Source organism: Corvus hawaiiensis, chromosome 4 (assembly GCF_020740725.1).
Source record: "Corvus hawaiiensis isolate bCorHaw1 chromosome 4, bCorHaw1.pri.cur, whole genome shotgun sequence".
NCBI classification, from domain to species: domain Eukaryota; kingdom Metazoa; phylum Chordata; class Aves; order Passeriformes; family Corvidae; genus Corvus; species Corvus hawaiiensis.
In genome coordinates, this window is record NC_063216.1 from 40891607 (window position 1) to 42040082 (window position 1148476).

The 1148476-nt window shown below is 39.1% G+C and overlaps 6 protein-coding genes and 3 long non-coding RNA genes across 27 annotated transcripts; 6 read left to right on the forward strand and 3 right to left on the reverse strand.

Annotated features, from left to right (window-relative positions):
- The first annotated feature begins 23434 nt into the window (after positions 1-23434).
- LOC125325353 lies at positions 23435-63245 on the forward strand. 2 transcript variants are annotated; one of them, XR_007203295.1, is made up of 6 exons: positions 23435-23883; positions 24977-25046; positions 37532-37656; positions 46896-47053; positions 48976-49053; positions 61941-63245. It is a non-coding gene; the product is annotated as an uncharacterized LOC125325353 (long non-coding RNA). The 2 variants fall into 2 exon arrangements; XR_007203296.1 differs by lacking the exons at positions 23435-23883; positions 24977-25046; positions 37532-37656 and having other exon boundaries at positions 42809-47053.
- Positions 63246-105819: 42574 nt separating this feature from the next.
- On the reverse strand, positions 105820-107635 carry LOC125325077. The gene is made up of 2 exons (XR_007203195.1): positions 106860-107635; positions 105820-106207 (listed from the first exon to the last, which is right to left on the reverse strand). It is a non-coding gene; the product is annotated as an uncharacterized LOC125325077 (long non-coding RNA).
- A 70392-nt stretch (positions 107636-178027) lies between these two features.
- Positions 178028-709784, reverse strand: NAV3 (neuron navigator 3). Of its 10 annotated transcripts, none has more exons than XM_048300218.1 (39): positions 709541-709784; positions 574536-574940; positions 362929-363046; positions 362158-362210; positions 337589-337661; positions 333712-333889; positions 320085-320153; positions 317234-317373; positions 308698-309736; positions 300646-300761; positions 287323-287431; positions 285161-285544; positions 281670-281789; positions 244533-244671; positions 241103-241379; positions 238261-238966; positions 236225-236713; positions 229755-229796; positions 227263-227423; positions 225264-225452; positions 222956-223008; positions 218304-218327; positions 215919-215996; positions 208170-208253; positions 206419-206530; positions 205006-205127; positions 203026-203198; positions 199222-199375; positions 196141-196315; positions 192303-192400; positions 191567-191662; positions 191151-191319; positions 190187-190422; positions 188066-188220; positions 187160-187231; positions 186528-186724; positions 185756-185874; positions 182872-183075; positions 178028-180710 (listed from the first exon to the last, which is right to left on the reverse strand). In XM_048300218.1, exons 2-39 carry the CDS (start codon positions 574605-574607, stop codon positions 180591-180593), a joined length of 6915 nt encoding a protein of 2304 aa, XP_048156175.1. In that variant the 5' UTR covers positions 574608-574940; positions 709541-709784; the 3' UTR covers positions 178028-180590. The 10 variants fall into 10 exon arrangements, with proteins under 10 accessions (XP_048156175.1, XP_048156176.1, XP_048156171.1 ...); XM_048300219.1 differs by lacking the exon at positions 709541-709784 and adding an exon at positions 707652-707847; XM_048300214.1 differs by lacking the exons at positions 574536-574940; positions 709541-709784 and adding an exon at positions 440993-441671 and having other exon boundaries at positions 178028-179362; positions 180563-180710.
- Positions 709785-800409: 90625 nt separating this feature from the next.
- On the forward strand, positions 800410-820410 carry E2F7 (E2F transcription factor 7). Its single transcript, XM_048302442.1, has 13 exons — positions 800410-800460; positions 800618-800698; positions 803215-803490; positions 805442-805610; positions 808032-808313; positions 808959-809117; positions 810180-810317; positions 811136-811330; positions 811979-812063; positions 812676-813195; positions 814038-814314; positions 815547-815971; positions 817255-820410. The coding sequence occupies exons 2-13, from the start codon at positions 800618-800620 to the stop codon at positions 817429-817431; spliced, it is 2784 nt and encodes a 927-aa protein (XP_048158399.1). The 5' UTR covers positions 800410-800460; the 3' UTR covers positions 817432-820410.
- Positions 820411-872014: 51604 nt separating this feature from the next.
- On the forward strand, positions 872015-880656 carry CSRP2 (cysteine and glycine rich protein 2). The gene is made up of 6 exons (XM_048302143.1): positions 872015-872051; positions 875638-875765; positions 877691-877859; positions 878855-878987; positions 879652-879745; positions 880346-880656. Exons 2-6 carry the CDS (start codon positions 875654-875656, stop codon positions 880420-880422), a joined length of 585 nt encoding a protein of 194 aa, XP_048158100.1. The 5' UTR covers positions 872015-872051; positions 875638-875653; the 3' UTR covers positions 880423-880656.
- Positions 880657-882529: 1873 nt separating this feature from the next.
- ZDHHC17 (zinc finger DHHC-type palmitoyltransferase 17) lies at positions 882530-951288 on the reverse strand. The gene is made up of 17 exons (XM_048300988.1): positions 951200-951288; positions 933757-933860; positions 925136-925258; positions 921855-921932; positions 920345-920489; positions 913165-913229; positions 911686-911848; positions 906934-907059; positions 905521-905663; positions 903138-903238; positions 895757-895881; positions 893688-893750; positions 892456-892549; positions 889130-889213; positions 888576-888733; positions 887661-887755; positions 882530-885687 (listed from the first exon to the last, which is right to left on the reverse strand). Exons 1-17 carry the CDS (start codon positions 951260-951262, stop codon positions 885549-885551), a joined length of 1869 nt encoding a protein of 622 aa, XP_048156945.1. The 5' UTR covers positions 951263-951288; the 3' UTR covers positions 882530-885548.
- A 52081-nt stretch (positions 951289-1003369) lies between these two features.
- On the forward strand, positions 1003370-1088723 carry OSBPL8 (oxysterol binding protein like 8). 9 transcript variants are annotated; one of them, XM_048300127.1, is made up of 24 exons: positions 1003370-1003502; positions 1031898-1032001; positions 1037371-1037407; positions 1041148-1041282; positions 1058096-1058166; positions 1061487-1061567; positions 1062421-1062522; positions 1063712-1063915; positions 1067705-1067789; positions 1068921-1069092; positions 1072795-1073029; positions 1074439-1074623; positions 1075321-1075402; positions 1076092-1076190; positions 1076641-1076737; positions 1077085-1077183; positions 1078694-1078791; positions 1079476-1079565; positions 1080135-1080271; positions 1080606-1080791; positions 1083126-1083213; positions 1083614-1083716; positions 1084282-1084387; positions 1084617-1088723. In XM_048300127.1, exons 2-24 carry the CDS (start codon positions 1031960-1031962, stop codon positions 1084750-1084752), a joined length of 2670 nt encoding a protein of 889 aa, XP_048156084.1. In that variant the 5' UTR covers positions 1003370-1003502; positions 1031898-1031959; the 3' UTR covers positions 1084753-1088723. The 9 variants fall into 9 exon arrangements, with proteins under 9 accessions (XP_048156084.1, XP_048156086.1, XP_048156085.1 ...); XM_048300129.1 differs by having other exon boundaries at positions 1041151-1041282; XM_048300128.1 differs by lacking the exon at positions 1003370-1003502 and adding an exon at positions 1031038-1031055.
- Positions 1088724-1088893: 170 nt separating this feature from the next.
- BBS10 (Bardet-Biedl syndrome 10) lies at positions 1088894-1090933 on the forward strand. The gene is made up of 2 exons (XM_048301883.1): positions 1088894-1089075; positions 1089144-1090933. Exons 1-2 carry the CDS (start codon positions 1088894-1088896, stop codon positions 1090903-1090905), a joined length of 1944 nt encoding a protein of 647 aa, XP_048157840.1. The 3' UTR covers positions 1090906-1090933.
- An 11478-nt stretch (positions 1090934-1102411) lies between these two features.
- Positions 1102412-1105963, forward strand: LOC125325269. The gene is made up of 2 exons (XR_007203249.1): positions 1102412-1104552; positions 1104995-1105963. It is a non-coding gene; the product is annotated as an uncharacterized LOC125325269 (long non-coding RNA).
- Positions 1105964-1148476: the final 42513 nt, after the last annotated feature.

A 1148476-nucleotide genomic window follows, 5' to 3' on the forward strand; every position in this document is an offset into this window, starting at 1 on the left:
TGCCATAGCAGATGTAACAGGAATACCAATCAGAAAAGATTTTTAAAAGTTTTAAAAACTGATTTGTGTGAAACCTGTCCTAGTACCTCTCAGTAGCTCCACTTGAACCACTTAGCATCCTGCTTATAAACAAACTCTCAGATGTTTCCTGTTACTAAAATACCAGTGATATTATAGCACTAGAACACATTTAGCATAACTGTTTTGCATTGGCATCCATAATTTCTGATGTCTGTTCTGCATATCCTTATTTCTGATTCCACCATGATTTCAGTCTTCTCTTCTACCATTTTTGTTTCTTCAGTGATTCATTCAGGCTTGTAGTTTGAAAGTCCATCTGCTTATTTTAAGAGCAGATCTTTCTCTTTCCAATCAGGAAAAGAAGCAGCAGAATCAACATAACGTAGCTGGAATTTACATGATTGGATATATATTTACAGAATGCAGATGCTTTCCTTTCCACCGTCAAAATTTGTAAGCTGGTTTAATAATGAATGCCCTCCCCAAACATGCATGCTATCATTGCAGGATACAAGTTGTTTTGTAAACAAATTATGTGCAATGATGCAACATGACGTGAGTCATGCAGTTTAAACTTGATTCCAAATTAATATACCCCATTTTATTAATTGGTTATATTTCAAACGCACAGTTTCACAGAACCGGTAGACATTGGTATTGTAATTTGCCCGTAGTAAAACAACAAATGGAAACAAACATTCTGAAATTCTGCTTCAGACAACTCATTTTCTCTTGGCATTGAGCACTCTTCCCAACTCCACCCTGAGCCTCGGGATTTTGTGAACATTACAGATGTATTTTTTTTACTTATTTTACATTTGCAGCTAGCTTAAAAAAAATTATGCAGTAAAGCTTGAAAAAACCAGCACCCAAGTGTCAAATAACATGGGAGAAAGTATAATCCACAAATACATGTATTTTTCTAAATTTCATTTTCAAGCCAGTCTTTTAGGATTTTGATTTTTTTTTTTAATAGTTGCAGTTCTAAAGATTCTCAAATCCTCAGCAATCTAGTCACAATATCAATACACAAGAATTGGTGTTAGCTGAACTTATAACAAAGCATTATCAGAAGGGAAAGATGAACAAAAGGTCATTTGGCATGAACAAGCCACGTATTTTGGTATATGCTGAAGTAGCAGTATTGCTTTATTACAAAGTTTAAATTTTCAACTCAGTTGAATACCAGGAGGCCAATTTTTATGTTTCTCTCAAGAAAAAAATCTGTAAGATTTTCTTCTATACCTTTCCTGTTACATCTCAGTAAATGTGACAGGTTTCTGGTGGTTTAGAACTCCAGAGCTTTTCCTGGTTTGAGGTTTTCTTCATCAGTTCAGTAACCTGTTCTTATGTCCCTAAATCCTTGGATTCTCATCATATTAATTTAGTCTAGAATTCATGCACTTCTAAGGAGTCTGCACAGAACCTGTAAAATACGGCTTTCATATCCTTGGGTTTGCATATAGCTGTAATGGTTCTTAACCATTTGCCTAATCTTTGCAATTTCTGTCATTTCACTTTGCCACTACTTACAAAGGAATTGAGCTGGAAAACAGGCAAGATTAGACATTTAGGCTGTTTTGCATCTGAATAATGTGGGAGAGATGAAAAAAAGATCTTACTTTCAGTATTGTACAGATTTCAGTATTGTCCTTCTTTGCTGTAACCAAATTATATTATCTCATTAAGAAATTTAACCTCTTTCACTTTAAGACCACTGGAATGCAAAATTCTTCCCTTGATGAAGATGATTTGCTCTAAAGATTAAATCTGTTCTTCTGAGGAAAGCAAATGCATCAGCACATTTGTACTCAAAGGATCAAAGCCGGAGCTATGTCTCCTTAATAAATGATTCTGGAACTTCTGGACCAAACAATCTCAGTGCAATTAAAAGGAATCGTGGTCTGCCTGAAGGCAGTATAGAAAACAAAAGGGTGCTTATAGAAATATACATCAGAAAGTGTAAGAATAAAAAGATGAGGAAAAAGCTAGAAGAGAAAGCTTTGCTGGTTACAATAGACATCAAGGGTCTCGATCCTATACTGGGCTCTGATGGATTTCTGGCTGTAAAAGCAGTTTTCCAGATTGAACCTGGCTTTGATAACTCAGTGAATTCATAAACAGCTCCTCTGATCTGGTGCTCACCGGTGAGCAGAAAGTCTATTTGCCTTGTAAGCAGGACAGGTATCCAACCGGGAATGCTCTAGAGATATTTTTAAAGGGGAGGTTTTTGTTTCCTGTCCAAATAGAACTTTATTTTGGCTTATCTACCTTTATCTCTGATCCCCTGCCATTCTCTTCTTTTACCCTTCCCATTTTCCTTCTTTGAAAGAATTTTTCTTTTCCCCAAAATATTCTTGATTCATTGATGTTGGCAGAAAATGCTGATCTGTTTTAATCAAATTCTATAGGAATGTATTTGTTTCAATGAAACTACAGCTGAAAGCAATTATGGGCTCCAATTCTGAATCCCTGTAACAAAATTAAAATTAAAAAATCCCGAGAGCTTTTCTAGCTACTAGGTTTTAAGTTAGTGGCACTCTCTAGGGAATTGAGGCTGCAAGTTCAAGTCCCTGTTCCATCCAATTTGGAACTGGAATTGGAACAGAAAATTGGATCTGGGTCATCTGCATTTCAGGCAAGTATCCTGCTCAGCAAGCCAAGAAGTCAGCATCCCCTATCCAACAAATGTTTTTAATTTAATGAAGTCTTGAATAGGAGGAATTTAGCTTCTTCCATGCTACGCAGAGGAGACACTGGTACCTGGCCCCCCAAGCTCCTCTTCCTGTCCTGAGCCATGCGCTAGCTCCAGGAACAGACTCAGTTTCAATAGACCCATTCCTTTCTTGTAAGTGAATATCAAAAGCCTTGCTAAACAGAATTTTTACACTCCAGCTGGCACTCCTGTGAAGTCCTGGGCCGTCACTTTCTCTCGCACTGCAGAGATGTTCTGTCTTGTCCAGAGATAAAGGCAGGAAACATGGAGAGGGAACTGAGGTTCCCCACTCCCCCTTGACGCCTAGCCTAGTAACAACCCAACCCTCCACTCCCTGGTCCAAGGCTGGAAAACAAGAGGAGAGACTTGTGCCCAGATAATAGGAGCAGCAGAACTTGCCTGAAGCAGTCTTTCTTGTCTTAAGGGAAAAGGCTGGTAAATGGAAATTTAGAAGTTCAACATCTATTTGAAGTATTGAACTCTTGTGTTTACTTCATTCTCTCCCTGGATTTACAAGTGTGAGCTATTTTCATCCAAACTAGAAGAAAAAGCAAGGAAAACTGGCACATGTAGCAACCAGCTTCTTCCTAACTCATATAGGCCTGTTATGAAGGCCTATTTTAAGTTTCCTTTTTCTCCCAAAAGACATGTTAAACTCAGTTTTTAAGGACTTCACAGCATAATCAAACCAGCTCAGCACAGCAGGCATTCACATCTTTTCCCCATGTTATTATAAAGTCTACTTTCAAGTGTCTTTGTACCCCACTGCATTTTGGGAATTCTGGAGATTATAAATAAAAACATCTTCTTTTCTTGAAAGAACCTCTGGGCAAGTTCTTTCAACAGAAGCTTCTCCGCACAACATTAGAGAATGCAGTGTAAACTTCACTGTTACAGGAAAAATGTTCCTCCCATTTATCAAAAGATTATTTTAGACACATTCATTTAAGACAGATCTTTAAATGGTTGAGTGTTTAGAAAGCACAACAAAACCCTTTGTTTTCTCGATCTGTATGTTTGCTTTGCCACTTTCAGGCTATACCTTCATAGTTTCTTCCTTGTTTACTGATTGCACGTATTTTCTAAATGCACACAGATCAACCTGGAAACACCATTTGTGCCTGACCTTATCTCAAAGTGCCAGATGGATATAGACAGGTAGCAAGAGAGCTATGTAAAAAGTAAAGATTTTCATTTGCACTTCCTGACAAGTCTTTCTGGGAGATGGGAAGGGATTTGCTTAGTCCTTCAGTGAAAGTTGGATTCATATTCTCGAGCAAGTCCAATGGAAAATTCCTATTAGGTCTGCCAGCTTTGTCTGTTGCATGAAATGACAGATTTGTATTCGAGTAAGACCATTAGGATTTCAAACAAAATACTGGTGATTCAAGAAATGTAGTTAAAAGTTCTTCTAAAGGCTTACTCTGAGGTGGTATACAATAATGGGTTGGTTGTATACGACTCAAAGAGTTCCAGAAAAAGGTTCACCCAAATGTAGGAGTTAATGACATATTCAAAATGTCAGCTAAATGATTATACAAGCCACTTTTATCTAAAGTTTTTTAATGTATGACAGGCATCTACCAATTTCCCTCAGCAGAATGAAGATCAGTACAGAAAATGGGAATTTATCATAATTGCTGCTGAAATGAAAAGATAATGACCAGTGACCTTCTTCATTGATGTGAACAATAATGTTTACCGTGGATGAAATATATACTTTCAGGAATGTGGCACAAACAGAAAATCAATAAGGAGAAGGTTCAAATTCTGCTGCCTGTGTACTAAATGTTTGCTGACCAAATTGAGAGCTTAACAGGCAGATCTGTGAGCTGTTGAGTTTTACAGCTTTGCACTTTGAGACTGGTGTAGAAGTTGGAATTGAGACTTACTCCTTACACCCACTGTGTAGTTTCACAAAAAACAAGAGAAAATGAGGTGTTTTGAAAAATATGGGAAATAGTAATTTATAAAAAGAATGTTTCCTTCTCTGAAGAAATGTTGACTCCCAGTTATTTTCAGAGAAGATTTCAGCAGGAAATTCAACACACTTCAGGTAATAAAAAAAAGTGTAACTATGTGTCTCTGTATACAGATGTTTCTAAAGAACCCTTTCTTAAAGAATTTGGCCCACAGGATCAAAATATAAGATAGGTTTTATATCAGCCACATCTTAATTCAGCGAATATTTGTCTTTACTTGTGCCATATAAAAGCATGTGCATGTTGTAACTCTTGCCAAATGCCATTAAATTAAATTAAAAATACATAGACTGCTATTTTTCAGAATCAGTGGCTTCACAGAGTATTACAACAGGAACTCAAAGAACCCATTGAGTTCTGTTTTAATTTTATAATATTCTGGTTAATAATGTCTATTAAAATATCCATTAAAAAAACATCATGCTAATTTAACTGGGAACATATAATAGATGCAGTTTAATGCTCTCATTAAATTAATGCTAAGACTTAGTGTCTTCAATAGGTGTTATTAACGATATCTTAAGTAGATGCTATTATTAAAAAGGGTAATGCAACATTAATTAAAAGCAAACTAGGACTTCACTGACAAAAGAAAAACTTCTTACCTAATAGACATCAAAATATTAGCAGTAGCAAAACATTTTCTTGTTTGGTTCACTGTCTTCTACATTCTACCATTATTTTCCCTTTAGTGTAATGACCTCAACTGTGCATTGTAATCACAGGAGATGTCAAATAGATATAAAATATATGCTTCCACAGTGATGGAATGCTTCTTAGTTTCTTTCTCTTTCTTTCTATTTTTAAAGTAGTAAATGCAAAGTTTAAAAGAACCAGAAAAGTATTGATGTGCAAATATTATTTGATGGTAATTTCTGTATTTATAGTTTGTGTTACATTATGGATGCACATAGTTTTATATATGTGTATATATTTTTGTGTCATTGATGGGATAAATTTATTGTTTTGAAGACCTTGTTTTTTTTTATTCAGTCTAATCCATAAAGCTCATAAGGCTTTAAAGCTACTGAAAGGCAAGAAATGGCCATGTTTGACTGATAATGTTTGACTGCTGTGAGACAGAAACATACAAGTAGGTCTCATCACACATGCCATGATGGAGCTGCAGAAAGTACAAAGCAATATAAAAGCCAAAAGCCATGTTTTGTTGCAAATACCACGTTATAACAAATTTTACAGGTTATATCCATGCTGCTATGGCTTTTCTCCACCTTGAAATGCAAGCCAAAGTACACTCATCACCAGGGTCGGAATAATACAACTTTGTTTTTAAGCTTGAAAGTCATTGCTTTTCTCCATCATCAAGGACTGGAAAAACACCGAGCAGAAACGAATACATGAGAAAGAAAATATCATTAAGATAATGGTCATAGTCACATCTCCGATAGGGAGCAAGATTTACATCACTTTGTAGACTCATATTTCCTGACATTTGTCCTAGCAGATTATGATCAAAGAAATAGAGCAGTGGCTGGGAAACACCACAGGAAGGATTAAATTAAGTGATTATGTAAACTTCCAAAGGAAGACTACTTCCACTTCCATCCTGGCTGCTACAAACCTTTTAGAGTTTATTTAGAGATTGACTCTTTTTCAACATAGCAGGGTCTTGTTTAGGGATCCCCTGACAATTTTAGCTTGTTTTATTGGGCACGCATTGCCCTGCAGTTACCGTCTCCTTGAACAGAACTGGCTGTCAAACCAGCAGCTGCTGCCTGTAGCCTGTTCACCAGTGCCAGCCAGCAGGAGACCATGATGAACTGTAAAGAAGGATATTATCACATACAGACTCCACTAAAGTAATATTAGATTGGTACATGATTAAAAATCTCAAATACAGGGCTAATGGGAACCTCTGTACAAAATCCTTGTATTTCTAATGAAGAATTATTTCAAGAAAGTAAGAGAGGTTTGCATTTAAAAGTGAAAAAATAAAAATTACTACCCTCTTTTAACCCCGGTTGCTTAATATATTTCAGGCAGGGAATTCAATCAGCAAAAGCTAAGTGAATGGAACACTGAAAAGATTTTTAAAACAGATTGGACAGGTTTATAGCCTATGTAAAACAAAAATAATCAAATCATATTCGTGTGCTAAACTGATTACCTCAGCTCCAGTACTACACAGCAGGCCTGGTCATGAGGGAATGGGAGGAGAACTGCAAACGTAGATGGATCATAGTTAGGCTGACACTGACTGGGATTTTTTCCTGATAGTAGAACAGGGAGAAAGCAGGGTTGACACTCACAGTAATTGACCTTTCCTTCAAGAAAAGGATTATCTGATGTTTGATAAAGATACTTTTTTTAAATTTCAATTTTCATTTTCCTTTTGCTTTTAGAATTAGTTACAACCCAGTTGTAATAATAACTAAAAATGCATGTGGAATAATATATAGGGTACTATTTGGCAGCCATTAACCACAAATCTTTCTAAGAACTCTTTGGTTTTATGGGCTCTCCCTTCACTCTCAGCAGAGAAGATATCTTTTGAACTCATCCCTATCTCGTGCAATCCAAGTTATCCAAATCCTTGTGTCTTGTGGGATCAACTGCTCAGAGAGCACAAAGGGAATACTAAATGTTAATTGTGTTGGTTTCAGACTTTGCATCTGTTTTGAACAGCTACACCAATGAAAGCAGTCAAATTCAGTAACCTTTAACATGCAGTTTATAGACACCTTTTTTCAGTAGGGAAAACAATTAACTCATACTATTTATGATTAATTCATAATTTACCTGTGCTGCCTGCATTAAAAAGGGAAGAGTAGGTAGATGCTGCTGTATTGAGAACCAGCGAGTAAAGTTAAATATTATTGCAGAGTTAAAAGATACTTTAAATTTATCTCACCAAGATTTTCTGAGATGACCAGATGAGGAACACGTTTTATATTTCATTAAAACTGATTGTTTCCTTACCCCTTGTTTACTACATGTATTCATGACTTTAGAAGCAAAGCAATAGGTGCTGAAAGTATATGAACTAAGGTTAATTGAAATTTTGTAGATTTGTTATATTTTCATAACAATTTACAAACACAAAGTATAAAGGTTTTGTCAATGATCTAAATCATTATTTTGAGCCATGGGTAACTAACAGCATGCCTTTATCAAATAAAGGAATTCAATACTATTTTTGGAAATATTTTATCCAGCCATGTCACAAATAGTAACAAAAATTAATTGATTTTACTTAAATTTTTGTCTCTTTCAAAGAGGGAAAAAATTCCATTTTGGGTGTTGAAAAGCTGACATAGTTATAAAGCTCTAAAAACAGTCATTTTCAGCTTCCAAGTCAGTACAAATAGTAAAAAAAGCAACACCTTATGCATTCTCTTTCTGACAACAAAATGCCTAATCTGTGGTACATTATTAGAACTGAAAAGCTCCAGCAAATGGCCTAGAGAACAGAGGAGTTCCTAAATCTGATGGCTGAGTCATTCTTCGTATTTCCTGGTTCCCCTCAAAGTTAAAGCACGCTGCTGATCAACCTGCAAGACAGTTATTTGCAATGCCAAATCTTTCAGGACAAAGTTGATTGCTTCTTAAAGGTTCCTTAATTTTGGTGGTCAAGCTGTTCATGAATCAAGAGGTGGAGCTTTGAGAATTGGCACTGGAGAGCAGCACGGCTGCTACAGAAAAACTGGCCATGGGAAATAACCTTGGATTGTATGATAAAGACATGATTCATCTTGTACTCACAGATGAAAAAAAATGCGTTGAAAGATAAAGAAAATTTTATTACAAAATGTATTCTCTGCCAAGAGGAGAAACGTGGATAAACTTTGATAAACTGAAGAAATTTCTCCATATTAAGAGTCACATTGAGGACACCAGGACTCAAGTGTGAAGGAAGATTTAAATTCCCTGTAGTCAATGGATGTAAAACTGTCTAGGATTTATATTACAAACAACATGGAGTTAAAAAACCTGCAGGCTGCAGTTCTGCTGGCTGACTGACTACTTTGTGAAGGACACTTCAGAACAAGGAGAAATCCTATTCAGAAAGGAATAAGGCCTGATTAGCAAAGAAACACTTAAGAGGTCAAAAAGGGCAGAGAGAAGAAAAGATTTGAGAAATATATTTAAATAATAAAAGGGTCTCCAGCAATACAAGTAAAAAGAGAACAGAAATACCCAGGTTTCCATACAATAGGAGGAAAATATGAGCTTTGGCATCATGCCTTTAGTAGCACAAAAATTTTTTTACTTTTAAAAACTGAACTGTGATATAAACTGGCAGGGCAAAGCTAGAGGGTAATGGAAAGAAAATGGGTGTAGATACTTTCCACCAATTTTGATAGAAATGCCATTATGAGCTTAAAAAGTCAATGCTGTGTATTTTTAACAAATCTTTCCAGTAAGAACTCTTACTATATGGTTGGAGAATAAAAAAGTAGCAGTTATATTTTCAATGGAGAATAAATGTGATACAGACAAGTGCAAACTTGCTCTTTTGTGTGTATATAAGATAACAAATGGTGAAGCAGAGCTCATTAGCGACATTAGGGGTAAGAGAAAATTGGTTAAATATCACAAGAAGTTACCAAATGTAGACTGGTAGTGTATTTTCTCAACAAATCAACACAAGAGGTCTTAACTACCTTAAGATGTGAAGCACCAGATAACTGAGTCAAGTGTAAAATTGTGGGTGAAGTTGAGTAGGCCAGCCATCAAAAGCTAAACTACAAGTGAATAAAGCATCTCTCCAAGGCAGAAAGACATGGGTAGTAATGAAGAGCAGCAGTAGGCTGGGGAAGTTCATCATTATGTCCAAGGGTCTGTATTTCTCTGAAGACTTCAATAATGAATGGCACCAGCAGTATGTTAAAACTTTCTGCTGCTAAAAAACCCAAACAGATGTGGAATAGATGGGGAAGGATCTAGAACAGCCTTCCCAGGCTCTGTGCACCCTTCAGGACTACATAAACTGGTTGCTAGAATGACAATGTTTGGATTGCTTAGCAAAGAGGTCTCTTCCAGGTATCATTGCATTCACCAGCATGCTTCAGAAGCCCATCTTCAACCTTTTAATTTGCATTTCAAAAACCACGTGCTAAACTGGCACTAATCTTGCTTCTGTTTGATGCATAAGTAGTTTACATGTTCTCTGAACAGTCTGCCCACAGTATCCAGATACTCTGGAGTCAGAAAGATAGCGCTTATGAATCTGACTGGATCCACTTGCCACCTTTACAGTGCCAATAAAGCTTATAACATATGCACAGGAACCCAACGTTCGTATCAGATCAGTCTGAACAAGAAAAAGCTTGGTTAGATATTTTGGCAAGGCAGTAAGGACATTCACTGGTGGAGCCTATGCTAACAGTACTTAAATCTTTAACATTTACTATGGAATTCTTAGATTAGGTATAAAGGTACTCCCAGTTTTTACTTCCACATTACCAAACTTTACCTGCTGTAGCTATTTTACTGATCAAACCTTCCTCTTTAGGTCCCCCAGATGCTAAACTTTTCAGCTGGAGAAGACCACTTTAATTAGCACACCTATGAGATCTCTTTGATAGCTTCAGACTACCTTCACAGAGAGTTTCAGCTGTCTGTTTCTGCTGGAGGCATGGTCTGTGTTGTGACCACTCTCTTGTGTCAGTTCTTCGGTGAAAACATAGCCTAAAAGTCTATCTTTGCTGCAGCGTTAAGTTCCAGTGACAGGAGTTCATTCATTAAGAGCTAAGTGGATTCTTGCCCTGCTTGTGGGCAGTGCATTTAACAGACATGCTCCATTCCTGTCCTGTATGTTTACAACGAAGCATTCAGAAACCCAGGTGGAAAGGCTGCCTTGCTGCTGCCTGTGGCGCAGATTCTTACTGTAGCTTTTAAACTGCACCACTGTTCCTCTTTCTCTCCTTGATTATATATTCATACATAGAAATGAGTGTGGAATAAGTGACTGCTTTATAAATGTGCTCTCTCAGAATGTAGAGCTCCTGTCTGCAGAGAACATTTATTCATAGAGGGCCTGCAAGGCCACTGTGCGAGCAGTAATGTAATCTGACTACTACTGCGTGTAACTGAGGGCAGCCATGCCACCAAGTCTTACAGTTGTTGACCTTGGGAATGCTGTGTTTACAGCAAGTCACAGAAAGGCACCAGAACCAAGAACAGGTGGCCTTGAGTTGTGCGAACAGCCTACAGGGTTTTAAACAGTTCTGATTTATTCAGTGTGACAGTCCCTGTATAATAAGGTTGGACTAAGAGATTGCAAAATATGAAGTTTCCACGTGTTTTTTTGTGAATATGATAAGGAAAATGGGCTATAGCTTTTCGTGTAAGTGATTGACATTCACTCCACCATCACTTTTAAGGTTCTGAACAGTACTGCTTGTGGACACATCTTGTGTTCCCTGCTGTTGCCTGATCTCTCAGCTGACAGTGCTCAGGCAAAGCTTCCCATCTCTTGAACACCAGTCAGTCCTTCTTTATAATTTGCTACCTTCTACCATAGTGATCATGTTCCTAATAACCTCAGACTAAGAAGATAAGTGTTACTGAAATGATTTATTGAATTTTCTATTTTTCTGTTATATGTATTTTCTTTTTTTCCCGTGGGTTTTGTGAGATTTAGACCCTGATCCTTCAAACAGGCAGATTAATTCAGTGGATCTGTAATAGAACAGGGACACCAGTGCCCCCACAAAAATCAAAGTATTTAACTGGTCAGCTCTCTTGGGCAAGAATCTTTCAGGTTTGTCAGGCTACCATGGAGGTATATCACACATCTCACTACAATATCTTTTCTTCTTGCACAGGTTTGTTCTAGTTTCAAAACTGCCCATTGCAGTCAGATATTTAGCAACTACAGCTTGTATTTTGGGTAAGTTAATATCTTTACAAACTCAATTTTACTGTCAATATAGTGTGACAAAAGTCATGGCTGAATATAAATAGCCTAACTCATTCCATCTCTTACAACTAAAATATTAGGAGTTGGGCATTAAAAACAGAAAATGTGTATATACAAAACTTTGAAAACTTTGCAAAAGCATGACTTTATGAAACTGTTTTCTGCTCGATGTTTCAGGGAAAGTCACCTGCACTGACCTGGGGATGAGGATGTGACATAACCATACTGCACAGGCACTTACATCTTCTGCTCTAAAAGGGCTTTGTCAGAGCCTCTAAGTGCAGTTTTCAATCCAGTCATGAAGATGCCTGACTTTTGCTTTAAGCAGTACAGAAGTTTTTGATAGGAAAAAGAAATTATCTCCAGTTCTTCACATTTGGTATAGATTAAGTCCCATTTGCATGTACCTTCATAGCAAAGGGTCAAGTCAGAACTTCCTTTTTGGAGAACACTCACAGTTCCTGTCCTGGGGCCTTCCTAGATGAGCATTCTCATGGCCTCTCGGAATTCTCCTCTCTCTGTTTCCCAGCTGGTTTGTGCGTCTGTCTCACCCAGAATAGAAGTTACCTATAATACCCACCTTCACTTAGGCTAATGCTGCTATTCCCCACAATGGTGGCTGCAAGCTCTATCCTGTACTGGCATTTTGTCAGCCACCCAGTTGATGGCTAGCTACAGGGCCTTGGAGACATGAGGAAGAGCCTTTTTTACTTTTTTGATGAGCAGCTAAATTTGTACGTCACCTGAAACAGTCAGCTGAAACTCTCTCACTGTGCAGGTAGCCTGAAAACATCAAAACCAGGTCTCAGTGGTATGTACAGTGACCCGTTTCCAGACAAATTATCAGATACCCTGGAGTGTGCTGGTAATCATTATTAGCTAATGCACTTACATATAGCGATGGTCAGTATGGCAACACAATGATTTTACAAAGACATTGCATCACCTCTGTTTTCTATGAAACTGCAAGTATACAGTGAGCTTTTGCCAACTTCTGTCATTTGTCAACATGATTTTGTCTTACAGAAGGCAGAAAGTGAAATGGGTGGAAACCCAGTGATTTTCCACATGGTATTTATTTTTCATTTTACATGAAGTCTCTGTTACACAGCCTCTTTTATCCTATCAATTCTTTGTTCACTAGCCACACCACCTTTTAGAATCACATCAGTACTAGCAGCACCATTATTGTCCTTATTCAGCAAAACACGTATGTTCCCAAGTTTCCAATGACCCTGCAGCGAGAATAGTGATAGAATGATCTGAAAGAAAAATCTCATTTTTCTTGATATTCTGTCTAACAAAATTGTACTTTAGCTGTTACTGAGGTTACAACAATAATATGGAAAATGTGTTTGGGCTTTTATAGTATTTTTTATCTTGATGAAGTATTAGTAGGAGCTCTCTGTGCCAGATAAAAAGATGGAATCACATTTATATTTGATACAAGAAAGATAGATGAAAGCAGGCAGAAAAAAAGTTATGTGACTTAAGAGCAAAGCAATCAGGCGTTCTAGAAAGATGACTTTTTATTTTGAAAAGCCACGTATATCTCCAGTCAAAAGATGGGGATAGAATGAGAATTTGAGCTGCACCATTTGCTCCAGCAGTATTCTCTCCACCTACCCTCTTCCACCATAGTCTTTTTCAATTTAACTTGACCGGTGGGAGAATAGGAACTAAAAGGCAATGAAGAAAGTTGGACAGAGTATTTTTGTTCCCTGGAAAATCAGTATCACTCTTCTACAAATCAGGATGCTGTGGCTGTCTGGGCTCATTCTGCACATCAAACTAAACTGCAGTGCAAATTTTCTTCCTCCATTTGCTTATTTTAAGCTCCAGCTAATTACAGCTGCTTCATAGTGTTACTAAAATCTCCCCGTGGGACCGTTAGAATAATAGTCTTTTTCTTAGTATTGTAACTACAAGGTACTTTTAAGGTGAACCTGGAAATGCCCATAATGCACACATGAGCATATGTTTCTCTGTGTGTGCATATGTGTAGTGCATACCTACCTACACAAGCTGACAGACACCTTGTGAAGAAAGAAACAAAGGGCACTTTTCCTGACCTTGGGGTCAGGAACTTAAGTTTGACAAAAATAAGCATCTTTGGGATGAATATAAAGGTTCCTGCATGAGGCAGCTTTTTTCCAGAGCATTTTACTTTGTGGAAGAAAATTTTTGGCTGGTTTACAATACTCCCAGATGTTAATTAACTCCTTTCACAACTGCTTTGTGCAGTAGTTTCTCTAAGCTGCTGGTTACCTCTCCTTTTGCTATGGATTTATACGGTGCCTAGCATAATGCATCGCTGGTGCCCAACTATTCGTGTAAGTGAACACCGAATAAGCTAAGGAACTGAGTAGATGTTAACTGCTTTAAATTAAATTAGGTAGTATTTATCATGGACAGAGTGTTTTTTGAATCCTGTGGGGAAGGGGTTTCTTTCTTCTCCTTTCTCTCCCCTTTAAATTTTCTCAACTCAAATGTGTGAACTACTTCTTGAATTACAGCCTGCTGTTCATGAATCACTCAGATGCTGGCCTGATTAAATAATAACAAGACCACTTCTATAGAAATTGACTCATTTTTATGTTGCTAATTTTTTTTTCAGATGGCAGTTACGGAAAAAAAACCCTCAAAAATATCTTTATTTGGGGATAGATGTTTGAGGCTAGGAGGGAAACAGTCGTCCTGCACTCTATTAACACCGTTTCAGTGTAGGAGATCCCTTGTACAGAACTGGGATGCTAATTTGTAATCTTTCTTGTCCAAGATAAATGTTTGTTTAACTGACTGCTGATTGTAAGTGAACTGCCTCTGTTAACACCTAAAATCCTGAATTTTACTGTGTGTAGTTTTTGGATGTATCTTAAACCGAGACTGAATACCCAATAACTTAAAAAAGACTAAAAAATACTTAAAATTGAAATAAAATATTTTGATGTTCCTAAACTAAATTGATTCATTTCCAGTCCTTGTGCAGGCAGAAGGAATTAATTTTGAGCTGCTTCAGATCTGAACTGCATTACCGAGGAGAGGAGACTACCACTAACCACTGACATTTGGTGGTGTTATTTTGCTTTTAGACTAGATTTCCTGGCAGGAACGTTTATTACTCAGAGTTAAGAGGTACTGTCATGTATTAAACAGCTTTGGTAGAGGAGTACCACAGTCATGTCGAACCTGAGTGACTGTTTTTTGGTAGTCACAGATAAGTTGCATGAGAAGAGTGAAGGAATGTTTTAGTTTAAGAGAAATTTTAGACAAAGTATCATTTCAATTAGCTTATTATGTGGCTTTCTCTCATCTCTCTGTTTCTACTGTAATTCAGTTGTGAAAAGCTTCAGGGTTTTTTTTTGTTGGAAACTAATTATCAGTTTCAATACAATTCAATTCATCTTTGGTTGTCTACCTCTGTTCATAAAATTTTTCTGTTTGTATCACTGAAATTAATTGCAGTTAGTTACCTGGCTAGAAATTATTCAGAGTTTAACAAATTTTTGTGGTATGTTCAAGTGTGTTTCCACAAGGAAAGAGGGATTTTTCAGCAAATTTGAAAGAGCCATGAATATGTCACTGTCAGCAAGCTTTAGAATTTTAAGGTTTTAAGTTCAAACATTATACAGTTATGAACCATGTGTACATATGCATACAACATTCTTTAAAAAAAATATTTACATCTCATGTCATAGTTTCAACCCCTGAGTTAATTTATGCAGTAATACGACTATAAAATAGTTTAGGGTGGAAAGGACTTTAGAGGCTGTTTTGTTCAGTGTCCCACTCATTGGGTTAATCTGGCCCTTGTCCCAGCTGAGTTTGAACATCTCCAAGGATACAGATTCTGTAGTCCCTCTGGGGAGTGTCTCTCAGTATTTGACTGCTCCTACTGTGAAAAGCTTTTTCTTTATGTCTAACCACAGTTTTACTTGATGGAATTTTCATTCACTCCTTCTTTCCCTTTCATCATGTAGCTCCCAAAGTCTGTCTCTGCCTTATCTACACCCTCCCATTAACTAGTTGTATGCAGTCATAATGTCCTTCCATGGCCCCCTTCTCTGGGCGAGCAGACCCAGCTCTCTAAGCCTCTCCTTGTACACCATGTACTCCGGCCCCCTGACCATCTTGGTGGCCTTCCCCTGACTGGACTGCTTTATCACAGTGCTTCTTTGGCTAGAAGTTCTCGTTAGCTCATTACTTTGCCATTAATTTGTTGTCTCCCAGATTCATGACATCATAAATGCTAGTGACCAAGGATGTAATAAGCAGATTGTGAAAGCATGCAATAATCACTGGTTCTTTTCTGGTTTGTGTCACCCTTGGAGAACAAGCAGTTGCACATGAGCATGCACATTCTAGTTCTAAAAGTCTAATTGCAGAAAGACCTTTCCAGGTGCCAGGTGGACAGACAACCCTCTCCTGAGGACTCAAGAGCTCCATATATTCAAGGAGGTACCTGCCTCCTGAGATCTCTCTGAGCTGATAAAAAAAAAATGTTGAAGAGGCTTTATAATTTTGCATATCATGTAACAAAGATATTATATAGCATGTTCTCTAAAGCATTCTTTGCTGCATGTTTGGTATATGAGCGGGGCATCATCATCAATAAACATTTATTTTTCATTAATTTGTAAACATAACATCTTTTAATATTCATCCTTCAGCACCTGCACTGTCACAGTTAAATTTTCTCACAATTTTAGTATTTAGTTACACAATTTTCTCCTATCTTAAAAATTATGAGGTAGACAATACTTTCAACTGAATGTCTTTTCAGTGTCAGACAAAGTAATTTCTCTTCACAGTTTTTAAGAAAAAATAGCTCCTTTGACAGTAAATGCCACAATAATGTAAGAATAATTATATGTAAAGATGCTGCTGCTTTTTGCCGTCTCTTTTGGGAGAGAATATTCGTAATTGTCTAATCGCTCTGGGGTTTTGGCCTTTTCTGGCTGTATTATTCTGTCTTGAAGTTGTTCGTGTTCTCAGTTCACAGAAAACACATTTCTCTTTACAGATGCACTAAATGATTCTCCTTAAACACTCTCCTCAACAACTCAGTCTATACCAGCAATATAAAACAGTACAGCTTCATAAGAGATGAAGTACTGCTATTTTTATAGGATGCAAACTGGATTAAAATTTGCAGAGTCCTTGTATGATCCCTACTTACAAACTTCCAGGGTTTGTCAGAAGAAAATGCCTTATTACTGTTTTTTCAAAGCTCTCACTTGCATGTATTACACAGCCTAAAAAAGAAATACTAGCTCGCCTGTGAATCATGAATAAGAGGCAATTTCTTCCAAATGAAGCTTCAGGAATGCTTTGTGTTCCAAGTCTTATTTTAATTCAGTCTTAGGACAACACAAAAAGATAATCACAGCCACTTTGTGGCTTAGGTTTCCTCAGGATGAATTTTACACCAAGAAGAAAGTTTAATCAACAATTATGTTCCTTAATGTTTCTTTGCAAAGGTTTGTTTGATTATTTGGCAATTTTTTGATTATTTGGCAAATTTTATTCCAGTGACAAATGAACCAAAGCAAGAGGTTGCCATCTCCACACTGACATTGCATCCACACCCCTGGCTACCAGATCCAGCTTCCTGGTATAATACTGAATTTTGCCTCTTGTGAGTGTGTGATCAGCTTGAGAGGAGTGGAGTATTTTGGGGAAGGTGGGGAGCTCTCTGTTGGTTGCTATAGAAGAGACAGGCACAGCTGTAGTTTCATCTCATAATCTATCTAGCAAATGCAACCTCATTGAAAACAACGAATCATTAGTCTCAAAATGCCTGGCTACTGATCATAAACTTCCCTCTTGGTGATCTCTAACCAGAAATGCCCTGACACATTTTTCAGTGAGAGAACTATTAGCAGTCAAAGATACCTCATGATGTGAGGCAGACTTGAGTTACATGAAGAAGTTTGCATCCAAACTGTTCCAGCAAAACTGCTGAAGTGGGAACTATAATTGGTCTTGGAGGACTACCACCTCTGTTCTCAATTTGCTATAGTTCGTAACATTTTCAAACTGGGATATTAGAAGGGAGAAGGTTTTCTGTGTTTTATAAGGGTCTGATTATGGATGGGACAGAGTTCTGTATTTGCAATCATAATTTCAGTTGTAGCTTAATCCACAGGTGGATTCATGCAGAAAGACTGGATGTTTACACCATAATCTAAATTATATACTGTTTTTCTATCTAAACACTGCTTTCTTGTGAATCATACTTGTTAGATTCCACCTGTTGTCTAATCGCTATGTTAGCAAACTTAAGCCTCAGCGTGACAGAGGGACAAAAAATCAATCTTTCTTCACTGTGTTGTGTCATTATCTTGCTATTGGCTGGTTTTGCATTTAGCAATTTCCAGTTTCACCTCTATTTCTTTTCACAGTTCATGTAAGTAAACACCATGTAGAACATTTTCTTTCCTTATTGCATTCAAGGCTAGAAGTGTCTCCCCCTCCCTGCCCCCAAATGTGACCCTTATGATGTGTTCTGTTTTTTCATGAAAAGCAACAGTGCCCATGTGTATTTCTCCTATAACCTACAACTCTTTAATTAGATGTGGACTTTTAAGAGAAAACCTTTGGTGGTGTGCAGTCTGGAAGATACGCTCTCCATACAATGAAGTCCCAGCTGTATTTTTAAAAGAACCTTTAATGCTCTGAGAAATGCCTGCAAGGCTCTAAATTAACGTCTCCCACTGATAATTATGGAGTTGCCAAAGTTAGCTAATAGTCGTGTAGCAGAAGCATGAAATTCAGTATTTTCATAGCCTTCCATACCAAGGCTAGAACAGAAGTCCAGGGAGGAAATTTATCTGCAATGCACTTCAATCATATAGATTCCTGTTTCAGGTGCCATTGAAATTTCAAGAAGACAAAAAAAGCTTTCATTTTTCAAAGGGCATAATTAGTAACTATTCATATAATGATTTTTAAAATTAGTAAACAACGTGGGGAATTTACTTGACATTATTCTTGAATATTTAAAGTATTGCGACATGTTTTTAAACTTAATGGGCTCCTTTTCTGTTTAGAGAATCATTTGTTGTGCACCCTTCCAAATTGTACGGCTGTTTTGTAATTGCAGGCATACTGAAAGCAAGACAGCCTATGACTAAGCAAGAAAAAGTCAGCCCAGTTTCCTTCTGTCAATTCATTTTCTTTAGGCTGAAGACCCTATCCTGAAAGAAGCAATAGTGCTTGCCTGCTTCTTTTGACAACAAAGGAATATTAACATGAGTCATCTACGGTATTTTTATTGGCCACTGCTGTGTTCCACTTTTACATCATGAAGATATGATCCTGTATAGAAGCCTATTAGGAATGACAGGTGTCATTAAATGATATCAAGTGGTTTGATAAAAACAGGGAAACATAAACTCCTAAGAAAAAGAAGGAAGACAAGAAGAGAGGAAGGGACCAAAGATAAGAAAGTATGATGGAAAAGCACCATAGCAACAAATCCCCCCTGCCTAATTCAACATAATGTGCAAAAGAGTGTAATTCTCCTCTGTGAACCCTGCTAAAATTTGAACCTGCTGCCTCCCAATTTGGCTGCTGGGACCAGGAGAAACAATACCAGTGGGATACTTCTGAAAACCAGCAGTAGTTGCAGTTTGCTGGCTGAAAGCATCACAGACACACAGAGGATGTGGGCAGAGGTACAGACAAAGATGGTGAGGAAGTCAAAGTCTCTGGAGATTTAAAGTGAGCAGAAAGGTTGTGTTTATTTTTAAAGGTGAAATGTGTGGTTGCATGAAGTAGGGAAGAAAGGACTAGGGGTCCAGCTATGTCGCAAGCTAAAGTCAGCACATCCTTTCCTAGCATCACCTGATCTCCCGTAAAGCTCCCATGGTTAGCCGTAACCCATTCTCGCCGCCCCCGTCTCCCTGCATTGTTCCCCTGTGCTGTCTCCATGACTGACTGTCCTTGGCCGAAGCTGCTGACAGTACAGCTTTGGACAGTACAACTTCTTTCAGCTTTGGAACTGAAGTAGCCAGACCTGAAACCATTGTTATCCCTTAGAAGGAGGTCATATTTTGGCAGTATAATAGAAATAATACTTGTGGATATATATATATATTCTATAACTGTATATATTCTTACTAGCACTGTTAATTAGAAAAGAAGATTCATCTGCCAAAAGGAGTGTGTGTAGTAATGTTTGAATTAAACACTGAGTACATTCTCAGCAGAAATATTCTTTTTGATTACCAAAACTGAAGTGCTTCAGTGAATTATTCCCATAAAGTTTTCTTGGGAAATATTTACCTAATGTAAAAAACAGCTTGTGAACTGTACCTCTGGAAATGATTAGGGTGTTTAGCTATACAACAGCTACATGCAAGTAGTGACACAGTGACAAGACTAATAGAGAAGATTTTGTCAGAATACCTATTGCTTAAAAGGAAGAAAATTGTAGTGAGGACTGCAAAGAAGAAAATTACATGTTGTCAACCATTTATTTCACACAGGAGAAAAGTTGTGTTTTTCCATGCTAAGTGTAGCTGCAAAGAGCCCCATATAAACTCTGTATAATTCCAAATAAATAAAGCTGCATTTTAAACCTCAAGATAAAAATTCAAAATTATGAACCACCATCATGATCCTTTATTTTCTTGTGACTACCGAAGCAATACTGCCTAAATCAGACACAGAACATGCCTGCTCTTATACAGGACCTAGAATACAGAATAATAATTCTCTATGGCATGTGAGGAGAGTCTGTTCAAGCATCACAGGCCTACCCAAAACCACTAGGGAGGGTAAAATGAACTTCAAGAATTACACAGGATCAAATAGTGCCGCTCCAGCTCTATCTCTGGAAAATTACTGCCAGAAAAGTAGAGGGAATGTTCACACCTTCAGGTTAGATGTTTAACATGCCCGTCATATAGCTTGAAAAAAAGCTGTGTGTCAATGCGCTTACCGTGTCTGCCTTTACATGTTGAGCCAAGTATGCCTTTTCTAAAGTCATAAATTACATGGTTTAATTGAAATCTATTTTAAAATCAATTCTGTTAACTCAGTGCCTCTGAATTCACTGACGCAAATCGAACAGGAAAAAACAGGTTTAAGCTGATTAGAGAGACCGAACATAAAGACTGAATACAACCCCTTTTCTCCTGTAGCCTGAGCAAATGCACATAGTCTGGATTTATTCATGAGAAACTTCAGGCTAATGCTACAGAATTTTCTTTTTAAGGACAAGGAGGATAACCAGAACTTAGTGGGACAGTTTGCTCTGTTTTACTTCTGTTTGCATCATGCCTCGCTTATGCTATTTGCTCTCACGAACATTAAATTCAGAAAGATTTTATTTTAAAATTCCATTTCAATACATCATGAATCACTTTCACTCAACAAATGACAGCTTAGAATCACATGAAATTGCTTCCAAAAAGGAGCAAGATACCTTGGCAGGTATTAACTAATTTACAATCTCTTAAATCCTTCTGAAGAACCACTGAAATCTCAGATGCTCAGGTCAGCATCATGTCCAGAAATTGGTATGAATGTGACAAGACCAAAGAGTGTCCTTGGTAGCCCTGATCTCCTACAGCACAAAGGGGAGGACTTCTTCCTTTCTTTGCTTCTTGTGTTCCTGTCTCCAGCAGTCACTCTGTATCGAAACCACCTACAGTCTCCTAAAAATAAGAATATTTATCCATAGTCTTACACACCATAAAATTCAGTGACAACCTTAGGGTTTTTTGTAGAGGTTTCTGATGCCGTCAACATCAGCATCAGCATCAGCAGGCTTGTACTGGGATTATATAGCTGGTTTTTAATTTTTTTTTTTTAAGTACTATCCTTCTACGAGTGTCCCAAGTGTTTCCAACCTTATCTCATTTCTGATCAGCAAAATCTTACGCAGCATTCTTTTGTGGTTGTAACTGTTTTTCAAGTGTGGTCTCCAGTGTAGTTGATGATTTTTGTAGGACATTTCAGTACTGAAGGCACCACCTACTTATAGACCTTCCAAGATCCCAACATTTCTCCTCATATCCTCTATTTCCATTACAAAAGAAGGATGGATAAATAAGAAAAATATTTTCCCCTATAGTATTTTCTTCTGTTAATGCATACAGAAAAGAATAAAAATGTCTTAGTTCGTATTTGGCTCCTTACCTATCGTCATTCAAGTCCAATTGCTAAAAAGCTTTTGCTACAGCACCTTCTGGTTCCTTTTGATAATAGCAATTTGCCTATTTACTTCAGCAGGAGAAAAGCAGGATTTTGATGAAGTAACTCATCTAGGTACAAAATGCATTTTTTAAAGTTTTAAAGCAATGAAGTAAAAAGCATACTTCCCTTCATTGTTGCCAGGTCAGCACACTGGGGTTTTTTAAGATCAAGCTCAGCAGTGACAATCTAATGGACACCAAATTACTAGTAACATGCATTTCTTCTGGTTCCTCCTTTTGTATTTAACAGTGTTTCATTACAGATCTTCGAGCTTCATTAGCATACAGGACAAAAGTTATTGGCACACTCTGTTTTACTTTCACTAATAAAATAAATTAATTATGGCTCTTGAAATTCATGCAGCATTGCCACTTCTAGTGGTCTAAGCATATTAAGCTGTCTTCTTGGGAAAAAACAATGAGGCCACATCAGCAAGACTGACATTTATTTCAATCTCCTGCTCTAAAATCTGTAGTTAACAAGGTCAAAAAGCATTGGGTGAATTATGGGACAAGGATTCTTAAGATGATTTGCAGCAGGGATTTATTATTAAGCCAAAATTGTATTGTCAGGGGGAAGCAGATATGTAGTGAATATGAGCAAAAAACCAGTCCATCCACTTTACATGCTGTCAAGTGTTAAATGCAGGAATGATTCACAACTGCACAAATGTGTAATTCTGAAACTGTAGGAATTATTTCCTCTTGTATCAACCTTTGAGAAAAAATACCTTTGCATATGGCTTAAGTGTGGATATAACTTCATGTTTTCCTCTCTCTGAGACAGGAAAGTGTTACCCTATGTCCAATTAAACCTACTTTGCAGTGAATAACTGAGATACACAAGAACAAATTTGCTGGAAGTAGATGAAACTATGCATTTTAAACTTGCCTGCAAAAGGTTTCCTCACTGAGATTTCCTTTTCTCTCTTCGAAGCAATGGAGGTTTCACAGGCCTTCTTTTTTTAATTCTTCTTACACTCTACAGGAGTAGGAGGTCTTGCGTGTAGCTTCACATTCGCCTTGAAAAGCTGTTGCAATATGCATCAGGAGTAAGAGAATGTTCCAAGAGGCTAGAGGACAGCACGGGAAAACAGGGTTGGATGAAAAGCGCATCCTGAACTCTCCAGGAAGAAACCGAGAAAGCTAACAGTCCTGTTATCTGTAGACTTTTTCAGATCTTTGGCCTCATGCAACATATGTTGTTTGATGCCAACTCTAAGCATGTTCCCTGCTTATTATTATACCGTTGCTAAGTGATCTAATAATTGATCTGAAATACTTTGCAGCATAAAGCAAAGCAAGATTTCTGAAAGTCCTGCTTGGCTGTTTCACCAAAGCTCTGAAGAGAGGATCTGGGGAAGAAGGTTCTGCAGGGCACATGTGGAGAGGCTGAGAAGTGGTTGAGTCACCTTGTTTGAAAGCCAATCTATATCAAATTAGTGAATTGTTGTCACAGCTCTGGAAGTTATATAAATATTGCTTCTCAGTTCTACAGCAGTCTGGGATGGAAGGGAACAAATTCTGCTGTGTTATAAAAATGCCTTCAACCAGTCGAGTGAAGGCAAATTAGGCAGTAATAATTGTGAATGTGCCTTATAAAGTACATCTTACACCCCTGCTGGTTACAGTTGCAGTTTACCTGCTACAGAACCCTTATATTTACCGTTCCATCAATGCTTTATGATTTTGTTAAATTTCACATCCACAAACTGCTTTTTCTTGGGACACGTGATGAGATATATGCTGGAAAGATGCTAATGGTTGGGTTACTCATACCAAAGGGAGGAGATTTGTGTTCAAGTGTTGTAGTCTGATTTTGATGGGTCTTTGAGCAACTTGGTCTAGAGGAAGGTTTCCCTGCCTGTGTGGCAGGAGGGTTGGAACTAGATGGTCTTTAACCTGGTCCCTTCCAGCTCAGATGACTCTATGATTCTATGATGTAGCTTCTTGTAAGAACCATCTTGCTGGTATCCACTCTCTCCTAGCTCCAAAGAAACATACGATGTAAGATGAATGACAACATGTAGCATCTGAACACAGCACAACAGAAGAAGGGAGGTACAAATACAGGTTAGCAAAACATACATTGAAATTTCTCATCCCAGAGCCCCATTCCTTTAAACTACTAGTGTTTACTGGGTGAATGGGGAAAGGAAGGAGGCTTGTACAGCTCCTGTTAGAGCAGAAAATTTTTAAAAAGTTAGTCTTGTACTCTGAAGGAAACTGGACTCACCAGTCTCTAGACTGATTGCATGTTTGGCTGATAAATATACTAATCATGTAAAAATATATTCCTGGCAAGCAAAATAATATTATATGCCGGTGTTCTTTGGGGGATATCTGCTGAACCTGTGAATCAGATTCAGTGTCTGAGAATACCTTGTGTTTCTTGTCACTACTTAAAGCAATCAGTCCAGAACACGTTATTTCTTTGCACTCTAGGCTTTTATTATTTAACAAAAAGGAACTTTTTTTCCCTCTGAGTGGATGTCACTTGAATATAACCAGAAGAGCCAAAACTGATTTTGAACATCTTGAAAGAACCTATTACGCAAATAAAGTGCACTTTGGTGCTTCCATATTGACAAGTTGAAAGAAAGACACTTTCAAATTGATGCATGCTTGGGAATGCTAATGAGCAGTCTTGGACATATGACTAAACAGCAGCGTTACAATGCTGTTGAGTAGTCATCTTCTCCAGGACGTGTCTGCCAAACAATAGAGACCAATTTTATTTTCATTACAAAATCTTCTTCTTTATCTGGTATTCTTTCTTTCTTTTTTTTTTTATTTTTTTTTCTCTTTTCTTGCTCTTTCTTTTTATTGGTACTTTAATCTTTTTTTCTTCCTCCTTTTCTGCTAGCTGAACATTAAAAAAAAAACCTATTAGTAAAATATTCTTGTTTATGGGCAGTCCTTTCATTAAATATCTCTTAATTGTTTTATTGGTTTTTGTTGGTTTTTTTTCCTAAGAAATAGAAGCAGCAGCAAAAGTTCAGAAACATTCTATAGTTTCTTTAGTACAGAACTGGGGCATGTTAATGGGGAAATCACTTTGGTAAGAAGTACTTCATCCTTCATCAACTGATTTCTTCATTTCTTCTAAAATGCAAAATGTAAGTCAAGATTGCTTTCAGATGTAACTATTATATCTCTGTTTCAGAGAGTTCTCAAAATTTCAATAGGTATGGCTGGAGAAGTACGTCATATTCTGAATGTCCGCGCATATACATGTAAGTCTGAAACCACTGACGTTTCCTCCCTTCTGTAAGGCCCAGTCTGGATTATTATTGTTTTTAGCTCACTAATTTTAAAACCTGCTGAATGCTCAGCCTTGCTAGTTACTCTCTGAGCCTTACTAGGGTGATGCCTGAGGTTGTCCTTTAAGGACTGTATTCCTTATACATATGTTTGCCCCCCTCAAAAACTGTTACCAGTCTGTAGGAAAATGAATACCCTAAGATGCAAAGAACAGGAAAAGCCCAACTGCTTACAAATAAAAGAGGTGATGTGCTGTAACAGATAGAAGCTCTATGATGCATTTATATTCTTGATGGATATGAAAGGTTAGGGGCCAAATATGAGACTATATGGCCAAATATTTTATGTTAGCTAGTGCTGACAAAGATGTCAGCATGAAAAAAATTACAGAGAAATTTAAAGATATTTAAAACATTAAAGCAAGAAATAAGAGCATGGAAATTTTCCATTTCCTTTATTAAAGGAGCTTATATTGAGAAAATATACCTTGAGAAATACATAAATGAACCAAGAAGATGGGCACTAAAGACAAAACTGCTGAGTGCAACCAAGCTATAATTTGTTGGTCCAGGGACCATCAAAAGGAAAAATCAGTACTGTCCAAGGTTAAAAGTGACTTAAAACTCCTAAGTGGCAGTAACTGTCCAAACAGGAAGAAATGACAGTCGTTCCATTACACTGAACATAAATTAAACACATTTGTCAATGAGTTCTAATGCCAAGATATAGTGACTTCTATGCAGGTGACATCTCCCAAAGAAGCAACTTCTCCTGTGTATTAACTATAAGTTTGAATAATAACCTTTATGTTAAAATTTCTTTCGGAAGACAATGTGACCTTGCATTTTTTTTACAATGGGCAATAAAATCAGACCATCAGTTCTTCTAAAAATAATATCCATATTTTGCTATCAACAAAGTGGTTCTTTAAATGTATTGCAAAGACATTTTCCAGATTTGATTCTTTGTATACAAATATATAAATAATTTATGTGGCTGAATGTGATTTTACAGATCATTAAAAATTTGCACAGCCAGTAATGCATTCCTGAAATCCACATTTTACTTACATAAAAAATTGTCATGTTAAACGGTCTGTTAAAAATGGTTATGCTGATGTATCTGACTTTATTGTAGTTGTCTTATGATGTCAGAACTGTTTGTACTGGTTTCTTTACTGTCATCATGTCATTACTTTTTAAAAGAGATGTGATAGGCTTAAACATTCTGCTTATCTAACTCATGATTGACAACTGAACTTCTGCACTGCCAGATAACCACTTATCTTCAAGCAACATAGTATTCAAAAAATGTACCAGGTTGCAGTTATTCATAATTGCATCTGCTGAAACTGTAGCCTACAAAATGTGCTGTGTATTCTTAGAAGACTGTGTCTTCTGGAAAGGTGCTTTTTTGGGGGAACTGCTGTGTCATTGTTGAGGTACAAGAGTGTACAGGTACTGCATAGACCCACAGCCATCTCCAGGGACTCGTATCTAACTACATGGCTTTTGTATCCTGAGTCAGCTGGTTACTTGAGAAAAGAGAGGGTGAAGAAATGGTAAGGTAGAAAAGTGTTGCTCTTGAATTACTACATACCACAGGAGTTTACTGAAATTACTATTTTAAAATCCAGTTACTATAAGTTCTGTGGTCCAACAAAGTGTGCCTAAAGTATGTCTGTTACCTTACCATCGTTGTTTTAAAAATGTCTAGTTCTCATTTTCAAAATATCAGAGGGGATGTATGTGTTTTAGCCATTAATGATGACTAATGCTAAAGCAAAGATACTAAAGGTTTTAAACCATAAGACCTGAAATGATATTTAGAAACAGCAGAAAGTTCAGGTTTCACCCCTTTGAAAGGTCACATGGGAATAAATAAAAAAAAGACAAGTCCGCGAACTTTTATAAAAGCAATAATATCTTGCCTTTGTATGTTGGTATTTTTCTGAGCACTGTATAAACATTAATAACTGTAAAAGTTCTGCAACCTGTGGAATCTCCATTTCACAGATAGGAGAAGATAAGGAATGAAAAAAGTTAATGGTCTGAAATCTCAGCAGTGCCACTTAGGTCAATCTTAGAAAGCCTTGCTTAATTTATGGTATTACAGAAATAGCCAAAATTCCCAATAAATTTACTGAAAAGATTAATAAGTCAGTACTAATGTAGCCCAGATCCTGAACATACACTCTTAAAAATTAACTGTCTTTCTCACACAAAGGCAGCAGGAATGGCACTGGAAAGCTCTATTTGAATTTTTACCTCAGGGTTAACACAGGGTATAGATTCATCAGATAGCAACCAGTGAAATTGGTAATGTGTCCTCTGTATAAAACAGGCAAGATCAAATTGCAGTTTGGGTTTAGTTTCTTTAGGGCAAAAATCACTCCTACCATGGCTTATTACGTGTGGTCAGCCCCTTTGAAGCCAGGTCAATTCATATTTTGGCTTTCACCCTGCAAAATGGCAGTAATTTAATTCTGCTCTGTACTGCTACACAGAACTCCCTTGTAAACATCTTTTGAATCTAGTTCATAGTCCATGTATTTTCTGTTTCTAGAAAAATCCCACATATCTGTACCATGTGACAGAGCATCGTGTAGGTACACTTCAGTTACACCAGGGCAGGTATGTCCATCAGTGTGAGCACAAGAAACACCCTGTGCATTACAACAGTGGTCTGTCTTGCCCTCTCTTCTGTCTGGCACTGGGAAGAGCAACTCTGGCCATTTCTCTTGGTTGTCTCCCAGCATCCACAATCATTGGATGCATGTTGCTAGAGGATACATCCATGACCATCTCCCTTTAGTATCTATTTATGGATTTTTTTGACCATGGATTTGTCTAATCCCTTCATGAACATGATGATGCCATATTCTCCTACTGATTTTCTGAGTTTCATTGGCTGGTATCTACTTCTTGTCCCACAGAATCTGTTGAATGATAGACTGTATTCATTTCACTCGCCAGCACCTTCATGTTTCCATCATAGCCCCCTGTGCTGGTTTTGGCTGGGGTAGAATTAATTGTCTTCACAGTGGCTGGTGTGGGGCTGTGTTTTGGATTTGTGCTGAACAGTAATTGATAATTGTTAATAATTGATAATAATGGATAATAATAATTTTTGATACTGTAGAGATGTTTTTGTTATTACTGAGCAGAGCTTACAAAGAGCCAAGGCACTTCTGCTTTTTGTACTGCTGCACTGGCAAGGAGAATGGGGTGCCTGGGGGGGTTGAAGGGGCACACCCTGGACATGTGACCCCAGTTGACCAAAGGGATACTCCAGACCATCTGACATCATGCTCAGTAGACAAAGTTGGGGGAAGAAGGAGGAAGGGGGAAACATTTGCAGTGATGGCATTTGTCTTACCAGGTGACTGTCACACATGATGGGGCCATGCTCCTCTGGAGATGGCTGAAAACCTGCTTGCCCATGGGAAGTGATGAATTAATTTTTTTTGGTTTTTCTTTGCTTGTGTGTGCACCTTTTGCTTTCCCTCTTAAACTGCTTTTCTCTCAACCTACAAGTTTCACTTTTCCTCGCCATTCCACCACATTGTGGGGAAGAAGGGTGTAGAGCAAACGGCTTTGTGGTGCTTTATTTCCAGCTGGGCTTAAACTACAGCACCCCCTTCAGTTTTTCCTTCTCCAAGCTAAGTTGTAGCTTTTTGTCTCTTTATGTAAGCAACTGCTCTATCTTTAATCATTTAGTTGCCCTTCTCTAGATCCATAGCTTCTTACCAGCTCAATAAACATGCATTGCCAGGCTACACAGCTCAGCTCAGCCTTGCTGTATTGGGCATCCCTGCCCTGTTTTAAAATGTGGTGTAGTCCTGTCACAGAAGTGTGGTTTTATATCCACTGACTGCAACAGTGACTGCCCTACATTCCCATCCCTGCGATTAAAATAGGAACAGTAGCTCACACTGCATGGGGCAAAGTATTTTTTCCTTTTAATTGAAAGAATAGGAATAGAAAAGGAAGCTATTTCATTATGTTTTTGAAAGGGATTTGGAGATGCTGGCAATCTCCAGAAAAGCTTCTTTTTACTGCATTTTGTGCCAAACCTGACAAAATTACTGTTTGGCTATGCATTGGCTGCATAATGCAGATTGTGCTTTGTGATTGCTTGGATTAAATCTAGTTTTAAAATATACTTTCCAAACAAAATACAAATTCTCAAGTTGTTTTTCATTTATAGAAGTAACAAAGTCCTTTTAACTTTTCAGTGCTCTTTAAAAACTGACGCTTCTAAAAATGTAAGAAATTTCTGTGTCTTAAAAGTAGGAAGATACTTAGAAGCTTTATTAAACAAAATTATTAACTTAAAGGGTTCAGAAGAAGGAAAGAAATGACCTGATTATTGACTTGTTTGACTAAGTGGGTGCTGCAACTCCATGCTGGGGCAGCTGATTAGTGACCTGGTTCTGGTACACAGCTTTTACAGCTGTGTTACCCAAGTGGCAGGGATATTATCTTGGCGTTCAAAATGCTTCCTGTCCTCTGCCACCAAATGCTGTGTGAATACACGCGTGCTACTCAACTCACAGATTTTTCTAGCAAAATTCCATTGGAATAAAGACCTTAAATCAATCTTTTAAAATTTATCCTTGTTTTCCCTAGGTCTCAAATCTGTGCCTATAGCAGAAGCATAGTATTACTATGCACATCAGCCCAAAGCATGGACGACCCAGGGTAGCTTCATGTCACTCAGTCTCATAGGTGAAAAATGTAGACATCTGTGTGGTGCAAACATCTTTCTGTTCAAACAGAGTATTAGGGTGTCTTCAGCCAGTGAGATGTGTGACCTATTTTATATTTATGCTGTCCTGTAACCCAGTTTCCTGTTTTTTTGCTGGATCATGATGAACCACATTGCTGAAGAAGGGCTCCTCTGGCCTCCTGGGGTGTCGTTAGAGTGAATCCAAGATACAGAGCCTGAGTGTGGCTCTGATAGCTCGTGGCATGTTCAGTCTCCATAGATTTGCAAACCTTGCCCTGCGGAGTGTACTGTCTTCCCTCAACCTCCTGGCAGGCCTCAGAGCATCCACCATATCCTCCCACTGTCCGTCTGTGAATACACTGCTTTGTGGGCCACTTCTTTTCAGGTGCTTCAAAGTGAAAGACATGAATACATGGATAGCCCCAGACATTTATCCACAACCACCTTGGGGCTGCAGTCAGAGTGCCAGAAGAGGTCTGTGGTGTGGGAGCTTACTCAGAAGGACAGGGACACAGGTCACTCTTCACTTCTGCCAGCCAGACAGTTTACAGCAGATTATTCTCTCCCATGCCCTCCTTGGGCATACTTGGGTGCTTTATGTAGGAGATTTAGTGATGCTTTAAAATGACAAGTAGGCCAAAGTGTTGGTGGTGTATGCATTTCTGGCTTTAATGTCCTGCATCTGTTTACCCAAGTCCTTTCCCCCAAAGCTGCTGTTCACTACAGTGTAATAGTTTTGATCCCTTCATACTGTCGCTGCTTCTTGGTGAAGCTTGAAAATATCACAAGGCTAAATGAGATTTTAGTTTACCTTAAAATAGACTCCAGCAGTTCTAAGACAAATGTAGTTTAAATATGGAGCAGAAAAAGGTCTCTCTGGAAAAAACACTTGGATCTCTGCCGGAGCCACTGCAGAGCTACCATTTCTCCATTAGTTCAATATTCAAATGCTAGACTGAAAATGACTCTTGCTCTTCCTCACAAGGACTACTTAAAAATGGAAATTACTCTAAATTGCCAGGCAATAATTTCTCTCAGGGGGTCTGCTACATTTTAATTCTACTTACTTCTCTCTTCTCTCCTATGTACACCATCCTTCAAATGTTCTATTTCCTTAAGGCTTTTTATACTACACCATGAAATTTCTGTGCTCTGTCTGCCAGCAAAAATAATCAAAAGTAGGTGATTGCAGAAACCAGAAGAGATGCCTGTCTTAGCTGGTGCACCTGGCTACAGCATTTATATCAGGTTGGGTAAATTGACCATATGTGAAAGTCCTACCATGGAGTAGGCACTATAGAGATTTTTCATGATCAGGATAAATAGTTGATTATTTCTCAGATCATAGGTGATATTTTACAACTGTTCTGAGTGAAATAGTGAAGTAGTGAATTTATAATAACCACTTGAATCTTGGAGAAAAAAACCCTCTATGTCCAGCAATGAAAGAGGCTGGAGAGACAAACACAGGTGAGGAGAGCCTGTGGAACGTGATGCTTTGAGAGTTTTCCTCTTGAAGCCCTCTATGACTGTCCTCCATGCAGGAAAGGTAAACCCTTTAATCTCTGTAACTTATGCAGTCTTGCTTTCATTTTGGTCTGCTACTAAATTATCTACCTATACACATATGCAGAACACAAGTGAGCCAAATCCTGTTGAAACTTGTACACCTTCAGGACGTGGTACAAAAGTGCCTTCAGAACTTGATACAAAAGTGCAAAACTTCAGTGGTTCCTTAAATCAAATGACTGGCATGAAAATATCTCTAACAGCTATATACTGGGGCACTAGAATTACTGAGAGTAGGAAGGGCAATTTCTTGTTTTTCTAGTTACTAGAAAACTTCAAGAGGGACGATGACATTTTCCATGAGGGAAGAAGGATCAGATCATCCTTTTCACCACTCCACATGGAAAATGGCCAGTGAACAATTCATTCTGTACTGAACCACAATTTCTTTTGCCACACATTCTGCAATGCTTGAAACCCATAACCTGGAAAGAGCCGCATCCAGCAGAAGCATGTCCTTCATATACTGCATCTCTTTGCATCCTTAAACCTTTCTGGTTTATCTTGATCCACTGAAGTCCAGAGAGTTTCTAGGAGTTGATGCTGAGGTGGATAAATCAAAAAGAGGAAAGGAGTACCAAATTTATGTGGAGCTGTAAGACATAAATCAGTGTCAATCAATATTCTGTGCGTTTGGAGACACTAATCAATAAGAGGGACAGTATTGCCAAGAATGCCTTAGTTTTCATTAATGTATGAAAAAAGTGAAGGGGGAGAAGGGTTTTTTCTGGTTTTTTGTTTGTTTGCTTTAGGTTGGTATGATGCATTGTCTCTCAGGGAGAAAATTGCAAGTTGTAAATTATGCAGAGCCAGGCAGAGGTGGTCTGTTATGCATTTTTTTCAGGGGAAGAACTAATTTCTTTTCCTTTCTGTTTCCTAAATGTCTGATTATTTAAAAACTGTGACAGGAAAACATTGATAGGGATTTTGTGCAGGATAAAAAGGAGTGACAAGAAGTAAAGTTGACTGTATAGAAGGTGCTGAATTTTAAGAATACTGAGATCTATATTTCTTTTCTGCTGTTTCAGGTAGCTGTTTGGCAGTTGTCATCCCTGAGGGTTTACTAGGACTGGCCTTATTCTTTTCTTACACTATGGTTAGATAGAGTAGGCAAAGACAATGTGTCAATTTGCAATTAATGACATTAAAACAAGGCTGGGCCAGACACGAAAGTTGTGTTTAGCCTTAAATTTTTGTAAAACTTGTTCAGATAATCTGACTTAAGTGTTGCTATTAGCACAGCTGAATTCATGGAGCATGTATTCAAAGCAGGCTTTGATATTGCAACTAAATTAAAATTGATTTTGTAATGGGAATATCTGGTATTTTTTCTTACTTAAAAATCTCACTTCAAACTAAGTGGCTTGTGTTTGACAAGTCAAGGAAATCAAATAATTTATATGTGATGGCAGGCGAGATCATAATGAAGATATATATGGACACAAAGTTATCGATAACAATAAAGAAAACATGTAGTACTCACCACATACTGTTCTTTCCTTTGCAGTTGTGCCATTGCTAGGCAACTGAAAATGGATGAATAATAGATTTCAGATGTATATCTGTACACTTATATTAGGCTTCATTTGCAGGCTCATAAAAGGGATTTGTGAAAAACGATCATCTTTCTGATCAGGGTCCAGTATGTCTTTACTGCCAATAAGGACAAGAAAATAGGTTATTTCTAACAGGAACAACTTTTGCTGATAAACAGCACAGTGTACATTCTTTTTTTTTAATGCGGTCTTCTGTTTAGTAACTGAGCATTTTTTCAATTTTTCATGCTTCAATTTTTTAGTCACCATATCGTGACATTGTACAAGCTATGCATCCCATAGTCAATTAAATCATCATTGGTGAATAATCAGTAACTACATTTAAAAATATTAGTAAAATTTCCTTCAGTAGGGATTATATGTAGTTCTAACAGGTGGAAACTCTTTACTAAAGTAAATAATCTTATGACCTCTGTCATTTAAAATCAAGTTACTCAATTCCAAATGCATTTTCTACATGCTTCAGCAAACACTTAAATTCTTATTTCTAGGTATGTTCAAAAATAAGGACAGAGAGACTGCTATAGGAGTATTAAAAGTAGCTGACAATTCATGTTTTCTCTGCAGCCTTCTGCTCCTTCAAAAAAGGGGAAAAAAGGAAAAAAAAATCTAGTCCCTTGATAATTAGTACCCTTTGTCAAAGCTTCAGTTACAGTTTGATGAAAAAATATTCCTAAATGTCAAGAACCATGCAGTCTGATAAATATGGATGACATTTAAAAAGCAGAGGAGGCTGTTTCTAGAAAAGCAGAAGAGGCAAAAAGAAATGTAATATGTATTTATGTTGAGAAATAATTTTTTTACCATGTATTCTCCTCATATATTGACTATTTTGTACTCCTAGTTCTATTTTTCGTGATGACTGTGATCCCTTTGTCTTACATCAAATGCCTAATCTGCATTTTGCAGTGTTTCTTCAGTGGAAAACTACATTTGAATGACCCAGGCCTTTCCACTTGTAATCACTCAGTATAATTGATTGAAAAGACAGAGTCAGAGAACCCTCCAAATATTTTAATTTTTCAGTGTCGCTTAAATTTAGCAAAAAAATGACACCCTGAGAAAATGAAATGGCATGTACTCATAAATTGCTAACTGTGTGATACAGATCAGTCACAGCCCTCAGTGATTACTTTTTAAACAAGTCTGTCTCACAAGCATATTCAAAGGAATTGACTTGCTGAATGTTAACAAACTGAAGGGGAAGATCTTTTGCTTCTAACAAGTTTGAAAACTTTCTTGTTGGGAAGTGTTTTTCAGCAGGTTGGAGCAGAAATCTGGTTCTCCTGATTACACGGGCTGGGTGCGACAGTACCTCCTACTACAGTCTTTGTCAGAACAACGCTCAGTAAGCAAGCTGTAACAGAATGGAAGATTGTCATGGAATAAATAGCTAATTGAAAAGTAATGTGCAATGAGAAAAGATGAAGTTCCCAAGCTTCTCAATGTCAGGGTTAGAAACATGCGTCAGTGTGTTGCAATGACAGAATGAGAGACGGGCTGTAATGAATTCACAATCTTCATTGCCTGGTTTATCATCCTGCCAGAGCCAAGACCATTAAGAATGTAAATGCAGTCAAACAGTAAGGCACCATTTCATCCTGCATTGACAGGATCCAGGTACTGTACCTCTTCTGACTTATTTTTCAAGAGATGGCAGTCAAAACAGCCAACAGGTCCCATCCAGACTCTTAGTGGTAGCATACCTGGACTACGCTGCCTGGTGACTACCTGTCACGGCAGCCCTTACTGCATGAGGCACCTGTGAGCTGCTCAACCAAATCTACTTTTATCAAACTTCAGTAGATACAAACAAAAAAAGTAGCCTACCATATTACAAAAATCTACTGAGAAATTTTATTTCTGGATCAATTTTATAATGTCCAAAACTGTGTTTGACTTATTTATGAATGTCAAATATGTGTCTTTCCTATTTAATTGCAATATATGATAATCTGAAAATAAATATCTCTCAGACTGTCTTAACAAGATCTGTCTTAACAGATCTTGACCCTTATAATATAGAGGTCTTGAGATAGCTTTCAGATGAAGTCAGCAATATAGAGCAAATTCATCTCAGATATCAAATTGCAACTTTCATATATGTTGAAATACCGTGAGTTTACATAGTAATCTGAGAGATTTTGAACAGCTCATTAAAATTGCTGTCCTTTAGCCAGCTCTATGGTTTCCATCTATTAGATTCGTTATCTCAGATATGTCTCCAACACTGACTGCTTGGACTCCATATTACTTTGCACTTCTGAACTAATATGATATAAATTCTACAGTAATGAGGACTGAGAGACCTGCACAAAAATTATGTACGAGATCTGCTATGTGAGCATCTGTATTCCATCCCTAAACCCTTGAGTAGCTCAATCCACTTGGTGCCAATATGCAGATCACAGAGGTTCCCCTTTTCTCAGCTTTTCAAGGCAAATGGATGGTTTTGAGCTTATTGCAAGACTGTATTTGTCCCCAGACTATCCTCACTGATGCATGCTGAAGGGAAAGAAGAGCTGTTGTCATAGTAGTGCTTCTCTTTGGACCGAGGGATACAGTCTGGCCTCAGCTAGAAAGATGATGCCCTACTAACAAACATCCTTTAAAAGAGGGATTAAAATTAAAGGGCACTGAAAAGGTGCACAAAACCCTATGAAATGAAAGATACACACACAGGTTTGTATTTTTTTAACTGACAAATGAGGAGAAAGATGCAGAAAGAGAAAAAATATTGGCAGTATTAAGTTTGTGGAAAGACACAAATCCTGAAACCCTCTCACCCAGCAGGTATCCAATAGTGGTTCTGTGTTTCTGAGAAAACACAGATGTTCTGCCAGCAGCCCACTAATGTACAGAGGTGTGACATTTTGCTGCAGTGCATGGCGTTTCATCACCTGCACTATGAGAAGGTCCTGAAATAAGGCCTTCAGCCACCAGTTTCAGCTGTGCTCCTAGTTACTATTCTGTCCTGTTTCTGGTGAAATCAGGGGAGCTATTGCCACTGTTTTCAGGGGTACCAGAATTAGGCCTTTTGTGACCCGTGTCCTGCAGTTAAACAATACATCTGTATATTCAGGTCATTTTGTTTTCAGGCTTAGTCACAGTATGGCTAACTTAAATGTCCTGCAGCACAGACAAAATAATTTTAGGCTGTCTATTAAAAGCAGTGATATATCTGCACTCATACACAACTGCTACAGCAGTTGTTCAGAATATATATACTGTATTTTAAGTCACAACCTTGCTTATAAAAATTTTCTCTGCCCTTGTGTAGTGTGTTGTGTTAGTTGTGGGCTTTTGTTTTCATTGTTGATTTCTCAAGTGAGCTTTCCTTCTTGCACTGGACTGTTTGATATGCACAGCACAGCAGTAGCTTTAACTGGGATGGTAGTTACACAGAGAGAAATGCGGTGTTGTCATCTCCCTTCCTTCTGGAAGGGCTTTGCAAAAATTGCTTTTCATGAAAAAAAACCATGGTATCTTCTTAAGGGTGTTGGAATTCAAGTAGCAAAACACTAGACTGAAGGTTATTTAAAATGTAATCCCTTTGTTTAAATATTCACATCCCTTAAAAAGAAAAATTCATAAAAGCAATGAATGGTTAAAAATTAATAAAATTTAGCTTTTTCAGGTGCCATAGATTCTGTTTCATAAAACTATGTATTTGAGAATGAAAGCCACCTGATATTTTTAGCATTGTCATTTTTTTCTAAGGCAAATGTAAGAATATCTTTGTCTTCAGGAATAGCACTTCAGCATGAACTTTGAATCCCAACCCCCAGCCATCAGCTTCTTCCTAGATTAGCTGAGTGCATTGGGTCTATTTAACCATTAGCTTTTATTGAAGGATAGATGAATATCAGTCCCTGAAGAATAGTGGATTAGCTACTGCCTTGTAGCAAAGCATTTTCTCTTTTCACTCCACAATAGGTCTGCTATAAGCACGGCTTTTCATGATACAACTAGCAAGTAAAGTGGCAGATCTGGAGAAGAAAATGGAAATCTTTTGGAAAAAAAGAGTCTTAATGTGCAAGGCTTTTGCTTTCATTTTAGTAACCGTAGAATAAGGTGATCTTTCGAGAATAGACTTTTATGATAAAAGGATTTGAATAATGCTTAACCGGTCAAAAGTATGTACTAGTGAGTTTTAAACAACATATGTTTAGTAGCATATAGAAAAGTCATAGCATCTCTTAGGAAAAAAAAGAAGACTCCAAAATCATTGAAATATGAAATATGGCAATATAAACCCTAAAACAAAGAACAGCAAAAACTTTATGGAGAATACTTATGGTAAATGAATTTATAAATTTCTGTTGCTGCATCTTAAGTTTATCCCACTTATTTTCCCTTATTCTTTCTCTCCACAGAAGGCCAACTGAAATTACATCAATTTAAGAAAAAAAGATGAGTCAGAATTACTGGCTTTTTTCCTTTATTTAAAAATATCTGTGTTTACACTGAAAGATATTAAGGCCATATTCTCTTCCATGTTAGCTCTCAGCTAAAGTTCACACAGGTCTTGGATTTTTCTTTTAAATTTGAAAGGATATTCTTAAAACAGCGTAAATAACTCTGTATGTTTTCTTCAACAGAGAGCTAACAGAGGGAGGAAGGGAGCTACAGATGCTTATGCCTCAGTCCATGATAACCACGGGACGAAAAACCTTCAGCACAGACAACAGATGATGTACAGGTCAAAAAAACCCCAGCTCTCCGGGTATTATAATATCTTTTTCTACCTTTTAAGTATTGTGACCCTTCAAATTAAGTAACTTTGTATTTTAGTTAGAGAAAAAAACCCCACAGGTTTGACAGTTTGCATCAGAGGCAGAGAAACATGAGAGAGCCTCAGGAACACAGTGCAGTGCATTTTCACAGACTCCAGCAATGATCAAGAGAGGTGACTACATCCCAGTGGTGGAAAAAAGGGGTTCAGAGGAAATTTTCAGGAAGGAAAATAGACTGATATCCTGGGTTTGTTTCTCTGGCAGCTTGTCTTCACACATGACAAATTATAATTTTTTCACAATAAAAGTTACCAATGTGCCAGCTTTTTAAAAAGTCAGCATTCAGAAGTGAAAGATGGAAGAGAGCAATGGTTCAGCTGACCAGTTATGTACTCAGGGATGCTGGATGGGCTCTCATATAATATGAGAACTCCTCTGGTCCTGTATGAAATGCCAATTGCTGTGTCATTTTCTTTGCACATTCACAGCACTGGTACCTTTGCTGGTCACTCCATCCTTTTCTTCTTGATGAAAATACTGAAAGTAGAAACTTCTCAAAGAAATAAAGAAGACAAATGTCCAGATCCATACTGGGAAGGGAATTATCTCTCTCTGGATGTAAAGAGAGAATTCCTGTGGCATCCTAAGGTCTTGATCATTTTCTGTAATCAACCTAAAGTCAAAGACCTGGGCCTAATCCACTTGATCCTCATGGCCTTGGAATCTAAAGCCCAGTCTAATAGCACAGTTGCCTTTTAGAAATATTTGGTTTCTGTTTCTATATAAAGACTTGACAAACCAGAGGCTGCTGATCTGGTATCATAGGTTGATTCCAATAGCAGGCTGTCTTTCACAAGGTGAGTTATAAGACATTCAATTAAAATAGGCAGAATCTGTCAATACATTATAAATAAAAACTCAGGCTTACAAATGTACTATTTGATCCAATTTCTGTGTAATCTTACCCTTTTTCTTGTGTGCTGTGGATACAAAACCAAAACAAAATGGCCAAACCCTCTTTTTGCTTGCTGCATAAAAATAAACGTAGTAAAGAGGTTACTTTGGTGGTTTAGGGAAATATGGTTGACTTAATGTTTGCAGTTTCTTGCTTAGCTTTAGTTAAGTCCATAGTTGAGGAAGTCCAAAGTTCATCTTGCACGGTAAATACTGGACTGTGATTAGGCAAGCCTGCATGTGGCAGAGGAGGAAAACCACATTATAATAATATTTCAAGTGGCAGAACAGTGAAATTCGAGTGCCCACTTTTAAAGCCATTTGCCACAGAGTGTTAAACTACATTTGGAGCAGCAGAGCAGTGTGTCAGAGAGATGGAGACAGAAGTGGGTAGCTATGTCCTAGATGATATTTTCACCTAGAAAGCAATTGAGTCCTGCTCAGAAGCTCTCCCATCACATCTGGCTTCTCACCTTCCACAGTGTGGCAACCCTCAGCCCAATCCTGAACAGGATCTCTGAAGGAAACCATGTTGGGAGGTAGAAAAACATCTAGATTCAGATGGGCTCAGACCTCTGTTTACCGACCTCAGTCTGACTGATAGTGTAGAAATGTTTGTAAATTCATTCACTGGATCTAACCCACCTGCACATCAGAAGCACAAAAGCTTGCTGAGGTCGAAAGACAAGCCAGAGCTATTATGCAGTATATCAGTATATCAGCCTAGGCTTTACTCTGAACTAGTGTGTAGGACTAATCTGCTTTCCAGGTGAATGAAATTCGATTTAAACTTACCTATAGTGCTAGAGTGAAGGGTAGCCGTTAAAAACAGAAGGATAAAGAGAGTGTTACTGTCCGTGCAATGAGTATTACAGTATCAGAATGGGGTATCACTGATGAAAAAGAGTTCAATACCTTCCAGAATGTACTTGTGTTGCCTTGTGACTGATTAAAACCCAGACAGTGAATAAAGCAGACCTTCTTTGGACACTGGCGCTGTGGCTTTGGATGTTTCTCAATGCCAGAAAGTGGTAGTAGAGCCTTAATTCCATAAAGGCTCCAAGGTCTACTTATTTCATCCTCATGGACAATCAAAGAGTTACTAATCCACGAGATCAGATCACAACCAGAACAGAGTTTCATTTCATAGTATCAAAGTGGTTTGGGTTGGAGGGGTCCTTAAAGAATATCTAGTTCAAATCTGCTTGCCATGGGTAGGGATGCCTTTCACCAGACCCGATTGCTCCAACCTTGCCTTGAACACTGCCACTCTCAAACTGTGACACTAAAGGCTGAAAATATACAGCAGTATTGATCAATAATAAACAACAATTTCATTTTTTAAATGCTAGAAACTCCACTTCCTGACACATATAAACATGTTTTAGCTTGGAAGAAAATGCAAAAACATTAAAATATTTACTTCAGAAGGCAAAAGAATTGCAGTAGATTGATGCAGAGACTGCTAGCCTCAGAAAAATAAGGCAATACATTATCCCATTCCTTCTCTTCTTTGGTGGCAGCCACAGGACTCATCAGCTAGTGACAGAAACATTTCTAGTGACATCTGGCTCCTTGGCTTATTCCTCTGGCAGCTCTGGAGTCGCCTTTGGGCTTGAAAGGTAGTTAATTTATTGATGGACTGCCTACTACTCCAAATTACTTGATAAGAATCATTATAAAACACTGGATGCACATGAAAATTTTTACAGTTGTATCATAATCCCTTTGTCCAATACAGCTGACATTTCTAAGCTTGAATGTTGGAATGTTGGAAAACTTTGTGTACATTATGTCACAGATCTGTGATGAAACATGGCAGATTTTTGTAAGTACATTTCAGCTGTGTGTATCAGTTTCCTCAGCCATGCATTGCTCTGAAGCCAGTATTTTTGTCTAAGAGCTCTACTGCACAAAATACAGTGGAGACAGTATAATGGAAAAGCTTAAAGGGACTACACTGCCAAGCAGCTAGAACAATCAAGTGTCTGTAAAATAACTAGCTGCTATTTTAATTTTTGAACTTCAGAAGGCACTGGGTTAATCAAAAAGGCAGGCACTATGGTAACTAACATGACATTTACTGTTATCTCTGTTGTGTTCTTTGGTGAACACAATTTGTGAATTTTCCATCAATTTAGATACCAACACAGGTTATTTGCTCATGCAGGAGCCACACACCCATTTTATCATCTTTTCCCTAAATTTGCATCCTCCTTTGCAAGCTTTGATGAGTTTCATTAATTCCAGGGACTCAGGGGGAAAGAGAGAGACCTTCTTGAAGCATTTGCTGGCAGCTTATATGTCTGAGATTCTCCTGAAGCAATTGCGAACAACTGATTCAACTTCCTTGGTGTTCTCTAAGTCAGTTGTTCAGAATTCTTGATCCTAGCCTTAGGACTGCAAAGATTAAACCTCTCTAGCTTAGAAGGAGCCAGGTAGGAATATTGGCCTGTTATCAGTGCCTCACTGGCTGAGGAGCTTAATCTTTTTTTTTTTTTCCCTTTTTAAATTTTTTTCCTTATTATTCTCCCTAAAAAAATACCTCACTTAATTATCCCTGTGCCATCTGGCAAAATACCACCACACTGATTAACTCAGTCTTTGGCATAATATGTTGAAGCCCCTGAAGCCAGTGATCTGGAACAGGAACATTGACATGTTCCATGCTGTACTCCTTGCTGCACCTTGGGTATGTGCTTTTTTAATATGTATGTTTGGAGATAAAGTCTTGTAAATGCACGTTTGAACAACACTCTCAGGCGCACATTGTGATTATTGGGGCTGACCTGTGCAGGGCCAGGAGCTGGACTTTGATGAATCTGGTGGATCCCTTCCAACTCAGAATATTCTGTGATTCTGTATTTATTTTTCCTAGAAAATGATATGGCTTCCATGTAGTGGATGTGCAAACTGCAAAGTCTCTATGCTTTCAAGATATGCAAGGAATTTTTAAATCTACTCAATATAATTAGTTTAACCCTGCAGTCCAACATAAAACAGGTTAAAAGTTGAACACAGTCAGAGCAAGTCAACTAAACGTAGCACTGTGTCTACTAAGGTAAGAATACTGACTTGCTGACAAATCCGTTCTACACGGCAACATCCTCAGGAATTATGATACTCCTCACAACAGTGATATGCATCCCCAGTCCCCTGTCCTGTCGTCCCTGCAGTCCCTAGTATTTCACACTAGCATGGATACTGAGGGCTTGAGCCACTATGATGGCACCCAGTGAAATACAGGCTGGGAAACTCTTGCTAGGTAACAGAGTTCTAGGTAACATTCTGCCCAGGGAATTAAAGTCTGTAGGAAATGCTACTCAGCTCTTAATTCACAGCACATACTTCCAAAAACAGCATTTAACAGAGAGCCGTATTTGGGATTGTGCTCCAAAATTAACTGATGCAAAGTAAATCCATGCATATATATTAGTTTTGATTAAACTGACAGCCACCAATGTTTTCAGTAGTAAGAGTTCAAATCTGAAACTTTACCATAGTTTAATTATGTTATATCTGTTTCCTACTCGTCCCCAAATCCATGCAAAGCAGCATCATTAATTAGCCTGCCCACTGCAAATGCTAACAAGGTCACTGATTGATAACAGAGCCTTCTCAGTGTAAGCTGTGAAGTCTGAAACATCATTTCAGGTAAGATCAGATGGACTATGTCCCTCACTACTTTCAGAATTGTTCTTTGTCACTGCTCTTTCCCACCACAAAAATTTCAGTAATTTAAGAGATTCAGAAATGTTTCAGTAATATACAAGACACAAATCAAAGAATCACACAATATACTGCATTGGAAGGGACCCACAGTGATCATCAAATCCAACTCCTGACCCTGCATGGGACCATCCCCAAGAGTTACACCATGTGCCTGAGAGTGTTGTCCAAACTCTTCTCTGTCAGGCTTGGTGTTGTGACCACTTCCTTGGGGAGCCTATTCCAGTGCCCAGTCACCCTCTGGGTGAAGAACCTTTTTCTAATACCCAACCTGAACCTCCCCACCACAACTTCAGGCGATTCCCTGAGGTCCTGTCACTCGACACCAGAAAGAAGGGATCAGTGTCTGCCCCACCTCTTTCCCTCACAAGGAAGTTATAACTGCAATGAGGTCTCCCCTCAGTCTCCCGTTCTCCAGGCTGAACAGACCAAGTGCCCTCAGCCATTTCTCATATGGCTTCCCTTCCAGACCCTTCACCATCCTTGTTGCTTCTCTTCTGGATGGTCTCTAATAGCTTCATGTCATTTTTATATTGTGGCACCCAAAACTGCCCCCAGCACTCAAGGTGAGGCTGCCCCAGTGCAGAGCAGAGCGGGACAATCCCCTCCCTTGCCCGGCTGGCGATGCTGTGCCTGATGCCCCCCAGGACAGGGTTGGCCTTCTGGAAAACAGTTTCATGAGCTCTCTTTCTAAAATGACACTTTTTCATTTTATGCAGTTCAGACTGGTATGTTCTGATCTTTGGAATTTAAATCAGATCTTTTTGAAAACATACATGAAATTTTCATTCAATAAAACACACTAAATGGATGCTAGAAATGTATTATAAATTTAAATTTTCATTTCTAGCATATGAGAATATACTTTACTCATAGAAGACATTGCAGTCACTTCTAAATTTGTGAAAATTGACAATGTGCTTGAATTTGGTACCTTATCAGAATAAAGGGACAGAAGAAAGAAAATGCAACCTGTGAAACAAATGTCCTTCTATCTCTTTATGTAAAAATATAAGATGAGGATTCAGATGAGGATTAACATTAAAATCCTAGCTTGATTCGTACCCCCTGTTTTCCTGATCAAAGGAAAATACCCTCATTAAATAGGCAGCAACCCTGGAGATTTGCTCTTTCCAGCCCCTTGCTCCATGTATTTCTGGCATTGCTGTGACCAGAAGACATGAAAGCATGAAGGCTACTCTAACTGATACTCAACTAGTAATAAGTAGTAAGAGAAGCTGCGATTTTAATTAAAATTTAACTCTCATCAACAATCAGTATCAGGTACTCACAGACAACATCAATCAATCGATCACTCATAATTGGTGTTATTCTCAGCTAATTGCTGTACAGTTCTCGATGTAAAAAATAAGCAGATTCATGAGAACATGGATGTTGTGGGATGCCAACCAATAATCTTCCAGGGAAATGGTGAAAATATTCAGTGGAGCAGTTCTACAAGTGATGATGGACACAATAATAAGTGGAAACAATAAAATTAAAAGCAGTGGGATAAGATTTGACCATTATCTGTATAGAAACATAGGCGGCTGTTTAGCATGCCATTCTCATTGAGGCTCAGCAGTGACTTCTGACAGCAGAGAGGTTCAGAATGTTACATTTCTGGTAGGTCTTGACAATTTTAAAAGTATTTATCTACCTTCAAAGGTATCCATTTTATATTAGTTCTATTTAAGTCTTTTCTCCATTGATTGCAGTCTCACTGGCTCACACTAAAGAAGTGTAGTGCTTTGCAATCAAAATATGGAGCCATAAAAAGGTCAAAATTACAAATAATTACAATAATTTGCAAAATTACATTAAAACTTCAAATCCTGATGACCTACTCAGTGAAAAAATAAATTGTAATACTAAATGTAAAATGCACAACAGGATTCCACTCTCTTGACAAGAGGCCCAAAAAGATTTTCCAAAATGATCCCATAATTACAGAGTAAAATGTAGTACAGAGTTTTATGTAAGAGAAAAGTAAACTGGCAAAGTTGTTAATTTAAAAGTCGAGAAATAGAGTTATGTTCCTGCACGACCCTGGAGAAACAAACTGTAATTGACCCTTCCCTGAGAAATTGGAGTGGACTAGGTGACCTCCAGAGGTCTCTTTTAGTTTCATCTATTCTGAGATTTCAAATACAGCCCCTCTGCACAAGAATTATATATTTTGAGTTAATTACAAGGTTTCATGCTATTATTTTCCCCAAGAATCCCGACCTGTTCAAGAGACTGATCTAAAGCTCATTGAAGGCCACAGCAGTTTTTCCAATGGACTTCAGTATGCTCTAAATAAAATCCACAATTCATATGATGGATGTTGTCTCTCAAATGAGGGAAATAGTCTGACTTTTGTTTTGAAATAATAATTATCACAGCAGTACAGAGCAAGACAGCAAGGAGTACAATTGCTGTCAATGCAAATATTATTTATCAACGGATAGAACATTAAACAAATTAATTAATTTGTAGTTAAACAATATATTAAATACTTTTAAAATTCATTTCTCAGTATGTGAAGCCTTGCATTTATATCTGTATTCAATATATGACATTATCTGATCTTCCCATTGTGAATCAGGGCTTGTTCTGCCTTACTACAGTAACAATTTAAAATAACTTCTTTACCTTCAACTGAACTATTCCCAATTTATTCTGATATGAACTGGGCCATAATCAGGGAGGAATCAGCTGCACTGTTATCTCTGTCATCCTGGTTTAGTGCAGAAAACATGGAAGTTGGTCCTGGGATTTGTTAAAGATTTGCAGTGCTTTGAGCTGCCAACAGAGCATTCAATGCTGAAAAAGCTTTGCTTCTGTGGAAGGCAAAAAGGAATTGCCTCTGTGAAAATAAGGAACAATAACGTATTTATTCTTTGATAGCTGCTTATTTTTTTACTTTGCCTTTTGATTGTTTTGCTTACATTACAGTTCTTTCTCTGCCCACTGTACTAATGTGACATCTGTTCCATCTTTGGGGATCCACCTCTGTCCAGAAATTATGTTTTTCCATCAGTTTTTGTCTCTATTAAAACACTAGTTTAAATAATATTCAGTTAAAAAAAAAACACACCAAAAAGCCAAGGAATTACGGATTCTAGACTGCAGGAAACTGGGCAACTGGAGAGCAATTACTGAGTCTTGAAAAAAAATTCTTTACTGCAGAATCCACAGTTTACTTTCTGGATTTGAGTGAAATTAATTTGTTTTTATCTTTTGGCTTTGTAGACATTTTGTGGAAAGTCTGAGTGAAGTGTCAAAGGTAGAAGAAAGCACCTTAGCTTGCTTCAGACTCATCTCCTTCTGTTTCCTATGATTCCTTACATTGACTAATTGAGCTTAGCTCAGCTCAGGTGTTCTTTGCAGAGAGACCATTAATCTGCCCTGTAACTTTGTAGTCAAAAGCAACAGACCCTCAAAGCCCGACTGTGGTCTCTGGCGGGTATGTGGAGTGGATCTGTAGTAATGGGAGCAGCTGCTACTGAGTGCCACTTTCACAAAAAGCTGGCATTTTCTGAGTTTGTCGACGACTTAATTGACCATTACAAAAGCCTTCGGAAATAAGCTTAATGCTACGTAGAAGCACCAAAAGTATGTTAAAGCCTCAACTGAGGCAATTTTTAAAATTTCAATGTGGTGAGGAGGCTGTGCATCTTTTGCTAGAGGATCAAGGCTTTTTTTCTTGGAAAAGAATACAAGTTTTTGTCTTCAGGATATCGTGAATCTAGAAGTAATGAAAGTTTTAAGGCTAATGGTCTTTTGTCTAGAGGGAATATATTGTATTTCTGTCTTGTATAAACAACACTTATATGCCAGTTATATAATAACTAAAAATTTCTGACCAGAAGTGTCAATGCTCGCTAGCTTATCTCACTTCTGGATAAAGAGATTAAGATACTGAAATAGAATTCCCTGAGTAGCAATAAACTAAAATTGCATCACATTTTATTTTGATGACACATTGTATTATTTCAGTTGCCTTTTCACCTTCCTAGTGGAACAGTTGCCTTTGAAAGACTGAATCATATGATGAAAAGCAAGAAACATATGACCTCAGACAGAAGATAGTTCAGAGTCAGAAAAAATAAACAAGAAACCTCATTTTTTATGAATTACAAACAATAAACTATTGCTGGTATTAAATAGTGTAATCTTAACCTTGAACATGTACAGAATTCCAAGAAAACTAAGAGGTAGAAAAACTGGAAAATGTATTCGTATTAACTTTTGAATAAGTAAGTTCACAGGTCCACTGTAGTATTTTAGCTTGCTGTCAAAACTGCAGCCAGAAACAGAGCTGTTAGCCCAGGAGCTACAGGAGCCTGCTAGCTCATCTTTTGATTTTGTTCCTAAATGAAATAACTTCTATTACCAGGAAAATTTAAGTCAAATTTCTTAAAATAAGAAGTGTTAAGTCTACAATAGGAAAAAATCATGAGTTGTTTTCAAAGTGGTCTAGTAATGGGTTATATTACTGGCACTTATGCACTATGTGTGATACTTGCTCTGTGCCTGATTTTGCATCATCATGTCACAGCAACACCTTTGCAGAGACTTTCCATTTGTAAGAAGAAATAGGAGTGGAAATGGCTAGATACTGATCTTCAGCAGCTCCCAACCTGTCCAAAACCTTCCCGATGGATTAAAAAAGTTCGAAAATCGTCTTTACATGGATTGCAGCACAGTCTGTGTAAGGTAAGTCTTCATTTGGTTGAAGATCGTAAGTAGAGCTATCCAAGAAAAACTATAATACATATATACATCTGTTTTTATTAGTTTGGTCCTTCCCAACCGCTGTGGCAGACCTCAAAGATAGGGCAAAAGTCAGGTGAAAAAAAGGAAATCCTGATCTGTGTTTGCACCATGGACAAGAGCTAATAAGTAGCAGTCTTGGGTTAGTAAAGAAAAGAAGAAAGCAAGAAGTTGGAGACAGTAAGGTCTTCTCCAATCAACCAAGAGCTGTGATGGTTGATATAATTTAATTATTGGTTTAGACAATCACTGGACAGAATTTGATTTAAATTATCAGTAATTTAGAACATACTATTCTGCTGTATCTTCTCTTTCTCATTAACAAATCTGGATGCAGGGATCATTCATAGCTTATTGGCTTGCCCCCAGGAAAGGCATGGTTTTCTGATGATCCATGCTGCTTGAAATTCTCTTTTTCTTCCATGTTATGGTGTGTGGATAAGGTCAGGAAAAGTGTTTTTCGTATAGCAGGCTCCTGCATCTCATTCCTGAATGGGAAACATCTCCTAAAGCATAAATGAGAAACAAGGATCATAGGCTGGCACTGCACAGGACTACCATGTCCCATCACTTCTGCTCCACCACTTTTGCCTGTTGGAAATACCAGAGTCTTAGCAATGTGTATTTCTTTCTCCTGTGAAGGATTTACATGCAGTAGATCTGGTTCTCACAGGTATTTCTTTGGTAGTGCTGACTCTCATGAAAGAGCAAGAGCAGTTATTAGTTATCATGTATATTAGCTCTGCTAATCCATGCTCTCTAGGCATTCCTAAAATTGGTTAAACTAGTAACAATAGGTGTGGTGCTGCTGCCCAGAACCTGAAATTCTTTTCTTTTCTCAGAAGCTCCGTGTCTTCTTTTTAAAATTGTGTGGAAATGTGGGAAGTCTTTAGTACCATTAAGTCATGGATGAGGATGCCTCTGGCTAACACATTATTTATAACTTTTGCTTAACTTTTTGCTTAATAAAATATAAATCAGAAAGGAAGGCAGAGTATGACGAAACCAGCTAAATTCAGTCAGACTTCTTTCATTCTGCCTTTTCTAGAGGAAACTTTGCTAACCAAGTGAAACTGGGAGACAAACTAAGTATTGAGTGGTATGTTTCTCATTTCACCATCCTATGCCATCCCATTATTAATGATTTCCTTATCGAATGAAGGTAAAACCAAATTGGGTATTTCCAACACGCTAAGCTGAACAACTTTAAAAAACAGCAGAGAGGGGGGAAAAGAAAAGAAGAAAGAAAGTATGCTTCAAATGAGATATTTCTGTGCTTGCTTTTTCAGTTGCTGAGGCATTTTCACTATTGCCTGCAGCAGGTACCAAGCATATATGTATAATATGGTAAGCACACCTTAACTCCTCCAGACCACTTTTGATTCCTACACTGCATATCACAGGAAGTCATGAAGTTCCATTATCATTGCTTTGATTTCCAAAGACCCCTCAATTTTCAAAAAAGTTGTTGGTAAATTAATTTCATATATAATGTATATATATTATATATGAAATAGACTTATCATTAAGCATTCAGTAAACTTAAAGGAGTATATTTCACTTATATGTTCTGTTTGCCAGCACAATCTAATCCTAACGTTGCACCAAAATATAACTTACAAACTTTTATGGGATTGCTCCTGCTTGAACAAGAACTTGCTATATGAAGAACAATTTTCCAAGGAAAAAATGGTTGCAGGTCTGTTTTATAAAGATGGTGGCATGAATATGAATGTATGTAATCTTTCTTGCTGTAGAATTCAAGGCAATCTATACACCAGGAAAGATAATTATATCTTGAACCTAAAATCTGAGAACTGACAATGATCGTAGACAATACTTTGCTGTCATGTGTCATGTGGCAGGCTCTGAACTACAGAATCATTTAAGCTGGAAGGGACTTCCAGAGGTCACTTTATTCAGCTCCTGCTGCTTCTTCAAAAGTAAGGACAACTTATATCAACTTGCTCAGAGCCACGTCCTGTTGAGTTTTGAATATCTCCAAGGGTAGAGATCATGCAACATCTCTTGACAAGCTGTTCCAGGGGATGATCAGCCTCACTGTGAATTTTTTGTTTCTAGCATCTAATCATAATTTCCCATGTTTCAACTAGTGTTCCTTTTTATTTTTTTTTTTTTTTGTTTTGGCAGCAAAGACATCTAAAATGAGTCAGTCTTTTTTCATGTCAGTTCCTTCAAATGTCAGTCTGCTACTACTTATAGAGAAAATGTTTAACACTGGAGATACTTGGAATTCCCAAAGCTAGAAAGGAAAAGAAAAGTTTCTAGGAAAAAAAGGAAACAAGAATGCTATTAAATCCAGCTCTGTATATTCAGAAATGAAATATATATTTTCTGTGAATGAACAGTCTTGAACATTTTTTCAGTGTCTGGACAGAAAGACAAAATATTCAAAATGCTGAAGCATTCCTGAGGGATCCACAGGTATCACAAATGATAATTCAGAACCAGACTGCATCAGGTACATGGCTTTCTTTTTTACCACAGCTGGCTGATTACTCAGCTTTGTCTGTCAGCTAAGAAAAAGGTCACTGAAGATGGTTAACACCATTTTGGTTTGACCAAATAAATTAAGGGTTAGTGTGGTGTTTGGTTTTTTTTTTTGTTGTTGTTATTGTTCTTTTTTTTCCAACGAAGTAAAATCAAAAGTACAATTATTTTTGTAGTTCCAATAGAGGAAGCTGACAGCAAATATTTTTTCAAATACTTCATTTTTTCTATGTCTTATTCAAAAGTGGCTTTGATCCAGGTGACTCAGCTACACAAGGGCAAATGTACCATCCAAGCCTAAAGATGCTGCAAAAAACGTTATTTATTTTTGTCTGAGCAAAAATAATTACAGCCTTTTCAGATTAGTAATTTATTCATGTTCATTCAAATGCTTTAATAATGCAAATGTTTTAGTGACATGAATATATTTACCCATGCTTTAACAAAAGAGAAATAAATTACTTATCCTTTTCCAAACTCAGTGCTTATGGTTGTAAAATTAAAAATTGCAGTACCTGACCTCCAGTCACCCAGGTCTGGCAGAAATCAAGATTTACACTGGCTTTTCTAATGACTCTGCTCAACCTTAACTTTCCATTAGGTTTTTGTGTTGTCACAACAAGATGGCTGGGCACAATAAAACTAAGAATCTAAGTAAACACATCCACTGTGTTATTAACTTCTTTTAAGAAATGAAATGGCCTTTGACAGAGTGCTTTGCAGGTTGAGAAGGACCACTGCTTACTAAGTCTGCCCACTGTAGGATCTAAAGGTGAAGGAGTGACCATCTGCACATCAACCACATAACAGGAAGCTACTTGCTGAGAATAAAAGGACAGTTCCTGACAAACGAGAAAAACTATGAACAGTTATTTTTGAGAGGGATGTAAGATTAATCTCTTATTGATGCACGCTGACTTTTTTTTTTTTGCTTCTTTTGTAAAATTAGAAGCTGAGCTGGAAATAAATAAATCATAAACCAAAGGGTTCCATACTTCATGCTGATTTTTTTAGTGAGTTGCCACCAGTTTTGAGGATCATGGTGGATGTAGGTGGATATAAGGGGCATATGCACTATAATAGAAGCCAGAAATGCTGAACTGGTCAATGGGATGTGATAAGCCACAAAATGATTTGGGTTGACCATCCAAAGCTTCTCAATCTTTTATGAACATCTGGAAATGCCTGCTCCAAACAGCACTCTCCAAATGTCCATTGACAGGCTGTCTAGTCCAGCTGCAAATATCCTAAGCATAACCTCATAATGTTTTCCAGGATATTTCCTATGGATCTACGTGCTATTTGCATGCATGCTCTATCTGCATTGTCTGTTTCTCCACCTAAGATATCTACCTTAGTCTGTAGGGTTCTCCCAGATTAAAAAGAGAAAGCTAAAGGGAAACAGTGTCAAAGCACCACTCAGAGATGCAGTCACTGGCGCAGGGTATGGCTGAGTTCCTGTCTAGACTGCATCTTTGCCCTCCTGGAAAACTCTGGCAACCAAACTGTCAAAGGGACTGGAAATTCTCCACATCCAGCTTCTCTTTATTTCTTGTTTCCTTTCTCTTCTTGTGTGGGAGCAACTCATCTGGCATAAGGCTTTCAAGCAAAATTAACTTAAATAGTTGTCTGAACTCCTGAACTCCCCAATGCACCTCCCAGGAAAGGGCAGGGGGCAAAAGGCACTGCTTTTTCTCTGTTTTGCCTATAGTGCCACCTCTACCTCAGAGAAAAAGAGATTTCCACAGTGAAAATTTCCCTCCCACAGACTGAAGCCCGATCTTAGGATACAGCTAGGAATTAGCTTTTTGGCCTGAGCTGTTAGTCTAAAAGTTGAAGTTTAAAATTCAAAATTCTCAGAAAAGCACTGTAGACTGGGGAATTGGCAAATCTAATTCTTCCTGCCTGCTAGGAAGAAAAAAGCTTGCAGCATCCTTACAATGTACAAAATTTCCCTCCTGAATGTAGTGACTATGCCTCATATTGCTTTCAGTCTACCAGTAGGTTAAAATACCACTATAATAAACCCAAAGGCCTTAACACAAGGGAAAAATAGATGGATTCCAGCTGAGAGACTTAGATTTCTCAGTTCATTACAGGACTAGCTATTTGCACTTGGCTAGCAAGTGCTAGGTTTTTCTTATATCTGTTTCACCTCCTGTGAGTTCTCTTTAATATTGCGGACTCACATTGTATGTGACAGGGTCCAAACAGCAAATTGATTGAAGCTTTTGCCTATCCAGGTATCTTCATCTGTGTAGAGGTAGAAAGTGATACAGGTCTAACAGAAGAAGACTGTGAGTGCTGGTGATCACTCATTCATATGGAAGCACTGTTGGCAGCTCTGCAGAAGAGGCAGCCTAGGCAAGCATACCTGTAACTAATCCATCAGTCAGCTGGCAAAGCAGAACACGGGGTTGTTTGTCAAGATTTTTTTCAAAGGCCTAAGGCTGGTTGTTCTAGACAGGAAAAAAAGACAGAAAAGAAATTAAGATGTGGAAGAAAAATTCTGCCTAAGTAAAACTTGGATGATTTTGATCCGTTCCTTAACAAAGCGCCATAAGAAGCAAATAAAACCACCCTGGGCAGCAGAGGAAGGTAGGAAGCTGAAACAGGGAAAGGCATATAGGCATTTTACTTTTCTGTCTTATCTACTGTGAGTTCTTTTCCAAGTTCACGGTTCAGATTTAATAGGATAAGGTCTCTTGTTTGACATGGTGGTCTGGATTGAACTTGCAGACTGGTCAATATATATGACACCATTGACAGCAATTTCCAGTTGTTGCCAAGGCTTCAGCTATACAGCACATGCATCCCACTGCCCCTGAGAGCATTTGTCCCACTTGCCTTCTCAACCCCTTACTAGAGCCCACACTAGCAGCACTCATACTTTCTCTCCCAGAAAAAAATTATAGTGGGTTTTCAGGGCACTCGAAGTAGTTGAAAACACTAGAGAAATCAATAATCCAGAAACATATGCCTTTGTAACATGAATGGTGAGCTCAGCACCCTCTTTGGTCACACACCAAGAACCAAATGTGCCACATACAGCGTACTGAAGTCCTAACCAAGCTCCTTTCCATCCCAAACCAGTGGCAACGGCACAAATGGGAGGCTCAATACAGCTTCTGGAGAATCTACCACATCTCTCTCTACTTTGTCCCCAAAACGGTGAGGCTCTTCATTAGCTGCTACAGTGCAGTGCCAGTAGCATGTGTGGTACCAAAGCCATTAACCTGCAACAAGAGATAGGAAAGAATTGCCTCTTTGCTCCCCCTCTGACATATCTGTGCCTATATATTAAAGTGTCAGAATTGGCTGTCTTACGGGAAAATAAGAACTTGAAGGTTTTGGATTTCTCCCATAATCCATATGACTGGAATATGCTCATCATCCCTATGTTGGTCCTTCTGTTACTTTAGAATCAATCTATTTTCTTTTATGTCCTTTTCAGAAATATGAAAAAATGGGGAAAATAAGCTTTTCAGTGAAAAACTCATTTTTAGCTGCCTGAAAAAGGATTTAGCTGAGCAAACTTCAACTTCTTTCTGGATTCTTTCTGCACTGTACGGGTGCAGAGTTAATACAAGCTGTTTCAAAACCTGACACTGTTTCAGTAAATGTCTACCAGGTATAACATGTTGCATTTATACTATGCTCTGTTTTCCCTACCTATTAAGTATAAGCCACAGCTCAATGCAGCTAATACAGACTGAAATTTGGATAGTCCACTGAATTTTTAGTGAATATATTTTAAAAATACATATACTTTCATTAAGATACTTCTTAGACCCCCCCCAAAAAATCCAAAGTGTATCTGGACTGGTAATCGGAGAGAATAATTTCCTCCTGGAGTATCAGTTCAAGTCCAGCCCAGACTGGGAGTAACCTGGTATTTTTATCTTCTAGAAGTTACCTGATCACGTTATGCCCTATAGACAAGTGTGTCCATTAGAAATATGCAACAGCTGGCAGAAAACGGCTTCTTGCTGGCATTCCCAAGAGTGAGGATGGGGTGCGAGTGTGGTTGGAATCTAAATGATTCCTCCCTCGAGGTGGTCTGGCCAGCATGGATAGAAGCACTTTAATTTGAAAGGGAAACTTGAACTTTGTAGTTAATGGATGAATAAATGGAAGGCTTCGGTCTGCAGGACTGTCAGATTGGTAGTTTTCACAAACACTTAAATCAAATACCACATCTGAGTGGAAGAAATTAAGATGTAAATATCCAGGAGACAGTGCCAAGACCAGTGAAATCAGAAAACAGATTTGCCCTATTTTGCTTCTGTGCCTCAAAATATAGCAATACATGAAGACCTTGTTGCCTACAAAGATGGTTTGTCATGTTTTAAAAAAGATAAAAAGGACATAAAATTTTTATCTTGTGATCTGCCAACAAAAAACCCCAAAATAACAACAACAATTACAACAAAAAAGACACTTAAAAATGGCTTTTCTAAAAATTCATATTTATGTAGAGAGGGGTTAATTGGACACTACCATTGCCATCAACAGCAATTTCTCTCTGCTGATGATGAGCACTTTCCTGAGAATTATAAGCAGCCCACTCCTGTGTCTACTGTGTATACTTACTGATGAATCATGCCAGTCAGGCAATTTATAGAGCGCTCTGAGTGACCACTGGACGAGTCTGAAAACAAATATTGGACATTCCAGAAGTTTATCCTGAACTATTTTTAAACGCAATAGCCAAGATGTATTTATACCAGTGTAATCTGAACATGCATTGAACCTCCTGAGCTGGTAAGGAAATGAGTCCATTGCTTTCTGGGCTGGCTGTGCAGGGCAGAAGCTGTGACTCCAGCAGGGTCAGCTGCTAGCACAGGCTTCACTGACATGCAGGGCACTTCATGGTTCAGGAAGGCGAGCTGCATTAGTCTACACTGTGGACATGTATTCTATACTCCTAACTGAATATGGAAAGCACCAGCTGTAAGGAAATATAAATTGTACAGTTGGTTTGGTTTTGCATATCAAATATGTGCAGCATATCATTCACAGATTCCATTAATTAATCCTGATGAAATCATAATGAGAAGAACATTAACACTAATCGATTTGGATGAGATGAAATTTCAGACCTTCCTGACATTCTCATTTGTGACACATACCATAATGAAAAACAACCAATCAGCTTTCCCCTTGCAATGCAAGCATTAGCTTCCCCAGTGGTAAAACAGAAGGTTAGCATAAAAGTCCCATTTTCTACAATGAACAGCAATGCTTTAAATGCCATAGAAGAGCATGCAAGTATTAGAGCTATTGTTTTCATAAAGCTGTTCTGCTGGTGACTATTCATAGCCACCCTTTGCCTTTCCTGAGCAGCTTTTCAATTTAGGTTTCCATAGGCTACGGTTTGACAGAGTAGCTAGAAGAATTCATGCATGTATATTATGAAGTTTCATTACCCTTTTTTCTTTCATGAACAGCATTCCTTACAGGATATGTTCTATTGGTGCTCTGTGCCAAGGCAGCATTATTTGCGCTTCTTGGCTAACGAGGGTTCACCACAGAGAAATAAATCACAGGGTTGTGAAAAGTTCTTTTCAAAGGCTCGACTAAAGGCAACTTTTGAAAGCAAACAGTTTGACCTTCATGAAAGTCCCCCTGGCAAGCAGTAGGAGCTACCATGTTTCCTGGGCTGGTCCCAAGCTGGTCACTGAGGCCCCTGGGAGCTCACCACAATTCCCTACTTGCAAGGCCCCTGGGAGCTCACCACAATTCCCTACTTGCAAGGCTTTTGAGCAGCTGCCCATGCCAAGCATCCGGATTGTACAAACAGAAATCATAACCCAAGGCAAAGTCAAGCCCACAAGACGTTATCTCTCAGCCAAGTTGGAAACTATTGTGTAATTCCTCACCCAGATTCTAATAATATTCATTTAATCAATCCTTTCCTTCAGAGTGTTTAGGTAGTGCTGAAGTTAGTGCTGAAGTGCCTTTTATCTCCTCTCTCTCTCAAACAAGATCACATATTTCTATTTAAAATGCAAGTGACAAAATAAAAATGTACCTCTAGCTTTTCATATCTGCAGTTTTGATTCTCTAATACCTTCAAATGACTAGGTAAAGTGGTGAGCACATCAGAAGAGGTTTTCCGCAGAAAATGTAAAAGATGCAGTTTCATTATGCAGAGGTAACGCACTGGTTATTGCAGGAGGTTCTGTAGTCTTCCGGAAAGGAAAGAAAAGCAGAAAAGTAACCTCGGAATAAATTATCTACCTCCGACTACCCTAGAAGAGAGTCCTCTTTGGTCATTTTTAATGTCTATGAAAAGGTGTCCACTTTATACTTTCCTCAAGTATGCACAAATGGGAGACTTTTATCACAGTTTATCTTTTGTTTTCTTGTATATTTGTACTCATGCCTTGTGAAGGCCTAGAAATGAGTATGTATCATGCCCAAGTTTATATCCATCTGTCACCAGCACTAGAGGCTGCTGCATTTTAAATCACTTCAGCATACTGCTTGCACAGTGACTCAGCCCTGACAAGGGGTGTCCACCCTGAGGATGAGAAAATGATTCAGTATTCATTAGTCTAACTTAATGCAGTCTCTCCTCAGCAGGAGAACAGCCAATCATGCACCTTATCTGTGCCTGCTTCTGTGATTTATCCACTGAGGACTGACCTACAATCAAGAACTTTACTTAAAACCTTTTGATAGGCAGCTAGCTGCCAGTCTGGAGATAAAGCTAAGCTAAATACACCCATGCTAAATTCAGACTTTGCTTTTCTTTCAATCTGAGAGCTCTCCATAAAGTTTTTGAACAAAATAAGTCAGAGATACTGCTTAGGCATGTATATTATTTTCATAAATCAGAGGTGTTCTGCTTTCTAAACTGATCTTGTGGGTTTTTTGTTTGTTTGTTTTTTAATATTGGAAGAGTGACACTGCTCTTAGTATATCGTTCCAGAGATGTGTGCTCAAACCTGTGCCGGATTTCAGGATGGTGTTGTAATGTAAAATGAAACCACTAAACACCCTGAGCCTTCTGAACTTTTTCATTTGTGAAGGTGGAATAACAGAGTCTGCTTGGCTAAAGAACAGGGAGAGAGTGGGTCTCATTCCAGCACATTCTTCTCAAATAAACCTGAAGTTGAAATATTTGGAAACTTCCTGGAACACGAGGCAATCTAAAATTCTTTCCAAGGGTGTCTGATTTGATAACAAGATGCAAAGAGGGGGAATAGAGTGACAGACCTGTCAGTCTACCTATATAAAGTGGTCTTATTTCTATTCCCTGTGCTGATTTTTCCTTGTCCAACTTTCCTTGTGTTTGTGGGTAGAAGGGTAGAAGAGCAATAAGCTGGTTTTTGTTTTGCTTTGCTTTGCTTTCAATACACTCCCAAATATGATTTTTTTTCAGCCTAGGTGAAACTACAGTTGTAGAAATAATACTCCTAACAAACATTCTGAATCTCATTAGATTTTCCCCTGTATCTGTACAGAGCCTTTAATTCAGTCAATATGTGACGCTTAGTTTCAGTTAGAGAAGGTGGGACAGAATGCCTCAGACCACAGTGAAGGGGAAAGCAGAAGCATCAACCCCGAAGAAGGCCCATTTTTGAAGTATTCTTAGGCCTTTTGTAAATTTAAAAACAGAGAGAGGAAAAAATATTACATTTTTTTCTTGCCTAAGGGTGAAGTTACTGGTCTCCCAAGGAAGCTGGATAGATTGAGAAGATTCAGGTGCTTTCAAACACCTAGTCAATTTATAGATAGCAGCTTTTCATATAATCCCATGATTGAAGAATGAATGAATCTCACAGCCAGCATCTCAGTAAGGTAAGGAATCAGACTAATTTTTTTTCCAGTGTCAAGTCAGTGTCATTGGGGGGTGGGGGAAGAAATAGCCCTATTTGAGATCAGTTTTCTGAGTTACTGCTGGCTTCAAGAGAAAAAGGGAGAGGAAGCAGCCCATAATTAATATAAGCATAAACATATTTTGATTTGTTTTAGTATGTCTTCCTTCTGTCAACTGCAAGTACTATCAGATGCGAGTTAGCATTAGTCATGAGATAGTTCTCATAAATTTTTTTCGTCTGCACATCATGTAAGTTGTGAGATGTTTTTCAATAATCTTTTCTTAAACTTGGCAAAGTTCCCCTGGCTCAAGAGTAATACAGGGGTTTTGTTGTTGTTTTGACTTTGATATTTCTTTGGTGCGTTAGAGTATGAAGGTTAATGATGGAATTGTATGTGCACTCCACCAATTCTCTCTCTTTTTTTATTTTACTGAATTGCTACTAAGTGTCACACATTTGAAGTAATTTAGGATGTTTCCTTTCAACTAATAAAACTTATGTTTTAAGTAGCTATTTTAATTTCCCTGTGTCTCTGTGTGCGTGTGTGTAGAAAGTCATTTTCTGAGTTGTATCAGATGGAGAACTGGTAATTCCCAATGTCCTGATAACTTCTTGAAGCCCTGGTTCTGAAAAAGAGCTTTAAAAATCTTGTTTAGCAAGAGTTTACTTCTCTGTAAAAGCAACAGATGATTTGTATGCACCTGAACGTTACCATTTTTAAGACTGCCAGACAAAGCCTGTAATAATGGTTTGTATGTCTGGTATGTATTGGTATTTTTGAACCTTCTGCTTTTCAGATAAGCAGATGGGAAATGGATGAATGCTGTGAAGCTCTATAGAAGCATATGAAACATAAAGAAACATAAATAAAGTGGTGTAAACCAATGTATTTAGCTAGTCTCCAATTTTAACTCCTCCAAGCACTACAGCAAAGAGATTGGTAACATAAACTGATTAAGGCTCAAGGGCAACAGTCAATCCATAAACTAAAACGAACTATGTAGGATTGGGATTTTTATTTTAAATTAAAAACATCTCATAGGCAGCAGTTAAAGCCCTAGCAATATTTGAGTCAAAATCCCAAAGTTAAGAAACACCAAAGCAGCTTTGTGCGTTGCTAGGTGGCTTGTCCTTGTTTATATGTAAGTGCAAACAGTACCTTTTATTTTTAAGGTTGGTCAAGAACTGAGACAATTGGGGTTCTTCTTATGCATATTTCACCTTAGGATTGCAGCAAGTTATGGATATTTGATTTTTTAACTCATGAAGTAGCAGAAAATCATGTGTAAAATCATTTATGCAGTACCTTTCACAAATACTTTCTATCACTTATGTCATGTGACAGTTGCTCACAAAACACTGCAGAAAAACATTGAAACTGCCAGTACTGCAAGGTCAGTCTGGATCAAGAAAGAACAACTACATTTTACCTGCTTTACTTTCAGAGTTTTGGAGATTTTTTCTTCTCTTCCTGGGATTTAGTGTTTTGTTTTGTTTTTTTAACCTGACAGGAGAAAATCAGACTGTGCTCCTTCTACCAATATGTGAATACTGGAATGGAAAAAAGGATTTCAATAAGAGTTTTAAAGGGCCCACAAACTTTTACTTTTGTATGTGAAAATTAATTAACCATGTGGGCTTTTTCCCACTTTAAATTTTTTTTTTTTAATTTTTTCCACAGCTGGAAGTTATTCAGGCTGTTATTTGAGTTTTTATGAACACTGTCTGCTTTCTGAACTTCATCTAATATCCACTCAACTTACCAGGATATCTATGGATGCTCGCTCATCTCAATTGACTTCAAGACACATATTTTATCCACCACACCGGTGAAGTTGTGTGCAGTATTTCTCCTTGCAAATTACTTTTAAGCCATTTAAGCCATTTTTTGGTGCGTTTGGTGCTTCTTCAAAAAAGAAGATATCACTCCAAAATCTATCGAGAAATAAAATGCTGACTGATGTAACACATCTCCTCTCTTCTTGTGAACATTCATATTTAAATCAAAACAATTTCCTTGTCACATTTTACTGAAACTTTCCACTCATCACATGACTTTCTATCCTGTCTGTCTGTATAAAATATTAAGGTCACCCACAATAACTTAGAAGATCGTGCAATTTTGCAGTGCATTATAGAATCAATTTTCATGGGTACTAGTTTAGCAATATTCCACTCTTTACTCTGAACACTTTCATTCCTGCTGCTTAGGAGGATGAGGTTTAATTCTATCAGAAGCAGAAAATGTAAAGGGATTTTGTCATCTAAAAGCTGTGAAGGTCATAACATGTGTCTGTATTCAAGTCAGTATAAGAATATGATGTTAAAAATTTTCAAATGGTGTTATGTTGAAAGTAAAACCAAAGATGTAGAAATAATGTTACTTTAGCCACTTCTTTTTCTCATAAGAGGAGGATAAAAAGAAATATTACTTGACCCAAACTCCTCTTTTAAATTTTAAAATATTAAATATATATATATATAATATTACATTAAAAAGATAAACAGAAAAAAACCTAAAAAAATATGCATTCAAAACAGATTGGAAATATATCCTGTGAGTCCTCTGACCTCACTTTGTGAGTGCTGGTAATAGCACCTGCTATCTTGACATCCATGTGAAATATTTTTCTGTGTGAAATCACATTGGCCCTACCTAGCTGCTTTCTGTAGCATATTCCTGTCTAAAGCGGGGAGGAAGAAAGCCACAGATGCACCAAAACTGCAACTTTACCTTATGAAGTATATTCTGTTTTCATTATGGATGAATTGCTCCTTGGAGTAGGAAGTTCTGGAATGTGCATTAAGTTGCAGATTGAAAAGGATCCGTTCAGAGTGTATTCAGCATTATTACATTTCCCATAGATCTGTATATAAATATCAATAACTATCAGTGGCTCTCTTAGATGCTTGTAACTTCTTCATGACTATTGATAAAAAAGTCTAGTATTCAAAATTGGACAGATACTTGATAAACTTTTCCATTTTCTTTTTACAAGGATTTAATTTCCTTATTTCAAAACTTTCAAAAACTTTAAAGGGAGACTCCTCTTAAGAATGGATTTGCAAAAGCAATGAAAATCACTTCAGCAAATTTTGCATTAACCTGATGGAATGCAAAGGCACATTTTTCAAGACAAAACCAAAAAATTCTTTGCCTATAGCTATTCTATTTGATATCTAAATGTTAAGAATTCATCTACAGCTGTAGGTCAGATTTACAAGAGTCCATCAGCAGCTGTTTGGTCTTCATAGGACAGGGGAAATTCAAAGTCACCTGATGCAACTTGACAAACTACCATGATGTCATACAAATGGGAGGGATTGTCTCCTTTCCAGTAATAGCAGCTTTTGAGCACTGTGAAGGCTGAAAAGTTTGGATCCACTTGTCTGTGCAAAACAGTTCTTTTGCAGCAATACAGTCTCTTTGCAGAGCAAAGATGTTGTACAAAAACATTCTTAACAGTGGATGAGAGTGTTCTGAATATAGGTTTTTTGCATTTTTGGGTTACAAATTCTTTATGATAGTGAACAGAATCTCCTAATAAATGCCAAGAAATCACATGGCTGCCATATAATTTAGTGGTTAACAGCTTATGACAGTCATATAAACATCGTGGTTCTCTTGATTTTTATAGTTATTATTGGTGAAATAGCTGAAACATAACCAAACTGATAATGTCATATTAATAGAGTCAGAACTAATGTTACACTATGTACTTTCACTCTCCATGGTAACCATGAATAGAATGTATAACTTCTAAAAAAATTTTTAATTAATTGGATTAAGAATAAAAATTAAGAACCAGAAGTAATAGTTTATTGATGTATCAATATCTTCTGTGTCATAAAAATGAGTCATTACTTCTGTGATTAGATGAAGGGATGATAGGATGTATTCATGGACATTCTATTTTATTCAGTCTATTTTTGATGTGTAACTCATATGCTGAAAAGTCTGATTGACTTTTAAAGGGGGCTTTCGTTTCTATGAATTCAGACTGTGTACAACCTAGATGATAGCCAGCAGAGATACAGAAAAAAAGCAGTGATGGAAACACTTAAAAGGAGTTTGAATTTGTTCTACTGAACTATGTGATCCTTACTGACTCTTTTCTCCAGACTGATTTTTTTTCCTGTAAATTTTGCTACAGCTTATCTACACCAAGAAGATTCAGACTTTCCATTTCCTCATAACCCATTTGCAGAACAAAAGACATGCCATCACACTTATATCATTTTAATTAATGATATATCTAAAATATGTAGGGATAAATAAGGCAAAAATAATTACAGTCTCCAATTCTCTCCTTTCTTCTTGCATGTATGTTCTTCCACAGTTGTCTTTCCACCTTTGACACCCTTTTCAAGATTTATGTTCTGCTCTTTTGCTGTTATGACTGGCTGTAAATAAACTAGATCACTATATTACTCTCAGAAAATGACACCTGTCTTGATGACTTATAACTCTCAATTTTTGTTTCCTATAGGACATGTCGTGTTCCGATCTTGTACACACAGACAAACACTTTAGAGGTGACCAGCTAATGTTGGAGCCACAGCCACCACTTCAGAGAGCACAGGGAACATGGAGTTAAACACCTGCTAGTTTGACTGGGCTGGTTTGTGTCTATTTTTCATTTGCTCTGAGTGCCAGTCACCACTGTCTAACCTTGCTATCAGAGTTACTGATGGTGTTCCAGTCTCCTCCTAGGCTGCTGCCTCTGTTGGTCTCAGCCAGGACTCAGTCTGCCAGGAGGAGTGGGAGACATGCAGGCCTCCTCAGCTGTGGCAGGCACTGCCCCACGGTGCCTGCAGGACCCAGACGAGGCAGGCAGGCATCCAGCACTGGCCCCTGTGTTTGCTGCAGGAGCTGTTGCATGACAAGAGTTTGGTATTGAGGGAGCTAGAGGAGTGGCTTCTGTGAGAACCTGCCAAAAGATTCCTCCATGGGCAACAAAGCCATTTCCAGCCAGCTCCAGGATGGCCTTGCTGCTGGCCAAGGCCGAGCTCATCAGCAATGGTGGTAGTGCCTCTGGGATAACAGATTTAAGAAAGGGAGGGATCTTCTGGCCAACAGCAGCCAGAGAGAGGAGTGAGACTATGCAGGAGAAACAGCTCTGGAGACACCAAGGTCAGTGCAGAAGGAAGGGCAGGAAGCGCTCCAGGCACCAGAGCAGAGCTTCCCCTGCAGCCCGTGGTGCAGCCCGTGGTGAGGCAGGATGTGACCCTCCAGTCTGTGGAGGTCCATGGGGGAACAGAGATCCAGCTGCAGCCTGTGGAGGACCCCACACTGGAGCAGGTGGAGGCCTGAAAGGGGCTGTGATCCTGTGGGAAGCCCAGGCTGGAGCAGGGTCCTGGCAGGACCTGTGGCCCCACGGAGAGAGGAGCTCACACTGAGCAGGTTTGCTGGCAGGACCTGGGACCTCACGGAGTACCCACTCTGGAGCAGTGTGTTCCTGAAGGACTGCATCCTGTGGAGGGACCGACACTGGAGCAGAAGAGCTACAACCCCTGGGAAGGACTTATATTTGAAAAGTTTGTGGAGGACTGTGTCCTGTTGGAGGGACCCCCACACTGGAGCAGAGGCAGAGTGAGGAGTCCTCCCCCTGAAAAGAAAAGAACGGCAGAGACAATGTGTGATGGATTGACCACAGCCCCAATTCCTCATTCCCCTGCTCCACTGGAGAGAAGGCGATAGACAAAATCTGGACTGAAGTTAAACCTGGGAAGAAGGGAGGGGTGGATGGTTTAAGATTTAGTTTTTATTTCTATTCTGATTTGATTGGTAATTTCCCCAAGCTGTTTTGCCCATGACGGTAATGGTGAAAGATCTCTCCCTGTCCTTTTCTCTGTCCAGGAGCCTTTCATTATATTTTCTCTCTTCTTTCACTATATTTCTCTCCTCCTCTCTTCTCTGAGGAGGAAAGGGATAGAGCAGCTTCGGTGGGCACCTGGCACTCGGCTGGAGTAAACCCACCACACACCATTGACACAGAAACCACTTTCAAAGCAGAAGCCCTCCACTGTTAGCAGCCACTAAACCAAGGCAGATCTTCCACTGCTGGATATACAACTGGCTGCATAAACCTCTCACAGAGACCCAGCACACTCATTCCATCTAGCTGAGCTGCCTAAACCCATCCCAGTGAAAGGGGCTGGTTTCCAGCTTGCTGTTTTCAGAGGGACACCCTGGCTTTTCTGGGCACAGGGAAGCCTATCTGTCCCAAGGCATATTCACCTGCTGAAAACCCAGAGATATTCGAACAGGATCTATGGATGGGTGGGAGTAGGTGGTGGCACAGCCAGATGTGCTGGTACAGTGCATGAGAGTGTGCTGGATTCAGGGCCTGGCTATGACCCCTAGCAGAAGGGATTTTATGAGAGGACAAAAACAGTACCTGCTTTCTGGTACAGTGCAAAAATAGCAACCGGCAGTAGTGTTAGCTATCTTGTTCTTCCACATTATTAACACTCTTCATTTTTCTCCTATAGCAGGAGATTGTACAAATGTGAAGTTTGAATAGATTGTCTCACTGACTGAAGTAAGGAAACCAAGTTTCCTACAACCCTATTACAGTCCTGCTATGACAATGATCTAGTCCTCTTTCTAGAAAGGGAATGCACCATGCAGTGCTTACACTGTCTTTAAAAAGATAATACCTACTGTTTTTCTGAATTAACACTAAAGAAGAGGATTTATCCAGCTGTGGTCAGTTTCATTTTTTTTCCCGAGTTCACCTTTACCATTGTCCTAATTCTTCCATTTGCTTTCACTAGCGATCTAAAGTTGTTACATCCAGAGTAAGAAAGGCCCAATAAAATCAGTGAGAAAAATAATGATTAAAAATGTGTTGTGTCCTTGACATTTAGAATTACGTTTCTCCAAAAGCACGTGACCCCTTTTGCTCTTAAAAACCCTTATTATTTTCTTGATGTTTTAAACTTGATTCCTTTATTGACTTCATTCCACTGTATTTTGCTCTAGGATAGAAGGGCTGCACAATTGCATAGAATGGTTTTGATGGCATCTTTGTGTAGAAACAAAGTCTTTGTTCTTATTTTTTCTGATGGAAAAAGAAAAAAAAAGCTTTCAGGCTTCCTGTACTCCAATTGGCATATTATTCATATGTTTACAAAACTTTCCTCTCACGATCTATGAAAATATTTATGTGCCTCACTTCCCTATAGAAAGTATCCTTTAATTCCATCCAGTAGGTATAACTTACAGCACTAGCTGAACAGGAAATTATTCAAAATTTCAATTTTGGATGAGCTAGAAAAGCAAAAATGAAATAATGGTTCCAGGGAAATATTTAAGAGTTTAAAAACTGATTTTGAAGCACCAGATTTTATTCCAAAACTTGATATTCATATGTAAGTGAAATCAATATGCTAGGCTGGAGCCTCACATTATATTGCTATCGTCACCTATTTTTATTACCTGAGACCCCTGGAGTCTCCATTCTAGGTTAATCAGTGTGTAAAAAACAGATGTTCCCTGCCTCAAAGGATGGATGCAGATGGGATGCTACAAAGAAACAAGAGAATAGTGTTCAGCAGGAGACGTGATGGTATCAGCACAGCACCACCAGATGGATATGATATCAGTAAAAGAACTTGGAGGAGGACAGCAAATTAGATTTGACTCTGCAGAAGATTCACCGAAGTCAAAGGGGGAATACATGGACTAAGCCAGAAGTTTGAAAGCATTTTGTGTAGAAGTTGTGTCAGATGTACAGGAACAGCAGAGCCTAGAAAAAAGTCAGAACAAAGGTACTCTCCAAAGTTTATGTAGCTTAGTAGTGATCCAATATAAATTTAGAATGGAGTTCAGTGCTTCTTGTTTTACTCAAACACTATCAATTCTGATCATCATCAATACTGGGATAATCAGTTAGAAGAGATCACGGAACTACAGAATGATTGAGGTTTGAAAGGACCTTTGGAGGCCATCTGGTCCAGCACCCTTGCTCAAGCAGGAACACTGACAGCTCTTTGCCCAAGAACATCTCCAGATAGTTTTTGTATACCTCCAGGGATGGAGACTCCACAACATCTCTGGACAACCTGTGCCAGTACTTGGTCACCCTCACAATAAAAAGTGTTTCTGATGTTCACAAGGAAACTACTGTGTTTCAGTTTGTTCTCATTGACTCCGGTCCTGTCCCTTGCCACCACTGAAAAGAGCCTGGCTCCTTCTTTTGTATACCTTCCCTTCAGGTATTTACACACATTGAGAAAATCCTTATGAGTTTTCTCTCCTCCAGCCTGAATGGTACATAATATCTCAGCCTTTCCTGGTATGAAAGATGCTCCAGTTTCAGTCTATTAGTCTTCCTAGTGGTGACACACTTGACTCTTTGCCCTGTGTCCAAGTCTCATTGTATTGGGGAGCCCAGCACTGAGCACAAAACCCCAAGTGCAGATTCCCAGTGCTGATTAGAGGGAAAGGATAATCTCCCTTGACCCACTGGTAACATTTCTAATTCAGCCCAAGATACCACAAGTTGCCATTACAGCGAGGGCACGTTGCTGTCTCATGTTCAATGTTTGACAGTATGGAAAAAAAAAAAGCTTAAGATTTTTACTTTTAAACTTGATTTTTTTAAAGAAAAAAATTATTATTTTTAAGTGAGTTTGTGAGGGGAAGATATTAAATCTGTACCAGACCAAGAGGAATCCGAGGTCCTTAGATATAGGATTATAAACCAGTCTTTTAAAGGGCCATTTGATAGCAAGCTGCCACTCCATAATAGGTTTTTATCAACAGTTAAAATATAGAAAAGTCATAGAATCATAGAATATGCTGAGTTGGAAGGCACCCACAAAGATCGTCAAGTCCAAATTCTGGCCCTGCACAGGACACCACAGGAATCAGACCATGTGCCTAAAAAGCGTTATCCAAATGCTTCTTGAACTCTGTCAAGCTGGGTGCTGTGACCTCTTTGCACTGTCGCAAGTGCTCAGCCACCCTCTTGGTGAAAACCTTTTCCTTATACCCAACCTAAATCTCTCCTGAAACAACTTCTGGCTGTTTCATCGAGTCCTGTCACTGGTCACGAGAGTGAAGAGATCGGTACCTGCCATTCCACTTCCCTTGTGAGGATGTTGTAAAGTGCAGTGAGGTCTCCCCTCAATCTCCTGCTGAACAATTCAAGTGTCCTCAGCCACTCCTCATACGGCTTCCCCTCCAGACCCTTCACCATCCTCTTGGCTCTCTTTTGATGCTTTCTAAGAGCTTAATGTCTTTTTTATATTGTGGGACCCAAAACTGCCCCCAGCACTCAAGGTGAGGCCGCCCCAGTGCAGAGCAGAGCAGGACAATCCCCTCCCTTGCCCGGCTGGCGATGCTGTGCCTGATGCACCCCAGGACAGGGTTGGCCCTCCTTGCTGCCAGGGCACTGCTGACTCATGTTCAACTTGCCATCGACCAGGACTCCCAGGTCCCTTTACCTGGCACTGCTTTCCAGCCTCTCATTCCCCAGTCTGTCCGTACATCCAGAGTTTTCCCATCCCAGGTGCAGAATCTGTCACTTTCCCTTGTGGAACTTCATATGATTGGTGATTGCCCATCTCTCTGATTTGTTGAGGTCTGTCTGCAGGCCTCTCTGCTCTCAAGGGAGTTGACAGCTCCTCCCAATTTAGTGTTACTGGCAAACTTACTTAGTATTCTTTTGAATACTAAGTTACATTAAGTGAAAAAGCAAAATTCTGCTTTTGTGATCATCCATGCTGTTCTTATTCTCAACTATACCAGGCATTTATCATTGCATTAATCTCCTGTGAAAGGAACATAGACAGTGTGTTAAAGGGTGAAGCTGATTATTCCTGATACTGAAAAATATTTTCAAGACATTTTTGAAATAATAAGTGCCTTTCACACTTCAATGACCACAGCTTTTGCAAGTAAAACTAGTAGCTCTTAGGTCACATGAATTAATAGTCAGTGGTAGCTTTTAGAAGTTTTTATACTTTGCCATATTTCTCTCTCCAAGATATTTCAAAATGTAACACATTCAGTTGTAAGTGTTAATCTCTGTTTAGTCAGAATGATTAAATGATGGTCATTGTAGCATGACTCATTGCTTCTGAATAGGAACATTTACACAATATTATCTTTGTTATGAAGTGCAGTTATGATTCACATCATTCCAAGCCTTCTTCAAGTGAGGATAGTTATGATTACATTGGAATACTTCATGCTACTTGGTGATTTACTGGTAATGAGCTCAGTACTTACGCTGATACTTTCTAAAAGAGGAAAATAAAAGAAAGGTTGACTGCATTCCTTAGAGATTGGTGCTGCTAAAGCCATATGTTCTCATTAGATGAAAATGAACCTCCTTAGAGGAAAATTCTTCAAAAATTCTGTATTAGAATCTTTTCACAAAGAACAGGAGGTTGCTGACTCATTTGGTCTTGTACAAGGTTCTGACAAAGACATAGGTTAAAGTCATAGGCAGAGCTTCACTCTTCAGTGGAGCTTTGATTTTACATATGTTACTAGCTCTGCAGGAAGATTGCAATAAGAGAGTTACTATAAAACATGTCCCTATTAAGCTGAATTATTTCAACTGGTGTTTGAAATAGAGCAGCTGAGCCCAGCTTGTGTACTAATACTGATATCTGGGGCTGTGTTCTTGCATGTGTATGTGACCTAACCTAGATTTTTGCTATGTTGACCTTGCACACTACATTCAGGGTTTCAAAGGCAGCTCAGTATCTAATCTGACTATTTCTATCCCCTCAAAATGATCCTAATAATAAAGAGAAAGAAAACCTTTTTAATTACTTGTTTTTTAATCATAGGGCTAACTAAAGTATATGTTTCAGACAAACCTAAATGGATTTCTTTTGATTAGTCTATTAAAGTAAGACATAAATGTGAATATATTATCATTTTTAGAGCATACTGATCTACACTTTTTTTTTGCAAAGTAAGAATGTGAGTCTTGAAACAATCAAAACATTCCAGGTGTGCTTGAAAAGGAAAGGTTTTGACCTTACCAAAAAACAACACTTCATCTTTTTCTTCCTCAAAACAAACAGACACATTGACAGACATCAAGGGAACTGCTGAATTTTAAAGATGTCATATTCTCTGAGAGAAAAATAACATTCTTGACTGCAATTTTGTGACCGCTACTCCTTCTGATTTTTTAATGTGCACTTTTTAATGTCAGAGAGATGCCTCTGCTTGCCTTATGTAAGGCATGCCTAATATACAAGTTAGCTATGCATTAGTTCTGCCTTCTACATAATGAGTCAATCAAGAAGGAGTTGTATTTGTCATTTATATGTATCAGAAGGTATGAACACGGACTGAACTGTCTTTCACAGAATCATGTTCACCCTCTCTTCAGTCCACTTCCATGTCACTTGGGCTGTAACAATTAATTTTTGCAAATTTCATACTGGGCACATCTTACTTAACCTTAGTCAAGTAATAGGGAGCTACCTAATCAGTTTAGCTGCCTCAGACTTCTATGGCAATGAGAATATTATGCTTCTTCAGTTGTTTCTATTAATTAAAAAAAAAAAAAAAAAAAAAATCTCACTTTTGAACACACAGAAAGAGACATAGTCGTAATGTTGAAGCAATCAAGAAATGCTTTTGCCATGCAGTTTGACAGCAGGAAGTCCACAGCTTTTTTAATAGCATTCAATCTGCAGAAGGTATTTCATCTATGTAGGGCAATAAATACAACTATACCTGCAGCCGCTCTGGACATCTCATTACACGGGCACAGTGACAGATTGAAAGAAATCCAAGGTAGCAAAACAAAAGTGATAATTCACTTGCAAAACAGACTTATGAAAATATTAGAAGGGCTAAATACATACCAGTTAAGCCAAAGAGTAAGTAAACAGAGACAGAATTCCACTGCTATTTGAATAATGCAGAGACAGGAGATGGACACATGACATATTTGTTTGCCTGGTCTTAACCCTGACATAATCACATTGAGTTTAGAGGCACAAATAAAATATTTAAGACAATGCCAGGAAAAGTCCTCAGCTGTATCACTCAAAGTACTAGGCTGTACTAAACTGGGTATACCACATCAAGGTGCAGAGCTACAAAAAATGGACTGCAGTATAACCAACTAACCCCCTCCAACCTTCAAAAAACCCACCACAGCTCAGAAGCAAATCAAGGAACTGCCAGAGTGTACCTACTTAGCTGCACAATGGGGGCAATTTCTTGCTCACACGAATTAATTTCTAGCACCTAAGATTTTGATATAGTTGTTTTCTTAATACATTGCTCAGCACGGAAAGGTATGGTAGTGATCTTTTCTTCTATTGGCTGAATAAAGCTCCCTTCTCAGGAGGGACTGAAAATAAAACAGCAAGTAAGGTTTTGTTTTCTGGAGAACCCTCAAACTCTCATATACAGAGTAAAAAAACCGCATTGTTGGGACATATACAATAACAGAGCAAATATCACTGCATCCTAAAAGTTTATCACTTCACGTTCCAAAACTTTATTCCTTCCAGTCCAAATGCTAGCTGCGCTGAAAAAATTGTCTTAGTACAGAGATGCTGAGAAAAGTTTTGTAATAGGAAGATACTAAAGCTATGCATTATTCCTTATACACAATTTATCGAGGAGTCTTTCTGGATCCTGAAAAATTCAGAATCTTTACCAGGTTCATCTCCAGAGTTCTGGAAAGATCTAATTTTCAAAACTTCATCATATAGAATGTATTTGCTGAAGTATAATCAGTACAACATCAATAAGAATATTTTTTTCTAAAAAATGTTTTAAAATATTTTCTGGTAACAGCCATTACTTGAAAAGAATTCTCTCATCATGAGGACATGATTAATTCCTTCTATGCTATCTCTCAGGGAATAATTCATAATTTCATGTTTCTTCTCAGGGAGTCAGAAAGAAAAAGACCTAAATCCTTCTGATCTTATTGCAGTCGTGGGACTGGATGCACCAGGAGGGTAAAAATCAGTAGTGGTGCTGATTCCTTTTTCTGCAGGTGGTGTCTCTTTTGTGGGATCTACTGAAGGTAATCAGTAAACATTACAGTGATACTAGATTAGTTTTGTTTATTGAGCTTGCTAGGTGAAGCATAAATACCAATAACAATTAAAACAATGCCCTATTCCAATCACCAGTTTGTAGTGACAGTGGCATTTATTCAAAGTATACAGGAATGTGACTCATTTCTCCTTGCTGAGAAGTTCTGCCGTGATTATTAATGGTTACTATAACATGACAGGAAATTTAGCTTAAAGCAAACATATAAATTAAAGCCCGGATGTCATAAAGGAAGATGTCATAATGATAAGAGAATTGCACTTAAAGGCAGGCAGATGGGAGATGCTCAAGGGGGCTGCTCAGCAGGACAGTGTACAAGTGAGTCCTGCTTGCACAGACTGGACATCTGTGTCTGGCAGCCCAGTTCTGTCTTTCCAGAAAGGAGGCCCTAAGCTAATGAAAACTGCTGCCAACAGCAGCCTACACAAACCCATTTGACTGCCAAAATGTGACAACATCAGGCTGTGAAGTTGTTTTTCCCTGTTGTTGCCAGACTTATGAAGGGACTATCACTTTAATGCCTTTTTTTAAATTTTAGTTTTTTGTAATGACAAATTAGCAAATACCTATTTTCTTTTAATTTACCGTGACAAGACCTATGGGGCACTAGTGCCAGCAACACATAGAGCTCTACATCTGCATTTTTATTTTACAGAGGAATAAAACCCAAACAAAAATAATAATCAGTGAATACATATTTTCCTGTTACAAGCTAGGTTGGCAGTGGTCTTGTTTTCTATGACAAGCGTTCATAAACAGTCAGGAGAGACAGCTGTGCTCAGAATTGTGCACCTGTAGCATAAGTCCTTTCCCTCTTCCAGCTGATTTGGGATAAGAAGATTTAAACAAGGAAAAAAAATACTGGCAACAGTTTTTAATTCTGTAGAAAAATAATAGAAACATTAAACATTCTGAGCACTGTCTTGAAGCTTATTAGAAAGAGTTATCAACTTGAAAGCAATTTAGAGGCACACACGTTATACAGTACACTCACTGACAATGAGCAATCATGCTGCCTCCAGTTGTGAAATCATAGAAGTGGAGAACATCAGGTGAGAAGTGAAGCCAGCTAGAGCCAGGATGAGAAAGGAGGAGAGTTAAAGTCAATTTATAACCCTCTTAACTGAAAATTCAACACCTGCCTTCAGCTGTAAGATGTTTTAATGCAAATGCCATTGGTTGGTAGCCTACATTCTTTTAGGCTATGACTGTAGTATCCAAAGAAGCACAAATATGCCTCTGTAGACCTAACTTTATAATGGTCATTATCACTATTAGGTGACTGAAGTGAGATGCATGTGAATTTTTTTCCCAGAAGTTCTATTTTTGTGTCATTTTTAAAGAAGTGTGTATTAAAAACTTGTTCCCCTTTATAGGGCCCCAGTAGAACTACCTGTGGTCTTAGCTTTTTGGGGGAATAGGTAGCCTATTTAAAAAGAAATTTCTCTTGCTTCAGTTAATTTCCCATATCCTACAGAGTTTTCTTTATGCCTCTTAAGAACTCACATGATACTTTTAGTCCCTGGACTGCACCAACTTGTCTTTTCTTAAGACTGCCTTAAATCTGGGCTTTCTGTAGGCTGACTATCAGACAAGGCTCTTTTGCATTTTCCATGTGATGCTCGCATATGACCCTAAGTCAGCTGTGAGCCAGACATGAGCAGGCAAAGGCCAGGTGACTATGCTGCTGAGGTGCTGCCACCAAACTCACACAGCCCAGCCAGCTGCTCTGCTCCTGGACTTTTCCTTGGTGCAGCTGCTTTTTGTGAAAGGTTGGCAGTGTGCACTGGCCCCAGATGACAAGCCCTCACTGTTAGCCTATTACCTGACTATGCAGCTTCTCAGACGTGTTGTTCCAACGACTGCTAAACCTCCACAACATTATGCTGTTCCTCATACCAGCTTGGCAAGTCAGAATGCAGCATGTTAGCTTTGATGTAGCAGAAATTCATGGTGCTCAGGTAATGCAAATTGTCACTAATAAGCACAGTGGTACCTTCCAGCTCTGCGTTCAATGACAGGTGAATAAATGTTTTTATGTACATAGCAGAATTTTTAACTGCCACTTCTTGTCACTGGAGTTCTTCTGAGCAGCAATGCTGGAAAACCTTTACAGTGGGATCACACCTCCACGAGTTAGTTTCAGCTGTGGCCGCTGCAGAGCTGTGCACCATCTGTCATGAAGGCGGCAGAGAGGAGCATTGGAATTGCAGCCCAGACTCATATGGGAAACACTGGCACTGGCTATGTGACAGAGCAACTGGGAGCTTCATGAGGCAGGCAACAGCTTCCTATTGTAGCTTCCAGAGAAATGCCAGGCAGAGCCATTGCACAAAACAGATCTGGGCTCTCAAGGAACTGAAACAGCAGCACAAGAAAGAAGTTGTGGCAGGCAATTCTCTAGTCTTGTGTGAGACCCCTAATCTGCTCTTGGTAGCAAGGGCAGAGCCTATGCCTTGCAGTGCTTTTTCTCCCAGGACTCTCATACCCTGCCATTAACAAAGATGACAATATGTGGGTGAAAAGTATTTTGGCACAGAGCATATGTTTGTGAGCAACAGTAACACACTCAGATGCTCTTATTATTAATGGAATATGAGAGAAATCAAATGTGCATCAAAAAGATAAACATGAAGGGTTTGTGGTAGCTTTAAGCTCTATCTACTCGGAAATTAAAGAAAATAAACAGTGAATTTACAGCTATTGTCTCAATTTAGTATGCTTCAGAAAGCTGAGATTGAATCTCACGTGCTGTGTTGTATATACATCAGGATTCATTATCTATGCAAAGGGAAATTAGCAGCAGCTACTTAGTGCCCAGCAGGATATTTGGCAGCTGTTTGAATCGGAAGCTGATCATCAAGTTTAGAGAGTGGACTAGAAAGGAGAGAAGACTAGGAAAATCCTATAGGGCCACAAGCAAAAAGGCTTAGTTCAGAGCCTTGTGAAATCAGTGAAAAAATTTCAATAAATTTCATAGTGAGCTGTATAGACCTTTGGGAAAGGTTCATATGATCTGAGTAGGAACTGACCAGGAGAGTGAAGTGGATATGAACTCTACAGGATTGGATAAAATTCTTCTTTCCATAAAGAAAGAAGTCAGCTGGAGAGACTCTGGGGTTTTGTGGGGATTGGAGGAACAGCTGGAATCCTCTCAAGATTCACCAGAGGATGGTAACTTTACAAACAGGATTGATTTTTATAAAGCTTCTTTTAGTGAAAGATAAAGTACTGGCCAGTCATAGATTGTTGTCTAGGTTTTATCTATAGTCAGGAGCAGCCACATGGCAATTCAGTCCCTCTATTTTCCACCACCAACAAAAGAAGACAAGATGGGTATCTTACACTGCAATTCTTGAAGGACTAAGTTTATGTACCAAGAATGCAGTTATCAGCTGTTATTAACCAGTGGCACTTGAAAGACTGCTTTGAAGAACTCAAAGATAATCCAGGGTCTACGTCTTGGAACCTGTTGAACATTGTCTTTTTACAGATTGAGTTGCGATTTTGTAATTGTATCTCTTTTAGAGAACCGTTTACTTAAAAGAACAAAATTACATTCAATTGCACTTTTATTAGATAAAAGGAAAGCCATTTTCTGCAAAAGTAGCTATTTAGAAAACACTGACACCGTAATCGTCTTTGTGTATCCTGGCTGGGCAGAGCTTGACCAGGTGGAAGCTTCCGAATGCAAATAGCTGTGATGAGAATTGCTGAACACTTCAATCTAGGCAGTCCTCATAACTTGTCCCTACTGCTGTAAGAAGGTGTAGTGGGAAAAAAAATCTAATAAATGTAAAGCTGGGCATTTGGAGTGGGGGTAGTGGAAATTACCTATAAGAACTGGTAAGAAATGCAAGGGATTTCTTAACATTATTGAAGTGTCTGCATTGGAGATTTTTGGAAATTACATGTTATTGGCAGCTGATCCTAACTTTGGACAGATGGATGGTTCTTTAAGGATCAGAATCGTCCATCAGAAAGGAGCACTTTGAACTCAGGATAGTGACATGGCACAGAGATGTACAGCCTTGATTTATTTTCCAAGTATCAGCCAAATGTATATTAGACAATTGAGTATACAGATAAACCATTATGATGTGTTACACAGAGCACTTATATTGTATCTAGAATTAAGTTGTGATAAGTCTTGGATAAACTAAGATTAACCTTGAGTAGGCAGTTTGAGAGTTTTCTACCACACTTTGGCAGATGGTTACCTTGCTAGCCTCTGCTTGACCAGCTCAGGTTATCAACTATATCCAACACTTTTTTAATAGTCACAACTGGTTGTTTTTTGTCACAGGCACAGACAAATAAAGGGGTTTGACATTCTCCTACTCAGACACTAAGACAACAATAGAAAAAACACTCATCTTGGCCAAAAATTATGTCATCAAAAATGGTGTAAGCATTGAGAGATATTTGATACTTACACTTCTTTCAGATGATCTTCTAAGTATCTTCTTGCATTTATGGTCTTGAATATGCAGGACATCTTGCTGTTAAAAAAGCCCTTTAACAAACATCAGTGTAAGGAGAAAAAAAATACTGTGTCATGTTTAAAGACTTTACTAATTTACATGAATGGGCAAGAAAATGGAAAATATTATTTAACTGTAAAATAAAACAGTGGTGTAATGGTTAATAGTTAAATTATGTTTTAAAAAATTGTATGAAGTTGAATGCCTTGTAAGGCTAAATGACTAAATTTGAGCTACTAAGTGGTTAAAATACTAATATAAAGCAAAAAATGTCTGCTGTAATGAAGGAGGGCAAGGGTTAGGAATTAAAAAGAATCTCATAAAATACAAGCTGTTTCCACATGATATGATGATATTAGGCTCTGTGAGATATAAGGTGCTCTGATAATCCTTGAGGAGTGATTCCACTTAATCCTACTTTATGCCACTTTATTTATATATTTTTTTGCTTCACCTCCTTGTAGCAAACATTAATACTGATAAAAATCAATATTTTTAATGCAGTGCATCATGATCAGAAAAAAGAACACTGCTAATAAAGTTCTGTGATTGAAATAGCTTCTAGCAGATAGTACACTTACTTCTTTTTCCAATGTGACCTGTAGCATATACTACACTTCTCAAATTCAAAGATGCTGCAGTGTCTCTTCCTTACACCTCTTTTTAAAGATATAGTCACTGGAATGATAAGGCTCACTTAAGGATAACATCTTCCAAGAGAGGTAAAAATTCTACATTAAAAACAGCTTCAGAATTCTGAGGACAAAGCTTGTCACAAAGAAAGAAAATTAAAAAATCAGCATTCATTTTACCTGTGGATCTATTTTGGAAAGAAAGTCACATTTTTTTTCACCAACATAATAAATCTTCATGCAAGTACTTTAGTGTGACCATCAGAAAATTGAGAGCAAATGTATCTGCTACACTGAAAAATGAAGAGCTAACTGGACTAAACTATTGGGAAAGTGAACAGCTGCCAGTTTCAGAGCATCATGCCTACATGTCCTTTTTCACCCTTCCTGTACTCACAGATCTTCAGTCTGTTTATTCCAGACAGCTGATGACAAAACTCAAATTTCACTCCAACAAAGTGTTTCAGGCAGCTGAACATGGCTTGCTGATATCACAAGGGAATAGAAAAATGATGTTTTTCAAGCCTCTCTTGAAACAGGTAATTTATTTTCCTTCTTTAATCTGAAATTTAATCAAATCAAACCATATTAATGGGGATATCTTCACCAGTTCAAAAATTGGACATGAAGACAGGTGGTTTTCCTTAGAAGCATAATACCAAAATAGACACTCCTACTCAAAGATTTTTAAAAAGTAGAACTTTTTCCACATGTGATTTTGTTATATAAATCATGCAATATAATTACATTAAATAAGGAAATCTAAGACATTATTACATTGTTGGAAAATGTTGCTAGAGAATTTTTAAAATTTATATCTCTTGCTAAAGCAGAAATTTGATGAAAATTTTGCCTGGTTGTTATATTTCCAACCATTTATTTTTGATAAAAATACCTCCTGAATCCTATCAGTCCTACATCTTTCCATATCTGCATAGATAAACTAAATACTGACATGACCAGGTTGAGCTTGCATGCTTTTAGGCCAGGATTTACAACTCCAAGACAGGTGGTGACCTCATCTTGAACCATGCAGAAGCATAAGTGAGATCAGAGTCCACAGGTTATCCTCCAGGTAGTATTTTTGGTAAATTAAGACATGCCATAGCACAGAAATAAGGGTGAAGTGTGCTAAGCCCACAGTAATTAAATTGGTCCATTTTCTTCTTCTTAAAAATCCTTACATGAAAGGCCTGGTAGATACTGCAGGTACTTTAACAGTGGTGCAGGCCTCTCCCTCCAGGAAATTCTGATCTTTGGGTACAGCCGGACAAATGTGTTACTGCAGGAGTCATCAAGGAGTTAACTTGTAACACGGTAAAAATATATGTGACCTATATTAAAACCTACTCCATGGTAATTTATCATGAAATTTTCTTCTTCACTACCAGTTAGGAGCTCTTCAGTGTGTAAACTGGCAATTAGTGACATGCTGGTCTCATGACGTGTGTCTAAATCAGCTTAGTCTGTGAGACTCCTGTCTCTGTGCCAGTGCCAGGCACATACCGGATGCTGTTTAAGTGCTAAAGAGAGTCTCACAGATGATATTTGGGACAGTGATCTGCTTGCTATTTATATTTCAAACTGAGTCAAACTAAATGGATTTCTGAAAGCCTCTTAAGGAAGATTTAAAGAAAGAAAATGAATAGAAGAAACAAAACAAAAAGAATAGGAAAAAAAAATGCAGAGAGGTGGGAGGGGTTTCATCTGAATAATAGTTATGTGCCACAGTTTACCTCTTTGGTATTACATTGGACAAAAGAACAAAACTTAAGGATAAAAAAGGAAGGAAAGGGAAACTCTCTCCACTTGGGTGATTCTCACTTTCCTGATTCCAGCAAGGATAGCATGATTATTTTGCCCTAGGCCTATGCCTCAGGGTTTCCAGCAGTATAGACACGAAGGAAAGATGCTAACTAACAGAAACTGTAAGTGAATTTCTAACAAAGCGCTAGCAGCTCAACACTGTAGGAATAGCCTTATGGCCCCACATCAGATACAGGGTCTGAATTGTGCTAAACTTACCAAAAAACAAGCAAGGAAAGGAGATCTGTGAATTCACATGGCCAAGGACAGCATATACTTCTTTAGCCACTGCAATTCTTTTGACTGTCATATCTTCCTTGTGACAAAGCTGAACAGTGTACATTTTGTGTCCACTAGGTAAATTGCTTCTGTTTATCCGAAAGTGAAGTAATGGACAGCAGGGCTGAAACATTAGTACAGCATTAGCTCCATTTGTTAGGAGAAAGGATGCTCTGAGAGTCTGCAGGAGAGCAAGATGTAGCAAGCTATCTTCCCTTGAAAAGGGCAAACACTAACTGAGAGTTTAAATCTTTAATGTGGCCAGCTAACTACAAACTATCTAAGACTCGTTGAAAAGATGCACCAGCTATCAATTTGAAGAAAAAGCCAGTGACATGCATAAGATTTCACAACCTGAGGCTTTGGTTTAAAACTTCTTAAATAGATATCAAAACAGCATCTCTTGAAAAGTGCTTCTTGAAAAGAATACTGAGAAGGAAAGTAACTTCATTTACAAGTACGATTGCTTGATGTTGTCAAGAATCCTGGATGCTGTACCTGCAGATCTTATGCTTCATAGTAAATAAGGTTCATGTGCTGCTAAATGCATTCTTATTAATTGGTATTCTTATTCTGTGTAATATTAAATGTATCTGGAACATCATTCTGATTTTGCCTACATTTTTTTCCCTGAGTAAATGTATTTAAGTATCATTGTGAGTCAATTCCTGTGAGATATAAAAGAGAAAATGATACTCAAGTAATTGATGTTAATGTACCTGAGTCTTCACCTAGAAATTCCCTAAAAATAAAGATATTGTAAAGCCACAATACCTTATCAATAAGATATTGCAATGGGGTCCTTTTTTGGTTTAAGACTGCATATAACATTCTATTGTCAAGTTGGAAATTATCTTTTCTCGTTACTTATTCCAAATGAGTGTCTGTAAACTTTTCTATCGTTGATTCCTCTCTGTCAATTCCATTTCTTAAAGAGATTCAAGTTTCCTCAGAACACTTAGCTTATTTATATGATGCTTAAATGTCATCCACCCACAAGTCACCTTTTTTCCTAAATCCTTAAGCAAGAGTGATTTTGAGGGTTTTTTTCACTGCTCTGTTTACAGAAGTGGGCAATGTGCATTTAACATTATTGTCACTTAGTCTAAGATTTGCTGAAGCACAGCTTTTGCCTGCTGAAGCGTACACAACCTTTAAAGTTCAACTACCAGCTTTTGGAGACTGTTAAAGAGTTAACCTGCTTAGCAAGGGTATTGCTTAACATCTCACATTCTTCCCCATTTCTTTCCCTGACATTCCTAATTCTGGATTTCATGGAAATAGTTCTGTATATCAGTATTTGAAATAGAGTAATAACCACAGAACCAGCGTTAGAGCTTCAGACAGAAAATAAATAGGTGGAAACTTGTTTTCTTCTGTTAGGAAAGAATGGAAATGTTGTGCATATTGTTCAACCAGGCACCTATGAATACAACATTGATATAAAATAAAATAAAATAAAATAAAATAAAATAAAATAAAATCAGCACCCAGCCATTTCACAAGATATTGCAAAATGCAGTATTTCTACTGTTAAATTAGGATTAAATTTTTGAACAACATCCCCTGTGAACTAAAAAACTAGTTCAGCATCTACCAAACCCAATGGTCTGTCTTTCTACAGGTCAGTGCCCTGTGGGTGATTGTTGTGTTAGAAGGTACAAGAAATACCAAAGCATATGGAGGCTGTTTATTAGACCAAGCATTGCTTGGTGAGCTAACATTAGCCTTTCTTTACTGGGCCTACTACAACAGTGTCACAGCTCCATAAGACTTGGCAAAGTTAATTAATTGTGAGAGCTTCATTTTTCTGCCAAATGTAGTTGAAACTGGTAGCTACTACTACTACTACTACTGCTGCTGCTGCTGCTGCTGCTGCTGCTGCTGCTACCACTGGTAATGATAACAAAAAGGTTGAGATTTTTAGTGTGAGAGCAGGTATGAAAGACAAAGCAAAGGACTATATACAGTTTTCTAAAGAAAATGTGATTTAATTCCCCTTTCCTCCATCTTCCCACCAATGTCTTAAACTCCATCCTGAATGATATTACGGTTAATGTCAGTGATTTTAGAACTGTTAACAGGCATGGAGATTTTAGCTACTTTGAACTCGTACTGTTTGATTCCATTAGCACACTTTATCATCACACTGTACCTAGTAGAAGGTGCTGAAATCTCTTTCAGTAATTCCTCATAATTTTTTCCCTTATGGAAATAAGAATGCATCTCCCAGGTGAAGCAGTGTATCCATTTTCCCATGCATCCTGCTAAATACAGTATTAATTCTCAGCTGGTCTAAATACTGCACCACTTCAACTTACATGCAATTATTTGCAGGTATTCTTGGCAAGTAAGTGCTGCAGACTTTTCTATTTATCTGACTACATGGTATGTACTTTGTCTTCACCAGCTCATATTAAAATATAATCTAAAAATTTATTTCCAGCTCTCAAACTGACATTCCATTAGTTTTCGTAGACACCTGAGCATATATTAAAATCTAACTTCGTGCACAGTGAATAGCATTTTTCAGCATCTCAGTAATTTTAAATTTTATTTGTAGCTTTCCTCTATTAGAGCATGTAATGCCATGGGGGCTGCAATGTCTTTGATTGTGAAGCTCTCTTCGTATGTTGTGATCTTTGCCGGTAGTACACAACACACAAAACCTGTTAGCGCCTTGTCTCAGATGAAAACTTGCATTTCTGCCAACAAATACAGGTCATATGTTTAAATAAGCCAGGAATGAAATGACATGGGCATAGATTAGGGTCTCAGGACTCAGAAGTGAAGGAAGAAAGACTCCTAGAAATGTACTTACCCAGACCTCAAGGTAAAAGAGCCACAACATTTGTGCAAGGCCCTTTGCAGGCATCAGAGTGGAAAACTGATGTGTAGACAGAGGGAGATGCAGTGAGAAGCACTGGGGCAGAGGCCGAACAGCCCCATGGGGACAGCGTGTCTGACACCCCTGTGCTGGAGCTCTCTTCTTGCGCATGGAGAGCTGCTCTGGCCTGGCACACGCAGGATGGTGTCACACCTTGTCCAAAAGAAGGCTCTGCCGAGGTTACCAGTTGTGGCTGCTGAGGTGGCCCCAGCTGTGGGTCAGGTGACACCTGAGCAGCTCAGCTTAGCGGTTGTACCTTCCCTTAGCCATGTGAAAAGCTCCGGAAGTGCCGTCTTAAGTGAAAAGAGTTTCTTGTTAGAAAAAATGAATTTCCTGACAGGAATAGATATTAGAAGACTAGAGACTAGGTGTCTTCTTGTATCGCTCCTCACTTTACCACCAAACGTTCCCAGACTGGAGGTGAAGGTTTGTGCAGACATTAAGTGCACTTTGTGTGGAGATATACTGGCCACACTCTGATGGTGTCCTTCTGGCTGGCAGGAACAACTGAAGGCACCCAATAAACATCATGTCCAATTTGTTGAATGTTACAGGTGTGACTTGGTGTTAGGAATCTACAGTGGAGCCAGCAAGACTGAAGCCTTTTGCAGAAAATGACATGTTTGTGGAACGGCTTGAAAGTAAGCCAGGTACACTGTATGTGAGGCACTAAATGGAGAGTCAGAGGTAGAAGCTGGGCGCAGAGTGGAACAGGGGCTTTTTTCCCTCTCTGTCTCATTATTGCTTCACTAGGAATTGCATATTCTAGTCAACATCATGGGTTTTAGTTTAAAAGCTGGCTCTGAAAGAAAAGTGATATTTGAGAATCTAGGATTCTCAGCTATAATAGATCCTGTACAAAAACTTCATCAACAAGCCTTCCTCTGATATATTTCTGACATTCTCTAGTTTTAAATAGAGATACTTTTTTTAGAGAAACTAAATTAGTGTCTCTAAAATTCAGTAACAATGTTTTGGCAAAGATGCAATGTTAGAATGACAATTCTCCTAAGTTGACTTTATGCCATATGCCCATTAAATTGAGGTGCTGTGCTCTGTGAAGGATCACTTTAGTACTTACTATGGCCATTAAGCTGAGGGAAGAAAAAAAAAAAAAAAAAAAAAAAAAAAAAAAAAAAAAAAAAAAAATCACAATTTGATCTCAGTATTTCATTGGAATATAGAACATTTTTGTGTATGTTTATCTGTGTTTAAAAAGAAATTCAAAGCTTGTTTCTGTAACAAATCACAACTGAAAATACTTTATGTTAAATCATCCTTCTATGAGTGACATCAGCATGGATTTCCTAGAAGTAGACAGCCTCCAACAATAAAGGAAAAAAAGTTATTTCATCTTGAGATTTCCAAACTAAGATAGCATGCAGAATAAATGGTCAAAATATTCTGACAAATTCACAAAATTCTAGAGGAAAATCTGCCTAATTTTTAAAAAACAGTCATAAATTGATACGTAGTTTATCTTCCTCTATTTTTTCAAAGTAATCTTGAAAGGAAAAAGAGATTAACTGCAAAATAAATCTCTTTTTTAAAAGATAAAATAAATATTGCTAAGAGCTTCAGCACCTGCATGTCACTCCTGTTTGACCACTGTCTTTTATGACACACTCTAAAAAGAACTTTTGAACATCCATATTTTCAAGGACAGGAAAAGTACTTAAGTGATTTAAAGGTCCATAAATACATACTCAGCACTAAAAACACTCATTTCTACTTTGTTCCCCTAAAAAGTAACCTTTCCTCATTCAGCCAAGGAGATTTGCAGCATTTTTTTTCTCTCTGTGGAGATCAAGAAGATATATGAATTAAAACTAGCTTATGCATGGCTAGAAATTCTGGGTGAAATATTTGAAATGGGCAGTTTTTCTGTTCCTGTCATTTTGATTTTGTTATAAAAATTTTAATAAACCCATCTAAGCTTAAACAAGCCCAAATAAAGTATTAATATTTTCTTCACTGGACTGACATAGAGTTCTGCATAGGTGAGTCAATTGATTGGAAATGTTTGCTTCTCACATTGCAGGACCATAAAATTATTTAGATTGGAAAAGACCTCCAAGATTATCAAGTGCAAACTTTGATGAAAAACTACCATGTCAACTAAACCACGGCACTAAGTCCCATGTCCAGTTTCTTGAACACATCCAGGGATAGTGACTACACCTTCCTGGACAACATAAAGACAACAAGGATTGCCACCACCTCAAAGCTACAATCTTTCACAGTGACCCTCTGTGGACAGGCATGTTCCCCAAAGTGAAAGATCCAAAACTGTGCTCTGACATCCTTAGGCTGCAGGTTTCTGAGGGTCAGTTTGGTTCCTGGGTCAGCAAAATGCACATACTTTAAAATCCTTCCATATATTTAAGGAAATTTTGCACATATGCATGCAATCCTGCCAATGCTTTCCTGGTCTCCTGTAACACAAAACAAAATGGGTCAGCAAAGAGCATAACAGGAAACAGCTGTGACAAGAGGTGTGCATGTGGATCCATCAGATGGACGTAGTCGTCCTGGAAAGGAGAACATGAACACCTATCTACTAGGATGGATATGTTTCCAGGAGGAGTTCTCTTTTCCTTCTGTCCTACATAAATAAAATTTTAAAAAATAAAATTCACTAGGACCATAAATACAAGTTGCTGCTCTCATTTTTGTTGGCAGGAAGAGGAAGAGTTACTTAATCCTTTTTTTTTTCCCTTTAGAAATCCTGATAGCTCACAGACTTGGAGAAGAAGTGAAAACTGGTTTACTATGAAAGCAAAATATCATTGCAGTACTGCTCTGCCATCTACACAATAACAAGAACAGGACAAAGCTACAAATCTATTCCCAAGGCAATGTGGATTCTAAGCAAGAGCATGTGGGAATCAACCCCTCCAAAAAAAGAGAAAAAATCATAATAGGAAGGTATAGGATACATATGGCTTAAACTACAGTTTTTCATAAAGACACAAAAGCTTTTAATGGCATTGTATTATCTGAAATCCTTGCAATACCTGGCTTTGAATTTAAGTCTCAGCAAATACATTAAGGATGATTGTGTACTAGCCAGAAAAATCAAACTGTTCCTTCTTGGCTCTTGATGAATCATGTGAATGATGCAGTAGGACAGATAGTGCAGTAATGGTCAATACTTTGTGGGAGGCTGCCTTGAGATGACAGCTGTACTCCATAATGTGTGTATTAGTGTTCAGAAGATTTTGAGGAAATACAAGGGGTCTCCAAAAAAAACCAGTCCTCAAACTTTAGAGTGGGCCCAAGCAGATATTTCTAACCTCATTCCCAAACAGCTGTAATTTTCAATTAGTGTCTCACAAGTGCAGAAATCAACACAGGAAAAGTAAAAGGAGGAAATAATTGCATAAATTCAGGTTAAAATATAAGGAGATGAGGGTGCAAATAGACTCACATAATGAAATCACATGGGTGTTTTGCAAGTGAATGTCATGAATGATAAAGAAGTTAGGGCAGTTGTGCCTAAATATAGCTGACTTATCAAAGTATTATTTCAATTATTAAAGACAACATAGTAATAGAAATTCTATATAGTGTAATAGAGGACATAACACCTAATGTTATATATTCTATGGCTGTTAACTTACTGCTGACATTTGTCTCTGTCTACTTTGGGTTACTTTTGTGTACCTGAGTAATGGGTTTTTTTTAAAACTCATAATCTGAAATTTTACATTATCACATTCAAGAATATTTTATGGAGATTTCTGCTCACCAGAATATTTCAAATTGCATTCATTCCTTCTGTAATTATTTTAAGTGGCTTCTAATCAGGATTTGAGGACCATGCCTATACTCTGGTTTCTAATTATCAACTGAGGTTTGAGGGACTTTAAGTTGACTTATGTATCTCTGATATATGCAGCTCACGACTCATTCATGCTAGCCCACCATTATTCCATTGTGGTGAGGGAAGAGAAACCAACCTCTCTTTTAAAAGAAAAATCACAAAAATATAACACTTTCTAAATGGCGGTATCTTGAAATCTGTATTATATAATGTGATGTTTTTGGAACAAGCCAAAAGAACAAATAATTTCAACTAGGTCTGCAAGTCAATGCATCTGATAGTGACAAGTTTTCATTAATGAGAGACATTTTACTGATTAAAGAAAGATCTCTTTAATTTCCAAGTTAGGCTACCTGGCAGAATTAGTCTTAAATTAAAGCTCTCCAGGAGTTGCATGCTATCAATATTGAATTTGGAGGCCATGAGACTGTGAAAGTTACATATGTTCCAAAGACTAGCTTAGGCCATGGGTAAATATAGACAGAAGAGACTGCTCTTTACATTCAATGTATTTCCCTCTGGGCTCAGGGAGCCAGAGCCTGTCAGACACACCAGAAGGTTTGGTGAAGAGAGGGACTGATGGAAGGCAGGAGGAGCGCACAGCCTTGCCTCCAGAGCACCTCCACGGCCACTGCCAGCCCAGAGATCCCAGGCGCTTTGCCCAGACCCTGCAGGGCAACTCTCTCAGGGCTGGCAGGAGTATTTTGCCTGTCTAGGCAGAGCATGAACACAGCACTTTTCCCACCAATCTGAAGGTCAGAGTAGTCAAGATGTTTAAAAGCAACCCAAATTTCTTTTAAAGCAACATTTTGCACACAAGTCAGCTAATAAATTTCCAAAGTGTTTTATCTTTTTCCATGCTCCAAATATATTTTTAAAGTTATACATTTTCTCAAAAAATTATTAATCCATCAAGAAATTCTTGAGTTTGGGGGTAAACCTGATAAAATCTGTGGAACTGACTCAAAGTCGTTACAAAAATTGAGTGATCTTGAATTTTCTTTCACCTCATTATATAACAACCTGAATTAGAAAGTCTGTATAAAGAAGACAGAATTGTTCCAGGACTTGTCTCCTTGTCTGTGAGTGATTAATATGTAAAGGCAGATTAAAAACATTTTTTTCTGGCAGGTGAAAACAGATATCAGGACCAAATTCATCTCCAGTGACAATTCATTAGGCTCAATACAATTACACTAGGACAGCTTTTAACATTGTTTGAAAAACAAGACCTAGCAGAAATCTCTCTGCTTTTCAATGAATAAATATTGAACAGGTACTTCTGTCTTCATTTATCTAGATTCCTTTAAAGAAAGTTATTTGAAAAACTGTGAGACATTTTCTGTTTATTCAAACAAAGAAAGCTTTTATCCTACACACCTGTGTCTTCTAAGCTAGGAAATTAATCAGCTATGTTCTGCTAAAGATAAAGTAGTATGTTTTTAACTAATTATGCTGAATGATCCAGCAAAGTGTCTCTGAATAGGAGAGTAAAGCACTATCCCATTTAATATGATAATGAACAGAAAAATCATTTACTGTCACTGCAGGAAGACACTGGGATACCTTTATTCTGCAGGGCAGAATGAGGTTGAGGATCAGGACTCAGGGCTTATTTTTTGAGTTCTTTGAAGAAACTCCTCTCATATCCTGACTGGATAAAAGTGTCTGCTTGAGCTGTCACAAAGCTTAACTAATAAGAACCTTATTTCGATAACCCAGTTGTTTTTGAGCAAACAAAAAACATTTAAAAATGTGGTTTGGATGCTTGCCACTGCTCTAAAATTTTAACACTCTTGCCTATCAATGTGACAGTGAGTTATGTATTTTCCCACTGGTTCAGCTCAGTTTTTGTTTGAGATATTGGGAAGACAGAAGTTCTAGTAAGAGTCTCCGTGAAATTCTCATCCCAGCATCTCAAATGGAGGCACACCATGGTGAGCCAACAAAATTCCATTATTCCCAACAGCACCCAGAGCAGAGGTTCTTTTCAGCCATAACAGAAAAGCATCCTCACTCATTCTATGCTCTCACATGGGGTGAACATGGGGTTTATCTTCTTCTTTTAAGCGAACAAATCAATAGTTCAAAAAAATTGATAGCACCTGCAAGTCTCACTTGGTATAAGCTACCCTTTACCATCTAGACACTCTAATAATGCACTAAGGATTATGCAGTTTAAGTTCATCTACAGCTGAGAATTAGTAGTGAAAATCTATAGCATAAAACTGTAAAACTAGAAAACCATAGCAAAACTATATCCCCACGGCAGGGCATTTGGAATTAGATGATCTTTAAGGTCCCTTCCAACCCAAATCATTCCATGATTCTATAGCGTGTTACAACTGTACTTTCACTAGTTCACTTTAGTTTTCTGAGGAATTCTCTTAACTGTCAGATGGACATTGAGGGGGATTATTTTCACAAAAAACAGTTGACGCTCCCATCCATTCTTATCTGTTATGAAGCATAGAGTATTACCTATAAATTCTTCCTATTCCTACATATGCGTGAAATTATTAGGAGAAGTCTCAAGAGATTATTAGAGTCTCTTAGTTTAAATAGGCTCTTTGATGCTATGAGTAGTCAGGGAAGGCACAGACCTGAGGACTGGCCGAGAAGGGATTTCTGCTGTATCATTGCCTAGTCTCAGAGTCAACATTGGTGTCCTTTTCTCATTTCAAGAGTCATCACACAGATGACTACCCACACAAGTCACAAAAGAAAATAAAAATCTAATGTGCCAAAGGAGAGATAGTAAAGGGGGACTTTTTACCATCTTGTCCTTTTAAAGAATATTTTGCATGTTTAGAATATGCCAGAAAAGTTGAAATTTCAGAATTCCCCTAGTGAAAATGCAGTTATGCAAGTGTTCAAGCCAATATATTAGCTCTGTGAAGCACAGCAAGAATGGTACAAAGAACCAGCACATTTCTGCACTGATTTTCACAACATGATTAAGAGCATATACATATCCTATCAGAATATTTGCCTTGATAAAACTTACCTGGCCTGAAAACTAAAGGATGTCTAAAACCAAAGGCATTGCTATGTTCATTTTTGTGGTGCTGTTGAGCTACAGTAGGTCAATTTGAGCATCCTAAGAATGAAGTAGGGGAGGAAAATTCAATAGACAATGTGGTTGTGTTTGTACCGACCTTTTTGGCATAGTCAGTTTTCTTATTGCCTCCACACTAGATTTAAATTTTAAAACCTATTTCTTTGCTAAGTAATGGATATTTACCCCTCTTTTCTAACAACTGGTCAAAGCTATGTTCTTATTTATATTCAGGTGCTCCACTGCCCTGCTGGAAAAGAGAGGAAGGCAGCAAGCACACTTCTTTTCCTACTTAACTTCTAAAAATATTGAACATTTTGATGTTCATGTCATTGTAAAGCAATAAAAAGGTGCCTCTTAGAACTAAAAAAGAGAAATGAAATTTCAAACTGCTCCAAATTATGTTAATTGTAGAGTATACAATTTTATAAGCAACTACATCAGACACAGAGAGTAAATTTTGGTCCTTTCCAGTTCAGTCTGTAATTAGAAGCAGTAGTTTTCATTGTTGTTGCTGGTGGTGGTTTGTTTGCTTGTTTTCCTGTCTGCTCTGACTCAGCTGAACAATTCCCCTTAGCAGTGAGATGAACCTCTCTGAGGTTATACCATCCACCAACTTACTGAAGCTGGGATACAGAAAGGTGAATTTAACTGCATGACGCTCTGTTCTGTTCCTTCTGTCTTTCAGGGACATATCTGAGCTCAGGACACTTGAATTCAATTAGGATTCTATAGAAGGAAGCTTGTTTAGAGCCCTTCTAGCAGTGTTGCCTTATAAAAGAAAGCAGCACCCCAAGGATAACTGGTTGTCATATAGAAATCATTCTTAAGAAAATGTAATATTTTTTCAAAATCTTGTGTGTGTGTGTGTGTATGTTTCAGTCACTAATGCTATGGCCAGGAAGTGGAGGAGAAAGACACAAATTATTCCATTTCTTATTCTGAATACATATTTCCCTTTTCAGTCATTTGAAAGACAAAAAATGCCCCATAATTTTTATAATCATTAATTTTTTTCCAAAGTTCTGAAAAATTTCCAATCTGAATAACATACTCTTTTCTCCAGCACACCAAACTCTATAAATTGTTTCTGAGAACCACTTTATTTGATGTAAGAATTTTAATATCTTTGTATACCATTTACTAATCCTCAGTATTTGTATTCCACCACTGTAATCCTTATTGTCACAGTCAGACCCCCTTCAAGCACTGCCCAGTACTTCTTCATGCTCTTAAAATATACATCTACAGCATTAGTTAAACCTAAACATCTCTTAAGACCTGCCTAACTGCAGTCCTAAGACTCCTATCATCATCAACAACCTTGTCTCCTCAAGTTATAAACAGGGTCTCTGGAAAAATTCAGAAAGTTAACTAGTCTAGAGAAACTTCCCCAGTCATGAGGATGCTCTTATTATGCACAGTTAGAAGGAACTGCTACCCAGTGAATAACTGACCTAGGGAAAAGGCAATGCCCTTATATATTAACTATCTTGTGGTGTTTTGTAGCTGTACATTTCAAAATCCAATCATGAATTTTGCCTTGATCATATAATTAAACATAAGAATTTATGTGTATTTTCTATTATGAGTCAATAGCATAAGCAACACAAACCCAAAAAATGTAAAGCTGTGTGAAGATTACAGATGAAAAATATGAGAGAAAGGCAGAACAGATATATTACGGAAAAATAATACAGCTGCAGCTTATCTGTACAAGACCTAGCACAGTTTTGCTTTCAGTGCCAAATCCTTCTGGGTGATCAGCAGTAGAAATGTAGTGAAACTCTTCCCCTCTAATCATTTCCTATTCTCTACATTGTTTCATTTCCCCCCACTCCAAATCTTACAGTCTGCATTAATATTCATCTGTATTTATTGATACAGGCTCTGTTAAATGTTTCCATTTATTTAATTGGTTTGGTGTGTTTCAACACTGATTGACTCAAGTCCCAACTTCCATTAATCTTCCCTGCTGACCATGACAAAGCTCTTATAAATTTATCCCCCAAACACAAGTGACAGATCATTTTTCAAATTCATTTCATGTTACCTTGTGCAGGAGAAGCTTCTTGTTCCCTTGACCAAGGGCAGCACTTGTTAAACAACAAGGCAGCATTTAAGGAGCGACTGCTTCAGGTTTTGTTAGATGAGGTAGCCTCCAAAATAACTTGATATAGAGCAGTCTGAACTACACTGCCAAACAGAATTTGGAATTTTGGAACAATTGCAGAAGTGTGTTTCTTTCTTGCATAGATTTCTTTGTTATTGACTGCAATATTAAAGCAAATTTGCAGAGGGTTTATAGGTATTTTTCTTCTAGATTGGAAAGAAGAAGTGAGCTCTTCAAAACCACACAAGAAGAGTTCTCAGCCTGTCAGTTGAATTCCCTGATAAACACTATTTTGCAATAACAATACTAAATGGTGTTTTGAGGCCAGCAGACTGAGTGGTATCATTCATGGTAAACACATTTTTGGCTGGTCCGTTCAGGGGAAACTATTTCTTGTCCTCCCTTCCAGCTTCAGGAAGCTGAAGAAAAGACAGAGCAGATATATGTACTCATGTACATGGCAGAGAGAAGTTTGAAGACAAAGGCCAGACAACAGTGTGCCTTGGGATGAAGGGACAATGAAACCCACAAGGCAGCTCTTGATGAAGACTGTGGAGAATTTCTAGGACAGAAAGCAATATTATTGCTTCATTAGGTTCATCTTTGTAACACTGCTTTTGTATAGACAAGTTTTATGCTGTTGTAAGAAGACAGAACACAGCAATGGAGACGTGGTTAGGACAGTTAGACTCATGACTGGTCATTAGCCAAGTAGTAGATACCTAGTCCTAACATGCAGGGTATTTCTCCTTTAATAAAGGAAAAGAATAAATAGTCTGTCTCTATTAAATCAAAGTGATCAAATTTCCATCTCCAACTTTTCTTCTCAAGTTGTAGAACACTGTTTTCTCCACAACACCATATCCCTCTACATGATCATTAGCAGAGGGCATTGTGAAAGTCTTTAGCTTTCATTAGCTAAGCAGGGTTGAAGAATGACAAGCTTCCTTGCTTGAAGCTTCCATAAAGCTACAAGCACCAGAAAACAGCATCAGAATGATAAGTGTTTTCCAAAAATTAACTGGAGTAGGCATTACACACATTCCTGTAGTTAGGAAATACATTATTTCTAGAACAGGTAATCAAAGAAATCATGTCAAATTTCACAATGCTAGTAGAAATTATTTTTGCCAAGATTATCCCTTGCTGGTTATCCTGTTCATACAGCAACACTTTTTTCCTTCAGGCAACTCCAGGAATATCAGGAGGACTGAGAACAGTTCATGTATCAGCAGTCCTGCCAACTGGACCAAAATCCAAATGTGCTGAGTTTACAGAGGAAAAAAGGGTCCAGACACATGCTACAGAGAGACTGCACCTGAAGATGGAAAAGAGAGGGAGAAAAGGAAGGGAAGGGAAGGGAAGGGAAGGGAAGGGAAGGGAAGGGAAGGGAAGGGAAGGGAAGGGAAGGGAAGGGAAGGGAAGGGAAGGGAAGGGAAGGGAAGGGAAGGGAAGGGAAGGGAAGGGAAGGGAAGGGAAGGGAAGGGAAGGGAAGGGAAGGAGAAAAAAAATCCCAATCATACATCACCATACAAATTGAGATGCTCTCAATTTCACTGCTTAACTCCAAAGACAATGAAAAGGCAGGGTCAAATTTTGGGAAGCCTGATTCTCTCTGACTAACCTGGTTTAGGACATTATTTCTGGAGCTAGGCAATGCACGTTAGCCAAAGGAAGATTTTTCTGTGTGGGATGTTTGGTGCCCCGGGAAAAAAATGCATTTGATTTCAGAAGATAAACATTTACCTTTTTCCTTTCTCCACATCATCTAGAGTTTAGAAGTTAATCCTTAAGCTTTTTACTAAGTGTTACCTTGTCTACACTGATTAACTATTTCTCCACTCCCACTGATACAACCATTTTATTAAAGACTGGGTGATTTTTTTCTCTTTACTGGTCAGATAGTATCTCCATAATCCCTAGTACCATCTGTATTGTACACAGTTGTGCAGATGGTAGCAGAGCTGACTGACTTTCTGCATCAGATGCCTTTTGATCACACAACGCAGGAACTTCAAATGTGATGCTGGGAGAAAGGGAGAGAGACACAGTCCAAATGAAAATTAATTTATCCTGTCTAAGTCCAGTCTTTCCCTGAGGCAGAGCAGCAGGATAACACAGAGAAAAGCTAACTTGCTTTTCCAGAACCACACAAAGCACAAATAGAAAAAGCCCTGTGAAGTCATACGGTCCTCTGACTTATCACTATAGAATTGTCCTTTACATTATATTGTATGCTACAGTTTTAACTTACACAACCACTGAAACAACCAACATTTCCCTTAGGCATGTATTCCAAAAACTACTAGGACACATTCTGAGGAAATAAAGGGATAATAATTGTAAAAGCTTGCCATCTGTCAGATTTTAAGTCGTGTTTAAAAAAAATAAATGCAGAGCTACATTAAAAGATCATGAAGTCTAACACTGGCAAATTTAGAAATTAAGAAATTAATACTAGAGTGCTCAATATCATGCACATCTATGAGATGATATATTATGCAATTTAAGAATTATATACTCTTTTTTTTCCCCCTACCTCACTTAGTGAGCTGACTGTGACTGTTTTGCCTTGTCCACATTTTTAGGTTTCTGATTCAGGCACTACACATAAAATAAACTCTTCTGAAGTTTAATCTCCTTAAATGTTTTTCTCTGGTGCTCTTCAAAATACAATTTGGATGTTTCACACCCACGATGCTCAGGGCAGCCTTGGGCACTGTCAGGAGTGGTGTTAATTCCCTCTGACAGCCAAAGAACCCAGGCATGGAGCCCTCACAATGTTTGGGTGCTCAGTCTGAACCCCCAGAGACTAGATGTTCAAAATAGTCAGACTTATGCACTACTATATCCACCCCAAGTGTAGCTGCTACTGCATCAGATATAGTGAAGTGCATATGGTACTCCTGGAAATCAAAGCATATGTCCCAGGTCAGGCTCTGGAAGCCAAGAGATGAAAGCACTGAGTATCAGTGCAAAGCAAAGCCCTGGTTTAAAGCTGGATAGACCAACACCCCTGACTCCATACACTGGACCCAGTCCATTTGTGGGTTTCTATAGCCTCACATTCCCTGCACAATATCTAAGAGCAGAATTCACAGACTTGCTCATTCACAAATTCTCAGTGGAAACTATTTCCCATTGTGTGAAATAAACAGGTATTTGTTGAAGTAGAGAACCAGAAGAAGCTTCAGACTTAACAGATGGGCATTCATGGACCTGAACTTATGGGTAGTAGGTGCAAAACCAAGGGAACAAGTTCTGACACTGCATCAACTGAATGTTTTAACTATTTTAGAGATAATGGAGAAGATTCAGCAGAAATCACTGAATTTTTTCAGCCAAAGAGTGCCATTCATTACAGTTATTACAGTACAGCACCTGGTTTAATAATTTAAGCTGAGTTTCCCATATCTAAGGGGATATTCTAGAGACTGGAATTCTGGAAATGTACTTGCAGCAGTGCCTCTGCCAGTGGCATCCTCTGTTGTACAAAGCTTAATCTAACAGTCTCTGAAGCAGCTACCTAACAGAAAAAGACAGGCAAAAGAATGGCAATTTGTGAATCCTGATAATATTTAGTTGTAAGATAGACAGGTAGTTCTTCAGCATTGTCAAGATTTACAAGACTTAGACAGAGTAGGAAAATTACTGTCACAGGCATGGGTGTCTGGGGGCTAAGGTTGAGGTTCATCATCAGGGTGGGGAAAAGAGGCAAAGTTCAACATGGTATTCAGGTTGACACTTGCCCATCCCACCACATCTAGACCCGTTGGACAGCACTCTCCTAATACTTTATTGGAAGAAATATGTTTTTGTGTATGTCATTGTGGTGTTCCCTGTTTTATTGGAATTAAATTCTGTCAACAATCCCAACTGCATATGTGTAATCCAAATCACAACTGGACCAAACTTTTGACTTCTTACATAGAGGTATGGTGATTTTTGGCCTGAGAACTGGTACTATCACAGACTGCAAAAACAGTGTGTATCAAAGACACGGGTGTGGAACACACCGTAGTGTATTTATATACTGTAGTATGTTGTAACACATGAGCTGTCATTTAACCCTAATGTATATCTGGTGTCAGAGGTCTTGGTATGAGTTGAGCCCTTCCTGGGTCTCTGATCAGGTACAATCACACCTAAAGGAGATCAAACTGCCATATTCTCATTACTATCTTGTCTAAATAGAGAAAACTGACATAGGTAACAACTGTTGCAAATTCATGGACACCTGGCCCTTTATGGAAACAGTAGTATGGCAAGAGGCCCTGGATCTGAGGTCCAGGGCCAGGCTCTATAGAAAAGCGTGCGTTACTGGGAACAGACTTTGATGTTTTGCTCCCCAACTTCTCCAAGCGTGATTCAGTGTGCCCATGATCTTCAACTGCCTCTGCTCTACTCCTGGTTGCTCCTAAGACACATCCTCTCACTTCATTAGTCCCAGAGAAGTACTCTAATTTCTCATCCTACTCCTGGTTCTTTTGCATAACCAACCCTCCTCTACTTTTCTGCACTGCTGCCCACTCACTGCCTTCTCTCTCACCCAGTAGTCTTGTTAACTAGTCTCATTTTGCCTTTCTTGTAGCTTGATTATATTTTTCTTGTCTCACTAGGTATTCAGTTGTCTTCTAAACTTTGTATCTGTTCCAGTTGCCTCCTTCAGCTCTGCTCCCCGCTATCACTGCCTAAGAAGTTCCTGCTGTCCTGCTGGCACTGAAGCTTCTTTTCAGACCCATTTCTCCCTTTTTCAAATTTCACGAGTTCCTACATCACTCTGCAAGCTGCTTGAGAGACCAAGAGCATTGGCTACTCTCAGAGGTTCCTGGTCTTGCCAAAAACATTTTAAAGTCTCTGACAAAAGCTGTACGCCAAATTCCCAATTCCCCCCCCAAAGTCCAACTCACAGTCTAAGTTTCTCACTTTGTTTGCCATGCACCTTTCAAGTGTCTTTGTATCAGTTTTGCCTTGTTCCCTGTGCATAATATCTAGTTAGCTTCATCTTGCAAACTGCTGGCAGGAAGAGAACTGGAAAAGCACACAACTCATCCAGTGTGGGGGTGTAGACCATATACAGTCACAGCAGTACAGAGCTGCAATGGCAGGAAGATCTCTCCCTCCACTCCACATTCAGAGAAAATGACAGGGCATTTATATTCTGGAATTTCAAAATGTGTGATCTGTCTATATTGACTTATCAAGTGTGTGTGGGTTTTCATATATAAAAAAGTTGCTCCTCACTAAATGTAAAATTCGCCTCCAAGCCAAGAACTACTGGAGTTTCTAGGCAAAAAGATAGTTCTGACAACGTATATTCCCTCCAAACTTTCTCTGCGCTGATCTCCCTCTTTAAAAACGGGAAGTTAGTGGCTTATAAGAGCCTTAAACATTCTTCTTAGCATTCTTCCAAATTCATCTACAATACAAAAAAATGAGTTACAGGGGAAAAAATTCCGTCAATCTGCTAATTGCTTTCCACAGAGAATAATCATTCAAGGATTGAAACTTGAAGATCAAACTAGAGAACTGGATATAAGAAAAACCTCCCCTAACGTGCCTCAGGAGTAACCTGTTATCAGTTCAATGGACCAGCTGGTAGCTTGGCAGTATGATGAATGCTCGAAACAATGGAAACCAATCCAAAGCACAAATGCTGGAGAAGTAAAAAATCAAGTAGCTACTGTCTTTGATTTGTTTTACCCCATTCATATAAATTTAGCACTCAATGGCAAATATGAAAGTTCTAGTTCAATAGAATGGCCTGTGTGCTGAAGGTGTACATGCGATATCTTACATCCACAGACATGGTTATCTAGCATTGTTTCTACCTCTATAAGGTATATACCAGGCTATTTTAAAACAGTAATTTTGTTTCCCTTGTAACTGGTTTTTTCACAAGTTTTAATTAAATATAACAAGAAAAATAGCGGTTGGATTAAATAATGTGCTGTGAGAGTAAAACTACCCAGTAGTCAAAGATAAATAATAATATATGACCAAAAATGCTAATGCCATACTATGAGTGCAGCAATCAGCTGATTAGCCACTTAATTTCTCATTTGAGATCAAATTTGCATACCTAACTTATCAATTCAGATGTGACAGTAACATTAAAATTAAATATGTGTTTTGGTATTTCAGTAAATGACAGCCATTGGTTAAATAGCAATAATACTAGCCTTTGGGACAAACATGTAGAGCACATTGCCTAATTCATTTCATTTTCAAATGAACAAAGAGTGATTCTGAATGCCCTGCTTCCCTAAAAATATGCCTGGAAGGGTTTGTTGCTAACTCTGGAGACTGAAAGGTGGTGGCTGCAAAAAATAAGCCCCATTTATAATGTCAAAGCCCAACCTCTGAAGCAGAAGGGTACTGTTCAGACATCAGCTCCCCAGACAAGATAAGTGTTTCAGATGTGGTTTGGATATAGCTGCTCACCAGACATACTAGGTCTCCATGCAACAACCTTTCTAGCAACTAATATAAACCCTCAAGAAGGAAATCTGGGATTTCTAAGGCTTTTTAACTGAAAAAAACCCCCCAAACATCCCAGACAAATAATAGCTTATGTAATATGTAATTAATCATATTCAGAAAAATGACCACCATAGATCACACATCCATGAAATTTTGGTCAATGTCTGCTTTACTGATGAAGGTATTTGACCAACTTCAGGGACATCAAGAGTAAAATTTTGCAAAAAATTGAAGAGATCTCTTCTGATGCATTTTTCAGTACTGATAATTAATGCGCTGTTGATTAGGACCATGTGTCTGAGATAACTATATAACAAATTTTGCTTTATAAATTCCTATTTATGAATCTGGGAACAAAGACACGTTGCAATCCATTGTGGATGGATTATCACTGCCTTTTAAATATGACTGAAAAACATTAAGGAAAAGTAAAAATTTTTTCTTTTTGACCAAGTGACAAGAATTGAATTTCTCCACATACTGGTTACCTTTTCTTACATTTTCTGTTTCTGACAAAGTTACTTCCCTGGAATGTTAATTCACAGAGGATAGAGAAAAGAAAAAGAAGAACCTGGCAGATTGGAACTCTATCTGCTACTGCACATTTGGAATGATGGCAACACAGCCTAAAGAGATGTAGAAACAAACCATAGCGCAAGCTGTGTGGCAAAACCTGCATGCAGAAATCATAAAACTATAAAGACTGTTATATAGGGCTGTGGATTACCACATGATTATCTCTGCTTACAGCACATATATGTTTATATATATACATGTATATATACATATATATACACACACATATATATATGTACTTCCCAGTCACAGGCAAGGGTGGAGAAAATATTCTTTGCCCTATGATGCTTAAGGTTTTTAGTCACTTCTGTTGTATCATGGTTATTTGTCCCGTCTGCTTAGCAATATTCTGTGTGTCAATTTGTGAAAACTATAGGAGATCACCACCTACATAAATAAGTATATAAATAGAAACATTTATAGATTGAAAAAAAGAGACTGAAATGCTGCATTAGTTTTGTCTTTATTCCTTACTGCATTTCACATACCTTTTTTCCCCAGAATTTACAGGCTTTCAGCACAGAGCACTTTCTGCGTTGTCAGTCTCACAAGCAGCCTGCAGTTTCAGAGACAAGGTTTTTTATAAGCTTATTTCCTTTCATTTCTTAAGTTCTTAGAAAAACCCAACAACTTTTCTATCTGTCAAACATAAAAATTAGTCTGGTGGATGTGGGAATTAAAGTGCTTCAATTTTCTAGCACAAATTTATCTCAAAATGGTCCATTTGCAGTAAAAGACCAAACCTGGCTTTGCACAGGTTTGGAGGATTAAAGGAAACATTTAAGAACAGAAATTAATGCTGCCCAAAGCATGCTGAATACCCTGCCTTCTGGGCTCTGCACCAGCCTTCTTCTAATAGCAGACCTCTGCTTTTGGCAGCAATTGGGAGGATAATTTCATAAAGAAGAGTACTGTCAGGAAACTGTAAGACTAATGTTTTTTGAACAAGGTGTTGCTCTTGGAGAATATTACACAGGACAGAGTTTGGTCTTCTTGCCTACCCCTCTGAACAAAGAGTTTGGAAAGAATTAATATTCTGACCATCAGCTTCTCACCTAACAGCCCTGAAGGGCATTAATTAGTAAATCTAAAGATTATAGTAGAGAGAATGTTGGTGGCACATATTTCATTACAAAAGAGTGTTAAATCTGGCAGCTAGTCTGTCATTTCTTTGAAGGGTAAAGGAAAAGCATGTGCTTTGTTTTCCAAGAATATTCAAATTTGGAAGTCTGTGGACACAGGCACGTTTGTTAAACCAAAATTCAGTGAGTGCATTTAAACTCTCTCAGATGACAAGCCTCAGTTTCCAGTTTTTACTGGCTTAATAAGCAACCAGCTTGTCACCATGTCATAAAAGATCCATGGTTACTTCTGTGCCATGCCACCCCTCCAAAAGCTAAGCCACCAGAAATTGCTGAAGAGTCACTCCATTCATCTTCTCTCCAGCAGCCCCAGTGGCACTTCTGGAGTAGGCAGACAGCATGAGTGACAGCAGCCCTGAAGCTACTTTAATGTGTTTCACAGACACAGGCTGGCATTTGTTACCTGAGGTTCAGGGATATGCTTCAGTGTCTTAATGCCTCTTCCTTCTAGTTCAAATTTGCTCTAAGCACTATTCTGCTATCCCAGAAAATCAAGGCCAAACTGCAAGCTATTAGTTACTGGCTGGAGTAGGAGCTAGCCACAAGCAGTGCAGAATGGAAACCTTAGTCTTGGGATTATTTGTGACAGCACTGTATTCAATTGATTTTTGCACTGAAAGGGTTTTTTCCCCACTCCATTTTTTAACAAAACTTTTGCTATTATATATCTGCCAATGCTACCTTTTTAATAAATAAAGAGCCCCTGATGGATTTGAATACAGAATCTGAGATAATTCTATCCAAGGAAACTTGTATCTCTTGCAATGACAAAAAAAATTAGACCTAAATATTTGTTAGTAATACCAGGTAGCATCACCATTCCCACTCAACACTATCAGATGATGTGCAGAGAGATAAACATAACTGTTGATGAATCCTCACAGCAAACAGAGATAGGAACCAGCATCCAGAAGGTGATTGATTTCTTTAAGGTACTGTGATGAATCAATGTCTTTGCTTCTGTTAGGTTTCTGGATCCCCGGTACCCAGGCCTAGAACTGAGGAACAGAGCCACACTGTAATCATTACCTTTTGTTCCACAGCAAGATCAGAAGTGTTGAAGTAAACTTGGGTTGAAGGACAGTTTCTTGGTGTATTAACTGAGAAATAGAGGACAGCTACATCCTTTTACAATGCCAAGGATTTTCACACATCCTAAGACAGCCGTGTTTGTAACAGTTAAGCTCCTCATCAAAGTCATAGCACTATCCAAACTCCCTAACCTTTATTTATTTATTCATTTTATATCTTCATTAAAAAACTGGGAGAGTAATAATTTCTTTTTTGGTCACTGATTTTTTTACTTACATATCTCTATGACCACAAGATTCTTGTGTTGCTATTTCCTCTTCTAACCCTATTGCCTTCTATTTTGACAGCATACATCTGGTTGCTCATTTTTTAATTTGTCCTGGGATTTTGGCAATTCTTTGTCTTGTGTCAACACCTTTTGTTGCTGATACGTCACTGATCATGAGTCAGAGGAAAAGGCTCAGAGGAGGGTCTCAGATGGAGGGTCTCAGACTCAGTGCAAGTGGTCAGTGTTGCAATTTTTAAGTAATCTTATAGTACTGACTGAAATGACTTGGAAAGTGATTTTCAGGGTTTTTTGCAATGTAACTACATCTGCTGCAGGCTCACAGGAGAAGGAAGCAGCCCAGGAGATAACGCTGATGGATTAGTGGAATGAGAAACTTGTTCCAAATGCAGCTTTGCTTCTGATCTTGTTTGTCTCACTTGCATGAAAAGGAGGTGGGAAAATATTATCCTTCATAATAGCTGCTACAGGTGGGCAAATCATACTCTAGATTTGGGGGTTGTAATAAACTGGTCCCTGATCAAATTTCACTGTAAATCTTTTATCATTATTAGTATGCTTCTCAGTTTCTGTTTCTTCATTTTGCCTAATCCATCTTATTTTTGTATTTTCTCCTAGTTCAGTCCCAGCTCCTCTTTCTGTTTTGCAGCCATTCTCTTCACCATTTAAATTTGTCAAATGCAACACTGCAGGAAAAGTGAGGAGCCAAAATGGGAGAGAACTGCTCCTCTCCCCAGCACTCTGCCAGTCCCAGGGTTGGTGGCAGTGCCTACGGCAACTGCCTTCTTCCACTTGCTTGTGACTCATGATTTCTTTTGCATAACCACAGTAAGCAACACCCACATAGAGCCATCAGTCAGTTCAGCAATGGCAGCAGAAGAAATTTCTTTATTTCTTAGGAAATATTACATTTTTGGAAAAAAAAAGGAAACCAAAACAACACAAAACCCTAAACTACTACCTGACAAAGGCTTAAACATTCAGTGTTCTGTTTTCAAGGACTATTTAAATTCATTTTTCAGAGAAATTCTCTTGCATAGCTTATTGAGGAGTTTGCAAAACAATTTGATTTTAAGGAATTACTGAGATCTTATAGATTTTAGGGAGTCAACTTCATTGTAACCTGCTAATGGCAGATTTACAAAGAATAAAGAAGATTGAATGTCACCACAGCTAAATAACTGACATATCCTCTATGCCAAACCTTTTTCTGTCTTTCCTAGCATACATTACTCTAACTACTTCAAATGAAATCAAAAAAACAAATTCATAAAAATATAATTACTTGAGGAACTCTGAGAAATATAGATATAAATTACCAAGACAACAGAACATGCCTTGCAGTCAGGCTTCAAAAAAGAAGCAACCATGATTGCTGGTTTGAATACTCATGACTAGGTCTTTTGGTGTTCTAACTTTAGGATGTATATAAAAATGAAACTCTACTGCATAAAGACCATGAACTCTCAGTGATCAAACGATTGTCTTTTGGAATTGGAAGCACTTTTTTTTTTAACTCTTTACTGAAGTCTCATACATGGAAGCTAAAAGTTTAGATCACACTTTCATGAACACACTGCTGTATGTTTGTGAAACAAGGACAGTGAGTAAAGCAGAACTTTATCTTCTGGAGTAGCTCAGAGACGTGGGGCAAAGTTACATATTTCCTCCTTCACCCAGCACTTCACTTTATTTAAAGAGCCGGTAATGTACAATCAAAGTGACAAGCTTTTAAGAAATTGGAATTTCTAATTTTTTTTTTTTGCTATTTTGCTTTAGCTTCTAAGCAACTTCATGTAGAAATGGGAAATTGCATGATAAAGCACCTAAAATACAGCATACACAGCATGCATTGCTCCACCTGACTATTTTTTTAAAATAAAATCAATTTTCTTTTCTATTTTTTCTTGAAAAAAAAATTAATGAAATGCATTTATTCTCTGGACTGACTGAGATACCAAAGGTTCCAGTTTAATTTACTTGATAATAAACTTTAGCAGGGCCACAGTATGTATGCTCAAAGAGGAAATTAGCATGTCACTTACTGAACAAGATAATATTCACTAGATGTGTGGGTATCTTTTGTATTCTTCTCATTTCTTGGCTTTTTCACCTCTATTCTCAGCCCTTTATACCAAGAGAGAAACATGAATACTTATCCACAAACACACCTTTGTAGCTCTCATTTCCCATATAAATCAACAACTTGTAACAAGTGACAAGAGCTGGCAATATTTTCATGATCCATGCCCTCAATTAACACCATTCCAGTGGCATCCATGCTGGGATGCATTTTTTCCGGTGTTTCTGTTAACAGGATCCAGAGTCACAAACCTGGGAGGTACAAAGTCGCAAAATGCTTCTCCCAAAGCTTTCAATTGGCCTTTCAGTGACACTCTCCAAAAACCTCCATTAGCATTTAATATTTGGTATCACTTGTAGCAGTATCATCTACGGGGCAGAAGGAAATTCTTAAGGCTGAGGTTTAGAAACAGCTAAATCTGGAGGGAGAGGATTCCTGAGTTTGCTCTGTCAATGTTCCCAGTCTTGAAATGCAGCTTTTCCACAACACAGACTGCTGCTGGTGCTTGTGCTCTCTGTGTAGATATTCCCCATCCTGCCACTTAAGCCAAAGGATCAAGGATGAGCAGTTCAGTGCCTGCCTGCATTGCAGGAAGCCTCTAGTGGGACAAAAGTTTTTCACAATGCACTAGATGTAAAACTAAAGACCACAACTACTAAGGCACTTCCAAGTACAACTACCTCTAAAACAATCAGTCTTCAAATATTTTCCTAAAATAGTCTTTTAAAAGGCTCTATTAGTTTCAAAACTTTATGGCTCTGTGACTGTTTTCAAGTAGACAGTCGATTATTTTGGATGAAATTTGAATTACCTTCTTTGCATTAATGCCCAGAAATAATTAGCAAAAGCACCCTTAGCATGTGACCTCACTTACAGAATGGTTTTGCTGGCTTGGTGATTGCTATTCTAAAGAGACAAAACATTTTTCTTAAGACAGCCTTAGCTGCAGAGGTCATGTGCTGATCCATGCAGATGAGGGGATGCAGAAATGTGTTCTTTCTTATTCCCAAGGACCTCTGAAACATTTTCAGGCTAAACTGGCAATTAATTTGTTGAACTGAAATTCATTAAATGCTCAAATTGCAAACATGCAGCTGAGTATTAACAGTATATGAATCATATTTTTCTGTTTTATGCAACAAAATAAATTTCCAGTTGAACTCAGTAGGACAAGTCACACTGCCTAAGGGAGAAATTTCTTAACTCAGGGGACTGATTCAGATTCCTTTATCACCATTATAGCCCCAAGAGGGAAAAACACAGAATGAAGTTGAGCTGAAATGTTGATTAAAATGAGAGTTCTGGATTATTTAGTAGGGGAATTATTGTGTATGTGGTGACTTGTCCTCCTAATTCAGGTGTCTAAGTGAGAAGCCAAAAACTGGTATGACTGCACACAAATTACAGTCAGCTGGGATAAATACCTCTGCACATATGGGCATGGCCTGGCATGAGATTTACACTATCTCCTCCAAATTGTCAAGGAGCAGCAAGAGCTCACTGTATGCTGCCATGATCATGGTGCTTTCCCAGGCTCAGACCCTTCTGTCATGGCAAAACAATTCCAGGATACCCTGCCCTTCACAGAGAAAACACACAGTTCCCTGGATGGTTTGCACAGTGGCACTGGGTGCCATTTCTAAAAACAGCAAGAGCAAGGGTCTGGGGACTTACAGGTCAGCCAGGCTCACCTCAGACCTTGGAAACATCACACAGATTGTCTTTTTGGGATGCATTTGCAAGCATGTGAAGAACAAAAACTTCACAGTTTTAATCAGCAATCCCCAGATTTACCACGGACAAATGATGTTCAGCAAACCCAGGTGCCTCCTACAACAAAGTGAGGTTTGCGGATGTCATGCATCTCAGCATTAGGAAAGCTTTTGACTCCATACTCTGCCAGATGGCAGCTGAGGAATTGTGGACTGGAAGAAATGATGCTTAGATGGACTAAAAATTAACAGTACCTCTTGGCTTAAAATTTATCAGTGAGTAGCTCAGCATCTGCTTGGTGGCCAGGAGTGAGCAGAGCAGTGTTATGGCTGCTCTTTCTCACTGTTTAATATCTTAATCAATGACCTAGGTAAGCACCTTGGATGTATAACCTGCAGATTTATCAATGATGCTAAATTAGAGGGAATTACTTGCACAATGAGTGTCATAGCTTGAATCCACAGGGATTTTGATAAACTAGAGAACTGGGACAACAGAAACTTCATGATGTCCAACAAGGAGACAAGCAAACTTCTGCTCTTGGGGTAGTTTAAGCTCATATGTGATTAAAGAGTTAGCAGTAGTCTTGCTGAAAAGAAGATTATTGTTGGACTCTAGCTTGAATACTCTCTATTCCTGTGAATAAGGTAAAATGAAGATCAGCCTGTGTTGAAAGGTGTTGCCTAAAAGATATGAGGAAGTTGTTTTTCCCATTGGCCTGGAGCTTGGGGGGGGCTTCACATGAAAAAAGTGAATCAAGTTTTGGACAGCCTACTGGGCCACAAGGAAATACTGAGAGATCCTTAGACTGTTGAAGAGTCTTAGGCTTGGTCTAAAAGCAGGCAACAACCACTTCAAGGGCAGTAAAAGAAAAAGGACTTAACGAGAAACTTTTCACTAGGAGTAAAACCTTTGCAGTGTAGCCCTGTCAAGCTGTGCAGGTAAACTCTGAAATTTCCATCTATTTTTTGAGGTTTTCAAGATGCAGCTACACACAGTCATGGCTGATCTGACCTGGTATTGGCAAGAGTCCTGCCTTTTTGAGTGAGCTGCCTCAGAAGTCCTTTTGAAATCCTTCTGTGATGAGAGGCTTTTTGTTTACCCTCCATTATTCCATACTGCTTAAGGATTTCTGCATCTACACCAGAAATCCTGGCTGTTCCACAGGATTTGAAGATTAATAGCTTGGAAAATACCTTTTCCATGGTTGTCCAGAAATCCTTAGCATTCTCTCCTTTGCGTACAGAATGTATTTTTACCAAGACCTGGCTCCTGTGATGAGAGCTCTATGAACTGTAGCTGTCCATACAAATTTGTATGTAAATTAAGATTACACAGACAAGCTAATTACAGGAACATCCTATATTTCAGAACTTTGGCCTTTCAATTTAAGTATGGCATACCTTTTCATAGCAAACCCAGCATTTAGTATGAGGACTGCATACTTCCAGAGAAGACATCTTACAGCATAGCTGCTCACAAGCAGCTGATAAAGGAAAAGTCTGTTGTTCCAAGGTGTTATGCTCCAGTTTTAAGGTTCTTAGAAATGCCTCTGCCCAAATTAAGGTGCAAACAAGACCGTATGCCAGTGACAATAGTAAGGGGTTTATTTGATGGTAAATATGAGAGAGTAAGGAAGAAAGAAGATAGGTGGGGAGGACAGAAAGAGTGACAGGGACAGAATAAGGAAAATATCACCACTCTGTGGATCCCAATGATGTTCATTGATCCTCTCCAGCTGGTCTCTTGGTGGTGAAGGTTCCCCCAGAAGGCACAGAGTCCCATGGGTTTATATGCTCAGGCCATGTCCCCCTGAGGTGGGGGTCAGTCTCTCACAGCAGACTCTGGGTCTGTTGCACCACGTGCAGTCCTGTGGGGCCAAGCCTCTCACGGGAATGTCCCATGGATGTGCCCTGTGGGGTTGAGGGTTCCACAGCTGGGCCAGTTTGTGTAATCAGAGGATGGGTGTTTATTGCCTCTCACCAGAGGCTGCAGCATGCACCCAAAACCTCCTCCTCCCCCCTCAGTTGGGGGGAGTCTGTGTAAACCTGGCTTGTGTGAGCTGTGCTCTCCCCCACCCCAAACTCAGCTGGGGATAGTTGCAGCTGGTGGGTTTGGTCTTTTGTGGATGCATACCTTTCCCTCAGCCTGAGAGGATTGAACAATGCTTTTCCCTTTATCTAATCAACAGTTTGACTTTCAGTTCAAAGTCCCACTCTTCAGGGAAGCTTCTTCAGCTGTAGCTTCTTTATAATGAGCAAAACTTTATATCAATGTTTGAGGCATGAACTATTTTCAGTCTCTGACACAAGGGATGGTGCCAAAGAATCAAGTCCAACAAATAGTCATTTGGGACTTCTCCTGCACTTAACACTTATACACAGAGGAGAAGTGAGGAATCTGGAAACTCCCCATGGTGACTTTCCTCATCATCTCACCTCAGGAGTGGGGCTGGTCCCAACTGTAATCCCAGAGAGCTCTGTGTATTTTTCTCCACCCAGCAGATATGAGGGAGTGGGAAGGATGACCCATGCAAAGTGAGACAGTGGCACTGGTGATATATTGAGTCCAGAGATTTTTTAGGACGCAGTAGGTGATGCAACTAGTGCTAGAGATGGTGTTCAAGCTAGTGAGCAATCCTCTGTAGAACATTTTTAGACATTAGTTTTAACACACTGAAGAATCTTCCAAATCAACACATTACTGAAGGAAATTAATTATTATAAATAATTCTCACATGAGTCAAAACTGAATGCAATTTCACTGTTCAAGCACAAAATATAACCCTAGGTAAGGATTTTCTACCTTCAAGTTCCAAAAGCCCCTGGGAAGGAAAACATCCTCAAATAAACAAACCCCAAAATTCATTTCTTGATCCAGGTTGTCAATTGATAAAGGAAAACAACACATGATAGAGAAATGCCTTACTGTCTGAAGGCTTTATTTAAGACAAGAATTTTCAGATTTTTGAAGGAGATGCAGGTGCTCCCTTTTTGTGTTAATGCCAGGAAAATGGCAGAATTTGGCACAAGACTAACAGAAAGACAGTCAAAGTGAAAACACACTTTAATAATCGTTCTACCTTAAAAGCTGTATTTCTAAGCCACCCCAAGAAGCTCTACTTAGAGATTTGTTTGTTTTTCTTTCATTTGCTTTCACCCATTGTGTTTTATTATTCTTGCTCCTTAGACCCATGTCTAAAAAGTAGGGAATTTATTGCCTCCATGTTCTCGTGCAACTTGTTTCATTCTGCACTTCTCAGTGTTGCAGAGACAATCTTAAAAGTACATATTCAGGCTGCAAAATAAGCACAAATAAAATTAGAGGAAAGTAGCACTAATAATTTAACTAGAGAAACTGTCAAGCTATGTGTGCAAGCAGCAAAGGCAACAGGGAGAGGTGGGGGGTTTGAAAGGCTACAGGTATTAGCCCAGTGCATATCTTTTTCACTCTTTCTTCTCCCAGGCCCCACCACCCCATGTCTATCTCTAGATTGCTGTTCACATTTCCTGTTCTCTTGCCCAGACCACACTCTTTGTTAATCTCTTTGCCTGTGTCATGTAGTGGAGAATATTTGTCTAAACTATTGATACTTCAAGATGAGGTTATTTGTAAATGGCTGTTACCAGCTGTGAGTTTTGGATTGTGGCTCATCTAAAGGCACTTTTCTAGTGTCATTGGGTTGGGCTTACCTTGTGGGTGCAGGGTAAGGTACCCTGTTGGGCTGTGGATGGTGGTAGCTGCACTTCTCATCATTAGCCAAGGCATGGGCAGAGGAGCAGACACCTGCCCATCTCTTCCTCTGTCTGTTCTACCATACGCCCTTGACACGTTATCAGACCTCAGTTTGCCCTGTTTCCCACTTCCCCTATTCCCTGATTTATCTGAAGAACAGGTAAGAGGTGAGTTGCTTGTACTCAACTGAATCTCAGTGGTTCCCTTTACCTACCCCTCTGATCTTGAAGGCCCCAGACCTTCCTTAGAATCTTGTTGAACTGGGGAAGGTACAGGACTTGTCTCATACTCTCCATCATTGTAATTCCCAACACAAATCTTCAAAGATACATCTGGAAGATGACAAGCAGAGGCATTGCTGGGATAACAGCTTTATGAGGGTTAATATCACCGTGTAACTGTTGCCAGTTATTTATACATATTCAATCTATACTGTTTGAGAACTAGTCTGAACTTCAAAATTTACATGCCTCAAAGCATTTGCCTTAAATAGATATTTCATTTCCCCAAGTAATGGGCAAGATGATGCTTGCTTGTTATGTCCCACTCTCTTCAGTGAATCCTGCAGCACAAATTACAAGTCTTCACTTGCTTCTTTAAACAAAGCAGTTACAATGTCATTTATAGAGTGAAGCTCTGAATAGAACTACAGCTTATAGCTAATATGTTTTCAACACCCCACAAAATTGTGTCAGACTCCTCAGAGATGAAATTTCCACTTTCTGATGCTTTTTGGAAGAGCTGGGGGTTTTTTGCTGTAAAAATTACAAGCCTAATTTCACTATTAGTCACTCTAACAATGAAATTTCTATATACAACCACGTTGTTCTGGAAATTACACAAGTATCCTCTCCTAGCTCATCATCCAAATTGTAATGCCAATCAGAATGGTTGAAATCTTAATTTGGCACTTTCTGAGGAAAATATATACAGTGACACAATGCATGTACAGTCCTTTCCAAGCACACATTTTTTGAACTTGTTTACAGCTCACTGACATGTGTAGAGCCCAAGCAGTTCTGCTGGGCAAAGTTCTAGCTCTCCTCTATAATTTCCATTAACAGCTGGACTCTCTGCCCTCTCCTACCTTATAAGAGAAAGAGCTTAGGAAAACCTGGCAGGCTCCTTGACATGCAGCGAGAGTTTAATTCTTCATTACAGTTTAAAAATCCCTACCGGGGAATGGATTTTCTGATCATTCAAACTCATGCAAGTCAGGGAGTCTATTCTGTTAATGGCATATTTCATTGCTTTAAAATTCAAAAGGGACGATCTATGACACCAGTTAGGAATAACAGAGAGGGAATAAGCCCAACAGCCAAGGTAGTGAATGACACACAGCTCTGCAGAGAGCCCATTTCAGTCCTTGAGCACTGCAACTTCCTATGTCTGAAAGTATTGCCACAATGGAAAATTCATTGCCTTAGAAGGAAAAGACTTTTTCTTGTCCATAACTGTCAGTATCTCCCCAATAAAATAAATTGTAGATTCTGGGGATATCTTCTTACAATTGTTTTGTCACTGTTGTGCCACTACAGAGTCTAGGTAAATCCTCCAGGAACCAGAAAGAAATGATTTGGAGGAATTCCCAAGGAGAAAAAAGGTGAATGACATTATTAGGAGACCTCTCCTCTCTGAAAACAAATGCTCTCAACAGCAGTGATAATGTCCTTCAGTAAGGTAAGCTACATCGGAAAGAGTTGAAACTATATTTATAATGACTGCAATAAATCCATGAATACCATCTGAAATGATTCATAGAAACTGCAATAATTTATGTGTTGTCTAAATTGTGTAAACATATAGTAGTACTAAAAAACCCAAACCCAATGTACTAGTTTGAAAACAAACTATTGGGAGGCACCAAGTCAGAATAACAATTTAATAGGGATATCAAGGAAAATAAAGGCAGAAAGCACTGGGTTAAACTGACAGAGTTAGGATACAACCTGACACCGTGTTGGTTGGGGTGGTGGTAGCAGTCTGATAAAATGGTGGCTGCAGTCCTCTGAAGTGGTGCATGTGGTTCTGTTGAAGCAGTGATCCTGTAGAAAGGGGCTGCTCTTCCTCAGAGGGTCCAGTGGTGGCTGTGTAGCTCCAGTCCTCTGGGAACCCAGTGGAAAGGGTTGTCTGTGTTGTTCGGAATCTCAGATTATATCCAGGATGGAATGCTTGGTTCCTCCTCTGGGTGGAGCATCTCACAATGGGATGATGAGTCGCAAAGCCAAGTGTTGATTAGGCTCATTAACAGAAGATGGTCCTGAGGGAGTTATCTCTGAGTCATGCGGCAGGACAATGATGGGCCATTAACAGAAAGATAGTCTGGGGGGAGGAGGCAAGGAAACACTGCCCCACCTGATTGCAACAGCTCATGAGGATGGTAATAGAATACACTGCAACCCAGGACACCCAAAACCCCTCAAACCTAAATTCAAAAACGTATACAGAAAAATCTCTAAACTATCAGTGAATTTTACTGCACTAGAAACTTATGAGGAATCTGATGATACAATCTTAATTAATTTTGTTTGATTTTATGAACTCTATTTATTACTATGACCTCTGCTTTGCTTTAAAACTTTCTTTTTAATGGTAGAAAAAGGCAATATCTTTGAATCTTAAACAGGAACATCAAAGACTGTCATCAAAGAGACAGGCTCTTCAAGTAGAACAAAAAGAGACGAATCACCAACCACATCAGAGGGCTGAGCTGAGCAAGTGAAGGACTGGAAAGACATGTTCTCCCTAAGGATGCTGCAAGGTATCCCAGCAATGGTGATGATACAAGAGGGAGGAATTTGCTGTCAGATATTGTTTTTTGTACACATCTGTAAATCCCCTCAGTCGTCTACAAGCCAAGCTACTGCAAATTTAAGAAGGGCTTTAGCAAAGCAGACTAGTTTACACCTTTTATTTGGTCAAAAAAGAAACCAAGGATCCTACTTCTGCAACTTCCCAGTAGTGCATGCAAGGGGATTGCAGTTATCCTGCAGTAGTGTCAGGTCCACTGGTGTCAAGAGTCTGGGAAATGGCCTGTAATCTTCCAGGTAGGGGTCACTGGAAAGCAACATAATTTTTCCCCTGGAAGGTGTCCCCAGTGTGCTAAAACTTTGTGTGGTGTCTATACTTCTGCTCTCACCACATGGGATTCACAATGTCCCAGCTGTCAGCAATAAAACTTATATTCCATACCTATGGAGTTTGTTTTCAGAGCTCTTTTTTTCTGTCAAAACAAGAAAGTTATACTTTGCTTTCTATCAAGACTTGAATCATTTCATATGCCAGAAGATGACTATCACTTTCAATCTTTATTGGACTGGGCTCAGTTGTGACCAACAATACAGTTCAGAAAAGGCTCCAAAATCTTGCACCCATTCCAACTGATGTCCCCCTCCTTTGATCCTTCTTTTTCAGCTTCTCCCTTTAATTTTGAATAGCTATAGATTTACTTCTCCCCCCCTAGAAAACTGCCCAGATTTAATATAAGCCATCCATTGCAACATAAGAAAAAAAATGTCCAAACCTGATAAAATCTGACAGAAACAGCCACTGTTGATTCTGTCATTTCCTAAAATCAGAGTTCATATCTTAGCTGTCTTACGAAGCTTTGAGCAAAGCCTTACTTGTGCAAGTTTGAGGGGGAGAAAAACCCTTAAAATCTAAGGGATCGTTTTCTACTGAAATCTGTATCAAGAGTTGCCATTTCAGGAAGTTTTGTTACACTAATGTTCATCTCCCCTGTTCTTGAATCTTGCCTACCTCTTTTCATCCTTTATCTCCACTGCGTACCTCTATCATCATGCCTAAGATGCTTCCCATTCTACTGCCACCGAAAAAAAAGCTGTCTTATTTTTCATTCCTTAATTCCTCTCCTTTTAAAGTAACTCCCCACTCTCTTGTTTTCTTTCCCTTACAGATCTTCTGTTCGAATTAATTGTTCCCAGTTCTAGCTCTCACTATTGTCCTATGCTCTGTCTTCTCTTCTGTACATCTCCTATCTCCAGTTCCTCACTCGTCTGTGTTTTGGTCCAACCTCTTCCCACTGAAGAGAAAAAGAACTGTTTTCTAGAGAGGGGCCAGCAGAAGAAAGTTGTTCCTTGGACAAGGAGACAGGCTGTCAAATCCAGGCCATTTGCTGGAACATGTCAGAATTTTGCCATCAAATTTATGTTACTACTTACAGTAATATAAACATGTAGTTTTGGCTGTCTGTAACTGATTTGTACAAAAATAGCAAGGTATTCTATCTTTCAAAACAATAGTCCATGAGGTGGCAGTGGTGGTGACTGAGGTAATTCTGGAGTGAGTGTTAGATCCAGTTGTACAAGGGGCTCCCGAGCTCAGGGACACCTGAGCATCACCCCTGAGCCTTGTCAGGACCTGGCAGCTGGAAACCCTTGTCAGACAACCAGGCAAGGAGGTACAGGTGCTGGGACCATCCACAGGAGATTTAAACAGCTCTAGGGAGCAGAAGTGTATATGTGTAGTAAAGGCCCTACTAGAGGAAAAAGATACTAAAAAGAATAAAAATATGGCCTAATTATTACTAGATGTGAGAAATCAATAACAACTAGAGAATAGGATACAACAGAGAGTTTCTCAGTCAAACACCTTACCTTTTAATGGGGAAAAAATGTTCTGTTGTTGGTAATACCAATCCTGGAAACATCTTAAACATTAAAAAACAAATAAATGATGCACCTGAGCAGAAAAACCCCATTATTCTGAACCATTCAAGCTGTTTAATGTTATAAGCAGTCAATAAGAGGATCTCACAGTAATGTGTGCAGGTTCTTCTTAGTCTTATAGGTGCACCGCTTACCATGGTAATGACTGCCCAGTATAGCAGTGAGTTGAATATAGTCCTTGTAAATTTAGTACAATATTTTAAATGTGTTTCCTGAAAGCACAAGTCCTTGGTGGTTGTAGGCTGTACATCTCACCACTTTGTGTTCTCATCATGTCAAATCCTTCAAGTGAAGTGACATTACACTCAGTCTGCACTAAACAGTGCTGGTGATTCACTAGACTGCAGTCTTCCTTTTAAGACTGCATGGAGTCAATACCCTGATAGGGGTTTATTAAAGAGCACCCTAGTGTTGCAGGTCTAATCCTTTGATGGGGCCTACTGTTGGGATATGCCCTCTTTTGATCACGTAACACAGTAATTTTTCTGAAAGTCAGAGTTTGCCTGGATATCTTGGATAAATTCCAGCTCAGAAACAACATGCTGAAAACTCAAATCCCTTGATAGTTTCAGTAATAGAACCAACTTACTGCTTGAACTTGTTTATTATTGATGAAGACTTTAACTAACGGTGGTCCTCGGCACTGGAGGTGATCACCCCTGGTGATTCCATCCTTTGCCGAGTACTCATTGTGCAGCTGTTCTTTGCATCTTAGAGGTGTTATGAAAAATAATCATTTCAGTCATTGTGAAGGCACTGCAGAGTTTTATGCAAGAGCTGCCATGTAAGGGTTAAGTGTTATTATGTTGCTTGCAATGTTATCACTGCACTGATTTTTTTTTCAGTAGTGTCCAGCTATCTCCACACAAGCTTAAAAATACAGTTCACAGGCACCTAGGAAGCAATTCTTTCCATAGTCTTGGAAAACAGGGTATTAAATTTTTTAATTTAAAAATGTGGTATATAAATTCATAATCACTTGAATAGCTAGGAAATAAAATTAAAAGAAGCTTGTTATGCTTCCTATTTTGTATTAAATAAACACTGTCTATAGATCGTATTTAGAAAATGAAGATGTAAAATGTCTTTTGTGAAAAAAAAGTAATAAAGAAAATAGAGCTTTCTAGAATCTTTAAAGGAGGCCGGTCTTCCAGAATGGGAATGAGTCATCTATAATCACACATCACATCTAAGCAGTTCTTTGTCAGGTGTACAGGTTTAATTTCCTGCTGGATTTTTAATTCTGTCAGATAACATGTGGGGTAAAACAGAAAGTTGTTTGAGCAATGAGAATTTTTTTGCTGTCTTTCCTTCCCTCCCCCTTCTCTAAAACTGTCATTTGGATGGCTCAAATTTTGGTCTGTTACAGTGCCAAACGCTGAGAAACAGCAATAGTATTTTTTACAGTATTTTTCTTTTCCTCTGCCAAAATTCTAGCACAATTAATTTTTTTTTTTAACATTGTCCTAAAAAGCAATAGAAAAAGTAATTTTTCAGGGATCCAGTGGAAGCCATACGTCTGCTAGGATCTCTGGCCATTTTAAATCTCTGAACCAGAGTGCAGGGAACAACTGTAAACAAGTGTGTGACTGCACAAAATATGACACTTCTCCAGCTGTTAGGAAGGCATGGTGGAGACAAAAGTTTGGAGGGACTCTGGTTAAAGCCTCTGCTCAAAAACCAGCTAGGGAAAAGTAAAGAAAGGTGAGTTGTCTCCCTTCCTCAGGCTGAAGTAAAATTTATATATTAATAAGTGTTATGTTCCTCTTAGAACTTCTGCATCTTTTACTTAAGAATAACAACCTCTCTAAAAAAAAGGAATAAAATCAGGCATTGGTGCTGCTAATATAGCTTCCTTTGATACTGAAAAGATTTAGGATTTTCTAAACCGTCAGAAAAAATTGTCTTAATGAAGAGTTGATCTTTAAGTCACTCAGACCTGGATCATGACTGGAGTTTTCCATATTCCCTGTCTGAACATCAAGGAGTCAGACTCTAGCTGCTGGGGCAGCCCTGAAGAGAGAATATTTTCTGTGTAACAACATTTTCAATACCTTCAATTATGACCTACAAATAGAGGTATTTCTGAATTGCTCCATGTTCTTTGCCCTCAATTTAAATTTTATAGCTCCAAAAGTGATGGCTAGAATCTGGATCTGTCTCTCACAATGCACAAATGTGAAAACACTCAGCAGCCTGCATGGATTTAAATATTTTCTAAATACTCCCAAGGCATCCATTTTCCCTCTATGTACTTGAAAAGGAGCTTCTCAGAACATTAGGGTGTATAATCCTCTGGTAAGTGCTAAGTAGGCTGCTATTTTTCAAGCAGAAGGAGGTATTCTTTTCCCTCCCCCACATTGCCCTCCAAGAAACGTGGTTTTCATAAGAGCAAAATGGAGACTCTATTTGAAGTCTCTATAAAAGAACACACAGAGACTGAAAAAAAGAAAAATCAATACAAGCCCCTTTGGTAGCTGAAATTAGATGTTTCATAATGCTGTGCCAATCTCCCTGAGCATCATGTATTTTACCTTCAGTGCCGTTTCACTTCTTTTGTCCCTAACCTGTGGGAATAAAATTCAGTTTTAGGGTGTTTTTTTGGTTTGGGGTGTTATTTGTGTCAACTTTTCACATGCCTTGGGAGTTTTTTATTAATTATTAGAAAAAATGTCACATCCCAGATCGATGATTGGCATGCTTTTTAAAAGAAATGCTCCCACATTAGGTGTTACAAGTTCAATCAGGTTGTCAGAGAGCATGTTTTGGTTATATCCTAAACCAACCAAATCAGTAGCTTTTATGAAAGCTCATGGCTGAGGAAGACACACAGAGGAGGCAGAAATACTATGAGTGATAGGCTGCTCTGAGACTGGCTGAGGGAAACTGATTTTGAGATATTCCTCGATATATTAACATTGTACTGATCCCTCCAAAAGGACTACTGAATTTTGCAGTGGCTGCCCCAAAGTGCTTTTGGATGGTCAGCTGGAAAGAGCAATATCAAGCCCGACTTAGGATACATTTCTTAACTAAGAGAGTGGTCACACACTGGAACAGGCTTCCTAGAGAGGTGGCTGACACCCCAAGCCTATCAATATTTGGGAGGCATTTGGACAATGCCCTTAAAACCATGCTTGAACTGTTGGGAAGCCTGAGGTGGTCAGGCAGCTGGACTAGTTGTAGGTCCCCTCCGACTCAAATAGCAGATCTGTTCTATTTGATTCTATTTCTTAGAATACGCTGTTTAAAACATTCTATCTAGCAGTTCTTCAGAGGTTCAAGCCAACTACAGCTTTTTTTTTCTAGCAATACCCATCAAAAGGCAATGATGTTGAGCACTGCTATGAGAGAAATGTGTTTTAGTGGTAATCCATGCCCTTTATTGACCTTCACAATCCCGATTAAGTCAAGAGGCCGGGTACTCCATCTTGTTCAATATGCTGCCTGACTGAAGCAGCAAGAAGCAGCAGGAGAAACACACTGAAGAACACCCCAAGGTTTTTCTGCTAGTTTGGGGAAAACAGCAGGGAAATCCAGTTCAGCCCTTCATTAGCAGACCAGCTTCTACAGGACAAGGCAGGGGGAAGAAAACTGGGCATTCTCTCCATTCCATTATTAATATGCAAAAAACTTCTTCTCTGAGTGAAGAAAAATTTAACTGTTTTATGTACAGAAACACCTGGCCATTGCCTTAACTTAATATTACCAGGTTCAGTAAAGAAGGATGTAGCGGTCCTGCTTACTAGGGATAACAAAGAAAAACCTATAAAGAAGTTGATGCTAGTATGTTAGCACTCTTATTTATTAAACTCAGCACATTAAACTGTTTGATAACATCTAAGTTTCTTAACTGATGTTATCTACAGTAATGCAAGCTAAATTTCAATCCCTGTGTTTCAATCAGTTGATGGGTGACGGTGTACTGAACTGCAGGCAGGACAACAGGTGTACTCCCTGCATAGCCTGTACCCCTGCCAAGGGTTACAAAATGTTGAATTCTGCATCTGTGACCTTTATGTAATGAAGAAGGTCATTTTAATGCTAGGACAGCTGCACTAAGCCATATGGTGAGCTAGAAATGGTGTGATCACCACTCAAAATATGTTGCAAAGATATTCTGGTGCTGCATGCCCTCTGGTATCCTCAGGCAGAGTCTTATTTATCACACAGTAAAAGCATAATCATTTGAAGAAAAATGATCTGGAGTACTTAAAAAAGTATTAAGTACTTAAAAAAAAATATCCAGTGCTGGATCTGAAGATCATCTCATGGACATTGCCCTTACATGCCCCCGCCTTTGGCTTGGGATGCACACTGCATTTGCCGCAATCCATCATAGGACCAAGTGAAGCCAGGAGCTCTCACAAGTAATGAATTAATGAGGCTAATTAGAGAACTGTGGTTTATTTCTGCTTCTGTTTATATGGCATCATGATTGAAGCCCACAATACAGCCCGGATGCCAGTCAACTGGATGAGAAGACCCCAAGTGGTGAGCACCCAGAATAGGAATGTTCCTTCAAATGATTGCTGTCCAGCACACTGATCACTGCTCAAAAGGAAAGGAAGTGGCCTACATTTTAGATTTGTCCATGAATGTCTCTCTTCATACAACTTAGATATGCAAGAAGGCCCCCTATGTGGATAGAGATTTTTTTTAGGTGAAATGAATGTTGGAAAAGGTATTCAAATCCCAAATAAATAATGCTTGTGTAAGAATGCAGTACAAAATAACCAGGAGAGCCAGTCTGCTTGTTCTCAAAAGCTGCCCTACTATTGTTAAGAGTATTAAGATTAGAATCAGGATGTGCTGGACACAAGTGAAACACCTGTGATAAATGCTCCGAAAATAACTCAGCAGTAGAGAGCTCTTACTGGGTCACAAATTACTTGATTAAAGCCGGAAAAGCCAAGGTTGTTTTTGTTTATCAAGGCCATGAAAATTTTTCTTCCAGCAAACAATGCTTTAATGTTGAGTTTTAATGGGATTCTTATCAATGGGATTCAATTAATTCTTATTAATGGGATTCAAATGCAGAATAAAACATTTTAGTGATTGTCATGGGTTTTTTTTCTGATGTTATTCCACTGTTGCATTTGAAAATCTTGATGAAAGGATAAAAGGAAAAAAATATTAGAGTATTTCACATAAACAAAAAAAGGCCATGTTCAAGAGGATTCCTTGATTTTAGGAAAATTGCCCTTTCTTGTTATATAAAAAAAGAAAGCTCTGGATTGATCTGCAGTTTCTTCAGATTAAGAGATTGATAGCTTTGTCTCAGTAAGGTAATTTAAAATCAGCTCTGAAATAGGCCAGCAAAACTATCACACCTTTTTTTTTGAAAGAATCAGATGTAATGAAGGAGATTATGTGGTTATGATGGGTGTCTTTCCTTTTCCCAAAAAGTTAATGGCCTGGAAGGTAATCAATAATTAAAAGAAATTTGGGCTTGATGCACAAAAATACTACTTTCAATATCATAAGGGACAATCACAAATGGAATGTTTTTAGAGGAATAATTTATAAACATGATAAATTGACTACTGAAACTTCTACTCTACTACTAAGATTCCCACTGAGCTCTCCAAAGCTTTACCTCTTAGCTAGGAACAGGGTTTTGTCCTAAGATGTTGCACATCTGAGGGTAATAACCACATCTGCAGTCTTTCTGCTTGTGTTGTGTGCCCTTACAGTGGAGGTATGAGAAAGTAAACCTGTGCACTCCCCAGGCAGGCCAGGTTCAAAAACTGGGTTATTACAATTCTGCCTGAGCCTACCAAAAAAAAAAAAAAAAAAAAGCCAACCCACTCCCTGTGGTTATTTTTTTCAAATGAAAAATCAATCTAGAATGTCCTGCAGCTGCAATGTGAACCCAGTGGCCACAGAAGGAAAGGGGGAAGGTTGTTACTTCCACCAGCTCCTTCCTTTGCAGAGTGCTTTTTCTCAGAAAAATGCTAATAATCTCCTGGCAACACCTGTCTACTTTTGGACAATAGAAGTGTACTATGGGGAATCTGCACTCTGATATTTCTCCTGAACTCTAGGGGAAGCCTCCCCACACACCAGTTTAACTACAGGATTTTGTTTTCAGCATCTGTGCAGTTAGTCTCTAGTGAAATACTGTGTTTGAGACACTCAGTAATTTATTTCTGCTCTTGCCAACTGATTTACCCTGCATATTAATATTAACAATCATGTTTGCACAAATGGGTCCATTAATTCTAACTTCATTTCCTTTTCAATTGGTAATATATGTAAAGAACAATAACCAATGCAGCATAATTTTACCCATGGCTATTATAAGTGAGTACACAACATCACATTTATTTCCTTCTAAAAGCATTGCTTTTAAATGAGGAAAAGGATAATGCAATAGTGTTAGCTTTTTCCTTCCTTCAATGCATTGCAAAGGTGTAGGAGGGTTGAGGAAAGAGAAGCCATTTAAAACGAAAATGGGGTTTGAGAGCTTGATCCAAAGTCAGATTCCTCCAAGGGGAATGTTTCCTTTTACTTTGTTAGAGTTTGGTGCAGACCCTTAATGAGCATTAACAAAGATGACCCAGTAGATATAGAAAGAGAAAATGCTCTGGGAACTTTACCATGATAAACAGTATTTAACTGAGTCATTATGGAAAAAGGAAGAAATGTATTACAAAGCATGGCTGAAAACATACTGTGAATTTCACCACCAGAAAAACCTGAGTTCACAATCCAAGTCATGCAAGCCAAGAAAAATTAGTAAACATTCTTTCATAAATTAAATTAGGATTATTTTTCAGATTAGGAGCACAGAAATAGGTCAAGTGATAATTTCTATCATAGCCTTCAGTGCTAGGTTGTACAGGAGGGAACACAGTCAAGAAAGTTAAAACAATCTTTGGAACACACAACCAGTAACAAGGTAAAGAGAGTTGTACTAACTCCTGAGTTTGTAACAGGCAAGACCCTGAATAATCAGGAAAGAGACAATTACAGCCTCCATTACAGAAAAATACTAAGAGGATCAGATGATCTTGTTTCTGTGAGAAAAAGGGGTGGTTTACGGAGGAATTCTTGGTAGTATGTCTAGAGCTTCAAAGCTCATATAGATTCTCACATGGAAGACTCCAAGGAAAGCACTTCAGTTCAACATCAATATTGTCATCTTGCATGGTCAATACCTGTACACCAAACCCAGCGCCTACATCCCACTGCAGCAGCTTCCATGAATCTGATGGAGAAATACTATTTTTCAATTGAATTTTCTAAAGACTGTCTATATTTTAAAAACTTTCGTAAGAGGGGCAAAACTCATGAGTTTCTAAAAAGAAGTTTTGCCACTTTCTCTGGGAAGTATTTTTACTATCTCCTATCAACTCTATCCTAAATTCTTCTTACCAGAATGGGCTAAAGCATCAGTGTACATCAAAATAAATTTCCCAGTAGAATAAGTATCTTCAAACAATTGAGCTGGCCTTAGTCAGTTGAAATATCCATTGCCACCAACAGATCTCTCCGACACCTACTCCAGAAAGAAGCATTGCAAAGGTAATAGAAACAAGCTGACTGATTGTTTTCTAGAGCATTTTCTGTGTTTTACTTTTCCATCTTGCTTAGTGATGATTTATTAGATAATTTCTGAGACACACCTGTCATGTAGGTCATAGCCCACCACAATATTTAGTAATCAGTATCAAATTGTGATTATCTTTCAAGTTATCCTGGATTTTTTTCCCTTTGGACTCTGGGAAATTATGATTGAACATTAACTCTTAATGAAGTGTACTGGATGGCAGCTGATTTAGCCTGTTTACTTTCATAAAATTTAGGATTGGATGCAAACACCTGACAAGATTGCATGGTACAAAGACCTGGGGGTAGAAGTTCTGCCCTAGGGAGGTGCTTCACAGGGAGCAGGCTACATGCTGGCAGGTGATTTCATGGCAAAATTTTCTCTGTGTGATGGTATCAGGTGCCATTAGGTGGTTCTTTCCTCCAACAGGTTTATCTCCCTCACTGGCATAGGCAAACACAATAAAAATTATTTCAGAAAGGTCTATAGGACTACATAAACCCCGAATACCCTCAGTGTACAGTTAAACAGTAAAAACACAGTATTACAATGTGTCACAAATGCAGAGTGATGCCATGAAGATTTTTTGCCTTTTCTTTATACCCCTGTTATAACTTTTTTGCAACTTCTGTATTCTTAGTGCTTTTTGCCTACAGTCTTAGACTTGTTTGTCAAGCTAAGAGACTAAACATTTTAGAATGTTAGCTAGAGATCAGTGTGCCCCAGACCCCAAGGTTCTCTCCAGAACACATTCTGTAAACTAAGATAGAAACATCCAGGGGAAGGTTCCTTGGGGAGGGGGGCTCACTTGAGCCTCTCATTGGGGAATCTTTGATAGATACTCTAATTAGTAAAACCTATAAGGTCATACCCTATCTTTGGGGGTAGACTCGGCGGGGTGCATCTCGATGCATATGACCTGGACGTGTGCACCTAAGGATCCTTAAAATAAACACAAAGGTAAAATCCCTTTTCCCCTTCTAACCGTGTATGACTCTTGATTTTAAGACCAGGAAAAGGCATCAAGAGTAGAAGAGATCAAGATTCCTGGATTGTCTGTGGTAATGCCCCGTGAAATTAGGCAAGAAAAAGTAGAAATAGAACAATCTTCGAATGTCCATCCCATGGAAATATTCCTTCATTCCCATAAAGCCATCAGTCTCTTTAAACCTGAGCAAGTTACAGTAATCAAGCCCCTGAGAAATTTTAGAAGCAGTAGGAGTGCTTCTGTGCTACTCCCAGCAACCTGTCTCCAGATCCCAGTGCATAAAAAGAAAAGACAACTTCTTCTCTTTTTGTTTCCCCATCTTCTGTTTCCCTCAAACAAAATTATGCATCCAGAGAAAAATTTTCCAAGCAGCTTTTTCTTATTCTCCCTGCTTCATCTTCCCTTTCAGTATCCCTTCATAATAATTCTTTTTGGAAATACCGTCTGTATTTTGATTTAATTTCCCAAATCAAAAACCCACTCTGCGTAAAAACTCTCTTTAGCATAAAGTTGGCAGACTTTCTCCCTTGCTGATAACAGGCATTTAGGTTTTTTCAATACAGTTACTTCAATAATAGTCTCACTGTCTTACTGACAATTAACGTAGGCTTCCTTCTTAGACTGGTAATTAGGCCTTCAAAATGTCAGAATCTGGTCCAGGTTGAATATTCTGGATAGTGATTGTGAATAAATAAATAAAAATTTAAAAGTGAATAGAAATTGACAATATCCAACTGAAAAGCAATCCGGATTGCAGTGTGATCCTGCTTCCTGGTATGGGCAGCCAGGCTGGCTCAGTCTTGAGAATTCTAGTGGATGGCCCCCTCCAGCTCACTCAGCCACATCAGTGTGTTTGCTCACCAGCTGAATCGGGTACTTCCACGAGAGTAAAGAAAACAAAATCTGTCAGTCTGCAAGACAGAGAAAGATCTCTCTGAAACACAGAGTGCCACTGCAATGGGTCATATTTATTACTAGTCTTAACAAATCCTGCAATTAAAATGTCTGGAATGAAACTCACGCTCCAGCTGCAGAGTAAGTGATGACAGAAAGACAAAACCAGGAGCGAGAGGGTTCTCAGTTATGCCAAGTTATGAAAGAGGACCTGCAACAAATTCCTGTCTACTCAAACCAGGAAAACTGGGTGAGGGGTATCCTCTATTGCCTTTTGTCCTAATAGTATGCATATTTACAAGACATGCCACAGAATCAAAATAAATGTTCCTTGTAAGTTTACCTTCCCTGGGAGGATTTGGAGAGTTGAGTGGCTGCCAGGTGAGATGCACAGCCTTTCTGTCCCACATCTCTCTGAGTCACTTCTGTTTTTAAAAACACTGATTTGTCAGAAGACAGACATTTAACCAAGTTCTGCCAGCTAAGCTCTATAACACGGCTGCCCTTTTTGACCCAGGCAGTTAGACAGAAGATTTTGGTTCAAAGGAAAATCCAAGATTAGACTGACATCTCTCCTATGCAACCTGTGTATTTCTAACCAGGGTTCCATAGGCAAAGTAAGAAAACAATTTGTGTACGAGGAAATTCACAGCCCCCTTTTATTTAGGCCTTTCTCCTTAATCCCATAATGTTTAGTTTTCTTCAAAGTACTTTTTTTCTTAGACTCTCCAATGCCTTTTTTTCACACATATTTCCCTGCAAAAGAAGGAGAAACCCTTAACCATATCCCTTTATCCACATGTGCCCTGCAAGTATGCTAGGGATGGCTGTATCCCAGAAAGTGTTGCACCATCTTGGTCTTAAGAAGATACCAAATGTTCTTACTTTTTTTACATTGTTTTTTAATAGTTAAAGATATGTAATATTAATGTCAGGGTGATTTAATCCAACCATAGCAACAAGTTTTGCTACAGTCTTCCAATTTAATACATTGGAAAAAAAGGCAGATTCTACTTCCAAGTTGTGTCAAACGTAATTTTTCAGTACATATATAAAGGAAATTATAAAAAGTGGTTACAAATTTTCTCTTCAATTTAGAGGGAAGAAGGCTGTTCTGGGTTTTTTAATTTCAGATAAAATATCTCTGTTTTCAGTAAACTTTATGTATTTAACATTTAAATGAAAAATATGTTCTAGCTGTGGAAAAATCATCGATTTGGCAGCAAACTTATTCTAGAAAATGGAAAAATCTTTATTCTGAAGCAGCAGTAATATTGTTTATATTTTGTGTTGATTTTCTTTTGAACTGAGAAATCTGGTCGTTTAAAAAATAAACCAATATTATATTTCAGTCTGCCATATTCTGCAGGCAAAAACCATCAGACTTGCAAAGTGCTGTAATCACTGGAAATAAGAAACTGGAGTTGATAAGCTTGGCTTCCCATATGATCATTTCAGGTGAATTGGTGACAGCTGAAATCAAATTCTGGGGATGAGCAGATGTGTCTTTAAATGTCTGAGATTACTGAGTTCCTTTTCCCTCTTTTCTGTGTATGCAGACTTTAGGAGGAAAAAAATATATTTTAGGGGTTTGATAATACAGCTTTTAAAACAAACTCTCTTTTTCATCTCTGCTAATGTTTTCGAGAAGGAGAGGGCTTTTGATTGAGATAATAACACGAAATCCAGCCCCCATTTTGAAGGATAGCTCCTTTCCTTCTGTTTCAAATGCTATGTCTACTGCATTTTATTTACAGATATGTTTATTTGTTGGCCTGTGTGTGTGGTGTGGTGATAAGGAGGTCCTGGTCTTCTCAATAAGCTAGAGGGCTGAGTGCTTCCACTAGAAAAAAAGAATTGCTTATGGGTTTGATTTTAAGGTTTTTCTAGTTTTAACTTTTAGATTTTTCTCCAAGCACCCCACAGCTAGCAGAGAAGAATAGAGAAATTACAGCTGTGGCAGAGCTGAGAACGCAAAATTTATGTTTGATATCTCTTCATTTTAGGTAGGGTGGTTTATTAATTTCTGAGGTCAGTGAAAGAGATGGGCATGAGGGTTATGGGTTGGAAAACATGGCTCTGGACATAGCAGGAATTTGGGGTGAAGAGAGGATAAATTAGAGAAACCTGGAAAGGGAAAATAAATATTTCCTTCTGGGAGAAGGATTTTTTTTTTCCTATGTAGAAAATCAAAGGGAATAAAAGAGGATAAAAGAGGGCTTGAGGATGGAAGCTGTGACCCAAGCACCATTAGCAACGCAGAAGCTGCTCTGAACTAAATCTGCATTTCTTTTATCCTATTAACTGGGAAGGCCAGGTTATATTTACTGCTTGCTCCAATTAAAGAGCAGCAGAGAGCAGCACCACCACCAGATGAAGCCTCTGTGGCAGATTCTTCGTGCGGTTACTGCTGTCCTCTCCTTCTTCCTCCCTGCTCAACTATGACCCGGGGAGCCCCCTTGTCCTCCTCTGCCCTGGGCTTGTCAGGGGAAGGGCAATGCATATTCCAGATCTGCTTGCATTTAATCTTTCCTTACTGGCTCTGTGAGCATGTTGTCAGGGAAAGGTGGGAAAAAGCCTCTCCTCACTGAATTGTAAACCACAAACAGGGTGGCTGGGGGAGGGGGTCAGAGCATTATCTTGAAGTGTATTTTAATGCCACCTGGGATTTAGGATAGTCACAAAGTAGCAGAAATTTTTATAGAGAGCTTGACACACACAAATGTCTCCAGTGAAGGAAAAGAACAAGTCATTTTTCAGCTTCCTGCCAGCTACCCAAAAAAGAGCTGCAGTGGGAGTGAAGATCTTTGAAAAGATCATACCCTCCCAACCCGGAAGGACGTTGCTCATCATTTCAAAATACAAGAGAACAACATGCTAGAGCATTCAGCTGGATTTTCAATTGCTAAAGAGCTTCACTTTCCATGAGAACAGGACTGGCTCTCCTGGGTTCTCTAGAGGGGCTGAGACATCCTTATAATCTTTTCAATACACCACTGGAGCTGGCAGCCATCCCTATGCACCAGGTTTCTTTTACTCCGAGACACATTTATTTTATGTTTAGGAGAAAGTAATGAACATCCCAGATTGCCCAGCAAAGGTGTGCTGTTACACCTCAGCAGGGGTAGCCCAGGGTGGAATAACAGCTCAGTTCTTGTGCCAGGTAACTGAAGGGGACCATGCAATTGTGCAGAGAAAGGCACAGTGCAACCAAGCCAGTATCTCAGCCTGCAAGCCAGTGAGAGATTTAACAGCCTAATGTAGTACCTACAATGCTGCTCAGTGCCTGCCCTGTTGAGGATGGCAAGGGTTGTGCTGGTGAGGAAAGTGGAAGCAGGATTAGGCCAGATGCCAAAGGCTTGTGAACCAGGATTAGTATGCACAGTCTTCTTCTACAACACCTTTAAGAGCCATAACGACCATCATGCTTATTTCTTCTCTAGTCCACCTAGAAGATAATAGAAACTGCACAGTTAAAGTTCAGCAGAATTTCTGACTCGCAGTCACAGACTTCATTTCTCATGAATAGGCTGCGATCTGGTGAGTGCCTCTAACAGAAGATGGCTGCTGTGTCAGACTTGGATGAGAAAGCCCATCTTGATTACCCTATTCTTGTTACGTGAGAATTTGTAGCATATTTCCCTTGAAACAAAGAAACATGGCACATAAGACAGCCAGAGACCGGCAGCATTTCTCTCCCAGAGCTACCGAGTGTTATTATCTTGGAAGGCAGCACTGCCATCTGGGGATGGAAAAACAATATTTCAGTCACAGTTCAGCTACTGTCTCGGGAGGGGGGTGGTGGTGGAAACACGTAAAAATAAATAGGAGCCGGCAGTAGCTCACAGTGATTTTCTTACAGGATACATGAATCAACAATCCCCTCTTGGATTATTGCTCTCAAATCGGTTTGCATTATTTTCCCCTTTAAAACAAAGGTTCTACCCTTCCAGAAGCATAAGTGGGGTCTTGCCTTTCTAATGTTTATATCATTTAACAACTGGCTACATGGTGCAAATTCTCTGCAATGAATTCCCTGTAATTCCTTGAATTACAGTATTATTCCCTTTTTGCTCACTTATACCAGTAAACAAGGGAAGAAGTGATTTGCTGAGCCCAGCTAATACACTGTTCCAGAGGCCAGTCTGCAGTCTTTGAAATTCACAACAAATAATAATGCAGACATTACCATGCCCATATCTTTTGACGTCCTACTGAGTCTACTGTCATTTTCTTTACACACAGCATTTATTCTGAAACACATGTCTTATTCCTGGGAAAACTGCTGTCCTTTCTTCCATCTCATCTAGGTCTGTCAGGATTTCCTTCTGTTTCACTAAGAGAGAAATTTCTGCACATACTTACATAGCTAATTATTTCTCTGATCTTGCCTAAAATCCATGTAGAATATAGAGCTGGCAGTCTTAAAGAAACCCCACAACCTCAAAAACACACAACCCCTGCTAGATCCAATAGCCAGCAATGTGATTTATCAAGAATTATTATATGCTGGCATGTAGCCAGCTGCTTCTGATATCCTGAATTGCCTGTATGTTTTCTGTATGTGTGTGTTCATATCAAGTGTGATGACATTAGAGGCATAAGCTGAGACCACATAGGGGCCAGAAGGGTGATTCCTGTTCCCTCTCTGCCCTCAACCTTGTGCTTCCATCCTTTCATTGAGTTGGCTCAGCCAAGCAAATTGATTTTGCTGAAAACTTTGTGCTTGTATTTTATTTTTAATTTTCTGAAATGCAGGTTAATCTTCAGCCGGATCTGATCCCTGTGAACACTGGCACAAGGGAAAGTTGAGTTCCTGCAGTTAAAATTGCTATTTTGAGAGGTGGTACAAGACATGTATCTGCTTACACTGAGCACAGAACCACATCCTCACACATGCAGTTTACAAATCTAATAACTGAGTCATATCTGAGGTATCACTTTTAAGTCCAGAAATCTATTGCACGAAAATTCTGACAGTTCATGAGTTTTCTCAAAATCCATTTTTTGCTGTGAAACATACAGAAGGAACCTTTGTTATAAGTCCAAAACAACATAAAACTGAACAGCTGAGTACAGAGATTTTTATGTAGATTCTTATAAATAGATTAGATAAACACACCCAAATAGATTACCCCAAACAATATTATTTGAACTGTTTGACTACTTACTTTTTATTTGCCATTTAAGTGCAAATAACTGCCCTCTGCATGAAGCCACTTTCTTTTTGTATCATTTGCTATTTTAGTGAGCCCATCTATCTTAGCTCTGCTGAAAGGATTCTCCTGCAGTAGATAGAAAACATTTTAAATTCTGCCTTAGAAATCTTTATTTTCACACAATTTTCATGGAGAAATGCTTCATAATAAATGCCAAAGACCCTCTTATGCAGATGTTTACGAAATACACCTGCCATCAGACAGGCTTTACTTACTCACAGGATAGAAATAGTTTGGTGCAGCATTTATGCTGTCAATCTATTTGGCAGTTTGCTTAAGAATGAAGTGACCAGAGTGATGTTCTATTAAAATGTTCACACAACTGGTTCCAGATGTTCCAGCTGTGGGAGTCTCCAAGCCATCAGATGCCAGAAATGATGAAGAAGGGACAATTAAGGTCTGCCCTCCCAGCTGAAATCCAGTCTACAAGATGACTAGGAGCAACTGCCTGCCCTTTTTCCTTATCTCTTCTGTAAATATGGAAAGGCTTTTGTTGACTGGGATCATATGAAGTTTTTGGAACCTGACTTTAAGGCTGGCCACCCTTTGTGCATAGCATTTTGAAGCAAATTTTTACGTATTTATTATACCACAGATAGCTGCTGCTACTGAAGTTTGCCGGAATTTTATGTACTTTTATGAGTACCAAATATTTCTCTAATGTAAGACATTAAAAATGTTGCTTTTATACGGATAACAAAAAAAAATATCTTTCTGGCCTTCAGGTCAATATTACCGGAATAAGAATTAAATGTACTTGATAAGGTCCTCAAGAGGTTTGTTCATTCTTAACCAAGCTGACAACACTGCCTCTCAGGTACAACAGAGCAAGCTTTGGCCACTTTACACAGAAACTAGTATTGAGCATTAAGACTGCATAGCATCCTATCATCTCAGGTCAGCTTAATGGCTTTTCAGTCTGAAAGTCTCAAAGCACTTCTGAACCCCAAAAGATGCAGGTTGATATATTCAAAACTGCCCAGGGGTTTTGGACACCCAAATCTCATTAATTATAATGGAAAAAATGGTCTTTCAACCCCAGAGGCAAGTCTGAAAAAGTCAGCCAGATGGTATTGTTATTAAAACACAGAGCTGGGAGTTAAAAGCTGCTGTGAAGAGCTTCACAAAGAAAACAGCGATGTGCACTAGAACAATTAGCATTACTGGATTTACAAAAGAACCCCAAACAAAACAGGTCCATGGGTACATAACTCAATACAGTCTGTTCTACACTTGGCAACACCTAAAAGCATGGGCATACAAGTCCTTAGAGCTTTTAATTTTCTTGTGTCCTGTAAAATCCCTCTAAGATAATTCCTTACTGTCCGTTGAACTTATTTTGCTTCTGCAGTAGCACCTATGGAAGTGGTTGATACATGGCTGAGTTTTATATTTGTACTTTAAAACAATTCTAACCATCATTATGTACCAAGGGCAATCCAAATGGAAGGAGATTATACATTTTTACCCCCACTGGTGAAGTTATTGTTTCAACTCAGTGAGTGCAAATTATTATGAAAGCTCCATGATAGAATCTCTTTAGGATGGACTACAAGCCAGTGTGTGGAATACAGGCCATCAAGGCTTTTAACACCTGAGAAGAAATAAGAAAAAGCAACAGAAAAACCCCAAACCAAAACAAAATGACCAACCACTAACCTATTTGATAACATAAAACAACCTTGTGTCCTCTGCTTTATGAGAATCAAGGAATCCAAAGGAATAAAAATACTGCATGTTGAAAAAGAAAAATTTGGAGAAGGAGAAAATTAGAACATGCATCCAAATCTGGATTTTCCTTTAAATTACACAGGCCTTCCACAAAATATGGTGGAGTGGCCAGCCAGACACAGATCTAATCAGGCCATGGCTCAGCAGGTCATGAACTGCTTCCTCCTGGACTGCAGTGGGGCTATTCTGCTGCCTGTCCCCATCTAACAGATCAGAAGGCTGGTTGTCCTGAGATCAACCTGTCTTATTGTTAAAAACTGAGGCAAAGAAGGTGTTAAGCACCTCAGCCTGACAGAACACAGCATTCATTTTCATTTGACTATGTTTTGACCCTTTAACTGGAATGAAAGCTTGCTAACAGTCAATGGTAGCACAGCTCTTGAGCTGCTGCACTGCAGAGTGGGAGGGTATTTCCTCCTGGAGACCAGAAGCAAACTCTGGGAGTATCAGGGCTTGTGTTACTCATAATCCATACAACTGTTGCTCCCCTATAACCACTACAAGGGAATAACCCAAGCCATGGCTCAAGGATTTGTTACATGTCTACTTCCTAATTGTTTTATAGCAGAGAACTTGTTCTCTTATCTCCTTTGCTCCATGTTACAGAATATTGCTGGACACTCAAAACTCACAGCAAGAGGAAGATATCTATTTTTTTAAAAAAAGGTATTACATTTTAGAAAATTTCTGGTCTGGATTGTGGTCAAAGCATTAATAGTCTATTCTTCTGTTTGTCTTCCACACACCTATGCTTTTGCATCTGAGTCCCAGTCTTGGCAAAATAGCATCTTGTAGGACACAGTGACTCCCAGGGTCTTTGAAGAGACACTTTCTTGCTGAGAGTCACATTTATTCTGAAAATGAGGGACCAGTGAAGGTGGCAAATTGCAGGTGGGGTGCGATGTTTCCTCTGCATTACATGAGCATCGAGCCCTTTATTGGGAAAATATAAAAGGGGTATGTGCAGGGTATTCCTTCAGAGGTAAATTGAGTATCCAGCTCATGGTGTACCTTTTCTGAGGAAGATGACTGGTTGTGGAATGTGTTCAAAACTCTCTGTAGAATAGTGAAACCAAGCCACAGCTGCAAACAGCTGCACCTACAAAGCATGCCCATGGGACCTAAGTTAAAGCATTGTCAATTTTACACAGTTGCAGTAAAGGAGCTGTTAAAGGACTTTGGGAAATGGAAGCAGAAAGTATCACAGAGAAGCAAAAGTATTTCCAGAGAAGCAGCCATCTGAAGGGGAAGTGAGAAGACGGACTTTTGTCCCTGTCCCAGGAGTGGTGAGCAAATGGGTGGAGAGTGGAGAGCAGAAGAGCATGAAGACAGGTATCAGCATCTCACAAATGTCAGGGTCAGCATATGGGGCTGTACAGGTCTTTGGCCAGACACTCTACCTGTGCTCTTTTGTCATTTGTTGCTGTGTCAAGATCTGCATATTTGTATTAGCAAGAGCAAAGAGGATGACTATGCATCCATCTACTGGTATCTTGGTGGGTCTTTAAAGAATTCAGGAACACCAGTGCTCTGAATAATATAGAACTCTTTAAAAATATGAAATGAAGGGTTAGTTCCTGAGAAACAAGGAAACTCAAGGGTTTTCTTATGAAAGATTTATTGCGGGTTACCTTTAGGCCTGTCCCAGTAAGTATAACAGTTTGGTCATGAAAGGAGCCAATCCTGCAGGCTGTTCAGACCAAACAAGACTCAAGACCTGATGAGGCCAGAGCAGTGGTGACCCAGTAATTGGATTAATAGGGGATGTGCAACTGATATCAGCGGGACACAATATGGAAGGAAATGTTACAGCTTCTCTGTTTGCTTTTTTTTTGGTGTAGGATACTATTTTTTTCAACCCAAAAGTTTCTCCATGTCCCCATTTATAAATTATACGTGGTTTGCTTTTAAGAAACCACATAAAATAGATGGGATGTTTCACAAAAACAGGTTTGTAATGGACATACTAATGCTGGCTGAACTGTAAGAGGGGATATCTCTATAAAAGGAAAAAACCCAACTCTCAGAGGAAAAAATGACCTCCCACCCTTGCCTTATCTTGAAAGGTGGCAAGAAAAAGTTTTTTCCCTATTCCGATAAGCAGCCTTGCCTGAGGCCATTGTTCCAGCTACACTGCAGGGGAAGAGCCTGGAGGAGCCATCACATGTCCCAGCCTGCCCTTTCTAATATGTACCCTTTTTGTCAAGGAGGCAGCTTTAATTGAGAATATGTCTGCTTGAGAAAGAACAAGGGTCATGATCTTACTCCACAATGGGAGCCTGCAGGAAAGAACTGGCCTAGCTTTGTTAAAATGCCTTTCTCCACAAGCTGGATGCTGTCTCTGCAATGTCCAGTCCTGCTCACACACACATCACCCCTCCACCTCCTGCTCCCAGTGGCTCAGTTGATTTGTGGCTGTCCCAGCAGAAGTAAGTTCAGCCAGGATACCTCTTAAAGACAGCTTTCTGTTGAAGGTGAAGCAAGGCACAAGGAAGGGCACCGGCACGCACGCAGGGATGCCCATTATGCTCAGTGTGCACCCCAGTCCACTGAGTTCAACCACTCTGAACATGCTACATCTACTGTTTGTAACACTGTCCGAGCTTATGCTATCCTAGCAGTTTTCAGTTGCATGGTGGCATTTTGCCCAAACAACAGCAATAAAGTGGCAAATCAAGCTAAGGATTAAGCTTCCTTAGACTGTGAAGTTTACAAAAGCTGTGGAAAAAAGGAATAGAATTCATGGTCCCACTACCAAATCTAGTGCTAATTATTATTTAAGCTGTAACCCAACTAAACAAGGCATTTAAAGACTTTTATCCTGAAACCGAAAGGACACTTTCTTTTGAAAACCTAACCTTTTGAAGACCTTGAAGTGGACCACTGCCTTGTTAAATGGGTACAATGCAGAGCCCCACTGACACTGTGGACAGACTCACCTGCCACAGAGCTGCCTGCAGGAGGCCTTTTAAAATAGATCTGTACTCTTCAACCAGCCAGGGAAAGCAGCAAGAGGATTAGTGACACCTCATTTCTCCTGTCCGCTACAATCAACTAAGGACTTGGAAAGGACAGCTTTATTCTTTTGAAGCCTAAGTTGTGTGGGGTAAATTGATTCTTTTACCTTAAATCTTTCTCTGGTGGCAGGAGCTGAACTGATTTCCTCCAGGTATCCAGGAGTGTCATACCAGGTTGTCTTTGTTCCATTACGCTGCTCCCCACACCTCTTGCTGAAGGCAGAGGCAGCACCATTTACCTGTTTTTTTTTTTTCCTGAAAGAGAAATCACAACAAATACAAGTCAATCACTTTCCTTTGGAGGGTAACTGGAAGACAGGAACTGCTTCTGAATTAAAGCTATTCTGAAGAATTTTATTGTCCCCTTGGGCTAATATTGGAGGACCAGCTTGTTAAATGGTGTAAATCAGCACAGTCACAATTTCATCTAAGATTCTAAACAAAAGGTTTAATTGCCACTCTGAAGAGATACCTGACCTCTGTCATGAGAATATTTCTACATGTCACTCTAGTAAAGCATTGACAGTTGAGAGTGCAGTATAAATTTTGATGATGAAAAGATTCATGTAAACAGAGTGACTGACAACACGGCATCTACTTTGCTCAATTGAAAGAAAGTGTGATGCATCCAGCATAACCCAAAGTTACTGTGAAAAGCAAACATATTTGTAATTCATCTGTTGGAACAGCAGTAGAAGCAAATTAACTGACTGCTACCATCTGAGAAATAGGATAGAAGCATTTTAGTTCAAAGCAAAGTTTGTGAGATTTATCTTTTATTCTGCTTATTTAGTTCTATTGTCTAATCTGAGAGGTTCTACTTCAACAATAAATTCAAGTGCATTTTTAGACTTTGGTAAAGCAAACAGAACACTTGTAAAGCCTTTGGGCTGTCAATCCATGATCCAGTAAGGCAGCCTTTCCATTAAAATTCAGTGGATATATCTACCCTGACCTTTGAGGGCCTTTCTGCTTGCCTCTAAAGTTTAGGCACAGTCTATCCTGACTGTGAATTTGCTCCCTTTGAAGCATCTGACACTGCAAGTGCCTGAGAGTGTCTCAAAATTAGGTGTTTTAGGATGCTGGGAATGAATTCAGATGTTTCCAGAGAGCCTCCCCCTGCCTTGAGCTTGGGGGGAGATAACAGCACTCACTGAAAGCTGGGAGAGGCAGAGGGGGCAGGCAGAACTGCCCTTAGTGGTACCTACGGAGGGCTGTGCAGACAAAACCAGCCTCAGAACAGACCCCTCTTAAAAAGGGCTGGACCATAATAATTTAAGCATAAATTAGAGAAGTAGCTATCAAATTAAATAAAGCCATAATTCTAGTTAACCAGATCTTTGGCTGGTTAAATTCAAGGCAGCATTTCCACCCTATAGTTTTGCAATCTAATTTGAAAGACATTTATTCCCTCCCTGCTCTACTTCACCCAACCGTGACGATCATCAAACAGAAGTTGTTCAGCCTCGTTGCATGAGATGAGCTGTCTGGCTCACAAGCAGTCAAACCTTCTCCTCCCCTCCAAACTCATTTGTAACTGAACTATTGATCACCCTTTTTATTACAACAGTTTAAAGGTGTAGAAAAGTAAAATATCAGTGTGTAACCTGCAACCTTTTGGTGACTTTGCCACAGGAGTAGGGGGAAGAGGGAGGGAAATGACAAAGGATGGAGGAACACAGATTTTGAAATGCAGATTAATCACAATTGTTATTCTTACAGAAAATTTCCATCTGTGCTTGTGTCTAGTTCTCATTTTATGTCACTGTTATTATCACTCCCTTCAGCTAGGGAAGGAGGAGCTCTGGGTTTTGATTCAGACTTCTAATGAGAGAAGAACAGAAAAGAGCTGAAAAGAGCAGAAGGTACCCATATGGGTGAGATCAGTACCCAGAGAGAGAGTGGTGTAAATTAAATGGCTACATTCAGTCCTTCAATCAAACTGGGTCTTGGAGGGCTCCCAGGATACTATTGCAAGGAGCAACTCTAGCCACTGATTTAGAATATAAAAAATGGTGTTGCAGAGGTAAATAAAACTTAGGGGAAGAGAAGGAGGTGAGCCAAAGGACACAACCTCTTTTGGAAATAAAGAAATGTAGGTAAAAGTGCATTATATAACCTGCATTAATGATATAATGAGACATGAGGTAAAATAAAGTATAACACAGACAAAGCAGATTTTTGAGCCACCACAATTTCATTGAGAAGCCTCTGTCAAAGAATGTTTTTGGTCCTAGGAAAAAATGTTGTAGACTCCTAGAAGGAGTGGAAGTGAAAGCATCAGATTTGAGGTAGAAACAAGGCACCTGAATTAATCATTCTGCAATGATGAGTTGCAAACAAGGCAAAAAAAGACAAATATGACACAACGTATCAACAAAATGGTGTGCTGGCCCTCAAAGTGTCCTCCAGTAGCTTTATAACTATAGAGATGTAAGAAAAATGATGCAAGAAAATTTTAACCTGCAATTAACACAGACACAGAAAACAAGATATCCTGCTAAAAAAAAATCAGCAGGAGAGAGGTAAGTTAGAGACTTCAGTTTTTCTCTATGCTTCACATACATTTTCCTACCAGGGTCTCATCTGCAAGACAGATGCTTTCATTTCTATACATTCAAAATACCTGACTCACAATGGAAATGCTGCAGATCAAGCAGATGCAGTATACTTTTCCTAGACTGGCAGAGGCATCAAAAACTTGAGCTGTTGGAATACACTAGCAGAACTTGGCCTGCTAAGCTAAACTGTAAGAATTACAAGGATGGATAAGACTCCTATCTAATAATATATAGGGTGGGGGAAGAAAGAATAAACACAGAGACACTGGAATTTTTTAACTCAGAGGCAGTACTAGCACAAGAATAAATGATTATAAAGCAGTCATTTAGACTTGAAATGAGAAAAGATTTCTAACCATCACAGGAGTGAAGCAGCTTTATAATGGGAAAAAGTAGTGTTGAAGATAGAGCTTAAGAGATATTGTTTAATGAATGGGATTGAACATGACAACGTTGAGAAGTGAATAAAAATATGAATGATTCCTTCTAGTTCACTTTTTGCTACGAAATCCCTTTGATTTTTTCTAGAGTGCTAGATAAAAACTGAATAAATACATTTTCTTTAATTATCACCTGTAAGTTATTTTCTAAATTGCATTAATAGGAACACTAAAGAACACTAATTATCCACTAATTAAAATGCAAATGTAATGCTAATAGTCACCTTTCATTTGCCACATCTCACAATTGGAATATCTGAAACCAATTTAATATAATGAGAGTCTATGAAAGATCCAACAATTTTATTTGCTTATTATTTGCTGGATAGTAACAGAGGGTTCCAGGAGGAGATAAATTACATTGCTCGATGAAGAAGGGATAGAACTTAATTTCAAGATGTGCCGCATTGTAAAGATCATTGTCCTTGGATAAGTGATGAATAAGAATTAATGTGCTCCTTTATTTTCCCCCTCCCCATCTTTCCCTTAATGAATTACAGCATGGGATACCACAATGACCCTTATCGTAACAAAAGAGCTCTCAAAAGAGGATAAAACCAGACAGGGATTTGCCTTAGGTACTTTATGCATAACTCTACTAACACAGCTATCTATCAGCTTTGGCATCTACACACACAGAAAAACGTTAACCCATTTTTAGATGCCCTTGCACATCCCTGTCACTGGATTCCGAGTATGAAACACCTGTAGCAGGAAAGCACTTGTAGGAGGAATCTTCTCTTGATAGGCCTGAGCTGTTTCATGCAATCTTCTCTTCACACAGGAGGGATCACAGGGCGATACAGAGGCTTCCCTTAGAGTGGAAACATACACACCTGGGCATAACATGCAAACTTTTAGAGCCACTGAAAATATATCCTCTTCCCTCTAAAATAAATGGGTTTTTTTAACTCTTCTACAATAGTAGAGTCCACCAAGAACTAATGGAACATAGTTGTTTTCAGGTAGAAAATATATGCTTAAATAACACTGAAATCAAGTCAATGTCTCTGTCTTTAGAAACTCAATTGTCTTATCTTGTTCTGCACAGTTAAGTAAGTGTTTGTGTTATACAGCACATTATGCAATTATATGGTTATAATTGCAATAGTCAAACTATTTTAAATTATATTGAGAACATATTTATTCTGCTTTATGCAAAAAGCTGGTAACTGTATAAAATGAGGTTTTGAATAAGCTCTTTGAAATCCTAGGAGGCATATTAAAGTGTTAAAAGTAGAGCCTAAAAAAAAATAACATTGCAAGAAAAACAATCACTTCATCCATAATGTCTATATTACATTCATAATGCTTAGTTTAAGTGCTTCAACAACTTTTGTTATTACCTTCTCGGTGTAATATAATCTCAATGTTCACTAGACCATTTTTGTAACATTTCAGTGGAACCACCAATACAAGAGTTGTATCCATCATTAATAAATTGTGAGTCTCAAGCAAATGGAAAATTCTGGAATAAGAAAATTAAGAAAAATTAATGGAGACTTTCACCCTTTAGAAAGAAGTATGACAAAGTCATGATCTCCAGGAAACTAAAGGACTCCTACACAAAAGGTTATATAAGAACAGGGAAATTCGAAACCTGGTGTTACTTACCAAATGTTAAAGGTATGCAGAAAAGAGAAAGACTTCAAAAAAGAAGCATTGCAGGACCCAGAGCAATTGATTTAAACAAATCAATGGCTAGCCTTTTCCTTTTCCTTCCTTCCTGCAGCAGAAAGTGACTGAAGGAAAGCCTGAAAGCAGGAATTCCTGAAAGATCAATATGTAGATGTTGGAGAAAAGTGTCAGTGAACTTAGTCGAGAAGACAATATTACACAGTTGATGAATGAAGAAGGGGTTTAAGAAACTGTTGACTCTAATGGGAGCTGGAGAAGTCCCTCAGACTCCAAGTTACTAGTAAATTTTCCCTTGAGGGTAATGGGGAGGAGGTAAGTCAGAGCCCACTTCAGGCATATGGCTAGAACAAAGAGCGGGCACTGCTACAACCACCCTGGGTAGTGCTTTGGGCAGAGGTTCCACAAAGATAGTTGCTGTAGCTGAGACAAGAACCTAGAATAGGTTATACTGGGACTCAGAGGTTAACAAGATTGCATCAGGCCACATTAAGCTCCCTCTTCTGGAGAGCAGAATGTTCAGTGCTACATTTTTATGGAAATATTAACCTTTATTCTCACTGCCAGGGCCTTCACTGCTGCTACTACATAAAAATGGGGCTAATGGGATGAGCTCGGCTTATCTGATCTGTGGGGAGCACCCAATCCATTTTGTCTGCATGTTACAGCTCTGCTGCCTGTTACCTCCTCTTTGGTTAATGTCTTCTCAAATAATACCATTGACTCACTGACTGAAGTTCTCAGCTCTTTTCTTCACTCAGATGGTTTTGCTTGGGTTTTACCCTCCTGTTCTGCTCCAGATTCTTAAAAACTAAGTCAGTGTGTTTGGCTTAATTTTTAATTTGCCTCTTGCATCCACTCCTTAAGAGCAATGTTTTGAATGAGCTGCCCACTAGCTATCTGAGTCCCTTACGATACAGAGGGTCACACACAGAAGTGGGTCATCTGGTCCAACCTCCCTGCTCAAGCTGGGTCATTCAAGAGCACATGGCACAGGATTGGGTCCAGATGACCCTTGAATATCTCCAGTGAGGGAGACTCTACAATCCCTCTGGGCAATTTGTTCCAGTGCTCACTCACCCGTACAGGAAGGGAGTTCTTCATCACGTTCAGGAGGAACTTAGCGTGCTTCAGTTTCTGCCAGTGCAGGATCTCCACTTTGATTTGTATACAGCAGATTTTGTGTATTTCTTTGATAGAGGGGGCAAAAATCAAGCAACTACTTTGAAGCTGATTAGGTAAACAGCCAAAAGATTTTTCCAGGACATCCACATAAGCACTTTTGTATGCTGATAGTAGAAATTACTTTCTCCTGCTAGACACCCTCTATACTGTGCAAGACCAGTAACAGAGTACTTTTGTACTGAAGAGACAATGTAAATCAAGTTAAACCTGAACCACAACCATGACAGAAAGCTATTGTCCTGAAGTAACACTTCCCAGAAATACAACTGAAAACTGCATACTGCAAAGGGATAAAGAAACAAAATTAGATAGCAATTTATCGGGTTTTGCTAAGCCACTTTACTGAAGGAAAGAACAATTCACACAAATGAACCTTGGCAGTTCTCCGTGGGCCAATAAATTTCTTGATGAGACAAAATACAAATGAAGAGATGTATTAGAATTTTCTGAAAGAAGTAGACATGATCATTTCATTTGGCCTTCCTTCTAAATGACATGTATTAATAATATCACACTGATGTTTTAAAAATAAGCCTTGCCATGAGGGAAGAACCACAACCTAAAAATTGCTTCTCAACTCTTCAAGCATTAAAACCACACAGGCTTCCTAATGAGCAGCTTCTTAGGAAATGAATTGCATTCTGTGTTAACTCCAAAGTTTTCCTCTGTCTACCGGTGCATTCTTCTATTTTTTGCTTCTGTGTCTGTATTCCAGTTCTCTGAAGTATTGCCCTCAAACGCCCCATCCTCACAACGTGTTTATCATCACACAAGAGTACTAGCTTGAAAAACAGAAAATGTTTCACCAGGCAAGGATTGTTTTTTAACAAGGTTAAAACCAGTAGAGTACAATTAAATAAAAAATACCACTAATAAGTCAATCAGACCCAAAGTCAATAAACCTCCTGTAAAGATGAATTAATAGGCTTTGAAATGCATTTTATTATGAGTAAATAATTATTTAGTTGCCTTTATGCTTAATCTATGCACTTTTATGGGGGTATCTCTTCTACAGTCCCCTTTGCATCTGCAGGAAAAAATCTCCTACAATACCTTCCCCTCTGCAAGAAACATGGACTTGTTGCATATTTAGAAAATATTGTCTTTCTACATAGGAAAACTGATTCTCAATCTAAATAATAATATAGCAGAATAAAGATATGACCACATTCTCAGTGACTCTCAGTAAAGCATCCAGTTGAAATTCCATCTCCCAGACTGATGAGTAGCTAACTGTATGTAAAATTTTGGGCATATCACTCTCAGTCTACCCTGATGCAAAGCATATTTATACCTCTTATCAAATGAGGTGGAGAACATGAGCTTGTCGGGATATCTGTCTTCTATTTAAAACATAGCTTTTTAGTATTAGATAAAGACCAAAGAGGAAGGAGTAGAAGCCTAGCCTGTTCCCAATATGAATATTCTAATTGTTAGACTACAGATTAGACTGGCTTTTAATTGTTTGTATCTTGATTCTTAAAATTTTCAAGCTTGGTTGAAGAGCAACACCATCCCAATATGGGTTTCAACATATAGGAAGATAATTCCCCTACCCCAGTACTCTGCAGCCTCTGCCCACAGAAGAACTCCCACGGCAGTAGGAGCAAATTCTCTACATCTGTGCTGCTTCCAACTTAGGACAAGCTGCTGGTTATAATCAGGATTTGGGCAGGGTACAAGTGTTTCAGATTCCTAGGGAAAAAGGGATACCTTCTAGATCCATGCAGTATAACAGTATTTATTCTTTACTCTAGCTATGACATTTTAGGGCTTTTCTGATGTAGTGGAAATATCTACTTGAAAAAACCTGCAATATTCCTTCTATATCTTGAATGGTGACTAAATGCTCCTAGAGGAACAGTGTGGACATATAGGGTGGGTCCAATCCAGTTCTCTCTGAAAGTCTAGGCATGACGCATGAGAAATAGAGAAATAAGGAAATGGGCCAGGAAGGGAAGAAGGAGGAAAGAAAGAGAATAGGCTACCACTGGAAATACGCTCGTGAGTGATATTAAGAAAAATATCTCCCACAAGTGAAAAAGAGTCATATTACTGTAGAGGAAACCAGCACTGCGCCAAGAGAATCCTCTCTACAGAGCGTCTCTGCTTCAATGAGAAACTGGACCAGCAGAAAGCCTCATTAATGAAAGCAATGAGGAGGGAGTGCTCCTGCAAAAAGGTTCACCTGCTCCTTCCCCAAGTCCAAATGTTACTTACTAATAATTTTAATGAAATGTTTTAAAACAAAAAAAAATATTGTAGATGGAGCTTTATTTAACTGAGAATAATTTTGATGTTGACAACATGATCTTTATGGGGAAGCCATGGCACAGCACTAATATTCAAAGTGCTTTCCCACCTTGATGCAGTGACAGGATGTCCTTGTGCATGTCAGTTGTTTTTTCACACCTGATAGCTTAGAATTATAGATCTGCAGGAACACAGTGACTTTTGTCATCCAGTGAAGGCTTCACATTGAGCTTCTTGCTAAAAATAATGCAATGAAATGGTGACAAGTGAGAGGATTCAAACTCAGCACCTCCTTACAACAATGTCAGTCGAATCTCTTTTGTCACAGCAGTGTGATTTATGTGTTTCAGTTTTCCATCTTTACCTTCCTTCATTCCTGTATCTTGCTTTTAATTATGATTATATATATCTTAGAAGATTAAATAGGAGAAAGGACTACAATGGCTGTTCTGTTTGTCTCCTCATCCCCATTTCTTTGCATGCTCCAGGTGCCTGGAGCTTTGTCTTTCAAAAGTGCTACACAACACAGAGCTCTGCAAACATTTCCTCATTTATGCTATAAGACATTAATTATAGTATTTATTTAAATTAAACCATTTGTATGCACAAAGGGTACTTTCAAACCAATTTTGTTCACAAAATTGCTCCTACTATTTATTACTACATGAATATTAATTGTTTTAATTAAATTGCAGTTACAAGCCATAAGGAATAATACACAATGTATTTATCAGAAAATTTGGGAGGGAGGTGGAGGGGAACATCAAAACTTTGTTATAACCAGTGGGAAGACACTTATTCAGTATGTTAAGGTCTGTGTGTTCCCATCAGATATGTGAACATCTCATATCTTCAACAGACCACGTAAGTCTGGTTCAATTTGACAAATATACACTCAGGATTGTATACTATTGTACTAGTATTTTAATTATTTAAAAGAAATAAATCAGGATTTCCAAACAAGCAGTGTTAAGGAGCATTCAAACCCAGAACAAAGGAAAAAAATGTCCCCATTCTAAGCAGGCCATAGCTCTCTGGTGACAAAATGCCTGAAGCAGGACAAGCAGGCAGCTCCTGAGTGGGCTCAAAGCTCCCTGAAATTCCTTGGGAGCAGTATTTTAAGCCTTGACATTTCAAACAGATGAATGTTTCCCTCCACAGCCCATCCTTTTCTCCTTTTCCCCAGTGCTCTCATATCTTCTTTTTAAATACTCATTACTTGGATGCTGTGGTCACACAGAATCGATTTCAAAGCTTTGCTTCCACGCACAGAAGTGAGCAGCCACAGGGACAGGGCTTTGAAGGAGCAGAAGAAACAAGCAGCCGAGTTCACACAGCTTGAAACACTGAGCTGCAAAAAAGGACAAGCGAAGGGGAAACTCGAGTCTCACATCAGAACCAGTGGTACTGACATTCGTTCTACACCATATGACGCTCCTGCTTTTCATCAGGAAGTAAGGTACAGAATCTGGGATCTTGGTCCAGTCCTTGGTCCAGTTGTGCTTAAATTTTGCAGAAAGCTTTTCTTCAGAGAGGGGGGAATGACCAGGCATCCCCTGTGAGCGGCAGGGTACTTAGCCAGACACAAGTATCTTAAGCTTTGCTGCAATGTACCCATGTGGGATTTTTTTCAACAGGTTTCAGAAGTGAGTTACTGATACACCACTTGTTTCTTAACCAATGTGACAGCATTGTTCAGTTCACTGAAATCATTCTACAAAGTGAAATCACCACAGTCCCCTTCATTCCAGCATCAATTTGGCATTCAGGGTTCCTCAGCAATCATTATGACACAGACACTCTGTAGTTCCTATAATAGCTCCTTGTTCAGAAGTAAAGCAATTTTAATCAATCTTTTCATCTGATTATCAGGGCTACTGGGATGGTTAGGGACTGAAGCACTTGCTCTGTGAGGAGCAGCTGAAGGAAGGGGGCATGTTCAGCGTGGAGAAAATACGGCTTCAGGTGGACCTAATGGCTTCCCTCGGTACCTATGAGGTGGTTACCAGAAAGACAGAAACAAATCCTTTACTGTGGTGCATGATGAAAGAATGATAACAGTGGTCATAAAATGGGAGTTTCTGACTTGAAATATAGAAAAATAAAAATTTCAATAAGGAAAACTAAGCACGGGAATAAGTGGCCCAGGGCTGTGGAAAAAGCCAACTCTGAATTCAGTGTTGACCCCACTTCACCCAGGAAGTTTGTCTAGGAGACCTCCAGCATAATTTTCAGCCCAAATGAGTTTGTGGCTCTGTGTGGATCTTATGACTAGAGCTATGCCAAGGGACCAAAGCCTCAGGATGTGTGTACTAATGCAAACCTCCGTCTAGCTCTGAGAAAGCCCTGGAGTCTCAAGAGTGAATTTATAACTTTTCACAGCACTGTGAAACGAGTAAAACAAACTCAAGCCATGTCTGTTCTGTATTCTCTATGTGCTATTCTAGATAAGAACTTGAAATGATAAAGCCCTATCTATCCTCTAGTCAGTAACCATCCTATAGCAATAGTTATTATTTCAGTTTTACTGTGAGTCCTTGCTAAGACTTTTAGTTTTGCAAACATAGGTATAGCCTTCTAACTCTGCCTTACCTCTAAGAAATACAAAATCATTATTTTCTAACATATACAGTTCTTTAAGGTGACATGATTCTGTGCATATGTGATCCAGTTTGAACAGAGCCACAAATGAATTTTATTCATATTTGGAATAATCTATGGTCCATAAATATTTAGAGGCTTATTTTCAGACAACCATGTCAGAATAGTCCTCCAGTGAACCTTACTTTCATCTTAAGGTCTATACTATGCCATATTGTGATTTCAAGGCAAATGACCATTTCATGTTATTAACATCTCATGTGATGCACTGCATAGTCTGTATAAGGATTTTCTCGTTAGTACCTATTGACTAAAATGGGGCCACAACTTCTGCTACCATTTTTTAGGAGTTTTGTTATTAGTAAGATTCATTTGTTTTTGTTTCCACACATAATGACACTTCAATGTAAGAAACCAAATCCGAAGAGGTGATAAAGATATACCCACGTAAGAAGGTAATCCCACTTTGTGATGTATAGAAGAAAACCATATTTGGGAACAGAGTCAGTCTGGAGATTTTATGCAAGTTCTGCCATGTGGACCCATTGTGGCACTGGTTGTCCTGTGAAATGCAGTGGTCTGCCTTCCCTGCTGTTCAGTACAGCTGAATTCAAAAGGAAAGAAGTGCAGAAAAGAACCACCAGGGCAAGCAAGGAGCTCAGCTTCCAACATGAAGGTTGAGAAAAGATATGATTTTTCTTTCTAAATACATTAGAGGCTGACAGCAGGAGGAGAGAAGGCCTATTAAATCTAAGGAACAACACTAACACAAGAACAAATGGCTATGTGGTATGACTCAGTTTCGGCTGGAAGTCAGGAATATTTACCGGAATGGCCTTTCACTATGAGTAATCAAGAGGAAAACAACTTGTGTAGCATTAAGATAAAGCTTCATTAACTGTACGATACAATTTCTTCTGATGGCATGTACCCAGGAATTCCCTTCAGTCTCATGAAATGTGTTAACAAGGTACATCTACTCAGATAAAGGTCCTCCTCCGTGATTGCTGTCTAAGGATAAATTTAGGATGGGGAGACATTCTCTTCCATGTGACTAAGCAAAGCAATCTTGCATCTTAGATCAGGAGAGACATTACATAATTTGTTCATGCCTCCTTTCCTCAGAACAGAATATCCTTTTACTTTAAAATCCTGGTTCCCCAGAAGAGTAGAGGAATTTTGTAACTGATCACAGTAAAAGACAACATATTGAAGTCCATATATTATATGTCTAATGCTATTGCTACTCAACATTAAATAAAAGCAAACAGTGGGAGAGTCAAGCTTCTGAAATCACAGGGTAAGTGTTAGAGGAAAAAAAACCCAAAAACCTCATTGCTCCTTGTTACTCCTTGTTATTCCTTGCTTACTTCTTACCAATCTTTGGAAGATAAAGAAACCCTAAACCAACACCAGAAGCTATGTAGCAATCAGCAGAGCTTGGAGTAAAGGGTATTTCACTAAAAGGAGCATTGCCTAGGTACATAGAATTATAAGATAATACACATTGAATTAAAAAAAAAATACTCCTGACACAAAATAACATGCCACTTAAATGAAGAATTAAATTTGCTATTATGAAATAAATATGTGGCCAAACCCCCAGACTTCTCATAAAAGCAGATTATAAACTAGCACGAAATCAGATTAATAAAAACTTCACAGTTAAATGAAAGACAAACAAATCCTTTAAGAGAAGAACATCACACACACAAACGAGGCTTAAAGACCATGAAAAGAAGGACAAATTAAAAAAATATAGATATATACAGCTTGTGAAGTAGCCAGCAACAGTATATTGTGTCTACTATGGCTGCAGCTGCCATATAAAACCCCTTTGCTCTCTCAAAATAATCTTTTCAAATTATGGATTTGCAACCCTAAGATTTCCTGTTGCCATGACAGCATGAAACTGTTGTTGCCATCATTGTGGATCATGTGTTTTAGAAATTTGATTATATTGCTGTAGTATTTAGGTTGCTTGGAAAACACCCTGCTGCTTTTCAATGTATTTCATTTTTAGGGAGATGGGGCTTATTAATTCTTTCAAAAGGCACTCTCATAAAGGGTGACATATCAGAAACATAGTGTATTCTGTTCCAAACAAAATGAGTCTTTCTATGAGCACAAATATTTTACTGGATATTTAAGTAACACAAACCATAGTGCTGTGAAATTCTGTAAGTCTACACTAGAGATAAGACTCTCATAATCTGGAAGGATGGTTCTGTGAATAATGGAAATGTACATCTTCAGCTCAAATAACACTTTCTAGTCCTGCATTCTATAGGACTAATTGCTAAGTGTACCACATTTGTTATACAACACTTACTTAAGGTGGCAGTTACGCTTGGAAAAGGATGGGCTTATAGTTGTATCAGGATATCCCCTGCTGTAAAAGTTTTTGGTTTAGTTTATTTTGGTGGGGATTTTTTTTCTTCCTAACTTTTATGTATGGCAAAGGGCAAGGAGATGTGAGCCTTATTGAATTCCTTGCTGGCTGCAGAGATTCAGGCCTCCAAGCCCCAGGTACAGTAAATCAGAAGTGACAACAACTCTGGCAAGTGGATAGACAGACAGAACCTCTGCTCACATTACTGGAGCAAATTCTGATTTATCTCTTAAAATGTATTTATATATAAAAAAAGTATAGGGGCTTTATTCTTGGATAATACTAGCAAATACATCCTCTGCTTTGTTGCGGATTACCATTAGCAGCACTCACACACAGGCTGAAGCACAGGAAAGGTTTCCAAGAGCAGGAAGCCACTGGAGTACTGCTGGGAGGAAAGAAGCTGCATAACTCTGACAGGGGCAAGTCTGCTCTCCTGCTGTCTCCTACAAAAAACCCCCTTTTTCTTTGTCTTTCCTCCAACCCATACAGCACATCAAATGATACCACCATTTTGAGAGGCACCACAACAATGTAACCTATATTTTGTAAAACAAATTTTTGTGATTTGCCATTTGCCAAACAGGAAAATTAATATGAAATTCTTCATTAGGGTACCATCAGTGGGATAATTAACTTGGGCAAATACATCATGATCTAGTGACACAGCATCAGCTAACAGGATTAACTGGCTGATTTTATCCCCTTTGGTCTTACTTCAAATTTCTACACGTGGTGATTGTAAATAGCTCAGTGGTGTTTTAAGTAGAGAGAAAAAGATATATCTGTGTACATGTAAGACTCAATCTCTCTATCTTACAAGGGATGCACAAGCTCTTTTTCAAGCAACAAAGATGTTTTGGTACTGAAGAGGAGTAGTGGAGAAGAAAATGTAAAAAACATTTGTTCTACAACTTTTTTCTATCATTAAACATGGCATACAACTAAAAGGGTACTAAAACTGATAATGGATTTGAAAAAAACAAGAAATTATCTCTAAATTCAAGGTGAATTGCTGAATTAACTTGAAAAAGTGAACAGTGTATTCATATACTATATAGAACCTAACTGCCTCTGTAAAAGGTTGTAAAATATGTTTATGATGTGTGAAAAGCAAAGTTAAGCCCCCCAGTAAAAGCAGCTGAAGGTATACCAGTACATCAAAGTATTCAGGAAAATGCAGAAAGTCAGTTGTTTACATTAATAAAACTGTTATAATGTTTCCTTGTACTATTTTGGCCTGTAGCAATTATCACTATTCCCAGCAATTCCCAAGCCTGTCTTGGATGCTGTATGCTCCAGGGAACACTCCCACAGGCAGCAGGCTCACAGACAATTTCCCAGGTCTGGGCACAGGGTGTGCTGTGCCTCCCAGCCCAGAAATGTTCCTGGGCACATTTAATTGACCTGTATATGGAGCCTGCAGCATCTGAGACATACAGGCTAAGACAGGGATTATAAATAATGATGCTGTGAGGGCAAACTAGAAGCTAGCCTCAAAAATATGTTCTGGCTTATGTCAAGTGCTAGGTCCTACTATCAGTTGATAGAATTTGGATGATTTAAAGATGATTATATTCCTAAATATCTCTGCATAGGTTTTTGCCATTTATTATATGTACATTTTACAGCTCATTGTATCTGCTCCATTTAAAGGGTCTTTTATTCTACCTGCTGTATGATTACAGCCTGCATTCTTGTGAGCTCACTCAGTGACACAATCACAATCAAGTGATAGAAAAGAAACCATGCAGTAGTAAAAGCTGATTCTTTCAATGCTTTTAAGCAGTATTAGCAACATTAGATTGTTCCACTGGCTCAGTTCCACCTTACAACTGCTGCCAGGAGCTGTATTCACATTGGCATGCAGGCAAAAACACCGTTTCTGCAGGTCTGGTATGTTCAGCCATCACAATTCAAATGTCTGCAACTGTCCTGTCAGTCAGGAGAAGCCACATCTCAAAGCCAGATGTAATGCCAACCTCACCTCCCTGGGTATTCTGACCTTCCTACGCACTTTTGTGAGAATCAGCGTGTATCTGCAAGTTTATAAACATGCAAATACGCTTAAAAGTGAGAAGGTTTTCTGGGGGAATGGGTATTGAAAAGGGATTTTTATGCTTTGTTAAGTGAACTCTATTTCAGCATGTTCCTTCCCTTCTCTTCTAACACAGAGATGCTTTGTGACTAACCCTGTGAAGCTCGTATGAAGCAGAGTTCCAAGAAGTTGTGGAAAGAGGTAGGGAGCCTCTTCAGATATATGAAGAACACAAGGCTGGGTCACAAATGATTAGGAGAAACTACAAATGCTGTTGGCCATGGAATGGGTCAACTTAGTTCTTTAGACTGAGGGAAAATATGTCAAGGCTACTGATGATGGTTTTCCAGGCTGCCCTGTGTACTGGCATCAGAAGACAATCTTCTCTAGAAAAATAATTTATCTCCTGGTGATCCACCATAAAGCATCCCAGAAAACTTCTTACATAGTGATTAATATCTGGCAAACCACTGGTTTGCCTGAACCAAACATCTAGGGTTGGACAGCAAGGTACCGACATAAACGAGTGTGTAACTGCCTGAGGAATGTAGCCCCCCCTCCTAACAAGCTGACTCTAAAACACTACCTGTGCCTCCTACCTTTCATTAAACTTGCCAATTTGCTAATGTTCAGAAAGCAGCATTTCCTCAGTCCCCTCTTTCACTTCAGGATGATAATGCAGCTGCAATCTTGTGGTCCAGTTTTTCATACTGTAGTAGCATTAGATTTTCTTTGCATTAACAAGTCTGTGTTATGCTTAAAGCAAATACATTTCTTAGCTTTCCCAGAACTCTTAATAGAGTTTACAATAAACATGATGGGACTTGCTGACAGAAAAAGCTATTCAGAGGGCACGCTCAGAGCAAATGCATGCAGCACAACATCTAGTTCATCCAAAAGGAATTATATCACAGAGGGCACCTCAGCATGCTTATGCTTTCATGGAGTGCTAGTAATTTGTTTTTTCTTACTTCAGTACTCTACCAGTTCATTGCAAGTATGCAGGGAGAAGCCAGATTTCTATTATCTGGTAAATATAATTCATAAGAAATGTAAAAAGAAAAGAAAAAAAAAAAAGAAAGAAAAAGTATGACAACTCAGGCCTGTCTCTCCCAAGTGATGGAGCTGTCAGAAAAACGTGTACAAGCCAGTTTGGGGTGAAGACCAAGAAGGTCTATGAACAAGAATGCTTCGCCCCCCACCTCGCAAAGAGCCAAACCTTAGGTAACACCCCAGAGTGCTTGTCAATCAGAACATCTGAATGAAGGTCACAGTTTGGCCTACAGCTTGGCAGAGTTATTCTCATAACTCAAAGATGCCTCTAAATTTACCAGCCTTTGTAACACGAGATCAAATAAAAAAAGCCCCATTCACTCAATCAGGAGGTTCGGTACATTTTCCAATGAAATTCAAACTCCTGAAGTTTTGTCTCTTCAAATTCATCAATCTCTCTATACAGTGTAGGAATTAAGGATTTTCAATCTTTCAGTGGAGTCATGTGCTTTCGCTTTTTTTCCTGTCCAGAGTCTTATAAATTTATCCATGTAATGAACCTCCCAAACTGATTCCTGTTTAGTACAGTATATACATAAATCAGAAAGCCACCTTTACAACAATTTCTTTTCCCAGGTATCAACCATCTCACTAGTGTCTGTCTGCTAGCAAACGAGGATGCAAAACTTGCAGTCTGTGGTGGATCCTGGGTGTTTTATGCAGGATTTTAAAGGAGTGTTTTCCCGTCCCATCCCACCCCAGAACTGACGCCAGTCCTATGCTTAAGGAAATAGGTCAGCAAGAGCTGCATTTCCTATGGTCCTTATTATCCTTCTGCTGCAGTGAAACAGAAGCTGTCTTTGAAAGACAACAAAGAAGGAAGAAAATTCTCTTCAAATAGATCTATATTTAAAAGCTAACATTTCAGACCTTGGTACAGCACAGACAAGAAGCTGATACTCAGCCAACCTCAGTCCCAGGCTTCCCCTTACTCTGGGAATTTTGGTATTGATGTAAGTACAAACTAACCTGGAAAATCACAGGCAGAGGCAGAGAAATTTGAAGAAGTTGTCAAGAAGTTCAAACAATTGGCCTATTTCCTAGGGAATAGCAGCAGTCTGGTGCATACAGATACTCTTTTGCGTTACTGTGCTCTGGGCTTTTCCACCCATCCATCTGTAAGTTTTGAGTCCTGATAGGATTATATATATATATATATATATATATATATATATATATATATATATATATTTTTTTTTTTTTTTTTTTTTTTTTTTTTTTTTTTTTGGCTTGAATAGCACTGGTATAAATTCAGGAGTGAGTTGTCAGGCAGAAAAATATGACAGTAAGTCATGAGGTAAAGTGGAGGTAAAGTGTTCTTAGAAAGGTCTCAGGCATGAAATAGGCAGGCAAGGGGTAATTCTGCTAGAGCAGTGTCCTAAGCAGAAGGAGAAGATGGAAGAAGAGTTGTTGTGACTAGTAGGAGCAGAGAGAGAAAGCCAACAACGAGCAGTCTGCTATTTCCCAGCTCGTTGAGCAACACATCTGTAAGGTGTTAAACAAAGAGCAGGACATTATGGCATTGAGAGGAACTCACTCTGAGGGTTTATAAAGCTGATAAAGCTTCTGGAACACAAACCTAGACAGGTGCTGTCTGTTCAAATTCCACACTACTGCATAAATTGCAGAGGTAAAAGTCAGGGTTGAGAAACTAAATGTAAAATCCAACTCTCAAGGTCCAGAACAAATGTAATATACTTTATACTTTAGCATACTTTTGCCTACTTTGGGCATTAAAGTAATGAATTCTTGTCACTGCTTGTTGTGTTGAACTAGGTGACAGGCCACTTCTCTCATTTGCATCACTGGCAGGGCTAGAGATGGACGGAGTTTATGAAGACAGATATCTCTTTTCTTGGCTATAAAATTTACAGGCTCTTACTCCTAACTATACCCCAGAAAAGCATGACAGAATGACCTATAAAACAAACAAACAAATGAACAAGCAAACAAGATATAGAACAAGTCACAGATGTTGTTGTAAAGGCTAGGGAGAAAAACTAACCCAAAAACAAATCACCACCACAACAAAAAACCTCTGAAAAGGCAAAGAGGTTTTCCCACAGAGATAACCTTCAGCTGTCTATACAGGAAAACCCTGGTGTGGTTGCGCAATTTCTGGTTTCACCTGAATGTAAAAAAGGAGCACGTTTATTTCTCAGCTCTTACGTGACCTAAACTCTCAACTGGACTTCAAAATTCACAGTACAGACAACAAACAAAAAGAATTTGATGTTTGAATAATTCAGGTAGTTGTCCACTCAGATTCAGTGGTATCCTGTGTGCATTTCCCCACTTTTCACTCGGTTATTGAAGATAGTCATCTGGATACAGAGGGGTGAGGCTCTGAGCAGTACTCCAGAGACTCCATTTCTACACGGGGTATGGACACAGTGATTTCTTGGAAAGACAGCACTTCTGTCTCTCATATGTCACATCTAGTAGAACAATGCTTCCATTGATTTATAGTAACCAAGTCACTGCTTTTTCAGAGCATGACATTTACTATTATCTCTTTGCAAAGCACGACAATCTCAGGGCAAAGGAAAGAAGACTTGGCTATCGATTAAAACAAACTTGATTCATTAAAAGTACTGCTGACATTTCCACTGATCTGTGGTATTCTTTTCCTTCACATTAAACAATGTAGTCATTTAAAGCTCTTAAGGTCACTGGTCTATAAATGTGCTGTGTTTAAGGTACATGCCATTTAACCATTCCTAAAGAAAAGAAAAAAGAAGAAGAAGAAGAATAAAGGGAAGAGGAAGCAAATAGGGGCTGGGTGTCATGACTTGCATTGCTTCCCCTGCTCCAGAGCAGCTTCCCTCAGAGGAGCAGAAAAAGATTTACTGGTTAAACACGTGCAGGTACTTCTCATGCACACTCTCTCATTAAGCACAATAATGGCAAGAATTCATACTGTAGGACTCCTTGTTTATTCGTCCCTGATGTCACTTTAAAATTGTCATTACAGAAGAGGGTCCAGCAAAGCTCAGCCAGCACCCACACACTTCCAACAAAATCTTAAGGCAGAGCTCCTGTGAGTCCAGCTCCTGAACCCCATCAGCAGCTTAATCTGTCAGCAGTTCAGTCTCCTAGCAGCCCATGACTGTACCCTGTTCCCTGCTGAAAGTAAGATTTTTATGATTTAAACAGTACAGTTCCTACAATTTCACTACACAGCATGAAACTGTTTAATTCACTCTTTGTTTTACAATTAAAGGGGGAGAACATACTTGTAGAGAATTTCCCATATCCAATAGGGTTACTGCCTCAGGAAAAGCTACTAACGGCCCACATGTGGCAACCATACCCATTAAGATTACTCACACACTAAAATGCCAAGCCTGTATCAATTGTTTGACTTCACTTCTAATGGAGTGATGGTATTCTCTTCCCAGAGGAAGACAAAAACCTCCATTAGGCAGAGGTCCTGGAGAGTGAGAGAAGGCAGTCTCCCACTAAGGAGGTTGCCTTAAAACTCACCAGCCTTCTCTCACAGAGGGCTGAAAGGCAGGTATATGCTTGTAACTACCTAATGGAAATATATTTTCTGGATATTTTTTGCTCTGGGAAAGTCAATAGTTAAGGACTCAATTGTCTGGAGAAGAACTGTGTCATTTTATCAGCCCAAAACTTTTTCTTGACTTCTTTCTTTTTTTTTTTTTTTTTCAATACAGGGTTTTCTTTCATATAGGCTTTAATGTTTGTATCACTGAGACAACAGGGGTTTAATCTCAACACATATCCCTGCTTTTGTGCTGGAATTTGTCCCTGAGCCTTCATTTGACTTTTTGGGGACAACTGGATATTCTAAATCCTTCTTGAAGGTCAGGGAAAAGTTATTAAAATCCCCTGCTTTTTCATTTGTCTGTATATTGACTAAATCTCCTGCACAGTGAGACAAAATGCTCTTAAAATGACCTTAACTAGGTGAGAATGAAGTAAGTCTTGTCTTGAGCATTCTCCAAACAAGAGGCCAGTTTCTAATTTCATTTTAAGCTTTTGCTAAATAATAAAGCTTGAAAGACTAGGAACATTACTTTTATACTGTAATGGGCTGATAAAAGGCTAAAATCAGGAAGAAAAGAGAAAATCTAACCAAGGTGGAATTTGTTCTGATGACACCAACTGATGTTTGTCTTCTGATAAGTGTACATGATCTTCATTTACTTGTTGGCCAAACCCTCATGTGCCCAAATGTGTATTTTGGAAGCAGACCCAGTCACTAGATTTTAACATCCAACCCAGGATATTTCTGAGTGTTTGTATGGCCTATCTCACAAACATGTGATGAATTGGTACTGTGAAAACTCCTGTGAGCAACTCCAGAATTTACAAAACGTGAGGGGAAGGGGAACTGCTGCACATACAGTTTAGCAGACCTTTCCATGCAGAAAGAGCACTTTGAAATAGTCATCCAGGGGTTGATACCTGAGAAGCAAAATGACAATGAAGGAGCACAGAACTTATGAGGGGATGATTTTTTATTACCATTATAACTGGAACTTTTAAGGGGATAATTTTTTGTTATTATTGTTATTAAAATCATCCACTAACTATTCTATTCCTGGATCTTCTGATAAGGAATTCTTTCCTAACATCACTTATCAGTGATTTTTTGCTATAATCCCACTGTTGCAGACAAATAATACAGCATGTTAATGACTGTGGTTACCATCCAAGCATAAATTCAAAGCAGTAATGTCCAGACAGAGTTGATAATTCTGATGATGATTTGAATGATCTGGAAAATAAGTAAATAAATGGGATAGTACCTATCTGCGTGAAATACTTCTGAGATAGAGAATTGATCCTCCTAGGGGCATTTTAGACAGTCTGCAAGAATACAGGAAATACAAATGCAGTCCAACAGCATTTTATATTGAAATTGGGAATGAAATTGGAATGATTTTGGAAATCTGAGAGTATTCAGAGCAATTCCAAATCCAGGGGAACGGCAAGATTTTCTTAGCATACTTCACAAAATCTGTTCCCAGCCAGACTTCTCTTCCTGTTTTGCACATGGGTTAGGACCTGCTGCTCTAAGGCACTAGAGCTAGATCGAATGTGAGGTTAAGGTGTACCACAATTCCCAGAAGTAAAGCAAGATTTTTTTCCTTCCTTTAAGATGAAAAATATATCCAATCTAAGGAAACTCAAGATTTGGTAATTTGATTTTAGGACTGTAGGGTTTTTATCTTATATTTATCTCTTTCCTATGGTATGATATTGCAAAACGCATTCATTTTGTAAGAATATGCTGATATTTCTGGAAATACTCTCAGAGACTGATGATTGAAGATACCAGAGAAAAAAGTTGTTGAATGGAAATATAAATGGGCTATTGGCCTATTGCTAGGAAGTAAAAAGTCACATTTTTAAATGCTTAAACATACACCTGTATTTCTAGAAGTGAAAAATTTGCGTATATTGAAGCAGGACAATTAATCGCAGTTCAAAAGTATGCATCACCTTAAATTCCTAAAAATATCTAAGAATGAAACAAACCTTCTTCTGCAGAGATCAGGAAAGAAATCAGTTTAATTTCTGAAGCTTTTTCAAGCAGGAAATACATGACTTCTGGATTCTACAGCATCAGATAAAATAAGTATTGATCTACAGACAAAGCAAAAATCAAAATTTGGTTTTGCAGCAATTCCAGTTTTGAAGATATCTGTCTGGGTGATTCAGTTAATTATGTACTAACAGCATCCTTCCTTCACTTGCTTGCTGCCATATATGTCCTGCTGTGTCAAAACCTAAAATTAAGATGCTTGCTCTACAGCCAAGAAATCTGCCTTTCCTTTGAAGCACTAACATCAGTAGGTGTTATACCCCAGTAAATAAAAATTCCATAAAGAACTGCCTGCTACCAAAAATTCTGTTGAGAAGCACAGGCTTTTATACACAATCCTGCTAAAATCCTCTAATGATAGAAAAAACAAAAAGATTCTCCAGAGCCATATTTTACATATAAAAGAACTGATTTGTTGCCAGTACATTGTCCCCTGAAACACAGTTCAGTTTTGAATGCATTACTGTAAGAAGGTAATCTATATGCAAACTGGGCTTGGGTAACTTTGTAAGGAAGGCCAGTTTGAAAATGTCACAGGGTACAGAACACGTTTGGACAGATCACGTTGAATATGACTTCTAGCTGAGATGCAAAATCATGGAGCTGCAGTTCAGTTTGTTCACTCATGCTTCTTTGCCACCTTAAAACTGTTTTGACCTTGGTTTTCTTGTATATGAGGTATCACATTTCCTTTGTGACCTTCTGGTTCATCAAATAGATAATAGCAAATATGTTTTGCAATGCTGATTCTTATACCAGCTTGTTATTTCTTTCAGAACATTGCTGGACTAGATACTAATCTCTTGAGCCCAGGACCTCAATAATTTGGCTCTCAGAAACATGCAGAGTATAAGTCTGTAGGTTAATGATGAGGAAAATGGGTAGCAGGAAAGTTGAATATGTGAATTATGTTAGTTATTGAAATAAATAATGGAAATAGCAGGCAGCATCACTGAAAATGAGAAAAGATTCGGGACAAATCTTCCTGATTGTTAAACTGAGGTTAATTTTGTACAGTCTAATTCTGCCCTGTCTTCATAAAGAAACTAGCAAATGTAGAATCCTACCCATCTATTCATTATTATACTTTTTAAAGGTGTACTATTTGCATTCACTAAAACCATGGAGCACCGTGTATCTCGTGGCAGAAGGAGTAACTATATTGCAGTGACATACCAGTCATGGAGGGTGCATTTGAGGTATGGTGGCTTTGGACTGGCTGCTTTCCATCCATTGGTGCCTGTCAGAAGGCAAAAGGATTAACTTGTGCACCGTAATGGTGGAAGAACCTTGCTCTGCAGGTCATTATCCAAGCAATTGGCCCTGGCTTCCATGATGCTGTGAAAGAGGCTGATATTTTAAGTCATGTTTGTACAGGCCAAACAATCCTATCTATTGCAAAGCTTTAATTAATACAAGGTCTGTGATAAAGCATTCAAAAACCAGGAGAAATAGGCAAGTGGGTAATACAAACACAATTAGTATTCAGTGCTCTGAAATTTAAATTCTATTCAGCCTAGCTGTACTGGAAAAGCAAATAACAGAGGTGCTATCATTGCTACTGATTGGCTTAATACACCCAGGAATTGTGCAGATAGAAATTAGAGTCGGTTTTTCATGCCTATCTAGACCTTTTCATGTTCTCCCTGTTCTTTTGTTTCTCTCAGTTGCTGTTTCTTATCTCTATGGTTTAGGTCCTCTGCTTCAGGGATTCTCTTTTACAGCATCCCCTTCTAGTACAGTGGGGCCCTGACCTAATTAAGGTTGTAAGAGCTAATGCACTGGAAATAAGCAACAAGAAATTGTTTTTCACCAGTATCAAATAATAAAACTATGTCATGCATAAGACAATTCCCCTTATTTCAACATCTTCCAGCATAACTTTTACTAATAAGCAAAATTATTGCCACTGAAGAAAGAGACAAGAAAAAACCCCTAAAACACAAACTAATAGACTGGCAAATAACAGAGAAAGCAAAAGCTGAAAATGATAGAGGCTACTCTCGCTACAAGAAATGATTTATAGCTCCTTAATGCCAGTATTATGTACAGTGGGATCCATTTACAGTGATCTCCAAAAATTCAGGGAGACCTCATAGACCTAATTCTCAGATATTTTGTGAAGCTCAGTGGTGGTCAATGGAATGACAGCAATTTACACACCAGAAGGGTCTGTCTCTTTCATGACTATTATCTGCTAGGAGGTAGCACCAATTAAAACTTAATACAACTATCATCCATTTAATCTCTCCAAAGATTTGTACAGAACACTTCTACAAATGTATAACAGAGAACATAAGACCTTTTCTCTCTCATTCACTTTTTTTCCCTGCTGTTCTAAGGGTAAAATACTGTGTTCCAGTTTGTTCTAGTTATGGGGGTCTGGTAAGGGTGACAAAAACCTTAAGTCAAAGAATGTAAATTATAATACTATTAGTTGCTCACAGTATTAGAAGTGATTGCTTTAAAAAGAGATTAGAAGTGATTGCTTTATAAAGACCTTATGGAAGATGTTCCCAGAATTTGTGCCATGAATGTGCAAGACCCATGATTCATGTGGAATAGACATTCCAGTTAGTACTGTGACCTTGCAAGTGGAATTCCAAACAGGTTTCACTACCTAAAGATCTTCCAGAGAAGCTGTTACAGTAAAAGAGAAACATCTATCCCTGAGTGACTTGCTTGAATAGTCTCTGGTCTGAAAACCCCCTGCCTGCAGCAGTCTCTTTTGCCTTCCTGCTGAACAGACTCGGCTTCTCCATAGTTTGGAGTGGGCTCTGCCAATTTCCCAGGCAGCTGCTTCCATCTGCAGAAGCAGGAAGCTAGTGTAGTTCCCTTTGACAGAAAAATAGGATACAAAAAACAGAGTCAGAAAAGGAATAAAAAAAGCCAGTTTCTCATACAGGAGCACTGCCAGTAATGCAAAGGACATTGCCAAAGACAGTCCTCAACACCCAGATTCCCCTCTGTGCAATTACAACTCCTTAAAGCCCTTCAGCATGGGATGAACTGTGAGTTCATTCAGTTGTACATTAGACACCTAGAGGGTCTTTGTCTGCAAGAGGCTGGCAGAAAAAGATGGTCAGGAGAAACCTAATGAAGGAAGAGCAAGGGAGAGGGGAAATTCAAGAACGGTTAGACAGAAAAGGAAGGGATCATCCAAGAATGTAGAGAGAAAAGATACAGGCACCATAAAACCAGAGACAAAAGGACTTAATATTAAGGAGTCACTATCATGTCAAACAATAACATAAAATAAATATTAATAATATATATACTGAGCACTTACACTGGTGAGGTCTGTCTCCTGATGAGGTCCAGCACACTTTCCCCCATGGAGCTTCTTTGTCTCCCTGTTCCAAGTGAGATTCACCTACCCTGGCTTAGATGTTTCACTTTCAGACACCAGCATTACTCATCTCAATATCTCTTTGTAGCCAAGGAAGACAAATAGATGCCTCAAAAGAGCAATTCATTTGACATACATTAGATGTCTTTCTTTGGATGAGATGAATCACTCTCTAGAAAAACTATTTCTATAAAAGGAGGCAGTGGTAGCTAGATTAATGTTAGATATCAGAACTTTAATGACCTCTCTTTGGAAGAAAGTCACCTTGGTTTTCTACATTAGGATGAAGAAAATGCCTTTCATTTTCAGAAAAAGATACTCAAAGACGAAGGTGAGATCTTTTGCCCTACCAAATCCCTAACTCTTTAGTTTAGAAACCATGTTGGGAAGCCACTGACTGTGTTCTACCACACACATTTTATAAGAAATGTTCTCAGATGACCTTATGTGACCAGATAAGGGAAGATTACACTTATATGCATTATATGAGGACTCAGGATTTGACCTCGAATCAATAGAACAGAAATCTCGGGTATACCCTGACGAGCTGAATCCATACCATGGTTCCAGTGCTTTGCCGCGGTGAAGGAAATGCTGCCCTACTGCAACTTTCAGGGATGGATCGGGAGCCTAATAAAATCTGGCACCCTCAGCATCTTGTCAGGGTGCCAAGCTACTCTACCAGACTTTGTCATAACTGCAAAAAAGTGACAAATCTCCCTCACCCCGTGGTCTTCTAAATTGTGCTGCTGAGCAAACTAAGCATTGCTTGCATTTAAACAAGCTTGTTGGGAAATTGGTAGGGATTTACTTTGGTATTTGGGCCAGCTAATTAAAATAGTCTTACAAGAGATACTGGACTGCCTCTCTCCACTGTGTTGTGGAGTTATTAGGAGGCTGTTTCAAAAAGCTGCAGCTTGTTTTGTACTTTAACTTGGCAAGCACACAGTATGGCTTGTCCTCCTCCATACTGCATGCTTCCTATAAAACACTCAGAGAGTCTGGGGAAAAAAGGTAGACTGTACTCCTCCATCACAATTATAAGTAGCAGTAGACCAGCGAGAAGGAGAAGAAGCACCTTAGTTCCTTACTTGTTTGCACAGTCCCCTAGTCTAGAAGAAAACTACTTTGCTGCATCTTCCATTCTCCATATTCTTAATAGAGAAATTCCATCTTAATTGCAAAGTTAAATTAATGAGCTCTTCCCTTCCAGAAGAAGATAAATACATGTCTAGTTCAGCTGTTTGTGCTGGATACACATCTCATCCACAAAACTGGTTTCTAAGTCCCAAAAGTATGCGCAGCAGAAAAGACAGAAGGCTAGAAGTTTCCTATTATTTTGTCTACAACTCTTATAAAAAGGACAATCTCTCTGCCCTAATAAGCAACAGAAGATCTCCAGAAGCTGTTTAGCAGTATCATTTGGCTGGAACACAGCTATTATCTAACAAAGTGGCTGCCAACACAGGAGAAAAGGAAACCTTCTTGAAAACTTGTTATTGGCTGTGGGAGTAGGGAGCCTCTATCTTAATGTTATTTATCTTCTTTCTTTAAAGACTTCAAGCTAATTTTTTTTTTTTTTTTACCTCTATGCACATTAAGACCTTCTTCACTATCTTCTGCACATATATTTGTATCCACTGGAGATGGATGGTAGCTGCAGCCGTGCAGTGCTGACAATGGCAATTACAGTCTCAGCCACACAGCACAGGATCTCATTTAGCCTGTGACTCACTCCAGAGTCTGGAACTGAAGCTCCAAGCCTCCGGGTCTGTAATGACTGCTGAGCTCCAACACAAAGATTCCACAAACCATGTGGGACTTGGATACAAGCAGTAGTTTTACACAGGTCTGGTAAGCCCAAGTAGTGGCCACAGCATCCTGCTCTGGCTGGCACATATCAGCCTTGTCTCCTATCACAGAAGTATTGAGAACAACCTGACTTCATTGTACAAATAGCAATTAGAAACAGCAAATCAACCTCTGATTCCACAAATTCCCCCTGTTTTTTTCCTTTGTTCTACTACTTGGAGTCCCTTTTGGTCAGCTGCACTTTCTTTGGGCTAAGACTGAAATGCAGAGATATTTGAGTTTAGGAAATAAAAAATATATTTGACTGCAGCATGTATTCCACCAGCTCCTCACATGAAGTTTGTTTTAGGTAGTCTGCCTTATTCAATCTCTTTTTGCTTCCCTAACAAGAAAATAATTTTATAAAAATAGAAATTCTCACATCACCTGAGAAACACTATTATTTCAAATTTCAGAAGTATATTCTCCTTTAACTAAGCACCAGAAGACTGAAATTTTAGACAAACTGTGGGCTAGAATCTGTCAGAAATACTGCAGTCTGCCTGCACAAAACAGGTTTTTTATAAAAACTTTTAATCTGGAGGTTCATCATGCACAGACTGCAGTTCCCAATACTCAACTTCACATCTTGCAAGCTGTCTTCAGACCAGCAGCACTGTGAAGCATTGCAGAGTGACTTATAGTCTACATATGGCACAAAATAGAGTAATTGTTATTGTATTGACCTTTTAAGAAGAATATTGGCACCGTTTGTACCAGAGGCAGTACTCAACCTTCTTCCACTCCAAATTTTACAGTAGACAATATTCTCTCAGCCAGAAACTTGTCTGAATCTTTTCCTGCTCAGTGCAGCTGCTCAGCAGTTTCTAATATTTATTTTTCTAATTGGAGACAAGCCTAGTGGAAAAGACTAAGTCTTTGAAGTGCACATTGTTTGCTGATAAGGCTGTTCTTTAATACAGCAAGATGCTCTCTGTATGGAAAAGATCGTCAACAGTTTGATTTGAAACTAATGTTTAAAAATATCCTAAATCTTAGTTACTTAGTCTTTATTGGAATCTGACTCCACATTCTGTAATTCAAGATAAAGTTTATTTTTGAGTTGTGTATGATTCCTTTTCTTCAGATAAGAGCTTAAACCATAAGCTTCAAATGGGTACGTTTGAAGAGACTCTTTCATAAGCCTTGATTTCAATGAAACAAGGCATTACTCAACATGAAAAACAGCGAGAGTGCTGAGCTGTCTTACGTTTATGAGAAGTCAAGAAGAGATGAAGTTCAGCACCAGCCCACAGTGGCAAACAAGAAGTATCTTTGTTTCTTAAATGAAGGTGAACAGCTGTCATTAGTAGCTGTTCCCCATCTAAGACTAGAACACTATAAAGTTTCCATATGAGACAGACAATGCTTGAACTTGGCTACTTTTATAAGAAGGCAAACACAGCTCTGAAATGTGTGATTTCTAGAGACTGTTTTTCAGCTGTGTCTGTTAGCATACATGCAATTTTTCAAGCCCACCCGCCTTCATCTGTGTGAAAGCCAAGGTAGCCTCACCGGCAGTGTTCCCTCCTGTCATGGGGAGAACCCACAGCCTATCTTTTCTTTCCCTTTCCTGAAAAGCTCATGAATAAACTGATTTAATTACCAGAAGAGCAAAACCTAAGGGCTATAAAACATAATGAGTCACTCCTCATGCACAGCCAGATCTAATCCCTACGACAGTTTTCTATTTGGGGGTATTGGAAAAGTTATTCCCCAGCCACTTGCAAAGCCAGCAGTAAGGCTTCAGGTTTGGAGTCTAGATTATTTAATGGTGATCCTTATAACTGTATCTAAAAGCAAGCAAATTCCTTCCCTGCTCAAGGAGTATTATGGAGTCTTTGCCAGCTCAATATGCCTCTCCAAGTCAATGCACAACTCCAAGTAGCCTTACCTCATCATTCCAAAAAGCTTTCTAATGGGCCTCCTTATTTGATTGCTTTAGAAAATCTCTTTCCTCTTTTCTGACCTGAAAGCCTTTCTTCTTACTCAGTTTACAGGAGGACCATGGCCTCATTAAGAGAGGATCCTTGCTGTCACCTGACTTTTCTAAGGATGCTTTTCTAAGACAGTGGCAAGGAGTGGTCTCCTCTTAAAAAAGGTAGCCTCTGACAGCACAGCAAACCAGACATCAGCCTGGGCCAGCACCAAGCCCCACCATTCCCAGCTGAGGATTGCCTCTCCGAGGACCTGGGATTCTGGGAAGGGTCCCCCCTGTTAGCAGCTCTCCCTGTCCCTCATTGCCCACTTTGAGCTTCACCTTGTTCTTGTTTTACAAATCAGAAGACCAGTCTGCCATCCTCAAGGTAGCTGTGAGCCAAGGCTTGGTCACAAGTTCCAAAGTTTTATCTGTGGCTAAAACCAGGTCTGCAGAGGACAAGAAATAATCAGTGACTGATGGTACCATCATATGGAGCTTGGCTGTGAAGTGCTCCTTGGGGATGGTGGCTTCCCAGTATTTGTGGGAATATTCCTGACAACCCATGAACTCAGGTTGGAGCTTTGTGGCTCACTTGACAGGCAAAGGCTCCCAGAAACACCAGCCAGCACTTTTGTTCCATCAAACACTTCAATATTAGCCACAAATCCATAAATGGGGACTGAGTGGCACCAGAGTTGACAGCTGGCTTTTTGCTGAATCCTTGAAAAAATATGCTGCTTTCACAAATTTCTCAGAAAAGACCATATCCTTCAACAAATAAAAATGTTCTTAATATCCAGGTTTTATCACCTTTAATTGGGAGAAGCCTAGTAGTCATTTCATGGAGATTTCACAGTACTCATGCCTCTTTTGAGGCATTTTTCACCCATTTAAAAAGCCGAAATGTTTTCAGTTTTTGTAAGAGAGATTGAACAGATGGGTGGGCAGACGGTGAGTATAAAATAGTGCTGCAGGAAACAGCCAGGGAAGCAGCTTGCTCCCATCCATCCCTGCTTGTTTGTTAGAGGGACAATGCTATTTGAGGTTTGGACTATAACGGGACAGTGCCTCAAAAGCGTAAGGCCTAAACTCGTTGTGGTAGCTTTGCTCAGTAGCACCCACTGACTTCAGTGGGAACAGGGCCACACTCCACGAACAGCACTATTTAAATGCTGCCTGATATAAAAAGGGTATTTTGTGCAACTGTTCTGCCTTCCATGCCACCTGGCACACTGTAGGAGTCTGAACAGGAAAAAAAATGCTCTTTACGTAACGGAGAGCAGCATACATATTTTCAGGATGCTGAAAGCTGCAGGACAGAAAGCGAAGGGCAGGCCCTCATAGAAAGGCAGTGAATTGGTATCAAACACAAGTGATTACATTTAGCTAATATTTTCTAGCACTAGTGCAGACTTGATGTCTGCCAACAGACCTCTCATTCTGTCGTGAGCCTCCAGCGAACACTGTCCTCTCAGACACCAGCTTCATTCCTCCTCTCCCTTACAGTCTCCCTGCTGTCAGGCATTTTCTTGGTGGGACTAGGTTCTCCCCTGGATTTTGATTGCATCTTCAGTGAAGATCTGTCCTTTATAAGCTTCTTTGTCCATCCCAATTTCCTCACCAGTATCCCTGCTTCTTTCTGACTTCCATTCTTCTGGTTCTTCTCCTCTGTTTTCTCTTTCAACTTTGCCTCCCATATGACCTCTACACAGCCAAGGGGCTTCTCTCTCGCCCCAAAATCAGTTTTTCCTGGTCACTGTCCTCACTGCTACAACTGTTTTTCTAGTTTCTTACTTCTGAAGATATGAAGATACGAAGATGCATGTACCGCAAAGAATTGGGCTGAAATATTACCCTGAAGCGCTACGAATATATATATATATATATATATATATCTCATGAAGGACAAGGCTAAGAAATTATCTTAACGAGTGTCTGTTTCGAGAGCAGAAGTCCTTCAAGTACAATTCATATGAAATACATATGAATAATTGAAGTAGAGTCTGGTTTGGAGTACTAACATAGGACACTGGCTTTAATAGCAACACCTCTGTACTTCAAAGGGAGATCTGGCAGGAATAAGGTTGTGTGAAGAGCGTTGTGAACAAAAACCCAACAACCTTCCCTCCCTCAATTAATTTATATTGAAAATCAAAATTTTTACGGCGTTGCCTGATTAATTCTGGAGTAAGCATGTGTATTTTCTTCAAGCTCATCTTAGTCCAGATGCTGTTCTGCATTTTTAGCCTTTAGTCCACAAAGACTGTTTGTAATTTTACAGCCAGGCTCTTTATCTCTGAACAGCTGCATGTTATAAAGGTTATTAAAATTTTATGAGTGGTGGATCTTCAGAGCTGGTAAGCCTGGGCAGTCCTGTTCCACATCAGGGCTATCATGCTTTTGCAACACGAAGAAGTACAACAGGGAGTTTAAATCCTGACTGTTATTTGCTTACCTCATCTTACTCTTCCTGTAGTTCTACTGATTTGAATATTTAACTATATTGCATTCTTTCATGAATATTTTTACAATGTGCTTTCTTGTCTTCAAGGACTTATTCTTGTCCCATCAACAATATACTTATTAAGAAGTCTTTTCTCTTTCATCTGATTATTAATTACAAGTTGTAATATAATAATAAACTTTTGCAAACTGGAAATCATGCAAAAGCATTTATGAGAACATAGAAATAGCTGATGATTTCTATCTAGCTGTCTATATCAAGAAAATGTTTTCCATATTTACCATTACTTGTTACTGTTGTAGACAGGGAGACTGAAAACGTAGCAGTTATGTTTGCTCTTCATCTCATTAGGAAAGCCCTTCAAAATATTTTGGGGTATAATGACTTGTCAAGGTTATGGTATTTCACACGGAGCTTGAAAATTTCCTTACATTAAAATTCAGTGGTATTATCTAATCCAGTATTTTTTCCTCTACAAATGGCCGCTGGCTAATTTTAGATATTGCATCTAATGAATTATAAAAACAGAACAACCAAAAGAGTAGATTCTTCATAACACCCAGTAAGTCTTCAATTTATATGTAAACCCATGCTGATATATTATGTATTTTCAAATATTTACTTTGAAAATATGGCTGGCAGCTAGATTCACCAGGGAGTTCAGAAATCATAAACCACAGTGGTTATTTCTGATAATGTGGAGTTTGTCCTACCACTACCCAGGAGAAACATCATGTGTATAAAATGCAGGATGATGGCTATTCCAGAAGAGTGATAAATTAGACCAAGAAGTAGAGATGAGATACAATTTAAGACAAAATTTCAAAGGAGAAAGAGCTAGCCACTGAGGAATGGGAGAGAAATATTTGTGACTTATGGCCAATGGAAATTAGAAGCCCAGGACCAGGACAGGGAGGTAGAGAAGAATGGGTGCATTCTTGCCAACATAGAGGAAAATAGAAGAATTTGATGTGAGATCATTAGGTCGTGGACATGACTACTGCAGCTGATACTGTAGGTGGCAGTTGGCCAAGAAGGAAGAAAAGCTACTGTGAAGAAAGAGGAAAGGAAGATACAGACACACAATTCTCAGCTGTAGGAAAACTAAGTAAATCCATTAAAAAAGATGTCATCTATGCAAACAAGTCACACAGACTTGTCCAAAACAGTCCAGCCCGTTTTGAACTTAGCTGTGATAGAAGGTTTATGGTTTGGGTTTGGATTATTTTTTGTTTAGTTTTTTTCCATAAATTTCAGGTAAAAAAATCAATCAAGGTTCAAGAAACAATAGTCAGTTTTTCAGTGCTGGGTTAAAAAAAAGATTTCAAATAAAAGTTTAGATTAATTTCTTACTCAATGATATAATGTTTAAAACAAGTTTCCTGATCAGAATGGAGTTTGCTGTGATGCCTTCTCCCCCAAATGGAATTGAGAGAACATCCTGTAAAGGACGAGACAGCAGATGGTGTGCTATCTCCCTGAGGCAGAGACACAAGGTGTCACTCTCTAAGTACAGCTACTGGCAGGTCTGCAGTGAGGTATTTCAGTATCAGAACTGGTTTTCAGAACTGATACAAAAAAAAAAAAAAAGGAGAAGAAGAAAGAAAAGGTCAGGCTTGCTCAAATCTAGGCATCAGGGGAGCAAGCAGTAAAGAAGTCAAAGTGAGTTAATTGTCCCTGATTCGTCAGTAAATTACAATTTTAAGGCTGTGGCCATTGCAAACTGTGATGTCAAGTGAGTTCATTTAAGTTTGGCTGGGTACCTCTACATTTTTGTAGCCTCTAGTGTACATGGAGATTCAATAGACCTGTGAAATCAGTAATGAGGATACACTGAAGGTGGTGGCCCAAGGATGCTGCCCAACAGCATCTTCATGGCCTATAGACTGCTTTAGAGAAACTCAGAAATGAGTGGAAGGCAGAACACAGCCAGGGGGTTTTCCTGGTTTTTTTCATCTTTCACTAGCACCTGAAGAGAGAGACTAAGGGTTTTTTGGCTGCTTTGTTTTTGCAAGTTAGTTGTTATAAGACTGATCTCTCTTCTGCTAGGGCACTTGGTTAGCCTTTCACAAGGTAAAGGGGTTATATGATTTTGGTGGAATCTATGTCAATGTAATGAAAGCTTTGATGGGACAGCCCAGACAAACAAATCAGAAGGCATTTAGAAAAAAAGAGAAAAGATGAAAAGAGGAAATGAGTGCCAGAATAAGGTTAGAAATCAAAATTAATCTAGACATGAAAGCACATGGTGAGCAAAAAAAAAATCTCTAATTGCCTATAAAGCAATATAAGGGAACTAATTAATGAACAAAAGTAATCAGAACTGCTCATTAAAGGGCATACATTTCACCTTAAAACTATTATTGAGATTTTGTGGGAACTTTGACATGATCATCTCTTCGGCAGATTCAATTTCAGGTCCGTAAAGAAGGCTGAAGGGCAAAAATTTGACAGGCTCAGAAATTACTGGTCTCGTACCTGGGTAACAGAATGTCTTGGATTGCGCAGCATCACCTATTCCAAGACTTCAAACAGTAACTGGTGTAAATTCTGATCATAAAAAACCCCAAAGGTAAGAGAATATTGCAGCATCTTACACATCTACTACTAGCAGAGAGTAATGAGGGAATACTGCATTATCATGAGAACTTTTGCTCTGTGTGACACTGCCAATACTAACTCATATTTGCATGTTTATGTCTTAAGTCAGATGTGCTCACTCAACACAAAGGAACTTTGTGTTGGGCCTCACCTTGACAGATAAGTAGGGTTTGGGTCACAGAGCCAGAAACCAGGAATAACATGTGATACATTGGCAGCACAGAAAGAGCCTCACTGTGATCTTTGTGGTTGTGCACATGTGATCACATAGCACAGATGAAATCATGACTCTTCACGTTGGTTTTTCACAAACAGAATGAGGAATAAAGATTTTATCAATTATGAGGTGTTCTTAAAACTGAAAAAAAAGTAGAGGAAATGAATCATCTGTAAAAAGTAATTTGACAGAACTATGTAAACATGACTGGAAATTTAAGAACACCAAAAACTGTAATCCCTCTACTTAGATGAAAACAACAATGAATGGAAGACAAATCTGGTTATGAGACAAGGTGAAAAAACCATGAAAGTAAGATAATGTATATAAAGCCCCTTATTTATGTGTCTAGGTGTGTGTACACTTATGTCTACATTTGTATTTACACTAGAAATATTTGTCTTCTGTATGTATATTATAGACATATTCACAAGATAAGACCTTTCTGATATTTTGAATTATATGACCCAGGGAATTGAGAAACACTGAGAAGGAAGGCAAAAGGAGAAGTAACCTGTAGCAGGAAAATATGAATTGATTATAAGTTCATAAAGCAGAGCCTGAACAAAGAAAATTCTAAGAATAAACAGATAAGATAGAATTACCAATAATCATAGATACATGGCAGAACATAGATGTACATTTCTCTGCAGTAAGGAAAGACAGCATATAGTAAAATTATGTCTTAACAGTGATAAAATAATTTCTCTCCCAGAGTAATTTAGGATTTTGTTAAGCAGCAGGGGTTCAAGAGAAGCAATTGAAAAAATGCAGAGTACTTATAATGCAAGAACTTTTCAAAAGTGAAAACGGATCACAGAGATCTTTTAGCAACCTTAGACTATTTGAGCAATTCTGTTAACTTTAAAAGGAGTAAATAGGACAAACGGAATATTCTTCCAGAGGAATGATACTAGACATGGTTAAAAACTTATGAACAGGAGTAGCGCCCACAAGGTAATAACGACCAGGGTAAATTTTAAGGATTTAGAAGGTGATATGAATTACATTGCCTGGAACAGATTGTCCAGTTCCAAAGCTCAGACTTCAAAATGGAGGCTTGTAAACCAGAATTGGGATAGGGAGGAACCATGAGATGGTGTAACAGGAAAAAAAAAAAAAGAGGTTTTGAACAAGGTTATGGGAATTTATTTGACAAGCAAAGTAAGAGAGCATACTCACAGTTTATGATTACATGCATGAGAAAGAGATTTCTGAGAAGAGAAAGCTCTTCTGCAGAGTGGGAAGAATGCTTAAATAGGTCCAATAACAGAAAATTGTTCTTTAAAATCATGAGTTTGTGTCATGAGTAAAAGCTCACCACAATTTTTTTTATCTCTTATTTGTGAATTTTTAACAAGCCAGTCAGCCCTCTGTTAGTTCTGCTTGCAGCACATCTCCATGTCTTCACTAGACAAACTGGTAGACCAAAATCTCAAATACTTAGCATAGGCACAAGACTTTTGGCTGATCTTTCTATCCAGAAGGACAACAGGGATTTCAAAGTTAGTTTCTGTGTCTAATTAAGGTGAACTGCTGAAATATTGCATGCACAAAAAGTCATAGCAAATTTGATTTTCTCTGATAACAGCTAAACAAACTTGAAGGCTGTGGCTAAAACCACCTGTTGTGTCAATGAATGTGTATTTTTGTTGCCAAAGTCTACCCAGTCGAACACTACACAGAAGCACCAGGGGAAAACAGGTGGTGTGAGTCCTGGCTGCCTTTGTGTTTTCAATGTTGTACTCTTTTTTTTTTCCCCTCTTTAAATAAACCATACCACAAAAGCAAAAGAATAACATCACAGCAAGAGGAGACTGGAAGCATGCAGGATTTGCCTTCCTTGTTGTGCCAGACACCATCCCAGGGTTGTTTAAGAGATGTGCTTTGTTATACATGCAGAGCTTTCCAGAGTAACAGTACAACCAGCAAAAGGACAAGGAGCCCAGCACTCATCTAAATGTGTAGTGTTGTGGGGACTCTGATCATTGTGTTTCAGCAGCTCATATTAACTGCTTGTGGACCTAGTGCAGTTGGAAACCTCCTTTTTCAGGTACATTGTTTATCCTGACCCTTGGACTCTGGTGGCTGATATCCTTTGCCCGCCGTGTTTGTATAATGCATCCTGCCTACCAACAGTGCCAGGTTGTTAACTCATAATTTGGTCCACTGGTTGTCCTACTCTTTCCCCACTTGTAGCACAGAAGCAGGAAATTAAAAGCATTAATTTTTTATTCTGTATTATTGTTCACGGCTTATGATACTTTTACTGATCTTTTCCAAGAATTCCCTGGCTATTCATCTCCACTCACATACTGCTAATAATTTTCTTCTTCTACTATCCTGTTTGAATGGGGATCATCAGCATACCAGCTGAATGTAAAGTATTTATTCATATAATAACTCCAGTGTTATTTTAAATTCAATTTTCCAGAATTCCCAGCAATCCATATGCCTTTTGATTCACCACTGTGAAGTATGCAGAGGTTTTTCAGAGATGGCCAAGGTTTACCATTAATTGAGAACCTAGCAAATATATGAATAATTCCATGTGCTTATTAAAGACTGAAATACTTCTATTTTCTATGGCATTTTTCATTTGCCATTATGTGCCTTCTTTTCTTCCCAAGTCCTCTGAAAATCTTATCACCTCCATAGTCTGGAGGTGACCACCTCCAGACATTACAAACCAAATAATGCTATTACCTGTGACTGTTGTCATCTCAAGGTTCGACCTGTTTCCCCGTTACGAATAATCACAATAAACAGTGATCTAGTTCTAGATGCTGCCCCTCCTAGATGCAAAGTGTTACCAGAGCACAAGTCTGTATGGCTGTCAGGCTCTTGTCTATCACCCTCACTAAATTTAACTGTAGACTCTGTTTTGAACATTTCCATTAGAATTCACTCTTTCATCTCACATACCTTAAAATAATCATGGAGTATCTATGGTCCGACCATGGGAAGCAATCAGCACATCTTGCAACAAAGCTGAAAATTTGGTACCGAAGAAGAGGGTGCCTGAGATGCAGATGATTGTTTAAAGAGGATGCAAAACTTTAGTTCAGAAGATGGAAATATTATCTGAGTTCTTCCTGCTGGACTGCAGTGAAGAGATATTGAAAAGAAATGTACAAAGGAGTTGTTGCTTCTCCTACTTGTTCTCTTTAGAGGAGAATTGCAGTTGACTGCAGCTAGATGTGGTGTTTGATTTTAGTAAATAAAATCACTTTTTATGGACATATTTAATTTCTTTTCTGATCCTTCTTTACTAAAATCACAGAATAACTAAACTTGGAATTGACTTCTGAAAGTTACATTGCCTGAGTCCTTGCTCAAACCATGTTTAACTTAGCAGTTGGAGCAGGCTGCTCGTGGTCATATCCTTGCAGGTTTTGAACACCCCTGCAACCACTTCCAGTGTTTCACAATCCTCATTTTGATCCCTACTCAGCTTTCTTGTCCTACAATTTACCATTTAGGGAAGAGGATACATTTTTGTCCTCTTGCTCAGTTTTTACTTTCAAAGACAGAAGAGAATGTAAAATGTTCCAGAAATTGAGAGCAGTTCTTTAATAGCAAGTACTTCATGTTTCTGTAAACTCTTCTCTCAAAAGCCTACCTCTACCACTAATAACCTCTGTTTCTCGGCTGCAGAGGGAGAACTAGGTCCCAACAGGATCCAGTTGTGCCACCTGGAAACAACAAAGTACAGACCACTCACCTCTCCATGCCATTAACCATTTGAAACCAGAAGGGTGTGACTTGAAAGGAAGTACAGAAACACCTGAGTTTTTAGATAAAGACTGCTGTTCCCACAAAATACCTCTTCTTCTGTAGCCTCTCCTGTTCTGCTCTACAGATAATTGCTATCACAGTCTTGGCTATGGCCTTCCTAAATGATAATTCTTCAGCTGTCACATAAATGACATGTGTCAACTCTAGCTCTTGACATGCCTGCTCTGGACAGGGGTAAGATACATAATTTTAGAAAACACACTAACTTTATTTCCTCAAAAGTCACCTACCTTGTCCTTCTTAGGAGCTGTCTCTTTTAGGAGTATTAGGAAGAAAAGGAGAAGTCCTTCTCTGAAGAAACTCACTTTTTCTTCCTTCTTTATCTATTTGGCATCCCAAGGACATGAATAAATAGCTCTGATGCTTCAATTCTCCATGTTAAAGCAAATCTGCAAAGCTTATCTGCAGCTCTTTTCTCCTTCCCCTGCCTTTTTTTTTTGTTGTTGTTGTTGGTTGTTTTGGTTGTTGTTGTGGTGTTTTTTTTGTTTGTTTTTTTTTGTTTTAAGATCACAGGTATACCTAAAATCTACAGGTCTCCTGTTGGGGCTGACACAAAACCTACCCTTTCTACCCCCTGTAAGCATCAGACAGAAGAAGATTGTGTACGTGTCAGAAGGCTTGGTATGTGCCAGGTTTATTGGATGGGTTAGTGAAAATAATAACAACTTCTGTTAAATATCTAACCACAGTTGATGCACTCAAGCAGCTTCAAGGGTCACTCAGTATTTGGGCACTGATCAGACACTCAGCCACTGCCAAGGCTCAGGGCAACCTACAGACTCTTCAAGACGGCAGAAATGGATGGAGGGACCAACTATAGGTCTGAGGCAAGTTACCATCTTTGTGTAGGAAACTTGTTTTCCTAGATGGGATTCCTAGATGAACTAAGTAGGAAAAAACCACAGCATTATGGTCTTTTCTGTCATATTTTTCTTTGTTGGTTTGTGGGTTTTTTTGTTTGTTTCTTTAGGTTTTTTTCTTTTTCTTTTTTGAACAGCCATTACATTAATAGTTAGATAACCTTTTGGGATTTTCTTCCCTAACCAAGAACAGTTAAGTCTGGACTTGCGTGCAACCATACATGAAAAACACATATAACTCATCTTTTGTCACAGATCAGTGTATCATTGCCACCAATACCATCTCATACTTGGACGTGATCAAAGCACTGATGAAAAGCAGCAGGCTGAAAAGGAACACAGATTACAACTGGCAAACAGTGGAGGGTAAGGGCAGGGCAATGGTTATTCTTGCTTTTGTCACCTGTCAGCTGGACTGATTGATATATCTCTGTGATATATCTGAGTGTGAAGTCCACAGCCCTAGAAAATTCCAGGTAGCATGGAGTAAAATAGCTACCTTTGTCTGCAAGTCAGGATGCTGCACATATAGCAAACCTCTCTCTGAGCTGCATACAAGCTTGTCACAGCATTTAAAAGAAAACTAAACACACTGGTATAATAAAAATGCTGGCAAAGTTGTGCCCAAGATATATTAAAAAACCTCACTCCGTGCATCTGAGTGGAAGAGTGTCCTCCACCTCTCTGTGCATTTGGTGCAAAGGATCTCTGTGAGCAGGGTGGATCCTGCCCATGCATGCCCCACTGGGAGCATTGCACTGAAAGGGAGCTCATCACCTACTGCTGCCAGAGACCCACCTCTGACCGCTTCAGTCTCACAGCAGCACGTGGATTTAAAGAAAAGCAAATGAAAATGCCTTCAGAAAACAAAATGTTCTGCCCCTTCTTCTCCCCCTGGGGGAAGGATTATAGTATAAACAAGACATGAAAGTTGTTTCTCATAGTACGTAAGTGCTCGGGTGCTCTCAATACATCATCAGAAAAACCCATACAGATTAAAATATAAAATAGCCCTCTCTGCTTCCTGCCTGCTTCTGTCACGTCACTGCCCATCTTCTCTTTTCTCCCTTGCCTCATCTGCATCTGCCATGGCAAAGTGAAATCCTGCTCGCCACCAAGCACAAGCACTGTCAGTTGACTCTCACCCTCCTTCTTCAACCCTCTGCTGCATTGACAGAGGAGACCTTTGTAAGCAAGCTGGGAGCAATGACATGGAATGGTGCTATCCTGCCACAGCATTGCTTAAAGTACCTTGTTTGGATGGCTCAAAAAGGGAAAGACTTGTTTTGGGTTACATATGAAATATTCAGGTAAGGCCCAGCTAACTCTCATATTTCTTTATCTGTACCTCTTCAACTATCACTCTCTTTGCACAAAACACCCACAGGTCTGTATTTCTAAGCATAATGCTCCACATGGCTGCAGGGAGGATTTTTCAGGGGGAAGGGGTTGTTTCCCACCTAACTATTGCCTTACACCTCATGCCACCCGAAGTAAATGGAAAAGACTGCAGCCAATTCAGGAATGCTACTGCTGCCATCTCCTGAGAAAAGCTAGGCTGAGCATGTTTAATGTTAATGGAGTTACAGAAGCTGCTGCTGCTGCTGCCAGAATGTCTGCCTAACCGTGTCCTAATGAAATGGAGTCTTTTGGCTGGACTAGACTAGCCTGTAAATGAGTTATATCTAAGATTACAGTTATTAAACTAGAAATATGGGATCCAAACCCACATGCCTAGCAGTTGCCTGGAAATCTCATTTGCAGATGTAGCATTAGATCACAGTATATGATTAATCTTCTCTGCTTCCCAGAGGCAAACAGGAAATCCCTGGTCTACTGAGCCACGGAGGTCTCCAAATCCAGCTAACCGGGAGAGCTGAAATTTTGAATTCAGAGACACAAATGCTGATGGGACTCCAAGCTGAAATGCTTATCCTTCTCACATTTAACTCTGAGCATAGAAATTTTGAGGGAAACTGTTACAAACTACCAAAAATTTAAAAATTCTCAAGGGATAATATGAAGTCTTCTCAATTAGTCCTTAGTCAACACTGAAAATAGAATTTAGTCTCCTTCACCAACTAATATCAACAGCCCTGTGAAATTCCCATTTATAAAACCCCCAAATCCAATGATTACTTTTTCCCTTCGCTGTCTCCATATGTAGACATGTGATTGCCTATGTTCTCACAGACAACAAAATGTTTCATACTTTCTAGGAGCAACTATGTGGGTCTAACAGGTTTTCCCAGAATCTTCTTTTTCAGATATTGGAAGCAGTATCTTACACTATACAATCCAAAAATTTTTCTAAAGCTACATAATATATATAATACCCTCTGACATAAGGGGTGATAGACAGTAGGAATGCCAATCAGTTCCAGAACTTTCTTCATTAGCAGCATCTTAAGACACAGTCCTCTCATGAAGCTCTGCTATGTTGTCATCTGCACCCTGCTGCTGCTAATGAGATTTCTTTCCCATTCACTCCTTAACAATGATGCTCATCCTGGCCTTTGTAAAGTGCTTCAATATGATTTTTCAAAATCACTAAGAAAGTATAAAATAATATTAGCTGATCATTATAACTCCTGTGACAGCCATGGAAAAATATTTTCTGTGTTCGTCTAGAGCTAATGACTACTTAACAAATATCACTATAGTAACATGACTACTTCTAATTTTCTTTCAAATTACCAATGAGACTTTGCTTCTCTTTCAAGATGAGATGTTTCTGCTTGTAATTTCTGAAATTGAAAAATTCTACCATTTTTTACAGTAAAAATTCACCTTTCTTGATCACAGAAGGGGCAGTGCTGACATCCTTTAGCAAACCATAAAGAAAGAGAATAAAACACCTTTGAAAAGACTCAGTCTGAGAGCTGAAGAAAGCTTTGGAGCCTCTGCTCCCACTGTCCTGTATCCTAGATAACTGTGTCACCCATCTTACATCTCACAGTCTTCTTCTAAGCTACAAAATATGAGCTATTTCGTTTTGGCTGAGTACTAAAAGCAGTGAAAGGTTGCTTTTTAACTTAATATTATTCAGTCAGCAGAGATGGGGGGATAGAGAAGGATGGGAGCACTCAGGGTCCATGGCCTTGAAAGTCATTCAGCTTTTTCACTGCAAACTTATTACCATGGGTAAGGTATGGGGCTTCCCAGAGGCTGCTGACCTCTTCTGCTGCTGCAATGGGCCTTGCCATGGCACTGGCAGAAGAGTCAGCACTCAGGCAGAGTCCGGGAGGGGATGTTGCTGGCTGGATTGCGATTGCCACACTCTGCTCAGCTGTGACAGCATATGCTCAGCATTCAGAGCCAGAAAAGGACATGATGCTGTCCTTGCACACTCTGAGCAGCCAGCAGCCTTCTGGTGAGTGAGGGGATGGACAAGTGAAATGTGTCAGGCAGAGAAGGGGAGCCAAACTGAGTGTCAACGGGAACAGCAGAGAGAAGAGGAACATGTACGAGAAAGGCAAAAGAAAAAGAAGGGATGTGCTAAATGGCAAAAGGGCAGAGACGGGAGTGAACAAAATGCTGAGGGAGTCAAAGGACCTGTGACAGTGACAGGAGATATTTTCTTATCTATAAAAGGATCCAAGTGGAAAAAAAAATACTAAAACCCCACTGCTTGGAGTTCTCTGAGCACATGCCTTCCTTCCTTTGGTAATGGCAGTCCCCAGAACAAGCTGCAATGTCTGCCTCAACAAAGCTGCCATTGCCATTGCAGTCTAAACAGACTCTTAAGGACCCTCTGTCAACAAAAAGCTGGATTCATATAGAAATTACCTTTACAGTAATGTCCTCTATGTGTGTCTGTATGTATTTGAAATAATTTCAGTAAAAGCCTATCTAAAAAATACCACTGGGAAGAAATTCTCCATGCTTTCATTCTAGAAAGAATAAGAGGTTTTGCTCATATTGTCTGGAACAGATCAGAGCAATGGCTGCTTTGTCCCCTCCTCCTCCCACACATCTTAGCAGGTTTTACCCCATCATCCACTTTAGGACATGTTCCTCCATGGGAATTGAGGGTGGTGATGCTATTTCTTCAGCATCTGAGGGATGCCAGCATACCCTACCCACTCAGGCTGCAGGAGCAACCAGGGGAGTGAGAACCTGAATTCCTGCAACAGGCATCTTCGTCTCTGTAGCAAGAAACTTCATGCTCTGGGCTCTGAGCCAAACTTCACCAGAGCTTCAGATCGCTGCAATTCTGGTTCTGAAGCATCTGCCTGGGGAGCTGTCAGGAAAATGGACAAAAATATTCTCTTCTTGTGGTACATCCAAGCTTCATTTACTCTGACATTCGTTGGTGTACCATTTTGGCTTCAAAAGACAGCCTTGTTAGTTGGAAACATCCTGACCAGCTATGGTTTGGTATTCAGCAGGTCTGCTAACAAAACTGAGGAGAGAGAATTCATGGGCACAAATAGGCAAATGAACCAGACCTCTTTTTTCTCTTTATCCTGCTCCCTCAGAGGAAGAACAAGAACAGGACTCAGCATTATTGAGCAAATATGGAGGTTTAGGTGGATATAGGTGAAATTTCTGTACATCATAGTATGTCCCTAAGGATTAGGCAGAGTGTCTCAATGTAACACCACCTTTAAAGCCTGGATACTTGTTCTGAAGCTCACATTGAATTTCAGTCTTATATTTTACATTTTGATTACTGCTTAGTTCAGCAAACCCCCCACATATCTTTCACACATGGTAAGAAAATATCATTAATTAAAAAAGTTACCTGACTTATCAAGGAATGTTAACAGCTCAATAATAGTGATATTTTTTCAGAACGAACCATTTCTTCCAGCATGCCCTGTAACTTTATCCTATAGCTTGCCCGTCTTTCTCTAGGTGGAGTAACCTCTCCATTGTTTTGTAGCTAAAAATAGGCAGTTAGGTTTTATTGCCAGCAGCTGCTCCACTCCAGAAAAAGAGGAGGCCTCCCTCCATTCTGATTAGAAACATGGTCTGAAGGTTTTATTCAACACTACAATTGGCAAAATAGCAAACCACTGAATGCTGTGCCTAAGCATGCAATTACATTATAATTCTTGAGTGTAATGCTCTGCACAGTTGCCACAATGTTAATCTGAATCTAGCAGCAGTTAGTTGACCATCTTATTCTCTGAAGATGATGGTTTAGGGAGGAATAAATTGCACAGACTGAAGTTGAAATTAGGAAAGCACTTCACATGCTAAAACCTATATTCAGGACATAAATTAAAGAACATGACTTAGAATACATTGCAAGACTAAATGTTTTTTGACCTCAGAGGCCCTTAAGATAGAGATGAAATTTACTGCGTGAGGATGTAGTTTGTTAAACAGGCTGGTAGATTGATACAAGGTAATAAACACCTCTCAAACAAGCAGTGTAATTTTATACTTGGAAACATAATTTGTTTTTACAAGAAAACTACTTATAAAGTATTTGAGACACACTGATTCTACAAAAGCAGTAATATAAAGACATTAAGTAGTAATGAGATTAATCACAGTAATTACTAATGAAACAAGGTTTTCTTATATAGCTTTTAGGTTTCTTTTTTTCCTCTACATGAAAAATACATTTGCATTGTAATGTTAGTTCAGTTAGATGCAAATTCTGCCTCCAGTGTGACTTTGCACAGCCACAATCAAGAGTCAGTACCATGAGTCCAAACCAGTGCCACTAGCTTGACCTGGAAAAGCAGGGACAGAGTACGCTAAAGATCACGGCAGTTACACAAAGAGTGTGGTAACGATGAAGCTAAATTATTCATTCTGCCACCAAATTATGTCTGGAAGCTCAGGGACTGCTGTACAGAAGCCACATCTCTTTCTTGCATGCAGCCTACATGAGTGGAACAGCTTAACTGCACTGAAGAGTCTGTTTTCAGACTGTGTATGTCTTTTCACTGCACTTGCAGAGTGCAGCAGGACACATTTAAGGTGCATTGAATTATCAGTGCTAAAATACAGTTCACTCATTTAAATTACTTTTTAGTTCATTAAGTCCTTGGGCTTTGGTCATACAGATAATACATATTTTGTCTGTTTCTTTGTTCTGTCAGAGCCATCCACATATGGCATGACAAAATTATTAGTGCTGGTTATGTGTCACCATGTAAATGCTTTATTTTTTTACCAGATGTCTTTTCTTCCAGCTTTGGCATTTAATTGTCAAGATGCATTTTAGTTTCCTAAATTGTATAATCTAATTTAACAAAAACTGCTGGAAAAACAAGTACAAGCACTAACAAAGGTGAAACATTATTTCATTTATGAAATTTGTTACTAAAGGCATGATTATGCAGTGTGCTCTGTCATTGCTATTTGTCAGCATTTGTTTAAGGTTGCAATTGAACAAAGAACAGTAAATGCAGTTTAGTGTAGAAAGGCAAGGTCACATGGCCTTGGCATTAGTTAATTTATCTTTCATGACAGATTCTATTTTCTGCTACTAGTATTATTACCAGCATTACATTTCTCCCATGACAGTGCATCTGGAGCTCTTGCATTTCCAAACGTAGTGGTAGCATTTAATTTGTGTGACATTATTCAGTTATCAAGAAAAAGCGCATGCTGAGAAAACACTGTGGTTAGTTAATAATAGCATAAAAAATGAGTTCTTGTAAGCAAGAGCAATGTCTCAAGTACTTTGCTAAAAACATTTCTTTCTAAGGCTGCACTACCCCATTCCTGTCATGGGAACCTGGGCATTCACCAAGCAGGTCTCCAGATGAAGGTTAACAGGCAGATGTGCTGAGATGGGAGATACAGAATGAGTTTAACAATTAAATTTCATATATTTTTCCCTAAGTAATGGCAGCTGGACAATGTGCAAAGACTGCAGCACTGAATTATAGGAAAGGCACACTGAGATCACCCTCGTCTAATCTTTTTTCTGTGGAAGATCATCTCTACATATGTAATTTTCAACAGAAACAAATTTAATCCATCCTTGGAGACCTAAAGTGATGGAGAAGACAGGCTATCATGTATTTCCTATAATACTATATACACATGGCTTTGTATGCTTTTATGTTTTAATTGAAATACAAATATACCCAAGGCTTGAGTAGATGTAAACAATGTAGCTGTAAACAGGAAATCTTCATGGAAGGTCCTACCAGGATTCAACAGGGGTCTGCTCTTGACAAAACATAACTTACTACCTTTGTGTACAAACTGAAAGACAAAGTAAAATGACAGTGCAGGTTTTGGAAATTATGGAAGCTGGTGAAGTCATAAATTAGACAGATGATAATTGTAGAGAATTAATCATTTAGTAGGGTGGGCTGATTTGAATATCCTGTTTTAATGCAGATAAATTTGCACTCATACATCTAAGGAAGAAAGAGCATAGTTTATATAGACAGGATTGGACTAAGTATTTCAAAACGATAGAACATGAAAAGAAGTCAGGGTCTTGGTAGATAATTAACTGAACATGATCTTGCAGTGGGATGATGCAATTAGAGACTGAATGTCAGCCCTGAAGCCTAAGCAGGGAAAATATGAAGTGGGAGTAGGAAGGTGATATTAGTGCTGTTTATAGCAAATGTGAAACCATGACAGGAATGCCATGTGCAACTCTCATACTCACATTTCAGAATGGACTATCTGATAAATCACATAGTCAGAAAGTCCTGCCATAAACATGTTGAGGTCTGAAAGGCATGACTTACTGTGAAAAGCTAGGAATGAGCAAGCTGCCTGTCTTATCAAAAAGACAAGCAAAGAAGACTATTGTAAAAGATATAAAAGATGTTTTTGATTGTGAGTGGCTTTTTAGTATAAGAAGAAAGAGCGTAACATAGGACAGTATAGGATATTATTCTCTTGAAAAAGTGATACATAAGATCTAACTGCAAATAAAACCCTTAAAAATCCAAATCACCCAGTGAATAATTATCCATATCATTAACAAGGTGATGGATCTTCTACTCTCTTCTGATATGTCTAAAGGTCTTTCCTGGGATATTGCACTTTCAGGAGAAATTATAGGCCTGCTGCTGAGACTTACATCTTAGGTGCTGCAACTTGCAGGAACATGATCTCTTCCAACCTCAAAGTCTACAATTAGGCGACTAACACAATTCTACTTCCTTTCTTTGAATTCTATCAAATAATATTGATGTATACCTACTGAGGAAGTAGCTCTGAGTTCTTTGAGTTTCAAAATAAGGCATTATACTTCACAGGTTTTGGACAGATTTTTTGTCACTAAAATCAATAGGCTTGTATTTTAAAATAATCCTGAGAATGGGGAGATTGTGAAGTTGTTTCTGGATGGCACAACCTGTTCCCACCAAGGACATAGCCATTCAAAAATCCTGCTGAATCACTGGAACTGGAAACAGTACTAAATTTCGTTTCTACAGAGATTAGTTCTGCTGAATACAGAAAAATCACATCCTTCAGTTTGTCACTTTGTTTTTATGTTCATATACTTGAAATAATATCTACTGTTAAGTGGTCCTGACTGCAAAAACACCAGACTGTGTTTTCAATAAATAATTCCACTTTAATGGCAAAGTAATAATTTAGACAGATACAGTGTGCACACCTGCAAAAAAAAAATACGCAAGCTGGTTTACAAGCTAGAGGAACAATAAACCAATAGAAAATACATCATCCAGTTAAGTCCGATGACACCAAATACTTATTAGGGTTTTACAAAGACTACAAAATTTTTCAGATGATTTATTTCACTGTTTCTATTTACAAGATATGTTACATCAAAAATGTACAAAATATAAAATGTGTACAGACAAATGTTTCACAAACAATTTCTGAGTTGTAAACTAGGTGGACTCACTGAGATGTATTGCAGGAAGTTTTGTATATGTAATATTGTGTGTTTGTGAGCTAAATATGGCAGGAAAAGATTTGCAGGTTTGCTCAGAGCACAGGTACAAGAAAGAGCAGCTTTGCTTTAGTTCTTTGAGTCAGTCAAGGTGTATGAGCTGACATTTTGCATCAGAAATGGATTCAGATTTGGGGGGCACGATGTTGGTCTGACTGAATCGTACATGCATAAATTCAGAGTTTTATTAGGGCAATAGCACCGTGTAGGAACCTCTAGATTCAGCGATGCAGCTTAGTGCCATTTGGAAACTGCATTGATTTAAGTTACAGCAGGTGGCCACAGAGCGGCCACGAGGAGTGGATAGCACCAGATACACATCCCAAAGGTAACATCCATGGAGGTGTACAGTACATGACTACACAATGCCAGAGCCCTTAGGTACCTTCTTGTTCACGTGCACCTATTTTAATCTCATGGCTCTTGTGGTAAAAGAGTGTTTCTGATTACTCTGAGCAGTCCGAATGCAGTCTGGCTGTAGCCTGCCGTGACATATGAACTTAGCACATTTTCAGACTTTTCCCCCCAAAATGTATTGGCTTCATGTAGATATTGAAACGTGCTGACTGTAGCATTGATAGCTCCTGCATAGTCGTAACAACTGTAAGTACAGGACAAACACACCAGGTAATAACAGCTTTTAGGTTTTGCATTCTGTATTTGTTTGCAACATACAGGAAATCTCAGCAAGTGAAACATCTCTTAACACCAACAGAATAAAATACAATTTTTTTTGTTTGTTTGTTTTTGATTTGATTTGTGCAAGGCTTTTTTTTCTTTTTTTTTTTTTGTTTTTTTTTCTCTTTTTTTTCCTCTATATTTACAATACCCACCCAGTAGACTGTGCAAAACCAACCCACTTTTACAGTATAAACTCTTCCTCTTCCACAGTGGACATCACTGCTTCAGTGTTCTTTTATGCTGAATTCTTCATGTACAACTATAGCAATCAAAACAACATGCTGAAACTAGAAAAAGAAAAAAAAAAAACCCATATATTTGTGCTCATGCTGCATCAAGTGCATCCAGCTCTGCTGGATAAGTATTCAAAACATCTATCCTCCAAAAATTCCGTTCCATGGGACCAAATGGATTTGAGCCGATTTTGTCAGCATTTAGGTGGCAGTGAAAGTGGGTTTGGGTTCCTTGTGTACTTCTGAGGGTAGGCAGAGAAATCTATTCACAAGATAAAAATATTATATAGCAACTGTTCTTTCTCGTATCCATTACTTTAAAAAATCATGATATACAGATATGAGGCTACTATGTTAACTGATGTTTTCTCATTAGTAAATGAAGAAAAAAACAGTGTAAATTACCAATGGTTTAGGAATTAAACCAACTGTAAAACTGTTCTAGAAATCTGTTTTAAGGCAGTGAGACAGCACCATAAGAAATGTTCCTTCTTTCACTGAAAAGGCTCAAACAAACGAAGCCCTAAAAAGCCTTTAATCAGTGTTGGTTAATAATTGGTAGAAAACCGTTGATAAGGAGTGGGCAGGTGGTTAAAAAAGACCCTTGTGGTAAAAATAACTTTATAAAATCTGTGACTTGTGTACTAAAAACTTGATGGAGCGCATCACCGTGACCATGGCAGTTAGAATTAAATTGGCACTTATCCAGCATATCACAGTCATGTTTTCTGGTGATTGCACAATACTGTTTGTGCTTTCTGAGTTACTATCATCTTTTACTCATTTTGGAATGGACAGTAGTGTATAACACAAACACCACTGCCGTCCTGTGACCAGCACCATGTGGCACAACAGAGGTTAGAAGATAATTAGGAGACTGCATTGTTCATGCAGCACCTCAGGGTAAACTAAAGGAAAAAAAAACCCAAAGAAGTTTCACTGTAAACTTGTACAGAGAAACAGAGAGAGACAAAGAGAGAGAAGGAGGATAAGGGAAAAAAAATATTCCAGTTTGGCTAACACGTGTGCAATCTGCTCAGATGCCCTTGGTCTAGGGCACTTTCCAGTTGACAAATGGAGTCTCACTTGGCTCCATAGGTATTGAAATTAAACTAATTCAAGCTTTCCACTTCAATTTTTCTTCCTGACTTTGCAGAGTTAGGTCTCCTGCCTACCTACAACACACCATTCTTACTCAGAGACCTCGATGTGCTGCTTTAATACTGGCAGTGGTCTAGTGGAAACAGATTTTACCATCATCCTACAGCAAGATTTGTCCCTTTCAGAGGGTTGATTCAAGGGATGAATCCAAAATGTCGTCGTGGTGGCTGGTGCTATCACTGTCACAGCTCTGCGCACTCGAATAGTTGGCTGCCTCTTGAAGCCTCATTAGCATATTCATCTGAAAGAAGAAAGCAATGTTTACACAATCTCGTCTCATTTAATACTGCAGTGACCGTGTTAAAATTTAATTAAGCTCCCTTGCTGTATGAGGTGTGCTGGTATCTAGGTGAGAGACCATACAAAAGGATTTCAGAAAGGGCAGGGTGATAGTGGCTCCTATTGGCACTCTTTTCATTGCCTTCTGGTTTTTAAATAGAAGCTTAAAGGTCCAAAGAGGGACACAATGGAGCTGCCTGATAACTCTAATTCAGGGGTGAGGCCAGCTGCAGCTGCAACACTGGCAGAGGAAGGAAGCTGTATCTCAGCTGGACATCTGGGCCCATATTTGGAGACAGTCAAGCTTCCAGATAATTTTTGGATGGTGTAGATGATTACGCTGGAAAAGCAACTGAAAACATAATCACAGTAACATACCCCCTCTACAAGAGAAGGATGGGGAGGGAATGAGAGAGGGTGGACTGATGCCAGCTGCTTCATAAATGAGTCCCATCTGCTCTTGAGGGGCTGACCTCAGGAGGGGAACAGCAACAGATCCTCCTACCCAGGAGAGTAGAACCCCTCATAATTTAGGGATTACTGGTACCTGAAATCCATCTGAAAATCAGCAAATGGCAGCATTAAGACCCAGAAAATTACTTGGATGCTTGATGCCTACCTCTGTATAATGATCAGGATTTTATTTATAAAGCATCCACTTCTGCCAGCATGCTAAGGACTGCAAGCAATGTTGAGAGTGTTTTAGTGTTTTTCACGGAATAAATACGCTGTTGTTACAAAAAGCAATCAAAGAAAAACCAAAGAGAAAGATGCATTCCTATCTGTGTTTTAAACCCCTATTTCCAGTTTGTTTGGAAATCCTTACATCTCTATGCTTTCAACTTGCACGGTGGAGTTTTCTCTAGGCACTGAACAGTGTTCAACACTTTTGAGTAGCTTTTGCTGAAGCTTTGATAGGTATCCCATGCTTGTGAACACAGAATACCTGTGGTGGGTGTTCAATACAGCCTGCACATGATGTGTCCTGTTTCCACAAGTGCAGCGTCTGTCCACCCATGAGCTCCACTGCAGGTGGGGGCAAACCCTCCAGTCACAATTTCCAAGCTTCTGGCATTTACTCAGGTACAGATGCTGACCACAGTGTGCAGGGAGCAGGGGTGAATGGACACTGAACTCAGGCTGCCCATGTTTTCACCATAGTGGAGACTATGCTGTGCTGGAAGCCTGTCCAATACACTCGCTCAAAGCCCAAATCACAGGGTCAAATTATCACCTGAAAGCTTATGGAATGGGAGAGGACCTCAAATTAAGATGATTTTCTGCACTTCTTCAGGGTGCAAGGTCTATTTTTGAACATGAAACAGTGAGGCTGAGGAACCATTTTCTTAACACTGATAAGAGTTAAATGCATTTTTCTCTAAGAAATTCCCTTTTCCAAGGGCTGCCTGTATTCTAGAAATACAGTTCTCTAAAATGCTATTTTGAATTATGATAAAGGCAGTCCACAGAGAAAGCACTACACAAGAATAGCAGTTCAACACATGCATTTTAATAGTCCATTATCAGAGGAGGCAATGGTAAACCCACATGTCTGGGATCATATTTAAATAAAACAAAACATGGCATTGAGGGAAATCAATTTCTTATCATTTAATGCCACCACACTTGCATTCCTTTTACATTAAGACTGTTACACAGTCATCAGTTATCTTAAAATCTTCTGAGAAATGGGAGGATGGCTAATTTCTATTTTCACTAAATTCTCTATGATAGATAAGTTAGATAATGTGAATATTGCAGTCCTTCATTTGTATAATGTAGATGAAGACCCGCCCAATGAAAAATGATGTTTTCATGATAAAATTGATTATAAGCTGCTGAAGAGTGGTACCCAAACAATATAATGGTGAAGACCTGATACATGGTACCAGATACCAGGTACATCTGGGCAGATGGGAAATGCAAACAGTACAAGGACAAATTAACATGTTGTTGATACATGCCTTCCTGCTTCCTTTCATTTTCAACATTCTTGTAAATTACAGGAGGATTAATTTTAAAAGCCTATTTTGCACAGTAGATTTTTACTGCACAGTGTACAGTTTAACATGTGAGAGTAAAGTGTATACTGAAAAGCTTTTTCCCAAAAGTTTGAATCTTACCAAGGGATCCCCCTCTGTATCAGTCTGTGGAACATGCTTAGATGTTGTTCCTTCTTTTGCTGATGCATAACCTTCATAACCAACATCTTCGGGTCTTAACTGAAGTAGTGATGGCCACTCATGCTGTAGAGTTGCAGAGCTCCATGGATAGGTATCAGCTACCCACTTGGAGGGATCCTCCCAGGGTGCCCTCTTACCGTACATCTATATTATGGATATAACACAGGTAAGTACTCTACAGAGTTTTCAGTACCAGTTGTAACAGCAGAAAAAGAAGTTATCACAAACATCTAAACCATTTTAGAAAGAGATCTGCTTTCAGATGTTCTCAGTACTCAGGTAAGATAAGACCTTAAGAAGACCTGATCATCTCCACTAACGCTCCTTCAATACACCGAGTGGCTGCAAGTTGGAAAATACTCAGTAACTAGTGACACTTGTAGACAACAGCAAGTTCTTGATACAGTGTGAAATGAGACCTCCAGGTAATTTGCTTAAAGCATATCAGTGAAATTAACACAGACCTATCAAAAGCACTCAGGTTAATTGGATTTTGTTTCAAGTGAATTAGAAGGTCGCAGTACAGATTGTTCACTTCTCCTAGTAAAATGAGATGCTGAATCAGATGTCTGTCCACATCCTAAGTGTGAGAACTTTTAGAAGGTCAAGAGAAGAACTTCACAAGGGATGTATTTTTCCTTACTGTGAAGCATAAAATGCTTATGAATCTGGGAGGAGGACAGAGGAAGTAAAAATGAGAATACTGTAATTATAGGATATCTGGTAGCTTCCTCACTAAAATGCATCCCTGCCTGTATTGCTGTTCACAAGCAACAAGTTAACTGAGAACCCCTTGGCTGCTGCTTTAAAGATTTCTTTTAGCAGTGACAATGACACACTGGGATGGGAAGCCATTCACCAGGGCTTTTTGTAATTTCTCCCATCTCAAACAGCCTCACGCCATCCAAGAACACCCTGCTATTGGCAGGGCATGCACTCATGGAGGATATAGGTGGGCTGCACTCCTAAAGGGATTATAAGAGGGGAGGACTTTAGTGATAAAGGCAGAGTGATGAGTTGTGCTTATCACTGCAACACCTGCTGCCAGGAACTTGCTGAATGCAGAGTTCAGGTTAGGCAGCCAAGTTCCCTGTATTAGGCACAGAGGTACTCAGACTCTTTCTGCCCTACACTGAGGCTAGGTTGCTAAAACAGAGTTCTGCCTAAATAAGCCAAGAGAAATGTTCCTCAGGTAGGTAGCAGCCTAACTCCAGACTGTAGCACTTCCCTTATCTGAGATTAATAGCAACTAAACCTTTTCTGGAATCTAGAGCAAGGCTTGTAAATCCTATGTCTGACAAGTGAGTTTGCAAAGTACCTGACTAGAAAGGCAGGTTTTATCCATCTTTGGTTCCAGGAGCACTTAATTATATGATATAAAGGATTTCTGTTTATTATTAATAATTTTATTCTATGGAAGCCAACCAAAGCAGCTAAAAATTGGTACAGCTCATGAAACAAACATATTTTCTTCTATATGCTGCCATCTTCTGCTCCACAACTGAAGTTTTCATTTAAGCAGTTACCCTGTATGCTTGGGAAAATACGAGCATGAAGAATACCACTGCATTTTTATAGCTGGTCTAAACAAGTGCTGTTAATCTCACTGTGACTGTTCTATCAAATGTTTGGCAGTATTCTGTACAAGGCATAAACACTGTAATTCCCAGAGAGATAAGCAGTTTTTGGAAAGCATGAGATATTCAACAGGCAAGATTCTAAACCTCCATCGCATCAGTATGTCACTGTGTCAATACAGGTGATAAAGAAACTGCAGCCGCTTACATAGCTCTTTGCCTAGTCCATAACAATCCCCTCTGCACTGTGTAGTAATTTTTTTCAGTGTAATGTGTGGAACAAAATGCCTTTCCACAAAGCATCTTTTTAGAGGACGTAGAATTGCAGTGCATAAACAGAAAAAAGGAAAAAGGGAGAAAGCCAATTAAAGATAGGAGGGGAAATACAAAAAAAAAAGAATGGATTAATGTAAAGATTTAGGCTTGCTCCAGAGATATGGAACTATCTGAAATCCTAACCTCCTCTGGTATAACCCGGAGTTATCCTTCTGGGGAAGACCTCATTGCAGCCTTCCAGTACTTGAAGGGGCTTGTAAAAAAGAGGGGGAACAACATTTTAATGTAGGCAGAGAGTGATAGGACAAGGGAGAATGGTTTTAAACTAAGACAGGAGAGATTTAGATTAGATGTTAGGAAAAATTCTTTACTCAGAGGGTGGTGAGGCATTGGAACAAGTTGCCCAGAGAGGTTGTGGATGCCACATCCCTGGAAGTGTTTAAGGCCAGGAATTAGATGATCTTCTAGGTCCCTTCCAATCCAAGCCTTTCTATGATTCTGTGAAAACATCCTTGCTCACAGCTTTTCCCCACATGCCTGTGTATCTAACGGTCTATGTAGGTGGTAGGAGGATTACACAGACCGAAGCTATTTTCTTGCACTAGTGTAAAGCTTATTAACCATTCCATTTAGGGGTAAGCTGAGCCTGCCTTGACTCAGGGAGACAATCTGAGCTGTATTTAGCCATGCTGGGAACTCTTTAAACAATGGAAAAACCCCCACCTTCCTCCAGTCACAAAGAAACCCTCTTCATAAAATACAAGATATGTTAGTGCTGGAGCAAACAAAGCCAAATTATGTATCAGAGCAAGAGCAGGTCAAAAGGAATTTGAGTCTGCCTTCTATAACTCCTCCAAAGAGCTTCCTCTTGCAAATGCAACAACATTCATACCAGGATGCATTGTTTAAAAATAGCTTGGAGAAAGCCTTTGAAAGCAATCAAAAAAACTTCTAGGAAACAAATGAAATACCTGAAGTCCTTCTCTCACAGCTTCCAGAAGATATGGAACCAGGGAATAGTTCCAAAGGTCTGTGAACCACACTCTGGAGCCATCAACATCCATAGGGCAAGGGAGGAAGAGACGGGGACCTGAGCAGTCAAGTTGTATATTAAAAAAGGTAGAACTAGGAAACACATCTAAAATAATCTTCTCAAAATTAAAAGAACAGTACTGGAACAAGCTCAAGGTAAGAGAATACTAAAACAGGACTACATTAAAGGAGCTAACAGTCTTCTGTTATTAAAAATGAACTGGTGGATATATTCCTTAGAAATTTGCTGATAAAAAACTGGTGTCATTTAGTTCAATTTTAGGGCCTGATGAACACTTACAAAGCTATGTAAAAGCTGACATCTTTGCTAACGTAGTAATTCCATTAAAAGACCTCAGGTATAAGGGTTTTTATTGCTGTAATTATACTGCAGTGTGAAAGCAGGAGAAAAAAATAAGGCTTAGGAAAGTTACTGTTGGGGTAATTTTTTTTAAATTTAGTTTTAAAAATTGTGGTATTTTACTTGAAAGTATTTAGCAACAAAGGAAGCTCTACCAGGAAATATATATACTCTCTCATTAAACTTTCCATTTTCTTTTCAATCTTGATGACAACTAGACAAATTCCCTATACCTATGTGGTACTTCCCATTGAGACACGGCAACTTTAAAAAAAAAAAAAAATTCTTCACAAATCTCTAAAATTCTCAGCCTGCATCCTTATTTCAAACCATTCCACCAGTGGACTCACCAATGGTTACATCTGAAGAGCTGTGCGTTTCTAGGAAGCTGTTGAGATGATGCCATGTTTTGGGGATCCAGTCAATGATTTTCATAAGCTCATTATTGCGTATGTTCTTTTCTATTTCAGTTTCAATCAGTTTCCTTCTCAGATATCTGCCTAAGAAACCTTTAACAGGCTCTGTGTGATTAGCACACAGCACCCACCTGGGTAGAAGAGATAAATGTCAAGCAGCCATGAATAGAAAATACATTATTTCCGCTAAAACATATAGATAAAAGTAATATCATAAGCTTCCAAGTCTCATTAGTTAGCAAGTACAACACTGCTCCAATAAACCTCATTACTGTTCACTGTTTCCACAGAGCCATTTCAGGTTCCAGCAGGAGTTCAAGACACTGCCAAAGACAAATGAAATGCAGGAATGCAATCATCTTCAGCAACTTGCTAGAGGTGCCAGACAGTAATTTTATTTCTTTTACTTTTCCCCAACACCATTCAGAGACCCATCAATAGAGGAGAGACACTGAAACTAAAATACTTTACTGTGATGAGACACAAGACCAATACTTGTCAAAGAACTGGGCTTAGAAGCAGGGAGCTGTGCAAACATGGCCACAGTAAATACAGAGTGAATGTACCTGAAATTGTGATGCATCTCCAGATTTGGTGAAGAAGAAACTCCCTGGTTCATGGTTCCAATAATATAGGGACTGGAAAGATAAAAGCAGTAAGATTTTTTGAGGGAGAATTTATTCAAATATTCAAAGTATATTCCTTCTTATTTTCTGCACTAGGCCAATTTCAAGAGTCTCTGGATGTATTGTAGTCATATATTTAAAATATTTCTGAGGTACCCTTTTTAAAATGCTTATTGTACGATTTCCCTCTTTGCATATATGTAGTTTACTAGCGCTCATCTGAAAAAATAAATGAAGCAACCCTGTCTTAATGTAACTCATAATTTGGCAGTAGGCTTAGCTTTTTAATTTCAAAAGCCAGTGAATGTCATGAGACATTGCATGCAACGATTTTATGAAGGGAAGTCCCTCTGATGTCACCTTTACAGCAGAAATAACCAATGTTACACGGCAGTAAAAGTTCTAGAAAACATTATTTTTACTCTTGCTTGAGAGTAAAGGACAGTCAGCCAACTTTGTACTTATGCACTGCTCCAGGAAAACTATGGGAAGGGCAAATCTGCTAGAAACACAGCTGCTTCTGCATGGCATGGTTTATCCCAAATTCCACACTTACAAAGTGTAAGCTGTTCTCATGGTACTAATGAGAAGTGTTTATGTACATTCTTAAATTTCATGGTACATTTACATCTTACTGAGAAGCATGGGAGTCATGTAAATGAAGTGAAGGAGCCAACTAAGTACTTGGCTGAAGAGGGTTAAAATTATTGAAGCACGTAACAGCCTTGCAGATGGCCTATGGGAGTCTAAATGTTCACTGAGACATTTTATTTTGCAAAATAACAAAGAGCTTTTACTGTTTTAATTGCAAAACAAGTGCAAGGAGAGAGAAGAGGTAATACCTACCATTTATTGTATTTACAGTTGAGGAAACCATTGAAGATGTCACTTAGTGAACTGATGTGGTGGAGGTTATCAAGAATTATGACGACAGGGAGGTCAGCACCATTGTTGTCAGCACTGCATTGCTCAGCTAGGTTTGCTAGATATTGTCGCAGATCCTTCCATAGAATTAGTAAGAAAACAAAAATAAAATCACAAAAAAATGCCCCAAGCCCAGAAAAGATTAATTCAATTAGACCATAGATGTAATTTCACTAGAAAAAAATTTGGGAAGATAAAATGACTGCTAAAGAGATTTCCTTCTGTGGATCGATCACTCAGCTGGATCGGCACATGCAGGAAACCATGCTGCTTATAGAGGGCAACACTGAACCACATCCTAGGAAAAAGAAAAGTGCTAAACACAAGGCAAATGACTGAAGCATTCTGAGTTGGTGGATATATTCCTTAGAAATTTGCTGATAAAATAGCTTATCTCCAGAGGAAAATAGTTTGCAATAAAGTATGCCATTTCCAATGGGCTGAGATACTCATGTTAATTTTCGGACCTTTGTTCTTACGAATGCCACATTCATATAACAAAAAACCCCACCACACTGTCACACAATTTCAGTATATTGAACTGCTGCTTTAGATATCTCATTTCAGCACTCTCACCGAAAATCTGCCTGCCCTCTTAAGGATGCTTTATCACACCTCATAATAAAATTTGTGGTGTAAATTCTTTCCTGTCAGCTGTCTGGCTGCTGTTTAGTGTAGAAGTAAAAGAGAGCTTTCTGTAACCAAAACATTTCATATTTTTGTCAACACTTTGTTGCTCTTGAGGATCTGGGCTAGTCAAGTTTTACAGCTGGATCTCTAGAGGTATCTAATTTTGTCAGGGTTGGAAATACTCAGTATCATGGACAAAGTTCCTATTGACATTTTATTTTCTGGATCAGGGATAGCCGAATCTTTTCTTCTTTAATGTGAACATGCACCTTTTTTATTTCAAGAAAGATTTTTCTTTGCCTTTTTATGATCAGGTGTCTCTCAGGGAACATTATGGGTTTCTTCCATGGAATAGTACCATCTGTATTGTACCCTTGGTATTTGACAATATTGTTTTTTGGGTTTTTAACTCAAAAGTTCTACATAAATTCTGATAGAAGTAAAGGAAAAGGGGAAAAAGCCCCCAACCAATCCAATCCCAAAAACAACAGCCAAACACCAAAACACACAGATCCAGCAATTTACCAGAAATCCAAAAGCTTGTTCTTTTGTGGGACAATTTTCTTTACAGATGTGTATGATATAACAACAAAACATAAACACATTCCCTGCCAAAGTAAATGGCATCATAAATCCTCTGTACAAAGACAGTGAAAAGCAGGGTTTTTTGCCAGAATGGTCCTCTTGCCCCTTTGGGATCTTCTTCCTCCTTACATTACGTTAGCATTCACTATGTTCTGTGTAAATCAGAAAGCTTGGGGCAACCCTTTCATTTTTTTCCCCCCAGGTACCAAGTTAGGAGTACACCCAATTCAGGACAGCCAAGTGAATAGCCTTATCTGTGGCTAGCACAGTAGTCATGCTAGAAGCCTGATAATCTGAGCCATGTAAATCATTAGGAATGTGACATGATGTGTGAGGCAATTTCAGTATGGTCAGCTTCCTCACTGATGCACACCAGAAATCATGATGGTTGTATTTCTCCAGTGCTGATTAAGAAACTGAGCCCAAGACAGTAATTCCAAATCCTCACTTTGAAATCCTTGTTAACAAAGGATGATTTCATCATAATAAAAAAGCAAGTTACACTAGTATTACTATATATCCAACCTTCTGACAAAGAAATTACAGACAGTCCAAAAATTTAATTTACATAGGAGTTGGACTCTGCATCTATACTTAAAGTGGGTTTCCTCAAGAGGGGAAAAATTGAGTCTTCCTTGACAGTGCTTCAGTGGTTTGTTTAGAACAGAAAGATCTGGCCCCTGTACATCACTAGGATTGGAGACTGAATTCTTGTAGGAAGAAATGCTAACTGAGCAGCAAAAGATAATATTAACACAAATTAATAGAATCTGTTCTGCATCATCGCTACGAACTGAGCAATAGGTTATGTTTTCAACTGTAACTTACCTTGCTTGACTTGTGATCTATGTTAAAAGTTGCAATTGCATCCTCAGTTTTTTTTCTGCCAGATTTAGTTATAATATATTCAGCCAGCCTGTTAGCTAAATAGGTCTTTCCTGTGCCACTGGGTCCCGACAGAATAATTCTGCGATGCTCCATCAGTAAATTAAAGTACCGTTGGGTAATTGGCTTAGGAAGTAATGTGTCAAACACAAAACTATCCAAACTGTTTTCTTCCACTCCTGGGGATAAAAGAAAAGAAAAATGGCCTGTCTTATCCTTGCTAAGGTAGTAATTTGGCCCAGCACCTGACTGTATCAGTGCTATGCCCAAAGCAAGGTAAGACACATCTTAAATCAAATCCCTACTAAGGACTTCTTTGCTGTGGAATTACTGATATACTTCCACAAAAATTAAACAGCAGTAGTGAGTTGAGATGAGTGGGAGAGATGCAATCAAAATAAATGTGAAGAGAAGGCTCAGTGAGGCAAAGATACATGTTTCAGACATTACTGGCAACGATGACAAAAAAAAGGTCAAAGTGACAGCCACAAGGGTTACCAGTTGTCACACCAATGTATGTAAAGTTCCCCTGAAGGTCCCCTCTCCCCTCCAACAGCAAATCCCTAGAGCTTTTGAAATGTTTAGAATTTTTCCTGTGAAACTGAATAAAGCATAAATATTTCTCATTGTAATCTCTGTTTTGGGTTTCATTTTTTTGCCACTGTTTAGAAATCTGTACTTTGGTGTGATTTGGCAGTCAGGCAGGGGAGGACAGATATCCCTAGATTTCCCTCAAAAGGCCGCAATGCAATAGTTATTATGCAATGTCTTACAGACAGTTTATGTGATAAATGTGTCCTCAAACTAGAGACAATAAAGATCAGGTGTAAGAAAAACTAATATGAAAGGATAGGGAACTGCAGTGTAGGACTCTACAGTACCTGCAGAAGTATTCTTTGGGTTTTACCTTTCAGGTTCACAGTGATGACGTTATTATCTCCAACCAGATATCCACAAGGCAGCAGTTCAGGCACTTCTAGGCTATGGGCTCTAATTACATCCCCTATACAGTAGCTAGCAATGCAGTCAGAGCTTAAACCCAGGCTAGTAGTTGGATCCACTCGAAAAATATACTCCTGAAATTATATGAAAACATAAAACATAAAAATATTTACTGAAAGAAAGCAATTTGGAAAACTGCCTATAGTCATAAGAAAAAGAACAGTGACATTAAGAATAAAGCTTAATAGTGGTGTTAACTATATATCAAAAAAACCTCAAACCAAACCAAAAACTTGGCAAGACAACTCAAAGAATACAGAAATTTTCTAGCATGAAACAGAAAATTGTAATAATACTTAAGCTAATTTTTCAGTGTCTTACCTTAAAGAGACGTCTGATTACACCATCTAAAACATCCCACTTTGTTTTTCCACTGACTCCAATTGATCCTATCAGGTATGCATGTGGCTTTTGATCCTGGAAAGAGAGATTTTTGGAAACTAGACTAAAAATGGTGCTAATTCGTTTTCTATGAAGATCCATAGTTTTCCCAATGCAGAATAAGAATATTATTTAGAATATGATGTTACAACTTTGGTAATAATCTCTGTGCCAGAAATAGGTATAGATTGTATTACTTTGGTACATCTTTATAAAGAAGGGAATATAGAATCTTGTTCTGCTCTTTGATTGCATCTGTGTCTTTAAAGAGATGACTAAAAATAAAGGTTGCACGGTATTTATAATTTTTTTAACACAGAACATGAAAACACGACAATGCAATTTCTCAGCAGCAAATTCACAGTTGCACCCTAAGGAGTCCAAGGCACAGATCTAACTTATAATGACTTTTAAATGGAGATAGAAGTCTCAGGACATCCTATTACTAATTAAACTGAAAATTGGTAGTGTCTAAGCTACCACAAAGGCAGAATGAGGCCATATAACATTAGTCTGTAGAATGTGCCTCCCTGTATTGAGCATATATGACAGAGAAGAGAGCTGCTACCTATAGGAAATTTCCCTTCAGTTCCTTGCTTAAAATACCGAAAAAAATGGAGCTACTACGTTCCAGCATTTGCTTGAGCTATAATTCTGCTCTGGGTAATGCACTTACCTTGGCTCGACTATAGCCCTTGTTTATAGTGACTAAGATTTTGACACTATGACCATCTTTGTGGAGTGCTCCATCAGTGACATCATCCAACAAAATATCTGCATTAAAAGAAGGGAAGTGATCAGTCTGACAAATCACATCAATTCTGTTCACATCATTAGTTCAGTATTTGTTCAAAGGATTTTTTGGTTAAAAAGAAAGGCTGCCATGACAACAACTTGCAATTGTTATAAACTGCACTTATTCCTAATTCACCATTTCTGTTGGAGGTGACAAAAAAGTTACCAGTTGTCAATTTTTGAAGGAACATTAGGAGTTTTAATCATGTAAAAATGAATAGAGAATCCACAAATAAATAAAATCTTGCATTATAGTCTTGTCTTTGCTTTTCCTCTTGGAACTTTTTCAAAATTACAATATGTTCACAAAGTAATGTTGTTTAAAAACTAAATTAAGTTTATGTCTTTGGGCACTCAGTTGTCGCCTTTAGAATGTTTTAAGAAGAGAAAACAAGAAATCCTTGCATTGATATTTTTGCTGTTAAGTAAAACAGCATTTAATTTCACTTTCCAGATGATTCCTTTATCCTCTGTACATATGGCACGGATAGAAACTTTTTCACCTCCACTAGAAAACCACTTTGGATTCCTCCAGAATATGGGACTCTATTTTCAGCCATTCCTCTAAGGAAAGGTTTCATTTTTCTTGGATGTAAAGAGTGATTTTGATCTGCTCTGCACCTCTGCTTCTACCACTTCATTAACTCCTAAAATGAGAAAGTTGATGTATTTCTATTAAAGGCTGGGCCTACAGCTTTATTGCAAGTGATAAAACTGCTGCTTTCTTCTAGAAGTTCTCTCTGAGGTTTTACTGTTAGACATTTAAACTAACTATAAAATTAGATGAGATTATGGATTTGCATTTTCTTCAAATTTGCATTTTCTTCAAAGGCCAGCACAGTAATCCAATAACCTAAGCCCTGTTCGTTCTTAGTCTGAAAAACATTGACTTCATGACATAGTCTGCACAAGGTCAGATTGCAGCCAAATTAAATGAGGTCCCAGTAAGATTCAGTCACAGTTCAAAGGAAAACCAAAGAAGGCTTATGAATATAATTTCAATTAATGTATTAAAAAATTAGCTTTCATGTAAAAAGTTTGATAATTACATCCAGATCTAGAATGCAGATTCTGCTTTTTTTTTTTTAATTCATTGAACAAAGAAGCATTTTTTTCTTTTTTTGTGAGCTTTAATAAATCTATGCTTGCTTTTTTCCAGGCACAGTTTTTCTGTGTCACCACTGAATGTTTCACTTCACTTGTCTTGTGTTTTGGCACATTTGACAAACCTTTGAGCAAATCTAAGAGCTTTGATAATATCATAGTTTGTCTGAGGGCAAATTATGGTACAACTGATCCCCCTGTGAAATTTTTCTATCTCTAAATGACCCTTATGTAGCCCTTTAAATTAATTCCTCTTTAAGTCTTTAGGAATGAGGAACCACTCTGTAGCAAAAGAACAAATTCCGCTTTATAAGAGCTCTCTCTCTCACTGATACAAGGGGCTTAGAAGATGCCCAAGGGCCTCTAATTTCATGGTGGTACTAATTGTTTTAATTACCCCCTGCCAGGTCTGCTTTTTAGGCATGCTATGATCACTTCAGTTCAATTCTTGTCTGAGCTCTGGCACTCTGGGCCAGTCTTGTACTTGTCCTTGTTTGCTCCTTTCACTCCAGTGACTGACTGAAAGAGGGGTGTCTGTAACCATCAAACCCCTTCCCAGCTTGCCACTCACACTGATCTGGAGGGTATCATCATACCCTTAGGAAGTGACAGTGGATAGCTTTGGTCATTTCCAGATGACCATCACTGATTGGAGACATTGCTTCCAGAACATGCAGCGACATTTTTATAATACGAAGAGCCAAAGCCCTCAGTTCTCTCAGCTTAGTCCTCATCATGATTAACCTCTCCACATCTCAGAAACTTTTGTTCAGTAGTACTCCAGCTGTCCCAGAAATCCCAAAAGACTTGGTGGTAAGCTGTCACCCTTCCAAGTTCTCTGGCATGGCAACAAAATGATCATCGCAATGATCAAAAATTCTGGATTCATAATCAAATAAAATTCTCCACTCCTCATTAGGCACCCTTTTATCTTTAATTTCTTATAACCAAAAGTAATTACTTTGCATGTGAGAAAAACATTTAGAACAATAGCACAGAGAATTACATAAAGCTTATGAAATAATGGAATCATTTAGGCTGGAAAACATCCTTAAGATCATAGAGTCCAACCACTTCTCCCAGCCATCCTGTTCTCCTTCTTCCAGTTCCTTTGCCTTGTTTTCCTCTTCCCCTTCCTCTTTTTTTCTCCCAGCTTTTATTTTTTCTATTCTTTTGCTGAACACTTCCTCCTAATTTTCTTCTTCTTCATTCTTTATCTTATGTTTACCTTCCCTTTACTTTCCCCTGTTCCTCTTTACCCATTGAATTTTCATCTAGTTCCCCCTCCTTTTCTTCAAATTCTTCTTCCTACATGTTTATTCCTGTATCTAGACAGAGTTAGTGCCAAGCAACAAAGTGCTAATGGCTGCTACTCATGAGAGACATTCTATAACCACCATATTGAAAAAAATTCTGTACCTTTTTTTGGTGTTTTTTTGTTCATTTGGTTGGTTTTTGCATTTTTTTTTAATATATGTGGATCTGTGAGCAGTTAAATGTTTTCTCCCTGCTTTTGCAACACCTCATTGTATGCTGAGGCCCAGTTCAGACTCCTCCATGCTAAAAGTTAAACCTTTCAAAGAGCTGGAATGTAAATAAAAAATATACCAATTTTCATACAAAATCTGATATTAACCAGAAAAAATGTTCAAATATCCGTGTAATCAATGACTGGCAAGATAATATGACTAACCGCCAATCCAAATTATAGTCAGTCAGTTTGGCATATTCCCAGCTGTACTCTTGCCTAGACTCTTTCCACAATTATTAGCCACATTTTTATTGCTTCCAGAGACTACACTATACTTTCTGTGGCGTCTATGCTAATGAGTGCTGCTCTGCTCCTGCTTTGCTCCCGGTTCTAATGTTAGAGACAGCACTTCTGTTTCTTGGCTACATTATCAAAACAAATGTAGAAGGCTTATTATCATAAACTCCATGGCATGGAAAATAATCAAATGTTAACATTCAGGATGTGGACCAAAGTTCTGCTTGCTTTTCTTCATTCACAGAACACCATGAGAGTCCCTAATAAGCCAGGAGAGGTTTGACTCCAGTGATAAATGGTGATTTGGTTCAACATAGGCTAACTAGCTGTACCAAATTAAGAAAATGTAAGGGATAAAGCTAACTGAGACCACCTTCTGCCTCAGCTGCAAATACAAAGTCAAGTTAAGGGAGGTAACTGAATGATCAAAGATCTGTAAACTAAAAGAAGAAAGTTTCACATACTATAGTCATATTTATCTCATATGGGCAAGAGAATATATCAATACAGCTGTCAAGTATACTTCAACAGATATTCCTTTACAAACAAATTGTAAACTGTATGACCAAAGAGTATCGTAAACTATGTAGGTAGAGTGTCATAGCCTGGAACAAAGCAAACATAATGAACAGTCTATTACTGCTGTTCAGGGGCTTCTAAAAGCTCCATTTTTCAGACATGGCCACGAGCATTCTTCCTCATCTCTGTTACTGAATGTATATCCAATGTTAGCCTGAGTGATATGAGGTATTTTAATTTTCAGAAATGCTTCTCCTATTTGGCCCATTTAGAGGCTGAAAAATTCTTACTAACTGCAGAGGCCTGCATGTCCCCAAAGTATGCTCACCTGATGTAACAGATTCTGTGATGTTTAAATTGTTCAGAGAAAGTCCCAGTGACTGCCGTGATGAAGAAGATGATGTGCTGCTTGATGACTCTGATGATGGCCGGGCAGGCTTTCCAGTATTTCCAGTCTCTGCCTTTAAGCGATCATTTTCAGCTTTCAATATCTCAATTTCATTCTACATACAAAAGAAACCAACACAAAAGCACAGGAGGTTATTCTTGTGGAAAACCAATGTCGGTGGCTATTCTGGTGATGCTGCTCCCCTGACCTAGTTAATTGGTTTACCACTTTCACAGCAGAGGTATAACACAGTGAAAACTGGATTGCCTTTACTTCTTAAAAGAAGAGAAATCCCCCCAATAACCATGCTTAGCTTTTGCCTCAAGATAGATCCTAAGCAATATAAGCTTCAAGCTTTTGTTTTTATTGTAGAGTTGACCATAATGTGACTGTGGTGAGAATTTTCCCAGCTATCCCCATTTTTTTGAGGTACTTTCTATTGTCAAATACCTTAGGCAACAGTCAGTTAAGAAAGTTACTGGATATGTCAATGTTTCCAAAGTCACAGGAAATTATTACTGCCTTTGAACATAAAATTTAAGCAGTAACTTCACGGAGAAATTAAATTAAAAATTAAAAATTAGAAATTGATAGTTTAACAGTTTCATAACCATTCTTGCTATCAAAGAAGACTTTTTGATCATTCAAACATGGGATTGTTCACAGAGCAGTGAGCAAACTCTATGACGAAAACACACAGTTACAGATGAATCAGAACAACTGGAATTTTTTTAGCTAAATCCTCTGTGGTGCCAAGTGATTATTGAATGTACAATAATAAAATGAAAACTTAGCCTGACAACAGCCTGGTACCAGCAAAATCTAGCTTCCAGTCGCTTCACAAAGCACATTGCAAAGCAACTGCTTATTCTTGCAGATGGTTCTGCACATCAAATTTAATTCTATATTCACTATCACCTGGCTAAAAGTCCCATTTTTTTATGGAGGCTGCACAGCTATATTATACAAGTAAAAACATAAGGGATAGATAGCATCATAAAAAACCCTGCTACAGCTACAAAAAGATCGGATCACATATGCAAAGGTGAGGAGTTAGTGAAAGGGAAGGGACAAACCAGCATAAAAGTAACAGAAGGTAACAGATGTGTGTATCAGTTTATTCTAGGGTTCAAATCAGGAGCTACTCTGCAATGTACGCCAATTAATTACACAGCCTTAGCAGTCTTCAATTTACCTGACCTTTAGGTTTTTAAGGTGCTTTGGATATAAAAGTAATCATGTATCACTTCCATGAGTCCTACTTTTTCCCCTTACCAATCCTCATCAATCCTCTAAAATACCACAGTTTGGCAACTGCAAGGTGGCGGCCTGTCCTTTTGGGAAAACTTCAGAAGTGGTGATTACCAGTAACAGCATCTCAACCAGTTGCCTCTGCCCAAATTTGAGGAAGTTCAGACTTTGGAGAACTGTGCAAAACTCCAGCAAACTTCTCCCTCTTGGGAGTTCACCTGGCTCAGGCACTTGTATCCAGTATAAGACTGTAATTGGATGATAAGCCTTCACATCCGTTTCTCCACCATTGCAATTAATTGTATTCTATTCCTCATAGCTCCTTAAAACCTTTCAGTGCCTCGAGACCAATGTCTTACTTATGTCTGGACAACTGAAACCATATTTACGGACCAGTTCTTGGTAAGTCTTCCCTCTAATTGAAGTTCAGCCAAATAATCCCACAGTAATGTTGGAACTCAGGGTGTGAACACCTGGGAGGATGGCAGGTGCCATAGATGTTTAAAGATGTGGCTGAGACTCATGTAGGCATGTTGTAAACAAAGAGGTCTAGAAAAACATCAGGCACACCATTTCTGTAGTTATGAAATCAGGTGCTATGGGCATCTACGCAAAAGTGCCTAAAGGTGCACCTTACCTAAGCACCCAACGCAGAGCAATTCAGCTGGCAAGCCACTGGGCTGGATTCAGCTGTGCAGGGGTGGGTTTCCAGTGGCATAACAAACATGGTCTTCCATGGAAGAATGCTAAACCTACATGTCCTGCGCAGATGCAAATACTTGAGGCTGGTTCAAATGGTAAGAAGTGCCTATGCTCAAAGAACTCCATTTCACCCTGTGTACCTATCTCAGGGTAATTTTAGGATAGCCCTTTAGCCCTCACTACTACAGGACTAAAATTCAATTGACAACAACAGAAGTTTATTATGCAGCTCATTCCTAGACTTTTAAATGTAGCCATCCCTGTCTCAACCTGAATATCCATCCATGACCTTGATTCTGTTCCCCAAATACAGACTTATAGTGCCTTCAGGAATGACGTAAGTACGTTAGCTGTCATTCCAGAAGGGCCCAGTTCTACTGAAGAACCTATGTCATACTGTGTGGATATTACAGATCCTTTTGGGCACCCACCATGGTACTGGGTATTTGCATGTAAGCAACAGAGTCACGTCCCATAAAGCTCTGTGCTCCACTGAAGAACACTGCCATTCTTTTTGCATCCTATCAGCCTCATGAAAAGGAAAATCTTCTAATGAAAAATGCGTTCACAAAGAATTGGAGCAGTGTCACAAAATAACGTAGCAAAATTTTATGATGCTGGATACAGTAATTAGTTCAATTTTACATTCTTTGCCTTGGCAAAACATGACTGAGTTAGGAATCAGAAATGATGAAAGAGTATGCACATAACATCCTGGCCCCCTCCATGGCTCAAGGATTTAAAACGCTGTAGAAACCATTTTTTGATCTGCTTCTCTGTCATGTTGCTTACCCCAGCCACAGGCTTGAATTGGTAAATATCCTTTGGGCAGGGATTATGTCTTCTTCCATATCTCTTAAGCACATTTTAGGTACTAATACATATGCTAAGAATGTCTTTATTATAAGGTGAACACTTACCATACCCAGCCTTCAGAATTACTGTCAATCTAGGAATTTACTTTGTATCGACAGTTTTTTGGTGCCTGAAACAAAGTATTGGGCAAGGAAATACACCAGTCATACCTGTGGTGTGCACCTTTGTCATCACTTAAGCTACTGCACTGACCTGCATGCGGTTCATGGCTTCCCGGATCTGATCCAGATGGTGTGCAGAGCTGAGGGCTTCCAGACGAATGTCCGTTAATTTTAGCTCCTTCTCCCTCAGCTCGCTTTTTAGCTGAAGAATAATTTCAGCCTCTGCCTCTGTGCACTCACAGATCCTAAAGAGGAGCAGGACACAGGCAGGAGATTAAAGGAAGGTTCTCTCCCCAAAGCAGTGTTATTATTAAATATCAAAGTACAGAAAAATGCTTGCTGCTGTGAAACCTATGAAGTGAAGAAAGAAACTTATCAAAGAAACATGAAAATGATCAAACTGCAAATTAAAAAAGGAAAAAAAGCCCTCTCCAGAAGAAGTGATCAGATTGCTTTTTAGCTTTTTAGTTTAGTTCACTATGGTGAAAAACAAATTCTTAACTACTTTTCAGGTATCTTTTTTTAAGTGTCTATCATCCATTGGTTTTAACTGGATTTTATACTCACATAATTTCTTTGGTGCAAAGTTTATCATTATGTAACAATTGTCAGAACTGAAGTGCGCTGATCAAAGTGTACTGCTGATATTTATTATTTGTTAGGCATCAATATTTTTCTCTGTTTTGAACAGTACACAAAGGGACAGTCCTTGAATTTATAGTCTAGAAGATTTTGATCTGTGATGGTTTTGATTTGTGATGGCTGATGTTTTGCCTATAGCCTGTCATTTTGTGATGTATGATATATGAAATCATGTGGGTTGGTTTTGGTTTTTTTCCCTTAAAGACTGGATTACCATATGATTACTTTCCATGAGCATTTATTTTAAGGGAAGAAACCATAACATTGTGAGAAAAAACTGAAACATTACTGGCCCAGAGACCCACAACTGTCCAGCTCCCTTGTCAGACTGTTTTGCCCTCTTCGTATCATCAGCAGAACCACCAGTAAAAAGTAAAATACGGAATTTCGGTTACATTGTTACACTAAGTAGTGTTTCCAGTCAATTCAATAAATGTTATTTGTTTTTTATTTCTGTGACTATAAATAGTTAATATTTGCAGAAAAATTTCAATGAAAAGTATTTCATGAAAATAGTATTATTATTGTGATTATTACTGCTAATATTAAAAAAAAAAAATAGAAACCAAGGTCAGCATTTAATTGCCAGAATGCATGAAAACACATTTTGAGAAAGAAGATGCAGCACTCCTCAGGTCAACAGTTGGGTATACAGCTCCATGCTCCACGCTCAGTTTTACCAGGATCTATGTTTATAGACCACACGACCATTTTGCCTTTTCTTTGATGCCCAGGCTAGAGATGACCTTCATACACATGTACTATTCAGATGCAATTGGAAGAGAGTAAAGGTAATGGTTTAGAACACGAGACCTGGTCAAGAAAATATAGGAAGAAATCATAAGCAAAGGGAAGATGAAGAAGTTCATGGCAAATAAAATATATGTCAAATAGAGGAAGAAAGATAATGAATATCATTCAAAATAAGGACAAATATTTTAAAAGTGATTACAAATTATTAAAGACATACACTAGGATTTTTTTTCCCAAATATTATGATATAGTTCTTTCAGTGATGTGCCCATACCTGCCTATGCTAAGCAAGTAAGAAATGAAGGTTTATTTCCATGCATATATTATCTAATAAAATAACCTGGACAAGTGGGAAGTCATCTATTTGTTGGCTAGTTTCTTTTGGCTTTTTTTTGGTTTTTTTTCAGTACATCTTGAGAAGCTATGGACAAAAAGACCTTGGCAAGCCAGCTTTAAAGAATACAAAAGTGAAACAGAAAGCAGAGCTACAGTTCTGGAATAAACAGGAAAAACTGGTCTCAGCTCTTAAGGTAGGCAGAATGGAAGCAGAAAGTAAGAACTAAATTTTCTTTTGCAGATCCCAAAACTTTACAAAACTTAGCTCCTATAACTGTAAAATTACGTAAGAATATGAGACCTCATCAGAAGGAAGAAAAACAAAAATATAAGTTAGCATTCCTGAGCAGTCACAGAAAGAAACTCAAATGTCTGATCAGACTTGAGACAAAGGTTCAAAGTAGTTAGAAAGACTTTTCCTTTTTCCTTCTTGTTACAACCTCAGAATTTTTAAATCAATAGGTTGCTTTAGGTAGAAGGAGTAAATCAAGATCTTTGAACAGAGTTTGCTAACAATTATGAAAAGTCTCAAAGGAGGCAGGAGTTTAAATTATGCAACTCAGAAAACTGAGTCTTCTAAATCAAGTGACATTATCAGCATAACAGACAAGTTATCTATATTAATACATTTTATGTAATCTCTGTGTTATCCCGTGTAGAAAGGTCATAATAATAAAAAATGTAATAATATGATCAGAAAGATCACTGTGTAAAAATGTTATGGAGGAAAAACCCGAAGGCTGTGAACGGGATGAAATTTAAGAATTTAAGGCTCAGAGATCAAACAACCATGGCAAAAGCTTGAGATGAAAGACTAGATGTGCAGTTTGCCCTTGATAAAATCTGGGAATACTAGCACACCTAGAGAGCAAGTCAAAGAGAGAAAAAAACTAGGATTGGTGGAAAGGAGGCAGGATAAGGTCATGGGAGCAGATCTGTGAATCATGAGTAATTGTTTTTGCAGAATAAAAGTGTTCTGTTTACATTCAGTCACTTTCTAAGTAAGGCTTTTACTCTTCACTATGAAGGTGATTTTTAAGTTGATAATAAGTCAAACAGTAGGGTACCAAACATGTAGAAATCCTCATCCCAAAACACACATACACCTCAAATGGTAAAAATATCAGCTTCCTATAAAATAATCCAGCAAAAATACAGAGACTTAGATGAGTTATGATTTTCTAGTCTTCACACAATTTGAGAAAAAGGAAAGCACTTATTCTCAAGGTGTTCAGTTTTTGGGAATATTTGCTGTCAGACTCCTAAACCTAGTATATAAAAATCATTAGAGTCTATAAAAACTTAATAATAAAAGGCATATAACCTAACACAGAGTAATTCTATTATAAAGCTTAGTAATCAGTCATGAGAATTCCTTGAGGGCCTTAAGAAAGAGTAATTGTGACCTGATTACTCTCAATTAGGACAGGGAAAGTAAGGCTCACACTAGCAGTAGGCATTTTTTGGTTCAAAGAGGCTGATTTCCCCATATTAGAAAGAATTATGAGTTTAGCAGAATGAAAAAAAAAAGGCAGAGGTATACGAATGAAAGCTGTGAACTCTGTAAGAACATACCAGATATTCAAAAAAAGAAATGGGACAGCTGTTGACTGATGATTTGTTCTCAGACCTGAAACCTCAAGGGTGGTGATTTGAATAAAATATAAAAGTAAAATCCCACAAAAAAACCAAACTGATGAAAGAGGGGAAATAGATTAGAAATTATATACATCAGTAGCTACAAAGTAGATAAAGTAATAACAAGAGGAATGAGTATATTGTAAAAATCCATAGCCACCTGGGAAAAAAATTACATTTTTAGTGTGTCATGAAGAAAGGAAACAAGGAAACTTCAGCATTTGGCCTTTACTAAATGGATACAATAGAGTTGCTAATGGTGCAAGGAGAGCACAACATAAGCTTTTGGAAGTTTGCATAGCTAGGTGATTTTGGATAAAGTCTGTGAAAGGAGGAAAGAATGACTGAATAAAGAGCTGCTGCAGAACTAGTGTGTAAATGGTGAAGCTCACAAGAAATCCTGCAAATGGAGGGAGCTCAGGATTAAAAGATCACAGCTGTTGTCAATGGTTTGTGAACTGCAAACGGCCACACTGGAGGAGGCCTGTTTCCCAGCCCATCTCCATTTGCCAAGAGAGACACTTACGCAGACGCTGACTGTGATGGTTTCATTGATGTCGCCCCACACTCTCCTGAGCTGTGGGGCAGTTTAGGTGAGGAAGGAAGAGAGGAGTCTGTCAGCTCTTCTATGTCCGAATGTGAGGAAGGAGGTTTGGTGGACTTTTTCTTTCCAAAGGCCTGTTTGAAAGAGCTTCTTAGCTGGAAAACAAATACGGAACAAGATTATTTTCCTCATCACAGCACTTTGTGCGTAGCTCATGTTTTGAAGAGTTAGTTTGCAGATGCCATCCTAGCCACTGCCTGAGGTCAGTATGCAGAAGCAAGGTATTAACATATGCAACACAGTATCTCTAAAAACATGATACGGTGCTTTGTTTCGACTTTATTAATCCAGCGCAGTGCAAGAGTAATGCTATGGAAAAAGTGCAGGACTGAGTGGTACAGCTATTGGAGAGGGGTGCTCATTTAAAGCCATTAAGCCCCGGTGGAATCCCATTCCCGTGGCATTCCCTTCAAGGGGTGGCTTTAAATAACCACTTTGCATCTAGGTACAGGCAGAACTAAAAGCTGAAATTCAAAGACTAGTCCAATTTATAGGGTTTGCCAATTTATTTTCCCCATTAAAACTTGGAATGGTCAAACTGTGCAAATGCTGTGATTTGGATCATAATCGAGAGGATATAAGCTGGGACATGAGGTTTGCATTGTTGTACTATTGAGAAGAATGTTAGCTGAAAGGTATATACTGTTTTTTGCAATTTCCTTTAGAGTGGTAAGATCTCTGAATGTACAAGCATTGCCTTCTCCCTCTAGAAGCTTCTATCCAGTATTGAAAAGGGACAGAATAGCCAAAGAGCCATTTATTTCAGGAGCCAAGATGACAACAGTTTTGTCTGCAGTTAAAATTAACTAGCCCATTTGTTCATACCTTTGTCTAAATACAGAACTTGTTAATCTTAGAAAAAATGTGGGTTTTGTTTTTATTTTCAGAAAGCTGTTCTGATCAAAACTGTACAGAACACAATGACCAGCTAGTTCCTCTAGGAAAAAATGAGGTCTTCAAACACATTATTCTCATGGTATAATTGGAGAGTGGGGAGTGCGACCACTGATCTTAATGCGAAGCATTATTTAAGTCCTTTCCAGCTCATGATGTCTAATGAGAAAGAAATGGATTTTGGCTACACTCCCCCTTTCTATAGCCTAAACTTTGAGATTAAAATGAATAAAGACAAACTGAGAAGACATACAGGATAATCTGGTTTTAGAAGGTATAAAAGCCTACTGCCAAAATAAATAGCAATCATGCCAAGATAGGGTTTTTTATAGATGCATGCCAACTTTTCCATGGTTTATATTCACCTCACTTCCTCTAGAGTTCACCTTGCAGAAACATGAAAGAGTGTGGAATTACAAATCAAGGGAATGAAGGCTCATCAGTATTTTAAAACAAATGTTTATGCAGATAATATTTTTAAAACAATAAAAACATATTGTCTGATTCTTTACTGAAAGTATTTGATTAAATCTTTAGCAATATGTGGTATTTGTATGTTCCAGTTAAGAAACATCTTAATTTATTTAAACACCGTACTACTTCTACGTGAGAATTCTTAACAGATTTCAACTCCCTCCATGGCTGGGTAATATATTTGAGTAAAGCTTTTGAACCAAACTCCAACTGAAGAAAAATCGAACAGGGCTTCAATGTGGCCCAGAGATGGTTTTGGTCACAACAGCTATTTTAAATTTTTGTTGTTGTTTTGTTGTCATAGTTGCTTATGGTTTTGTTTCTTTTAAATTCTCTGACTTACGCAATTAAACCCCTGCTGATATTCAATAATTTTTAGTTTGCTGGTAGTGCCACAGTATGGATACACACGAATTTCTTGATATCCATCTGGCCCCATAAGAACATTCCAGATGAAATGGACTGTCATGTTACTCAGACACTAGAAAATTACATAATAACTAAAAAATAGGTTTAAACCTGCTGAGTACTTACCCAGTTCTTCTTTTTCTTTTTTTTGGAATCAGCATCATTACCACTGCCAATACTTGAATGACTTGTAGCGCTGTTGATACTGGAAACACTTTCTGAAGAATGTTGCCGCCTTATACGTAAATCTAAAGAAAAGAAGTTACTGTGAAATCCGTTTCTGTTTCAATATAGTAAAAATATTATATTTATGTAGCATCTTCCTCCTCAAAGGGAGTCTAAATAATCATAAATGGCCTTGATGCTTGCAGTGGCTCAGATTAAAGCTATTGAAGCCTGTGAGAAACCACATAGGGATTAGAGGGGGATGCATACAATTAGACCAACACTTAGGGGCTTCTCCAAAATGGGCTGTTCTTGCCCTGAAGGCAAGGACCCTTCACAGCAATCTACGCACGTGTATCCTCATGGCTGAGCAGTGTCTGTTACACAGGGATTACTTGATGTATCAGTATCACATGTACTACAGTTCTGAGGAGTGTAGGCACTACTTGACTTGCAGCAGCCCTAATCGGCGTTCAGATGCCACCTTCTAACATACCATGACAGAAAAAAACCAGGCAGGAGTTCATTAAAAATGAATGAAACAAAATAACCAAGAAGTGGAGAACATTAAAAATGGCTAGTGAGGCTTTTGAGTTTCAATTTCTTAAAAGTCTCCAATAACTAGATCTTAATCACTGGAAATTATTCTTGCAGAACATGCCCACTAATACCAAGGGAAATTACTTTTTAGATTATTTTCTACTTTCTAGAAATTTACTTTGCTACACTGAAGTCATGCAGTGAAATGACCTTAATACAAACATCTAAATAATGACCTCTCCAATGGAAGATCAATAAGACTCTCAAAAACAAATACTGCGATTATTTTTTTCAAGTAATTCCTTTGCTGTTGCTTATCATCAGGCACTTTTGAAGTACGTACTTATCATGCAGTATCTGCCTAACTGCAATGAAAAATTAATTTGACATCTGGAATTTAAAACCTGCTTTCCTGCTCTGATTTAGCACTTCATGAAGGAGCTGAGCTGTTGTCAGTCCATCTCTTACCAACGAGAACATCAATTTGCAAAGCTACAACTTTGACTGGATTCCCAAGCTATAACAATTTTATACCGCAAGACTTCACCAGTGTCTTGGGTGTACTTCAGCAGACAACTGCAGGGATACGGATAACTCTTGATCAATTCCTGGCCACCGAACTCTAAGATAAAGCTCCAGGAACTCTGGCAGACAGGAAGCTCGTGCAAGGTTTCCAGCTCTGGAAATACCACAAGTATTCCTACCATTCACTGCAGAATGTGCTTGCCCTTGCAACAGAGTTCCCAAACAACAGAAAACTAGTGACTTAGCGGTTTTGTTTTTTTTTTCCTGGGGAGAAATTCCACATTTATTTTAATAACGACAAACCCATACCTTTGTGGGTATGATCAGGGCCGTTCAAGGCTCCTTGAATAGCAGCTTGTGCAGCAGAATTCTGGGCTTTCAGCATTTCGATGGTTTCCCTTAGCTCTATAAGCTCAGATTCCTGTGGGAAGAGCAAAGAGAGATCAAAATAATGACAAAAGAGTAATGCTTATCTAAGCTAAAAGAAAAAATTACAAGAGTGTCCAAATTAAAGATCATGGGACTGATTGGGTGAACATAACAGCAACAGTAAAAAGAATGCATACTTTCTCTCCAAAGATGTTAAAATCAACTAACTTATTCTTTTTCATTTATTCTAGATAAAGCAATGACGCTATTTTTAAGAAGAAAACACTTTTACAAGGAGTAATCTAAAAAGGGTCTTAAATGACTATTCAATATAAAATTAAGAAAAACTCAATGACGTTATTGCAAAAAACAATGAAACCGTTTGAATTACATCCTTCAATATGTGAGGCTACTGTTAAATGGATGAATTCAAAATATTTTTTAAATACTAATTTATTTAAAAACCCTCTGTTTAATAGAAATGGTCCTGCAAGTTGAAGTAAAATGATTCCACTTGAGTGCAGGAAGTTCTGTATTAGAATGCACAGATGATTTTTATTAAAAAATATCTTTTATGATTGCTTTTATAAGCAATATTTTATTTATTACTTCCCTGTCTGTCCAGTCTGTACTTATATAATGAGGGTTAAAGGAATTTAAACTCAACAACAGAGAAAAGAAGAGAAGGAAAAGAATAAGTTCTAAATCTTTTGGGAAAGAAACTTGGACATGATCTGTTTCCACATCACTGCTTAACCTCTTCTGGAAAGAAAACCTTCTAAATTATACTTTATAAAATAGTTTGAAGTTTTGGTTTTAAGAAAATTTCATTGCTCTTGTGTTCTTTCCTCTCCCCTTCCCCCCCAAGATGAAACAAAAGCAAGTAATACAAATATTTTCTATCCAGTTCACAATGAGTCTCACCACATTTCATCTGTTGGTGCTCAACCAGACTCTGAAATGTTATTTTTATAGACAGTTACAGACTCCAGTGGTGACTAGCAGCTCACAGATAAACAGTTTCTTTCACAGTTTGTCTCAAGGAGGCCTTTCGTTAACAGGATATTGTTCAAAATGCATAAGGGTGGAGAGTTTCAGAAGTTCAATCCTGTAAGGTGCTAAGCAGCCTCTTCATCCTGAGCTTGGTACAAGGGCTCACATTCAATTTACTATCCTATCAGGTTTGGAGTTTTTTCCTCCACTAGACAAAATACAACAATGAAAACCCAAACTTGTTTACTTATGGATAGGATGCCTAACCTTTGTTAACTCTTTCAATGGAGCTATTTTTCTCTATTTAAACTTCTTTGCTCCCAGTAATTAATTCTATTATTCTGGTGGCACTGGGAGGCTGTAATGAAGCACTCCAGCATCTTATATATAAGAAGTCTTTGTTACAGGATCTTTCAGTATGGAGTAAACCTATAGTGGCACATGTTTTAATTAAATTCTGGAAATGAAAGATTTTATCTTCAAACTATTTTATGACACTGTCTGTGTAAACCTGATGCTGCATAGTTTTTTCCCGATGCTGCTGGACATTCATGTAGATTTGATTGCAGCAACCATTACAGAAAAATGTGTTTTACTGCCACAGATGTTCCTGTTTCCTTTCAGTGTTTTTTAAACAAAACTCTAACAAAATTTGATGACTGCTTTCTACATTAAAGCATCCACTTTTTTAAACCTACCTTTTGTTCAGCTGTCATTGTTAGACTTTGCAATCGGCCTGTCATATTTCCCAAGCTTTTTTCAAAAGCTGCTACTAGATGAGCCTGTGAAAGAAAGACAACATTTGTCATAATTGGACCATTTTCCCAGATCCATTTAATTTTTAAAAGTATGTTTTTGCTGCAAGCACATTTTCTCCAGCTCTTTAATATTAGTTTAAACTCTGACTGAGCTGAGTTGGATAGATGAATCAGCCAAATGAACTCATTGCTCCTCAGGCTTCTTTAGCCCCCAGTGAGATTAGCTCAGGTATCCCTGCCTGGAAATGAAATATGGATTTAATGCCCTGCTTTAAGTTTACTGATATATTGGCCAAAATAGTCTGCTCCCAAAGAGAAGTCCAGGAGCAATTATTTTCAATTACTGGACATTTCAAAACAGGAATTCAAGTACTTAGCTTGAAAAGCAAATTTTAACTTCACAAATAAAACACTTCATAAAAATCAAGAGCCTCAAACAAAAAATGTCACAGTTAGTCTTACAAAAGGTCATTGCTTAGTCTATAAATATTATATTGATCATATGTGTCTGTGTGCGTATAAAAGTAATGAAAAAATTTTGTAAATAGAACATTTATAATGTGTGCAAATATATATAAAAGACAATCTTGAAAACTGGAAGTCTTACCTCTCAGTATGAAAAGCAATAAAGTTGAAACAGACCAAAAGATTTAAAAAAAATAAAAATAAAAATAAACCTTCTTTTTTTTTTTTTTTTGAACAACCAACATCCTACACTGTATGTGAGCTAAATGATACTTCATCAGATCTAACTGGCATTGAGCTTTCTAGGCCAAGAAGGGAAAGTGGTTATGAAAACCTGAGTATGCTAAGCCAGCTTGTACAGCCAAGGGAAAGCAATGATTTAATTTTTATGAAAGTCCGTAAAATTTCATCCACTTCTCTCAAAACATCAAATAGTAAAAGCATAAGGAAATGCTTATTTTCTTGTTACCATCTCAAAAGTGGTAATAGGCAAAGTTTTTAAACATTGGCACTTGGAAATATAACTCAAACCCACCATATTTATATGCACAAATGGATTAACTGAGCTTCCTCACTGAGGAAATTTAGTTTTTATTACAGCAGTGCAGGCACACACAGTGCCTGGGAAATTTTTCAGCTGCAATTTTGCATGCTTTTACAAGCATAGTTAAAACTGTTTGAATGTATGTGGTTGTACTGAATCTGAGGTATAATCAAGAAAAGGCATGGTCCAAAAAGGATTTTGTTCTGCCCTTCAGGAGAGGGAAAAGGGCTTCTTGCCACCTTGCTCTGTATATTATCCCTCAAACAGGAGAATATTATCATATATATAATAGTAGGCTACTTCTGCATCTCCAGTTCAGAGCTGTTACACTGGTGAGTGGCTTTTGTGTTTTGTAAATAATTTTGGATTGCCATAAATATTTAGGTATCTTGAAAGCCCCTTATTTTATTCTTATTAAACTTACTAAAAGTTTACTCCTTTTAAACTGTACTATTAGTATACTTAGATATACTTAATTACTTATGGGTATAGAGGTCAATCTACCTGCTTTCTGCATCTCCAGGGATATCTTAGGGATAACTCTTTTGGTAAAGGACACATACCACAAGGACTAACTCCTGATAAACATGAGACTAGACAAATATGCAATTTCTTAAAGATTAATTAGTAATTGTATATATTCCTATTTAAACATTTATAACTTAGGCTACATTATTGAAATTATAATCTTAAATAAAATGAACCTGGAAACCTGACAATCAATACTACTTGGTTGTTTTTACTACTCTATTCCTCTGGGAAAATAAAACTAACTGATTTTTAAACTTACATTCCACTTTATTAATTAGCTACATGTTAAAAATATCCAGAATAATCTATGGTGTTTTATTTCCAAAGGTGATGACCACAGACCCAGAACACAATCAGAGACAAAGAAGATGCACTACTACAGAATTTTGGCCAAATGTCTCCTCATTACTTCTGTTTAACAGGAAACTAATGGAGCTCACTGTTCCCTGCCTCATAAAAAAAATCTACGGCTTGGCTGATGGCCCGTGGTTCTGCTTTACTCTGAGAATTACAGTGGGGACTGAGGGCTTGAAAGAGGAATAATTTGTTTAATTATGCATTGCTTTTGTCCTTTTCTAGCAATTAGACCGTAATGACCACAGTACTTTGGTACGGAACTATGCATACTCGTGCAAAGTATTTTCCTATTTCATAGCTACAACTTCATCCTATATTGTACATGAATAAACCCCACAGAACTTACAGGAAAAATTAAGTACTAAAAAGCATAATTAAAAGTGATATCAAAGGTCACTGACACTGTTATTTTCTGACAGCCTTTAGAGAAATACAGCCATATCACAAGGATTCTTACTAAAATTCAGCCCATGACAGAGCACATTACCTTCTCGGAATATTCTACCATACTTCTTGCATCATAAGTGTAATTGGATCAAGATGATGCATTTTCCTAACTCATTTCAGATAGAGACTATCAGGTCTTGATTTGCTAGTAATAAAGAAATGTAATTCAAAGTCCAATTGACCAAAAACTATTCAAGAAAGAAACCTTTTAATTGCATTGTTCATTACTTTAAATGTTTATAACAACACAATACTCTTCTACTGAAGTATTAATTTTACATTCAGAGTAATAAACTGTTCTGCCTTTCTGCATGGTAGTGAATATTCATTTATTCAGCTGTCTAGGGAACTCCTACTTGTTGAAAACTTAAGCAGATTTTCCTTAAAGAAATCCTATACAACAAAACAAGAAAATTTAGTTTGAAAAAGGCTAAATTTTTAGTATATTTTTATGTTTGTTGAAGTATACATAAAACATATGTATATGTATCTATTCCCATTTGAGATCAGGCTTCGCATTTCAACAGTTAAATGCAAAATAATTCATAAAACAATTAAAGCAAAGAGAAAGAAGTATCTGTGTCTTTAAGAATGTTCATCAGAAATCAAAAATTCCAATTAGAAACTTTTTTTACACTTAAAAATTTGGTAATTTATGAGGATTATTTAATTTATCTAAAAGTTTCCATTCTTTCGCTCTTGTAAAAATATTTAGGATTTTTTTATTTTTTTTTAAGTTACAGCCAGTCTCTCACACCTTAGAAATCTCTGCATTAGATTCAGTAGTTTCATTCATGGCATACACACATCATTGCAATACTTCAAAGAGTAGCTTGAATATTGCATGTGCTTTGTGTAATGCTTATTCTAAAGTAAAAATATGTCTTCACAATTGAATGCAGTATTTGTACTTGAAAATAGACATCCTGGAATTATAGTTAAGTAAGTGGGAATTACTTGAAGTATACCTACAGCAAAAAATATCCATCATTAACATGACATACATATCAGATACATAGATGAACAGCTCTTAATCTTTAGATAACCTTCATGTATGAATTAATTTTGACTTCTATTAACACGTGAAATGCCCATTGGAAATAGTCTAAGAGATGTATGTTTAGGGAATGACTTCAGTGCTAAGAGGACAGATTTGCTTTTGAACATTTCCTACTTAGCAAACTATAGCAACCAGGCAAACCCCAAATACCTCAGCTCTCAGGTTTACAGCCTATCCTGAACATGACATTCACATATGAAACATCTGTCTTCTAACACACATCAGGATTTGACCTGTGGTGTTCAGGTGTATAAAAAAAGGTAAATAAATAAAGTTCCTCCCACCTGACACGGCTGAATGAAAGGAGGTGTGAAAGGCCAGAAGGGATAGGGCTGATTGCAAGCAGCAACTGTGCATCTGGTGACCTTTCCTGTTTGCTGCCTGCTAGCATCTTGTTGCTTGGCTGTAGGATAGTGGTTCAGAGCTGGCCAAACAAGAGCATTAGCCAGCAAACCCCCTCTTCTTTCTTTTGGCATCCTGGGTCTGCTACAGTTTGCAAGCATACACCCTTCAGCTTTATCCAGTACAAAGCACTGATCAAAGTCCCTCTGAACACAGTGGGTCAGGCTGCTCACTGGAATTTGAGCCCTTGTCAGTCACGTAGGGAGTCTGCTGGTTGGACATTTTCTGCCCTGAAAACAGGCCCTTTCTGATTTAGTATTGAGATTTGCCCTTCAGCCACACTGAGACAGATGCCAGGGGTAAAGCAAGAATCTCAGAGAAAATCTGTAAATTAAACATCCAAACAACAGCTGGACCCTGCTTGAATTTAATCATATGCAGGCAAAACACTCTGGCGCTTTGGGGTTAATCAAATGAAATAAACTGCTGAAATCAAGCACAGTACTTGAATCCAGCCAATGAAACCCGAACAGTAAATGAAACCAAATGAGAAAATTTTTAGCAGAGTTTTCAAAAATGCCTGAGAAATGCTGTAACTTCCAATTGACAGATATTGGTATAAAATCATGTTTCAAGCAAAAGCTTGATCAAATAGGTCAAATTTCAACCCGCCAGTCTTTTAATGACTTATGTACTAATGTCACCAACAGTCTTCTGTGGAGAAGCAAAGAAGGGCACAAAGAGTGTTGAAATAAGATGAATAAGATGCTCTATTTTTTCACTTGTGTACAATACTTTTGCTCAGTTCTACAAAGGGAAATACTAACAACAAATTCACACCGAGATTAACTATGAGGGAACAAGATTTCTGGCTATTAACAGTTTCCTTCTCCAGACCACAGTAAGGCAAAAAGTGCTTCCTGTTTTCAGACAGTGAAGGTATGGAAATTATGAGGAGCTTAGGACTAATGCAAAGATGAATGCATTTATAGCAAAAGCATCAGAAAGGACAGAGCATTTTTCTGGTTAGCAAAGGCACCACAAAAGATACTCTGTCCATAAAGCTCTCTGTCTGCCAGAGATGGATGTATCTACAGAGAACACAGGCCGTGATCAAAGTTTTCTGCACTAAACTTAATGTTTGTTCAAGTTTTAGCCTTATTGACAAGCAAATGTGACTCAAAATGAGAGTCTCGGTATTATCCATGTAGAGATTTGAATTCTTTTCTGAGAATAAATTTCAGATTTTGTGATTAGGACTATTTCTTCTTTAAAAAGCAGCGATTGGTGAAATGTGTCTCTTAGACTAGAAGATCAATGATAAATACATGCAAGGAAAGCATTGTTAAGGCAGTACAAGTTAATGAAATTTAGACGCCCATCTAGGTTTTCCATGAGTTTGCCAAGTTAAATCAATTGTTTGTTAATAAATCTCAGACTTCTTATGAAAAGTAATAACGGGCATTTAAATATCAGTTCTGTAAGTAGACTAAATTTTAGTGTCTCTATCATAATTAAATAGTTGAATATACTCTCTGCTTTCAAGCTGGATTTTATTTCTGATGTTTAAATGATACTTTTTAGAATTTCTTTACATAAAGTGCTCGAAGGACTGACAGCAGTAGTGCTAAAATATTTAAGTAGTCTCTTTCGATGTTTGGATTTATGCGGAAGTGTTGTTTTAATGCTTTGCAAGTTTTGTACCAGAAATAGCAGAAAATTAACTCAGGACTAGGCTTACTGTGAAATACTTTTCAATTTTTTTGGTTTTGTAAAGTATGTATCTCATGAGAACATCCTACCGAAAATATTTACTCCTAATATCCAGTAATACCTACTTTTTTTTTAAGATTGTATTAATTGTGAATACAATCTTGTTCATACCTGGAGATTTTGAAGCCTCTAAGTTTCATGCTCCTGAAAAATTTAATTTTGAAGGAATTTCTACATGTTAGGGATTAGGCAAGAGGAAGGATTTCTCTTGTACCATTTAAAAAATGCATGTGCTAAATGGATCAGCCTTGGAGTTGCTTATAGGTTTAGAGTTTAAAGAATGTCTCCATGGAGATGGATTAGAAGGTGTGTAACAGTCAAAAGAACATGATTAAATTATCCAAAGGTGGTACTTCTGGACAGGCAAAACCAGATGTAAATGTATATATTTTTAACTATCCTATTGAAAACGTCCTTATGGTAAGATCAGTAGAAAAGCATTCTTGCTAGGTGTTCAGAAGCCCAGAGGCAGTATGTAGGAACAGATACCCAACAATCCAATCTGATTTGTACAGAACAACCCAAATTTATTTCTTACCCATGCAGCTGATTTAGTTTGAGTGAAAACAAAGCCAAAATACACATTTTTAACTTGACTCAGTTTCACTGAATTGTGGATCAAATCTGATTGTAACTTGGAGCTGGCTTTGAAAATTTGCCTAGAACAAGTAATGTTATTAGAAACCAGCATCTATGGTGTTTACCTCATAGAAGGACATATTGGCCAGAGGTATAGTGAAGGACTTCTAAATAAGACTGAGAAGAGATTGGACACCATTTGTCCAAACAAATAAAACAACGGCTTCGTTTTCTCAGCTGCAGAGAATGCTTAGACATCCTTGCCTTATTGTACTTGTTGCTGTATTATAGACTACAGCATTTCTGGGTTGACTGAAAAGGATGGAGACTTAGCTCATCTGACCTCTCAGTGTGGGTTTTAGTTTGTTGCTGTCAGGACAGGTGGATGGAGAACTGCCCAAACTGTTGAAGATCAGTGTCTAAAATACGTGAGTGAAGAAACCCCATAGCCAATATAGGCATGCTGGCTATTCTACCTATATATTCTCAAATAAATAACCCAACTCAGAATCTAGAGTTTGAATTTACAAACAGCACAGTGTCCCACATCTGAATCACTTGTTCATTCTCAGTACTTAGAATTCTGAGTCTGGCAACCTACGCTGCTACAGACGTACAAACACGCACAGGTGCTCTGCAGCCATCTGAACAGAGAAGAAAGTGCTAAGCATAGCTCTTCCACATTTTCATGTGTGGAAGTCCTAAGAGAAAAACAAGCTTTCACAGAGCTAGAGATTATTTTCTCAAAACATGAAATAATTTCTTTAAAATTACAACAGTATTTATAAATCTAAATACTCAGTGAACCTACACTTCAAAGAAAGGCACTCTATGGGTTACCCAAGACAACAGGAAACTGCTTTCTTGAACTGCAAAATGATACATTCTTGTAACCGCATCTCAAATTTCCTTCACAGTAGTAACAATAATTATATTCTAAATTGCATTTAAAAATGACAATACTACAGACTGTTCAGTAACTATCCAGTAACTTCACCTGAAACCACAGCAACCAGATAGGATTGTAGCCTGCATTCTGTATCTGGCATTATTTTCAGATAACATGTTCCATAACACATATTACACATGTCAGTTAGAAGGAACACCGGGAAGCTGTCTGTGAAATAGCCCAGTTTTCATTAGTTATAGATCAGCACTGTTGTTGTAGCATATGAATTCTATATATACTTGTACCCTGTGATTGCTTCACACCTGACTGCATTTTGCAGGGTTTGTCTTTGTGAAATGAAACTCTGATGAATTCTATCAGAATATGCAAACCATGCCTTTCTTTGGTTGTGTCTCCTTACTTTTGGCTTTTTTTAATAATTGATTCTGAAAAAAGAGTGAAACTGAACAGGATAGGACTGTCCCCTCCAAATTGTGGAAACTCTTCATTTCCACTGTCCACTTTCCATAAGATTTCTTCTACTTGAAGCTGGGGCAATATAGACATTTAATGAAGTAATTAAATTGAAAAAAAACCCCCAAAATAAATAAATAGTAAAAGTCTCACAAACTATGTGTTGAGTAAGAGCTATTGATAATGTATTCATTGATACCACTTATCATCACAAGCAAAAATACTTACATTTGCTGAAAGTTGAGAAGTAAGGGTAGCAACTTTCTCTTGTGATGCAACCAACTCTCTCCGTAGTTTCTGGATTTGCTAGAGAAACAACAGACTGCTGTCAGTATTTCAGCAATTTTCTTTTGTTGTGGCTATTTTTGTGTTTTCTTGAGAGATCACCAATACGTTTACAATGTCTTAGCTTCACATTTTAATTTCAGAACTATCTAGAAATACGAATTATTAAAAGTTGTCTCTTAGTGTTGCTCCAGCTGTTTTCTAGCACTTAACTGGCGTATGAGCCAGAATTCCAGTTAAGGGAGCACATATGGGCAAATGCTTAATTACTTTGTATGTACTATCCTCTGTTTGCAAGGGAAATGTCATGGGTTTTTACCAAATCCCGTAAGTTCCAAACATATGCTTAGTGCAATCAAGGAGAGCTGCCCTGGATGTGGCCTGAGGTTCTGAAACATGAGTGCACTTGGGTGAGGTTCACTGTGCCTGACTGTAGACATGATGCAACCAACATGTGTTGAATGTCTACATTAGACTAAGATAACGTGAAAAATGTACTCCCACACTGCCTGGCATGAAGAAGGCTTTGATTGCTACCTCAGACACAGACTTTTTTCTTTATGGATGTCTAAAATTTGGTGAGATAAAGTAGTATTTTTGTTTCTCTAACTCATGCTTCCTACAGTCCTTGAAATTCAAATATGCGACCACTTTAAACATTATATAGTATTCAAAAACTTGCTTGCCAACTTAAAAAAAAAAAAAAAAGTAGCTTTAAATGTGCTTGTTGACATGAAAATAAACTTAACTCAAGACTCTTTTATTCTTTAATGAAAAACAGAATCCTTAAGAAAAATATCTGTTTCCATTTCAGCTAGGGTAGATATCTAGCATGGAACTTGCACATCATTTTAAGCTCATTTAACCCTATTTGAAATCTTGCAGGGACTTTTGGGCATTGTACTGAAATCAAGCACAGCATGGAGTTTCACTCTGAAGAGCCTTTCATACTCAGACATAAAAGAAATTTTTCCAGACTAGAGAAGTAAAATGGGTAAAAGCAGCTTAGGAAGGGGAACATGTACCAGTCACTAGTAAAGACTATTGTAGTACTTCAGTTTTATGACTTCCATGAAAACCAGCAAGGAATATTGCACAAGCTTTAAGAATGAACAAGTTCCTGTACTTCTGTAACACAACAATACCTCAGTCATTTACACTAGCTCAGGGCAACAGGGGCAGATTATTGAGCTGTTCTCCATCCTGGACTGACCCTTTTATTTTTCCAAGTTTTCTCTTTCGTTTTCAAATGAAATTATTTAACATTCCAGCTTAAGCTGACTTTCATCATGTTCTTGCAACTACACAAGGTAGATCTCATGAAGTGCTGTTCAACATCTGTAAGAGCATCACAAGCAGACCCAGATACTGAGAAAACATCATGTAGAAACACACCGGAAAGAAATGTTGTTTCACCTCTACATACTGCCCTATATAAAAGGCAATAAAGTGAGGAATTGTAATTTACACTACTGAGTTATGGCATGCCTCTTTAGTTCCTTTGCTTTAGGAGATGTGATCTTAGATGAAATTATATTGAAATATACTGCAGCAAGGAGGGAAGGATATGTTTATTTGTTCAATTTCCTCAAAATATCTTTTTGTTGACTTTGATTAAAATAGTAAAAATAGGAGCCGCATAAATGCAGGACTTGGAAGGCACGTAGCTCTGTGAAGTGGAAATGCACCCCTTGGTGCTGTATTTTATTGCTGCTACACTTTGGTGCCCTCTTAATACAACCTGGACTTCATTTTGAGAAAGTCTGTAATTGTATCCAGATGCTGACCCAGGCTTGTCACCCATTCTTATACACTGTGAGGAGAAAGAACTATTTTCCATGTCAAATTTGATTTATATATGAAATCAATCTGCATTGCTCTGAAATCCATCAAAGTGGTCAGTTTCAGAAATTTAATATAATGCAAAATGTGAGGGAGAGAAGTTCAAAGCAATCATTTGAAGTATTTTTCCTCCTGAAAGGCAGCACCTTACCTCGAATTGCACAATCCCTTAGATCCTGCACAGAGTGGTATTAAGTCTGAAATCAGACCTATCACAACTCCTCCACTCAATGCCCAGTTCTCACTGATTCTTTTCATCTCTTCAGAATGGCAGCAAGGAGGCTTTCTTCAGAACAATGCTAAGAAAACACCTTCTAGTACTCTAAAAGCTGCACCAGGTTCTCACCAATACTTCTTAAAAGGTGATGCAAAGACACAGGGTGTATTTTCCCCACCAACCAGGCAGTTTAGCCATAGCAGGTAAACAATAAACTATACAATAACGTAAAGCAATACATAAGCATAAAAATGAAGAAAAGTTCTTACCTCTGAATGTGCCTTTTCTTCTGCCTGGAAAAAAACAAAGAAGAAATGGCTTAGAATCAGTGTGCAACATAATTGCAGTAACAGAATACAAAAGCCAGCTACACTGAAGTGAAATGAATAGCTTCATGCATCCATTACATTTAAGGAAGGTATCCAGTAAAAACAATAAATGGAATTCTTTTCAACTTACTTGGCAAGGCTCCAGCTGAAACCCCAAAGAGCCTGCCAGCATACTGACAAAATGAAACAGTGGAGAAAGGGAGAGCAGGACCAGAACTGCAGAAACTGCAGCTGCATTTCTAAGATACAAACAAAAATTTACTATGCTCTCACTGCACGGCCCTTATTAGTCTGACATAGCACACTTTTATGCTGCAATGATTATTAGGGCTCCTGGATTTCTATTTGTTCTACTGCATACCAAGAGATAGTCCTAATAAGATAGTAAGTAATCCCTGATAAGAGCAGTTGACAGCATACCTGTAAAAAATACACTGAGGAAGGTGAGGGGAACTTGCATTTTAATGTAATTTATTCCATAAAGACTACTGACCAAAATATTAAGGGCTATCAAGGCATGTTAAAGTTTTCAATTAAACTTGCTAATATTATTTAATAATTTTAGATATTTTCCAAATTGTAACATATTGTGTCATATATTGAAGCTTTTCACTCAGCAGCCTTTTTCAACAAGCTAAGAAACGAAACCATTGCACGGCAAACCTTTGAAAGTCATTCAATTTCTAAGCATTGGATTAGTACTATTCAGGAGACATTTGGTGGACAGAGAGATCTTGCTTCAGTGGGATTCTAATGGGAAAGAATGGCATGCCATGAGAAAAGAACCCTTTCATAACACAAAATGAGTCAGTTAATGTACTGGAAATCAATCCACCCCATGATCTGAGGTGGCCCAAGTTCAGAGAAGCAGTCTAACATTATCTGCAAGAGAAGAAAGCAGTAAAAGGAAAATGCAGGTAGAAGAATTATCTATAAATAACACTAGAAACACTAAGAAAACCCAAGGTAAGGGCTCTTCAGAGGATTCTTTGGCATCAGACATTCTGTGTTATTCTGTTATTCTGTGTTATTACAAATTAGTATAGCTGATTTTGAGCCTCTATTAGGTACTAATTTTTGGCTTTTAGGATTTTAATAATTTATAACAGAAATGGTTTTTTTTCCTTTATCTTGTGTAAGGGAGAAGACTTCTGGAAAATGCCTCTTCCCATACATGCTTATCTGTTAGCAGTCCCTAAACAGACTGTGATGCTGTGATATTTACCTTGGCAACACTTGGAAATGCTTTTGGCTGAAACTACTGCAATACGTGATACATCCACACTACATAAGGATGATTTAGTATAATGACTTTTTTTTCCCAGCACTGACATGACCCACATACTGTAACACACTAACTTTCTCATCTATTTTTGCAAAAAGGTGATCTGCCTATAGAAAAAACCAATATGTTCTACTCCCACTATTGTTACATCAAATATATAGTGCATGGAAAATCACAAAGGGATTGAGGATGACAATATCCCCTTATGATTTCTTCTGTGACAACAAAAGGAAAAAATTAGGGTTGGTGACTTTTTCCTAAAACTACCATGTGGCAACATGGTGCTTGTCCTTAGACCAACCAAACCTGCTGATAAAGGCATTGCTATATGTTGTTACCAGACAACTCCCTCAATGCACAAGGAAGTGCTGCTGCTCTCCCTGAGTTCAGAAAGGTGGCTCCCACAAGTGAGATTTTGTGGGCAGTGAAGGAAGTAGATGAATGAGAAAAAACAGGATTCTGGACATACTATTAGCTTAAAAAATAAAATCTGACCATCAAATACATCTGAGCAGTTTTTACTTAAGTTCATGCTGACACCATTGTAACCCAGGACTCAGCCATTGTTCCAATAGGCTCTAAAAGGAAAAAATCCTTTTTCTCACTCTACTTCTCCATCGTATGCATGCACCCCATCCTTGCAAGGATGATTTTTTCTTTTTTTTGAAGCCTTAGAATGTTAAGGTACAAATGACACGTCCTTACACAGCCCCTCTGAGCGTGGTTTAGCACAATCAATGAAGCCTATGGAGTCAAAGTGTAGCTAATGCTGAGAGTCAGTGTGAGAAATTGGCAATTAACTAAATATGTGAAAATTTAATTGTTTCACCTACTGAGCAAGGAGGAGATTAAAACAGGAGACAACCTATTATAATTTTTTCAATTACTCAGAGAGCTAAATGTAGTCACTAGCAAAACTCAATCAATTTACTACATCTGCTTACATGGCATATGTTTCTGTGAAACAAAATGGATGTCTCTGTACATGCATATCTCTACAAGCTAGATTCCCAGTCTATGCAAGTTAAGTCCTGAATACCCAAATCCAAGTCAAGAAGAAAGGCAATATATACAGAAAATAGTAGTGAATGAAGAACTTCTGTGTCATTGTATTATTCAATGGCAGAAAATAAGGAAATGTCTTCTGAATCTCATATTCTAATTCCCAAAGAAACAATCTTCAGAGAATAATTTGAAGATTTTCAAGTATCCTCTGGTAATTATACATAAAGGTCTTGATCTTTATTTAGTACTTTGTCTGAATTTCACCAGTGATTAGGCCACAGAAAACCACTAGCACTAAGGTTTAAGAAAATGCTCAAGAAATCTGATAAATACATTTGATTGAGATACCCTTGTGAGGCTATCCCATTGCTCTCTTCATTCAGCTGATGTGATACTGAGTGTTAAACTTTTCATGTTTCTATACTCCAGTTGTGCATCATCTTTTGATTAATTGTTGCAAAGTTTAAACTTTTTTCACAGAGGGATCAAGCGGAAGAAATTCAGAATAAAAATCTTTCCGAAAAGTCAATCCTAGTAATTTTGTGATACTAATTTCTTTATGGCCCTTTGCAGATTTTTCTGCAACTTCCATTATCTTGCCTACATAATCCATTACTTAAGGAGTGGGGCTCAGCTGCAGTGTGAATTCACAGTCAGAAGACATCATAGTATGAACCTGGGTAAACAGTTTAAACTTTGTGCAGAAAAAATACTATTCTTTACTATCATGGGGTTTAGTTACTATTTCCAAGATACTCTGTTGAAAGATAACAGGTTATATAAATAGTAAGTAATTGCTACATTACACAATATCAGAGCACAGGTATTTCAGACTTACTGGGTGCTGAAGGCACCCCATGTCACTTTATAAACTTATTTTTTTCATCTATCAGTTTCATAACGTTCTTCTAAAATTTTACATTAAAGCTTGAATTATATTTTTTGACACACCTTCCCATGCAAACTGATCATAGTGTCTCATAGACAGGGAAATAGTTCTGAAGATTTTTTCAACCACCAAAACATAAGTGAGAAGCTTAACTCTGAACGTTAGTCACGCCTCATGTGCAGCAGTCTGTAGATACATTCTACACCTCCCACCTTCCCTCCCCTCCCCCTCTTCCAAATAATTCAGGACCGGTCTGGGCTGGAATGACTTGCAACTTGCACTTTAAGGCCTGTAAAAACCTAAGGCATGTGTATCTGATGTTTTAGATATGCCCTTGTATGAACCTTTTTATGATTAAACAGAACTTTGAGAGGCAGGACTGTGCATGGATGCAGCATACGTTTCAAGCTAACACGAGTTTAGCATTGAGACAGAGCTACCATGTGCTACAGATGCATCAAACTGCATGGGCTTGGTATTCCTAGGCAAGAACTAGTGCTGGCTGCGGGTAGAGCAGTCCACCTGTGGAGTGTCAGCTGACACTATTCAACACCTGGACATATGGAGAGGGCATGGACTGCTCATGAATGCCTGGGATGAAAGCAGGTAAGTGGGCTGCTCTCCTGTGAAAAGGGGCTACTGCAGCGTGTAATTGTAGTTAGTGAGGAGATTGCAAAGCAACTGTTGTGTGTCAGCAAGGGAATGTCCAAACATGTTTAACTGCTCCCCTATGGGTGATTTCTTATCAGTAGAACAACCGAAGAAATAAATTATGCAAAATATATTACAAAAACCCCATAAGTTAAAAAAACCCTCAAGAAACAACAATAAAATAGGGGAAAAAAATCAAACCCAGAACAACTTCTGGAGATAGAAACAAATATTATTTGATCTAATTAATGTAAGACTAAAATTTTATAAAGTTATTCTTCTCTTTGTAAATAACATCTAAATGCTGTCACTTGAGAGAAAAATCAGTAGACAGTTAAACTGCAAATTGTATCTCCCTTACCCTAAAGCAATCTTGTGGTTTTCAAGAAGTTTACCTCAAGCAGTGCCAGGATATAAATACTCTTCTAAATTGTGCACTAGCTGAAAGTAAGTAAATGCCTCTAAATGGTCAACTACAATAGCATAATGATCCCCACAAAAGAGACACTCTTAGACCATTACCTTCTTTTTAGCTTTCAAAATGTATACTGGGTGATTTCAAACAGTTACAAGCAATTCACATAAAAAGATGAAAATACTGTTTTCTAAAATATCATGCAGTAGTACAAAGCTGAAAATAAATATTCCTACTTTATTGCAGTAAAGTTCTAATTCTTCTGGATCTCAAAGTATTGAATTTTTCATGAACAATGAACAAGAACAGAGGCAAGCAGAACTTTTTTCTACAATGTCAATACTCACCGTGGAGTAGAGAGAGGATGTGCTGGAGACAAGTGATAATGAGGACCCGTGTACTTCAAAAAAAGGAAAATAAGATGAAATATTGATGAAAGCATAAAACTTCCCCCATGTAGCTCAATAAGTAAACAGATTTTTAAGATGAGAACCAATTTTCCACAAAGAGCAATTATGAGTTATCAGTATAGAATAGCTATTGATAGATATCCCTGCATTTAGAAAGATTGTCCTATACAGAAAAAACATTTTCCTGTATATGGGGCAGGTGAGTGAGCCAATGACATTTCTTATTATTATCAGCAAACCAAGCAGCCCTTTTGTTGCTTTGACAAGAAATCACTTGATAAATACACTCTTTAGAAAAACCAGAAATCGAGCTGTTTATACACCAGCCCTAAGCTGAGCAAATGATTTTAGTAAGAGACTATGCTTAGGAAAACAGTTCACATTCCGTGGGGTGAGCTCCCAAGTTTTTCTCAGCAATGCTGACCTGTGTAGTTGTAGTCCATGGGAAGTGGTAACTGTGAGATGTAGTGCCATATTTCCCCTAATTCTCAGTGGAGTCAACGTCAAGAGCATCGAGTGAATGTTGCAGGGCTGCACTTTAAGAAATGGGGTTCCTGGCCTATCTGGAAATGGCAAATGAAGACTAAAACTGTAAAAAAATTGCCCCTTTCTGCTCCTGAGGAAGGCTATACCCACAGATAATTTTAAAGAAGATAATTTATTTCATTACCTCTCTTTATTTTTGTTTCACGGGAAGTTTTTTGGATATTTATAATCTGCCAGGGTCTGGTAAAAAAATTATTTTGCTTTAATAGCTACCTGGCATCAGTATGCAAAATCCAGGCACTACAAGAATACTTGCATTAGCCAAATGGACTTTAAATCTAGTTTAGTATTCTTAGAGATGTGGTACACTGACAATTGAAATTCAGCGTCTTCCAAAGTATGTTTGGTTTTCAGTCTCTGGTTTAAATGCCTCAGCTAAACTCCAATTCTGCATTCATACACAGTGGCTCTATGCATTACCTCACTTGTTTCACTTTACCCTTCCTCCGAGCTCCTATCTTAAAATACATTTGACCTTCTAACAGCATCATTCCATGTTAATCTCTAATGACTGTAAACTGCTGAAAACTGTTTATTACTGCTGCATTGACTTTCATTTACTCAGGTTGATCAGGTTATCCACTCCAGCTGGATATGAAACATAACCAATGGAAAAGCTTTCATTAAAGCCACTGGTGACCCATTACTGAAATTCTACATTTAACACCCCTTTTTCTATGCATAACTTTGCTTTATTTTCTCTATTATTCTTCCAGTGTTTCCTTTGATAATTCTGTTCCTCAGCAAAGAGTCTGTAGCCAGCTCTGTCCTTGAATTATGTGATTTTCTTCTGTGCAGCCAGCCATCTGTGCTGACATCTCACAGCTTGAGTTGTCCTGCACCCTACTGCTAGTATTACATACCCAGATGTCTGCCTGATATATCATCTAAAATACAGTAAAAGGAATCAAAAAGTATAAGTATTATTTTGTCTGTTGTTTTATATAGGACTTTTATTTCCCCCCTTTTATATCATAACTGTGAGCTTTGGGAATAAGGCAAGACTTTTTTTATTTGCCTATTATAAAGATAATTTATATTGTCATCACTTAGCAGTAAAGAAGATGTTATAGAATGAATTCCATGGAATTTCAGTTGTCTTTTTTTGTTTAATTAAAGGGTGTAAGAACTTTTCACTCATAGGAATTCTTCAAATAATCAGATTTACCAGAAATGTTAGTCAGAAGAAAATGTTACAGTTGGGAGTTGTCAGGGGCTCTGTAGATGTAAAAGAGAAAAACCCAAAACCAAACCAAAAGATATTCACCAAGTTCCAGATGTTGCAGAGAGCATTAAAAGAAGCAGACAGTAATAATCCACATAAAGTACTGAGCTCAGTTTAAATTACAGAATTTAAATACAGAAATTCATGATGTTTGCTATAGGAAGCTGTAGGAAAGTGGGAGGATGAAATTACTACAAAAGAAAGGAGATGCTAAGTAGCACTGGTGTTTGGGGAAAAAAAAGAAAGCACATGTATGGGATACACAGCATTGCATATTACTGAGTGAAAGGAATATCTTCCATGTTTTAGGATGTGGAAGACTTGGGAGTGCAACTCAACAGGATTAATAAAACTTCACAGAATCATTTAAGTTTCTGTGGTGCGGGGTGCAGAAGAAATATTTTAAAATTTTACTATGCTTTGGACATCTATTTTGGGGCATGTTTGCTGATCTAAGTAGTTCCTCAGTCTTACCTTCTTCCATGCTGTCCCTGAATGAACCTGAATGACTGATCGCTCGTGGTCTCTCCTCCAAGGATGTAGCACTACCACACAGTTGGGAGTCATCATAGAGATCAAAGGAAGTGTCCTGTGCAGGGATGCTGTTTGAACGCATCATGCTGGGTCCAGGAAGGTTAAACTGTGATAGGTTGGTTGGACTCACTGGAATACAAAGCTTTATTAATGAAGCACATTTCCATTAAGTGAATTTTGGTTCTTCATAAAATTGTAATGTAGGACTAGCATGGTTAGGTGGACTTCATGCTGTTGAGGAAATGAAATGCTTTTATTCCTACATTTAAAGCCACAACAAAAAGGTGAAGCAGATGGCCTCAAAGGAGCTGGATGAGATTAATCCTGTAAAACAATGTCTGAACACCCTTTGGCAGCCCAAGACAGAAAATCAAGGGAGGAGATTCAAAAGTTAAAAAGGAATAAGAGGACCTAAGTATTTTTATAAGCAGCTCTTCTAATTAATCAGTATCTGTATTTTATTGTTATGTATCTGTATTACTGGTGACTGTTAAGACCAAAGTTTATTTCCATATGCAAGACATTTATCCTTTGATTTTCAGGAGCACCTACCACCATATTAGGTTAAAAATTCCTGCACAGGCCTCAGTGGAATCTCATCGTAATAAACAGGTGTAGTCAGTCATGGTTGAAATCAAGAACAGCATTGATGAACCTATTTTAAGCTTTTGCAAAGTTTTTTGCCAGTAGGAAGGAAAGCCGGGCTGTGGTTCCCCTGGACTACAAAATCTCAATGCCTAGAAAAAAAAGCTGTCTAGCCAAATTCAGCCTCAGTGTTTGGACTTTTATTTTAGATCGTGCAAGATGTTCTCTAAATTATAAACTACCAGACCACCTGTGTTGTGACAGCAAATTATTCCACAGGGCTACGAAAATGTAAAAAAGGAAAGGACAATGAAAAAAAAAATTAAACTCCATGATCTTATTGCTCTCTATTGTGAGTTCACAAGAACTATGAACAAAAATAAAAGGAGATAATTGTAAGCAGAAAATAATATAGTGGAAAACCACTGCTAACAAAGAGCTGTATCTAAAACTACAGGAGGAAAATTCAAAGCAGTGGCTTGTTTAGCCAGGATCCAATTTCATTTTTAAGAGTATTTTAGTCCAACTTCTATTCCCGTGTGTAATAAAGACCAACATGTGTATGTCTGATCAAATTTCTTTTGAGTGATCATAGCCTATAGATGCCATAAGTTGCGACAGAGTGATGGAAGCGTTAATGCTTTAAAGGATGTTACTAATTCCTCAGTAAGGCTCTAAACCATATAAAGCTCATTGTGAACCTAGGTATGTGTCAAGTGCAGTGCAGGTAAGTGGTTTCTATTCAGCATTTAAGAAAAAAATAAAATTATCAAAAAAACCAAACTTGTGTTGGATTAATTTGAAACAAGATTCAGAATAATGAAATCTAAACCTTGGCCTGTAATCAAATAAAACTGCAACGTGACTCACATCCCAAAATACTATACTGCATTCAAGATTAGGATTTAGGTTGGGCCCAGTGCAGTTACAGCCAGGTCCAGCTACCGAAACACATTAAAAAGGTCTATCTCAAAGCAAACCTGTATGTAGAAAAAATGCAATGCTTAGTTTCTGACATTCACTAAAATCACTGGAAAGAATCTTACTGACTGTGAAATCTAAAAGATAAGTAGCTTTGAATTAGAAGCTAATTTCCAGCTCTACCTCCCATTTTTTTCTCCTTGGCCAAGTCATAAAGAATCTGTGATTTTTTTTCTCTGTGCAAAATATGTGGTGCCTTGGCCCACTGCATTAACAACACTGTTGAGTTTCCCCTCATTAGTGCGATAACACAATATGGTGATGAAGATGTTAAAAATAAACTACCTAGTCTGGCAGACTAAGAAATATGTACAGTTGAATTTTGTGGTTCTATTATAGAAGGGGAGAAACAGTGAAGGGAAACAGCATTTACCGAGGTTGGAAAAGTGGTATTTTCCAGTTGCAGATGAAGACATAGCTGAAGGAGAAACAAGCGGAGACTGACTGCCAGTGTCCTGCAGGCCTCCAGTTGAATGGGAGCGTAGCCATTCCTTGCCTTCCTCCTGACTTGTCTGCCGGGATGATGGTGTATATCTGAAAAACCACAGCTGACATGCTCAAGACAATGACAAGGTGATGTCTTGGAAAGAAATAGCTGTCACATAAACACCCTTCACCAGTTAGATAGAACAAATCCCTTGGAAAACATCAAGGCTAGTCAAGTGATTGTCACCAGAGATTTTAACAAGGCACAATTTACCACTGGGTTACAACAGAAAATGTACAGGACTTGAACCCCCTTTACTCTTCATCCCCCTCCCCAGAACAGCATTCCCTTCTTTGGAAGAGATGGAATGATAAACCATAGCAGACAGACAACTGAGCTGACAGAAAAGGACTTCAAAGCTATAGGAAGTGTACAGGCTGATGCAAAAGCTTGGAAGCTGTATGATTAGGATGGGGAATGGACAGAATAGAAGCCAAGAAATGTTAGTAGCCACTTACGAAATGACATCTGTCACAGATCATGTGGGCAATTGATTAGATGACAGGAGTGAAACAGATCAACAACTCTGAAAAAGGAGTTTGCATTGGTAACGACAGCTAGTCATAGTAATATGGTCATGGTCTGCTACTCTGAATGCTACCTGGCATTGTGTCTGGCCCCAAACTGAGGGGAGGAAAAGGGACAGGAAAAATACACAATTATCAGAAACAAGTTCTCTGGAAGGAAGAAGTTTGGCAATCAAATAATTCATCAACTGCTTCCTATGGTAAACCAATAAAACAAGCTCAATGTGACATGTGGGCTGAGGGAGAACTGGTAACTCACTGGTCCAGCCTCTCTTGGCTGAGCTGGAAGAAGGGCAATTCTGGCAGTGATTAAACATTAGTATGTGCAGGTGGTGTGGGTCTTAATCAAGAGATTTTTTTTCAGCAATGTCTGCAATAGCCTGCTTCATTCAATCTCCTGCTGAGAAATGAGCACCTTCTTCACTACTGTCATGAGCCATCAGTGTTCCCCAAAACAGCAGAGCAGAAAGGGCTTTTGATATTCTGGCTTCAGGCTTGTGAGGCACAAGTGTTTCTGCTTAGAGAGAAGATTAAATGAACATGTAAATTCTTCTGTTGTGCTTGGGGTTTTGTACAATATTTTACAGCAGTAAACTATCTTGTCCTTATTAAATATTTACTTCCTTTCACCTTTCAAAAAGGCAGCTATGATCTTTGCCTATAAATGTGGTAGAGAACGGAGTTACTGAATGGTTATCAGATTGGAAGGATGACAAAATGAGAATTCAGGATCTGAGTTTTGGACAAGGATCTCTGCACATTAAATCAAACTGACTTTTTTTTCTGGCCTAACTGATCATTCTTATATGCCTATAAGCAGTTTTCCCACTCCAGTTCACTTTCAGCTTTCAGCCACCATTACAGTTGTTTATCCACAAACCTCGATCATCCCATTGTGTCTTTGTAGGGTCCACATTATGCCTTTAATGTCTTCCACCTCTTTCGTTCTCTCCAAATCCAAAGTGACTGTTTTGCAATAGTAGGAAATTTGACTAAATTCTTTTTAAGGAACAACTAGTGCAAAAGGTGCTTTTTAGTGACAACAGTTTAGCACTATCTTAAAATTTCATAAATATTTATTCATAACTCATGAGATTTAACTGTGTCATTTCAGTTATTGGAAAGCTGCAGTGTGTCTGTGTGCATGCACATATATCCTTTCTCGCCAAATCTTTTTCCTGGACTGGGGAGATGGGCTTCCACACCTGATGAGACCAGCCAGGTTTCCTGTATGATCCACTCTTTAACCATGGAGGAGAGAAGAGGGTGGATAAATTCTGTTTTCTGTGATGAAGACAGAATTTAGTGAAGAGTTAGTAGCAAAGGTGGACTCAGTATTGCTGGATAAGGACCAAGAATACTGTCTGGAGCAGGACTCATTTCATACTTACAAACCTTGGATAACAAAATTAGTATTTTCTAGCCCTACCCTTTAATAGCCCTCCAGTTCAAATTGCATGACTCTTCGCATGAGTTCAAGTCAGATCCACCCCTAAACCTTGTTCTTCTCCATAATGTTTTCTATAATTAGTCCTATTGAATTGCATAAATATCTTGTTCTGTCTCTTTTAGCTCTCCAGGATTCAATGCCTTTTAAGATTCATTGCATAAGGAAATGATCCTTAAAAGTATTTACTTTCCATGATATATCTTGAAAGAAAATGTATTCCTGAGGCAGATGTGGAAAGAAAAAGTCCATTGTTAAAATTTACATTTTCTGGTTTGAATCTAAATTCCAAGAACTCTGTTGCAAACAGGATCAACAGAAGAATAAAGAAAAGTAAAGGCAGTGTAGAAAAGGTTACAGGAAAAGAGAGAAGCAGCAGTCATGCTCAAAAAATATATATATACCTTAATCCCTTTTTGGGTAGTGTATTTCTGTCAAGCTGCATGCTGTTAAAACAAAAAAAATCCCTAAGGACATACAGTAAACAGGACTGTTCAGAATAACAAATTTTAAAGCTTTAGGTTTGTGTGCATAACAGAAGGTCATTTAATGCTTTTTAATATAACTTTCATGATAAATCCCTTACTCATTTGGAGGGAACAACAGGACATGGACTGCTGGAGATTCATTTTTCATCTAGACATGCTCTGGGCTGGGTCAATAGTAATTTGGAGACTGTCCAGGTCAGAAAGAAGTGCTTCTTTACCATTTCTAACTTTCCTACAGCTTTGCTCTGCAATCTGTGTGAGAATCATATGGTCACAGTATGAATCTTTATTTTTCACGGTTGCCTATGATAAGCCAATAGATTTCCAAAAGGAATGAAGGTTGTGGCACCTGCTAAGAGGCAGCATGGCCTTGCCAGAAGCCAAATGACATCTCTGTGTGTAGAAATATGTGCTAAACATACAGACTCTTGACTTTCTGTTGTTGAGGGTCTCACATAGTAAGGCGATGGTGGGGACAATGAAAAGTGGCACCAGAGCAATGCTGTTCTATATTCTTGCACATATAGTGTCAGAGTGGCTGATTACCCAAAAACTATGGCTGGAGTTTTCCTTATTTAAACTCCATCACTAGAAGGGCACCCACTAGCCTTCCTTCCAAGTGTTACTTGGGAATTTCACCATAAGGTCTTGGAAAATCAGTCTCTGCCTGGTGTGAGTTGAATTGGTTACCATCAAGTAAGTATTGCAAAGTTTTCTCCCTTTAGTACATAACTTAGTGTCACCATATGGATTAAATGGCAAAATGGCTTTTGAAAGCTTCTGTATTACATATCATAATCACACCTCTGAGAGCAGCAGTAACTTAGGACCCTTGCTACCCAAGAAATACCCTTATTAAAGGTGTTTCCTATCGTGCTGGGGATGATGGGAGTCCTACTGTCATGTATCCTTGATCCAAGTAGATAAAGGCAGTGAAAACACTGTTGACATGGACAATACATTACTATCAGGGCTTGGACTAATGGGAAGCAAACTCTTCTTACCACCAGGAAGTTTTATAGACAATTTCACTAGTTTAATAAAGAGCCTTGTTCTGCATGCGGAGAAAGCAAATGGAAGGAGAAAATTAGCAGGATTTCAGCACAGGTCCAGTTATCATGGTCCATGTGAGAGTAGTCCCATGTCAGACAGAGAACTGCATTTTCAGCATTTTGCTCCCAACATAGCTAACAGGACCAAGAATGGTTGGCAAAAAACAAACATAAATTTGAATGAATGATTCATTTTTTTTCTTCAGAGAGAAAAACGGGGCCATGATGTTCTTTTATGTACTTGTATGCACCTCTAAATTTCAAGATGAATAAACATGATCGTAACACCAGTTTCTTATGCAAACACTTAAAAATCTGTATGAACTATGTATTTTCCAATATTACTTTAACTTGGAGATATATGTATTTTAAAGTAATCTATAGCACATTATATAAAAATAAAGGAGTCAGTGCTCCTTTAAAGCAATCCACAAGCCAAAAGTTATGCCAGTCGTTTAAGAAGGCAAAGAGTGACCATAGGATTTTCTGAAAATCTTTTGAATTCAGATGATCAAATGAAATAGGGATGAATATTCCTCAACATAAGCATAGAGTTATTGCAATTGCAGTAGAGTGAGTGTAGCAAACGCCCATTCTGTGTTTTTAAAATACTAAAGCTTACAAAGATGCTCCTAGATTTCAGATAATTGTATTAAACCATTAAGCACAGTCTCATGTAACTGTTACTTCAGACCAATAACTGCTCTAATCTTTTTAATATCTGGAATCATTCATCCACCAAAAGCTGGGTTCATTCCTTCCACAGAAACTGGACTTTTGGTAAATAGAACTGAATTTACCTCAGATCTGTAAAGTTGATAATGATAATAAAGACAATCCTTTCCTGGAAGAAGCAATGCATACATGGACAAATACCAATATAAAGTGAGGATGAGAATATCATAGTATTCTGGTATTTTCCTTTGCCATGTAAATTGGAAAAAGCAATCTTGCAGAAAGATGAATGAAGACGTAGGCTGAAGTTATCAAGCCCACAGTATCTCATTCTTTTTTGTTTATTTTGCACTGCTGAAACTGACTGCAACTTCTAAGGGGGAAATTACAGAAAGCCTTACATCCCTCATTTTCCTACCTGCCGTTGGTGAGGAGGCTGCCATGGGAAAGGGTCATAATAGCATACCCTCGAGCTACATGTAACTCTTTCAGAGCTGTTAGGCAATAAAACAAATTATTGCAAGCTAAAAAACAACTAGAGAGCTCCATGACAGGCTGGACAAAGCTGATACAGGTCTTACAAACTAGTTTCTACAAAAGGCAAGACATATAAGAAAATCTGATACATGATGCACTGTTTCACACCTTAAAACCACAACCATCAATTATGATGGTAATTTAAAATAATTGAAAGTCTTGAAGGGCCTAAGTGGATTTCAATGGACTTTCACAACCCTCAAAACAAAACATTCTTTTAAAGCAAACTGGAGCAAGCCAGTCATGTAACTAGAAACCACTTCCACTCTGCTCATCTTAAAATGCAGCTATTACTGCTGATCAGACCAGTGTTTATTTCTGTATTTCTGCATTTTTATGCCTTCCTTGCTGTGTCATTCAGATCAAGCAGAAGTCACAAATTTGCAATGCCCAACAGCAATTAAGGGTTTGAAAGAACTACTGGTGATGTGTCCACCTGGAAAATTTTACAACTTAACCCCAGAAGATGTTTTTATTTTATAGTATAAGTACCTGTATGATTTATTTCAATCCCTGTAAGTTGTAGTAAGGTAAAATACAAGTGTTCTCCCACATAGGGAGCTACACTGCTATGACAGCAGAATTAGACTTTTCTAAATATTGCTAGCGCAAAACCAGCAAAAGGCCTGAGAGAGATGCAAAACCTGCTTTCTTTCTGAAAAAGAAAATATTTTGTTAGCTTTTACCAAGCCTATTTTCTGGTTGTTACAATGCAATAGAATTTCATTGAATGACGCAAAATTTGGCGTGACTAAACTTCGACACTCCACTCCAGGAGTTGTCAGGCAGCTCTGGGTTGATGTCATACCATCGCTCAGTGGGTAGCCTGAAAACTGGGCAACATCTGATCATCCCTGGAGGGACAGGTGGGCAAATATAGCAGAGACCTTGCAGATTTGCTGCGTCCGTGAAAGGTGACTTTTTCTGGAGGCAGTCAAGGGCTACTTTCCTTCATAGAAAACGTAGATGTACCCTGAAATTTTGTTCTCGTTTTCTGTGTTCTTTCCAGCTGCATTAAATCTTTCTTAAAACTTGATGTCCCAAAGTCTCAAGTTAAAGCCTTAATGTGAAAAAGTAGAATGGGATAGCTACTTTCTAAGACTTAGATGCAATATTTTCATTTTCAAAATGCTTTGTCCCAACGGCACTACAACTCTGTACACATGTTCTGCAGAATAGCCTCAGTAATTTCCATTTTGTATCTATGCAAATCTATCCTGCCCTGTTATATCCCTTCAGAATAATAAGCCTTTGATCACACGTCTTCAGTAACTCTTTACCGACTATTCAAGCACCTTTATTTTCCCCATTTGCTTATGAGAGTGTTATTAGGAATAGCACTTAAAGCTTTAGTAAGTTCAGGATTTTTATTGCACTTACTATTTTTCCTCTATTCAGAGTGCTTGTTTTCCTACAAATTAATTAAATTAGTCTTATTTAAAAGGCTGTTAATGACTAATCCCATGTTATCTGTTACTTAAACTATTTTGTTTAATGTCTTCTGTATCTTTACAGGCAAAGTGGCCTTCCTGTAATCTCCTCGCCCTCCATCCCAGCTCTCCTCCTCACTCCTTCCTCAGCACAGACCCTTTGAAAACTCTTCTCCAGTTCTAATTACTGCAAGTTTTTCAGGCTGTGTCTGAAGCAGGGAAATGAAAAGTTCATCAGGACAGTAAACCAAAGATATTTTTAACCTTTTCATTTCCTCTTAGTATGTTTGCCATTATTGATATTTATCCATCAAATTACAGCTAATGCTTCAATGAAACACACACATATTTTTTTATCATCTATCATTAGCTCTCTCTTCTATTTCAGTTTTTCCTACACTTACTCTGCACAGACTTTACGTTGCTTGCTAGTTGTACCTCATTGTGCACTTTGGTCTTTCTGATTTTGTCTCCACCTTATATTAGTATATCTGATTATAAGGACTGCTGACTCAGTCTTTTGCAAGCTCTAGGGTGACTGAAGAAAAAGCAAAAACCTCCTTGCAGACAATTTTTAATGCTACCCTATGCTATAATTAGTATTGCCAAAGGTATTTCAAATATAATCTGAGTTTACAAAGGAAAAAGGACATAGTCTGCTGCCAAGCATATCTGCCTCCAACATTGCAAATCAATGTTTTTTTGTGAAAAAATACTTTGCTACGTGTAAGTTTTAATGCACAAAAGAGTTTAGAAACTCAGCAGTTATATCAGACCTTTCAGAAAAATCAAACTGCAAAAACCCTGTTGGGACTATAATTCAAGAAATGACACCGTTTACTCTAGCTACATGTATTTGTTTTGAGGCCAGATCAACATGAACAATGGCTCTCTCTGGACTCAATCATAATATCCCCATATGGACAAATATGAAACTTAAAAATATTGCCAACGGCAAAGTATTTGGAACCACTGAAATTGAGTCACTGAAAAAATACATAAAGTATTAGTAGTGGGGGTTGCTCAGGAGCTTATGCCAAGCCATTAATATTTGAAATGTGATGTTTAAGATCCTGTGCATAAATATAATTTCTGGCATAAATTCATACTCTTCCATATCATTCTACTGACCTCACCATCCATATATGTAGCAGAGAAGGATTTTGTAAACTTAGTATTAATAATTGATCTTTTAAGAAATATTGTCACATTCAGTTCATAGTACACAAATGCAAATTCCTATTTAAAAATTAAAGGCACAGTGCAAACTACAAATTGCTCATGTATCAGTGTATTTTTAACTACTGTATTTTTAACAATACTATGTATTGTTAGTGTACATTATATTGGGACATATATATGTTTTATAATTATTCAAATAAATAATAGAATATATTAGTATATAATAGTAATATAATTTGCAATTATATTAGTAAGAGGTGTGATTTTTAGCTGATATAGTAATACTTCTGAACGTAACATAAGAAAATGAAACCTGTGTAAAGTTTCCATCTAGAGTTCTCAAAGTTTTAATTACGGGGGTTTTTCTAATGCTGGTTCACTGAAAGTGAATTCCTTCTATGGAAAGGATGGGTATTGAAAAATCTCTGAGTTTATATAAAGGGCAAAAAAATCTTGACATTGTGTATTAAATGTCTTTTTTCCTTAAAATGTTTGTGTTGTTAAACAACTAATTAGTTTTAAAATATTTCTGACTGATTCGGTATAATTTTCTTTTTTGAGCCAAAGGCTAATGAAATATTTAATATTGATTTTGCAGTCCCCCCGTGTGAGATAAGAGTTTCACTGTCAAATCCTGAAAATTTTCATGGGAAGCGGAAGTTACTTAGTACCTAGCAAAGATTACTTTTTTCTCTCCTGCAAAAGTCAAATAAATATTCCACAAAAAAAAAAAAAAAAAAAAAAAAAAAAAAAAAAAGAAGGAAAGAAAAGAAAAAAATTTTGGTTCAACTGTGCCAGGCTAGTTGCACCTTCTCATAATGTAACTTAAATGGTAAAAAATCTGCATGTAAAAAAATTCTTTAATAGAGCAAATGGAAAAACCTTTTTTTGCATTTTTGTCTGTTCCAGACACTTGCCAGGACTGACCACATAGCAAAGATCACATCTTGTAAAGTGTCTCCCTGCCAGTGAAACTGCACTTCAGTAAGGATCTGTGTAATGATGACCATGTAAGAAGCAACTTGTGAGGACTGAGTATTTTAAGGCAAGACTGGTCAGCTAAGGCCAGGGCACACCAGATCTGCCTGTACTTTGAGCTAAAGGGAAGAGAAAAGCTGGGGTCCCACAGCTGGAGGTTTGCTTGCTTTGGAGCTGCCAAATGCTGGGACAGCAGGTGGATCCAGCATGCAGGAATCATTATGTGCCTGTTAGCTATTTACACTTGCCTTTAATTAGATAATTTTCCCCTTTTCTCTCATTGTCTCCAGAACAAGGGAACCAAAAAAAATTTCTCAAGACAGAAAAAGTGCTTGTAAAACCTTAAAAGGCAGTTGATTCCACATTGTAATGCCTTTCAGCTTTCTTTTCTTCCTTCCTTTTTCACATAAAGGACTAAGCTGCTAATTAAACAGTGTCCCTTTAGCAAAAGAGGTGGAGGGTTTATTGTTTTGGCTCCTGTCCTTTTGCCTCTCACTTATTTCGTGGTCACTGTATCTATAGGCAAGCTCACCTTTCCGAAAGAGTAGATCTGACGCTTCCAGTCCTCATGAGCAGGCTCTGAACCTCCTGAGTGCTTGTTGTCAGTCCAGAGAGAGAGCCATGATGGCTAAGAGGAAGGTCAATAGACTCGGAACTGGTGTGAAGGCTAGTCATGGACTGGTAACTTGGTGTGTCCTTACTGCCCGCTGAAGAGCTGCTCAGGTTTGCAGCCCACACAAGACCACCTGATGTGAAAGAGTGCACTGAGGCAGGACTGGAAGCCAAGGAGTGACTTAAGCTTACAACATCTGCATTTAAGTCCGAAGGTTTACTGAAGAGGGGGCTGCTGCTACCACTTTGCCCACCTGCACTGCCCATGCTGCCTGTGCCCGAGGATGGCGATTCCAGGCTGCCTTGCCGTGCCAATGTGGTACTAGGGCTGGGCATTGCCGATGTGGGTTTCACACCTTCAGTACTGGGTGCAGAGGCAGCTTTACCACTTGCCTTGGCACCAAACAACCTAAATGTAAAACAAATAGCTTTAGAGAAACTGATAGCCACATTAAACATTCATGGCGCAACATCCTAAGAGCCAAACTACACATTTTTAATTACTGCTACTAAAATCATGCCTACCTAGTTGATCAATCGCAGCGCAAGTTTTAATTCACTTAACCATATCACAATAATCATGGTTTGTTTCTTTAGAAACAGCTCTCATTCACTGCTATTCAGATGTGCTCTTTGCACAGAGACCCTCCCAGAGAGAGGCAGAATAATCACGTTTTTGTCTTATTAGTTCATAAGCAGATTACACTTTCCCCCAAATTCATTCAGTAATTAAGCGTTCCCAAGTCATTAGCTTTTAAACTCCTCACTTCTCAAATCTGCTTAAATTATTGCAACAAACATGTGCAAAAACCTTGGAAGTTTAATAAACATCTAAGTATTTGTGCAGAATTTCCTCTCGTTTTTTTTGCACAGATGGTCAGGCAGTCATCAGTCATGTAGTAACCCCTCAGACAGAATAAACTGCACCATGGCTAAAAGGGGTCAGTTTGTCTCCAAGGGCAGGAATGATAAAAGTGTATTACACATAATGTCTTCAGCAATTCTAGATATGAAAATTCTACAGTGATGATGAAAAAATAAACTGCAAGTCCTCTAAAATTTGAACTAAAAGGTCATGTGATGTTTTAATGTATTTCTGGAAATATTTCAAGCTGCAGTTAATATGCAGCTCATAAGTTAAAGGTAAATAAACACAAAACTTATCATGATGTAAAGTAAGCATGTCTAATAACGTAAGAATCCGCTTTACGTATTACCAAGCCCACTAAACTAAGGTGCAGCTCCCCAGCTGCCTGGAGATGCTGTTTTGGTAAGTAGGCACAAGAGGGCACTATTGGCTTTTCCTCCAGCCGTGCAAGCGCTCCATCCCAATTTACACTTCATCCGGATTTATACTTCCAGAAATGTTACAATAGAGCATTTACAATTGAAATTTAGCCTTGCCAATGTTTGTGTAGAAAAATGTAACGAAGCTGCTAAGTTAATGAAACGTTTCTAGCTGGAGCTGCCAACAATGTGAAAGCAAATCTAAATCTTTATAATTTAAAGAGCTCTTCAGTTCTCCATCCAGAATATGGCAATGCCTATTCCATTAACAGAATGTGCCTGAACACAGTGTCCTTCCTCCCTTTGGGGGTTTAGCACAGTATTGAGAAGAAAATTCACATGTGGCTGAACTTAGAATCATAGAATATCTTGAGTAGGAGGGGACCCATAAGGATCATTGAGTCCACCTTCTAAGCTTCAAACTGTTGTTATGGGGATGTACCTAAAATGCTTAAAGCTCAAGGAGCAGCCATTTCAGGTCTGGGAAGGTCTTTAAATCTTAAAGAAATAATTGTGTTGTATGAAAAAATTATTGCCCTCTTATTTTCCTGTGCTTGATTTGCTTGTGGCAAAATATTCCCTGAAAAGGCTTTTTGCACAGTAGTTCAACACACTGAAAATCCCTGCTTTATGTATTGCAACTTCAGGGAATCATAGAAATGCACTAACCTTCGAAACGTGGGGGAAGCAATATCTGGGTATTTGGATCCTGGCTGTCTAAGTCCTGGTGTGCCAGAGGCGCTTGCCGAAGTTGGGCTGGATTTAGGGGAACTGGACAGTGAGACGCTTTCAGAATCTGACACCACCACTTTCTCTTTTTCCTTGTCTGTCTGGTTGATGGTGACAGGGCTGGACCTCCCGGACCCGATCTTGCTTGGCTCTCGCAGCTTGGTGGCAGCAGCACCCACAGACTTGCCGCTCACATTGGAGTCGATGCTGCTGGTGCTGGAGCGGTGGCCGCCCCGACCGGGGATCCCGCTGCCGCTGGATTTCGATGGGCGAGGCAGACTTCGATATTGCAGAGTTGTCTTTGAGCTCACATGCAGGATGCCGTCATCCTGGTTTTGGGAACCATCTAAGCTCGTCTTCCTCCCTGCATTGGACTTCCCACTGATGGCTGAAGATTTTGGCATTTTTCCTAGCGTTGCTGACCCGCTTGTGATGGTCGCTCCACTTGTGGTGATCATGGTAGAAGATCCCAACCCAGACTTCTTGAATCCAAATGACCCTGTAGCTGTTGATCTCCCAATGCCAGAGGGAGGCTTTTTCCCTTCATCACCGCTGCTTTTTCCTGCATCTGATGGAGATCGCTGTATGGAGGCTCCTTTTAGGGGAGTTTTCACTTTTTCTGAAGCTTTTGCATCATCAGTTTTTCCTACGTCAAAGTATATTTGAAAAGGTCACTTGTGTTTAAGCTGCAATGCCTTAATATCTAATTTCAACACGATATGATTACAATTTCAAAATGAAAAAGCACACAAATGGAATAATTCCCCTAAGGAAACAGACCAGTTTGGTCTTTACTCTCCCATCAGCTATGTATGAGACATTACAGGTAAACATTAAGTATTAAAAGCTTGAAATTCCTCTGAGGACTTCCAGTTTCATATATAGGTAGAAAATATAGTTGTAGAAAATTATCTTGAATGAACTATGAGGAATTTTGACTAATTTTGTTCTGTTAACAGTATTTCTATATGAAAGAAGTAATGCTTGAAAATAAAACATTACATGTAATAAACATCTCCTGAAGTATGACATTAATTATGCATGTAGAAATTAATGGTACTTATAGAATTCTTTGGTTTTCACTGATTGCATCTTTTTTAGCTTATGACTAAGTTTGTTCTGGTTTTAGTTACACAAAATTATCAGGGAGAGATTACGTTATGGAAAGAATCATCTTGATCTGTAACAATATCAATTACACAAGTTAATTAGTCTTTGTCATATCCTTGATGTCTTCTCAAGATTTTTGATTTTTTGTGAGGTTTTCTTCAGTCCTGGGTAGGCTTATGACTATATAACGTATATTTCTATGTTTCTTCCATATGTTCTAAAATTTTATTGTAACATGCAGCAAGGTTGAAATAAGGTGTTCTAACAATGTTCTCTTATTATTTTAAAGGTGTTCTCTTATTATTTTAAAAATCGATAAAAATTGCCATTTCAATTCTAATTTCTCTCCAAGCATTTGTACACTATATAATATATATAGTATACTCCTAATAACTCCTAAAACATACTAAAGTTTTTAATTTACTCATCAAGTGATTATGGAAGCTTTGGAGGTGGATGACCTAAATTCTCTTAAGAAACTAAAATGTAATAAAGAGCAACACCTGCAAAGCAGAACTAAATCCACTCATGCTTTTATCCAGTACACATTTTATGCTACACAAACAGATGCACATGCCATGATACAGATAGACTCTGACCCAGCAAACATACAGATCATTAGTAGTTAAGGCCTCAATTCTGTCTTGCACAGTGGCTGCCTGATCACCTTCAGCAAAACCGATCTGGGAAGCTTAGCTTGGCGTGCAGCAAACCTTTTAGTATATCCATTTTTAATTGCTCTTAGAGTGTTATAGTTTCTGTATCCGTATGATTACCACAGCAATGCTCCTCAGGGATCTCACAGACCAGAGACTGACCAACGTTTAGCAGTTCCAAATTGCAAAGAAACAAAAATGGTTCACAAAGGGTAGGAATTTATTCTGAGAAGATCTTTGTTAGCTGTCTTTACAACTGGGGGTTGAAGCATGCCCATGCACTGTTTTGTCAGGACATGATAAAGCTCCAGAAAATGTCCTACTGAGAATTCACATTTCTTCAGTAAAATGATGGATTAGGATTAGATGGTCTTAATAAATATCTCTTTCACCAGCTTTGGATTTTTTGCTTGAAAACTAGATTGCAGAAGTGGTTACTCCTTCTGAGAGGCCTTCCAAAATTAGGTAAGAGGGCATTTAGCACTGAAAATGTGTAAAAAGACATTTTTTACAATTTTTTATTGCTTAACAGTGGTCTGTAGAACACCCATAGTATGTGGAATGTGATAACTCAGCTTTAGTTCAGAAATAACTAGAAATATAATTTTGAGTCCCCTTCCTTGAATATTCAATCTTTTTGACTCAGCTTCTAATATTTGGCCATTTCTATGCAAATGTTGAATTATCAAAGGCAAGGTTTTCTAGAGAATAAGGGGATGAGTCCAAAAATACTTCTAAGAATTCCTTAATAGACATTGACATACACAAATGATAGTACAACAAAATGCAATCACAGTTTTTGTTATGGATGCACCCATGTGTACTTAATAAATTATTATTATGCATGTAGCAAACTAACTGTTATAGAAATGAAAAAGTTGATATAATATTACAATATGGGCTTGAAGTCATTTACGGGAGGAGAGAACAATATGCATATAGTATATATATAGAGAGAGAGAGTACCCATCAATTATTTTAAGACCACTGTAATCTGAACTACAGAAGTTTCCTACCTGGGGTCTTGAGTGCGCTTGTTCCTGCTTTGTGCCTGGACTGAGTTGTTCCTACTTGTGCAGTCATGCCCCTCCTCCAAGATCCAGTCTGTGATACAGAGAGAGATGTCTTGTGCCCCCCCTTCTCTGACTCTTCAGACAGCCCTGAGGGAAGGCCTTTCCACTTGCCACCGCTGTCTACGCTGCTGTCGAAGTCTTCCTCTGGTTTCTTCAGTTCTTCAGTGCTGCCCCAAGTTTCACTGTCTGTAACTGAGCGTTTCTCTGAGTCTGTCTTCAGCTACAAGAGATTCCATGAGAAATGGTCAGTCCCAGAATCTCCATTATTTGCTGATTTCTTAAATCATAGTAGGGGAGGAGAATTTGGTCTATTTGCAGCAATGGCCACAGAAACTTTCCTTCTAAAACATTAGTATCCTGATTCCAAAAATTTAAAAAACTACAAAACATACCCATCGGGGTTGACATTTCTCTTTTTTTTTAATTTCAGAAGATTTCATAATGAAGTGAAATATAATTTACTCTAATCAGTGGTGATGCCCTATTGTTCCTCAACTCCGTCTGAATTTCAGAAGGGAATCACTGTGCTGAGAGGTTTTACTAAAAGCTTGGGTAAATGAATTCCTAAATATACTACCTCAGTCTGGCTTCTTGACTTTTCCTACCCAAGATTTCAAGTGACTGGATTAGGAATACTGCTCCAGCAGAACAGAGTATGTTGTGCCACCAGTGAGCAAGGATAGCATCTTCCACAAAAATATTCATGCTACAGCTGATGGCTTTTCCACTAGTCCGTCTCCACAGAAATGAATTGTTTCCAACAAGAAGCTCTCTCTATCAACTAACAGAGCAGAAGAGAAGCTATGCCAGCACTACTCATCTATGGTGTCAAGGCAAGAAGCTGGGCTCATGTTCCATCTGAAACTTAGACCCATGTGGAGGATGCACCAGCGGGGACCTAACCCCCCTGTGGCATCTCCTTCCCTGAGGCATGCTGATAAGGGAGTGCTGCAAGGAGCAGCCCAACAAGACAAGGCAGAAGCTGTGAAAATGGCTTAAATAGAAACAGAGACTGACCCTACCCTCTGTGTTTGACAAGACTGGTGCTCTTTGTGCTGACAGGCTGTTTGGTGTAACTCTTCCTTGTGTGTTTTTTTGCAGCCTCCTGACCTCAGACTGAAACCTTATTTGCACGTCACCCTCTCACCACTCCTGCTTGCCTCTGCCCCTCTTTAACAGCAAAAATATGGTGCTGCTCTCAGGTATCACCAGCCTAAGAGGGGCTGCAAAATGGAACACATTGAGGGACAGGCTATTTATTATTCTGTGCTGTCACAGCTCCTTCACCACAGAGACCCCTCTGTGGCTGCTTCCTAAGCACTGCTGTCATAAGTAGGATTAATACTGACTTGATGACCAACAGAATAATCCGTTCCTGTTTACATATTTGTCAGCTGAAGTGTACAAAATGCAAAAGATCTCTGTATTTCCATAATTGCATATGTTCTTTGGACATGCTAGCACAGATTATGGGTAACGATTAATGGGAAAAAAGCCCAAGTAAATACCTACAAAAATATTGCAGGGTCCTTCAGAAGAGAGTTTTTAAAGTTATTGTTACAACATGCTTACAGACATTTTCCCATAAATGACTGTAAATATATACATTTTTAAAGCAAACTGCATAATTTCAAAAAAATGAGTAGTACAATACTTTCTAAAAGCCTCTCTTCATCATTATCATGCTTTTAATAGGAAAATGACAACAAAATATGCAATTTCTGTCTCAGTCTATAGCCTTCCTGCTCCAATCACTTAAAAAGACTGATAAAGGGATCTCTGTGTTGCAGTGTATCTAAGACCTGGAGAACAGCTGGCAAAATGTATTCTGTTCATCTCAGCTTCTGACTGAGATTGCCAGCTAGCATGGAATACAGTGAGTTCTGCTTAATCTGCCTGGTAAAGGCATACCTGATAAAGGTCTGTTCCTAGTCTTCATAATATAAAGAAACTCTGGAATGAAAGCAAAACTTGAACATGCACTGCATCTCTGTCTATCGCTGAACAATTTGTGAATAAAACAGAAGCTTATTACAGAGCAGCTAGAACATGAGATAATCCAAATGAAAACAAAACCACAAAGAGTTAAATGGTCAGCCTGAGATTTTTCAATCCTGGTAACTATGCAGTGGAACAAGTAAGCCAGAACTAGCTGGCCATCATTGCTGATGTGAAAGGGAAGAGGCTGATCTCCAGTTAGCAACCATGGAAGTCCCTGATGGAGTGAGAAAGGCAAGAGTAAGGGCTGAAGAATATTTGCATTAGTGTGAATTTGCATGAGTACAGCATTCGTCTGATATCTGTCCTGTTGGAGATTTAAGTAATTTTCATTCCAAAAGTAACTATATTTCCCTGTTGTTTGGGGGAATGACAAACACGTGTTTTTCTCCGGCTCACAGAGTCTGCTACAATATACATCTACAAAAGAGACCTCTGAACTGCAGACACTGTCTGAACTGCAGGAGTCTAAATGGAATCAGAAGTGTCAACCTTGTGTCCTGAACACTTGACATCAAATCACTGGAGGCAACCACTGTTCCCCTATGCTGAGCGTTCAGTCTTGAAGTTCCCTGCTTGTAAACAGGAGATGACATGGCAGAGAATACTTTCCTATTGAGACAAAATTTTCTGGTTTTCTTTCTTTTTTTGGGTGGAACCAAGTCCTGCAGGGATTCTGTACTGACTTTTCTATCACTTGCAATTTTGAGGGGAGCTGGGAAGAAAAGCTTCGATACCTGGGACAAGAGCTTTACATACACAGACACACACACACACGTGTATATGTGTTATGTATATAGTTTGTATATAGTTTGTGGCTGTATGCTATTAAGAATTCTATTTTGACACTGTGAATTTTCACCTTGCATTGACACTTTCATCCCTGGACCTAAGCGGGGAGAAGAGAATCTCTGCCATTTGAAAGGACAGTACAGACTGTATATTTCTTCCCTAATATGTTCCAGCTCATAAAAGACAAAAGATACATTATTTTTTATTGTGTTATCTGTTGAAAGAGATATTCCAAATGAGCTGAAGTGAGTAGAAATCCATGCATCACAGATCAGTCATATTGTGTTTGTTTTGTGTTAGGGTGCAGCAGGGGCTGGGAACAGTGGGGGCTCCCCCAGGGTGGGCAGAGCTGGGTCTCACCAGCCAGCACCTTCAGCAGTGATGTGTGCCCTGGGAGCAGGGAATTTGGGATGTCAGCTCACAGCCCAAGGTTGGGTCAATGGGGTCTATGGCTTCTTGCATTCAGATGTAATAGAGGATTTTGTAAAATACGAATATTTAATTTGTTCAGAGGCATTGATACCAAACTTTTTCTTTTGTTATCCTGCATGCTTGGGGGGTGTTGCAACAAATGGCTACTCACCTGGGCATGAGTGTTCTTCCTTGAAGAGGCTGTTATGTTGGAGTAAGAGCTGACAGATGAGGTGGTATTCAAATCATCTGTGCTGAGGTTGTCAAGAGTGTCACTGAGGCCACTGCTAACTGAGCTGCTGTCATCCCAGCTGCAGAGAAAGGAACACATCTGCTTTACATACTGTGTCTCAATAGGCAGAAAGCATCTCAAAATCAATAGATGCCATTACTTATTTTTCAAGTGATTTACCAGAAACTTTTCAGTAGTATTTCCTAAGGTACAATGAATATTATTCTTCAGACATTTAAATTAATTATTAACTCCCAGTGAAGTGGTTGCTTGTTCAATTAATGAAAGATGCAGGAGTCCTTAAAAAATTAAGATCAGGTCTAAGTGTAAGTCATTAAAACAGTTTGTTTCATGTTTCACTGCAATCACATTCACTCCACCAGCAGGGAAATCCATTAAGCCTATCTGATACCGCTAGCCAAAACATTATTAATATCTTGGAGAACACCTGATGAATTTCCAGGCTATTTAAAAGGAGTATCTTTTCTGCAGCCTAATCCACTGTCAGCAAGAAGCCAGTATTTTCAAAAATTTTATTTTATTCTCTTCAGTCTGTGTCTAGCTGGTGCAATGTCATCAAAATAGGAATCCCTGAGCATACAGTCACTGGAGCTGACAGAGAACATGTTATACATCTCTGAAGAAACACAGTCTGTCAACTGTCCTGCTTTGGGAGATAGAGGCAAAGGATGCAAATGAGGAGAGAAAGGCTGCTCTTAGAGACATGTCATTACCAAATCTCACAAAAGCCTTGCTTTTGCACAGAAGGGAGGTTGATCTGTGTTTCTCAGACTTTTGTCCAGAACTGCTTCTCTCTGGCATTACATTTTGACTTTTAGCTTATTGCCACATACAGCATTATGCTCCCAGTTTTGCTACATCTCCACCTGTTAATCTAGTTTTAGATTATTCGGAGGCCAAAAGTTTGAAAAAAAATTCACCTTATCACTTTCAGTGTGATTCATCTCCTATAGTTTTAGGTATATAAAAGTAAGGTATCTCATTTAAATTATCTAGATGTCCTCTCTAACCAGTATTAAAAACAGCCTCCTCCAGGAGGTAATTCCTCCTGGCTTAAAGTGTCTCAGGCTTATAGGATAAACTGTCCACTGAAGGTCCCTCTTTTTGTCTTTTCCTCTCCTGGAGAAGAGAGGGTTGAGAAAGCATCTTCTAGATATATAACTTCTGGAAAGACAAAGCTAGGTGCTTAAATGTGCTGATAAAGTGCAAAACACTTTTTTATCCTTGTTTTGCTGTAGCCTCATCAGCCACTTTTTAGAAAAAGAAATGAAATTCAATCCCACAGTCAAATTAAAGCTCAGTACCATTGCTAGTCATTCAGAGTGAACAAGGAAAATACCAGTGAATCCTTATTTTACATTTGGAGTTTTGGGAGACAGCAGCAGTGACAGGGAACTGCATGGAATAAATGTGTGCTGATGCACTAGAAAGTTCAGTGCACCAGTCCTGTATCATAGCAACTGCAGCAAGCATTACCTTCCTTTTGCAAAAGGTAGAAAATCACATTTGTAAACCAGCTCAGTGGCAAGATAAACATATTTCAGAGGGCAAGAATTTATTACAGTGCTGCACTTTCCACTGCTGAGTACAATGACTACAAATAAATATGTCTTCTGCTACATTTCCAGGTAATAAACATGCAAGTGATTTAATAATGAAATTATAATACCATACATTATAGGCTGTCAACATTCATCTAAGAACCATCTCTGAAGCACTAGTCATTTAGACTTTCTGATTTTTTTCACTGTCTAATGTGATGCATAATTTCACTGATGCTCAAAAGCCATTATTAACATGCTGTGTAACACATGGGAATATACCTTTAGAACAGTGTTAAGGCTGAGAACCTTAAGGATGGATAAAACTGTAAATAATATTAAATGTGATTAGGTTGTAGAAAAGACAGTTTAACCTCATTAAAAGCTGGTTTTTGAAAAAGAAAATAAAGATCATAAACCAAATCCAAAATGATACATATTAGATACTTCCAGAAGAAACATGAGCTTTTAATGCATAACATTCATGTCAAATAATATTTGACCATCAGTTTTCTGAGTCTACCTAAGACCCTGAGGACCAAATTTCATCCTGCTTTCCCCATGTCTGTTATTCTATTCTATTTTAATTTTTCATACTTCATTATGTGTTCCTTCTTCTCTGTAAGAAAATTCACATTTTATAAATTCTGAAATAGTTCAGCTGAGTCACAAGATATAACTATGTTCTCTACAGCCGAAGTTTTCAGGCAAAAATTACTATGACTTTCTATTATGGCTTCTCTATGGTGTTTCACACTTATCACACCTCACTCACCAGTGGATTATTAGTGGGTTTGGGGAACACTTGTGGCCACCTTGTAAGTTGTATAGAAGATTATTCTGACACCTCCACTACTAACCTTTCAGAGTCATCACTGTATTTGTCTGGATTTTTTTTTTCTCTTATGATAGGTGCTCAAGATATTTTATAAATTTGGGGGTTTCATACACCAAAATTTCTCACAATATTCAGTATGCCTGTAAAAACCAGGACTATCGAAACCCGCGTTCTTTCTGGCATATTCTAAGGACTGTTAAGAGATTAATTCCAACTTGTCACAATGTTTCATACCAGCCTTTTGAAAAGACATGGTAAAACCTGAAAACTCCAACAGAAAAGACCATATCAGCCACCCTTTTGGCAAGGAAGATTGCTGGTTTTACTTATTTTAATGTATTATCCAAAGTTGTTTTAACTTGCAGCCAGATTTTTATATTTCAGTATTTTTTGTTTCTACTTTTACAGACCTCTTTCCCAAAATCTAGATAGTAGAGTTGCTATCAGACACGTGAATATGTTTTTGATAATGAAAATGCCTTGCTTATAATTTACAAAAAAATTATTGATGATTCATAATAATGTATCCTTCAAACTAGTAAACTCATGACAGAAATATCTGATAAAATTATTCTGCATCACTTTGAGATTGAAAACCAAATAGTCGGAGTCTGCAGCAAACTATAGTTTTAGTTCTTGTTCCTCCTACACTTCATTAAAACAATATTCACTTATATTTTATTATATTGGCTATGATTCATCTTTCATTTTTATTTTTCATTTACTTTTCTCTTTTTCACACATTCTATAGAGTCTATGATAGGTCATGTTAGTACTGCTGCACATTAATGCCTGACACCACTTTGCTGTTAAAAACCACATTTTAGCCTACTTATAACGTTGACAAAATTTCCTTCTTTTATTTTTTCTTGGTGTCAGACTCAGGCTGATTTCTTTAAGAGGAAACGTCAGCAAACGGTGTTCAGCTGCCTGGGAGACTGAGGCTAAGAGGAAAGTGCCTTGTTTTGACACGTTCTGGCAACTTTTACTTTGAGAAACCCCTGGATCCCAAGAGGATCTGGAGAAGAACCTTTATATTCAGCAAGCCATAATCTTCTCATTAAGGATATGAATTTTGCTATTTCTAAGAGAAATCTTCTTAAATCTGGATAATTCATTATTGTCTTCAAAATCACTGCTTACATGTACCTGACAGATTTTTATTTTCAGCCGCTCAGCTCATTCTGCTTTGTCTGGGTTCAAATCACCAAATAGAAAACAAGCAAACAGTCCAGTAGTCACTGCTCTCATTGTGAATCCATGTAACAGCACAGTTTTTGATAACACAATCACATTTTATTTTTTCTCTAGAAGTGCTTAATTAATTTAGTGCTTGTAGGAGGTCTGCTTTAGGGATGAATCTGAATTTTGCATTATGGAAAGACACCTTCTGTCTCCTTTCAAAGAATTTGAAAGTTCTGTAACAAATGGGAGTATATGAAGCATGACTGAATCCCCTGGTGTACCAGACTCCCTGCAATCTGCAAGGTGACTGCTTTAACCAACTTTTTAAAATAAATTGGACGCCAATAAAGAGATTTGAATTTACTTTAGTGTTTTGCATTTGACTTTCAAAGATTTAATGCATGGAAATCTGTGCTTTGAACCTACATTTTGCTGCAGGGATACCTTAAAATTTAGGTTACTATCAACTCAAATTGCATGTCAAAACCCAGCACCTCTTTTTTGGCCTTACTATTGCTGTACCTCAGCTTTACATCTGTAAAACAGAGACAGTACATGCACAAATGGTTAAAATTATGGCCACTGTGCTACAGCTTCCATCCAAAAACCTCATACCCTCTGACTTTGCCCAGACTCTTTGCAGTAACCTCACCAATATTCTTTCTGCTGAGATCTGTATTTTCCTTTGATGTACTAGTTATGCCAATGAGATTATTTGTACTAGCTAAAACTCATCCCCTAATTCTAGCCTGCATCTTTCAAATCTGAACAATTCTTGCCTCTTTTGAAGCAAGAAAAAACACTTCTGCTGGAGAAGACTTCCACTCCATCACTAATTGGTGAAGGTGGCTGTGAATATTGTACACATCTCAGGGCTTCACAAATTGCTTCAAATGCTTCAAGCAAAGTTTCAACTCCTTGACCTTATCAAATACTCCATAAAGTTGAGAAATCCATGACTTGCTACCTACACAGTTTGTTAGTCTCCAGTATTACTCTTTGTCTCACTTTCATTAGCATGTGCTAGTACTGAAAAGATCTCCTCATAATAATCCTCTCATTGACCTCCCTACCACATAGCGATCTGGAAATAGCAAGGTGTCTGAAGTTTAAACACACGGTGCTAACATCAGTATGTAGAGCTGAACAAAGATTACAAACACATTCCAACAAGTATTCTCTCAAATGGAAAGATAAATTGCACTCAACTGTGCTCATGAAAATTTTTTGTCTGCTTTCCACAAGTATTGGGGGGGGAGGGGGGTGGAATTAACACACTGAAGTATATGAAACAAATGAAGAAATATTTTATACAAAATAAGACATTATTTCACACAGCAGGCAGGCAAGCAGTACAGCTTTAGGCCAAAGATGCAATTAGACTGTAGCCTATGTAATGAGGACCTGCAGAAAATATGCAACATATTTTTCTAGACTTTTGCATGATGTCTGGAAGTAAGAATGCACTGGATGAGGAGAGCGATGAATCCTGATGGTATGTGACAAGGGGAAGTGGTATTAACAATCTCTTTGGTCCATTGATACCTAAAATATTCTCCTTTCAAAGTCCCTGTTTCAGAAAATCAAAGCAGTCTAGTTGCCAACAAGACATGACAGAGCACTTAGACATGGTCATTGTTTCATCCACCCTTCCTGTTTCTACTTCCAGCATTCTCCTACAAGCCCTTAAACTTGCCAGCTTATTGAAGTTCACCATACTGATAAGCTGGGTTGGTGCCTGAAATTTGTTCCAGCATTGGCATACTTAATTAATTTTTGAGAGCTCCTCCAGCCGAAGTCCCTAAGTATGCAAATAAAAAAGCTTTTCACAAGAAGATCATCAGACACAGCAAGACTCCAATCAATGTGCTACCAAGCACACCAGAAAATTATGGTTCCTTCAATGTATCCAGCCCATGGCACAGTTTGACAAGTTTCTGGCATTGTTTTCTTTTGTTCATTACCCATTTTTGCAAGCAGAAGCGGGAGCTACAGCTTTCAAAAATACAACTCTAGAAAACAAAACCAAAACCTTTCATCTTAAAGTATTCATTTAATCAGAAAAACTGCTCTCTCTGGGGACTTTTTCAGTTTGTAACTGAATGAAAATAGCACTGCTTTTGTCGCATGCTTTGTACTGCACATGAAGAGCTTCAGACCACAGCAATAGGCACACATACTTGATCAGGAACGAGAAATCCTTAGTCACATTCTTGCTAATGCCAATGGAACTCACATATCCCTGGGGACTTTTGTATGGATTTGTGATTCAAGGAATCTGAACACGTTTAGCAAAACAACCTTTACTTGCTTTTTATAGCAACTTTGAGCTTTCAAATTGTGAAGCCCTTTTAAACACTTCTAAATCCTTCATTGCCATGGTAGGTACATGCAGGGTAGCACCCAAGTGTCTTTCTCCTGCTGGGGGGAATGGTCTTAGAGGACAAATAAGACAACTGAGATCATGACACAAGAGTAGCATTCAGAGCTAAACAGAAACTTGACTTCTGAATGTTTGAGGAGCTACAAATCCATACTGAGAGCAGGTCAATGGTGAGCAGTAAGGTGTTAACCCCTTCTCTGCCTGCATCCAGCTCGTTGTTTTATGTCAATGAATGCCTAGATGCTGCGGGTCTCCCTGTCTCTTTCTTAGAGCCTCTGGATGTCACTACACAATTTTTCATAGAAACTGTAGAGGTACGAGAAACACCAGGAATTTCTTTGATTAGTATAGCATACTTCCATGTTTGCCAAAGATGCTAGTACAGTAGTCTACTGCAGTGGATAGGACTGGGACATCCAGTTACAATGGATAGTTATTTAAATTACAGTGTTCTGAAAATACAAAATACCTAGATTTAGGTGCCTGTGAGGTGGACAGCTACCTGGGGTGTAAGACAATTTGTGCCACTGATGTGCAAGGCATCTATATTAAATGTGAGTTAGGAAATAAAAGGTTGGCATTCAATCCCCTAAGTAGTCAACTGACAAAGGCAGGTACATACAAAGGGTAAGCAGGAAAGACTGGAGAGATAACAACAAAGAAAATGACTTAAACTATATGCCAACAGCAGAAAGTTTGAACTTAGTACACCTTTACTTTACTCACACAAGTTAAGCAAGTGGAAAATAGTGTTTAAGCTACTTCTATACACATAAAATCCATAAAACGGAACAAAATGCAAAAATCAGCCTCCACAACACACTCCATGGGGGTGGTCATTGCTTCTCTACAGTGCACCAGTGAAGTGAATATTAACATGCATTCTGGGCTGCTGCCATGAACTCTCTCTTCTGACACCCATATTTCAGGTCATGTTCCAGAAGAGTAAGGCAGGATTCAGCTGAATATAAAGATTTTATAGCTACGTCCATAATTGACTTTTGAGAACAGAAATGATCTCTTAGCTCATTAAGAGGAAAAGATAAGAAAATAATTGGACAGTTTTACTTAAAGCAACTCCTCACTAACATGCCAATATATCAGCTGGCAAAATTTCTCCTTCAAAGTTCAATTCAACATGAATTAATCCCTTTTAAATCTTCTACTGTGATCTCAGCTGCTCATTATTCATGGAACAGCTATGCTGACCCTTCACAGACAGATTCAAGAGGGCACAGAGTTTGTAAAATCAATACTTTTCTTCATTCCACAGACTGTGCGAGCCAAAGCCCAGGCCCTGAATCAAACTAGAAACTTGCAGGAACCATAAATTTCCCTATAGCTATGCTATGCTTGTAGCTAAATGAAAACATTGCCAGTTGGACTCATACTTCACCACTTTTTCCTCAGCAAGTGCAATCCATTACCTGTCATACTGCAATAAGGTGACTACTGAAGCCTTAATCCTGAATTACTTTGAGGTCACAGGGAGAAAATCACGCCATGTACATTTCAAAATGGATGCACTCAGCATATTCGAAGGAAAATTGTTTAGGGTTTAAAAGAATAGGAATGCATTTATGCACCTGCTTTCATGCAGTATCACTTCGCAAGGATTCTTTATTCCATGTTAGAAATTTATTGTATAAGAAGATCCAATTAGAAAATTATATCCTACTACAGAAAATACAGCTAGCCCAAGAGCACAATTAGAGAAAAACGCATTTTTGCAAGGTCAGTTAATTTCCATATTCTTCCAAGCATTTAATAAGTGCCTTAAGAAATAATTTGGTTTTAGAGCCAGCAGGGGAAAAAAAAAGAATTGATGGAAGATTTACATTCCTTGAGATAATTATACATACCTTGCAAAACCTGCATACCCACACCACAGGATCTGAGTAAGTCTTTGCCAGAATTCCTTCTGGTTTCCACTTATTTCTGAATACAACACTTAATCTGACATGATAGGGACAGCAGAAAGTCATTACTTAGCTCTAAATTCATAACAGAATGTATCAACAATCAGAAGAAGAAATTTTGCAAAATGAAATTTAGGCAAGCGTTACTTGAATAAAACAATAAATATCCAACCAGGAAGATACTTTATTTCTGGAATGTACAGGGTTGGGGTTTTTTTTACATGAGGCAGATAAACAGCATCCATTTTTAATTATATTTTGAACAATCTTTGGAAAATACTAATATATGGGCTGAAGCAAGATGTAAGGAAGTAATTCCATCAAGAGCTGTTGACAATACCATAACAAGCCAAGGGAGAAAATCTTTTGATGGAATTATTTTCCTGCTGCCGTTTGTTAAGTTTTCTACACACTGGATGCAAGAGATGTTTCAATTTTTCAAATGCAGATTCAGACAAGTTAATTAACATCAGTTGAATGGACATAAAACAAAATACAAAGTGCCTATGCTGTTCTTCAGAAGATAAAAAACAATTTAAAGCCCTACTAGTTCTTGTTACCTCATCACTTTACAAAGTAAAGATTTCATTCTTCACTTTGTATATGGCCATTTCCCACCCCTAAAATTGAAAAGATAAATGAGATGCCTCAAACATAAAGAAGTATCTCATGGTATCTGCATTTATAATCAAAGAAAAATCATACTGAAACCAGCCCCTTAAACAACCTGAGATAAGCAGAATTTTCCATTCACCTTTGCAAACTGCCAGTCGACTGCTTCAGATGGGAGGGAGGTGTTGAAATATCAAACCTCTTTACTCAACCTTGTCTCTACAGTATATTAAGAAACTAAACAGATCCTCCTGATAATTGTTCAGAGGAGAACTATTCCCAGTAATTATTTGCCCAATGTCAAAGTCCTGATTTACTGGTAACCTCCTCTGCTGTGCACAGTCTCTCATGTTTAAGCATCCTTGTTGCTAGAACTACCTGTCTTATTTTTGCTTATGAGCAGAAGGAGGGATTTATTTTTCCTGTCTGCACCTGATTAAACTCAATCTGAAAAAAACCAGTGTACATAAGTATGTTAGCAGAATGATAAGTAAATCTCTGTTCATTCTGGTCATGATACTCATCCTACAAATCTCCATGATCTAGCAAGTCTTAAATCCAGCAGTTTTATACAGCTTTGCTGTGGCAGTACAGCAAGGTTTGGAGTGGTTTTGACTTGTGAGGAATATTTGTTACCCCACACTGTCATTTGCTTAGAATGGAAAGATGTGGCAGACAGAGATTCTTAATTTGCAATTTCACTGGGTCTTTTTAATAACAACATAGGAGTTGGACACCTCCTATCCCTGACACCTCGTTGAAGCACTTCCTGATAACCTCCTTACCAAAACATGGCATGACATGGTCCCAGAGTTGGAAGCCTTGCACTGCCATCCAAGGAGTGGGAGGCGCATTCCGGCTGTGGGACGCATCCCTGAATGCATGAGCACTGTTGGAAAAACAGTCCCTCTGAAAGTGTAAAATGAGTTTAATTTGGGAGGCAATAGACTTCCTCATGCACAGCCTGGTGCTAAGTATTTTTCCCCTTCAGGTGTCAAGAGGAGGTGCTGGTTTGTTGAATTTAGCAATAAATTGTGTCTATGGGAAAAGGTGCTAGTTCAAGCCTAAAGATCTTCTTAATAAAAATCTTCCCTCTTGAATCTCTTTGAGAGCTTGATCCACCCAAATATTTTCAGATAACAAGGCAAGCCTATTTCCTGAAGCCTGACACGATTACTTTCTTGCAGTCAGCATTGCGACAACAACTTGTCTGGCAAAGGACGGATTAAGCAGAACACAAGGGTCCTTCTTTTCTTGGGTTGGTTTGCCAGGATTGTCTTTCACACCTCCTGCTTCTTTCCCAAATTTTGCTGAGTAATGACCCAGCTTTAGCAGAAAGTAGGAAGGGACTTTATCCTGCGTCTGCAGGACCTGATTTTTAGCATCAGTAAGGAATAAAGGCTTCAATGGTCATTCTCCCTGTGCATCTGGCCTTCAGGGTCTTGCTCATCATTGCTGCCTGGGCAAAACTACTGGCTGATTTTAATAAAACTTTGCAGAAAACATAAAGCTCAAAAAATTACATTTCTTAACTCTCAAGCAAATACACAGCCATATGAAGACAGAGGCAAGGCAGAAGTATTTCTGAGAGGAAATGTGCAATATGAATTAAATATATCAGACATTCATGATTCTATACATAAAATAAGACTGCTTATAAATTAGCAAAACCAAAAGCATAATGCATTTCAAGTGTATCTTTATTGTCTTTTTAACAAATAGGTTCACAGAATATTTTTATTCAGGTTTGAGATTTGGAGATTTTCTGATTTTTAATACCCTGTAGCCTTTTCACCCATGAAGGCCAGGGTGCTGAGTTTAGAAAACACAAATTTCAGAACCTAACTTACACAGTTTTAGCCATCCAAGCATTTATTTGATATTTTATATTTCTTTCAATATCTCAAATGTTGAAGATTTTCTTGCCCTGCATTAAAGGGCTCTCTTGGAATTTCCATTATTGACACTAATTAGTTTAAGATGATTCTGTTTGAAGGGTTTAATGTTATCTTTAATCCTGACTTGTGCCAGGCTTTTGCAGCAAATCTAAATGCTATTCACTTGCACCTCATGTTACGTAACTGCTTTTCACATGGCCTTTAGAAGCAATCATTGGCAGTAATAGTAATTTAATCCTGCTCAGAGACCACAGCTGTCATTGACTCTATCACCAGAAGTTTTCAAATATTTCTTATTCCTTATGCCAGTGGTACCCAATCCTTGTTGGTCTCATAATCTCTTAAAAAGTCCCTGTGCCACGTGTTTATCATCTTGCCAACGAGGGTAGGAGCTCGCTTACAGAACTGTTACTTGAGGTTTCAACCTAATCCTTATCCAATTCTTAAGAGTCTGGAGGAGGCAGGGATTTAGGAGTAAGTTATAGGCCAGATAAACTGCTCAGGTTTCTGGACTATGAAAGGGCAAGCTATCATGGAGCTGTGTGGATATAAAGCTAGGTGGAAATTATCAAATAAAATATAGTTGACAATACACTATTTTTTTTTTAATAGAAAATGAAACATCTTGCAAAATTTAAAAAACAGAAAGATTTTCTCAAAAAATTCAATACCTTAAGAAATAATTTTTAAATTTCAGTCAATCTATACTTAGTCATATTAAATATATTAAATAACTTTCTTGCACTGAGAAAACAGGTGTAAAAGGACAGAGCAAATGTTCTTTTTGTATCTTAGCCTTCAGATGGTTCAATTTACTTTGTCTGAAATTTCAAATCATTGTGGAAATGATTTAACATTGAACAAAACTCCTTTTTACTAAATTGAAGGATCTTCAATGAAATATTATAACTTATACCAGTCATATGAAAAAATGCATATATAATAAAATAATAAAAGGTAACATGAAATGGAAACCAAAATTTTAAAAGATCGTTTCCTTTTTCCTAAATGAAACATATTTGAATTTCTCTCGTAACAAACTAAAAAAAACCACTCAAAATTGAATGCAAAACCAGAGTCAAAATGTGAGAAATTCCTTTAAAAATAAATTACATAGTTTGATCAAATCTCTAAAGATACACAACCAAAAACAATAGCCAATTTTTATCCATACTAAACATTTTGGTACTCTTCCTAGTACAATGACAGATATTTCTTGGAGGCATTGGTACCTTCTGTTTTGTAAACAATTTTCTACAAAAAATGAAGAACCCAAACCCTTTAGAAAGTTGCAGTCTTTCTTTCTTCTGATATCAGAATAATTCCCTTGGCTATTTTAAGCTCAAATTTCCGAGAAACAGTACATTAAAAGAACCCCTATCGGCTAAAAAGGTGGCAGCACTAATGTATCTCACTGTGAGTTCTACCTTTCCAAGGGATGAAAGTACTGAAATTACTATTATTGCCAGATTGACTGAAAGAGAAAAATGGTGCTCGTGGATTTAAGACACTTTTGACACAGCTTGTCAGTGTGGTGTGAATGGCAGGTTTTCAAAAGGGGACACATTTCTGCCTGTAAGCATTTTCAGCAGGAGAAAAATAATGCCTGATCTCCCTGTAGACACATAAATAATTGACCAAGTGGATTTACCCCCCTAACATATCAAAATCTATCAAAAATGTGAGGAATTCAGTTCTGGCTGTTTCTCATGGAATCTGGAAGAATGGGAAGTGCACTGAGGTCAGCATCAAGGGGCAGAAAAAGAGTTTTGTGATAGGACCAAAGAAGTGGTGAATGACAGTGACAAAACCTCTGGTTGGTCCTCCCCAGCCCAGCACAGCCACGCACAAGTGCTTGAGGAATGGCAGCAGCAGACAGAGACTGTAGGGGAGGAGATTAAGGCACTTGGTGGGCCTTTACTCTCTGTTAAGACATATGTGCTCTGTCAGTCCCACTGCACCCTGCTGGGCACCAGGGGCAGAATCTCTCCAGGCAGCTCACTTCACTGCATGGGACATCTCATCTCAGAGCCAGTTTAAACGTCTCTCCAAAATGATGATGATTTCATTGGGCTTGCAAGCAAGATGCATTTTAAGTACAAGTTATCCTTGCAACTGTGTGAATTTTTCATTAACTTTAGTAATATAAAGCGTAAGTTCAGTATTTATTGTTACCACCCAAAAACCCAAACCCCAGGCGAGCTGTGAAAGTGGGGAAGTGGATCTAAAATCATGGAGAAAAGAAGAAGAAAGAATGCATGCCCACTGTTCTTTCAGTTCAGTTTTTCCACCTGAAAAAAAAAAAAACCAAAACCATAAAGGATAGGCATGAAGCCTGTAGTTCTGCTGAAAAGAGAACAGAAGGGACTAGAATCCTCTTTACCGCCTGCTAGGAGAACTGAGAATTAAAATTCTCATCTGCAGTGTTGCAGAAAGAATTAAGATGCAACAAAGGCAACAAAAGACCAGACAGCAAGAGATTGTGGAAATATGATGGATTGCAGCAGAGAGGGACACCAAGCTCAAATCCTGCATGAAAAAAGGGTGAATGTCTGACCTACAAAGGTCAGAGCTCTAGACATTAGCAGGGAGCAGAGTTTGGAGAATTGAATTGCTGCTTCGTTTCTAACCTAGACACATACAGCCAGACAAAGGGCACTACAGACAGCAGCACAGGGCCTGCAGCAAAAATCCTCCCATGCAAATCAGCAGAGAAAGCATGCTGTCTTTACATTAGTCAAGTACTTTATTTACTTACTTTTCACCTGAAATTGCCCTGTTCTCTCCCATTTAACCTAAAATTCAGATAATTTTTACTCTCTGACAGACCACATAAAATTATAAAAAGCAGCAGAAATTAAAGGGCAGAGGGTATTGCAGTAGTGAGAACAGTTTATGGCAAGCTGAAAACTCTACTGTAAACTTACCTCTTAAAATCCCCAGCACATACAATATGTACTACTACTGATACCATAGCTCTTCTACAAATAATCAATGCTTATAACATCTAGCTTTCTCCCTTATAAAAAGTCTCCATTTCCATATGAAATCTCCCCAAAATTTCAATTTACAGGAAAGATACAGAATTACTGGTATAAATACAAAACACAAAATTTCTTAAAACGGTTTTGAAGAACTAAAATTTGAGTAAAGGGGTACCTATCTTATACTGGGTAACAATTAAGATTATTGTGCTAAAATATAACAGATATGACCAACTATGAGAGAAGCAACATTTATTTCACTATTAAATTGCTAGAAAAATGAATGATGACTACCATTTTCTTTTGCAGTAGCACAGAAGAAAATCCTGCAAAAAACACCACTCCCTTTTCTTGAATATATTGCTTCAGTCACTGCAAAGGCAAAGGAGCAGCAGTATCACAGAGGCAATTGCCTTGCTGCCTTTTGTGGCTTTTTCCAAAGGAGGAGAACACCAGAGAAAACAGTCAGAGGACTTCTGACCTTGCTTCACTTTTTGCTAACTCATTGCCTCAATAAAGATGCTTGCTCCCTTATCCTTCATTCAAATCTCTGCTTTTCAAGTGGCATCTTTAACACTGCCATTGCATCTAAGAGACATTCATGTGAATTTCATGTCGTATTCCAGTAATACCATTCTAATGTTCTGATTGTGAGACACTTAAATACAGATGACTGTTTTAAGTGTGAAAGTCAAATGGGTTAAAGATTCACTTTTAATAACCGTATGAAAACTGGATGTTGGAGACAATATATACACACTGTTCAAAAGCCAAGTGGCCATAGGGTACTCTACAATCAGCAGTGAAGCTCTGCATGTGGCCTTCCCTCCCTTCTCCTTCCCTGCCCGGGCACCTGATACATGTACTGGCTTAAGCACACACGAGCTTTTTGCCTCAGATTCATTCTACAGAAATCTAGGCATCAAGCCAAAATTTTGCTGTAATTAAGGCTGGAGACGAGTAAAAACAAGAGTCCCAAATAAAGGTTCAAATTGGAAGCCAGTTCCAGTCATCTGCATCTTGTCCATGGCTTGACCAGCTCTTGATCAGGTGCTCCCACACAAAGAAAAGAAAATCTGGTTGTTACAGAAAATTACAGAAAACATCACAGGATTACTTCTTATGACAAACAGGAAGACTCCATTGGATTTTCATTCACTTATTCAAGGTTTTCTTTGAAAAATTTAATTTACTCCTTCCTCCTCTTATTAAAATATGAGTATGAGTGAGGCATAGTCTGTCTGCAACACAGCAAAGCCTAGGAGTCTCCCAAGATTGACAAGGCACTCAACCCCACTTTTTTTTTTGCTGTTACACTGCTATTAAAAGCATTTGGCAAGAGTTGAACATGGCAAGCTGCTGGTTCAGGCCTCTGGTCATTCTCAAATCTGTCAAATGTGATGGCTTACACTTGGGAATGCTGGAGTGTGCATCCTTGGAAAATAAACAAGCTATTAAGGGCTCTCCTGTAGATTGTGCAGCATGTGAGTCCATCTTGTTATATCGGTCTTCTTTTCCACTATCAAAATAGTCTGTCACTAGAAGTCAAGATATTTCTTTGTTAATAAAAACAAATTCTGACATCCACTGATACTTGATTCTCTGTTTATTTGCCTTTTGTCTTATCAAATTCTTCAGGTTAGGTTTTTCTAGCTTTTTTTGGCCTTTTTTTGCTTGCTTTTTATGGTATAAAACCTTTTACCAGAATTTGCCTGAAGGAAATTTTCACTATTTTATTTACAGTTTGATTGCGAAAAGAAATTTCTTTTAAAATCCCTTACTTGAAATACTCACAAAAGCAGAAGTCTCTTGGGGAAGAAGTGAAACAAACAGATATAAAACAACTTGACAAATTTTTAAAAACAGTAACTGAAAACAATGAAATGTATTTCATAAAGCAGAGCACAATTAAATACCTGATCCTAGCTAGCCTTTTTAAGGAATTAGAAATTAATAAGGATAATACAAATACACATTTTTAACATTAGAGTGAAAATAAAAGCCCCTTTATGTTCTAAGGTATAAATGATCCCTAAATATCCTTCCCCTAGGATTAGCATTTTCCTAAGACTTTCCTTAGAGAACAGAGATTGCCTTTGTTATTAAAGCGTAACTTAGGGCATTTTCAGCACTTACTTGTAAGTGATTCAAAATACAAGTTTCTTGATACTATGTAACATCATTTTTCTTTATGACACCTAGGATTTAGGTAGAGATCAAAATTCTCAACCATAGATGTCTAAAACTGTGACACTTAAGCAGTTAAGGACACTGTAAAATGGCCTGATTTCCCCAGCTATTGCACTCCCTTCAGTCTTTTGAGAGGCAATCTGCCTAAAATTATAGCAAATAATGCATCTGAACAGGGAGAGCAGAAAGGTCTCCTATTACTTCTTTGTTTCTATTACTCTGAGATATGAGACACACTTTAAATTAGCTGAATTAATTTCTTAGATTCATTTTATTTTTAAAGTTTGAAGGGGGAGGAGTTGGTTTACTCCTGAGTACTAAGTCATCTTTTATACACTGATGCTTTTTATTTCTCTGAAATCAATGAACTTTACAAATACTGAAGAAAATTTTATGAGAAACTGCTAAAACGCCCTGTTTAATGCTGCTTGAAAAGATATTTCCATTTAAAAGTTAATAATTTCTGAGTCAGGTTCTGAATGCATGGTACGTCAAACTTGACAGCTCTTAGCAAAGAAAGGTTGTGTTGATTATTTTAAGGAATAAGATCTGATGAATATTCATGTTCCAAACCTAAATTCACTGGCTTACAAACTAGCCATTTGGTTTCCTCTGCCTTTTGTAATGTGTCCCAGGCGCTTTTTGCAGAGAGACTGGGTGACAACCAACAAGTAGAAACACTAAATTGCATTTTCAAGATTACGTCTTCTCTTTGCAATGTCATCAAAATCAGTGGAAGTTTGAGACACATGTCTTTTAACAGGTTACCCTCCACACCGAAGTTTACTTTTTGGGATTGGGAAGGAACATCTTTTGTGATTTGCAACTGCTCCCCTAACAGTAAGAAAGTTATCTTTTACATTGCAGCATACTGCAGTATAACTGGAGTATACAGGGCCAGTAAAAAACCCCATAGTCTGATCACCCTGAATGACTGATGAGAGAGCATAGCATGGAGCTGGTGTAAGAAAAAAATCCCCGCCTCCCAGATGGAGAAATCCAGTATTGAAAAAAATTAGTCCTCTTAAGTGAGACCAGACCATCAATTCACCAAATTCAGATAGCAGCCTTCATGCCACTGCAGCTTGGTACCATTAAATGCAAATCAAAAGCTGGCAATCACTTCTTATTTCTTATAATTCAGGCATCATTTTGCAAACTGCCACTTTCTCATGGACTGCCACTTATGTATAATATTCTCACTGTGTATGTAGGCTTCAATGTACAGCCTAGTAAGCTCACAACATGCAGCACTGTGAAAGATAAGCCTTTAAAATGGTGTGACATTTCAGGGTGAATTGCTGAGCCATCGTTTTCCTAGCAAGCCATATTTCATAGCAAATAATACCTTGTGCAACTGAGAAATTGTCTCCTAAGGCCATGACATGTTACACAGTTCTATGAATGTGTCGAGAACCTACACCCCAACAACTAATCATGTGAAGTCCTAAGTAATGAGATCTTCAGTTACTCCCTTACTGTAAGTGGGACACAGAAGTTATTAGGATTGAACATGAATTCTCAGTGAGACACAGATAAGAGCAGAATACTGTGTGCAACTTCAAAAATAAATTACAACCCAAGAGGAACTTTCCATAGCTTAAAAACCTCTGCCAGCAGAAGAATATTTCCCCTTGCTCACCCGGCAGTGCTGTGCTGGCTCAAGATGCTCTATTTGGAAACAACACAAACAAATAATATTGGGAGGAGGGAGAAGGAAGGAGAACCGCTGACAGTCCCATTGACATGATGGCTGCCTGGCAGTGAAGATTTGAAGCTGTGTTGATAGGCAAAGGCAAAGATAAGCAGGAGACAACAACCAAATCCTACTTATCCCTGCCAATGCCGTTGTTACCCAAACCCAAAGCTCTCTTTGTAGGCCAGTTGTGACTTCACCTCCCCCAGTGACAACCCTCCTTTTTGTACTGCAGTGGTGACCTTTTCCTGCAGGGCTCAGCAGCACTAATCCACCCTGTCATCCATCCCAGGAGCCTCTTCCATCTTTAACCTTTGTACAAAAACCTTAGGTATCATGGTAAGCAGAATTAGAAGCTGCTGCTGGAATCAAATCATTAAAGCCAAATGAGTTCATCGACATTGTTATCACTACAATGAATAACCTAATCTCAACTGCTGTAAAAAAAATTGATTAAAAGAAAAGATTTTAAAGAAGTGGCTGCAGTTACTTTCAAGAAATTGCCTGCAGAAAAATGGTATCTGAAAACAGCATTCTGGAAAAATTATCTTATCTTGATCTAGATTGAATTATTTTTCCTAACTTCATTCTCACTGTTTTCTAACCAGTCTACTGTGAATTGCTCTAATTTAATTTGACATTCAGATATTTGATGGATGAGAATTTCCTTAACCATTTCTTCTGCTACTATAGAGAATATTTTTTCATTATTATATTAATATTTCCATTAACTTAGTGATATATTAACAGTGCAATGGATATTAAAAATGTCGCCAGTGACAACAATCACTGCGAAAAACCATAATTCTCCTGTTTCTTCATGGTTTATGTACCAAAAAGAGTTTTGGAATTGCTAAGTCTCATTTTGGTTTACCACTTTGTCTAGCAAAATGTTTAGTACAACCTGCTCTGGGGGTTAGCATTTAATAGGTAGACCACCTACAGTGTGCACACAGTTATATAACACCACAAAGTGAGTCAGGAGATTCCTCTCCTTGATTAGATAATGAGCTCTTTCTGAGTTCTCATGTAGCAGGTCTGGGAAGTCTCTGTTATTTTATAGCAGAAATCAACTATCAGTGAGATGGAGCTATTGAAAGCTTTATAAAATAGCTTTTTCCAAAAATCTATAGCAATTGCAAGCGAGTAGCACTACAGAAAGCAGAAATATGCTTGGCATTTTCTCTTTCATCACATTGTGTCTGTTTGTCAAATACAGCATGGCCTTCTTCACGTGAGGATTATGTAAATAATATAGACTTGAGTTTATTGCATACAGCATCAGCATTACTAAACAATGACTTCTTGATTCCCTGTGGGTCATATTCCCATTGTGTGGTTCTGCATTTATTTTCTCAAATTAGTTAATGCAGACTTCCTGCCTTCAAGAATTCATGGAGCATCATTTTAAACTGTTTCCCTGCTTTTACTTTAAAAATGCTAGGATTCTTTTTGTCCAGATAGAGCAGATTATACAGTTATCAGGGAACACTTCTCTCTATCGTTGTTAGTAAGTGCTAATTGTACCTTTATAATCAACCACTGCCTTGCAGAAAATCAGTAAATACTTTATAAAAATGGACACAAACATACTATCTGATAAGAGCCTCTTTTCTAATTCACTATTAGTCAGATTATGAAATCTATTACTTATTCCATTGTGACCTTTATATTATTGACTCGTCTCTAATATTGTTTTGCTTTGCTTCTTTGTCTTTTATGCTCTGACTTCTTTTCTGATAGCTCTCTCACAGATATTCCTTTCAATTTCTTGCCTTCTAGTATTTACTGCTAATTTTTATTTTAGTATTTTACGTTACTGCATTTGAGAAAACCTATATAAAAATCCAGCCCAGTGAGAACAGTCAATTTAATGAAATGCTCTGGGCATAACATAAAATTTTTACTATGGGAAATAGAATATTCAAGTGAGAACAGCTAAATGTCATTATTTAGCAACAGTTCTGAATTAGACTGTATGGTGAAACAAAGCAGCTTTCCAATCCAAATCTCAAATTTCACAGCCCCACTATCTCAGTACAAAATACCCTCAATTAATCTTTTCACGAACAGTTATATTCCATCTACTTTAGGCATGCTATTTCAAGGAAGAATTCTGCTGAAAAAAACCAATGCCTAATACTTTGAAAGAAAAGTATGACTGAATCATTAAGGAAATTAGGTGATGTTTTTGACTGAATTTGAATAATGACTGTAAAGCTAATTTTGTAAGGGTTGTTTTGGATGATCTTTACTAATGGTTACCATAAGATGTATTATGGTATGCCCTAGAAATAATACTCAAATATTTTAGTTGAATATGTTCCCTGCACACTGGAGCAACATGCAACTAAAATCTTTGCCCCAGAATATTTATAATTTCCATAGCATTTAGGACATGACAGGATAAGAAAACAGTAAGCACAGAAGAATCAATAGTGACCACATGCAAAACTGAGCAAAAAAGCAGTTGAAGAAGCCAGACCGAAGTTGTTTGCCTAATCAATAACATGACAAGTAAAGGTGTAAAGAGCAGACCTACCACGGTTAATAAGAAGAATACATTCTTCCAGTGCAGAAATAAAGCACAGGTAACGTATGGATGCTTTTCAGGAAAAATGGGTATATGACTTTTGAAAACTTAACTCTGGAGGATCAGAAGGGTTGATAGCCAGTCTACAAAACCAGCAGACTTAGTACTTGAATTTTTGAGACAAAAATAGCTCTTTTTTTCTAGTTCCCTAATTTCAAAATAAGGAAAATACCCAACACTGGGATGTTCAGAGTATCAGTGAATGTTTGCACATGAAGACAAAAATATTAAATATTAAATACTGGATACTTCCTAAGACTGGTGAGTGAGATGGCAGAGTGATAATAGAATATTTCCTTCCTTTTTAATTGTAAGAAAAGGAAAATATCAGCATGTGCTGCTTGCTCATTTCTACTTCTGAAATATACAGTAAGAGATAATGTAAATTAGGTCTAATATACAGCAGTATGCTGTCAAGCAAAAAATGGTAAATAATTAGCAGATCCAAATGACATTGTCAGAGTAAATTTTTAATTATCTAGTTCATTAGACTGTAAGAGCCAAAATAGCTTCGTGAAGCTAATGCATCTTTGCAAAATTCTTTGATGAATAATTTTACTCTATCTGTAATCAGTTGTAGAACATATCTATAATCACCAGGAGAACATTTTCACTGCCTTTTTCTCTCCTTGACTCATAGTGTCATTATTTACCTGTTACCTTCCTAAGACAAGCCTTATACTTCAAGAGCTAAGAACTTATCATGCTGTGTCATTGCTAATCACTTAAGGTCACAACCTCTCAGTTTTTAACACCCATCAGTTTTCAGGGTGATATTCAAAGTCAACCAGCTTTAGGCAAAGAGCCAACACAGATGGTGACAGCATGAAGAGACAGCGCAGCTTGTGAACATCACTTCTTCCTCCACTAAGAACCTGATCACTCACTGTACACATGCAGAGAGAGAGACACTGACTTATGGGTGTGTACCACCAATACATGCTCACACCACATGGATAAGCACCTGCAGGCAGGACACACATAGGCATGGATATGTTGATATAAATACAATGTGTTGATTGGTGATTTACAGTGATGGGTTTTCTGCAGAACAGAAAGCAACACTTTTCTCCAAATCTTATGTGGCTTAGGAGTGGACATGGTAAAGAAAAAAGTCATGATTTTGCCTTCTGAAATCTTGCCTGCTACAAAAAGCATACCCATTTCTTCAGCTAGTCTAGGGAAAAAGAAACAGTCCATGTATATTTACTGCACTATGACAATTTAAAAACAGTAAGTGACATTGTATTAACCCAGGAACATCAGACCTTTGCCCTGCTTCCCTGTTCAATTAGAGCTTAATATTTCATTTGGGATTTTGGTGTTTATTTTTCAAGCTAAAGCAATCAAATCCAGGCAGCTTGAAATAGAGGATTCTTAATAATTATTTAATAATTACATCAATTCTGTTATGTGTTTGCTGTAAGTATGGGCTGAGATACAGCTGTAAGTTTCCAATTTTGTATTAGGTGAAACAGGATAGCTTGGTTTTTGTAAGGGCAAAGAAAACCCATGTTGTAGTAATTTTCCTGCCTTATCCTCTGATTCTTTTATTAGATCCTCTAATTATTAAAGCCCCAAAGCACCTGCACATAACACAAAGAGTCTGGCTGAAACCCAAAGAGTGTTCATGCTTTTCCAAAAATTCTACAAAACATGCTATTTTGTCTGAGAAAGCAAAGCAGACTTTGCATTTAAATTCTGGAAGTGTCAATATGCATCCAAAATGGCTGATTGCTTCCACAGTTTAGTTGGAACTTATCAATGTTTCATACTAAAAATTAAATAACTCTTAGGCTTAGAACTTGAACAACGAAGTCTATGACACAACAAACTTTTGCTGAGAAGGTAATGGGACCTCTGGCTATCTGTGTTTCTAGCAGTAAATGTACCAGGATCACAGTCAGGGAGATAAGGCAAGCTGCTTTAGTAAATCCCTGCCAAACAGCAGCCAGTCACCCAGGATCTCACCCCAGCATCCTGAAGCTCTCTCATCTTCCATAAATGTCATCTTGATTTAAAGCCAGAAAAGACAAAAAAAAGCAGGGCTACTGCTTGGCTGTGCACACACAGAAAAATAACAACTCCAAGCCCAAACCAAAACAAATTTATAAAACCCCTTATCAGCTAGAAATCTTGAGGAAGACATAGCAGCAATACAGCACATCTCTTTTAGCTTATTAATTACTCCCGTTAAGACTACTAAGTTTCAGAGGTGAGTCACAAAGAAAGATAGAAGGTGGCCACAAATGGCTTCACTATATAGGGGGTAAAAAACCCAACTTAAATGTTCCCCATTACAATGAAATACTTTCCCCACTTCCTACATTAATAGCTGTAATATTCAAGTTGTAGAGCAGGCTAGCAGGTGAGAGATGAAATAAAACATAGCTGCAGATAGAAAAAAAAATTAAAATCTGTTGTAATTAATTAAGTCTCTGCCATCTTGGGAAACTTTGTCCTCCTCTCACACTCCAGACTTGCTGGCTGTCATGTTTGTTACCACCCACTTTGCGAAGCTGAAAAAACTCTTTGAATGTTCCACATCAGCAGCAGTATGACATAGACTTTTTTCCATATTGAATATGGACAACAGCCTTTCACCGTTTTTTCTCATTCCTGACTACCGTTCCTCTCTCCCAAAGTCCAGCCAGTGCTTATCACTCAAGTTTACTGAGATATGAGGACAGATTGAAAGATGAGATGGAAAAAGAGCTACTGAAAATTGGTACACTGGAAAAAAATACGAGACCACAAAACCAGTCAGGAAAAGGAATAGCAATCATCTTCATAAATATAACTGGACAGCAAAAGTAGGTTCTCATATTTACTGAAGAGACAGAAAGGGACAGGAAAAAATAGTGCAATTTCAAAATGGAACCATGAGTGAGCTACAATCTCACCATCAAAAACACTGTGGCAATAAATTTAAAAGAGGGTATCACTATGGAAAGGCCTATAGCTAACTGCTGAGTAACTAATAGAATCAGGTACCTATTAAAAAGGAGAATCAGAGTCTATTTTGAATTATTGTCTATCCTAGAAAGGTGCAACCAGAGGAAAGAGCTTGTTATATTCTATTTTGGTCAAACAAACAAGCAAACCAAACCAAAACATGTTGAGTATAAGAATGAAACTAGCTGGAAATGTGAAAAAAACCCAAACCCAAAGAACACATCTACTGGAATACAAGAAAGCTGGTCAAACTTAAAAAACACCCCAGGAGGTGTAATGGAATTCAAAACTGCTTCAAAAGAAAAATACAAGGAGAAAAAAATGACCAGAGTGAGTTAAAAGTTGGAAGGTTAAAAAAGTCCTTTCTTGTAAAAGAAAAATGGTGAGGAAACCAATTAGGAATAAGGCTTCAGACAAGTCTTGCAGGCAAGAGATAACACCAGAGAAGAAGTACTGTGAAGTAATGCTATCCAAATGGGAATCCAGAAGGCTTTTATAAAAATATCAGAGGAAAAAACTAGCACTAGGAAGAGAAACCCATTAAGGAAGGGAGTCTAACTTTAAATTAGCGGTGACTCAGAACTAACTGAGGTAGCTGCTTGTTTTAAAAAAATCCATCTCCTACAAGAAAAAATTAAAACTCTGGCAAAAGTTTGTTCTTAAGAAATGCTTGCTTTACCAGTGACAATTTAAAAAAAAAAGCATTTCTTAGATTTCTCTTGGAATTTACAGAAAAATAGCAGATGGAAGAGCTTCATAGAGAAACATCAACATAATACTGACACTCAGGAAATGCATTCATGATTCTATACGTTCTTGTCCAACCAATTATTTTTGTCTCCACCAAAAGTAAATCATTTAACAACACAAAAATGAAAATATACTGGGAAACCAAAAAAGTCTTTCCCTTCCTTAACTAATGGAAAATTAAAGCAACCTGAGCATTAAAGTGAGTTGATTTATAAAGACTGCAACTTGGTACACACCACACATTCAATTATATATTTTTTCTTAAAAACTATTGCTGCCATACATTTTATAGAGCCTCTAATAGTAGCTTCATGAGATCTTACTCTGATTAGAATATGAAGCTGGCTGATTCTAGGGCTTGCACTAAGTCGTGATGGAACTGACACAGCCTTTATTACAAACTGGCAGCTAAATATGTATCAAAGAACTTTGAACCTGTAGCAGAAAGAAAAACTACCAGTAAATTTTTTGCCACTATAGGATATTACTCTGAAGTACTATTGTGATGTCTTTCTATTCCTGACACAATAAGCAGTGATTTATCTTGACTTTATACAATTTTCCTCATGTACTTTACTTGAGTTTTACATAGTCAACTACTGCAGGTTGAATTCCCTGTTCCATCCCAACTGCACACAGAATATACTGATGCCTCCAGGCCATGTCTGCATTTCCACGATCTGGGGATAACTGGCAATTAATGAAATGTTTTTTTATAATTGAAAGCATCACAAAGGGTTCTTGAGTGATTATTTGGCTACACATAGCGACTGGCAAGTGCTGAGGCATGAAGCTCAGGGAACCACACCACCTCTGCTGAGCTCTTAGGCCCCTCTGAGCTGCCAGCAGCATTGCAAGAAGGATGCTTAGGGCTCTCTGCACCTGGCCAACATCCTCTGCAACAAAAGGCTTATCATGCTTCTCCAAGAGAAGTCAATGCATCCATGCTAAAGCCAGACACAAAAGAAATATTTGGGGTTTTTTTCAGTCAACAGCCTATAAAACAATTTGAGAATATCCCAGTTGAGTTGAATGGCAATATTGTGTTGTCTAATTTTGCTGGCATACTAACCAGAGCAGAAGGGCAGCCACAGAGGCACGCACACTGTGCTTGTCACCGTACGAACACGGTCAAGAGCAGCAGTGTCCTCAGTACCCTTTTGATATCTTTTATGCACAATTTCAGCAGTCTCTTTAGAAGACCTTTAGGTGTTAGGAGATGTATTATAATTCTGCTTTGAAACATAATTAATAACACAGTTTACATCTTCTTCATGATGAAGTCCCTTCTCTGCTGTCTCTCTGGAAGCTTCCTGCTCCATGTTCAGCCCAGCCAGCAGGTCACTTTCTGATGGCCCTTTTAACATATACTCCTCTTGAAGAACTGCTCAGGAAAGTACTACATCATTTTGGTGAACTGTAAAGAATATTTAGAGTGTTCTAATAAAATCCTTTTGAGGAAGTTTTGAATGGCAAATACAGTACTACATGTAGGGTATGCACTGGAGAGGAAGTGTAGGACTGTTCCATCTTTTTTCATTGGGAATGAGTAGTAAAATGCATACAGCAAAAGTTAGGCTGTTTAAATATACTAGAGACACAATATTCTCATGAGACTGTTCCCCATCTTCTAAAATCACAGTTGTTCAACATAATGGGGTTTATTTTCCTATCAGAAATAGAAAAAGACAGGGAAGAAGAGCAACATTCATGTCTAACCAAGTTTCCTTAAAGACATATGGCTTTCTATGACACGTAGATTAATCCACAAATTTTTATTGAGGAAATTCTCCAAGGTCAGATGAAAAAGTAATTTGCTAAATCTACAGCTTAAGCATCCAGCTCTTGATCATGTGCCATTCAGAAAGACCTGACAACATGTTCAGCGTAATTTCTACATTATGGCACGCTTTTGCAAACAATATTTTGGAAAAACAATCAAAGGTAAAATAGAAGAAAACTAACTGGGGAAGATTCAGTTGTTTGAAGTTCACTCAGGAGCACTTCTGTTTGCCTAAAAGATGAATAGTAAATGTGTAAAGATTTAACACTGTCCTCTGAAAATCTATTTTTATCTATAGCTTTTCAACCTCCATAGTGCAAGCCATCCTGAAATTATTAGATTACTTACAATTCTCATTTTTTTAAAACAAAATATTCTTATTTACTTTGCCTAAATTTTCCTATTTTTCCTTTTTAGAAGGTAATTATTTCTTGATAACCTCAGGTTTTCAAATAAAAATCCTATAAAACCAGGTGTGAGATACTTAAGTTGGATTAGTCTTCTCAGGATTTATCTCAGGCTTTTATCCTAACTCCCTTGCAAAACACAACTGAAATACCAGGAACAAAACCCACAAAACTGCTACTCAGACAAGAGAAGGTGGTTTTTCAGAAACTGGTATCAGAAACAGGAGAATTTCCTAAGAAGTTAACTGGGAACCTTGTTTAGGCTCCTTCCAAATACATGAATTACGTCACATAAAAATGACAACACTGTCCTTCGTTTTCTGCTCGCATACAAATGATGCTTAGCATAGCACTGGCAATTGATCCTCTTTTTTAAGACTTTTGGTCTAAAACATCACAGCTGCCAGAGAGGGGAAAAAAAGAGGACTTCATATCCTGTTGTACCTTCCCTGAGCATGGGATTGATATGGGGCAGCTTTGGTTGTCCATGTACTATAGATTGCTTTATACCATATATAGTGTATTTTACAGGGACTCTCTTATTAAGTGAATATCTGGATACATGTCATTATAATTTTTCTAGGGATGATGACTACATGGATGATGGAGGGGGAACAGAACCGGAGGTTGGAAAGCAGAAGACACCTTTCAAAGACAACTTTATAAGGAGTATTCATTTCCTGGAAGAATCATCCACAAAAAATGCAGAGCTTCCTTTAGTTAGAGTATATTTTTAAGAAGCTGTAGCTGGTGATCAATCCTTAGTGTTACTTAAGATATATCATCAAGACAGAAATTTCTTCCAAAACCTTTGAGCTACTGAAAAATAAACTACTTTTTATCTTTTTCTTTAATTTTAAAAAGTTGAAGTGTTGATAGCAGTTTGACATCCTAATCATCACCTATAGCAGGGCTACAGCTGTAAACCAAGAAATGGACTATTATCTTGAGAGAAGCTCAAAAAACCTTATTCCTTTAGCAACTCAATACTTAGTGAAATGAGCTCTGTATTTGGGATTCACTGCTACTTTTACACAGAAAGAAAAACAGGTAATGTTTTCAGAGTGAGGTGTGCTAAAGAAGTTGCTTGCAGCTTTAAGACAGCATTAAAGACATTATTCAGTTGTCCCCTGTAGCAGAGTCATGGCTAGTGAAAGGAAAGGAGCTCTTGTCAAGGAAATTGTAATGGTTACCTCAATAAGCATTAGTCAAACCCACTACAGGAGGACCAAAATTACATGTAGCATTGCTGACCAGCTACCTTCAGTATTTACTGCCTTTGTGCTGACTTGGACCGAATAGCTGCAGTAAGTCCAAGAATCTGACAAAACACCACCAAGGCAGCAATCCAAAATTAATAAACTATATATCATAAATTTTCTGTGATGTAGGCTGTTCTTACTGCCCATACTGGAAAGCTGCAGAAATTGATTCAAAGTTTTTGGGGCTCACTTACCACTACTCAACAATTCAGTGGCTTGCTGGAATGACACACATATACACAAGCCCGGTCATCTTAAAATTTCCAACATTTCCAATCAGATAGATACATTTTAAAAGAAAATATGAAGATAATTTTATTGAAAATAGCTGTTTAGGGAAAGCTGTTGAAAATCTAGTTAGGATATTAAGTTTCAAAATTTATCTGGGAGGCTGTAAATTATCTTTGCCAGCATATATTATTTTTAATACACAGAAAATTATTTTTCCTACATGATTTTGCATTAAGTTTATCCACTTGATATTAATCCATTTCACAAGAGTGTGGCTGGTATCATTAATTTAAATGATTAGAAATAAAGATCTACAAGAGGGGATTATAAATTTCTTTATGTACTGAACAAAGGGAAAAGACTTGCAAAATAGAGCAAATTCAGTTATTTACTATGCATCTGAAGATTTGAGTCGTAAGTGGAACACTGAGTCAACTCTTTTCATGAAGGGGAATGATTTTAACTCACACAGGAAAAAGAATCATTCTTCAGCCTTAAAAAGCCATGCTGATTTCTCTTTCAATAACTTTGATGTACAGAGAAAGATTCCATTTTAGGAAAACCATTCTAAAAACACTTGAAAGATAGCTCCTTTCACTAAGGAACTATCCCTGGGTGACAGGCTGTCACTTCACTGCAATGCTCTACCAGAATTTATTTTATTTAAAATTAAAACAAAAATATGTCTGCGAGTTTTCTTTCTTTAAATTCTTTGAAACAGTTATGTTTCATCTTAATATAACCCAAAAGCTAGATGTCTAGCAATGTTCCTAGTACAGCTGATAGAGATAAGGGCCTCCAGATGGTGGTTCATGAGTCATGAAGATTATACACCTTCGTTGATCTCTGGTTTCTCAGAAAGCTTTACATGTCTTCCAGTTACCCCAGACACAGAGCCCTCATTAAATTTTGTCTACTTTAGTATTTAAATCTGTAAATAAATATCTTAGAGAAAGATCTAGGCTTGATTTTAAAAAAATGAAGTAAGTTTATTCCTCATATCTTGCTCCTAAAGTTCACAATGCTATTAAAATTGTGTGTGCATTTCTAGCTTCAATCAAAAAAATTTCAGCTTTTAGGTCCTAGCTGTCAGTATGAGTCTGTTCATTGATAAACTGTCAGAAGATATGCAATACATAACAGTGTTTTCTGACTCTGTAGTTTCTTTTCCAGAAACTGATTGAAATCCTATCCATTTGAAATACCCTAATTTCACTTTTAAATCAGTGTACCTAGTGTCTGATAAAAAATTGCTGGGTATTTAAACATGAAAGAAACTAGCTTATACCAATAAGATTTGTTGCTAGATAAAACACTTTGAGGAATGACAAACACCTGTTCTAACAGTTACTGTAACTTCCCAGGGCAATGCAATTATTTCCAACACTACACAATGTATTTAAACTGCAGTAAAGCAATTTTTGCTTTCATGAATTACATACACCGCAGCTGATAGGGTTAGCAGCCATTTTACATTCTGTTCTACAGTATGAAACATAATAGAACATAATGCATTCAAAAGGAATAAAAGGGAAAGTTTAATACATCAGAAATTAAAGCTAATGCACACAGGTAAGAGATTAAAAGGTTTTTTATTAAGGTAAATTTAATTAGGTAAATCTGGTTTTAAAATCACATTCAAATAATGTATTTTAGATTATTTTAGATTATTCAGTCAACTAAGCAGGTTTGAATTATAAATATATTGTATCCTTTTGCAAAAAAAAACTTCTGTAGAATTCACTGAGGGTTGCACTCTTTAAATTCACACATCTGATCCTGCTTAAATTGTTATGACAATCTTTTGTTTACAAAGGAAATCTTTGAAGACTTAATATTTTAACAATTAGATACAGATGAGATTAGTGCTGTAACTTCAAAAGAAAACAAACTCCTAGCATATTGCTGCACCAAACATTTCCCTGTGTGGAGCTGAGGTTGTCACAAGGGGCTCAGAAGGGGCAGTAAGCCTGCACAATAGTGCTTGGAGAACAGATTGATGAGGGAGGCTTGTCTTTTCCTCTCTCCATCAAAAGAAGACTCAGCGGTGACATAGTTAAGATTTATAAGTAAAATGTTGATACAAGCGAATGGAGGGATTTTTTTTTTCCAAAAGGAAAGGTTAACACATGTTGTGCTCCACAGCAGGCAGCCTGCAGCACAGGGTATTCTGTGCACTGGCTGGCAGGTTTTCAGCCACATTTCCCAGCTTTCCCTTCACACTCTCTCTCTTTGAACATAGTCTTTAGCCAGTCTACAGTGTTCAAAGTCCATTTCTTTTTCAAGGAAAATAAAAGGCTCCCATGTTTTTTAACCTGCACAGCTTTAGATACATGCTTCTTTTATTTAATCATAGATAACGCATGACCAGGTTTCATCTGGATTCCAGCTATCTTTTTTTAACTGCCAATGATAAAGTTACCTTGCAACGCAATTTCAATTCCAAAATGTATTGAACATCACTGTTTTCCTGAAGGCCCAGGACAGAGTAGCACTGTTTTGCTCCAAGAGCAGCATATTGCAAAGGAAAAGGTCAAAACCTTTTAATTTTCCTCTTGTGCACTGTAAGCAGCCCTACAGCCTGAGCAGCAAAGTACACTCACACTTTAGATGTTTAGCTTAAATTTATTCTTCCTTTCACTTACCTATTTTTTTACACCTGTACAAAACAACAGCAAGTAGCTGACTGAACAGTTGATTTAACCCCTTTCTCATAACATCTCATGAGTATAAAAAGTGCATCATGATGGGGCTCTCCATTTTTAATTATTTCTCATTATTCTAGAGGTCTGCTGAATTTTCTAGATTCTAGAAGTTGCCAAATCCATCTTTTATTTAAAGGAAACTTATACCTATTAAATCCAAAGCAAAGGATTTTTATAGTATTAAAAAATAATCACTTTCCATGAAAGGGTTAATTAGAATATTCTTATAATTCATATGTTTAGTTTGACAAGCATGCAACTACCTCAGTCTGGAATGTAGCTATTAGAAAAACAGTTCTTTAAAAAAATTACTTAACTAAGAAAGAAGTATCCCTGAGGCAATTTAGAACAAAAGACAGCTTAGCAATCACCAGCTGCTTTATCTCCAATAATAAATCATCAAAATCAGTATTTTTATATACAGTTTTATGAGGCTTCTGTCTAAAATACTACGTGCTTGTTAATGTTAGAACTGTAATATCAATTGCACCTATTTTATTACAAGTTTCAATATGACTTTTTAAAATAGCCATGCAGGAGAATAAAATTACAGGATTTGTTTCCTCCAGCCATCAAACGAATCAAGACATTTTAAAGAAATTAATTTGTTTCTTGACCTCAGGACTCAAATATGTATCACATGGGAGAATCAAGTTCTTTTATTTTATATTTGAGCCTGGGGTATTTTGGTTAATGATTTAAATCTTGCTACCCATGTTTTGTTCTAACGCACTGAGGCAGTACAGAAGCTTTTGCTGGTAACAATGAAGTACAGTGGTGGACCAAAACGTTGCTGCTGCTGAAACTGTAAGCCAAGCCTTGGAAAGCTTTTATTAAATACTTTGATACTCTCTTCAGAAGTAGACTGCAATCAAAATAAGCCATCTACATTTTGCCTGGAGTATTAGAAATCTGTTAATAAAAGATAAAGTCCTGTCTCACTTCAAATAATTTTGAAGTATTAAACCAAATTTTGAAATAAGCAGAAGTAATGAACACCAATAGACTGCATGTCATTAATACCTAGCTCCACTCCATCCACTTTTAAAAAGTACATTTATGAGAGTATTATATGTGTCATCTGTAAAGAGCCAGCCTTAGGTTCAATGAACCCACAGCAAATTATATACTCAGCTCATTTTGCATCACATGAGAATATAATTGCCTTGTATTCCTGCAAAAGTTTAAAAACTTATTTCTGTTAATTCCTCTTTAACCTAAACTGAAAACTAGTTGTCCCTCTTTCTTCCACTTAGTAAAAATTTTAAAAAGAGAAAGCTTAATTTGTGGTTTGCAGCGTGGTCTTGTTTTAAGGTAAATATCTGCCATTCACATTTGCCTTTTCTGAGTGTAATTTTTTAATGTAAGCTGGGTGCAAAAATGTGTGTCTCCAGACATGATGTTGCAGGATCATGACAGTTTAACATATTAATGACAGCATGCTAACATTGCAGTTTCTTTATGTCACTGATATTAATATAGTATCTAAACCTGAAACCACACAGCTGGTGTATGTTTCCATTTTTGGTTTGTGGTTCTATGGGCAATTACAGTAGATGTTTAATGCAAGTAAGGAAGGGTGAACTTCACAAAATGAGATCAAAGTCCAGTTTCTTTGCTTATTTTTTGTTGTCCAAATCCTGACTTTTGAAAGCATGACCAGAAACAAATTGTACTAATTCAAATAACATTCTTTCTAAATTAATATTGTTGCACAAAATCATATTACTGAAAAATTTATTTCTCATTATGCTTTTGAAAATAAGGAATTCATCCTCAAATAATTCTGAATACTTAACAACATAATGAGCCAAAACACCAGGAGTGCTCCTTTTGACACAAATTATTCTGCCCTTCATGCATGGATACCTACATGTTTATGCTTTAGGTACTTAAATTTAGCATCCATACATTGCAGAAACAATAAAAGCTGAGATACACATTGAAATAGATACTTCTAACTAGTAACTTTCTTGATAGCCTAGCAGATGCCAAGATGAGGAAAGATTTACACCAGAGACTATGAAAATGCAGCATCATTTGAGAATAATAAAAATGTAAATGGTGGGAAATGTTAACAGCAACAGCTGTGAAAAGAAATTACGGAAGATTAAAAGTATAGAAGAGAACAATAATAGTAAAAACACTTTAAAATTTAAATTGCTTCACAAGAGAGATTCTATCATTATGGCTTCTATAGGTATTTGAATAGTAACTGCAAAACCAGTGAGGTATAGATATTTAGAATTATTTCAATATCGTAAGAACTTACTAATAATGTAAAATCACAATCAAGAAAATGATAGCAAATCACACAGCTATATGAACCATGCTGACTTTCAGGTCTACAATGACTTTTTTAGACTGTGAGCAGAGTAACAGTCGCAGGCATACTGAGTGGTGAAGGCAGATGAAAAGATACTGGAAGCCTCCATATACAGTGCAGTTTTACAGCAAAACTCAGTATTTCCCAAGAAAGTCTTGAACAGCAAGAAGAAGGTATATCTGCTTTCATGTTTTATTATTTATATCTTCATATCTGTGGGGTGGATATTTGTATTTATTGCCATAGACACAGGTCCCCAGTGTTGGAGAGACCTGACATGCTGGCAGACAAAGGAAAGGGTAGAGGGCTGAATGCGTGCACACAGTGAATGGCTCAATATTGTGGCATATACATTTCCTTCACCCATAGCAAATCCTGCTCTGCAACCAGAAGCAGTAAACTGAACAGGTAAGAGTTGCATAGTCCCATCAATACCAAACTAGAGACACATAGCAGAAAGCACAGTATTAGTACAGTGATGAAATACACATTACACAGAATCATCCAGATAGAAAGGCAAAACGTAAAGTATGCCCTGCCATTTAGCAACATCCCAATGGGGTAAATTCCAAATGACAGCAGAAATTTCAATGTGCTTCTAGAAACGTAAGGTATGAGAACAGGCATTCTATTCCATTTGGATTTTAAGTTACTGTTCATGTCTCAGCCTTTTCTAATATGACCAACCCTATGAAACAGAGCTCCCAGTTCAATGCCTATGTGAACTCTGGAAAAATTCCTTTTTCAAAAGCACAATATTCCAACTCAAGGCTCATCTACTCAGACAAACACCAGAAGACGACTTATAGTCATTCATGCAGGAAGTTAGTTAATAAACTACAGGCAAAATCTGGAATTATTTTATTATAATTAATAATGTATTATGGTGATTATGGTTTGGCTGAGAACAAACAGGCCAAGCCTGAGCTAGTCTGAGATAGCTGCCAAATCTTCTGCACATGTGACAGATGGCGGAAGCATTTGAGAGACTCCTTATGCATAGGAACTCTCAATTACTGGGGCTCAGATTCAATGCAACAGCAAAGTAGCTGAAGTGGGTCATGATAGCAGCACACTAAGCAGCATAAACTTTAAAGCTTTGGATTTCATCCAAAGAAAAGGTAAAAAAGAAAGAATACTGCATTCAAGGGATGTGAGGTGAAAGTGGTTGTACAACATCTGTTGACTGACGAAGGTGAAGAAAACTGTGGTTTGTGACACACTGCATTAAATTTTGCAGGTATAGGGAGTGGAAGGACAATGCTTGAGCTAAGTGGAGCTGTATTTCCTTCTAATAGGGCTTACTTTAAACTTCCCTAACAGTTTTCATGAACATCACAGGGTGGTTTGGAAATATTACAACTTACTTTGCAATAAACCTTTTTCTTCTGAATAATTAATTTTGTGTGCTTATATCTAATCTCTTTTGGCTCATCTTACTTTGAAGAAGGTTTTGAACTCCAAGAATGTTCCTCAACTACTCCCTCTAGAAGTCCCAGGAGGCAAATGCTAGAGTGTAGAGGAAGTAGACAGGACAAAAAATGAAATGAAGTGTCATATCATACCACTGAGAACTCCCTTAGCCATATCCCATGTTATATCAGATGCAGAAAATCCATCTTGCTCTCTGACTAATTTCTTATGGTAACTGAAGCAAGGTAAATTGGAAGGAATAACCATTTATTAACAAAAAAAAAAAAAAAAAAAAGAAACAACTGTTGACATCTGATGCTGCCAGTGTCTCTTCAGCCTTTACAATTCCTTCCCCAGAACAAGCAAGTTTGCTGTAGTACTTTCTGCACCAATGTGCTTTACAGAGCAGCATGCAAGCGAAGCTTAAGCCTTGATTTATGCTGAATTCATGAATTTAACTTTTTATGAAGTTGTTCAAAGAGCAGTTTAATGTTATTATCGGGATGAGCTCTCTCAGACTACGTTTCCACATGGAGAGCCTTCAAACCTTTGCTTTTTGGCAAGATGTGGAGATGCAGGTGCTATCTGAACCAATTTAGAGTGTGATCAAACCGGGGACCTGCTTGTCTTTTTACGTTATCCATGAAATGAGAATCAGTCTGAAAGTATAAATTTACCAGAAATTGCATTACCCTTAGAGATATCAGCCCTCATCTCTAAAGAATATTGTACTGCCAGCTCATAAAGAGAAAAAGTTTTAAAATATAAGCAGAAGCTACAATTTGTCAGAGAAAACCCAGGTTGAGTTTTCATGAATATGGGACTGCTGTCAGCAAAAAATGCTGTCTCTAGTAATGGACAAAATGCCAAATTTCTCTCCTGCTTGCTAATGTAAATCAGATATTTGCAGCATATAATTTATTTCCTGCCTGAAAAGAGATGCCAGCAGAGTCCTTTACAACAGAAAGGCAAGGGCAGATCATGCCAATTATGAAAAAGTTTTATACTAACAATGCCACAGAGAAAATGTGTATGTCCTTCATGTATCTACAGGGATGAAAGAGAGGAGAATAATCCTCTTTCACAGAAGGTCATCATACCAGTGGCAAGGCATACCTTGAAGCTATGACACAAACCCTACTATTTTTTGTTCAGAGTAGAAAAAAAAAGCTGTAAAAGGCTACGTGAGATTAGATGAAATCTTAGGACCAAAATTTACCCTACCAAAGTCTCAGCAATCTCTACTACTTTTTCTACCTGATGTCACATCGAATGTGGCACACATCATTGAAGATCATGATAAACAATTTTTTTCTAACTAACGCAGGTTTTTTTGCAACCAGTTTTGGTAAGCATGTGTTTTATTATCATCAGAACTCATAAAAATATTTATATTTTACACTTCCTAAAAAACTTCTGCTTGTTCAAGGAATAACATACACTTATACATAAAAAAAACCCCCACCCTATGTCCACGAAGAACGATTAAGTTTGTAAAAATAAAGTATTGAAAGGTCAGGGAATGCCAGAATTGTCTGAATAGCAATAATTTAGATACCTCACGCCTGTGCATTGTGAACAAACCTTTTAATTAAATATTGACATAGTATGTTCCATAAAACCTCATTTAGAGGGTCTGGAAGAACACAAGAATCCAGCTTTCTTTCTTTGTGTAAGGAAAAGCAGTCATTACTCGAAGTAAGTTCTACTTCACATTTGTAGATGATAGACTCTGCAAAATACGTATGTACGTGCACACTGTACAGAACAAACATATACATTAACACAAATAAGCATCCAGTGTTTGAGTGGCATCTAGAACTTGAGGAATACTAAGAAAAAGTAAAAAATCCCTTATTTTGGACCTTTTTTTTTTTTTTTTTTTTTTTTTCCTCAGGGGAAATCTGCATGGTTCAAAACCTGGGTGTGAATATTGTGTGGTGGGAAGAGCTCTAATAACTTCACTCCCGGGGGAAAAAAAGAGAGAGACATAAAAACACGTGGGCACTAGTGACATTCTCTAATTACATGACTGCTAGCCTCTAAATTTTCCACCCTCTCTCTCACTTTGAGCGTAAGGTTCCTGTTCTCACATACAGATCTCCACAGAAGTCCCTCCTGCCCACATCTCATTTCTCATTTTCTCCTTCTGTTACTGCCTGAGTTCTATCCAAAGTATTTTCTTAAACGCCTACTATACGTGTTCTCTGGTCTTTGCATCATGTCAGTGCTTGCATTCCAAAGAACCTAGCTGTGTTCATTTGAATTTCTATCTAAAATAGGGTTTTTTCTGCAAGGTCAACAAATGCTCTGATGTCAGCTAAAGCAACCCTCTTTTTTAAGTAGCTAGTTCGCTAGATGAAAATTATGTTCTTTATCCTGATGCATTGCTTGCACTGTTTGACCAAGGCAGACTATTCCTGACTTATATTTTAATCAGAAAATGTGATAAGTGAAAATTATATCATACCTAGGTAAATATCCTAGAACTTCTTCAACTAATTTGCTGGGTTTATAAAACCAGAATCACTCCATGAACCTTTCCTCCCTTTGTGATAAATACTTCTTTTTTTTCCTAAAAGAAACTTAATTTTAAAAAGAGGGCACTCATATCGACTCCGTAAAATTTTAGACTGCCAAATTTCACAGCTGTTCCTTATCTCTGTGATGGTGTGACCAAAACCCCAGAGCTGACAGCTCCAAGTTCTGCAAAAGCTGGGTTATGAATTTTTATTTCTCAGATGTGGATAGAAGCCACGAATATGAATCTACTTTAAGCTTAAGGAAAAGAAACAGACATACTAGTGGGAGCATGTTTTTATGCTCACACCCATATATAACGGCAGGATGGAGTTGCTTCTTTTTTCACACTGCACAGACAATGGGATAGAACCCCAATTCTCACTTCTCACTACTTGCCAGTACTGCCTTCTTCTGATACTTGCAAAGGGCAAAACAGGTGAACAAGACTATGGTTCCACTTCCAGCCAAATCCAAATGCATGTTTTAAACCATGTCACCAGGGATATAAGCTGTCTGCTGCCTAGAGACCATGAGAATTTTCCACTTGCTCATCAATTGATAAGGCAACCTGTAAAAATCACATCCCATTTCAGAAGTTCAAGATTGCAAATAAGGTCTGGGCTTCTAAATATTTTCTCTTACATCTTCAACAAAAAGTTCTTCCTAAGTCTCCTTCCCATGTGAGGAATTTGCTTTTTTTCCCCTGCTCATTGTGGTATTTGCTATTTTGGGTGCTCAGAAACCTTGCAGCCTCAGAATCTTGCTTTCTCTTCCTATTCCTTATGTGATACTTTAGCAAGTATGAAGAATGTGAAATATTTATAAAGCTCAAATAGGTTTTTACTTAGCAAAGCACTGTTACCTGTCAGCATCCACAGTCACGTCATGAACCCCTCTCTGGATGACGTCTCGAGAGGCAGCGAGGTCTGGTATTCGGTTCAGACTTCTTGTATATAGGTTGAGTCCTCCATCTGTCATGTACCTGAAAATAAATTTGTGGTCAAACAGTGGGGAATGCAGCCATCTGGCAACCGTGTTTCACTCTAAAGTTAATGGTCTGTGAAATTCAAATGTTTAAGGTACAGGTTGTCTTACTAGATGGTAGACTGATACTAAATATTCCCATTTTATGTGCCCAGCACAGGGAGATTGGGTATCTGCCTGTTTTCTGGGATCATTTGCCTTTTACTATGATGTCTTACAGGCCACCTTCTTTTACTAAAATGTTTTTAGACAGAAGCCCTCAAGTATCTTCAAAAGCACATTTTAAATGCTGTGATTTTGCCAAAAAATAGCACCAGGTGCAAGAAACATCACTCCAGCTAAAAAAAAAAAAAAAAAAAAAAAAAATTAGCAGCATTTCTTTTTCCAAATGGGAACAGAAATTAGCAACCCAAATTCATAGTCCCTGCCGGAATGCAATTATTGAGATATAAAAGAGAAGATATCCACTGAAAACCTTACAATGATATTTTTCTGTATGTTCCTTTTGCTTGATTCCCACCACTTCACATTACAATGAATGTCTAAGGAATGAACCGGTGAGTATAGTGCTGCTTACTCACTAGAGAGCCACTAAAAGTTTGTGAACTAAAAGCACCAGCAATAATTACTAGAATGTCTACCTACAGTTTAGTTGTCTCTATGACAAATCTTGGAACTAATAATAGAGCAGCATCACAAGCCTGTCTTACTCTCAAGACCTGTCCATCATGCTCCCAAAGGATCTTTCATCAAACTGTCTTCACTCTTAGGCCCTTGTTCTTTATGTTTCCCTTTTGTATTTTTTAATAACTTTCATGTACCAACAAAGCATAAATTTATTTTTGAAGGGCCATGCACAGCACCAAACATAGAAGTGTACATATTCAGAAAAGAGTTTTCTATACCTCATAGAACCTACCCAAAATAAAATACAGACTTACTGAAATAGGCATAGTCCTAATGCTAGGTTGATGGCTAAAGTGATTTCCCAGAGTTTACTCACTTTAACAATCATCAAATTGTATAAATTCAATCTTTATCACAATCTCTCCTCCAGCCATGAAATGGTGGCACACAAACCCATCTTTCAATCCAAGCACACAAACATTTAACTTTAGTAACAGCATAAAATTCCAGGCAAAAACCAAGGCACACACACTACTGCTGCTCCAACTTTCTGTTGGCCCTCTCCCTGTGGTTCCTTATGGGATCAAATTTAATTGAAATCAACTGTGAAAGAGACCTGAGGGCCAATGGAGCAGTCTGGGAGCACCTGCCTCTGCCTCCATCTACGTGGTTCAGGGTGGGTGAACAGGTGCAGGCCTTGAGACCAAAGATGCAGCAGTGGAACCCTCTGTGATAGTTCCAGTTTGAGAAGGCATCATGTCTTGGGTGGCAATATGGATGAAGGCAACCTCAAGGCATTAAAACACAAAGGGTTCCTTTGATTATTTTTGACAAAACTCTGAGGCATTCAATGCATGGGTAAGATTTGGCCTGCAGTTCAGCAAAGGATTTCTGAAACCTTGGTATCTGGAGTTTGGAGAGGGTAACTTCACATTTGTTTTCAAAGGTAAATTAACAGTCACACTTACATACTATATTCATCTTTTTATTAAAGACAAAATTCAGACTTTTTTGACAGATAATTTCGCTAGCCTTGAATTATCCAGTAGATTCCACAGCTCTAGAATGGCATATTAAATTTAGCTGTGGCTTGAATGCAATCCAGACTGTATGGATTTTTTTCCTCTCTAAGTAAGGTCTGAATGGAGAGACTTAATAAGTGCAACAGGCCTTCCTTGCACTAATTTCTAATTACTGCTGCATTCTTGTCCCCCAAGTGTTTAAAGTAATTAAACTGATAGTGGAAGAGGCATAGAGGAGATAAGACTTTACATGCCTCGGTGAATCCTGAAATTTCAGAACTTATCAACTTGTTTTTAACATTTGCTGCGCCTAAAAACGTTAACTGAGCACAGAGCAACTTACTATCCATTGAGTTATCCTTATTAGAGATGCAAAGAAAAGTCACATAAGATGACTATATTCATCCTTTAATGTGATAAGCTAATTAATACAAATCATCAGGCACTGCAAAGGACTCCCTTTTTAAAAAAAATTGGAATAAAACCATGCATCTGTCAAAAGCAGCATTAATATTTCCTTTATGATAAGAGGTCCTCAGACATTAAAGTATCATATTTTCCATATGTATTTTCTCTTTTCTAGCACATATAAATATGGCATCCTACTTGACATAGGTGTTGTGGACAATGGTGTCAGCAGTGCTCCATACACAAAGCACTGAGACAGCAGACCAGGGAGATACAGGAATATGCTTTCTTTATAGTGAAGCTTCTTCTAGAGATCTATCTTTGGATGGTGCTTGAGATGAGACACTACTCCAAAGAGAGCTTTGATCACAGACTTAGATTTGCCTTTAGGAATGTGTCATACTCAATTTCTTCACCCACTGTTCTCTAATCATAGCTATACTTCAAACTAAGAGATTAGATTGACAGCAAGAATTCTAAAATTACAGAGTGAAGCAGGGTGGTGTGACATGACCATGTACTCTATGGAATGTCTATTCAACATCAGTCAGCAAGCAGCCTTGAGATGCCAACAGCAGCACTGAATAATAATTTAAGTATGAGTTAAACTGTAACATAGTTTTCCTTTCTTAATGATGTTCTATGAGTTCTAACATACACAGGACTAAACTGACTTGTGTTCCTAGATTGATATAAGACTTGTTGAACAGTGATTTGAAACACAGGGGATGCAGTACCTCAAAGTCAATCAACTGATTAAGCAAACAAAAATAAAAACTGTGATTCTTCCTCCTGGATCTATTAAGAGAGTAACTGGTCTAGTGTTTTACGAAAAGATATTATTACTGCTCAAATGATATGCACAGTTGAAAATCTGCAATAAAGGTCTATTACACCAACTATACTAGACAATATCTGAAGTGGAAACAGAGAAAGTCAGTGGTGTCAACAACAGCTTTTCATCAGATGGATCCAATGCCATACCTACCATCTCAAACAACACATAAAAATACCAAAAGAAGACCTATCCCAGGGAAACCAATGCAAAATGATGGTTCACCAGACAACCAGGAAATTACAGTAAGTAATACTGGAACTCAAAGTTCACAGCAAAGTAATTTTAATGTTAAAGGAGAAGAACAGAATTTGAAGGCAGCTGAGAGTATCACTGGCAGATTGGAGGTTTGGTTTTTTATACATATATTTAAATATTGCAACTATAACGTACCTTATACTTGTGTGCCTAAATTTTCAGAAAAATCCTTCTAAACAGTCATGCATTGGTTCAAATGGAGAAAAAGGTGCTGCTTACCCACTATTGATGTCATCAGTCCTCAGGCTTTTCCCAAGAATGTCCCCATCACTCATGTAGCCACCAACGTCAGCTTCAGAGGATATGTCCAAATCACCACTTCCCTTCTCACTCATGTCAATCTGTGAGATATTTCCAAGGCGAGAAACAGCTGCTCGGCGCAGCGGGGTGGTATACATGAATCGAGAAGGGTCTGTGTGTATGAAGCGACTTGCACTGCTGCGAGGATAACCAGCACCCAAGGATGGAGCATCTCCTGCCTGCAGCCGAGGACTGGCCTGCCCCAGCCTCCAGGTCACCGGGGTGGATCGGCTGGATAAGCTCGGTATGCTTCTCCCATTCACTTCAGTTGTCACAGTGCTGTCAAAAGTTGTCTCCAATGTGCTGCCAAACAGAATGGAGAAGTCAGTGAACTGTGCTTTCTCTATTCCTGAGATATCAGGAAAAGTGAAGGCTGGAGGAAAGCATATTTGTTTCTAAAAATTCTCCGTGTGTGTATGTGCTTTCACCATATGCACACGTGTGCTTGTATATGTCTTCAGTACTGAGGCCAGTCCTGTTTAGTATTTTTATCAATGACCTGGATGAGGGGATTGAGTGCCCCCTCAGTCATTTTGCAAATGACAGAAAGTTGGGCAGGAGGGCTGATCTGCTGGAGGGCAGGAAGGCTCTGCAGAGGGATCTGGACAGGTTGGATCTAAGGCCCGAGGCCAATTTTATGAGGTTCAACAAGGCCAAGTGCCAGATCCTGCACTTGGGTCACAACAACCCCATGCAGCACTACAGCCTTGGGGACACAGTGGATGGAAAGAAGCCCTGCAGAAAAGGGGCTGGGGGTGCTGGTGACATGGCTGAACATGAGCCATTGTGTGCCCAGGTGGCCAAGAAGGCCAGTGGCATCCTGGCTTGGATCAGCAATAGTGTGGTCAGCAGAAGCAGGGAAATTGTTACCCCTTGTACTCGGCCACACCTCAAATCCTGTGTCCAGTTCTGGGGTCCTCAGTACAAGAAAGACACTGAGGTGCTGGAGCAAGTCCAGAGAAGGGCAACAGAGCTGGTGAAGAGTCTGGAGAACAAGTCTGATGAGGAGCAGTTGAGGGAGCTGGGGTTGTTTGGCCTGGAGAAAAGAAGGCTCAGGGGAGACCTTACCACTCTCTAAAACTACCTGAAAGGAGGGTGTAGTCAGATGGGGGTTCCTCTTCCCCTAGATAACAAGTGATAGGACAAGAGGAAATGGCCTCAAGTTGTGACAGGGGAGGTTTAAATTAGATATGAGGAAAAATTTTTTCATGGATAGGGTTGTCAAGCACTGGAACAGGCTGTTCAGGGAAGTGGTGGAGCCACCATTACTGGAAGTATCTGAAAGACTTGTAGACGTGGGACTTTGGGACAGGGTTTATTGGTGAACTTGGCAGTGCTGGGCTAATGGTTGGACTTGGCGATCTTATAGGTCTTTTCCAACCTAAACAATTTTATGATTCTATGATTCTATAACCTCTACTTGTGGGAATGGTGCCAAACACCTGGCATCTTAACCAAGATTGGAACAAGAGAATATTGGCCCTAGAGGCTCTGCTGATCTGTGCATGTGATTGAAGGTGCTGCAGGAAAACTATTTTGGTGGAAAATCCACCATATGAGTGTGTCACTTAGTGTGATTGAAAACAATCACATGCATGGAATGCTTGAGACATGCTTTGTGTGTAACAAAATTAGCGGAGACCCTAGGGACCAATCAGAAGGCGGTAGTTTATCTGTAACAAAATTAAAACAGAAGGGAGCTCACATGTGAAGATAAATGAAGGAGAGGGAAGAAACAACACCTGGAGAGCTCAAAGCTATAACACTACACCAGTGGGTCTTTTTCCCATGGCCAACATATTTATTTTTCACATTTAGATTTTTCCTTGCATTTGATCTCATCCCCAACATCTACTTATAAAATTACCTAAAATAAATTTTATAGGCTTCTAAGTAAATGTGTATGAAACAACTATCTTTGTGAAGTATTGTATAAAGACACTTTGACAGTATACTATATGAAAGTCACATGGCAGTTTACTGTCGCAGGTAATTTTCCTTGCAAGTCTCTCAGTCATTCAGCAACTAGTAATACTCTCCCATGATCCATATTTTCAGCAGTCTACACAAAACCAGTATACCTGTGGCTTATCTGGGTCCCTCTAAGGCTGGACATGGTTTCTTCCAAATTCTGTCTCAAATCTGCTATGTTTTTGACAGTTCTCATTCTTCTTGTTTCAGGGTCTTCCCCTGGAAGAAAACAGTAAAACCCACATACACTTGAACACGAGTTTATAAGGTTCAATAAAGTGCACACATATATCCACAGCTGAGAACACACACACACGATTGTAAATAGGGCTGTCCCTTTAATCTTTTAAAAAATAAAACTTAATCCTTTCATTAATAGAACACATATATGCTTACAAATAACATGTGGTATGTAAAAAAGCCCACCAAAGTATCCCTGTTAAGGCCCAAATCGATTAATGAAACTCTGATTTACAGTGTTGGAATTTTTATCCTCTGTAATCAAGGCATGATGCAGCCCCAGACCACTTGATACATTATAAAGGCCTTTTTTAGTCCTTGACATTTTACATAACTCAGTAGGAAAAAAAGCCACATTAAATCTGTGTCTGGAAAGAACTGGGATGACTCTTAGAACAACTCTTTGGTATTCACTTAACATCAAGGCTATTTCAAAGTACTCCTTAAGTAAGGCACTTAATAAAGCATCCTTCCAGGACTGTAATGCTTTCCTGAAGAGGGACATTATTCTTTGTATGGGATAAAATAAAATATGCTTCTTGGGATACAAATCTGAACACTCCACACACGTGCATCATTTGTACAATTACAGGTTTCAACAGCCTTCAGGATCCATTGTGAAAAACTGGTCTCATATTTCAGATAAAGAAGCTTTCAGAACTTTGCCTAGAACATCCTGAACAATGTTTACTCCATACAATTAAAACTAAATTTTAAAAAGGAGAGAAGACACGTATAATATGTTACAAAAGAAAAACATAATAAGTCTCAAAGGAACCTCCAGTAGTCATACACCAAGAAACAGAAATGCAGGTTTTCTAGCAAATTCATAGATCAAGGAAGTTTAATTCATTTTACTTTTGAACAATAAGAGAATTTAAAAAGAAATTCTGTGACAAAAATTACTGATTTGTTCAAAGCTGCTGTTCTACTGCTGATTGTATCCTGTATCTGCTGCTTGTAAGAAGGTTGGAAAGAAGCATCGGTATTAGAGTTACATGTAAAAATGCTGAACTTGAAGTGCAAATAATTCCTCTTTGACTCTATTACAAATTTCACATCATACCTCACAGACCCTTTGCAGTCAGGTCCTATTGCCCAAACATGCTGCAGTTAAGAAAAATCTCAACTCCTGATATTAAATGGAAATAAATTATTTCATATATATTCCATATAAGCTTTAATTCTTCCTCAATAGGCAAGTGATGCATTGTACTAGCCAACATACCCTGCAGTTGTGGCTTAATGTCAAGCTAGCTTTCACAGCAATGCCAGTTTGAGGTTTTCCCATTTCCTCTGCCCTGGTTGTGTCTTCTGTCCTCTTTGCTGCAGCCAAACAGTCCTTCAGTAAATGATGTTTGCCTATTTTATCTCTCAAAAAAAAATTCTTCGGTGCGTTAATGTCTATAAACATCTGTGTTGGCACCATGGAACTGACAGTGGGAACAACACCTGGGCAGGACGGGGATACAGGCCCTGCAGTGCTGCCAAACTCTCTCTTCTCAAGCCACACCCCAAGGCCATGTCTGTTCACAATATTTAGTTCCATAAAAGAAACCACCTGTGTACATTTTTACATGTAGTACCTTGCAGGAGGCAAATGTTCAGTCACTGAAACTACAGCTGTTCCTGTGTTTCAAGCTAGATGTGTTTGATAAAGCATTGGCAATCAATGTACCCATGGATCCCATGAACTCTTTGCAGAAGTTTCTGCACCACCCTAGAGATTCCTGTGAGGCAAAAGGGCTCATGCTTCAGCTCATGCTGAAGACATTTATGTCTTGTTAGACTGAGACTGCTTTTCAAAGCCCAGACAATTTCCAGGCACACTGTCCATGCCTGCCTCCAGGCAGTTGTGGTGCACTCAGTTCCTCACTGTCACTGCCCTTTGCCTTCCCCGCTCTGCCAAGCGCATTCAAATTGACTTCCAGGAGCACGTTATATTCCTGCCACAATACCTATATAGGGAAGATCCAGGAACTGTTACCTGCCCTGCCTTGAACCAGAGGTGAAAGAGTAGCTTGTTGGCATAAGAAAATTTTCTATTTAAACAGAAAGACCAATTCCAGGGTCTATGCAGGCAGAATTAGAGTCAAAACAATACTTTACCTTTATATTTATTTGAGGAACTGAATACAATTCATATTCTACAGTGACCTTGCCCTTTTCCTTCCTTGTTTATCCTTGTCAGTTGTCCTCTTCTGTATGTTAACACTGCAAATTCTTGCAGCAAAAATGACAGCAACTGTCTTTTTTAGTATGTACTGCACAGTAAATGACATAACAAAGCCTTGAGGTATAATTGCAATACATTAAATAAAAAGGTACATATATGGCAAGCTGCCAAAATATATTTTCACAGTGAAGAATATTTCACTTTCAGACAAATTATACCATAAAATTGGGGTTATTCTATCCTGCAGAGGTGAAAGTTTGAGATCTAATCTCTTTTGATCTCTCAGTGACACAGAGGGTAATTTCAAAACATTTCCACCAGTTTTTACTAAAAAAAAAGTTAAAACTGAAGTTTTACTATATTCAAATACTACACAGTACTTTATAAAAAATTCTCACTCTAACTGTTCTAGGGCTTTAAAAGGAATTTTTCTTTTTTCTTTCCATCCTTCTCTAAAGGCCATATCACTGGAATCCTGCTGTACCATGGATGAACAAGTCAGAAAGTATAAACAGTTGAACATGACAGTGAAGAAATTTTCTGCACTGAGTACAAGATCCTACATTTTCACAACAATACTGACTCCCCATCTACAAGCCTCCTTCTGTAAAGAAGACCATAGGGATGCTGAATATGTTTATTTTTCTGAAAACTAACTACACCATGCCTGCTAGTGGAGACACTATAGTGCTTATTGCATCAGGATTGGGTTCAAAGGGATCCCAGACTCCTCTGGATACCTTGTTTCTTATGTTATGGTGCACTGCCATCATAGTCTGGCCATATTTGCATGACCTAACATATCAGAAATGCTCCCTGTCTTGTTATCTCAAGTGATTCTGGTTTGGACAATAAAAAAAAGCCAATCTGTCTCACACATGGGGAGTCTAGGATAAGACTAAAACCAGGGTACCCTGAAACTTTCTGTCAAAAGTCTGTTCCTCTTACAAGAAAGGCCATTTGCTCCAATCACTAGTAGCTTCATCATTTATCTTAAACATTATTATTCCAAAAGACTGTCCCCAAATTTTTGCCTATAAACAGTGAATCGTTATTCCCTCAATAAATTTCTGGAAAACACATTCATTTCTTCCACTGTGTGAGATACATTCACAGGAAATCAAAATAGACATTTTATAGGAACTACTGGATACCTGGGTTAGACTTTTACATTCACATTTCTGAGGCTCACCCATAGTTTCACATTCAATAATACTGTTCATAATGATTTCCGTTCTTCTGCACATGTAATCACAGCCCAAAGCAAATGGGAGAATAACAGTTCCACCAATTGTCTGATTTGCATAAAAGGATTTACAAATAATAAGCATCTCTGCAGAGAATTGTCCACTATTAGATATTAACTTAATTCAGAAAGGAAAGCACCAGTTTTACTCTGCAAGTGGGGAAACTGAGGCTTACAAGAGAACAGGGATTTGTCAGTGACAAACAGCTGAAGAGGAGCAGAGGCAGGTTAGAGCTCAGTCTCCTGTGCTAGCAAGCCTCTGATCTCTAGCAGAAGCCCTTTTATTTAACCTATTGGTACAATCAAGTAATAAAAGGTATGCATACAAAGAGAATTCTTGTTTCTTTCTTGTGTTGAGATGACAGCTTTTTACACTACATATACAGCAAAAATTTTGTCCTTAATGTTTAAACACAATCAGGGCTAACATATCTGCCAGCAAGAAGCTCCAGGCTGGACACATAGCATATAACCTTTGAAAAGCAAGCAGCTATTTCAACCATTTGACTGGCTGAAGAACAAAGCTTTGGAAATGAACACTTTTAGCACTCTTATAAAGGGCTGAGAGATGAAAAGTAAAGCCAGTTACACAGAAGCCTTTGAAGCACCTATGGCTGTGGACTTCAAATACTCACTGGTATGCACAGATATAACAAAACTGGCTATTTAAGCTAAACTGAAACCCTGGCATTCACAATTCTACATGTAGGGGTAAAATTATCTGCAGGGGGGTTAGGGAAGGGGGAAGAAATACTGGAGGGGCAGTTTTTAGGAAGGCCAAGACATTTTTTGTCCCACCCAAACCCTGGATTCAAGACATCAATTTCAAATTAATGAGAAAAAATGTCAATAAAGTAAAATAATTTAAGAATAAACTAATAGCACTTAAATATTTCAAAATATTTAAGCACTTATTTTTCAAAAAGCTAAGCAAACTATACTCAGTTATTCACAGGCTGTTGCTGCCCCTGCACCCATCAAAAGCAATTTAGACATTTGTCTTCATTTCATACAGTCTTAAGAGGTCATAGTAAGCAAACAAAGAAGAAATGGCTAGACCCTATTTTTGCATACTACTGCAAATAAACCCAGTTCTGTCTCGGGAAATCACTGTCAAGATCAAAAATCTGCTCTATGCAGATATCTGCTAATACTTGGGTCTCCTCCTGCCCTTCCTGATGTCAAGCCAAAGTTAACTTACCTAAAATATCAGTGTAAAGGACCTGTTCTAGGTCACCCAGCATTGTTATTATGACATCTTCATCCAGATGTGCAGTCCCTTCACGCAAGCACCCTTCCTCCTCCTCCTCTGCCCAGGTCCTGCTGGGGAAATGGGATGTACAGGGTGCATTTTCATCATCTGATTTTTTGCTCTCCTCATTGTCAATCTGAAAGCCTTCACCTGTACTCTGGTCTCCTGACCTCCTGGATGTCCTGCTTCCAGCAGGTGGTATCCCCTGAAATGCTTGGGGTGTGGTGAGGCTGGAGTGGCAGAGAGAGTGCACTGACTGAGAGAATGCCTTGGAGAGGGAGCCTCTGCACCCAGCTTCTGTCTCCCGCCGTAGGTAACTCTGGCTGGACTTGGAGGCGTTTCCAAACCAGTTCTCCCTGTATGAGTATCGCCTCTTCTCCCCTTCACTGATGAGCGTGAGATTGGTTAGAGACTTCTGCTTCTGAAGACGAACACACCCTCTTCTAACCTCCGTGCCTTTAAACACTGACAATTCAGCAGATCGCTGCATCTTTCCGGCTGGGGCTTTACCTCAGTTAGATTTCATATTTCTGAGATGGACAGCAGCTCAATTCCCCTGAAAGGTCCGGGTGGTGCTCCCTGCATCACCGCACGCTGCCCACCCCAGGTAGCACATACTTGCACTCGCAGTGAAAGCACAGCTCAAACATGCACTCTACAGACTGTAAGGGACTAGACAGGCACAGTCATCTTCTTTGAAATTACGCTGCTGTCTCTGCTAAGCCACTTCTCGTCCGTCACATTAATCTGCAGTACGTACAGTCATTTTCACTTAGATTTCTCTCAAGCAGAAGAGAGTTGATCAAACACTCTGCTCCAGCACAGAAGTAATCCCAAAAGCCAACCGTGTTTTCCCCTCTCCATCCAATCACCAGTCTCATCGGAGCAGTGGGCCTGCATCTCTTTCTACAGCTGCTGCCTTCTGAAATCCAAAGTAGGCACAAGTACTGTCTCGGGCTTTTCCCTCCCTCTCACCAGCTCATGACTGATTCTAGTGCACAGCTCTTCACTTTAGATGGGCTGACACAGAACTGCAAGTACAGCCTCCACGTCAGAGCTCAATAAAGAGCCAAAATTAACCACTGAAGCACAAGCCTCCTTACATTTTAGTATTCAACCTGCATTACCAGATATATGACTCTTCTCTGCTACTGCAGTGAATGCTGCTGGCTGCCATGGCAGCAAACATCCTGGTGAATTAAACCAGAGACACAGAAGCCTCTGCCCACTTTACAGTGCCACAGGTTTCAAGACACAGCTTCACCTGAATGGGATGCTACAGTAACTGATCTAGCTCATGGTAAAATCCTATTTTTCTCCCCAAAAGGTAAGGATGAAAAACTATTTCTTCCATATCCCTGTTACTCCCTATGCAGGAAGCTAAAAGCAGACTTGCAAAAGGACCTCCAGTCTTGCAATTTCTGCCCTAAATAAAAAAGTATCATTTAAAATCGTAAGATAAGACTCGGAACAGTATTTGTCTGGTAAGATGATTCATAAAAGGAAATATTTAATTTCTTTCTCCTTAGAAAGCTACCCTGTTTGCACCTCTGTGAGATTCAGAGGCTAGTATAGAATTAAAAACCTGTTAAAAAATCATTGTTTCACAATATTCTGAAGAAAACCTATTAATGGAAGAGTAATTTTTTTATAAAGCAAATCGGTATTGTGTCTGAACTAAGTTCAGCAATTTTGAATGCTATTTTTAAATTCATTATCCAGAGAGGAAGAAGACTTTGGTTTAAATGTATGCCTTTTCTCACAAAGAAAAATATATTAGTCCCAGAAATGGACAAATGAACAAAGAAATAGCTGAATTTAATTATAATTTTTTTAGATACAAACTTTTTATCTAGGGGAAATTAATTTCACAAAACATTATGTAGAAATCTACAAATAATGAAATTGCTGTATAAAAATAAACAGCTTTTGTCAGTGTGAAAATACGCTCATCTCAAGTCTCTACCTGAGAAACCTTGACAGGCAAATAACCTTTAAAAATGCCACCCTAAGAATTACAAGCTGTTCACAGATTTCCTGTATGAATAAACAGATGTTAACAGAAGCCTCAGTGTATTTCTTGCTTTTCACTGGTTCAGTTTATAGTCTTTGAAGATACACAGGGGAAAATTCTTGGAAATTTTAAAGGAAAGGTACATTTCTTCCTAGATAACTCGCAGAAACACAGAATAACCTAGAAAAAAATCAGTAGTCTAAAGTAATGGTGGTTTTCTATATTAAAGCACTGACGAATTCCTAGAAAGACATGTTCCACATCAAGAGGAGGTACTGCTCCCATCCCCACCTAGCCCACACAATCAAAGAGAAGACAAGAGAAATGGTCTGTCTGCCTGAGTACAAAACTGTCCCAAATATTAAACACCTGCCACTTTTTCTGCATGGAAACAAAAGATGAGACTGCTGTGTTTACTCCCAGGGTTTGCCACTTGCAGTGACATATGGGCGCTTAGAAGGGTTTTATGAACGTGCTGGTGCCTGCCTGCAGCAGAGCCGAGTGTGGTGTGGGTGCTGATGTTATCTCAGAGCTGGTGTGGTGCTGGTGTTGTCCCAGAGCTCCAGCACTGCCTGCACACTCCTGTGCTGGTGTGCACTGACAGTGCCATGCAGCTGTCCCAGCCTGTCCAACATGCCTGACTAAGCTGTGGTTCTTAGAAAGACCTCACAGGGATGTATTGACAACAGAGAATTTGAAAAATGAAGGGTAGTCTCACTCTTTTCACATTAATTTCTTTTATATCCTAGATTTATACTCAAATTGGTATTCTCAGTTGCTATGTTTTGAATCAACAGGAAGGATAGTGATTTTTAGCTCAGTTGGTCAGAGCACAGTGCTAATAATGCCAAGGTCATGGATCCTATTTCTGTATGGGCCATTCACTTAAGAGCTGGACTTGATGATCCTTTTGGGTCCAGCTAAGGCTATTCTGTGATTCCATGATTTGGCCCTGTGATGTAAAAGTTCTTTTGGAGATTGTCTTGGAATCAAGAGAACAGGCTCTTTTCCTACCATAAAGAGCAAGTCTGAATCTCTCCCTGACATTCCAAATCCATGAATGGTAACTGCCCCACGTGCTCTTTCATGCTCCAACATCTGCAGGCAGTGACTTGTCTCCATGGTCAGCTGTGGGCAGATGTGTACCTGCTCTGCCTCCATCCACGCTCCCAGTGTGCATGGTCACATACAGCAGTCATTACTGCAGAGCTGCAGCTGGCCTCAGCAAGCTCCATGGGCAGGGCATGCCCCTAGTGCTCAGCATTGCTCTGCTAGGGAAGCAGTGCATGGCATGGCTGCCCAGCTCCAACATGAGAGACCAGATAGAAGACTGCCAGAATTGGACAGGTATAGTCAGTCCTCTTTCTGGCTGGGAGCAGAAGAATTTATGGCAGGGGACAAAAAATGTTCACCCAATGAGGCACACCAAACCTCACATATGGTGCTGGCAGTAGGTGCCACACAACTCCAGGCTGGACGTGTCTCTCAGCACAGCTGCATCCTGGCCAACCCAGTGGGTCTCAGTGTTTCTGCTGACCTGTTCCATCTCCCAACGGAGCTGTTCATTGCAGCCCAGCTTCAGCAGCACACAGGTCACAGACCATCATACTGAAAAGGGAATGATGCCTGGACTGTGTAAGAGTCATGTGAGGGTAGCTGGCAGCTGCAGCATTCACCTGCCTCATTTCAAAATACATTAAAAACACAATGAATCAAATGCTTTTATAGAGATGTACTGAGGCTCATCACACAACCTTCATTCAGCCTTCCTGTGTATGAACATTTTGCTACATCTCTTAATTATAAAGTTATATGAACTCTTCTCCCATTAATCCTATTGCCTCACTTGGTAGACATGCCATTGTGATCATCCTCAGATACAACAGACACCTATTTATCTTGGACCAAGTGCTCATAGAAAGAACACTGGATTTATCCTTGTACTTTACAACATCTCTCTACAGGGTGTCATTTGACAAAACATAAAATTGCAATGTGGAAAATTCTCAGGTTTATTGATTGAAAAATAACTTTCTAAAGCTCGCCTCTCCATTTTAAAATGTTGAGATATAGCAACAAAAAATACATCTTTCTAAGCTAGAAGAAAGTATAGGAGACAAGAGGAGAGCAAATGTCAAGACAGCATTATTCCCCAACTACCTTGCAATTCAGTGTGTTCTCCACTCATCAAGCAGGAATATGTTTACATCAAGAACAGCTTAGGGAACTTCCTGAAGCCATCACAGTCAGCGAAACATACTACTTTGTATTTACTGTCTCTGCCATAACAGGAATTATAAAAATTATTTTAAGAACTAAAAATCTTTGGGCAAATTTAGCTGTCAGATAAGACTTTCTTTGAAGTCTCAATGGGTAGTTTAAAACCCTAAAAATGAATTATGTAATATATCTGGAAATGCATAAGATTATGCATCTCTTCAGCTAAGCTTACTTGAAAAAAAATGTAAACTATTCCTGAATGTATTAATTAGCTATTTCTTTCACAGAGCAAAAAAATAAGCACAATAAACATAAAATATTAAAATTTGAATGTTTTTATGCTAATCCTGACATTGAGATAGGCCTATAACTTTTAAAAGTACTGTTTCATTTCTGCTTCATCTCTCAGATTTTTAATAATTAGTCAATATTTATAAATTCATGAATAATTACTTAACCAAACACTTTGCATTAAGCTCTTTGAACATGCCAGCCCTTGTTAAAGCCAAATGCTATCACTGATATAATAAAATAATACTTTGTAGTTTACCAGCATGTACAGTTTACAATGGATTATTAACTAATTAACTAATTAACTAATTAACTTACTGCAGAACTTACTCCAATAAACTTACTGCAGAAAGTGATAAATGTCACAGCTACTTTAAGAAGAAATACTTGTTAAGAAAGTCTGAACAACTTGTTCCCAGCCATATCATGAATAACAACAACCAAATTGGACTATTTTATTAGCCTTTCTTTTCATTCTCATTTTATAATCCTGTTTATAAAGGTATATTGCAGTTTTGCAGAAACCAAGTGGATAGATACTGAGTAGCCTTGTTGAGGCAATTGGTACATGAAGTTCATGCAAGAAATTGTGTTCATACTTGAATGCAGAATTGTTCCTTATTTAGGTCTCCCAGACCTCTATCTGAGATTTCCCAGACAGAGGTCTGTACACCTGTGTGCCACGTGAGCAACAAGCCTACCATACACAGAACACACCAGAACCACTCCACAGGTGTCTGATGCCTACAAACAGGGCTCATTCAGCGGGAGTACATGTGTCACTGGTGCTGTGCACACAGAGGGGATTCAGGGCATGCATAAGCCTGAAAACTGCTCTGCGCGTGCTCTACGGCTGATCTGCATGTGCACTGTGGAAACACCTGGGGCTGCTCTGATGAGCTGTGGAGTATTCAAAAGGGAAAAAATAAAGTAGGGAAAAGTCTCAAGCACTTCAGATCACATCTAGAACAAAATCCCACCAGAGACATAGGAACAGATTTACAATGGCTCTACCAAGATGCAGAACTGGTTTTAGGCATAAGCCATGTATATATTCACCAAGAGCAGCAGATTATTGATGACAACGTAAAAATAAAGAGGGTGTCCAGTTTATCAGGGCCACACTTGTGAGTCCATGCCTACACCAGCCTCCCCACCTCCCTTGCCTTCCAGCACTATTCTCTTCTCATGGCTGTGCAGGTAAAACCAAGTAATCACTTGCAAAGTAGCGAGTAGGATACAAGCGGCTTGAGCTCTGATTTTACCTTTCACCAGCTCTGAGTTGGAAGACAGGAGAGGCTATAAAGCTAACCAGCTCCCTTGGAGGAAGAAGACACAGCAGAGGAGAGCTGGAAACTACTTCTACATATTGTTGCTTTACTTTCTACTTTCCCATCACCACTGCTGAGATGGTAGCAAAAGGATGTGAACTGCCTTGCTGGACACAGAAAGCAGAGCAATGACTTTTTACCACTACAGCAAGGAAATTAACTTGGGTTTGGTTCCTGAACTATACAAGGAGTGGTGCCTGGCCAACCACTCCTAAATCATTTTTGAGATTATTTTTTCTGCATCCAACTTTTGCTTATATTATGGAGAAGTCTTGAACCAGACATGCTTAAAAGCATCAGTTTAGGTTCATTTGGTTGATATTGCTCCAAAGTGGATTAGGAGTTTTAATACGGTCAGCTTGGCTGGTTATGGGAGCAGTAATCTTCAGCCAAGATGCAATAACAAACAGGAATGTGTAAATATTCAGAAAGTAGAGAAACAGTTTATACGACGATATTGGCCAAGATATTCTAGTCCTGAGCATGTCAGCCTTAATTCTAAATATGTGGCACTTTAAAAATAATAACGATTAATGAAGCAGGAACAAAATACTGGTAGGACAGTGCTTTATGAATGCACTCCTCCAAGCTGTTTAGTGATTTCCACAGATGTTCACTCTTTTGCATTATCCTTACTGATCCTTACTGTTTACAAACATATTGTGCTAGTTTAGTGGCTACCAAGCTTCAAAAGATCAAGGTAGTAATCAAGATGATGCCCATCCATAGCAACAGTTGATGATTTTAGGAAGAAGGTAATATCAAAATGAAAGAAACTGGATTCATTGCTTAATACCCTGAAAATAAGTGACCAGACCACAGAAATTGACCTTGCCTATCTCTTTTCTACTACTGGTGTAATCCCTTGATCATACCAGAATAAAGATGCTCTTAAGTAAAAGAACGCAATTGTCCCTTCTCATGGCTAATCCATCATGGAATACTCCTCTAAGCAACTATCACATGAGCTTTTATCCATGCAGATTCAGTAACAGCATCACGAATGACTTGGTGATAGTTCACCCATGCAGACAATTAATTATTCAGCAAATACAGTACTTGATCTGTTTATTCCTTTTGCTGCTAACAGTTAAATACAAGTGACACACCTCTGTTTCCCTACGTACACAGCAAATCACTGACCACATTTTCCCAGTGGTTCTGCTTTACAGCCTGTTAGGCCAATCAAGGGCTAACACCAGAGTCTAAATAATCAGATTAGGAACATCTCTGGTGTCTAGTTTTCTTTCTGTATTTTTTTTCTTTTTGATGCTGTTCAAAACAGTAAAAGGCCATCAGATATGATATTCTGTTTGATCATTTCAGCAAGTATTGAATTGCTTGGGATTTTTCTAGCATGTCTCTGGATGATTCCTTGAAGCATCTTTTGATTTGTGGCAAATGTTTCAATTAAACTCTTTATGTATGTTAGACAAAGGAGTCTGATTTCTCGAGTAATTAAAAATAATTTTATACTTTTACAGGTATGCATCACCTCCAAGGAACATTACACCATGCTTCAGAGTGACATATTTATCACAGAAGCTGGCTGTGCAAATAAAGGATGTTAGAAAACTTCCAAAGGGGCTGAGACAAACCAGGACAAAACCTTTTTCAGTATGAGTCAGTTAAATGTCAAGACAGTCCCCATAAAGCTTGGGCATCTGATTTCCCTTCTGGCAGAGAGATAATTTTAGACTGATGTGTCAAATTAGTGCTTTAAGTGAGTTATATCCTGTGTGAGAAGAACCACATGACTCATTACAAATCCATTTAAATGTTAAAAGTTTGGAGCAAAAGGGCAAAACTATAGGTAAAACCAGTGGGATAGGATATCACCTTTTGTAAAATTGTAAGAGTAAGGATGCTAATGAAAACCAAAACAAGACAACAGCAAAAATAAATCCTGAGACTCCCAAGTAACAGCTCTTGCAAAGAGTCCCTTTGGAACAACTTGTACACAACCTTGCAGTGCAGTTTAGTCTTGCTGAGATGGTGGCACACTTTGCTTTTTGCATCCATAGGCAGTCATGGCCAGATCCTGTGCTGATGTAACTCAGCATGGCTCTTTTGACTTCAAAGGAATTATTCCAATACGAGTAAAATAGCCCATCCCTTCACCATTGTAACCTAGTAAGGACTTTAATCCATGTTTGCAAGGAATTCCAGAACACAACCTTTAGCAGCTTAGCTCTAGCAGCAGCTTACAAGTCAGGTACAATAGTAAGGACTTGCTTGTTTTCTCAATACAGATTCATTTATAAAAGCAACATATATCTTATGTAACTTATATCTCAGTTCTGATGTTATGATTTAATTTGATGTTATTAAATGAGAGTGTTAAACATTCTGAAGTTGACTTTCCACTGCTCCTCTTGGAACATTCAGTATGATTAAATAAAATAACAATTACATGAAACCCTGTCTTGTGAAAGCACAGTTTCTGAAAAATGACAAAGAGGGTATTTTAACAGAAGGAACCAGTTCAAATAGATAACCATGGATTTGAAGCACTAAATATGCATGACCTAAATTTTCTGTGTATTTAATATCACTCATGATTAGAGGTCAGAAGTATTATTTCAACCCATCACAAAGCTCCTGGTAAGAAACAGATGTAAATAAAGAAGTTCACAGTCTTCTCCTGACTTACTGTTACTCACCAGATATCTCCTCTAGGCACTGTTTGGCAGTCTTACTAAATGACAAATCCATTTTAGTAGGACTGGTACAGGAGTCAGCAGGTGGTAAAGAGGTACTGTCATTTTCTGAGAGAGTTCTGAAATCAAGCAAAAAGATAGATTATTATTATCTATCATTCATGTATTCATAGAAAAAAGTACTACTTGCAGCTCCATCTAGAATCATACCACTATAGGGTGAAAATATCATTTTTGTCACATTCTTATTATGCTAGTGTAAGTCCAGCTACACAAATGTACAAGCAACTAGGGTTTCTCTCTCTCTCTCTGCAGGAACAACTTGTAGCTGTGAAATTTGAAGCCATTTTTTCCCCCACTTATTTTTTTGCAGGATTTGTCAACCAGATCTAGTCAGAATCCATTTACATTGGTTAAGTCACATCCCTGCACATACATAAAGGAAATAAAAGCTTGTAATTGATGAAATATTAAGTGAGAAAGGCCATGTGGGAAAAAGCTTATGCAAGGCTGGATGGAAATATGGCCCAGATATTTAAATCTGTGTGCAGCTTGTTTTGATAATGCCCCTTATATAACTCCAGGGAATGGGATAATACAAGTTTTTCTACTAACTTTCTGACAAATAGCTCTTATTTTCTTTGAGGGTATCTTTCTTTGAATATCAATGATAAATTATAATGGGAATGCTTTGTTGAGTAGAGTTACTTTCTGTTGTATGAAGGTAAATAGCAAGAAATACATGAGCACATTGATTAAAATAAAAAATACCTCACACGCTTATTGCCTCTTCTTAAGGAACAGCTGTAGTATGTAGTTTACACTGGAACTACTGAACTATGATGTCATCAAATATCAGCATGTACCACCATGTGTATACAGTAAAAGAATACATCTAAAGATGTATTTTTTTGAAATAAAATTTTAAAAGATCTTCACTTAGAGCTTAAGTTCTTCCAGGTTTCCTGACATGAATAGCAGTCCCTTCTCTGATTTATTAAAAGACTGGTAAATATTTATATCCTAGTTTTAAAATGGGACATTTATAGTTCAATTTTCAAAATTTACCATAGAGTGTTTCCAATGACTAACTAAACTGAAAACAGAAACATTTAACTGTGCAATGAATCTGTATTTTATAAATAAAACTCATAAAAACAGTTACTTATCTCTCAAAATAATTTTATAGCAACTTATTTTATGAAATAAATTTCCAGTTAATATTTTCTTTAAAGTTACTTACTAAATAGATTTTTTCAGTAATTCATGACAGTAGATGAGGAAACAGATATCTGCACAAAGATAGCACAAGTCCTGACATGGTGGCATCCATTCATTAGAACCATTCAACTCAGAAATAGAAATACAAATTATGCCTGATCAGATGCATTGCCTTTCTTATCAAGTTTTGTACTTTTGAGATGCTGGAAACAGACAACTGCTCTATAAAAACTATTTTTGGTACTTGTCTGTCACACACACTGGAAACACAAGCTCGGCACATACTGCAAGGTTAACCATGTCCTGCCAACCTTGAATGTAGTTTTACATTTGATGCTTGAGAGAAGAGTCTCAAGTAAAAAAAAGCTCACTCTATCCTTCTGCAGTGAACACACTCTGAAATTCCACAGTCCTGCTTGCTTTCCCAAAGGGCTTTAAATCTTCAAAATTTTAATTGTCTGAGGAAATAACAGAAATCTTATGGAGGACTATGGATTTCACAGCAACCTAAGTTCTGCTTACTTGAGAAAACTGGTTATTTGTTCTGGTACAGATGGACTAGAAAGCACCAGCCCTTGGGCAGCTGTGATGGAGATACACCAAGGAGGGAGCAGGGAGCAGGTCTCTCACAAGCTCTTTTTCCAGAAGGTCTCCAGGGGCTTGCTGGCTGCCAGCACTTCCACACCAGACCAGCCTTTTCATGCATGATGGCCAAGGCTCTGATTACCTCTGGAGTCAAGCTTAGCCCAGAGGCACTGAGAATGGTGAAAGATTAGCCTAGGGATGAAAGACTTCCAAGTAAAATCGTGTATGATTTTGGGGGTCTTGGGGAACAAGGAGGCCCAGGTGCACACTGGGTACCTAAAACTTCAAGTTGTGTTGCTGTGGGCCTGTTATGGGTTGTGACATTCGACCAAGCATATAAATGCCTCTTATAATTTTTGAAAAACGGGAAATGAAATTGTGAGGTTCAACTTCTCCTATACTTTCGGCTTTAACAGCCTTTCTGTGGGACATATTAATCCTGTGAACGAGTCAAGTGATCTCTGCAGGAGTACAGCACAGATTAAGCTCAAAGAAAGTAAACAGAAAATTAAGTGATCTTCTCATTAACCTTGCACACTGGCCTTAATGAATGATCCTCTATCCTCTACCTATTCACAACCCAGTGCCTTAAAAATAATTAAATTCTTGCATCTCTCTTGATATCAAGAAAAGGGAAAAGAATTTCAGTTTAGTTAAAGCCAGCCCAGTGATATTTCTTCCAGTGCAGTGCATCTACAGTGAAGGTTAATTTAGGAAACCTTCATGAAAACAAGACAATCTGTTTCTATTTTAATCATGGCAATCAGAGAATATATTTATCCCCAACTCACTGAGTTACATGCTACCTATTTGTAAGAGTATCAAACTCACTTAATGGGACAAATCCTTCTTTCAATCAGACCTGCACAAGCTCATTCATTCTGATTAAAATGAGCCTGTACAGGGTAATTAAGAACAGAATTTGAAACACTACTTAATAAGTGGTCTCTAACGCAGTCAGTCATTTCCTGTCTCTAACAAAATAGCCAACCTTAGATAAACAGAGATAACATCAAAGATTTGTTTGCTTTTAAGTTGACATTCCAAAAGATATCAGATGAATATGATGGCATTTTTCCAACATCTCTTTGAGATGCAGCTGTCTTGAATGTGTATCACTGTCAGTGTAACAGACTGGCAGGACCACGTCTGCAATATGAGCAGTTCAATTACCCATGTTCAAGAATTGTGAGTTAAATTGGGAACAGATGCAAGGAAGGGCTACTGGGATGCTCATGGGGAAGAAGAAACCCTTCTTAAAAAAAACCAGAAAACAAAACCAGAAAGAGTTGATTTGGTCTAGCCTCACAAAAGAGAAGGAAGGGAATGGGATTATTGCCTCACATATTTAAAAAGAGCAATCAAAGAGAGGGAAAACACCTTTTTAAGTCAAAGGACAATATCAATAAAGTAATAAATGGATGCAACATTATCATGTAGGACGCAAACAATTTCTAAAAATGTTATGAGTGAGTTTCTGCAGGAACCTTCCCATTGTAGTAGTGGGTTTTAACCAGTTTAAATTTAGTTGGTTTATGAAAGGGTTTGTAGGGCTGCCAGTTACAGAAGCCTGAACAGAATATTTCTTTTCGTCTTTTATGCTGCATTTTACTGTTTAGTCAAAGGAATAAAGCCACACTGTCTGTACAGCAATTTAAAAGAATAACTTCAGACCATAAACAGAACGCAGATGATTTATCAAGCTAATCTTTTAACTCAGCATTAATCAAATATGTGTTTACAATGATTTCTTCACTTATTATGCTTCTTCCCATCTCTTAAACTAAAACCTCTACAATGGAAACTTTTCTTGCACAATTACTTGAAAATCAATCATGGAAAAATGGGAGGATTTTTCTAAAGACCATGTATTTGTTACAAGTAAAACTGGTGAGTGACAATGTTTAGCACTACCTACAACTGCAAAACTTTGGTAGTGATTGTTGCTTTATTTTCACAGCAGCAATGTAAATAACCGGAATCAATAAAGCACTGCAGTATGACTCTGAGTCCTCACTTTATTGAAGAAAGTATGTTTAGCAGCATAATCTATTATTAACAAACACAATTAACTGACGGAATATTTTTTACTGTAAACTTAGTTTCAGCTCCACAATCAGTGACACAGAAGTAGCTTCTGGTCATTAAACTGGATAAATGTGGCTTCAAGGAACCCTGCACATGCTATGTTTGCAGGATCCTTGAAGAGTAGTATATATTTTTTTTCCCTAAGCCTGTATGAAGACATCCTGAACAGGCATCTGGAGCTGCATTTCACTGTGATTCCAGAGATACAACCAGATTATATCCTCCTTCCTATCTGTCACTGCTCTGAAGCTCCTGCACACCCTTGAAGCTATGGCCTAGTAAAAGAATTGTGTTAATCACCACGTAATAAAGGAGTTGGGAGGAAAATTTTACTACCCAGTAACATGCTTATTTATTACACTGATATTTCCTTTTTCTGCCCTATCTATTGAATACTTTAGTCCTTACAGAATCATTAAGTAATTTAGATCAGAAAGATGTTCTAGTTGCCATCTGGTCCAATGACTTTCTTAAAGCAGGCCTGGTTACATTAAGTTGCTCAGAGCCTTGATTTGCTGGATCTTGGACATGCCCAAGGACAGAGATTCCACCTTGCTCCACAGCCTGCACTAAGTATTTCACCAACCTCAAGGTAAAACCATATTTTTCTAACTTTCAACGAGCACCTCCCTGCTGTAACTTGCATCTGTTACCTCTTATCCTCTCACCCTGCATTTCAGAGAAGAGCCTGGCAACATCTTACCTACACCAACCTATTAGGTAGATGAAGGTACCAGTTTCTTACTCTGCAGGGACAAAAGAAGTGCCAAATTGGTGTTTGTAGTCCAGCATTAACACTACAATAATATCTCTGCAAGACTGCAATTCAGACACTGTTGAAACTTCTCCCAGATGTTGTTATCATCAAACTAAAATTCAGATGGAAAATGGAAATTTAAGCAATGCAGAACATAGAAGTGCAGCTCAGGATGATGAGTGGTCAGCTAATTCTCTGCAGCAATTTCTATACTTTCAGCATTTAAGGCAGTAAGCAATTCCTGAGCACTACAGCCCCTGGGATTTGAGAGCTTCAGATTCTATATTTGAGCCATGGAAAAGAGACCTACTAAGCTCTCACACTGGTTACTGGAGGAGTCAGTAAAATAAAGCTGAAGTGCAGTACATGCATCCAGTTATAACCCAATGTTCTCCTGAAATTCAGAAGGATTTCTTGTTTTGTTTTCATCAATGTACCTTTCTCCTCCCATTTTCACTGTAGCCTACTAGGTACTAAACTTCTGGGTTACTCTTCTCCATTTGAAATTTAAGCACTACTAGGAACACAGCTAAATTCTAAGGCTAATTTCAATACAAGTTTAAGGGACTCAGGAAAATGGCACAATTTCCATCCTCCTACAATTCTGTCTAAGTAGAAGAACGTGTAATTTTAAGCAGTGGCTGGTGTACTTTAAACAATTATATGGTCTCTTATGCCTTCCTACTGTATCTCTCTTATCAAGCTTTCTGGCAAATAAATTACATCTACTTCAATCATGTATCAGTTGGACCCTGCGGTCAACTTCAGAGGGGACACATACGGGACTGTAAATAATATATTCACAGCCACATTTGAAAATAAATGATCACTTTCTGGCAGAATGGAAGAATTTAAATTATACCCATTTAGATTATCTCAAATGCAACTCTGACTGTTGCTGTTAATCTTTGAAGAGAAGTAATAATCCCATAAGAATTTTGATGTCAGGTGTTTAAGAGGAATAAAAATACAACGTGATATCAGATGGGGCAAAGGACCAAGACTGCAAAGCTGAGTAGCGCAATATGCCACTTGAGAACCTCCCAGTAAAACAGTATTTTCTATCTACTGTCCATTAATAAAAATATAGACTTCTTGAAAACATGGTTGTTAATAACTCTTTCAGGTTTGCATTACTTACTTAAAGAAAATACATGGCAATCTCAAAAAAACCTCCTTGGAATACTTCCTTTTCCTTACAAATCTTCCTTTTCCTCAAATCTATCCTTTTGGTTAACAAAAAAATATTTCAAAATATGTGGTATCTGCAGGTATCAGCAGCAAATCAGAGAAAGCACCAGCTTACTTATGCTTGTGCTAGCAGTCTAAATAGATGACACAAGTATATTACAAGATTCTGAGGAACTCTGGATAAAAAACACTGTATATTTACTAAATTTTGTTGACTTTTTTTACAAGGACTGCAGTACAAACTCACAGAGCCTAGATATTCCTTGTAGCTGGCAAAAAACCCTGTTAGTCTAAATGGTAATCATTGTTTACTAGCTCATATACAACTCTTACAAAGCACACCTGAATATTCTGTGTATTAATTGTGGTAACTGCTTTGAAAACAATTATGTTGAAGAACAAAAAATGTAAATACAGTACCCCAGCTCTTGCTCATTTCCACTTACCATATATCCATAGAAATAAATATGCCAACTTTGAAAATTTGGATATTTTATCCTTGGTTATATTTATATTTTTCTGTGAAATCATTGTGTGGTATTACAAAGCCCTCGAGATTTTTGAGAAATTTAGTTACTGTGTATTTTTGAGTTAGATTCTGCACAGAGTTAGAGAGATACATACTGAAGCAACCTGATCAAAGTCAGTCTTTACTCTGGGTTTGTGGCATTTTTTGAGATCAGACACTGGCTCTGAGAATTTTATTTTCATGTGAGATTTAACTTCAAATGCGGTCTCCTTTGCTGTTTGTTTGAAGCAAAGAGACAATTATTAGTAACGAATTTTACTGGAAGATGCATACTTCTATCACCCTTTAAAATTCAGAATACAGTTTGCTTCAAGACGAAGCTTAAAACAACACTAAGACATCTCTATCACGCAATGAAATGGCATCAATATGTAGTAAAATAGCCATTAAAGAGCACACACATCTGAAGGCAAAGCATAGCTCCTTTTTCTCTCTCCTTATATATGCACCCTAACACATATGCAGGCTGTCCCGTGTACCACACTACATATCCTCTGTATCACTGAGGTTATTCCAGATAGTCACATGCATATTAAGTGCATCCACTGATACATCTAATTGAAGCTCAAGAGGCTTCGCTGCATATTAGAATAAGTATAACCCATACTGAGCCTTTTCTTCCTCCCATATGATTTCCTGAACTTATCAGTCATCCAAATTGGTTTTGAAGCTATGTTTAGTTGTGTGTAATGATATATGTACTTCCTCAGAGCCTACTTCATCACCTCTTTAATCTTTAGCCAAGATTATCGAGAGTACTACTCACTAACAAAAACTGGCAGTGTATTTTGCTTAGTAATGTATTTGTCATTTTATCAGATGTTAAATTTACCCACAACTGTAGCTAAAGCCCTCCAACAGCTCTGACATCTGACATCTGAAAACATTATTCAAATCACCGTCAATCTTTCTACACTTTTTCTATCTTCTGAGTTGTACAACAATGAAATCTCCCAGCTTCTCCTCAACTGCTCTATCATATAACAAAATAAATTCAGAGAAATGTTGATACATTTAACTGTTCATTCTTTTCCAGAGCCTTGGCCATCTGAAGACTTACTATTGCCTGTAAAAATTAACTGCCTCCAGGAAGTTGATTTACACCTAACTCATGTAGAAAACTAAACAGGAAAAGAACTGGAAACACCAACATTTTCTGTCTACACAAACTGTTGAAATATTTTTGAATACTTGTAAAAGTTTGTGTATGGTTTTTCTTCAGCTATCCACCAGTACTGCTACACATTCTGAAAACAACAAGAGTTTATTTTATGATCTTTTAGGAGAACGGTGAGTTCTAAGCAAATATTATCTAATATCAGCAAATAGATGTTGAGGTTCTTAGAATGCAAACAAGAATATTCACACTAGAAACCTGACTCAGCCGTGACCTTTCAAAAGCAGCACAAAGAATGTACCATGTGATCTGTATTTCTAATCAAAACACCCTGAATTTAAAATGGCAAATATTTGCAGTGGATTGCTTTTGTACAAGGTAAAGACTCAGAGCTCTTGTACAAAATTGTTCATACAGTAATATTTATTAAAAAATAATATTAGGAAAACATTGGCATGATGCTGTGACAGAAACTGGTGGATAACAGCGTGATCCGCCATTACTTTATCCCTTTTAGCTCTCTTTCCTAAATAGTAGCACAAACCCAATTTTCCTCCATGATCTTACCTATAAATGAAAGGAGCTACCGTGGCAGTGTTGGGGTGGCTGTATTGCTGTTGCTGAGGAAGCTGGACTACACCATTTCCTGTGCCCTGGCCACTGCCTGCAGCCATCGAGGCTGACAGAGCTGCAGAAGATCCTGGGGTGAGAGCAGCACTTGGTTCTTTCCCTTCAGAAGAAGCAAGACCAGAGGAAGGAGAAGCCTTCTCACTAAGCTGAGATTTTGGTGTTGATTGGGACTGGTTTCCTTTTGTAGTCCTCAGTTTTTCAACCTCCTTACTCCCTGTGCATGCGGAGGAAGTGCTCTGTTTTGCTGTTGGCACCTTTGATCCAGGTTTTGGGATCCCACTAGAAGATGATACTAAATTTTCTTTCTTGGCTGCTGTTGTCTTGCTTCCCTTTGGGATTAAGCTTGCAATTTTTGAGCTCTTCTTTGTAGATGATTCAGTGACCTGATCCTTCTCTTCCTTGACTGCTTTCTCAGTGCAAACTTTGTTTTTGTCCCTGTTCTTTTCCTCTTTGTCCTTTGGCTGTAGCAAAGACTTTTTATTGCTGAGATTTTTGCTGCCAGCTTTCGGAGGGGTTAACTTCGGTGATACTTTGGGACTGCTACTTGTGGAGCCGCCGCCGTTCACCCCACCACTTAAGACATCCATTTCACCACACTCTGAAAAGTTGTCATCCTCTCTCCCACTGTCACTGGGTCCTGAGCTCAGTGACAAAGGAGGTCTCAGAGCAGTCCTAGCATTAACCAGCTTGAATTTTTCCAGCATAGATTTTTGACCAGAAGAAGGGGGCTTAACGCCTTCAGAAGGGGGTGGCTTGAGCCTGTCTGAAGTTGGAGTAGGGGAGGTTGCGGGACTGGGCTGCTTCACAGACAGCATGGTAGAGGTCGCACTGTGTTTGACATTCATGGATTTGCTGCGCCAAGGCTTGCTGGCACTTGGAGAGGGTATGGCAGAGACCGGCTGCTGCCCGGTGCTGGTGGGATGCTGCACATTTCCATTCATGCCTGCAGAGGGGTGAGGGCCTTTTGGTGAATCTGCTTAAAAAACAGAAAAAAACCATAATGGTATAGTTACTCTCCCATCACCTGCTTGAAGGTGATGTCCTACTCCCCTGGCATTTAAGACACGCTTACATGTGATCTATAATAAACATAATTTATATGTGCATAGAACATGAAGGATGCCAACAGAAAACACCTATCTTTCCTCCTGTGGAAGGAGGGCTTTGGTGGATCGATGCCGCGTTTTTTTCCACAGGGTCCCTCGTGGAGACGCTTAGGCAGCACTCTGCCAGCACCCATGCGTGCACACCACCTCACCTTCGCAGGTGGTTGCGAACAGCCGCTCACACACACACAGTCTGTGCACGAACCGGAGACAAAGTAGTGACAGGGGTCCAACACACTCAAAGGAAGCAGGGACAAAGAACCAAGAACAAAACCTGAGTGTGGTTTTCTCTCTAAGGGTCCCAAGGCCGGGCACAGCATCAGAAGCCAATGGTCTGAGCGCTAGGGGGCAGAGGCAAGGGTGAGTGATGTAACAGGGGCCAATGGGAGAAGGGATGGGAGGGGGGAGAGAGTCAGTAACCTGTGGAATCTTGGTAAAGGGAGAACTTTATAGCACAGAGGTTTACTGAGAGACCACTTTCAAAGCAACGTGGGGAGTGTAAAGTGGACTTTGCCACCGCAACATCCTCCATTATGATGGTGTGGTTTAATACTTCCACAAGCCCAAGAAAGCCTCAGAAACACCTTCATTACATCAATTTCATTATAAAAATCAAACCTTCCAGTTTAAGATTTTACTTTTAATATGTAATGAAGAAATTCTTCCAATCACCTGTTGATAACAAAACACTGAGACATAGAAGAAAAAAAGAATGCTGCAATTCTGGCAGAAAACCAAAACTGGACAAAGATGGGTTTGATGTTTAGTGCTAGAAAACCAAGGTTTTGGGGAAAAGGAGGAGGACTGAGTAATACTGAAATTAAATGGATAAAATCAATATTCATAAAAGCAAAAAAGACAGGTGACTATACATTTTTTAGTTTTAAGTACTGTTAACAATATTTAGCAGCTCACTTCAGGAACTTTTCCCAGTACACCTTCATAGGTGGGAAAAAAATTTACCAACAATTTCACTGGTGTCAGTACTTGAAAGTTATAGTGATATATCATCTGCACGGGTACAGCAATGATAGCTGGTTTGGGTCTGAACTCAGGTAGGTACAGAAGGCTCTGGCACATTCAGTACATTTATGTCACCCAGGACTTCAGTGAATCTTCAGAATGAATGAGAACAAGGCTCCCTCTGCAATAATCAAACGATGCCAGTAAATAGGTGTGATTTTCGTCATCTAGCCTTATTAAGCAAAACAAACCAATGCATGAAAGGGTTAAGATCTTCTGTATGAAGTTCAGATTCCCAAGACATATCTGAGTGTATAAACACCATCACTCCCGGAGCACCAGAGAAATGGAGTGGTAATGGCAATCAAATCATGTGGTACATAGCTATTTCAGCAGCTGATGTATTTTCTTTTAGTGGCGCTATCTTGTCTTGCTATTCAGCATTGAGACTGTCAATGATTTAGATGTAAGCCTGCCTATAGTATACTGAATTCTGTACTACAAAAAGCCCATGAAACATGCAGTGCAAATACAGTTTGTGTAATGACAAAAGGAGTGCTTGATGCCTGGCATACACACATAGTATATCATACCTTGGGGCTCCCCTGTCTGAATCAGATCTTAGAACGCTGAGGACATTTGTCCCTTCAGCACAGAGTATGAAATTATGCATCATTTCCATTTTTGCAGTCTCAGTCCTAAACCTCAAGTAAAGATTCAACTACCCATCTGGAAGTCTGAAGGCTGCTAATGCATTCAAGAAAGGCAGAATTTTGAGAATACTGAAAGGGAACCTGGTTTTCCTTTAACAAGAGAATGCAAACATAGCAAAATTTACTGCTCTGGATAGCATTAAGAAGTTCTAGTTCAAAAATATAAAAAAAAAAAATCTGAGCAAAAATAACATGACAACATGTAACATTTTTACTTGTTTAACCCTATTAACAACTAGTTCCATTAAGCCAATCACCTCCACCTTTATAGATGCTATATAATTCCATCTGCCCAGGGTTTTTTGTGTACTCCTCAGCCTGGTATGCAAATGCCACAGTGCTACATGGGCAAAAAAGGTTGATGAAGGGACTGGAGCATCTTTCTTACAAGAATAGACTGGGAGAGTTGGGCCTGTTCAGCCTCCAGAAGAGACGACTGGGAGGGGACCTCATCAATGTATACAAGTATCTGGAAGGAGGGTATCAAGTCAGGCTTTCCTCAGTGGTGCCAGCAATTGGACAAGACACAACAGGCAGACCCTGATGCATGCAAAGTTCCACCCAAATATGTGGAAGAACTTCTTTACTGTGTGGGTGACTGAGCACTGGAACAGACTGCCCAGAGAGGCTATGAAGTCTCCCTCACTCGAGATATTCAAAAACCATCTGGATGCAACCATGTTCAATGTGTTGTGAGATGACCCTGCTTGAGCAGGGGGGTTGCACCAGATGACCCACTGTGGTCCCTTCCAACCTGACCCATTCTGTCATTCTGTAAATGAGCTCATTCCTCCTTCACAAAAGGTTTCAAGCAGCTCTACCGAGTCCTGTTCTAAGCAAGAAAACATTCACTGGTGAGGCTTGCTTCAGAGTATTTTTTGTGACAGGTGAAGTTACAGAATATTCCCCAGGCTCCAGGTTGCAGCACAGAGCACCTTTGGTGGGCAGCTGCATAGCTGATCCCTTGGGACCAAGGCAGGAATTATGGCTGGGCCCCTGCTCTTGTCTAGTGAGCCTCAGATGCTGTAAGAAAGCCTGGGGCCAACCACAGCTGTTGGAAATTACTGCAGCCCTCAGGCTTTCTTAATTTATACCAGGAATCAGCCACAGGGCTGATAGCTCAGAAGTGGGTGTGCACTTGCACACATCTTGTCTTGCATTAAGCTAGCCCTAAATACACAGGAGGATTGGGATCTTAAGCTAAACCAGTAATTTTGCAGAAGAACAATTCACCATAAGAATATGCAATGCTAATGCAGAGTACATGTAACAATTTGTGAACAGTGGGATGCCACTACATTCTGTTTTATTAGTTTTGTTACATATTTATGGCTTCAGGCTATTAGTTTAACTACAAAAAAAAAAAAAAAAACAAAAAAAAAACCCAAACAAAAAAACCAAGAAGTGTTCTGATTAAAAAGAAGAATGCCTGCCTTGCCATATTTCCAGCTGTATAATACTAAACTCATTAAGGGGAAAAATGTAAAAAGAAGAGTATTTACTGTTTCATCAACAGCTTGTTCTGCTACATATATAGCAAAAAAATACAGGTTCCCGGACCCACTGGTATTTGTTTGATCCCTATGTCACAAACCATAAACAGCAACAAAAAATTACAGAGAACTTTAGCTTGCCATTAATCTTCAATTAAAAGGGCATCCTTAATGTTTCTGCAAGGAATGTGAACTGCATGCTCTCAAGAAATATTGACAACCTGTCTGTATGTTTAAAAATACGGAATTAAAAGATCTATTTCCCCCTCACTTCCAGTACAAATGAATTACTTGAAGCTGCACACAATTAACTGCTTTCTGCATGTTCAGTTGGGCTTGGCTTTAGCTGTTCATTACATGAAACCTGTCCCCACCTTGTGGTGATTTTGAGACAGAGTGAACCCAACCTATGACAAGGATTTCTTATTTCTGTAAACTAAATTTTACAAGAAGTCAGTCTTCTATTTCAGGCTTAACCCCTTATTCCTGAGATGCACAGTCAGCTTCTGGTGAAAACGGTTTTGCATTCTGCTTGAGAACTCAGTGCTTCAGAGCTCAACCTCCACTGTAAAAGCACAGCAGAAACATCCCCAGGTGATCAGTGCAAAAAGGGAAATCCTACCAGAACCCAGCAAGACCACGATGATCAAATGGACATTTTCAAATCCACTTTTCATAGGCTGTTGAACAAATAGACATGTGAAGAGTTGAACTTGGGCCCAGTACATAATCAACCTCCTTTGTCTTCTGCGGCCTTTACTGTGTGCTGTGCTGCTGGAGAAGACAACCTCTGTAACAACAGCTCCTCCACTGCAGCAAAGTTAGGTATAATAATCTAAATATTCAGGCAGGCAGATCATCCACTTTTAGTCACTCACAATAAAAAAGGTTAGTAGAAAATGGAAAAGTTGCAAGGGGTTGCTATAAGGATATTTGAAGGAATGGGAGGTCTATCTAGTGAAATTAAAAGAATTCCGCTTATTCAACTCTCCCTTTCTAGCTTTCCGTGAGAATGTAGCTACCCCTTAGCAGCACAAGAGGACACCTGGAAAAATAGTGGCATCAAAACAAACATACACCAACTAATTATAGATGTACATACTGGCCAGAGATGAGCAACAATTTGCATCATCACACAATAGAGTTCCAGGGCAGAGTTTCTCAGAGTTAGTATGGGCAAAATAACGAAATACTGTTAAAACTGAGTTTGGAGAAAACACAAACACCATTTTATTTATCATTAAATTATATTGAAAAGGTGACAATAAAACCCCATGACATAGAGACCTTTACCAGTGCTCAAATACACTGTTTCTCAGATCTAAGGGCTAAAGATTTGTTTTAAAAATGTGGCATGAATTAGAACATTATATCTTTGCTGTACTCAAAATGTGCTGCTTTTCCACCACCTAATAGCAATCTGAATAATAACTTCATTTAAATAGTTTAATTTTCCTAGTTTTATTTCTATCTTTATGTTATTAAGTCAGAGGCAGATAAATCTGACGTCTGAAAAGCAGGCATGTTCTTTGAAATCGAGCAGTGAGCTGCAAAGTCCAGCAAAAATAAAAAACAATTTCACTAAAGCTCCACAAACAAGTTTCAGCTAATGGCTTGTTTAATGTTTTGGTGCATTCTGTGTTTCTGACTTAACCAGAACTATACACAATTGTCACTATACACCTGTGTCACACAATGGACCGCGTCAGTCGGTGGAAACTGGGCTCTGCTTTGCAAAGAGCAAACCTGCATTTGCTCAGGGGAGCCAGGTTTCTGACTGTGTTGAACTACTCCCTAAGCAACGTTCAAAGGAGATCATATCAAAGAAAGACTAAATAATGGAATACTAAATAAGAGACTGATTTCACATCTTCTTTGGGATGACCTTCAGGTCTCCTTTAACTCTGTGACTACATATCCATTCCCCACTGTGACTGAGTGACCGTGTTATGCAGGAATGGATTACAAGTACTACCTATAACTGGATTTAAAAAAAAATCTTATACTGTATATGTTTTCTGAGGTCTCCTTATAGCACATACAAGAAGGTGTACAACAGAGAAAAATGTAACAACAGTGGTCTGACCTTGAAGAGGTTTGGAGGTCCCAACATCTAACAGCTATTTACCTAGCACAAGTAATTTTTTTGTCTCAGAAATTAGGGCATATGGACTGTGCATCTATTAAAAAAAAAGCTGTTAAAGTTATCTTGCTCCAAGCATCTGCATCAGAAACAAAAATTGACATATAAGGTCTATTACTTGTGCTGCACTGTAAGGAAAAATCAGTTTGTTACTGTATGATGACACTATTTTTTAAAAAGAGAGGGTTTATATTATTGCTATAGTAAGGGTTGAAGTTTGTTTCTAAACAAATTCTTCAAAAATCTCAGGTTACAGAACATCCTAAAATACTTTTAAAAATATCAAAAAAGTACCTGGAAATCTCATTTTAATATTCAAAAATTAGTCACTATAATGACTAAATTTAAAATATAGCAAGGTACAGTTGATTTTCTCTTTAGGCAAAGTAGCAGCACAGTGTACTCAAACACAGGCTCTTGTGTTCTTTTAGGATATTATGAAAGATTATCACTTTGCTATCCTTGCACTTACAAAAGTAATTTTCTCTAATTTTCTGCTTTATACCTTAAAACAAACTTGTATTTATCTTTGATTATCATGCAAATTAATGTTTTTTCATGCATTCTGCTGTTTTGATAGGAAAAAAAAATAACAGATGGAAACATCTCAAATACAGTAGTCTGTAGATATGCAACATTACATCTTATATTTTCTGTAAAATTAATTGACTTTACAAAAAAAGCCACCCCCTTATCCTCTTGCAAGTGATGACTTCACTAAAAACCTCATCAAGGTTCTCATTCTCTGCTGTAAAGAAATGGGGAAGTAAAGAAATACATCATGCAAAAAGTCACATAAATGTACAACGCAATGCAAACCTTAGCAGTCAAAAGACAGTTTCCAAGTAATGAGCTAAGAATATCAGTATCTACAAGCACGTCTCACCTTGAATCATTTCATTCTCACATATTTCAGTAACAAACATGTCAACATTATGAAGCAATTCTAAAACCTAAACTGCTGTACATACCTTCACTCAAGCAGCCACATCTACTTCACTATTGTATTTGTGAACTATACAGTGTGTGCTCAGTTTTCACTCTGATCTCTTTCTAGTTTTAGCCTGGATGTCTTGAAACAAACAAGTCCTTGGTAAAATAAAACCCACTATAGAACTATGTGAAACATTCAATCCTGATAGTAAAAATAAAGAAATAACTATTGAAAGGATGGTTTTATATCTTCAGATACAGCTAGGGGCAAAGCGTGTTCATCAGAATTTTGTAAAAAAAATCTGGATAGCTGCCTGTTGCTTGGATGAAGAACATTCACTGCATACTTGTTCCTCCCACAGACCCCAAGGATGCAACCGGGTACTATGTATATTGTATCATTTTCAACTGGATTCTAACCCAGAGATATGAATAAAATGCTGTTCATTACACAAAGGGAGAAAGAAGGGGAGGAAGGGGATAGATTAGTTACACAACTCAGAAAGCTGCATTTTTGCATTATTCTTTTTGAGATAAAGCCTGAAGAGGCACATTTTCCGGAAAAAGAGAGTCAGGGTGAGAGAAACAAAAGGACCCAGGGTACTCAGTTCATTGTCGCAATGGCTGCTCCAAATCCCTGCAAAATTTCATTTCACTTGACTTAATTTTCAATACTTTGTTCAGTATTATACACACACTAGGTAAGATTCTGAAAGAATAGATACATGTAACATTCTGGTGCAAATATAATATTATGATTCTTCTCCATTAGAGGCTAAGATGCAAAGTCCCCTGAAAATGATGGCAGTATTCCTTTGGGTAAGAGTAGATTTGAATTTGGAATAAGATTATAGGCATCCAATATGGATTAACTTTTACTTTGTAAAAGTCACCCTGTGATACTTCCATCAAAGATGAATACAATATAATTATGATGTCTTGAAAGTGTTCACATCTGAACTTAAATCCCAACTGAACCACAAGTCCTAATTCAGACCCCAATTTCCATAGGTCTTCATTACCAAGTCTAAATACTATATTCACTTCTTTGACCCTTGTGGATGTTTTTTTTACCCTTCTTGTGTGTTATGAAGAGTAAACTTAGTAACCTTAATCCCTTACCTTTTTCATTTCCATTTGCATATTGTGGAGGCTTGTTTTTGTCAATGCTGTTAAAGCTCTGACTTCTCCGATTTAAATTGGAAGCTCCCTGGACCTTGGTACTGCTGCCTGCAGCTGGCACCCTTGAGGGTCCTGGAAGCCTGGAATGGTGAAAAAATTTAGTGAGAAATCAGTGAGAAATCAGTTCATTTTATGAAATGAAGCATATAGTGGAGACAGTATGCAAATATCAGATCACAGTTTTAGACCAATTAAACCCAATGAATCGTAAGCAACAACGAGCAGGAAGATTCAAATTAGTTAGACTCCACAAATGAAAATAAAAGCTTATCTTTACGCACACAAAAGGGAAAAAGATACTTTCTAGAGTCACAAGACATATAAGAAGATGCTTTGCATTTGCCGTTAACATTGCTAAAACAGATTCACCCTAACAAATATTAAAGTGCAATATCAATCTTTATTAAAATCTGTCACTTTTGAAGAGCAAGTATTAAAAAGATCGATTAGAAAGCACAGCAATACATAGTTGAGAAATATTTTGTATCTCTAATAAATGTTTCACAGCTGTGTTTAGCATAAAAGCTGTCTTTTTAGTTATCTTCTTCAGTTATTTTTCAGAAGGCTATTGCCTAAAATACTTCCACCTTACTATTTTAAATGGAAAATATTGAAAATACTTATTTTTATCTAGATGATACAGATGCATTTATACCTTTCAGATGGAAGTACATAATGTAGACTATACAGCACATTTCTTAGTATCTGCTGCCACCATCTGAACCTTACTGTGTGGCTATGCTAAGGAAAAAAATGTAGATTCTTGTTTCTGGCATGTGTAAGCCTGCATCTTTTTAAATCTCTTTTATGCTGTAAAATACCTTAATTACATGCTTACTTCAAACTTTCCGAAGCACCTTTGTGGGCACCCCCAATCCTTTCCAGTTCTGTTATTTCTTAGACAAAATTAACTGTTCAAATCAGTCATAGACTTTGGCCATAGGAGAAGAGCATCTCTATTCTGTTTCTTGCTTATTGGAATGATTTGAATAATGGCAGTGCAAATTATACCAGAGTTATCAAATTCTGTTAGTTTCACTTTATTATGAAAGAGCAGCATCAGAAGGAAGGAACAAAATCACATTACAAAGAAGTAAAAAACAGTTGATTTCTTCCAAAGTTTTTTTTGTTTGTTTAATATACTGGCATAACAGAAATGTTCAAATAATTTTATTTTCATTTGCAAACATATGTAAACAGATCCATATTCTCTTTCTTTACCAGTTTAAACCTCAGAGAACTAATCCACTAATTATTTTTATGTCTCATTCTGGCCGCCAGCCTGCGCTGCTAGTCTCTGCGCCGAGCCCAGAGCAGACTGTCTCTGCTCTGCAGCTGTACGCATGCTAACCTTTACCGTGACCCATGAATTCGAGTGATCTTCTGTTCCCTGAAGAACGCACTCAAACAAACTTAAAAATCCATTTTCTCCTTCTCATTACCCTAATTTGACAGGCAGTAAGAGCCCTGAGATCATTTGTCAGAGGTAATGACAAAAACAATGAAAAGGCATGTGCAACACTAGAAACTCATCTGTTCTGTTAAAATACAAAATAGTTCTGCATATATTCTGCATGCCAGAATTCAAGAACTTGCCACAATGAGCACATTATGCATGAGGTCATTTTCTCTACACACTTTCCAGTTTACTTCATTTGCTGACTTTTTTAATTGAATTCAGGTTTTAAATTGCTCTTGCAGAATCATGTTAAGCAGCTAAGGAAATGCAAAGAAGAGTATAACAAATAAGGGACAAGTCACATACCTCTGAACAGGCTTCGGAAACACTGCCACAGATTTAAAGTATTAGACAATAAGACTGTTAACCTTGACATGTTGAATGTGGACAAGACAGGAGCATCAGCAATAAGGAAAACAAAGACCTATAAATGCAGGTGCGAAGCAACCGGACCGTGGTGTAGCTCCTTTCAAGCTATCACCAGCAACTCGCATTGTGTTAGTGTTCCGTACTGAGAAACGCAATCTTTATTGTAGATGATGCAATTTAGAGTTCATTGGTCTCACCAATGAACTGTACAGCAAAGGTATAATTAATGAACATGTTGATTATTCCCCCCCACACCCCAAAAAAAAAAAAAAAAAAAAAAAGAAAGCTAGAAAAAAGAGTAAGCTTTAGACCTCAGCTTCTTTTTTCTACAATCTGGCTTGTAGATTTTAGTGCTCATGGAAATGACAGACTAAAAATACTGACAAAATCTGAAACAAGTCAGCTCCTACACACAGCTCTGTCAAATTCACTGCTAAAACAAAGCCTCTCATTCATGGGGACTGTGTGCAGGCTACTCTTGATGGAGCAGAAGTCTTGGAAGTCATTCTTTTTTTCTGCTCTATTTTGCTTCTGCATTAACTCAACTCTGTGAACCCAAACTTTCAGGTTGGTTTGTTATATTTGCAAAACATCTAGTGGGAACTGAGGTGGACTCCCAAACTTCTTTTCACTCATGACTAAAGTCAGGAATTGAGCCAGAAAGAACAGAGCACTAAAATCACCAACTAATCCTTCACATCCAATATTTTACATGCAGAATACAAAGATGCAGGATACATAACAACCAGAAATATTGCTAATATATGGTACAAATCAGCCAACTGGCCAAAAGCCAATTAATACAAGGCTTTTCTGTGGCAAAGCTCACCATCGCAAAGCTTGCACACATAAAAAATTTACACATTGTTTAGTGTCTGCTTAAGTCCAAAGGATAAAATATCAATGGGCATATACTTGCTTGAGTATCACTAACAAGCAATAAATTAGAGGTATTTAACTGACCTAGAAGCCTTTTTTTGACTGGTTGCAATTCCACTGTGATTAGACTGAGTTGCATATCTGGCTGTGAGACTGTATGAGAAGAAACAGAGAAATTGAATTAAAGAATTTCTTTGAATATGTATAGAAAGAATACACTTACCAGCAAACTATGAGTTAATGAATGCAAATCGAACATGGATAGAAAACACAAATTAACTGGCAACAATATGAAACAATGTAAACATGCATATTTTTATGAGAGATGCAATGAACAGATTATGAAACAATGGATACTGTTATAAAATGTCTCATTTGCTAGAAATTATCTTATGAATAGAAAAAGCGAGCAAATTTCCACTGAATTCCTGAAGTATAGCTCAATTCACACAGAATTTACTTTAAAACATTGTGCCCTTTTTTTTTCCCCCCATGAAAAGCACTAAGCACAAATACACACCTACTGGTCTCCCCAGCAACCTGACTGTATTCACAGTAGGGCTGTTAGGAACAGATCTGCTATACCAAATTCAACGTGGATTCAGAAAAATTCCTGTTAAAGCAAGGTGACTCTCCTGACAGTAGAGCTATATGGAAGAAGCACCCTGTCACAAATTTTTTTACTGTTACAGCACAGGTCACATATGTGGTGACCCAGGCAATGTATCAAGAGGCTGCATTAAGAAAGCCCTGGCATGTGCTTAAACTCACTGCGAAATTCCACAGGAAAATGCACCTTTGTCTATTAAGGCATCCACGTAGCATTTCTGCAACAGAAGACATGCTATAGTATAGGGCTAAAAACTGTGTGTTCCTTTTGACACCCAGCAACCTGGCATTACTAGACAGCAAATTATTTCCTCTAATCTTTTAGACATTTGCATAGGGGATATGTAAAATATATGGCCAAGGTACAGCTTTCTGATAGGTAATTTCAGTTTCCATAAACAGGTGCATCCTTTGGGATCCACACAGTCCAAAGCTGTAGACAGGTGCCTAAGCCAGGTGCAATCACAACATCAAACTCCTTGAATTATTAAGGAAGTCATGGACAACTGAGTAAGCAGAAACTCTGATAGTCACAGATTTCTTTTGTTTCTCAAAGTTCTGAATCTTCCAGAAATTCTTCTGAGTAGCAGCAGAAACCACAGGGCTCTAGTCCCAGCTTTACAGACTGGCACCACATATTCAAAGCACCTGCTGGTGTTGAGTCTACCAGAACGGTGTTAAGCAATTTCTGCCAGTCCACTGAAGCAGCCAGCATGAGTGTAAACCAGATGGGAGAAGCTGTCAGGTAAGAAAAGTCTTCCCTTTCTTAGCACTGCAGTGCTGAAAAGGGGCAAGAAGAAAGCATAAGCCAAGGGACAACGTGAGACTGGAATGGGATGTGGGATTATTGCTACTTTAACAAATTAAACCCCAACAAAGGGTTCAGAGCTGCCTCTGTTCCTGCCAATTAAAAATGGCACATTTGCACATGATGAATATAAAAAGAAGGAGAGTACTTCAGTGTTTAATGGGCAAAAAGGAATCATTCAATATGTAAAAGCAGCATTCAATTCTCTGACATATATCTTCAGAGTAATGCTGACAAATTGCTTTTTTATATGACCATAGCTTCTGTGGATATTATAATTACTTATAATAATATCAAAAAAATTTTATAATAATTTCACTTTATGTATTTTTATCTATCTAGTTTTAAGTGCATTGTATTATATTTCACTTGCAGCTATATGTCTTAATAATGTCTGGACTTACAATGCAAATGTGACATAGGTTGTTTTACTGAATTTGCTACATTTGTGCCTGGCATAATAGTCCATCTTTTGAGATGAGATCTTTCTCTCATCTTCTTTTTCCAACATACTTAAAATGAAGGAATCTACAAATGAATAGCTGGTTATCTGAGTTGACTAAAATAAGACATTTGTGAGAAAATTTGCATGTCAGATAAAACCTTAGTGCATTTATGCTGTAAAAGGTGGAATGATACACAGTACAATCAACACAGAAAATAAGATGGGAAAGCAGAGTGAATAGGATGCAGAGCCTTAGTGTATCACAGCATTTCTACCTCAAACAACACATTCCAGAGTAAACGGAAAGATCAGAACCCTTAATCTCAGTGTTGATAAGCTAGCCCACAGACTTTAAATAGCAATTAATACATAAATACCTATCTGATAATGCTTGCTAGAATGCTTTCCTTCTTTGCCTGTTAGTTGAGACTCCACCCACCAGCAAATTCATGAAACATCAGCCTATAGACTGCTTTCAAACTTTCCAGACAGGCTTGAAAGGCATTGATGAAAGTATCAATGTCAGTAATACACGATTTGTAAAGCATGATTTCCACTGTGACTGAATAAATTTATTTTCCAAAGTAATGTGACAAAAGAAAGGCAAAAAGATAATTTAAAGCAGATGCATCAAGTTCCTAATGACTTTAGGTTTTCCTTCTCAATTAACTCTGGATGTCCTGGGCCCATGAAAGCTTTGCATGGATGCATTTCCCAGTTGCTGGCCTCACTTTTCCAGATGTGAACTGCAACACTGTTGCAGACTAGACTTCAGTCTAGCCGTTCTTCTAAATGTATAAACAAATATTTACCTACTGCCCTCTGTCCTGCCAGATAATTGTCTGTGGGTAGTATCTGTCAGTCAGGAAAAATAAACCTGTTTCACTTAAAACAGTTATTTTTAATGCTTACAAATCCACACCATGATATTGTACGTACGTGTCTTCAATAAAGCAGTAAATGGATTTGAACAGATCAGACAGTATCATTTTAATGCTACAGCATTCGGGATGAGGAAGGTTTTACTTGTCAGAGGGCTGGAAAAGGGGATTTTGAAAGCCTCTGGTTCTCAGCAGTCTGCTACCAGAACCCTTTCCACTGTCAGGATACTCATATCGGCAATCATCTACACCATGTACAGAGGACCACGCATCATGCTTAGTTCTCCTCTTCCAAATAACACACAGCAGAAGTGAAATAAATCCTGTCCAAAACAGGTAAAATGGCATATAGACATCTGATACCAAATCCCTAGAAATAATCTGAACTCTGTCTTCCAGGTGGAAGTCATCAATATTTTGTCTTACAAACCAGGGAAACACTAGTCAACACAGCAGATATGAAATGGTGACAACTGGGAAATTTCTTTTGCTGTGAGAAAATGGAATAAACATCCTTAGACTGTCCAGAAAGGCAATCTAGCACAGAGGTAGCTGAGGTAGCATTGAGAAGAAAGGACAGTGATGTTGCTGACCCCGAGGTGCTGATGGAGAACACCTGTATGAACGTCTGTATTGTGCTGACTGGTTGCAGGAACCAGGACTCTGCACAGTGCCACATGGCTGTGCAGCACAGTCAGCTGCATTGGGGACCTATCCACCATGTTCCATCAGGATGGGGAACTGATAGAGGTCATTCATTTGCAGGGAGGACACAGTTACAAAATGGTCCTACAAGGTGTTGAGGAAACTAGGAAATCAATATAAGCTACAATACAAAATGACTTTATGTGGCACTTAGGGACAGGTTTTAGTAGTGGACTTGGTGGCACTGGTCCTAGCAATTGGACTTCATGAACTTACAGGTCTTTTCCAACCTAAATCATTCTATGATTCTACGAAGAAGGAAGGCAACAGATTGTTTGACAATGGATTAAACTACCAGAAAGTCTGTCTTGTTGCCATACAGTATGTCAGAAAAAAAGCAGGTCCTTGAAAGTGGGTTAACACATAAAGCTGAAGGATGAAGCTTTGATAAACCTGAACAGAACATGAATCAAGCTAAAAATATTTTAACCTCCTTCTTCAAAAAGTAACCCATGCAGTGACACCCTGAATATCATCTACTTTTTATTAAGTCTTCCAAAGGATCAAAAGGTTCATGTTACATCACACTGTCATTTTCCTATAATGTTAAGAGTCACATGGTGGTTCTAAAATGCCAGCTATGCACTATGTTAAAATTAGAAAAAGGCAAAGGGGTTTGTAGTATACAATCAAACTCTTTCTTCCTTACTAGCATACTTGAATTTTAATATGCTGTTGATCTTATAAAGTACATTTAATCTCTAGTGTGAATGCACTCCAGAGCTGTTCAAGACTTTTATATTAGAATGATTCTCTGAAAAAAGACTAGTTTAAAAAGAATGCTTTTTCAATGTAAACTTTTCCCCAAAAGGTCTCAGTTGCACTGTGCACCATTTTTTTCTTTTTTATTGTATTTTATTTTTTTTAATAAGCTACTTGGAAGCTCATCATCCTACCGGTTGAAAAGCACAAGAGATAATATTCTAAGGTCTACCTGTCCAAATTCCAAGTGTGCCTGGAAAGATGCCACAGGAAACAAAAGTTTCCAGGCTTCCCACCATATAAAACAGTTTGGGCAGGTAGAAGATCCCTGATTCCCCAAATATATAGGCAAGGAACACTGAGGAAGAAACCAAAAAATTGAATTTCTGTACAAACAATATTTTTCAGACATTTCTTTTCCCTTGTTAGCCCAGTCTTGGTGAATTAATATATGGCTATATCTACATATATGCATCTATATATCTACATTTATCTATATCTATACGTATTTATTAATTCGTAAATAAGTTAACATTTAACATTTATATAAATGTTATATATGAATGTGTACTTTATAGATAGAGGTATTTTATCTGTGTATATCTGACACATGAACACACATTCATTTTTTCATTCACAAGAGGAAATGTCTATGGCTCAGGCAGTCCTAGCTCATACCCTGTCATCTGTTCTAAATTAGTAGGACATTTCTCCTTTCCGCTCTTTGAACTTCTGGCATCTTATTCAAGAAGTCTGTCTCCAAATGATTCATGCTTGGAGGTACAAGTAAAACTATGTTTTCAATGTTTTCCTATTGTTCACAACTCATAAAGCAAAATGCAGATAACCCAGTTTTGCATCAATATTTATGTTCTTGCAGAATACAGAGACTTGTAATAAGAATGAATCGTCTGCCACAGTGACCATAGCTTTCCTGCTTTGGTCCCCGAATTGTAGTATAGGTATTTTGTGGAATTTAATGAAGGAGTACAGGAATCACAACATTAAAGAAACAAAATGGATGGCTAGCAATAACCGTGTGTTGCAGTTTAGGACACTGTGCTACTTAGCTACTGTGCTTAGCCTAACCTGTAGCACACCTAAAATGCTGTCTTTTAAACCTTACTTTTTTTCTCTGAACAAATTGGACAAGTGGATAACAGCATGCTGCCAGAACTAGGATTAGGCCCTTAGGGACTGACTGTACCCTTTTATGACCTTATCTCCATACCATTTATGATCTTATACTTGAACAAAATTATATCAGAGTATCTGCACAGAATCATATGCCACCATTCAGCTTCAGTTTGATACAATAAAACTGTAATAAAGTTTTTTCCTAGAGGGAATGGAAATGCAGGTGACAGAAATGCTGATGCTCTTACTTCTTCAAATCTATGCTAATTATCTCTTGAATCTTTGCATAGATTTCCAGAAAATCCACATTCATAACACATCCTAATGTATGGCTGGGATATAAACCTGTGTCAGTCAAAAAATTATCACATGGTTAACTGTTTCTACTGACAGTAGTAAAATACATTTGTAAGCATTTTGTTTGGTCTCCCCATTGACTTTAAAATGGTAAAGAGCTTTGTAATATAAAGAAAATACAAAAGATTCTACCAGTATTTCAGCTATTTTCCCTTAAGTATTTTCAAAACACAAATAAATTCCTGTAAGCCTGGTGAATTTTAAATATAAAAAAAATTTTTTTTTTTTCACTTCTATTTTAATCTATTTTCCACAGACAATGATTGCCAAACAGCACTGGCTATGCTTCTTTAGAATTTATACAGATTTTGATTTTGGAGTTTTTTTGGTAAATGAAGAGAGAAAGTAATTGCCTCCACAGCTTCTAACTGTAATGTTATTTCATTAACTGACACCTGCAAAACCACAATATGTAGACTATCAAATTTGTTGCACAGTCTGTGAAAATAGTAAGAGATAACAGTTGATAAAAAGGACTGACAGAAGCAAAGAAAGTAGCAGTACAAATATAAAACTATGACTTAAATAAATCTAAGAATGCAAGGAAAAGACTGGGCCACACATTGGTATAAAGGAATTTATTAAAGAATATATAGGAACAAAAAGGAACATTTTACTTCCTAATAGGTAAAAATGGACTCATACAACAACAACAACAACAACAACAAAGAAAAAAAAGAAGATTGCACTAATTTAATATAGCTACCCTTGCATTTTACACATGTTGGAATTTTATTTGCCATATACAAATAATTATAGGCAATCTCCAATGTTCACAAGACATCAGAATTAAATAGGTGACAGGTCTGGGAAAGTAATAAATGTATGGACATTTGCATCAGATTTCATTTTCAGAGAATGAGAAGAACTAATGAATCTCAGTAGAGAGTGAGGGTAGAACAGCAAAGAATGTCTTAAGGGAAAATAACTTCATTATAAATCTTCTATTCCTTCAAAAAGGAATATATAAAAGATTGTATTTAAGTGCTACAAGGATGAATGGAACACTACCCATTAAATTCTACATGATCTGGATTAGCAACAGTGAAAATTATGGCCAAAGTGCATCAAAACTGACATATAAAAGTAAAGAGTGGCAAGGGTGACACAGGCCAGACTATGAGAATATTTGAAATGTACAAAATGAAAATTGCCATTAAACTGATTTAAAACACTCTTTGGAAAACTGCAAGAACAGATAATGTGAAAAGACGACAGTTGCATTTTGAACTGCAAACAAAAGAGGAGGCAGGGAAAAATATCGTTCTTGAGCAGAGGTAATTCATAAACAGAAGAAATCAGTGTAACTACATGTCACAGGTTCCTAAAGAAAATGTTCAGACATACAGCAGATACTTTGCAAGGAGATAAAATGGTGTGTAACAAACAAGGGGAGATACCAATCAGCAAAGGACAAGTTTCAAGGATCCAGCCCACAGAAGCATGTAAGAAGGTAAAACATACAAGCAGTTTATGAAGGATTGGTAGAGAAATGGTCAAATGGGAGATGAACAGTTTAAAAAAATCTGAAATCCTATTGAGAGACTAAAAATACTTTATAATTTAATTTTTTAAAATTTTAATTAACCTGAATGTCACCTTGAAACACCCTTTCTCCCATTATTTGAAGCTTAAGAAATGTTAGATATCTTCTTAGAGAGGATGGGTTACAGGGAAGAAGTATATGAGAAATACATTCTTACTACTGCTTTGTTCTGTCTTTTCTGTGTGAAAGTTATTAGGCAGGTTAGTCATTTGCCACTGAGACATACTAAATTCTTTATTTACTTTAACTTCAGGACAAATATGACGAAAACTTTGTTTCTGATGTTCCTATCATTGGGAACCTTGAGGACTATAATGATTGTATCTTTGGGGAGTAGAACAAAATGCGGACAAAGCTGACGTGCAAGGTAAAATAAAAGGTTAAAATAAAACTAAATATCTAAGGGCCATTTGAAGGTCAGCTTCCTGCAGATCCTGGAACAATCACATTAAGCAACTCATTCTGCATTATCTCCCAGACACATAAAAATACATAGATTAGATGAATAGTGCTTTGTTTGCTTAGACCCTTAATAGTAAACAGAGAACAGAAAGAAGAAACAAGTATTTTCCTAATTTTTCTTCTCTTCAGTGATTTGATAATGATTCTGTAGTGGAAAAAGCAGGAACTACCTACCCATTTCCCTTCACCAAAACCAAGCGACTAGCAATGGCAAGAGCTAAGGACAGCAAAGGGACTTGTTCCATCACTTTCCTATCTGTTAACCAAGGAAGACACACAACTATGTACACCTTCCAGTTTCTAGCCTATGTCAGTGCCATGCACTTGATGTCGACTGCTGCAACCATATTTTAAACCTTGAGAATATTTAAATGACGGCCTTTTTCTAAACAGAGTGATGTAATCAAGACTGCTATGCAGATTGCTACTATTCTGACATGGATCTATTTCAATTCATAACCATAACAACTACATTTTCATTACTGTATTTCACACAGCACAAGCTCTGTGTCCAATATGCTTAATTTCTTCCCTAGTACTTCTGAGCAGCAGGCAACATGAAACCCTCTTCCTTGCAGTAGTTATATATGCAACTCCCTATAGAAATCAGCTACCTAACTTTGTTTATATGCCCACAAAAACCAGGGTGCACTTTTAATATAACAAATTTAACAAAATACATCTGGACCTCAAGCTGCGCTCATCATTCCTGTACGTGATAAAATAGTTTGTCTGTCTAGGGGAATTTTTCTGACAGCTTACTGAAACCAGTTACTGTCTAATCTGTAAATGAGACAGAACTTCTTTCATCCACATGTGTTTTCTCTTAGTATCTGGGTGGTTGAAAGATCATCACCACAGATGTATTGCTCTGATAATGGAATCCACTAGCAAAGCGAAGCATAAAAATATAATGTAGCCATTGTTGTCATCTATCTGTACTGACAGATATAAATAAGGCCACCAGCACTGTATTTTTTAAAATAAATCTCAGAGCTGCAAAAAAGTCATAAGGAAAGAGTGAAGTGCCAACTTCAGATTTCGAAGTATTCAATTCCCACAGTTAGTGATGGAAGAATATAGGAAATTTTAGGGTAAAAAGAAATCAGAAATCACATCTAAAACTATTCTTTGTCTTTGGTTACCATTAATTATTTGCCACAGATTTTTTCACTGATGGTCTAATAATTTCAAAGTTTTTATTATTACTGGTACAAAACTATGATCATCCATAAAGAAAGTATGCTTTTTACAAGGCAATTTCACTTAACATGAATCAACTTCCTTCATTCTTTTTACATTTAATTTGAAATGTTGCTGTTGGCTGTAGGATTAGACAGGCTAATGATACTCTTTCAAAAGAAGAATCTTGCTCGCCTTCTGTGTGCATAGTTTTCACAATTCTGATGGTGGTCACAGATTACATGGGAATAGGAATGTTAGAGTATTGCCACACTGACCAGTTATGCATAACCTTGTAAGGAGCCTGTGAAAGAAGATTCATTATCCTCCCATGCAAACTTTGCACTTAGGGAAGAGAGGTTCCTCCAGAAATTGGTTTAATTACATTCCTGGTCTGTATTGCCTCCTAGTCACCCAAGGACAACTAGACTCCTGAATTAGTCTCCTGAATTCCCCATTTCTGCACAAACCTCATCTGTCCAGTCTTGTGATAGTCTGATTATAACCTTCCCCTGGGGCCTCTTGCCTTAGCAAAGCAACCTCTGTATGAAGCCTGTAGAGTCCTAATATAATTTGGTGTCGGTTTCAGTTTTGTTGACAAAGGGCTCAAACACTGTATAAAGTAGCTTGTCTTTAGTGGCACACGGAATGGATTCGGACACAGTAATAATCACAGACTGATCATTACTGAGGACATCATAATCTGCAAATGAAGATGAGTATCATCTTCATCATCATCACCATCATCATCATCACCGTCACCATCAGCTGCAGGACCAGTCTTTTAAATAAGGAGATGCTAGCTCTGCACATACAAAGACAAAACTTTCTTGGTCTTCAGCAAGGCTTGAATGCTACAACCTCTGTAATTTGAATATCTTCAGTGTGACTTCTCAGAGGTATTTCCCTCTCCCATGTATAATCTGTATTTCTCTTGGAAGAAGTGAAGGGCATCACTTTCTCGTTATTTGTTTAATAAAGGAAATACAACAGCTTTTTACCTCTTAGGAAATCAAGTTGAAATTACACAATATGTTTATTATATGTTAGCTGGAAGCAACAAAGAGGATAACTTTTCTCATAGAATATTCTAACCTAAAATAACCTCAGTTATTAATTGAAACTAAGACATAGTTTCAAATACTTAAAGTACAACATGAAATATGATTGATTATTAAAGATCTAAAAAAATGCACTAAGTCAATATAAAGCACCCACCTTTTTCAGTGTATATATTTTGCTTTTGCTTACATGTATTCACGCATACAAGCACATGGATATCAAATGCACTTAAATATACAGAGTGCATCAAAAAGACATCTTTATTTCTCATGTGTCTAACAAAGTAGATACGTGTGAGTCTTCCGGTACAATAAAATACCCGTGGTTTAAGAAGATGATTTTCAAAATACCGTTGAAAAGGTACTCAAATTAGGTTTGAAGCATTTTGCAATTATTGAAAAAAGATTCATGTCCCATTCACATGCTAGCAGCTATAGTCATTATCTGGCTTCTGCCATAATAATAAGGTAATTTTTCTTGTTCCTTTCGAAAACCTGAAAGAACTATTTCTAGGTAAAAGACCACAGGTCAATTTAATGGAAGCTACTCTCTGTTACGTGTATTTGCCAAATATTTTTTCCAAAATTTACACCATAAGGGATTTTCTGCCTTAAGGCTTCTACATACCAAACCTTTCCACAGTTATGTTAGAAATGTTAGAAAAAGGAAAGAATCAAGAATTTTTAAAAACATATTCATAACTGCAACACAGTAATAAAAAAAGGCATACCTGCACAATAAATGTGTAATAATAAATAGCCTTAAAGATTAACATTCACTATGAAAGGATAAAATAGCTTGTTTTATCAACAGCACTTCAGAAAAACAGTAAAATGACTCCATTATTGATTGATAGCAGTTAGATTATCTATTGAGTTAATAATTTCATATGGACAGTGTGAAGGATGTACATTAATATACACTTCAGATTTTATCACTTTCCAAAATTCTCCATTCAATGAAATATCTAGGTTTCAGTGTCTGTATGAAGCTACTTTTTGCCAAATATATCTAAAGGTCTCAAGTGTCCCATGGAGCAGTCATGTGAATTCCTCAGGACCTTCTAAATCATGAGCCAGCTCAGTTATGTTGGTTGCTTCTGTAATTATTGCTGAGACACACCTGACATGCAAGCCATCATAGAAATCACTTTGGGGAATCATGTAAGCTACCTGTCCACATTTTAGATAGCAAAAAGTGGGCAAGAGGAAAGATGAATTTCACCAAAATCATCTTTTCTTTCTTTGATTTATATTTTGGCTTCTTTGTAAAAAGAAGCTTTCATTTACTCAGTAGCACCTTTAAACTAAAAAGGTGTTTGGGAAATATTTTTAAATTATTTTTCAAACTATTTATTTTAGTGGGGAAAAAAAAAATTAATTAAATGACTGCTATGAAAAGAAGTGTTGCTAAGTCCACCACAGAGAATTCACATCAGTGTACATTTAAATATGCCTATCTATTTGTGGAGAACTTGTTTTCACATGTGGTCATTTTTCTTAGAAGAGGACATATAATTTTATGCTAATTTCTTTATATTACTTCAAAACAGTGAAAACTGAAAAAAAAAAAAAACCAAGAAGAAAATTAGTATTGAAAGAAACTGTATTTCAGTTTGTTTCTAAGTTCCAGGGCTCTGTGTTTTGGTAGCAGCTCATAATACTAAATAGATGCCTTTAGAGTAAAAGATAGAAACCTCTCATACAGGAGAAAGTTTTTAGTAGTAGGCACCTTTCTTTATCCTTAAAAACTTAAATGAAAAATATATGGATAGAAAAAACCATATTTCCTCAGGCAATACAGAAGTTTATAGTGACAAGCATCAAACTTCTGTATATGTGAAAGCAAGCAGAAAAAAAACATGCCTTCAGTTTACAGATAAGGAAGAAGAAAGATGGCATCAATCTTGGTCTATTAATTTTTTACAGAGAAATATTTTACAACTGAACCATAGCTATGAATAGAAATTTAATCGAAGAATTAAACTATTTTAAACTCCTAGATTAAAGAGGAAGGTCTAAAACACACTGATGGAAGTAATATTTTTTTTAAACCAGCCTTAGATGTCACTCTACAAAAGCATAAATGTGGGGGTTCTGGGATATGGAATAATTGCTTTGAACACTGAAGCATGTTTTAACATAGCAACGTAGAAGAGGAGAAAAAAGTGCAGAAGGACCATGAGATCTTGAGGAATTACAATGGAAAGCTTAATAAAAGATTCATCACCTCTTTGCCTACCATGTGCAATCACTGTCACCCAAATAGTAAAAAAACTTGCTTTATCGAGGCTTTTTTGGACAAACCCTTGCAATAGTCATGATGCATAAAGGAACACTGTAATTTTTTTGTAATTAAAATTTCACCATGGATAAATTACAAAATCAGGAAATGTTTCAGTTCTTTCACTAAACTATGAACAAAAAGATCTTAATGCCACTGATTAAAGCTGTGAACACTTAATTCCTGAATAACAAGATGTTACTGCCTCTCATACAGTATTAAATATCCTTCACAAAGCAGAAATTCAACTTTAGAAAATGTTGAGAATGGTCAGACGCTTCTAGGACCACACCATAATTTCCTAGATTGCATGTTAATACTGTACTTCACAGAGAAAGCATTCAAAGACATTAATTTTCAGTAGCAGAGAAAATAAATGTATTTCACTTTTTAATGCCCCAGCCAAACACAAGTGTATCTTAATTTTTGCATCAAATGAGGTAATTAAAATGCTATCAGTGACACGTTCCTCCAAAACATAATTTTAAAATATTTCTAGTTCCAAGACATAGATTTCTATCAGGCTGAAGTGTTAAAAGTTTCGTCAATTGAAGAAGAAATATGTTTATTATACAAATGAAAGTGTAATTTATATATGAAGGGACTTAAGAACCAGAATGTCAATATATTAGTCTGATACTTTTGATCCAATGTAGATCATTGACTTACCACATTCTAGACATACAGTTGTTCAGTAGGTCCACAAAAACATTTTAAACAAGGATATAAAAAATGGAAAAAGTACTAAACCAAACAAAGCAACAGACAAAACTCTTTATGAAGATCTACAGTTGACATTTTTTTTTAACTTCCCCAATAAAATATACATTGGCAATACTCTTTCCATGTAAATAGATATTTCTGTTTCAAACTCATTCTTCTGTAGTAGCCTTTAAGCAACTACCTTCTGAAAATATCTTTTTGGATACAGTCTGAAAGCAATGTAGTTCAGCAATTACTGGATTCTGCTGAGTGCTTCACTTTCTTAAAAGTAAATAAATATCTGGCCCCTTAAAAGAAACAATTAGATTAGGGCTATTTCTCCATTTTAAAAAGAACATTCAAATAGAATTAGGCCCTCAAAAACCGGAATGTGTGGGAATAAAAAGAGTTTATAACAAACGAAAGCAACAATTGTGCCTTTTCCCCATGTGTTTTGTTAATTATTGGAAATTGTTCATTTACGTATGGGGAACTGGGTATGTGAAGAAAACATGAAAATAACCAGTACTAACTACACGGTGTGCTAGCTGCCTCTTGTTGTGCAATGGGCAGAAAAATCAATAATAAAGTAAAAGAAAGGCTTACAATTAATTAAAACTGGAACTAAATCTAATTGGGAATGTTCTCTGCTCTCGCTCTAACTTTACTCCCAAGAAATGCGGGCTTACTACCAAAAACCACACTGAATCCACTGTGTAAATAGCTAAAAAAATTCTTTAAATGGCCTATTTTTTTATACAAAATGTTGTCTTTTTCAGACAGAAAAATAGAAAGCTTTTACACCTGAGAAAAATAACTTTTTAACCTACCTTGACTGCATATCTTGGTATGTTTTGGACTGGCTGATTTCAGCTGGAGTTGAAGGGACTTGCTGTTGTAGCTCTACCAAAGACTGGTAGTACTGTTGCTGATGATGTTGCTGCTGTTTGTACCGAGACAAACTGAAAAACAGCCCTAAAATGGCTTTCAAATTTCCATTCCTTATTTCTATTAAAAAAAAAAAAAAGAAAGAGAAAAGGAAGTGAAAACACTTTGGTTTTAGACTTCAGTTTTGTAACTGTCATACTAAAATATCTCTGTACATACCTAGAGCTATACATGTTTATGTCTTATATCTCTTCATTTACCTGTAGAGTCAGAGACATTTTAGGTGTCACTGATAGTTTATTCTTTATTATAATTTTTGTTTATTTATGTTTCAGGGTTGCAATAAACACCTATCTCTACAGTGCCCTCCTGATGAGTCATTTGCATGGTCATAAACAAGAGTATATCCAACCTTAAATAAGACACATAATCTGAAATGAATACTCCTGTCTCAACAAAGTACAAATATTCTAATTAAGGAAAAGTTCATTCAGAAAAATCTGAATTCTTTCTGGTCTTAGATATACTTCCCTTCAAATCCTGTGACTTTAAATTAGTCTTTTGGCTTTTGGGGCAAATTCTGTGCACATTGGCAATAAACAGTGAGTTCTGGAAAAATCGAAAAGACTGTATGGTAATGGTTCTTGTCAGTGAGCACATCCATTCATACAGATGTGCAGGGTACATGAGAGAAGAAAATAAATGAAAGGTTGGTTTTCAAAAAGGTGACTGTAATGCTCATGATTAAATTTTTGAACTTTCGAATGACATGATTATTTTATAGCTTTCTGTTTTATACTGCTATTACTGATAACAAAGACTTAAAAACTACAGCTTCCATGAGGCTAAAACAGCTACCTGAATACAATTCTGCTGAGCCATGGAGCATCCCTATGTCTCCCATTCCTTTTATAGCTTTTGCTGATCCTGAGATGAAGATTTTAAAAGGATAATGCAATATATTCTTTGCTGATAAAGGATCTCAATGTTGAAAAAGCAACCTCAGAAGACTTTAATGAAATTATCTGCAGCATCTAGGTCTGTTCATAAACTCATTATTAATTTTCTTTGGCACTGATCACCCTGTGAAAGGTTTTTATTAGAGCTATAGACTTGCAACCTAACATGCAATGCCACAACCTTTCTGCCTTCCCTGCAAATCAAAATACTGAGCTGCGTGTGCTACACAGCTTTCCCAGGTAAATTTTCAAGCTGAATTTATCCAAAATTACTGTCATTTTCATGTCTCTTAAACCATATTAATTTTCTTTCAATAGGATTAGTTGAAGTGTTAATACATATACTACACAGGCCAGCAAACACTGGAGCTTTTAAAATGCTCACAACCTGTGCTTCAAAAGCAAACCCAATCCGGGGCACTGGAATATACTTTTCAAAATGTAAATTTGTTCTAAGCAGCCATAGTTTTTCATCTTCCCTGTGAAGATGCTGCAGGATCTTTGATTACCAGTGAGATCACCAGAGATATGCAGAACTTTGCCAGAATGAGTAAACTTTTTAGGCACCTATGACTTTTGCAGTCACGTTGGTTTCAAGGAAGATCATTGTCAAGGAATACAGAAAACTTATATTTAAAATTATCCTAAAAACACCCCCAAAAACTACATAACTATCCATTTTAAGTGGTTCTGATTTGAGAAGATTGTCAGTACACGACACTAGTTTATTTATTATAATTTTGGATCACTTAATGCTCAGAAAGAGAATCCTTCGTTAAATCCCAGTCGATATATTTTAATCTTAAAATTTTGGTCTTCTTGTGTTCAACTATAATTTTTACTATTTTAAGAGAAAGATGCTATTAGTAACTTTTTCCTTCCTACTTTTAATCAAGTTAGAAGATTTCTCACAAGCAAAAAATCCAGAAACTTCTAATGTGTACTAAGCACATACTCAGAAAATGAGGGGACTGTTTTAATTTGTAGCAATTGGATAATTATTTATCAACTGGGCTCTCAAGCAGAGATTCAGCAGTAAAGACTTGAAAATCACTTTTTTTCTAGACCTCTTTGCTCAAGTGTCAAAATGAGGTCAGAAACTGGTTATGAAATCTTCAAAACTTGTTAAGCTTATGTTTTGTTTTTCTACAACCTTTCTGGTCATTAATAAATGACCTGGTAGTAACAAGACACTTTACCAAAAGCTTATTACAAGAAACTCAATTTCTTCTCCCCCCAAAAAATTTTAGTGTTCAGGATTATACATAGTAAAAAATGGTATATTTAAGGGAATCACACTTCTGCAGTACTTTGAAGAATATTATTACAAAGATAGTGGTGGATTTACTCCAGATTCATGACCAACTGCATAACAGCAGAATTAATGTTAATCTTACTTCAGCACTAAATGTTAAAATTTGGTTTTGAAGAATAATGAGTATTTTAAATCATAGTCCTTGCATTTAGTTCTATGTAGTATTATTGCTTTTAGTAGTACATGAAATTGAAGTTACACAATTGAAACTTATATCCTATTAAAATTATTTTCCAAAGCAAAACAAAGGTAGGTGTGCATTACAGAATGCACACAGATTTTGATTTTAAAAAGTACAGAAAATGTATCATGTACCATGTAAAGGTATTAAACAATGATGAGTGTCTTCATAAAATAAATTCATGCTATTCACACATTTGATTCATACTTCATATGCAAGTAAAAATAGGTTGCTCTAGAAATTCTGGTTCTAAATAGCTTTGAGGTGAATGACAACATGCAGACTTTTAGTATTCTCTTGCAACAACATATCTATAAGTACATACAAAGGTTCTCTTAAATCACTTAAGGAGCTTTTCACATTTGAAGATCAAAATGAATACATAGGACATATTGTGACCCTGTTGCACGTTTAAAATCTTAGATAGGTTCAGATAGTGAAAGACAGTAATTCTGAGTTAATTTAAAAATAAAGTAGTGGTTAGAAATCCAGGTTTTTTCTTCATGAATCTTCAAGAATTCAACTCAAATTATCACCTCTGGGGAAACAAAAATTTCCTTCCAGCTTTTAGCTTTGCTACAAGCAAAATAAAAATACAGGGTTGCACCTCTGGACCTGTTACCTTCAGGTGCCATAGAGGTCAGAGAGGATTTTGAAGGTGCACAGCACCTTGCAGAACTGCTTAATTTGCTACAGGACAAAGACATATACATTTTATTAATTCACTTGCCTCTTACATGAACAAGGCAAATATTACATAATAATTAAGACAATTGATATTTGTAATGGTTTTTGTTCATTGTATTTATTAATTTAGTTGCAACCACATTAGGCAATTACTTAAGGCGACTAATACAGCAGAATAGCTGAAACAGGAAAACCATTCACTCTTTCACTTAATAGAAGACATCAAAGGAATACTGTAATTTTCAGACTCATCTGGACAGCATTACTACTAATAATAAATTTGCTGAAACAAATAGTCTTGCCCGGGTTTATTTAACTGAGCAAGATCCTTATATTCTTGTTTGCTGTTTTGAATCAAATATATGAACAAGTTAGAAAAAAAAAATGCTTGGGAAGTTCTGTGCCTATCTAATATTGTGGAGGTAACATGAAAAGATTAATACCATTGAAAAAATATTGTTTTAAAACACTGTCTCAAGCTTCATAAACATTGCATTTCTTGGTTCAATTTCAAGGAAAAATTAAAAGGAAACTCTCTCACTTGTTATCACTAATCTATATTTGCATGCTGTTCAAGACAGCTGGAGCTTGGTATTTAGGTGCAAGTGATTTGTGTTAAGAAATTTAGCTTTCAGAAGAAAATATTGTTATTTGTTCTGATGATTTGTTTCTCTTACCTTCTGCAGAAAGACCTTGGACATTTACGCCTCTGGCTGCCAGAAAGCTAAGGCAGACATCAACATTCTCAATCTGCAACATGAATAGAAATAACAAGCAGCATAAGACTATTTGACAAAATGTAGAAATGTTGGGCGAGGGGAAAAAAAAAAGAAACTGCCCAGGAATGAATACTTTACATTCATTGCATACTACAGCTCTTTACCAAAGTTTAGCAAGAATGATTACTGCTAATTGGGGAATCAAGATAAAGCTTTCATTGTCCGCTTTGGTGCTTAAAAACAATTCACAAATGCCTGATCCAGAATGGCATGCTGGCAACTCAGCAACCCACCTAGTTAACATAAAACTGGATTTTGTATGCTATAAACAAGCAGCAATGAACAATGAAAGCACCCATAGAGAATTAGACACTGAGTATATGTCTGGAGATGTGAGTGGCTGAGTTTACTAAAAAATGTAAGCAAAAACCTCCAACAGTGTTAGCAAAGGTACTTGGGATGATGTAGGATTCTGTGAAAATGATATCATTCTCATTAGTGGTTGTTTCTCTAATTTCTTTCCTTCAAATCTTACAACAAATAACTTTGATTTATTTATTGTTTATGCTCCTCTGAGGAGTTCTTAGTAAAGAACACGGTGCTGGCTTCTCTTGGTGATTTAGAAGAAATCTACAGTTAACCACAGAGAGCTTTAGGTACAAAAATGTAGCCTAAATGTATATCAAAAAAAGGATAAAACTTCTACCTCTAAAATAAATAATCACAGAATTAGACTGCTTTCATGCATCTGTTTCTAACAGATGTGGGAGACAGGGGTTTCCAAAAGGTTCTCTTGAGTCACCGTCCTCAGCTGATTACCCCAGTCCTTCTAGGACCTATGAAGGAATAATCAGCTATAAATGTAAAAACTACTACCTTTGTCTATAAATATGCTGCTACAAAAACAGAAGAATTATGTACAGACAGGTGTTTTGTTTGAAGTGGCTTCAACAGATTTGATTTTAAAATACTTTTTTTAGGTTGATGCATTTATTTCAAGGCAATTGGGACCACAAAAATAAAATAAAATTCTAAGAATTTTTAAACAAATAGGTATTTTAAATACCTATTATCATTGGAGAAAATTAAAAATAAAGCAAAGAATATTCAACACTAAAAACATAAACCTGCAGTAGCTCAAGTCCATGCAGTTAATTTATTTGAATGTTTACACATTTTACAGTATCTCATGTCAATGGTTTCCAACCATCAAAACATAAGGGGTAAATTCATTCTTGAATGAAAGCTACATGATCCTTGGCAATATCTTTTCTCGCCTAAGAAAGTCTTTCACTACTGTCATCTTTCTGTATTGGAGTTCAGCCACTATTCTCTGGAAATGGTAACAGCTGAAATGATATAAATATTCTTTTTACTACTGACCCTAGAAACATGTATTATGAGTTTACAGACTGTCTTGATCCATGGGTATAAATTTATAAATACTTGCAAAATATTTAGGTATGATTTTCAAGGACAATAAATGTCAAAACATTACCAAACACATTTTTAAGAAGTCTTTTCAAACCTTGATTTCAAGGGCATGCTAACATGTACAGTGAATGATAAACAATCTCTTTACTGAATCAATTACATAAGAAAACCAAAACTCAAAGTCTGCAGTTAAATTAATGAAAGTCACTAGAAAAATTGGGGTCTACTATAAAGTTTTCATCAATCAGTTTGGTGGGTGTCACCAATTTTCACAGCTTTGAATGTGGAATAGCCATCCTGAAATCAATGGGAATACTTCAGCTCTGGCCCAGCACAGTCTGAAGCAACCCAGGTATTAACTGTCTTTTTCTTAAATGTTTATGTAGTTTTACACCACGAAAAAACCCAAATTAACTAAGTAACCTTGTTAAGACATAGAGACATGACACAGCTAAATCAGTTGCAAGTTGGCTGCAGCTAAAATAGGAAGATCTGATTCTTCCTCACCTCTTCTTCCTCCCAGGTGTGAGGGCCCTGCTGCTACTGGGCTTCAGCGCTTCTCTGAGCACACAAGGAACTGGCTCCAAGCAGAAAACTCACCCAGCAAAAAGGCAAATGGATTCAGTCATTCCAGTTTCCCGGGCAGTCAGATAAGCACAGGAGCCAGCAGAGTGGAGGGCGTGTCCCAGCCTGAGTAAAGCATCATCGCTTGGGAGAGGAAAGGGGAGGTGGGAAGGAGGGACAAGCGGATGGTGCCACTCCTGGTGGCAGTGGCAAGGCACTGGGCTGGCTCAGCCCTGACCTCCAACTAAAACCCTTCATCACTTCAGAAAACAGTGCACATGAAGAGAATATTTCTACTCCACCTTTAAACAATGTCAACTATATAATAAAAAATTTTGAACAGAAATTTTTTTGCTCTGAAGAATTGAAAAGAAATGAAGGTTTGTTTGGCTGTTAGCTGTACAACACATTGTGTCTTCGGACTTTCAAATCAACCATAATGCAGTATCAATTACTTCAAAGGTGGGAAATTCTGCTCTATTACTTAGTACTGGAAGCCAAGGGGAGGAAAAAAAAAAGGAAAAAAAGAAAGAAAAATCAGTGCACTACATCAGTAGCACCCATCTTCAAATAACTGGAACAATATTTCCTAACACATATTCTAGTTTAATCAAGTAATTTTTCATAAGGGGCATGTCCCCTTAGTAGTAGTTCAGGAGACCACAGATGTAACAAAACCTAGCTCACTGGAGAACATTTAAGCCCAAATGTGAAAACATCTCAGTATCTATCTGCAATACCGAATATCTAGTAAATAATATGCCTAATACCTAAACGTTCACACATATTTAAGGTGAAAAACATCCTATAGAAATAGCACCTGGTTATTTTACGTGTCTACTTTTACAGCATGTGTCTTTGAAGTCATGTCTCTTAAACTCTCAGACAAAACTAATCATTACCACTAACACCAATGACTCAAGTATTCTGCAGAACTACAAAGCAAATTCTGTTTTGCTTCAGAGTTCACCAAGAGAAGAGTAACAGAAGCCCTGAGTCGAAAGTCACCCTTTTGGTAAGGGTATATGAAGCAATAGCAGTGGCCAACTTCCAGACAATAGACTGGGGTTGCACTGTTAGCCTTATAATAAAGTCTTGTTTTGACTTGTGAATTGAGCAAGTTTGGTGTGGCAACTCACAGCCCCATAATACCCCGAAAATGTCAGAAAACAACTCTCGCAGTCACTTATCTGATAATAACTGCGGTTACTATACAACTCTCAGAAACTCTTAGGGGATTCAATGAGACATGCATTAATACATTTTTGGGTTATTTTCACTTTCTTTCCTGTCCAGTCTAGAAAATGTTAGGCTTAAAGTTGTCCCATTTTGAAGCTTTCAGTGGGTCTCTAAATATTGCTTTAATTACCTACTTCTTGCCCTAGAAAACCACAGTTATTCTTTGAACTCAAACCCAAGCAGCCCCAAACACTTTTTCTTCAAACTTACTCACAGATGAGAGTAATTTTGCAATTACAAAAGTTCTAAGAGATTTCAAGCAGCTTCCATTCCTCAGTACTGTTTCAATCAAGAGTGGTACGAATTCCTGAAGTCCATGTTTATATAAGTAGTTAGAAATGAAGTTATTATTCACTGGTGTAAACTCCTCCTATAGCTGAAACTATATATGTAGAATTCTACTGCTTTTTACTGTTTTTTCTACATACTGTGTATGTAGAATTCTGCAGTGGCTGAAGGTTTTGTGGTGTAACACAACACAGACACCAGATACAACCACAATTCTGTAGTGAATTTTGCTTGCAAAAATAACTAGTTTTTATCAGAGATTATGTTTATCATTATAGTGAATTGTATCATCAGAACTACAAGGTGTTATAGCAGAAGATATTGCTCATTACAGTACAGAATTCAGGATATACAGATTGACTCCAAATCTTGCATATCAAGACAGAGAAGAGTCTCAAATGTGCAAATTTGCTTGTACAGGTACATGTTGCCAAGACTGCTGTTGATAAAGTTCTCCACCACTGTCTATCTCCAATTTTTATTTTGTTCCAAGGCTCTTATTTTATATTAAATATTCAAACCAGTGGAATTGCAGCACATTGAATAGCATACCTGCAATATTAAAAATCTTAACAACTATAAATAGGATAAGTAATTAAAGATATAATAAACCTTCACTGCCATATAGATATTTGCCACCCAGCTATTCGATTAACCACGTTGAAAGTCAATCAACACTACATGAAATTGCTTTTCAGAGGTAACAAAAACCTAATTCTGAAACCTAATCACCTCCTTATCAAAACTCAAGGATACTATGTCAAATTCTGAAATGCAGGTCCAGCATTGTGGGTAAGGATACAATTGGCTAAGATGATGATAATTTAGAAATTAATTTGTGGGCATCATCAGGTAGATAACACCATTTGATTATTTTTAAATTAAGCCTGAGTTATGCTTACAATATATTAAACTTTCTTCATAAATCTTATCCTTTTAATAGTATTCACACACACAGCATGATGAAAAAAGCACCTGAAATACTTAACACCAAAAATATTAGTGATTTCAAAGATATTTTTACACTGACATTTAAGGGGATACAGTTCATATGATGATGTACAAATAAACAGAAATGTCACAGCTCTGATAATGTTAATAGATTAGGTGGCATGCAAAGAAGATATATTGCAAAGATGCTGTTACATATTACATGGCATAGTTGTGGGTAATCTGCTTTTTGACTGAAAGTTACTTGAAATTTAACTAACAGAAATAAATCACTAAATCAGACTGAGGGACTTGCATGTAGATAAACAGTAGTACTTAATACCCAGCAGACTTACAGGAAGAGCTCATTTGTGGGATGTACTCACCAGTGACTCAACACATAGAATATGTCTCTTTATTCCTATTATTTTTGCTATTGCCAAGATTAGTTTTCATCTCCTTTGTCTGACAGACAACACTTTCTTCACTTCCAAAAATAAATTTAATTGTGGGATGCTCAGAAGACATGTAATTATGACTAACACAGCATTATGTTTCTCTGCATGTATAAGAAGCTCAAAAAATATCTTGCTTTGACTAACTCCCTTTTATTAAGTTTATGACAATATTGTTTACAAGAACACATAGACATATACACAAGTTAGTTACTGTTCACCTACTTTGAGTGGGATTCTTCCTGAAGAATAGGACACTTTCATAAAAACGACATATTGTTGTAACCACATAGTGTTTTTATACATATGTGCTCTTAAATACTCTTGATTATTTTGGCAGCAAAAGTAAAACAATAATTTCTGTTAGCACTTCATTCAGTGCTATCTTCCACAGTTCTTTGTGTGTGTTTTGACATTCTGATTCATCACCCAATTCCCAGATAAAATTTGGCAAAGGATTTTCTCTTTTGTAATGTTGCTGATGGTTGATTAAGGACATCCATGGAAATAGTATTCCACAGAAATCCAGAGAATCATATACATACTCACTTTCCAGAGCACAGAAACTCCATAAAGTTCTTCAGTATTTGGTGCTTTGTTTTTCTTTTTAATTGCAAATAATAAATAGTACTCCTTTAAGATTAGTATTATGGTATGAGATAGTGTGTGTCAAAATAATTGAACTTCAAACACACTTTCCCAGCATGTTTCTTCCTAAATGTCTCCAGAGTATTAGCTTGAGTTTAGAGACATGCATTTGAATCTTCCTCTTGCATGGATATTCATCACTAATACAATTTGTGGAGGATTTAAATGAATGCAGAATTAGAAAACATATTATTGCTGTTACACAGCTCCTTCTCTTTCAAGTTCTGTAGCACTAGTACAATCAAGAGCAAATAAAATTCAGGCCTTACAGGTAGCAACCTGGACGCTAAATATTTACAATTCACATGTTGCATAACATTATTAAAATTTAAAGAATGTAAAAACAGATACTATTTGTCTGAATTTAACAGGAATCAGTCATGTAAGGAGACATACCAGCTTTTAAGTTCTGGCTGCTTACTTAATAGTAGATGAAGTGCCAGTGATCTGATCTTAACTGCAGGCTCTAAAAAGATCAGAGGTTCAGGCAAGCAACCAAGATGTCTTCATGAGTGAATAAAAGCATTTTTGATGCACATGCTGGAGCTGGTAAGAGAACTAAACTTTCCATATAGATTTAGCTATATAGAATGCTCTGGGAGAAACTGAAGCGCATTTCAAGGTGGAAATGGCCTAAACTCTAATTTTCCCTTGTCTAAGACCAGTAAGAGAATTGGTCATGTACACTCTCACAAGTTAATGGTAAATCCTCACACACACACACTACATAAACAGACTATTCTTTGACCAAACATATTATATTTCACAACCTGCTACGCCCAAAGGTGTTCTTGGAGATTTAAAAGGACAAGTTTATTTCACTTTCTGTTCTTAAATGGCTCATCCATTGCACACATCGTGACCTGTTGACAACTCACTTGTCGCATGGGAAAAACCCAGATTTTCGGTTTGCTTTGTAATTTTGTTCCTTATGGGTTTTCCTCCCAGCTGGTTTCATGAGTTTGTATTTATGTTCTGCCAGTCCTTAAAACAAAGAGCTAAAAAGTTACAAGATAGAGATACTAATAGATAATGCTTGCTGGTCTATAGTGTCATGTTTTTATCCTCAGTTTTATCATTCAGATTATTTAACAAAACCAGGCTTCATAAACCAGGGAGGTGGACATTTAGCTTTTTTCACTAGGTACAAATGGGCATATGTCAAATATTTCCTTCACCAAAAAATAAACATCAAACAAGTCAAGAACTTGCTCCATTTCAGTGATAACTGAATATACTGCCTGCTACTATACTTACAAGCATACTTGCTTTATACATATCGATATGCACTCTGATTTTCTAAGGCTGAGGATTTGGTGCAGAAATCCATTTTTGATAGCTGACTTACTCTAAAGAGGTCCAAGTGAAGAGGTTAAAAGCACCATCCAGATTAAAATTGGGATACCAAAATGGATTACTCAGTCCTCCTGCCTATCCATTCTTCAAATGCCACACATTCAACATTGTTTGGGATTCTAGGTGATTCTTAAATGATCACTTAAACAATATTCAGTAGTCACAGTCCCCTGTTCTTCACTGTAAGACAGATGTTCAGCACATCTGAACTTCTGCTCATCTCTTTAGAAAAATATGCAACTGGTAATACAATTAAAATGTAAACTATCCCTAATGCTTTCATAGTTGTACATGTCCTGTAGGGTAAAATGTATCTAATCCATAAAAAGTAAGCAATTATGATTTATTTGTTATAACATATGGTAAGATTTATTTCAATTATTTGTAAAAGTACCAATCAGTAACCTTAATCATAATAGGAAGCACCTTCTATCCCACGTGCTCCACTCCATTTGACACTGCTGTTGATTTACCTGCTTTCTGTGAAAAGTTGTCATGAAATTTTACTTGCAAAGCTGTCATACTATTTTCACTACACTGTTGTATGTTATCCACAATAGCTGATTCCTAGGTATTCTAAAAGGGAGGGTCCTTTTTTAAATTAAAGAGTAGGGTTTCAAAGGGAACAATGTGAAATATATGGGCTCATTTTGCAAGTATTATAATTGAACTATAACAAGCAAGTTGGGTTTTTTTATATATGCACTATATATATATAGTGCAGATTAAACTAGTTTGACACAACTGAAATAAAGTGATCTGCTTTCTTGTCTCTTGAATATTCAAAGCTGTATGTCCTTGTCAACATATAAATGTGTTCATACTAAATTAATTACAGATTCTTAATTTTGAGTAAGATTGTCTAAAAGTTGTATATTTCCATCAAGGTTCCTTGTGAAGAAAGTGTACAAAGTATTATTGTGTAATTTAAAAAAACCTATTTTTTACTAATACTACAGAATAAGGACACTTTGAAGGGCAGAAAATACACACAAATTCTTCCAAATCTGAAAGTAAATGCAGTGGGAAGAAATGTGGCCCAGAGTAATGCAAAACTTATAATGAATCTTCTGAGGAAGCTCTTTAGTTTTAAATTTGCAGTTTCTGTGGAAAGTGCTCATATGGCAGGCTGCATGTTGCACAGTTCCCCTGGCCACAGAATACTGAGACTGAGTGAAATTTTCCCTGAATCCTCAGCTTCCCTTGTAGAAATGGGGAAATTTGAAGAAAGGGAAAATCAGGAGATAAACAAGCTCTCAAAAATCATGTTATTTATTTTCTGGTAATTTATTTCCCATAAGCTCCTACCACGGCAGCCTATTGGAATAACTTTTTGTGACTACACTGGAAGGTAATGTCAACTTTCCATGGGTGGTGTAAATTAGAAAACCCATCCAGATAAAACAGGTGTTAAGAGTCCTGCTGGGAGATATTTAGTGCATTCTGCTGACTTGCTGTTGCACGTGGCCCAGATTAAGGCACATTCCACATTTCTATCAAAATTATGACACATTAGGAGGTTAAACAGAACACACTGACACGCAGACACGTTCGGTTTAACTCTTTTGTAGCAAACTCCTCATTATTTGCAACAGAATAATTCAAGGAGCATTTAATAAAAATTATGTATCAGTGAACCATGTAGCTTCATTCCAGAAAACTGTTCCACACTAAGCATTGACTTTGCAATAAGAGACCATACATGCAAATTAAAAACTGATTTACTGGAGGCATTTGGGGAGAATTTTACCTTAGAGAATAATAACTACTGGTATGTAGAAGGCCTCCCAGGCAAAAATTTTTAGGAAATGATGCTGGAATTATTTAATTATTAGTTATTTTTTGAGGAAAATATGACAATCTTATTTAAAACTGAAATAGCTTCCACTTCCTTTTCCAACAGATATTAAGGAACACGCACATGAAATTCTTCCAACATGCAGTCCAAACACGAAATATGACCAGTAAACCCAGAAATGTGAAAACAAATTAACTTCTCAAGTACTTGGAGAATTTAACAGACATATGTACTGACCTGCCGATAAAAGAATGTATGAGGTCACTGCTGAGGTCAAAGCATGAGCTCGGGTGTGTATTGTTTTTAAGAAAATGGTACAGTGGGAATTGGATCCCTTCTGGTATGAATTACTATCAGTCCTGTCAGGAACGCAAAAGCAACAATTGGTGTTGCAAATTTTTCACCTAGCCCCTCACTTGGTGCTTGGAAACCTTAGAGTGAATGTGAGATTATTTCTGTAATGGCATATACAGAAAACTGTTTGTTTGTTTGTTTGTTTCTGTCTGTACACATCAGCAAGTTAATGAATAATTTAGTTATTCTAAATAAAAAAAAAATCCTAATCATAATTTTTAGATGGCCAAACAGATCATTAGAAACATCTGTTGGTCATTTTCATATAAAACCAAAAAATGCTCCATCCACAAACACCAAAAACCTTCCACCACATAAGAGGAAACTGCAAAATTTTGCACTGATCATCTATATAATGATGTGAGCCTGCTTCTCGTCTTCCTTTCCTACTCACTCTTCTGTTTCTTGTCTTGTCTGCATTTGCTCTCCCATTTTTATAGAGTAGTCTCTGCAGCAGACGTAAAGCACAAAATACAGCAATGGTAATTTCTGAAATACTTTTGTGCTACTGTAATAGAAATTGTGAGAAGAAAGTTTTGGAATTTTGATTGGAATATAGTGCTGGGTTGGAACTCAACCATGGATGTATTCAAATATGTTGCACAAATTTCTTAGAAAGCTAATATGGCTGCACAGCAGAATGGAAAAATTCTCTTCCAGTGTCTGAAAGTAACTTGCTACTTCAGGACTCTCTTCTCCACAGGCCAGAGGCCACCACCACCATGAAAGAGCCTTATACATGCACTAAGAACGCAAAATTGAAGATAAACACTACCCTGGGAGGACTCTTTTTTAAGGCAATGATAAAAAGAACTCTGTTTAAGCACAGTGTTTCTTAAAGCAATGCTCCACTCCAATGAGCCTTTCTACAATCTTTTTTTTTACTTATGCAACACTTCTGAGTCAGCAAGGTACCAGTGTCTAAATATTTATGGAACTTGGCAACTTCTGAAAATTGGAGGGCAATGTGAAAATGCACGCTTCTTTAAAACAGAGGAGGTTCTCTCCATTAGGTCAAGAGAGAGTCTACAACAGAGTCTTCATTTACTAGACTTAATTAAACCTTTGAAAGAATTCCAGTTCTCTCCTTCGCCACTACTTAGTGCATAGCAACTTCATTTAGCTCACTCAAAAAAGCAGCTTTTAGAAATAAGGGCAGTACAACCAGTGACAGAATGAATCCTTTAAAAAATAAGTAAACAGGTAAACTATGAGGCATTTCACTTCATCTCTTGAACTTTGCAACTGGAATCCAGCCAGATGCACTTCGTGCTTTCTGAACCCTCCCTCCTGACTCCAGCAGAAGTCATAATGTTACAGATTGTGCAGGAGAGACACTAACAGTTTGCTCCTATCCATCTGGCCTTTTGATTTTATAAACATTGTAAGGCTTTTTTAATTAGATATATTTTTCATATTACCCTGGGAATATTTATAGAATTTATAGAACATATAGTATTTATAGAACATACAGTATTTCTAGAACATTGAGCTCATCAAAAGAAAAGTGGTAAAAGTACTTGTTATTAGCAACGTCTAAAAGCACAGCCCAGAGTTTTCTGTAGGACTAAAGTTACGTGGCTGGTCCTCCAGCTGGAACATAAAGTCCTTGGGAAGATATATGCATGGGAGAACATAAGTTACTGGTTTTCCTTTATGTTTAGTTTTCATATTACTTACTCAAATTGATCCAAGCCCTAAAGAAAAAGACAAAAAAACCTGATGATGAATTGACATCACAGGTTAGTAAAACCACTCAGATTAAACCAGATGTCTTTAAAACCCACAGGGATAACACATGAGACTCATACTCAGGCTTTCACTTTCGCTAGTGTACCTGATCATTGCATTTTAAACCATGTTTAGCATAATATACATAGGAATATGAGGCCCTGCTGTACATATTTTCATACCATGCTTCTAAACAGCTTTCATGCTTGCCTATCTCTGCCCCTTTCTCCTAACTGTGGTAAGAATTTTTCACACTTTCACAAGATCTCGTGTTTAGATTCTCGGTCAAGGAAAATAAAAGCACCTGGAACCACAGAAGGCAGTGGGATATCTGCTTGTCAGCTCAACAGGATCAGATTTTTTTTCTTGACTTCTCAGCCAAATGCTGTAAGAGAAACATCAGAAGTTCTCAAGCCTATAAAATGAAGTCTTAACAAGCACTTAATTCTTGTTGTCCCATCACTTCCAGTTGTAGCCAATGAAGTGTAAAGTGTAGGAGGAAACAATTTTTTAAAGTTATCCAAGTGTTTTAAAGTTCCAAAATACTGCCAGTATTATTGAAAAAAAAAAGTATTTTAGAGGGCCTTTAGAGGGGGCACATATCTTCAAATACATTAATTCATACAATGCAACAATATAAATCTTTCGAAACTGTTTATGCCAAGAAATCCAAATAGAAGCTTTATATATACAAGAACTGTGAAAACACCCTTGCACATATGTTTACCCTGGAGTGTTACTGCTGATCTGCCCATGAACTAAGTAAGAGCTCTTAGCAGAAGAAAAACAGCAAACACCTAATTTAAAGTTGTTATTGGGAGGAATTACTGAGAAAATCTGTGTGACAGGCGAAACAGTTCACAAGGCTGGGATGCTGGCTAGTTAGTTATGTGTGCAGTTAGAATACAGAAGCCTATCTAACTCCATGAACTACTATTTATGAAAAATAACAATAAAAAAATATTAACTATTACATGCAAATAGGTCTCATTTCTCAAGTGTGGAAACCAAGGGAAATTCTTGTGGTGTTTTTTTCCCCTAGAGGGAAATGCCATTCGTACATTCCCATGGTAATTCCAAAAAAACATTGAAGAATTAAGAGGTATGAATAATTCAAACAAGGTTCTAATTAGCTGACAATACAAGCCTAAACAAATTATAATCTAATTGTTATAGAATTAAAGACTGCCAAAGCTACAAGCTAAAATACAAGTATATTTCTCTTTCAGGAAGACTGTTCAGATTCACTGTTCAGAACTTTGCAGTTTTGGTGCTGGTCCAGATGCCACCTGAAAGAGTTGCTAGGAACTGCATAGGTAAACAAATTTTTTAAGCTGATATAAACTATCAAAAAGGCAAAAAATATTTGTGATCAGTTTGTGAGATTGAATATAACCTAGTCCCAACAACATAAAAAAAGTATCTTGGACAGACACTGAAAATGAACCCTGCCCAGACCAATACAATCCAGACACTGGGCCAACTTAAAATAAGTTCAACTTTAAATAAGTATAGCTCTGATTTATGTCATGTGGTCATCTATTGATCATATGGTCAGCAGACTGCTCAGACTAGAAGTGTTTTAAATAAGTGAGAGACACATCAGAGAGCTGCCAAATGGATTACTGTATTTCTATTTATACTATTTATTTCTGCTTAAACAAAAATGGTTGTACTGTATTCTAACTATTCATGTATTAAATTTCAGGTCATAGTGGATTTAAACAGACAAGTTACATAAAAAAAATAAAATCAGGAGATTGTGTTAATATTTTAATTAACTTGATCAAAAGCCTTTACATGAAAAGGGATTAGTTAATGCTGTTGAAATGAGCAGTCTTTGTGATACTTGTTCTAAAGTTAATTTAAGCCAATTTACCCATCTCTACCTTAACAGCATTGCCTATAATAGGGTCACCAGGTGTAACAGAGTTTATATTTAGAGCTAACACTGGTATTTAAGTCCAGTTCAAAGTTTGTCAAAATCTTTACTAACACAATTTCAGGTGCCTCATGCTATCTGGTGCCACTTCAGAGTGGCACTTGACAGCAGGAGAAGGCTGGTGGAGCCATTATTTCAATGAGTGAAAAAACCATGACTACTCTCCATCTGGTCCCATGGCTGTGCACATGATCATGAGGGACACGAGACTTTTCCTGACAAACACAGCATGTTTCATTTTGACATTTCATGGAATATATGGTGATTGCAACACTAGTGCATAAATATACACTGGAAGCGCAGGCAAAGAAGTCCATTCTAACTCCCTAACACAGCAACTTTAGACATTGGGGTAAAAGGAGGAGAATGAAGGAATAAAAATGCCAGGGTCAATTGTTCTTTTTAAGCCACCCCTCACATTGTCATTCTCAGAGAGGCAATATTGACCTGATGGACCACTGCTGTGTGCTATTCATGTGTGCCAGCAACAGCACACTGGGGAGAGGCTGTAAGTGGAAGGGATTTGCAGCAGGGTTCAAAGAGGAGTTTGTTCTTTGAATATAATTATAGCCAAATAAAAGCACAAGGTTAGGCAGGTCAGTGTGCATAAAAGTCAAGGAACTCCAAAATGGTGAATATGTAAAAGACACTGTAAAATCAAGCAGTTTTGGCATTCTTTCCATGAAACAGGCTAACACTAAGCTGCAGCAGATGTAGGCAGCTTCTGTTCCAGCAAAGATCAAGGGCAGAGTGAGAAAATACATCTGGACAGATCACAGTCGTTTCAGTATGCACCTACTTTCATTCTTTCTCTTCCTTTTCTAACACTGTAATTGTATTATATTCTGGAAGTAATGCAGTACTGCCAAAAAAACTCGAATTTTTTTGATGCAACAAATTTTTGTTATTTTACTTTCTAACAGGAGAGTGGGGGAGGTTGTCAAGGCTTTTTAATGTACATCATCATTTTAAATTTGGAAAGACAGGATAGTTTTTGTTGCCACATTAGTCTGTAATTAACACACTAGATTGCTAAGACATTCCGCGTTACTTTATTATTCTCATGTCTTGCAGTCTCTTTGCTTTAAGGCCAAGCTTTTAAATACCAGGTATGTACAGCGGCTAAAAGATGATTCAGTGACCAGCACAGTCACCTAGGCATAATGCACCACACCATACCTCCAAAAGCTTGATCATTTGTTGGACAGTGTTTACTATAATTTTAAACATAAGTAAGTGTTTAAAATTACAAAAAGGTGTCTTCTTTCTTCCCTTCTGCAGCTAAACTCACAATGCAAGCCATTCCCACCCTAACATTGCTAGTTCCTTTAATTACAATGGAAGCCACAACTTGTTGATTTCTGGCACCCTCTGCTGCTTTACACATTACACCACAGACAGCATTTTATGGACCATTGCACAGTTCCTGTATCTCCATTAAAACATCTTGCCAGTAGTTGCATTTCCCAGCCCAACCAAGTGAAAGCTGATGATACTCACACTTGGTGTGTGCCCTCATTTATTGTTTGCAGATGTTGATGCTTAATTCTCAAAATCTGTCTAGTAGATCTTTTCTAAACTTAATCTGGACTCACTCTAAGGAACAGAGATAGTAGTTCTGGCAAATCTGTAGAAGAGTGGCCACCTCATGCTCTCACAGATGCCCAGGTAATACAAAAATTCCAAGAATTTGAAAGCTCCCACAAACTTTCCTTCACACATGAGAGGGAGAGTGGCTTAAATACCTTTGGAAGTGTGTAGAATCATTGAGATTTCAAAGAAAACAGCACAAGGTACTTGACACATATTCATGACCATGTGTGTGAGGCAAACACCAAAACACACGTGCGCATCGTTTCTCAAGAGACTTGCTGTTACTGAAGCTGCAGAATTCTCCATTGTCAAGAGAGGCAGTGGCAGATTATTTCAGGAAGAAGGATGAGTGAAAGGCCTGGGGACTTCACCTCAGCGTTAAGAAATGTTCTTTTGTGAAAAGTCTACCTCTCCAAGGAAACTCAACAGACACAGAACAATAACCTTTTCTAAATAACATACAGCACTCAAAATTACAAAAGTCTAAGCAGAAGTGGGAGTGGTTAGAAAATCTTTAAATAGAAGTCCCCAACTGTAACTAAAAAAACCTGGCATTTTGCCACAGTTCCAAAATAATCAGACATTTGAAAAAATCTAGAAAGCTGACAAAATCTCAGCATTACCAGAAAGCCTTGTTTGGTTATACTGTAAAATAAAACCACTTCAGATACATTGTTTATTTTCTTGTTCAGCTTAAATATGCCTTTTTGCTGTTCAGCAAAATATCATGCACTTTCTTCTCTATTTTTAAATCCAGTAAACATTCTAGACATTCCTAGTATTTATAACATACTCTCCCTATAGAAGATGATAAAAATACACCATCATAAAGCACACATATTTACTGTAATCTGCTGCTGCTGTCTGGGAAAAATCTGTTAATGTCTTATAACCACAGGTGCTTTCTAGAATGAATGTCATAGTCAATTTTTGGGTATATATTTTAACCGCATGTTTATGTTATGACTTTTCAGTGCATTGCTATTAATGGAGGTTTCAAGGCCATTTATTCCTCACCTCTTTGTGTAAGCATGTGTATTGCTAATATATATTAGTTCAATTCCAAAACTTCAGGGAATGTTCACATGACATTTCTGGGGGCGGGAGGGAACCCCACCACAGAAAACCCAACTAAAAATAGAAGAGCATGGAAAGCTAATTACAGATGGGTGAAATGGAGTGACTGTAAACTGCATCTCTTCAAACAATAAATACTTCACACTGTACATCACCCATTAGTTTTCAAGCACACTGCAGCATTTAATCTCTGCATGTCCTCCCAATACAGTTTAACTCAAGTTTTGATCAATTGACGCTCCTGACAAATACAGTTGAGGGATGGGGAGAAGAGACAGATGGGTGAGATGGTCATATCTCAGTGGCATGAGTGGTATATTCCAGATAGAGATTGAAGGGAGGCGAGTTGCAAAGAATTGCAGGGAGGAGAGGGAGAAGGAAAGCAGTGTGTGAGGGAAAACAGTTGACTTTAAGGAATAAAAAGATCTTTTAGTGTTTGGTAGTCTTGGTCTACAGAAGCAAAGTGTGCATAACCCTAATTCCAGTCCTAACCAAGCAAACCCAACCCTAACCTAATGACTCAGTAGATTTCATGGAGTCTGTATAAGTATTCATCACAATATATGTACTTTTCAAGACATGATTATTTCATTAACATCTAGATGAGTTATTCTCATATGATTCTACACAGTAATAACACAAAGGATTTGTAAGCGTAAACAAAAAGGCTAATAACAATGCACAATTTATACTTCATGAATAATGTACTTCTAGCCTAGTAAAATAACACTCAGGATGTGTTCCTGTGCCATTTTCTTTTATGACTTCAGACAGTCAAATGTGAGTGACTCAGGGGAATATGTATATCAGTGCCTGATAATAGTGAGTAACTCTGAGCTGTTCTGTGAAGAAAGATTGTTATAAATCTTGCGGTCCTTTTAATGTTCTCAAATTTAATGTTCTAAATGTAAAGAGAATTGCTTGTTTCAGTGCAGAATAAAGAGGTCTCACAACAAGCAAACTAGAATCAAACCATATCAAAAAAGAGATGATTTTGTTGCCTTCTCCTCCCCTTCCTTCCTAAGACAGTAACATTCTTAGGCAGGATGAATGAAGTCTTCCATTCTTTATTCTTTACTAATCTCACACTTGCAGCAGTTCTTCCATCCTTTCCTCAGCTTCCTTGTTCTCTCAGAGTGAAAATATGCTTGGTCTACCACAAAAAGGCAACTGTCTGTCCAACTGTCATCCCATCTATATTTTCTCTTAAATTTCTTGAGTTTCTGGAAATTTTAGGGTTTGTTCACAGAAGCAGTTGGATTTCCTCCTCTTCCAGTTCTATACTAAACCAGTTTGCCTCTCATCTTACTCAAATTGGCTGTGTTAATAACATTAATAATCTCTTTTCAGCAAAACTTGAAACAAGAATTCAAACATCTACATCCTTGAGATTCAACCACCCTTAACACCTTTAACCTTGCCCTTACAGAAATTGTTCTCTTTCCTTTCTTTATTCTCTCCATTCATATATTCACAATTATTCCCAAAATGTATACTTAGATAGACCCTCATTATTCCCTTTATCTTTTTTCTTTTGAGGTTACACGTCTATAGTCTTGATATTCTCATTTTCATTTTTAGTCTAGTCATAATGTCAAGTTAATATCATCTGCAAAAAAAAAAAAAACAAACTTCAATATATGTGCATATTTTCACTGTAGATATATCTACATGCATTGCTTTTAGCCAGAGAAATCTTAAATTTCTATGGCACAGAGAATTACATAAAAAAAGGCATGAGCAAGGTGTATGAGTTTATAAAATGGCTTTGGTTTTTGTTTTCCTAAATGTCTAAAACAAAGAAGGAAACTACAGTCCTGAAGTTCAGCTTCTAAAATTTTGTCCTGCAGTCATCATTCATGATTCGAGAGTTTTAAATATGGGAGACTTCAATGATAGTTGGCTTCAACACTCACTGAATGCCAAACAAATTACAAATGCTTTGAAGCCATCTAGTACATTGTATGCTGAATAGTGGATTGCAAGTGTCTGGATGTGTCAAACACGTCCAAGAAAGCCTTCCCTCAAACAGCTGAGGGCAGTCACTGGAGAAGGATGTGGGAATGGGATTGGTTCTTAAAAGGAAGATCACACCCTGAACCTACCTAGGAAATGAGAGTACTTGTCCAAGAAAGCATCTTCAGAAGGCTAGTTAGGACATGCTCCTGGCTATGACAGTATCAGGCCCTTGGGTTCTGGGAATCCCAGAAAGGTTAAAAGTTGAATGTAAATCACCTACCTAGTGAAGAAACTCACAAAGCACAGCTAGTTAAGTAAAAATAGATACGGGCCTATTTGAAAGTGCAATCAAAAAATGGGAAATCTGAATCAGATTGAGGAGTGCCATTTCCCTCACAGAAAATTACCCGCTTATATCCTTTCATAATGGAGCTGTGTCAGCCTTGTCCACACTTCCACCTGGAGCTGCCAGTGTTGCAAGGTAGGAGAGAAGAGATGGTGAAAAGAAGTATTTGTTACCAGTGTGGCTCTAATGTGTATTTTACCCCCAGTTCTCCCCAAAACCTAATTGCACAAGACTTTATTCTGCCAAACCGCAAGAGCTGGATTCAGAAATGTGTAATTAACCAGTAAGTGTTTGTGAGGTGGGACACCGAAGAATATATAAGATGCATATTACCATGACCCAATTTTCCCAGGGAATGGGGAGTATGATGCTTCTGCCGCCACTTAAGAAGTCCAAGGAAGAAATGCAATTGTCAGGAGCTTGCTAACATTTGGGGACAGGCTCATCTACAATGAGGGCAAAATGTCCTCATGAAATTCCCAGCTGGACAACAAGATGGCGTGAGGCTGCACGAAAGTGTGGACAATATGGTCCGAATTTAAAAAAAAGGGGGTCATACAGATGTCAAAAGGGGTCATATAGGTGTCACTGGAGGAAGAAACTGGCCTGCACATTAAAGGAGCTGGGATTAGTTTTCAAAACTCAGATTGAACTCCCAGTTTCCCAAGAGACCATATTTCTTCACCCAGCTGAATTTCTGTATATATTTCAATCTGTCACACTTGTGTGGAAGGCTCACCTGGAGCTGCTCCAAAGCACAGAAAGTGTATCTTGAATCCATACAGCCAAACTCACCAACAACTGCACCAGCAAAGCCGGAGATTCTTACACAGTTCAAGACTGTGCAGGCAGGGAGAGGTCACATGTGGGCCCACTTGACAGTGAACACAGGAATGATATTTTCAGGCTTCCCATTCCTCAAAGAGCTACACACAACCATACCACACACATTTTCACAAGGAATTCATGAACCTTAGTAGAACTCTCAATGTTTACTTTATACACAATTACCCAGTTTTTCACAAATAATTTTTAGACACAGAACATCATGCTTGGATATTGACGTTGCTGGACACGGATGGATGCTGCTCCACAGTGTCTGCCCAGCACACCCATGTCAGAGGAAGTCTGAAGGACACATGTGGCACATTCAGCAGTTGTAGTTTCCACCTATTTGTCCTGTCCACAGGCTGACTCCCTGTTAAGAAGAGATCTGCATGCACCCCATTTTCTTGCAACCTTGTCCTCCTCCAGAGAAAAACCCAAGCAAAGAAGTAGAGATGGAGCTCCCCATGGGCTTCTGTGGGACTACAAGAACACTACAGAGCACATCTAGCCCAGTAAGTTACAAAGCAATGTCTACCAGTATACATGGTAACTTTGTCCTACTTCATCTTTAGGCTTCACACACTTCAACTTTCTCTCTCACCGAAAAAGCTCCCTTGTTAAGCAGCGACTGATTGACCTACTCTGCCTTCCTCTTGTTAATGTACACAACTTTTCTTCAGTCTCATAGAATAAAGCAACATTTTTGGCATTCTTCTCTCTTTTTTACAAAACATTTTTAATTTATTAGCATCTTTTTAAAGGCATTATTAACGAAATAAAGTACTATGTTGTAGAAATTATCTTATTAGTTCTAAACATAGTCACACCAATTCCCACTTTTATCAGATACACTGCTGCTCACACAAAATTAGTGGTAGCGTTGATAACTAAAGCTTTTTACTAAAGATTCTTATCAATTTGGCAATGTTCTACAGCTCCAACACCTCTTCTCAACTCCCTGATTTCCAGGATGAACAAGACCTGTATTTTTATTTAAGGGGCACGTGAAAGTGCAAAGAAACCAAAACATTTTGCTTTGAATCACTTTTGTATTGAGGTGCAGCAGTAAGTCATCACCATGCTGTTTGATTTAATAATTCTTCTGTGGAACCTAGCAATAAATACATGTCCACAGCTATAGGCAGTCAGGTCCCTGGCTTATACCTTTTGTAAGTCAGGAGTAAGAATCAGGACTGCCATTTTAATATTCCTGGTGTTAGTGATCTCTCGAAGTTTGGCTAAGTAATGGAAACCGTTGAGAATGTGTATGTTATGTTGTTTTTCCATTCTGGCCTCGGTAGTTTTCTTTTGTAATGTATTAGCAATTACACACAGTTTGTTAGGGGAAAAGCAGGGGATGATAATTCCCAGCCCTTCATCTCCTTCTTCCCCTTCAGATCTGACACGTAACATTTGAAAGTGTCCAGTTTCCCCTGGATGTCAAAGATACCACCTTCTTGTTATGTTACCTAGCAGGGTTCCTCTATGTAGTCTCCAGCTTGCCTAAAACAAGGGCTGATTTCCAGAGGGGTTGCCCAGACACCTGCCCCAGTTGAGGAAAATCCTAAGTGGTGTGGGGTATGGGAGGACACAGGCCAGATCCTGAAGCAGTTTTCTGACCCAGTAGCCTGGAACTCCCCCCCTGAACGAATTCAGAATCCAGCTGAGGTGGGGAAGTATCTGAAGGAAAACTTCAATAACAATGCTGATGAAAAGAAATAGCTCACTGCCGTGTGCTGGGTCCTGGCTGCTGGGACCACAGCGTATTTGTATTATAAACCATAAAAATTACCTTTGACACATACCTTTGGTTGTATAAATTGGTAGAAAAGTGTGCCAAAGATCAGATTGACAAAATAAAAAATAGTCTTCATGAAATGCATACAACACCAGGAGACTCTTTAATAAGAAAGGTCTTTCCAGCCTTATCATAACTATGAGAAAACCCCTGCTACCAAGAAAAATCAAGGATGCTTTTGTACTTAGATGTGTATTGGCAGAAACAGTTCTTGTGGGAAGTAGCAAGAGCTAATTCTAAGAAAAAAAACCTATTAAGGCAGCATCAGTCTCTGAAGGAAAAAATCAACTTGAAGAGCAGTAAAGAAAAAATTTTTGTCAACTTTGAATTTATTTTACTGTTTATACTGCTGACAGCACTGTAAACTTCATGAGGAAAGAATAGAAAAATGATGTTTGTAAAATTTGCTAGTGACAACACTGCAAATGTCACCATTAAAAGATTTTCAGTCCAACACCTTTTGATTCTCTTGCATTTTCTCCAACTACCCCAGGATGGATTGGATTGAATTGGTATGCTCTGTATGCTTACTGTATGCCTGATGTGATGTGTTAAAAGCCAAAACACTGGAGATTTTCCATTATATTTATAATTTGTTCAGGAGGAAAAAAAACCACTCTAAATGCTTTCTCTTTGAACAATTAGATAAAAGCTTTGTAAGATATTTTCTACCCAGGACTCTATCCTGCTTTTCCTAATGATGGGGGAACTTGGAACAGAAATTAAAGAAGCAAATGGGTTATAAAGAGGCAGAAAGGAATTAGCTTCAGATTTTACCAAAAGGTAAACCCTTGAAATCCCATTATTTTCTAAATAAAGGTGATATGAAATGTCCTTAATTGATAGACTTATGGAATAATTCATACAAGGAAACTATAAAAATTATTGTGGCATTGTTTTCCACTGAAGGGATTCAAAGAGATGATGAAAAAATAGATGAAATGCCATATTGCTCCTTGAAAGAATAGCTGTAAAGAAAAAATAGGCAATACTCTACATGACACTGTGGACAGACAACATATGTTGTAATACACATAGGTTTAAATCCTTATTATATTTATGATAACAATTCCTTAGAAATACCAAAATCTTTACACCACAGTAGACTTACCCAGCAAACAAGTAAACCTCTCTAATTCTCTTACAAATTTCATTTATTTAAAGCTTCTGAGATTAGAATATGAAATACTTTTTCCCCCAGTACATCTCAGGTTCTCAAGTTCTGTGTTCAACATCAAATGGGTGAGCATAATGAAAGCCACGAGAATCCTGGTAAAGGTAACTATGCAGAAACTGGGTGCTGCTGCGTTTAACAGGTTTTAATTTTTATGAACTTGGACCTATGGAGCCAATTCACCTTGTCTGCAAGTATTTTATATATCAATGCCAAAATGAGCATAGAGTGCAACACATTGCAATAGAACTAAAGAAAAACTAAACCCCAAGCATTTTATATACATTTAAAATAAACATTAAAATATGTTTACAATCTAAGGCAACAGCTGAATTGAGATGCCTCAAAAATCACTTGAAAGATGATGCCATTGGCAAGAGGAAAACCAAATTGTGAGTGGAACAGAACTTGGGAATATTGGGAGTGATTAATTATGAACCACTATCAATTTCATCCACAGAGAATATCAAGTATTTCCAGCAGCAGACAATCCATGTCAGTGCTCCCTAGCTTTTTTAAAACTAATAAAATATCTTAGACCTCCTGAAAATGGGTATCAATGGCCTTCTGGAAAGGGTATCAAATGGCAGATTAATAGAGAGAACATTTCCCCTTAATTGCAAGTTATGAGAGCAAGGATTACGAAAACATATGTGCAAGAAGAGGGTAGTGGGATTCTTGAGGTTTATTAACTAAAAATTTTAAAACGAAAGCGGTGAACGAATGGCTAACAAATGTTATTGGAATATTTTGACTGTTGCTGGTTTGATGGCTGGTGTTCTGGCAAATTCTAACAGGACATATTGCTACATACTAGTGTATGTCAAACATACAACATGCAAACTAGCTTCAACCACTGTTATATTTTTTCCCCTGCATATTACAAACACCTTCAGAGTCCACTGCTATAAGGAGAAGAGAATAGCCCTACCATTAACTGAGTGGGCTAGCAAAATTGAGCACTGCCAAGGAAAATTACCTGAAAATCTGGTAAAATTGTGTCTTTGGTTAGGTTAGACCAGTGCACAGCCCAAAGGAAACAAATGGAGAGCAGGTTCAAAACCTGGAGTCTCTGAGATGCTCTGAAAGAAAAACTGACACGCTTGAACTACTTTAACTTCATTTTAAATTTCCTAACTCATTTTAGAAATCAGCAGTACAGAACCAGTATGTGAAAAGACAAGAAAATGATTTGATCAGTCTGTAGGGAAAAAGCAATTCAGTAAAGAGATTGTATCAAAAGAAGGATAAATACAGATATTATTATGAAGTTAAAGTGGCTAAATGCGACACTTTAGTCGCCGTGCAAACACTGATGTATGACTAGGCACAGGAGTTTTCAAAGCACCTGGTTTGAGACCCAGAGCACCTGGGACAAATTCTTTGGCCTGGCTGAGCTGAGAGATGGGCTTATGGGAGGAGAAAGATGAACACAAAAGAGAGCCACAAGTACTGCTGCAGCATGGGCATGCACTGACCATGTTTTCCCCATAGCTGCATGAAGCCAGAGATGAAATCCAGAATCCCTATGCCACATAGAAGTGCAACAGAGGACATACACCAGTGTTGTTTTGGAGATACAAATATTGCTAGAGTGAATAGTTCTCTCTGCAGCTTGTCCTTCTCTCATGGCAATAAAGCTCAATAGACAACGAGCGGTGGGTCCCTAAGCAATCCTCGATGGCCACTAACCACTTACATAACCTTGGGAAATCACACCACTTTACTGTGCTTTTGTCTCTCCTTGTTTGTCTTGCCTGTCTGGAATGGCAAGTTTTAACGTGATTAAAGTAGAGAGTGATTATCTCTTGATCTGTGAGTGTAATATTAGAGTTCCACGCTGGAGTTCCCAAAGTTCTCAGCCAGAGCCACTAGGTGCTGCTGTAATATGAGTAAGTAAAATAATAACTATTATTAAGGAAATTATGTACATTCTTTCTATTGACTGTTTCAAAAAGTCTGAAAGTCAGAGAAAATCTTATTCTAAACCTGCACATTTTTTGAACAGTAAGAACCAAAAGACCCCATTATTAACTTCACTAGTACTCAAGAACTTTCCCCTTAACTCTTGACACTTTGCAAAGAAAAGCTGCACCTTCCACCATTAAAAAATGCACTGAACAAATGCATTTTCTTTTCTATTTTGTTTCCATTTTTAAACCCAGTTTCAGCAGTTTGCTATTATGCAAGCTCATCCAAATCACTATACTGCAAAATCCTTGCCAGCTACACAACCATGCACCTTATTTATATATTATTTGAATGCGAACAGAAAGGCAAAGACCTCAGCATGGGAAAGTATGACTTGAATTGCAAATGATTCAATAAATGTATGGTGATTTTACTGAGGCTCAGATTTTGTGTCTGTCACTTTCACAGTCTTCTAAGGAGGTATCATCTTATGTGGTAGTTGACTAGCCACAAACACAGTAGAAGATTAATAAGACTCCATATGAATCACAGTCACTAAATGCTTCTTGTCTGAGAGTATTAAAAAGTCTTTAGACAGCTGCCAGCTATAGCTCAGAGAGCTATATGACTAAAGTGCTATTTCTGAAAGTCTTGGAGTCAGTTCATCTAGCTGGACTTCACAGTGGACAATCCAAAAGGCTATTTATATTTAAAAACAATTTGGCAAGTGTTGTTCATCAAACCAGTTTTCCAGACACAAAGACTCCACTTAATAATTTATTCTTGGATTTACTGCCCTTAAAATGAAGCTAAATGAAATTATTTGGATCATCAGAAGAACAGGTCTGATAAGGCAGTTCTGGATTAATTAGAAGTGATGAAATTTTGCTGTCAAGTTATCTCAAGATCCAAAGTTAGCACAGAAACAAAGTGAAAAACACTAAGAATGTGTGGAAAAAAGTATCAGGAACACTGTACAAGAATTAGAACTTTATGGTAAAATTGGGACAGAATATTCATATTTTATATAAATCCATATTAAAAAGCATTTTAGGAAGGTGCAGCGGTGCCAACACAAACTAAAAATGTATTTTATTCTTACCATTTGAGACTGGCTCCGTGGACAGCCATTGATATCTTCAACCTTTTCATTTGCTAAACAAAAACAGTGAGGGGAAAAGCAAAAGTAAACAATGAGATAAAACTTTCCTTTCCAACCCCTGGTCAAAAGAAAAAAAAAGAAAAGGAAAGAAAAAAACCAAACCCAGAAACCTAAAAATCAAAACAGGAAAAAAAAATCCGAAAAAAAGCAGAAAAGGCACAGCAATAAAATGCAGAGGGTTTTGTTGACAGAGAGCTCCTTTCTAAGTACAGCTCAGTCATACAGTAACAACACTCTTGTTAGCAGCAGTTGCTTCCATATGCCAAATCATGCAAAGGGGGAAGTGCGAAGGAGGTCGCTGCTAATTCTTCAGCCCCTGCAAAATAACTGCTGACATGAAATCTTCCACAATTGTCTTTGCAGGGTCAGGATACAGTTTCAAGGAATCCCAGAAAGTATGAGCCACTCCAGCTAACAAAATGCACACATGGGAGACATATGGTTTAATGGAGCATTCATTTCTGACAATTCAAAGTGTGTAAGATACAGTTCTGGCCATTTAAAGTATGGTTAAACAGCAACTTCCAAACATGCTCACATAAACATATTTTTTAATTAAGACAAGGATGAACCACACATATCAGAGACATATGGACCCAGTCAAATTGTATTATTCAGGGTTCATCTTATTGTTAAATACATTCAGCTTGAATTATATATTCCCCCATGCAAGGAGTTAGCTCGCAGTGCTTCCCTCAGCCCTGGTCTTACCGATGATCTGGATGATTTCTGCTAGCAGAACTCCATCCGCAATGTCCTGTTGCAAATCCTTGATCAACCGCTTGTGGCCAGATTTTGCTAGGTAGTGGTTAGCCCAGTCAGTGTAAATCTGCAGAGCAGAGCAGGAGGGCAAGGGGAAGAAGGGGAAGAGAGGAAAAAAGACAATAAAAAGTCTTAAAACAAATGTTGGCTTACATAGCAGAACTATTCTGGAACACATTCCCATTTAAGAAGTCAGCACCAAGGGAAACAATTTTAATGTGTTTTTTGACTTTTTTTTTTCCCCCCCTAACGGCCATGCCCCTCCCCCTGCCATCCTCTGTTTTATTTTAGCTTCAAATGATTCAGGCTGTTTCATGAGGGTTCAAACTTGCTGTGACCGAGCAAAATTCCCCTTATGACTGTAAAGGAAACTCCTGTCATAAATCAATCACATCTACCACAATTCCACCTCCCACCACACTTCTACCTCCATGCATGCCCCGCCAACAATGTTCATACTCTGGGGCTGTCTAAGAGAAAGTGATAGCAGAGACATGTGCCTGTGTTTGGCTAAGGATTAATTGGGATGTTGCTGGTGTTCCTGCGCCCAGTGATGCCTCTGTAACACTTATGCAGTAATCACTGTGTTCCACTGCCCAGGGACAGGTCGTTTGCCCCCTTGCCTGCACTTCAAAGTGCTTTAATGTGCACAGAGGAGACTGAGAGCACCAGATGCACAGTATCACTGGGATTAGAGTATATATATTCTGGAAATATGCTGTGCCCTTTCTTTGCCTAAAGAGGATTGGGAAATGGTGAGATTGAGCAGCACCAAACACTTAGCAACAAAAAATGGCAGTTATCAACAAAAGGTTGAAAAGGACCAGCTGAATGACATCCTCCAAAATAAGGGAGGAGAGGAGCGTGAAGAGAGAGGTGGAAGGCATTTCATAAGGTGCATATGTACACAGAGTATTTGGTAACACCCCCAGCACACACACAAGCAGAACCAGGTTCACTTAAGGCGGGAGAAAAGGAATAGACACCTTCCCCTTTACACTGAAGGAGAGTGCCCCCCAAGAGCTTCTCACACCGTACTGGGGTGTCCCAGCAAGAAGAGGGAGCCCATGCTAATGGAGATTGGCAGGGGGTGTCACACAGCAGGAGGGTATCCGTGGCCCTTGGCAGCCAACCCTGGCTCCCTTTTGCAGGGTGTCTGTGACCTCTTTCCTCACTCCAGAAAACAGGACTTGTATAGAACCTCCCAAACCTCCCACTGTCGTGGGATGATACCACTGAGAGAAAGCACATATGAATTACAGCACCACCATGTGAGTAAATAAAATAACTAAGAGTTGTTCTCTGCTGAGAATATTGTTTGAAAATGTTGAAACTGCACCTTTTTCATAAAAAAAAAAAACAACTTACTTTATAAACATCCTTTTATCTAACCTCATAGACCCTTGGGAGAGGAAGGGGTCAGAATCCCATTTTGTGAAGAGAGAAACAGAGGCCAAAGCCATTTACTTGCTTATTTCATCAAGGAAATCTGTGGCAGAGCCAGGGTGGGAAAACAGATGCAATTCCCAGCCCAGAGCCTAACCCAGAGAACTGCCATCTGCTTTTCACCCTACAAAAGTATCACTACTTAGTCCATGTTCACCTGCTAAGGACTCCTTCGCTACCTGAGTACCTTTGCCACAGATTTTCAACCTCTTTATTGAAAGAGAGAAAAATAAAACTTGTTTGGTCTACTCTATTTCTTCCCATATTCTTGCAGGTGGATCACCAGTTGATTTGCCACAGCTTTCTTGATAGCTTTAGAACTTTAAATAACTCCACAGAATTAAACTGTGGAAGTGGATTCACCCTCCCATAGTCAAAGGATGCTACTGTTAAATGGGGCCCTTCATCTCCCTGCTACACTCAGAAGTCCACTTGAGTCCCCTGTGTTTTCACTGATTTCATATTCTTTTTTCCCTATTACAGCTGAATAACATAAAAGGCTCCATTAAAATGTTTTATTTTAAAGCAAACTGTAGCTAAGAAAGTGTTTCTTCAACTGTATAATCATATAGAGTGAAATGTGGGGTCTCTATAAAGATTGTATGAACACATATTTAAAATAATATGAAACCATGATGATAAAAGACATACCACACCCATATCATCATATATTCCCTACTACTACTATTTCAACTTCAGTCATTCTTTTAAAGTAATGTTTCAAAAATACTCTCTATTAATACAAGCAGAACTATTTTCTGTATTCCAATGAAACTGATCCACTGGAACATACAAAATTTAATACCACTAGTATTATTTTAGGTTAGTTTCATATTACAAATAAAAATACCAGGCATTTCCTTTTTCATTTGTCACACCCTCACATAATCGGGTGTATCAGTCCTAATTCTGACTACAATTTGAACTATCCTCCCACCAAGCAGACAAGGACATTTCAGTACAGCAGCTGCTTTACAAGTGTCTAGTATTCAAAGAATGGACTTCACCAATCCATCCACCCCCTTCATAATTCTCTTTTCTCATTAATTTAAAAGTGATAAGCATAAAGAATGCAAACAGTGTTTTGTAAGCAAAGGCTGATTATCCACACCATACCACATTTTTTCTGATGGTCAGCATTTGATAGTCATGCAATGGTACAAAAACAGTACTGGGAGGAGGTGGTGTTAAAAAAGGAGTCTTTTCACTTCAGATGTATTCTAAAAACATCAGGAAGGCAAAGATTTATTGATGGAGACAATATAGCAAACCAACACCCAATTGGCAACGGAATGTCCCATTTTATTTCCTCTCTTTCTGAGGAAATACCACTTGCTTCTGTTTCCCCCCTTCCCCATAGGATGCCTTTCTCATTCATCTCATTCTTCTGGGGACCCAATTGGTCAGGAGTCTTGTAAAAAATGAAAAGCATGTAGGTAGACACATGAAATTGCAAGAATGCACACATGCCACTATAATCTTTTTACATTAAATTCTCTGATGTAAATATAATGAGAAATAGACTCCCCCCTTCACAGCTTTTAAGTATCAATGCATCTTGTAAGTTTTATCTTTAAATCCTTGGGAAAATGTAAAGCTCCAGTGTGCATCATTCACAATACTCAGCTATCAAAGGAGAAAACTCAGAACAGAAGATAAAAAATCAGTAACTTCATGCAAGTCTGCCTTTTATGAGAGCTCCCCTTCCACTGGATGCAGAGTAGCTCTAAGGAGGAGCTGTGCATGCTCCCCCTCTTAGAACTAGCAATAGATCATGACATCTTGCATTAATTGTGCAGCAGTGTTTCCCCAAAATCCTCTTATGTTGGATTTTTCTATAATGAGGCTGTTTCAGAGAGAAACACAGACATGAGAGTTAGTTGTTGCAACACTTCCTCCCCTCTTCACTGCTCCAGTAACCCTGCGCTACAGCCACACACTGGGCCGGGTTGCTGACTTACTCATTTCCTCCCCAGGCTTCCTCTCCTACCACCCTGCTTTACAGGCACGTCTGACCGGGAGGGTTCCGCTGCAGCGCTGGATGTGAGTGCTGGCAGCGGCCGGGACAGCCGCTGGTACCTGCCAGGCAGAGCACCGGGCTCAGCAGCGCGATAACGGAGCAGACCTGACGCTGTGTTTGTGTGGTCCGAGCCCCCTGCCAAGCCTGGTGATTGAACTGCTCGCAACACGGAACGGGATTCAGCAGGACAATCCGAGCCCGGGCACAGGCTGCTCATGTTAACGGCGGTTTCCCCCAGCATTCCTCAACTGCTCGTCATGCTAACCTTCAACGGAGTAGAGGAAATCAACCCTGATACCCAAATATAGTTATGAACTTCACCTCGATACTTCACATGTAGCTGTAAGGAGAACAGTAGAGCTGCTTGGCAGGATCCGTAATGAAGCATAACACTTGGTAATGCGGTAGCTTAATGAAGTGAAAAAGAGAGAGGATCTCACAGGTTACTGCCTTTTTAGAAAATGTTTAACCATAAATCATGTAATACACTTCAGGCAGTGATATAAAGCATCCTCTGTAAAACTAATGCAGAAATGTTACTGAGCACAATCAATGCCAAGTGGGAAATGTCAGATGGGTTTCAGAAGTGCAGTCAGCTTAACACAATAATAATGCATGACACTTTGTCAGTGTCTTTAACTGGATCAGCTCAACATGCTTTCCAGACATAAATGAGATCACCCCTTCTATTTATTATTACTGTAGATTTGAGGAAACTGAGGCATAAAGGCTGCTTTTTGATGTGGCTCACTCAAGGGCAAACAGCTGGGAATACATCCCAGGTATGCTGAGTTTAAAATAATTTCTCCTCTGAGCTTTTTTATCAGGTAGTTTTATAAAAATGCTTGGTGGGAAAATGCATATTCCAAGAATTTGGATCCTTCTTGATATTTTTTTTTTTTTTGTTTGCTACAGAATATAGAATCTCAGCTCTGAAAATGGTCTCCTGTTGCTACTGAGAAGATGGCTTTCCATATGCCTCTGTCACTCCCTTATGTGCCAGTGCTGCTGCTGAGGGAGAACAGCAGTTGCTGCCAATTGAGGTACACTAAGACCATGACAGATTTCCATGCCATTTAGGAGCATAAGTTAATTTTCAAAAATATTTCAGTATTTTTCCACTAAAAGAAAAAGATATGTGGAATTAACAGACAGAATCCAGTTCTCATCACTTGTCCTTTGAAATATTCTGTAGGAGACAACTGCATCCTCATTCATTAGTGTGGCAGACTTGAAATGCTGTCCTCCAATGCTCACTATCATGAGCATCTTTGGGGGTGAGGAGGCTTTTTAAGAACTCCATTTCCCAAAAGGAATCTGTAGGTAACAGCAAGCTTCTCACAGATTTTTCTCTAGTGTTTATCTTGTGACAAACAAGAGTTTGAGAAATGGAAAGAATATTTATCTATTAAAAAATAAAAAATGTTGCTAGCAGTTTACCTGGGTTGCAATATTTCACAGCAATACACAGTGCTACTTCTTGGCAGAGCAGGAGTCTGTCTTTTATTTTATGTTTGGATTATATCAATGCATTTCATAATTTTTTTTTTCTTCACAAAAAATGGACTACAGGAATATGAAACTATTAAATAGCCCCAAGACTAGAATTTTAACAGTCAGCCAAAGTGGAAATATGCAACTGTTAACTTAATAAAAGGGTTACATGACTTTCTAGTGTAATGTTTTCACTCTACTTCAAATGTGGATAGTTGACAGCACTTAAGAGCTTTTCACCCGTGGACACTTTTTCAAATTGCACTTGAAAAAGACAAGATTGATGAGTTGTTTCTGTTTTTCTCCAGTATGCTACAAAGTGGGCTGCAAGGGCTGTGTATCTATTTCTTGGGAGGTTTTCCAGTGTGTGGCCTACCCTGGATGCTGAATACCCAACAGAGCCGACGTAACAGTCCCAGAGTCCCTGTGAAGAGGATTTGCCAGAGGAGAGGGCATGACCACAACTTTATTTCAACTTAGCTATTCTTGGCTAATAAATTGTGGGTAGCAAAGCACGTGTTGGAGTGTCCCTGAAGCAGTTTGTATTTATAAAGAGAAGCTGGGTAACACATTGATTATTGTTAGAACAGGGTGAGGAAACCAGATTGCAAAGAGATGCCTTTCTCCTTCCCACTGCCTATACATTAAGGAAAACTCAACTTGAAAGCAGGATCTAACCTTTTAAATATTTTCTTATTGAAGGTTATGCCTCTGGGATGCAAAAGAATAATTTATTAGTTTCAGTCCTCCACTTAGCAAGTAAAAAGGCTAACTTTGAAAACAATGGTTCACATTTAGACTGCCATAAGAGACAGATCAACCATTCAATTTATGTCTTGATTTAATTGCCTATAGAAAATACTCTGAAATTCATTTGCTATGAAGTAAATCTAGGGTCTGGGGGGGTGGCACTTTTTGTAACATTAAGCAAATTACGTGAGAAAGAAAAATATTTACACAATTAAAAATATATAGCCATAAAATGAAACTAGAATGACTTAGTTTATAGGCAAGATGGAAACCAATGCACTTTATTTAACAAAATGAAATGAGTATGAAATGACATTCCACAAATGCTGCTTCTGAATCCCACTGAGCAAATGAGAACAATTATGAGTTAAGGAATAGAAACCACTTAGAGGCATACATGCCAATTAACCAAAATGTCAGAATCCCTGTAGTACAATTCTATTTTGTAAATAGCAGCATATATCCATCAACACTACTCAGAAGTTTACAGATAAAAACACAATTAAACAAAACTCCACTAATCCCAGCTAAGAAAATTAGTAGAAACAATACTCTTCAACAATCACTGGCAAACTTTAGATGACTTACCCAACTTTAAGGGGGCTGTTTTATATTTCCAAGTTTCACTTAGAGTTTGTGATCTAATCACTGAAGTAACATTAGTACTGGTTTACTGTGTTCCCTTTCTACTCATTTCTTCCCAAATCCCAACTCAGAATTAATCTAACATGTATGTTTGAGGCCAGTACTCACCAATGGCACAGGGGCAATACTTTTGATGCTTCTGTGCCAGATGGACGGTAACAGTATAAGCTTCTTTGAATGTATATTTGTGTGTGTGTGTGTATTTGTGTGCAAGGTTCACTGAGTAATTTGTATATTGGCCCAGATAAAAATCCAACTCTTTATAGAATAAATTCACTTTTTCATACTTTGAAAAGAATCATACTGATTTGCTGGACAGTTTAATCATATAGTTCTGTTTATTGGCTTCAGCCTAGTGCAATAGCAATAAAATGCCACTGGAAGGAGCCAGATATTCGTCCTGAAGCTGCAGGGACCCTGAACAGGCAGCTGCTTCTCTACAGGCTTGTGCTGTGGGGAAGGAGTTTTTGTCAAGGGAGCAACAGCACCCCAGTTATTAACATTGGCATCAAGCTTCCTGAATTATCAGGAGACAATATTAAGTGCCACCCACACAAAACAATCCTCCAAAGCAGTCAACCTTGAGACTTTCTGATATAAATACACCATATATTTGTTCATACAACTTTGGAACTATTTCTTAGATATAGATATGGATAAAATATATAGATATCGATATATATCTATATATGTGTGTGTTTATATATGTATAATCTTTAAAGTAAATTTCAACATCCATTTAGTGAAAATACAATAAAATAAAGGATCTATTATTCAATGCAGCTTTTACATAAAACATTGATTTAAACTAGTATCTCAGATAATTTTATTACAGTAAGGAAGACCAGGATTACCCCATGGGCATAAGTGTTACATCTAGAGACACCACTAAGAAGGTTTCAACATTTTAGTTCCGATAAGGAGTGTGATTCTAAAGGCAGCCTCCTGTCACTTGGGCTCTCTCAAAGGTCACCTTCCTATGGAAAAAAAAAAAAGAAAAAGAAAGATGTGCTTGAAGAAAGCCATGCTTCTAATTTTCTGGGTATCCAGGATAGTAGAGGCCCCATTTGTGTGAATCTTGTGTCTCATAAATGTCTTGTTAGTGCCAGGATAAGTTTCATGACCAGTCCTGTATTCACTTTAATAAAGAAACCCACAGTATGCAGAGTTAAGTTTCCTGTAAGGGGAAAAATTAACTGAATTTGAACAGGTTTCCTTTACAGCTCACCAGTATAACAAAACAGATGAATGGAGAAGACTTCTACAGCCTCAGTAGAAACATGAAATAATTTTGAGCACAAAACCATTATTGCTTTGTTGATTCATTTTTTGTTCACAAGCAAAAAGCCACTCTTGCTATCAAACAGACCATTCCTGGGTGAACACCTGCCTCTGCAAATCAGCAACGGGGCTCCTCACATGGAGCTGAGAAGATTCCACTGTGAAACTACTCCATATTTTCCATCAAAGCTCATTTTAAGGATTTATAACTTGGACAGGGAGATTCTTTCCACACTACAATTTGGCATTAAAGAACTTGGCCCAGGGATCAAAATAACTCTCTTTGCCAGCACTTCTTTTTAAGTGTGGAAGGCAAATTTCTGATACATAAAAATGCAAAAATATTAAGACATACATTTGTTCTCTTCTTGTGAGAAAACAGTAGCAGATAAGATTGTAACTAACTTTAGAGTCTTCAGCACTTTTTGAGGCTTAGAAAACTAATTTAAATTGTCTAATTTCCTCTCATCTTGAAGAATAGTTTTACAAATCAAACTAAACAACATACACTGCTTTCTGAGCTACATATTTTATAACAAGATGTTTTAATTCCTGGTTAATTTCTCTCTGTGCTTTGATGTTTAAAAGTTGTTTTTCACCAACTCTACGATTTTAATATCAGTAATGGTCTTGTGCATATTTAGAACACCACTGAGGTGCTCTAGGTAACACAACAATATTAAGTAAGCTAATGATTTCAAGTGGTGTGATCTGAGACTTTTACCGTTATTAACCTCTAGTAAAACAGGTCTTGGTGCGAGAGTTGTAATGATCATGTGTGCAACTGCTTTGCCTTTTGCTACCTATCTGAACTTAGGAAAATGAAATCTTGTTTACACAGATGACAGCCTATACTTACACTTCTTCAGTCAAGAAATGCAGTGTTTCAAGGACTTGAAAGACTAAAAATGCAGCTTGGTACAATTGGGATACCACTTCAGGACATTTCCTTTTTTTCCTTTGATCACCATTGAAAGTACTGCCCATAATAAATACCTGCCCATTCGGATTATAATAATACTTAAATTTACCATCATCCAGCACAATTAATTTTACGTGTGAAGCAGATTCTGTCAGTTGATATTCTTAAACAATAAAGAGAAGAAAATAATCTTATCATAGTTACGACAACAGAAGACTTTTCATCCCAAATGGGAATCAATGTTACAATCTTTCTCATTTCTTAATGAAAGAAATATACATATACACCTTCTGTAACACAACCAGATTTGGAAGGATCATACAATGGAAAGAAAAAGGTTCTAGATTCCTACTAAAAATGTTCTGAACACCCTTTATTTCTATCATAAAAGGTGCCTAAATGCCTCTAGGGAATGCTTGGGCTACACATCACATGAGAAGAGGCAGTGTCTCACAGAGTTTGTGACCTGGGGGTTTTCATTCACTGTTCAATCTGCAGTCTCCCACCCATGTCTTCTACCAGATTTTGATTCTTCTACACCCTTTTATAGGACCACAGCACCCCCCAAAATAGCCCCAAAGATTTGTGATTCATGATTCACAATTTTTTCACACGATTCACCTTTGAAGACAATGAAACTCCCTTCTTTTATGACACAAAATGGTGCTTTTGTGTTTGAGGTTTGTTCTCTGGGTCCTCATGACTGCCCATACACAGGGCCCTCTTCCTCAAGGGACTGCTTTCCACATCTGCAACTCTTCATTCACTGTCCTATATTTTCTTTTAAAATACACATTCTGGTGATACTGTGTCTCTTGGATGACAGACTAGAAATGAAGGATAAAGATTGACTAACTCACTTTAAAGGGCCACTGCCTGTAAATTTAATTAAATCCGTATCTTCCACCTCCCACACAATCACCCCTTGGGACTAAAGGCTTCTGTAAAGGATTAGGAAGGGGATACTCTCATTGCAGCCACACCACTATACAGAAAATAATTCAAGATTTGGGAAGTTGTGAGCAGGAAGCAGATGAGGAAGAAAGGGACTCACTGAAAACACAAACAAATAACTCTGTTGGCTAGAGATTATAGCATTCATTTTGGACAGAAGTGATTGTGCTCCAGCCGTTCCTTCCAAGAGCCTTTCTGTATTTGGTTCTACTAATGTAAGTAAGAAACAAAAATGATCCAGTAAAAGAAGCATCATGCCTCCTCTCAAATGAGTCCCTAATGCAGCTGCCTACCACCTTGTGTCCCATCCCATGTCAGGCTCAGTTGTTTTCTGGGACTGTGGTGCTGTACGGCACTAATGGCACCAGTAGGTCGCTCCTCAGGTAGCTCTGAGAAGGCTGGCATTTCAGGACAGCCCACAGAGCTGTTTAATCATTCACAGGCATATGGAGTATTATTTTGGGGACTTCTGTTGACACTCCTCCATTTAGTCTACTTTTTTAGAACAAGAAAAAAATTTTTTCTGACCTTTCCCATTAACCTCCTAACTCTCTGATAACATAAGAAAAAAGATAAATTAAACATGCTATCTTTTTTTTTTTTTAATTGAAAAAGGAAATACTTATTGCTGATGAATAATAAATATTTCATTCCGAAACACTGGCAAGCGTTAGAGCTTTTTCCCCAGCTGTAAATTTTGTTAAAGTAGGCAGGTGCTTATTTCACCTGCCCTTTAAATAAACCTTGCTGGCAAGGTACTTTACTCTGTGAAGCCAACGCAGCTTCTGAGCATTCTCAGAGGTACAATTTCATGTCTGTACAGATCCTTAATGTAAAAACCTGGAATGGCTATGGACGGAACATGAACACTGCCAAAATAGACAGCTGCTGAGTGGGAGTTCTGAGGATGAGAATGATAGATATAGACACCTAAAATGCAAGTGAGATAGGTCATAGGAACAAAAATTCTTTGGGGGAGGAGGGAAGGTCGTATTTCAGGAATTACTGTACAAAGGATATCCTTTGTTAAAAGTCCAACCATTTCCTACATTACTTAGTGCATAAGTATGGAACAGAATAGTCCTTAAAGCAAGTTTTTCCTTAAATTCTTACAGTTGTTCTTGAAGGTCCTTTATAACAGAGGATTGCATTTTTTTAATAGCACTTGCTGAATGTCTCTCATTTGATGTAAATGTAAGGACAAATGCTTTGGAGGAACTTCCTGAGACTATGAAGAACCCTAATGCTTTTTTTTTTTTTTTTTTTTTTTAAGAATTTATGCATTTGGGAGCTTCAACTTGGAGTGGAAAGTGAAGTTTAAAATTTTATGAAACTGGTATACCTCTCAAGTTGTTCAGTCCCACAGAGAGGCTTCTCAAACTTTGCACCAGATGGCTTTGCTCTCACCTTCCCTGGACAGTTTAATGTTACTCCACTATCAGGAATAAAATCCTATACTTACACCAGTGTTTCATTTTATGTTACTGTCATTATCTTGTTGCAGGTTATAATGGTATTGGCATTATCTGCCTAATAATTACTCTTGAGTCACAGCAGTAAAACTCTTTTAAGTCTCAAGCTCTGATCTAGAGTCTGCTGAACTACTTATGCTTCATCTGTGTCTCTTTGCCCGAAAAAAGATGTTCCATACATTAAAAAAGAATGAAAGTGGACAAATGGGTTCTCTAATTTGTGGTTTTACAGTAAAAAAAATCCCATCTCAGATAGATAGATTAAATGCACCTCTCCATAATTTATATATATATATATCTATCTAATTTATTGTGTAGATGAATGTACTGTATTCCTTCAACTTCTAATCCACAGAAGCATTCTCTTATAAACAACTGTTTATACCACAGTGCAAAATAGGTGACTTTGTTACACGTCAAACAAGCTTGCAGGATTTGAATCCCAAAGGAACACTCTAAAATGTCTGAAAATACCGCAGTAAAAGATTGTATTTTAGCGTACAAATTATAAAGTGTCTTGTACTGTAGGCCATTAAAAAATATTACATTCTAAAAATGGCATTTAAAATGCTCACAGTGATATTCAGAGGTACAACACATTTCTGTAAATAATTAAGAACAATATATTTCAATTAATTGTGTCAGCATGCTCCAAATTCCAATCACACAACAGCCACAGTGGTACAGAGGGCACAAGACAATACTTCATAATCAGCCTTAAGATGATATTCAACCAACAAAGTACCCATAAACTAAGGAACCCATCTGAATGTACCTGATGCAAAGAAAAGGTATTTTAAAAACAATAGCATGCACAGGTATTTGCATATTGTCCATTCTTTGCAAAACAAATATTTACAAGTTTATTGGGTATTCCAGTTTATATGAGAGGTTCACGCATGTCCTTCAGCAGTTACTAGGTAAAACTTTTTTTAAAAAAGCACAAAACCAGAAAACCTACAGTGCACATTAGGATGGATTGACCCTGAAGACACAGGAAGAAAGCCAAGAATTGAGATGATTTCTTAAATCCACAGGTAGATAGTATGATTATCATCTAATGGTTTTAGCTATATATATTCCAGTCCTTGAATATACACTATATAAGCAGAGTTCCCAAAGAATCTAACAACTAAATGAACAGCAAAATCATGTGAAGAGAGGCAACAAAAATCAGGGAAGGCATGATGTTGAAGCACAACCTGTAGAGTTGTGTAAATCCTCATCTATGTACACATCCCTCTTGGTGCCCTTCATGGGAACAGGCAGTGCAAACACCTCAAAGTACCTATGGCTTGCTCAGTTTCTTACGTTGTTTTTTCAACTAACCAGACCATCTGACTTTGGCACAAGTGAACCTTTTTTTGTGGAAAGCTGTCAGAATCAGCATTTGCAGGGAAACCCAAACACTTTTAAACAAACTTCGTGTATTTATTCACTTAAAGTCAGGAGGCAGAACAAAGGCTTAAAGCAACAAACAGAGTTAGGTTTTTCCCCCCACTGCCTGTTTTCAATGTTCCTTGAAAGCATTTAAAAAGTCACTTTACTCTGCTCTCTGTTCCTGGCTGGAAGGAGCTGGCGTCTTTTCTCCTGTCACTCTGACTGTGGAGTATTTAGAGAGCCATGACAGACACTACATGGCTTACTCCACTCCAAACCTGCCCACGGGCCCCTTGAAGTAGAAATGCACTCATAAACCCTGAAGCAGTTCATGGGGATCCAGGAGATGCAGGGCCTCCATAACCACCTCTCCTGTGTAAACTGATTGGAAGTGCTCTGTCCCTTAAAACAGCAACCTTTCAAAATCAGTGTGTATCCTATTTTTGTCTTTCTGTACCTACAAGCTCTTACTGATGCTTCTACTTTCTAGCATCATCATTTTTTAGCTTTAAGATGCCCTTTAGTCTTACTCTCTACACTCATCTTTGGAAGAGCAAATTGCCCTCAGCCTGAAGAGGGCAAAGACAGAAAATATTTCCATATAATTACTTCTCCTCTTTGTGCATGAAAAATCATTTTTGCCATCACTTCTTGTCATATTCTCGACAGACCTTGTATATGGTTCTGCCTTGAAGCCAGAACGAGTGGCTGTCAAAAACTTGGATGGCCTCAAAACATCTTCCTGCAGAACTGTTTTATCTTCTGTATAACAGTGTAAACTGACTTACTGTAAGCATTTTTTCAGCTACTTTTCACAGATGCCTTAAAAACAGTCCACTGATTCATGGAGGTCTGCTATATGATGTGTTGTAAATCTTAAAATAAGGAGGGAATATTTCATATGACATCAAATATTGAGAACTAAGGAAGAAAACAATTAGGAAAGAAGATATCCTTTCATAAAATATTCTTATATCATATTTTTCATTACTGCTTTTTCCCTTAAGAGACAAGGTTGATATCTTTTACGTTTTCTCTGTGAAGATACATCTAAATTTAGAGATAAGGTGAGACAGCTAGGAATAGAGTTTTGCTAGGAGCAAAAGCAAATGTAAGGTTTTCAGATATTCAAATAAATCCGGCAGAATGACTTTGAGAAAAATGTTTTTGTTGAGATGATATACAAAGAAAAATGGGCTGCCTAGAAGAAGCAGAGACAAAACTCAGGGTCAGAAAAACCGCTGCAGAAAACAACCGCAAAAATCACAGAATAACCTGAATAGTATCAATGTGCAGAATAACTAAACACTTCATGATAAGATTGTGGCTTAAATAATCTTAGGATATAGGAAAGGAGATCGGCCTGGATTATTTGGGTATTTTCCCTTTTAAGATAGAAAAGTGTCATAAATCCACATAAGGTAGAAAATGGGATTTAAAAATTCCTCTTTTTTTTCTTTTTGCCAGGAATAGCCTACTAAAATCTGAATTTTTTACTAGCTATTCAAGCCAAAGGGCTAGGAATGTGCCTCAGTAAATCCGTTTACTAGCAGGACAGTCAATGTCATGGCATCAAGTACAGGCAAGAACCTCTTCCCTTCCCTCAAGAACATCCAACTGCAGCATATACTGATGCAAAAAAGAAATAACATTCCTCTCCTGACAAAGGATTAAAACACATTCATCTGTTTTCAGCTGGATATTTCTAATGAAATTAGAATTTCCCATTTCTAGGGTTTGGCCTCCCCCTACCTGTACCACAAGAAAGCAGAAGTATCTCCGCTGAAGACAACATATAAACAGAAGAATTGTTGCATTTAGGGTAAGAAGTAGGCCTGGAGCTAAACAAACAAACAAACCAACCAACCAACCAACCAACCACATCCCCCCTTGGCACTGCTGAGCAAATTGAAGCGTTCATCACAGCTTATTGTAAGCTTATGGTACTAATGAGTATCTGATGCTCTGTCTAGTTTGCAGATACTTAAAAAGCTGCCTTGTTTCTGTGCTGGATCAATTGCTTCACTAATGCCATTCAAAACTTTGTTCTGCCCTAATCCTTTTTCATGTGGAATTAGGTGGAATGAACTGCTTTCTCTAACACTGTCATCTTTGCCAGGCATCCAAATCAGTTCAAGGCAGGAAGACGAAGCCCAGCACTCCCAGAAGCCCAGCAAAACGTGAGAAGGGAGCTCCCGGGACAGGGGATGGCACTGAGGCCACCGGGTGAGTCGGGGAAAGCACTTATGTGTAGGACGTGCTGTGACTAACCCTGCTGGAGAAGGAGCGTCGCCTCCCACGCCCACATCATGCGAGTCACTCATCCCATGGACCAGTGACACACAGGATGCAGGAGAGCACTAACAGCTGCCATTTACACGGGAAGACACCTATGGAAAAGCAGGGCTGCATCCAACAGTGGCCCACATTCCCAGCTCAGTTCTGTGACCTCTGCTGCTCCCATGCCTGAGGGGCTCAGAGCAATAAATGCACCAACTAGTTGCAACAGTATAATATATATTATGTATCAAATAATGTATAATATAATAGCATTGCCTCACTATGCTGTAGTATTTCTGATTTTTGCATATTTGATTATATATTCATATTTGATTTATTTATACTTATATGCATATTCCATACCAGTTTGTCTGATATGGAAATAAATATGGCTGATCACTTAAAGTTGGCAGTATTTAGGAACCAGATATTTTCCCCCAAAATGCAGGCATCTAGCCTGAGATAGGCATCTAGGCTCCATCAACAGCCTGTACCAAGAGAAACTGTGAAGCAGTTTAACCCAAGCAGGACAGGAGCGTAATACAAGAAGAACGAATTCCTCTCTGAAGTTAAATTCCTATTTTTCAGGGGACAAAAACTAGTGAGACTAATCCCACATGTAGTGCATGGCAATCTTAAAACTTAAATTTTGTGGTTGACTCTGGAGCATCTGGTTGAAAAAGTGGAATAGGAGAGTCTGTAGAAAAAGTGCACAGCAGATACTCATGGTTCCTCACAGTTTTAGTGCAGTCTTTGCTAATTTATCTGTTGATTTCTAATGGAGCAAGACTGAGTGGGGTACATCTGTTCTGTGTTGACTTGTTCCTGCAAAGGGACAGCAGGAATTTGCAAAGCAGGAGCTTATGGAGATGCAAATATTCCAGGAAGGCCACACTCCTGGAATATGGATATGGATAAACATCTGTCTCTCACTATCTCACTGTCTCTTTTTTGTTTTTCTACCTGCACAATCAAAAAGTATCCCAGGCCTGACACATATATTGGTACAAACAAGCTGATCACACATTCAAAAAAGTGATCACATATTTAGTAGGAACAGAAGGCTAGAAATAAAAATACAGAAAAAGATGTTGGGTACAGGATTTCATGATATAGAAAGACCTCTGTTTGGGGGTTTATCTCACTGAAGGAGGTGTTGTGGGGAGAGAAGTCAGAATATATATCTATGCAAGTGCCTAATAACTTGATAGAGCATAGAAATGCAGTCAATTGCTTCTAGCAAATTCAGTTTATTCCATCTATGGAAATATAAAAAACTAAATATGAGGAATAAAGTAACAACAGTGACTTACTCTAGAGCTATCCATCCTTTCAATATAAAAATATAAACATATCACTATTAATACATGTATATGACATACACAGAGCACATACAGATAACACAAGAAATTGCTTTCATTCTCCCCTAATCCTGAGCCAGCTCTGTATCAGGCCATATTTTGGCATTAATAAATGTAGCCTTAAAAATGCTTCACCTTGTGCCAGCTGACTAAATTGTCCTACAGATCTCACAAAGGACGGGGCTGAAGCTATCCCCAGTTACAGCCGGTCTACCTCACCTACCAGCAGTCATGGTTCTCCATGGCCCAGCAGACTGAGTGTCCCTGCCAGGGCCCTCATCGAATGACAACCATCTTACCTGGTGAAAGTGCTGCTCTGAATCCTCCCAAGTCTGACCTAAACTCCTTGTATCATTACTCATCTGGCTAGACAGTAATGCAACCTTAGGAGTCCAGCACTGGGAGAAAACACTGAGGGAAAGGGTCATACTTTGATGTGGTGTTTTGAGTTCCATTTAAACAGTCTACACATAGCTGCTGGTGAGCTTTATTTTAATATAAATCCTTGGTGAAAGAAAGGGAAGGAAATTATCAGTGCAATAAGCTCTGATCAATTCAAATATCAATGCCAACTTTTTGAAAAAATCAGTAATTTAGAGAGAGAAATGTTCCCAGCCTGGTTTCTTAGAACTTTTGTTTCTAGGCACACATTTTATTTACACAAGGAAAAACTGCTATGAGCATTTAAAAATTACTCCCTTTGTAGACAAAAAGGAACTGTAGGATACTCGTTGTGTGTTTGTTTGTTACACACTGTGTAAAAGAAAACTGCATACAATTTGTGGTTGTTTCTTGAAAGGGTCACTCAAACATCTACAGTGAACACTGGAAGGATTATGATAAAAGCCACTGCTGAGCAGCATCCTAGAGTATTATGGGAGTGGTGTGTTTTCTTGACTTGGATTTTTGGCAGAAAGAATTTGGAAAGTTTTTTTGGTAAAATCTGAACTCTAGATATAATTTCAATTGCAGGGTGTTTCACATGGGGTAGGAACTACATTGGATTGCTTACAGCCAAGGAGAAGTAGGCCATGTTGACATCCACTTACGCTGACCACTAAAGCATTTCAGATTGCAGGAAAGAATGGCACTTCTATCCCAAGACATACTAACAGGAAGCAGCAACTTCCTGCTGACTTTTGTTGATGTGCAGCTGTAACCCTTTTCCTACCCTCAATTTTCTTTTGAAATCATTGATATCCCCTGTACAGCAGCAATTCCACTTGTTTCCAGACTCTCATTCTCCTGATTGTCCCCACATTCTCATTCACTATTGCTTCAAGGGCAATTTTGGTCAAATAATTTTGCACTTCAAAGTCACAGGTGGTTATAAAACTTTATTAACTCTAAAAGTACTCTTTCAAACAAAACTTTATGTGAACAAAATAGGTGGCATCCATAAGCAGGCCAGAGCCACAGTGTATTATAAACGGGTGCCTTAAGCCACTAGCATGTATTTGCCCTTGCAACTTAACCAATGCAGATATAATTCATGGCATCCTATTAAAAAATCAATTTTATTTTCAATGTGAAACATTTCTTTTTGCATCACATCAAAACAAGTGTAAAATGAGATCATTAACTTTGTTCCAAAAGACTAAAAGAATTAATAAAAGTACCTAAATGGCATATGAATAAATCTATTATAAACCTCCCAGGATGCAAGCCAGAAGCTTTAAGACGATGTTAAAATTTAGAAGAGCACCTGATTCTCTGCTTGGAAAAAGTCAGTATGAATACAGAGCAGGCAGAGAAAGGAAAAACTGTCCGAAACCAGATCAGAATGTAAAGCAAGAAATCAGGCTCACATCATGAAAGGATCACTGTAAAATCACCTGATCTCTGATTCTGAAGTATCACATAAGAATGTGTGTAATAGGAAGCATATTTCATATTTGCATATGTGTTGGGGTCCCTCCCCTGCCGTGTAGCCCTGGGAGAGGGGCCCTGAGGGCACAGACACGGGCTTCCCTGTCCCTGCTCAGCCTCGTTCCCATTGGTTGGTTTGTGTTCCCTGCGCGGGCAGAAGGACCCTTGGTCCCGTGACTGGAACAGTTCCTGGGCAGAGCCCCGGCCATGCGGCTGGAGAAATAAACATCTCTCTGAAACAGCTATCAAGAATCTGTCTGTCCGTATATATTTCCTTTCCACGGGACTCCTGGTTTGATATATGCGTGTTGCAGGATCCCCACTGCAACAAATGGTGGAGATTTGTGAGCAGAACGATCCCCGATCCCTAAGCGACTGATTTGTGTGAGTAAACCCTGGAAACTTTGGATTCCTCTTCTTGGTTTTGCTTTGCTATTCCGTATCTAAACTATGGAGGAACCGTGGGAAGACTCTTGGCTCTCAGAGCCGCATATGGACATTTATCTTAAACTTAAAATGATTCTTGAACAACGATTTGTAAATTTTAGCTTGATTCAAGCTCAAAAAGAACTGAAACACTTCCTGGCATGGTTGTTTAAGAACTTTTTCTATGTTTCTTGGGATTTAATTCTTACCAAGGGCTTTTGGAAAACCGTTTGGACACAGTTAATATTGGAGTCAAAATATATGCCGATGGAAGAATATTTTCGTGAATATTATTTAGTTACTGAGACTGTTGAGCAATGTCAGCTGTGTCCTGGTGAAGGGAAGCGTGGCGCAGGGACCGTGCGGCCCAGGCCACGTGCACCGAGCGCTCTGAGAGCAGCAGCGAGGCAGTTCCCGCGCGCGGGCGGAGCCACGCGAGCCGCAGTGTCGGTGGCGGAGCGAGGCGCGGCGGGACCCGGCGGTGCCTGCCCGGTCCTGTGCAGCGCGTGGTGGAGCGAGCCCCGTGAACGCCCGACCGAGAGGGGCGGCACGCGGGCGGCGGCTGGCGGCGATGGCGGTGGAACGGAGCCGCGCCCAGCCGAGACGCGCGCTGGAGCAGGGCGCGGGGGGGTCGTCGCTCGGGGGCCCGGCCGAGACGTGGGTGCAGCGCCCGGCAGCGGCAGCGAAGCTGCGACCAGAGGAGGCGACGCACGGAGAACTGAGCGGCGTGGCCCGGCCCGGCCCGCGCAGCCCCGAACACGACCCCGGGAAGAGCCCGCGGGCACCAGCAGCCCCGACAATTCCAACACGGGAGCGACCGAAAGAGACAGCAAAGACGCAGCAAGACAGAAAACAGCAGCCACTCGGAAAAAGGAAAAGATCATAGCAACTAAGACCTTAGGGATAGTAAAATGGTATAATGTTAAGCAAAATTATGGTTTTATAACAAGGTGTGACAACCAGCAAGACATATTCGTGCATAGAACTGCTATTAAAAAGAATAACCCTGAAAAATGCATCCCAAGCTTGGGAGATGGAGAGGTGGTGGAATTTAATATTGTACTAGGGAGAAAAGGGTTACAAGCATCGCAGGTCACTGGGCCTGATGGTGTTTCTGTAAAAGGCAGTATATATGCAAAAAATCGTAGTCATGTTAGACAGTATCTCCCTTGTAAGCCCCCCCTACAGTTTCCCTTTCCTAATCCCACCTTTCCCTTTTACCCTATGTCCTATTACCCCCAGTGTATTCCCAGTCCGTTTTTTCATCCATGGTTTCCCTCACAAAACCATGCTTTTGCCAATTGTTTCCCCAAAAATCCCTTTCCAATGCCGAGTGGGGGATGAAAAGGGGGAGGGAAGAAGTTAAACCCTCTCCTGCCTCAGTTTCCCCACAAAGCATGCTCAGAGAATTCTGTCTCCCTTCTGTCAGCCCTAAGATGTTCCACAGAATCTGTTTGGACATTTAAAGACTCAGGAGGGTGGCTTGTTTTGTTTTGAAACTGTTCTTGTTATGTTTATCCAGTTGTTTTCATTCTCCTTTTATTAAAATAAAACGGGTGAGGTGTTGGGGTCCCTCCCCTGCCGTGTAGCCCTGGGAGAGGGGCCCTGAGGGCACAGACACGGGCTTCCCTGTCCCTGCTCAGCCTCGTTCCCATTGGTTGGTTTGTGTTCCCTGCGCGGGCAGAAGGACCCTTGGTCCCGTGACTGGAACAGTTCCTGGGCAGAGCCCCGGCCATGCGGCTGGAGAAATAAACATCTCTCTGAAACATCTAGCAAGAATCTGTCTGTCCGTATATATTTCCTTTCCACGGGACTCCTGGTTTGATATATGCGTGTTGCAGGATCCCCACTGCAACACATATTGGTGATAGGAATTCAACAGTCTTGCGTTATGATTTTAACAGCAAAATAAGTAAAAACACTCTGATAATCAGTACAAGCTATTTAAAGTTTTCTGTTTCAAAATCTTTCCTGGCTTACATATGTAGTTGCTATTGACTAACAGGGAACAGTTTTTTGCCATTAGGCTGAGGCAGACTCCAGTCTACTTTGCTTTTCTGTATTCCTGATTACTGTGATGCTATTCCATTTGGGATCATGAAAATTTTCCAAGGAAAAATTCTGGCAAAAATGTGAGAAAAACTACAAACTGGCTAGCTGGTCTATCAACTAAAAATCCCTTCTCAGTCTTTGAACTTGTTCACAGGTCTGCCTGTTTAACTTGCTAACAGAGTAGACAGTGGTGCCTGAGAGTCTCAAATACCATGGCATATTCAAATATAGAAAAAATACAATTTTATTTTCATTGGTTATGAGGAAATATATGCTGTACAGGTAATAACAGGCAAATGTGTTATTTTTATTCTCTCAAATTATGATGGAAATCCAAAGAACTGCAGCAAAGACTGAGCTGAAAATCCTGCTCTAGAAATACTAGGAATATATTATATTTTTGACCCTCACTTAACTTAGACTCATGAAACTGTAATATCATCAAAATACCTGTCAACTAAGGGAAAAAACCCCAAAATGTATTAACCAGAACTGGGAAAAAAAAAAAACCAGCATGTGTACATGCGTAAGAAAAGCAACATCTCGTCCCACCCACACCACCAGCTTCAGAGTTCAGTAAGAAAACAAATCAGAACAGGGGGAGGAAACTAGGCCACTATGCCAGGAATGTGTTTTTGATGAAAAAATTAGTCCTGTTTTATACAATGGATGCATTCAAACACCTCGCAAAGCAGGCCAGATGTTGGCTGGAGCAAACTAATAACGCTCTGTGCTTTTAGTCCACTCTGCCTCTCATCCTATCAGCCATTTGTCCCAAAAGCCTCCACACTGCATCAATCAGCTCCTGACTGGAAGAGGCTCCTCACACAGCTGAAAGACACATCTCCTTAAGCAGCTGCTGCTGCTACAAAACTCCTGAGCTGTTGGGGTCCCTCCCCTGCCATGTAGCCCTGGGAGAGGGGCCCTGAGGGCACAGACACGGGGCTTCCCTGCCCCTGCTCAGCCTCGTTCCCATTGGTTGGTTTGTGTTCCCTGCGCGGGCAGAAGGACCCTTGGTCCCGTGACTGGAACAGTTCCTCGGCAGAGCTCCAGCCATGCGGCTGGAGAAATAAACATCTCTGAAACAGCTATCAAGAATCTGTCTGTCCATATATATTTCCTTTCCACGGGACTCCTGGTTTGATATATGCGTGTTGCAGGATCCCCACTGCAACAAATGGTGGAGATTTGTGAGCAGAACGATCCCCGATCCCTAAGCGACTGATTTGTGTGAGTAAACCCTGGAAACTTTGGATTCCTCTTCTTGGTTTTGCTTTGCTATTCCATATCTAAACTATGGAGGAACCGTGGGAAGACTCTTGGCTCTCAGAGCCGCATATGGACATTTATCTTAAACTTAAAATGATTCTTGAACAACGATTTGTAAATTTTAGCTTGATTCAAGCTCAAAAAGAACTGAAACACTTCCTGGCATGGTTGTTTAAGAACTTTTTCTATGTTTCTTGGGATTTAATTCTTACCAAGGGCTTTTGGAAAACCGTTTGGACACAGTTAATACTGGAGTCAAAATATATGCCGATGGAAGAATATTTTCGTGAATATTATTTAGTTACCGAGACTGTTGAGCAATGTCAGCTGTGTCCTGGTGAAGGGAAGCCTGGCGCAGGGACCGTGCGGCCCAGGCCACGTGCACCGAGCGCTCTGCGAGCAGCAGCGAGGCAGTTCCCGCGCGCGGGCGGAGCCACGCGAGCCGCAGTGTCGGTGGCGGAGCGGGGAGCGGCGGGACCCGGCGGTGCCCGTCCGGTCCCGCGCAGTGCGTGGTGGAGCGAGCCCCGTGAACGCCCGACCGAGAGGGGCGGCGCGCGGGCGGCGGCTGGCAGCCATGGCGGTGGAACGGAGCCGTGCCCAGCCGAAACGTGCGCTGGAGCAGGGCGCGGGGGAGTCATCGCTCGGGGGCCCGGCCGAGACGTGGGTGCAGCGCCCGGCATCGGCAGCGAAGCTGCGACCAGAGGAGGCGACGCACGGAGAACTGAGCGGCGTGGCCCGGCCCGGCCCGCGCAGCCCCGAACACGACCCCGGGAAGAGCCCGCAGGCACCAGCAGCCCCGACAATTCCAACACGGGAGCGACCGAAAGAGACAGCAAAGACGCAGCGAGACAGAAAACAGCAGCCACTCGGAAAAAGGAAAAGATCATAGCAACTAAGACCTTAGGGATAGTAAAATGGTATAATGTTAAGCAAAATTATGGTTTTATAACAAGGTGTGACAACCAGCAAGACATATTCGTGCATAGAACTGCTATTAAAAAGAATAACCCTGAAAAATGGATCCCAAGCTTGGGAGATGGAGAGGTGGTGGAATTTAATATTGTACTAGGGAGAAAAGGGTTACAAGCATCGCAGGTCACTGGGCCTGATGGTGTTCCTGTAAAAGGCAGTATATATGCAAAAAATCGTAGTCATGTTAGACAGTATCTCCATTGTAAGCCCCCCCTACAGTGTCCCTTTCCTAATCCCACCTTTCCCTTTTACCCTATGTCCTATTACCCCCAGTGTATTCCCAATCCGTTTTTTCATCCATGGTTTCCCTCACAAAACCATGCTTTTGCCAATTGTTTCCCCAAAAATCCCTTTCCAATGCCGAGTGGGGGATGAAAAGGGGGAGGGAAGAAGTTAAACCCTCTCCTGCCTCAGTTTCCCCACAAAGCATGCTCAGAGTTCTGTCTCCCTTCTGTCAGCCCTAAGATGTTCCACAGAATCTGTTTGGACATTTAAAGACTCAGGAGGGTGGCTTGTTTTGTTTTGAAACTGTTCTTGTTATGTTTATCCAGTTGTTTTCATTCTCCTTTTATTAAAATAAAACGGGTGAGGTGTTGGGGTCCCTCCCCTGCCATGTAGCCCTGGGAGAGGGGCCCTGAGGGCACAGACACGGGGCTTCCCTGCCCCTGCTCAGCCTCGTTCCCATTGGTTGGTTTGTGTTCCCTGCGCGGGCAGAAGGACCCTTGGTCCCGTGACTGGAACAGTTCCTGGGCAGAGCTCCGGCCATGCGGCTGGAGAAATAAACATCTCTGAAACAGCTATCAAGAATCTGTCTGTCCATATATATTTCCTTTCCACGGGACTCCTGGTTTGATATATGCGTGTTGCAGGATCCCCACTGCAACACTGAGCCTTTCTCATCACTAACAGCACTTTGCACAGGCAGCAGAACAGCTTTAATTTAAGGGCAGGACCCATGTCCTCTGCTTGGAAAACTGCGGAACCATCTGAATGTACTCAGCTCACCCATGCCTTCCCAGGAACAGCCTGCACCTTTTAAGCACTGAGGTGTATCATTCATTTTAATTGTGCAGAAGTTGAAGGCAAAGGAAAGCCTGAGGTCCAGTGAGAGCAGCTTGCCAGCTCAACTTAGGCAGCCCCTCAGATGCACTGAGCTGACAAAACAAGAGGTTCTGGGGAGGGAGCAAAACGGCAAACAGAGCCTGGGGAAAGCTCACAGCATTCAGGTAAGAGTAGCATCCTATTTTCAAAGTAACACTTCAAGAACGTATGCTAGAATCACTGAAAAAGTAACTAACATGGTGAGAAAACACATTTGGTGCTGATTACATTATTTCTTTGCTGCCAGCTTATGCAGTCTTGCTTGAGCTTCAAATTCTTTCCTCAGCATATTGTAGTGCAAATCAAGATTTTTAAAACGCTGACAAAAATAAAAACTCGATATTTTGTCTCCCAGAGAAGAACAAGTGACAGTCCAAAGTATCTCAGCTTAGTAAGGAGAAGGAAAATTGTTAACGAAACTAAATCCACTTCTAATAGCTGAAATTTACACAAAAAAATTACCTCTCTCTCCAGTAGCCTGCCCAATCTCTGCAATTCCACCAGCAAGTCCTTTCCTTTTGGCACCTGTTACATTCCCCAAATGGCTCTTAGAGCCAGTGCAGCACCACCAATGAAGAGAAACATCCAGAGAGTTTCAACTACCGCACTGCCCCTGAAATGCATTTCAGAAATAACAGCAGCTGTAATGATTTAAACTATAACACTCGCCCATTGCAGAGATTCAAAAATATTCTAGAGCAGCTAAACAAAGTACTGTGTATGTTACTAATTAAAGTACTACAGCATCAAGAAGTCCTCCTACACTCCAGGATCTTCAATGCAGCTACATAAATAAGAAATAAAAAATATTTCTTGCTTTAGATAGTATAAGATCCATCTACAAGAGAGGACATTGCAGATTGATAGAAAAAGACATCTTTAGGAGAACACCAGACATGCCTACTCTGTAAGTGCAGGTACACTCTAATAAAATTTATCACCCTGAAAATACTCTTGAAGGGTAAATGTCCTGTCCCTCAGGGAGTGAATCTAGCCTCCAGGTGTGATATTTTCATGCTTTGCTGGTGCACAAGTACTAATCTGCATGTCAAAGTGCAACAAGATGTAGAAGTACTGAGTCCTGTCACTGGGATGGGGTGTCTAACTTGCCAAGGACAGCATCATTTGGGCATGCATGGGGCACTAATTTAGGTGATTAGAGTAGACAGCATTCACTGAACATCACCAGCACCCTGATCATCAGGTTTACTTTAGGCATTACCCTCAACGTGTTTTAAGACTCAAGTCATACAGGCTCCAACAAGACTCTACAGCTTACTTGGCCTGCTTAGGAGGCAGTTTTGAGTGTTAATATGATAAATATAAGAAAACACCAAATGGTTTACATCTAATTTTCTGCACAGTCCAAAAAGTCCTCCTCTTGTTCCATGTTGATCTTGGAAGGAGGCTAGGTCATACCTATTTTGATGGAACTTAAGTGTATAAAATATTTCTAGCTAAGAGGCTTCTACTTATGTTTTTTTTTTTCTATTTCTTACAGGAATAATCACCATGTATTCTTTAGCACATTAATCTTCTCAAATGATCTGCCCAATCTAATTAATGTTTTGCCTCACTTCTTTTGGATTAATTTTCAACTCTATTTAAATGATATTTTGCCCTCTTGAGAAAGACTGCCCAGAGATTTTCCAACCATGCTCCTCATCTCTTAAAATTTCATCTTCAAATCCTCATATCATGAGTGGCTTGGCACTGAAAGTACTTTAATTATTATTTGAAAATATTGACAGTTGAAGCCAGAACAGGATTTGATTCACGTCAGTATGTCATCTAATTACAAATATATCTTATTTTACAGTCTGGCACCAAAAAGTAACAGACTGAAATTCTGCTGAACACTTTATTGATCCAACGCCACACAAGCAAGGGGGAAAAAGCAAAACAACTGCACTCTTTCTTAAACAGTAAGCTTCCTGGAAAAGAAACTTCTGAAGCTGTTGCGCTCTGAGAAAATCCTCCTCTTCCATAGCAGTGGTGCCTGTCCTAGATCTAAAAGACCAGCTGGTACACCATCCAAGAAATCACCACCACTGAAGCTGTTAATCAACAACATGGAAAAAAAAAAAAAGCCCATCAACTCTTTCTTTCTTAAGTGAATTACTAGGATGAATTATTTTGTGAAGGTGAGAACTCCAATTGCATGGAGAAGGCTGCCTGAAATCAACTGCTTCAGAAAGACCTAAATTCTTTCACAGATTTGTCCTTCAAAGCACCTCCCTTCCCTCCAAAGCAGCTGTTCATCCTTGTAGCTCTTCCATACTTCTGAATTAAGAAATATGCTGTGACTGGTACTTCTGACTTTCTGCCAATAGACAGAAAACTGTGAAAACTGGATCCTCTTTTCCTCCAGCAGGTAGGCGGTAGGAAGTAGAGGTGGGGCCCTGGGCAATGAAGTGAGAGAAATGTGTGTGAAGAGCAGAGGAATAAAAAAATGCAAAGCAAGAAGAAAAATAAATCTCACTCACTCTTCAGCAAGTGTTAGGCACCAGACAGTAGAAAAGGGCATTTAGTAAACAAAGTAAGAATAGGGTAAAAACTGTGATTTAAATAGCCATAAGGGAGCTTTTATTTTTCTGCAACTCCTCCCCTCTCCTTACAAGATACAATCCCCGTGGTGTTTTATGCAGAGACAGCTGTGAGCTACCCTATTTTTACACTCTTCTGAATCACTACTATCTACATGCAGATCCAAATGAATCCCAACAGGGGCCTCAAGATCCTCTTGCAAATGCACAGTTTACAAAAGAAAATGTTTGCAATATTCACACAGTGAATGAGGTTAACTGAAAAGCAAATTATTCATGACTTATGCACAAACTTAAATGTAGCAGTCAAAATACTCTGCTGTGTAAAATCAACATCTACCTTTTCTGAGGGGAAAATAAATTGCTTCTGCAATACAGCAAGGTAGTAAAGAAAGTGTGCATGTATTCAGCTCTCCATATTTGTCATTAGAGGTTGATCTTTATAGCCAGATGTACCACTGACCACTTACAAGTGAAGGCAATTACTATGCAAAGGGGAAAAGTTTTATGATGTTTTGAGCTCTATGGATATGTGGCCAAACTGTGAAACACTGGATTATTCAATGTGTTAGTAGAGAAATAGCGGGGTGAACTAGATTTATATTTAATTAGGAAATAGTGTCAAGACTATGCCTGAAGCCAATAAAAAATTATCTGTGCAATGATATATTTTTTTTTTTAAATTCCATTGTTTTCCCTCACAAATTTTAAAAGCAACATGACTAAGAAGAATCCTACAAAGCCTAGCTAGGACTTCAATCTGATGTTCATAAAAATCTACTCGTCCTTTTTTGTTTGATTGCAGAATGTTCTTATCACCTTAGTGGAGAAACTCTATTGACGGTATAAAGAAGGATACTGTGCTTGATGGTGAGGAGGAGCAACCCCCAGGAGTAGGGACAGAGGGCCTTTCCAGAGCAGCAGTGCCAGTTCAGCAAACTGGAAGGCTTCTGTGTCCTGTGCTGCCAGGCACCACGGGCAGCCACAGTAAATGCCTTCCCAGCCTTTCGTGCCTCAGACAGCCTTTTTGTTTCTTACAGTTCAGTCTCTAGTTCAACAATAAGGATTCTTAGCAATTTCTTAATTTACCCAAATATCATGGGCTCTGAGGACATTTATTCTGCCAAATTAAGGTTCTCAAAACTTAGTTTTGGCTGCTTCCTTTTCCACTCCTGGTATGGCCCTACTATAAAGGGCTAAGATCAACATTATAACTTAATTCTCACTGGTGGCACTTCTTCTGACTTCTCATCCAAGACCACTTTTTTTTTCTCACTTACCCATTTCTTTAGCTCTGGCTTTCTCCTAAACTCAGTTTCCCTTCTCAGCAGAGCTCTAAACTACAACCTCTTTATTATTTCATTGATGCTGTTTGCCCCAAATGTCACCCAGGCCTGAGGAAGATAAATCCTGTTGCTCAGGGAAGAGCCTTAATTTTCTCAGTGCCTATGTCCGGTGTTACAGTGACCTCTGGTTGCTGGGAAAAGCAAGCCCAAGGACTGGAGTGTGTTCAGTACAATTAAGGGTGGTTTATTTTCTAATCTCCAAGTGTAGAAAGCTTGTGTGAACTGAGACTTTCCAATGTTCACATCCTGTTCAAATTTCAGAAGATTTTTCACAGGGAAGGAGTGAAAAGCATTTTACTGACCCTCCAGCATTCCCTTGCCAAATCTGAAGACTCTGCTCCGACACAGAGTTGTCATAGCTTCATAGTGAAACAGTCATAAGACTCCTTATTTTATCCAGCACCATAGTGCCTATCTCCATTTCATCTTCATACTTTTAGATAAATGAAATATAATTTGATTACTATTATTCTAAAACTTCTGCTTAAAGCAAATACTTGCCTTAAAAATATTAGCCCATACATTTAAAGTTTTCAAAGCTATAAACAGCTAGAAAACAAGGCCTTGTGATGAAAGAGGTGATCCATCATCCTTACATCTTTTAATATATCTGGTAGATTAGCACTGACTTTCATTGAGCCCTGGATTCTAGGTCCCTAAATCACTCTAAAAATTTGCTGACAAGCGTTACTTCAGCTTTATTTCTCTTGGGAGGCTTTATGGCATGTATGGGGAAGGTCAACTATCTTCTCCCTGGAAATAAAGAGACAGATTATAGGGTACTTACCGCCTTTCTGCAGTGTATTTCAAAGGGCGGATATCACTAAACCGTAAAGTCAGTGAGAGACTCTAGTCTCTCAGAAAGTCTCCCAGAAACCCCTCATCCCACCCTAGGACAGATGTGTGTAGAACCTCAGTGAGCCAACATGATCAGATGTCTCACCTCCAGGACCTGACTATTAACTGCAGCATGTGCATCATCTGTTTGCAGTTACAAAACCCCTGCCGGAAGAAGACATGGAATCAGAATTAAAATCCACAGCATACGAATGGTCCAGTGTGCTAACTAGCTGGCTGGAAGGAGGAACAATAATAAATAAGCCCTTGAGTCAGAAGCCAGATGTGGCAGAAGCACCCTGCAGCTACAGGGCAGGCTCAGCGGAGGCCCCAGCCCAGGCCTCTGAGCTGGAGGTAACTGCACCCCCCTTTGCTATGGGGTCTCTGGCATGGATGTTATAGCACTCAGAAACAGAGTAACACAGTCCCAAAGTATAATCCATAGTTCAGCAAGATTATTTTATTAATTGTTTTATGCATTTAACATGTAGGGTGTGCTGGTTTTTTCCATCCAAAACACAGGTTATAATTTTTTGTCAGTCCCAGCAGTCCACAACCATATTCTAAAAATAGCATTTCTTCAAGTTTCTCAGACAACTATAAAATAAGCCTATAAATGAAACAATTGCCTAAGTGAAGTAGCCTTCTCAGAGAGGCTCCTTTCTCAAAAGTATTTATTGTTTTAATAAAGAAAACACTCACAATAAAAAGCATTCTCTGGTTATATGAAAGGCACCACCATTTCTGATTTTCCTCTGAATGTAGATTACCTGCAGCATCAAACAGTACCTGAAGTCAAAAAACATATTATGGGCAACTAAAATGTTGTAAAGGGCTGTGTGGGAACTTCAGATGAACAAATTGTCCTGAGGGGATAAAAGTCACCCCTAAGGAGAAGAAATGAAGTCTGGAAAAGGAAGCAGAACTGGACAAGCATACACTTTAATTTCTTGAAAGCACAAGAGGGCAAAAATAACAGTTTGCAAAAGCCCAACAAGTATGTTAGAGGAATTTGGTTATAACTGGAGAAGTCTCTAAAGCCATTAGTTACCTGATGTGAAGCCTGCTAGGATCCTAACGCACTGTTAACTCCGTGCCATCAACTGACTGGCAGGGGGTGGAGAGATTCTAACAACGGTGGGGAGCAATTTTTTTCAGAGAAAAATATGTTGTCATTTCACTTTTGGCATGATTTGTTTTACAGTACTCACAGTAACTTCGGAGTTTAAACAATGCTCAAGCAAAAGCAGGCATGAGACTGTGGCCACAGGAAGGTTTGAGGTTTGTTTTTATTCAAATAGAGCCACCAGCACTCAGGCTCATAGAGTATTCAGATCTGTTTTCCTGTTATGCTTTTCCTTCGTAATAATTGCTTTTCATTTTTTAAAAATACAGCAATAAACCCGGAAATTCCATAAAAGCCGTCTTCTTTTATATGAAAGTAAGGGGGGAAGGGGAACCACAAAACCATATGGAAGTCAATGAAATGCTTTATTTGTTCAGCAGAAAAAGGGGACTGTGTATTTCCTGACTTAAACTTGTTTTCATTGTCCTTCTGTGGCCAACTAGTTTAGGGAAATCATATACAACGTCAGTCCTTGTCTGTGATTTTTTAAAATAAGAGTACCTGTATTCTGCAGGTACATGGTTTTGCAGCTGAAGCTAATTTCTTAAAATCTGTGCCTCATGTTTACAATGATGTAACTGGAAGAAGACTAGGTCCTGTTAAAATTTTAGCAATGCAGCTCCCTTGTAATTCTCCACAGTTGTATAATAAAAATATTAACAGCTGTATAATTTCTGCTAGTAATTAAAAACTAATCCTTAAGGGAAAGGGTAAAACCAGTCTTCACACACATTTTTTTAATATCCACAAATACAATATGCGTAAGGGGATAAATTTAGGCAGCATTAGATATAGGGCTCTGTTGAAGAAAATCTATCAAGAAAATATTATGTACAGACTGATCCATTATTGGAAATTGCAGATAATACTGTGATGAAAATTGAAAAAGATCTCAAGCCCTACATTCTTTCCTTTAATTATTATTCACTGAATTCTGGACATGCAATGTTACAGTATTCACTATTTTTCATTTTAAGGTGATTTAAGAGCAATGAGTCACCTTGTGGTTATTGTTTTACCATCCTCTTTTCTAAACCATTACACTGTCTGCTGCTCATTAAGATTTTTAGAATTGCAGTTAAGATAAGCTATTGTTTGAGGCTCAAACAATAAAATTTCACATGCAGTCACCAAGTACATGGTTAATTTTTAGAAGAATAATATAGAAATCAACTAATATGTACTGATATTTAGATATTCATTAGAAAGTTCTCTCAAAAATTAATGTATACCTTAGAAAGTGCAATATATACTGTAACTGTATCATACTGTCTATATAAAGTACCTGGGAGAAAAAGAAGAATGATGAATGTTTATCCCAAGGAAAACACAAAAGGCGAAGAAGAAGAGGTAGCAAGGAAGTTCCAACATGCAGTTTTAATTTACCTGTATAGGATTAAATTGGTATTTTGATGATAGCACCTGTAGATACTATGTAAAAGCAGGAGAGGGGCAGAAAACATAGACAATAATTGTTGGAAAGTTGGAGGAAGTGATTAAAAAATGCTGATTTGGAATAGAAAGACTCATAGTCAGCTTTTTATACAGGATCTGAGGAGCACAAGGATGTGGTTTTTATTCTGCACAAAAAGTAAAAGAAATCTGTGCTTGATTATTCTCTCTGAACAATACTCTGGCATGGTTTTTAAATACAGAAATAACTGTTTATTAGTAATTTCCAAAGTTGGATTACTTAGTCATTAAATTATCACTACATCCAAGTGAGCTCAGAGATAAGACTTGTGCATTGCTCTAGTTTTCATACACAATGCAGAAAGAAATGTGAAAGTACAGAATCACCATGTTCTGTTAATATCACAAGAACATCCCAAGCCAAACAAATTAATTAAAAACGTTCAAAGCAGATTAAAAAACAGAGAGCAAATGATTTAAAAAAAAACTAGAGGAATTGAATTCACTTTACAGACATACAAATACAAATAACCTCAACTGATAACCTCTTCCCATACTTTATCTGTCTTTGGACAATACATGTAAAAACTCCTCAGGAAAAGTTAGGCTCCTAAGGAAAAGTTACAAAAGTAGAATACAAAGCTGGGGACTTCAGAGAAGAAACATGATTTACTTCATAAAATGGAATAATTTGAAAATTGTAATGTTTTAAACTCTTCTAAAACGTGAGGCAAGTGCAGAATTTTAAGATAAATAAAAATCCAAACTGAACCATTTGCCAACTTAAAGGACTTAAGGCATCACAAGGAGATAAATTCTAACAGCTGCCATACATTTGCAATATCTGGGTGCACTGATCACATCATGTGAACTCGAGTATCAGCAAAAGGACACTTCTACTATGAATCACACACTTGTTTGAAAAATACTCCATTGAATGCTGGATCACCTGAGCAAGGAGGAGGAAAAGGAAGCACATTTAAAAGAATTTATGGTCACTGTGAAATTTGTCAATTCAGACCTGATTTAGGAGCACTTCTGGGCTCCTCGCTGACGTTAAGCTTCCAACAATATCTGTAGCTCCAGAAACAAGTTCCCTTTGTATCATCTCCAAGTGGTCAGCAAACATACACCAGCAGAAAATGGCCTACTCACAGAAATTCTTGCCTTGGTTGCTTCTCATGGGTGCTAGAAACACCATTTTACTATGCATGAATTTTTCAACCACCATCAAACTCTACCTGGGAAAAATACTGCACCATACTCTAAGCTACCTATGTAAGCTCATACTAGGTAACTCTTATACTCACACCCCACTAATCTTTTCATTTTTTCAGTCAAGCTGAAAGCTTACTTTGAGTTACTAAAATACTGATATTTTTTCAAATTCTCTTTGTTTTCTCTTAGAAAGATAATTAGATTCAAAACTGCTACAATAAATTAATATTCAATTCCTATATTGATGCACATAAAAAGAAAATGAAAATAAGGATTACTAAAGAGATGGGTAGACAGATAAACATCAAAAATTGATGTGTGATGTATGAATGGAATCCTCCATGTTTCTTTAGCTTATATAGCAAATAAAAAACATTACATATAGGAACTTAAACTGTGGCTATTAAACCACATAGATACATGAGAAAACATCAAGGCTTAAGTCACATGATACAGTACAGACTGTCACCTGCTCCTATAACTCTGCCACCATGAGTCTTCTCAAAAATTGGATAGCCATTACCCAGCTTGCTGAACAAATGTAATTCAATACAGCAGAAACCAGCTTGACAACGAGAGAGAGAAATGATTTCTGAAAAGATGGGCAAGCTGAATCAATCCAGCTGTCTGGCAAGCATCAGTACTGGCCATAGGCAGGAGAACAGAACATGTGGTCTTGAGCAGGAAGAGAGGCAGCAGATGAGGAGGGAGCAGGCAAATATGCTCTTCATGTACAAACATTACTTCTGCTTAGCTTTAGCATGAAACACTATTTTGGTACAATATTATTTATTTACTGTTGGTCTTCCTTCAGACTTACCTCTGAAGCAATGTCAAGGGTCGCAACAACAGAGTGTAAGTGGCTGGTGAGTAAAAGCTTATGTCTTCAAAGAATTTTCAGAAAAGCACCAGCAAAGAATGTATTATTAAGGAAAGTGAGAACACAGTAAGCAGCATACAACATTGTAAGTAGCAAAGAATGCTGTGAATAAGACTTAAATTGTTGGGCTTATACATATGCTCTATCTTCATTGCCACGTATTTAAATACAGGCTTTCACAATACAGTGACTATTACTTGTGTATAAATTTTAAGCCCACACCCTCTTTCCAGTTAAACTGGGTGAAGATATACAACACTTGCTTTGCTCGGATGTTATATATTACTTTTTTAAGAGAGAAAAATAAAATCAAAACCAGCTAACAGTAGCAGTTAATGAAACTTTTGTGCATATTAGCATCTGGAAGTGACAAAAATTTTATCTTTCTTGTCCTGATCCTTGCACGGTAACATGTAGTCAACACATTTGAGTAAATGTTGTGAAGTGCAGCATAACGAATGCACACAAGCAAGAGGGAACAGCATCCATGTGCATCCAAAATGCACACACCAATTAAATGGGGAAGCCTCAGGGCCATCTCTAAGTCTTTTGTTATTATCTTTTCCACCCAATTGTTCTCTCTCTGGCTCCTCTGCTGGAAAGGATGGGATGTAACCCAACAGATGACTAACTGTGTACAATCAAACCCATTTTGTTGCTTAACCCCAGCAACTGCTGTATGTTATTTCTGAATTATAAGGACCCTTGAGCTATCTTTCTGTGGTGACCCAGAGCATTAATAAATAAATAAATAAATAAATAAAATTTTCCTCTCTTTCCTTAAGCCAGAAAACAATTTCCAGTGAAAGGCATAACCACCTCCTATGTATAACTGCTTGCAACAATCTAGATGTCTCAGAAACACCACAGTAGAGTTTTGCTCAACATTTAGTTAAAAGTCACTATTTCCAAGCATGCTGAAGTCAATGAGAATTTTTTCAAGGATTTTAATGAGCTTTGGGTAAGACACGACTGGTTTAAGTTACTGACTTCTGTTGCTCCATGGACTTGATTTGATATTCAGAAAGGAATATCAAAAGTTAGTTAATAAACATATGCCATGTAAACAGTGATGTACCCTAAAATACGATACTCAGCTGGTTTCCATCTCAAAACTCAGATTATAGTAATGCAGAAGCCAGGTGTATGGCACTGACCCAGACTTACAGTGTCAGATCTAACTTCAGTAAAACAGCCCAGCACGTATTTTATAACAAAGTTATAAAATCTGATATGAGAAGTAGTAATGACAATCTGAAATTCCAAAATGTATTTTGCAGGGTTTTGAAAATAATATTTTTTTCCATTAGATAGCTTTACAGATGGACATACCATAAAGCCATCATTCTTGTACCCTTATATCCATTATTATCAGTTTTTGGTAAAGCATACCATTGCCATTTGAAATGAACTATTATTTTTCCACTGTTAAATATGATATAATAAACATATAGTTAGAATATTGTAACACTGATTTCACCCAAGGTTTATAATTTGACAGGCCTCTAGAGTCGCAGACCTACCAAACTTGACTTTGTCTTTATGCACACACTTAAAAAAAAGGACATTTAGGCATCTGTGAAAGCTTTAGGCTTCTGACTTCCTGATAGCTTACAACAGAAATAACAACTGAAAGCACCCACCTGCATTGGATAGTTAAATCCATTTTAAAATTTGGTTGAACCTTTAAACACACAGAAAAGGTAATGCTTTTATGCATATTAAATCTTAAAACGCTTTACTGTCATGACTTGCATCAAAGAATTGCTTGAGGATTCCTGTAGTTATGGTTCCCTGCTCTTTCTGAAAACTCAAATGGGTGAAGAAAATGGCGCTAGGAAAGTGATGTTTTAAGATAAGATTGTCCATTAATGGCTGTCCCAGTTCCTCCTGTTTGACAATAAAGTATTTCCAGCAGCATTTTAAAATGGTCCTGCACAGCAAATGCGTTTCAGGTCTTAACAAAGAAATTCACCACTTGAGAACTTTCTCTTTGCCCACTTACAGAGCATTGAAAAGGTTACATTGTTTTGCTCTTTTCTGAACTACTTTGCCACAGAATCCAAAAGCCACTGCTGATGACCAGCCAGTACTTCACAAATCATCAGCACTTTACACAAGGACCTTGAGGTCGTTCACCAGTGTAAATGCTGGCCTCAGACTGCACCTGAAATCTCTAGCATTTCAGTGTTTACATGTATCTTTAGTCGCTACCTGTGTGAAAGGGCAAAGCATGTTCACACGTTTAAAAAAATAAAAAATAATGCTTTAAGAAACACTTTTCCATGGGCAAAAGGAAGGACTTGGGGACCTATTGTGTCTCATTACTGTCATGAATGAAGAAACATTTCAAAGAAGAAGGAAATAAGGGTTTGCGTGCTTATATATCAAACAAATAATGCCAGAGATAGTAACTTTATAGTGTTTTAGTATCATTTACATGCAATGACCAAAATTTTCCAAATTGTTTTGAAAATCTCTTCCTCAAAACTGAGATTGTTCAAACAGATTTCAGAAAGTCACTTCATACTCCTAACTATTTTTAAAATTCTTCCACAGTTACTTTATGCATGTGTATATCTGCTGTCTCACAGCATTTAGAATTGCATACCTTATTCTGACAGCTCTGAGACAGGCAATTATTAATTACCTTAGCTTAAGACAGTCAATGGCCCAAGGGGGGAGAAGCCTGTAACTTCTAATCTAACACAGAAACTCATCTCATTTTCTATCACACATCTGCTTTCCACTGGCAGACAACATCTCACTAGACAAACACAAAATTGATGTAGAGCTCCTCACCATCTTGAAAATGTCACAAATTACCTCAGATTCCAAAGAGTAAGCTGAAATTTAATACACTGGCAGAACAATGAACTGCTATCTGTGTGGTATCCTATACAACTGTTACTTTTTGAAATAGGTCCAAAATTTGGAAGTGACTGCATGGAACTATACACAAATGATTTAGTCAAGCACCTTAATTTCTCCACATTGAAAACTTCTACAAGACTATAAGCTTTTCCCTAGAACAGCAGGTTTTCCAGCCATATATTTTCAGCATTACATGTCTCTGGATACAAAGGGATCTCTATCAAGATATTGCAGTTTCCACCTCTCTGTACACATATGGGGTTTGAAAAAGTAGCATAAATTTAAATTCAGGTAAAGTATCTATGGGACTTTGGTTAATGTCATTAAAAACAAGGGTTTATAATTAATTGGCTTTGCAAGATCTGGCAACACTAACTATGCAAATCATTAACATCAATACTGTTGCATGAAAACAAGACAAGGATACTGCAGTTTAACATTTTTACATATCTTATTTTATACAATTTTAACAACTGTTAAAGGCCTCTAGAATCTAAAAATGTGTAATTTCTCTGTTTACCCAAAGCATGCATATGGTACAGAGGATAGCAAGTTTCTTAATGATGACTATGTCAGCTGCCACAGGCAAAGTCATCTCTTGGGTCAGAGGACAGTTTAGTCTCCAAGTTATCTCAGTCACTGGCCTCCTTGCTGTGATCTCCAGCATGGTATTAATTAGTTGCAGTTGTAGCATAGACTTCTGAAGTATCAACATCTGTTCACATGCAAGACCACACACTTATCCTACACAGGCCTAACATAACTAGTTTTGACTGATCTGCACTTAAATTGAATCACAGCCTCCTAGAAGTAAAAGTCTCTACACTGTTCACGCTAGTTTGACTTTTCATTAGTTACTGTTTCCCAATAAATCCATTTAAATGCATCATTTTAGCTCATAATTTTCTTTTTTTAAGCTTTTTTTTATCTTTCAGATGTGTTTCTGGAGGGATTTTTCTTAACATGTTCTCTGAGAATCTCTTCAGACACAGGAAGATGATTTAAAGCATCAGACAAATAAGAAACCATTAAACTGAGGTAAGCAGGAATGTTCAAATACCTGATAAGTGGTGGATGATTTTAAACCTTATTTGCATACGAATCTAAAGTTTAAGACACTTCTGTGTAAGAGCCTATTTGACTAGGAACTAAGGGGCTGTAGAAAATCCAACTACATGCCTTTTTGTGCTGATTAAATGCTTTGATCTGCACAAAGAAGTAAATGGATTTATGTACAGTAGATGTACAAATGAATGCTGTCTTCAGAAATATGATTTGAATACCAGAGATGTTCCTGAAGGGGTGATTTGGAAAATTCTGCAGGGGCACAGACCTCCTGAGTTAAGTGGACTCTTCCCACAACTTCTCTCATGAATCTTGTTTCAGCGATGGCTTGTAGTAGGCTGTGATCTCATGACTCATGAGAACTGAATTTCATTCCAGAAAGAAAAATAAGGTTTCACTGGTATAGAAGATAGGACTTGAAACAATAGGATAAAGTATGTGATAAGTTAGAATCCAAGTAAACTGCTTGAGGCTTTTAGAACTATGAACGTTACATTTTTCAAGAGCTTGTCACTGTCTTTACATCATGTAAGAATCCTTAATGCTTATTTGAAAAAAATGAGGTTGCAAGAAAACACCTCAACCAAACATTCTTATTAGAAATACTGTGTTCTTCCTCATTCTTCAGCAAAATTCATCAAAATGGATAGGCTCCAAATGGAATTCCTACATCATATGAAAATTCCACTTTGTCTACAAAATTACTAGAGCTCTGTTTTACTTGGCTTTTGCCATATTTAACAGGGTCTGAGGTCACTATTAGCTTGATTACAGAAGCATGAAGTCATTAATATGCATTAGCTGATATAACCTAGAACACTAGGCATCAAATTAGCCTTTTTTTTCCCCCTCAGTGATCACAGCAATTAAATTCAACCCTGATAAATTGGAGTGCGGAGAAAAGAGAACAAGATAGTAAAGACTCATTAGCAAATAAAATGCTCTATTAGAACCGCATAGGCTGTTTTGCTCACAAGATTTTTGACTCATCAGGGAAGTTGGGTGGCCTCTAGCTGAAACTGATGCAGAGTTTCCAGGAATCACCTCAACAGTAACAAAGGGAAAATCTGCTGCACCTGTTTTTCCACATCATCTCCCGCTATAGACATCTGCTGTACCTCTCTTTCCACACCATATATAACTGTAAATATTTTATGTTTTTCAGTGACCTAGTTTTCTGGATTAAGCACCATCGTGTCTCCTGGTCTCCTAAGCACTTTTCATAGAGTCAGCAACATCTACTGATTCATATGAGGAGGTTTAATTATTTGCCATTTATGGAGAACATCAAACTCTGACAGCCACAAAAAAAATCTGGACAGGAAATACAAAACCCAAAAACTATTAAGTTAGGTGCCGAATTTTCCACTGTCAGTTTTGCTGAACAGTATCTGTGACCTTATTCACAGGTGTGGATACTTTGGTCAATGCAGTCTCCCAGAGTTCTCACAAAAGAACATATTTGAAGTGATCAAGCTGAGATATAGAGCATCCCAACAAAGCAGTGCAGTTCTGTTAAATGACAAAGGTATGAGAAATCAGATAGTAAATGGCCTAACTTTAAACCTTTTGCTACAAAGAAGAATCCATAAATCTTTCTGAGTCAGCTAGGCTACTTATATAGTGCTTGTCAAAAACAGGTATCAACAAAAAAAAGTATAAGTGATCCACATACTGAATTACAAATGCCTAAAGAATTACTTCAGTGCATAACATGTTCAAAGACTGAGACTCAGGGAAAGTGCTCAGAGAAGGCTCCATTTTTCTCACAGGATTCATGAACTAAGTAAGCCTTACATTTCTGTGTCACATCTGAGGTGGCAAAGGAAAGAAAGATGGTGTTTACTTCTGTACTTGGTATGTTAAAATGATTTACATGTTAATTTTCCCAGTATTTCTTTAACTGGTACATTAAACAGACACTAAGTAAACAGGCCTTAAAGCAAGACTAGAACTCAAGGCCTACCTTTTCCAAAAAGAGAATGCGCTCAGTGAGATGTTCTTCCCAAGTCTTCTGTTACTGGCAGCAAAGTCATTCAAAAACAATACATGAGTAACCTTGTGCTATTTTGCCCATAGTCTAGTGATTTCAGCTCTCCTGCATGAAGTAAGAAAGGTTGAAGAAAGGGTTGACTCCCTAAGTAGAGTTCAAAACTTTAGACTCTTGCTCTCTGTAATCATTAGGCTCTTACAAGAGGATGAACGTCAGATTTCACACCTTTTTAATTAAAACAACCCCTCAACAAAAGTGGTCAATCCAGTTGCATTAAAAATGCAAAATGCATGTTTAAGAGCTTTTGATTGGTGGGAATACCTTCTGGTGGCAGCACACAGGCTCTTCTGTTCAGGTTATAATCTTTGAGTCATCTCAGGCAGAAGAATTGGACAGCCTGGGCTTGCTCCAGAGCCAGAAGTCATGCTCATAGTGGGCTCTAACATTACACTGAGAAGCATCTAGTAAATTTGAGGTACTGAAGGCTGAGATGTCAGGAGATGCTAGGCTGAAAGATTTCAATCACCCTGCTGAAGACGCATTTTTTATTTCATCTAGCCTAACAAGCTTTTCCATCTTCTGTGGAAAATATTCCTTGCCTGACAAAATCTACCCATCATGACGTTTTACTAAGAGCAAACTGAAGGGTCTTTCCTCATGTTCACCACAAATCTGACTTTACTCCTCTTTTTTGTGCACACTTTCAATTTTCTCTCTTAGTTGATTTTTCAAGCCAAATCAACCTGTGGGTATGCTTATAAGTCTTGATTATGTGTTCAGTTTCAGCAAGGAATTAATGTCTTACTTAAGGGAGAGATTAAGATAATATTTCAACGAAATATTGAACTTGGATAACCCACTTTTTCATATAGAGTGTATAAAAAATATCTTGGGAACTTTTTCATCTTGTTCAGAGCAGAACTCATCTGTAATCCACAGTGAGCTAAGAATGGCATGGAATTAATGAACAGAATTTCTTTACTCCAATTCACCTATCCTTTGAATTAAAACAAAACTTTTACTCAAATGGAATTAAAAATTTAACAACCAAAATCTTGTCCTATGAGTCTTTCTAATGTCTTTTGTAAAATGCTGTGAACTTTTCTCATCACTTACGGAGATGAATCTAAAGCAGACTTTGGAAAATTCATCTTTATCTAACTGTACTTTGCTGACTGCAAAGGCAAATAAGTCCCTTCCCTTTTTGGTTGAAGACAGGAACTTTGTTAAATTTTCTCCAGTGTCTGGGAAAGTGACTGAAATGCACATCCAAAATTTAATTTAAGCTGAAAGTATTATTTATTTAAATCAGATTCACTAATCGTCACAGAAGACACCTTGACAGACTGTTAGACAGAAACCCGGTACATGGAGCGGGAAGAAGAAAAAAAAGAGAAATAAACTATCTTTGCACTTGAAATCCCTTTTTAACCCCAAAATAAGAAATCTAACACTTGGTATGAACATAATAATGGCCATATTTGGTAAGACCAAAATTTCTGGTCCACTAAGCTGTCCCTATGAGAAGGCAAAAATAGGATCTGTAAGAAAGTATGTTAAAAAAAAGCAAGTATACATACTACCCCTTCCTTATATCTGCAGTTGCCAGACATTCTCAGCTGAAGAACTTTAGCCAGATGCATTTTTTAGGTAGTTAGTAAACTTCAGTGAATTTATCCTTTATGAGCTTGTTCTGTCTGCTCCTTTTGACATAATGTAAACTTTCAGCATCCACAGCACCCTGTGGCTAGTGGTTCAAAAATTCAAGTACTGGTTGCATAAAGAATTACCTTGATTGTTTGTTCTGAGCTTGGCCTCTATAGCTTCACTTGTGGCTTTCCAGCAGTTCCAGCAGAAGAGTTCCCCCTGCCTAAGGCTTTGTCATTCCTTTCACAGCACTCTTGATTTCACAGATTATTTTCACTCATTTATTTTGCAGACTGAAATTCGCTTAATCATTCCTTCTTCACCAATCCTTCCACATCTTTTTTTTTTTTTTGCTCTGTTCTCAGCAATCTTCCCATTTCTACTTTATCCTTCAATAGATGGAAAGACCAGATATGTGAAAAGTAGTCAAGATGTGTATTTAAGACAGCATGAATTGTCACAATGGCACGGATGGGGAAATTACATTTACTACCTTCCTTATCTATTGCTTTTCCAATAATTCCTAATACTTAGCTTGTCTTTCGTACTATATTAAATACTGAGCTGACATTGCTATGGAATTATTGATCATAACCCGAAAGTATTACTTATGAGCAGGAATGACGCACTCTACAATTCAATGTGTGAAGTAAGGGTGATTCTTCAGATGTGCCTTTTTAAAACATTTGTCTGTGAACAATTTCCTCTGCTGTGTTTTTGCTCAGTTGCATAATGTTCCACAATATCTTAAGTCATCCTTAGTCTGAATGACTTCATAACATACATAACTTTGTCAGGTAACTTCTCATCCCTTCTTTGGGTCTTTTATGCACGTGGTTCTAGAACGAACCCTTGCAGAACGTCACTGATAGTGTCTATGCCAAGTCACCACAGCAGGTGACCATACATTCTTAGCACTTGTTACAACCATCTGCATGTCAAAAAATGTGTTGTGCTATAGCTAGTTTCTATTTTTTTTTTTTTTTTTAATTAGGAAGCATATTGGAAGCATTTTGGAAATGAGAGCGGGTTATGTCAGTAGGATCTACCTTCTCCTCATGCTTTCAGACCCCTGCAAAGAACTCCAGGAGGTTTGGGAGGCTGGTTCTTACTGCTGAGTCAGTTCAAATGCATCATGTTTCTGCTAATCTTCCCAGTACTCATCTGGGAGCCTCAACTCTTCCTGCAAACTTGTTTAGAAACTGGTGTCATACTTAGCTTCATGCAGTCCATTGGTTCCCAAGCGTGGTTAGGCAAGATGCCTATTTTCAGTGTGAATAAGACCTATAACTTTTGCCTAGGATCAACTTCCCTTCTGTGCAGTGGCCCAGGAAAAGTTTTATGAGCTGTCCTTCCAGTGCATTGCTAGCGGCTACCTCTATTTGCATGCATTTCCTCTGCATGAGAATGAAGTACAGCTCTAACTGCAAAAAGCTAGCAAATAGCTTTTTTTTCAAAATTCCTTACATGTTAGTAATTTAAATTACCACAAAAAATGGAATTATTATTTGAGGAAAAAATATGATGATTTAATACACATCAGGATAACACCAGATATTTTGGCTTGGACCCAGCATTTTTATTTCCTCCAAGAAAGAGGCTTTGCAAAGTTTTTTAACAGTACAAATATTATTAGAATTTTTGTCTTTAATTTTATTGGACGAATTATTTTTACCTATCTTATTTGCAACACTGTGCTATTGTACTGGATGACAAAAAAAAAGGATCCTTGATCCGAGGTAAGGCCAAACCAATGCATTTTTGCTATACAAACCAACTAAAGAGTAAAACTATGTCCCCAACTGTAGTGCAAACTTCAAACAGTCATGGTGCATTCATGCAAGCCTTGGCTTTGGTGAATAGTATGTGAAATAGCAGCAAAGACTGCTCAGACATGCAGCTCAGACTCAAAACAGGGAGAAATAGCAGTGATCTACATTGCTGTTTCTGTTGGGAGTCTGTTTCCTGCAGTATGCCAGCAGAGCTAGCCAACGTTTATCCCTGGCACTGATAAAGAGAGAGTAGGCATGAAGAGCAGAAAAAATATTCTTTGTAAAAATAGTAACAAATATTCTTGAAGAATATATATATATTTAGATTGGTCATGAATTCACATCAGTGTTTTCTATTTCAAGCAAAATATTAACAGTGGGCATGATCTAATTAGGGGCATTCCATTGACATCCAATGTTCAAACACTTTTTAAAAAGAGGGGGTTATTAGCAACAAGAGAGCTCTGTGAAAGGAAGACTGCAGTTAGAGATGTGTGGTTGTTATTTGCTATCTCTATTCCAGTATCTTTGAAATGAATATTCAAAGCCTTTTCCATTCCAAGCCTCTGATCTTCCTTTCAAGTGTGGCAAGCACTCCTGAATTCCTGAAAGAACAGTATGAATCATGTAGGAGTATTCACTGACCTATCCATTTCTTAGAATTCTGAATCTTCAGTAGAAGATACTCCCACAAGTCACTGTCAACTCTGACTTAAAATGTGGAGTGAGATGCATTGACTCAAGTCTCAGAAAATAAATAAAGGTTAACCTGATGAATGGGACTATAGTACTGTAACTTATGAGAGGAAATAAAAGAAAGAAATGCTAGGTTTTTCCAGCTCTATATGCCTGACTTCTAAAATAAAAGTATTCTGGATTTCAGTGAATGCAACCAAGATGAGGATTGATGTTGAGATCTACTGGGCTCTGAAATTGACAGAAAATCAACCACTGGAGAAGCTCTCTCTCTAGCACAACTTTTGCTCAGTAAGAATTTAGTCCAATATATGAGTATAACCATGAAAATCAATTACTGTACTTTCATTGAAGGACTACAGAATATTTATATTTCAGATTTTATCCATGTATTATGAAATGCAGAATCTAATTAGAATAAAACACAGAATGCTGGAAGATATGTATTTCTGACCAGTGAATCTTCATCATGTCTTTTAAATATTAATTTAACTTTCTGGTGTTTTCAGAATAAGGTAATTTTAGTATTTCTTAACAAGTCTGAGATTCTAAATTTGTGTATGCAATTTTCAAATATATTTACATTTACAAGGAAGCCAGGATTTATTGTAGAACAAGACTAACTCTTGTATTATAGTGGGTAAATTAAAAGATTACAAAATTTCACTTAGACTCATGGAAAACTCCAGCTTTGCATTTCTATTGGAAGCTCATTTAAACAGATGCATCTGTGTTTTTAAAGGAGAAAAATATCGACTTTCACAAGAATTATACAATATAATTCTTTATAATCTGATCTTTTTTTACCTAAAAGTTAATGACAGCCACACAGTGTACTTAGTTACCAAATAGTACTCTGAAGTATTCAGCCTTTTTCTAGGAAGATGAACTACGATAATTTCCCCTTAGGACCACAAACATATATTGCAAGATTTTATTCATTAACAGTCCTCCTGCTCACATGATCCCTTTTTTGAACTTTTTCAAGTTAGCCAAGCTCAGGACACCTTCCTATCTTCCCATCTCCAGTACTTTGAACTGTCATGGAGATTTCTGGCATAAGATCAACTTATCAAGCAGGGAAAAGAACAGCTATTTATTTCATTTCAGCTCTCTTGTGTTCTGCATTTGCAGGTGGTGGAAGGAAGTACAGTTCTGCCAACAGCTCTTACACCAGTTCACTAGAGCTTGGTAATTATCAACACTATGGATGCGAGGTTATTTATGGTGTTGTAAGCACAACCAGACACACAGCAGCTCCTTCTTGGTCTGAAGTTGCACAGGTGCAATATGAATTACAAAGATATGGCACTTAAAGGATTTCACCATTCTTTTGATTCTACCATGACAGTTCTTCATGGATAAATTCACCCTTTTAGCAATTCTAAAATTTGAACATTTAAAGAAGAATGTATTGTAAAGCTTACGAGTTAAATATAATTATAATGCCTAATTTATATTAAAAAACACCAAACAGCAAAACCAAACCAATACCTCAAAGGCAAATGACATAACTTGGAAGAATTAAATTCAAAATATATGCCTCATGTAAATTTGCAGATAACTCTGTAATTGATTATTATTGAACAGCAATAGTTTTCAGATGCATTCATTTCAAACAATTTCTAAAATTCAAATGTCTGTGTTATTGTAATAATGACAAGGATGCTTATATAGAGTTTTTATTTCTCAAGTCTCTTTTTTGCCTTACGTCCCATGAGCCAAATTCTATCCTTTGGATGTGCTTGTGCTACCCTTTTTTGACTCACTGAAAATCATGTATAATCAAGAGCAGATTTTGGTTCTTTTTTTTTCTTGAAATGCTCTAAATTATTATGTTAAACATTCAAAGGTTATTTTCTATTTATCTCAATAGATATTTCTTTTTTTCCCCTATTAATGGGGAAAAATATTTCCCAGCAAGAAATAGATTTCTTCTTTTTTTTCCAAAATCAGTAACAAAGTTTACAGATTTACAGTGACCCTCATACTAAGCGGTTGAAAACTGGTAGTTATTCCCTGCATAATATGGCTTGCGTTAAAAAACCTTGAAGAACTGATTATAACTGAACTTTCTCCTCCCCCCACAGACATTCCATTCTTATATTTCCTAACTAAAACAGAGCACATAGGCAGGTGATATAGACATTGTCTGCACAAAATCCTGCACTCACTTAGCTAAAATATGTGTGTTTCAAGCCAATTTAGTTAAACTTATGCAGTCTGTTCTAAGACACATATTTCATTTACAGATATATTAGAGGGAACTTTGCAAGAATGGTCAGTTGGATTATAGATTCTTATTTAGAGAGTGTGGCCGAGATTGAAATTGGATCCAGAGAAAACATATTTCTAATATTAAATCCATTTTGCCCTTCTGGAAAATAAAACAGAAAACTAAGGGATTGGTTGTGGAAATTTCTGTTTTCATAAAGAAAGCTGTTCCTTTCTATATTTTCTTACAAAGTTTAGAGTATTATAAAAACTGTCACGTCATCTAATCCCGCAGAAGTAATGTTTGCTATAAAGCTATAAATCGAGTTGTTCATGGGTGGTCTACCTCTTCACTTCTACTGTGCAAAGCCAACTTTCACAAGGAGCAGTGTTCAAGGGCCCTTATCCTGTTATTTCGTGTATCTGGCTTTCAGGCACCTATTTCTCCATTTCTCTATAGACACATTATACTGGGGACCTCTTTAATATATTCAGTCCATAGGAACATGTTTCATCCTCTGTAGAAGTGAAGTAAGAGGAATCTGAGGATCATATCACTTAGACCGAAATTCAAATAAATTGATTTTCTTTCTACATATTGTAGGGAGTATATATAAAGGCAATGGGTTTTCTGTACCTTTTAATTAATCACCAGCTATGCTTTGAATAGTCCCCCATGGTGAGAAGGAGCTATGAGCTGCATGGTCTATGCTCTGAAAGTTGCAGCAGCCATCTCACTCTCATTGCTCAGGCCATAGGTGCATCCTGGTGGGAGACTTGTCTCTTCCTTTTGTTAATCTTCTCATCCAGTAATCTAATAATAGTCAATTTACCTTACACTTGATCCTACAGGCTGATCGTACCAAAAAGAATATTCTTGTTCACTTACAGAATAGAAACAAAGATTTTTTTTCTGAATGGTGTCAGAACGAAGTTCCCAGTAACCTCTGCTCCTGGCTCCACTGCATTTCAACAAAATGACTGATGGATTCTCCCTGTCAAACCAATATGAATAGGGCACTCTTCAAGGAAATGGGGGTCTGTGAATTCAGACCGAGAAAAGCCTAAAATTCATGTCTTCTGTTTCTTGCTGTGAATATAAAATTTAGGTACAATACTCAACTGTTAAGCATAAAGTAAACAAATCCCCCTTCTGTCATAGCTTGAAAGAAACATGAGATGTGTTTGGAGCTTAGTCAAAGAACTAAAACCTTCTGGGGACTAGCAAATCCCTGAAAGCCCCATGAATAAAACAGGGACGTAGCTTTTCAGTTTGACCACAAGGAATCTCTTTGAGGCACCCAGAGTTACAGAATTCTTCACTTAAGTACATCTTGAGGAAAAACTAAAGTGTGGCTTGCCACTGGCTAGAAAGCGAGACAAAATTGTTTGGCTTGTTTTCCTAAATCCAATGGGGGTTGATCCAATTTTTGGATTTGTGATCTGACTGCTAATATAGTACCTTTTAGCTTTAACTATTGTGTTCTTTGTTTCTACCCTTAAACTATTTTGAAGACTTCTCTTAAGACCAAGTCCTCTATTTACAAGATTATAATCTCAAACAGGTTGTAAACACATTCCTTGCTTCCACCTCCCTCATGTCAAGATGGATCAGCTCATATTGTCTTAATGTATCAAAACTCATAGTCCCAGCAGTGAGAAATTTTGCCACTGTTAGTCAGCACTTCTAATCAATGAGATTCTTCAAATGGCTTCTACCTGGGGCTCAGAGCATGGATCTTTATCTTACAACCAGAATCTTGTTCAGTTTTCAGTTTCACAACTATATACTCTTTTCCACTGTTCATCTAGAATATTCATCCTTTAATATTTAATTCCACCACAGAATGTTATTTTTTTCCTAATTTGGCATCATCTTTCTATATTCAGATCAAAATGCATTGCAATCCTCCGTCTGTTCCATTCCAAAATATCATTTAAAATATGTTCCTCTGAGACGTTAAAAAACTTTTCCTTCAGTCATCCCACTTCATCTCTTGCCAATTTATGTTCTCCTTCACCAACAGATGTCTTCTTTTTCCAATGCCTCTCTTTGTCTGGCCACTGAATGGGATTAATTCCCCTTCCATAATGTATCTTTCACCTCCTGGAAAGAGTTCTGCATTTGACAGACTCTCTAATTTATTCTGTTCCTTTTCAAGCCTTTTCTTCTCTCCCTTCCATAACTTCTAATCACAGTTGTAACAAAATAAAGTAACTACATTCTGTGCCCAAACCTCACGCACGGCTTTTGCGTTATTTTTACCACAGTCTAAACACACATATGTATTCAAAAATTATGTTGATACACAATTTAATTATATTTCCTCTTCACAGTGCATATTCTTTATATTTTTTATAAAAATTATAGACCATAATTATTATTTGGTGGTTCAAAACTCTTTTATGCTCATACAAGTTATATGTTTAAGTGAAAAAATGTTTTGTTGCATAAGGTATTTGTCAATGCAGTTACTGCCTGTGATGGAGAGGGGAATAGAGTGTTTCAGCTAGTTGAACAGAAAGGTAGTACATGCCAACTGACAAGTCCACCCTCCAGATAAACTCAAAGAGGAAAAATCAGAAAAAGACAAAGTTCACAGTACTCTCTCTTTCTCTCTTGTATTTCTAAAATGACTTCCAAGATGGTATAATTCTCCTTCTATGACAGACATGCTAGGGAAATAAACAATTCTTACAGAATCGGAAATACCCTTTTCTCCTCAAACACCCCATCAACAACCCTCCATTTTTCTTCCACACTCAGGCACACTATGAAGGTGAAGGAGAAGGGTGTGAAAAGAGAAAACAAAAGGGATGTAAAAGATGGAGGAGATGTGATAGAGAATGTAGCCAGAGAATATGTCAGAAGCAACAGAGGATCTTAAGGGGGAAAAGAGGTATGGAGTGAAAGACAAACTGAAAGAAGTGAGAGTTTCTTGAGCAAATCATCATAGGCACAATAAAAAGAGAAACCTGGGGTAGAACAGAAGATCTCTGGTAAGATGATAATAAAACATGGTATTAACAATAATAATTATATTGTCTTTGGAAATATCTCATCTTGATTTAGCAATAAAATTTTAAAAACATTAATTGTTTCATAAATCTGCTTAATAACTCTCATAAAAAGAATAATAAAAAAGAGAGATAAATTTGATTAGCCAAGGAAATAGCTGACTTGCTCTTAATGATCAGAAATAACTCCCTTCATGTTTCCCAAACACATACACATATATACCTGGTTTTCATTGTTGACACTAATTTAAAAGAAATTTTCAATCAACTAAATGTTTCCTTCCTTCCAATTATGTGTGTTTTTCCTTTGAAGCATCATTATGTTTCTTATTTAAAGCGGGATCTAACATTCCTTCTTTCTTTACAGAGCCTCCTACAAAACTATATAAATGTACAAAACTTTACGAACTCTAGTTAAATATGTCAGGTCTGCAGGAAAATTTATTCATAACTCCTGAGACCTAGCACAGGTTCAACTACAGTTTTTTGTAATAGGAAAAAAAGTAAAGAAAAGGAAATTTTCATATAGAAATATATATGCAATCCAGGAAAAATCATACAAAGCTGGTTTTGGTCATGTAGTTCTGTTGATATGTAAATCAGCACAGATAAAATGAACTCCAGACACTTTAGAGCTGTATTTTCACCTGGCAGTCATTTTATAAAAAGTTCAGTATCATCTGTAGAATTCCTTTCTTATTTATTCTTACATAAAACTTCCTGGTTCCATGGCTTTATTTTGTATAAACCTAATGCTTAATTTTCAAACCAAGAATATTCAGGTTCCTATTGTCTGATTAGCAGATTCTCTTCCAATGATTCTAGATAAATTTAGGAAATAACACCAGAATGATTTTAAGTCTACCCACAGTACTTTCAAATAGTAGTTCCCTATCCATCAAAGACATAAATACAGACTTTTAAAAGCCTCCCCTATTTATATTAGGTACTTTTGTTTTTAATCTGAGGCTATTGAGTCTTAGCCTAAGGAATATTTTAAATTGATATAAACTGACAACTGAGTCAAAAGTCCCATCCATTTTCTACACCCACCGCTTACTCCTCCCTTCATCTCCTGTTCCAAGAGTCTGTGAACAGTACTAGAAAACAGATCCAGATTAAGTCATACTTGTTATTTAACTTCTGGTAAAAGTCTATGAATTCTGATCTATTTATCTACATGACTACTCAGATACTTGTGCTAGCTCAAGATGGAGTGTAAGAGGAGTCAAAGGGAGAACAACAGCCATACTTGAGTGTTGGCAAAAGCAGGACTGGAGGCTTATCATTATCCAGAAAATGCAGGTGGAAAAGCCTTATGCAATGCCTTATGCATTGCACATGACTTCAGGAAATATTCGAAGTAGTGTCTGGATGATAGGTAGTCTTTGGGAGAAGTTTAGTTCATAGGCTAGTTATGAAACTATTTGGCCAACGTGTACATTTGAAATAAATGTTACTGAAAACAGCACCATTTAAATTTTAGAAATGAAAGCATTTTGCTCTTTCTTGATAACTTTGACTACACGCTATACATCCAGTAGGATCTGGTAGTTAGAAGCAAAATTAACGACACTGTTTCAGTAATTTCCAGGGAATTTCCTAAAGTTACATTTGTAAAACCATTTCACTTAGTATTAGGTAACTTTCTCAGAGAGGCACTGACCAATCTATAAAAATAAGAACATGTTTTCAAGGGTGTAGCTCTTCAGAAAAAGTTTTAACTTTCAGTACTTGTCTTTCTGATTTGCATTTGTGCTGATGAGACCCTGACATCAATTTCACTTAGACTCGTAAGGAATAAAACACATGAGGAGATTAGAAAGGGTTTGGGAAATTGCTTGATAAAATTTCTTGGGTATCAGCAGAGCCCTGTTAAAATCAAACAGGCCTCTCAGTTTTAAAAACAGTATCATGCATGAGTAGGTTTCTACATAAACCCCTATAACTACCAGCAGTGTTCTCAAACGAACAGATGAGGCCACTTACAAGCATCCTCTTTCTGTATCTACAGCAGCATGACAGAAGCGGTACATATTACCCAGAAAATGCTGGTTGATCAAAATGGTCAAACCCTACGTTCTTCAGATGTTACATTTGAACAAATTCTGTAATGATAGACAATAATTAAAGATTTAACACAGCCAGGTAGTGTCTATTACTCCATCTTTTTCACCTGCCCACTTATGAGGAGAGTGAAGACCATTCAAGAGTAGGACTGTTCATAATTCAGTATCATTTGTGGCAAAAAAAAGAAAACTGAAATACAGGAACTTGAATCTGAGAATCAATAATCATGTTTTGTGCATTTAATATCTAATCTGTGTTTCATTCCTGCCGCACTTTTAATGGATTATAATTTGGCTGAATGACAACACTGAGTGATTTCAGTGGGTTTTTGCAACTGTCAGCATAATATCCTTTCCCATGTAAAGGAAAAGAAAGTAAAATAAAACTGGATGAAAATGAAACACTATCTAGGAGGAAATACTTAACATTAAGAGAGACACCCAAAGCACACCATCTTTCTCATTTTAGACCTCATCGCCATGCTATTTACAGTACATAAATGATGCCTCATACTGCCATTCAGAAATCCTGCTTTACAAGGTCTAAATTAGGATTAGTGACCCAGACAACTAGCTTCAACTCCAGGGTCACTACCAGCTTCCTCAGAGGGCTTCAGTAGGAGACAGACAAAAACAGATGAACAGACAACACCTTCATTGAGGCCTGTTTTATTTGCTGTCGAATGGGGACCAAGCGTAAGAGGCGCAAAGCAACTCCTTCTAGCTCACAAAACATCATGAAGGGAAGCTCTGAGTTGTCTCTGGAGTTGTGCTGGTATATGAAATCATACCAAATTTTTAAACAGATGTGAGTGGGTGGTAGAGAGGAGAGAATCGTGTCATAAGCACACAGGAACTCTGAAAGGGCTGATGCCTGCTAAGATCATCCATCTTCCCATCGGCACTGAGGTGAGGCGCACCATCTTTTAACTTGGCATGAAGTAATGAGAATCTGAATTACTGCTCCATCCCAAGGCTACTACAGACATCAAGGACCGTTAGCCCTTCTAATTTTCTGCAATGGCAATCTCCGTGAAATTTGCAGTTTTCCTTCTGTTCAAGAGAAAGGCATGCAGAAATTGTTAGGAATAAAGTTTTATTCTTTGTCTGAGGAATGGGAAAAGAACGCTTCAAAGTCTTTTAGGCAGAATTATGAGTTACTAAGCTTACAAGAGTTGCAGTACCTTGATCATGTACACCAAGATCTTATAGAGCTGCTCAGTTTTCACAGAGACCTGCATTTCCTGGCATCCTGATGTACACCCAGAGGTCATGCAGGCAAAGATATGTTCCCACACTCTCTCCTTAAGATTGAAAGTAGAGAATCATGGAAATGTACAATCTGTGGCTCAGCAGTAAGTTGAATCATATCCTATCCTCGATGTGGATGATCTACATTGACAGGAAAGGAAGTGAAAATATATTTTTGGTAAGTTGAAGTCAATAAGTCAATCTGAGAGGTAAAAATCACAGAAGGATACTTTTAAGAAGAAATGGTATAATTCAATAGTATTTGCTGGAGAATAATAAATGTCATAAAGAATACATGTGGCTAATGAAAGTAGTGTGCTGATTAAAGGATCCTGCCCTTGTTGTTGACAAGAAACACCCGAGGAACAAAATTTTCGGTATTAGACCCTGCTGAACTGCAGAAAACCACAGGTTTCACCAAAAGACCCAGTGCAAGAAGTGGATAGGAACAATATGAAGATTTTATCCTAGTATTTATCAGAAAATAATTCCTTGCCCAAAGCAGGGAAGAAAGTTTTCCAAGAAAATTAGGCTGCAAGGAAATTACATCTTATGAGTAGATCTATAATATATATCCTTGTGCTCGAGTCTATTATGTTAAGATGTTACAGGTTTTCAAATGCAAATAGTGAACTTGTTTAAAAAAACATGATGATTGGAAACACAGACCTACACATAACAATCAGTGCAGTCAAATCAGGTTTCAAAAACTTTCCTTATGCAGTTGATACAGATTTCCCTGCCATTTGAAAACAAAAGAACATGGTCAACCAGATGGTGACCATGACTATAATATTTTCCTGTGAAGGAATTTCAGGAAAAATACTCAACAGTTTGATGCTTGAGTGAGGCAAGGATACCTGCCAACCACCATAAGACTGCTGTTGTGCACATGTACAGTCTTCTAAAGAAAAAAGACAACTCCTAATATATGTTATAAATAAATTCTCTAAGTGCTAGGATAGTTTCATTAGAATGAATAACAACCATGAGATCAATGGGACTTTCAAATCCTTAACTTCTGGCAAAGAGTTAAAGGACTATATTCTGTCCTCGGACATGCATGGATCCCAGATGCACTCACAGATAAAATACTCAGCCCAAAGTGATGTCAGGTTTGGTGTGAATTTTACCTCATCCCACATCTGCTTTAATCTGGGCCCCCCTGAAGCTGCTGCAAAAATGCCTTTGATATTAGTGACAGTTACACACAGCAACGGTGGTTCCTGTGCCCTGGTAAAACCAAAGTAATATTTGTAATTAAGGTCGGGAACAAGAACCAGTTACTGTGAAATAATCTGGTGGTTTTTAGTCCTTGCATTCAGGTTACGGTGAAAAATGTGCACATGGCATGATCACAGGATAACAATGAAATATAAATCCCAATTCTTGGATTAATGATAATTAGCATTGTGGTAATTTATTCATGTAGATAAATGCTTTGAAGTTTTCAGGGCTGATGAATACTGGCCTTTTTTGTAGGGATGCCTTAAGAATCTGCCATAGATTTCACAGAGTAATGAAAAAACTTTTCCAGTAAACCATGATAATGGGGTAAGCTACAGGAAAGCTATTTTCAAACCACATTTTCAATCTGAAAGATAAATTTCTTAATTTTAGGTGCCTATCCCATATATTCTTTGTATATTATTTTAAGTATAAGTATTTTCAGCTCAATAATTTCTTTTCCTTCTGTACACATTCCAACTATCTTTCTGCCATACAGGCCTTTAAAAGTGCCCTCAAATGGTGCCTGCAGTCAGCCAGCCAGAAGCATCTTATATACATATATATATTCAAGTGAATTTGTATTTTTCCCCAGTAAGAAAACCCAAAGCTTCTCAATTCAGTGAAAGCAGGCCAAAAGTAAAGAATATCTAATGCAGTAAGATTTAGCATACTAAAAGAATTAACAAATCAGATATGCTGAATATTACACTATCCAGTTTACAATAATTACAATAATGGATGTGTAAATAAAGTGAGTAAAGATGTGAGCAGTCCTGTTTAAATTCAGTTATTAGGAAAAAAAGGAAACCTTTCATTACAATTTGATGGAAACATCTCTAACATGAACTGGATTTTTCTTTTGATGGTAATGAAAGAGTGAGATTAAAACGAACTTCACATGCAAATCGACAATCTGTAATTTTTGCAGGGGAAATACTTAAAATAAGCATTAAAACTATCTGAGTATTAATAATAAATATCTCATGTTATTCTCTACACTCTAGAAACTTGTCTAACATGCAGTGTTTTAAAAGGGACTATTCCTTTGGCATTATCACAATCTCACCAAGATAATAGGAATCAATTTGTTTCAAAAGACAGAAAAATGTTAAAAATAAAGCAGTTTACTGGGATAAGCAATTTACTAACCCATAAACAACAGACTGGAGCAACTCATGTGTGTTAGGTAAAAAATAAGGCTGCAGTTAGCAATCAAATCTGAAAAATAATTGTCTTCCCCAGGAAAACAGAAACGATATTTCCCCTATCGACTTCTCTAGTACAGTCTATTAAGTTACTATGTTCCAGTATAAAAAGCAAAGGAAGTAGGATGTAGCCTCTATGTTCTTGAATTTACTTCCTTCCCTTGTAATGTGTTCTTACTTTATGTGGGATTACCCTGCTCTTAAAATTAATTTTAAAGTTGACTCTTGTTCTCTTTTTTCTTCTCCCAAACATAAAAACAAGCCAATCTAAACATGCTGAAATTGCTCAGCACACTCAGCAAAGTCTGGTCATGTTGTTTCTAGCTTCTTTCACCAATGGCAGAAAACTGAATTTTGTCAGTGTGTATTTAAAAGCAATTCATCATTGGTGCATCAGATTCACACAACAATGATCAAAGGAAGCAAAGAGCATCCTTTACCACAAAAAAACCTATAAGTCATTGCAATAGTACATAAAAGTCCTTTTTGGCCAGAAACACTGTTGAGAAATGAACTAACAGCTGCACATTTTTACTTGCTGAACTTAAGTCCGTGAAATGAACCCAACACTGAGTCTAATATGAGAGAATCAATGGACTGTTGCCTTACTCAGTGCTTCTCCAAAGACTTTTGAACTAGAACAGAATTCATTTTAATGAGCATCTAACATCTGGAAAAGCCCCTTAAGAGTTACAGAAAGCTGAGTTACAGAAAGCCAAGTTTAAAATACCTGCAAGAATACCAAATCCCTACTGAGAAAACACCAGAAAGGCTGGAAAAGAAGAAAAGAAAAAAAATTAAAATCTTCAATTCATATAAATTTATTTTGGAATTAAGAGTGAATTATATTATGATTTGGAGATTTACTTTAAAATAATTTAAAACACAGGTTCTCCTTTGAGAATTTGATAAAAACAGATCTATCTGTAATTAGCAATAGCTTTTTGGACCAAGTCCAAACAGCAGTTTTTCTAATGGCTTTGAGTAACGTAGTTTTACTCCTTTCTGTAGAGCACAACTATACCTTTTGACAATATCATAAACAACCATGAGGAAGAACACTCCGTATCTCTAGAGGGTTTATCTTATTGCCTCCTGTCTGTTTGCTGCTCAGTTTGCAAAAATTGGCTGCAATGCTTTTCTGTCTTGAAAGTAAAAAGAACAGAATACTTCTGCAACTCTATTTTATTAGTCCTATAGCTTATGCAACAGGTGGCTAATGTCAGAAGAGTTCAAGTCAAACAGTGTGTGTGCACTTGCAGACCTCCGAAGTCCTTTGTAATTCAAAAATACATTTATGTATGTGTATATATATATTTGACTTTTGGCCTCTGTTCACCAGTAATTTAAATTAGGCCCTAAAAAGCTAGAAAAGCTGGATCTACTAGGTAATATTCAGACTATCTCCAGATTTTACATATGCAGCAAATGCTTTCTGAGGTATGGATTCTGAGGAAGGACAACTGAAAGCATTTAAGATATTATTAATTTTCATCTTCCAGAATGTGCCTTCATCACTATGACATAAATGAAAACAGTGTGCTAGAGTGAACTTTTGATTTTTTGATGGCTGAAGAGCCTTATAAAGATGAAACATGTAAAGATTCTTTTTTTTTTCTTTTTGGATTTAAAATTTAAAACCAGTAGATAGTGATAGACTAATATATATAGGCAAAAGGTTGGAAAGAGGAGAAATAAGATAAAATTTCTAAAGAGTTTTCCTTTTCTGTTCGCTATGATTTTAATAAACTGTGACCCTATTAAAACCACCACTCCGCACAGTTTTGTAATCAGTTCCTTTTTTGTAATTGTGCCAGTGTTGTATCCACTGTATATGAATTAATGCCAGATAAATATGGCTATGCTTCAAGAAGCACTATTTTTCATAGCGTTACCCTGAACTTTCTGGCTCAAGTACACAAATTTGAGGGACAAACGTCTCCGAAAAGAACAGTCTACAGTGCTTCCAGCTCCTCTCTCCTACATGACTCTTCTGCAGTTGTACAAAGGCCAACAAACATCAAATGAGACATGCAGACTGAAGCCAAATAATTCAGACTAAACTGATCAAATTTACCCATTCAGTGCAAGATGTTTTCAGTTCATAAGATCTTTTTTCTTTTGTAGGCTAATTAGAACAGCTTGGCTAAGACTTACTGAAATATTATGTTCCTTGCCATTCAAAAATTGTATGAGCCAATGCCAGTGCTACACCCTGTTCCCTCTTAAAGCCATATGAACTTCTCTTAAAATTTTAAACCTGCTTAAGGTATCCACAGCTGCTTCTAATATTTTGATGGTTAAATTCTGTTCTTCCTTTCCAACTGAATTGCTATAAAGTACACCAAACAGTCAATGTTGTTTTGTTTTTGTCTTCTTGCATAATGCTGCCTCATTCCAACATGGTAACTCTACGACTGAACAACTGCAGCTTTTATTTCTAGGTTCAAAACGGAATAGTTGCCCCTAAAAGCTGGAGTTTGCCTATTTAGCTCAGCATTGTTCATGTTAGCATTACATACAGTTTTACCCTGTATAGGCAAAATAATGAACACTCTAAAATATATATCTGGGTTTGAAAAGCCAAAAAATAAAATGCCTAATTGGTATTTAAGGTTTATCCTGATAATAGCAAAGAGAAACCATATAGTTTTGCATTTCCTTTTTTTGTCTCACTTGATCTGTTGGGTTTCATACTGATAAAGGAATTTCTGTTAATTAGGACGAATTTAACAAAGAATGAGACTTGTAGGTTAATGATATAAACCTTGCATATAAGAGTTTTCTCTTGTTATTACTCTGGAAATTATCTGATTTTCCACAAGACAGAAAACTTTTTAACTTTAATGAATTCTAGCTAAATTAATGTGTGAGTTTTATCTCAAAAAGGTCTATGATCTTCAAGATTCACACCAAAAAAATCACTCTATGACAAGCATATAAATAAGAAAATGCACAAAAAATTGGAAACAAAAATTAATAAATTTAAATTTATTATATTTAATAAATATATTTAATTTAATAAATTACAATGCAGCTGAGAGGAAGATAGAAAAAAATCTGACCTTTAAAAGCTGGGGAGACTATATGGATGTACAGTATTACAGAGATACATACACATCTCCATAAATATTGTGGATATTGTATACAGACCAGATGGCCTATGATAAGGGAGAAGGAAAATAGTGGGGGGTCTTCTCCTTACACGTACACTACTCTGACACTAGATTATAAATTTATTTCCTAATGCAAATCAGATTATTGAATTTTATTCCATTCCATTTTATTCCATTGTCCACACCTAACAACAGAGCATATGGGTTACTTTGAGTAAAATCTGAAGGAAAGTGAGAATTCTCAAAGATTTTAAAGATTTTTCATTCTTAATTTTTTTTCCTCTTTTCTTTATTTTTTTTCCTTCTTACAAATGGAAAGAGGAAACCAGGAGTAAAAGAAAACTGCTCTCAATGAAGACTGCAGTGTGAGCTCACCCTTGGTTAGACTTTAGCTCTGAGCAAGTGATTACCAAAAGGGCCAAATATTAAAGGAACAGACATCCCTACTGTTTTCATGGGCAACATTGTATATAAAAATGTACCACTATTAGGGGAACTATGACAACTTGAAATAATAAAAATGAATAATGGAGAAAAGGTGCTAACTAGTTTTAAAAGCATCATACATACTTTGTGAGCTTTATAGAGCCTCAAACAATTATTGGTTTAACTGCCATTAGGTAAGTCCATAGATGCAAACTGTATTTTAAAAATGTACATGAAACCATACCCTGTTTTGGAAGCAGCGTACCACTGATGCTGCTACAGTGGTGTCCAGAAGAGCACCAGTGATTTCTTACATACCAGTCAGGTATAACTCAGACCTCAAACACTGCAGTCAGCCACCTTCCCTTATATTAAGGACCCCACAGATACAGATTATACTGCTGGAGAAATTTTCACTAGCTTCAGGAAAGGAAATCAGCTGTAACTGACATCATCCATAGTCCTCCAGAATCAGAGCTTCCTACAGAGAAGCCCATGCTGGCAACACTTACCACAGCTCTACTCAGCAGGAACAGCCTAACAAGAACTGAAAGTGTTGGGTAAGCAAAACAGTCAGTCCCTGAAGGCAGGGATGGAGGATGACTCATCTGGTGCTGTTCCCAAGTTATCCTCTCCAATCAAACCAAGAGCTCACTGAGGTGCTTCAGGAACCACCCATCTAATTTTTTCCAGAGCAGTAGAGATGGCACTACAATCTGGCTCCTTTGTCCAAAGGCAAATGAGGAATCAGAAAGGACATCCACCTACAAAGACTAGAGCAGCTGGGTCCAGCATTATTTGTTGACCGTTTTCGTTACTCTGCATTTTACAGCACCTGTCTTTAACTAGGCAAAAATTTACCAAGTTTTCACCATTTCATATAAACACCACTGAATGAAAAAGTCAAGGGAAAAAGTTGTTTTTTCTTTCCTTTAGTTGTAAATCTTGAAAGATGATTCACAGTATGTTTCTGAGACAACCTTAGGTAAGAATTTTTTTAAGAAAGAGGGGAGAAGCAGAATCAACAAAAGATATTTACCTCATTGTTTAGTTAGTTAGTGACTCTAATTAGGTCAGCTATAGAAGTGTAAAACACTCCAATAAATGGGTAGATTTACTCCTCACAGAATCACAGAATGGGTCAGGTTGGAAGAGACCACAGTGGGTCATCTGGTCCAACCTCCCTCCTTAAGTAGGGTTACCACCCTACAGCACATGGCACAGGATTGCATGCACACCATTCTTGAATACCTCCAGTGAGAGAGACTCCACAGCCTCCCTGGGCAACCTCTTCCAGCACTTGGTCACCTGTGAAGTAAAGAAGTTCTTCCTTGTATTCAGGCAGAACTTCCTGTGCATCAGTTTCTGCTTGTTGCCTCTTGTTCTATTGCTGGGCACCACTGAGAAGAGCTTGGCTCCATCCTCTGACACCCTCCCTTCAGATACTCGTGTACATTGATGAGGTCCCCTCTCAGTCATCTCTTCTGGAGGCTGAACAGGCCCAGCTGTCCCAGCCTTTCCTCATGAGAGAGATGCTCCTGTCCCTTCATCAAGTTTTGTTGCCTTTCACTGGACCTGCTGCAGGAACTCCATGTCTCTCTTGTCCTGAGGAGCCCAGAACTGGACACAGCTTTCCAGATGTGGCCTCACTAAGGCTGACTAGAGGGGCAGGATCACATCCCTCTGCCTGCTGGCTCTACCTAATGCACCCAGGATACCGCTGGCCTTCTTGTCCACAGGGGCACTGCTGGCTCATGGGCAGCTTGTTGTGCACCAGGACTCCCAGGTGCTTCTCTGCAGAGCTGCTTTCCAGCAGGTCAGACCTCAGCCTGTGGTGGTGCCTGGGGTTATTCTTCCCCAGGTGCAGAACCCTGCATTTGCCTTTGTTGAATTTCAGTTCTTGTACAGAATCAGATAAGAGTCAAGTTGTAACTTCCTTTTCAAATATCTACACTGCATTTTCCAGGATTAAGGTCATAAGGTCTCTAAGTAGTAATACAGAAAGTGAGGGAACCTCAATGCACATGGAATCAGTGCACACAGAAAACTTGCTGGACTGTGTCTATGAATCCTGTCATGGCAGAGACTGTGAGTCAGCCTTTTATGCTGAGCGCTGAGATGTACAACCTCATCCTCTGTAGTTGTAATCCCCATCCTCTCTCCTCAGGGTTCCCATCTCCCTCCCTGCTCACCCCTCCTTAAAATCCCTTTTATTAGTTTGAGCCTTGCAAGCAAAATATTTGGGAAGGACATGCTAGTTGTAAGCACAGTGACACTCAGACATAGGACAAATAAGATAGAAGAATCTAGATTAGTCTTCTGATTTCTCTGCGTCTACCCTCCTGTGGAGTTAGGAAAAAAAGCTCTCTTTCAATGAGAAAGTAGAGGCTGCCTGATCAATCAAGTGAATGCAGTGACTGTGGCATTTGTGTTGCAGCCATTTTCATACAAACAGTTTCAGATAAATTCGCAGTATCAGCCTCAATGGGTACTTTGTTTAGAAAAGATTCCCCTAATCATCAAAGCACTGCATTAAAAACAATCATAGCAATTAGGGCATGCCAAACAGAAGAGACAGCTGTGAAGACTTTTTTGTCCATTTCTGTGAACATCCTTCCTTTGACTCACTTGAGCTGAGTTCAGTTTTCTAGTCTTTAACTTCAGGCTCTTTCAAACAGACACAGCCCTTACATATCTATCCAACTGCTAACACTGCTCCGCTGTCTTCAGAGCAATAGCAGGGCCTTGCTCCTCTCTTACCCAGTCCTCACCCAAACATACACGCTGTTTTCCCCCCATCCCCAGGGCACTGAAAATCTCTAAGACTCAATTGCCCCTTCCAAAGAGTGACTTCTGCTGAGGTATTTGACAAGAAATAAGTTAGCATACTACAGCAGGGCCAAAAGAAGTTCAACATTTAAACGTTTATGTTCTAACATAAACATAGATAAAAATTTCTATGTATCTGTGACTTGCTTCCTTTTCTCCTCACTTATTTGACACTCTTTTTACATCACAAATATTGTAAATGGAATTTAGATCGCTATTCCACTTGTATAGAATCTAGTACCACTGACCCTCTCATTTAAGTGCTTGGATTTAATAGTTTTTGAGTCATAAGATGGTAGAAGATAAAAGGTTTTTTTTAAATTGAACTTTTGTCTACAGCATGCCAAGCTTTTTTTTCCTGACACACTGTAAATTTGTTATCATGAAGCTAAAAAATGTAGCTTCTTTAGCCTTTAAAAAGATAGCTTGGAAGAACTATTAAGAAATACCCTGGAAGCAGGTACAATACAAGAACACAATACAAGAACTGGAGCCCTTTAAGAATAAGCACTGTAGTCCTTTAAGAATAAGCTGTGCTGTACAACAGTTGTACCACAGCTGCCACAGTGGACAAAAGTGAAAAACATCACCAGTTTCCCGTAAGTAACCAAAAATTTTTGGAGAAATTGTAGAAAGAGCTAAGTTCAGCCTGCTACAATTTAAAATAAGTTTGTTGTTTAAAATTGATTCTAAAGAACATGAAAATATTAACAACTTGATGATTTACTTTTCTGTGAGTTAATCTGTTTTATTGTCACTTCTAACATAATAGAAGAGACTTGAGAAAATTAACACAGTATTAAAGCACTTTCCTTAGCATGATTAGCATTTAGGTGAATAGGAAGCTGCAAGAGGAATGGTTTTTAGATGTATCTAGTGAACTTTATGGCCTCAAATATCAGTTTTTCCAACTTAAAAGTTTTGAAAGGAAATAAGTTTCCGTGCTTTGTGAAGACCTTAAACCCTCAGATGCAATATCCAGTCACCCCTTTAATAAGCCCATTTCCTTTACGCCTTTAACAGCTATACATCAAAATATTTATATTATTGAAATGGCAGGCATTTAGCTCCCTTTTGATGTCTATTTTGGAAGACATCATTGCAATTTGACTGATGCCTTCTCTTTCTTACACTGGTATAAGGCTCTACATCTGTGTTCTTGGGACTGCCTGGTTTGAAATACAAATGGCAGCAACCAAATTTTCAGTACCAACACACACCTGCGGGGCACACTCAGACCAATCTGCATATACCCTCTAGTGAAAATAGCAAGCACAATGTCCAAAATGAAAATAAGCGGACTGGTTAGACAGGTGACAGCTCCAATGCTTTCCAAACATTTCTACTTCATGTCAGTTTGCCAAGCAAAGTAGCTTACAGCTCATGAGGGATTTACCAGCGAAATTACAGCGACTACAGCCAACAAGCAGCACCCTTTGCGGAGCACACATCCAACTTGATTAAGCCAGCATGTAGCCCTGTCACTTGCTATAAGCCTTCCTACTTATTTCAAGTTGTTAAGCAGAAACCACAATTCCTTAATGATATCCTTCCCCATAAGCAATGGCTGTAGCAGTTACAACAATGTCATTCTAGATTAATGCCACCCTTCTCCTCAGAAAGACAGTGACAGCAGTGAAGAAGGAGGAAGTCTAATGCTGGCAGATGCATGCAAGTGCTGTGTGCATCTGTATGAGACGCTGCTGAGATAGAACTTTTGACATTTGTGCAAGTACACCCATGTGTAAATCCACATGTGCAAGTTGATTGCCCATCACCTCATTACGTATTTCTCTTTGTGTGCACGTGTAAGGCTCACGTGTTTATATACACAGTTGTAATAAATTTAGTAAACTAATTCATTATAGTATTTCTGGGTAATGATCCATTTCATTATCTCTACAGTCTCTGCAGCATTAAGCAGGAAGCTGTGAGAATATATCAAAATGAAACATGTCTTCTTCACAGAGATATCTCCATCTCCCATGCAACTGGCTCATTTTGAGTATTATTTTTGCTCTTTTGCTCTTCACCGTTTCTCAGGGACTTTCCATATTTTCATATCACTAATCTGTTTTAAGAATCAAAAAGAGGATGTCCCTCTGATAAAAGCATGCCCTGATCCATCACCTTTATGAAGTCTATGTCTCCACTAGCTTGCAAAGTAGCCTCAAAAGATTTAAATAATGTACTTTGAAACACAGTTGTACAATCTGTTGTAATAATGATAACATTAGCAATAAGTACCTGAAAAGAACTTCACAAATAGAAGTTCTGTACTACAGGTAAGATTCATCTCAGCTGATTTCAGATACTGAAAATCAAGTGTTTAATTTAAATTAGAAGGTTCATCTCCCCTTAATTGAGCAATAGATGCACGTACTGCCAGAGGGTGAGTCATTCTACATTTACATAAACAACTCAGAAAAATGAAAGAAATTGCCCTCAAGAAGTATTTTTCTCTGCCATTTGGATGGAGTTGGAGCCCATGCAACTAGCTCAGACTAGACGTCAACCTTTTAACTGGCTTTAACAAGGTAAGATGAATTCCACTGTGACTGGAGCCTCATAGAATCACAGGATCATTGAGGTTGGAAAAGACCTCCATGATCATCAAGTCCTACCTTTGACCAAACACCACCATATCAACTAAACCACAGAACTAAGTACAAGTCATTTCTTGAACACTTCCAGAGATGGTAAATCCACCGTCTCCCTGAGCAGCCTGTTCCACTGATTAACTATCCCTTCAGTGAAGAAATTCTTCCTGATGGCTATCCTTAACCTCCCCTGGTGCAGCTTGAGTCTGTGTGCTTTTGTTCTGTTGCTGATTGCCTGGGAGAAGAGGCCAACGCCCACCTGGCTACAGCCTCCTTTCAGGTGGTTGTAGAGAATTCTCAATTTTCAGCAGGAACCTCCATCCTTTCCTAAACTGACAGACATAATTATTTCAATAAATGTGAAAATTACAAGACAGAATTAACAACTTTCCTCAAACAATTTTTGATCAGTGTTCCCCACTCTGTGTTGATTCTGAACTTCACTGATCTACAATGCAGTAAAAAAGAGCTAGGACTCTCTTGAACTTCCCTTATATTTTCCATTGGTCCCAAGCTATTTGCAGACAGGAAAAAGCAATCCTAAAGAGCCTCTTGCCTGTGCTCCACATATTCTATTCATACTGCTCATTAATCACATGCACTTAGTCCTGACTTTAACAGCAACGTTCAGCTATCAGGACCTAATATTACTGAACTCAAAAAGAAAGATTGCATTAAAGAAATACAATATTTTAGAACAATGGTCCTATATAGACTGGATTCTTTTGGTACATAGAATAAGACAGAGAAAGCTGATATGGATTGGCAGAAAGATTGTGAGTGGATTTTTACTGACCACATTTCTACTGCCAAAAGTCATTTATGGGTGGGACAGAAGGAGCCTCAATTTTAATCTTTAGAGCCATGAATGTGAACAATTCTCTCTGCAGAATTTATGGGCTGTTTTACTTATCAGTATTTCCTCAGAGTTTTCACACAGTCAGATTGATTACCCTTTCCTTATACTGTTTGTGCATACTCAAGTTTGGCTATACAATGTGTAAAATGGACATGAACTGAATACTGTACCATACAAGGAAATTAAAGGCAGTGACATGCCAATCATAGTTCTCAAAATTTATTCAAAAACACAACAGGGTATCACTTATAAGAAGTATCTAAATGTCCAAATACTTCAGCAAGAAGCATAACCTAAATATTTGGGAATTTTTAATTAACCAAATTCCATAGGTCATCCAAACAGATAGAATAAAAAAAATAGTAAATGGAAAAGAGGGGTTTTTTTTTCTGTAACAAGCTCAGCTTTCCTAAAATAATACATTCTGAATGTTTTCAGTGCACAAAGAAGTGGAAGTTTTCTTCTTTTTTTCCTCTTTAAATCTATAATTTCCCTGAATAAAAATCTCAGATTAAATGATTATCAGATAATACCAGTCAGCTGACATAAAATATCACAGGATACGAACATAGCCCAACATTCCCAAAAATGACATCCAAAAGTATTGCTTGAAAATCTTACTTTGTGAAAATGTAAGAGATTATAAATTGTCTAACCACAACGGAATGGGATGATATTCTTACTCCAGTGAGCAAACAGAAAAACCCCCACTGATTTAAAGAACACAGCAAGTTCTAATTTGAGAACGATTATTTTTTTCATGTGTCTAGAATGAAGTATTTGAAATGATGGAGCGAACAATGGACATCTTCCTAGAAGATATCACAGAGATGGTAAAAGGAGAGAGCTGCAGAAGCATACAAATGTAGGGTAACAGAATCTAGTCTTTTTTGGAAACTCCCAATAACGTAAAGAATTTATTTACAATCTTTCCATCAGTCTCCTCAGCACTGCAGAGGCAGATTCACACCCCAGAGGAACTGGAGGGGGTAATGCAGCCTGAGAGAGGCTGAGAGTGGAGGGACAGAGGAGAGCACCACTTGCCAGCCCCTGGCCTGTCACTGGGGATGTGGGCTGCTGAGCTGTTGCTGAGTGCTGTGGGTGCACTGACGGAAACACATGGTCTAAGCAGCACAGGGATCAGTGCTTCTGCTGCATTTGCCTGTTTCAGTATTGAACATAGCAGTTAATTCTACAGTTAATGACAAGCAAAAAGACATGTTCTACATCTCACTTTTTCTGAACATTACTATAAGCAGTAATTCTCCTTTCTTTCAAAATTCTATCCTTTCTTTATCAAAAAGATAACATATATGACGTGATGTATATGGAGTTATATGTGCACATGTATAATGTGCATATACGCATCTCTAAACCACCTTCCACATTTGAAAAAGAATAATTTATTGACTATACTTCAAACTTTTGTAAATTATGACATAGATAAATGTTAACAGGTATCTGTATATGAGCACAAATACCCATCTCTGTATTTAATATGCACCATATACTAAATATGTATTTCACTCTACATAGGACGCACTACTGGTGCCAAAATGCTAAGGCTACATTTATTATCTCTGTACTAAAAAATCTCATGGTGGCTTTAGAGGAGCTGTACTAATCCATTCAATGAATTGCTGGTTTAACATTTTGAGTCATATCCAAGTTGTATCCTGCTACTCCAAAAATGTTAGGGCACACATCAATACTTGTCACACTGAAACACGTTTGAAAGTATCCCAAAAGCAGCTGCAGAACAAAATTAATCATATAAGCACAAAAATTATTATTTAAATAGCTGTTCTAAAGAGCTTAACTAACTGTTAAGGGCAAGACACCCAAACTGCACTCAAAGGAAGACAGTGTGTTGATCTCAAAGAAAAAGCACTGTGTAGGAATGTTGTCTTACACAGCCCTTAAATGTCTGATTGGAATTGTATGAAATATTAGCTGAAATATCACCATTCCTGAAGTCTAAATAAGAAAACCAAAGGTAGTTGTAGAAGAGTGCTGTTGCACTTCGAATTTCTCATTTTTGTATCTAAGGCTCTACTTGCATATTTCTGTGAAAATGTTTCAGCATTAAAAAAAAGTTGAATTATCACACAGCTAGTGATAAATCCACGTTAGTCTGACCAAGACAAGGACAGCAGCTCAGGAACTACCAAAAAATTACACTTTGCGTCATAGTGGATCTTTGTGAACTAATACCCCAACTTTTTCCAAAATGATCCAAAATGTTTTGTTGCTTTAAAATCATGGCAGTATTTATACATTGTAAAAGATTCTACTCAACCTTCAGTTCAGATTAGCTACTGCATCCATGCAGAATTTTGTAAGAAATGGACTAAATCACAAATACAGACTTACAAATACAGCAGGAACCAATACTCACCTTCACCTTCCAAAGACCAATACTGGGATATGACACTGATTTATGGCTTGATGAAGATACATGTTTCTATCTAATCAATTAGGACAAAATAACTAGTTTATAATGAAAGGGTGTTGTGAATCTTATATTACTCTGTGCAAAGGCTGCTGAGACCTTTAAAGACAATTACACATCTGAGTGAAAATTATTTTTGAAAATACTGACTTTATTATAATCCAAAATAAAATTTTTAATGGGAAGTGAACTTTTGTCCCCTTAGAGTGAAATGTGACTACTATCACTCTGTCTTTTCTGGCATCTATATAATTATTTCAAAATGAAATCTTACAACTTTGCACAAATAAATGAGACTATTAAATGCCCAGGAAAAAAGGAAAAAAAAATTCCATTGATGCAAATATGTCCATAATCCCCTTGCTTTTAAGGAGTTATCCAGTATCTATTTTTCTGATCTTAATCTCCTGTATTATATTATTTTTCTTTTGCCAAATCCTCTTTAAATAATTTTTTTGAATTACGCTATTCAGTTCAACACACCGGTACTCAGTATGTTGAGATTTGCACGCTCCCTTTTGTGAAACTTTGCTTAATCAGCTCCCCTCAGTACTCTACATCTCTGTATCATGTCCACAAATAAGACTGAATAACTCAGAAAAAATACTGCACTGACTTGGTGGGGCCCTGGGAAGAAAGTCTTGTTTTCATTTCCACACATTTTTCTTCTATTCCCCACTCCCTTGTGCTAATAGCTTATCTTATAAACCAAAACTCTTTAAGGCTGTGACTGACATAGCTGTCACAAATGGGGAGGGTTGCTTTGCTCTCGTTCATCAGTAACACAAACACCAATCCATTCCCAACTGGAGAAACCTTGCTCTTCCTTAAGAGAAGGCTGGATGTGAAAGTTCTGCAAATTAGACTGTATTAACCCCCCCCACACACACCTGGAGATGGCATCACCTATGAACAGAGTATTTGACTGTCAATCACTACAATAGTATCTTTGTGGAGCAACCTATTTCTTAGGTTTCAGCTAATAATACAGAACCATACCAGTCTTCAGAGAGATATTGCAGTGAGGTGAAGAAAACAGCAGTGACGCTGTTATTGTCTCCTTACTTTTGTCAGGATCACAAGTTTACACAGGAAAAAAATGCATGTTGTATACAAAATGCCCCTTACTTCTGTCTTCTTATTACAAGCAGGATCAAAAAATGGATGCATTATTAGCCTGACAGATAGGAAGCTGAAAACATCAGTAACAGATTAGGTTAAAAAAAAAATCATTTTTCTATGATAATTAAAAGTAACTTCACCAACACTTTAAAAAGTAGCTAATTAGATTATTTCTTCTGTATTTAAAAAAATAATAATCAAATAATAGTCAAGAAACAACTCTAAAAAACACATTCATTATTACTGTTTCACACATGAGCTGAGTTCAAGGAGGTACTTGATAATAACCACAAATGAAACTAGATTGTGAATTCCCATGTAAGACACTCAGCCTTGCTCCCTCTCAGAAGCATTTAAAGAGAGAATCTTAACCTGCAGCTCTCAAGATTTCAGATTTGTGCTGCTCCTTCATGAGAAACATATTCCTTCAGCTCTTCCTTCCAGCACTCTGTCTATGGCTGGTGAGCTGGCCAGGAATGACTAAAGCAGGCAGACTGCTCAGCTGAGAAAATTTCTAAACTCCTTTTGAACTTTTATTTGTTTTTTCACATTCTTATTTAATGCCTATTTATTTCTACTACAGAGACAGCTTACAAAAAAAGAGCCCAAAAAACAAAAACCAAACCAAACCAAAAATACTCCCAAAAAAAAAAAAAAAGAAAAAAAAGAAACCAACTTGTTTACTGCTTAGATGTGCTGCCAGGAAATCTCATTGTTGTAGCGGTGAGTAAAAATCCTGCACCCTGACTTATGTCTTACTCACCCTAAATCACGTATGAGCCATGCAGCCTTTCCAGATTAATGAAAGTGGTCAAGTGCTTTACATCACTTGCTAGGAGTCTTTCTGTGCATGGCCATGCTCATTACTAAGCTGTGGTGGTTTTACTCATGCCCTGTAATTCAAATCCTGATGCACAACAGGAAGTTTTCACTGCCAAATCTTTTGGAGCTTAACACAACATCAACGAGCTACAAAGCCAGGTGTTAAAAATGTCAACGAGAGATAATTTGAAATAGAAAACACAAGAGAGAGCTCAACAACTATTTTTGTTCCAATTTGTTTTCAAATTTGCTGCAATTGGAGAGTTTCACCTGAACAAAATATTTTGATCAACTGTTGAGAGATATATTGAAGGATGAAATGCTTTCTGCTGAATTAAGATCAGAAGGGCAGAGCAGCAAAGGAGGGTTTACAGGGAATAAATACAGGGAATAAATATAACTAGAAATACAAGTCAGACCAAATGTCATGTTGAAAGTAGGTTAGGACAATACTAATATTATACTTGGTCAAATTCTCTCATGTTTTATGCAGAGTTAGTATATTTAGTGGCTGGCACCTTCTCAGTTTATATATCCAGAAATATTATGATCCAGCTCTAACCACTTCAAAATTATGCTTCCCTTTGATTTGCTTATTTTCCAAGTTCTCTCAGCTTGGTTTACACAGAACATACACAAGAGCCATCAGAAATCTGCACATCTTACACAGGGGAATTATCCCTTCACATTTACCAGACAAAACACTCTGCATTCCTTTACTGAATTTTAAAGGAGTTATGCTATCTTTCAGCCAACATCCTCTTGCCAGTAAAAACCAAAAGGAAGGTTTGTGACCTTAAAAACATCATGGGCAAGTGAAGATTCGCACAAAATAGCCCACTACTAGGTTTGAGAATAGATATATGCTTCCTCCTCTTCCAGCTTAATCCCCAAACACCCTCACTTGTCAAAAGGCTATTGTTAAGGCATGGGCTTCCTCCAAGACCACATCCTGTGAATCAGGTCAGAATGAAACACAGAGCTGATTTAATTGAACTACTCTTTGCGTGCCCTGTATGCAAGTGCAAGAAAAACTGTGTGACTCAAAAAATAGTTTAGTATACTAGAGAAAAAGGGACAGTAGACCTAGACCAGAATGAATACATAGTCAAAAAAATTAGCAGCTCTCATTTCTAATTCATGCCCTTAGTATTTACTAAATACAAGTTTCTGCTACAAAGAAGCTAGGCAGTGTACTCAAAGGCAGAAATTAGGACCAAAAAAAGCCACTTCTCTTCAAAAGAGGCCTGCTTTTACTTCACAAATACTGGATTTTCCACATCATATTTAGTAAGTGAACAGCCTATCAACAGCATTACACACGGGACCATTGATAAATGTTATACTGCTCCACAAAGCGCACAAAATATTCTGCATCTTTAACAAACTCTGCTAGTCTGTGTTGGTTGGATACACCAAAATCAAGAGAATATGGCTCCTGGAGTAGAATTCCACCTCCAGCTCAGAGCTGGGCCCACATTTATGCTAGCTATTGACATTAAAATGATGACAAAGCCAAAACTGTCCTTATGAGGCAAGAAGGAAAAATAACTCATTATTTGGATGTTTCATTCTTAACTGATCCCTTAGAAAAGACAAAGGATAGGCTTGTGGTTATGATGTGGAGATTGGGACTCGAGATATATATGACTTGAAATTCCTAGTGCTGCCACAAAGTCCCAGCCTGAGTGTGGGAAAATCATCCATTTTCCCTTTAATCTCTCCCTTCCCTCTGCACTGTGGGGATAATGTTTTTCCCTTTCTCCTGCCCTCCATGTAATGCAGTCATATAGGGGTGGACTAACTTCTGCACGCATGCAGGCTACCTGTCATGGTAAGACATCAATCTAGTAAAACTTTCTGGGATCGAGGTATGGTTGACCCGAACAAAAAAATCCACAGAAAGGACATTATTGTGTTTTTACTTGAGAGGAGAAATGTTTTTCAGTGCAACCAAACTCCCTAATCTCAGTGGTACCCCTCACACTGCTTGTTGATTTGAGGTGCTCCGGTCTTCTAGGGACCCCCTACAAAATGCAGCCAAATGAAATATTCACTGCACTGCTCCTGAAGGGATTTTAAATTAAGGATTTTTAAGTTCATAGGGCTTCTATGTTCCTTGCTGTAGAGCAAAGAACTGGGTTCCCATGAGTCACTCCACTGTCAGATCTCGTAGGCTTGTTGGAGGCATGAGGACACTCCAATACTGATATGCCAGGGAAATCAGTGTTTCCAAGCACACAACTAGCTTTCTGGGCTCCAAGAATACCCTGCCTGTGCTTTCAGGAAACTTAACAGGAACTGCAATATTTCAGTGCAATGCCTCTGGAAACACCCATACTGCACAAAGGCACTTTTTCTAAGGAAGTAAATCTGTCTCCAAAGAGAGTCCTTACATATCTGTATCCCAGTGGGCCAGGGTGCTGTCAGCCCATGTTCCCAATGAATCATGGTTTCATGGAGTTTCAGGAGTTTCAGCTCCTGAAGTCAGCTGAACCAAGGAATGAGAAAAGAGAATGAGAAGATCATCAAGGTGGTCACCAATTCCATTGCACAATGGAGGATCAGTGCTAATAATACTACGACTGGCAAGTGTACACTTTTGGTTTTCCAGTGATGGAGATATTATATTTTCCACAGGCAAAGTGTTCCCTCTGTTTAACTACTGTTACGACTAGGAAGTTTTACTAAAGCCTAACTAAAACCTCCTGGGGTATAATACAAGCCCATTATTTTTATCTGAAGAGGGAGACCACTTACCTCCATTTGTGGCTATGAAGAACAGAGTATCCCAGGGGGCTGCAAAAGTGTGGCACCAAGCAAATGTTGCTGGGTTGTTCCAATTCTGCTGGTGCATTCACAGTGCATCATCCTGCAGACACACTCCCATTTTTGAGGAAAGGTTTTTTTATTGAATAGTTGTTTCATCAGGAAATCCCCAAGAAGCTGCCCCAGGCACAAATGCAATACAAAAGAATAACTGTGATTGTTTTCTGATGATGTGTAATACCAGCTCACAACGCACCAATTAATACGGAATAAGTTGAGTTCTATGTTCTTATTTTGTAAGAGAAATAACATGAAAGCAGTAGAAATTTAGGCAGAGGTCTTAAGATCAGGTTGCTGAATACCCTCCTATCTATGATCCCAATCACAAATTACAGACGAAAAACATCATTCAACCTACACTCAATACTATTTGTTCACAGATAAAAAAGCTTTGAGAGCTGATATTGTGTTACTTTACATTTATCTCAACTATATGAACATGTGCTTGATACAGATGATTAGACAATAAACAATAGTGAAATTTAGTGCAAGCTCATACAGCATGGAGCTCTTAAATCAGTTATAATATAGCATAGACAGATGGTACTGGATACATAAAGCACATTAAAGACTGTTATCTGTTTGATAAAGAAATAATTCAGAGCACAAGTCAAGAAGCTGAAATTGCTGACAATCTGAACTCCTGCCAACTGTCCTGGCTTCACTGGGGCTGTGTGAATTTTGAACACGCATAGTCCCAGGTGTCCACAGTGCTGACCGAAATTTCTGGCAGCTAGCTCAGTGCTTTTGAAACACTGCTGGCTTCCCATCATTAGCAGTCACTATGGGGAGAAGATAGGCGGTTTCTGGCTGCTTCTGCTGCCCTTTTCTGTTGCCTTGGCTGTAGTGCTGTAAATGAAACTCTCAGCACAATGAGCAGCCTCCTTTCTTGCCAACCCACAAGGCAGATATCTCCAGGGCACTAGTGCTGAGAAAAGGAAGGCTATGACAAAATGGGGAAAGAAACTCATTTATTTATGCTCCCTAGATTCAGTGTGTCAAGAAACTCAGTGGAGCTTGGCCCTCAGAGACCAGACAAAAAAGTATCCAAGCAATTGAAAGGTCAAAGAGATGTGGGATTGCAACAGATGCCTTACTTTGGAGAGATTTGGGGAATGGTGGGAAAGGGTCACACAAAACATAAGTAAGTGGTATGGAAGGGTTAGCTGAGGAAAGACAGAGATATGGAAGTCATTTATGGCACACATCTGGTATTCCAATGTGCACAGTACTCCCACTGACGTGAGCAGGAGCTCCACCCATGTATGGAAAACAAAAATATTTGTCTTGAGATCTGTCTGTATAGAGCAGCCTAGATGTTCTCCAAGTTTGGGGTCTTGTGATGGGCAGGATTTACCACATCACTGACAAACTACTTGAAATTGATGAGAGAAAAATGAGAGGTTTCCATGCTCATCTTAATGTCCTAGTGCAAAAGGGCTGGCTGAATGACACTAGAAGCCCTCAGAGTAAAGCTGAGATGCAGTGGTAGGATACCAAATGAAATGGACCTTAAGAGTCACTTTAACAGCACCAGCATGTGCTTTTGCCTAATCAGATCAAAGTATTTAGCTTGGGTTTGTGACACTGACGTTCAGTTTCGATTACTTTAACAACATTCACTTGGTACAACTAAGTGTTTTGGACCCCATTTTCTGTTGGACATGCTTACCAGGTACCACACATCTATTCTGCTCTGTCCTGCTGATTTACAGACCGCTTCCCCAGCTTAATTGCTCAGATTTCTGTGCTCTACAGAAGAAGTTGGTTATGTTTCTTTACTCAGGTGGACATGTAATACTCTTTGTCATTTCTTCCAGGAGGCCTTGCAGACGATCCATTTCCTGAGCTCCCCTAAGATCTTCCTGTATAAAAATCCAATTGTTTAATGAAATTACTAGGGCTGGATCCACATAAGATCCACAACTGTCCATTCATCCTCTGGATACCACTATCACCATGCTACTAGGATCTTACTACAAGCCCTCAAAACTGAGGTATCTAGAAAAGTTCTAGGTTTACATGTGTGTACTGGATCATCCGGGGAGGCTGACGAGTGCTTTCTGATAATAAAAAGTGATATGAAAAATGCTGCAGGCAAGACAGGAAGACTTGATTAGGGGATACAGAGAAAAATAAGTCATATTCAGTAGCCTGTAAAGATGTCTGCCAACAGGAAGGAAGAAGCAGATAAAGGAGACAGCAGCAGACAGATAGCATGAACAAAGAGAGACTGAAAACAAAAAAAAAAAACCAAAAGAAAGAAGATATTATGATAGTAAAGGAATTAACTAACTCAGGAAAGAAGGCTAAAATCTTATCAACCAAGTCATACAACCAAAACTCTACAATTAATATATCAGATTAATCTCAGAGAAAATTCTCTTTGGAAGCATAAATGATGGTGCAGGGCTCTTGAAAGAAGAAAGTCTAATGATGGGAGGAAAACGTTGGGAACATAAAGCAGAACACTGCAAGGAGCAGCCCCGAGGAAGCCAGACCAGAAGACCAGTGTGACTAGCAGACGTTGCTGACTCCCAGCAGCTGCGCAGCTTTGTGCTGGAGAGGATTCATGGCAATGCACTTGTGACTACACCACCAAATGTGTGAGAGTAGCTGAAATCAATCACACTTTCAGGTGACCTGGAGTAAAACACTATTGCCATTGGCATTTTGCTACAAGTCAGTATTACCGACTCACAGAAGGGAGATCCTGTAATCCAAACCCTGTACTAAAGCAGGTTCACCTAGAACAGGTTGCACAGGATTGCATCCAGACAGGTTTTGAATGTCTCCAGAGAAGAAGACTCCACAGCTTCTCTGGGTAGCCTGTTCCAGTGCTCTGCCACACTCAAAGTAAAGAATTTTTTCCTGAAATTCAATGGAAATTCCTGTGCTTCAGTTTCTGCCCTTTGATGCTTGTCTTGTTGCCGGGCACAGCTGAAGGGTCTGGCCCCAGCCTCCCAACACCAACTCAAGATAATACAGTGCAGTTATAATTTAGTGACCAAATAAGTTGGTTTTGCAAATAAAATCCTTCTTCATTCCTGTAGTTTTAAGTCATTGTTTCATTTACCTTTCAACAATATCAATGGATTTTTTTTCACTTTGTTACTGTTTAGTGGCACATTCTACAACTAGAACAGTATCAAAAAGCAACCTGATGATTAATTTTGCAAGCAGTATAAAAGTGGTGGTAAAGAAATACAAATAATACTATACCCACAGTTAGAAAAGAATTAGAAAATATAGTTGTGTTTTCAGACACAGTTTTGGATAAAAACACTCTATGGTCCAGATGAACAGCAAAACTCCATCTGCTTCAAAGACAGCCAGCATTTCACCTCATGAATCCATCAGCTGGATTCTGTTCCTGTGTACATATATAGGAATAAACTTTTGTCTATATGATACTCAGGGAAAAAGAATGTGCTCTGAGTACTTGTGTTCAAATATTTTGCATTACTATTCACATCATAAAGTGTTCATGCAGTCAGCCTAAACATTAGTGGGTTTAGCAAGAAAGCAGAGGGACCTGTTCTATGAGACTTAGGTACCAAAGCACAAATTATGAAAATTTTGAACAAAAGTGCATTTGGATAAACTACACACAGAATAATTTAAATCATTAGCAAGTTATTATTTGCTTTCATAAGCTTAACTAAGTTCTATACAATTAAGAAAAAAGGTAAATATAATCACCTCAAAATTTTTCTACCACAATAAAATATCACTTTTATTAAACTTCATCATGTCCACAAACAAGAAACAACCAAGACCACATGTGCAAGTGCAACAAAATCGTTTGAGATGGGAGAAACACCAAGGGAAAAGGAACTGATGGTTGCCGCTATATTCCTCACCAGCCTTGGCCTTGTGAGAAAGCCAACACAAGCAAAAAAATTCTTGAACAATCACTTTTGGTGAGAGTGAACTTCATAGAGGAAACAGCTGGGTGGCAACGACCTACTGTATTGACATGCATAACCCAAATGTATTTTAGAATCCTTAGCACTTACATATAGCAACAGGATATGTCACAGTGACTACATGGTGTCAATCTAAGTGCCTTGCAGACAGGATGAAAAAACTTGTGACCCATAGTGCAGCAAATGTAAAACACCAGAGCAAGCAATGCAAAAGGCGCTGCTTTCAGCAGACAAGAGCAAAAGCTAACCAGATGATGAATTCATATGTTCCATTGTCTTTTGCACATAGAGATACATACTTTTTCCCCGCAAAAATCAGTGCTGCCTTATATCCAATTATAACATAAGCATACAAAAAATATGTTAGTCAGATTTTACTTTCAGTTGGAAACTCAGACTAGGTATTCACCACATTTAGACTGAAAAACTTTTTATCTGATCATTTTTATAGTTACAGGGACCCAATGTACAGCTTTGTATACAACAGTCACACAGAGATATCACATGGATTAATGTGTTTGCTAACCAAAGATCTATTGGAATCAGCACTCACAAATGGTCAAGTTTTGGGATGTCCTACCTGTAGTGCAGGATGTACATCTGCTCAGCAAACCTGAAGAGGCATTAACTCTAACAGCTCCATCAGGTCTGTGCTTAGAACTACTGTTTAGTAACCTACACATACTTATGAGGCTACCCAGCTTGCATGGATCTCCATCACTGAAGAAGAAAACAGCATTCAATACTTTTAGGTTGATCCTTTGAAGCTTACTAGTAAGAAAAGCATTAAAATAATTTCTTTTTCATAAAAACCCATCCACCTTACAGCCCAAACCTCTTTGGCAAAAAGATTTCATGAAACTTGCTTTAAAGGTGAATAAAGTAACATCTTTCCAAAAATGTGCCAGGAAGAAAATTGAGCAAAAGGCTGCCACTAAGCTTTACTGGAAATGTCAGACTTATAAGGGGATAATACAGAAAGGCTTCAGAAACTAGCAACTTTTTGAATGTTCAGCACTTCTATAAATCCAGCTGGCTGGGGGAAGTTTTCAGACCATCATGTGCACAGGCTGGTCTTACTCTTTACAGATCATCTTTTCAAACTGCTCGGCAGCCTCCACTGAGAACATATATAGAGAAGGATGTCATGACTGGTAGGTTGTTTTTTTGGAAATTGGTTTGCTTTTTGTTGCTTTCTTTAAAAAAACAGTCTCTGAGATGCCAGGTATTGTCAAACCAATGAAACAGCAAATTGGTATCACCGTTTTCATACATCCAGGCTGTTACTTTACTCAGTAGAAGTTCAGCAGGGTTCAGGACCAGATGCCTTGGAAGGCTATGACTCCCAGTTGGTCTCACACTAATTACTAAGAGTTCCCAAATGGTTTAAATATTGAAGGCAAGTTGCTTAATATCTTTCTCCACACTTTTTTAAGTAAACAAGAAACACTTCTCAGCAGCCAATGTAACCTTCTGCTTTTTTCATGGAAAATAGTATTTGCAAATCTAATTTACTTTTCATGGAATATCCATTAAGGAATACCATTAAAAAACAAACTAAGAATATTTTCTATTAAAAATAAGTAAACAAGCAGGAATTGCATTGTGTTGAAAACTTATTATCTTCAAACTTATATTATCTTCATACTCATGTTATAGAAATGACTGTTCATCACTTGTGGTAATCAAGAGATGAACAGTTTGCTTCTTTTTTACATTTCTGTATAGCATGTCTCACACCACCAGTGCATCATCTCTGGGAGATGGGGAGATGTGACAGAAAACTCCAAGGGAAAAGTTAAGTGGCATGGCCAAAATCTCATGTGGAAATATGTGGTAAGGTTTAAAAAGGAAACCAAATGTTCAGAATCCCAACCCTATGCTTTAACCACAAAACCAACTTTCTTCAGTAATACTGAATTAACCCAGTAACTAAAAACAAAGAAAAAACAAGTACATATATTATGTGCATCTTGCCACTGTAACAACTCTAATGACATTTAAGTGTTCTCAAACTAACTACGATACAATTGAAAATACATGTTTAATTCCAGTGTGGTAATCAGTTCCACAAACTAGAAAAGCAAGAGGAGGTAGTCTCACAGCTTGCTGAAGCTGCGTAAACCACACATGCAGCCGTAATGTAGTGACTGAAAGATCTACAGAAATATATGCTGCTGACAAGAAGGGTCTCAATACTCATGTACAAAGCATGAAAAATGTTTTCAACTACAACAGAAAGACTAATTGAAAATCAAGCAGAAGCTTTTTTAAAAGTTACTTAGGACTCAAAAAGAATCCCCTCATGAAAGAAAAATCCCTAAGCAGTCTAAAAAGTATTGTGACATCCTACTTCAGATAATCCAAGGGTTTTTTTAAATCACAATGAATTGGGGCTAGATAGGGGCTACAAAGAAGCTATTTTGAAGAAGAGAAAAACACAAGTACTTTTCACTGAGAAGCTGTTTTTCTGGTTCAGCAGTCCTGCAGCAAGAATAGCCAGATCATTTGAAAATTGAAAAGAAAATCAATTGCATGTTTTTATTTTAAAAGAGCCTCCCTGTGGGAATAGGTGTGGGCGTGAGATCTCTTTTTAAATTTCATAATATAACATAAAGCTGCCAAGATTTTTTTTAAATTCTCTGTTTACTGGGTGCCAGAATGATTTTTCTCTCCTAATGATTCTACTGATCCTTATCAAAATTCATCTGTGAAGTGAATAACACTAACATTTAAAACCAGAATATTTATTCAAACAGCAACACTGAGCAAAACAAATTTCCAATGCTGCTATGGGAGTTCAGTGATGACAGCAAAAGTCTCTTTATTCATTTACCCCCAAATTCTGCATGCAGAAAGTTTGTATCAAAGATTTTTTCAAAGCAAATCAACATTTTTTGAGAACTGAGTTCCACAGGTAAAGTTTACAACTAACCTTGCTATCTTCGATCTCCTGGGTTTTTCCTTGAAGCGTTTTCCTCTCTCCAAAATCACAGGTTGACTTTAACGTAAGCTGACAAGAAAGCATGGAGCTCTCTGCCCCAGTAAGGTCCAAAGATTTTGGTGAGTACTTCTGTGAGCTGGGAGAACCAAGGTTGGGTATCGGGAGGGCAGTGTGGACAGGCTTTGACCCTACAGCTGGCTGTCTCAGCTTGGAGGCAACCCCAAGTACAGGCATGGCTTCTATAAAAGTATCTTCTTTCTGCCAAAGAAAATGCTCCTGACCTCAGTCTGGTAGACTCCAGCTTCAGCAATTTCAGAACAAATGCTTTAAACAAAAGTAGCAGTCATCTTTTCAAAAAGTCTTAAAGCAATAATATTACGAGTTTCACAAGGAAGCAAAACTTTTCCTTCATCTCTGCCCTTCTCCCTCGCAGCCACTCACACGCACTGCTCAGTGAGTCAGTGGCTCTGTAAGACTAAACGCTCCTTTGGGGCGTGAACTTTTCTTGAAGGTAACTGCCACAGAGCTGCCTGTCCGGGATTAAAGAACTCATAAATTTGCTTTCTCTTCTTCCTACAGCATTCCAGGTCTGTGCATTAAGTGAATGAAGGATGGGAGAAAAGGAGAGAGAGAAGAGAGGAAACCTCCCTGTACTCCAACTGTCAAAACAGCTCCGAGACCACAACACTGGAAGCAGAGACCTCTTCCTGACTACATAAATAACCAGCCCACATCTTAAAAAAAAAAAAACCACCTCTTTTTTTTCTGATTTAAAAAAAAAAAAAAACAGGACCTGAGTAGTGGCCAAAGCAAACAGCTGTTGGACGAGTTTTCATCCCGGAAATAATCTCAGCAATGAAGCTGTTTGTCTGATTTCTGGCTATTTTTCACTGCTGACAACCATGAGCTACGGTGTTTCATTCTCTGTTCCTCCCGTGAAATCAGGTTAAAATCATGCAAGAGCATAGCTAGAAACAGACACTGAATCACTGTGGGTAACGTCTGTCTATGCTATGAAAAATCCATACAAAAACACAGAGCAGGATATAGGAGAATCACGAGCATTGTTAGAAGATTTAGTCAATACAGCTTTTCAGAGCTTTTTTTTTTTTTTCTTTCTTGGTGGTGGTGTTAACGTCATCTATTCAGTGTTAACACTTCCCTTTCTAAAAACATTGAAAGCTCCATGAAGTCCATGTCCAACACATGACTTCTGTGAGCTTGTTGCTCACAGAAATATTCTTGCTGGCAACCTCAAATCCTTGCACATAGAAATACAAGTCAGGCAGGCAGAGCAGGCTCCAAAATGAGTCACGATGGACAGTCCAAATTGTTGAGCAGCATAAACACTTACTTAAAAGAACAACTGTAAATTCCTTTGAGATCCTGCAGCAGGGGAATCCCTTTTAAATTGACATGAGGAAAAAACCTGTGCAGAAATATCACACCATTCAACTCCTATGGGATTTTATCACCCAACATTAGAGACATGGGGTTTTTTGTTATGTCTTCCAAAAAAAAACATAAGGTGACTTGACTTATTCTGTCCCAATATATGACATGGTATTAACTATGCCTTCCTTGAATAGTATGTACTATTACCACTATAGATACAAGCACAAGAGAAGAGAAGTCCAGAAGAGCCTTCTGGACTTTTACATTCTCAAAACAAGGAAGGCAAAAGTTTAAAAAAAGCATTGAAAAGAAAACAGTGTAAATGAGAAGCTGACTAAAAAGATCTTAAATCATCCCTTTAAATTATTTTGCAGAATAGACCTGTGATACCTGCAGTATTGTTCTCTATCACTCATTTACAAAGATCGCACTGACGCAGTAGGTAAATCCAGCTCTCTGTATTGACTTACAAACTATCCCATTCTTGTTTGTGGTTTGTAGGAATGAATTTGACCTGTTTTAGTAATCTCCTGAGTTTTGAAGTGACAATACAGAGAATCAGCAAACACATTGCAGCATCCTCTGCTTATCTGCCATTTGGTTTTGCCACCATTAATAGCAGCTGCAATGGGTTTTGTGCAAGAATGGACAGAGGTAGCTGCTCTGCATTTTAGACAAATTCAGCCCACAGGATCCATCAGTTTTCTCCATTGACTGGAATATTCTTGTTCAGTGTGATATTTCAGGTCTTCTGCAGAGCAAAGGGGAATAAAGCTCCTTGTGCGGTCTGCATTTGTTCTCCAGCATTATAAAGCACTGAGGCTGTGTAAGGAATTTAGAGTTCTTAGGCACAACTGTTAACAGTTAACGCTTCAGAAAATGCACATATGCAAAGACTGAAGTAGACCACAGGAAAAGAAGGATTTATCTCTTGCAAGGTTTGAGAAGATGAAAAATCCTCATGAGAACTGTTATCCAATGAGCAAGACAAAGAATAAACTACAGCCATGAGACAGATACTTTCTTGAAAATAACTCTGCCAAAAAAATGTAATTGAATCTTATTACTTCTCGGGGTTATAATTTTACAAAGTAATGCACTATGGTAATCTTGTTGATCTTCTTTTGAATATGAATGATGAGGTCATGATACCCACAGTCTCTTTTGCAACCCATTTTCCCAGCACAGAAACCCTGAAAGTAATAAGTAAGCAAACTTATTAGGAAAGGGTCATCTGTAATACATAACCAACTGGATTTGGAAACAATGATGTGAGGCTGGTGTTAGTGCTACTCTTTCAAAATAATTCTTCATTATATGTTGACTTTAAAACTAGTACCAGGTCAGAACCTCATCGAGCTAGAATTTGTACAATGATAAATCACAAAAGTGCTTCTGGTCTATTGAAGATGCGAAGAAGAGTATGGAAGATTCTTTACAGGAATCATGGAAGATAATGGAGGAAAACAATTATACTCCATAAGTAAGAATGTGGCTACAAGCCTAGTCTTCCTTTTCTTGTTTTCTCTAATTCTAAGCAAAAAATAAATAAACATCTGCTATTCTTAGAAATCACTTAGCTACAATTTTTGCTTGAAAGGCTCTTGTGTACCTCATGATGAATGTGGGTTTTATGAAGGCTATCCTGGGGGAAAGAATATTTAACAACTAAGCTTCAGTATTGTTTTCCACACGAACAGGAAAGTACAGGATAAAGCATCTGTGGACAACATACACAAACTGTCACCAGATGCAGGTGCTGGTGGGATGACCCTGGGGGCAGAAGGTGTCTGAAGATTCTGTAAGGGAAGGAATTGTGGGGAAAGGGCAAAGTTGGAAGCTGCAGAGAAGGGCACATTGTCAGGCATCAAGCTGACCATGTAAGTTTGGTGGGATTTTCCTCAGTGTCTCTGGAGTGGGAAGCTAAGTGACTGTCAAGCAGGGCATCCAGGGAGAACCCAAAGTCAAAATAAGGATGATTTAGGTATGTGTGAATCATGTCCAAACAGAAAAAAAGGCATATCTGTGAGAAAATAGGGGTGGAGAAGGTGTAAACTGTGGTAATAACCTGGAGTTACATGAAATCAAACACAACACCAGACTGTCTGGAATGAGGGACAAAAGTATTACAGTCAGGATAGAGAAAGCAGTGAGTAAAAAGATATGGCTGATAGAAGTAAGGGACACATATTCACTTGGTTACATGAAACTGATATATCTAGAAAGAGACTGCAGAGAAACAGGTCAGGCTAAGCATTGCTCAAAGAACTGTAGGTTTCTAATTTATCCTCTTAGACATTTATTAGAGTAGACATCCACCACCCAGACAGGTAGGGGACATCATCTGGATTCTGGATGCAGGAGGACGAACACAGATCATGACTGAAGTCCTGACACAAAGGAAATGATGAAGTTGTGCAGGAAAGGTTAGAGAGTTATGAGGAGCTAGAAGACAACTGAAGTGTGGAAAAAAATAGAGGGTAACTTTTCAAGTGGGATGCTAGATAAGAAGATAAAAGTGTAAAGAGAAACCAAAAAATTGGAAACCAAAGCAAAGGTCAAAACACAATCTTTAGTAGTTTTGTCAACAGTAGAGGCAGTTCCAGTGATATGTTGAAGGTAGGGCCATTGCTTTAGCTGATAAAATAGTGACAATCTGGCTGTAAATCATGACTCTGAAAGTGTCACACAATCAACATTTTTACAGAAATTATGGATTAGATTAATAATCTGTATGTCAAAGTAAAACAGCATGTATGGATTCAGTATAATAGTCCCCACATCCCAAAAAAAAGCTGTAATATTTATTTCAAATAGCAGGAGCAAACACACCTGAAGTCTAAACCACTTCATGAAAGAAGGTATCAGTCAATCATAATGTTATGGTGAATTTTTGTTCTTAGGACTGAACAGAAATAACTGTTCACAGCACAACACCCCAGAATATATTTCCTTTCCTTTACTGAGTCGGATACCAGTACAAGTCCCATGAAGGTTGCTCCCCTTCTGCACTCCCAGCCCTCAGACAAACTGTTCGCATGAACTGAACAGACAGCTGGCAGTTTCTCCCAGAGCACAGGAAATATCAAGAGAGGGGACACCTGCCTCAAAAATGGAGCCAAGATATTTGTTTGCTCCTTCTTCTCTATGATCTTCAACAAGGAAGCTGTTGCATGTGTCCAGGGTCAAACAGGAAATGTCAGGGGTCCAGAGACTGCAGAGCTCTGTTCTGAGCTGTTTCCCCACTTCATCCCACTGGTGTAGCAGCTGTGTATAGAATTTACATGAGCCAGGCCAACTTCTGAACGAGCTTGAATGTGCCGATACAATCACATAATTTTGTGTTCACTGATTTCAGGTTGAGCAGAAAGTTTTCTCCAGCTGGGGATGGACAACTCTTGAAAAAGTAAACAATGATTCTAAAATACTGAAGGTACCTGAACCAATAAGATTTATTTATTTACTCCAGATAAGATGGGTTTAAACTTTAATAATGCAAATAAAAAGTATATCATGTGTCTGTTTGGTGTAACAAAATATGTTCAACCTGTCAGATACTGATGAGACAAATCCTTCAGCTCTGACTCATGTTCACATCATAAATCTATGGACATTATTTTTGTTATTACAAAAATCAGGTGAATCCATTAGTCTCAAGGTAAAAAATTTAACAAGTATTTAATCCTATCTGCAAGTATGTAATGCTACTGAGTAAGATGCTGTTGTTTTTCTTAACAGTTTTGTATTCCAAAAGATATATAATCCAGAGCCAAGTTACAGTCACAGAAAAAGGTGCATCCGGCTTCCTAAAGGAAATCCTTCTGCTTTGGCTGAATGTTTGGGGAAGTTTTTCAAAGAAGACAACTTTTAAATAGGGGTATCGTTTTATTGTCTGAACAATTTGGCCTTTCAAAACTCAGACAGGAGTTTAAGGGTTTGATTGCATTAACTGATAAAGTGACCAGTTCTTCTATAATTTTTATTCATGCTGTACATTTGCAGCATCTTCCAGCAGATGGTTTGAAATCTTTATGTGTAATTTAGTACCATACCACCTTGTGAAGTATGTAAGGTATATTAAAATATAGTCAAGTGGAACCATGAACCTAAATGACCTTCCCAGGTCTATATGAGGCCTCAGTATTTTCTTTCTTAAGTAGTGATTTTTTTGAATTATAAATCTGTGTGGGTTAAAAATCACAATTATTTTTCTTTGTTGTGCACTGTATTTAATCATGAAGTATTTGGCTTAAAGGAATCAAGGATAAATACTATAGGATTGGAAAACATAAACTAAAATTTTTTAAGGATAAGAAAGAACTGATGGCAACTGAACATACTATGTAAGTATTTACATACTGATCTACTGGCTAGACCATGCAGCCAGCTGTTAAAGTTTAATGAAAGGATCAGCTTTTCTCTTTGGGAGGCGGAAGAGGGGGGAAAAAAAAAAAAGGATAATCTATTTGTTCATTTCTAAGCAAATGAACCAAACAACAAATGCTGAAGACTCTTAAAGCTGTGGTTAACTGCAGCTAACAAGGAAATGCCCACCGTTATTTCAATCAGCATAAAGTGGTCAGAAAGACAACAGTCATCCTAAGGATCAAAGTGCCAGCTTTTCTGTCCTTTTTTCCTTGTCTCCTTGGTTTCTCTGTTACAAACTTTCTCCAGGACACAGTCATAGCAGGCACACTGGCTTCTCCAGTATCCTTCTGGACACTAGCAGGTATCTTCACCTTTTTCCATTTCTGCTCTCCTCCCAGTTTGTCTTTCTTTCTCTGAAGGGATTTCTGGCTTTGTATCACTTTTGGTGGGCCATAGTAAACTATGATTTCTATGGCTTGTCCTACATTTTTCTGTCTTAGATCACATGACAGATACATTACTTCAGTGCTGCATTGTCAAAGAGCATTTCTCCCACTTATCAGGGTAATTAAGAACTTCTTTGTAGAACTGCTGGAGGAATGTCTGAGGTAGACACGACAAAACCAGACATTTACAGAATGCATGATTAAGCTCTTAGGCAATAACATTATTTTCAGTGGAAGTAGTAAGGAACAGAATTCTTAGCCTGTTTTTAATAATGTTATTGATGGAAGAAGTTTTGTTCCATTTGAAATTTTGACTAAAATTTAAAATCTCTTATGTTCCACTCCAAAAATGGTCCTCATAAATTCTCTTCAATCACTACTGCTTTCAATATAGATTCCCCCAGAAAAAAATTCTCCCAATGCACATACACCCTAAAATTTTGATGGAATATTTTATGATGCCATTTATAAGTTCTAATTAGATGAGAAGGAAATCGGCAATATTTGTAGTTAATCAAAGCTGTTCTGACTCTTGATACTAAGTGTGAACTTTTCAGAACTTTCATCCAAAATTTCTTTAGAGAAATTCACTTTACTTACTATGAAATTTTCTAACAAACTATAAAAAATAATCCATAAAAAGACACTAACCAGGAAGGAATCTGCTGATTATCTGCCATCAGGTGGCTGGCAGAGTGGCAAACCTATGCTTTCAGCTGCAGGAAACTTTCCTCTTACGAGCACTGTGGATCTGATAGAGGGTTTCAAAATCATGGTTATGTTGGCATTCACTTCAGCATTGCAGTGAAAAACTTCTACATAAGGTTCCCACTGGTCTATTAAAAAAAAAAAAAGTTACTCTAAAAAAATAGCTTAGAAACATCTGCTACAGTCATGAGCAGACTCTTGGCCAAGTGCAGTAACGACAGTAAGAGACTTTGAAGTCAATCAGCTTTGCTATCACCAGTAGATACCCCTGCAGTCAGTGGAAATTACTGCACAGAGAATTTAGGCGATATGAAGAAAACTTGCTCTGCCAAAAGTGTATAAAGACAGCAATGAAGAAAACAATTTTTTTAACAATCATGAAAATTGTTAGGAGTGAATTGTTAGGAGGTTAGCAATAGGTGTTTAAAAAAAAAAAAATATTATATTAATACTTAGAGAATACTTAATGAAAACAAAGATTGATGTATTTTAAAGGATTAGCTTTGATATTTGACCTTAAACAAGTGCAAGCTGCACTGCAGCTGGAGGAGCACTTCTGACTCACAATCTACTGTCTGCTTCCTTCTTGCTTTGAGGCTGTAATCATTCAACGCCAACTTGCACCCCCCACAGTTTATAATACCTACTGTGCTAGCTATACCACCTCTGCCCATCTGCTACCCCGGACCTTGATCCAAGTTGTAATTATTGTATAATATTGCCTGTTATTTCTCACTGCTTATCAGTACAGCAGAATGATCCCAGCCATGTTTTTGGTTTCCTGTTGGCCTTTGCAGATAGTCATCATAGCTAATTTTGTTATAAAGTAACCCTTCCTACAATGCCCATATTATTTTCATCTTCTTTAACCACATGAATATTTAATATTTATCCTACATTTCCTGTGATTTGCACTAATTCAGGAAATACTGACACACATTTTAAAGGCAAGACTTCCTATGGCAAACTTCACACCTCAACATAAAGTATGAACAATCATTGTAGTTTTTGGAGAAGCATTAAAAGATCACCATTATATCACCTTCCCTGCCACAATTCCCATCAGAAAATCTGGCATTTACAGTGCTCTGATGCTGGGTGAATGTACTGGTGATGTATTACACCCCACGTCAGTGTTAGGTTTGCAGCTTGACTGTATGATCTTAAGGGTCTTTTCAAACCTAAATAATTGTATGATTCTATAGGCCCCATTGCTGCACACTTCCCTTGCACATCATCTCTTGCTAATGGTCAGAGGCACCATCCTGAGTGTTGGATCTTTTCTGTGACCAGTACTTTCATTTTCGATCTCAAGTTGTTACATGAAGTACAGATATTGTATCTTGAAGTCACTCTAGGAACTTTGTTTTGTTGTGATAAGGAACCATGCTCTTTTTAACCATGTTCTTTGTGCCATTTGCCTGCTCTTATTGATGAGCTATGATAACACTATACAGAATCCACATTTTTCAACAGTGTTTCATCACCAGGGCATATCACTACACTCACTGTGATTTTCCTGCTCTTGTCTTGTGCTTGGCCAGCTTGGAGCTCTGGCAGAGATGATCACTCATCTCTACCTGTGAAATATTAAGCAGACAGGCCTTGTGTCAATGAATGGAAAACCCTGACCACATATAGTTGAGCTGTAAGTGGGTGCTCTTTTCTTTCAAATAAAAATTGGCCATGTACATACTAAAAAATCTCAACCATCTGCCTCTGTCTCCTGTTGGCCATATGTGAACATTTCCTACAGTGAGCCTTGAAAGCTTGTGCCTTTCTCCATTCTGCTGTGATCAGAGTGTGCTCCAGGCCAACCGCTGAAATGGGTTCTGTATGTCACTAGACTAAACCTTCCCGTTTTTTGATCAGTAAGTGTCAAGGATGAACTGCTGTTTTTCATTACCAAACATCTCCCATAAACCATATACCATGTGTCATCCCAACAAAAAATATAAGAGTACATTACAATAACAGCTTTTCTGGTCAGTAAACTGTAGTTACTCACCACTACTCTGTCTATAGATGCATGATTTTATCTTTCATGTGTATCTTTATGTACACATGAGTACACATGTTTAACATGTCAGACAGACATTAATGCCCTTTGAGCAATTCACCTGGGTTGTTTTATCTTTCACAAAAAATATTAGAAACCCTCAGTCGCACACAGCTGTCAAAAATAACTTCAAATCCTGCAGATGTTAGATGCTTCCTTCCTGCTTCTCTGCATACGGGGGAGAAATATTACCTCACCTTGCATGTTTTCAAAAATAAAAAAGGAAGCTATCGTGATGTATTGGTCTTACCTTCAAGTGCAAGAAAAGTGCTAGATGGGAGACAAACGATACAACTCCTCTCCCAGCTTTCATCCATCAGTTGTGCTTTTAGAACTGACATATGTAACAAGTATTTGGCAGCCATAAAAGCAACATCAGCATTCACAAATTAAAAAATAAAACAGAAAGCCAAAATAATTTTGTTCCACCTACAACAACCCTAGGATGAGCTACAAAGAAACCAGTTTTATCAAAATCAGAAGGGAGACTAAACTGGTTATTTAGCTGGAGCACTCAGCTAAACAGACACTGTTAGCTATAAATCAGCAATAACTAAGTTAACAGCCACTAGTGAAAATGTCTCTGGTGGCATGTGCACCTCTAATGGTGACAAAGGCAGAAACTATTTTCGAAAAGATAAGTCTTCAGACAGAAAATATCTTCATTACACATTCATGTAGCATCACAGCCAACAATACAGTAACTTTCCTGATAGATCCAGGAAGATTTTCTATTGGTACAAAACTGTATAATTCTGGCTACTTCACTAGGCCAAGTACAAGACATACTAATACAGTCTTCCTTTCCATTTAGGAAAGATATAATTAGATTCCATACATAATTCCTTTCTATTCTTTTATTTTTTTCTTACACTCTCTCTGAAAGTCTTATTTTTCATTCCATTCCCTTCCCTACACCCAGTGAGAGAATATTCTCCAGAATAAGAACAAGATGTGCAGGCAGTATTTTTATTTTCTTTTCAGAAACCATTACGGCACAGCATAACAATTTCTGCAGTACAAACCACCTGAGCGACACTGGGATCTGTAACTAGCAGACTATTCAAAAATCTCCTCCAACAGCCTGTCAAAAGATTCTTGTCTTCTCTGAAAAGTCTTCAAATTAGGAAATTTCTCAATAACCCACCATTATGTTTTTTAAGCATTTTACTCACTTAAACTATAATCCAGCCACTTTTGTGTATATGACACTACTACATTTTAGCCCTCTATGGAATTTCTTGAATCCAACACTCCTGAGCCCTTTTATTCTGCCCTACATGATAAAGCTGAAGCATTCCAATGCCTAATGCCATGGGATGATAATGCAAGAAGCAGGAGCCTATACTTGCTTGAATATATTAGCTAAAGATGGAGGAGGAGGAGCAGAAGAATAAAAGAGGGATACCAATGTGCAGTCTGCTTTCTGACCTGGAAAAGGTTTCCTTCTGTGATTAAGTTTGCATTCCAGGCTAGTTACATTCTGGCCAAATTGATTTTCCCACCCTTACATAACTGAACTCTGTTCTTCATTATATGGGTGTAAATCTACAGCAAAAACTTTGAACTTCCAATGAGTAATTCTAGATTTATGCCAGAGTAATTGAGAGCAGAACGTCGCCTCTTGGTTGCTCATAAATATTATACTACTTAAGACTGCTATCCTCCAACACACTTGTGAACATTCAATTTTACCCTAGCCCCCTCTTCTTTCCTTTAAGCTATTCTACAAGTTGACACAATATTTGGAATTTTTAACACAAAATCATATTTGGAAATATTTTACTTCCAAATCAATGGAAAATGTAACTACTGAGAATGTATGTATCAAGAGGAGCTTTTTTTCCCTTAGAGAAAATCTTTAAGAACAATACAGAAGCATTCTTCTGTGCTGACACAGGCTGCACACATGACTGTCCAGCTCTTTGTCAAGTCTGCAGAACTGTTATTATTTATTAATCTCTAGACTGCTAATATCCAAATAGCAGGCAGCTCAAAAAGGTCACTAAAGCTGTATCTTTAAAACTGCTACACAACTATTTTGTAAACATTAAACTCATTAAAAATAAAAACTATTGAAGTATATGGAGTGTACTTTCTATGTGTTGGGTAAACTTTATCCCCGGTATAAGTTTAATTAATTCCAGTGAGTTTTCCTTCAGCAGGAAAGAATTTATTGTTTATATTATATGCCAACAATTTGGTATATTTAACAAAATATGAATCCTTCTTATAACTTCTGTTTCAAAATTTATCCCAGTAGGGGTTTTTTTAAACAGTTTTGCTGATAATGTCACTCTTTGTTTGCTCTTCACAGAAACCAGCAGGGTCACAGAGATATCCTTGCGCATGCTAGTGGCTTCAACGCACCCTGTTTGTTCACAGAACACCAAAGTACCTGAAGCTCAGAAATTCTGACATTGTCCAACTGTGACTAGAGAATTGCTTTTCTTTGATCTTTGATTTCAATCCTATACTTTCCCCCTCTTTGAGGAAAGACAGTTGGTTTTAATTAAAAGAAAAATAAAAACATTTAACAGGAGAATTTCCCAACAGGAAACAGAGTTAAAGTGAGCCAAACCTTAGCACCATACCTTTTGGATCATGCCCTTAGCAGGGTGTGAATATCCAGTTATTTTAAACTTCATCTTAGGCCACCTTAAGTTCTCACTAATTATATCTGGATTTAGGGAGTACAAATGAAATCAAAATCTTACAGAACAATCATTTCTCAAACATGGCTTCAAGCTAGGCTGTTGAAAGGCTAGAATTTTAAAGGTTGCTACTTTAAAGGTCTCTGAGTAAGCAATTCTCACTGATTTCAATGAAAGGGAGAGGAAAAATCCATTCCTAATTGCAGTGGTCTCAGGGAACCCAAGAACCAAGCCCAATTTCCACAAAAATCTTTCCACAGAGAGAAATCTTTCCATAGACTTTGGTGGCCACATGTGCTAAATAGTTCTCACTCAAGGACTCTGAGGCTGGGATTATATTATTCACTTATGTAAATGAGTTCAAAGAAAATGTAGGAATTAGTGGGATGGTAGAAACTTTAGGACCATTATGAGATTTGCTTGAATTGGCAGGTTAAACTATTCGGCATCACTTCTGTACACTCTTTGAAACAAATTTGGCTTAAGCAGAAGCTCTTCTGAACTGATTAAAAAACTTATCAAGGCTGGTTTTAAAGATTTATTTATTCAAATTCTCTTACTCTGGTGGCAGCCAAGTTGAAGTCAAAACTCAAATGTGATTGGAAAAAATCATTTGAATGTCAGTGGGTTATGTAAAAGCTGAGACTTTTTGCCCAGAAGTAAATCTGTGAATATTATATTGATAGTGCTAGTCTGAGAAGTCAGAAAAGGATTTAGAATCTGAAAGCCTCAGATGCTTTTCAAATTATTTTGAATCCATATAAATATGTTGGTTTCTCCTTTCTCGGGAGAGGTCACTGAGAGAAGCCGTTGCCTTTTTGCCATGATATAAGAGCAAAATGTCTATTCCCAAATGCCTTCCAAATTCCAAGTCTCATGCCCCAGAGTTTTGACCGTAAAGGCAGGGCTCCTAGTCTTTTTGAACTCTATTAGAAAGCTTCCTATAGCTGTTAATTTTATACAGATGAGACTGTATAGCAATGGAAAGTAGTATCAAACCTCAGTAGCCTTTTTCTATTTGTTTCAAGATAAGAATCATAACCACAGGACCCCAAGATCTGTAAGGAGAACAAAAACGTCTGTCCTCCCTTAGGGAATATAGTGGGTGAGAGACATCATCCAGATTTTTCTGGTAATACCTCAACATTGCCTAATATGCCAGTCTGTTTCAAGAGATCTGAACTGTGAAATCAGGAAAGCATCACAACTATGATGCTAAGAAAAAGATTGTGAGTGATTATGATATCACAGTCAGCAGAATTCAGATGGAACAGAGTAGATACTCAGAAAAAGTATCCACTTGCAGGAAAAGCAAGGTGGTATCCTATCACCATCCATCATCCATTCATCCATCCATGCATCTATCTATGTCAAAAATGTTATGGGAGCCTGGCCATTCATTATTCTCGTGTTCATTTTATCCATATACCTATCTATTGAAAAAGAAAACAGTACTGCTGTATCCTTATACTTACAGTAATGGGTATTTATGAGTCATGACCTGGATTCTACAGTAATTTCATCATTACCCATTCTACTGTCCTTCAGCTGATCAATGTAGGAAAAAATCCAGATTATTATGCACAGCCCATGACTGCATTTCAGTCAAAAAATCCTATGATTTAAGCTTCCTTCTAATCCTTCTAGAGCCCTTAATTATATAGATTTGAAAATGCACCCTATAACTATTATGGGTCCAGCTTGAAATTAGTACTTGGGTTTTTTTCCCCTTTTAAAAAATTCCTAAATTACCATAATTTTTTTACTTTAAAGATTCTATACTAAACCCAAGTTTTATTAGCTCTTAAAGCTCCTAAAGAGGAGAACTGAGAGTCACCAGACATTTTTTCTGCTTGCAGCTGAACCTGTTTTGAAACAATCTGTGTCTATAGAGTTTGTTAGATGTACGCATAAACAGCTGTAGTTAATGAGCAATTTTAAAATTTTCTTTGCCACATTAAGTCAAATATGATGAGGTAGAGATTAAAATACATTAGTTCAATTGTAGTGAAAGAAGCCTTCAGCTGTACACTAGGGTAATGGACTTCCTAAGGGTTTGATCCTGCAGCTCTAGCACATACTCATTTCTCATCACCATCATGAGTTCAGTCATCACATGCAGACTATAAAGTCATATCCATTTCAAGTCATTAAGCAGAGCTTGCAAGTTGAAGCTGGTGGGAGTTGTGCAGATATTGGACAGTAGCTGGCTCTGAGGTTTTTGCTAATTTGTTCACCATCCTTTGAAGCACAAAAGCAGGAAAGAAAACCACATGAAATATTAAATCATCCCACATTTCCAGGAAGGTTCTGAAACAATTAAAAGCTACTACCCTAATGTATAGATGTTAGTTGGTTCTCTAAGAAAGCCAGAAAAATTGTCATAGGAGGAATAAACTTTCTACTTACAAGTACAACAGCAGAGTTTATGTTTGGTTGTTATCCACTGAGCAATAACATATCTATTGAGCACTTAATAAATAACTGTAAAAGCACAGGCTGTTATATTTCAGGGAATAGTGATTTTATTAGGAAATTGATTTAGGTATTCCTCCAACTTTGAAGACATACAACCGTCAAAAATTTAGATCTGGACTGGGACAAAAACTGACAAAGAGAATTTATAAAAACGTGAGGAGACAGATGGCAACAAAAGAAATGTTTCAACAAAAACTAGATAAAATGTATTAAGAAAATCTACATTCCAGCCTGAAAATTACTAACAGCAAATTATCCCTTCTTTACTTTTAAAAGTAGTCCTGCTTCTTGTCTGTAAACTACTTTGTTCTCTTTCCAAATTCTTCCTTCAAACTGATCTAAGTTACATTTTAAATCAGGTAGTGATAAATTTCCATGACTAATTACATTTAAAACCTACTGAAAATATATCTTTGCCACATTTCTTCCAAATATTTTACTTTTAATTTTGAAATTGTTTCATTTCAAAACATTCCAGATGTTTTATTGATAAAAAACATTTAAAACATATCAGATCAAACAAAATACTTTTCTCTAAAACAATTTAAAAATTTTAAGATAGATTTGCACAGCTGTAGGGCAAAAGAAGAATAGCTGATGTTGACAAGCAGCTGTTGTGCAACACGACTGTTTCGCAAGTGATTCATAATTGTCTCTCTTGAAACTTGTGCTCCCCCATCTGTCTGTTGTATCCGTTACAGAGAGGAACATGTCTCTATGAAATTATGAAGTACATTTTGCATTATGTTCGAACACATGTTTAATCTTGCCCAAAGCAAACCTATCAAATTCCTTGCCAGACAGCTGCCCTTCCTGCAAAAGACGCTTGACATCTTAGTGGAAGGATAACACTGAAAAACCATTGAAGCTGCAATTTGAAGCCTACATCTTCAACTGTCAAGTCTGCTTCAACGGTTTGACCAAAGTTATTCCATGGAATAGCTATTTAATGCTAGGCAGGGGGTCACTAGGACTGGGGAGACAACTTAATACAGAAAGGAAGCCTCTGAGAAGACCGGCAGAAGCCATAGTTAAGACCTGCTCTGTACTGAGAGAGAGGAATCACACCAGAGTAAGAGGACTGAAGAGGCAGAAGGGGTTTGGCCTGCTCTAGGACACACACAAGCAGGGATTGATTCATCTCATGCATCTTCACAGAGCTATGTCCAAGCAAGCCAGCCCCAGCTCTGTTTAACAGAGAGAAATTAGAGGCTGCTTTGAGTATGAGACTAACCAACCTCCTGAGATCCCTATTTCCTTCCACTGACCACACTGTGAGTCTCTTCTAGGTATGACTGAATTGGTATGACAAAGTTACAGTTTCAAGTTACAAAAAATCAGGCAAAAGCATTGAATTGCTCAATTAGACTGTTTACACCTTTATCCTCCTGATCCCAACATCAATCTCAATTCCATGCTGCAGGCCTCTGCTCCTTGGCACTGCCAATAATGTCTATTAATTGAATGGATCCATTTTTAAACAAACATTTTTTCCCTTTTTTCCCCCAAGGACTTTTCTTTTTTTCTTTTTCTTTTTTTTTTTTTTTTTTAAAGTTTCCTAAGGGGAGAATAAATTGCCTAATCTAACTCTAGAATAACCAACAATTTTTTGTGAAGAATAGAAAATATGACTTCAGATCATGCTTTATAGAAGATAGAACCAGACAGACCAGCCAGAACAAGGACAAGTACCCCATCTCCTGAGTCGAGTCTGAAAAAAGTCCCGATGCCATGGATGTTCTTTTTTTTTTTTTTCCTTTTTCTCCTTTTCTTTCCTTTTTGGGTTTTCCTCCATCTTTTGCATTAGCTTGCTTTGGCAAAATAAAAAAAAAAACAGTGTATTCTGAGTCAGTCTTAAGTCCATTTCATACTCAGTAACATGAGCTTCATGTTACAATCCAATTATACAAGACAACCCAAATTTTGGTGCTAAGGGCAGGAGGATCCTATACCACCAATCATCAACGGTGTGTTCTGCGACTGAGACTGTCCCATGTAAGGAAGGTGTGTTTATGTTCCATCCAAAGCCAGCTGAGGTGGGACACTTGCCACATACAGGAGATGCCTTGCATCAACTTAGACTGCAAGTTCTTTAGGTCAATAGCTGATATTGTACATCTCTAAATTGATGGTTCCCAAGCTTTCTGGATAATTTTTAGCCCGCAGTACTTCTGCAGAGTTCCATGTACCCTGATTATGGGTAGGATCAGAACAAGGATCAGAACACAAAACACATATTGAAGACTGGCACTGAACACAACTGTGTCTTTGCTGCAACCCCTGTGATAATCTGAGAATTACAGTTCTGAATCAGGGAGCACAAGACTGTTTTGCTTAAGCACAAACCTAAGCCCAAACAGCAACAAACCCACAGTGTTATTGTTTTATTCTTCACCATACATATGGGACTATTCAAGTGGTGAATACCATTAGATAAAACTGTAGTGGGATAAGAGAATTGCACCATTGCAAATTTCCTGTGGAGGAAAAATTAGTCTCAGCATAAAATTGGTCTCAAGTCTCAACAACTTTTGTACATGCCCACAAATTTAAACATAGCTTTTGGCAAGTAAATAACTGGTCCTCATGCTCAAACTGTGAGCTCAAACTCATAGCCTTGCAACAACCTCCCATCTTTCACTGATGATTAAAAATTTTATGTGAAACACAAGAAACCCATACATGAATCATCTCCGGTTCTTCTCTCAATTCATAAGGAAAATTGTTCCCAAAGTGCTTCCCATCCAGTACTTAATGTCTTTGACCATCTACTGCTAGCCACATAGTAACAATATACGAAAATCCAGGTTTCTTTCTCAGAATTTCAACAAGTAATAAGGTAGAGAATGGAATATCTGTACTCGCGCAAACTTAACAACACGAGCTCTTTGCGTTTAAACAATCTGTCAAACCTGTAAGATTTCTTTAGGGTACTTCAGGTCCAGAATACTACAGCAGAAAGGCATAAATGTATTTTATAATTTATGTGCCTGAAGGACATCAGATTACAGGCAAACTTCATTAAAGAACTTCAGAAAGTATTTATATATAAAAAACAGAAACCTTTTTGGAACAGCTTTTATGCGTTTAGCAGGAAAAAAAGCAATTTTAAAAGAAGTAGTCAATCAAGTAAGTGTTTTTCCACTTGTGGTTGTGCTTTATCCATTTAATTTTTTCTGTTCACACCCCAATATTTAAAATGGTTGCCTATGCAGGCACATAGAATGATTTTATGAAACACAGAAACACAAATTTATGCTTCAGTGTTATTGCTTATGGATGGTCCTTACAGTGTGTTTTGGCTCAAAGGCACAACTCATTCTTAATTTCCTCTCTTTGATATGTTTTCTGCCCTCAATGATGCCCTCAGTGATAAAAGATCTCCAAGGATATCAGCTCAGAAGTAGCACAGAGGTATCTGGAATATTTGTTATGCTATGACTGCAGCTCATATGACCTCATCTGGTTTGACATGACTGGTAGCAAAACCTGTTGATGGGTTATCTGCATTTTTATCGAGACAAAAAAAGGATTGAAATTATTTTCTCTAACTAGAAGGACAGTTCCACTTCCTGTCACTCCCTGTATTTAAGGACCACAGAGCTGTGTGTAGCCTTAACTGAAATGTTTTATTGATTTACACATCAAACTGAGTTTGTTCTGTCAGCTTTGGGGAAATTTTCCACTTTATCCAAGTACTGGTTCAGTCCTTCTAATACCAATAATATAAGGAATATCAATGCCAATTATATACTACTCTGTTTACCATCACAAAAATCCTAGAAATTTGCCTAAGAAGAGCTCTCCAGAGGGCATCCAGTCAACTGCCAAGCACAGAGGGGGATTAAATACAGGGGCCACACACATCAGCTCACTGGCTGAGCATTTCTTCACCATCTCCCATGAAGGGGATTATACAGTTTTGTTAAGCAACCTGTTCCAGTACTTCATCTTCAAAGCAATTAGAAAGCTTTTCCCGGCACATGGTGTTTTGGTAACAGCATGTATTCTGGCTCGGGAGAGGTTTGGATGGCAAGGGAGTATGTGTATGGGAGTGGCCTTTGGCAGCAGGAAGTATTAGGGTTGTTGCTTTTGTAACTTGGGAAGTTGCCCTAAAATCTTTCTTGTGGGCAACACCTCAGGAAGTTTAGTCAAATTTTGTTCTGTCACTGATCATGTTTTTGAATAGTTTAAATCCTGGGGTACTGATTTTATCACAACTTACACTGCAACTTTTCTACAGTATTTCAAACCAGAAAAATAAATCCATTAACTACTTTTCTTTTCATACAATGTTAGTATAGTCTTTCCTTCAACAGAAAACTTACCAATATACACAGAGAGCAAATAATTTTTTTTTAAAAATAAAGCAAAAGTTGGTCTAAATAAGAAAACACTTCTAAAAATGCACACATAAAAAAAAGTCCTTGATTCTGTAAAAAATTATTTGTATATTTAACTCTTTTACAATTTAAGTGGCAATTTTAGCAAAATAAATTAATTAGTGGGAACTGTGCAACTAAATCTTTTTGAGGAAACTTAAAAATCCCTTTGAATGTCTCCTACAGATCATGTTAAGGAGAGAAAAATAATTTGATGAGACTACTATGTTGAGATTCAATTGCAACAATTTTATATAGTGATGTAGGGTATCTTTATTAAAGGCTGCTCCTTGTTGGTGCTCTGCAGTTCTTGGCAGACCTGAGCACAAGTGGAACTATTAGTTTATAGCAGTCAGGTCTACTGGTCTTTTGGTTGTGTCTGGGCTCCCATCAATGTCAAATTAAGTTAATTTGGCTTACAGGCAAGAATCTGGCTGTGTTTCTTTAATTTATAGTTCAGCAAGAGATTGCAAATATATATGTGTGTGTATGCAAATTGGTTTTATTTTTAACTTTAAAAAAGTTTCTCAAACATATACTCAGTTTTGGTTTTCCTCTTGTTTAATTCTTGGGTAATTGAATCTTGATTTCACCAATGCAAAAGGGTGAAAAATGAATAAAAAAGTCACTGGAGGCCTAGAGACAGCTCTGTGGCAGGAAGGAAGAAAAAAACACTGCTTATATCTGTTATTATATGAGGATATTCCATTTAATCATAACCCTCATCACAAAGTACTCCTCAGGAGAGTACTGCAAATCAAAATTTGCATATACTGTACAAAGATTCAGTTTTATTAAACTGTATATGTCTCTAATGTTTTGGCAAATTATTATAAATGGGACCAAGTCCACCACAACTTTAGGAAGTATCCAGGCCCATATGCCACCCGAAATACAAAGACGCCTTGTAATTTTGCAGTTCGTTCTCCTTTTATTTCAGTTCAAATGGCTCACATTTTCCTTCTCCCTACAATCTTATTTCCCTTCTGAAAATCTGAGCTAGTGTCTGTCTCCTGGAGCCTTTCTGCCAGACATATGGCATTACCTTCCATATGACACTGCTGATCATCTTGCTCGAAGGGCAGTTCTTCCTACCCTGTCCTCCCCTGACATTTTAGAGAGAAAATTTAGCTGAAAATTTTCACAGTTTTCAGACTAATTATCCATTTCCTCATGAAACAGTAAAAGACAGCATTTGTGGTGCCTAAGGAACTCTTAAATTAGGCAGGCTGATTTTGAAAATTACAAAAACTTAATGAAAAATCAGACATTCACTAAAATTACTCCATACACATTATTGCAAGACATGCTTACGATTTTCAGGCATCTTAAAATCTGGTTTTAATAGGTTCTCAATTTAATGGTTTTATAACAGTAAAGGTGACAAGCCAATAAAAATATTTGGCAAGTAATATTTTTTTCTAGAGTGGAATATAATGAACCCAAGTTAAGACAGATACAACAATGTAACCAATTCCATGTCCATCATCCTTGAAAGAAAAATTGATCTGTAATTTACCATGGAAAAAGCTACAAAACTGTGGGTTTGCTATAAAATGGTACTGAACATTTCAACCCAATTTGGGTGACAGAGTGCAAAAAGAAAAGGGAAAAAAAAGAGAAAGAAAAGAAAAAACAAATAAAAGGAGAGAACTTAGAGCAAAGAAACTGTGTTTGATTTGGATTTATTTTATTTCATAAACAAAAGAAAAAACTCTGGCTCAGGAGAGCAAAAATTAAGGCATGAAAAAGGAGGGGAAAAAAAATTCACCTCTTCCTTAACTATACATTCCTACACAGCCATTGCATCCACATAGAACTCTTTCCAAATTGCTAACTGAACAAAGGAATAACTTGGTTCCTTATGCTTTGATAAAGTGTGTGCACAGAAGCCACCGACAGGAGACAAACTTCTGACTACACTAGCACTTTTTTCCGAGGAATGTCTTGTCTCTATAAACATGGCAGCATCAGGGTCAAAACTGCATTTCATTTCAAGAGTTTCTAGCAGAATACAAAATTACCTTCTTGGTTATCTCATCCAGGATATTTGTATTTTTCCAGTAACCTATGCATGTCCAAATCTCTCTCTCACTACAAGCTGCTACTCTAAAATATGCAGAGGAAGTAATAACAGGAAATTCACGACAAAACAACAGAATCATTATATGCCATCATGAAAGATAAAAAGGGGATTTACATTATCTTTGGCAAGATTCAGAGAAGCAGAACAATGAACTCTATGAAATGTATGGTTTAGAATTTGAGGAATTAGCCCAAAACAAATGCCATGGATTTGGTTCTTCCATATGTTCCAGCTAGGTTTAAAAAGGCCAGAATTTTGCCAAATACCACTCAGTGTCTTCTGGCAAAAACCTTAGTCCACTGACAGTGCATAGAACTAAGTGCTATTTTAGTGAAGAAGAATGAATACAAGGCAGCTCTTACTACTTTGAATGAGATATTTAGAATGGATACTTGGAAAAATTTATTTAAGAAAAAAAGTAGTCAAGGATTACATGACAGAAAGTGTAGGGAGGAAAAAGAGAAACTTCAGGCCATACAAACACAAGGAAACAGCTTGCTATATGACTTCTACTAAGGTCAAAGAGGCAAAGCAGCTTTCATGACACAGAAGCTGTGGAAAATCCCCAGGAAATAAGAGATCAAAGCAAACCAGATCTCAAAAATAGGCCAATTTTTCCCAACATTAAACTCTAGATCACATAAGTACTACTTCCAGCATATAATGAACTTAAGCAAAGTACTTTTTTTCCTTAATGTCATGATTTTTATCACTCCTAAAGTAATAAATACTTGGAGTAGATTGATAGATTTTCTTTTTTTAAACATAAAAAAAAGAAGAGGCTGTCTCAAACTATTATATGAATGCTGTAATCAGAATAATCCACACAGAGGAGAGAAATCCTCTTCCCAAGGCCAGACTTAACACAACATAACTGAGATAAGTGGGCTGCTGCAAACACCACACAAGCTCATCTGTAGCCAGTTGACTGAAAAATAGAAGGAAGGTATAGGAGGGCTGAAAGCTCAAGCCCCAGTTTAAAACCAGAAAATACATATATATTTCTTAATTGTCAGAATAATTAACCAACAAACATGTAACAGTGATCTTTTCATTACTGGCAATTTTTCAGGTAACATTAAATTTTTGCCAAAAAGACAGACCATAGTTCAGCTACAATGATTAGAGACTCAGAAATCCAGACCACATATCATGAACTATTCCCATCATCTAATGGGTCAGATAACCTCAGTTTTAAGAAGAAACTAATCATAAAGCCCATCAGCGAATATAAATGTAAAGGAGAGAGACTGAGAGCTAGATGTGTGTACAGTCTATTTCTCAGGCAGAAACAACCCTGACACTGCAGACCTCAAATTCAGCCTCTGTTTTCTAACAGTAAGAGGAAAAGGCAACTGATGTAACACAGGTAGCCCCAAGACATTGAATTATTATCCCAAGGTACGAGAGAATGAAAATAAAGATAGGCGTTTCTCCCCTCTGTGTTTTCTCTTCTCTGTCCTCTGAAAAGGGTGGGAAATAACCTTGAGTTGGTTACTCATTGTCCTGGATGTTTGGAGGTAGACAGGAAAGGAGTAATATCCAGCTCCAGCTTTGAACACAGAAAAATAGATTGATTCAGGGAAGGGCTACTTCTGCTTTAAAGAGATTTTGAGGTGTTTCTAGCATGGCTAGAGCTGCCACAGGGCTGACCTCCATCCCAGGACTCAGTGGTAGTTTTATTTACTGATGGTGAGACCAATCTGCTCATGTATAGCACGTATTTGCTTGAGGTGGCTGGTTTTTCTAAATGTCAAAAATGACCACGATAAACATGGAATTAAGCATGTCTCTATATACACACAATCTCTCCAATAATCTAAACCAAAACATACATTATTAAAACATTTTAGTGTCTTCACCTAGACATTTACTGGGAGACTTGGAGAAGAAAGTGGAAGGGAATTGACTTGCTTTCCAAGTGAACACAGCAAGACTACCACTTCTCTTGTCATCTGTTCAAAGAGAGGAGTTTGGGCTGAAATAGCATCTCTATATTGAACTACTGCAAAACACTGAGCAGCTGCTGTTGCTCAGAGGTTTTCCTAGCTTGTATTCATCCACATTTTATTTAATGTGGATCAGGCGGGAAGTTAAATTTTTTCTCATAAGCTTGTACTTGAGTAGGGATGGGTGCTCAAAAACTTGTCTTTTCCTTCAGCTGTATCAGCTGCTATAATAAAAGATAGCACATCTCCCTATAAACCATAAGCTCTCCTTTCATCAATGGAAGCTGAAAGCACCATTTTCCCTCTGACAAAGGCAAATGTTGAATTCAGAAGGCTGAAAAGAAGCAAGTGTTGGGCATTCAACAACTTGATGAGATCCCATAGAAAAAAATCTAAAAAGCAGATGTCGGTTATAGTGGAAGTCAGAGAAAAAATGAAAGCTGTAACAAATGAAAAAGTATTAAAAAAGAACCCAGACAGACACCGGACTGCTTTGATTTTCTGATTGTCTGGTCCCAGTTTCTGTGTGATTTGAACTAGTTTCAATCTGGCCCCAGGTGAGTCAAGGGTAGGTGCATATTACTGTAGGAATCAAGGCTTCTCAACAGTATCTTCGCTCCCTCCAAATGCAACAGCATTTGAAGAGCTAAGTACTCTTAGTGCAGATTGAGACACCAGGCCACAAAGGCCTGTTAATCCAGCAGCACCTGGAAATACTGCATATTAACAGTACTGTTTCAAATGCCTTACTCGGACCTAAGCCACACACATATTAAAAGGTGTGAAAAATATGATGTATCATCAGTGTGATCCTGTGGCTCTGCAAGGAGGGGCTGAGTTCCCATCCGATAACGAGTTTGCCTTTTTCCCCCTTGTTAATGGTGTGAGGTTGATTCCTAGTAGTGGAGCACCACCTCACTAGTTCCAGAGGAGTCTGAATCACAGCAGGCTACCCTGCGCAATTTTTGGAGGAGGAGACAGAAAGCAGGAGCACCATTATGGCTTCACAGCTGTCACTGTGGGTTTTCCTTAAAGTGGGAGAAGAAAACATACCCCTTCATCCTATGAAGTTTACTAGAAAAACTGCTTTAGGCTATTGGCAGACCTTTTGAAGATTCCTGGGAAACAGCTGGGCTGAGAAGCATTATAGTTATGGCACTAAGTAGGTAACTAGATGAGTAAATGTCCTCTGTCATTCCTCCTGTTTCTTGCTAATCCCATCAAATCTGGCAAAAAATGTTTGTTTTCTGAAAGGAGGGAACAGTCATGCATTTAAAGTCTGATGAGAGAAAATTTAGAGGTTTTTCAAGTGACAGAAGATGGGAGTGGTGGGAAGAGGAAGGAGAGAGAATTACACTCCTGGAGTGCTCATGAATTTGTGTAATTATACAATTGGAGGTAGATAGGAAAGGACTAATATCCAGCTCCAACTGCGACCCAGTATAAAAACTGGAATTTCAACAACAAAATTGTATTCTACTCTAGGGGTAGCACATATACTACTCCCCTTTACTTTAGCTTGTATGTATCTGAGAGGTTTATTCCCAATACTAACTTGGAGGTAAGATCACTAAAGGAAAAAATGCCATGTGTGAACACAAGGAAAAACAGAATATGAAAGGGTCACTGATAAGTAATTACCTCAATTTTTAAAACATGTCTCTAACCACGACACAGCTGCCTGATGACATGGAGGCCATTACAGTTAAGGATTTACCAGTGCTTTTGTTTTCAATTCCTACATCCAGAGCTTTGTAACTTGTCCATAAACTTTGGCAAACTGATATGGTTAAGCAAAATAACACCTTCTTAAATATTGACCTGGCTGTGTCATTAAATTAGCTCCTAAGCCTGAAAAACACACAGAAAACAGAAAGAGTTTTCAAGTAACATGATTTAATAAGAGACCTCCTATTTAATGTGTAAGGGGTTGCATCACATCCATCACAGACGTTTTCTCAGCTGCAAATTTACCATAAGAGGCATTGCATGCTTTCCTCGAGAAGCTAAAAGAATTGCAGAAAGCATCCATTACGAGATTACAGCTGTACCTTTCTATTTATAACCTACAGATGATAACCTAATTCTCACAGTTCATGGCTTTTTCACGGCCATTTTGATTTTCATGAAGAAGCCTGAGGACAACTGTGTATTTCATCCTCACATAACAACATTTCATGAATTGTTTGTAAAGCACAGTAAGAAAGCAAAATATTTACAGTACTTCTTGCTCTGAGGTGAGTTGAAAGTAGCCCCAAAGCTGAGTTTCTGAGTGCCACAAAATGTCTTCCTGAATACAACCCTCCCCCGACAAACAGCTGTATGGACTTTTTCTTTAATGTATGGTATCCTTGTAGGAGGAAAATAACTTGTTTTGAAAAAGTGCTTGAGGCAAAGTTTACCATTGCTTAGATAAATGTTTACAGTAAGATTTCTAACGTCCATAAAGTCAAGATGCTCTTTGATATTTGAAAAAAAAAAAAAAAACAAAGCAGATGTGCACCTCCACCTCATGTGTGAGAGATCCCTTGAAAAATTAGACCTTATCTTCAGAGTTCAGGACTCAGATTGTTTGCATATGTACAGAATAAGATTTTTTCAAAATAGCCATAAATTTTTCCCCCTGCAATCTGTACGAGTTACATACACGGAAAAAAAAGGCTGATTCCAGTGTTAGGAATCTACCAGAGAATTAATATGAGTTAATATGAAAAAATGTCTGACACCAAAGGAAAGCAAGACCTACATTGCAAAGTTTTGTGGGGTTTGTGCCTACTGGTGTATTGGAGACAATTCCAACCCTGCGTAACTTTGGACAAAATAAAATTGTATGTAACATCTTTACAAAAGTGCATCTGGCAACAAATTTTATTTTAAAATAAGTAGAAATTACAAATGCAAGCATTCATGCACATATATCAAAATGCACACAAAGATAAGTAAATAAAACCAGTAATTATTCAGCTGAACACAAGAAACATCCAAATAGAACAGTATGTGAAATATATTGTGATCCAACTCTATTACTGAAGGTCATTATATTTCTCTTCATAATAAAAATGAACACCTTATTTCAAACACGAAAGTCCAAACTTGCCTCCCAAGTCCTTAGAGCAAACTAGTTTGTTTAACATTAGACATAAAATAATTGTTGATGAAAGGCAAATTACCTTCAAACCACCCACACAGTTCTCACAGGCTCTAAATTTGTAAGGATGCATTAAAAAAATTAATATTAAAAGAATATTTAGCTGTGTTAACATCACTTATAGTAGTCTTAAATACTTAATAGTATTAAAAAGAAACCAGATTACTCACATGAACATTCAGAAATCTAATAATTAAAGTGTCTAAACGGCTGAATTTACAGTTCAGCATGCTGAAATCACAGTTTACAAAAAAGGTTCATGGTGAAAGAGTGGCAAAATGTGCAGCCACAAGTTGCATAAAACAGGATATCACATAAAATGCTCTCGTAGAACAAATAATGCCAGCAATTATCAGGTGCGGCACCACTAACTACACATCTGATGGGAAAAAAAAATCCAGTTCTGTTCCAATTATTAGCAAATATGTATTTTTTTCTTTAGTTTGTAAATGTCAAGTATTTCTTCTAAACTATAGCATCTTCAAATTATTGGTGGATTTCTTAACATTTGAGTAAGCCATAAAGGCAATATGTTGATTTAGATTAAAGCAATGTATTAACTTTCCTACAAACACTGCCCTCGGTATTTGACTTACAGGTGGTGCATTGCTGTCCAAAATACTGTCTAAAAACCACAGTGTTAGGAAGTGGGCAGAAAGGCTGCAAAAAGTAAACAAAATAAGTAAAAGACCCTTATTCATTCTAGATTAAATTCACCCCTGTGCAGAGAGCTGGCACAAGACTTGTGTACTTCTTATGTCTTACTTAAGTCCCATTTTAGGAATGAGTGGATAAATTCATCTGTCACAAATATTTCTTGGACTCTATAAACAATGTCTTTCCTCTCTCCATGCATGTGAATTTCTGCCTTTCCCGCAGTATGCCAATCCTGATTAAAAAACAGTAAATAATGAATTTTCTAATGTCTGAAATATCCCAGTAATGTCCCTGATTTTCCATGAGCATGTACACAAGTTTCAGCCACTCTTGGAATAACTTATCATTACTGTATTGTTCTTTAATTTTCTCCTAATAAGGGACTATTAATGGAATACTGAACAACTTCCAATTTTTTTTTTATCACTTTAGCCTTCTATTCTTCTAGGACAACAAATTGTAACATGATAAAATTCAAATAAAAGAAAATGTTTTATTTTAGAATTCATGCAGGAGTTTACCCATATTACAAAAATACTTCTTTTTCCATTTTTCTATTGAGACAGAGAATTTAGGGACATGCCAAAACTTCTTCCAGTTGGAAGCACTCTATCCAAATGCCTTCCAGAAGGTATGCTCCCCAAAATTTCAACTTGGAAGGGTGCAGCTTTGGTAATTTAGAAATGTATGCCACAATGAAATGAAAATAGAATATTGCTGTTTTACTCTGGTTCAGCTCTAGTGCACTGAAATGTGACCTCGACATCTTGCTTCAAATCCCTTTAAAATCCCGTTAAGATGCACTTCCCAAGGTTGTTAGGCTTGAGTGAATTAGTCTGAGCTTCTGGTTCCTGAGAGGGTGTACCTTGCGAGGGCGTTTCCTGCCACAGGGCACGCAGAGCCGCGTGCCCCAGCGCCACACTCGGGCATGGCCAGAAGAGGCATCTGCTGAGATTAAGTGATTTGGGACCTGGAGGGAAGCAGCAAAACAGCTCCAATGCCGCCGATGAGTCGCTTATATACTCCTTGTCAAAACCCACCCGGATGCTTTCCTATGTAACCTGCTCTAGCTGACCCTGCCTTGGCAGCAGGGTTGGACTGGATGATCTCCAGAGGTCACTTCCAACTCTAACTATTCTGTGATTCAGTGATTCATAGCAAGAAAAAGGTGTCTTATCCTAGGTGCAGAAAGTTAAGTTTTGCCTACAAATCAGATCACACTGTGGAAAGAGTTTTCCTGCTGGGAGTCTTGAAGAAAAGAATGTTTTGTTCTCTGACAAGCTCCATTACAACCGAGAGCATTACAGGCAATATTTTGCTATCTTTACAGTAATATATGGTGTTTCCATGAAAAAAATCAGAATGCATTTTGACATTTCCAACCCAAAAATTGCAGTCCTCACACCTACACATACAGACAAGCCCAAAAATTCAAATTTTTATCTCATACTAGCATTAAAATTTACTTCTGAATGTTTATAATAAGCCACCCATTCCTAAGTCATTAGCTCTAGTGAAGTAAATTTTTAAAATTATTAAAAGACCAACACTGAGCAAAGAATCACAGATTATGTGTATAAATACCAAGAAAAACTGAAACTTACCCATAAGACTGTAATGTTAGCTATTTTAAGAGACAAAAACAACCTCCCACAACACCTGCATTTAGACCTGACGTCATGCAGTGCTAGAAGCAAACTTAGCAAAGCTTGATAGTCTGTCATGATGTACAACATCCTCCAACCCTATTTTTTTAGCCTACTTCCACTGATGGTTGTTACCGACTTCTCAGTAGCTATAGGAGAAGACACTTTACTCAAAAATGCACAGGCTAATCTGCAATGGTACTGTTTTCATACTGAATCCCATATGAGCAGTTTCTTTGAAGCAGAAATACATCTTGTGATTCCTGGAGACTGGCAGTTACATCTGGAAAGCTATACAATTTTAAAAATGCCAAACACTACAAACACGAAAAAAACCACAGTCCAACACAAACCAACCAAAAAACCAACCAAACAAAAAGGAATATTTTAGTTAAATTTTCCTGATTAGGAGTATAAGGTCACTGAGAAACGCATTCCCATCAAAGAGTAAAGATTCTATATTTGGGTTTTTCCTTAGACTGACAGCTGCTAGACATAAGAAGTACAAGTTATACTGAGAGGTTTTACATTTCATGATATCCTTGTTGAAATATCTGAAATACTGAACAACTAATACAGAAAAAAAAAAATCTATGTTATGATCTGGGAGAACATAAAAGATGGCCCTGTGGAATGCTTAGCAACAGTTGCAGCAAAGATTTTGGATTTAGGTGAATAAATTGTTTCCATTAAAATATCTACCCTTCACCCAGAATGCTGCTCAGTATAGGCAGCCTCAAAACATTGAAGAAATTATCTTCATTCCTTGAACTATGTTTCTGTTGATGCATTGCCCAAGTGTACAAAACAGTATTTCATTTGACAAGATCTACACTGAAATAAAAGCATTTCAAAAAGCATTCTCTTTAAACTGTCTCTGTGTTACACAGATGAAATAAATTTTATAACAAGAATACAGTTCTCCCAGGTTTTAGACAGATGACCTACTAAAGGACAATTAAGAGTGTATCCTGAGCCACTGCTGTGCATAATACATAGGGGACATAGCTCTAAGGGTTTGCCCAAGCTAACCACTGCAAAGAACTGTTTGTGATATCTGTCCTCAGCATCTCAGAAAACGTGCAGGAAGAAAATGACTGTCACCTGGACTAAAATGTACAATTTGCAGTGAAATGTTATTGCTCCCATACACACAAAATAAAGAAGTTAGAAAAGAGGTGATCAAGAGCAACAAAGAGGTAAAAAATGAAAATAGATGCCCCAAAAAGAGAAAATACAGATGGAGTGAAAAAAATAGGTTTAGAAACAAATTTTATACATATAGACAGATATATACACACACACTTAGTATTCTGCTCCTTTTTTTCTCTGCTACAGTGTTTTTTCCCTCTATGCTATCTCCACACGAGCCACTATGACACCTTTTGGACAGAAATCCCTGAATTGCTGACACCAATAAAACTCTTACTGGCTTCAAGAAGTTCAGGTATCCAACTCACATCACCACTTTCTGGAAGAACTTTTGATATGGGCCAAGAAAAGGAAAACAGCAAACCAAAATACCAGAAGTCCATGCTTCCCACTGCAGGGACAGCATGTGAGCTGTGCTCCCAAACAAGCCACAATTTTGAACAAATTACACCCTCCTCAGCCATACCTTGCTATTTTACATATGAACCTATGCTGCTTCAAATGCTGGCCATATATTCCAGGGTTTGTCTTCAGGGCAGAGAGCTGTGGTGTATGCCGGTGAGCTGAGCCTGGGGCTCAGGCAGGTACATTCCACCAGCCTGGCAGCATGGCACGGGCCAGGCAGGGAAGCAGGGAAGTGGGCAACCTTGAATGGCACCCTTTTTGTCTTTGACATCCCCAAAGCTCATACACATCACTGCCCACCTGTTCCCCTTTCTGCAGCTTCCAACTCAACTGTTCCTGGCACTCATGAAGAACTAGCTCCTGCTGCCCAGAAGCCTTTACATAGGCAGTCAGGCCTAGCTACTTTTGGGTTGAAATCCCTTCACTACATGAGTCAGTGATAAAATCCCCATTAATTTCAAAAGGACTGAAATCTTGACCACTGAAGTAATGCTATGGTCCCCATGCTGTCATAATATTCTCTTTATTCTAGCTGAGAAACATGTTCCTCAGTGTTCTGAGAGTGTCTCGGTTTCCTTGTGAACATCCACTTTCTCTTTGGCTTGGCACTGATGGAAGGACTCCTTTAGATTGCAACTCCCAGGTTTTCCATTCCTAAGAGTTCTCTGCAGAGACAACACACTAAGACTCACTGGGATGATAAAGTGTCTCTTGTGCTTCCATCTGCAAGTGAACTTTTTATTACACCTTCACCTACTAGATACACTTCTGATGAACTGATGGGAAGATGATGTCATTTCTGCAGGGAAGCACTTCAGTATTTTCTCAAGTATTCAGTCAAGTCTTCCATGTCTCCCATGCATTTTGCTCATGATGCAGCAATTTAAAATTCTCCCTTTATGAGTTAAATAGAAACAAAAATTACATAATATTGACTGAACACCTGAACACTCATGGCAACAATTCTTGATTAAACAGAAACATTTGGAAACATAAAGAACAACCCCCAAATTTTCTCAGTCCTCAAACCGCAGGTAAGTGATGCAACGATGCAGAGTAAAAATCAGATCCAAGTTTTAAATACTGCCATATGGGGGCTTTTTTGCTACTGCTACCACTAGCATTCAGATAAAAATCGTGCACACACCATCCCCACACCACCATATGTCAAGCCTGACTGACAGCAGCACCATATAGTTACAGTCTTTCTGCTTATTATCATGTTTAGCCAGACTACAGAAAAACATTCTCTATTATGACATTAATTAAATTATTTCATGTCTTGATACCCCTAAAATGCCCAGAAGGATCAATCTGATGTTTCTTTAATAAGAGGAGATTCTTAGAGCCAACCTGAAAACAATGAATAGATGACAGTAACAGCTGGTAGGAAAGAGTGCTCCAGTAGAACGAGGAGAATCAAGTCTGAGCACTATCACATAACGTTGCTTAATCTCAGTGTCACAAAAGACCATTTTAGTGACCAGAAGTAATCCCTTAAACCGAGGAAGAATGCATCTTTGTTTCTGGTCATTTGAATTGACTCAGGAAATTTAACTTTTACCCAGCTTCTCAAATGACTTTATCCATCTAACTTTAATCTCATAATAGTAGTTGAAAGGGACAGAAAATTAAGATAAAAGTATAACATTTGAACATAAAATATAGTTTTGTCTTCAAAACCTTCCGGGCAAGATTTCAACCCAGCTTTATCCATGTCCAGCTTTTATTCATAATAAGCAGCAGTGCAGCCCTGTCAGCAGTTTAAAAACCGTGCTAATTATGGAAAAAGGAACTCTCAACTCTTTTTAGTAAAGAACTGCTTCTCATTTAACATAGTTATCTCTCTCTTCCACATCCCCTTTCTTCTCCCTAATGTAAAAAATCCTCAAAAAATAAATTGCAGTATGAACCCAACTGGGATAAACTCTTTCTTCAGAACCCAAACCAAACAGAACTGAATGGATTTGGATTCTTTTATCTGGTTTCAGCAAATCAGAAGCAACTCTGTTTTTGCTTAAGGAAATAAAAGCTGTTTATTCCAAAAGGGGCCTTTAGGGTGAAATTCACTTTAGCACAGGAGGTCAGTGAAGATGTAGTCTCTACTTTGGTCCTGCTCAAACCCTCAAAACATGAAATAAGAGGCACAGAAACCCTTGGGTTAGCTGTCCTGTGCTTAGATACAAAAAACTCTTGTGAAGCAAGATGGAGAATCCCTTGTTGACTTTCAAGGGATGGAGTAAACTCAATAGTTCTCCTGCTCTTGCATAGTAGGATCACCTGTGACCACTAACCACCTGGGACCTAGCCAAGACTCTGCTCCTTTCCCCATATTTAAACTCAGAATTTTTTTTCTTCTTTCAACTGAACTCAATGTCTGGTCAAATATAACCTGGAATACTGCTTTTTGACTGTAGTCACATTGCAGACCATTTCTTAGGAAGGAAATATCCTAAAGTTACCCATCTCACTTTTCCTATGGATATGTGCATGCTTGATTGCATCAAAATTACCGTTATAATGGTGTGAAGGCAGCTAGATGCAATAGGCTTATAGTAATGAGGGTAACACTACTTGGTTATGACCCATCTTTTTTCCTTGTATTCCTAGTGTTAACTTTTCATTCCCTGGTTATGGGATTCTACTTTAGCACTCACACCACCACTTCTATGTTTGTCCTTTCCTGACTTTTCAAAAAAAACGTGACTACAGTTATCTCGATGGCAGTAGCCCTAATACTGAAGGATTTGAACTGCAGACAAACATTCATATTTTAAAATTTAGTGTCCCACAATTATTTTGGAATTTAAAGCATTGTAAATGAAGCCATGAAAGATTTAAGAATTGATACTTTGCTAGCATGAAGGCCTGTGTGTGGACCTCCTGAAGTACTTCAACCACTGTGTAGTATATTGGAAGCCACCTAAAGAAACCACAGACCATAGAGTGAAAATCCCTCATCTGTGACAATTAAACACTGTCACATGAAATGTTCAAAGTATAAAGTTCTCTGAACAGCATATAGTCTAATTAATATACAAAACCAGTATCATTCTATTTAAAGAGAAGGCTTTTTAAGCATATTAAGTTTGTTGTCACAAGTCCACTGTTAGATAAACCCCAGGAGTAAAACCTGGCCCTGCTGAAGGACTGCTTCTCACTGATTTTACCCATGGAATATTATGTTCCATTCCACAGAGTGGAGAAACAAGCATGGAAGCTTCAAACCAGTCAAGAAACATGCGCTGAAGTAATTCAGTAATTCATTTTCCCGTCTGTTCTATCACCACTGGACTAGACTAACTCTCTTTCCCAACAGACCATCTATGACAACAAATTATTGTCCACTGATAACAATGAGCCAGAAAAAATACGCAATTAGCCAACTGAGTAATTATGGTTTTTATTTTGTATACTTAAAATATTAAGCAAAAAGAAAAGACAATTACATCTTTCCCCACTTTAACTACTGCCCCTAAAACCAAAATAAATACACTCAAAAACATATCAAAAACAAAGCGAGAATTTGTGAAGGGCCAAGTAAAACAAAAATCTTCATATGAAGATTGAGTTTACACAGAGATACTGGAGAGCCACATAATTTACTTTTCCATGTCCTTATCCTACAAGTCTTTGTACACTCACTCACGTGTGTAGTCCCAGTGATTCTCGAGAGTATTCTTGATACGGCTTTTGTTAGCTCTTTTCCAGGAACAGGAATTTCTTCTATCCCATAGCACAAGCATGTATGATCTAGCAGCATAAAACCCATTTGCAAATCCATTAAATACAAAAGGACTCTTCACTTGCATTAAATATATGCAGAATCAGGACCTTCTAACAGATTTATATTGCCTTAAGCAAGGCAGGATTTTTGGGTTTAAGTCAATTGTTTTTATATAATTTTTTCCTTATAAGAAGTTCTGGATCAACATCAATTCCTTGGTTTTTTGTATTATTTCTGATTTGTGGTCCTTCCTGTTATGAGCCTTTCTGATTCCTGAAATAGTAGAATCTTTGCTCAGAACATCTAATATTTTTCCCTTAATGGCATAATAATAATTTCCTCTTCACATTTCTAATTTTTCAGGAGGAATCTTGACCATGTTAGCTTGTTGATACACCCTCAGTAATACAGTTACAGATGCTCTATGCCCACCTCTTTTCTTTTTACACAGAATATTGACCCAGACTTTTGTTTAGCTACCCCAGGAGTGACAAATTACTGTATTTGCACTTATGGTGGTGCCAACATGGAGTCATTCTATACGATGTCTAATTCTTCCAGATTTACATTGCATTCATTACTGTGGTGGTTAAGCAAATACAAGAAAAAAAAAAAAAAAAAAGCATTTGAAAGAACTGAAATATTTCTTTTAAAAGAGACTGCAGCCACTTTAAGTGATCCAGGGCAGTATGGCTCCTTCTGTGGGTTAATGTATTTGGCAAAGCAATGTAACTTGTGTAGGACTTGGTGTTAGAACTGTTTGTCCACTCCTCACATTTTAACTCCATGGCTCAGAAACCTGCAGAGCTCATTTACATCTGGAAACTTGCTGCAATACATCTTGAAACTTTAAAACTATTAGATAAAGGTTTCAAATGTATTTTATCATCTAATTCCCATAAAAAGTACTGGAAGCTTTCACTATATTTCAGTTTAAAATTGAACCCACAGGAACCCATTGAATACACATGGGATGAAGCACGTGTTCATCCTTAGGGATAGATGTTTAGATGACTGCATACAGGGACATGGATCCAGATTTAGAAGTGTAAAGCACTCTCACATCCCATTGACCAAATCTGCAAAGGTACTTAAGCATCTAACTCCCACTGACATAAACAGGAGTCAATAATCTTAAACATCTGTGTTTAACCCTAGTTTTGAAGTCACTCGTGTCCAGTTTTTAAAGGCATTTCTTGCCTAATATGCTGCTAAGTTCTTAAGGGTATTTCCAAAACTCCAAGAATTCCTATTTGCATGATAAGACATCTTGAAAAGCTAGCCATTATTTTTAAGCTGGGGCTTTAGATGCATCAATTAAATCCAAATTCTCGGAAACATTAAGATACGTCACTGCCACAGAAAGAGGGAAACAGAAGGCCCTGACAGTTCTGAAGATCTTGCCACACGGGATTGCTGAAAGTTCCACACATTTTATTGATTTTTACCAGTTAAGTACAATCTGTGATTTCATATTTGCCATTTAATGGGGTTTTTTTAACTTAGTGCCTTCACTGACCTCCACTGCAGTTGTTAAAAGTAGTTGCACTAACGCTTCCACTAATGAGAATTGGACTTGGTCTTTAGAGAGTGAAAGAACTAAGGAAGAGGAGTTTTACATTACTAAATAACTATTTGAAGGAGCGATCATAGCAGTCAGAATTCACGCATTCAAGCATAACCACCAGTATGTTTTAACAGAAAATGTTTAAGACATCATTTAATATTCACAGTTCTGGAAGCCATTCTTGTCTCTATAAAGTGATTGTTCTTGGCAATCAAGCATTCTGTATGTGCCAAGGAGATTTAAAAAAACCCAACAAATTGAAGCCAACATACAGCAGCCTTATGTCACAACTGATTTTAAAAAGAGAGATAATGAGATATCATTGTACTGTATTTTTTGATAGGGCTTCTAATTTATGGTTTTTTATTGCAATCAGCACAGGAACTGTTTTTAAAACCCAACTGATTTATCATCATTGCCTGTCTCTGCAGTGCTATTCCTCCTTTAAAGGTATGGAACTTGGGCACAGAGAAAACTGTTCCTCCAAAATCAAACATGCCACCTTACAGCAGAACCAGAAATTTTAAAGCCCTGCAGCTTATTTCATGAACTTTACCACAAGATCATCATTGTTTTCTGTACTTCATTTAAGATCAGATATTCAAACCACCTCAACAGTTTGGGGCTTTAATTGGCTTTGTACCTCCAGTAACCCAGGAATTTTTTAATTCCCAAGCATAACTTACATTAAGAATGTGCTACTCCTTCTTAAATAATAAAGAAGTTTCTAATAATAGAGTAATATTTGATGTCCTACTTCTAGGACTAAAGCTTGTTGAATGCATTACACAATGACTTTTTTATTAATAAGGAGAAGCATTGTGAACTCATTGGAGCTTTTAGTAGAAAGTAAACGTTCAGAAAATCAGCATCCTTTTATAGTTCTTACAGTACCTCTAACAGAAGTTTAATATCAGCACTGTTTAACAGGGAGAGAAGAATCTATTACCTGTAACTATATTTACATTAAACTATTTTAAGAGCCAATTTTAAAGCATGTACTACTTAATATAACACGCATCCTGCCTAAGAAGCAAAACACTTCAGAAGAATAAAATGGCCAACAGCACCACTGTTCTTAGAGCAAGGGTATAATGTTTTGAACTGCTTTTATATACACACACTCTTCTACTTCTTGGAGTTTTGAAATGTTTTTTATCAATAGATGTTATAAGCATGCAGCCAGTGCTGGCTGCATCAATGTTGTGCCACACCAGCTCTACACTGTTTCTACTAAGGAAATTGAACCAATGGAAACAACACTAGGACATTTTGCCAATTCTGGCTGGCAAGTGTAGAACTCCTATGTAGATTTTAATAACCAAGAAATGGAAATAGTTCTAAGTGAGCTGTAGCTGGTGCTACTACATTAATCCTCCTGAAAAGCAGCAGCACCCATCAGTTTGATGTAAAATGTTTCAGGATGAATACTGCTACCCTGTAGAGGGAAAACTGAGATGGAATTGAAGGATCAGAGCCTTATTTCAGAGGAACAGACTGGAAATTAAGAAATGTATCCCAGTTCCTGTCCTGCACACCCACTCGCTCTATTAGCTCTGTTCTTCTGTTCCCAGCAGTCTGCTTTTGGCAAGAAAGTCCTCTCCTCTAAACCTCTCATTCAAAATGTAAAACAAGTGAAAATTGTTTGCTTGAAAATTGTGTCTGCTTTTTAGTATTTTTCTAACTATTTATTTCAACCTGAGACAACACCTCAGTGGAGTATTTTATATCAAAGTTCTTTCTTTTATGGGTTACCATGGAAGTAACATCCATGAAATAGTCAAAAGGACCCTAAATTACTTTTCCAAGTCCAAGTGATGGTCCCACTGTTCTCAAAAGCAGTAGGATAAGCCTTTGTATGTACGCAAGTACAGCATAGTCCAAAATGCAGATGAGGATCACCTTAGTCCTTATTTAATAAATTATGGCCATTCAAGTGTAAAGGGCAATATACTGGTTTTTTTATAAGACAGCAGCTAATCATGAGATAAGAATGATGGAGCCTTTTCTAGCATGGGCCAGAGATTTTCACATCTGCTTTCATAATTATTAAACTAAAAACTGATAAAAATTTAGGGTAGAACTTCAGCAACTGCCTATTAATGAAAACACTCCACCTTAAAATCTAATAATGACTGTCAACAAAGAGAGTAGGCAAAATGAAAAAGAAATGTTTTCTTCATCTACATAATCACAGCAAATTCAAACAACAATTTTCCTAAGACATGAACTTACTCTGCAATGCTTGGGCCTAACTTCATGAAAAATAGCTTTTGAAATGTTAAATGCCTCATAACCTAATTTTACACAGGAGAATCCTTATAGCTTTAGCAGAGTTCAGGAGTCTAGAAAGCTCAGCTACTCAGTTGACTATAAAAACGATTGTGCGAATCAATTTCTGACACCTGGTTTATTTAGGCGGTTCTAATGCTCCACACTTAGGAGAGGAATCCCCAGAGAAATAAATGTGTCCAAAGCAAAGAAAACCTATAATTACTTCAGCCTTCAGCTGTATGAGAATGCATTTCCTGCAGGTTTAAAATTCATGAGAAGAAGAAAGATCAGAAGAATGATCTGCAGCCTGAAGTAATTTCTCAGCTGGGAATTTCCTGGGAAATTGTGCTACTCCATGCACATGAAAATAACAAAAATGTGTGTATTTGGGTATATATGGATGCAGAGGGCCCTGAGCACTGTTCATGTATAAAAGGAAATTAAGTAAACTCATGAATATTACTTAAGTTTAAATCAAATAACACCTATTGCACGCTGACCTCAACAGGTAAGCTATAATCCCATGGCTAAAGCTTAAGTCTAGAAGACAGGAAATTCCTGCTGTTTCCTACCCAGAGTCTGAACCTTCCTGGCTCTTCAACTGAGGTTTCACCTTGTGAACACATGCTATGGCTCTTAGGAGGTCCTGTAGTTGTACTCCACTGGGATGTCCTAGCTTTGTGTTTTCCATCCAGTTATCAAGAAAATATCTTAGTGCACTATTTAAAAGAAATCTGTATTTAATAAAGTAGGCTCCTTATGGCCAGGTGCTCCCCAACAGATATTTTATACCAGTTTGTGTAAGTTGGTGGCCAGGATAAATTTTCAGGGACCCAAAAATCTGTTTTCCAAAATCTAATTCAAACCTTATACTCTTCACTGTCTTTCTCTTTCCATCTTGCAAACTCCCAAGAGGTTGTCAGTTTAGAAGTGCTAAAAATCACTTTAAATAGATGAGTGCCTCATGTACAGCTGGAACAGGAAGCAGGAGTCAGGCAAACAGAAGAAGCAGAACAGTTCCCAGAAGAACATGACACTCCAATTTGTAAGTGATACTAACACAGTAACGTAGGAGTCACAGTAAAGGACAGAGTAAAGTATTAGGAACATTAACGTCTACCAGATCTCATTCTAAAAGTTCTTGTGAACCCTCCATTCAGATTTCCTGGCTTACACGAAATACACAGATACACAGATTGGGTTTGGGCTAATCACATTATCTCAGTCATGCAGTTGGGTGTGCAGAGACACACCACCACCACCACTCAAAGTGAGTGGATCATCTAGGCAGAGTACACTTTAGGCAATTTCCACAAGAGGCTTTTACACAATTACATGTACCTACCTGCTATTTGCACTTCTAAAAATCTTCCCTCGAATTTCAAAAAACTCCAGGTGTACACAGTTTGTTTCGCACTTTAAAGATTATAGCCTGATACATGTGTCTGGACTTAAAAAGTACCTCAACATTTTCCTTAAAAAAAACCAAAAGGAGATATTTGTGTAGAGAAACAGATTTTATAAAAACCTCTAGTAAATACATTTGCCATGTTGTGTCCCTGAAATTTCAACATTAGATGCTCTTCCTCCCTTATGTCCAAAAAAAAAAAAGAAAATATTAAGAACTCTCAAGTGTTTTTTTATTTGTCATTTATCATTAACAAGAGACTGGAAGAAATATTTTTCTTTCCGAACTAAAAATAAAAAAGGAGATAGTTCATTAAGTTGCATTTGGCTGTGTTTATATGCTTCTAAAACACACAGAATATGTAGATAGGATAACGCACTGCTAGGTTTGTGTTACTTGATGGAAGATGTGGTGGATAACTTGTTTATGGATAACCTCCACCATGAAATTCTTTTCCTGCTATTTACTGTGGCCAGATCTGCAACATTTTTCATTTAGAGAAATTTTATGAGCCAAGAGACATGTCAGCTGTGGAAAAGATATTTGCAGCATCTAGAGATGGAGCACTGCATAATAGACACATAAATCATTGATAAACACTAGATACAAAACTGTAACATAGGGCCTCAGGGAGATCCTCATATATTTTCATAATATCATTGGCTTTCATGGTAAAATGTGACCTAGTACTCTTAGGGAGACTTAGATTTTTAATGTAATTTTTATTTGATCAAAAGGAAAGGGAATGCAAAAGAAGGAAGGGGATCAGAAAGGGACGAAAAGGATCAAACTCTTAATTCAATCACTGGTGCATTAAATTGCAGGGCTGTGCCAATTATATGCACTTCTCTCAATAACGTTTGGCAGTTTTGTTTTCTCCAGTTTTGCGTAAAGAAAACATGCAGTTTTCACAGTACTGAAAAACTGAACTACAATATTCATCCAAAAGTGAACCACCCAAAAAAGAGTAAATTTTTTAATGAAAATGACACTAACCTCATTTTCTGCAGCAAGACACATCAACACAAATTGATTAGAAAGTTTTGCACAATTCTTTGATTGTAAGGGTAAAGTGGCCAAGAATGTTTTCAAAGGCAGATGAAAATGGAATTGCCTGTCAGTTTGTATTCACTAATTTGTTCAGCCAGTAAAAAGCCTTTGCATTAGCAGCCATGTACTTCTGCTGGGAGTAAGAAACAAATGGTTCAATCTTAAGAACACTGGACCGACCGAGGGGTTGCAATACCAAAAGCACAGGAGTGGAGAAAGGCACAGAGAAATCCAAGAAAAGTCTTGGATGACAGTCTGGCACTTGTAGCTTTAGATCTTTTAGCAATTCTGACTGACAGAACTTGAACATTCTTAGAAAATCAAGCTGAAGTTAAAATTATGAAGAGTATTAAGAATTTTGGCTGATGAAGACATTTTTTTTTTCATGGTATCCCTGTATCTTTTCTAACCAAAAAAATGTTGAATGTGCTCAGCACAAAGAGATATGACACAGTTCTCACAACTAAGTCTGAGGAAAGGGGAATAAAGAAGTCACCATAATCAATGTGACATAGTGTGAGGGCTGAGCTTGACAGGATCCTAAGGAAGGCTAAACCATAGGAGGACACAGTATAAACACGATGGAGTTGGTTTTGGACAAGAGCCCAGTGATGCAGGCAAGGAGAAAGGAATGTGTCTCGGTAAAAAACAGTCTATGGCCAAGGCCATCACAGCTGCACTCCTGTTTCTCAACTAAGCCCTGAGAACAGCATAAAAACAAAAGTTCCTTTTATATGGCTGGAGAATATCTTGGATGGGATTAAGAGGAAAAAAAAGTCAAGGAACCTAAAAGCAACAAAGCAGACTTCTAATACATTGGGGAGCTCACTTGACTTCAGCATCCTCTGACTTGTGCTTTAAGTCTTATCTCTTTATTTTTCTAACTGATCCTTGCTAAGCAAAATTCAATTTTCTTACTCTTGTAAGTGGTGATAGAAATGCCTAGTGATACAGTGTGGCTCTCACAGATTAGCTACTAGATCATATATAGAAGCCTATCAAAAAAAGCAATTATTTAATAAGCTATGCTACATAACCATGGTTTCTACATGATTTTTCCAATGAACTATACATGGAAATCCTGAAGAAATCAAAGTGGCATGGAAACTGCAGGCCTTTCTGCTGGAAAAAAAAATCTAAATTACTATTTCAAATATGTCACAGTCTATCTTAACATGAAAATAAAGTTATTTATTAGTTCTCTTTTACTGCTAGATATCATTAGAAAAATTAGCTATTTCAGTATTTGGTACTGAAGGCAGTAAACTACCTCATTTACAGTTGAAAACTCCAAAGCAACAGAAATTACTTATACCAAATGTGAGACTTTGGCCAGAATTGCAACTAACAGAGTGCTGCCTTCCCCAGGATTTTCAGGGATGCTCCTCTCAGTTGAAGTGCACAGAAATGGGGATTTTGAACTGTATACCTGTACTCTTCATCACTCTGATTCAAAGACTGACAAGTCACACCCTGCATGCCAAATGCACTATTTAGTTGTGCTCCTTCCTAAATGGGAGATTTCTTTCCTTTATTTTCAATGGAGACTATAGCTGACTGAAAATTTTGATAAAAATAGAAGAAATTAGTACACTACAAAATGAAGTTTTGCTTTTCCAAAAGATCCCACTCTGCTGTTATGTTCATGTGAAGATATTAAATCTGGTACAGCTAGTACTAGGATCTCTTGTGGGTTTTGCTCTGAAAATTTCAGAAAAGCATCAGTTAAAAGTGTCAGTAGGAACGAGGTTGGAATGACTTGCACCATCAAACATCACAACAGCAAGGATACAGACACCTGGAGACTCACATTTACATGTCTAGGTCAATGAGCAGAGTACTTGAACTGCTTCTTAGGAGGAGTTAGGTAATCGTTCAAATTGTTTTATTATTTTCTCACCTTTATTTATAAAATATAGAACCATCTTCCTTAAGTTCCAAGCTGACAATGTATTACTTTCTTAACTGAGCTGCTCTAACAAATAGAAATGTATACTCTCTTTTCTTTTCCCCACTCTTTTAAGGCATAAATAGCAACATTTTCCACTTCAGAACTAGGCAAGGAAAGAAAGAGACTCTGTGACAAAGCAGCATAGATGTACAATTCAAGACTTCTCCCTTCTCCACATCCTAATTCTCTCATCCCTGCTGAGATACAGATGGCACTAAAGAGATCAAACGCAGCAATTTACTACTGTGTGGCTAAGACAAGGTAAATCAACAGCTTTGTGTTGGCCTCTAACTGGATGCTACTTTCCCCAGAACAAAAATGATTAAATAAAGGGCAGAAAGAGAAAGGTGATTAAGAAGTAGCTTGTGATACTCTGTAATGCAACAAACATAGATTGAACTCATATCAACTTCAGCAGAGGTGAAGGGCTGAGAAAAGCCGAAGGCTGTACTTTCACAGCCTGTTCTCAGAAAAACTTTAGCAGGTGCTGTCTGAGATTGCAGTGACACGTCTTTAGAGTGGGCAAATAGACGGCACAACCATGACAAGATAAGAGGTTGCCATAGCCTGCAGGAGTTACCTCATCATCTTATCCACAGAAATTTTGTATATGCTCTTCACAGACTGCTTTGGATATCCTTGTTTAAGACTGCATAACATAAAATATTACATTGTAATTTCCTTTCTTTCCAAGGTGAATAAATAAATTGCATTTACAATACAAGCTGAAATACAGGAAACTTTTGTGCTTTCATGTCTATTACTTCCCTGTGGTCCACTCTTCCATATTTGTCATGTTTCAAACCTATTTTGCATTTCAATTTTTGTCTTAGAAGGAAGGAAAGAAAGAAAGAAAGTAAAGAAAATAAGTAAAGAAAAAAGAAAAGGAAATGGAAGGGGATGAAGGGCAGGTGGAAGGAGGGGAAGGGTGGAGGAGAGGGAGGACAAAAAGCAGGGAAAGAAAAAGAAATCTTCTCAACTGCTGTCATCTTTGTCTAACAAGTATTTTGCATCAGAACTTCTTATTATCATTGCTACTGGGCAGACCCACGTGTGTTTATGTTTTAGCAACTGGAACTAATTTTTTCCACTTTCATATATTTCCAGTTTGCTCAAAGACACCAAAGTTGTTCAGACTAGGAAAAACAGTAAGAAAGGGTTGGTATAGCTCTCTGATGGAACACCTTCATCAAAATAAACTACCTCTCCCCAACTTTTAACTTTTATATTTCTTATTACAGCCTTCCCCATATACTCTACAAAACAGATTGATCCCCGTAAATATTCAACCATCAGGTAAGTACTCTTCCCTCATCCCTTATATCCCACTTCCCAATGTAAGGAAAGTAGAAAAGCTCACTCAATACAACAGAACCCACACTCAATCTCAAAGTGATCTGAAGGAGTTACCTCCTAGATTTTATGTCAGAAAGGATTTTGTTTCATGTTTTACACCAAAGGAAGACACGATGCCAAGTTTAAATTAAGAACAAAAGTCCAAATAATGGTGCATCACTTGTGGTTTTGGCAATAGCAAAAAAAAAAGATAGCCTTAAAGAAAACATACCTTTTATGGAAACCAAATATAGACCACAACTGGCAAAGAGAAAACTGCATGGACAAACAAAACTGCTGGATAAACAAATCAAAATTACACAGGAAGCTGACACCCATTCTTTACAGTGGAAAACCAAAGATAAAAATGAGTCATACATCTTATATTTTTGGACAAGGCAAACTCCCATCTGTCTGGCAGTATATGATTTATATTCTCAAAGTAGTCTAATATTTCCAATATTACCCCTAAATAACCAACCAAATAATCAAGCAGAAGGATCATTTAAAATAGTTGATGTCATGGAATAGCTTACTACTTTGTGAATAGTAGGAAAATGACTGGCCTTGAACTGCAATATGCATTTTAGATCAAATTATTAGAGCATAGATATAAAGAGTGAGCAAGAGAGGGAGGTAGGGAAAGAGGAAAGAGAGAAAGAATGAGATAAAGAAATAGGGAAAATTCCTAATATTCTCTTGGTATGTTAGATAGCAAGTTTCTTCTTAGGAGGGTAAAAACAATTCTAAAGGAACTTACTTATTTTTTCACAGAATTTTGAAAATTTGAGTCTGGCTTCATTTTCTTACTTTTCATTCTTAAAGATTTTCTTCCTGATTTGTTTTGCGCATCATGTGTCATACATAAACATTTTTACTCGTTTGTCTGGCAGGAGTGTAATCACATCAAATTCAACAGTAACAAAAAAGTCAGTACCATAAACTGGCTCAGAAGAAGTGAAACAGTCAAGCACCAACACATCCTGCCTCATGTCTCTGACAGTTTTTTACAATTCTGGAAGTCCTAGCAGATCTTTTAGTAATTTATTTTTACATATTCTCAAATACACAATCCCCATTATCTCACTGTTGTCTTGCTCCTTCCTTTGCCAGAGGTTATCACATCTCTAGAAGAACTGACAGAAGCAAATGTGCACTTACAGCCCAGCTACCCTAATTCACAGGTAGGTGAGAAGTTGAATCGTGAGCAAAAGGGGGCAGTGAATTGCAATGCCTTGTAGGCAGAAACAAAACAGTTTTTTCACAGCTCTGCTATGAACACAGTAATGCCTTTAGGGACATGAGGATACTGTGTTGATTTGAATTGCAAGAGGGTAAGGAAGGTTAGTTCTTCAAGTGATTCCTCTTGAGTCAGGGTATGGCCCTTTTGTAAAATACTTGTCACTTTTCCTTTCAGATAATAACTACAAATCCTTCCTTCTCTGCATAGAAATAAAAGAAAAACATAACGGGTTACTTTTAAATTTTGTCACTGCAAAATGTGGAACAATACTTTAAAGTGCATGCTGGATGTATCGCTCTGATGGAAAAATAAACACTTGAAGACTTCGCTGATGTTTCTGTTTCAAAGAAAGTAAGAATTAGGTCTGATCCTTAGGATGCCTACACTCTTTTCTACCCCGCTAAACTTAAGACTACCTATAAAAATCTACTAATTTGGAAACTTCTTCTCACTAGAATAAATATATCGATGAAGTACAAATTGCTGTGAAATGTATTCCTATGTATCTATGTTTGGACTCTCTTAAATTAACTCCTACCCATCTAGTGATATGCTAGTGCTATGTTTCACCACAATGCTAGGAAGCCATGTTGTTCCTACCAAAGTACAAAGAAAAGGAGGTAGGATTTATTTGTAAATAACATATATATTACCAAAGTCAATTCATCACCATGCTCTTTGAGACATCTTCCCATCCACCACCACGCACAGAAATAACATTTACTAACAGTACTTTACTGTTGAGCAAAGCCCAATTAAATAACATACACATCTACAAAATTTATAAATCCCTTTAAAACCTGCTTGTGACAGAAACTGACAACTTTTAGTATGGGAACTATGATTCCTATTAGTGGGACTGTAGGCTTCAGGCAAACATGTAATAATATATTTTGTTATGAAATATGCTGAGTAAGATATTTGTACTCTAGGAAGCAGAAACAAATGCAATGATTCATAACATTTTTGTACAGCGCAGTGGATGTTCATACATCAAAGTTTTCTCTCACTGCTGTAGCAACAAAGCAGGACAGAAAAAATAAGTAGCAACTCCTAAATAGTTCAGAACAGCTTAAGAAGTAAATAGGGCCAAAATATTTTTTAAAACCCTACCTTGACATGCATGCTTGCACTTCCAGTACCTGGGGAGGGAGAGAAGTAAGAGTGACAACAAAATGCATAATTTCCTTTCTGTTCTCTAAATCTAATATTAAAGTGCTATGTTTACATCATGGCCCCAGCCTTGTTTGTGGACTGCCCTGCTGGGCTGGGGCACATTTGATCTGCTAAGCAGCTACATGTGCCAAATGAGAAACTGGCTGGGTGCTGCAACGTGCCTAAAGACATGCCACCCACTGGGGTGCTGATCCCCAGAGCTCCACTCTGCTGCATCCTTCCACTTTTTACCTCCCTTCTTATATCATCACTTGGTACAGCAGAAACATTCACAGTTAGTACAGCAGAGACACCAAAAATTAACACACTGGAGAAAAAGAAACACAAGTACAAATATCTTCCAGTGAAATCAACATACAAACATCTTCCCAATTAGATGTCAATAAACAAAATTAGCTGAAAAATACAAACTAATAAATACATTTTGAAGGTCATACTCCTTCAAATTAAGTCCATTTTTATTAAAAGCTGCAAATTATTTTTGGAGATAAAAAATTACCCTAATCATCTGTATTAAGTTGCTCACAGTTTAAGGTTTCCTCGTACTGATGCTATTGTAGAGGTTTTGGTGGGTTTTTTGGTTTGTTTTTTTAAGGTTATATTCAAAGATCATTTCAAGCATGTAGATGGCATTATATTTATGAGCATTAGTTTATAAAGTATTTTTTAAAATTTAGTAAACATACAAAGAAAGAAGTATCACATCCTCAAGGGTCAGGATTGTCAAAGGCAAGTTTCTTGAACAGAGCCTAAAGCAGGACAGATGCACAACTCAGAGCACAAGCATGCTGCACTCTAAGTTTCACAGTTAAATATCAACCTGATCATGCGCAGTGACACAGTTTGGCTTTAAATTGTCATATTCAAAAAAGAGAAATCAGAAGTCTGTTCAAGGCCCAGTGATCCATCAAATGGCTGAGGTTATGGTAACTCATTTTGCAAATCTGTGCCCACAGTTACCCATTTACTGCTGAGCAAAATGTCATCACAGGCCTGGATCAAAGCTGCAGCACACAGTAGAGACCAGTCAGTTACTCTCTGTCAGAGCACTAAACTTATTATTATTTGTAAAAATGACTCAAGGTTTTACAAGATAATTAAACATCCAAGTCAAGTACCTTCTGAGATAGTTTACTTGGTATTTTACCCAAGAATATGTAGAAAATTACCTAATCTCCAAGACATTTACACAAAAAATATACGAAGAGAGTTATTAGACAAGCCAATCAATATCCAAAGGACAAACTCTCTTTCTCCACTGTGAGATGTGGTATTGAAACATTATTCTGAGCTACTACTCAGAGTGAAAAAGGTGCCTACAGAGACATCTGTTCCAGCAACTGCAGCAGTGGGTTGTCATCAAAATCCCTGTTACCATTTAAGGTCTCAAATGCCTGTCAATCTTCTTCCAGTAAGGTCATTTGGAATACACCTATGGGTACATATTCAATAAAGGAACAGAGATCTGTAGCAAAAATATGTGGGGAAGAAGTCATTCTTTCTTACCACTCCTATCCAGAATATCAAACCAAGGAGTGACTTTTTCCAGAAATATTTTTCTATCTTTGCATAGATATTCTTGGGTTTCCAGATGTGCATGGAGAAGACACTTTGGTCTTCAGAGAGCCTGTTTCACAGATTCAAAAGTTCACTCTCAAATCTCCATTGATTCCCCAAACAGAGGTGGGAGAAGGGAAGAGGAACAACAGTATAATGGGCAGCCTGCCATGCCCAAGTCATCTCATGTAATATAGTATGCACATATACCCTTCATCACATTAGGCTTATAAACTCCTTGCCAACTTTCTCTATGTTTTTCATCAGCTCCTCCCATTGGGACCAGGCAGTGCACAAAGAGTTAAAAGATGCAGCTGATTTTAAAATATTCCTAACCTTCCAATGACAGGGATGTTGGGGTTTTCTTTTTTTAAAAAAGGCCAACAATATATTTTTATGAAGGTGGATAGGGTGAAAACAACATTCTCTTCATGTCAGCCTTGAGGGAGATGCTTAAAAAATACAAGGACACAGAGACATGCAATTAGAATTGCAGGGAGAGGGAGCATGGCTGCTTCTTTCACTCTCCTTTGAATTGTCTCTACTCCATGACAGACTTGACGTTTACCAGATGGAGTCAGATTTGTCTCATGCACAAGCAGAGGCAGGCTTCAGCTAAGCCAATATTTTTCCTTTCAAAATATTGACATTAACACCTTAGTTTTAAGTAAATATAAGCATGAACTAAAAAAAGAAATTTAAATCTCTGCAGCCACACAACAGCTTTTCTATGTGCATTATATGAAGTGATTTGTAATATTTAAAAAAATAATTTTGAAGTCGGTAATAAACATCAAAAAGCTGTTGCAACAGAGATGAAAGAAGCGATGGTTTTAGCAGGTGAATGACTAGCTTTGTAATAATCTTCAAACTATTACCATAATTAGCTGTTACTTCTGCTCAAACCTTGAATCTAAATTCAGTGGTGCTAAGAAAAAAGGGAAAAAAGAGAACATATGAAGACTTATATTACTTACACATTTTTCTGGCATACTTTTTCCTAATATCTATCCAAAATTAATAGGTACTCAAATACACTAAGCACTTAGCAATCATTCTGCAGAAAAAATAAATTTTGCTTGATGACTTATGTGAGTTTCACTTGCATGTAAATAAAATGTAGGCTCCTTGGTGCCATATTTCTTCCAACAATATTTTAGGCGAGACTATTGAAATTTCATGCTAAATTTATTTGCTTTCCACAGTCACCATTTGAGTCAAGGAAGGCACTAAACTTTGTATTCAGATCAGCACCTACACACATGTGTTCATATTGGTACATTTCTCAGTAAAGATGCTAGTTAGATGCTCAGGCAATGAAATTAGATTACGTATCCGTCAAAAGCTACAGAATTAAGTATCTTACTAAACTGAAATTTACCTGAAAAATATCAGAATAAATCTGACTACTTTGGTTGCTGCTCTGGTTTTAAGAATAATATTTTCAATACATGCTGTTCATAACTGGACATCATCAACCATCTGAAAACCAATTTTTTTTTTTTTCATAAGGAAAAGGAAATTGAATACAGATTTTCTGGAAAAATTCATTCTATGCTTCTATTAATGTCAACAGTTATAAAAAGTACTGGGTTTGTCTTCAATTACATTGAATTTCACATGGTAGGAATCCAACTGAATTCCCTCTCTTCTTCCATATTTGTATCAGGATCAAAAAAAAAGGGGGAGGGGGAAAATAACAAATCTTCTGAGACACTAGAATGTCTCAGGGACCTTTTAAAAGCCAGCTTTTAAAATTCCTTGACTTTAGAAAAGGATGGGTTCCCCACAAATTATTTTAGACAAGCTAATGTCTGTGGAGTAGAAAGGGAAATAATGCAAATAATTACAAGTAATCCTACCTATTAATAATGCAGAACCATGAATAAAGCTGCTGTTAAAGCTCCCTTTTTCAATCAAATCATATCCTGAATCTCATTACTAGTACTGTAACTTACTAGAGACCAAAAGGCTGCTTTACATAAAGGTTATACCAAGGCAATCCCTTTGATGTCATTATCCATTTTATTTAAAATTTAGTCCTCTGAAATAAAGAGAAAGACAAAAAAAAAAAAACAAACCAAAAACCAAACAAGGCAAGTATTTACTTGTGTTGCTTAAAAGCAGATGGAAAAATAACAAAAAAAATCTGTTATTTTGAATGGTACGTCTACCAAATCAATCATTCACTAAGGGAGCTCAATTTGTTGTTGCTGGGATTTTCCTGAGAAAGCTTCAGGGTACCTCGAGTTTATTTTAATAGAACCATTTAAAAGGGCAGTGGTTGCCTCTGCAAAGTAATGACATTTCAAAGATGCATTGGGAAAGTAAGTATCCATAAAAATCACAGCAAAGATACAAATCTCATACTGCAGAAGTCTTGCCAGAGTTTTCCTGAGAGGCAAAAATACAGAGACCTGAGAATGCTCTAAACAGTAAAAGGGACTTAGTATTATTTTCTTTTTTGCTTCATTTTTAGTCATTTCTCCCCATATCCAAAAAGAATATACTTTGAACCTAGAATTACTGTCTATTAAGCAGACATGGGAACAAAAGGGTGCTGCAATTCTGAAAAGAAGACAATATAAGTGTACATGTATAATGCAAAGGAAGGAAAAAATTGGTACCTACAATTTACTTTGGACATGCATGTATGTAATGTATAGAGAACTAGGGAATAAGAAGTTCTGTAAAGGAATATTCTGTTTGTCCAGCCAGACTCTGCTTCCCCTTCTTCTAGGCTTTCTGATCTCCATGTCTCTCACCAGTGGCTGGCTCATAGTTCTCTCCTTCCCACTCACAAACAGTCCAAATCCTACTAATCTGTCCTGCTGATATCCAAACCTCTCCATCATAATTCCCCTCACAGTTTGTTTTCTTCCCATTGTCCAATATTCTGGTCCCACTCATCTCCTATCCAAGCCTTCCAACTAAAGCAAAGCCCTGCTTTAGCAAAGGGAGGAACAGGACAATTGTTGAGATTTCAGGAATGACTGATTGCCTAACCTTGGAGAGTACTTTATGGCCTCCACAAAACATTAACATTTCAGGAAAATCCTGCTTTACCTGCCTGGGTTGAAAACGACAAAATCACTCTGGCAAACAGTTCCTGTGCAGTTCATGGACAACTTGTGTCAGCACAGAATAGGCCACAGAAGCCTTTACTGAACATGTCTGGTGGATGACAATCTTCAAAGACTTATCAATCTCTCAGATCTGGACATGTTTTCACAACTACAGAAAAGTAATGTGCTTGACACAGAGGTCATGTGACCACTATATTTTAAATTACTTAAAATGAAACATCAAAATTATTTCAATTCTAAAAAAACAATGTTTTTTCCATTTTTTTTAAAACATGAGTGGATGACTGAAACTTTCAAACCCAGTTTCTGACAGAAGATCAAAAGGAAAAATTTAATTAAAATTAAGCACAATTTGGCTAAATTCTATCTCAGTGTCCCCAAACTTTAGTGTTCCCAAGTACACAGATGTCTAGTGACTTGAAAGCATGTACTGCTGCTTCCCACACTGCTCTAATGAACAATTCTGCCTTTGGTATCTGCCACTTTTCCCCTTTTCTAATTATTAAAATTTCTAATGAGAATATATGCTGTCATCAGCAGGAAACATGTAGAACCAGCTACTTATATTCTACATAGTAACATAAAGATGTTATGCTAGTTTCACACATTCATTTATTGACCTCTGCCTAGCAGCAGTAGCTGCAAGGGAAGAACAGCAATATCACCAATTTAAAAGCAGAGATCTTTCTATTTATTAAAAAAAAAAAAAACAAAACCAAAACACAAAAAACCGAAAACAACAACACAAACAAACCTGAATTTTCCTGATTCCCAAAGGATTTCACAATTGACCATAGTGATGTACTGAAAGATTAATAATTCAGTATCTGTAAACAGCATTTAAAAACACTTCCTTTTTCCCAGATCTTTATGTGAAGAACCACTTTGGGATGACTATCTAGCCAGGCAAGTATGAACAAGAGAACAGAAAGATGCTATGTTTTAGCACAGGATAATAAATCAAGCTATTCAAAATTAAATTGAACTGACTAAACATGCTGAGACAGCCATGAGGAGGAGACAGTGCATGAAATTACTGAGCTTAGAAATGCCTGTCTTTTATTCTGCTGGTTATCAAACTTTATAGGGCTTTCATCATGAAGAATTGTATCAGTGAATGAAGTTAAATGAAAGAGGCAGTAGCCTACAATTCTAGAACTTCCACAATCCGCAAATTACTGAGATGGGACCTCTGGAGATCATTTTGTCCAAAACCCTGCCCAAAGCAGGGTCAAGCTAGAGCAGGTTGTTCAACTTCCATGTACAGTCAAGTTTTGAGTATCTCCAAGGTTGGTGACTCCATGCTCTCTCCGGACAACCTGTGTCACTACTTGACCATCCTTACAATTTGTTATTTTATATTTAAATTGAATTAAAACATGTCTAAATAATGCAACCTGCATTATTGATCACATTTTGGGCAATGTGTGCTACATCCTATGTACCATGAAAGAAGATTCCTTAGAAAACAAAATTACAGATAATTATTGAAAAATTTAAAAAACTACAATAGTCATATCTTAAGGGAGGACATATGTACACCGACAGTGCTATAGAGAAAATGGTCTTTTTGATTTGGAAAATATCCACGAGAATAAATAATTTCTGGTTAAATTTCATTCTCTTTAATGGACTAGGATTTGCTTTTAGCAGCAGAAATCTGGTAGTTCCACACTGGCAATAGTTCCCTATCTGCTATGAGTAAGTCTGCTGTAACAGCTCAGTGCACTTTTCAGGTTCCCAGAAATGAAGTTATTACACTTCATGACAGCATCAAATTCACTGTGAGACAGCAAATTTTAAGAAAAGAACATCTTGCAATTCTAGCGAAAGAAGTGAATTTTAACTGAATGCTGTATATAAATAAATCAAGAGGTCGGTGTTTTGTTAACATCCAAAGAATATATTGTGGCTGAAATCCAGCCTTCTGTATCTGAAGACAAAGTAATTGGTCTATAATTAACTAAAACGCCACAGCTTCAGTTCAATCTCTTGCTGGGCATGGACTGAAACAGTGGTTGTTGCCCCTTAGCAGGCAGTTTGGATCAATGTATTCCTGTTAACAACTTGGCACATCTGTCATCTTCCCCAGTGGTGCTGGCTGCATCGGTGCTTGCATGGACTCACAGGTTACCATATCCCATATGGATGCAGATGTTCCTTTCAGTGTAAACCACAGTCTTTTCTTCCAAAATTCCTGTGTGCAGGCAAAGCTGATGAAAACATTCTCTCTACAAAAGCTTTCAAGTCTAAAAATATGGTTTAATTTAGGCATTCTAAGGAGAATGTGATTGTTGCTGAAAATATTTGATTTTACTATGTGAAATGTAGGTTTAGTTCTGCTTTTCAGTTAAAATTCAATATAACTGTATCAAAGGTATAATAAAAATAACTACTTTTACTGAAAATGTAGCTGTGTTTTGAAGAAATAAAACAAAATAGAAATTAATTTGAATGGAAAACATATTTCCAGGCAATTTTACTTAGAGAAACTTATCTCCCAATTAAATATCAAGGGTGTACACATTATAAACAGCACTGTGTAATTTGTGAGGTGAGAAGAGAATTTAAATGATCTTCCCAGTCTTACCTATATATTAATGGAATCTCAAAGCTGCTGCCTGGAAGCGTGTCTAAAAAGCCTGTTTCTTGGCCCCTGACATACCAGACTTTCTCAAACTCAGTGTCTACCAGACCTGATGTCTCCAGGACCAAGTTCTAAGTTCTTCCAGTCCTTTCACCATCAAACCTGGGTGTGCACCTGTCAGGCAACCTAGAGCAAACCACCCCTCTCATGTGACAGAAGAGCCAGGGACCTGAGATCACCTTCACATGCAGCTAACAGGCACCACCCCAGTCATGAGCCAGGGGGAACGTAACTGTGGGAAATTAAGAGACAAGGTGACTGAAAAAGCAATTGGGGTACCAGAACCATGATCAGCTGGCTCAGATATCAACCCCTGCCAGTGCCTGTGGGGCCTCCCCGAAAACATATGCCAGTGTGCTGGATCCAATCTGCAAGTCAGGAGAGTAGAGCCCCTTGCTGATTTTGCGGTTAGGCTGCCATGGGACTCCGGCATTAATGTTTGCCTACTGTTTGTCTGCTGGGTTTCAAGGGGGATTTTTTGAGCTTTTTCTTTCTTTTTGATTCTGATTCTAAAGACAAGTTTGGGCTATGTTCTTCTCCCCATTTTACTACACTTTATCTCACAAAATGGACAACGATCAGCTCAAACTTCATGCGTCAGCGTAATATCAAATAATCAAAACAGTAAAAAGTGAGGATCGATGCAGAAAATTCATAAAACTCTTAGCAAAACCCTTATATTATGGTTTTGCATCCTAAAGCAGGCATTGGAAATACTCATAATAAAAATGAAGCAAAAAACTTCAGGGCAGCTCACTAAACATAGCATGTTAATTAAAATTCACAGAGAAGAGTGGCTGAAACCTGTGATATCTCACAAACATTTCTAATTTTAAAGGAATGGGATGATATTGTGCCAGTAATGACAATGTATGTGGCTGAATACAAGAACAGTTCTGATAGTTCTTTTATTTAAACCATATCCCTATAAAAATAAGTGTGGAAACAGCTTGGATGTTCTTCAAAGAGCTCAATGGGCTGCATAATAACATAAATTAAGGCCATTTCAACCAAATTGAAGGAGAGTATTTTCATTTTATTCCATTTCTGTAATTTTGATGTAATTTGAACACTGTTGCAGACATAAAGTAAATCTCATTAAGGCTAATCAAAACCTAATGTAATGCACCATTAATATGAAGAATATATAAGATATTTATCTATTTAGTATAATCAGCAAGAAGTTTGCTACAGACCTTCATATCAGATTCCTTCATCTCCTCACATAAATTTCATTAACTAGAGGTTTCTAATTCTTTACCATCTAGTCACGTATCTCTAGTACTAACAAAAGTAATTAACTAAAACACAATAGTATTCATATAGGTGAGGTCAAGAATTAGCTGTAAAATAATCTCCTTATTGAGAGTCCATCTGTTTTGTATCCAAGAGCAATGGAAACTATGTGCAGGAAAACATATCTTATTTCTGAGCAATTTACCTTCTAACCCCTTCCAAACTCTAGTGGCAACACTGAAACTCTCAAGAGCTACACAGTGTGTGTTTCTCAGTCAACCACTTCTGAGCACAAGGCTTGTATGCAAAGGTCCTACCACAAAGGCTGCATCCCATCTGACTGGATGTTGTCCACTACCACGCTTTGAAAGCCTTGCTTAAACAAGCAACTTATCACAGTTTCCAAACAATGTGAACAAAATATGTTTCCTGATTGATATTTATTTGTTTTCAACCAAGTTTTCCCATACTTCCGAGCTTGTTTATCTGCAGTTAACCCATAACTTGGGTGTGGAATCTCTACAGGCATACACCTTGTGCCACATCTGTCACTGGAAGAGACTGATCCTATTTTTTTACATTGTCTCACTTTTGTCAGCACTAAATTGTTCTTTATTTGAGAGTTGATGTAGTCACTCTATGTCTGTGACTTTCATAATCTTCAATATTTTGATGTGACCATATAATTTGGGACTAAAACCTTCTCTTCCTCTTGAAATTATATAAATACTAATATTGCCATTGTTTATAGTTTATAAAACTACTTCAGTTCTTGGTAGACATCTTTTTCTTTCTAAAGTGTTTATCTTAGTTTTCTAAGCAGTGGCTTTCAACAGTAAGTCCAAGAAGCTCAAGGAAACTCTGCATTGTTTCTATGGGGCCTTGAAGGGGCAACAAAGAAATGTAAGGTAAGTATATTATGCAGAGGCTTGTACCACCTCTGACTAGCATGTAAATGTGATGAGTTTAAAACCAGCACTCTAAAGCTGTACTGTGAAAGACTGTAAATACTTGCACTTAGGTCTTGTAAATACACATTAACTTTACTCTCCCTTCCTAAACTTTGCACTATTCTCCTACTGATGCTCTGCTCTATAGAGGTTGAAATAGGCCCTGTAAACAAAAGTTGTTTGGCATAACTACATTATCAGGCTGTAAACAAGCTGAGTCTTCCAGGAAAAATGACTGAACTTTAACATAATTCACTTCTTCATTCTCAGCAGAATTGGCATACGGCTGTTAACAAAAATACTTGAAATGAATAGAACCATGTCAGCAAATATTCAGACCATATGTTCTGAGCTTAGTTAATGATAAACCCTGAGGTATATTAAGAAAAGCTAATGGAAAAAATGAATACCATCTCAAAGCTCATCAATAATTTGTACTTTTTTTAAAAAAAACCTTTTCCTGGCAATAGCAAGTTTTATTTCACTTATTAAAATATTCTTATTTTTTCTACAGTGTAATAATTCTATTTCTTTTACTTTTATGAAGAAAAAGATTTATAGCTCACTATGCTTAGTTATTCAATTCTTGATCAAGGGTTGTGAAGCTTCCATGACAGCAGGCATATTTGTTCATGTGCTCATGTGTTTTAACTAAGCTAAAAAGAGAAGAAGGGGATATTCAAGATCTATAACGTGTTCATCCATTTATACACACATGGGTATAAAATCTGTTGGTTGGGGGACAGGATGTTGGGTGTTTGGGGCTTTTTTAGTTTCTGCCATTTGCCTTCATGCTTGGTGTTGATGGTAAGTTTAACATAAATTTAACATCCTAGTTTGCTTTATCTTTGCCCTTTCTTTATTCATTATGTCGTATGTGATTACTTACATCAAGAGAAATACCATAGAATAACTGCACCTCTGCTTTAATATCTCTCTGCTCTATTCCCAATTGATAGTAAACCACCGTGGTAAAAAATTTGTTCAAGTTAATAATTGTTGTTTTGTGATGCTTAATTGTTCCTATTACCTTTGCTACTAAAATGATAGCTATTGTCTTGATTTTACATCCTCTCCTGCTCTGCTCATACACAGTAAATATTGAGAGCTGGAAGCAAGTGACAAGTTGTGAGACTTGTGGCTACCCTGTGTCAGTCCTGGAGTACAAAAACCCTCAGGACAGCAACCAAAGCAGCAGTCAACAGGTTACAGAAAAATCACATGAGCTCTCCCCTAGGACAGAAGAGTACATCTGATTCTATGCCACATTTCCAGCCAAAAGATTATGTTATTTGAGACATATGAACTAATACCACACTTGCTGAAGCTTTCAGGGTACATTTCCTTTCATTTTCTGCCAGGTTTTTTTCTGCCATTCCCACAGAGAAATATAAGCAACATGAAGGAAAAATGTATCTGATGAAAGCATAAATGTCAAGGAACTCAGAACCACCTGCAGCACTGGGCATTAAAAAGAACTACATTTTTATGAAACCAGCACTTTTTAAAAAACAACTGAGAGGTGAAATGCAAGCATACAAAACAATTGTGTCATAACTGCCAAATTTTAATTTTTATTGTTATCCTCCACTGGCACTAATTCTGTAGTGCTCTTTAAGACAGTTATACAGTACTGTAAAATGGTTTTGTTTATTAAAGTACAGAATTTTTAACAAAAAAATGGCTTTTAAAAAGATATACAAAATGGTACAATAGTTCACTTGGTTTCTTTTTTTTTTTTTTTTTTTTTTAATAAGGGCAATTTCATTTTGTGTCAAATCCAGACATATACCATTAGAAATACAGTTTGTTAGATGTTGGCCAGCCTGCATGCATTTTGCACAGTATTTACTTAGTATTAAGTGACTAATAGTTTCCCCATCTTCAGCGTATGGATATGCTTGAGGCAAAAAATGCTGTGTTGCATTAGTTAATAAATTATTGACAAAAAGAGAAAAAAAAAATACATGCATATTGAAAATTTTGATTAAACAAGAAGGAAGTCTCTTTTATCGATAGGACAACTGGGTTCTGAACTAGTTTCAGGACAAGTGTGTCCTGAAAGGACAAGTGCTTTCCCCCATCCAAAATTCTCTTCCTTCCAAGGCTCACCCACACAAGCACTAGCTGCACTCCAGAAAGATCCTTGCAAAACAGCTGAGGTCAAGACTTTGGCTGAAGACCTGATCCCTGAATTAGGGAGGTCTAGGCTTTAGACATATTCAGTTTGCATAGCAATAAAATTAGATCTCCTGTAACACAGAGAACTATCCTACACTTCCCCACCAACAGCAGGTATACAGCACTCTCTTCTCCTGCCTACCTGTGGTTCTGTGCAGCCAAAAACTGTGATCATCTGAAGTGGAGATCAAGTAAAACCTGACCCCATGATCAGGACACTCAACTAGACGACAGACCCAGCTTCCTGGAAACTGCATATATTTTACATGAGACTTCCATCAGATGATAACACCAAAAAGGCCCAGAGAGCAAAGGCTGAGGCTCTGAGCATTTTCTGTGCCTCTCCTCCAAGTCCTCTGTCTGCAGGGCTTCATTCAGGCTCTTTCTTGTCTGCTCTGAAGTTTCTCCTGCTGGGATTTTGATGAGTTCTAAGATGGAAGTGAACTGCTAGTGCTGGCTGATCTCAGCTTGGTGCTTAAATTGTTAAGAAGAAAAGGCAGTACTCAGATATTAATAACATGCTTTGGTGGGAAGACCCCTGACTATTTCTAGGATCTTCAGAAAGTGTTAAAGAGATCACTGGTGAAATCAGGATGCTCCAAACCAGAATAACACCAGGAAGCGGATGTTGCTGCCATACAAGTTTCTTTTTGGTAACTAATGCTTAGTTAAAAATGCCCAGAATTTCAATGATTTTACTTTGCATTATAAAAATTATAGAGAAAAAAAACCCCAACCCACAATTATTACCAAAACAAAGAAGTATCCAGAAATGGCAATTATGCTCATTCCAAATGTCATTGTGCAGTACAAAGTATTTCAGCATTATAAGAGTACTTTACTTCAATTATTTCATAAGCTATTTGATTTGGAAATCAACTAACCAGTATAATAGTATAATATTCATGCCAAGAAAGAAAATCCAAATAAGAACCAAGCCAAGACATTTTAAATAAGATGAAAATAGCTGCCAGAAGAATCCACATCAATACAAAACAAAAATCCACTAAGCTTAGTTTCATCCATTCGTTCTGAATTAGTCCAGGAAAGGAAATAAAGCAGAGTGGAAGGACAGGACAGTGTGCAGACAGGAACAAAGTACAGTGACACACAGTAGCACTGAAATGCAGCAGTAATGGTTCGGAAAAACAAGTATTGAAGGTTTAGTGGCAAGACAAACTGACAAACTTCTTACAGGACTGATTTACTCTAAGATTTTAAGGGTAAATAGCTGTTTCATTTATATCTCGGCTAATGATTAAAATATGTATCAGCAGCAACAGGGTGGTCGAACCAGTAAGGCTGCTTGTAGCTTAACTGATGATCTTACAATGTAACTGTTCTCTTCCTGTCACATTTTATGAGTCAGTTGTGTTTAGTCATCTCAGTGCTTACAGTGTTTTGAGCAGCCACCATGTGGAAATGTACACTGTAATAACATAAAAATGCACTGGCAAAAGAAAGGAAGAGAATAGTAAGAAAAAAATCAAGATCAGACTGAAAAATCAGGTGGTGTAATTTTTCATTTCCACAGGACTAAACCTTTCTTCTCTGCAATTTATATTAGGGATTTTTCCAGTGGAGTTTTATATGTCTCTGTGATAGGGATTTATCAGCTTCCTGGTATTCACCTCTCTCGCTTTGCTTAGTTTTATCCTATTATCAGCTTTCTCCTAGGGTAACATGAAATAACTCCACTCTCTTCTTGGTGTTACATGCTTATTCATAACAACTGAATTTATAAGCACTCAAGTAACAGAAATGGAACTTCCAGAAACAAACAGGATTATGGACATATACGTAGCATTACAGAAACAGAAAGCAAGTTGGATTTCTTTGTAAAAACTACCGACATATTAATATTTCAAGCAGAAACCCATTTAGAGAAGCAACAGGAAAAACAGATGGCATGTGTTGGTCCTACTGAAAGAAATGCATATTTTTTAAAGTAATATAACAGTGATTTGAGAGAACCAACATTTTCTTTCATTCTGTTTTTCTGTTTAGAGGATGGAGATCTAAGTCATGATATTGAGCCTTCTGCTATAATAGTGAGGCACTTCACATCATCCCTTTCACAGATTACTACACTACTCTATTTTGAAATGTCATTCTGCCCTGCCCCACCCCCCCCCCCCCCGGCCCCCCCAAGTACTTAAATTTGAAAGCTACTCCATAGCTTCATTTCCCTGATGGTTCTAATTTCTAACCCTGGGTTTTTTTTAGGATTGTTTTATGTGGAATTTTCTTTCTTAGAAGAGTCATTAAGCTTTTCTTCTTCCCGAATGCTCATTCCTCCCCATCATGTATTCATCAAGAGAAATTATATCCCCTCTCAACTTCTGATTCACTTGGCTAGACAAGCTCTCATGAAATACACAAGATAAATTGAGCAATCTGCTGACCATCCCAGCAACCTTCTAGTTATATTCCAGTATGATTATATTAATCCTTATGCTCTATGAAGGCTAGAACTGAGAACAGGATTCCAAATCACACCTTACCAACACCACAGATAGGAAGGTTTTCATGCCACTACTTTCACTGAAAATAGGATAGAGGATCACATTTAGCTTTTCATTCCTCTTACTGCTCATATTCATCTTACAACCAACAGGTATAATTTTCTCTTATTTTCTGATGAAGCACCTCATATTTTATAAATACAGAGTCACTTTGCCCCAGTTCATGTTACTTCATGGACCTCGGAGACTCTCTTTCATGATGTTTTGATTCTCCTTTGATGATGCATCTCAACTTTTTGATCTCCAAATGCCACTGGCAAAAACCTTGTTGTGCCATAGTCATTAATGAGAATGTTACATAAGATTCACCCCCAAACCTATCCTACAGCAAGTCTTCAAGCAATTTGCTTCAAACCCTAGTTTGAGATTTCCTTATTAATGTTCCTTACACATCTTTTTAATCATGTACTGATTCTAACTTTCCCTGTCTTAATAAATACTTCCTCACATGACTATTGACTTTTTGTGATCTATTATATATCCTTCAGTAACAGGAGCAAATGTCTAGTCAAGACAAGAAGGTATAACCTACCTTGATAAATTCATGTCATTTTCTTTCTCATCATTCATCTACCTCCACACTCATTCTTCTGAAGTATTTCATAAAGCATTTTATAAGGTTCTATAGCTCACTGGATTCATTTTTTATTTTTAAATATTTGTAGAACACTCATCACTTTTTGTTCATCCAGTGCCATCCCTAGCTTGATAGTAAAACTCAAGGCCTGTGGTTTCTTACATGCCAGACTTGCCCCCCACCTCCCCCTCGCCCCATTCCGTACCTTATGAACAAAAAATTCCAGTCCATTTATGGAGAATACAGTCTTTTTTGCCTCTTGAGTATGGTAATTTCCATTTTATGCACTCATTCCAGTTATTAAGTCACTCAGCCTTTGGCCTCATGTTCAACATCAATATCCTTACTGAAAACCGACTCAAAGTATTCACTGAGTTGTGAGGTCACACTGACTTTACCTTTAATCTGGATGTTACAGTCACAGTGTAATGATTTCCCATCCATCTCATCTCTCTTTTCAAGTGACTAAAGAACCTACCACAATTTCTCATAAGTTCCTGAAAAATGCTTAATCAGCTTCACTTTAGGAATCTCATTTATTCACAGTACTTCCTGACTTTTAAAATAGACTTTCAGTACTGCCTGCTCAAGTTCCTTGCATATCTAGAGATCTCTTTTGAACATTCACATTAATCAGCTAAGACACAAACCTTTTTTTCTTTTTTTCTTTTTTTTTTTTTTTTTTGGGGAGGGTAAAAGTTCTAAATCCTTTTCCAATTTTGACTAAAAAAAACCCCAAGTTTTCTAGCCCTCAAGTCTAACCAACCTTGCTTGGAAGCTTCCTTAATTCCTCAGAATTTGCTATATTACAAATGAAAGCTGCTAGAAGTCTACATTTCATTTAAATGGTATCAATGTGGGACAACATTAGCTGAGGATCCTTTCTGCTACCAGTTGTATAATGTCTTCATAATTTAACAGAACGAAATGTAAAATGTTTCTCTTTGCTGGCATTGTGGTGAAAAATGCTGCTCTCATTTCTGAGACAGCTGGGATCTACCTTTGTTAGAAATGCTTGTTCTCAAATTTGTAACTAGGGACTGATCTTTCACATTGACCTACAATTCAGAAGTATTTTTCTCAGAACTCTAAAGCTATCACATTCTGCATTAAAATCTGTATGTCTTCATTATCCCATTTTCATGTAAGTGATACTGATCCAAATAAATGTTTTCATCTACCCTCTTTGCCATCTATATTAGTATATACTGAACCCGTCAGTATTTGTGCCAGTTGTATTAGTTACTCAACCATATTTCTGTTAAAAAAACAATACCTGGTTTCAAAGTCTAAAGTAACTCTAAATTTTTCACATTTAGGCATAAGCCCTTCACCTGTGATTAGTGGAGCACAGTCAGTTCCAGGCCACGCTAATTACGGTCCTTTCATTATCTATACAATTTTCCTGGAAAGTCACATAAATATTTGTTTTCCTCACATTTGCTACTTCATTCTGTCAAAATGACAGCCCTTTTTCATCTGTCACCTTTCTACTTCATAAAAATGGGATACAAGACTACATAATTCTTTCCTTCACTTTGTTTTAAAGTAACTATTCATGACAAAGACAGAATTCTGGTCTATCCACAGTGAAGGGACCCATTTCCGTGAATGCAGTCTAGGCTGGTATAATTTTTAATTCTGCACATACCACACTCATTACATAAACAAATCTCAACTGACAATACCTAGACATTCTCATATGAGCTACATCAGATAAAATCTATTCCTCTGATGCTGCATCTTACTCAGATGAAGAAAACAAAATAGCAAGCTTTAGCAACTAATACTCATGCTCTACCATGAGTACTGTTCTATATTTTATCAACAATTTCCCTCCCAGTGCCTATTTCCACAAACAAAAGCAAAACACTCCTTTCCATCAAGTCATTAAATAAAATAAACCTTAGTGTAGAAAAATTTTACAAACAAGGTAATTGTAAATGCTTTGTTAGATGATGGTGTGACTCAAACCTCTTTTAAATGTATTTATTGTTTGCAACATGGAAAAAGAGTTATACTGGAGACAAGTATGGACTCCTTTAATTCTGACAGGGTAAGAGGGAAAACATTCCTTCTAAAGGAAATACCAGTTAAATATAACATGAAAGTGAACTTAATTCCATATGCTTGCTTTAATGTGGTACATCAAAAGTGTTAATGGAGAGTGAGTTGACTGTATGTAAAATTTGTATTTACTGGCTACTCCTCTGAGGACAGGTTTTGAGCTTTGTTTTTGGTTTTTTCTGACGTTGCTTTTATATTCCAGAGGATTTCAAAATACAACTCCGAGTGACTGTTTCACCCCCCTGAGACAGGAAGACTATGTGGGTTGGAAATTGACATGTTTCTGGTTTCTCCCTCTAATCTCTGTTTTAAACTGTTTACATTTCATGGTTGTGCATCTCTTGGCTAACAATGTTTTGGGATGAACTCTGTTTTGCATTTGAGTGAAGAAGAACGCAACCAAACCTTCTGGTAAAAGCATATTCAAACCAACTCTCCCATTTTAGAATAATGCCACATAAATGAATCACATGTTAGAAAGCAGCGATGTGCCGCACACTTTTCTAAGGACCTTTTGTCTTCTATTTAGCTTAAAGTGTTAGAACTCTACCCAAAGAACAAGAGGTAAGACCTTTCCTAAGAAGCAATTGCTTGAAGTTGTACTGCAGAAACTTAAAGAAATATTTGGTTTAGGATGTGCTTTGTAACCTGACCTGAATACTGGTTTGCCTTATGATATTTACTTCAATTCCACGTTCATGGAACAGTGCTTAATTTTCTTGTAGGCTCAGGTTAGAATCTATTCAAGTGCAGTAACTCTGACTGTGTGGCCTGAAATGAACTGCTGAGTATTGAGTGCAGCTTTTTCATAGTTTACTTGTTCTGCTCCAATTACACACCAATCACTTTAAAGCTATTATTCTTTATATTACATTTTTCATAATTCTCCTTCCATCTCATGCTTCATCCAGAATGTACATCTAGAGCTTTAAAAGCTTAAACTAACAGAGCCACACATAGCTTATCTTTAAGGGACTTAGTCTTTCATTAGCTTCCTATTTGGAATTTAAAAAAAAAAAATTAACTGAGTTCACTTAGACAAATCTCAAGGGCAGAGGTTTTTCCCCCCTTCTTTTGCAGTTAGTGAGGTGTAAAATTCCTTCAGCTCATCAGCCAACACACTGACACTAGGAAACTGAGGAGAAAAACCCAACATTTGCCTTTCTGAACTGGAAGCTGAAATTCCCCAGGGAAGACATATTTTGGAAAGATTTAAAAGAATTAATTCCTGGCTGCCATGAGGACTTTGACAGCTTGCACAGAGCATCTCTTGAAGAGAAACAGCAGTTGGAGAAACAATACCTGAAGGGACAGCCTTGAGAGTTGATGTAATTTTCATGTATTTCTGCTTGAAATTTCTGCTGCATCATGTCAAGCTACAAGCTTTGCTATAAACTCCAGGCTTCCTTTTCACTACCCATCAGACTTGAAAAAGCTCATCTTTCTATCTTTGAGCTTGTATGCAATTCATGTATGAACTCCAAAATCCTATTTAGAACTCAAATCTTATTAAAGAGAACAGCTTATACTGGAAAATAGACAAAAGACAAAATTAAGCCTGTTAATAGCAACAAATGAAAATAAGCAAAAAAACTTAGTAGAAGCAACTAAAGATCTCATTTACATTGCGTTAAATACCGATGGAGTCCAGCAGACTGAGAAAGCTGGAACTTTAATTTTTCCAAAATGAAAGCTCTAATTAGGTAGCAGCCTAATTTCAAAACTAGGTTCAACTACTATTGCACGTAAGAAATTATTCCTGTTTGTCATTTTAAGTCAAGAAAGCAGCATGTGGTCATTCCGTATGCATGAGACTGGGACACAGAACAAGGGTAGCAAGACTTTCCCAGTACCAACAGAGGACTGTGAAGTGAAGGGCAGTGTACAAGACTCAGCATATTTCTATTTGGGAAAAGGTTATTGCAAATTAATGCATGTAGAAGAGAGAATGAATTATGGCAGGGACTAAAGGGCACAGAAATCACAAGGACTTGGCAAGGCACTTTAACTCACTTTTAGACTCAGTAAATCAAACCCCACTTTTTATCAGCAGCTACACATAGAAAGTGAGAATTCTTTTCAGAGTGTTTATACCTAACTTCAAAAAGCTTTCACCCCACATCTTCAATTTTTCTGTAACACAGGCACATTTCTCCCACCTCAACAACTTTGTGCATGTTTCTCAACTGGGTTGGTTTGGATATTTTTTTGATAGCTTACTTTTTTGATCGATACTTTTTTGATAGATTTTATTTCCTACGTTGTTTTTCACTGCCTGGCCAAAATGCATAACTATTTTAGAGCAACAATCAATCTGTTAGAATGATGCAGGACATAGAAACACTGCTTAAAACTTGACCAGACTTCAATCTAAAACCATTGCACGCTGCTAAAGTGGCTGGCTGAGAATTGTGGGCTACTTCCTTTGATACATTAACCTGTGCAAGGATACCCCTTGTACTCATTTCTGTAACAGAAGGTACGTGGGGGATGAAGGCACTTTCCGATTATTTTAAAGAGTATTCGAACAACTGGCAATTCTGACAATATCCAGAAGGTGGCAGATGGCACATGCAATATAGTAGAATTGCGCAAATGCAAAAAGGCCCTCTGAGAAACACTGCTGGTAGTCAAAAAAAGTTAAACTGTCCCCATACATAATTCTTAATTATATAAAGTACTGAAGTAAGAATCTCAATGTAATTAATGTGCAAGGCTGAAGCACAAACCTAAAGGCTGTTTCAAACAATGGAAACCATTTTTAAAAATTTTCTTAAAACACAACGGCTTTCAGTACAAGGCACAATTCACCATGTGTTTTCTCAGGATCAAAAAAACATTAGGTATAAAAAACGTGATATTATAATGATTTTATAAAACCTGATATTCACTTTCAGGATTTTGTAACATTTGTAAAAGGATAATGAAACACAGAAATTGTTAAGAAAACCCCCTGAATTTCATTCGAATTATAGATTCACTTACTTTCAAGGGTCTAAAAGCATAAGGTTATCTTTAATGTTTTTAAAGCTGGGTCTGTAAAAAGAGGTACACAATCTTATAGAACATGTCAAAATGGGATGTCTGTCACAATTTTTTTCCATTTAAAACGGAAACATAACTATTCTTTAATAGCTGGAGATGTAGACTGGGCTAACATGGGCAGAAGTAACTGATGAAATTAAAAGGGGAAGGTCACAGACTGTAACTGAATTGTCCAACCACGTCTCATGACATTAATTGAGTTTTTAAATGTCCTTGTTTGATCAGGCTTCATAATTCTCAACTCCCAGTTGACTCTCCATACCACCTGTCCATATTCCCAACTGGAAAGACAGCATGAAGCCCATTTTTCTATATTTTTAGAACCTTCCAAAACCACTCTTCAATCCTGAATTTATGGCTGCATCTGTAAGTACAAGACTCGGTAATAAATGTTTTGCCAGTGTTTCTTAGCATTTATTAATTTAAGCAAAATTATTATTGAGATAAAAATATCTAACTAATCAGTATTAGGAAAACAGGGTTTCTACTTTTTTTCAGCTGATGTAGTTTATGGATTGTATTTACACTAATCAAGTTATTCCAGCTTAAAATACCCTAATAAGCCTCTTGTCCTTCAGCAGAGGAAAACTGCTCTTTAATCTATGAATTTGCATAGATCAGATTATGTGTTAGGCTTCTAATACTGTCTTCATCAAGACTCTTCAAAGATCTGCTTTTATGTATCAGAATACAAAATTCGTAACTCTTAATAGGGCTTGAAATCAGAAATTATGTGCTACTCTGTAGAAGCTCACCTCTGAGTCTATTTATGAAATAGAAAATTGTTACAGGTACAGGTAATGAAAATGTAAAATACATTAGAATTCCTTGAGCCTAAGGGTTTTTGAGGGGGAGGTCTAAAAATAATTGTCTGAATTTTTTTTTTTTTTGCCTTCTTTCTGCTTCTAACTATTCTTTCAGACCTACATAAAACTATTTTTAAAGAAACAGCTTTCCCTGTTTCAAGAACAGAGCTTTTGATGTTTCCTAGCTGCTAGAGGCTAATAAGAGTAAAATTTGAATAAAGCATGTGTTTTCCTTGGTTAGAAATACAATGATACAATCTTTTGCTCAGCAAACAGAAGTCAATGATAAATCTCATTTATTTTTAATAAGCAAGACTCCTTATTTTCAACGTGACTGTAAATAATTAGCCCAGCAACGAAGTAACATAACATCTTCTGGGGTACTGACATTTCATAAGCATCTAGTGTTGCAAGCAAAAAATATTTTTTAATAAATAGAAGTACTGAAGAAATATAATCAAAATTGCTTGAGAAATTATGAAAACTAAGAAGCTCTTCACTTTTGATCAGTTCAAAGGGATCAAAAGAGAACAATGACTTAGTATTCCTCAACAGCATCCTGTAGCTTCTGTGATGAACAGAGATGACAAACCCATCATTTTATGACCAGGTCAGTTCTTTCCCTATGTTTTCTTCTCTCTGAAAGTCCAAACTATATCAACAATTTATACCAACTGGCATCATTATATGTGTCATGAGGATACCTGGCACTGAAAACTGAAGCACAATTGCTAAGTTATTTTATACACAATAAAGAGTTGGCAAGATAATAATTAATTTTCAGTTGCTAACAGCTTGGAGTTCCTCCCAACAGGAAGGGAAGAGGTGACAATCACAATTAAATTACAGTTCTCTGACCCTTACATCTCCTCTCTCTGAACTCTTGTGAGCCAGGAAAGAAATGACATGTAACATTTTTTAAGTAAATGTCTACAATGAGAGTTTTTCCTTTGGAAATGTAGCACACAGCTCATTACCTCTAAGTAACATCAATCTCAGACACCATATGTGAGAATATACTTTCCCAAGGTCAGACTCTTTGTAACATTTTCCACCAAACTGCATCTCAGGCTGATAGCTGCATATGCTCCTTCTAAAAGAAAGAAACTAATTGAAATACTGCAAGCTTCTGCTCTTGCTACAGTAATCCTCAAGCAATCTGACTGAAAAGGGGAAGCACAGGCTACCCAAAACACGTGCTAGATGATAGAAACGCAAGATAAAAATGTTAAAGGCATGTTCTTATTGCCAGCATTACGTGACACAGGCACCCACCACTGAGGCCAAGAACCAAGGGGCCTGGCACCACAGACCCCATGAGGAGGAGCTCCTCCTGCGGCACTGCTCCCCAGGGAAATGTGGACTCTCCCCACACCACCAGGAGCTCGAAGATGAAGGGAGCATGACTCAAGGCATCAGTGTACAGAAAGACTCTCATTAAGCTCAATTTCAAAAAACAAGTACAGGCAGAAATGCTCTGGTGATGTGCCATCTGTACAGTTAGACATCTTTTTTTAACATCCGATAGTGGTGATCAAATTATGTTCTAGGAGTAGGAATCAAATAGAAGGGATATGCAAAACGCTTGCTTCTCATCATCCCAGCTTGTTAACCAGATACTTCATTACAGCCAGTGTGGTTCCTGCGCTGCATGGAGGCAAGTGGAAGTCATGCCACATTGTGTAGACCAAGTACAGCACCTGCACTCTAGGTTTTACTACACAATATGAAGGCTGTAGCGCCACTATCCTCTTCTCACAAGACACAACATAACAGTTTGAACTGAAAATTTATGAGCAGTTTAAGGTACTGGTAACTTCTGCTATTATGGACAATGAATGATAAAGTGTGCAAATTATGAGTGGACATGCAAGGGAGTGTGAGAGAGAAAAATTAGCAGTTGCATTCAATTCCACATCACTTGTAATCATTCCAAATAAATGAAACAGAATTTATATCCTGATAATGTAACACATGTAATTTTTTACTGTGAAATAGATGCAGGGGGAAAAAAACTAATCTTAGGACTTTGAAAAAAATAAATGTTGAATTATTTAAAAATATTTCCAAAATATCAACAAGTAGTACAGAAATATCACAGACTAATTACCTGCAAAAATGTCATTTGAAAAAGCAGCTCTTTCATTGTAGATGAAACATCTTCGATAAAAAATAACCGAAAGCCCCTGCATCTGTTCTGAAAATTAATGTGGTTGTAAAATACCCCAAATTCTCATTTATCTTTCATGCTTTTCACGCCTGCTTCAGCATATTTGAAACATTGAAAAGGTTGTGTATGTATAGGCTCTCACTTGGCATTTCTGATTAGTTTTATATACAGTAATCAAAACTAATTGCAACTGTTCCTTAAACAACATTATTAAGGTATTTTTGCAGGCTGTGGTGCCCCACATGTTTTCAGTGGCCTAGAAGAACATAGAGAGACATTTTTCTTGGCCTTAAAATCTCCATTCTGCTAGCAGTAAGGACACAATGACAGAGCTGGAAACAGTTTATTGGCTGAGAATAGGTCTAAATAAAAATGCTTTTTTTGACATGGCCAAATTACTCACAATTTCAAGCCAGATTTGGCAAAGAATTCTAGTGGAATGAAAATCCTGGGATAGATTTTTGACTTTTTAGAAGTCATTTTCTAAACAAATTCTTTCAACCTCTTGTTCTGGAAAAGGATTTTCATTTCAGGACTGACCTACTTTAAAAAAGCTGCAGGAAATATCGTTGAACTGAGATCCATTTTTTTCCACTAAAACAGAAATCGTTTTTGTCATTGCAGCCTCCGTACCTTAACACTCATATTTTGTACTCTGCTATAGAGAAACTCCCATGCAATGGCTGACAAAATAGGAAAAGAAAACAAAAGATCTGCTAGCACATTATTTTGTGCCTATATACTGTCATAAACTTTGTTAATATTATGATTTTATTTTTTTCCTCCAAAAGTACCAAACTTTGCACTCCAGTACAGTTCTCTGTTCCAACCCAATCCTTACTGAAGTCTTTGATTTACTACTAGGTCAACAATATGGATACATATTGTGTTATTAAAAAAGAGCGATGACTCCTTATGATCAGAGATAAATGTTGTTGCTGCTTACATTAACCTTTATTATGCCTATATAAATCAAGGGTTTCCAACATAAGCTTTCCAGAGAAGAAGTTAAACATAATCCTGTTTATATAGCTACATGATGAATTTTACTTGAGGAGCACGCTATTTTTATTAAAACTGAAATTATGATAGAAACTAAAAAAATTTAAAAAAAATCCTGAAAAAAGATTAAAAATAGCACCTCTTCTCAAGCTAAATACAATGGATCTCTTTTAGAAAAGGGCAGACTTTTTTGAATGTCAGCTGACACATCATTCATTTAACTCGAATTGCTATTTACATCTCAAAATCAAGTCCAATTTTGACTCCTGTAGTTTACTTTGAGCTCCTGTTCATGAGGAAAATTCACACCTGACATGTACAAATGCCTTCTAACAGCTCCAAACACATTCAAAGATGACTTTTTCTGGTTTGACCAAATGTTAAACTAGCAAAAAAATTGCAGTTGCAAAGTCAAACACTAAAAATTCTAGGAAATGTCAAAATTATGCCTATTCGTCCCACCTTACTTCACCCTGATAATGTGTACTCCTAGGAATTAATGAATTGCCATGCATTAGAGTCACATCTTCCAAACCATAAGTCGTAGGCACAGTACTCATAATCAGGACATAGTCTCACTAACAAACCCCAAAACACAGACATTATCACAAGGACAAAACCAGCACTTTTATTCAAGCATAAGTTAATTGCGACTCGTGTAACAGGACAACCACAAAACTGTGAAGTCTCTACCCACAGAACAACTTTCCAGAGTAAGAAGGAAGGAATCCCACTTCTCAACATATACGCGTATCCTGCCTGTTCTTTCTCAGGATTTTTAGGAGAACTGCTTGCCAGATTTTCTTCCCTCTTTCTGTTTGTACAGGCTGATGTATACCAGAGGTGTGCATGTGTCAGAATCCCTTATGCACCTATTTCTGCATAGTTTGCATCACATTCTGGGATGCTATGAAATTAAAAGAGCTATAAAAATGCAAAACAGGACTGTTCTGAATGATGGATATTTATGAGACTGCAAAAATAACTATATATCTTGATGCTCTGTAGAACAGTAGAGAGATTCAATGTGCCCTGTCTCAGTCTTTTAATCCTGCTCATTGTAGACCACAGCAGCTCCACTACTGAGCTCTGTCCTCAGGTTTGAGATCTTTGTCCTCCCATCTCACACTTCAAAGATAAGTGTGCTTGGATTTTTTACTTAATTTATATTGCAATTATTCTGAGCAAAAACTGTTCAAAAGATACATAAGTAGTTTTACTGACACTCCTAAGCTTTACATTTATAAATATCCACTCTGTATTCTTGCAGCTTTATGGCTCACGTATTTAGTCAATAATAGTGTTAAAATCACACCTGGAACAGTTCACTGAAAACATCCAAATATTAGATGATGATAAAACACAGAGATTCCTTCGTAGTGGCATGTATCTTCCCTAAATAAAAACAACTCTTCAAAGTTTCTTGTATTAGATTTTCTATAAACTCAAAATAGAAGTGAAGATATTAAGTATAATTAATAGATTATAACTGTGAGTATGGAGTTTAATGAAGCTTTTGAATGTGAAGTTATTTATTCTTTCTGGGTTTTTTATTAATGGGGCTGAATTTAAATAAGTATTATCATCTTTCAAGAAACAATGGCATTCTTCATTCATAATTTAAATATTCAAGGGAACAATAATTAAGAAAAATCACTCCTCTTTCTTACTGCTGAATTAAGAACTACTTCAAAGTCATTGGAACATAAAGTTTATGAAACATCCACTTCCCTTAATACATATTACTTCCACATGTTATTTTTATTCCTCCAATTGCTAATAGCATTATTTGTCTTCCCAGAAATCAGAAGCAGCATATGTGATAAGTGAGTACAATGTAAGAAAGGCTTCAAATGGAAGACAGAGCTACATTTATATCACTTTTAGAGTTGGTCCATGGAGTGTGGCACTCTGTGTGAGCTGGCAAGCACAATGCCATGGTGGTTGTGCTGGTGTACTGTTTGTATCAGCTGCAGAGTTAAAAAAAAAAAAAATTAAAAAATCAAGTACTCTTTTTTACAAGCACAATAAATCTAAGCTACAACATACAACTCTATATATGAAACCTACACAACAGATATTGGAATCACCAGTACTCAAGAAATACAATTTTATGAAAAATGTGCTTAGCATTTACTAGTGATGTTTACTAATGTGATCTCTTTCAATGATTCAGAAGAAATTACTAAGGTAGCTATTAAGATCTACTGAATCATTCATGGAACATGCTAAGCACAATTCCCTGGTAATGCAAGCTGATTTGAACAGATTAAATTTTAAATTCAAAGTGCATGTGAGCTGTAAAAGAAATTACTCAGTGTCAGCGAAGCTTAACTGTCTATAGAAAACACCAGAAGCTCATCCTTTATTTATTTTTACGATCTGGGGGAGGAGGGATGAGGAGGAGGAAAACAAACCAAGACGGCGAGAGAAAATTGAGACACCAGTAAGCTGGTGAACATGTTTTCATAATTAATTGTTGATTAGTTGTTAATTACAGAATAAAATCCAGCTGCATACAGAAAAATATATAAAAATGTATTGTCTTTCATTTAAATACAGAGATATACTTAGGTAGAAACTAAGCTTCTCAAATTTATGTGAGGGGGAAATATAAATGCTATGTTAATAGAGACCATTATACAGTGCATGTATATACTACCAACTGTTTAGATTTTTTTTTTAAATCCTACTATGTAACAAAGTATTGAATATTATAGGCATATTTAATACACAAGGAAGGCACCGTTATTTAATAGAGATGTGTCTGAAAGAACAAATATCAGCTTAGTTTCTGAGCTGTTCATATCTACCTGGTTAAGGCATCTTAAAGGAGAATAAGAAGAAAGGAAGTTATCTGCTACTGAATTTCTTATCCTGAACATTCTATTCCTCTTTGTAGATCTGAGGTTACTCTTGACATGTTGAATTCATTTGGAGCCTTGCAGTGTTGTACTTCAAAGATGTAAGACATTGAGTCCATCTATGCAATACCTTCATTATGCAGAATTCTTGCCCTACAATAACATTATTTCATAATTCCAGATAATACTCAACAGTAAACACAAAGGTTTATACATTGATGAGTTAATACCTCCACAATCTAAGAATTCCTTTGCAAGAGCATATTATCAAAGTCTATAATCAAAGTCTTCCTGTGGGGCATCCTCATCAGTAATATGTCTGACACTTAAATTTATAATCATCAGGTCAAACTATAGCATTTGCAGCTATAACTGAAGTAATAAGCTCCCCCAAATCAATCAATCAATCAGTATTACTGGATAGCAACTGGTACACAGTAAATTATATGTTTCTAGTACTGCCAAATATCTTAGAGTAAAAATTTGTATCACTTTGTATCTTACAGTATTCAAAGAGCAGGAATGAAATATGAAGAATAATGGGCCAGAAAAGAATGGTAAACAGGAATAACATACATAAAAGAAAAGACAGAAGCAATTTTTTTGTTAGTTCATAACTTGTTCTTGAAGGATGCACCTTGAAGTTATATACTCACAAATTCCATTAAAAAAAAAAAAAAAAGAAAAAACATCACTGAACACAATGAGTTAAAATCCATAATTAGCCTTGCAAATTTCAATCTGTATTTTTACTTCTGATGCCCTTCAGAAGGGGCAGGTAGTTATTCAACAAGATCATGAAACAAGAGTCCAGACACACAAAAGAGGAAGTGCAAAAGCGGTAACAAGCGTGGGACAGTGATGTGCCAGCTAACTCAGAGGCTGGAAGAAAAGCCTGGTGATTTCTGTTTAATCTTGATCAGTCGGACGGTACTGATTGGATGAAGGAGGCACCTTGGGAGGGTCCATTAGTTTTATCTGCTTTTTGGTGCTAGTGCTCCCTCTGAGTCCTTCTGCCATTTAGAAGCACTGTACAGTATCTATAGGGTAGAATGCCAGTCCTGCTCTCGGCTCTGCTTGTCTTGAGCCTTGCCACCAGTTTCTTTTTGAGCATAGATCTTCCAAGGTCACTGGCAATGCTCTCATTTTCAGATTCAATTTCTATCTTCTCTCTGGAGTCTCCTGCAAATCCTAATTTGACTCTGACTTGGAATGCAAATTTTGGGATCACTGTACCAAAAGATGTTATCACCACATTGTCTAGGTTTATATATATATATATATGCACATATGTATCTACTTTGATTGAGGGTATGACTATATATTTTTTAGAATTAAAAAGAACTCACAGAACCTGGGCATTTATTTAGTCTCAGACAAGAAAATCAGTGGGTGTGCTAAGTGGTATTTATTCAACAAATGCCTGCTCATTAAGACTATCCTTTTCAGTATCAGTTAACTTTCTTCTGTTATTTATTTACAGTTTTCCAGGCCTTGTGTGCTTCTGCAATTATCTAAGCACTGTTCTGCATATTATACTGAAAACTGCAGATAACAAAACCTCACTTTTGCTGACTGTACGTGTACATCAAAAATCCATTCTTTGAAAATGCTGAGTAATCTCCTTCAGGCCTACTGAACTGTTAGGATAATGAGATTCATTAGTCTCACCAGGTTTAATTAAGAAGAAAAAGTTCTAGCCTACAAAGTTCTTTTTTTTCATCTCTGCTTTATCATCATTTGAATACATGGCCACCTACTTGTGTTCTAGAGTGAGCACCTGCACAGGACCTTTGGAGTATGTGGAAAGGTCATAAAGTAACTACATTTCAGGCATCTGCAATGTCTGAAAAGACACGTTACTTTTTTCTCCTCATTCTTTGCACTCATATTGGTTGGCACTGACAAGATAAGATGTCAAAAATATTTTATGCCAGGTAAACATTAATTATGTGTTAGGAAATGCAGAGTGGGGAGCTTGTCTGAGCTCTCACTGTAGGACACAAAAATGCAGACATTGGCGAAACAAAGCAGAGCACCTGTCTGCCCAGAGGTTTGTATTTGAATGCTACATCACGTTGTAAATGAGTTTAATTCAATAAACATGTCTCAATCTCTTAAAGTATAAATTGTCACTCGATGAGAAAAGAAGAAAAGCAAGGGGGACATATACAGCTGACATCCCAAAAATTAAGTTATATATTTATGGATTAATCAATGCCCTCTTCATAAAGGGAAAGACATTATGGAAGCACTGACTCAGTGATATTTTTTATGTTAAAATAATGGGCTTGGAAGTGGAGAGAATGATAGCCAATTATCCATGTTTTGGAGGCATAGTATCCCCACAGCCACGTCTATAATCAAAAATCCACAGCTGAATAGAGCTCTCCACTATTTCATTACAGCAACAACAACAACAAGAAGGCTTACTAACCTGATTTTTCAATGTTTTCTGCTATTTCTGCTAACATTCAGCACTGTTGGCTCTCAGCCTGAAATAAGACTCCACCACAGTATTGATAAACATAGCAGACAGGTACTCACGTGTGGCACTAGGCAATAGCAACAGACTGCCCATATTTTTGCAGTGGGAGAAAGGGAACATGGTGACCACTGACCATGAGTCACTGCTGCAGGAGAAAAGGACCCATCTTGATGGTAAACTATGTCAGGCATTAGGATGGGATGTAAGAAGAAAAAAGGAAAAAGAAAAGACTACCAAATTAAGATTTCTAACATGTATTAATGGATGGAGAAGTGAGCTAATAATGAGCCAGTTCCCAGGAGTTCTGTCACATTTTAAGCATTCAAGTATGGTGCCTGCATTTTTGCTCTGACTTGCTGGAATTGTTTTCTTCTTTAAATATAAGGGGATAGAATGGGCAAGAAGGGAAAATAAAGGCCAAGAAAATACAAATACAGACTCACCAATATACAGCAGGGGTAAAAAAAGGAGCAGCTGTGGAAGTAAAATACAGTGTGTACACATTTTAAAAAGCAAATTCTTTCAGGAAAGCAAACATTTAAAATTAACCGTAAGTTGAACAGATCTAATGGATGTAAGCATTATTGACATGTCTGTCAAGCATATTCCATCACTGAAGTTCTTTAATGACCGAGGCACATGACACTACAATGCTGCACTATGTAGCGTAGTGAAATACAAACAATTCTCAATTAGGTAAGGTAAAACATGGGCTAAGAAACAAAAAGTATGAGGACATCTCACATGTCACACCCATTCCAACTTGAACAAATGCAACCCATTTGTATTGGGGTCCTTACATCTACGGACTACACCTTGATAAATAAATTGGAGCCAAGAAGAGAAAGACTAACCCCAAAGAAGGGTCTGAGGACTGAAAGGGGCCCAGGGGCACAACACCTCCACACATCTTTCTTTAAGGACTCTGCTGCCAGTCCTGAAAGGAGCATGAGAAAGCATATCCCTAGAAGAGGAAGGTAGCATAAACACACTGCAGAGGAAATGTCAGGAGACTCTCTGTGTCCATTTTCCATGCAAGAGAGATTATATGCCATAGAGGATGTCAGAGGAAAGTTTATGCAAATCTCCATGTTTTTAAAATATGTCACATATAAAGCTGAAGAATTTTATCCTAAATTCCACACAGTGACTTTTCCAGAGTGCACAATAAACACTGCACAAAACTTATGCCTGGCAATCCCGCTATTTAGTGGTTTAAGTCTAAAAAACAGTCCTTTCATTAGCCTGCACTGCCAACTAAATCTTCAAATGCTGAAGTTATGATCTCCATTATCAGATGTAAGACTTGTAAGCTCCCTTGCTGTTTTTGTGACCTCAGCTTTCCAGTATTCCCTTCTCTTTTAAGTAAAGCCAGCTACTATAACGATACTGAGAGCTTACTTACCACAAGGACTACAGTACTTTTCACATCACTTGTATTTCATTTTTAAATTTGAAGGCCATGAAAACAACACTCATCTTCTGTGGCTCAGGAACACATTCTAGCTGGGTCAAATGATATCTTTTTATCATACAAAGCAGACACTGTAGATGAATCAAGTCCTCCCTGTCTGTTTAAGATGCAGCTCACATTGACAGCTAAGCACTGATCTGGAGATCTAAAGATTTAGAAACCAGGCTTATTTTTTAGTCTCTCCCTCTCTAACAAAGTGAATTAGATAATAAGGTTTTAATCAGGTGTTTATTCAGTGCAACTGGATTGTTTGGCTTGCTAGAATGGAGCGGGCGTCTTCATGTTTGAAAAATTAAGAAGAAGCCAAAAGGAAACAAGTTTTATGTATGATTTATGATTTTTGATTAATATTTCTTGAAGAATGCTACTTTCAATCACCAGATGCTGCTTTTATACAACTATGTATTGTCAAAACAGTTTCCAGAGCAAAAGAATAAACTCTTTTTGAAGCACTATAAAATTTTTGTAAAAAAAAAAATTAACGGACTCCAAGCACTACTGGTGGCATGAATGACTATCAAGACAAAAAATCCAAAATTCAAACACTCAAGATTTTATTTAAATGGTCTTTGACATTAATTGCAATTTGGTGAGCATTCACTGAGTGGATTATCTTGGTCAGATTAAATAATTACAGCAAACCATATTAAACAGGCAGATTTTTAAAGGTTGTTTCTTTTGTTGCTTGAACTATTCATTTAGCCTACTCATCACTGTTAGCATTCTGAAATATTCTTTGCTATTTCATGCATGTCTTTCACCTTATTATAGTTTCAGCTTTCTCTTTCATGCTTTAACTCACTTAACTAGTAAAAACTGGATTGTTCCATGCTCCCTTTGTAGCGCTTCACTGGCTTTTGTTTTTCAGTCATGCCTGTTTTCATGGGCATCTATGCAGTGCTCCAGAGGAAATCTGGTATGTGTACACAGGAGTTGGGCTAATCCTAATATGCTTCTGAGAATGTCTGCAAAACAACTAGAAATCTTATTACTGTGTTCTTTCCTCACTGCATTTTTCCTTTTCAACTATTTTTTTTGTTCTATCATGAGGTTCAGTATTTAGATTTTTCACTTCCCCATGCTGTTTGATTATCAGCTTCTTATACAATTTGCTTCATATTTCACAAGTTTAAAAAGAAGAAATGAAGGTATGCATTCCTAATATGACAATTGGAGGAGGATAGCTGAATATAATACAACCAGAGAGGAAACTTGTAAATCTTTCAGACTGCACACAAGGATGTGCTGTCTTCATTTCCAATGGCAGTTGTTGTCAAGTGCATTGCAGAAAGCCCGCTACCCTTCCAAAGTTGAGACTTTTTATTTTTGCCAAATCTCATATAAGCAGAGACACCTGGGCTAATTATCCATTTTCATCAGCCATCATTCACTTGCTACATTCCTTCAGAACATCTTCTTAAAAAAAGACAGACAAAAAACCAAAAACAAAGCAGATCCTTGATCTTATCTAGGGCTTGTGATCAACACTATAAGTATTAAAAAGAGGTATCCCTTGGGAAATGGATATGCATGAAAATGAGCTTTTGCAAAGGCAAAACGTGCAAGTTTTTTTTCCACACTTCTGAGATATTACATTGCAACCCGTTCACACTGAAAACAAAATTTAAAACATCTTAGAAATTAGAAAAAAATTTAAATCCTTCATTTTTAATTGAGTAGAGGGGGAAAACTACTTGTATGCTGATTGGGGCTGCAATGGTATACCTTGAAATACTGATGGAGAACCCCTCCATCACAGACTTCATTTGCAGGTTGGAAGAGCCCTAGACTGAGAGCACAAGGTATCACTGGGGAGTTTGGTTTGTGAAAGTAAAATCTATAGGATCTTCCATCTATACTCTGTAGGCTCCATCAAAACCAAACAGTATTCTGTTACTTACTGAGCTTGTGGTCACACTGTGATTTTCAAGATCCTATGTACTTGTACTAATCCATAAAAAAATCCAACACAAACACTCAATACTTGTGAGGGCTCAAGCACCTAATCAGAGTCAAACACACCTGGAGGTGTTTAATAGCTGCACAAAGCATTTCTTTAATCTTTTTTTTCTGATCTAGGATTTCAAGATTTGAGGGACTCCAGCTTCCACTTTCCAACTGATTGCTTAAAACTCCACTACACTGACTGTCTAGTCGTTTGACGTTTGTGAATTATGCAGCAGGCGATCACAGTGCACGCTGAGTGGCTAATCTACCATAAACTTCACTCTCAGAATTCGTGAGAGGAAAGAAGTGTGAAACAGCAATTGGCATGAGAATACAACTATAAATTAAGTAACATTAAGTTGCTTATAGCAAGTAAGGTAGACAAGGACACTGCTTACTGCAGATCGTCCTGCTTTCTTGCAAGAAATTTCTGTAGACTAGGAAAGCAGTGGTATACAGCACAGGGTTTGGCACTGGTTTTTTTGTGAGGGGAGGACTGGAAATTGATCTTCTCCACTAGTGATTCTCACCTTTCTCCTGTGAGAATAATTCTGCACTGGCATATCGCTATTTCATCATATGGATGAATTCTATATAGTTAGTTTTTAGTAAGTCTTCATGAAATCTAAATCTTTAATCATCATTGGTGGCTTTCTTTGAATTCCTTCCAACTTTCTGGTGGCAGCTTGTCCAGGATTAAAACCTACTCCTTGCAGCACTTGCAAAGGACAGCTTGCTCCTGAGATCTGTGCACATTAATAGAGGATGATCCAGCAGGAAAGCTGTTAGACTGGGCATCGTTTCTGAATAATTGGCCAACAAAATGTGGACTGTAACTTACATTTGAATTCTGATGCATAAACTCTCTAATTAGAGAATATGAGGCTTTCCCAGGCTTCAATCGAATTGATACCAATAAAAGGCATTTATAGGTCAGAGAGGCTAACATTATGGCTTAGTAAGAATACACCTCATGCACTCAAATGTTCCACTTACACCAATGATAGATAAATAGAAGAAAATAAGTTAACAGCAATGAATTATAGTATATAATGTTGTATCACAAAGATTTCTGTCAATTGAATGTTAATTCTCTTTCACAGACCTTTTAACATGAACAGCACAAATCCTTAAAGGAATCAGCTAGAAGCCTCTGTCTATCATAAAAAATGACCATATGCTTCCATCCCAATTGTTAGCTGTGCTGCATCCCTTACACTTCATCTACTTTTGAAGCCTTTAATGAAATATCTTGTCAGAAATCTATATGGCTATGGTCTCCCATGCTCTGCAGGGAGCTGACTGTATTAGTACTTCAGGTGAATCCCAAGGGGATATGTGGCATCTGAGCTGGAGCTGCATTGGACTGTAAGCCAATACAGTTTGGCTGTTGTTAATTTGAATTTTGTGTTAATAATTGAAGCAGTAAGCTCCATCCTACAAACGTCAAGCCCAGAAATGGACAGGCACTGAGTGAGCATCTGTGAAGCTGTGATGCTGGGAAGAAGAGTCCGTACATTGTTGAGAATGTACAGTGTTGAGACTTGACATTTTCTGAGAGAATAACAAAAATAATGTAATTTGTACAGCAGGTCACTACAGCCTTCCTTCCATGCTTGTTTTTGGCAGCATCAGGGGCGTGAGGCAATATGGGAAAGATAACATCTCAATGCCAGTCACTCTATGGTGGAAACAAGTAGAGAAAGAAAGGCAATTCCACAGCACCCTCAATTGTCCTGATGAACATGCAGGATGTGGAATGACAAGTGATGATTTTAGAGAAAGGCAAGAGCTGTTTTCTTTCCTCTGCTATGAACATCATTGGAAAGGAAGCAATCCAGTTTTGATCTGAGTGCTTCTGAGCTGGAAAAAGATCTCTTTGATGTTGGTGTAGATGCAGGCATCCATGGATACCTACCTTACCAGAACAATCTCTTTCCTTCCCGTAATCTCAGTTAAGCAAACCGAGCAAGCAAGTGTTGAAGTTAAATATGTGTATGATGTCTTGCTGAATTTAATGTTAAGCACACAATTAAATGCCTTGCTGACACTAGATGTAAGCATTCCTGAGGCCACAGCAAGGGGTGCAGAAGCTCCTGGAGTATAATAGCAACTACAGAGCAGATTTCCTCACTGCAAACAGCTTTGGGGAGTACTCTTTTCCCTTTATCCTCAAAGCAAATCCATGCTGTTTATGCAGCTTTTCAAAGAGAGAAGATTAGCTCTCGTATTTGCAATATAGCTAATTATTATTTTAAGCAGTGGGCACGAGATTATATTCGAGGTAACATGCAGGAGCTAGATTATACTGAGATGTTTGGGCAGAGAAGTAATTCTTCCATTTGGTAAACAAAATGAATAGCTATAACCACAGATCAATCTCTTCTAAGACAGGGGCAAGAAAATAGAATTCTGCAAAGATCTCCCACAAATACAATTAAGTGAAGCCAACTTGCTATTCTACACATAAACATAACACATCTCAAGCTACAGACTGGATGTCTTGTAGTATTTAAGTCACATAAATGTGACTAAATATCTCCATCAATGTAAAAACCTTTTAAATATCACCATTCCACCACTCTTGTTGCAAATGAGAGTAATCATGATGCCTTTAATTCTTTAAGAGAATGAATAAAACATGCTGTTTATTGAAGTGACACAGGGACAGACTGTCTTGGGCACTCAAGTGAAAAGATGACCAGCATAAGAGAAATGAACATCACGTTAATGGTTTATTAACTCCCTTGAGAGTGCTTTGCAAGCTACCAGTCAAAACTCCTCATTATTAATTCAGAATTTTTCGTGCAGTTGCCTGAAAATATACAAGTCCCAAAATATAGAACAAACACTTACCTTTTTCATATTCCATTGTTAGCACTTACTCTTTCTTTAAAACAGATCTAAGATCTCTTGTTTCAGATATATATTCTGATTGTATCACACTACACCAGCTACAAGGGTGTATCTCACTTTCTTTACAAGCATGCAATTAGGTATAATCAAGCCATGGAAGAGATTGCAAAAGATTTGTGCAGGATGTTTTTATACTACTCATATTGTATTATTTATTTTTGTATAACACAAATATATATATATGAGTATGATTTAGCTAAATATAGAATCCATGCCTATACTCCTTTAAATAAGATGAGGCAATTTCTAAGGATAATTTACATACAGTGTATGAAAAACATTTTATGAAAGGAAATAATTTATGTTCTTTTAGCCAGAGTAGTTGAAGAGAATGCTTTACTATGCAGAGGAAAGGTGTGTTTTCCCCAGTTTTTAGAGGCAATTAGTATCTTTAATTAGATATCTGCCCTTTAAAATTTTATTTCTTTTCCTCAGCTGCATCAGGTGCACACCTCCCCCATAATTACTTTGCCCTGCAGACATGTCATTTTTTTGTCCTTGATCATTCACAGCTACAACTTACAACCAGAACAGTGCAAGTAACTAGTGGTGAAAAAATACATATGCAAAATTTAGAGTAATTATGCTAGTGAAATTAATTTGATTTTTAAATGTCTTCAACATGGAGTTGAAGTGGTGCGCCCCTTTATATTCTAGTCATACATGTGAGGGCTTTTGGCAGGGGGAGAAGGAGGTGCTAATCCTTACTTTTCCCCATACCTTCTTAATAACAGGGAAGTATTAGATGTACACTTAGCTATTGGAGTAGTTTGATAAGACATAATTCAGAGTCTAATAAAAAATATATAATCTTGGAATCTTGATGTTCCAGTTTGTATTTTCTTTCTTTATACTCTACGGGATGGGCACAGAAATATATCACCCAAAGTATATATGGGACAATTCACCACAAAAAGAAACCTTTTTTTTCCTCTGGTGAAACCTTTTAGAAAGCAGAACCATACTAATCTCTGCCTATTCACATAGCATTTGCTGAAATGTCAACTAATACAAACTGAAGGCAAATAAGCTAAGAATGTGTTTAAGAAGAAAAAATGCAAAATATGTTTTTTAATTGTAAAACATGAAATTATAGAAGGTACAGGAAAATAAAACTTCTTAAATTACAGAGCTACTGGAAGTGAAACAGCTTTTAGAAGTCCTTTCAAGTCATCAACTGAGGACCAATTCCTAAAGGCACCACAAAGCATCCAGAAGAAACCAATTACTGTTAGAGCAAGAAAACCTCATTGCAATGAGTCATTGCTTAACTCTCTGGGAGATGGGATACTGTGCTTTAGGAACATCAGGGTTTGGGTTTCCCTACCGTAATGTGACAAGCAGCTCTCCAGCATCAGAAAACGGTTTTCTCTGCAGAACTTCCTCCTTGTGCTTTTACAGAGCTAGAGCCCAAGGTGGCAGTGTTACCTTCTGGGATTGCTCTCTGCATCCTCGGCAATTCCTCGGAGTTGACTTGTCCCTCCGATAAAGGCAGAGGCATATTTTCTCAGAAAGTCTGGTCTCACTAATAATTTTTCAGAAGACATGCTCATTAGAAAACTTCTCAAGCTCATTATTAGGCTCGGTACCGTTTTGAAACAAGAATGGGGAGGGGGAGGATGGAGTGGGGGAGAAAGATAAAGCCTATTTTCTTAAAAGCAAGCTTGATCCTGTATTTAAATAAAGCCATCACTTATTTTCTTAAAAATATGTGGCAATCTTGTTAACAAGCTTACACAATGGGTAAAGCAGTATAAAAACACCTTTACAATCCACTACGGGATAACACTGTGAAGCAGCAAGTTTATGATAAACAGGTAGTTTCAAGTAAATCTGACATTGCTTTTCCATCCAAACTTTAGTAAAGAGTTCAGGCACTAAGTTCTTGCTCTATTTGAGTCAAGAGAGTTGTTTTAAATTATTTTAATAACCTGCAGCATCTTTCTTGTTTATTTGTTTGCTTGTTTATGGTGTTCACAGTGTGGAAAGAGAGAAAAAGTCTGGTCTGTAAACCATCACAGCATATATCATCAGCTCCACTAAACAAGCCAAGGCAGACCAGGCAAAATTCAAAGGACAGCTCAGCATCACAAGAAAGCTTGAAAACAGAACTCGGGAGCTACTTTGTTTGAGTGCCCTGAAATCATCATGGCAAGTCTGTTCTGGAAAGATAAAGCAAACTGTTTTACTTCTACTCAATGTTAATTCAAGCTAGGTGGGAAATGTAGGAAATACCAATATGAAGAGCCCAGCACTAATGACAGCACCATTTTAACAAATTTCAACCACCTTTAGCAACTATACTTGAGCTTTTCTTACGAATATTGGAAAGGAGGAGGGGGAGTGACTAACCTTCTGAGGGTTCCCATTTTCTGTGTTTGCTACTCAGAGATGCTAGACAACAAGTACAGACTAGAACCCTAATTTTTATACAGCTATGTTTTTATAATATTTATGCTCACCTATGTTTCTACCTAACAAAAAAAAAAAAAAAAACACCTGAAGAAACACGAGGTTTAAGAGGACAGTTCTCCAATATGCAATAAAAATTTTGTTGATGAACCCAATTTATTTATAAAAATTAATTTCATAAAAGAATCAGATATAATAAAGGAGATCAGAACTTCTATTAGTAGTAGTTCTTTCATCACTGGCAGTTGGCAGCCAATAGCAATACTGTCAAATTAACAAGATTTTAAGCTAAAATCTAGGTTTTTATTGGAGATGTATAGGGTATTTGTCTCAAAAGCATTTGTTTAAAACCAAATTAACGTATCAAGTAAAAGTATAATTCTGGAATCTCTCATTTTTAATTTTACTTTTTAGTGCCTGTTTTAAGCTACTAACAGGTTTCTACCATATGAGAAAAACCAGAGCAAATTTAGCACACCTGCATTCCTGTATCCTACAAGGGAGGAATCTCTGGAAACACTTTATTATCAAAGCTGGTCCTCCATTAGCTCAGAGAAATGAGCTTTAAAAACTAGGAAAACGGACTTCAGAAGAAGAAACTGATTTTTCCTGCTTGTAGTGAAAATACATATGACTCTTATAATTACATAAATAATTATTATAAAACAGCTTTTGGTTTATGTATTACTTATGACACTAATAACATTTTATCTTTTCCCTCTGAAATCCTCAAATTTTGTATTTCTTTAATCCACTAAGAAGGTCTTACTATTTAATTCAATTAGGTCTGTAAATACCACTTTCTGTCACTTCAGTAAAGAACCCACTAAATAAAAAATTGAAACAAAAGAATCATATCAGTATGATCTTGACACAGAAAGGAGCTTAAAATAGCTACTAGTAGAAGAGGAATTTGTATCTTGGTTTTTTTTTTTCATTTTGTAAGCATATATTCTTGCTGTGTGAATAACACTGTGCAATTTTTAAAAATAGATCTGTTATTAGAGAAATGTTAAAAGGCATATAAAACCAATTATTTTCTCCTAGTGGGTTTTTGAATTGTTTTGATTTTGTTTTTATAGGTTATTTTGTTGTTGTTGTGAGGGGTTTTTTTAAGAAATCAGGTGCTTTAAGCAAATGCCTCCTGTTATTTTTGAAGTCAAAATTGGAAATTAATGTCAAAATATTCAATAAGCACAGCTGCAGCATGATTCTAAGACTACTTCTGCTTCCAACAAACAAACTGTAGGAGTAAGTTCTCAACATTTGAATTTGATTCTCAGTGCTGCAGAAACTTTGCACATGCCTATACCTATCAACATAGGAGCAGTTGTATTGCCAGCACAGACAGACTAGATAGTGACAATGAAGCTGTATCAGCTGCATATGAGCCAAAGGCTGACAAGCTCTATTCCTTTCAGATGTTTTCAACAGTGACAGACTAAAGAGCTAATATTCCAAAGCCCTAGACACCCACAAAATTGATGGAGAAAAGGGTAATTGCTAAGAATATGTTATCAGCAAAATATGCATTCCAGCTTGAAAAGGCACTAACATTGTCTGCATTCAGCAGGTCACACACTAATGAGATTGCCTCTCACAGTTGCAGTTGATAGGGGAATGGAATAGTTCTCTAATTAGGTTTACTGACTAGGGGCCTATACCGTCTCCTCTGCATTAGCAAGCTGAGAATGCCACAACCTTCTGCATTGAAAGGAAGTGAGATATCTTCCTTACTCCCCACATAACCAAAACAAGCATACATGGGAGTATGTCCATCACTTCATCCATTCATTCATGAAGGGTAATTACTTCAGTCTGTCATTTTTACAAACCTTGAAGTTACTGAAGCAAGCCTTAGGCAAGTCAGATGTATATCACTGACAACAGTAATCTACTTGATAATATTTACTAAACTTTTCTCTTGCCTTTTTTCCAAGTTTCCTTGCTAGGGGGTCATAATGCATTTATACTTAAGCAATACTGCTTCCTATTGCAACATATAGACTGATAAAATATTTCCAGAGAGCCCATAGTGTCCATGCCTAACTCAGCCTCCTCTCTACTAGAGCCTAAAAAATTAAATGGACGGTGACTAGACTACTTTATCTGCAAATCATGCTTACAGTGTCCAACCACATCAGCCCTATATCCTGTGACCACACTGACACATACCAATACTTGAACTCAGGTGGAAATTCTGATATTCAGATGCTTCTGAATGTGCAGACAGCAGCAGCCACCAGTCAGGACCTGTTTGGGAATAAATCCTTTGGCCTCAATTTCAAAGGGAACAGCATGCCACTTATGACAATGTAATAACTGGTTAAAGCTATCCAAACTGGCTTCATCAAGTCTTTTTTTATTATGTAATCATGCTAACAGGAGCTCGTGGTTGAGACAGAACTTTATACAAACCACAGGAATGGCAGCATAGCATATTAATGTTACCTGAATTTTGTTACAAAACCTGTATTTCAATAGTATGTACTTTTGCCAAAATTCAGCTGTTTGGTTTGAAAATTTCCTCACTAGTTTCTACACTAAGCGCAGAGAGCTGTCAAAGAGCACAGCCCCATGCATGGAAGCCTAAGCAATGAATTGCTGAGGAATGAGCACCTTCAATTTTTGTCTTTGCTAGCATGATTATTTGATAATGCTATTTTGACAATGCTCTTTTAATATGACTACATATGTGTAAACACATTATTTTATATTAAAAAAGATGGTAACTAGAATGCTACTGGTTTATATATAATACATAGTCCTGAAAATGCAAATTTTTTTGGTCTCTCACCCGCAAGGTACCAAAAAGCAGTCATGTAGCACCACACTGGTTACTAAAACCATTCATAATGTCCAGCAATTGACATGTTTAAAAACATGTCAGGAGAAGAAGAAAGCACTGCTGCTCAAGTTTACTAAATAACTACGGGTCATTGAACTGCTTCAGGACACCAGTTCTCCTTACAGATTTTTGAAGGATCCTCTTAAGTACCCTACTCTGCCTTATGCTAGAATTGTTAAAATGCCTCTCTAGATTAAATTCTAAATATTTATTAGTGGAAAAATGTAATTCACAGTGAGATTAAAACAGATTGAGAACTGTGTCCATCAGTTTCAAGAACAGTTTTGCTGGGAAAAAATAAGCAAGGGCAACAACAGTCTTTGTGAAGCTTGTGATGAACATTAAGGGCATAAAAATAAGATCCTGTTTTTATTTTATAGAAGCAAGAACATAATGTCATAATAGCTAACGAAAAAATAAGAATCCAAACCTGACATTTAAAAAGAAAAGTATTACCAATTCATTTTTTAATGAAATTGGTCATGTATGACTTCATCTAAACCAAGAGATTAATTTCACTCATAGGGATTATCTGAAATGAGTTCTTCAATTAACGGTCACTAGCTGAATAAACCCCTGAGGAGACCTTAGTCTGTGTTACACTATACTACACAAATAAACTTGGCAAAAGCTGAAAAAGCAGAAAGACAGAGGTTGTCCTTGGTTTATCAAAGGAAACCTATTGTCTGTGAAAGCCTTTTATTTACTAATTGTAATTTAAAAACTTCTGTACAACCTCTTCACTAAGATAATTATATGTAATATGGCTACTTTGTAGCACATTGAATTTTTTTAAAAGTGCAGGCTCAAGTTTCATTTCAAACCTGAAAATAAAGGACTTCTGTTGCCACACAAATCTCTCATAAGTGCATCATATTAGCATCAAAGGCTTATGGAAGAGGCATTAGAAGATGTGAACACAACTGAACAGCTGTGGTTGCTCTGTACAACCCTTTAGCATCCACTGAATATGGAGATGGTCCATATATGTACGCCCTTTCAAGCACATCTTGCCTAAGCGTAACTTCAACTCAGGTTCCTTGGAGAGAAAGTATGCTCTATATTCCCAGTCTCTGCAAGCACTGAGAGTCAAGTGTTACAGTGTGACCTCCCAAGCAATCTTCCTACAACTTCTAAATGTTTTTATTTTCAACTGGGTTCAGAAACTAGTTTGTTTATAAATCAGGTATTCCTCTTAAGTAGGCAGCTCTAAACCCAGATGCGACTGGGCAAGGTAGCCACAAAAAAACTGTGAGAGCATGTTGCTGGAAGAAGAGTTCACACATTTTCACAACTTCAGTGCTAACAATCACTTGCCACTTTCCTCCTTTGCAGCCTCAGGTTCACCAAGTCTTAGACTTCAGATTTAACATTCCTCAGAAGATGTGTTGTTTGGGGTGTCATTATAGCTACCTCATTTAAAAATTTTCAAGATTAGTCCTTAAATATAAATTTGAGTATGTAATTTACTGGATTGCGTGAACAGTCCTTTTTGAATCTTCCACAAAGAGCAAACATGTAGTTCCTTGCTGTTTTATCCCACCTCCCCATCTCATTCTCTGAATTTTCCTGTATTGTTTCCATTCACCTATCTCCTCATTCCACTGCCTACCAGCAAGTGGGCTACTTAAAAAAGATCGTTCTGAGATGCTTAGAATTACTTGTAGGGTGTCTTCAGTCATCTTCATGGATAATAGAAAGTACCCTGTGTAACAGCAGGAGAAAAATAATGTACTGAAAAAATTACAGAGAAACATTCCATTTAAAATTGTTGAAAGTTACAAATGTTCTTGAAAGACATCAAGATAATTTGTAATAATTTTCCTTAAAAAAACCTCCCTTTTTGAAAGGTAGTGTTACTGATTCCTGAAGATGACCTAAATCCACTGAATACATTGACTGTTCAGAACAGTCCTCAAATGCAGTCATGGTCTTTACTGTGCTTGTTCGTGGAAGAATCTTGTTTAGCTCCTCCTTAAAATAAACTTCTATGTTGTGAAGAAGAATGAGTAAGAAAATAATCCTCATAAAAATTATTTAAGTGTAAAGGATTTCTTAGATTTTGTTATGAAAACTTTATAGGAAGATAGTGATATGTGTCATTCTACCATTAAGAGCATTGGAAACAAAATACGTCCACATTTACTTTTTCTTATGTATTTTTTAATAAGATACAGAGATAAATTTTGATTTCTTGATTTTAATTCACAACATTAAATAAAAACACTTATAAATACTCATCATTTCAAAAAGCGTGTGCAGCAGAGGAAACGATATTTTTCTGCTAAAGATATGATGAAAAGGATACAAATCAAGTATAAACCCCAGTTCAGGCTATGAATTTGTAACTGGCAGCACCCTTATTAGTTAATATGCTATTACAAGCAGTTGTAAACACAGATGTGATTTTCCACATAAAAAAAATAAAACTTGTTTTTTCCTTTAATGTGTGTGTCTCTAAGATAAATTTGGTAACAATTAGTGAAAATTATTACAATCTTGACAAGCAGAATACTTAGGTACTCAGACAGTATTTACTATGTCTTTAAATTTTAAAATATTTTTAAGTTACACTAAGCAATTGAGGCTTAAGTATACTTCAATTATATTACTAATTCTGGGCCCCAAAACTCAAGCTTCAAATTCTTAATCATGCAAGTCATGTAGAAAGCCTCCTGTCAAGTTTTCAATATGCTATAAATAATTTTCCAAATATTTGTTAGTCAACTGCAATACCTTTCATGAGTTTTCACGTTGCATATACATATACAGCATTTAGTAGAAAATGTGCTCTTTAAAACTTATTAATTCATTTGCCAGTCTTTAATGGTCAAAACTTTTTTCCCTGATGTCAATTCCAATAATAAAAAATAAATAAAAGCCATGTCAGTGCATATCCTTAGCAGACATTCTTGTTAACCAACTCTACAAAATTTCCATTAACTGAAATGCAGGAAATTCTCTGACATTTCTTACAAAGCACCCTACTTCCTTCCCCTCCCAGCTTTTCGACTCCAATATACTTTCAACAACTCCTTGAGATGCTGATTGTGAACTGTCTGAGGTCAACACATTGCAGAAGGCCACCCAGTTAGCAGCAAAGGGTGACATTTTCTTTGTATGAATAGCGGGCTTCCCTTTAATTCCATGTTAAACATTGAAGCATCTTGCATGTCCATCTGTGATCTAGGACTAAACTTTAACATTTTAAACTCCTAAGAAGCCAATAAATTTACATAAATTCCTTGTTTTTTTCTTTGTTAAAAATGATGAACATAGATCATTTATATCAGCAATCATGTACCTATGTGAGACTACATTTTTATGTGTAAATTTATGGCTTAAATATGCCATATGTGTTTGTGTTCCAGTAATACCATGGGGTTTGTGCAGCAAGTTACCAAAGATACAAATATCTCTTCTTGTCTTCAAGATGACCCTGCTAGGCTAGAGAGGCTGGACCAGATGACCCACAGAGATCCCTTCCAACATGCCCCATCCTGTGATTCTGCCAACTGGTAATCTGAACAGTTACCTAAAACTGCGAGGCTTTTTAATCCTTTAAACACTGACATGCTTTCACTGCATATCCTGACAGCAAGAGGTTTCAAAGCACCTGCTGCAAGTTCTAGTTCATGAGTTAAAGAAAACAAAATCTCTCTTACATCATTGAAAGTTTGTGTTTAAGGATTTATAAGCAAAATTGGCCTCTCTGTCTGGAAAACTAGTAATGTTGGGGGGATTGTCCTCGCTAAATGGTGTTGCCAGTAGTGGTTGGAAGAGATGAGTAGGTGCACACAGGAACAGAGGTACCATAATGGTACCATGAAAAACAGCAATAAGTTGTGTTTGGCCATATGTATTAGAGATACAACAGCAGCAATAATGTATCCTTTGCTTCCATACAGAACAACCCTGAAAGGTAAATTTATCAACTACAAATAAAGCACAAATCTTACTGTGCAACTGAATGATTCAGTGTAATGTAATAATATACAGAAAAGCAAAGCATGAAAATGAAGTCTGGATTCTGACTCCACTGCTATGCTATTCAAAAAAGATTGAGTGTATAGTCCGATAGTAGGAATCTGATTCCAAAAGATAGCTATTGTAAAAGGAAGTATATTTTATCCCAAGTAAACTTAGACACTTATTATTATCCCAATGAACAGACAAACATGCTTCTTAGAGAAAGACATACAGCACTTCTGTAACTCCAAACAACCTGCTAAAAATAGTTTATAATAGTGTAATAAAGGACTGTACCACCATGCAGATGCACAAATGAAAAATAAAATTGCAGAAGCTACCTTAATTCCACCTCTACATTATTAGCTTCTTATTCATGATATCATTTTTTTAACACAGTTTTACTGCATTTGATACTGTCCATTTCACAGCAGCCCTCGGGACTGAACAATACTAGTGAATGATATGGGCACAGCACATTGAGACTGAGTAGGCAGACTGTAAGTAGAGACATATTTTCTATTTCAGATAGAGGACTATTCCTATAAATGCTGATGCATTTACTAAAACTTGTCACAAGTGTGAAAACTGCAAATAGGCACAGGATTGGAGACTAAATAGCTATGACATGGTGTAAGGACACAGGGTAGTGGCGGACTTGGCAGTGCTGGGTTAACAGCTGGATTCAATGAACTTCGAGGTCCTTTTCAACCGTAACGATTCTATGACACAGAGGAGAAAAAGTAAAGAGGGGATTTTTTTTTCGTTTGGTTGGGGGTTTTTTTGTTTTTGGGTTTTTTTGGTATTTTTTTTCCTACTTCACAGGAGAAATGCATGCACAGATCTAAACATGTACCACTGAATCAGGGAAGTCTATAGGGAAGGCATGACTTGAACCCAGGTATCATTCCAGTTCCTTAGTCACAGGTTTGTTTTCTTGAGGTGTAAACTTCTAATTAATGCTTGGGATAAATCCATTATGACACTGTATCCAGGAGCACATTCAGCATTAGCAAGCTAACTTGAAATGGGTACACCTTAGAAATATCTCAAATCTCAAAAAAATCATTGTGAAAGAGTCATTTTCTTTCCCAGTATCATTCCAGAAAAACAAATTTTATTTTTTTTAGTGTTGTGATGCAGTATAGAACATTTCAAAAATTAAAAGAGGTATTCAACTATCATTTTAAATCTCACTAAATATCAAATCTTTAATCTTTAATTGGATACCTGCACCACAGCATAGCATTTTAACACTGAAAACCAAATCAGACAGCCCTGACTTAGCCTGCAACTCAGCTGTCTGTGCTGTACATGATGAATCACTCCCTATTTTGAGCAGCTTTCCACACATTGAGACTTGCATTCATAAATTCACATTAGGCAGTTAATGGGACAGAATCGGGGTTGCTATGACAACAGTGTGATGTGCCCTATCACTTAAGTGAGAAAATGAACACTAGTAATTATCACCAAGCAAATGGTATTTTTGTCTTTTGTATACTGTATCTTTTCAATGTTTTACTTTAGCTAATGAATGGATTTGTGATTTTCTACAAAGGTAGACTAAAAACCAGCCAATGTATTGCATGATCTCATACGAAAAGTGAGTCAGAGTATGTCACCAAGCAAAGCTTATAGGACTTACGTATTTGCAAACAACACTGACAAGATATAATGACATTAGGAAACTGCAGTTCTGAGTTCAACAGTAGGGTGCACCAGATAAAATTCACAGCGTGAACAAGCACTGTCTCAATGATGTTTTCAATCTGAAATCAATATTACCTTCATGTCATGAAACCCAATAGTCATAAAGAACATACAACACTGACATTTCTCATTAGGGTTGCAACAGATATCCTGTATTGTAGCAAAATACTGTTAAAACCCTTTGTGCACTTGCTTTCTCTTCTGAGAAGGTCAGACTCCCCTAATAACATCTCTTGTACTTAACAGGACAGATGCAAGCAGAATACTTCTGGACTGACATTCAAAAAATAAATACTGCTAAAGCCATAGTTTTATGATCTGTGTTATGGTTTTTTTTGTTTATTCCACACAATTTAGAAACGGCAGTACTTAATATGCTTAGAAAAAAGATATATATATATATATATATATATATATGTTCACATTTAAAATCTCTACCTCCTACCATTGATCTGACTCCCCTTTAACCTACAGGAGTCTGAAGACATGTTCTTTTACCCACTTTCAAGGTATCAGTAGATAATTTGAAACTGTCCCTATTTTCATGGCTCTCGAGTACAGCAGCTCCCCTTTTTACCTTAAATAGCCTTAAAGAACAGACTGTCATTCTCTGAAATTGCCAGTGATCAGTATGTCTTACATAAGTAAGCACTGTGGTTTAACCTGCCTTCTGTCTGGCAGAAAATTCAGGTATGATTATTCAAAGAATTATTGAAGGGCCTATCATCAAAATACTCAAACCCAAAATATACAGCTTATCTTTAAAGTTCTGAATCTGCATAATTATATGATAAGCTTCCTTATTCCCATGAGTTTAGGGTTAGTAATGAGGCACAAAGCCAAAGACAGACAGTTAAACTTGAGACTTGGTGCAGTCCTGGCCTAACTTCACAGTCACTGCTACACCAAGAGGTAGATCTGCCTCTGACAGGTGTCAAAGACCACAAAGTGTACATAGAGTTGTTTTTCTACCTTTACATCCTCCCAGACCCTTAAAACAGTCCCAAAAGACTGAATTAAGAATTCCTGTCCCACAGTAACATCAGCATTTCATAAAATGTAGATAAAGCTCAGAAGAGCCTGAAGAAACAAGGAAAATGCTTGAGTGATACACAATATAAAAAGGAATAAGAGAGCATGGTGCTACCACAGAATGAGTCTGCTATGTCCAACACTGTAAAATAACTGTTAGAAAGTTGTTCATCAGTGATTTTAGTGCACTATCATATTATTTATATATCTCCATAAAATAATAAGTTTCTAGAGAGCATAAGGTGTGTATGTTGATAAGTGTGGGGTAAGGGAAAATGAGAAATTAATTCTATTGTCTGTATCTTGAGAGTCTGGAGAAAAGCAAAAAAAAAAAAAAAACCAACAACAACAAAACCAAAACCACATTTCCCAACTTTTCACAATATCCAGTTTACTGAACATTCCTATCAAGCTGAATTCTGTACATATACATCCGTATACTCAAAGACAATTATTCATTTAACCAGGACTTGTTGGGTTTATTAAGTAGCAGTTAGCTGCAGCTGTCCTTTTTTTCTCACCCGAAATTTTTATCTTCAGGCTTGCAGGAAATATTTTTCTTCAGATTTTTAAGCAAAATAATGTAACTTGCAGTTCCAAACCTGGCTGGGGAGTTAAAGAGATTTAGGGACTACATTTCAGATCAGTAATCTCTATTATGTGACCTTGTGATCAGTGGCATTTTCTAGCCTAGACTGCAATTCCCATTACGCCAGTAGAGGCACAGTTTTGACTCTAAACACCCTTCATTGTGGACTTCTTCCTCAGGCAAATTGTAATAGTTGGTTGCTATTCTTCTGTGTATTTAATGATAAAACCACAGCCACTCAGACAGGCAGATAATATGAGCTCAATTTTAATGTAGAACATAAGCAACATTTTGTAGATGAGAAAGAAATAAATTTAAATAAAGTTGTGGAGTCCCCTGTTTCTACCTCACTGTAATAATCTCTCAATGTATAGCTATATACTATACTTATTCCTATTCATAAAACTGAAGATAGCTTTGTCTCAGTACATTTATGAAAAATGGCAAAACTATTTTATTCTGATCTTTCAGAGAGGTAACATTCCCATTTACTGCTCTGAAACCAATGGTCTTAATTAGCTACTGATTTATATAGTCTTCATGCTGTCCTCAATCCAACACATGACCAGTGGTAAAGCACAGAACTGAAGGGGGTTTTTTTCTCTAATTGTACAAATACATGTGTTTCTCACATAAATGGTTTTCCTAAATCACAGAACAAGTCCAAATATTTACCCAAGCTTCATCAAAACCACAATTACTCACACATGATTTATAAAATCCCTCTTCATAGCGACCTCCCAAAACTTATTCCCAAACCAAACAGCCCAGCTGGGAGATACCTTCTATTACACTTTTGAGAAATTACTATACAGCTGTTATCTATCAGACCCTGACAACCTGCATAAAATAAATTATCTAAACACTTAATTTAAGAGAAAAATCACTGATAGCAATCTTACTGTTAAACACAGGGACATGCATTTATTTACACAGGGAAAGGTTTTTATACCTCATTTTCTGCTGCTCATCAATTGTGAGCCAACAATTTAAGAACTTACTTTCTTCATAAATCCTCACTAAAGATTTTATTTTAAAAAAGGAAAAACCTCCATTTAAAGAGCACAGTTGGCTAGGAAATGATGGTATAGTTATAAATAAAAATTATTAATCAACTGTCACTTGAGAGTATTCTGACCAAATTTACTGTCAGCGTCACAGATAAACTTTTGTGCATTTTATTTCTTTGAACAGGAATTATACTGTGAAAGAAAAAAGAATCATGCACAATGGTCCAGACTTCATTTACAGTAGGAAGGGAGAGAAAGAGGGTCTCTGAAAACAGATTAGTATCTGTGTAATCTGAAAATTCTCTTTTTCATATAGCCACTGATACTGGCAAAAATTCAGTGTGAACTTACAGCTTTGTTCTAGCAGGGTTTACATCAAACCAGATATGATCTGCCCTTCCATAACTAGCATAAATCAAATGGACTCCACACTGTCTTCTCATGCTCATTTAAAACAAAAACAATGCATGCCCATGTCTAAAGTGCCATCTTTAGATGATCTCAGACTATACAGGTGAATATAGATTCATAAATGATATTTTCTTTAATTTCTTCATATCTGGATCAAATATTTTAAACTGATTAGCCATTCCGATGTTCTAAAAACCTCCTTTTTCTTTTTTGCATTTCACCTCAACTGGTCTTGAATCAGGGCTTACTTAAGCGATCTGTCTGAAAACAAGGCATTTGTAATCAAAACCAAAGAACATTAAGTCCTTACTTTCTCAGCAGTTCTAAAACTAGGACACACTGACAAGTGTCCAGATCCTCCCCCATAATTTCTTCTAGGCTAACAGAAGCATTCACCTCTAAAGATGATGTAAGTGCCTATTTAAAAACCAAAAGCACAGAGGGTTGTAGAGGAACTACCACCATTCAGGGACAACTGGGTTTTGATCTTTAGGGTAGTGTAGAGGGAAACGTATTTGTGTTAACAAGTTTTCATTGTACTCAAATGGGCTTAAAAGTTAGCAGAAATATACCCTACCTTCTACCAAATTGTCTCTCTCAGCAGAAACTGGATAGTATTAGTACAGGGAGCAGGCATCTATTCTTTTCTAATGCAGATTTTGTTGAATTTACCCTTCTGTGTCTTTTTTTTTTTTTTTTTTCCCTGAGTTTAAACCATTAGGCAATATTGAGCAATATAGACAATTTTTAAATCCATCGCTAGGATTTTGACAGGAACAAAGTTTACACCAACGCGAACACTTTAGAAAATCCCATATGATATTATGTCTTAAGTCTTGAGAAAAGCCAATGAAATCACTAAGTGAGCAACACTAAAAGCACTTACTCTCGTGTTTTACATAAACATCATGTACAGTTCTGTGCCAAATACATGTTATCTTGCCACAACACTAGATGTGTGCAACAGACACAGCTGACACCTTTACAGACCCACGTGTACTTTCACTTATAAAACAAACAAAAACTCAGTTTATGTAAGAGTATTTATCATAGCTACAAATAGAGAAATGTCCATAAATCAAGCATATGCCCACAGCACACCTATGTTCCAGCAAGTGCATATTATGAAAATTAAATGTCTTTAAATACTAAGAAAAAGTTAACTACTATCAGTAGAGGGACTGAAGGGCAAAAAGTGCAAAAAGAAATTTCTACTGCTATGTGAGAGTCAATGAAACTACAGAAGAGAAGGAAAGAATTTGTTATTCTGTCTCCTTGATATCACTATCATAACATGCAAATCAAGATGCAACAAGAGTTGAAGCTGACACATGCACACAACTTCAAAAAATTCTACTAAATACCATATTTCATATAGCACAAACAATATGATGAATAAAAACAAAAGCAAAATGATAGCTTCTCTAATGTAGAAGCAAATACTTGCACTGATGCTCTGCATCCCAGAGGCTCCCTAAAAATTTTGAGACTGTCCTACCATACCTGCATTTCACTTTCATAATCAAAGATAAGTATGGGGGGGAGGAGGGGGGAGGAGAAGTCTCATGAGATCAAGAGGTTGGCTGAAAAGTTATTTAAGCTCTTAGAGAGTTCCTCAGTTTTACACCACAAATAGAAAAAGATAAATGAAGTAACAAGTTGAAGAGAGTTACATTTTCAGCCTTTCCTTGTATTCAGTGAAGGAGGTTATTTGTTTGAGGGACGTGGTCCTCCTCTGTAAGAATACATAAAACCCACCCATGCTAGGCATTTGGTTCTTGTCAAGGAGACTGCTGTATGAAAATAATGGGGTCATTTCAAAATGAGACTAACTGCATTTAAGCAGAAAAGTAAACACTAGCTACAAATAGCACAGTCTCTCACTCTTCAAAAAGAGTAAGATGTTACTTGCCTTAAAACGCTGCCTTTGAAACAGTAAGCGCACAAATATTGACAAAACATCTGAACAAAAGAATGGAAACAGCAAGTGTTACAAAACAAAGCTCCTATAAAAGTAAAAGTCATGGCCTTGAAGAATAAGAGGCTTTTAAGAGGGACAGTTGATTCATCAAAGGTGCAAGTGCTCAGATAAAACTAACATTTGGAGAGCTTTTATTAGGCAAAAAAAGTCCCCTATTATTCACCCCCCACATTGGGATTAAACAATTCCTTACTTTGAGAAAGTTGTCCCTGAATGTATACAGAACAGAGGACTTTGCAGCTCTGTTTCAAGGATGTTTAGGAGCAAAAGGTTGAGCAGGGGGCAATAAAGGGGTGGGGGCAGAGGGGACAGAGAAACAGAACTGAGTACATGGGCTGGTAGCCCTGGAGCCTTGACTCCAAATGTAGTGAAAGATCAATGCCTTCCTCTGAAACCAACTGCTGTAACAGGAGAGGCAGAAGGAAAGTGCACTTTAGATTTCCTGCCTTCAGCTAGGATAGAGAGGATCTGTCCTGAAGCTCTGACTCAGCACTGTCTGCCTTGCTGCTGGAGTAGACATGGGGGAGCAGCACTACCATATCTGCCTGAAATGAAACTTTTGCACTAAAAATCTTCCCTGTCCTTTACACAGAATTCCCTGATTAATAATGCTGGAAATGCTGCATTTCTGCACTGTCCATGTCTGACTCAGCACAGTGGAACTGCAGCCCAATCTAGGAAGCCTTCCCAAGGCATTTTTGCAATTGCCTCTACCTCAGTGTTGCTTCTGAAATATGAAAAGGTGAGACACTCAGAGGTGTTAGAGTAGACTGAGAAGGAAGAAACTAGAGAGAATTTAGGCAGTCCTGGACTGCCCTACTTTGGGCAAAATCTAGAGTGCCCCAGAACTGACATGGGCAACTTCGCAGGTCATAGCCTTGACTGCAAATCCAGAATGAGCCACTCTACCCCAGTGCTATTACAGAGCACTGTATCAATGTATGCAGTTTCCACAGTAAGCCTTACAATAAGGCCTTAAGTTATTTGTGTTCATTAAAGAACAGTAATTCTGACAGAGGAAGGACCTGTACTGTTACTTTGATACCTCTCTGTTACTTTCCTTTTAATCCAGAATTGCATTATGAATAAGGTATGCAATAAAGAGTTGGTGCAAAGCTCTTCTCTGTCCTACACAGAAAAACTTTAGTATTGGGGGTGTTGGGTGGGTTGTGAGGTGGAGAACACTGGAGAACACATCATTCCCACTTTAGGTGCTCTTCTCCGACTCCAATCATCTACCAGACATTGCCATGTTTCATTGGCTCTGAATACAGCCCCAAATATCTGTAGCTCTGTACTTGGGCTTGCCTGTCCCTGGTGCGTCATACGAGAAAGCCAAATGTGGGTTAGAGATATTGATACTGAGTAGTTATCAAATTATGGATGCACACTTGAGACAGTGTCTGATATAAGAGCTTTTAGCTCCCCTCAGAGCTAGACAGGGGTGTCAACATGTGACTTACATACACAAGAAGAAACAAGCTCTGTAAGTATATTCTCTATATAGCAGAACCCATTGCATTGACACAGTCTACTGTGAGGGATATCTTATTTCACAGGTAAATCACCCAGAAAAATCTGTAATACCTAAACCAGAAAATATTCAGACTATGCAAACATAAGCAAACATCTTTAATACTCCGTAGTGTCCAAAATGAAATCCATGCTTTCTTACCCTGTAGAAATTAGGATTCTGGAGAACAATAGGGTAATTTGAGAAAATTAGATCTAACTAAAAAGACAAAGGGGAGTGCTTATATGAAAATATCCCAAAGTTACTGGAACATAAATTGGTTAAGAAATCTGATCCTTATGCATGAGCAATGAAAGCTTTCCATACAACTTTAAAATGTACTGATACCATTAGAAGCAGTTACATCAGCAGGTATAAAACATCACCCTGCAATTCAGGCACTATATGCTTCTCCATATGGCAGCAGGATACGACCAGTTGTCTCAGAAGTCTAAGGAAATTGATGCATTTAAAAAAAAAAATTCAATATCCCCACATTCCCATATCATTAAAGATATGTTCATAGTCTTTAGCCTCATACCCCTTAATGCTAACTATTACCATTATCAATAAATTTGTTCACAAGATCATTTGTGGAAGGCTGTAATGAAAAAACCAGTCCCTATGAAACACCTGCCAAAAATTTCTTCAGAAAGCAGTTGACAGATTGGGAATCCTCACACAGTCCTACTAAAACTCTGACATCTTTAAAAAAAAAGATTAATAGAAATATTTTAATATTTTTACACACATATAATTAATTCATTTGAAGCACAGAAACATCATGAACCACGAGAAGAAATTCCAACATAGCATTCAAATAAAATCACAATTAAACCCTTTCTAGCTAGAGGTAATTGCTTTGCAACAACTGAAATTAAATCCTTTTAAGTTATTTGCATTAAAAAAAAAATCAATAGAAGCCTTGGGAAATAGAGCACAAAAAGTAGTACAGGAGATAAAATGACCCTTTCATGTTCTGATTAAGGGTTTGTGGATAATAAGGTATTTGTAAGGCAAATACAATAGCAATCCATAGAAACACAAAAATATCCAGAATATTTTTTTAAAATGTGAAAACAATAAAAAAAAAATCTTTTGTTTGTGGTTGCTGGTGTTTCTTGTTTTGTCTTTTAATAAACCAGAGATTTTTGAGGTTTACATACAGACAGAATGGCATATTTGTATGTGAATCCCTTAAAATTCTTTCCTCAAGCTACAAACTCCAGACATAAATTATAGAGGACATATTGGTCTCCTTGAGCCTTGGGAACAGCAATCAGTCTGTCAACGGCAAATAGGAATGACTTGATGAATACAAAATATCTTTCAGAGGAAAGATTTTTTCCACTGTTTGGGAAATACTTGTCAATACTAATCCATTTCAGTCTCTCCTGCAGAAGAATACAAAACTAATTTGATTAACCAACAAACTAATTACTTGGACATCAAGTCTTAATAGTGATTTTGTTACAGAATTGGGTCATATCTGTGGGCTTTACTATCCAGAGAGGTAAATTCAGACACAATGCATCTGTTCTCTAGACCAGGCCATGGTCTAGAGAATTGTTACAGTAAGACTTGAACAGCTGTGAATTTCTCATCTGGAATAAAAAAATTAGATTCTAAATACCCAAAATGTAATAAGAAGCAGAACGGGTGTCTCCCACAACCAGCACATATGGGTCAGCTGGGGGAAATAGATAAGGTTTTCATGAATTTATGTGAGTGACTAAAAACCAGAGACCAGAACTTTTCACTTTGACACTACTAGAAAGAGGACTCATACCTAACAAAAAACAACTGCCTTGAATTTATCTTGGGAAGTGATTTTTGTCTATGGCAGGATCTACTTTATCAAATTGATGATGTAACATTGGAGCTAACCTGGGAAAAATTCCCAGCTGGATAATATCATCTGTGTCAATATAATGCTGTCAGAGAGCAGTTACAATAGATGAGTACTATCACCGCATGTGTCTCTGGAATAAGGCAGGGAGAAAAATAACACAGGTTCAAAGGTTTTTCTCCATGAGACTGGAAAGCTGGAATTGAGGCAGATACTACAGAAATATCTGGCAGGTAACACTGTATTTCTTCTTAGATTATTTTAATATTGTGCTGTAAAAAACACAACCATTTTGGCTTTCACACCAAAAGCTTTCCAGGGGAATGTCAGAATTGCTTCAGTGCAAGTGAAAAAAGTAATCTCAGCGGTTAATTTCTTTTAAGATTTTGTGAAACAGTAGTCATTTTGTTTTGAATGTGTTCAGCAACAGCAGCTCTATCCAGGAATGTGAAATGCATGATTTATACACTCTGTCTTCTGTATACTGAGGATCAGTGGAAAATGTAAATATGCAGAAAAAGATACGTGGCAATAAGAGGCAACTGAAAGCAACATCATGAGAAATAATCCATTTGTACTCGCAGTTCTGATAGCTGGAGAAGGCCACAAGGTACTCTATTGTCGCACATCAAGAAATTATAAAAATTACTTATGATGAAATGAGGAAAATTCCAGGTGCAGATTCCATTACAAAACACTGAGGAAGTACTTGTGTTGACCTAACAGCTGATGAACAAAGCATTGTGGTAATGAATTTAGTTCTATCCAGATAAGAAGTGTTTAGGTTCTTTCTTTTTCTTTTGATTGTAATTTAGACAGTTTGATCATATCCCTTCCACATTACTGGTGTTTATGTCTCTTAACAGTCATCACCAGGACAAAGACTTCTTAAAACTGACTGCTCCCACACACTGCTTTCTCTTTAACTGATGCTCTGCCTCTGCAACAGAACTTCCCCATCTCCTTTATTACCCCAACTCCACTATGCACATTTAGTCTCTCACAGACAAATTACTTTTCCTCATCATTAATAAATGGTGTTCCTGGGTTTGCATTATCAGTCCAGTCCACAAGTGCAGATGATGGGACCCTGACCTTGCCAAGAGAGGCAATGCTTTAAGCTGGACAAGGGGTAGGTGGGAGATCAGAGAGGGCTGCATGGGAACACTGGTTCTTTAAGCTGTGACTGCATATGAGATCAGCATTCCCAAGATACTTCACAAAGAGCTGGATCTTGTTTTCTATGGCATCACTTGTCTTCTCTTATGGTCATATTCATTTAACATTCTTTTGCAATGAGACTGAACATGCATCCTTAGCGCCTGTGAATGACTTCCTTAGCTCTCTGTGCTCATCTTCCCTGCATTACATCCTGTTCTTTGTCCCCCCCACTTGCAGAGCTCCAATCAGGAAATACATCCATATATACACATACATATTATTTTCCTTCTTCCTTCAGGATGACACTAATACATTGTCATGATTCTGGAAAAAGCCTTGGGGGATGCTCTTGTCAGATCAAATGGTGGTGATCAAAGTTACTTAAAAAAGTAAAATAAAACAGGAGTCCAAAGCAAAGAGGGAAAACCCCTTCTGTACAGAGGAAGCCCTTGAATAGTTAGGGGGGTGAGGGAGAAGCCTCTGTTCAGAGCCTCATCTTCAGCTATCACATACAGAACTCTCCTGTGTTTGTTTCTCATTTTGAATGTCTGGCAACAGGATGGAAAAGGACCCTTGACGGGGAATGGGCACTTCATTCTGTTCTGAGGATATACACATCTCCTGCTGCCCCTGTCTTTACACAGGAAATAGTTGAGGAGGGGGTGTGTTGTGGGTTTTTTGATGGGGGTGGTTTTGATGGTTTTTCTGTGGGGTTTGTTTGGGTTTTTTCCCCCCTTCAATTGTGAGACCAGGATGTAGCTGTTCCATTTGTTCCATAAAGCGCCCCCTCTGGATATTAACAGAATAATACTGGCTGGAAGAGACCTCAAGAGAGCTCTACTCCAATCTCTTCCAAGTAAAGTCTGCTCAGGTCAGCTTGCTCAGGGCTATTCCCAGATGGAAAATCTGCAAGGACTATCTGCACAGCCTGTGCACTTGCCACCTCCGCCAGTACTTGTACTGTCCTCACGGTGAAAAGCCTTTTCAGTACAGCTCCTCTTTTTTCAATTTTCAACTCCTGTTAAACATGGTGGGAGAACAAGAGACAAAGAGCCTGGTACCACGTTATTGATGACCTCCTGGTAGGAGGTGACGGACTGCTGTCAAGTCATCCCTTCTCCAGACTTCAGCCAAGGAACCCCAGCTCCTTGGCTTCTCATCACAGGTACCACTCTGCTGAACTCCCTACAGCATTACTGACACCCTTCTTGTTCAGAGGGGCCCCAAATATATACTAAACTATAAGGAGCAGTTTAGATGGGTTATAAGAAATGCTGTGTAAAGGGGATCATCACTTCACTTGATCTCCCTCGTTCGCGCAGTTGAGGAAGTTGTTGCTGCCTTTGCGGTCAGGCAGATACTGCTGTCCCATGCTCGCCTTTCTACCTACCACAGCCCCAGCATTTTTTCATGGAGCTGCTCCACAGACTGGCAGACCTCAGCTTGTAACTTTGTGAGGAATTGTTCTTTCTCAGGAGCAAGACTCTCAAGAGCAGCACTTTGTTCCCTCCTCCAAGTCATAGATTAAGATATTGAACATAACCAGAACAGAACCCTGTAGTACTTCTCTCGCTACCAGCCTCCAAGCAAAGTATGACCCATTAAAATCACTCTCTGGGCCCAATGATCCAAACCACATTGTTGTTCATCAGACCACATCCCAGGCTTCAAACACCTTCACACAAGAATGTTGTGTGAGAGAGAGCATCAAAAGCCCTGCCAAAAATCTACTCTCACTCTATAATTTTTCTTAAGACACAAAATCATTCAGCTATAGCATTCCTACAAATAAGTAGCAATTTTCTCCCAAACTAAGAGGCTGGTAAAAATCACAATTCTCACTGTGAACCAGTGATGCAATCGCTGTACTGGGACAACTGAAGACAGCTGTTGACTTTGCATCCTGGATTTCTTCCAGCTGTCCCTTGCAAAATGGCATTTTCTTCTGTGATTTTTCAGCTGGCGTTACGGTCCAGTTTCCATGCTAGAATTTCTCCTTGCAAGTTCCAGGACTGTGGATAACCTTGGCTTTCTAAAAAACTGTTTCCTGCAATATTAAGAGAATTAAAATGAATTTCCCTGAGCATCTAATCTCAGTAGGCAGTGATCTCCAAAGAAAATAAATAAATAAATAGTTCCATTCTCAGCAGTCAGAGCAATTTTAGCTAGAAATAAATCAAATTTGGAGTGCTAGTGTCAGTACTGCATACAGTCGGATGAATCAAAACATATTTGCATAGATATTTGCACTGTTTTAATGTCCACTTTCCAAATGGTGTGAACTTCACAACCACTGGTGCAGTCAGCTTCAGCTTTATATCTGCGCATCAAAATTTACTGCTGACTGGAAGAAAGCCCCCTGGGGAGGGGGGTGCAAAAAGACAACTTTTTCTGCATATATAGGGTATATGGCTGAATATACACCAACTGATACAAAAGGACTTCTGCTTCTTTCCACCAGAAAGGCTTCCAACATAACCTTTACAAATGCTTTGTTTGGAAATAACTACCAGCTATATGGATGCATTTTTTATATAAACAAAAAGGGTTATTTTTAAATAAAAGTGAAAAACTGTTGTCAGATTCTGAAGAATAATACTTCTTCACCTCTGGACTTGAGAGTGTATCTTTCAGAAAGGAGATCTGCATGTGGGGAAGATAGTGCCTCCAATAACATAGAAAAATAGCTGAAAAATTCAGAGATTGCCCAACTCAAAATATTCTTTTTTATAGAATCATACCATGTTTCCAATCTAAAACTACTCAATTATTAAAATAGCACTTGCTAAATTCAGAGGTATTAAGTCGTCTAGATTTAATTCTAGAGTTTGAAAAAAGAATCTCCACAGCCTTTGCCCAAGTTCATAAGGATCAAGCAATATGTTGAAGAATAATTTCTATGGATTTCAAGCTTACATTAAAAAAGATTTTATGTCTGTAAGTGCAAAGATCAAATGCCAGAGTTGTGGTTTTCTGGTAGCCAGTGAAGAAAATTAATTGATTTCTATAGTATTGTTTATTTGCGACAAGATTAAAACATACCGCAAAAATCACTGCTACAAAAAACTGAGCAGTCTTCCTATAAGGCTTCACCTAAGCTCTACACGTAACATAACTGAGGTACATTTATAATTCCAGTGAAGTCAGTCTGAAATCAAAGTCATAATCTGGCATCAAGAGTAAAAATGAAGAACTAAAATTCTGAGAGGCCTTTATATTATTGTTCTGAACCCTGAAGAGCTTTAATGTTAAAGCAATTTTCACATCTGGTGCATGATTGATGATTTTTGGATTCTGTAAAAACTTGAACTGTGGCACAGCTATTTATGTCTGAGAGAGTCTAATTTTTTACACACACACATGGCAAAACCTGCCTCTATCTCTATCTTGTCTTCACTGTGTACTTTTGAACAAAAGTCTGGATTATAGGAGAAGCATGGACAAACCACTTCAGAAACCACACTGGTGATGAGGGATGGCAGAATTGTATAAGCGAGGGGATGGGACTGAGCTGGGACCATACAGGAGGAGAGGCAAATGTTTTTACAATGAAAATGAGAGGGGAACAGATGCATTCCTGTGAGCACAGGACTGCACACTTCATTCATCCACAGAATCTTGTCATGTTGCAAAGGTGGTGAAGAACGAGGTCTTTAGCTCTCCTCTATCTTGCCCTGCTGCAGATTTCAGTCTACGATACGGCCACAGTGTTCAGGCACCATTCTTTGGAAAGATGCCTCCTCTCCCTCAGGCTTAAGTGATCATGAGCCCTGCCCAGGATAGTGAAGACTTGGAGAGGAAGGTACATGCTCTGGGCATTGTGGGTCTGGCTGTGTTCAGTCTGAGAGCACAAGGAATTAGGAGCAAAGTAAGTCATCGCCTACCTTCTCTAAATTTTTGCTTCTTAACTAAGATTCTACTATTTTTCCTAACCTTAAAACAGTAGCAGTCCTCTACTCTTTGAACTGGATTTGGAGTACACATGCTGATTTTGCACCTTGTTTAAAGACACAGTAAGGGCAATTAGTGTCAGAACCTGCCCCCCACCTCCTTCCTCCAAATCTTTTCAGAAACATTTTATCTGTCTGATACAACAGTTGCTAAGAGATGACTAATTTAAACAGCTCCCTCACATTTCCCTGCAGAGTTAGCTTGAAATCACAGATACGCACATTTGCATGTCCATATCCCCTAGAAAGCAAAGATTGGACTATTTATAGGAAATGGTGTTCAGTAAGCAAAGTTCTACCACTTGACAGAATACCAGATAAGTATATCAAAGTTCAGAAAAGTCATGAATACAGTTAAACATTGAAGTTGATTAATACATATAACAAGACAACCTCCTCAGCAAGAAATAGTTAAGTAGGGCCATCGGTTTCAGCAGTTGGAAACCCATGATGTCATCCCCTAAGCAGTCAAGGTTTCCTTCACCTCCTCCACAGTCCTTTCTGACTAGAGCACTCACACTGCAAAATGTGGCACCACACATGTCCCCGTAGCCCAGGGAGCAGAACTGAATGTGGGGATTGCTCTTTTTCTGCAAATTCTGAAGAATGACATAAAGCATAAGTCTCTTTCTAAAACAGAACTGAAATTCACCCTAAAATATCCCCTGAAGCAATTTTTATTTTTTTAATCTAATGATTACTCAGTATATTCTGAAGAGTATCTATAAAGAACAGCTTGAATTTTGTATTACAGAAGGAGTACATCTTGGCTGAACAGCAAACAATAACACAATATATTCTGACTATGACTGGAGTATCTCAAAACACAAATCAAATCAGATCATGTCAAGAACATGACAAAAAAATCCTAGTCTAAATCTTTCACATAATTTGCCTTTAAGTCTTCCATTATTTGCAGTATCTAAAGAACAAGTGACAATGAGTGATTTTAAAAGACAGGAGTAAATTAACAAAACCAATTTGCATGGTCTGCCTGATATTACAAGCTAAAGATGGTCAGATTTCCTTACCAATATTCTCACAGTGTCTTTGTACTATAAAGATGGCCTTAATAGGAAACACAGAATTCCTTTACTACCTTATAATAGATGTTAGAACTATAGCATTAAAAAAAAAAAAAGAACAGAAAGGGATCAAAGAGAGCAGCTTAAACAATCATTTGGTTACGCTGTGGGCCTTGACTAGAATCTGAAAAATATAACAAATATGGAGGTAAAGGACACTTTTGAACATGATACAAAGAACTTGTGCTCTGAGTGGAAGTAGCAGTTGACATATTTTAGTTAAGCCAAAACAGATGTGAAGTATAGTCAATTTTCAATTACTCATGGAAAAACTATCCAGATTTCAGACTAACCATAATACATGCAGAAAAGACCCTGAACTTTTTCCTTTTCATTTTTAACCTCACTTTATATCTTCATTTCATGTTTAAATATAAATTATGTACAGAATGCTCTTGCAGTTATTTTACATATGTTTTAAATTTGTGGGTTTGCTTTATCTTCCCTATCCCACCTCATTTATTACCCAGAATAGCAGACTCAATTGTAAATAAATACATACCAAGTGTACTTGTCGTTTTATTTTTTCCAGTGTTTTAGTTGCTGTTACAATGAGTATCAAAAGGCCTGATTTCCATCTCTTTTACTAAGAGATTCTAAAGGCTGTAAATGAATTATCAGCTATACTGTCTACAGAGTATAGATCTATATGAGACATGATTAAGTAAGAAAGATGACTTATTTTTAACAGAATTTCTGAATGGCCTTTAGATGTTACTAAACTCAGGCTAGAATATCATGATCCAATCTGTCTGTGACAAAGATAGGGATAAAAATTGTAAAGGCTGATCTGGAAGAAAAGGTCACCCTAACAGATAAGGTACAATTAAGGACATATTTAAAACATCTATTTTAGAAAAACATATGGGGAATATTCATCAAGATTAATAAACTTCTCAGCTTATTGAAAGTGGTTAGTAAACATCTTTCAGAAGATTAAACATAACACTACAGTTGTTTACAAACAGTTCACATGTCAAAAATTCTTCTACATGATTTAGACTAAAGCTGAAATAATTTTCACCTCTGCCTTAATTTCATGTAGATAGTGGAAAATCCATATCTAGTGAAGTCTGCTTTTGGCAAAAGGAACTTTGGACTCAGACAGACTCTCAGCTGTGACCCAAATCCTTCCAAGAATTGTTTCACAGATAAAATTATAGGATAGAAACATGCTTGACCTAGTATTGTCATTAGAAGAGGAGAAAAATCCTGAATTGGCATAGGTGTTCTTGTAGAACAGAAAAGTCATCAAGTTTTAACTCCTCCAAAATAAAAGAATATAAAGATTTAAACATCATTCTAGTACCCCCTGTCAAAACCCAATACCAGAATTAATCAGCAAAAAAAATTAAATTAACAAAAATCACAAAACAAATTCCAAAACACTTATGTTCCCTTCATCTTTGTGAGAAAACCTGTCCTGCAATTTTCTAAAGGAAGTGAGAGTGTATGCCTAAATGTCAACTTGTAGTTAGTACTTTGATACTATCAGTGAGCTAAATTATCAAGCCATCAATTAAAAAAAAAAAAAAAAAAATTAAAAAAAAAACAACAACAACAACAACAAAAAAAACCAAAACACCACCAACCTGTGCTCAACTCGAGGAAATGGAATGGAATGGAAACAGGAATCTCATCTAAATCACTATCTGAAAATACTAAAAATTTGCACCCACATTTGCTCAGGAGCATAAAACCATCCAGATCTTGATATTATAAGTTAAAGTACAATCCATCACACTCAGTAGGACTCAAAATTCTGTCTGGAAAGTTCTGGCTATGAAGGTGGAAACATGCATTGCATAAGTCATATACTCTGACAAACCCTGCTGCACTGGACTCACTGCAATAGAAAAATCACTTCATCTATTTGCAATGGCTATTTGTCCAAGGTTTCAAGATTTTTGGCAGGCTGGTGAAGAGATATATCCAGCAAGAGTATTTGCACAAGGGAGAAAAAAAGACATGTCTAAGACCCAGACATACAACATCTTGATTGTCGAACATATAGTTTATATGTGTTTTTTATATAGTTTATATCAGTTCATCGTTTTATCTGAAGAATGAAAATGAAAATTCCCCCTTTTCCCCTCCCCCTTGATTTGCCTCTCATTATAGAGACATTTTAGGAACCCACAATAGCAAAGTGGTACAAATGAAATCTTGACACCTGCCACATAAAAAGCAGAATAACGGCAGATCCAAAAGGATGTGGTTTATAAAATAAAATATAAGCATCTACCCATGTAAAATGTGTATATCCACCGATTTATGCTTTTCCAATGACACTGATTTTCTTTGTGAGCAGTAACACAGGGATTACACATGATTAGCTGCTGCAGTCATTGTGAGAAGAGAGGCAGCAGCCCTCCAGCACAGGCTGTCTGTGAGCAGAATAGGAAAGTGCTTCCTTTCCTCTGAAGTAGACAGAACTCAAACTAAAGCTATATTCAGTTCAAAGACTTCAAAAGCACATGCCATACCTCGGGTTTTAGATTAATCTTAACATACAAGCTTCGGTAGAGAGATGAAGCTTTAGGTCTTTGGGCAGGCAGTACTTTAAAAAAATAATTAAGAATTAAATGCATAAATCCATGTAACTGCAACATTAAATTATGAATATCATTGCAGAATTGAGAAAAGCTAAAGGTTACATTTGCTGGCTAAGCAGCTCACCATGCTCTTATTTGTCCAACACGAATAAGCATTACAATCTATTTGATGTCTGCATACAAGGCACACAAAACCAGGTGAAGCAAGGTTACTATGAAACCTTTTCCATTTCATTGTCTGGATGTTCTAATATAATTTGGCCCCTTAGCATTGCCAGATGGCGTTTAGAAGCCTAGTCATACCTGCAGGATACAATCACATAGGCACTGTGCCATGTTAATCCAGAGCTGTATCTTGCCAGACTAAAGCATAAACAAAAAACCACAAAAAATGTAGCTATGCCTTCAGAAAGCTGGCTGCAAAAAACAACACAGGGAAGCAGTGCTACTGATCACAACAGCATTCATGGCTCTAGACATCAATGAGCTGCCACTATTGATAGGTGACATTGTCCTTAACAGCTGAAGATCTTGACATCTGAATGTGAAAAGTTATGGTTTTCTTCAGGTACACAGCACTGGCAGCAGACTCTAACGCCTTACTACAGCAACACCAATAACAAAGGGTTTGGTCCAATGTTATTTGCTCAGGCACAAGTGATGATATCAACATTAAAATACAATGTCATAGATATAGAAAGAAAGGGAAAAGAAGTAAAGAATGTGAGAACTTCTACCTAAAGAAGAAGAATATGAGAAAAATGCAATCAAAGATAACCTTTTGGGAACAACACAGAGGTCAAAAGTAATTCATATCCAAGAATCCTGGTGTAGAAATCCCATTCTTTTAAGGTGACTGTGCTGAAAGTAATGTATATGAAATTATACATTTTCCAGATGAGGGACACATTTTAAAACACTTTATAGGCTTGCATGTATATTTGGCACTTGATAATGAAAAATTAATTATTTTTAGTAATTTAACAGTAACTGTAAGATTTAGCTTTACTGTCCAATGTGACCTCTTAATTCAGAAAAATTCTCTCTAGTCAAACACCCATTCCAAGACAAGTGTCTGACTCTCATTTAGAATAGATTTGTATGAAGATTCACACACTGATGAAAATTATTTTAGGGGAAAATAAAACTAACACAGTATTAAATAGAGCAACTAATACCAGAGAAATATTTTTCACCAGCCTAAAAAAAGATTCAGTACCCAACAGTACTACCTCAGCTCTTCTAGAAAGCACAGCACTTCCATTTGGTTTTGATTAGACCTTCCTTGAACACAGAGTGCTCAGTTAAAGAGAGTTCTGATTTTTACCTCTTGCTCCTTGATTGCCACCTTTCATTCGAGAGAAAAGCCACCATGGTCCAGAAAGCACGTTACATTGACATATTCCATTCCCTACAGCGCCTACAACTATTTGAAAAGCAAGGCTTCATATCTGCAGTTTAAAGACACATAGATTAGATACAAAATTTCTTTTTTTTTAAAGCTCCTCAGCCCCTTTTGAATTCTCTCCCCCACCTATACTGCCAAAACCAAACACCTCTCAACAAACTAAAGTCTCTGCAGAATTTTCATTACGCAAACCTGACAGCTATCTATTCTATCCATTTACTGCATCCAATGTCTCAGATTTGATTTTCTGCCTTCAGGACAGCAAGATAGATTTCTTAATAGTAAATCTTGTGAAGAGATGGTTCACTGAGACAAGTCACTGAATTTGTATCTGAATGGTGTGCCCATAAGCACCCAGATCTTAGAAGCCCAAAATCAAAACACATCAGCTAAACAGCTAAAATAACAACAAAATTGTTACAACTTTCTCAGAAATATCTTAGTCAACGGTATTCTTTTTGTTCACTGTCAAAGTGGTAACAGCTGCAGGGTGTCCTCCACCTGGCCTGTCAGGCCTACTCATAGAAAAGCATGGCTGTAAGTATTTCAAAGAGACACCTCTGCTGGATGGAAGAAATTATCCAGTTTCTTCTAGTACACAGTAAGATAAATTACAGGTGTTTAGTGTTTTGGAATCAAGACAGGGATCCCCTGTCTTGATTCCTACACAGAGACAGTCAGAGGAGCACCACAGATAACGCTGAGGTTCATTCCAGTGTGGCCTTTCTCCACCTGATGTGAGGCAGCAGTAGATGGTCTGACAATCTCATAATAACCAGGGACATTCCTGCTATTTACAGTGGCTCACAGATGTTAAACAGTAATGATCCTGAACATCTCTAATCCTATTTGCACGTCTATTAAAATAGAGTATACTATTTGAATGGCATAATTCTGGAGTCTTATCATATTTATAAATTTTACAAGTACATTGTGAGCAGGCCTGATGTGATACGACTGTATTAATTTTCCACTGTATCTGCTACTTGCTTGAAAATTATTTTAAAAATCCAAGATCAGAACGGCAGTAATGCATAAGCAAATGGAGTCAGCTCCTTCAGGGCCTTCCAAAGGAGTCTTTTTCCTGTCAACTCTTGTTCTTTATATGCATTTATTTGTTTTTCAGGTTTGATGATATAAATGTTTTCAAAGTGTACCTTTAAATGAAAACTTGTACTGTACTAACAATTGAAGCAGTAATGCTGAAAGACTACAACTAACTTCTGTATCTTACTGCAGTATTAAAGGAATATTACATAGATTTACATATACACGCACAAATCTAAGTGCATATATTCATAAGTTTATGTGTACACTGATAACAGAATAAGATGATAAATGGTTATCACAAGACTGTTCAATTGATAAATTTATTATAATTTTTATTAGTTATTTAACCAGTACTGTAGTAATTACAGAATTTACAAAGCATTTTAAAAGCTATAATTTTCCAGAGAGATTAATTTAATATTTATATGGTGGAAAATTTAATCTCTATTTCCATGTTTATCACATTTTTACGCTAATAGTAGAGTCTAAAATATTAGATCAGAAAGGCTATTAGCAAAAACTAGAAACTGCAGAAGACTCCTTTGATTGAACTCCAACCATACATAACTAGATTAGGACTATAACAAGGAGATTGTTAACATCGTATCTTTTTTAGAAAAAAATATTCCAGATTAATGTTCTTTGAAAATACAGATACGTTTCAAAAATAGTTTAAATCATGATAAAAGGAAAACTGATAGTTAAATTAATTTAATAAAGTACAATTCAGACTTACCTGTTAAGCCCCAGAGGAGAAAAAAACCCCGTGAGATCATAAAATTCTTCTAAATCAAAATACTGAATTTTGTGAAGAATGATGAAAAAAGCATCTCTACCTTATTAGTACCTAGTAAACTTTTATTCTGAATGTATGGAGCACACTCTTACAGCTATTTCAAAAATTTAATTACATCAGAAGCAAATCCTGTTAAAATAGCTGAGCATGTATATATTCAGTACTCCACTTCTTTTGCTCAAGGGTCATAAAAATACTATTCTAAGTACTAGGGGGCTAGAAGCATGCTTAAAGCTTATTTCCTTTGTATTATCTCATTTCTTAGGAAAAGAGTCAGGGAAACTATAAAAAGTACACATATTTTAATTCAGTAGCCATTCTGTTAAATTCTAATAATCTTTATACATACATGTCTATCTTCCTGATTAGGGAGAATTGGTGTAAGACAACGTGAAAAATACAGAACTACTCAAAAGGTTCTTCAGAAAGGCTCTCCTTTTGACCTTTTATATGGTTCAGAGGCAGGCTGTGTAGTCAACAACATTAATGCATTCACTTACAGTAGCAGTGTAAAGTGGCTGATCGTGTATGCTGGAAGGGCTAGAAATGCTAAATACTGAATGTTTCCATTCCTGCACTCAGTGATGGTGTGCTTACTAACACTTTTGAATGCAAAACGTAAAACATTTTGGACTTCTCCCATGATATACAGGTCAAATGTACTTGGAGAGAAGCTTTCACCTCACCTTAAAACTGATAATCAAGCATTTTTTGTTTTCAGCTGGTGTAATACCAGCTGCAGAAAATAACTCCTGCTGATCAAATTTTACTCTCAGTAGCAGATGTGTGACTTAAAGGTCTTTAAATTTTGACTTCAGCTGTTCTCAGACAACAGGCTCTTATCTTCCAGTGCAAGTGCACAGATTTAGCTAAAGGCAAAGTTTTTTCAAAGCAGTACCAAAAATTCTACAGAGTCCATGGACTTTTATTTACTGTACATTGGCTGTATAATAATGCTTAAGCCAAAACACTGAAGATGGTTCCGTTTGTAATTGTACAACCATAAATAATTACAAAATTTGTACAATAACAGAGATTCAGACAGTTGTAAACGGGTAATAATGGTGCCTCTGCCTTCTGTTAACAGGACAAATTCTCTTACAAGCAGCAGACCATCACAACTGTACTGTGGGCTAACCTACAGATGCTTTTTCCATTCTCATCAAATGTTGACCTCTTCCAAATTCAGCTTTACATTATTTGTTATTTGACATCATGACTTTGCCTCCCAGCCTTCAGAACACTGGGAAGAAAATGTAGTAAGAATGATGTAAGAATCACTTATTGACAGAATTTGTTATGTAGGTCCCAAGCCACAGAAATGCTTCCTTTTAAGGAAAGGAAATTGAATTAAGGCTTTTGAGACTACACGCTCCATAAGTGAACCGCAGGAGGAATAAGAATCCTTCATTAGAAAAACCTAGAAGACAATAATGTAATCCATCTCAAGATGATTTTCTCTTGCTATCTAGAGACTCTTAGGCTAAATGAGAATACATAATAACATACGACATTTTCCTATTAATTACAAAAATCTGTGCTTCACTTGACTTTCTCAATAAACTTCTACATGTGCTTCCAATTTGGGGTCATCTCCCTTCATACAGAAGGGCTGCATATTCATGCAAGAAAAAGTTCATCAAACCTGTTGATATGTGTTGATATTGATAAAGTGACATGGAAGATGTCACTTTAATTGTGACAAAATATCAGGAGAATGCAGCATAGCCATCACACCATATCCTGTACTCTAGTGGATAAATTACAAGGTTCCTTTCAGTAGATTCAAATATGGTGTCTATTGACAATATCCAAAAGGTTTCCTCTCCTCCTCCTCTCTCTTCTAGCTCAAGCATCCCATGGTTACAGGTTTCAAGTCAGTAATCCCTAAAGTCCTCTGCATTTTCATTTCTCAGAAGACTACAACTACAACCACCCCTTTTCCATCATGACTGAGACAATCCATTCCTTGAAAAAAAAAAGAGCAAAGATACTGTAGAATCATAGACAATAATTATAAATTCCCAACCTGCTCACATAGATTCTGGCCTGTACACAGACCTCAATGCAGAAATAATTACTCTATATAATTCTGTGTGGTGACAAGCATAATGTGGTCTGATTTAAGGTCATGGCCGGTAGATACTACTGTAACACAAACACTGCAGGAGTAATGCAAAACCACAAAAAGGTAGTTAGGACTTTCTGCATATTACCATTTTTTAATTCCAAAAGTCTATTCCTGACTAATTGTCATTGCCACCTACTCTCACTTAAATCGGGGTAAAAGGAAGATAAAAAATATTTCTATGGCATCTCAACATTAATTAACAGCACTACTTAAACATGAAAGGCATCGTTCTAATTTAAATACCATCTAAGTGTATGTATTTCTTTGGAAAAACAACAACAGAAAAAACCTGCTCTGTGATTGAAAGGATTCATGTTGAACCCTCAGATGAAATGCTATCAAATTTGTGCAACATAAAGCAAAGAGGAGGGAAGGAGGGAATACAGGAGGGATATATTAACTGACTTTGATTAAGCTACTTGTTTTATTTTATGAATTAAAGTAGAAGAAATGCTAAAAACATTGAGGCAAGACTTTTTAATAGCCATATGAATGAGAACCAGTGTACTAAGTGAAAGTCTTGAACACACCATCTTATCTGGTCCCAAAAAAGCTACCTTTTCTATTACATTATTTTGATTATGTCTCTAAAGGAAAGTACAGGTACTCATTCATTAACGAACACCACCTAATTACGTTATTCAGTAGCACTCTACATTTCTAATAATTCTAATTGTCAAATTGTTCTACACTAAAAATATACTAGAACATACCCAGTTTATTAATAGATTCATAGCCTTGAAATACTGCATTTTATTCAGGACATTTACAGTCAGAGTACGCATAATTTCAAGTTAGAAAAAGACGTCTGATTTTGGAAACCTCCTAAAGTAGAATAGCTACTCAAAATAGGCTGCTTACCTTACTTACGTTGCTTTAGACTGACAATTTTTCAATTTAGCCTACTATTTGAATGTATACAAGGAATATCTACCACCATGGGACTTTCTGGCCCTGTCTCTTAACTCAAAATCATCTTGAATATAAATTACTATGAAATAAAAATAATGTTAGTAATTACTTGATCTTCCCTGGGGCAATTTCTGTCAAGACCAAGCTAAAGACAGGGATTCATTCACAGGAGGCACACAAACATCCAGCAGGTGCCCACCTGCAAAATGATAGCACTAAAATAGATGGATTTCCACCCTGTGCTATGAGTCAGATCATCTTTATTCTCTTATCAGCACGTATATAAATAAATCATATTTTCTAAACATTAAGAAAAATAGCCTAAAAGTGAAAAACTAAATTGAAAACTTAGTTTAACCAAGCACTGCATAGACATACTGTAAAACAGAAAAGTCGCTGTCCCAAAGAGCCTGCACCTTCAGTTTAGGATAAAGTACCACAGGAGTAGGGGTTAAGAAAAAAAAGAAAATTCATGAAAAAACAGGCAAACAGAACTGCATGTAGTAACAAAAAAATACTAATACTATTAAGATGAGCAATAGTCAGCTAGTTAAGGAGATCAACAATTTAAGTCCCAGTTGTTACCATAACTTCAGCAATTGCAATGAATTTGTGCTGTGGTGGAAGCATACAGGCATTGCTGTGTTTCCTCAGTTTGTCAGCGTCCTCCATCACACAAGGTACTCTGTTGCACAAACACAGAGGTGCTACTTTTACCCCTGGTATTCTAATTTTTCATTCATTCCTTGCTTGATTCTATGAGTAGACAGTCTCTCCTTCCCTGTTATATCTTTTCCCATTACCTATGAAGACCAAAACTTTTATTTGTCAAATTATCGGTCAAAATACTGTACAATGGAGAAACTGGATACCACATAAATAATGTAAGACAATATCAACATTACTGATTAAAAGTAGTACATTTATAGGTATCTGTGATTCAAAAAAGTAGTAAACTGCAAGGAAAGGCAAGTCTCCATTGCCTCTTAATAGAACAAATTCTCTTTTCACAACCCACTCAAAGTTTACACAAACCAGACAATCAGATGCTTCTTTATTTCTATCAAGAATAAAAAATAAACTTAAAAAAAAAAAAGTTTATTTGAAAATTCCAGACTGTAGATAAAGACATGAAATGCATGTTTAATGACAGTTTCTTTCGATTTTCATTTAAGGAATAGAATATGTCCTTTTTCCCTGATAATTTACTGCTTGATTTTCTTTTCAGTGGCCTTTAGAGCCACACTATCTGAAGAGTCAGCTTCATGAAACTGTAGAACAGATATTCTCATCTTCGGCATTTATTTCCATATGAAAGGAAACCCAGAGACACTTACAACTTATCAAAAACCCCAATTCCAAACTCTGTGAAAGTAGAAAAAATTAACCTGACATTTGCATGTATCTGAAATTGCCAGAAACGTTAATATGCCAGTGCATTTTCATGAGGAGAATAATTTTTAGCATCAAAGCTCTGGGCTTTACTGCAGTTGGGTTTTCAAAACTAGCATGCAATGCATGTGTATTTGAAAAATAAAGCAGCAGCTGATTCTATATTGGTGGCATGAATTGTTCCAAGGTAATGTCAAAGTAATACTACTCAGAAACTGAGTTTCTATGGTGCTAAAAGCTCACACTTTTAATAAAATGTAATAACCACGATATAAAACAAGCCCAATAAGTATCAGAGTACAAACCAAATAAAAATACTGTACAAAAAGTTTGATTTGGTATCGAGAATATAAGGAGTTATTATAGTTGCCTCTAAGGTCATAAGTCTTATTATTCTATCCTGAACATTGTATAGGCACTTTTATAACAATCTTTCCACACAATTCTAAAAACAAATAAAAACCTCATCAGAATAAATTTCTCATCCACCTTCTTCATCCTCCACCCAATAGCTAGACTACCTTTGACAAAAAAAACAGGCAGTGTTTTTAAGAGGAGGAATGACTGGAAAAGCTGCTCCCCCTGCTGTCATCGACACTGTCTATCTTCTTGAAAAGACTTTACACACCAAGACACAGGACCAGATAGATGTGTTGTGGGGCATCCACTGATGGGACACCCCAGAAAATACAGAGCACAGGTAACTCATAAGCAGTATTCTCCCCCAGCCCACTCCATTGGAAAAGTACTGGTAACACCCAGACCCCTATGTCAACCCCTCAGGTTTAACTTACAGGTTGCTCTTTTCTAACAAGGCAGGTTGGGTGTAGTGCATGTGGAAATAGTGAACTCTAAATCATAAGATGGGAAGCTCTGGAAGGATAACAGACAGTAGATCTGAGGAAATCTGATAAATTTTCAGCAGCAAAGTGACTATAGGAGAAATAATGTTTAAGTAGAATCAGAGTATCATCTTATTTTTAGGTGCCAGCACATGTTCTGCTTTCTGGACCTCCTGTTAAATCAAAAAGCAAACGACATTAATGAAGAATTTTAAGAAACATTAAAATGTTTTCTCTAAAAGATATGGTATGTGTTTGTTCCAAACAACATTAGAGGCAATTCAACCAATTCAATCCTGGTCCAAAGAGTCAGTCTCATTTAAGGGCCTCATTCAGACAAAACATGGTTTGGAAGAGTTTCAGTCTTTAAAAGCAATCTGTGTTGTTGCCTTAAAAACAAAGCCATTAAGGAAGCCAATTTTCTAACTTTTGGATTTTTTTTTTTTTTTTTGGGGGGGGGGGTGGTGGTGGTGTTTTTTTGTTATTAGGACTTCTTTTCTTGAAATCCAGTTAATTAATGCTCTCCGAGAGGTAACACAAAAGAGTCTGGACTTCAGTGACCCTGCAGTAGCTTTGGCAGATTGACAGGCCTTTGTCTGATAAACTGAGTTTAGGTTATTCTCAACAAAGTTAAGAGTTACAAATATCTTACTTCTTTAATGTAACCCCAGGGCCCAAGTTTTGTCACAGTCTGCATGCACACACAAACTAGCAACTGATGGGGATTGAGACTCTCACATACTGTGACTAGACACATTTGGGCCAGTTGCTTTTTTGGTTTTGGGTTGTTTGGTGGGTTTAAAAAAAAACAAACCCACAGAAAAAAAATAAACCAATATGCTTTCTCTTGAAAAAAAAAAGAAGTTCCATCAAATATTGAAATGAAAATTTTCTACAGAAAACCTGCCAAAAATCATTGGAAAGATTCCCACTGTTACCTAGAGGTCTGAGTAATTATACCTTTAGAGTATAACTGTGAAGTATTGTAATGTAAATCCAAGCACAGCCTTAACCATGAGATTGCCAGGAATACTACACTTCTTTTAAAAATTCATATGCAGCTACTGATTTGATTTTGAGAAGTATGATGTTAAAAACCCTCATGGCACATGCCTGGAGCACCTATAGGGATGCATTTACAGATACAGTACCAAGATAGTCACAAAGTATCTTGCAAATATAACAAATGGTACCTGCCCCTTCAATCACCACCTATGTTATTAAATGGTAAAAATCTTACACAGCACTAAAACCACACAGAGAAATTTTCAAATCTAAAAATGGGGGGGGGGGGGGGGGGAGGGTTACCATAAAGAACTAGCAACACTTTATTCTTTTTCTTTACTAGAACCCTCATGATTCAAGTGATGTACACCTAGGAATATGGCATCCACAGCATTCCCAAATATATGCTGCAATAAGTAAGGAAGAAGAAAAATGGGGTTCAGCCTTCTGAAAATACATTAACAACCAATATCTCACAGAATTACAGAATATGCTGAGTTGGAAGGGGCCCACAAGGATCATCGGGTCCAGCTCCTCCAGGGACACAGGACCATCCCCAAGAGTCACACCATGTGCCAAGAGCATTGTCCAAATGCTTCTTGAACTCTGTCAGGCTTGCTGCTGTGACCACTTCCCTGGGGAGCCTGTTCCAGTGCCAAACCACCCTCTGGGTGAAGAACCCTTTCCTGATATCCAACTTAAACCTCCCCTGACACAACTTCAGGCCATTCCCTCAGGTCCTCTCAATGATCACCACAGAAAAGAGATCAGTGTCTGCCTCTCCTTTTCCCCTCACAAGGATCTCATGATAGGAAGAAACAAGTGCTTTTTGAAAATATTAAATAGCAGCAGTGGATTTATTTTCCCCCTTAATGAGGCTTCAGTTGTTGCTTTATTACCAAAAATCCTCCTAAGAGAAAATAATAAAGATACAAAAGCAAAAAGCATCATATAATACACATGTGCTGACTACCACACAGGAGAGTCTTTGGTTTCCCTATGCAGCTGTCAGAGCAATCAATTTCAGTCACAGAAAACTCTTTTACAGAGGAGAAAAATAAAAATTAAGACCAGCACCCCTTAAAAATATGTTGCATGGTTTCCCTTTTATCTCCTTTGAGATTCTATTATTACCCAGGCAAGCAGCACAGCCAGAGCTGAAAATTTAACAGTTTAAAATCTGCGACTCAACTTACCTTGGTAATAAATTAATTCCTGGAACACACAACTTGGAGTCTGTTATGCCAGCTGTTCTACATTAGCAGAATGACAACTCCTCCTTTCTTTCTAGCTGTGACATATCCAGATAACACAAGATTTTTGACAGATCAAATTTGGATTGGCCACGATTTTTAGATACATGTTATGAAGGAATGACTCGTTTTGCTTTAACCATTTCATGGAAACATACAGATAAGTAAAGGGCAAGAAAAAGACTAACTACTGGTAAAGGTATTTTGCATCTCTTTTACTGATTAATAGTTTGTTTATGGCAATGCTAACCAAAAGTGAACAAAAACTCCAGGGGAGAGGAGAGGGGAGCAAAGCAGACGTGCACTATTTCTACTTATGGTGGACTAAACTGAACTCTGAGATCTCCATAATCGCTCTTTGGCACTTTTGATTTACAGATCCACTTAGGAATCTGGCTCTTGGGATCATTTTTGTTTATAATGCTTACATACCATTTTAGCTCATTACTGTTGCGCATGGGATAGCAAGGAATATTGAACTCCTTTTCTGCAAGAGATGCAAATTAAATCTTGATGTAATGTTAATGCCTAACAGACAGCTATGGGTCATGAGAGTTTCTTTCACGCATAATTTTATTAATGTTTTTGTATGTGTGTCAATTCTGAAAATCAGCTTGCATTACTGGTGCATTTTTAAAAAACAGAGCTCCTCTGGATTTTGAGCCAGAAGTCTCATTTTACAGCAGGACTGGTGCTACTCCAGAGCAAATTGTAACCAGCTCCATCTGCTTTCAAAAAAGAACACAATCCCAGTTGTCTACACTCACAAAGGAAGTGATTAGGAAAATCCTGTAATTTTCTTCTATTATTTCTATCTTCCACTTCTCTGACTGATCCATTTGGTTCTCTTGAAATTACTTCTTTATTTGACCATTTGAAAATACGTAAAGAAGTGGCGTTGCAAGAAGTAGCCATGTTGCAGTAGACAACGACAAGAAAGTGCCATCTACTTTAGCTATCACCTAAATGGAACTAATTAAGCAAGTATTCCCCTATATAATGCACAGCCAAACAGGTGGCTGTATTCCTGAGAGCATATTTAGGAAATTAAGCTAAAAAAAGAGATACAATGCAGTAACAGCTAAGGCATGTTAAGTATTTTGGTGAGCATGACAAAGAAAAAGCCTGTGTATTCTTTCTTTTCTGTAGACAAACTTCTCCCTCCTCTCTCACATATATTTCTAAATGACATGTGTTTTTGTGTAAGAGATCACATTCTACCAAGAAAAAGACACATTCATCTCTTAGGGATTAAATACAAGAGCGAAATCAAGGGATATTACAAGCAAACTGTAAGATCTTTAAACCAGACAGTCTTTTTTTACTGTACTCCTACAGCAGCAGCAGAACTGTATCCTGATTCATGACTGAGACTCCACAATGCAAATAACCAGGAGTGCAGCATATTTATTTTAAACACTAGGTAAACATATTTGACCTTCAATCTGAGGATCTTATATGATAAATGATTCAGAGGATCTTTTAATTTTACAGATGAATAAAACTGAGCTTAAGCAACTTCCCTGAGGGTACAAAGAAAATTGACAAAGCTAGAAAAGAAACAGACCTTCAGTCTTTTGCCTAAACCTTAACATCCTTCCTAAAAGTGATACCACAGCAACTATCATACAGCAATAGGAATATTCATATTATTAATAATCTACTATATAACACTTACAGATAAAAATGATGTTTCACAAAGCTGTAACTGTGCCACTCTAAATATAGACTATGTTCAGGCAAACTAAATTACCGCCTTCCAGAACCGTGACTTAATATTGATCTGCTACCTTGTATTAGTTTTGTGTGGCCAGATTTTGGTAGAGGGGGGCAGCAGGTCTACAGGGGTAACTTCTGTGAGAAGCTTCCAGAATCTTCTCCCATGTCCAAGAGACCCCCTGGCCAAGGCCGAGCACATCAGAAAGGGAGGTAACACCTCTGGGATAACATACTTAAGAAGGGAGAAAAATGTTATTCCATAGGAGTGAGAATATGCAAGAGGAACAACTGCAGACACCAAGGTCAGCGAAGGAAGAGGGGCAGGATGTGCTCCAGGTGCCTGAGCTGAGATTCCCCTACAGACCATGGGCAAACCATGGTGGAGCAGCTGTGCCCCTGCAGCCACGGAGGTTAGCAGGGGTGCAGAGATGCACCTGCAGCCTGTGGAGTAGAGGCACACTGGAGTAGGTGGATGCCTGAAAGAAGGCTGTGATCGCACAAGGAAGCCCACGGCGGAGCAGGGTACTAGCAGAGACCTGTGGGTTCTTGGAGAGAGGAGCCCACGCTGGAGCAGGTTTCTGGTAGAACTTGTGACATGGTGGTGGATCTGGCTGAAGCAGCTGTGTCTGAAGGACTGCATTCTGTAAAACTGAACCCATGTTGGAATAGTTCATGAAAAACTGTTCCCCATGGGATAGACTTACATTGGAGAAGTTCACGGAGGACTGTCTGCCGTGGGTGTGTCTTGGGGTGACTTTATGATGTGTATCCCATATCACTGCCCTATGCCCAGACGTTAATTCTTGTGCCTTTCTATGCCTTTAAACTGAGCCTGAGAGGAGGAAGGAAAAACTGAGCAAAACTTTTTCAAAGCAGTTTGCAGCTTGTTCAAGGTCACACAGAGATAGAGACTTTTTTTTCCAGCTGCGGCAGGGGAGCGAGGAAGCACCCGGCTTGCAGGGTTTTTTTTTTTTCCAGTCAGCTTTTGGCCAGTTGTTTCATTTTCTTTTTCTCCGGAGAGAGACTGAGAGTTGAACTTTTTTCCTTCCCTGAAATTTCAGATTTTCTCCCTTTTCTACTGGACTGCTTCAGTATCAGAGCACATCGGGAGGACTTTCCACTGAGCACAGAGGGCCTGGCCCTGGCCCAAGCCCCAGCTCCAAGGAGACAAAAGGGAGGACTGGAACACTTTCCCAGGTTTTTTTCTTCACAGCAAAAGATTTTATTATTTAGCATTATTTTCCTTTTCCTGTGTGTTTGCTAAATAAATAGTTTTTATCTCCTTCGCTTTCCTTCGAGGAAAATTTATTTTTCCTGAACCTGGTGGGGGAGGGGTGGTGACGTGACTTCTCTCAGAGAATATATCTCTAAATTTGACCAAACTGGAACAGGGTGGGACTCCATGCTGGAGCAGGGAAAGGACTCCTCTTCCAGAGCAGTGGGAGAAACATTTGATGAACTGACCATAACCCCCATTCCCTTCTCCCTGCGCCACTTGGGGGAAGCAGTTGAGCTGGGAAGGCAGGAGGGGTGGCAGGAAGATGTTTTTAAGATTTATTTTACTTCTCATTATCCTACTCTGATTTTGACTGGTAATAAATTCAACTAACTTTCCCAAGCTGAGTTTGTTTTGCCTGTGACAGTAATTGATGAGTGACCTCTCCCTGTCTTTAACTCATTAGCTTTTTGCTGCATTTTTTCTCCTGTCCATTTGCAGAGGAGAGTGATAGAGCAGCTTTGGTGGGTACCTGGCATCCAACCAGGGTCAACCCACCACATACCTTCACAACATCAAAAATTACAGGAGTATAAAGTAGTTTCTGTTCATGAAGTCAACATATTTAAAATAAAAATAATTTTAAAAGGGTGTCGCAATCAAGAAGTCATTATATATCTCAATCACTGCACATCAAGAAATGTCTTCAAGACAGTAGAGCATATTTTGCAATAACCATAGGTAAAAACTGGTTTTAGATGGTGCTTACCAATGGGGGCCACATTAATTACTGCTTTGTGGGTACTTGTTAGTGTTCTAGAGGTTATAATGCAAAACCACTTAGTGTTTGTGCATTGTGGTTCCCTTTGTTTCTCATTTACAATGCCAACAATAAATCCAAAGTCACCTGACCTCTGCAATCAAGCCAAAAATAGCACCTGCTGAAAATTATCCCTTTCAAATTACACATTATGGACACAGTGTTTACATCAGGCAATTTAGAACAATAACAAAAAAATATTTTTGGCAGCTTCCCCCCAGTCCTCTTTTATTGGTACAGTGCCTCCACCATACTCACTAATAACTACTCCCTGTCATGGATTACCATACAGCTTACTAGTGGCATTAATTCAGGGATTCAGACAAAGGAGGAGCTTTAATGCACATCAGTCAGATGACATGGGGATCAGCAGTATTTTAAGGCTGCACCTCACACATCAAGGGCTAAGACAGCCACGTTTCTGACTGAGATAGAGAACACTGATAGGCTCTATCAGAGGAAGCAAGTAAATACACAAATTTCTCACCACCACCACACAAAAAATTCCAGTTAAAAAGAAAATATTAAATCATATAATTACTACTACTATTGTTTTAAAAAACTCAAGAGACCCAGGAACAAAATTGTGATTCCTGTCCTAAGCACTGCACAGATGTGCACACAGATTCACAGTGTGGCAAAGACCTTGCACTAAGGATAGTATTTTCCAGAAAAAACAAGAAACAAATGGATTACGGAGAAAGAAAAACATTCTCATTTTCCTATGCATTGCTGTCCGTATTACAAGTTTATATAGAAGCACTCACTCAAAATACTTGTACACACAAATATCCATGCAGGTATGCATGCTCATGCATGCATATTCACATACACAGTTCCCTGCATGTTTTTATATGCACGTATACTGAAAAAAGTGGTAAGCTGAGGTAATTTGAGGAGAAGGAAAATGAAAACAAAACAGATAGAGGGCAACAAATATGCAGCAAGGATAAAGGGAACATGACAAGTAATGAGAATACTCCTGACAGAGAAAGGAGGAAACAACAGTAACAACAAAAGGAAAGGAAAAGCAGGCAAAAGAAATAATACCAAAAGCCCAACTAATAAAGACAGCCTGCTGATTTGTATTTCAACTACAGGTTTATTTTTCCATCAAAAATGATAAATGTTAAACTGGTACAACAGCTGCTTTGCTACAAACTTTTGCTATATCCCCGTATTCCAGGAGATGTCCCTCAGCCTGGAACGGGCTGTTCCTCACCCATTCAGTCACTTAGGAAAAAGTGCCACTAAGAAACATTTCTGTGCCCAATACTGAGAATTTTAAAAGACATCAAGGACTTCTAATATCAAAAAAGTATAGGGATTTTGCATACACCAGTGCCTACTGAGATACAATTTTATTACAATTTAACACGTTACAAAAAGAATATTCTAAGGCTTACTTAACTAACTGTAGAGTATCCTGAAGTAAATAAAAAAAACACAATCAAAAAGCCAACAGAAAAAACCACAACAAAAAATACAAAACATAGACGTGAAATAGAGGAAATATTGGTATTAAACTCAGTAGCTCTATCAGATTTTTATTCTCTTCTAGCAGAGGAGCTTTTCTCATTTACCTGCCGGAAACACACAGTGTAACTATGTTACTTTGTATGTATGCATATACTTACATCTAAACCAAAATGGATGTGTATGTGCTTGCCAGTAACCAGCTGTGAAAGGAAGGAAGAAAATGATAACCATTTCCAGAGTACTTCCCTGCCTTTGCATTCTTTTGTACTTGAGAGCTAGAGAAAAGCCAACATCAGCACCTAGCCATTAAAAAAGATAAAAATGAAGCATCTTCCCAGCAGTATTCTTTTATTGGACCACAGCATAAATGCACCCTGGCACTTTAGGTTACGGTGTAGCAAAGCATAGTCTTCCATTCTGGTACAATACCCAGACTCCAGAGATTCATATTTGAGGGCTGTGTGCAGTAGAAAATTAACATGACAAACTAATGCAACCTTCACAATATACCTTGTCCCTAATTCTACAGGTTTTGAGGTTTGAGAAGGTTTTCACATGTATTTCCTTTAGCAAGGATGCAAAAATCCTAGGAAAAAATCTCATTTGTAGAAGCTAGGCTTCAAATTTTCTGTGCATCATTTCTGCATTCATACAACCCTTTCTCACTTTCTCAATTCAGAGTGTGCATTTACATATCGTATCTAAAAAAACAAGAACTAGTTTAATTTGAGACTACTAATTGTTGCTGGCAATCACTCAATTTTCCACCAGATAATTTTATTCAGAAGCTAAAAGCCACAGTACCAGGCAAGGTTGTCCTGTCATATATTGCTTTAGGCTAGGCCTATCTAAAATGAGTTTAAAAGGTTATTAACTCTGCTCTACAAGCAGACACACAATGCAGTTTCACAAGAAACTTCTTGCTTTAATGTTTATAAAATGCAATCTTAAAGAGGTCTTTATATCCCTCCCACAAAGGCACACTGCAGTACAGCCCCTCACTTATTTGCTTCTGATACAGTAGCAGCAGATGCTTCTCCTTCCAATTTCAAAAATTAGCCTTCCAGGGGAATTAGAGAAGCAAATAGTAGGACTTCCTTGCGTGACATACAGATTCAACAACACTTATAATGCTTTACTTGTACTGCCAGACTGCAGAGATAATTAGGAAGCCGCAGAGTCCTTGACCTGAATTTAGGATCCAGTTAAATCTCAAGGTAACATTACAGAGCGATTTCAAGAAACTAGCTCAATGCCAATGTGGTAAAAATAACAACAACAGGTTTCCCCAAATACTTCCTAAACACAGCATTTCTTTTCACTTAAAGTAGAAAAATTATCAAAGTGAAAAAAAAAGCTTTAGTTGCATCCATGTCAACATTGCTCTAGTGATTTTTCTGTCTTTCAGAGATTCAAATCTAGTCCAGAACTGGAATAAGCAGAAGGTTCAAGTGATTTTTACTTACTTCTTCCAACATTTTGGGAGGAAATCTGGCCATTTTTTATTAATCTTTATTGTATGAAGCCTGTTCAACATAGTGAAGAATCCCATAGGAAGTGCAAGTTCAAGAAAAGGGGAACAAGAAAATAGGCATTTCCTCTAAATATGTGGTTTGATACAGGATAATCGATAAAAATTAGGAAAATATTTTCAAAATCAGCAAGAAGGATAGCTGAATGCTAATGCACTTATTTTGGAAACTATCATGAAGATGAGATTTCAAACGGCAGAAACCTCAAAGCACCTTTTGAAGGTATGATCTTCATGAAGTTGGCTGATAAAATTCCTGAGACAATGTCACAGTGCAGGAGAAGGGATCAGCTAGAAGGCCAGGTTCAGGTTCTCCACTATATAGTGTTGTATGCAACTGCTTCTCAAGCTTGTGCTCCTTCTTAAAAGATAAAAGATAGGACAAGGTTGCAGATTAGTTCAGCATTTCATCCTTGAAGTACGTAAGATTTTCCAAGATGATGATTTCAGGACAAAAGCAGATAAACAAATATTATTCAGAACACTTTGAAAGATAAAAATGCTAAGAGCAGGAAAATACTAAATAACAATGACAGTGATTTCCTTGCTTTGCAATGCCACTGTAGAGAGACGACAAAAAAAGAAAGCTTCATTTACTTGCTTAGCTATTTATTATCATTTAAAATGTTCTTTGTACTGAAGCTAATAAGAGCTTTGTTTTTAAAAAGGCAATCAAAAAACAGGATTTATAGTATAAAGTCCTTTAGTCTTTTATTTTCTTTTATACTTGACATATTTAAACTGTGCAAGTAGTTGGTAACCTTCAAGGAATTCTAGAGAACCTTGTATAATCATGAGATACTATTTCCATCAGTTTCACTGTTTCCTGCTTCTTAGCCATTGTATCTTATTCCAAAACAGAGAAGACCATTTGAGACAGGACACTTAAATCTACCTTTGCAATGTAACTGGTAGAAATTGAAAACTATGCCTTTAGCACTAAGTGAAGACCAAGACCAGTCAGTCTGTTTGTTTGTTCAGTGGGGAGAGAAGTAACCAACCCAAATGAGACACCACCGCCTTCTCTCACTCGACTCTGTAGTGCACATCCCAAGCCATGCTGTATACATACATATAGAATAGCACTCATTTCAGCTATCTGATTACACAAAAATCTGCCAGCAGTAACAGCTGCAAAGCAGCTGATCTCCTTCCAACCAGGCAGTGATGACACCCTGTACAATTTTTACTTAGTATTCCTGGATAAAACCAAGTTTTATTCAGTTATCAGGCACACATTGATAGCAGCAACTATAAGATAAAACTGATAGTGATTGGGAAGGAAAGCAACCATCTACAAAACAGAGGCATACTAACAAAATATAAAAAAAACAGCCAGCCAGTATCATTTTAAGAAAAGAATTAATTTAATCAGTATTTAAATTTTTAGCTGTTTTGGTGCAGCACTGGGACAAAATTCTTCCCTTTAATCAAGTCTTTCTTGCAAATAGTGGTTTGGGGAAGGCAATGGAAAAGTATAAAAGAGAAATACGTACTATCTTATTTACATTGTGATTCTCCAAAAGGAAGAAAAAGCCCTGTTAATATGCAGCAGAGGACATGACTTTATTTTATACATTATTAAATATGGGATTCATATTTCATAAAATGATATTTAACTCCATTTATTAAGACTGTGTGGTTTTTTTTTGGTTTTTTTAAATTTGAACTTCCCTAGCAGTGTGCACAGAACAATTTCAGAAAGTGAGAAGAGTCAGCTGGTGGGGCCCCAGGGAGGTTTGATAGGCAGGGAGATAACTCAAGTCTTTCTAGCAAAACTTTTGAAACAGAAAACACATGGAGTATGGAGGGAGAAAGCTTAAGGAAAGGAATGGCAGAGATAATATATGACAAGTTGATATAAAAAAGCAACTGTAGTTTTATCCCTACAGTCCATTTCTTCTTATCAGCTGTGTTGGCTCTTCTTATCTGTGCCTAATTCTAGGGTATCGAAGAAATAAAGCAAAAAAGGAAAAAATATCTTCCCTCAGCCCTGATGACCCCTCACCATTCCCTTGTTGCACTATTTTTGATTAAAACACTTAATATATATCCTAATAAAAACCCCACAAAATCCCTGCCAGTTGTTGTGCAATACGGGATAAGAGTGAACATTGAGCTTAGTGAATCACTGATTCTTCAGCAGATCTGCAGACCTCCAGCTGTTTGCAAAGCATCTCCTGACAGACACAGAGGAGCAGATGGACAAGAGCTGCACAGAATATACATGTATATGTATATATGTGTAGGAGGGGCTGGAGTGCATGAAGGGAGAGAAAGCTCAGAGCAGCCTCGGAGAGAAATAGAAACAAAATGGGAGAAATCAACCTTCTCGTTCACATAAAAAGCAACATCATTCAGATCTCAGGTCCTCAAATGAAAATGCACTATTAAACAAGAATAGCAACAACTCTGGCCTGCGCAAGATTTCATGTCATTATTTTTCAAAACACTTGTTGGATGACTACACATTTAGTCATAAAAATTAGAACTGAAGTGTGAAAATGGGGAGCACAGACACAGCAGTAGAAGAGTGCTCAGGAGAACAAATTATGCTTCTGGCCCCACTGCCTCGTGAGGACAACATCTGATTTTCCTGAAATGTTGTCTCGTGCACTGAATATTGACTAGGACAAAGGAGACAGGGGATGGAGGAACAGTGTGGTGCACATGCTGATTATTCCTGTTATATCTGTCCCTTCTATACCCTCTCTCTTGATTTGTTTTTTTTAAAGGATTGCATATCAAGACCGCCTGGTGCTTTTGACAGTAAACTATTATTTTATCCTATCAAGCAATATCTGACTGATTCTTGGACTTTTAATTAAACTCCAAATGGCTACCAGAGAGATCAGCAAAACATCTAACACTAGACAAAGCTTGTTTGGTTATTTCTGCTAATTAATTATATTTAATTATTGCCCAGTAACAGAGCCTTGGTGACTATTTGAAAGTCCCTCCGAGTAAAGTGGCTCATCTGCCTACCAAAAGAAAGACAAGAAAACAACGTCATTTGTTCTGAAAACAACAGAGATTCTTATACTTTCTCCTATTTAGCTTTCTCATATATATCTTTGCGGAGGAGGTGGTGCAGTGCTAAAAACTACCCTCCATTTTCATTTGGTTTGGATCCATATCTAAACAGAAGGATCAAGGCCTTCTGTCAAAAGAGTTTAAAAGAAATGTGATGAAAAACTATCCCTGTGCCCATAGCAAGAATTCTGGGTGTGCAGAATTCCAAGACATGGATAAAATGTGTCAGCAAAGGCACAAAGTCTCCTCCTGTGGAAACAAGAAATTCTGCAACAATATCATTCCTATTGTATTCTGCATAATGGATTTCAAATCCAGGCACACATCTTTTAGTATGTGTCAGGACAGGGACTCAGAGGGCTTGTCTGAAACACCCTAGACATTGTGGAACAGAAAGCAGTAAATTAGTTGGCAGACAAAGCAGATATGCCAAACCTTTAAGGCACAGAGTATTACTGTTACTGGGAAGCATTTTGTACATTCTTATAATTCTGAAACAGTTTTACAGCTTTATGCATGATCAAGTACATAAATGATCTTTGAGGAGACAGCAACCTGTGTTGTTTACTTGTGTGCTGCCTCGCAGACATCCGCACGCCCACAGTGAACCACCGTCAGGCTCCCACCCCCAGCCGCCAGACTTCAGCAGGGCCACAGCTGCAGCATCATTCTAAGGCTTGGCTTTGCCTGCCTGCAGCAAGCAGGTGTTTTTTGAAGATACAATATAACCTGGATAGTCTGTCAAAGAAATGGCCACAATGGGACTTTCTTGTAGGGAAAACATTAAAATTAAATAACTGGAGTAGTCAGGAAATTCTGAATATGCATTTCGCAGATTGGCTAGCATAAACCATGTATGTGGCAGATCACAAATTGCAATGTTGATTTTGAAAACAGAAGAACCCTTCTGAATGGTGAAATGCAGATAGAAAAGACAGCCTCTTTCAGGTTTTAAAATGGTTGTTTGCAACAAGCTGTCTAGAGAAATCTGTTATTCAAAAGGCTAGTTGGTGGCTCTCTCTGCGATGTGCTAAAATCATGAACTTGCACACCATACTGTAAACAGCAATATATAGATCTGCTACTTATTGACATTTCTGTCCTAAAGCCTTTAGCTTTATCATACTTATTAAATAAGAAATCACAGTACACTGTGGAAAGGGCAAACAGATGCTGAAGCACAGCATTTAACCTGAAATCTCTACATGGATGAAGCTGCATGGCTGGCACACCAAGCCTGGAGGAAAAAAGGCATCTTTTGGATGGAGATACCATGGACACATAGCCCTTGGGCAGATAAAAATGATGGACATCCCAGAACTACCTGTTCCAGCTCATTCCCAGTTTCCTGAGGCTTTGCATCCAGATAGAAGAATTTGTAGAAGGAAGGCCTATGCCTGTTTTCTGTAAGAGGTCAAATTAATTACAATGGTCTTTCTAAAACCTTTTTCCTTCTCTGCACTAGTAGCCTGCCTCCCTCCTTTTCCCAACACTTCAGCCACAAAAATCAGACTACTGCTTCCACATGGCTACCAAAAGCTCACACTTCATGACTAAGCTACATCTTAGACTGTGAGCATCAGCCCAGCAACACCTGCCAGTCCCACAAACATAAGCAGGCTATTGCAGAAATCAATAAAAATGTCATTGCATCCTGAAGCTACAGGAAGGATAAGGAACTTGACAATTCTGCAGCCACAAGAGAAGTATGCACCTATTTAAAATGCAGGTGACAGCATTTGATGGGTTTTGAGCCAAGGAGTATATTTGAGTGTCATACACACTAGTAATATGAAAAACGATTTAAATATAGTTGTTCAGACACAAATCCAGACCACAGAAAAATAACCCTATGCTATTATATATATAGCATAGCTATAAAATTATTAGACAAGTTACATCCCAAAGCACAGTCTGCATTTCTAAAACTACCTGAGAAGTCTTATATGGAGCTTTTTTTCTCAATTTGACTTTTTTCCTAAATTGCTCATGCAGAAAACGGTAACAATATATTCTACAGTTACACAACAGTTGAGTCTTTCAAGAACACAATATTTTTTTATTTATTGAAAGGACATAAGGCATCCAAGAAATTCAGCTTGACTCTTGCCTAGTTTGATCCAGGTAGTGGGCAACTACAGGACCCATGGCAGCTAGTAAGTAAGACAATATTTCCTAAAGTGATCTGTTTATTTAAAATTTTGCTTTAGAGACAATGCAGCAAAAAGAGCCAAATAACTACTACTTCTTATGTTTCACTTCTTATGTTTCACCACCACCTTTAAACCCTTTTTTTTTTTAATATTAGCCTTCTATAATGATATTAGCATACGAATGATATTCAATTGCTAGTAAAGATCCCTGAACGAAATGAAAACTAACAAGTCTTCTGTTTATTATCATCACATTTACTTCTTCAGCATCAACCACAGCACAAAAGCAGAGTCTCTTAGCAGCTGCAGAGCCTTTGGTGGTCATTGCATAGTTCTACAGATGGATAAAATATCTACAGACTAGCTCAAAGAAAAGATTTGACCTTGAGGTACAACAGATCCTCTTTGAAACAAACCTTCTCCTCCTAAGCAATCCAAAGAGTTAGTGTCTAGGAGTGAATCTGCAGGCATTAGACATGATGGGAAAAAAATTCTTTTAAAACAAGAGGGGGATTGGAGGAAAAGGGGACTCAAGCATACTTGGTTCCAGGTCACAAAATAATGGTTCAGAAAACAGTTCACCAGACAGTGAGATTAATGTAACATTTCTCAGCTTTTCTTTTGTGCCACAGAAGGGTGGGAATTATAAAGTGGAGAAAGTCCCATGCTGTAAACTAATAATCTTTTATCATATACCTCTCCCTCTCCTCCATTACACGAAAAATGCTCAAAGGCTGAATATGTTTTCTGCAATAATTTCATCGTGTGTTAGTATAGTATATTTCCTACAATTCTCTGCACTTTAGAGGGTTATCGGCTATGACTTAATGACTTAGATTAACACATACAAATCTCGGAGACACTAAAACCAAGTATTTGATTTTATAGGATTTAAAATTGTCTTATGTTGTCCATAAACTATACCAGTTTCTACTTTTTCCCAAATAAGATCAAAATGATTTAAAACATTAGACAGAAACATTCATACCAAAAATTTTAAAAAAAAAAGGTGACCCAAGCCAAAAGCATTTATTATAAGTCTGTGTAATAATGAAGCAGATAACCTGCACTTCAATACATTATTTGGACAGTCCCACTGAACCTATGCAATAACTCTAAGAGGCCAGTAAATCTCACTTTAAGGCATTGTATGAAGCACACCACAGCCTCAGATGGTACATCGGAATATATTCTCTCTGCTGGCTGCCAATCAGTGCAGGCCTTACCTTAGAACCCAGGCAATAAGAAAATTAGAGTGTTTTGAACTTTTAATAAACTAGAGATTAAGAAAACCCACAAAACTAAGCAAACAAAACGTTTTTTCAGGAAAAATCCATCAATGTAATACCAAAATACCAATAAAACACGGGTCTTTCTATCATCCCCCAAAGAAATTAAGGCATCAAATTGAGGTTCATGAAATAGGCACTGGAAATATTTCTAGACCATAGTATGAGTAAGTAAAGGACATGAATACAGAAGGTTAAATTTTTAGGATAGTCTGTTGCAGAAGCAGGATTTCTGAAAGAACTTCCCATACCATGGAAGCATGAATTTACATGCTTAAACTGCCTTGGATACTGAAGGATAAAAATTGAACAAAAATACATTATCCAGAACTACTCATAGAACAGAATGAGAAGGGTATCTACCCACACATGCATAGTAAAAAACAATGATCTCACACTGTCTTAGGCTGATGTCAGATTTTTGCTTCAGATCAGCAGGTCAGCAAGTACAGGTTTTGACAGACAGTTTGCTAGAAAAATTCAGAGAGTTTTCTGTACTGCAATATTGTGTCAGCGTAGAGTCTACTCTATCCTCAAAAGCATATTCATTTCCAGTTTCCTAGAAGTCATCAACAAATTTGCAAGTCATTCAAATATAATTAAGTATAATTAAAACCAATCTTACCTTCTTTTGATCTTCTAGTTTATGACTTACTGGATTCCTTCCATGTTTGTTCATCTCTGAAGATAAATCCATCACATTCACTCCTTGCCCTTCAAAATGAAATCGGTTCAGCAATGCAGCAAACTAATCCAAAAAACAGGGGCTACAAACACAGAAACATGGTGCTTTTTTCCATCACACACCATCTCTGAACATCAATGACTTGGAGAAATGAATAAGAAATGCATTGATTGAGCTGAGGAAAACTTTGCAGTTCACTCTTGAGACTTTCCAAATCACCATAGCGTTTTAAAGAGCTGATGCTTAAGAAGAGAAATAGTCATCTGCCACTTTTAACTCCAACTGCTATCTGTATCTTTCTTCACAGGTTTCCATTTTACAGGAGGTTACATCCTGACTGTAGACCTGTTGAGATAAAAAAAAAGAAAAAAAACCATCAAGATTGATTTACAGTTTTCTGTCACACTGTAACTGATTGATTATCTGTCTTCACTAGGGGGGTGTGAGTGTGGATTTTGCATGGGTTTTGTCTTGGTAGTTTTGTTTTGGGGTGTTTTTTTCTTTTGTTTAGTTTTGGTTTGGGTTTGTGGTTTTGTTTGTTTTTGTTGTATTTTTGTTTGTTTGTTTTTGTTAAGTGATACTGGAGTTTCATTTAGTACTTGGCAGGATGAAATAATATATGATCCCATTCATTCCCCTCTACATCACTGTGGGCATAGAGTATTCAACTCAGAACAGCTAGTGAATTCCAGCTACCAATGTAAAGGAAAAAATATAGGAAAGAGAAAAGCAAAGACTATTTGTCTAAAATACTGAAAATACTAAATAAAAAATGGACCAAAAAAATCCTCCTTAAAATACCTCATCCCACCCCTAAGCTTTCTCATTGTGATCCAGTTACAAATAGGAGAAAGACACAAGGGCGAGATAGACACAATGAGACAAAATCAAGAGATCAATATTGATACAAAGAAGCACTGATAGCACAGTGCCCTATGAGATACAATTTCTTCCCCAGACTGAGTGTTCCAACAAGAAACAAAATTGTAGTTATTCTCAACACTACAATGTGAAGCACCTATTCTTACCTATTTTCATCTTCATATACAATTGAACATGATAGCAATACAGGACTAATCAAGCAACAGGGACAAGTCCTTTCCAAAAATAACTAAACAGAAGATGCATTCCCCTTGGAAAATCGCAGGAATATAAACAATTGTACACTAAGATGCTATATGAGAGAACACATACCCAGATAGCTTGTTACCCAAACACAACTTTAGCCTGGTACATCTTACCAGCATATAATGAATTTTGCTTGCTATTCTAATTTTTGAGAATCACCTCCTTCTGCAGCTAAGCAGTGTATTATAAACATGCTCACCAAAGTAAACTCAGATGCTTAGAGAGCGTTTTTCTACTCATTATTAGAGCATCCTGGGAAAGTCAGTGAAATAAAAAACAAGACTAAGGCATTAACTGCCCATAAAATAGGAAGCAGTCATTAAAACTATGCTGTTAAAATCTTCCATAAATTTAGGATTTTATTGGATTAAGAAGCAGATCAGATTCAATAGTATGCTATAACCTTCCCAAGCACACCTAGCTTTTCTCACTCTGTTTCCACAGAATCTGATGCACAGCAGGACAGAGCCAGATATCACTCTCAGGTGCAGCCTATTCCCACCCCACCTGTGATTTCCCCCATTTGACAGTTTCCCAGATCCACAGAATGCACAAAACCATAATGCCAGGATGCAGGAAGATGAAACATGAGATACCGCTGGCACGGATCAACATCTGGATTTATGCTTGTAACAATTACATAGCCAAGATAAGTCAAAACCAAGCTGCTTAAACCCAGCAGTTCCTCTGATTTTTCTCTGGTTCATTTCGTGGTCAGACATGTGAATTTTATTACTTTCCATGCCTGGCAATTAAGCTATGCTAGGCATTTAAGCTATTCTGTGAAACTGCATGGTGTTTTCAAGCCAAAGTTGGACAGAATGCAAATAATTTTGTTTGGGCTGCCCTCATTACTTTTAACATGCAAAGCACAGGGTGGCAACTCTTGCTTGTTCCATTCAGCACACTGTTCCATGGTCTTCAGCCTTTTCAACATAAACAGGTAATTAAATGCTCTTGGCTGGTAATTTTTTTTTTTTTTTTTTTTTACAGTGGCATCCAATTTATTATTTACCATTTTACACTGGTATTTAACATACACACAAATCGCAGAATAAAACATCCAGAGTCCTAGACAGCATGATGATCACACACTAAATAATAGATTTTTACTAGGTCACCTAGAAATATAAAAGTCAAGATGATTTAGAGCTTTTTTACTATTTTATTCTCTTAACAGACACAAAAAAGTCATTCAATAACAATTTCTAATAATTTACAGACGCTTAGAGTAAAATAGTCTTCCAGAAGCATTTAACAGTGCAAACACAGGCCTAAAGGAAGTGGAGCAAGCTATCCAAGTCAGGAACATCCTTAGACTTTCTTGCTAAACAACACAATGAGGAAAATACTATGTTGAAATATTTGTGATGATGGGGGGAGGTTAGTGACTTCCTCCTCTAAAGAAACTACAGAAAGCATTCAAGATGATGAAACTTCTGGTTTAAGTACCTCAAATACTTGCCTTAAATTCAGGTGGACTTAAGTCAGGTGAAATATGCCTGAAATAACTTTTTACTTCACTGTAAGCTACAGGTTACTGATAGACTAGTAGGGAAAACCACCAGAATATATTCTGAGAATCATCCTCTCTATACTACCCTTATTATCAACACAGATAGTTCTTGATAAGTTTACACTGACAGAATTTTCAGAAAGCAACCAGAATCTTCAAGCTCTCTGCAGGCTTTTTCCATGTAGCAGTAGTAGTAATAATAATAATATTTTCCTGTAAGTGGCACATTCGGTAAAATTTGGTGGAAGTTAACATAAATATCTTTACAGAGTCTGGGTGTTGCAAATCAACCTGGTCGAGAAGAAGGTTCAGGGAGGGTGAGTTGTAAGCAACTACTGTTTCAGTTTTAATGGTTCTACAAAATCTACAATGAAAAAGTTGCTGTACAGCTGTAGGAAAAATTCAGATAATGAGTTTTTTTCCTGGGTTTCTTCCCATTCTCATTGACCTTCAGATGTATTAAAACTACATGAGCACATAAGGTGCATTCTAGTGGCTGCCTGGGAGGCTGCACACCAAAACACTGCTCCGTGGTTTTTATCATTGCCAAAGGTGGGAATGAGGGCTACGTTAGAGACTCAACAGATTACTTTCTTTTCCAAAATCCTATTGTGCCCACGTGGACATTCTCAGCTTTTGCCATACCAATAAAGCAACTTTGAGGCAGCTCTAGGTATAAAACTGTGACTGCAATTTGTGCTTTTCAAATTTTCTTGTTTGTGTACAGGATAAGTCTACTGAATTGCATCCTGGGTATTATAAGCAGTGCTGATAGTGTTTTATGCTTAAGATAGTTATGTTTTTATTAAAAAAATTCTGGAAATCTAAACAGAGAAATTATTTTCTGGGTATGCTGATAGGAAATGCCGTGCAAATTTTAGGACAAACCAGCAATTTTCAGTACTAATAGCTCATTATTTAAATGGACCTTCTAGTTTATGTGCAGTTATAATAGATGTGGAATTTGGGGGCTGGGAGGGAGAACAAACTGAAGACAATACCCATTTACCTGTTTCAAACACAACAGTGTCTATGCCAGGACCCAAAGCAAGTGCTATCTGTAAATCTCAGTGTACAGCTAAAGCCAGCCCCAGATACAAACCAGCCTTTGTTCTGGTCCACCAATGCCAGGGATGGCAGCATTGCTGACAGAAATGGTGGGAGAGTGTCAAGACACCCTGACTCCCTTGAGATTGGCAGTGGGCACATCTTGTGCAAGGCATGCTCTGCCCCACTGTCCTCCAGGTTGATAGTTCAGGCAATAAAAATAAGGCTCACCACTAACATTCTGCAAAATTATTCAGCTTCACATTGAAGATAGCTAGGTCAGGAATACCAGGGATGTAACTTCCAGGCTTGATATGCTCCTATGAAACTTCTAGGTGATGTGGCACCCCAGTGTGGCTCTAATAATTTACCCTTAACAGTAGTTTCACAATGGCCTTAAAAACTAACCATGAAAGCTTATCTTTCTTTGTAGTCTTTTTCCACAGGGAGAAAGCATGAAGGGTCTCTTATGATCAGGCACACAAAGAGTTATCAGAAAAGGAAGATGATGTTGACTCTTGGAGGATTTGAGAGCAATGCCAGAGAACACTGCTTTTAGCCAGCATTCAGAATAAGAAGCCAATATCTCTTCTCTGCAAACATGTATGATAGAAGTGCCATAGAAAGGCTTGTCTGCACCAGATAAAAGCAGTCTGGGAAGGCAGGTGGTGAGCCAAAAAAATATCTCTAAGCACTGATGCTTGCCTACAGAATTATTTATTCTGATACAAAATTAATTCTGCTCCAAACACACGCCTGATTCATGGCAATACAAAAAGCTGCAGTGTTTCAGCTCTTTCTAATAAATGAAATGGTGTTTACTCAGATAAAAAGTGACCCCATAAGGACAAGTCTAGAGATGATATTTCCTTTATTAAGTGCGTGGCTGAAACATTTTGTATTATTTCTGTAAGTGCTGTTACCCTATCCTCTGCATTTCTTCATAGGGGAGAACTCTTCTTCAAGATAGAATGCTATGTGGAGCCACCACATTATCAGTGAGGATAGAATTACAACTGTTTGCATTGTTCCTGGCTCTAGTCAACGTATATTAAAACATTTATTTTCAGATTTGTATGGATTAAAAAAAAAGATAAAGAGCAATCTAACATTTACATCCTTGCAATGTTTTTCTGCAAAGAAGGATGCCAGCTGCCTCAAAATCATCAGACTGAATGCACAAATTAACACTGGTGCACACAATGAACTAGAAAAAATGAATTAAAAATTATGTATATATACACACATATATATGAGACTGTTCTATTCTCAGAAAGCATTATTATAAATGGTACAGCAACTCAAATCTTTTTGGTTTTCTCAAATTCTTTTTATCTTACATAGCAACCTCCATCAAACAGGCTGAATTCTCCTTACAGAAATTAGAGCTGCTATTACATGACAATTTTGTTTCAGGCTTGGAACCAGTACGAGACAAGAATGCCTTTTCCATCATCCAATTCTTTTGCCACTGAGTATCAGAGATAAAGAAGCATAAGAAACGGAACACAAAATACATTTTTAAGAGATAGTCCAGTCTAGCCTTTTACTATGATGTCTCCTAAAGATTTGTTGTGAGGGATGACAGTTGTGTTGCATGCACAGTACTCTGTACATAACTGAGCACCAGACCCAAATGACATTTGGTTATCTTACCCAGCACTGCCCTGCTACATATGCAGTCTCTTAAGAGATTCATAAAACGCCTACATTTCACTGTGCCTTACAGCACTTCTGCAGACATGCTGTAAAGGACAAATTCCACCTGAAGAGTTATATAAATTTGACCTCTGGTTTCAGTAGAATATTTCTCCATTTTTATTCAAACTTGTTTTGAATGTTCCTCTGTACTACTGAAATAGACTAAAACAGTATGGTGTAGCTTTTACATTTCTAATGTTTGGGAAATAATAGGAAGAATGAATATTCCTTATTTATTTACATGCTAAATACTTGGCAATATTTGTATTCTTTTTTATAACTCTGCATGTATAACAGAAGAGCTACCTTAAAAAAGAAGATACGAAAATATTCTCAAAACCTACCAAAAACATGGGTGGAATATGAGAAAGAAAGACAACACTGAGGTGGAAATCAAGGGGAATACAGAAAGCATATTCTCATATTCTAGGTATACAATGGAAAGAGCAAGCAAGAAAATACAGTCCAATCAAACAATGCGAGTACACCTACATGGATCTTAAATTGCTCTGACCCATTAACTGAAGCAACGTCTTTATGCAAGAAAACTATTTATGAGGCTCATGAGAAAGAGAAAGGCTAATCAAAAATAGCAGAGAGCTCACATACCTTTGAAATTTTGTTTCCTAGGGAGCTATTAAGCCTTCATTTTTCTTGCTTTTAAGTTTTGATTGGCATGCTGAAAAGAGATGCAGCTGACCTGTGTCTGAGCAGTGGTCCATCTTCTGGGAGTTTTAATCATTTACAGCTATTGTTCTAACCAGATTACCAAGACATAAGAAATCCCAAAAAAATTACTAAACACTTTTGGTGAACTTTACAAAATTTCCAGGAAGAAAAAGGCCCTGGGCTTTGGGAAATATGTAGATATATGGTAGCTCTATGGAGACTAATATATCTGGTATTTTGCAATACCCCATGTATGTTAAAACTTTGCTACCATCCATGAATGGAATGCAGCCCAAGGGGAGGTTTTCTCTCAGGTTCATAGGCTGTGAATGTGATAAACAGGAGTACACAAAGTTTCACATATGTTGCTATTTTGAGCAATTTATATATTCAAACACAAAAAACAACATACTGAGGGTTCACCGGTTACTCTTACCTGAAACAGTTAAATCCACCTCCCCTATTTTACTGGAAATAAGAACTTATACTCCCCAGTTTGATAAAACTAAATCCTTAAAACTTAAGAATAACATTAAATTACACATCCTCTCTTGATCTATCAGGACTTTCTAAATAACTCAATTGCATTAAAGATCCAGCTGCATTTTCAGAACATTTTTAACTGAATGCCTGTTACAAGTGATAAAGCAAAAATTCTTACCTATGCTCACAGACAATTTCACAGGTGCTTCAAAAGCTGCCAATTAATTATTTCAGTATTTATTTAGTGGCAGCCTTTTGAGGTAAACCCCATGCTCATCACTAGAAATTACATATAGGTGCTGATCAAAGATTGCAAAGAGTGCTCTGCTACCTCAGTATTCAATCTGTGTCCAGAGCAGTCTCTTGCAATTAAATCAGTTGATTCAAACAAATATGTGACTGGAACAACAGCTCCGAGAGACTGCAGAGCAGAGACAACTGACTAAATGAGACTGCTAACTGGGGGTGGGGGAAGGAGGTAAAGGGGGGGGGAAAGGGGATACAAAAGGACTGTAAATATTTTTTAGAGGAAGAGCTGAGTGACAAAAAATATTTCAAATATTTGAAGACAAAAAGCATCAGTAGGTGTATTAACCATTAACTAAAAAGATGACCTTTGATGGGAGAAGTTTGTCCTCACAATCACTGCATCACAGGCAAGTTTAAATTTGGGCTGGGAAAGACCTTCTGGGTAAATTGCTTCCTGGTCTGCCAGTGTAGAATACATTACTACATTGTATTTTCTAATGCTTTGTTCTGGTATTACCCTAAATTCCCAAGTGACACAGCTCACAGTGCTTGCCACATGAGAATATTAAACAGCCCAACAGAGATGAATCCTCTAAGTTTATCAAAGGATGGGTATACCGACTTAAATTTTAAGCTGGATTTTACATTCTTCAAGCAATTTGTATCAATATTTACCAACATAGATAATTGCTCACTCCATATATTTTTACATACTGATTGTAACCTTACAATTTTAAACACATTAAAAATCTTCTTTTATTAATATGAGTATGTAAGGAAACCTTGATTTTTGACTTATCTTAGGTCTCAGTCCATTCAAGTGAAACTCAAATAGACCTTGAGAGTACCACATATACAACTGCATTTCAAGATGTCAAAGCACTATATCCATTGTTCCCAAGAATCGCAAAGACGGAAGTGTTACATTAAAAGAGCTTTAACTAACAGTAACATGGACTGGAAATATGGAATATCTAGAGAGTCTTAAGTGCTACTGAAAATGTAGAACTAAAAAGGGTTTGAGGTAACATGTAGGAAATAATTGTTATGGGAAGAATAGGTCTTTGTGTCTACCTAGAGCATGTGTCCACTCATGAATGCCTAAATTGTCTCAAGACAGTAATGTACTCAAAGAACAACATCACACTCCACTTGAAAAGAGATTTGCATCACTAGGTACACCAAATTATCCTGTGTCTATGAGACAGTCTTCGGTTGGATCCATCTGAACAAACAGTTGCGTAAGTCTAAAATCATGGCTCAGTAGTCTCTCAGTAGTTTGAGAAAATAAATAGGCATTTTTAGAATGGAATTCCTCTCATCCAAACTAGCTGAGATGAATCATGACCTAAAGGGCTTTGGAATGCACAGATTTTTGCTGTATGTATGAAATCAAGTGAGAGGAATCTTTTCCTTCAAACTACACATCTTAAGGGATGGAACATGTGAGCCTCATACATTCAAACAAATGTTAGGAAGCTGTTTAAAAAAAAAAAAACAAAAAACAAAAAACAAAACCCAAAAAAACGACAAAGTCTAAACACACCAACACATCTGATCAAATCCTAGTGGAATAATCCCATACAAGTAATCTACCAGCCATCTCTTCATTCAAAGTGGATGTACAGGAACAACAGATCTTTTCTGGTTTGTCACAGGTGAAAATGCTGGCTGCCACAGTAACTGAGCTACTCTTGGGGAAACATATCTCCTTTCACAAAAAGTTGCCTACAACAATTGCTTCACTGAGAGCTATACCTCTTCTTTCTTAGAAGTTTAATGTTGACTTGGCAGATAGTTTTTCAATAGTCTCACGAAAACTTACCTGATTCCTTTTAAGTACAAAAGGCACAAATACACCACAAGTACTTCAAACTCTGTCCTGTTTTTCATTGTTTATGTTAAAGAAAGTGTATTATATAGCTACTCAAGTCAACAATAAACCTTGTTGTGGTTTACCAGTGATATTCTCCAACTTAGTCCTGCTAAAACCACTCCGCACTTGTTTCCTTCTCCCCCTGCAACTGCGAGGACAAAAGGCATAGATCATGGGTTGAGATAAGAACCATTTACTAGAAAGAGCAATGAGATAAGAAAATCAACAGGAATAGCAACAGTATTAATAGGAAAAGGTATAAGACAACAAAAGGATCTACACAGAAAGCCTGCAACAATAATCAAATACCAAGTAGCTCTTCCCCACCACATCATCTACCACTGGAAGGAACGTCCTTCTCAGAAGCAAGAGTCCCTTTTCCCAACCCCAGGCAATGAATGTGAGATGATATAGACAAACCTCCTAGTCATACCTCCTCAACTACTGCAAAAAATTAACTCTATTCTAGCCAGAAGTAGGACACACGTGAAGGCGAAAAGTAGGCCTTTTGCTATTTTCTTTTAAACCTTTGAAACAGCTTTGGGAGGTTTTTTGCCTCTTAAGGTGCAGAACATTTTTCTGACACAGTCTTGTCTTACTAGACATAGCTTGGCCTATTTCTGTAATATAACACTGACGATCTCCTCATCACATCATACAACTACTTGCCCTCAAAACACAGTAAGTGGGACAATCTTATGACTTCTACCTGTGTAAATACCACCCCTTAGATCTGAGTAACATGGATCCCTGACCCAGCTACAAGTTCCCTCCTCACCCATATCCTGCATTTATATTTAGGGGTTCTGTGATTCTTTGTCACACAGCTAGATTAAAGAAATTTAAATCAAAGGCTCGGTTTGCAACATGTTTTATAATAATATTTGTAATATCTTCTACTACTTACTGCATGAATTACATCATCTGTAGGACTTTTGATTTTTTTCTCATATCTAAGTAATTTTTAATATCTTATAGTACTGCAAAATTTCCTCAGATCCTGAAAGCTAAACTGTAACAGTGAGTTTCCACTTTTTGTTAATCCTCCTTCTTCCAAGCTAACTACAGGATCTATGTAGTGATTTTAAGACCAGCTGAAAATTAAGCATGATACAGCTGTATGCTCAAACTCTCCTTTCTCGCTCTCTCCCACCCTGATGGAATGGGGTGGAGAATCAAAGTAAAACTTTTATGTTAAGAATAATTAATAATTAAAATTGATTATAACACTGATCTACAACTCAGACGAGGTGAGCTACCAGAGGTTCTATTCCTCTTTTCAAACAAACACATGTTCCAGCCTTTCAAAAAGTGCCAAAAAACTGTTTGAAATGTGCAATAATTAAAGAAAAAAGAAATGCTAATTATCAATGCAAACAATTCTTATTTTCTCTGTTGAGACAGCTGTCTTGTAATTTGCCCTCCCAATTATTAAAATGTGATTAATGTCACAAACACACTGCTGAATTAGACCACAAATGTGCACTGCTTGTACTGCGGTATTTACATCTAAATATTGTCAGTCTCCTGGACACTATTGGTAATCAACACGCAGAATATGTATCATTTAAGATAAAGAAATGCAAAGGTCAGAGATCATCCACATTGACAAAATAAGCACAATTGCTTCTTGTGATCAAACACACACAGACTGTGAACAGTGTTTTGCTGGATAATATTTGTATCTCATCTGTATAATAATCCAAATTTACCATTTGCCTTACATAATCAGAAATGAGGTATGAAAAAACTCCAAAGGAGAGATTTAGCAGCTGGGCTGAGTATGCATTTTAAGAAAATCTGGTTTCTGAAATTAAAACCTCAAATTTAATTATTTTGTTCACCAGATGCTCAGACTGGCAAAAAAGAAGACTGAAACAGTTCTGTAAAATGCATTATGTAATCTGTCACAGAAATAACACCTATCTGAAGAACTTTCTGTAATTAATTGCATTATAAAATTGTGTGTACAAATATTAAAAAGTTTCACCCTAAAAAGATGTCCCAGTCCTGTTAATTTTTGATGGCTGATAACATTTCAGAGTAAAAGGGTAATCCTGAACATATTTAAAAGCTTTTAAATATATGGCAAATGTCCATGAACTACTATTTTTATGCAGAAAAATACTCCAAACTTTTTTTACACACTCAGTGTAAATTTACACACAAATTCAATGACTGGTATTAAATAGCATGCACACAGATCTCAGACAGATACAAAATCTCAACGTTTATATTGTACATCAGTTACGTTCCCATAACTAAACCAATTTTTTTCTTTTAGTAATTTAGATGGAGCAGTCTAAACAGCCTCAACCAAAATAAAGATTGTTACAGCTATTACTGGATGATACTAACAAACATGTTGAAATACTGGTACAGTATTGATTTGTTTTTAAAAATTGAGCACTGCTTCCCAAATCCAGCAAATTTATACAAAGCAACATGATATGAATGATGACTCATTTTACAAAGGCTTATACATACCAGGTGATGCAGTAAGAATGCATGATTTTCATCATGTCACTGTGAGATTCTGCATGAAAACACCGAATTATTACTACTTACAAATTTCTACATTCTTGCTGTTTGTAGATTTAAAAAAAAAAAAAAAAAGCATCATATGAGTAGAGGTTAGGACAGAAGAATAGGCTCAGAAAACAATGTCTTTACCCAAGGCATGGATCACATTGCAGTGATAGAAATTTAATGGTTCTTCAGGAAGCATAAGGAACAGCCTTACTCAGGAGACCTCTGTTCTCTACACACATTGAGAGGTGACAGCTCATCCTTACCAGAAACCAATACAAGGAGGAAAGCACTTGCCTGAGAGCGTTAAATCCCCGGCATGTTAGATGCCTGCTGTCATCACAGACAAGTATTACCATGCAGCCTACCAAGCTAGCTCAGATATTGCAATTCAGACAAAGAGACCTTTCTATACTTCCCAGCACCACAAATCAAGAACATCTCTGTTTAATTTGAGCCTCTCTGCTTTTACTAGTCTGGCAGCCCACTGCCTAATTCCCCATACCACCGCATCAACAAGCCAAGTCTGGACTTGGCAGGCAGTGGGGAGCTGCACAGGCAGCAAAAGCAGTCCCCTGGAGTGGAAGGGAACACACAGCTTTATCCTGCCAGATTAGGAGCAGTATTGATTGGCTGCAAGACTATTTTGCCCAGATGTCCTCTGATAGAAAGTGAATCTCTAATATTGAACCCTTGAGTACAGAGATAAAAGGGAAAGCTGTGAAATATTTGGGGTTACAGAAGCATTTGAATAAGCTTTCTCCAAAACAACAGCAGAAAGAAAACCAGTCTAACTCAGCAGCTAAGCATTTATGCACACAACATTCCCAGATAATAGGAAGCAGAACACAGCCTTTTGCACAAGAATCAGTGTGAAAATTCATTACCTGGTCATTCAGTGTAACTGAAGCAAACAAAAAGCTTGATAAAAGTTTGAGATAGGGATGAGTAAGTAAGATTTGTAAGCAATAAAACATACACTCAACGATATTGTAAACAATTATTAACAAAAAACCATCCCTAACTTTCTCAGCTAGATATTTCTATGCATAACTTCTCAGTAGGTTCAAATTGTAGTCTAGTATTTACAGTCTAGAGGAACTTCTTGCTCTAAGATCAGTAAGGTTTATTAGCACTCCATTGCAGTGCTGGACACCCACACTAAACATCAATACCTTCAACTGGAACAATTACATTCTGCTTTAAATATATCTCAACTAATACATGAAGGAAACATCACTGAGAGCAGTATCAGGCTCTCTTCTGATGAGCCATAAAAGCAACTGTTATTTGCAAATGTTAAAAAAACCCAAACCTTATGTTTAAAGCAATTTTAAAAATCTGGTTAAATCTCTGTATTACGAACATACTTGTTTACCTTGAACATGCTACTAATTTGTAAGAGTGAAGGAACAATGTCATGCCTCCCCATCCTTACCCCTTTTTTATTCTCACCCTTTAATAAAATGAATTGAAACAAATAAACATAGCCCATTTCCATGACTGCCTCACAGAAATTGGACTAGGAACAAAGATAGCTTATCTGGGCAGTTTACAACAGATGTTAGCAGCATAACACAGTCAAAATGCAGAGACCCATATTATAATTTATGACCTGAAGTTATTTTCATTAAGTACTTATAGTGACATCTCTCTGCATAATATTTTCAAAAATAAAACATAACCAAAACAATGCTGATGTTTTATAAGCAAACCACTTTCTGGTCCAGCCCCTATAATCAGGCTAAGAAGCATCTTAGCAGCCATTTGCGCTTACAAGAACACAATTTTCTATCTCCACGTGAAATGAGAAAAGAATTAATGACAATGACCATGAGATTCACGTTTCTTCACCTTGTTTTGTGAGTTCTCTTTCCTTTATATAAAAATTGTTGTTGTGCTAGATAAACCATTTAACACCATGTCCTTCATTAGCACAGAATAAAAAACAAAATGCAGAGAAGATAGTCTCCATCCTGTTCACAGCAGGCAACCACCCATAGAAAACAAAAAAGCTATTATCACAAAAGCAGGTATTAAACATCAGTTTTAGCAGAACCAGAAGGCAAGCTGGTAGCTGGAGGCAGGCCATCTAGGACAGGGCAGAGGCACAGGCAGGATAACTTGCTGTACTGCTGCCCACAGTGCATATGTTCTGTGGGTACAGGATCAGGCAGCGTTGTCAATCTGGCACCTCAGAGGAGCCCTTAGTTCTCTTGCACAAGTATTTAGAAATGGTTTGCCGTTTTCATGATAAAAAACTTTTTCTCATATATTCCATTTATATCATGCCCTTTGCCAGACAATTTCCAAGTGCTTAGTATTAATTAGCTCTCAAAAGGCATATTTAAAGAATAGACAATCATTACATCCACACTTCTATCATCTGTGGCACAATGTGGTGACAACAACATGACAGCTACTTAAAAAGCAAAATATAATAATGGAGAACCTAAAGCTGCTGAGGCTAAATTCTCTTAAGCTCGGATTTTCAAAGCCCATTCAAGGCCCCAGCTGAGCTCCTGTGGGCTTCTTTGAAGCTTCCAGCTCTCCTAATCAAGCCAAGGATCTTTTTTCAAAGAGAAATGAAAATCTCAGTATTATTAAACCCTATTAAGCACATACCTTTGCCCAATCCTGGCTTTATTTTTGTTATTTGGGTGTTTTTTGAAGTTTCTATGCAGTACTTACAGGCATTTTTTGTTCCCTATGAATATTTTGCACTCTCCTACTTTCTAGAAGGATATCCTATTACTGCATCACAGATTTAAGAGTATGTTTTCTATTTACCTTCATGTCAAATTTAAAATATGAAATTAAGATCATACACAAAACCAGGATGGAATAAGAATAGTGAAGGAAGCAATTATCAGATTATATTTCAAGTGTCTGAAAAATGCATAGCTAGACAGCACCTGGCAGGTAGGCTATAATTAATATTGCACAGTTGGTTTGCATTGAAAAGACTTAATGTACTAACAGTGATAATTAATTTATAGTTATTTGCTATTGAGATATTTTTCTTGTTCATCTGCACTACTTATGATATATTAAGTCCACTTTTTTCAATGGCAAACACTGCAGACTAGCACAAGCACTAGGAACTGCATTGGAGGAGCAAGAAAAAAGCATTTCAGTTTTGTCAGAACAGCAAAATACTATTTTAAAATATCTAGTATGGATATTGAGATGGCATAGATAAATTACCTGTAATGAAAGAAGTAGCTGATGCTAATAACCAAGCTAAATTGGTAAAATAACCAATTAAAATGTCATCTTTAATTAAAATGCCAATTAGAGCAAAGGGTTATTAAGAAACATGCCAGTCACTAAAACTGATGAATCCTAATTCATTTACAGGATGTCTTTTCTTTAGCCTTCCCCAACAGTAAGAGCCCTTACCCAAAATAAAACCAATCTCTCATTGCCTTTTTTAACACACATTGCATTCAAACTATTCCAAAAGGCAAAAATTAATAGTGCTACAACACAAAAAAATAAATTAACCACCTTTTAAGACAAAGTGAGATCCAAAAGGGGGGGACAAATACGCTAGCCTGAGGGTAGCTTGGTAAGGCAGCTGATATGAAATGCAGATCCTTCTTCCCAGCCCCCCCATCTCTGTAAGGAAGTCATCTTCAAATTTCAAAGCTTGTGTAATGAGGAGCCAATAAAACATTATAATCTGCTAATGCCTATTACCACTGATTCACAGGACTTCCTTTCCCTTCAATTAACCCACATCACACAGATCACCATGGTTTACTAGACAGTGCATGAGGATGGGGATTACACTACCATTGACATAACACACACAGTAGAAACAGAGCAATAATACCTCCAACAACCCCTGTAATTGGAGCTGAGATATTGTACTGACAGATCTATTAGCATCAGGTCAGTGGGAAAACTTCTGGATTTCAAGCTTACAACAGGCAGTTTTCTGATTCTGTGTTTTCTTCCCTGTTTAGCTCAGTGGGCTTTGGAACAAGACAGCATCTTATTTTGGTATCTCAGTATTGCTGCATTCAATCACATCAAGAAACAGTAAATCCATACATATAAAGTAGTCCACCAACTGGATATCATGCTGTCTTCCTTCTATTTCCTCAAAACCAAAATTTAGCAAAAAGGAACACAACACAACCCAGTGAAACTCCATTCACAATCTGAAAACAGGCTTCCAAATCTAGAAAGCAGCCAAATGAACAAATATGCACACACACACATAATTATTCTGCTTCAATGTGCCGACTTCTTTGGTTTCATCACAGCCTAGCCTTCCCCTGCTCTGCCACCAACACTCCCTTACAGTGCTTCATTTAAAGATCTCTTCAGAAAATGCATTTTATTCCATGAATATGTGAGCCAGCTAATCTGTTCCCAGCCTAATCAACCTTAGCTTCTATGGTTTTACCTTCCAGGGTAAAACTTACCTGTTTCTACTGTACTATACTACAATACTAAAATGAAGGATTAGGTGACTCAAACCGTCTCTGTAGTTTTCTCATGAACCATGAAAACAAAACAAATGCAACAACAGTGCCTATTCATCACCTTTATTTACAGCTTCTTTCTATTCCATAAGTTTCTTTCATTAACATGTAATATTTCTAATACACAATATTAGAAAATTCATAAATCTCACACTCCTAATGTGTTGGGGGTTTTGTTGTTGTTTTTGCAGGTTTTTTTAACTAAACAAATTTTAGAATGCCTATATTTTATTACAGTTCTGCCTAGGAGAACCCAACTTCATTCCAGTCTGTTAAGAACTGTTGAGAGAGACATTACCACCCTCCTCATCAAAATCTCGAGAGTCATCACTGACAGAGCTATAACACATTTATTATGCCTTCCTCCATATTGCCCGTTGACATACAATCTGCCCTTTGATGATGAAATACGTAAACTGTAGAGGCAGAACTATGAGGTTCATATTCCCCTTAGTTCTATCTCATGAAATTCAGCCACAGAGACAAAATCTGTGTGATCCACTCCTGCGCTCCAACCAGGCCACCAAATATCAGACTGGTTTTATAACGCAATATTTGCAGGAAAATGAGTAAGTAAAAACATCAAAAAACTTATTACTTAAACCTCAGAAAATTGCGTTTCTGAAAGATTCATAAATTGGCAACTAATCACAGAATCAACTAGTTTGGAAAAGACCTTTGAGATCATTGAGTCCAACCTATGGCATTACCTCACCTTGTCAACCAGACCATGGCACTGAGTGCCACACCCAGTCTTTTCCTAAACACCTCCAAGTACAGTGACTTCACCACCGCCCTGGGCAGCCCATCCCAATGCCCAATCACTCTTTCTGGGAAAAACTTCTTCCTAATGTCCAACCTAAACCTCCACTGGTGCAGCTTAAGGCAGTGTCCTCTTCTCTTGCTGGTTGCCTGGGAGAAGACACCAACCCTCACCCGGCTACAGCCTCCTTTCAGGGAGTTGTAGAGAGTGATGGGGTCTCCCCTGAGCCTCCTCTTCTCAACTCAATTGTTTTATCTTTACCATTGGCTTGCTTTAGCAGAGGTTTTCTAACCACCATAACAGCTGGCTTAACTTGTTGATATATTCACCTAGTAGCACCATTGTACTTGGCAATCCATGATCCATGGAGTTCTACTGAAAGTTCAAAAATTCAACCACGTTAACCAGTTCACAATACTGAAAATGGCTCTTTCAACACTATGTCGCTTCAAAACAGATGCTCAGAATTTTTGCATCCTCAAATTGTAGGCTAAATCTTCCATCCTAGCCCAGCACAAGCAGGGGAAAAGGGGTAAAATTCACATTTACACTCAGTGCATTGGCCACAACAGGTCCTCAATGAAAATTAAAGCAGTCCAGAGACTGTTTTCATTTAAAAACAGTCTATGCAATAAAACACCATGCAATTCAAAGAAGCCTCCTTATCATCTGAGGAACTGGAAAGTAGAGGCATAGTCCAGCCAGAAGTTTTGTTCTGTGAAAATTTCTTTCCAAATCAAGACATGATGGGAGATGAGAGAGAGCTACAAAAAAACCCTCAGGGCACTCCCATCTCTGGGAAGAAGAGCAGAATTGGACTTGCAACTAACTATGCTGTGCTACACTATACCATACTACATAATGCCCTACCTCCGTAACATTTATTGCCAGGTAGAAGTCTCTTGGTATTATGATGTTTTAGGTGATAAGTTATAATGACTTAGTAATGAATAAACTGAATATTGGTGACTGAGAATATTCAAGTCATTTTTAATTACTAAAATAAGAATGAAACCTAAAAACCACCAATCTGACTTCATAAATAAGGTAGTGTAAGTGTAAATATACTTCAATTGGTTTATTTTGGCATACTCTGTAGTGAAAATAGGCAAGACAAGCTGTTTAAGATCAGAAAGTTTTCAGAATCTAATAGCATGTTGAAAGAAGTGCATCAAAGCAGACTGCAATGGCTAAATAAAACTTCAGTACATCAGAAACTTCACAAGAAAAGAAAGCAAACAAGCCATACCAGCAGAAGTAGAAGATCAAGAACAGAGACATCTAGCAACAACATTAAAAAAAAAAAACCAAAGAAAAAAACCCACCAAATCCCAAAAGTTCAAGCTCTTTACTACTGGGCATCCCTTCTTTTACTGCCTTTAGAAGTATCTTTTTAACATACCTGCCCTTGGTTTCCAATAAATCAACTGATGAATCATTTGCTGAGTTATTATACAGTTCTTCCTAGCAGAAAACCACTAGTCTGAGTTATAATTGAAGCAGAGGTTACCACAATTAGGTTTTAAAAACTTAATTAATCTACAACCAGTATCCTTGCTTTAAGTATAGATTCTATAGGTCGTCTTGAAAAAGACTATGTTAATTAATAACATCCTCTCTCTGGATTATTACACTTTCAGATCTAACAAAAGCAAAGAGAACTGGCAGAAGAGTTGGCATCTTAAATTGTCCAATAGAAACACAAAACACTGAGAGGAATATGAGATAATACAGCTTCTAACAGTGAAGTAGTGACTGCATCAAAACATATGAAATGAAGAGAACTAAAGATACAGTAAAACTGTAATTTTTTTATTAGTATCTTCTATAACAAATTCAGAGACACATGCTGCACATGAAGTCATTGAATGTATGCATTAAATATAATTTGTTTCATTCTGAAATATTGCTTCTTCAGAAGAGATGAGAAATACACTATTAGGATGATTTGTCAGTCTTGTTCATTGTTGCATGGAAACGTATTCAACCCTAACTTCATGAGTTGCAGTCCATCCCTGGGAAACAAGTTTTTCCCATTCTGTCCTCTGTTCCATATATCTGCATCATTTCATCACCAGGGCCTGTTCACCTGTACAGAACAGATTACTTTTCCAGGAAAAAGACTAGAGACTTGATCCTCTAATTCTCTAATGCCATCCAACTCTCTTGTAAGCCATTTTATTTTCATCATGCAGCTATGCTTGCTGAACATCCATAAAATGTGTATTTTTAAAGGCCTAACACATGTAAAGACTTGTCACTCTATTTGCCTTTGTGAATGCACACTGCTGAGGACAGGATACCTTTCAAGAAAAGCTCAGAAGAAAAATACCAAAATCTTCACCCATCAGTTTTTAGTTTGAGTTACTGCTTGAAAAGCTTCATACGAGTCTATTACCAGGTCATACTGCGTATTATGTTAGCACAGGACTGATCATATTGAAGCACACAAATTTCTTTTCACATCACTACACCACTACTGCCACTACTTAATTACATGGGATTTGTACACCACCCAAGCACACAGTGATACTGTCACAGTACATCTGGAGTTTGACAGTCAGTGATGTCCTGTCTATCAGTCTCCTCATGCTTCAGGAAACAGAAGAACACCACACATCTGGTGGTAGAGCTTCTTATGATCCTCATTTGTATCTGAAAACAGAGGACTAGAGCCCATCTCAGCAGAAAGATTATTCCAGAAACAAGTACCCATAGAAAAAGATGAAAGTTTCATCCAGCATCTCATATTTCCCTATTGCAGTGATATTTTTCCTTGATACAGCCAAAAATCATCTTCAGGAAAATATGTAAAATTACTTTGTTTTCAGTTGGTGATAAGCCTTATCAGAAACTCCTTCAAAGCTCAGCCTAAGCTCTGCTACACACAAGCATACACATCTGTCCTGTACCTCCCAGACTCTGAGTGAGGTGAGCTGTTCACACTGATGTGTCTTTCCATACCCTCTTCACAGCTTCTGTCCTTCAGAAGCCCATGTGCCAACCTGGACTATGGCATATTTATACCCTTCCTCCTTGGAGACTCCTAATGCTATTAATAACTCTTCTCAAAGCATTTAGTATTAGACACTACAAAAAATGGTATTTTCTCAAAGATCCTGCTGAAGATAAACATCCCAGAGACTCCAACATCTAGATCAATTTGACAAAACCGTCCTGGAAAATTTAATTTGATTATAAAATGTTAAGGTCACAGGAAGAAGGAAAAACAGCCATTTAGCATGAAGTGACTGAAATATTTACATAGCTGAAAAATTAAGCAGCACAATGCACAACAGAGAGCCTGAAGGACTGGTATTGTTTAGTCCTGACACATGACTCATAGCCTTAAGTGCAGTTATGTGCAAAGCTGAATCAAGTTGTTTTAACATTTTTATTCATGCAGTGGAAGAAAAACCCAAAACAAACAGAAAAAACAGAAAATCAAATCCTGCCACATGACCAAAGGCAGCAAAGGCAGCAGTTCAACAGTTTACCTGACAACTCTACATGTCCAAGACTGTCTCCATTCTCTCCTCAAGGGCATCTAAGGGACTGCTCTCTGCTGCCAGCACCAGTCCTGTGACTACACTAATGAATCATGGAATCTTTTCTCATGATGTGCAAAATCTCTATTGCTCAGCCACTATCTGCTCTGAGTATAGAGTAAATCTGCTCTTTTGATAGACTAGGCAACCCCAGGCTGGAATGAGGAGGGTTTGTCCATTTGGGATCTTGATTATAGTAAACAAAATTCAGCTCCCAAAATGTAGCTCATCCCTAACAAAAGGCCACCATTTTGTTTGCAGGTTATAAGTTCATCACTATATTCCCCTGTGTCACAACTAGGACCATTAGCAGCATTTCTCTTCCATCCTTTTTGCAATATCATTCTCTTGGGAAATTAATTAAAAGCCTACACAGAGACTTGCATTTCAATCTGGACAGTTTTCCTCCCTCCTCCTCCCCCATCTCCACTGTGGACATATGATAAATTAAAGAAATTATTTTCAAGAAAAGTCAGATGGGATGCAGCATCCCAAATGTTTATACATTTCAGAATATCATCATAGAACAAATTCATTCTTCACTAGTTCCACTGATACAAAGTATAAGGAATACACTACTAGTATCAAAAGCTTATCAAATAAAAATAACAAAGAAAACAAAGAAAAAGACAGGTCTGTATTGTCACAAACATTCAGAAAATTACCAGTAACAATGCAGTCATGTTGCCAGGATAGAGTTGTGTCTTCTCATAGCATATATTCATTTAACAGGCAGAGAGCAGCCTGTGACAGCTTACTCAGGAATCAAGAAACATGTAATACACCACAAAGTTGAAAGCAATGGTAATATCCTACAGGCTAGCAAAAAGGATATTCATTTACTGCTCATAACACACTGGTTGGATGGTGCTTAGTAGGTCCAATGAAAAAGAATATCTGTTTATATTCTTACAAGATATCAATACTTAAAAATTCCTGTTAATTGTGCCATGAACTATCTGAGCACAATGCTTAGTTCTTCTTTTAATTTCAGATAAACACAAAACTGCGTTTATGTACTCAAAGCTGTTTTCATACCAGGGTAAACCAGCACATTTTCACATGATCTCTACTAGAGAAGAATTCAAGAACAAAAATGAAAACAAAATTCCCAACAGAAAATTATTTGTTTGCAGGAATGTCTTTACAGATCCTCAGATTTCTTAATAACACATTCCTTTTAGCTTTTACTGTATTTTCCCACCAACTAGACACATCAGCTCCATGCTACAATTGGAAAAAAAACCACTTTTCAACATTATATTTCTATATAATTTAGCATATAGAGGACTTCTTATACTTTTATAAGAAACTGTAAGCAGCAATTACTGTCAGAAGTGACTGCTGTCATTCAAGAAAAAAAGTCACTACATGTTTACACATGTATTTGTGGGAAAGAGAAATTGTAATTGGTGCTTTGGGAGGACTCCTTTCAGACTGCACATGGTATATAGGGCATGAAAACTAACACGCACGCCCAACAATCAGCTGAAAATAAGGGCGCAAACAAAATTCCACATTCTTCTGCATTTCATGTATCTATAATGCCCCACTGCATGACAGTTGCTTTAAAACATTCAACTGTTCTCAAATAAGCATGAGAAAGAAGTGCTAACAACCTCATTGCTGAAGTCTCAAGGAAAAGATGCATCTCCCAGGTTCTTCTGTAAAGCCTAGAACAGCAGTGCAGTCTCCCACACCACCAAACAGGTTTACCGTTTGTGCACCAGATTTGCCAGTTTTTAATCTGCACCTGCAGAACAAAATAGTGCACTGAGATTCAGTGTGACAACTTGCTGAGAACAGTGTGACAGTAGAGTGCAAGACTGAAGCTGATGAGGAAGACAGGGCTTATGAGGTGTTCCTGCTGCCGCCAGCACAACCTGCGCTAAGACCAAGGTCTTCTCTGGTCTACGGTTTGCAAGAGTCTGAAGAGACCATCCAGAAGTCAGGCTAAAGCAAGAAATACAACTCCTCTCCAGACAGATTATACATCCTACTTAATTTCTCCACCTTTATGTTGCTTTAGGGATATATCTGGCATTAATAATTTTTCTAAGACTTTGTCTTATTTTCCCCTTAGGCTTTTTTCATTTATATATTTACATTTTGGAAAAAAAAAAAAAAAAGTGCTGCTAAGGAGGCAGACAGAAAAAGGTTTTTTCACAGAAAATATGTTGTTACAAAGAAATGTTCAGTCTGCATGAAATGGAAGAATACTTCTTAGGAATCCTTAAGGCAAAAATCAGGAAAGCGGGCTAAAGAGAAGGCACACACGCATATCTCAGCATGTATTTCTGCTGATTAAAGAATATTCTTCTTATTAGGAAATAAGTTAAAAGTTCCTGAATCTTATAATAGTATTTAGCTCTATACTTACACTAATGCATCTTTCCCCAAGCTAAACTAGAGCTCTCATTTGAGAGCACAATAAAAAAAAAAAAAAAAAATCAGTTATCATGAGAATTAGTTACTCTTAACATGGCTCAGCAGTTCTTGATGTTACTTCACCAGCAGAATATTTGAAACCAGACAATTCTAATAAGTGTTGCGCTATATGGCAGACTACATAAATGAACAAGAATTTGGAAAAAACCAATTAATGAAAGTTGAATTTTACAAAAGAGTGACAATCTTATATTAGAAATTTGAATCTAAGCAATTTAATGAGTTTTCCAGCAAAGATCTGGTAATTTTTTTGGTATGTTTCGTTTCAAGTTTTGAAAAGTTGTTTCTTTCTTGACTTAATGCCTTCTTGGCAACCTAAATTTTTGATTATATTTTATGATAAGTAATTTTTTATGATAGCATTTATTTGTAATCAATTGTATATTTTCTAGAAGCAGCAAGGATTTGTATAGAACCAAAAATATCTAGCTGCAAGAAAACTTCATATGAACGTGCTTTTATCATGAAAATAAAAGTAAACCAATCCCCAACTGGCAGACAACACAGTGAAAATTAAGAGCTGAAACACTTAAATCATCTTTTCATATAACTATAAAATACATTATTTTCTTTTCTTCTAACTGAAAGCTATAAAATATTAAATTTCACTGCAAACTGTGTATTTGCTCTCACAGTTATTATTATATTACCTTCAGCTTCTACATCATATGCAAAAGAAGTCTTAATATGTCAAAAGTGGATCTATATATTCATGAAAACCTCTAGAAGTGAAATATCAGACACAGTAGAAGACCAAGAACATACCTTCATCAGATATTTTAATCATGATAAAAATTTTCTATTACAATAGAATTCCATTATGTGACTTAGAAAGCATTTAACTACATTAAGAAAATATGAAAAATTCGACAGAAAAGAAAATACCTCACAAGAAGAAATGAGTAAATTCTACACGGCAAAAAATGGGAAAACCCATGACAGCAATCAGTGGCAAAACTATACTATTGTGCTACAGTAAAACTATATATATATATATAACAAAACTATATATTGTGCTAGCACTAAAGTGCTATACTATTGTGATTTGTCAAATCAGCTTCATTGTGTTTGTTGCATCTAAACATTTGCTAGGCTAAAAAAAAAATAAAATTACAAAGCCCAATTCTCAATGAATGTGCCAGGAGAATAACCAACTTCTAACTACATGGCAGCTACACAACTAACTTTAGAGATGAACTTACAATCCAAAACATAATTACATACTTTTTGACTCTGAGTTGAAATATTTGCTACTTATATACTTTTAGGTATATTAATAGGCTCCTTGGTTTTGAGGGACTTCTACTTTATCCCTTAGAATAATGCTATAATGGTTGAATTTCTTCCTGCCCCCTTAAGGGACTGAAGTTGTTGGCAGAAGACCAGACTTTCACCTGAAGGATGTGCAAGCTCAGTTTCCACAAAACCCCTAGCAGAGAAAAAAAAACATCTGTGGGCATAATGTCACTAACCAAAGTGCTCCCTAGCAATAATTCCTTGCAAAAATGTTTGTACCTACTGTAGCAAACCTGGCATTCATAAGCAATTCCATACTTTGTCCAGATACAAGATGTTACCTCCCACCATCTGAGGAGCAGAACAGATAGCAGTTTCCTGGTGTGTCCTGACACAAGCAGAGAGTTCAAAGTCTGCTTCTCTTCTATTATATCAAGACATTTAGTTTTCTGAAAGGCACAGCAGCTGATTATCTAACCTTTCCAAGAAGATGAATCATGACTGAAATTTAAAAAGCTCATTTAAGAGAAAGTGTCCACACTGAAAGACAGACATAAGGCACACAGGGCAACCTTGGAGCTCAGACTGGTTTACCACTTGACACCAGACAAAGCTAGCTAACCCTGAAAAGCAGAATTTCAAATATGCAAAAGCAGAATTTCTTTCTGTACTTCTGTAGTCAGAGACTGGATGGGATCACAAAGTTGACAGTACTGATTCAATCGGAGTGGAAACTCCCAGGATAAACATATAGCAGATGGCTGGAGCAGTAACATACATGCTGCATTCATTCACCCCTCTATTATTAATCCTGAAGTCCCTCTTGACTAAACTGTAATTTTCAGGAAATTACAATGATAATTGTAGGTAAATGAACAAAAATTAAACCTAATGCAAATGAGCTTCATCCATAAAATATGATTACTGTTGGAGCCATGCATTTTTTAAAAAACAGAAAATGCAACTGATTTGCTTCTGCATGCAGATGTAAGCAGATACACAAACATACAAGCACCACAATTGTACAAATAAAATTTTGCATGTTATGGTGGCTCTGCACACAACAGGGTCCATCACTTGCGTCCCATTCTTCTCAAAAATAACCCTTTGGTTGATAGAACTATAATTAGGAGCTGAAGGTTTGTTACTGTGTGAGTTGAATGAACTGATCTGCAACAAAGCTTAAAAAAAATAATGTGACTTGTAGAGTGAAAAGGGCCTTAAGCAACCAATCTTCAGTGGACTTTGTAGCCAGCAAAACATCTTGCACAGGACTGAAGCATTGTGACATCTGCAAACAGAAATTTCTTTAAAACTAAGCATGTGTTAAAGTAAATGGAAAGCACAGCTAAATGTAAAAAACCCAGTTTCAATCTAGTTCAAAAATTTCCTTTTATGGAGCATGGAAGGAAAACATCTTTTGTATAAGGATATTATTAAATCACTCAACTTTAATAACATACGAATTACAACAATAGAATATATTTTGATAGTAAAGCTATGTATATATAGGGCAAACCACAGTCTAATAGAAACAGCAAAGCAAAGAGGCTGATAAATCATCAAGTTGATCACTCTGCCTGTGTGTAGAGTGACTATTCTCTCTGACACATTTTCAAGTGCCCTATTTATTCAACGAAATGATTATGCAAGAGCCTGACATGTATCAAATAGTGTGACAGACAGGCAGACACACATTACTAAGCCCTGTTGAAAAGCCGCAATTTGTGGCAGAACCCAATGCTAATCTAACCTCTGTCATTTTACCAGGCAGAGAAATTGATCACAATTATTATTGCAGATACATTCAGGCTTGCTTATTCAGCCTTTCCACCAAAAAGTCCAATGCCTTTTGTGCTGCAGAACTGCATCTGTAAACAGTAGCTTGAATTAACACAGGGAGACTGACAAAAATACGGCTCTTACTTCAATTCAGATTTTCAACTCAAACAGGACCATGAAGCAGCACAGTCAGAAAACAACTACACTTAATTTGCTACAGAGCTATCTTTCAAATGAAATAATTAATAAAAAAAATATGAGAAAAAAATCTCAGAAATATTTCTGATTCTCTTTGAGCACATTTTATAGATTTCCCGTATACAGAGTATCATATGGAACACCAAACTAACTCTACTTTTTAAAAAAATTACAGAATTACCTTCTGTTTCTACCAAACATTACTCTTGTTCTTATTTAGGCTATTTGTATGAAAGAAAAGCAAACAAAATCTATAGCCAGTCTAACTAGAAGAAGGCAGGTGCCAACAAAAGCTGTATCACTGCAATACCAGCAAAACCAAACCTAGAATTCTCTCTCAAATTATCATTATTTACATAGGCTGGATTGTTAATAATGGACAAGATACAAGAGAGACTTAATAAGCACTGAAGACTTACCTGGACACAACCAAGGTCTAGTGACACCACAAAAATATGCACCAGCAGTTGTGAATTCATGTCATCAGATACTTGTAACACATGTTCAAAAGTGCTTGAAATATGAACCTACATAGTGTACTTTTTCATGGCACAAGCTTCCAGTGATCCCCTTAAGAAGTTATATGGTATCTGGGAAGAACGATTGTATTTTAGAATTCAGGATCTGAATTATGTATCACTTTACTTCTTAAGGACAACTCCAGATGGGAAAACCAAACCCAGGAGCAGATTAAGATAGTACTCAAATTTGTGAATGGCTTGAGATATGAAGGATGTTTCACAGATATGAATGTTAGTTCTCCATTTGTTTGGGCCCTTCAAAACTTATTCCTGTAGCTCACAGGTTTAAGACTAATGAATACTCTGTAAGCTTAAGTGGCTATCCATTTTATTTTCTACAATAAGAACTAAAAAATAATTTGCTGTTCAATAGCTTTACAGGCGCTTGGGTGCAAGCATTTCCAATAAATGCAAGTTAAAACTGTATTGACACAGCCTGATTCAGAGAAGCTGTAAGTCTGCAATTCTCAGTGGCATTGGGAAGATCATCAGCATTCTACTGAAATCACCAGAATTTCTCTACTTCATTCTGGGATATCATTTTCTCCAGTGGTCCGGAAAGCATCTACTACAGTGCTTTTTTGGTTAAGAGTTATTATTCTATATTTGTTCTGTGGTCCTGCCATGACATTCTAGTCAAGACCATAATTTCCTGGGCTAAGTGCTACGTAATAAAGTGCTAAGTCTTCTTTCTGAGAATTTTAGCAGTATTCAGTAAATCATGGACAAATCCACTCTGTGCATGGAAATCTTATCCATGCTCCTATTCATCACCACAGGCTACTTACGACATTCATTTACAGGGAGAACCAGATTTGCAGATACTTACAAGTATCTAATCACTCTAAACACTTTGTCCACATTGCAGTGCCCTGTTACTCCTCAAGTGTCTGGGGCATTTCAGTTTTTCCCTGTCAAAGTTTGCAAGTCCTTCTACATATCAAAAATTTCTAGCCCTCTCAGGATCCAAAAATCCTAAAACAACTCTCTCAAGTAGCCTCAGTTCTAAGGGAAGTGCACAGCAGACAAGTCCCCACAATCCTCTGACTCTGAAACAGGTTATATTCATCCAGCACAGATATCCAAAAGTAGCTAGGGGAAATAAGAAAAGCATATGTCTGTGTCCTGCTGAGCCCAACTTTCAGCTTGGATGTAGCAGGCAAAGGTACAATTCCCCGTTATGCCTGACTTGGAACATATGCACTAGAAATGCTACAGAATTTATGATTCTGCATAGAAATGAGGATTCTGCTTGTTGCATCTCCCACAGAGCAGGAAGAAATCTAAAAATGGAGCAACTGAGTAAATCATACAGATCGATTTTGGCAAAGATAGACTTAACCCCAGCAAGGCTTTTTAGGAGAACTACAAGACAGGAAAAAAAACTGCTTTCATATTAACCAAAGCAGACTAAGAGACCCAGGAAGAAAGGATCAGGCAAGGAAAAAAGTTAAACTGCCAGTAAAATTTAAATCTGAAAAAGAGCTTGTACATAAGGAAGCAAACAGTATCATAAAAATATTCTCTCAAATTCTTACTTTTTTTTATTCTCTTCCTATTAAGTAGTCCAATATTGAATAGTTCTGTGTCTGAGATAGCAGCCATCCATCTACACTGCAACCTGACAATCCTCAGTACAAGCCACTGAACCCCTCAAAATGCAAATACAGGATATTTAGATGTTCCGATGCCCTTTCACAAGTCATTTCTTGCATGACTCTAGTACTAGACTACTATGTGACTCTTTCATAACCATCATTTGCTGTTGTCAGACTGGATTCAACAAATAACTACTAATACTGCTAACAGAGACAGAGAATAAAGAACATGGGAAAACAATTTAACCACTTCTGGTAAGATTCCTCTTTATGGAAGACAAGAACTAAAGCCATACACTTTTTAAGCTCTCAATACCAAAAATCCCCAAATCTTAGAGGTATCAATACCTGATTACTGGCAGCTGATATCTCCTTACCAAGCAGTGCTCCAAGACAGCAGAATGAAAGGCACGCTGATCTCCACATTTGGTGTGGGTGCCACTTCTGTGCCAAAATCCACTCCCAACACTGCCTACATGAATGCTGCTTCACCCTATGCTTTTTCCATCAATGGCCTATTTCATAAAACTCTTATGACCTCATAGCTTCTTTTTTAAAATATGGCTATAGTCCCCAGAATAAACTAGACACAAACAGATTAATTACTCTGAAATACTGCATTTTACCCAAATGTAAGAAAAATCCAAATTTAGAACACAAGATCGCTTAAAAAATTACTTCCTAAAGCTAGAGCCTAACAATAGAGCTCTCATATTTAGTAATATGGGAGGAGAAAAAAAAGGAGGAGAAAAATGTTTGATTTTCAAACACCTTTTTATGTAGTCATGTAATTTTCACAAAGCAAGCCACTAAATATGTTTTCTTTTAACCACAGTGCATTACTAGGAAGAGCTGCATTTCCTTTCTTCATACCTCTGAACTGCAACTAATTTCCTTTCATTATAGTGTTGCTGTTCACATGCAAGATGAATAAATACCAAAGTTCACTGGATTCTCCCTCTTTCAGATACAGATCCATTGTGAACCGAGTAGAAATAGTTTCCCTAATTAGAATACTTTCTGAGCCATTTGCAACAGTTCAGAAATGGCACAGTGAAAATCTAAATAATAAAAATACATTTCATTGGGCAGAATAACTCAAATTTTCCTGCATTCATAGCCAGGCAAGAGCAGGTATAAGAGCACTTGGCTGTGACCAACAGCACCTGAGGCAACAACAATAAGGATTTATGTGTCAACATCAAAAATTATCTAAATACTCAAAAACAAACAAACAAACCTGGTTTGAATAAATAAGGCAAATAAGATACAAAAGTGTTGGGGAAGATGAAACAGGAAAGCCTTGGAAATATGATTGCCTGACAAAAGATTTTGGGAACATGAAAACTACAGGCAACATCGAAATGAAAGCCACTTTTGAAATACCAGGTCTTAGTTACTGAACAACTAGAAAACAATGGTATGGCCGACTGAAGTAATCCCCTCTTGATGGAACAATACCCTCTGCTTGCAAACAGGTCCAAGGGTCAGAGCAGACCCTACTAGCTCAGCAGAAGGGGTCCAAAGAGTAGTTTTTAGAAGTTAAGATGTAACACTCTATGGTAATATAAGAACTCTTATAGGCTGTATGTAAATGCTATAGGATTTGTATCTTGTATTAGATTGGTTAGTGACAATTAGAATATTCAGTACAGAAGATGATTTATTGTATTGTAACCAGGACTTCAGACATTCTCTCTCTTCTATTCATTCTCTCTCTTCCACTTCTACTCTTGCTCTTACTCTTGCTCTTACACTCTCTCTCTCACCCGTTCACTCTCTTGCTCTCATGGGCCTGCTCAGAGCTGAGTCTACCAGCTCTGAGCAGTGCCCCAATACCCACGCCCTTTACAATAAACCGGCTGTGTCCCAAGACCTGCCTATAGAGATCGCTCGTCTCCATCCGTCACCGTCTATGTCCGGCCATCCCGACTGGACCCCAGAACCCCCGAAACCTACACAAAAGCTAGCTTATTAACAGGCCACAAGGAGGATTCATGATCTGCATTTTAAAGAGGTTGCAGCTAACCTTTTTAGAACTGTAGAATCACTAAGGTTGAAAAAGACCTCTAAGATCATGGAGACCAACCATTTAACCCAGCACTACCAAGCCTACCACTAATCTGTCTCTCTGAGCACCACATCTACATTTCTTTTGAACACTTCCAGGTATGGTGATTCAACCACTTCCCTGGACAGCCTGTTCCAATGTTTGACCAGCCTTTGGGTGAAGAAATTTATCCTAATATCCAGTATAAATCTCCCCTGTTGCAACTTGAGGACATTTCCTTTTGTCCTATTGCTCGTTAAGTGGGAGAAGAGACTGACCCCCACCTGGCTACAGCCTCTTGAGGTAGGTGTTGAGAGCCGCCCTCAGGCTCCTTTTTGCCTGGTTAAACAGCCCCACCTCCCTCAGCTGTTCCTCATAAGACTTGTACTCCAGACCATTCAATAGCTTTGTTGTCCTTCTCTGGACACACTCCAGATTTTTAACTTCAAATTGCAGTGCCTAGTTCCAAGATGAGGCAAAGAGAAAAGAGGAAGAGGAAAGTAGTTCCATGCAGCAGGGCCACCTCCACTGATAGCAGTCCTACTGGCACCTGCTTCCAAGGAAGCCACAGAGCTGAGCGGTGGGACTGCTGCAGCAGTCCAGAAACACTCTGTAATCACTGAGGGCAGGAACTGCACAGACATACACAGCAGACACTGGCATTAGTGATGGCAGTATAAGTGTGTGAGCTGTCACATTCATACCAATGCCCAGCAAGACACAGGCTGAGCATGCTCTGGGACAGGGAGGCTGAGCCATGTGCAGGCTGTCGCCAGCCTGGGCCAACCAGACCTGAGGCTTTGCTGAATCCCAAGGATGGCTGGGGGTGAAGAAGGAAGCCAGCAGGGACAGAGCCTGCTGGGAAACAACTGTCCAGGCCCTGGATCCTATCCTGCCCTGGGCTCCCAAGCCTGCTTCACCTTGCACTCCATGTCTGCCGTGTCGGCTTGCGAAGTCCTAGTCTTTGGTACTGCTTTGGAAGGCACAGCTTTTGAGGAACAGCTGGGTGGTGAAGGTGCATGCGGTGGAGGAGATGCTTGACTAACACCAGCTGCTGCACAGTATGGGGAGAATGAGCAATGGAACACTGCACATCACTGACATAATTGTTTCTTCCACTCCACACCACCACCAGCCACCTGAGGGCCTTCTGCAGCAAAATATAAAAGGTCGTCACTGCTATGCCTGACAAGAGGAGAAGAGAACAAGAGGTGATGTCTGCCCTGAAAGCCCTTCTGCAAGCCATGGGTGCAATGGCAGCAGGGGATCGCCTCTGTTTCTCTTTCCTTCAGAAGCCCACAGAATGCTCCACCATGAATGCTCCAATTTCATCTCTACTTTCTGCCCAACACTCCTTGTTTGTTTGTCTGACAGAATTACAAACTCCAGATTTCATTTTCCAACTTTGACAGCAACTTTCCTCCCTATTGTGCAGCATCCTAGTGGGGTCTCCTGCTGGAACTGGATTTTCCACCTCTTTTGAGCTATGAGGGGGCACGTAATCACCCTGCTTCCCTGTAGCCCCAAGGAACAGCAACAGGAATTAATCACATTCACTCTGTCAGTTCCTGATTTCTATTCTATTAATGAGATCACAGTAAAGTCACATCTTACTGTGGTGGTAGGGCAATCGTAACAGTAATGAAAATCCCTGCTTTTGAAATGATGCAGAACACTAAACCAACAACTGAAATGACAAAAGTTCAAAATTATTTTTCTTAAAGGAACCTATCCTGGTGATAAGTCTGAATCACTTAAGGGGGGACGGGGGGGGGGGGGGGGGGGGGGGGGGCGGGGGAAGAATGTGAACTAAGGGGAAAATAGCATTCATTCCTAATAGAAGTATCTCCCCAGATGGAAGTGTTTCAGATAATTAGTTAGCATATGAAATTATACCCAAATTAAGTCCAAACTAGAATAAATCTTACTTTCATGTGACTTTTGTTCATTTTTTTCTGTTCTTTTGGCTTTTTGTTGTTTTATGTTGGGTATGTTTCCTGGGTTTTTTAATCATAAACAATCCTTGCTTCTAATTTTATTTACTTTTCTAGTGGCTAGGCATTCAACCCAACTACAGGTTACAAAGCTAACTGAGGCATACCCACTGCCAGTGGAACTTTATCATTTCCTTACTGGGAGGAACTAGAGAACAATACAATCTTTACAGTAATAGACATTCAGGGATAGTAGTTTGGCCTGGCAAATGCCACAAAAAAGTAGCTAAGAACTATTGTTCACTTTGACCATATTTCATTCAAAAGCAAAAATGCAGACAAATGTTTTAGTTGCATGAGTTTAGCTTACAGTATGTGGACCAAATGTTTGCTACATAAACATTTGGAATTCCATGTAAATCAAGTTAATCACATGTTGACAGGAATAACTGTTAATTTCCTCTTTTTGTTTGGTTAGATTTTTTTTCCTTAGTTTTTAAAACTGCTGTCTTAAGAAGCCTGACATGTAGTTACAGGAAACAAAAGCAAAATAATTGGAGAAATGAATCATAAATAAACTCACTAGACCTCCATCTCCAAAAGGCTGAAAACAGGTGAGGATTTCAAATATGAATTACAGGGCACACACACAAAAGATTGATTTCTGCCAATGTATTTCATCTTGGTAACTTCAATTGTTATTAGAAGAAAAATGTGCAATAACAGATGTTCTTCTAGATACATATTTCACCTGGAGACATTTGTGTGCTTCAGTGCTTAAAACAGATGCACTGGATGGGCAAATTCATGCTTTGTGACCTGTGCCAACTCACCTATTCATACTTCTGCAAGGACACTGAAAAGTCTGGACAAATCATCTGCCAACCAAATCCAGACCCTCAGTAGATTTATCTACATTAAGAAGGAAAGTAACTAATGAAAGGAAATTCCGCTACCCAATAAGGAAAATAAGGTGTTTTATAACTTTCCTTCAGCAAGTTATGCAGTTAGTTATGGAGACTCTCAAACAGTGAGGTAAGTAATGGAGAACTTACCCTGTAAAACTATCCTGTAAGTACTCACTGAAATTCCCCAAAGGCAAATATTGGTGGAGAATTGTCAGCTGTCAGAGTGTTAAGCATGAGTTTAGGCCCAAAGTACAGCCACAAGTGCTTTAAATTCAAGTAATTACAAAAAAACTTCTCATAAAAATTTGCCTTGAACAGAGTGACCTTTATTGTATGCTAACAACATATAAACAATTCTAGGTATTTTCAGAACACAAAAACATGGGTGGAAATTTAACTTCAATAATCTTTTGAATAGATAAATAATCTTTTACTGTCCCTTTACCCTCTCATCATAGGTTACAATAAGTCATGAAGTTAATTCTTTTTGCACTTTTTAAAGGCAAGGCTGTATTCTCAACTAAAGCACATAACAATTGTACTAATGTATTATGAAGTAGTTTTGAGGGAAAAAGAAGAGGGTCTGAGATTACATCTTTATGACTTTCTACTTCTTCAAAAGTAGTGACTAGAATTCTGATTTAGTATATAAGACAGCCTTGATGAACCTGTGGTTCTAAGTAGAAATGGTGTTGTTGGTGGGGTTTTGTTTTAAATAACACCAGAATACCAGGGAGAAGGAGAGAAGCCAAACAAATTTTAAATCCTTGAGGGTGTGGAATACATGTACATTTAATAATTTAATTTAATATTAAAAGATGAGACATAGTTCAATACACCATGCTATAGAGAGATAAAAGGCAGTGGCTGCAGAATCCCTTTTTTTCCCCCCTCTTTAGCTTCAAACCTTGATATAATAGATTATTAGTCATTTGAATTAAAATGTTTGGGATATTTCTATGATAAATAATCCCTTCTGTAGTATTTCAACAGTGAGCATCTGTGCTGTGATAGACCTATGCACATTATCAATCTTGCAATATTAAACTGAAAGAATATTTAAAAATATACTAAGTCTCCATTCATTTTAATTTAAATTAAAAGTTTAAATTGAAAACACAAACACAGGTGAATTGGTTGGTATCACAGTCACCTGGGCCAACTGCTATCCCTACTGCCCAAGATGAAGTGCTCTGTGTTGTAATTCTCTGTTAAGAGCTCTCTCACAAATTTTAAATATATTTTACTATCAAGCGTGCAGCAGGAATATCTGGCATTTGAAAGAGACTGGTCAAAAAGCATAATTTTTTCATTCAAGAAAATTTTCTGCTGATTGATCTTCTCTAGTTTCTATGAAATTTAAGAAATGGAATCTTGTGGCCCCAAAACATCTTCACTGCTTTAAAGTTTGAAGTTGGTATGCAGTCCAGTGAGTCATTAAACCACAAATTAATCAGTATATATATCACAGCATCCAGGTGATACTTGTTCTGTCCATTCACATTCATTTTCAATTAATTCTCAAAACAGACATTTAATCAAGGGTTGAGGAACTTGCCTTTACCCCACATCAGAAATCAAAATTCTTCCTGACATAGGTAAAGAAAATAGATAATGTCATTTCTCACTGATCACAGTCGATAGGTTAGTGACTGCCTTGGGAATTTTTCTGAAATTTTTGCTATGTCCTCTGTCTGGTGAGATAGTCAGATAAGGATGTTGCCACAGCCAAAATGCATAACAGTGCCAAGGGGAAAAATAAGCCTGAATATAATGTTCGACAACTGAAGTCATGGTAACTTCTAAAGACACTGTGCAAGATACCTTCTGCAGTGAAGACAAACATCCACTCACATCTCTTGCTGAGCTCTGCAGCACACTCGTGTTCTGGAGCTGAGATGGGCAAAGGCAGCATCACATTGAAGAATCTCATCTCCAGCCCAGGGGAGTGCAGGAGTTTCCATAAGAAGAAGATAAAACATTAAGTACAATTCTAAGTAAACTAACTTGTTTGTGGGTAATTTTTCTAACCTCAATTCCACTCACTACAGAACTTTGGCAAAGAAAAAAATTAGTCCAAAGTGCATGTGACTATGGAAATGTTACAGTTCTGCTGATGAAAACATTAGCTGTGCTCTTTCACACATGCTTGAAGTTTCACACCTAGTTTTCATAAAGACAAAACTTGTCTGCCTTCTCATTTCAATTAACCCTTAATACATCTTTCACCTTTCTAAAAGGTGAAAGCATCATACTTATTTCTGAATAAGCATACTCAACAAGAATATTAAAGAGCTGTTATGTCCTATTCAGGAAGCAGAAATCAATCCAAAGTAAGTGATCCTTCAGGGAAAAAAAAGACAAGAAAAAGAACTACTTTGCAATGTAAATCCGCATTTTAAAAAAGCAAGGAGGTTGGTTACAAATGCGACACACCAATGATCCTGAAGAGTTATTTAAAATACTTTTTTAGTCTAGCACTCAGACTTAAAATGTCAAAGCTGAACATGATTTTCCACACCAGGAAGCTTTTCTTACGCTGGCTCATTATTTGATGAATTAGTATCTGATGTGGGTAAGCACTGAAAGGTGACTTAGAGGCATTTATTAAATCACCATAGTTTTACAAAATTCCTAGATAAGGCAGTGATCTCATAAGAAGTAGTCTCCTGGGAAATAAAAACCACTTTAGGCATCCTTTTCTTTGGGCACCTTTAACAATTGATCAGGTTTGATCAGATGGCAGTGGGAAAAGTCTAAATTGCAGCAGGAAGTTACATGAAGAACACCAAGAACATTACATATATTGTTTCTTCTACCTTCATGTGAAACAGTGTTATGATCTGGAGTGGCACAGTACACCATGATCTGCTGTTAGTACTTTTACTGCTGTAATAGCAGTAGCCAAAAATTTAAAATGTTAGCAATTACTGTTAAATCCCTCTAACTAATACAGTCTTCCTGTTAAAAGATGAAAGCCACCTTTCTTTTACTGAGTTATATACATAATCTGAAACTAGAGTCTACCCTTTATGCTTCTGTTTCATGTTGAACAGATAAATTATCCAAGATCAATACAATTCAAGGCTGAGAAAGGCCAGACTGGGTCCTCTAGTCTGGCTTAGAGTATAATGGCCCATATAATGTGGACCATCATAGTTGATCTGGGACTGAAACCAAGAACCTGCGACAGGCTTGTGACTTAGAAACACACATCCAATCTTGAACTAACCAAGGCACGTATACACAGATGTTCATTTCACTTCCATGGTTTCCTTTATTGACAAGAACAAAATTTGAACAAAATTTAAACAAAATGCAGAAGTCGTAAGAATTGAGTCCACAGGCAGTGAAAATAAATTTTAGAAATTGTTTGTGAAGTAAAATGGAAGAGAATATTTGCTACTTGAAGCTTTGGACTACCTTATCCTTATGCTCAGAGCACACAAAGAAGCACATGAATGCAGCCAACAGTATCAACTGGACCCTAAAGTGAAAATGCTATAGAACATTTCTGAAGGGACTCAGTGGTTTCTTTCCCTTGGAAGAGCTTGGCTCTGCAGCATAAACATTTTTCATTTCAGATCACTATATCTGACTTACTCCTTTTCATATCTTAGTTATTGTAGAAAGTAAAAAACATCATGAACAATGCCTACCATTGCTGAAATTATTAATTGCATTCCTATTTTAATTTTCCAATATTGCTTCAAATAAAATCTGAATACATTTTGCTTTAATCTGTGTGTGAAAAACAGCTTATGAATAATTCATTCAATGATAACTCCTCTAATCAGAGAATTATTTAAATACTTTTACTAGTGTTAGACTAACTCTGTTCATTATTGCTTCACTAAATTCCATGAAGAAAAATGCCAAAATTTCTCCAAACTATTATTAGCAAGTAAAATTATTCTTCCACCACAATTTCCTGCTCAAGGGAAGAAAAGAAAATTCACTCTGGTTTCACAGAATTTTCCTACTGCTATCCAAATATAGACATATAAATAAACGAATACGTAACTCTGGGGAAGAATGGGAGGTCTCTTGACAAATTTAAGGATTGAAACTCAATGGAAGAGATGCATCCCAAATCCATTTTTTGTCCAAACAAACCCCAAGCTTTTGTACACACATCTTCCAAATCTGGTTTTGAAAGTTTACGCCTTGCAGCATACCTGGCAGCAGCTGAAAATGATAAGTGCTCCAAATCAATTTCCTGTAATCACAACTGTGACCTCCCTGCTTCTGTCCTCCAGGAAAGATTGTGAGGCACACACCATGTGAGAAAAACTGAAACCAAATTTATTATTCATTTGTATTATCATCACCCCCTCCTGGAATAAATGAGAGGCTTCCATTATATAGTAGACTTCTGTTTCACACAATCCTGGGTTTTCTACTTTGCTTTTTCAGATTAATTTTTATCCTTTTTTTTCCCCCATCTTGTGCAAGCCTTATTGTCTTCCTTTTCAACTGCAATTATCACTTTTCAATACTAATCCTTTCCTAAGAAGCCTAGATTTTCACCGCTTTGTACTGATCCAGATTCCTCAACATTTGATCCAGTAACTGGCTTATTTTACTCTCTAATCCCTCATTTGCCACCTCTGCATACAACCTGGATCTTTCCCTACCTAAACAACTCATTTTCTATGCTCATTACCTTTTCCTTTGTAGTTCTTACCTCAGCCTCTTTAGTTCATAGGATTACCAATTCCTTTTCTGTCCAATAAACCTTGTTTTTTTCTTGTTTTATCTAATCTTATTTTCTCAAAATATATTTTAAGCTTTTTTCTTCTCTTATATAATTCATATTTAATGCTCAGGCTTTAGCTGAATACTTTGAGTTATTGCTTTATATGGTGTAATAAAGAAAATCAATGATAATCAAAAAGCATACCAAAATACACAAATGAGAAGTACAAAAGATTTGTTCCAGTGGGATGAATGCACTTATATAACATTGCTAAACTATACTTGTCTCCCTACTGAGTTCTGATGAACCTCTGACTGTAGTGGTAAGCAAAAGATTAAAAAAAAAAAGCTTCCTTCCTACTGGGCTGTATAAGCAAAGAGAGGAGGAGTGGAGTTTCAAATGCCGATCATCAAGTTAAAATTACCAACAATTTGCAAGGGTTGCGAAACAAAAATATTTCAATCAACCACAACATCTGGCCAGATGCTCAAAATCTGGCCAGCATCACCAGACACAGACAGTCTGAGTCCTGCCACAGCCAAGATTTTTAAGTTCCAAAGACAACTTGATGCATTCCTTCAGACTTCACTGATATTTCTCCTTAAATACAGCTTCTGTTTGAATGGGGAAAAAAAAAAAAAAACACAGAAAAAAAGATGCAAAGAGAGAACACAGAACAGTTCAATCAGACAAAGAAGCATTTCTTTCTTTAATTCTAATACATATTTTATACATAGATATCTTCTATAGACACAGAAGAGCTTTGTCCACTTTCCTGGCACCAATGGCTTTAGTAAGACAGCGAAGACTCTCCACCTTTAGGCAGAGGGGCAGGGACTGGTGATGCAGGGACATTCACATGCCAGATCCCACATCTGGGCAACAGCTCCCAGGGTACGATTTTTGCCTACAGGAACTGGAGGCAAAAGCTGCAGGAAGCTGCACACTCTCGACATGACCCTGGCCAAGACAGAGCTGGCGCGCGGAGCAAGGCTCCCACACCCCGGGAGCTGGTGTGAGAGCCTGCTGTTCCACTGCGGCTCCTTCACAGACAGCTCCTTTGTGAGCAATAGAGCTAACACAGCCTCAGCTCCCTCAAGAATACTGACAGTGTTTCCCTGTGTGTTTATACCCCAAATATTTCCAGTTTACACAAGATATAAATAGGCATTGCCGTAGAAGAACCCTGGTTAGGTTTTAGGTTTGTGACATCTGGGTCAACTAGAAGTTTATACCACTGAACAGATATTTCTTCAAAGACGAGTCTTTAAAAGTGAAGAATCCAATATACACTGTACTTGGATTACATTCTTTCGGAACATCTGCAGTGATACAAACATCCAGAAAGCAGAACAGATTTCAAGGATTTAAACCTACTTTACTGTTAGTTTTACGCTTTTACAGTGTCATGCAAAAAGCTCTGAATAGCCAAACCAATGGGGTAACAGAGGTTAATAGGATTGATTTGTCAAACTACATGAATTTCTGTAATGTTGAAGCAACAGATTTTTTTCCTCAGAAACGTAAGGATTACTATCAGATACCTAGAGGGCAAGTTCCAGGACAAAGGAGTATGTGAACCCTTATCAGACTATCTTTAATGTGCAGTATTGTTAAAAATAATGTAATTAAGGATAGTAATAGGGATTTTTTCAAATAAATTATGCTAATTATATTATCATTTTAAAATTATAATTAAATATTCAATTATAAGAAACACAAAGGAGATTCAACAATTACATGGCATGTCTCTGTCATGGTGAATATGTTTTAAATTAACATAGCAGCTCATTATAACCAGCTGATTTTATCCAACTACATATGACAGTTTTACTAGGTACTTCCACTAACATTTAAATCAAACTCAATGTACAGTACTATGAAGGGAGACACTTCCATCCCATTTGCTAATGATCTTTGTCCGAAGAACTCATGTAACTGTGTTAGAATATATGAAAATGGGGAAATCCTCTTTCTTTTGCACTACTTTTTACTCAGCTTTTTCCCATAGAGCTCATTTACAGTGCAGCTCCCCCCCAGTGTCTATAGGACTCCTAGTCCTATAGACTGTTTGCCAGTGAACGAAGGGCAAAGTCCTCCTCAAGAGTGGCACAAGGCAAGCAGGGACTTCTTAGAAAGGCTTAATCACCAAAAGTGGAGACAGTCCTGTACTACCTAGCCTGCCTACCTCACTGTTCAGGGAAATTCCTAAAATCTGCTCTGAAAGATGCTTATCTGAATATTGTTTGATGGTTAAGAACTACTGGGGACTTAAGTGGTTCCAGAATAAACATGCATTATGCAAAGAGTTCAGTTTAGAACTTTGCCTTCCCTTTCTCAAATAAAAGGAGTTCAAGCAAGCTCCAAGTGGTTGAAAGTTTATCCAATTAATTTCCTTCCTCATCCATCCCTAAATACATTATGTTACTACATGTTTTTGGAAACATATTAAGTAGAATGGAAGAAAAATTAAGCTTATTTTAAATTTAAAAGAAAAAAATTAAAATAATTTATAATAAAAAACCCACCCACCTGCATTATCACTTACTAAAACCCTCTCTTACATGGTAGGAGCAATTTGATCCACAAAGTAGGAGTAAATATAAGCTTTTAACTTTTGGCCAGTTCCTCAGAAGTTAAACTAACTTTTTGAAAGTCATCTGAAGTACCGTATGCAGGAAAGCCCTAAAGCCTCAGTTCAAACACTACTTGAATCACAAGTCAACTCAGAAAGTAAAGAGAAATTGAAGTTGATAATAAAATGCCTTACGTTGGGTAAGGTAATCTAAAAACTACAGATTTCCTTCACATGTCTTCTTTTCTTCATGCAAATTCTAAATGTTTCTATTTAATGTTTTAAACAGAGGTTACATTCCACTTAAATACAGATGAATTCTATGTACAAGATAAAGGAAAACATGAAGATAATTTAACTTATATAGCCTAGTTTAATGAAAAAGCCTCTAAAAAACCCCACCAATTTAGATGCTTAGTGATAGGTAAGAAATCAGACATTTTAAGTAGACTCCTGTATTGCCACTATATGATCTTAAATAAAGATCAAGTCCTCCTCATACCTGTTGTTACCATTCTCAAGAGAAGAGCCACAGTTAGTAACATTACAATCAAATTAACCTTAAAGTATATGCAAAGATAATACCAGAAACTTATTAGGGAAGAAATAAAGCCACACACTTGGTACCTATGAGAATAGCATAAGCTCTTCATGACTCTCAGCTTACAGAACTTGCAGTTGCATCTGGCTATATTGTCCAACATCTGTACCCTCTTAGAGTACTCCTTTGAAAACAGAGGCTCTCAGCTTAAGAGACTACAAATGGTACTACCTATAATTTCAGTTATATATATAGGTACTACCTATATATATATACACAGGTACTACCTATAATAACAGTTCAAGCTGTTGCTTCTCTCATGGTACCTTATTTAATTGGGTACCAAATATATTCTTTCACCTCATCTTAAGTGACTGAAGCAAATGGTCAAAGCTCTCCCCAAAGCAGACAAATTTGAATACTGTGCAAAGAGCTGACAAGCATTTTCACACCGTAGGTAATATTGGCCTGTGCCTTTCAGCAGCTAGGGTGCCACGCCCTCAGACATCACATCCCATAGCTAGGCTGCTCTCATATCTTCACATTTTTAATGTTGCTTCATTTACCAGAACAGGTATCCTGCAGTGTTCACACACATCACAACCCTGGGTTTCCAACCCACCCGACCCAGCTGTATCAGCTATTAGCAGAACCTGTCAGATACTTTGAGGTTAACAGGAAGTTAAGCATAGTGGAGAACAAGTGATTTTACCTGTCTTAATACTATGAAGTAGGTGCTTTTGTCCTTTAATCTATGGTACAATCAAACACCTAAGCAACAGCTCCAGGGCTAACTCACCAAGCCTCGAAGAACATCCAAATCTGCTGTGAAATTGCTCTGAGAATCTAGGCAAGACCATGACAAAACCCTTGTAAGAAGCAGGCCACCAACCAGAAAAAGGGAAATCCAGTTGGTGGAGCAACCCTGGAAGGTGAAAGCAAAAGGGCTCTCCCTTTTGAGAGTCACAGGAAATGTGTATTAGTGATTCCCCCAAAACCGTCTTTTCCATACAGCTTTTGTTGTCCTTCCTTACATTCTCATGTGAGTGAGATACTTCAAGAGAAAGTTAGAGGAATTTCCCTTTTCCCAAGTTCACCACTGTGTTTTATCTATACACATGGAAATTACATCACATAAACAGAAACAAAACCTTTACAGGGAAGGTATTTAACAAATCTGTTGTCAGGCCCTATCAGGTCACTTTGTTCTGTCACTTTATCATTTGTTACCAATGAACCCCTGTCTCCAGGTGATAGGAACATTTGCTAGTCATAAATGAAAGTAAGTTAATTATGATGAAGATGTAAAGACTGACCTTTTCACAGCTGCTCTCTCACTCCCTAACATCCCTGATACGCTTGGAAGTCAAATATGAAGCGGTGTTACTAGCAACTCAATGAGCTAACAACTGATAATATTATGTGTTCTGGATTGTACCTTTTCCCTAAAGTAAAAAGAAATACCCAGGCCTTACAGATAAAAATAAATAAATAAGGGAAAACTTCACTAAACATTCTTGTGTCGGAAACAAGAACTTCCATGCGCTGCCTTCTTTACAGAGTTGCCCAGCAATACTCCCTAAAGCATCTAGTAAAATTTGGTATTAAATCCTTCACATTAAATTACAGCACTGGGGCAGGGGGAATGAGGAATTAGGAGAGGTTAGGAAGGGTGGTACTTCACCTGGTAGAGATAATTGTCCCTACTTCCAGCTCTTTCAAAGTATGATATCTGCACGTAACAGTCTTGCAGATGAATGAGATCACACACATGACCTGTGAAGCCATTTAGTTTTGTGTGTGCCAAGAGAAGTCTGCTGTGTTTCAGGTTCATAACGAGCATTAACAAGGATGTTGCCCAGGGAATAAGTGCTCTCAGTCTTGGGCCAGTTGGGAATCTGATGAACTAGATGGTCTCACAGAAATATGCCTAGTCTTTGCCTAACAAATAGATACCCACACTAACAGTGCCAGTCATTTCTTATTCTAAGGCTGAGACTTTTCACATCCACCTGCCTGGTACTAGCCTACTAGTAGTAAGGAGAGAGCACACCTTGTACCCTTCCTTTCATCCCCTCTGCTCTCTCCAGGAATGTACTAGTCACAGCAAGAGAATGCAAGGTCAAGAAGGACAGCTACACTCTGCTGACTTCTGTACTTCCTTCCTGCCTCTTCAGATAATGATAGGTAGGAACAGTTCAAGAGCTTGTTGACAAACTAGATCAAGAGGGGTCAGTCCATGTACATGCAACTATTCAACCTGCATAACCCTCAAGCTTCATCTCCACATTTTCACAGAACCACAGAATCAACTAGGTTGGAAAAGACCTTTGAGATCATAAAGCAACACAAGCAACCATGCATTTGAAAGAGATAGCCAGCCAGCAGCCACACTGTTTTCAGGCCTGCCTCGCTCAACTAGGAAGATAATATGGGGGTATGTATCCGCTGTGTGAAGTGGCATATTCTAGCCAATGGATGCTTTTATTTGGTCCTGCTTTGTTAGAAACAAGCACAGTTTGCATTTTCAGACAGTAAGCACCATCTTCAGCCATCTCTTAGCTGTACTTGTGTTATCCCATGGAAAGAATAGTTAGATGGTTTTTCAACAGAGAACTGACAGTTCCCAACCTAGTCTTAAGCCACTGGAATAAGGTATCTCAAGAAAAATACAGTTTATGCTAATATTTTCTCCTGTTTAATGACTTGAATGAGGCCTTTTCATCTGAACAGAGCACACAGTCATGCTACAAGTAAGGCAGGTATATGCTGTATCATCACACTTGCATTAAAAAAAACCAACTGAACAAGACACCAGCAAAACCAGATTTTCTGTAGGCAGAAGAGGGAAGGAGGGTGACAAAAGTTATTGCTCTCTGAAGAAAACTGGAGCACAAAAATGCTTAATATGTCTCAGCTAAATTTGAAAAGGAAAATGCAATAGCTTTGCATCCCATGGACTGTATTTTTCATCCACTTTGTATTTCCCAGGAAAGTCAGTTGGACTCTTTCCACAGACTTCACAGAGAGCTGGATCAAAGTTGTTCAGCCAAAACAATAGCTTTCCCATTTGTCCCAGTTCACTAAAACATTTAGGCATGCCAATGCCACGAGGGAAAGAAAAGGACTATTTGACAGAGATGAGTGCTTTCCCCCACACGAATACAATTTCTGAAGACTAAGGCAACCATGCTTCAGCCATTACTGGTACATTTGCTGCATCTTTCCTTAAGATCGAAATCCTCCTGCTTTACTCCTAAAAAGGTGCTAAAAGGCGATGAAGTACCTTAATCAAGTTTTCAGAATTTTGCATTGCAGTTGGCAAACAAAGGAAATAACACAGTGGAATAGCCAGTGACACAGAAGATAAAGTATTACATTACTTTGCTTATTATATTAACATAGCTATTCCTATGAAGACTGCAGGAACATTGGGGAATTACAGCTTCACATCCCTACTTATCTCTTACCCCCTCTCATAAAGAGATGGTCATTTCTTGGATTATAAAATGGCAGCCTAAATAACTTCCATATGTTTCAGGGCAGCTTACTGAAATACAAATCTACAGAACACAAAAGAATAAGACGACAGCATAGAGAAAGGATAAAGTAATGGGTTTTATTCTCTTTTCCAAACTCCAGAAATATATATGTGGGACAGAAATCTCAGTCCACACGCTGACAAAAGCCCTGATGGGGCTGTCACTGTCAGCATCAACTAGAACGGCCTTCAGCCACCACACGCTGACTGAGAGCTAACAAATCCCTCTTAGCCCTGCGTATAGGGGTGAGATACCTTCCCAAACCACTCACATTTAGTACATTTCATGTGCGCCTGAAAACGTGACCCAGATACTTGCATTTCCATTCTATCTCTTAATAAAATTAAAAAGGAAAAACTATGAATATTTAAGCCTTGCCTCGTCTTTATACAGCTGAATGAAGTCCTAGACTGGGGGGGGTTTCTCCATCGTGTGACTATTAACATACCATAATTTTAAGCAATAGAATTACATACAGATAGCATGGTTCTTCTTCACAGCTGAATTTGATCCCCGTTGTGATATTTTAATAACAAGGTAAAACCAGCATGCACATAATAGCAGGCTGATCAGAGTTTAAAAATAAGTCTTCTCTTCAAAAGTAATAGCAGCAGCACATTCTCTTCTCTGCTGTTGCTTTCGGAAATGACTTTATTTGGGTACCAACTGTCAGATTCATGGAAACATTTTGAAGCATGAGAATGTTGAAATACTTTCTATAACAGCGATCATAGCTGCCATGCAGATGACAGCAAATAACTTTTCAAGAGAAGTAAAAGACAGAAAAAGACACTTTATAAATCTTTGTCACATATTACCTACATATCTCATTCCTCCTAGGTAAGGTAAAATATAGTTGATATGAGGTTTTATACATACATTTTCTCCTTTTATCTAAAGTACACATAAAATATTAAAATACTCTCTGACACTGAACTATAGCTATAACAATCGAAGTATCATCTATGTACAATGGTAACTATGTTAATCATATATTTTACAACACTAAGAAACAGTAAGAAAGCTCAATAGTTTTCTAAAACTGCTCAAAATGATTACTAAGAAAAATCTAAAGTTTGAGAAATATTATATTAGAAGAATACCACTGCCATTAAAAAAAACCCCCACAATTATATTTTAAGAAATTCAGCATGACTTTTAAAAGTAAGAGAGCATTTCCACTTTTAAGATACATTCTGTTAGGAAACACATTGGAACAAGTTGGTAAAATTATTTCTGGACATATGGCTGGTTTTATTTAGAGAATTCAGAAAGATTTTTACCACTTCTTCACAGATACTTACACACCCCTCCTCCTTCTCTCCTTTCCCCAGATCACAGCGATCACTGAAAGGCTTTGCATTAGAGCTTCCCAGGAAGTCACAGGAAGTCTTTCATGTCTCCTTCACAATTGAAGTTGCTCATTCCTTTAACATAATTCCCCACTAATCTCATTGTGGCTTCTTATACATAAGAGGTGGCAACAGACTTTGTCCAGCATCCACTAAAGCCTATCTAAACTCACACACAGTAAGGACACTTTAATACTTATTACATATTAAACACACTTATTAGCAAGTTTGATGCCTTCCATTTACAAACACTTTTAGAGCTATTTACATCCTGATTCATAGATTTCACTTGCACAGTGAGGCTCATGCTCAAGTAGCACAAAAGAAACAATCCGAGCTCAGTGTCATGAGGGATGAGTGATGTTTACAACATGATGTAATATCCCCATGATGCACAACAATATCCAATCTCTGCTAGTCTATGGCATCACCTCAACAAGGAAAGAAATGCATCAAAGAATCACATCCACAAAACCTTGAAAAAAATAGTAATTTTCAAATACTCAAATTTGGAAATATAAGCATAAGTAAAAAAGTGCAATGTCTTGGTAAAAAGCACTTTACCCTCTAACAACTATTAGATGACAAAAAATCATAATGAACTAGACAGACAATTTGCTAGGAAAGCCAGCTAGAACTGATTCTTCAGACACAAAAACAAAGCCGTTATGCAAAAATCCTAGAAGCATGAAAATTGTGCTTCAACAATATGGAAGTGTAGAGGGTCTGATATTAAAAGAGAGTTCTCTTTCCAGAGTGACTAATTTACCCCCATGCTTATGATTGGCAACAGCAGCCTTTCCCTTACAACAAACACATAGAAGTGAGATGTCAAATGACCATGACCAGCAAGAAAAACCTAAGGATTGTCAAAGTCTTACTAAAACTTCCCTCGTAAAAGTAAGGGAAGGTAGCTGTGTCTCATTTTAAAATATCCTTCACAGGCTCTCACCAGGTTCTTTGGACTCCAGTCCTGGCCTCATCTACAATTACATTAGAGCACTTGTTAAGAGTCCAGACACCACCTTTTCTACTGTGACCCTGTCCATCTTTCATAAAATTCTCTTAAGACTTTTCCTATCCCAGCTGTGTGTAAATGAATTAATATTTGAATAATTTAGAGGAAAACTAAAATAATGCTCAACAAATATGAAGATCTCCATCCCAATTTGTTGGTGATTCAAAAACAATTTCATCTTTACAATGAGGTTTCACTTACAATTCTTTCAATTCTTTTTCCCTGGATTTGTTAATTTTTATGTTTAAACACATACTATTAATTACAAATCCCCCCCTTCCCCCACTGCAAAAGCAGATTTTTGGTTTGGAGGTTTGAGTTGTGAGTTGTTGGGGGGTTTTTTTTGGCTACTACTTGCTAACATTTTTCTCTTCCTTTAAAATGTCACCATTAAAAAAGGAACCAGATTTTTATAAAGACAAAAGAGGCAAAGCTTTTAATTTCCTATCAGATGCATCTAGTTTGAATAAGCACATTCCTTTATAGAACATCAACCCGAATGAATAATTATTCCCCTCTCATTCAACAAAACTAAAAGGGTTGGCTGGCTTATATATATATATATGAAATTTTTTAGTGCAGGGACATAAATCTCCCACATATCCTTTACATCCAAGTGACAAATCTTTGCTTTTTTACTTCACTGTGTCTGGGAGCTCAGAATTCTATTTATACACAGGAATAAAACTGTTCTTCATTTCCTACCCTAAGGCCTCCTCTTGACAGATCTCCATTATAGCTTTTCTTCTGAAAAACTGGATGCCTTTTATCATTTATCCTTGTCCATGTTCCCAAGTATCAGTCTTTATATAACATCATGTATTTTCACTCAGCTGCATTCCATTAGCCACTACAAACCTCTCTGTATATGTGCCCACAATGCTGAGACAGCATTCACAGCAAAGCTAATTGAGACAAGGGAGAGTTACACTTTTAGTTCCAGTCTAGTGGTTCTGATCTGGATACTTTTCTCAGCCAAAGAAATAGGATAAGAAATACATAGGAAGGCAGAAGAGGGCAGGGAGGAGTGGGGGAAAGCATGCTCCAGGCCAAGTCACAGGATTAGAAAAGTACTCAGACTGGAAAGGAGCTCTGGAGGCCATCTGGTCTGAACTCCTGCACAAAGCAAAGCTAACTTCAAAGCCAGGCCACACTGCTCAGGTCCTGCCAGGCTGTGTCCCAAGCCTCCAAGGGCACCCCAACCTCCCCTGACCACCCCCTTCTCCAAGCTCAGACACACCGGTGCTGTGTGGCACCCTCCAGTTGCAAGGAACTGAAGAGTATCTGACGAAGGCACCTGAAGAGTCTTCTGACATCATGGCACTCTACATGTTACATTTTTGTGATTAATGGCTGTGGAAATTACAGGTAGCAAGTACAACTGCTACAGGACTGCTTAACATTCATCTGAAGCAGCAGCAGAAGAGGATTTCTAGACACCCAAAGAAGCAATTCCCCATGACCTTTGATTAAAATACTGAAATGTACAAATATTCTGCACTATTCCTCTGCTGTAGATATTCCTTGGAGGCTGTCAAAGATTTAAAAGCATCAACCAACCCACCCCATCTTTTCTAGTAGGAAAATATCTTAATTTCTAAATCCAGAGCGAGTAAAATTGGACAGAGAGCTGACAGGACACTACTGATGCGGTCTTAGAAGCTGTAAGAGTTTCCACATATCCATAGCATTCACTACTCTTTTTTTAATAGTATGGAAAGGAATAGAAGGATGAAGTTCACCAAAATGTGTTTATGGTAAGGCCTATGGATCCTGCAGTGGCTTTACTGGAGCAGTCACCCTCAGAGAGAGCATTTTCAAAGGCTCCCTTTAAAATTTCTGACTATTAGCATCACTTCTAATAAAACTGCACAGATTTGCCATCAGTGTGACCTGCAAATATCTAGATTGATAGAACTGACTGTCATCTCATATGATAATAGTTGGGTCCTCAATCATTTCCCCAGTGTTTATTCATACAAAGAAAATTTATTCCTGTGACCTTTGCTTCCTAAAATTAAGCAGAATAAATGGAGGAATTATTCTGTAATTGAAACCCACAGCATGACTATTGTCAGTTCAACTCCAGAGATTTTTACCTTTAATCCACACCTCATAAAACCTGTAACGAACATTAGAATTAAATACACCAGGCAATAATAATAACAGGGTACTGCTTAAAAAGGCCAGTGATGTTATCCTATTCTGTCAGTGCCATAAACAATGCACAAGAGAATAATCTGATAATAATGAATTCATGACCAGTGTTCATGTTTTTCAACTTCCTTTGAATGAAAATTTTGTGGTAAAAAAAAAGACTGAATTACTAATTCTTATTTGAACACCAGCAGGCAAAAAGGACAAGTGAGACATGTAAAGCATTTATAATGTGACTGCCACTACTGTATTAGAAATTAATCTGACACTTCTGAGGAAAAAAATATTTTAAGAAAAAGATGCTCGTGGAATATTTTTTCAGTTTTCTTTCCCTTGTGGACTGTAGACAAGAAAACAGGAGTCTTCAGGTAAACATATCAACCCTTTATAGTCTCCCACCACCACCTCCTGAAGTGTAATTAACTGCTGTGTTTTTTCAAACATCAGCTTATCTCCCACTACACACACAGCTTTCTAATATGTATTATCAAGCACCTTTTATTTTTTTTCCCCGTTTAGCCAAGCCTCAGTTATGAAAGAAGAAAATCAGAAAATCCATTCTAGGGCAAGATTAAGAAAATGTTGCTTCCTGATCTGAATTTTAAGTATGTTTCTAGATAAATAACTGATGCAGCAATAAACGTAATTCAAATCAACTGTTCATTAATAATGTATGGCACCTATAGATAATTATGTCACCACCATTTGCAATGCTTTGGAGTCATTTGAATTTTGAGACTCAGGTCTCAAAAACAAGGAGTCTTTGCCCAATGGGTCCCTGACTGAGTCATGACCTTTCAGATGACCTAGACTACACCTTTTCTTACACTCAGCATCCCAAAGGAGACAAAAAGGGCTTTGAGTCTCCCATGCTGGGTTTTACTAGAATAAAAGGTAGGGCCTTTTGAAATAGAACTCCTCTATGCTGTGTAAAATAAAATAACAGTAAGAGAGACTTTCAAATCCCTCTCCTCCTCTGCCCAGACTGCCTTTTCCAGAAGGACCCTTTTGTCCATGCTTACACTTTCTCTGAGGTTTCTTGCCCCCCTCGGTCTCCCCCACCAGGCTCTCTTGAGACCCAAAGGCACCACATACAAAGTCACCCCAGCTGCTTCCCATGTGTTTCCTCCTTGCTGTTCCCAGGAATTACTATCCTCCTGCACATTTATTTCTCCCCTTGGGAACAAGTCATCATCCTCCTTCCAGAGCCTTCATCGAAGCTGGCACACAGCAGGCAGGACAAGACAAACGGGCAGCTGCCTTCTTCCCTGCAGCCCCACCACAAGCAAGACAGCCAGCAAAGGAATTAAATAGCAATATAGCCCACAACACTTTAATAGAGACTTATTCTAGCAGTGAATGATCTAACTAAGACTAGAGGACTTTAGATTTAATATGTTGTTCTAACATTCATTGCCAGCAGTTTTTAAAAGCCCATCCTCATTCCTACGACTGCAACTCCCCCCACCCCCGCCACACATCCAGCCTCCCAGGCAGCCCACAACGCCTGAGTGAAGCAGGCATCCAGGCCAATCATTTAAGTACTTAACAAACCTCCATATTTCAAGATATATTTAACATGCCCACTCTGATACTTGTTTTGCTGGATTCTCTTCTCTATTTTCACTTTTTTCCCCCCTCTCTTTTTCTTCAAAGTGTTCCTTGCACATCTGGGTCTGGTACCTGGCAAATTCACAGGGTGGACCTTCATACTGATTTATTCCTTGTAAAAGCAAGAGTGGTGTATTATAAAGTTTTCTACAAAAGCCACAAGAATCTCAATAGCCTATAATCTTGCCCAGGATCTCCAAAGCTTCCTGTCTAAAATTTAAATTTGCAGGAAGTAAGGACGTGGATGGTAGCCAGTTGATGTATACAGATATGTGCTAAAACGTAGATTCAACTTGCATATCTGATACCAGTTTCCCCCATGATTTTCCACAAGCTTCCATTTTTATCTTCAAGTCTGTACACTTAAGATATTGGTATTCCCCTGCATCCTGCTTTCTGAAGGACTATGCTAAAGCACAGACAGGAAAAATATCCATGAAAAAACCTCCAAAACAAGGAGTTGGGTTTGTGGTTTTGTTGTTTTTTTGGTTTTGGTTTGTTTGTTTTTTTTTTTTTACTCATAAACAGAATAAGTTTCTCAATGTTATTGATATGATACAAAAGCTGTAGAAGAGGTCTGCATGAAGAAAAACAAAATAACAAAAATCAGTATTTGAACCATAATATCTGAAGTGGTCAGAAAACAGTTGACAACATCCTCATTTCCAGACCTCAGGATTCCACTCTTCATACACAATATTGAACATGGTACAATCTGGACAGCAGCAAACTCTTAAAGAAATCTACTGTGCCGCAGTAAACTTTACATTTGAAGATTCATAAATAATTGATTTTAAAAGATTGTCTCCAAGCCCAAATTTTAACAGTAGCACATACACAAGTTAAGGAAGTTCAAAGTCATTTTCAAGTGCAAAGTTACCTTAAAGCGCAACTATAAATCAAAATTAGAGACATACAGATAAAATCCTGACCCCAGACCTCTACAAAGTACAATACATTCCTATTTGCTAATAAAACAGAAAAATACTTGCATGCCAATGACAGCCAAGCTGTGTAAATGCTCTGTTTTCTTTAACATGGAGGGTATTACCATTTTTACACAACTAGAAGCAGAAAGACTAACAATACATAATGGCCAAGTCCTGCATTTAACTGGTGCTAAATATTCACTGTTTTTCTGATACCCTGCAATCTAAATTAATTCTTTAGAAAATCACTTTCACCATCTGCATAGGATAAAACTAATCTTACTCAACAATTATTTTTAAATCTTAAAATATGAAACTAAATTCAAAACCAAACAAAATAGAAAAGTGTGAAACTACTAAATTGAGGTTTAAATTCATTACAGAAATAAGCATCATAAAAGTCCAGTGCATGTACTTCACATTTTTCTTCCAGCTTAATTTTAAGTAACTCCATAATATTAAACTCTTTTTTCCTTCAACACCAGAACTATTAATCTTGCCAATGGTTTTGGCACTGTTATCACTATCAGTTCATTTGAAGTCAGACTTGCACCTGGCTTCTGATTGCTGGCACCCATTTACAAGTTTAAATCAATTAAACCTATTAGCATGTTCTCTGTGATGCACTTTAATTTTTATAGTTATGCATTATTAATGTAATCATCTCAGCAAGTCCTATATCATATAAAGAGAAAAAAATTGGAAAGATTCAAGCTATAGGAATTTAAGTAGCTCAGAAGTTATTGTGCCATATATTACTTTAATATTAAAACAGAAATTTGGTGAGTATACACTGTAGCTTTTATATAATTGACTCACTCTAGGAGAAACATGAATAAAGCTAACAGAAAATTAGCAGACAACACAACTGCAAGGGGGGCAGTCTAAGTAAATAAATTATTGTACATGAATAGATCATCAGATTTTTATTGTTACCAGATTTCTGTACTAAAACAAAAGTAGTCCTTCTCCAAAACCAAGCATGAACAGTGCATATAACAGAGGCTCAAGTTGTAACATATCTGTATTTGACAACTGATAAGTACATCACCCAGAAAAAGGTGAGGATGATTGCTGCTGAAATCCCCTTAATGGACTCATTCCCTAAGCAAAAAAAAGGGAGTAGCTTTTAATTCAAAAGAAAATTTTCAAAATAAAACAAGTACTGAGTGTCATTCAAATGATGGTGTTGGAATCCCAAAAACAGTGTTTGAAAGTTTGCTCAGTGCTAAGGATTTTGTCCAAGAGTTTGTGCTTTGAAAAGAAAGCTACACAATAAATTGTTGGCAAGGACAAAACCTCCTATTTCTCTAATATATGCTTCTGTTAAAATCAGCCAACTGAAACAACATTTCTTTCCTTTTTCTCCTTATTTACTTATGGGTACATCTTTCAACTATTACAGAACCTCAGTTCTTCCCATCATACTGAAGAGATTTTTTTTTTAGCTATCTCCCTTATATAACCTCTCCAACTAATGATCACCTGTAAGTAATCCCATTTTAAATAAAGGTCAAAATTTGATGTCTACTGGGGTAAGCATAGCTGCAGAAAATGAAACTAAAACATGGGATATAATAATACTCCAGACATCAAATCATTCTTAAGATGGGTTTTCACTATTAGAATTAATTAGCTTTAGAGTTTTATATGTCATTGCTGGTTAAACTTTGTGTTCATGGGCTTCAGTTCAACAAGCAAGACCTCTTTGGAAATGCCAGTTCATGAAATACAGTTGTTTATCATACCTCTGGAGCATTAAGAAGGGCACACCATCTGATAGCTGTAGCACAGAAAGCAAATGCTATTTCATGCTTCACAGCATCAACTAATCATAGCAGAGGCTGTGACAGACCTGCTTATGGCTGCATCACCTCCCTGGACTGGCATATTCTGGGACTAGCCTCAGCTGAAGCCTGTGCTAAGAGCTCTGTAATAGGACCCAAATGGGATTGTTGAGGACCCAGGACAGCAATCCTGATGGCTCCCATCCTACAGACCCGCAGCACAGCTGAAGAGCTACAGTTTGGCACATTTGGGCTAATAGGAAGAAATCCACTGCTCCAGAGAGGCCAAGGACCCTCACCTTCCTCTAGAGGCACTGGGAAACGAGCATGATCAACATCAGGCAATACAATGCTTACAGAGCACACACTGTTTTCTGTCAGTTTGAAAGGCAGGCTGAGGCACACAAGACACTGTCCTGTATGACCTCTAGCTCCTGTAATTCATCACCACTATGGAACAGGAAAAACAGTGCTTTTAGAAAAAAAATGAATGCTCGTAATTCTTGAAAGTCAGACTCATCACATTTTACCCAGTGCTGCCAACCCTGCATTTTTAGTTTAATCCCAGGATCTGTGATGGGTTTTAGCAAGTCTCATAGACAGACAAACTACAGGTATGGAAGTGAAAGCTCCTACATCATCCTGTAAGGACAAGTTTGTCAACATGTTCTAATTACCAGATGTCACATGTAACTATTGAAGAAGAGTTCATCAAAATTCACAGTATGAATTGTTTTAGGGGCAAAATCCAACAGCAGATGTTCACAGAATAAAAACCACTGCAACTATAAGGCAAACCAGTGTGACCTGACAGCTTCAAACAGCCTTTAACTTTGTGAGATCTCTGACTCCAGTTACATTTGATTCAGTGTATCAGTATCTACTGTAAGTTTCTGTTAGTATGCCTAAAGAACTCAAAGATATTTTTGCTTCTGATCTGCTTACCATTTGGGGGCAACCAATTGCACAAGTATTAGTTTCTAAAAGTTCAGAATAAAAATCAGAGGAGATTTTGGTTCAACAGCTTAGCCTTGAGTCTCATATGATTCTCAGATCATTTCAATAGATAATGTTAAATGAGCACAGGTTTAGCCACACAAATAGACTAAAATATAATCATTAAAAAAGGAAAAAAAAATTTAATCATGTCTCCTTCAATATTCACTGAATTTCAAGGTCAATAATTCAATCACTGAGAAGACATGTACATAGCTAAATGCAACCCAAAGTCAAAATTGTGCAGAATGTATTACATGCACATGGAATATCTGAAAGCCTGGCTCACTCACAGTAGTTCACATGGCTAGAAAAAAACACCCTGAAACTAATCACGGATCCAGTATTGTCTCAGTACAAAAGAGCAGAATTTTTTTTCATTCTTCTGTGTAATAGCTATCGAACCCCACTCCCCCTTCTGGATGTTTTTCCTTTGTTTTGATTTATTCAAGAACATATTACTGAATAAGGCCAGAAAGGTTAGATGCTTTTTAAAAATAGGAGGTGGAAAAATAAGCCTAATATTATCCCCCTCTCAACCCTCCAATCCTCAATATGTATGTGATATACTGCTTGAATCAGAACATGCAGAGAGGTATTATAAGCCAAACTTGTTGCTCAGTGTAACTTAATACGCACATGCAAAGCGCCTTCTACTGGAATGATGGAAAGAACCAGTGCCTGAAGGTTCATAATTAGCACTGAGAGAACTGAATTTTTTTTATCTCTTACATGCACATGGAAGCATATTTGAACACTAACCGTAGGGAAGAAATTAAAAATTTAAAAGTTCATGGAGAGAGGATAGGGGATATTGGATCTAGAGAGAAGAGGTGAACATCTTGACAAGGAGAGAGAAGGCAGGAAGGAAGAGGACGAAGATTTTATGAGGTATGAGAAAAAGAAAGAAGCAATTAAGAAGGGGTTGAAGGGAAAAGAAAGATTAAAATCACTGGAAACTGTGAAAAGGCAATGCAATGCAGAAACAATGAAGAAGAAATGGAGAGGAAAAAAAATACAAATACTGTGAGAATACCAAGCACTGAAAGACAGAAGAAAGGACAGGTGAGAAAAAATATATGGTGAGATAAGAGAAAACGGTCATAAAAATTCACAACTAGCCCATGCTGACCATGGAGAGAGATTAGGATTCAAAATGCAGAATTGCAAGAGTAAATATTCGTTCAGGTGTATGAGGTATCAAAGCCGAACTGGGGTACCTCAAATGTGATTCTACAAAGGGTTATTATACTCTTCACATTTTCAGGTACAACACAATTTGACAAATTACTAGCACTCACACTACTGATTACTGCTTAGAATAAAACTTCACAAAGCAACTATATTCCCACAGCATTCTTGATATTTCTATTGATCCAGAGGTCAGTCTTGCTATAGCTACTTACCTGTGATGTCAGACATTGCTAGGAATGTTTCAAAGACATGTTAGCAGGGATAGGATTCTGGTGATACTTTGGTTGTCCAGGGATATCCTTTATCCTTCACAGGCAGCTCTAAGTTTCCACTAAGCAAAGCCTTATATTTCCAGGGCTAGGCTTTTACTTTGTTTTACTTAAGCATGAACAATACCAGAGTCTCTAGTAAAATTCCACTGCCTCATTACATTACAGTGTATAATATAATGTAAACTTGTGTGTTTATATACATGGATAGATATACGCACACCCCCCAAAGTTAATACACTTTACTATAAAGACCTACTGACATAATGGGAAGGAGAATTTTCAAAAGAAAAGAAAAATAAACATTCTTTATCAATAACATTTTTCAAAACAAACACTTCTGATTTACGATTAAATGGCCCTAAAGGACAAACATTTTAAAGTTCAAAGAAGGAAACTCCTCCTCTTCTACACCACTGGTCCCTGACTATTCTCTAATCCCATCAGCCATCTACCAATCAGTGAATCTGTCAGAAACTATTTCCCAGGTGAACTGTTACTGTCTGTGTATTCTGGGCACAACACACATTTTCTATTTTTATTGTTTCCTTAGATTTATAGAAGATGTCAGGAATTCTGGAGGGGCCTTTTCTGTGGTGTAGAATCCTGTGCAACACACAGATTCAAAATCTTATCAATATCATTGAAACGAACAGAAAATTTCTCAGGGCTCACTAAACAGTCCTATAATGGTCTACAGACCAAATAAAACACCAGGGGAACTTAAACACTCCTATATCCTTTCAAACGATTTTATAAAAATACCTCAATAACCTCCTGCTCTCTTTTTCACCATAACAAAACATTTGTCAATGCTATCAGAAACAGGCTAGATATTGTCCCTCTTAACTAAATCAAGAAAAATGTAAAGTTCTCAAATTACAAAAAACAGGGATCTTACTGAAACATGCAGGTTGCCAGAATGGCTCCCAAGCCACTGCTTTAGGCAGACTTTGCTGAAGGCCAGTGGGAAATTGCTGCTCTTACCTAACACATCAGAACAGTGTGATTGCAAGGTGGCAGACACACATGAAGGACCTGAATAAGGTCAACTAGCTAAACACACAGCAGCTTCCAATATTCCCGTTCAGCCAGATGAAAGATGCACAGTCCTTTTTATGGTGGTTATCAAAAAAAACCTGCTAACCCAAATACAAAAATGAGGATTCTAGTAGCAGTTTTGTTGCAGGTTTCCCTAAAGTACATCAAGGTTGCCTGAATTTCATTCAGAAGAGTGACCTGTCCTCTTTGGAAATTGATAATACCACCTCCACATTTGCATAGCTCTATCAGTTTTATGTCTGCACTGTCACAGGTATGTGCTATCCACTGATTTGTGGATAGCTGAAGTCTTTCCTCACTGCACTGCCATTTAGGGATGTGAATTCATATTTTATTATGCTTTAAGCCATCTAAGTACCTACTTTTTTACCTACACATGTTGAGAAAGTGCTGTACAGGGCTTTTTTGGTTTTAAGTCACTTGCATGTTCACTTATAGCAGCTTTGATATTCAGCTATTTTTTTGTGTGTGTTTTATACCTCATTAACATAGAATGCAGACCCCCTAGTGAATAATTAGCTAGGGTAGGATACTTGACTCCCACAGATGCATTCTTAATTTTACATTTAAGTTAATATCTGATTATGGTGGCTTCATTCAAAAGTTAGCAAAAAAAACCCCCAACAATGGGAACCTACACAAGAATATATTCACTGGTAATAAAAAAATCTGTCTGCTCGATATGCTATACAAAAGTGCCTAGTTATTTATGGAATTAATTCTATTGTGCTGCTCAAGAAGAAACAGAACAAGTCTGTGCCCAAAAATAAATCAAGAGGAGAGAAACCTGTTAAAAGGCAGCAAACAACTGTTATTTAAATATTTTTAAATGTGGATGGCAATAGGTAATCCACTTTGCATGAAGAGCAGTTCTGAAGAAGGTATCCCAGGCTGACTTAAGAAGCATTAAGGTGATTATATCACTTGAATGAAGCACCCTTTAGTAAATTCACTTATGTACTGACAATGAATCGCTTCCTACCTTACCAGCACAGCTACAAGGTTTGTAACCTTTCTCAAACTATTGTAATCTACTTATCATAGTCAAAAAGGCCAACATGGTTTATCAGATATCAATTTCCAGCAATAAGTTAAAGGGCATTTTAGATCTTATGCAGTATCCATGACTTCAATATAGCTTTTTCCAATTTCTCTTCAGGAGCCCCAATTCCAGATGAAAAGGCAAGGCTGAAACTGGCCATATGGCTGGGTGTTTAGCTGGCACTTCTCTACAGAATTGTATTTCTACATGTGAAGTCTACAAAGTAGAGTATATAAATTCTGGTTTATTAGCATGAAACAATAATTTCAACATTTGATAAAACCTATCATCTTCATGAAGGATATGCTGCACAGTAGATGAAGATTATCTGACTTCTTAGCCTACCAAAAAATTGAGTTATAAAGGTGTGAAGAATGCTTGCTCAGCCTGCGAGTTTAAGGTGCCTATTTTCTTGTGATTGTTCCCAAACTTTGAATTGACAGGTTGGAAAATCCAACTTTAAAGTCTGGACTCAAACCACAATGACTACATGACACAAATAACTTATCTTATCTAAGCTCAAACAATTCTGACAGTTCAACTTGTGCAGCTGCATTACAATAGATAAGGTATCACCCTATCAGTAATGCTGTCACTTGATAAAGTATTTTATCTGGCACAAAACCCATGAAGCTAGAATAAAACTCAATCATGCTTTCTGACTAATACTAAAGGAATGCAACTGCTTGAATACAGCTGCCACTGAAAGGTCTGAGATACAAGGAAGCAGGCATATTAACTTGTCTTGCAAACTTCCTGATTTTCTTTCCATCATCATATCATGTCCTTCCCTAAAACTATTTATTCAGTACTCTTGGCAGGGCTTAGCAAGAAAACAGCCATTTACTGTACAGGGTTGATTGTTCACTAGGGAAAGCTCAAAAATGGAAGAAGCCTGAAAACACAGAGGCCCTCTAGTAATGAAACATGAACTCCCCTCTTGGACACAGGAACTGTGTTTTCATACAAAAACTAACTGTTAACTGTTTCATCAAGTGTCACTGCCAGTCTTATGTTTACTCAGCTCAAGCACCTGCTTCGGTGATCCAAGCACCCAAAGGCACAGCGTGCCATGGGGTCATGCTCTGTCTTAGCTAAAATGCCTTTCTCACCTATGCAGAAGTACTGGCCCCAGGCTTCATAGTTCCTCACAGATTTCAAATATACCCTTGAAATGTTAATGAAGGTTGGTACTATCTGAAAGCTCAGGTAAGGCAGAAAACAGGAGGGGGAGCTCTCACTGCACCACATAGGAGGAGAAACTGGTCAGGAATGGTTCTTCTGCCTACCAGAGTTCAGGCAACATCTTTTCTGCTTCCCAATGCTATGCTTTGGCAGCCTGGTGCTGGTGGGAAGGGTGCATTACTCTTCCAGCTAGATCCTTTTCTTTAAAGCATTTCCCATCTTCTAAAACCACAATTTTTAATTTATGAGTTTTAATCTTTTAACTTACTTTCTTTGCCAGGAGTGAGAAAATAATCATATTCTGCCGTGTGAAAGGCTGCACTTCTCCTACCCTGTGCTTTTGTCTGACTGCTGAGCTAGGAGGCCTGCACATATTTTTAATCTAAAATTCCCCACAACTTTGGTTCCCTCAGTAACTCAGCTATGCTGCACGCATGTATTAACACATCAGCACTTGGCGGCGCTGAGAAGCATGCAGCACTACTAGAGTACAAGTGGGGAAGAATCATAGTTGCTTTGGTAACCACTCCTTTGAATTTTCTTGCATTTTTTTTCTTCTTGCCTTTAAATTCTCAGCCATAATTCCACATGAACTCAGGTGTCTGTATTGATAGTCATAAGATTTAAGTAAAATATAGTTTACCCAATGTTAAAACCTGAAAACTGCAGTGTTGTTATTTTAAGCATATTCCCATATATATTTAAAATTATTCTAACCCAGGAGTTTTGCCAGGATGAAAAAAACTTGAATGTAAAGATGGCTTCTAGTCTGATGGTTTCACTAGGGAGAGGTACATACAAATACAGAAATACAAAAATATACAAATATAACAACACAAAACCAGCCACGACTCCAGAGCTGCTTTGGTACTCTCCCAGTATCTCTCCTCACACAACACAGAGATGTGGAACAAGGAGCATCCAGGGTGCTGTCTCCAAGGGGTTCTCCATGTCAGTCCTAATACCAGTGCTCATCACACTTGCAACAACCAGATTTACTCCTGATCCTAACAATGTGCATTAGAAATGTTGCCAATACATGAATTGCTAAATAAAAGCAATATCTACAACCCTTAAAGGAATACAGGCTCTTTTTATTTTACAGTGATTCATATGTTCAATTTTAATAATTACCTATTTTAAAAATTTTTGACATGAAATTAATCAAGGATCCATTTTTACCAATACCTCCTTTTTCTGTGGAACATCATTATTCCACTTCTGAAAATTTTATTTCAATATACAGGGCAACTAAAAAAAAGCTACTACAAAGAATGAAGATTGCTTTTATAGAAGTATATATGGAAGTATTATTTACAACAAATCTGGGCTAAGGATAGTATTGGAAAACTAAAGGTTTCCATAAATTTATGCCTCCAACAGAGAGATTTCTTAGCAAGGGATAAAATCACACAATGATTTTAGAATGCAATACTTAATTTGTATTAAACATGAAACCTGATCTTCTCTTAACGAAATATTGACAGCCAAGAACTAGTCCTGTTAAGGGGCAGGGTGGGGGGGAAGGTAGGAGGACAAGGCAGAACTGGGTGAGAGGGAACCTCCTGAATGCTGCTGGTAATGTAACTGGAAATACAGAGAGATGCCAGACTACTCCAGACATGCCTCCCTGCTTAGCCAGCAGTTCCTGGGCACAAACAAGCCACAAGAAAACAAAGCTCCACATCATCTACTGTAGTTCTAAAGGTTGCACTAACCTTTAAAAACCAGGTTCAGCTACTGTGGATTTGCAGAAAGTACAACTAGAGTTTGTGAACAGGATGGAAGAAAACTGATATCCTGTGATCTTCTGCCCCCCCAAGAATATGCACCAAGTATCACATAGGGCACATTTGAGTAGAAGGTACACCATTTCCTCTGTCAGTTGACGTCACCTACCAAATGACAGAGATCGCCTTAAATCTTCACTGGGTGACATTCATCTGCATCCCTGTGAAAAGACTAAGTGGAAATCAATGTCCCATACTGGGACTACTTCCAGGCACAGCAGGAAGCAGCCTGAGTAGAGGAAAACTTGGATCCTCACAGTTTATTCACAAGGTCAGCCTTGTGGATGAAAATATAGGACCTGGAAGCAGATCCAAATAACCTACATGCATTCAACAAAGTGTATCAAACCTTCTTATAAAACACTAAGGATTACACTCTCTGAAATACTGCAGCTACTGAACAAACTCAGAACCCAGGTCCTACCCCTAAAGAAGGAATTTATTTTTAAACCCTCCCCATTTTACATATCTCTTCTTCTAAAGTAAAATAAAATTTAAAAAAAGAGAAAATGCTTGACAAGTGGAACCAAATGCTCATGGTTCAAGTCTTGCTTTTACTGCCTTGCTATTACAGTAAGACATATCAAAACAGATTAAGGAGGCTAATGCTGAATTATGCAGAAATCAGTAATACAGAATTACAGTGGGAAAACCAAGCAGTCTGTCAAACTGCCTGTAGTTGGAAGTATCTGGGGCATTTGCCAGATAATTTATTTCCACAGAACTATCTATCATGCTAATTTTTTTTTAGGATCTCCAAAGTCAGTTATAGAGAGAATGTTTCCACATAAATTTTCATTCACTGAAAAATACCGTAAAGATGTCCAAAACTGTATACAAATTCAGATTAAATGCGGTGAATAATCTTGGATTAACAAAGAACCGAACACTGAAAGGGATGCCAAAATTCATCTGTTACATTTTACTTTTTTGTGTTGGTTTCCCAGCAGCCAGTTCCAGAAGTAGAAAAGGAGATGCAGGTCTACCTTATAATTTCAAGTCTGCAATAACAGGACACACCGTTTCAAATCTAGTGTTTCAACAGCTCTACCTGAAGTATTTAGGGACTTCTTCACCTCCTCCATACTAAAAAATCAAAATGCAAAAAAAAGTAGAGGCAAATTACAGGAAACACATGGAGGTAAAACTAATAGGTAGAGCACAACAAGTAGAAACAAACCAGCACAATTTCCATTCATCTGACATTAAAGACTAGCTGTAGCTCCTGAGAGAGTTCTGTACATGGAAGGCCATGGGAAGCAATAGCCAAGTCCTCCTCGTGCCCCTGACCAGACCCTTCCTGTCTCCATCCTGCAGCTCCCACTGCAGGAACCACTGTTCCTGTCACCTTCTGGTTCCAGCCAAACCGTATTTGCTTTCCTCTAACTCAGCTCCTTTTCCTCACTTACAAATCAGCTACCAGAGGTTTCTATTTGAATAATATTTGCGTGCAGATACATTTTGCATGACACCCTTGGCCACAGCATTGGCTGTAGGCAGCCAGGTTATGCTTTACAGGCTGCATTAGGTTTCTGTAACAAAACAACACATTTGCATTCTTAGGGAATTTTATCAGAACTACTCCCCAGATGTCTAGATATGTCAGACTTCATGAAGAGGAACAATACCTTCAGCTGTATGACACAGAGTAGCTCTATATGTAGCTCAAGAACAGGAATGATTCTGGTCCACCACATTTTCCTTATATAGTCCAAACAAAGCCAGGTTCCTCCAGAATTCCTTCACTGATTGCTATAGGAGCACAGCTGCTGCATAAATTAGCAAGTTAAGTAAATCAACTGAAGCCAATCTGAATATTTAATCTTGGCATGGAGTTCCAGCATGTGCATATACATACATAAGGTAACTGTCTTCAAGACTTGGTAAAACTGTCATTTTAACAAATAAGCCATCTAATTTTTGATATTAAAATAGAAATTATATTGCTATATTATCAAACTTTCTTCACACTTGTAAAGATGCTTTAGATAACAGCTGCTGTTTTACAGCAAACTGAACATGCTATCACTTAATTCCAGAGGAAAAAAGTATCCACTTTCATTTGTTAAAATAAAACAGAGCTGTCAAACCAAGTTTATCAATTACCTGTGAAATTATAGTACCCTCCCAAAACCTACCCCTGAATCCTCAATTATCTCTTCCTACCCACTTCTCTGCAAGCTGTTGGAAGAATTAATGAATTTAATTAATCTAGTACTTTTTCTGGTTCCCATGCTAACTCCAAGATGATGTACCTGCCTGCAGACACAGGAACCTCCCTGCTGCAGCTGTACCAGGGCCACCTCAGTCTCTGAGCATTAGTAGCTGTCATCTTCCAAGAGCAGAAAAGCAATTGGAGGATTAATGCGGTTTCCAAAAAATTCATGTTGGCAACTACTATAGCGCCCCAAAAGGGAAACACAGATCTGATATAGATCTCTGCTAGTTAAAGAGAACACAAAACAATATTTTAGGCTATAGATCACACCCCTGCAATTCAATAAAACATGTTTCAGTTATTTTGTAGTTAATGGAAACAACTGAGAGTAAATTTTGTCTCTAATTACTCCCCAATGCTTGACCCTACCACTGAAGCCTTTCCCCTAACATTCAGCGTTAGGCAATGACATAGCAAAGAATCTCTGCACATCAAAGCAGTAACTTCTTGCTTGGATACTTATATATAGACATTAGTTTAATATCTGAATCAGGCTTTATGATGGAAAAAAAATGTATTAATTGACCAACTGTTCTATTTTGTATAATTGTATGAATTACACTATTACACACATGTATTACTTGAAACAAAATAATCTGATTATTCTAGTTAACTACATACATGGTCAGAAATTATCTTACTGAGCTCTCCCTTCTTCAGGCCAACAAACAAGTGTAACACCAAGCAACAACTTCATTTCTCCATGTTAGAGGCTCCCTATCCAGCAAAAGAATACCACAGAAGGAATCACTAAGATCTTTCTGTAAATTTGTACAGAGATGACCTTTACAAAATAAATGTAGAAATATCAAATTCAAGGTCTGCCCTTTTTCCATAATCCATATACCAGTAAGGAATGGATGAAACATTTCCCAGTTCTAGGTTTGAGAATGGCCTTTGAATGTTTCAAGTCGGGCAACAGCACTCTCACTTCTCAGAACCTCTCACACTGTAAGGAAAACCGGTTTGTGTTTGGTGAACAGGGGGCAGGAAGCTAAGACACTTGTCAGCTTTCAAGTGTTGGCCAACATGAATCTCAGGACACTACTCAAACTCCAAGAGACAGGAACAACCTTAGGTACAGTTTGTGCTCCCACAGTAACACATCTGTGTTAAGGCAGCAAATGCACAGGCACTTGCAAGCTCTACCCACATCCCCTTCGTACAGACTGAGGGGAATCACTGTAGTTATAACCCTGTAGTCCAAGCGCAATTCCTTCAATCCACCTACACGTATGAATTCCTCCATAAAAGGCGTTGCTTGAACCATGTCTGAAGAGCCCTTTGTGGCCATTGTGAACAAACAGAATGGCATTTTCCACAAGCCTTTAAATAAACATAAAATAAAAGTAAATTTAGTTGGCAGTCATTTTAATGAACAAACAGGATGGTAAGCATATTAGCAAAATAGGTCACCAGAAGCAGGAAATTAGAAAAAAAAAGCAAAGCTTTGAAAGCCTAAATTAAAAATAAATGAAAAACACAAGTATACATTTTAATTTATAGTAGTTTCTCATTTGTGGTCAAAACAGCAGTAGAGAGTAGAAACTATTTATCTAATCTTAAAAATTAATTAAGAATATGTCAACCCTACCCATATTCCCAGCCCCCAGAAAACCCCATGAAAGCAACAACTACAAGGCAAATTTATTTGAGATGACAACTAGTTAAGAATGTATTCATAAGAATGGTCCGAAGCCCACTGAAGTCCCAAGAATTACTCCCACCTCTTCTTAGATTTCATTCTTGAAGAGGCTTGTGGGAATACCTCAATTACTTTGACCAAATTGCCTTAAGTTAAAGACAATTTCTTCGCAGAAGTACAGATCTAGCAGCTGGAAAACCCAGCCTAGTTGGTTTTGAAGGAAGAGCTAATTTCTTTTCTGCTCAGATAGGGCTATCAAACTTACATCAAGGAAAAAAAAAATCTGCAGATATTCCAGTGCAGTTCTTTAGCATTTAAAATAATTTATACTATGGAATTTGACTGACCAAACTTGGAATAAATTGGCCCTGCAGCTGAGGATTAGCTATCAGCTTCAATGATTAAATATAAAGGAAAATAAAATCTATTTTTTTGCTACATGACAGTTTACTACTGGGATAAAACCTACTGGGATAAAACCCAGTGAAATATGACCTTTTAGTCATTAAAATTAATGAATGAAACAGACAAAAAATGTAGAGATCAGACCTCCTGGGTAGGAAGGTGCAATTTTTGTAGTCATGTTTCAGTTCAGAACCAAAGCACATTTATCCCCTCAGCTAAAAGTACATTTTCAATTTTTGCTAAGACTCTCCTGAAAAATTAAAAAGGCCCATAGCATTAGAGAAACTGTGATGATGAAAAAAGTAATGACACATAAAACACATTCTAGTTGGCTCACAAGACAGTATGTACTACTGAACTTTACTTTTATAACTTGTTTAATAGCAACTGGATATATTCAACATTTTATTACTAAATACTTCCTATTATCTTTGGTATGTGTTTTATTATTTAATTTTTAACTGAAATCTGTGCATCTGATTCACTTGAAGGACTGTAGAATCTCTTAGTTAAGGCCTCTATTAGACAGAAAAATATTCTCCAAATGATTAATTCTATAAACACACACCTTTCTCCAGTCAATAAAAGCTGCTTGAATTCCACTATGCTCAAATGATCTTCACCAAACACTGCCACAAAACACTAACAACTTGGCACTTTCATTAATGACAATTACTAATAAAAATAAAACTCTTTAGTGAAATATTCAGCCAGATGATGAAGACAGCCCACTTCTATATGGCATAAAATAAACTGAATAGTTATCCAGCTCACAAGGACTTCAAAGAATCATCCATCCCAGAATACAAAGCTATTTGAGCATCTAAAATGAAGAGTTATGCAGTTATGGAGTAGGAGTATACTGCTATTTTTAAAAACATGTTCAGAAATATTTGCATATGCACACAGGTGAGACTGCAAACACAAATTTCAATTAATTGTACAATCTGTTTTAAGACTGGTTTTGATCAATTATATCTTTGACAACCTGAACTATTTCAACTGAAGTAATCTACCCAGAGTGCCTACTTTAGGATGCATTCATTTAACATGGAACATGATAGTACAGAGGTCCAGGCAATTCTCAGACTTAGCAGTTCCACTACTTAATCCTTGCTAAAACCAATCAAATGAGCTGGTAGTGGTTTGGCTGAGGAACTCTGGCATTTTTAATTTAGGGGGTTTTTTTAAATCTAAAGCATGAGAGAGGAGCACTCCATGCATCTAAGGAAGACTTCCTTTGGTTACCCCCTCTTTGCCAACCCGAGGGTTGCAGACAGAGGGTTCCTCTCTGCAAAGCCTGTCCACACGTCTTCCTTTCCCTAGGGTCCCAGAGCATCATCCACACCCGCTGGATGGGAGAAGAAGGGTAGAAGCACCTGAGGAACAGGAGAGACGAGAAAATGCTGAGGAGCAGGTAGGTTGAGGGATAACTAGAAATACACTCTGAAATCTGTTCTGTCCAAGCCATGCTTACCTGGACACTCCTCAGACACAACAAGATACAGATTTTTGGCAAGAAACATGCATGAATGGGCACACATCCTGCATCCCATGAATGGGATGGACATCTCAGCACCAAGCTGGGAACTGCTGTTTGAGAGGCATAGGTTTCAAAGTAGCCAGGCAGCATCTCTGCTGACTGGACCACACTTTTCTCATCTCTGAAAATCTGCATTGAGTGAAAGGGATCAGTTCATGCATGCTCAAAGACTTCCTAAGAGTTGGCAACTGAATTCTCCAAGCACCTCAGGCACATCTCCTGGCTCCAACATGGCCTCAGCTATACTTGTCTGCAGCAGTCCTGCAGTTGCTCTCAGTAACTCCACAAGAGCACTCTGCAGCCCTGCTGCCCTTAGTACAGTGACAGTGATAGGAAGAAAGCCCTCACTGCCCAAACCATGCTTAGACAGTAACAAATAAATTAAACACTTCCCACAGTTCAAGGTTTACACATACAAAGCCTCAGCTTGCATAAATTGAAACAAGTCTTTGGACTTTAACAAGATTGTAAAAACCTGCATCAACTGAGAATATGTCCCACAAAGATGTATTTTTAAATAGGGTTCTTCAATGGTTTTAGGGGAAGGGGTGGGGTTTTTTAAGTGTTAAAAGTCAATAGCAGACTAGATCAAAATGTCTAAGTTTTTATACATATCATTCTGGTTTTCCATGGTCCTGCCCCCCTTCTCTAATTGGAGTAACATACTTTAAGTAATAACATCTGAAAAGCTGCTGGATGTCTCAAAAGAAGAGCCAGGTTTTCATAAAAGAAAAGTGTCAGGAGACAAAATGTTATTACAAAACGCACTTATCCCAAGTGTCCATCACATCACAAAGGAACCGGACTTAAATATTTAATGTAATCTAATATGAAGAACAATATTCTACTCTTAATTTCATGAGTATTAATCCCATCATGTTTTCACTCCTTACCTTTTCAAGCATTGTCTGATATCCCTGAAGCATCAGACATCACATGTACACATCTCCTTAGATAACACTTCCTTTCTTTTTTTGCAATGACATAAAAGCTCTGAACCTCCAAGGCAACTTCTAATTTTATCTAAACGTTTAAACAAACTGAATTCTAACTTTCTTCCTTAAAGCTCTGGTAAAGCAACAAAACCACCATCAAGACCATGCAGCTTTAAAAAACAGCAAAGAAAACACCAAAAAAATATGTAATAAAGCCTTAGTTTCTGTTAGCACTCACAAACAAAAAGCTTCATATACCAAGACTTTCCCAAGTGAAGAGATGAAATTGTGCATCTACTAATTGGACCTTCCCCTCTAACTTTGAGCCAAAACCCAGACAAAACCACAGAGATATACACTAAAGCAGGGGAGGAGGTCTGAGCTCTGCTAGAAGAGAAACAGAACAGAAGGAATGAACAAACACATAAAAATCAGAGAGAACTTCAAAATCTACTGGTGAAAGCAAATATGAATACAACCCCAGCAGGAGCTCACACATTTTCTGGCTCACTCTGCTACACAGGATGCCTGAAGCTGACCTGTAACATGCAAGTCCCAAGCAAGCAAAGCTGGGTCAGTGATGCCAGTGAAGCTCACACTGCACTGCTGGGTGCAGAGGGGGCACCTCTCCACATGTCCAAAGGATCTGTCCAGGAGTACTAAGGTAGGGATAGTTCTTGTGCTCATGTTCCATAACAAAAGGAAGGATCAAAGACAAGGAACTGGAAGGAGGGAAAAAAAAAACCCAAACAAGTAAACTAGCCCCCAAACCAAACAAAAAACCCCAACAGAAATACCGAAAACCCCCAAAGTAATCACCTTGTTTGCCTGTTCAGTAAGACAACAGAAGTCAGCTACTAGTCACAGAAGTCACATGTAAATAAAAGACACTGGAATTCCGGCAACTAAACATAAAATAAGATGACCTATTAGTAAATGATTTGTAGAAAATTTACTAACAACATAGCAGCAATAGCTGTTTTCCCTCAAATACAATTAAGTGAATGAGAAGCCTACAAGAAACCTTGTAAAGCTTACAAAATGATTACAAGACTTGTTTGCCCTAGAAGATGTTTGAATGATCCCACAGCAATTCATTCTTTTTTGTAGAATGTCAGACTAATGTGTCAGTAGAATAGCTGTAGGACAGATTGATAAAAAACGGTAACAAATTTTCAAGGCCAGATGGCTTTCACCCGAGAGATTTGAAGGACCTTGTATGTGAAATTGCCAAAGTATTGTCATAACCAGTGTGCAATATCCCATTTGTACAATCTATCATTTAAATCATCTTCAGTGCTGGAAATTACAGTAAAGAATAGCATCATTAGATAAATGAATACCCATGACATACAGGAGAAGAGCCAACATAGATTTAGCAAGAGAACTGATAACAGACAAAAATATTAAAAACTCTTTGAAGGAATTAGCCAGCATACAAATAAAAGATGATCTCATGGGTTTACAAAATGCCTTTGATCAGGAAGCAGGACAGCAGCCACAAAACCAGCAAGGTTCCACATTACAAGCTATGAAAAACATGACCATCTTGAAATAGGACGAAAGATCAACTTAGAGATTAATATGTGCTTAATGGTAAAAGGAATATGAATGAAAAGCATCTTTAGTAACTGAGCAATTCCCAAAAATCTAAACTATGAAGAGCTACAGAAAACTCTCACAGTACTGAGAAATTGGGCAACAAAGTGGCAAGAAAAATTCAAGTGCCAAAATAAGGCACATAACCAAGACTTGCTTTGGCTGTCAAAAGCAATAATAGACTCTAAACTTGTTATTACCATTTCAGGACTATAGTGTAGATCCATCATCAAATGCACCACTTAAAAAAAAACTCAACTAAAAAAACCCCACACAACCAAAACCACCACAAACATTACTCAGTTTGGTGGCTTTCCAAAACACAACAGAATATTGCGAAGAGTTACAATGAAACCTTCAGCAGGTAATTTTTTATATATATATATATCCTACATGCTCACAGTTTGAATCCTGCATGGAGTTCTGGCGCCTTTAACTTTCATCACAAAAGCCTGAGACTAGAAATAAAGAGGGAGATGACAAATTAATTGAAAAGACTTTTGCATTAGAGGACTATAAAGCAGAACTATTCAGTTTGAACATGGGAGAGAATACAAAATTGATATAAATTTCTGTAAAATCATAAATAATCTAGAAAGGTAAATAGAAAATAATATTTCGTAATTTTATTGAGATATGAAGTGTCAAATAAAATTAAATTAGCAAACAGAAGTTTGATGATAAAAAAAGATTTTTTTTCCAGACAAAAGAAATCCAGTGACACACGTTGCATCATATGTTAAAAGTCTGAAATAGGTCCAAAAAGTTCTTAGGAAAGCTCATTGATTAAAATTCAGCATCCGATAGTGTTCAGGCATGACCTCAGTTCAAAAAGCTTGTCAGCTGAGGAAAAGCTGGATGAGTATACAATAAAAGCATACTTGGGACTGCTGTTGTCCTGCATCTCTTCCTCGCACTGGGGCTTGACTGAACACCATCACCAGAGTGAATAGTATGAAAATGGATCCTAGGTATTACACTGCTGAATGCCTCCTTTAATATTGATAGAAACAGGTTACTTATTGAAAGATGAACCCACTTCACACTGAGGGAGAAGCTAGCCAGCACTTTGAAACACCAAAGACATGCAAGACATGAAAAATCACGCTCTCTTCAGTGCTCAGGCTTTTGTATCTCTGCATGTCCATAAGGATGGGAACCATCTGAAACAAGTTCAGTTAATGACCATGAGCACATCCACAGGTCTAGAAAACAGGATACATAAAAAGAGAAAAGTGAACAGACATGGTCCATGAACACACAAACTTCAAGTTTTTCTGGGATAAATGTCTTAAGTGACCAGCAGAAATGCTGCCATTCCTGGTCCGTTTCAAACAAACCTTCAAATGTTGGTGAGGAGTAACTTAAGCTGATCACATGTGGGAACACAATGGACATATGGCCAGGTCTCTTGCATCCCTATTTCTCTGGATTTAAATCAGTGATGGCTAAGATAATACACTTTAAAGAAATATAGTTCTCAACATTTGGTGCCCCATGCCAAAAGACCTGAGACAAGAGAGAGAGCACAGCCTCAGACATAAATATACACTCAAATAAATGATGGAGGGAGAGGGACAGGATTAACATCTTCAATATATATCAACTTTTCCACTCAGTCTACATTTACCATGCTGTCAAGTTACCTGAATGTTATTCTTTAGAAGCAGTAAATATAGAAGTCAACGCAAAACCCTGTAATCTTCCTTTAACTATCTTTTAACATCATGCAGTAAATCAAATTAAAACTTCAGCATCACTCCACAGATAGAAATTATGCTTTTTATTTTTGAGATTTAGATTATTAATAGGTAAAGCAAAATGCTTTTAAGGGAAAAAAACCAACACTTTTTAAATTATGTATGCTGCAAATAAAATTAGAGAAATGTTTTGTACAATTTTTCTAAAATTTGAGTCAAATTCTAGCCCAGGACTGCAGACAAATCAATCCTTGACAGCTCTGTGAATAATTAAACAAACAATTAGCTTTAATAATGAATGATATTTTGATATAGATCTTTAGATTGGACTTGTTCACTGAAGGTCTGTGAAAATTAATGATAGCTGAACTTTGGCCATTTTAGTATAATGGAATTTTAATACTCTTTCCTATTAAAGATACTCAAGCCTATTTTTTGAAAAGGCTTAAGAGGCTTGTCATTCTTTTAAGTTATGAAACACTGGTTATTTCAGAAGGAGGGTGCAATATTTCCTGTAAAATTCAGTCCATTTCTGAGCTCTTCTCCCTCAGAAACTCTGGAAGGCACAGAAAGAATATCATTCAGCTACATACATTTAAGGGAGGAAGTGGGGAAGAAGAAATTACTGCAACATGAGTCACAACAACCCTGCGCAGTGCTACAGGCTGACAGAAGTGTGGTTGAAAAGCAGCCCAGTGGAAAAGAACCTGGGGATGCTGGTTGGCAGCCGGCTGAACATGATCCAGCAGTGTGCCCAGATGGCCAGAAAGGCCAATGGCATCCTGGCCTGTATCAGGAATAGTGTGGCCAGCAGGACCAGGGCAGTGACTCTCCCCACGTACCCTGCACTGGTGAGGCCCACCTTGAGTACCGTGTTCAGTTTGGGGTCCATCACCACAAGAAGAACACTGAGGTGCTGGAGTGTATCCAGAGAAGGGCAACAGAGCTGGGGAAGGGTCTGGAGCACAGGTTTTGTGAGGGACAGATGGGGTGGTTTAGCCTGGAGGAAAGGAGGCTTGCAGGAGGCCTTATCCCTCTCTACAGCTACCTGAAAAGAGTTTGTAGCCAGGTGGGAGTTGGTCTCTTCTCCCAGGTAACAAGCCATAGGACCAGACGACATAGCCTTAAGGGGAAGTTTAGGTTGGGTATTAAGAAAAATTTCTTCATGGAAAGGGCTGTCAACTATTGGAACAGGCTTGAAACATATAGTAATAGACCAAGAAAACATGATTTATGGAGACTAATTGCTTAATAATCTTGTTGCATATGTTCTTCGTGAACCAGGATGTTCACATCCTGTTACCCTTTCAAGGACATTGCTCATGGTATAGTGATTAAACACTGAAATATAGCCAGAGCAAAGAATACTCACAGAAGATGTTATTGCCATAGCACCATAAATACTATTCTATAACATGAGAGGGAAAACAGGAATCAAAGTATAATAGTATTTAAATTTTGCATCTCCATACCACGGGAGAATTAAAGTTAAGAGCTGTTTCAGACAATGAAAAGCTGTCTGCAAATAGGGGAGTAACTGTGAAGAGGTACCTGTTCAAAGACTCTCCCCTTGAACTGCTTTCACTGAACACAAAGGTTTCTTAGACCTGAGCAACACCACAAACTTGAGGAATCATCGGTGTCTGACAGCAAAGGCAGAGTTATAGCTCTACTTTCAAAAGATATTTCAATACTGGTCAGAGGCCGTAATATATTTTAAAATCATTTCCTCAACAGAATCAGTTCATTTGGGAATAATCCAACAGCACTGCAGACAACATTTACCTTTCCTGCACTTGATCAAAGAATGAAATTCTTGCAGAAGAGCAAGAGAGAGAAGGAAAGAGGGAAATACCATCCTAGCTTAAAACCCACAACTGAAACATGCTTCATAGTTTCTTTCCTCAACAAAACGCTGATAAAAATCAGTTGTCTATAAAAGTGTCAGTATCAAACTATACATCAGAATAGTATTTCCCATCATAAATTCATAAAGTGGGACATAAACATTTATACTACACATTGTCACTGGTTTTGGATACATTCTCTCACTTTTTTCTTCTTTGTGGAAACATGAGCACAGCAGCCACCAAGTATTCTACCTCATTTCAGCTGCAGGTGTTAAAATAAATTTTCTATTTGATAAGCAGTTCAAGAGTCCCAGTAATGCTACATCTATTGCCATCTAAGTAGGAAATTACTGTTTAATATTTTCATTATGGTAATAGACAGAGGTTCCAAATCCATCAAGATTTTGTGGCGCTAACAAGGGTCAGGGCTTACAATGCTTAAAGGACAAGATGAGACAAGACACAATAAACACATTGTAATGTGATAATGGGTGACAGAATAAGGTGGCAATGAACAGTATGATTTGCAAAAAATCCATTACCAGACAGAAAAGCAAAAACAATTCAGGGTTATATAAAGAATAACCCTTCTATAGTAGAAAAAGGGGTTGGGCTTTGAATTGATCAACGTTGTTTCTACATTAGTAGTAGAAATAGGAATATCAGAGCACCTAGAAAATCTAGCAAGGATCAAGGGTTTGCCACTGGATGCAGTAAATACTAGAGCAGTAACAAGGAAAGAAGAGGAGCAGGCAAGCTCCTCTTCCCCTGCTCCGCCTGTCCTGGCAGGCTACACATGCTCATTCACATGGGATTCACACGGGTGAGAGCACAACTCAACAGCAGCTCCCACGATTAACAGTCAGTGTTCACAGGCATGGCTGGAGGTATGAGCAATGCATGGGTGTGCCAAAAAGTCTTCAGAAGTCATCTGACCATTTTCACACTTCTGCTCTGATTTATATGTGAGCAGAGGCACTGGGGAATGAAAGACAGGCAGGGGTCATTGTGGGAGTGGGGCTGTGAAGCTACAGTGGGGTAGCTGATCCAAACCTGTTATCCTCTCCAACACAGCCAAGATCCCCTCAGAGCCAGGACGTCCACGGACCCAGCATTTTAGAAGTAAAGAGCTTAAAAGAATAATAAGAAAAATAAAAATTAAGAAATGCAGGGTTTCATCACAGTTGATCTTCATAAGGGTGGCAAGAGGAAAACCCACCTTTGACTTTTTTTGGTGAGTTCAAGGAACACATCAGTAGAAAGAAGGACCTACAAGTGCAAATTTGCAGCTTCATTGAGGATTATTACTTCCCGTAACTGCATAGAAGTTGCCCTACATAGGGCTCTGTTATCGTCACCATTTTGCCTTGAGAAGTATATATTCATTAAAGTACGTAAAGAGAGAGGAAGAGTAAGATCAGCAGACATATATAATGTGCATGATCTTGCATGATGTACTGGTAAATCAGGCTTATGCATGGAAAGATGAACTCAGCCATCATATGCACTTGTGAAACAGTCAAAAACCAGATGTGGAAGCTTGAAACCCAATTATTATCTACCTGAGCATGGAATAAAGCTGTGCCAGGTTCTCAAGCTGCAGGCTCAAAGCAGTCAAATATTTAATGCTGAACTTTTTCTCTGAAACACTGAGACAAGAGGATCAGAGGTGCTGCAAGCTCCAGGTCTTAAAAGTGCTTCTCTTTTACAGTTAACATTGGCAATTTAATTTCACTACTATATAGGTACATATTTGCATAAAGCAGTTTTGGGGCAAAAAGATTTCTAAACTGCTAAAGCATAATCCTGTAAGGTGCTGACCTTAGCCGACAGGTTTCACAAACTGGGGTTTGTGTATTGAATGCAGATTTTTGTAGACCCAGTCTGATTATCACTTCTGCTGATCACAAAGCAAGCCCTCTGCCTCTGCAAGGGGAGTGATGTTTTATTAGTTTAGACCCCAAAGTGGAACCAAGTTGTATCTCCAGGATGAGACACCTCTCACCCACCATGGTGCCCTGAGTCAGAGCACTCATCCTTCTTCCTGTCAGCAGAGCTTTAGGGCTGTATCACGAAGCAGCAAATCCCAATACAAGATTTGTAGTGTGAAGCAGGTGGTGTTGAGTATATGATATCCATGGTACACATATAGTGCGTGGGGAAGTGACTATTTCCAAATAGCTCCATGGACTGAACACACACTGGCGGTTGGAACACTTAGTTTCATCTGGATGTAAGTGTTCCAATACTGCTCTAAGAACCAAAATGGAAATACTGATTTCAAAAGTGTACCCATAATTCAAGCTCAAACACTAATATAAACAAAAACTGAACATGGAGCTCACCATACTTAGGCAACCAACACAGGTCAGATGATCAAAAGGCCTATCTCCTGCTCTTTACAACTTCCTTACTTTTTGATTTGTGAAGCATTAGGTAATTTAATGAGAGAACAGGAGAACCTGCCACTGCTCAAACCAGTAGGTGCTCAGAGCATGCCTACATTCCAAATCCAGGAAAGGGCCATGAAACAAATATTCTTTTAATGAGTTCATCTTATCCAAATACACCAGATCTGATAGCTTAAATTTCTTCCCTAGTCTGACAACAAGGGCATATCTGTTTGGGAAGAGAGAGCAACAGCATGCAGATCAGAACATCACAAGAAGCAATGCCATTTCCCAAGTGTGTGGTACATGGCACCTCCATCTTGAGTCACCCTGTATTTAAGTTCATGCTAATTTGCATGTGTGGATCTCTATATGGAACAATCTATATGCCACCTGCTCTGTGACTACATATGCAGCAAAAGACATGGGGACATATTCCCAAGCACGAATCATCTTTTCACACCAAGATAGCAAAAAGAAGCTCTTATCCTGCCAGACTGCACCAGCCAAAACCCTATTCCAGGAAATTTCCTGCTAGCATACATCTGCCAGTGCCAAGCCTTGGTCTCAGCTTTTTTCTGCCCTGCACTGGGAGCAACATGCTTGGAATGAACAAAGAACATATTGGTTCTCTGCTCTATGGCAGAAATTTTTTACTGAAAGATCCTACTCCAGTGACCTAGAGCTATTTGAAGAGTTAAAGTTGCAACTAACTCCCACTGCGTAAAACCTGGCTCTTGCCAGAGAAGATCTGTACTTTTAGCAGTATCCCCCATTAAAAAGTGACAATTTTAGCCATTGAAGATATTGGCTGAAGTGTTGCCTGACTCTGAGGGGCAACACTTACAACCTCAAATGCTTTCTACTATCCAGAGGGTTTCAAAGAGAAGCAGTGAAATGTAGATTGGACACAGCTCTGCCAATTAACATAGAGCAGATAAAGTTTTTAGGGCAAAATGAAATGCTTTGTCCTCTCCCATCCTTGGGCTGCAGTCTGTCTCTTTCAGTACACAGAGTGAAAAAGGATTTGGCTTTCTTATTATATGTAAAATTCTACCAAGCATCTTGAAAAACTGTGAAAAAATGCACAATTAAATACTGTTACTTTAATGCCATCAACAAGATGCTATTTTTGAGAGCATGTGTGATATGACGTAATTCTGTGCTATGCTGAATTTTAATACTGCTTTATAAGTTCTGCACAGATTGAAATTTCTTGGAGTCTAAGAAAGTAAAGACTGTGCTTTCAGTGAAATGCCTCAGAGAATTTTCTTTGTGACTCATGTGGGACATCTGGGCTCCAATTTTTATATGCAACTAGGTAGCTTTCTCTTTATCCTGCTGTAAAGATTGGCTGGGAGAGAGGAGTATTGAAAAAGTCTAACTTGTCCCAAGTCCAGCTGTATTGCAGGGTAGCCCAAAAATGGCCACGTGGCTAACTCTAGTCTGACCAAGAATAGTGGAAAGTTATGATTTACATTCTCCTAGGGGCAGGGACACAGAAATGTTCTATCTGATGGGATTAACAGGCCCCAGCTGGAGCAGCACACAGACAAATACCTGTGATTTTATATGTTCATGCAGTCCAGCACACAACAGAGGTGGTCCACAAAAACCAGCCTTCTAGAACTGAGCTGTATGAAAAGTTGGATATCATCTTTGTAGACCATGCCTGTCTTTCATCACCAGTGAGCATAAAGGACACGTACATTCCATCATGATGTCCAAATCCATAGTTTGCAAGCAATACTACTCAGAGGTCTCAGACATTATTTGCCCTGACAAATTAAAATAACATCAGAGTAACATGCTTGTCAAGAAGATCTGACTATGAAGCTGTGCTCCACAGCAGAATACTGCAGAGGACAGTATTCTCCTCAGTACTGCAGCTCAGAATAGGTAACCCACATATCACTGCCCCACCACTGGAGAGTGGGACAAGGACTCTGTTGGCACAAAGTCACCATATCAGTAACACATCAGTAATTTCTGAGCAATTACAGCCTTTGCAGCATCCTGCCTCTCTAACATCACTATTATGGAGGTACAGCATGAGTTATAGTAGCCCTGGAATCCAGATCTAAGAGATGATTCATGAAGAAAACATAGAAACCAGATTATAATTGCTGAGCATGAAAATAAGACAACCTGATTTATAAGCAAAGTACAGCTGGCAGTTTTGGCATCCTTGTTTTCTGCATCACCTTTGTAAAATTCTTTTTTTTCCCTTTTACTTCCTGGTGTTGTTTTTTGAGTTTTGTGAGGGTTTAGGGTTGTTTTGTAATCAAAACACCATTTACTGAGACACCAAAGGCAAAACAAAACAGAACTTGGGCAGAACTGTGTGAGGGAGAGGTTTTGTATTCATGGATTGGCCAGGCATAAACCAGACTCTAAAAATAAGGTGGGCAACTATTTTCTCAGAGGTAATAAGGCTTGAAGAGATTAAAAGACTGCACATGAAATCTCTATAAAAGCAGTGAAAATATTGTTTCACTGATATCAGTAATTCATCATCATCCATAATTGACCATCACTGGCATCAGTCAGGGTATCACATGAAACACTAAATATGTGATAGGATAAATATGTGATAGGAAACATTATGTGCTAGGATATGGACACTGTATTCATCTTATACAGTATCATGCTGCAGAGTCATTTAGTTGCTCTAATATTTGTAGTGCAGCTAGACTATACTTCCAGTTGCAACCTTAGCTATGAAACATGCATGAAAAATGTGATTCCCAGAGCATCCCAATCCTTCAGTGTTTAAGGCTCAACACCAAACAGCATGCCTGCTCCAACACAGCTGCTCAGACCAGCAGTTAAGGAGAGAATGGCCATGTTTGTCAGATGACAAACTTTACTCAGGACCTGTATGAACATAGCAACTTAAAACCATGCCCTGGTAAAATCTAGGACTGCCACCTTCCTTGTGGGAATAGCAAGTTAGCAAAAATTTGAAGAAATAGGTACTTCTCTAAAGCAGACCCACACATGAGTATGTACTGAATGTGGAGAAGAAAAACAAGGAAAATATAAGTTTAAATAATTATATGATTTTAAAAAATTAGAAAAATCACACAGCAGAGACTCAAAAAAAGACAGATGTGAGAAAGACTTGACAAGAAACAGACAAGGTAAGAACAGTCAGCTACAGGAAAGAGGAGAGCAATCTGCAGAAACCAGACTTTCAAAATAAAGTTCTAGAGAGAAGATCTTAAAGGATCCTGGCCCAGTTTCTAAAGAGCCCTTCAGAGAGGTGAGGATGGAATTAAGAACTAGTACTTTCTAAAATGAGAAGGGCTGAGCTTTTTGCAAGGAACACATCTGGTTGCTTTCCTCACTGAGTAATCCTAAGGAGATGCCCTGTCAGCACTTTGTATTCTAGATCCTCTTCTCAAGATAGTTACAAGTTTGAAGAAGCAAGTAGTGGTCACACATTCCCAAGTTCTACAAAGATGGTTCAAAACAGGGAAACTTACAAAGAAAGTTACTGCAGATTAGTAGTTTGATGCTCAAAAGACCAACAACTATCTCTGCACATACTAACCAGCATTTGGTGTGGGCTAGAGACTCGACTTCATTTAGCCTGCAGGTTAACACGGTTAAACAAAGTACAGCTGTCCTGTGCTATCAGGTAAGTACACAAGTTGCACTTCACAGGTTTCTGCAAACCAGCTGCACTACAATAACCTCAGCTACAACCTGAACCATAAACTCTTGCTTGAGCATCTGCAGCCAGAGACAGAACCTTGTGTGTGTCCAACCTGAGAAAGCCCAGAAATACCTATTCAAGTTCAGTGGGATCTATGTGCAGAAGCTGAATGAATGACCCAGGCTGTTGGAACTGTTACCTTCCTACTTGCTGTATTTATCATTGGCACAATAATGGGGAATGTTCCATAAAGGAAATATCTCTGCATTTTTCTGAGCAACACACCAGAGTAGTTTTCCACTATCAATCTTTACTTCTCTATCATCCTTTGCCTTCTATCCTTACGTAAAACTACAACTTTCACACTAAAAGATTTAAAAAAAAAAAAATCACCTAAATGTAAACAAAGCATTTACTGCACCAAATCTAAAAAGATTAAGCTACATTATATGCAATTATTTCAAACATTAGAAAACTAATTAAAAACTTTATCTACAAACCCAATTTGACATTCCAGTGACTTATGCACCACATCAACTTACACTTTGGTGAAGGAAGGGGCAGCTTGGTAGCAGATAGCTGTACAGTCTAAACCATAAACCTTAATTTAAAAACCTGAACTCTCCCATTCAGTGCAATGGGGCACTCAGGCCCCAACAGAATTCAGAAATGCCTTCACATTGGGCAGTAGCTTCCAAAGCTAAATGACATTAAAATCTGAAAAGGCAAAATCAAGTTAAAATTCATACCATTATTCTGTCAGTGAATTACCTCATTTTTATAAGAATTGTTTGAAATCCACAGAAAATATTGAAGTTTTCTGCAAGTAAATTTTGGTTCCCTCCAGGATAGATGGTAACTGAGCAAGCAATCTGAAATTTTAAGTTCGTAATTTAGATAGAAGGAAATTACATGCTTTCTTGTTGGATATAGCCCAAAAATATATTGAATGTTTAAACTTGAGCATGTACTTAAATATCTCACTCAACTTCATCACTGAAGAATTAGTTTTTCTACCCAGTCTCCTAATTATTTTGTGCTTCTTTCAAAATCAAGTTTTAAAAATATCAGAAGGAAACCTTAGCATTCTACTCATGTTTAATTCTTCCCTCTACCTTTGCTAGTCATTAGCAAAAATGTTTCAGCCTGCATTACTAATATAGAGAGAAAAATTCAAGACCTCTTTGCTAGGGCTGGAGGTCTCATTGCATCTATATGACATTTTTCTCCTACCCCTCCTCATAAACCTGATTTCAGTTATTTTATAGGGAACATACATACACCCTGAATTAGCAGATTTCCAGATTCTGTTGTTACAGTTTTAAATGACAATTTGTTTGGTCAAATTCCATGACTGACAGTTGACCCATAGCCCTTCTGTAAAATGCAGTCAACAAAGCAATGTTTTGGTTGTAGCGAGGTGGGAGTCGGACTCTTCTCCCAGGCAACCAGCAACAGGACAAGAAGACACAACCACAAACTGCACCAGGGGAGGTTCAGGTTGGACATCAGGAAGAATTTCTTCGCAGAAAGGGTTGCCAAGTGTTGGAACACACTGTCCAGGGAGTTGTCCATCACTGGACACCATCCCTGGAAGCACTCAAGAAACAAGTGGACATGCTATGGTTCAGTTGACAAAGAAGTCATTGGAAAAATGTTGGACTCAGTGATCTGGGGATTTTTTTGAACCTAAATGATTCTGTGATTAGAATAATATAAACAGGAAATAAAGAGGTTTACATATTCATGCTACTATTGAGATTTTTGTTGTCATTTCTATGCTTTTTAAATAACATTGCTGTTGAAATAAAACAGGAATTACATTGACAACAAGTCAGGCAATGCAGCCTAGGAAACTACCAGTAAATAGTTATGCCTTGTTCAAAAGTCAGAGTGATTAAGAGGCAGGCTACTCCTGGATGGATTTGTACTGTTCCATGTACTGTTTTAACCAAGACAAAATAAAAAGTCATCAATAAGTAGTTTTTGATACAACTTATTCTGTAGAAACAATGTAGAATAATATTACCTGCTGTTAGAATACTTTGAAATTAAATCAGATGATACAAGAAACCTGCTCTTGGTGTATATGTGCACAGGGAGACTATATGCATGCCCATGTACAAATTATTCCCAGCAAGCCACTTTCAGCTCAAACAATTACTGAACTAAGTATTCTCCAGCTAGGTATTCACATCTATATATAGGTTTTCTAGCAGCAACATTATGTAGTTAATAATAAAGAAGGCCAGCACTAAAACTGAAAATCTTATTAAAGGTTTATTATTAGTGAAAACTGCTGTTCTACAAAAATTAAGTTCTCATAATGTAAATTAACAACTAAGGCCACCAAAATTCCACACTGTTATCAGAGGCAAGGTAATTGCTCTGGCTAGGATCTATCCAAGATTAAAACATCTATACTTAAGGGACTCTGAAAAGCATTCAAGCTCCCAGTATAGTCACTAGTCAAGGCAATGAATTTAAAGTGTCTGCTTCAGGGAAAGTCAAATCACCCTCTAGGAGCCTGTAGCCTGTCCCGACATGAAGCCCACTGCGGGTCACCTTACCATCAGTGTTTCACATCATTTAAAGTGCCCAAGGGATGACAGATACCAGATGGGGCTGATGGAAGGCTCACATGCCTATGGACTAACAGCTGAAGGCTGTAAGGAGCTCCCAATGTTAGGCACATGGGGTGCCTATTTGGGAACTTCCTAGCTCTTCACCAATACAACGGGAGGTAGACACCCTATTCTTATGTAAGAACTAATGAAAAATGCTTAAAATTCAGGTACCAGTCTCAGGTTGCAATTACAAGATACATTAGCAAATAAGGAAAAGGGAAAGGAGGCGGTGGTTGCTTGGTACACAAAACCAAACAATATTCTCTCTTTATCAGCTTACACTGCTTCTCCCACCTTTCCTTCTGGCCAGCATCCAGAGATGTGCACCAGCTGCCAAGTAGGAGAAAAATAACAAATTGAATTCAAATCCCATGGAAATGCAATTTACTTCCCATGCAAACAACAGAAAAATACAGCCCCAACCACTATATATTTAAATAACAAAGGATTAGATAGTACAGTATTTTTCAACTCGAAGAGTTGGGGGGTTTAAAGAAAGGAGCAGAAAACACTTTGGTGGCATATTTACTATGCATTGTTCATAAGCATGCCTAGGAGCTTTACACTTTGTAATCCAGTTGAAAAATGTTGATAAATCTTAGTTAAAAAATAGCCTAGGGTATAATGATTATAGAGCTCAGTGTAGTTCAAGGTTTACTTCTGAGAGATTATTCCAGCAACCAACCCTCAAAATTTCTGTAGCTTCACTGTAGAAAAACACCTTAAAACCTCTACCTATAAACCTGCACTCAAGTCAGAAAATGTATCTACAACCTACCAGTGACACTGTAATCTTATAAGTTCTTATCTTATTGCCATGCTAAATTTTATTATCAGCTTCATTTGCAGTTTCATTTAGATAGCTGATTTGTGGCTATATCTTGTCTCTCAATGCTCATGAGAAATAGGATTTTGAAGTACATGCCAACAAGTTTTATTTCTTCATCTTGTGATTTTTACCTCTGCTTCCTCTAATTTTTAGTACCTTTGTGTGAAAGTGAACCAGAAATTTGCCTGGTTTTTGTAGTTAATGGAATACAGGCAGTGACTGACAGTGCTCACATTCCTCCAGGAGTGGCCACTGAATCTCTCCTGTGGCTGTCATCAAGGGATCTGAAAAACAACCGAATATGTATTTAAAATGTGACACCTGAAGAGGAAAAGGAAGGTCTGGCTGCAGCTCAGGAAAGCAATTGCTTCTGTGGATGTCACTTCTCTTCAAAGCCTTCAGGTACCCAGGGAGTACCTTCAGACTTGTCCAAGAGCCCTTCAGACAAGCAAGAACTGTGGAACTGCACTGCCCCACATTCATAAGTCTCTCATCACACACACTGCGGGAAATTTAAATCAATCAGAGGATGCTACTGTCTTCCTAGGACTCTCCTGTGGGTTTCTTCTCAGGAAAGAATTAATTTGGCAAAACAAAACCACATTTATATAACAAAAAATGTGTCCCTTTTTTCTTTCAACACGTCAAGAAGGGGAAGGTAAATGCAAACCTCATTTTGAGAAAAGCAAAAGAGTAGGTTTGCATTCAACATTGCCCACATTCAAACATGCCTGATGAAAACTTTGAGATAGAAGTTGAATATAGCTTTAAAACTTTCTGGAAAATATTCTCTAAAAGCATTCCAGAAAACATAATGAGAATCATGACCAACATTACCAGCAAAATAAAAATGAACTTAAAAACAGCAAAACTGAGGAATAAATTATTAAAGGAAAAAAAGAAGAAGCAATCCAGTCACAACTGCTACAAATTTCAAGCATGAAAAGCATAGGGACACTGACTTTTAAAAAAATATCAAAACAAGTAGTTCTGTCTGGCAACAAATTCTACACCATATTACATAGAACAGACTTGCTTTTTGCTTGCTTGAGATTTTACTGCTGTGTAGATTCCATGCATCTCCCCTTGAAAACAGTGAAATACCTGCTCCTTATTTACTTCCCCCAAGGTAGAACATGAGCACAGAAAACAGCTAGATCTGCAGTACCACACTGCACATTCAGTTGGGCAAAACAGCCCTCTCTTGGGAGCTACAAAAGGGAAGCAATGCATGCTTCCTCAGTGGCATTTGTAATTCTTGGTGATGACAGGATGGTGCTCAAACCCAGGGGGACCACTGACAGCACAGCCCCTCATTCCTAACTCATCCAATTGTCTCATCTTTAACCTACAGTTAGTCTACTCTGTGCTTTAACCTCAGATATTCCCTTTCCATTTCCAGTTCCTTAAATGCAAGGAAGTACTTTACATCCTCTTAACAATAACTAAATGCTCTCCTGCTGCCCAGGAACAAATAACAGGATAGAGGTGAGAAAGGACCAAAAGAAAGGAAGTATTCTTGAGCTCTGTCTCAGCCACAGACAGAAGCAGAGGTCTCATTCAGCCAGTCCTTCCTGGCTTGGAAAATGTTGCATGAAGATGCAATTTTAATAATTTTCTGAACATTAACATGATTCAGTTGTGTTCAGAATCAATGGTGGAAATGGCCATTCTGATGAAACTGAAATTTCAAGGATTCCTTTTAAGAATTTTGATTAACAAATAGAAGTAGAACAACAAAAAATATTTTGAGTTCTATGATTTTTTCTTTCTGAAAAGCCATGCTTCATTCAAAGACATATCATTTAGAATGTTATTTTTATTATATGGAACAATTAGAGGAGTCAAAAGCCAAATACAATGTTTTGATTTCCTTAAAATAGCACTTCAATGAAGCTAAAGTAATGTGTTCTGAAAAAATCAGTTTTATGGACAAATTAATGTTTGTTTTCATTCTCATTCAAAAGAAAATTCAGCGTTGGCATTTCATTGAAAACAAGCAATGCCAAGTTTCAACCAGCTGTAATATTGTAACTGTGAAAACAGATTCCAGAGGTTCATAATCAGATTTGAGCTACTGTTAAAAATTACACCCACACCCCAAGCAACCCTCCCTCAGAAAATGGCAAAAAGATATATGACTTCACAGAAATTTTAAAAAGGAAAAAAAAAAAAAAACCAACAAAAAAAACACCACTCCAGGAAGAGAACAGCCTCTCAGCAATACTCCTATGGGAGGTCTAACATGGGCAAATCAGCTCACTTTTCATACACTTGCTCTGAGAAATGGGAGAGTTGCTTTTGCTATATTTTCCATATAAGCCTCTTTCCCTCAGAGATCTTTTGAGACATATAGGAGTCATAGATGATTTCTACTCAAAACTTTAATATTCAGAAATGTTTCAAGCAACTTAAGACATGATTATGCAATGTAACTCTCTTCTAACAGAGGGTTGAAAAATAGTTTTTCCCATTAATGATGCCTAAAATTATTTACATTTACATCACATATCAAGCTAATTCATACAAATATGATGTAAACCTTTCCAGGAAAGACACATGCATACCTTATTGCACTCTAAACACTGTATTCAAGCACTCGTTCTGAGATTTTGATTTTACAAGGCCCAAGTCCATTATATCACAGCATAAGTGGCAATCATAACACTGCACCTACATCCAGCAAAAATCAGTTTGTTTTTTCTTTTAATCAGTTCAGCAGTCACTACCACCTTTCTTCAGTGTTGAAATTTGAGTAATTTTTGTTGTTTGAAGAAGATTAACTCTTCTGTTGGACAGAGCCATGAAATTGTCTGTGAAGTACCTCTTTCATCAGCTACTGGTATGCTCAAAGATTACCTGATGAGCTGTGGTGGTGAATGACCAGAAAACCACATACTGTGGTTTATCACTGGATAGAAAAGAAAGAAGAGAAATGTATAAAATTTTCATCTTGTGACTGAAGACACTAAAATATCATATCAAAATCAATTGTAAAATCAAAGTTATAGAATAGTTAAGATTGGAAAATACTGACAAGATCACTGAGTACAGCCTTTGACCAAGCATCACCATGCCAACTAAACCATAGCACTAAGTGCCATGTCCACTTGTTTCTCAAACACTTCCAGGCACAGTTACTCCACCACCTCTCCGGGCAGCCTGTTCCAATGCTTAACAACCCTTTCAGTGAAAAAAATTTTCCTGATGTGGAACCTGAACCTCCCCTGACCCAGCTTGAGGCCATTTCCTCTTGTCCTGTTGCTGGTTGCCTGGGAGAAGAGACCAACCCCCACTTGGCTACGACCTCCTTTCAGGTGTTTGGAGAGAGCACAGTGACTGGCTGCCATCAGGATGTAGCTCCATTCACCAGCTCTCTCTGGGCCCAGCCACCCAGACAGTTTTAACCCAGCAAAGAGCACACCTGTCCAAGACAAGGGCTGCCAGCTTCTCCAAGGAGAACACTGTGGGAGACAGTTTTGAAAGCTTTTCTGAAGTCCAGGTAGATACCATTTACAGCCTTTCCCTCATCCGCTAGGTGGGTTACCCAGTCTCAAAAGAAAATCAGGTCGGTCAAAAAGGACCTGCCATTCTTTTTTCCTTCCCTTTCCTAAGGGACTCACCAAATGAGTGTCCTCAACAGGCTGAAGTCCGCCCTCTGAAAGTCCAGAGGTTTTGTTGACCCCCTTCATTACTTCACCAAGAATCAAAAACTATCATTTTGTGGTGGCTGTGCCCAAGACTACCTCTGACTACCACATCTCCCACCAGCCCCCTGTTCATAAACAGAAGGTCCAGCAAGGCACTGCCCTGCTAGGCTCTTACCAGCTATGACAGGAATTTATTTTCCATGCACTCCAGAAACCTCCTAGACTGCATCCTCTCCACTGTGCCAAGTTTCCAGCAGACATCCATCAAGATAAAGCGTCCCACAAGCCCAAAACATCAGAAAACATCAGCCAGTCGCTTATAGCATACTTCATCTACCTCTTCATCCTGGTTGTGTGGTCTGTGACAGACCCCCACCAGGATGTTGGCCTTCTCCTTGATTCTTACATAAGTAAGGCACTCAACCTTATCAACACTGTCCTTGTGGACCCTATAGTCAAAACACTCCCTAATGTACAGAGCCACTCCACTGACTCTCCTTCCTCACCTATCCCTTCTGAAGATCTTATAACCATCCAAAATCATACTAGCAAGTGCTATCTGGAAATTCTCCACCAAGACGCTCCCATCTAGTGTACAATACAAAATAGAAGAAAACACATTAGCCTTAAACCACATACAAAATGAGAAAAGTTTGTGCAAGAAGCTTGTGTTAAGCCCAGAAATTACTTCTGTAGCCTAGACAAAACCTGTGTCACAGGATGGCAAAAAAAAAAAAAAAAAAAAAAAGAGAGAACACAAGAGGGCTATTTTTGTCTAGCACTGTGGCCCACAACCCAGGCATGAAGGAGGCAAAACCCATAAGGATCATTGCAGAGCCTCTTCCAACGGAGCCAGGGCATCTCTGACCTGTACTCAAACTCAGCAGCCTGATGCACCACAGCCAATATTTTTGAGCGGTTCCTCTGAGTGAGAGGCCCAGAGAAGAAGCAATAGGGCTCTACAGTGTCCAAATTCCTGCATCAGGACTGCATTATCAGAGAAGCAGCTGAGCCAATTCCACCAACAGACTCTGCTCTCTGATGAGCACCAACACGTGTGAAAAACAGTCTGAATTCTGCCTACGGATGACTTTCACTTTGAGGCCTCACTAAAGTGCTAAACTGAAATAGCAAAACACGTGATCCCCCTAGACCCATTCACCTGAGGGCTCAGGGACCTGCAGAAGCAAACACAGATTTCACTCTGGGACCTTAAACCTGCAATGCTCCAAAGACACATTTATCTCAGATTTTTCCTGCCCTCCCATGGGCAATAGAGGAGAGGAAAAATTACACTAAGAAATATTTAAACTAGGAAGAAGAAATAAGGCTGTTTTTAAATTTTCTGTCTTTTGAGTGTAAGATTTCTGACAAGAATTTTTCCATTTTCTTTCTGCCTTTCTACACAGAGAAAACAAGCAGATATATCCTTAACCACCCAGCAAGCATTCACTGTTACAGATTTCAAAGAACCTGAAGTTTCTTGCTCCAAATTCAGTAAGGGTGAGAAAAGGGGAAAAACACATAGAACTGTCATGACTTACATCATGTATATAATGTGTTCAGAATAAACTTATACACAACAGAACAAGTTTTTAGCAGTGATAAAAAGCACAAAAATAAGCACTTTTCACACTGTAATGTGTACAGGTATCAAATGATAATGAAAAGCTATTTAGAGTATGTCAGAACCGGCACTCCACCAGAATAGAAGCAAGCTCCCTGTTAAGACAGGGAGTTTTACAAATGCACAGTCTACCTGCTGTTTTTTTCAGTGCTGCTTTATCTTCAGGAAGAATAAAGCTTATTAGACAGCTTAATAAATACACCAATTGTTATTAATTTTCTCTGTCTCGTTTGTTTTCTTCTTTGCCTCTGTTTCGTGAGTTCTTTTACTCAGAGTTGTTCTTCAGAGTTAGATGTTTATTATTTTCTTCTCTATGGTACAGCTGCACAGGATGTGCTTCTTAGTTAACAAGATGGAAAACGGCTCAGAGTTCTAACTTCCAAGGTCTTTTAAGATCCAAATTACCCAATTATGGAATGCCAACTAATTTATTTTTACTTATAGTCCAATAACTAAACATTCATGTTCCACACCGTGGGTTTTTTCAACTAATACCAAACTTCCCAGATTTGTGGAGAAGGAAGAAAGAAGAGCAAACCCACACCCAAAATCCTCCATCTTGTTACACACACACACACACATATATATATATATATCTCACAATATCCCATAAACCTAAATCTTCTAAACCCAGGGTTCCAACAGATTATCACATGGGAGATACTCTAGAGTGAAATCCAAGCAGATAGTCTTATGAAATTTCTGATCACATCTACATCATGCCTGGAAATAAGCACATAGGCTTCCATTGGAAGCTAGATTAAAAGCACCACCTACAATATGAAGTAGAGCTCTTCATGACTAGCTTGATACATTTTAAAGTTAATTTGCATCCAGCTATAGTTTTACTTTTGCGCCCACCATCCCACCTCTCCTGGGACCCCATGACACTCAATGAAAAGCAGAGCAGGAGCCTACTCTTCCAGATGTTCCCGGCTGGCAGAATGACACTTCATGCAAGTCAGAGCAGCCTTCTGAGAGCTTGGGCTGGCCCGGGGGTTTACAGCTGAAGTTATCAGACAACACATCTTTTTAAAAGTACACGACAAGAGCATTTAGCAGAGCCACATTTGCTGCCTTCATAAACTTAGCCCTGTATCTGGATCTGCAGGATCACATTACCAGCTGACTCTCCATGCTCTTAGCTTACTTGCTGCAGAACAAAAGCTGTCTCGAGGGTTTCAGGACCAAAGCAAAACAGATGCTAGGAAGTCTTGTCAAATAAATGGAGCTGGAAGCAAGACAACATAATCTGAGCGACACCAAATACTATTTTTTTCTCGTATTATTTGCTATCTATAATTACAAAAGTAAAAATAGCTTAAAAACACCCCTATACTTCCACTTCAAAAGGAGAATTCAGGATCTCATAGTCTAAGAGAAAAAAAAATACAAAGGCGTAAATTGAATATATCCTAAAGGACCAGAAATCTAAAAAACAACAACAACCAAACAACAAAAACCAACCACCAAAATAATAAAAAAAAAGCCCCAGCAAACACAAAAACAGCAACCAAAAAAAAAAAAGACAAAGCAAAACCAAACAAATAAACCAAAACTCCCTCCAACCTTGCTATTCTTTCAAAAGCTTGGCAGTTTTTACTCAGCCATGTGATTTCTGCTTTTCCTTTGCCACCAATCACACTCCCCAGACATGGTAACTCTTCACTGCCTCTGCAAAGGTTTTCTGTGTAGAAAAACAGCTTACCTAGCATCTTATTTTTCCACATACCAACAAATGAGACCTTCAGTTGACTGCACCCCTTGAAAGGCAGCAGTCTAAGTAACAGATAATTCATGGGCTGAAAGCACTTGCATCACCACCCCTATAGGCAGCCTATCACCTTAAGAGATCACTTTGAATTATCCTTAAGGTTTCCAGGGTGGTTAAGTTTGACCTGTAGTTTAAAAAAATCACATCTATTAAGCAACCAGTTTCTGCTAGTTCATTTCATCCTCATTTATGACATTTTAGCTCTATTTCCTTTCTCTCAGGCATGTACATTATGCCAACACACACAATTATTATTACCTGGGTACTGTTTTCTGGGTTTCTACCTTAAAGGGAGGTATAAAGTGCCAAGGCTGTCACTATAATTCAGTTCCAAACTTCAACCTGTCAAATTTCAGAATGCTACCACTGCACCTTGAAGGTGCGTTGGCACAGTGACTGCAGTTGTCTTTGACAATATAAAGAAGAAAAATGTTACCTTAAAGGGGCAGCATTTTCATTTTCAAGTTTAAATGACATTTCATCTTAATTGGTATACAAAAATTTGGAGACCGGAGTTTCCAGTTTATATAGTGTCAAATTTCTTTTTTTTCCCCTCAATAGTCATTTGCATTGTGATAAAAATTCTCTTACTCCTGAAGCTTTAGATTATCCTGCAACCAGAAGAATGTGACTGTGAAAATTTATTCAAAGTAAGCATGATCTTTTGTACAGCTACACAGCCACTGTTTATCAACATTTTGTCGTGAGTTTTACCATTCTAACTTACATTTTAATGCTTTTTCTGTAGAATGGAAGGAAAAAATATACTCAAACACCATAAAAAACATACTCTTATGAAATCTCTTTGAAAATATGTTGTGTTTTTCAACTGCTTTGCAATGCATAGTATTCCTGATTTATGTGTCCCACCGTAAATCAGAATATTACTGTCACATAAAGTTGGATAAATATATCTGTAATGACACAAAGAAAAAAAAAGCCATCACAGCACTAACAAAGATCAGCAAACTCACACTAACCACATAAGCCTTCTCTATCAGCACTAGCTACAGATTAAAATAAAAAGCTATTGCAATAGCCCACCAAAGAGCATATAAGTATTTTCAGTGATTCCCCCTGGGAAAAAAATACAGCGAAGTCAGGGTGGGTTGGGGAAGGATGGTAGGAGCTAGCATTAAGAAGACTATCCAGACAGATTTGTACTCTACCTATCACAAACACTCACTAACTCTCCCCACACCAGCTGGAGTAGTTGCTACACACCCTGTGCCTGGGCACAACACTAGAGCAGAGTCCACCACAGTCCTTCAGGGGCTCAGTGCAAGCACATCCGCACACGAAATGGCACAAATTACAGCAGCAAGAGCAACTTCCAGTTCATAAACACAGACTAAGAGAGTGCATTAGTTATTAGATAGTTATAATGACACAGAGAAACCTTTCTACCTCTGACCAGAGAGACACTCTTACCTGCAGTGGATGAATCCCAGGCTCCCGCAGCCCCAGCTACCCACCTTCAGAAGGAAAGTCACGGACAACATGAGCACAGAATTTGTGCTGACAGTCTCCTGACCTGCCTTTCTAAAGAGGTGCCCTCCCTCTACTGCAATAGCAGATACCTCAGACGCACCACACAGGCTCCAGACAGAGTAACCTGGCTGCCAAGCTCCTCTGTTCTTGGTGCTGAGCAACTAACATGTGCATCACGATCTTATCCGTTACTGAGAGCAATAAATACCACCCTACAGCTCCCTCTGGTTTACTGAGGAGCTGCCAGGTGGTCCCAGTCAGACCAATAAAAGTACCAGCAATTAGCAGCTAATTCCTGCACATGGCATCTAAGACAGGGCGTTCCTTATCTGCATTGATGACAGGCTGAGGGTGAGGTGGGGAACGGGAAGAAGAAATTACAACAGTAGTTTGGATTAATGAGGCAACACACATCCTGCAACTTAATGGGAACAGTAACAGGGTTCAATTAGAGAAAAGTCTGCAGCTTCATTACTACCACCAGTTTTCACTTACCACACTGGTTCAGACAACCTATGCGGCAAGAGGCAAAGGAAAAGGAATAATGGATAAACGGTAACAGGAAACTTTCTTAAAATACTTTTCACACTGGAGGTCATCATTCTGGCAAGTTTTATGTTTCAGGAAGAAACATAAATACAGACATCACAGTTCTGAAAGGGTTGATATGAGAACAAACCCAAAGTCAGACATGTTTTCTTTCTGCCTTCTTCCACCCAGGAACCACCTGCTTGCAGACTGATCTAAAAGTGGCAGTATTAACTCACTCTTTAACAGTTAATCAAGATTGACAGCTTCTGCACGCAAATGTTAACAAATCAAATGGGTGAGCTCCTACCGAAGGTCAGATGAGCATACCTTCCTTGGCAAACCAAAAGGGCCTTCTACGGCTCCTTGATCATGAAAGTTTTCTGATTTAAAGTTTTGAGACCGGGGACCATATTCTTGTCCCAACCAGATGACAATTTAGCCCAGTATTGTGATTCCAATAGTGACCCTCATTCTCATCTCATTTGTCTGGAGAGTCAACCGGAATTTTAACTTTATTTTATTTCCCTCCAGATTAATCTTTTTCATTCTGCCTTCTTCACATAATTAGGGACAGCTATAAGGGTGTAGTGTTTTGGGGTTTTTTTGTGATGGACCTCTACAGCAGATGCCTGAAGAAGGAATGTAGGACAAAAGGAAAATAGAGAATTTCTCCTTTAGCAGCTCCTGGCAATAGTTTAATGACCTTTTGAGCTTGAGGCTGCATCCAGGCCATGTTGCTTAATAATAACCAATGCACCTTTCTCTCAGCATAAGGGATTTAATCAGTTTCTCTGGCATTAACCAAGCAGTTCTGCCTTCTCTTAATAAGGCAATTTAATTATATTCAAAGTATATAGTAAAGAAAGATGGCCAGAATGACCGGTTAAGATTCAGGGCTGAGATTCAGAAAATCTGATTTCTTCTCTTTTGTCTCTGAGTAAGTCCAAAGGAAGGGTGAGGTTTTTAATAAAAATCAGGCATTTAACTCACTTTTGCAGAAGGAAGATTTCCTGCTTCATTTCACTGAGATTCAATTCACCTTTAATAAGGAGAATAAAGCTTCTTTTTCAGTCCTCATTTAAATTGTAAGACTCTAAGAGCAGGGTTCATCTTTACTGTGCATTTAGTATCGTAGTTTATGGAGGCCAGTCTTGGTGGCTACAATTTATAATAGCACTATCGATATTTAAAGTCTTGGGAGATCCAAAATAAGCAGTCTACAGCTCTTCAGAAAATATTTTATAGCTCCAAGGTGGAATTTTTTTTATAAAATCCAGGAAGTCAGAGAAACAAATGCCAATAAAAATCGTATGGAGCCTCACTCCCTTAGACAAGTGAACTTCCCAGCTTCAGCAGGTAATGTAAAGCAAGGAACGAGGATGGCTATTTGCTGTTTGACAAGTTCAGTTCATACATGAGGCTATCACCTTTCTTCTGCACATCCCATTCCTTGAGAGTGAAGTCATTGCTACCTCCTGCACTTGGTACAGCAAGGAGAAGGTTACAAGTCTGCTTGAAGATCAGATCTAATGGAGAACTTCTGTTTAGGTTGGTTTGCTTTCCAAAGACTTGGCCTACAATCAGTAGGGACGGAGAAGAAGCAGGACCATCCTTGGCTGGCAGCCTGCAGTTTCACTTGGCTAAGTCTAACATGAACCGACAGTCCTCAGCAACCACCCTCATCCTCACAGCTGCCAAATACAGAAGTCGTCCCCTGTCTTTATTCCCCTTGGCCATTACTTTCACTCCCTACATGGTCTTCCCATTTTTAGCTGTTCATTACTGAACACAGACTTGTGATGAATCAGATCAGAGAATGGGGCTTTTTTCCCCAGCTGGTTCATGAAGCTGACACACAACCACTGGTGCTAGCAAAGGAAGGCAGCTGGTAGGGACAGAAATAAACAGGGAAATGTTACAAATTTTAATTTCTATTAGTGCTTGGTGTGAGGCAAAGCTGTTGTCAAGTGTGTTCAGACAACATCTCAAGTATATGAAATTTTGGGGTTGTATAAAAAGAAAAAAGAAGAAATTGCTAATATCAGGTTATAATTTTTAGATCTTCAAGAAGTGCCCAATTGCTATAAGGAATAGATAATTTAACCTCTCTGTATTTGAGTATGTTGTTTCAACAGTTCATCAGCAACAGGAAACACCTATTTATTTTATAGTGAAATATGATACAAAGGATATAAAACCCACCTGATTAGTTCAAAAGGCTTCTTTATAACATGTTTTACAGAGACTGAAACACCTACTTGAGTTCACATATTACCATTTGATCATACCTTGTACATTTGTGTGGCAGCTGCTAATCACAATCCTTTACAAGATAAATTATCAATTTCTGCTATTCACACAATATTTCTGTGTTCTAATTTTTCTTCTGCTTTTGATTTTAAGAACCAGGTGTTGCCCTACAAAGGAAAAAACCCAGCCTGGATAAGATGAAAACCAGAAAAAATACCAGAAAAATACACAGTCTCTGTCAGATCCCACCTTTGCATGTGGGATTTGGAACTATCTGAGCAGTGAGAGCAGTTAAGTAGGTTTTAGCTTTTTGAGTCTGCAATGTCCAGCCAGTCAGATGTCACTGTATTTGAGATATGCCATTTGAAATATTCCCATCAAATATGGTGCACAAAGGGCATGACCAAAATAGGTTTGTATGACCTTACCTTGCATTACCTCTTCAACCTTTGCATGCCTCTAAGATGAGTATTCAATAAAGGAGAAACACAAAGAACAGATATAAAGCTTTGAAAAGCTTCATTACTAGTCAACAAATTAATGGAGTTTTAGACTAAAATGTGTGGTGGCTTCATACTGCTATCCTTTCCCAGATAAATTAGCCGTTTCTGCTCTTCACACAATTCCATGTTCTAATTTGCTCATGAAAGATGTTAAAAGTTCATAGAGAAAAAAAAAAAAAATAGAAAGGATAGATTCCAGGTAGTGATCAAAAAGTCTTGTATATTTTACATTTAATATAGATAGATAATGCACATTTAACAAAAATATGAAAAAACAGATGTTGGAAGTATATATAGTCTACGATTTAAGACTTCCTTACACCTTGAGAAATAGTACTCAGGACTAATTGAACATTTTGAGGAGGTGAAGAGATGCAACATTTTTTTTCCCCATGTTTTAAACAATTCATTATCCACATCCTTAGTTCAATAAACCCAACGTGTCTGAGTCAGAGTATCTACCATTAGAAATCCCAGTGTAAGTTTCAGAGTGCCAGAAGAGTCCCTGAGAAAGCTTGCTGGAGAAAGCTGTTGCTAAACTAGCCATCACATACATTTTAATTTAGTAATGAGTAAAGGTATTCATCTTTTCTTTTTGAAATTTTGATCTTATTGTAACAGTATTATTTTCTGTAATGAACATGAAAGCCAATTTCATTTGGCAGGGAAGATGTTTCCTTGCCTGCCTAATCATAGTTTACTTGTCCATGGAAATTTGGAGTGCCATAAATCCACAATATTTCTGAATTTTAAAAAAAAATTATTATTTGACTGGCAGACAGAGGCAGCAAATATATTTACTTAAAAATTCAATAATAATAGAGATCTGGATAAAAGAAATCTTCAATTATTCCTGTTAAAATTAGAATTGAATTAAATTAAATTGAAACATTCTCCTATGCCTCTATCTCTTTCCAGTAGTGTAAGTTTGATTTAAATAGTTTTCATGATTGTTTTACTATGTCATTCTTGCTTTCAAAAAATTAGAAACCTCATGAAACCCAGACTAGGTGGAATGAATAGATAACAAGATCCTTTGATCTGGAGACTGGTATCACCTCCTTTATGTACAAAAATAAAACCTTTTTTCAACAAGAATGTGACAAATCACACAGCTCTAACACTTCATGGTTTAATTCTAGAGGCTTTCCTATAGTCTGAGAAGAAAAGCAATTTTTTTCAAATTGAGGAATTAATTGAAAAATACTATCACGGGGAAAAAAAAACAAACACCAAAGGCTAGGGAGGGTGGTGAAGAGAGAATATGTTTACCCTCCATATTCTCATCTCCTGTCATTTAAATTAGGACCACAGCCATACAAAAATCTAAGTAGTGAATCCCTTTGTCTATGAAAATCCTCTGCTATTACCACTTCTCCAGCATTTCAGCACATAAGTTTTCCAAATACCATTCTCAGCTACAGTCTATTGCCCTTTGCACCTCTGCCCTCTCAACTTATTGCAAACCATCCTGTCACACTCTCAGGTCCATTTGTTCATAAAAAAGCAATTTTCCCACTGTATCCAGCCCCTTACACAGCCAAAGCCCTGGGCATTGGGCTTACCTTCTGGAAAACCCAGCTCAGATTCTGCTCTACCAGACTGGGAGCAACCTGCCGCCTTTGTGAAGAGCTGCACACTGGCCTCACAGTCTTGTAAAGAGGAGAAAAATTTTCCCACCTGAAAGTATCTGCAGTGAGCAGGCTATTTTCACAGATCAGGTGGAATGCATAAAAGGACAAGAAGCTGTCTAAAGTTTTGATGTGCTACTGCCAAATTTGTCTATGTGAAAGTAAGGAGTGAACAGCAAGACTCATTTTTAATTAGTCCCAGCGAGTCATTAAATTGTCACTTATTTTGCAGGCTGCAAGATGGATAATAGAGTTCCTGCATTACAATCTGGTATAAAAACAGGAAAGTAAACTTATTCAAACACACACAAATCCAGACATATTGCTAGTAAAATGTTTATTGATGTTATGCAATACATTCCAAGCACATCTCAAATATTCATTAAGAAAAAAAGATGAACACAGCAAATAAACATTTTTCCAATTAAGTGAAAGCTATTTAAAATTTTAGACTGTATTCATTAAAATTGGATTCCATTCTGACATTAACTAAAAGCAACTTTGTGGAGTTCCACATTTATCTTTTTTCAGTAATTTACATATAGAATGCAGCCATTTGCAAATCCAAGTACACTTTTTGTGCTGCTTGTACTGCAAATTCAACATGGACTCCCAACACAAATGCTTCTCAGGACTGTCTCTTGCATAATACTCCTCCATGTCCTCCAAATGCATCAGAAGAGCCAGAGCTGCTATTCCCAGTCCCCCCTGCACACACCACCTTCACTCTCCTCAGCATGACATGTGGTTCCCTCCTCAGCTGTAGAGATAAGAGCAGTCTGGGGCTCTTCCTCAAGTACACACACAAAGAGTTATTATTTGTATTTGCTGCTGTTTGGAGAAGGAGATGGGAATACTTTCAGGTCCGACCCGTTTCCACACAAGCACTGCCAGAGCAACGCACGGTGTCTCTGTGCCCGCCTCTGCACCCTGCTTGGACACCACTACAAGGCTCACGTGTCAGGTGGACTGAGCTGACCTCAGCAGAGGCAGCTGAAATCAGGTGAGTTGGGTGAGCAGTACAGGGACCCACCAGGTAAGGTCTCCCCAGCTCCTCTGGCTACCTCCTCCCTCATCACTGTCTGCTCAGTGAGAGCAAGCACTGTGTGTGAACACCAAAACATCACAAAACCACTTCATGCAGGACTTGGAGTCTTCTGCCATTTCCATGGATTAAATAGGTTTATAGTGTCAAAAAGCAGCACAGCCACTGCAAGAAAAGGATAGATGAAGTCATGGGAATGGGACAGGACAGAACAGGAGCATGTGTCACAATCCTCTAATACAAGTGAGGGTTGTGATGGATCATTTCTGGATGCATGGCAGCAGCAACACATCAGAGAGCCTCAGCAACCTGAGGAAGAGCATTCTGACTGCCATAATGAACTGGCACTTATTATAGTGGCAGTGCGCGGTGGAAGGCAACTACGCAGAAACTGAAGCAACTACATTGCTTCAGTGAGGCTCTGAAACATGGACTTTTCACGTTAAATTTGTGTGAAAAGAGATGCCAGTATATGTAAAAAGACTTCAGTATAACACATGAGGAGGGATGCACAGAGCCAGTCTTTGAAGCCTGCTACTTCACTGCTGTACTGGCGCTGTGGCACAACCTTCCTTTCCTCCATGGACATGAGCAAATACAGTTCAGCACTCTGGGGGGTCAATATGCAAGGCAAGGTGATACCCTTCCCTCAGAGCTATTTTTTCTGTCTATAATCACACAAATCTAGTTCATCTTCATCAAATATGATTGGGAGAAAAATGAAAGTGCATTTTGTCTCCCCTACCCCTGTGAAATGGGCATTGCTGGAATTCACGAGTTACATCTGCACTACCTACTACTTGCATCAATTTTAATCATTTTCTAAAAGCTATTTCTTGCACAAACTGCATGAATGACAAGATAGAAATGAATGGCTGCACCCTACCTTGCAAGGGCCGTGTCCTGGGTTGCAGTGTATTCTATTACCATCCCCATCAGCCGTTGAAATCAGGTGGGGCAGTGTTTCCTTGCCTCCTCCCCCCAGACTATCTTTCTGTTAATGGCCCATCATTGTCCTGCCGCCTGACTCAGAGATAACTCCCTCCGAACTATCTTCTGTTAATGAGCCTAATCAACACTTGGCCTCATGACTCGTTACCCCATTGTGAGATGCTCCACCCAGAGGGAGGAACCAAGCATCCCATCGTGGATATAATCTGAGGCTGAACACCAAAGACACCGGCTTCCCACTGGATTTCCAGAGGACAGGAGCTACACAGCCACCATTGGACTTCCTGAGGAAGAGCAGACTGTTTTACTACAGGATCACTGCTTCAGAGGACTGCAGCCACCATTCTACCAGACTGCTACCACCACCCTGCCTAACAGGGTGTCAGGTTGTATCTTGACTCTGTCAGTTTGAACCAGTGTTTTCTTTTAGTTTTTTTTTTCTTTCCTTTTCTTTAACTTCCCCATTAAATTGTTATTCTGACTTGGTGCCTCCCACTGGTTTGTTTTCAAACTAGTACAGGCTGGTTATTTCATCAATTCTCTCCATTGGTGTGATTAACAAACAATCCACCAAAGTTCACCAATTTCATCTTACTATTTTGCCTGAAGATACTGTGAATGAGGTACTGTATCTACCTTAAACTTGCTGTAATTTTAAACTGCTCCACTTTATCACAGCTCTTCATCTGGATGACTGGTGACAGGAACTTGCCACTGTAAAATTAATAACATATTGACACTTCCAGCCCCTCAGTCTATCTTTGAAGTTTTAAAGCAATATCAAGGAATAGGTTATTTTACTTCAAAGTGTTGACAATTTGTATAAGACCACATTCTCCAAATGTAAACAAAACGGAAAGCACACATTTTGGCAGTAACAAATAAATCAAATTTGCATTGGAAAGCATTGAAGGCTAGATATTTCTGGCCTATCTACAAGGACTCTAGGGCACAGAAGAAGAATGTTAAATGGTCTTTTTCCTTCATTATTAAAATCACTGGGGATAGACTGCTCTCACCCAAGGCTGGGTAGACTGGCTCATGGGTCCAACTCCCTCTTGGAAAACACTAGCTATGATCCAAGCTGTAGCATGATGCTTCTCTCTTGTACCAGGGATGGCTCCTTTCTCCTTCCATGTGCCCCTGCATCCCATGAGGGGTGAGCACTACTTGTAGGAAGCAGAGTCCCAGAGTAAGACCACAGGGAAACACAAGCAAGATTTAGAGGTAGCAGCTGTGAACTTCACAGGGTGCCTGCTGCCACTCAGTGACTGCAAAGTACAGACCATATGTGCAATTCCTTCCTTGTCGCTGCCCTCAGTGGGGATGCTTCCCCTTGCCCCATGTTTCTTCTGACTGTTCTCATTGTAGAAATGAATGTGCGTTTTCACCTGGGTTTAAGCCAGGACATTCTACTGCCCACACACAGTCTTCTGAGCCAGAGTGCATGGTGCTGTGTGTCTGAGTTGCCTGCACAGCTTTGGATATCCATTAAAGGTGGGACTCCAATCAGCTAGTCAAGCTTCCCTTTCTTGAGTGAAGCTGCAGCGTGAAGCTATCTGAAAGCATTCACCCCTCCAGATAGAATCATTAAAGTTGGAGAAGACCTCCAAGACCATCCAGTTCAACCTCCAACTGAATACCACCACGCCTGCTAAACCATATCACAAAGTGCCATGTCCATTCATGTTTTGAACACTTCCAAGTAGCTCCACCATTTCCTTGGGGAGCCTGCTTCAGTGCTTAACCACCCTTTCAATGAAGAGATCTTTCCCAATATCCACCCTGAACCTCCCTTGGTGCAACATGAGGCCATTTCCCTTTGTCCTTTTGCTAGTTGCTTGGGAGAAGAGGCCAGCCCTCAATGGAACTTCTTACAGCCATGAAGCCCCACAGCCTGGGCTGAGTCTTGTTGCTTAAAAGCTCCATGGGAGTGAAAGCAGGTATACAGAGTCATAGAACAGTTTGGTTTGGAAGAGTTGCTCTCTTAGTCTTCTCCAAAGGACAGAACAGTAATTCCTACACTGATACAGCTGGTAGCAGTGGGTGGTGAGGAGGTACCCTGACAGGGGTTCAGCCCACAAAAATGTTGGGTCCCTGGGTCTAATCACATGTGGCTGAGCCCAGCTGCTCCCAGGGATAGTGACAGGAACAAACCTTTATTGTCAACATGCTTGCACACAGGTCGTGTGCAAATTGGCACAAACATATGCTAAGTTTGGGATGCCAGTATCTCAGGAACATACCTGAGCAGAAATATTTCACTATTAAAAGGAGTTTTCAATCTATGTCCACTTTCTATTTTGGAGCTTCTTTTCTAAATCTCTCTATCTCTTCCCCAAATTATTTATCTGTATACCAATCATTTTAGTAAATGCTTCACATGGAGCTATAATTTTTCCAATGGATTTACACAAAGAAGAACAGAGCAATAACAGTGGAGAACATGAAAAGTCAGAGGGACAGTACCCTTTTCTTACAACAATACACTACAGAAGTCAGAAACTACCTCTGATACTGCTTGAGCATCCTCCTGAATGCGGTATCCAATAAGACTGGTTATTCTTGGACAGCAGTATACTTTTTTCCTCGTAATTTATTCATTGCAAAGTCTAATCCTCATGCTGATAAGGCCATATACAATAAGCAGAAGAACATAATCATGTTTGAGGACAAGAGTAAGAAAGCATGGCCAAGCCATTTCCTGCTTTGTCACAAATGATTTCAACACCATTTTGTTTTATTTCTTCCGGGAAGCTGAAAACAGTGTCTAACACTTCAACCAGAGAACTGTATTAAGCATAGTCTTTTCTCTATCAGTATTATTAGTCAAGGATGAATTTTATAGCCTGAAAACATGGACAAGCTGGATTAAAAGGGAAAGAAGTGGTGGGATGAGCTCTGCTGTGCAGGGAATATGATAGAAAAAAGATGTATGATATTATTACAGTTGTCTTGTTCATGACTGAAGCCTCTACTAACCTAAACCACAATTAGAGCTATATTGACTGATGATGGAAAATGCTACTGGACTGGTGCTGCTCATGGAGGAATGTCCTAAAAACCTTCTCTGCACTTCAATGCACATGCTTTTTGCAGGGCTCAATCCACTCATGTTCCTACAACTTTTGAAATTCTGCTATCCACCTGTAATCATCTTTTTCAGCCCAGAATCTGTTGTTATGATATCTGGGGCAGGAAGGAGAGAAGTGGCCTCAGTTAAGGAGTCAATGCCTTGGTTAGAAAGTCAGTGACTCTAGGAAATAGATCTCCCATTGGCATAGAAATCACAAGGCAAATGTCATATTTTCCATCCAGCACTGTCCCTATCATATGCTATGAGGGAGTGATATTGCATCCTTGCTCAAGCATTTGAGTGATTTGTGTCAGTATCTGGATTCTTTACAAGTAGATGCCTAAGCATAATGAAAAAATAGCATGAGGCAACTATCTCAGTGGTTCGATCCAGGAAGTTTCAAGAGTCTTTCATAAACTGCAATTGAATGAACTTTCGGATTAAAGACCCATCTTCAGCTCTTTGATCTGGTATGCATCAGTTAAGTACTGAACTCAAGCAGCTGCTATTTCCCAGAGGAGAAGAGAGGTTTTATAACAACCAGACATGTAAGAAGAAACAAGAAGAACATGGAGATCAGTAAAGAGAATGAAATAATATTGGGCAGTGAAACAGATACTATGAAACATAGAGTACACAACATCAGGAAATAGCGTGCAACATGTCAGAAGGTCTTTTGGAGGTCAAGCAGAGGATGTTTCACTTTCATCGTATAAAGCAAGAAAGACTGTCTTGAACAAAAGAATGGAATCAGTATTGCATGCATCCAAAGTGATGCCTTTTCCTGGTCTTAAAATCAAGAATCAAACACGGTTAGAAGGTGAAAAGGGATTTTACCTTGGTATTTATTTTAAGGATCCTTAGGTGCACTATGTCCAGGTGGAATGTGCTGAAATGCACACCATAATGACCCCACAATCAATCGGGTATAACATTATAGGCTTTACTAATTAGCATATCTATCAAAGATTCCCCAATGAGAGGCTCGAGTGAGCCCCCTCCCCAAGGAGCCTTCCCCTGGATGGTTCAATCTGAGTTTACAGAATGTGTTCTGGAGAGGACCTTGGGGTCTGGGGCACACTGATCCCTAACTATGAGGCTTCTAAAATGTTGAGTCTCTTAGCTTGACAAACAAGTCCAAGAATGTAGGCAAAAACCACTAAGAATACAGAAGTTATAAAAAGGTATAAAAGGGGTGGCATCAAAAGTTTATTTTGTGCTCCTGATTCACGTGAGATATGGAGGGGATGGAGGGGAGGGGAAGGAAGGGGAGGCGAGGCGTAAAAATCTAAGCAAAGGACAACCCAAAGGATTATAAGCTGTCCTACGGGCTTGAAAGGATAAAAAAGAGCAAATATATATGCATATAAAAATCTTAAGCAAATACCGTCTTCATAAAATAAGCAACACTGCCCTGGGAAATCACCTAACGGGGTCTCACAGTTCTTGGCTAATTTTGTAATTATCCACAGTCTTTGTTAATTGATCAGCATTTTGGCATCATCTGATATTGTCCAAGATTTGGTTCCAAATACAGCAGTGTATTTCACATAGATGTAAAATTACATTTTTATACTGAGATACTAGGCAGTTAAGCTTTATTACTGATATTTTCTTACATAAGTGCTTCAGGTTAAATATGGGATTTTCCAGGGTTCAGAGCCTTAAGCAGCACTCGCTGAACAAAAATTTTGATTTCATACATGTATAAGGCAAGTACAATGATCACAGTGAAATACAGTCCATTATATAAAAAAAAAAGAAAAAAAAAAGAGGAAATGATTGTGTTTTATTACTGGTTTTTATTAGAAATAACTTGTTTCTAATTGAAGAATTGATTTCTACTCTCTATTACATACATGTTGATTTCAAATTGCTTTTTATTTCAGTGAAGAATTTTTGAGTCAATCTTGTTCTCAGAGTTTTACAAAGTTGTTCTCTAGTAACTATGTTTTAGTCGTAAATATTTTTCACATTTTTTCCAATTATATTAAAAGCCCACGTCCTTTAAGACCACTTTTCATTAAGCTATTTGACACATTTCACAAAATAGCAATGGAAATCTTAAAAGTGCAATTATTACCTTAGAAATATATATCTACAGTATAGAACTGTGACAATTAATGCTAAGAGAAGAGGAGGAATATTTTGATATTGTTACTGAGAAAAAGAAGATGATAAAATTGAGAGAAAAGAGAAATCTGGGAGGCTGAGATAAACTTGCCATCCCAAGAATGAGAGAAATAATTTATTCAGCTGGGTTCTTCAAGCACAGCCTGTCAACTTCAAAATCCTACTTCTATTTCTACAGCATGTTTTCCATACATGTAGTAAACATCATGTTCCATATGAGAGAACTTCCAATCACAATGGCTGTAATTAAGCTACCATTATTAATTAAGATTGTAACAAACCAAGAACACACAAGATACCTGATTTTTCTTTTCTTTTTTTTTTTTTTCACTTTGGGTGAAATATTTGGACTTTTTTGAGCTGTGACTTTTTTCCCAAAATTTATATAAATGAGAACAGTGGTAATTGTTGGATTGAGGTAAAAGATCTGCTGGAAGGAAAAATAAAGTACTAAGGCTGAGGAACAGGCACTGCAGGAAAAATTTCTATGGACTAGGGAGACCAGGTAGTAGCACATGCCTAAGCAACTAAGTGGTCCTTATCACAGACCAAGCCCCCAGCGGGCTTGACTGTCTTCAAAAGAAATTAAAATTAATTTTCCTGTCGTAGAGAGCTTACATGTGGGAAGAGATGAGAAAGGAGGGGAAGTAAGAGAGATAGAAATAACAGAGAAAGGATATGTCTGACAACTAGCCAAGACAACATGCCATGGGTTTTAAAACATTACAACAGAGGAGGAATCTGAGGGAAAACAAACATACACACCACACACCCCCAAAACACGTTTGCAGATTCTTATGTCACCAAATAAGGGCTGGAGAAAACACTCAAGCGCTAACATGAAAGTTTTGCAAAAGTGTTTTATAACTGGCATCATAAAGGCAATAGTCCATACACCACTAGGAGGGCTCTGGAAGTAAAGTGAAATGCCTTAACATCAAATTAAAAGAATGAATACCAACACAAATAAGAAAAGTGGATGGCAAGAGTTGTTACAGTAAGTGACAAAAGCATTACTGGAAAAGAAAAACAAAATTGGTACGAGAGAAAGTAACACATTTGCAGCAGAGTCATAAGACAAAGCAAGTTCCTTCCTTCTCCTTAGAGGATAAAAGATCTCTCTCCACCAAAAACCTAATAAGGAGATACTAAAATGGGACCAAATATTGGAGTAATGCACCCCAAAACTTTGGAGCATCATCCATCCTGCAAGGAAACACCTGGATCTACAGAGTCTACCAAACACCCTAAAGAGCGATCTCAGGACTTCCCAGGGATCAGAAGGAAAGTTCCTGTCTGGGCTCAGGAGCTGCCTCGAGCGAACAGCTGCTTTTTCTCTGTGTTCTGTAAAGTGCTTCTGTGTGATGGTTGCCTGTAATTGCTGCTCTTGAAAGAGCTGCTCGAGAGCTTGCACAGGTCTGTACTGAAAGAGCACTTCCCTCATCTCTCATGCAACACAAAAGGCCACCTGCTTACATTAATTCTCCTTACTTTCTTATGGGGAGGGGTATGATAATAACCAAAACAAAAATAAACAGAGGAGATGTCCATGGGCTAAAGAAAACACTTTCTGAGAACGAACTTTAGAAAATGCACAGAGAATCCAGGTCACTACAGACTAGTTTACTCTACATCAGTACCTTGACAAATACGGGTAGCAATGAATAGAGAAAAAAACAAAAAACCCCAACACTTTAACAGTATTCATTTTAGCTTGTAATCACACATAATACGTAAAGACAAAAACCCCTTCATAAAGACTAATGCAATTTCAGAGCTTGTTGGCAGTTACAGTTCAGTGTTTCTGGAGACTGAAAACCAGTCCAGCATGAATTGCATAACAAATGACTGCATTAAATCCACTCATCAGGCTTCGGAATCCAGGCACCAATCCTGAAATTCAGTACTAAGTTACACTCAGGCTGGTGAAACCATGGGCTACCATGCAAAGAAGCACTCTCTCACCAGACTCCTCCCTAGCATTACAAGTAGCAACCATGCGACCACAGCACCAGCTGGCGCAGTGACCTGCCTGGCAGAAGATCAATCTGCCAAAAGAAGGTTTTGGATCCAATCAGTTGGCTAAACTGACTCACTCTGCACTCACAGATTGCTCAACCTGGTACAACGTAAGCCAGGGAAACAGATGTGATGAAGGAAGCGTGGGACTGCCCCTACCGAACACAGCCTCTACTCACACCATGATACATGCAAAGCCAAACCACACACTGAGATGTTCACAGGGGCTAGAGGGGGCAATACATTAGTCTTTGCAACTATTTAATAACCAAGGTTTATCTCAAAGAAAGTGCCATTTTCCTACTGTGACCATGACTGAGAGGTCTGCAGTCTTAACAGCTGTCAGAAAGCATAGACTTCGGACCAGTATGGCGCTTCTGAAATTGGAACCTAAATGCAGAGCAAATACATACTTCCACGCAGAGAATTTGTCAGACTACATCTAAAAAATTTATTTCACTTTAGGAGAATGTTCCAGCACAATACTGCACATGAATCAACAAATTTAGCTTAGCAAATTTAGCTCATAGCAACTGAGGAACCAGCCATGTCTTCAAAGACAAGGTATTTTCACCAGCTGCACCTCCCTGAATGGAGAGGAAGCACCTGCAGCATCCACAAGATACTTTGTACTATGTCTAGTGTCAGATATACCTGCCAGACAATGTTAAGCTATAATTAAGCTATTTTGGATTTTCCTTATCAGCAGAATCCATCTTTGATTCAGGTACAAATCAAACACTTTATTATTCCTACCACTAAAAGACATCCATATGGAAAAATGTATAGATGACTGTAATAGATCATTAAAATAGCACAGAAAAGCCGATTCAGATACAAATTTAGACTTTGCAGTACTGTATACCTCTGATGACTAGCAGTATATTAAATTAGTGAAAATGTATATACATGAGTGATAAAGATGTCCAAAAGAAAAAGACTGAGAAAAAATATTAAAACCAAACAAAAATACATAGCCTAATGTGTTCCATTTCTCTGTCCCTTCTTCTTGGGTGTAAAGGGTGTGTTTCTGACACTTGCAGAGCATGCTTCCCAAATGGAAAATGGCTGCCAACAAATGAAATGTTGCAGCTGACACCACGCAAGTTTGGCTTTTTTTTTTTTTTATTCACTTAGGGGAGTTATTACACAAGCATTTGCCTCTGGCAGCCCATTCTAATGCACATTGTGATAATGTCTCATTTGGACACAGACTGGCAAAGATTATGCATAGTTTACATAGAGACTATCTCCTATTTTTGAGGCCTGATCTTGGACATGGTTAATTGAAAACATGGGTCCCTTTATTCTTCATGCTTTGGTTGTCAGTCACCACTATACATTTCTCTACTGCAAGCCCTGCCTCTCCCTTTTCTAAATCTCACTGCTGTATGTTCTCCAAAGGGGAAGAGCCACGGAACAACGACCTGCTCGTACTTGGGTTATTCTGCTGTCCACTTTTTCTTAAAACAACATAATTCACTCAGGAGCTTTGGTTTGCATGTCATGGAAATTGAATGACATGATTTGCAAATGAAGTAAATTATAAAGAGAACTTCAAATTAGCACGCACAATGTGATACTCTACTGCCTGTAATAGAAGGGGATTAATTTGTGTGTTCTTAGAAGAAGTAGCTATTGGATTTTTTTGAAATCTAGAGGTGACAGTAGGATTATGCTGGAGTTTATCCCTTCCCAGATACTCTTTGCATTTCTCCCCTGTACTTCTCGGTTAAGCGGACAATCCACATGCTTCAGGCACAGGTTATCCACCACAGAGTTCTTCTAAGCATGTCCTCAAAATAAGGCTCCTCCAGCCTTGCCAGTCCTTCCCAAGGAACCAAAGCCGGCATGGAAGCTTACATGTCACCTGCCCACTCTGTGATCTGTCTGGGCATGAGAAACATTGTCTGCTAGAAGAATCCTTTACCTCACAGCTCTGAGTCCCATTCCCAACCTGAAGAGAACCAGCTCATGCTTGCATGTACTGTAAACCACCTGTGCCATTTCTCATCCCCCTAGACCTTCTCTAACACTTCAGCCTATCTATTGATATCCCACATGATTTAAGACTCAAATGTCCACCTACCTCCATTTTCTACCCCTTCCAAAGCTTTACACTTTGGAAGAAGAACTGTCATAGATCTGCTTTGCAAACAATTACTTTCCTCAGCTCCATCATAGGGAGATAGTAGTCTTTGAAACCAAAAGAAGTATGTTTAAACAAAAGAAACTCTCTTTCACATTTCAGTGCATTGGGATTTTATTAGAGAATTTTTAAGCCATGTTTTATTTTAAAACTGAGATTGACTTGATATTGACTGCTTAGTGGCACATATATAAATAGCACTAGTGAATGCATCAGAGCTCTGTAACTGCAAAAACATGGAAAATAATGATGTCCTCTCTCCTTCACGTATGCTTTCCTATATAGCCACTGGTTTACTATTACTGCAGTGTTGCAGGACTCTGATGGCGTAGAGCCAATAACACTGTCAAAACAAACAAACAAACAAAAATTCCTGGCAGCAACATGTAGATATGGAGGGGAAGAACAAAATTCAAAAGCTACCCAAATGAGAGTGTGTAAAGTATGTCAGAAATACCAAGAAAACAAGGACAACTCCTGTGATAAAGAGGAAGCAAGGGTCCCTTTATTAGCTTCCTTCTTCCAACTTCCGATTTAGTGCACTGAGATTTCTGGATTATGTAACCTCTTCAGTGGCTGCACTTTGTAATGAATTAAATATAAAAATGAATGACTGAATCAATATAGCTATTAATGATGATAGTACAGGCCAGCAAAGAAGCAGCATCCACTAAAAAGGACAGCACTGTCCTTTGTGAAGTAGTTGAGCAAGGCTTAAAATTATCAAAGCACTAAGTTTCAGAGTTAATAACCTCTCAAATGAGGTTCTCATATTTCACCTTGTCAAGATCATGAAGGAAGGCACACTTCCCTTCACATTTTTTAAGACTGTCTTTGCAGCAATAAGAGTCAAGGGACCATTTTATCTTTAAACAAAACATCAGATTTCAGAACCGAATTTATGGCAAAGGATAAATTTTGAAGATGTACAATTCTAGAAAATACAAGATTTTTGCTAAACTATCTACCATGTTCATGCTAGGAAATCAGCACTATTTTCAAAGTCTTAACACCTTTCTAGAAAAGATTATTTGAACATAGCTCTAATTATAAAAATGGTACCAGGTTTTTACTAGGCATTTTCCTAATTTGAGATATACATAAAATACCAAAAGAAAATCATGAGCAGCTTTCCAACAAGAGCTGACTCTATCTCCAGAGAGACACGTATATCTGCTAAATCTCAGACCAGACAGAGCTTTAGAACTGTAAGAATATGGATGCTTATTAAGTTTCTACTTAACAGCATAGCCAAGAAACAATGCTTCAAACAAAGCTCTAGCTGTGGCCTGCCAGAAAAAATGAACTTTACTGCCTTCAAGCAACTGTGGTCTGGAAAACAACACTAGCCAACATCTATCACCGTCAAATGTTTAAACAAAAACACATTATTCCTTTCTCAGATTTTCCTTCTTGCTATCCCTTATAAAGTGCAGTGTTCCAATTCTTCCAGCCTTTCCTCATAAAGCCCATGGTCCTAAATGACAGTATGCTACTGATCCTCAAGCATGAGATTAAGTCATCACACGGGATGAAGTGATCTGTCTAATTAAGGTAAAGAAGACATGATGTTTTTGAGGGCCATCCTTCTTGAAGAAATGCATTTCTTCATAATTTCACCAGATTTAACACATATATGGTGCCAGCATGAAGTCAGAAGTTCATACCTTGTCTTGCCCACCACTTCTCTTACATCTTAATCACTGCCCTGTAGGGAAATGTGCAGGTCTTCATTTCTGTGCTGATCGCTATAAGCTTTGACTGGTATTACCAAAGCTGGAGCAGCTTGTGAAGAACTGCAGCCCATGGGGGGGTACCCCCCCATCCTGGAGCAGTTCATGAAGGACTGTATCCTGTGGTAGGAACCCTAAGCTGGAGCAGGGGAAGAGTGGGAGGAGGAAGGAGCGGCAGAGATGAAATATTATGAACTGACCACAACCCCCATTCCCCATCCCCCTGCACCAGCTGGGGGGTGAGAGAGGTAGAACACTTAAGAGTGAACTAAGCCTGAGAAGAAGGAGGTGGGAAAAGTGGTTGTTAGTCCTGTCTTTGTCGCTGTCCTACTCTGTTTCTAACCAGGAGAACATGAAATTAATCTTCCCCAAGTTAAGCCTGTTTTGCCTGTGATGGTAATCCGTGAGTTACCTCCCTCTCCTTATCTCAATACATGAGTTTATTTTCTTTCCCCATCCTGTTGATGAGGAAGAGTGAGACAGTGGCTGGATGGGCATCTGGCAGCCAACCAAGGTCAAAATTCCCCTTCCCTATAATAGCAACTAGTCCCCACCAATGGAAATAAAAACCAAAAAAGCACCTGCATAACCAGTTAGAGATCACTTACTCCAGCTCTCAGTGAACAGAAACTTGAGCATGTGGGCTGAACCATGGCCTGTCTGATGAGGGACCCACTCCTGCTTCTGCCCTTATCATTCAGAAGACAATCCAAATCCAGCTGTGAGAAGGAGTACGGGACAGCACATTTCCAGTTTGGTGGTTTTTCATGTTATCTTCATGTGGTGTTCACACTAACCAAACTGATTATTACAAGCAGATATTAAATAGCAGTTATGTTCCATGGAGAGCAAACAAATATTTTTCAGCAGGTGGAATATTTCACAGCAGCAGAAGGGTAACATACTACCAGCAGTGCTTTGGTTGGTTTATTTCTTTAATATGAATATATTGTTTTGAGAGGAATCCTAAGGAATATTTTAGGGAAAGGAAGAAATTGATATCTAAAGATCCTTCAAACTGAAAATCTATAAATCCTCTTTACAATCAAAGACGGGGTGAATGACAATATTACATATCGAAAGGTTTGGCTTGAGAAAGTTATTTCAAACTGAACCACACCTTTCCTAGTCAAGGAGCTTCACTTCAAAGGATACTGGACTAACAGCATATCAATTGTTGTATGCAGAATTTTTTCCCTTCCTTGGTTTTTTCCAAAGATGATTATAGAGTGGCATATGTGAGGGGGTACAAACTCCCTCTTGTTTCTGCTACCTTTAGCAACAACCAGTCAGTTTCCACCAAATTTTACAGAGAGAGGAAGTCAAAAATCTACTAAATTCCTACAGTGTTTTTGAAGACAGGAATCAGAGCAGAGCCATTAAATTTGATCAGCACCCCCACTGAGAGAAAAGCTAAATGCTGAGTCTGGCTTTCAACACACAAAGAAGAACCCACTCATATCAAAGATATGATAACAGAGACTAAATTGCCTTTATCCCCATCCAGAAAAGCAGATTTCACCTCTGATGAGATGCGAGAGGATCAAACTTCACTCCGCATGACACATGCACAGCCACACCCACAAATACTCTTAGTAAACCAGGCTTCACAAGCTTCAGTGTTCCTGAATGTATTTCAGTGTTAAAAACTAACATGGATTTCTCTCCTTTCTTCAGCAACAAAGGCACTTTAAGCTCACTTAAACAGTGTTCTTTTTTGGATTGACCCCCAGAAAGCTGGGGGACAGCTTCAAAAATAAAAATATCAAGATGTTAGTCAGCAGTCCCTGGTTTATTGGCTAACCTGACACAGCCTCAGTCTGCCCTAGGGAGAAAATAAGTGGGTGTGTAAATGCAAAACATAACATTTCAAGTAATCTGTTTTGAGGCGTAACAGCATTTGCCATACTTATTCAAAACCACAGATCATTTCCATGGAGAATACTACAAGACAAAAAAGATAAATCACCCCATTGCATGCCAAAACCCTCTCCATCTCTGTAGCAAGAAACTGAAGAAGGGTGCAAGCACAGGGATACACACCCAGGATGACCTGCACATATTCCCTCCTATAAATGTTTAAGTAGGCAATTTTAATCTCAATTCTAAACTCATACTGCACACTGCCATGCGAAGACAGTTCCTTCTTCCATACAAAGTTGAAGCAGCTTAAAGCAAGATTCGAAATCTGGTAATTTATGCCACTTTATGCATTTGCTGACAGGAATACAATTCCACAATTTTAAATGATTTCCTGGGGTCGCTCCTGCATGTTGCCGTATAAAACAGTGTCAGTATTAGTCCCTTGTGCTGCAAGAGGGCATTAACACTACTACATCAAATGTGCAGTGTCAACAAGTAAATCAGGGATAGGAGTTGACGAGCTGAAAATTGAACCTACCTTTCAGTACGGCCGGAAGACCGACAGGCTGGATGGTTACCATAGTAATCCTGTGGCAGCTTCAGATTTATTGCCTTGTAGTGCACAGTTACAAAGGTTCTTCAGCTACCTTCTGCACTGCTTCCAGAGTCAAGAGAAATTCTATGATAAATGTCCACTACCCAAAGGATATATTCAAGGGGATGTAATGCAGGAAAGCTGTACTTTAAATGCAAATTACATGCTTTTTGCCCCTTTTAGAATATTAAAGAGCGATTTCAAAGGAATGAAAACAAAGAACTCTGACCTCTGACACCATGATTCTTTGCTCTACAGATCACAATTTTCTGTGGGACTGCCTACTGCATATTTAAGTAGCATGAAACTGAAAATGAGGCAATAAATTCTGCTAAAGATAGTCTGAGTAATGCATTGATTATGAAAATAAGCATACAACTGAGCAATTACTAGAGCAGGCAGTCACAGGGTCTTGTTCGGTATATTTAGATCATTCTGTAACCATTAGAAATTAAATTATTTCATTATATTTAATTTATATCCCTTTACATTTTCAATAACACAAAAGAATATTGCTATGTGGAATAAATATGATGAACCATTAGTATTCCAGTATTCACACACTACACCATAAAGAGCGTGCATTAATGTTACCAGATTGCATTAGATTTTAGTTTACCTCCATGATAGGCTTTAAAGGAAAACACTGATAATTTGCCTTTTATTACTACCCTAAATATTTCTTGCTACTCTGTTCAGCCACGAATTGAAAAAAGCAACTTCTTCTCTTGTTAGTAAGCATTGCAATTCATGAAGTATTCCATTATATTTTACTGGATTTTTTATGTCCATAATTCTCTTTGATTGCACAGCAATAAAAGGCTGAGGGAACACAGGCTATCTTTTCTACCAAGTGCAGAGGCACCATGCACTAATTTGTGTATTAGCAATTCCCATGTGGATACTACATTATTGATCCTGCCATCTAAATTCCACTATATGACAGGAAGGATATTGTGTGTAGGATTAATAAAATTATTTCCTCGAGCAATATTTTTTAAAGCATTGATTGTGTACTTTTACTTCAGAAAAGCTTCTCACAAATGTACATTACAGTGTGAAAACAAAATAGTTCTGTGGTGCAACATAGTAAATACAAATGAAGACATGCTGTGTGACACCAATTCTGCAATATGCCTGTGTATTAAAACATCAGGCTAAAACTGCTTTTAAAACCCAAAGGGAGATGCATACTTTATAGATGGTTCATGCAAAAGGACACAACACTCATCTGATTAATAGAACACATATTGACATTGTAAGGTATGCTATCCCAAAGACAAACAGCATAAGGTTTACAGTCTGCTGTTTGCGCCCATGCAGTCCAAATTTTGTGACATTTGTACTGCAGAAACAGAGCCCTCTTCAAGTGTTTCCTTTCAGAGACAAATTGAAAAAACATTATCAGAAGTGTCATCTCTTGCTTGTAAGATAAATAAAGGGGAGATTTTGGCTGGCTTATCAGCCAAACAGAAACACCAAGACACACTTAGGTAGGGTTCTCTGTAAGAGACGGTTACACATGAGCGGATGCCATTTTTCATTCAATCTGGGCTGCCCATTCTGCCTTAATGGTGACCTCCTCAGAAACCACCCCACTAGAAGAATCTGTTTGCTTTAAATCAAGTATATTTTGAAACAAAAACAGATGAAAAGAGAAGAGATAAAAAACAAACAAACAAAAAAAAAAAACAAAAAAAAAAAAAAACAAACAAAAAAAAAAACAAACCACAAGAAAGAAAAAAAGCAGGGGGAAAAAGCATGTATAAAAAACCTCTAAGAACTATATGCACCCCCTCTCTGCCAAGCCTGGCTGCAGCTAAAGCAGCCTAAATGAAATGAAAAGTTTATCAGGTCAGGCCATGGCTCCTGCCTCCATATGTCCTTTCCCTCACAGCATGTTTTTTAATGACTTTGTATGCAGACATCAGGACTGAGCAAAGGGAGTTCTACACGTGGCGCCAGGATCTGTGGCAGTGGCAGTGGCTCTGGGCTATGGAGAGGCTCTGGATGGGGGTGTGAGTGTGGGTGTACCAGCCCACGTGCTGACTGTTGAATGCTCTGCTGTACAGGCAGCAAAACCCATCCCTGCACCCACTGGGGCCAGGCCACCTGATGGAGCCAGTGCCGAAGCTCCTCTGCTTCCTCTCAGCATCCTCAAAATTCCTCCGGCAGCAAAGGAAGTGCAGGGAGTGAGCAAGGCTTCATCCTGGTCTTTACTTTACTTTTTGTGCTCACCAGAGGTGTGGTCTTCATGGTTTACACACAGACCCAGAGGCACTGAATCTACAAAGCTATCATACATTATCACAGCTGGTGATTAGTTGTATTTCTGTCCATTAATTGCTGTACTATGGGTGGGGGGTCCTTGCACCCCCCTTACCTGGTCCCATGCATACCCATGCACAATCACAGAGTCCCAACTGTAGTCCTATTTCTCCTACCAGATTTCAGCATAATATAAAATATAAACAATATATATATATTCATATATAAAATATAAAGCTACAAATCTCACAGAATATGTTCCTTACTGTATGATATTCTCCTTATAAAAAGTGTGTTGCATGGAGGGATCTATAAGAGTTCTCCCAAGACCAAAGCCTGGTTAATGCTCCTCAGGAATGACAGGTTCAATCCCACATCATTTCTTCCTTTGGAGCAAGTCCCAGAAAATTAATTTCTCAGTAGCTGACTGAGAAGCACAGAATCAGGCATTATTAGAACTGAAAGATGGCATTAATAAAACATAAGGAGTAGAAACAGATCAAATATGTAAGACTCAACAGCTGGTTGTCAATGAATTCATGTTGCTCGTCAGACACTATTACACGCTGTTCTAATCACTCTCACCAGGAAACATTTCAATGCACTATATTTTAGGTCACAAAAATATTTATTTCTGCTTTATGTAAAAATTATTACCAAACATAAATGCAACTATATGTTTCTTTTTCTCTCCTTATCTCTCCTGGTCAAAAGAACTTATATTCTGCAAAGGGCAGGAAAGAATCAGGGATCAATTCTCCTTATTGACTGTATACACCAGCCAATGCTTGGTCCTTTTCTGTCTGTGCAATGACAACAATGTGACATTTCCAAGAAGCAAAGTTTGCTGACATCATGAGCCACTTTAATGCCATTTTCTGTACCTCATTTATCAGCAGCCATTTAAGTAAAAGGCTGTGAAGGAAAACAGAACTCTGCAGACCCCAGGCTTTGCCCAGAACTTTGCCTACCTTTCACAGACTTGGGACAACCCAGTGCGAGGCTTGACGCAGAGTTTGTGCAGATCAGCAGTCTCATTGTTTGCCATGCTGCAGATAATAAATATAATAATTTTTGCTCTGCACATGCAATCACAAGATGCAGTGTGAATTGAAATGAGCTGACAGTGGGACACAGCCTTTACTCTGCATCTGAAGCTATACAGAAACCATTAGCTTTTTCCTCTGCAGGAAAAAAACCACTGAGATAAGTGAAAAAATGCCAGCTTGTGGGTACTGTGCTGCTGACTAGTCAAAGCATTTAGGTCAGCTCGGTACATGTCAGTACTGACATCAGATGTGGACAGTGAGAAACTCTCAATAATAAGAGAGCTGGGCAGCAAAATTACACCAGTGTCCAGTTAGAGAAATCCTTCATAACCTTTTCTGGTTCTATAATCCCTGGGAGGAGAAGAGGTTGCTACTGAGGAAGATGGCCTGTGAAGCAAAGAGAAAGGCACAGGGATCTGGTTATACACACATCTACCAAGGACCTTATGATATCCTTTCAAGGTCTGCTCCTGCAGAAAAAGCTTTGTGGCATGGAAAACAGGCATGAGACCCATCTCTTCTTCCTCACAAGAACTGAGGAGTAGTTCAAAAGAAGAACAGAACTAAAAACCTTATCCTGCCCAGTAATTTAGGGATAAGCGGAACAGGGATAAGTGAGATAGGGATAAGGGACAAGTCCATAAAAGTTGTGGGCTAACAGTGGTGAGTTGAAGGTGATGCTTGAGTCACTGCCTCATGACCCAGTATTTGATTAAAAAACAATAATCAAGGTTACCTCCCTGATTTAAAATAGTACTCTTAGGAGTCAACATAAATAGAAGAGCATCTATTGGCAAAAATAGAGACATTGTCCAGCTGATTCCAAACACAATGGAAAAATGTATCTTGATGATAATTTTAAGTTTGTTAACTGAAAACTGTGGTAGTTTATCCAGGGCTGCTTTACTGGTGTGCCGTAAGCTACTACTATCACTCCAGAGATTATAGAAATATTTCTGTTCCTTTCAAAATATGATTCAGTGTGGGCAGAGTCCTTCCCTGCAAGTCCTTCCTTCCTGGCAGGTGAACTCATACAAAAAGGAGGCTTTTGATCATACTTAGGAGAAAAACATTTAATGACAAGATGCTTTCCCCTTCCCTCACTTCTCCAATGACATGGGAAGACTAAAAATGTCAACATGCATCAGTGGTTCATAAGGTGTGGCCATTAGATATGAGCCAGGTAATTTTTTCTTCCCATGTGAGTAGTGATGCAGGTGTACTGAGCAATATTTCTTGTAAGGCATTTTAGATAGAAGCATCAGTTAAGACTGGGGAGCAATCAGCATATAAACAGAAAGAATAAAATCACTTAGCACTACCCAACCTCTTGGATTAGTCATAATTGAACGACTAAAATACCATCCAAGTTGCAGAGGAATTTTCATTTTTGCTTCTGGTTTAGATGACAGTGATGGAGCAGTAAAGTTTGCAGCTAGGATGAGCACAAAAGACAAGGTGCCTTCCTTCTTTTCCACCTCTCTGCAGCCAGTGTGGGATCTTTGATCAGACTTCAAAAGCCTTAACGTACTCTGTTACAAGCTGAATCAGCATGTGGAGGATAAGGAGCGAGGGAATGAATGGGATACAACCAACTGAAAACCTGCTCGGTTCTGTCTGATTCTGAAAAGATTTCCTAGTTACAGGAGAGTTCAACTCATTCACATTCAAGCCCTGAAAGAGTCTATTTTTTCACAGCTTCTTAGCTGCAGTGGGAGAGCAGCCCAGAGGAGTGTTAACACTTCCTTTGTTCCCAAGACCTGAACTTACCTAAATTTTCTCATGCAAACAGATTGAGAATTCACTTTTTTTTCTTACTGGCCATTTTTTTAATCTTTTTTCATCTAGCATGACTCTCATTGCCAGTAGTAGCCTGGAATAGCTGCCCAAAATCAAGAAACAATTACATAAACATTGAAGAAATTAAGCACTGTATTTTCAAGTGCATCACCTTTGTCCCGTTCTTATCAGAAAACAAAGATTTGGTACATACATTTCATTCAATGCTCAAACTACTAAATACTAAAATACCTCATGATAACATAGTTTTAATTTTCAAAAGTCTATTCTGGTACAATTAATTAATTATTATGTGACTGAAAAAAGATGAAGTTAGTATTTTGGAAACTGGAAAATGAGCACCTAACTCTTGGACTGCTTAGGCACAGAATCACTCTAGAAGTCTTCAAAGCTTAACTAGTTTATTGTCTGTTGATTTTAGCAGACTGTAATTTGGTCACACAGGAGAAAGAGGTTTCCTATTATGGAAAATACGTACGTTGTTGTTGTTGACCTCAAATTACTATATTGTGCAGTGATTCCTGCTAATAATAGAGACAGCATTTGACAAGTGCAACATGATGTAGCAAACATCCCATTGCTAATCCACCAGGGCTGTAAATATGAGAACTATTGTCTCAAAGTCAGAAAATACTGAATACCTAAAATATATTGCAGGAGTTACTGCATCCAGTTACTCAAGGTGGGTCCTTCAAAAAATTTCTTCAAAATATTTAAAGGGAATTATTATTATTTGTGAGGATTTGAGCTGGGTTTAGCTTAATGGCACACAGGAAAGCATGCTGAATGAAGAAACCAACTGGAGGGAGCACTGATTCAGCTGAACAGTAAAGTAATAATGCTGATCATCTGCCCTCAAGGCATTGTGGTTAAATTTCTGACATTGATGCTTGAGTTAGGAATCATAAGTGGGTGATACATGTATACACAGAGAGAGAAAATTTCTTGACTCTGGTATATCTAAACAGGGAGTTGGTACTTTGGAGCTGCTGGTCTGTGGGTTTGAAAGAGTAGGTGGCAGTTATAATGCTTTAGTGTTATGAAGCAGATTTATTCCTCTGGATTATGGTTTTCATTAGGATTTACGAAGATTGTTGTTGCTATTCCAGCTTCTCATTGCATACAAACTTGCTCTTGAACAAGAATTTTCTTGCCTCTTTCAGAAATGTCAACAGGAAAATATTTTACCCAGCCAGCTGAGAAAAGTGTAATAAAATCATAATATGCATTTCTCATTATTTTAAAAAGAAATCTTTTATTACTCTTGCTTTGCAATAACCCTCAGAGCATTTTAAGACAAGATGTTAAAAGATGATTGGTGTGACCTTATAAAAAGGTTTTGGTCTTTTTGAGAGTTAGGGTGAAAGTCAGGTCCCATAGAAATTACTTTCAGTACTACCAAATAGTGAGGTAGTAAGTAAAATAACAGAGTTTAACTAAATGGTAAAGTACTGTGCCTGTATGAAACATTAGGCACACAGAAGTCCTCCTGAATGCTAGGGATGTCATGCAACAGGAATGATGTCTTCTTTCACATTTTCCTGTGCCATGACTCTTCAATGTCTGCAGAATAAGAGAGAACAGACCTAGCACAGAGAATAAAAGGTATTGTTTACATGTTATTCCTGACCCTTTAACAAAAAATTGGGGGGTTTAAAGTGAAGAATGGTCTGCACTAACAATTCATGTCACATTACTGATAGAGCACACCAACTTTCAGTCACTTCATACTATGGAGACACCACACTACTAAAACCCCAGCAATATTTTCTATTACTAACAAGGAGTGAAGTCCAAAAAATGAATAACTGGGACATTCAACTCCAAGATATGTCAGATTGGTTTTTGTATGTGTTTTCTGTCCATGCATATACACATGCCATGCACTTATTTTCCAAATCTTCAAAACAGGAATGCAAAACAGTGCCATCTGGGCATTCCGTTCCCTTGTACCCGGGAGTTTTAGGACAAGCTGACAAGACGCATCAGAAAACCCAATGGCTGTGTTCCTTCTCTATCCCAAACAATAGATAATACAAGAATAAAATAAAAGTGGATCTTGTTAGAGCAACTGCTGAGCATTGCACACTAGGCATGGAGTGCCTGGACTGCAGAGGATGTGCCACGTTGTTATGGTAACAAGATAACAACTTTGGTGCACACAGCCGCCACTGTCACCTCTGAGACTGAAATCCAGATTGGCTGGGGATCTGCCCCCTGCCTTGCCCCACCACATCACTGCAAGTGAGACCTAGTGTTGCTGTCCCAAAGTGCAGTCCAGGACTTGCATGACACAGGCAGGGAATTGACACCCTTCCCTGGATCTCTCATGGCCTCCCCACGATCCTCAGAGTTCACAGAAGAACCTGCTGCAACTGCCAGGACATTACTGGATATGGTAGAAAGTACACAGGCATGACATCTCCAAGTCACTGTCTATCTCTAAAGATATCCATTAAACCTACTGACATTTTGGCTGAACTCAATAGGTAGATTGAATCCCTCATTTTAAACAAAGATGTATAGCACTCCCCTGCTTATGTAAAAGATGCAGAAGCCATTTTCTTTCTACTAAAAATAGACACCATTCATTCTATCAAGTCTTTTGTCTCATTGCCTTACACAATGAATAGTTGGTCCAGTCTATCCTCTGCCAGCAGAAGACTGTTTCACTCTCTTCCTGTGTCCCAGCTTAACCTCTCTCCCTTTGCCCCATAACCTTCTCTCCAACTACTTATTTCATCATTGTTACTTTGGTATCTGTGTGAGAGTTTGGATGCTGGGTTCCCTGGGACACAGCATTGCTGTGGGCACCTGATGCAACCCCTTTGCTCCAGGTGTAATCACAGACAACAGCTTCCAGCATTTAGCTCAGCATGCATTAAGTAAAAAGTATTTTCTTCATAATGCCTCACTGCTTTGACCCCTACTTTCGCCACTGCCACACAGAGAGCTACAATGAGAGGAAAAAGTGGACCTTGTTTGACCTTGGCCAAGAGCACTTGCACATCTTTCCAGGCAGGTTTCTAGGAAGATTGCCTTCAGAAACAGTTATATTGCCCATAATCACTGCAACTGCCTGGCACTGGAAAATTAACTTCCCATTCTATACATGAAAGTGAGGTGCAGCACACAAGGATGTCCCAAGGAGCAGATAGCAAGAGAAGAGAGCGGGGAGCACTGCTGACATAGGCTGTACAGAAAACCTGCACTCTCACCACGGCTCCATGTGACACCGCCCTGAACTGTCACCCACTGTAGCCCCAGTGACATTGCAAGAGCCTTGCTGCAGGGTGGTACCCGTTCTTCTCTGAAGGGCTCAGGTACTCAGTCCTGCAGCTGTTCAGAGACAAGATCTTCCAGTGGTGGCAATGGCTAACAAGTACCAATTTGGCACCACAGTGCTTGAGTAAGGATCACTACCTGAGGATCAGAGGCTAAAGGTGCAGCATATAACCCCACAATGTGAGATGTCCTCAGTAGAGAAAAGATTATGAGTGATGGTCACATTGGAGAAGGATGAGGATGAAAGGCATTTTGCAAACTTCTGCTTTGAGGCCTATTTTTAAATATGATGTATTGGCCTTGACCTATTTGTGCGTCTAGAGAAATTCCTTAAAGAAAATGGATAAGAGAAGAGATCATTATAAAGATGAACACCATGTGAGCTTTTTCATTTAATATTATCTTGGGAAACCTCAAAAACCACAGTTGATATAACTAAAGACATTTTAGAATCCCTGAACCCCTATGTTACAGGAGAAGCACACACTGCACAAATGTACAGCAGTAAAAATACCTGCTTCTCACAGCATTAATTCCCTCATAGAGTAGCTATCATAAAAATGTGCTGGATTTTAGAGGAAAAAATCCTGCTTTGCTCTGTAAGCCTGCTTCTTTGAGTGTGAAAATACGTAATATTTAAGAAGCTCAAAGTGGTTGATGTACACTGAGCTGGCACTGGGAGTGAGGCAGTTGGGGCAGTTCTATCCAACATCTTTTGCTGAGTTCCTTCTACAGCAACAAAACTACAGGAGTTAAGATTGATTTACATGGACATTTACCAATTACATGGGCTTACCTAACTTGGTGAATTTTTTGACTATGTGTAAATATAAAGTAGAAGCATAGTACGAAATACTAGAAAACCAAGCTCTGGTTATGGTACAGTAAGCTAAAAATTCTATATATTTAAAGTTCAGCTGACCTGCTTTGGGCAGCAACAGTTTCTGCCAATGGAATGCTCCTACCTCTGGGTTCAGCTGTTCTTTCCTCTTAAAGCTTTCTTTGCTAACACAGAAATCACACTCCTCTTAGCAGACCTAAAGTGATGACCCTTTAACTACCCAGTAGTTTATATGCACTTTTGTGAGAGCACGGAAACCTGATATTTGAACCTGAGACAACACACAAGTCTCACTTTAAAATAAAAAAAAAAAAAAACAAAATTGATAAAAATCAGAGATGGTTTCTTTTTTTCCTTTTTTTTTTTTAAAGAAAGGCAGGAAAGATGTCTATTTTAAGATTGTTCGGATGCATATTATTTTAATTAATAGCAGAAAGTTTTGGGTTTTTTTTAAATCAGCCCGCTTTCCAGAAAAGCACATGCTTATTACATTCCCCTGGCTTTTTTTATTGACTTTTTTTCTATCCTACCACTTCACCCTTTTCCTCTTTTCACTTCTTTCCCATTATGAGAATTAAACTAATTTGAATCTCTCTGCTGAGGGAAGATTTATAGGGAAAATTCTGGTCTTAACACATGCCATAAGCAGGCCCACACTCACTCTCACCTTTGCTGGTCTCTCAAGCCATGCTTGAAGTATTCTCAGCCTCTGGCTCCCAGCTTCACACCAGGCTATAATCACAGCAGCATTTTGTTAAACCTGTGCATTCCGGCTGAAAATGGAAAGGCCAAGACAGGCCCTAGTCCATTAAGAACAGAAGGATCAGGACCTCAAAGTGTATTCTGAATTGAATAGGGAGCCACCAGAATGTGCAGAGCATTAGTGTGACATGCTCCTGGTGCTCCTTCCTCCCCAAAAGACACACCATTTGTACGCAACTTTTAGCAGTGGCTTTCACCTCTGCATCTTATGTCTTTGGCATGACGCCCTAAATCTTAAGTTATATGAAACTGGAAGAGATTAGCAGCTTCTGTTTCATCAATTATATTACTTTTAATTGCCTTGAAGGATTCATTTGTCTTCACTCCAGTAACCTTTGGCAGCAATCAGCAGTTCAAACACCACACATAGCAGCTCTTTTCAGTCATATTACAATTACTGAAAGGTCCTTAAGAAACAAAAACACTCTCATTCAATAGCTTTCCAGATGTATTTATTTAAATTCCACCTCTGATAAAATTAAAAGATTAAGTATACTTCTGAGAAGCAAGAAAATGCTTCATCATCACCAGGAATTGGCTTTAAATTCTTGTCTATGTTTTGCAAACTGCATAATCAAAGTTCAATAGAGAATATGCAAAGATTGCAAATCTATAGCAGACAGAGAAATTTACATAAATAACAGATATGAATATCTAATGTTTACAGAAATAAAACTGCATCTATGCAAACAGACTAAAGTCTACAACACTAAAAACCATTTCATTCTGCTGATTTTTCAACCCAAAGCTCATTGTAGGTGAATTTGTAGGGGACATTTCAGTCATGTAATGCAAGGAGAAACATCTATAGAAAAAACAATATCTATATATTGTTATGCCGTATTGCTAAAAGAAAATTGGATTAAGGATTGGATGAAAATGGGGATAATTTTGCCTTCAAGACCTTTGGGGTTAGAATTTCCCAGCTACAGCAGAGACCTGTACAAGTCAATGAGAACCTGGCACCCAAAGACCTTAAACAACCTTTAAAAATTTGTTATTTGATATCTCACCCTGAAAGTGGGAATTTGATTTTTTTTAAGGGTCTCATGTAAAATACCAATATCAAATAATTGCACTGATCACACTGATTCTGCTCTGGAATTATGACAAGGTCACATACAAAGATGACAATTTACTTACTACTGTGAGTTAAAATTTGAAATAAAATAAGACTGTCAGCAGAGCAGTACTGAGCCCAATTCGTCCATCCTAGAGCTAGCCTTTCTCAGTGCATGACTGAAGGTTTATAAGCCAAACTGGATTCTTGCAAGTGGTTTCCACTGGGATGCAGCAGGAGCCTACAGGTGTGGCAGAGGCAGAATTTTGTCTAATACTCATTGTTTGGTTTTTTAAGGATAAAACACTGGTTTCACTAGTATCTGGAAGACAGTGACATCTTGTCACATTAAGAATACTGTCAGTACTCACCCAAAAACAAATGGGAAAGGGAACATGGATAAGCTAGCCCAAAAATTTCAGGGTTTAAAAAAAAAAAAGTAAAAAAAGAAAGAAAAGCCCAAACCCCAAAATTCCCTAAAAAGCAAGGAGAACCAATACCTCACATCTCCAAACACATTGTGCTCGACAAGGTCACCCTCCTAATTCAGAGAATTCAGTTAATCCTCTGGATGAATGCAGCATGTGTTGCACTCCCAATGAAACCACACAGGCTCCAAATAAGAGGCCATCAACTATTGCTATATAAATGCAGTCAAATGGCTGGGAGCCTGAATAGCATCATTTAATTTTTCCCCTTTCCAATAAAAAAACAAAACAAAGAGAAGTGTTTTACTGAAGGTGTGCATTGTTTAAAAGGCCAAAAGGTGCCTTTCCTTCTAAATTTTAAAAACATTAATCAAGAATGAAATAAACAACATGTGCAAGTCAAAGGTTAATATCCCAGGGTCTTTAATGTGCATTTACCACCCACTTCTTTTCCATTAACACCATCACCTCCTCCCTGTCTTTCAACACCCCTCCAACTATTCCTGCCTTGTGTCTCACTGATTCACACAACTGAAAAGTAGTAATTATTTTGCAGCTAATCTTCAGAAAACTGCTGCACAGAAAACAGGGTTTGCCTTCTGTTCTAAAGTCTGAAGGTAATGACCACTAGAGAGAAGCAATTGTTTCATTTCTCCTCTAAAGTGTTTCCCTGGGTTTTGTTTGTTTGTTTAAAGATGAGAAGACCAGTTTCACTATTACCTTGAAGACACTGACATCATACTACAACAAAAATATCATAAACAAGAGAATAACCAAGGTCCATGGAGCAGATTTTGATTTTAGAGATAATGGCATTAGTCCAAGATAGATTTAAATGATTTAAATAATGTGACTGTAGAAATTCACCAACACTTTTAAGGATAGAGTATGGCTGTAATTATATCTGAACAATTAACCTTTACAATTGTGCTGTTTAGAATGCTTCTCTGAGTGGGTATGTTCTTAATAATTTGGCTGTTAATTAAAATTGCTATCTAAAGGGTTGTCAGAAATCTTCAGTGAAAAAAAATATATTGGGCTAGGGTGGAACCAGGACAAAATAATCCCTCTCTGAATGTGTTTTCCATCATATTCACTGGAAAAAAAACAAAAAGCAAAGAGAGGAAAGAAGAAATTGTTCCTGTATGTTCTCTACTTATCTAGAAAATATAGAGCAGTATTTGAAGAATTTCAAAAGCATTTCCATATCAGTAAGGAAAGGTACCAAAAGGGTAACAAGATAACTTAGATTTTTTTTTCCTCTGTTCTTTACTACAAGGTAGAATGAACCTATTGGTATAATACATCTTTTTCATTTCTCACACTGATGTTTTTTTAATTCTCCCTAAACTGTTTTCATGATTCTAAGCAAATCTCTAACATCATTACTTGTATTTACAGAACAAAGATTCTTCCCAAGACGTCCTTTCAGTGGTGAAAACAAAGGCTACTGTTTACTCAGAAAATATTTCTCAAACTCCATTAAATGATTATGTTAGAAAAGAGGAAAAAAATCACACCAGTGAGATTTAAACACCTGTACAGCTCAGTCACGAGAACCTCTGACCTCTGGCATATCAAGGCTCGTTGGAGAGACTGAGTTTGCAAGTTCCTCATTAGGTTGAATTCCACTCTACTGAACACATGCTTTGCTGAATAAAAAGACCACATGAATTTATAACTACTTTTCAAGAGTAGCACCTTACACTAAACGTCTTTGATTTTAGCAGGTACGTATCAAAAGATCTGACCTCTGACTATTTTCAGACAAGCCTCATGGTGAATACTCTCAAATGACAACTCATATTCAAAACCATAGGTAAGTCTACAATATATAAGTCCAAAACACGTTTCCTTATAACTTCTGGCCTTATTTCACCACTGTACTTAGTCTGTTAACCTTATTGCTAAATATTCTTCTGTTGTGGAGTTACTCTGCATTACCCTGCACGGGAAGGCACTGCACATGTGCAGGAAGATGTACATTTTATGATTACTTTGGCCAACTCCAGGAATGTGTCAGGGGAGGCCATTTTTATGCCATGTGGCGAGACAGTTGTATGTTCTGGTGCTCTGCAGACAGATTTCTTCGGCCTTAAATTCCAGAGCCTCCATATCTGCTATTTGCTCTCCTGCATGCTTCAGGCAAAAGATTGTAGGGCGCTGTCAGGATTTTCACGTCAGACACATAGAAAATCTATTTCAGGCTCTCAAAGTGGAAAGTGGTAGTATACGTCATCTAACACTATAGGTCATTTTATCTCACAGGAGACATGAATGAGAAGGCTGGGTAGAAGGAAGATTATGCCTCAAGCAGCTCCAGACCGGCTACGTCCTGTCTGCTCCCTGAAACAGCATGGGTACATGTAGGAACTAATACACTTATGTGCAGCTAGGAATGGGCATTTATATTTTTTCAAGCACACACTGTTATCCAGCAATTTGGGGAAGTGGGCTTAAAAAAGAAATGGAAACAAACATCTTGGGTCCTCTTTTACTTTCCGTTACTCACTGTTTCCAAAATTGCTTTTTTTGTTGTTGTTTTTTTTCCCTTTTTCTTCTCAAAATATGCCACATATTTTCCAAAAATTATTTTGAGGATCTATAGTGCTAACTTTACCAGCAGTGCATATGCATTTTACTTTAGGCTAACCTTGACCTATGCAGTATTTGATGGCATACACTGGAAATCCTGTGTGCCGTGCAACAATGAAGCAGCAGGAACAAGGAACCTAACACCAAGCTTCATTTAGTATTATGTCATGTGTAACTCTCCTATTGGGGCTACAGAGAGACTGCCACGTAGTCCAGGTCCCGCAAGACAAATTGAGCTAAGAGATGATGCTGAGGCCATTGTTATGTCAGTCTAAGGCCATTCTGTAAGGGTTTGATCTCTGGAGGCCACCTCCCTCTCCCTCCTGAGAGAAATCTTACTTATCCCTCTCATTCTTCAAGGAGGGACATAGCAGTTCTGTGGCTCTGACTGTGTGAAGATCACAAAATATGTGTGTTGGAACATCAGAAGCATCTGCTTCTGGCAAAATGTAGTGCTTGCAGTCCAAATACCCAAGAATCTCTGCCACCTAATGGCTGGAATAAATCAGGCTTTGACTTGCACGCATTGACTGATCATCATAAAATGAAAATTATTGGAACTCAGAGCCTAAAAATCTCTGCATGAAAAACTAATGTGATATTACTAGAGAGAACAGCAGTTTGAAAATGGAAGGAACATGTGATGGGACTGGAAGCAATCTGCAGGTAAATTTCAGCTATATTCAGGTCACGAACTCAACTCCCTTGTTACTTCTGAGCCTGAAATTTATTTAATAGAAAGAAATAAAATGTGAGAGGGAAGGGAATAAATTATCCTATTTTAACATCATTGAATTATGTGCCATGAAGTTACTGCACTGAAGTTTTCATCAGCATGAGAAGAGGATGAGTAAGCTAGGGAGGAGCAGATTGCCAACAACAGCCTTTAGCTATACCATTATATATGCTTTAAAAAGTGCTTGTAAATTTGTACACTTGGGAATTTCATGGACCCACACCTGGTCTTAATCTGGTCTTTAATCACGTCATTGATGCTAGCAAATTCTTGCAGTGATTCTTAATAACTAGGGAAACTGATTTTACTTTACACAGATTGAAAGCTGTTAACTACTTTGGTGCTCAACATTTAAGCCATCAGTTATTCAGTCTTGTAACCAGTATGGTTGCCTACCTTTCTAAGGCAGATTACAAACAATAAAGAAAAATTGAGAAAATAAACCAAGGAAATGCCCCAAATGACCACATGATATGATAGTGCTTTCCAGTTAGTCCGCCAGTTGTCCCCAAATCGGTTACTTCACATCCACAAGATAACTTAAGGGGCTTTGGGTTTTACCTGTAATGCAAACTATTTGCAATATGCTATGCAAGGAAAAGATTTGGTATAGATCCACAAAGTTCTCTTACAAAAGAGATATTTGTAAATTCCCCCCAAATGAAAATATAAATCAAAGGTATTTGAGTTTAATTTTCTATCAAAGCATACAAAATGAATGGCAAGGGAATGGGCTAGTAAGTAGCAAGAATTCTTAACTGATTCCTCTGTGGATGAGATCACAGAAAATTATCTTACAGCCAACCTATTGTAAATGAGAGAAAATTGTCAAAAAACAAATTACAGAGTTTTAGTCAAAACTGACTCAGTGGAAAAGTCAGTGTTTAAAAACTGACTCCATGAAAATAAGCAGCTACAGATAACAAAATAATCACAAGGACACAAACATCATTTAAAAAGCACTACAGAAAATGTGGATTTAAATGTTATTAGTACACTGTCATCCAAACTAATAGCGTGTCTACATTAAGCTCAAACTCTCACTTCCATCTTTTTTAGCGCCACTGTCACATTCAAGACTCCCATAACACTGCCATTTACCAGCAAAACATAGCTGAGTGATGCAGACTGTCATTTGCCTTTATCTGTTTATCAATAAAATGTGGTGAGGCACTAGTTACATGTATGAGCATATACACTTCTTGTACTATGCTTATAGTAACTTGTTATAGAAGTCCTTTCTTTCAATTCCTTGTAGCTAGTTATTAAAAACTAACTAAACTGCCTTTTCAGTTCAGCATGTGCTGAGCATTTTCCAGGGATGGGAAATCTACCACCCTTCTGAGCAACCTCTTAGGGGGTTTACCACACTCATTGTGAAAAATGTCTTCCTTACGTCCAATCTAAATCTACCCTCTTTTAGTTTAAAGTCATTACCCCTTGTTCTGTCAGACAAACCCTGCTAATAAGTCTGTTTCCATTTTTCTGGTAGGCCACTTTAAGTACTGAAAAGCTGCAATAAGATACCTATGGAGCCTTCTCCAGTCTGACAGCCCCAGGTCTCTCAGTCTGTTTTCATATGTGAGATGCTCCATCCCTCTGATTACCTCATGGCCCTCCTGTAGACTCCCTCCAACAGCTCTATGTCCTTCTTATGTTGGGGATTCCAGAGATGGAGGCAGCAATCCATGGGGGGTCTGACCATAGCAGAGTACAGGGGCAGAATCACCTCCCTCAACCTGCTGGCCACGCTGCTTTTGTTGCAGCCCAGAATATGACTGGGTTTCTAGTTATGTCCAGCTTTTCATCTACCCCAATTCCTTCTTAGCAGGGCTGCTCTCAATTCCTCCATCCCTCAGCTCGTATTGTGGCTGGAGATTGCCCAGCCCGGGTTGCAGCACCTTGCACTTGGCCTTGCTGAACTTCATGAGGTGCCCTTGGGCTCATTCCTCCAGCTTGTCCAGTCCCTGTGGACAGCATCCCATCCCTCAGTTGTGTCCACTGCACCACTCAGCTTGGTGCTCTCTGCAAACTTGCTGAGGGTGCACTCAATCCCTCTGTCTATGTCATTGATGAAGATATTAACCTGTACTGGTCCCAGTACAGACCCTGGAGGGTCACTCCTTGTCACTGATCTCCATTTGGATATTAAGCTGCTGACCACTACCCTCTGGATATGGTCATCCAGCCAATTCCTCATCCAACTAACAGACAATTCATCAAATCCATCTCTCTTTAATTTTAGGGAGTAGGATGTTTTGAGCAACTGTATCAAAGTCTTTACAGAAGTTCATAGGAATGACACCTGTAGCCCTTCTCCCACCCACAGATGCAGTCACTCCACCACAGAAGGCCACTCAGTTGGTCAGGCAGGACTTGCCCTTGGTGAAGCTGTGCTGGCTGTCTCAAATCACATCCCTCTCCCCCATGTGTCTTAGCACAGATTCTATGAGTATTAGTGTTGGACAGAGGGAGGGAGAAAAAAAGCTAAACAGACATTGCTCTTATTTAGAAGTAATTCATCATCTGGGCACTGTATTCTGCTAACAACAAAAATCTCAGCAGGGTGGTTTTAAACTGGTATCTGACCGCTTGGGACTGTTTATTTCTACCCAGCTGTCCAGACTGAAACCTACTTATCAATGCAGAGCTTATTTGCCTCTTTGCTGAAATTATCTTCAATGCGCTGCCAAAATGACAATGTTGTGACAGTCTCTGAAGGTTTGCTTTGATTACCTCTGCACCATGGTGACACAGAACCACTGGACTGCTTTGATGCTCAAGAGAAAGGACAACAGGTTCCATAAACAGTGTTTTCTAGCCACAGAAGATAAACGAATTCCTCCCAGACCCTCTAAAGTAACAGCCTAGTTCACTTGTTACTGCTCCAGACTAAATCACTCCTAGTTTTTTTTCCTTAAAACTGGTGAGTCTGCCTCTCTCTTAATAAGCAGCCTGCATCCCCAAAAAAGCCCTTTAAAAATGCCCTGTGCATCAGTGCAGATGTGACATACTTCACTTTCTTTCACTTTTACTCAGTCTTACTGAGGCGATTCCTACATGCAAAGTTACACCCTTCTTATATTCTTCAGAATGATATTGTTCATTTTCCTTAGATATATCTTAAAGAAGTCGTGCCCCAAAATATATGAGCTCTACAGGAGTTTGTATCTGTGACATGCAGCTAAAGCTTCACAATTAAATAACAGTGATATTACTGGAGTCTCATATTGCCTAATAGTTTATAATGTAACTCAGTGCCTTATGCACGCTGAAATGCCTTCAAATAACTGCATCAGTGCTCCAGTGTCTTTTCCAAGATATAGTGACTCTTGCTTTAACTATTTTGGTGGCTTGGATGACTAATCAACTTTGTTGTTAGTGAAGACTTTCTGTAAGAATATTTGGATGTGCTACTTCCAGAAGAGCAATGCTGCATGAATTTGCAATGGTTTTAAATAGATCATAACAACCCTTATCATCTTAGGTTCTTCTGCAAATTCATCAGCTGTTCCATCAACAATTTTTAACTGCCCGCTTGTCAATGTTATTTTAACTTTTGCCAATTTAATGTACTTCCCCTGCGTTATTGATTTTTAAAGCTTAATAACAACACATTAGGACATACTCCAAAGATCAAAGTTTTATAGTCCAGCTGGAGTTTTACCATAAAACCCATTCATCTGCAGTAAACAGAATTGTTAATAATGAACTATTAAACCAATTTTGGTTTTGACATGCTCTTCCAAGTTGCCATGTCACCTAGGACTGGTTTTCCCATTAACTTGACATTTTATAGAACAAAGGCAGACATGGACATCTATTTAAAAACAAGGTGGAAGCGAACAAATTGGCCATTAAAAGTTAGATGTTACATACACATTTGACAAAAAGTAACATTTCACTGTAAGAGGTAACTGACATCACCGTGAAAAAAGACAAATATAAACAAAACAGAACCCTTAATACAATAATGACTCCTGAAAAAGGTAATTGTACCATAATTTCGTATTTGTAACTGTAAACTTAATTAATGCTTCATTTACAGATTGTAGCTCTTCCTTATGGACGATATTTCTTCCCAAACCTAAAACAGTGATTCTGCTAGTCTTCAGCAAAACACTTTGTTTCAAGCAGCATCTATCATCTTGCTAATGAAAGTGTCAATAACACAGAGAGAAGCAGCACATTTTCCACAAAGAAGAAGGTACATATGTAATAAATCTAACATGAAAAATATCCGTTGTTTTTATGAAATGTAAACATATTTGATATATGTTCCCTCCAAATCAAATTATTTAGAACACTGCAGGATATCCCACTTAAAAGGACTCCAGGATTAGGTTTTATTTCTCTATGAGCATGGTTCTGAATAACCAAAAAAATTCATGTTTTCTATTTGTCACTGACAGGAGATTGATTAAAATCTGGGGAAACAACGACTGCTACTATTTCTGTCAGCTCTCAGTCAAGCATTCTCTCTTACAATTTTTAATAGTGCTTAGGCTTTTTTTAACCTTATGCAAATGTTTTTCTGACTCAGTATAAATATTAACTTTCTTTACTAACACTATTACTTCACCAGCTTTCAGTTACTTCTCAATTATTTGCAGTGTTTCCATCTGAAAGGTATCATCAGAGGCTTACCCTCCAAGCACCAACTGGGACCACCTCAGTTTCAAATTAGAGCTTAGCACCCACTGCTGCAGTACGAGTAAACCAAACAGTCATGACTGTATTGGGATGTAACAGAATACAATTATCATTGTTTAAATTAAGTTTGGAGATAGAAAGTCATCAGAGATTGAAAGTCATCAGTAGACATAATGGCGCAACCTTATTTTCTTGCTCACATTTCCTTTCTGTCTTTTGGAATTAGTCTAGAAGGACATTGCTGTCTCATTTGAAATATGTCTCCTGATGTACATGTCTGGATGTGGAATGCATTTGCTCTATGGAGCTTTAGTTCCCTGGACTCCACTTAAACACAAACACTGTGAACCAGTCCCTGCAGTAAGTGACATTTATCAGCCCGTTCCTGAGAGACCTGACCATCTCCATCCACAAAAATTAACAGTCAAAGCTCAGCAGATATCAAGATCCACTAGCTCCATTTCACACAAATCCCTGGAAAAAACCTTTTTTGCATACACTTTCCTGATATAGTTACATAGAAGGGAGCATTAGTGCTTGCACCATCCAACAATGTCCCCAGAGGACACCTCATTTGCATGCAGACAACCATGTGAACCAGTGCTCCAAGAAGCTAGTGAGGACCAAGAAGCTCTGTCAGAAGAAGGAGCAACTTTTTAAATGTTCTGTCCTGCACAGGGTTTCTGTGATGCCTCAAGGTAGTCCAGATCCAGAGGACTGAAAGCACATGGAACAAGGATTGGTGAGCCTTGGAAATGCTGAAAGATGGGACTCAAATACTGGTCTGCTAATGTCCAGTTGAGAAGAGAGGACAGCTCACACTGCCATTATCCTATCTGACCTTTTTGGGTTAACAGAACATTTGTCACTCAATTAAATAGATACAATTCTAAATATAGATAGGAAAGTGGAAAAAAACAACTAAGAGGGGCTATTTGTACGCAGTCATTTTCAAGAGTAGAAAAGAAACATTAGAGTACAAGCAAAACATACCGCAATTACCAATACATATTACATATTTTACAAAATGTTTCTGCAAGGAAATTTTACCACAGTATTTCTTATAATGATTGTTAGGCAAACAGTGAGAATGTGGGTAAAGGTCTGATTTAACACTGACAAAATCCCAAGTCTTTTCATGGCAAGCATAGCATCGGGTCCTTGCAGTGTATATTACACTGACTGGCATAAGGAAAACGTAATAAAAAACACAGTAGTGGTTTTGCCCCCATCTTGCTTATTTCTCTGACATGACACATGAAGTTTATCTTAAAGAGACCCAGTTCTCAGAAGCCAGCATCCATCTGTGGTAACAATTTTCCATGCATACATTTATCTTTGCAGTAATAACTGATCTACATATAAACAAACCAGTTTCTTACATACAAATTCTAACAGCTCTCAGGCAGATTATTTCATCAGCACGTGCAGGCAATACCACAGGAGGCTAGTACAAAAAAATGCATATGCATCAGTGCAAGTCAGATTCACTGCTAAAAAACCCAGCTACACATATCCCAGCTGTACACCTCTAATCCATCTCAATGTGGAGAATAACTGCAAAATTTAGCACAAATTAGATAACACTCCTCTAAGAAAATGAGAAACTCTGTATTATTACATCCCTGTGTTACCAATCAAACATAATGAATTTTTGATCCTCTGCAGTATAAAGCACAGTACTGCCAGCCATCTAAAACGAACATTCCCAGACACTGAAACACATCTGTAAATATTCTTGCCCAGGGTGCTGATCTTGGTGGCAATTTCTGGCATTGACTCATGTCTACTTTTCCTAAATCCATACCAGTAAAATCTGGACAAAACAATAGCTTTATGAAGGATTCTGTTAATTCCTATTAATTACTGCAGCTAGCTGTCCAGCGATGTAAAACTGGCATTATTTTTACAATTCTCTTAAACTGAAATTCAAACTAATTTCAGCTATTCTCTCATAGTATTTTTAGTTGAATCAATATCATTCAGCCATTTTGAAAGCTGTTATGACACACAAACTAATACTCACATGAACACATTCCTTAATACAGGAGAATAAAGGTTATGCTGCAACTCTTTTTTATATACATGCACTGTTTAAGTGTTTATTAGAGGAGCCCAAGAGGTCTATTGGTTCCCTCAATATACTGTAAGTGCTTTTCTCCCTGCAAGGTAACAGCCTCACATCTCCTGCAGTCTAATCCATACTGTGACTGATGGTGACCCCTCCTCACAATGCATGGCAATATTCAACAGTAAAAAGCCTTACAACTGCTCTGAATTTGGCCTCCTGAAGTCGTATTACCATAGGAGTTTTTGATTTTAACTGTGGTAGTCTAGGCTAGATAGAATGTGAACTCAGAAAAGTAAGTGTATTAAAAGGTTCCTCAATTCTCAGATCTGATTTTTGTTCATATTTAAAGCCCACAACAGTGAAAAGAGGAAAGAATTTTTTTTTTTTATCCTTGCAGCACTTCAGAGTCAATACATTTACCAAGATACAATCTGAATTCCATTCTGATTAGCAGAATGGTTAGCTAATTGGCAAGCACATACAATTTAAGAACTAGATTTCGTAGATTAAACTCATTACTTCAAGCTTTTTATGTTAGGCTCTGAGTCCCCGCATAACCTCTTCCCCTGCCGATTATCTGCCCTGCTCCCTTTTCATATTTCATTCCCGTGCTTCGGTGCTGTAATCCAATGCCTTCTCTGGAAAGGTTGCCTCACCTGCCCCCAGTGCTTCCTCCTCCTGTCCAGGCTCTCTCTCTCGCAGCCCCGGCTCCTCATACCCCAGGCTTGACCCGAAGGTTAGGGCCGTCCTTTCTGAGCCAGCAGCCCCTCGGCACAGATTACTGTCTCGCTGAACTGTTACATTTCCCGGAATGAAGCCAGTTACCAGGCGGCGGCGGCGGAGCTGGTTGTTGATCTGTGATACCCTCCAGCTGACTGCCTTTTTAGCATGCACGATCTTCAGGCCACAGACTACGCCTTTCTTTTGTGTCTGGAAAGCTTGTAGCAGTTGCTGGGCACTAGGAACAAACCAACCTTTGTATTGGGAGCTACAAAAACTCTTCTCACCTAAGAGGACTGCAATCCCCGTCCACCTTCCCTAAAGAGAAAGATTTAAATGAGGTCCGGGGATGTTTAAGGATGAGTAGCCTACTCTGAAACAAGGCTTGTTTTCTATGTTGACTGTTTTACATTGAAAATAAAGCTCGTCAAAGGCTTGAAGTTGCCTTTACTTTGAAAGAAATACGTCATCTTCAAATATGCAAAGCAGGTTTACTGTTGATAACCCAAGAGTTACTGACCTTGTATTTCAGCTGTTCTCAGCGTGCACTTTGGCTTTTTCTGTAATAAGATCATCTTACCACCAGATGATTATTGATCACTTATGACAGAAACAAAAAGCCTTGAGCAGACTAATTTATTCATTGTGCTCAGTGTAAAGTGATGTAAAAAATGACAAATAGTCCCCTTTTCTTGCCCACTCGCCCCCCCCCCAAAAAAAAAAAAAAAAAATATAGTCAGAGTCAGAAACACCAATTCAGGATGAAACCCAGAGAGCTAGGGAAGATGGCAAGCAACAATAAGTTTTACCAGAGACCTGCTTGGTGAACAGCTACCACCTGGCCATAGCAATGGCACTACCAACCGAGTATGATCGCAACTGGAGTAGATCCTCACCACCTAACCCACACCTGCTGGGGCCTTCCCCGTGCTGCCCATCCAGGAAGGGGAGACAATGCATGGCTGCAAGAGAAGGCTGTGGAGCAGGGCTGGCTGGCTCAGGACCCATGGGGCCATCAGCCCCCTTGCCAACCCAATGCCGAGGCAGGGGCAAGATGTATCCCCCATCCCCAAGTTCTCCGGACGGGCCCAGGCAGGTGAGCAAAGAGCAGGTCATGGACGGAGAAGCTTCTAGACTAACCTGCTCACAGGTTTCCACGATGTGCTTTCTCCCCTCTCGGGGGACCCAGACCATGACACCCGGCTGGGGGATGCTTTGGGCTGCTCTGCCCCGCTCCTCTCCGACGCGACGGCGAGGGCTGTCCCCTGCCCGCCCCAGCTGGAGGGCTGCAGAGGGCTGCGGGACGCTCCGGGCGGGGGGCACGGCCAGGGGCAGGGGACGAGCGGAGATGCGGCAGGTACCGGCCGAGCTGGGAACGGGCAGCCGGGTGGCTGTGTCCTCGCTCGCCGCAGATTTTAAGGTTAAGTGCGTGCGATTTCTCACCCTCACAAAAGGGAGGAGGGAGGAAAGATGATCAAGGAAACAAACCAGGCAGGGGAGCGATGAAGGGGAGGGGGAAGAGAAGAAAAGGAGGGAGAAACAAAGGGAAGAATAAAACCCTCTCCGGGAACAAGCAAACAAAGAGGGTAAAAAGAGCTCGGCGGTCTCCTCGGGAGGTTACCCCCCGCCGGGCTCCCCGGCACCGCGGCACCCCGCCCCGACGTGCGGCCCCCCGCGGCAGCCGGCCGGGCTGCGGCCCCGGCCCCGGGCTGCTGCCCACGGCCGCGCACAGCGGAGCCCCGCGGGCAGGACCCCGCGCCTGGCCGCTGTCGCCCTGGGAAGTTCGGCGGCGCGGAAACACCCCGGCGGGGTCGGGGCACCTTACCTGTCGGCTGGCACTCCTCGGGGAGCGGTGGGATGAAGCGGGGAAAAAAATGGGGGGGGGAGGAAATAATAATAAAGCCACCCCAGTTTCCGAAATTGCACCGCTCGATCAGGTTACTATGGAAATCGTCGCGAGGAGGCAAAAAAAAAAGCCAGAAGCCATCCTCATCCTCTCCGCCTCCGCGAGGGACCGCGGCGCCGGAGCCGCTGCCTCCCCGGGCGCAGGGCTGCGCACTCCCCGCCGCCGGCTGCTCTCCGCCGCCGCGCACCGGCAGCGGCCCCGGCCCCAGCCCCAGCCCCGCGCCGCGCCGCCAGCGGTGCGGCCCCCCGCCGCACAGCTGGAATTTAAAGGGGCCGTGCTCTCCGGGCGCCGCTGCCCCCGCCGCCCACGGCCGGCTGGGTGTGCCTTTGTAACCAAAAGTTTCCCGCGGGTGCTCTGAGATACGGGCATCCAAGGGGACACGGGGGATGAGGGAGCGACGCGTTTGCTGAGTAGCCCTGGGCGTTATGAATTATTATAGGCGTAACAGCAGGATCCAAAGGCCTCAACAGGGCTCAGTTGCAATGAGCGCTGTACACAGACACGAAAAGAGGCAGCCCCGGCCTCTGAGAGCTTGTAATGTGAGCAGTGAGGGCAGACAAAAGGGAAAAAAGTGTATAAATGAGCGCTGTACACAGACACGAAAAGAGGCAGCCCCGGCTTCTGAGAGCTTGTAATGTGAGCAGTGAGGGCAGACTAAAGGGAAAAAAGTGTATAAAATGCATGAGGGGTTGAAAACTTCCTAACCAGTCCAGCCCTCCCCAGCCCACAGATCACAATTTTTAAATTGCAACTAAAAGACTCAAAAAATACAACAAACAGTTCTGACACAGATCATCTTTTCTGTGCCCCTTATTCATAAACGGAAGCGCTTCTCAAGCCTGCCTGTCCCGAGAAGTGAGCTTGGCCTGCAGGACACCCTGGCAAGCCTGGAGGCTGGATCCAACTGGAGCCCAACTGTGGAGAGAGCTGTGCTAACAGCTGCCACTCACAGGCACATACAGACTTTCGCCTGAGTGGGTGGACAGAGCTTAGCAGCCATTGCCACCACTTCATTCTGCCCTATCTGTCCTCACCTTCACCCCTCACATGCTGCTCTCCTCTGTCCCACTCCTCGGTGAGCCATTTCTCACCACAAGCCCTCTCTCTGCTCCAGCAGCATCAGGTCCTGCAGCTGATTCAGGATCTACCACCCAAAGGATGGGTTTTCACCCCTACAGAATATATTCCACAAGTTTCTGCTGGTGGGGAATGAAGCTTCTAAGTTATTCCAGTTCTGAAAAATGTCTGCCGCAGAGCACAGGGAAACCCCTTATTTGCTCTGTTGTTGCAATCTAACACTATATGTGCTTCAGCTCCCAAGAAAGGGGAGAAGTAGGGAGAAAAAGGTCTTCAGATGATTGCCTTAAAGAAAATGAGCCCCTTCTGAAGTAAAAATGTGGATTTATTCTTTCCAGAGGAAGAACACTTTGCAAGTCACAGGTTTAGGGAAAGATAGCTTGCAGTTAGTGGCTCCCGTGATACCTATGGGTCTTCAAAAAACCTTCATCTTCCAGTCTATCAGCTGGTCAAGCCTTGCAGCTCTCTATTTGTCACAAATGTTCATCAGTGCTGGTCACCACAACTGCAGCTGAAACTACCTCATGAGGTGAGGGAATTAGCTACCGGAGGCATGTTTGGATGCAGGAGTAAAAGAATGAACAAAAGAAACAACAAACCTCTCCTATTGAGCTGTGTGGTATTTTCCCATTCTGATTAATGCCTGACATTTCAGCTAGCCATTTCTATTTAAGAAAGTAAGAGACATAAAACATACAGCAGCTTGCAGCCTAGTGAGAGCTTAGTGTTAAGAAATAAGAAAGATTATTTAAAAGGGCTGACCAAAAGGCAGGAATTGACAGCCACGTTGTCCAGGAATCCAGTTTTCCAAATATCATAACTTGAAATATTCCTGAAAATAAATAAGGATAGATTTTGACCATAGTTTACACAATAAAACATAATGGGACATCCGAGGCTGCCTTTTCTTAAAGCTCGGAGACAAGAGAGCAGCTGAGTGTCTTAAAATTAGAATTACAAATACATGAGTGAAGATCCCAGGTGACCGACATCTTTCAGAAATGACAATCCCTGGAGTGGATAACCTGGAGGTTATTTCTTTCAGTGCATGAAAGGCACAGAGCAGTGAGTTATCTCAGCAGTCTCTGTGCTGCAAGACTTCTCCCTGAAAGGTTAATTGGGTTAGAGGTGTAATTTTTACCCAGCAGAGATGTGCCAGCAGAGGCCTCTAATGTAGATGCAGTTAGTATTGTCAGAACTATGGTTTTGTTAGCATAACGTTTTTCACCATGGTGTGGAGTAATTTCGTTTCACCAATACGAAGATCAGACCTGGTGATCCAGCCAGCTCTGCTCAGCCACTCTGTCAGTGCAATGGGCAGACCCTGGTACCAAAACAGACAGCAGCATGCACAAGGCTCCCACCTCCTCTTTGCCAATGGCTACTCCGTGATTGCCGGGGTTTTTGGTAAAAGGTTTTGCAAATGAATAGAATATTTTTCTGTTTCTTAGGCTCAACCATTTAATCTTATGCCTCTAGCAGTTTTAGGAGCCTCTGTCTGACAGAAAAACAGTAACCAGTCCTCTGGTCCTGCAGGAAGTGATATTCCAGAGCAGAGAAATATCTTGAAAGTTTACTTATTAGCAAGAATTATCTACAATGGCTTTTGTAGTTTTGCAGAGAAAATATCTAAATAACTGTCTATTTTTCCCTTTGTTGCAAAACATTTGACTAAAAAAGCATGGTGAAGAATAAAAAGGTGATTCTCAGCTTTAGAATAAACTGCATAGCTATACCTTTAATATATGAAACTTCAACACATCAGTTATATTGTAGTTTTCTTCAACATGAGATACAAACAAGTATGTTGATATTATTGACATGAGATTAAATGTAAATTTATTTCAGGATATACAGTAATTTGAAAGTGCAGTATCTTGGCTTGTGTATTTAAATACAGTCAATTATCTCAGCTAATATATGTGTATGTAAGTGAATGACCAAATAATGACAAACTTGCAAAGGCAAACTAATGTATTAGCTCTGTGGACTTCATCATTAATTAGCGCGTGGGGAGTTACTGAGAGCAAAGGAGAGGAAGGTTCCCTCGTCAATTTCCAGCACTGACACCACCTTGGAGCAGAGGCACAATGAAAGCCTGACCTTGCACTTGGATCTCTGCATAGCTGGGATCATTGTGCCCTGTTGGGGAAGGCAGGACCTGGCTGCCTGCAAAGGTGTGAGGTGTGCAGGAGCGCACAGCGATGTGCTCAGAAAACAGAACTGCTAAAATGCATGGCATCCCTGCAGCATCTGGGAAAATATGGTTTTTCCAAGATCTAATAGCTTGAGCAAGTTCTGAAATGGGTTTCCTCAGTGAAGAGGGAGTCTCCAGCACCCTTATTTTTGGCTGTTAATGGAGAAGGCACTGCACAGAACAGCTGAGGCTTCCAAAATGGCCCAAAGTGGAGATGTTTCTATAGAATGGTGAAGGACATATCTATGATTAATTCACTACTAATTTTCAAATACCTCCTCTAAAGTTGGAGTTACTCAAAGAAGAGAGCACAACTTTAGTACTGGTAAAGGAGCACCATTTTTTCCAAGTCTCATTTTCACATGTAGCTGAATTTTTCAACTTTTTTTTTTTTAATCACACGATGGCTGCAAAACAATCTATATGGTCAGAAATGGGCAATATATTAGAAGTATATTGTCTAGAAGTATAGAAGTGTACTAAAAACAGCCTATTCAGAGGAAAAAGTGGTTTAAACATCTATTTCCTCTTGTATTAGGAACTGCAATATGACACTGAAAAACGGAAAAGCTCTGCAGTCCCCTGAACGAAACTCATGACTTGTTTAACAGCATGCTCAACTTTTTCTATACTTTAAGCTTTTCTAGAAAATTCACTTTCCTAATTCTGCTGTTTCTATTAGCCCCAGACCCTGTATGTTTTATACCAGCTGCATTCAACAGAAGGGATGCCCAACTGGGGATACAAATTGCCTGCTGAATGGCCCTCTCTGACTCCATGCTGTTACTTTTGACCTCAGATGGCACAGAAAATGCTCTCCAGTTGTCTTGCTTCCAAATGCCAAAAAATCCCAACCCCCAAACTTCTAAACATAAAACAGAAGGAAAGTTAAATTATTTGAGTTAAAATAACACTGCAAAACAGTTATATCACAAATATAGCAATAAAAAAATGTCGTAAAAGATGTGCCTCTTGATACACAGGGTAAAGGTACCCTGCATAATGATTTTGTATTGTTTACAGAAGAGCTTATATACGTTAGAAATTATTTTCCATAGCTTTCTTACTGAAAACAGTGTTTTCATATGCAAACAGAATTTTTTCCTATAACTGGATGTGTGCCTGGCAGACATAAATATATTTCTGTCAACTTCACCATTCTGCCATGGATATCAGAAAACATCTTTGGGAGACATGGACATGGTTTTACTTCCTCTATTAATCTTTCAGTTCTTTGGTTCTCACATGACCTGGATCTCTTCTATCTTCTGTATTTTAACTCAGAAGCTCTTGCCGGAATATTCTTTCAACTTTGTTTGTAGTTGCAATGCAAGAGGGCTTCAATTCCTGCTTTAATTTAGGACACAACTTATTTCTTCCTGTAACTGAAGACAAATGGCAGACATCACCTTCCTCATTTCTCCCGAAGTAATGCCTCAGTTTTCTGTCTAGGTTAGCTGGTGAAATTACTCCCTTTCTAAATAGTCAAGTTCAGCTGCATATAGAGAATTGTGATCTTTAATGCTTAGTATAAGCAAGCACTGAGAGGAGGGATATACTGAGAAGAGTATTTTCTGCAAGAGACATATAATACGTGCTTTCTGCTCCATGTGCTCCTGCTGCAGCCTCAGCTGTAGCTGTAGGTCCAGATTTAGGTAAGGATTTAAAAAATGTTGTGCATAACTTAGGGTCAATTAGACTAGCAATGACCAGAGGTTTAGAAATCACATCCTGTGGAAGAGGGTTTTTTTTCTCAAAAGCCTGTAAGAATTACAGGGTCATACAGACCAGTAACCTGGTCTTACCCTTACATCAAAATGGCTCCTAGCTAAATTTCTGGGGCTCTGTATGTTAAAATAAGAGAGGCTTGTCAAAGTAAAGCTAATAGTCAGTGGTGAAATTCCTTACCCCAGCAAAACAATTGAAATGTAAAGTGCAAATTGAGGATCAGAAAGGAGAGAAAGAAAATAAGAGGTTAAAAGATCCTAACAGAGGCTCCTGACTTCATCACATCAACAGCTGAAGTTAAAAGGTTAGCAGAGGTTGAACTGACTGTTAATATTTCCTTATCATTTAATTTATGAGAAAGAAGAAGGAAAGAAGATTTCCATCCCTCTTATCAGGTTATGTTACTCTGCTTGAGTGGAACAACTTAATACTCCAAATATTCGAACCCCAAAGAGGATCACACAAGAATGTTTGTCTCAGACTGTAATTGGAGTAGATCTGTTTGTTTATGTAATTGCCACCACGGTGGAAATCTATGGTTCTCTATTTGTGCAACTGCAATTATTTTCCTAGGGATGAACCATCTGAATTTTAATATCCCATATATTCAGTGCAACACAGCGTATTACAATACCTTGACCTTTTCAGTGTTCCATAAATTGATTGTCTGGTTGTTCCAGTCCTCCCTCGTTTACAATCCTGGAAACCTTAGAAGAAGAGGTATCACGGCTGTCTCTGAGTCATATCTTGTATATTTATCAGCATTTTTGGAATCACACTGCTGATCTCTTGAAGGCTTGACAGAAGTTACATACTGTGTGCCTGAGGTGCAGTAGCATATAAAATCATGCCAGAAAAGGCAGGGATAAGTGCTACAGGCAGGCTCACAAGGTCCACCACAGGTGGTCCTGTTGAAGGTCTCATTGGTTGACCAGTATTGTTATCAAACTGCAATTTCTCCAGTGAGTTATTCTGACAGCCAGATAAACCTCCAGCTACATAAATATCATGTGCAACCTTCAACCAACCAAATAGAACTGTTTAATTAATGTGCTTTTCCTAAGTAAATTAAAAAGCAGAGGGAAAAGACTTCTGGTCTTTTAAGGATGAATAAAGCCAAAAATGTAATCTAAACATGATCTAAACATGAAAGGGAGAGAATCCTCTTAAAGCTGAGGATGCAGTGGTAATGCAAAGCTAGAAAATGATTATTCATTTCCAGACATCACCTCAAACTGATGGACTAGTGAAAAGAAGATACAAATTGTAATAAACTACAAATGTTGGAGGAAGATGCAGAGAAAGAGCAATTGCCACTTTTTAATTGCTTGTCCTCCATCAAAGAAGGGAGAGGGAAAATTCACATTTGGTAGCGTTCATTACAACTATTATGCCCTTAAAAAAAACCAACAAAAAAAAATCAACTAAAGACATAGAACAAAACAGAAATGCTCTGAGGTGGCTCAAATTCTTCCTCTGAGACTAAATGTAGAATTTTTTTTCTGAAGATGCTTTTTCACTTCCAGGTGTGCCTTCAGGTCCCATGTGTGCCTTGAGGTAAATTCCTCTGCCTAGTGAGTGTGGAGCTGAAGAAGTCATTACTGCTTTAGTAGCTTCCTACAAGCACAGTTCAAACCATCTCATTTGCCCCTTCAAGCAGCAGCAGAAAGAGCTGTTTTGTCTTAAGCACTGAACAAAAGAGGACAAGCATGCAACTACCTGCACTGCTGAAGTGTGGAGCGGGTGGGCACATCCTGCAGCTCGACTCTGTTATACTGACCACTACCACGACACTGCTTCTGACAAATCTCTCTCTGTATCAGCTGTGGCCAGACTTTTCTGCATTCAGATGCCTGTCACCATTTGAAGTCACATCTAGTTTGGGGCGTGGGGAGTGCTGTGAGACCATGAGACAAGCCATGTAAGAGAGCCTGAAACACAAAGAAGACTTCCGTTCCTTTCTTCTCTGCATCCCATGGAGAACAGTGCTCTCTATCCAGCCTCCTACTGAAAGTAATATCAAAATGAAAAATAATCATATTAAGGCTAATCCAGACAAAACAGAGCAGTTGTTTATGAGAAGAGGAAAGCATGTTTAAGGATTTTCTCCTTATTTCAAAAGCATAAATCTTAAGATGGTTAAAATAAGTCTTACTCTCAAGTTTTTGGACTTATTTGTTTTAGATTCCCATTTACCTATCAAATGTGATGAGTAAAACTCACATTTCTGTCTTCAATTAATGTGAAAATTTTGGACAAGCCATGAAGAGCTAAATCTGATCACTGCCATTTTGGTGTTACTTCCTGCAGATCTGCTGCTGAAACTGGAGCTCCTGGAATGCTGACCAGTACGAAATGTACCAGCCTTTTACCTAGCAATAAAGACCATCGTATGCTGATCATTAGTAACAGTAATCTGCACTTTTTCCTTCTTCTTTATTCAATATAGAACCAAAATCAAGGCCTCTCTTCTGGTAATCAAAGGTTTCACTGCCACTGGATTATACTGTTTAGACATTACCTATGCATATGTTACCAGTGCTACCATTTGTGCCTTAACAGAGACTGGACATCATCCCATTATCTTTCCAACATAATAAGAGACGCATCATGGTCAGGAGGCAAACAAGCATTTATTGCGTACATCATCCATGGAAGAAAAAACCTGGGACATCTGTGGTGGTATAATTTGACTGAAAACCAAAAAGCCTGCAGTAACATCATGCTGTGGCTGATTGTGAGAAAGGCAGGGGAACAGAGGCAGGCATCTTCCAGCAAACATAATCACAGTGGGCCAGAAAGAATGGAAACCTATACTAAGAGAGTAACCCTCTATAATGGTGGAGGTGAATGCTTATATGGGTATATATCTCCAAATTATCTGTTTTATCACCTGTGAAAAATTATTATCTGGAGGCTAAGATATAAGATTGATTGGAGTGGGATGAAATAACAGTGAAGGGTATTATTGTGATGTGTTGTTTATTTACACAATTCATGTTATGTTCATTAACCTGCAGCTTACATGGGGGATCTGGCATAGACACATTGTAAGTAGGAAACTCTGCCTTGCAAAGCTTGCTATCCAAATGAGTTGTACAGGAGTCAAGGAGAGGCACAAAGTGTAGGAACATACCCGTGCCCACATGACAGATGGGTGCCAGAGCCAGAAAAGATACAATAAATACACAGTGCTTGCATCTTAGACTTGGCAAATAGGCTGTGCAATTTGTGGTTCTTAAAAGGGACATATTGAAATGTCCAAACACTCTAACACATAAAAACAGGACAGTATGACTGAAAAAAAAAAAAGGCCTGTGTATCTGAAAACTTGTTCAGAGACCTTTTCATAAATACAAAAATGTTTTGGTTGTCAGTTTGAGGTGTGAGCCATTGTATATGTCTAACTATAGCCTCTCCAAAGTCACGTAATGCCTCACTGACTGATTTTAAGCTAGGTCAAAAAGACAAAGAAGGCCAAAGCAGAAGGGTATTTCTTTCTTTGGTATCCACTATATCTTATTTTACTTCCCTTGTCAAGGTTTTTCATTGATTTCTGAGAGAGATTTGGCCAGAAATAGTTTGAGAGGATGGTGCTTATGAATTTGTGCATATTTTATTGCTAGGATATACTGCCAATACATGACACATTTCCAGATCTTTCAAATAAGATGTGCTCCACACACAGTGAGAAGGGTTTTACTCATAAAACTTAGTTAAAAGGAAGTGTACAGTTTTCTTTCTGGAAAATAAGAATGAGTCATCCATGCAAACATTTGATTTCCAGATCCAAGAGTCTGCAGTCTAGACTTATGGTTTTCATTTTTCTGAAGACCTAATCAGTCTTTACGCAGGCTGTTACATCCTGATGTCAATAGGAGATTCATGAGGATATAAAAAACAGAGCAGGAGATGCCAGAGCTTTCCTTCAGGTGAGAAGGAGCAATAATTTTCCAAAGTGGCTCCGAAAAAAACCCAAAACTGTGATCTTTAAGTTGAGGGACCCCTTAGTCATCTATGTGCCTCATCCACAGAGAAATGACTGTGTATCTCTGTTAAAGTCTGCATAAATTAATTTCTGCCTCCTCAGAGTAAGCAGGCTTTTAAAACCCTAGTTGTACTCTCAGGCAGCAATTCAATTTGGCTCTGAGCTCTGCAAGACCACCAAAGGACTGGGGCATGATTTGCCCAAGAGAGAGTCTGTGCATGCTGACAGGTGGAATAAGGGACTTAGGAAATGAGAAAGTGGTGATGATATATGGCATAGTGTTATACAAAGGGGCCTCAGAGAAAAGGTTTCTCTTCCTTGACTCCATGTCCTCAGAGTGGAGTCCATGTTTTCACTTACTGCAAGGGTGGAGGAGCAAAAAAGCCATCGGAAAATATATACATACACAGAGAGCAAAGAGCAATCATTCCTCCACTGAGTATGTCCTGGGTTATGTTTGTATTTCCCAGTCACTTCCTGGGATGCCGACGATTCAATGATTTTAAGAGTGAGTACAGATCAAGGTGCGCATTGGACTCTACTCTCCCAGATAGGAAGGGGGCAGAGGAGATCCTTCTGCTTCTTGTGTAGATCTCAGGTGAAACAGCTTCTCCTTGTTCCTCCCTGAAGCAGAAGAGGAAATAAAGGATTTTCCAGTAGACAAACAGGAGAGAAATGTGGATTAAGCAACAGCTTCCCCAGTAGTCAGTGCAGCAGACAGTGCCTTGCTTTTCCAAAGATTTGCTGGTGTGAGTCACTGTCAGAGACAGCAATGCACGAGAGCAGGCTGTGGAGAGTATCCTATGCTGGTCCCCCATCCTGCCACCCTCAGCATTCCCAGTGATCTCCTCCTGACAATGTCAGACAGGGATCAGAAATCAGGCTTTTAAAGGAGAATGCTCTGTGGCTCTAAAGCTGCAGCCATGTCTTTTCAAAACGGATGGAGAAGTCCCTAACCACCAGGAATGGTGCTTGGGTTCCCATGTTGCTCCAGCAAAAAATTATTATAGCAGAAAACAAAACAGGTCCTGATGGATGCAGATAATTAAAAGAAGAAGAAGAAGCTTCAACTTCTGAGTAAAAACTACACATGGACGCTGTGATAGTTACAGCACGGTAACACTGCCCAGGTGTGAGAGACATCTGTGGTGTAGGAAATTTGAGTAAAGTAGCAGTGTCTTCCAAAAAGCAATCTACCATCCATATCCAAACTAAAGTTGTCAATGCACCTGCCACCAAAGCAGTCAGTCACTTACATGGGGCTGCAAGTGCAAAACAATGCTTGATCTGCTCAAGTCCCCCACCTTTCTTCTGTGTCATTTAAATCCTGAGAAGATATAAATAACCTATCTTTAACAATTCAGTTGATATTTAGCTTCCAGCAGCATATTAATTCATAGTAAGGAGCAAAGAGAGCAACAAAAGAAGAAACTGCAAGCAGTAGAAATAGAAATAATATGCAGGAAAAGAAAGGCAGGTCATGCAGCTGGTGAGAGCAGCCATCCTGCTGCTTCCCAAAGCCCGTGAAGATCTGCTCTGGGTGGGCAATCAAGCACTCCGGTCTTTGGCACATCTCCATTCTTCCCTGCTTCAGGTGCTCTGTACTTCTCAAGTCCTCCTGCCAAGGCAGAAATAGTCTGTAGTAAGTACTTAGACACAAATCCTCTCAGTCCCCAAATATTAGTGAATTACTATCCAAAATAAAAAGGCTGCATTTGAGCCCCACCTTGCTTGCTGACAGTGCCTTCAGTGTGCCAAGTCTGATGGAGCAAGGTGTGCCCGGGAGAGGTTCACTGGGAACTTCAGCAGTGACACAAGGTTCGAATGTTGGCATGGGCAGTCAATCTTCCCTTTGTGCTCTGTAAAGCACGGCCAGTGGGCAGCGATTTAATGGCTTGAGTCACCTCTGGTAAAATGTGCACTTGTTTGCTCTTTCTTTTTGTCTTTCAAGGTCTTCCAAGCCAAAAGCAAGGCAGAAGCTCCCAGAAAGCTTGAGGTAAGCAGCAGTGTGCTTCCAGGGATTCTGACCTTGCAGTGGCACACATGGGAAGCAAATCAGCACTGCAAAATAGGACTTCTCTGCATTTTCCATGCTGATCAGAATATTCAAAAATGACTGGACAGCTTGCTCTTTCACAGCCATGCAGGGCTTATGCAATTTTTCCCATGAATGTATATTGACATTACTTACCATCTCATTATCTGTTTTCCTTGTACAGTAAGTTTTGTAGCTCTGAATTTGATTTCTATTGTTAGTGCTTATTATGTCAGCATGGTTATATCACAATGTATCCAAGAGAGGAGAGAGCCATAGAGAAACGTTTATGAGAACAATAGAAACTCTTAAGAAAGACGGACAAGCTCTCAGGCTGTTTCTTCAGGTCTGGCAATATTTATTATGATTACTGCATTAAAGATAGAGAATTGTATGAGCATAGGGAAAAATACCCATAAGTACTTTTGTCACCATCTTTAAAAAGTCATTTAGAGTCATTACCATTCAACTTGAACTCTTTAAAATGTCGGTTTACATATTTTAATAGTTGCTGGTAAGGAAAGTTAGTGCTCATGATCTTTCTGTAAGGCTGCATCCTGGCCACAGCTCATATAATCAGTTTTCAGGCTCCTCGTAATGTTTTCCTGAAGTAGCCAAAGAAAAGAAATGCACCTCATAAAGAAATGATGTGAAGTAGAATCTGACATCAAAATGACCTGAGGTACAGTTGTTCCCTAGAAATGAAACAAAATTAAAAGCAACATAAAATACTAAAAGTATAGGAATGTTTCTGTATCTGGCAGGGCAAACTAGCACCACAATCCCAGGAGGTTTGTTCTCATTTTCATTATCACTACTGTATAGTCCACACTTCAGAAAAAAATAGCTCTGTAAATTTAGGTTTTGTAGTTTTTAGCTTTAAACAATTCCAGAAAAATTGGGGGATGGGGAGTGCTAATTTTTTTCAGTCATTTAAGTTATTATCCTACTGTGGCTGCATCATGTTTTTATACTCACTTTCAAAATTTGACTATATATATTTAAAAACAACAGCAGAGGATTTTTTTATTAAAAGCATTAAAAACTACCACTTGAACCATCAGCTATTTTACCCAGCTCTGGTACTGAATTTCTTTCCTTTGTCAGGTCTCTACATATGTCAGTAGTTGAGTATTTTGCTTTCTTCTATGGAACATCAAATCTTTTGGCAAAAAGACCATTGTACTGGAGGAATACTTGGTCACATAATTGGGAGACATAACCCAGAATAAGTGCTTGGCCCATGCAATAATGATTGAGATCTCAACAAAAGTGTTATATGTCAGAGTAAATTATTCAATTTAATTGTTAAATTTTTTCAACATGGATGAAAAATTCCCACAGACAGTGATTGCTGTTGTTTTGATGTGTATCTTGACAAACCCCCAAATTTTTAGTCAAACAACAACAAAACCATAACATTTAGTTACTCCTGCAAATACTTAAGCATGTTTAGTGCTCACAGAATCATGGAAAGTGACAAAAAAATAAAGACAGACAAAAAGAAAAAAAACCAAGAGACACCTGCTTCTGTTAGTGTCTTCTGCTTGTGAGTTTGTTCCTCACACCATTGGGGCCAGGAGAGAATGAACACCTGTCCCCAGGCTGAGGGAGTCACATGGCACAGCACAGCCCACATCTCCACACAGTGGGGAGGATGGCTGGGGCTGAAAAAAGCCCCATTCTATCTTTTTGAGGAAGAAAGCAAGGCAGCTGCAATATTTTTAGGAGTGGGTGACAGCTGAAAGTATGTGTCGTGAAGTTGCTCTTTGATGAATGTATAGCATACCTTCAGGAAAAATAGGAGTTTGCCAAGTGCAGACATCTTCTATTCTTATATAACTAAAGCTGCTTTGATCTAAACTTGACAAGTGATGTGTATATTATACTACTGAAACCACTTTAGTCTTTTTAACTCAAAAAACAAATAGCCCAGGGACCTAAATCTGCTCTTAGACACCTCCTCCTGGAACTCCTACTGCTTTCAGATTGAGAAGCATGAAAGGTAAGTACAGTAGAGGAGGACTCAGAGAATGCACAAGTGGTTCAGATTCTGGGACACTTGCAGCTTGGCTTGGCGTGTCTGGGTTCATGTCCCAGCCTGGATTCAGATTGCTTTCCAGAGGAATGGTAGCAGTGCTGGTGGAGGCATGAGAAGCCAACTCAGCCATGAAGTGTTTCCCTAACCTGCACTGACACTGACTTATACTTTACATCTTTTTTCTTGCATTTCAGAGAGATCAGCACTTCATCTGTCTGCGGAAATTAATGATACATGTCTTTTTTTTTTTTAAAGATAGCCTATGATATCTAAAAATGAAGATTTATAAACCCTTTAGTCTGCTTAATTGTATCTGTCTCAGTAAATTCTGCTAGAAGTATTGGTAACTTTGATCCATTTATTGCCAAAATGACAGCAGCATTCCCTCTATCTGGTATATGCATTGCAATACCTGTCTGAAATTCAATAATGTACGGTGTAAGAAAGTTTGTGAAGAAAAGCGCTGTGTATTGTGACACTGAAGTTTGTCCTCTGCATATACCATTATCTTCTTCAAATATATCCTAACCAAATACCTACTGTACCTACATCAAAGATAGAAATTATAGATTCAATAATCTACATTTTAAAATCTTTCAATGCATATTTGTTAGCTCCATTGTATCAGAGAGTGCAATGTCCTCTGACAGAAACTCTTATACTTCCACTTGTACTTTACAGTTTCCACTAGCTTCTATCTAACTTCCAGCTTTGATTTACCCCTCGGAAGACTGTTTCAAAATTATTAACTTAATTTTTAGACTAAATCTGATCCTGACATTTAACAAAGGCAAAAAACATTTTGATTACAAAACTACTTTATTGAAAGGTGATTAAAATATATTTTCAGGCATTAAGTTCTTTAATAAAAATATTATATTTTAATGGGAGGTGTTAGATAAAAGTATGTTGTAAAGGATTTGTTACAATTAGTTACAGAATGAAGAAATCTATGAAAGAAACCTTTTCTGCTGGTTCCGCTGAGAATTGACTAAAGGAAGCTCTGTTTTATTGCACATGACATATTGAACTGAAATAAATGGAAAACTCCAGCACTGGTGGCAGAGGTAGCTTGTCCTTGGGACTAGGAGGCGGAAACAGGCTCATGCTGTCGATGAAGAAGGGCACAGTACCCCCTGACTGCCATTTCCACTTCCCTGAAACAGCCTTACTAGAAGATGTTACCAAGTAAATGTACGATAATGCTCAGCAAATCCATTTTTACTGGTGAAGTCATGTCTGGAATAAATTTATGTAGTTTCTGTTAAGGTATCACCTTAGACAGGTAACAGACAGATCACATTGTCTACAGGCCAATAGATTGCTGGAGAATGGTGTCAGACTATGAACACACCTATTAAAATTGGGCAAGGAACTGTGCCAGTGATGCCAGAATTGGCTTCTGCTCACTTTTTGCTCACACAGAAGCCATGCTCAAGGTGTCTGGTGCTGCCAGGTACAAGCATCAGGACAACAAGTGGTTGCATGACAGCAACCTTGCATGACAGCACGATAGTTTAGGGGAAGGATATTTGTTTCATCTCCATCCTTCAGCTGGGACACCCAGTGTTGACCAATCTGTTACTGCTGCTTGAAAGGATCCTTATTTCTCCGGAGCAATTCACACATCTCTGGTAAATACAGGAAATAGAAATGGATGCTTATACTTTCCTGCTGGGAAGTTGAGTACTAAAAAGCAAAGAATCATAGAACAGTTTGAGTTGGAAAGGACCTTAAAGATAACTTCTTTCCAATACCCCCTTCATAGGCAGGGATGCTTTCTGCTAGACCAGGTTGCTCAAAGTCCCAGCCAACCTGGCCTTGAACACTTCCAGGGGTGGGACACCCACAACTTCTCTGGGCAACCTGTTCAGTGCCTCAGCACCCTCTCAATAAAGAATTTCTTCCTTGTACCTAGTCTAAACCTGTCCTCTTTCAGTTTGAAACAATTCCCTGTTGTCCTATCATGACAGCCCTTGTAAATAGTCCTTCTTCAGCTTTTTTATGTGTTCCATTAAGGTACAGGAAGGTGGTATAAGGTCTTCCCAGAACCTCCTCCCCTCCCCTCCCCTCCCCTCCCCTCCCCTCCCCTCCCCTCCTCACAAGCCAAGCTCTTACAGCCTGGCTTCATAGGATAAGTGCTTCAGCCCTCTGATCATCTTCATGGCCCTCATCTGGACTTGCTCCAACAGGTCCATGTCCTTTTTATGTTGGGACCCCCAAAATAATGAAGTTCCTTTCACAATACTTACTCATGAGGGCTTCTACCACACCTAGGGTTAAAATGTTATATGTTGCACTTTGCTTCCTTTTAGTAAAAACAAATAATTTCCTTACTTCTTTCTCTCCCCTCTCTTTATTGTAAGGATGATTTCCCAGGAAGAGATTTTCAAACTTTACAATCAAACTATCTCCAGATTGGAAGAGAGAAAGGAGAGAAGGTACAACCCTGTGAATATGAGAAGCTGCACTTCTTGCAAATTTAATTTTTGTTCAGTAAGCAAGGAAGAAAAAACAGTGTTTAGTTTAAAATTTCAGGAAATTATACAGTAAATACTCTGAAAAATGTAGTGTACTGAAGCCAGGGCACAGTCCAGCACAACTTCCCACACACAGAGCCATTTGCCAAGCCTGGCTGATGCACAGTTCTTGTACAAGTACTTAATTGTGGGGCATGACTTTTTACCAAATTATTTTTACTTTTCTAAAAAATAACATGGATGTTTTTTACACTGGAATAATTGTTCTTTTGTCATCTAGTTACAAGCATATTTAGTATAACAATAAAACAGTAGATATTGGAAATTGTTTAGGTCATCTATTCCATTCCTCTGCCCATGATGAATTATTTCTTAAATTGTATTCATTAAATTTTTTTTCAACATATGGACAACACTGAAAAGTCATGTCATGCAACCGGGGGAAATAGTATAGAACCAGTAAATAGGATTACAGGAACATCTGCTGGAAACTTTTTTCTTATGAAGTATGACATTTATGCCTTGGCAATGAGCAATATTCACATCAACTGCAGATTATTTGTACAATTGGATTTTTATTCCTTTTGACAACACTTCCCAGCCTGTTTCCATGGCAGTCCAAGAGACTTCACCCCAATCTTTTGGAATAAAAACATTTGAGCTGCTGGGATTTCAGGGTTTAAGCAGGATTCATAGTACCTGGGTATTGGCTGGCTTCCTTTAAGATATATACTCACATATACTGTTTGTGCCTTTAAAACAGGTATTTTTCTGTAAGAAAGTGAATAGAAAAATAAAACAGATATAAAAAAAATATATAGCAAAATTGAGCCTTTCTTCATTATTGTCTGTGTAATTCCAGACTTTTTATATTACCACAGCAGAATCACGCCTTCCTCCTCCAAATCCAGAACAGGGGACTTGGGGGACAGTACCCTGTCTAGTATTGAAATAGTAGCAGAAATTCTGTCCTCAAATTAACAACTTAGGCTTCATTTCCTGAGTGTCTTCAGCTCCAGTTAGAGTAAATGAAAGTTTTAGGCTATCATGAGCAGACAGACTGACAGGCTAGGGCTTCTCTCTCCATGCATTGTTTTCTCTTTTCTCACTTGTGCATAAATCAATAAGGGTTAATACAGGGCTGTGACTGTCCCTGTGCAGGCAGCTCAGGTAGTCCTTGCACCCGTTTAATGGAAACTCTGGCACCAGCCTGTTGGGTATATAGAATTACACCAGTCAAAATGTTTCTCTAGACATCCAATGAATAATGAAAAGAGTTTAATAGGTACTTCAAACAATCACTCTCCCATCCTTTGGGGTATGGATTTATCTTTTTGAAGAGCTAAATCCATGCAAGTTTAAAGTTTCCTTAAAATGTATGCCCTTTTGTGACAAAGGGACATGGATACAAAGGTAGGGAGACCAGTGCTTTTTAATTGGTTTTATTCCCGAACATGTTGACTGTATTTTGCCTATTTGATCCATCTTCATTCTGTCATTTAACTCACAAGGGCCCCCTTTGAATATAAATCCCTAGGATGGGGGCTGGGATGGTAGCACCTGTATTCTTGTCTTAGACATGGCATTTCTGATACAGAACAGAGGCTGCCAAATGGCCACATCCACAGCTGAGGAGAGCACAATGGCTTGGCATATCCTTATAGTTCATTTCATGCACAGACTTTATTTAAAGACTTATTATAAATGATAAATGTTAGCTAACTTCACAAAACGTCGAAGGAAGCTGACAGCAGGCACATACCAGTGTATGTGTCTGGGCAGTTTAGATTTCAGGCTGGCAATGCTTCCTTTCTTTTGATCCATGATCGCTGTTGAGGGAGTATCTTGTCATGTCAGCAGTAAATGACTGATGTAGTCTTCATATGGTGCCAGCAACCCATTAATGAGGCCTCCCAGTCGTACTCCTACTGCTCTCTTGCTGACTTTGCACCTTACTTGTACAGGCACAGCACATGCAGTGTCAAGACTTGCATTGCCTTTGTCTTTGCAATGCCCAGGAACAGTAGCTGTATAAGAATATATTTCTAAGATGAGGCTAAGATAGAAATGGCAGTGGGTGGGAATAAGGAGACACAGGTTGTCTGAGTAGTCTGTCTAGACTATGACTTTCTCCTGTCTGTTTTCTGCCATAATGATGATCTGTGTGATCAGTAACACCTCAACACTTCCATAACCCCAAACAAAAAAACAATTAAAAGGAACTAAGGAAAGGCGATGCTTTTGAGTAAACTACCAAAGCTCAAAAAACAGTATATATGCTCGGGGGTAGTGACAAGACTTGAACCTGCTTAGTAAATTAAGATGTGAGCTATACACATTAACTCTTCTGAATTCCTTGAAATATGGAGATTAGGAACCAAAATGGATCATGACTAAGAGCTGAGGATTTTTGATTGAGGGGAGAAGTGGAGAGATAATCATAGAGATAAAACTGTTGATCCAAGGTTGTTATTATTCAGTCGTGTAAATAACTTTTTAAAAGATGAGTCTTTTGCTCAGCATGGTTTATTCAAAGTCAGTGAGGAAGAGGCTTTTGTATCTCTTTATAACTCTTGCTTAATGGGTTATTTCGTTTAACTGTTGACTTGTTCTCCCTATCAGGTGGTGGCAAGAGCAGCCTTTCACAGCAAAACAAAATCTACCTGCTCTGCCATTCAGCAAAGACTTTCGGAATCAGTGACAAATGTTTAATGTGTATTTGCAAATATGACCCTTTCTTTCTATTCTGGTGCAGGATCCACTTCACACCTCTATGTGAAGTGTGATCTGGTTTCATGGATCACTGCTAATGAAGCTTTCAGATATGAGCCATAAGTATATGTATATTTTGTTCAAAAGAAGACAGTTTTTATTTGCTATTACCATACCTCACACAGGAAAATGAGCTTCAGTCACATGAATTCTTTGTCTCACTGAACAAAAGAAAAATTGAGCAAAAGAGCAAACTTGCAGCATGGGAAAATCAAGCATCAGAAGTTGAGCCAGTTACAACCAGAAGAGAAGGGTGGGCTCTAAAGAGATTGACAACTGCTATTACGTGCAAGTACATTCAATAAGAACAAATTTTTATGTACATTTGTGTAAATATGAGTATTAATTTAACCCATTTAAGTAAGGACTTAAATATTGCCAATGCAAGCAAGCTATTTACAATAAGGACAAAGAAACCCCATGTGTTTGGCTCTTATACTGTAATCAACACCTTCAAAATAATGTACAGATTACAGTCATAGTAGCTCATGTTGTCATTTATGCTACACATTTCTGTTTCACACATTTGGAAAGAAACTAAAAGAGTTCTAGTGATATGATCAAATACTGTGTGGAAACACAGGGCTCCTGACTCTGCTTGGCTCACTATGTCCCTCTACTCAAAAAAAATTTCTGTTTTTCTTTCTTTTTCTTTAGGCAACTAATCATCGACATTTCATCAATTTGCCTCCTCTCACCCTACAAGTAAATGACAGTACAAAAATCTTCATTTATGCTACTATTACTTAATTATTTCAGGTACTGAAGCCACTGCTGTTCCTAGGGACAGAAAGCCAGGATGGGACAATGAACACAAGAGATACCTGCAGCTAAAGCATAATGGATTTTTGAAAAAGGCCTTTTCACATGGAGCTTAATCTGTATATAAAAAGTTTAGGGAGGAGAAAAAAATATGGAAAAGTGGTCCATTGTGGCTACTAACCAGGAACATCTAACTATGACCCGTAGTCCAGGGATTCTCCTGTTGCTTTGAGGGTATACAGAGATGCTCCCCCTCCTGTACTTTCGTACCATCCTGCCTCCACGGACCCAGAAGCAAGCACATACTTCTTTGTTCTTATATTCCTTTCCCTCAATAATGCGCAGGGAGAGAGGAAGCAGGACCAGATGAGCCTTTGCACTGACATCATGTGGATGTTCTGTGTTATGTTACACGTTGATGTTGCAGCCAGGCAGGCCACGCCCCCGCTACTCTCCCTTCAGCCAGCCCTGCAAGCCGGATCTCTGACGCAAAGCCTGGTGAATTCAGTGAAATCTTTCTTCAGATCTTCAGAGCAGACTCCTAAAGGCAAAAACCTGGTTAATACTCCAGCAGAGAACATCTGATTATTACATGGGGTTGTTCAGGAACAGTTATCAAGTTACCTAAAGGAAAATATTTAGGATACATTATTTAAACTGCATTAGTTATCTGTATGGTCATTCCCAGGCAGAATGAATATTTCCTCGATTTAATTTAATTTTATTCCATTTAATTTACACCTTTCATTACTTTGGATGAATATTGCTCTACCACATGTCTTAGGGAAACAGGCTCTGCAGGAAATTGTGTGAGCTATTGACATAATTTCTACTACCATTTCTAGCACTAAAAAATATTGCAACAGTAGAGAATTCTCTCTTGAATAAAATATAAACCCGAGGTTCTCCTCTGGATGCACTTATGTGGTAAATATAACTGCAACCTAAACATGGAAGTACAGAAATCAGCAGTAGACAGAAACAGCTTCCTTAATGTTCAAATTTTCAATTTTTCCCTTACTACATGGAAGCAAAGTTAGCCAGTGCAGTCCTTCCCTCCGTGATGTCTGTCCTGCACCATCCTCACAGGCTTTTGAATCTGATGCCCACTGGCTAAAGTCCAGCAAAACCAAAGCGTAGGTGTAGTTGAGTCATTTAAGTCTTGGAGAACAATTTTGCACTCAACAAGGACCTTTGCATCTCACAGGACCTAAAATCTAGAAGTGCTTCTGCTTTTGACCAATTTTCTAGCGGGCTTCGGAGTTTACTAGCAAGAAAAGCAAGATTTTAATAGGCAAAGGGAATTTGATACTCTGACCACCTCTTCTCCCTGCTCTCCACATGTTCCAATCACTGAGCTATTGTTCGAAAGCCAGAGCACTGAGCACTGTCTTCCTGCTGCTCACCTCATCAGGTTCCCCACCATCTGCAAACTAGTCACAGTACCTTAAAAATATCTCTCACTCCCTCAATTCAGCAATGGTTTTCAGGGACAAGAAATCATAGTTCTTTCTTGCCGCTACTACATGCTGGGTCTAAAGTCACCGAGAGGGTAAAGGGTGAATAGTCTCTGGATTTTAAATTTAAAGGAAATCTTGCTCGTTGTTCTCTAAAATTAGTGGCAATACAGAGAGTACTGTGATTATTCAGTGTTGGTAGTTACCAAAAATCTTCTCACCATAAATATTGAATTGTGTCATAATCACTTATATATGCTGGGCTTCCATAAATATTGGCATTTAGTAATTAAACAGCTAGCTTTAAACTTGAGCAGGCAGTCATTAAAAGGGCCATTAAGAGAGCAGGAAACAGGCTGCTTCTTATTCATTCAGGACACTGGAGCTCTCAAAAAAGGGAAACTTTTCATTTGAATAGGTCACATATTCTGTATGTGACATTATCTGTATTGTGTCTCTGATTTCCTCATATCCCTTCAGCCAAACTGCATATTTTGCATCTTCACTTCCAGATTCATCAATACAAAATTGGGGCTTTGTTTCGCAGGTCCATTCCAAAGTCCTCCAGGAAGAAGGACACATGCAAAATTACTTGCAAGGTCTTTGCATGGGTTTTAAAATATCAGAGAGTATTGGAAGACCAGTGTGAAATGACTGATCTATACTATGTTTTTGCAGGTTAAATACCAAAGTTTGTAGCTGAACACTATAACTTTCCAGGAAAAAGACCCACACATGACTGGGAAACAGACACAGGACAATTTTCTAGCTTGGGCCTTCTGTTAGAAAAATTGAAACATGGTGTTATGGGGAAATCTTTCCTCTTGCATTTCATTTAAAAATGCTGAAGAATTTTACGCAGCTTGATAATGAACTGTTCGTTTAAGCATTTATTTTTTTATATAAGGTAAATGAATAAGGCAAGGCCAGACTTCATCTTTTGGATGGTCAAAATGACTCTTGTTATTTGCATAGTCCCAACAGTTCTGGGGAAGACAAGGACTTTTTGGATCTGGGGCAAAGCAGACTGAACAATAATGCTTCCCAGCATGCAGTTAGGGGCCACTGCTGCCCTGCCAACCATTAGGAGGTGAAAACACTAGAAAAATCATTCAAACACCAGAATCCATGTATTCCAGCACATACTAGTGAGAAAACAAGCATAATAGGTAGAAATGAAAATTATAAAAGGTCAGTTTGTGTATTGGTTGTGGCTATGGAGGTTGCCATGCTGCAGAAGACCAGTCCACAGGCTTTTCTCTTTCCAGGAATTCCAGGTGGAGCTGACATTTCTCTTCTTTAAAACTTAAGGTTGTCATTAATTGCTGCTGGCTGACAGATACCTCCATAATGACTATGAAGACACAAGCAGCTTTGAAATTCATGGATTTCAGTCCCACAGCAGGGAGGTAGGAAAAACGCAGAGGTGCTGCCACCCAGCAAGCAGGCTCTCTCTGTCTTCACCATTAACTGCAACTCTCCGCCTGCCACTTTGATGAGCCAGTGCCAGTAAGCTTTACAAGCAGATTACTGGTTTACACTCTGCATGAAACATGTATCTAATAAGAATAAATAAGATTAATCTAAAATCAGTTTAAGGGAAAGATTACAAAATGAAATTATTTGACACAGTAAGTCTGAAAATTTATGAGATGGATATATACAGCCATGGAGGTGTTGGAATTTGGGGAGTTGCTGGTATGCATCTCTTGAGTGCGCTCTGTTTTAGACTTAGTAATTACACTTCCACATTTTGTTTGTAGTGTACTGTACCACAGCTGCATGTCTGCACAGACTTGTGCATATGTATGTGTGTACCTGAAAAACTGATGATTTTTCTAATTCAAGATAGAGTTATATATATTCCTAGATAATCCTGCTTGGAAAGAAATACAATCTGTTGACATTTGGGTTTATGAGTGAGCATGTGTATCTGTACAGCAGCAGAATGGCATAAGAGAAAGGCAGCCAGTTTGTTCTTAGCACAGTGCCCGACAATTCACCTCTTGATCCTGCCCTTTTCACAGCTGTTTCTCAAGGAATTATTACAGCTAGGAAGCCTGGAAGCTGAGAAACATCCCATCTCCATGCACAAATGATGATTTTTCTCCCATTTGAGAAGGCTTTAGAACTACACAGGTGTAGCTACAGCAGGACTTGACAGAGGGGTTTGGCTTGTACCACCCCATGTGATGGAGACGCTGCAGTTGGGCTCAGTGGAGGGCTCTGCCTCATGCCCCACCATGGATCGGAGTGAGCTCATGGTCTTGCATAAATTATCACTGTGGAGATCTCAACTCTGAGCTTCAGGTCTCCAGCTGTAAAAACAAGCTAATATAATCTCCTTAGTGCTTTTTTTCTGTCTCTTTCTTCCAAAGTTCTCCAGGGCAAAGGCTTTTACCTTGTTATATTTGGAAGGTGTCTCTTTGCCTTTAGTTGCTTTTCATCCTATAGCCAAATCAGCAACCTGCGATGGGGAGACAGGAGCCACATCGGGGTCTCAGTGGCAAATAAGTGGAAGAAAAAGTCCTCAAACTGACCCCATGGCAGGAGGGTTTGATTTGCTACTCAGGGCTAGTGAAAGGAAGGGAGTATCAGCAGGCACCTTGATATCTGCAGGATTTCCTCAAGCCACCCATATGGGTGAAGTCTTGACCCTTCTTTGCTGCAGGGAAACCAGTGTGGAATGTGCTGCAGGTTGCAGAGATATCCCCAGTCCGCTACCACTGGGCAAGGATTTAGCACTGGATCCATCCCTTGGCATGCTCTGAGGGATTCACTGTGTTTCTGCTGAGTAAAGAGAGAATAGCAGGAGGGGCTGAGGTTGGAGACAATGAGATACAGCCTTGCTCCAGCTGTAGCAATTACCTGCACTGTTAGAAAAACAACAGGTCCTAAAGTTTGAACAGAAGGGACTAAATACATCCTTGGAGTAACTCCAGAAATTTCTGCATTTTAAAAGAGAAAGACTTTGGCCCTCTATCAGGTTTGTGCACAAAACAAGGTATTTTCTCTAACACTGAGTCAAAGATCTGAAATTATTTCTAAGATTGAGAAGTTTGGTGTTAAAGCCAGAGGAAAGAACATACCTTACTGCAAATGAAATTGGCATATCCATATTTCTAGTGCACATCAAGTAAAACAGCATTTTTCAGGTAGATGGTTTTTGCTGATGTTCATTTCAAAATTTCAATTTCAAGTGCACTAGAGGGTTTCTCTGTGAAAGAGGCTTGATTCTTACTGTCATTTTTCAAAAGTTGCTGTGAGAGCAAAGAATTGACTGCCTTTAAAAATCCTGCAACATCCTGAACTCATTCAGTGGTGAAATGTTCCCTCTACCAGTTACTGCCTCCCCTGTGTGGGTGTCTGCCAGAGTGGGGTTGTCTGATGAGGTTATCTCAGACTTTAACCCTAAATGTTCACAGCTGGTTGCATTCAGTTGGACTGAAAATATTCTAACAGCTAAGGCATGAGGTAGTGGTGTGTTTGGTGTGACACATAGTTCAGTGGGATCCCCAGCATTTCTTGCAGGATAATTCTGGCCACTTTTGCTTCCAATGCACATCTCATAGGCATCAATTCCCAGAAGTGGAAGGCTTGACATCATGCTCCCACAGCATAGCATGGGGGCAATGGCGACAGATCCCATGTCTGATGTTCCAGTCCTGCTGCAGTTCCCCAGGATAATGTTCACACAAGTGACTGTCACAGATGTGTTGTGGCTGCAAAGGGGAGGATGGAGAAAGAGGCTGAGGGTACTTATCTGAGCAGGAGGTTGCTGAGCTGTATTTCCAGGGAGGCCACTTCTGTTCAGCCTTTTTAAGTCTCATTTTACCCATCTGCTCTGTAATGCTTATTTGCCCACTCTGGTGTCAGGAGACTTCACTGGTGAATATGAACTTCTTTGATGCATGACAGCTCTACATGAAAAATAAAATGATCAGAGCTTGTTTCTATCTGTATCACTTTTACTTGGACATCAGCAGCTGGCCAGTGTTACTGAATACATTCAGAAAAAAAATTATTTATTTATTCAATGAACCCATGGATGTTACTTCCCCAGTTCAGAGCTGGTTTCCTAGTCTTTTTTGCCAATAGTAACTAAAGATTTGCAGTTATTTGTTTTTCTACGATAGTGCTTATGACCTCCTTTTCCCTCTTGAAACAATGCACAAATCCCCTACTCCTCTCCCATAACTACCTTTCCCTGGAATACAGCAATCTGCATTGTTTGTGAATTATATTTGACAAAAAACAAACAAACAAACAAAACCAAACAGAGGAACAAAGCACTATTTAAAAGTTTCCTTTACCAGGGATAATGTTACAAGCAGTTTAAAAAAAAAAAAAGCAGACAGCTTACTGTAAACTGCAAGGGATGGTAAAGGGTTTACTAAGAGGATGGACACACATGGAGCAGCAAGTGCTCAGTTACAGGCTGCTCCTCCAAAGCCCTGGCACAGGAGCAGATCTATCACTTCTGCATCGCACCACAGATCTATGGAGGCTGCAACTAAATGACTGCAAAAGCCAAAGCGCTCTCCTCATCCATCACATTGACTCAGCAGCTAGCCTGAGAGACATGGTTGCTGGATGCAAAGCCGCTAAACGAACATGCTAAATGGCGCTGCCATTTATGTGCTTTAATTAAATAGAGACAAGGAGATGGGAAGGGTCTGAATCAGGGCAAAAAGAGGCAACTGAGCACCAGAGAGCCTGGATTTTTTCACTCTCTTATCTGTTTGCTTCATCAGCATCATTGTTGCTGGCCAGGCTAGTGCATATTACCAGGGTTTTTTTATTTCTAGGATGAATTTCAACTTTGAGTAAATCTGTCTCTTACTGAACAGACTCTTTTCAGCTTTGTATTCCTCACATAAACTTGGTTTAAATCTCTCATGTTTGATAGATTAATTTATTTTTAACTTGCAGTTATCCCAGATTCCCCACTGGTCCTGTACCCTTGTGATTCTCCATCTGCAGAATTATATTAGCAACCATCACAGGTTCAGATATTGTTATGGAGATGCTGCGTGGTGGTTTTGGCTTTCTGATGTCCCTGCTGGCCTGATTATGTATGGATTCTCCACAAATGGATACGTGCCGCAGATACAGCATCAATCTCAGCACATCCCCATTAAAGCCCCCCCAGGGAACTGCTGTTAGGCTGCAGCTCCCACACCATGGCTGCCGGGAGCACTTCTGGGTGTGGGGGGGGTCTGTCTCTCTGCATGTGGCTTCTTTGTTTTCAACAGAAACATCACAAATCTAGTATGAGTATGACAATGTACCTTAAGTGGAAAATTAGACAGAATAGAAATATACAGTGCAAATTTCTCTTCCCCATTTACAACTAGTCTAAAAAATTCTATAGCTCCATGAGTCTCAGACACTGCATATCTTTTTTTGTCACAGCTTATACTGGTTTGAATTTGTTGCTTTGGGTTCCTTCAAAAATAAGGTCTCTTGGAATTTCTCATGTGTCTCAGAAAACACTGCTGTTACTTCCACTGCTGATGAATAAAATCTCATAAAAGTGAAATAGAATTGTGCTACATCTCTGCAGATTATTCACAGATAATGCTGGAAAGATTCACATTAATTCCTGCTCCTTTTCCTTACTTGTGGAGCTTGTTTTCGTGTTCCATTTAGCTCTTTTTTCCCTAATGAGTTCCAAACTCTCTGTAAATCACAGTGTTTGGGTTAGAGTGTCCATGCTGTAATGTCCAATGTAATTTACAAACTACTGTGAGATTTTCTGAAGATATTGTAAGTAATGAATAAAATCTCAATAGGAATATGTTCAAATAGGGGGCTTTGGGTGTGATTGCTCTTGTTCCATAAGCATGTATTTGTATTTAGCCTAATGTGGGCAACATTGGATATGACTCACTCACTTGAGTTTTGACAGTGAGGAGAGATTCCTGCAGGGAACCTCATTAAAGCCACTTAAGTTACAGGGGTAAGTTAAGGGATGCAGGGATTCAACTTGTAGAGGACTCATGACAGCAAGAAGGCACCACAGCAGTGAGGTATGATTCATCTCTTCCGAACTCTCTAAAAATGGCAAATCTCTTCTCATGTTGTTTGCTACCCAATCAATGGAAAAAGAAGGAAACCTGCAGGAAAACTGACTCATCAGGAAGGCTATGAATTAGGAAGGACCCTAGGAGGCTGAACCTTGGGCATCAAATTTGAGTTAGACAAGCACAATTACACAAAGTCAATCCAGCTCCAAACAACCTTGCTCCATATAGGATTTACAAAAACCTGTAGTGCAGACTTTACTTCAGAAGTGGCAGTGACTACCCCATGAAATTTGATGTCATAATCCCTGCAGCAGGTTTCCCATGGGACTTCATCTTTCACAAAGCCTTGGTTTTTGCTAGGAGAAAAGGAGAAGGAAAGAGAAGATGGATATGTGAGGAAAGAGCTTTAAAGACCGTTGTTGGTTTAACACTTTGATATGCTGCTCCTTGGGAAGCTTAAAAGCTTCTGGGTTATTTTAGAAGGGATGAGTGAGAATTGCAAATAGGACAAGCAATAGAACAAGAGGAAATGGCCTTAAGAGGAGGTTTATATTGAAGATTAGGAAAAATTTCTTCACACAATAGCTATCAAGTACCAGAACAGGCTTTCCAGGGAAGTGGTTGAATCACCATCCCTAGAGGTGTTTAAAATCTGGGGGCACGATTTAGCGGTGGACCTAGCAGTGCTGGGTTAATGTTTGGAGTTGCTGACCCTGGAGGTATCTTCTAAACTAAATGATTCTATGATTCTATGACACTATGAAATAGAAAATGCAGAACTTAATTTCCTGATATTCTTGAAGGAATTTCCAGTGACCTGGTTAAGAACGGGCATAACGGTTAATGCCATATTATCCCCTTCATAAAAAGAGAGACTCAAGCTCAGGTAATGTAACAAAATTGAAGGATTCAATTGAAGAATTGAAGAAAAGCCCTTTAAACTCATTCTTCTGGCTGCTCTCTCATCTGTTCACAACCACAGATGTGCAAAAGAGGGTTGAAATGATCAAAACAGTGGCAATGGTTGTTGGGATGACTGAGCTCTCCAGGAGCACAGATTGAAGGATTTTACAGTCAAGAGCTGACAGGCAGGGAGAGATTAAATTGTCAGCTTGGCGAATACACAAAGGAAAAACAGAGCACCTAGCTATAAGGCCAATGACTCAAATGTTCAGTCCAAAACTTGATCTTGCAGCAGGATTCATTTCTACTGGATGCTCTCAGGGTGGTATCTTGTCTACAGCAAGGAATAGTAGGAAAATGTAGAACATGTCTATAAAAAAACCCTCATAGCAGTGATTAATAAACAATATCAGTTTACTGCATCTGTAAGTATGTGCTCAGGCTTTACTCAGAGCCGCAAGGAGCTTGTACTGAACAGCTGGTACAGATGGACTGTCCTACCAGTGGCAAAGGAACCACCAGCAGAGGAACCACCAGGTGGCATCCTCTTTAAGGCTCTGAGCTAAGAAGGGAGAAAGGCTTCATGACAAAGAAAATAAAATATTGATGGGAAGTGCTTCTTTCCAGAGATAAGACTGATTGCTATACAGAGGGAAAAACATGCAACTGCAAAAAGGCTTCCAAACTAAAGCACACTCTTTCTAATGAAAATTTCATTGCAGCAGCTGAAAGGTAACATAAATGTAGTACCTCTGATAAGGCTGGACTTTAATCAATGCCCAGAACACAGGACTTTTGTCTCTGGTACTCTCTGTCTGGCTAGCAGACAGGAGCACAGACAGCTCATGGGCCAAGTAGTGCCCTGAACTTCCATTAGATCTAGGACTATACTATTTTTTTTCTTGTTATAACTGAGCGACATTGAGGTATGTTTTGCCATCTGGCCTGGCGAGCCTTTCAGAGCACTTTTTTGTCTCATAACTAAAAAAAAAGCACTACTTCCTGCTTCCTAACTCTGCTCATAATAATTATCCTTACCTTAAAACTGCTTGAAAACAGAAGGGCTGGTAATTAAATAGAAGGATAGAAATCAGGTTGCATTTTGTTGTTCTTTCATGTAAGTGAAAATACTCTTAAAAAAAAAAAAATAGAAGAAAGAGGAAAGTACAATGCAACATCATTCTACTTTATTAAGACATTATGTTGCAGAGCTCCAAGGGATGGCAAAGCCAGACTGGGTGGTGTCCACGGTCTGGAAGTCAGGTGTTTATTCTGTTTTTAACTACCAGAATGAAGCCAGAAGGCCCTAGTTCACCTTCTTCCTGGAAATTCCCTGAAGGCATCAATATGGTGTAGCATAACTTTGCCTGGTTTTGCTGGACTCTGCACCTGCATAAGGAGCAGGGAATGAGAAAAAGGCATATGGGCAATGTCCTTCTGTACCCCAGCTATCCAGTCCCTACCAGAGCCTTTTCTAGCCATCATGCAATATGTAGGTGGAATTCAATTAAAGTTTTCTTTCTTTGTATTTTTTTTCTTTAGAAAATCTAGATATATGGAGATAATGATCTGAGAAATGTCTCAGCTAGCCTTTCTGAAGGCAAAAGCTGGCCTGCAAAATATGGTTATTTCTCCATGAGCTATTTTAAGTAGTCAGTTTGTTCTCTCCTGCAGCAGGACTCTGCAGCACACATTTTTCCGGGGGAGCTGGACTCACAGCTGGGAGCACCTGCTAGCCATGAGGTACCTCACACCAAGTGGCCTCACCTCCAGTCTGAGTGCTGAATGCTCCAGCAGCCTTTCCCTTGCTAGAAAACACGGGGCTCTCAAAACACAGCCATCTGTGATGATGCCTACTAATAATACATGACCACAATAAAGCCTGGGAACTTAAGTAGGCTGAAAAGGTGTTGCCTCTAGAGGAGCTCCATCTTTCTGCATGCTGCCTCCCCATGTGGTGAACACAAGCATCTCCTAACAGCTCTTCCAGCACAGTAAGCCTTAATTTTGGACCACTCCAAACCCAGTAATATGTATGTAAGCCACTCACAGACATACCATTTTTAATAAACCATTTATTAGCTAAACACAGGCTGATAACAAAGACATCTATACTGAGAAGGATCCCTCCTTTGAACTGGAATTTGCACAGTTGAAAATCCCATTTCTTCAATCGTCGGATTAATGTCTGTGTTATCTGTCTGTGAATACAGTTCTACTTTGTCCCTATTGTAACAAGGGCCTGTACACCCAGGATGTACATGTTTGTATTTGTAGGAGGATTGTATTCAAGGCTTGACTTGGGGAGGGAAATGCTGCATAATATTTTTATTAGCATTAAAAAGCCCCCATGCTGGGTATTAGGCATTACTTTTCCCATAGTTGGCGTGTTGTAATAGGTTCTGAATGCTGTAATACCTCTTTGAAATATCACTGGAAGTAAAACCATGCAGAGAAATGGAGAAAAAAATCCGTCTTGCACGTTAACCTATTCTTGAGCTCGAACCGCTTTTCACACTTCTCTTTAATTTAGGCATGGTGCTTATATAAATTTGGAAATATGCCTATGCCTTATCTGGTTTGTAACTTAGCAACCTTTAATCTGGGTTTCTTGCTGCTCCTTATAAAGCAGTTGATAAATCTAGTCAAGCACTTACAGTATACTTGGTAGAGAGAGTGTAAGGGCTTCATCAAATGCATAAGTAATACTGAAAGTTCCATTCATTTTGCTGACATTTACCTTTACGCATGAGGACAAGCACAAAACCGCCCACTGCTCAAAGTCACATATAATCAGATTGACTGGATGTACATTGCACGAAACACTTGCTAGAGGGTAGGCTGTGATTTGCAGACTGAAGAATTTTCATAGAGCATTATTTGTCTGCAATAGGATGATCTTTCATTTAATCACTTAGTTAATTTCCTATCTCTGTATTTGAAGAGGGAGTTAGCTATAGGAAAAATTGAAAGGAAGCAACAAAATGGAGAAGATTATCTTGATGCAGTATATTTTTTACAATTTTTTGACCCCACTGAAGACCATGAAGCACAGTTGGGTTCAATCCTACTCACAAGGTGAACATATTACAGAAAATAAGACCTGGGAGCTCTGAATGACATAGTTATCATGAGTGCTTGGTGTATTTATTAGAGCACTGCACCTTATCAAAACATGTTTTGGCTGTGGAATTCCTGGAGGATGCCCTACAAGCTTCTGTCTGTTTTCCTCACTCATTAATGCAGCTACATTCTCGCAGAATGGCTTCTTGACGTTATGCATTTCATGAATGGCAGACATGTCCAAAGGGCAGAGCTACAGGCTCACAGCTGGAGACTGCCTCACAGGTCAGGATTTTTTAGACAGTTAATTACACTGCTGCATTTGAATCTTCTGTTCTGAACAGTGTGGGTATTTCTCAAGATGTCTTGGTATTCTTTTTCATCTCCAAAGTAAGCCCTGAGGTAGGATGAGCTCCAGGAGACCAATGTTTAAAGAACAATGGCAAAGGGATTACTATTTTGCAGGGTTCAGTTTTAGGGGTTTGTTTCATGGGAAGCGAGAGGGGAATTTTATCAGTGCTGAGAAATTAGTCCTTTGATACAAAGATAGTGAAATCTGTAGACAAAACACATCTGTCCGACAGCCCAAAACATATAGCAAAGGTCAATCCATGAGAAGGGGATTTTATGAATGCATCTAAAAGACATGAGTCATATTCATTCAGGATTTTTACAGTCTTTTCAGTGGACTTTATTGCAGAAAAGGAGCCAGGTGCATGATGGTTTGGCTATAGAATGGTACAAAAAGAGGTACTTCTATCCACCACATGGGACCGGGGGAAGAGGATAGGGTAACCATATGATCCATGTCATTAGCAGACTGCAAAAGTTTGTTTAGCCCTGATAATTAATTATGCCCCACTTCAGCTTTCTACTGAGAGTCCGACTGAGCCCAAAACCAGGTTGGGTTTGCCAAGCTGCTTTTTTCATCACACTGGTTTCTATGACTACTGAAGAAAGTTGACATTTTAGTACTGTTCCCCCTGAACCTTGTGGGTATCCATTGCACTTGCTTGTGAACTTCATCACCCTACAGTGAAAGGAAGCATCTTCCTCCTACTTGATTTTTTTTTCATGGCTGGAAGAAGATTCCATCACATGGTTTCAATGTTCCCAGTACGAAATATAAAGCTCTGTGTAGATGGAACTTGCGTTTTTATTTTAAACATCAAGATCCATCAAATTAACTCCTTCACAAGGCAAAAAATGGTCTGCAGTGCACTGACATGATTTCCTCTGACAACACTGCCAGTTCATGTAGGAGTAACACCAAGGAGACATGCTGGAATTAGAAAATACAGGCAAGCAACAGCCAAGAACCACATGAGAGCACAGCTTGGTGATAGCTGCCAGTTGCATGTTTGATTTAGCAGATGTCTTCGGGGCTTCTGAGTTTTAACATCTCCATTGGTTTGCTCAGACATATCATGCCTCTCTTGTCAGGATTTGTGTGTTCTTTTCTCCCTCCCATGGGCTTTTATGCAGTGCCCTTTCAAAGTTTGTCTATGCTAAGTTAGATAAATAGACATTTCTTCTTCATATTTGCAATAGCCGTGTGCTTCTTGCATTTACGACATAAAATATAAAGTTTTGGATTTTATGCCTGTAATAATAATTTCCAATCTCATAATTTCAGGGCTAGCTTTTGTATCAAAAATGTGGCTTGTATCAGCAATGGTGTGGCCAGCAGGATGAGACCCCCGATTATAACCCTGTACTCAGCACTGGCCACACCTCGAATCCTGTGCCCAATTCTGAGCCCTTCCCTACAAGAAAGACACTGGGGTGCTGAAGGGTGTCCAGAGAATGGCAACAGAGCTGGTGAAGGGTCTGGAGCACAAGTCCTTGGCTGAGGGAGCTGGGATTGTTTAGCCTGGAGGAAAGGAGGCTCCAGGCAACCTCATTGTTCTCTGCAACTACCTGAAAGGAGGTTGTAGCCAGATGGGAGTTGGTCTCTTCTCCCAGTTAACAAGCAAAGGAAGCCAAGGAAATGGCCTCAGGTTGTGCCAGGGGAGGTTTAGATTGGATATTAGGAAAAAATTTCTTCATGGAAAGGGCTGTCAAGCATTGGAACAGGCTGCCCAGGGCAGTGATAGAATAACTATCCCTGGATGTATTTAAAAGATGTGCAGATATGGCACCTGGGGACTTGGTTCAGTGGTGGACTTGGCAGTGTTGGGTTCGTAGTTGGACTCAACGATCTTTGGAGTTTTTTCCAACCTCAACAATTCCATGATTCATATCTGTCTAATAAAGAGGGAGGTGAAATTCCCCAGAACACAGTCCAGTGCCCAAATGATCTAATGTCTAAAAGGACACACTGTGAATACTCTGCTCCCACTGGAAGATCAAGTAGAAGGGCTGATGTTAGACAGCAGAAGAGAGGCTGAGCTGAGCTGAGCTGAGCTGAGCTGAGCTGAGGTTCCGGCCTGGTCTCCAGTCACCAAGCACCACTGCTGCTCTGCCTGTGCAGAAATAGGCAGTGCAGAGGGACTGTGAAAGGACCAAGGACCATGTTGCTACAGGCATCCATGCAGACATTTTGTAAAGCAATAAGCAAGTTTTTAACATCAATGGAGAAATTTCAGAGCTTGCATGCTTTCTAAATAATTTCATTTGGTTTGTTCCTTCTTTATTAAAGGCATCTCTTACACACCATTTATAAATGTATATAAACAAATATATAGCTAAGATTTATCTTAGCTAGGTGTGCTTACAGTCACATATATATGTGCATATCTTTTTCCTTTTTCAAATTTTATAATGAATGGGTATTGAAAAATAACCTAACCTCTTGAAAATCCAGAAATGTTTGTAAGATTTGTTATTTTCTCCTCGTTATTTCCTGAGCTAGTTGTGAACATGATAAACTGATTCTTTTTCCTGAATAAAATTTCAATAAAATTATTATGGTATCTTCAAATAATATTTTTTTTAATCAGTCCATCTAGTCCATTGAAGTTTGAAGAACAACAAAACAATTATTTTTGCTTATCTCTGCTTTTCTAATTGTCACTATGAAGCATCCCTGTCTGTCAGGGAGCGCCAACAGACATGTTCTCCTGCTTCAGCAACGCAGCCTCCTAATATTGCCTCCAAACCAAAAAAAGAGGTGATGTCATCCATCAGCACCATTGCTTTGTATGCCCTTGAGCCATTCCAATGTAGTTGTCTAGCTCACTGAAACGTTTGAATTATTATCCATGTTCACTACTTGTCTAGAAAAACAGTTGAAATTAACCTCGCTAGTTTTCTTCTAAAGTTCAACTCCTGCAGCAGCTTACCTTACCAAGGTATTTGCCAGGAGTTCAATTAGGACTAGCATTTGTAAGTTATTTGCTAGGCAGCTGCTTTTTACTCAGACACCATGAGACTGCGGGAGGGATGCTCAGCCTCCACACAGTCTGTTCCAGCTCTCAAAAAACCCTCTTCTTACCAGGGCCCCTTTTGGCCACTGAGGCCCAGAGCCCACAGGTATTTGAGATCATCAGGACTGCTGGGAAAGCCTATGTTAGAAAGCTTGGGCTTCAGTCAGCTCCACTTTGTCAGTGCTGCAGGTTGCTGGCTGTGTTTCTCCAGGCACAGCCACAACCATGGCTCTTGCAAGAGCCAGGCTGATGGTGCTGCAGCCGGAGCCAAGCCCTGTTTGAACGTGAGCCAGAACACCACCTGCACTCAGTGGCGGCTCCAGCACCGACCCTCGCCTGGGCCCATCTGCTCCTGCGGCAACCCAGCACTCACATCTCCTTCCTCCTGTATCAAGCAAGTAACTGGGCTCTTTCCCCTCCAGCTTGGTGTAACCCCCAGTGATCTCCCTGCTGCAGGGATGGCCTCCTGACACCCACTGGGGAGCACAAATGTTCTCTTTTCTCTCCTCTTCTTTGCTGTCAACATCCAACCCAATGCAGCGACTCAGAGCTAGCAAGGTGGGGATGGGGATGAAGGGACAGGCTAAGTAAGGATCCTATGAGGTCCTCAGATGTTCTGATTTAAACTAAAAGACTAGGGAAAGAGTGTGGAAGAATATTGCTGACATACACATATATTTTTTGGGAAGCTGGATCTTTCCCATGCTGCCTAAAGCAACAAGTACCTCTCGTAGAGTCCGTTTTGCTCTGTCTTCACATTACATTCTGCCTTTGGACCAGTATGCCAAAGTTGGTACTCTGGTGTAGCTCAGTTGCTGCTCAGGTGACTCTGAGCAACTGTTGTATCTTGAAAGATCCTTTTGGCTCACAGCACTCAGAGCTCCGGTGTCCAAGGTCTTAGGGCTGAGATGGAGCAGCAGAGCAAAGGTTCTATCTCTATGCACCAGGGGCAGACAGAAGTGTCAAAGCACATGGCCCTGATGCACGGAGACAGAGTGACCCTGGAAAGAGAAAAGAGCCAAAGCTAGGTGAGGGCTTAAGGACAGATGAACTGAGGGGGCCTTAGCCCAGTTGCCTGACTCTGTTGGTTGTGATTGTGATGTTTTGGTTGCCTTCACTGTACTGGTAGGATTGGCATTTGCCTAGACTTGAGGATCTGAGCTCTCTAGGGACAGCAGTCTTCATCAGCTGCTCATTAGTGTTTGTGCTGAGTTAGCACAGCTTGTGGAGTCTTTCTGAGCTCCAGTGAGGGCAAATGAAAAGCTATGTTGCATTTAGGAGATTTTTTTCTGAATAGCTCTCTTTGTCATCTTCTTATTAGTGTGTGGCTACCTTGGCAGGGAGAGGATGTATTTTACCAGTGGGTCCAAGCAAATTCCTGATATTCTGCATTCTTGGGAACTGTCAGTATTCAAAATCTGTGCTGCTCCAGCCCTTGTAAGAGATGTCTAGAGACAGATGGAAGGAAAGAGAAAGTGAGAGCAGAGAGGGAGTAAGATATATAAGGAAAACATGATGGGATAATACAAAGGGGTTTTTTGTCTACCTGTTAGCACAGTGATCACATGCATCAACACCCCAAAAGACAGGTAGTAAAACCTCTACCGTGCTTTACAAGATTCCTGCATACTTCTCTGCAAACCCCAAGGCAGGTGAACTGGAGGAGCAGTGCCAATCCCTGACAGGGTTAGGCTTTTATTCCCCCTATAAATACTACATCTCTCTATCCAGCTCCTCCAGCAAGCTGTTGAGACAAGATGCTCTGAATAGCTTCCTGGAAATGCCTACTGATGGGATCTGGGGGCTATGCCTATTCTAGCAAACAAAGCAGGGTGACAGACAGAGCATTGGCCTGTGATCATCCTCCTATTTAACTGAGTAGATGGAGCAACACATTACCCAGCATGGATTTGACCCATGCCAAGCGGTACTTTCCTGGACAACCCCCAAGCACAGTTTGTGTGATACACAGGCCAGGATCTGTTTCCAGAAGACAGAATAGATGCAGTCACTCTGCCCAGGAGGAAGGAGGAAAGCAACTTCTGCTACAGAAGTACAGCTCAGAGCTTGCCACTTCCCTTCAGGGAACAAAGAACAGACACTTTACCTAATTTATTAACATTTATGTAGGCAGGAACACCTCAAGCCATATTGTAGACCTTTTTTCTGGTTAATATTAGTCCAATAACACAACTCTGGCCAAAACAAAAAATCTAACCTCAGCATAAAGACATGAAAAAACTCTCCAAATATTCTAAAATATTTTTGTATGCTGTACAGGGCTCATCTTTTAAATCCCAGAGTTCAAAGCCAAAGGAGTTTCTCCTGAGAAGCTAGACACTCCCGGTGTGAGGACATCAGAAGACAAATTTCTGAGTCACTACATTTCTAGGAAGGTAGGACTGAGATTGGCCAGCGCTGAGACAAGGACAGGTGAGGAGAATTACAAACTCATGAGAAGAACAGTCAGAAGAGGAAGATTTCTTCCACAGGAAGAGAAAAAAAACAATCAAAAGGAAAGATTTGCAGATGCTTAAGAGTTGTCTCAGGAAGTACATTAGTATGTTGATTGAGATGTCAAGTATCTAATAAACTGCACAGGAATATGCAGTTTTATGCATGGATTTTATTTCCACATATGGTTCACATGTCCTATGGGGAAATTTAAACAAAATCTAAAGCTGCTAACAAATCCCTTTTGGTCTGGATTTAGTTTACTCTGCTTTGTTGTAAATGCAACTGGCTGATTTTTGCATAAATGTGCATGTTAGTCTCTCATATGATTCTCATTGGCAATAAAACTGCCGTCTTTAAGTTATGGCACTGTAAAGCAAATTTCTTTGAATTACCTCTATTTGCATAAATTTGGTATCTCCTTAGTCGCCCCTGCTACATATGAGGAGAAAGCAGAACTGAAGCATTATTATTGGTTTGTAAGGCCTTGTACTTGTGCCAGCTTTTGCCATCCCTAGCCTGCGTGTGCTACCTTGTGCTCACAGCTTTAGTAAACTCAGAACTCAATTCAGTGTAATTAATATGTCCTGGGTAGTATTTGCAGTTACAAACATCAATCCTAAGTTTATCCCAATGGTAACTACAAGTGCACTTAAGACAAAGACTCCTCTTAGCGTTCTACCTTGCCTACGAGCTGTACTGCCCCATGCCTAACATGAAGGGGTTGCTATTTTTCTGTATTTGACCCCTTTTCCATAATAGCAGCAACAGTGGGATAACAGCCTGCCCTTTTCCCACGTGGCTTTTATCATTCACAGCACCCATCTGTGCACAGGGTGGGGCTCTGTGTCCCCTGGTCCCCAGGGAAAGTTTGCCACCAGCCCTCAGGGTCCAGCTAAGAAACTGGAAAAATTAGACTGGGCTAAGGCCTGTGTCCCTAAGGCTAAACTGCAGTGTTTTTTCAGGGCTTTTTTTTTTTTTTGGAAACTACTAATATTTCTAAACATTTATAATATCCAAGGGATGTATTAAAAGATCAACTAGACTCTGGCATGTAAAGTCAAATGTATTAAATTGCACACTACTTAATAGAAAGAGTATTTTTGTTTGAGATATCCTCTGCAAGTCTATCATCCACCAGTTGTTATGCAAGTATCCTTTCAAATGTCATTTTCTGGCTTGTCCTATACAAACAGCATCATACACTACAATATATCACAAAGTATCAGCAACGACTAATGCTTGCACAATATGAAAATCTGTTCCCCTTTACCTATGAGGCAAATAGTCTCTTTCTAGACAGTGAAATCAGTAATGTTACTGATTTGTCTATCAAAAAGTACAAGACTTGGGGAAAAAAACATATTACATGTGAACAAAACCATGTCAGTCAGTGTAGGTGCAAGTGGTTATGATCATTTACTTGCTATAGGCTAACTGCACATAGGCAGTACATATTCTTGCTTCTTTCAGAACACCACTTTCCTAAAGCTGAAAAAAAAATCAAGCAAAAGCAAGTAGGAGAGAGTCTGTCAACATCAGCTTCAGGATAGTGACAAGCAATGAATGTACGTGTGGTGTCACTAAAGTAAGTTTGGGTTTGTCTGCTGGCATTTGCCCTTCTTGGATGAGTTTTCACACCAAACAGAGATCCAAACCAACGTGACCATGCTGCCACAGCCCATGGTAGCCAGCCATCCCAGTGAGAGTGCAGGGTGATACCTGCTGCAGCCCTGGCAGGTCAGGACGGTGGGCTGCCACAGGTTGAATGGCTGCCCATGCCATAGTGGTGTTATTTCTGAGGGGAAGGGTCTCCAAACACACAGGCATGGTCTGCTTTTGGGCTAAAGGGATGGGGAGCCTGTCAAAAAGGCAGCTGTTAAGTTGGTACCACCTGGAAGTCTCTTCTCCCCTTTCATATGGGGCTGGAGGAAGGAGCCAGGCTCTCCAGGGAATCATTCCAGATCTTATCCCACTTCTGCTTCTCCTTCAGCAGCAGCAACAGCTCCACACCACATTCAGTCTGCCTGTTCTGCTGCAAAACCTCAAGGAAACTCAACACTGGAACCACAGAGACAGAGCTGACTACAGCCAATGAACCCAAAAGACACCATCTTAGGGAGGCCACTTCTGTACTCTGGAGGATATTCTCTCTATTTCAGGTCGGGAGAAAGCAAATTCTGCAGAAAGTAGAGCAGCAACTCCTAATCATCCATGTCTGTGCAAAGACTCCTCAGAGGAGAAATGCCTCCCTTCATTAAATGATGAAAGGGAGGTAGAAATACTACTAAACCTGAAATGATTCTGATAGTAATGGGCAGAAATAAAGAAATGTGGAAATACAAGTAATTACTAAGGATAGAAGAGATGCCATTGGTCATCCAGGGTAAGGCTAACCAGGTGGAGTTATTAACATACATCAGGAGCAAATGAAATGGAATCCCATTAACAGCTTGGACCTGCTATTAGACAAAGTTGGCAGGATTATTGATCACAAAGGGCAAAAGACAGAAGTACTCAAGCAGTTGTTCCCCCAGGTGCTGAGAAGCTGAGGTACCAAGAGCCAGAGTCAGCCATGGGGGTCTGGCACACAGATTCCCACACATCCTGTTCAGACAATTCTGACTTTGCAAGACCAGCTAAGTTGCATCTATAAGAAATAACAATTGTGGTCAAGGAACTCTCTGAATTAGTAATGCTAATAATTTTATCCTAGAATGATAAAAAAATCCAACCTGCAATGTTACAAACAAGCTTAGATTGACATTTGTCTCTAATAAATTCCAGGAAAGGCTGACAGGGAAAATGATCACCAAGGAGTCAAAAGAACAAGTGATTCAATCAATATCATTGGGGCTTTTTTAATTTTTATAATCTACCTCAAAAGTTTTGTGACATTACAAATTTGATTCAGTTACCCAACTTTTATAAGTCATTAGAGCAAGTCCTTCATAATATTCTCAGAAAAATTAGCTGTACAAGAAAATCAATACAGACTCATTTTAAAAAGATTAAGGATTGCTCAGTTGGTAGATCTCAGTATGGCATTTGCAATGGCTAGGGGTTTTTTGAGCAGAAGCCTCCAGGGAACTGCTCTCATCCCATTCAACGATCTTGAAGAAAATATTAAATCATTGCTGATAGAATTTGTAGCAAATAAAAAGAAAATAATGAAGAGAGAAGAGATGACGAGCGTAGGTCAGGGTCACTTGGAAAGGGGGTTTCATTTGAATGCATGTTTCAACACAACCAAGTGTAAGGTCATTTTTCAGGAGAAAACAAATCCCATTTGTAAAGGGAGGCAGAGAATATCAGAGGAAGCAGTGGCTTTTAGAAGGATATAGTGGCTGTAAAAGAAAAATAATATAATGGCTGAAAGTGCAAATCATTTCCATCACAGACAAATGCCAAGAAGAAGTAAGGAAATACCATTGTTTTGTTGTACATGATGCTTGTTACTTTAAAATACAAAATTGACCATGAGCACCAATGGAGCTGCTGCTTCTGTTTCTCAGGTGGCTAGTCTGTTTCCAACTTCTGTTTTTCCCTCCTGCTACTGTGTCCCAGTGGCAGGGGCCAGCCAGGCTCAGCACCTGAAACGATGAGCAGGATAACTGAGGGCAAGGCACTGGTTATTCCTGTCCCCAGGAGGTCCAGGGAGGCTGCAGGTGGGGAGATCAGGGATGTTGCACTGATATATCAAGGAAATATAAAAGCTAGGGAAGAATGCCCAAATTTGAGAAGTATCTTCTGGTGAAAAGGTCTAAAGTTTTAGTCTATTTTGATTACCCAAAAAAGGATAAGAGGTTATTTTATTAGTGTAACAGAATTTAAATGCTTTTTCTCTTAGAAAAATATGCACAATTCAGTGGTTAGAAACCAGAGCCAAACAAATTCAGTCTAGAAACTCTTCCTTTTCAACAAAGAGGATAAATAATAATTGATCCTTCACTTGCAGCTTTTAAAACATGAAAGAATGTGTCATAAAATAATATGCTATGGTTCAAACAAAAGTTTAGGCTGGAAAGCAAAATCATTGTACAATGAGTTGAGAGACTCAGTAGAACACATAAGGCCCTTTTACACCTACTTTTTTATTTTGGTATTTTTTCCAGGCCTTGGAACTCCCTGGGAAATCTGCTACTATCCTCCTTGGCTTTTGTTCTCCTTTTCTGAAACCATGGCATGACACAGAAAAAATGCAAATACAAATGATGTACATTTTGTGCTTAGGCAGTTTTTCAATCCTGAATTTTCAAACCTACATAGATTACTCAAAGAACTTATACTGACTTTAGGAATTTTTTCTAAAAATATGGAAATAACTATTCGTACTAGCATTTTGTACTCTAGCCATGAATTAGCTATAACTATAAAGATTTCTGCATATTTTAATATCATCATTTTTTAACATTGTAAAACCTTATTTTAAGACTGCATCATGCAGTGGTTTCAAGTTACTCCTAAATTGTAGTGCCATCATGTTATAACTAGACTTTGCCTGTACATCCCTGAGCGCACCAATTCTACAAGTTGGAGGCCGTGTCTATGACTGAGTTACTTTCTGATCACCTAGTGTATTTTTAGACCCCAGATACCCTCAGTTGAGTTTATGCTGTAATAACAGTGTCATGTGCTAACCAGAGTATATCAATCAGTAGTTGTAAGTAACATGGAACTGTAATAATTTTACCATAATTGCTGTGTGATTATTATGTAATTCATGTCTGATTACAAAATAAAACATATTTACTTTGCCATTAATGTTTTAGCTATATTTACATATCTCTAAGGGATTTTAGCTGTAAGGTAGTGGCTAAAGTAGAACTGACTTTCTCCAGGAAATAATCCTTATTCCCAAATGGTCATTTGAAAGGAAGAGTCCTTTTGCTCCATGATTCAGTGAAGCAGTTAGCTCATTTTCTGTGGCCCAGGAGACACATTACGTGGTAAGGACAGACTACCAAGACCACATGTACCATTGGTCTCAATGGGGTCAGGATTCACCCTAGGCAAGAAAGATCCTGAGTCAGATAAAAACCCGCCTTTGATGTAAAAAAAAAAGGCTGCAGAAATAAAAGAATCTCTTCGGAGGTTTTTGCAAGTAATGGCATAGCAGAAAATTGCAGAGGAAAAGTGATGTTTTCTATGTTAAGCCTCCAATGCTTTTTATTTGACTGTTGAGTTGGCATCTCCCTGGTGCTGGCTGAGACAACTGCAAGGCTAAGGGCTGCTCTGAGACCATGTCCATCCAGAAGCTCTTACATTGGGGATAAATGCATCAAACCAAACCACAGACAATAGAGCACATTTGTTGCACCATGAACCACAGAGGACTACTGGTGCTTCAGCAATGGCTTGTGCACCCTTACATTATGAGAACATCCATGTCCCAAAATCTGACATCCATTTTTAGTGACCCTAAACTACAAGATCTTCTGTAATTAAATAAGTAAAAACTATTTTAAAAAATTGATATTTGAGTCACCTTCTCCTCCCCATCTCACATCATTGTCACAATTCCCTTTCACTTTTCCTATTCTTAGCATCTTATCTTGCTTGTCATAAATATAGTTTATATAAGAAACAGTACATTTCAGGCAGAAGTAGCATGGAGAATAATTTCTGTAGGCCCTAAACTACAGACTCATGCTGACATTAGTTATGTCCTTTGAGACTTACACATTTTCTTTCCTAGATAAATTCACGCAATAATACCTCAGACTCTAAGTCCTCTTACAGATTAGATTTTGTAAATAGTTCTTTCTTTTCTTTTAATTATGGGGTTTTTCTCCATTTCTCCATTTTGGCTTGGCCCCAGAGGTTATTTTGGAGTAAAACATAAGACCTTCTATTTCCTTTGGATGCAGTGTTTAAACAAGGATTTGGAAACCTCTAAACCACTCAGTAACTGAGCACATGACATGGCATGGAAAGGGACTTTCTTTCAGCCTCTCGGGCCAGTTGGGAGCCCACGCAAGGAGACACATGAAAGAAATTATCCTGACTGAGCAGCACCAGCCAGGCAGAGCCCCAGGTGGCAGCCAGCACAAGGCAGAGACTCAACCCCACAGATATGGAGGGAACAGTAGGCACTGATTTCATCACAGTAGAAAGTACTAATTCCATTCCAATTCCAATTGGAAATAGCTGCTGACTTAGCCTTTTATAAGGTCACATGCATGATAGAAAAATTCTGGGAGGGGAATTCGGTTCCAGTTACAATACTGCATCTCATGTTTGTAATTTAGGGAACTGTCATAATTCCCATGGTAACCCATGGAGGTCTCATCAGCGTTGCCACTGGAGACTGGGGGTTATCTCAGCTGGCCAGCCAAGATGCATCCGCTAATGTGAGCAGTGGCTGCAGGAAGAAGATGTCTACTGACTGTGACATGAGACTAGTCTCACAGTTAAAATCAGAGTTGAAGGAAGGTTTGAGTTGGAAGAGACCTTAAAGATGACCTAGTCTCAACCCTCTATCAGTCATGTTAGCAAAATTTGCCCTTAGTGAAGCCATGTTGGCTGTCAGCGATCACTTCTGTATTTTCTATTTGTCCTTGCATAGTTTTCAGGAGGATCTGCACTATGATCTTGCTGGGCATAGACATGAGACTGTTATATAGTTCCTCAGGTCTTCCTTTTTTTCCTTTTGTAAAAATGGGGATTGGGTCTCCCCTTCTGTCAGTGGGAACTTCACCAGACTGCCAAGAGTTCTCAAATATGATGGATAGTGGCTTACCCAATTCATCTGCCGGTTCCCTAAGGACATGCAAAAGTATCTCATCAGGTCCCATGGACTTGTGCACCTTCAGGTTCCTTGGATGGTCTCAAACCTGATCTTCCCCTGCAGAGGGTGGTTCTTCATTCCCCCAGTGCCTTTGCCTTCTATGACTTAGCAGTGTGGCTGGAACACATTTAGCAGTGAAATCTGAGGCAAAAAAAGTCATTGAGTACCTCAGCCTTCTCCATATCCTTGGTAACCAGGTTTCCTGTTTCCTTCCAGAGAGACACTGTATTTTCCTTAGTCATTCTTTAATACTAACACACCTGTAGAAGCTTTTCTTGTTGCCCTTGATGTCTCTAGCCATATTTGATTCTACAAGAGCTTTTAGCTTTCCTAACCCAATCCTTGTCCACAGAGACGATGTCTCTGTATTATGCCCAGGTTCCCTGTCCTTGCTTCCACCTCTGTAGGCTTCCTTTTTGTGCCTGAGTATGTCCAGGATCTGCTTGTCCACTCATGCAGGCCTCCTGACATTTTTGCCCGATGTTCTCTTTGCTAGGATGCATTGCTCCTGAGCTTGGAGGAGGTGATCCCTGAATACTTGAAAGCTAAATTTTGATTTTCCTATTTGAGGAGCTGGGCCAAATCTTAATGCTTTCATCCTCCCAGTTTGTCCACAGGAACCTCTACACAAGCATCATGAAAGGGCACTCTAGTAAATTCATAAATCCAGTTCAAAACTGACACTGAAAGTACTAACTAAAAAGCTGTTCCGTAACAGCAACTGTCTTTTATCCAGATTATTCAGCAGTAAGCAGTATTTATAGTAAAGCTCCTGATTTATTTGTAATGCTTATACAAAATGTCAGAAAGAATTACTTACATCCAATACAAACTCTGCTTTACAATTCCATCCGTTTTGTTAGGTTTTTAATACTGGTCTTAATTTGCATCTTTATGTTAAAACATGAAAATAGAGCTGCCTTCCTTGAACACCCTCATTTTTCATTAATTTCAATTGAAATGTCTCATGTAAAAGGAATGCTAGATCAGAAAGTGGTAGCTACAGTAAGAGCAAGCTAAAAAATGGTATGCCAAAGGGGACAGTGTTCTCCAGTGCTTTGCAAGGAATATCCCTCTTAAATCAGGAAATATTGTGCATAAAGCTTAGTAAAAATTATGAGCTTCATTTTAGATCCCCCAGCTACAGTTTTCTGCGAGTGCCATACTGATTTCAAGAAATATTTTATAGTCCCAGAGTGAGTTGAAAAAGATCCTTTCATTATCTACAAACCTTCTGACAAAATGGCTGAAGTCAGAGTAAAGAAAAGGGCATCCCCTTACAGCAATTAGCTTTTAAGAGCAAAACTCTGGGTACCTCTGTTTTGGCTAACATGGCAAATCAAGGGAAACGTAGTTCATGTATATAAATTATTCTAACAGTGGTATCTTACAGATAGAACACAGCATACATCAACACATCTCTTTAGAACAAATGCTTTTAAAATTAAGCTTTAAAACATTTATGGGTATACATAGAACAGGTTTTCTACTTCTACAGATGATATTCACTATCATTTCCTTTTGATCCATCCTCAGTACTTGCCCCCTCATCCGTATGTACAAATGGCAGTGTTTTTCCCCAGAACAGTTAGAAAGATTGTAATGGCACTGAATGTGACCTGGTTATAACATTGAATAGTAACAAAACAAAAGCCCAACCCAACAGAAAAACAGATCACACTGTAATTAGTGTTGTAAACCAAAGGTGTTTCAGTCCCAGCACAACATCATACTAGTCAATTCTGTCTCCTTTTGTTAAAAAAGTTACATTCCTTCACTAAGAATTTGTATTTTATTCCTGACTACATTATGCATTCTCACTGAGAAGGTGCAGAGGACACAAGTATTTAAGTATGCGAATCAGACAAGACTGCAACGTTGCCAATTTTTCAGTCTATTTTTTCACCAGTTCACCGGAGGTTCACATATTACTTCCTAACCACTAATAGGAGTTATTTTCCAAGTGCATCTCATGCACTCATTGTGGAAAACTGTAAGGCACTTTGTTGGTTGTTTGTATTTACAGTGCAAGAACATGTTTCTGCACCAGTGATTTCTGTGGATGCATTGCTACCGATGCGAGCAGGAGCTCCTGTCAGGGAGGATGTTTCCTCTTCTTCTTTACACAGGGTGGCAAATCCATTTCAGACATTGCCAGATGGGAAATCTAATTAACTAAGCATCTGATACTGTTTTTAATAAACATTTTAGTATTCTTCCTATATATTGCCATGAAGATGCTTTAAATGTGGGTTTAGGGTAATAAAAACGTAGACGTCAGTAATAGGTGTAGGACAATATAGACCCACGACTGAGACCTACATCATGCAGCAGCAAACAGGAGATACTTCTGTGCCAGTTAATCGGTTAAAAATGCAGAACCACATAGATGGATACAAAGCCAAAAACGTAGGAAAAGCAAATGACCTTTTAGATGACACAAAGCCTGAAAACTGTCTGATACAAAGGCAAATAAAGGCAAAACCTCAGTGTAAAAATGTTTATTATGTCAAGTCTGCACAGTAACATCAAGATCTGGCTCAGAAACAGCTGTTGCCTTTAGTGGCTTTGTGATAAATCATTCTAGAAATGTCCCAGTGTCTAGAGACCTGGTTCATTTTCAAGCAGCAGCAAACAGGTGGGCTGGCACAGTGGGATGAGCTTATGAAGATCTCTATTTTCACATTTACAAGAGATGATTCAAAATACAGAAGAGGAAAATTTTGGTTATCAAGTATCCTTGTCTGTCTATCCTGAATTGTCTTTATTTTCACAATTTATTGTGTTAATATTTATACCCTTGTGTGAAAATCTGAAGGACAGCATATTAATGTGTTTTTCAGAAGCTGCACTTTTTTACCAGGGAAACTGGAAAATTTTAATCCAAGTGTGCAATAAACCTACATTTTTTACAGCCCATATTCCTCTTAAATAACCATAAAACCTTTTACAGAGGTCATGCTCCAATAAAATTGCAGATTTATGCTTTGATTTAAAAACAAGCAAACAAGAATTTATGTTTTCCATTGAATGAGGAAAATATTATATTACATTTTTAGCTCTCCTTTTGCTGTATTAACTAAAGAGACAGTGATGATGTATGGAGTAATTTGGAAGGAAAAAACTCTTCAAAATATATCTCAAGAAAGCACAGTGAAATAATACACCGTGGGGGGAAGATGAATCCTCAGCCAGCCATCCCCAAGTTCTCTCAAAAGGACATCACAGACCTAACCCACAAGCACGAGCCCTGCAAGGAGCACTCCATATGGCAGGGCGTGGCCCTGTTACTACAAAATAATGTGGCTGTTTGGTGGGATTAGGCTATTTCATGAGTGTGCATGGATGTTAGCACAAATCCTGGTGTCTGTGCTCTCTTATGTAGAGAGTCTCGGCCCAGAGCAGCCAGCTTGGTGCTTGGGGAAGTGTTTCTACAAGGCTTTTCCAGGTACTATGGGTTTTGCAATGTTGTGTTGTCCTGGGGTGTTTAAGCAAGCAGCCTCAGCATAGCCAGGAAGAAGGGGTCTGGGAACAGCTTTTGAAGGGATGTAATTTCCATTGGCATGTTCATTTGGCTTCTGTTCAAACCAATGAACTTAACCAATATGTCATCATAATGCTTAAATGACTGATTAAATTAAACCTAGGGTAGTTCCTAATAATAAGCTAATCAGAAGCACATGTTTGGAGGGCAATTAGTTCTACTACCCTCTTATCTATTGTCAGCACTTAATGCAAACAAGCTCCCAAATAAGGCACAGGTGATGGTTAATCTAACCCTGCGGGAAACATACTAAAAAACCTACATGTAGTGCATCTTCATGAATGAAGGGGGGAAAAAATATTGAAAACAGAAAAAGAAGATCAAAAATATTGTCGAATCAGAAGGGGCAAGTAAATAATTTAGGGTTGAAGAAACTTGAGCTGTATAAGACGGATGTGCAGAGCAAGAAACCAGCTTGGGTAGAGAGCACCAGGTTGGTGCAAGGCAACTTGTTCAGCCGTTCCCCATCTGACTTGTGGCAAACTGGCTGCACCTCCACAGGAACACGGGACTCCAACAGAAGGCAGATGTTCAAACATGAGCCACAAAAATCCTGCTAAAGAACACTGTCCTAAAGAAACCCTGGAAACTGGAGTTCAGAAGGCTTTCCAGTGGATCAGAGAAAGGATGGTGACATTTCACCTCTAGCAAGGGCTGAGTTGCTGGGATCCCCTCCATGGGTACAGCTCCCCTCCTTCCCTGAGGCTTCTGGCAAGTACTACAGGGTGGGGTTTAATCACATAATTTGGGCCATTTAAAATAAATGAGGATTTAATCTTGTGTTTCTCTAGCTAGTGACCAGAATTGGTAGCTTTCGGAGCAAATCCTCCTGACAACCCTGTTACACAACGTGACAAAGTACCTGCTGGGGTTTCCTTCTTGATCTCTTCTCTCACTTTTCAGATCTTTGAGGGAGTCTAGGTGAACAGCTTGTGCAAGAGACCTTATTTTTAGATGAAAAAGTTGTATGCAACGAATCCTGCATTCAGCTTTTCCTTTCATTTCTGGAAACTACCACTATGTCAGATTAAGACTGGCGGCTTCCCCTCCTGGAAAAGCACAGTGAAGAACTGCCTTTACTGAATCACACTTGATTTGATGTTTCTTGTGTTTCTGTGTTTGAAATAATTTCCTACATGTAATTATACACTTAAGCAGTATTTATGTGCATAAAACAGCTACACAGTTTTCCTGTTTTCCAAAAGAGATTGGCTTGCTCTAGGAACATTTTGCCTTACTGCTGTGGTTTTGGACTAGATATTGCTACTTAGGATACAAATAAGGGTAAGAGACTATTAATTGTGCTTTTAAATGAATTGTGCAAAATGGTCCCACATGAGGCCACACATTTATGCAGACAAAACATGTGTTTACACTGTACAGAAGTATTATTATATTGAACCCACACATGTGTAATAAAAAAAAATTGAGAATTGACACTGCTTTAATAATGTGCCAAATATTAAATGATGCTTTTTTTAATTCAGATTCACAGTAAATTTTCTGAATTTTAAACAATCTGTCTACTGCCATGACACCAGTGTCTCATTCATCTGCTTCCTGACAAAAATCTGCCTCTGTCATATTTTGAGCGAGTGTAACATTTAAGAAGTTCAACGATAGCCCAGTCCTGCAGCACTCATACAGCTAAAACCCCACTGCAAACTGCAAGCAGTTAGAGACTGTGAGAGAATGGTCTCCTGCCTTTGTTAAACCCTCCATTTCAGGGTTTAACAGCACAGTTCCGGAGACTGCAAGGAACACTCCTGCTTTAGTATGACTCATTTGAGATTTTTTTGTAGTGTATGTGTGTTTCCCACGTAATAACTCAGTGTGATAGAATATACAACCCCATGACCTCCAACGAAATTGCGAGGACATAAAGGAGAATGGAGCTTAAGCTGTAATAGTGGTTGCGTAAAAGCCTTTGTGGATTAGGCTGCAAACAGACACAGAGTGATACAAACTTAACAGCTTTTAGGATTTTACTCACTACAGATCTTCAGCATCCTTGTTTCCCATGCAGCCAATGGAGGCTCACAGCACTTCCAGGCTGGACTGCCATAGTGCCTTGAAGAGGGGTGCCAGGTCTTAAAATGATGCCACATTGTTTAAGATGTAAAATGTCCTGGATCCTTAATTTTTTCACACACGGTAGTCTGAATTATGGCATTTGAAGGAGCGTGCAGCAGGAGGTAGACCCTTGCAGACCCCAGAAACAACCTTTTCCTTCTGGAGCGGGATGGTGATGGAGCATCTACCCCAGGATTTGCTCAGCTGGCACAAGTCTTACACAAGGTACACTATCCCAAACCCAACAGGCTCCAGCATGTACGTGGCAGGGAGTATGACATCTTTAAGGACCCAGAAATAGGACTGGCCCCACGTGCTCTGGAGGAAAATTAAGTGCAGGTGCTGGGACCCAGCCCACAGGCCTTCATCAGAGCTGGCAGGCTTAAATGTGCTTCCAGCCCCCAAAGTCAGGAAAGATGGTTTCATCCCAGCCCTGTGGGAATGGGTGTGTGCCTACTTCTCCACAGCTAATAAACATCAAGAGGTTGCTTGCAGGAGGAGGCTGTTTCTTTAGAAAGATTTGAGGCAAACCCTATGCAGCTGGGAGAGGGCAACAGTTGTGTTCTGCTGTGAATCAAAAGGAAATGTCTCCTTTCTATGCCAGGCCAGGGATAAAAAGCGCTCTGTACTAGAATGGTACTGCTGAGGGCATTACCCTGGTGGACTGGAGGCAAAACCTGCTGGCACACGGGCCTCTAAGCTGAGACCCATGCACTTTGCATCCTTGCAGATGCCCATCATTCAGTCCTAGTGCATGTAGGAGCTGAGAAGAGTCCCCTCTGTGCTGATGTGTGGTGGCTTCAAAGAAACCCTGTGTAGAAAGTACTAGATGTTTTTGGTCTAGGTAAGCAAAATCGGAGGTGTTACTTTAATCGCTCTGCTGCACTTCTGATCAACAGAACGCACAGTCATGAACAAATCCCTTCTACAGCACAACTTAATGTGATTGACAAGCTGTATCTGTCAAATAAGCGAATTATCCATTTTTATTTAAAACACCTTCATACCAGACTATGCAAATATTTATAGCAATTGACCACCTGTCTGTGAGCCTTCAAGGTGCTTCATCACAGAGCCATTGTGCAAAGGAATTGAGGAGTAATGCCATCAGGTATAAACAGCCTCAGCCATCTTGTCTTTGGTTTGGGGGTGCTTTTCTAGAACTGGCTCTAAGTCCTGTTCTCTTAGGTTTGGTCCCTTCCTCCTCCCAACGATTTTATCCAGCAATTAATGGAAAAGTGCAATGAAACTACCGGGTGCAACCCAGAGCCCAGAGTCCCCACTTTGCTGGGGTAAGAGACAGGCTCTTGCTTGAAATCTTGCTCTTCGACCATTAATTTTTCCTTTTTCAACTGACAGAGGTAAAGGAACCGATAAATCTGTCTTCCCCTTTCTCCAGCCTTTTTTCCCCATTCATCTTGTCTACGCCATAATGAGTAGCACTGTCTCTTAAAAATCAGGAGCAATGGGTTTAAGCATTCCTCACACTGAAGCAGGCATCAAACCCCCACTTCCCAGTCCTTGACCAAGATCTTCAGGCTACCATGTAAAAGATGATTTGCAGAGGATGCTACCACTTTGGAGGGAGAAAAGCCACAGTTACTACTATGCTTTGTGGTGTCAGTTCTTACACTGCCAGTCAACACTGGCATTATAAATTGCTGCATTTATTAAGAATGAAGAACATTTTACATGGGTCTAATACAAAGGGAGATATATTCAGGCTGAAATACAGATTTTTCTCCAGTGGATCAAGCTGCCAAGTTTGAAGCAGCGGACACTTCAAAAATACCTAAAATTCTACAAAACAGAGTTATAGGACAGCTTTTTTCAGACCCCTAGTGCCTTAACCTGGAAATGTGAGGTTTCAGGCTTCCCTTCACCCACATAAATCTTTTAAGGAGCTTACTGTTCTAAATTTATTTATTCTGCCTCTTGGTATAAATACATGCTCTCTGTAACCTGAATGTTCACATCCTCCTTGACTTCCTACGACACTGAATTTCACAGATCATTATGCAAAAAGACATTTCCTTTGTGCTCAGATTGTTTCACTCAGTTTAAAGTGTCTACCATAAATCATAGAATGTCCCAAGTTGAAAGGGACCCACAGGATCACCAAAGTCTGACTCCTGGCCCTGCACAGGACAACTCCAAGAATTACACCATGGACCTGAGAGCATTTCATCTCACATAGTATTTGTATATGTTGCCTGGTATGCAAAAAATTTCTCAGTGGGGGTGGAAAGCATGGAAAATCCAGTAACAAACACACTTTGAAAGTCAAGATTGTTTGAAACTGATAGATTTCTCACCACAAATACTATTATGTCAACAGCCATACCTTTTGCCAGCTTTAATTTGTCTCAGTCTATTGATTGTCCCTTGTGTAATGTTCCTGCATCGCTCCTCTACGAGCTTCCACCTATGGCTGCAACCAACACAGCCTTGCTGAAATCAATGGCATGACCTGCCATCTGAAGTCATTAATGTAACATTACAGCTGTAAAGTCTGGGCCAGCTCTGGCTTGCAGGCAGGTGTACATGCCAAAGAATTTCATTAACATCAGTAACACTAGACTGATGGAAAAGGCCTCGGCAGAACCACTCTCCTTGCTCACAGCTGAGGCACGAGCTTGCCTTGTGCACGCGCTTGTGTTAGCTTAGGTAGCTTTGGTCTTCACATGTACAGCAGGCAGAGTAGTCAGAGCTGAATTTAGATATCTCTCTTACCAGTTTTCTCCCTCTTTTACTAGACTAATGATCTGGACTGATTTCCCACTCCCAGGGGGAAGGTCTTTGCTTCTGGCTGATGGTCCATGTGCTATCCATTTCCCTTTCTGCTGGGATGTTTCACAAAACCACTCAAAACCCTCCATCCCTGCTTCGGCTTTCTTTTGGGAAGATGATCTGTGTTGAGCCAGTGGAAGCTATGAGTTACAGTCTGGAGCCCATCCAGGGAGGGGTGTTAAAAGCTTGCTGCATTTCAGAGCTTTTCTGAAGGAGGCTTCACACACTCCCCTGGTAAAGAAAGTGTCCATTTTTACTTCTCAGCCTGGATTGCTGAAGTGAGACTGAATAACTTCAGGCAATGTTGGGGGTCAAATTCAGGCAAATATTGCAGTAGATACAAGACTTGCATGAGCTTCAGCCATGCCTCTGAAATGGGCTAATCCCTTTTGCGTATTATCACAGGGGAGCTCTAAAGATAACTGTGCTGATATTTGTGAAGAGGTCCAATTTCCCATCAATTCACGCTTCAGAGGAACACACAAGGAAGAACTGATTACCTCCATTTCACTCAGCTCGGTGCTTAGTCAGAGTGACACAGCACCCCTGCATGGAAGAGCTGGGAAAAGAGGACTGCTGAACAGCTGCCCATCACAGACCATCCTATGCAACAACTGAAGCAGGAGTTGAATGTGGGAAACACCGTATGTGATCATGTAATTAACAAATGTATCGTGATGCCTCAGCATAAGGGAGCTAAATTAAGATATGGATGCATAATCTAGCTTGCATGTAAGATCTTCATAAGGGCCGTATCCCTTTTGTTGTTATCAGTGGGTGCTCCAGGCAATAAACAACCCTGCAGTTAGATTTCCTTGCTTGGGCACACAGCTGCTAAATTCAGCATTTATTAGTGGTGTCTGAGAGGGAGGCTGGTGTTATTGATGAGAGACTGTACAAGGAATAGTTGCAGTATTGCAACTGCCTCTCTGTAAAAATGGCTAGGAAAAATTTAGCTCTTAAAAATTGCTGTGTATGGGGAGGACTCTACATGGCACCTGAATAATTAGAATACAAGATAATTTTGAACAGAATAACTCTATGGGCTGAATGAAGGCTACTTCCACGTATTTACCTACTTTGAAGCTCAGTTCAGATGGTCATAATTGTTTGTTTGGTAATGGCATTATGAAGCTGAATTAATGGTGTGTACGATGTATCTTAATGCTCAATAAAGGTGCTTCAATATTTCAGGCTCGGGGAGACTACTGAGTGTGAAAGGTATATGTGAAAAGGGAAAGACTGATGCTCCCATTTTTAATTTTCATTATGGATGGACCTGGTAACAGTCACCCTGCTTCACAGTTTGCCTGGGAAGAACAGATTTACATTTCTGCTTTGCAGCATATGGCTTCCTTCCCTGGGTGAATGCCATAAAGGGTATCGTCCGGCTCACTGCTCCTTGAAGACCAGATTCCTCACTCTGAGCCTTGACAGGTCTCTGGTCCACCAAGATAAAGCTTATTAATGTGAAAATTTAATGTGACAATAAGGGGTGTTGGAAGGAGGGCACCCCCCATTCACTGAAGGGTGCTGCAATGCCGTCACACAACCTGAGCTGATTCATATTTCTATTTCTCACAGAAGTGCTAAAATGTATACAGCCTTCAGTTACAAAATAAATACAATACCTGCATCTGTGTCTTTGCAGAGAATACATGCTTACCAGTTGTGGAGTGACAGTCCTTAGCAGAAGGGTGGCCCGAGAGCCTGATTGAGATCATATTTCTCCCAGGCAGATGATGGGTTCATCACCCTTCCCACCAAGCCACCTCTTGTTAACCACAGACAAAAAGCACTGGCTTAGAGCAGCAACATTTTTCACTACATTCTCAGAGATGAGGCTACAAGGAGCACAGGTGGGTCCCGTTTTGCCATCTGTAAGTGGAGAAGGTAATTTGTTGCCTCCTGCTGGTGCTGCGAGGTTCTGTTTGTTGCCATTTTGTGCTTTGTATGCAGAAGGTAATACACAAGTGCATGTTTGGTACAGATATTTGCCAGAGGCTTACAAAGCTTCCCATATGGCGTCTCCACGCAGTGCTCACGAGCTCAGATTTTCTCTGCACGGAACTGAGGCAATAAAATAGTGTCTCTGTCAAACTGGAAGCCTTCAGAATCCAAAGTTAATGCTTCAGAAGCACTTTCAAGGCTATTATTTATTCTATTTTTTTCTAAAGCATCTGAAAGTTTTCTGGACTTTCAAATTTGTGTTCTAATTCTCATCCTAAATGTCCTCTGCTCCAACCCTTTAGCTTCTTTTCTCCTCAGAAAACAAGAAACAGCTTTAGAAGGTTGAAGGGGAAGAGTTGTGCTTTAAAGTATGTACTTTTGAAATAACATTCCCATTTAAAGATGGAATTGTTGCTGTATGCTGAGAGTAATGATTTCTTTCACCTTGTGTCTTAACCTTGAACACACTAATGCAGATGTTTTGCCTAAACGTAGACAAAGAACATTTCTGTCCACTTTCTAGCTTTAGTAATTCCCTCCCTAAAGAGAACAGTGTGCAGGGCAGGTGGACAGTGCCTAGGGAGGAGAACTTATCACCTGCCACCCTGCCCCCTCCCCTCCATTGCCCTAATAACAAAAATCACCTGCTGATTTCAAGAGCCATACTAAATTTGAGCTAAGTCATGTTTAATTATGACTGAGAGGGATAATTTTCAGTCAAGTTTAATGTCATATTACATAGTGGTACATAAGCTCCTTTTTTCACTGAGGGAGATACAAGTACTCAGGATTTTATAGCTTGTTAATCAATTAATTTGTTCTGAATAGCAAAATATATGGATGGTGCTTCCCAAGGATGGAACATATGGAGATGGAACATAATAAGTCACACTGAGTTGAGTGACTTGCCTAAACTCAAGTCTGGTACCTGTGTCTGACTTGAAGGTTAAGTGGTACTTTGATTCACCTTCAGCACTCACCAAAAAAGGCAATTTAAATATAGTAGAAGAGAAAGCCAACATCATTTAAGGGAACTGTGCTTAATGCTGTTTCTTGTTTTGCCTGTAGTACTGAAAATGGGACAAAAGCATTTGGGACAAAACATTTTATCCCAAATTAAAGTTGGAAAACCAAACTAACTATTTTAATAAAGAGATTTAATTCAAACCTAAATTGTACAAAGGAAAAAACTCCAAAACAAACACATAATATTATCACTGAAGGCCACCCAATGAATCCACAAAACATCTTAGCCATCTCTCCACTGCTGGTCAGTCCATGACTTTGTAACTGCCAGATCTCAGTGACCCAAAATTTAAAGAGTATTTTACACCTCATATACCAACTTTGTGAAGTGGAAGAAGCATTTATCCTGCTGGCAGAAGGATTATCAAGACAATGGACTGTTTAAGAGCATGAAGGCAGCTTTAATTTGGAACGAGGACAAGAAGCTGTGTTAAAATAGGGGAATTGAGCCCAGCTATTCCCCTTCCTCCTCCTGTGCAGGTTGTAGCTGGGATCAGCCTCAAGCATGCTGCAGAGCCTGCTAGTTAGTTGCAGGGAGCCTCTCACTGTAGGGCACCTCCAGCCTGAGGGCTGAATCCTGCATCCTCATGCCCAAGGTGGCACAGCGTGGCAATGCCTTCCCCAAGTGCCCTGTTGCTGCCCCTTTGGGCCCCATTGCTTGTGAAATGCCAGCCAGGACTAAATCGTGTACCCAAAGCCACAAGGTAGCTTTGCATCTGACCTGGCAGTCGTACCTACATCTTGCAGTGCTCAGCAAGGCATCCCCCAGTTTCACATGGCTCCCGTCTGAGAAAGGATCTCCATGTGGTTAAATGGATGTATAAAAAGGTAGAGATTTATGGGTTCAGGATCTTATCCAGGCTGTTATGGTGATTTAGAGTTGGGTCAGAATCAAAACCTTTGATCACACACACAGATTTGGGTGGCATTTGAAATCTGGATCCACTTCTAAAATCTGCATCTGACTCATCTCTAGCTAGAGACATGGTGTTTTATGGTTTTATTTCTATTCCAGGGGGACATTTTCATGCATGCCTTGTAGCAGACAGAGGAGGTGGGGAGCTCTATATGATTTATATTCAAGGTAATGCATACATAACTACATCTCTATTTCTCTAGCACATAGCGAGATATAAATTTAACTTTATTCATTTGCTGCACTAGGAAACAATGCAGCTCCCTTGGCAACACATCAGCCACAGACAGGAGTTAGGCAGAAGAGAGGTTCAAAGCCAGTCTCTTAATTGACGTTTTGAACTCATAAGCCATTTGTAGCCATAGCAGTAATGGCAGTAAATAGATCAGTTTGGGGACAGTAGAGAAAAAAGTCTCCACCACCAATCTTTATTTCAGTGAATGCTGGAACTCTTCAAATGTTTTCTGAAGATGTTCAAGAAGAAGCCTTTCTTGTTTTGCTGTAGTAAACCACTCTGCTAGTCAGACTGTTGAACAAAAAATTGCAAACTTTTGATATTTTAAAAGGTTAAGACTTCTGGTTTTTTAAACCCAGTAATTTAATCTCTGTATAACAGAAGATTGCATTACCCTGGAAGAAAATTCATTTGTTTAGTTGGGCAGAAGTGACATCATTGAATATGATTCACTTATCTGTGGGTTTAGGTGAGCAGTCTTTTTTAAGCTGATCAGGAGAAAAAGGTGTTCAGCTGGCTCTGTAAAAAAGAAATAAAACGTTGTTTTCTGAAAAAAGGTAATGGCTGTTTCTTTTTGTGAAAAATGTGAAGTCTAACAGGTGTAAGGCAGAACAAAATGAGCATGAAAGCAAGAACACATTTCCATATGCTATTTTGAGATCTCTGAGGGAGACTGAATCCATTTCCACATGGAAAAACAGCACACACATACAGTGGGATATTTCTGTTCTCCAACCAAGATGCATATCTATCCAAAGGGATACAGAAATACCAAACTACACTTTGAATTCCTGGGGCAAAACACCAATATCAGGAGTTTGTATCAGGAACTTGACATCCTGCAGGCCCGTGTGCACCATGACAGAGCTCCCTCTTGGCTGCTCCCTCATCTCTGTGACCCAGGGGAGGTCTCTCTGACCATGTTTCTTCCTCCTCTAGCTGCCGCTTCACCTGTGAGCTGAAGAATCCATGTCCAAGGTCAGATTTAAGGTCCTTTTGGGTTGCATTGACATATTTCTCAGCTGTACCACAGGATCCTGTCTACCGGCTTCCAGCTCTGAGATACCCAAGTGATGGATGCAAATTTACAGAAGATCCTATGTCATGGATCCTGAGACAACTAAGGCAGAAGAAGCTTGTGGGTGAATCAAACTCTAAGAAGCCCACTTTCCACAGTGAAAATCACTGCTGCAATGGAGGTACATGGTTCTTTACACCATGCATGGGGAGAGCCAGACATCCAGCAGGACAATGCTGAGATGTCACCATGCTGAGAAGGGAGCTGTCATATCTAGCCAGGAGGAAGAAACAGGGAAAAAATGGGACTGCAAAGCTGACTAACTTCTAAAGTTGCAATAATAGCAATTCTCAGCTGTACACCTCTTCCTGGAGCTAAATCTTTCAGCCAGGTCAGTCACAGCACAGTCACAACTGTCCAGAAGGAGACATTATCTTATACATTTGAGATACCTTGGCATAACCAAGAAAGGGATGACAAAGGAAAAAGAGGAAAAAAAAAAAAACAAGACTAAAAACCCAAGAGTCCAGATTACTGTAGAGCATTGGATATAACACCAGGTGTCATCCAGGAGACTGAAGAGACTGACCCCTGTGCACTCCAGCACACCAATCAACATCCACTGGTCCTTCAGAACCATCCCTTGAGGGCTAAAAGCCATGGCCTCATGAGCCCACCATGTTTTTCAGGACTTCCTCAAAGACTGGGGTGTTCCTGCCAAGCCCTGCCCTTCAGTTCTGAGTGGAGAGCTGCTGGCCTATGTTGAGGATGGATTTAATCCCTCTGGTGACTGGGTCATGCATTTTGACATTACAATAAATGCACCTTATTTCAGTTAGGCTTAAGCTGGTTATTCAGTGGCCAGCATTGGCTCAAGGCAAGATCAGAACAAGCAGGATGTGTAAAGCAGCACTGCTAGCTGGACTGGGAGCTTCTTGTCAAAACCAGCGTTACTGAACATACAAGCTTCAGTTGCTCTGTCCACACAGAGGACCAAATTCTGTAAGTTCCACATAATGGTGGAAATGTCACCAGTGTAAGGCTGGAATATCCAGCAATGCCCAGAAGCTCTTGCCATGCGAACTGCTGGATTTACAAGGGTCAGAGTGTTCTTACAGGCAACGAGAATGCTGTCAATAGTACAGCTAAGGAAAGATGAGAGCTAGTTGTTGCTAAGAGGCTTGATCCCAGGTTCCCGTTCCTCCTTACACTTTCCACTTGGCAGTATCTCTTGATTCAGCAATCAGTCTCTGGGCAGACAAGGGAGCGCCAGCACCAGGAAAGCGATGTGAGTGCAGGAAGAGCCACAGGAACACCACTTTCAGGGACAATTAGCTATTAAATCAAGTCACCCACAGCATCAAATTGCACTGCCAGAAATGGCCTCAGACCTCTTCCAGTGCAACTTTCCTTTAACCAAATGCCCTGGTGAAGTGTCTCATCTTCTTCCTACCCCAGTAGCTGGATGGAGGGTCCTGAGTGCTTCTCCCACAAGCAGAATCAACAGCAGGTTTCAAGTGTGATGGAGCTGAAGAGCACTTGTTTGTGCAAGAGGATTTTGGTGATGTTATTTATCACAGGCATTTCTCACTCCCTGTTTACACATCTTTTTAGCTTCCTCAACTTACTTGTGAAGGCATTCCAGAACAACCAGCAGAGGATGTAAAGCTGATAGCTTATCACCCAGGCACCATGAAGACACATGCATCCTGATATATATCAGGATAGAGGAAGGAAGTGATTTAGTCCTCTGGAGCATGAATGCAGGTGCTCTACAGCTCGCAGAAGCCAGCACATACAAAAGATTCCCGAAGGCTGGTGAGTAATTCAGTGCTGACTTTTTCAGCTGTGTGGAAAACTACAAACACAGCAGCTCTGCCATATTTGTGAAATGTAAAATGAAAAGATATTGATGGCTGGTATCTGCAGCTGGGTTTGTTCTGCTATTTAGGTCCTGTTTCAAATGGAAAAAATTTAGAATAATATGTTAATGCTTACACTGACAGTATTCACATATCAAGACTTGGACTATAGGCATACAGAGCAATTCTGCCTCAATTATTGTGCTTCTGAAAATGTCCTACAGGAAAGAGATGGCAAGGCAGCCTGTTTGGGTTCAATAGCTTTATATACACTGGATTTCATCCTGATTTTATCAATCTAGAAATGAATAAAAAAGTGATATCAGATAAAAAATATGGTTGTTCAGATTATAGTTCCTAAGAGGATATTAGAAAGATTGCAGTTTTTCCTTAATGCCTTCCTGGAGTTCTTAAATAAACACCCAGGTTTCCAGGTCTTTGTAAATTTAATACCTTTTGTCTCTGTTTACTCTTTTTTCCTCTCTCTAGATTGTACAATTACATGCACAAATATTCAAAGTGAGACCAAGTCTGAAAATCACCTAGGCCCACAGCATCCTTGAAACATTAACAAGGAACTGTAGTCCTTTCCCCAGACCTTGTAATACAGCTAACATATCAAAATAAAAATGCCTTATGCTGTGAAGGTAGAGATGTAAGAGAGGGCCAAGAACATCCATACCCCCAAAAGTAATAGAACCCTCCATGCAGAACACTCCCACAGGTTTCAAATGTATTTCTTCAGCTGAAGTGTTTCCTGACTGAAACCTGTGTGCTCATATTAAAAACATCATCTTACGGTCTTTTTTGAAGGTTGAGATCAGAAATGTTTTATACAGCGCACATTGACTTTAATTCAATTTTATGTTTACATCATTTCACATGAAAACTTGACTTTAAATTTCTTTTTTTACCTCTGTGGAGATTGCACAAGTCTGGGAAGCAAAGCATTTTATTACACTGCAGACTGAAATCTCCTGTTTTCACAGTAAATGACTATGATGAATTGGTGCCTGTGACTGTGGAGCCAGTTCACAGAGACATCACGTCCTCTTGATAAAGGGTCTGCTAATACTGTTTGCAAGGCAAAAGCTTGGTCATTAACCAGAAGCTTGATAGCTTACATAGCCTTTTAGCCTCACATAAGGATAAAAACATAAGAGGGGGTCAATTCTATGCAGTAGATGGAACATTAAAACTCTCTTCCATCACTCTGGTCACTACAGGTAATTTTCAACACAACCATTCTGAAGTGCAGTGCAACTATTCATTAAGAAGAACTAAACAAAGCTATACCTTCAAACTGTGGGCATAATTCCTTGCAGCACAAGAGGTCCCTGAAGCAAAAGAGCTTTTTGCCGGCACTGGCTTGGACCCACAGTAAAATTCCAGCTACTTCATTTCCCAGTCAGTGAACAGTATCAGCTCTGTGCTATGTCATTATGAGTGCTGGACATACCAAAAGTTCTCCTAGGTTTTTTGGGGGTTTTTTGTGAATAGGGGATTGATTTGGCCAAACACTTGATATAGGTCTATATTCTTCCATGTGGAACTTGAGCTTCTTTTTTAACACAACCTGCAGCTATTGCTCATTGCTTGAGACAGACTGACACAGTTTAACAACCAACCTCTGTGTAAAACTCATAATTGAAATGTTCAGAATGAAAGGGAGCATGTAAGCCCATGAAGCACACTAGCCTTCTTTAACGTATGTTTTTTCCTCTATCTTCTTAAATACATGGAATCTACCTGTGATTTTCCTTTCTCAGAATAGTATATCCCCTTGCCAGACTTTTGCGAAGTTATCCGACTCAAGAAGGAATGAAAGAAGTGGGATTTGTGAACACTCAAGACTGCCAAGAAATCAGCTGAATGTAGCACAAAATCTTCAGGGCTCCAAAAATTTAATCTTCTTACAATACTATAAAGCCAATACTTATTTACTGCTTTCATACTACAGTAACAGCATACACCCTACCTGAGAACCAGCACATTTTGTTTTTAATGGGGACAGCATCCTAAAAAGTGTCTGCAGGCAGATTTAAATCTCAAACCACTGCAAGGGAAGATCATCACTGCCTGTTGCCGCCACTGCTTTGAAGACCGCTCCTGGAGGAACTGCCTGCTGCCATCTATTGATGCACTGTAGGAAGGCGGTGGACCAGCAAGGCACTTCAGGTGCTTCAGTGAACATTTTCACTGCTGGGTTAGAAATCCCGTAGATCTGAGGTCTGGGACTCTGAGAAAAATCCTTACTCGGTGACTCAAGAGCAACAGAATTATTTAACATAGCTCAAGCCAAGAGTTCATGACAGACAAACCTTAGCTATGTGGGCTTAGGTTGGCCTGAACTCCAGAACCTTAAACACCATGAATATCCTTATTGCATCCTCTTTACCTTCCACTGCAGGGGAAGCATTAAGATCTTGACTTTTAGGGGGCCCACCTTATGGAGAGGTCACAGGATCCGTTCACTGCTTCTGCAACTAAGAATTGGATAAATTTGTGGTTGTCACTTTCAGCCAGCACCCACAAGTCACTTGGCCTGGGTAAAGCCAGGAGCCTCCTAGCCAATGCTGATAACACACCAGGATGAGAACAGCATCCCACGGGAGCAGCAAGCTCCCATGACATCAGCTTTGTGTGACACCGCAGTCACTGCAGGGGCAAACTTTGCAGTCCAAAGAAAGAGGGTGGTAATAAGGCAGCCCTTCCTAAAAGGCAGCTGCCTTCGACCCTGCAGTTCAAAAACAATTTCCTTCCAAGTAAAGAGAGGAATAAGGGTCTGTTGAGCCTGGTACTGGACCCCTCAGTCCTAAGCAGCTCAGTGCCTTAGAGGTGACCTACCCAGAGGCAGTACCCAGAGTGCCAGTCAGCTGTGATACAAGCCAGCCCTCCTGTACGCTCGTGGTGTATCCTGAGAGAGCACAAAAGGGTCACACTCACCAGCTACATGCTGCAAAATTCACAGGGGTAGGAAAAGAAAGAAGCAAAAACAGCCTTAGGGATGGGATTTAAGTATGGCTGGCACCTGGATTGCCAGTAACCTCTGGGGTGAGTGTAAATGGTGCGGACTCCCTGGCAGTGAGTGACTGCATCTTTGCAAGCACAGAGCACACCAAGATTTATTTGAGTTTCTTCAATTCTAGGCAGCAAAGGGATGGGAAGGTTTCAGTCTGTGAACAGAGGCTAGAAAAATTATTAGAGAGCACTGTAATGAAAGAAGTAAGTTTTAAAAGGGAATCTTAACTCATGATCTGATCCTAGTTAACCCTGGTAAGACAAATGACAGGAACATCTTTGAGTTAGTCCCTGTAGATGGCAATAAGTTAGAGAGGAAGAAGAGAGGTGAGCAAAGAGCTGTGATCTCATTGGAATGGATATTTTAGTTGCTATTGGCAGCCTGCTGAGTCAATTCTTCCATGATTTTCTTAAAACAAAAGAGCTTTCCTCCTTCCCTCCCCCCCTTATTCAGTTTGAGACTGCTTTTATGTGCAGATTTGGACCCTGAAAGCAGAGAAGTACTGACCCCTGAGGTACCCAATGGAGTTAACAAGACTTGGGCGGCAGTGGAGAGTGTGGGCTCACATGCCTTTTGTTTTATAGTATTTTAATAACTTAATTTTTTTCTAAGTAGCTCTTCCTTTGGCTAATGCCAGAGGATGGTTTTCATGAATGCTTTTGTATAGCCTGCACAGGATAGTGGGGCATCAGCAAAAGACTCCCCTCTGCCTGCAGTTTTCATGTTGTTTATGAAATAATCACAAGGAAATTTTCAACCTTTTGAAACCTGGGATCTTTCTATTGAGATACACGTCATATATGAGGGGCAGATGAAGCAGGTGCAGTGATAGCAAAACAAAACATTCAAAACTCGTGATTTTTGAGCCTAGGTATAGGCTGTGAGAAAGGGGCAATAGAAATCTTTATCAAATAACAATTAAAAACCTTCACCCTCTTATTTGACAGGGAGGCCTAGACTTCATGTACCCACTCTTACTTCATGCTTCACATATTTCTATTAGATTGCCTTTGGAGTGTGAGTGCAAAGAAAATAGGTTGGTAATCTGTCTGGAGACACAAATAAACTTGACAGATTATCTCAGGAGAGTCCTGTACATTCTAAGCGTCTGCAAGTTTAGGCTCAGGAAAAGATTTAGTTTATAGACTAATTGCTTGAAGGATGAATTTTGAATTATAGAACCAACCAAGGCTTTTGACAATTAAGATTTACCATTCTAATATCTTGTCCCATAATTTAGCTCTCCCAGCTGCTATCTGGTGCACTGAGTAACCATTAGCATTTCAGTTTGGGTTCTTGTGTTCTGCTGATGTATGCCAGGAAAGGTTTAGATTAGATATTAGGATTTTCTTCACGGAAAGTGTTCTCAAGCATTCGAACAGGCTTCCCAGGAAAGTGGTTGAGTCACCATTTCTGGAGGTATTTAAAAAATGTGAGGATTTGGTACTTTGGGACATGGTCTAGTGAGACTTGGCAGCGCTGGGTTAACAGCTGGACTTGCCGATCTTAAGGGTGTTTTCCAACCTAAACCATTCTGTGATTCTATTCTCAGTATGCAACCTGCCTCCACACAGAGACATATGGAACTGGTGAGTCCTTTGACCAGCATTACATAAATTTGAAGAACTGCAAAGAAAATATTGACACAGATTCAATCTACAGCATGTATTACTTACCAACACTTCCTAAAGCATGAGAGTGAGGAATCCAGCTTTTATCTCTCCTTTTTTCTGTGGACTTAGGTGGTTTCAGTTTGTTGCTTGAACTGTATATGGAAAAGTCTACCATAAATAATTTGGTAACCATTTTATTTCAAAGACAAAATAATGATCATGTAACTCCTAAGTTGCATGGGTGCATTTAAAAACAGTACAAGTATGAAGAAAAGTGAGAAGTTAAATTTCTATTCAATGTTTCTTTTTTATTTGCTGTTGGAATTTTATGAAGTTTGGTTTCATAATACAATACCTTTTTCGTCACTCAGTGAGAAATCTGAATGGCTTATGCACTGCTAAGGCTTGTAAATCAAATTTAAGGACTCACAGCAGAAACAACTCTGTGTTCTTCAACTTATATTTTGCCTGAATGGTGATCCTTTCTCTCTTTTCTTGGCAAGTGTTTTCTCTCACAGCTTTTGGCCACCACAATAAAAGCAAGGCATTAGAAAGCATCCAAAGGAGGTCTATGAAGATGGTGAAGGGTCTAGAAAGAAGCCTTACAAGGAATAACTGAAATCACTTGGTTTGTTCACTCTGGAGGAAGTCTGATGGCAGTCTACATCTTCCTCATCAGGGGAAGCAGAGGGGCTGACAATGATCTCCTCTCTGTGCTGATCAGTGACAGGACCACAGGGAATGTCCTGAACTTTTGTGACGGGAGGTTTAGCTTGGATATTAGAGAAGGGTTCTTCACCCAGAGGCTGGTTGGGCACTGGAACAGGCTCCTCAGGGAAGTGGTCACAGCACCAACCCTGACAGAGTTCAAGCAGAATTTGGACAATACTCTCAGACACATGGTGTGATTCTTGGGGATGGTCCTGTGCAGGGCCAGGAGGTGTAATTTGATGATTCTTGTGGGTTCCTTCCATCTCAGACTACCCTATGATTCGATGATTCTAGGATTCTAGGATTCTGTGATTCAGAGGCAGCAACATTTCTTTTTTTGCCTATCTGCAACAGAGACAGATGTGTGGAATAGTTAATAGCACATGATAAGGCTATTCCAAACTCTTGGTAATCTGATCATGTTCTATAGTCCATTCCTTTGTGAGGCTAGGGCATACAGCAAGGACACTTACACATAGATCAGCCTTTAGCAGAGGACTAGATCTCTGAATTGCTCTCTACAGTTTCCTGCAAGCATACTCTATGTGCATCTATACTACAGAATATGAGTTCGATGCACAAGGTCAAAAGGGAAAAAAAGCTTATGCCAGCAGATTTTATAAATATACCTTATAAATGAAATTTTAGTGTAAACAGAACAAGAGAGTGATTTAATTCCTGAAGACCCAGCCCAGAGACCTCACTAATGTGCTAAATAAATTTGAGTTGGTTATGCCATGCTCAAAACCAAAAAAATTAAACAAGCTGTGGGTAAAGTATTGACTGGGACAAGGAAATCTAGATAGAAACTCTTAGCCAACTTATTTTGCCAATAATAATTCCTTAGCACTTTCCACTAACAACTTGGGCAAAACAGGCTGTACTTGAGCAAATTAATTTAATTTATTCCCAAAGAAGAGTCAGAGTAGGGGGTGAGAAATAAAACCAAATCACAAAACACCTCTCCTCACCTCTCCCTCTTTCTGGGCTCAACTTCACTCCTGATTTTATCTACCTCCTCCCATTCAGGAGTGCAGGGGGATGAGAATGGGGTTTGTGGCCAGTTCATCACATTGTCTCTGCTGCTTCTCCTACTCAGGGGAAGGACTCCTCATGCTCTTTCTCTGCCTTCAGAGTGGGGTCCCTCCCACAAGAGACAGTCTTTCACAACCTTCTCTAATTTGAGTCCTTCTCATGGGGTATAGCTCTCCATGAACTGCCCCAGCATGGTCCCTTCTACAGGATGCAGTCCTTCAGGAACACACTGCTCCAGAGTGGGTACTCCGTGAGGTCCCAGGTCCTGCCAGCAAACCTGCTCAGTGTGAGCTCCTCTCTCCGTGGGGCCACAGGTCCTGCCAGGACCCTGCTCCAGCCTGGGCTTCCCACAGGATCACAGCCCCTTTCAGGCCTCCACCTGCTCCAGTGTGGGGTCCTCCACAGGCTGCAGCTGGATCTCTGTTCCCCCATGGACCTCCACAGACTGGAGGGTCACATCCTGCCTCACCACGGGCTGCACCACGGGCTGCAGGGGAAGCTCTGCTCTGGTGCCTGGAGCGCTTCCTGCCCTTCCTTCTGCACTGACCTCGGTGTCTCCAGAGCTGTTTGTCTCACGTATTCTCCCTCCTCTTTCACAGCTGCCATGTCACAGCATTAAATACATTATCCCAGAGGTGCTACCAGCATCACTGTTGGGCTCAGCCTTGGCCAGCAGTGGATCCATCTTGGAGCCAATTGCAGTGGAAATGGTCTCTGTGGGACATGGGGAAACTTCTGTCAGTTTCTCACGGCAGTCACCCCTGTAGCCTCCCTCTGCCAAAACCTGGCCACACAAAGCCAATACAAGCATACAGAAAAGGGCTTTAAAAGCAGTGTTTAAAAACATGAGTTAAACTTGTGAATAACCAGGAAAAGTAGAAGAGCATTATGGTGTTTATCTGTCTCTACCTGGAGCTGAGACTATTAGTAAATTCAATTTAATAAATCCAAAGCACAGGTAACCCCTTTTTGTGTACAAAATTAGAGAAAACTGATTTCTCTCCCCAAAACTAAAATCACCTTTTTAAAGCATTGGCACACACATTCTGTACAGAGTAAATAGAATTATTATAGCACTTCTTTCACCTTGCTCATCAGCAATCTCTACCCCTTTCTTCACATTGAGCTGTCAAAAAAAAAAAAAAGGGGCAGAAAATAAGGAACAACAAATTAAACCACTACATATATTTTAAATTATATAATATATATTATATATGTATTTAATTATTATTTAAAATTCTAGTTTATAATTAGAAACACTATCTCTGCTATCAACGGGAATGCTTGATTCCTTTAAGGAAATGTTTTTATTGTTATATCACAGCCTCCCCCCTTTCTTTTAACCAACAACCAGAAAACCCCAAAACCACCTTTCATGTTCTTTTGACAAAATCTTATTTTTTCGCTACAGACTTCATAGATAATTTCAGCCCACTTCAAGGATGCCACCTGAAATCCCAGGTGACAGTATGGAACTTAAGTTTTCCTTCCTCAAACAGTGGTAGACAGCATGACTTTGAAATTCTTGGGTTCACTATTCTCCCCTTGCATGTCTGAACTTAAAATTGAAAGAGATTAAATAGATGAAACTATCTCTTCCATTTCTTCAATAAAGTGATCTACTGTACAGAAGTATAAATTTCAAGAAGTACTCCAGGGGGAAAAAGATGTATGAAAGATATTGTGGTTAAGAGAGTGTCTGCTCAGTATCATGGAGCTACAGCTGTGGGGTTAGCAATAAAATAATATTGTTAAGCAAGGCCTTGTTAGCTAAAACCCTGCCACACATGAACCCCCAGCACCTGACATTGTCATACTGTCTCCAGCCCTCTGTCCTTGCCTCTGCCACGTATTAGGCTCAAGAAGCACAATCCTCTCTACTCCAGAAGCTGCTGGCTGTTCTTTCAGAGACCTCTCGGAACCTTGCCTTTTCCATGGGTTTGTCAATTGCCATCAGCCCAGTAGTGGGTGAACTAGTCTGCTCATCTCTGCTGCTAATCACACAGCATTATCCATGATGTTGACCTTAGTAAAATAATTAATGTTCAAAATAAGGCACTTGCAAGCATCCCACAGGACTCCTCACTAAATCAACTTCAAATTTCTTTGCAGACACCTATTTTGTCCTTTTTGTTCATATGTATGTATACACAAACCCAGTTATTTATCTGCTGAGATCATTCTGTCAAAAGCTGCTCATCTTCCTGTCTATTTTTGAGACCAAACAAACACCAACTTACCTCCCCTCTCCCTCAAAAAAATAGAATGAAAACCAATGGAATGAATAAACCGCTATGTCCTAACAAGGTTAGGGGTGCATCATTTTTATTTTCAGAAGATAAAATGCTGTGCCTTACTGGAGATGTGCTATGCTGAAGTAATTACTAAGATGGTAATTCTTTTCAATACTTCAGACAGGATAAAAAATAGCTCGTTTAAAATATGGCAAATAGGCCTTACAGTACAATGAAAGAGATGAAAGAGGAGAGTTGGAAGAGAGTCATCTTTAGATTTAAAGTAGAATTAATAATATGCCATTGGCTGCTGAAACTACCTGAATAACTAATGGCAATTAGCAAGCAATCTTTCAGTATTATTCATCAATAACTACACAATTTTGTGAGGTCCGTGTGTTCCTTTTGTGTGATACAGAATAGCCTCAGTGTTCAAAAAAGTACATAAAATTGAAAGTTTGATCCAATTCCAATAAAAAGCTATAACAATGATTTCAGTAGGAACTGAATATGACAACCTTTGTGCAGAAAGCACTTGAGCAGGTGTAGGCCTACTATATTACTTGTTACAATGTGGAAGTAATTGGTGCTGAGCACAATTAATAGCTAACAGAGATGACCTATATGTAAAGAAGCATTGAAAAGAGCAGACTGGGGTCTTCAGTAGCATCATGACAGTGACATCGTTCACCCCTCCTTGGTGACTGTCATCTAACACAGGTCAGACAGCCAGCAATTGCAGTGGCTTTACTAAAAAATACTGGGTTTGATTGAAGGTTGAGTTCTGTATTGCATGGCCTCTAGCTCAAGTCAAGGCAAATGCTGAAGAAAATCATTCAAACACACATATTGGTCTGTATTTGTTAGAGTTTTCCTGACAGCTTGGATCCATAATTTCCTCTGAAACTCCTTTTCCTGCTGTCTGGAAGAAACTTGTCATCTGTGATCCAGACCCTTTGCCTCTGACCCTTTCCCCCACCAGCTGCTTTTCTCTCTGGACAAACCTGGGCTGAGTATTTCCTGGTCATTCCTAGAGTTAGGGAACTCTCATCACTGGAATGTGGCGTGTCTGATGGCACACACCACTGAATACCACGGCTTAAGTAAGTGCTACAGCTTCTGACATAACTCATATCTCCTACATAATACTCATAATGCCATCACATTCTTATGAAGAAAACAGAAGTATCTTCAGTTCAGCTCACTTCTCTGAATACAGTCATCTCACATCCTAGCCTGTCCCAACCCAGTTCCAGATGCATCTCTGTTAAGGTGCAAGGCTTCCAGAGGCCCTACATCACAACTTGTGGGTTTCCTCTTGAGCAGGAGTGAATTCACCCTCTGGAACCTGCTCTCCATCATTCTCTGAGCATCTCTTACCCTTCAGCACACCATGTGAGAGGTGGAGCATGCTGGATAAGTTCAACACCAGTATCAGCAATAATCTGGTTTTAAAACTTGCAGCTCAGCACATATTTTCTTCCTAATAGAGCCAGTCTGAGTTTTATTAAGTTAGGGATCCATTAATGAGGATTGTACCCAGCAGAAGCACGAGTTACATGAAGGAAGCAGATTTAAGCCGAAGAGCCTGAATCTTGTAACAGATGGGCTGGCCATGCTTGCGTTCATGGAACTGGCTCTCCTCTCCGAGTCTGCATGACATTCACCAGCACAAGGCATCTGCTGGTGAATGTCAAGCAGACTCAGAGAGAGGAGCCAGTTCCACGAACGCAAGCATGTTCAGTGCTCAGTGGGTCACTAAACCTTAATCATGTTCACAGCTCTTCAGGCTGACGCAGAGTCGATATAAAAATACACAAGTTTGCCAGACTGAAACCCTCCCACCTCACTCAAGATTCAAGAAAGGATATGGGAATTGAAATGATGGTATGACATGTAGGCTCTGAAGAACATTCTTGGGCTGTGTTACACCCAGGTGTTTTGTGTGTGGTGCCAGGTGCAATATTATTGCTCAGGGAATGGAAAATTAAGACTGTTGGGGTTTTATCGTTTAGCAAGGGTACAGTCAGACCACAACAGGCATTAAGGTTAACTGCAAACAACTGAGTTACTGTGGTCTGAGAAGCTGACTCATCATCAGAAAGATTTTTAACTAACCATCTGCATGCCTCTGACTCATTGCAACTAAGGAATAAACCCTATATATTTAGCTTAGCTTAATATGCTTTGCTTTACCATGGCACCAAGTCAGGAGTACATAAACAGGCCAGGTTAAGGCACTTCAGCTTTCCATCTGTAAATTGATCACCTGTTCAGCTGTTAATACTTTCAGACATTCAGAACAGCCTAACAGGAAAAGTTTGTAAAAAATTTTGGTTCCTAAGCATTTTGTTTCCATTTTGTGCTCTGAAAATCCCTGTTTAAATCAAAGATATCCCCTAAGCCTCATACTCCTAGCTGGAGATCCAAGGAAAGCTGTTCAATTTGCAGGGAGAGGTTTGAGCTTCTGCACTGTATTCCATTGAATATTCTGCTGGCAAGATTTTGACTGATGTTTGTAAATCCTCACAAGCTTAATTAGTTTGAGTCAAACCTAGATTTCTTTGGTTCAGTGAGTGTTCTTGAATAAGAAACAGAATGCTAGTGAACTGTGGAATTATATAGCACAGGTCCCTCTAGAAATAGATTAAATTCCATAACTAGAGTAGGGCTGCATTATATGTTTTTCAAGTGCCCAGATTCAGGGGTTGTTTTTGCTAAAGCTTTCTGGTAGAAAACATCTCAGCTACATAGAAGCATACTACAGATTTAGATTTTTGCATTTCACATTACTAAAGTTTCAAAGATTCTACTTTAGTTTTGTTTCCAGAACAGTTCTTTAACTGCACTCCTCCTAAAAATATGTTCAGCACTAAAATCAAAGCCAAAACACTGAGAAATATTTTGCTTCCAGGTAAAAGAACCTTTTCCTCCCAAGATAAATATTCACTCAGGCACAAAGAAAAGAAAGTATTGGCTCCTCAGACAAAATGTGCAGCCTTAGGCTATTGTGACATTTTGTTCCATTATGTCTGCAGAAAAGCTTAAACTGACCAGTGATAAAAACACACATTTTATTTTGTTTATGACCAAGACAAAGTATTTGTCTACATAAATGGATAAAAATGCTTGCCTAATGCAGTTGAAGATGTATTTGGTAGTTCTGGATTGCTTGAATATGATTGATTTTCCCGTTTTGTCCTTATCTTTCTCAATAAAAGAGTAATGTGGACATATATCAGCATAATTCATGCTTCACCATTCTCAAGGCTCTAAACAGTTTTATAATATTTCCCCTTAAGTCAGCGTATACTTTACCAGATCAGCCATTTGACAGTTTCATGTATAGCTTAAGGATTCCTTTGCCCAGTAAATCCCTTGATGCTAGTACCTGTTTGATAGACTTGTGTCACTTTGGTAGGTGTCTAATTCTATTTACAGAGACCAAAACTAAAGAATGACTCCCAAAACTTTACAGTGCAGGAAAAATATGAAATGGGAAAATCAGATTAAGAAGTACTTAAGCAATAAATAATAAAATTACATATAAAATGGACTATCTATCTTTGCCGAGTTTTTTAATGTATAGGTGTTGGTTGGTGATTTTTTTCCCTTGTATTCAGGAAAAGCCTAGCTTTTGGATATACCCAGGAAAAACATGATATGGGGCACAAGAAATGCATGTTTTGTGAGAAGAAGGACCAGAGAACATGCACAGTAGTACATGAGACCACCATTACCTACAAGCCAGCAGGGGACAGTCGCAGTCCTGGGCTCCCGTTCTGCAAGGGATCTGGACAACAGTTACAATTTATTGCCTGCCCTGAAAATGCAGGACATCTCATCATCTGTCTAGGATTCAGTCCACACTTGAACCACTGCCTTCCTTCATGGGTTTAGCAGAAAGAGAGCTAAATAGGAGACTCTAAGCACATTGGAGTCCACTATTATGGATCTTAGAGCAGAAGCAGCCCATGTCATCCATGGATGGGTGAAGAAGGTGCTGCCCAAGGCCCCTTTATGTCTCCTGCTCTTTTATATAAAATCTATGTAAAACACATTCATCAAGTGACATGATGAACAAGCACAAATGTTTCATGGTAATTCATTATGAGGAATACTTCCCTTAATTCAAACATGCTCAGTTTGCAGTTCAATAACTACAGAGAATTTGCAAAGGTCTCTTTTCCTCAGTGCCAGCATGAGACAAGGCAATTTTGAAACTTCTGTGCTGAAGGCAAAATTCATATAAGGAATAGGTTGACAACCACAAAACTGACATAAAAAATGGCCACCAGGTATATAATGAGATCTGTTTTTATTTTGCTTTTTTGTATTGGTAGATTTAGGATTTCTGGGGTTTGTGCTTCTTCTGAAAGGTGGAGGCTATCTTTAAAGATGATGAAGATAAAAGATTTCCTTAAGCACAGGCTGTCACATTAAGTTTTATGACAAAGACCAGATAGTATGGGATTTAATATAAAATCTGAAGGAAAATGTCAGAAGTGCATGACTTTCTGAAGGGCCCCTCTTGCCTGATGGACCGGTTGTCTGTGATTTTCCTCCCTGCCACTTATTTTGCCAACACCTTCCTCCCAAGGACAGTGTCTTTTTGGACTTAACATGTGCCTGGATGGCTTCAGCTGTGTACAGTCTATCCTGAGCTGCAGATGACTGCCCCAGCATGTCAAACAGGACCTTGAACCACCCTCAGTTCCTCCTGCGTGACTTAGCCTCCACAGACTGTTTAAGGCACCCAGCTGGAACAGTCCGTGGGAATCCTTGTCCATATTGCAGTCGCCTGATAGAGTCCCTGCTAAAACTTAGGAAGGTGACGTTAATATTCTGTCCTTTATTTTTCAGAGCTGTTGCCTTCTACTGTGATGCCTGCAGGGGCTACTTCTCAGCATAAAATAGCAGGAGGCTACACAATACCCTTGAAATTTCCTCGTAGTGGCAGAAGGAACCCTGCTGGGACCCAGACAGCTGCCAGGACTAGCAGGCTGCCAGCTACACAGCTCTTCAAGATCCTCCAAGAGAAAAGCTTCGTATCCATGTAAGTCCAACATCTCATTAAACTCTCTTTCGCCAGACGTTAACTGATCAGCCCAGCCAGATCCGTAACGAGGGATTTTGAGCTCACTCTCACCCTCCTCAGGCCCTTTCCAGCTACTGCAAGAGTCTCCCTGCAGCAGCGGCCCGGAACTCGCAGGCAATGAGTATCCTCTTCCCGCAGTCGTCGGATGGTGCCCTCCGCAAGCTGCCTGTGGCTCTGAGCCCATCTCTCTTCAGGTTAAATGGTTCCTGCTACGCAGCATCCATTTCCTCATGGCAGAACACTACTTGGTGTCTTGAAAGGGGAATACAGTAGTATGGCATGTTGTGAATAAGAGGACAAAGATGGTCTGGTAGACATACATGCAAGCGCTGTCCCTCCAGAGGGTGAGACCCATACATAAGCAAAAAAACAATATTTCTGAACTTCCTAATTTATGCAGCTAAATGATTATTATAACCTTCCCCTGCTTTACTGTCCCACTTCAACCTGCCACCTTTGTTTCACACTCACTATTTCACATGTCCAATGGGTGGCCGCTGGGCCATGTATGCTTGCAGGCATATCCAGGGGCTTAGAGATGTTATGATTCCTGGCAAACAATACCATATATACATGTTTGCTTCCTGGCTGGACAATCAGGCTCCTTCCTCACTTCCAGACCCCTACCTTCCTCTACTACAATACCTTATATGCAATTAGTAGCTTTTATAATACTATAGTACAGCAGAGATCTGTATGTGGAAGAGCATATGAAAACCACAATCTTTTGTTGTAACATAACTTTCTGTGTTTTTTTAAGGAATGACAACTAACTGTAAATACGCTTAGTTTAGGTTGCCTTTTGCAAAATGTCTCAAAACAGTCCACTGGAAAAAAATATGATTATTCTGTTTATGAAAATGAAGGTACTTTCAGGACTGGGTTATATTTCTTAGAATGGCTATGACTAAATGGACATGAGGAACTTTTAAAAAGGTCAGGAGAGAAGTTACGTTCAGCTGCCTGCTCTTTCCTAAAGCAGTAACCTGATAGACTTTACCCTACTTCTAGCAGAGTTTTGACAGCCAGCAACTCACACAAGGTTTACACATGGTAAAAATAAGAAATCAGCTACATCTCATTGTTGGGAGCTGAGCTAAAATGTAAGTCTATTTAATGAGCTTGAAGAATGGCCCATACTTGTTCAGAGAAACCTTGGCAGACTGATCCCTATCCCTGCTCCAGTCTAGGTTGGCCCACATTTCTCCCCCATTTACACCACTGTGTAAGAGATCAGAAATGGTGGGACTTCCTGAGCACAGCCTGGCAGCTGCAATGGCACTGCTCTTTCATTAGTTGTGTGATGTTTGCAGTGATTAAGCTAGAAGCAGGTCAGCACTTTTGGGGGGATCTTCCTTGGGGATACGCCTCCTTGCCTAACTCCAACTGCCACTATTCCACAAGAACAAAAAGCCTGCACAAGGCCTTGTGAACAGGCATGCTTTGCCTTTTAAGTGCATAACAGGGATTGCTATCCTCCCTCCACTAATCTTTTTTCTTCACCTGTTTCTTTTTTATGGAACCCCTTGTTCTCTTCTCCTTTTCTGCCTAATTTTTCTCTGCTTTTAACCTTTTGCCTTGTTAATTGATTATTCCTTCTTTGTCTCTCTCCTTCCCTCCCTGCCTCATCTTTGACAGAAGGTGACACACTGCTCATGCTGGGAGCATCTACCAGATGACTGCGAAAATGAGCTCTGGCTTATAGACTGCTGGAGGAAATTACAGATGCCCCTTCCAAAGTGACTGCCACACAAGTGCCAAGAAATTGAGAGATGAAAACCAAGACATTTTTAGGCAGAAAGCTATCATCCTACCAGGACCTGAACAGCTATCAGGAACCTGTATGCAGCATATGCATGAGGCTTTCTGCTCAGGCTGTTGTTCTGGTCTGGCAGCTCTCCTGCAGCAGCTTTTGCAGGTACATTTCCTCTTGACAGATTGAAGATTTTTTTCCAAGATGTCCAAATTTGACCTGAACTAGATTGCATAAATAGGACATTGCATAAATAAGTATTAATATCTTCCTATTTTCATAAATAGCTTTACCAAGATCAGCATCCTCCTCCCTGCTTTGGAGAGAGAGAGACTGACACACAGCACAGTGCAGTGACCAGCTCTGTGTCACACAACAAAGCAATGACAGAGCCCATAGCTCATCTGTCCCCAGACACAGCTCCTCAAAAATTATGATGATGATAGTTGGGGTTTAAATTCTCCTCTACAGAGACACCCTTCAAATACTATTGATCTAATTAGACATCATTTAATAGTCTTAATAGTCACCCATTCATAGACTCACGTGACAGCTACATGGTACTCTTTCTGAAAGGGCCAAACAAAAAAAATTTACTGCAAATTGTTATTCTTGAGTGGTTTGAAAACTCCAGGAACTTTAGAAATATGAAGGGTCAAAGTCAAGGCCTGAAATCCATCTACTAGATAGGAATTTCCATGCACCCTCCATTGGTAAGGGCTGTTTTGACACACCTCACTAGAATGATGACCAGATCAGTTTGTTTTCAAATGGCTGCCTTTGGAGTCTGAAGAACTTAAGGCTGTCTGGAATTTAAACAGATACTTGCAAAGTCACTAAAACTTCCAACACCTGAGAGAAGCTTTTGGCTCCACAGCTTACATGTATTTTTGATCTGGTACATGGTATAACATTATCTGCTTTGTCCAAAACATATTTATGTTAATATTAGACGGTTTTACTGCTGCATTTGATTTACAACTGAAAGCTGTAGAACAACAGACAGTTAACAGGAAAGCAAGACCAGTTCTGAGAGCCCTTCCTCTTTTAATAAGGTTTGCTATGGTAGATAGTTTATGCCTTGTAACTGTAAAGGAGAACATGAATAAGAGTGAATGAATCTTTCATATACTCCAACCCCAGAAAGCACCATTCTCCTCAATTAGTTTGACCTCCTTTGTTTGAAAACAAAATAAAAATAGCAACAAAACCCCCAGGCCATAAAATTGCAAGATGTTGCTGAATCAAACCCATAAATTTGACATACTAGAGCCAAGATAAAAAAATCTGCCAAGTCTGTATTTTACAATAGCTGAGATTGGAGAAGTGTTTTTTCTCTTGAGAGAAATTGTCTTTAAAAGGCTTGTAATACCAACATGCTGCTTCTTCAAAGACATTCATGCATGTCTTTGGCCCACCATGCAGGTTAGGGTACTGTGTTACAGCTCTTGCTACCTCAGGACTCCTTTCTAACACAATATCTGCAGATCCTTTCAGACAGCTCTGTGCTTGTCTGAGCAGTACATGAAAATGCCAAATCTCCTTCAAGTTTACAAGAGTTTTGCATATACCAATATCAGCTATATCAGACTAGTGAAGACACATTATAGATGTAGTCTTCTACAGAGAAAAGTTGGATTTGTTGTGGTGGCTGTGTCTTTGGAGTGGTTAGGCAAGTCACATCTTCCAGACCCAGCTGGTCCCTCATCCCCATGCCCCACAGAAGTCTGCAGCTCGCTCAGCTGTGCCGGTTGAAGAGAGAAGCCTCTCTAAGGTAGTTCTTTTTGAAATAAAACCCTACTGCTTTTTCTGTAGGAGACAGTTGGAACACCACTGGTTTTTTCCTTCTGCTGCAAAGCCAGTTTAGAAGAGTTTTCCTCTCCTTGCCCCTCCTTTCTGGACTCCAGGAATTATTTCCTACACTCTTTCCACTGTTATGCTGAGGCAACTCCTTAGCATGTCATGCTCTAAACTGTATCAGTAGAATGATCCAGATTAAAAATGAATCCAAATTAAAAACATGCCACAAATAGACATTTTTTAATGTGTGGTATATCTTATGGTCAGTGATGCACAGCATCCACAGAAAAAGCTGTAGCATCACATTAAAAGAGTCCTGATGAACTGCAGAATGGTGATGGGAAGGAGAGGGAAAGATCATCATCTCTTTGGCAGGTGGAAGCCACACCCATGGGATGCCAGGCCTGTCCTTGGGCTCCCTGTGTCTTTCTGTAAGAGGCAGTCCTGTCCCAGGAAGGTCCTGCTTCTCTCTTCTGATCTTCAGATACTTGGTCCCTCACCACAGTGCCAAGCACTTCCGGGGCTGTGCTGGGAACTGGGCCAGGCAACTCCCCTGGGTCAGAAGTAATCCTTTTGTAAGCAGGGACAAGAACTTCTAAACCAGTGTGTCCTCTAAAGAAAGCACAAAATTACTATAACCTGGGTTTAAGAGTGTGTGTTTTTCATCGAGCCAAATCATTCCAGATATTTAAAGAGCAGTCAGGCAAACACCTCAGCTGGCAGTGACCTGCAGAAAGGCAAGGGGCAGACAGACCAGAATGAACAGCAATAAGAATTACTCTACCTCAAGCACAGTCACACTAAATATTTAATAAATAATCTAACTTCCTTTCCAGCTCCGTTTTCTTTTCCTGTCATGTCCTTGTCAATCTCTCAAGCAAGAATATTTCAAGACTAAAGTTCAGACTCAGTCAAGTTGGTTGTATCCCTTTACTTTATTATGCTACTGTCATCCAGTTGATCAAAACCAGACTGTAGAATCTGGACCCAAAGCTAGATATATTGAATGACATATTGAACAGAGAAGTCCAGCTGTTCATAAAAGCTGGATTCCTGAAAAACCGAGTAACACACTTCTTTCTGAGAACATCTCTTTAAATACTCCGTAGAAACACATACAGTACTTTCATAAGAGAAGGAAATGTCTTCACTTAAAAGTGGTGTGCCAGTATTACTGTTCTCAATAGTAAGACGTAGGGTGAAAATACAGGAATGACATGAAATGTTCTCAAACACTTGTCTTGTGCAGTGTATCCAATCCCTTGTGTCTTTCAGAGTCTCACAGAACGAAAGGGTCTACTCTGAAATGACAGAATATCTCATCTGCTCCATGAAAGGTAAATGTTTCAATTATTAAACATCTTGAAAGGTATGTCATGGGCATGCTATGAGTACAGAACATTGGAATCCACAAGAGGGAGAGAAATTACTGAGCAGGAAATGTCTGGAAAAATCATCAGGAGAACGAGACCCCATGCTGCAGTAGGGGACAAAACCCCCAATATCCTCTCTAAACTCAAATCTGATGACAGTATAAACGAAGTGCATGAGAAAGATGCAGATGTGAGTGCACACTGAAGTCCTTACAGTTCTCCACAGCATGCTGAATTTATCCTCTGCCTACATGAAGCATGGTACAGGTCACAGATCTTTCCATAGGAATAGAATAGTCACAATGTGGTTTAAATACAGTAGCTAAAGCATGTCTTTCTGTCCTTCCCCCCAGTTTAACAGGGCTTTTCACACTCCAGTTTGAGTTACCTTGTTCAGTGAACAGATGGTTTGTCAACGTACTTTCACTGAAACTCCTTGGAAAACAGAATGCTGCCCTATGCATTTTTTTTACCATACCCTCTACATCAACTGTTGTTTTCACCTCAGAACGATTAACATGCTTTTTTTCATTTCAGATGCCAGTGTCACACCTATACAAATGGTCATGAAGGGCAAATGAGTAGTGACAGGTATACACTTTGGACTTTTATTCTGTCAAATTCATTCCAGCTACAGTAGATTTCCAGAATCAATATTGACTGACAGCCAGTCCTTCTAAATATCAGCATCCTCATGAATCAAGTCTACTCTATTACACTTCACCTACAAAGACAACACAAGAAAAGCAAAACCTTGAGACCTTCAATTAGGCGCATCTATGATTGATGTACACTGTATACACAAATGTACTTGCTGAATAATTTGTACTTAACATGCTTCCCAATTTCATGGGGAGTGCAGCAACTTTAACAAATCCATCTACATGTTTGCAAGACTCATAATACAAGCCTCTTCACAGGAAAAGAAGTATTTCTCCATTCTCAGCTAGACAAGTTATCAAGTCTCAATCAGAGCAAGGATATTTCATGCCTGTAAATACTTTGTGCTTATCTCTAGCAATGATAACAAGATTCTGACCTTGAATCAATGTCATCAGTCACCAGCCAGTGGCAGCAGGTTATTATATGACCTGAATGCTTGAGAATGCCTGCTGCTCTTGGACTGAATGCAACCAAGAATCCTCACTGGAGATGGCAGCGAGATGCAACTTCATCTTCCAAATCACTCAGCATTTCCCTCCAGTGTCCAGCATTTCCCTCCAGTGCCCTAGGAACATCAATTTGCTACACACCTTTCTGTGTGACTCCTCTAAAACATGTAGGAATGTCCAGATCCAACATAATTGGGAACACTCAGCATCTATGCATGAACACCATCTGGATCTCAATTTCACATTTAATTAGGGTATTGCCAAGCTCTATGTGGAATTCCTAAAGCCAAGGTCTTCCTGCAGAAAGTACAAAATTAGGTATTCAGCATAAAATATGCAGAGACTGGGTTAAGCCTAATCCAGCTGACTGCAGGATGATCTGCTGTCTCTCCTCTGGGCCTGAAACCAGTGCTTCAAGCATCTTCCATGTCTGGTTAGAAATGCAAGGCTGAAAACACCTCCTGGATTTTGGATACCGAGCTGTCCTAGTGGCTGTTAATCATACTTTCATGAAAGCCAAGGAGTTCAGGTTTCAGGGGTAGATTTGTCTGGTCTTTTTTCCAAGACAACCCACTCTCCCAGGCAGGAGTGTGAGCCTCTAACTGTGGACTCCAGAGTCCACTCAGGTTAGTATTCCAGCTGCCTCTTTACTGACTCTAGTAATTATTTCTTTTTGTTAATATAGCAACAAAAGAATGATCAAGCCCAATCTGGAACAAAGCGCATTGTAAAGTTCAAACCTTGTAAAGCTCAACACCAGAATATATATGCTAACTTTTCTTCATTACTTTCTTACTTATTTGTTGAGTAAGGACAGGTGGTTCTTTAACAGCCCTCCTCCCTCCTGAGCATCTTTAAATTTCCCATTTATACTGATCATTTTAAAAAGAAGGGAAAAAAAAAAAGGACTAAATCAGTTCCTGACTTTTCTGGAAATTATTCTGATTCCTTAATGAGTGAGAAGGGTTAAGCACTAGATTATTAACAATTTTTACCAAGCAATGAAAGTAACCCCTGAGCTTTTATTTAGCCATCCTTGGTGTTCAGCAAAAAAAAATGAGTGGCTTCCATTTAATGCGTGGTGCCAGTTCTCTAGGTTAGATACAGCATTCTTTCTTGATAGTGTAGGCAGTACCAGTAACATCAGTTCTTGGTATTTCATCTAAGGAGATGAGCCACTGCACTGAGCCTAATTACTGGCATTCCCAGCTATATGTCAGGAGGACACTGGATGTGTTGGATGAGCAATTCACTCAATGCTTGCACTGAAAATGAGTTGCTTTTTAAAGGCATGTGGTAGACTACCCAGTTTTTGCAGCTTTCCCGACATTTAAGAGAAAAGCAGTGCTGTTCTTTATTTTGAGCACTGTCTCATTTCAGACAATTGCAAACTATGTCAGCAAGCTGCAGTGAAGGCATATTCAGAGGTTTCACACAATTACTAGGGGCCACAGAGCCTTGATAATTATTTTCACATTTCACCTGCTCAACCAGAGTAGCTGAAAGAGATCAATTTCATGCTGTAACTGAATTCCCAAAGGAACCAGAAGCCTCTGGTTGCACACACTGCAGCTCAAACACAGCATCTCATTCATATACTCCAGAAGGCTTTTGAGAATAAGAACAGCACTGTCACTTAAACATGTGATTTACACCTGCAAATCAGCTAGCAGCATTAACACACTTGGAGATTGATCCTATAAGTGGTATATCATAGCAGACCTTTCATTTTTTCATTTTTACTGTTTTAACATACAGCTTAAGGTAAAGAAAGCCTTTGTACTCAGTCAGACATCATATTTCAAAGCAAAGTACTTTCCACACTGTGTAATTCCACTGTGTAATTACAGTGTGGAACTTGTCACTTCAGAACACTGAGGTGGCCAAGAGTGCAGCTGAGTTCAAAAGTGACTTTGTGCAGGCAGAGTTCAGAGGCAGCTGCTCAACGTGACTGCCTAGATGCAAGTGCTTTCTCAGGAAGTTCCTTGAAGTACTGGACCTGGGAAGAATGATCAGGGAAAAGATCACTTTCTGTAAATTATGATTTTATGTACTTCTCTTCAGTGTTTGTTCCTGCTAGTTGTGAGACACAGGGCTGCTCAGGGCAGACTTCTGGCTTAGTCTGCCATGGTCATCCCTGTGTTTCCCTATACTCATCAGCACTAACTATAATTACTGAGCAACATGGATGTACAGGTTTGTACAGTTCTGCTCAAGGTAACCTCCCTGAACCTGGTATCCTCTCTGTGACTGACAGATGGTATGTACATGGTAGTCCTTAATGAAATGCATATTAAGTGTGTTTACACAAGCTAATTGCAGCCAATAGGCCTGACCAGACCCAATCTAAGTGATTTCCTTCTCTGTTCTTCCTCTGGTTTCTTACTATCATCTCCCCCACAGGGCGTATCAGAGATTTGAGAGAAGGTACTGTTATCTCTGATTGAAAAAGAGGTATTGTTTGTATTTTTCTAAAAGAATATAAATAACTGAGTTTAACTATCTTTCTAGTAAACCACTGCTCAAAACATACTCCAAATGCTCCAGCAGAATATCTTATTTCCCACTTGTTTTGTATGAACTATATCAAGCTTAAGCACATGATTATTAAATTTTAAAAAATAGAGAATGGTTCACTTGGTAATTTTACTGGTTGATGAGAGAGGGTATTTTTGTGTGACTTTCTCTATAATGTACTGAAGCAAGAAATGCAAAAAGGGAAACAAAAAGAGCAACAGTCTAGAGGGTAGATAGGCTTTCTGGGCTTGTAAACTACTCTCATATCCAATCCCTTGCACTGCAACTGATAAGCTGTTGTAGTAAGTCAGGTCCTAAAATGCACCAAATTCCTAGCAGTTTCCCTGCTGATTTGTGGGGCTTATAGGGCAAGTCTTGAGCATCAGACAAATGGGACTTGGGTTTTAGCAGAGACACATAGCTCCATTCTCTATTGGCGTTTTAAACCCTATTAGGCTGGGGTGCTGTTGTTAATTTCGTGGCGTTAGTTGACCCCTGCCAAAACAGCCATATTCATACATCAAAGAAAGGGGAAAATATTATTCTGGGCTTACAAACATTGGAGAAACAAAAATGTATTTAGAGAAATCTCTAGGACACCTTTTGTAATATATCCCACAAAACATATAAGATGGCAATGCTATCCTCTTCTCTAGCCCTGAAAAGATCATTACAAATGGGTATTTCAATTTATTTCACCTCCAAGAGCTTCCTTTCATATCAGGGAAGAAATTTTGATAAATCACAGCTTTCATGTGCCAACCATAAGACTTCTATTTTCCTTGAAGTGCATCGTAAGTATAATACTAAATCCTTACAAATACCAAGAGATTTAGGGTCTGCTTCTGGAAGGTGCTAAATGTCTTCATTCCTCTGCAGGTCAAATAAGCCCCTACTATCTATCAAATGTAATGCTGGACCATTGCTTTCTTTAAGTGTCACTATTTTTAAAAACACAGTTGTATAGGACTTCAGATATATAGTCAGCTCTGCTCTGTTTCTTATTGGCAATTTATCTGGCTTCCAGACTGACCTCACCACAGCTGGAGACACATCATATGGCTCTGTGCAGAAGCAGCTTAGTGCTAGTTTATTACTCCAGGGACAACCCTGCAGGAGTGTATCTGTATTGCTCCACTCTATAGCCTGGAAACAATGCTTTTGTGTGGAAGTAGTTCAGCTAGTAAACACGGCTGCTCTGCCAGATTGCAATTAGTCCCCTGGAGAACCATGGAGCACTCTTTGCTCAGAACTCTAAGAAATAAAATATTGAAAAACAATAGAGATATCATTGCATATAAAACAAGAGGTCTAGGGCAGCTCCAAGCAAGCTGGCTAATGGCCTTGGGGTAAAGGGGAAGAGTAGGGGCATGGAAAAAAGCAAAGTGACATAAGCAATAGCAGTTCCAAATACTAATTCACCCACGATGGAAGTGAGGAGGGTTTATTAGCCTGAGGGCTTATTAGCATGACTGCAGGGTCAGGTGGCACCAGCTCAGGTTCGACATCCAGACAATACACTTCTGAAACCAAAATCTCTAGATAATGTGACACGCAGTCACCAGAGCGTCTGTGCAATGTACGCTTTGAGTTCAAGGCTTCACCCCAAAGTTCGGATGCTCTGAAGACTGCTGCACCAGGCTCTATGACATAGGACAGAGACTTCCATAAAGTCAGGGCTCAGTCTTGTCATTATCTACTGCTGTCTGGGTGAAAAGGGCTTCCCATTTTGCATGTGGGTTTACATTTCAGTGTGGCATCTGCCTCTGCAAATGCTGAATGTGACTAGGACCGGGTTTCAACTTCCACTCTGAGAGTCAGGGACCTGTAAGTTGGCACTGACAGCCCCAAACACCTAAAGGGTGTATTCTCACTCCCACCCCGCAGAGCAAATGCATTGTGCTGTACTGGCCATGCAAATATGTTTGTATCAAGTTTAGAGCTTGCTATTGACAGTAACTAGAGGTGATGGGGTAGGTAACCCAGTTTCAGCCCTGGCTGCAGCCTCGTATCTTCCCAGGCAGCAGGAACTGCTCAGGTGAAAACCCCATGTCTTCTTCTGCAGAAGAGCTGACTTCTGATGGCTGCAATGGATGTTTGGTGATCACAAGATGCTGTCCTTCTACTTTAGAGGCTGAAATCTGCTGAAGGTGCTCTTTAACTTCAAGTTTGGATCTTATTAATTCCTTATCAATGTCTAAGAGCTTCTTTAGTCCTACTGGCAGCAGAGATTTTCCCCTTTTTTTTGTTAAGTGGTTTTCTTTATCTGTTTTGTTAGCCCTGCTTTATAGGAGCTGGCACCAGCCAGGCAGATTTGTTTAAGCATGGCACATATATAACCTGAGGGACCAGTGGGAACTCCTCTCCTTTCCATAGCCACTTGGCAGGCAGTGAGTCCAGTGACAGTTTTGCTGATGCATGGTAACTTGGCAAAGCAGCAACCCTTTAAAACATACTGTGAAAGGACAGCTGTGGTGGTATCTTCTCAGCAGTTGCAAACTTTAAACAAAGACAAAAACTTAAAACTGATAAAATTTGCAGGTGAGGGGGGTTGTCACATAGGAGATAAGGACTGCTTTATGAGAAGAATGATAAAGATTTCCCCTGAGCCTTCTTTGTCCAGGATTAACAACCCCAGCTCCCTCAGCCAGTCCTCATATGACTTGTGCTCCAGATCCTTGACCAGCTTCGTTGCTGTTCTCTGGACATGCTCCAGCACCTCAATATCTTTCTTGTAGTGAGGGGCCCAGAACTGGACACAGGACTCAAGGTGTGGCCTCACCAGTGCCCAGTACAGGGGAACAATCATTGCCCTGGTCCTGCTGGCCACACTATTGCTGATCCAAGCCAGGATGCCATTGGCCTTCTTGGCCACCTGGGCACTCGCTGGCTCATGTTCAGCTACTGCCAATCAGCACCCCCAGGTCCTTTTCTACCAGGCCACTTTCCACCCACTCTGCCCCCAGCCTGTAGTGCTGCATGGGGTTGTTGTGACCCAAGGGCAAGACCTGGCACTTCACCTTGTTGAACTTCATCCAGTTGGCCTCAGCCCATTGATCCAGCCTGTCCAGGCCCCTCTGCAGAGCCTTCCTACCCTCCAGCAGATCAATGCTCCGGCCCAGCTGTTATCTGCCAACTTCCTGAGAGTGCACTTGATCCCGGCATCCAGATCATCAATAAAAATATTAAACTGGACCAATCCCAACAGTGAGCCCTGGGAAATGCTACCAGTGACCAGCCACCAGCTGGATGTATCTCTATTCAGCACCACTACCTGAGTTTGGCCATCCAGACAGTTTTTTACCCAGCAAACAGTGCACCTGTCCAAGCAGTGGAAAGCCATATTCTCCAGGAGAATGTTGTGGGAAATGGTGTCAGGTGCTTTACTAAAGTCCAGGTAGACAAAATCAACAACCTTCCCCTCACCCACTTTGCCAGTTAATTTGTCATAGAATGAGATCAGGTTGGTTAAACAGGACCTGTCTTTCATATACCCGTGCTGCCTGGGCCTGACCCCCTGGTTGTCCTGTATGTGCTGTATGATGGCACTCAAGATGATCTGCTCCATAAAAATAAAAAATAGCTATTAGTGAGAAGTGAAGTCTGTTAAAACGAGCAAGAGGTGACCTGCTTATTATTACCACAGGAAAAAGCAATACTTGAAAGACCTTGCAGTTTAAGGTAGGAAAGCATAACAGGAACTAATGGCCTGAAACTTTAGACAGACAAAATCCAATTAGAAATAAGGAAAAAAATTAATAGGGACAATGGGATAATATTTAAACTAATAATAGTGGAAATGATGGATTCACGGTCTTTTGCTGTCTTCAGATCAATACCACATGCTTCTCTGGAACACAAGCTTTAGCCAAGCAGAAGCCTTTAGAATCAATACAAGGGTAATGAATACAATTTTAATGGCCTGCAACACACGTGAGGTCAAACCAGATGATCTAATGGTCCCTCTGGCTTTATAATCTAGGAACAATCATATCAGATCAAAGAATACAGGGCAAAGAAATGAAATGAGTTAGGAGTGTTTATGGCAGTCTTTCCCAGGACTACTGCACACAAAAATTAACAAATATGGGACTTTCTTTTTTCTGTCATGCCTGTCCATCTGTTGATTTTGTTTCTCCATTGGAGAATATTTCAGGAATAGATTTTATCCCTAACTGTAAACAGTCTTACAGAATTCCCTGGGTAGCACATCACTGGGGTCATATTGAGACTTCTGTTATAGTATTTATGATACTAATTTCCAGGTAAGAGCCTATTTTTCAAATTTTTATTTTCCATGTTTGGTCTCAAAAGAAATTTTTAAATTATTAAGGGAAGTGGTTGTCCTGTTTTTAGACAGGAAATCAGGAAGGAAAACCATTCATCTGTAAGAAGATACCTGGCCTTCTATTTCACTGCCAGTTTAATAGTTAAACTTTCAGGTGGCAGGTCCATGGAGGAAACTAGCACTACTGAACCATTCTGCACAACAAAATAACAGCAAATAATCACTATCACTAGAGAGCAGTTCTGAATATTTACAGCACAGAATGCATCCCTCTTTAAGTTAAACTACTGACAGTTTTATGGAACAACAAATCTTTTCCTGTGAATTTTTTGCAGAAATGGTTCTGTATCAGTGTTTTCTTGATATTCCACAAAAGAAACAAAGAACTCTAGACTTTAATTTGAATCAATGGAGGTTGCAGCTGCATAGATGTGTGGTCTCATGTCTGAATAGCATCCTATGCTGTGAGGTCCTGATTCATCCTAGGATGAGTCAAAACAAGCTGTGCAGAGGTACTTAAGCACTTTTCACTAAAGCTAACCTGACAAGACAGAGTTTGCATGCAGCTTCTCTCTGCTACAGCAGCCAGATGAAAGATACCCATAGACCCTTTGCTTTTAGATCAAGGGCTATGCAGGATGAAGATACGATACAGTGTGCAGGAAGACAGGGTTTCAACCATCATGGTGGCTTTCTAGAGTCATCATGTATTATTTCAGTAATCCTTTTAATAATTTTTAAATGGTTTTGCAGTAAACACATTGATTCTTTGTTCACTTCTCTTTAATGCAAAGTTATCTACCCAAGCCCTAGCAGAGTAGGTCTGTGGTATGGGACATTAAGCAAACTGTATCCCACTTAAAGAAGAGTAATGAAATTGGAAGTTTACCGAGAGCTCACCATTAATTTCAGTATGCAGACAGCAATTTAATTCTGAACAAAATAATGGGGGTGCAATGCCACCAGTGCAATCCTTTGTGAAGGATTCAGGTTTTTTAACAGCAGCAGCTGGAAGTGATTTTCAGGTGCAAAGCTGACTCAAGAGCAGTGTGATTTAGCAAGCTACCTGCTTTCTTATGTGATCTTTGTCAGGTTACTTGAGATCAGACCCATAAAAGGACCGAGGCATGGCCATGCCTGTTCCTCCGCTCCTAGAAGGGATTTTTCAAACCAGCTGGAGCACTTGCCTACACTACGCTCTATGCAAACAGTCAGCTGCCTTCCATGAATCTGCAGCTCTGAGCAGGGCTGCACCTGAATTAGGCAATGGGAAATACCGAAGACCTGAGGCCCTTCTACAAACTGTAGCCTCAGGTTAAATGTCATTGGTGCCTTCCTTGATTTGAGTCCAGGAAAATTACCTACTATCTTTATAGAGAAGACAGAGCCAAGGGACAAAGCAATGATACTGATAGAACACCAAGCAACTACAGCAGGCAGAAAACGGGAAACTCATCCAATGCCTTCCTCTAGTGGAATGGTTTCCAACGTGCATATCTTCCCTGTCAGTAAGTGAGCCACTCACCTGTGGTCTATTTGTGACCCCTCTCTGTCCCTCCTGTGAGAGCTGGGGTTCTGTGTTACAGTGAATGTAAACTTCAAAAGCAAGTGGAGAAGTAGAGGAAGAAGGGCTTTGCTGGGTCCAGGTCCCACTCCCAGCCGTGCTTCTGTATTCTAGCCACAGCTAGTGATGCCACATGTCCATAGAATCACTCTCAATGCAACCTCTTCCAGCTGCTCTTGAATGTTAAATGCTCATGGCTACTGCCCCTGCTGGTGCAGAACATGCGTAGGTCAGAGCAGCCTGAGGTCCTTGAATGGTGGGAACTTCCAAGTTGCCCCAGAAAGGAGATGATACCTAAGCCAGCAGCATTTTGGAAAACCATCAGCAGCAGACACTGGGTACACCACTACCTTCACTGGTGAGAACACTGGTATACAAAGATTCCCTGAAGGCTTGGCAATTGGGTGACTCAGTCTGGCTTTTAATGGAAATAAAAGCTCATAATTGGATCTGTCTCTTCCTCACTCCCAGCTTTTGACCTGAAATTTCAAATATCAGCCAAAACAGATGGAGAAATATAATTTTCCATCATAGCTGAGCTCATAGGAAAAGGCAGCCAAGAAAAGGAGAGAGAATAGAGGAACTACTGGGTCTTTGGTTCATCACATTTTTTGCATTACAAGAAGTCTTACAGGTTTAAAGGTCTTAAAAACTATTTCCTATTCTGAGATGAGAAGTACTGTTGAACACATTGATATGATTTGTTTTTATCCATCTCCTCTGTCAAAGGTATTGGCTTTCTATCACAAGGAATTGGCACTTTCACCTCCACCTTGCATGAAATATTGTATTTACAAGTCTAGAAACAAATGGAAGTAAATTAATGGAAATGCTTAATTCTTAATAATATTCATGTTAAATAGAATATATGTGTGTATATATATATATATTAGTCCATGTACCGTTCATTCAAAATCATAAATAATCAGATAGTGGGTTTTGGTCCTGTAAAAATTATATAACAAAATCATTCAAGAACAGGCACTTGTGTTTAAAAATCAGTTTGTTAACTTATTCCTGCCAGTTGTAGTAGATTACCTGTGCATATCAAAATAGATATAAAAATCGTCTTGGAACATGTTATGATATATGATGGCTGCAACAATTAATCTTATCTGATAATCAGCAACCTTCTTTCAGCTGCTATAGACAAGCAAGGAAATGCAGTGTCATAGTTTTCTTCTGATTAACTCATAATTCGTTTACCAGTTAAAATTTGCATTTCACTATTAGACATTTGGTTTTTTATTTCACTGAACAAAAAAATTGCTTCTTAAATGCACTACAATGCTGTGTATTCATCTTATGGAAAAGATTAACATTGCTTAACAAATATGTTTATATAAAAATATATAACAAACAGCAAAGTATATTTTTATGTTATATACATTCGTCACATTGTGTAACAGTTGAATATGTTAATCTTGAACATTCTTGTTTCCATATTACAGAAGAATCATTGTACAGAGGAATCCAAATTACTGGCAATACCTCCCATGAAAAGCGCTTCTCCGGTCTAAATAAAAATCATTTCCTCAGACTAAACCAGCACCCAGTGTCCCTTCACACCCACTGCGGCTCCCACAGCTGCCCATCTGGTGCTCTGTCTCACTTCTCCCACCTTAGTCTATATATGTGACTCACACCCCTTACAGTACTCAGTGCCAAAGTGGGCCCTAGCACCTCTTTTAAGCATAGGTGTGACGCCTCTCTCCCTCCAGCTCTGCTTTTCTGCCTCTCGTCCACATGCTGAGCTCCCCACCTTCTGGGGCTGAATTTAACCCAGAAGATTCCAGCCAGGGCCCTTCGAGCAGTACCCAGCTCTGCTGCCAGGAATACTGTGCACGTCAAACAACAGCAATGTTTAACGAAGGTGTCAAACTTGACTCAAGCTAGTTCTCCCTTAAGGACTTGGAGAGACCTTTAATAGTAACACGTTTATATTCAGAGGCATCCTTAACCTCTAAGAAGTCACAAGCCTTGAAGGTCAAATAAGAGCCCAGGTCCATCCCAGTTGCAAAATTATGGTATTATAAGTCAGTAACATCCCAAGTAGAAAGTGCCTCATTGCCTGCATAGCCTGTAATGATATTGACAGGTATTTGGACTTCAGCTTCCTGAGTCTTGTGTCAACCTACAGATATTCTGATTAATGGCTTATAAATTACCAGATTTGTGTGGCCAGAACCAATCACCGTAATGACCAAATGAACTTCTACATGCATATGCCATGGTATTTCAGCAAGTAACTCAGTATTAAGTTCCTAACCACTACTAAGGTCTTAACCAGAAAGTCTCTGTGCTAGAGCTGCAAATGTATTTAGACCTACTAAACTTTCACAACATCTAATACCTTACAACAGATGTTATTAACCTGCAATGGATACACAAATGCCTGTGACAGTTCTAAGATAAAGGTCTGAGAATGTATATTTCTGTGTCACTTTAGTTTAAGTAAATGACTAAAGGGGACAGATGGCAATTTCCTGTCACTGGGGCTGCAGCACACAAGCAGGTTCTCAGCCACTACACTCTCTTCTCACCTTCTTTCCTTTGGCCTAGAAATCATGCCCGGGCACGTCAGTCTGTGACACAAGATTCTGTTTGGATTTTCCATGACTATGCATCTCTTAAGACTCTCATGAGTCTGTTTTTAGAGTTCCTGTGTGTGAAAGCAGCAGTGATAGTTGACTCCTTAGAAATGTTTCTTTCTACGTATCTGCAAATATGTACTGAGAGACACGCTTTGCAGTTACGGAATTAATGTTCCTCTTAAAAATAGGAAGATTAAGGTTTAAAAAGTATGTAGAGCTTTTTTGTATAGGGCTATTTATTTAATTTTTTTTTAATAAAAGGAGGTTCTCTGAGAGTTTATATTTTATTCTCTTCAGCAAATTGTGGTGTACTGGAACTTGCTGAAAAGAAAAAATCAAGAGTATTTTAAAAACAAATAAATTACAATTAATAAAAGAGAGAATATCTACCTGCTTTCTACATTCCTATTGAAAAGAAAATTTTTCTATTCCTCAAAAATTACCTAGTGAACATTTTTATAAATTATCAGAACTGTGCCTTGGATTTTTTTTTCCGTGACAACTCATTACTGGCTCATGAGCTATGTCAGAGCTCCCACAACAAAACAAGACAGGAATAATGCAGAAGCATGTCTGCTACTACCACAACAACAACAAAAATTCTTAGATACAAGAAAAAAAAATCTTAATTACACTTCAACAAGCAAAATTAATTACACTGCACCGAGCAAATTTCTCCAGAAAGGGTCTCAAGCTTAGAGCAATCACTTTCAAGACAGAAGAAGTTCTGCACTGCAGAAAGCTATGATTTTGACAGCTTTTCCTTTTCTTTTTTTTTTTTTTTTTTTTTTTTTTTTTTTGCAACATTGTGTTTCTATACTCAGAACAGGTACAACTCTCATCACTGCACGGCCCCACAGGCTGCCGGGATTTGACGTGTTAACTTTGGACAAGGCTCCCTTCCAGTTCTTCTTTTATCTTGGTATGTAGTGAGGTGCCGAAGGAGGGAAAACCACACAGCAGAGTCTCAGGAAAAAGCGAAAAGTCCAGGCTGCTCCCCATGGCGTCTGCTCGCTCTACCTTCACGGCAGGAGACTCGCTTCAGGGGATGAGGCGGAGGATCACAAGGCTGTCCGAGCTGCCCAGGGCTGCTGTGCCGCTCGACCCACGGCCCGGGCGGTGCTGTCCCGGCGCGGATACCGCGACGGCGTTTCCTACGAGCCAGTGGCAGGGCGACCGAGGCAGCACCCGGCTCCTGCTGACTCAGCCCTTCCTCCCCCCCTCACAGGTTTAAGGACGGCTGCAGCGGCTCCGGGCAAGAGGCAGGCGGCTCTCCCGGCAGACGCACCCGCGGGCCCTTTCCCGCCTGGCGCGGGCGGCGGGAAGGGCGCGGGAGGGGGAGGGCGGGGAGCGCCAAGAAAAGGAGCGAAACGGCTCCGCGCGGGCGGGAGCCCCGGCCCGCCCGCCCGATGCCGCGCGCCGCCTGCCCGCGCGCTGATTGGCCGGCGGCGCGGCCGGGGCGCCCCGGCGGCCGCCCCTGATTGGCCGGATTGTAAAGCGATGTCTGAGGGCGCCTGGCGGGAGCGGCAGAGCCGCGCGCCCCCCGCGCGCCCCGGCCCCGGCCGAGGTGAGGGCGCGGAGCCCGCCGAGCCTCCCGCCCCCTCCCTTCCCTCCATCCCTCCCCGGGAACGCAGCCCCGAGCAGCCGCGCTCCCCTCGCGTCCCTCCGGGGACGGGAGCGGCTCCTCTTAAGAGCCGGGCTAAAAGTGCCTTTTCGCTTTGCAGATGGAGGTGAGCGTCCTAGCCCTGCGGGACCTGGCGAGCGCCCGGCCGGGGCGGCGGGGCCGCGCCGAGGCGGCCCAGAAGGTGAGCGGGAGGGCCGGCGCGGGGTCCGGTCCGGCGCCGCGCGTTCCCTGCACGCGTTGTCCGGAGCCCCGGACCAGTGCGGGGAGGAGAGGAAGAGGGAGGGTGGCGAGAGCGGTGCCGTGGAGTGCCGTGGAGCCCCAGCCCCGCGACAGCAGGGCCGCCACTCGGGGGGCTTTGGAGGGGGTCGGGCTCTGGATTGTGTTTCTGTGGCTCCCGTGGGCAGCTTTTGAGGTGCTGCCCATCGGACCTGCTCTCCCCTGTTGGTCTGTACCGCAGCATCTTACCTGTGAACACTTGGAGCACTGGGATGTCCAGCGCTACCCCTAAGATAAAGATATAATCCAGTGTAAGACGCCTGAGTCATGCCACCTTTGTCAGTAAGTGAAGTGATTGCACTCTGGTACTGCACACAGGGAACCACATTTTAGCTTTCACCTGAGTAAAACTCACTCAGTGATTTCAAGTATTGCAATGGTTACCATGTGGTAAGGTGGAGAGGGCTCTTGTAGAGACTCACAGTTCTAAAGGTAAGAACCACCAGGCCTAACTTGGCACAGGAATAGTATAGTCTTGTTATTTAGCAGCAGTTTGAGCACGCTGATGGACATGTCCACTATGCTTGCCTTCGGTCTGTATTCATAAAGTGGTGTTCTCCAGTCAAGAGGCTAAGTACGGCCACTCAGCAAGAAACAAGCTCGTTGTTTCCCTACTGCCTCACCAGCCAGGAGATGACATATGTAGCCTTAGCCATAACCTTGCTCAGTAACATCTCCTGAACTGGATGCAATTCACGACCTGCTGTGCATGCTCAATCTGAGTCCTCCAAAATTCACATTTTTCTTGTCAGATACCATTCCTATTATCTCAGAGATTTGTTTCAATTCCTGCTTACAAACTAAGTTCATCAAGCTGGTCTCTCCCATCCTCTATCTCATACCAACTGCCCTTATGATTTTGTGCACTACAGGTAGGACTTCACAGAATGTTGCAGCTACTGAAAAAAAAAAAAAAAAAGGGGGAGAGAGGGTAAAAGTGTTTTTTACCTTAGCAGGTAGTTATGGTAGTAGAAAATAAAGATCAGATAGTAGGAGAAAAAGATCTGAAAGGGCAGAGTCATGTGCTTTTCATGTAGAGCCACTGCTTTCTTCATGGTGGTATTTGCACAAACATGAAGATTTGAAGTACTGAAACAGCAGGTTGCTTCAGTTGCCCTCACTTCAGTTCCATTATCACCAACCATAATGAACAGGAACTTTAGAGGAAGATAGACTTTCTCCATTACTTAAGGTTGTAACATGAAATTGCAAGAAAATACTGAGTGCCAACACAATATAAATATCTATTCCAAGAAGTACCATGGCCTCTAAACTGACCCCTATTTGTCACAGTGTAGTAAGTTACAATTGGCTGACTGTTAGTTGTAAAAAAAGAGATGTGTTTATTACATCCTTTTGGGAAATTTATAGGTGAATGTATGGAGAAGTGTTCTTTATCACTGCTCAGAGCACAATGCTTTTGATGTGCCAAATTTGTTTCCAGTCTGAATGCTACAAAACTGCTCCTAGTAAAAGCCAGTTTCAGTTGTTACTAGAACTTTTTCTGCTTTCTAGCTAGATTGTGCCTGTTAGGATGACCTCTGGAATCACCTATTTAAATATCTATTTCAACTACAGAATAGTTAAATTACTCCAAGTAAAAGGCAAAACTTAAGAAAGTTTCCGGCTTTTATTCAGTTTCTGAATTGGATTTCTTACAGCACAAAATAAAATACATTATATCAAGGATACCAATAATGCTTCCTTCAGTCAGTCCCTTGAGGTGAGTTCATCTGTAGTGATAATTCTTGCAGTAAGAGAAAGGGATCCAAAGATGAAATATGAAAAAAGTTTGATAGCAGCTAGGGACTGGAAGGAGTTGAGCTTCAGTCAGAAAATGATAAAAATCAGCTGATGAATTAGACTTTTTCCTTCTAGCAGCTCTTAGTTGTAGTCAAGGAACAGTTATGGAGATTTTCTTGATTGCTTTGAGCAGCAGGCAGTGCAGATGCAAACCTTGCCTTGCTTGCACATGAGGTCACATCCCCTTTAGTTTAACATTTTGTGAGTTAGAGCTGCATCCCCAGCACGGCTTTTAACCTAGGACCTTTCAAACAGAACTGTGCTTTCTTGCTAAGTGTAATCTGACCAATGCATGATTTCAGTTTCCCTGCAATTTGGTGATCTATGTTTGTGGGCAATGCTTTCTTGTACCCTGATGGTTTAGTCAGGGTTTAAAAGCCTAATAGGCCACAAGTTGGACTGGTTGACCTCAAGTTCTACATTTCAAGGCAGTATCTCCAATACACTTCCTCCAGTACAGAAGCATGTAGAATATTTTAACACTCTCAAGAAAGGCAGAAGAACTGTGCTAAATATAACTATGAGTGCCAAGGCACAAGTCAGTAAAATTACCTTCATAAGAATCATAAAATTGATTGATGGAATGTTTTTTTCCTCTAAAAACTTTGTTTTTAATAGGAAAACATATTTGATCGATCCAGGATGGCCCCAAAGACTCCCATTAAGAATGAACCAATTGATTTATCGAAGCAGAAAGGCTGCACACCGGAAAGAAATCCAATTACACCTGTTAAGATCATTGACAGACCTCAGCCTGATCCCTGGACTCCTACTGCAAACCTGAAGATGCTTGTTAGTGCTGCTAGTCCTGACATGAGGGACAGGGAGAAGAAGAAAGAGCTCTTCAGACCCATAGAAAACAGTGAGCAGAGTGACACACCTGATTCATTACAGGTGAGACTCAGAACACGGTTATCTCATGTTCCATTAGGACTTAGACCTTCCTAAAGTTGCTCCTCAGTTTTCTTCCATCTGGTGCTTTCCTCTGGATGGAAAGCTGCAGAATTGTAAGACATTCCCAAGGACAGTTACCTACACAGCACTGGCTGAGCAGTAGGACTTCAAAAGACTAAAAGTAGCTGTCTTAGTAGTAACTGACCTGAGATCCGCTCAAGAGTCTGAATATTACTTAAAAGGACAGTGAAGGAAGTAGAGCTTAAATGTTTGATTTTCCCCAGCTGAAGTACTTCTGAACCACATTAGAAAGAAAATTGCCAGACATATTTTAAACAAGCATCCTTTCCAAAAATAAATTTGACAATGAAAGAACATGCTTTCTAAATCTTTTACCTCATCTGCAGCAGTCCTGCAAAGTGGTCAGCTGAAACCCTTTTTTTCCACTTTCCACTCCCAAACTAGTGGTCAGAAAGCAAGGTCAGGCATTAAGACTTCTACTTCACAAGACCCAGGCAATGCAGGGGTTGATCTCTGTCCTCACTTTAGAAAGTCTGTCCCTGGAGAGAATGACTTCAAATTGTAGTAAGCATCATTATGCTTTTCTTCCTTCATGATTTTTTGTTGTTGTTGTTCCAACCACTACTTTTCCTCTCCTGGGTTATTTCTTGTAGGATATCCTTCCCTGGGGATTTCAGCAACAGGAAAATAGTTCTGGGTGCTTCTACTGAGAAGCATCATTTCATAGGTGCAGATCACTCTGGAAGTGCAGTTTTTACAGCAAGTACAGTAGCAACAGTAGTGTAGAAAAGTCTGCAGTTTTCATAGTCATAACACAGCAAACAGTTCTCTAAAGATCATTCCTGACATAGTGTCCAGTACATAAAAAATAGTTGATGTTAAAGGTTAGTTCATTACCGCTCCAAGCCTGTTAAGATCACACTGCATTTTTGGGGTGGCTACTATAAAGAATTCAAATATTTTCTAGTTAATAAAACTTTCATTTAATAATTTTCTCCACTTAAAAAGGTAACTTACAAAAGAAGTAGAAGTTTTAGAGTAAGGATACTGCTATTTCCATACCGTATAAAACTCAAAGAATTCTATCAGGGCACCAGCCTGCCACAAGGTTACTTGGTTGCAACTAGCAAAGGACAGCTTAAGATCCCATAAGCAAGGCAACACGGGTTTCAACAGCTACCACCACCTGCAGCTTTTCTTTGCCAGAGGGCAAGACTTATTTTTCTAACACAGAAGAAAACCTTAGAGCTACCAGTGCAAAAAAAATCCTCCATCATTCTCAGTTTGTGATAAATAAACATACCTCTTCGTACATTCTTGCCATCACAGTTTTGCTGGTTTCTATTTTTTTCCCACTACAGGGATAGAAAGACCACATTCAGGCTATCCTACAGAATTACTTAAGCTAACATCTTGACTAAGTTTAAGGTTCAAAGACTGAGTAGCACCTTTTATAGTCTCTGAGCAAAGTGCCCCCACCCCTTGTGATAGAGTCACTGTAAAGGTCAGCAAAATCTTTTGGAAGAGGTATTGCAGGAACTTTCTCATGGTTTCTGCATCTCCTGGTTTATTAGATCCAGAAGTGTTTGAGAGCATATTCTTCCTTCTTTCCAAAAGAAATACTCTTTCCAAGTATAATCTTATCATCTGCTAGTCTTGGGTGTTTGGTCTTACTGGCTTTTTTCCTTGTGCATGATCACTATTTCGTGATTGCACGGATAAGAGGTTTTCTGTAGGTATCTTATGTAATGAAATAAGAAGAGCTTGCAATTGTGTTATCCAAGTGTCCTGTGCTTTCAAGGACTCCATGGGGTTTTTTTAATTAGAAAATCTGGTCTTAAATATTGGTAACATCTGAAATATGCTTCACTTGACTATGTCTTGCTTTTACAAGCTCTGCACTAAAGGGTTAACATTTATTTTTTAACAGTATGATATAGTAGATGACAGCACGGTTGATGAATTTGAAAAGCAGAGACCCAGCAGAAAACAGAAAAGCTTAGGACTCTTGTGCCAAAAGTTTCTAGCTCGCTATCCAAATTATCCATTGTCAACAGAGAAAACTACCATTTCTTTGGATGAAGTGGCTTCAATTCTTGGTATGTATACCTACAAAACTGGGGTAACTGATCACCTGGGGTAACCTGACAGGTGGGCCTTCCAAACATCATATTCTAACTGACTACATTCAAGATCTGCCTTTCCCAGGATCTGGATGCTCTTCTAATCATACTAAACAAGAGTTGGAAATGCCTAATATTCCTCAGTGTCTTTGTTGTTTGGTAACACTACCATTTTGAAATCTGCTTTCTGACTTTCTGTACTTTTTACTAGACAGATCTTGCTTCCAGCTGTTTACCAACTGTTGCTTTCTTAAATATTCAATTTGTTGGACACAAGGAGTCAGGATTTACAAACCCTCTGAAGGAGGACTTACAGACAACAAATTTTGTCAAAATGAAACGTTTGGGGAAACAATTGCAAACTAACATGTGTAGGAGGTAAATTCTGTTTACTGCCTGACTTCTGAACATGTTTGGCATCTTATCTTCCAAGGTCTCATGGTTCATCAAGGCTACCTTAGCTTTAAATACTGCCTTGTGATGGGGAGGTACTGGGAGAACTGCAAGAGTACCATGAGAAATTGTCTTATATTGAGGTGGTGAGAAGGGATTGAGTAGCCCATTTACTGGTTCTGCTGTTAAGTTTGGTTTTAGTTAAAAGATTAATGGAATATCTGCAAGAAGTAATAAAACTTGGGAGAGAGGACTCAGCCAGGCCACATTAATAACAAAAATATTGAAGTCCTTGGAGAGGTTGTTTCTTTGCTAGGAAGGGCTTTACAGAATTGGACTTAAACTAAATAAATCTTGTATACATTTAAAACTTAGGTATTAACAGAAAAGATGTAGCAAAAATGAAATTTGTCTCTTTTGGGAAGAAAAGAAACAGAAGAATGATGTCTTCTGTGACTCTGTTAAGAAAGGCCTTGAAATACCTATTTATCTGCCTTGGTACTGTGAATTGGAAATAGGATAGAATACAGATTAGGTAAATAGTTAGATAAATTACTTTTAAAATTAATTGTTCTTTTAGATTTTGCAGTTACTCCTTTATGTGTTTGCATGAGATGCCCATGCTCCAACCTTGTACAGCTGAACATGAATAGTGCTTCATTCTGTATTGGGAGTGGCATTACCTTGCTTTCCTAAATAATATAAACTTTCTTCTAAAATTTACTGTTGGAAATTTTACCTCCAGGAAGGAGGAATATTGTGGTTGTCCTTCTCCGTTTGTTTTCCCTTCCTTGCTTGTATCCCCTTGGCTTGTGACCACAAAATTACCCAGCGCTGATGTTGCTGCTCTTAATGTAACAAATGGTGTCTGTGATACAGGTTTTGCTACAAATGTATATTGCTTTGTTCACGGAAGACCTGTGGAAGGCCACAAAGGGGTCTGTACTGCTGGTGTCTGACAGACACCAGGATACGTGTAACACTCTTGTTTTTCTGGGTTGTGTTTCACTCCAAGTTCTTCACACACTTGGAAATGCTCATGAATTGTTTCACCTAATATGTGTTTGAGGCTGGTAAGTATTATCCCTATTCTTCAGATGGGTAAACAGCCATCCCACAGTGAAGTTTCAAAACCTTTCCCCTTAACTGGCACTTGCTCTGCTCAGCTGATGTTAATGGTTAGAGGCTTTTTTGGTGCAGATGCTGCCACCAGCATATAGTACACTGTGTTATATATAACAGCCATGCTTCAAACAGCACTGGACACAAGTACTCAGGACAGCGAGCATAGCCACCAACCTGTTCATATTCAGTCCCCAACCTTGCTCACATCAGCAGGCTGAACTCCAGCTGGACATATTTAATAAATTTCCCATAGGTCTTGACCCAGCCAGCACTGATGGTTTGTTTCTGTTTCATTTGGGAACAGCAGGTCTCATTCTACACTGCTTTGCACCTTGAGAAGCTTTTGATGCCCCTTTACTGGGTACTTGTTTAGCAAGTAAAGGTAATTGTGCCACTGTAAATGCAAGTGGACAACTGTGCTCCCACTGGTTCCTGTATGAGGGGCTTTCATCTCTACACTGTGGCAGACCCTTTCCTGCCCTCTGTTACACGCAGGCTTGTATACAGGTACATGGGTGAATTTTGAAGCTCTCTGTCAGGAAGGGCCGAAGTGCTCTGAAAACCCTGGGGCACTCTGGGTAGGTCTGAGTGAATGGGGCTGGCAGACTGCAGTCTGCAAACCCTAAACACAGTGTGGGTTCTTCCTTAGGCTGAAGCCATGGCTGGTCTAGATGTTAAGAAAATGGACAAAGAGCAGCGTACCATGAAGCTGGCCGCACATAAGTCAGATTTTCAGTGTGCAAATACAGATGTATCTAATGGAATGTGCCCATGTGAACAATGACAATGTCTGTTAGAGAACAACCCATTCTCTGCTTCTGTTGAACTAAGATGAGCATCTATGTCTTTTTTATCTGTTCCCCCCCACTTCCCAAACAGGAGTTGAACGGAGAAGAATTTACGATATCGTGAACGTCCTGGAGTCATTGCACTTGGTCAGCCGTGTGGCCAAGAACCAGTACTGCTGGCATGGCCGGCATAACCTCAGCCAAACTCTGAAAATGCTTCAGGAAGCAGGAGAGCTGCAGTATGGAGAGCTGTTGACCTCCCAGCACAAGGAGCAGGACTTAGAGTACAAATTTGGAGAACAGAAAAAGGAAACAATTCCAGATTCTCAAGACAGATCATTACTGGAGTTTTCAGAACCAGATTGCATCTCTGGTAAGATAATTACTAAATGTATGATGATACACAGACACAAGTCTCTTTCTCCAGTTTACTATGTCACTTTTCCTCTTGCTTTGCTTTTAAATTAAATAATAGAAAGTTATCCTTTCCAAAAAGGTGTTGAATTCACCATGGAGGGTACAGAATTCTTCCTTCTATTCTGTTCCTAACATAGGTCTCAAGACAGATTTTTCCTTCTGTCCTACAGACAGGCAGGAAGTTGTGCTGGACAATCCAGTTCTTTCCCCACCTGTATCTGACAGTAAATGCTTTATCCTGACAGAAAGCACCATCTTCATTTGTCCACTGTTTGCATGCTGCCCATGTAACACATAATGTTTTTAAGTTACAAAGTCCATTAGAGTCACAAAATTATAGTGGCACAAAACAGTGTAACCTAACATAGAATCAGCTCTGGAATTTCACTTTCTAAAAGCTATTTCTGCAAGTTTGAATTTTTATTGCCCTTTGAAGAGAGACTCCTGTCTGCATTACTCAGTTATTTGCTGCCTTTCAATAAATTTCTGCTTTCTGACAAGGAAATATTTACTCCTTTTGTGTGTGAGAAACCTACTTATTAGTTTTCTGGCTGTGATGGATGACATATGCTAAGAGGCTTGGGTATTATTTGTAACACAGCATCTGCAAACAGCAGAAAGGACAAGTCATTGCGGATTATGAGCCAAAAGTTTGTCATGCTGTTCCTTGTCTCCAAGACCAAGATAGTCACTCTGGACATCGCAGCAAAGATACTGATAGAAGAAACCCAGGATACAGTGGACCACAGCAAATTTAAAAGTAAGATGGCTAATGAGAGGCAAATCAAGCAGTCAGTGAGTACAGAAAACAGGGCATGTTTGGTCTGACACCAAACAGACACCAGTAGGTAACAGCAACTGCAATTCATGAATCTTTTCCTGGAATATGGTCTAGGGTTTTTTTCATTGCAAATGCCTATTTGTGGAAACAGAGCTTGGTGTGGGCAAGAGACACTTTGACAGTTATCTCCCAAGTTTAGCTTCAGAATAAAGAAGCACATTTTTTTGTTGTTGTTGTTGAATTTTTTTTTCATACTTAAACCCTGTTTCCTGTACTGCTCTGAATGGTGTTTCAGAAATGAAACATATTGTTTATTTTAATTGAATTAATTCTCTCTTTGCAGAAATATGTTCCTTCTCCTTTTTACCCCAGAAATCTTTTACAGCCGGATGGCAGAGTTTGCTTTCAGTTAGTGAGGATTAGAACTTCAATCCCTTGGAGAACATGGGAAAACTCAGCATTAGTAAATAAGTCTTCTAAGATAAAGACTTTTAAGCCTTTAAAGTGCTTTTAAAATAAAGTACTTGCACTTCAATCTTAAAATTCTACCCCAAATATAAGAAGAAACATGAGGAGTTTAGCTGGACAATATGTGGGTATCATAGTGAGTTCAAAGATGTTATTTGCTAGAGCCACAGAGATTTTTCTGAGTGTGTTACATTTTTAAAAATTATGGATATGTGTCCTCTTGTGATCAGCTGTGCACTCCTGTGCCTCTTGCCCCCAACTTCTCTTTACCCATGTGGAGGTAGTTGCCTTTTCTGGTCAAGTTGATGATGTAATCACTCCCTAAGCTATTTCCATCAAAATGAGGGCGATGAGTTTAAACCTGAGCAGCTAAGATATGAAGCACCTGTGACAGTCAGGTGGGAGCTGGCCTGGCAGGCTTCATAGGAGGTAGCCTAAGTCTAGCTTGATTTGATTTTGCTCACCTCATCTATGAAAGATGTGGTGATAGTCTGAAATGAAATAAGCACATAAATGTGTCCTGTATGCGTTGTAAAGCTGACTCTTTTATCTACTCCTGCCTTTTCTTGTTAGCAAAGGTACGAAGGCTGTATGATATTGCCAATGTTCTCACCAGCCTAGGCTTGATCAAGAAAGTTCATGTCACAGAGGAACGAGGACGCAAACCAGCTTTCAAGTGGATTGGGCCTGTGGAATTCCCTGGAAAGACTGGTAACTTGTGTAGTTTTTTTTTTTTTTTGCTTTGATAGTCCCTTCCCAAGTGGTAAAATGTTGCTTTCTGTGTGTAAAGAATGGCTCAGCATTCAACATGTACCCTGTGATTATTAACTGCTGCCAGCTCAACATTTGCCCTTGCTAGACTTTGCGCCCAAGGTCTGGATCTGTGGAGGGATGTTGAAGGATGCTGTGTCTTATAGGTATTTTTGCACTGACTTAGATAACTGTATGCATAACTGTATCAATTGTAGAGCAATGGCAGATAGCACTGATATCTTTAAATCTGGGTCCACAGCTGTTCTGGGTTGCAAAATCTCAGTAATTCAGTAATAATTATATAGTGAATTATTTTCTTTGTAAGGGGGCGTACCAAGTTGATCAGGGCTGTTTCTTGCACATGGCTCCTTTTACAAAAACTTTGTCTGCAAAGAATGAGGTGGTGGGACAGAGGATCTTGTAAGTTCATGCTTCTTGGCCAGATAGGCTCCCTTTGGCTTGGATATTTGTGTCAGGACAGTGCCAGGAACAAGTGAAAGTGAAGGATAATGTAAACATGATCTTAGTGCCCTTTCTCCTCCTGACTAGCACACTAGAATGTAGTGCCTTCTGCAGCTGCTATGGAATGGATAGGAGGGAAGCCCTTGCCTTGTCTGCTGGTGCTTACTGAGTTCTAGGCTTGTTTCAGTGTTGTGGGGGTTGAGATAATACAGAGGTTGCCTCTTCCCTTAATGCCAAGTTTGGTAATATGGCAGAAGCCTAAATGATGAGCTGTGTTGACTGAAGGACTGCTGTACAAAATTGTGTCCCTACAGATGAGCTGAGAGGGCACAGCCCAACATCAGATCCTCTGCCAGGGACACAGAGAGAAGCCTGTGCCCGGTACCAGACCAGTGCTGCTGGAAAGCAAAGGTTTACACGTCATGCTTCATTTAACAGTGCACAGCCTTGTGAAGCAGCCAGAAGGAAGGTCAGTTCTGAGCCTAACAGCCCACGTCAAGAGAGGCAAGGTAACTACTAATGAAGCATGTTCTTTTCTATCCCACTGGACCTGCCCAAATGAGGGCATGCACCAATTTAAGGCACTTGATTGGGTGAATCAGCATAGTTAAGTATGTGAATTACTCTTGGGAGGTGCCTATATTTCTACTGTCCATGTGATAATGAAATTTCTGGTTTAAAATCTCCAGTCAAATCCCTAAAGTTACATGAGGTGAATCTGGGCCATACTGCAATTGAATCTGCAGTTTGTTTTCTGCAGTTAAATGTTTCTGTTCTGTACTAACTGCAACTATACTACAGTTTTATCTGTGAAAACTTGATAGAGAAAGATTATTTAGCCACAAAATGCTTGCTTTATTTTATGGTTCCTAATATAGTGAAATTTACTGTAACAATCTAATGGACAGTTGTTAAAAAAGACAAAGTAATTACAGGGCTTTTCACAGTTCCCTCTTATAGGAAATGATGATGTTGAACCCCTCTCCAGTGGGACTGAGACTTCTGAGTGTCTTGCAGGTTCTGGCTCTAGGCAATTAGTGGATGTTATAAAAATGTGTCAGGACTGAAAAATTATAGCTATTATTTTATATGGCCGGTATCAAAATATGCTTGGTAAACCTGTCTGTGATTAATTGAATGCCTCTTTGTTCTTTCAGTTTGCACTGTGAATTCAGATGAAAATTGTTCCAAAATGATAAATCTAGCAGCTGTCTGCAGGCAGAAGATAGAGGAAGATACTGGGTAGGTTGGTCTTAACTCTTGTCCAGTTTCAGCTTTGTGCTTGTCATGTTTAGTTTAAGGATAGATTCCATTGATGATAAAAAAATTGCAATAAAGTCTCATTATTACAATTTTAATACTGATAGATGTCAGCATGGCTTTTTTTTTTTTTATGGTCATTTTACACCCACCTGTGCTTGTTACCAGTGTTGGTGTTTTGCTTCAGTAGTTCTTTCTGTCATATGTGTTTATATAGGTCATTCCTGCATCCTTTGACCTATTGTCTGGGTAAGCTGAGCAAATTATTCCATGGAAGGGTGTCTCTGTCTCTCATCGGTCTTCTCTACACCCATCCCAATTTGAATTCATTTGTGAATGATTGACTAGTCAAGTGCAGCCAAAAGCATTATTGTTCCACCAAAAACCTGACTGCTTCTGTGTAATTAGAAATGAAAAAAAGTGACCCTTCTTGTAAACTGTGTAAAAACTGTGGTTTTGGGGTGGAATTTTTCTGCATTTATGTCCAAATATGTATCTCTTTGCTGGTAAGGATAAAAGAGGGGTTTAATTTTGGAATAAATGTTTTTCCTCTTTTCATTACTGTTTGAGTTTTTTTGTTGGTTTTTTTTGTAGGAATAAAGCTTGTGACACTGAAACGATACTAAATTCATCAAAGAACTCCAACACAACCTTAGCTTTCTCCCTTCTTCCGGTTCCTGGGGACTCTGATTTTTGTGTTAACCCTTTGCCTCAGGCAGTTTTCCCTGTGGTTCAGGCAGATGTGCCAAGCTTCTCGCTACCAATTGGCATCAGCGGCCAGGCTTCACACCCTTCCACGCCAGCAGCCTCCAAAACAGAAAATGGAAAACCTACCTTGGTCCCCAACCAACCCTTCCTGTGCTTCCCATCTTCATCCCTTCTCATGTTGTGCGGTGGTCTTCAGGAAAATAATTTGAGCGAGACCCTGCCCACTTCAGGAGATGTGGGAAACAGGAGTGCAGAAACTCAGGCTGCCGTACCTCCTGTTGGCTGCCAAAAACGCAGCTCCCACAAGTGCTCATCACCCTCTGCACCTGTAGATGATGAAGAGCCAGCTGCTAAAAAACAGACATTGGAGCAGAGTGATCTCCCCCTCTCACTTGTAGTACCCAAGGTAAAGTGAGTTGCATTATCACTTAGGCTTTCTCATAGTAAGGAAAGGCTTTTGCCTAAGACAGTGTTTCCAGGAGGGAAAATTTAGTACACTGCTTTTGAGAGACACAAATGCTGCCTCCCACATGTTAATAAAATTGTAAGTGGGCTGTGTCAGTAAGTATAGCATTAACTGGGAGATGTTTTCACACTACCAGGGGAAAATGGACTTGGATTGCTTTGCATAGTGATGTGATGCTCAGCTGTTCTTTGGAATTAGTGTTGTAATCATTGTCTTCAGCAAAACAATTGGTCAGAGGGGAAGAAATCAATGTAATTATTACTCCTCACCTTCCCCTGTTAGCTTGGGCTTTCCCAGGCAGCAGCAGCATTGCTTACTTCACTGAGCTAAAGCAGATGTGATTTGTTCTTTCCCCCTACTCTCCAGCCTGAGTCCCTCTCTCTGAAGCCCAGTGTTGCCCACAGCAGGCTGGTGAGAGAAAGATGATGAAGGTGATGTGTAGCTATCTCAGAATTCTCTTAAATACTGACAGTAGGGGTCAGGCTCAAGGCCATATCATATAAGCCATTTGAATATTGAGTATAAACAATTTGAAACAAGTGCTTTTCCTTATCAATAGAAAAGTAATCCCAGAGGTCAGGTATTTCTTACGTAGTGTCTCCAACAGCAAAGGGCACAGGGTTTAGGCATCACTCATATGGCTCTTCAGACCCTCAACCAAAATTTTTAACTTGGTGATTTGCTAATCAGGTTTGTGTTGCTCCTTTGCACAGATGCCTGAGAGGTATTGCATGGTTTTATTTTAGTTTGGACTCTTCATTTCCACTTTTGTTTTTGCTTAGAAGCCTTCTGAGTCACCCAAGGCAGAACCTTCCCTAGGAAGTGGCTGTTCATCTGCTGTACGTCTAGAAATAAATCATCTTGACCTCGCAAGTCCTGCTGCTGCAGAGGCTGCAAACAAGGAGTCTACTAAGCCTTTAGATTGGCAGGAGCAGGAGCAAGAAAAACAATCTCAGAACAAAGACACTGATGAACATCCTCCAGGAAATGAGCACATCTCTAAAGAAAATGCCAATCAGCCTTTCCAACCACAGTACCTTTATGTTCAGCCTACTGCTGGTAAGGACAGCCATGAGATTCAGAGGCACCCAAACCTCTGTATCTGTTCACTGAGCAAATACTGAGTCCTACAAATAGGTGAATAAGTATATTTGGCACAAAAAACCCTGACAGCAGTTCACTGTAGTAGTTTAATAACTCTGAAATCTCTTGACTCAATGTGAACTGTTCCACCTCTGAAAAGATAGGCATTTTTCTGAGGTTCCCAAACATTAATAGCATTGAACAATGCAGGGTTTGCATGCCTGAATTATGTGCAGCAAAAAAAGATACTTATCCAGCATTCAAAACCTAAAGGAGCTGGAAGTCTAGATTTGGCAGTAAGGTGGCCAATATAGAACAGCAGAATCCCCCTGAATATATGAATTTAATCACCTTCAAACTTTGTACTGTCTTGTAACATGCATTATCAGGATAACCCCCAAGGCACTGGGAATGTAGCCAGTCCTGCTTGTATGACACCGTGAGGATAGAGAGGAAGCAGCTGAAAATACTGCAGTAGGATTTCGTGTCCACCATGTTTTGTGCCCGTGTTTGTGTGCAGTGGATGACTGCTTTGTGGGAACAGGACATGCGTGGCAGATTTCTGTGACTACTGCTTTGGTCTTTGATTCACTTGTGACACGGAGTGGGGTCTATGGCATTTCACTTAGGTTGGAGATGCTCAGTTTGAAAATGCTGAACCTGGTGTTTTGGAAGGTCAGACAAACTCGAGCCAGAGCAGCTTCTGTTTCGATACAGTAGTTCAGCTGTTCTCAGCAAAATTAATGCCTCTGTGATATATCTTTGTGGGTGTCTCCCATTTGTTGGGTTTGATTTGTCTGGGGTTTTTTTTTCCTCTCATTAAAAGCAATATTTTCATATAGCAGAGGATGATTGCTGTTAGTGAAAAAAAAGTTTGTTTAGCCAGGATGTTTCTTGTAATTGAAGTTAGATGCAGAAAACAGCAAGGGGCGTGGTTGGTACTTCATACGACCAAAGTAAATAGATGCAGGTACAGTGAATAGACAAGTAGGGGGGAAAATGGAGGAAGGTAAAGAAGGGAGCTGGACAGAAGAGTCTGGGGTTTGTGACAGTTTTCTTCCTTATTTTTTATTATTTTTGTCACAGTTTACTTCCTAGGCAGACTTTTCTTTATTGTCATACCTTTGTCCTATTCTAGATGAAGTTACAGTAGTTTAATTCCCTTTTTCAAGTTTATTAATGCTTTGTTTTTTCTCTCTTTGGTTTAGGATTAAGCAGTTTTAATTTCCTGTTCTCTGCAAACCAAGCCCCTGGTGCCATCAGCCTGGCTGCGAATCAGTTGCCTTCTCTAAGTGTACCCTGTGTCATGGTGCCATCAGCAGCCTTGGCTTCCTTCCCTCTCGTCTGTTCTCCCTCATTCACCAGTCCTCTTTCCCCAGTTCCTGATGGCTCCTTCTCAGCTGCTGCCTCCACAAATTTCAGTATGTCCAGCCTGGCATCCACCACCCCTGTTTTCATAAGCACCACGGCTGTTGTCACCCCCAAGGTCTCACCTGCCCCTTCGGTGGATCCACAGCAGCCAGCTCACCCCGCTCTGCACCTGAGTCCTGTGCTTACAAGATCTTGCAGTGCTGTTAAACTGGACTCCCCCGTGTGTATGGGACACCCAGTGACCCTTCTGAAGCTGCAGCAGGTAAGGGGGAAAGGTGAACAGAAGTGGTGATGAAAGAGCTGTCCCAGGTGCCTGATGGCGGTGTGTGCAGCAAGCTGGTGCTGCTGTGTCAGTGCAGAGTTGGCATGCTGAGAGCTGATGTCTTCCCCTTAGGCTGTGTGTGTCCATCTTAGCAGTGGCACAGGGCGTGTTGAAGTCAGAGCCCAGCATAGCACATCTAGCCCTGAACAGTGAAGTGGTTAGTTTTATATCTCTTACAGAAATTCTAAAATTCCCCACCAATCTAAGGGGATTTTTCCCCATCTGACAGTGTCATGTGTGTTATGCAATGGCTACAGAAAAACATTAGGAGAACAGGAAGATTGTATGTCAGAAATCGGGAGTCAGCTGGCTGCAACACTTTTTTAGGTAGTAGTGTCCTGGGTTATCCCCTCAGCCCTGTTCTGATCTCTCTTCACTATGTAATGGAAAAGTAATAGCAGCATCAGAGCTGGGAGAAAACAATGATTCTTGTGGAATTGTTGAACTTTTTTTATAAAGGTATTTTTAAAAATCTACCATAGAACCAGACTTTTGGGTAAAAAAAAATCTGAAGTTCAGAAGTGAGGGAGGACTCATTTATCTGAAATACGAGTGACACAGAACAGTCATGTCACACTGTGTTAGCTCGGTGTTTACAACTATTAGCAGTGAAATTTTGGCACTAATGCAACTTACATTTGTAAATCGGTGATTTGTTTTCCTATTGTCTAATTCAGTGAAAAATAGATCAAACATTTGGAAGCATTATAAACATTATTTTATGTTTATCTTCTTCGAGCTTAGAAAAAGGCTGCAATAAGAGACTGGTTGGCAGCCAATCTGATTACAGATACTAACATCAGAGGTTACAGTGGAGTGGCACTTAAAAGACAAGTGGTCAGGGTTTAGAAGAATAATTTTTGATTTCTCTTGATGGTAACAAATAACAAAAGTGAGTAAAACTTCAAGGAAGAGAAAGAGCCATTCAAGCTAAAGGACAAGATTGGCATAAGAACAAATGAGTATGAACTAATCATGAAAAAATTTAAGTTGGAAGCGAGATAAAGGCGTTCATCTTCCAGCAGTGATGTACTAGCATCCAGTTCCAGAGTGAAGAGCAGTGGCAAAGCCCATAGCTTTTCACGTGGAGCTTCTGAAAGGGTGTGTGACCTTGAGTAGCAGGGCACAGGGATTAATGGCTCCCAGCTGTCTTCTGTTTGCATGTTTGTGTGTAGGCTTTGAGAAAACCCTGCCAAATCACTTTGGTTTTGTTTCACAAATAGCCTTCGTCGGCACCTCTCACTCCCAAGAATATTCGTCCTGCACATCATGAAGCATTTTTCAAAACTCCTGGAAGTCTTGGAGAACCTGTGGCATGGAAGAAGAATGAAGGCAACCAAACCAGAAATGCCAGCTCTGTGCAGAGGAGACTGGAAATCTCTAGTACCAGCCCTGACTAATTCCACTCTTTGCAAGGGGTGGGCAGATTGTCCTTGGACTCTGTATCAATTATGAGAGAACAAGCTCTTGCCTGGCAAGAGGAGCAAGTTAAAATGTCACCCCTTTTGGCATGTTTCCCTACTATCTATTCACCCACTGGTTCTGTTAGCCATCTTCTTCAAAATCACCCTTGGTACTGAAATCCTTTTACTGAATTGTCCTTCAGTACTGATTTGAATTCAGATTCTGTGCTTCACACAGCCTTGTGGGCATCAAATTGTAATTGTGATTTTAATTCGGAAGACTCTCTTTATTTCTGTGAGAAGATGCAAACAGATTCTTTTGGAGTCCCCAGGAGTTCTTTATTCATGGTTTTAAGTGAGATGTCTAGCACTTATCCAGGGTAAGCATTTTATTTGCATGTACTCTACTTAGCCTGAGTAAATCTGTGGTGAAAATGATAAACTTCTGCAGTTGTGAGAGCAACTGCTTTCTTGGTTCCAATCTGTCAAATCCTGCCTCTGCAGTGCAGCCTCTTGCTTTTTATTTTGTATGTTGGAGTGGGATTAGAGGAAAAAGGGATTTTTGCAGTTTCAGACTAACAGATTTTCTCAGGGTAGGATTACTTGAATGTCAGTTGGTTGTTGTACAATTTGCCCAGCACTTGTGGTTAGAAAAACCTAATAATAACACATGATTATGATTGAATGTATACATGTGAAAAATATTAAGACCAAAATAACTGTGAATGTTAACATTTTTATAGTTGTGTTAATTAATTATATTAGTCCTTCGGTTGGTTGGTGGTTTTTTTACTTTTACTCTGAGCAAAATATGCAAGTTAGATGTAAAGAATACAAAACCTGAATCCTTAAACAGGTTTGACAAAGTGATTTGAGAGTGGCAAGCCACTGAGAGGACTGTGCTAAGATTTCATCTCCTGTTTAAATATCCAGTCTAGGCTTTATGACCAAGGAATACCGATAAGTCATTAACCTCACTCATTATTAGATTCAGTCTAACCTGAGTCTACTAAGTGCCTACTTAGCTGTTTACTTAAGTGTACTTAAGGGGTATGTACTTAAGTGGCTAACTCTTCACAGGAATTTTGTGACTAGTTAATAGTTCATTTGAGCATGTTGGGAAGACAAGGGAGATCTTATCTATCTAAACCAGAAAAAGAAGTTAAAAAGAGCAGGAGCCTTGAGTTTTAAAGTAATATAAAAAAAAAAAGTAAAAAATTATCAGTATACCCTAGGAGAAGATAATGAGGAAGAAAAATCTTAACATTCAGAGTCCTCAAATAATGGATGGTGCTATTAGCAATATAGAACATAATTTTAAGAGTTAATGCTCTTATGTTTGGGTATGTTTTCACTCATGTAGCAAACTGCAATCAAATTTGTGCAGTCTCCTGTTCAAAAGACAGTCTTGCTGTTGACATCACATTAGCCTGGACTTTTAGCAAATGTAAGGCCAGCATGATCAGCTCTCTGTTTGGTACTGGTGTTGATTTTCCAAGGGCAGATGCACTCTTGGATGTGCTATTTTGTTGGTCAAGGGAGGTTAGGACTTTAAGGGTTGGGAATTTGAGGAGGGCGTTTTATTTTTATAACAAAATGTATGATGAAAATGGAATTTAAGAAAGAATTTTAGTGAAGCTGAGAGTTTGAGTAATGTGGCCTTCTCTTAGAATAGATCAATAACAGCTTTTTGAGAGGGCTTGGTTAGCCCTCATTGAAAGAAAATCTACAGCAGAATTATCATAGGAAATTTCAGGGGTGGTAAAGAGACATCTTCAGACTGCTAATTTTTTTATATTTTAATGACACTACAGTTATGAAAGTTTACAGTTTTTTCTTCTGAGTTATTTGTTCTTATACACCCACTTAGCTTAATTTTGCTTTGAAAAGCAGTGCGTAACTAGCACAGTGCTGCCCCTGCACTTCTGCTGGCATGCATGCGTTGCTGCTGGGGCAGGAACAGACTGCTAGGGTTCCAGGGAAAACAGTGGGTGCTGATTCTCCAAGCCTTCTCTCTCCCTCTAGTATGGTGCAGCCTTTTAGTGAAACGGCAGCTGGGAGCAGGGAGGAGGATTAGAGCTAATATTGGCTCTTTGCTCCGGTTGAAGCATCATCACCAAAATTGCCTTTCTTTGTCAGTAATGTTATTGTATGCCATAACTAACTTTATACTTGAAAATGCAGGGAGTGAAAATGGATTTTCAGTTTCCAATTTCTGCTTCTAGTTTTGAGTTTCTGTAAATACAGCAGGTCTGGAAATGACGATTGACTCCCTTTCCAGTGGGTCATGGTTGGGAAAGCAGATTTTGAGCCTGGGAGAAAAAGGATGTTGATATGCTGTCTTGTTTTTGTCAATGCAAAATTCTCACTGAAATAGAGCGGGACCACTGAAGCAGTTGGGCAGCTACTTTCTGTATCCGAACTGCTGAACTAGACCAGTGAGGGGGAGCAGTTGGTTGTCAAGAGGAAATGGGTTTACCTTTCCTATCTTTATCTTCACTGAAAGCTAAGAATTTAAATAAAATAGGAACAACTCATCAGCAAAGTAGCTTTGGAAAAGCAGAATTTGTATTTGCACTGAGGCAAAGTGCATACCCAGGAAGTTCTGCAGGGTCTATGAAACCTTTCTGTCCCAAGACAGTTGTTGAGGAGGCTGAGCATATAATTTATACTTGAATCTATCTGCCACGTTTACATTTCTGATTGTCTTCTGTGAATTGGTGCTATTTCTGTATTTAAAAAGCTGTATTTTTAATGTAAAGCTGCTTCCAGTTTGTTTTTTTGCACTGCTAGTTTAATATAGATATAAATTTTATTGCTGTTTATAACTGTTCTTCAGTGATTAGGTGTCCTGCTTTTCCTGCTCTCTAGCTCTCTGTGTTTACCTGTCTGCATATAGCTTTACTCCGATCACACTGTTGGGTTGAATATTTTTTTATACTATCTTCTAGCAAAATATTAAACTTTTACAGAATAAAAATTGAAATTAAAACTGAGGCTGTGATTTCAGTATGGAGGACTTTCAAGGACACCCTTGAAAAGAAATATTCCTGCACTGTGTCCAGGTGAGAAGTCCCTGTTGGATGTGAGCACTGAAGGACTAGTAGAGGGTAACAGCTCACCCCAGTGGCTCCAGCATCCATCTGTTTCATGCAGCATGGGCACAATTCCCACCAAGCTGTTGCAGGCACAAGGACCAGTGCAATGTAAATTGGCTCTTAAAGTCCTGGAGCAGGCCAGGACAAGACTGGGTGGCCCTGGCCCAAAGCCATCTGAGGTGATCCCCAACTGGCCACTGTGGGAGCCCATCCCAGCACCACCGCAGGGCCTGCCCAGACACTCCCTGGACCCCCGTGTCCCTGCAGCTGTCCCTCGGTCCCACTCTCCACAGGATGGCAGCAATGCCTGCCTGACCACAGCCACCCAAGGAGCTGGTGCTTGCTTTGTGTCTTTACAACACCAGCTGCTTGGAAAGAGCAAGTGGACAACACAGCCACAGACCTGTGGCTTCCATTCCCTTTCTCCTGCCTTTCCCTAACCCCACACGCGTAAGGCGCAGCTCCCATTAAAATCAACAGCAGGCTCACTACTGCTTTCAGCAAGCCCAATATTGCCACCTTACCCCTCCCTGTGATTCAAGAGATGTAAGTTAATGTCCCACGTCACCAACAACAGTTGCAAAACAACTGAGTTGCAAAGGGTTGAGATCCTCAAAACTCATTTCTAAAAGGAAAACTCAGCAGCTTACTCAGTGTTGGTTTTGAGCTTTTTCTGACCTGCTACTCCAACAATAATACAATTGATACAGGAAAAATTAGAAGTTTAATGAGATTAAATACACTATGAGAAATGCTCTGGCTCCACTGACATTTTCTTGAGGAGGAGCAGGAAGGGCTGTAGCTTCCAACAGTTTTTGTCCTCACTGGTACACTTAAAACTCCCTTTTTTTGAAGTAAAAAGTAGTTAGGGGAGTACACCAAACTCTGTCTGATTCAGTTCCCTCTATAAGAAAGGGAAATTAACAAGCAGTACCATGGTGGATGAATGTCTTCATGCTTCCCAGCATGGGCTGGGCAGCCCAGAGCCAGCTAGGAGACAAGTGTCACCCCCCGGTCCTGGAAGGTATTGAGCACTGCCAGCAAACCCAGCCAGAGGCAAGCAAAAGGGAAGCCTCCAGCAAGCAGCAAAGCAAAGCCTGCTCCCACCATGTCCAGGGAAGCAGGTCTTCACCAGCTGTCTTGGTCAACAAGGAGGGTTTCCTGAGAGGTACCTGGGTCATGGCAGTGCTTTCTCCTTCCAGCCCAGAGTGCCTGAGCAAGGCTCCGTGGCCTGCTTAATTTAAAATTTAATAGCTTGGGAAGTAAAGGAGTGAGAAGAAAGGCTTCACACACACAACTGAGGCAAATTCAAGCCATGCTCACTGTGATCGTCTGAGAAGATCCATGTGTGCAGGAAGCATTAATGTCTGGCTTCTTTCCAGCTTTATTTATTGCACCAGAAATGTGAGGAGAATTTAGGATATTTTTTCAAGCACTTTCTCCAAGGACTCCTAGAGCGATTAAATGAATTCTAATGATGTCAGTCAGCACCAGCTTAAGATCTGAGAGTGTGAAGCCTTCCCCCATTCCCCTTGCAGGCCATGGTAACTTTTTTCATGGGTGGCAAAAGACTGCATTGCTTCACAAAATTCTGTGACCTCCAAGTCTGATATCATGGGATCTCCTGAGACAAAACCTTCTGCCTCAGTTGGAGCTCCTCCATTTTAGTACATAAATAAGTTCTCGTTTTGGCACTGAATGTGAGATGCCAGACTTTTACGCCTTTCCCCTGCCTCTGGCTGGGTATTTCTCACCTTGGATGTGACAACAGTGTAATTTCATAGATGATATACCAAATCTGGGTGGGAGGGGAGCATGAAACTTGTTTTTTTCCAACAGCTGCTTTCTTGTTTCAAAACTGACAGCTGTGAACCAGCAGTTTACACTCTTATCCCCAAAGCATGGTGTGATAGCAAAGGCACTGTAGCGAGACCAAATAAACCACCAATATATGTAAAATACTGCATCTTGGTAAGTGCCTGTAACAGCAGCTGAAATGGGCCAATTTGGACCAGGTTTAGTCTTTGGGGAAGAAAAGGGAAACAATTTAAAGCCTAGAAAATAAGAAGCAAATATAACGATTTCACCATAAATTGTCCCAAAGGAAACACCTCCCTTATTCGGGCAGCCAACTCTTCAATGGTAAGAAAAACGCTTTGCGTCTTCATAGTCTCTGCATCTCACTGATAACCAACCAGCATGTAACTTAATCACCCTACACCCCTTCAAAATCTGGATTAATTGGTAACAACTAGTTCTGTGCTGAAATGCACCAGGAATTAAATGAACTTAAGGTAGAAGATGTTAGGGAGGGGTTGACTGGAGCTTTGCTCTAAGGTTTGCCCCCATTAATGACAAAATCTCCCACTTGACACCTCACCTACATTAGTATTTTCATCCTTATTGCACTGAAACTAGGATGTTTGGAAGATGTTGCTTAAAAATGTCTCTACAGACACTCTAGGCCTAAGTGGCAAACACTCAAGCACTTTTGTTCTTCTCTGCCTTTATAGTAACACAATGCCAGTGGCTCCAGTGGACTCACCCTTGATCTACATTGGCTTGAAGGGCAGCAGGGTCAGTTTCCTGGTTCTGGAGTCCTTAATTCTACCCATCATCTACTGCACAATACTGAGCAAAGCAGTCTTTGACTTCTCTAAATCCAGAGAACGTCAAAAAACCAGGAATTTCACCTGGCTTCACTAGAGCTGAGGATCTAGCTTGTGGATGTGGAGTGAGGTAGAAAGAAAGCAGGGGCCAGCTCTGTTGAGCAGGTGTTAAGAAACAGTCAGACAGTATATTCATTGATTTGAAAATAATTTTGAAAATAATTTAGGGATTTTCTGGTCAGCCTTGCTTGGGTCTTCCCATTATTTGGACATGTTAGATTCTACTAGCTTGGGACAGCATCAAAACCTGCCCTTGTGCTCCTGCAGTATAAGCCTGATGGTCTTGGTGTGACCTTCCCTTGCTGTCTGGTTATTGATCTTTAATGTAAGATTCCTTTCCATCAGCATGAGGCAGCAATGACATAGTTTGAAGCCCATTATGTATATAAGACATTAACAAAAACATTTCAAATGCACTAGAAAAAAGAGTATTTTAAGAGGCTGAGAAAGCAAAAGCTCTTCCCAGCATACACAATTAAAGAGGAAAAAATGTTTCAGGGAATATATTTTGTTATAATCAGATAACTGTGCCACGCCCTGCCAGAGTAGCTAGGGCTGAGCTCCAGGAGCCTCTGCAGGGGATGAAAGGATTCACTTAGGCGCCAGCCTCCCTCCTGCCCTGTTAAGAGTCTCTCTGGACATCTCTTCAAGTTAAGGCAAGCTGCAAAGTCCTGCACAACCCCAGTGAATTGTTATCTCTGTGAAAAAGCAGCAGACAGGAAGAAAGTACCAGACCACCAGCTTTTTCCTAGCAAAGTCTTTGCCATTTGTTATTTGTTAAACATGTTTGTAATCTTCCCCTTGGCTTTCTCAAGACATGAGCTTAATTAAAGAGAGCAAAATGAATCTCAAAGGTTCATAAACCTTTTAAGTCTGTTGAGGCTCAGAAAATCTTGGTCTGGATTATGATTCTGCCCAGAAAAATGTTATTTTTGTAATTCTGTGCAAAATTGGGTCATACGTATTTCCTCTGTTTCATTTTCAAGGAGGGATTCTGCTTGGCCAATATTAAAAGAAAAATGAGATGCAAAGACGAGTAGCAGAAATCCCTCCCTGAAAATTCTCCCCATGCAGGGCTATGAGGCACCAACAAGCAGCCCTCATCAGCAAAGGAGCCCACTTTGGACTCAGCCAGCTAAGTTTCTCATTTTAGCCAATGTCCAGACGGAGGATGTCTCCAAGACAATGATTTTAACATGTCATTTAAGTTCAGGTGAATAGTAAAAAGGCTAAAATTAGCTTAACTCTGCACAGCCACGTCCCACTGATGCAAAAGCTTGATAATATTTTCTGAAGGAAATTGGCTTCTCTTGTGTGAGAGTAGATTCCAAGATAGGGAGGAAGGTTAAAATGACTCTGTTTAATCCAATAGCATGCTAATGAGACAAAGTGATTAATTACACCTCTGTAATGGGAAAGAGATTTTGTACAGGCTTGAATCAGCTTTAACACATCACCCTGTAAACTGACACCATGTTCACATATACCTACTGACAGCTCTGTGCTCTAATTACTAGTGTTTCTCTGTTAAACCAGTGTAATTAAGAGGGAGAGAGACCGTTCTTGTCTTGGGCTCCTCTTTGGCCAAAGGGAGCCTGGCTGAGAAGATTAATCATAACCAGACGGGAGTACAAAGAACTTCCCCCTTCAGCAGTACTTCCAACAGAGGACATTTGGATCAATGACTAGCAGCATGAAGAGATGGATTAAATATCTTTCCAATTAGAGGATCTGTGGTCACTCTCTGTATCGTACTCACCAGGACCAGTTGAACACAGCCATTTGTGGGATGATGGCAGCAGCCACTGCTCACTGAACAGTGACCCACCCTGGGGGCACAAGGGGAGTTTTGCCCTACTACATCTGGCTGAATCTCTCTTCTAGCAAACAGAGTCAGAGCATCTGCTAGAACTGATGGATTTTTGTTCTTAGCAGATTAACAGAAAGCTGTATTATAAGAAGTTTGCATATCCCTCCAACAGCCCAGCGTTGCAGGGTCTAATTGCCACACTGGAAATGCAAATACCTGCCTAACCACAGTTGATGATACTCAAGCTCTTTTCTAAAGGGAATTAATTTTTCTATGTCCTTCTTATCCTTTCAAGTTGTCTCCTGTCTTCTCACCAGCAATACAGCCTGTTTAGAGCAGCTTGAAATTGTATGTGACGGGGAAAAATAAACATTGAAAACACTTTGGAGGACAAGATGCTAAACCGAAACTGATGCTATGGAGGAGGAGAATAAGGAAAGAAATTCAGAAACATTTGTGGTAACAACAGCCAGCCAGTCAGCTACAGCTGAACCGGAATAGAAGCTAGGTAATTTCCATTTCAACCTAGGAAGATAGGAAACAACTGAGATGATCACAGCTTCAGAAGCAGTTCTGCAAAGAGTGAACAATGTCAGCAAATCCAAGCAATCAATCACTGAGTATTGCACTGGGATGTTTTCTCATGCCAGTCCCCTGAAACTGATCACCTGGTCTTCTATGGGATTGCATCAGCTGGCACAGCTCTGGGGATCAGCCAGCACTGTACAACAGCTGGAGACAGTGCTGCCTCTGCCTGTGTGCATTAACTCAGGGTGAAACCCTTTGTGTCAAACATCCCACATTTCCAAAAGAGCCCCTCGTACGAACGTCTTCTCGCATGTATTCCTGTTATATCACTGCATTTTGACATACTCTGATAGGTCCCATTACTCCACATTGCAAACCAGATGCACACCCTAATTATGTTCTGTAAAATGGGGAAGATGTTATAACTTGAGGTAAATCCATAAATGTGCTGCCTGGAAAGTGGCGCAATTGTTCAGGCATAGCCCTCTGGGGAACAGCTCCCCTCACCCACCCATCTTCCTTCAGGGGGTAATTTTCTCTAGGACTGCCAACCCTGTACTAGCTTTTATGGGAGTGGAGAAGTTGGACTCCCATGTCAGGGATGTGCATCTACATCCTTTGAGATGGACTAAAAAGGGAACATAACTGTATCACTTCTACAGGGACAGTCCTTGCTTCCTTGTCCCAAGTTGTCATTTAGAAATCAGCAATTCCAATATACAGGAAACGCGGAGAAGCTTCTGGAAGTGGGGAGAGGGAATTTACCTCACTGCAGCAGTCTATGAAAAAAGCAATAGAGAATTCATCCAGTCCTTCTGATAACAGAGGACAGTTCCACACCATACCATCTTCAGAACATTTGTATGCCACCTCATTACTTTTTAAGGGATCAAATGAATCTCTGTCAGTCTCTTCTCAGGAAATTTTCTGCTATATTTTAATTGAGTCCTTGCTGCATTATGGTTGAACTTCCATAAATAAAGGGTAAAAAAATTTTTTTTTTTTTTTTTGCTTCCTATATTGTCAAGTCATTGATTCTACTGGAAATGCAGAATAAAACTTTTTGTAGTTTAGGTAAGTGATGAATTCTGTCAGCAGAAACTCATAGATCAATTTGAATCCATAAATCACATTTGTGGTTTCTGTTAGAGGAGTCAAAACTTTTTGTGCTTTCTCTCAAGATAGTAAAAGTTATACCATGAGTAAAATCCATACATATCTATATATAAAACACTGGAGGTATTTTTTAAGCTCTCAATCTAATGGATTCAGCATTCAGCCTTACCACAATGACCTCCTGTTTTTACCAGTGTGTAATTCAACTGTGCAGTTTTGGTTTGTTGTTTGGGAGTAGATTTTTTCAGTGAATATCCTGTTGCATAGTGACCCAGTTCCAGGGGATTTTAGGGGAGGAATGAGTCATCCTATGGGACATCGGTCATGCCGTAACATAGATTAAAAAAATCCCACTTTGGACCTGGATTAAATATCACTGGGAACACGTCAGAGTTCATATTACAGCACACTACAAGCAGCAAACTATCAAAAGAGCTTGCTTTGATCTCTGCTTCCTAAGGATTTCAGTTTTGTGAGGCTTGTGGGACTGATATCTCTGAGTACAGGACAACGGATATATCTGGAGAAAATTAATGCCTAAGAAAAATATCTTGGCAGAGTGCTGGTTAGGTTAAGGTGTCTCATTGCAAGACATTTTTTTAATGCCTGCAGTAAGGTCATATCACATAAGATTGTTATCTCACTGCATTTATCCCAGTTAAATTCTGTCCTATCAATACTTTGTCCCTGGAGCAAAGTGTGACAAGATGTTCATAGCTTCTGAGTCTATGCCATAGAAATGCACATCTGGAATGGGAGCTGTACACACTGAAAATATTTCAGTTGATATGAAACTAAGCAACATTTATACGTAGCAACAGATGGCTGTGAGCACATCACTGCCATGCCCAAACCACAGTCTGATGCAGCCAGGAAAATCACATTTATAGCCATACCAAGTATGTTGTATTTGAAGAGCTGAGAAAAGTGCTGAAAGGGTTTTCTAGCTAACATAGATAGATGAAGTCCATTTCCCTATAAAATTACTGTTTGCCTATGTAGGGCTTGATATCTTTTCATAAAAGTAAGAATGGGGAAATAGAAGTGGAATAGTCTCTAGGAGTTGCTAACAGCCTGGCTAGAAGTGCTCCTCATCATCTATTCAATACCATTCTGTCACAGTTCTTAGTGCACTTGCAGCTGGTTCCTCTTCCAAACATCTTCTCGAGACAGACAGAATTACAAAGGTTTGTTTTGGCCCTAAGAAAGTGACAATTTCCAGAAAGTCCTAGACACAGATGCATCTCAATAGTGGGGGTCTCAGAGGACAAGCAAGTGGGAGCATCCTTCACTACAGAAGTACTGACATGTTCAAGTTCTCCCAAACTTTGTTCACATGAACAGCTTGCTGATTTCTAAGTAAATACCACCTGTGAGGCTGAGTAAGAAGCTTTCTTAACTCCACTTTAACCACCCCAAGTCCCCAGAAGCAGAAAACTACAGCCACTCAGCTTTGCACCACAAACACTGTCACCAAGTGACCTCAAATTGATGACAGCCTTCAATAATGAAATCTGTAATGCTGCACTCTAGACCCAAATATGCTCATAACCCAAATATACTTTAACCAGAATGTTGTTTGGGGGATTCTTGGGGCTATATTTTTGCATGTGCTTGTGACATACACTCCTGCATGGAGGGGTATAGAAGGACCCTGAGCAAGTCAGTGCTTTACTCTGGGGTTCTGACAAGCACTAGCATTGTCCCCAGCTGGAATGAATGCAAAAGATGCTCCTAGAAGTGAAGTATTGCTGACAGTACCTCAACTGCAAGAATTAAACTGGTCTCTGGGTCCAGCCAACTTGACAGTGCCTGCTCTCATTTCCCCTCTTTGTAGCCAGGTACACGTATTTCCTCAGGATATGTGCAAAGTATAACCTGTGCACTGGGAATTTATTCTGTTGGATGGGAATTTCAAACAGCAGTTAAGGTGCATAATGGCTGCCTCTTTATGTAGAGCTAATAGCTATTAACCTGGCAGTCTTTGGTCTCAGATGATGTCAGACCCTGGCTGTGCCAAGGATCAAATGATACTCCTGCCTCCAGGGATCATCTCTATCATGTAGGGCTCCCTGCCCTTTTCCCCAGCATTACAAAGTGATCATATTGCAATCATATTCCAAAACTCAGTGAGTGATTTCAGCTTTCCTTAGTAAGCAAGAAACTAAATCTATGCATAATATAAACAGCGGGGTTTTCCCAGTTTCTAAAGAGTTTAAATAACATAGATGATACTGTCTTGGCATCTCTTCTAGTTTTCCTTGTATTTATTGCTCTTCTACCCAGGTAGGAGTTTTCCCAAGCAGCCATAAATTCTGAGACTGGAAATATCTCAACAGCAGGGGAGCACAGACAATCATTTCTATTTCTGCTCATGGTTTCCATCTTGGAGAGAGAGATGCCATTTCTCACATTTTCTGCAATTTTTTTTTTTTTAATTTTCTGGAAAACATTTTTAAAAAGCTTTCAGCATTTGAGAATTTTCAGAAAGTCTTTTCCTTGATATGCCTTGACATTTTTTCCACAAATTTTTCAGTCTTCACATGAGAGAACAAACACTTTCAGTGTGGGTAACATCATGCTTCAAAACTGTGCTTTCTGGAGCATCGTTCCATGACTGTTCCAGGACTAACTGACATCTCCTGAACATGAAAGGCACTGCTGGAAACTTAACTGTCCATTCAGTTATCTGCACACAAAGAGCAGCTGGTTTGAGTGAAGAAGTGAAAGCATTATAGAGAGGAGATTAGAAAAAGATCCACCTTCTCCTTCTTGGGAAAAACCAGACAATATGTTAAAAGGAATGAATAAAACATACTGAAGAGTGAATGAATATCATCAATGCATGTTAGAAGGCATAAATGCACACTTGTAACAGACAGAGTGGTGGTTTAGGCAGCTTTGCTCTTTCCTGCTTTTAGTCACTTATCAGTAGCCCATAAATTCATCATCTAATACTGGATTTTTGTAAATTTATTTTAGCTAACTCTGTGTTGGTTGGCCAAACTGTCCTTTTCTGGGCAATGCCTTACACTCTCTACAAAAAAAAAAGACACAACTCTCTGCCTCCTCTAGTTGGCTGCATTTATTGCTTGCATGAAAAGCATGCTGAGATCATGTACTGAACCCATAACATGATATGCACATCTGAAAACATAATTCCTGCCCTGAAAATTTAACTCCAGTTAAAGTATGCTCAGAGCATCACCAACAACATCCTACAGTTAAGGAGACTGCACTAAAATACCCGTGCTCCAGTCCCATCACCAGACCAGCTGCAAGTAAATTATCACAGAAAGTGCTTACAGGGCCATGAGTGATTTAATAAAGCCATCAGTCAGAATAATATATGGAGCATGCACATAACTCCACTTTCTTTGAATCTGATTGGCACTTTACTTTACACACCCTTTAGAGGTTGGTTTGGATAGCACATACAACCCTCTTTCAAAGACAACACAAATTTCACCAGTCTGAACCTGGTGAATATAAAAAAGGAATGTTCTCTCAAGTTTTTAGGAGTTCCCAGTTCATAAAGGAAACATTCATTGGGGTGGGCTTCAGAAAGACTGAAATGATTGTAAAGGCATCAGTTGTGTTGATGCAAAAATTAATTTATTTTGACCTGGCTTTAAGTCATAATTGTACTGCTACAAGAGTCTCATTTAGATGGGTTAAATGCACATTTCTGCAGCAAGAGACACTCTCATTTTGACAAAATACTCTATTTAACTGGATTTAAAACAATTATTTGGTGACACTGACAATATGCTTTTAAAACTATTTTAAAGTTACTCTCTCATTTTTCTCTCGGTTAAGGTCATTTTTTTTACCTAAGCATACATGAATGTGTTCCCTCTTAATCAGGAGCAGAGGCTGATTGGAACTCTGCCAGGCTGAGCCCCACAAAGAACACACGCAGTTCATGTCACTGCACTGCAGGCACCACACGAGTGGGGTGAGCTCTTCAGGGCTGGGTACTGGGGCATATCTGAGCAGAGACACCACTCCCTTCTCATCTACTGGACCTGGGGAAAAGGAATAATGAAGAAGGCTCGTGAAACAAAATCACGTTAAAATATCCCTAGTGCAAAGTTAAGAGGAGGAGAGCCCAGCTCCTGTAATGTATAGGATAGGACAGGGTCCCACAGTACCCAGGCTTTTCCTCAGGGCAACCAATGCATCCTGATGGGCCATGATGGTTTCTTGGACACCCTCACTCCCCAGCTCCCTCCCTCAGCCCATCACCCTAGCACTCTGAAGCAGATGTTTGTGGGATGATGTCTATCCCACACTAGCCACAGGTGCTGGCAAGTGATACCCTGATGCACAGCACTATGAGAAGGGCTGTGGCTCTGGGGGTGCTGTATGTGTGAAACAGCCCTCTGCCCTTGAAGGCTTCCCCATGCTCGGTTGAAGAGGATTGTCCAGCTGACAGCTCCTCTGAGGAAGGCAAGGCATGTCCCATGCCCTTCCAGCATGGAAGGGTGGCCAACATTCCCTCCTCAAGGTGTTTCTTAAACTATTTAACATGTATTTGCATTCATATGACACCTAGTGTAATTTAGAGACCTAGAATATAACTTATTGCTGAATTCATAAGCCCTAGAAAAAAGCAGCATCACAGAAACTCAGTGTGGGCCTCATATGCTCCTCACAGGCAAATGGCCTGTGAATAGGAGAATGGGAATAAACTTCTCACTTTATCTTTAAAAAATTCAGTCTAATCAGATATGGCAGGAAAATTATTTACTTTCAGTGATATACAGAACACAGATACAGGGCAAACTTACCTGGATGATTTGTGTGTATAGTCCTCTATCTTCTCTTATTTCAGTTTCTTTTAAAGCTTAACTTTCAGGCTCAGTGACCTGATTAATCCTTCGTCTCAGCCCAAGCACAACATTATCAAAATGTTTCTCAGCCTCACAAGAGCACCTCAACTCAGGTTTAGCAGATTTTTTCCTTCCCAGGAAAACACATATGAGTTCAGTTGTCCCAGAACATGAAACAGTTCTTTCTGCAAATTTTTAGCCTGTGTTACATTAGCAATTGAACTTCCCCTCAGCAACAAAACCATAATAAATGTTCCCTTTCCATTGCACAAAGGGAAAATCGGAGTGCAGTCTGCTTTTCTTCCTTTGCCTGTGAACTAATGAACACAGACCATAAATGACTGTCTGCAAGACATAGTTATCTGTCCCTGCAAAAGGAACCTAGGCTGCAGGAGAAAATGAGATTGCAAGAAAGAGGGGAGCTGGAGGATTAATAATTACAGGAAAGGAAACTCATTTAGGAGCCTAACATGATCATTACGTAACTAAGCTTTGCTCAAGACCATTCAGATGATAAAGCAGTATACACTCAGAATCAGCTAATGACTTGCTTGAAATGTGTTAGAAGCTAAAGGGTTTTTTAGCATGAGCCTTGACCAAACCTTGATCAAGGTGACTGGTATTATTAACTGATGATTATTAAATGTGGTCTGTACACACAAAGACTGCTTTCCATTCCCCAGAAAGGAAAATGGCTCTTATCTTGCTGAGGAGGTTAGTCTTTAGAGGGCATATCTGAATTTTCCTAAGTCTTGTTCTTTTTGCTGCACTTCTCCTTCAATCCAACAGTGCCTGTTTCACTCCTCCAGCAACAGCAGTGAGTCTCAGCTAGTTCTGCCTCTAAATCTGTTCTTCCAAAAACAAGCCACGTTTTAAGAGTCAACTAGCCAGAACGGCCAGCTCAGACCTCAACCACACTCCACCTTATCCCCCACCTCCCTCAGCAATCAAATACCCTTCTCTGTCCTAGCGGGTGGATGGATGTCAGGCTGTCTGTCTTCTGCTAGATGGCAGCATAGCCAAAAAACCTGTGGCTTCACGGTTTGTTTTGTCATCAGTGAATGATGCTCGTGGTTTTTCATGGTCTTCTTTCCTAGTAAGCCTTCCTGAGAAAGTAGCCTCATTCACTTTTTCATCGTCCGTTTCGTGCCATTCCAGACACACAGCTGTCTCCCCATATCCCCATGTATGTCTCCCTTCTTTGTGGTGGAAACGAACCCATTTAGCCCCAATACAAAAGAACAGAAGAACACAGGGAAATGGAGGCATGATGATAACTGTATGCTTATCAACATAGCAACAATGTTGAACTACTCTAATAGTTTTTATGTCCTCTTTATTTCCATGGTACTGCTATTCCTTTTGGAAAAAAATACCCAAAAAATGGGTTAACAACCAATTTGGGACAAAGTCTGATTTAACTTTAGTTGGCGGAAATCTAAAGTTCAGCAATTTCTACTATTTTTAGTCAGATTTTATGAGCATGAATATTTTTTCAATAGTTCTGATCAAGATTTCTATTGCTTCACTGTGCTAGAGAGATCTCCTGTTGCATATTAAACTTCAGCATAAGAAGTGGAGGTATATCAGGTGGGTACACTCATCTGAAAGTTCAAGAAAAGACACTTACAACAGTGCCAATGTGTCCCAGAGTTTCGGCATGAAACAAACCTATGAATTTTTCAAACTTGTTTCATTTTAATGGCACCCCCAGGTCCAGATACAATTCTGCTCTTTGCCTGGGAAACGAAGTCCTGCGGATTGGAAGAATGAAGGAAAGATTGAAACCAAATCACCCTGTATTTGCTTGGAGTGACAAATAATGCCAGTGCATGCAATAGATTTTCATCTCTAGTGTACAGTTTTTTTAAAAATGATTATAATTTATTCCTTAATTGCTATAAAAGATTGGGCACTCGTAGACAGTGGATAGCTGGTGACCATGTGGATTTATAATGACATTTAGTAGAAGATGACAGCTATGTGCAAACACCAATGTGAAAGATACTTTCCCTATGGACAGTTACTGTAGCCCCCAACTGGCAAGTAGGATGCCGAGAGTAAAATGCCCTCTTAATCTCAAAACTTCAGCATTGTTAAAGTAATAATTGTATTTATTTATGTCTTCAAAGCATTCTGTAAGCATTAACTAATTAATCTTCACTACATATCTGTGAGGAAGATTTTGTAGATGAGCATATGCACAAAGAGATGCAATGATTTATCCAAGGTCACTGCACAGTCAACACTAATGGTGACTAGTACACAATGTTCATTAGACCACATTCACATTAGGAATGAGGTCTTCAATATTTCATTAAAATTGCACACCCTTCTCATCCAAAGCAGAACACCATTGCAGCTGTGACATATGTCCCATACAGAAACAAAATGACCTTGTGTAGGGTCATCTCCTCTACCTCTTGTCAAATATGCTGCTCTGTCTGCTTGGTTTATTTCCATAGTATCAAATATAAATTATAGTACAGTGCAATTACCTACACACTCTTCCACAACTTCAATTGTTTTTCGTTAGTATTTTATATATAAGAGGATGGCTTGAGAAAAGTTTCTTTTACAGACCTGTCTAGTTTATCAGTTGCCATAGTTAACTGTCCTAATGCAGTTCTAGGTGAAGGAGTTGGTAAAAACATTATAATTATATGCCTGCTCTTCGAATTCACTGTTGGAACCAGCTCCTTGTTTACAGGGTGATAAATTACTGGCCCAAATTGACAGGCCCTGATACCAAGGACAAATGCAATGCTGATAGCCAAAGAGATGAGAGCTTGCTGCAAACCACTCCTCACCACTCTGTCCTGCTCCTCAGGAGCACATGTCCTCAGCCCCTTCTTAGTCCAAGCAGCACCATTCAGAGGTGTTGGTCACCTCAGCTCACAGGGACTGAACCGAGGAAGGGAGTTTCATGAGTAGCCCTACCAGCACATCTGAGCAAAGGCGGGCTGAGCCAAGCCGCTCCGGCTGCCCACAGCAGGGCTGTGGGGGGGTTCCACGGGTGGAACAGGGCCCATCGGCTCCAGGATGGCACGGGCCCCGCAGCCACCTGTCCCAGCATCGGAAATGAGAGAGAGCCTCTGCCTCAGGGTTTCTATTCTTAAGTGTGGATCACAGAGGCGGTCACAACTTTAAGTGGCTTAAAGAATTGTCCATATTCAAACTGGCCAGCTGATAGGTTCTGTCAGGTCATGGGGAAAGCTGTAAGCACTCCTTTGCAAGGACATCACTTCCGGGACTATGCTTGCTAACCCATGACAAATGCGTATTTCCTTGCACACTGGGACAACATATGAATGTCACTTATAGCTTTGCTCACCAGGCACAATGGATGCTTCAGACCCACTCCTACTCTATTTATTATAGCATCACTTCCATTGCACCTATAATCCTTCTACGAAAAGACCAGATAATGAGGACAAAGCCAGAGACATGTGACATGTCAGAGTACCTCAGTCATGGCAGTTATTCACAGCATTGAAATATTTAATCCTAAAGGTAGGTACAGACCACTGGTACATTTTACTACAGCTTCAGCTCCTTGATGATCAGAGCTTGGGAAGCAGCTGAAGGATGACATACGTTAATTTAACCTGCACATCTTTTGTGACCTGTGTTACTTACAGTACTGCTCAGCTTTTAATTTCCCTTGTTCAGGACCTCCATCTCAGTATTGTCTTTGAAACCTATGACTGATATAGGTATCTCATTGCATCTTTGTATTGTTAATTCATTCAGCCCTGAAGAACAAGGAGGATGTCTGTCCTATTTTATTTCATCATTTCACTTTTTGAAAATTTTCCTTTCCTATCTATAACGGAAAGTGATTTTGTTTCACTGTTTGTTTTTATCTTGTTTTTGCTGTATGCTAGGCTGTATCCTGCTTTCCTCCAATTGTACTTAAGGTAGACAAAGACTTAAAGGGAAAAATTAGTTTGAACACTGGCAAAATCATACAAGGATAACTCTGAAATGAAGGAGATGTCTATATGACTACCTGAAACATCTGTAAACCAAAAGGTAGTTAGAGTATGCCTTCCTTGTTTTTCCCAAACTGTTCCAACCTGTTCACTTTCTGGTTTTTGCTGAACTACAGCAGAAATAAAACTGGATATTTATGCCAAAAATGCATGATTTTTTGTTTCAGGCAAGAATAATTTTACTTCTTTCCATAGTAAAGCAATATTAGCTCACTTCTTACCAGAACAGACATCCTTTCTTTCCATTAACTTCTGCATGTTCTGCCTCAGATGAGCGGTTAGTAAAGGGTCAAAGTTGGATCAGTTTATTTATCCAAATAATCCTATTAAGAACAGCGGGGAGTCCAAAGGCTGGTAAGAAAAATAACCCACTTGTTGAAATGTTTGGACCAAGTAAGAGAAAATGAGTCCCATCTGGTTTTTATATATTCTTAAGGCAGAATGAATAGCCAATGCAGGAAAATACATTTCTGGTGTGTTTTAAAATCATCATTTAAAACTAAGAGGCCATTTTCAGACAGTAGGGAAAAAAAGGTTTTCTGGACATGAATACTCTACCAGATTCCTGGATTTTAACAGTAGCGCATGGAGATTCAGTTTGACAGAAACTATTACTGGGCGGTAGGTCTGCTACACTTGGAAAAATGGACTTCTCCTTTTCCATGCAGCTTTTAAACACCTGTTCTTACAGATACTACCAAGGTGGTAGATTGTGTGTCCTAAATGTATTTAATTATATTTAATAGCACTTCATCTCAGACATTACAAGCTGCGAATGAAGGGAATGCCTGGGAATGAAGAGAGCTGCCAGCCCTGGAGAAGAGAGAGCAATGGGGGGAAGTTACTTCAAAACAGGATCAGTCCCTGCTCTAATTGATTTTTTTTTTCCCCAGTTTCTGACCAATTCCATAAAATAGAATATTATTTCTTATATATGCATTTCATGAAAAAATAATGGGAAGACGCCAGGAGAAGAAAACAATTGCCAAGGAACCCACCTGAACAAGTACAGCATTACAGATCCTGTTATAGATTACAGCAATTGAGATTAGAAATGCCACAGAGTACCCTCCTGCCATTCTTTTACAGACGAATCTTCTGAGCTCTTCCAAAGCAGTGCCTTCCAAATTAGGTCTGTAGCACTGATTTCCAAGGAGACATTTGTTAAGACCCAGTGTTGACAGGCAGGATTCAAAGCCCCTATCACTTTGAATAGGCCTTTGGCACTGTGAACATTTGGGATCAACATCATCGTCTAGTGGATAAGTAGGGCAGGAGAACCTATTTGTTTTTAAATATTGAATTACTGCAGCTTAAAGCCCCATGGGTCTCCAAAACATTCTCCAAACCAGTTTGGGCAGCCAGCATTCCAGCAGAAGCTCTGTGTTACATCCTTGTGGCCTCTTTCTCTCAGCTGTTCATTTGCCCAGACTGTGCCAAGTCGCCCTGGGGACTGGAGCAGCACTGAGGCCCTGGGCTCCTGGACCCCACTGTTTGTGTCACATGATGGGTGGTAGTGCCACACAAAAAGAATGTGTGGGCGTTGTACAGAGTGGGGGTGCCTTCCAGGTGCTGCCAGGTGCCCTGGAAACAGCCTGCACCTGATCAGTTTGGGCATGCTCTTCAGCCTGACCAGACACAGGCCTGGTCTCCAGGCAGGCTGGTGGACATCGCTCACACTCAGTGCCAGTGCAGCCACGACCCCTCCAAGTAGTTTTCTTTGGCATCTCATGCACAAGCAAAAAGTAAAACAAAAGGAAAACCCCAGCCCTGAAATATTCCTGAAGGCCAGGGCATTAGCACACTACCCACTTTATATGAAACCTTCAAGTGGCTTGCAATAAATTCCCACAAACCAGCACAGAGCAAAAACTCCTCACTGCGCCTGCTCACCTCCACAGATGTTTCCTTCCTGCACACAGGCACATGTGTGTCCTTGGGAAGTAAAAAATGCTCTGTGCTTCTTCGGGAAAACAAGACAGCAAGCTGTTTATGAAAAAGAAAAAATGCACTTCAAAGTCATTTGGAAACACTTGGCTACAAGACAGTGGCCATTGTTGCTGTCTGCTGTGCCAGCCTGTGCTGGGCCAGCTTTGCTCTGGCTACTGGAGGCTATGCAGCTGCTCCAGGTTCCTGGTGTTGTCTGGCTGAAAGGTTGGATGCTGCAGCTGCCAGCACCACACAGGCAGCCACTGCTGCCCATCGCTCCCCAGCCTGGCTGGCTCTCCCCGTGGCTGGGCACTTGCCCTGCAGAAGAGCTCTTCTGAGTAGTCCAACAGTTACGTGTCTCCACACTACTTATTTCTGCCTAGATGAACTAAGAATTTCTATTTCTTTTATATAACATACATCTTCCAGGTGATTTCCAGTGAGATGGAGCCCACTTCGTCTCTAGCCAGGCTTACACGGCCCCGATTAATGCAATACCTTGAGTCTCTAGGGGGAAATTTGGGTCCCTCAGGTATGTGTGGAAAGTTTCAGGAGTGTGTTTCAGGAGTGTAACACTGGAAAATGAGGTAAATACAATCTACTGAAAGGCAACAAATGTGTTAGTTCAACTAAGTGTTTGGGGAATTTCCTTCCACTTTTTCAAAATTTCCCTTTTTGTTTACACAAATGGATCACACGTCCAATAGATGCACAATGAAAGGAAGAAGGATTTCCTACACTTAGAGATACTTTTATACAGACACGGAGTGTACACTTTGAAACAAGGAAAGAAGGAAACTAACACTCAGCATGTGCTTGCAACTTCAAACAAGTGGGTAGCTGTATGAAACAAAAGCTAAATGTGTATTTGGACATCTGAACAGGAAAGCCAGCATCTTTTATGGGTACCAACATCTTTACTTCATAGAAACAACTCTTGAGCCTTGGGATGTGTTTTCTACATTTACAGCAGGAAAGAGGATTTCCAGGATGCAGACGACCTCCTTTAGCACTTCAGGAGTCATGGCACAGTCCAGCCCTGATCTGGGGAAGGTGAACTGTGGAGAAAGATGGACATTTTTTGACGGAACCTGAGGCAAGCTAAAAAATACCAACTGCTGTGTGGAATTAGCTTGATTTACTGAACTCTTCAGTATAGTATTAATAAAATCTTCCCTGATGTCATTACAAAAGCTTGTGTCTGTTGTGTCCCTTTCTGTTTCTGTCCATACACTGGCAATAAATACTTTTCTTAAAGTATGACACAACTAGCATGTCCAGAAAAATTCCTGGTGGGTGTGATGAATAGAAGAGGAGACATCACTGCTTTCCTTGGAATGGGAGAAGAAAGACTGTGCCATCTTTCAGAAGTATTTGAAGATGGTGCTGAGAAATAACGATTGAATCAGCTCAGGTCCAAGATGAGTCCACGTGAGCTGCTGGTAAAGAAACCTTTAGCAGGAGGCAATCCAACCCTAAGGAAAACTAAATGTTATTATCCTCAACACACTTAGTGTACAAAATGCTGCACTGAAGGATGTTACCCTCACCATCTCACACCCCTTCTGAAAGAGCCAGCTGACAGGGGGCACAGGGCCAGGGAGCTGCCCATCAGCTCACACTGGTGTTGAGAAATACACGTGGTGCGGGCAGCTCGCTGCAGGTGGAGATGCAGGCTGAGGTGCAGGTTGAGCTCTGGGTGGGAGCCTAAGAAAAGAGGCCATGAACTGCCAAACCTTTGGATAACAAGGTGCCCAAAGACCAGAGGAGTCAGCCAAGTGGATGGACACTGAGGGAGAGAGCAGGAGCGCAGGTCTCAGGAGAAGAGCAAGACTTGTGCACAAGTAGACTGTGAGAGTATAAAAGCCATGGGGTTCCTTGGTTGGGGGGTCTCTCTTTGGAGACACCAGCTCAGGCTGTTTCTGTGTTACTATGCCATGAATAAATGGCTTTATGGAATGAGACATCTGGGATGCTGCTGTGGGAAACCTGGGGTCGAACCGGCCAGGAAACCTGGTCTGAGTGTAAATGGGGTGTGCAGAGAGCCAAGCAGGGCACCTGTGGGCTCACTGGAGCTGCCCCCTGTGAAGAGGCCTCAGTCCCAGCAGTGAAAATCTGTCGTGTTGGGAGTGTGATGGCCAGAGAGCCAGGTGCATGGTCAGACTAGGAAGTTTCCTTAACACTTGCATGTCCAGTGGGATTGGATCATCCAGAGACTGAAAGAAGACATAAGTAAAAGAAAGAGGTGGAGAAGCAAGAAGGTAAGTGCTACTAGATCTCTACGGCAGGTCTTTTCCCACGTAATTTATGCCTGAGTCTCAAACAGCTGGCAATGGAGTCATTGTATATGTATGTACAAAGAAGCTCATGGAAATCTTGGAAGTCTGTTCCCTCAATACATGCAGACCGATGCAACAAACCATACTGCTCTCACAGCCTGTCTGACGCCTCCAAGAAGGAAAGAGAGGGAAGAAAATGAAGTGGGGACAGCTGCAGCATGTTGACAGTATTAGGCTGCTGTGCAGGCTCAGCTGTGGAACTATTATCAAGTTCAGATCTTACCCTAAGCTAATCTCTTGCCCATCTGTCCAGAGCAGAGTCACTGAGGTTACTGACTCCTTCGTTTCCTCTGTAACATCCTCTAGAATGGAGAAAGTAAATCAGCAGTGTGTCAGCCCTGGGCGGGCTCATAGCATCAAACCATACAACCAACAGGATTAACCACAGCTTGCAATCTTTCCATAGAAAAATAGCTAGATCCTGGCTTTCATACCAAACTGAAAGTTTTGGAGTGTCTCCCTGAGTCATCCAAGGCTTCCTGAGCATCCAGCAAGAGACAAACAGTCTGAAAGAGTAATTCAGGTTGTACAAGAACTAAATTGCATTCCAGAGTCCCTTAATGATAGGAATAAGAGAACTTAAAGCATTTAGACTCTTAATTTAGATGCCTCCTTAAGTGCCTATGATGTGATGGGTTGAATTCGGGCAAAGGTGTTCATGCCACTGCAACAACAGGACCCTGAGAGGATTTCTGTTGTGTTTTTATTTGGAGAAAGGCTAGCCCATCATTTTCCCACGAGCTTTGATCTCATCTCAGTGGCTCTGCTCAAGTCACTAATCCCCAAAAGCACAAAGTATTCATTCCATTTTCAATTTAGAAAGAGAGTGGGCGTATAAATGAGTATACCAAAATGGGTTTTGGGTGACCAGAGCAAGACGGAGAAAATAATTTCAAAACCCTGTTCTCAGCAAGGGATGTGCTCCTTTACCATCTCCCATGATTCAGAGGAGAACATCAGACTTTGTGCTGCTGCTGTAAAGGCTCAGTGTTTAACAAGACATACTGTTCTGTTGTCTGAGGACACCTGCAATACACAGAGTGCATTTTAAGGAATCATTGCTTTTATTAACTGCAGTTATACAGGCCAGTAATGAAAACTAGAAAGGACTAATACCCAGTCCCTCCCAGCTATCAAGACTCATAACAACCAACATCAACTAACTAAGCTATAAAGCAAATGGTTTTAAGACAACCAGAAATATCCAGGGTAGGAGTGTAACTGGCCCAACTCCCAACTTTCACACACCACAGTCATAACCTTCTGCCTACCTTATGATTTCATGGTAAATGTTCTTGCCTGGGAAGGGAGATGACTCTGTGTGGAGAATTGAAGTACTGTCTAAATTCCACACTGATGTATACCTAGAGAATGGACTCTTTCATACATATTTCCTGGGAAAAAAACATTAAGTTCTTTAAAGACTAAGCTGCTGTTGATATTGAAGCTATAGGATCATGGATAAGTGGATTGAAATATACCTTTAAATGTCATCTACCCCAGTTTTCTGCTCCAAGCAGGACCGTTGCCATCCCAAGACTCTTCCTCATGGAAAGCTACATTAGGTCTTGTCTTATTTGCAAGTGAGATAGGGGTTGACTTATCTGCAATGAGAGTGCCCGGTCAGCACCCATCCCCCATAAGACCCAGGACTTTTTGAGCAGGACTACCACTAGTCAGTCACTTCCCAGCCTGTGCTGATACATGGGGTTATTCTGCAACAGGTGCAAAGCGCTGCATTTCTTCTTGTCAAACTATTTGAGCTGTTTAGGTTGGCCTAGTCCTTAAGTTTAGCAAAGGTGTTTTAGATTGAAGCTCTGCCACTCATCTTGTCAAATGTTTATTTTAATAAAATATCTTGTATAAATTCACTGAGGGTTCATTCTGTGTAATCATTCAGGCTTCTGATGAAAATGTTAAGCAACACCTGCAGCTCTCCTCTCATAAGTGACCACCAACCATATGTGAGCCACCCTTTGTGCCCAGAAGTTCAGCTGCTCTTCAGTCCACCAAGCATTTTGTTTCTCTAGCCCTTATTTCTTCAGCTTCCAAATGAGAATGCTGTGGATGATGGCACCAAAATCATTAATAAAGTCACGGTGTATTGCATACATGATTCTCTCCTTCTCCACACAGTCACACTGTTGTAGAAGGCAAACCACGTTGGCTATTTCTGAGTAGTACCTTCTTGCCCATCTCATGTTTGTAAATGGATTCCAAGAAGACATATCCCATAATCTTTTCAGCAACAAAAGTGAAGCTGGCCTTCACACAGTGAGGTTTCCTAGGTAATTTCTTCCCTTTTTCACTCCTTAATGATTTACTACAAGTTTTTTTGCTGTTGTCCTAGGCCTCTCCCAATCACCAGATTTGTCAGAGAGAACAGACAACATACTGTGAAATCATGTAAGCCAATTCTTTCAGCACTCAGGAAAATTTCATCCAGCCCCTCAGGTCTGGATACACCCAGGTTCTCCAGGCAGTACCGACTGTGTTGTTCCCCCACTTCTGCCTGCCCTTCCAGTCTCCTAGTTGTGCTGATGTACACAGTGGTCTGGGAGCAGGTTTTTCTTGTGAAAACCAAAGCAAAAAGTTGTTTGAGTTTCTCAGCCTTTTCCATATTGTCCAAAACTAACTTGTCTCCTCCAACAGACCTGCATCCATTCTTGTAACGAGCATGCTTGTAGGATTCCTGGTATCCTTAAGATCCCTCACTAATATCAGCTCTAATATCCAGGACTTTGACCTTCCTGATTTTGTGTGTACATATTCAAGCAATGGTTTCATACTTCTTTGCTACCTGCCCTTCTATTGGCACCTGGTATATTCCATTTTGTGTGCAAAGAACATATTTTATTGGCTTTCATCCTGAATGCTGACATGGAACTGCTTCTAAAGCATACCCTTTTTTAATAACATAATCTGTTTGTTATCTAAACAAGCCCATTGTACCTTCATGGGTAGGATGAATACCCCAAGGAGAAGTTGTCTGCTTCTGTCTTCTGATGCTGTCTCAAGAAGGTATGACCCACGAAGATGTAACATTGTCATCTTATTACACTGCAGCTTTTGGTGCCTTGCACATTCTGTAGTCACTTATGCTTGTGCAAAGCTGACCAAATAAACGAATAAAAAAGCTGACAAACCCAAGGAGTCATTGCAGTTGTTTATTCATTTTTGTTTCTCTCTGATTTCAATCACTGAGTAGTGCAGAATCAGGCCTCCTGTGTTAAATCTCATTCCTAAAGGATACTTATAAGGATTGATGCATTTACTTGTAGAGCATACAAGAAAAAGTTCTCCAGTGTAAAAAGGAGCAAGAACTTATCCTGTCTTGGGAGGGGAAGGCCATAACTATCTAGGCCTTGTGTGCAAAGACTTGGTGTGATTATAAAACAGATACAACCTTAGAGAACTCACAGAGTTTTATCAGAATCTGAAACTATCGGTATCCTGGCAGTGTCGACGTCCGTCTTCTGTCTTGGTAGTTCACTCTTTCATCTTTACATAATCTGTAAAGATACAAAATACTTGCTGCTTTTTTTTTATTTTTCTTTTCTTTTTTCTATTTTGTGTGTGTGTGAGAGAGAGAGAGAGATTCTCAAAGAAATGTCTGGCAGGACTTACTCTGTCCTATTGTCCTACTCCTTCCCAAAAGCATATGCTTTAGCCAGAAAAATGACAGAGTATAATAGAAGTAAGGGTGTAAAGGCTCTGCCTCTGGTTACTTTTTCATTGAGAATAAAATCTTTTTTTCCTGCTTGTATCCTGCACCTCAGATTGTGAAAATCAGAATCCTGTCACCCTTGGAAGTAGGGTCTCCTGCAGTCTTAACAGCTTTTTGGATCTTCTTCCTGTCTCTTAAATCACTCTGAACACCTTTAACAGTGCTGTGTTTGTTGGCCTCTTGCCTTATCTTATGCACACACAGAGTTTCTTTAACTCCTTTCAAATGGGCTTTTGAGGTTTTCTTTAGCACTTTGGGTATCAAGTTATCCATTAATACCCTTTGCTGAAGCTAAGCACTCAATGGTTATACTTAGTGTTGTTTCTCCAGCCTCCCTCCCTAACCAGGATGTTTATTTTCTGTAAGACTCTTACAAGTTTAATCTCCTCACTGGAATTTGCATTTGTGTAGTGAACACAGATTCCCTCCCACTGGCACCCGCTAGCCTCTAACAAGGTAAGCCTTTCTTACAGGATGTCAAGCTCCCCAGCAATAAACAAAATCTCTTCTACCCAAGATCCCTTCGGCTTTTGCAATATGCTGGCTCTGAAAACATATTGATGGGGGTGCTTTCTGAAGGGCCTTGAGGGTGCTCAGTTTGAAGAAACAGTCAGTACCAGCTATGTTAGCCTGCTTCAGCCAGCTGGCCATGACTCTTGCCAAGTGGAACTGCTGTTTACCAAGATTTACCCTTCTTAGCAGAATTTTTGTAAGGACTTACCAATAATGGGGATTAGTCCTGATTTAAGCTCTCAGGAGACCAGACATCAGTACAGGCACATCCATGCAGTCCCCAGTGCACAGGAAGAACCAGCTCCTTCTGCACCCAAAGCTTGTCCCTGTTTGAAGGTGCAACCTGCTCCACCAGTGGGAACCACAGGTTTCTGGGGCTGTGCTCTGGACAGCGGCAGCAGCAGCCACCATCCCCTGGCAGGTGTGCTGTGCCCAGTTCAGAGACAATAACTCCTCCTCCAAGGCCTCAGCTCTGCAGCTTGCACAGGAGGTTCTAGTTCAATTCCCCAAGCACATGCCAAGCACTGGACAGGGAGTCTGTGGCTGTTATACCTTGTATGCACTGTGCTGGCAGGAGCACTTGTGTTAGCATGCCTGCCTCTACACTACGGCTGCTGCTGGCACTGATCTTCTGTATAAAACACATGCCTCTGCCCCAGCCAACATTCCTACTGCAGCCAACATTTCCAGGGTAAGCTGGAGCTCCCAGGAGGCTGCAATCATACGCAACTGGCAGCGTCTGTCTGCTCTTTGGTGGAAGCTTCGTCCTGGAGCACGACATGCTAGCAACAGCTCAGCAGTAATGTTTAACCAGGCAAGGGAATGCCTCTGGGTTTTTCCATCTTTCAGCCTACAGAAATGATCTCAGAGCAATGGTAGATTTACACTCATTATATCACTATGAGGATTCCTACCTCACTGTAAACCTTTCCTGGACCTCAGAGAGAACGGAAAGTTTGGAGGAGAGTTGTTTTTAAAGCAAAACCATTCCAAAATACCCACCTCCAGCCCAACAATAGAGATTTGGCACCATCTGTCACAGTAACCAGCTTCCAGCTGCATCTGAGCATGCTTGTGAGAAAGAGCCATGCTGAGAGACAGATACTGTCACATACAGCTAAGGAAAATGAAATACAGCAAAACGCTCTGCTTCTCACCTCCCACTGATTCCCCCATGATAAATTCTTCCAGAAAATTAATTAAAGTTCTTTGTGTTTTGAATTCTATATTTGGCTGGAATTCTTTGCACTTGACATATTCTCTAAGTGCCACAGGGAAGAAAAGTGTTACAAATTGTTGCATGTTAAGTTGCAGAAACCATTTCTTCCCAAGGCAGTAAAATACACTCACTTGAGCCTAATCAAGCTATCTCCTAGGGTTTGCACTAACAGAAAACTTCCTGAGGCTAAGCAAATGTTCTAAAGAGATTAAATATGTGCTGCAGTGATGGTTATAGACAGTCAGTGTGAACAAGTCCAGCTACCTGAAGCTCAAGGACACCCCTCTGAGGGGTGCCCACTTCAGATGACAAGGACAAACAGATCAATCAAGCAACAGCAACTCCCAACACAGTCAGGCCAGGAGTAAGAAAGACTGGGAACTACCTGTCTTAGAAGGTCTCCAGCTGCTCCACTCATGCTGGCCTCAAGGCAGGTCTTCTCCAAGTGAAGATGCTAACTTTTGGGGGCCAGTCTTTAAACCAAGTGCACGAGAGCTCAGCCTAAGTTGTAATTTATGGCTGCTTTATGTCATTGCCAAAGAGCTGCCACCAAATTCACAGGTGCAAGGACAAACTGTTGTACACATCCATAGGAAGGAAGACTTTGTGGTGAAGAGGAAGCACAGGTGCTAAATGGCAGTGATGTCCATGGAAAATGGAAGGGAACCCATCCATTTATCGCTCAGGATATAAGACAATAAATCCCCTAAGGGAATTTTGCTTCACATCCCCAGGATTTTCTCAGCTTTTTCTTTTTAGATAGTCTCTTAGTTCCTGCCCAGTGATAGTGTGCATAACACCATTCACCTAATTCTGGCGAGGATTTAGCTTTTTTCAAAAAAACTGGGCTTGGGGGCCACAGTACATAGAGCAGAGCTGCCAGTAGTGTCTTCTGAACAGGCAAACAGACCTAAAACCACAACAAGCTGCTGCAGTAGTGACCAGCTCTCAGCTGGCTGCCTTCCCAAGAGGGACTTACAGCCCTTGACTATGCCAGCATTGGAGGTTAAGAGGCAGAAACCTGAGCTAGCCAAAAGGAAATGCTTAAAGGAAGGGTGTAATATAACCTAACCCTGTCACACTCATCCTCAGCCTGGATGTTTTCCTGCAAACTCCTGGAGCTGGACTTCCAGCCGAAGCCCCTCCTGGCCTGCTGTCTGGCCAGGAGTGTGTACCCTTCTCTCAAACACACTGCTTGCTGTGCACCAGGGATGTTACCTCCTCTTTCCGAACCATGGCCAAGTAACTCATGCATTCAGCTCTGACCTCCTTTTCATTTCTTCTGCACCTACTGCTCACAATTGGTACTTTGTTCTCCCCTCCTTGGTAGCACTCTGGTGATGCACTTTTGGGAGAAGCAGCTCCATGCTTGGGGTGGTACCTCAGAGGAATCACGACCCACATCAGGGCAGGGACACTCCTGCAGCTGGTGAACCAATGAAAAAAGTAAGAAGGAACTAGAAGCTGAAAGAAACTCTTATGCACAGGTCCACCTTCCAGTGGTGCCTATCACCTCACTACAGGAGCTGGAAGGGGCTGGGTGTGAGGGCTGGCAGAAACAAAGGAATCTGAGGCTTGGAAGGTTTCTGGCTTCAGCTGAGTTAGGAGAATGGGGAGGAAAGGTGTTTCCCTGTTTGTTAAATCATCTTCATTTCCTCAAAATACAAATCAGTAATAAAAAATTTATGTTAATGTGCCAAAAATTAACTAATTTCCAAAGTCAAAGCTATTTTGTCAGTGTCACATTGAAAACTGCCCTTGGACTTGAGACAGATTTGAAAAACAGTTACAAGACCCTCATGCAACTTAATTCCTCCAAAAAGCCCTTTATCCCCTTTACCTACTTCTCCTCTCTAGAGACCTTTCAGTTTCTGAGTCCATAAATATTCCCCTTGAAAGGTATAGTTCACTTCTTTGATATTGCATGCTGCCTCAATCTTAACAGCTTGAGGCACAGAGTTTGGAGTCAGCTCAGCCTACACACACATCCACATGCTCAGTGACTGCAGTAGCAGGTCTTTTCCTATTCTCTTTTTTGGGGAAAAAGCTAGCTGGCTGTTGGACAGACCAAACCCCATCACTTCCAATGGACATCTTTGCATGTTAAAGCCTGTTGCCTTCTACATGTTCACTCCTCCCATACCCTCACCTGTTGCAGAGCGCTGGAGGTACAGCCCAGCCAGGCAGGTTTTCCAGTGTGTGCAAAGAACAGCATCACCATGTGCAGCAATGCTTCATTTTATGCAGCAAACGGGGAAATAGTTGTGCAAACCAGTCATACATATGGAAACTATCATACCCAAACCTTGGCTAGCTTCACTGGAATTCTGAAAGTCTTGTCACCTCTCCAAGGACTGTTTTCCTATACTATTTCAGTCTTTACTTGCTCCCACCCATTTTGACACCAAAGCTGTTCTAAACAATCTATCACTTTCTTCTTTTTTCCTTCAGATGACGGGGGATTTTCCCTGCCTACATGAATAGCTGTTCTTTGTTAACTACACATCTAAATGAAATTAATCTGAGGTAGAAACCTGGCCTGGAAATCTGTTGCAGTGGGGATCCTGCAACACGCATATATCAAACCAGGAGTCCCATGGAAAGGAAATATATATGGACAGACAGATTCTTGCTAGCTGTTTCAGAGAGATGTTTATTTCTCCAGCCGCATGGCCGGGGCTCTGCCGAGGAACTGTTCCAGTCACGGGACCAAGGGTCCTTCTGCCCGCGCAGGGAACACAAACCAACCAATGGGAACGAGGCTGAGCAGGGGCAGGGAAGCCCCGTGTCTGTGCCCTCAGGGCCCCTCTCCCAGGGCTACACAGCAGGGGAGGGACCCCAACAGAAATCTTAAGGTCAGAGGCCCAAATTTTCAGCAGGTAATTATCATCTGAAAATAGAGCTGTTAAACAGGAACAAACATACATCCCAATTAAGAATGCGGGGAAGAAGCACTCTGTTCCAGGCTGAGCACAGATACCTATCCCAGTGGAGAACTAGGGGGAAGGGGAGTCTCTAGTGAATAATGCCACTTTATTGTAAGTCCAAGCCTGGGGAAGGACTGTGCCAGCAACAGATCTGGCAGTCCTTAGTTGGTGGATCTTAAGTACTTCTTGCCTTTTATTTCTACTGTTGAACCACTCCTCCCTCTTCAGCATACTTAGCATATCTGAAGCAGAAAGTATTTTTTCCCCCTTCAAAGATAGAGCACTCTATGACAGGAATACTGAGATGCGAACCCTCAAAGGTATTTTGGTTCCTAATTCCAAGGAGATTCAACAACTCAAATGCATGTAAAGGTTTGGGATTAACTAACCTTCAAAGGCTGTGTACCCACTGCATGGCCTCAAATCACAATGAGTTTCCTGAGTCCTGGGCTGGTGTTTCAACACCTAGAGATGTTTTGTTGTGTTACAACAACTGTTCCTGAGTTCAGAATGCTTTCCGGATAAGTAAGGGAGTGGGACCAGTGCACACACGATGTGGACAGATGGCACAAGGAGCTGCTCCACTGCAGGTTTCTGTGTTTGATGCTTCGACCATGACCCTGTATCAACTCCTCATGCAACGTCTCTTTGCCAGGGAAACAGGGGCAAGCAGGTGGACACAGACCCTACCTTCACCCTGCTGGTGAGGTGGTGTTGTTCTTGCCTGACCATAACCTCACATCACAAATAAAATTTGGCATTCATTCCTCAAACCTTCTTCTTCCTCCCTGTGAGGCCCAAGAACAGAGGAAAGAGCTGTACTTCATGAGAGCTATTTTATGAAAGCCTTCAGCAACCACAGTTAGACCCAATGGCAGCAGGTTTTCAGAGAATTAGTTCAGGTGTTTTGGAGCTGAGCCCTTTGTAGATTTTGAAACTCCACAGATTTATTCCTAAAGTTGGTTCCTGAAAATCACACCTTCAACCTCCAAAGTGCAAAAATGTCTCTTTTGTTAGAGGATTTAACTAATGCTTAGATTCATTAGTGAAGGTAATTTTGGCCTAATTAGTCTTCTAATTTCTGTGTTATCCCTTGTAGGAATATGCCTTCAAAAACTAATAAAATGACTTATAATATATGCTAATCACCATAATCTGATTTGTCTTTAATTATACATGTAATGGGGAAACTAATTGGAAGATAAAGGGTATTTGGAAGGGCCAAAACATGTAAATCAGGAAAAGGATAGAATGTTATCATTAAGCAACCCAAAAAATATGCTTTTGAGTTTGTGGAAGACTATTTGTTTCCTATAGCAGAAATATCAGATTGCTTCACTTCTTTTAGAGCTCCTTACTGTAGCAAAACTGATTCATAAATCTAATGACAGCTGAGGTTTTGGCCTTACAACATCTGTCTGGCCTCAAATGGAACACCTAATACAAGGACAAAAACATGGAAAACTTATTTGCAGAGTAGAAGGCAAAGTATAAATAAACTTACAATTTATATTAGTGGTTTCTAAATGAAATTTTCTTAGTTCTAGAATTTCCTGCTTGCAGAAAACATCACTGAAGTTTCTTCTGTGTTTAAAAACCAGATTGAGCTGGTGGGTCTTTTACCAACTTCACAGTGTATTTTTCACCCTTTCCATGGATTTAATGGACAATAACAGTAAAAATAGCAATTTCCTGGGCATTTATTATTTTTGTTCCTGAAAAGTACATTTGGTATGAAGTACTGTCAAATTCTGTCCATGGTTCAAATGTTGCAGTGTAATGTGACTTTACAAAGCACAGCAAAATAGGGAGAAAAGAAATTATAGCTCTTCAATAAATTTATCAAAAGGGTATCATTTAAAGATATCTTCTTACACAAAAGGACATAAATCAGCAAAAATGAAGATACTAGAGCTATCCGTGTCCTTTTGCATAAATATTTCAAAGGATAAGCATTTTGTCATCTTAGTGCTTTCTGACTATAGAAGAATTGAGATGCAGATTTGTAATTTGGCTTGATGAAAACCAGTTTTTTGTTTAATAATGGGTGTTATTATGGCATATTGTTTGGCTGTTTTTCCCCTGTTGTTAGACTAAAGTTGACAAATTGCACTTTGACTATTCCAGTTCAATAAATATGCCAGTGACCACTGTCTTTTGTAGCAGAGCCTACTCAGAGGCTGAGATTGAAGGGGGGAAGCTGATGTACATGCTCTGACCCTCTCAGCCCTTTGCCAGGGCTTGTCTCACGGTCCTACCTGTGCATCTTTACTTTGTGCCTGCCCCAGAATTGTATGCATAATAGATTTTCTATTTAAAAAGACCAGCTGCAAACATTTGCAATGGTTTTCAAGCATTCAGTCCTTATTTTTGCTGATCCCATGGGTAAGATACACACATTTGATCAAGTATGTGGAAAGCATCCACACCAGATTTTTAGGAAGCTTGATTTATCATTTAATTGAATGTACAAGTGCACAGTTAAATCCAGCATATCCTTTTAGGAAGAAGCTTCCAGAAACCAGACAGACACCCTGGCTCTTCAGCTGTACCCCACAAACCAGCTTCTGTAACTTAATGCAGAGGGAAAACTGCTGTCCCCAGGAAAAGCACACTGTCCTCTCTTGGTACAGCCTGCTGCTCTGCCTGGTCACATTCTCATCCACAAAAAATATAGACCAACATGTCCCAGCAAAGTGTCAGTGCTTTGCTTGGGTACAAGCCATTTTCTTTCACACAAAAGTTCTTGAGGAGGCTTCATTGAATAGCAAGCTGCATGTTATTTTTCAGGAAAAAATACATCAGCATCTAACAGTGTTCTACATTTTAAATCAGAGTACATTTAAATTATAAGAGACTCATACAAAATTTCTCTTTGGTATCTTCAGACTGACAAATAGCTGGCAAGAGCGGCGGCCACATAAAGTCATGAGTGGGAGAGGAAACCTTAAAGCAGAACACAGACAAGAAATCTTACCTACGTGCTCAGCAAGAGCAACGTATCATACACAGAATCTCATCTGCACTGGCCCTTAGTATTTAAACCAAAATGATGATAGCTGGTATTTTTATTTTGAAATAAAAAGCTTTGTGCTAAAGGTCTTTCTAGATCTTTAGAGTCAGTTGCATCTCTTTCTGTGGCTTTATGTCAGCAAAGAATTTGAACTAATGACTACCATGCACATCTCCCCGTTTAGGCAATATCAGAATCTCTGATAATTTAGGCAACTTACAATATCAACAACTATGTTTTTTAATGACTTGTGCACCCCAACCTTTCAGCCACGGGCAGCTGGGATCACAGCACAGCTAGAATTGTCTGCTAATCTTCTTAAGAGAACTAACCACACAGCAGGATGTGCCTTAAAGCTTGTTTTTAATTTTTTAATAAGTTATATTAAATAGGGAATTGGGGAATCAGAACACATTCATACATTTTTTACTTCCTCTATCAATAGAACAAAACCAGACCAGCTACACAGAAGAAATAAAACATGAGTCAGTTGAAATATTAATTTAAAATAATATTCTGCATAGACATAGATCTTTCATTATGACACAATATTCAAATGTTCTATTTGTCTGAGAACTTGCAGTATTTGCTGAATAATTTGAACAATTAACTTTCCCATGAGGTATTACAAATTGTTTCAACCATCCATCAGTCCTCTTGTTTGGCTGGTAACTTAAGTCATCTAGTATTGATTACTGCTATTGGAAGTTTAAATGGCAACAAGCCTAAGCAGAACCAACCTGTACCTTGTACCAAGCTCACAACAATGAAACAGCATTACTAGAACTGGGAAGCCTTCAGCACAGCCTCACAGATAGCTGGCAATTTTCTGAACATTTACAGCAATCAAACAATATCAGCAGCACTAGCCAAGCATATCAGCAGCACTAGCCAAGCATGAAGATGTCTGGGGTTTCTCTCAACAAGCATGTCCCGTTATTTAGCACGCCCTCGCACAGTGTTGCAGACAGTGCCACAAAGCCATCCCTGTGCGGTTCACCGTGCCATCAAATGCCATCTCTGCTCGTGACTTTGTTCATTTCAAGGAAATATCGACTGCACCTTCATGTGGGGAGAGGTCCATGCAGATGCAATCTGTCTACAAATGAAGCCACAGGCTAGAAGGTAACTTTGGTACTTTTAAAGAAGAGTCAAATGGGAAAGATAATCACCATCCCTGTGGGCTACATTTGACCTTAATCTGATGTTTTTCCCTGGGTGTATAACTGAGAGACCCCAAATGTGGCCGCACATCATAAATTATGAAAATGTGCCTAGAAAAGATGCAGTGCAGAGGAGAATGATAGGAACAAATCTGGATGACATTTAACATACAAGTTAATGGTCATATTGTTCTTGGGTTTTACTGAAAGTTACCAGGCAGCCTCTGGAAAATGTGTGTTGTTGGGAATCTGTTCAGAGTTTTTATCAAAGATTCTTTGCAATTAGTGGTAAATAATTGTTCATTCCTCTGGAATTCCTTGAAATAAGATCACCCTGATTTCAGCCTTTTACTTTTCACAGCTTTGCAATCTGCAGCTCTATAGGAAATGTGTTTTCATAATAAATGTAATAGCAAGTATTTGTGCAGCAAGCAGCAGTGATAAAGGGTTAGCGCAATTCAATAGCATTCTCACTGTCAAGGGACTTGACTTGCCAACCTCAGTCTTTGCAGCTCCCAGTGAGGCGAGCGTGTGATCAGTTTATCTCAATAACTACGGTGATAGGAGTGGCTAATCTCTCCATCCCAAGGCTGGTGGGTCACACCCTGTCCGGCAGCTTGCTCTGGCGTCGTGGAGGTAGGCTCGGCTGGATTTAGGTGCTGTTCAAATATGCTGCTCTTTTCTTGTTCAAGTACTTCACAGCCCTGTGAGTTAAATATTAACATTCCTGGCCTGAGTGAAGGCACACAGATGGGAGTTGCTTGCCTAAAGCCGAGGTGTTAGAGCTAATCCAGTCGCCAGTTTAGGAAGCCGTCGTCTTTTTCCTCCCAGTGCTTGCAAAGGTTCCACTGTTAACCTGACAGCTTCTGGGCTGCTTCTCTATCGTGCCTCAGAAAGGGGAAATATTTGACTCTAAGTCCAGTTTCTCCCACGTGGTCACCCTAAGTTCTATGTGGGACTGGAAGTACAGGAATGGTTTGGTACAGCCTGGCCAAGCTACAGAGGGTGAAGGTCCTTGCTGGAGATGTGGTGTATCCCAGCTGCAGCTCTGCTCAACCCTTACTCCTTTCTTCCCACCACCATTGCTATCCAGGCTGGCAGGCAAACGTGTGGAGAAAGGAAAGCAGAGATACCTGGCCAGCCTTTCTCCCTAAGGGAAGGTTTCCATCCCATGTCATCCATGGGTTGTCTTTCTAAGGCGACACTGCAAAGTCACTTCAGTGGAAGAGAAAATTGGAATTAAACATTCCTCTACTGAGGAGCTGCACAAAGTCTTGATGAAGCAACATCTACCTCATCTACAGGCATGGTGGTGATGGGCCACAAGGGTACACTAATAGAAAAATAGATTATTATTAGCTACACCACTGAGAAAAAGCTGGCATTAAAAGTACTATTAATATCTGGGTTTTTTTCTTTTTTTCAAAGCCATGAGGTAAGAGGCAAAGAAAATTAACCATGAGGGAAATAGTTGGAGTGGTGTCACTACTTTCATGTTTATTCCTAGCAGCATAATTGCCAATAGCATGAACAATGGGAGAGCATTGTTAATTTAAACTGAAAAATATTTTCAAGCAATTTATGCAACAAAAAAGCAGCCAGAGTGAAGGCATGCAAGGATTTTAAAGGCAAAGATGCAACTAAGAGTTCTGTTAGAAACATACTGTTTCTTTTTCTCAAATGACAAAAAATGTTACTAATTTGATTAATTAGGAACTTTCAGAAATAAAAAATGCAGTATGACAATCTTGATTAGCAATCATTGCTACCCAAAGTTAATGACTGCTAATGATTAATTAACAATTGCTCAAATGAGTTCCTGCAGCAGTTGGATGAAATTATATAGGAAATTACTGTGCCATGGTACACTAGACAAATGATTCCCCTAGTGTGTATTTATAGAAGTAAATTGCACAAAGCAAGCAGCAGAACAATTATCAAAACTAATCACTCCTGGAACTTCTGATGTTGTTTATCCTTTATCTGGGGCTGTGAAACAGTCAGATAATAACCATGAAAGCCATATCACCTGTGGCAAGACTTAGCATCTGGTGATGAATGCTCACCCAGAGCACAAGCATTACAACAACATACGCTTTTCATGTCCCCTTGTAACCTTCTAGTTTTGAAGGAAAGTAAAAAAAATTGTGGAGATTTCTTCAGGGATCAGGGTCAGGAACTGTAATGATGGCTTTGTTTCTCTTTAAGGGCTTTATCCAGCAGAGAAATGCAGTCAGGCAACTTCATATACAGCTGTGTGACCATTGGTTTCAAGGAACACTACAGTCCAATTTGCATTCATCTTGCTGCAGGATCAGTTCTTGGTCACTGATTTTACTGAGCTGTGCTTGCAACAAAGCGAGGCTGGAAACTTCTTTATATTACATTGAAAAGAAAAGGAGGAGGGGTAAAGAGGAAAAATAATGCAATCATCAGAAAATTATTTGAAGCAGCAAAAAAATATTGATAAGCTAATGAAAAGGAGAGAGAAACCTACAAAACTTGTCACATGATTGTATTTTGTTTAATAAGAGAATTTATTTTTAAGTGAATGCATGATTCACATGGAAAAATATGTCCTAAGTATCCGTCATCTGTGGGAGAGTACTGTTACAACATGCATAATGCGGTTTCAGAGAGAACAGTTTGGCTTTGTAATAAAGATGTGGGTTTCAGTGGTAAGAAATGTCTATGTTACTTTAAAAATCTGTCAAAGTTCCAAAAATTAAACTTTTGTTAATGGAAAAAAGTACCAGCATTATTCCCAAGCTGTTATTACAACTTAGTCTTGTCATGCAGAGAAATCTGCAGTTAGTTATCCGTGCTACTGGATCATTTGATATCTCCTTGAAAGATACCATCCCATCCATTTTATAACATTACAGCAACACAGCTATGGTTAATCATCTTCCCTTTCACAATATAAGAGAGTTGTAACTGTGTGGAAAAACCCCCACATCCTAAAACTTTCATTGCTCCTTCTGGGCTATTAACTCCTTAGCTACATCTGCTGTTGTACTTAGTTCTCCTTACTTCCTGCATTCATTTGTTCAGCATGGAAATCTACTGGCAAATAAGCTTCTTAGTCAGTTTTCCAAAATCAAAAGCTGGTTTCATGGATGCAAAGGGAGGCCCAAGTTCATCGCCCCATCCAAAACCAGTTCTGTCAATGATTGCATTTGATGGGAACCCTTGGGCCGGTGTTTATTCACCACAGAGTGCTTGTACACAGTACATGGGGAATACTACGTGTGGTCCTGGGCATAAATCAACATACTCATACGGTATAACCCCCCCGTTGCCTTCAGCTGAGGTGACTTGATGAAATGGGTACTAGAGACACAAGTAGGATGCAATTTCTGCATATCTCAGAACAGAATCCAGGTAAGTACTCAATTGAAAATAAATTTATGAATTCTTTTTTTAACAGCCCTTTCTGAGGAAAAAAAAACTGAGGAAAAGCATCACATTTATCACTTTGGTTGCTCATTCATTCAAAATATTGCAAATGAAGTGATTTTCTGTAGCAGAAGTACACTTACTGCTTGTACAGCATAACCTGGGTCAATCTGAATTTCCATTCCTAAATATACTACTATCTGGAAACAAACAACTTCTCAGTTTTTCAGTTAAACCTAGTTACAAGGACTTAGAGAAATTGACAGATATATTTGAAACAAATAGGTGAGCTGGGAAAAGGAAAAAAGAGAGAAGGAATCTGTTACTGCAAAACAGCCATTACTAGATCCATGCATTTCAGGCTGCCAGAGCCCAGGACAGGAGAAAATAACTTGTTTAATTCATTAAGAAAAAAAAGCAAAGATGAAGCATCATTTCTGCTTTTTGATCCTAACTTCCTGAGCAGTGTGCTGGTTTTGGCTGGGGTAGAGCTAATTATTTTCACAGCAGCTGGTATGGGGCCGTGTTTTGGATTTGTGCTGAACACAGAGTTGATAACATAGAGATGTTTTTGTTATTGCCAGGCAGGGCTTACACAGAGCCAAGGCCTTTCCAGCTTTTCGTACTGCCATGCTGGTGAGGAGACTGGGGGTGCGTGGGAGGTTGGGAGGAGACACAGCCAGGACAGGTGACCCCAGCTGACCAAAGGGATATTCCAGACCATAGGACATCATGCTCAGTTATATAAAATGAGGGGGGAAGAAGAAAGAAGGGGGGATATTTGGAGTGATAGTGTTTGTCTTCCCAAGTCACTGTTACACCTGATGGGGCTCTCCTGGAGATGGCTGAACACCTGCCTGCCCATGGGAAGTCATGAATTCATTCCTTGTTTTGCTTTGCTTGTGTGCACAGCTTTTGCTTTCCCTATGAAACTTTCTTTATCTCAATCCATGGGTTTTCTGGCTTTCACCCTTCCAATTCTCTCCCTAATCCTGCTGGTGGGGGAATGAATGAGCGGTTATGTGGAGTTCGGCTCCTGGCTGGGGTAACTGCAATTAAAATGTCCATGTATCTCTCTTCTCATCCCAAAATCTAATATGTTTCATTTCCTCACATGAGATGTGATGCTAAAAAATCTTCCAAGTAGGAGAATGCATCCACTGCCAGGTACTGTAGGATGGTGACTATATTTCCTCAATATTACTTTCCTGTCCAAAGATGTTAGGAATGCACACTTGCAATTTTGCAGTGCTTTTGACACAGGCTGTAGCTTTGTTCAATAAACTTCACTGACCACACCATAAAATATCTATCTAGCCAAATACACATTAATTGTGTATTTTTAGTAAGTAACAGTCAGGAAAAAAATATGAAACTGAAAACTCCAGAGCACTAGAAGCCATGCTAAAGGAGAAAAATGAACCTTTTAGTAATGTTTATATTAGTGAATTGTATCAACAATCCTGGTGCAAACTGAAGTAAAATCTCAGCAGCCAAGTCTAATACATGCTGCATAGAATTTGGAAAGATCAATATTTTGCCACCTTTCCTTTGGCTAAACTCAAATTAAGACCCAAACCCTATGCCTTACAAAATGTTCTCATACCCTATGGAGTGCTCCCATTTGCCCCTGCTCCCAGTAATTCAAAGGCCCCTTTATGGCAGATGTTTGTGCAGACCTATTTAAAATAAAAGAAACATGGGTTCCAGTTCCCTCTTGGGTATCATTCTAGGCCTGGGGAAATTCAAGTCAGGTAGAAAACTTTTCTTCTGCTGACAGGAGAAATCCCAGCTCCACAAAATGAAGCTGCACACAAGTCCCCAAACATGGGATAGCTGCACCAGATCTGGCAAGGAACCAGAATGCACAAACTGAGCACTGTCTCTAATGATGAAGTTCAAGGAAATGGCCTTAATTGGTCCCTTTGAAAATGCCAAAGAATTGAGCAAAGCTGAAGAGCCAACAATGACCATGGGAACAAGCCACTACAGCCACTCAACCAAAAACAAGCAAAGCGATGAGTTGGCCAAAACACTGCATCAAAAAGCAGCTGAGTCTTCTCGTACTTGCAATTCTCTTCTGTGTTAAAACCCATTCTAGCTATAAGCCAAGAGACCTGCCTTCCTGTCCAACCCCTCACCCTCCTTTTGCCCTTCAAATTGTTTTTTAAAGCATATTCTTTACTTGTAGAGTTTTACAGTTCCCTCCCTCACTGTAAGACATCAAATACTGATGCTCTTACTCTGTTTATACCTCACGTCATACAGACAATCTCTCTGATGATAACAGCCTGATGGAGCAAATAGTAGTATGAGGCCTTCAGGGTCTGGCCAGCAATAGCACACTTGTACCTTTCAAGCCCTCATCACTGCTGCTCACCAGCCTGCCCCCATCAGCTAAGCGCTGCTCTCTTTGGATGACCTCCCTTCTTGGCATCCAGCACTCCCTGTCCTGTCACTTCACATGAATTACAAAAACCAGCTGACATTTCTGAGATTTAAAAGCCTTGATTCCAGATGTAGGAGGTTATATACAAGGATGTTGGGGCATGTCCTTCCTCTCAGGCCCCCCAAAAAGTGGCGGTACAGCCAGAAGCCCAGGTCTCAGGAAAACAGGGACATTGGGGGTACTGCACATACACGTGACACAGCACTGTCCACATCAGCTCCTCCAGCTGAGTTTCAGAAGATCCAGATGCCTAAGCCTCAAGTAACCACTGAAAGACTATGAAGCACAGCCCTACATTTTAAGCAACATTGCAAGCTGACATTTAGCCATCTAAATTGTGCAGACCAGGCATGTGCTGGATAAAAATTAACCAAGTGTTGAAACACTTTTTCATCCCCTAAAAATAATTTGAACTGTTGTTATCAGAGCACGTGCAGCACAGGGCATCAGTGACACCCACCTGCTGCTCTCCTGAGGGCTGGAGTGAGATCCACACACTACTGGAGTGACATTTCCAAATAAATGCTGTCAAACCATCATAAATATTTCCAATATCTGGTCTCTGTGTTCAGACTTTTCAAACACATGCTAATGCAAGCCAGAATTGTACCCAGCAAGGTTCCCTTGGGACATAAGGTAAATTTGTGGGTTTATGTTTGCTGAATCGGGCTTTTTGCAGTGTAACTGGGAACTCATGATGGATGAGGAGCCGTCTCCTGGAAAACTGAATTCCTGGAGATATTTTCACTGATTGGCATTTTAATAAGTGCCCTGAGAAAATATGGAAGTGCTTCAATTCAAAAGGCTGAGAAGTGAAAGATATTTTATGAGCCTCAAATGAAAAAATGTTTTAAGTGTACCACCTCTCCTGAACTCTCTAGAAAACATGCTGCGGCAGGAGAGTACAGAAAGACAGCACAGTGCCATTTCTGTGCTATACATCCAAAGGGGTGGTCATGTCTTCTACTAAGAATCAAAGCCTGAAACCCTCACTTATCTCCAAGACCTGAGCCATGGCATGGCAATACCAGGCCCTTCATCCCACCAACTACAATGCCTGAGCAGGGACAGTGAAATCGGGTCCCGTGGGTCGCAGCTCTGTTCTGCAAAGAAACTATAGGGAGCCTACTTAAGATTCACTCAAGCACTTAAGTATGTCCTTAAGTGGGCATTTTATCAGGGAGCTTACTTACTTCATCCCCCACCAAACAAAAGGCATTGTTGGGAAGTTCTGCAATAAAAATAGCGTAAGTACAGAGCCTGAATCCAGCAAACTGCTCTGGACTGTAAATCAGTGGAGCCCACTGACCTCCCAAGCTTCACAAGGGTCCGTCTCAACTGTGTAACAGGATGAAAGCATCAGCTGGGATCAAGCCCACAGACCTGGGAGCAGAACAGATGCTCAGACCCCTACAGATGCTCTTCCAGGGTGCAGTCCCTTAGTGATGAACTAAAGCAGCCCTGGGCATAAGGAAGAGCAGGGTGGATAAGCCCTTTTTCCAACAGCGTGGGCCCCTTCTGCACTCACAAGTGACAGTCCTACTCCCACAGAGAAGCTTGGAGCCTGGCAAGGGGACTTCTGGCATCTTTTCTGCCTGGAAAGAGAACTAAATCCAGGTTTCCCAGACTCTTGTTAACTGCTCTAATTGCAAGGTTGTCGCACACAATAGCACCACAAGCTGCCTTCAGGGAAGCTGGCAATGGTATTTCTGTGAGAACAATCCTGCCTGTGTACTAAGCACGGCAATGGCTGCGGGGCAGGAACATTTTGCTTAGGATCCCATCTAGTCTCAGGTATCCTCCACCCCCCGAGGTAACATCTGTGCCAGAGCTGGAGCAGGTCTGGGTCTGTGTAAACATGCAGGTCCAGCCATCTTAAAATCAGGAACTGAGGAAGTTTTGCCATTAGGTAAAAATCTCCACACTTTAACTGTGCAAGTCCTCTACCGGATTTGACTCCAAATTGTACACAATGAGGTAGCACTTATACGTGGAAAAAAATATGATTCAACTTCCCCAGGTGCTATTGTATAATATAAAAATCATATCTGACATCTAGTGAACGTCAGCAACGACAGCTGCTGGTTTTAGACAAATGCCGGAGTGCTGACACTGCAACGTACAAGTACAGTATTGTACAGTATCTGCTCGTGTTCCTCTCCCACCCACCTGAAACTGAGCCTTCTGGGAAGACATCCAAGAAAGAGTACACCTAATACTCAGGCCTCTTGTCTCCTTTGACAAAACCCCATAGACCAGAGTAGATTTAAGAGGAACAGAAAACCTTAGCAAAACAAAGAAAACCATTTTTAAGATCTCCACTGAGTGCCAGAAGGCTAAACAAAGACTTTATCTACTCCCAAAATAACAAATTGGTCTAGTGCCATGAGTAGCCTAGCAGTTCTAGAAAGCATATCACTTAATGCCAACAATAACAGACACCTTCGGTCAAATATGACCCCTTTAGAGAAATTTACCATATATGACTAATTCAGACAGACAGTAGTAAATCAAGTCTGTTCCTCATCTATACATGAAATTATTTATAGCACAGTGAAATTCAAACATTAGAGTATATTGCATGATATATTCGTATATTAGTGGTATATTGCACAATAATTTTATTTCACATATATTTATTTCTTCCAACCTTTCTTCCCTGAAGTACAGTTGAACTACGGAAAAAAGACTCAGACTATAAAATACTATATAAATTCAACTGCAAACTTGCTACTAAGACAAACTAAAATAACACTGAAACTTCACATGAGTTATTTGAAAAGGTCAGGGCAACAGACGTGAAGTGATGTAAACCATGTTGTCCTCCCAGCCCACATGAAAATAAGACATTTGTATATAGATATGTGTACATGTGCACGTGCGTCTGGGCACGTGTGTGCATTCCGTACCAACTGGAGGGCTGCTCTCAGGCAAGGAGGAGTAAAAGAAGTCAGATGAAGGCTTTGGGCTGAAGGTGGCAAAAAAAGACTGCCAGGCAAAGGGGAAAATAAAGGATTAGGCAAAATGGTATGTCCTGCATTTTCCATACAAAGAGAGCAGGAAGAGCAAAAAGGCAATGAAAGCAAAATGAGTATCAGGTTTGTATAAGTTAGCGAATACACATTACTAAGGTGATTAGCATGGAAAACACAAGGATTACATTCACACAGATTTGAATATCATATGAAGTCACAGTAGCTAAAATAAACAACTCCAAGAATCACTGGCTTTCCTTCTTTAAGAAGGACTTTGGTTGTACAAGTCTGAAACAACAAGAGCAGTGTCCTGATGGTAGGCAAGCTGTCAGTGGTCTCCACTTGCATGGCCAGGCAACCCACTGTTTCCTCATTTATACAAATTCATTTCAAACAAGGCCCCAGTGATGTGCTGACCCCCACAAACATCCACAGGCAAGTGCAGGGTCTCCATCCTCAGCGGTGAAAGCCTCACTGAGCTGGCACAGGCTTGAGCACATAAAATCGGATCCCAGCACAATGAACAAAACATGGTCAAACAGGCTAAAAAATGTCTGGCTGGTGCCCTGCCAGCCTTGTGCCTATTGCTGGGCTGTGGAACAGTGGGCTGGAAGCAAGGAAAGAAACTGATAGAAATCTCCAACACCTTCAAGTCTCCAAGGCAGCCAGGTACCCTACAGTAAATAGGATTTGATGTCTAATCTGCATGACTAAAAACTGGTTTAGTATCTAGCCAGCCTCCCTGCCATCTCTCCAAACAAGAGGTGTTCTCCTGAAGCTCACCTGAAGCTCTTGGGGAATATTTTCCTGAAATACCAAACGGGTATTTCACCAGGTGGGGTGAGAGAGGAGGCAATATGTGCATGAGAGGTCTTCTGCTGTGTGCCCTAAATTTGGGAAGTCCTCTGCTCAAGCAAAACGGCTGGTAGAAACTACCAGCATTGGGTACCCCAAATTATCAGCAAGAGTCTCTCCAATGGTTAAATGCTCATCTTTCAGCTGATTTCCATACTGGCTTTGGCACCACACTCCAAATGCACCACAGGCAATGAAATTGCTCCATTCCCTTCTCTGATTTTTAAAGACCATCGAAAGTATCACCAAACAGTAAAAATTGTGCTAACCTGCAAAGCAGTTTTATTTCACCTTATATCTTCCACAAAAATAAAAATCCTCTTCTGTTTGGCATAAAATGGCTGCTTTTTTAGGAGACCTAATTACTTTTGATTTCTGTTAACCCTCTTGCTTGGAACATAATGCCTAATTGAAAACAGTATCTGGTTGCCTGACAACAATTACATGTAAACAAATCAAAACAAATTTTAGCTGTGAATTTCAGGCTCGCCTAATTACTCTTAAAACACTAAAAGCCAGGTTTGGAACAACGCATACAATGCCAAGGGGCCTTTACAAGGCCTAATTCACACCAAATAATCATGGGCTGGAAACAAAAGTCTTTTATTTCTCTTGTAAAGCAAACACAACAGTTAGATTTTGGAGTGAAAAATTAGTAAGCTTTTAATGCTGCAATACCTGCTGAAATTTTTCAGTGTTTGTTGCATTTTTGTTGCACTGCTGTTTCTGCAGGGTTTGGCCTGAGTTGTGCTGAAAATTTGCTGTTGGACAAACAGAAGTTGTGGCTCACTGCAGGACCGAGACTGAAACCATGTACAGTGTAGGAGAGACAGACAGCAGGCTGCTTGCTAAATGACAAGCACCAAAACAGTATTGCCTAATGTTTCATCTTCAGGCTACTATGTTGACCTTTAATTAGTGACCTTTAACTGTAGTTGCAACCAGCTGTGATAGGGATATGGCTCTTTAAAACTTACTGCCCCTGCTCCGTGATCACAATGTTAGCTGCCATCCTCACTTGACAGGGGTAAGATGGCCAAGGAAAAGGAGTGAAAAACCATCCAAAACTTACTGAAATCCATGGGCCTCTTATAGCTACCACAGCAGGGGGGTTGGAACTAGGTGAACTTTTAAGTTCCTTTCCAATCCAAACCATTCTATGATTCTGTGATTAGTGGTTTCTTTATTTGGCCTCAGCCTTGGCTAGACAAGGGCATCGCCTACTCTTATGAGGGTTTTGCAGCCCAGCACAGCCAACAGCCAGCAGCCAGTGCTGCTCTAGCACGGCCTACACCAGCCCCTGGGAGACAGAAATGCCAAAAACCTTTTGCTGTTCCTCCCACTCTGAGCCATGTCACCAAGGCTGTTATGTGCACACAAAGCATAGTGTTAAACTGCAGGGTACAACATGATAACTTACTGGTTTTCAATTGAGAACAGAAATTTTTAAGCGATTTACATTGAACTGATTGTCTGTTCTCAATGTGTATAGCTTAGGATGAAAAAAACCCAGAGACATCACTACCATAGAATCACAGAATAGTTTGAGTTGGAATGAACCTTTAAAGGCCATCTAGTCCAACATCCCTTGCAGTGAGTAGCGACATCTTTTACTAGACCAGGTTGCTCAAAGCCCCAGCCAATATGACCTTGAACACTTCCAGGGATGAGGCATCCACTTCTCTTGCAACCTGTTCCAGTGCATCACCACCCTCATAGTAAAGAATTTCTTTCTAATACCTAAACTAAGCCTGTCTTCTTTCAGTTTGAGGCCATTCCCCTTGTCCTATCACCACATGCCCTTGCAAAAAGTCCCTCTCCAGCTTTCTTGTTAGCCCCCTTTAGGCACTGAAAAGTGCTACAAGGTGTCCCTGGAGTCTTCTCCTCTCTAGGCTGAACAACCACAATTCTCTCAGCCTGCCTTCATAGAAGAGGTGCTCCAGACCTCTGACATTGTTGTGGCTTCCTCTGGACCCATTCCAGCAGGTATACATCTGTATCCTGATAGATAGATAGATAGATAGATAGATAGATAGACAGATAGACAGATAGATATGGTTATATATATTTCTGACTTAAAATTCAGTCTCTGACAAAATGTGGAAATTATTTTCAGTTAAGAAAACAAGGCTTTTAAATTCCAATTAATGTGTTGTTTATTAAAGCTCTTGAACATCTGGACTGCTGCAGAAAAAAAATCTTAGGGCAAAAAAATAAATCAGAGATAAATCTAACTGTACAAGCAGTAACATAACTTGCAAGGAATACAGAAAATACACATATTCCTGCATCTCATAGCCAGTTTGGAGTTAATAAACTTCTGAATTTCAAAATATTTTTTTAACCTAATACTAAAACCTCTCTCATGCTGATGACTGTCTCCCTAGGTCAGTCTTCAGTCTCAAACATCATTAAATGTTGGTTCTTTGTCCTCCTCCAGAATGTTTTCCACTAGGATCTTGCATGTTATCTTCCTACCTATCTCTGTTCCAGTTCCCTTAATACCAGTCATCTTGTTTCCCCTATTTACACATTTACCCTGTTTACTCTCTTTGCTTCCTATGCTCACTCCAAGCTTGACACTTTCTCTTCTGCCTGACACAGTCTCCCCACTTATGCCTATTAAGCAATCTCCAGAACATTCCTTTTTTAAATCCTTTTTTAATCCCTACAGTTTAGATATTAAATCTCAGCCACCTCCCTTTCAATCTTTGTTAGTACATCTTCTCTTGGGGGTTAAGCAGCGTCTTCCTAACCCCCATACCATCTCTTTTATGGTGTAATGTGTCTTTTAATTAAATATGCAAGAATATAGAGCACAAGGAAGACCAGAAATGACTCTGTGGTAGACAATGGCAATTCTTTTCTTTTTAAAGTTTGTGCAGATAGTTATCTCATCTGTGCTAGAAAAGAAAACTGTTTACTGTGGCCTAACATCTAGAAAGATAAACTGACTTCAAACACAAAGCAGAATCAATAAGAAACACACCAGCCTCATTTCATTGCCTTGCTTAATGAAGTGTAAAAAACAAACTGACAGCACAACAAAGAGAAAAGAATAATTGATTTCTAAATGGATTCCAAAGGTGACATTTGTAATCCAATTAAGGAAAATATTGGAAATTGTTTGGGCTTTTTCCTGACCATGGATTTCACGGTTGTTGATGCTGGATCTTCTTTCCAACTGACAAAATTTCTGTAGGAATCCTTTCAGCTCTTTCATTGCTTTTTTACACCCATATTTCTCAGCAAAAGAGACCTGTACTTTACAGGCACTGGTCTATCGTAGCAGGATGGTGTGTGGCTGTCACAGACCATGCATTACATGACAGTGGTTGTCATAATTTGAATGCAGCATTAACAATAATGACTAAGCCAAGCACTGAAAACTGACCATCGGCGCCATGCAGACGAGGTTCTGACACCCTCAGCCTCCTAGAGCTTCTGTATTTGTGCCAAGAAAAAAGGGATCGCTGCCAAGACTGTGTGATGTGCAAGAGCTGGCCAAAGTGCTCTTCCTAAGCACAGTTGTTTTCACTCGCTGTGTGTGGAAGGGGTCATAAATTGCTATCCAAAGAAACCACAGGAAAGCGGAGTGCCTTACAATGATTTGCTCCTGATGATGCAGTTGCTGCTAGGTAGGATTTTTGCACAGTCGGTTTTAAATGGGAACTGTTGAGCACCCTGATTAATTCTGTGGCCAATAAGAGGGATAAAGTATGAGCAGGAATGGGAGTAGGAAAGAGCACTGGGGCTAAGGGACCAGGGGAGTTCCAGTGTCAGTGCTGGTTGATGGGTATATCTGCTGATGGGGGAAAGCAGCATACCAGATGAGCAGTTTCTGCTGGGCAGCTCACATCGGGTGCTCACGGTGCACTACAATGGCTTTTATGTTAATACAATCACAAACACATCTCCAAGCACTCAGTCCTGACATCCTCTCCTTGCTGAAACCCTTGCATATAATCAGCATTTCTGTGGTACTATTATTACCTGGTTTTACCAGTTCAAATAATTATTTAGTGATAGAGGTAATTAAAATACTCCAACCAGTGATGATAACTAAATTAATTAATAACCAGATTAGCTGATTGCACTGATGAGGTATCCTCAGATGGCACTGAGGTGAGCAGCTCAGCTTCAAAATGCAGATGTGAGGTATTACTGTTGTGTCACGCAGTCACAATAATTTGGAGCGAGGGGCTGTCTTTCCATTCCAGGAAGGTTTCCACCTTCCTTGGCAGATATTTGTCTTTTAAACCAAGAGAGCCACTCAGCTGCTGCCATAGATCCTGCACACCAGGGATATGTCAGAGACAGAAATGGGTCCACCCAGAGCTTAATGGAAGCTCACTTTGATGGCAGGAGCTAATGCTGCCGCACCTGTATCTGGTATCCACTGGAGAAAGGCACCACACAAACGCAGTGCTGCTGTTGGTTCACCACAGGGGCTCAGACTCACAGCTGCTGCACACCAAACCAGGAACTCTGCAGCCTGGGAATAGCTCTCAGGCACAGGTCTCCGTTGGCAAGCTGTCTGCAGCCAGAATACCCTTGCTTTTTTACACAGAGCCTGCTTCAGGTGCTTAGTTTTCAGGCAAAGGAATCAGAGCGCAGCTATATCTTATGCCTGGCTCTTGCTGCTGCTGCCACACCCAGTCTTAGCAGCACCACGAAGGTGATGACCAGTACCACCTATTCCCCTTCAATGGGCTGTTAATGGAGTACAATCATATTTATGAAGAGTCCTGCCTTTTTCCCACCAGGAGACTCAAAGTGAGATGAGGTATACATACCCTTTCCTTTTCTACTGCTGGAGAAAAACAGGCTTCATAGCACGCTCATGCACTCCCGAATGACACATGCTTGTCACTGGCATTACAGTCAGTAAAAAGGAGTCTGATGCTCACATTTTGTTCAGATGAGAACAGATGAGAAAATCCCACCAAGCCCCGCTGCAGAGAGGGTAATTAAAGCACTGCTGGCTGCAAGGAGACATGCTGGAGACTACCAGCCCCACCACAATCAATAGCTTATTCTCCTTCAGGGGGACAGGTTTTCTGCCAAATTTTCCACTTCCTTTCTCTACATCTGATGTTCCTAGACTGGAAAAGGTAAAGCATCATTGCATCTTAGCATGTTGTGCTGCCGGGGGCAGGGACAGCTTTTGTAGCAATGGTTTGCAGCAAGCATCAGCACGTTGCTGGGTTTACTGCTGACCCCCCCATAGCTGTTTCTGTGGAGTCTGAAATGCCTTTCCTTTGATGTAAGGATGCTGGAAACTTCACGTAATGGCAACACAATGCAACTTGGAAACCATCCGCCCTCTTCTTTCTCACAACACTTCGCAGGGAGCTCTGGCACAGGACTTCCAGTGGCTCTGAGGAAGGTTGCTCACAGGTGATGTAACGCCCTGGCATGACTTGCCTTTGAGCTTCTTCTTATCAGGACAAGAAGCTACATGCAGAGGTGCTGGCATGGTGCAGAAGGGTTTAGAGTCTTAAGAATTACTGGGAAAGGGGACAGTGGGGGAAAAAAAAATCACACGGGCTCTTTTTTTTAGCCCAACCAGTGCTTTTTGACTTTATGGATTTAGAGAAACTGCTATCTACTCTCCAGATAATTTCCTCAGCAGCCTGATGGGGGTGGGAAGTGTTCTGAAAACAGCAGACAGTTGCACCTGGCTGTCCCCTCTGTGCCTTATATCTAATATTAAACACATTTCCCTGCCCTCCTCAAAATCAGTAACAGTATTATTGGAACGAGCTGTGTGGGTCCTCAAATTTTGTCCTGTGCTAATGATATCCTGTCAGTCAGCAACAGAACTTGTACATGGCTGAGATTTCTGAAGCTCTTGCCTGCAGGTTTTTCCATGGCACAATTCAAGCAACAACCCAGCCTTGTGAGCGTACAGTGAAAAAATCAAGCTTTATTAAAGAAATCAATACTTTCAGCCTAGATTATGCCTCCTGCCAGGGAGGTGACATCATTACTAGCCCAGGTATTCGTATTCTGCTGAGCTGGCATCTGAAATAGAGCTCATGTTTCACCGGCCTTTTCAGAAACCTCTGTTCAAACCCTTAGAACTTCAATATAGTAACTTCAATGTTTTGCTGAGTTTTTACAGTGCTGTGATCTGATAACTTCATCACTGGCAGCCTACACTGTGCTTTACCTCATTAATTGGATTTAGGATTAGATGCAAACCGTGTGTTTCATTTAGATAAGCCTCACATCAGGCTGAAGTGTTGCATGCAAGACCCTCAGAATGAATGGATCCATCTCCCTGGGGGACCAGGAACACACTGAGTCCCAAAAACTTTGCTGAGCTGGAGAGGAATCTGAGAGCCTCCGAGTCAAAACCCACTGCTCAATCTCCTTAAAATCCCACCAGCACTCATACCCCTAACAGTGAGCAGCTCTGCAGCTGCCTCCATTTCTGCTTGGAGTGCCTAAAGCAAAATAAAATAAAAACATGACCAATAATAAAGAAATCGATAACCTGAAAAAGCACAATCTTCTCATACTGAGAATGTTTTCCATATCTGTACATTGGACTTGCAGAGACAACTAAAAAACAAAAATCACAGCTCTGGTAAACTCTAGAATGGTCTGTTGTATTTTCATTAATTTGTGAAAACTTCACTAATTTATCATCATATTTATAGTAGAATAAATGTATAGCACTCTTGAGATGCATGAATGTTTAGACAAGGAAATTAGCTAAACACATAGTCCCTTCTAGGACAAATGTGGGTAATGCTGGGCACAAATTAATTATTCACTAGCTGATATTGTATATAAGTCACTTGAAAATCCCTTTCACTGGGGCAAGTTGGGGGGATGGCCAGTGAGAAATTAACCAAGGTACCACAGGAACCACTGCAAAGTTCTGACCTCCCAGGCTGGTAAACAATAAATTCTAATGCTAGCTTCAAAACCCCTTTCCTAATAGGAAAAATAGCTAAAAATTTTGCTCTTATAAGAACATACTTAAGGGAGCTCTATCAGTAGTACCTGTATTTGGATAAAAATAGGTCTGACAAAAACACAGTGCCGGAATATGAATACACCCACTGCCTGCAAAGTAAAATACAGACTAACTAGAACAACAGCAAAGATTACCAGCAGAGCAGATTGACTCTGCCATAAGCAGACAAGGGGCCATGCTTACAAGATCAAACGAGGATAAAATAATCCCAGGTGAGTGGAAGGTACTTAGTGGATGTAAAAGGCCAGAGTACACTGATGTGTGACAAGTCTTTTGAGAAGTAACTAGGTCAAAGAAGCTGATGATTTACTCAGCTTTTCAAAACATGGAAAACAACTCTTCCATGCAATTATGGCATAGCTAAAACCTCGAAAATTTTGTTCTGAGGTGATAAATGTGCTTCAGGTGAATTTTACAAGTGAAGGGAGAACTAGTTTTATGTAGAGCCTGTGGGTTTTCCCATGGCCAAGGAAGCAGAAGAACAGAGAGGAAACACACACACCCCACCCCCCACCCCTGAGCTGAATCATCAGGGGAAAGGAAGAGGAGTTGTGAATACACTTGAACACTGTTTTTCAGAAATAAACTGTCCTAATTATAATCTGCTGAACTCAAAATGGCAAAAGCCAGACAAAAAACTGGTAGACTGCAGGAGCCAGGCTGCTTTCAGGGGCCTGCCACGGTGGTTAGGTGGGAAATCCTCTCCAGGCCAGTGAGAAGAGGCATCATCTGAAATTTTGGGGGCATCAGAAAGAGTAGTTTACAGCAGGTGTTATGCAGGAACACAGGGAAGGATAGGATCGGGCCAGGAGGGTGCCGAGGAAGGTGAAGTGGGCAGTGGGGCTGCTTGGGCAATGGCAGGCGTGTTCAGGGTGACAGGTTGAAGGAGTGCAGGACAGCAAGGAGGAATGCAGCAGGGTGGGATTCAGGCTTTATCTTAAATAAATTCTGAACTATGCTCTCAGGAAAGAAACAGAGAAAGCGACCTGCAGAGGAGATAGAATAGGTATGCTTATAAAAAAAATAACTATGTATTTACAGATAATAAATATACATGTGCATACCTATATTTCTAAAATTTATTGATAAAAATAGTCCATATCAATAAAAATAAAGTATGTGGTAAAAGTTTTCATTCTTTCTTTTGTTCTCTTTCATTACAAGGTATTATTCCCAAGTGTTGCAGTAATGTATTCCTTAATATTGTTCCTATAGTAATGGACTTACTTGATATACATAATGTCTGACCCTCATAGTTACTCTGTTTCTGACAGACTGACAAAGTACTAAACATGAGAAAATTAAGTATTGGATGTCAGACTGTCTTCTAGCTCACTCAGCAGCACCTCACCACTAAGGAGCATTTTATTTCATACCAGCATGGCCCCTTAGTCACAGTGAGAATTTCCTTTCTTTGCGTATGGTCAGACCTTGCTAGGTCTGCAAAGCCTCTCTCTTCCCATTGGGATCTCTGCTGTTTATTTTTTATAGTCTGTAGGAAATGTTATCAAAAGAGAAAATCTATTAGGTCTGGAGGCTACCCAAGGAGACATGGTAAATAACTTAGCATCATCACACACAGTTCCAGCAGTGCTGGGAGCAGGACAGGTTGGACAAGAGAGCACAGGCATTTCTTGCAGCAAATGGAGTCAGCCTGCTCTGACTCACAGCCTCTTACTTGTCCGACTATGAGAGATCCTCTCCCTTCATGCAACTTCCAATTCAAGAAACAACAGTTGCTAACACTTCTGCTTCTCCTAGTGCTTGCTTCCCACAAAGCCTAGGCTAAAGTTTTTTCTATGATGCTTGAGGTCAGACTCTTGGTCTTGTTCACAGGGAACACCAACTTGTTCCACAGGAACCGATACTGGCTTTGCTTATGGAGCAGGACTCCGAGATGCACATAAATCATGCACAATCTGGTCATTCAAAACTCATTACAAACAAAAAAATTAAAAACTGAAAGACAAAAAAATCTCAGCAAGTTGCAGCTGCCAGCACGCAGGCTGCAGCACACGGGAAGAACGTTTTAAGGGGAGAGAACAGGTAACCTTTCTCATTCTCTCACCTGCTACGGAAGTAATTTTCAGTCATCTCACAGTACAGGCATTTTGGGCCCAGCTGCTGGACAAGGTAGGCTGCATGTCCCCCTGTGACAACAGCCCTGTGGGACCTGTTTCACCCCAGCCAGCACACAGCCCATCTCACTGTACAGCGCTTGTGCTGGAGGGTTTGTAGGTGCTGCCTCCACACAGCTCGCTGGGCTCCAGCTCTGGTGCGCATGAAGAGGTCGCTCCTGCGCTGCCTGGCACTCCTGTGGGCAACAAGTAGGCGATTCGGCATTGCATTAATAACGAGGAGGGGCTAAACCCACATCTCCCACTAGACACAGGGAGCCCTGTGCATAAGCCTGAACCGATAGAGCCAATGTGCAATAGCCCTGGGAAACTGGGAGATGGGGACACTTATAAAAAGCAGCTGAAGCCTCGGGCAGTTTTCTGCAGCATGGTGTAGGCAGCCCTAATTGCTGGTCTTTTGTGAAAGCCCCTCCTAATCAGTCCCCACTGGAGCAGTGGTTCAGCGGCAGCTGCGGTGCCGAGTCCCCCGAAGCTCCCACGAATCGGGCACGGGCTCCTGCCTTAGCCCGCTCCTCACGTCCTGGGAAACCTCTCGGGGAGCCCTGCATCCCTTCCCCTTGCTCCGGGAAACACGGTCACGGAGCCTGCAAGAATGTAAAGCAGAATCCTAAAATTGGGCAAAACCACAGGCTGAAGTCCTGCGGTCCGAGGCTGCAGCTGGGACACCTCCTGCTGCCTCCCGGGGTGGCCGGAGCGGAGCAGGGCAGGGCAGAACCCTCCCGTCCCTCGGCCTCGGCCGGCCCAGCGCGGGCAGCGCCGCGCCGGGAGCGGGGCCGGGCCCCTCATGGCTCCGCCCTGGCTCTTTAAGCCGCCGCGGGGCCGCGCCGCGCTGAGACGCGCCGAGCCGAGCCGAGCCGAGCCGAGCCGAGCCGAGCCGAGCCGAGCCGAGCCGAGCCGAGCCGAGCCGAGCCGAGCCGAGCCGAGCCGAGGTGAGCGCCGGGGCAGCGGCTGGGGCGGGCGGACCCCGGGCCGGGCAGGGGTCGGCGGTGGCGAGCGGCACAACGCGAGCCGGTGCCGGCGCGGGGGAGGCGGTGCGCACCCGCTCCTGCTGCTGGGCTGCTCTAATGACGGAGCTGCCACGCACCGGGCTCCCCCGACGGGCCGCCGAAAAAGCCGTCCGGGATAACTGGCTAGCCTGGAATTCCTGTGTGTCTGCCTTGCGGCTGGCCTAGGTCTCTTGAATTAGAGCTGCTGTTAACAAACGGGTCGGAAAGGACTCGGCGGCTGCCGTGGCTTGTCCGGATGACGTGCTGGGTACAAGCAGCTGCCATCAAGCCGCAGCCGACAGCCAAAATTGTTGGTGCTGGCAGCGAGATCACCTGGGTATTTAATTGCTGCTCTTGAGCTCCCCGGAGGCCTGCATGAACCAGCCAGAGAGTCTCGAGGGAGCAGGGCAGGCTTGAGGCGGCACTGGAGGTGTGAGCCTGCTCCCTGTGGAGCTCTGGAAGGAGCCCTGGGCAGCAGGACGGGCCGGTGCTGCCCGGGGCTGCTGCAGGGCTCCAGCCCCTCGCCCCTGAGGCGCCTCCGGGACAGCGCTGCCGGGAGAGAGCTCCTGCTGCTGAGTAACTGAGGAAATATTGCCGTTGTTCCCACGCAAGCCTTCATGGGAACATCATGGGGAGGATAAATGGAAATACCTTCTCTGGAAGAGCATATGGTCACCTTGAAGTACCGACTTCAGTTCCTTTTTGGTTTTCATTTAATGAATTTCCCAAAGTCCTTATCAGAAGATTTTAGTTTAGCTAATGGTTGTCGGGTCGTCTAGTATTTTGTCTCTCTCGGGAAGAAAGGGTGGAGCTGCACCCTGGGTTGCCCAATATTGTATGTGAAATCTGGGGCAAAGCTGGGGAAATCTGATTCAGGTCCTCAGGTCTAGTGTGCATGAAAACTAAATTATTGTTTGTTAACAAAATGATTAAAATAATGTAGGCTCATGTCAATGCACAAAAGAACATGAGCATGGTTGTGATGAGAGGAAAAGACAGAAGTAGTTCTTGTACCAAATACCATTTACATTTTGGAAAGCATACAGAGTGAAAAGGAATCTATTCTCCTCCTTTTTTTCTTTTTTTTTTTTTTCCAGTCCATGCATTCCTTTTCCAAAGAGTTGTGCAGCCTATATTCCCTTTAACTAAGGACGCTCTTTGCTGTGATTGATGTCAGCTGCTGTGTGGTAGCACAGCCAAGCACTTGAATAAAAGAAATGGAATCTTGATTTTTAGACTGTACAGTTGTGCCAAGAATGACAAAAGCAAAGTAGGAAATGTCATAAAACTAATTTTATGAGCTAGGTCAGGGTATTAGTGCTAAACCATGGAGCAGTAATGATGCTAATCCCATGGAAGTATTAAACAAAGGGCCATCTCAGTAACTGGTGTCAGTGTGCAAATGGCACTGCTCAGCCACTCTGAGGAAGTTTCCTAAGCTGTTGCTTAGGAATGTACCTAAGGTGCCCCAGTTGAGTTTAATAAACTAATCTTATTTTCCCACATGCCATGAATGGCTGTCTGCTTGTCTTGGACAAAGGTCTTGTAGCAGCTACCTGGCAGCATGTCTTACTTGGGAACCACACATCCTACCCTGCATCCCTAAAACTGCTGAACTGCTGCTCATGCTGCTGGGGCAGGAGGCTTGTTTTACCAAGCAAGATGGGTCACTTAATTCAGGCTTAGCCAAAACTGCTGCTCTCAGTTGTGGTTTGCGAGTCTGCTCTACCTTGCTTGGGGCACGAGGTGGCTCGCTCTGCACTGAGGCCTGTCCCACACGTTGGGAGAGGGGCCCCTCAGAGAAAGGAGCTCTTGAAGAAAAGTGCTCCTGTCTGGCACCCCGTGGTGGCACTTCCAGTTTCTCCCTGTTGGCCAGGGAGGCAACTGGAGATTGGTAGTCTTCTGCTTCTGGCTCAGAGGGATGAGTGCAAAGTTAACTCAAGGCAGCAGGCTGTGGGCTTTGAGTGGGGATGCTGTTGTGTGTATCTTCTCCTTGTCAGGCCTAGGAGAGCTTCTAAGCGTAACTGAAGGTGAGTTTTGCAGAGAAAAGTCAGAAGCTCCGAAGAAATTCCTTCCCAGCCTCCCTCCTTGGTAGTTGACTTGTGCTGCTGTGGGGACTCTGCAGGGAGGGAATGGCATTGCTGGTGGGGTAGGGTGGCAGGAGGTGCCCTCTGGGCTTCCAGTGGGCAAACCATGCTCCTCGCCCAAAAACCCTGTGTGAAATGAGCATCAGTAAGGAGCAGTGGGGGTGATGAGTGCAGCTCTGCTAGGTTAAGCTTGCCGAGGCAGTAACCCTGTCTGGCTGTGTTGGCCTCTGTGCTGGTGAGAGCAAACCAGCATTGAACAGCAGTGACAAGCCAAGGGCAGTTCAGGGCTGACTGAGAGATGAGCCTTCAGCAAACACGGCTGTGTTAGCTCGTGGTGGGGGTGGCAGGAAGAAAGCCTCAGAAATCCCGAAGATGATGGGCAGGGCTCCGCTTTGGAACTTTAACCCCGGGCAGTTAATGGGAGGAGCCGGAGGAGCTCCTAGTCGAGCTGGGGGGGAACTGCTGGCGGTGGTGACAGGGAGTGCAGGGGAGTTCAGGAGGGGGCAGATCAGCCTGAGATGGGGCAGCCACTGCTTCTGGCTTAATGTAAGAGACTGTTCCCAAGGGTACAGGTTGACACAATGAGTGAGGTGCCTGTCCCCACAGTTTTCTGAGTGTCCATTGCAAAGTAATGCATGAGAGGGGTTTCACTTCCTTTTAAATCAGCTGTGGCTACTTGAGCAGTTGGGTTTGGTTGATATACCTGCCTGGTAAAGGTGCAGTTCATGTAATCGGGGTGGAGTCCCTGGAAAATAATCCCCCTTAAACTTCTTTGAGGTGCAGGTGTGATCTCAGAGGAGTTCAGAATGTTCCTACAGCCCTAATAAGTGGTTTTCTGGCGAAGTGAACTTTGGCTTGTACCACATCCCAAATGACAGGCCCTTCAGTAAAACAAAATGCCATTGTTGGCACAATTGGTTTGCTTCTATCAGATGAGAGGCCCAGCATTAATGAAGCATAGAAACTGAAATTATATCCATCTGGGGGGGCATTTGCTCCAGGTGCAGTAAAGCTCTTGTGCATAAAACTGTAATTTGTGCATATCCAATTTACGTAACTTTCAAAATCCCCAGGCAGGGACAGAGGACATTGCTCATGAAGACCGTGTCTCTGTTTTTCTTGCTGTTCAGCAGCCGCAGTCTCTGTTCCCCTTGCCAGTTCGTCTGCTTTTACAAATAGCCGTAGAGAGCCTGCCTAAGCCTTTAAGTCTGGTCTGGCATCTGAAGAGGAGGGAAGTTGAACTGATCCCAAAAACTTCTCACACAGTGGAAGGTCACGTTTTCGAACAGTTGATGAAATTGCAGGGTTGTGCTCTGATGCCACACACACTTCACAGATCTGGTTTAAAGGAAGGAGCCTGTAGCCCCAGCTGTCATGGGGCCAGGGTGGTGGAGGACACTGTGTTTAACAAATCTCTCCCCTTCTCCCCTCCTGCCTGGCAGGGCACGCAGAACCACCATGCCAAACTGGGGAGGTGGCAACAAATGTGGTGCCTGTGGCCGCACTGTCTACCATGCTGAGGAGGTGCAGTGCGACGGGAGGAGCTTCCACCGGTGCTGCTTCCTCTGCAGTAAGTATTCCCCTCCAAAATCTCTCCTGGTACTGCTGCAGGGATCACAGCAGCAAGGTGCTGGTTCACAGGAGATATCCCAGACTCTGCTGGTACCTGTCCACTGGGGGTGGCAGCTTTGTCCATCATGTGTTGGGGTTGGTTCCTGCTTCCCCACATGCTTCCTGGGCTTGGCAGTCCCAAGAGGAGAGCTCACCTCCTGCAGAGGTTTTATCATACCAAGGGGTAGGATGTATGTCTCAGAGCAGAGCACATCCATTTGCACTCTGGCCAGCCTTTTCCTCAGAAGTCTAAGGGATCCCTAGGTTGGAAACCTGGCTTAAGTGTTGCTCATGCAGAGGAGAAAGCCCAGTGGCAGAGCCCTGTTTGCACTGATCTGAGCTCAGCTGGGCTTCTCCCTGTGGTCCTGGGGCTGGCAGAAGCTGAAGGAGCAGTTATCAAACTGCTGCCCTGGAGTCCTGCACAGACCAGGGCACTGGTGCGCCTGAGCACAGCTGAGTTGTTGATGCTTTAGCACAGCCAAAAAACTAAATTTTCTTGGCACAGGGGCCTGTGGTTTATTTCAGATGAAAGGAGTCCAAAGCATTATTTTCCAGTCCAACCAACAAGCCCAGTGAGGCATTGAAAATCACTTTCTCTGCTGAAAATACCTCTGCTTAGATGACGGGAACAAAGGGTCCCTGTGAATTGGAGGCTCCTACTTTGCAAGCAGACAGCCTGTCTGAATCAGAGAATTTTACCTTATTGCAAGCATTAGGTTTTGCCCCACTTGTTGGTGATTAATACATATGGGCAGAGCTAGGGTTTAGCCCTCTTATATTGGCTGCAGTTACAGCTGGGCCCCTCAAACAAGTTTGCTGTTAAGTCTGCTGCCTAACCTTGCTGTGCTGTGCTATGCTGGCATTGAGAGCCTCAGCACACCTACGCTCCTTTCCTTGAGCTCTACAGTGGTCACAAAAACCGAAGATTAGATGCATCGTCTGCCTCATTTTCAGCCTTTTATGGGAGTTACTATTAAAAGAAACCTGGAACTTACAGTCAAACAATGTCTCTAGTGTGTCTGAATACATGCTTTTCCTTAGTGCATACTTCTGTTGTGGTTAAAGTCTGTAGACTTAACAAACATGCATTAATTGATTTACTTATTGGATATTAGTGTCTTATAAAAAGAACCTTGGAGCTAGTGAATGTCATAAGCAAAGGTCACCCAGTGGTTTGAAGACATTAAAATCTTTAAACAAAAAATTCATACGGGTGTTTCTTTTTTTCTCCCCAAATTCTTTCTCATGGGCATAATGCTGTTGCAGATGGAAAGAGCGTGCCAGTTGGCATACAAAAGGAGGTTTAAGAAGGAAATAGTTCTCCCTTCTACTGTAACCTTGAGTAGAGGGCTTGCATTGTGCTGAAGGACAATGTAGGAAGGCCAGAAAAGCACAGCCCCTCCGGTGACAGCTGTGAACCAGCCCCAGCTCTGCCCTGAAGCAGTACTGAGGTGGGGGGGAGGGGAGGAACCTTGAAGGTTTGGAATTTTACCCAGCCCCACCCTGGCCAAAAGGGCAGGACAGGGGCTCCTCTGTACTGATAGGCTTTTGCTTCATGCTGTATGGCATCTATCAAGGGAAACTGCTGACTGCCCTCTCTGGGTTTCTGAGCAGCCTCATTCATCAAACCACAGCAAGTTTCCAGGCTTTAAATGTCACGGTCATGAAGAGGTGGGAAGGAATAGAGCCCTTTACGGGGCTAAGCATAAATCACAAATTCAAACAGCAACTTCCTCCCTCTAATCTCTGGTGGTCCCACAGCCTAATGGGAAGGATTTTGGATAGGGAAACCCATAACATCACTTCTCACTTGATTTTTGGCTTACTATGTGTGCTGATGGAAATAGTCCCTCAAGGCAGTTTAACTTTTTCTTTTACCTCCAGTGGTCTGCCGGAAAAACTTGGACAGCACAACTGTAGCAATTCATGATGCTGAAGTTTACTGCAAATCTTGCTATGGGAAAAAGTATGGCCCAAAAGGTTACGGATATGGCCAAGGGGCAGGCACGCTGAACATGGACCGGGGAGAGAGACTAGGCATCAAGCCTGAGAGGTGAGTAAACTGAGTTGGGGGGGTGCATGGCCCTTGTCCTTCAGTTTCAAGGGAGTCTTTCAGGCTGGGTTTTGTTTATGTTCATGTTTGGAATAGACATATTGCAAAACATCCCAGTCTAGTTGAATGCAGGGCATTGAACCTGCATTGCACAAAGCTCCCACTGGTGACCATGTGAGTCGGAAGAGCAGAAGCAGGAGTTCGTGCAAGCAAGGACACGCTCATTCTATGAATGAGCCATAGGGGATTGGATTATGGAGCTGCTGATGGCGTTGCATGAGCTCACAGAGGTGACTGTGCGTCTCACATTGCTCTCCTAAATAAGCTGGAAATGTTCAACAGGTTCTTGCTGGGATGGATTTGGACAGCTGAGAATCTGGGGTACAAGCAGAATGAATTTTTAACTAGCAGATGAAGAACTTAATTATGCTTAATTATAGCCAAAACCAAAAGTCACATTAAATAATAAACATTCCTAGTGTGATTAAGTTCTTGCTGTAAAACAAAGCATGTGGAAAGAAGCTGAGGTATGTGTCTCACAGCTTGCTTCATGCAAGTTCCTAAATTATTGCTTAACGTTTATATGATGTATGCTCTCCAGCCAGGTTCAGTGATCCATTCAGGTTCCTGATTATAATCAGTGGACAGGAACTTGACAGAATTATTTGTAGCTTACTATCTGAAAAATCCATGTCCTGATAGAGTTCAGCTCTTCTAGTTAAGTAAAAAGGGGAAGGCTTCTCAGGAAATTAGCCTTTACAGTAGCTTCTTTTTATCCTTTAAAGCACGGCCTTTCTCTTTTTGTTGTTGTGGCTTTGTTTTTTTCCCTACCAAGTGTAATTGGATAGCCTTGCTGGTAACTTACTTCTCTTACAGTTTTGCAGCAGTACTGTATTCTGTACCATGTGTTGGATGCTGGTCTGTTCATGTTGCTAAGAAGAGCAAGAGATCATTTAGTAAAAGAGTAGAGAAAACAAATGTCCTGTTTCTTTCAGCACGCCTTCTCCTCACCGGCCCACCACAAATCCAAACCCTTCCAAGTTTGCTCAGAAGTTTGGAGGGACAGAGAAATGCTCCAGGTGTGGTGATTCTGTTTATGCAGCAGAGAAAGTAATAGGAGCTGGAAAGGTAAGGAACTGCATGTGCTGTTTTGTACCTGTTACGTGGACTTTAAATTGAGCAAAGTGTGTTATGTCAGTCCCAGCAGGGAACCAACAGCAGGGCAGTTACCTTAAAATTGCATTTCTTTGCACTGGAAATAGTCAAATCAATCAACTTAATTGAAAAAAAGAAAAGCACTTGAAATGCAGGGTGATGAATAATCACCTTAGACTTCAGGGGTGAAGATTCAGTATCATCTCATGCTAGAGACTTGAAGCAGACTACAGAAGCCCTTACCCAGAAGAGGAAACTTGTGGCATGCAGCTTGTGGGGGAGGCTGAATGTTTCAGCAAAAAGGGGATGGTCTCTGGAAATAGCATGTAAAACTGCATGTCAGTCTGCCAGCTGTCTGACTCACTCGCTACGGAGAGCCACGATGTGTTCTGAATTGATCAGAGCAGCCCAAACCTTTCAAAATGCTGCTCTGAGCAGGATGCTGGGTGGAATCTGGAGCTTTGTGCTGCTCACAGAAATACAGATGCTCTTGTGCACTACTGATGCACTTCAGCTGGTTTTCATTGCACCAGTCTGTAATCAACACTGATGCAGGTACCTGCAGTTAATGTGGGTTTTTACCAACTTGGGCTTCCTGTGTATTAATACTATATTTTTATTTTTATTTTTTCTCTAGCCATGGCACAAGAACTGCTTCCGATGTGCCAAGTGTGGAAAAAGCCTAGAATCTACAACCCTAACTGAAAAAGAGGGAGAAATCTATTGTAAAGGTGAGAAAAGAAGCAAAGACCATTTGTTTATGGTTCAAGGTAATGTCTTACAAGGACAGACAGTCAATATATTGCTGATATAAGAAACTTTCAGGCTCATGTTAACATGGAGGTGCTCTGTAAGCCATAGGAATAGAGTAAAAAAATGAAATAGGTATTACTGAAGCTGCTGATGTAGTTGACATCTGCATCAAGCAAAACATCACATACTGAGAAATGCAGCAGCAGCCTGTACCCTCTGCCTGAACAGAGTAAGGAAACAAGCCAGCAAGCATCCTGCCATGCCTTCTTGCGTGGTTGTAGATACAAACTCGATCCACACAGTGGTTTGATGATAACAAATGCCTTAACAGATACCAAGCCACAGAACCAACGTGTGAGTTGCTCTCACAGAGTGAGCTGGGAGCTACACGGACTGACCAGTCCTGGCTACTGAGTTCAGTCCTGGCAGTTATGCAGCTTAACAGAATGTTTCTAAGCATTGCTTCCCAGGGGGATATTCTAGTGACTAAGGAGAAGCAGCTGAGTCTTAGCCTAGACAGTGCTGTTCTCAATTAATGTGCCAGAAGACTCAGCTACTGCGTTTCATCTTTCTCACAGGTTGTTACGCGAAGAACTTTGGCCCCAAGGGATTTGGGTACGGCCAGGGAGCAGGTGCCCTTGTTCACGCCCAGTGAGGGGGCTAAAAATGCCCTTCAGCTCTGCTGAGATCCTGCTAGAAGGAACAAGGGAGTTTCTTAAATGTTACTAACTACTGTGAAACAGATACTAGTTACTGTAGTGTACCTTCAGCCCATGATTTGAAAAACAAACACACACACTGCTTTTTTCCTTGCTTTGTGTATCACACTGTAACACTTTTAATACTTAGTAACAATTCAATAAAGCTTTGCTTGTTGATATACCCTAAATCCAAGTGTTGCCTACTTTGTCAGCAATAAAAGTGAGGGGAGTGTTGCTGGGGTACTTCAGGGGTGGAAAAACAGTGCTTATAGACTTGATGCAGAGCTTTGCTGAAAGCTGGACATAACATAGTCATGGCCTTCAGAGCTGAATCACTCTCCTCCAGTATCATACCATCATATATGTGTGTACAAGGCAGCGAGCTGCTCACTGCACAGAAGCAGTAAATCTTAATCTACTGCTCTGTACACAGCCTGAAAGTGACAGATCAGGGGTAACTGTGTGCCTAAATGGCTGCCTGTCTCTGCCACAGAGTCTCTAGTAAATGAAAACCAAACCATTTCCACTGGAATATTCTGGGGGGCTGTGCGTGCTTTGATATTGGGGTGTTGTTATGCACAGAACTTACTGCGCAGGAACACTCCACCGAGACAGCTGCAGATTAAGAAGTTAGATTAAAAAAAAAAAAGAACTTTGAAACTCTTGTCTGGTTTGCAAAGCAGGCTGATACTTTTTGGGGATAAAAGAATCCTTCACAACACTGACTTTATGGAAACACATTCAAGACTGGGAATGCTGCAACAAAATATTAAGCAAGTGTGTCAGCACGTTCTAAAGCAGTTTCAAGCAAGATCTATGACTGTGGTCTGAGGCAGTGAAGCAGTTCAAGCCAAAAGACTAATTAGAAAAATATGTACTACTCAAAATAATACACAAAGAGCATTTTGTACAGGTCATAAAGGAACCATGTGGATAGGAGGAAAAACAAGCCAGCTCAAAATGTGACCCAAGAGCTTGTCCAGTTCACAGAGCAGGAAAGATTAGAGCTGGAAAACACAACAGTAACTCTGAAGCAGCACATTTCAGGTGGGAGTGAGGCAGCAAGTAACCGCACAGCCTAGAAAACCTGGGGAAAAACTCTCAGTCCTGCTAACTCCTACCATAGACATTGCTTTCATAGCAAAAAAGTCTGATTTTACTAAAAGGCAGCTAATGGGAGGTGCAAGCCACTGAATCTAGTCAAGGCGTAATGAGGGTGCAGAGGGCTGGCTTCTTTCCAAAAAAAACCAAACCCAGGAACCAGCTTTTAAATCATCAGGACTCCCAAGCACAGCAATTCCTCTGATGGAGCACTGCAAATCTTGGATGGAGATCTTCAGCACAGAAGGTCGACAGTCATTCTTTCTGGAAGAAAAGTACCTTCCCTGGTCTTCACCTGACAAGCCACAGGGTGTCAGCCTGGACACAGCCTCACCAGGAACATTGCTTGGGGAAGGGGAGAACACCACAACCAATTCTCAGTGCCAATACCAATCCAACACTCAGTAGAAAGCACTTTTTCTTCCCTTTAGATGTGCTCCTAAGTCCTAGCCTTATACTTTCACATACATACTGCTGGTTATAAATATCCTGATTAAATTCCATTGGATTGTTACCTTGTTTCTACTCAAACTTTAACCTTTAGCATGGAGCAGAAGAGTCAAGGTAGTCTGTCTCCTGCAAGTGCCACCCAGAAGCACACATCTTGGTGACACATCCTAGCCCTATGTAGATGTTGACCCTTAGAATACCTCAAATGTCATTATCTAAGTACATCAGGCCACATGAAACATTCCCCAGATGGAATTCTCCCCTAAGAAATGTTACCTTGCCAGCATGCTTCGCTCAAAAGACAGGAATATTTAATTAGTGAATGCTAACTTTAATTAGTAGTGCAAATGTGTAATTTACCAAAACAGTGTAGTAACTCACAGGATTTCACATCTGTACAGATTTGGGTGCATGCCATCTGTAAGACACCTGCACATCTTTCCAGAAAGGCTTCTGAAACTGGACAGAAACTACACTGTATGAAATCACACCCCAAGTCAATACAAACACTGCATCTAAGAGTCAATATTTATTTGATTAATAACTTACAAAATTTAACAGATTTAATTTATGTAAGGAGAGCTAGTTTATTAAACATTTTACAGATTTTTTTTGTTCACAATGTAATACACATCAAGATCTCGACAGTATTAAAATAATACTTGGCACAGTTATAAATAATATACAAAAAATCCACAGCTTAAAATGTAGTGATGCTGTTTTACACATTAATTGAAAAAAAAAATCTGGTGGACATCAAAGAATACAAAAACCTGCAAAGAAACAGCACATGTTTAGGGCCAAGACAAAATTCCTATTTATTCTACCTATGTCAGATTAAGTTGGTCTGATCTGCTGTTGGTCTGGATCAGCTTAAGTTTCAGAAGCAATGCAGTTTTGGTTCAACAAGTGAATTTTAAGTCTGATAACTTGACAGAAAAATGCTGCATAGTTGGCTCCCCCCTGCTTGCTTTATGATTTCACATCAACAATTCAGTGTTACTCAAGACAAGTTACATTTTGCACTGGAAACTTCATACATCCCAAATCCATATAAGCGTGTTAATCTTCACAACTACCTACTATCGCTCACATTCTGCAGGTCTCAACAAAACTGTCACCAGAGAGCTACTGACACGTAAATAGTGCAGAACTCGCTACGTGCTACGAAGGATCACCTCTTCTTTTGCAAACATTTTTGACACAGAGTGCATGATGCAATTCATGGCAGTTAATGCTACTGGGAAACTGTGACCAAAACTTGCATCACACACTGAACTGCTCTTCTGGTGGCTGGGTGATATTTAATGAAGTGTATTGAAACTCCTCAAGTCAACCGACCACCAACTAAAATGTGGGGGGGAAAAAAAAAAAAAAGAACAAAATTGAAGAATGTCATTGGTGATTAAAACAAACCATACTGTAAAGCTTTCATGCTTTTTTCTGATTAGAAAAAATATGGATAACTGAAGTCAATTGTTTTCACAGAAATAGAGCATGTTTTTGTTAGGATTACAAATTTTGTCTGACAACAGTAGCCAAAGCTTCTTGCCACCCCTATACCCAAACCTCTCCTCTTAAAAGTGTCCAAGACAATGTTGATTTTTCCAGTATTAAACATTCAAGGGCTCTAATGCTGCACTTCTGTAAATCCTGATATCTGGTACTTGCAAACTAAGTGTGTGTCTTGAGATCAATGAACAACTACAGGAAAAATGTTTACTTGCAAATACTGAACATCAACTATTTACAGTTTCACTGCTCCTCTTACTAAGGCAAGGGCCGGGAATACCACTAGATTGCTTTATTACCTGTAATCTGCGTATTACAGAAAATGCTAATTTTGCCAAGCATCAAACATGCAGTGAATTTGCAGGGCATAATGCCTATTAACAGCAATATTTAACATCACTAAAAGCTCATTAGATATCTTCTTACACTTTTTTGGTTGAATAAAATGAAAATGAGCAGCTTTAAATACACTAAACACACACTCACAGAGAGAAAAGTATTTGATAAATTATTTATATACAGATACACATTCTTTACACTGGTCTCAGACATCTGCTTTCAGGTCCCTCCCCAAACTCCCCTCACAGGTTCCTTGAACCACTGGGTTGCTACAGCACTTAGAAGAGAACTAACCTGATTCTCAGTCTCTCTGTAAACAATAGTTAAGGAAGCGGTGAACAATTCACTATGAGTATATGAAAACACCATAACAAAAATCAGTGCATCACATTCAAGAAAAGCCCCTTTGGAATGCAATTTCAGATCATTCCTTACCTTCCAAACACATCTGTAGCATGAGAACTTAAAAACAGAAATTAAGGGCAATTTCCACGTGCCAATACACCATCTTCTTCAGAACACTGCTCTGCATTTTCTGTGCGCACATGCTATTATGAGGATTCTTAATTTTTTGGTTTTGTTAAAGTTTGGGTTCCATTATTTCACATCCAAATGAAATAAGCATTTCAGGCAGCTTTGGGTTCTTCTTCTGCAATTGCATTCAATTTAAATCTATCTTGTCTTTTAATAACTGAGACTTTTGCTTTCACATCTGTGGTATCCCCCATGTAATTTCTCATCCAACATGTCTCCAAATACACTACACTGTACTGCATGAGGACCAAACCTAATACTAAAACATTGCTAGTTTGTAAGTTGCTTATACAATTACTTCAAAGATAATTATTTTTCCTCCACTTTTTTTTTCCCTGAACATTATATACTGTAAACTAATTTTACAGGTGTATCATGCATTTAAGCAGGGCTTTGACAGAAAAGCTTTTCTTATTGGTGCAGTTGTTTATTTCAGACTACATTATTTCAGAACAGGATTATTACAAGTATTTAGCTGTACCACTAGCTGGTGGCAAAAACAATCACCAAAAAACGTGGGCAACATATTTTTACTCAACATTACCTGACGTGCCCTACTGCTATAACTTAACATGTTACAGGGGATCCCCACCATAGGATGTTTACGACAGTACTGAAAAGCACATTTTTCAATGTACATCTTACTACAGAAAATCTGTATTTAAAAAATCCCATTACAGGAACTACAACATAGCGATCAGTGAACTCTGTATCATGAAATTTAGTTTTATATTCTAGATTCTTGTTTCAATGGAATTATTGATACTGGGATACAAATTTTTCTGCTCAGCACAATATAACTACTTATGTCAATACTTCAGTAATCTCATGCTCCATTGTGAAAGACCTTAAATAAAAAACCCGATAACAAATACTGTGAATATGTTGTCATGAATAATTCTCATGTTAAGAACTGTTAAAATCCCTTTTTGATCTTCCTCCTCTTCCTTATCAGGTTTGGCAGTTTATTCTGTCCATTTTTACTTTTGTTAATAAAATTCTGATGAAGAGAAGGTACCTTTATGATTCATCATCAGCCCTACACACAGCATGCTACTCTTCAAGGGATGCGGAGTTGAGAGAGAGAGAGAGAAAATTTTTCAGGCACCACTCAGTATGATATGCTCACAGGATGAAGGTGGTGCTACACTAGCTGGTAGCCTGATCCTGAAGTTTGGTCATATTCTATTGTATACTGCCTTGTCCAGTCCACAATAACAGGCCGAAAAAGACCACAGCATCTGAATTCAAAGAAGTCTATAATGTTCCTTATACATCCATGGCTAAAAACATAAAAAAAAAACATGTTAGCAAGCAGTATCATAGCTCATCTAATGAAGTACAACATTTTTTGCCTACCTACAAATTTGCTTCTTCACCCTTAAAGTTTCTAACTTTAGAAAATCAACTCTTTTCAGAATTATTCCAGACTGGTGAATGTTTGATCCTTGGGCATAACCAAGACACCAGTTTTTTTCCACTATCTACCAAAACGTGTTACTAGGGGTCCACCACCATGTAGCACAGCATGGTAATTCAGATCCTATTCTAAGAGGACAGTTGCATTGTACAGATGTATGCAAGACAAAGCGGCATGAAGTGAATGTCTTCCTAGAATAATTTCCATCTTTATTGATATCTGTTTCTGCATACATACTGGTTCACCAGCTGCAGGTCTAGGATCAACCAGGTCCCTTGACAGCACAAAATTAAGAAAACATTATCTTAATTAAATGAACTATTCAAGTACTTTCTGTGGCTGAATCAATTAACTGTCAAATATTTAAGAAACCTACATAAAATCTCCCAACATGCCGGGGGTTTTTAACTTAATTAGACACAGGCTGAACAGATCACAGTTTTCTGGAAGAGAAGCTCATGTTATGATACATGTGAGAGCAGGTCTAAGCAAAAAGGAGATGAAACTATTTGATGTCAATGCTTCATGTGACAGGTGATGCTAAGTCAGTTATTTCAGACATCTGGTGTTATTTTCAGGAGTAATTTTTATAATAGCAGCTATTTCAGTTAAAATGGTTTGCGAATGTGACAGTAATTTGGGATCAAACTAGCAGGTTTTTCCTACTCTGTGCACCTCCCTGTGTTTTTCAGGCAATTATCTGTTTTTGTTACAACTCTACTCTGTAGGAACACTACAACCACACAGAGATGCTTGTCTGCTCCTCACTACAAGTTTTGTACGAAGAGATACTAAAAAAACCCCATGTAAATTTCTAGCACAGAAATCCATCTGCTACACAACAGAATCACAGGATGGGTAAGGTTGAAATGGACCACAGTGGGTCATCTGGTTCAACCAGGGTCATCCTAGAGCACATTGAACAGGATTGTGTGAATCCACGCTGACTGCTCCTGATCACAATTCCCATCTCCTATCTCCTTTTCCCTGTGTGGCACCTAAAAGAGCAGCAGCTCTCACAGGAGACACAGCATAAGCAGCAGGATGAGACATGCTTTTGCCTTTTCTCAGCTCCTTTTGCTACATGCTCTCAACCCATCAATAACCAGGCTCATGCCTTCAATTATGTCTTGCTTTGGCTCCACAAGCTGCTCCATGCCCCTGTATTCCCATCCCAGTACTATTCATCCCTGAGCCCCCATCTTTGATCTTGCACCCTCATCACTACAAAAACCAGAATCCCAACCTACCCTTTTACATACTGATGCCCAAAAGCTGTATGCAACAGCTTGCTCTCACCCATGCAACACCCACTTCAGTTCCCGGGACATCCTGCTCCCTTCCCCACAAATAGCTTTGCCCATGCTCTTCCTCATGAACAGGAAGAAAGCAAAGTCTCTTTTCTCACAGTAGAGAGAAAGGGGAGCTACTGTGCAGAGCAAATTCAACAGCACATTAAGTATTACTCAGGAGAAAGTGCCCAGTGTGGAAATGGATGTCCAGGTCAACATCAACATGCTGCAGTAAGCAGCTACCTCTGGTTTGAGCATCTGCTTTATAAAGAGGATATTTATTTCTCCATAAACTCTACAGTAAAATACAACCACTGCTGGAAAGCATTTTTTTCTGTGTTTATGCACCCTACACTACAAAACATTAATTACTTCCTTTAACTGGATAGAATGTGTGACTGTGAAAATAGCTGACAAGATTCAGCACTGCAAGTAGAGAAAATACTCTAAAAGTATTTAAGTGTGTTCTGTTTCAACAAGCAGCATGATTCAAATGTATGCAAGGCTACACAAATAAGAAATTTGTATATGCTTTAAAACTTACTTGAATGGGCTTTCAATAGATGTGGTTGTAACTTTAAAGTGCTTGTATCTTCTTGCATTCATTCTTTCATTTGTTGTGATACCCAAGCAAGATATCTTAAAACAGGAAGAATAAGTAATTTAGTTCACATAAAAACATGCAACCAAGTAGTGCATGAGAGACAGACTGAAAAAGGACCAAATTTACTGGTTTGAAGTCCTTCTTTTCACAAACAAGTTTTTGACTGGGGAAATTATCAGGTACAAACATAAACCATAAGATTTTGAAATTGATGTATGTAGTAAGTAAGGAATATTATACAAATGGAGGACAAAACCTAAAACTTACTGAGAAGTTTTACCTAAGCATTAGAGGATAATTTCTATTTCCAGGAAATCTTTCCGGAAAGATTAAGTCTCATGTCAAGTCATACTACATTAATGACATGTCATACTTCAAAGCTTTCAGTATGACTTTTCTTAGAAAGGGTAAAGAAAACTTGGGTTTGGTCAGATTAGAATACAATAATGTGGCTGCAACTCACACCGAAGCAGTGTAAGAAATTGTTGCATCCTCTTTCAAGCTACCACTCCCTTTCTGTTAATGACACACAGCATTATTATAAGTTGATCCCACAGTTCTTATCCTCTATTAGTCTTTATTGCCTTTCTCTGGTCTGTTTTACCTTTTTGTCATTCTGAGAATGGAAAGCAGGAGGCAGGTATTTTAACCTCTTGCACAAAAAAAAGGCCACGTGAATGAGAACTGAATGATGCCTAATACTGAGAGATAGCAGATGCTTGCCTCGTCCAGCAAGGCTGAGAGACTAAACACCTGGTCTAGCACAATGAACACGAAAATTTAAATGACAGGACTATTTGATATTCTTATGACACTCCCAAGACACAGCATTATGACTGAAGTGCTCTTCCATACCTGATACATCTGACACATGAGTAACACAGCCACCCACATGAAGTGAAACACACTGTTTAAAAACATCCAAAACATCCACGGAGAGCAGGTAGCAATCTGTGTAACATAGGTCCAAAATCCATCCTTTGTGTAACTTGTCTCACAGTGGAAACCCCAGTCTAGAGGAAAAAAAAAAGTAAAAAAAATATATGGAAGATTTAAGCTATGTTTATTGTACAGCAACATATAATGCCCACATTAGAATGCATTAAATTAAATAAGAAAATGACAGTGTGCCAGAGGAGCTTTACTTGCTCTCTCTTCCTTTCCCAACTCCTTGAATACATGACATATGCACACACTTGGCTATGATGAAGAAAAAAAGGATCTAGGACAAGAAAAATGTCATCCTCTAAATTAAAATACCCAATATAGTCAAATATTAATGTCCAGCTCAATTTTGGGATAAAAATACCCAAAACTCTGGTAAGGCAAAGATCTATAAAAATCCATACAAGGAGATAAAGTATTTAGAAGCAATTAAAAAAAACAAACCAAAAATCACATTTACTCACAAGAGATACAGCCATAGATCATCCAGCAGATCATAAAAAGCAGAAAGAACAGGTATCCCATAAAATAGCGATGGTTCCCTGCTCCTAAAGTTGCACAACAGGGACCAAATTACTACACTTTCAGCAGAAAGACAACATTACACCAGAAAGTTTAAATGCTTCCTTAGAAGTACTGCTTATTATTGTACATAGAAACATTACTCTACAATATTAAGCCAATATAACTTCAAGACAGTGAAATTAGCAGGTTTATGATTTTTTTTTTTTTTACTTCTCAGACAACAAAGCCATTTTTCTTTGATTTTCTGTCATGTTACAACTGTAATTTACTAATTCATTTGTAACCTCTTTCATGAACTAATAAAATTACTGATAAATCATATTTAGAGCAGTGTTGGTGACAGCTATTGCAGAACCCTTAACAGCCAGGAACTACACATTAATAAGTATTTTTTAAAAGCCATTGAAAAATCATCAAACTGCAGTGTTCCTTTCTTAAAAGTAACAGAAATATGAACAAATATACAACCTTCCTTGATAATAAGCTAACTCACATCTTAGGCTTGGCTGCTTGATGAAGCTAGCTAAAAGTAAAGTATCTAGTAAAACTTGTAAAACAAATACATGTAACTGAACAGACAAGGCCTAAGAACCTGGCTGTAATAATGAATGGGATAAAAACTACTCTGCTTTAGACATAATTCTAATGCAAGAAAATTCAGTTACTACGACTGATCTATTTTTAACATTAGTAGAGCTAAAACTATGCCTCTTGAGTACATCATAATTCTGAAGTACTCAGCCTTCCTTCTGTTTGTAAAATATGTCCAGTGTTGTAACCTTCCAACAGCTCCAGGCTGTAAACTAAACCCACAGAGATGATAATGGGCTACAAAAGATTTGGCTGTCATCATTTACCAGCACAGCATTTACTTCTTTATTATGTCAAATGCTTTCCCTGCTAAAACAAGAGCATCCTCTGGAGGCAGAAAATAATCAAGTGCTTTTAGCAAGTGAGCTGAAAGACTGTATAAATAAGAGATGAGGAGAAACACGCATGTAACACAAGCTAGACTAAACATAAGACATTTCCTTGAAAATCAAACAAGTTCCTGAAAACACAAAATTACGTTGCAATATTGCCTTCAATCACCTAAAGGCATATGAGAAAGCCTTGAGAATGTCCCTAAGGTATCACTTCCATTTGCATTCTAAATTTCACAACTGTTAAGTTTCATAAAAGAAAGTTAAATAGCGACCTAGAAGTCCATCTGAGAGGCATCTGACGGGATGCTTCTTTCAGCAACATCTTTAAAGATACTAAAGCAAATTCTGTCAAACAGGAAATCCATATGTGTGAGGTAAAAACATGGGTGTAGCTTTTAAAACTATAAATGAAATAGTACAATCTTGATTGCAGTTTAAAAAGAAAAAAAAAATCTGTGAAAAAAGAAACTAGAGAAACTGTATTTTGAATAAGATTGGGCAAAACACAGTACTGTGCTCTACAGTTGCCTCCTGGACTGGCAGGAACAAAGTTATCCTCTTCAGTTAAAACAAAAAAATAACTGTAAAAAAATATAATGCTATTTTGATATTTCATTTAAAAGATAAATATAATCACTTCTAGAAACTCGCTTGCTGTATTTTAACTAAAATTTTGAGGCAAAGGATTTGCCCTAGTTGCTGATTAATTTATTTTTCAAATAGTCTCCACTTTTTGTCAACCTCTTCAAAATGGTAAAAATATTCAAAGTCTCCTTATGTGCCAAGTTTTATTCCCAAAGGATTTACTTCAGAGTGTCTGTAAACACTCTTAAAAGATTTCTCAGTTCTATCTTTAGCAACATTCTTATCCTTTTAACACATTCCACACACATTCAAATTCTACCTTTCCAGAAAGGCATGATTCATGTTTCCCTTTTTGGCAAACATACCATGAATGCTGTTTTAAGAATGAATTCTGTTTTGCAATCCCATGCTTAGAGTGACCACGTACCAGTCTGAGACAGAGAAGCCATATAAGGCTGTTCAGACCATCATTCCCTTCAGTTCAGCTCCAGCTCCCATACCGTGATTTCTAATGCTTTTTCCCAGCATACTTTCAAGGGCCTAATGTTTACTTTTACCTCCAGTTACCTCACTCTGTACACCATCACTAGAAGACAGATTCTACTTTTCATCATCACTGTTACCTAAAAACCATTTCTTCCATCTACCCTAACCCCATCACTCACACACTCTCTCAATATACACGAACTAAGGTCTTTCCTCCACCACTTTTTTGTTATTTTCCAGTTACTGATTAAAATACTGGATCTTTCTGTCCCATTGACATGTACTCCTCAGTACTCTTGCAAAACCTGAGCCATGCTCCCCTGCATTTGTCTGAATCAAAAATTTCTTAGTTTTTCATTGTAAAACATTTAAAATAAAAACCAAAAATATCTCAGATAGTAACATCTGTAGGAAACATAAAATAGAAGAGGGTGATGTAAGTTGATCTCAATGAGACTTTAGAGATGTTATATTACAATTTAAATGCCCAGATTGACTATTTTACTCTTGATTTTTAGACCAAACTACTCTGATTATTCATTATTATATGTATGTGAAAGGACTATAATGAAGCATTTATGGGCTGTCAGCGAACCGAGGTCCTAATTCCTCCCCAAGATTAAAGTTACGTCTGCTTGCGTCCCAAAAAATTAAACATGTGAAGCAAGCTGCACTCATTTCCTAGCTAACAGGTCTTCAGTGCTCCCTGCATAATAATGGTTTTCAAATAAGTTTCTCAAAAAGTATGACTGGGAATAGCAGCATTTAGAGACTTTACTTCTGTTCTATATCCATGCCTTTCATAATCACTGGGGAGAATAAAAGACAACCTGGATGATCAAAAAGAGGAGAATACCTCAATAGGAAGTCATTCTATATCTAACTTCTACAATCATAACAATTTTAAATATGTACACATTACTATTAAATTACTGAATATTATTGGTCAAAATAAAAAATTTCATCTTACATAATGGATAATAATCAGTTGTGGATTTGGCCCATGCCTTTTCAGCAGTTAAGCTTCGCATCTTTTCATTACTAGGGTTTATGTTAATAAAAATACATAAGTAGCAAACTGAATTAGACACAGAACAATTTTGAGGATGGGTATATAATAGACAATACAAATGAGAACAATGCAGAGAATCACATGTAGGAAAAGAATTAAGCTCAATACTGAAAAGCTTTTCTTAAGCAGCCAACTCACTTGCACCGTGAAATAAGAACGGGCAAAACCTTGCAGAGCATTTTAGCAAATTACTCACCTACACAGTTCCCCACCCATGGGCAGTGGTGATCAAACTTCGCTATACATCGATTGCAAACACCACAGTGTTTGGACCTCACTGGCTTCCGTATCTGTAACAGATAATAAACTTTTGTTCACAAAAGCAACTTACCCTGATATATTTTAAACAGAAAAGCCCTCAATTTAAATGTATATTGATTGTGCTACTGTTAATTCCTCAGAGAACTTAAAATTTGATGCTAATTCTTAAGGCAATCTTAGCTATTAAGTTTCATCTACACACTGTTTAACACAAACATCCTTACAACTGCACTGAAATTATTTTCACACTACTTTTCTTATACAGAGAATTATTTTTTTCATATAAAGTTCTTCTATCACCTCCAGCTATTAAGCTTTGTATAGCAACCAGCTTCATTTCAGCTTTTAACAATGAAAATACAGAATGAGCTTGAGTTCCATGATTCTGTATCATTCATAACAGAGCTCTACTGTAAACTTTTTAGTTTCTTTTCTAAAGACAGAAATATGACTCAACAAGCAGAACTCGATGGAACTTAAAATGCTAAATTACTCCCAGAAATTTTTCTGGAGAGGTTATGTCTTGAAAGAAGTGGTCTGAGATATATCTGTATATACACACATAATTTTTAAGGTGCCACATTTGTATATCATTTTCCAGCTTCAAATTGGGAAATATTAACATCATTCATGTTCCACATACATTAGAGCTTTGCAGTGTTAACACTGATAACCTTGAGAATTTTGCATTTGCTAGTTAACTTCCAAAAAAAAGCATGTTGTATTTGCTTAACAGAAATTAAGACTTTTTTTGTCCCTCCTGACTACTGCCAGATAGAGAAATACACTTGATTTTTGGAAAAAAGTATTTTACCAGAAGCACAACGTAATTTTACTGTGAGTTACAGAGGTAGTAGAGTGTCACATATGATTTTCATAACTTGTTAGGTGTATAACCAACTAATTTGGTAGACATACTGGATACTTGAATTTTGACACTGGCAAGTTATTTCCACAGTGATATTTTTTTTTTCCCCTCACTGTTGCAGTTTTTTTGTGTACATATTATGTATTGAAAACACTGTTTAAATTAAATATTACAAATAAATTCTGCCTTTGAAACTGCAATATTAAGGTCAAATGTGTTCATTACAGGAACACTAATTCTGGCTTAGCATTAAAGGAAAAAAAAAAAAAAGTGGTAAAGTTGATTAAAAAATATACTACCAAGCAGGTACTGCAGAATATACTGAGGTCCAGACTTCCTGTCTCTGCAAGTTCTACTATTGTCTGCAGGAAAAATAAAAACTATAATTTAGCATATAAACAAATGGTGACAAACATTTTCAGACCTGTGGCTGTGAGCCCTTTATTTCAGGTACTTTCTACACACAGGAACAAATTAAATTCAGATGAAACTTGATTTTGAATCCGCTTTATTAAAACAATATGCATATTTACTTCTAAATTAGTTCTAGTTTATACTTATTCCTAGTCACCTACTGTGATTTCAGTGCTGCTGGTGTGACTTTTGATACCCTGGACAATTTCATATAATACATTTTGGACAATTTCATAAATAGTCCCTTTGATTTCAGTGGGAGTGTAACACTACACTACAGACTAACGAAAGGATGCAAAAAGGAATGTACATGGTCTGACACTCAACACTGGAGTTCAGTATTGTCCACAAGCAAAATCCCAAACCTCAGGAGAACAGAACTGAACAACAGCAGATGAATAGCTTTTAAATGTAAGTCTTGTGCAGACCCAGGATCACTTCAGTTAGATCCACATCATTGTGCTTTGTAAACCTTTGTCTACCTTCTATGCTTTTGAACTATAGCAAAATTTTATTTGTTTATTCCTTCACTTGCTTTAAGAGTGACTTGGGTTATTTTGTAACACAGAAGAAAGGACATGACATATTAAAACAACAAACATCTGAAATTGTTGCTTACTACACATTTCCAAACATACTTAACTTGGTCACCTGAAATGAAAAGAATTTTCTTCCTTAGTTATTTCAAAACTAAAGGCTAACTCAGCATTAAATACTTGAAGACAAATTATGAAAATGTCAGGAAGTGCTACACTGCACGAAGGCAAGACACACATCCTACAGTGGTTCATACCCCTGCTAACAGAACATTTTACCATGTGGTTAGATGCAATCCAAAACATTCACAGCCATATGCATCTGCCTCAAGAAGTTGCATCTTGCAATTCCTACCCAGTTCAACAAGGCTTTTGGAACCACACTTGCCTATTTAAGTAAGTAGATCAAATGAACTGCATATTTGTGCAATTTGCTGAATCCAATCCAAAGTGTCATTGTTGACTATTCTACTTAATTTAGTCCAGTTGAAGGAGAAGAATTTAGTTTGGAGTTTACTTTGGCAAACTGGCAATAACAGAAACAGAAAATTGAGAGTAAATCCAAATCTGCACATTGACTAAGAACTCAGCTATAACCTATTGCAGAATACAAGAATTACTTCATCTATGCCATCCTTTTAATGGCTATTGTATTTTCATTCCTGCTTAAGGACAAAACTCCAAGTGGTCTGATGTTGATCCACACAGGTCTTTTCACAAGCAACCATGAAGCTCAAAGTTCATTTTAGATGGGACGGTGGCTTCTAGGAAACTTAAACAAAACAAAACAAAACAAATGCTTCTGCCGCTTGTTGGCATATTCAATGCTCAGTTTGGCTGCGGAGAATAATGCACTTAACTTTTTTAAAAAATTTGAAATACTAATAATGATATAATGTCTTAGATATCATTAGATCACCCATATTTTCTCTGACATTTATGCCAAAATATAGGCTCACCCCAAACTGCCTGGGGTTTTGGCTGTTTTAGCCTCAAAGTGTTTGTCAGTCTAATACTTTTAGACACAAAGGTAAAGAAAATTAGAGGTGCTTAAAAGTCTGGAAAGTTTTCAAAAAATTCACTAACACTTTTCCCATCAGGGGCTATTTGTTTCAGTACGGCAGAAGTCTGAAACCTCACATTTGCTTTTTCCCTTAACTGCTTTTCAAACTTTTTAAATTGAAAATTCAGGTTACAATTTTATTTTGCTACTTAAAATGACCAATATACAATTTTGCACCAATTAGACTTGAAATGCATTACACATGGTAAAAAAAAAGAAATCTGGAAGACTTTTCAACATTTTAAACCTTCTGTTATACAACTTACGGAAATTTAATGAACTGAACAGTAAACTAACTATTCTGATCAGCTGGTGGAAGGCTGTTGAAGAACAAGTTCATATCTCTTGGGTTTACCTTTTTCTTTTGTTCTTCCGTGGCTTTGATGATTCCCGGATCAGATTTCCAGGATTTTCCAAAATTGTAGAAAAGTGCAACACTATTAGCAAGGAATGGAAGATGTATAAAGAAAAAATTGAGATGTGTTTACAGTCAAGGAATCTCAAGTGTAAAACTGAATTTCCTCTTGAACATTCTCACTGATAATTCTGAAATAAAATTTAACTAAACTTAAATTTTACTAATGGCCTGGAGTCACTGTCCTCAGAATTAACAAAATTCAGCACCGCTGTAAGAAGTAGCTTGGTACTCAGCATTTTCTACTGCTCAACCTTCAAAACTAACTTTTAAGAATGGTCTATTCCATAAGGTATTTCTAAAGCATTTATCCTTCTAAAGGATGAATAACCATAGTTCAGTTTTTGTAACTGCTCTCCCTTTTAATTAAATTAAGTCCCATGAAATTTATCTTCTTAATAACTATTTCCTGTTTTCAGAATAAACATTTTGGAGCTCTATTTTTAAGACAGACATTTGACTGCCTATGTCTTCAGCAGCTTGACATTCCTGTGATATCACAGGAGGGGCTGTTTCTAGCCATAGAAGGAATTTTGCTGCAATGGCCACTGCTGCATGGCAATCATGTCCCAACACCACTTATCTCCAAGAAAGGTAGTGTCTGAAACCTGGTCCTGTAATAAGGCAATACACATATTTTGCATCACTGAAAGTTATTTTTAACATACAAATATGTCTAATACTTAAAAAACCACAGGATTTATTATTCTCTGGAAGTGTTTATAAAATCACTTACCATAAAGACAGAAAATAACCACTTGTTTTAAAATACATTTCCTGCATTCAATGTCTTGCCATGTAACATGTCTAGTCTAACAGCACTTGACATTTCTCCAGAGAATTAAAACATTTTTAGCAGTGACATTGAAAAACCAAATACTTCAGATGTTTCTTTTCCACAAAAGAAAAATTATTTATTCTCATAAACGTACAAAAGACCTGACGAAACTGACTAAACACACTTGCTGTCAGCTGCCAGTTATAACTGCAAGGAGATGCCCTACCTGACAAATCTGTGGTGGCAGAAGCCTCTACAGCATTATCCAAACAAAAAGGACACCTACCACTCAGGCACAAAGCACTACACACCCCAAATTACACTATATTTTGAGTAACTTAGATACATACAGACGTAAGCAACTTGCAACGCAGAAGAACCCTGAAATGCAAACAAATACAAGTTGGCCTCTTTATGACTTCTGAAATGCTAACAAAGGCTCATTGTTCATGTGAAGTGTATCCCAAATAATTTTTGTTGTCCACCTGTTGGGGCAAGGAATTGGCTGTGAACTTCTAATAAAAAAAAAAATTGGCAAGCTAAATTAAAGTTTAAATAACGTATCTTATATAGTAGAATACTAGTATTAGCTCACTAAAGGGAATTAATCTTTCCAGTAACAAGACATTTCCTGCAAGTTTATAACAGGGGGAAAAAACATCAGCTATACTATAACTTAAACACTCACAGTTCTATTTTATACATTAGAGATGAAAAGCTCAGACTTCAAAATTTATACAATCCAACTTCTTTCTATTTTTTTTCTAAAGCTACCTGCTGCCAAAATAAGCTGGTGCAACTGAATTGCTTACCTAGAGAGAGATTACATTTTCTTTAGAATACTAAAATGTTTTTTTTACAACAGTGAAAACTGGTTTTTCATTAAATGTACCCTAATCAGACAACAGTTACAAACAATAAAGGTACAACTGAAACCAATTTTACGACCCATTTCTAATTACCACACATCATGTCTAGACTCTTAAAGAAGATGTGGGAAAAGACGACGAGGGGTTTTATAACCTTAATGCTTTGGAATAGTTTTTCTACTAACTAAAATTTGGATAACCTGTAACACAGCAGCTGTCCATTGTCTCAACTTACTCTTCCCCCATTTTACTCCCTCAAATACAGACAGAACATAAGAGATGCCCCACAGAGCCTGTTTTGCCTGTCCTTTTATCATGGCGGTGTCAGATGAGTGCAATGCTGACAATATAAATTGTGGCAGATAAGGCACCTTTGTGCTGCAGTTGGGAGACTACATGAGAAATTAAAAGTTTTCTTCTCCAGGATATTTCCAGCATGTAATGTAGATATAGAACTTCAGCTGTAAGGTTCATCTCACCCACTTTAAATCAAGCAGTATACCTTCACCGACATCAGAAAGGAAAAAAAGCCATGTCCAGTCTATCTTCGGTATCAAGATATTTAAATTAGGTAAGAGAAGCAGAGCCTTACAAGTGGTTATTTTTTGTCACTGGCTACGAAGAGTGCTTAAACTTCAATACAGATGTCCACACTAGAGGTACCTAAAATCATGCTGAACTCCCCTCTGAAGCTTACTTCCAAAGAGATCTTAGCAACTTGCATCACAGACATCTCTCAAAACTCTTCACATGTAAGAAACCCTTGTAGGTTTGCAATAGCTTCAGAGTAGGGAATTGGTTCTCTAGAGAGAGTGTCTCATTTTGTGTTAACATCCTCATTTACAGCTACACAAGGAAAAAGGACATTACCATATTATTAAGGGCTGCGAAATGTATAATATACCAGGCATTCACACCTCCTGCCTTGCCACCAGTTTGCTCTCTTTTATGCAGTTTCCCCAGCTTCCATTGAGAGACAAAGCAGAAACACCCAGGAAACACTTCCTACTTTTAGTCCTAATCAATATCCTTTAATTACTAGAACAAATACAAGAGGCTGAAAATGATTCCAGGAATTGGAACCAAAAAGGTCATTTCATTAAAAAGAAAATTAAAACCAAACAAGCACCACACAACCCCTAAGTGAGGTAAACATGGGATAGGTTAATTTTTCATCGTGAACTGTAGTCTATTTAAAAGGCCCCAAATACATGCAGCTTCCTGCTATCAGACATCATACAAGTCTGAAATCAAGCCAAAATGCACATTATAGACCCAGATGTGCCCTTTCACTAACCAAAAATCCTTTTCTCCTACACAGAAAAATCTGCAGCCAGTGTAAGCTGTCAAGAGATCAAATACATGCTAATAAACCTGCCAATTCCCAGAATCACAGCATCACAGAATGGGTCAGGCTGGAAGAGACCACAGTGGGTCATCTGGTCCAACCTCCCTGCTCAAGCAGGGTCATACCAGAGCACATGGCACAGGACTGTGTCCAGACAGTTCTGGAATTATGGAGGGAGACTCCATAACCCCTCTGGGCAATCTGTTCCAGTGCATGCTCACCCCCACAGTAAAGAAGTTCCTTCTCATATTCAGGTGGAACTTTCTGTGCACCTGTTTCTGCCCATTGCCTCTTGTCCTTATTGCTTGGCACCAGTGAGCAGAGCCTGGAAACACCCTCTGACACCCTTCCTTCAGATTCTTAGAGACATTGATGAGATCCCCTCCCAGTCATCTCTTCTTGAGTCTCAACAGGCCCAACTCCCTCAGCCTTTCCTTGTAAGAAGGATGCTCCAAATCCCCAATTCATAACAGCTGTACATCTGGATCTAAGAGTCCAGGTAGGTAACAGCAGATAGCTACATGAGAAGCCTCATTTGATTAGGCATTTATTAGACAAAATCCATTTGTAATTAACTGAAGTTCTGCAAAAGCCCCCTACCTCCATTTCTATCTGACATAAAAGAATCCCTTAGCTTGCAAATAAATTCAGTTAGCATATCTCCTCCACCCCGGAATTCTTTTTTTAACTTTTTTTTTTTTTTTAACTTTTTTGAAGAAGCATTTAGACTTTATATGGGAACAGAAGTTCTGACTAGCTGGGCCCAGAGTTTGGATTTTTGGGGTCTTTGGGTCCTGTAGAAACACGGCTGCTGACTTTTTTTTTCTGCATGCAAGGCTTTTTTCTCTTTTCCTGAAACTAATTTTGGTAATATGAATTTTTTTTAACTGCTTAACTGTACCAACTAGCTTGTTACAGTTTTTAAAATCCTATGGTATTGTATTGCCTTTGTGAAAGAATGAAAATCATCATAAATTCTCTTACACCCTGTTCTAAAATCCCTAATTTAAAAAGTGTGCAATGTTTGTTTTCTTTAACCTAGACCCCATGAATTGGTGAAGTATATTTCAAATAAGATAATCAATACAGTATTAGTCAATGATGAATTTTTAAAAAAAACATAAATTGCCTTATACAATCTCATTATCTCAGCACTGCAAAATATTGCTATTTTAAGGCAATAATCATAAAAGCTTGCTTAATTAAAACTGCACACTCCCATTTGCAACAAATGGAAGCAGAAGAAACAAAAAAAAAATACTGTGAATATTTTGGGTTACAGCAAACTGTCATCTTAGAAAGAGCAGTGCAAGAACCTCTTGACATAACAGGCAGTATTTGTTCAGCTGGAACTGAAAAGACTGCAGGAACAACTGAGATATGATCTTGGTATCTGCCCTGGACATTTACAGGACACAAGAGAATGTTCTACCTATAAATACTAATGAAAAAGAACGAAATGTGAAATTCTAGTCCCACATTATTAAGTGTAATTTTAAATAAGTTTTTTTCTTTTAAAAATAAAACTAAATTAAAATGTAGTGACTTAGTGCGTAGGATTTTTGAGGGCATTTTCGCTCCTACTCTGCAAACACTAGAAAACTAGAATATACTAATGGAGCAAGACATAACTACCCTTTGTTACAGGCAAAACATAGTTACAGGGATGCAGCAAAACAGTGGCAGGGAGGCATAGGACCATAAACTCATATATAGACTCATAAATACACAGATCATATTCCTCATTCCCTGCAAAAATAGGATTTCTACTTTAACAAATACATCAGACTCAGAAGCTGCTGAGAAAAATCCAACAGAATGGAGACATTTACAAAAAATTCAGTACATTTTCAATATTGGCTTTTTGAAAGACACATCATTAAGCCTTAGAATTTAGAGACTTATTTTTCACGTGACCACACTGAAATTCAAGAAAATGCACTGCAAGTCCTTGGTTTTATTTTTCTTTATGATACATTGCATTAACTGCTCTTTTCTGTCCCATTAGGATCAAACACAAAAGAATTGATGATCCTCCAGACACCTTCAATATACCTACAAGAAAAGAAAATTCTTACAAACACCTAAATATTAAAGTAGCACTTGCAGCAATTAAGATCTTTATGTTATTTAAAATACGAAGTTCCAGTAAGGCAATTCCTGATAGTTGTTTAAGGTTAAAAACTCTCTTCCCTGAGCAAAAGACAGTCAATTTGTGAAAACTTCCAGGACAGGTTTTATCACTTGAACACTACAGAGTGTAAAGTAGTACTCTAGTCTGCTGTAAGCAATCATACAAAGCTGTAAAAATACAGGAATTCTTTATCCAACCACAATGCTGTGCCTCGTGCTATAAAAATAGAGCAGGCATGCAATTTCTTTTTTTGCAATAAAGCTACAGGGCAATTTTCCAGAAGAAGAATGAATTTGGAATCTTATTACAAAGACTTCCAATTAAAAATCACCAATTAAAGGAAGATGGCCTCAAGCACTTGGTCTCTAAAACTGCTTGTCAGAGAATTGTGTCAGCTCTAATGAAAGTAATTAGTAACTGAAGGTCTTAGACCACTACTTCTGTGATAAAAAGACTGTTGCAAAGGTTGTGAGACACCCACTTGGGACAGAAGCAGGACAGTATTTTATTGACATTCTGAAGTCAGGTTTCCTTACGATAATTAATTGTCTATACTTCTAGTGAACAACTAACATTATTCTGTGACGAAAAAAATATGCCAAACTTCAAACTACTTAATGAGAATGACTAACAGAAATAAAAATCTAAGCAAGATGGTAGAAAAGGAAGTATGAGCTTCAGGATAAAAACCTCACAATTTGCCAGCTTTAAGGGACAGCTTTCTACATCAAGAGATAGGCCATCATCAAGTTGTGTTGGTTGTGCAGCCATTTTAATGTGGTCAAGGACTTTAAATCAAAGGTGGACACATTCTTAGATTTGGTCCAAGCTGATGTTATGTTGGCACAAGAAAGCATTTCACAGTAGCTCAACATTTGCAACCAAAACCACGTAACAGCATTGGCTAACATGAGCTTCTATTTCTAACTACTGTTTTTGAAAATCTTTTTCATAGTCATTTTGTACTCACTTTTCTCATTCTGCAGTCGAGTGAATTGGAGTAAAAACATAAAATAATCAGGCCAGGCAGAGAGACTGGTAGTAGGACCAGCATTTCTAAATAACTGTTTCAAGACATACCAATATTGGCATCATTCTTTTTAACTTAACAGCAACTAGATATTAATTTTTAAGCTGTTGGGCTTTTTTTATTTTTAACATGCCGTAACAGTCATTTCCAGCTGCATGGGACTGCTATGAACAGCAGCATCTTTGCAAACACTGCCAGAATGGAAGCCAAAGGTAGCATGGAAGCAGGGTCTCCTCTCTATTCTCAACCCAAAAATACACATCTGATTTAGTTAGGCTTGCAGAACATATCAAGAAGACGCCAAAACAAAAGCGCTGCTACTATCCTATTTCATGGCAATTCCTTTCAGGATGAAAAGAAAACCAGTTTCTACAAAAGCCACACCAGCATCCTCATAAAATTCACTGCAACTATTTACAACCATAAGAACTGTATTAAACATTGAATCTCTACTTTGTTTCCTTGGCTACTGAAATTACAATACCCAAGAAAGTTGTTTAAAAATTTGAATCTATTTCCTTGCCATGGAAAACTAACATTCCCCACTGAACTCTGAATCAATTTCTACCTCCATGAGTAAGGGAAATTCATATCTAGACAGACAATCAAAACCACAAAAAGATAGCAATATTTTGAATCTCTGTAATCTAATATTGTTAATACACGTTTTCAAAATAACTTAAAATATAGTTATCAAATGTATCTAAAGCTTGTATGAAATGGAATTTCCAAAATATTTAGGAAGATCTAACTATGAAACCAATTCCACTGAAATTGATACAGACCATGAAGTGGCCTACAGCTTTCAGAAAAGTAGTGTCTAAAAAATGCAGTTAATTACATTGTGTCACCTCACAGCCAGAGAATAATTTACAAAGCTGCTAACATTTCCTCCACATAAGAAGCTGGTAAAGCATAGGAAATTCTGCAGACTACTGTAAGTAAATTTTGAGGAAAATCTTTTACTTACCAAAGCACAGCAATAGCGTGCACATTTTTAAAGCAATAAAATAATCACCATTAATATAGAAAGCAATGTTTGGTGGCGATTCCCTTTTTAAAATTTTTATTAGTTTACTTACTATTATATGCAGGATATAGCTGTGTAATTCCTCATACTATGAACATGAAAAAAATACTACTATACACAAAAAAAGGATATCGTTCCAAAACCAGAAGAACCACGTCACATACATCCAGAATTTTGTTGCCAAATATATTCCAAGAGGCAGTGCACTGTGCATGGAGTGATCAAAGAATGACCTGTAATGTAGAACAATGTCACACGGTAAGTTTCGATTTATAAAATGTAAATCCTGAACTACTGCTTCAGGAAAACACTTCCTATTAAAATATGTACTATATGGGATATTGCAAAATATGCCATAAATACATTTTCCTCCCTTTTCTGTTCAAAGTTCACGAGAAATTCCCTTTTTCAACCTGCCAAGACAGGCAGAATGAGTAAATACTCATGCTAAAACTACACTGTGAAAGCAGTTAGGAACCTGTAAGATTCTTAGCCACATGAACAGTGGTTGCAAATTGTATTAACTTTTGAGATTCCAGTGCTAAAGACGTTTTGGAAACCCATACAATGAAAACTGCATGTTAAAATTACTTCACTAAGAAAAAAGCTTAAGAGACCTTGGTGTTACCAGCCTATATACTTGAAATATTTCAGATTATTGAATATTTTGCTTCTGCTACAGCTGCCAATAGAAAGTTGGAAAAAAAATCCAGATTAATTCAGTTCCTGTATCACTACATTTGCAAGTTCTAAGATAAAATGCTGCTACATTAATTAAAAAAAAAAATTAAGCCATCAGAATTATTTTCACTTTCTTACACTCTCGCATTTTAAAGCCTCTTCTGAATGAAGCTGAATACTGTTGAGACAAACTAGGTGAATGACTAGGCTACTCCATATTCAAGAAGAAATTGCTGTGAAACCTGTGGAAAGCAACACTCTAAACAACTAACCTCCCTGAAATAAAGCTTCTGCATGATCTGCCTAAACACCCTGATATTGATTCATTTTGCTTTTTGTGCTGGTGGCTCCCTCAGGGCGGCCATAGACAAGTGTGTGCAGGGAGTAGTTTTTCCATTTCACTTCTTTACTCCCTTACAGTATCTGTCTCTTCTGTAGTGGAAGTTCCTTAGGTCTTTGGAGAAAACCCTGTAAGGAACATGAGCTCATTTGATGAGTAAGTGACTACACATTTGGACAGACAGTAGTTACTCTGCACAAATCTTTCTTTCAGTGACTTCTGTGCATTTTTGTGTGTGTGAAAACAGGGAGGAAAACACAGCTAAGCAGATTAGCTAAAAATTCTACAGAAAGAAGGAAAACACTATTAGAATAACAGCACAAGTTTAATTCAGCTGGGCTTTGTGAAAAACACTTCAGAAAGGATTTATACTAAACATTAAGCAATGGATAAGAGAAAATAAGAATGTTAATCCTGAACACATGTCAGGTAGGCCAAAAATATAAAACTTGATAAAACACAGATCTTGAGAGATTGGAAGAAATCTTGTCCCTCCTTTCTGTAGGAGGCACAGTTGAGGATCTGCATTGTCAAACAGTTTTTTTCTGTGAGAGGAGGCCAGCAAATTGCACAGCCTTAGAGGTGACAAAAAGACTAAACAGATCATCTCCAAGATCCTGCAAAAGCCTGATAACCTTCCACTGCCCTCCCAGTCTTCTAAGTCCACTAAAATCTTCTGAACTTGGTTTAAGGAGCAGATATATTTTCCTCTTCAAACAGAAAGAAAAGAGAAGCAAGTGGTTCTAAATAAACATGACATCCAACCCCAGAAAAGTGGAAAGCTCCTAAGCATGGGGATACATCAAGTTCTTCAATCTTGGCCACACATGATAATGATAGGAAAGGAGAGATGATGTAGTCTACAGATCTTGAAAATCCACTGGAGCATGACTAGGTGTGTGTGTGTGCACATATATTTGTAGGTGCATTAACAGAAATTTAAAGTAATCATAAATACAACTGAAAGTCTTTATTTTCAGGTAACAAGATGTATAAAAAATACTATCAGAAAGCAGGCTTTTTCTTTAGTCACTTCTTTCCACAATAACAAAAGCTATGAAATCTGATTCTGACTTAATTTCTCTATAAATCTCTTCAGATGCCTTTATGCATTTAAATTACTAAAAAACCCCAGTTTTAATGGTACACTTGCACATTGTCTTTATTACTTTATAGTAACTTTTCCATTGCCTGCTTTCTGTAATATTCATGCTGATAACTCTTTGTAGACAGACATTCAGCACCCTCCTCTGGATAACGACTGAATTTCGGTTCTGCTGTTAGCTTCTGTTAGCTCAGTGGTATTCACCCAAGATAATTCCATGTTTCGCAAGACAAAAGAGCATTACAGGAGCTACAGTTGCACAAGATCTTTCCCAGAAATAAAGACCAATTCCAACAAATGGAAATTTAAGGTTATCTATCCAATAAAGATGCCAGCAAAATACTTCTTGCATGCACACTAAACAGACAGTGTCCCAGAAAAACACTTACTTTGAAAGAAACTGCACCATAGCCCAAACGCCACCATACATCAGCCCTTTAATGAGCCAAGAATCAATGTCTAGGTCTGCTATAAACCCAACCAGCCAAATAACTAGGAAAGGAGTTCCCAGCATCACCTTCTGACGGAATTCCTATGTAGAAACAAACACCAGTAAGTAATTATATTTTCAGGAACAGATTGCATAATATTCTCTGATAAACAGAACAGTCACGAAAACTTAAATTCTCAGGAAGCTTTACACTGGGGCATAAATCTTCATAAATTTTTCTCATTTCCTGTATTTACATACCTCCAATGAATTTGCAAGGAAAAGAAACCTTCCTAAAATAATATTATGAATCAGTAACTTTGTTTGTTTTAGAACTGTCTTCTAGAGACTTTGCTGCTAATTCAGAATCAAGGCAACATTAGCACTTCTTAAAGAATCCCTAAGTGTATAAACTGCAGCACAGCACATGACAATCTCAGTGAACTTTTACTACTCACGTAACTGCAGTCTTTAAGTCATACTGAAGCATCTACGAATAAAGATAGGACCTTTTTTATCTTACATTATGCGTGTACATCTCCTGATGAGAGCACTAAACTCTTTCCAGATAATCAAAGCACAGTGACAATGAAATGTACAAATCACTTCAGGTCAATATTTGCTGCACTGTTATAGTGCCACAGGGTTAAAGCACAGATTGTAGCAGTACTTTGAGCATCTTGATGCAATACATCTTTAAATCAAAAAATTATAACAAATCAGTGGTACTAATACTTAATATCCAGCACAACACTCTGCCTGAGTGTTGATGGATACTAAGAAGAAAACATTATCTCTTTTTAAGTTATCAAACAATAGGCAGGAGGACAGTTCTTCATGCTAGAGCAGTATGTTAACCCTTACACCCTCATTTCCTGCCTCTTCCTATCTGCAGTATTAAACAATACCCTGAGAAGCAAAAGGCCTCCACGTTAGGTATTTATATATTACATTATACTACTAAGACTGACTGCTTCTTTCATTCAACCAATAACAATAAACAATACATAATTAGAGAGGAGATCAAAGCTCAGGATACCCAAAATGCTTCTTTCCTCAGCTACCTGAGAGTCAGTTTTGGAAAGCCTTGGCTTACCCCAACAATACGAGACCACTCAATACTTTCCTAATATTGCGTTAGCACAAAAACTAAAAGTAAGGATATGGAATCTTAGGGTTTTATTTCCTCCTGCTCTAAATAAAGCACATTTTTTTTTTCTTTTGCAATTACTTTTTCCATAATAAAAAGACATTCCTTAAAGTTGAAATGTGGGGAAACCACAGTCCTGAACTTCCCATAAACAAACACACAGGTCCCCAAACCAAGAGCAGTGGTAAGATTGATCTACTCAAGTGTTATACTAATACTTACCTTATCTGCTTTTAGTTTTCTCAGAAACGATGGACTATCATACCCCTTTGCCTGTCTTGCTTCTTGTAGATGATTGATCATCCAAACATTCTTCCTTTGTTTTGCAAGATCAAGTGGTGATTCTCCCTGTCAAGAGTATAAACGTGGGAAACATCCAATTTAAAAATAAAATGCATTTGAAGTACTTTTGAAACAGAAGATTGGCTGTTAAAAACAATACATCTTAAATCAGTTTAACTACATGCTGGCATACTTTTTGCTCTGCAGCTTACTTGACACCAAACATCATTCATTCCTTTTGGTTTTTCACTCTCTCAGAACTATAAAAGTGTGGACAAGTCAAATATTAAATGTATGATCCTGACAAGATGTACGTCCTGACAGTAATAATTGTTGCCTTTGGCATATAACAAATCTGTGTTCCACTATTCTATACACAGTCTATTAGCCTGTAAATGAAAGACTGTGCTTCCCCCTCAGCTATTGACAGGCAGCAGAAATCAAGCAAAGAATAAGAACTTGTGACCCACTGGATCATGGAAAGTCTCCGAAGTCTAAAGCCTGACTTCTTAGTTAATTCTCTGCCTTTTGGCAGAGTGAAGTTACTAATATTATGGAATGCTTCTAGGATTTTTTTTTCCACAAGCTTAATGTTCTTAGGTTCATTTCAGCTACTGAAGTCCTAGGAAGAAAACATGGAAGAATAAACTGAGTGCTCATGTCCAACTTATTTCAAAACTCTGAGCTTTTACTCTGAGCTTGTGTTTCATGTATTTTGGGTGCTAAGCCAGCAATGGCCTATGTTTTTATTTCTGTAATTTCAGAAAGGACTAATAGACGAAGCAAAAGAGAAACACAGAGCAGAAGATACAGGGACCAGAGGTGCCTACCAAACTGATTTGATTTTATTGCTTTTTAAACATTTAGGAAGAGAGCTAAATGAAAAAGTTACTGACTTGGTCTAAAATTATAGAGGAGGCAAGAGACAACCAATTGCAGGTACCTCCAGCTTCAGTTTTGCATTTGACTCTTCCTCTCTTCTACTGGAGTTAACTCCCCTCCTAAACAAATCATTCATGGAGGCTTGAAAAATGGCTGAATCCTCCATCGCTCGGCCCCCTCCTAAAAAAAAAGTGAGACAGGTACTAGAAACTGAAACTACCCAGAAAGGGCAATAATTACTATAGACAGAAGCGATTTCAAAGATTAAAAACTACAGTTAGCTATCTGTATCCCATAGAAAGACAATGGGAATTGAGTACTTAACTGTCATCTTTGCCTTTGAAATCTTGCTCCAAATCTTTAGGAGAGTAAATAGCACAGACTACAAATTATGAGGTGAAGCTTTTTGCTACTTAACAGGACCTTTCACACCTTCTGTGCGAGAAGTATAACTAGCAAAATCAGTTAAAAAAGAATAACCTTCTCTGAGTTAACTTGGCTTCAAAGTTATTTAGCCATATGTTTTTTTAAACAGATTAAATGAACTCCATTCTCAACAGAAATGCCTGAAATCAAACTATTGGTGCCTGTTTCATCACAAGTTTAATAGCACCTTGAATTACTTGTATCTGGGAAACTCCAGAGATGCTGTTGTTTTAGTATCACCTTATATAGCCAGACTGTAAAGATTACCTGTGGACAAGCAATCCCCTCTGGGAGTTGATCTCCCAAGTAAATCCTGAAGTTGTCTTGGGGTCCAGCTGAGCATCCCTTCCACTAGAGGGCCATGAGACACCTAGGAACTGCCTAGATAAAAAAATTGAGGGAGCTTTAAAGAAGTCTTTGACTATACTTCTCATCATCTGGCCATTTTAATATTTTCCTTGTCTTTACAGGAGTAGTGGATGGCTGACTTGCTTAAAAATTTAAGAAAAAATATATTGGGGAACTTAATCTAGTAACACACTTAAGATTGTCAGCAAGCAATAAGGCTTCAATAATATATTCAATATATATTTAAAGTATTTAGATAGAAAGAATAATCTGAAGAGTCTTTATGATAGGGAAATGTACACGTAGACTTCCACGGACAAGCCTAAGATACACTGCATAATCAAGAACTACATTTAAAGTTCAAGAAATGATTCACTTACAGATTAAAAAAAAAAAAAAAAAAAAAAATCTTTCTTAGACCTTAAGAGCTCTTTTAGGTCTTTATATCTCTCTACTAAAAAAAGGAGTCTCTGCTCATACTTAAATAAAATTTACAAGTTTTCCCCAATGATAAAATTTACAAGTTTTCCCCAGTGATAACCCAGCTCCCTGGGAAATCCTGTCCTCATCTGCCCAATCTGTCTACTGGTGTGGCAAGATAATTTCCTCAAGAAAAAAAAATCAACCAAACAAAAAAACTTACTCTACTTTGATTACTGAAAAGCAGCTTCTAACTCTAACATTAATCTAGTTCTCAAAAAGAAAAAAAGAAAGTATCTTACTACTGAAAGGAAAATATTAATTTCTTGTACAGTGTAATAAAAGGAGGGTACATAACAAAACAGGACTAACTCACTGCTTGTATCAAGCTTTGCTCTAGAATAGGAGTGCTATTGTTCAAATGCTTCACAATCTGTCATGCAAAGTAAAGAACACCTTCCTGAGATGACTGGTCCTGGTTTGTTCCAATCCTAGGCAGCCAGCAGCATGTGCCTTTCTAACACAGACTAACTGGAGCTGATAACAATAAAGTCAAACCTCGCATCTAATATTTCAGTCACTTCATCATTTGAAGATTAACAGCTTTCAGCCAATGTATTTCTTTAATCTCAGCTGTTTTACCACCATTCTTGGTGAATTCCGTGGGGCATCTGAGAAAAGGACTTCACAAGATAGCGCTGCAGAAATCTGGAAGTGACTGCATTAGAAACAAGCCCTTCACAATTCCTTTTAATTCTGAGGAAACACGAGCCAAACAATTAACAATTAGTTTTCGGCTCAAAGAAAACTTTTTTGCTGAACAGTCAAAGGAGAGGCACCAAACTGAGTTTCTATATGCCTTTACGAATCCACCAAATTTTCATATTTCCTATATATTTACTACCACTTATCAGCATCCGTTATAAAGGCTGGATGGCAAAACTGACATTGCTCAAATGATTTTGATCCTCTGAAGATTCTAAAAACCTGGGAAGGCATGCAAGAAACCTAGACTCCACTGAGTAAGATAGGCAGTGGTCAGTGAAACCAGACACATGTCTTCTGGCATGACTGGAAAGATTATCATGATCCAGCAGGTTCAAAAACCTATTTTTCTACTGACTGCTGCTGTCTGTCAATAAAGAAGGCAAGACCATGAACTAGCAGGCTAGCAGATACTTCTTCATATAGCCAAACACAGAAATTTTTGTTACAGATTTCATAAGAGTCCAGAAATGCAGGTAAGGTGATGACTTCAGAACTCTAATCACATTAATCAGTCTGTCAAGACAAGCAAGGTATGACATACTGATTTTTTTTCCACAAAAATACCTTAATTTTTTTACCATAGGTGGCATAGGAAAATAGCTTTTCAACACAAGAAGTGAGACTAGAAGCATAATTCATCCACACAACTGACCTTACAGACCAGGAATAATATATATTCACACCTCAGTGCATGCAAGAGGCTAGCTGATTTGTTTTAAACATGTAAAAAGCCATGATTTCTTCCAGTGAGTTTTCATTCATGATTATGAACATTTCTGATATTCTGAAGTGGATGTAGGAGCTAAAAAGCTGCCAGCAAAATTTAGCTGCACCCTTAAAAAGGCTGTTCCATGTTCTTCAAGAAAACTGATGCATACTTTTCTTTTTTTTTTTTTTTTTAATATAGTTCTATCACTTGTGTCCAAGCAAAATAGGCCCTGGCCATCTTCATCAGTAGAAAAAATGGTGAAAGGACAAACAAATTAAATTATGTGTTAACACATTAAAGCTGTGTTTTCAAGTGTAACCACTCTGCCTGTAGCACTCTTTAAGTGGAAAATACAAATATTTGCAGAGAAATTGAGTAGAGAATTCTTTTTCTGAAAGTGAATTCTCTGACACCACAGATGAAACAGTTTGGGCAGCAAAATGCATCTAAGTTGATATACAGAGCATCTGGAGGTAATGGACAAAACCACATCCCAAAGGCACACCTTCCAAGGCTGGAGAAGCTCCAAGTCTGTGGCAGAAATTCTAAGAGCTGTTTTGCTGGTCTAACATATGCTGGAGACGGGCTCTGTTAGTACAGAATCTAGATGCATTGTTAAGAAATTCTAGTAATCAGGCAAGTTAAGTTCACATGCAAAAAAAGAGCCCCTTTGCTTATTTTACTCCTACTGGCATTTTCAGGCTTCCAGTTTGCTTACTAGCACTGGGAGACCGACTAGAGAGAGAATTTGTCAGCTCTCTGGAAGAGGACAGAGATGTCTCACATCTCACTCCAACAAACAGTCACCTCAGAACTTCACTAGAAGATACTCAGTCAGGTTTCCAGTTTTGCATCCAAATACACCGGTCTTCACACATGCAGTCTAATTGCACACCCCACTCGCCTATATTTACACATAATCATTGTTACATTATTTACTTGAGTATTTTTCATGGTGCAAAACTAGTGGTTATGCATCACTGTTAGGAAAGAAACTGCCAAATGACACATTAGTGGCATTGGTTTTGCTCCATCTTCATGATCCCACTATACCCACAATGACCTATCCTTGAGATTTATCATAGGCTCTGTTATTTCTGCCTCAAACCACTTCCAGTTAAAACAGACCAAACGTTTACCTTAATATTTTGAGCATCAACATTAGCTCCAGCTTCTAACAGAAGACTAATAACTGTAGTATTTCCTGCTAGCACAGCCCAGTGCAATGCTGTGTTTTTGTGGTATTTGTCTCCCAGATTAACCGAAACATTAAATGTAAGTAGCAATCGCGTTGGATCCACACTAGGAAAGAAAATTCTTGTTAGATCTACAGATGAACTCAAATACATCCCAACTTATTGCTGAAGCATTCAATTTCTATGAAGATCATTAATCAGGTATACTATGTAATAGCAAAGTGACATTTTTTGCTGCCAATTATGAATGACCCAAAAATCTCTTCCCACCAAAACCAACCACCATTCTGATGGCTTTTAAAGGATCTCCCTAAGACAGCTCATTCTGGGATATCACAAAACATTTGTTCTACAATTCTAGTTTTGTGTTTACCAAAAATCTAATAATACTAACAGATTTGTAAAAATATGCACACGATTATATACTTGAAAAACGGAAGTTCAAAACATGTTATGTTTCCACTTCACAATCCAGAAGATGAAGATAAAATAGGATGAGAATGTTGGTAACAGCAGGTATTGGTAAGAGCTAGCTTGTGCTCCTCCCAGCAATTGATGGAGATGGGCCCTTCCAAACAGGAATCTAATCTGAACGTTTGTTCTTTGGAGAAGTGTTATTTTTCATCAATTTTTTCCAATCATCTCCACAGGAAGGAATAGTGAATACCTCTTCACAGTACCTTCTCTCTTGAAAAAGTCATTGCACTGGGTTTGGCTGAAATCAAGTTAATCTTCTCCATAGTAGCTCCTATGGTGCTGTTTTGGATTTGTGATCAAAGCAGGATGGTAACACAGGGATGCTTTAACTATTGCTGAGCAGTGCTTACACAGAGTCAGGGCCTTTGCTGTTCCTCATGCTGCCTGCCAGTGAGCAGGCTGCGGGTGCACAAGAAATTGGGAGGGGACACAGCTGGGACAGCCGACTCCAACTGACCAAAGAGATATCCAATACTGCATGGCAGTGTGCTCAGCAATAAAAGCTGGGGAAGAGGAGTAGGAAGCAGAGAACATTCAGAGTTACAGCACCTGCCTTGCCAAGTAACTGTTACAGGTGATAGAGCCCTGATGACCTGGAAATGGCTGAACTTCTGCCTACTGATGGAAAGTAACAAATTAATTCCTTATTTTGCTTTATTTATTCAACTGTGTTTATTGCAATGCATGAGTTTTCTCACTTTTACCCTCCTGATTCTCCTCCTCATCCCACTTGGTGGGAGTGAGGAAGCGGCTGTGTGGGGCTGAGCTACCAAGTGGGATGAATTCACAATAACCATAAATGAAGAAAGATAAAAAGGCAACTGTGGAAAGAACACTGACTAGTTAACAACAGAAAAAATACTTCCCAAAAAACCCCAAAACAAGTCACTACTATATGCCACTTGGTTAACAACATTAAGATAAAGTCAAAATTGCACATATTACCTATGTGTTCTGTAAGCTGCCCACATTAAAGGTGTCATTCCATTTTGATCCATCATATCTACATCCTAAAAAAAATGAAAAAAAACAAAACTTGGTGAGATAAGTAAGCATACTCAAGATCCAGCAGATACAAGGTTTGCAATGAGAAGCAGTGTTCTAAGACTAATCATCTGAATAGGAAGAAAAACTAGCAAGCTTTTAGCAAATAGAATTTAAAAAGTGAAAATAAACATTAACGCCACCACTGCCAAAATACAACCATTCCAATCTATTTTGGAAACTATGAAATAGTCATGCTGTGTAAGACCAGTAATTTCTAATTTACTATTAATCTGCAACATTAAAGATATATATAGATGGTGTATTACTACATTCAAAATATACAGAAGAAAATTAAAATAATGCACCTATATTTAAAAAGATACTTGACAAATTACTAGAAATACCACTGTCTGGATCCTACATCCTACTACATGCCAGTTGCATCGATTTTTCCACTTCCAAGCAATTTTCCTTAGTTCATAGAGTTCCAAAGGTATTAATGTATCTGGATACCAAGCTAATGGATGCCAGAGAATTTTAAAGTTGAAAAAAAGACATTAATAAAAACAACCTGCTCAGAAATAAAAATGATCTATAATCAAGTGGTGACTAAACCAATGGCTAAAAATAAATAAATAAATAAAACCATTATTACATTTAACAGAAGGTAGCCACAGAAAGACAAAAAAGCACCACCCAGACAGTTCTTTTAGACTCGTCAGAAAGGATTAATATCTAAGCATTTTTCCCTCTTTCCTCACCTGCCTAGGGAAGTTGGCAATTCCTAAACACTCCGAGGCAGATTAGACTCTCAAGCACATTTGGGCAGGTTTCACAGATCAGCACTAACAAAATCACTGCAAGTTAACATAATGCAGGACATGAAGAGTTTTCCTTACAGGCAACAGAGCTATGACAGCATTTCCTATGCCACTTCCCTCAGTTCTTACAAGGAAAATTAGATTGAAAGTGTTTCAATGAAGTCTTCTGCTAGAGGAATTCCTGACAAAAACCCAGAAAGTGAATGATGTTGCTTTCTGTCTGTCTCGGTTTTGAAAGACAGGTGTCTGCTAAGGAAGGCAGAGGCCCCCCTTGAAGTGGCAGATATAACCCCTTTTCCCTCCAAGTTATTATATTTTGAAATCAAGGGCCTTTAGGCAAAGATGTGGGAAATAGGAATAACAGTTCTTTACTCTATATATATATGTATATAACCAGTCAAACAAAACAACAACAACTCTGGCAGTAACAGCAAACACAAACCCAGTGCCAGCCTTCTTGGCTGTCGGGCCCTTTCCCCTCGGGTGCAGTTCCGCTCGCAGCCGGCAGGGGCGCTGGCGGCTCCCGGTGAGCAGGGCAGGTGCGATGGTTCCCCCGCGGCTGCAGGGGGCGCTCCGGAGCGAGCTCGGGGAGCACGCGGCACCGGTGCCCTGGGATCCCGGGAAGGGATGGGACAAAGGCTTCACAAACCCCTGGGCAGCCGATCCCGGGCTCTCAGGAACAGCAGGCTGGAATGGCAGGGACGAACGCAAATCCCGGGTGGCAGACGAGATGTATCCAGATGGGAAAAAACCACGGAGGCCCAGCCAGGCAGGGCGAGCAGGGCTACAGCGTAGCGAAAGCTCGAAGCAGCAGCGGAGCAGGGCAGCCACAGCCCGGTCTCCAGCAGGGCAGGGAAAGCGGCTTTTGGGGTCCTGGCGTTGTTTACAGCAGGAAGAAAGAACGGCCAAAAAGAAAGCAGCAGCAGCTCCTTTCTCTGCAGCTTCTCTCTCCGGACGCTCAGAGCGAACTGACCCCACACCCAGGTGTAGACAAAGGAGTAGCCAGGCCCGCCCCACTCCCCTTTTTGTCTTTCTTAAGTACAGCTATTTGTCCCCTAGCAACATGCATATGGGAGAAAATTCCTTTAACAGGAAAACCTAAGACTAAACTAAAACCCCAACACTGTCATCCCTAGAACCTTCCCTGCTCCAGTAGTCTGCGAAATGCCCAGCACCCTGGGATCCTGACTCACGCTGCTGCTAGCCTGACCCAAGCAGTTGTTTCCCAGAAAATCCAACTTAGTTCCTCCAAAGAATTGCTTTCAAAACACCTCTAGCCTGCAGATAACTTTATATTTCTGAGTTTTTACTCTGTCACCTAATTTAAGAAAAAAATAAAGGAAATTTAAAAAACGAAGTTATGGAGGAAAAGAACAGTTACTTGATTTACTTGCTTGTACTGTTTGTTCAGAAGAGTTACATGGCTGGAGATCAGGATCCAACTCTGTCTGCCCACAGGACTTGTCTAGGTTAGATCCTTTTGAGCCTACCAGGACCACGTAACCAGCTGGCATTGCCTTTAACCCCCTGTGGCTGAGATCATGAAGGAAATTAGAACCACTGCCCAATCTCAAGTTCATTCATCCTTGAGAAGCACGACTGATTCACAGCTCACACTGTGTGAACTACATTCTTGGAAGACTGTACAATTTACCACAACATGAACAATCACTCTTTCATCTTTAGATTTCGTATAGAAAAGCACCTCTCTGTGACAGTAGGAACATGTTTGGGTGTAAGCAGAACAATTCCTTCAATGATTCCACCTGACAAATCCAAACTACACTTTGACACTCAGCTAAAAGAAAAAACCCAAACCCATGAGCTCCAGACTATTCCCTGCACATAAGTCACCTGGACAGGCTACAGCTATTACTCATATTCAACTACTACATTGGCTGAGGCAGACCCCTTTTCAAAGGAACTTTAATGAGAAGCAAAGCAACTAAGATCGACTTGCAAACTGCTGTATAGACGTAACAAACATGATGTAGCTGTGGATAGCAAACACGTGCTCTAACAAACCTCTCATGAAAAATTCCTTGTTATTTCTTCATATCATTACCATAACCATAGAACAAGTGAGACATTTTAGAAAGAAAGCTCTGTTCCTGCTTTTTACCAAAGAGAGGACTGAGGCAAAAAAGTAAACCTTCAGCAGCTGGTACCTACTAAGAGACTCTTTTTCTATTCTGGTGTGTACCAACAGGCACTTTAGCATTAATTTCTTGTTTAACTCTAGGTGACAGATCAGTGCTCATGAAGGGGCGTGCCTGTGCTGTTAGGACATGGTGCAAGCATTGCAAGAATCAAAGATTCCAACAGTAAGTGATGCAACGATCAAAAATTGCACATACTGCTGCCCTCTGCATGTGGTTCAAGTGTGAACACTGTGGACCACAACTGGCAAAATCTCCTCTTGTTCTAAGGTACAACTCTGGTTCTGAAAGAGAAGAAACTGCACATGCAAAGATAACCAGACTCAATCCTAGGACACTAATATGAGATTGCAAAAAAGCTTTCAGAGAGGCAAAAATAGTGGGGAGAAAGAGCTTTCTGCACGAAAAGGAGTTGCAGCAACTCCTCTGCTGCTTAATACTACTTTCTGAAAGCAAGGGTTGACAAGGAAGGATTCTGAAGGGCTGCTAGAGATCAGCATTAGGCTGACCAGGACATTTAACAAGCAATGGTCAAACCAGTACTGTGACGTGGTACAGCCTTTCCAAAAGCACAGAATGCATCAAGAGATCCTACTCAGAATTACATCCAATTACGCAGAAAGGAATCAGGAATGTGCTCCTCTTTAGAACCATTACTGCTTGTTTCACAAAACACAGACCTTCACAGAAAAGACCCATCACATCCTTGCTCAGAATCCTATTCTCCATAAGGAAAAGATCCCTTTCACATGAACTGCTGCCCAGGGAAAGGAAAACAGGCTTTAAAAGCATATCGTAAAGAAGATTTATCAGTAAGGGTGATGTAAGCCTGACAGTATTTCTTAATTTAGGAAAGACATGCTAGCTACTGACTGGAAGCAGAGATTTTGTAGGATTCCTATGGAATGAACAGAGCACAGACCAACAAGAAAGGTAACACACAGAACTAAACCTACCTCATTCCTTCAAACAGAAGCTCTGTTCTGAATATCCTAGTCCATCAAACACACAGTCAGTCTTGACAGTCATAAGGAAGAACACAACTGGACTTACAATTCTGTAAGTAATGTGCTCTGAGTCGGTTAGGAAATAAAATACTTGGTTCAGAGTCTTAATGCTGGCCTGAGCTTGGTGGAGAGAAGGAGCCTCAGTGGCAACTGAGGTGACAATGCTTAGGAACACTGCTCATGGACCACAGCACCAAAGTAACCAAGACTGCTGGTACCACACTGGTATCTCCTAACCTAGATGCCACCTACTTCTAAGCCATAGCTCAGAAGGTGACCCTAAATAGCTCGAGACATTAGTTAACATACAAAGTTGCAACTCTGAGAATAAACAAAAAATGCACTTGATGAGTAAGTTCTAGTTAAACTATGAAAATGATAGTTGAACTATGAGTAAGATATAGTTAAACTATAATTTTAGAACTAGAATATTTCTTACATGATTTTACTCTACAAGCAACTTTATAGTCACTCATCTGGGATTAGGTTACCTCGCACATGCACAGGATGAGAACACATTATTCAACCATTCGTATACCACATCCATATCTTAACTTATTCTAGGTGAATGTTTGTGTATGCAAGGTCCTGATATGCCTCTGGCATTTTAGGTAGTGTAAGCACAATATCAAGCAGTCAAATTATACACTGAACATTTTTAAGTGCCTTCAAGATCTTTTCCAATTTTTCTTTCTCACATTTTTTAAAAATAAAGATCTTACCTAAACTTGAACTGTGCTACAGATTCTGTTATTTGATTTCTGATTATGTTTATATCATGTACTTGTCCCAGGCTTGATTTTGACCCAGGCTGACACAAACAACATGTGTAAATTCTGATACAGCCAGGTATCAGTCTCTCAGAATTCAGTGAGAGACATGACTAAATAAAAAGCAACAGCTGTCTGCTGCCCCTTGGCTGAGTAGTACTTGCTGGCATTAAAGTTGGTTCACTTCCAATCAAAGCCAGAGGGCATTTGACCAAGAGCTCCTCCCCTTCACCACGCTCCAGAAGCTAGAGGACTGGACTCAAGCCTCAGATTGCAAATTTAACCATTGGCTGCTGCAGCCCAGAAGAGAGTGAAACAGCAACACTGAAGCTGGATTCCAGCTGTCTCAAAAACAGACAAGCTAGAAATTAGGAGGAATTTCTTAATCCACCTGTCAGTTCTCTATTCAGTTATGAAAGCTGGCTCTTCTCTGACCACACTCATCCACAAAGGCATCAGGATCAGAACTAACACAGCACAACAGTCTACACTGATCCTTATTTTGATGTTTATTTAGTTGTCATTTGCCACACAGGTATTACAATTAGGTTCAGAACAAGGGCTAGCCTACTCTTGGATATAAGGGAACCCGGTCTCTTTAAAGACCAAAGGCAATTAAGTAGTAGTATATAGGGTAAGCCCACAGAAGCAAAAGCAGTTGAAGTTTCCAAATCCAAATCTCAGCACTACAAAGAAGGTGGGGAAAGAAATAAAAAGAAGAGATTAATGACCTCAGTACTAATTAAAGGAAGATTAAAAAACAGAATCATGTATTTCCCATAGCTTCTAGACAAGCCACGTAGTTTCTGTAGTTGTATGCAATACAGCTAGAGAACTATGATTTTAGGGATTGTTATTACAATGCTATTGATAGTACTAGATTTTAAACATGCAAATCAATATATGATTTTTAAAGTTCAATATTTTGAAGTGCTGTGAAAAATCACTGTTAAAATTAATTTACATTTACATCATGGAAAGAATACCAAAATCCTACTTGATAATATTTGAGGGATTTAATAAAAATCAGTGTTTTAAAAACTATTGATAAGAAGAACTGTTTTCAAAGTAACAGGTTTTCATTTTTAAGGCGATTTTTGTGTCTTTATGTATGTACTCATGTAAAGACATACAGCTTCTTTTGAATTGAAGCATTATATGTTCAAATAAACAGGACAAATCTGTATATAAACATGAAGACAAACAAAGGGAGACTTCATAATCACAGTAGAATATTTTAAAGGCTATTAGTACTTTATTAATGCTATGCTTTAAACAAGTTCACACTTGTATAATATCAGCAAGATTTTTCTGGTAACATAAAATCCCCATATAATTATATGTAATTTGAGAAGAAAATACAAAACTTGCTCCTCATGCAAACACATTCCTCTCCAATCATTATTTCTTACAAAACAGCAGTTATACAAAATAGGATCAGACTCTTCTTTTGCCTAGCTTACTCTTTACCATACACTAAGTACTGTTTTACCAAACAGATACAAACTGAATACTGCCTGGAGCAATAGCTTGGGGTTTTTTACATATACAGGTATAAGTAATTTTCTGCAGCAAATTTAGTATTTGTTTTATACAGACCAAACTCACTGATTTCATATTCTACATGACTCACTGGATCATATCTCACTTGGTATTTGAAAGAGTAAGCAGAATACAGAAGTGTGAACAGCTTTAGTAGTACTGTCATACAAGAGATGGGCTTTGACTTTTCTATATGGTTTACACAGTAAATCAAATTTGTGCTTCAGGCACATGCCTATGGGTGAGTAAATCTACAAATTACAGTGCAGGGGTGCATAGCAAAAACAGGATCAAGTTTTTGAGCAGACAGAATGACAGATGGGACACAAGAGGAACAGTAATGAATACACATTATATACACACTTTACAGATCTAGAAGTAATATAAGGGGCTAGCAAGAAGGTCTGGGGTCGTTTGGTTTTCTATTTACACAAGGAAGTAATTAGGAACAGCAATAAATTAAAAGTTGTTGACTGATATGTCACTAGATTCTTTATCTATGTATAACTGATGATTCTACGAAGAATTCTGCAACACTTGCTACCATTGTCACAGTTACATCTAAAGATTAAATTCATTAGAAATAAAGAATTAGAATTTCCATATACTACATTAGACAGGTGTGAATTAAAGCCAAAGTACTCAGACCACTGTTGCAGGAAATTAATTTAATAGGTGGCACATCAACATTGCAGTCTACAAAAAAGGACATGGAATTATTTTTATATCTATTCAAGTAAATATTTTGCATTTCCTTAATGACAGGTATAAGTTTCAATTGTGTTCCTACTCTAAATTTTAGCAGAATCTATGTAAATATGGTATTACTTAAAATTTACCTGTCCCTTTGCTATCAGGTAAGCAACAATTGAAGTATGTCCAAACTGGGCAGCCAAATGAATACAGCTACATCCTTCTCCATCAATTAGCGACGGGTCTGCCCCGTATTTCATCAGCTGTACAACCATGGATAAGTGACCCTGTCTAAATGTAACAAAACACAAAAAAACAAACAGCTGAATAACTATATGCAGGAAAACTATTAAAATTTGAATACTGAAATACAACAAAGATGTTTAGCAGTTAATTACTCTATCAGAACTCCCACACTTTAACTCATACTTTAAAAACAGCAACTGTCATGATCTGGTTCTCCAACTGAGTAAGCAAATTCATTTATATGAGAAATTCTATGCATATAGTGCATTCATCACATGCAATTTGCTTAACTGTACTGCATAGCAAAAAAGACAGTCAACAAAAAAAAGTTACTTTTTAGAAATCTAATGTTTAGAAATCTAATCTGTGACTTCTTCCATACTATATATGAAACCTGCTATTTTAAGAGATGTCAAACTGGCTAGATACTCTCACTTTTTGTGGAGCTTAAAAACTGTGGTAAAACAAAAAAAGGGGGAAAAGAGAAAATTGAAGGTCTACATTTCCTCCACCCTGTGTTGAAAGCTTATGCGTCTTTATTGGCATAATGAGCACAGACAAATCCTTCTTTTAGACATGGTGCCTAAGTGTCAGTACACAGCTTCTGACATGAGCAAAAGATCTTTTCAATTTTTCAGAAGCACCTTCAGACAATGCTTCATAGAACAGATTGCAGGTATGAATGAACACCAGGAAATTTAGTCAAGATTTTGTGCTATTTACACAATCACAGACTGTGATCTGTAACAAAAAGAATATAGAAGATGAAGTCTTTAATTGAGGCTAACAACCAAGTCCTCACCTTTAGCAAACAGATTATTTTGATACATTAAATCTTCTAAAAGCTGATTTTCCAAGTCTCTTTTTGCCATCTACAGTTAAAAATATTAATATGGACACTGTTTCTTTCCCACCCATTTCTAGGTGGTTGTCTGAAGGAGCAGGTACTGCTTGAAGGCTGTCTTCAATTTTTTCCAGCCATATGTCGTTCTCTGACCATCTTCTAGATAAGAAACCTGATTTTAAGTATATCTTTAAAAAAATCCACACATGCAATAGAACACTGCAAGGACAGTGTCACACAAAATCATCCCGAGACCCATCTGCAAAAGTGCCACTGAACTCCAGACAACTTGACAAAAACAAGATCTCAGAAGTAAGAGCAAGGTAAGTTGCCTATACTTTGCTTGTTGTTCTATTGTAGCAATCATCTTCCTCTACATCAGAAAAAACCACATGCTGAAAGCTCCTTTATTTCAAACATGCAACATTCACAGTGAACTCAGTTATTAAAGACTGAATTAATTCTAGTACGAAGTATTCCCATAAAATACAACCATTTCATAAAACTATCAGTACTCCATGTTAAGCAAAGAAACAGACAGAAAATTTCAGAAGACTTTTTCCTACCTTGTTGCCCAATGAAGTGGGGTAGAATTTAAATCTCCCCCAAGCTGATCAACAATAGCACCTTTTGATATATAGTATCTGGAATAACAGAAAGAGTAAACATTATTGCTTGTTTTGGTTAAATAGAAAGGACACAAGTGAGCATGTTTGATATAATGCAAAACAGGCAGTTAGAGATCAGAAGACCAGAACCTTTTCTTGCCTTCTTATAACATTCCTTTTTAGAGGTCAAGCATATAATTTCAATTTTTTTGCATTTCTGACAAGGGTTGGGAGACTAGGGATGTCTCCTACTGTGTTTTAAACATTACGCTATTTCCTAGTTTTATTCTATAAACTAACTGCTATATCCAGTTGTACAAACTGTGCTACTACAGAAGCATTATGGGGCTGTTGCATTAAATACAATTCTGAATTACTGGTAGAAGATTATGATGCTAGAAGACTATAAGTTTTAGATAATTTTGGCTAAATAACAGAAGTATATACCATTAGACTTGCAGCTTGTAAAATCATTGGAATAACCCTGCTGAAGTCATTGATCCCAGAGATCACACTTAAATTTAAGTTACACATTTAGTGAAGGACTAAGATTTTTACATACTTCTCAATCATTATTAATCAAAGGAAAAAAACCATCTGAGTATTTAAAAAATATTTCTAAATGATGGACTAGAAATTATTTTTCCCTTGAGAACATTTATGGAAAGATAGCTATCTGTAAAAACAAAAGAAGCTACCTATTTTTAACTGCAACAATTCACATTCATAGTCATATGCAATGTTTCTGTGAACTGTTTTCATTGCTGGGACACTAAGCTAGCAATATTATTTTTCCTTTGTGAAAGAAAATGCATGCTGTAGAAAGGTATCAATGTTTCTAAACACAGGCCTTCCCAGAAGGCTTCTAGTTTTTCATTCACCACTGTCTAACCTTTGAAAAGTACTACCTAGCTGTAGATTTAAGTGTTTGCACATTTCAAATACCTGTGCCTACAGACCTTTCACTTCGAAAATACCTGTCAGGTATATATGAACGCTGCTCTTCCACCCACACAAGCTGTCCTTCAAATCCTCAACATTGAAGTTCTGGCACCACAAACTCTGCTAAGTGTTCCATGACACAGCAAGAAGAAGGGCAACAAACAGAACAACTTGAAAAACATTACTCTTACGTAACTACCTTCATTTTCTAGAGTGCTTATGGATTCAGAGAATGAAATTTCAAAAACAGCCCTTCTAGGAACCTTTAGGAACAGAAACTGAAAAATGCATGTCACTCTAAACACAAATATAGAAAAAGTTCTTTTACACCGTTGCTTTAGAGCCATCAGACACAATGGAGTACTTCAACAGACTTGCCAAAGAAAAAAAACAGTGTGTAAGACAAATAAGATCTGCTCTGATTGATGCAGGACAGTCCACTCCACTGGTCTCCAACACTAAAAGAACAAAATTTTAACATCTCTGCAGAAGTTAAGTTCTTTAATTTCTCCATGAGAAAAAACGAAGATCTTGTCGAAGTCTTGGTCCCATCTAGGTGAAAACACAAAGCACATATATGGTAAAGAAACAAAGTAATTTTGTTACAGTGAAGTATCAGCTACTAACAGGAGCTATTTAGTCCCCCTTGGGAAGGAGCTACAAAGGAAATCTTGTCTAGATAAAAAGACAGCACAGAGAAATTCACAGTCAAAGCTTGGATTCATCTCTCTGATGTGACAGCCACTCATAGGGAGGTGAACACTAAACAGATTGTCTTCATTCAAACACTGGTCCTTGCAGAAAAGCAGAATATGTTCAGATTATACTGACAGCAGAACTGCTTACTGGTTAGTAGGTTTTATTTAGAAGGAAGAACTTGCAGTTTGACAACTGGGAAAAGACAAGGCGACAATCTCCTGCCAGATGGTGCATTGAAGTAACATTTTATGTTTCTTTAAGGGTGTTTTTAGACTTAGTTGAGATTTATCACTGCATTTTGGTTTCAGTACACAAAAATGGTAAGATTTTTCTGCAAAACCAGACTGAGAACTTAATCTCCTTGTCTAAGCAGATCTTGCAGAAGGAAATTTGTGCTAGATGAGAAGATCCCTGAAGAAAGAAAGAACTGGGCAATCCCACTCTCAGTGAGTCATCTAAGCTTCCACTAGAAGATGCCAGGCATTCAAGTCCTATTTAAGCAAGCTACTCACACTCAAAGCAAGCAGATCTCAAAAGAGGTCACCTTAAGAAGAAAATACATCCACTGATCTCCACATTAGGATCACTAAGTCTTTGGCAGGCATTTGAAAACTACCTCAGCTTGCATTTGGTGCTTGAGGAATCAAAGTGCATGCAGTCACTTACTAGAAGAAGGAAAAGTAGAAGAGAAATCTTTGTCTGGAGAAAGCTTGACACAGGGGATGGGGACATACAGGCAGTAAGTAACTGCAGAGACATAAGGCCATTTTTTGCATTTTTACAAAACCAAGTTGAAGACATACCAAGACATCAGTGACACGATGAAAACACAACAGTGTTGTAGACACTTATCCCTGATTCTACAAAAATATGAAAAGGTTCTGTCGTTTTCCTTATCAATAGGTCCCACTGTTACCTACACTGGAACACAAGTCTCACAATAGATGGGATGAAGAAATACTAAAAAGAAGAGAAGTCTAATTTCAAGCCTGCACTCCCCACAGACAAGCTGCTAAGCTACTTCATTGGAAAGAACTTATATAGTCAACACCCACTAAGCCAGACACTGAGACCTGGTATCACAAGAGTAGACAACTTTATCTCTGTAGTACCAAGCTTGGTAGCCAACATATTTAATGAAATTATCCACTGCACATAATGGGGAAATAGAGAACACTTGGGGAAAGATATGATAGGCTTGAAAACAAATAAAAACCACTAAATAATTTAATTCTAAGGAAATAAAATTAAGTAGTGTCTTGCAAAAAAGAGAGTGAGAGAGCACATAATAAGGTGAGTGATATAAATCAAGATCCCCAAAAGACAGAGGAACCTGAAGTGCAAGAACTGCATCAAGAAAAGGGAATTTTAGATACAGTTAGACACATCAGTAGTCACATGCACTCTAGTAAACAGCAGGAAGAAAATGCAATGCTGTATGTCACAGTGGGAGAGATGCATTAATGGACAAGAGCTCTGACATACTGTCAAGGAAAAAAGGACAAATTGGACACATTAAAGACATTCAGTTGTCCTAAAAAAAGAAATCAACATTTTTAAGGACATTAATTTTTGTTTAACAAAAGTGTAATACATACTTCACCAGATCTATCCTGTTGTTGATTGCAGCCCAGTGGAGAAGCGTTACATTTTCTTTGTCTGGTTGTCGTACATCATAACCAGCTTCCACCAACTCTCTACATCGTTCATATATTCCATACCTTGAAGAATAAAACAAGATATGTCAAAATGCTTACCTTAGATGAAAATGCATTCAGCAAACACCGTACTTTTGGTCACAATACAAAATCTTCAACAGAAGAGAAATGAAGAAGAAACTTTTCTATAGGATAACAAATTTCTTGGAACAAGAAGCTTCCACTGGCAAGTTACATTAATCGAATCAGGATATTGCAGAAGACTTGTGTCCACAGAAAACCGTACTGCAGAGCAAGGCAAAATATCTACCAGCAGCATACTAAATTAAAGTAACCGTTCACTTCCCAGGGACTCCACTACATTTGCTTCTCCCACTTCTGTTCTCCCTCCCTTTCCAGCTCTTGACGACCAAAAAAAGCTTAGTCAGCTGATTTGACAGTATCTTCCTAAAATGCAGGAGAAGATAAGTTCATCAAGCCAACTACAAACACTAGCAGCTCAAATATTTCCCATTCTTCTCAAGACAACAAATAGCAATCTTCCTGATAGAAGTTAGTATCATTTTCTTTTTTAGGCCACTTCAGAATTCTGCACATTAATACGAAATCTATTATTTTATTAAAGAGAACTATTAAATGTGATGTACCACCATTTGAAAAAAAATTATGGACATATTTGAAAATTGAAGCAAATTAGGAAGCATAAACATCACTTAGGCATTTAATGTAGGAGTAACTCCAACATTAAATAATGTTTGCCTTGGTGCTTACACTGTTTTACCACCTATTTTTGGGTCAAAAAAAAACAATGCAGAAAAGGAAGTAAAGATTACATTTTGAAAATCTGTACATCCCATAGGGATTTCTCAAGTGTCAAGGAGGAGAATGTGGGAATGCCTTGCAATCAAGGTCAATGCCTTGTGACATCTGACTTCTGCTAAAACAGAATTTTAACAGCCTCTCAAAGTTGGGATTTAACTAAGTTTTTCATGTGCTGCTTCTATGTTCTACTTTCTGCAGAAGAGATAGCCTTAGAAAAGGCTCTTCTGCTTCTCATCAGCTTGCATAACTGATGCAGAGACCTTCTTCCTAGGGTAGTTACCATTCTTATTTTTTCTTTAATGTATTTGAATCTGGAACCTCAATCTGGATGAATGTTCAAATTACTCAAGCCAACAAAACTCAGGAATGCTTTCTAAGCCTACCACAGATTTGAAGCATAAAAATTAGTTGGACGCTATTAAAAAGTACTAGACATAACAGCCTACTTAGATCATGTTGTTTTCTATTTCTTAGGAAAGTTGCATGAGAAATTATGAAAAATGCTGGAAATTGTCATACTAATTATCTTTTCAAACACTACAAGAGATGAGAACAAAGCCTATTGCATGCAGTACATACCAAGTGGCAACACGCTTGTAAAATGTGGTCCTTCAGACTGAGTAAAAAAGCAGCAGTTATGAATAATTTTGACAACAAAGCCTTTTTTTAAATCCGTTGGAGGTGGAAAGACATTTGGGTTACAGTGACTTAAAAATGTGCAACCAGCTAGACAAGATACACATGCTCAGACAAACGTAACTGCTAGGAAAACTGGTAAGGTTCTAAGTCAACCCAGTCTTTAGGCACACTTGATCTACCAAGTCCTAGTTTAGATCAGTAGTGTGGCCTGATGAGCTTGTACAAATGGCTTAACACATACATACCATTCCTGACTTCTCATCTCAGCTGGAAGGGCTACTGAAACAGGTTAGGACTACAAAAGGCAGGTCAGCCAAGAACAAGGAGTCAAGAGACAGTAGGAGAGATGGGGGAAAGAAGGACTTCCAAAAGCAGGACAGCAAATTCTGATTTTCCTACAGTACAGTATCACACTGCCATATTACAGTGTCTGAAGGCAGCCTGGAAAGTGATTCATATAGAATGGCAATACAACCATTTGTTGACAAGCTGTTCTACTCCAATTAGCTGTTATGACACCCCTTCCTGCTCGAGATAGCCTGCTGTCTTCACTTAAAGTACAAACTGAAACCATAATGTAAGAAATTATTGACCTAAGCACTACTATTAGGTTTAACAGTCTGTGTTGGGTTGACCCTGAGTTGATGGACAGTTAAAGACTGTCCATCAACTCAGGGTCAACCCAACACACAGTCACCAGCAAAAAAAAAATGTATTGCCTAAAGCTGAGTTTAGCTGACTCTCCTCCTGTTTAAGTAAGCAGTACAAAACAGCAAGTAGGAATTTTTAAAATAAATTATTCTAAGTTATCAGAAAGATACAAAGAACACAAGGATACAACAATGTTAACTTCCTATAAAGTGTAAGAAGCAATCATGTAAAGCTTTCATGCAAAGGATTAGGATTTTCCTCACATGTATTTGTTTCGGGTGGGATCAAGTTACTCTTCTTCAGAGTGGTTCCTATGAGGCTATGTTTAGTATTTGTGAGCAAAACAGTGTTGATTAACACCAATATTTTAGCTATTGCTGAGCAGTGCTTACACAGAGTCAAGGCCTTTGCTGTTCCTCATTCCTTGTTTTGCTTTGCTTGTGTGTGCAGCTTTTGCTTTATCTATTAAACTTTGTTTATCCTTAGCCTTTTGGTCAATTTCTCTATCCCACCAGAGGGAAGCAAAGTGAGCAGCTGTGTGGGATTCAGCTGCCCAGCAGTTAAACCACTACATCACTATTGGCCAGCTATGGCAAACTGCACATATGCTTTAAGACGAGTGTCCTACCAAGTTGACTACACAACACAAAATGAACCTCCTGAAAGTAACCTTTGATTCCTACCCAAGTTTTTGTTAGACCATGCTGCCAAGATAGGTATAACCAAGAAGCACTATACAGTCTTGCGGGAAGGGGGCAGAGGGGTGATTATTCTTTGGGGTTTTTTGTGGGGGGAGGGCTGGAAGGGTTATTTGTTGGGTTATTTTATTAAAAGCAGAACTATAGTCCTACAGAAAATGTGATGCTATTTTCTGAAGAACTTGGCTTAAGAGGTATAAAAACAAAGGAAATCTGTCACAAGTGACCCTGCAGCCTGTTGAGGCAGAATGCTGTTGCCAGTGCCTCGGCAGAATTTCCCATAGAACGCTCCAATTATGCTCCGCTGATGTTTACAAGTACCTCCTTCTAGAATTCACCCGAACACTGTGGTGAGGCCCTGGGCAAAGACTGCTGGCATGGCTTCAGATACAAGACGGAATAGTATGAACAGATTCCTTCTTTGGGCATAGCATCATAGACTTCCCGTTCTTCCCACCAGAAGGCAAACTACAAGTCACAGTACATGGTACTACTTGGCTACAAAATAGAACACAAAATTCTGCATTACATCAGAACAGCCTTTACAGTAAAACAAAGCTCTTTCCAAAAGTGATACTGAGTATGAGGTATACAGCAATTTTTTAATTTAAGTCACCCTCAGTTTGTCTATTCCTAGCCATTTACTTTTGGTACCTTGAACTCAATCATAACTGTTTACTAAAGATGCAGCACACAAGGTATAATTTTATGAATCTTCAATTTATTAAATTGTCAGAAGAGGACTTAAGGATCTTGACAGACAAAATCTGCCTGGCAAAAAAAAAGTTAGGAATTTACAACAATTTGCTCCTCTTCCTGGAAACAGCAGGCTCTCTACTATTAAACAGAACACTGAATCTGCTGCAGTTATGGTTTCTTGAGCTCTGTCGCAGAAGTGAAGCATTCTTCTCTCACATACAACCTACAGTCTTCCGCCACCAATTTGCTGCAGCTGACTTCAAGGTTCATGATGCACTGTTTGGTTAGAAAATGACAAAGTCACCTATTTCAGACACAGTGTAATCACGCTTGTAATGTTGTTATAAAGGGCTCTACACCCTTCAAGAGTAATGGAGAGAAAGATTCAAATCCTCGCAGGAGACTGATATATTCATCTAACAAATACTCAGCAGCTGAGTGAATTCTAGAGGGTGATGCTGTAAACATCAATATGGAACATAATTAAAGCATATTATTGAGCATGTCTTGTTCTGAAAGAAACAGGATTAGTCCAGGGCAAGAATACCATTGTGCAAGCTCATTTTGCGATCACAGTCTCTAAGCTATTTCAGTAACTAACCTGTAACATTTTATTTGTCATCGCAGGTTAAAGATATTCTGACCTTAATACTTTGAAAAACAGTACCCTACTGCCTTCTGCATTTTAAATATGTAATCCATTTTCTACTCTTTTGCCTACAAACACATAGACTCTTGAAAATAGACAATGCCAGCTTTACAGCACGATTAACATTAAATTTGGCCACAATAATAGGAAGGAATCTCTCTACACTGAGCACATCACCATGCCAACAAAGAGTAGGTAAACCAGGAGCTCACTCCCTCATCTTGCTATCACTGTAACTCAAATCAAAGCAACTGAAATTAACTGAAAATGCAATTAACAGAAAATGGATCTTTTTTCTCTTTTCAAATCTCATTCCCATGAATAATGACGGTAAATACTAACAAAGCCTTTAACACATTCTCAAGGTTTTTGTGTTAACAGTAAGACAATTTTGTTTTCAACAGAAAAGGTTTAACTTGAGCTGCTTAATGGACTATTAACAGCAGTGTTGAAAGACAAAAGAAATTCAGCTCTTACTGAATACTGTTCCAAAGCCCTAAATTGTCTCGACAGTTGTGGCCATATTACTAATGTGGTTAAAAAAGTCCCACTCTTCCACGAAAACATCAGGTACATTTCACTTTCAGCAATATAATCAACCCCATGGGCACAAATAACCAGGAATAATGGATGTGTATCTGTGTCACAGTCTGTCCACTCTGTCCTGTGAGTAGCTGAAAAGAGCCAGGAGTAACTCCTCCTCTGGCCAACCCTTACCAATTTTAATCATTCAATATATAGCTTTATTTTTATCAGTTACCCTATGACTGATGAGAAATAGTCATGAAAAAAGCATGAATCCAACAATTTTTTCCTTTGCGAGACTCAACATAATTCATATTTTATGCTGCACTATTTCACAACGCACAGAACTTCATTTTGAATGATTTCATTGAATAAAACGTAACAGAAAAGTTAATCTTGTGATAATGAAATCGTAACACTTGAGTACAAGGAATCAATCTTCCAGATGTCACAAAAGCACTTATTAGTATCATTAATCTTTAATACCCATGTTCATGATGGTCATTTAACTTACTTTCAACAAAGCTGGAATTTGATAAAACTCCCTAAAAGCCAAAAGTGTCTATTCACTCTCAAGAGAGCTGAAGAACACAATGCGAGGTTTAATGTGTCTCAGATTTTGTTCTCCTACTGACAGCCCACCACATGCTTCTCTACTTGTGAACTTCAGCTATCTCTCAGTTTCTCAGTTTAAAGATTTAAAACAAAATGAACAGCAACTTTGTCACATTAACACAGGACGTTTCCCAATACATCATATTAAAAGTTATGACTGCTGCCTTGGATGACAGAGGGCTACTGGTGCCAGACAACAGAAATAAATGTACCCAATACATCACCATTAAATTTCACCTTTAAATCACTTATGACAGTTTTGGTTTTGTTGTTTGTTTTTTTTTTTTAAACAAGACTCCATTCCCTCCCTGGAGCTCCAGTGAGAACTCTGAATATCACAGAGGAACAAAACCAAAGGCAAGCATGGATGATTTTTTTACTATTCCTTTGAAAACAGTTTTTCAAATACAGATGAGTGGCCTGCTTCTGCTTTCAGAAGTGGAGACTTTCTATGAACCAAACAATTTTGCTATAGCCAAATATAATATGGCAAAAAATTACATATACATTCTAACATCTGAAACACGAAGGGCCAAGACAGTGCTACTTTGAAAGCTACCTAGATGCTCTTGGACATGTTTACAACAAAGTCAGTGAAAAGTGCTCTTTATATGAATAGGTACTAAACCCAAACACTGTGATTTTTACTCCAGCAAAATTTTCTGCAAAATAAAAACAGAGACTGACTATTTTTGATACAAAGCATGCCAAGGGTCCCCAGGTCTTCCGGAGAACTCATGAGGAGCATAATGGGGAAAAAATACAAATACCAACAAACTCTCTTCAATGAGCCAAACCACTGTTTTCTATATGAAGCCTTAATGTGATTATAAGAAGTTATTATAATTGTAGCTCATACCATATGAGCGTGTTAATTTGAGTCCAATCTACAGATTACGAAGATATAGCACTGAAACAGTTCAATAAGATATGATGCAACATACAAATACTTATGGAAAAATGTGAGGAGTTTGCAAGGTCGTATTTTTCTTTGCTGAAAAACAAAATTGAGCACAGCAATTTACTAACACTGTTTTATTTCTGTGTAATCCAGTGTCAATAAAAACGTCAAAATAGAATTCTACATTCAAACAGCATATATGAAATATAGATGAGTTTTAGATTTTTTCATCCCATTTTTCTCACCATCACCTTTAAGGTTTAAGGAACTATACTCTCAATTTTCATGTATGTTGGAACAATAACATAACAAATTATTTTTTCCAGGAGAAACTGGAGTTGGGAAAAACCCCACCCAAACCAAGAGACTGAAAAATCTTACTATATTTTAATTCTTATTATATTTTGCTACATCTTGCTTCAACTTACTGAACTGCTTATGGGAAGCGTTCTAGGAGACTGACTGGTGGTCCTTTTTTACAAAAACTTTGTGGTATCTTACTTACTTAGCACTGAACTAAAAAGTAAGGAAAGTCAGCAGATATTTTAATCTCAGTGAGTACTAATTTTAGAGGACAAAGGGGAGAAGATAAGATCACCTATTTTTTTATACATAAATGTGATAGGTTATGCTTTTACAAGTGCAAATAACTACATCATTTTAGTAGAAAAAGCGTATCTTTTCAAGAACACTGAATTAATGTATCAGCAGCATTATTTATTTTACTGCAAATCTTATAATACTTGGTGGGTTTATTTTCTACCTTAAATTTCAGACGTATTTCCCTTTATGACAGACATTTTTTATAACATGGCCTTCAAAACCTAGTAAATGCTTAAATAAAAGTGTGTCTGAGAGGACACAGCCTCAAGCTGTGCCAGGGGAAGCTTAGGCTAGATATCAGAAAAAAATTCTTCACAGAAAGAGTGGTTTGGCATTGGAATGGGCTGCCCAGGGAGGTGGTTGAGTCACCAGCCCTGGAGGTGTTTTAAAAAGCCTTGATGAGGCACTCAGTGCCATGGTTTAGCTGGTAAGGTAATGTTAGGTCACAGGTTGGACTCGATGATCTCAAAGGTCTTTTCCAACCTAGTTCATTCTGTGATTCTGTGAATTCTCCTCCTAATCAGGGAAGTGCTGCCTGGATACCACAACTTGATCATGTTGACAGTCCCCCTTCCCTGCAATATTAACCATTAGGGCTACAATATGAAACTGCAGTCCTTGTGGTGAGATGTCAACTCAGACCAGTTGGTTCTTGTATGAGGAGACTAGAAAAGACTTGTAACAACTCAGCTGAAAGCACAGATCAGCCTGAATCTGAGGGTTAACAGGGACAAAGGTATTTTAGGTTTCCAAATACGCAATGAGCATACAAGAATAGAAGTAGGTAACTTGTAAAACCACTTCTGCTGTCAAACACACTTCCATACTTTTATAAGAAACAGCTAGTTTGATATTGTGCCAGTATTGTAATTTCTAAAAATACCCTAATATGAGTATTATAGGTTGCAGTGCTACCATTAAAGTACTTAGAGCAACAATAGCAGAGTCAGACATCTGTTTCAGGGAGCTAAACTCCTTACAACTCCAAAAATGAAGGAAAGTACATACTTCCTACTCCTAAACTGGGCCTGTGTCACATGCAGAGCTGCAAAGCTGCTTTCTTATACGAAAAAAATGTAAGAAAAATTTTGTCTTGAGAAGAAAAAGGCAAATAGCTCTCTAAGATCCATAATGGCTCAAGCATTCAAATTGAAAATACAATATTAAAGATACAAATCTTACAGAACTATCTCAGCTCATTGAAGAAAAGTGATGGTGGTGACAGTTTCTGAATGGCAAACAGTAGCAAACTAAAAAATAGCATCATGACAACTCTCCAGAAAGTCTTGTAAATTAGTATCTGCTACAGGACTGTGGAACAAACAAATTTGTATAATACATCTGCATAAAGAGGGCAATTAAATCTGCACTCAGTTTACTCCTACAGTCCTCCATGAAAGTTAGAGACACATTCTTTCTAACCTATAAATCAATCAAACCCTTATGTTTGCATATAAATGTTGCCTGCTTACCTGTAAATCATCACTGACAGAAAATAAACATCAGTACCATTCTCTCTTCCAGCAATCTGTCCAGCAACCACCTATATTTACAACTCACCACAATTCCTCCCATTGTTTTTATACAATGATCAAAAATTTGTCCTAACAGTAATTTTGCAGAGGTTACTTCTGAAATCTTCCACTACTGGATTGAAAAAATACAGTTTACCTTCCACTTTACACAAATAAAGCAACCCATTTTACTGTTTCTAACTGATAAAGACACAGACAAATCTAACATTCAAAAATAAACTTACTGCGTGGCTTTGACAATGTCCCAAGTGCTGTAATCATCAATGTGGCTTTTCCGTCCAAGAGATTCACTGTATCCATGGTTGTAATGGCTTTGAGGTTTTATTTCCTAAAAAAAGACAAACTTGCTTTTAGAACACCCAAATTAGGAAGTTTCTGAGGAAAAAAAAAGTTTATTTTATAAGCAAAATTAAAACCAGTACCCAGTTCAATGTACTATAAAGCTACCTAAGTGTAACAGGGGTACATTTCTACATTTTGGAAAGCAGGCTACCATATTCCCCAGTATAGTTTTCAAACACTTTACAGAAAACACGACTTGCAATCACAGGGTCCTGCCAAATCCTACACTTTTTTTCCTACCTGTGTTTTTACAGAATGCTAACAAAAACTAAGAACAAATTTCTTTGGTTACTATTGGGCTTGGGTTTTTATTTTTTGTTTTGCTTTACTTTGCTTTTACAAATGCAACATAACACAGCTAGAAAAGCTATTTGCCATAAACCGACAAAGTCTCAGTATGTTTCTACAAATTAATGTTGCATTTCAAATAGCAGAGGTTATCTGTGTATGTTTAAGCTGTGGCTCTCAAAAGTAAATGGCATGACCATGATGTGTGCTTCGACAGATACAGCTCCCTGACTTAATTCTGTTGATGAAAGGCAACGCTTTCAGGCTCAGTGCTTCCCCTGTTGGAATCTATACTCAAACACTGTATTAACAGATCACTAGGGCAGCAAGACACCATTTTTCTTTACAACACTCAGTGTTGTAAAGTGCAAGCTGAAACTGAACAATTAATTTTATAGATCTTCTGGACAATTTCCTATGCGTTGCAGATACTATAGCCGATTGCCTCTGCGCACCAGCCATGCAATTCAGCATAGCTACATAAAAAACTATGAAAACTGCAATATGGGTGAAAAAGCAAAAAAAAAGGAACAAGCTCTCTGCACGTTCTAAAGATACATCTCAGTTGATTTCATTAAAGTGTATTATTTACGTTCAGTTTTCCCCAACATATACTTCCATGAGAAGAATTTTTATCTTTAATCTAAATCTGGAAAAACTTTTAAAAACCCCATGAAAGGTGTTTAATTAAACAGTTTCAACTCCCACTTAGTTACTGCAATGAGCTACCAACTTGTTCATTATTATACTAGACAGATTTTTAATTTTTTTTTTAAAATAAAGAGAAATGAGTCAAGACAATGATCATGTAGTGCACCTAACCTTAAGAAGGATTCATAGTCCCAAAGCTCCACTACTACCTCTCCTTAGAGGCATACGTTGTCCTGTTAGCTTAACTGACTAAGAGATATATTAGGGTTAGGGAGAGTTCCTATTGCCAGCATGAGCATGAGCAGGCCTTCCTATTTCTCATGTTCTCTCAGCTGGGCAGTAATTTCTGCAAAAGGAGCTGGTGGGCACAATGAGAAATAACTGCTTACTGTGCCCAGTTGAGGCTAGTGAGCCAAACTGTTTTCTTGCTTCCCGGGACATTAACCCGCTCCCCACTGAATGAATGGGAGTTTAAGTTAACTGCCCTCTAGCGCTCAGATGTTAATTCATCTTGGCTGTTACTTCACAATAACTATTTCTACTCTAAAATTATTACATACATTATCTATATCTTTTAAAGACGCTAAAAAAAAAAAAAAAAAAAGATTGAAGTCTGAAACCCACATTTTAAGTATTTCCAGATTTCAACATGCTGAAGTACCACTTAGGCAGAAGTCTAAAAACTCTGGATACCAGTTATAACTTCAGAGTAAACTATCAAGAAATTAGTCTAGTTGCAAAGCTGAAAACTCTCAGTATTTACTTAAAAATTGAGTAACTTCAGTTGAGCATGTTTGTATTTGTTACATACAATATACCTATTTCAGACAGGAGGAAAAAATCCAAGTAAGAATTTCTAATGCATTAAGTACATTTTGTTGCACTAAATTAATATAGTAATTTATATAGTTAGATAAACTATGAAAATTTATACTCTAAAAAAAAAATCTTTCACAAAATTGAATCATTTAGAGCTTTAGAACCAGAACACAGTTAACACTGATGACTAGTGCAGCAAGTCTTTATTTTCAAAATAGACTTATTCTTATGCACAGCTTTTCTTCAGAAATACAATTTTTTCCGTTTCCACAGTACCTAAGTGATCAGCAGATTATATCTTTTCTTGACCACAATGTTATTCTGCAGCATTTAATTTTTCTTTCCAAGCCTGAAAAATTACCTAGATGAACCAATTAAGCATAGCCAGCCCAGCAGGAAGGTTGCTCTGTTGCCATCTCTACAGGAGACACAACCTAAAAATGTAACAGGGCATCTGCTGTCATCCAAGTCATATGTTACAAACAATCCTCTTATAATTCAGAAGCATAGCTTTGCTTTGTATCTGAAGAAGGCAACAGCTTAACCAAGCCTTTTTTCCCTCAGCTACCAGATAAGCCAAAGTGTTATCTGGAGTAAAAGATGCTGGAAAAGATACCAGAGATCATTACAATTTAAAAGAGAAAGTAAAATATAAGAGAAGGCTATATTCATTAGTTTGTTCCACATTATTTTTTTTCTTGTCCGTCATATTAGGAAAAAAGCAGGATTTATACTATCTCTGTTACCCCATTATTACACCACACATCTGCAGCAGGATTTTACATATCAACTTGTAATGCTCAGACCCTGAAAAGCTAGAAGGATAAGTAGGCAGAGACCTGAACAAAAAAATATTCACTGTCCTGGAGCATCTTGATGAGGAGACAGTAGTCTGATGTATTTTTGAGCCTCCCACAGCTACTGGAAGGGGGAAAAGTCTCTCATCTAACAATTATTAAAAACAAACTGAGAAACTCTGGCTGTCTTTCAGTCATATATTAGTGTACCAGAGAACACTATTTTTACTAACCTGCATTTTCCTGACCACTTCAAGCATGCAAACGTGGTTTCTGTTCCCTTGAGCCTACAGTAGCCAGTCAAGAGAGCATTCTCAAGCAGTGTACATTAATGTCAGCCTAGAGTGATCATGAAATCACAGCCTTATGATACTAATGTTTCCACAAAAAGGTTTAAGAGAATACAACAAAACTTCAGGTATTAACTAATAACCATGTAAATTTTAAAAAGTGAGAGGTGGTATTAACTCCTGCTTACTAGTTTCCTAATGACTTAAAGCTAATGACAGTACCTTTAAAAATATATATATTTCTTTTGTACTGATAGCATCTCTGAACTACTCTTTTTAACAGAATTTGTAAGTTTCAATATACATCAATACAAAATAGCTGAAGTCAAAAAACATTTGAGGTGATCACAAGCGATGCATGAGACACAACTAAGCAAGAAACAGTTCTCCCCTTTTTCCCCCCCAGTACATACCTGAGCAGCTACAATCCATTTGTTTAATATAAAGACTCACAACAAATACAAACTTAAAGTGAACCCTATGTTTTATAATTTATTAAGAGAGTTGAGTTCATATTTTACATTTAGGAATAGCTGAAACAATTCCTAAAATCCTCAAAGTTTTATGAGCATCACAGCCTCCAAAATCATACCACGGAGTCTTCTATAGCACAGTGTAAACTGTGGAAAAAAGGATGACTTTAGATGTGCCTGAAAAGAACATGCAGACACAGCTCATTTTGGAAGTAAATCTTTAACAGTACATCACAGGAAAGCATATAAAATCTGAATTCTCAGCCAATACAGTCAGTTCTCTGCAGCCCAGACACAGACTCCCAATCTTAGACTCAAAATTTATCAGTCATTATTATCTATGCAACTTGGCAGTTGCATGCTGGCTCACAGTAGCATGCTGGCTACTGCAAGAGCCATTCTGCTGGGGATAGCTCTTACCTGGCATTATGAGTGCCTAGTTTACGACTGTAATCTGCAGAGTAACCTCTGGGTTCCTAAGTCAAAAAGCTATCAGGAATCAGGAGAAAAGAAAACCTGGATTTTGTGAATCGCAGTCATAGTTGATTCACCTGCTGACAGGCGATTTGGACCAAGTCAATGCAAATAATGCTGTTACACACTGTGCTTGGCTGATAAGGCAAAAAGAAAAGAAGCAAGGTAGCAGCTAGAAACTGAAAATAATTGTTTTCAAGGTTCTGAAATTCCTGTGCAGGGCTAGGGTACCAGAATATAAATGCAGAAGAGTAGTTTCTCCTAATTATTCTAGAAAGAATGATTTAGAAAGAAATAATCAAAGACTAATATTAAGAGAATGCAACATAGGTTTACGCCACTAACTGGGCAAGCTACCAATAACAGGAGAACAACTGACAGCCTGAGGTAGGAGACCTTTAGAAGACCTACAATGAATGAATGCAAACCAGGTACCTGCTCAAGGTGGCACATTTCCCATTTCTAAATGTTTCGCATAGCAATTTAAAAGACTGCCATTTAAAAACCTGGTGATATTAAACACAATCTCTTTTTACATGCATTGCTCCCACAGACAACAGCTTCAGCGCAGGCACGACCATCAGATGCTGCCGTAACACACCCAGGCACGTCTCTAAGTGGACGGCAGGCTGCTTGAACAAAGCTGGCTGTGCCCAGGCATTACACAGGCTGCTCAGCCCCAGCAGGACCACCCGCAGTGGTGCTACATCGGGGGCAATTTGCCCAGTGTGGGTCATTCCGCAGCAGCAGCTAAGATAGAGAGAAATCACACTTATGACATTTACATAGTATCTCTTTTCAGAGTTAACAAAAAATAGTAACACACAAAATAGCGATTACTTCCTCCAACTTGCTGGACAGAAGAGAAAGCTTAACTTTTAAATCCTACAATGATCTAGATTACCTGACTCCCACTACTAAAGGAACAGAAATAAGCATTAAAAAGTGAAAAATAATGAGTTTAGGCTTGTAAGTTCCCACCTAAAAGAATGAACCTCCCCTAAATTCACACGCCCTCACACAAATTTTAGGAATATACTTTAAATTCTTGAAACTACTATGATTTTTTTAAACATATGATATGACAGATTGATAATAAAGTAGCAACATAACATTTTGAGCCTAGAGTATAAACTGCATTCACAAATGGCTTCAACAACATTTCCCAAGTGTTAAAATATTTTCCCTTTTTTGATGAAAATATTTATTCCAGGAAAATTTAATTTTTCAATTATGATCAGCTGTTAAAAAACCCTAACAGCCAATTAAAAGATGAAAACCTAATTGAAACCCAAGTGCACTTGATTTTTGCTGTTTTGATCTTTAGTGACAATGGCTCTTCCCCAGCTGAGAGTCAGGAAAACCAGTAAGAAGGTAGTAGAGCAGAGGCCTGATGTCACTGATATAAAATAAGTAAGTTGCAAACAGTAGTCTCTAGTTATTTCATCCTGTTTCAAGGAGCCATTTCCAAGTAGGACTTGAGCCAAAGTTGTTACCTTTGCTAAAAGAGAAAGGTCATTCCTCTGCCCACTCTTTCCCACTGCTCTTGGTTCCATGCTCCTGCTGCCTAACTCAAGCCAGCTTTGGTATTTGGAGCTATGGTCACACCACGCCCACTCCACTCCATTACAGGAAAGGGGAAGGGGGGAACAACAAGAAATAGAAAACTCTATCTTTTAGTAGGACAGCAAGCTGAATCTGTTTCTCCTGTGAAAACACAGGCTCCAGAGCCACTCAGAAAGGAAAAGCAAGTCAACAGAAGGTAGCAGGAACGTTTCCACAGCTGCTAATTGTTAATTTGACTAAGCAATCATGGAACACACCACAGCTTTTAAATACCCAAGAAGTTGGGCTGACAGGTTGAAGAAAATTATTCTGCTCAGAAATTGCTAGAGTTGGCTAGCTTAGAAGGTTGCAAGAAAGACAAATTTTGTTTACCTGTAAGAATCAAATTTGGTTCCCCCACTCCTACCAAGGATCACTACTTCTAGATAAGCTTCCCATTTCAGTGACTATCCTTTGACAAGGCCCTAATCACTCATAGGCATCTGTGACTATTTTGTCATTACTCATTAGTCACAAAATGTGCAGACTGCTTGCACAGATGCACAAGTAATGCAGTGCAGGAAAAAAAAACACAAAAGAGAATAATGCTTTAAAAACAACAACAACAAAAAAAAGACATGTTTCGGTAAAAAAAGGAACAACATAGAGAAAAAATTTTTCCTCTGGAAAATAGGACCAGTAAGATGGGGAAAGAGAAGATAATGCAAAATATGAAATATAACTCCAAAGGAAAAAGCAAGAAGTACAGGGGAGATGAGGGGGAAAAAGTGTTTATTCTTGGAAGCTGTGCTGATATCGGCAGTCCCAATCAGTCCTCCTCATAACCAAACACACAAGTAAAGTTATGCTCATTTCCTCTCAATACTCAAAGCTTTTAATCTTTTCCAATAAAAAAGCCTAAATGAAATAACCTTAAGGATTCTGAGAATAGTATTTACAGAAAAATATATGAAGTTATGCATGAAAGAAAAAGATGACCAAGACTGAATTATTCTGAGACAGCAATTTCATAATTCACAATTATACATAGCAGAAGGGTATGAATAGGTCAATATGCCTGCTTGGACATAAGGAAGGGAGGAAAGAACTGCTGCTTACAGCTGCCACACATGGCTCTGGTAGGCATTAACAGATGGCTAGGACTGCTTTTCCTTTAACATTATGCAATGTTGCTGCAAGGAAGTGATACCATGATCAAAATCAGACACTCAAATTCTGAATGGTGACCAAGATAATTGAGACTTAAAGAGAAAATACTAACAAGTTTTAAAATAAAAACTTAGAAATAAAAGTATTACCTTCCAGAAAATATTGCATACTATTGCCTGTGCTTCTTAACAAAAACAAAATAATTTCTTTTTTAATTAATGTCTACACTGTTTTCTTATCTGGCTGCAGTCAGAGAATCATAATAAAATTAGAAGTGACTGCAACTATTTCAGGGAAGCTAAATAATAATCCTCATGTATGTGTGTTACATTTAGCAGGGAATACTGGAGGTTAGTATTAAATAATTCCTGTTCAATTTTCCTGTTCTTCATTTACTACAACCTTTTTAGTTTGCTCTCCCAGTTTTCCTCCTACTTTTAAAAAGGTGCAAGAATCTATACAGACCAATTTATACACAGTTATTTACATATTATAAACACCCACATTCATTTATATACATGAAGACCAGTCACTCATGAACTAACACTAATAGAAAAATGCTTAGAAAATAAATACAAGCAAATCAATCAAACACAAATGACAACAACAAAAAAGAGATACTGCCGGTTATTTTAATAATTTTAATGAAAGATCCTCTTCTAAAGTTTATGGTAACTTTCCTTCCCCTACCCCTTCAACTAATTCTGCAACACACAAAGTCACAGAAACAGGCTAAAATGTCATAGTTTTAGAGAGAATCACAATCAATTCTTTACAGACATTCTTCTCTAGAATCCAGTTTCTCCCAACATTTCCTGCTGCAACAGCTAATCTAACTGTTGACTGTCATCAAGTGGAAACAGTCTGATCCTTCTCATATTCACACAAAGACCTAGCCCAGAAAGTTAAGAATTCTCTAGGGCTATGTAGGTTCACAACTTTGAGGAGCCAAAGCGTACAGCTGCTATGAGCTGTTAGATTGTCTGGACCAGGATGATTCACATACACCTAAAGTTAAGCTAACGCGTGCTAGAAATTTCCACCTAAACCAGACTACATTCTCCATGGAAGAAAAAAGCATGCCATATCACTTTTTTTATTAACTGATCAAATTATGCATTTTAAAAAAAAAGTTCAGTGTCTGGCTTACAAATATATACCATCAGACTTGCCTTACTTTGGTCCTTAACCCTTGGATTCTCCCTGCCCCATTACAGCATTAAATTACACCAAATGAGTATGACATAACAAAATAAACTTCTATTCAATTTCTGTGACTGTTTTCCATTACTTTTTACATTTTACTGCATATTGTGAAGTCTGTTCAGTTTACCTCCTACAATTCTGGTCTATTTGCACAGTTTCTTGACACACTAAAAGACAAGATTCGTTTACGGAAATCCCTAAAGAAGCTAATTATAGAATACGTAAACAATGGAAATAAATCTGTACCAAATACTTAAATCTTTTTTTTTAATCAATCTGTAGTTTGACAATGCTTTCTTTAAAAAGTGGTGAAATAGATGGAGAAAAGGCTCACCTTAAACCATAAAGGACCATGAAGTGGTCCTTTTGCTGCTACAGATTTCCACACACAAGCAAGTCAGCCATCACACAGAGAACATAATCCTGCATACTCTCCAACATAGATCTAATTTTTTACATAATGAGTTAGAGACACTCAACTAGACCTCTTAATCCAACCACTCTATGCAGAGGTCAGAGCTCATGTGATTTAAAGGACAGCTGATAACGAGGAAGAAAACAAGCACCCACAACCAGTCAACTGCATTCTAGTCATTTCCTTGAAGATGCTCCTAAATTAAACAGTGTTATACTTTAGGAAGCCATAGCGTCACACATAGGCTTTTCAAGAGGCTTTGTGTTTGCACACACAGCATCAAAAGCAAGTGCTATTTAAAAGAGCTACATTTACTAGCATCTGTAAAGGTTAAAAAAACTAAAAGCTTAAAATGTTATGGTGTAAAGCTCACTATAAAGCTTTTGTTTAGTCAGCAACTTAGATTAACATGTACATTTATCTTTTTGGCTTTCTTTTCACAGAGTGTTGCATTGTGTTCCGAGCCAAAAATCTAAGGATTTTGGCAAAAATTAACCTATTCTTTTTCCAAGTGATTTACACAGGTCTAGATCTCACAATACACAAGCTTACACAGCCATTAACGTAAAAAAAAAAAAATCCCTGAAAGACCTAAGTGCTAAAGTGCTAAACTTCAAAAATGCACCCAAGTATGTATCTAGCTCAACCCTGATACTCAACTACTTGAAGAAAAAACAGTCCTCTTTTTAAAATTCACAGAAAAGTATATTCTTAAAAGTCTTTTTCAAAGGTAAATGTCTTTTTCATTCATCAAGAATTAGAGCACCAGCAAGTGCACATGTCACAACGAGCAGTCAGCCTAGCTACAGATATTCTTTTCTCTTTGGCAGATACAGAAAAAAAGTTAGTACAAGTTGTGCTCAATCCTTACAAGAAATTTCAATTCACCATTCCCATCTCAACCTTGCAGAGGCCAATGGAGCCTTACATCAACAGCCAGCAAAGCAAACTCCCATTCCCACTTATGATAAACACATGCTGCTTAACCCACCACAACTAGGAAGTGCATGAAAGGTGCTTCTAGTCATGCTAATAGTCAATCTCCTGCAGCAAATGAGACAGCTCAGTGAATCCATGGTCTGACACTTAAGAACGGTCCCATTCTCTCCAGCTCCTCACTTTCCAAACCAGGACTGCCAGCTCACTGTCTACCTTCTGTCAGTACTTTAGTGCACTTGATCCTTCCATGAGTAGGCTTAGCAAACTGGCAAAAAGTTATTCAGAGCGCTTTCTTTTTACTGGATGCATTTTCTACTGATTTACTTCCCTGAACTGGCTCATCCTGGGACCAGACAAGCATCACTGGCATATGAGTAAAGCCAAAAGCATCTAAATCACAATCAGCTTAAGACAAGCTAAAAGTGACCTGCCATCAGGCAGGTGATCACATTCCTGGTCCTGGCTGCACCTTCTCCATTACCTCTTACCCATTCTCACAACAGCAAAGTAACAGTGTCAGATCAGGTCAGACTCACCAAGCAAGTACTACCCCAAGTCACCTACTGGCCACACAACTGCAAGAGCTCACCCCAAGAAGGGTGAGGAGCTGTGTCTGGCTTCCACCATGGCTTGAAACCGGCTTAGACTCAATCATAAAAATCGCATCCTTCAGAGCCAGCAATGCAAATGTTCTCAGAGCACGCTCGGACGTCTTCCCTCTCTCCCTACTGCGCTCCCTCCTTCTTGAGACATCTTCTCCTGATCTTGAGGAGCTTTCCAAGTTCTGACCACAGCATTCCCACTACCCTCCATTTTTGGTACCTCCTTCCTTATAGAGAGGACCAAGGAAACGCTTCTACATACCTCAGGGCATCCTGCAAGTGTAGGAAGAAATTGCTAGATTTCAAAATTGCACAAGACAAATTGTAGTCTGATGTTGCACCACATACTGGGCATGACAGGCCCAATGCTTCAATTCATCCAGACTCCCTTTGACTTCAGAAAAAGCCTTCTACTTTGCTCCACCGTCTCATTTGTAATATATCCCAGTGTTCTCTCAACTACAAGGATACCCTGAAAGTCAAATCTTTATCTCATACTGTCTTTGAAAAGCCACAGAGGACAGTGTGCATGCTGAAATATCAATTACTGAGGCTGTTCCTGTCTAAACATGTCAGTACCAATGGCAGTATTGTTCAGTTTTCAAGCAAACAGCAAACAAACATTTTCCTCCTTAATTCTGTAGACTTTCTTCCACATTCATAAAGTCTCATTACTTTCCTAGGCAAACAGGCAAACACAGTGAAACAAGCACTATTGAAAGACTAATCTTATGTAAAATCTGAGAGAAATAAGGCCTGTGCTTAATAAGCAAAGGAAAACTGAATCAACACAAAGTTGGGTCAAACCAGATGTTTATAACTTATGCATTAAGATGGCCTGTCTGAAAACAAGTTTTTAACTTTAAAATCAATTACTGCCCAAATCAGAAGAAAATATGTATAACAAAAACTGTAAATAGTTAAAAAACTAGTTTAAGTGTTTTACCAGATGCCCAAGAAGCAACAATTTTACCGCTGAGAAAGACCAGAGCAGTGAAAAACTGCACAGTTTACAAAGAAAGTAAGAACAACTTTGTAAGAATGGCAAGAGAAGCATTGACAGTGACCACGACAAATTAGAAAAATACAAAAAAACTGAAATGCTAGCAAAAGGATACAATACATCCCTATCCCTAGAAGGGCAAGCACCATCCTAGCAATAAAAGAAATTAACAAAAGTTGTCAAGATTACAAAGTAAGAACTGATAGAACTGTCAATACAAAAACACAAACCCACAAAGTTTGAAAATATTAGGTAAGTGCAGAACAAACAGTCGTGGCAATAAAATGCTTTCTAATAGAACAAGTATTAAACTTTTTTAAAATAAAGGTTGTTTAGGTCAACCATATAGTCCAAAAGACAAGAATATTGCTATTCATGAAGCCAGAAGAAACTCCTGCAGTGTGGATACAAGATGACATGGGTTATAAACAGTTACCATTTTAAGTTATTGCTAGCTTTTCTAGGTTTTGATACAGAACAGACAAAAAAGCAAATACTAATAATATAGCAGACTAGCAAAGACTAGTACCATGGCTTCATAGGAAATTAAAGCTGTCACTTTCATTTGATAAAGTAGTAGCAATGGTCAAACACAGTTAATGTCCAAAGTGTTTGGGTTAATGTTTGGGACTGATATTTTGATTAAAAAATTAGAATATAATGAAAGTTAATGTGGTCTATCTTGCATGTATCAAAAACTAAAGGTGAGCAAGCTTCATTCTTATAATTTGCTTTGTGACTACTATACACACTCTCCTAGTTAAGGAATATGCTCCAAAAAAACCCTCTTTATCTTCTCAGTAGCTCCCATTTTTAAACCCCCAGAGAAGTGTCAATATGAAAACACTAAGCATCCTTTAGAGCCTGTACCTTGACACCACCCTATTTCACCATTGTCTGCAACCTAGAAGTAACCAACAGTTAGAGGTAATGCTAACACGGAGGGGAGGGCACAGAGTGTGTGGAGAGAGAAAAAGTGGAACAACTAATACTCTGTTTCTGATACAACTTGGGGAATGTTGGGACAGGACAAAATCAGGGTTTTTTAAATATCAACAAAAGCTAAGTCCTATCTAAAATGAAGACCCATCCTAGAAACGATTGCGAACAGATGGTCATTATCTGGGTACAAGTTTCCAGTGTAACGCAATTCCCAACAAAACCAGTACAAATATATGTGTGGGGAATGATGAGCAGGTATCATAGGATGGCCTTGGTTGGAAGGGACCTTGAAGCCCATCTAGTTCAAACCCCTCTGCCATGGGCAAGGACACCTTTCACAAGAGCTCAGAGCCCCATCCAACCTGGCCTTGAAAACTTCCAGGGATGGGGCATCCAGAGGTGTTTACTACCACAACTGTGTGACTGCCAGAATAGTGCTCTGTTCCCAAGTTCCTCCAACAGCTAATGAACCGAGAGCAAAGCCATGAAAACACTGGAAGGATGACTGAACATCAGAGACTCAAAAGGGTCAGGAGGACTGCAGACCGTAACAGTAGTGTAGGGATCTGATAATCATCAGCATCTTAAATAAACAGACAGACCTATGTTTGGACAGATATCTCTCAAGATGTAACTAACAGAAATAAAATTCAGACTAGAAACATGTTTAATTCTTAAACAGACTAATTATATTTGAGGGCAACTTTCCCAGCTATGCAAAATGATCTATTATGGTAAGATTTTGTTTGGGTTTTTTTTCACTTTATGATAAGTATTCTGGTGATAAAAAGAATTCATTAAAAAAACTTCAGCCTGCAATACAAGGTTGGATTAGATTTGCAGTCCTCTCCAGCCTCAACCTCTGAAGCTACCCAAGATACACAAAGCAAGGTTCAACCTTCAATATTAAGTATGCTAATTTGTCTGAGACATCACAGTTCTGTTCTCCTTTTTAAGCACTATAATAAGTGATACCTGATCTTTGAATGAGCTCACAAATGCAAGACTAGTCTCTGGAGTGATCCTGACTTAACAACACAATAAGTCCTGTATCTGTACAGGACAATTAAGAACAATCTGCACTGAAGTACAACCCCAACAACAGCTACAGAGCTCCACAGAGAATAGAGCTGGATGGTAAAGTCACGCCTTTCACTGAAATCTTGAACAGAAAAAATTAGAGCAAAGCTATCTACAGTAGGTTTACTTGTTTTGTTCAAATCACCAACAAGGAATACCAGGATACGCTTCTAACTTCCTAGGTAGTTACAAACTGAACCATAAGGAGAGAAACAAAGGTAAGAATGACAGCTTCCATCTGGGAAAAACTCCTGTCAAACAGGGCCCATAACTATTAACATCGCTTTTCAACTTTGCAGGAAGATGGTTCTCAGACAAGACTTTTTTAATGTCAAAAGAAATCTGTAATAAACAGTAACTTCCATCTGTCTCAAATATATCCCATACTACCTGACACCAGTAAATGCACTACACTGAAGTAACAAACCAGATCTTCCTCCCCAGTAATAGTTCTTACCATTTAGGAAGAGATGCAGCCCTCAACAGCTGCAATACCTTTGGCAGTTAGGGCCATACTAGGCCCACATCTAGAATATTTTTCAAATATAAAAGAGCATTACAAGCAAAATCCATTTTCTAAAATTCTCCTGCCTCCCCGCCCCTTGAATTACAGAATTAAACATCCAAACTTATCATCACCCACCACAGAACAATCAGGAACTCGCTCTTATTTAGAAGATACAAGGAATTTAAAGTCAGGGGGTCTGTTGGCCTACTAAAATAACTTATTCAAAGGATAACAAACATAATCAGCATAAGCAGCACTCCCATACCAGGGCTACACTGTATAAAAGGAAGCAGAGTTTGCCATTCTGTCACCAGAAACCTAAACAGTGGGAGAAAGAAACAAACCAGCAGGGACTACTTAGCCCAGTGTTACTCAGCCATTGTAGGGTGCTCTGCGTCCCTCAGGGAGCTACCATATCACACTGCAGGTCAACCAATGCCGTGTCTGCTCCAAGACCTACACCCACAAGGCTCCCTTTGGTCATCCATGCACCTCCCAACCCTGCTGAAGAATTCATGTATATGAATCAGAGTCACTCCAACAGTCTATACTCCTCTATATTCACATATTTGATACACCACTCAGTTATCCAGTTGCAGAATTAAAAAACTCGCATTTGATCTCTAGAAAGATATCTAAACTCCAGCTGAACACATCAACAGCTGGATAATCCACCACTGCCCTCCTTCCTTGGTTACAATGATTATTCATCCTCAGCATTTACCACTTTGTGCTTTTCAATTTGATCCCATTCAAGTTCACTTTCCAGTCATTGGATCTTGTTAAGCATAAACTGAATAAAGCACTGGATTTCAGTACGAAAATACTCACACAGGGGAAAAAAAGATACTTCTCACTTTTTTAGATAATGTGAACGGGGCTTTTGCAGGCCTTTTACCATAAAGCATTATTAAAATAATTTTTAATTATTTCCCATACTCTTCACTATTTAACAATAATTTTTAAAGACAAAACTTCATCATTAGCATTACCACATGTTCAGCCAAAAATCCTCTCCTTGTTCTTACACATTTCTAAACAAAGCATTATACTGGGAACTTCTGCTGAAGTGCTTGTTCATATTTGTATCCTATCAATCAATAACTTTTGGGATACAATCCCGTGCATATGTTCCTTACCATCAATTTACTTTGAATATAGCTGCACTAAGGTGTGCCTGCTTTACCAGCATAACTTCACGTGAATTCGAGATGGTTTTGTACAGTTCCATCCTCCCTGCTTAGCACCCATCCATCTTGTTTGTCTGCAAGTTCTATTAATGACAACTGTGATATTACTTCCAAATCATTAATGAAAAAAGACTGAGTCTAGTAGACTAACTCCTGCAAGACTTTTAGGAATAATGACATTCAGGAATAATCCTAACAACTATTTCCAAGATGTATTAGTTAGCCAGCGGTTCTCTGAGCATTTATCATATACTATAAGATCATTCTACAAGTATTACATGTGCAATTAATACTATTTGTTGTACTTCACCACTAAAATTATCTTCATAAGCTTTGTTGTTCCACTAGTAATCTTACAGCTAAAAGAGAAGAGTGAGATCTACACTGTCATACTAAATTGAACTTCTCATAAGAAAGAATAAATATCCTTGAAAAGAAGAGTCCATTACTTAAGTTCAACTTGCATTCATGAGAGAGGGAGCAAGGGAGGCCCAAGAACCCAGTCAGCAAGATACCACACAAACCCCATAAAAAGCAGTCCCAACATAAGTTTCCTAAAGCATTCATATTTTCATCAATTTCTACCTCTTCGTACCGAAGTTAATGAATCACTTTAAACTGAGTCTTTCACAAATAAATAAATAAACAGATCTCCCAGCACGCCAGTATTTAAGTAATTTTTCACTATTTCTAAGAATCTCTCTCCTACAACATTAATATTGTATTCTAGTATTTCATGGCAAAATGCAAAGCCTTAGAGCCCATATAAAAACAAACACATCTCTTCAAAACAAACAAACAAAAAAAACCCCACAAAAACTTCTAACTATTTGAAAGTAATCCAAATTAGTCAATACAAAAAGACAGCAAGAAGCAAAAGCCTCATAAAAAAGGCATGGAAAAAATACCTGAAAAACACATTTAAAATAAACAACAGCACCACGAAACAAACAAACAAAAAAAAAGTAAAGATTTTGACAGTCCAATAAAAAGCATGGGTTTTAAAAGTATACAAATGTTGAAACTGATTATATGCTCCAATGTCACTACTTACATAAGAACATGGTGCTATTTTCTTGAAAAAAGTGGAAATCACCAAGTATCAAGGCCCCCGACCCTCAAAAAAAAATGACTGAATACAGATGCACTGCATTGTTCAGAGGGCAGGTCTGTGACAATACAGCTCTGCTATGGCACAGAATCCGTAAGTTTTTAAAAGAGTATTTCTTGAGTATCTGTTAACAGTCAGTCTGTCTCACCACCAACATGAGAAACATCCTTCTCTTTTAAAGCTTATCTGTACAAAGACTTTAGGGAACAAGGAAACACTCACTGAAATCCATGTAGACACTATTTTGTGAGTACAAAAAAGATCTAGTCAGATACTCAGCATTTCTGGAAAACTCAAATAAAACTCTCTCCAAACGACTGATAATTATTGCATATTAAAAGACTCCAGTTGATGGTACAGCATGCTATATATATTAGCTTCCTTTCCCATCTTTTGTAAACACATTTGACTTTATGCATCAAAGGAACAGCATAAAATTCTACCAGATTAACTAGCTAGACTACCAATTTAAATTGAGAGATTTTAGTCTGCTATACAGTAATTACTCAAAGTTAACAAACACGAATCTTCAATCTTTAAAACACAATGGTTTTCTGACAAGCCGTAAATGCTTTTTATTCCATTTTCCAGTCTTAGACTGCCTATCTGAAGCTTCCACAAGTTAAGAACACTTTCTTTCAAAGAACATCAATATCCTACAGAGTGTGGATCACTACTGAAAACTTGTGTCACCTCTGAAAATCATCAGACACTGCTACTGATGGTACTGCATTTAGTCTGATTCCAGTTAGGCTGAAGAAACGTGTAGCAACAGTCTATACAAATCCCTTAAAATAAAGCCCAAAAATAATAAAAAAATACAAAAACAAAAACAAGAACAAAAAAAAAAAATCAAGACACTTGGGGTTTATTGCTTTGCTAATTACCCTTCAGAACAGACTGGTCATGAGCACAGTTTAGAGAGGCAGAGTAGGTAAGATACACGATCACATATAGAGGCCTACAGAGCCTCTTCAGTCATCAAATAAACTAACATTCTTTTAAGACACTGTTTAAGAAAAAAGATACCATCTGTTTAGCAAAAACTGGAGCCTGACATATGCACTTCTCTGTTTTGTAAGCTGAAAAATCAATTCTTACAGTCCTTAACGTATCAGGTGACAAGTCCACACGTAAAAGCTTTTCTAAACTATTTAAAATACATTTCAAAACAGTCATACTAGTCCTCAAGAATACACACATGCTGCAAGGTGGGCGGCACAATAGAAAGGTAAAAAAAATGGCAGGAAACGACCTCTACATGTTACCTGTAAACATTCCTCCTACCGCCAACACACTGGAAAAAACAGACCGCTTGCTCTCAAAATAAGCCCACGCCACACGGGGAGCGCTGGGCTGGATGGGGCCGGACCCGACCTGCGGGTGAGCTGCAGACCAGTGCCATCCAAACGCAAGGGGAAACATTTATTCCTTCGCCTCCGAGCCGCTTCCCCCGGGCTGCCGCTCGGGGACCGCTGCCGCGGCACCACCCGGGCGCCTCTGCCCCCGCCGCTGCTTCGCCCCCCGACTCAGGGACGGGCGGGACCGCCGGCGAGGGCGCACGGGAGGGCCAGGCGGTGGACCTCGCACTGCTCCCCGCCACCCGCACCCGCCTCCCCGCCCTGCCCGGCCCTACCCCCCCCGGCCCGCCGCCGCGCACACCCAGGCCGGCGGCGGGGGGCGGCGGCGCACCTCCCGCCCTCCGTGCACCCCGCCCGCCCGCCGAGCCCCACTCCCCCCCTGCCCCACGGCGGCACGCCGTCCCAGCCGCGCCCCGAGCCCCGCTCCCGCGCCCAGCTCCCGCCCGGCGGGCCGCTCGCACCTCCGGGTGCAGGATGGGGACGCAGCCCGCCTCCTTCTCGTACTCCTCTAGCGGCGCCGCCATCTTCCTGCGAGCCCCGCGCCCGCTGCATGCCGGGTAGTGCGCGCGCCCGCGGCGCCCCGGCGCGCCGCCGCTTCCCCTCACGGCCCGCGCGCGGAAGGGACGTACTGGTGTATGGCTAGCTATAGGCATAGATTATTTGTATATCTATATACACACGCACAGACCATATTTTATATATGCTATATGCCTATAAGTATATACACACCCCATACTTTTGGAGATACCAGTATCAATTCTCCTGGAACCAATATTTAGTATAGCTTAGGTTCGCGGAGATACTCAGCCTTATAAGGTTCATTACAAGTTGGAATGTGAGCAAAAGGAGAGCCTTCCACCTTCTACATTTACTGTAGATTTGGTTCCAGACTAAGCAACTCCCCTTTTTCTTTGGGAGTTATCTTCATGCCTGCTGGGGTAGCAAAGATCATGGGAAGAAAGCACGAAGGTTTTATTAAGGTTTTTTTCTCTCAGCTGCAGGAATGTTTGAAACCCCCCAGCAGTCCTGAGGACTTCCTGAGGAAGCAATTCCTTCCAGCCGCTTGTGCCCTACTGGGCTGGTGGTTCCTCACATCCCAACACACACGCACTGCCCCGATGACCCTGCTGTGGATTTAGGGGCTAGTTACTAAATAGGCTTGGTACTGTTTAGCTGGTCATTTCTGTTCTCACAGGCTGCCTCATGTGCATACAGCCAAGATTAGGAATCCTAAAGCACTTTATTTCAATTTTTTAAAAATAAATTACATTTTAATCAAAAATGGTTTTGCAATTACAGAATGTTAATGCTGGTTTGACTGCTGCTTTATATTGCTATATCTATGGTGCTCTCATTTGCCTTTGTGAGAAAGGGACCCTTAGATAATACATTTTGTTGTATCATAATACATTAAGCTCATAATCCTAAAACCCTACAATGATATTCTCTTTATTACTCTTTCCTATCTCATGCAAAATGTAAAAGAGAAGCACTAATAAAATCTGACTGCAGCGTTATTAAAATGTTAAACCATAAATGTCTTTCTTTTCTGAATTTAAATTCAAAATTATGAAGAAGAATGACATAAGATTTAGAAACCGGGGGTGTGAAACAGGTCTCAAAGCACATATTTGAAACCATAAGGACTGAAGTGCTAAAAGAGCAGAACAAGACACAGAGTATACAGGAGATGATCTTTTTTTAACTGTCTATATTATTAAATGTACCAGGGCTTAGATATAATTTGCAATTTGATTTGCATGAGGAAGAGGGTTTTCAACCCCCTACAAACTCCAGGAATAGAAGTCCTATCAATCACGACAGTTTATAATAAAAGCAAAGGTGATAAAATAACTGGAAATCTTTATCGTATCTTTACTAGGCAGATTATTTTTCCTTGCAACTCTGAAGAAGTTATTCTTTGTCCCCTGGCTCTGAACTGGATTTTAAACATGTATTCTGACATCTGTCTAGATATTCGTAGCCTGTTCTTCTGTCTACACATTTTGAAACCAATTCTGTTCCCAGATACATCTATAAGGAGTATTTTTGCTGTTTAAAGTGGTGCCTCATCTGTGAATATAGTTCATGTGCAGCCTATTACATCTAACTTCAGAATGAGTGTCCCTTTTACCGCCAAGTAACAGCAGAACAAGAATACGGGATTGTGCTACTGTGCCTCTGCATTAGAGCTCCACGTTCAAAAGCTAGCAGTGGCTCAGAAGTTTAAAAAGTTTTCCACACTTCAAGCATTCCCTGTCCTTTCCTGATCTACATGCAATCTGACACAATTGCATGGAAACATGCTTCTTCATTGTTTTGCATTGTCATTAGAGAGAGGTTATGGTCTGTGGAGAGTAAGCAAATGGCAGATACAAACTCAGCAATCTGCTACAGAAACAAAGTCTACTCCTATTTCCCACAAATCTGAAAGGCTGTAAGGTTAGATATTTTTCTGGACCCTGCCAAAAAAATTACTGTCTGACCTTGAACAAGTGTTTCACTTCTCTGTGATTTACTTTAAATCAAAAAGTTTGTCATCTCATTCAGGAGGGTACTCTGGGAATTTATTACCATTGCAAAGCAATTTTATCTCTCTGATTAAAGATGCCTTGTAAATGCAAGGAATTGTTGTTGATCAGTGGCAGGAAATGCTCTTCTGTGTGATTGCATTGAATGCTCTATAGCTGATGTGTGAAGTGCACTCCATATTGACCAAAGAGGTTTTATCCAGTTCTACTTAACTAAGCATGCAATAGGGACAAGTCTGTAATATTGGTTAAACACCACATACGCTAGAAAATTTTTTTAGGTCCTATTCTCACAAAAGGAAAACAATTCACCTGTACCACAGACACATAGATTTTCTTCCCTTTCTTTTGCTTTATGTTAATCACTGTGAAAAGGGGCATAAGACCTGGATACCTCTTAATTTTCAGGTAAGCCAAAAAACAGCTAAACTGGGATGTAATTAGCACAAAGTCTTATGACTCTCTGTTCTGCAACATGAATTTTATGTTCTTTAACAAGCTATTAGGAAAGAAAAAACTTTGGTAGGGACAAAATGTACTTATGGAATACACATCTGTACACACAGTTCGGTACTGGGCATTACTGTGCAGCTTTTTTAGTTTGTATCTTCTACTAAACTGTGAAACATGACAGTGAAATAAGAGACGTTTAACATACATTTCTTAGTAGTAGCTTTGTATTATGCTATCAAGACTTAATAAAAAGTGTGGGTAAACAATGTTTACCTTTGCAACAAAATATTGCAATTAAAGCTAAATGTTTATTCTCATGGCAGGTCAAAACTTAAAGTGAGAATATTGGAATGTCTTAGTACAAAAACAGGTAGTAAGTCAAAAGTACCTCACCTAACCCTACAAGAATGTGTATCTTTAGAAGAGCTGTGCACGTCCTTCACTTTTCATACATAGTTTTGATTAATTCTATTCCAATTAATAAATCATGAGATAGATTTGCCACCATACTGAGGTACCTCTGAAATTTTCCCTTGCATAGTGACCCAAAAAACTAGCTTCACTATCAAGGGCTAAAATATCTGGAAAAGCCATGCTGTGTTCCTGTCCTCTGAGTATGTTTGCAGAGGGGCTCTGAGTAATTATAATTCTCTATCTATGCTTCATTTTCTAATCAATTACTGTTTGAGCCTTGTGCTTTAGGTGTTGGAAATGACACCCACTTACCTACATGTGTATACCAAAATGAATGTATAAAACATGTCATTCTGCATGGGTTTCTCCAAGTCTATGACTTCTCCCTGCATTCATTCTTACATGGAGAATATCCACTTCTCACAGTTTGGACCAGTTTGGGTGACTGAAAGCCTGTGAGTTTGCATGACGGCTCCACAGAATTTGTCTTTAAAAATATAATCCAGCTGAAAATGCTCTCAAAGCAAGTGCATTAAGAGAATATTAAATATACACGATTGAAAACAGAAATCAGATAGTGAAATTGTTCAATACAGTACCTCCTGTAACTGCAGGCACTGCTTCTGTTATAGTATTTCAGGGTTCTGACAGTTGCGTGGATATGAATGAAACCCGCATGACTAAACCTGTTTTTAGTCCCAACTGGCTGCCTCACACACTTGAGAGGGGTGGCTATCCTGGAAGGCAGAGCCATCAGAGCTTGCTGTGGGTCCAATCCTGAACCACTGCAGACTTCAGCCCTCTCTTCTAAGGTAATGTGAGACTTCAGCGTCCTGGGCTGAAAGCCATGGCAGTTCAAGAGAGGATTCATGAGGGGATCAAGTGTCCTTACTCAGAGGTGGCAGCATCTGTCAGCCGGGATGACTGGGGACAGCAGCCACTCGACCGTGTGACCATGTAATGTGCTGCCACATGTCAGTCAGTGTTGCTGGTACAAGAGAGCAGTGGGTGATGTGATTTGCCTCACTACTGAGCGTGGTCAGGTTCTTCTCTGCACAGACGGTGCAGAGGAATAGTCACAGTGGCTGTGTTAGGCAGTTTGTTCCTGAGCATCACCAAAGAGAGCCTGGAAATGCTCTTACACCAGTTTTGTAACAGTGCGTTTCTGAATTCCAGTGGTGGTCACCTTGATTTACCTTGTTGTGAAGAGATGAAGGTCAGTTGCTGTGTTTATACTATCCTTTACTATTTGCCAAATAGTACTGTATATCATGCCAGGCAGTTTCAGATATCATGAAGCAATCCTCCTAAAACAGGGGGAAAAATGTTGAAAAAATCCCAGCTGAACTATCATCCTATGTCTGGGTCCCCTCTCAACCACTGTAGCTTGTAGCATACACAGCATGGACAGGGGTCCTGAAAGGGAAAGTCACCTTCTTCTCTACTCCTCCTGAGTGTATCTGTTGGGGGCAAGATTCTTTTGATGGGATAGGAAGCCATAATATTGTCTACTGGTCTGCAAATGATAGGTGCTTTTATGGAACATGATAACTCTGGCTGAGGAAGTCTGCTCTTTTGCTACATAGCCTCTTGCTCCACTGGAAACAATCCAGGAGTTTGCTAGTCTTAAAAGAGGCCTAATGACAATGTTTGATAGGAAACATCAGAAAAATAATATGTCTGAACTATTTCCCCCTCACTTTCCTAAGGGAACAAACTTTCCTTTTGACTACTGGAAGCTGGAAATGACCTTTCAGTGGTGAAATTGTCACCCATTTCATTTAAAGGGAACCTTCTCTACATGTAGTTTCCCACAGTATAATTGGACCCCAAATTCCTGTATTAAATTCAGGGAGATTTCCCCATAGAGTTATTGAAATGTAATGCTGATGGCATATGCACATAGAGAAAACAGGGACAAACTGCAAGATGCTAGACATCTATTAAAAAAAACCCCCACTTAAATTTGTGGAATCCTAAATGTCTTAATGAAAGTTGTGCTTTCAAAACAGTAGGCACATCAGCCTGTGAATCCAGTATCTCTTTCTGGAGAGATTCTTTCTGTCACTTTCTGTTCCTTTCAAATCGGTTTTCAGTAAAATCATTACTTAGTATTTGAACACAGAGAGGTGAGCACTAAATGTACGCTGCTACTAAGCACAGCACCCTTGCTCTTCATTTTTGGTGGTTTTGTCGTTTTATTGTGTATTTCTTTTCTGCCAAAATAATCTCATTGACATGAAATATGTATAGCCCTTGAGTGACATAAAGCAGTCATATTATTTCCCTAGGTGATTATCTTTGCTGATGCAATTCCATGTGCTGACGAATTCTGCATTGATTGAAAAGTACAGAAAATGAGTGGGGTTATCTAATTTGACTTTTTATTCCCTCTATTTTTTCCCTTTAAGGTGATGTGCTTCTATTTCCCATTTGTGTTTTAAATATCTGACCTTAAATATCATACTCATCAATGACTTTGCTGCTCTCTTAAATGTCAAAGGACCATCTCTCCTTTCTTTGTTCATTATAGTCAAAGTGGCTATTACTTAGTGTTCTCATTACACTAAGGTAATGAGACTAGGTAGATCTCATAGGTGCATTAAAATAATTTTTAACTTACCTGAGTCTCCTGTAAGTTTTCCCCCAGAGCTTGTTTTTGGCACATTCAGAAACATGCCACACATATCAGTTTGTTCTGATAACCCATCTGCCTGTGCTCATTCTTTGAAACTCAGGACTACTGTGATGCAGCCCTGTACAACAGCTGACACTGGATTATGCTCCATATTTGTAAAGAAAAATGAACAGACTTGAAACTGAAAACTGGATTACATTTTATGAACTTTTTTCCTTTTCTGTTTTCATTTTCATTATCTTTTGTTCTCCCAGACATCTCTTTACATCTTTTGCGTTGGGCCGATTATTCTAGCTGCCTTTGGAGAAGGTGCAGAATATATTCAAGTAATGAATTTTTGAAACACAGGCAGTTGCTGAGGCAGAAACTCACTGCCAAAACGAAAACCAGTGACAAACCAATAAAATAAAATTAATAGTAATTACACTACTTTAAAAAGATACCATTGAGAATGAAGCAATAAGTATTCAACAATGGTTTTATGTAAGTATTTCATCCTCAGGAATTTAGTGGGCTGAATGATAAAATAAGAAAAAAATCACAGTTAAGAGTTTAATTTACAATCTTTGGTTGAAAGCCAGTAAATGAATTATTTTCGGTACTTGCTATCGAATGAAGTAAATATTCTCCCTGCTCAGATCTAAATCAAGCTCTGAGGAACATGGTAGACTAACACCCTTTCCCTTTACAAATGAGAATTTGCTAAATGAATTAAAATAATTTTCAGAAACCAAGGGCATGTCCAAATGTAAAATAATAAGACACTTCTATAAATAGCATGGCCATAGAATACTATTGTGTTATAATCCTCTTCAGGAACTGTTGTCATCATGGTTATGGCAGTGAATATGTAGAGCCCATTGTCAAGGGAGGTGGACTGCCAGGAATGGACCTGCTCATTCATTGAGCATGAAAGGTACTTTGCCGTCATATAAGAAGAGAATAAAGGAATAGCACAGGAAAAGAGATATAAAAGAAACTTTATCAAAAGTAGTAAAAAAGAAAATGAAATATTAAACCCAGAAAGTTTGTGGTATTAGAGAAGAGCAAGAGAAGAGAAGCACTCAGTTGGAAGAGACCTACAATAATCATCTGGCACAACTGCCTTATCACCTCAGGGGTGACCCTTTGCTTTTCATGGGAGATGTTTAAATTCTCTGTGGTTGGTTTTGTTTGGGTTTTTTTGTAGAGAACAATTAATTGGTTGACTGAAGTCCTTAAAGCATGCCATGTGGGTATTTTAGATTTATTATATTATTGGAGTTAAGGACAGACAAAACAAGCCAACAGCACTTACGAAAAGCTTTCAAAATTGTGATGGAAAATGTTGCATGAATGACCATCTTATTTAGATTTTTGCTGAATTTATGGTGAATTAATAATAGTTGCATAGAGGCAAGTACTCTAAGCATAGGGGCAAATATAAATTCGACTGTGCTTCAATGGGAAAGAGTGGTAGCCATTTTCTGCCCTTGACTAAGGATACATAGCAGCAACCTGTTCTACTGACTCATTGATACAGTGGGGGAAAATGGTTTTAGCGTCGGATTTCCTTTATTAAATTCATATAAGGACTGCCAGAATACTGAAGCTACCAAACGAAGAACTAATCCCCACAACCAGTCTTTAAAATAATAAAGTAAGTAAAATATATCAAACATTCATAAGGTTTGGATGAAAATGGCTAATCTGAAATGCAAACTCAAACATCCCTAATATACAATACACCATGTTAAACATCATGCTGTGTGATTATAAAAAAAACAAGCTTGGAGTTCAGAAAGTTGTATGTCTAGATGGTACACTTGGGAATCATAAAACACACCAAAATATATAGGAGGGGCATAGCTGGTATAATCAAGTCTTGAAGCTGTAGGGAATGAACCAGTGGCACTGTTTTTGGAATAAATGCAGGCGAACTGAGCTGTCACATTAAAGCTGACAGCCCTGTTACGCAGCTCTAATCTGCTGTGCAAAGATCTGGGTTAGGAGAGGATGGAAATCTACAGATGCACTATTCCAAGTCTGCTTTTCTGAGCTTGCAGATCAAAGTCAAAAACGATGCCTGATCAGAAGCATCAAAAAACGTGGGCAATGTAGATAATTCCAGAAAGAGGTGGATGATTTAACCCTCTTTCACGATTCTTTTCTAAAAAAAAGTCTCTAGATGCCAAGACATTTTCAATGCAATGACTGTGTTATCTCCCTTCAGATGCTGAGGTAACACAGTCAAAATAGCATCGATGATTCTTGCAGCTTGATGAGACAGACTTCCCTTGAATTGCTGCAAAGTTTAAGACTCTTTCATCCCCTGTTCTCAAAAGAATCACACTTAAGAGATTTCCCAGCACTCTAACTGCACATCCTGATGGTAATGGGAAGTGGCAACACTTGTGAACTTGCAGGACCTTGGTGACCTTGGGTTTCATTTACTGCTTGTGCTTTTAGTGGTCCAAAAAAAAAAAAAAGAGAAAGAAAAGAAAAAGAAAAAATGCTTGCTCATGCTTTAATACAGTGGAAGTAAAAGGTTTGGCACACAGAATGGTATTTAATAGATGACTATATACCTGGGCTTTAAAACTGCTACAAGTGGTAAAAGGTTTGGCACACAGAATGGTATTTAATAGATGACTATATACCTGGGCTTTAAAACTGCTACAAGTGGTCATATATTGTAGCAAAAGAAATAAGCAGTTTATTATACTCTATGCTGCTAATTTATAAGCTCTTTCTCTTAGGTTTCAGCATTTGCTAGAAGCATATATATGTTTCTGTCATGTCTTGGAAACAAATAACAAAACATTTCCATAGGGAAAGTTACACCATAAATTGAATTTTAATAAAGCAGGAGAGGGCTGACAGCAAAAATAATCATTTCATCTGCGAAGTTGCAGTTCGGTGTATTGCAGCTGAGAATACTCTGGCAGTTGCATAGATGTGGGCTCCCCTGTGTAACACTAACCCAGTCCCTGCCTGTCTCACAGGGAGAAGGGTAATTCCATGAAGGTGAAATGAAATGTAATACAGACCTAGTAGCCATATGCTTAGTTTCTTATGAATATCTTCATTTTTCTTGACAGCTGTGTCTGGCATTCTCTGTTTTTAACTCAGTAATTTTTCCTAGCACCATGTCCCACAGCTTCAGGCAAAGGAGCAGAGCTCCTGCTGCCTGGGTACTCACCGGGCTGGGAGAGGGGCAGTGGGGGGACACCAGCATTGGTCACTGCCTTGGGAATGGGGACAGGACTGACAGGGTTGTAGGAAGCTGGCGCGGCTGCGGCATCTCTGGAGCAGGGGCTGATGGCCCTGGGGGACTGACATGGGGTGGGCAGTGTTGGGGGAGTCCCCGGAATGTGGGCAGGGACTGACAGGGCTGGTGGTGCCATTGAGGTCCTCATGTACAGAGTAGATCTATAAAATCCTCTCTTCTGACTCCATTTTCCCTCAAAATTGTATGGCAGATATTTTCCTACCATTTCTGCCCAAGGTAGTCTACTGAAGCAGATAAAAACATAGATACACACAATCTAAACCTTCACTTTCTGCAGACAATTGTCCATCATCACAAGGTTGGTTCTGCCACTCACACAATATTAAAACTAAGTACAGAGAATCAAACCCAGCCAAACTGCCTAAAAAGCTCTCCATGCATTACTGCGTCAAGGAGGGACAGGCAGAGCCCTGTGAGATGGAGCAGAGCACAGAGAGCCCTGGTGTGGGCTGACCTGAGCTCGAGCATCCCTCTGCTGCAGCGTGGAGCCACTGTGCTGATTGAGTGGCACAAGGAGTAACTGAGAAGCACTTCTGCAGATGCCAGCTGGATAAAACCCTAAGGCTCCCAGCTCCAGAATTAGCAGAGCCAGTTCATGTGAACCCAGCTCGGGGTCGGGATCATGCAGAGCCAGCTGTGCATGTGGTAAAAGATGCACATCAGAACCAAGTCCCAAAGAATTTTACAGTATTTGTTTTACAAGAGAGACAACAAATCAAGAGATCTTCAATTTAAAGGAGAAAATGAAGAGACTTCAGACACTACGATGCAGTCGCCCCACAGAAGCACAACTCACAGCAAGCTATATTTTGTAGGTACTGTGCTGTTTGGTTGGAAACTCAGTCAGCCCTCAGAGTTTGCTCTTCACAAATATTCAGTTCCTATCCTAAGACCTGGGTAGATCCAAAGAGAAGACAGATCAGAAATGCAAAATATAGCAAAAGGAGCCACCTGTAACTGTATTACTCTTTTAAAGAAGTACAGGAAGACCCACAACATTGGGGTTGTGGTCCTTCTAAACCCAAAAGCTATCTCTTATCAGGCTTGAGTACTTCAAACCTGTGGTTATGAGCTCCTTTTTTACCAAGACATGGGTTTTCCTACACACGGGCAACTGCCAGAATTGGGAAGGAGGCAGTAGGTAACCTTTGCAAGAAATTGAGTGGAAAAAAAAACAAGAGTGAATTTGAAACGTTAAATATTTTAATATTAACCACGAGTATTTATCTCCTCAAATTTGCTGCTTGGCAAGAATGAAGCATCTCAGAGTTTTACTGGTGAGATAGGTGATTAATGAGAGACCTGGTCCAACATCTCCCATGCACCCTAAGCAGATAAAAGCCAGTTTCTCTGGTGGTGAGAGAGACGCTACATCCTGGGAAAGCTATAGCACTGTTCAGACATCAACCTAACAGACACTTTGGGAGAATTCGTGAGTGACCCCCAACAGAGGCCACTGCCTTTTGCACTCCACTGGAGAATGATATAATTTTACCCTATCACTCCTCTGAGGGATATTTTAAAAAATTGTTTTGCCTCCAAAGTAATGTGGGTGTTTCTGAAGATAATACACTTATGCAAAAGGATGCCAGCTTGAATCTCTGTACATTTGTTTTATAGTGGTATTCAAGTGCTTGTCAAATGCATGGCGAAGAAGGTGTTCAGAATGAGGGAAGAGTAAATGAAAAAACTTGGCAGCAGTAGCCTCAAACTGTGAGACTTTTGCAGACATAAACCCTATATTTTTTCAGCAAAATCAGTAAAATCATTGTAGTGATTAGCCTTTTAGTGAAAAACCTAATGCTACCCTCTTACATGCTTCAGTAAGGACTCACTGGAATTATCTTAAGAAAGTCTATTGTGATTGTCTTGCTGTTTCATTTCTCAAAGTGGTGTTGTCTTCCGGGTTCCCCATCTTCTCCTTTGATCCTAAAGTATGTCAGGAGTCTGTAGTCTTGGCAACTTCATAGCAGCCAGCTGGTAGGAAATCTCCCAAATACTGAGACTGAGAAGTCTAGCCTGATTCCTTCACATGCTGTCCTTTCAAGTCATTAAGATATGTATTCCTTAAAATATCTATTTGGAAGTGCCCATTATATGAATGAAACAGGTCATGTTCAATGCTTCTAAGAAGACTTATTTATCTATGACATTGCTACTGTGATGACTGGAGGAAAGACAATGGAGGTTTAGACTTAATATTAATTAGAAAGCTGATCAACAAATTTGGCACCTTTATCTGAAAGACAAGAATACATTTCTGTGTAGTTTTGCTGTGGAAAATGCAAGCACAACAGACATCTGAAATATGTTCTGGGGACAGCATTAACATGCTTTTTCAGTGGTGATCTTTTGTGGAGTTAAGACTACCTATGGTGAGTGAAGTTTTTCAGGATACGAAGAGGATGAAGTGAAAGGCATGGGCAGAAAGAACAGCAAAAATATGAAAGTTTGCAAAATTATCTGCCTCCCTGTAGCCTGTTATTCTGTGGTAAAGAGGCTGGCTAAGAGAGGAGCCTAGCCTCTCTGATGCATTATGACAGAGGAAAAAAGAGATATGTGTTATGTTTATCTGCCATGAATCAACAAGAAAGAGGTCAGCAGGAGCATGAAATGAATTTTTATGAGAATGTTGGACATCAGAAATTGCTTGCTCTCTCTTGCCTGGATTATCACTCTAGCTCTTCTTTCTGTATTTATGTTTTTGACTTCTAGTGGGAACAATTAAGAAGAAACAACAAGCCTCTGCTGTTCTGACATAAAATGTGCAATAAAATCTAGCCTCTGGAAGAAAAGCTTATAATCCATCAGGGAGAAAATACATCCCCCTGATAATTGTTTAGCAATGGCAGGGCGCTGAGGACCCTCTGAGGATATGAGGCATGAGATTATAGATCTAATAAAAATGTCTGTAAAATAGAGAGTAATTGAGATATTTTAGAATATATTCAGCAACTATGAATGGACACAATAGGACAAAAAGCTATCAGTCTGCTTGAAATAACAGGATCAGCAGCCTTGCAGTGTTTCCTTCAAGGACAATAGAGTGGCTTTGGGGTTTTTTTCTGTACTATACCTTGGAGGAGTTTTCAGTTTTTAAAAGCACAATAGTGCCAGAGCAGGTTCTGTCAAACATGAATAATTGAATTTGAACAGAAATGCAGAGACTCTGAAAACACAACTGAAGACTTTGGAAAGCACTCAGAGAAAATGTACAGGCTAGGTTTGCTGCTTCTGGTCTCATATCACTAAACTTGGCCTATCCCCACTGAGAACACTGAAGTTCTGCTGGTGCAAAATTTCAGCAAAGATAGCTGTGAATCAGGCCCAGTATTTGCAGTGGGCTTTTCTTAAGTGAAAGCATCAGTGGGTATCTTTGCAAACACTGGTGTAGACAGTATGATATCATTAATATAAATGAAATTACTTAAGACTTCCATTAATCAATGCTCTGAGATCAGCATCTGCTCTTCCCTTTGACGAGTTGCCACTCTGTGATCGTGCTTATTGCATTAGGCACTAATGAACACCAGTGCTTTCTCCAAGGGCACAGCGCAGATTACTGAAGCCTAATGACTTCTTTTGTTGTTTGTTCCTTGAAGACCTCACCTATGGAGTCCTGCCCTCTGGCAGTAGCCTTGTCTTAAGCTAGCAGCAATCTCAATAAATAGGTTGAGAAATTAAAAGAGGAACAGACAAGGTGCAAATTAATGGGTGGGGGGGCACATGAGAAACCAGGAAAAGACTCTGGAATTGCAAGGAAAGAATATGAGTCTGTAAAGCTTTGGAGGAAAGAGAGAGAATCACAGACAAACCATTACAACAGGCAGCAAACGATAGAGAAAGAAGAGTACTAAAGAGGGGAAAGAAGGGTTGCTAGGGAAAGAATAGGGGATTTCTCACTCCTCTTGAAACGAAATTTTCTTTTTCATGAAGTGTTTGTTAATCATAAAGGCACTGCTTTGTAATTTTTCAGTTGTACTAAATCTTCTGCTACAGAATGTATACAGCCTGCAGGCTGGAGCAAGGGAGCAAGGCCATGGGGTCTCATGCATCTGAAGTGAAATACTAGCCATAATTTTTTTCTTGCTCTGTGATTAAGTAGTGTTTGACTTTTAGCTTAGCTGACTTTGAAATGTCAAGAATAGCATCAAAGCTTTGGCCTGTTTCTAGTGTTCTCAAATCCCACACATTCAAAAAATGGAAAAGAATATACTTTCTTCCCCAGGGTTTTGCAGATAAAGGATATTTCCGAAAACAATGCCGACAGAATTAGAAAATCAGGCAACTGAACTTTCTTTTTAACCAAGCAGCTGCTATTAAAACTGAAGACTGTATGCATGGTGTGCCATTAGTGCCATTGCCTGAGAAGTGCATTTTTAAGAGCAGCTTTACACTCCACATGTACCCCCTTGAAAAGAAAGCCCCATGCAGATAATTCCTCATATATATCTTAGTCTGCATTTCTTACTCTCCCACACTATGAGAACAAAACCTATTTATTTAAAGTTCAGTTTACTCCTGCTGGGTAGTCCTTATTTCACCAGGGCTGGATGATATCTGATAAGTGGTACAAGACACTTGAGATGCAGAAGACATCCTGTTGTGTCCAGAAAAAGGCCTGTGTGTTTGCCTGATTTGAAAATCCATTGACTATCGATGACTCAGGATACCTTTAAGAACAAAAATCAATGCAGTATGCCACTGGAAGGCTAATCATCCAGTCCAGCCTTCCAAAGATGTACAGCAGTTTGTTTTCTAGGCTTAGTGGTTCATGAGGGTTTGAAGATAAAGATCACATTGCTTTCATTAACATCCTCTCTGCTTGCATTTATTCACTGGTTCTGACCCAATTTAAGTGGCTGCTGCCTCCAAGTGATTTATGTTTGAAACAATGCCATGTTCCATCTGAAAACATATAGTCACAGCTTCCAAGCTATATGAAGCATTCACCTCCAACTCCACCACTTTGTGGAAATACTGGCTCCAAAGCTAATTCAGAAATTTAAAGATAAGGGTGAGAATTATTAGAATAGTACAATTTCCAAGGTCGCTATTATTAACCATATTCAATTATTTCAGAAATGTTCTGTTGAGACTGTGAGGTAGTCTCTTAACCATATGGAGCAGCATATATGTAAGGAAGAAAAAATTGATGAGTAGCAGATAAATAGAAAAATTAAACAGAAAGGGGGACACAGTATCTGTGAGCTCACAGTACTCACAGAGTGAGGCAGCAGGTGGGACTGGGAAAGAGCCTCTCTATCACTGAATTCAACTCCCTGCAATCGCACTGTCATGGCATCGACATTAGAATCAGATAGATCCTCAGAGTAAGTTCTCCCTCACCTAAACCTCATACCACAAAGTAATCTCTGAGACTATGTAACAGTTGCAAGACCATTACTGCAAAAGGCAAAAAACCTCAAAAATTACACCATGGCATGACTTCAAAGAGAACATAAGAGACGCACAGTACTGCCATTAGTGAAACACCCCTGGAGAATTTCTAGCAGATGGACCCAGCCCCATGTCCTATAGGAAAAGCTGCTCAGCCTCTGCCAATCTGACATGAAGGAAAAATTTAACCCTCAAATAAACACCAAAACTGACAATTAGTTTAGCCCTGAGAAGGTGAGCAAGATATTGCAGCCAGCAACCTGAGAGATTTGTCAGACTGTGGTCCTGACCAGCTCTTGTTGTGGCCAATTCTTTTACATGTCAGAGAAAGTGGGTCACAGACCTTTCTCTCTGCCAATACCTGGTGGTGCAATTGCCAAATATCCCCTACAACAGAGGGTATCAGGAATAAGGTGTTCAAATTTTGTGGCATATATGAGATAGCACTTTCCCTCATTTGTCCACTGCTTACTTGCTTACTTACTTACTTACTGAGAGTTGCTTCTCCTAGAAGCCTAGCAAGTTACTGGAAGATTTGTGCATCAGCCCCAAAACCTGACTCACTCACATGATCAGTGACTACCATGCTGTCCCTACAGCTGATCCATCCCAGAAGGAGCTTACCTTCTCCTCTGTAGATCCAGGGCCCTGAGGCCTTCAGTGTGTAAAACTGAAATAATAAACTTACTCTCTGTGTTCAGTTACACTATTATACCCTGACAGCTGGGGACTCAAATTCATCCAAGTAGCCCATCCTCATATTCACCCAAAAGACAGTCTGAAGACCATCCATCTCAAAGATGAGAGATCTCCTACTGATCTAGCTCTAATTCCAGTCAAATTCTAGTCAGATAACCTTCAACGGTAGCTAAAAGGGCCAGAGTCCCTTTTCATCTCCCTAAATTTGAAAATACAAAAGTTTAAGATTCAAAAAATCCAGCCCAATCTAGGCTACCTTCTGCTTCTCTAACTGGTGGTGTTCAAACAAGGCCAAGAGAGATGAGGCCATTGGTCATAATAATAGATAAAGAGAAGTAGGATCAGTGCACAAACAATCCAGTTTTTCAACTGCACCTGTAGTGAAATGCCAGCCCTCTTCATAGGACCAATATTTTCACTTGTAAGGAGTAGCTCAAGTAAGTCTATCTTACAATTAAGTTGCAGACAGAACCAAAGTTGAAATATTACTCAAGTAACTGAACCACGGGAAAGGATAATGCTGTAGAAGAGGATGGTTTAATTATAAGGACTCTATACATTTATATTTTATTTCAAAAATATTAGTAATGTAAAGATATGATTTCATTTAACTTTCTTTGTTCAGTTTTGAATAATTTCACCATCCTATTTCCAACTAACTTGCTTGTCATTAAATAAATGTATTTGGTCTTGTTACATTGTTTGCTTTACCAAATTCACCAGGAAAATTTACGGAGTAGTCTTAATGTAGCCGTAGGGGAGTCAGTACCATGTTATCCCATTGGGGAGCAGCATAAAGCACCAGCAGGAGCTTGATACTATTTGCAAGTGTAATAAATCCCATAGCCCCAGTTGGAGGTAGCCCAGTTCCACCAGTTCTGAGTTTTAAAGAGACGTGTGTGTTTGATTTGGGGATGCGGAAGAAAGGGGTAATTGATCTTGGATGGGCGAAAAAAGCTGATGCCACACTTCCTCAAGGACTTTTGTGACTGGCTCTCCCCAGACAATGACTTGTACTCAGTAGGACCACAGAAAGGACTCTACATTGAAAAGTCTGCTAGATATACTGCCTTGTCACTGAATGGGGATGAGAATCTTAGCAATACAACAGGAAAATAGGATTGAATAAGAAAGGAGTAGGCTGTAGACTGAGAGTGAACCTTTCCATCTTAATATACTCTGGAGGACCCAAGTAAGTGCTTTCTAATTAGCTTGCATTTCACTTGACATATTTATGGCTGTCGCTGCACAAGTAGACCAATATACAGGGCTTTTTATTAAAGGGTCTCCAGAGGAAAGCATCCAAACCTGCCAGCAACCATGTTTCAAAGGTTTAACCTCTCTCACCTTTATGGCTCAGTTAAAGTTCTTCCTTCACACGTGCCAAATACACCATTCTGCCAAGTGAACTGTAAGCCTGACTAAGGCAATTACCTTCTCTATTTAACATGCAATTGCATTCCTTATTTGTGGTAAACTTTATATGACGTGCTCATAAAACTTGCCTAATTACATAAAGACATGGTAACAGAAATGCTAAACCTAACTATTGATTTACTGAAAGCAGATGCAGCAAGCAGACACTGTGTTCATGACCAGAGATCACTGTACATTGAGGTACGAGCGATTCACACAGCATTTAACCCAAGCAGGTTTGTAGTGCCTTGCTACAGCTTGGTTTTCTGACCCATGCTGTGCTGCACAGATCCCTTTTCTGCAGGGGTGAACTTGGGTGCTTGTAACGGAGGAGCCTGCAAGCAGCTCCCACCTGGTATTGGCAATCACACAACCTGCATGTCCTTGCCTTTATCTGAAACTGCAGCAGTGAGTTCTTCTGTGAATATCCTTTCTATCTGACAGCACAAACGATGAATAGAGTTTTGCTTTAAGAAAATCCTGAAAGAGCAGAAATTAACAAAAAATAAAAGGTGGTGTAACTTCTCCATGGATGGGATCTGGAGGCCTGTCTGAAGCTGCACAACACAGCATTAACAGCATCTGGAAGGACATAACATTATCTATACTACCTGTCTTTCTCTACAACACCGATGCTAATAAATAGCAGTGCTTGTAAGCGTCTGAATGCCTTTCTTACTGAGATCTTAAAAATCCAGCACCCTCTGGTGCAAAGCAGCAGCTAATAAAGCAGTGTCCAAGCCTGTACTCTACCTACAGGACTGGGGTCATTGCTCCCACAGTTTTTCTCTAATTAACAAGGTGCTTAATTAGACTGGAAAAGCTGTATCTCACTTGAATTTCTTTTTCCTCATCAGCTGGGAGAACCATCCAGTTTGACTTTCATGCTTCTCATTTTGGTGGCTTTTTTTTTTGCCCAGTACAGGTGGTTGAGACTTCCAAAACTACCCTAACAAACTCCCTCTTTTTTCCCCATTTTCTTAAGCTTTAGTGTCATTTGATTCTAGCAAAGAATTTTCAGGTCATCAACCTACATGTTACTGACCTCCTGGCCACACAGCCCAGCATTTTCCTAACAGACCCTTGCCTAACTATCCATGTTCATCTTGGTTGCTCAAAAATTTCTTTCGGATTGACTAGCTACTAAGCAAATGAGTCAGCTGCATGTTTTACCGTCAAAGTGAACATTTTCCAGCCTGTTTTATTTCTATTCTTCATTGAACCGGGATACAGTGATGTTAAGATATTTGTATCTGGCACTAATTAACAAGTACCACCCATCAGAGCTGCTAAACATAATCTTGGTTTTATCCTACAGGGGGATACACTGATTTTGTTTCATTTAGGCACTGTGTCTTCCTTCATGATTGTTCCTTCATTTTCCCCCTTGGAAGAACATCATCTTTTTTATCATTTGCTTTCAGCCAGAGATTCCCTAAGGGAATTCCTCAGCTATTTCCTCAGATGTCTCCCTTGTGTCTATAAAGCACAATGGAGCGTGATGCTGCAGTGCTGACTTGGAATCAGCTGAACAGAGCTCAGCTCCCTTCCTGAAGGTGCTCACTCACTTGGCTCTGCTGAGAAACCACAAACATTAAATCCCAGGCAATAGGAACAGTGATGCCACTACCTTGTTTCTAATACCTAAAGTGTGCATTGAGTATTTTTTTTTCCCAGGACTCCTACCCTTTTTTTGCTTGCACATCCATTTTGAGCAACAGTGTATGAAAGCATGCTTTGAATATTGTAACTATTCTCAAACCTGTTTATATATATTGGACACCTCTTTCTCCAGACTGAAATCCTACTTTTTCTTGGTTTGTATGGTGTGGTTTTTTTTCTCTATATCTCTTCATGGACTGTCCACATTAAATCTTACCCAAAATGGAATATGCCCTTCCTCTCTTGCGTATCCTCAAGATGAACATGCTGAGTCATCTGAACATCCCAAGTCATCTGAAAAGGAAATTAAGAAAGTTCATAAACTTTGTTTCCACCGCATATGTTCAAGCAAAAGGGGAAATGAAAATGCTTACAAAGTATAATTGTAGTGGTTTGACCTGGCTGAAAGGACTGGTATCCATCAAACCACTCTATCACTCCCCTCCTCAGGTGCACAAGGGAGAGAAAATACAAGAAAAGGCTCATGAGTTGAGATAAGGATGGGGAGAGATTACTCACTGATTACTGTCACAGGGAAAACATACTCCATTTAGGGAAATTAGCTGAATTTATTACCAATCAAAATCAGAGTAGGATAATGAGAAGTAAAATAAATCTTAAAAACAGCTTTCCTCCACCTATCCCTCCTTTCCAGACTAAATTTTACTCTTGATTCTCTACCTTCTCCTGCTCAGTGGTGCAAGGAGATGGGGAACGGAGGTTATGGTTAGTTCATCACATGTTGTTTCTGCCGCTGCTTCCTCCTCAGGGAGAGGCGTCCTTCTCCTATTCCAGCATCCTCCATGAACTTCTCCAACGTGAGTTCATCCCACAGGCTGCAGTTTCTCATGAACAGCTCCAGCATGCGTCCCTTTCCCGGGTGCAGTCCTTCAGGAACAAGCTGCTCCAGTGTGCGTCTCCCACAGGGTCACAAGTGCTACCAGGAAACCTGCTCCAGTGTGGGATCCTCTCCCTATGGGTCTGTCCCTGCCAGGAGCCTGTTCCAGCATGGGTTCCCCACAGGGTCACAACATTCTTTTGGGCATCCATCTGTCCCAGCGTGCATCTCCTCCATGGGCTGCAGCTGGATCTCTGCTCCTCCATGGACCTCCATCGGCTGCAGAAGGACAGCCTGCCTCACCAGGGGCTGCACCGCAGGCTACAGGGGAATCCCAGCTCTGGTGCTTGGAGCACCTTCTCCCTCTCCTTCCTCACCAACATTGGTATCTGCTGAGACTTTTCTTCCACAGTTTCACTCCTCCCTTCTCTGGGTGCAATTACTTCTGCACAATAACTTTTCTATACTTCTTAAATATGTTATCACAGAGGTGCTACCTCCATCATTGATTGGTTTGGCCTTGGACAGCAGTGGGTCCATCTTGGAGCCAGCTGCTGTTGGCTCTGTTGGATATGGGCACAGCTCCTTGCAGCTTCCCTCTGATGTCACCCCTGTAGCTCCTCAGGTCATAGTGTGGCCTGAGGGGAGGTGGGATGTCACTAAAGTCAGCTTCTCTGAGCCTCTACACTCCCCAGCTACCAGAGCACTTGCCACACAAATGCAATACAATAACCAAACAAAACACACCCACCCCCCCCCCCCCCAAAAAAAAAGAAAAAAAATTGAAAGGTAGCTTTGTTCAGTGGTGACTCAATAAAAAAGAAATTATAGTTGATGTATGATATCTAGATAAGATAAAAAATAATCCTTAGGTTGTGGAAGAAAATCAATGTAATCAAAATGAGTATGCTCAGAATCCATACGTAATTAATATACCATTATTTATACAGGGTAAATATTTTTCACTTAAACAAGAAATTTCAGCCTTTCGTTGCAAGAAATGGGCAAAATCCAAATTGCTTATTGACAAGATGCAGTAACTATATACAAACAAGAGATGAAAGATTTTTAGCTTGTCATTCATGATGTATCCTGAAAACATATAAATATAAATGAATCATTTTCAAGTAAGCCCTATGCTGATTAAAGCAAAAAGGGGAATCTAGCCTCGATTTCAATAAAATAATTTTTAAGAGGTGCCTAGAACTTTTATCTTTGGCAGTAGTTTAGTGCTTAATCCTGGTACAGGAGGTCTCAGAGATTAAGGGTTGCTTCCTTGCATCAAGGAATAATTAGGGAAGCATATAAGTATAAATATTAATTTTTTGGGGAGGAGGAAAGGAAGAAAAATGGATTTCAGGAAAGATCATTTGTTTTGCAAATTGAAAAAGGGATTGAAAAATTTTAATAAACTTAGAATCTTGGTAGCTAAAATTAAACATATCTGTTGGTATACAGTTTGGGAAATAACCTAGCAATTGAGGTTAGAACCCATTAATAGTTCTGGAAAAATTGGATGGGTGAAACTGATATGAGACACACAAGCAGAGAGAGAAGCTGTGTGAGCACAGGGCAGCTGCAGGGTCCAGCTGCTGGTGGTGATGTCTCCATATGCAAGGGAATTGCTGGTTGAGGGGATTATACTGCTGCTGCTGTCCTTTGGCTGTGCAACAACATGACCAAGGAAAGGAAGTGCTCTTTGTATTGATGAGGCTACACCATTTTATGCTACCTAAATCTTGCATGACTGTGTAACTGCATGCAATAGCCAGTAATTTCCCTTTAGTTTTGCTGTCAAAAAACAGGCTGCAGCTATGAAATGTCCCCTGATATTGGGACATATTGGTTGATACAGAAGGACCTCTAGCAATAACTTGACCAAATAGTTTACTTTTTTCTTCTTTAAAGTATAGAACACAGGGATTTGGTCATATTGTTGCATGTATAAGTCTGGGTGATTGTGTACATACATACATGCTTACATACACACACAGACTTCTCTATATTTTGATAATGCTTTGACTACGGTAGTAAGGATGAACCAGAGACTTATGAGTCTAGTCTATAGTCCATAAAGAGAGCATCTTAATAAATTCTAGCCTTCCAGTCCTCCACTTTGATGATTATGGTCTTCTAAATTGCACATTTGAGGTGAATTGCCTTAAAAACACTGGAGTTTGGGAAAAAAGGGGAGAGGGGGAGAAAAAATAAAAAGAGTAATATTCCATTAAAGCTGTTATCTCAAGCCTTGGAGAAATTTTATTTTTTTTGTAAAATGCTTCATTATAACTCAGAAGCAATTGTGTACCTAGGTTACAGTAATTATGTTGATTGTCATTAACCATGCAATACTGAATTGTGTTTATTGATGAAGTGCAATTCTGTAAATAACACAGGCATAGCTCATGAATACTGTATACTTAATTGGGGTCTCAGCTTGAAATATCCCCCAGCTGACAGTGAAAGATAGACAACATCATCCTAGATGTAACCCCACTGAAGTGATACACCACTAATATCCTACTCTTCCATGCATTTAAGGGAATTGGAAATGGTATCCTGAAAATGATCTAAAGAATATGCAAGTCTTTCACGCTTTCAAACTTGTGTCATCGATTCTCATAATGGCCTTGGACTCCAAATAACTTTCACTGCATGCTCTAAAGCAATTCCAGCCTGAGTACTGTTATTAAAATGCCGACAATTTCTTAAAGAAACTCATTTGCTATTTTCCTTATTACATTAGATAGCTTAGGACATAAACACTTGCATGCCCAGGTAAAGAAGAAAATTGGAAAAGCTAGCACCATCCTGCAGCACAGAGTTTAAATTAAACAATATATATGGATGGTGTGTCTCAAAGACCTCCATTACCTCCTCAGTGGGATCAAACAAGTACAGACACTGTTGAGAGTTACAGTAACAAGAAACCAAATGTATTTCCAACAAGTAAGGCAATAAAAGCATCTTTTATTAGCTATTCACAAATACTGTAAATTCCTATATATGACCCAGTAGAGAGGAATTTTCTGCCAAGATCACAGAATCATAGAATAATTCAAGCTAGAAGGGCCCTCTGGAGGTCACCTTTTCCATTTGCCTGCTCCACGAAGGCATGGCTAGAACAGATTGTTCAGAATCCCATCAAGAGGTAGTTAAACATCTCCAAGGAAGGAGAGTCTGTAATCTCTGAGAATCCCTTTTCCAGCACCTGACCACCTTGATCCCCAGCCTCAGAATCAAGCTTTTCAAAGCCTCTGAGTGACCGTGGCCTTTCTGTGTTACAGTGATGGTTTGAAAGTCATTTTATGCACAGTGGTCTCTACAAAACCAGAGAAGTCTCCAGTGATGCAGTGGGTAGAGGTGGCTTGCTCCTGCATCACCTCTCTCAGCAGTGCTCCAAAGGTGCTGTAGCACTTTGAGGCTCCAGGGAACTGCTGTAGTTTAGGTTAATGAGAGACTACTCCTGGGGAAGGCAAGTGCAGAACCACCACTGCTTACACGTGGATGTTTCTACTAACAAAATTAAGAATATAAAAAGCCAGATATTTGTAGTGGAGATTTTAAAAAAGAAAACTTCATTTCTCAACCTTCTTTATAGCATAAAAATTATCTGTATAAGTTTTGGAACTAGCTTAATATTTACATTTATGCAGTACCTCAATGTCAAAATACAAACACAGGGTTTATAAATACAATACATAAAATATAAATATCTAAATATATTTAATATTTATATGGTACTTTTAATTCTCTAGATTTTCAGCTTGACTCTTTTGCCTTCATACGTATAAACAAGTAAAACCTTAATAAAATGAACCAAAGTCCTACCCAATCGCTTCTGCTAAGGATGTAAGTTCATGGGTATCATGAAAATCTCAATAGTTATCATGGCTCTTTCTCTTCTGGTACACACTTCACCGGAAACATGAAGACATTGATCATGCAGGGACTGAAGGCCTGTAGAAGGGCTTCTAGAGACTTCACTCCACTGTGCCTACAGCAAACCTGTTGACAAAGAAATTGCTTTTCACCAGCTGATAATAGCTAATCTTTGTATGACTTCACATAGCAGCCCTTTTCCTCTTGAGCCTGGGTGCTGACAAGAAAATTCACTGATTCTGAAGAACAACTCATCTCCTAGCACAAGGATTTGAACATGGTTCTCTCTCCTGGTTACTCCTGAGGCTGAATGATGTAGCATTCCAGTCCAAACCCTCCTCTTCACAAGAGCACCTGGGTTATGGCTAATATCTGGATAATCGGAGTGGTACAAACGTCTGATGCCTTCTCTGTATGTCAAGCGACTGCTTTCATCCCTAAAGATGGTTTGTTTCCAGCATAGATCTATCAGGCCACACCTTTCACACGGGGGTGAAAATGGACTGTGGCAGACCTCAATATCATCACTATTGAGCAACAGCATGAACTCTAGTGGAAGCTGAGCAATGAGCAGCCACCAACCCAGGGATTTGGCTTGTTCCCTATTCAGCATGCACACAGACCTCAGCAGCAAGCTGAAGAGTGCTCTCCCAGCCTACCAGCATTCTCAGCCACAGTGAGTATTTCTCAGCTTTTATCCACCAAGAAAGTTCTCTGCTTGATATTACTTCATCTCTGTAAGGAGCAACGACATTCTGCAGGTTATTCACAAAAATAAGCTGGACAGCAAGCCATTTTATCACTGGTCACTTGTTTAATTTCTTGGGGAAAGTGGTAGAAATCTCCCAACCCTTGCTCTGATTCCACACATTTCTCCCTGGGTCCAAGATAGTTTAAGAAACCAGCTACTTACTCCAGGCTAATCTGGTTCCCTAAAACTTTAGCTACTGTTCTCACAGAGTTTTCCAGGAGAAGATAAACACTGATGAAGAAGAGTAAAGAAAAACCACAGTCTTAAACCCAGCATAGTGGGGTTTTGATTGGACAAGTTGCAATACTGAGAGAAAGGAGCATCACCTTCTGCATTGGAAGGTGCCATCTCCTGGTGATCACCTGCAGGTGTATGCAGGACTTCCTACCTCATCTGCAATCTCTATTTCACCCCTCTAAAGGGGGAAAAAAAAAATAGAAAGATAATGAGAGAGGCTACAACAAACACAGAATAAGGTCATTTCACGGAAATCCACCCCTGCAGAAACCCATCCTGAGAGACCTTCTCAGACTCTCCCTGCTTCCACACTTGGCTCCAGGCAGACCCCTCTCCACTGTGTATCCCACATAGTCACTTTTCCGCCCAGGTGGCTTTTATCCTGGGATGTCCCACTGCAGCCACTCCCTTTCCTGCCACTGGAGGCTCATGTGGCCCCAGTAGGGAGCAGGTTATGCAGGCTTCCACTGAGAAGTACAATGAGCCCTTTTCATCCCAATGTTCCTGCAGGATAATGTTCCTCCATTATCCTCTGCTTTTTGGCACAAGTGAACATCTTGTCCTTTTCTGTAAGCAATATTTTCCAGAAAATTAGAGCGACTTCTCTTGCAGTAATCTAGTGGCCAAAGGGGACAGCTGAAATATGACATGGCAACATCCCCTGGTGAAAAGAAATGCCTACAGGCACTAAATTTAAAGTTGCATTTTAGTTGACTGAGTTATCAGATTGTGACGAACAGCACCAATGATACTTGTGGTAGACAGGAGGTTTTGGAGCAGATACTGTTGTAGCAGAACAATTTGCATTTGATACTTTGTGCATGAATACAAAGTCTAAATTCAGTTCTCCACCAGTTAAAAAGAGTGGATCAAGACTAAAAGCCATTACTATTAAGACCACTGTCTCCCAGGCTGTCTTTGGAAATGCCCCAGCAAGAGGCTAAGGACTCACCCCATGCAGTATGACTTCTCTGCTATGTTAGCCACCCAATATTTCATTAATGACTTTTCCTTCTCCAATCTCTTCTTCTTCTCTTCCTATTTCATAGAATCAAAAAATAGTTTGGGTTGGGAGGACCTTTAAAGGTCATCTAGTCAAATCTCCCTGCAATGAGCAGGGAGAGCTTCAAGTAGATCAGGCTGCTGCTATTTGGGAAATATAAATTAAATATCTCCACTCTTACTTATATTTATCACAGCTTTGCTCCTTTATAAAGAGGAGATCACCATGAGGCTCTTAAATACAACAATCTAGCATTTTGTTTAAGATTAATATAGTTATTTCTGTGAACTGTTCTCTGTGGGACTTCTGTGGTGCTAAGAAGGTCCTGTAGGTCAAAAATTCCACTTGTAACACAGGCCATATGCATCACAAACAGAACCAAACCCATCCACTTATTATGATCTAACCAATAATATTTAGTAGCACAAAGTTAAATTTGCCTAAATAGTATTTTGTACCTTTCCAGAAAGATAAAGCAAAATTCAGACTTTCAGAAAATCAAGTAATCAAGAAGTAAATGTGAAGGCCTAAGTCTGATAGACTCCAGAACTCCTCTTTCAACATAGGAGGAACAGATGGAACACTAGAAAAATACAGGGGCCCCAGTTCTTTATACAGGTACATCAATAGCTTATATTAGCTTCCTTCAAACAGCACAATGCTGTCATAAAGCCAGTATCATATTGGTTGGTTTGATAAAAATAATTAATTTCAAGAAAATTTTCAATGGAAACCTTCTTTGTATCAGCTGGGTAAATACTACTAAGTTTTGCTGTCTGACCACAAACTTGATTTTAGCTCTTGAATTACAGATTTGCCCAGTTGAGCCCCAGCTTGCAATGACCAGCAAAGCAGCTATGAAGCATCCTTCCCTCAAAGCCATAGGCTGCCATAGGAGATCCTGCCAAGCTCCCATTAACTGCCTGTGTAATTACAGCTCTTTAGTTCAGTGGGGTGTGATTAGCTCAAGCTGTAACTCATTTAGTGCACTATAATTACAGTGCACTCAGCTTCACAGTTGGTTTTGACCTAGAAAGGGTGTGTTCCTGGGGTTATTTTAACAATCTGTTGGCAGTGCTCATAGGCACTCCCAAGCCTTGCGAGGAAAACATCTGAAATTTGACAGGCACTTGACAGTCTTGTTAGTGGCTGCCAGTGTCATATGTGTCTGGATATTTCTGAGTGTTCTGCATGTTGGTCTCATTCATGTGTCTTTACCTAAAATTTCAAGATTGTCTCTTCTTCTAGCAACAGATGCCCAGTGGAAAAAAAACCAAACTGGTTTGTTTATTTATTAACTATGAGATTGTTAATTTCTCAATACAATAATCAAAAATATAAATATGCAGTAAGTGCTGGAGTTATAAAAGGCAGTAAAATTACAAGCTGTGCACAGGAGAAGTCTCATTTTATGATGAGGAATTATATCTTAGTGCAATTAGGGCAGCAGATGCTTAATGCCTGGCCTGAAAAAAAAACAGTTTCCACTAAAAATCTTTTATGACATTTTACCATTACAGATGCATATAAAAGAGCAGTAGTATAGCCATCTTCAAAAGATTGTCCTCCATTTTTTGCATTTCTTTTTTACATTTTATTTGAATTAATGTTGCTAGGTATCATTACACCAATTTAACCACACCCATGTAGAAAAGCTGCCAATTCATTTCCATTACGGTGGTGGCCTGGTGACACAAAACCTTACCCACCAGTCACATCAAATATTCTCTCCTTTTTTCTGTGTTAAAAAGAGTCCTCCTGAAAATCTCTCTCCTCTGTTTTGCTTTCAACAGGTGTTGCTTTCACTAGTTGTTTCTGGACATATGAGTGCTGATAAACTACTTCTGCAAGACCAGAATTTCTTTTCACTTATTAAGAAGCCAGAACTGATCACATAAACTATAGAGTAAAACCAAAATTAAATTGGACATTTCTTTGATCAGTAGGGAAGGAGAATTTTCCATTCAAAAAAAGTGTGGAGGATAGGCCAATGTTTTTAAACTACACATGATTAAGCACAGTGGCCTGCAATATTGTGACAGTTTTGTATGACCTTCTCTTGGCATTTTATACCTTCAGGTGGCAGAGAGGGATGCGGAGAAGCAGCACTGGTATAAACGTGTCTGCGAATAGCCTGTAGTATAATAGATAGGCTATACTATTGTGGCAGAAAACAAACTTTTCAGCTTTGATTCTATGAAAAATACCCCTGTCCTGCAAGAAATTATGTTCCCATGAGGGAAGCATAGTGGAAGAGCTCAGAAGCATGTCTGCTTGCAAGGAAAAGTGGCTGCCAAAGATGTAACAGGCGGATTTTTCTTAACAGCAGGGTAACTTCACTCTTTCATGTGCAAGACTGAGCTCTCTGAATCACTCTGAAGTTCTGCTGTCACTTATGCCTCACTGATCTGTTCTTTTAACCCAAAGGCCTCCGAGGCACCCCCAGCCAAAGCATGAAGAACATCCCTCCCCTCTGAATGATGAAGGTGTCCCAGCAGATTAGCAGAGCACTGCTTGTGGCAGGTGATATCTGTGTGAACAATGGATTACAAAGCCAAGTCACTGTGCTTTCTTACACAGAGAAATTGAAAGAAAACTATCAGCCAGGCCTGCTGAAGGAATCTGAAAGAGATGAAACCCAAGGACCTTCAAGAACTCCTTTTCTTTAGGCTCTGCATGCCAGTGCAGGTTGTACGGCCTCCATGGCTAAACAATGCTGGTTAAAAGCAAGAGGAAGATCATGTAATCCTTCTGAAGTGACGTTATTACAGATGGTGACTGTGATAAAGGGATTCGTTTACCGGCCATTATAAACACAGTGGCTACTCTTTACACATCACAAGGCTTTTTTTACATGTCCCAAAGGGCTGTGTAATTCTAACAAAAGCTTCTGCTGCTCTAGCCCAGGATAGCTGGCATTTGAGGAAGTTATCCTAAGGTCTCTTCTGGTTAAATGCACATTTTATTAGAAGCCCAAGTCTGCTACTGTTTGCCATGTGGAGAGATGTTGTGGGCAGTCAGGACAAAGGAAAATTAGGCAATGGATATTTTATAGATTGACACACTTGACTCAAAGTAAAAATACATTAGGTCTTTCTTTTTGTTCTGTTTTTTCCCCTGTCACTTTTCTAAGAAATTATTTCACAAATTCAGTTTCTACAACCAGAAAACTGGTTATAAAAGCAGTTACTTCTTCTTGGAATATTGCCCAGAGGATTTTATTACTAGAGGTCCTGCTAAAATAAATGAATAATTGTGCAGAGATGGAGTATTTTCTTCCAAGCAGAGGGTAGAACATATGTCCTTATTAAATGCCAGTTACTAAAATAACAATGAGCACTAATACAGACAGATTGACCAATCAAGTGGTATTTCGATGACTTTACTAACACTTTATTTTTTTATTATTTTCGTTGGGGGATTTTAACTGTTCCAGATATCAAGTTTGGAAAAAGAAATCCATCTTGTGTATTAGAATTCCATAGATGTATTCTTCAAAGAAAACTAATTTAAATAGGAGTTTTATCTTTGTACAAGTGGGTGCACTGGAGTCAGCAGAAGTTTTGCAAGAGTGAAATCAGCTTCTCAAATGTTTAGGGCATGTCTAGTGAAGTGGTTTCTGCAATTCAGTTGCTGGGGCAGCAGAGTAGGATGTGTGCAACTTGATTCAAGACTCTGTCTCGGTGTTCCCCCACAGAATCACAGAATCATCGAGGTTGGAAAATACCTTTAATATCATTAAGTCCAACCATCCACCCAGCACTGCCACTGTAACCACTAAACCATCACCCAGTGCCAGATCCAGATGCCTCTTAAGCACTTTGAGGGATCGTGACTCCAGCACCTCCCTGGGCAACCTCCTCCAATGCCTGACCACCCTAACAGTTAAAATTTTTTTCTATTATCTATCATGATACTGACAGCAAAGAAGATAAGAAAAAAGAAAAGATAATACAGTCTGCCTGTTAAAGCTGGGCCAGCACACAGCAGAGAAGATTTCCAAGGCAGGGAAACCAGAGAGCAAGAGGCAACATGAACCTGCAGCCCAGTGAAAAGAGAACTTGATTTTATTCGGAACTCATTTCCCACCCTGCCTTTCTCTCCTCACTAAGCTATGTGAAAGCTCTTCCTTGTCCCGAAAATGTGAAATTTCTTTCTCTGCTGTGCCCCTCTAAAAGGCAGAGTGGAGAGGGAGGGCACCCATAAGTCTGACTCGGTGCCTAAGAGAAAAAGGGAGTCCATCCTGGCATTAGGAGAGAGCTGAATTCGGGAACATCCCCTGCAGTATGCTTTCTTCATGGCTGTGTTTCCCTCAGCCCATCTTATCCACAGACGGGCTTGTTTTCGTCCCATTTCTGACTCACCACACAGAGAGAAGTTGTTGCTAACTTCCATGTATGGATTTGAGGATCTGGCTCCAGAAATAAAGTTCTGTGGATCCAAATCAGTAAGAAGTAGTACATCAAAGAGGACATACTACTTAGTTACTGCGGTATCAGGGGCCATTTTCATGCCCTTTGGTCATCTGCCAAAAGTAACACTGCATCAAGGCCCTCAGCATAAAGCAACTACTGACAGCCACTCTTGCCCACCTGAGAGCAGAGAGTCATCTCAGACCTTCCTGGTCTGTTCTATTTCCCACATTTCTTTTCCTTTATGTGAATATATCCGTATTGAACTTATAAGGGAGGCAACAGCTCAGCACATCTGCTCTCATGCATACTCCTTTTTCTTTGTTATTCTTCTGAAATACGTTCCAGCTCCTTACCCTGCTTGAACTGACTGGAATAATGAGGAGTCTTATTCAACATCTTGGCTGTTCTCTGCCTTGTGTTTCACTTGTTAATGAGTGGAAAGGGTCAAATTACTAGCATAAATTCACTCCAGTAGCTGCTCTGACTAGCCATACTTTCAACCAGTGCTACTTTACTTGGACCAATTACATTCTTCTAATTTGCTTTTCCTTGCCAGTGTCACTGTCTCAGTGCCTGACAGCTTCTTACAGTTTCCACTAATATATCCCTATCCAGCAGTTCTGACCCAAAGGTGCCCTCCCCTTTAGGAGAACTCAAATGTCTTCATTACATTACTGGAATCATTCTCTGGCTCCCTTCACTGTGGAATGTAGTCAGCCTCTTTCCCCATCACACAGAGGAGAGAGTGTGCCCCAAGGGACATGCTTCTTTTGGTCTGCTTTGGGGAAATGCAGGTTCCTACGGCACACTGCAGACACACATTTGCTGACTGCAGGGCTCAAAAAATTAACTCAGAAGTACAATGGCAGCATTGGAGGTCACAATTCCCTTCCCCCCCCACCCCCCCCAACTGAGACTCACAAATGTAAGGCAAAAAAAAGAATGAAAAGTACAGGTCCTTTTGTTAGACTACAATTTGAAGTATCTTCTAATTTGACCCTCGCTCTCTAAATCCTTGATCTGCCTATGAAAACACACAAAAAAAAAAATCAGAAAGGGTTAAAAGTTACTGAGAGAGACGCTTTTGTAGATCAGAATTAATTTTTTCATTGATTTTCTGTACTTACATTACACTTTCTTGGCATCTCGGTTTTAGTCGTGTGTCTGTAAGTTGAAATGAACATACATTGCTCCTTATCTCAGTCAGGAGGTTAGCAGCTATCCATCAGTGTCACATTTGTTTATTGGTCTGGTTATAACCCACCCAAATTTGTGCCCTATGGAGGTATCCTTTTGAAAGATGAGCCCTTTCTTTAGTGTCTACTTCTTGCAGACAGTTACTAGTTTAGAAATTATTATTCTTTTCAGCAATGCATGCCTCTTGCTTACTTTTCTAAGGTATTACCCTTTTGGTACTCCTTGGAAACCTGTGGAGGTACATAAGGAAATTTGCATATGCAGATTTGAAAAGAGACCAAGGGGACCTCTCTGTTTAGAGTGCAGCGTAACAACATCATGCAGTGGATTATGTTGATTTAAACTGATTTCTGTGGTGTTAGGTCCACGGTAAACACTATAATTGATGCAAGACATTTAGTGCCAAGTAGAAATATACAGTCATAATAAAAACCAAATGAACAAGCACTTTTAAAAATAAAAGCAACAACAAGAACAACAACAAAAACAAAAAAAAAAAAGAAAAGCATTTTCACATAGTTCTACAATCTGAAATGAGATTTTGATTACAGGGTGATGGGCTAGACAGAGATGTCTACGGTTATTAAACACATACAGCTTCCTTCACTTGAGTAATTTGGTATTGGTTTCCAGTCAAGGAGAAAATATTAGCAGAAGATGATGCTGCAAAAGCATAACAAACCTGGCTACGTCAATTTTAAAGTCTAAAAAGGTCATTTAGAGATCTGCTGAGAACACTACATTGCTCTTTATTGACCCGGATAACACACACAAATTCTAGTCCCATCTGTACCGGACATCCAGAGATTAATACAGGATTGCAGTATTACAGTTGTCATTGTAAAGCCTTTCCTCCAAAGATAAAGGAGCTTCAGAGTCATTAGTGAACGAGACCATACGGTATTCCACTGAGACATGCTTTGCAAAGGTGAAACACAGGAGCAGCAGTGAAAAGGACCCACAGAGTTTCTGCTTGCTTTGAGAGGTGTGGTGGAGCTGTGTGTCCATTTGTGGTTTCTCACAGATGCTTTTATCAACAGCAAGCAAAACATAATGGCTGCAGAAGAAGGTGCTGTACACAACAGGAACAGGAAATCTCACTCCATTTTGGGCTGTATGGAGAGCTCTGTCCATCCCTGTTTTTCTCAATCCCAGGCAATGTTGTGCTCCTTAAGTCCTGAAGGACACATTTGTGGCCTAAGACTTGGGCCTGGCACAAGGAACAAAGTCCCACTCCTGATGCCCAGAAGCAGTGCAGAAAAGCAATCCTACACCGAAGTTAACCATATAGAGAGTATTTTTTGGCAAGTCAGTAGCAAAACTAGAAACAGGATGTCATTTTTCTTTCACTTTTCTTCTACATAGGCACAATTAATTTAAATGTTCACTACAAAGGAAACATATATTTGAGAATGCCAAGGCTTTCTTCAGTACTGCTCTGTCTCCAGTGGAGTCAATGGATGGGCAGCAAGGATGAAATTTCTCTTGTTCTAACTCACGGTGCAAGACAGTGCCTAATTAGACAGCTAATTGCTAAGGAGTCCATTTTCACTTCTCTCTTTGTTCTTCTTCTTTTATTCCCCTCTTCCATTTCTGCAGTTAATTCCGTTCAGTCTTTCTGCAGGAGCTCTACAGAGGAAAAATAATGAAGTTACCTGTAGCCTGTTAATTAAACTTTCTTCTTTTATTAATTGTGCCAGGAACACTCAGAAGTGAAGGCAAAATTTTGATGATTTTGTTAATGACTGATCATTACCAGTTCCTCTAGATTATCAACAGTATAAAAGAAATCATAAGCATAACCGTGCTTCAACAATCAGTGTAGGAGGCTGGAGCCCAAACTCTTCTAGAAAGAACAGTTGTATGAGATACGTAAGTGGTGAAGTCTTGCAGATGCGTAGGAAATTGCTGTTTCTGGTTTTAAAGCTGGTCTGTAAAGCTTCATTACAGCTCTTGTCATCTTCATGTGTAGTTTGTTTATCCATCATAAAATATGATGGATGAACATATTTTTAATTCCTTTTCTCTTTCCTCTGCCCCCTCAGTATCCAAATGTTTCAAGCAATATCTTTGCAGGGCTATTTTATTGCTACTCCCTCTTCTCTTTCTTGTCTCCTCTGCTTCTTAATTTCCGTTACTAGTTAATTACTGTGAATCTTGTTTCCATTTTATTTGGACATAGATTGTTGGTCTTCCATGCTGTCAAATGTGGTTTCTTTTCCTTAGGAGAAACTAATTTTTCTTGCATCCCAGACTGTTGTCTCAAAGTACATGAAACAGTCAAATCCCTTATCCAGTTACATACAGGTTCTAGCATTTGTCCTCTTCCAACAACTCCCTTCTCCAGTCTTCTCTCTAGGCACCTTGCCCCTTTTCACCACTCCACTCCACCTCCCCATTGCTCCCTGCTGTACACCAGTTCTTGTCCTGCTGTTGCCAGGATTGATGCAGTAGAAGGAGCACTGAAAATCCAAAATAGGCTGGATTTCCTCTCAGCTGTTTTATCAAGGACCACAATGCCTTCATCAGCCAGAAGCAGCATCTGCAGGGCTCTTACTCGCTATGTCTCAGCTTGGGCAAGAACTGTGCTTACTGCAGATCAGATTTCTCAGGAAAATGTGTACCAATCTCTGACAAGTCTTTCTGGATCAGTTCACATTAACTGAGCTACTGTAGTGCTTTATAGTCTTTTCAAAAATTGTCTATTGTCAGGAGACAAGAAAATAGCAAATTTCTGACATGAGGCCATTCCCCTGCCAAATATCGACTTCCATCTCCAAAGCAGGAAGGCAGCAGAGAACTTGCTTTAATATGGAGAAGCACTGACTCATGCCAGGGAGTCAAGTGAGGCTGCCAGGATTGGGAAAGTTCTGTGTGACCAGCAAGGTGGCAGCAGAAGAGTCTCCATGCCTTGCTGGTGCTGGTAGCTGCTCTTCTTAAATTCAGCTGAATGAAAGGGTTCCTTCCAGTGAAGTATCTCCTGTGAGAGACTGAAATGTTAATGACTCAAAGCAATCAGCCTTTTTTGGAGGCTGCAGGGTGCTTTGCCAGGGCTGGGTTTGCACCCCCCAGCCGAGGAGGAGAAGGATCTATCAACAAGAACCTGAGTTACCCTCACCTTCAGGGGCTGGTCATAACACCCCCAAACCTGGATGTTCACATTACCCAAAAGAGGCTCTGAAGACCACCAGGAAAGGTCAGATTATTACCCAACATGACAGTGAATAAAATTATGTTGGCAACATTCATTGCTGCATCGCTACATCATAAGATTCACAATACCTCCCTACCAAACCACTTTCAGTTCTGCTCTCTCAAGAATTTTGTTCTGCTCTACTTTATTCTTGCTTTTTCACCTTTTTGGCCTCTGGAACTGTGGAAGGGTGTCTCCCTATCCATTTATCTATCTTTCTTTCCCATCATTAGACTTACTCAGCCTCTCAGAGTCGTTCATAAAGAATCTTTCTCCTTCAGAGATATGGTTCCTGATGCCATCCCATCATTTCAACACAATCACGTAATATCCCAATTCCTGCAGTTATTTACAGATAAAAGTAGCATTAGGAAATAACTGTTTGGCTGTTTATTGATGCCCCATAGTACCTGGGGAAAAAGAAGAATGAGTACTCCAATACTGCTTTCTGCAAATCACCAATACTTTCTCTATGAAACATGGATATGTGAATGTAGCTGTGCCAGGGAGGCTGGTGTGCAAAGGAAGTATGGAGACATTCTCCAGTCTTCCTCCCACGTGGCTGATATAGAACAGACAAGATGAAGCACCAAGGAAAGGAGAGCTTGTACGGAAACCATGAACTACCAAAGTGCACGCACAGCTGAAAGATTAATAAATTCTAAGATTGTGTCCCAGGCCTGAGGTATGATCACTAAATCAATAAGTATTATTTCCTGTTTTGGGTATTATTCCTGAGTCACTCTCTCCTAGATCTGAGAGCTTCTTTCCATCTCCAACATTATCCCATCCCCCAAAGCACAAGAAACTATCTGCCTCCATTCTCCACTCCCTCTGCACCATGCAGAGGTCAGCTGTGCTTGTGGCTTCAGTCCTGAGCAACTGAGGGGATAACTGGCCATCTTGCAGATAGTTATGCCCAGAAGACACGTCAAATTCACCTTTACCCTCCCTCCTTCTCCTTATTCCCAGGTCGCAGGGCAGTAAATTGCTTTTGATTTGCTGTCTCAGCTGGTCTGACCAGTGAGTACAGCAAAATGGAATTAAGGCTCTGCCCTCTGCCCAGCTGCTCATGGTGAAGGGAATCACAACTCTGAATATTCAGGTGTCAGGTCCTGGTTGCACCCTTAAGGTTGTAGGTGAGGTTCTCAATTCCCAGAACTAGTACATGGCTTTGACCACAGTCTAATTCTAACCCTAATCTGCAGGGCTCTGAAGCTGTTAATTCCTGCTGCTGGCCTGCCAGCTCCCAGCAGCACCAGCACACAACAGAAGGCTTCAAATGTTGCTCTTGCTGTCAGTGAGAGCAGCACAATCTTCTGGGCCGTATTAGTACTGCTGATAGGTGGGAAGGCAACAGATGGAAAATAGGTTTAAAAGCTCTGGGGACATCCATGATGCTCCAGGGACTGCAGATGGCTGGGAATGAACACAGTAAAAGCCACAGCAAAATTATTCAGGGTCTCTTACCATCCTAGAGCTGAAGGAGCGATTAGGACACCTTGTAAACAATGCCCATGACAGATGGTTGAATATCTAACTATTCAGAGGTTGCTAATAGAAGTATTATGGCAAACCTTGAATTCTGCTAATCTACAAATTCTAAACCTGCACAAAAGATACATGGTAATGTTAACTCAGAAACCAAAGAGCATAAATAGAACCTACACATCCGGAGACATGAATTAGTACTTCCTTACTCTTATTTAATGTGGCTCATTAGAAGAACAAGAAATATATGACAGCTGATTTTTTAAGTGACTTTCTCTCTGCTCCACTGACCTTGATTTTGAATAGGATGTATGAATTACTGCAGAACCACATTGCATTCAATTCTCTTCTACTACCTTCTCAAAAAGAGGGGAAAAAGTTCTTGAATTCTCATCTATTTAAAATTCTGCTTGTATTAAGAGAGCACAGGCAGAAGCCTTAACTTTCATTGTAGGGTTTCACAACTGGGCTACAATCTGAGGCACACAGAGGCTGGTAGCAGAGCAGGGAACAGCACTCTGCCCATCACTTCTAATGGGTTGACTTGAAGAATAGGACATCAGATAAGAAATGTGCCAGAATTGGAGTCTGAAAAAAATTTATTTGACCACATATTTCTGTAGCTGAAAAACATTCTATTTATTTATCATAAAAATTAAGAAACACAATAAAAAAACAATTTTGGCATGAACTACACGAGTACCTGATAACTAGTTGCTGTTCCCAGGGGAAGGAAATCCTTCCTACTCGGGTTATTAAGTTTCTAAACCCTCAAACAACAATTTCAACAATAAAACAACAATGAATGGTTAGCATTAGAAAACCTAGAATGCAGTGTTTGCTAGAAGATGAGATCTCAGGAGTTGTTTCAAAGTTTAGCTAAAAGGATGTACTTAGATCAAGAGTTCATGCTTACAGTCCATCTTCCTAGCCATCATTCTAACTCTTCTCCATTGTATCTGAGCACATAATAAAGACAAATTGATCCAAAGAATATAACCTTATCTCTTGAGGGCATTGCACCCAATTTTCAGGTAGAAAGTTGAAAAACTCACTGATGTGTGACTTGCCAAAAGATGTACAGAGAATAATGTATTGATGCCTGGAGTTTAAACCTCTCTGCCTTACCCAGCAGCTGCTTTACCACACAGTGGTGAATAAGGACTTAAATAACATTGTAGCAAAATATTATTTTCTCACATTATTTAAACAATTTACTAGAGTAAGTCGCATAGCCAAATATCATAAGAGCAGCCATGTGATGTCATATGAAGTCTATCTAGCTCAGTATCCTACCTTCATCAGTGACTGAAAATAGATGTTGAGAGCTATCACAGAAACCGGAATATCCTTCTACTACCCTTCTACTCAGCACATTTGCTTGTCTGAACTTCCTAAACTGCATGTCAAAGCTATGTGGAAAAATTCTGTGGGCTTTCATACGTGTTATGGACAAGCTATGACAATTCAGCTGTAGTGTAAATTTGAGCTACATGGACTATTGCTAGCTGTCCTGCCAGATGACTTCCACATCTCTTCCATCAGAAGAGATTATCTGTTTTGTTATCTGTTGAACTCCTAACTCCACCAGTTTTGTTCAGGGATCTGCAAGTCAAAAAAGGCTGGATGTTGCCTCTTTAGAGATTCGGTTTCAGGTGATTCAACTTCCTGTTGCCTGTTTGTAGCTGAGAAAATTCTGCCATCTGCTGGAGAGAAGAAAATCCGCTCTGGGTCCTGCAGCTGTTAACTACTCCTCTTCCTGCGTCTCATGTGTTCTTGTCTCAATGTTGTTTCAGTACTTTTTTTTTTTAATTTTAAAGTTTAAGATGGTTTAATTCTCCTGTGTGAACAAAAATTTGCTAAGTCATTTATGTGCATACACATGTTAACACCTCTGGTGTTAACTCTGTTTTTTAATTCCCACTTCTCTTTCACAGTGAGACAAACACAGTCTAATGTCATTTGTACTAATTAGAAGCTGCATGTGGGGGAAAAAAATCTTACTTTAGCAAAATTTATTACTTCTTGAGGTATAAAGTGACTTGATCTAGTACATTTCTAAAAAGCAGCGTTTTCATGCTGACTAGAACAGAATATAAGCAAATTAACTCAATAGTAGCGCACCAAGCCAGTACTGCTCATTACTTACCACTTCGCAATTTCCCACTACCTTATTCCTAGGAAGCAAGACCAACAATTCTACCTGTGCCTGTGTCTGGGAACAGGAATGGCTTTAGTCAGCTCTTCAAATCTTGGTCAGTACTGCAGGTGAACTGAGGCACTTGAGCAAAGCCCTTGTCACAGCAGCCACTTTTTCACTCTTTAGAGGCCATCTAAGACTGAAAACAAGGAGAGGCCCTTGAACTCCATTACCTGCTGGGAGGTTTGACACCATTTTTTCTTAGAGCACACAGCAAATGCAGTGCTGACCCATGCACTGCCTGTCCCGTGCTGTGGAGGACTAACATGGGCTGGCCGTTTTGGGGGACAAGATATCTCACCAAGAATCCATTTCTTTGGGATGCTTTTCACAGCCAGCCTTCTTCAAGACCCCAAACCAGTACAGAACATGTGCCCATTAGATATTTAAGGCATGGTAACAGTTTCTCTTTGTCCTTCTTTCCAGCCTGGTATCTGTTTCAGCACAATTCAAGTTATCTGAAGGACGAACACATTATGGTGACGCTCCTGTCCATGTGAGTGCACTCAATGGCACACCCCGATTAAAGAAGACAGAAGGCTGGCATATTTGCCATCCCTCACACATGGTGTTTGTGCCCTGTGTTAAACACAGGACCCAGCTCATAGATGCAAGCACACATACATGCCTACAGGTTGGATCTTGCATCCTGGCTCCATCTGCCAAGGCTTTGATGGATGCATTGGTTGGAGTCAGAGCAACAGTTATGGCCCTCTTCTGTGCTTCTTCTCCAGTAGCACCATCCTGGCTCCTGCAGCAAGCCCAAGAGCAAAGACACCAGGAACGCATTCTTGGATAGGTCTGCTGGGGTCACACGGAGCTTGGCTGTCTCACAGACATTTACTCTACTTACCCTTTTACCCATGTAAATAGTAGTGGTATTTCTCTTGCAGGTAACCCTAGATTTTGTGCTATGAAAGAGCATAACAAAAACCAGCAGGAAGCTAGGAAGACAGAGAAGTTTTTTCCTCTATTCTTCCTCAGTTTCACTACTTAAGCCCCAAATGTAATCCCAATGTCCAACATATAACTATCTAGATACCAGTTTTTAAGTGCTATTTATAATGATATACAATCTAAGAGTCAAACTCTGCAAGTCACAGGCTTTAAAAATACTATTTTATTCTTTCTACTATGTGTAAAGCAAGACAACCAAAAGCATTGTGACCCATATTTTTAACAGTTATTCTGCTTTAGTCATCTGCAGTAACATCATCAAAAGAAGCAGAATGATTTATAGCCTAATATATAGCTGTCTGCATTATGAAACAGTAAAAAAAAGGAGCACATGAAAACCCAGGAAGGTAGCTAAAGTATCTTTGATCTCATTATTATTTCTCTCTTCAAGTACAAAAATGAGAACAGTGGGTTTCACTCTGCATTCTGTTCATCTTATACCTAGAATAATACACAGAATCATGTAAAAGGACCATTGTCTAACAATCCAAAATCCTTTATTTGAAAAGGTGAACATCCACCAGCCCACCACTTGTTCCTTCCTGGACAGCTGCAGAAAAAAATGAAAGAAAAATATGTATTCTGCAGTGTATCCAAAGATGGAATAATCTAACTCTGGCAGATCATTGAGTTCTAGGGAATTTTCTGCAAAATGGAAGTCAAGCATGTGCTGACAGGGAATGAGGGCTCTGGGAGATTTTATTACAAAGTTACAGCCTGGAGTGGTAGTTGCAAGATGTGCCTCCACTGATTTCTATTCTGTGCACTTGCAGCAATCCAGCAATTACCATAAAACTTCTGCCTGACTAAAATGCGTTGGGCGTTAGGCAGGATATTTTCCTTTTTATAGGATACTGCTGCAGATTAGAATTTCTTTTCGTTGTACAACTAGATAAGAATATAATGCTGGAGTCTCTTGATGCTTTACATTTTAATGCAAATAGGTTCTTCTGATCTAAAGCCACATAATTGTGGCTTTTTCAATTCACAGAATTGAAAAAAAAAAAGCTAGAAAAATAGTTTGCACCAAAATAAGTCCCCTGGTGTCCATAAGGTATGCTAAACAAGAATATGGGAGATTTTCTCAGGGAGTATCAGAAAGAAATATTGTAAATAATTTAAAATGCATATGTGCAAGAAGATGCGGGAAAGATGTAAAAATAAAAAACTGGAAGAAGCAGAACAGCTAATTCTTATGACTTTTAAGTAAAGATAGAAAATCCACACTGGAATCTTGCTTGCGGACACACCTATATTACTCCAGCTAAATTATGACTTGTATTGTTATGACTTACCTGTTACATCAGGTTTATCTGATGTAACACCCCTATAACAGACACCCACACAGATTTTATCTGCTATTTGTTTGGATAATCAACTTGATAAAAATCAACCTAGAACCACTTAGGGCTATATACATATTGACCTGCACTGCTATAATTAAACAATTTCTTAAAATCTCATTGAATTCTATATATGGACAAGACTTGAAATATCTTACTGGGTAGTGCTCAAAACAGCAAAAATCTCTTTTGAGGAATCCATTGCTAATGCTTCCATCATTCTGGAAACCAAGGTCAGAGAAAAATGCATTCTCTCTCATAGGCCTGTGAGTGAAATGGCTAAGCGCATCCTTGTTTTATAGCTGTTTGATCACTCTTATTCCTTAGGCACCTATGAACCTCAACACCACTCAGGTTTATGCACGCAGGCTCACACACCCCCAAAACTGGCATTGGAAGAACACTAGTGTTTGAGAAATGCAGTCAGAGCCAGGAAAGGAGCAAGAGAAGGATGCCTTTGCTGGCTTGTTTCAGTGCCTGACCACATGCAGTCCTCACCCTGTACACTTCCTCATCTGAATCAGGACTGCTGCCTGAACACAGCACAGGGAATGTACCTGAACTGGGGATAAGCAGTGAGCAGCAGTAAGTAAACCATAGGTGCCTTCAGGAATCAAAACGGGGATAATTTTAAAGGTAACACTTGCTAGTAAAACATTCAGACACTGAAAATGTTCATTCCATTTCCAAATCATGTTAAGAAGGTCACCATCATGAAAAATTTGTAAATATTTTAATTAGAAAAAAAAGCCCTGCACCCAGCAGTAGAAATGAGAATTCTCCCTGAGCCTGCCCCTACCAAATCAGCAGTTTAGAGTCCCTGTCTCCCACAGACACTCAGTTTAGTCTTGCTCCAGCTGCAGTTGTCTTCTCATCTGCAAGTTCTTTTCCCCACATACCCTAATGGTTTCTGTTCACCCTATTTCTTTCCTGTAGCCTTTTCTCTCTCAGACTGCATCTTTCCACATTGCTTGCTCCCTGTATCTGAGACGATGTTGAATACTCCTCTCCATCTGGTGTCTTGCCCGCCTCCGGTCACCCTCTCAAGAAAAAACTTCCTTGAACAAAACTCAGCATGTAGCAGAACTAATCTGCTTTAATGTGATTTATTATAGACATGATTGTAGAAATCCAAGCCAAAGCCCAAAATACTTAACAACCATCAGGAAAATAGCTTCCTATTGCCAGCAACAGAGTAAGAAGCTTTGAATTCTTTTTTTTTTTTTCTGACTGTTTGTTATTTATAGTAAGCAGGCAAGCACAGGGGTGACTGCAAGTGACTCCAGGCCAAACAGAATGATGGTGAGATTTGCCAGGGTATGAACCTGTCATCACTCTCTCTCACTGAAGCACAGAAAAACAGGGAATGAGGATTTCCTGCTTGATACCCCAGGCTTTTGAATAGCCCATTCTCTACCTCAATAAAAGTACAAAATGAAGCAGGCATTTCTTCCTGCAACTGGCTGCTAGCAAAATGATGAGGCATTGGTCTTCCTGAGGATTGGAAGTCTGGTGTGTTTTGGCAAACCCCTTGTTTGAGACGAGTTTCCCTGCCACCACCTAATGAGTTAAAATGCCCAGGATGCTGAAAGAAATAGCAGGCAGATGGTGCTAGTGATTTATGCATTGTCGGGTGCAGAGGATAAGTGAGAGTGCTTATAGGAGCCATCTGCAGCTTTATACAGTGACCCTACAGTCCATTCATTGTATTTGGGCTTGACACCAGCAAGAGGAGCCTTCAGTACAGAAGGTGGCTGTGAGCTACAGTGGAAGCTTACTAAGGTCAGTTGTACTTTACTTAGTGCTTGGAGATATTGTGAGGACATTTCTATATTATTATATTGCTATTAACATGCAAATGGACTCTACAGTGAAACACAATGCATATTGCTTCTGAAAGGCCACCAGCCCGTGTTTTGGGACATATAAAGCATGTGTTTCAAAACAGTTTTTCCTATGAACAGCAGAGATGGGTCTGAATTGTAGTAATTCAGACAAGAGTCACACTGTACCAAAACGTTTGACTTAGTTGCTTAGACTTGGAGTTCAGGGTCAGGTCTGTCTACTTAACCAGACACTGACCGCGAAGGAGAAATCCCATGGCTTTCAGATAAGGGTAAAATCCTGGCCCCATGGAATTTAATCAGAAGTTTGACAGGCTCCTATTCTAGCACTTCAGGATGGAAAGTTTTGATGTCTTTTTGCTATCCTCAGCCCCTGGCTCGTTGATCTGAGTAAGCAACATCAAGTTCGGGACTTAAACCAGCAAGAGGACTACTGGAGTGTATCCCTACAGCTCTTGAAAACTACAGGCTGGAAAATACTGAAGCAAATGTGGAAATTTATTGGAGAGACAATTTATCCAATAATTCAAAATGCAAAGGGAGGGCCCAGAGGTAAAGCACATCTTCATTAATGCAGACAAATATTCTTGAAAAATTCTGAGCAAGCTGGGACAGTCCTGACATTGAGGAAATGAGAAAATACAAACACTATGGCATTAAGGCATTGTGGCATTAAGGTACCAACTTAGCAAGGGGGAAAAAAGAAAACCCACACCAAACCCTGAATAACACCCTAAGAATATACTTCTGGGGAACATATTTCTGAGACTGTCCTTCACCTGAGGTCTCTGCAAATGCAGCAATAGAAGGAAAAAGCTTTGTGCCTCTGAGGCTTTAAATTAAGATTACTTAAGAAGGCAAGGCATTTTCACAACCCATCGCCATCCTCACAGACTGGTATCACAACTAATGTTTGCAACAGTACATGATCTGCAGAGATAGATAAAAACATGTATGTGAGAACTTTCTCTCTTTTTCAAGAAAAACCTTAGACTTCTGGGGACAAAAATAACTTTGCTACCACTTGATTACATTATTGTTCACAAGTGTTTGCACTAGTGGGGATAGAGTACCTGGAAGTATTTTGCCTTGTTTTTGGTTTTCACCACATAGGGCCATACATTGCAGATAGGTTTAGTAAGAGGCAGTCTCTCCCCATCATCAATAGGCTGATGTCTGCTTTTAGTAGACACAAAAATGGTATCTGATGGAAGACAGGAAAGGATTTTTAGAGGCAAAACCATGCAATTGCACCTAGATTTGGGTTGGATTTAATCAGTAGCATTTTAGCATTTTTCAGTTTGAAATTGTTTAAAATCAACATTTTCTTTTTAGAATTTTTTGCATGTATATGAATAGTGGTATTAACAATTCTATGGCCTGCCTAGACATTTTTGCATTACCAGAGAAAACCACGGATTTACCAGAAAGAAAAGGTGTTAAAGACCTCTGTTACAGCTGGGGATGTCATGTGAAATGTTGGGGATATGTAGTCCCAGAGAGGCCTGAAGGGAAAGAGTGAGAAGGGAAGGAGTTGTAGAGAGGAGAGTGGCAGAGAGCAGTCATCAGACAATCAAACACTACCTCCCCTGGGTCACTGCATGACCTGCAGTGAAATAGGAGCCTAGGATGGAAGCATGAGAGGTGTTTGGCCAAAGCAGAGCCTAAGGAAGGAAAGATGTCTCTTAAAGTGTTTAATTATGTTTCCTCTTTTTTCCACCCAAAACCTGAATCAGTTATCAGTAGCTGGTGCTAACTTGGAGTAAATAAATAAAAATTCCCTGAGCTGAGAGGGTTTCACCTGAAACAGAAGGAAGAGAAAAAAACCAAACAAACCCAGTTATCCCCCCTCCTTGCAATTCCAGGAAATTCAGAATTGCTTCCCCCCAGTTTTTCATTAATCCTAGCAATGGGCTGGTTTCTCAGAGGCTCACAGGCTGGGTACCTACCAGCAGTTACCCTCCCATCGCCCACTTGCGCAGCTGTGCCCTTCACTGTCCCGCTGCACCACGTGCTCTCTATTTCCATCTCATTTGCTTTCAGGTCTCAAGTCCACATTTTTTCTCCTGTTCCTATTCGTATGCCTCCCTCTGCTGTTTGTTTTTTATTCTAGACTTCACAGTTGTATCATTTATGTGAAGTACAGCAGTTCAGAACACACTCTCCTAACAAGCAGTGCTTTTCTGAGGGGTGCTGGAGAAGGAGCAGCTGGTTTTAGTAATAACCACAGTTGTCCTGTAATGATCACTCCATTGACTTGATCCATTTGATCCATGAAGGCAGGATCAAATTCAGAATCACTACAATTTATTAGAGTAATCATCTAGGTTTAGACTCAGCCATTTTTAGTTACGAGAATTATTAAATGGAGCTATTTGCTAAGTTAAAACTTTCATGAAAAAAACTCAGACCTTGAAACTATGTTTTTCAGTTTTCAGGATGTAATAAGCTTAAATCTACACCCATTCCCACTGGTGAAACTCACTTGGAAGGGGTAGAGTAATTTCTGTAGTATAAAGGTACCACAGTTCAGAAACACACACTGGAGAATAATGTAATAAGGTGTCCAATTGCAGTGGGTTTTTTCACTTGTATGTGTTCATGGTTATTGAAGAAAACTTACACTGTGTGAATGCTTTGCTTCAGCAAATAAATGCTGTGGACTGGCTGGACTTCATGGAGTTGCCTTTACACAGGCAAAAATAGAGGAAAAAGCAGTGTAACTATCACTAGCAGAGAACTTTCACATTTATTTCAATAAAGTACATGGAATAAAGGATACTATTGTATTACCTTTAATCATTTTCTAAAATCCACAGGAGCCACTGTCAACTCTTCTATTTATCACACCAGAAAATTAAAATTCAATGTATCTTATATTCCCACTTTACTGATGCTGTATGTAAACTGTATCTTTGTACTTACTAAGGTATTACCAAATTCAAAATACATCACATTGACATCCTTCCATTCAGAAAATTCCTTGGGTAGAGAAAAAGAGGGTAATTCCACATGATTTGTTCTGATTTATTAATGCCAGCTGTTGCTCATTACCTTGTTATCTTCTAGGGGCTACACATAGATAACTTTATGCTGGGCTGTTTCTAGGAAGGAAAAAGGGGCTAAGGGTATTTTCCTTGGTTGTTTTCTTCTCCCCGTCCATCCTTTCAACGGTGGCCACTATGATTTCCATTTCACAGGCCTCTAGAATTTCCCTCATCCTTGATAACATATATTCTCTTCTGCAAATAAGTAAAGGGCTCAGGACTCAGGCTATTACTCATGAACAAGTTTCATGACAACTGTACACACACAGGACCTAAAAGACAGCTCAGATATTTCATAAGACAGAAATGCAGAGCCATCTAGGCAACTTCCAACTAGATTTGCAGACAGCAAGGCTGCAAGCAGAGGGATGACAAGAAGTTTCCTGTAGCTGGGGCAATGGTGAGCATACACATCATATTTCATTTGTTATGTTTACATCTATAAACACGGCTCTCATCATATCAAGATCAGCCTGTCAAGGACCAGATGTGAGACACTGGCCTTTAACATATTAAGAAGATAAGAAAAACATGATGAAGAATGCAAAATAGAATTGCATGACATGGAAAGGACCTAAAGACACATGGAGTGTGTTACTTTTACATAGTTTTCTCTGCATCAGGCTCTCTTATGATATAAACAAAGTATCAGGTAACACAGGAGCTGTGTGGTACAAGTCTTTTGAGTTGCCTTTCCCTGATTAGAAAATGTTTCATAAGCTTCTGACGGGCTGGAGACCATGTAATCACAACACACATTTGCAGAGGTGGATGGAGTCTTGATTCAATTGCACTACTGCTAAATAAAAATCCAAACAAGACTCTGAGACATGTCTGTGCTTTACACGGAATTAAGGAATGTCTGTCTGTGAGAGGAAATCAAATGTGACAGCACACTTGCTTTGACAAAACCCCCCAAGCACTGACTATACAACTATCCTGAACAGTGAATATATGTTTTCTATTCAGTAATGATATGCTAGAGACCAAGCATTTACAAGCTAAGTGAACTTAGCTATCTGCCAAGAAAAGGAGGCAAAGAAGGAACTGAGACATGATCAACACTGCTTAAGGTTAAAATGAGGCCCGGATATAGAATATGTTTCATGGATTATGCATTAATGACATACAATAGAAAGACATAAAACCTGCATACATTAAGGGTATGAATCAAGCTGCCAGTCAAGGGTCAGGAGGGAGGCTTACAGCAAGACAGCATCTGCTAAGGACCAATTGCAGTTGTTGCTTCAGCTGAGGCATCATTCTCAACAGCTTGACACAGGGGGACCATATCCATACCTGTCATGGTCCAGCTGAACAGGCTTGCTTAGCCAGCAACTCAAAACAGGTCTGAGAAAGGGAGGGCCTGGACTCACTCAGAGTTAAATGAACTTTCTTTTTCCAAATTTAGGCTGGTATTGCATTCAATATAGAATAGAGTTATTGAAAAAAAAAAAAAGGGTGAAAGAATTGTCCCAGGTAACAAAAAGACTCACAAAAGGCGACAGAGAAACAGAAAAGAGAGCCTTGATAAAAAGCCTGTAATGGAGAGACCAGCAGATACTGCCCACTGACTTGACAAGAGACCAGAAAGAAGCCTCACAGCTCTGGAGGTCCCTTCCTGCCCCCACAAGTAGGCTCTGTCCCTTTGAAAGACAGGTTTATAACTTTAAGTATATTTTCTTCCATTCTATAACTGAGGAAAACACAACATATCAGCAAGAAATTCTGGAAAAGAAGGTTCAGCCTGGAGCATCCTGATCTTAATGTGTACATGTCTTCCTTCCTTCCTGAAAAAATTGGCATGTGGTAAAGGAATTGTGCCTATGGGTTATCCCCAGCCACCATCTTGGCACCATGCAACTGCTCACTCACACACCCCACACCGTGGGATGGGGAGAGAATCCAAAAGGTGAAGATGAGTAAACTTTTGGGTTGAGATAAAGAGGTCTTAATAGGAAAAACAAAAGCCACGCATATAAGCAAAGCAAAATAAGGAATTCATTCACTACTTCCCAGCAGCAGGCAGAAAGAACTGACATTCCGTACAATGTGAATGGTTTACGTCCTTCACGTTTACCATTTAGTGCAAGAGTTGATGCACTGCTGTCTTGTATTTCTTCACAATACCAAAACTAATACGAAGAGTTCTGAGAAAACTGACTGCAAAGGTGTGTAAGCTAAGTGGCAGGTGAAATAGATGCATTAGGTCTCCTTGCTGGAAGAACTCCCTCTCAACACAATTACTGGATTAAAATCCTACTGATACAGCTAAATATAATCCTATCAAGCTCACTTCACTGTACATGAGAAATATGAAGTTGTCTACATGAAAGTTGGAGGCTAAAAACAGACACATGGGGGGAAGGAGCTTCTCCAAGACAGAAGAGGAGCTGATACAGCAGATATTTAAAGAGGACTTGTCAGACAAGAGCATACTGAAAGCTGCAGAAATGACAAATCAGATCAGGGCTAAGAATACTTGAACTGGTGATGCAAAAGAATAAAATTACGTGGGTACTTGAAAAATGCCTGAGTTGAATTAAAAATCCTGTAACATCATGTCCTAAATAACTAAATATAATGCAGAAGATCGGGACTGACATATCTCATAGAGACAAGCTTAGATCTAAAGGAAGGAAGAACATTCTGCAGTGCCAAGGTCTGTGACAGAATGAGTAGTTCTGCATCTAATAAAATAAAAATGTGCTCTAACAGTGGAAAACTAAGTTTGCCTTCTTTTATGTTAGTCCCATGAATGACTGGGGTAAATGATGGATTACTGCAGCAAAAGTAATTTCCTGAGGATAGCATTCATAACTGTGAAGAAATGGAAAACAGTGAGAATTACTGTATTGTAAATAAGAAATACTTCAGATACCTGCCATACAGCTTTTAGAATCAAAGAGGAAATATTTTCATCTCATTTTTAATTAGCATAAATGTGCTGACTTTAAATTAGAGACTCAAACCATTAGCAATGTCAGTGGCTTTAAAGCTTCAAAACGTGTCTTCTAAAACAAGTGTGCAATACCAAACTCAATGATAAAAGCGCTACTTCTAAACATTGTTTCCTACCATGTACAATGTACTTGCCACCCAGTAATAATCCTTTCTAAATTCAAGTAAAATTCTAATTTCACTAATGTCAGAATGCAAATAATTGCTCCAAAACATGAAGCTATGCAGTGAGGCCACAAGAGCTCAGAGGCCACAGAGCTGATGGCTCTATCAGCAGCACTAAGGCTCTCCCATAGAGGAGGGACCCAAAACTGAGCTTTCCATCAGAACCGGCTAAAACCACTTTAAGTGCACATTTACTTAAGAAGTTTTTTACTTCTCTGCCAAACCCCTGCTGCTTTTTAATTAAGACCAAGTTTCGTTAATTCGAACAAAGGTCTCCATCTTAACTTTTACTAAAAATGATTTTGTTTAAGCTGAGAACAGAAGCCTCTGTTCTCTTTGACAGATGCTGGAAGCTGAAACTTCTAGGAGAGCAAGAAAGACAGCTTCCCTGAAAACACAAAATTGCTGTATTTTTCCTCTTCATACTTTTAATATAGTATTTCTGGGGGTTTTTTTCTGGTTTTGTTAATTTTTCCCTAGTTGTTAGAGCTCTCTACCCCTGTAGATGTAGCAGGAAACTGCTATCCACTTCAGAGAAACCAAAAAATAAAGTGAGCGTGTTCAGAAGTCTCCCTTGCCAGGACTGCAGAATTCTCACTTTACTTCAGACTCTGCTGTTGCTTTCAGTCTTTCTCTGTTTTCCTTTACAAAAAAGCCCCATGTGGTGTGTGTTACCACTAGATAATAAGACAACACCCAGCAGGATTACAATGAATATCCTCTAGTGACTCTGCAAGTATGTTATCTGAGAATAATGCAGATTTCCTTATCTTCTTTTTGAACAGAGCTTGTGTTCTATAGCATATACCAGCCCTAATCATGTGCATATCATAATCAAAGATATGCACAACCACAAAACAAAACACTCTGCCTTTTTGTTGTTCACCTTCAACTCTGAAGTATTTTATCTTGTTTTCTGAGAACAGATGCACTTGGGAACTAACCCTGAGATGGTGGCACTGCCAGAAGCTCCCACACTCCAGGTGGAAGTTGTTCTTCCTGTGGCTCAGCTTCATGTCTAGCACACAGCTCTTCTGTCACCATTTCACCCCTTCTTTCGCAAGAGCTGAGTCAGGAAGGAGCAGCTGCAGGTAGCTGAGGTGAAAAGCTTGCTTCAGTATGTAATTGCAAATTTTATCCTGTAAGGAAAAAAGGGACCAGATGAACTCCTTGTGCTCCTGAGTGCACTAATAATCCTTAATGGCTCTAAGCAGCCTCATCTGCAGCTTCTACTTACACTGATAGGCCCAAGAGCTCTATTTAAGCACAACCCTGGGCCTTCAGCTCTTATTTGAGCTATGTTAGAAGAGTGCTAAGTCTGTGCTATAGTAATTTTTGATCTGAGTTTTGACCTGTGGACTGACTTCCTGGCTTGACACCAGCCTGGTCTCATTGCCTTGGTGGTTGCTGGACCTCAACCTAACCACAACTAAGGGATTTTGCTCCTGGCTTCTCCTTGGATCTCTGTCTTCATTGTGATATTGCCTTATGATCCGGACTTCTGGCTGACTGTCTCTAGGTCTGTCTGGCTCAACTGAGTGTGAGAGTGGGTCCTGGATGGTGAGGTACTTGCTCTGACAGGTATCGTACCAATGTTGGCTCCCCACTCACCTTTCCCTTAGGGAACAGTCCTGTCCTTGCCATTCCCTGACAACCTCAAACATCAAACCCTTTAAGTTACTTGAATCCCTGCTGTTTTAAATGGGTTGGAAATATGCCCTATTAATTAAAATTAAACTAATTAAATATGCTCTATTAATTAAAATTAAATTAATTAAAAGCCTATGTTAAAGATGGAACAGAGCTTTTCCCCTTCCATGGAGCAGTTTTCACATCCTTTTTCTGACCCTCATATTAACAGAATTGGTAGTTGTGGTGTTTCTGCAGGAAAAAAAATAGATAATTCTTTTATTCTGCTAGCTGTGGGCCTCCTGTTGGTTTATTCCTGGTCACAGATGTATAACAGTGCAGGAAAATGCTTTCCCTAGTCCAGAGCATCCAGCTCTGGGATCCCTAACATAAGAATGATCTTGACCTGCTGAAAAAAGTCCAGAGGAAAGCCATGAAGAGGATCAGAGGCAGGGAGCACATCTCTTATGCGGCTGTGAGAGTTGGGGCTGTTCAGCATGGAGAAGAGAATGCTCCAGGGAACCTTTATAGGATGTTCCAGTACCTGAAAGGGCTCTACAAGAAAGCTGGGAAAAGACTTTTTACAAGAGCATTTAGTAATAGGATAAAGGGGCATGGATTTACACTGAATGAGGGCAGAATCAGACTAGATATAAAGAAGAAATGCCTTGCAATGAAGGGTGGTCAAACACTACAACAAGTTGTCCAGAGAGGTGGCTGTTGTATCATCCTGTAAACATTCAAGGCCATGTTGGATGGGGCTGTGAGCAACCTAGTCTAGGTGGAAGTATCCCTGCACTTGGCAAGGGGTTTGGACTACATGACTTTTTAAGGTCCCTTCCAACCCAAACCATTCTAGGATTCTCTGTATTTGAAGTGATAGTTAAGTATTTTTTCCATCTGATAGTCCTAAGGGGTGAGATGAAGCTGTGGTACTTTAAGGGTATTTCACTCTCATTTTCCCTATAAGAGATCCTTTAATGAAAAATATCTGAGACATAATTCAGCATTGTGCAGCCCATGAAAGCATCAGCATGTATATCATTCAGTGTAAGCCCTGTGAGCAGAGGCCTGAGTTCTCCATAAACTCTTGCTACTTTGGTGTGCTGCCAGCCTCCCCCTTCTATCTCAGACAAGACTACAAGAACCCTATAAAGCTAGAAAAGCACTCTAAGGAACAAGTAACAAGAGTTTACCAGTGCCCTCCAGGAGAAGCAAAAAGCATTTTGGATTCACCTGGCATACTCACTCAGCTGCACAGAACAGCCTGATATCACATACTTTGTGTATCTGAAACTGTGACCCCTCCATGGGTGTTTACCACAACTTGAAGAACTCCCATGTTTTTTATGGAGCTCTCAAAGTGTGAAGGTGTGAAATATGGTGTCCTTGAAAATAGCTTTTAAAGCTTTGCTCCATCACAAGGCAAGACATAAATGAGTCATGAATTGCACACATGCGCAGGACTGCTTCCCAAAGCTAGAGTCAGTCTGTTCTGTAGACTACAACCACCCTTGTGAATTAAAGCTCCGCAGTAAGACAGCCTGGGTGAGTAGCTCTTGTCAGAGTGAATTATCTCATTCCAGAGCCATCCTTTGGGAAGAAGTATTGTTTAATTATAAAAAGCTTTGTACAAAGAAACTTCAATTTTGTTTTCATCATTAGATATGTTCTCTGTATTATTCAACATTTTATACCTCATTGCTGAGAAGACAAAGCAGTCTTCCACAGCCAGGAACATGTACATATCTTTCTACAGAAGCATAAAAAAGTATTGAGGAAAGAATAGCCAGCCTTTAAATTAACTCTGATTCCAAGGAACAGAATGAAAAGATTGTGAGTGGAACATTAGCCCAAGATAATGGACTCCTAGTGACACTGCTACACAATTGAGATATAGCAGATGATTTTATGAAAATTGGACAGAGCAAAAAGACTTATTTTTGGAGTTGGAAACATTAATCCTTTGTCAGCTTTTCTGAGTCATTCGTTGGGGGTCAGTGCTGAAGGTGCCAGATATCTTCTGAATATACTGACAGTACTTTCCCTTGAAATAGAATGAAGATGCTCTGCATTTTGCAACTGCTTTCAGCACTGTCAACTGGCAGGCAATAACAACCTGAGGTGTACCTGCTGATATTATTTGGAATACAGTAATATATGTAAGTAGCTCATGGTGGTTCTTATTACCGAGGACGTGTTTAAAAGTGCTAGGAGAAGAGGAGGCTCAGGGGTAACATTGTTGCTCTCTACAACTCCCTGAAAGGAGGGTGTAGCCAGGTGAGGGTCAGTCTTCTCCCACGCTGCCAGCAACAAGACAAGAGGACACAGCCTTAAGTTGTGCCATGGAAGGTTTAAAACGGACATTAGGAAGGATTTCTTCATAGAAAGGGTGATTAGGCATAGGAGTGGGCTGGCCAGGGAGGTGGTGGAGCCACCGTCCGTCCCTAGAGGTGTTTAAGAAAAGACTGAATGCGGCATTTAGTGCCATGGTCTACTTGACATAGTGGTGTTGGGTCATAGGTTGGATTCGATGATCTCAGAGGTATTTTCCAACCTAACAGATTCTGTGATTCTGAGAACTCACATTTTGAGGTGACAAAAAAAAAAAAAAAAAAGAAAAAAAGCAATGCACGCTTCCTCTTGCGATGTTCATCTGACACCACGTTTCTCAGTTTTTCAGGCATGCTTCAGACCGCACTTAATTTCCACTGCAACTGCTTTTCGGCTGCCTAAGTTATCCCGTAACACCACGCGGGGTGACCGATACTGCGCTGCCGCGCTACCCCTGCATTCCGCGCAGCCCGCGGCTCCCACCGGCAGGAGCAGCGCCGCTCCCGGCGGCTCGCGGGCACCGCTCCCGCGCCCCCCCGCGCGCCGCTCCCGTGGGGCGGGGCCGCCGCCGCCCGCGCCTGCGCGCGCGCCTCCCGCCGCGGCGGATGAGCGGATCAGGCGGCGACCGGGCGCGGCCGCGGCGGGAGCAGCAGCGGGAGCGGTCGGTGCTGCGCGGGGCGGCGGAGCCCGCGCCTGCAGGGGAGCGGAGGGCAGGGCAGGGGTCCCGGCCGCCGCCCACCCGCACCGGCCGGGCGCCTCTCCGCGCCTCCCGCCGCACCCGCTGCGGGCAGAGGTGAGGGTAGCGCCGGCTCCGGGGCAGCGCCGCAGCCACCGCGGCTGCGGACGGGCGCGGGGGGCGTGTGACACGCCGGTGCCGCGCTGCCGAGTGTGCTGCCTCCCCGCCGGCTGCCGGGCGGGAGGGGCTTTCTGGGAACCCCCCGGCGTCTCCGGTAACGCCGGGCCCGGCGCTTCCCGGGAGTGGGTGTTGCTGGGCGCCGGGAGGGTTCGGCAGCGGCCGGGCTGGGTCCCGCGGGCGAGGCTGAGCTGGCTGCGGCGGCTCGGTGCGGTGTCGGGCCGGCAGCACGGCCCCGCGGAGCCGGGCACCGCGGCCGGGGGCTCCGGAGCCGCGGGCCGGCTGGTGCCACTCGCCGTGCGGACAGCCCGGGCCCGCCCGCGCCCGCCGGCCGCCGTTGGAAACCGGTCGCGTTAGATGCAGTTAAAATGTAGCTACTGTGACTGCGGTAACCTCCTTCCCCTCACACTGGGAAAATAATCTTGTGCTGTAGCCGTGCCCTGGGGAGCGAAACGTAGTTACTGTCCCCGGTCCCGTGGCGCTGCCAGCTGCGCTTCTGTATCTCTATTAGCAGGCCTTGGAAGCGGCTCGCTTCCTAAAGAGCCTGGGCTCTACGGGGGCTTTGCTCAACGAACTCGGTGATCGTTCAGATGAGGTTCACACGGTTGCTTGAAACAACAGTCTTCACAAATTGTGTGTTGTAGCAGTGCGCTGTAAAATCCTTCTCCTGAGAGGAGGAAAGCCATCAATTCACTGTGTCACTGAAGATGTTTCTAACGTGTTTCATGCTGCCACTGTCCAAACAAAACAGAGTTCTTGGGACTGAGGTCAGGAATCCTTTTAAAAACAGCTGATTTTCATCTGGCAACTTCCATAACAGTAATCATTCCGACTTAATCATAGGAAATACAGATCTCTTTGATCTGTTAAGTGTTAATACAATCGGGGCCCTGCTAATGCTTGTTAATTATCAACCTCAGTTTTGAAGTTTTGAAAACACAGGAGCTGGTACTGACTTGTTAGTCCGCAGTGAACATGATGGGCAGTAACAGAACTGTGTAAGGAGCGGTGCTTCCCACTTGTCTTTGTCAGCTCTTGTCTGGCAAGGGAGAATTTAGAGTTGATACAGTTCTGGTTTTAAATGATGCAGAAAATATGAGAACATAATTTGCACTCTTGGCTATCAAGTAGCTGTAGAAGGGACTGCTGAAATTTTCTGTGTGCTGTTTTGTTTTAGAATTCCCTGCAAACTTCTGAGGTCAGTTGTTGTGTTAGCCATGTACTAGTTTTTAATCAAAACTCCTAACCTTTGAAGTAATTTGTTTTGTGATTATACAACTTTCCAAAACCTGGCTATAGAGCTCTCCTTTCCAGATGCTTGTTTGATGTGTCTGCGTCAGAATTGAAACTATTTGGGGAAAAAGGAGATGTGTGATTGTGGTCACTTGGGGACCCTTTGGCTCCTCGTTATTTTTATTTTTTTTTGTTGTAGAGTTGTGAAGATCACAGAATCATTTAGCTTAGAAAAGACCCTAAAAATCATGTTGTAAATAAACCAAATTTGTCAAGGCTGATGTAGCTTAGACCTGGCAATAAATAAATTTGTTTCTACTTTATTCATGGGTCAGGGAAAGAGCTCCTTTTAGACATGCTGCTTTGTCAAATTAGTTAAAAAATGACTTTTTAGTAAAGGGCCATTCAGCTCATATTTCTGCTGCACGTGTAAACCCCAAGAGTACCTCAAACTCTGTTCTATAAATGCTTGTTGATGTTTGTTAACTTTTACCACACAAGGAGGAATTTTCTGATGCTGCAGGAAACAATGCTGGACTCGTACACTTTTTACAGAGAACTGAATGGGGACAGAAAGTCAGACTTCTGTACTCTATTATCTCAGGTTTTGCTCCAAAGAGAAATAAAATGCAGAAATGAAAGGAAAATAATTTTGGGGGAAGGGAAGTTTACTGAAGATTGATTATTTTTAGGTTGCCTTTCCTTAAATTCTGTTGAAGTGATTGAGAAGGGTCTGAGGCAATGCAGCACTTAATCTTTTTCTTTTGTCTGGTCTGCTGTTACACTTTCAAATAAATGGTCGTGCAACTACCTAGTAAAGAAACTATGCATACTTTGTATTCTGTGAAGTTGTGTTCCAGGCTCCTCTCTGTCCAGTAAATCTTTGCATAGAACACTCAGCCAAGTTTTAATGAACTGTGTCGAGTCAGTTATTAGGCTTTCATCTCTTCACTGATTACTGTTTTACCACCTGCTTTCCCGCTGCATTTCCCACAAATTCTGTTTCCTGAAGCATGCAGGAGAGTTTTCTAAGTTTTCTTTTCTCCCTTCTCCCTTCCTGTGCCGTGTAATTCCTCTTGCTTTAGGCTGTCTGTCAGATAACTTATCTCTTATTGTCTTGGTCTTCTGTTTCAGAACAGAAAATAAATTTGTTGGAGAAATTACATAATGTTGTATACTTAAAACTTCCCAATGGGCCAAGCAATGCGGTTTGTTTTAGTTCTGTTTGTTTCTTTTTAATGAACATGCATAAAGCTCTACATTACTCAAATTTATGATTAAACACAGAATAACAATTTTTATTTTTCAACAACATGGAGAATTGTGAAGGAAAACAGAAAAAGACCTTCAGTGAAGAAATAGTGATAACTGTAGAAAATAGCATAGTCCTACTCTCTACAAGTATGGGTTTTCTCCAGTCTGTATAATGTAATTAAAGTAGTACAAACACAGAAGTTGATGATCCTATTCTCCAAACTGTAATGTGAACATCTTGGTCAGGTAAATTGTGGTTCATGACAGAGTATTCTGTTAATGAAGATCTTGCTTCTATGGCAGATGTACAGTTGGGAAGCAGAGAAGCAGTAGCAGAAACCTTTTTGAGGGAGATATTTGTGTAGTCACTGTTTCTACAGGAAGAGTGAAGCAGCGTAGTTCTTTGCCTAGGCTGTTTTGTTGAATTGGTGAGGAAGTTAAAAATACTGCTTCTAAGTGTCACACGATTCTTTAGATGATTTCCTGAGTGAGCTGCCTTTACTGTTTGGCTTCCCCCCCCCTCCCCCCCAGTGTTCTGATGTGGTCATAATGATGTTGAATTAGTTAATCTTTTCTGTTTTGTTAGACAGAAGTTGCAATTAGCTTCTGTTAGAACAGGTGGTTGATGCTAATACAGTTCAGAAATATATATCTGTTTAAGACAGAAGAAATTATGGGCACAGTTTTGGTCATTTGTTTTGTTGAAAAAAAACCAACCAACAAAAAAATCCCACAGCAACAAAAAATGTTTTTCCCAAAGCCTTTGATTCAGTTTAGAGGACTGTCTCTGAGTTTTGCTTGAGCGATTTCTTTTGCTGTTCTCTTCTCTTTTGGATAAAGTTTGATAACCTCTGTGTTTAGCTTCAGCTGGTCAATAGTTCCCTTCCTTCCCTCTGCTGCCTGCAGCTTTCCCACTAATGCAGGGTCGTACTGTGGGTTTGAAGCTGGAGCTATGTGAAGGGCTTTGTAAGGCTCTTGCCTCTGTTGAGAGTGTGTGAACAAATATTGAGACAAGTGTGACTTGCACAAGTTTTCTAGTTATTAGAAGGTCTAGTAACCAGAAATTAGAAAAAATAAGTTACTGACTTTGAAAAATTAATACTTCATGGCATTGATAATTACTAGAGGAGATATAGCGTTGCTGCCTTGTGGACTAATTTGGACCCTGGACTTGAAGAATCTGCATTGTTTTGGAGATTTTTTTATGAATTAGCATCTGATCAAGGAGGTAGTTTCCCTGCCTAAGAAACTCCATCAGTTTAGATGCAGTAGAAGCAGCTCTGTGTAGCTTTATCTTAAAACATATGCTTGTCCAGCTTGTGGGAACAGCAAATTGCATGCTTTTCTGGTGATTTGTCTCATTTTGGTAATTTCATATCGTGGTAGAGAGCTTGGTGGAGCTTGATGTTCTGAAGACTAATACTGACTTTTAAAAGGAAGGCTTCTGTAGAGTGTTGAATCCTGTAAATGCAGCATGTGAAGTTCGGGAAATGGTGTTCATAATAGGCCACTGATTACCAGCAGATATGTTAAAAGCGTTTTATTCAGAGTAACTGGTCCTGGATTGTACACAATTGAAATCTGGAGCAGTATTTTGCTATATTTGTTATAAAACAGTGTTTATTTCCATCTGTACTCTACAAGAAGGAAATCTGTTGCAGATGTAACATGTAGAGTAGCATAAGAAGCCTCTTGAGAACAGCTAAGACTGCTTGACAGATGGTAAGAGGCATTTGGGAAGTAAGATTTTCATTTTGAGGAAATAGCTTGGACTTCTGGTGCTAGGAGAGGAATAAATAAACCTCGTTTTCTTCACATTCTTAATTGTGGATGTAAGGTTTTATCTGAGCTTGTTCCCTCAGCACAGGGTACAGCACTGATCATTTATCCTCTAAAAATGCTACATCTGTCTCTCTGGAAGTTCTTAAGGTCACACTGACTTTGACACAGTATGGGAGTGTGTGTATCTCATCTTCCTTTTTTCCATTTAACCATTCATTCATCTGTTTGAAAGTGTTCTCATTGCATCTAAGCTTGAGCTAGCTCATATGTTATCTTTATGTTCAGACATTTTCCAGTGCATTAATCCTGTCACCCAGTGTTGGTGTTGCAGTACTGCAGAAGCTGTTAATCTGACTATTCAGTTGAGATAAGGGAAACCGGCATGTTTCCTTCCAGAGTCATCTTTTTCTTGCCTGCAAACAGAAGCCATGGTATTTTGAAGGTAATTTCAAAAGACCAGTGAGTTTCTTTTGAATAGGCTTGGACTTGGAAGTGCGGGTTTAATACTGGTCATTTAAACATGTGAAAAAAATTTTATTTAATTGAGTATTCTTGCTCAACTTAGGGAAGCATGCTTGTTGTAGGGAGACATTTTTTTGGTTGACAGTTTTAGCTATTTAAGGAATAACACATCAGAAGATAAGTGGGTGTTTTTAGAATTCACATGTTTAAAGCTGATAGTAAGCAGGTGGTCTAGTAAACAGAGTTGGGTACTTGACTGTGGCTTGGGCATTATTTATCTATTCCTAAGAATTCCCAAGGTTTAATAAATTAAAGGATACATTCCACCCCAAAGTAATGAATAACACCCATGGATGGTTCATGTGACTCTTCAACCAGCAGAAGCGTCATTCCAAGCCTGGCTTTGTCTCATGTACAGCAGGTCTTTTTCTAACTACCTAAGAGGGCCACATCTCAGTGATTGGCATATTTTTCCTCAAAAATGTTCTTTAGATGTTGTATTTCTTAGAGATGATTTGGAGAGTTAAGGCAAACAATTTATTGCTTATAACTGGATAGTGATACTTGAAAAGAGAGTCATATTCTTGATACAAGATTTGTGAAAGCAAATTATGGGTTTAGTTGGTGTCAAGTTCATGAATTATAAAAGATTCCTGGCTTTATTCTAAAGGTGAAGTTTGACATACAAAGATTCGTGAAACATTTGGCCAGGTACGCAGCAAGTTCATTTGCTTGAAATTTCATGTGGAAATTTTTTTATAATTATGGCATCCTTTATGGGCAAAGTGGATACTTTTTTTTTAGGTAAAATATGGGTGACATTTGCTTCGATATTGCATTGACCTAATTTTTTAGTTAATATATTCATATTTTGTGGTCTTGCAATCTTTGCAGGTTTTAAAAAGAAGTGTGGTAATGCAGTAAATCTGTGATTAGATACTCCTTAAATGGCACTGAATTGAGAAACTTGAAACAGTAGTTTCCCTGGTCTGGTTGCAGTGTAGTAGAAAAGATGACTTGGTATGAGGATATGTGGTGATGCATATAAGCTCTTTTCAGTACTCAATAGCATATTTTTTCTTTCTTTCTTGCATGTTTGGTTCTAGTGTAAATAGCTGCTTATGGGTCACTGTTTTTTCTTTGAACCAGGCCATGGCATGGTTTGTCTCTGCAGGGGATGAAAATACTGTAGAGTGTATGACTGGAGTTAGGGAAGAATACTGTTCACAGCCACATGAAGCTTTCAGAATAAATCCCAAGTTTGCCACCCCCTGTGCAAGCTGTTCCTTCCAGTCTTGTCTCAGAGGTGGCTGCCCGAGAGACCTGCAATGTGTGTGGGGACGGGTGGTGGAGAGGAGCAGGGTAGGAGTTTTGTTCTTTGTGCGGTGGGATGCTGGTGCTGCCAGGAGAAGAGGAGGCAGTTTATTTGCAGTAGAGGTTTTGGTGCAACTTGTGAACCTTTATGCTGCCATAGTCGAATACTGTTCTTTAGCACAGAAGGGATAGCTAGGATATTGTTTAGGCATTAAAGCAGTGAGTCTGCATAAACTGCAGTTTGTTGTTTGTCAGCTGTGGGACTCACATACAGCAGCACCATACTGTACCAGGAGAGCAGGTTTCCTATTGTTCCTCACTGGAGAACTAGTCTGGGAGAGGGACTGAAACATACTAGAGTTTGTCTGAAACTCTAAATACATCGCAAATACAAAATCAAATATTTAACATGGCTGTAGAAGGTCTCCTTCCTTGCATGACTTTACCTTTGTCTAATAAGAGCTCTCTTACAAGGCTTTTGATGTAATCAGAGTTCTTGTGATATTTCTTTCAGTACTTTTTCCAGTGGAAAGCAATCACAAGAACAAGTTTATTTGTGTCTCTGAACGGAACTGAGCCAGTTTAGATATCCATTTAGAGCAGTGCAATTGATTACATAATGCAAGGAAAATGTTTTGGTCTGAACAGATGTGTTACGGCAATGCATATAATGCAGTCTGTATTACTTGGGCCTGACTTCTAAGAGTGAACCACTTTTTATTCTCCCTCATCCCCACCCTCACATGTGCAGTATGGAAATGAGGCAGCTTACCTGCTTGATGGAGTAATTTATTTGTTCTTAGGCAGTTTACCGTGGGTGCATCTCCTGCTTTACAGATGGGCACAGATAATCCTTGTGCTTCCTGTGTAGGAATATGTCAGTCGTGCCGACTCCTTGCCATCCACACCATGGCTGCTGAACGTGAAACTGCATTTGTGTGCTTTACTGAACGCTGCCTCCATAGAGTTACAACTGGGAGCTAAACTAAATGTAAATTGTAGGAGTGGTGCTGGGTGGAGGTGGTGTGAACCCCCGGAACTGCTTTGTTTCAGGCTGTGGTCATTTCCAGGTGAAGAGTACCTGTGAAGTCAACCAAGTGCTCTTTTCCCCCGAGTAGGTGGATGTATAATTCAATTTTTTTGGTAGAAGTTGAGTACTCTGAGTAATGTTAGTGTTATCTTTTTTCCACAAGTCTTGGAAGCTGCTCTACTGCACTTTTTGAGGGACTATTGGACACTCAAGATTACTGGATTTTTTTACAAAGAAGACTGGGTAACTTTAAAAAAAGGATATGTATTTTAAGTACTTGAAACATGATGATTCTATTAATGCATAGTCCATGCAGAAATATGGAATAAGGTATCCAAAGACATCAGATTGGTACCTAAGGGAAGTGTTAACTTTTTCTAGTATACCAGTTCTAGAAACAGAGGAGTTGTTCTGAGTTGAAACATTAACAAGATGAAAGTGACAAGACTTGGAAGTGGCACAGCTATTGCTCCATTTTTTTTTTTTTGAGGTTTTTTTTTTTTGAGTGTTTGAGTAATTATGAATATGTTTAATCCACGTCTGCAGGAAACATAGTTTGTCTAGATGCAGAGTTAAATAAAATAAAAGCTTAAGTATTATTTGTTGAAGATGTCAAATAACAGCTAGCGTGATTGAGAGGGAAAACTGCAAAGAAGTTCTGTAGACTTGGGCCATAAATAGGCATCAGCTTGGTGTAAATTCATTGTTTCTAATAGCTTGTTCTCCTTCTGGACAATATTGCCACGTGGAGATATTATATACCAGCTAAACTTGGTTAATAGTCTGCACTGTAAACCTGGGACAAATGGAAAGAAAATTTGGCTTTGACTCATCTCAGTGGGTTTGTTACATGTACTATACAGCCACCATACATTTATTGTGGGTATAGTGTGCCAGACAATATAATTTTGGAAAACGTTAAATATTGCTAGTATGACTGTACAGTTGAGTAACTGATTATGCTGCAGCAGAAGATAATGCAGGCATGCGCTCTTCTCTTAATGCTCATTATTCTTAAAGCTCTCTTTCCTCTTTGGGAGGTGAAGAGAGAGGTCTCTGCAACAGGAGAAGTCATTTTGGTCTTGTATTGGGGAGCCAAAGGTCAAGGTCTACAAGAAGAAATTTCTGTATCAATATTAGTTTTTAGGCTTGCATATTTTCCAGCTCTCCTGATGGCTGATCATGAATGATTCTCTGAATAAGAAATCTGCTCCTCTGCTCTTTCCATTTCTTATGGGGGACCTTACAATGCTTTGTGCTTCTGTTATATTGCCTTCTGATTTTTGTCCCTGATAATACACTTTTCCAATTCAGACAATGTCACAAAAGTTATGGTAATGTGAAGGACAGGGAAAGGAGGAGGATTGAGGAATACTGTTAAATTCTTACCTAAAGTAGCAGATAGGGTTAATTTAGTGTCACTGAACATCTGGCCATGCTTTTTGTAGCTGACATCTAACATAATTGAAGTGGATGTAATGTGCACATTACTAATGGAGGGGTATCTTTTGTGAGTGAAGACCACTTGCATCACTTTCCTAACCTAATGACATCATCTCTGCCAATGTTGAGATGGCCTTTTTGCTTCTCTTCAGTCCATTTTTTCTGTGTAATTAGGAAGGTGAGGGCCTCCTTCTTGCTAGCTTTATTGAGGAAAAGACATCTGGAATTACTGCTTTTTCTTGTGAGATATGACCTGTCTGCTTTGTCTGCTGTTCCAACTGCATTACCTGTTCCAATTTCACTGGATACTTACCATCTGTCTTCTGCCTTGGTCTCCTACAAAAATCACCATTAAAGTGCTGAAGGGAATTTTCTGTCTGATTTCTTGTAGCTCTAGGCACCATCTGACTAACTGTGACTTAGCTTTTTCAGGGGAGTATAGTTTTAGAAGACGATACGATCAATTAATATTGATACGGAAATTTCTTCTTGTAGACCTTGTTCCCAATACAAGACCTGAATGACCCTTATATTCTGTCCAGTTAGGTCAGACACTGTGAAGGACTACTAGCCTGGAGGAGGGTTTATTTTTTTCTCTTCCTGAAGTGATGTGCTTGCCCGTGTTACTCAGGCAGTGGTGTGTGCTGTCTGGATGTGATACATGGGCGTGTGGTATCTGCTTTACTGCAAGGACTTGCTGAACCTGTAGAACATAATTTGCATGTGTACATGTATATATTTGCATAGGAAAGAGTGTCCTAGCAATACATTAGAAAGAGAGAACCTCCTGTGAACTGCTAGCTGGCAAATCTCAGTGCAGGGCTCCCAGCTACGTCTTCAGCCTAACACAACAGTTGGGGTAGCTGTGACCTGCAGTCCTTCATCTTATTTGCAGCCTCCTTTAGAAAAAAAGTTCTTGGTATGGGTAAGTAAAGCAACTTGGCTTATCTGTATGATGCAAATTGCAGACTTTGAAGGTATCTCTTTGCTTCAATTAATGTCTTTAAAAAAAAATTCTAAATCGAATCTGCACAATACATAAAAAGTTACAGTTCTAATGCTAAGGGTCTTACTGGGCTGTCTGTTATGATCTGTTGGAGGCTGGAAGATTTATGTTACAGCACATATTTCCTCTGCTGAAATCAAAATTTTGTAATTTCTCATCAGTAATTGAAATGTACTCTTTGATTGTGCAGAGAAGCCAATAAGCTAACATTTGGATCTTGTTTTGTACACAGAATTGAGGACCCCACACTAACCTACCTATAAAGATTTACTGCTTGCTGTTTTTAAAAACACTACTTTGATTCTAGATTGCAAGCCTTGAAAAGGGTCAGGATAAGCCTTAATGCAAACAGCTACACTAAAAGATGTGGGATGGAAAGTCATCAGAGGAAAGCATGGACTTGAGGCCTGGGATACTGGCAAGCAGAAAGCATTTCCTCTACAGAAATTACAATTCCATCTATTTAGAGAGCATGCAAAATTACTGAGGGTAAGCAGAATTTTTAAGACACAATTCTGAAATCATCAACAAGAATGAATGTTCTTCCTTGATGAAAAAAGTTCTCCTTTGATTAAAAAAAAAAGTCTACTAAGGCAAAGCAGCACCAAGCAGAAAGTTTATACATGCCAATCAAGGTAGAACGCAGAAGAGGGAGCTGCCCTATAAAGTGAAAGAAAAACTGGCAAAAAAAAAAACCTGGAAGAGTGTACAGATGGATCTGTACCATGTCTGCTACTTTATTTAAATATTAACTATACCCACTTACTGTCAGTGCTTCAAAGAACACCGCTCAATATTTGTCTCCATGCGCTAACAGGAATATTTTTCTTTGAAGCTCAATAATCAGTTTTTTTCAGTGTCATCAGCTCTGTCTACTGAAGACTTAAAAAGTTTCCTTGTATATCTTAATGTTGATCTCTGCCTTCTTCCTAAACAGAGCTTGATCTGTGTCAGAAAGAAGGTTAAAGATCTGGTAGGTGGTGGTTATTTTTCAAGCTTAAGAAATCGATGGCTGCATGTTGTACCATTTGTTGAGTATAAATATTTATTTTTTGTTACTAATTGACCAGAAAAGAACTCTAATACACTTGTTTTTACTATTTATTTTATCAGTTATCAAATTATATTTCATCTTTCTTCGTGACATGAAGAAAACTGGATTTTTTTGTTTAAGTCACTTTCCTCCGTGATTGAGAGATTCTTTGTAAATAGAACCTACTTATAAACAGGACTTGTGTTATCTCTTACTGTAAATATACTGAAGTAATCTCCATCTTATTAACTGCCATATTAGCAGCATAGATAGAATTGAGGCATGAACAGAATAAGGCAAAAGTCAACATTGAACTGTACTGTTTTAGTTGCTGTATTCTGTGAATGCTTCACAGTATCATGAGTAGTCTTTCATTCAAAAAGAGAAGAAATTATTTATCTTTACATCTTATGTAGATTGAATATTTGCCAATAGGAATCTCAGACAAATATATTGTAGATGTAGCTTTGCCTATCTTCCTGCATATTTGTTCTTTTTTCCCTTACATGGATTTATTTCTGAACTCTGTTCCTGAATTATTCTGGATAATAATTTGTGGACTCCTTCCTCTTATTACAGGTACAAGAATTCATCATGCATCTGAAATGCTTACCAGCATGGCACTTCTCATGCTGTGAACAGTTAAAAATCATATCTTCCTGTCTTCTTCATCAGAACTTGCAACAGCATCTTATGGATCAGGCTGATGAAGATCCAGCAGAAAAATTAGATGGCTTAGTCTGCTTTTGGAAGAAGAGACCGGTAATTTTTCTGTAACATAGTGGTCTCTTGGTATTGCTGTGTAGCAACAGGAGGCTCAGGCTTTTCAAACTGCTGGTTCTTTTGGGCTTTGGGTTTAATTTTAAACTTCAGGAAGCTAAGGCTTGTTGCATTTTAAGAGAACAGTGTTAAGGGTAACTTCATTGTGTATTGTTCTTAAAAACTAAAGACAATGAGTTATAACTTTTTAAAAATTCTGTATATGGAATATTATCTGGCAGTTGACCTTTTGTGAATTTAATATGTAAAAAAGCATTTGTGCTGGCAGCCCAGGAACAGGAAAGGGAAATTAGAGTGAGAGCGTCCTGGTGTTGATCTCAATGTACAGTGTTTAAAAGTGATGGCTGAAACATGTCTGAGGTATCACAAGTAAATTTGGACTGTGATTCATTGTAGGCATTTTCTAGATATTTCTGTGGGTTTAAAAAAATGCATTAGTTTCCAGTGTTAGCTAACAATTTCATTTAAACAACTTGGTGGTTTTTTTGTGGTGTGGTGTGGTTTGGTTGGGGGTTTTTTGACTGTTAGTTTCTTGTAAGTGATTAAGACATAAACTGCTTGTTTAGCAGATATTTCTATCTTACAAATGCAGGTTTAAGAAGCTTGGGTTGTCCAAATGAGTAGCATCTGTTGTGATTCATTTGGCTTTAAGGTGTTGGGGGAAATGTTGTGGAAGCAAGGTCTTGGCTTATAGAATAATTTTCTGAATATAGTTTAGTGCCTTCATAGAGATGGTGTTTGAATTTGCACCTCTGTCTGTAGACTTTCGGATGGAGGGAAGGAAGAAAGGGATGTGTTGGTTTTTTTTTTTTTTTTTTTTTTTTTTTGGTTGTTGTTGTTGTTTTTGTCAGGGAGCAGATGGTGTTTTAATGACTTGTAACTTGCTGTAGCTGACCACCTGCAATCTGCACAGAGTGTTCTGCAGCAGGGCAGCCCAGACAGGAAATTGTGGAGGAGCAAAAAGTAGTTGCTAAACAAGTTTCATGTGAAGTCTTAGAAAAGGACCTGAGTGAAGGAAGGTGTGCATGTTACCAGGGTTTTACACTCAGTCTGAAAGCTCTCACTGAATCCTCACTCCCTTCTCCAGTGTCAAGGGTCCCAAGAGTTGAGTGGTGGGGGAGAAGAAAAGAAATGATGAGGCTTTTTTATTACCACTCACAGGTGTAATAGGTGCAATTTTCCAACTCCACTTAGCATCTGTCCTCTTCTTGTGACACAATGCTGCTGTTGCCATCAGTACTGAACGAAAGCCCACGTGAGCTCTGGTGGCCTTAGTCACCATCCTCTTGCAGGGTCATGTTTGCTTGAAATTTATTCTGTGATTTAAAAAAAATGCATTTTATCTCCATGTTTGTCCTGCTGTAGTCATCTTTCAGGTGATGGCTCTGTGTCATTAACTGTTTTGGTTATAATTGTCTGACGATTCTCAACATCTTTTCTCTGTCCCAGGTTTATTCTATGTCCATAATACTTTTATCTTTAGCCCCATGCACCTCTCTCTCCTTTCACTTAAGCATATAGTAGCATATCTGTTTTTTTCTTCTTTGTTGCTGTCCTGCCTGTCTTAGCAATTCAGAAACCTAGCAGTGTTTGTCTATATTCTTGTGCTTTCCTTCACTTTCTCTGGAGAAAAATAGACGTGTTCATGGATGGAGGCTTGCATGATGCATGAATATTTTGCAGTTGTGAAATTTTAAATGTCTCTACTTGAATCCCATGCATGGCAGAGTTTGCTGCTTGCCTTGCCAAGATCATGCTATTGTAAGAGTGTGGGAGAAGCTGCAGTTCAGGTGCCTATGTCAACATCTCCTCCCTCCTCAAACAAATAACTGCAAGCATAAGCTATAAAGCAAAATTAGTAATACTCTGCTCCTCCCAGAACTGAGTCCAGGGAGGTTGTTATCAGCGTAAATTTATTTGCTCTGACCAACACTTTTAAGAGCTCTACTGATGATAGTCTGGTGGAATGCAGTGGTATCAGTCTGCTCTCCATTACAGCCTTGGAATTCATTTCCTAGGTTAGTGAGGCCGACATTGTGTCTTGGCTTCTGCTCCTCCTTCATCACTATTTCTGGTGTCTCATGCGTCTTCTAGTTCCCAGCAAATGTTTTGCTGAGTAGCAAAGATAGTAATTTTGATCTTCAGCAGGCTGTCCTTCATCCTAAGGAATGGAAATGCTAGGCTCCTGTGAATTCTGATTCGTGAGCACTACAAAGACAAGCTTGCATGCTCGGTATGCTGGGAGCTAGTGTTACGTACTTTGCTTGAGATGCATAATGAGGCTGACAGCTAGGAGATGAATTTTCTGGGGAAGCATTGAAATTGCTGTTGTGGTGGTTCCTAAAGCTACTGACTTGCTAGTGATTGAGTAATTTTTCTACCCATTGTGAAATAATGTGAACCCACCATGATGGTGGCATGGGATTTGCACAGTTTGCTCCTCAATCTGCTTCTGGCATGTTCAGCAGAACACCTAAGGGTTGTAGCAATGGGATACAGCATACTTTGCTTTTGTCAACTCCTGCTAAGATTTTAGGAAGAAAGAGAATGGGAAGTCAAGGCTATATATATATACTTGGATCCATGTTACTTATGTTTTCCAGGAGTGAATGGTAGCTCATTCCTGTGAAGCTTTTGCCGTGCACATCGTGATGTGAACAATCAGCCTCCAGACAAAAGTGATTGCTCTTGGGGGGGGTTCCATGTGGAAAGTGTGTTGCTGACAGACTAGAACTGTATTTTAGTGTGAAACTGAGATGTCCTGTGCAGGCTATTATTTTCTGAAAGTGCCCCAATTTCAAGTAAAGTGAAAGCCCAGGTGATCCAGATGTACCCACCTGCACTAGAACTGCACCTTCTAGTCAGGAATATGAGGTTACTACGGAGAACTTGGTTTTATTTTCGTAATCTAAAATGAAATGTCTGAGTGTCTCAGGTCCTATGTATGGGAACAGTTTATTGTGGATCTCTGTTTTAAGGATGATCTCACCTGCGGTAACTTAACATTTTTGTTTGACTGGCATTATGGTACATTTCTTTAATCATCTGAGAGGGTTGCTTTTCAAATTAAAGCATTTTGCATACTTTCTTACTGTGTATGGTATGTTGTGGAAATGCTTGAACTGAAGATTCTTGAAGCACCCTCACAGTGCATTCCCTGTTCTGCAGTCCTTAGCCCCAGGTTAGGGCAGGGAGGTGAGCTCTGTGAAATACTGCCATCTACAGCACTGTCAAGGATAACTGGACAGCAGCAAGAGAACTCCTTGGAAGTTATAAGGCTTAAAATATGCCTTATCTTGACATGAAGATGATTCTGACTTTCAGCCATCGCATAAAGGACCTGTTTTCAAAATGAAGAGCTAATTTAGGCTTGTTTAAATATTCAAACAGATGCCTGTTAAGCAGCTATACTGTGCATATTTAAAAATAAATTTATAATGGGGAAGAAAAAGTAATTAATGCCACTCTGAACTCCAGTAGTGAACTCCAGAAGTTATACTAAAATATAACACTGGAATCTATCACTGGAAACAAAATTCTGATGTTAAAACTGGGTAGTTACTATAAAATCAGCTCCAGTTCACGAGAAAATCAGAAATCACTTTACCTACCTTTCCTTCTGTTGAACAAATAAAGTTACAAAAAGAAATGTGATAGTCACAGAGTCGCATGCATCTAAATTTCATGGCAAGTAGGCATGTGGAATTTTTTGTGTAAGAGGAAATATCTATGATGTAGGAAAGAAGAAGTTAGAAAGAAAAATGAGAATTCCAGCTCCTTCTGCCTGTCTAGTTGTTGTGCTAATTTAAAAATGGCAGACATGAAAAAAGCAGGTTGGGTGACATAAATTATAAGTAGATTTCCTTGTCAGTAGTCAATCTAAAAGGCAGAATGAATGATTGTACCTTACTGAGGAGAACAAAGTTAAGCTCTTTGAATGGAAATGGCACTGTACAATTAATATCTGTTGTTAAAGATAGCATGAAAAGGCAAAATCAAACTTCATAGCCCACCTAGATCATCTTTATCTTTTGTTTCTATGGCTATTTTTTTTTCTGTTAAACCTTTGATTTTGCCTTCATAAATCTTAAATGTTTCAGGATCTTCATGAAGAATTGAAGAATTTTTCAGTCCTTGTTAAAATGTGGTTTATTTATGAATTACAGTTTTTACTGAAACAGCTAACAGATCCTTGAAGGTGTCTGAGGAGACAATTGTACTATGCTTTTTTTTTTGATTGAATGCTATTCTCCAGTCCCAAAGTAGGCAGACTGCTTAGCATTTTAATTGGTTTTCAAGATGAATTCAGGTTTACTCTTCAAGGCCAAAAAAAGGGTTATGAAGGTTAATTATACTTATCAAGATTTGGGAGCAGTCAATTCTCATTGCATGTGGAGTGTTGGCATAGTGCTTTTTTGGGGGGGGGGGGGGGGGGGGGGATTGCTTATTACTTCATCCTGTAACTGGAATGCTTGTGTGCTTATCTTGGTTAGGTGCTTTTGATGGGTGTCTCAGTTACTTCGCAGTTTGGTGCTTATAAATGGCTTTGAAATATCTAGCTGGCTATTCACTTTTAATCTGGATTTTATTAAGTTAATAGCACTCCTGGAGTTACAAGCCCTAATTTCATATTCTGTGTCTGTTGCATACAATTTGGATATGAAAAAGCCAAAGTTGTGAATGTCACAGACTTTCTAGAAGTTGTCATGGGAGTGTAAAATTTGCCACTGTATTAAGAATTACTGGCTTATGGTATTTTTTCTCAGGTTGTGATCATCAGGAAGAGGACAGCTCATCCTGCTCTGAATTCTGTTGAGGGCTACAAAACGAAGGAACAAAATCTTTTCAAATAGGAAAGATTATGTATGCCAAGCTGTTTTTGAGGTTAGAGGCTCTGCATGCTTGTTGTTGTCATTAAAAATCAGTATTACATGTGCTTTTTCTTTACAATTTTGGAAAAAATATCCCAAAGCAATAAATTTTTACTCTTCTACATGTTCATGATAAGATTTCTTGGGCAAATCATAGCTTTTAAAAGTTAAAGACTCTAGTTGTAACTGCACTGTACTTGGTGAAGTTGACTGGTTTGTATCTGTGACAGCTGGTTTTGGATACTCAGTTAATAGTGGATTGAAAGGGCAGGACACAAGGTTCCTCCAGTTGCCCCTGTCAGCACTGCACATGGTTGGAAGCATGGACTGCTGGTTACTCTTAGAGCTGCTCCTGCAGGAAGTCTAAATGAGTACCTGCAGTTTTCTTCCTTCTGACACCTCACAGCAGTGTGTGAAGTGAGTGTCAGAGACGGAATGTGCCCCAGGAATGTGCTCTCACTCTATGGGTAGGTTGGGATGTACATTTTTGTTCAGTTACAGCTTCTGAGCTGTTGCTGCCTGGCTCCATTTATTTTGTAAAGCATGGAAATTGGTGTTTCATTCTTTTCCTACATGTTAGACTTGGAAATACATGTGTAAGCTGCCTTCAAGGGAATAAAATGTGTAACATTATACACAGAGGTGTAGTTAACTGCTTTGGCTGAGATACAGGGTATTGAATTGCTTTATGCTAGTATTATCTTGGTAGTTAAGCTTGTGTTTATCTTGGTATTGTGTGTGATTTTCAATATGAAAGTAAGTTATAAAATGCTGTTAAGTGATAATTCTTGTCAGTTTGGGGGACGATATTGTCATGCTGTGAAAGGGAACGATGAAGGTTTTTTCCTTTTAAAAAAAAACCACATTCCCTCTTGGAATCATTCTTTCCCTTATTTATCGTTTGAGCTCACAAGTATTGCATCCTTCATTCCCAGCATTTGTGTCAGTCTTCTGTCTGACCCGGCATTCCTAAATTACCTGATGTCTCTTGCCACTTAACTAGCTCCTTTAACTTGCTGAGTATTGAGGGGCTGGATAGAGGAGGGTGAGGAGGCAGGATTCAAAACTTCCTATCACACAGTCCTATGGGATTGCGCAGCTGAGAGGATTGTATTCACTTTAAATCAGGTGCTCAAGCTATCTGATGGCTCCTTTAAAACATTTTATGGGAAAGAGAATTCCCAGTACTTGAGTAAGCTGGATGGAAGGGCAGGAGGAGGTGCCTTATCCATTAAATATTTGTTTAGCCTTGAACAGAATAATGCTTTGCCAAGGATGTCATTTTTTCCTCTGTTTTCTTCTCCGAAGCATTTCAAAGAACTTCCAAGGAAGTGTCAAGGCTTTGTTTTCCTGTCTGTGCTTACAGCCACTCCCTGGCTGTCAAGGAGCAGAACCCTTTATCCCAATCATGACACGTACTCAGTTGATTCAAGCAGAAAAAATAGTATCTTCTATATTGGTCCCTGAAGCGGAACATTAAATGTATCCTGATAATATGTGGCTCTTGCTATGAAAAGTCTTGGTGTTTCCTTGCAGTACTGGGAGCAAAAAGCATTCTGCTCTTCAGAAATGGGATATGTTTAATTTCTGTTTTTGAGGGCTGGCTTTGATCTGTGAAAGGCTTGACTTCTATTTTCACCTCTGTCAAAAGTAACTTTTATATAAGTTGCTTGTTTGTTGCAAATAGTGTGAGCAGTGGCCTGGCTGACATTAGGCAGTGATACTGACCTGATTTCTGAGGGCTGTGAATTGCAGGTAAGTTGTCACTTGATGGTGCTTGTAGTTCTTCCTTAGCCGTTTGTTGTGGCAGGTCAGGTGCTTTTCATTGCCCAAAGAAATGTCATAGAGAAGCTTGTAATTTGTAAAATAGAAATGGGTAGGTAAACAAGAGGTTTATTGTTAGGTCACTTGCCAAGTCTGCAATGCAATACTGTTGTACAGTTCCTGTGGATCAGGCTATATTGTTTAAATACTGCTGTTCATCCTGTTAAACTAAAAGCTATGTGAGATTGTTGCAGCATTTCCAAATCAAAGTTGATTGGCAGTTACTCAGTAGCTTCAGAAGACAAGCTCAGATGTTTGTTGCTAAAAGCACTAGTTCTTGTTAAGCCTGTAAGAAGTCTATTTGTAATATTTTTTTCCCCTGTATTTAAAAAATCTCCCACAGAACAACAGTGAAGAACCTCCCAAAAAAATCCTAACTTTCCTCCCTAGGATCCCCCAAAAAACCTCACAAACCATAAACAAAAAAACACAAAAAACAAACCCTGCCAAAAACCCTATGAAAGATCCTGAATTGTGATTATGTAGAACAGCACTGACATCTAAAAAGCAAAGTTGGGTTCATCAGCTCATTTTACTTTAGCATTAGAGTGAAAAAAACCCCAAACTTGGCAGAACCAATGGAAATCTAAATTAGACTTTCTAAAGCTTTTTAATAAACCATGATGTGTAAACCAGATACTATTGCTGCCTGTTTGAACCTGCTACTACTTTAAGTTAGGATTTCTAGGGTTTTTCCTATTGCAGTAGGTTACTCTGACCTTTTGTTCTTAAATTCTTGTACAGATATCCTGTATCTTAAACTTGTGTAAACTACTTTCCAGCACTAACCAAAAGAAATACAAATGAAGGCCATTTCTTATGTCATCAACTCTGTTTTAATATCAAGAAGAGACACTGCTGCTAAAATAAGAAAATTAAATTGTACATGAGAATAAACATAAGGTTCCTGTTTGAAATATCTGCATTTCAGCCTGCAGAAAGACCATTTTTTTAGAAACCTCTCACATAACATAACTGTACTACAGCCAACACAGCTCAACTGAGACTTGTTTGTCTGTGTTAAGTCTTCTTTCATATTTTTAATCTTGGAACTTGCATTGATTTTTCTATTTTATGGTATTTCAGTTTAGAGCAGAAATTAGGATTGTAGTTAAAACTCTCTTAACTGAGCTCCTGTGAAGTGTATTCATGGTGCTCATTAGAGAGGTAATCTCAGTTCCTACTTTGGTGAAACAGCCATTGGGATACAGGAAAGTGGTTCTGTACTGGTAGGCCTTTGGGAGCTGTGACACTTAGGGTATCCTTTCAACAAGTGTGAAAATTTAAATGAAGCCTTAAGGTTTCTTTCACCTCTTGAAAATAAGTTGGGCATCCTTTTCAGTTCTCAGAGGCAGCAAAATACAGAGTGTGAAGGAAGAGCTAAAAGCCTAGTAGAATTGCCGTTAGAAAACTGGTCTTTGCAGTGACTCAGTTTTGGAGGTATATTATTCATTTAATGGAATTTTTTTGGGATTCATTTAGGAATTCAGTTGCAATAGCATCTGATGTGGCAGTGAACCAGTGTTGGTACCTATCTGTCCAGGCAAAATCTCTGCAGCTTCTGAGATACAGAAACTTTATGGTAGTTTAAGCTAACTTCTTACTTTATTTGCAGTAGGTGAAAAGCACTCACCTAGTAACATACAGTTTATCTAGCAGTTAATAATTAATTGATCTGTAATAGTATGATTATTTGCAATAGTTTTGATATACTCTCAGGATAGCTTTCTGAAACTTTATTCCTTATGAAGTAGATTGTATTCTTGACCTGCAGATGAGACTTAAAATATTTCTGTATCTATGATCTCATTATAACTAAAATGTTTAGATACATCATTTGGTGTATTGAAGTAGACTTCTAACATTCTCTTACTGAGGGTTTTTCAGCACAATGAATTAATTCTTATATTCTTAAAATTTTTTCATAGTCTTGGGTTTTGTTTTGGAAAGTTCCATGCAGAAGAAATCCAGATCTATTTGTTCTCTCTGGAGGGCAACTGATTCCACTTTGGCATCAGAATCAGAAGGATTTGTTCTGCCACCTATCCATCTTGTCTATGGAAACATCTTTGCTGACTTATCTTACTTTTTCAATTCAGACAAACGTCTAACAACAACATTGCTTTTCCTTTTGGCTTGATTCCCTTCATTTCCTGAAGTAGTTTCCAGTTGGTGTTGGGGGGGTCTGTAGCTGTAAACACAGTCTGTGCTTACCCAGGCTGTTAGGGTTGGAATGAGGTGAGTGAAAAGCTGTCCCTCAGCTGCTTGTTACCACTGCAGCGCCAGACCTGCGGAAGTCCCACGACCTAGCTCAGTTTAAATGACAGACATTCTGTGAGTGTGTGTTTAAAATAATTTGCAGTAGTGGGGATGCCTTTTGACTGAAGAAGGTTAGGGAGCACCTGCACAGACAGTCAGCAGGCAGTCCCTCAGCCACTGTGGGGAAAGAGGTGGTAAGGACCAGGTGTGGAGGACTGGTAATCTCCTAATCCCTTTCACCTGTCTCTAGAAGAGTGTGTCACACTTCCTCTTCATACACCTGCTAAAATGAGAGATAAGACAGAGCGTACCATGTGAGAGACTATTACTAGTAACTTGTCAGATGTGAAAGAAAATTGCAGCGTGGAGTTCTAAAAGGAATATGGTTTGCAGTGTCTTTAACCACTTAGTTTTAGCCCATCTTTTTTTCTTCAAAATCAAGACTATCATCGGCCATTTTGACCTTGTATTAAGGTGGTGTATGACACCCACTTAGTTATTTTGCTGGTTACTACTGCAGCAAAGTTATTATAAAATATAAAAATTTATGTAAGGATAAAAGGCTAGATTTGGTGTCATAAGGTTTGAATAAATCTTCTTTCCCTACTTTACAGTGAAACAAACAAAAAATCTGAATATTTTATGAAGCTTCATAGGTTCTGTCTTGAACAAAATCAGTGGTTTATTGCCTCTCTTATTTTTATGTTCAAAAGTTAGGCCAAGCCTCAGGTAAAAATGGCTTGTGGAAGTGAAGTGTATAATGCTGCAGATAACTAGACAACCTTTAAGTGAAGAAGCAGATGTTTTTACCATTAAGACAAGTAACTCATTTGAATCATGGGAACAGTCTTGCAGAATACGTATCATGAAGACTGGGATAAGTTTGGGAGCTTTGAAGTGTGTTTCAATGGCCAAAGGGCTCCAGAACCATAGGTACTCAAGCTTTTAGAGAGAATGTTGGGATTTAGTACCTGTAGGTGACTTTTACCATCTTTTCTGTACTCCTTCATTTTTTTCAGGACAAGTTTGTCTGTGGACCACCAGTTTAAGGTAGTAATTATTGAAGTTGCAGTGGGTATTCAGAAATTTTTTATGCTTTCCTTGGCCTTTGTTGCCATCTAACTCTCTCAAAAGATAGAAGAGGTATCTGGACTATGCCAGGATTTTTATAGATGAGAGATGTTTTCAAGTCCTGTTCTTAAGCACTTCAACTTTCCTGGGGTTTTTTGGTGGTTTGGTATTTGATATTTTTTCCCTTCTGAAAACAGCAATACAGAAACAGAGGAAACAGCTTGCTCTACATGTGGACTGTTTATTCAGGAAATGAGAAGGCAGGTGATGAAACTCAGGGTGGAAGGAAGTGTTTCATAAGGGTAGATTTGGTGCCTGATAGCATTAAGGGATCACAGTGTACTTGGGGGACTTGAGGCAGTTGTTGATTCTGGTGTGGTTATACTTGTAGCAGACTTCTGAGCATTCAAATGTTGCAATTCAGAGTTAATGTAACTATGCAGTTTGCCATCTATGACTTCCCCTATATAATTACTGGTTTTGTTAAGCTCTACTGTGAAGTCAGTTTGGACTGACTTCACAGTAGAAGAAATTGAATCTAGAGATTTACTCAACTCTCAGATTGATCTTCTGCTGAATTTTTTGACCCTGTTGCCCCTCCTCCATTTTTACCAGTAACTCTGCTTCAGTTCCTGCTTTCTTGGAACTGATCTCAGCAAACATGGGGTACTTGGCATGCAGTGGCACTGTGTCATGTGCAAGAAGCTGGCCTGATCTGTAGCTTGATAATGAAGTGTACTTGGTGTGCAGACTTGTTAGCTGAGGAAGATGATCCGTGGCCTTGCGCTACAACCAGGAGGCTGCTCTTCCTCTGGTGCACTGTATTCAAAGAGCCTTGAGAGTAAGACATGTACTTTTATTGCCTTCTGTGCTATTGCTGCTCCCCCACTGCATGGAGCAAAGTGACAGTGCGTTCAGCAGTCATACAACAGCATGAAAGACACTCAGATTTTTTGAGAGCCTTGGTTTGATCACCCTAGTTAGATTTAGGGTGTAGATTTTCTTTAATCTCTTAAAACTGATCCTATACCTCTTAGGAGTTATAGGTAGCTATAACTGTTATAGTTAGCTCTTGATGTCTAGGAAACTTGTTCTTTTTGGTTTGTTTTAGCACTTAGATACCTTTCTCAAGTGTATTACCTTGAACTTTCTCATGGACCTTACAGAACTGCTTACCTAGAGTTCACCTGGTTATCCTGACAGATCGTTGAACATGAGTCAGCAACCTGCCCTTGCCATAAAGATGTATGGTGTTCCTGAATGCATTAGATAAGGCATTGTCAGCAGGTTGAGAGTGGTGATCCTTCCTCTCTACTCAGCACTGTTGAGTTCATATCTGGGGTGTTGTGTACAGTTCAGGGCTCCCGAGTACAAGAGGGATGTGGATGTACTGGAGAGAGTCCAGTGAAGGACTATGAAGATGATCAAAGGCCTGGATCATCTCTTGTGTGAGGAAAGGCTGAAAGAGCTGGGTCTGTTTAGCCTGGAGAAGAGAAGGCTCAGGGGGAACTCATCAATGTGTATAACTACCTGGAGGGAGGGTATAAAGGTGACAGATAAAGGTTCTTTCCAGTGGTGCTCAATGATGGTACAAGAGGCAATGGGCACAAACAGAAACACGGGAAGTTCCATCCCAACATCAGCAACATTTTTTGACTGGGAGGGTGACCAAGGACTGGCACAGGTTGGCCAGGGGGATTGTGTAGTCTTCATTCTTGGAGATACTCAAATGCTGTCTAGACATCCTTCTGTGAAGGATCCATCCTGTTGTGACTCTGCTTTCCAGCAAGGACCTAGGTGAATTTTTATCCTTCTTGACATCACTGTAAGAAACTAGTTTTGTTTTCTCTTCGTGTGCCTTGCCTTTGCTTGCTGCCACATTGATCTTTAAAGTCAATATATAATTATGCTTGTGTCATCTTAAAAAAAAAATTCAGTATATTCTTATCTGATACTCATATCAGACAATTTAAATGCTTCTACTTATTTTAGGCTTTAGGGAAAGAAGGCAGGCAACCTGCAGAGCTTAGGTCAATTTGGAGGTCAGAGCCCAGGAGCACGCTTCCCTTTGGAAAGGCTGTCCAGAACACAGCAGCCCTTTCACCATGCAGCCCAGGGGCAGGTCACAGTGAGGCTGGCCTTGCCTGTGAGGTTTGGTGCTGGAGTGCAGGAGGGTACTGTGATACTCTAACAGATCACAAAGCAGTATCACAGTGCAAGTGCCATATCTAATGACCGTAGGTGATAGTCCTTAGGAAGAAAGCTAAAACCTGCCTATATAATACAGTATGCAGGTGTTCAAGTACCTTGGTCCATTGACTAAAAAGAAAATGCATTAGATTCAGGGGTCATCTCTACCACTTGCACTTTGTGGCTGCACCTTGGCTGAAATTCAGCAACTTGTGTGGGGACAGTGGGGACTCTGGATGAAACTCTCCAGATGTAGTGGAGTGTTTGAACTGAAGCTAATCTTGTGGGGGAGAAGGGGAAGAAGAGTCCTTTTGTGAATTGAATTATGATTTAATGTTATAAATATAGTACCAATAGGGTATTACTGCCATGGTGTCAGGGCTAAACTCTCTTGTGCCTGGAACAAATATCATGTTTGGTGTTGAGCTCTTGTTATGCTGGCAGAAAAAGGGCCTTACATTGCCTAGTAACCCCTTTATTTAGTTAAACAAACATACCCTGCAATAAGAGCTTATGTAGTCTGGTTAACATAGGGAATATGTAAGTCAATGCAGAACGCTGCCGTATCCACTTCACTGATCCCTACAGGACTGAACAAAAGCTTGCAGTTTCTCTCATGCCGAGTGACCTGAGTTGTGCTGCTTTTAGTCTGTGGTCTGTGTAACTACATCTAAGAGAATATATAACAGTATAGTACTGAGACATCCATTTTATGGCTCTTGAAATTATTTTTTTTTAATGGGCAGGAATTGTTGTCTTACCTCTTCCCATAGGACTTTTGAGCATGCATGTTTGTAGATGGTTAGAAAAGATCCTGTTCATGCAGGGTAGTAGCTTTCATTGATGCATATTTTTCTTTCCTTATGTGGGAGACCTAAGGAGGATTTTCCTATTCTCAAGGTGCAACAAACTGAAAACCAAATTGTTACAAAAACTACCAATGGCTGAAGCAATCTGTTAAAACCATAGAACCACAGAATGGTTTGGGTTGGAAGGGACCTTAAAGGCCATCTAGCTCCAACCTCCCTGCCATGAGCAGGGACACCTTCCACTAGACCAGTTTGCTCAAAGTCCCATCCAGCCTGGTCTTGAACACTTCCAGGGATGGGGCATCCACAGCTGCTCTGGGCAACCTGTTCCAATGCCTCACCACCCTCACAGTACAGAATTTCTTTCTAATATCTGTTTGTCCTGGGATGAAAGCAGAGTAGAGCTGTGAATGACCTGGTGGACTGACCTGCTGACCACGCTTCTTTTGATGCTGCCCTGGATACAGTTGGCTTTCTGGGCTTCAAGCACATGTTGCCAGGTCATGTCTAGTTTTCATCCACCAGTATTCCCAATTCCTTTTCCTCAGGACTGTTCTCAGCCTGTTCTCCACCCAGCATTGGGTGTTTGTGCTTGCAAGTGTTTGTCCTGGGGATTGCCCCAGCCCAGGTGCAGGACCTTGCACCTGGTCTTGTTGAACTGACTTCCTGAGGTTCACACAGACCCAGCTCTGAAACGTGCCGAGGTCCCTCTGGATGGCATCCCTTCCCTCCAGCTTGTCAGCTGCACCACACAGTTTGGTGTCATCAGCAAAAATAGGATGGAATGCAGGTGTTAACAGGACAGGTTATAGATTGTGTGATAAGAAGAAAACATTTCCCTTCTGGTTTAAATACATGTTTTCGACCTGCTCAACCTTCTTCACAGTTGGAGAGAATGTGCTTATTTTGTGGCAGGATTTGTCTGATTGGTACAGGTGCTTTAAAGTAAGTAATACGTTTGTGACTGTGTGATTGTATCCGTTGTCTATAAAGGAAAAATTGCTGACTAGCTGGATGCCATTATAGAGTTATTTTCAAATAATTTCATTTTGCATGTGCCCTCCTGAACACTTAAGCTTTTAAGAATTAAGATTGTGAAGGAACATTTGTTAATTAAAACCTCAAGTTGACCAAATTGCAAACACTTGTGAATGTTACAGAGAGCAGCAAAAGCATGTAATGAATGTTCCCTAAAAGCGAAAAAAAATCCCTAAATCAATAAAATGGTACATTTGGGGTTTTATCTTCAAATATAATGGTTGGGTTAGCTAAAGTAGAAAAGAGCTTGCTTGCTTGTGGAAGTACTCTTCATAATAACCTGGCTGCATATACAAATAAATATATTCCCCTTCCCTACATTGGTTGGAAAGTTGTTTCAAAGCCTCGGGGCTCAGATGGTTAGAAGTGTTCTGTAATTTTCAAAATAAATCTGTTCTCCAGAACTTATTATTCATACTTATTTGATTCTTTGGCAACATCCTTTTGCTGAGAGAGCCCTTTTCCTTCCTTTGTATTTATTTTGGCATATAACAGAAGCAATATTGTTCACTTTCAGCCTTCATTTTGCCAAGAAAAATAAGCCAAGCTGGCTGTCTACTCATAAGCTAAACAGCTTGGGGGAGGGTAGTCCTTAACCATTTCTGCAGCTGCTTTACTGCTTAAACATGAGCAGGTAGAATTTTTTCCTTCCCTTTCCCAGAAAACTTCACTGAAGCCTTTGGGACCCTGCTGGATTATGAGTGTCTTTGGGACAGTGATCAGAATGCTAAGAATTAGACATTAGGCTACCTGTGTGATGGTACTGCTCTTGACACTAAGATAAGGAAGGATGTAGTGTCTGTGGTCATGTGAACAAATGGAGGAGCAGATTACACCAGGAGCATTGACAATAAAAATTAAGAGTTAAAAAAAGTTTGTTAAACATAAAAATGGGTTAAAAGTGGTTTAGGCTGAATGTTCCTGTCAGCAAAGATCTGTTCCTTTGGATAACTTGAGTGTGGTTACAAGTTTGTGTAACTGAAAAAGCAAAAAAAATGGCTTTAAATAGCAGTGCACACATCTGTTTGTAATGGCACTCATTTTTCATCCTATTTAAAAGAGTTTGCTGTAAATTGAATATGCATGCAGTCTGGTGTACCCAATCTGCATCTTGTATTTGGGTGTGGAAGGTAAGGGTCACAGTGCTTGCTGCTCTGCGAAACAGAGCTTTGGAGTGAATTCCTCTTTCTGTGGTAATGACAGCTTTCCTTTTATTAATGCAAATTAATCATTTGCTGTCATCTCCTTTCAGATGTCTACTGTTTCTAATTTACATGAGAACATCTAGCCATGTGCTTCCCAGTTATGTGCCTCCTCAGTTAATTACTCAGGTGCTTGGGCAAGGTCCTCTTCAGTTCATTGGACAAAGTCATAGAAAGCTTTTAACTTTGCAATTTTGTTAGCACACAGTAATTTTGTTAAACTATTTTTTTAATGGTTCCTTTTGTGGATTACTGGCATATGTTATGGTAATTTGCTAAAGCGTATTAATACTGTATGTTTTTTCCTGAGGGAAAGTTCTAACTTGCTTTACATAATACAGAACCAAAAACCAATTATAATAAAACATTGAAAGCAGTTGAATAGATAGTTGTTCTTTGTGGTGAGATTTGTTTTCATTAGTGTCTGTTTCCTGAGACAGACCTTGAACTATGAGATCCTGTGTATTCTGGTTACCTGTTTGTCTTTCTCCCGTCCTCCTACATTCAGGATGCTCCTCAGGTTCCCTGGCAGCACTGTGATGATTCTTCCCACCTCACCCTTCCATCTTCACTTAATCTGTTTTTACTGAACCTTGCCATTAACCCGATGCATAGATTAAGCACAATATGTTAACAGCATAGCGTAAAAAAACCCCTCACCATCTCCATGCTAGCTAGCCCTGCTCTTGCTCAAGTGTTGGTTTAGCAATTAAGTTTGTAATTGAGCTGCTTCCTGCCCCCTCACCCCACCCAAGACAAAAGGAAAAAGAAATTGTCCTTGGGCTAATTCTCTGATTGCTGTGGCTGGCAGGAAGGGCAGAGTGAGAGCAGCTTTGCAGAGGGACCACAGGGTTTTCTCCCTGTGCAGTACTGGCTGTACTGTTTTGAACAGGTAGGCACACACCCTCCTCATCCACTACTGTCTTGTTTGAAGGTGCTCTTGGAGAGAGAGGCAGAGTGATGGGCTGTAGCTGGGCATCTCAATAGGCATCCCAGTTTGATCTGCACCTCTCCTGAAACTGGCTTAACAAATCAATGGTTAGAGCACTTTCTTTCCACCAAGTTTTGCTTGATTCCAGACTGTGTGCTTGTCTCACTAATGACTTCAAATATGCTGTGAATACTAAGATCATCGTAGATTTCATCCTCTTGCAAAAAAAGTAAATAGGAAATGCTTAGTGAATGAGGCATTGCTTTCTGGCTGTGTGTGGTGACCCCCAGATGAGTGCCCGCTGTGCCACAGAAGGGGCTGGCTTGCGCATATTATTTAATTTCTGTGTTTTGGTTCCACAAGGCAATATGTGGTTGTTTCTGGAGTTATGCTGGGAAGCCCTCAACCCTGACTGCTCCAGAATAGCTTTGTTTTGTACCCAAACAGTTGGTGTACACATGCCTGTGGGGCGGGAGCAGTGTGCTGCTGGGAACTCTGGAACAACGGGAAATATGGGGAAAACGTGTGGGTTTCTTTTTTTTGCATAACTCTCCCTTATTTGTAGAAGTAAATGCTTGCCTCTGTGAGTAGTTTTTGTTTTGGCCATTTTATTTGAAACTATTCTGTCCATTTCTAAGTTGATTTCTATGGGTAAATGTTCATGTTTTGTGAGGAACTGAAAAGTGCAGAAGTTACCATATAAGAATGTTTACCCTGTTAAAACATAGGGGAGAGAAAGTGTAGCTCTCTAATGGATTTCAGCCCTTGGAATTAAATTATTACATTTTTGATTTCCTCTCTAGGATCTCAAGTAGCAGGATGGAAGAACTCTAACTGATAGAGACAGAGAACGGGCCCTTGCAGCATGGAGAATGTTCCGGTTGATGGGGAACTGGATAGAAATTCAGTGAGTAACTTAAGTGTGCCTTTGTGTAATGAGATGAATGTGAAGATGCTTTTGCAGGGAGAGGGTTAAATGGCTTGAATCTGTTCACTTTTGGTTTGAATTGATACTTTTCTGGTGAATGCATTTGGACTATCATATAGTATCATGTATCATTTACTAGATTCTCATGGCAAGAGGGCTGAACTTCAAAAAAAATTTTGGATTTTGGATTTGATTTTTGCATTTTGTCTCAGAGTCCCAAAGGAAAAAGGTATTCCTCTCAGTCTAATTGGCACGTTGCTAGTTAGTGACTATGGACAATAGAAAAAATAATGTAGTTCTTGGTGGAATGAGGAGCAGAAAAGACAGAAGGAGTGATAATTATATGTTATGAGAGTAATCTGAGGTGTAAGAGTGATAAGCTGTACTGATTATAAAATTTCTGAAGCAGTGAAGCTCTTTCTAAGCACAATTTAAAAACAGGAAAGGCTAGTGGGTACTATTGTGCTTCATCATCATCATAAATGTTGAAATTATTTAAGAGTTTAGTTTTTCCACAAGCTGTGTTATGTAGAAGCACTCTAATAGCTGAAGCAGGAAATGTTTTATAGTTTCCAAAACACTACCTCCCAAAGGCAAAATAGGATATGTTTTCTGTAACTGAGGTGAAGGTCAAGTTTAACACCTCATTACTGACAAACTTTATTTGTGATAGTCAACTACTACATGGAGCTATTAATTTGATCAAGTATTTTATTACTGTTTTTATCTTAAGTGATGATTTTGGAGACAAACTATTTTGCGGTGCATTAAGAAAATTCTTGGCTTTTTTCTGTAATGAGCTAATTCATTGGTTTGCTGCTGGCCCATGCATCTATATCCCAGATGCAGCATAGTATGAGTATCAACTCTCACCTGTGCAGTAGGGTATTTTTATTTTTTAAAAAAATCCTGTCAGTTCAGTTGCTGTGCTCCTTGTTTCCTCAAAATATATAGAAAAGTACCAGTTTAGAAAACACTTCAAAGTAACATAAAATGTGCTACTTTTCTTTTTGTGACATTCCTTCAGAATAGCATGATGTTAAGAAGGTACCTCAAAATGAGTCTCTGTTTTACCACGACTCTTTTAGAAGAGTGCTAAGTGTAAGGATAGATTGCCTTTCATCCTGTGTGCTTCTGAAGTGTCATCTCACAATAATTTTTTTTTTAACTGATGGTATATTGTAATAGGCTACTCTAAGCATTTCTTGCCAAAATACCAGCTAGTGGGATAATTGTCTTAACTGCAGTTACAATGTCAAGTTTTCTGTGTTGCACTACAGGCGTTAAAAACATTTTTGAAAGCTTATTTGGTAGTCTAATATACTTGGCCTAGTGTATATTGTGAATAAAAGTGAAAATTAAATATTAAAAATGTTACATATATTTTAAGAGAGAGTGACCCAGTAATTTTGAAGACCTTCAGTCAATGCAAATCCTGAAACTTCCCAGAAATTTAAATTTTTTAAAATCTTGTTTAAAATTTTTCAGTATTCTAGACTTTTAGGGGCAATCTGTTTGGGTTTTTTCTTTTTAAATTCCATTGTCATGGTAGAATTAATGAAATACACGAGTTGCAATGTACATGAGGAATACTGATCAACGGTTTTCTCCACTTTTAAGTCCTTTGGGATGTGTCTAGGAGATATCTGAAAAAACCTTTTTTTAGAGGTGTCAGCTTTGTAACTTGCTTTTTTGGCTTGTGTGTAAAAGAGGAACAGATGGGGAGATCACAGACCTTAACGCTGTGCTCTTTCCTTTCCAGAATCAGTATAGGCAGAAAAGTCTTGTGTTAAATGCTCTTATTGTCTAATAATTAGGTTGATATGTACTGAATATAAATTTGAAGACAAAGGCCTGTGACAACTCAGCAAACTATTTTTGTAGTCCAGCACCATTAAAACAGTGCAAAATAATAGATGCTTTGCTTTGAGTTCTTGAGAGCAGTTTTTGCCTACTTTTCTATAAAATAATAATTTAATCAAGTATCACTGCCCCAGATCTTAGAATATTACATGGAAATGTATGGTATAAACTATTGTTTTGTGAAATTATTTTTTTAGTAATTTTTACTCATTTCTAATTTTTGCTAAAACACATTTAATAAATAATTTGCCTGTCATATAACTCGTACAGTCAGTGTCAGTCCTTGCTACTTAATCCATCAACAGACACAAAAGTACCTTTTTTCCTAGAAGCATTGAGTAGAGGTTCTTCTTATTGATCAGATTTCTGAATTGGGTCAGTGGTCTTGAATTTAAATGTAACTGGATTAATTTTAATGGTTTACACGTATTAGAGATTATCTTCAGCAAGATGAAAACTCAAACTTGGCTTTAGAATGTTCATGTAGACTATTAAAAATTTAGCTTTATGTTTTGATTGTAGAACTAATAAGTGTTTTTAAAAAACTTTTGTAATATGAGATTCAGACATACTAGTGTGACATATGCTTTTTTTTTTTACCCTAATATTCAACAGGAAAAGGATTTTGTTTTTTAGTAGAACTTGGCAGATAAAACTTAAAGTTTAGTAGCAGTTGTTATAAGCTTTATTTCTGAGAAATGAGAGTCTAAAAATAGTGCTTTTTTTGAAGCACATGAGCTGCCTTTGTAGAAAAACAGAATTACAGCTGCTGTCTCGTGATGCTTTATATTGCTGGATTTATATTGCTGGTTTTACTTCTTAGTCAAAAACTTTACTGGGAGGAGGACTAGGCTTTATATATTTTGGTAGCAACGTTTTAAAGTAATTGTGCCTCTGTAGAAGTGAAATTGATCACGTAGTGTTGAGAGCCTGTCAAAGGACTTGTTCTGTAATCTGTAATCAGAGTCATCAATTATATAATGTGAAAATAAGGGGAGGCCTCTGGAAATACGTGTTTGTTTCTCTTAATTTTGTATGTTTAGAATAAGAGTTGTGGGTGGTGATGGACAGGAATGTCCTGAGGGCATTCTTTTCAGAGAAAACATTGAAGTAGTAAAACTGTCATGTTTTGTTCCCTTAGTGGTTTGGAACCCCAGTCTGCAGTGACATGGATTGCAGATGATAGAGGTGCAGTAGGCCATTGGAAAATGAAGTGGTCTTTTTGGCCAAAATAGTCTCATTTCACCTTAACATCTTGCACTGATGTTTAGAAATATACATTCTGCAGGTTTTAGGTAAATGCACGGACCAAATACCTCTAATGAAGAGAGGGGATTGACCAGGAACAGAGGGAGTTTGGTGTGTAAACAGAATGTCTGTTGGAGAAGATCAAGGACAGAGTTAGACAGGCTTGTGTTTCAGCCTCTGGCATAGGAGCTGTTTGTACCAGTTCATAGGATTAACCATGCAATGCTAAAATATTTACATGAAAAGCCCCTGCATCATCGTCTCAGGTGACGGGTTGCCCTGCTCTCTGGTGTCATGTTGTGTCTTGGCCAGGGCTGCCTGCGAGGCAGGCAGTGAGACAGGACCTGCCGCGCTGCCTTTTCTCTCCTGTTTGTTCCACACGTAAGTAACGCGCTGCGAGTGAACATCTGGCTGAGCCTCAGGCACTCCTGATCCTCTGTGTCTGTGTAGAAGGTATTTTTCCAGTTCCGTTCTCTTGCTTTCCAGTTCCCGGTGACAAATAAAGCAGCCCAGTGCTGAATAGCAGTGCTCCCAGTGCTGAATAGCAGTGCTCCCAGTGCTGAATAGCAGTGCTCCCAGTCCTTCAGTCAGCTGCTGGATCTCTGTACAGTTTCTGCAGGCTGCTTCTTCTCTTGTCAGCTACTATTCTCTTGAATGTAAAATCAGCAGAGGGTAGGACAGTTCCAGTCTGAACATAAATTGTTTCCAAGTCTGCAGTATGTTATCTGTACATTAAGAATAAACACTTTGCCTTGAAAGCCGTTGAATTCTTGAATATTTTTCATGTACTACTGGTAAGTTCATGGGTTTCACTCTTTGACCTGAATTTAGTCTCTGGCAGGAATAGAAGGTTATTTGCCAAGTGTGCTTATATTTTATTTCAGTTTTTTCTGTTCAATCAAGTCCTGTTCCAGAAAGTGCAGAATTATGAAAGAAGGGTTCCCTCACCTTTCCAATGATGTGTACTGCAGTTGCTGTACATTGATTTCAGTACTTTGCATTTGCACATTGCCCTGTCAATTTACAGTTTAACACCCTTAGGCAGATATGAGGGATAAAAAAAAATGAATCAGTGTTTTGAGATCAGGAGTGCAAGACAAGACTCCTGCTTGCAAAGATTTTGATTATGATTTTTCTTTTTTTACATTTCCTGCTGTTAAGTCCTGATAAGAGAGGCAAGATTGGATCCTATTTAAAGCAGAGCAAGGATTTCTCCACTTTATGGAGCACAAGTTTTTTATTTGGGATATAGAAGATATGTCATGTTTGGATTTATTTTACTTTTAAGGAGGAAATGTTCATGCGGATCAGTATTCTTTTTTCTCCTTTTCTACTATTCACAGATTTCAAAGGTAGTAAATCCTTTAAGACGTAAGTGGAATTTGCCCTGTACGTGTACATGGCTGAGCACAGCAGGATCTCAGCCTTGATTGTGGTCTTGGTTAGCAAGGATTTAAAACAGATTTCAGATCAAATATCAGAAAGGAGTACAGGCTATTACTGTGCAGTTACCATCCTTTAGTGCCTGTATGTGATGGATTCAGCGGGAGAGAAATTATTTTTTATGCAACTTGGTTCTATGGAAGTACTTAGATATGAAGTATCCTCTTAAATTTAAAACCGCACTGTTTGTCTTGCATCCTGAGCAATTTCAAATGTTACCTGTGTTTGTAGATGAACTGAATCTGTGCCTTCTAAGTTTGTGTTTGTATGCAAAAAGCAGGTAGACTTGGATCTAGCATTTGTAGGTGCTTGCATATTACTGATGGCTTTAAAGGTTTTTTTCCTTCCAAAACACTTTTCTGAAAGTGTAGTGCTTTTGGAAACATTTTGTGTTACTTTAGCTTTCTTCAGAGCTTCAGTCTTTTGAAACCATTCCAGCTTAAAATTTCTTAAAAAATGCTGTGTATCAAGTCATACGAGCACTAAATTGCTGCTGGAGAGTTTCCACTCAGAAGAAGTGGTTGAGGCAGTTGCTGTTTACTAATGATGGCTTCTAATAATGGCTTTTCTATAAGCATATTTGTCAGATTTGTTGCTTCAACTTTTCTGAACTGCTGAGTCTCTGGAGGTCTTGCCTTTGGCACTGAGGTGCATGTTGTATTTTAGTTATGAACTAACACTGTTTTCATTGTCCTTCTTTCCCGCTGCTGCTGCTGCTTTTTGTGCACTTGCTTCTTCCTGGCCTGGATTTTTATGTTTGCTGTTCTTCATTCCTCAATTGTATGGGTACACAGCATCATGGTGAGAACAGAGACTCTCCTGGACCATCAAGTAAGTGACTCCTCTCTCCTACATTATGTTTGCACGTACGTTCATAGTAGTTAGCATATATCTTTGCATATAGTTGCTGGGATAAATACTAGGTTTTCTTCCGTGTCATAATTGAGAAGTTAAAGTGTGATGAAAATTTGCTGTTGGAAAAGTGTATTGCCTGGCATACCACTCATCCAAATGTCTCCCTACCTTAGCTTTTATTTTTTTAGTGGGAAAAGTTTATTCTTCACCTCTCCCAGTTATGGCCAGGAAAAAAAAAAAATCTTTTATATTACTTATCTGGAAAAGAAAAAGCTTTTTTTAATCAGTTTGAAATGAAACCTTCAAACGCTATTGTAATATAGATAGTAAAGATACGGCAATAATGGTTCAGAAAGAGTTTTTTATTTTTGAGCTTGTCTGTTTATAGTGCTATGTGTGGTTCACCTGATGTCAATAATTTTACATATTCAGAACTGAAGAGGTGTATATATACTGTAATACTTCAGGGTTGGATCTGATGAGGTGCTAGGGAAAACTTCAGATGTATCTATGTGCTTACACGCAGCCAAAGACTTACTTTAGGTTTGTGGGCATTTGTGTGATAGTATGATTGGCAGGATAATTTTGCCTGGGATTAAGAGTTTGTGTATGTGGGAAAAAGAAAGGTGCAGGCACAAATTGTTTCTTTTTTCTATGAGAAATCTGTGCAGAAGCTGTGGTCTTAGCTGATATGGCTTATTACAGACATTGGAAAACAATGTTGAATTGAATTGCAGCAAACCTCTTCCTGTATATGATGTCCTTGTGCTATTTTCAGTGGTGTAGGCACTTCCACAGGCTCATTATAGAAACAGAGGAAGTATGAATCTGACACTTCAGATATTTTTTTTCAGAGCTTTACCTGAACTAAATTGGCTGTAAAAGACCCCGATTTATGTTTCTTCTAAGGTATGAGTTGTACCAACAAACTTTTATATTAGTAATTTGGTGGCCAGTAGGATGAACATGAACAAAGTATGTATTCTCAACTCTCAACAGTTCTGTTGGTATTGAAATGTGCCCTCTAAAGAGTCACAAGGAGGCTTTGATATTTACTATTTGATGTTTTGTCTCTAAAATAATGCCTTGTCTTCTCCCTCACCTCAGATGCAAACATCTGAGCATTAGGGTGAGGCATTTTGCAGGAGGGGGGACAACTTCCTCCTAGTGGCTGCTATGGTCTAGATAAATAGTTATGTTCTTAACTAATTTATTTCCATTTGTTTAGTACTTTTATAATGCTTTGTATAAAAAGGAGATTTAAAAACTCTCCCGCTAATCATTTTTCAGCTTTGTAGATGGAATTTCTCAAAAACTCACTTGGTTTAAGAAGTTCACCTTGAATCCCCAGGCATGTAAAGTGCTTGCCATGTGGTATTCTGTATTAGGTGATACATAAGCTCTGTTTTGTAGGAAAAGAGCCTTTCTGACAGTGCTAGGAGTTGTTGCAGGACCTAATTGACTCCCAATGAAGGAATATGAATTTAACAGTGAGCTTGAAGCTTGTAGTCCTGTTAGTATGACTGAGTCACCATTGCTGAATGTAGCTCATGCTTTAGTAACACCTGTGTGCAGAGCTTGCTTACACTCCGGGTTACTGGCAAGTGCTGCCTGAGAAGTTATTGCATTGTGACAGCTTAAAGAAACCTTTGGAATTCCCAAAGCTTAAAGCTTACAAAAACATTAGCAGTGCTGCATGCTGCCCATTCACAAACAAGCCTTCTGCACAGGTCACTCAGGAGAGGGTTGCTAGTGCTAGAGCCCATGTTGTCACCTGCTGCAGTGGCATGGGAGCTGGCAGGGGCACCTGAGAAATCCCATCCCTGTGGAAGCTAAGTGGCCAGTGGCTCATCAAAAGGACTTTTCAGCTAGTTGGCTGAAAGTTGGTCTTACTTCAGTGCACTGTACACCTTTAATCTTTAAAACAAGTATAGCTCACTCTCCTTGCAGCGACCCATTTTGTGCAAACCTGGCAAGCAGCTGTTTTCTTACCCCCTTTTTATTTTCGCATACCAAACCTTTTGTGGTACAGTCCCTTCCCAAGACTTCAGCAGCTGCCCAGCTCCCCCCTTTCCTTTGTAGTTGCAGAACAATAAACAGCTAGTTAGGTACTACAAGAAGAGCAAAATCAGACACTGCTTTGAAATACCGGCCTTCTGGCACTGATAGACTTGAATTCTGAACTGGTGAAATGAGCTTGTTGCCTCCCTTGTCCATTTCCTTACATATTTTTCCTCAGCAGCACTTCACATAGAGTATAGTTTGTCTGGAGCAGAGCTTCAGATGGTTTACCTGATGTAGAAAAATACAGGTGGGTATATTGCAATCCTTGCAGTCTTCATAGAATCATTTAGAATGGAAAACACATTTAAGGATCAACAAGTCCAGCTGTTAACCCAGCATTGCCAAGTCCATCACCAGACCACTTCCCCAACTGCCACATCTACACATCTTTTAAATACCTCCAGGATTGGTGACACTTCCCTGGGAAGCCTGTTCCAATGCTTGAGAACCCCTTTGGTGAAGAAATTTTTCTAATAGCCAGTCTAAACCTCTCATGCCACAACTTGAGCCTGTTTCCTCTTGTCCTGTCACTTGTTATGTGGGAGAAGCTACCTTTCAGGTGGTTGTAGAGAGCAATAAGGTCTTCCCTGAATCCCCTTTTCTCCAGGTTAAACAGCCCCAGCTCCCTCAGCCATCCTCATCATACTTGTGCTCCAGACCCTTCACTATCTTCCTTGCCCTTCTCTGGACACTCAAGCACCTTTTTATTTTTTCATACTGCTTTGTGTTCATTCCAGGTTTTGATGCAAAATGTTTCCACTACTGTAATAATAGTAGTGATAAAGCTAAGAAGGCCTTTGTACTTTGCAGAGTCCATCCAGAGAATAGAACTTGTTTGGTTTGACTCAAATCTTCTGCTGAACTTTTAAGGAAAGCTTGGGAACTCTTAAAACCATCAGTGTTGTAAGTTCCAGTCTTTTCTTTAGTAAATATTGCTTGTTTCCCTCTTTGAACACGTTGTCAGTATATCTGCTTTCACATGACAGGTGTTACAGAGACAGTCATTCTTTGACTATGAAAAAAGGTACAGTTTTGTTGTGTGCAGCTTAAGGAAATGTACAGACTATAAAACAGGATGGCTGGCGAGGTTATCCTAGAAATAGGTAAGAAGACACCAGACAAGTTTTTCAGACTGATGAGGTTCAAGGAGAGTAACTCTTCTGCTTTAAGCCTTTGCCTCGACAGAATTTGTACATGATTTTTATTGCTAAGACTTGTTTCTTGTGATGTATATACAGACATTCATCTTAGCTTTCTGGGATGTTGGTACAGCTTGATCTGGCAAGCTGTTTCATGGGTTGGCTGAGTTGTGGCTAGTTAAACCAAAAGCTATCGCAAAAGTGGTAAAGAAAAGAAGGATTTCAAAAGATAAGCTACAGCTCAATGCTGTATCTGTATTCAGTATCAGCCTTTCCAACCTCATGCTAGTCTTTGTTTTCATCTTCTGCCTCATGTCTTAGACCAGTCTTACTGGCTTCTTTCTGCCATCCTCTCCAAAGCAAAGACATGGTTTGAAAACCTCAGTTTCTAGAATGAAATGTTTCGCAAGAGAGAAGTTGAAAACCAGTTTCATAAATAGCAGTGAAGTTCTTAATAGAAATCTATGCACAAGCACATAACATCATTGAATGAGCACCTATTTTGTATTTCAGCAGTGGTAACAAACAGTGATGAACAGCCTATAACTCCAGGAAAAATGAACCAGCACCAGGGGAAAGAAGGTTATTTTACTCCAACCAAAGAGTTACTCCAACCATGTCTCAGTCCAGGAACTGCCCATAGTCATGGTAAGACAAAGTTATTTTTTACAGAGGTTTTAAAGAACTTAGATTCTGACTTTAACTGTTCCAAATACTGGTTCAAAATCACTGCCTTTTACAATAAAGAGGTAAGGAAGAAAGCATATTAAAATTTTGTATGTAATTATTTGTATCGTTATGTGTTAATCTGAAACAGGAAAAAAAGGCATTACGTGATGCACTAGTTTATTAGAGCATGCTATGATTTGTTTGATGGGAGAACAGTCCACGTGATGGTAGATGATTATTTGTGTGTAGTCCTGTAAAACCCACAGTAACGTTCTTTTCTCAGTATTTACGTTGTGCCTTTATGCAGCAGTATTGTGATGTACCATAAGTGGAACTTCTGTGTAAAGATACTTCAACAATTCCTTCTACTGAAAGATCCTTCTCTTTAGAAAAAGAAATAAAAAAGTCTCAACACTACTTTTTGCCAGCTTTCAAGTGGTCCCTCTGCCTTGCTATAAACCTGTTGAAAACAAACTCTGTGGATCCATGAGAACTGACTGGATGGAAAGTGAAACTCATTAGTAGACCTGACATGCTGATAGTCTATTCAAGAAACAAAAAAAACCAAGCGATAGTTGCTCTTGTGCTTGTTTGCTTTTGAAACTACTTGTATTTATTGCCTAGGAAATCATTAGACATTTTTCTTGGAGTATTCTTAGTGAAAACTTCAGGCTTTTAAAATTAATATTCTCTCCCCTTTTACTATTGGCAGCCATGCTAGTCATCCATGCTTCCTTAAGTTTTTTTCATGAGCGGTGTTCCTGACATGGTTTTATACTTTTTACTGGTTTTGCTATGAGTTTCCCGAACTCCCATAGTTTGCTTTGTCAAAGTAATGATATTAGTGTTTCAGAGTAATAAAGGCAGTCTCTTAGGTAACTTTGAATCATATTCCTGTTTTCCTATTCAGTACTATTGAGATAAGAAAAAAACTTTGAAACAAAGACAGTTGTTACTGTGCTGAATCTGGTAGTATTTTAGTGTATTTTAAAGTTACTATGGTAGTATTTTTGGTACTACACACAGTTAGCTCGGATATATTTTCTAATTCTTGGTGTTACCTCACTGGAACAGCACTTGATGTCCTGTGCCTTGTTTCAAGCTTAGTCTGGAAATATTTTCTGTATAATATAAATATAACTTGTTTATAATTTTTATTATGTTGGAAGAACTTTTGGTTATTTTCTCTCTGTACTGTGTTGTATCCTTTACTAGACAAATGCTGGAGTTATGTAAGTGTATTTGAATATCCTAATAAATTCTTCCTTTTAATATTGCTGTTCCCACTAATTAATAAAGTCAAATTGTTGTGTTTTTTTCAGGGCTTTCACTCATAGGAAAATCATTGAGATGGGCTTGAAAACCGCTAAGACTTGATTGTCCTATGTCAAGTTCCTTGCAGATATTAAGTTTTCTCTCCAGATTTTTTTTTTTCATCTGAATATTTCAGGGCTTATGTATGTGGATTTAAGCTGGTTAAATGTATTTGTGCCTTTTTTTGCATCAGTCATCACTGACTTCATTTTCCAGGAGCACTACTAGGAATAAGACTGTAGTTTCATGAAACAAGAAATTTGGCTTGCATTCAATTTCAGTAGAGAAATGGTACAATGTGGGCTAGGCTTCAGCAACCCACAGTTACTGTCTTGCAGCCTATCCGCAACTTGGGAGGTGATTTTTATGGAGTGGGTTGACCAACATTTGAAAATTGGGTGAATGGTAGTTATTCCTATGGCAAAATTACAGTGCTGGAGAAAATGTGAGCTTATTACATTGGAGAAAAAGAGATGTTGTGGAAGCCTGAAGAATATGAAGTAGAACAGAGTTTAACGTGATGGAGTACTGGAGGCTGACTGTTGTAACTGAAATCCAGTTAACGAAGGTCTTCACAATGTGCCTGTAGTACAGTATAATGAGACAGGGAATGCTTAGATGCAGAATTTGAAGACATTTACGAGGAACTAAATGGAAATACTTTTAGTCACTGATACCTGAAGTCATCCTTAGGAGATGGGCAATGTAAATAATTCAATATCATTCTAGGCACAGGATAACAGAGAATCAAAATAGAAAAAGTGTGTGATACAGTTGACAAAGAGCTGAGTAAAGGTACATAAGGGAGAAGTGTGACACAAGTACTTAGCATTTGCCTGTGGACAGTTGGATGTTGTGCAATGCCGTTTGGCCTCTTTTACCTAGGCTATGTTGTTTCCTGCTGCCTGAATAAAAAGTGCCTGTGTTGCAAGGATCTTTGGTATAGAACCTGTAGCTCAAAACCACATGAGTTGGAATGAAACAAAGCTTGTGATGGGGCAGTCTCTGGAACAACCAGCACTAACTTTGGTGTTAACATGGAGACCACCATGGTGGCTGTCTAGCATCTGTCCAGGGACAGGCATGCTCAGTGGCCATTTCTTGGAAAATCTACTGGAACAAGCTTAATTTATGTCTTCTGCTTGTGTTTTAAGTCAGATCCTAATGACAAGTATTACAAATATGGTTAAAACTGCACTAGTCTTAACATGAGGGAGGGGAGGTAAATATTTAACATTATTTTGAGCCACTGACTTCCTATTTGGAACAAAGAGAACTATGCAATTTGTCATTGTAAAGTTGTAAGTGATACGTATTTTATCATTTTAGGTGCTCCTGTATAAATACTGTGTTTTCATTTGTGATCATAGCTCTGGATTTCAGAAAGCTTCTATTTTCTTGTACTTGGTTTCTTAGTTTAAGACATGTTTTCCTCCTTCCTCATTCCTGTCACTCTTGTGAGATGGAACTTAGTATGTTGTCCAAGACAGAGACGGAAGTCTTCTTCTTGGAGTCCAATGCAGATTTATTTTACAGATGTAGAGTACAGTTTGATCTGGCAGCATTGTCTAGTGATTGTTCAGCCAAAGTCTATTTAAAATGTCACTGTTCCGTATAATCTTTGCATTGTTTTACAAAATATTTTTAAGATCCTTGAAGTTATGCTGTCCTTTATTCTGAGGCTGAAGTATCTTACCTGTGACTGGCATGCGTAGGTGTGGAGGTCGCACTCACTTCCATTGAAAGCTTCAGCAAGGTTTGATGGAAATGTATTAAAAAAAAGGGATGGTGGAGATTTTTCCTGTATGATATTAAACTGTTTATGTAGAAAGTGTAGTATTTTAGTGGTCAAGTGCTAACTTGGCCATATATAGCATGATCCTGAGATGGGCTTTTAATTTTAATTTTTGTGGATTTAATTTATTCCTGCCTTGCCCATCAAGTAGTTAACTAGAGCGTCAGAGTAGGCCAGTCCTGATCATAATGCTAAAACTAGTGTGTCTTGAACATACTAAATGATTATACTATGTTTTTTGCTCAATATTTTATTTAATGTCAGACTTGGAATAGGACCTAAATAATTCAGTAGCCTTTTGATGGAAACTTTAATGAGCTTGGGGAGTTAGCTTTATCTGTTAAGCTTTGTTTATGTTTGTGGGATGGTGTGTCTTTAGGCTTTAGTGGGCAGCATGGCCTCAACAACTCACCAAGACCATATTTTTTTAAGTGTAGTGCATATAGATGTTAGTACTGCTAAATCATCTTTCAGTTCTAGCAGCTGACACACAGATAGTATGATGGTAATTTAGCTCATTTTCTGTGTTTGCATTCAGTGGTTAAAAATGTTATTAACTATTAACGAACAAACAACTAAACTTCTATCAAGATTATTTTTGGAATTTTTCCTTTTTAGCCTAGTGTGTGACCAAAAGGAATAACTGACAAAATTATTTTATTGCAGTTTAAAAATTAACATTAAAAATATCAAGTACAAGACTGCATTTTCAAAAGTTGTAGAGCAGGACTCTGCTTGCTGATGTCATCTATTTATGTCGAATTATCCCTGGTAAATTGGATTCTTGTAAATCTTATTAACTCAGGCATACTGATTTATTTCTTTGATAAAATGAATCAATGCAGAAATAGTGATCACATTAAATTTATGAAAAAACTCAGTCTCCTTATAAATGATTAATATTTTTAGCTTACTGATATTTTCTTAAAACATATTTCAAACTTCTATGAAGACAGCATAGGTGCTTAAATAGCAGTATTTGTGGTAAATAGTATTATTTAAAATTCTGTAATAGAATCCTTGAAAATGTCAGACTTTTCTGTATTTTTCCTGCCTTTATTCAAACAGCAGTGAGATGCAGATGAGGTTAAAATGTGAGCATGTTCTTCTGGGACGTGTGTGCCCAGAAGGAGCCTGACATGAGATAAGAAACAGGATCTGCCGTTCTTTTCCAGCAGAGGAGTAGTAGTTGTTCATTCAGTTTGCAATACGATAAAAATGTATCGTGTTACGTGACTGAGAAACAGAAGTGACTTAGGTGCAGGCAGGTGGGTTGACAGTGGAAACAAAATTACATGTCTGCCAGTGATGATGACCTTCAATTGGAAGGAGGAGGTGAAGCTGGTTTTGGGGAAGAGTGAGGGCATTTTTGGCTGTGCTGAGCTTGTACTTTAAACAACTCCAGAGGAAGCATTTAAAGGATATGCTAGTGCTAGGGTTTTAATCCACAGGATGCTGCATTTTTTGAGAAAATACAAATTTTTGTATGCGAGTAAAGGTGGAAAGCGAAGAATAGGCATTTTCAAACAGGAGGTCCTAAAGAACAGTTATTAGCTGGGATGAGATGCCTTTGGAGCCTTAATGACCCAGAAAATACCAGACTCAGATATTACTGGCTGTGTACCCAAGGCAACTAACAAGTTAAAGTTGGTTTGTTGTTGACCTGTGCAACTTGCAGCTTTTAAAAAACCCATTTGTTTCAGTTGTTTGGCTCAGTTGACAGCAGGAACACAATTTGTTTCACTGGGCAATAAGAAAGGTCTGGAGCTCCTGACTCATCATCCCTGTTCTGGATTCCTGGTGGTCAGTGGGCAAGAAGCCCCAGAGATACAGCAGTGCATCTCCTCTTAAACAGCCATCAGTGAAGACAGATTACTGAGGACCAAGAGAAGGAAAGATACAGCCCTGTGGCAGTGAACTCGAAGCCTTTTCAAAGCATTAGCAACTCTACCTGAGACAGGCATTTGGCTGTGGTGCTCTGGGCACGTTTCTGCCAAGAGGTCACAAGAGCCTGTTCTTTCATACAAATGCATGAAACTGGAGCCAGAGCAGAGAGGAACTGCCTTGGAGCTAGGGAGAGAAATGTCGCTGCCCATAATTACAACAGCAGATGGAGGCATCGAGCACAGGCAAGGCTGTAACTCCTCTGGGAGTTGATCACTGCTTAAATTCCAGTTTGTGCTGTTACTTTTTTTTCCAACCAGTGCTTTCAGTGTATTAATAATTCTTTTTGATAATAGTATTTGGCTTGCAGATGGCAAAATCTTGCCAGTCTGTCTGGTTCCAGACCAAGCTGTTTTCCTGTATAGTTGGGTTATATTTAATCTTTAATAGTGATTTCTGGTTTTCTTTTCACATTTTCTATGAGTTTACTCTCTATATCTAGACAGACTGAGTTATGGAAGTAACTTCATGCCGTCTCCTGTTTCCCTCTATCTTTTCTTTGAATAGAGAAGCTGAAGAAAGGCGAAATAATTTATTATCTTGACACAGTAAGAACAATTTATTACTAAGCGTATCACACTTTGTTACTTCGCTTCATCTTCCCATAAGTCTGTTTCATTGTCTCCCTGCTAAAGAAGAAAGGTCTACTTGAGGCTCTCCAAAAAGCTTTTTTTAAATACTTCCATATTAACAGTAAGTGTTACTTCTGAAGTAAGGCACCTTCTCTGCAGAGTAAATGCATTTAACGTCTTAGAAAAATGTTAACACTTTCGCTTTCTCCTTCTGCATAAGAATTCTTTCTAAAACCTTGCAAGCCCTCATGCTTGGAGACTCTTGGTCTTTCTTGCTATTTTATTAGGAGGTGTTTTAGTTTATCTTGCTTTGCTTTTGACGATGAGGAAGTGTTCTGTAATCAACAGTGTGCAGGAGCTGTGGGCACTGGTTGTTCTTTAGGTGGTATTGAATTAGTGTTGGTTGTCCTGCTGCAGGGACCTGAGCCCAAGGACACAGGGGGTCACTTTTTAGTTTTTTGATGGAGTGTGGAGGTGAAGCCCCAGTTCCACAAAACTGTGTAACTTACTTGGAGTAGCTTTAGTGATGCTTGTCTTGAATGGGATATGAGTGAGGCTCTGGTCACAGTAGGAGGAAGGAGCTTGAGCCTTAAATAATCTGATCTTAGTCTGTGTTGTAAGACTGAGTTTCTCGTAAAATGTTTTAAGTTCTGCTGTGTGTGATTAGTTTCCTGAATACATTATCCTGACCTCTTGCTTTCTTACTGTAATGCATACTCTGGCACATTCCTCTCTGCAAGTCATTGTGTGTTTATTAAAACTTGCCATTTCTGAAATGCTACTCCACCCAGTATTTGTGGCTTGGGTAAATTGCATATACTCCTTTCTGTGTGGGTTATAGCTTTATGAAAGCGTGGTACTGGGTTTAAAAGGCACAGCAGGACTGATTGCTGTGAAACATCTCAAGCAAGTCCTCTTTCTCCATGACAGTCTCTGCAGGACAGGCCTACTTGAACCGGAGCTGTGACCTTGAGAATTTCATAAGGGCTGAGATGACAATGTTGAAACCTGAGCAGTGAGCAAGGCTATTTACTCCGTGTGGGAGGAGCCGAGCAGGCTGTTAGCAAGTGAGGAGGTGCAGCCAAGTACAGTTGACAGGGGAGCCTTGGTGGTCATTCATCACCACTCTCAGGCTTGCCTCTGGAATTACTCCTCAGCTAAACTTCACTGGAGCTGGAAATACCAGAGAACAGAAGAATACTTGGTGAAAGAAATTTGCCTCTCTAAACTACTCTCCAACTTGTAGCCTCATGGTTTAGGTATAATTTTTTTCTGAATCAAATATCAGTGCTGAAGGCAAGTATATCTTTAATACCCTTCTTATTAAATAGGAGAAAACCACTTTTACTTCAACTCCACATATGAAAATCAGGTGTTGGATAAAACCTTTTTAGGTATGATAGTCTAGCTGCTTTCCTTTTTTGTTTTCTGCATGCTGCAAAGAGCGTGTTTGTACTGCATGTAGAGAATTATTTATGACATTTTCATGGACTGGGGGAGAATTCTACTGGAAAAGGTAGCGATGTTGAAATGTCAGGGCAAATTACTGTCAAAATTGCAGGGCAAGTCTAAAAAGCCTCTGTCTTCCTCTACTACACCAACCTGTCCTTCCTCCTTCTTTTCTCTCTAGCTTTCACAGAATTTGGTTTTAAGAATATTTTGGCTTTTCCTTGGGTACCTTTAAGGAGAAAAGGGTTATTTTTTTTAAATTTGCATCACTAGACATACTCTTTGGTTGTATTACTGCATCAGTATCAGTTTGTAGAATGTGTTTGTTATTCTAAACTTCTAAAATCTCTATAAAAAGGATTATTATAGTTACAGTTCCTCATTTGGGTAGTCCAGATTTGATTTGAGTTTAATTTCAAGGAATTAATACCTGTACAATTTAGAGAGGTCTTTTTTTGTTAAGACCTCTGTTTTGTGGTTTTTTTAGATGTAGATATTTTTCCATTGGTGAAATGTTTTAAAGCTAAAACCAGACTTTGTCAAAAGTGTTCACAAATGGTTAGAACTCTAGGTATCTTCTATTTGACTTTGTTTTGTACACTGAGATTTACATTTTGCTCCAGTCAATATCCTGGAAGAATGTCTTAAGCATGGGATTATGATTAGTTTTCAGCTAGTATTTACTATTGAAGAAGCCCAGATTTAATATCTGGGAAGAATATGTGAGAAATACGTTCTGGCCTTTAGAAAAATGTATACATTAAATAAGTTTTTCTCCTCTAAAGAGATGTTCAACAGATTGAGAATGAATTCTTCCCCTTTGTTCCCTCTTAACCTCCTGCCCTGAGATACATGAACTAAGTATTTCAGTTGTGTAGGGATTTTTGTCTTCCTACTGATAAAGGTATTTTATAAAACAGAGAAACCAGGAAGCTTTTTTTCTCTTTCAGTGGCATACTTAGTCTACTGCCTCCTATCATGACTTTTCATAAATTTTTTTATGAAAATACTCACATATTCATGCGCAGATACACTGTGTCATGCCCCTGATGCCTTTGGGCTAAAGTGCAGATACTTTCCTGTTCATGCAGGCTTTTCTGCCATGTCTCACTTAAGGAGTTGGACTTGGCTGTAGTTCTATTTGTGAGTATCTGAAACAGTGTAAATTTCTAAGGTGTGTATGAGAGTGCATTTTCTAAGTATGTCAATTATTAAAGCCCTGGAAGCTAGTATCAAACGTCTAGAAGGCTGCCTGGGACATTAGTCTAAGATCACGATGTCTGATTTCATCAGTACATGGACCTTTTCTGTCTGAATTTATTTTCAGAAAAGAGAGAAGAAGAAAAAGGATTTATGGTGTTTTTTAGTCTTTGAGGGGTAGGGAGTGAGCAGATGAAGGAGGAAGCTTAAATTAGGTTTTTTCTTTTCCTCCTCTGTTGTGGTGGTGAGACAGAGTCATATTTTGGTAAAAGGCTCAGAGCCTGCCTCTCCTGGGTTGCTGTTGAGTTAAAGCAGAAGGTGCTTAGAATACCTGGATAACAGCTTCCTTGACTGGAGAGAGCCTCAGAGAGGGGAAACGTAACATTATCCATATTGAAATTCTTAATTTTATCTATCCGGAGAGTTCGCTTTCAGTTCTAAATGGAGAAAAGGGCATAGGAAGGAGAAAGAGGTATTTTAATCTGTTCCTGTTTACAGTTTGGCTACATGAGCAGTGTCAAGGGACCTGCGAGGGCATGAAGAGGAGTCAGGGAAAGGCCTTCAGGATTATGTTGTTTCCTGAAACCCCTGGAAGTGTAGGCACTTTTTTTTTTTAGTAATGTGAACATAAGGTGGCAGAGAAGACTCAGTTGTGAAACGAGCTGCTGGGCTGGCAGGCATGGTCAGGCATGGAGGCAGATGCAGACCAAGGGATGTGCAGGTGTCTGATGGAGGAGCCGCCTCTCCCACTAGTCTGTGTGACCCAGCCATTCCTGTACAAGACATGGAAACGGCCAGATACCAGTGTCAGCAGAGCTCTGGGCAGGGTCACAGCCCTGACTCTGAAAGAGGAGATAACAGCCCCATTCATTAACTGGGCAAGGTAGGTCTGTAATGAGAGGATACAGTTCCTTCTGTGTGTAAGGGGAGTTCTACTGCAGCTTTCTCTTGATTTTAGTTAGAATAAAAAAAAAGAAAATGCATATTCTGAATAGATTTGGACCAAGGTATTTGCTCTGTTTTGTAGTTAAGACAGGTTTGGAGAGGTGATATGGAGCTGTGTTTATTAAAACAAAACCAAAATCAAACAGAAAAAAAGGTAGTGTTCTCCCTCCTTTAATTTCCTCCTCACTGCCCCCCCATTCCACTCCTTTAGTTTTTTAGCTGCTCTTTCTGTTCCTTCTGGGACATTTGGACAAGGACTGCTTCAGCTGAAAGAAGTGTGAGACACAGGGCTGGGTAAATGGAGACAGGCCTGAATACATGATGCTCATCCAGTTTTTCCTACTCCCTGTGCTTAAGTGTTTTTCATGCAGCATATAATGGTTTCTATTGATGGCTATCCATGCCTCATATTTGTTTTTATCTGGTACATCTTTTTACCTTGTCATATACTGGGAAGTTAACTACACTTCTTTGTATAAGGGGATGGAGTAAATAATATTATTTGAGGATTAATCACATTCATGCTACTATTGATTTAATTTATGGCATGTGTTTCACTTTGTAAGAGAAGGAGACCTCTAGTATGGAGTCAGGTAGAACTCTAGTTCTTATTTTCAAGCCAGTTCTTGGTGTCCTGTTTTTTTAGCAGAGAAGGTTTCAAAACCTGTTTCATCAATCATAAGATGTGGGGAAAATGGGACCCACAGAGAAACACCAAATGGGAAGGAAGTTCCACATATGGAAGAGGGTGGCTGTGCATGCTAGTCATTGTGGCAAAGAGGCTGCTGATGTAACCAGCAGTGGATAAAGGAGGTTAGGGAGAGATTATTTGACTTTATTCTGGTAGCTGCCAGCAGGAGGAGTTTGGATCAGCGGATTTCTAGTCTTGAAGCACAATTTACTGGAATCTTTTTTATGTTTAAAATTTAAGTTGGTCCATTAAAGTGTTTTATTCCTTGAATAAAATATTTGGGGCATTAATAATAAAAAGCCTTTTTGTGGAGATTATTTAGGGCAGCTCTTCCAGGAGTCAGGCTGGTTTGTATATATAAATATGGGAGAGTTTTGAGAAGAAAAAGCAATTGCCTCACCTTTTAAATAAAAATAAAAAGTGAAGTTGTAGAGGCCATGGCAGTCAGTTGACAAAAGCTAGTTAGGTAAGTGCCTGAACAGGAAAGTTTGACTTGGCTGCATAATGCAAATGATTGGCTCCCTTTTCAGATTCCCGTAGTGTACCACAGTATCAAACAGGGAAGCCACATAGCTCATGAGTTGTCTGTTGTGCGATATAAATTTGGGACTTCAAAGACTAACAGGAACTTGATTTAAGGAGTCCTTAAAAGATAAGTACCATTTTTGTGTGCTTCAAAACTGAGAGGTAAAAAATGAGATGTGGTGTGTTTCCCAGAAAAAAGGAGCTGAAGCAAAGCCATTGCACTTTAAGCATCCTAAGGGCTTTGATGAGAGAAGTATAGTGTTGCTTGGCTTGCTGCTGATTTGGCAGCCTCTGTCTCTTCACTGCATTTTTCATGTGCGCCCTTCGTTTGTTTCTTTTTTTTCCTCTTTTGTATCTTACTCATCAGAATGTGAGGTAAAAGGCTGCTACCACAACACTCTTGTTCCAAGCAGCTTATGCTAGCCAGCTTTCCCAGAGAACATAATCCTTACACAAACACCTTAACTCATGAAGGAAGAAGGTCCAGTGCGACGTAGGTTTTCTTCATGCGCTGGGATTTCTTCTGTGTTTTCTCCACGAGCTGATGGCCGAAGGCTTGTCCGGAATGCTTCATTTGGCGGATATAACGAGCTCTCTCCTGCTTTACCAGGTTTGTTTCAGTCTTGCATTCCTTAAAATGAACAGAAGCGAATAAAATTTTCACCTCAAAGTTTTAAGCTTGAATGAAAATAATGTACTGAGATGTTGGTAGAAATCGGAAAGAGTACTGCTTGTATGCATTTAGATAACAGCTCTTTGTAGTGGCAAGATTTGCAGACAGGCAAACGAGTAAGTTAGCTTTTACACTGCCACAAATCTCACTTTAAAATGCATTGGTGGATTTGAGACTGACTGGAATGTTTGATTTGGTTGTTTGGGCTTTTAGGACTGAGGTTCTGTGATGTGGTTTATAAATGCCTTCCTTTCTTGTACTTTCCACTGCCCCCCCTCCTTCACCACACACACACATAATGGATCTGCTTTAAAATTGTAAGGTACAGCAGAAGGTTTTCATTTAGCTGTAACTACTGGAAAATCTGCAGGCTGGTCATCAAGGGTTTGACATAAAATGACAAGACAGAAAATGAGGGCTAAAACATAGCCTTGCCAAACTCTGTAGTGCAAGATTTGGGTTTCAATCTCCTTTTGCTCAGATACGTTGTTTCCTGAAAATCAGTACTGGAATATTGAAATGGATTGGTAGAGTTTCATTGTTCCTAATGTGCTCTTCTGATGCAGGTACCTGAATTTCAGCAGTTTATTTCAGAAAGCCTTAGTGCTTGAAAATGTGTTACAAGGTCACCCATTCCTGAAAGGGGACATAGTACAAATTGTGCATTCTTTCCAGGATTGCTCTGGGTATGTGATTGGTCTTGTGTGTGTGCACAGATGCACTTTATTGTGTAGTTGTACCCCACACCACAGGGCCAGGATGCTGCAGGGGGAAGGAAAGGGGGGAATAAAATAGTTTTCACTTTCTATTGCATGTCTCCTGGAGCATGGCTCACTGCATTTGTAAGCCCTGGTTCTGAAGCCCTGGAGCAGAGTTGGGTGCAGAGCATGGGGGAAGTTGCAGACTGGCGATTAGGGGGTCTCTGCAGACACCGTGTCTTAGTAAACTTGTTTTATCCTGGAATGTTTCCTTTTACTCTGCTCAGGAAATGATTAGCCTTCTACCAAGAATCTAACACTGAGTTTTATTCAAGCTGCTTACAGAATAAAAGATCTCAAAGCTTGAAAGCATGGGGTTGGCAACTAGACAGATGCTTCCTACCTTTAAAATAAATGTGTAGTCTGGTAATTAGTGAAAACAAAAGGGTTTCATTTTGTATTTGCTTCCTTTTTGTATAGAATTCTGCAATTAAAGCTGATCACTGTTCATAAGCAGACAATAAATGACTACTTAAAATGCAGAATAAATGGAAAGAGGTTTTTAATGAAAAAATTCAAGTGTGTACATAGAATTAAAAAATGCTTTCTCTTTTGAAGTCTTCCATTATATCTGAAGAATTTAAACATTCCTAACATGCTTAATAAACATTCTTTATATACTCTTTCAGATTGGCTTAAGTAAAGAGTAATTGTCTAAAAGATACTCATATGTAGTTACAGTGATGACAGTCTTTGGTTAGGTTTTTTTATTTTATATGGTGCTTGCAAAAGAAAACACGACTGTGAGAAAACACATAAAAGGAGTTGCTTACTTTTCTGATTACTTCACTTTCAAAGTCCATGGAGGAATCTGAATTAGTTAATATGAAATTGTAGTCTTAAATCTGGTTGTCAAGAAGCTTTTGAAAGCCAGTCAGTTAAAAAGACTACTGTTCCCTGTGTTCAATTCTTTTAAAAGATTTTTTTCCCAATGTGTTTATTATATAGCACCAGTATTGACAACTCCCACTAAGTACAGCTCATACTTCTTCCAGAAACATTTTCCAGCTCAATTATTTGTTCCTCAAAACTGCACATGCACACCAGTAATCAAATCAGGCTGTTCCTTTCTTTTCACTTGGAAGTCAGTAATGTTGTTGCTTGGATTGCTGTTTGTGATCTTTTCCTGCATTGCATTGCTTTTTTGCTGGTTTTTTCTGTATGTTTCAAAAAGAGCCTCCAGTGGATAGTAATTATTTATTTTATGGATAAAATAGATCTGACATTAAAATGTAACCATGTTTATTTTCTGATGTATTTTTCTCATGTATCGTAATTGCAAATGGCATTTATTGAGAGGCACAAAGCCAGTATTTGAGATGAAAGAGTTATGTGGTAGGTTTTGGTTTTTCCCTTCCTTCAAAATTGATTGAAGGGACAGATTGTGGGTGCAACTTTAAAAAATACATGTTATGCTTGAAAATTGAAATCTATTACCTTGACAGTTTTGTTTGAAACTGTACCCTGCCACAGTCTTTATCCTAAATAGTCTCTAATCTTGGAGTGTACATAGCCTTGTTTTTTGTCAACAGTGTTTTGAAGAGGTTTTTGTTTGGTTTTTTTTTTTGGATTGTCTACATAATCTGTCTCAATCTCTAAAGCAGCACTGTTTGACTTTGTTTCATCGGCCTCTTGTATACAGTGGTTCTAGTTCCTCTGTCAGGCTCTTATATCTGTCTGAAAGCTCCTAATGAGTTTAATGTAGATTTTCACCTGCAAGTTTTGGAAGAACATGCTGAGGGAGTGCTCACAGTAGGAGCGCACTAATGGACAGTTTCCCGTGGCTTCTAAGGTCATACCATGAACTGTGGCTGACTGCACTGGCATTGGGATCACCTTTCAGAGCCCATGGGACCTGTGCTGTTAAGATAAGGAAGGTCACACTGGGAGAAAGTCTGTTAAGATGTGGTGTTGCTTTGAACACAATTGCTGATGCTCAAAACTGCTTTAGAGAGTACAGCAGTGGCACTGCTAACGTTAAAGGTTGCTTTCAGGATTGCAGGTAGAAAATGATACGTAAATTCAAAGGATGCAATAGAGAGGAAATTACAGAAAGGGACTGTTCAACACCTGAATTTCCACATTGTAAAATGTGAGCTCAGGTTATTTCGTTAAAGAGCTGCTAATTGAGTTACAAGATGGGAAAGAACAAGTAAGCTAAAATATTAAGTCCCAAACCACTGCTGATAAACACTGAAAAACTAGAAACACTTTCTTTATATTACCCCCTGCTTCTATCCTTTTGTGCCCTGGCAATCTCTGCTCCAGACAGCTGTCTGTATTGTGAGCTTATCCCTCTACAGAGAGGGAGGTTACAAGTAGGATGGTGGGGGATGCAAAGCTGTAAAACTGGGTTTCCTCACAGACCGAGATGGGGCAGTGCAAGGTGTTCCAGCAGGTGCAGCACCCTGACTTGGCTTTGCTGATGAAGCCCTGAGAGAGCCCTTTTCTGTGCATGTGGGGGAGGGAGGGAGCAGTTGGTGTGGTGGTATGCTCATGAATCACCTGGCACGCACACCTCTCCAGCTCGAGACACTGAAAGCACGGAGATGAAATTCATGGAAATGCCACTGAACTTTGGTCTTCATGTCCAGTTCTCTGTGACAGAATAGTTCTTTCTGGTCATTTCGTCTTGGTGATACTGATGCAAAGCTTGTTTGTGAAAATAAAAAATGTATGTCTGTTAGATAAGGGCATGTAAAGTTCTTAAAATTGTTGTGCTTTAGAAAGCAAGCTTTGAATAATAGCTTCTTTCCGTAAGAACAATCCTGACTTAGCACTTCCTTGCTGATTTCCCTCACTAAGCCTTCTGTATGTGCCATTAAATAAATAAAAATGGCAAAGTCGTTAGAAAATGCCTGCATTGCATTTTCAATGGGACTTCATGCCTTTTGAGGAATTTCTTTGGGTGCTGGATGAGGTCTGTTATGGTCCTGGGGTGTGTTTGACTGCCTAAGGCTGGCATCGAATCCAGTGATTTCTCAGTGAGCTAAGGCAAGTGTAGCCTCTGAGGCTTTAAACAGCCTTTGTTTTGTTTCATGCCTCATAACTAATGCGATAGCAAATGTGCTTTTGCATTTGGTATTATCCAGGAAATGTGGCTTCTGGTGTCTGGATTTTTTATGGATTCCTTAGTACTACACATCTGCCTGTCAAGGTACTTCTTCCCTGTTGTTAAATGGTCTTCTGTGTTACAGGTTTTCATTAGCTGAACAAACCTGTTGCAGGTGTGTGTTGGAAGAATTTCAAAATTAAGGATTTAGTGAACTGTGCCCAGGTGGGGCTTCTATGAAGATGTGTAAAAGTTGTTTGTAAAGGCATGTAGGACTTCTTTTATTTATGTGAACATAGAATGAGATATTGTACTGCAGTATATAATTTTTAAAAATCTGATCTTGAAAAATAATATCTGCACAAAAATAATAAATACAAAGGGAGAAAAAAAACGGAAAAAACTGATTACCAGACCAAAACCAAGAGGAATCTCAAGATTTCTCGTGTAACCTGGAGATCAACCTAATGCCTCTTTAACTCCATGAATCTTCCCAAGATGTGTAATTGTGACAAATGAATCAGTTCTGTCTTAGAGTTTCTATGTATCATAAGTTGTGGAAGGGGGAAGATAATAATTAGAAAAAAAAAAAAATTCCTACAATGGACAAACTACCCAACACCACTGCTACCGAAAGTTAGAAATTCTTCCAAAGCTCATAGTTTCCCCGCACATACACACATTCCCCTGAAGAATGTGAAATCAAGGAGTTGCCCTGGTAAGTCTTCTCATTTCGGGGATCAGAATACCGACTTGTGTTCCAAAGTCGGGACCATGCCCGGAGGGACGCTCTGAAGCTCTGGTGGTGTCGGTGGGTGCAGCGTGCCCGGCTGGTCCGGGGCGGTGGCTGTGGGTGCCGGGTGTCCTTGCTGGTGCAATGCCCTCTCGTGGGCACAGCTCTCAGACACCCCCAGCTTCTGAGACCAGGCTTCTCAGCTGCCTGGGCTGTTCGGATATCCATGTATGACTGCATGGTTTAATCTGCCTTCTCTCTGAAGGGCGAGTAAACGATGGCATGCTGACTTACACAGATAAATGCATTGTGCAATTTTTTTTTATTCCTGTTTATAAAAGCTGTATGCTGCCACCACCCTATTCAAATAAAATGGATCAGCGAGTGAGATGTTGTGTCTTGTAAGCAGAGTAGGCGATTTTTTGCGAGAGGGTGCCAGGTTTTCAGTCTATGTTCTGTGGCACATAGCAGCTGTGTGGCAGCACCCATACCAGTTGTGTCCCTGTTTTCCATTGTCACACATACACAGACTTACTTTGCTTTACTGGGGAGGTGTGGGGTTTGTCACAGAAGAAAAACATGGGATTTTGTTAACTGTTTTAATATAAAGCCTTGTAGTTATGCTTCTTCAGTGTCAAGTTGGAAGTATAAATTCAAGGCTAATGTAAGGAACTTTTTCCATTTTCTTGCAAAAAAATTCTGACTGGTGATTTTTCATCAGATTTGCTTTAATGTAGCTGGTATTTAACAATTACCTAGCTACAGAAATGAACAAATAAAAAAAGGCTTTATTTAGTACTCTTCTCTGTGCCTGCATGTATGCAGGTAGGGGAGAATGAGAAAATAAAAGGACAAAAGTTGGCACATTGTATTTACAATTCATCAGGTGATTGGATCAGGTGTGGCATTTTCCAAATACAGTGGACTGTTCTTGCCTCTTAGTGGGTATTAAATTAGTGTATATTGTAGTAGCTAGTGTTTTCAACTGATGAGACAGATTGGTATGTATATGTTATTTGGAAATCCAATTTATTTGTACTTTTTAATGCTAAACACATAGGTAAGTTTATTTCAAAGGCTAGCTCATGTAAATTGTTAATGAATTTAAATTATTTGCATAATGCTGTTTTTTTTCTTTAAGGTTTTGACAAAGGGAAGGATGAAGCATCACAAAGTAAAGAGGATGTGGCATATTCTATGTCAAAAAGCAAGGTAAGGAAAACAACTTCTTAACCAGGCTTAAAAATGTTGGTGTATAAAGGAGTAAGCATTTTTAATTAAAGGCAAATGTATTTAACTTTTGTTGTAGATAATCTTGAAGATTACTCTTCAGATTCAGCAATAGATAAAGATTAAAGGGAATTTCTTAATATAGTTCCCAGGATGACATCACATGCAAATGTGTGGTTCAAAGTAGTGAAAATTAAATATAGAGTCTTCTTGCTGTTGTCTTGGAGTGGGATGTTCCCTTGCCATAGATTTTAAATTACCTTGCCATAGAGTTTGAAGGCTCTAATTTACCCAGCTGTATGGTTTTGTGTTTTCTGCTAGGATGTCCACTGTCTTTTTACAGAGGCAGATGTGGTAGCAAACACTTAAACAGATTGTCAGGGTGCAGCTGGTGTGGGTTGCTCTGGAAGGTGAGGACCAGATCTTGAGCACAGCTAGCTCCCAGGGGAAAGGGGGGAACTCCTGATTTTTTGCTGCTTTTGTGCACAGCTGTTCCCACAGCACTCTGCCCTGGGCACAGGCAGCCACACCCCTTGGAGATACGGTTTGCACTCAAGGTCTTGACACAAATTTTTCTGTGATATTTGCCATAGCAGAGCTGTAAAGAGAAACATTAGAAAGATATTGAAGGAAAACGAAGAGACGTAAAGATTATAGTAGCATTTCCCAGCTTACATGGTGTCATTGAAATTGCAGCGGGATAAGCAGTTTCGTTTCTGCAGCTGATGCTGCAGTTTTGTGGTGTGTAGCTAAGCGTTTCAAACGCTGATGTCCTACACGTGACTTGGAATCACGAAACTTTGTATCTTTTTGCTTTAGTGCATCCTAGAGCCTCACTTGTCAGGGATATCAAGGAAGTGTACTTCACCATCCAGCTTTCTTCTGATCAAAATGTTGGTCCAGAAACCTCAAAATCGGTTTGACTTTGAAATCAAGTTAATGTGATCTCTTCTGACTTGAATTTATTCCAGACTCTCAAGAATCATTTATCTTTGACTATCCAATTCCTTTTTCCTTTCCCTTATATTTTTCTTGGTTCTTGTCTTTCCAGGATCTTAAGTCTTTGTGTTCTTTGCTATTACTTTTTTTGTGTCTTTCTTTTGAAAATGAGACCAAGATTCCTAATTCTGCTAATACATGCTTTTTTTCACCCATTTTTTTAAATTGCTGCATGTGGGCTCTGATTATACTAGTGGAAGTGAAATAGCAGCCCTTCTTCCTAAGAGAGAATGGAAAAGCAGTGATGGGACTTGCCTGGAATCTGGTACTGAATGTACTTTGCTGAGAGTTACAGCAGGTTCTCTTAAAGTGTTTTATTCTAAATTTTTTATCCCATTTGCTATGTGTAGATGTAACAGTGAGAAGGTTACTGGCTTAAAAATATGCACTGACCTGTCTCAAAACACTGAATAGGTGAATCTAGACCTTTACTCAGTGTCATATTACTGAGATTTAAAACTGAGACAATGAGAAAAGGAGTTTTTGTAGCCTGTGAAACTTCCTGGTTTGGGGCTTTTATATGCGTGACCTTTAGATTGCCTTAGCTTTCTGTTAGTGAGCAACTAGAATATTTTTTAATGTTTTGCTTAAGTTGCTCCATTATAGCTTGCATAATGAATTCATTACCTCTTCTTATGTGACAGTGATAAGCATTTCTCCCCTCTTCTGTTGTTACATTTAAGGTACTGTATTTCCTTTAAATTCTAGAGAGAGGAATTTAATTTCAAGTTGTATGCTTATCTTAAGGCTAAATTTTGAGTGTCAATAACATACCTTTATTGCAAAATAAAGAGGTTTCCTTCAGTTTTCCAAGACAGATACAGAAGTTAAAGAAAATTTACTTATCATTAAACCTGTTTTGAGCTAAAATTACTTTTTGTCAGTTATTGCACATATCTTTTTTACAGTAGCTAAGTAGACTCCTGTAAAGTCTTAGTTCTGAATAAAAGATGTAAAATAGAATCCAGGTTAAATTGTTCAGTACAGCTTGTGAATCTTTGTGTTTTGTTTCCTTTGTTTGAGCAGCTTGTGAGTTAAGAGAGTGCTCAAGTGCACCGTTTTTACTATTGCAGTAAGTTTTCCTCAAAGCTTGCGTATTTTTGACTGTCATTTTACAGTATTCCAAAATACAAATTCAGTGAATAGACTTTGCACTGTAGTTTGAGATTTGAAATGTGGAACATCTTCAGGGTTAGTTTTAATAAAATGTCTTTGAATTTGAATTGAATACACAGTTTAGAATGTTACGCTGATTTTTTTTTTTTTTGACAATGCAGACAGTTTGCATCCACCAGGCTTATGTTTCAGTGTACAAAGAAATACAACTCTTTGTAATTTATCTGAAGTTTGTATAGAGTGCATACCTTCTCAATGTTCTCTGACTTCCAATAGGAATGATATGAAAACTCTGTGATAAACTCCTCTTTTTCTTTTTTTTTTTCCCCCCCTAAAGAGTGCTGTTCCTAAAGTGACTGTTTGATGTCTTGAGTTCCCTTTGAACTAGTAGGCAGCAAACCCTAGGAATAAACTTTGAACCTTACAAGACATGGGGGAGAGGTGGGGGGGGAAGATCATGTGGTGCTGAGGGAGCTCGTTGTCCTGTATGAACAGGACTTGGGTGTCACGAAAAACCTGGGTCTCAGTCCTGCCTGACACCACCGTGAGCTTCTTGAAGATGACTTGCAAAGTAATCAGAGCGTGGAATTAGGGAGCAAGGAGCAGAACGAGTGCCATTAGTGGGCATTTCTACTCTGATGTTTTATAGAGCACTGAATTCTAGACTGAAGAGGCTGTATTTTCCTTCATGAGTCACAGGGTAAGTGCCTCTATAGCAGTCCGTTTGGAGAAGCTGTCAAGTTGTGCATGAAGACAGCTGATTCTGTATTGTGATTCATACATCCTGGGAATGACTCCTGTGTTAAAACACCTGTATCCTCCTAAAACATTGTCTCTCTGCTAAAATAATGCCTAGCTATTCAAGCATTCTCTGTCTAGTAACAGTCTACATGAGCTAAATACTTACTGTGTATAGGTCAACTGCTTCCAAAGGAATCTCAGACTTCTTTCCCATAAAACCCTTATGAAAAGAGGCTCCATGAATAGGTGGTGAACACCTCATGTTACAAGTTGTAGTTTGTTGGTTTGGGTTTTTTTAATGGGGAAGCAGTAGAGAAGTGAGAGGGAATGGGAACCTTAGAAACATAATTGCACTTCAAACACTTTCAAAAGTGCAAGCATCAGTAATATATTCTTGTATCTGTCATTGTCATTTATTTATTTATTATGTGTGTTGTGAATTTCAGTCTGAATCCAAGCTTTTCAATGGCTCTGAGAAGGACATCTCTCAATCTTCAAGCAAACTTACAAAAAAAGAATCTCTCAAGGTGAATTAATTTCCTAGTAACTCCTCGTGGACAATAGATGCATTTATGTAGTTTTATCTTATTCTCTAATGAGAAGACAAAAATGCCAAATGGAATATTTAAGTATTGTGAGAAGCTGTGCTGTTGAGTCTCTCCAAATTTTACTGTATTTTTACTTGAATAATGGCATTCTATAATGCAGTCTTTAAGATGGCACAATGTTGTAGAATAACGCAGAAGATTATAGGTTAATTCAAGTTGGCAAGGATGTCAGGACACCTACATGCAATGAAATGACAAATGGAATTATCAATATTACAGTTTGACTGCATTTCTACTGTGTTGTAGCAAGACCAACTTCCCCCTGTGTTGTAGCAAGACCAACCTCCACTGCTTGGCAGATACCATTTCAGGAGAAACGTAGAATTATTTGGCTTTAAATGAGGGAGATATGTTGCTGCAGATTTCTCCTGGGGAGGGAACATAACTGGTGGGTAAGGACCACAGATTGGATAATGTACCTATAAATTGGAACCTAGTCCAGTTTTGGTTTTGTACTTTACACCAGGAAAGGAAGAGAGGAGGGGGCTGGTTTGGTTGGTTTTTTCTCCCCTTTGATTCTAACAGGAGATTCAAAGTCCTCAGTTTTAAAAGAAAATTGCAGAAGAATCTGAAATTGGCTACGTCGTAGCTGCTCTTGAAATAATTGTTTGCACTTTGAAGTCAAATAGTCTGTTTTAAAGTTACTTTTCTATATCTGTATTGTGAATTGAATTTAGCAGGTTTTTCCTCAGCTTATATTGGTCAGTGCCTTTTTGTGCTGATAACTGGCTTATGGCCGTGACACTGTAAATATTTTTATTATTATTTACAGGTTCAAAAGAAAAACTACAGAGAAGAAAAGAAGAGAGCCACAAAAGAATTACTTAGCACAATCACGGACCCCTCAGTTATTGTTATGGCTGACTGGTTGAAGGTCAGAATCCAAGTGTGAAACCTGAGTTGAAGATGGAGCAGTTAGTTGCTTGCTGCTTTCTGGCCAGAATAGAAAAGGCTCAATCTTTTACTTGCTGTTAATGTTTTTCTACAGGCACAGCAGCCACTAATTGCATCCCAAGGTCTCTGTGCTCAAATCCTAGGGGACTAAGAGAGGAACCTAGCTCCCACTTACTGCAGTCACCCTAGTCACATGCATCCTGTGTGTATTGCCATCACTTTGGGATGAGTTGGCTTTGCAATTCTCATTTTGTCCTTCTCATTTTATGCTTTGAAGTGCAACTCTGTTACATACATAACAATAGCAAAAATTATTCAGTCGGATATTTGAATGCAGATTTCTCAGTGTATTTCTCGTAATTTTCCTTTCCTCTCTTAAGAGCTAGCTGGTACTGCTATCTCAAAAATAGCAGTCCATGTTATCAATAGTAGTGCAGTTTATACATTTCTACATGTTCCTTACATTTGTAAATATATTCTTTGGCTAGGAATAGCATAGTAGTACTGTACAAATAGTGCAAGAAAGAAGATCTTTAACCTGTTTTTACTGTTTGCTCCAAACAAATAACTTGCCAGGAAAAAGTTTCTCCAGTTTTTGCAAAAATCGATGTAAACAGGCCAAAACACTGCTCAGAGGTCAAGTTGTCATTCAGTTCTACAGACACAGAAGCAATTAAAATTCAGAGTTGAGAGAATTGATGCAAGCAGTCTGATGAGATGTGGAAATTCCGGGAATTCTTTTAATTCACAAACAGGTTGAAGCTAACAGCTGTTGTAAAAGGTTTTATCTAAGAACTTCGAATATATGAGTTATTTTGTTAATATCTTATTTTTATTATCAGATGTCTGACCTGTGTTCAGAGGAGCTTTATTTCCAAAGATTATCATGTCCTTGTGCTAGTGATAAAATATATTTCAAATAGGAAAATTCATTAAGTTTTCAGATGAGTTGTCATACTTCCCATATCTGGATGTGTGCATACCCATTTGTAGAATTGAGTACTCATCAAGACAGAAGAGCAAGCAGACCTTTATATTCTTTAATAAACCTGGGTAAACTTTTTAAAGCTTTTAAATAAAAGCTAATAAATTTCAATTTTAATTTTGTTAAGGAGGATGGTTTTGGTATTGACTTCACTGAGATACAAGTGTAATTATTTATCTTCTAGATTCGTGGTACCTTGAAAAGCTGGACCAAACTGTGGTGTGTACTGAAACCAGGAGTGTTGCTTCTTTACAAAACTCCCAAAAATGACCAGTGGGTAGGAACAGTGCTGCTGAACGTTTGTGAACTCATCGAGAGGCCTTCTAAAAAAGATGGCTTTTGTTTCAAACTTTTTCATCCTTTGGAGCAGACTATATGGGCTACAAAGGTTAGTGGTAGCATGCATGGTTCTTAAGGGATGACTAGCATTAATCAGCTATGAATAAAGACAACCTTAATGAAAAGCTGAACAATGTTCTCTGTTTGAGCTTCAGTGGTTTGTTTATTCTGAATATAAGCCCTCAACATCTAGTCTTGTTTATCAGAAAAGGTATTTGATTTATGCTGCTCTGTATACTTAAAGAGCTTCAGAAGTGTTGTGTACAAAGGGTTGCTGTTAAAAAGGTTAATGCCATCACACATCACATAAATGAAAGGAATGAGAGTTTAAGATTGTATTTTACACCAGTCAAATATGAGAAATTAAGGGGAGATTTGCCAAAATGAGAGAGTTTTGTTAGAAACATTTCTTGGTGTCCAATTCTATATTCATGTAATAAAATGTCACTTTAGTTCAATTTGCTTTAAGAGTCAAAATGCAGATTGCTTGCTTGTGCGATACTAGCTTATATTGCAGCTTGTTATGATGTTAGGAGGATAAATATATTCATTTAGTTCTGATGTCTGTTTGCCTTGTCATACATGGCATAATATTGTGAGCAGCTCTTACCTGTGTTGAGAAGCACAGTGTGTTCTACAGGGCAAAGGTTTATTTCAATATCTTGTAAGGATCTTTAATGCTTGCTCTTACTCATTGTTTATAACCTGATAAACTATTGTAGTTCTTGTTTTGTGTTTGCATGTGGAGAGGGGATGTGGAAGCACAGCACAAGTGAACATATTTTCCTTCTGAAATAACTTCTTGCTTTAGATGAAATTACTGTACAATATTAAGGCCCTTGTTATAATTAATTATACCCTCTGCAATATTCATCTTACAATCTCACAATCAGTAGCTATCTTATCTTCTAAATCTTAAATTGATATAGATGTACTGACACATCTGTAGAATATGCTGTATTAAATTTGTCATCCTTTTCCTAGGGAAGTCAGGCAGTATAATTCCTGATGCTTGGAGTCATCCTGAATTGTGATCATTTATCAGTGTTAATCTAAATTTACCAAACTTAGATCAAATCACTTGTAGTTTCTTTTGAATAATTTATTCTTGCTTAGGCAGACTTTTCAGTAATTAGTGGTGATCTCACATTTGCAGAACACAAACTTCATATCCTTTTCCAAATCTATAGTGTTTGGTGTTAATGTGCTTTATTTATGATATGTATACATGCATTGCAAAGTGGTGGCCTGTCTGCAGAAGATCACAAATCAGTCTTATATTTCTTTATTGCTTGGCAATGAGAAATGGATTTGTTTGTTTTTTTAACTAGATATTTAGAATTTAGAGGACATGCCCTACCAGATTTTTACTTTTTTAAGGTAGGTCAAATTTTAAACCTGAACGAGTTGATATTGTCCATTCTAAATGTGCTGAGAGCTGGAGTGACGTTTGTTCATTTTGGTATGGCTATTTGCAGTTGAGAATTACTGGATTCCTTTAAATGAAAGGCCTTTAAGTTTGAAGCCCTGTTCTGCCTTGTTTACCTAGTCAATCATAATATCCTAGTTACAGATTTATTGTCGTGAGGCAAACTTGTGTAAGTGTAATAGCAATTGACCGATCTAGAGTGGATTTAGCAGAAAGAACCTCAAGTCCAAGGCAAAATGAGCCTTGTTTGCAGTCCGTGCAGAAAGATAGCATTGCAAAAAACATGTGTAGAGGTATAAGTACTGCCGGAGATTTTCTTGCTTGAACACACTTGCCATGGTATGTCCTTCTGGCAGACTGCAAATTCTCTTCTTCAGTAGTTTGTGGCCAGTCACTTCACATGCTCCCTTAAGCCTGTTGCTGTGGTCTTTGATGTTCCTCCTGCACTCTGAGGTAGCTGATGCACTGTACCTTGTTTTGTCTTCCTTGTGTGCCTGGTCCTGATGCCATTTCAGTTTTCTGAAATTAATAACTGGAAAAGTTAATGCAAATAACTTTTTCTGAGTCAATTTACTCAGGGGTGACTGCTTATCAGTTTCCATTGTTGTCTTTGAAAGAATGTTCATGACATTTGAGTTTTATTGGCATGAATATTCTGTAAGAAGTAAACTTCAAATTTTTTTTAATCTAATGGAATTTTTGACTTGACCATTGGGTTGGAGTAGTTGTAGCCTCATTCCATCAGGAATAGAGACAATCCAAATAAAGTCACCCAGCAAACAGAAACTAATTTGCCTCTTGTACAGATCACTAACTACTGGAAGTTGGTTTTGAAACCATAATGAGTGAAACCAAAGAAAAGTATCCAGTGCTGCTGTAACAGTAACCAATTAGAGGAAATCAAGATCCATGAGCAGTTATATAAAATAAGTCAACTTACTTAAATCTTTGCTAAAAATTACTCACTTGGTTTTAGTCAATATATTGTTAAAACAGGAAGTGTAACTTTCTTGCAGAAAAAAAAGCAAAACCAGACACCAAAACCATCCTGCACCTCTAAATTGTAGTTGTTTGGTACAGAATAAGTAGCATACCCTGAAGTGGCCACAGTATAAACCCAGAGGGCAGATCTCATGAGCAGAAGTCTGCTGTTAGTCTGTGTCCTGTGACCCAAGTGTTTTCAAGGACTTCCGATGGTTGAGGCCTTTGCACAGTGCTGGTGCGCCCATGGTGCTGTGGTCCCCTCCGGGCAGCGCCCCAGCACCTCTCCCACCCCTGCCTGGTGTGGTGCCATGGTGCTCTCCCCTCTTCTGCTGAGACTGGGCTTCTTCCCTGCCTTCCCGCCCTTGGGGTGAGGAGTGATCGTGCTCTGGGGTTGTCCATCTTGGTTCTTGGTACCCCTAACTCCTAATCCCAGTGTTGCTGCTTCACCAAAGGCTTTTTGTAGGCACAGCTTTCCTCTCTCTCAGGGGGAGGTGGAGGTTTGGAATCTTGTTTCTAACACGCAGTTGCCGTTACTCTATACTGACTCCTTGGGAGTTTCTGAACATCATTTACACCAGCTCTAGCTTGTCTGTATTGGTATTTAAGTGCCACCAAGACTACTCCTTTACCTGCTTCTCACCCTCAGAAACGTTCTGGCTGTTTCATTTGCTTGCTTCTAAAATTATCTGCCTTTACCTGCTTTTGCTCAAAACTTCTGCTGGCTTTCCAATTCCCTCTTCTAAGCCTTATACTGGCTTTCCATTAGGCTTCTCTGGGGGAAATCAGTAAAGATCAAAGTATGTTAACACATCAGTTAGGCAGGCTTAACCCAGCTTTCAGCGATAGCTTCACGTATGTTTAATACAGCCCTCTTTGCCTATCAATTGTCTTTACGTTACCACAGGTAAACTTTTTTGGAAGGGAATTCAAAATGGTTATTTAAGATTTTATTCCAAAATGAAGGTTGACAGAAATGGAAAGGTCTTTTGGATTTTTTTTTTTTAATGTGAAGCGTGAAAGACTTCATAGTGAAAATAAAAGTTTGGCCAAGTCTGATCTACACACCAAAACCCAAAGCAACCAAAAAAAAAAAAAAAAAAAAACCCAAACAAAAACCAGCAAAAAAAACCCCATTTAAACCAAAAACAAAACAAACCCACCAACTAAACTAAACTTTTTTTTTTTAATCCCAAAGACCATTCTTTTTAAAAGTAGGCTTGAATTGGGTCCAATACTTAGAATGAAGTCTTCGAAGAAGAAATCCAGTGAAAGAGGGCTGTCCATCTTTCCATTCATGTCTTCATTAGATGTTGCTGAGTGACAGTAAATAGCCCTGCAGTGTGTCAGCTTCTTACTACATTGAATGATAAACTGTAAAAATGAATTAAAATATCTGATGCTGTTTCTTGTTTTGTGTATTTCAAGGGTCCTAAAGGTGAAGCAGTTGGTGCTATAACTCTGCCATTGCCCAGCAGTTACTTGATCATCCGAGCCGCTTCAGAATCAGATGGTAAATAGATATTTCATTGATTTTCAGCAGTGACAACAGTTAGTTATGAGAAAGAGATGGTTTCAATTGTCTTATCATGTCTGTTACAGCACTTTGATTGCAGTTTAGTTGTTATTAAGGTTCTCCTTTAATTTAGAGCATTCAATTATGTTGGTACTTTTACATGGTTACTAAAGGATAATATTGACCTGAAGAAAATGTTACTGAACTCCTTGTAGTTGCCTTTTGTTGACTAGGTAGAGGAGGGGGAAAGGGTTATCTGTGATTTAGCTGTATTAATATGTGTCTAAATATCAAGCTAGTGCCATTGTAAAGTACTAATACGGGTGTATTCTTATTAAAGCATTTCTGTGTTAAGTGCAGCAGTTGCACAGAGTTCTAGTAGTAAAGATTCCTTCAAAATGTAGTTTTGTAACACCCTTCACTGGGAAGGTGGTGATCAGTGCAACTACCTTCTAAAGTTAAAATGTGAAAAAAAATTTAAGACTGTTGTGTAGCCTTTCTAGCAGGTGCTTTTCATCTACTGATAAATTAAGCATACCCCTGCAGACTTTAAAAATAGGACTCTTTGCCTTTTATATTGAGAAATGGATTAGATAGATGGAAAAGAAGTGGAAAGAATATACAAATTTGTTTAGTTACTTTTTGCCAAAGAAAATTAGAATATCTGCTTTTTAGCTTTTGAAATGTTATTTATATGCTATCATTATAGCTCTTTTTCCACACTGTTATCATATTGCTTGGGCAAATTTTGCCAAATGATGCAGTTACTTAGTCTTCAGAATTAGAGCAGGGCTGCAGGCAACTTTGGAGGCATTCCACAGTCAGGGCCTGGGTGGAACCAGAGTTGCATTAAGGAAGAAATGCTGGAATATGCTCTAACAAAACCATGATTTACCTTGCTTGTCCTGCCCTGAAGCATCCCTTGTACCAAAGCTGGGTATTTGTGCGTTGTTTTTACATCCCCACCAGATTGTAAAATCCAGTGCATGTAACATGGAACCACTCTGAAGTGTGTCTTCAAAGGCAATGTGAGCAGGCCCAAAGGACTAATTTTCCCAGTTAGGAAACAGAAGTGGTATAATTCTGTTAAATCCTGTATTTTTAGTCTAATACTAAATTTGTCTTTAGGCAGGTGTTGGATGGATGCTTTGGAGCTGGCACTGAAATGTTCAAGTCTGCTTAAACGTACAATGATTAGGGAAGGTAAAGAACACGATTTGAACTCCTCAGCAGACAGTACTCATGTCTCTTTCTATGGCCTGCTTCGTGCTAACAACCTGCACAGTGGAGAAAACTTACCGTAAGTGAATTAATTGCTAAACCTGATAGCTTTTGGCAGAACCTTGTAGTGATAATTTCGCCACAGGGAGGCTAAGGCTGCAGTTTATTTTGCTCCCAAGTTCTCTTTATATGCCTTATTTGCACTGTGTTTTATACTCTGCACATAAAATGAAAAAGTCTTTTGTTAAGGGAAGTGGATCCAGAGGAAAGTTTGTCCCAAGGAAGTTGGAGTATCACATCAGTAAGTTCAAGTACTCAGTTAAACTGTTCAAAATAGAAAAAATTAAAATTTTAAGTTGATGTCTCTTGTTAGCTTCAGCGGAAAATCAGAAGCTTCGTACACATGACAGAAGTCAGTAGATGTGAATTTACATTGCTGTACTTTAGTTAAAGAAATGAATAATCCTTTATTTAAATGGTTTCAGCATGAATCATCAGATGGATGAATAATAATTCAGTCACCTTATGATTAAATGCATAAAAGTTAAAATTGTCTGATATCACCTGGTGTCTAATGTGTGAGTGCCCTTCAGTTGCTCCCTGCTTATTTCAATAAATACTTTCAGCCAGGTTTTTGTGAGCATAAGCTTTTGTGGAAATAAATTATTGAGTGTAGTGAATGAATGGTTGCAGTGGGTTGATTGTGGCTGATGCCAGGCACCCACTAAAGCCTCTCTCTCACTACCCTGTGCAGCTGGATAGGGAGAGAAAATTTAACAAAGGGTTCATGAGTTGAGATAAGGACCAGGAGAGGTCACTCACTAAATACCATCATGGGCAAAACAGGCTTGAGTTAGAGATATTGATTGGATTTATTACTAACAAAATCAGAACAGAATAATGAGAAGTAAAATATGACCTTAAAAAACACCTCTGCCCCACCCCTCCCTCCTTCCCGGCTCTGCCTCCTTCCTCAGAGGCACAGGGAGACAGGGAATGGGGGTTTCCAGCTGCTACTCAGGGAGAGGAATCCACCATGGGGATCGCTCCCACAGGAGATCTCCCACAGAGGTTCTCTGAACCCCAACATGAGTCCATTGCACGGGCAACAGTTCTCCACGAACTGCTGCCACATGGGTCACTCTTGCACAGGGGGCGGCTCTTGAGGCACAGCCTGCTGCAGTGTGGGTCTCCCACAGGGTCACAAGTCCTACAAGGACACTGCTTCAGCGTGGGCTCCTCTCCCAAAAGTCTGCAGGCCCCTGCCAGGAGCCTGCTTCACCACAGGCCTCCCATGGTCTCACAGCCTCCTCTCAGGCATCCACCTCAGTAATCTTCCACCAGTTCAATATACTTTCAGGTGAAGATTTAGCTGTCCATTTGTCTTTTCTGGCTGGGCAGGAATTTTGTACTGCTGTTAAGAGTATGCTGTCCCAGGGAGAGACCTCGACTGGGAGAAATGCAATTCTTTTTATGCAATGCAGAGATGGTCTGAGAAAAGCACAAAAAAGGCAAATTCTTGCCCCCTGCAACAACTCAAGGCCCTATCCAGATGACCAAGTTTGGTTCAGCTGCAGTTTTGCTCCTTCTTTTATCTCATAGAAACAATATGACTGCTGTGTACAATTCAGCTGGAGATCTGTACTCTGGAATAGCTGTTTTATATCAACTGCTGTCCCAGATTACAATCACAGCAATTAGCTACAGCTGTTAAGTCTAATTAAGACTAATGCGTTAATTAAGTAGATCTTTTGATATGGCATATTCTAAGAGTATTCAGTGTGCTTAACTGTCTAAGGAACAAAACTGGCAGGTCTAGCTTTAATTGGGTTGACAGAAAAGGGAGAAGAAAGGTGAAAGCAATTTTAGCTTCAGCTGAGAGAGAGCTTTTTTAAGTAGGTTAATAGCAAGAGAAGGTCCAAGGAAAACCTTGGACCAATACTTGTTGAAGATGGTCACCTGAAAAACAGGGATGAAGAAAAATCAGGCATGTTCAATGTTTTTTTTTTTTTTTCCCCTTAGTCATTAATATTATTAGTAGACCTTGGGCTGCTTGATGCCCTTCAGTTGGAGGCCCATGAGTGCAGGATCAGTGACTTTCCATTTGTGGACACTGAAATTGTGAGAGACAGTTGTATCAGCTGAATGTTTGTAAGTCTGTGTTATCCAATGGGATTCATCACACAGCAGTGGAGGAGCTAGTGGATGTTATGGCAGGGTACCTCTCAGTTGTCTACCCTAGGGTCTGTGGAGTCTGAGGAGGTCCCCACTGACTGGAAACTAGCCAACAGTATTCAGACTTACAAGAAAGGCCTGAGGGAAGACCCAGGAACCTATAGACCTGTGAGTCTAACCTCAGTGCGTGGAAAAACTATGGAGAAGATCATACTGTGTTCTATTGAAAGACATTTAAAGAACAGTGAATCGCCAGGCACAGTCCATGGGGAGTCATGTTTAGCTAATATGATATCCTTCTATGATAAGGTCAGTTGCCTACTGGATGAAGATAAGGTGGTGGCTGTAGTTTTTCTGGATTTTAGTAAGGCTTTTGATATTGTCTCTCACAGGGTCATTCTTAACAAATTATTCAGCTGTGAGATGAGCTGGTCACAGTGTGCTGGTTGAAGAACTGGGTGAATGGCAGGACTCAAAGGGATGTGGTGAATGGAGCCACATCTGGCTGGTGACACCAGCAATGTCCCTCGGGGCTCAATCACGGGCCTGTTCTGTTCAGTGTTTTTATCAGTGATCTGGATGTAGGAGTTGAATGCACTCTTAGCAAGTTTGCTGTCAATACCAAGCAGGGAGGTGCTGCTGACTCTCCAGGGATAAGAGGCCTTGCAGAGGGATCTGCATAAATTGGAGAGCTGGGCAATCATCAGTGGCATGGAATTAAAGAAGTCCAAATGCCTGATTCTGGACCTAGGGCAGGGTAATGCCAGGCACAAGAATAAATTGGGAGAGGAGTGGCTGGGGGGAGCAGCCTTGCCCTCACGGTGGCCTTAGGTGACTGTTGGGTGGAGGCAGGCACAGGGCTGGACAAGGGGCAGTGGAAAGGGGCCAGGGGCTGCTGTCTGACAGCAGGATCAACATGGATCAGCAGTGAGCCCTGGCAGCCAAGAGGGCAAACTCCATCCTGGGGTGCATCAAACAGACATTAACTAGCTGGTCAAGAGAGGTGATTATGCCACTGTATTCAACATTCGTGTGACCTCACCTTGAGGGATGTGTGCAGTTCTGAGCCCCAAAATTTAAAAAGTTTATGAAGGTTCTTTACTATGTTCTGAGGATGAGCAACAAATCATGTTACAGGGCTGGAAGGCATGTCCTGTGAGGGGGGACTGAGAACTTGCAGTTTGTCTAGTTTTGAGAAAAGGAGGCTGAGGCAAACTTACAGCTCTCTTACAGCTTTCTGAGGAGGGCGACTGGAAAGGGAGGTGCTGAACTCTTCTCCCTGGTATGGAAGCATGGGAATGATTTAAAGTATCATCAGAAGAGGTTTAGACTGGACATTAGGGAGCATTTTTTTACCGAGAGTATGGTCAAGATACTGGAACAGGTTTCCTAGAGAGGTGGTTGGTGTCCCAGGCTCATCAGTCACTTGACAGTGCAGTGAGAAGAGTATGCATCCTATATGTTTCCAGCAAGGTTAGTTTGACATTTCTGCCACCTCAGGCTTGATACTGGCAATTTTGGTGTGTATTTTTATTAAGATCCTGGTTTGGAAACAACAAAATGATTGTGTAAAGTTAAAGATTCATTTAGCCTTTGTTTTTTATAGGTTAAATGACAGTGAAATTGAAAGGCATCACTTTAAAGATCAAGATACGTACTCTGACAAGTCCGATAAGGAAAATGACCATGACCACGAGGAATCTGATAACGATGGATTGGGGAAAAGTGAAGAAAGCGATAGTGACACATCGGAGCGACAGGATGATTCTTATGTCGATCCAGAACCAATTGATATCAAGGAAACTACTTATTTAGAACAGAGTCATGAAGAACTTGGGGAGGTAAAAGTGCTGTTGATGTACTGAGCAAGCAGCTTCCCCAAATAGTAAGCTGATATTTTAAGGGTCAGACTACACTTGAAAGCTGACTTACAGGATTGGCTTTCGTATTTTCAGCAATAAAGTATAGAAAAGGTTCTGTTCGCCCATATTTTGCTCTGCTTTGGCACTCTTGTGCTAATGTATGAGATTTTAACAGATAATGAAATTACCTGGTGTATTGCTCAGACAGAAGGTACAGAAAGGGCCACCTGCAGCAGAAGTTCATCATGACTACTTTTGTTGTTCTTTTTTGTTCTTTTGTTGTTACTTCTGTTTGGGTTTTATTAACTTAGTCCTGTTTTTTTTCTTCAAGTAAAAATCTTCAAGTTGAAGGTTTGAATGCAACCTGACACTTCTTTTTTTTTTTTTTTTTTTCCTGCAAGAGAGAAGTTAAGCAGTTGTAGAGTCTGCAGAATTTAGTGGAAGGCTTGCTGTGTTTCTGATGTCACCTTGCATTCTAACGATGCCCCAGAGTTGTTATTCCACTTCTGCAGGTTGTTTTATGTATTTGCCTGTACAGGCAAATATGACAGGGATTTGTAAACCAAAAAACTTGGTAACAGAAATCGAAATAAACCTTGTCACTAATCTCCTCTTTCTCCTTAAGAGAAATGACTATGTGATTTGGTTTTATTTAATACTCATGGAACTTGAGTATCTTATGCTTTAGTACTTTCTAGTACCATTTCTAGACAAAGCAGTATTTTAGGAGAAGCTGAGGAGTTTTAAGTGACAAATTTTTGAGTATGCATTTTAGAACTGTTCTGAAAAAAGAGATACCTTTCCTTGCTTTTCCTACAACCATTGCTCTTGATTTCAGAATCTATATGGGATAATATCTTCCCTCTTCCTGGGCAGAAAGGAGCATATTGGAGTGTGGCTGCTGGTTTTGCTCAGTTACCCTTAAGTCATGTTCATTTTTTAAGGAAAACCACTGATGCTGCTGACTGATCCAAGGCAGTGAAAAGCATAAATATGTCAGCTTTCATGGCTGGGAAAAGCTGGGGGAATGAACAGCCCTTTGGAGTACAAGCCCTGCATTTGAGAAGAGAGTAATGCACTTGGTGCCTAGGAAAGGACTAAGGGAGGATTTCTGAACAGCATTCTACCTCAAATTTTTCCAGTTTAGGAATGATGAAAACAAATGCAGTTTTTAATGCTGAATAGTATAACTATCATACTTCATTAAAGATGTATCATAAGTGTATTTATAGAAACTTGATCTAACTTCATAGTTGCTTCAGCATCTCGGAGTGCTTTATTTTAAGTATCCATTTCCCATTCTCACTGCAACCTTAGAATATTTGACCCGTCTTCTGGAGGATTGTTTCCTTTCTCCTTTCTGTAAGCAATTTTTTGGTTCATCCTAGGCAGGGGAGGCTGCTCAGACAGAAGAAGTGTCTGAAGAAAACAAAAGTTTGATCTGGACACTGTTGAAGCAAGTCCGGCCAGGAATGGACTTGTCCAAGGTTGTACTGCCTACATTTATTTTGGAACCTCGCTCTTTCCTGGACAAGCTGTCTGATTACTACTACCATGCAGACTTTCTGTCTGAGTAAGTCAATCCTATCTCGGGTTTTCATTCTTACAATTTTTAAAATTAAAGTAGGGTAAGAGTGTCAGATACTGTCATTTTCTGAAAGCTAACTGCCTTGAGAGCTCATGTGGTACATCTTGAAGTCTGGCCCCTCTTAGTAATTTAATAGCAATTGTGTTGCAGGCATTTCTGCTTTAGCTTCTGAAGACTGGTTGAAAGACTTCTGAAAATGAGTTTAATTTTTTTCTCTCGAAGACACATATTTAAAATGAGAAACCAATACTAGTTAATATTTTTTAATACAGTGTTAAGTTCTGTCCAGATTTATAGTTGTCTGCTCAAATGTAGCAAATAAAGACTGTAAATAGAAATATTATTCAGCTCAGAGCTCTGCATGTAAGTAGGCTGGTAGTAAAAAGATACTAAACTAGTAACCTGTAAATGGAAGAACCTGAGTGGGGATGGGACAGAATTTAATGTTACAAAGAACAGCCTCAAATATGGAAATACCATTTCTGGCATTTTTGTTTTACTTCAATTTTCAGACAATTATTTGAAAACTTTAAATTTTGTGAGATTGGGCTGAAAGTTTTACAGTACTGCAAATCACTAACTTGTTTTAGTCAGCTCATAGATTCAAGATATGTCACAATAATTGATAGCATGTTATAAATGATGCAATACTGACACTTGATCTGTGTTCTCTGCTTCACAGAGCTGCTCTTGAAGAGAATGCTTACAACCGCATGAAAAAAGTAGTGAAGTGGTATTTGTCAGGATTCTACAAAAAGCCAAAGGTATACTTTCACATATTATTTTGTCTTTAGTCATTGTGTCTAGTTTGAGGGCTTAGGGACGTGGTGGAGTAAGTTTTTCTTTTTAAATTCTATTGTAATGCATTTTTTTAAAAAGCAAGGTAAAGTTTTCATTGCTTATACAAACACATCATGGAAATTTTTGGTTTCTAGCCATGCTTAAAATAGACTATATTCTGTTGCATTTGTCCCTTGGAGTAGAAATTGAACTAAGTATTTTTTGATAAACTTGAGCCAGTTTTGTATTTACCATTCTTCAGTGATAACAGTCTGAAATTGGAGGACTAACGTTTCCACCACTTCATTTAGCTTTGTGCTAAATACTCTTCATAGTCATGTTGTTGGGAAATAGTATCGACAGAAAGTACTTACTACCTAACTTCAGACAAAAGTTCTGTAATAATTCTGCAAAAAAACCTCCCTTGTATTCTGTGTCCTTACAAGTAGAATAGTTTAGTGGATATATTGAATGTCTGATAATTTTCCTAGAACGAAGAGCAGAGTAATTGAGCGTAGTATTCAAATGATGAAATCAAGTACCATGTACTTTAGCATATATATTAGGATAATTTTTTTTCCTGTGTGTCTTATCTTCAGTGATAGACTGATAAAATGTTTTGTGACTTGTGTACATGCATGGTATGGTTACTCTCTATTCAACTTCTGTTTAGGGACTAAAAAAGCCGTACAATCCTATACTTGGAGAGACTTTCCGCTGCATGTGGATTCATCCAAGGACAAACAGCAAGACTTTTTATATTGCAGAACAGGTAGCTGCGATAACTAGAACAAATACTTTTAAGAAAAATCAATGTATTGTATATTTGTGCTAGTTAAATACTATGGTAGTTTCAGAAAATGTACTGAAATGTACGAATTGTATCCTAAAACCTCTCCTGGTGAGCATAGTTTTCTTACAGATGTCTCTTTTAAGTGTGTCTTCCTAAAGAGAGAGAGGGAGGAAGGTGTTTCCAATATTTCTGTTCCCTCTTCCTCTGGGACAAGTCATGTGCTGATTTTCTTAATTCTTGAAATTCAGTAGGTGATGGCTTGATCTTTATCTCTGAAGATTTTAGTCAAATTTCACATCTATTAACTGCATTCTAGTATGTGCAGCCTGAATTTTGCATTGTCATTATCAGCTTAAGGCTTATACTATATTTACTGTATTGCTTGTTCTTGTTTTTGTTTTTCTCAAGTATGTGGTTTTTTTCCAACAGGTATCACATCATCCTCCAATATCTGCCTTCTATGTTAGCAACCGCAAGGATGGTTTTTGCCTTAGTGGTAGCATTCTGGCCAAATCAAAATTCTATGGTAAATAATGGGGTTTTTGTTTGTATGTTTATTGAGGGATGTAAAATTGGTGCACGTGAGCTGTGTTTTTTGGGTGAAAGAAGGCTGTTAGAAGAGTCAGTGTTTTGGTTGTTGTACTGTCCTTTCCTTACAAAGTTTTTGCTACTGGTCTTCAGAATTTTAGTTTTTATTTTTGGAGTATTTTACTTTTTAATCAGAGACACTGTGTATTATAGTGGCTTCACTAGACAGGATAGGTTGCAGTGCTAAATATATTGATGTTCTTAATTGTATTGCTCTAGTTATTAGAGAATGTTGACTGTTGTCTTGCAGGATGAGAAATGTGACAGTCTGTCTTTGAATTTCAGGGAATTCATTATCTGCCATACTGGATGGAGAAGGACGGCTAACGTTTCTAAATAGGGGAGAAGATTATGTAATGACAATGCCATATGCCCATTGTAAAGGTAGTGGGTTTTTTTCGTTCTCTAGATGGCAAAGTTATGAGAAAAGAAGTTTGTTATTCTAAATAGTTAATTATTCTAAATAATGTACTGTGTTGGATTCAAACTTGTCAGCTGAGAAGAGTGTTCTGAATATTGGCAACAGTGGTGGCTGTAGGCTTCCACATATTTTATCAGGAGAAAAATACATGTGTTGTTTAAGCCATGTTTTAATTTTTGACACAGAGAAAGATTTTTTTTTTTCATAAATAGTAAGAGATAGTAAGAGCGTGTGTGTGTATATATATTTATATAGTAATCTGTCACTACATTACATTAATTTACTGTTTGAGTTGCCTTTTTTTAGAGAAGCTTTGAGCTTTTCCAATATTTTCCTCTTGTAAACATCAAAGGCAATGTAGTATCTATACCATAGTGTGATTTGATTGTAAATCATGAACATTTGTCTTTAGTTTCACTATGGGAAATGGGTCAGTGCTTTGTAAAGCTTTCTGAAAGGTCGGTAATAGCACAAAATAGATTTCAGAATTGCTCATTTTTAAGCTGTAGCTTATTCAGTATTGTCTACCCCTGTACTCCAGAATGCCCTTTCAGAATAGCTAGAATTCTCTTTCAGAAGCCTGACTGTAAAGTCACCAAATATAATACTTTCTTCCTTTGAGATATATGAAGATCAATTAGCAGAAATAGGTAATCTGAGTTTAGATTTTTCTCTTTCCATTGTTTTTTAATGTTTTTAATATTGTGTTGTATTTTTTTTATACCTTTGATGGCAAAAATAATACTTAACAATTAAAGCACATAACATATACACATACATTCAAGTCAAACAGGAAGAAGGAGAATTAGTGTTACTAATAAAGCTGATAGGGAGAAAGGTAGAAGGATATGCAGGGAAGGCATATTTGCACATGCATCCAGTGTATGTAAAATACATTCAGTGATTCAAACACTGGATTGCAGGGGGAAAGATAGTAATCATGGGAAAGCAAGCGTACTCAGCACTGTCACCCTTGTACTTTCAAAAGTCTTTAGGGAGTGATCAGAGTTGTCGTACATTGGTTGTCCATGAATGTCTTCACCTGTAGCCTGACTGTACATACTGCTTCTTTTTGAGTGAAGTTTTTCTTTGCTGTCTTTGTCATAGATTATTTTCTTGTCTTAACCTCAGAAGCTTCCCTCCTCCAGTCATCTCCAATAAGACTAAACATCACCCTTGCTAGAGCCGGCAGCTTACGCTGCCAAAGATACGTCTTCATAAACTGTTTCTCTGCTTATCTGTAATTCACTTGGATCTTTTTGTTTCTGTTTGGGTTTTCTTATTTGGCAGAAAGATCGTGATTATCATTAGGAAAGGCCATCTGAAAGTATCATTTTTCCTCTGGCATAAGCATGTTTACTCTAGGAATTGTACCCAAGTAACTTAGAGGTTTTGTTCAGTTAAAAATACTCATTTTAGCTGTTTTTTTGTTTTTGTTTTTTTGTTTTGTTTTGGTTTTTTTTTCTCTTGCAGGAATTCTTTATGGAACAATGACCTTAGAGCTTGGAGGAACAGTCAACATCACCTGTGAGAAAACTGGCTACAGTGCAACAATTGAATTCAAACTCAAGGTTAGTAAGCGCTGTGAGTGGGCGCAAGAAGCAGAATGAACATCATGTCCACTCACATAAGCTAAACAAAGGTTTCTAAACTACTTCTAGATGGCTTCTGAAAATTGCATTTGCCACCTTGAGGCGGAAACTGATTTAAAGCTGAAAAAACAGTTTTCAAGAAGTGTGCACGTGGAGAGGGAAACTGCATTCAGTTGAAATTATAGGGGAAACATAAAAGTTGGGAGGCTGTGTTAACTGACAATTTGCCTTGTCAGTCCACAGGATACATGTGCAGCCTATGAGAAGGCCAGAGAAAATCCCTGGCAATCGTTGTTGTTTCTACAAAAGATAATCTCTAGTAACAAATGGTCCTTGGCAAAGCTGTGAAATTAGTGCTGCAAACGACTGTGTCCTTTGGGATATCATTGTGTCACTGTTTTCTGCATTATTTTCTGTTTTCTTTCCACATTTCTTAGACAGTACTTATACTCAGCAAATCTTTTAAGAAGAAGGGAAAAAGAAACTACTTACTCTGGTTTTATACTTCTTTTGGGGATTGAATAGGCAGAAGATACAATATTAAAGCTTATCAGGGCTGTTTACAGCACATTTCACAAATTCACATTTTCCCATAACATTAAACATATGAACAAAAATCATGTTATTCAAATAAACATGAAATCATTTCTTTTTGTTTTGCAGCCTTTTTTGGGTAACAATGACAGTGTTAACCAAATATCAGGGAAAATTAAGCTTGGCAAAGAAGTTCTGGCTATTTTAGAGGGTCACTGGGTAAGTAGTGAGTGATGCTCTTTTATAAATGCTGGCTGATGGTTGAGACAGGTTAAAATAGCACTTAAATACAAAAAAGACTCATGTTTACAAAAAAGCTAAGTACTGCTTTTGTAGAAAGTATTCAAGAAAGTATAGAATCAACATTGTTCTATTTGCAGCTGTTAAAAGGTGGAAAAATGCACATTTAAGTAGTTTAGGAAGAAAATGAAATGTTGCTTTACAATGAAGCTTGCAAAATATTTTGGTATATGCATTAATTCAATGAAGAATTGTTATGGCACCAGCATGAAATATTTAAGGTTGTTTCAGTTCTGGTGAGGTGACATGGCATCCCTTGGTTTTGGGTGTGGTAATGATTCCATCGCATCACTGTTCCAAGCTAGAACCTAGCACAGAGGGCAGAAATTGAATTTTGAAGTTAGCATATCTAATTATTCTTAACTGCATGCATTCAAAAGAAAATAAATTCTTATTACAAAAAAAAAAGGCAATTATTCCTTGCTTTTTTGTTATTTTGGCCCTCTCTGAGATAATTACAATTAAAGTAACAATCATATCTGTTACAGGACAGTGAAGTTACTATTAGTGACAAGAAGACAGGTGTTTCAGAGACATTCTGGAACCCAACATCTGATATGAAGCAGCGTAGGTTACCTAGATACACTGTGAAGTTTGAAGAGCAAGATGACTTTGAGTCAGAGAAGTAAGTTCACTTTAGAACCATGTATTTATTTTGCCAAAATAAAACTCATAGTCTTCTCCAAATTATAAGCAAATTATCATTACTTTCCCATGTTTGGTGATACTAGCCTTTGATGATAAAAGAAAGTAAGACTATTAAATATAAGATCATTATTTATAAACCTTACAATCATGGAAATCTTGACAGAAATGTAGATAAAACATCTGTTAAAAATGGTAATATTCTCTTTGGAGGGTGGTCCATTTACTTAGCCTGTAATTGAGGAAATTGTTTGCAATTATTTCTGTCAACCAGATTGTGACTCTGGTGACTCTGTATGTTGTTCATTTGTCAGGCTTTGGCAACAAGTGACAAAAGCAATAAATAATAAAGACCAAACAGAAGCTACTCATGAGAAATACATTCTGGAAGAAGCTCAGAGAAAGAGTGCCAAAGAGAGGAAACTTAAGGGTGAAGAGTGGACATGCAAGCTGTTTGATCAGGATTCAGTCACAGGAGAATGGCACTACAAATATGCTGAGTGAGTCCTGGAGTGCTTGGTAATGTTGCTGAGCCACTTCCTGTGGTTTCAGGAGCAAAAGAACTGAGACACAGAGCTTATTTATGTATAATGACATAGCTGTGCTATGTTCTAGATTTTTTTGTGGCATGGCACTTTGGGGTGCACTGTCCTCCCTTTTTCCCCCCTTAGATTGACCAGAACAGCTACACAGATTTCCCAGACTGGAAAATATGGTACCTATGGGCATACCAGCTGGAAATCAGAAAATCTCGTACCTGAAAATCAGAGAAACCTGTGCTTAGTTGGATTGAGCTATTTAATTTGTTACATATTAGAATAACTCTGAGAATAGCAGGTTTACAGCAATAGTTAATGCTGGGACCAGTGGTTCTGCCTGGCTGTCAAATATGCCCTGCACATGAGTGTGTGTGAATCAATTTGTGTGATGCTCTAGGTCAGAAGATGAAGATGTAGCTGTCTCCCTGATTGCTGGAGGGATGCATTCTGTGTCCTCACCAATGTTGCAAAAGTCCACTTGAAGCTGAGCCCTTTACTAGTGACGGTTTTCACAGAGCACCCAAGTTCTGCTGATTTTTTTTTTTTTCAGTACCCAGCATGCTTCTGTATTGTAGGGATTGTAAAAGTAAAATAGCCAAAGATGATACACACAGAGTTAAGTAACTTTGGAGCCACGAATGCTGTAAGTATATTCCCATGGCTAAACCTGGGAGGCCTTTACCTTTCTGTACAGGAATGGCAATACTGAGGTCATGGCCTAAGGGTATGTACAGGGAAGAGTATGAGATTCCTGAGTACTCTACATGTCTCCAGCAAATTTGCAACTTGGAGGTTTCCTGGAACCAAACAAGGAATCTGTGTATTTATCAACTCTCAGTAAATTTATTTTCCATGAATTTCATTGGTTTCCTATTAAGTTTGTGCACACTTTCACCTCTGAAAACATCCTGCAGCAGGGAAATTCCCCAACTAGACTAAATGCTCTGTGAAGCACCCTGTCTTGGTTTGAACCTTCTAGTGCTGTTGATGCCTCTTCCTGCTGGAAGAGTTATGAACGGTCCAGCTGAATTGACTGCCCATACTCTTGAACCCTGTGTAAAACCATTAGGAAAAGGACAGTACTTGAAATCTGTTAGACTGTCCTCTGCAGCTTTAAGACCTGTCTTGTTAATCTGCATTATTTCTGGTGTCCTTGAGGCCTTGTGGTTCAAGGATGTGCCACAGAAATTTTGCCATGTGCTAGAAAGCAGTCTGCACTGTCAGCGTTGCCTGGAAGAAGCCTCTCTCTCCTTTTAAGCATATAATGCTGGCTCACCACCTGCTCCATGCAGAGAGCAGTCTTCTGCACTTACTATGAAAGATGTGTGCAGTGAGCTGGAGCATTTGTTAAGGTATCTGGATTATGGATTTAGGCATCTGGATTACAAATACAGAAGAGAGCAATGCCTAGTTCTTAACCCAGTTGCCCCAGATGACATTTAATTCAAGTCAGGTTAAGCTAAGATGTAAGTGCAGGTCCATGTTCACAACATCTGAAACAGCTACAACTATTTAAAAGGCATATGGAAGGACACGAAAGGAAATCCATGCTTAATCTACTCTCACTAAAGCTGTGTGTCAGAACATCCTTCCTGCAGCTCACTTGCAGTTTCTGTCCTGAAAAGCCTGTGATCAGCGGAGATGTTGGTATTTGCCTTTGGCTGCTTGTTGTTCTCTAATGAGCTATGTCTCTCATGCTGTTGTGGTTTTTTATAAATTCTGTATTAGGCTGTAATTGGAAAAGCACTCCTAAAAATCAGAACAAGAAAACTGCATATCTCATTAGTGTCTCATGACACTAGTCTTGATTACCATTAGCCACTAAGGGATGGAAGCAGGTTTGAGGTAACTGATTCTTAAACTTGCCTTCCTAGGCATTTTTTAAAAGAAAAAAAAAGAAAACTCAACAGAAAGCAATTAAATATTTTTAAATTTGTCTAATTTCCCAGTAGTTCTAAAATAATAACTGTATCTGAAGCAGGAAATCTCTCCATGTTTGCAAATACATATGATCGGCAAAAAAAGATACATAATGATATTGGTTAATATAATAGTTTATACTCTGCCAGCTGGCTGGGGGTTTGATCTGGACATGAAGTTCATTTTTTGGCCCTATTTTGGCCATTTATTGGCCCTTCAGGTTAAGACTGGACCATAGGTAGAAGATAAGATCGTAACACCATGTCTGATTTCTCTATAGGGAGATTTTTTGCCTCTTCATACTGAGTAGTTTCTGAGCAAGGAAATATTTCTTATTTAAATTGCTGTAGTGTTAATAATATTCTCTTTGTCTAGTACCAGACCATGGGACCCTTTGAATGATATGATCCAGTTTGAAAAAGATGGCACAATCCAAACAAAAGTTCGACATCGGACACCAATGGTATGTTCCAGTTCTGACAGCACATGCAAGATGCAGGAACTTGTATATGTTGCCCATTATGTGTATAAAGATCATCAGAGCATTGGGATTGATGGGAAGTGCTATTATCCTACAAAAATGTTGTTTACACAGTCCAAACAATGTCTTTCACTTCTGTGTTGCATCCTAAGTGGTAAAAATTACTTGATTGGATACGAAAATAAAATACACAAACTTGAGCTCAGCAGTTTAATGTGTATGTTCCTTAAATGGGAAGATGCACAAAATTCAGACTGCTAATACATCGAAAATTTTAACTTGGGCTTCTATTAGATATTGTGCTTTTAACTGTCACTGTTGGAATGTGCTGCTTTGCTAGAGTTCTGGTTCTCTGGAAATAACATAAATTTATCAATTTTAGGTTACTGTTCCAAAAATCAAACGAAAGCCAGCCAGTCAGAAGAAAGGAGAGTGTGGTTTCTCCTCCCCAGAGCCTGATAACCAGGATTCCTCTGGGAGTGAAGGTACGAGAAGATACATTTACATACAGAAATAATAAATTTATTTGACATCTGAAGAGTTCAGTGTCATGCATACTCTTCTTGTCTCAATGTTTTTACTATGCTTTAGTTCTATCCAACATGAAGCACATTCTGGAAAACAAAAGGAGCAGAATGGCTCATGTTTTTAATTGCAGATTTTCTAGTCTTTTTAAATGCAGTGTAGGTAGGCTTAAGTGCTGCACATATTTAGTACCTAGGGAAAAAGAATAGTGTTCGTAAACTCTTTCCTTTCTTAAAAGATTAATTGTTTTAATTTGTAGATTAGTACGTGGCTAGAGGGTAGATTTTTGTTGTTGATAATGTTTGCAGAAGCTAAACAATATGGCGAGTGTTTAAAAGACATTTCAAGCACTTAAGTTGCTGTCCTTCTGTGATATAGGTGACTCTGAAATTAAGTTTTCAATAGAAGCTAGCCAGAAAACTTTCTTCTCATTTTTACAACAGGCTTAGTTTGTCATTCATACTTTGTTCCTTTTATGGCAGCAGTGACTTCAGTCAATTACATCTGACTTTTGTATCCTTCTAGCACAACTTCTGAAGCATAATACAAGAATAAGGAAAAAAGGGGCAGACCTTGGTGAACTGCAGAGTGCCATTGAGTCTATAAAGGAAACACAGGAAGACATTAAGAGGTAGTACTACTTAAAAACTAATTAAAATGGTTTATAGACTAGTAATTTCATAGCTTTTTTTTTTCCCCATTAGAGGCTGGTATGTATCTTTACTCTTCTCTAATGTTGATTGCTCATTGATGTTTCATAGTTTTCCTCTAAAGCTGCCTTCTGTAGGGAGCCCTAACATAGTAGAAAATGTCTAATTGTCTAGTTTGTAATTTACAGGATATTGTTTTCTATCTTACAGGGAGATCATGGCACTACGAAATAGAGTCACTTCTAATTCATCACCCTGGGACTACCATTCCTTGCAGTTTAAGCACTGTGTCTTCATTATACTCATGGTTCTGCTACAGCTTATCATTAATTTCTTGTTCAAATAAGAAGTATGAACAAGGGCCTTCTTGAACTGGAATGATCGAACTGTTACTGGGGACCATATTTTAAGCTGGACTTCAAATGATGCAATATTATGTAAAAGAACTGTGTAGCAACAACTTACAGAACTTTGCCTCAGCGTTCATGGTTCAGAATCATACTTCTGTCTACCCAGTTGCAGTAAGAATTGTGTAAGTGCCAGTACACTCTTTCGCCTGGTGTGTGCCTCTGTCTCGCAGTCATACGACATCAGCCTTGTGTTTATATTGCGTCATACGCTGTACTGATGAATCTTCACCACGGAATAGATCAAGTTAAATACTCAGAGGTCAGACTCTGTAGGTAGGATGGGATTCCTGTTATGGTAGAATGATAAACAGGCATACTTCATTATATATAAACCTAGCATTTTTGTAACAAAGGAACTTTTGAAGTAGTCAGCAGCTTTTGTAAATGGCATTGGGTGTTTGGAAGTAAACTTTTGCTTAAGGTCAAACAAATACATTATTATACAAAAAATTGTGAGTATTAGGAAATGGCAAGTAAAAAGCTAAAGTCTTTGGGAAATCTGCGACATAATGTCCGTGATTTGTTTTGGAAGTATGAGGTTTTTATCCTGAATTACTAAAGGCTTGTAAGCCAGCTGTTTTATAGTTTAAAAAATTCAGATTCATCATAAAAACATTCCTGCATCTACTGTACAAAGCACATTTTTAACAGTACAGCACCGAGGAAGGTACTGTCTTGGTCTGCTCTCTCTCATGATTTGCAAGTATCAAGGATTTCTGGTATGTTTGTAAGTCTTCAAAAGTCTACAGCTTTGAATTTACATTTGTGTATGGCCATGTCACAGTAAGCAGACAGACTGCTGATGCCAGGACTCATGGTTATTTTTGAAACAAAATGTGAAGATGAAGAGGTGTGCTTAGTGTGTAGCTTGAGCTGAATCTCCAAAAGGCAAGGTAGAATAGGATTTGGGCAATGTCATGAGTACACTTGCAAATGAAAATGTATGTGTTTACACAGGGAAAGCTCAGAAATTTTGTGATGGCTAACATCATATATCTCAAAACAAATGAGAGGAAAATCCAAGTGTTTGTGAAATCCTTCCTTACTGCAAGTGTATACTACTTACCAGAATACATGGATGCACCTTTTTTAGTATGCTGTAGCCATACAAATTCATGCGAAGCTTAAGTTTCAATTCAAAACCAGGGTTTCTAACATTTTTTATTTGAAGAAATATAGGCATGTATAGAATTTGTAAAATTCCAGCAAAAAATGTAGTGCGGGTGTTTATCTGGTGAGTTCCCTGTGCCAGTCAAGCATACCAAGGCAAAAAGGGGCTGTAGAATTGTATTTTCAGTACCCCAGGTGAGACAACAGGACACAATGTGAAGGACAGCCAAGTTCGTTTTCAGAGGATCAAATCCATCCTGGGCAGTGGAACAGTTCAAAAGTCACGCTTAACTTTTTGCCATGGCCACGTTTTATCCCTCTGCCTTGGACAGCCTACCTGACTCTCCAGGTGATCTGCCTTTCTGTTCTGCATCAGTCTCACTAGTATTTAGTGAAAATACTGTTTACTCGTTTATCTATCCAGCTTCCACACACCTCCCCTTCTCTTTTACCTTTCCTCTTCCTTGGGCCTCAGCTGCATAAAAGTTAATTGTGTAAGCAGTGAACTGCAGCATATTTATTACAGCTTCACATTAGCATGGTTTGGTCTTGAATAATTTTTCTGGAACATGGTATATTAGCCAGATCTTGTAGCTATGGGCAAGACCAAACCTGGTTGGACTTCTATTAAATCTACATCTCATAAGGTAAAATTTGTGAACGTAGAAAATTCCTTCATAAACAACAAAAAAAAAAAGATTACAAATGCCTCAGTCTCTAAATGGAAACTGAAGTTGTCATCCATGCATGAAATGGCATTAAGAAAGCAGAGTATTGTGACATTGACTTAGTGTTCTCAGCCTGGAATTTGGCCATTCATTATTGCATTCAGATGGCAACGCTTCCCTTGTCTTAAGATCCATTACAAGCCTTTAAACATATTCTGAACGTGAGAATAATCCAATGAGTGAGATTTGGGCAATAACTTCAATCCCCTAAAATAATACTCTGCTAAATTTGTGGTGTTGAAACTCTTGACTGATAGTTACAAGCTCTTATCTCCCTTGTAAATAGAAGTGTCCTTCTGCCTTTTCAGGCTGATTTTTAAAATCACTTCTATTCAAGAGCAGTGAATAACACAGTCTGCGTGCATTTTTACATGAACCGCATGGTAGTGACTGGATTTGACCTAGCCAGTTGGCTGGCAGCTTGGTGTTAGACATTGTCAGACTAAAAAGATGCTCCACAGCTGAAGTTCATGCTCAGCTCAAGGCAGGTAAAAGACTTGAACAGAGCGAAACAAAATCCTTATGCTTGTTTTCCTTTTCAACTTATTTTTTAGAGTTGAATTCTGTTGAAGAAGTGTTCTTAGTGATGATCTGGAAAGGTAAAGAATATGTGATGAAACGTTTTGAAAAGTAAAATTGCAGACTTCTGTGAGACCGTATGATAAATTCTGAAAAGTACAGTGAAAACCTAGTAATTCTTATTTTGCTGGGTTTTGTATGATGTTCCCTCATTTGAATAGAACAAAGTAACTTCTTCCCTAATTTTTACTGTACAGTTGGTCACAGATGTGTATGGATCATTTTCTTTAGTGCGTCACCATTGTCCTCTTTAGCCATGATGTACAGCAGATCTTGACTTACTACCTGCTTAAGACTGAGCTCTGCACATATATAAAAATTGATTGTACAGTTTGCAGATGTTTGAGGGCTGTGGTCTTCTACTGATTTTTAAAGTTTATAACAGCACGTTTTCACATTTGATTTCCAAGTCCTGTTTTGTTTGGGTTTTTTTTCTTGTACAGGAAATATCTGCAGAATTTATTGCCATGTGGTTTTGTTGGGTTGGTTTGTTTGTTTTCGGATGCACTCTATGCCTTTAAGTTGCCATTTAGGTACAGGTTGCCTGATTGGGTACAGATGACCTAAGATAAGAAAAAGTAAATATGCCATGTGAAATGCAACAAGTATCATTTTCAACACTAGATGATGTTTCTTGAATTTCACCTGTTGATTCCTTTTAAATAGTTGATATTACTTGATGAGGGCATATAGCCCGGTTGTCATGTCCTTCCTTCCCCTTGTGAAATTTCACAAATTCTTTGAAAGGTTATCCTGTAAAATGTAATGGTTGTGGTTTCTTCTTTTTTGTTGTTTGCTGTCCTTCTGTGCCTTTGGCAATTTTTTTTTTTTTTTGCTAGACTTGTGTTCATGAAACAGATTTGTAATTCTTGTTTCTTGAAGGCTGTTATTTTTGGCTATTACCATTGTTTGTGTAAATAATGTGTAACAAAAATCCTGTACGTCCCTTAAGTTTTAATTATTTTCATTTCAAGAGTACCCGCAAATCACAGCACATTTAGCAGATATTCAAGTATTGTAAACAGTGCCTTCTTGATGGGTTTCTATGCTGTTCTGAGACATGTAAAGATTTGTCAAATTTGTGCCATATGTAATATCAGACCTTTTGTGAGGGCTGTTGTATTTGAGAACTGATGTTCCTGCTTAGTCAGACTGGGGCGGGGGGGGGGGGGGGGGCCGGAATCAGCTCTTTCTGGCTGGTGAACCGAGAGTGGAGGATTTTGGATGTTGACAGTGAAGCTGCACTACGTTGCGGTAATACAGAAATAGTTCGAACGTCAGGGCGCGATTATTAAGCTTTCTCTCTAACTTTTTCTCTTTTATGCCCTACCCCGGCCTTTCGCTCTGCCAAGCGGGAAAATCAGCCCTCAGGACACAGTGCCCGCTTTCCCGTCCCGTGTGTCCCGCCCTGTCCGACACCCGGGATCACCGCTTTGTGGGAGGGATCTGAACTGTTACGGGCCGCCTCCAATAAAGATGTGTCGCACCTCCGCGTCTCTGGGCTCTGCGCACCGCTCCCCGGCCCCGCTCCCCCTCCTGCTCCTCGGTCGCTGCAGCCCGGCTCCCGCTCCCCGCGTCCCCCCGGTCCCGCCCCTCAGCCGCTGGCCGGGCGCGGCCGTGACGCGCGGCGGGCGGAAGGGGCGGCCCGGGCGCGGCGGCCATGGCGGCGGCCGGGCTGGAGCCGCTGTGCCAGGAGGCGGCGGCGCTGGCGGGCGCGGTGCGCGGCGCGCTGGGGCCGCGGGGCGGGCGGGCGCTGCTGCTGCGGCCCTCGGGTGAGGCGATGCCGACGCGGGACGGGCGGCGGCTGCTGGAGGCGCTGAGCCTGGAGCGGCCCGCGGCCAGGTACCGCGGCGGGGGGGCCGGGCGGGGCTGCTGGGGGCGGCTCCCTAACGCTGCCCGTGTGCCCGCAGGGTGATGGCGGCCCGCGCCTGCAGCCACCGCGCCGCGACGGGGGACGGCGCCAAGAGCTTCGTGGTGCTGCTGGCGGCCGTGCTGGGCGGGCTGCGGGCGGCGGGGGGCGGCGCCGGGCTGCGGCGGGCGCTGCGGGACTTCGAGGCGCAAGTGCTGGAGCGGGCGGCGGCGCGGGGGCTGCGGCGGCACCTGCGGCCGGCGCCGCCCGAGCAGCTGGAGGCGCTGCTGGAGCCGTACCTGGCCGGCCGGCTGGGCCCCGGCGAGCGGCAGCGCCTGGCGCGGCTCTGCGCCGAGCTGTGCCGCCGCTGCGCCCCGAGCGCCGCCGCCCGCCCGCAGGCGCTGCGGCTCCTCGGCCGGCGGTTCCCGGAGCTGCACGCCGCCGTGCCCGGCCTGCCCCTGGCGAGCTCCAGGGTCCTGCCCGGCATCGTCCTCCGCAGGGACTTCGCTGCTTACTGCCCGGCGGACGGGGAGCTGCGGGCCCTGCTCGTCACCGAGCCGCTGCGGCCCGCCCTGACGGCCCCCGGCGTCGAGTTTGTTGTAGACTCTGAGGGTCAGTATCAGGCTTCCCTGCGCTGGGTCACTAGGAGGACAGAAGCCTTAATGAAACGCTTGCAGAGCAACAACGTTAAGCTTTTACTGTCGAGTGCGAAGCAAGAAGAAGTAGTTATCTACTATGCCAAATTATATGGTGTGTCTGTGGTAGAGTGTTTATCGTCGGAAGAAATGGCCCTTATCAGTGAAATCACCGGCGTCTCCCCTTACGCATCTTTCGGTGATAACATGGACAGAGAAATAACCGAAACTGCTGCGGTAACGTTTTGCCTGCCCTTGCTGCTTATCTCCAAGAGATATGTCCACATTGGCTTCAGCAGTGTGTGCGCCTTCCAGCCCCATTGCCTGATCCTTTGTGGGCCGGTCGATGGCGTTAATGAGCAGCATGCTGCTGCTTTACAGGAGGCGTTCACAATGCTGCAGCAGGTGTTTAAAACAGTTGATCAGAGAGAGGAATGGAAAGCGGAAGGTGAAAGCCAGAGTGAAGCCTCAGATGTTTGCACTTGGCGTTTTTCAGCTGCTCAGAAACAACTGGTAACAGAAAATACTTGTAATAGTAACCAGGTTTCTGAATGTCAGCTGAAAGCACTTAGTGATGAAACAGAGACAAAAATTTTAGACCCTCATAAAAGTGATCTGCTGGTCCACAATCAAAAGAACCACAGCACTGCTGTGCTAGTGGCACATAACACCGATATAGTCACTGTGTGTGAGTGCCTGCATGGTGGCAAAGGTCTAGAAAAAACATGTTGCCATATCGTTCCATTTAAAGAGGAGGAGAGTTGTGTAGGTATTGCACAGGATTACTCCAACTCCCTCATAGAAGCGGGACCAGTTTTGCCAGTAGGAGGTTACTTTGAAATCCTGTTACATTATTATATTCAGGACTATGCAAAACAGTGTCAGCAGTCAGAGGTAACTGTTGTGTCTAACGTGGTTGCTGATGCTTTGCTAAGTATTCCCAAGGCCTTGTACAGGAGGGCAGAACGAGATGGCTTTACCAAATTCTATCTTGAAGCCATTAATTCGCTCCGAAAAAATCAGCCACTGCCTGTAAATAATGAAGGCTTAGAGTCAGTGTATTGCAAATACCAGTTAGTCATTTCAGTTCTTCATTGTGTTACAGAGCTTCTCTCTGTAGACTTAATAATCGGTATTAGGCGGCCGCTCCAAAGAATTGAGGATTGTGACTCAGAAAATGACTTTTGAAATCGTTAATAAAGACTGATTTTGGTTATGTGTTGTTTTCTTGTGTCTTCTTGTCAAATGGACGTGTCTCAAAATTCAATGCTAGAGTGTAAAAGATGTCTTTTAGACCTAATGTGCTTCTTCTCTTAGAAGAAAAAGGCTAACCAGCTGAGACTGTGGAAAACTGGGTTGTAAACAACATGAACTTGACATTTTGAGCATGAAAGTGTAGCTGATTTCCACTGCAGAAGATGTGCATTGCAGTCTCCATCCACATGCTGAGGATCCTGTGTACATTCAAGCCGAGGATGGACTTTGCCTCTTTTGGTGGATTGAGTGTTTTCACAAGCTAGATGTGATTAGTTTTCTTGGCATGTTAAAAGTTGCCAGTATGACACGAGCCACTGAACTTGCAAGTTACAAACCAGGGGGGGGATTTTTTTTAGCCTTCATAATTAGCCAGATTAAATGTTTTTTTTTTTTTAATATTTTTAATACATCGTGGTTTTGAATATAAAGGGAAAAACATAACTGTTGTTAGCCTGTTCAGCACTGGGGCAGGCAGCAGTAAGCCACTGTGGTGTATCCCAATGAAGAATTTTCTGATAGGAGATGCAGCATTTTTATCTTCCACTGAGTTCATTTCAGTTGAACTAGAAGAGTGAGGAATAATTTGACTTTATGGCAGTTTCTCTGGTAAATTAGTTAATGTGACATTCCTTATTACGACATGGGTTGAGTTGTGGTCCTGCTATAAAAGGCTGTATACTTACGGGAGAAGTTGAGCCAGGCCTAATGCAGTTCTGTGTGAAAAACCTGAGACAGTTCAGACTTTGATCATTAGGGATTTTATTCTGGGTTGGTTCTTCGGTTGCTTCTGGTTTTTCCCAGTTTTTTTCCCCCAGGATTTTCACCCTAATAATATTTGCTTTAAGCCCAGTACCACATACATGTATACCTCCCTTTCCACTGGGTCCTAAAAACTACAGGTTTGATGGAGGAGGTTTTTGAGTAACTTCATCAGCTGCAGCTGATAATGGTATCAAATTGGTTCTCTGTGCATTTGCCAGTGTTGCATAATACTGAGAGTAATGGCATTTTTTTCTTAATCTTCCATTAAATAAAATTAGTGGGGCTGTTTAAAACCAGAGACATAAATCATGTTTACCTGCTATACCTGAGATGATTACAACTAGTAAAGAGATTCACACACCCCCCCCCCCCCCCCGTTACTTTATGCTTTTCCTTTTTCAGTTTCTTCAGAAGACTCAAACTACCAAAGTTCTTTCAGGTGTTTTGTCAGCAATGCTTTGTTTGACTACAACTTTCTGTTGAAATTTTACATATATTCCTGGTAATAGAAAACATTGTAATAATTTTTTTCCTGACTAATACACTCGTATAGACATCTGCATATGAATAATAGTGAGACTCAGGGCTCACTGGAGTGATTTCTTTAATAAAGAACTAAGGGCAGCAATTCTTTTTGTAAGAATCTTTTGGCAGGTGCGGAGGTGGGGGAGAATTAAACAGGGAGGAAAGAGAATCCCATTCTTGTTGCTATCGTGTGCTCTTGGAAGCTGCTGAATATGACAAGTCTAGTATGAGCCAAGAGAAATCTCCACTGTGGAAGGTTTCAGAGCTGTGTGCCCTGCTCTGCCTGGATGGCATCGGGAGTTTCCACTAGCCCTGGCACTTCAGCAGGCACTTGGGTCTGCATTTTAATGTTGTAATGAGCTGATTTTGTTTTGCTTTTGCCCAAGTTTCTGCAATACTCTCTTCAAACCACTGACCAACTTGCCAGCCAAAGATGAGTGATTTGCACTGTGGTACTCTTAACAACTGTGGCTTAGCACACGTGAAGCCTTGTGGCAGTGGGGGTTGTCTTCAGAAGCAAACCTTTGTATTCCTAATCAAGGTGCTGTCTAAAGAAAGAAAGTACTGTGTCATTTCACATCACTTTACACCATTTGCACATCTGGTCACTTTCAGATTTACTGCAGTTTCTTTGAAAGGTTAAAAATATTTTGTTACGTGAATGGCCTTCTGGTCGTTTGATTTAAATTGTGCCATTCTTACTGAGAAGAAGAAAAGTCCAGAAATTTCACCATATATAGAACTCTTATTTTGCATGCCAAAGATACAAAGGAGAATTAAAAAATGACAGTTACATAAAACTTCTTTTTTCTGACCTGTTTCTGGTGAAACCTTGTGAGTCTGAAGATTCATTGAGGCAGGAACTGTATTTCTTTGGCTTCTCTGTCCTTCTATATTTTATGGATGATCAGTTTTCCATTTTGAACTACTGTTTCCCTGTTCTGTCTACAGAACTGGAAACATGGCAGGCTTTTCCCTTGGAGGGGAATGTCCCTTCTTTGTCCTGGTCTGCAGAAGTGGATGCTTGTTCAGGATATGGCTGTTTGGTTCCAGTCCTGGAGTCTAAGCTCATTACAAGATGTGCACCAGCTCAAGGAAGAAAAAAAAAAGGCATTAACTTAGTCTTTGGAGAGAACAGATTTACTGCTCTCGCAGCTCTTCCTTATCCTTAGGAGTCTTCTCCAATAATTAGCCTGGAAGTGTAAACATGACCTAATCTTAGAAGATATTTTGGGTTCACTGCTATCCCATCTACCCTTTAAGAGAAAGGCTGTTTGTAGCCCTGAGAAACAGCTCAGTCTGTGTTCTGGGCTCTGGCTCAGGTGCTGTCACTGCCATTTCTGCTCTGCTGATGTTTCTGACCTGCTTCAGCAGCTGCCCCCCATTGCAGAGGCTACTTGGGCTGTTACTGTTGCTCAGTTCTTAAGCCTTAGGTATGCAATTATTCGTGACATCTCGCAGCTATCCCAAATTTCAAAGCTGTCTCGAGCTGTAGCTTGCCCTTCAGCGGGGGACAAGTGATCTCTTAGCACAGTGACAGGGACCAAAGAGGTTACCTGGGACAGCTTGGGAGAATGGTTTATTCAAAACCACAGGGAGCAGTGTGTTGGGGCATTCAATCGGGTTGTAACTGCCTACGGGTTTTTCTTGCACTGTTTTGCAGAGATTATTTCTCTTTTGCACCATTATTCTATTACTTTTATATTTCTAAATATGAGTTGGTCTCCATGCAACGTGAAAGTCAGGTACACATGGACATGTGTTTCAACTCAGATCCAGTCCTTAAATACGATGTAAAGTTCAGGGATACTGATGCCAATAGCCTAAGATTAAAAGAATAGCTTTTAAAAAATCGTGATGTTTAACTCTCCTTTCTGCAGTCCTTAGCAAACTTACATTCTGCCCCACATGAAATTCCTCAGAATATTTTGAAGGCATTCACCCCATGCACAAGGAGCTTAGGTATATTTTAGGCAAGGTGATCCTATTTGTCAGGTAGAAGATTCACATATACAGTCAGTTTCTTTCTTTTCTTAAATTTTAAAAACCCCAGTTTTAATATATGTATCTAGTAATGTGCATGGGGCTAGGTTGAAACTGCCTCCTGCATGCAGTTCTTGGGAATAGGCATAATCTATTTATGTGACAGGAACACACTGGCTTTGTTGATTTGTGGGGGGGTCGAGTCTGAACAGTTTTGCTGGTGCTGGGACCACGCTGAGACAGCCTCCATTCCCCAGCTCTCCTGGAGCTGCGTCCCCGTTGCTGACCCCACCAGTCCCTTGCTGCTCAGCACCTTCCCTGGCCCTGCTCGCTGCTCTCCATGACACCAGCTCCCTGCTTACCAAATAGGTATTGCTTAACTTCTTTAGTGGGAGTTATGCAACCTGAGTGTGGCCTTACATTTTCATCCATGCTTAGCTGACCTTCAGCGTTTTTGGCAGCTGTACAGAGAGCATCGTTGAACAGGAACCAGGCACAACAAAGAATATTATTCTGTTGTGCCACAAATCTCAGGCTGCTGAATCACCTTTGTAAGAGGGGATAGGAGAATGCAACATTTTGTTTAGGAACGTAACTGTATAGTGGCATATTTTATATTTTTCTGTATATTTTATATGCAGAAAAATCATATTATTTCTGTTGCTGTATCTAGAAGTCATCTTCCAGAGCCCAAAGGCAGGGGATTAATCACACCATGTGAGAAGATTAAGGAAGATTAAATTCTTCACTTGCATATATCTCCTGGACTTCACTAGAATTGCATTCATCTGTTCTAAAGTTCCTTTTTGTTGCATGACAGATCTGCTATAAGTGGTAGAGACTTCTGTTTACATTGCTGAATTGTTTCTATGCTTGTTTAGATTAATCTATCACCTTGCATATTTTTTTTTAGGGAGGTTCTTTTAAATCTCATGTTAAGAGAGAGAAACTTTCAATGCTCAGTTGCAAAATTCTCTTTAATTTTGGAAATCTAAGAAACTGTGTGGTTTTGTCACTAGCAAACCCAAATATTAAACACTTGCTCTATTTACTATACTATTTATCCCATTATTGCTATTAAAACTGAACAAGAGAGTAAATGTCTGTATTTAACACCAGTCACTTTGGAAATGCATTGGCTGTAATTAACAGGATTATAATTTTGCAGTATCATTTTGTGTAAGGTGTCATTTGTATTCTGTTAATGAGACTAGAAATAGATGTTTAGATCTAGGATTTTGCAAATTACTTCTCCCTTAATAGAGTATTAAGCTAATAATTACTTCCAGGAATAAGAATTTTAATTTTTGCATTCTGAAACTAAAAACAATAGCAGAAATGTAATAGATGCAATACATAGTAGCTCCTTCTTTATTAAATGATTCAATAAAGGACCAGACTTTTGTAAGTGATGCTTATTCCTGTAATAAATCAAGCAGTGCACTCTTTTTAAAAACAGTCCTGGCAAAAAGAATACCAAATATTTTTCCATAGGGACACCATTTGTGCTGGTTCAGCAAACAGTTTATTTCTCACAAAGTCACCAGCAGATAAAAGAACTGAGGCTTTGGTCCAGTGCAGGATTAAGGGCACATCAGTAATGCTCTGTTGTGCATGGCTGTGTCCTAAGCCATCTACAGCAGAAATCACTATAAAAGATAAAATTTCCATTAAAGGTATTTTTTAAAAGGTATTGTTTTACTGAGCAGATTGTCTAATCTCTTCTTATTTTGAGATTCCCGGTGAAACAATCTAGCATGGTGATCTAGCTTTTGATAATAATCATGACCTACTTTCAGTGGGTGTCTTCATTTTGCAGGCTAAGCATCTGATTAAATATTACCTTAAAATGGGAATGCAGAGAGGAAACACATAGCAGGGCTTTCTCTGGGTACGTGGGGGAACAGACAGCTCTAGATGAGAGTAACATCCGCTGAGATATTAACTTTAGATTTGATACATGTATAAGGATTATATTTATATGCCATTCCTTTTGGAGCACTGAAAGTGACTGTAGAAACTGCTGAATTATATTCATAAAGCAAATAAACTGCTTGGGAGCTCTTTCCTAAAATCAGAAATACTCTGAAACTTTTAAATGCTGATGCAGTACTGAAAAAGTACAAAATAATCACAGAGTGCTGAAAAAATTTTAATCTGTTATCAGTGTTGACTGTACTGGAGATGTTATTGGCCCGTGTTTTAATGTCCTAGTGTTAGGAATATAATCCTGAGGACCAGTGCCCCACAGCAGGGCTGCTGCTACCATTCCTATTGGTCCTGGGGGTAGCTCTGCCCTTGCACTCCAGCAGTCACACAAAGACGGATCCTACTATGCCAAGCTTAGATGTGGCACAGTTCACCTTACCAGAGTGTTTAGGATTAAATTTCAGCAGCTCAGTAAATCTTGCAAGCTGTGGTTTAGGTAAGAGGAGGGTTTTTTGGCATTTCCAAACAAACAGTGCTTATAATGCAGCAACATTCCCCGTAATCTGAGACATTTTTGTCACCTTGCAGAATTTTTCACTGAGACACATTTTAAGCCTTGGTGGTAATTAGCAAGTAGTATCAGCATCATTTTGTTCTAGGACTTCCCTCTATTTAAAAGTTTGCCACCTGGGCTATAATCCTAAGTGCTGCAGAAGTTACAAGAGAAGTAAATGTGTAATCATGCAGAAAGCAAGAATTTTTCCCCTCCTGTTGCTTTTACTTTCTGCTTGACTGTAGAGCTCATGAGGCAGTGAAATATGGTAATAACTCCATGGATGTGTGGGTCGAGAGAAGGAGGGACAAGAATAAGAGAAGACAGGAGATAAGAAAGCCCAGTTCAAAAGGAAGAGGGAGGAAAGATGAAGGTTGATTGATGAAGAGAGCATAGAAAAGGACTGTCATGTAGAAGGAGGAATATAGTGTCTCAGACATGTGAATGGGGAGAAGTAGCTCCAGCTTCCACACCTCCCTCCCTGAAAAGGCAGTAGCAAAGGGAAGACATTAAGTTCTGCTCTCTTCTTGGAAGAGTAGTAGATTGTAGTTGCCAAATGGAAAAAGATAAAATCCATAAAACTGATTTTCTCCTGTGCTGGTGTAGGGGAGTAGCTACCTTGGAAAGCATTAGGAGCGGTGGAGACAGCCTGTCTACATATCTCAAGGTGTCCTGGGCTGTAAATTTGAAACAGCCCAAGATAAAGATTCACATTTCTGTTCCTGAAGCTCAGCGTCTAGGAGTGGGTAAGAAATTACTGGGTGTGGATTACATTTATTTAGATAGCACATCTTGTCCTCACTGTCCTGAGCCTCTGGAATGTGCTTTGATCCTGAGGACTTTTGAAGGCACATGCTGGTATCAGCAATGCAGAGTTTGGCTCCCCAGCCTCAGCAGTGAGGGGTTCGGGGCTCGAGCCTGTGTAGTGCCTTGTCCCTGGGGAACACCGCACAAGTTTGTGTTACAGGGCGCCCGGCGAAAAACACGGGGCTGTAGTGGGAAGTTGCTGAGTTTACTGCTTTGAAAGTAATTGTATGAACTGTTATCTAAGTCATAAATCGTCAGCTGATAATTTTGCCATCTGCTAGGCCTTAGATAATGTATCTAAATTTACTTGAGTTAAAGCACAGAAAGCCTGTCTAGGACCTCCAAGCTTATTTTTCATAGTGGAATATAGCAGGAGTTCAGTGCTTTTAGCCTCCTTATTGCATTGTGGGGAAAAACCAATTTTCTTGCGTAGTTCTGACTTCTCATAAGACTGAACCATTTTAGGAGAAACAATTCTTGTAAAAATCATAGGTTACCAGTATCTCCAATACCAATGCAGTATTGATAGCATCTTGTTCGTTTAATAGTTAGCACTTACGACCATGAAAAACATCTGGCCCTGCTGAAAACAGCAGGTTTCAGCCTCTGCATATTCAGACTCCAAACCTCTAATCCAAATGTATTCAAGTGATTATAAACAGAAGTATTGAATTGACAGAGTACCAGACCAGTAAAATTAATTGCTTAGCACTTTAGAGCAGAAGATGATTGATACCATATTTTTTTAAATAATAGTTCTCATTGCTTTTCCTACTGAAAAAATCCATGGTCGAATTAAAATGCATGAACAAGATCATCGATCATTTTCTTGCTATTGTACTTAACATGTTATTTGAGTTTTAACCATTTATTCTGTGGTGTCTCTAGGGCTTGGTAAATATGATTAGTATCTGATTTTAAAAGCCTTTTATTGATTCAGTAACTGCCTGACTTTTGCTGTAACATTTTAACTGCAAAGATCAAATTATAATAAAAATGTAGGAAACATCTCTGAATATCTTGGAAATCTGACTCCATGAACCATTGGGGGGAACTAGTGGATTTTGTCTTCTGGGATTCTATAACAATGTGTGCCTGAAGTTAGGATTGGGTCCTGAACCAGCAGCATCTGCAAATAGTGCTTAGGATCTCATAAACTGTGCAGCTTTTTAACAATTGTACCTTTACATTTTGACACTGCTCAGTTTATAACGAAGTCTAAGTTTATATCAAAATGCAGAGAAATAATTTTCTCATCATTATTCCCTCTGGATTCCTGTTGTCAGAATGAGTGGGTGTTCACATCAGAAGGTAGAATAAATGCTAGTGCCTTGAAATGCTGCCTCTACAGCTCCTAATGCTGTTGCACTTGTCATTTTGAGCTTTCCAAATGCTCCAGTTTTGAACTTGGAATAAATTTGCTCCGCTCGTAAAAACACCCACGTCTGTAGGAAGAAATGAGTGCATGTACCTTTCTTTAGTTTCCATAATGTGACATGTGTTTTCCCTCCCTAATTTTCCTCCCTGGCACTGTTTTGATGTGCCATGTGACACTGGCCATTCCTTATCCATATCCTTTCCTCAAGGTTGAAAGTTGTCATGTTTTGTTAAAATCTTAGATGCCAGAATTTCTCTTGACTTACTACTTATCTGTTCACACTTTTTTAATCACCCTATTCAAAAATTATGTTTAAGAGTCATTGAATGATTCAATAGAGAACAGCAGATATGAATATTCAATTTAAAGAAAGCAAATGCTGCGGACTTTTCAAACTTTTCACAATAACAGGCATTTATTGTAAAAATAACTAACCAACAGTTGGTCTTCTGCAGGAATAGCTATTAAACACCATGGAGTGAAGATACCAGCTAGAGGAGGAGGCAGAGGTTAAGACCCCAGGGTATTATCATTGCTGGCACTGATTTACTGCACAGCCTGGAGTAAGTCAGTTAATGCCCATGTGATTAATTTTTCATCATGAGATATTAGTGGGCTTCATATTCATAAAGGTTTCAGACTGTGCTTTAAATCATTGGGAGTTCAAGGATAGATGCAAGTGAAATCACTGCCAGTTTAAAAAAAAAATAGTAAAAAAAATAGTAATGTATTAGATGTCCTCTCAGTTTCTCAATTATATTTTTATAGATTGAGGAAAACTGTTTCTACCAGGATTGCAGATATTGCATATTTTATTTCTTTACCTATGACTACTATAAGAAAACTGAGTTGCTAATGAGGAAGCAGGCACCATTTCCTACATTCTTTCCCTTCTAATAAAAAACCAGCTCCCTCACATGCTAAGGATTTCTGCATCCAGTACAGAGAAATGTTTAAAATGCAATGGTTTGAATGAGCCCTTCCCTTTCCCCTACTGCAGCTCCATATTTTTTCCTGTATTTATCTAAGCCATTGCTTGTGATTGGAACAAGTGAAAATCAGGATATGTGCTGTATAGCCCAGCCAGGACAGGTAGCAGTGACTTCCAAAAGGTGCAAAGGAAGCCCTGGTATCCCTGGCTGAGCCAGCCTTCAAGGGCAAGCTGCCCCCCTTCTGGAGCTGGCATGGCCTGTGTGTGGTGTAATGATGTCCAGGTCAATTATATGACCTTCTCCATAGTCAGCCAACCAGGAGTATTGCCATATTGCCTGGCACCAGCTCTGTCTCCTAAAAGCAATGGAGGAAAGGTATATGGAAAACCACTGCCTGGGAAACTCTCTCCTTGTGCAGCCAGATTTTTATTTATTTGTTCCTTAATTCATGCCCAGGTCTAATTTTTTAGGGAACAGCAAATTGTTACATAGTGTGTCACTTGGTTTGCTAGGAGCCTGAGTTAAGTGTGCAGCAGACTACCCGTGTAACGCTGGGTGATTACATTAGGATGAAACATGTAGAGATGGAGACTATTTAGTGGGTTATACTTGTCACATAATTCCAATATTTCCTTCTGTTAATCACCAGCACAAGTAAAAATGTCTTGCCATTCTCCTTTGACTGCTAAACTTCAACAGTCTTCATGAAATAGTCTACACTTTGGAAGACTTACTACTGCCATTAAAATAGTGAGTCCAATGCCTACATATTTATCATTTACCTATGGAATTTTGCTTCTTTCTTCATAGATACTGGAGATCACATTTGAAAAAAATTAGAAACTTATAACTAATAAGTTATGTTATAGCTTATAAGTTACAACTTTACACTAATAACAGGCCAAACACAAACCTCTAGGTCAAAATAAGGTACTTATCTGGGATCCTAACCCACATTTCAATCCTTCAGCCCTAATCTACAAAAGAGAAGTAATTTTGCTCAGACTTGTTCCAAATTTTTGGACCAAATTTTTTTGGCAACATTTTTTGAGTATTATGAGAGATGATTTGGGTTGCTTATGAGTCAGCTGTATAATACTTAATTCACAGAATGCCATTTGTATAGCAATTCTTGTACTCTGTGTAGAGTATTAGATATTTATTCATAGAATTACATATGTTAGTTGTAGTCAGGTTGTTACGATGCTCTGACTTTGAACTTGAACTTCCACAGGAGCCTTGACAGAACTTCCTAGCAGCAAAGACAACGACAGAGAGGCATGATTGTATTAAAAAGCTGTTTAATTGTCCTGAAGGTTATATTGGAAAGTCAGAGAGAACTGAATCATACGCCATTAGCAACTGAAACCCCAATTTTGTGTTAAAAAAAAGAAGGTTGATGCCTATTGTTGCTCATAAAAAAAGGAACAGATTTTGATTAAAATAGGAGTGCTGCTGCAAAGGAGATTGACTGGAGAAGCCCAATCCCAGCAGTGCACGGGTGACTTTAAATGTCAGAGTACTGATGAAACTGGGAAAGCGGGGGAAGGTTTTTTTGGCTTTGCTGTCCCAAGGAGGGGAAGACTGTTTTCATGCTCTGGGTCATGGAAAGCTGCCTGGAAAGCTGCCTTGCCTTACTGCCTGCTGAAAGACATCACTTGCAGTGATTTGCCCTAATATATAAAAATCAAATTCCCAAGTACAAATGGAAAAAAACCACAGTGTACAGTCCTGCAGCTTGAACTCCCCTTTGCATTTGGTGAAATGGAGATCTCTTTTGTTTCCTGAATTCAAGATACGTTACAGAACTTGGGTTCTCACAGGATGGCAACTTGCAGGTTTTAGGTTTATGAGGCAAGGACCATTTGGGAAGGGCTGATGGTGAACTCTGGAGAGCTGATAAAATGCTTGCATGGACTCCTTAAATTTGAATGCAAAGTGCAAGTGCTGTGGAACAGGAATGGGAGTCAGGGATTGGACGGAGGGGGCCTATTGAGTTTCATTGAGAGCATCCTGCATGTTTATCGAGCCAAGGATATCTGCTGTCTGCAAGGCAATGACTCCCAGTTCCTGCTGAGGTGCCAGAACTGCAGGAGACAGAACTGGCCATCTTCCAGAGGCGAGCTAACATTCCCTGTGATGCAGCAGCCTCCCATGCCGAGGTTGGCAGTCTCTCTCTGACTGATGTGTGTGGCACTAGAAAAGCTTGCAAAGAAAATAATTTTTCAAAAAGAAACAATGCTTTGTATCAGTATAGAGAACAAATGGCCTCAAATGCCACATCTGCTTCAGGTATCCTGGATACTCTTCCTAGCCTTATGCAAAAGCAGTTTAGGTACTTTTAAACTAAATGAACCTGGCTCCCCTCTATCTCTTTTTAAACCCAGTTGAAAGGAGGCCTCTTTCTTTTCTCTCTCCCTTTTCTTTTCTCCTATCCCAGACACTGCCTGTGAAAACAGGAAAAGGTTGTGCGCTCTCCCTCCTCTGTTGGTCTGCTTGAAACATCACCAAATGATGATGGAAGAATCAGGAATCCTGAGAAGCTTTGCAAGCATTTGCTTGGTAGGTGTCAACCAACAGGTTAAAAGGTTGGAGAGCCCCTTGGGCTGAGCTAGTAGTCCTGTTGTTATCTTACGGTGCCCTTCTTTCCATCCCCTTCTTTCTTTCCTGTTAATGTATTTTTGTAAACTGTATGCCAGCAGCTGTCACTGAAGCATCTAGTCTCCTCCAGGCTGCTTCTTGGTTCCTTCAGTTCTTTGAGGCTGAGAGGAAAACCAGCTCCAAAGTATGGAATAACATGGTGTTTCTGGTAATGGACAGGGTTTGAGTCTTCAGCTTTTTTAATGCCTGCCTGTCTGCAGAGTTTAGATGTGAGGGTATGTGCCCCCCAGAATTGTTTTAGGTGAGCTGGATCAGAGAGAGCTGTGAGCTCTCCCCATTTCTTGTGACAGGTTTTGGATACAAGAGATAAGCAGACTGCAGGGCTTGGTGTGTCGAGGCAGGCTGCCTTTCAGTTCACACTTGCTCTGCATAGGACAGACTGACACAGCTCTGGCTACAGCTGATATTGCTGGCGGGGTGGGCTGGGGGGCAAAAGAGCACGTCATGTGGTCAGAAATCTGCCCAACCCTCCTACTAAATACAAGCCAAGAAAGGCTTGCCTTCCTGGCAACTGCATGGCAGGTGACTGCACATGAATGAACACTGCTAAAATTAATATCTGTATGATTAAATGGTGTTCTTCACTCATTTTTTCCACTTTTCTACCTGGTTCACGTACAACATTCACTTAGTGTTTTTTACTAAGTGGTGGTCTCAGTGCAGTTGGTGGTCACAAGAAACAGTAGAGGAGAAAGTTCCTTCCACAGGAAAGACACATTAAAAATAACATCACCCCTGGAGGAGGCAGTAGTTGACAATGGAACTTTTCAACTCCCTTCATTTGCTAATGTTGTAAAAGTTGGCAGCTCTTTAAATTGCTGATGGCCCTCTAAATACGTCATGGGTTTTGGTCTGGTTTTTTTCTTAAATAAGTAATCCATCAGAATGACAAAGTACCTTCGGAAAGAAGAGCATTGTGATTTTAAGTTCATCTAGAAGTTACAGAGGAAAAACACAGCCTGACTGTTAATTGTTTTACTTCAATGCCTTTTGCTGATATTGAGAGCTTAGAAGAGCTCAGTAGTGATTTCAATTACTTGGGTGTAAATCTGGAAAATGACAGTGGAGTTGGTCCAGATTTACATAAGGACAAATGAGATTTTAAGAAATGTCTGTATAGTTTCCTTTCAGGCTTTAGATATAATTATCTTAATTAGCCTCTCAATTCAAGGGTCTAATTTCCACCATGGTTAATGAATAACACTTATACTTGGTGACTGAATTATCTGACTTGAATTATCATTTTTAGGGAATATTCTAAAGACTTCTAGTGAGAAAAAAAAGCCTCAGAGTTCTCCAGCTTTATTTTTCCAAATATAAAGACTAAATATAGCATGTGTTCCCCAGAAAATGTGAGTGACAGGGATTAGTAATTCATCAACAACATGGCCCATTTACAGTCCTACCAGCACAGAATTCACCACGGCATGGAGAATATCAAACAAAACAACTCGGTTTACTTCCATGCATTTAAAACAATGAGGAATAAAGGCTTAATTCAGACTAAAACTCCAGATGCTCCCTGGATTTAATTAATAGTAATGAAAACATTAAATAATAGCTAAGAAATAAACTGAAACTGGAATTATAAAAGGCTGAAAAATAATTAATTAAATCTCAAAAGTATTAAAAGTTGTAGTTGAAAATGAAGCTGTGTTCTGTCACAAGGCTTTGCTCAAAAAATACTTTTCAAAAGTCCCCCCCAAAACCTATGGGTTGCATTTAATTGTATTTTAAATCCCTGCCAGCTCATTCCAAGAGGTGGTGTGACTATGAGCACCCCCTCGAGACTACGGTGTTTCTTAGCAGTTGATCATTTTCGCATGGTTTTCTTTTAAAATAGATCTCAGGACTGAGTTGCAGGGGCCCCAGTTCCTCAAGACTCATTTGGAAAGGGAGCATTTTGCGCTTGATGCCCTGGGCAGGCGTGGAAAGCAGAGCAGAGCAGAGCAGAGCAGTGCTCCCAGGCAGGCTGACTGTGTCCTGTGTTATCGGTGGAGCAAGGTGCACTGGTGCGGCAGCAGCTGCAGGGGCTCCAGGCCACTGAGGTGAGTGATGGGAATGGCTCTGAGCAACGATGGCAGAGCATACTCCAAACCCCTGTGAAGGGACACCAGGCAAATGCCACCATGGCATGTGGCACTCAAGTGCTGCAACTGCCTACACACCTTGCTGTCTGTATAGTACTCCTGCAGTGCCAGCAAAGGAGCAGCAAACCTCAAGTATCCAGAAATTATTGGGTAAGCTATGGGATCAAATAACCTTTAAATGATTGGCATATCTCCAGTTTTTGAGACTCATACTGCAAGCATGTTTTTGCTGCATTGTCATAAAATAACCTGGTAGCTTGAGCAGGAATTGCTGTCCTTCTCAACAGAGGTAATACGAATTACCCAACCAAAGCACTCCTACTCACCATCCTAAAGTATTGCATATTGTATCCTCAGAACTGGCCCTTTCCCTGATACCACTTTGGTTTGTTCTCCCCAGCCGACTTTTTAGAGCACAACCTGCTATTTGCACCTGCCCAGTCATGCTTCTGGAAGAGAAGAAGTTGGTCCAGCTGTACCTCCAGTGGCTGTGGATAGGAGGAGTTCATGTGTTTGCTGCCTTCTCTTCCCTTACAGAAGTAGCCCAAGTCCTTGCAACTTTGAGTTTCATTGTGTACCTCTGCTTAGCTTCAGGTATAAATCAACCACAGCAGGCATTTGCTGCCTGTTACACTACAAAGCATCAGACATTATCTGTAAGCACTGCACTCAGTTTTGCCACAGTTCAGTAAACAATGTACATGGCTGCTGTGCTCCAAGTGAGTCAGAGACCTAGAAATGAGCTGTTACTGTGCAGCAGGGTACAAACTAGGCCTTTCTTTACCCAATCCAAGCACACAAAGCAAGTTATTGCTGTAAATATTTCTCTCTCTGGCCTTTTCTTCGCTGCAAAGAGAGGTACTTTCCTAATGTCTGTTAGAGATCCAAACCACAAACATATTAAAATATATTTGCTTGTTTATTGTAGCTGTTAAATCCACCAACTCCTGTGGTGCTAATAAGAATGAAAAGGGCACCTTTTCCCATGGATGGTTTTGTTCTTGGTGTATCCAAGGACAAGCAACTTTATCTTTGGAAAACCAAAGCTGTGTTATATGTTATGTATGTTTTATACTCCTCAGTTATATGTGAATAATGTAATCAATGGAAAGTGGATTCCAACTTATTTTTGATGGCTGACAACAGATGCCTTGCTGTGCTTCACCTTCCCACCCAGTTCTCTGTCTTCTGACATTTCCCCTGCCCTGCCTACCCCTGTTTTTCTTATTTTTGATTTTTTTCCCCTTCTGGTTTTAATTTAATCCTTTTCTCAACCAATAAACAAAACCCTCCTGTAAAATTTGCTCTGCATGAATGAATCATTGTTATGCTTTTTATCCCTTGCCTTTAATAAATGTTATAGGATGAACAGTGTTGCCCATGTTAAATAAATACAAAATAATTAAGAAAACAAAGTGAAAGATGTCAATCTCACTATCCATTTTCTCCTGACTGTAAGACAACAGCAGGAATCATGAGCTATCAGCCATGTGTGGCCTGCAACCAAAAATCTCCCTGAAAAGCAGGAGCAACCTTCTCATGCCTCTCCTGTGGAGAGGCAGCACACTTACCAGAAACAAAGACTGCAGACAGCAGCTGCTGGCATGGATGCTGCCTGGGAATCATACACAGTTGAGTAGTAAGGCAAACTCCAGGAGAACTCAAGCTATAATTAGCTAATTCCTGCGTGAGCAATTGGCATCAAGCAAGTGAGAAGTCAGCTGAGAAAGAGAGGAATTGACTGGCTTGAAAGAGAGGCAGATTGACTGGCTTCATTCTGGGGAGGTTGGTTGGGTATTTTTGGCTTTTTTTTGTTTTGTTTTCATCTTTGCTACCTTTGTTTTTTTCTCTTTCCCTTTATTCTGCCTTGTGCACCTACAACTTTTCCTCTCTCCTTCCCTCAGCCATCCCTGAGATGGCAAGCAGATATTATGCGCTGTCAGCTCATTTGTTGCAACAAGTTTTTCCTCCCGTGAAAGTGAATCTGGAATAAAACTTTGGGGAGCTGACCCCAGAGGAGTGCATGTGCAGAGTCCATGCAGGGGTGGTCCCAGGAGAGAGCAGCTCCAGCAGGACCCAATTTCCTCAAATCTCCTGAGTGGCTTCTGCCTCTACCTCTGATGGGGTAAATCCGTTCAGTTACAGCTTGCCTGCTGGTACATTTTGATTGTGATAAACCCAGGGCAACTGTACATTACCCAGACAGTGCTTGCCTCCACATTTGCAAGGGGCTGCTGTGCCCAGAGTGCTACAGGCTGGTTGGGGGCAGCTGCCCAGCGCATGGAACAGGCTGCCTGCTCACTGGTGTCTCCTCAGGTGTCTCCACACTTTGCATGACCCAAAGCAACAGCTTTGGTCTCAAAGGAGGGATGCAGGTGCTGGTGGGTAGCCTCCCCCAACCCACTTGCACCTCTGGAGTCTCCACCAGGAGACTCCAGGTCTCCAGAGGAGGGCTGCTGCAGGGACTGGGAAACCTGCTTCACCTGGGTTTGAGTAAATCTTGTCACTTACACATGGGAAGGACAACTGCAAGGGAGGTCTCCCACAGCAGTCTTTTGCAGCAAAATTTCCTGTTCTTTGTGCATGGCTACAGACCTGTCCTGCTGTACTTGTGTCAGTTTTAACACCCGTACCAATCTGGACATAATAAAAGCATCTGTTCCCTGAGACACTTTCTGAGGAACACATGTGAATTCACTGAAATGTGGATTTGTGGGGTTGCTTCAATGTACTATGCAGAGTTACTTTCCCCTGCTAATTCAGGCCACAGTGGTGGCACAAGCATTAGTGCTCAGGCAGAAATTGCTGCACAGCTAGTGGATGCCTGATCCAAATGAACTCCTCATTGGTTCACCTCCCCTAGAACTGACCTGAAGGCTGGAGTGCTTCAGGCGGGCTCTGGGAGACGTCTGCCTGCCGGTCCTGCCTGCATGGTGCCTGTGCATGGCTCTGGGGTGTCTGGTCACACAGCTGAACATCCAGCTTGGTCCTTCCTTCTGCCTTCCAGAAGGGGAATGAGATTCATCTGAAAGTGCTCAAGACCAGGCTGGATGGGGCTTTTGAGCAGCCTGTTCTAGTGGCAGGTGTTCCTGCTCATGGCAGTGGCATTGAGATCGGTGATCTTTAAGGTCCCTTCCAGCTCGAACCATGCGATAATTCTGTGAGCGAACACTGCTCTTTCTGCTGCGTCACCTCAGCTTTGCTGAAGAACTGGCTGCCAGCAGGAGCTGCAGGCCTGGCAGAGGGGCAGGACACGCTGTGCTCCGGCAGGCAGCCAGCACTGCTGCTGCCAGCTTGGGCTTACTCATGGGCAGCGCAGTCATCCTGGGACACCTCAGCAGGCCCGAGGCAGCCCACATGGGGGTGAGCAGTCGTGATTTGAGTGGGCACTGCTAATTAGCCAGAGAACTCATATGCTTTGGCCATGGGGCACAACAGGCACATCACCTGCTGTCCCCAGGGATGTTGCACCCAGACTCAGACATGTTTGCCCAAAGCAACAGAGAGGAACCTTGTCGGGGTACAGCTACCTCATAGCTTGGTGGTGCAGCTCTCCCTGTTTCTGTGCCTCTGGAGCACCATATTTGCACAGGAAAGGCTTGGCACCCATCAGGGTCTGACAAGTCCCATGCAAGCAGCATGTGTGCACAAAGCCTCCTGCCTCTGGGCACAGGGTTCTCTGCTCACTCTGGACCACACACAGGAGGAGTGTGTGTGTGCGCACCTGTGTGTATGAATGCATACATGTGCACAGATACAGGTATGTATATGTACACTTATGTGTAATAGCAGCTACACTGGCTATGCAGGTCAGTGCCCTCAGTCTCAATGAACAGCTCCCCTGCTGCACAGAGTCAGCTTTGGGGAGAAGACTCGTACCTGGTGGCAGAGGTAGGGATGCAAAGATGGAAGGTCAGCACAGGAAAATGTTCAGCATGGTCAGATGCCATGCAGGCATCTGGAGACCTGTGCCAGGCTAGTGACTTGTTTTGGACTGTAAACAAAGAGCAGGAGTGCCACAGTGTTGTGAGGAGTGCTGCACAGCTATTTGAATACTGTTAATTTTGCATTGCTGACTCCAGCTTGGTAAGCGGGAGTTCAGCACAGCTTTGACTCTAACCAAGAGAGCTATCAACCTGCCCCCTGAGAAACTGCCTGAGGGATACAGATGGAATGTCTAAATGGGGATACTTGGCAGCTCATCCCTATCTTGGGAGTCCAGTCTAGAAGAAATAACCTAACACCAAATCTCTGTCTGCCTTGTGTTGTGGAAGTATGTCTGTGCTGGCCTGAGAGCAGTCTCCTCTGACCTCGGGCTTGTGGTCCTTCACAGCTGAGACCAGTGACCTAGGCTGGCTTCAGAGGCTGCATAAACAACAAAATCACAGCTGAGCAAAAGCAGCCCATCTGTCCTGAGCCCCAGCTGACTCTTGCTTTGCTTTGACAAGATGCCCTCCCAATGGTGTTTGCCATTGCCAATTTTTCTTTGTTTCTTTCTCTCCCTTATCTCTAAAGAATCACTCTTGTGCTATTGCTGTTGCCCAAATGCTTTAAAATCATCTTGAACACCCTCACTGTTTGCTTGAAAGAAGAGCCCTCAGGACATCAGTCTGCCTTCAGCCCCAACCATATCAGCCAAAAGCAGCTGCCCAGGCTATTAGTGTGACACAAGGCCTCCACTGTCAAGACTTGTGTGTCCTCCAGAACTTGAAAAGGGGAATATCACACTGGTCCTGTTATGCCTTTTGGGCTTTCAGGAGGAATCTGGATCTTCTGCTTCAGCTGGCTTATTCTTTGGCATCACAGCCTGTGATGTGCTCTGATGGTGTTGATGCAGCATCAGACCGTACAGGGGTGTCTGCCCCAATCTCAGCTCTGCTGCTCCTTCCTGTCTATGTGCCCTTGGCTGCTCTGAGTCCTCACCATCAAGAAGAGCAATCACCTCCTGTAGCATGCAGCCCCTCAACCCGGAGCAGCAGCTCCAGGGGCTCATGGTGTTGTGGCTGGCATGGCTCATAGCCACCTGCCCAGGGCCAGAGGGCTTCAGATCCACCCCAGGCACCACGTAGCACCACCCACAGCAAAGGGCAGTGGCCACAGGTACTGCCTGTCATGCTCTTAGAGACGGTGAGTCACCCACAGCCATTCTCATTTTACCCTTCTGAAGCTCAGTACAGACTAAAATTAAATGTATCTGGAGGTCAGGTTCCTTCAGGACATGTGGCTGGGATTGGAGGTTACTGAGGCTGCCGCATCTCCTGACTGACTGCCCAAGTGCTGATGGTTTTAGTGCTGCTCTCAGGACCTCTGGAGCAGAGTCATCCTGCAGTATGGATTGCCTGGCACATGCCAGCCCCGAGGATATGGCCTTCGTTATGCAGAGAGGCAGTTTGCCCAAGGAGAGGAAAACCAGCTAAGCCATGTCTACTAGCACAATCCCTGCCAGGCCCTCTGCTCCTGGGAAGATGAGCTGCTGGTATCTGATCCAGTGCGAGACAAGCAAGAGCCAACCAAACAAGTCCACCTAATCCACTTCCAAAAATATCCCCTGGCTGTAAGAGGAAAGGCCCTGGGAGTTGCTGGCTGCCTGTTTCACTTTAGCACATGGAAAGAAAAAAACACAAATCACGAGGAGGTGAGGCTGGGGGCATGTGGGGTGTTTCTGGTCTCCCCCTTCAGGCAAGGTTTAAGGGTGAGCAGTCCTGAGGTGAAGAGCTGTGGTTTCACTTGGGTTTCACTGCAGGGTGGTTTGCCAAGGCCACCCACTGTCCCTGACAGCTCTTGTCCTTGTCCTTGGAGCATGTCTCCTCCAGGATTGCTTATACTAGCCTTTCCCCGTCAGGTTGGAAAAAAGATAAACTCAACTCTTTCTGCCTAGCAGACCTCTGCAGTTTCCTTATCTTTATTTGGATTCAGAACTGAAGCAGACATCATGCATTAAAAGAAGTAACCAAATGAGTTTCCAGGGTTCAGACTACTTGGGGGAGGAGGGGGAGCAATTTGCCTAATTTTGATAAAGTACCGGCTCAGTCCTGAATGATGCTACAGGTGACCACAGCTGAAAGGAAACTGCTCATGTGTGGGTGTGAAAATCTAGCGCACAAAAGGGGCTGCCTTGCTGCCCATGTCCCCCCTGTTCAGCCAGGACACAGAGAGAGGGAAGGGAGCTCAGGGAGGAGTGGTCAGTGCAGCCACTGCCTCTAAAGAGCAATCTGAATATAAGAGCAAGTGAACTCTTTCCCTGGTTTTACCCTCTTCTGATATTTTTTCAAAACTGAAAAAACAAGTCTGACTGAAAAACCAGTCAGAAACCACAGCCAATTTTATTCTGGTGAGCTATTCAATTCTTGCTCAAGGAAACAAGCATTTTCAGCCATGGCTGCCCCACAGTTTGTCAGCAGTGCCAGCAGAGACCTGAAACCATTCTGCCCTCTCTTTAAGGCAGAAGGAGAAATTACTCTTGCTTCAGTACTCAGAACCTAGCTGCAGGCACCAGGCTCCCGGGGACCCCAAAAGTGCAAAGCAAGATACTGTCCCATCCCTTGTGTCTCCTGCATCCAGCTGCTCCTGCCAGCAGCCCCTCTCCCCAGCGCAGCAAGCAGCCACCTGCCTCCCAGGGGCCTCAGCTTGAGGAGCACCTGGCCAAGGAAACCCCAGCCTGTGCTCACCAGGGTCCAGTTTGACCTGCACAGCCCAAAGTGGGATAGCCCTGGGATGGAAAAAACAGCTCCCTGCAGACCTTGTCCTCTGCACTTAAACCAACCTGTGTACTGAGGGCTCTTCCTGCCCAACAGTGCCGTTCTCGTGCCTGGGACTTGACTGTTGTGGTTTGACGCTGGCTGGGTGCCAGGCACTCATGGAAGCCTGTCGCTCACTCCCCTCCGCAGCTGGACAGAGGAGAGAAAGTTTAATGAAGGGTTCACGAGTTGAGATAAGGACAGGACTCATTAAATACCATCAAGGGTGAAACAGGCTCAACTAAGAGATTAGCTGGCATGACTGGCTGGTGGGGACAAAGGCAGCTGGCTGATTGTGCATTTCTCACAGCACATGACTAAATACATACAGTGCTTCCTTACTCTGGAGTTTGTCTATACATGTTGGAAGCATTTGGGGACAATCAGCTGACCAGGTGGCTCAGTGCACTCCATGTGTCTGACTATGCAAAGGACTGCTTTGCATAACACAGAGGTCTCTCTTGCTTGGGAGTTCTGGGTCTGCACCCACCAAAAGACATGGGAAGGTTCTCATGGGACTCCTGAATGCAGGGACAAAGCACCCTGCAGTCTCTATGCTCACGAAAATTGTTGGAGCAAAGTGAGCATCTCTTGGCATCAGGAGACAGGCTCTGTCAGGAGAGCTCATACCTTTTATCAGACCATCAGACACAGGCAGGAGAAAAAAGCTGGCAAGTTTTGGGGCATTCAGGTGTCTCTGTTTTTTCTGAGTGTATTGTTTGTCCTAACAGACATGACTCCTCCTTGCAAATCTTGCTTCTCTTCTGACCTTAAACCATGGCAGTAGCAACAGCCTTCCTGGCATTGTGTCCTTCTTCACAGAATTATAGTTGTGAACAAGAAAATGCTGGGCACCCACAAGTGCCCTGGAGAGGACAAGTGAGATGGTGGGGAAACACCATTGAGACTAATTAAAAATAAATAAAATCCCACTTTTTTGTGCCTTTCCAACTGTTTCTTGGGGGAGAGGCAGCCAAGGAGAAGGGTACTGGCTGTGTTCCAAGCCTGCTTTTGTTCTGAAAGCTTCCAACAACAACTGGGGTTTATTTTTGTCCATAATGACGATTCCAGTCTTGTCCTGAACTAAGCAGTGTTAAGCCTGAACAACTGGGATGTCCTCGCTCAAGATGGTGGCATTTTGTTCTCCTTGACTTCTATCACTGATGAGCAGATACTCACAGAATCACAGAATATGCTGAACTGGAAGGGACCCACAAGGATCATTGAGTCTAACTCCTGGCCCTGGACAGGACCATTATCAAGAGTTACACCATGTGCCTGGAGTGTTGTCCAAACACTTCTTGAACTCAGACAAACTTGGTGCTGTGACCCCTTCCCTGGGGAGCCTGTTCCAGTGCCCAACCACCCTCCAGGTGAAGAACCTCTTCCTGATATCCAGCCTGAACCTCCCCTGACACAACTTCAGGCCATTCCCTTGGGTCCTGTCACTGGGCACCACAGTGAAGAGATTGGTACCTAACCCTCTGCTTCCCCTCATGAGGAAGTTGTAGACTGCCATGAGGTCTCCCCTCAGTCTCCTCCAGGCTGAACAGCCCAGGTGACCTCAGCCACTCCTCATGCAACTTTCCCTCAAAGCCCTTCACCATCTTTGTTGTCCTTCTTTGGGCACTCTCTAATAATTTAATCTTTCTTATATTGTGGCACCCAAAACTCCACACAATATTCAAGGTGAGGCCTCCCCAGTGCGGAGCAGAGTGAGACAATCCCCTCCCTTGCCCAGCTGGCGATGCTGTGCCTGATGCCCCCCAGGACAGGGTTGGCCCTCCTGGCTGCCAGGGCACTGCTGACTCATGTTCAACTTGCCATCGACCAGGACTCCCAGGTCCCTTTCCATGGCACTGCTTTCCAGCCTCTCATTCCCCAGTCTGTCCATACATCCAGAGTTTTCCCATCCCAGGTGCAGAATCCGGCATTTCATTTGTTGAACTTCATGTGCTTGGTGATTGCCCAGCCCTCTGATTTCTCAAGGTCTCTCTGCAGGGCCTCCCTGCCTTCAAGGGAGACAGCAGCTCCTCCCAGTTTTGTATCATCTACAAACTGTTGTTTGAAGCCACTCTGCAGTCTTCTACTATCCCACCCAACCCCTCTTGAAGCCCAGCCCTAACTAATGGTTCACACAGGCAAACAAACTCCTCCACAGGTTATATATATGAGAGCACCCATCAACATATGCACATTGTGGTACACACCACCTGAGTCCTGCTTTGATCTACAGCAAACAAAACTCATGCAAACAGCTGGTCAAAATCATCAACCTCCATTTTTGACCCTGTGCTCCCCCTACTATAAGCAGACCTCTCAGAAATTTTTCCAAGTTTTCCTGATCACTGCCACAGAGAATAGGATGAAAATGCCCACACTTTAGCTTATGCAGAGCCAATGTGTGGTGGCTTGGCTTCAGAGACATCTAGTATGGAAAGACCCTTGGCCTGGACACATCATACCTTTGTCACCCTAACTTTGCTGTAGAAGTCAGTTCAGATGATTGAGATTTCAAGTTAGCTTAGCATTTGTCAGAGGAATCAATATTTCACGTGCATGAACAGACATTTTCCCCCTTTAGCAAGATAGCTTTGGATCAGGACCATATTTACTAGAGACTAATCTTCCAGTACCCACTGAAATTGAAGTGAGTCAAATGTTGTCTTGCAAAAGAAACACATTTGTCACTTCAATGTATTTTCAATGTGTAATGTTAATCTTTCTCATTGTTCGCATGAGAGATCCTTAGTAAATTACTGCCAATTAAAATAATTTTCTAGACAAAGAAGATTTTTACATTTCTTTTGCTCAGGTGAGGCTCAGAAATGACACAAAATGAAACCTGAACCACAAAAGGAGGGAAAACAGCCTGTTGGGAGAAGCAATCTTGAGAAAGGTAATGATGAGCAGAGGCTGAAGCAATGAAACCCTCAAACCAACATTCACAGAGGAGCTTTGCAGCATTCCCATAGAGCTACAGAGGAAAATCCCACTCATCTTTGGATGGAAATTATCCCCGTGTGACCACAAACCTATGGCCCATGGAGATGTTGCACATGATGCCCCAACCTTGATTAATGGATTTCCCAGGAGAAAGACTGGAGAAACATCCAGCCCTTCTTCCAGCTTTTCAACCAGCTGAAGGGGCTACCGTGTTTTTTTGCAAGATTGAAAACTGTATTTATTTTTTTTGCATCAGGGAATGTTTTCCCATTTTCTAGCTGGCCACAGCCCTTCTGGAGCTTGCTAGTTCCTCTATGCACACCTGAATTTCTGATGAGGAGTTGTACACAAGTATTAAAGTAAAAATAGAAGCTTTTGCTGCACTCCTGTATGTTTGCTGGAAAGCTCTCAGAAAGCACATTGAATACTGAATTTTTTCCATCAGTGCTTTCAGCACTTTCTTGACATGAAAGTGATGTGATAAAAAGTATTTTCAAGGACACTTGAGTGAAGTGCATCACTCTGTGTCATCTTTCTGGTAGAAATTCCCCAAATGGAATAATTTAAGATTTTTTGCATAGCTTGATGACTGTCAGAAGTCTCTCCACATCAGCTTTGCAGAAGGTTGTGGATATTTTCACAAAATATATAAAATGGGCCAGATGATATTCAGATCACCCTAACCTCTAGAAGAATAAATGCTTGTTTTGCAGGGTGTTTTGCCACAAAATAACAAAGAAACACTAAAAAGAAATGAAATACAGAGGATCACCAACCTGACAAAAAAGCAGGAAAGATCACTAACGTGACATTCAGAAAACATATTCTGACTAAAGACTACAGAACATCTGCTACAGCATCTGAATTTGCATACCACAAATTAAAACAAATAAAATATCCCTGAGCTGTCATCTACTCTCTGTTATGAGATCACAGCCTTGCCACTTCCTCTGTTCTTGGGGTAGGATGTTGAGACTGCCTGCCATGGCTTTGGCCAGGAGGACAAAGTTTTAGGTGGCACAACCTACCCCAACCTCCTCAGCATCAGGCACTGCTGATGAGTTGCTGACAGTTGATGGGCGCAAGCTGCAGATTTCCCCCCAGCAATGTTTTTGAGCAGCACTGGGGATGTACAAGGGAAGAAACATGGATCTAAGGGAGTGGCAAATTCCCAGCAGGATCTTCTTGTCACCTCACAGATGTCTAGGCCCAGCACCAATCTGTTTTCTCTCCAGCTACACCAAAGCATAGTTTCATTGATAGTACACTCATTGGCTTGTCTGTTGTACTTTGTTGCCTGTGGTGCCTGGCTGCTCTATCCTGTTCTGCAGAGGGGCTGCTGCATCCCCAGCCCTGCAGAGGCTTTTGGTGCAGCCTCTCACCTTACTGAAGTCCAGAAGGACTAAACTCTATTCACTGATTTGTCACACGTGGAGAGCAGGTTCTCAGCCGAACTGAGGGCCAGATGTGCAAACATCTCTGCAGAAGCAGCTAACAGCCCAAAGAGACTAGTCTAAGCAGATTATCTAGGCAATGCATTAGGGGCAGTAGAGTTTTAGGAGGGTTTGTCTCCATTCTGTAGCTTAGAAGTTTATGTAACTTCCTGCAGAGAACACGGGAAACATTTGGCATGGCTTGGATTTGAATTTATGTTGCTTGAACCCTGCTCTGACTTCATCACACGAAGGCCACCTATAAATCTGAAATGATAATGAGTACAGAAATAAAACCAGCCCAGCCTGTTTTTGCCCTGTGCTGTTGCATTCCACAGCACACCTCTGGGTGCCAGCATTGGGTGCTGGGTGGCACCGTGACAGGAGAGTGACAGCAAAGCAATAAATCTCTTCAGACAAAAATTACCATTCAGGGTCATAAAATCAGAAGAGTCAAGCATAAAATAAAGAGCTCTAATTTATGATGGATGTGTCTCAAGCAGAGCTTTCTGCTGCCTGCAAATCAAAGCATATGGATACTTTAAACAAAATGCCTCGACTGGATGTGGGAAGGTCCCATTTAGCATAACCACAGGACTCTATTTCTGGAGAATTTGCCTAGTGTGTGATTTGGCCCCTGTTCCTCGCCAGGCATGGTGCAACAGCTACCTGGCCAGTGATCTTGGTGACAGAAACCAAAGTCGCCTCTGCTGTGGAAGATCCACATCACTGGCACAGGACAGCCTGCAAAGCCTGGACCCAGGCTGGCCTTGACAAGTTGCCAGTGTGTGTGCTGATTTAGCCCCATCATCCAAGGAGCATTCAGATGAGGGGTTTGAGGACCTCATGTCTCTGGGCTGCTCTGAGGCATTGAGGCACCAGCCTGACAGGGACATTTTCTCTGAGCCATCCCTGCGGTGTTCAGATGCTCAGCTGCTGTATCAGCCACAGCCAGCGAGAGTGGCCAGGACAGCTTTACGTGTCCTGCTCCTACATGCAGAAGGCCCAGAGCCTCCATACATCAAGGTTTTGCAGCTGCTTCTGCTCCAGTGTTTCCAGGGTTGGCAGCACAGAGCCATTTGCACCAGGCCTCTGTTGCTCCTGCAGGATGAAGGCTCTCCTAGGGACATGTGCAGTCACCTCTTGTGCAGTGACATGTGCAGTGACTTTGCTGAGTTTGTGAGCTACAACCTTGCCAATGGCCTTTCCTGCATGTCAGGCTGTAAACAGGCTCTTTGTGGTAAGATGGGATTTTACTTCAGGCTGTTCCTAACTGATGCAATAAGCAATATTACTGAAACAACTTCATTGGGTGATTTTTCTGCCCATAATTCATAAGAATTTGCAGTTATATGGCTTGAGCAACATCTTTTAATATGTATCTTGAACAGAAGTCACTAACACAGTTTGCACAGCAGCTGGTACTGAGTGTGTTGCTAGCCCAACCTCCAGCCAAGCAAAGTCTCTCTCCCACCACAGTTTAGGTTTGCCATCTGAGTCGGAATGATTTTGTGCTATAGCTTTCAAGCGTGGCAAGATTTAATGTGTTGGGTTTTCCTCTCTCTCTGTCATATTCTGAAATCCATGGAGGATTCCTGACTGGCTTTTGGCAGAGTGCTAATTTCACCCTTGTGATTCCACCCTCATCTTTTTCCTCTCTCTCACTGATAGAGGGGAAAAAGATATTTGGTTTGTCCTTCCCCACTCCTACTGCTTCCTGCCCAACCAGGGAAGTTCAGGAATGACTTCAAGGAAAATTGGAAAGGCTTGGGTGGCTTTTCTTCATTAGTTCTGGCTCCAACTGTGGCAAAATGGGCACAGAGCCAAGCTGCCATCTGGAGCTCCTGCTGCCCAGCCAGGAGCTGCCTCTCCCAGGCTCCGTCTGCAGGGCCCATGGCACTGATGCAGCAGCTGAACTAGATTTGCCTCTTTATTCATGCAATGACATGTCAAGCCAGGATGAGGACCCATTGCTCAGCTGTGAGGGCGCCCAGCCCTCATTCATTCTTCCCTGCAGCAAGGATGAGGTATGGCAATGCCTGGACCAAGGGCTTGGGCTCAGCACAGTGCTGGACTGCACGAGTTAAGGGCACTGGCGTAGATCACAAGTTGTGTCTTTGTGGGGCACCAGGGCTTTAAAGACTCATTGTTTTTCTCCTGTAGCATATTTGGTACCTCTATATCTGATAGCTGCATTCAGTTCAACCTAAAATGTCTCTTGAACAGGGGTAGGATCTGTCAGTTTAATCAATAAAAGGACTAAAAATGGAATTTTTGAAGCAGCTGCAGGAGATCATACAGCACATCATCAGCTTTGCACCAACACTGCCCATGGTAGTGCTGTTCTTTCCTCAGTAGTGACAGCGAGCCCATGTTGATGGGTAGCTGGCTCTCCAGTTCTCAGAGGCCATGGATCATCAATGACATCAGAGACTTTCCTAAAATTGGTTCAGAGTATTAAAGGAAGGGCCGTGGCAGAAAAAGGAAAGAAAAGTGACAAGCTGGTGACATGTTCATTCAGTTCCTCTTTCTCTACAAATGAAGAAGCATGTAACTGAACTTAAAAGAGACTGCTGAAAAAAGTCATGTGGAGACCATCAGTGATGAATCATCCAAGGACATGAGCATCCAGCAACAAACTTTCTGAAGAACTAATATCTCCTGTTAATTCTGGCTTATCTCCTGTCCCAAAAGCATCTGGGTTGTTTTCTAGTGATGATCCCTACCCCAAAGAGTTTTCAATCCAAGTAGGAAAATCAGATGGGGAGTTGGGAGCTGTCCGAATCTCCTTTTACTTGCTCTGCCTGGGCAGTGACTCTGATGTTGGCAGGGTGAGCAGAGCCCCTGGAACCTGGCTCTGGGTGGGGGGGGCTAACAAGCTGGGTGTCCTGGCACTGCCGTGTTCTACCACACTGCTCCAGGTGCCGTGCAGCTCATGCCAAGCTGCTAGGAAGGGAGCACACTGCCTGAGAAATGGGTGGTGGTATTCCTGCTAGGAAGGGAGCACACTGCCTGAGAAATGGGTGCTGATATTCCTGTGGAAGCAGATCCACAATGTCAAATTCTCATTGACTTTGGTTCAATGAGTCCAGTGGCTGCTCCCCAGGCAGTCAGGCACTTGGAGAAACATGAGAGGTGTTTTATTTCTGCTCAGTGATTTGCAGACACTGGAGCTCTCCCACAAACACCACTTGTGCTGCAGAGAGGCAAAACATTACAGGCAGCATTTTGCAAAAATTATGTTTTCCTATTAAATGAAAACCACCACTGTCTCCTCGCCTGTTACTTGCCTCTGACATGCAGCATATATTGCTCGAGCTGCTCAGGGTTTAGAGTTAGGAGCTCCTGCTGTGAGCCCCATCCATCCCCTCCTTTCCACTGCCAGCCTCTCACTCTCTCTCCCCAAGCACTCCTGCCCACTGCCTCCTTCTCAGCTGTTACTTAATGACCTGCCAGCTGAGTTGCCCAAGGAGAATGAATAAACGTTAACACTAGAATATTTTCTAGCCCTCAGGGCTCTGATCCTGCAGTTTTCATTTACATAGGGGCAGTGGAAATAGTCATGAATTTGGGTGCTGTGGAAAGGAGCCCACCTGTGGGAGGGAGCCCAGTGGGTGCTGTGCTGTGCTTTCATTGCAGTGCAGAGGGACACAAAGGCACGGAGCAGCTGGCCAGCCGTGGGGTGCTGTGACTCAGCCCCGCAAAGAGAGAGAGTAAATGAGTTATTTCAAAGGTGGGTCAGGCTGTGCAGTGTGCTGTGGTCAAGTGCGTTAAGATAAAGTGATAACTGAGAGGATCGTAAAGCAAGGCTGTAGGGTATACTAGAGTACAGGGTGCATATTTGTATGAGTACAAATTGAAAGGGTAAAGAGGTTGTGAGGAAGCAGCAGGGAAGAGCTCAGCCCATGCATGTGAGTGGGGGAAAGCACTTGCATACTCACTCTTGTTCCTTTTTGTCACATCATTTATTCATCACAAAGTGCTCTTTAGCATCTGTCTTTTTGGGTTGGGGGAATTACAGCACAGCACCTTCAAAGCATTTCAGTAATGCTCATTTCCATCTGAAAGGCAACAAGGAATTTTAGGTGGGTTCAACACTGCACACCAAGTACAGTTCCCCACTTGGGTGAGGAAAGGTCCTTCTTCATGCTTTGCCCTTACGTTTCCCTGCACTGATCCCTCAGAGCATCATTTCACCTCTGTCCCAGAGGTGTGTCCCCCCAACCCCTGCCTGCACCGTGTGCCTGCAGAACAGCCTGCTGCCCACATGGCTAGGGCTACGTGTCAGCTTGGGCAACTGGGCTTTGCTCCAGCGTTTGACACATGGGTCTGCAACTCCATGTCTGTGCCCTGGGACATGGACCCTATGCAAAGGACATCCAGCATGACTGGCAGAGCCTCTATTGCATCCTGCCATCACAGTTGTCATTCCTCCCTTTGTGCAAACTCACGCACATAGGGGCCTGCAAGCAACTGCAGGCAATACATCTCCCTACCTGATGTCTGATTTATTAACTCATAACTCCAACAAGAAGATGGTCTTTTTCCAGTCCTCATCTCAGTCCCATCTGACACGGGGTGCTGGTCTCTGTAGCACTGTGTGCCCTCTCCTTCTCCCTGTCTTCACATGGCTTCAAGGAGATACACACCTTCTTGCCCGTCTCCAGGGGCCTGGACTTACTGACAGATAGGCCAACACCTCATATGTGAATGTCTTCCTTCAATTTCCCTGTTCCTGACATGGCATCATAATTCATCACCAGCAATCAAATCCTGCACCAGCATTGGCTTTCTTTTTGACTCCAAGAAGCAAATTCATGGCACAAATATACACCCCTGCAAAAAGCTTCCAGCATGTTATTCTAATCCTCAGCAAAATAGACCAGATTTGGGAATAAAGACCAAGATGTCACTGACCCAGAGGCCACAATAAAGTCATAGAAGAGTTAGAGTTGAAAGGGACCTCTAAAGGAAACCTAGTCTAACACCTCTGCAATGAGAATGCCTCTGCATGCCCATATTGCACAGGAGTGCATAAACTGTGACACCAGAATCTGCCAATGGTCTTGTGTTTCTTCAGCAGTGACCAATTTATTAAGCCTCAGAGCACACAAAAAACCCCCTCCAAAACAACAAACCCACACTGGAATGCACTGGGGATCGTAATACATAGCTGTATGACATACAGATACATTTCTTCCTGATTCCAGCTGGCAATTACGTTATGGAGATAATTATAAGACTTGGAAGGAACTTGGGAAAATAACTCTATAAAATACTTTATAGACTTAGAAAATTTATTTCTTAGCTGAAATGTTCATTAATAAAACTTATAGATTGGTATTAATTGCAAGAAATTGCCTAATCTTTGTGCAAGTTTTTATTTAAGTATTAAGCTTTACATTTCATAGTCTAGGTACTTGTGTGGCTTTTCTGCCCTCAGTGGATCTGAATCACTGTCAACAGCAGGGAAGGAAAGCGAGAAGATGAAAGAACATCTGGTGTGGAGTTCTCCTGTTACAAAATGAAAAAAGACATAACATGTACTGCAAAATTTTGCAAAACAGCTTTCACAGAATGTTCTGGTCTCCATCAGGGAAGGGCTTCCAGCCTAATAAGGTTCCGTAAGCTAGTGGCATGGTATGGACCCAAAATGGGGTCAAAAGCCATCCAATTCAGCAAGATATTTTCTTCCTGGACTGACAAAAGCTTTACATTGCGTTTCAAGTCCCATCATGAACTTGCGTACACATCCTCCTAGCATGTGTGCTGACCCCTGTAATGTGAAATGGGGTGCAGCTGACAGGAGTGGATGAATCCCTGTCCTCCTGCCCAGTCCCTGTGCTTGCACAATCTACAGAGGTGGCAAATATGTCAAAAGCATTTTGATACTGGACTCTCACTTAAAATCAATGATCCAAATGGGACTCAAACTGTTCTTTATTAAGGCTAAGGGCAAACTTATTATTTTGGAATTCATTCACACATGAGTTGGATGGACTTCATGAGTAATTGCTTTATGTAGCATTTTCCTGCATCATGCATTATTAAAATCCTGCAACTGGAGGAACAAAGATGAGTGGGGTTTGCTCACCCATCCTTGTCCAGCTCTGCGCCAGGATGGGTGACCTCCTGACCTCCACACTTCTACCCACACAAAGTTCCCAGTCCCCTGTCCTGGCCTCTCTTGGATGAAATCCCAGAGTTTTTCTCCTTATCCTTTTGCACTTAATTACTGATATGAAAGGAGAGAGATAATCCTTGCCTTCATTCAGATTTCACTCCTGGAGGGGGGCTGAGGAGAGGTCAGAAGGAGGCCAGGAGCATTCAAGCTACAGGTGGTGTTTTTCCCTGACGCCTGCTTTGAAGAAAGCCTTCAACCCTGAAGATAAGCATGCAGACCTGCCTGTTGAAAAGAGGAGCTCCTCAGAAGGCATTTTGCCTTGCCAACATGGCCCAGTCCTGGGGTGACCTGCCCTGGCTCCTGCTTTTCCTGCTGCTTGTACGGGACACTGCTGTGTCAGCATCCTGCACAGAGGTAATGTGACATACAGCCTTCATCTACAGGTTTTGTTTGTGCAGTCAGCAAGGTGCAAGGGCTGTGAAAGCAGTCATGGGAGCTGTTTATTTCGTGTAATTGGGCTGCCACGGTACAGCCCAGCAAAGCCATGTTGCTGCTCCCAACTTCTGGGTAAGTTGCTGGCAGGGGACTACACATGGCGAATGAAATGTTTTGGAAGTCCTTTAGGGAACACTGTGGTGTCACTTCTGCTTTGCAAACTCCAGGTCAATATGAAAAACTAGTCTAGGAAATGGACAGGAAAAGCCTTGAGATTTAAAAGCACCATGTACACGATGCGGAATATAAAATAGATGCCAGCCCAAGAAGAGTGTCCCACTGGTCAAAATTCATGCCCAACACTGAACAGATCAACCAAAACACTGCAGGAATAAGCCCTGTCCAGTTAATTAAGCTGTACAGGTCCTTTCTTTTTCTGGTGTGAGTGGGTATACCTGTATGGAAAACCCAACATCACACCATCGTGCTCCAGGATTGCATGCTTCTTCCAAGATGCAATATTCAAGCATGGACCATGGCAGACATGGCCACTAAGAGGCTGATAAAAGATGCCACAGGCCCGGTCAAAAAATCATGTGTTAAACAGTTGTAAGGGAAACTGTGCAGCTGGTGAGCCCTTCCCACGCAGGTGTTTTCAAGGAGATAAAACTAGTGTTCCTGTATATTGACGTTATGGTGCTTTTTGAGTTTCTGACAGACAAGCGATCTCCTAAGCCCATTGCACAACCCCTCACGAGGCTGTGGATGTTTTTCAAGACATCAGTGTAGTCCTTGAGGTGGTGGAGCAGCGAGGGCGGATGGGGCAACAAGGAGCTCTGTTCCCTTGCGACACCACAGAAAGGTGCAGTGATGAAGGCGCCTCTCCCTTTTTTGTGCCTCAGCAATCAAGCCACTGCTGAGTCAGAACTGCCACTCCAGGTGCCCTGATGTGCTCACCACTTCTCAAATGACCCTCGAAAAGAATCAAAATGTGTTAAAAATCCCAAGGCCAAACAGCAGCCTGTGAGCAGCAGTTGCTCAGAGGAGAGGTAAAAGCTCCCGCAGTTGGACCCCATCTCCTTTTGCCCCCAGAGGAGGCCAGACATTAAGTTTGCAGCTCTGGTGGTGTCTCCTCAGCTTTCTGTGGTGGATGGTGCCCCTCCTGCCCTGTGTCCTCTCCTTAAAGCAGGTTTTGTGGCGCAGGCTGCAAGCCAGCAGCCATCCCAGTTCTACCTTGGTGTCTAGTTGTGGCTGACCAGGACTGAGCACAACCCCAGCAGCAGCATTCAGCAGCTCTTTGGAGACCATGTCCCAGTTCATCACATTGATCTCACACATGCATCCCCACGACAGCAGCTGGCAGTGGACAGCAGCAGCACATGTGGACCTCACAGAGACCTCCACCTGCATACAAACAACACATCCACTAATTATGAACAAACCAGCTCTGAGAACTCTGCATCATCCCAAGTCTTCTCTGAACCTCAATATCCTTTTTCCTCGGTGTTGGTGGGGTGATCGCCAGGGCACCTTCACCCAGGGTGTGAACATCCTGTTGGTCCTCACCATCCTCCTCCAACACCTTCCCCACACACATCACCTTTCCTCTCACTTCCTCCATCTCCTTGTTCTAGTGCCTGTTTGCCAGGCTGGTGGTGCCCAGACCAGTAAGAGCAGGAATTGCAACACTTGGCAAGGACTCGCTTTGGAAAAATAAAAAGCCAGAACATACATGTTGTTTGTCCAGATGCTGCCCAGAAAGGCTTGTTCTACCTCCCTGGGCTCTTGTGCACATGCAATAAGTTTTAGCAATGTATCAGTAACGTTGTTCATCTAAGACCTGTATTAAATATGTCTGGTTCTTTCCTTAGACTTCTCAATTCCTTAAGGAAACTAAGGCAATTAAATTAAACTAAATCAAAAAGTTCAGATTTGACCTTTTAAACAGTTTTTCCTGTAGCTCCTTTGAATGAGCACTGATGCCTTTGAAAAAATTCCTATTTAGCAAAGAGACTTTTCCCCTTTAGCCGTAACTGGTTCTGGGGAGGATCCACCTTGGCCTTACAGTGCTAAACATTGTGACAATTATTTTGCAAGGTTGTGTCCCATCCTACAGAATTATATTTCTCTTATTATTGTAGTCCAACAGATCTGTCTCTATCTGTGGGCAGTGGTCAATGATATACTTTTTTTGGGGGATTTATCTTTTTTCCCCAACAATCAGTGGTGACTGAAGCATTCTGGTAGTGTTCCCTTAAGATGCTGAAGGGAGGCAGTCTTGTGATGGAGCAATGGTACAGTTCCTCTGACTGAATGCTGACATCTCCTTTGGGGTGAGATTAATCATGCCCTAGAAACATCCGCACTCCCTCTGATGATTTGCACCCTGACATCCTATACCCTCCTGTGTAGTCACTTCAACACAAAGTGAGTTTTACCTACTTCCACTGCTCATGGATTTTCTTTCTGCCCCAATGACAGTAATTCTGGCACTCAGCATGCCTCTGTGGTACCTGAAGGTACTGAAGATACCTTTTGATTTCAGGTTGGTCCTTCCCTGTCTTGGAAAGTCTCATGGCTGTCTCATTTAGGGCTGTCATCTTTGAGCTCTGTTTCTAGGTCTCTCCGTAGTGCTGAGGGCTCTGCACCACCTGCAGTGCTGGCACACGGCTGTTTCAGACACAACAAGCCTGAGCCAGGAACTTGTTTGGCAAATTCTACTCAGAAGCCCATGGGCTTATTCTGGGCTGTCCATGTGTCTGTGGGAGCATTTTGTCCCAACCCTCCTCACCACTGGTTAAACCTTCAGTACAGTTTCATATTTTCTGGGCTGCTTCAACACTGAAGTGGCTTTCATGAAGTCCTCCCAGCTGGGGTGGAGGGGGTAGTCTGCAATTTGTACTGGGGAATGTTGTCCTTTTGCAGTGTTCTTCCATTCCCTGCTGTTTCTGTGCACCTGCAGCAGAGGTGAAGCTGATGTCCTACAACTTGCTGGAAGCATTTCTGCCCTCCCCTGCAGTGTCTCCCTGCAGGTGCCTGTCACAGAGATGCACATGTTGCATCTTGTGCAGCAGGTCACCACGTATTTGCTGTCACTTCATTAAAAACATCATGAAATAGTATCTGGAAGGGCACTGGAAGCAGAATTTGTTGATGATGGCTAGAGGTGCTTATTTTGCCATCCACCAGGTTCTCCTACACTAAAGAAATGTGGAGCTAAAAATAAACACAAGGCCCATTAATGCTGAAGTGCCTTGAAGCAATTGCCTGGGGAAAAAAGATGGGAGAAATGGGTAGTCTGAAAAAATAATTAACAGTGAACAGAGGCTGAAAGAAAAACACAGATGAGGTGGGAATTACAGTAGAAGTCTTTTCCCAGGAGAACTCTGATCTTTGCACGCAGAAACTCACTTGCACCTCCCTGGCAGGGGCTTTGCAGCAGGACTGTTTTCTTCACACCAAAGGTTTTCTGGAGAAAGACTTCTTCTTTGCCTTTTGGATTTGAGAGTGGATACTTGCCTGCATTTTTACTGCCAGACTGTCCTTCTGTGCCCTTAGCCTGACCACACATATGTCACATGTCCTGTGACATAAGGAAGTTGGTGACTTTCTCTGCATAGAGAGGGAGCAGCAGGAGTGAGGGCCCTGACTCACTCTCGAGGGCACAGAGGAAACCTGTGGGTGTCTGGGAACCTAATGCACGAGTTTGTGCTGGGCTTATTGACAAAACCTGCAGAAACCAAATATATTTTGAAAAACAGGCCTTTATTTTCCCCTATAAAATGTGGGTGGAATTTCTTTGGACCAGCTGTGCTTCTTACCAAGTCAAGAAGGGCTGTGAATCACACGGCTGCAGTGGTGGTTCTTTGCATCTGGGCTTGGACTCAGCTGTTGAGCAATTTGTCTAATGCCAGCTTTGGCCCCTGCCCTGTCCTCATCCCAGTAAGGTGCTGGGGTTGCCTCCACCTTCCCCCATGCACACACACTCCCACCCATGGAGCTATTCTCAGCTCCCACTGCTCAGACATTTGGCTCTGCCCACTGTTCCCTTGGAAGGAGCATGGCCCAGGCTGGAGAAGATGCTGAGGACAACAGCTGCAGTTGATAGCTGTGCAAACACACAGAGATGCATTGCTTGGGCACTCCAGTGCGCAAGGAGGAGGCATGAGATGCAATCCTTAATCCCTTGGGCTCTCTGTGCCATCTACAAACCAACACGGCTATTAATACCTAATGATCTTACCTCAGACATTGAGTGGTGTTTGAAAAGGGCTCCCAAGTGCCTGCCTGGAAGATCCTGCAGAAGCATGTTGTTCTCTCCTGCACCCAGTGCCCACACAGCCCTGAAACAGGGAGAGGAGTAATGCTGTACTTGAATGCATAACACTTCATTCAACACAGACAAAGCCTTAAATATGCTAAGGAGAAACAGGCTTTTCAAATTAAAACCCAGCTTTTTGTAAAGGTGTAACAATTTACTTTTTCTTTTCTTTTTTTTTTTTTTAATTAAAATGAAATTTTAATTACATCTGAGTGGCTCAAGGCAATTTTCAAGTAGCTGGGGCGTTTCTGTTCACTGTTTTTGGAGTGTTCAAGATTCAGCATCTCACTCTTTTAAATTTATCTGGTTTATAGTGAAAAAATAATTTATGGCTACAACCGTTTGATTAAATGGTGCTCTGGAGGACTTACCTGAAACCATTCCCGAAGGAGGTGTCTTGTAAGGGAAAATTTCCCACAAATCCCACAGTGATTACCATTCATCCAGCAACTGAAGTGCCTGCAATACAATAAAGCAAATAGAAAAGCCTACACTTCATGCAGTTAGAAGAATTTTAAAAGTGTAGCTAATTTTTCTAATTGGCTTCTCTCTCCAGAGAACAAGGAAAGGAACACCACTAGGACCACTGCGGCTTCCCCAGAATTACACAATCTTTGCTTTTGCACCAGCCATAACATCTGGGGAATGTTTTTTAAACCCTGTCAAATAGACAGTGACCTTTTCTTTCTTGCAGCTTGATGGGTATTCCCCAAAAAATAAACTCAATTTGATTTCTTGACATTTCTTCTGCTGTATGCCCAGGTTACTCAAAGGCCATATCTACATGGTAGAGAAAGAAGGAAGAAAACAAACCACCTTCCCAGGGCTCTGAGCCTTTGCATTCACCCAGCTTGGAATGATAATGTTCTCTCTCCTGCACTCTGCAGCACCTAACAGTGCCTCCCATCTTTGGTTTCTGCAACTAAATTGTAAAGATTTTTGGCTTTGTTTTGGCCTAGTTTTGCTTGCTCTTTCTGGCCTTTATTTCACTATGAGTCTTTATTTTCACTGACTTGAAACTGGAAGAAAATCAAACCATATGCCCAGACTGGAATGAAGGAATCCTTGCCTCTGTTTGAGAAAAACTTTCTAGTCATGTTGCTGGAAGTGATTAATTGCTAAGGATAAAAAGACTTGAGTTTTGACATAAATGTAAATACTCATTTCTCAGACCATAACACCCACTTCATTTAATACAGGTACAAAAGACATTTTACCCAGAGGAAACTACCCAGTAGTAGCAGTGTCCAGGTTTCTTGTTCTTTCTTGGAAGCAGATGTTCTAGGCTGCTTTTAGAGGATACAGCTCAGGAGGGAATGGCAGTTCAGTATCACCAGTCTTCCGCTTCTTGCTCACAACTGGTGCTTTATACTCTGTCTTCTGTATTTTTCCTTTTTATTTTAAAGCAGGTGTATGTAGGTAGACATGGCATCCCAACAGGACTTCCACTCTTTTCCATCCATTCTCCACCCCGAATCCCAAACCATCAAAACGTTGCCTTTAGCCACATTTACTCTGCCATGGCAAGGAACAGCTAGATGGAAATAACACCGAGGCGGATGCCAGGGAAACCCAGCCAAAATCCAGCTCTCCTAACCACAGGGCTGGGCTCTCAGGACAGGCAGGAAGCAGATGTACTGCCTGCCAGTGGAAATGGGGCTGCAGTTGTGCTCATGAGCCCAAGCGTGGCACTGAGAACACCACCACCACTCTGTAGGAATATCTCTACCAGAGACAGGTGCAGCTGCACCAGAGCAGCACCATCAGCTGTACCATCTCTCAGCAGTACCATCAGGCAGGCAGCATGGCAAACTGCAGGAGGGCTCTCTTGTTTTCCACACCACAAAACAGGAATTAGTCACATTTTTCTGGGTCTTCTGCAGGTAATCTTAAAAATATTTTTGCAGTGAATACTTGTTAAATTATGCATGGTGTTTACTTTCACTCCTCTGCAGTTCTGCCATCTTTCATGAATATGAAAAGGAGAACTCTAGAGAGCTGTCTTTCTTTTGATGGCAAAATTTTCCACGGTGTTCAGTCTGGTTATACAGTTCTGTACTTGTGCTGTTGCTGACGTTTACTTGAGCGGGACTTCTTCAGCGAGTGAGGATCACCTGCGTGAATACAGGGCAGGTCTGCACTGCCTGGAGATCACTGTGCATGTCTGAAACACCTTGAAACACCTCAAACAACGTAACAGAGTCCAACAAAATTAATGCTGAGGCCTCAAAATAATGGCAAGGCTTAGATGTAATGGCTTGGAGTAATGGCTGTCTGCTAGGGGACAGAGCTGGTGTTTCAGCAATGGTGAGGGAAGGGGCACAATCACAGTCAGAAATGTGAAACCTGTAATATGCGTTCTTTTCTCCTGTTTTCCAAGAAAAACTGACTGTGGCTCTCTCTTGGAAGCATTGGTACATCTTTAGGCCCTGGTCCTCAATATACAGGCTCCCTGTTCCCAAATGTATTTGTTCTGGGAAATGTGGGAACATAAATTTCCCATCTCTGGAAGTGTTCAAGGTCAGTTTGGATGGGGCTTTGAGTAACCTGGTCTAGTGAAAGGTGTCCCTGCCCATTGCAGGGGGATTTAAACTAGATAGTCTTTAAGGTTCTTTCCAACCCAAATCATTTGATGATTCCAGGATTCTATGATTCTATGCACAAAGAGGTAACATCACCCCAGGAACGTACACAGGCATTGCAGTGCTTTGCAAAACAGGCCTTCAATTGTTTATGAGGCATGACTGAAACAGCAACTGAATTTCCTGCCACTGATGTAAAACCAAGATAGCTGATGTTAAAATCTTGCTTTTTCTCAGTTGTTGCCATACTGAAATTAAGAATGTGTCAGTCAAAATGAGGTCCAAAATCTGCAGATGGGATTCTCACAAACATTTAGAGCCAGATTACTTAAATTAGAGCAGGGCTAGAAATCCCTAATTAACATATATTTTCTGAAAAAAATTCCAGCTTTTTAAGAGCAAGTGCACAAACTCCACAGTAATTAAAATCCTTGTTATTTTTTTTCCAAGAAACTCTTTGAAAGAAACTTCCAGCAAAATTACTTGTTCTTAAACAAGTAAGTATTTAAATTCATACTTGCAGTTCAAAGTTCAAACATAGACTTCACCCCTCAAACTATTTAGAGATTCTGTACAAAAATAAAATGATGTAAATAACACCTTCCTGAAAAGTAAATAAAATCGTAATATATGGAGAGGAATCTGTCTGTTTAGCAAAACTTTCCCACAGTCAGCTGGGCTGCCTTGGCTCGGCTGAGCCTGCTGATGGCAGGCAGGGTGGGAGCCGTCGGAGCAGATGTAGATGTCTAGCAGTGGAGTGAAACAGGCACTTCCAGGACATGATATGCCTTATCCCAGAGTAGTTGTCTAAAATAGATCAGACACATTGCAGCTCCTAAAATACCTGCTCCTTTTCAACCCTGGAGCAAGCCTGGGTGGCAGGCTCTGATGAAGGAATCTGGATGGTGTAGGGGTTGTCCTTAAAGGCAGGTGGGGCAGATTCCAGCCAGGAATGAGACGGCTCTTCATATCAAATCCACTGCAGTACCATGTGGTTGTACCAGAAACAGGACAAACTCCACACCAAAGGCAGGGGAGAGTTTGCTCTGTTAATCTGTTTTATGTTTGGTCTCGATGTATTGATAATTTCTAACATTTATGATATTAATAATTCATAGTATCAAGCTATTATAGTACCTTAAGATAGCCAGTGTCTCATATTTCCCTGCCTCTGGAAATACCTCCCCAGGGACCATTTGAGGCATCACACTGCCAGCACACAGTCTCCCTGAGTTTGGCTGCTGTACCCAAGTGTTCCTCCTCCTCTGCAGTTTCCAGCCCATGAGCTGACTGTACCATTTATTAGTCCCCTGGTACCTGGTCCTCCACCTTGCTCTGCTAGATACAATTTGATTCCTGCAACTTCAGCCCTCTGGGTCATCTGATTATCACCCCACCATCTGCCCCCGGAACAAGAAAACCTCATAAGTTTGTGTCAACACCAAATTTAATTGGCACCCTCACATACTGAGGTGATAACTGAAGGGCTGACCCCAGAACATGTTTTCTTTAAATCAGACATAATAAAAAGAATACCCAAGCTGTTGGACTCTTTTTTCCAAACTGTAGCTGAAAAGTATTCTAGTCCTTAGACAGTCCCTGGCAAATTATGCCTTGTCATATTAAAAGAATAATTTTATGAATTGTTCTTTTTAAAAACACATTGCATATAAATGACCTCAGTATTATGCAGGATTATACTGGTAAAAGTCTGTGTGTATTGTATGTATTTATGCATCAAACAGGTATTTTCCTATAGAAATCTTCCAGTATTGCAGTATGACACAAAAGTATTGTAGTACTGATTACTAATACCTTGCCAGCAATCTCAATATATCGAGATCATGATTATTTACCACTCAGCCTCCATAGCAACACTGAATGTAAATATGTTTCATAATATTCTTATAAATGGAGATTAAGAATTGCACATTCCAGCTGTGAACATGCCAGGAGAAGAAACAGGGACTCCATCTGCTATTGTGTTTGTTCAGTTGTCTGAAAAAAAACCAAACACCAATTTAAAGGAATCTTGCATTAAAGAAAAGGGATTTTATTATTGGAAAAAATTCAAGGTTTTGGTCAGCTTCTGGTACTCTCCTAGTTTAGAGCTGCTGCTGGGCAGCATAGTAGCATCGATTTCTCTGTTTTTGCTGCAATTGCTACTTTGTCCAAGCATATTAATTGCCAGGATCAGTGTGGTACTGTCAGATTTCTGTCCGGGGTGTCCCCTGCAATGCCAGCTACCCTGCAGAGCCAGGCACTGCCAGTGCTCACCGTCAGCTGCTCACAGCAGCAAAGGCAGCCCCACAGAAACGCTGACTTAGCATGGGAGGTGGTAATTGCTGAGTGCACGGAGAACGAACACTCATCCATCATCCCGTAGGTCCAGCAAGGAGCGCCAGGCTCGCTGTTTCCTGGTTTATGTATTCTGCCCTCTGTGTTTAACAAACAGCAGCATCACGTTAAGATATTTTACAAACCTTCCCAGCCCATCAGCATTATGTGAGTTTTGGCTCCTTTGTGGAGGTGGCGGGAGGCTGTACTTTTAATGAGTTTTCCTGCGACTTCTGTCAGGAGCCGGGAATTTGTTGCACGAGAGAAACAGAAGAATGCAAAAGAGAAATTAGCTGCTAGCAATAAAAAAATGGCATAAGGAAAGATATGCTACTGGGGCCTGTTTCTCTTCTCCTTCCCAGCAGCTCTGTGCCAGGTTAACCCTTGCAGGCTCAGATGAGATACTCCTGCTGCAAAGGGGTATAAAGGAGCTCGCAAGTAGGTTCTTGTTTCTCTCTCCCCTAATCTGAGTCTTTGCATAACAAAGCAAGTGCTCGGTTCGGCAATGTGAGCAGTTCCTGTGTACTTCCTAAAAGCAATTAAGAACCCAATTCAAGAACCATCAAAGAGGCTCTGCCAATCGCCAGGAGGCAATGATATTTAAGCGTGTAAAGGCAAGATAGTTGCTTCCTCGTCACATTCCAGGGATGGAATCAATAGTTCCGGATATTTGCCTTGACTGACAAAATCAAAAATGAAGCCTAACACATCCGGTCCCAACATCGGGAAAATTGACTTGTCTTGCAGGCACCAGGAGGGGTGAGTGCATGCAGGAGAAGCATGACGTTGTCACACTTTAGGCTGTTCTCTTTTCTTATCCTCTGCTGTGAATATTATGAGCCAGATTAGGAAGAATGAATACTACTTCTCACAGATTTTCCCTGTCCTTCGGCAAGCTGTACCTGGATGCTCCCTGCTTCCCCCTGAGCACTGCTAGTAATGGTGTGTCTGATTCAGAAGCTGCAAGTAAGGAACAATCTGCAGCCAGTGTGCTTCCACTTCTCCAAAGTGGACACCTGGAAAAACTGATGTAAATTCAGGTATCAGTGGCTCCCATAATCCTTTATAGGCAGGAAGGATGGTCAAAAGAGCTAACAGGTCCTTTCCATCTAGAATATCTATAACCCTGAAAATGGTGCTGAATTGATATCCTAAAATAATACTTTGGGACATTACTGAGCATGCCCAAGCAAGTGGAGCAAGGCACAGATATGGCACCTTGTCATCACATGCAGTCTCATGCCTGGGAGCCTCCCAGGGAGGTGGCTGTGCCAGCCAGCTTCCTGCAGCCTGCTCAGCACCGTGCCAGGCACAGCTGAGAAGGTCCCAGCTCTGGAACTGGGTCAACAGGAGCTCAGCACTTGCTGGGCTACACTCTGCTCCATGTCGCAGATGTGCTTCTTCTCCTACCTTGCTCCACTGGCAATGTGATGTTTCTGACCTCCCAGAAATAATACCTTGAGAGGTCTTTGTGAAAACTAGGTATTACAGCAGTGGGAGCATTAGAATGAATAGCAAGACAAGGTAAATTCCAGGCCTTGTTATGAGAAAGAAAAAGCTATCAGGAAAAGGGGCAGGAAGATGCTGCTGCTGGGAGCAATAGGACAGCATGACACCATGACCTTATTAGCACAGCACCTTTCCAAAAATAGGACTAAGGCTGGGGTGGCGAAGACTAAGCTCTCCAGTCTTGGTCACCCATAATTGTTTCTTGACTCACAGTCCCTTGCAAGCAGAGAAGTATGTGCTGTCCTTGAGTTTCACCTTCTGACCCAGAGACTCATGTGCCAATCTGCCTGCCCAGGGGATCTGTGATCAGCTGCAGATAGCTGGGCTCCTCGATCAAAGCCACAGCAACAGGGCTCCTTCCCTGTGCTGTGGCTTCTCATGAGCTTAATGTGCTACACATTAGGTCTGATGTGTTAGGATAAGCCCACGTTGTTCACTGCATGGCCTGGCACAGTGATACCTTCTTGGTGGAAAAGAGGACACTGGCATGGCAGGGAACCAGGAGATTGGGTGGAGCTAGGCAGTCAGCACCTCTGGGGTGGCCACAGAAGGAGAAGCAAAGCAGCTGCATCCCTGTAGGAAGGTTTGATTAATAACACTCCTCAGCATTGATCAGGAAATCACGCATAGTTCATATATGGGGGAAAAAAGCATCTTATCAACCTATGATTTTATGCAAACTAATCAATAAATTGTGTTTGAATGGTAGCATTTCTAAATCCCTAAACTGATAGCATCCCTGCAGCCTGATGTTAGCAGGGCCTTGTACTCAGCCCAAACCCCGTCTGTCATCCTGTCTGTAGTTTAGTCTTGCTCAAAAGATGAAATATCTTTTCAAAATTCATAGTGGTTAGGGAAATGGAAATAACTACATTTTTATTCAGCCTCTTTTAATATTTTTCTTTGGCTTTCCCTCCCCCGGCCACATTCTGAGAGCATAATAACCACTAGGAAAAGCTATTTCAACAAGCATCTCTTGATTCTCTGGTGCTTGGTTAGGACAGACCTGTGCTATTCCTTTCCCTTCACCTTCTTGTGACCAGATGAAGAGTATTATTTTGCTGTGGTTTTCTGAAAATGTAGGATTTCACTTGAGCACTTCCAGCCTTGCCCTCTAGACAGATTGGAATTATTTCTACTGAACCATTCTTTGTAACTGAGAAACAAAGAAAAAAGTCACTCTTCTCATTTAAGAAGGAAAATGACCTTTTATCTACAGTGGAGCAGGGATCCTTCCTTTGATCTTACTCCTGGGAATGTTGCAAAATAATAATAAGAGGATAATCCTATACATATGCTCACATTTTTGTTAGTAGTCTGGGTGGGGCTCTGCATATTCAGCAGTGTTTTGTAGCCATTAATAAGCACTGATTTTGCTATGTTGGGGGAGAAAAATATGCCTCCCCTCCTCCCACCTGTCAGTACCTGTCATTTTCTAGCTAAGCTCTTCGAACAGTAGGGTGCTTGATTCTCTTTTTCTGAAAGCCCTTTCTCCCCTGTCCATTGCCTGGTCTCACACTAATGCCATGGTCCTGTCTCCCTCCTTGAACAGCTGCCTCCTGCAAGCTCCATTTCTCCATTTAGTTTTCTCTGGTGCAGCCTCGGAATATCTTGATGCCAAGTTTTTACCAAGGTTGTCCAATGAGCCTGGAGTAAGACACAGACCTTGACTCTGCTGTCCTCAAGGTCCTGCTTTTATTATTAGACTTTGCTCACTGTTTGGCTACCATGTTTGAAACCCAATGTTTGAAATCGAAATGTTAGCTATACCTCAGCCTTCCTATTACACAAACCAGGTGGAAATTTGCTGATCAGAACTCCCATGTACTTATACCAGGCTAGGATTTCAGCTGGCTGTCTCTTTGAAGCACATCTTTCAGTACTGGATCCTTGCCACACACTTCTGGGGAGGTCAGTCCTTGGGAAAGGTCACTGGCAGCTTCCAACCCACCTATTTTATTGTTTCTTGTGTTTCTGAAATCCTGTACTGACAATGCACTGGAGTACAAAGGTAACCTTTGGTCTTCAACCAGTACACTGCAGCAAAACCTTGAGCCAAAGTGTTTCACTGGATTTTCATGAGGACACCATAAACAGTGCAATCCCACCTCAGAGTAATGCAAGTTTAAATATTAAAGAATGCAGCATTTCTTTGAAGATGTCTGACATAGTCTGCCACTATAAAAACCCAGGAACACACTGCCAGCAGCGGGACAAGACAGATGCCCGCCGTGCCTGCCAGTGCTTGTGCAGCCTGTGTGCAGCACAGAGCCCACCTCCCTCCTCTGGGCTCTCCCTCCAGTCGTGCAGCAGGAGGTGCGCAGTGTGCCAGGGCGAGCAGTGGGATTTTGCCACATTCCACTTAGCTCTGTAGCTGAGACGGTTTAGAAAGATCTGGGTCAGGTTCAAAGGAAAAGCACTTTAGCAGTCAAAGCACTCATTTTTTTTTCAGGATGTGTTTGTGAAAACAAGACAATACGCAGCCAGGAGAATCTCTCACCCTGTCCTCAGCAGAGCTCATGGACCCTGGAAAGGGCATAGCTTCTTGTCCTGCAGTCTATCCTGCTAGGATGCTATGGCTCTGACCTATGGAGTGCTACAAAAGAACCCAGAGAGAGCAAAAGAGACCAAGTGCTTTCTCCTGTATTACAATGCCTTACTGGTTGCTCTGTGCCTGTTACTGTAGTTTTCTGAGATCTTTTCCTGTTGGTAAAAATGAAGCTGATGTTACAAATTTCCTCACCAGGTCCTTCCACTGGTCAGTTGTGCATCTGCACTAGCACAGTTTTGTCATCTTTAATGTTACATTTGCATACCTGGATCCTATGTCCCCTATTTACTTCTGGCTTGACCTCCTTGGTTCTACTCCCTTTGTATCCAGGATAATCACAAGCATCTGCTACCCACAGTCAGCAGCTTTTGCAGATTATACAGCTTCTGAGAGAGTGTTGGCCTATTTTATTTTGTCAATATGGAGACAGAGGCTGTCTTTACCACCCGAGCTACTGCAATGCCCTCTGAGATGTATTCAGGCAAATCTGTGTGTCTCATGTTTTTGTATTCTGCTGGGTACAGAAGTAGAGAGGAAAGAAAATTCTGTGAACAAAGGACAAAAACTTAGTTTGCCTGCTATTGAAGGTCTGTATCTCAACCTTATCTTGATACAAAGAAATAAATAATAAACTTGGGGTGCTTTGTAGGATGACACTGCATTAGAACTGGGTACTTCAAAATAGCCCAGAAAAAAGGGGGCCAAGACAGTGCTGCATGACGCTGGTGGTCCCGAGGGTAACCAGCAAGTGAACACATATTGGGATTGGGATCCCAGTTTTGCAGGTGAAGTCCAGCTCTTGGAAAAAAAGACAAGGGACCTGAGAGAGTTCTGTGACACCTGGCTGAGTAAAAGACAAAACACCTATTTATTCAGGACAGATTATCTTCTTTTTCTTTTTTTTTTTTCCCCTGGAGGAAATACAAGGTAATTCTCTGGGTAACACTGGAGTTATCTGCAGATTCACTGGTGTGTATGAGCTCAGTAACTTCCCCTGTGTAAGTTGAGGGCTGTGGTAATGAAGAGACCAGTCAGCAGTGTGAGAAAGGTAAGAGTTCACCTGCCAGAAGGTGACAATAGCAGGGAAAAGGAGAATTTTCAGAATTCAGGTCCATGGGTAACTGGTTCCACATATATTTCATAAAAAGGCTTTTAGATCCTAAGTTGTACTCATTTCTGAGTAGCCCATATTATCACACTTTACCTTTCATATTTACTTGCTTGCCAGGTTATGTTAGTTGTTAAAAAGATCTTGCCTCTAAGGCTTTCTGCGCCCACTACGCTGCTGCCCAAAATGGCAATATTCTCACCTGTTCCTGAAATGTCAGGATGCATTTTTTCTCCTATGGGATAGAAATAATTTCTGAAAACCTGCCTGGTTTAAACATTCAGCTAAAGTGAACACCAAATCTTCTATGCTTATTTTCATTTTCCATATTGCATTTTTGTATGTAGCATCCACAGGCACAGCCCCAAGATATTAAATGGAGATAGTAGTTAAAGACAGTGTTGTGACCATTACTTAATGGCAGTTTACATTTCATTTTCATGGAAACTCATTAATAGTGGAGGAATCTTCTAGATCTTCTTCTGAGAGGTTATCCCAAACAATTTATGTTCTGGTGTCCTAATCGGACAGCTTTTGAATCCCATCCAGCTTTTTAAATTTGGATTAAACAGCTAGGTAAGACAAACAAGAAGGTAATTTGCATCACCTAATTTTAGCCATATGCAAAGCTATCCCACCAAAAAAAACCACACCCTGATCAAACCCTGCAATCTAATTCTTCAGTGAAATAGTTTAGAAGACTGAACAAAATTTCACTAAAAACCCCTTCACAGAATACCTGAAAATAATTTGATGAGCTGCTGAACCACAGTGTTTGTTATCTTTTCTGTCTTGAATTTGTTTGCACTTGCTGCCACAGATTTATAAGAGGAATTTGCCATTGGAACAATATGCGTCTGAGACACATTACATGGGTTACACTGGTGACATGATGTCAGCTGGGTCATCATGTTTCACAGCATAAACTGCAGATGAGCAAGACAACTTTTAATGCAGCAAGGATTACAGCAAATGACAACATAGGTTCCATATACAGTGTGCTACCTTAAAAAGAAACAATAAAAAAAGGCTCTTTTTTTTGTAGAAATGTTGTAACAGTGTAGTAGATTGACCTTGGCTGGATGCCATGTGCTCTCCAAAGCTGCTCTACCCCTCCTCTCCCCAGCTGGACAGAATACAATCAAAGACTACTGGCTGGAGATAAGGACAGAGAACTCACCTGTTACTTTTGTCACAGGCAAAACAGACTTGACCTGCGGAAATTAATTTAATTTATTGCCAATCAGTTCAGATCAGAGTAGGGTAATGAGAAATAAAACCAAATCATAAATCACCTTTCCCCCCTTCTTCCCAGGCTTAACTTCACTCCTGACTCCTCCCCTCCAGCAGCACAGGGAGATGGGGAATGGGGGTTTTGGTCAGTTCACACCAAAACCGTGCCATGTTAAACCAACACAAACAGTGCCAAATAATCCAGCCAGAGATGCACATGCTGATGTCTCTGTGCCCCTCAGTGTGCTCCTCTCCTCAAGATGCAGATTGAGCATTTAATTTTTTCATTCTCACCTACCAATGCCCCAGACAATTCTTGTACATACGCAGAATAAGAAACAACAGCATTGGTTTCCACAATTTTGTCCTTCTGGAAACCAAACTGCTGGGGAGAAAGCAAAATTGCACCATTTTCATAGCTCCTCATCAGGTGTCCCCCCTGCAGGCCCCAGCGAAGGGCAGAGGGGGACAGTGAACTACTGCTGACCAAGGGTGCAGAATGCAATCTCGCCACTGCAGCACAGAACTTGGCACAGATTCATTTGCCCTGCTGAGAAGCATTCACTATATATAATGCCAAGACATGACAAAAATGAATGGCTCTGAATGCCTTCTCACTTTGGAAACCCCTTGCCACATCTCAGGTAGCCTCATTCAGTCTCAGGGTGAAGTTTCAGGATGGATTACTAGTTTCTTTCCCTCCTCCCCAGCGTGCCCCTTTGGGACTGCTAGTCAGAGATTTTGCAAGAGGAGCTTTAATTTGAGATGCACTACAGAAATGTCAGATTACATAGCAACTCCCCGATGGAAGATAGTCCTCTTCCTCACCACCTGCAGGAATAGTTTCAAGCCCAGTCTCTTGCTGTTGTTATTTAAACCCAGCCAGCAGCCAAGCCCCACACAGCCACTCGTTCACTGTCCCACCAGCAGGACTGGGGAGAGAATCAGAAGGGCAAGAACTGGAAAGCTTGTGGGTTGAGGTGAAGAAAGTTTAATAGAGAAAGCAAAAGGCACACACAGAAGCAAAGCACAACAAGGAATTGATTCACTGCTTCTCATGGGCAGGCAACTCCAGGAGGGCCCCATCAGGTGTAACAGTGACTTGGGAAGACAAACACCATCACTCCAAATGGTCCCCCCTTTCTCCTTCTTCCCCCCATTTTCTATAACTGAGCATGATGTCCTATGGTCTGGAATATCCCTTTGGTCAGTTGGGGTCACCTGTCCTGGCTGTGTTTCCTCCCACTGTCCCATGCACCCTCAGGCTCCTCACCAGAGTGACCAGCATGAAAGGAGAAAGAAATGGCCTTGGCTCTGCACAAGCTCTGCTCTTCAAAAAGAAAAAAAGATGTCTATGTTAGCTAAATCTGTGTCCAGCATAAATTCAAAACACAGCCCCATACCAGCCATTGCGAAGAAAATTAATTCTACCCCAGCCAAAACCAGCATATTAGTGCTGACAGAACAAGAAAATAATGTTTGAAAGCATGAAGTGCCCTCTAACCTGTGAGCTTTCCTATCAAGCTGGCATACCGCACTGGTGCAAAACCACCAAATCTGTCCTGAGCAGCATCCAAAGCAGTGTGGCCAGCACACTGAGGGAGGCTCTGCGCTGGTGAGATCCCACCTGGAGTGCTGCATCCAGCTATGAGGCTCCCAGCACTGGAAAGACATGGACCTGGTGAAGCAAGTCCAGAGGAGGGTCACAAAAATGATCAGAGGGCTGGAGCATCCCTCCTATGAGGACAGGCGGAGAGGGTTGAGGCAGTTCAGCCTGGAGAAGAGAAGGCTCCAGGAAGGCACCTTCCAGTGCATAAAGGGGGCTTACAACAAGAGAGTTGGAGAGGGACTTTTTACAAGGGCACGTAGTGATAGGACAAGGAGGAATGGCTTCAAACTGAAAGGGGGCAGGTTTAGATTGGATATCAGGAAGAAATTCTTTCCTGTGAAGGAAATGAGATACTGGAACAGAGTGCCCAGAGAATCTGTGGATGCCCCATCTGTGGAAGCATTCAAGGCCAGGTTGGATGGGGCTTTGAGCAACCTGGTCTAACGAACGGCACACCTGCCTATGGCAGGGGAGTTGAAACAGGGTCTTCAAGGTCCCTTCCAACCCAAACCATTCTATGACTATGAAAATCCAGCAGCCTGCAGATAAGTAGAGACTCTTGGCTTCCAGCGCCATCAGTCTGGCACCTTTTCTGAGCTCCAAATTCTCCTGAAAATGTAAATGGAGATGGTGAGGATGAGAGCTAAATGCAAAACTGGTGGGGTTTTTTGCATCAAAATTATAAAATTAAATCATTTTTAGTAAGAACTTCCATTCAAATTTAATTTCAATTATGAGAGACAAGTTTGTTGCTACTAATGGAATATTTTTTTTGTTTTAATCAGGAAAGGAAATAAACTAGAAATGAAATTCTAGGATAACATAAACCCATTTAATTAAACTATAACATTCAATAGAAGTTTGCTGTGGTTTTTTTCTCTTGTGCTTGGGATGCTTCCAGACAAAGATCTGACAATTTATAAATAAACAGATCAAGGTATTGCGAACATCTTTTTCCTTTCCAAGAGTGGATATAGAAATGACAGCCTAAAAGGGAACAAGCACAGAATGATCTCTACAGCTGCTGCAGGGACTGCCTACTCAAAGTTGGAATGACGGGATTTTAATGCATCATCTGACCTTCCAAAAAGTGTGAGCTCGTACTTATGATTTCCTTCAGAGAAGAAGCTAGGATTGTCTGCATTTGTTCCCTAATGTTTGACATCCTGGAAGTGAAGATTTAAAATAATTCACATGGAAATTGCAGCTAGGCATGGCATTGCATATTTTCACACAGCCCATTTCTTCTCTCTTTAACATGTCTCATCCAAAAATAATGGTGCTAAATGGTGGTAAGGAGGAAAAGCCTTACCCAGACAAATTGCTTGACAGCTAAAAATCCACTGTACCTGCACACCATCTCTGCTCATTTAGCATGAGCTGAAACTCTCATGAATAAGGGAAAACCACACTTTTCCTGATGTCCTTCCTTGCCATTAGAAACCACAAGGGTGAAAAGAGCTAAAGGCAAAAATATTTATTGCTTACGGTTATCGAATGCTTCTCCAGAGAATTATTACTAAATGGACTCACCTTGCTAAGTTTTCTCTTATAAGGAAGGATCATTTGTACATGCCACTTGCACTGTGAATTCCAGCACACTGGAAGTGCTTACCCAGGTGGATATAAAGCTGTAGAAAAAGGAACATAAACACAACCTGGAAATCCAGGGAATTTCCTTTTACTTAATGTTCAGACAACATAGTTGACAGCTGTGGCCTATCAGGCAATGCAGCTGTACTAAATTTCATTGATCGGGAATAAAAGAGAATTGAAAAAACATGAGTGAATAGCAAAAACAGAGTCTTGTGAGAGTTGAAAGGAAGGACATGCTCAGTCTGACTATATTCTGACTTAAAGGACTAAGTACCCATTTTATTTCAGCTGCTCCATATTTTTTCTTATACAGTTCTACTGCAAATCCTTATTCTTTTTTTTTTTTTAGCTCTCCTAAGCTGCTATGAGCTCAATAGCATTCTTAGACAGATTCTGACTCCTTTATCCTTCCCATGAAAAAGGATGCTTGTCTGAAAAGAAGTAGGTAGCATGTTTCCTTCCCACCACCCTTGTTCTTGTCATTGTTTGTTTAATTAAAATATGATTTATTTAAGGGATTTAGCAGCTGCCTAAACAAAATTAAATTAAAATGACATTCTGAAAAATATCTAAATTCAAAATGAGGACAACTCATCTTCTCTTCCTCCAAAAAATACAAAATGCAAGGTTTTGCCTTGAGCCCAGTCCTTTCACTGTCTCCTGATGTGCCTGGGAGGCAATCCACTCCAGACTGACCTTCAAATATCTCTGTGGCTTTGGGTTGGAGATTTTTCAGGCCATGAACACCCTTTCCCTAAGAACCATGCTACTCTGGAGAGCAAAGGGAGAGTTTTGGCATGTGAGCATCCTCTCCTGAGCATCTCTGCTGCTCACCTGGGAATGCAAATTAAACATTTCCTGCATCCAGAAAAATTAACATCTTGAGTGGCTTCCCTTTCTGAGCAGGTAACTCTTTTTTTAAGAATTCTCACATTTATTTGATCAGCCCTAGTTCTATTTAATTCAAGACAACACCTGCTTCCACGTCACTGCACAAATACTGACTTTCCACTAATTTTTGAATAGAAAGTGGGAGAAATTTTACCCAACAACCAAACCAGGTAGCTCTTACTCAGCCTTCTATTCCTCTTTAAGAGCCTTTGAAAGTTTTAATGGGATTTTTGTTCTAACTCCCCACATTTCTATTAGTACAATTATTGCTAAAGAAAAGGAAACAATAGTAATCATAGTAATTGTAATAATAAAAATTATGATGTCTTATGTCTTTCTGTCTATAAAACCAGATTTCAGCCTTCTCTTTTTGTCTTCACTCATTTTCTATTCTGATTTCCCTTCTATCTTTTTCCTCTTTCATGATTCTACTACCCCATTCATTCCCTTTCCTAGCAATTTTTTGCCTCATTCCACTTTGGCCTTGTAACTCACACACTGGCCATTTACTTGCTATTCCTGATCTTTGTTTCTCACGCTAAAAAGAACAACTCTAAGGTTCCTCTGGAACCTTCTAAAGACCATTGCTCATCTCCACTGCAAAAATGAGTAAAAACTTTGATGATAACAAAGCCTGAGTTAATATCATCTTGGATCTGTTGGCTTCCAGCAGACTTTTGCAACTGGATAAATGTGTTCATTTCAATATAACCATTAATCACATAATTCTTTGTTGCACAGAACCACTACCCTGTTGAATACGCAGAAAGAGCACTGAATCATGCAGGAGTATGGAAAAAGAAAAGGAAAGGCAAAAATCCTATAATTATACTAAAATACTATAAAGCATTTAAAGGCACACAGAACTATTTATTGTTCCTAGGTTTACTGGAGCTTGGTGGGACTTTGGAAAGAAGATATTTAACCAAATGACACAGCTGTATTTTAAAGTATATTAGAAATTATTTAAATAATTTAAAAGTGTACTAAAAAAGAAGAATCTGTTTCCTTCAGAATACAATAGATTTAATTCAATATTTGGTTGAACTGATGGTGTCTGAAGGTTAATCTCCAATGTTTCCTTCTCACACAGCTGTGACTCTTACAAAGTGTCTGAAACACTCATGAGAAAAATAACAAAGATTTATGTCACTTCCCTATTGTTTTGTTAAGGTTTGGGATTACCGTTCTTATCTGCTACACTGTGTGAGGCCTGTGTAGGCAAAATTGGTCTTGAAGGTGGGTCAGCCTAGAACGCAGTCTGTGTTAGGTGTTCCTCAGTCTCCTCTCATTCACTTTGTATGAATTTCCAGGAAGAAAGGGGGCCTATTTAGCTAAAATCCTCAGGAAAAAAATTCTGCATAAATATCAGCTGTAGAAAGGCCATGTCAGATCAAAAAAGTCTTTCCCGACAGAAGTCAATGAAATGTGTTTATTTCCAACAAAAACAAGTATTTTTTGAAAGTTCACACTTCCCAGTGAACAGCTGTTTCATTGGAAAATTCCTGACCAGCAGTAGCATATGGAAGTACAAGGTCATCATGACTCGCTGTTGTCATCTCATGTTCCTTGGAGGATTAATGTGGATCAGTAATAACTGCAGCTGCCAGAGAAATTAATAATAGAAAAGGTGCTAATGAACGCATTGATGAAGTCAGCAGAGTCAGAAATTTCTTACTCCTAGTATTTTTGCCTCTTTTTGATCCTTTTTACACCATGTGCTGAGCAAAGAATGGAGTTTGTCTCCCTGTAAGGCCTGACCATCCTTTATAAATGGAATTCTCTTTGATGATACTATGACTGCAAGTAGATTCCTGGCCACTAAAATCCTGCCTGAGTTTCCCCAGTTGTCCTGCGATCTGTACTTCTCCTTTGAAGTTCCATGTAGTTCCTTAATTTAGGGACCTGAGATTATCTTTATTCAGTATATTACTTTATCTGTCAAATATGCAGGCCATCAAAGAGGGGTAGATGACTGCACACGTTTCTCTTCACCCTTTCAGATGAGCAATCCTACCTGGTTAGGCCCTTTACAATGCTTGCATGGCCTCTAGTAAGATCCACCAGAAACAGAGGAAAATCTTAATCTCTAGGTTCATCTGACATCTTTGATGGAAAATCAGCTTGAGCTGTAATCCAGGAAATCCTTGCTAGATGCTCAGGCTGATGCTCTTAATGGTTTTGCTCTGCTGAAGGCTCTGGGCTGGATGGTGTCTTAATGAAATGAGTGTGCTGCTTAGGGGAGCAAACTGTTCCTAGAGTTTGACTCTGTAGGGGACAAAAAACCTGCCCTCAGAGTCACGTCTTGTTGGTTAAGTGCAAGATAAGGAATGACAGGGCAAAGGAGAAGCAAGAACAAGTAAGTAGCCTCATTTTTCCAGCTGCCTCATTTCTTCCTTTTGCAAAATCATTTCAAAATTGCATTCTTCCTACAAAAAATGTCTTTGGGGCTTTATCAGAGATACTTTAAATTAGAATTTGCATTGTTTTTTGTTTTTCACAACCCTTTATTTCATTTATGGCAGCTGCAAAACGCCACCTGTGCTTGACAAGGATTCTTCTGAATGCAACACACAGATCAAATAGAACGTCTAGAGCCCTGAAAAGTGTTCTAAACGTATGCCATAACCATGAAGCTGAGAAAGGGATACACAGCCTGCAAATCTAAGATTTTCCCCTAAAGTTACACAGTGGCCATTAGAAACCACCTGCCTACTGGAGGAACTTCTGAAGTGCACCGGGCTCCTGTGGAGAGGAGAAGGGAACAGAAGGAGAAGGAGCATCAGGGTGCAGTTTGCAGGACTGCAGGCACAAATTTCTGTTTCCAGAAGGAAGAATTAAATTTGTCAAGATAAGAAATAGTACAGAATAATGTCTCTCTGTTCTCAGGAACACTGGAACAGAGTAGTAAGTGCTGTGTCCTACCCATGAGGGCAAATGCATCAAAGCAGCAAAGGTGGGAGAGAACTGGGAAGGACTGTGTGTGGTTGATGGCATTCCATCCAGCTCCAAGTGACCCCAGTGCATATTCCCAGCAAACATGACTAATGCAGATGAGGCAGATGAAATACACATGCTCATACTAAGGAAGAAAAGAACGTCAATTATACTGTTCCAGTGCTCTAATCCCATTTAACAAAAGATGCACACCAATGAGATGAAAAAGCAAAGCAAGGAGCAACTGTAGGTATGGCTGAAAGATGCCGAGTGGTTCAGTTTGGGATCTATGCAGGAGTGCTCCCAAGGACTGGAGCAAAGCTCTCTCCTTTGCTGATGCATGCTCTGCCTGCTGCTTAATCCTGGGGGATTTTTAATCCTTTTCCAATGGCTATGCAGGGCTTTCAATACTTGCTTTTTGCAACAGATTTCCTGGAGCATACAGACTTTTATCCCAACACTTCAACCAGTCTTGACAACATCCATTTAAGTCCAAAGAAACAAGTGAGTATTATACCAACTATAAACCAACTTCATTGTGTTTTGTTGCTGAGTAATGCATGAAGAAGATTAGGCCTGCAATCACCTATCACTGCATCTGCTTCAATTTTTTTCCAGAACACTCTGACAGCAAAAAACAACAAAAAACCCCAAAACAAAAACAAGAAAAAAACCCCCAAAACCCACAGTGGTAAGTAAACTAGTGAGAGTAAAGGGAATATTTATACACATAGACAGTGCAAGTAGTTAATTATCTGAAGCCAATGAATTAAAATTCAGGAGGCCACGCACATTCTTATTTCCTCTGAAGCTGTTCTTCCATTCTAGCTATGTCGAAAGTGCCTTTTATTAAGGTGCCAAAACTCAAACAGAAAATAGTTATTGTTTTAATGGTTTGAAAAACTGTGTATCTTTCCTTACAGAACCCTCAGGTCCATGCAGCTGCACTTTGCTGTACCTGCTTTCCCAGCCTAGCAGATGTTTTCAGTTCCTTGGTAGGAGTATGAAAACAAGTAAGTGTAATGCTAGTGAGACCTTAGATAAGTATTATCAGTCACAGTCATTGACTACAGAAACCGAAGGCTAAAATTGGAGCCAGGGTTAGAGACTCCACTGAGCTGCAGTACAGCACCAAGGGGACCCACACAGGAGGGAGACTTGAGCTGCCTGCAGGCCACGCACACCAGAATGAGGAATGACACAAGACCACGTCAAGAAGCCGAGTTCAGAGGGCAGCACACCAATACTGCCCATTTTGGCACAACACAAGAAGTCAGTAGGACTGGGATTAGACTGATTGTTTAGCAGCAGGAATGAGGGCAGCAGGAACAGAAGCATGGCTGGAATACTCAGCATCTAATGAGATCCTGCAAGACTGAAAAGCATTCAGGTGGCTGGCTACTGCTGTCTGCCTCATGGGATTTGGAAGGAATAGCTGTAGATGTAGATGTTTTTGGAGTAAGCAATCAATTTAATGAAACAGAATTCCTCCAGTTCATTGACTATCAAGAGCATATACTTGCAAAGCACTATTTCATCAACTCATATTTTATCATCTAAAAAAAACTAGGGCTCTGAGCATGCTAGACATTCATAAATATTTGGAGCACTTCTTGCCTAGGAATTTATATCCCATTTACAAATTACTTAATTATTGTATTCCTATTTCTCTAATACAAGTAATTCCACTTGGATGTTATAAAATGTTATGTAATGTGTAAGGTGTTTTAAATATCATGACATTCTAATGAATGTATTCGTGTCTGAATATCTAACAGGAAACAGTATTTTCAAAAAATGCTTTACTGATAGACTGCATAATGAAATGTAGTAGTTTACAGTAGTAAATGTTTATATTAGTATTTTACGGTACATAATATATTGATATGTGAAATGCCACTACTTGTGTAGCTACAGATAACTTAAAACCAATATGTTACCCTAAATGTAAAACTGGTTTGGTAGAGAAATCGCAAGAGCTCCAAGGTAAAATTTACTTTGTGGACAGACAAATCTTCCCTAGAAATTTCTGAATTCTGGAATTTACTGAAGACTTGTTGTAAAATTCAATTTCATAATGCTGAATTTACATAGAATACCTGATTTTTACAGAACAAATGTAATTATGCTTGTCCATTCCTAAATAAAAGGTGGTAATCTTTTTTAACTGTCTGTATTGCCAGTGATGGCTAATGCTTATAAATTATTCATGTTGTAATCATATTATTTTTCATTGTGCATTAGCAGGGAATTCATGACTGGATGATCAGCTGTTAGGAAGAAATCGGAGAATCTGGCCTTTGACATGTGGGGAAATTTTTTTTCAGAATCCCTTAAGGGATTTTGCAGAAAGGCTCTTTTCACCCTTTTTTCTGACTTCCTTGTTATTTTATCCACCATTTATTATTCCTTTTGAGCTGAAAAAAAAAGGCTATTCCACAGTAATGTTTTTTCAAGAAGTTGTTTGTGTAACAGATGCACATTTGGATTAACAAGTCTGCTTTCTGTCTCTTCTCTCTGCATAGCTTCACTGTTGGATCAGGTTGCCTCTTTACCTTTATGGTGTCTCATTTGGATGAATTCCCCAGGCTTAAATGCTGCTTCATAACCAGGTATTTCCAGCTCAATGCAGATTTGTTCACTCGAGGGACATATACTCACCATAGCAGTTCTAGGCTATCATCTAGACCTTTCAGGAGTCCTGACCCACTGTCTTTTGCTTCTGGCATCAGCAACAATACTAAGAATTGTTGCTTCCTGGAGCAGCAAATTAATGAGAAAAGGTATCTTGAGGACAAACACCACATCTGCCCCAAAACAACAGAGCTGTGCTAAGGGAAATGAGAAACACATCATATAATATTTGCACATCTGCCCACACCTGGAATTTTTCAACCATCAACAAGTCCCAGAGAGTGATTCTGGAGCACCTGAGGAAAATGGACTCAGGGAGCCAGGTGAAATTGGGCAGAGATGTTATCCTTACAGACCAAACCCAAGCCAAACAACCTACTGACTGTATCTATACTCTCTCCATTTCAGACCCAGGCACCGCTGTGGGAAACAGAAAGGAAAAACAACACTAAACTTGCAAAATAAATACACTGGGCAATTTGCGTTCCAGGCATTCTAAGGCACTCAGGTTTGGCAGTACAAGCTGCCCAGACTGCTTCTAATCTTCAGCTTTCTGTTCTTCACTTTAGATGTTGAAAATAGTGCTAGAGAATTTATGTGGATTCATTAAATGCACACACTTATATTTGAGATCATCCTCTAGGCCTTGTATTGTCAACAGACAGAAAGAGGCATTTCTACAGCATAAGTCCCACCTTCAAACAGTTAAAACAGCCCAGGTGAATCACACTGTATGAAGGCTTATCTTTCCCCACTATTAATGCAACACAGGAAAGTGGTGATATTGAAGTTGAGAACACCTAAAGTCAGTGGAATTAATTCCACCCCTTATTTTTAAAGGCTTTTCAAAGCCTTTGCTCTCCTTTGCTCTCCTCCCATACTTTGCAACTTCCCTTTAT

Bases quoted from the DNA above. Each gene is read 5' to 3' on its own strand.
- NAV3 (XM_048300214.1), bottom strand. From the start codon at position 441,235: ATGCCTGTACTTGGGGTTGCCTCCAAGCTGAGACAGCCAGCTGTAGGG. The intron at 238,967-241,102 runs GTAGGAAACTTC...ACTTTGACGTAG, and splicing joins AAGCGCACTCAAGACCCCAG to GAAAAACTGATGATGCAAAA. The intron at 225,453-227,262 runs GTAAATGCTGTT...TTTGTATTCCAG, and splicing joins ATACCACTTTTCCAACCTCG to TGAGTCCAACCAACCTATCA.
- E2F7 (XM_048302442.1), top strand. From the start codon at position 800,618: ATGGAGGTGAGCGTCCTAGCCCTGCGGGACCTGGCGAGCGCCCGGCCG. The intron at 805,611-808,031 runs GTATGTATACCT...CTTCCCAAACAG, and splicing joins TGAAGTGGCTTCAATTCTTG to GAGTTGAACGGAGAAGAATT. The intron at 811,331-811,978 runs GTAACTACTAAT...TTGTTCTTTCAG, and splicing joins CCCACGTCAAGAGAGGCAAG to TTTGCACTGTGAATTCAGAT.
- CSRP2 (XM_048302143.1), top strand. From the start codon at position 875,654: ATGCCAAACTGGGGAGGTGGCAACAAATGTGGTGCCTGTGGCCGCACT. The intron at 877,860-878,854 runs GTGAGTAAACTG...TGTTTCTTTCAG, and splicing joins CTAGGCATCAAGCCTGAGAG to CACGCCTTCTCCTCACCGGC. The intron at 878,988-879,651 runs GTAAGGAACTGC...TTTTTTCTCTAG, and splicing joins AAGTAATAGGAGCTGGAAAG to CCATGGCACAAGAACTGCTT.
- ZDHHC17 (XM_048300988.1), bottom strand. From the start codon at position 951,262: ATGGCGGCGCCGCTAGAGGAGTACGAGAAGGAGGCGGGCTGCGTCCCC. The intron at 925,259-933,756 runs GTAAGTTTATTT...TTATTCTTCAAG, and splicing joins GACATTGTCAAAGCCACGCA to GTATGGAATATATGAACGAT. The intron at 888,734-889,129 runs GTGAGTAAATGT...TTTTTCCTCTAG, and splicing joins GATCTATGGCTGTATCTCTT to ACTGGGGTTTCCACTGTGAG.
- OSBPL8 (XM_048300127.1), top strand. From the start codon at position 1,031,960: ATGGAGAATGTTCCGGTTGATGGGGAACTGGATAGAAATTCA. The intron at 1,069,093-1,072,794 runs GTAAGTGAATTA...TGTTTTTTATAG, and splicing joins CACAGTGGAGAAAACTTACC to GTTAAATGACAGTGAAATTG. The intron at 1,083,717-1,084,281 runs GTACGAGAAGAT...GTATCCTTCTAG, and splicing joins GGATTCCTCTGGGAGTGAAG to CACAACTTCTGAAGCATAAT.
- BBS10 (XM_048301883.1), top strand. From the start codon at position 1,088,894: ATGGCGGCGGCCGGGCTGGAGCCGCTGTGCCAGGAGGCGGCGGCGCTG. The intron at 1,089,076-1,089,143 runs GTACCGCGGCGG...GTGTGCCCGCAG, and splicing joins CTGGAGCGGCCCGCGGCCAG to GGTGATGGCGGCCCGCGCCT.